General features: G+C 45.0%; 1 protein-coding gene and 1 pseudogene across 1 annotated transcript; both read right to left on the minus strand.

The window, feature by feature from the left end:
• Positions 1–236,293: 236,293 nt before the first annotated feature.
• LOC147707024 (uncharacterized) lies at positions 236,294–239,671 on the minus strand (annotated as a pseudogene).
• Positions 239,672–380,876: 141,205 nt separating this feature from the next.
• On the minus strand, positions 380,877–960,203 carry LOC147707025 (adhesion G protein-coupled receptor F5-like). Its single transcript, XM_086925616.1, has 17 exons — positions 960,089–960,203; positions 959,439–959,542; positions 896,467–896,525; positions 872,931–873,079; positions 863,022–863,222; positions 841,820–842,030; positions 832,660–832,675; positions 653,119–653,260; positions 615,384–615,581; positions 532,875–533,084; positions 483,328–483,471; positions 478,130–478,302; positions 467,928–468,098; positions 445,429–446,838; positions 387,651–387,692; positions 387,505–387,555; positions 380,877–380,885 (listed from the first exon to the last, which is right to left on the minus strand). The coding sequence occupies exons 1-17, from the start codon at positions 960,201–960,203 to the stop codon at positions 380,877–380,879; spliced, it is 3,405 nt and encodes a 1,134-aa protein (XP_086781742.1).
• Between the last annotated feature and the right edge of the window lie 66,473 nt (positions 960,204–1,026,676).

Here is a 1,026,676-nt window from a genome sequence, read left to right on the forward strand (position 1 = left end):
GCATATTGTTTTCACATTGTTGGGTCATAGTTTTAATTGTCCATTACCATCATGCAATTTGACCCACCTACTAAATTTTTGCAAGCCAAAGTAGAACCTCCTATTTCATGGTCTCGATGGAAAGAGGAATTTTTGAATTATTTAAAGGCTATTGATGGAGAAGGGATGGGAAATGAAAGGAAAAAGAGCATTTTGTTACATTGTCTTGGCTCTGAAAGTCAAGCTATTTTTAGAACATTGCCTGTAGCTAGTGGAGATTACGGTACGTTTGAACATTTTACACTAGATCTCAAAGGGAGGGCGAAACACTTGATGATTTTCTAACTGCTCTCAGGACTCTAGAAATTTCATGTAATTTTGGGAATCTTGCTGACGAGATGATAAGGGATCAAATTATTGTCAACAAAAGAAGTAAGAAAACACAAGAACAGTTGTGGATTTTAGGGAATCCAAATCTTAATGACACTATATCAACTGCTAAAGCTTTTGAGCAATCAGATAAGTGGAGGAAAACGATTGATGATGTGAACGCCAAAGGTGATAGTAGTAAAGTATTGACGAAGTCTGTGTCATAAAAAAATACTGTCTAAGTCTTCCCACCAATATGTTAGAGACTCTAAGAGTGTTGTTTGTTTCAGATGTGGTAGTAACAGTCACGTAGCCTCATTTAAATTTTGCCCTGCCATAGGTAAAAATGTATCACATGTGGCAGAATTGGACATTTTGCAGTTGCATACAAAGATGATCGTAGAAGGACTATTGAGCCTCAAAGACGTTTTAACTCCAGAAGTAAGAATGTGTCTGTTGTGAGGAGTGTATATTTGTAGGAAGAGGATTCAAATTTGGAAAAAGGAATGGTTGTTTCTATTCTTGATGTATGTTCTATAGAGGAGGAGGATTTAAGTTCACCCAAATGTATTGTAAAATTTTTGAATTAGTTTTTAGAACTTATGGTGGACTCTGGTTCGCCATGGACCATTATAACAGAAACCTATTTTGAGGAGAAGTTTGGAAACGTGTTTTCTATTGGAGATTTATCTAGTCCAGATATTCTTGCTCGAAGTTTTGATGGCTCTATTATTGATCTTGCAGGGTATGTGGCTTCTGATGTTGAATTTAAAGGGAGGTCTGCCTTTATTAAGGTGTATGTAGCTAGGAAAGGAGTGAATGTTTTGGGTTGGAATGATCAATGGAGATTAGGCATCATCCTCAATCCACGTAATAAGGAACCGGTCATGGTATTAGACAGCAATGATATTGTGGGTGTCATGAAGGATGGTGTTGATCCACTTTTTATCGAGAAAAAGTTCCTGAAGTATTTTCTGACAATTTAGACAAATTGACAGGTTTCACACAGGAAATCAAATTAAAAAAGGAGTTTCCCCAGTTAAACAAAAACTTAGGAATGTGCCCATTAATGTGAGCGAAGAACTTGGCAAATTATTGAAAGGGATGTTGGATTAATGTGTGATCGAAGAGGGGGAGTCATCGGAATGTGTTCCTCCAATTGTTTTGGCGCGGAAAGCTGATAATTCTCTAGGACTGTGTGTTGATCTTCGTGCACTTAATGCTAATATTTTAATCGATTGTCACCCTTTGCCAAAAATTATTGAGGTTGTGAGCATGTTGGGTGGTGCCACTGTTTTTTCGACCTCGGACCTCAGGTCGGCTTATCATCAAATAGAATTGGCTGAAGAATCTTGTCATATAACTGCTTTTATAACACCACAGGGGTTGTTTCAGTTCAAAAGGATGCCTTTCAGACTGGCGTCTGGGGTGTCAGTTTTTCAAAGATCCATGTGCCATCTATTGAGACAAATGGAGTTTTGTGTGAAAAAGAGTTATTAGCATGCCTGTGGAGTGTTGAACAACTTCAGAAATTACATTTGGGGTGCACGATTTGTTCTGAAAATGGATCACAAGCCTTTAATCACCATTTTAGCTCCTGGTGGTGGACTTAATGCCACAGGCAGAATTGCTAGGTTAATGTCTTGTTTACAAGAATATGTATGAGTCTTGGGCGATCTAGTCCAGACCTGGTAGCAATATGCAGTTAATATTTGATCAACACCTTGTACATAGACAGTCACAAAGACATCAAATCCTTCAAAAACTTCAAGGATATCAAGAATAGGATGACATTACTAAGACCTAATGCAAATACAAAGTAAATTCTGGTAAAAAAAATTCAGGTTTTATTCTTTCGGTACAAATTTAAAACATATCATGATATTAAAAACAATACTAAAAACAGGGATGGATATCAATCAACATAATGGTATACAAATAAATTCAAGATTTTTTTTAATTTTTATTTTTTAAAAACCGATACATAACAAGAATCGAGGATTTTAAGTCGACGCAGCGTTTCGGTTTTCTTTATTAGACACCTTCTTCAAGACCGATTCTAAAAAGTTGTTTAAAAACATAAAATTAACCACTGTTGATTAATTTTTTCATTACACATATTAAAAAGCCTCATTTTCTTTTGCTACCAGTTTACTCTATATCACCTAGACGTTATAAATTTATACAATTTGAGTAGACAACAAAATATAGTGATTATCTACAAACAACTTTCTTAAGACCAGTTGTTGTGACCATGGTATTGTGATTCTGTGTACAAATAATGTTTATCTCAAATTGGAGAAATGTGTTTTTAACACTTCTAAAGTTGAGTACCTAGGGTAGAGGTTATCCCCTGAAGGAAACACAATGGACCCTAAAAAGGTTGACGCAATTTTGAATTGGCCATCACCAACTTCTGTCAAGGAAATTCAACGAGTACTAGGGTTTGCGAATTTTTATAGACGCTTCATTTCTAAATTTTCCAATATTGTTACACCAATCACTCAATTGCTACAAAAAGGGAAAAAATTCCTTTGGAATTCGGAAGCTGAAACTGCTTTCCAAACCTTGAAAAAAGCTTTCACCACGGCACCAATTTTGGTGCATCCAGACTCTGACAGACCTTTCTTTGTGGAAGCAGATGCTTCACAGACCGCCATAGGTGGAGTCTTGTTACAAAACAAAAAGATGTCTCAACAGGTCATTTGCATCCGATAGCTTTTTTCTCTCAAAAATTGTTGCCTGGAGAGCAAAATTACACAATAGCTGAACGTGTGTTATTAGCTATTAAGGCCGTTCTCCAGGAGTGGAGACATCACCTTTTAGGGGCTAAGCACACAAATCTTCTCAGACCATAAGAATTTGCAGTTCTATTCAACGGTAAAAGCGTTTACACCTAGACAAATGCGTTGGCTGCAATTTTTCAGTGAGTTTGACTTCATAACTACTTATCGTCCGGGTGTTAAACAATTGTTATCAGATACTCTTTCACGATTAGTTTGTGAGAAACGATCAGTCAAGAGAGTCACAGAGTATTATACCTGCAGAAAAAGTGTGTGCAGAAACTACCTCAGATGACTTTTTAGCCATATTAAAAACCAAGACGCAAAAACTGGATCAGCAACAATGGCTTTCACAAAAATATACCACTATTAGAGATGGTTATTTCTTTTTTAAGAGTAAACTGTTCATTCCAGATGAAGACTTGAGAAAACAAATAATGAAATGGAATCATGACATTGCTGCAGTTGCACATTCAGGCATCAATAAAACGTTAGAACTATGTCAAAGACACTTCTGGTGGAAGAATACAGGTCAAGATTCACGTCATTACGTGCTTACCTGTCCTATCTGCACTCTACAAAAATCTTTACATACATCTCCAATGGGGTTATTACAACCTCTACCAATTCCACCATTCCCTTGGCACACTGGAAGCGTAGATTTTGTTACAGACCTACCTAAATCTCATGGGTTTAGCACAATACTTGTAGTGGTGGATCTCCTTTCAGAAATGGGACATTTTATTCTTTTGACGAAACTACCATCAGCCCTAGAATTAAGTAACATCTTTTTGAATAATGTAATTAAACTTCATGGTTTGCCACAAAAAATTATTTCTGACAGGGGCCCCCAATTTATTTCCAAGTTTTGGAAGCAACTTAATGATCAATTGGGGATAGAAATAGCTTTGTCATCTGCCTTTCACCCCCAAACGGACGGTCAAACAGAAAAAGTTAATCATTATCTTGACAAAGTTTACGCTGTTTGACCTCTACAATGACTTCAAGTTGGGATGAAGCTCTGCCTTTAGCCGAATTTGCGTACAATAATTCATTACATTCAGCTTTGGGTTGCTCACCTTTCTATTTTATTACTGGTCAACACCCTCGGTCATTGCCAATAATAATTCCAGATAAAGTTCAAAATATGTCAGCAGTTTCAGAAAAGTTAGCTAGCTTGCAAACATTTCAGGAACAGGTTCGAAGATCTTTAGCCAAATACAAATAAAGGATGAAAAAATCAGCAGATCTTCATCGAATACCAGCACCTCAATATAAAAACTGAGATTTAGCCTAGTTATCGACAAAGAACATTCAGATAGAGGGCCCTAAAAGTTAAAACCTCAATATATATTTAGAATGTGTTTGTATGTAATACAGAGCTAGGAGAGGTGGCTGTAATACAGAGACAACATAAGAGTCCAGAAGAAGAGGCCCTGAACACTTCAAGAGAGAGAACTTCGCTGTCATCTCTTGAAGAGATCCAGTGTGTGCATTGTTTTTTCTGTCCACTTCCCCTTCCCCTTGGGGATTAGTCATTTGGTTAAGAGTTTCTAAATCTTCCTAATTGATTAGTCCACGAGGGAGTTGGGAACTTGTGTCGCCAAGAAGGAGACAACAGGAACCTCGTGAGCATCCCTTTGACAATTATATCCTCTGGGCAAGATAGCCTCTCAATAGTGAAAAACGAAATTGGCAGTATTTCACTATCAGAGTATGTCACCTACATCAGGACATGATTTACCTTTCACATACACTGCACCCTGCCCAGGGGGGTACCTTGGGCCTTACATTAGTTCAGATATCTTCACACCTGACATCTGGAATATGTGCCCCCTTCATATTCTTATTCTTCTCCTCACCACCGCTTTCCTAGTAACACCGTTCTCATATCCCCCCACCCTCCTCCTCCCCATTTTCCCAACATGGCCACCAATCGGGGTTAAGGCTGGAATTAACTGCTACAAAATCATTTATCCTCCCAACCAGACTAAAGCTTCAGTAAAACGATTGAAGCATAACACTATTGAATGTTTCCCTGATTCTCTTTTGTTGATCAATTTTACAATGTTCATTTTGGGAGGCTCAAAAACAATTTCATTTTATTCACTCACGACACCCACTCTTGGTCACCAGCTTATATAATTGCCTTAACATCACCTCCTCCTCCTCTATCCCACATAGGAAATGACTAAAAATGTCCCCTCTGCGTGTTTCAACGGCTCCCTCACTATCTCACTCTATAACAACGGTACTGTCATGATCCAAGGCAAAAACACCTGTCTCTCTCTCTCTCTCTTTGACCACCTCTTCCCCTCCCTACTCCCCTCCTCTATGACCGGGTCATCCCCTGACTCTTCATCTAGCTCTACCCATTACTCCCTTTCTCCTCCCCTGACTACCCTACACTCCAATAGGCTGCATCCTCGAGAAGCACAGGTCAGCCCTCTTCCCTCCCCCTCCCCTGTGCCCTCCTCTCCCATTCCTCCCCCTTACAGGATGCCCCCGCTTCATCAGTTCAGCCCTACCTCTAGCTAATACGCTCCTCGTCCAATCTGCACCGTCCCGGTACTCCAATCTCATCTCCTCCCCCTATTCCTACCTGCCACCCCGCTTTTTAGTCCACCTCTCATCTAACCTTCTCCCCTAGTTAACTTTCCTTATGCTCCCTTTATTCCTCCATATCCCCCTCTTCTCTACCCCCTACTCCCCTCGCTATTTACCTCAATTTCTCAGCAAACCCATTGCATCTTTCTCCTTCCCCCATTCCTCCAGCTATGCTGCGCTACCCCCTTCCCCCCTTGGTACCCCTCTCCATTTCCCTCTCTCGGGCCCAGCAGAGCCACTTCCTTTCTTCAACTTCCCTGTCTCCCAACCCCCTCACGCTGCCAGATGCCCGTTCCCTCACAGCCACCTCTTCTAGCTGACAGGACCGCCCCAACCACCTCCCCTCTTTTCCTCCCAAACCTCCTTCATCCCTATGATTCCACAAAGACAACTCTCCCTTCACCTCTGATACACCAACTCCCGCTCTCAACCTCCACCTTCTCCCACCAATGAACCCTATACCCCAACTCTCCTCCTGTCTCCCCACCTCTCTCTGCCTTCCACCACCAATTTTACCCCATCCTGTTTCCATCGAGCCACCCAACCTTCCGTGCTCTGCCCTACTCTCTCTGGAAAATAAGCTAGGCTCTCTTATCACCTCCATCTCCCAGCTTGTAGATAGCATTTCATTTTTAAGCTCCAAGATTTCCACTTTCCCATACAACTCAACTCCTTTGGAAAACTCTCACCTTCCCACGAGATGCACCTCGCCCCGTACCCCAATATAGCCAAGCATAACCTGTCGTCTGCAAACATCATTAACTCAAACAAGCCCCCAAACGCCACCCTTCTTCAACTTTCATCTCCTAATAACCTTACTATCTATACCATTCCGACCATCTACTCTGTCAGAACCAAGCATCCACCTAAACCCTCCCGAGCACCCCCGTATAAGTACAATATCCCTATCACCCTTCATAGCCCAAGTGCCCCGATCACCAAAACAGTCTTGACAGAGCTGCGTTGTCTGCTCCACAACTGCCGGTCTGTAATAAAACACAAACTTGAAATCTCTGATACCATCACCCTTCACAATATTGACCGGCTCTTCCTCACAGAGACCTGGTTCAACGATACCTCTTTCTCTATGTTTGATCTCCTATTACCCACAGGCTATTCTATATTTAGGAATGACAGAATTGACAAAGTTGGGGGCGGTGTTGCCGTCATCTTTATAAACTCCCTTCAACTTATGGCTTTTCCTATCAGCTCCTTCCGCACTTTTGAATGCCTATCTCTTGAGCTTCAATTACCCCACCGCTCACCCCTCAGATTCCATGCCATTTACCACCCACCTTGTAGCAGCCTTCGTTTATGGAGGAACTCACTGACTTCATCAGCGACCAATACTCGCAAAGTGACAATCAGTGGGTGACTTCAATCTCCACTGGAGCTCACTGCAAGACTCTTCTGCGAATTTTCTGGCCACCTTCCTCTCTGCAAACGATGTCATCCAACACTGCACAGAATCAACACACTTTTAGGGCTCAATCCTGGACCTTGTTATTTCTAAAGCAGGCATGCTTTCTATCACTACCCCGATTTATGTAGACCGGTCTGACCACCTCCTTATCCCATTCTCTCTTCACCTATCACACTTTATAACTCTTGGCCAACCTAAGAGGGCTACCACCTGGTTCCGTGACACTAAAAATATTGACGTCGGTTCCCTCTGTGAATCAGCTTTGCTATCACTTCCAAGGCTAGACCCGAACCTAGATGTTGACAAACTCACCTCCCAATGCCTCACAGTCCTTGCAGTCGAACTCAATAACGTCGCTCCTCTCCAAAGCAAAAAGGAAAGGCCCACTCCCTCAGCACCTTGGTTCAACAAATACCTCTATGAAGAAAGGAAGCTTCTAAGATTCCTGAAGAATCAATGGAAGCAAGCTCCCTCCACCGATAATTTGGCCACGCTTCGTTCAGCAAGATCCAAGTACCACAAGCACATCTTCCTTGGGAAAGCGTCACACTTCAGAACCCTCCTAGACTCAACCAAGAACAGACCCAAAAAACTATTCGATCTCATCAAGAATCCTAACTGCTCTCCCCCAATCTCCAAGTTGGCGGATTCTACAAAGAAAGCAGCGGATTTCGCTATATTCTTTGACGAAAAAGTGAAATCACTTGGGGATCAGGTCATTCATCCTACCCCTCCAGAGGAGCGCAAATCCTTAGCCATTTGGCAGAACTTTGACCCCGTTTCTGAAGATGCCCTCCTCAATTGCATCCTTGAAACAAAGCCTTCCAACCATTCTGTTGACCCCATCCCTAGTGCCATTAACTTCTATACTTATTCTCTTTCCTATTGGACCACTCTGGTCAACCTCTCCCTCTTTCACGGCTCCCTTCCTGTCTCTTTCAAAACTGGGCAGGTCACCCCTCTGCTTAAAACCCCCACTGCTGATGCGAATGACCTCAACAACTTCCTGCCCATCACTAACCTACCCTTTCTTGTGAAGATTACAGAAAGATGTGTAGCAAAACAACTCTCTCGTCATATCACGGACAATAATCTTGTTGACAATTTCCAGTCTGGCTTCATCCAAAACTGCAGCACTGAAACAGCCCTGCAGCAAGTGATTGATGACGCGCTGCGGTTACTCGATTTGTGGGGGTCTTGTCTTCTAATTCTCCTTGACCTTTCCGCAGCCTTTGACACTGTCAATCACAACAGTCTCCTCACCACTCTTCAACAGAGAATGGGCATGGAGGGCACTGTGCTTAAATGGTTTGCCTCCTTCCTCTCTGATAGATCCCAAATGATCAAAATAGCGAACAGTCTTTCATCTCCTTCGGCGGTAGGTCAAGGTGTTCCTCAAGGCTCTATACTTACATCCACATTGTTCAATCGCTATTTAGAACCACTGGGAAATCTCCTAAGTAAATCCAGGATCCACTATCATCTCTATGCAGGCGAAACTCAAATCTACCTCAAAGTTGCCTCCCCTCACGATCTCTCCATCCTAAGCTCTACTCTCGACTCCATTCAAAAATGGATGTCAACTCATCAACTGATTCTGAATCCCTCCAAAATTGATTTCCTCCTCCTCTCCTCCTCACTTTCTCCTCCCCCGGTTCAATCTTGGATGGATCAGATGAATCTACTTCAAAACTTCAAAACTGACCTGAAAGTTCTCCTCCTTCAAAGACACTTCCAAACTTAATTCACACCCTCTCTATTATCTCAAGGAAGACCCTCCATTATAGAAAATTCTATTCTCCATGACTATGGAAGTGCCTTCCCAGTTTGTTCTTGTGGTCTGAGAGTCTGCCATTTATTGCAGTATCATCATTCTACCTGTGTTTGGTACTCTTTTCTAACATGCACACTTCACTTTTCTCTTGTAACACACTGTTTGCTACCTTTTACATTTTGTTTGCTCTAGATACTTGCACAAGTGCCACAATTGCCTACGTAACGTTTGTTCTTGTGTTTGCCATTTATTGCAGTATTATACCTCTACTTGTACTTTGTACGCTTTTGTGACTTGCACCCATGTCACTTTTTCCTCCTGAAATGTACTTTTTGCTACCTCTTGTATATTGTTTGCTCACAATTGTCACTATTCTCTCATGTAACGTAACGTTTGCTTTTGTAATTTGTTCACTTGTAATCTTCTCCTCATGTCTCATTACTGTTCCTATTGTGAAGCGCTCTGACACCTTGGGGTAAAGTCCGCGCTATAGAAAAATGCATAAATAAAATAAAATAAATAAATAGGGGTATCCAATGTGTACAGAAAGGGAAGGGTTACGCCTGGCCAGTGGGGACACTGGTCAGGTCAGCATGGCAGTTATCAACTGCACACAGGCACTGCGGTGGCAGGCCGGAGTCACCATTTTAGAAACTACTTGTGTGGGTGGCACAACCAGTGCTGCAGGCCCACTATTAGCATTTGAATCACCAGCCCTGGCACACTCAGTGCAATTTACTAGGGGCTTACTGGTAAACAAATATGCCAATCATTGATAGTTAATTACAATAACAATTTATACAGAGAGCATTTGCACTTTACCACTGATCAGCAGTAATAAAGTGCCCAGAGTCCTATTACCAACAACCCCGAGTCAGGAAAAACAATGGAGGAAGAAGCAAAAAGTTTGGGGATAAAAGTGCAAAAAGGGCCATTTCCAACAGGGTCCAAACCTTTTCAGTCTCAATCCATTTCTGTTTAATTCCAACGTTCAGTTGTTTCAACTCTCATAGTTATACCCCTTACTGTCTCTGACGTTTGTTTGTGCTAAGCGGTCCATGACCCCACCCTAAATAAGTTCTGGGTGTCTCCCTCCCAGTGTCACCTCTCTCCCTTTGATACTGGGGGTCTGGATCCTTAATCACTCAGCAGGAGATGGGTCAATTGGTTTATAGCAACGGCCCAGGCCTTTTCACCTCCCGTGAAATGATGAGATCCCGTGGTTACATCTGGATCGATGACCCACACTTGTTCATCAACATGGACGTGATCATGTATTAATTATCATGCAATTTGCATAAAGGCTAGGCATACTCCTGCAACACCTATATCGCACGCCAACTGCCTGCGCATAAGTATACACATATTCCATGATACATGGATAGGTATGATATAATATCTTAACACTAGATTGAGCTGTGTGTGCACTTTTGCAAACTCTTACACACGTGCAACCACTCATCTCAACTCTATTTACTATGTAAATTGCTACCAATACATGCGTAGTGTCACACTGTCTCTCCACGTTTTTTTAAGCAATAAAACTTGCACATTTGGTCATAGTCAAGGAGGCAGTGATTAAAACATGCTCCCCTCCGACCCTCCTTTTCACTCTCTCAGTTTAAGAAATGATATTTAAAGCAATGACCAATTGAGTTTGCGCACTGACTCTTAGCGCACGAACATGAAGGCACACCCACCTGTCTTCTTTTAGCAACACACAGCCCTTTTATGCTATCACTATTCAGTTGGATGCACACCAACAATGAGCCTTATTTACATGCGCCGAGTGAGCCAGGCATTACGGAGTTGCGCTCTGTTGAGACGTTGGAACACCTCACGGCTATTAGCGGACACCGCGTAGCAGGTCAGGCGATGCTTGCACAAATTTACAATGGCGCGTTGGGACACCAGAAAACAAGATCTGCTAACCAATTACCTTAATTGAGTCTCCTAATTCACACCACCTCTCCACAACGAGGCCTATAAAAACCTGGAATAGTTCTTTCCGCATTTAATTGCGAGGAGAAGGAGAGGCTACATCAGGTGGAATCACGGAGAACGTACCCTCTGACTGTAAGAGTGGGGCTGGGTGTTTTGAAACACCATGGATGCATGTATACTGATGGGTGTTTGCATTATGGGCTTTTAGTTCTGCATTGAATTTGTAAAAATTTGCTTATCTCGCCTTTTTGTTTCTACTTTCTTCCTTTACAGCTTAGGAACAGGGGTCTTCCCCTCACTTCCTCCTACGGGGCTCATTTTTCACGAGTCCCAGGGTAAGAGTCCTGTTCTGATATAGAGTGTACATACATTTTCACACGTGTCACGCCCTTAGCCACCCATTTGATGTTGTGCATGTGGTTTTGTTAAGAAACATTTTGTTTGCATGACCCATGTTTTTGCCTTCTTTACATTTTTCTCTTTCAGAATTAGAAGAGCCAGAATACGGATTTCTGTGTGGGAAGTGACACTGATCACCCAATGAAGTGGTACTTACTCTTTAGAATTGCTTAATAACGTAGCCCTTACATATTAGGTCCTGTTGAGTGCCAGGGACATGACCGGGCTGCAAGGCAGAAACATTTGGACCATCAAAATATAACAGTGTAGGGACAATTACATCCCTATCACACCGTCCATTTGTTTTTAAACACCATATGGCTGCCACCCATATTAAACATAATAAGCAACTATAATGGCTTTTTAAATTCACTCACAAAACCCATTCACTCTTGCATGGACCCCCACTTAGTTTAGAAGTGCATCCCTGTTGTCAGGTGTATGCCCGCCCTCCATCAAACCAAGTTTTTAGAGGTCGAGGACTGGCCAATGATGAAGCATGACACTATGTGGTGTTTGAGACCAGTCCGTAACTTTTTGTGAGATGTCCCCACTCACCTATTAAACACTGTAAAGACCTCAGTCACTATACTGTGAGTGGCCTTTATGTTGTAAACATTATCTGGGACCTACAACGGGGGTGCCCAATGTGTATGTAAAAGGGAAAGTTAAGCCTGACAAGTGGTTGCACTTGTCAGGACAACATGCCAACTTAGCACTCTGCATGCAGGCCCGACATTGCAGGCCTGGGTTCCCTTCTCCATGCGCCTTTGCATTACTAACCCTGGCATACACAGTGCAATTCACTAGGCACTTTACTAGTAAGGCAAACATACCAATCATGGCCAACCACTCATCATTACATTTTACATAGGGAACAATTGTACTTTGACACTGATCAGCAGTGGCAAAGTACCCAGAGCATCTAAATTGGCAACTACATGACAGGAAAACAGTCTAGAGGAAAGCAAAACGTTTTGGGAAATTTAGCCAAAAAGACCAAGTCCTACACAACCCCCTCCCAGCCAAAAGCCAGGGTAGACCAATCATTACTTTGATGGACTTCCCAGCTTGAGGCGATTGAACAAGGAAGCAGGCCCTCTACCACAGGGACACCCTGTTGTTCCTCGCCTTTCTACCTCCAGGGAGACTTCTTGATCACTACCCCCTGAGCCAACAATGCTGCTCCATGGATCCCTCCCTGCTAGGGGGACCCCTCCGGGTATGCTGGAGCCATGCCAACCCCCTCTGGAGTGGTATCCTGGGAAGACTAATTGGTCAGGATACTACCTCCAAATATCCTGTCCTCTAGGTTAAAAGTAGGCTTACCTTGGTCACTCCTCGGGTAACCAGCCCCACTGGCAGGACACTGTCCCACTGGTGTCCCCACTGAGGAACTTAATCCTCTCTTAACCTTCCATTTATTTTTCCAGGCCTGCCGCATAGGAATGGCACCCACAAACTTCAGGATGGCAGGGGCTCACCCAGCCCCACTGGCTGGACAATGTCCCACTAGTGTACCCACTGGGAACGCAATCCTCTCTCAAACTTCCATTTATTTTTCCGGGCCTTGCCACTTAGGAATGGCACTCACAAACTTCAGGAAGACAGGAGCTCTGACTCCAGACTCCCCATGCCTCCTGACGCTAGGTGTTTTTCTCCGCACTGCTGCCAACGTGGCATGAGGCCTCCACCCAGGGGTTCTTCTATGCCCCCCCAGTTTCCTGGGTGGTGTTGCTGATCCCTGGGGGTGCTTTTCACTTTGCCTTCTCCTCTTTGGGGACAAGGGGCTAGCCAGCAACCCCTCCTCCCTACTCTGGCATCTCCTTGCACCACTTGGCATTTCTTCCCCCTCGGGCCCCTTCAGGCCCCTGGACCCATGCAGGCACCCAGGAATCAAAGAGCCCACACTTTAACCCGGGGTGGCACAATCTTGGAAAATATTTTCTGAGCCTGAGCTCCCCTGGGGCCAGATTGGATAACCCCTCGAAATCATTCACCATGCTAACCACTACCCAATCCTCCAGTGCACACTTGTACTCATCCACACTTGGCACTGGCTGTGCGCTGCCACCAATCACACTGGGCTCTGCTTGTCTACCCTTAATGTCTATTTCCCCCAAGCTTAACTCATGAGCGAACAGAATCCATTTCTCTCCAAATGTGAGAGCATTCCTGCTCTCCTCTGCTTGAGTTTTAAGTTTTAACACCTCCAACTCATGCAGCCTGACCCTTTGGTTTTCCTCGTGCAAAACTCCTCTCTGAATGGCTACTGCCGGCCCCTGCGGCTGTTCCCTCCACTGGCAAATCCTGTGGACCAAATCCATTCCCTGGGTCATCCTCATCCACCTCGCCATCACCTGCATCCTGAGCCTCTTTGGCTTCCCACCAGGCCCTCAAGCCCACCTGCAGCTCCTCCTTCTTGGTGCTACTTTGTGGGTAAACAGTGCCTCAATGTCAAACTCTAATTCTGCAGCCTCACCCTCACCAGCTATCTGGCTCTCTCCCTGAGACATGATGTGTTGATTAAAGGTTAGTCAACAATATACCTACCAAATCAAAAACAATATGTTGTTGTGGTCTTCAATCAATTTATGATGAACACCAATTACTGTGAGTGATTTTGCACATACACGTTTAATTTATATTAGGATCGAATACCACCTCTCTGCTGCCAAATGTTGAAAGTGGGTGTTCTTATCTCTTACATCCACCACCAAATGCTGGAGGCGGGAGTCCCCGACCACTCACTTCAACATTAGGCTAAGTAAGGACACTATCTGAGATAGCCCTGCTCCCGCCCTTAGTAGCTTGGCACGAGCAGCAAGGCATATCTCCAAGGCACAAGTGTACAGTATGTGCAACCAAGCTCACAGTAACCCAATGATGTCATCACAAGTAGTCTCAACACAAGGTTTTTAATAAAATGAGTATAAACTTTATATGAGAGGTTATATGATGTGACCACACGATACAAAATTGAACTACAAGAATCTGTAGTATTCTTTCCGGTGGGTTGGTAGATTCTAATCCCAACCACCGCTTCTAACGAACAGCTAAGCTCAGTTCTAACCGTTTCCAAAAGGTTAGGCCAGTCGTGTTACTAGAATCACACACATTGCCAAAGAAAACAAGTACTGCAAACCGTAACGATATTCTCTTGTACTGTGCAACAGAGAAACAATCTCATACGTAGCACCACAGTCACGTACTTTGCAATAAAATTAATAATGCAATGTGTGTCACTACCAGCATGCCCTTACCAGGAAGAAACAAAGCAATGCGTCAGGCAAAAATCATGTACTGTGCAATGAAGAAATAATACACTGCACCACGTTATAATCAGATACTATGCAATGAAGAAATAATGCAATGCGCCAAGTTACAAACAGGTAATCTGCAAGGAAAAATAACACAGTGCATAGCGCACCAAGCATGTAGTTCGTCAGGCACAAATGAGGACAGGCATCATACGACAGTTCGTTAGCAGCAATATTGCAAAGTGTAATACAACAGTTTAGGTGCTCCGTTAACATTGTCCCCAGTATGGATCAATGAGGACACAAAAGTACTGCTTCCCATTCCAGTCCCAGTACTGCCCCTTTTTGGGCCAGCATGTGCCGAGATGCAAGCTGAAGCAACAGGCTCGCTCAGCTGACAGATGATAGAGGCCAAGAGAGTGACCCTCCGGGCCCACACCCCACCCCAGGTGGTGATCTACGTTACCTGTGGGGGTGCGACACCACTCTCCTCTCCGACGCGAGCAACTTGGGCCTTGATCCAGAAGTCCGTCATGGGGTGCGGCGAGCTTGGGCTGGCGGCTCAGCTCCTCCGGCGCTGCCGGTCTGGGCCACTGCTGTTTTAGTCTGAGGGTCCAATGACTTGGCCCTCCATCCGGCGGTCTCAGGGAACACTGAGACCCACCCTCAGCACTATGGAGACTTTACTTCAAATTCGGTGCACCCCCTACCCAGCCACTCCTCACCAGCACCTCAGATTACACCTTGACATGCACACTGCGTGTCCGAGACTCTACTCTGCTCTGGTGCTCACGATGACCCGGCGCTCTTCACCAATGCCCTGCTTGTGCCTTGACAGTATCCTGCGCGTCCGAGTCTCTCCTCTTCTCTCGGTGCACACGATGTCCAGGCGCTCTTCACCCATGCCCTGGCTGTACCACAAAAAGCACTCTGCGCGTCCAAGACTCACTTCTTCTTTCGGTGCACTCGATGTCCAGGGGATCTTCACCAACTTCCTGACTACACCACGACTTTCAATCCGTGCGTAGGAGTCTCACTTCTTCTCCCGGTGCACACAATGACCAGGCGCTCCTCACCAACGCCTTGGCTGCAACACAACACGCATGCTGCGTGTCTGAGACTCACTTCTTCTTTTGGTGCACACAACCACCAGGCGCTCCTCACTAACGCCCTGGCCTGCACCACGACACACACCCAGCGTGTCCGAGTTTCACTTCATCTCCCCTTGTACACAATGACCAGGTGTTCCTCCCAACGCCTTTGGCCTGCACCACAACACATACCCGGCGCGTCCGAGATTCAGCTTACTCCTGCATGCCCACGATCACAAGGCACAACTTCTGAGGGTCTCGATCTGCAAAAGCACTTGGACACCGCATTGCTTGGGACTTCTCCGGAAACTTTTATGATCTGTATTTCCAAACAGGGAGCCAGCTAACCTCTGGCCCTTGGGGGTCACAAGACACAGCACAAAGCAAAGTCTTCTTCAAGCAGGGGGAACCAGCACCTCCAAGCACAGTCCCTACAGCCTCTCCCTTGGTTAGAACAGCAAACTGCAGACCAGCCCCAGATCACGAAGCAAGAGTTGGTATTTCCACAGCAGTCTCTTCAGTTGCACCTTCTTTAGCAGAGGTTCCTCTTAACCACATAATGGGTCCAGCTCTCATAGTTATAACCCTTACTGTCTTTGAAGTTCGTTTGTGCTCAGTGGTCCATAACCCCTCTCTAAATCAATTCTGAGTGTCTCCCTCCCAGAGTCACAGCTCTCCCTTTGATACTGGAGGTCTGGATCCTTAATCACTCAGCAGGAGATGGGTCTATTGCTTTATAGCACCAGCCCAGGCCTTTTCACCTCCCGTGCTTCTCCTCTTCCTACTCTCCAGATGCAGGGCAGCCTGTATGCCATATCAAACCCTCCCTGGGTCAAGACCTCTCCAGCTCCTCTCATCTTTCAGATCCAGACAGACAATCCACATTTAAGCAGAGACTAACAGAAATGCTCAGAGCACAAAACTTAGCCACTTTCTAAAAGAGTGGTTTCTGAACACACAGTGACAAACCCACCTTCACAGAAAGATGTATTATGACAGTGTGAGTTCATACATACTAAACTTCACCTCTCCATTATAAACTGACATGAAACTAGGCTAACAAACACAGCATCCAGCCTCCCCCATTCTGCCCTATGGTCAGGATGGCCTTTCAGCAGTGAAAAACTAAATGTTTTTTCACTGTCAGGACATAAACACACCTTAGTATGTGTCCTGCCTTTTACCTACACTGCACCCTGCCCAGGGATTACCCGGGACCTACCACAGCTGTGCCAATTGTTTATGTAAAAGGGAAAGGCAGGGATGATAAGTGGTTGCACTTCTCAGAACAACATGCTAACTTAGCACACTGCGCGCAGGCCCTACACTGCAGGCCTGAGTTCCCTTCTCCGCCTGCCTTTGCATTACTAGCCCTGGCACCACAGTGCAAATCACTAGGGACTTTACTAGTAAGGCAAACATACCAATCATGGCCAACAAATCACCATTACATTTTACATAGGGAACACATACTTTGACACTGATCAGCAGTGGCAAAGTACCCAAAGCATCTAAATTGGCAACTCCATATCAGGAAAACGGTCTAGGGGGAAAGCAAACATTTTAGAGAACTTTAGCCAAAAAAGCCAAGTCCTACTATATTCCGCTGGTACAGGTTAAAGATAGTGAGAAGGAGGTAGTGATGACAAGTGGCTAAGGGGTCGTCTCAGCATAATCAGAACTGCTTTGAAATCCAGTTTCCCCACTGATGAACTTGCTTGATCCTGTGTAGCACCTCACTGCCCTCTCTCTCTTCCTTTCTCCATCTGTTCTCTTAGCTCACTGATAGCTCAGAGAGGCTTTTCGTTTTTCAGTGTGAAACTTTTGTATGTGATTGTACCTAAAAATCACGTTCATTAAGCAAGAACAATCCTTTTAGGCACAGATATGTTCTTTTGAGCAACACTTATGCCAGTTCTCATGTCTGGTTGATTAAGGTTGCGACCTATTTGAAATGTGTTTGCCTTTAGCCTGCTCAGTCGGAATCACACATAGAAACCCGTCGGTGATGGCTGCTACCACCAGCTATGAAAGAAGAAAGTGCTTTTTATGTACTTTTTTTGTATGAATTGTAATGGTTTTAATTAATTGTGCAAATAAATATATCTATCGATCTATGACCTTAACTGTAAGGAATCTTCTATTAAATAGCTCAGTCGAAACAATTCTGTGTTGTGTTTGACCCCCTGACCCGATTCTGCACTCAAGTGATTGGACTAGTATATGCCTGCACTATGTAGAAAAACAGGCCCTGGCTCAGTTGCCGGAGAGTGGTGTGTAACTCTTACTGTAAAAGGCCCATTGATATGATGCTGAGGTACTTTCCAGCTGGCGCCCTCAGAGTAAGAATCTTCCCCTTCCCCTCTGTAGACGGGCTTAATTTGCATGAGGGATGCAAACGTGGCCTCTTCCTCTTTGCGTCTGGAATCAGCGACACAGAACAAATAGACACAGATAAAAACAAACCACACCATCGATAAGATAACTGCAGGTGCCAGGATGGAAATGGCCTTGATAAGTGATATAGATACGTTGTTGTCATCCTTCTCCTCTCTGACGTTTCTGCCCTTGTAAAACATTAACAGGCCATTTCAGTGCACTATTGTTCTGCAGTTAGGACCACTGACGCCTCCTTAGAATACAAGGCAAATCGCTTAATCTTCCTGTGCCTAACAAAAATGAATGTGTCCTCGTGTAACGCAACTGGTGCCATGTAAAGCGCTCAGATCTCCGATTCGGGTCAAGTTCGCGCTAAATAAAAGTCTGTAAAAATGAAAAATTTTTGGTTCCACTGTGATAGAGTTCAGTAGACATACACCGCAAGCACCTCATGTGCAGCATTCACACTGCATCCAAGTATTCAAACACACCTATTCGCCTTTGAAAGAAGGCTCAATAATTTCACAAACTGACCCCTTAATCAAACTATTGAACAATCAGTTAACAAATGCGAGGTGTGCAAGAGTTTCGCAGTGCAGACGGTTGAGTAAAATATTTAAAATAATTTGTTACGTTTTTAACATAAAAAGCAAACAAACTAAATCGATAAAAGACACCGAGAAAGACAGCTTTGCTGGGGTTAAGGCATATTGAATGTGAGAGAGTTAATAACTCTTTCAACTTGTTCTGAATTTTCTGCCTTATCGACAAGTTAAAAATCCAGAAAAGAAGAGCTACTGTCCCTGGGATCAGTGAGTAGGGCCATTCACACAACAAATCATGTCGGAAAACAGATGCGCCTATTATGAAGATTTCTTTCAATCTTCATTAAGAGGAGTAAGGGGATGGAAATAGAAGTGCCCACCGTAAACCCCCTAAAAAACCAACCATCAAGAGATAAAAGGGCTTCCTAAAGTCAGAAACACTCAATTCTCCAGGAGCAGACCAAGCATAACTGATAGGGGCCAAGCTAATAAGGCTGACAATTCAAACTGTTAAGAAAAAAAACCTGATAAGTAACAAGAGTGCACCAGTGACACCCCAATGAAAAGCCTCCTGAGGCGAACTTACAACAATTTTAACTATAAGTACGAGGTGATGTACATATTTTTTAATGTGAAACGTTCAAATGTACCCATCCAGAGGCCAGTTTCTCCTTAATAGTTTATTAGCTGCTTGGTAGCCATGGAGTCGGCCAGCTGGAATGCAGTGCAAGGGATGAAGCTTGTGACACACATGAAGGAGTTTTGAGCGGCCATAGTCTCTGTGACACTACTTTTTTGATAAACAGGAATCGAATACTGGACCATGGGTTGTGCAGCAGAATAAAGTTCCATGTAGCTGTCACAGCAGCGCCAGACAGCTAACACACTGAAACAAATGTTGCTGCTGCTGGGTTACCACATGAGGCTAGCCATGTCCCCAAAAAGGTGTACCGCGTTAGCCCTGCTTGTACTTGCTGTTCTGAGCCAGGTGAGTCTTTCTTCTTTGTTACTTAAAGGGGGGTGACAGGCCTTGATATAGCCCTCTCGTGTACCTTATGCATTACAGCTCTCCGGTGGTTATCCTTAGGAATCTCTGCTGTGTGGAAGGCATTGCTAATGGGGATAGCTACGAAGATTCCATCGACCTGCAGACAAGTGGTGGACATATCCGAAGATCATCCACCTGAACTCAAATGGTCAAGTGTAGCAACAGCCTTGACTCAGCCTGTCTGTCGGGCCTGGTCGCGGGCTTAATGAGCCACTGGAATTAAGCTATCTTGGCTGATGAGGGCTGAAATCCCAAAATCGGTCCTAGTATGCTTGTTTCTGGTCCAAGGAGGACCTGGCTTGGCAGTTTGGGATGGACTGTTCCCATGAGGCACAGGGTCAAGGCTTATTTGCATATGACCAGTCTACACTGGGGTGGCATGGTGAGCAAAAGAATGATGAATTTAACCCAGATTTCTTGACTGGGGGTGAATGTTTTGATTTGTTCAGCATTCCGTCCATCAATTGTGTGTCTTTTGCTTTCTCGCCCTAAGTGCGCTGTATATGCCCAGACGTGGGTCCCGAGCTCACTGTGCCACTGGAATCAACCTATCCTGGCTGATGAGGGCTGAAAGCCCAAAACTGGTCGTAGGATGCTTATTTCTGGTCCAGGGATGACCTGGCTTGGCAGTTTGGGCTAGACTGTTTCCATGAGGCACAGGGTCAAGGCTTATTTGCATATGGCCATATCCGAAGATCATCCACCTGAACTCAAATGGTCAAGTGTAGCAACAGCCTTGACTCAGCCTGTCTGTCGGGCCTGGTCGCGGGCTTAATGAGCCACTGGAATTAAGCTATCTTGGCTGATGAGGGCTGAAATCCCAAAATCGGTCCTAGTATGCTTGTTTCTGGTCCAAGGAGGACCTGGCTTGGCAGTTTGGGATGGACTGTTCCCATGAGGCACAGGGTCAAGGCTTATTTGCATATGACCAAGTCTACACTGGGGTGGCATGGTGAGCAAAAGAATGATCAATCAATCAATCAGTGACACTTATAAAGCGCGCTACATACCCGTGGGGTCTCAAATGATGAATTTAACCCAGATTTCTTGACTGGGGGTGAATGTTTTGATTTGTTCAGCATTCCGTCCATCAATTGTGTGTCTTTTGCTTTCTCGCCCTAAGTGCGCTGTATATGCCCAGACGTGGGTCCCGAGCTCACTGTGCCACTGGAATCAACCTATCCTGGCTGATGAGGGCTGAAAGCCCAAAACTGGTCGTAGGATGCTTATTTCTGGTCCAGGGATGACCTGGCTTGGCAGTTTGGGCTAGACTGTTTCCATGAGGCACAGGGTCAAGGCTTATTTGCATATGGCCAGGTCTAAACTGGGGTGGCATGGTGAGCAAAAGAATGATGGATTTAACCCAGATCTCTTGACTGGGGTGAATGTTTTGATTTGTTCAGCATTCTGACCATCAACTGTGTGTCTTTTGCATTCATCAAATGCCAGCATCCTCCCTGATGTTCCTTTTGCATTCATCAAATGCCAGCATCCGCCCTGATGTTCCAAGGTGATTAATGTAGTGATATAATGAAAAGTAACGAGGACCCCCCTGTGAAATTATTATAACAATTCCTAGAGCAGGGCACTATTCAAGTGAAATGTATATCCCTAGGCAATTTGTACGTTCAAAAACGTCATAGATCTCTCAATATATGTATGCCTTTCTAGTTCAATATTAATTCCAGAAAAACTAAGTGTAACAATCAGGGCAACAAAAAATTACATACATTTCAAAACATACATTTATTAACCTGTTAAAATACAATTAGTAACACACATTCATCAAGTGTTTCTTAGAGGGGGGGGTTTCGCACTCCGACTCACCCACCAGCAGGTGTGCCTTATCTCTTGTACATAATTAAACATACTTCAACATTTCTGTACATATTTTCTAAAAACAGTTACACGTATTGAAAACAATACTCTTTTGTGGCAGGGAACATAAAAATCTTCGACGTACGTTTCGACGCAAACTGCGTCTTCGTCAGGAACAAGCCACACGTTGACCTAAAATGTAATTCAAGAGTTACACTACAGTTTTTAATACTATCTTCAATAGATTGACCCTCACCTTCACCCGAGTGAGCTAATAGTTAGTAGCAGTGATTTAGGATTCCTTAGTAGATAAAGAGGTAGAATCAGGTTATCTGTAATAGAAGTCTCTGGTTTTGTATTTCCAAATAAACTATAAGTAATAAAGTGCTTTAAAGAAGACGAATATTAAAATGCATATTTCCAGTGGCTTAGTGTTTACTGAGTGTATCTTGACAATTCGCAATACACTTATATTTATGCTTACTTAAAGTTATAAGCAATAATTTGTGGATAAAAACTCTATTTTCATGTTTCTACTGGCACCCTTTTGTTGCGGTATCGAGAGCTGCAAAAGATATCGAAAAGCATATTATTTTATAGATAGTTTAAGACTATTCTTATTTCAGTAAAAAAGGGAGGGTCCACGTCTTTACTCACAATGAAGTTCGAGACGACTGTTGTGTTATTTGGATGCGGTTACGAACAGTTGTTTATGTAGATAAGCTCTTGTTGAATAATGTTGATTTCTGTTAAATCAAAAAGTAAAATCACATTTCATTGCCTGGCTCCGTAATAAGTCGAGGTACTATCTATTGTTCTGGTATCTGTTGTTTCACAATTAAGCTTTTTACCTATAATTAAGTTTTCTATTCCTTGGTGTGTAAACTCTCTTGTAGTACAGCCGGTTTAAAAGGGGGAATCTAAAAAGATGATAGTCTACTTGGCATACCTGCAAAAAAAAAAGTAACAAATATCAGTATTCTTCCGGTCTTTTCTCAAGAATACAGAGTAAGAAACATTTATCTCTTGCATCTAATATTCACTCTGTTCGCGGGCACCAAGCTTCCCTTATTGAGCTTGGTACCTCGTTCTAACAGGTGGGTTATATAGTTAGATGTCAGTTTCCAGCTATTTTAGTATTTGGGAGCTAGCGGAACTCTCATCATTTAAAGCCCTGATTTTCTAGCAACAGACATATCTCTAGACCTGTTTTTTGCTTTTTAGCTACTCACTTAAGACTTTAACAATTCTATTGTCTTTACGGCTATGGTTACTTTTATCTAGATTTACAATCACTCTGTTTAGTTTAAGTCCCATTGATATCGGTACCGTCGACGTCTCAGGGTCCTGCGTGGTCCTTTTAATTTATCTCGATGACACCGATGTGTATTTGAAGGGTTATTTAAAAATCTTGTAGACCGCAAAAGTTTCCTTTCATGGACAGTTATTGGACACTTCATGTCACGTGCCAGAGGTATCAACGTGAACTTCCTGTCAGTCTATGTGATTTGTATTTTACAAGCGGTGATTGGACATGCCTCACGCTGATGTGGGGTGTCTTAATATGAGATTTTTCCTATCCTACTGCAAAAGTGCTTATTTAACCTTTGATTGCTAAAGATTCCTTTTGCAATAGGTGAATAGGTGCATCCTGGTCACATTTCTGGGTGAACTTCCTACTCGTTGATGTGAATATGATATAATTCGAAATGGGCCTCCTCTTATTTAACTACGGAAGTGCTGCGATTGAGTGATGTCACAAACTTAAAACACTGGACCGTGCACTCATTCCGATACAAAGTATCTACTTCCTGTCTTCACAGAGTATACATTTAATATTCTAGTTATGGTTCCTCACTCTTCATATATTTTAACACAGATGACTCACTCATATATATCTATTGACTTCTACAGATCCATATTCAGGTTTCGACTTCTGTAATATTTTCAAGAGAATTTTTATCTGTGTAGATCTAGTTAAAAATAGGTTATTACTTCAGGTATATGATCCTGACTTCCATAAGGTTATTTTAACGTGTTTTATCCACATGAATCTTGAAAAGTTTTTTTTTTTATTAATGCAGGTATGTGATAGGAAAAAGCTCATATTGAGACACCCCACATCAGCATCAGGCATGTCCAATCACCGCTTGTAAAATACAAATCAACTGGACTGACAGGAAGCTCATATTGATACCTCTGGCACGTGACTTGAAGTGTCCAATAACCGTCCGTGAAAGGAAACTTTCGCGGTCTACGGGGGGCGAGGCTTGGCCGGCTGCAAGATGGTCGGACTCTAAGTGGGCTCTGTCAGCTGAGCGAAGGATCCGTCATCATCCTGCAGACAACGGCTCACTAACCTGCCTTAACCGGTATCACTCGCCTTCTCCTCACCTTGGGAACCCCTTGGAGTGATTCTTGTCTGCCACGGACGTCTGGACGCTGCCTGTGGCCCTTGCTGGGCCTGTGACTCGCGGCCCTGTGGGAGCCTCGCCGCCCGGATTCTGCTGCTGGCCTGGGGCAGTGTGCAGCTGGAGAGAGGTGCTGACGCCTGCTGCTGCCCGGTGAGTGCGTCTTGTGGCCTGGGGTCTCCGTGGCAGGGTTGGGTGCGTTTGCGGTGGTTCGCCTGGCTCGGGCCCGGAAGCGCTGCCGCCATTTTCTCCCCGACGTTGCTCCTGCTGCGGTCTTGGCCGCTCTCGGTGCCTGGGCCTGGTGGCACTAGCTGCGCGCCCCCGCGTCTCCCCGCTGTGGCGGACTGAGGTTGGCATGCGCTCCTGGTGGCACTGCGGTGGTGCTGCGGTGGTGCTGCAAGCTGCACCTTTCTTCTGCTTAGGCTCTCCTGCCCATAACAGAGTGCAGGACCTCTGAAGCCAGCCCTCACTGAAGCCTACATATTCCACAAGTGCCCCGCCTCCTGCTTGTGCCTCCAGATGCAATGCCTTCATAACCCTGCCGGCCCTCGGAGGACAGCGGCCTGGCAGGGCTGCATTGCCCTAAGTAAGGGGGCAGATGAAGACCTCAGACCCCACGGTATGCCCCACAGGAGCTGCATGTAACCTGCGGCCACTCCATCTTCCCTACCACGTCTGAGATTGCCTCCTGGACTCAGAGACTCTCTAGCCCTCCTGCTTTCTGGCTGGGGAGGTCTGGGTCCCCCGAGGCTGATTATTGTACTTGGGCCCACTGCGGTTGGGTGTTCCGCCTTCCCGGCTAGACGCCTCAACACCAGGCCGCCACCAAGGATCCACCTGACTCTGAGTCACAGTCTTTCAGTCGCTGAACTGCGCCTGTACTAGCGGTTCTGCGGCGGCAGCACTGCATGCTGGCCCCATTGTGGGGCGCGTGTCTGGCGTTACCGGTCTCCTCCTCTGCCTGGTTGCATGGGCCGCCTCCTCAGTAGCCTGCCGGCCCTTCCAAATTATAATGACCCTGCTGTGTCAACACCCGCCATCTTCTCCATACATTGCCTGCTCTGGGGTCGCAGGGCTGGTGCATTTCCATGTGACTTCTATAAACTTGATGCCGCTCTACTCCTTTCCCTGTAAGCCACTGTAGACAGCATTGTGAGTCCTCCTGGCACTACTCCTGCTTGTCGGGGGTACTCTGTAGCTCCCTCATACCCGGGTGGGCGCTTGCTATGAGCTTTCCTTGCAATGTGTAGGTATGATCCAAAACAGCCCAAAATTAAGATCGATCCACGCAGGTCCACCCGCCAGGACGGTGCTTGCTCAGACAGTGGTGTCCCTGATGCCACCATGGACCCGCCTCTGAATCGCGACAATGACCTCAAAGCGATCATGTTGAATGTTAAATCTATGGTCACAGGGATTGCGACCCAATTGGACTAGCTGTTTGCCAGACTTGATCCTGTGAAGGCACGCATCGACTCCCATGACACCCATCTTCTTCACGTCAAGTCCAGGGTTTTGGACACTGAGGACGCAGCTACCCAGGACCGCCAGAAACATCTCCGGATGGACAAAATCCTTGCTCTGATTCGTGAGAAGAATGAGGTCTTGGAAGGTTGCTCCCGTCGGAGCAACCTCCGCATACTTGGTGTCTCGGAGTCCACCAACATAGCCCGTATGGAGGACTACGTGGAGCAACTAGTCAGAGATCTTTTCAGTGATGTTCTCTCCACAGTTTTTACTGTCGAACAGGTACAACGCTCCCTCGGTCAACGACCCTGTCCTGGATTACCTCCATGTCCTATCATCGCAAAAATGGTAAACTTCAGGGACCGGGATGCTATTCTTCGTGCGGCACGGGACCTGGGCAAAATAAATCATCAGGGAAACTTGCTCTCTTTCTTTCCGGACTATACGTTAACTGTACAATCTGCAAGACGTGAATTCCTACCTGCAAAGCGAATCTTGCAGAAACACGAGGTGCCCTACTCTTTGGCATATTCAGCAAAGCTGAGAGTTCGACAGGGAGCAAAAACACTGGTTTTCCCCAATCCTAGGGAGGCTCTCGCTTTTGCACAAAAACTTGACAAAGGATCATGCCCCTCACCATCCAGCTCGCAGACGGTTGATGCGATCACCTAAGTGATAATGATTGACTGACTGAAAAGACTAATTGTACTTTCTACTGATCGTTGTCTGATCTTCCCCCACTCTTGGCCACCCTGCCTCACTGCAGGGGTGTCCACCGAGCCTTGCCCTACCAGGATAATTCCCAATCCTCACATTGCTTGTTCTTTTCCAAGATGTGGGCTCCTGCGGTGGGTTGGGGTGGTCTTTCAGCCTGATTGGGGGTTGGAGTGGTTGCGGGGGTGGAGAGTCCCTATTTTGCAGCTGTTCTTTCCCTTCCGGGTTGTGGGTTCCTGCGGTGGGGTGTGCTTGAAACTCAGCCTAACTGGGGGGTTGGTTTGGGTGTGGGGTTGAGGGTTCTGCTGATGTTTTTCTCTCAATGTCGGGGGTTGGCGCTGGGGTTATACACCTTCTGCGAAGCTCCCCACGTGTAAAGGGATTGGGTCGGGTGGGGGTTTCTTTATGTTCTACGTATTCCTCATTTTGTTGGGGCTCTTTTTTGCTACTGTTTGGTCAGCCCACATTGTCTCTTCATGCTCAGATTACCACATTGCATTGGGTTCCTTCTTTAAAACATGCTTGCTGATGACGCTTCACTCGGTACAAGATGGTCTACTGGTCCCTCCCTCCACTGCTTGGCTACACTCGCCTGGCTGCTGCTCACTGGGGGTCTTTGCTGTCACTGTGTCAGCCCAGTCTTTACCTGCCCTACTTGTAAATCACTCCCTGTTGATGTCTATTATGCATATGTGCGCGCGGGTACCACCACACAGCTGTATATCGTTTGCATCCATCTGCTTGATATGTCTCCCACTCTCGCTGCGCAGAATTCTACTCAGACCTGCCAGAACATGACGAACATCATCCGTTGGACCTGGAATATCCATGGTCCGAATGACCACTGGAAGGCTAGGGTTATCCATTCCCATCTACGGCGACATAGGGTGGACATAGGTCTCCTACAAGAGATGTACCTCCTATCCGGGTCCCTTACCAGACTGTGCGCGCATTTTTTGGGGGAAACACACTCCTCTTGTTATTCTTCAGACGCAAGGGGAGTCTCCGTCCTGATACGCAGGGGTTCTCCTTGGCAGACTACTCAGGTGCTCACTGATCCCGACGGCAGATATGTAATTCTGCATGGCTCCCTGCTTTCCCAGCCTGTCACCATCGTGGCGGTCTACGGTCCAAATTCGTATGCCCTGGATTTCTTTACCAACATCTGGCACCTTGTCTCTTCCTTTGGTCCCGCAGCAATGATACGGGGGTAGATTTTAATGTAAGGTTCTCGGCGACGCTTAATCGTTCTGGCCCGCACTCTTCTCACCTGTGCGGTACCACTACTCTTACTTCCATACTCACTGACAACTCGCTTCACGATGCCTGGCGCCACAAGCAGCCCTATCCCCATGAGGGCACCTGTGTCGCTGGCACCAGGGGCTGCTGGTCGCGCATCGTTTCCTGGCTCGTCTCCCCAGACGTCCTCACCTGGATCACTGATGCAACTCATATGGCAAATACATTTTCAGATCACGCACCAGTACAGATTTGCCTCCGTCCCCCTCAAACCGCACAGCCGGCATTCACATGGCGACTTCCTCCGAATGCACTTTGTGACACTGTTTTCTTTGCGGCTATCCAAATTGCAATTACCGACTATTTTGAAATAAATAAGGGTTCCGTTGATTCAGCCTCTACGCTTTGAGAGGGTTTCAAAACGGTCATACGGGGCGAGTGCATTTCAAAACAGGCAGGCGTTCTCCGCTCCATCCGCAACACCCTTGCCAAGCTCGAAGCTAAAATTAAGAATCTTGATGCTGCCCAGGCTGCTAATCCTAGGACTGAAACCCTTGCATGGTTGGGGCAGAAGCACACTGAATGTGCTGAGGAGATAGACAGGGAGCTCGCCTTTATGGGCAGAGAGGGCCGTGCGCAGCGCTTTGGAGAAGGGGATAGGCCTGGAAAGACCTTGGCGAACCTCCTACGCGCCCGCGCAGCATCGTACCTTACGGCTCTCAGTGATGGTGGGTCTGCAAGAACCACCTCCCTAGAAGAAATTAGGGCCCGCTTCATGGATTTCTACTTGCACCTTTACTCTGCCGGCCGCCCCCCCTCCCCATAGGCCTGCGAACAGTACTTCAACACCATCTTGTTAGTCTGGCTGGAGGATTACCATCACAAATTCTTGAATGGGCCTTTTACTCAATAGTTTGCCTGGAGACAAGGCCCCTGGCCTAGACGGTCACCCAGCCTCTTTTTATAAAACATATGCTTCTCTATTAGAGCCACATCAAGCGGCCATGTACAACGAGTCATTTGATAGCGGACTCTTCCCCCAGTATCTACGTGAGGCCATGTAATGGCTGGATTTTCTGAGTAGGTGGGATCAGCCCCCAGGGGCCCCTCCAACCCAGCCAGAACGTACTCACCTTCCCTCCCCAGGACCACCTATATCCAGGCACCTGGTACCTACCTGAGGATGGGGAACTCGCAATATACAAGCTCATATTATTAAGAACACCACTAAATCTATAGGGATACTAAGAATACTCACTGATTACTAGGGATATCCATACCCTACACCACACTTATTCACATCAGTTGGTCTCGCGGCCACCCTGACCCAGACCGTTCTACCCTAGGGCAGATATGACACACAATCCGGTGCGTCTACACACGGGCCTGCAGAACCCAATGCTCCCTTTTCCAAACTGTTCGCAATCCTGCGAAACTACACACTAGTTCGACCACCTAGTGCTCTCATTTACTCAAGCCACAATCCAGTGGGTATACACACTGGTTCGACCCCCCAGTGCTCTCATTAACGCCGCATATCAACGACGACCACATTCCTATGAACACCTATACATATATATATATATATATTGGGAAGTCTCTTCACTAAGGGTCTGCTACTACAATATTAGGAGTTAGCCAATTAATATCGTGTGCTCCCTACTCTCGGCATCAAAGGTCCACTCACTCCCTATTTATGTGATCACCACTTACCTGATTGGGATTACTCATCCATTCACATACCTAGTAATCACCTAGGAGATACATTTACCTTCAGTGAACAAGAATACAAGGGGACACGTGCCAGTTTTCTACAAACTGGGGGTTGTTTTATTATAACAATATAAACATTTACATAGATCTGACAAAGACTATAGGTAGAACACACCGCTTGAAAGAGAAGGATTACACATAACAGGAACACTCCGCTGAAAGGGAAAAGATTAGACATAAAGTGTAAATGTAACTAATTCAGACTACCTCACCTATTAGAAGGAAGATTTCTCTCTCTGCCTCTGGTGGGATTAGGGCTCTCTCTCTGCCTCTGGTGGGATTAGGGCTCTCTCTGTCTCTCCCTCCTTCACCACAACACCACGCCTCTGGTTCAGTTGCTCCAGCTGACAGCCTTCTTTGATGCTCTCTGCACTGCTTTCTCTCTCCTCATCTTCAGCAATCGTCTGCCTTCTTTCTCCATTCAAGAACTGCACTCTATTCTGCAGCTTCAGCAGACATCCTCTCTCTCTCTGCAAGCTGTTCTGAGCTCCAAGCTGTTCTGAGCTCCCAGCAGTTCTGTGCTCCAAGCTGTTCTGAGCACCACGCTGAACTGCACACCACGCTGCACTGACCTCCAAAACTGAACTGACCACTCCTCCTCTCCTGTAGCTCGCTAATATGGAAGCTTGTCCTTTCATGGAAAGCTACGGCCAGTAACCTGCCGCCCACCAAATTCTTGTACCTCCCCGTACCAAGGACACGTTCCCAGCTGGCCAGCCTGAAGTTGTGTCTTCGGAGTGGAGAAAAATACATTCTTTCGATAAGGGCCAGCCTGAACCGGTTCTCTCCAAGCGAACAACAGCCTCAACTATAAACATTGCCTTTGCCCTGAAAAGTCTCTCAGCTTCATCAAAATGGAGTCCCTCTAGCTCTAGGCCTGTAGGCCTGAAAGGGGTGAAATGCTCCTTAGCTCTGTCAGAATATCTACATAAACCATACCAAAGTGTCTAATATATCAAAGCCAATAGGCAATAGACAGGTTAAAGTCAAGAATAAAGGCATATTAAGCAGCTATCCTCTTCTAGATCTGGAAAAAAAAGGCTTAAAAGGGCCAACACAGGCTAAGAATACCTATACTAGATGCGAGCAAGACTAATGATCTATATCACTGCTAAATAAAGCCAAAAACTCTGCCATTACATTGCACCCTAGATCCTTATCTTGCGAGCATCTTATAAACAACAACAACCATCAAAACAAACATCAACATAATCTATCCAACATAGGCTAAGAATACCTATCCTAGATGTGAGCAAGATTAAGATCTATATCACTGCTAAATATCTCTGCCATCCACCCTTAGATCCTTATCTTGCGAACATCTTATAACCAATAACATCTAGATAAACAAACATCAACACAATCTATCAACAAATCAAAACCTAAAAAACTCCCTAAAAACAATGACAACTCAAGGAAATTCCACCTGAAACTCAATTGTAGGCAATAGAAACCTAAAAACAAATCAAAGCACCCTTGACTTGAATGCTGAAACATATCTGATAACAACAGAAACTAACCAAAGCATCCTCAAACTAAATGTGCCTCAACTTCTAATGATAACTGGTGAAATCTAGTGATGTAGGGACTTATGTGTTGAATAAAAACAGCAAGGGGCCTAAATGGGCCTACTTCGGACAACTTAAGACTAAATGAGGCCTACCTACTATTGTCAACTTAAGAACTAAATGTGTTTCAACTCCTAATGAGAAAATAAGAAAGGGCCTAAATGAGCCCTACGTACTATAGGCAACTTAAGCTAATGATGACTCATGAAACTATTGGTGTAGGGGCTTGTTTGTGGTATGAAAATAACAATAGGCCTAAATGAGGCCTACCTGCTGACATTTGTCAATTTAAAGTGAAATCAGAGAAGTACTGTTTCAAGGTCTGGGCAAACATTAATACATAATCATACTAAAAGACACACCACCCAGAACAATCCAAATTTTAAGGTAACCACCCTTTGATCAATCAAGGTGAAAATGTAAGAACAGTAAAAAAACTATAACCCCATTTCTACAAGATAGCTGGTGTAACATTAAAAACACATGTGGGCACCACCATTCAAAAAAAAAGTCCTTCATTGAAATCACGCAAAAACTGTTTTGAAGAAAACAGAAAAACTATAATAGGTGACATATTTTTTGCTTTAAAAGTGGGGCCTGCTTGTCCAAGGGATTATTCATGAAATCCTTTTAAAATTCTGTAACAAATAAACCAAGGTTGTGGGTTTTATCTTTTTAAATGGGGCCTACTCGTAGTGATGTCAACAAAAAAATTGCAGGCTAAGGAATTACATAACAAAATCCTTTTGCGGGAAATCGTATCATGACGGATTCTGTCACAAATAAAAAAAAATTGTATTGGTTTTATCAAAAATATAAGTCCAATGTCCTATTATCGGGGTTCAAGGCAGTCAATTTTTGGACATCAGTGTAGGTCACCACCCTTCATCTTCTGTATCCGGTTACAAGGAAGCACTTCCTCCGATGCGGCCATCCATCACCCGGTCTGGTCTGGTCTGGTCTGGTCTGGTTCCATCATCCAAAAACAATAAACTAAAATAAAAACATGAAAGTAAAAAGCTAAAACAAAAAAAGTGGAAGGGGGGAGGGACCCACGCACAACCACAACTGCAGCAATCCTAGGAACAAGAGAACAAGTATCATTATTCTTGTAAAATACAATTTTCCATTTAAAAAGCACCCCGGGTGCCTTTCATTATTGAAAAGAAAATATCCTAATTAATTAAAAACATTCAAAATTTAACTTTTAATAATATTAGCAGGGCCTAACATACCCTAATCCTAACTAAACCAGCCCCTCCCTTCAGAGCAGGAGCCATGCTACAGTGGGAAGCTACTTTAAACACTGCAATATGATGAGCCTCTCTAAACCAGCCCCTCCCTTACATAAACAAGCCATCCGCGGAAGAAAATTGGATTGTAGCCAATCATAACGAACTGGGACGTGATCGAAACTTGCAGAATGAAGGAAAAAACTCGTCTGCACAAACCAGCTGGTCTGCCAAGGTCGAAAAACAAATTTCTCATGCCTTATTTTCTAACTAACGGAAGCTAGAATTTAACAAAAAACAATTCTGTTACAGTGTACTGCCAATTAAAAAAGCTCCAGTTTTGAAAAAGACTTTTGTCCAACTAATTCAGCTAAAGGCAAGACATTTAAAATATGGGCACTTATTTAGAAAGGGGCAACTACCTTTGGCACACAAGATTATACATTCTGCATTTGGGAAAAAAAAACGAAATAACATGGTCCATTTTCAGCTGCTGCAAAGAGAAATAATTTGTAAAACAACATAAAATGCAGATACATTTCAACATTGTATTTAATTTAATGTTTTGCTGATACATTTATAAAAGCATACATTTTAATTCACATTTGGGAAAATAATAATGTTACATTTTAACATTCTTTTCTTTCAAAGGCACATGGTTGCCTTTCACTAATTAAAAGCACATGTCACCATGCACAGTCGGGCAAGATTTATTATTCTCAAACCAGCACATTCCTGTCTAGATGGAAACCCCTCACAGAAATAATTAATGAAAACAGCTTGTAGCGTGCACTCTAACGGGCCATTTTTTTTTAACATTTCACTCATTTTAAAAGAACACAGCTTTCTCCGTAATCAGACTGGTTGATTTATAACCACATCAGTTCCAAGGCAAACCCACACAAAAATTCGTAGACGCATTTCAAAAGGAATGTGAAATGAACAGAACCCTTCTCAAAACACAAGATGTTACCTTCCCGTCAAGAAACTGACAAAACACATAGGCAGACCAAAGAACCAAAAAAAAGTCAAAATCAAACCATCAAATAATCCTTAAAATAATCCACTGACTTTTATAGTCAGGTCAGATAACCATGCATGTTGACAGCATGTAAAAAATAAAGACTGCCATCTCAACTCAAGATATTAACCCTTTGGCAGCTCAAGCAGAATCATTTCCCAACGTCCATTTATACATGGGAAAATCATTAGCACATTTCTTCACGTTTACAGATGACACGTACACATATTTTCAAAAACGTTATCCCCAAGCACCCGAGAGAGATCCAGCTCCCTCCTGCCAAACGTAATGATAACATGCCCTGTCCAAGCCATGACCACATGGCGCTATTCACAAGCCATATTTACAAGACAAGCCTTTCACAAACAACATTTCCAAGGCGCAATGCACAAGGAACACAGCAGATCAACATGGGAACATGCACCTCACAAGCCACAATAATATGGCGCTATTCACAAGCCATATTTACAAGACAAGCTTTTCACAAACAATGTATCCAAGGCGCAATGCACAAGGAACACAATAGATCAACATGAGAACATGCACCTCACAAGCCACATTAATATGGCGCTATTTACAAGTCATATTTACAAGGAGCTATATTCAAAGAACTTCACAGATCATATTACAATGAACATATTTCACATTGCACAGCATAAGCAGATGCAGCAAGCAATTGAATGGGCAATTTAAAAGCATTTTTTACACACATTTATACAATTGGACCATCACATAGATGTAACTGGCTTCCTCATGTAATGCCATCCTTCAACTCTGACAGTTTAAACACCAAGATGAAAACCATTCCTTCCACCCTGAATAAACCAAATGCCATGATGTAATGCAATCTCCTCACGCTGCAACTGTTCAAGCCCTTGGGTCTAACAGGCTACATAAACTGCAACATTACGCCAGATGGAACCAGCGTTCAGGGCACTCCCTCAGAACACATGGGAAACTCTCTAAGCACATGGCCAGGCACACAGGCTTCGTAAGATGACGACTACGCCAGATGTAATGTCTGGCGCTCAGGGCACTCCCACACAACACATGGGAAACAATCTAAGCACATGGCCAGGCACACAGGCTTCGTAAGATGACGACTACGCCAGATGTAATGTCTGGCGCTCAGGGCACTCCCACACAACACATGGGAAACAATCTAAGCACATGGCCAGGCACACAGGTTTCGTAAACTGTTCGACTACGCCAGATGTAATGGCTGGATTTTCTGAGTAGGTGGGATCAGCCCCCAGGGGCCCCTCCAACCCAGCCAGAACGTACTCACCTTCCCTCCCAAGGACCACCTATATCCAGGCACCTGGTACCTACCTGAGGATGGGGAACTCGCAATATACAAGCTCATATTATTAAGAACACCACTAAATCTATAGGGATACTAAGAATACTCACTGATTACTAGGGATATCCATACCCTACACCACACTTATTCACATCAGTTGGTCTCGCGGCCACCCTGACCCAGACCGTTCTACCCTAGGGCAGATATGACACACAATCCGGTGCGTCTACACACGGGCCTGCAGAACCCAATGCTCCCTTTTCCAAACTGTTCGCAATCCTGCGAAACTACACACTAGTTCGACCACCTAGTGCTCTCATTTACTCAAGCCACAATCCAGTGGGTATACACACTGGTTCGACCCCCCAGTGCTCTAATTAACGCCGCATATCAACGACGACCACATTCCTATGAACACCTATACATATATATATATATATATTGGGAAGTCTCTTCACTAAGGGTCTGCTACTACAATATTAGGAGTTAGCCAATTAATATCGTGTGCTCCCTACTCTCGGCATCAAAGGTCCACTCACTCCCTATTTATGTGATCACCACTTACCTGATTGGGATTACTCATCCATTCACATACCTAGTAATCACCTAGGAGATACATTTACCTTCAGTGAACAAGAATACAAGGGGACACGTGCCAGTTTTCTACAAACTGGGGGTTGTTTTATTATAACAATATAAACATTTACATAGATCTGACAAAGACTATAGGTAGAACACACCGCTTGAAAGAGAAGGATTACACATAACAGGAACACTCCGCTGAAAGGGAAAAGATTAGACATAAAGTGTAAATGTAACTAATTCAGACTACCTCACCTATTAGAAGGAAGATTTCTCTCTCTGCCTCTGGTGGGATTAGGGCTCTCTCTCTGCCTCTGGTGGGATTAGGGCTCTCTCTGTCTCTCCCTCCTTCACCACAACACCACGCCTCTGGTTCAGTTGCTCCAGCTGACAGCCTTCTTTGATGCTCTCTGCACTGCTTTCTCTCTCCTCATCTTCAGCAATCGTCTGCCTTCTTTCTCCATTCAAGAACTGCACTCTATTCTGCAGCTTCAGCAGACACCCTCTCTCTCTCTGCAAGCTGTTCTGAGCTCCAAGCTGTTCTGAGCTCCCAGCAGTTCTGTGCTCCAAGCTGTTCTGAGCACCACGCTGAACTGCACACCACGCTGCACTGACCTCCAAAACTGAACTGACCACTCCTCCTCTCCTGTAGCTCGCTAATATGGAAGCTTGTCCTTTCATGGAAAGCTACGGCCAGTAACCTGCCGCCCACCAAATTCTTGTACCTCCCCGTACCAAGGACACGTTCCCAGCTGGCCAGCCTGAAGTTGTGTCTTCGGAGTGGAGAAAAATACATTCTTTCGATAAGGGCCAGCCTGAACCGGTTCTCTCCAAGCGAACAACAGCCTCAACTATAAACATTGCCTTTGCCCTGAAAAGTCTCTCAGCTTCATCAAAATGGAGTCCCTCTAGCTCTAGGCCTGTAGGCCTGAAAGGGGTGAAATGCTCCTTAGCTCTGTCAGAATATCTACATAAACCATACCAAAGTGTCTAATATATCAAAGCCAATAGGCAATAGACAGGTTAAAGTCAAGAATAAAGGCATATTAAGCAGCTATCCTCTTCTAGATCTGGAAAAAAAAGGCTTAAAAGGGCCAACACAGGCTAAGAATACCTATACTAGATGCGAGCAAGACTAATGATCTATATCACTGCTAAATAAAGCCAAAAACTCTGCCATTACAGGCCATGATAACACTACTACTCAAACCCGATAAGCCTGCTGACCGCCGCGATTCTTACCGCCCCCTCTCTCTTAATAACACTGATAACAAAATAATTGCTAAACTAATTTCTTCTTGTCTCCTGTTACTTATGCCCCTCATTGCCCGTCCCAATCAATCCGGCTTTATCCCGGGCAGAGCTACCTCGCACAACCTCCGAACGATCTTCTCGGTTCTACACTAGATCAATTCCAGCCTCCCCGCAGTATGTGCTCTAATGGACGCCAATAAGGCGTTCGATACGTTTGAATGGCCTTTTTTATTCTACCTTTTGGCTCACATGGGCTTTAGCAATACATTTATTTGAAACATTACGCTTCTTTACACCAGCCCTTCGGCCCATCTCCGTATAAAGGGGCAGATATCTGACCCTATTTGCATCACACGTGGCACTAGGCAGGGGTGCTCCTATCACCCATGCTTTTTGCTATTGCAATGGAATCCCTTGCCGGGAGTCTGCGGCAGCACCACACTCAGAGGGGTATAGGTTTCTCATCCCATTCTCGCCTTATTTCCATGTACGGGGACGACATGACTCTTTATGTTCGTCATCCTCGTGATAATCTTGGCCCTCTTGTTCGTGAGATCATACGATTTGGCGGGCTTTCTGGTGTACAGGAGAACTTGAGAAAATCTGTGCTGTTCCCTCTCACCGACGCCACCACACCATTCTCGCCCGACTTTCCATTTGTCTGGGCCTCTGGCCCTACCCGGTACCTGAGAACGGTGATGGATTAAACCCAGATCTTTTGACAGGGTGTGAGTGTTTGATTGATTCAGATGCTCCGTCCATCACCACCCCCTTTTGTACCACTTTTGGCCACCATAAGTGTGGCAGGGTATGCTCAGACAAAAAGTCCCTTGCTCACTTTGCCACTGGATTCAAGCAAGCCAGGCTGAAGACAGCTGGAATGCCAGAAACTGGTCCTCGGTAGCTTGTTTCCGGTCCAGGGAAGACATGGGTTGGCAGTTCGGGCTGGACTGTTCCCATGAGGCACAGGGTCAGACTGATTTGCATATAGCCATGTCTGAACTGGGGTGGCAGAGTGGGCTAAAGAACGGTGATGGATTAAACCCAGATCTTTTGACTGGGTGTGAGTGTTTGATTGATTCAGATGCTCCCTCCATCACCACCCCCTTTTGTACCGCTTTTGGCCACCATAAGTGTGGCAGGGTATGCTCAGACGTGAGTCCCTTGCTCACTTTGCCACTGGATTCAAGCAAGCCGGGCTGAAGACGGCTGGAATGCCAGAAACCGGTCCTCGGTAGCTTGTTCCTGGTCCAGGGAAGACATGGCTTGGCAGTTGGGGCTGGACTGTTCCCATGAGGCACAGGGTCAGACTGATTTGCATATAGCCATGTCTGAACTGGGGTGGCAGAGTGGGCTAAAGAATGGTGATGGATTAAACCCAGATCTTTTGACTGGGTGTGAGTGTTTGATTGATTCAGATGCTCCGTCCATCACCACCCCCTTTTGTACCGCTTTTGGCCACCATAAGTGTGGCAGGGTATGCTCAGACGTGAGTCCCTTGCTCACTTTGCCACTGGATTCAAGCAAGCCGGGCTGAAGACGGCTGGAATGCCAGAAACCGGTCCTCGGTAGCTTGTTTCCGGTCCAGGGAAGACATGGCTTGGCAGTTCGGGCTGGACTGTTCCCATGAGGCACAGGGTCAGACTGATTTGCATATAGCCATGTCTGAACTGGGGTGGCAGAGTGGGCTAAAGAGCGGTGATGGATTAAACCCAGATCTTTTAACTGGGTTTGAGTGTTTGATTGATTCAGATGCTCCGTCCATCACCATCCCCTTTCGTACCACCCACCCGGTACCTGGGCATCTGGTTGAGTAGGGATTTGTACGAGCTTTGGAGATTAAATTCGGGCACGCGGTGAACTGGCTGGAAACCAAGATCCCAACCTGGAGCCGACTTCCGTTATCTCTTGCCAGCCAGATTGCCATCGCCAAGATAGTGGTTCTGCCGAAGTTCCTCTAGCTCTTTTTGAACGTCCCTATTTTGCTTACAGCTCATTTCTTCTGCAAGATTCGCTCCTTAATTATTTCACTCATCTAGGCTGGCAGGCAGTCGAGAGTCGCATATGATGTTCTTACCCTTCCCATGTTGGCTGGGGGAATGGGTGCTCCTGACTTTAAGCTACACGCCCTATGTGCTCAAGCAAGTTTCCTGCACTTTTGGACCCATCCCTCTCCCTATCAGCCACACTTTGCAGTGGAGACGGATATCGCAAATCCTTGGACGCTTACCATGGCATTATTTGCTCCAGCGGGGCGGCCACCTGCGGAGGTGGACACGGTTGAGACTCTGCGGTAGGCCTGGTCTGGTCTGCGCGAATTTTCTAACCTTCCAATGCTCTCCGCTAACACCATGCCAATTGTGCGTCATCCTGATGTCTCTACTTTTCAAGCGTGAGGGGTGTCCAAACACGCATTGCGACTGGGTTTGCTGACGTTAGCGGACTTATACCCGGAGAACTCCTTCTATTCTCTTCCGGACTCCTCCTGCTCGTTGTACACACTTGTGTTCTATCAGCTGCGCGCTATTTGCCTGGGACTAAATTCTTTGTTCCCTCAACCGCCCCCCCCCCACAATGCCAGCTCTTGAATTCATATATACATCCCCGTCCCCACATAAAATAGTCACTAAATTATATGCCATCACATTGTCATCTGCTCCTATATCTACAGACCGGGTGCGCCGGGCGTGGGGTGCGGACCTGGGCATGGAGATAGCGCAGGATGACTGGCTCTATTGCTGCAACCAGACAAAAAAACTCTCACCAAACTACCGACTACGTCTTACACATTTCAAATATTTGCATAGGATGCACTGCACTCCCGCCCTGCTCCACCAACTTTGACTAATACCCAGTGACGCTTGCATGTGCGGCGCTGCTCCTGCTGCTGACTTTGCACATTTGACATGGCTATGCCCCAAGGTGTCTGATTTCTGGCAGGCAGTGTACACTGCCATCTCAGACATTACCTCTGCGTCGGTGCAACCTGACCCCCCCCCCCAGTGTCTGTTGGGATTTGTAAAATGTTGCCCAGACGCTTCCCGCCGTTTGATTGCGATGTTGCTGGTCCTTGCTAGGCGTAGGGTGGCCATGTGTTGGGGTTGAAAGCCTGCGCCCAGGTTTGATCACTGGCTGGAGGACGCTTCTAGGTGCCAGACCTTGCTCTCAGAGTTTTGGGACTTGATGCCCGCGAAGTCTTGACCTGTGGACATTTGGGGTCCCCTGGTGACATTCCTTCATTCCCGAGCCCCCTCTTGCGGTGCTGCCTCTCCCGCGCTCCCTGCTGGCCCCTCGCCCGTGGCGGGTCGCCGGTGTTGGTTAGTGACTGACTTCTCCCTTCCCTGTGCCTTACTTCCCTGCTGTTCTATCTACTATAGCCATTGCCTAGCTTATGATCCCCGATGGAGGGGAGGGACACACCGAAGAAGCCTTGCTGCCCACACAGTATTATGTATAAATCGCTGTTTGGCAAGTGTGACTGCTTTTTTCTCTTATACCTGAACCTGATGAGGAACGTTTTGTGTATAATGTGTGTATCTGATGCAAATTGTAATGTGTTTACTCTGAGATTCCTTAATAAAGGTTTTGAAAAAAAAAAAAAAGTTTGCGGTCTACAAGATATTTAAATAACCCTTCAGATACACATTTGTCTCATCGAGATAAATTAAAATGACAGCGGAGGACGCTGAGACGCCTTAGGTACTGATATTAATGGGACTTAAACCAATAAGGCAAGTCACAACAAACCGAGTGATTCTTAATCTAGATGAAGGTAACCATAGCCGTAAAGACAATAGATTTGTTAAAGTCTTAAGTGAGTAGCTAAAACATTTAAAACAGGTCTAGAGATATGTCTGTTGCTAGAAAATCGGAACTTTAAAAGTTGAGAGTTCCGCTAGCTCCCACATACTAAACTAGATGGAAACTGACATCTAACTATAATACCCACCTATTAGAACGAGGTACCAATAAGGGAAGCTTGGTGCCCGCGAACGGAGCAAATATTAGAAGCAAGAGATAAAAGTTTCTAACTCTGTATTCTTGAGAAAAGACAGGAAGAATACTGATATTTGTTACATTTTTTTGCAGCTATGCCAAGTTAACTATCACCGTTTTAGATTCCCCCTTTTAAACCGGCTGCACTACAGGAGAGTTTGCACGCCAAGGAATAGAGAACTTAATTACAGGTAAAAAGCTTAAATATGAAACAACAGATACCAGAACAATAGACAGTACCTCGACTTATTACGAAGCCAGGCAATGAAATGTGATTTTACTTTTTGATTTAACAGAAATTGACATTATTCCACAAGAGCTTACCTACATAAACGACTGTTCGTAACTGCATCTAAATAACACAACAGTCGTCTCGAACTTCATTGTGAGTAAAGACGCAGAACCCCCTTTTTTACTACAATAATAATAGTCTTAAAGAATGGAAACTATCTTAAAAATAATATCCTTTTCGAAATCTTTTGCAGCTCAGGATACCGCAACAAAAGGGTGCCAGTAGATAAATGAAAATAGAGTTTTTATTCACAAATTGCTGCTTATAACTTGAAGGAAGCATAAATATAAGTGTATTTTCAAGATACACTCAGTATACACTAAGGGCCAGATGTAGGTAGCCCTTTACCGATCGGAATCGGCCGAAAATACCGATTTTCGGCCGTTTCCGATCGGTAAAGGGCTATCGAGATGTAGGGGCACATTTTCGGTAATTTTACCGAATCGGTATCATTACCGAATCGGTAAATTTACCGATTCGGTAATATGTACCGAATCGGTAAAATAATTACCGATTCGGTAATATTTACCGATTCAGTAAAATTACCGAAAATGCAATGTAGGTAGGCTATTTACCTTTGGCACATGGCTGACAGAATCGGTATTTTACCATCAAAAACTATTTGATGGTAAAATACCGATTCTGGTGTGCATGCACATGTGTGCATGCACACCTGTGCCATATGACAGGCAGACCTGCCCTTAGGGCAGGTATGCCTGCCACATGGCACCCAATCCTGTTTAGGGGGTGCCAGGGGGTGTCAAAGTGACACCCCCTGCACCCTTGTGAAATTCGGTATTTACCGATTCGGTAAATACCGAATCGGTAAAGCCTATTGATTTCTATGGGCTTTGAAGCCCATAGGAATCAATAGGCTTTACCGATTCGGTATTTACCGATTAGGTAAATACCGAATTTTACCGATTCGGTAAAAGGGAACATCTGGATTCCCTACATACCAACCCCTCACATTTACCGAATCTTAATTACCGAATCGGTAAAATTCGGTAATTTTCGGTAATTAAGATTCGGTAAATGTTACTTACCTACATCTGGCCCTAAGACACTGGAAATATCCATTTTAATATTTGTCTTCTTTAAAGCACTTTGGGCCAGATGTAGGTAAGTAACATTTACCGAATCTTAATTACCGAAAATTACCGAATTTTACCGATTCGGTAATTAAGATTCGGTAAATGTGAGGGGTTGGTATGTAGGGAATCCAGATGTCCCCGGTAGCTTGTCTCCTTTCTGGTAAAGAATTGGCTTGGTAGTTTAGTCTGCCCTGTTCCCATGATGCACTGGGCCAGGGACAGACTGATTTGCATATAGCCAGATTCTGAGCTGGGATGGGGCAGTGAGATAAATAACGGTGATGGATCAAGCCCTGATCTTTGGACTGGGTAAGAGTGGTCTGCTCAATTCAGACACTCTGTTCATCACCACCCCCTTTTGTAAATCGATTTTGGCCACTATAGGTGTGGCAGGGTATGCTCAGACATGAGTCCCTTTCTCACTGCTCCATCAGGATTCAAGCAAGCCGGGCCGAAGAGGCTGAAATGCCAGAAACCGGTCCCCGGTAGCTTGTCTCCTTTCTGGTAAAGAATTGGCTTGGTAGTTTAGTCTGCCCTGTTCCCATGATGCACTGGGCCAGGGACAGACTGATTTGCATATAGCCAGATTCTGAGCTGGGATGGGGCAGTGAGATAAATAACGGTGATGGATCAAGCCCTGATCTTTGGACTGGGTAAGAGTGGTCTGCTCAATTCAGACACTCTGTTCATCACCACCCCCTTTTGTAAATCGATTTTGGCCACTATAGGTGTGGCAGGGTATGCTCAGACATGAGTCCCTTTCTCACTGCTCCATCAGGATTCAAGCAAGCCGGGCCGAAGAGGCTGAAATGCCAGAAACCGGTCCCCGGTAGCTTGTCTCCTTTCTGGTAAAGAATTGGCTTGGTAGTTTAGTCTGCCCTGTTCCCATGATGCACTGGGCCAGGGACAGACTGATTTGCATATAGCCAGATTCTGAGCTGGGATGGGGCAGTGAGATAAATAACGGTGATGGATCAAGCCCTGATCTTTGGACTGGGTAAGAGTGGTCTGCTCAATTCAGACACTCTGTTCATCACCACCCCCTTTTGTAAATCGATTTTGGCCACTATAGGTGTGGCAGGGTATGCTCAGACATGAGTCCCTTTCTCACTGCTCCATCAGGATTCAAGCAAGCCGGGCCGAAGAGGCTGAAATGCCAGAAACCGGTCCCCGGTAGCTTGTCTCCTTTCTGGTAAAGAATTGGCTTGGTAGTTTAGTCTGCCCTGTTCCCATGATGCACTGGGCCAGGGACAGACTGATTTGCATATAGCCAGATTCTGAGCTGGGATGGGGCAGTGAGATAAATAACGGTGATGGATCAAGCCCTGATCTTTGGACTGGGTAAGAGTGGTCTGCTCAATTCAGACACTCTGTTCATCACCACCCCCTTTTGTAAATCGATTTTGGCCACTATAGGTGTGGCAGGGTATGCTCAGACATGAGTCCCTTTCTCACTGCTCCATCAGGATTCAAGCAAGCCGGGCCGAAGAGGCTGAAATGCCAGAAACCGGTCCCCGGTAGCTTGTCTCCTTTCTGGTAAAGAATTGGCTTGGTAGTTTAGTCTGCCCTGTTCCCATGATGCACTGGGCCAGGGACAGACTGATTTGCATATAGCCAGATTCTGAGCTGGGATGGGGCAGTGAGATAAATAACGGTGATGGATCAAGCCCTGATCTTTGGACTGGGTAAGAGTGGTCTGCTCAATTCAGACACTCTGTTCATCACCACCCCCTTTTGTAAATCGATTTTGGCCACTATAGGTGTGGCAGGGTATGCTCAGACATGAGTCCCTTTCTCACTGCTCCATCAGGATTCAAGCAAGCCGGGCCGAAGAGGCTGAAATGCCAGAAACCGGTCCCCGGTAGCTTGTCTCCTTTCTGGTAAAGAATTGGCTTGGTAGTTTAGTCTGCCCTGTTCCCATGATGCACTGGGCCAGGGACAGACTGATTTGCATATAGCCAGATTCTGAGCTGGGATGGGGCAGTGAGATAAATAACGGTGATGGATCAAGCCCTGATCTTTGGACTGGGTAAGAGTGGTCTGCTCAATTCAGACACTCTGTTCATCACCACCCCCTTTTGTAAATCGAGTGTGTCACACAGCAGCACCCAGACAGTAAGCCACAAATGCAAATTAAAATAAGATCCTTAAGCAAGAACATAATCAATATCCACATAGGTGTAAACCTTTTATAAAGTGTTTACCATTATACCAAGTGAACATTTAAATCACTGAGCCAGCCACATGCACACTTCAATGAAAGTTCCTTTAAGTAAGACCAGACAACACGTTTACAAGCTAGTGAATGACCTCAGCCCAGACCTCCTCTGCATACAAGTAAATTGGCTAGAAGAAAACTTTTCACCAGTGCTGCACGAAGCCAGCCCTAAAGACTGCCTAACCCTGCATAGAAATTGCCTGAAAAAGAAGTGTGATAAGTGACATCTGTTGACATCTATAAATGCCTTTCCAACCTCTCTATGAAAGATTACTTCACATCAGAGTTTGAGTACTTACTTGTCCATTGTTTCACTCTGCGAACCTTTTCTGCTCCTTCCTCCTAATTACCAAAAACCTGATCAACCCCGATACAAATAAAAAAATTCCATTGATTGAATTTATAACATCATAAATTTTAACCTTATCATCTCCAGTGCTTAATGCTCATCAGCTGCCTCCAAGGTAACTAAAGTGACTAGACAATGGAAGGAATGCAACCTTCAAACCCCAGTCAGAACTCTGTGAATTTCAGGGATTACTCGCAGAAATGGGACACAAGGTTCTAATAATCACAATCTTTGTGAGAGAATACCACTAAAGCCACTAACTAAACGTGAGCTCCACCCCATGATACCAATGACAGTTAGGAGAAACGCTGAACTTGGAGGCAATGTGTAAAGTATTTATGCAGTAACAAAACATTAATAAAGTTGAAATGCAAACCAATAAAAACCCTAAACCAATTCAGAAAAATAGAATAACATTTCAATAAACAAAATTACATTAAAATGACAAACATCCGAGAAGTGGACCCAGAGATATAAATGTTTAAATTTCTAAGTATTAATAGCACTAAAAAGTATAATTCGCTAATATTAGTTAACAGTTGGGGTAGACCGGGATCTAGGAGCAATTTGACATGTATATCAGATTCACCAACCAGGTTCGTCCTGGTCATAGAGTTCTTCTAATTTAGACAATCTGGGATCGGGCCTTGTGACAGTGAAGCGTTTACAGTCCTTGTCCAGGTGGGGATGAGGACTTTCTTGATTTCTTTGAAGATAGCCTGGGGCAGGGGGTCGCTGAAATGGTTAGAAGGGTTGATATTCTTAAGACTCTTGTTGATGTCTTTCTCACTGAAAGGGGCAAAGGAGCCCCATTATGCAATATTCTTGGTGTTCAGGCTGATAAGTTTGCTGTTTTCCAAGGGGTGAAAGGGTGGTGCGGGCCCAGAGGATGCAGAAGGGCCTTTTTGGAGGCAAGTTCATTGTTGATGAGTCTTGATTTCTACGTGAAGAAAGCAGCCAGATCTTCACATGAAGGTGGGCTGCCTCCAGAAACCGAGTTGTTTGGAGCTACCACTGATTGCTGTCTAACCAATTCGTAAAGTTTCTTGGGCCGGTTTGCAGCTTGATCACTTTGGTGTCTGAAGTAGTCTGCTTTAGTGCTCTTGTTTGTTTGCTGTAGAAGATCCTAACATCTCTAAGGAGTTTTACTTGGTCTGAGGAGGGTTTGGATCTCCAGGAAAATTCAACTGCCCTAAGGTTGTGGCGTTCCTTGTTTAAACTGTTGTTGTACTATTGTTTGGATTATTTTGTCGAGCCATTTCTTGTTGTTGGAGTGGTGCAATGTCATCAATGATGTTGGAGATGGTCGAGTTGTATGAGTCAGTGAGTAACTGAACCTCAACCGCGTCAGCTTGGGAGGAGAGGGCAGATTTTCAGTGGGCTGCAAGTTCATCTGCATTTATTGATCTGAGGTCCCTTTTCCAGATCTTTGATTTCTGTGGTTGAACCTTCCTCCTATACACCTTCCTGTTATTATAAAAGTTGATGCAGTGGTGGTCGGACCAATCAAAAGGAGTAATGGTATCCAATGTGATGGTCTGTCCTTTCGAGATGATGAGGTCTAGAATTTCCCCATTATTATGAGTTGGTTGGTCACAGTGCTGAATCAATTCTTGACCTAGAGTTATCTCTTAACCATATACAAAAACGAATACCGTACGTTGAGTCCTGTTTTGGGGGCTAACGAGAAAGTATGGTGTAGGGTTTTGGGCTGTTCTGTGAAATTTCCCAGATCCTTGTTTGACTAACAGGTTCATTTACAACGTACATTTATAAAATCTGTTACTCTCTCACATGGAGCCACCTGGTAAACCTAGAGAAAAAAGTGGGGTGTATTTGTGCGTTTATGTTTTATACCCAGTCCTATTAATTCCTTTACTTAAAGGGCGGGCATGTAATGAAATGGAGTCATCACATGAAATGACTATTAATTGTTGAATCAAAATGTGCTGTGAATAGACCAGAGGGCTGTAAAAGTGTTAATTCCTAACTGACACCTATCCACATGTTGTGAGGGTGCCAGCTAGTCAGTCTTTATTTGTCAGTCAACAACAGTAAGCATGCTGGGAGTTATAGCTCATTTTTCTCTTATATTGGTAGAGGCCATGCAAATCTCTGCATGCTCGGTGTAGTTGGCTGGAAAGGCCAGACTGGATGAAAGCTAATCTCATTATTTTGAAATCTGAAGATATGTGCAGCCAAGAAGGGAACTTTTGGTCCAGATGAGAAGAGGCGATTACACCATAGCACTGTAGAGCCAGTGTGCAGGGCGAGGAAAAAGTTCTCCCAGACTCATCTAACAGATAAGCAGACAACTTTATTCAAAATAAGGGTGACCATTGGAGTAAATATTGCCTTCCTTTATGTGACAACACAGTGGCGGCTGTCCACATTTTAAAGAGATCAGCACAGAATCAGTGGTGGCCGGCACAGATCTGGGGTGGTGGGGGAGAGAGGGCAAGAGGGTGCCCTTGCCGTACCTTCGCCGTACCTTGGCAACATGTGATATTGTGTCGTTGTACACTAGTATTCCTCAAGAAGAAGCACTCGACATGGTTGCAATGGCCCTTGACCGCCGTGAAGCACCTGCACGTGTCCCAACTTCACTTATCATCCTGATCCTCAAAATAGCCATGATGAGAAACTTCTTTGTATTTCAGAACTGTTTTTATTTACAAACAAAGGGAGTAGCGATGGGGGCTGCCTTCCCCCCAGATTTAGCGATAATTTTCATGTCGACCTTTGAAAACACTTTCATCCTAAACGACTCTAATCCCTTCAGATCCAATATACAACTTTGGATGCGATACATAGATGACATCCTCCTGGTGTGGACAGGAACAGATTTTGAAATAATGGCATTCCATTCGTGGTTGAACACGAGAACTCACAACATTCAGTTTACTATCCAATCGTATAAGAAGAAGATAGACTTCCTGGATCTATCAATTATAGCTGAGGATGAGGTACTGCATACAACCCTTTTCAGGAAACCGGCTGAATGAAACTCATTACTCCAGTATTCCAGTCACCACCCCAAGGGCCTAAGGGACAATTTGCCTTTCGGCCAATTTTTAAGGATCCGCCGCAAATGTACGAAGAAGGATGACTACATGGATGAGTCCGCCAAACTGATGGACCGTATGATTGAGCGTGGATACCCAAAGCGGCTAACAAAGAAGGCGAGAAAAAGAGCATGCTTCAACCACCGAGAATCGCTTCTAGAACCAAACGAACGTGCCAGCAATGAGGAGCAACGCTTAATATGTGTGGCTACTTTCACTACTAAGAGTAACGCAATTAAGAAAACAATCAACAAGCATTGGCCTATGATATCTGAGGATCTGGATAGCAACACCCTACCAATGCATTCTTTTAAGAAGGCCAAAAATATTCGAGACCATGTGGTTTGCTCCTTTTTGGAAACTCCATCCTCGGCCACTTTAACATCACTTTGGAACCTTCCACCGATCCTTGATCACTATAAATGTGGCAATTGTAAATCCAGCCCACATGCCATTGCAATCGAAGAATTTCATTTCAAACATCACTGGATCAAATTAAAATCACAAACCAATTGTAATACCGCGGGTGTCGTGCATTGCATTATCTGTCCGTGTGACTTAATCTACGTTGGCCATACGCAACAGCAGGCAAAAATGCATTTTTTACAGCATTGCAGCCACATCAGATGCAAAGTGACCGGGGCACCGATGGTGGATTACTGTATGATCAAGAACCATTCACCAGAAAGCCTGAAATAAATTGCACTTGGACACGTGACACTTGGCCCTAGGGGTGACAATATAGCCCCAATTCTTAACGATAGAGAACTGAAATGGATAACATTCTTTGATTCTGTCCAAAGTGGCCCCAATGAATCTGAGAGTAGTCTTGCACAATTAGCTAACCTGTAAGGTTACGTCTTCCAACCACCATTCTAACCTGTGGCATCTGCCCCCTTTTTTTGCTATGCATGTGTCCTATTAAGTGGCTCATGCGCATTCTACTACCCTGTGTGGCAGGTACGCGCACAATGGCATGTTTAGAAGATTTGTCATTTGTATCATTGAATATGCTATGTCTCATGTTACACTACCTTGTATGGCATGTGCACATCATGGTCGTCACATGTTCTTACTTACGTATTATCTATATGTGTTCTCTTACAGGCGAATAATTTGTTGTCAATAATATGGACACATTTTTTCTAACTATGTAATCACTGAGATTTCACGTAGTAAGAAACGACAAGATCATCATTGTAGCCTGATCAAGCAGTCTCACTGCCCTGTGAGGCTGTCACACAGTGCGACTATGGATATAGTAATTATTTATTTATTCTAAATCAGACAATATTAGATTTTTAAGCCCTTTCACACTCGGGCGTGCTATGCATGGTTACCTAGCAACTGAACCCAGAGAGTCTTTTCACGCTTTCTACCTCCCTCTGGCCACGCCCCCAACCACACTTCCTGGTTACTTGGCCCCTGAATGGTGTCCTAGACGCGAGCATATGCCGCGAGGAGGAACAACGTGGTGGTTTCCCATGTTCCTGCTTTTTTCTGACATCCAGACCGATAGGTGAGCCCACAGCGGCACTGATGTCCCGCTTTTGTTGAAAATGTCCCGCTTTACCTAAATCAAACCCATTTGATCTCTTTCAGTAGCGAGGTGATGTTTTAGCCGCAATGATATCCAGCGCAGCGTTTTTTGGTTAGAAATGCCCTGTTTTTGTTTCAAATGCCCCGTTTACCTTAAATCGAACCCACGTGATCTCTTTCAGTAGCAAAGTGAGCTCATAGCCGCACTGATATCCAGCGCAGTGGCTGTTTACAAATGCCCCGCTTTTGTCTTAAATGCCCCTTTTTACCTAAATCGGACTCTTTTTGATCTCTTTCAGTAGCGAGTTGATACCGCAATTGTCTGATTGAAAACACGAGGACCCGAGATCTTTTTCCTCTCTAAGGTATCTACGGGCGCTACGGTGCATAGAAATGCTTTGATGTTAAATACCGCTGTATAACTGAGGTTTTGTCCAGGATGCCCCGTTTTTCTTTTGGTCTTTTACAGTAGCGAGGTGATACCGCTTTCTCCGGATTGAATTAAACGAGGACCCTAGATCCCTTTTCCTCTTCAAGGTAATTACGGGTGCTGATGCACAACAATGCAGGAGAGGTTTGGTGTTCAATTCTGCTGTTCAATGGAGGATAGCTACTGATTCTTCCTCCTTTTGGGCTCCTTAGATTTATTTGCACTTTTTCGAGCAGAACACGTGGGCCGAGGATCGCCCGGCAACGTTGTCATACTGCCAAGGTAAAAAATATGCCTTGTTTGCTTATACCCACATTTAGAGTGGATGCTTATTTTAGGTGTACATGTGAAGGGGGTCCACCTTAGGTGGTATCGCTCATGTATAACTGATTGGCTTTATTTGTTTCAGGTCTTTTTGTAATGCTCTGTATAGTATGTGTCTTTTAGATATAGCCCAAGTGTGTATATCTATACCCGCTATGGCCTGATACAGATCTCTCCTGTAGACCCTTGACCAATTCTTGTTTTTAATCACCCCCAGGAGGTCTGCCCACTCCATCCCTCCCGTCCTGCCAAAGACCCGCTCTGTAAGGGAAACTGCACCTGCAAGAAACAGGGTCGAAACGTAGACTACCTACCCCTACTACACCAGCTTCTACCACTAGCAAGATTTATACAGCTGTTACAGAAGGCTGGTTTATAAGAATGGTTTGACTTGTGTAGCTTGTTTACATGGCCCCAAGGTGGGGAACCACTTCAACACTGTATATAAGAACAAAAGAATTGAATTTATTTTGTCACATAAATGAAGATTGTTTTCCTTTCCATTTCTCACGAAATCCCTTCACAGCACTTCCTTTCCCTATCCCTCGTTTTGCGCATGTGGGCACAATTGTTTCTAAAAATATAAAAAAATCCTGATGTGGGGGGAGGAGCTTCGCACGCGACCAAGATGGCCGCGTGAGCACAGGGCTCCCGAGACCCTTGCAGCCTCCCACATTTATCTTGTCATTTATCCTGTCCTTCATTGACATATCTATGAAGATGAACCACGGGTTAGGCGAGATCTGCTTTCAGATTCCGAATCGGACCCCGAAGACCGGACTTGTGGTGCTTTGAGGATTGTGGCCTATGCCTCCGTGATGCCCGGCTGTCGAGTTGGCACAGTGCCCGAGCTGTAGTTGAACAACATCGGCCTGAGGTGGTGGGGTCGACCGGTCTGGTTGACTTTCACTTTCGATTTGGCCTCTCTCTGAAGGAGAATCAACAGCAAGCGGCCCCTTCGTGCCGGGGTCGACTATTCTCTGCTACATCCGAGTGTACCTCCTCACCGCTTTGAGACTCTTTCTTTGATACCTGGTGTGTGCCCTCCTGAGTGACGCTGGGCCACGGCCCAAGGTCCTGGACCGCCATCTTCCTATCTGGCCTATCTGCCTCACGTCGGTCTGTACTCCGCAATGGCGAGGAAACTAGAGGGTGAAAAGCAGAAGCTCAAGACACCCAGGCGTGGTGGCTATACCAAGACCAACAATATGGACCATTGTGCCCAAACTAAGGGATCTCCCAGCGGACGGAGCAGGTCGCTAGAGGACTCTAGAGATGTTCCGACTTTGGCAACCGAACCGACCCTACAGGACGTCATGGCCGCCATAGATGGGATTAAGTCCTCCCTTGGGCAACAAATGGAGACCCTCGCCCACTGTGACGATCGAGGTCAATCTGATCCGTACGGACCTGACGAAAACTAATGAGAAAGTCAAGTCATTGGACATTAAGACCTCCAGGTTGGCGAGTGACGTTACCAACCTGCAGTCGGATATCCACAATTTGAGGGCCTCGAACGATCTCTTCGTTCGTCGTCTGGAGGATTTTGAAGGGAGGGCTCGGCGGAAAAACGTCCGCATTATCGGTGTTCCGGAGCAGGTGGAAGACTCTGCAGCTGACCTCTTTGTCGAAAACTTGGTTGTAAACCATCTATCACCCAAGGGAGTAAGTACATTTTTCATGGTCGAGCGTGCCTATAGAGTGCCGGGCGGTAAGCCAAAGGTGGGTGCCCCGCTGTGGCCTATGATCGCAAGGATCTTCAACTTTCGCGACAAAGACGCTATCCTGCAGGCTTCGCGGTGAGTGGACCCACTAAGTTCGAGAACACCACAATCAACTTCTACCCGGACTTTACCCAATCTGTTGAAAGGCAGAGACTTGGTTTCCTGGGGGTAAAGAGGAGATTGCGTGATATGGGACTAAAGTACGCTATGCTTTTCCAGGCCAAGTTGAGAATCGAACACGCTGAGCGCACTTATTTATTTGATCGGCCTGATGCTGTGGCTGACTGGCTTGACACTTTACCGAATCATCCTGCACCAGAGGAACAATCCGGAGGGGCAGAGGGCGGACAGATTGAATAGGAAAAGACACCTTTGCTTGGTTTCTGGGCCCCCCAGTTGGCCTCGAAATGGGGTTCGCTACTATTGTATTTTAAATGGTTGTAACATCCGGGGGGGGTTGCGGGGCTATTGGTGGGTCTCTCTCCTCCTCCGTCTTACTTTTTTGTAGCTTAGTTGATGTGGGGGCGACAGGCACACTGCAAGTTGGAGTGGCTTTTTAGTCTCATGCAGGGGTGCAGGGTGGGGGGGTTTGTAACAGGATGTTGGTGGGGGGGTGGGGGGTTCCGGTTGGGGTGTGTCTTTGTTTTCCTGCAAGGCAATGTACTGTTAGACTTTCTGACCGAAGTGCTGGGTTCTTGTTGGGGTTGGAACTTTCACTTTCGGATGGGGGTAGAGGGCTGAAATTGTTGAGTTGGAATGTAAATGGGTTGGGGGATAGAATTAAACGCGGGGTAGTACTATAATAGCTGAAATGCCTTTCCCCAGATGTAGTCCTTCTTCAGGAGACTCACTTGATAGGTAATACTTGTCACGCTATGAACAGGAAGGGGTATCGTCTGGTCGCCCATGCCGGTTTTTCTTCAGGCTCGAGGGGGGTTGGTATTCTTATCAAGACAGGGGGCGCTATGTCGCTCTAACGGGTAGGTGGGAGGTGTGAGAAGTTGGCCTGATATGTAGTGTTTCCAATTCTGGAACCACTGGGTATCAGTCCAAACAAACCCCAAAGATGTCAGGTTGTAAGTCAACCTTGTTAGACAAGCTATCCTAGTGGTAGCATGGACTAAGCAGCCTTAAAGGCTTAACTTAAGAGGTCGTGTTAAGCGAGCTGTTTTACCACATACAATCCTGTAATCAAATGAAAGGACACCACACAAGTATATATTATAAAAATATATGTATTTATTTCTAAATTACTCCCCAGTACTCTTTATGAGGAAAGGGGCACAAGCGTTAAATCAAAAGCACAGTGAAACATATAAAGTTGCACAATTATGGATGAGGGCGGGTGGCCACTCAGACCATATACTAAAAAAGTGGTATAAGGAACACTTATCGAACAGTGGTTAGGCCTAGGGCCTAGAGATTCGCTGGGAGCAGTCAGGACTAGCAATGCTGAAGTCGGGAGTAGCCCACAGGAGACGGGTGCAGCACGGAAAGTGCGGCGCGCACCAATGTAAAGTCAATAGTGCGTAAAAGTTAGTTAAAGTGAATTAAAAGATACTTCCGCTGAACCTAGGAACACAAAACTTTCGACACAGACCCTAGAGGTGTGTACCAGTGTGGGAACACCGGCGTTGCAATGTTACCTCGCCCACAGGCCGTGGGTGCACAGGGTTGAAGTGGCGTCGGGTCCTGACACGCAGGTTCTTGGTGCTTGAAGCTGTTGCAGCTGCAGGCGATGTGAAGCAGAAGTGTCCGGTGGATCCAAGGGTGGATCTGAAGTGGTGAAGACCTGAAAGCAGAGGGGACAATGTTCAAAGTCACTGACCAGTGACCACCGTGGAACCAGATTGGAACCAGGCAAAGTCGGGTGCAAACAGGTGATCAGGGGTTGCTTCTCTCTGCAGCTGCGTGGACACGAAGAGGTCAAGGACGTCCAGGAGTCGTTCACGAGCTGTGCCTCGAAGGCTCTAGCTGATGGCGGTGTTGGCAACTCGATTAAAGCAAACAAGCCTTGGCTAATGCAAGCCACGGGAAAAGTGAAAAAGGCCTATTACTCGGACCAGCAAGATTAGAGCGGGTACTCCTTTCTACAGGAGCGAGGGCAGGTCTGGAGCAACCAGACCCACAGTGTAAATCGTAGGTTTCGTCGCCAAGATGGCCGCTGACCACGTGACAAGCGGACGGGATGGCGAGTCGAGTGGCACAAAACAAAAGGGCCCCACGCAGATCGTGGAGATGCTGGAGGGCTGATCTTTGGTGCAAATGCTGCTCGGTTATGGCGCTTCTCAAACTCTAAAGCAGAGAGTCGAGGGTGCCTCGGGTGCTGCGCAGTCAGCGTCTCGGGGGTCTTTCAAGATGGCCGCTCCCACGTCTCTCGGTGCCTCCACGGGTCCCTTCTTTGCAGGGACTGTAGATCGGGCTGAGAGAAGTCGGTAAAGCTGAGTCTTGTCAGGCTTTTTACTCGGACTCCGGCGGGAGGCGGCGGCAAAGCAGACGTCGAGGTGCTGGGTGATGCCTGTGTTCACAGGGTGGCCCCTCCTAGGCCACAAGGGAGATGCTCTTCAGTCTTCTGTCATCAGAATGTCGAAGTCCAGTCGTCTTCTTAGTTTAAAGTTGATTTCAGGATGATCTGAGTTGCATTGGCACTGCTCCCCCTCTTATTCCAATCTGAGGGGTGGATCTCCTGCTAGGTCCCTCCCCTATGGGTGGGACCAGGAAGGGGGGTGGTTACACCCCCTTTCCTTTGTCCAGGTCTCACTGGAGCTGGGGCTGGGCTGCCCCAGAACCGGTTTGACCGGATTATGCAAGGGGAAGCCTTGTGCTCCCCAGGCACTGTCTGGTTTCATTCAAACCTCCCTGCTACAATCCACTATCTCCTGTCTGGGGTGGTGTCACACCTCCCTGTGACAGGAAATCCTTTGTCCAGGCCTCCTCTGCTGAGTTTCGGTCAGCAGCAGGAGGTCAGACATGTGTCTGTGGCAGAAGCATCCATTTTGTGGATCTGAGGCTCTTTTAAAAATCAACCGCGTTTTAGCAAAAGTAACATGTCGTCCCCTCTAGAGGGGTGGAATGCTACCCCCGTTGCCAGGACTGGCAAGGGGGTAGTATTCCAAATCGTATGACACCTTACACGACATGTTTTGATAAAGCCAAACCAAAGTTGACATATAACCGCGAGGATTATAATGCACTTAATAGTATATGGTTTGGCATTATCCCGGAACAGCTAAGGGAATTGGTCCCGACAGCTGCAGACAGGCTCAGCTCATGCTAGAGCACCATCTCACATTAAACCACGCACTCTGCCTTCAGGATTGTTAAGGCCTGCCATAGGAGTGGCTCACAGGTTTATATGTGTCCAGATTGGTTTAGATATAGGCATACTATATCTAAGCAAGGGGTGATTACACCACCTTGTCCCAGCTGAGTGATCAGCCAGTTGTGTCAATTTTAGATAGCCAGCCAGGGGTGGCAAAAGATATGCTGCAGCCCCTGGTAGGCCTTGGATGCACCTATGCCCTGGGCACCTATAGTGCGCTGTACAGGGGCTGATAAGGTGACCCAAGCCAATCTAGTTATGCACCTAGGGTACATGGAATCCATTTTACAGAGAGAGCAGATAGCCTGGGGCCCTGATTAGCAGGGAACCAGGCCAACTAAGTCGAAAACCAGCTAAACACAAGGCAAAAAATCTGGGGTAACTATAGTCAGGTAGCCACCTTCCTACACAACCCCCCCCCCAAACGAAAGGAGATAAGGCTATCCTTGTCCAGGTAAGCCTTTATTGCCTGAGTGGCCATATAAGGAAGTACCTGCACTAGCATGGGTACCCCCTGTCTCATGGTCCACTAAGCAGTCCCTCACCCTTGGGGTATCAGAGGGTCTCCACCATAGGGAATCACTACCTTGGGTGTGTCTTTGCAAGTTAGAAGGCTGGTTTGGATATGGAGTTTTGAAGTGAGGCTCCACTAATTTAGGACTCAGCTTCCTCCAATTATCTTCCACCATGTGTGCCCTTCTCTCTTCAACTGAGTTGCACTGTGCTCTTAGGGTCAACCTCTGGCTACCTAAAGCTGGAGGCTGGGTCCCTCTGTTTGGCTTGCTGGAGGGACAGTTCAGGTTTGGGCCCTTTGGGTCCCAGGTTTGGCTGTGCCCAACAGAATCCATCTGTGGGAGGTCCCTAACTACTTTTAAGGGGGCTCCCTCAGGAATTTTTAAAGTTTTCACCTCACTAGGGCTACTAGTTTTGGTGCCCCTAATCTGTTGATGGGGGTGCTTTATTTGACAGGGGGCCCTCTGGGTCTCACTGTCCTTCTTGTCCTCTGCAGCCCTGGGCTGACTAAGGCAAGGTAGAGAGGGGCAGGTTACCTGCTCCAGACTGGATCCCACCTGAGAAGGGTCCACTGCCATCAGAGGCTCTGTCAGGCCAGGCCTAACAACCTCTGGGGCAGTTCCTTCATCAGGGGTAAGATCAGTTCCCTGAGGAGGCTGATCCTGTCCTACTGTCTGGTGAGGGGGGGATTTCTCTTCCTCCTCCATGCTCTCAGTTTGGGTGGAGTGATCCATCATTTCAGGCTTCACAACACACATATCTGTTTGAGTTTGGGCTGTGGCCATCACAGCCCCACCAACCTTTTCAGGAGGAGACTCAGTTTGGGTTTCTGCTGTTATCATAACAGCTTTGCTATTGTGGTTTGGAAGAGCTTCTGGTAAAGATGGGGCAGAGAGTTGCTCAGCCCTACCAACCCTTTCAGGAAGGACATCTTGAATTGGGGCTATAGCCAGTACAGCCCCACTAACCTTTCCATTGGAATTTACCATTCTAGAATGGATTTCCTGTTCAACCTCAGCCCAGGCTGAGATTTCCAAATCATTACCCAGTAGACAGTCTACAGGCAAGTTTGGTGACACTGTCACTCTCTTTGGGCCAATGACACCTCCCCAGCTGAGACTTACTACTGCCATGGGATGATTTGTTTGGATGCCATCAATGTTTGTTACCTGGTATGTGGCACCAGGTAAAAGTTGCTTAGAGGGGACTATACAGTCAGCCACCATGGTGATGCTAGCCCCTGTGTCTCTAAAAGCTTCAACTTTCAAACCATTGATGATGGGCTCTTGTCTATATTTGCTCAAGGTATTTGGGCAAACTGAGAAGTTGGCAAACCCCATGCCAGTCTCATAAACAAGATCATTTGGGGATGGGGACCTGGATAGGCCAGGGTCCCCTTGGGCTCCAAAAGTAAACCCACCCAGATTCCTGGGTGTGCTCCCACTTCCTGGGGGATTACTGCTGACAGTAACAGGAGGTGTTGGAGCTGGCTTTGGAGGTATGTTTTCTTTATTGCCATTCTTGGGACAACAGCTGTCTGTTTTGTAATGCCCAACCTGTTTACAGGCATGACAATAAGGCTTTTTGTCAGTTGATGGAGTGTCTTGGGACCCACCCCCATTCTTGGAGTTTTGGGGCCCTGGGGAAGTCTTTTCTTTACTTTTATCCCCACCCTTATCTTGAGGCTTGGTAGACTCCTTCTTCTGGTTATTGTCCTGATTCTTAGGCCTAATCCTGGTTCTGACCCACTTATCTGCCCTCTTTCCCAATTCTTGGGGAGAGGTCAAATCTGAGTCCACCAGGTGCTGGTGTAAGAGCTGGTTCTGACAATTACTTAGGATCTGCTCCCTCATAATCAAATTATACAATCCTGTGAAGTCATGTACTTTGCTGCCATTCAGCCAACCCTCCAGAGCCTTAGTTGCACAATCAACAAAATCAGTCCAGTCCTGAGTCTGTGTCTTCTGGGTGTCTCTGAACTTTAACCTGTACTGTTCAGTGGTTAAGCCAAACCCATCTATTAGAACACTCTTCAGGACTTTGTAATTGCTGGCATCCTCATGTCTGACAGTGAGGAGCCTATCTCTCCCTTTCTCTGAAAAGGAGTACCATAAGATTGCTGCCCACTGTTCCTCAGGAACCTGCTGTACCATGCAGGCTCTCTCCAGAGCAGTCATCCATTCGTGGATGTCATCCCCTTCCTGATAGGGGGGCACAATCTTTGTCAGGTTTCTACTATCATAGGACCTGGGTTTCTCTTTAGGAATTTTGCTGCCACCAGTGGCATCTAAGCCACTTAATTTCTGTTCCCTTGCCAAGGTAAGTTTAGCTTGAGCCAAGGTAAGTTTAGCTTGAGCCAGAGCTACCTCCTCCCTCTCTATCTGGAGTTGGACAGCCCTCATTCTGGCCCTATGCTCTTTTCTCTGGGAGGGAGTCATCCCTCTCTGAGATTCTCTTGAGGCACTAGAAAGATGAGAGTCCCTTGATTGAGATCTCACCCTCCTGTTACCTGGGAGAATTTGGTTATGAGATCTGGAGTGGTGCTGGCCCTCTCCATTCTCATGTAGGTCCAAGTTGGCCTGGTTAAGCCTGGCAACCTGTACCTGGTTTCCCCCCTGATCCTGATCTTCAGGCTCTTCTAAATCAGAGCCTTCCTCTTCCTCTTCCTCCTCCTCTACTTCATCTTCAGGAAGATCCTCATTCTCAGGGGAGTGTATCCCTTCACCTGTTTCTAAGGGAGCCTGACTCACCTTATCTAAGTCATCCTTTTCTAGGATAGCTATTAGGGAAGGAATGGTAGGGCCTCTGCCCCTTTTTAGCCCCCTGGCTGTGCACAAGGCACTCAGGTCTTTGTGGCTAAGGTTGTCATATCTGGATGTTGTCCCTATAGGATCAACTATTACAGGAGCAGAGCCTGAGGCTCTACCGGTATCAGACATGACTGCTAGTGAGGTGTAAGTGATGCACTTACCTACACTAAGTGGTTTCCTACTGTACCTTGCTAGTGAGTTGTAGTCAGGGTGTGCTAATCCCTTTAATCTACAACTACTAAGTTCAGTAGAACTTAATATGCTAAGCTTTTGATTTATATGTACCTAGAGGTACTTGATGTGATCTTTCAATTTGATAAAGATTGCAATGGTAAAACAAACAGCAAGCTCAAATCCGCACCGCTGCACACCAATGTGAGAAGTTGGCCTGATATGTAGTGTTTCCAATTCTGGAACCACTGGGTATCAGTCCAAACAAACCCCAAAGATGTCAGGTTGTAAGTCAACCTTGTTAGACAAGCTATCCTAGTGGTAGCATGGACTAAGCAGCCTTAAAGGCTTAACTTAAGAGGTCGTGTTAAGCGAGCTGTTTTACCACATACAATCCTGTAATCAAATGAAAGGACACCACACAAGTATATATTATAAAAATATATGTATTTATTTCTAAATTACTCCCCAGTACTCTTTATGAGGAAAGGGGCACAAGCGTTAAATCAAAAGCACAGTGAAACATATAAAGTTGCACAATTATGGATGAGGGCGGGTGGCCACTCAGACCATATACTAAAAAAGTGGTATAAGGAACACTTATCGAACAGTGGTTAGGCCTAGGGCCTAGAGATTCGCTGGGAGCAGTCAGGACTAGCAATGCTGAAGTCGGGAGTAGCCCACAGGAGACGGGTGCAGCACGGAAAGTGCGGCGCGCACCAATGTAAAGTCAATGATGCGTAAAAGTTAGTTAAAGTGAATTAAAAGATACTTCCGCTGAACCTAGGAACACAAAACTTTCGACACAGACCCTAGAGGTGTGTACCAGTGTGGGAACACCGGCGTTGCAATGTTACCTCACCCACAGGCCGTGGGTGCACAGGGTCGAAGTGGCGTCGGGTCCTGACACGCAGGTTCTTGGTGCTTGAAGCTGTTGCAGCTGCAGGCGATGTGAAGCAGAAGTGTCCGGTGGATCCAAGGGTGGATCTGAAGTGGTGAAGACCTGAAAGCAGAGGGGACAATGTTCAAAGTCACTGACCAGTGACCACCGTGGAACCAGATTGGAACCAGGCAAAGTCGGGTGCAAACAGGTGATCAGGGGTTGCTTCTCTCCGCAGCTGCGTGGACACGAAGAGGTCAAGGACGTCCAGGAGTCGTTCACGAGCTGTCCCTCGAAGGCTCTAGCTGATGGCGGTGTTGACAACTCGATTGAAGCAAACAAGCCTTGGCTAATGCAAGCCACGGGGAAAGTGAAAAAGGCTTATTATTTGGACCAGCAAGGTCAGAGCGGGTACTCCTTTCTACAGGAGCGAGGGCAGGTCTGGAGCAACCAGACCCACAGTGTAAATTGTAGGTTTCGTCGCCAAGATGGCCGCTGACCACGTGACAAGCGGACGGGATGGCGAGTCAAGTGGCACAAAACAAAAGGGCCCCACGCAGATCGTTAAGATGCTGGAGGGCTGATCTTTGGTGAAAATGCTGCTCGGTTATGAGGCTTTTCAAACCCCAAAGCACAGAGTCGAGGGTGCCTCGGGTGCTGCGCAGTCAGCGTCTCGGGGGTCTTTCAAGATGGCCGCTCCACGTCTCTCGGTGCCTCCACGGGTCCCTTCTTTGCAGGGACTGTAGATCGGGCTGAGAGAAGTCTGGAAAGTTGAGTCTTGTCAGGCTCTGCACTCGGACTCCGGCGGGAGGCAGCGGCAAAGCAGACGTCGAGGTGCTGGGTGATGCCTGTGTTCACAGGGTGGCCCCTCCTAGGCCACAAGGGAGATGCTCTTCAGTCTTCTGTCATCAGAATGTCGAAGTCCAGTCGTCTTCTTAGTTTAAAGTTGATTTCAGGATGATCTGAGTTGCATTGGCACTGCTCCCCCTCTTATTCCAATCTGAGGGGTGGATCTCCTGCTAGGTCCCTCCCCTATGGGTGGGACCAGGAAGGGGGGTGGTTACACCCCCTTTCCTTTGTCCAGGTCTCACTGGAGCTGGGGCTGGGCTGCCCCAGAATCGGTTTGACCGGATTATGCAAGGGGAAGCCTTGTGCTCCCCAGGCACTGTCTGGTTTCATTCAAACCTCCCTGCTACAATCCACTATCTCCTGTCTGGGGTGGTGTCACACCTCCCTGTGACAGGAAATCCTTTGTCCAGGCCTCCTCTGCTGAGTTTCGGTCAGCAGCAGGAGGTCAGACATGTGTCTGTGGCAGAAGCATCCATTTTGTGGATCTGAGGCTCTTTTAAAAATCAACCGCGTTTTAGCAAAAGTAACATGTCGTCCCCTCTAGAGGGATGGAATGCTACCCCCGTTGCCAGGACTGGCAAGGGGGTAGTATTCCAAATCGTATGACACCTTACACGACATGTTTTGATAAAGCCAAACCAAAGTTGACATATAACCGCGAGGATTATAATGCACTTAATAGTATATGGTTTGGCATTATCCCGGAACAGCTAAGGGAATTGGTCCCGACAGCTGCAGACAGGCTCAGCTCATGCTAGAGCACCATCTCACATTAAACCACGCACTCTGCCTTCAGGATTGTTAAGGCCTGCCATAGGAGTGGCTCACAGGTTTATATGTGTCCAGATTGGTTTAGATATAGGCATACTATATCTAAGCAAGGGGTGATTACACCATCTTGCCCCAGCTGAGTAATCAGCCAGTTGTGTCAATTTTAGATAGCCAGCCAGGGGTGGCAAAAGATATGCTGCAGCCCCTGGTAGGCCTTGGATGCACCTATGCCCTGGGCACCTATAGTGCGCTGTACAGGGGCTGATAAGGTGACCCAAGCCAATCTAGTTATGCACCTAGGGTACATGGAATCCATTTTACAGAGAGAGCAGATAGCCTGGGGCCCTTATTAGCAGGGAACCAGGCCAACTAAGTCGAAAACCAGCTAAACACAAGGCAAAAAATCTGGGGTAACTATAGTCAGGTAGCCACCTTCCTGCAGGAGGGTCGAACTCTTTCCCTTGTTCCCGATTATGTCCCCCCTGGCCTACAGTCTACTACTTTCGCGGACTTAGGGCGGGTGATCCTCGCTCTCCCCGAGGGGTCATTGCTACTGGGTGGTGATTTTAACGCTGTAGCTTCTGGTGTGGCTGATCGCCACCCACCTAGAGATCTTAAGGGGGCGCAGATCTGCCTTCATGACTTAATTGATACTCTAGGCTTGGTAGATTGTTGGATGTTGTTGCACCCTGTTCAGCGGCAGTTTACCTTTCACTCGGGAGCACATGGTAGCCTTTCTAGAATTTATTATGTTTTGGTCTCTCTGTTACTGAGGTCAAGCATCTCGCTCGAGGGATCTCTGATCACTCTCCACTATGGCTCTGTATGGGATCTAGTCCTGGAACGGAGGGTCGGGTCGCCCGATCAATCCGTGGTACCTCCGGAACGCTAAAACTCATGCGGATCTGGTGAAATCTCTCGACCACTTCTTTTTTGAGAATGAGGGTTCGGTTTCGTCGGCGGTATCCCTCTGGGAGGCTTTCAAAACTGTTCTCAGGGGCCAGGCCCTGTCCTTAATTGCAGGTGTTAAGAAACGGAGGGATGAGGAGGTGGTTAAGATTGAGGTGGAGATAGCGGATCTCGAGCTCGGTTTGGAACGGGAGGTAACGCGTGCTAAGACACATGTTCTGCGGCTTAAGCAGTTGGAATATAGGGCGCTGATTACTGACGCAGCTAAGGCAATGAGTAGAGAACAGCAGGGAAGGCTTTATGACGTAGGTGATAAAGCCAGCAAATTGATAGAGTGGCTAGATAGGAAGGATAGGGCCAGTCGTGTTGTGCCCGTGATTGATTGAGACAGCAAGTGGTTGCCGGGTTACTGATCCTGAAGAGATTGTTCAGTGTTTCGCAGATCACTTTCAGTCAGTATATGCCTCTGTGTTGGATAGGCCGGAGGAAGATTCACATTTATTGTTGCGCGATATTGCTCTACCGCGTCTTTCTGATTTGGATAAGGAACATATTGATGCTCCAATAACTGCGGACGAGGTGGCCATTTCGATTCGCTCCTTGCGTTCGGGAAAGGCTATGGGTCCTAACGGCCTGCCTATTGAACTTTACAAATTGCGGCCTCACAGGATAGCGCCCTATGTAAGAGATATGTTTTGGAGTCTCAGGAGTGCGGATCTCTACCCGGTGATCAACGTCTCGCGACCATTGTGGTGATACAAAAGGAGGGGCACCCGAGAGATAGGTGCACATCGTACAGGCCGATCTCTCTTTTGAACGCTGAACCTAAGATCCTTTCTAAAATTGCTGGCTAACCGCTTGATCACCGTCATTAGTGAATTGATACACCCGGATCAATCCGGTTTCATTCCTCATAGAAAAATTGCTCTGAATCTCAGGCGTCTACACTGTGTTCTCGCGAGAGCTGCGACGTTGCGTGAGCCGGCCGTCTTGGCGTCATTAGATGCCACGATGGCTTTCGATACCATGGAATGGCCATACTTATGGGCCGTGTTGGCTAAGTTCAGGTTTGGGCCTAGTTTTATTGGCTGGGTGCGGCTTCTCTATGAAAACCCCCTTGTGCAAATTGTAGTGAACGGTCGTGTTTCTCAGTTCAGTCTGGGAAGGGGCACTCTTCAAGGCTGTCCCTTGTCTCCGTTATTGTTTGCCCTAGCCCTAGAACCTCTTGTTGCGTGGATCCGATGGGAGCCCTTGATGAAGGGTATTCGATGGTCTCCTAAATTCGAGGATCGCATCTCGCTCTACACGGATGATATTTTACTGTATCCGACCTCGCCCCGGAAGTCTTTGATGGTTCTGTGCGATGTCTTGGCCTCCTTCGGTAGGAATTCTGGTCTGATTATTAATTGGTCGAAATCCTATCTATACGTTCTTTCTGGTGATGTTCCTCCTCTCCCACATACCTGCCCTATTCAGGTGACTCTCACGGGATTTAAGTACCTCGGTATCTTTATCTCATTGGACCCGATGGTCCGTTATGAACAGAATCTTCTCCCACCTCTGGCTAGATTGAAACAGGACGTCGCGGGTTGGCGTAAACTTCCGCTTTCGCCGCTTGGCCCTGCAGCCCTATATAAAATGATGTCTTTGCCTCGTTTTTTGTATGCTCTTCAGAATACTCTTGATATTGTCCCTGCTAGCTACTTTCGTGCTGTTGAAGACATCTAGAGGAAGTGGATATGGGACGGTAGACCTCGTATTGCTTTGGCCAAACTGACGCTCCCCTGGTATGACGGGGGAATCGCTCTCGATGACATTAAACGCTATTACTGGGCTGCCCAATTGAGTGCCATCAACCATGGTATGTATGGTCCTGTATTAAATCCTGCTTTCGCTATGGACAGATGGCTGCTGCCCGGGGGTAATCATTATAGGGCGCTCTACTCAAAATCGGTGGTCAAGACTCTGTCGGGTCCTACAAAGACGGCGGTGCCTACTTGGCAAGACGCTAATACTTCCCTGGGGTGGAAAGATCATTTAACCTTAGCGATCCCGCTCTTCAGTTCGGACAGGCTTGGGAAGTTATGGGAAACCAAGGGGTTCGACAGATGGGACCTTATCGGTATTAGTAAGGTGGGCGACCTCTGGGTGAAGGGCAAGGTGAAATCATTTGAGGTGTGAAAGACGGAGTTTGAACTGGGTGACACAGAATACTTTCGCTACGTCCAGGTTCACCATGCTTTAACGTTGGTATTCCCTTTGGGTGAGGTAATTCCAGAGTCGTCCCCACTTGAGGATAGGCTGTTGGATGGCTATGTCCCAGACAGCACCATCTCCCTTGTTTACAAGAAATTAATTGATAATAGGCCTGATCTCCTGTTGCATCTCCGGGATCAGTGGACCCGTGACGGTCTGGAATTGGACGACGAGGACTGGCAATCTGCGATCTCCTCTCCCAAGGAGGTCGCGGTTCCAGCTCGACTCCGACTGGTACAGCTTAAGATCCTCCACAGAATCTACGTCACGGGCCCCCGTTTGGTCCATATGGGTTTTTTCTGAGGAGGGATTATGTAAGCGAGGATATGGGCAGGTTGCTACCTTTCTTCATATTATTTGGGAATGTCGCGAGATTGTTGCTTTTTGGAGAAGGGTCCATGAGGTTATGAAGGAAGTGACTGGTGTTGCTCTTCTGCCGGAGGCCAGACGCTGCTTGTTGAATGTCTGGGAACCTACAGATTATAATTTATCTCAGATTCAGTGGGCTTCCCTGGGGGCCATGATCGCCAAGTGAGATATCGCTCAGTTGTGGGGGTCCCAGAGACCTCCTACAGTGGACTTATGGAAGGAAAACATGGACCGGTGCATGTTCAGGGAAAAGACTGAATACGTAGCCAGGGGTCGTCCCCGGAAGTGGTGCAGGGTATGGGGACCTTGAAATACTTATCGTGGAAACATATGTATACCGCCTGCGGTTGACGACACTGATGCTCCACCTTCCCCCTGACCCACACATTTTGACCATTCTACTGTATTGTTATTATATTTGACCCTTGTTCTCCCTCATCCCCTTTCTTTCTATCGACTGCTGTTCAAATGTATTTTTCCTCCCTTAATCGAACTGGCATTTTGTATAACATGTCTCATGCCTTGCTTGTTTGCATATTTTAATAAAAAGAAACAAAACAAAAAAAAATCCTGATGTGTATTTTATAACTAATAATAAGGTTTTATGCCCACATGCATCAAGCATTTTTGGAGTCGCAAACGGTGCGATTCCTTAAAATCGGCCATTTGCGATTCCAAAAATGCTTTTTGAGATGCATCATTTGTTTTTGTTGAAAATCGCTAATTTTGCGATTTTCTAAAATGCGATTGCATTTAAGGAATCGCAATTTTGCGATTCCCTAAATGCAATGCATCATTCTTAAAAAAATTGCGAATTTAAAGATGGTTGAACCTCGTGGTAATTTGCGAAAAAGGTTTAAAATGCTCAAATTAGCATTTTAAACACTGTCATGTTACAGACACACATGTCCTTAGGACATGTGTGTGTGAAACATCCATTTTAAAATACATTTCAGGGGTGCAGGGGGGGGTCCTTTGGACCCCCCCTGCACCCATGGAATGCATCAACATTTTGCGAATTCCAATTTGCGAATTCGCAATTACCATTGATTCCTATGGGCCTTTTGGCCCATAGGAATCAATGGGAATTGCGAAATCGCAAATTGGAATTCGCATAATATTTGCGATTCGGTAAAAATTGAGATTTTTACAGAATCACAAATATTATGCACTTTCAATAATGCATCCCGTTTTGCGATTCCTTATTTGCGATTCGGTAAAAATCGCAAATTTGGAATCGCAAAACGGGAGTTTGATGCATGTGGGCATTAGTACTTTGTGAATTAAAACATCGTACTTTGATTTGTTTCTGTTTTTTTCATTTGGGTCTTATATTGCTTCTATTTTTCTATAAATCTTTTTCTATTTCCCAGTCTGGGACCCCTTTGCTTATAACAATTATCTAGCCAGGTCCCAGTGACTTTTTTTTGGGTCAACCCTGTTTAATATAACGTGGATTAACCATTAGGCAAAATAAGCACTTGCTTGGGCATCAAGGGAAATGGGGCACCACAGAATGTTTTCATTGTTGGATTCACCATGGACCATATGGTGCAAAACGGCAAATGATGCAGATGAACCTCTAAATATAGTGGAAGTATACAAAAACAAACATTATTTTCCATATAACTGTAAGTTTTGTTTCAATTTGAGAAATAAAATGTAATTTTGCAGTTTATTATTGTTTATATTTTGAATTAGATAAGTATGGGGGCACCACAACATTTTACGTGCTTATTGCCTTTAAATATCTTGTTCCGGCCCTGAGGAGCATGCCTGCAGATCTCACATTACCCAGTTCCACACATGAATAGCGCATCTAGTCCAGTTTTATCCACTAACTTCTTGAAAGAAATGCAAGCTTACAGGCTTTGGGACCCTCATTCCAAATGGATCATCTTGCAATTTTAGTCTCACTGTCTGACTGCCATCCTTCAAGATGTTTCAGACGTACTCAATAAATTCTAAAAGCTTTGGCCAGGTCTAACAATGTCAATGTGGGTCTCTATGGCATAAGGCAGGCACCAGCAGACCAGTCAAGGTGCATAGCTGGGAGTGTGAATTCCAAAACATGGCCATCAAACACCAGTATACAGTAAAACATCCTTTACCAAGAACCAAATCCAAAATGATTGTTGATGATGGTCAGTTCTTGCATCTATTCTAATGCACAATAAATATTCAACCTTTACACATCATCGTTTTTTATGGTGTGTTGGTGGAATTGGTTCATTTGAAATGAATCCAGTCTACAACTCCCATAATCTAAAGTGCTGGTCAATGAAATCGGAAGACTTCAAACAAACATCCCATGCCATCGCAGGCCATCTGGTAACCCTAACTAAATATTAGTTTCATGAACCAGATTTCTAAGTCGCAGTGGAAGTGTGTATGAGTGTAAATTAATTGTAACTAATACAAGTCTAGACTGCAAATACAATCTGTGTCTTTGAACCGGGATTGGGTCTAACCAGGGTAGTGGTGCATAATTCAAGTCTGGAGAAAGGTGCCTTGTGAGAACTTATTGGGTGTCTCTAAAGTGTGACAGTGGATCATAATAGAGATAAGGATAGAAATGCATTTTTGGTGCTCCGCACATATCTCCAGACTGAGAAAGCAGCGCATAATGCATAATGGAGATCTGATAGAGCTATATTGTGAACACTCTACCAGTATCAGGTTTTGGGAAAGTGATAAGCATAGCACTGGCAATATGATGTGAGGGTTAGTGGTATTTATTGTTTAAAGCAAGAAACAAAAAGATAAATCATGCTGCAGGATAAACATGGTGGCCATATGCTTGCAATACATTTGTTTAAATTTAGCAAATATATGAACCATTGAATATAATCTTAAAAGGAACGTATGGGTGCTTACTAGGTAAGTGTGCATAGAACAGGAACAGAAATTCTTTTCAGTTTTAATGTATATCACTCAGAAATATGACTCCTTTTTCTGCAAAGAAAGGATGCTGTTGGCAAAGAGTTAAATTAATATGACACCATGGTTTAAACAGGTAAGGATGACAACAGAAGAACAAAGGAAAGGAAAATATATTGGCAAAGTAAACTATTAGCCCACCAGCTGTCTCACTGAAGTGCACTTCTTTGTTTGCAGATATGCACATTTCCAGGAAAAATGCTGTCACTCAGTGCATGAGAGCCTTTGTCGAAGTGAGTTAACCCATTGCTCCACACCAGACATTGCATTGCTTAAAAGCAATATGTGGCTGACAGTTAAACAGAACAGTGGACGAAGAGAGCTTACCAAAATCCCCTCTTTGTATAGATATAGGTATGCATTTTCAGGTCGCAGCCTACCAGACAGCGCAGCTGTCTAGTATGTGAAAGACATCTTAGGGAGTTTCATAAAGTTGACCTGTGAATGCATTCTGCCCGATGCTTGCCATTGACTTTGTGATTTTTAACTTGCATTTTGTAAGAAAAAGGTTCCACAAACTGAAGGTAATAAGTAGTGGTTTATTGGAAGAAAGATCCCATCCACAGGTGAGCATCCAGCCAGCATCAAAGTAGGATAGCAACTGCTTGTGGATCAAAGCATAACATTCCATAAGAGATTCCAGTGCCTCATGACATCAGCGCAGCTATGTCATGAAGCACAAACACACAGAACCACGATGCCACACATCTCCCTTCTAACAACAATGACAAAATTACAAAACAAAATGAGTAAATATTAAAGCATAAATCACACAGTCACGTAGTCTTTTAAATACTCAGGAGAATGGGAAACCCTTGCAGACTTGCGAAGAGGTGAGGAGGGTTCGTCTCTAAGAGTTGGACAATGACGACTGCAAGAAGCCTCCACAAGATCATTACTAACCACCACCACCCTGTTCAAGTTCCAAACACGATGATCTGCAGTTTTGATGGCATTTTTAAAAACTTTGATGACACGAATAGGCTTCTTAAAGGTAATAGAAAGGGCCTTATTGTTTTTGCAGGGATTTTTAACAAGTACCCAATCTCCCACTTTGACAGGCGTGACTTTTACAGAATTCCTTGCATCAAAAATCCTTTTTCTATCCTCAATTCTAGAAGATTCACGCAACATCCAGTCATCACAGACATCATGAGGACATGGTTGTAGATCATTAACCCATGCAGGTACCACAAGGGTATTGGGAGTACGTGACCTAAAAAGTTCAAAGGGGGTCTTCCCAGTAACAGCATGGGGAGATATCCTGTAAACCTTAACCTTCTTAAACACATCTGTCCTCCAATCTGTGCCAGCAGACTTGGCCATTCTGATGGTTTCTTTGAGAACACGGTTGAATCTCTCAACCATACCATTGGTTTCTGGGTGGTACAAGGATGACTTTTTGTGTTTAATACCTTGCTCTAACAGAAAATGTTCCATCTCTTTAGATACTAATTGGGGACCATTGTCCGTGAGAATGGTGTTAGGAATGCCCTCCCTTGCAAAAAGTTTGGTTAAGAAAGCCACCACATGCTTAGTCTCGATGCCACGAGTTATGGCAATTTCTGGTCATCTGGAAAAGAAATCAACAAGGACAAGAACATACCACTCACAACCAGCTGACACAATGGCCCCCAAAATATCCAAACCAACCTCTTTCCAGGGTGCATTCGGTCTGTCTCTAATCACCATAGGTTGGACTTTAGGTTTTGCCACCTTCTCACTAAGAGCACAGTCAATGCAATCCCTAACTTTACGCTCCACTTCCAAATCCATATTTGGCCACCAATATGACCTCCTCAAAATCTCTTTGATTTTTGAGATTCCTAAATGGCCAATATGTGCTAAAGACATAAGCTCATCCCGAAGAGCTAGGGGTGGAACTAATCTGGTTCCCCTAAAAACTAAACCATCTTGTTCTGAAAGCTGATCTTTGACATGCCAACATTTCTCAAGGCCTTCATTGGATTTAGGTTTAATTTTCCATCCAGTCATTAAAAGTTTGAGAACTTCCACGAGAAACAAATCCTCCTGAACCATCTTCAACCACCTGTCTTTATCAATGGCAGCCTCCTCTACAACACAAACCATCTCATCGTCTTCATCCCAATCTTCCTCTTCGTTAGCCTCAGAACTAGGAACAAAGCGAGATAAAGCATCTGCTACCTTGTTTTCCACCCCAGGTAGGTATTTTACATCAAAATCATAATCTTGCAAACCAACAACCCATTTTGTGATCCTACCAGACACAGCATCAATACCTTTTTTTTTTAAATTTCACAAAGCGGCTGGTGATCCGTCCTAACCTCAAAGGTCGTTCCCCATAATACGTTTTTAAGCTTCTTGACTGACCAGTAAACAGCGAGAGCTTCACGCTCAATCACCGAGTATCGGGTTTCAGCTCCCTTTAAACTCCTAGACAAGAAAAGAATGACCCTCTCAGTGCCCTCAAACTTCTGAACCAGTACGGCACCTAAACCCTTCAAACTTGCATCAGTAATTAAAATAGATTTCTCAGAAGGATCAAAACTGCTTAATTTCGGGGCAGAGGCTAACCTCTCCTTGATGACTTCAAATTCATGTTGACATTTTTCTCCCCAAACGAAATCCACTCCTTTCTTCAACAAATATCTCATGTTGGCACACAAAGAGGCAAAATCTTTCACAAACTTACTATAATATTCAGCAAGTCCCAAAAAACTCATCAACTCTTCCTTATTCTGTGGGGAAGACAACTTAGAAATGGTAGAGATCAAATTTTCCTTAGGTAAAATTCCTCCTTCAGTAATTGTATGACCTAGATAGTCAATGGAGGTCTTTCTAAACTTGCATTTATCAATCTTGACGGTTAAACCTGCAGCACATAGTCTTTCTAATACTGCAAAAAGCCTAAGATCATGCTGCGAATTATCTATGCCAAACACAAGAATGTCGTCTTGGTATACTCTGACACCCTGTAAACCTTTTAAGACCTTTTCTAATGCCCTTTGAAAAACCGACGCGGCTGACACTAAGCCAAATGGTAGTCTGACAAACCTAAAAGTGCCATAAGGTGTCACAAAAGAGGTCAAATCTTTTGAATTCTCCTCTAACCTAATCTGATGGTATGCAGACCGTAGATCAATGGTGCTAAAGATCTTAGCACCCTTGAGTAACATAAGCATGTCTGCAATCTTGGGTAAAGGATAATGATCTGTAACCACACACTTGTTAAGCTCTCTTAAATCAACACAGAGACGAAGAGAGTTGTCCGATTTCTTAGCTGCAACAATCGGGGCAACCCATTCCGTTCCTTCTACTGTTTCAATAATGCCTCCCTTGACAAGCTTGTCAAGTTCAGCTTTAACTTGTTCCCTGACAGCCACAGGTACATTTCGCACCTTGCAGCAAACAGGTACAGCATCCTTTTTCAAAATGATACGATGACAATAATCATTCAGGCACCCCAAGTCTTCAGAAAAAACTTTAGGAAACCTCACTTTCAACTCAGAGTTGAAATCTTGAGAGACCAGTGAGATAGTGTGAGAGGTAGAAGGGAAAGGCTCTTTTAATACAATAGGAGGTGTCGAGTTTGGATCAAGCATTACCCCCAAATCCTTGAGAGCAAACCAGCTTATTATGCTATCTCCCTTTTGAGAAACATAAATTTTTGCTTTGGCCAATCTATTCTTATAATTGATAACACCTTCACAAACCCCAAGTAATTTAATGGGTTGTCCAGCATAGCCAAAAGGCCTTATGTCAGGGCGAGACAACTCGAGCTTTTGCCCTAACTTATTCAAGAAAAATTATTTTGCTACAATAGTGATTTTTGCTCCAGAATCAAACAAAACTTTTGTGGGGAAACCTTCTACTAAAATCTCGTCAGAAGGCGAATTTTTTGCTTCTTCAGCACTTACAGTCTGTATACAAATTTGGCCACAATCTACATTTTCATCTGAATTACATTCATTTTCAAAATCATAAAATATCTCATTCACTCTACCTTCGTAGTTTCACCCTTTACAACATGAGGTAAAATGTCCTTTCCTTTTACATTTACCACAATACGCCTTCCAACCTTGAAACTGTCTATCCGTAGCAAAATGCCCCATTTTACCACACCTATAACACCTTACTTGGGAGAAATCAAGACCGTTCTCCTTCTTTTTATAGGGAATTTTGCTTGAAACATTTTCATTTCTAGATTCTTTCTGGTGATTTTCGCCTACTCTAGGAGTAGATTTTACAACATTCACTGTTTCCTTAGTAGTTTTGTTCTCACCATTTTTTTAATGACTTCCACACACTTGATAGAATGTTCTATCCTCTTTGCAATAGTAAGAACTTCTTCTAAAGAAGGTTAATCCTTTTGCCATAATTCCTCCCTCACCTTTTCAATATAGCATCCAAGCATGAACTGATCTCTTATGTGTTCATCAAGAGTCGCACCAAACTTACACGAAGAAGCTAGCTTCCTTAAAGCTGTAATGTAATTTTCAATTGTCTCTTCTTCCATTTGTGTTCTCCGACCAAAATGATATCTTTCTAATATTGTACTGACTCTAGGAAGATAATGTTCATCCAATTTTTCAATACATATTTCATATTCATTTAAAGTACTATCATCAAAGTCAGGCAAATGATCGAATACCTCTTGTCCTTCTGCCCCCAAACAGTGTAAAAGTAAAGCTGTCTTTCTTTCAGCACTCAAACTAGATCCACATACTCTCGCATACCTTTCAAATACTTTACGCCATTTTTTCCATCTGATAGGTGGATCCCCAGGTGAGGACAAAAAGAAGGGGGGGCAGTTACATTTTGCATATTGTTGTTACCAACAAAAGAAGACAAGAGAAATAAAACACAAAATAAAAATGAGAGAAGAGAAAAAAAAAATCAAATATGTGTGTGTGTAACAGTAAGTGCACACAAAAGAATAATAATAATTCGTAGTAAGAGTGCAGAGGAGGTATAGTGTGAGTGTGTCACAGTAGCAGGACACACAAAAGCAGTTCAAGTATAGTGTGTGTGTGTCACAGTAGCAGGACACACAAAAGCAGTTTCAAGTATAGTGTGTGTGTGTCACAGTAGCAGGACACACAAAAGCAGTTTCAAGTGAGTGTCTCCAGAAGGTAAATAAAAGGTTGAAAAAGTCAAAACAGTACCTTTAAATTGTTCTTCACTGAAAATGTGGCAATGCTTGTAGAAAACAAAGGACTTCAAGGTAAATTAGAGGATTATCGATGATTAGCGGTAATCATAGTCATGAAACGCAAAGAAAGCGTAATGCGTGTACTTTGAGGTGAATATCAGGAAAGTGACCAATCCAAGATGGCTCCCACGTTTGCGTGACTCCCAGAGTACCTAGCGGCACGCTTGCGTCCTTCCCAGCAAGCTTTGCGAACAGCCGTGAAGAAGATCCCATCCACAGGTGAGCATCCAGTCAGCATCAAAGTAGGATAGCAACTGCTTGTGGATCAAAGCATAACATTCCATAAGAGATTCCAGTGCCTCATGACATCAGCGCAGCTATGTCATGAAGCACAAACACACAGAACCACAATGCCACACATTTCTTACTTTTCATTTGCTGGCTTAGGATCTCCAGGTTCACTTCGTCCCTCCCATGACAACACTTTATTTACCAGGATCATTCCGAGCGCTACCTTTCTGTAAACAGTCCTGTAAATCTTGTTCTTATCTCATCACATCTGCTGTGCATTCAAAGACAGAGGTCAAATGTCAAGCTGTGTCTTTGAAGGAGTCTGGTGTATACTATGCTTTCCACTGACTTCAAAGTGAGAGCGTCTATAAGAAATGCAGATTGCTCTCCCCATGGAGTAGGGGTGTCACTTTTTTTTAATGACTTTCCCATTGATAAAAACTTGTGAGCCTGGACAAATCGCATTTTCCAGCATCTGGTTCATTTATTCTTGTTAATGTTATTCTAGCTAGTCGCGGAGGTTGCTTTTACCACATTTGCTCTCTGTCGTTTTTAAAAATAATTCCTGGGTCATAACATTGCATCACAATCATGAAATGCTTTGTTGTCGCTCATATAGAGATTCAAGTGATTTTTTTCTTAAGCAGACATTGTTCTTTGGGACTCAATGACTTGCCATGTGTTGCAATCTACATTATGTGGATGGATGCCCCCGTTCTCAAACCCTCCAGTTAAAACCTTGTAAATTGTTACTACTGCACAGTCATGTAGAAATACCCATCTAGCACCTCGGAGTAAACAAAACTTGTTTCAGCACATGGTAAGACTTGAAGATATTGGAGCACTTTACATTATCACCATTTACATTACACAAGTCCAGTCTCATTTCTTTCTTCATAGGAGCCTCTCTTGGCAAAGATTCCATCAACCATTGAGTATGCTCCTCTGTAACTGAAACTGAAACTGAAACACTTTAAACACTGCAAGAATCACAATAAAAACAATCAATACAACAATAGTCCCTTACAATAAAGTTATTAAATGAGGGTACAAAAACCAAATTCATACCAAATTCATACCAAATTCATACCTCAATAGCAGCAATTATTACAATTCATTCCGTTCAATGAATATATCCTTGTGTAAAATGTTTTGCCTAAGCTGCATGGGGAAAACTAGAAGAGGAGGAGGGATAGAATTGCTGAACCCTCTTCAAACTGTCCCCCAGGAAGATTTTTATGCTTTTCATGTAGTTCCCCAAAGCGATGGCTATATCCAGATTTGCCACTTCTAATAGTATATGTATAGCTTAGGCTCTTTAGTGCTCAATGCTAAAACCGCGAGGTAATCAACCAATATATGCAGAATATAATTTTTAGTTCCGAGGCCACATTTACAAATTGCATCAGCAAATGACATTTGAGCATTAGTTTTTCCCTTCATTAGCCACGGGTCCATTCTGATTCGTACTCCTAGTAGTTCACACCTAAGCGCATAAATTGGCAAGGTGTCCAGGTACGGATACCATGATTCTTTTACCCAAGAATGTCTTATCTCTTTCACTGATTTTTTCATGCTCTGGTATACCAAGTCATTTTTCCTGGACTGTTCCTGACCTTGGGATCTAAATGAGGCCTTGGTAAATTCTGTCTCCAGTGTGCATTGATTTAAACTCACATTTAAAATCTTCGCTGTGGTTAAGATCTTTTTTTTTACCTCTCTTGCCCACTTTAAGCTACTACTTCGAATCACCTCCCTACACCATTGTGAGACCTTCTTCACACCCCGGGGTCCTGGCGTTTCCAGAATCTTAACAGTGACATTTGGATCTGCATGTTCCAGGCTGTTGTTCCTGTCTCCATTCTTACAGCCTGGATCATAGCAGAGCTTGGTAAAGACAGTACGGGTCCCATCTACATTTGCTGCTTAGGTACAGGACTTCAGCCCCGTACAAAATCTGCGGAGGTATCATGGCATCCTATGCTTTTAGCATAGGTCTATGGGACATTTCTCCATATTCTTTATTACATTTTTTCAGCCCACAGATTGAGGGAAAAGCTTTTTCTTTTTGCTCACCATTCAAGGGCACTGTCAAACCAGAGGCCTAAATATTTATATTCTTTTACAATCTCCAGTTTGATATGCCCTTAAAACCAGCTAAAAATGTCTGTCTTTTCCCAAAGCATAAAATCTTTGTTTTGTCCATATTTACAACTAAAACATTTTTCTCACAGTAGTCTTTAAAAACATTAATTTCCTTTGTAGCTCAAGCTCCATTTTATCGAGTATCACAAGATCATCTGCGTTTAAAAGACATGGCACTTTATTTCCGTTCATTCTAGGGCTTGCACTTCTTTCCACTTCTAAAACTTTGGGTAGGTCGGCCAAGAATAAAGCAAATAATAGAGGACCCAGAATGCAGTCTTGTCTCAGCCCAGTCCCTACCACTATTTTGTGTGTTAATGCCCCTTGTGTATCTTTAATTACCTGGGCCCAGTTTCCTGTGTGTAGTTCCTTTAAAATAACCAGTAAGCCCTCCGGTATTCCATACTTACTCAAGCATTCCTAAAGACACTTGCGGTCCACTGAGTCAAATGCCGCCCGGAAGTCAACAAAACAGCAATACAATTTCCCATTCTGCTCTATTGACTTCCTGGCAAGTGCCCAAAGGGCAAAGGGCAAAGCAGTGGTCTATGGTGGAATGGCCTTCTTTAAATCCCTCCTTTTCTACCGGTATAATCGAGTACTGTTCCACCCAAGCTTTGAGCCTACCTAGTATTATTTTCGCAAGGATCTTTTCACCAATATCTAACGGATTTATTAATCTGTAACACTTTGGTGTATCCATGTCGCCTTTCTTATGCACCAGTCGGACTATTTCTCCTTTCCAATTGCTGGGGATCTTCCCAGATTCTAAGATCGCTTGAAACATGAATCAGAAGAAATCTGACCACCAATTCAGTTGTGATTTTATTATCAGAGCTGGGAGATTGTCTGGTCCTGCTGCTCTTTTTAGGTGCAGAGTTTTTATTGAAAATTTTACATTTGAGGGTAAAAAATCTGCATTGATCTCTTCGACTAGCCCGCCCCACTCCTGATGCTCCCCAGCAGCCAATTCGCTTCCCAGGCTATACAATTGCAGCAGGTATTCCAGCCACGTAGCTTCTTCCACCACCCAATTCATTGAAGCAGGTGGTGAGTTCTGCTGCTGATTGTACCATCTTTCAAAACTGGCGTAAATTATTTGTCTCAATTGCCTCCAGTAATTTTGCCCAGCATGAATCTTTATAGGACCTTTTTGCACTCCTTATTAACATATTATATTCTTTTTTTAAATGTGCCAGCTTATCTGCCCTTTCCTGATCATATTTTACCCTTAATCTACGTGCTTCTCTCCTTAGCTCCTTCTTCTCTTTTAGGCAATCCTCAGTAAACCACTTCCCATGACTCTTTTTTACATTTTGATGGCTCTTTAAATTTTTTCGATTTTTTCTAAGTTCTACTCGGAGGCTTTGTCCACATACAGTCAAGTCCCTTCAGGTGGATCCCCAAGAGCTCTAACTCCAGGGGGTTACTTCCTTCTCTTTGATAAGTTATAAAATCCTTAGCTAATGCAAAATTCCAAGGTGACATAAAGACATAGGGCCCGATGTAGGTAAATCAGATTTACCGCTTCAGAAATACCGAATTTTACCGATTCGGTATTCATGTATCGGTAAATCTGATGTAGGTATTCATTCGGTAAAAAATACCGAATCGGTATGATTCAGTATTTACCGATTCTGTCATTACAGAATCGGTATTTGCCATTGATTCCTATGGGCCTTGACGCCCGTAGGAATCAATGGCAAATACCGATTCGGTAATTACAGAATCGGTAAAAATACCGAATTGCCAAGGGGGACAGGGTGTCACTTTGTCACCCTGTAGCACCCCAGTTTTTGGCTTGTGTGCAATGTGACACACATACATGCCCTTAGGGCATGTATGTGTGTCACATTGCACAGGTGTACATGCACAGATGTGCATGTACACAGAAATTCGTAATTTACCATGCAACAGTATTACATGGTAAATAACGAATTTCTAAGGGCCTGTGGCACTGTAAACTGTGCCACCTACATTTGGAATGACAGAATCGGTATATTTACCGATTCAGTAATTTTACCGAATCTGTAAATATACCGGTTCTGTAATTTTCAGCCCCCTACATAGCAAAACCCAAATACCGGTCGATAACGGCCGAAATCGGCCGTTACCGACCGGTATTTGGGCTCCTACACCTGGCCCTAAGTCTATTGGATAATTTTGTGAGCCTGGTTTAAATGTTATCATCGCTGGGCAGTCAAGTGGTGACCTTCCATTTAAACAAAAGAGGCTTTTTGCCCCCAAATGAATTCCCAGGTTTATATCCTGAGTGGTAGTTTCACAATTGGGGAATGTTGCTTGGTTTATATTATAAGCCTCCGATATGTCTGAAAAACAGCCATCAGATTTCTTTGGGTTTAGTTTATGATTAAAATCCCCCATCAATAATAATACATCCGAGCCATACTGTACCCCAATTAAATCCATGTCTTTTTTAAAATTGATCATTTCAGCAACATATTCCTCCTGGGTTCCTCATTGCATATATACATTTAAAAGCGCTAGAGGTGCATACTTTTTTTCGGTGGCTACTAAAAATATCCTACAAGCGAGCAGTCACTTACATTTTACACTAAGTTGGGCTGCTTTCTTTACTATTCTTGTTGAAATCAAAGTCATGATTCCTCCCGCTGGGCGACCAAAACTTTGTTTTTTTGCTGGGCGGTGGAATTGACGGAAGCCGTCGAATATTGGGGTCTTGCCACTTAGCCAAGTTTCCTGGATGCAAATGATCCCGGAGCTTTTTGTTAGCTCGTTTTCCCGTTTTGTCTCCCAGACCATTTACATTCCAGGAAACAATCTTTAGGCCACACGGCAACCCCATTGCCTATTCGACATCTACTAGGTAACCCTCTTCTCCATACTCCTATTGGAAAGGACTACGGGCCATATGTATCATAGTTCTGTTTTGCGATTCCTAAATAGCGTTTTTTAAGGAATCGCTATTTAGGAATTGCAAAATGGTATGTATGAAGAACATCGCTTTGTTTAGCGATTCCTTAAGCTTCCTTAATTGCGAATTCACATTTTGCGAATTCGCCATTAAGGAATAATTTCCAATGCATTCCTATGGGCCAGGAGGCCCTTAGGAATGCTTTCCAAATAATTCTCAAATTGCAAATTCGCAATTTGCTAATCGCAATTTGAGAATTATTGCAAGGGTGCAGGGGTGTCTCAAGGACACCCTGCTGCACCCCTGTAAATTACATGTGTGTGCATATGGCGCACATACATGCCAATGGGCATGTATGTGCGTCATATGCCACCCTCACAAATGCACATTTGTGCATATTTACAAGAAATCGCAAATTACCACCAACTACAAGTTGGTGGTAATTTGCGATTTCTAAACCTATAATCGCAATTCTTAAAAGTTTCATAGATAGCATTTAAGGAATCGCAAAATTGCGATTCCTTAAATGCTATGACAAATTAAGGAATCGCAAGTATTTGCTATTCCTTAAGATGCAATTGTTTCATACATATCAAATCATGCAAAATAGCCTTTTGCGATTCGCAAAGGCCGAAATTCGGCAAATTTCGGCCTTTGCGATTCACAAAAGGCTTGATACATATGGCCCTACATGGCTATAAACTTGACTCCAATTTCCGCACCATTTTTCTGTGTCTGAGTTGTTAACATCTATTTTGAGGATTCCCATACTTACACCTACTTCTTTCTCTATTATCCTCACCTGTCTCTTACCTAGGCCGAAGTGGCCACTTAGGATATACTTTTATTTGTGGCTTTCAGCCTGATTCATCAAGCTGAATTGCGCTCGCAAAGGGCCAGATTCTGAGAATCTGGCCCTTTGCGAGTGCGATTTTTGCATTTGGGATTCATCATCCCAAATGCAAAAATCGGTAATAGCGATTTCGCTATTTTGCGAGGAATTACATTTAAGGAATCTCTATTTGAGATTCCTTAAATGCAATTCATCATCCATTTTAAAATTGCGAATTCGCAATTTCGGCCCGCTATTTACCGCGAGGTCAAACCTCGTGGTAAATAGCGAAAACTTAGAAAAATGCTTTTAAAAGCATTTTTCTAAGTTGCATGTTGCACACACACATGTCCTATGGACATGTGTGTGCGCAACACCTGTTTAAATTTGCAGTTAAGGGGTGCTACAGGGTGTCCTTTGGACACCCCTGGCACCCTTTAAATCACTATCTTATTTGCGATTAGCTAATTGCTAATCGCAAATAAGGAATACTCCCCATTCATTCCTATGGGCCTTTTGGCCCATAGGAATGAATGGGGAGTTATTCCTTATTTGCGATTAGCAATTTGCTAATCGCAAATAAGGAATATGTAGGAATCGCATTTTCTTTTGTGATTCCTACACGAATCCCGTTTTGCGAGTCTGTAATAGCGATTCCTTATGAATCGCTATTAAAGACTCGCAAAACGCGTCTTTGATGAATCAGGCTGTTTGTTCCTTCAACGTCTATTTCTACAGCTTCTTCGGGTATTAGCATTATCCCTTTCTTTAATATCTCTCTCTCCGCTTTCAGAATTGCAAACTTCAACATGTCCGAATAAACCTATACCCTGGTGACCTCCTTTCCTTCTTCATTCTGCGTAAATCCTACTTGCCGCAGATCTTTTGTCCCTATGCCCTTCAAATTTGGGCATTGGGCAAATGAGTGTAAAAGTTGTGCCCTATTTAGCGGCACCCTCTTCCTCTGTTTCTTACCATATTCACCTGTTTGAATTGATTCAAGGTATAGCCACTTACTCTCTACACCCTCATTTCTTATCCCTGATGATACCATATGTAGCTGTCTGGAATGCTTTCTTGTTCCTATATCTGAGGCACTACCTAATTGTGGGCTTACTTTATTACAGTCAATGTTGTTGGGGTTCTTGGTCTCTGAATGGGGTAGATACCATGCTTGCTTCTCCTGACCCACTGGCTTGTTATGGGGTGTCACCTTTTTCACCTGCTTCTTTATTGCCATCCTCGTTCCTATTTCTCTTTGAGTTTTACTTAGCTGGATTCCCTGCTCAGAATTTCTCGAGCTTAAATCTCTAACCCCACTTCTTTTCTCTAGTTTAACAAATCTATTTTCTCTAACTTCCTTCCGGTTAGTCTCATTTGGTTATATACCCCATTTCTTGAATTCTCTCCCCTTCTTATTACCCTCATCGGCCACCTCGAGATATAAACCTCCTGATTTATCTTAGAGGGGTCAACCGTCGCTATCTCTTCCCTAACTGATGAAGGGGACTGCGGATCCGGTACTGTTCTTACCATTGCTGGCATTTTGTTTCTAATTCCTTCCAACTCCCCCTCAATCCTAAATAGATGCTTTTCTTGTACTTTTAAATTTTCATTATTTGACAAAGTGACTTCTAAAAGCCCCTGGAAAGTACTCTGTAGAATTAGAATCAGGTCTATCCTAGAGGATGCTGGTGTTGCTGAGAGTTCTACGTTGAACTCTGAGGTTTGATTTAGGTTGATGCTTTCTTTTCCAACCGAAAGCTCGTTCTCATGCTGGCCTTGCTTTTTAGACTCATTCCCCCTTTTCTCTGTGTCTGGTAAAACCTCTCCATCAGCTATTTCATTCTCGCTGTTTGAATCTGGGCAATCCTGTGCTCTCCACAGAGTCTCCCAGGTCTGCTAAGGCTTCTTTTGGTTTTGACTTTGGGTTCTGAGTATTTTTAGTTTTCCTGGGGGCCATTGTTAATGCCTATGCATGGCCAAAGCTGTTGTCAGCAGTTCAAATAGGTTCAAACGGGTTCAACTGTCCTCTTCTAGGATAGTCCAAGCAGGTTTGAGCTCAACAACTTTAAGGTACCAATCCAGAGAACATAGCCCCAAGCCCTCACTTAACTCTGATTGTGCCTCATTCCAGTGCTCTCCCCATGCCCTGTCGCTCACTGCAATTGACATCTCCGCCTTGTTTCTATCTCTTTATCAAGAGTTCCTATTGTATTTATATTTGTATTGTATGCTGGGTCCTTACTACCTCCTCCCGGTATCCTCAGTGCTGCTGTCTGGGCTTCACTCCCTGCAGGCGCCTCTCAGCACAGGTTCGGACCCAGAACTGGGCCAGAGCACTCTCAGCCAGCGCGCAGTTCGACACTGGTGGGTCTCTCCCTCGCAGCAGCGGTTGGACCCACTGTGGTGGCTATTATGTTTTGGGTATTTCTCTGCGTCCTGCGGTGGGTGGCTTTTTCTTCGGAGCAAAAAAGGGGGTGGTGATGGACAGAGTATCTGACTTAAACAGAACACTCGTACCCAGTCAACAGATCAGGGCTTGATCCATCACCGTTTTTTAGCTCACTGCACCATCCCAGCTCAGAACCTGGCTACATGCAAATTAGTCTGTCCCTGGCCCAGTGCAACATGGGAACAGGGCAGACCAAACTACCAAGCCAATTCTTATACTGGAAAGGAAACAAGCTTCCGGGGACCGGTTTCTGGCATTACAGCCGTCTTCGGCCTGGCTTGCTTGAATCCTGATGGTGCAGTGAGCAAGGGACTCACATCTGAGTATACCCTTCCACGCTTATGGTGGACAAAACGATTCAGAAAAGGGGGTGGTGATGGAAAGAGTATCTGAATTAAACAGAACACTCATACCCGGTCAACAGATCAGGGCTTGATCCATCACCGTTTTTTAGCTCACTGTACCATCCCAGCTCAGAACCTGGCTACATGCAAATTTGTCTGTCCCTGGCCCAGTGCATCATGGGAACTGGGCAGACCAAACTACCAAACCAATTCTTATACTGGAAAGGAAACAAGCTTCCGGGGACCGGTTTCTGGCATTACAGCCGTCTTCGGCCCGGCTTGCTTGAATCGTGAGGTACATCTAGTAACGACTAGGTGAACTGAATTTTTTTGATATTGGATACTATAATATTCATTCCCCACTGCTAATCTCCTCCCATAATGCTTAGCAGGGCCTATGGTTGGGATTGTTTTTTTGCCAATAACTGTGCTTGGGGTGGTCCTAAGAGGATGGGACCACCACTGAAGTTCAACAAAATATGCTTTTTGTTTATGCTCTTTGTGTTCAAGGCATCTGCTTGGTCCTCCCCCTAGGTTAGGGGGGACCCCAAAATCATCAGCTCTCTCATTGCCAAATGTTTGCATTGTAAAAGTTTGCTTTTGTGAATTGGTTATATGCTTTTAAGCATGTAAAATTGCTTTTTCAAAGCATCTGAGGATGTTGTTGATGTAGCTTCTACGCTACGTGATTAAGCACAGTTTTAGTACTGTACTACGTGCAATTTTCAAAGTGCGAATTAGTACAAACTTTGCATGTTCCATTAGCGTAGCCTAGTATTATGCCCAGGGTTAAAGGAGATGATGGATGGAGCACTGAGACTATTCAGGCACTCACCCCCAGTCACATATCTGGGTTGAATCCATAACCGTTCTTTTGCTCACTTCGCCACCTCAGTTTAGACCCCGCTATACGTAAATCAGTCTTGACCCTGTGCTTCATGGGAACAGTCCAGCCTGAACTGCCAAGCCAGGTTTTCCTTGAATCGGAAACAAGCATCTTGGGACCGGTTTTGGGGTAACACACCTCACTAGCCAGGTGTTATGACCAGATTCTCAGACCAGATAGAACCTGCTCACCAGAGCACCACCAACCTGGCCAAAACGTAACCACCTCCCTCCTCAGGACCCATCTATCCAGGCACCTTGGTACCTACCTGAGGATGTGGAACTCGCAATATACAAGCTCATATCATTAGAAACACCACTAAATCTATACGGATTACTAGGAATACTCACTGATTACTAAGGACGTCCATGCCCTACACCACACTCATACCTCATAGTCTCGCGACCACATGGGTCCAGACTAATCTACCCTGGGGCAGTTCTGATTATTTACCATTACACACTGACCACAGTCAGTGCTCGCTCGGCACCTCCGCAATCCTGCGTGCCTACACACCTGTCTGCAGCCCTAGTGCTCTCTTCCTCACAGCCCGGTCCACAATCCAGCGGACCTAAGCTCTGGTGTCCCCCCCAGTGTTCTCTAACTCACAGCCCGATCCGCAATCCGGCGGACCTAAGTACCAGTCTCCCACCTGGTGTTCTCATTAACGCTGCTTACCAACGACAATCACTCTCCTATGAATACCTTCAGCTCTCTCTCTCTCTCTATGTTGGGAAGTTTCTCTCACTATTTACTAAAGGTTCACTACTACAATAATATTATGGAATGGCCGAAATACTTAGTGTATAACCTATTCTCTTAGCTCAAGGACTCCTCTCTCTCCCTAATTATTCAGTGGCTACGTACCTGATCAGGGGCAGCATCTGTTCTGGCTGTAACACCTGACTAGAAGGAAAGGTTACCTGCGCTTTAAGAACAAGAGACACACACTGTATGCAAAAGTTATTCCTTGATTTAAGCGCTCCTACTCCCTTTTGATCCATCAATTGCTATATATATAGCAACTGGTTAGAAGAAAGGTTAGCTCTATCATAAGAACAACACATGCACACTGGTTCACTAAGAACTGGGGTATCTTTATTACAATAACAATAAAATGGGAATAGACACATACACAGATCTGCGGGGTCTCTGTAACTAACAGGAACTGTAACACACCGCTGAAAGAAAAAGGATTAGACATACAATAGCCTAGGGAATAAAGACAAGATTAAGGTGTAAGTGTAAAGCAAACTAATTCAGACTACCTCACCGATTAGAAGGAATGTTTCTCTCTCTCTCTGGTGGGATCAGGGCTCTCTCTCCCTCCGTCACCACAGCTTCACTCCTCTGGCTCAACTGCTTCAGCTGGCAGCTTCAACTCCTCCTTCTGCTTTAATGCATTCTGATAAACTGGCAGCCCCAGCTGATAGTTCCAACTTTGTTCATATGACTGCTCTCTCCAGCTTCAGCAATTATCTGCCTTCTCTCTTCATTCCAGAAAACCAATTGAACTGAACTATACTCTTCAGCTCCAGCAAACATTCTACTCTTCACTCTTCAAGAACCAAACTGACCACTCCTCCTCTCCTGCAATTCGCTAATATGGAATCCTCTCCCCTCATGGAAATTTCCAACAGAGGGCTGCCTCCCACCGAATTCCTGTGCTTGCTCCAGAACTCTCCGCGCAACCACAGTGGCCATCTGCATGTTACGTCTGGGCCCAAGAGACAAACACATTCTTCCGATAAGAACCAGTCCTGGCTGGTTTTCCCCTAGCAGACAACAGGCTTAACTATAAACATTACCTTTACCCTTCAAGCATCTCAGCTCTGCAGGGACAGAAAGTAAAATGGAGTCTCTCTAGTTCTGGGCCTTGTAGGCCTGAGAAGGATGAAATAACTCTTAGCTCTGTCAGAGTACCTACACAAACCATACCAATATGTAATATAAAGTCAGGACTACAAAGGACACATAATTATGTCAAAGCCAATAGGCAATAGATGGATTAGAGTCAAGAATAAGGGATCTATCATCATATAAAGCAGCTATCCTCTTCTAGGTCTGGAAGAAAGGGCTTAAAAGGGCCAACACAAGGTAAGAATACAGATTATAGATGTTAGCAAGCTTAAAGTCTTCATCACTCCGAAATAGAGTCAAAAACCATGTCAGAACACCAGGCTAGCTTGAATCTAGTGGCAAAGTGAGTAAGGGACTGCCGTCTGGGCATACCCTGCTAGCTTAGGGTGAACAAAGCAAGAACAAGGAGATGATGAATTGAGCGCTGAAACTTTTCAGACACTCAACTCAGTCACAGATCTGGGTTGAGTCCATCATCGTTCTTTAGCTCACTTTGCCATCACAGTATAGACCCAGCTATATACAAATTCCCTCATGGGAACAGTCCAGCCCGAACTGCCAAGCAAGTTTTTAACTGGATCGGAAACAACCATCCTGGGACTGGTATTTGGCTTTGTCAATGTTTTCTTTGTCATGGTGTGCAGCTGCCTGGCTACTGTGCAGAAAGGTTGAAAGTAAAAACAGTTTAATGAAGAGCTAGCGTAACTGCATCTTAGCTCTTTATTTTTTTTTGCCATGCTGCACTGCTGTAAAACACTACTAAACAAACAGAGGTGAGCCCTTTTGGCTTTGAGTTAGATCTGTGGGTCTCTAGTTGGCAGAGGTAGGTACCAATGTCCAAATAGGGACCCTTACTTCTACTCGGGGTAAGGGGGATGAACTCTTTAGATAACCCCTGCTCACCCCCCTTGGTAGCTTGGCGTGAACAGACAGGCTTATCAAAGGCAATGAGTAAAGTATTTGTACCAACACTCACAGTAACACAGTGAAAACACCAAAAATGGACTCCACACCAGTTTAGAAGAATAAAGTATCTTTATCTAAACAACACAAATCCTACATACACAGTTCAAGAATAAGTCTTCAAAAGAGCTCTAGGGTTTGCGTTAAAATAATACACAGTTGCGTCACGTTTAGCCTGAAGTACCTGCAGATGCGACAATAGTTCCAAGTGGAAGCTGCAGCATTGACAAATAAGTGATGCGTTACTCCTGAGACCCTGGGGAGGCGATGCGACAGCCCCGCTGCACGCAGCGGGCATGTTGCAACGAATCCGGTCTGTATGGGGAGGGATGCGATACCTTGTATGGATTCCGGTGCGCAGGTTCAGTAGGAAGCGTCTTGCACAGGCACGATGCGATGATCAGGATGGCGACGATCTCCGGTGCGGCGTCGATGCGAGGCACAGCATTGATCTTCTCCTCTCACTCCCCCTTGATGCGTTGGCTCTGCGATGATGCTCGCAGAGACGTGATGCGGTCCACAAGCAAGCGGTGTGACGTTCTCACCCAGCGACGGCAGGCTATGCGATGATACTCACAACAACAGGAATCTTTCTGCACCGGGGCGATGTGCTCCGCAAGCGAGCGATGTGTCGGTTCTTGCAGCGGCAACAGGCACTGCAACGGTCTTCGCGGCAACTAGGATTCTCTTGCACTGTCGACGATACGCTCCGCAAGCGAGCAATGCATGAAAATTGCAGATCTTCTTCTTCTTGTCCAGCTCCCCAAACAGCAGGCAACAATTTCCAAAGGCCCTACAAATGGATCAAGCACTCTAGGAAGGGCAGAACTCACTCAGCAGAGTTCAGGGCGAAGCTGGGGGTGAAGTCCTTTTGTTCCTGGGACTTCTTAACAGGAGGCCAGCTCTCCTCAGGCACTTGGAAATCTCTTCAAGCAAGGGAACCCAGCAACAGCAAAGTTCTTCCCCTCTCCTTGACAGCAAAGCAACTGCAGGTCAGCCCTCAAACACACAGCAGGACAGTCCTTCCTCTTCAGCCTTCCAGCTATCTCCTTGGCAGAGGTTCTTTCTCGATTCCAGGGTGATCTAATTTCCTGTAGTCTGGGTAGCCCTTTTTATACCAAGATTCTCTTTGTTCCTTGAGGGTAGAGAGGCCTTGGCTTAGTCAGAACCAGTTCTGGTCAGTCCTGGATCACTTTGCTTACTTGACTTCTTCTTTCCTTTGAGAGAGAGCGGCAGGGTTGTCACCGCCCTGCAGGAGGTGGAGCCAGCATTGTGGAAGGCAGGCACAGCCCTATTGAGGCCCGGGTGCTAACCCCTCCCACCACTCAAGATGCAGATGTGGCTATTCAGCCTAGGGATGACTCACTCAGCCTCTGGGAGCAACCCCAGCCCCTGTCACTCACAAACCAGACAGTCAATCCACAAACAGGCCAAGGCACACAGAAAGGTCAGACAAGAAAACAGCTACATTCTAAAAGTGCTGTTTTCAAACACAGGATTTAAAAACCATCCTTCTTAAAAGATGTGTTATTAAATTCTGAGTTCAGGGACACCGGACTTTTATTTTCTATCTTGCTCCTATGTGAAGATATGCAGGTAAACATTATTCACAATATTCCCCATTATACCTATGGGCAAGATAGCCTACAATTGGGAAAAAACAAAAATGGCTGTAAGTCACTACCAGAGCATGTCACACACACTAGTACATGCTCTACCTTTCATATACACTGCACCCTGCCCAGGGAGGTACCTAGGGCTCTCTATAGGGGTGTCCAATGTGTACAGAGAGGGAAGGGTTAGGCCTGGCCAGTGTAGACACTTGTCAGGTCAGCAGGGCAGTTAGCAACTGCACCCAGGTACCGCTGTGGCAGGCCTGAAACACCATTTATGCTACTCATGTAGGTGGCACAATCAGTTTTGCAGGCCCACTAGTAGCATTTGAATCACCAGCCCTGGCACACTAGATGCACTTTACTAAGGACTTCCTGGTAACACAAATATGTCAATCTGAAATAACCAATCACAATAACAATTTACCTAGGGAGCACTTGCGCATTGACACTGATCAACAGTGGCAAAGTGCCCAAAGCATCTAAACCAGCAAAAACGAAATCCAGTACAGCGTCAAAAATACAGGAGGAAGGAGCAAAAAGTAAGGGGAAACCATGCCAAAGATGCCAGGTCTAACACTTTGCCATTGCTTGTTATTTACATGTGGTTGACAAGATGGCTAAAATTATTCCTGTCCAGACTTAAAAACAAAGGTCGCTGAGTTTATTGAAAAATACAATGGATATATATATATACAAAGTTCTGTGTGTAAGTAGTATGAGACGCCTTTCGTATCACAGGTTTAAGCTGGCTTTCTGGCTTCTCGTCTATGGTGCCCTTTAATGCAATGCATTTTTGATAAAGCTGAACTGTTACCAATGTGAATTTAGGACCATAAACTTAAAAGAAAAAACAAGTTGGACAAACTAGAGCAATAACCAGCAAAGTGGACTATGAGCATAATAAATGCTATAAAGGGACCTGCAGAGTTGCTCAAAGCAGGCACCCTAATAAAAACTGTGCAAACTTCTCGCCTCTCTCTCTCACACCTCTTCAGCCACCACACTGCAACACACTATATCATATACGATAGCCGCACCTCCGTGGTCATCACACACAACATGGCAACACTTCCCACATAGGATCAAAAACAAAGGCAACACCCTTCAAACCACAGATCCTACTGGTTGTATGTCATGACAACGCGTGGTATTACCACGCGTGCCATTACAACGCGGGGATTACAACGAAAGTCGTTACAACGACTTTCGCTGGAGGGCGCTGGATAGTGGAATAGTTTAATTTTCTATTCCAACTCCAGCCCACGTTGACAGTAAGGAAGGTGTTGGATAGAAAATTTAACTATTCCCTATCTAACATCGCCCTCCAGTGAAAGTCGCTGTAACGACTTTCGTTGTAATGCCTGCGTTGTAATGGCAGTGCGGGGTAATCCCCGCGTTGTCATTGCTGTTGCCCGATCCTACTCGGCGGTGCATGCTGCCCTTGTAAGCAAACGTTTCAGTACAGCATATACAGATTGTAAGCGCTATATAAATGTTGCAAAATAATACATTTGATACATCTCAAACATATTTGCGAGAGTGCAATGGTGACGCATTTGTGCAGGGTTTCATTTGCAGGTTGCAGGCTTACATACCTCGAACTCTCTCTACCCCTTGCCATTTAATATATGGGTTTTGCTCTGCAATCGCCAAACCCTATAACACAACTTCCCGAAAGGTTAATTTCTCCTGTTGATCCCCAAGAATTATAATATTTGTCTTTTTTTTGTCCCTTCAGGCCTAAGAAAGCGAACCTTCACCTCTGTAAATTCCTTTGTGTTTTCTCATCCCTTCCAGCTCTAATTTCTGGCAGTAATTATCTGACCTAGCCAGTAAGGTTCAGAGCCAAGAAGTGAAGTCTTTCTGTTGTGTGTCCTTTGCAGTGTATGAACTAGGAAACTGAACAATGCAAGTAAAGGACCATGGAAACAAACTAAGAAAGAACCCAGAAAACAAACTTACCCTTGATGAAAGAAATGTAGCTCCATTTCTTTCGATAAGAGTCCTTGTTTGGGAAAGAGGCCACAGCGGGGGAAGAGCAAACAAACATTGACAAAGGCAATAGGTTTGGCTTTTTAAAGGTGCATAAACACCTAGGCACACAGCATCCTGATAAGCATGCAGAGTGAGAGGGTGCACAGACCAACACACTTACAGACATCAAAGGAAGTAAGGTTCAACAAACATTCAAGTGCCCATACAACCAAACCAATTTAGAGAGAGTAAGAGACTGCTGTGTTCCAGAAAGCACAGGGCAATATGTGCTAGTGGAGCACTAGGGATGCACCTCAGGGTAGCCATGGGTGTTAAGGGGCAGAGGAGCAACATGGGATGTGTCTGATGGGAGCACTGATTGCATAATATCAGTGGGGCACTGGGTAGTATCACTTTATGTGGACACCGGACGAGACTTGTTCTTGTTCAGCAGTGAAAATCAACATGCAGTCTTTCTGACAATACAATAGTTTTATTAATGAAAACATGCATTTCCTCTATATGACAATATAGAGCTGTTCTGACCGGGTTTTTGTTCCCCTTTTTGAGTGAAGGTGACTTTAGCCTGCTATCATTCTAATAGAAGGATTAGAGCCTCAGACCTGGCCTATTTACAAGGTGTTTGATATAATTCCCTATTCTTTTCTTTATTCTAGGATAGATTCCTTAGTATTAGTATTATTCCGTCCTTTTGTAAAGCTACTAGTATATTTCTGATAGAGTTATGCTTATTTCGGGCCTTGTAGGCCTCGAACAAGAGAGACTCCATCTTTCTTTCTGCCTCGGCTGCTTGAGATGCTTTTAGGTCAAATGTAATGTTTTAGTTATAAGGTGTTGTTCGCTTGGAGAGAACCGGCTCGGGCTGGCCCTTATCGAAAGACTGTATTTTTCTACGTGTCGAAGACATAACATCAGGCCGGCCGGCTGAGAACTTGTCCTTGGCACGGGGTGGTACAAGAATTCAGTGGGCGGCAGGTTACTGGCTGGAAATTTCCATGCATGAACAAAGTTCTATATTAGCGAAAGTGCGGAGAGTTCAGGGAGTCAGTTAGTAGACGGCAGCTAGTCGTTAGCATTATTGCAGTTAATCAACTTAAAGCATACAGTCGCCATTTTGAAGTCCGAAAAAGACCGAAGGCTGATAATCTCTCAGAAAGATTGAAGTTACTTTAGTTGGAGCAGCTGGTGAGCTTTGATACTAAGATCAGAGCATGCAGAGTGAAGAAGTTAGCAGAGCGAATGAATACTAGAGCGGCAGAAACTGATTTATAAGATCGAAGTTGGAAGGTGAAGATAGTCCGTGATCGAGAGGAGAGAGGAGTAGTGCAGAACAGCGAGAGTGAAACAGACGAAGCAGAGAACAAGAGGGAGGTTCCAGTGACTTGGAGAGGAGCAGAGGAGACAGAGCATAGCGGTGCAGACGTGTATCCGTGACTGCAGGGGTGATCCTAAGATGAGCCAAGGCACAGACGAGAAGGGAAACCAGATGACAACTGAGTTCAGACTTCGTACTCATAAGGTGACGTCGACCCTTTCTTATTAGCATGCACACACATTCTAATTCTTTCCTTTGCTTTTCAGGCTATATGTTATATTACAGTATTATATTGTTGTTATAAATTGTTATTGCGTAATAAAGGGACCCCAGTTCTTAGTGAACCATTGTGTAATTGTTATTTATATGACACAGTTAACCTTTCTTCTAGTCAGATGCTGTTATGTGGACGGATGCGTTTCCCGTCCGGGTAAGTGGTAACTGAGCAAGGGAGCAGGGAGCACTTGAATCAGAAAATAACCTTTGCATATCGTAATTCGGCCATTCTTGTGTGAAAGGATCAAACTGTATATGAGATATTCCCAGTAGTATATAATGAAACTTCCCAACAGAGAGAGAGAGAGTTAAAGGTATCAATAGGACAGTGATCGTCGTTGTGTAGCGACGTTAGTGAGAGCACTGGGAGAACCCAGTGTGTATACCCACAGGATTGTGGCTTGTGTGGGAGAGTTAGAGCATCGGGAGGATACGATGCCTATACCCACAGGAATGTGGCTAGTGTGAGCACTGATTGTGGTCAGTGTGTAATGGTAAGTAAAAAGAACTGCCCCCTTTCACTATGAGTAGGAGGGTAGCATAGTCTGGGCCTACGTTGCCGCGAGACTATAAAATATGAGTGTGGTGTAGAATATGGAATTCCGTAGCGATTAGTGATTGTTTTTAGTAATCCCTATGGATTTGGTGGTGTTTTAGAGGATCTAAGCTTGTATATTGCTAATTCCCCATCCCCAGGTAGGTACCCAGGTACCGTGGTAAGTAGGTCTTGAGGAGGGAGGTGGTTATGTTTCGGCCGGGTTGGTGGTGTCTTGGTGAGCTGATTCTATCTGGTCCAAAAATCCGGTTGTTACAAGAGCCTAATTACAATTGTAGGTTTAAACTCCGACAGCCCTATTACAATGACAGTGGTCGGAGTTTAAGCTGGCCGGGGAATCCGACTCAGTTTCGATGGGCTCAAGGAGCCCATCAGCCAATCTAAAAGGCCTTATAAGGATGATGTTTTCGCCATCAGGATTATGATGAAACTTTCCGACAGCAGTTCCATGTCGGCCTTTCCGACATGGAACTGCTGTCGGAAAGTGCCTTTGGGTGCCCATTGCAGGCCCCCTTTCCCCCTGGCCCTCTGCTTGTGGCCCTGGGGGCCATCTTCACATCTTTGTACCGTGTGGTAGGCACCTCCTGCCACATGGTGCAAGGATGTTTCAAAACTTCAATTTAGTTCATGAGTGGAAATGGAAGTTTATTTTCTTCCTCAACAACAACCCTTCACTTTAAAATTGAGATCAGCCACACAGTCACCAAAGAACCACTTTTATTCTAAACTCGTGGTCTTATTCAAAGAAAAAACATACAGCATGTTTGCAGACCAGGTAATGATGGTGGCTGTGTGGCTTATCTCAATTTCAATCACACAGGATTGAATTGTGTTATTTTTACACATATGTTCACCGTTTTCACTGGTTTTCTGGACACCAATTGTTTTCATTTTTATGAGGTAGGAGCCTATGATGAGAAACGTGGGCATATCTGGTGATAATTAACCAGCAAGCCCGTCTGGTGGTGCGCATGTGAAGTGCTATCTCGTTTGTTCACATTTTTTCACATTGGTGCATATTTGTGTGTTATTTACACCTGTTAAAGTATAGGGTATTTTTCTTGAACAAAGTGACTGTTAACTATTAGATTGTTTCTTTTAATAATAAAATACAAGGCAATTATGAGTAGGGACGATACGTATAAAAAGTGAAGGGTTGTTATTGAGGAAGAAAATAAACTTCCATTCCCACTCATGAAGTAAATAGGATTTTTGCCTGAGCAGATTACGTCTAATTGTTGTTGTTTATAACTTTGAGTGGAGGAAATCTAATCTGATTGTTCACTCTGTAGCTCCTTATTGTATAGAAGGTTTTTGTGTGTGCCAGATGACCAGAGGCCCATGCATCCATTGGAATGCCCTAGTGAGAAAATAGATCTAGTTGCTGTTTGGATTAGAACAAATGCAAACAGTGTCTGGGCTCCTTAAAGAGTCTCTGACTATATGTTTGTGTGTCTGCACCCCAGCGAGGAGTCAGGTGCTGTTTGAATTTGTTTCCAAATAGCATCAAGCTCATTGCTTTCATTTATTTATTTCATTAGGTGAAAGAAAATTCATATATTGTCTGATTCCTTGCAGAGGCACAGACACACAGCTCGTCCCTCTCCCAAAGCTTCTCTTGGACATAGAAGCACTGATAGACAAAGGAAGTGTCTGAAACTGAATCCTGAAATTGTGTTTGATTAAAAACAATGTTAGTCAATCATCTTCCAGTCCGACCTCCTGGTTTGTGGAAGGGAGGATTGAGAAGCTGGCTTGCTTCTTCCATCTTCTCTCCTACCTCCCACCTATTGAAAAAAGTGCTTCAAGCTAAGGGGCATAGATAAGGAGGACAATGCTGGATTAGTTTCCCTGAAACTAAACTTGTTTACACATCTAGCTTCACACAACAGTATGACAATGTCCTGAACATCATGTACAAGGTCCAGTTTCGCACTATATACAAATGTCATCTCTATCTTCATCCAAGGGGCAACAGGGATGTCTAATTACCCATAACAACACTAATCTATATGCACATCGCAATGCTGCTTTCTATTATAAAAGATGAGCATCCCAACATATTAGCAGAGGATTCACTTCCGCAGACAGAGAGCTTCATGCATGCTTAGAAATTACCACGCAGCAGTCTAACATCTCATATGGGGTGTTCAGGTCTATCCCAACAGGTAATGGGGTTGGATCGTCCCTTGGGGGGGTTCTTGGATTGACACCTATACACACGATAATTACAATGCGAGTGGGGTTTGCATGGTAAGAGTATGCTCGAATACTGCTTTGTGTTATATGCCAGTATATATACATTGTTTTAGCAACATGGCAGAACTATATCTACTATTTACACGTTTGACGCTTGTAATCACATTTATCTGCTTCTACATACTAATCATTGCAGCACAGTATTAGCACAGTATTATATGCACGAATAACATTAGTTCAATACATAATATTGAAAATGTGTATTCTCTGTATATTTCTCTGAGAATAAGTGAACACCAGTGACTGAGCAAAAAGTTCTGTACTGTTTCCACGATCCCGGAAGGGTCAGGGTTGTCATGTTCAGTGGTTGCCAGAAACGATTTTCTCCCTTGTAGGTTAGGGGGGGTTATGGTGGCACTGTGAGCTAGCTAGTCTATAGGCCAATATCCCCTGCTGGGTGTCCACAATCACTCTTGACACTAAGCCCCTAGTTTGCATTGTCCAAACAATTTGCAGATCATACGGATTAGTAGGAACTACACAACACAGTGGCCAGATCCAACAGGTTGATCACAGGATGGACCTCAAAGGGACAAGGGAATTCGTCCCAAGCCGACCCTGGACGTGAGCACCAGCTGCATAGCCAACCTACATGCTTTTTGTAATGGTATGCATTAGTGGTTTATAAACACAATTGCAATTGCAATCTATTTATCATTGACCAGAATGGACTTCATTTCGGGATTACTAGGGGTCGCAATTGTAACTCATGGCTAACGGTATGCGATCCCCTATCACTACCTTTGTAGCCCCTGGCCTCGGAGTGACAAAAGCAGTGAAAATAAAAAAAAAGGTAATCAGTGCTCTTGTAAGCACTGTTTACTTTCTGCAGCCTCTACTGTGGCCATTATAAATAATGGGGTATTCCCATTTGAGTCCTTACAAATTCAAATGAATGATTTGCATGTGGCCAGGTGCATCTAACTGTTTATTGATTATCAGTTTTGTACAGTCCTGTAAATATATTCCCTTTACTTGTCTAAACACTTTGAGCTCTTGTGACTCCTATATATACACTTGAGCACTCCTTCTTACACGTTCACTAGAACATTCTCCTACCTTCTTGACCCTCTAATGATTGTTCCTTTAATATAAATATATTATAATAATACTTAGTGGTTTTGTCTGCACATTTTGTTCTGTACGTTTATTTTCTCGATTTACAGATGTTTGGAAGCTGATTAATGTAAGCTCAAATGAGTTGATAATTCTATTAATCTAATTCTTCCTTGAAAAATTGGTCCAGGGCCATTGTTTCCTCATAATAGCCCACACAGTGGCATTCACTTTCTATTTGGTAAAAGAAAATGCATTCAGTGGTGCAGCACTCTTTCCAATACATCACAAACTTAAACACATTAAAAATACACATTATTACTATGCTTCAATATTGAAGCCAAGGGTTAGACCTATCAGCCTTTGGGTTGTCTTCTTCCAAACCTTTTTTCTTCACCATCCTATTTTTGCAGAATTCATTTTTGCTGGCTTTGGGACTCTCTGTACCTTACCACTGATATCTAGTGCTAAAGTGCTTGTGCTTTGTCCTTCAAACATGGTAAAATTGGCCTACGCCTGATCAGCATATTTAATTTTCCTTATGACTCCCTTGTAGAGTGATATAGATTACACAGGGAATGTAAATTAAATGGTACCAGTGGGCCTGCAGCACATATTGTGCCACCCAGTCAAGTAGCCCCTTAAAACATATCCCCAGCATGCTGCTGCAGCCTGAATGCAGTTTTAAACTGCCAATTCAAATTGGCAATATAACCTGCTTGGCAAGCCTTAAACTCCCTTTTTTGCATATAGGTCACCCCTAAGAAAGGCCCTAGGTAGCCCAAAGGGCAGGGTAGATTGAATTTAAAAGGTTTGACATGTACATTTAAGTTTAATGTGTCATTGTAGTGAAACACTTCTAAATGTGTTTTCACTACTATGATGCCTACCTTTCCCAAAAGATGACATTATTATATTTAATAAGTGGTAACGTTTGATAAGGAACAGGTAAGTATTTCATGTTTGTTGTCTGAGACATTGTAATAAAAAATACTCTTTTATGCTGATTTGTTTTTTAAGTTACACGTTGGAAAATGCTGCTTTTAGAAAGTTAGAAACCCATTGCCCTAAAACCTTTGTGCCTGTAGCCTCTCCTGGGTCACATGACTGAGTGAAGTTGACAGTTGGACTTTGTTTATTCCTTGTAGACAGCAACAAAATAGTGGGATTCGGGAGGCAGGATACTTCAAGAGCTTCAAAGGTAATTCTCTAAAAACGTGCATATGCTCAGTTTGATTGAGAGCTTTCAGCAATGTTTTATGAAGCAGAAATGAGTTTACTTTGAGTTTGGATTATCCTTATTGCCTACTTAATACTCACTACTCTGAGTTATCACTGTCTTTATATATATTAAGCATGGGCGGAAAATCCGTTACGCTCGCGGATTTTGCGGATTTTCGGTAAATTCGCAATCCGCGAACGCTCGCAAATTTACAGAAAATCCACAAATTCGCACGCAGCAGATTTTTTTTTCTTTACGGTGTAAGTTCGCAATTGCGAACATGTAGGTGCGGTGGGCAGCAAAAATCTTGCACTCGCGAAATTACAAAAATTGCAATTCTGCACAAGAAATCTACTAGCAAGCAGCATAGACCTTCTGAAAATGATGATTTTTATCAGAATAACTCCTCAGGTTGACATTTGCCTGCACTTTTTTGGATTTGAGGCCTTTTTGATTTTCTTTGGATAACTTTTGGATTAGAAATCAACTTTCTCATATAAGCTTGGTGGGGCATTACAGTTGCTGTAATGCTGTTCTGCAGAAAAACGAGTTTTGCAAAAGTGAAAGCAGGTTCAAAAGTTCAAACTCATCATTAGTAACCGTTCCCTGTAGTGCTTCCTGACAAGGGCCCCTCCAGAGTTCAGTTGCTAGTTGCAACAATTGTATGACCCTGCTCTGACCCTCACAGCAGGCTCATAGAATAGCTACAAGTAGGCCACAAAGGTTCTGGAAAAAAAATTGCACTGCAACAGAAAGCAAATTACAGATAAGGAAGCAGGTGCCAGACTGGAATTTTAAAACAGTGACACATTCATAAATCAACCCCAAATTAATTAATGTCAGTTGAAGCAGGCAGGTGTGCTTGCTTTTTCCCCCCATAATCTACAGTGATGATGAACCCGAGGGTGGCATTGATGTACCAGAGGGTGGCATGGGTGAAACAGAGGGTGGCAGGGGTGAAACAGAGGGTGCTGGGAACCTGTGATGATGAACCAGACATAGAAAAAACATAATCGTGACCGTTGCGAGCCGACATGTAAGTTCGCAATTGCGAACTGTTACAAAACCCTTGCGAACTGTCAGAAATCCTTGCGAACTGGCAGAAATCCTTGCGAACACAAAAAAAAAAAAAAATCCGCAAATTCGCAAGAATTCGCGGATTTTGCGGATTTTGCGAGTTCGCAAATTCGCAAAATTCACGAACACCAGATTCGCAAAATTCGCCCATGCTTAATAGCTATGCCCGAGTTCATATCCTAACCAACATATGCATACTGGGTGACTTCGATCTCTTAATCTCTTTTTCCATCCTTGTTCCTCAGTGGTGTTTTATTTTCTCCTCGTTGTTTTCATTTTCTCCTAGACAACGTTTATTATCAGTTCTTTCTTTCTTTTAATTATCTCTCTCCTTCCTGAGTACTCCTTCACTTACCTTCAGTGTTATGTTTGCATTGTCTACAGTAATCCTATTTTTTCAATTATGCAGCCTGTTTCCTTCTCTTTAGTGATCAAACTCTTATTTGCAATTTGTTTTCCAATAGATCATCTCAGTTACTTTCTGTTTCTCATTAGTGTGGCAACTCTTTTTATTCTTTATACTTCTTTGTCCCCCTTTTTTCTGCCCATTGCTGCAATGCCTCGCGTTGTCTTATTTTCCTCATCTCTCCTATACTTTCAACAGTGCTGTTGTGAATTTTTTTTTCATCTCCACACTTTTCTTCTGCTGTCAATTGTCAACATTAGTTTATTCTCTCTTTTTTCTTGTATTCTTCCTGAAAGTTCGCTTTCTTCCAGTTAATCAGTAGAATATTCATGTTCTCCTCTGTCTCAACTTTTTCTAAATTGTTCTTCTTCCCTGCTCAGTACTCCTATTAAACAAGTTTGTTGTTCTCCTTGCCCTCTGATGCTTGTCACTAAGAAAATATGAAAAAGTAGACATTCATTTGGCCAATATTCAATATTACATAAAGAGGATTCCATATATTCTCCATAATGAGGAAAGCCACTGTGGTGCAAGTATCAAAGATACAAATCTTGTCCGACGGAGAAAATGTATGTTACAATGTTTGTCTTTTAATAGCAGTCTTTGAGTTTCCGAATTCATTGCAATACAAGTATGGAATTCTGATATAATGCTAGACAGTGGGGTTATATAGATTTGAATAGTACTTCAACACAAGTAATGTTAGTTTTCTTATTAGATCCTGTAAAGGTTTCCAAAATGTAAACCTGAGCTCCACTATTGGTAGCTGTAGCATAGAGCAGTCAGGCTTAAACCTGTGTAATCCAATTAATAAAAATAGAGAATAATTGAATAGAACAAAATTATACCAAAATTAATAAACTTCAAAAAGGGAAACTGGAGATTAAATGTTTAAATTTCTAAACAAAAATTCATCAAAAAGCATTTAGCACCAACTGAGGTCACCCATTGCGCTTGACCAGTATCAATTCTAGATGTGATTTAAAGTTAACCGCTATGGAGGGTGGGTCAGATACAGAAACCAGGATTGACCAACTCGAAGGCTTTACCTTCAGACTTAGGGCAAGATCACCAGTTCCCTGAACTATTCCGGACCCATGCATAAACTTCTTTTCATTCATGGGTCAGAATTAGGATTTTCGAAGGTATTTAACACATTTGATAATTATCAAACATGCTGAAATGTCATAAGGAAAACATATTGTATATTGTTTAATGCACCAAAATCCAAATGTGTTCCCCATTAACTCATAATAGATGTTATTTATCGCACTCAAGAAATAATGTACCTTGTGGTATCATTATTGATCAGGGGCGATTAATATTACTGTAGCTTGTAAACAGAACCTAAATCTTTGAAATGGAAGTAAAAAATTCTCAGCGTAGCAATGCAGCAGGCTGTGTCCGAGAAGGTCTGCATGAGGCCAGATTGCTGTTGGATGAGATCCCAGTGAAGCTGTTGATGTCTTGACGTGAAAGCACTGAGCGGGAGAAATTAAAAATGTGCACTTAAGGAAGGTTCCTTGCTGACTGGATACTACTGGCGCCTTGGCATAATGAAGATCTCTGTGTCCGAACTTAGGGTCTGAAATTGATCCTGGTGCTAAGGGGCAGAGGAGCAACATGGGATATGTCTGATGGGAGCACTGATGGCATAATATCAGTGGGGCACTGGGTAGTATTACTTTATGTGGACACCGGACGAGACTTGTTCTTGTTCAGCAGTGAAAATCAACATGCAGTCTTTCTGACAATACAATAGTTTTATTAATGAAAACATGCATTTCCTCTATATGACAATATAGAGCTGTTCTGACCGGGTTTTTATTCCCCTTTTTGAGTGAAGGTGACTTTAGCCTGCTATCATTCTAATAGAAGGATTAGAGCCTCAGACCTCAGGTGTTTGATATAATTCCCTATTCTTTTCTTTATTCTAGGATAGATTCCTTAGTATAAGTATTATTCCGTCCTTTTGTAAAGCTACTAGTATATTTCTGATAGAGTTATGCTTATTTCGGGCCTTGTAGGCCTCGAACAAGAGAGACTCCATCTTTCTTTCTGCCTCGGCTGCTTGAGATGCTTTTAGGTCAAATGTAATGTTTTAGTTATAAGGTGTTGTTCGCTTGGAGAGAACCGGCTCGGGCTGGCCCTTATCGAAAGACTGTATTTTTCTACGTGTCGAAGACATAACATCAGGCCGGCCGGCTGAGATTTTGTCCTTGGCACGGGGTGGTACAAGAATTCAGTGGGCGGCAGGTTACTGGCTGGAAATTTCCATGCATGAACAAAGTTCTACATTAGCGAAAGTGCGGAGAGTTCAGGGAGTCAGTTAGTAGACGGCAGCTAGTCATTAGCATTATTGCAGTTAATCAACTTAAAGCATACAGTCGCCATTTTGAAGTCCGAAAAAGACCGAAGGCTGATAATCTCTCAGAAAGATTGAAGTTACTTTAGTTGGAGCAGCTGGTGAGCTTTGATACTAAGAACAGAGCATGCAGAGTGAAGAAGTTAGCAGAGCGAATGAATACTAGAGCGGCAGAAACTGATTTATAAGATCGAAGTTGGAAGGTGAAGATAGTCCGTGATCGAGAGGAGAGAGGAGTAGTGCAGAACAGCGAGAGTGAAACAGATGAAGCAGAGAACAAGAGGGAGGTTCCAGTGACTTGGAGAGGAGCAGAGGAGACAGAGCATAGCGGTGCAGACGTGTATCCGTGACTGCAGGGGTGATCCTAAGATGAGCCAAGGCACAGACGAGAAGGGAAACCAGATGACAACTGAGTTCAGACTTCGTACTCATAAGGTGACGTCGACCCTTTCTTATTAGCATGCACACACATTCTAATTCTTTCCTTTGCTTTTCAGGCTATATGTTATATTGCAGTATTATATTGTTGTTATAAATTGTTATTGCGTAATAAAGGGACCCCAGTTCTTAGTGAACCATTGTGTAATTGTTATTTATATGACACAGTTAACCTTTCTTCTAGTCAGATGCTGTTATGTGGACGGATGCGTTTCCCGTCCGGGTAAGTGGTAACTGAGCAAGGGAGCAGGGAGCACTTGAATCAGAAAATAACCTTTGCATATCGTAATTCGGCCATTCTTGTGTGAAAGGATCAAACTGTATATGAGATATTCCCAGTAGTATATAATGAAACTTCCCAACAGAGAGAGAGAGAGTTAAAGGTATCAATAGGACAGTGATCATCGTCGACATGGAACTGCTGTCGGAAAGTGCCTTTGGGTGCCCATTGCAGGCCCCCTTTCCCCCTGGCCCTCTGCTTGTGGCCCTGGGGGCCATCTTCACATCTTTGTACCGTGTGGTAGGCACCTCCTGCCACATGGTGCAAGGATGTTTCAAAACTTCGATTTAGTTCATGAGTGGAAATGGAAGTTTATTTTCTTCCTCAACAACAACCCTTCACTTTAAAATTGAGATCAGCCACACAGTCACCAAAGAACCACTTTTATTCTAAACTTGTGGTCTTATTCAAAGAAAAAACATACAGCATGTTTGCAGACCAGGTAATGATGGTGGCTGTGTGGCTTATCTCAATTTCAATCACACAGGATTGAATTGTGTTATTTTTACACATATGTTCACCGTTTTCACTGGTTTTCTGGACACCAATTGTTTTCATTTTTATGAGGTAGGAGCCTATGATGAGAAACGTGGGCATATCTGGTGATAATTAACCAGCAAGCCCGTCTGGTGGTGCGCATGTGAAGTGCTATCTCGTTTGTTCACATTTTTTCACATTGGTGCATATTTGTGTGTTATTTACACCTGTTAAAGTATAGGGTATTTTTCTTGAACAAAGTGACTGTTAACTCTTAGATTGTTTCTTTTAATAATAAAATACAAGGCAATTATGAGTAGGGACGATACGTATAAAAAGTGAAGGGTTGTTATTGAGGAAGAAAATAAACTTCCATTCCCACTCATGAAGTAAATAGGATTTTTGCCTGAGCAGATTACGTCTAATTGTTGTTGTTTATAACTTTGAGTGGAGGAAATCTAATCTGATTGTTCACTCTGTAGCTCCTTATTGTATAGAAGGTTTTTGTGTGTGCCAGATGACCAGAGGCCCATGCATCCATTGGAATGCCCTAGTGAGAAAATAGATCTAGTTGCTGTTTGGATTAGAACAAATGCAAACAGTGTCTGGGCTCCTTAAAGAGTCTCTGACTATATGTTTGTGTGTCTGCACCCCAGCGAGGAGTCAGGTGCTGTTTGAATTTGTTTCCAAATAGCATCAAGCTCATTGCTTTCATTTATTTATTTCATTAGGTGAAAGAAAATTCATATATTGTCTGATTCACAAAGGAAGTGTCTGAAACTTAATCCTGAAATTGGGTTTGATTAAAAACAATGTTAGTCAATCATCTTCCAGTCCGACCTCCTGGTTTGTGGAAGGGAGGATTGAGAAGCTGGCTTGCTTCTTCCATCTTCTCTCCTACCTCCCACCTATTGAAAAAAGTGCTTCAAGCTAAGGGGCATAGATAAGGAGGACAATGCTGGATTAGTTTCCCTGAAACTAAACTTGTTTACACATCTAGCTTCACACAACAGTATAACAATGTCCTGAACATCATGTACAAGGTCCAGTTTCGCACTATATACAAATGTCATCTGTATCTTCATCCAAGGGGCAACAGGGATGTCTAATTACCCATAACAACACTAATCTATATGCACATCGCAATGCTGCTTTCTATTATAAAAGATGAGCATCCCAACATATTAGCAGAGGATTCACTTCCGCAGACAGAGAGCTTCATGCATGCTTAGAAATTACCACGCAGCAGTCTGACATCTCATATGGGGTGTTCAGGTCTATCCCAACAGGTAATGGGGTTGGATCATCCCTTGGGGGGGTTCTTGGATTGACACCTATACACACGATAATTACAATGCGAGTGGGGTTTGCATGGTAAGAGTATGCTCGAATACTGCTTTGTGTTATATGCTAGTATATATACATTGTTTTAGCAACATGGCAGAACTATATCTACTATTTACACGTTTGACGCTTGTAATCACATTTATCTGCTTCTACATACTAATCATTGCAGCACAGTATTAGCACAGTATTATATGCACGAATAACATTAGTTCAATACATATTATTGAAAATGTGTATTCTCTGTATATTTCTCTGAGAATAAGTGAACACCAGTGACTGAGCAAAAAGTTCTGTACTGTTTCCACGATCCCGGAAGGGTCAGGGTTGTCATGTTCAGTGGTTGCCAGATACGATTTTCTCCCTTGTAGGTTAGGGGGGGTTATGGTGGCACTGTGAGCTAGCTAGTCTATAGGCCAATATCCCCTGCTGGGTGTCCACAATCACTCTTGACACTAAGCCCCTAGTTTGTATTGTCCAAACAATTTGCAGATCATACGGATTAGTAGGAACTACACAACACAGTGGCCAGATCCAACAGGTTGATCACTGGATGGACCTCAAAGGGACAAGGAAATTCGTCCCAAGCCGACCCTGGACGTGAGCACCAGCTGCATAGCCAACCTACATGCTTTTTGTAATGGTATGCATTAGTGGTTTATAAACACAATTGCAATTGCAATCTATTTATCATTGACCAGAATGGACTTCATTTCGGGATTACTAGGGGTCGCAATTGTAACTCATGGCTAACGGTATGCGATCCCCTATCACTACCTTTGTAGCCCCTGGCCTCGGAGTGACAAAAGCAGTGAAAATAAAAAAAAGGTAATCAGTGCTCTTGTAAGCACTGTTTACTTTCTGCAGCCTCTACTGTGGCCATTATAAATAATGGGGTATTCCCATTTGAGTCCTTACAAATTCAAATGAATGATTTGCATGTGGCCAGGTGCATCTAACTGTTTATTGATTATCAGTTTTGTACAGTCCTGTAAATATATTCCCTTTACTTGTCTAAACACTTTGAGCTCTTGTGACTCCTATATATACACTTGAGCACTCCTTCTTAAACGTTCCCTAGAACATTCTCCTACCTTCTTGACCCTCTAATGATTGTTCCTTTAATATAAATATATTATAATAATACTTAGTGGTTTTGTCTGCACATTTTGTTCTGTACATTTATTTTCTCGATTTACAGATGTTTGAAAGCTGATTAATGTAAGCTCAAATGAGTTGATAATTCTATTAATCTAATTCTTCCTTGAAAAATTGGTCCAGGGCCATTGTTTCCTCATAATAGCCCACACAGTGGCATTCACTTTCTATTTGGTAAAAGAAAATGCATTCAGTGGTGCAGCACTCTTTCCAATACATCACAAACTTAAACACATTAAAAATACACATTCTTACTATGCTTCAATATTGAAGCCAAGGGTTAGACCTATCAGCCTTTGGGTTGTCTTCTTCCAAACCTTTTTTCTTCACCATCCTATTTTTGCAGAATTCATTTTTGCTGGCTTTGGGACTCTCTGTACCTTACCACTGATATCTAGTGCTAAAGTGCTTGTGCTTTGTCCTTCAAACATGGTAAAATTGGCCTACGCCTGATCAGCATATTTAATTTTCCTTATGAGTCCCTTGTAGAGTGGTATAGATTACACAGGGAATGTAAATTAAATGGTACCAGTGGGCCTGCAGCACATATTGTGCCACCCAGTCAAGTAGCCCCTTAAAACATATCCCCAGCATGCTGCTGCAGCCTAAATGCAGTTTTAAACTGCCAATTCAAATTGGCAATATAACCTGCTTGGCAAGCCTTAAACTCCCTTTTTTGCATATAGGTCACCCCTAAGAAAGGCCCTAGGTAGCCCAAAGGGCAGGGTAGATTGAATTTAAAAGGTTTGACATGTACATTTAAGTTTAATGTGTCATTGTAGTGAAACACTTCTAAATGTGTTTTCACTACTATGATGCCTACCTTTCCCAAAAGATGACATTATTATATTTAATAAGTGGTAACGTTTGATAAGGAACAGGTAAGTATTTCATGTTTGTTGTCTGAGACATTGTAATAAAAAATACTCTTTTATGCTGATTTGTTTTTTAAGTTACACGTTGGAAAATGCTGCTTTTAGAAAGTTAGAAACCCATTGCCCTAAAACCTTTGTGCCTGTAGCCTCTCCTGGGTCACATGACTGGGTGAAGTTGACAGTTGGACTTTGTTTATTCCTTGTAGACAGCAACAAAATAGTGGGATTCGGGAGGCAGGATACTTCAAGAGCTTCAAAGGTAATTCTCTAAAAACGTGCATATGCTCAGTTTGATTGAGAGCTTTCAGCAATGTTTTATGAAGCAGAAATGAGTTTACTTTGAGTTTGGATTATCCTTATTGCCTACTTAATACTCACTACTCTGAGTTATCACTGTCTTTATAGATATTAAGCATGGGCGGAAAATCCGTTACGCTCGCGGATTTTGCGGATTTTCGGTAAATTCGCAATCCGCGAACGCTCGCAAATTTACAGAAAATCCACAAATTCGCACGCAGCAGATTTTTTTTTCTTTGCGGTGTAAGTTCGCAATTGCGAACATGTAGGTGCGGTGGGCAGCAAAAATCTTGCACTCGCGAAATTACAAAAATTGCAATTCTGCACAAGAAATCTACTAGCAAGCAGCATAGACCTTCTGAAAATGATGATTTTTATCAGAATAAATCCTCAGGTTGACATTTGCCTGCACTTTTTTGGATTTGAGGCCTTTTTGATTTTCTTTGGATAACTTTTGGATTAGAAATCAACTTTCTCATATAAGCTTGGTGGGGCATTACAGTTGCTGTAATGCTGTTCTGCAGAAAAACGAGTTTTGCAAAAGTGAAAGCAGGTTCAAAAGTTCAAACTCATCATTAGTAACCGTTCCCTGTAGTGCTTCCTGACAAGGGCCCCTCCAGAGTTCAGTTGCTAGTTGCAACAATTGTATGACCCTGCTCTGACCCTCACAGCAGGCTCATAGAATAGCTACAAGTAGGCCACAAAAGTCCTGGAAAAAAAATTGCACTGCAACAGAAAGCAAATTACAGATAAGGAAGCAGGTGCCAGACTGGAATTTTAAAACAGTGACACATTCATAAATCAACCCCAAATTAATTAATGTCAGTTGAAGCAGGCAGGTGTGCTTGCTTTTTCCCCCCATAATCTACAGTGATGATGAACCCGAGGGTGGCATTGATGTACCAGAGGGTGGCATGGGTGAAACAGAGGGTGGCAGGGGTGAAACAGAGGGTGCTGGGAACCTGTGATGATGAACCAGACATAGAAAAAACATAATCGTGACCGTTGCGAGCCGACATGTAAGTTCGCAATTGCGAACTGTTACAAAACCCTTGCGAACTGTCAGAAATCCTTGCGAACTGGCAGAAATCCTTGCGAACACAAAAAAAAATAAAAATCCGCAAATTTGCAAGAATTCGCGGATTTTGCGGATTGCGAGTTCACAAATTCGCAAAATTCACGAACGCCAGATTCGCAAAATTCGCCCATGCTTAAGCTATGCCCGAGTTCATATCCTAACCAACATATGCATACTGGGTGACTTCTTCCTCTTTCCATCCTTGTTCCTCAGTGGTGTTTTATTTTCTCCTCGCTGTTTTCATTTTCTCCTAGACAACGTTTATTATCAGTTCTTTCTTTCTTTTAATTATCTCTCTCCTTCCTGAGTACTCCTTCACTTACCTTCAGTGCTATGTTTGCATTGTCTACAGTAATCCTATTTTTTCAATTATGCAGCCTGTTTCCTTCTCTTTAGTGATCAAACTCTTATTTGCAATTTGTTTTCCAATAGATCATCTCAGTTACTTTCTGTTTCTCATTAGTGTGGCAACTCTTTTTATTCTATATACTTCTTTGTCCCCCTTTTTTCTGCCCATTGCTGCAATGCCTCACGTTGTCTTATTTTCCTCATCTCTCCTATACTTTCAACAGTGCTGTTGTGAATTTTTTTTTCATCTCCACACTTTTCTTCTGCTGTCAATTGTCAACATTAGTTTATTCTCTCTTTTTTCTTGTATTCTTCCTGAAAGTTCGCTTTCTTCCAGTTAATCAGTAGAATATTCATGTTCTCCTCTGTCTCAACTTTTTCTAAATTGTTCCTCTTCCCTGCTCAGTACTCCTATTAAACAAGTTTGTTGTTCTCCTTGCCCTCTGATGCTTGTCACTAAGAAAATATGAAAAAGTAGACATTCATTTGGCCAATATTCAATATTACATAAAGAGGATTCCATATATTCTCCATAATGAGGAAAGCCACTGTGGTGCAAGTATCAAAGATTCAAATCTTGTCCGACGGAGAAAATGTATGTTACAATGTTTGTCTTTTAATAGCAGTCTTTGAGTTTCCGAATTCATTGCAATACAAGTATGGAATTCTGATATAATGCTAGACAGTGGGGTTATATAGATTTGAATAGTACTTCAACTCAAGTAATGTTAGTTTTCTTATTAGATCCTGTAAAGGTTTCCAAAATGTAAACCTGAGCTCCACCCTTGGTAGCTGTAGCATAGAGCAGTCAGGCTTAAACCTGTGTAATCCAATTAATAAAAATAGAGAATAATTTAATAGAACAAAATTATACCAAAATTAATAAACTTCAAAAAGGGAAACTGGAGATTAAATGTTTAAATTTCTAAACAATAATTCATCAAAAAGCATTTAGCACCAACTGAGGTCACCCATTGCGCTTGACCAGTATCAATTCTAGATGTGATTTAAAGTTAACCGCTATGAAGGGTGGGTCAGATACAGAAACCAGGATTGACCAACTCGAAGGCTTTACCTTCAGACTTAGGGCAAGATCACCAGTTCCCTGAACTATTCCGGACCCATGCATAAACTTCTTTTCATTCATGGGTCAGAATTAGGATTTTTGAAGGTATTTAACACATTTGATAATTATCAAACATGCTGAAATGTCATAAGGAAAACATATTGTATATTGTTTAATGCACCAAAATCCAAATGTGTTCCCCATTAACTCATAATAGATGTTATTTATCGCACTCAAGAAATAATGTACCTTGTGGTATCATTATTTATCAGGGGTGATTAATATTACTGTAGCTTGTAAACAGAACCTAAATCTTTGAAATGGAAGTAAAAAATTCTCAGCGTAGCAATGCAGCAGGCTGTGTCCGAGAAGGTCTGCATGAGGCCAGATTGCTGTTGGATGAGATCCCAGTGAAGCTGTTGATGTCTTGACGTGAAAGCACTGAGCGGGAGAAATTAAAAATGTGCACTTAAGGAAGGTTCCTTGCTGACTGGATACTACTGGCGCCTTGGCATAATGAAGATCTCTGTGTCCGAACTTAGGGTCTGAAATTGATCCTGGTGCTACTACCGCTGTCCCGCCGCTGCCCCAAGTCCTCTGTTGAGATGTCAGCGGTCCAACCAACCATTGCATGCATGCTGGCTGACTCTCCATCTGTGTGGACAGAGTGTTCTGTCTGCAACATATCTCCACCAATGCTGGCACATAGTACTCTGTCACTATCAGCGGGGTGCTGACTGAGTGAATCCTTTGAGGGATGTGGTTAACATTGGACTATCCCTGCGGCTATAGGCTGGATGCTAGTTTTACACACCTGTTGTGTTTTGACTAATTGTTTGCACCTGCATACCACACTATAAAATATATTCCATTTCAGACTACCATGGTCCTTTGCCATTCCACAACACCACAACATTCATCCACAGTGATTTCACATTCAAGTCAGGTTGTACTGTTGCTTTTCCTGTTACTTGTTCATTCACTCTCTTTTAAATAAAAACTTGGGGTGGGTAATTTCAATGTTAAGTTTATAATTTCATAATGTGAGGGCAAAGAAATCCACGTTTTACTGGGGAGAATTGTCAGTCATGGTGGATAAAATCATAAGAGTAGAGACACAAATGTTTGGACCCCAAGTCTAAAATACACACCTATCTCAGAAAAAGGGACATGTGGGTCAGAATAGTTGACATAGTGCATGCAGTAGCAAGCAACCTGTGCACACAGGAGTAAATGAGGAAGTGGTGGAATGACCTGTGGGTTATAGTGCATTCCCTGGCCTCAAAGCATCACCAAGAGCCCCGGAGGACTGGTGGTCTCCCAGACTCTCCTTACAACTATATCCTTGGGAGGAGAAGGTCTTGCAGATCCTACATCCTGAAGGCTTGACAGGAATCCCTGGTGGAGTGGAGACTGGTAAATTACACTTTGCAGAGTGTTACTAAGCCTAAACGTCCTGTTTGTATTAAAGTTAGCTATGGCTAATGTGTTTTACATAGAAACCTAAATATAGAAGTCAAATCTTGTTTGACTTGTCCATTCGAATGTATTGAGTTGCATTTAAGATAGCAGGTTTTACTAGCCATCACATTTTACATGATGTTCTAGTGCCTGTAAGTGCATGTACTTTCTCTTTTAACTGCAGAGTTACACAAGGTATGTTCAAGTTACAATTTTGCAAGTGTACTGAATGTATCATTGAAATAACTATAACTGCCTTGATGCCTTGTTTCTGTTATCTGAAAATCAAATTGGTATGTATTTATGCCCATTCTCCCGTTTCAAACTTTTTTTCACATATGGTAAAGTGTAATTGACTGAACATTACCTATTTAGAGTCTTCTATTGAAAATTGTTTGTGTTGAAGTCCTTTTCTTGTCATGTAATTGAAGTGATGTCATAGGTTGCACAAATCAAAGTCTGTTGAAATAAACATTTTGTTATTGTAAATGTGTACACTGGATATCCCTCCATCAGTCCAAAGACATGATAGGCCAGGTGCTTATAGAGCTCCGGGACATGAAGCAGTTGTAGAGGGAGCACAATGTACTGATGGAGAATCTCAATTCCAATTTGGGCTCTCTGACTGGGGTGCTGCAGTACATTCGCAGCACCATCTAAAAAATAAAAAATAAAAATAAAAAAAAATCTACCCCTTTTTGTGGGCCTAAAACATCTGGCCCAAGTCCCAAGTACATCTGTTGCCGCCACTGAAAGGGAGGCTGTGCCACAAGTAGAAACACTGGCAGCCACCCCAGGCCCTGCAACTGTGAAGCTTCCCCCGCAGGAGGAGACCTTTCATGCAGACTAACAGCAGGTGAGGATGGCAGACCTCTTCCACCATCAGCAAGATATGACAAACCTTTTGGACATTGTACTTAAAACTATTTTGACTCTTCAAGGATGGTTTCATTAACCATGACTGATTTTTTCGATTTTTGGTTTGCTTATTTCATTTTCATCCTGTGTTAGTACATTACATTTTGTTTAACAAAATCATAACTCACAACGTAAAAGACTAGTGTTGTATTTATCAACTCAATTAAATCCTTTTTTTCCTTCTTTCATAAATGTACAATGTCTAAAAGCAAATTATTGTGTTATCATAAATGAATTGCAAGTAGTTAATGTTTTTCTCAAGGTCTCACCAATGACAACTAAATACAAATACCAAAAACTGATCAACCAGTAATTTATCACATTTGCCAAAGATATTTCTGTCAACATGTTAAAAAAAATGAAACAGATACTCAGTGCCATTTTCACATTTCCAGTTTCAGACCTTGCCAACATGGAAGACAAAAAGAGTCAGATTCAATAGGCAAATCATTATTCATGCATGTCATCAGCTGGATCTTGGCTCACACAAGAAATCCCACATCAGAAACACAAATAGTCAAAATCATGGAGGTACTACATTTGCTAGACACAGTATCATTCCAATACACTGCCCCAGTATCTGGAAACATGTTGCAAACTATTTTTAAATGGCGTGCTACAAAAGGTTTGTCCTACAATGATGAGACACATACACATTACACTAAATGAGGATTTAGGCTTTGTGAACAGATTTTAGTATGCTTTGGCTTCATTACTACATGTGATTTGTGCAGTTGATGGCACATATAATGGCTGAGTGTGAACGCACAACAGAGAATGAGTCTAATGCAATCTTCAAACAGCCCATACAAACACTGTGCAAGTTGCCTTGAAACAAGATGTGTACACCCAACAGGCTGTGTCTGTCTTTCGCAGGATCAACCCATGGTCCATTTGTACTTCAAAACAGCACAATATAACTGCAAATGTCACAACTTTGAAATGTTCAAATGAAGATGGCATGGTAAATATACCTAAAAAGTATAAAAACATGAGTAAAGAAACATGACAAAATGTACACATCTCCATGTCATCTTTTTGAGGACACATTTTCCAAAAACACAATCAGAGATAAACAATCAAATAGGAACACAAAAGTCAGTGGTCAGTGTGACAAAACTTTTATCAACAAAGGTATTTGGCTTGGAATTCCCTGAACTTGCCCTTCATAAAAATATCCAGTACATACATTTTTTCTCATTACATCAGTGGTTGTTTTAACAGTTAAGGTGATAATATGTAAAGAAGTTGTCAAAGACTTCCTGACGTAAGTCAACTCCTTCCTCCTCACCACTCTCATCTTCCTTTGGCATTTCAGGATCCTCAACCAGTGGCTCTTCATGGTCTCTATCCTCTGAGATGTAAGGGATGTTACGTAGCAGGACTATATTGGTCAGCATGCAGCAGGCCATAGTGATTTGGCAGACCTTATCAAGTGATTTGAGGAAGGTTCAGCCAGTTTTGTCCAGACAATAAAATCTGCCCTTTAGGAGCCCAAAAGTCCACTCAAATGGCCTCCCTGTTCTTCAATGGGCCTCATTGATGTGGACTTCCTCTGGCGTTGTTGGATTCCTCGGCAGTGGCAACAACCATGGTCAGTTAAAATAAGCTGAGTCTCCTAAATAAAAAAAAAGAAAAGAGCCATGATATGTAACACTATTTCAGATGATTCATCTTGAAATGAACCAAACAATATTATATCAGATTGTACTTACCAACAAGCCAGGCCTTCTCACGTCCAAGTTGTAATATTTGCAGGGGTAAGCTGATGTTCCGTAGTTGCAAAGGAATCATGGGCTGATCCATCCAGGGAAATGAGCACAGACACCTGTGATGTACAGATAAGCTAGGCAGACAACTTGCTCATTGAGTGAATGGAAGTGCTTCCAATTCCGGTAGACTTGTTCCTTGGTGTGTGGTGGCACAAAGGCAATATGCATGCCATCAATTCATCAAACCACATGTGGTATGTGACCCAAAGCATAGAAATCACCCTTCACGTTCAAGAAATCCTCATGTTGTGAAAACTGGATGGAGCTGTTGATGTGTCTCATCATTGACGAAAGAACATCTTTTAGAACACCATTGAAAATTGGTTCTGACATTCCACTAGATACTGCCACAGTGTATTGGAATGGTCCTGTGGCCACAAAATGATGAACTGCCATGAGTTCGACAATTGGTGTAACAGATGTGGGATTTCTATTGTGAGACAGTAATCTGTCTCCAGCTGATAAAAATAAATTCAGTATAATTTGCCTGGCCAATCTAATTATTTTGATAATATCATGTTCTTCGATGGTGGCAACGTCTGGAAATTAGGGTGCACTTGAGTCTGTAGTCTCCCCACTCTCCCCAGGTACAAATGTATGCATTGGAAGAATTGTGAACGTATTGTAACATTTTCCACATAAATCCATTTTTTATTAACACAAATGTAAAGTTGTGCTAAAAAGATATGTGGCTTTACAAAATTTAAATCTAACATTCATTTTTTGCCATTCTACTTCAAAAATGTATTTTTGCAGCTGTAAATAATTTAAATATTAAAGAATGTGGAAATAAAACATTTTGAATGTATTTTTACACATTCAATGACTTAAAAAAGAACATTCTAACAAAATATCATTAACGGAGGTGTAACCAATACCACGCAAATATTGCATTTAACCACAGTAACTCACTACATATAAATGTTTTTCCTATAACACATATGACCGTTCTTCAAAGTTTGATTATATAAAGAAACTACCCACCATTTTGAGTGGTGGCGATGCACCTTCTAACCTCACCTAACCTCATCATCAGGATATTCGTAACCAGACGTCTAAGGCGAAAGTCGACCGCATAGAAGGTGTTCAACTCCATGACAGACACAGCCATAGACTAATGTGTTTGAAAGCAAAGTACAAAGGACAACCACTGTGTCCATCTCCAGCAAGATTGTGTATGTTGCAGTTGGAAAAAACTCACTTACCTCCTTCACTTTTGCTGCTGTTTGTGATCTCTGGGAGAAATAATGCCAGGTCAAGCATTTGACGGGGCCTATACCTTCCTGTCAAAGGAGCTGGAGTTGCTGGCAAAGGAGGTCCTTTCCCCTTATGTTCAAGCTCTATGGCTCACCAGAGGAATATGTACATGTTTGAAATGCATATGTGAATCTTTCTAGCTGTTTTTTTCCATTAATACAGGTTAATATGTCCTTTTGAGTTCCTGAGTGAAGTGTAGTGAATGATTTTAACTGTTAAACATATTTTGTTCCTTACAAATGACAAAGATGCTTGACATTTCTAAGCACTTTACAGTGTTAAAAAACAACATTAGTATGTTTTGTGTTTTTAAAGACAGAGCTTCATTTTGGTGTGTATGTAGAGATATATGTATGTATATTTATGTTTGCTTTACATGTGATGTGTTAAAAACGCACATCATGTAAATCAGAAGCACATTATATACTCTTAACAACTGTAAACAATTATGTTTTCTGTACTAACCAAATGAAATTGATTTAAGTCATGTGTATCATCCCACAAATCACTCAACATAGGTCATGGGTCTCCAAACAGTTGTTTGGAGATACCAGTAGCTCCCAGACCCCTTCAGAGTAGCACACAGCCTTGCAGCCACGTATTCAATGGGTACAAGGCCATTTTCTTTACATAAAAGTTGAGGGAAAGCTGTGTTCATGTGACATCATGATCATCAAGCTTCAGCTAGCAGGACCCGGCAATAAGCAATGCTCATTCAAAATCATGGGCAAGGCTGCCACTCAGTCACATGGACAAACAACTGAAGCACTGAGGTAAAACTGTCATAAACATATATCCTTGCCAAGCCATATTTTAGGTGTGCTTAAAAACATGCCCCTCAATGCTTTTAAATGGACGGCAATTGAAATGGAGAGTTCCCTAACTTCTTGAGCTAACTCTTCATTTCATTTCACTCCCATTTCAAAGTGTTTCATGTCCAAATTGCACGTCCCTTACTCCCAGTGGCGAGTATTCACAGTGTAATAAGCATTTATGAATAACCTTCAGTAGTTCGCAGTGTTTTGCACTTATCAGAAATAGGTCACATCACAGAATATGGGCTAAATGATGTCACAGGACTGGATTAGTGAGTTTAGACCTTGACATGGGATCAGGGTAGCCAACAAGCCACTACAAAAGTGTGTATTATTATATTTGCATTGGTCAGCATGTAAAAATACACATGCTGTATGGTAAATTATGAGTCATGCTTGTGACAGATGTAGTACAATTTTGTTATATCAATTCAGACAAACAAAAAGTCACAAAACGATTATTCTGTCTTTCATTTCTTGTATCCATATAGGTCAACACCCATCAGGAAGTGGTGGGAGGACATACATAGCTGGACCAGAAAGTCAGCAGAAGTCTAGCTTGGGCAGTCCTCCGAAAGGGGAAAGTGCGTAGGCGACACCCTGATCCTCCCAAATGGCCTGCATTCTTGCAGTGGCCTATCCGAAGCTCAATGGACAGTTGAGAACCCAACAGCAGCATGAAGGGAATATGTTCTTATCAGAGTTTGGCATGTTGCATGAATAAGGTTTGCTAACAGCCAGGATTTTTCCCATCAACATTAGGGATGACCCATGTCCAACACACAAGAAGAGTTCTTGAAGGTGTTAGTTTTCAACAATGTGTATGTTGATGTGCTTTGTCTATTGTTGGAAAGGATCCCACATGATTCCTGTTCACAATCAAAGTACTGTCCTGAGCAGACACATGGCTGTCTGAACACACATATACGTCAGGTTCTTTGATGTCATAAAGATGTGATGCTCCTTCACTATTGTGGATGATGTAATGACATGTATGACATGTGACATAGCAAACAATGCACTTATGATACAGTGGATGTACTAAATGTTGCAATAGTAAGTTGGAATTCTACAAGAACAATAGTAAATATATGATCCAAAATGACTAGTGAAATGATAATTAATGGTAACATTTTGGAATCAAAGGATATTCAAAAGGCGTTTAGCATCAGAAATACTGTTTCATACATGTTAAAAGTAACAGATTTACATTATGTCTTACTCATTCACAAATATGTGTGTACACCAGTCTGTGTTTGGACAAACAACTGTAATAGGCATACAAGTTTTGTTGAAACACAGACAGGAATGTGTACACATTGGCGACAGAGTCACGCATACCTAAAACCCTTTCTCACTGTCCTTTGTCATGTTCAGATGATAAATCAATGATGGAGAAAAATGGAAAACTTAAAGGGGTTTTGGAAGATTGAATTTTCCATAGGAGTACCCCATCAGGAAAAATTAAAATCAGGCCCAACTCACAACAAATGTGGAAATGCATCAATGTGTAATAAGTTGCATATTGTGATTTGCATTTGAATCCTTGAAGTAAAGATTATATATATATATCAAACAGTATATGTAATATTTACTGTAATGTTCTACATATTTTTGACTACAGTGAAAGCCAGCAATGATTCAACAAACTTCAAATAACTATTTAGGAGTCAAAATAAATATGCTTTGTACTGAAGTGTATTTGAAATGTTTCAAGGGCTATGTACTAACTTATGCTGTAGAAGTAATTTGTCAATCCACTCAAATATTTGTTTCTTACTGTCTTAAACAGCATAGGTATCCATATAGTATGTGATACAATGCTTACCCACTTTAGTACAGAATCCATCAATCATTTTTTACATTTGACATATACTTTAGCTACTTGAAGTAAGTGTTACCATTATGAAATGCCCAAACAAAAGTAGCCTGCTTTCATTTTAGACTAATATTGGTACAACATTGAAGTATTTGTTGACACACATCTTTTCATATTTTACTGACTGAGAATGAAAAGTATGTCGATTTTAGGGCCTTTTGAACACATTGTACAAAGATATTTTTGGTTGATATCCTTTTTAGTGACATCAGTTCAGTATTCTAAGCAACAATGCTAAACCATTCAGAGGTGTTAAGCAGTTCCTGGAGGGACATAATAATAGATAAGAGACAAGAACATAGATGATTTAGAAGCTATCATGGAGAATGACAAAACTGTGACCAAATAGTTTCTCAAAATATTGCCTACATGCATGAGTTTATGCTAATGTAGAACCAAAGTTTGAGAGCCTTGTAGCAGGTAAAATATGAAAACTCTGAAACTGCTTTGTGCTCAAAGTTCATGATCAGTTCTATTTATACAGATTCATTAACCCATTCCATGCTCATGACGGAACGGTTCCGTCATGAGCGTAAGGTGGCCTGTGCTTATGACGGAACCGTTCCGTCATGGTTCCATAGGCACAATCGAACGTTCAGCACCGGAGCAAAATCCGCGCAGCACAGAAGGGGTTAAAACTATCGTATATTTCATTTCAGCATCATCTGGAGCAGGCGGGGGAGACAATGGCCACAGAGGCGGGGAAGAAGCTGGCCACTGTGGTTCGGGTGCTGACACCACTGACTCTGAGGGACTCAGTTGCATGGAGGGTGAGGGGAGTGCAACGGTGGCTGCCAGCTATTCAACAACTTCGAAGGCCTCCTCCAGCAAGCAATTCCTACCAACTTCCTAGGAAGTCTACGAACTGCACCATGGTCCGCTACCCAGAGCATCCTCCCCACCCTCCCTCTTGCTCCACCCCAGTTGGCCAAATTCACCTCCCTTAAAGGGGTAGTGTCTCCTTCGCTCTGGGTACCTCATCCCTTTTCCCCACAGCTACACTGAGTGAGAAAACTATCAACCTCCTCTGGAACATCTCTGACGGTCACACTTCACCAGCAAATGCCATCTAGGGGCCTGGATAACATATTCAACAAATGCTAGCATGCCTGGAAGGCATTCAGACTGCTATGTATGGCCTACAGAGGTATTTTCAAACTCTAGCCTACGCACTGATCACAGCCTCCCAAACGTTCCAACCTTTTGTCTCACCTGCCACCCCATCCCAATTCCCCATGGCCAGACCTGTCTCAAGCACACTCACACTTTTGCACGCACCCACTCAAACAGAAACAAGAATCATAAACACCACATAAAACACAGTTGCACGTCCAAACATACAGACACCACGCACAATAACACATAAACATTCGCCACCACTAGCACACCAATAGACATGACACCTACCACCTCAAACACATGTACCATCACTAGTACACATACAGAACCTACCACCACACCCCCATGCACCACCACCAGCACATTCACAGACTTTGCACCTACCCACACTCATATGCACCACCCCTGTAACCAGCACACCCACAGAGACCACACCACCACCATACCCACATGCACCACCCTGCAATCAGCATATCCCCAGACATTGAACTCACTACTACATCCACATGCACTACCACATCCATTTTTTTTTTTTTTTTTTTAAATATGTTTTTATTGCAGGAATCAGTACAACAATACAGTAACGACCAGCATCATAATATAGCCCACCTTTACAAGTTATAGCCCATCGACCCCCTTCCATAGCATTGCTATACAGCCAAGCAGCCCATGTCCCTGGGGTTGGGCGGCGAATGTAGCTGGGGCCAGTAGGATGCAGGAGCTGGTCCGGATAACACACTGTCCGTCATCTGCTTTTCTAAACAAACCCCAACCCCCAAAAAGATACCCCCCCCTCAAACTCCCAGTCATTGTGGAACTCCCCCCTCCCCCCCCCCACCATCAGCGCCAGGGAGCTTATCACTTTAGGATCCTCTGCTTGACCCACGGGGAAGGTAATAGTGCTGTTAATGCTAGTGTCTAGCGGGACTCGGGTCTAGTTGCTTCTTCGCTTTCGGAGTCGCTGGGGGCACAATAATCCCTGAGGGCCTGTACCAGCGTTTCCCATTCTAACGCGGCCTCCTGCGCCTTCTCATTGCTTTGCCTCCAAGCCAACTGATATCGCAGCGCGCTCTCCCCCGCCGCCCATTTCAAAAGTTCACCGTGCCATCTGCCGCCCGTAGGACCAGCACGTGCCTTCCAGTTCCTGGTCACCTCTCGCTTAGCCAGTAGGAGCCCCAGATCTATAAATTTACTGGTGATTTTATTCCGGGGGGTATGGGGGAACCAGTGCAATAGTCCCACCGCCGCATCGAACGATAGGTGCCTCCCCGTCACTCCTTCCAAAGTCGCCGCCACCTCCTGCCAGTAGGACGTCAATCCTGGACAGGCCCATAGCATGTGTAGGAGGTCCGCCTCTTGAGCCGGGCACCTAGGGCATTCCGCCGAGGCCGTGGCAAAATAACGCCTGATCTTAACCGGGGTCAGGTACGCCCTATGGAGTACATAGTAGTGGACCAGTTGGAAACGGGCGCTACGTGTACCCTTCCATGCTCGCCTCACCAGCTGGGACCAGGTCGTCTCCGGGATCTCCCTACCGATGTCCTCTTCCCAGCGGGACTTCAGTGTGGTGAGAGGGACCAACCCCTCGGTAATCAGCCTGCCGTAAAGGCAAGTGACCGCCTTCAATGTGCCCGCCGACATCATTACATATTGGCACACCTGAGACAATTGAGGCTCCTCTAGTCCGTTTCGCCAGTGCGCCTGTATTACTCGCACAATGGCCGAGTGCAGCAGAAAGTCGCCCCGGGGGATCCCAAAGCGGTCAATGAGATCCTGAAAGGACAGGAGCACTCCGTCCTCATACAGGTCCCCGACGAGCTGTAAACCCGAATCCTCCCAGTCCGCCAGTCGCGACCAGTCTCCTCCGTGTGGGAGGGCCGTCAGCATCCCCAACGGTATTTCAGGTGCATATGGGGTTCGCAGGTGACCCCTGTTATGAGCCCGATTCCAACAGAGTCGGATAGTCCGCTCCTCCATCGACAGGTCCCGAAGGGCTAAACGCTGTCGCAGCGCGATAAAGGAGAGGACGTGCCTTGCCATACCCGTCCCTCTACCGTCTTCCGGGCCTCTGAACTCCCTGGCTATCTCCTGGGTGTATGTCTGGAGCTGCGCCGCAAGGTAATACTTCTCAAAGTCCGGCACAGCGAGCCCCCCCTCGTCCTTCGGCCTCATCAGGGTATTGAGGGCCACCCGCCGCCGGCCCGTGCCCCAAAGGAACCCTACCACCATAGAACGCAAGCGGCGAAACGTAGCTGGTGGGACCCAGATCGGCAAAGTCCGAAAGTAATACAATAGTCGGGGGAGTGCCACCATTTTGAGCAGGGCGATGCGTCCTGCCACGGAGAGCGGCAGCGTGGCCCAAAAATCCATGCTGCCTCGGAGTGCCCGTATGCAACGGGCAATGTTCCCGTCTAGGAGGTCGGGCTGGTCGTGGTACACAAATACCCCAAGGTATTTAAAGCAGTCGGGTTCCCATCTGATCTCCTTATTTAGCGCCGGAGTGGGGGCACCCTTACGCATCGGGAAGAGGCAGGTCTTAGACCAGTTCACTCGTAGGCCTGAGACGTCACCGAACTCCGTTAGCGCTAATTCCGCTCCCCGGAAAGCGTCGACCGGATCCTCCAGGAAGAGCAACAGGTCGTCCGCATAGAGCGAGACGTAATGTGGGCCCGCCGCTGTCCATAAGCCCGTATAATGGGCTCCCGAACGAAGATGCATCGCTAGTGGCTCCACCGCTAGTGCAAAAAGAAGCGGGGATAAGGAGCACCCTTGCCGCGTGCCACGCTCCACCGGATATCGCGATGAAATCAAAGGGCCTGATCTAACCCTGGCTGAAGCGGAAGCGTAGAGAACTGCTGTCCATTTGATAAATCCCTCCCCGAGGCCGAATTTCCGCAATACCGCGCTTAAGTAGTCCCTCTCCAGGCTATCAAACGCCTTCTCCAGGTCCACCGACAAAACTACCGGGGACGGGGCGTCCACGAATGGTTCCCCAAGCAAGCGAAACAACCTTCGGATGTTCATGGTCGTGTTTCGCCGTGGGATGAAACCGGCTTGGTCCTCGTGCACTAGGGAGCTCATATGTCCTAACAGCCTCAAGGCCAAGATGCTGCTCAGTATTTTGTAGTCCACCGTCAGCATTGAGAGGGGACGGTAAGACCCCGGGTCAGACGAGTCTCGGCCTGGCTTGAGGAGAGGAACCACCAACGCCTCACACATCGAGCCGGGGAGGCGACCCAGCCTCTTCGCCTCCCTATAGACCACCAGTAAGCGAGGGGCCAGGAGGTCAGCATAAGCTGCATAGAACTCCACCGGCAGGCCATCTAGGCCCGGGGTCTTGTTCCTCGCCATCCGTTTGATGGCCCCACGGATCTCCCCCAAGCCAATGTCAGATCCCAGGGTGTCTGCCACTTCCTGTTCCACTGTGCGGAGTTCCAGCGGGCTAAGATAGTTATCAAGCCGGTCCGGATCACGCGCGGAGCGACTGCGGTATAAGCATTCGTAATAATGCCGGAAGCAATCAAGAATCTCCGGCTGGGTGCACACCTTGGTCCCATCCGCCCTACGCATCCTAGTCGTCGTTTGGGACTGGCGCGTAGGGTTGGCCAACCACGCCAGTAACGCGCTCGATCTGTCGCCCTCCGCTATAGATCGGACCGTGTAGGCCTTATAATCGAAACAGCGGAGCCGTTCAACCTCCACCGCCACCTTCTCCCTCGCCTCTACCGTTCGTGTTTGCAATTCCGGGTGTCCGGGTCGGCTAATTTCGAGCTCGCGGAGCGTTCGGTCCGCTGCGTCTAAATCAGCCAAGATAACACGCCGCATGCCCACCTTCTTAGAGATACAGTACCCCCTCACCACCACCTTGAAAGCGTCCCATTCGAACGCCCTAGTACTCGCGGAGCCGCCGTTGGATGCAAAATAATCCGTGATTCTCTCCCCCAGGTCTGCCCTGAAGACACTGTCCTCGAGGATCTCGGGGCGCATCTTCCAGGTGGGTACCGCCGGCGTCCCAGGGAACCAGCGAATGTCCAGCAGTAGGGGGTTATGGTCCGAGATGGTTCGCGATAAATACTCCGATCGGACCGCTGCCGAGACTAATTCGGACGAACCAAGAAAGCCATCCAGTCTGACATGCAGCTCATGAAGGCTCGAAAAGTACGAATAATCTCTAGACGCGGGGTGATGCGCCCTCCAGATGTCCGTCAAACCCCAGCGGGTCTGCCAATCTTGACGGCCCTTAGCCGTCCGCCGGACCGGGGAATCGGGGAGCGGGGGATGCGAGCGGTCTATGTCTACGTCAACCACGGAGTTAAAGTCTCCCCCCAGTAGGAGGGGGCCGGCGAAAAAGTGGGCCAACGAGCCCGATAACCTAGAAAGGAAGGCAGTCTGGTCCACATTAGGGGCATACACACGCAAACATTCAAGTCCCTCCCTCCTAGCGTGCCTGATATGGCCACGAAACGCCCCTCTGGGTCTAACACTGTCCTCGTGACCTGGAAGGGGACTCCTGCCCTGATCCATATCAGCGCCCCTCTGGCATAAGCAGAGTACGCCGTGGAAAAAACCTGCCCTCGCCATCTACGCTGAAGCGCCGCCCCTTCCGCCTTGTTCAGATGCGTTTCCTGCAGCAGCGCCATTTGCACTCCCCTACGCACTAAATAAGCGTGGACCCTGTGACGCCTGGACATAGTGTGAAGCCCCCTCACGTTCCAAGTAATACATTTCAAGTTAGCAACATCAACCATTGTCCCAAAGTGTTCGTGCACAGTCCCCCCGTCCGGGTCCCCACAAAGAAAAAACATCAATCCTCCCAGCGCTGACGGCGGCCATTTTCCCCAACCAGAACCAAACCCCCCAAAAACCAACAAGACCCCCTCCCAACCACCCCAGAACAGGACCCAAACTGCACCATCTAGATCCCATCCAAACTGCTACGAAGAGCAACCCCGAGAACCCCACTAGCCCTACGGTCGCCACCGTAGGAAGGCCTTATGGGCCAGGTGCGGGCTGAGCGGAGGCAACGGGCCCTCGTCGCCCAGGCCACCAGGACTATAATAAGCCCCCCCTGTGTCCAAAAACCTTTCGGGGCTAGAGCATAAGCCTCCCAACCCTCCCTCTTCCATTGCCAGCAATAAAGAACGGCAGCCGCCTCCCCCCTGCCGGGCCCCCACCCAAAACAAGGCAACCTATTCCATTACCCTTGTCCGTCCAAAAGGTCCTCTACCGATTTCGGTGTGATCACCGGTGTGTGGGTACTGTCTGCCACTGAGTCTTCCGAGTCTGATGGTGCCCCCTGAGCACCCGGGTTTTCTTCCTCCTCTTCGATGTCATCGCCCCTCGCTCCCGACAGTTCTGACAGAACTTCCAACACTCCTCTCCGCTCAGATGATGTCTCCGCTGTTGAGGGTCCTCCCGTGCGGCCGCGGCGGTTTCTGACCCTTTTAGATCGCCTCCTTTGTTCCGGCTCCTCCGCCTGATGGGTCGAGGCGTTATAACCATCCTTCCCCGTTCGGTATAGTTCGAGCCAGTCACAGACCTCCTCCGGGGTGTCGAAGAACTGGGTTTTGTCATCGACAATGACTCGGAGCCTCGCGGGAAATAGGAGTGAATATTGGATGCCCTCACTCCTGAGTTCACGTTTAATCGCCAGGAAGGAGAACCGCTTGCGCTGCGTCTCGTAGGTATAGTCAGGGAAGATATTCACCTGACTGTTTGCAACCTGGAACGGGCCATTGTGTCTGGCGGCATTTAGGAGCAGGTCTCTGTCCCGGAAATGTAGCAACCGCGCCACCACCGGCCTCGGGGCTCGTCCCTGCTGTGGGGGCCGCGCTGGAACTCTGTGGGCCCGTTCTAGAGTGTAAAAGGAGGACAGGCCCTCCGGGACCACCGTGTCTCGGAGCCAGGTCTCCAAGTAGCGCACCATATCGCCTTCCTCGACCTTTTCCGGCAGGCCCACTACCCGAATGTTATTCCTCCTGTTTCGGCCTTCCGCATCCTCCGCCCTCCGTTCGAGGGTCTCGATCCGGGACATGGCATCCTTTATCGTCGCAGCCAGGGTTCTCTGCGCCGGTTCGATAGTCTTCACCGTGCTCTCCACCTCCTTGACCCGGTCGGAGAGTTTACCGTGGTCTGCCCTAAGGAGGCCCAGGCCAGTCGCCACCTGGGCAATGTCCTGTTGTAGGGCCGACCGAGTTGCCTCTATGGCTTCCAGTACGCGGTCGAATTGTTGTTGGAGTGGTGCGCCACCAGGTCGTTTAGGATCTCCATGTTCTTCCTTGTCCTGGGCCTCAGAGTCCGAGGTGGCTTGGCTGGATCCCTTGGCTCCTTTAGGTTTCCCCATGCTGCCAGGGGCTCTCCGCAAAGGTCCCGGAGTAGGCGCCTCCGTGTGCAAGTGCCCAGCATGACTTTCCCGGGATTCCGCCCTCAAGTCCGGAATGGGCGATCTCCTTCTCCAGGGCCTGTGGAGACTCCGCCGTTTCGGCTCACGCCACCGCCACGGCGTCCGAGGGCACCGATAAGGGGGCGGAGACACCCGTCTCCGAGTCGGGCAGGCCCGTTCACCCACTATAGCTCCGGGGCAAGGGCCACCAACTCTCCCGGTTGTCCTGTGGCGCACGAGTGTCGCGCCATCCATGTAGTTGGGGTGGCCAGGAACTCGCGGCTAGTTGCGGAGTCGCGGTGCAGATCACCGCCTGGGTCTGAGTGCACCCGTGCCCGGGGCCCTCTAACGCGTGGGCACCCGCCCGGTCGTCCAATCGAGTTATGGTTCCGCTGTAGAGGGTCCGAACCAGCCAATGCCCAATGTCTAGAACAACTGAGGCCAATGAAGCCGGGTGCCGGGCGACATCCGCGAGACCTCCCCAACTCCGTAGGTCCGATCAAGGGGACAAAGGGGTCCGGGCGCCATATTGGGTCGCACTCCGCCACTCCGCAAACTTCGGCATTTCTTCAAAGCCACCTCCATTCAAACTCCACCAGGGCCCTCGGCAGGGTGTCGTCGCCTCGCTCAACCGAATGCGGGGTCTGGGGTGCCCCTCAGCCTCCGATGTTCAGGATAATTCCGGGCTTAGTCCCGGAGCCGAGCTCTCAGGCGACCATCGCCATCGGCGCCCAAGCCACGCCCCCTGCACTACCACATCCATGTGTACCACAACCACACCAAGCACCGCCACAGCACACCCATCCACACACACACACCTTAGGATTGACACCCAAAAACACAAACACTCATACTCTATCAAACAACAGACATCTACTAAGCAAGACCCACCCAAACTTGCATGTTTGTACCCACAGGCACTGCCACGCTCTGTACCTACCAAACCCAACTACCTGTAGAACATCCTACCCATTTTCCTGTAGAAGGTGTCCTTTTTGCGTTTGCCCTAACTCCTTCCAAACCCCCACCCAACCATACCAAACTAAAAGCTACCTTCCACATCCCAAGCTACCCCTTCCACATCCCAACCCACCCCTTCCAAAAGAAAAACCACCCCTATTAAACTCAAAACTACCCCTCCCAAATGCAAGCCCCCCTTCCCATTTAAGGTGGGTGAGGTGCCTGTTCTGTCCCCTAGATGCCCCTTCCTCAGGAGGTTCCACTTGGTAATGAAATGAGAGGCAAGTGTTATACCAATGCACAGAAATTTTGTGACAAGTCATGGACTGCCTTTTGGAGTATTTGAGAGAGTTCTCACATTTTTGGGAACAAACCCATTATTTTGATTTCAGTAAATTTGTCCTGTCATTATTTTTCTCTTGCAGTTATTTCATTCCTAGCAATGATTCTGACTGAAATTTGAAGTACTTATTTTTCTTTACCATGATGACAAGTTATACAACAGAATTTGTAATGTCTACTTTGTTAAATGCATACATTGGTAACATTATGGGGTCGATTCCGATTCAGGAAAAACTGCTCCGAACAGTTGTTCGGAGCGTTTTCCCATACGAATTGTACCCTGCAACGTCCCCCGTACATACGACGAAGTACGATTCGTACCAGGAGCTGTACTCCGTACGAATCGTACAGAGACCGTACAAATGAAATCCCCATACGATTCGCCCTCGGAACCCACTGTACGCGATATCCGTATGGTTCGCGGCTGGTTTTTCCGACCCAGCATGTGCGATTCGTATCAGGTACGCACCGTACAACACTTTTCCTACGAGAGCCGAAAACAGCCGTAAAAGCAGAGTTCGCCTCGAAACAGGTATGGAAGGCCCCCACCCGGGTACGGTGAGTACCCCCAGTGATCGCAGGGGTACGGTTCATACCCCTGCGATCATGGGGTGTACGCACCGTACCCCATGATCATGGGGTGTACACACTGTACCCCATGTTCGCAGGGTGTACGGTGCGTACACCCTGCAATCGCACGGGTACGATACGTACACCCCATGACCACAGGGGTATGCACCGTACCCCGCTCTCATGGGGCGTACAGACCGTACGGTGTGTATATGATTGTGTGCTTTTCCGTATGAATCGCTCTTACCTGACTTGGACTGTACGAATCGCGTCCTCATACCCCGTTCCGGATCATACTCGTCGGATCGTACGGCATGTGTACGAGTCGTACGGTTCACTGTTTCAGCCTTGCAATACGTACGGATCGCGACGAATCGGACGGATTCACGAAATACAGATCGTACTACGCAACTCGGATGGACGGGTACGAATTGCATGGAGAGGGCTCCGGATACAATTCTTACGGACTTTTTTTCCCGAATCGGATTCGACCCCTATATGTTATGGTCATTTGAATTTAGGTGCAGGCATTTATCATAGTAATAGCCACTTGCACCAACTAATTGATTTTAAAACATTTTAGGAATTTGTTCTTGCAGGTGTGTTTGTTTCACCTTGATTACTGAACAGTGTGAGCACATATGCATTACACCTTATACAATATTGTGACTATCGAAACTGGATACAGTACAGTACATGCAGTAGAGAAGAAGAAATGTAACAATGATGTATATGTTGAATGCTTCAAATTTGGGCCTAACATTGAATTGACAATTAACTAATATGGTAAAGGTTACACCTTGTCTAGTTCCATTTATACATCATGTTAGATTGCACTTATCCCAATGATGCGTGTTGCATATAGGTTTTTAATGTGACAATTTACTACTTTTATTTAAACACACCTGTGTTTAAATAAAATTTGTAAATTTTCACATTATATACTATACAATAGACTTATAGGTAAACTAAATATGTCAATTAGAATTATACCTATTCAACATGTTTTAGGGTCAAAACACATGTGCTAAGGCTTGGTTCACAGAGTCCCTGTGTTCAGAGCCATTACACCAGCAACAAAATACAGCAAAAAAATAGGGTGACCATAAAAAGGGGAATTTTGTCCCAAATAGTATTCAATAATACTGGCCATATATCCTTGGTTTTACTATTTTGCCAAGCAGGTAAATACTTAATACTATTTTGACTCCCCAACCAAGGTGGCAGTAACCAACTTTAATAAGTAGGACCAGCTGAAGCAGTCAAAATAATGTTTGTTAATGGGATCCAATACTGCAACGTGGCCCCATCGGTCTGAAAAATAGCTCTATTTTATTTCAGTCCATGATATTGTGTGAGTGTTCACACTACTATAAGTGTCTATGCTTCTAAATTCAGATGATTCACAATATTATTTGAATGGATTTTATAAAAGTTAAATGCATTTTTTTTCACTCATGTCAGTAGAAAGGTGAAACAGAAAAATGGTTAAGGATTCGGTTTTTACCACCAAATAAAAGTTAGCTGTAAATATCAAAAACATTTGAAAAAGCAAATTTGTACCTTTTTCATAAGTGCCATGTGGCAGACATACATGCCCTTAGGGCATGTATGTCTGCCACATGTGCACCCATGCACTATTCAAGGGTGCAACAGGGTGTCAATGTGACACCCTGCCACCCTTGAATGTGTTCCCCCATTACCGAATCGGTATTTACTGATTCGGTAATTCCCATTCATTCCTATGGGCCTCTGAAATACCGAATCGGAAAAATTCGGTATTTTAGAATGGGTAAATGGAACGTACCTACATCTGGCCCCAAATGTCTTGATTTTGTTTTGTGTATTGTGCATTTATTGATTGCCTTCACTATATTCTTCCAGTTCTGATATTTTAGCCTGTGTATTTAAATGTATATTTGCAAAAATGCACAGCAGAGAGATAAATGTTAATGCTCTCATTTATTATAATATGTTTATAACAGAATAACTGAAGAGACATGAAGTCCGATTTTTCCAACAAACATGGCTTTCTCCTCAACTGCTGTGATGGTGATTTGTGTCCTTGTTACCCAAAGACAATGCAATACACAGAGCACTAGCTTCTCATTACACAATGGAAATTGGTAATTCTGCTTACAAATAGATCCAAAGGTGTTAGACCTGTCAGCCCTTTGGGTTGTCCCTCCTGTTATTTATTTACTTTTTTCCCCTTTTTTTGCCCCTCAATCTTTTTATTTTTGATGTCCACCGGACTTTTCAGGTGTTAACCTAGGGGTTAGGTGCTCTTTGCCCTCATAGTCCTCCTTTCTTTTTTCCTCTGAGGCCTAGGCGCCTTTCTGACTGGATTTACAAGACCAACAAAATGGTGGCCAGCAACTGCCACAACTGCCACCTCAGAGACTGGACCCATAGGTTAGCATAGGAACATCCCAGAACCTTCTGGACCCTTCTGGACCTTCTGAGGTCAGCCTATATAAGGCGGAATGTTGGGCAGCCATTTGAGAAGGTGACAGGTAGAGAAGCATTCTCAGAGAGCTGACTGGAGCGCAGACTGCGGTGAATAGGGAAGGGTGATCCTGACTGGGTTGATGGTTCTAAAAGGACTGCTGCCAGTGCGGTGAATCTGCCTCCCTTCCGGCTGATCTGGCCCAGCTGAGATAGTGGCTGTGGGAGAGAATATTGACCGCTTTTAGGAGTTGTTGTCCGGCGGCTATTATCCCCACCCCTATCTTTAGCTCTGGCCCCGCTTAGATAAGCTTCCCCAGAGACTGGCTCCGGTGTCACTAGCCGAAGAGAGAACTGTAGCGGTGAGTGTGGCCTGGGAACACTGACTGGTTGTGTCTGAGGAGTAGGGGCTGAGGTGATTCCCCGCCCTCACTAACCAGCAACTACGGGACTGATAGGGTTGCTAGTAAGTGATAACCCTGTACACTTACCCAAGATCCCTGGTGTCGGGGAGCGCTGGGAGGTCGTCCTGTCTCTGAGCCCAGGGAACAACTCCGTAGGGGCCCCGCTGTGGAGTAAAGGTTACCAGTGACAGCGGGCCGGGGCATTGCCCTTTGAAGATCTGTGGCTTCCACCTAGTGTAAGGGGAGATTGGCCCTCCCACAGAGGCCTGGCTGAGGAGAATCTTGTGGCGAGGGGCGGGCATCCTGAGAGTAGCGTTCCTAAGACTGCGCAAGACAAGGGGAGGGAAGGCCTCTCCCCGGGAGTAGTTGGTGTCGCACAGCAGTGATTCCTCTCCTGCGCACACTCAGTGGAGGCGGCACCGATTGGAAGTGACTTCCCCTCTGTGCAGGATCAGTGAAGGGGGAAGGCTTGACTTAATCTAGGCGGCGCCGCTCAACACGAAGCTTCAACTGGCGTACCGAGGGAGATCCCCGCCACAGCTGATGCGTCAAGGTGACAACAGGGGCGGCTCGCTTCTGTGAAGAACCAGTGAGAAGGCTAGTAGTTCCACTGGGAGTCGGTTGGTAAGAACGGAGACTCCCCATGGCAATAAGAAGAACGAGGAACAATACTTCAGGCTACAAGTAAGCTGGGAATTGGGGCTCTGGCGGGACACTAATGTGGCAAAGTTACGAACGGGAGCCAGGGATTCCTAAGTAATCGCAGGAAACATACTTCAGAGACTAGAGACTGGCTAAACTAATAGCGACTGTTTAACCTTGGAACCCACAGAATAGAAGTCAGAGCATCGTGGGTTATCTGCTTAGGTTCTAGAGTACCAGCTGTGTATTATAAATGTTTTGTCCCGTAAGGGGATAACTGATTCTGTTTCCAAGTGTATAATTGCCTGTACCAATCCTGTTGAAGGGAACGTGTGAGAGTATTGCATTGCTGAGAAGAGGCATCCACTAGTTCCACTGAAAAGGAGGGAGGCTAGAGGGTATGATAATCATTTCAAGGTGACTTCTAGGGAACTCTAGTACTAAGTGGGTATTGCCGGGAACATTCATTCTGAAGGAGGGAGTGTATCATTAAATGCAATGAAATGTTAAGTTTTTCTGTTACTGATGCAAAGAAACTAATGCTGGATTATATGATATGAAGAAGTGACAAATTAACAGATGAAATAAGGGAGAGTATACAGAAATCTTTTATAAAAGTGAACCGTATTTTCCTAAAACTGGTGTAGCGGTGTTTTTGAATGGATGGGCACTGAGTTACTGCGGGGTGTGACACAAGCTTAACAATTTTGCCTTGGATTGGACCTTATCTACTCTGTGCCAAGCTACCCTATGTGGTCTGGAGACCCCAGGTCCAACATATTTGGTGTCTAGCGGTGGGATAAGAACTGTGCTTGTGTCCACCCTATAGTAACCTAGTGTACTCCACAGGCCTACACCTGGAGTTTTCTCCTTGTGGACTCCCTAATTATATTTTTGCTTTTCCAAATTTACTCCTGGTGGTGGGTAGAGGTTGTTCTTACATCACATACTTCCTTTTCTCTCCTGAGTACCATTTGATACCCTATTACATGATGGAATTGAACCTTGAGGAGATGGAGTCCTATTCTGTGGCCCTACTCAGAGATTTCTGTCAAAGGAATGGGGTATTCTACAAAAAGGGTGCCAAGAAAAGCGAGCTGCAAACCAGCTTAAGGGCATGGGTGGAAGCTCATTTGGAGGAGGAACTGGAGAAGGAAGAGGTTGATAGAGACACTGTCATTGGAACAGAGCTGTTGTACCAAACTGAAGGGGGAACCTTCTGACAGGTCCCAGGACACTTTCAAGGGAGGGCAGTAGTGTCTCGGGGAGGAGTCTAACCGAAGCTGAACTGACGGACAGGAGGGAAGAGAGGAAGTTAAGGTGGGAGTTAGCTAGATTGGAGTCGGAAAAGGAGGGAAGGAGACTAGCTCATGAAGTAACTCTTAAGGAGCTGGATCTCAGGGCCCTACAAATGGGGACATCCAAATCTGATAATGGTGGCAGCGAAACAAAGGAAATAACCAAGGAACCCAGACCCTATTTACCCAAAGATGTAGGGCCCGATGTAGGTAAAACGCTTTTTACGATTTGAAAATACTGAATCGCACCGAATTGGTTTTTGGAAATCGGAAAACGAGATGTAGGAAAAAAAAATCGGAAAAATACCGATTCGGTCGTAATCGGTATTGTGATTCGATACGTACCAAATCGGCATCCACCGAATCGGAATTTACCGATTCGGCATCCACCGAATCGGAATTTACCGATTCGGCTGCATACGATTCGGCAAATACCGAATCGGTGATCGCAAAACACTCCCATGGCCAAAAGTCCCATAGGAACGCATTGTAAATACCGATTCGGGAATTTCCGAATCGGTAAAATCCGAATCGGTAAAATCCGATTCGGTAAATACCGAATCGGATTTTACCGAATCGGCAAGCTAGTCAAACTGAAACCAGAGACAACAGCCAATGAGGTGGATCCACCCTCCCCCACCCTAGCAGGGAGTGGCTACCCAGGCAGGTGCATCTCATTAAGAACTTTCTGGAGAGGCAGCCTGAGCTGAGCATTCACAGTGAGCAGCAGTGGAAGCAGGATCCAGAGCACTGTGGAAGATGGCTAGCAGCAGTGAGAGCCAGAAGGCTGGGCAGAAGAGGAATCCCAAATTCAGCACCATGGAGCTACAAGTGTTGGTGGAGGAGGTGGTGAGGGTACACAGGCAGCTGTTTGGGAGGCTGTCCCTGACTGTACCTGAGAGCACAAAGAGGAGGCTTTGGAGCGATATTGGGGAAACCTCCATTGAACTGAACTGCTGAGAGTGCTGTTCCCTTCGTGTACTCTCCTTCCTGTTTGCCAAGCAACGCCTCGCGGCCCCCGCTCCGCGGGGGCCGCTCGCAGGCTAAGGACTTTGCTTGTTATCTGTCCCTGGACCTTCCCAAGTGCAAAGGAGCACCAATGCGATCTCTGCGAGGCTGCATCTGGACCCCAAGGCTTGAGGCGGGACTGCGAGGACCAGCGTGCAGCGCGGCGCTGATCGGCCGCAGCTGGTCCTCTTCCCACCCCTCCACCCGTCAAAAACATCACGGTGTGTGAGCAGCCCGGGTACATCCATTGAACTGAACTGTTGAGAGTGCTGTTCCCTTCGTGTACTCTCCTTCCTGTTTGCCAAGCAACGCCTCGCGGCCCCCGCTCCGCGGGAGCCACTCGCAGGCTAAGGACTTTGCTTGTTACCTGTCCCTGGACCTTCCCAAGTGCAAAGGAGCACCAACGCGATCTCTGCGCGGCTGCATCTGGACCCCAAGGCTTGAGGCGGGACTGCGAGGACCAGCGTGCAGCGCGGCGCTGATCGGCCGCAGCTGGTCCTCTTCCCGCCCCTCCACCCGTCAAAAACATCGCGGTGTGTGAGCAGCCCGGGTACCTCCATTGAACTGAACTGCTGAGAGTGCTGTTCCCTTCGTGTACTCTCCTTCCTGTTTGCCAAGCAACGCCTCGCGGCCCCCGCTCCGCGTGTGCCGCTCGCAGGCTAAGGACTTTGCTTGTTACCTGTCCCTGGACCTTCCCAAGTGCAAAGGAGCACCAACGCGATCTCTGCGAGGCTGCATCTGGACCCCAAGGCTTGAGGCGGGACTGCGAGGACCAGCGTGCAGCGCGGCGCTGATCGGCCGCAGCTGGTCCTCTCCCCGCCCCCTCCACCTGACCTTTTTACATAATCTGTGGCAGTAACGCGCACTCGGGACGCGCGCGGGGCAACGGCCGGGGCGAAGACCGGGCAAAGAGCGGGCCGTTTAAGGCCGTTCAAGGACGGCAGAGGACGGCCCTGTCCCTGAACCCCTGCATCATTGCCCCAAATCCATCAGCAAGGTAGGCGGCACTGATTTCCATCTCTTCTATAACCATACAGCGGCCGCCTCCCAGCCCTATCATTTACTGCTCTTCTGAGGCCCCATTTTGCATCTGGCCCAGCATCTCAGATGTCAACTATGCGCAATAGAACTAGAAGCTGTACAAAAAAAGCCATGGGGGTAGCACAAGTGACTGGACCTATAGATCTTTTCATCTCACGGGTGAATGAGACTATCGATAAAAGTATTGTATTGCTGGAAAAAAGAGTCTCCCTGGACCTCATGAACGCTAAGCGCTCTTCCTTGGGCTCTCTCGCAAACGCAAATTCACCCTCCCAACAAGCCTCGAATAATTGTTCCCTACCCTTGCCTTTGACCACCGCTGGCACAGTCACAGTACCGAATGCTGTCGATCTGTCAGTCACCCAATCTGACTCGGACCCGTCCTTTGTTGATCTTGAGGCTACCCCAGATCTAGAAGCCTGTCAGACATCTGAAGAGACGGAGCCAAGCCTGAATGGGCAAATGGATAAACAAATACCTCCTGTACCTATCGACTCTGGGGGAAGGGTTATTCCTACAAAGGTAGTGTCCAAGACCAAGTCTAAGGAAAAACCCAAAGCTAAAGGCAGGAATCACAACTTGATATCGCCTACTCCGCACCAGGCGTCAGGCATACCCTGCTGGGTTGAAAACATGGTAACAGATCTCAAACAGGACCTTGAGGCCACATTAGCAGCACAAATAAAGCCTCTAATTTCCAAACTTGACAGACTCACGTCACTAATAAACTCGAAATGGCCTAACAAGATGAATGGGCCTGGGTCTGTCCAGCCACAAGATGAATGGGCCTGGGTCTGTCAAGCCTTCACCTTGCGTCAAGCTCCCTAAAGATGCATCTAACAAAGTAAAAATACCAGCAGTCACCAAGGACTCAGCCAAATTACACCTGTCCCAAACAGGGAATAATTTTGCTCAACCCCCACTCCTATCTACTCCGAAGGTGGTAGGCCCTACTTCGACTTTGCAACATCCAGCCGGTGGAAATAAAACTACCATCTTACAAGTAAAAGATCTCACAGGAAAGTCTACTAACCCTGCAGCTCCTCACTCTACAAATAAGCCCGAAGGCTCTAAGCCAAAGCAGGCACGTTTCAAGTCAATTAGCCTGCCACCGGAAGTCTCTCCTTTTGTGGTTGTGCTGACAGCCGTTCCCCCACTGAAGGAGGGAGTAAAAGAAACTTTTGTAGAGTTAAGAAACAAATGTGCCCAGTGGCTTCATCTACACAAACCCTTACCCAGCAATATGAGTGGTGAAATTCTTACTGTGCGTAGAGGGGACTGGGTAGGCAGGAGTAAGAAAACAATACCAGGGGATGTAATCACAGTTAACTTTAGGGATATAGGGGCAGCCAGTTACATATGCAACACACCCAATAGTGGTCCTGCTACCCAAATCAACCCACTCCCCTTATCTTACTTCCTTCCCATGCCGCCAAGACTAAATCCCCATCGGCTTACTTTTTCAAACAACAGAGGGCCTGTGTATCCACCGCAACGTACCACTAAACACTGGCAACAGCCATTACATTTTCCATCTTCATTCCCACATCATGCTAGCCCTCAGAGGCAACAACCTTTCCAGCACCCACCACCCCTATACCAGTCTGCTCAGCAGTGGCAGCAATCCCTTCAGCCCCCACTACCCACTAACCATCAGTGGCAACAGCCATGGCAGGATTTGCCCCCTTCTTTTGACCCTTCATATTCAGAATTTGCCCATCCAAATAGATACTGTGTGTTAGATGAGGTAGACTGACTCAACATCATGGAAGGTTTAGATACAAATCCCGCTACCACCAATAAAGATATGGAGGATGTTTCGCCAGCCATATCCTTCCCTATATGTCCTGAATCTCCAACAGTGACACCCCCAGTATCACTTCCACACATATTAACTAGGGATAGTGTAGACCCACCAACTTCTAAAATTATTGTTATCCCCAACGGTGATCCAACACATGACGAGATAAAAATCCTTAGTTGGAACCTCGCGGGGATTTCTAGGAAATAAGGCCTTCCGGAGTGGAATGTCCTGATTGACGCCCACAAGATCTGTGTATTTCAAGAGACCTGGATCACTGAGTCACTGCATCGTGTCGGGTTTGTCACATTCTTTACACCAGCTGTAAAACCTAAGGCAGGGAAGGGGCGGCCATCAGGGGGGCTTATCATCTGGGTGAGCATTTCGCTCAACTGTCGGATAACCATAAAGAAGGCAGGAAACCCAGATATTCTTGGTATCTCCCTATCGGGGCAACGTGGGGGACTACCTGTAGATCTCTACGATGTCTACGTTAGAGGCTCCAAAAATGGGTGCATCTCACCAACAGTATCGGAGCTGGAGGCCCAATTAGGGGACCATAGTGAACTTGGCCACACCATAATAGCAGGAGATTTTAACTGCACTTATGAGCCACTCCCCCTAGAAGGAATACCTGACTTGGGAGAAGAGGATAGTAGGTGGGGTATTCCCATCCTCTCTATTCCACCCATCAAGCGTTGGACTCGCAGTGCAATACAGCTTAATGCACTTACATTAGAGTTTGGATTAAGAGCAGCCAATGGCCGCGCACGTTCTGATCAAATGTGTGCTCCAACGTTCAACAGAGTTGGTCACTCCACAAGGATAGACTATATTCTGTTGGACCGGAGGCTCTGGAGTTCGGTCATCGATATGGTTGTTATACCTACCATAGAGAGTGACCACAACTCACTTTCCCTAACCTTAAAGAATTCTTGGTCCACCGGAGCGCCGCTAGTATCACCGAGCTGCCCACAGGAGATTACTGTCTCCTCTTGTGGGAGACGCCTCAAGTGGAATACAATCTTGTGTGACACTAACAAACTGTCCACTATTGAGAGGTGATTAAAGGCACACAAGATGAAATTAGCTCCATAGACTTACTCTTGGCAGCAGATAAGGTAACAACTATCTATGAAGTAGCCATAAAAACTATAGGGGATCTTTTTTGGGTGAAAGGGACCATAGGGAAAACCAAACCTTTGACCAAACCCAAAGGTAGACATGACTTGTATTCTGCATCGTGCAGGAAGGCCAAGACATCCCTGATTGAGGCAGTTAGAGGGAAGTCTCCTCTATCAATTCAAATATCCAAAAGGCCTTGCGGTTAGCCAAAAGGGAGTGGGAAGATGCCTACTGGCTAACCCTTAAAGAAGCCAGCCTGAAAAAGGAATCTAAATGTTTTTGGGACACTATAAGGGCACGCAACAGACCAGACAGTGACCTGCTAACCTGCAACATTCCAAGCCAGGTGTGGGAGGACCACTTCTCCAAACTATACTCCTGCCATAACGGCCCCGACGGGAGAGGGCCTGTTTCACCCCCGCCTATCATAACCTATGCACTCTGCCCTACTGACTTTGATTTTACACTAAAGGAAGTGGAATATGCAATAAGCTTCATCATTCCACAAAAAGCGGCCGGACCTGATGGGATTCCCGGGGATCTGCTAAAATCCGATAGCGCCAAATGGGGTAAATTGATTCACTCCCTCCTTGTTGCCATCTGTAGGGGTGCCCCTATTCCCTCATCGTGGAAAGGGGCGGAGGTGGTCCCCATCCATAAGAAAGGCTCGAGGGACGACCCATCTAACTATAGGCCGATTAGCTTGCTAGACACCAGCCAAAAAGTTGTCGGCAAAGTCCTGTTAGTTAGAATCTTAAATTGGGCAGAAGAAAACAAAATCCTTTCTGACTTCAAGGCAGGTTTCAGAGTGGGTACTGGAACGATCGAGCAAGCATTCAGGCTCATGATGGTATATTGGAAGGTTGTGGTTATAGGCAAGGGCAGTCTTTATCTCACGTTTATCGATTTAAAGACTGCCTTTGACCTTGTACCTAGGGACCTACTATGGAAAGTACTGGCTGACATGGGGCTGCCACACTACTTACTATCCTTGTTGGTTAAATTACACCAGGATAGCTTTGCCCAAATCAGGTGGGGCCCTGGAGGGGAAAAAACGGCTAGTATTCCGGTTGAGAGAGGAGTCCGCCAGGGATGTGTTCTGGCTCCCACCCTTTTCTCTCTCTACATCAACGGGGTGGTTGAGCATCTCCTCAAGCATCCATCTGACGAGCCATCCCTGGCTGGAGAACGCATACCGACCCTCCTCTTCGCGGATGATACGCTTTTAATCTCCAAAACCCCAATGGGACTCCAGAAACTTTTGGACAACTTCCAATCCTTTTGTACCAAACGAGGCCTGGTAATAAATACAAACAAAACGAAGTACCTTGTCCTCAATCCACCAAAACAGCATGTGCGTTCCCCCACCCTGAACGCTGAGCTCTTGGAAAGGGTAAAGGTCTTCGATTACCTTGGGATACGCCTTTCGGACAAAATGGACTGGACGCCTCACCTAGATAAAATGCTGCTGAGCCACAAAAGGATTACAGGTGCCCTTTTGAGAGAGCAACGCTCCAGTTAGGCATGGGCGGAAAATCCGTTCCGCTCGCGGATTTTGCGGATTTTCGGGAAATCCGCAATCCGCGAGATTTGCGAATTTCCTGCAAAATCCGCAAATCCGCGAGCAGCGGATTTTGCTCGCACTGCTCGCACTGTTCGCGTGAGTTCGCGCCCCGCGAATAAGTGCGAAATTGCAGAAATATGATCTAAGCAAAACTGAAAGTAACTACTTACCAGGTTCAAAAGTTCAGGCACATCATTAGTAGCCATTTCCTGTAGTGCTTCCTGAGGGGCCCCTCCAGAGTTCAGTTGCCAGTTGAAACTATTATGTGACCCTGCTCTGAACCTCAGAATAGTTACACATATGCCACAAAGGTCATGAATTACAGCTAAGGGAGACAAGCAGGAGCCAGGCTGGAAGTTAAAATCCATTAATCAGCCCCTAATTCATTATTGTCAGTTGGGGCAGGGCAGGTGTTGTAACTAATTTTGCAACAATGAAAGCACTTAGCAAGTGCAAAAGATCACTAATCAGGGCGCACTAAGGAAGCAGGTGCCAGCTAAAAAAATATTCTGTGACACATTAATCAGCCCCAAATTAATTCAGGTCACTTGAGGCAGGGAAGGTGTGCCAAACAGGTTGGACACGTAGAAACAACAAGTTCGCAAAACTTGCGACCCGACAGGTAAGTTCGCAAATTGCGAAATTGTAAAAACCCTCGCGAACTGGCAGAAACACGGGCGAACACAAAAAAAAAAAAAAAAAAAAAAATCCGCAAATTCGCGGGAATTCGCGGATTTTGCGGATTGCGAGTTGCGAAATGGCTACTAATGATGTGCCTGAACTTTTGAACCTGGTAAGTAGTTACTTTCAGTTTTGCTTAGATCATATTTCTGCAATTTCGCACTTATTCGCGGGGCGCGAACTCACGCGAACAGTGCGAGCAGTGGGAGCAAAATCCGCTGCTCGCGGATTTGCGGATTTTGCAGGAAATTCGCAAATCTCGCGGATTGCGGATTTCCCGAAAATCCGCAAAATCCGCGAGCGGAACGGATTTTCCGCCCATGCCTAATATGGGCAGGCTAACAGAGGACTTTTTGAGGTTCAAAGACTGTCCTAGGCGGGAACTGTACCTGGATGCAATTGGAAAACACTTTGACAGGGCCTTGTATTTCAGATTTACAATGGGAACCCTACCACTTAATACCTTCACTAAAAGTTGGAAACCCTGTACGTAAACATCTGAACTATGCCCATCGTGCCTTGACAAACCGGAAACACTAGCACACTTCATGTTTGTTTGCGGCGAATACGCCACTCCAAGGAGGGTTTGGCTTAAAAACCTATGCCGCCAGCTGGGGACAAGGAGTCAGGATGTGGCAATCAGGATACTTATCTCGGACAGTAGTGTACCCTATGCTTGTGCCCTAGCCAAATTTCTATCCTGGGCCTGGGCTATCCGAGCCAAAAAGCTAAAACAATTTGTTTAATTCTTTTTTAGAAAAATTTATTTAATTAAAAATGCTGTTAAAATTGTTTAATCTCTAAAAAACTTAACCAACTTGTTGGCTAGTTTAACTGAATAAGTACTCTTTAAAACTATTGTCTTTTTCAAATGATTGGTACAGAGACACAAAATCTTTTTAGATTTATTATTGTTGTTCTTAATTGTAACTTTTTTATACATTGAGCTGCTTTTATGATAATGACTTTTATCGAATTAAAGCTTTTTGACTTTGACTTTGACTTTGATATTGGGGAAAAAGTAAACTCTGTTGGTGTTACCCCCAGGAGCCTTGACGACCTCAAAAAGAGGTTCTATGATATCCGCAGCCTAACAAAGCGGAAACTGGCAGAGCTGCAGAGGCAAGCTGGACTTACTGGTGGAGGCAGGAACCCGGCGCCACCCCTCACTGAGCTGGAGGAACTAGTGGCGACTACCATAGAGAGGGAGAGTGTGGTTGGAGTTGGGAACCTGGATAGCTCAGCCAGAGCTACAGAAGCATGCGCATCATGAAACACCCTACCAGACACCTCCCCTTTAGCCAAAATGCACAGCCCAACCTCAGCCCAGTACTGCTACCAACAGACATGAGAAATGCATCATGGTAAATGTAGTCAGTAGAAATAGGCAAAAATGCAAGTGCAGAAGCATAATTAAAAGAACTGTGGAACTGCATCAAAGTATTTGAAATGACATGTGCAATGCTTTAATTGTAGTGACTGTAATACATCAGCACTCAATTCACAAATGCTTCTTCATACCTAGGGGCACCATCAGGCGGAGGAGCAGGAGCAACTGAGGCACCAGCAACATCTTCCAGTGCGGTGGCAGGGCCGAGCACTAGTCAAGCAGCCCTGCAGGAGGAGGAGGATGAAAACACCAGTGCCCAGGGAAATGAGGAAGACCTAGGACTTTCCTACACATTTCTACACTCCCCCCGAATATCTGGCACACCCCCATTGCTGTTCTCCCCGGAGAACTCACCAACAACGAGCCACCCTGCACCTGCCACATCTCCTGCCAGGAGTATTGTTGTGGCTCCATTGAACCCCATTGAGGGAGCAGCGGGTCAGGCCCCAGCTACCAACACAGTAACACCAGTGGCACCCCAGCCCACACAGCAGGGCAGCAGCAATCCCCGGAGGCGTACAACTTCCAGCACTGCACGTCCAGCATGGGAGGGCAGCGTCTTTCAAGGGCTGGAGGGCAGCATGGTGAAGATACAGCGCATGCAGGCGAAATCCATCATGGCCTGCCAGCGCCAGCTGCGGCAGCATAACCTGCAAATGGGAGAGATGGTGCAGGGGTTTAAGACTTTCGTAGAAAGCAATAAGGAAATTGCTACAGGTCTTGGCGGTGTGACCACAGCCATCACGCAGCTATGTACCAAACTGGACGAGCACTCTCGCCGCAGGGATGCCCGCATGCACAATAGATCAATAAACCGCCTTGCTGCTGCTACCGCACAGCTATGCCAACGTGGGGCAAATATGGAGGCCAGCCTGACCCAGAACACCGCAGAGGTCACCAGGGGCATGGCCCGCATTATGATCGCCATGGAGGCACTTATTATTTCAAACACTGTGGGCAATCCAGCCCTGGACCTGGGCGAGGCTGGGGACAGCAGCAGCTGCAGCAGCCCGGCCAGCGCAGTGTCGGAGCCGCGCCGGAGCACCAGGCGCTCTGCTGAAGCTGCTGGACATGGGGAAGGGGGAGAGGCACATCCCAGTGGGGCTGCTTAGCGCAGCAAAAAATAGGCTTGCCAGGGCGGGTGAGGCAACCCGGACCATTGACATTGAACTACTTTTCGTTAACATTTTCTTTTGTTGCACATCAGTGCAGTAACGGTGTTGCAACATTATTAAAAATGTAATTTCCTTACAACCATTTACCTGTCTGTGCATCTGTACTCACTCAGAAATAATTTTCTGTAATCTCCTCATGTCTGTATCTGCCATCACTTGGCGTAGACACCCCAGCAGGTTGTGTTAGTGGCACAGCAACGTCGTCGTCATGGTCCTCGTAGTCTGACAACTCCACCTCAGTGCCCTTCTTCACCGCAAGGTTGTGCAACATTGCACAGACAGCTATGATCTTGCAGCAGGTGATGGGGGTATACTGCCTTGCACCTCCACTCTTGTGCAGGCATCTGAATCTGCTTTTCCAGATGCCAAAGGTCCGTTCAACTACATTCCTTGTGCTTTTGTGGGCCCGGTTATACCTCCTTTGGCTGGTTGTAGAGGGGTTGAGGTAGGGGGTGAGTATGAATGAGCGGAGGGCATATGCACTGTCGCCTAGAAGGAAAAGGGGTAACATTACTCACATGCATACATGTATTTCACTTAGCTACTTTGTGTTATGGGGGTCTGATGATGTGTCTCACCTAGGAGGTATCCTTCACCAAATTCGCCAGCCATCAGCCGTGCATAGATGCCGCTCTGTTGAAAAATGTAGGAGTCGTGGGTACTCCCTGGGAATTTTGCAACCAGGTCTGTGATGGTGCACTTCGCATTGCAGATCACCTGAACATTGATGGTGTGCGTAGACTTCCTATTGCGGTATATGTATTCTGTGTCAGCAGGGGGGCAAATCGGAATGTGCGTGCCATCTATGCAGCCAATGATTTGGGGAAATTGTGCCATCTGGTAAAAGTCAGCTTTTGTTTGTACCAGTTCCGCGTGGGTTGCAGGGAAAGATGTATTGGTCCATCCTGTGTATCATGGCATCAAGGAAGTTGTGGAAAAACCTTGACAGGCTGCTCTGGGTCACCCCTCCTACCGCAGCTACTCCACTTTGATAGCTGCCAGACGCAAGCAGGTGTAGGCTGCATAGCACCTGCACGTGCGCTGGGATGGCGTGTGCCCTTGGGGTGGGGTGGTCCAACAGTGGGTTGAGGTCCCTGATGAGCTCCAGAATGGTGTCTGAGTCCAGCCTGTACCTCTGTAGGATCTCTGCCTCTGTGAGCATGAACAGGGTGATCCTCTGTCTGTAGACCTGTTCCTCTCATTGCCATTCCCTCTCTCCTTCCTGCTGTAGCCGTAGCCGCCTTGCAATGACATAAAAAGCAGCCATCCTGCAAGTTGCAATGCATTTTGGGTCTATTTTTATAGGTTGAAGTTGGTTACCACCTGATTGTAATCCATGGTAAATACCGATTTTGAAATACCGATTTTGAGCCAAAATCGGTATTTCTGTGCTTCCCTACATCTCTCTATCTGTCCGAATCGGAGATTTTCCGATTCGGTAACTCTACCGAATCGGTAGGTTATCCGATTTGGCATTTTTCCGATTCGCTGTCTCTACCGATTCGATACATGGACCGAATCGTTTTTTTTCCGAATCGGTGTCACTACCGATTCGGTACATGGACCGAATCGTTTTTTTTCCGATTCGGTGTCACTACCGATTCGGTACATGTACCGAATCGGTATTTTTTCCGATTCGGTATGTTACCGAATCATTATCTTTCCGATTCGGGGTATTTCCAAACCGGATTATTTCCGATTCGGTAGCCATTCCGACTCGGTATATATACCGATTCGGACGATTTTCTTTGCCCTACATCTCGATGGCTGTATACCGATCGGTAAGGGCCGAAAATCAGTATTTTCGGCCGTTACCGATCGGTAACGGCCTACCTACATCGGGCCCATAGTCGCTATCTACAGCGCAGGTGATGATATTGCTAAGTGGCTAGCTGCCTATGAGGTCTCCTTAAGAGCCCTTGTGATATTGTAGAAACACTGGGGGGTGGCTTGTATAAGTACATGCCTCCTGCAGGAAGGGACACACTCTTAGCCCTGGGGCAGGGGGAGCAAACCCACTACCCCACCATGAAAGTGGCGCTAATCAGAAAGTTTGGACTGACTCCAGAGAAATACCGTAAAAAGTTTAGGGGTAGTCACAAACTAGGCACACAGAATTGGGTGGATTTCCTGGACTACGCAAAGAAGGCATTAGAGGGCTGGGTGCAAGGCAGCAAGGTGGGGGACTTTGAGGGGTTGTATGACCTTATACTCAAGGAGAACCTACTCGAGAAATGTTTTCCCGAGCTGCGTCAACACCTGGTGGACAGCAAGCTGACCAACCCCCGGAAGCTTGCAGAGGAGGCGGACATCTGGGCAAGTACCCGGGTGTCCTCAAAGGGGACTGGAGGGGATTCCCAAAGGGCCGGACAGGGCGCCCCCCAGAAGAAGGAGGGGGGAGATAAAAAGCAGGAGTTCTCAAAAGGTCCCCAAAACAGTTTCCAGGGAAAGGGAACAGGATTCACCCCTAAGGCTAACACGCCCAGGAACCCTCATCCTGGTCAAAGTCAGCAGCCAAGGGTTGTCCACTGCTTTGAGTGTGGTGGTGTTGGACATTATAAGGGAGATGTCAAGTGCCCAAAGAGACCACCCCCTCCCACCGGAGGAAAAGCCCCGGGAGTAGCTAGTGTAGTGCTCGGGGAGGAGTTTCCCTTAGATAAGGGGGGTGAGTGGGCGGGTTTCACCTTAGTGTCCCTGGGGGATCGGGAGATGGTTCCTAAGATTCAAGTGCCCTCAAATACTGTCAAGTATGGGCAGTGGGTCACCATCAATGGCCAAAGAGGGGAGGCTCTGAGAGACACAGGAGCCAGTATGACTATGGTAAGGAGTCAACTGGTGTCTCCAGAGCAGGTGATTCCACATGTACTCCACCCAGCCGCGATGGCTGATGGCAGATTGGGCCACTACCCTGTGGCCGAGGTTCCATTTGAGTGAGAAGGGGTTGCAGGTTCACTTCGAGTTGCCGTAAGCCCTGCCGTGCCAGTCGATTGTCTGTTGGGGAATGACATGGAGCACAATGCTTGGAAGGAGGTGGAATACCGGACTCATTCTGAGATGCTGGGTACACCTGACTGGGCCTGTGCAAGCACAAGGTCTACGACTACCCGGAGAGGGAGTTCGCCTGGGCTGGAGCCTGGAACAATGGCCCAGCCCGCTGCCAAAAAGGGAAAGAACCGAAGACAGGAGAAGCCTGCTTCGGCTTCCACGCCCCATGAGACAGATCGGCCCCTTGCGGTGGTGGACCAGGAGTCCGTGGAGGGGGAAGTAGTCTCCCTGGAGGACTTACCTATCCCTACTGAGTGGCATGTGGAAGGAGGGCCTACCAGGGAGGAGTTCTGTAAGGGCCAGAAGGAGTGCCCTACCCTTGAGGGACTGAGGCGACAGGCCGAACCCCAGGCAGCAGGGAACGTTGCAGGGAACTACCATATTTACTGGGAGGACGGACTCCTCTTCAGTGAACCAAAGGTACCTTTGCCCGGTTCATCACGGGCCTTGGTAGTCCCTCAACGGTACCGAGCCTTTCTTCTGCAATTGGCTCATGAAATTCCCTTGGTAGGACACTTAGGACAGGACAAGACCTTTGTCCGGCTTGTTCCCCACTTTTACTGGCCTCAGATGAAAGTGGCATCCGACACATACTGCCGGACATGTGTATCCTGCCAAGCCAGTGGGAAGACAGGGGTGAAGCTGAAAGCTCCCCTGGAACCACTTCCTGTCGTTAGCACCCCCTTTGAAAGGGTGGGCATCGATATTGTGGGGCCATTGGATCCACCGACTACAGCCCGTCACAGGTTTATCCTGGTTTTGGTGGATCATGACACACGGTACCCAGAGGCAATTCCTCTGAGGACTGTCACTGCACCTGTAGTGGCTAGGGCCCTGATGGGGATCTTTACCCGAGTGGGTTTCCCCAGGGAAGTTGTGTCCGACAGGGGGAACAACTTCATGTCAGCATATATGCGGGCAATGTGGAAGGAGTGTGGAGTGACCTACCAGTTTACCACTCCATACCACCCCCAGTCCAATGGACTGGTAGAAAGGATCAACAAGACCTTGAAAGGCATGATAAGAAGTCTGCCTTAGAGCCTGCGGAGGAAATGGGACGTCCTCCTGCCCTGTTTGCTATTCTCCTACAGGGAAGTGCCGCAGAAGGGAGTGGGCTTCAGCCCCTTTGAGCTACTGTACGTCAGCCTGGTGAAGGATGGATGGGAAAAGTCTCCCAGAAAGCCTCCTCAGGATGTGGTGAGCTACATGCTGGCTTTCCGGAGCCAAATGGCTAAGTTGTGGAAGCAAGCTTCAGACAACTTGGAAGCCAGCCAAGCGGTGAAGAAAGAGTGGTATGACCACAACGCTCACCCGGTGGAGTTGGAGCCTGGCCAGAAAGTGTGGGTGATGGATCCTGGAGAGCTAAGTGCCCTCCAGGATCGCTGGACAGGCCCCTTTGAGGTGTTGGAGAAGAAGGGTAAGGCCACCTACCTGGTGGATCTTAATACCCCTCGACTGCCCCTACGGGTGCTGCATGCCAACCGCCTCAAACCCCACCATGAGAGGCCCGAGGTCATCTTGACAATGGTGACTGATGGAGGAGAGGAAGCGGAAAGTGAGCCTCTCCCTGACCTTTTTTCATCTCAGGAAAAGGATGGGTCAGTGGAGGGAGTGATTCTCTCCCCATTTCTAACTCCTGAGCAGCGAGAGGACTGCCACCAGATATTGGAGCAGTTCTCTCCGTTGTTCTCCCTTGTCCCGGGAAGGACCCACCTGTGTACCCATGATGTGGACACAGGAGACAGCCCACCAGTGAAGTCTAGGACCTACCGGCTGTCAGACAAGGTGAAGGCCAGCATCCACAGTGAAGTTACAAAGATGTTGGAGCTAGGAGTTATCGAACCTTCCAATAGTCTCTGGTCCAGTCCGGTGGTTCTGGTACCAAAAGCTGCCCCACCGGGCACCACTCCAGAACTAAGGTTCTGTGTGGATTTCCGGGGATTGAACTCAGTAACTAAGACTGATGCACATCCGATCCCAAGGGCGGATGAACTCATTGACCGGCTAGGAGCTGCCCAATACTTAAGTACCTTTGACCTCACCTCAGGGTACTGGCAGATCTCCCTTACAGATGGAGCAAAGGAAAGGTCAGCCTTCTCCACGCCTGAGGGTCACTACCAGTTCTGTGTGATGCCCTTCGGGCTCAAGAACGCCCCTGCTACTTTTCAGCGGCTGGTGAACCAGGTCCTTTCTGGAATGGAGGCTTTCTCCGCTGCTTATCTGGATGGCATTGCCGTCTTCAGCAGCAGTTGGAAGGACCATTTGTGTCACTTACAAGCTGTTCTCCAGGCCCTGAAACAGGCTAGCTTGACAATCAAAGCCAGTAAATGTCAGGGGGTCGGTTGTGTACCTGGGCCACTTGGTGGGCAGGGGAGCGGTGCAGCCCCTCCAAGGAAAGATTGAGGCAGTCATGGCTTGGGAGCCCCCCAAAGACCCAAACTGAGGTCCGAGCTTTCCTGGGCCTCACAGGTTACTACTGTCGCTTTGTGAAGGGGTATGGCACTATTGTAGCGCCCCTCAGAGAGCTCACATCCAAGAAACAACCTCGACGGGTAGTCTGGACGGAGGCTTGTCAGCAAGCCTTTGAGAAGCTGAAACAAGCAATGTGTGCAGCACCAGTACTGAGGGCCCCAGATTTCTCCAAGGAGTTCATTGCCCAGACAGACGCATAAGAGGATGGCATTGGGGCAGTGTTATCGCAACTCAATGAAGAGGGTCTGGATCAGCCTGTTGTCTTCCTGTCTAGGAGACTGCTTCCCCGGGAACAGAAGTGGAGTGCAATTGAGCGAGAAGCTTTTGCAGTGGTATGGGCTCTGAAAAAGTTGCGGCCATACCTGTTTGGCTCGCATTTCCTGGTTCAGACCGACCACCGACCCCTTCGTTGGCTGATGCAAATGAAGGGGGAGAATCCCAAGCAGTTGAGATGGTCCATACAGGGAATGGACTTCCGGGTGGAACATCGGCCTGGAGTGGACCACGCCAATGAAGACGGTCTCTGCATTGGCGTATTTCCGCCTTAGTGATGAGGACTCCCAAGGGGTGGGGGACGCGTGTTAGACCTGTCAGCCCTTTGGGTGGTCCCTCCTGTTATTTATTTATTTTTGTCCCCTTTTTTTGCCCCTCAATCTTTTTAATTTTGATGTCCACCGGACTTTTCAGGTGTTGACCTAGGGGTTAGGTTCTCTTTGCCCTCATAGTCCTTCTTTCTTTTTTCCCCTGAGGCCTAGGCGCCTTTCTGACTGGATTTACAAGACCCACAAAATGGTGGCCAGCAACTGCCACAACTGCCAACTCAGAGACTGGACCCATAGGTTAGCATAGGAACATTCCAGAACCTTCTGGACCCTTCTGGACCTTCTGTGGTCAGCCTATATAAGGCGGAATGTTGGGCAGCCATTTGAGAAGCATTCTCAGAGAGCTGATTAGAGCGCAGACTGGGGTGAATCGGGAAGGGTGATCCTGACTGGGTTGATGGTTCTAAAAGGACTGCTGCCAGTGCGGTGAATCTGCCTCCCTTCCGGCTGATCTGGCCCAGCTGAGAAAGTGGCTGTGGGAGAGAAAATTGACCTCTTTTAGGAGTTGTTGTCCGGCGGCTATTTTCCCCACCCCTATCTTTAGTTCTGGCCCCGCTTAGATAAGCTTCCCCAGAGACCAGCTCCGGTGTCACTAGCCAAAGAGAGAACTGTAGCGGTGAGTGTGGCCTGGGAACACCGACTGGTTGCGTCTGAGGAGTAGGGGCTGACGTGATTTCCCGCCCTCGCTAACCAGCAACTACGGGACTGATAGGGTTGCTAGTAAGTGATAACCCCGTACACTTACCCAAGATTTCTGGTGTCAGGGAGCGCTGGGAGGTCGTCCTGCCTCTGAGCCCAGGGAACACCTCCGTAAGGGCCCCGCAGTGGAGTAAAGGTTACCAGTGACAGTGGGCCGGGGCATTCCCCTTTGAAGATCTGCGGCTTCCGCCTAGTGTAAGGGAAGATTGGCCCTCCCACAGAGGCCTGGCTGAGGAGAATCTTGTGGCGAGGGGCGGGCATTCTGAGAGTAGCGTTCCTAAGACTGTGCAAGACAAGGGGAGGGAAGGCCTCTCCCCCTGAGTAGTTGGTGTCGCACAGCAGTGATTCCTCTCCTGCGCATGCTCAGTGGAGGCGGCACTGATCGGAAGTGACTTCCCCTCTGCGCAGGATCAGTGAAGGGGGAAGGCTTGACTTCATCTAGGCGGCGCCGCTCAACACGAAGCATCGACTGGCGAACCGAGCTGATGCGTCAAGGTGACAACAGGGGCGGCTCGCTTCTGTGAAGAACCAGTGAGAAGGCTAGTAGTTCCACTGGGAGTCGGTTGGTAAGAACGGAGACTCCCCGTGGCAATAAGAAGAACGAGGAACAATACTTCAGGCTACAAGTAAGCTGGGAATTGGGGCTCTGGCGGGACACTAACGTGTCAAGGTTACGAACGGGAGCCAGGGATTCCTATGTAATCCCAGGAAACATACTTCAGAGACTAGAGACTGGCTAAACTAATAGCGCCTGTTTAACCTTGGAACCCACAGAATAGAAGTCAGAGCGTCGTGTGTTATCTGCTCAGGTTCTAGAGCACCAGCTGTGTATTATAAATGTTTTGTCCCGTAAGGGGATAACTGATTATGTTTCCAAGTGTATAATTGCCTGTACGAATCCTGTTGAAGGGAACGTGTGAGAGTATTGCATTGCTGAGAAGAGGCATCCACTAGTTCCACTGAAAAGGAGGGAGGCTAGAGGGTATGATAATCATTTCAAGGTGACTTCTAGGGAACTCTAGTACTAAGTGGGTATTGCCGGGAACATTCATTCTGAAGGAGGGAGTGTATCATTAAATGCAATGAAATGTTAAGTTTTTCTGTTACTGATGCAAAGAGACTGATGCTGGATTATATGATATGAAGAAGTGACAAATTAACAGATGAAATAAGGGAGAGTATACAGAAATCTTTTATAAAAGTGAACCGTATTTTCCTAAAACTGGTGTAGCGGTGTTTTTGAATGGATGGGCACTGAGTTACTGCGGGGTGTGACACAAGCTTAACAATTTTGCCTTGGATTTGACCGTATCTACTCTGTGCCAAGCTACCCTATGTGGTCTGGAGACCCCAGGTCCAACAAAAGGTATTGTCATATATATTTAGCTTTGACATTGTCATGCCTACAAGGATTATGCAGCAATATGTTCACCCATTTATTTATTGGAAGCAACATTATTTGTGAAATTTGCAAGTTATGATGGAAATTATGGGACTTATGACTTAAGTCCAGAGTTATGTAGTAAATACAATAGCCACAGAATCACATACATCCACTCTCTACATCAAGGTCCATTTTTCCGATTATTTTTTCAATAAAGGTGTACAAAATCTAAATATTCTACGTTGGATCAGTGCATAATGTTAGGTGCACTTTGAAGAAAAATGTTTCTCAAATGAAATCCTGCAAATAAAAAACGTATAAAGGATAATTTGTACAAAATGGTCCTGTATTGACATCTTGAGGTCTTTGTAATGCACTAAGCCATGTAGCTCATTGTTTAAGATGTCACTGGAATCCCTAGGTATCCTATAACCTCTATATATTACAATTGCTGAGTGTGGAATTGTTACATTTCTCATTACAGATAATAGGTCTGTAGTGGGCCAAAAGTTATAATCACTTGCCAATGCTAAGGCCCTGTCTGCGCACTATAATCTTTTCTCTTTTTTTCTGATTTGTATATTAGGAGTCAAAGAGCAATTTGGACATATCAAACAAATAGTAGTTTAAGTTAAGCCAATGATGAGGGTTGTATTGTCATTTTAAATGATTTATTTCTCATTTAGAGATTAAAAGCATTAGATACTTTTTTAATTCTTCTATGTAACATTAAGAAATTTGGAAGTTCATGATATTCAAGAATAAATGTTGCATAGTAAAATAATACTTTTTGTTAAATGAAAAAAATTCTGCAGTTATGACAACATCCCTAAGCATGTCACTCTACAGTCAAGCTGCTAAATCATGGTGTGCACATTTCAGCAATATCAAACTTCATTTCTAAAAGCTGAAATTTGTCAGGATTTTGCTTGTGGCCTACATGAAGAACAAAAATTGCCTACAGGGAATTAGCACCTTCAAGTGTGTGCCAGTTTAACGCTAAGTTTACACTCTTTGCAGGATATTTAACATACGGTTTTGATTACGTTTTTATACAAAGTTTTAGGCTCTGTTACAGGTGAAGTCTAAATAGTTTATTGAAGCCCGTCTCCACCATCAAAAATTATAACAGATGTCATGTAATACTTTGTTCTCCTGTATATTTAGTTTATTTAGTAACCTTTCATACTTTGCATGTGGGCTGTACTATAACACATACAAAGTGGTAAAATGTTACACTTTGCCAAACCAAAATATTGTGTGCCTCCAGGGTGCCCTTCCAGTATAAACATGAGCTTGGCATCACACACACATCCTTGCACTAAGCCTAAGGTGCACCAGCAGTAGAGGAAAGAGCATCAGCACCATGTCTCACTAGATATGGTGCTGTTGTGCTCTCTTCTTTTCACACAGTGCAGCGCAGCAACTCGGGTTTCTGTACTTCATAAAAACGTATTTAATCTGTCCCTTGGTTTGTCCATACGATTCATTCTTAACATATAATGCCTACTAGTAAGGATCACTGGCTTAGGTAAAATTTCCCAAATATTGATATATACACTTGTATGACTCATTGTCTCTGTATAATATGTCTTGGATGCAAGGTTAGTCTATATTGGGATGAGTAGGTGTCGCCATTCGTAGTTAAGCAATCTGTGCAGAAGGAGCTCATCACCAATGCTACATTTGCACCTTTTTGATAGGTTGATGAACACCATTGGCACATTATTTGTCCAGTCACATCAATCTCAAAGTTATAAACACATACAATAAATTAATAATTTATTTAGTTTTTTTATAGTCTTGATATCTCCAATGTGTTATAAATCTCATTGGTCAAAGATCATAGGTTTGGGGGCGGTGTACAATTCCTGAATATCCTGCCTTTAATAACAAAGGGAATATACCTGTTATTCTGAACATATGTTCAAAAGAAACCTCACTTCTCTCAATTCAAAATTAAATATAACTAATAAACTATCCTGTATAGTGTTATGCATTTTCAATGCTCCTTTCTTTCAGGTTACACCGTTAAAGAAAATTAAAATGGCAACGAAAAGATTTATTATCAATCACCTGTTTTTTCATACTCATAAAAAATAATTAATGGACATAATACAAAATTACAAGAAAAATGTGTTCATTTAAGTTAATTGTCTTCCAACATTGCTTTATTCGTGTTCTAAAATGTAATCCCACTAAATGGTCTAGCAGTACATAAATTAAATCTTATGACGAGAGCCACAATTGTTTGGAGCCCAAGTCCAACATACTCCTCTCAGTAAGAAAAGGGGTCACTAACTATCACAATACCTCAATGTTCTGTTTGCTCTCAACTCAGCTTTTGCCATTGTGTTGTGTACCTAGTTTCCTAACATGCAATCGTCAAAGTATCAGAGATGAAGGCCTGTCTGTGTTCATGTGTATTGTTGCATATATGATCACATGTGATTGTAATCGTAATTGCATTTATATAGTGCTTACTATCTCTGATGAGTTGTCAACACACTTTTCCTGTGAGTAGCATGTTACACCAGAGCCCACAAAGGATTAGTTGTGAATTAGTATAGGGAGATATAAAATTAATTTGAGATGTGGACATGCAAGTTTGTTATTTGGATTAAAAAAGGATAGTGGAGGGATAAAAGAGGGAAGTGTTTGCATTTATATAGCACTTAATACCCCTGATGAAGTGTCAAATTGCTTTTCAATCGGTAGCACGCTACTCCGGAACCTAAACAGTATGAGTAGGGAATTAGTATTGGGAAATGACATTAATTTGAGTGGTATACATGTTAGTCTGTTAGTTGGATTAAAAAGGATGGAGGAGGGATAGAATTGTGAAGGATTTCATTTATTTAGCACTTGCTACCCCTGATGAGGTGTTGAATCGCTTTTCAGCAGGTAGCACGCCACTACTAAACCCAAACAGGATTAGTATGGAATTAGTTTAGGGAAATATGAAATTAATTTGAGCATTGGACATGTTAGTCTTTTAGTTAGATTGAAAAGGATAGCGAAGGGATTGAAGAGGGAAGGGTCAAAAATGTTTTTTTTGTGGAACTCATAGCAGTATGGTGAGGTTTGGGATGAGTAAAGGGGAAGTGGAGGGGGGAAAAGTCAGAGGGAAGGATTTAGAAAGGATTGTTTGGGAGAAATGAATAGTAAAAGAGGTATGCAAGGAGGGGTAGAGGAGGGAAGAGTCCAGAAAGGGTTATTCTGGGGATCATAGTAGTAGGATGGGGTTTGGGATGAGTCAGAGAGTGGGGGGATATGACATATTGAGAAAGGTATAGGGTGAGAAATAGGGTAGTGCTTTGGAGAGAGTAATAGAATGAGGTTTGAGATGAGTCAGAGATTGGAGGTAGGGGATAGATTGGGAGAGGTAAAGGGTGGGATGTAGGGTAGTGCATTTGAGATGCTGAATTTATAAAGTAATAAATATAAAGATACATAAGTACATTGAAGGTATATATGTTTAAGGAAGATAATATATGTAAATTTAAGTTGTATTTAATAATCTAAGACTTTCAGGTGTTGCTGAACTTTAATATTATTTGTTGTTATTTAATAGTGAAGCAATTGTAGATAAATAGTTATGTTAAAAATGTTCTAATTTGTGCAGTGACCTATATACATGTTAAGCATAGAATAAAATAACAGTAAGTAATATGTAGATTTGCAAAGCAGAACTAACAAATACATCTATTTATTTATAAATATATTTAATATACACATGTATACAAAGCAATACACACATGTAGGTACACATCTATGGTCCAAATACATGTTTATATACATAGGGATATGCTGTAATATTTGTGTTTGAGTATGGTGATTATGTTGGAAAAAGACAACTTTTGAGTATTCTTCTGAAGAAGGTAGTTATTGGTAGAGCCTTTGTTTGGGGGTTCCATAGTTTGGCCTCTTGAACAGAGAAGGATGCGCCACCTATGTTTTTTCTTCTTCTATGTTGGGATTTTGAGGTGTAGTGCCAATCTACAGTGGAGGTTCCTTTGCTGAATGTATTTGGTGGTTTTATTCCTGAGGAAGGGCTGTCCTGTTCCATGTATCACTTTGTGGGTGATAAAAAGCAGCTTGAATATGGATCTTCTGGCACAGGTAACCAATGTAGGGCCTTCAAGGCAGGAGAGATGTGGACTTGTGGCTTTAAACGTAAGAGTAGTCTGGCATCAGAGTTCTGAATCCATTGTAGTCTTTTGGCAATCGTTAAAGATGACACAAGGTAGCATCTATTGGTGTAATCAAGTTTAGACACAAGAGAGATAGTAGCCTGGACCTTGGGTGGAAATCCCAGGTGGGAGTAGATACATCACAGATTTTGTATAGTAATGAAGCGTGAGCTTTTGTAAAGTACGGTTTGGATGAGAAAGGGGGGTATGGATGATATTAGTTTTGTTTTGAAAGTAGCATGGGATCAAAGTCGAGAGCAGTCCCTCTATACCAGCTTCATAGAGTCTTTGTATTAGAGTGTCATGGTCACCCATGTCAAAGGCAGCTGAAAGGTCCAAGTGTAGCAACCCTGTTCCGGTCAACTGTGTTTTTAAGATTATCCCAGATGCCAGAAAGGGGAGATTCTGTGCTTCTTCCTGGACAGACTCCTGTTTAGAAATCCGAAAGTATGGAATCATCTTCAATGAATTGTGACATCTAGGTCATGTTGTTAATTCTATTAGTTTGTACAGGAAAGGTCCATCTGTAATTAATTGATCTGTGTTTGTTGAGGTTAAACTGGCCTAGTTTTGTTTTCTTTAGTAATGGGCTCATGCATGACTTTTTAAAATCTTCTAGAAATAATCCCAAAGTCAAGGAAATGTTGATGATTCTTCTTACAGGTGTGGCAGCAGAGATAGTTAGAATAATTTCTTGAAGGTTTGTGGTGGACATGGGTCAGAAGGGCTGCCGACAGGCATGGTTGCTTTGACCAGGTCCATACATTAATTGTGTGATATTTGTTGGACGGAATAGAGAGGCTGGGTTAGCGTACTCTTGCATTGTTTATTTTGGAAAAGGGTTGGTGCTGGGGTTTTTTCTTTGTTTTAAATAGGGGTCCAAAGAGTCTGCTTTGGTTGTGTAATGATGTGACACTTCATCTGTGAATTCTTGGGTGATGGGATGAGCTCCTTTTAGGCAATTTGGTTTATGAAATTCAGTGAGAATTTTATAGAATTCTTTGTTTGCACTTTTAGCATCTTGAATTCTGTCTGAAGAAGTATTTTTTCTTATCTTTTTTTGTCTTGATTGGTGTTTATTTTAAGCTGGGTATGTTGTAGTTTTCTAATTTTCTGTTTTAATACTTCTAGCTTTGTATTTCTCCAAGGGCCCTGTTTCTTTTGTTTTGTTGTGTTATTGTTATTGGCATTAGGATATCAAAAGCTTCCTGTTGCCACTCATATAGTTTTTAAACAGAATTTATTGTGTGTAGATCTTTACTGGATGTTGGCTGTGTTTCTAAATGTTCAAAATCGAGTTTGTTCCACGGTATATAGGTAGATGCATGTTAGGTGGTTTTAGATGTGTTGTTTTGGGTTGTGTTAGGCTGGAAAGCAAGCAAATGGTGGTCTGACTGTAAGTGTATTGATATTAAAATATAATTCCTGGACTCATGATATGTGTTTACATGTAAATGCATGATCCATCCCAACTGCCTTTTGGCAACAGGTATGTTATACTAACCATTTTGCATGTGTTGGCAAGTAGAGATTGAAATGACTACGACTACCATGAGGCCCTGTTTCGGTAACTCAAAACAAGATGAAATTGTGATTTTGTTCATTCTCACCTGTCTGGCATACTACAACTGATGGCCAATTCCCACGGATTGAGTAACCTATTTACCATGCTGAACTGGGAGACATGTCTGCCTACTTATCTTTATGTTGTTCTGTTCTCCTCAACTGAAAATATTGATGTCATGAGTTACACCATATTGGGAAGGTAGAATGTAGCTCGATTGATTAGAAGTGGCAGGTGACCCATTGACCCTGCACTGCTCACATAATGACTAATGCAAAATATACAAATAAGTTGTGTGATCGCCTGCTTTGAACACACCTAGACCTTGGAATGTTTAAATACATGTTACCTATCCACTTTGTTGCTTAAAATGTTTGGGAGATATCATGTGTATCCCTTAATCCAAAATGCAACATCTCAGGGCATGTGATTAGCTGCTTAATTCAAGTACATGTATTTAATGTCTCCAAATGATTTGTTAACAATTTCAATACCAGTCAAATATATCACAATGGTGATCTCTACATATTTTGTGTTTTCTAGATTGCTACTTACTGTGCCATAAAACATTTGATGTGGATGTGAGAGGTTGACCTGGCATATGCTGTCCTCTATTCAGGTGGGCACCTTGCACCAGTCCAAACGACCCTATTGAAGGTAGGTTAAAGACAACCTTTATATGAAGCTATCCTAGTGGTAGGTGTGGAGAGCAGCCTTCAGGCTAAGTCTTGGAGGAATGTAAAGCAGCTTGTTTTACCAGTCAATAATCTTGTGAATGATAAAGTGAAAGGAGAACCACACCAGGAATATATATAAAATAAATATATTTATTTTAAACACATCCCACTAGTCTCTTTATGAGTCTAGAGGCAAAAGTACGTTCTGTAAACTTAATAGCACACAGTAAATTAGTACAATATACATGGAGCCCTAGGAGCCTATCAAACCATATATCAAGAAAGTGGTATAAGAACCACGACTTGCATAGATACGAGCCCTAGAGCCTTCAGGACCGCTAGGGCCACCAGGAACCACCCAAGGTAGTGACACAGGGGACACACGGGGGAACGCGTACAGTGTCTAAAATCACCATTAACTTCTAAGGGGAGAGTCAAGACTGTAATTTTGAAGATAAAGGACACTTAGAAGAGGACTTGGAGCAAACATCTTTAGAACTAGGTGGTTCTACAGTCAACACACAGGGGATCACTGGAGTACTCGAGTTACCATATCCAGGAAAGCCGGGTGCATAGGTGCCTTTTGATGTCGGGTTTCGATGTTGATTTAAATGGCGATCTGCTGCAAAAGTGCTGCTGGCAAAGTGGAAATTGTCCAGAGTGATCCAAGCCTGAATCAAGGATGAGAAGAGCCTGAAAGCAGAGGGAATAGGGTCTGGGTCACTAGCCAGTGACCAGGAAGGTGATGAGTGGATGCCCACTGATGTGGGGTGCTTGCAGGTGAAGAAGGTGAAGCTTGACTTTTCAGCCACGAGGACCAGGAGGCATCAACTACAACCAGGCAATGGATTCCAGCTGTCCTATGAAGGATGTTGAGTGCTGCAGCGTCAGTTTCCAGATTGGACCCAATAATCCTTGGCAACAGCTACCCATGCAGAAAACAGAGATTGGCTTTGGTGCAGACCAGCAAGGTCTGAGGGACTCACCACTCGTCTGGGAGTCAGGGCACATCTGGATCAACCAGGGAAGCCCAAAGGGAAGTAGAGTTACCTATGTGGGGACCCACCAGTGGATAGACCAGAGATCGCAAAGGGGCCTCAAGCAGAAATGCTAGAAGCGAACTCACGGAACACTCGTGGAGTGTAGGCCCACAATCTTCGATGTAGGTGATGCTCAGGGTTTGGACTACAAGTAGTCCAATGCACAACTTCGGGAAAGCTCGGGAAGTTGATGCATTAGCAAATGTGCACAGTGTCCAGGAGTTCTGGTCCCACGTCACTCGTGAGGGCTGTGGGTCTCAGCTTTGCTGGGATCTCATGTTGCCTCTGAGAATTCTGGAAGTCCATGTCCTGAGTCGCAAATACTTAAGGGTCCAGCGGGAGCCTCAGAAATGCAGACTGGCAAGATGCTTCTTAGGTGCCTGTTTGAACAGGGGAGTCACTCCGTGTCCCCAAAGGAGATTTCTTCTGTCTTCTAGTCGTGTAGAATGTTGAGGTTTCAGGATATATGTATCAGAGTCTCATCCATGTGTAATCTAAAGTCCTGTTGCCAGGGGTCCCTTACTTATACTCTTACTTATACTAGAAAAAGGGGTTGGACATGCTCTGGGGACTCACCTTTGGGAGGGCCTGGGGGGAGGGGTGGATACACCCCTTTCCCTTTGTCCAGTTTTGCACCAGAGCAGGGGCTGAGTGCCCCTGCAACCGGTTTGAACTGGGGTATGCAAGGGGACACCAAGTGTGCTTCCAGCACTGTCTGAAAAGCATTCTCTAAATGCATCCACCCAGCCCCAATACACTAGAGCCTGTCTGGGAGGTGGTTACACCTCCCTGTGACAGGAAACCTATTGTCCAGGCCTCCAAACAAGACATGTTTCCATGCAGCTATTCCAAAGTTAGAATTTAGAGCGAGGTTATATTTCACTTAAGAGTAAATGGTCTGGCTGCATCACAGAACAGCTTGAGAGAATAGATTCCGAAAGCTACAGAGGGGTCCTGCTCATGCATAGGCACCCTCTCACACAAAACCAAGCACTCTGCCTATATCTTACTAAGGGGCGCATGCACCACCTTACCCAGGCTTTAGTAGAAGACCTGTGGTGCCATTTTAGAAGGCCTCCCAGGAGTGGCATAATATGTGCTTCAGCCTCTGGTAGGCCTCTGGGGTACCTATGCACTTAGTACCTAAGATACCATATACTAGGGACTCACAAGGGTAACCCAGTAACCAATATGGAGTGTACCTAAAGTACATGTAATCATTTTAGAGAGGAAGCAGCTAGGCTGGGGTCCTGGATAGCAGGGCCCCAGCCAGATTAAAGTCGAAAAACAGTGAAACACCAGCAAAAAGTGGGGGTAACCATAGTAAGCAGATCCTACTCTCCTACAGTAGATACACTTCCACCCAAAACAATGTTCTGTATATCACTACAGGTCAACAACAGCATTAGCTAGGCACCCCCCTAGGGAGAATAATTCAAAAAGGTCAGGGAACAGGGGGAAAAAAGACCAACTCTGTATACAAAGTAAACTCTCTAGTCCTAAATTTCTTCAATTACTGGCTTCTCAAAGCTCTAAATTGGGGCATACAAAACATGATTTTGCACACAAACCAGATGATTCTTCTTACAATTTTTATTTCATTTATTACTTTTTGGGTTTTACTTTTTTATCAAGTATTTCACATTATAAAAAATATATAGCTTATTATCACAATATTTTATCTTCATAGTTCAGCCAATGTTATACATGTCAAAGAACAATTGAAGGAGTATCACCCGATGAAGGAGATGAAGGCTTTTCCAGACTAGGAAACACTGTTCCTTTGTTAGTAAACCCCTCACTCACCACCTAGTGGTGACTTGCTTCATCATCGGGGCCCACCCAAGTGGCCTAGCGTCACTTGGGTGTGCTTCAACACCTGAGTTGCAGTGGAGCAGGTAGGGAAGTGTGGGTTGCTGACAAAAAAAGTGTGAATGTTAAAATTGTCCTGGTTAATACTTCGTATAGATTTTAATGAAAAAGTAACTGGGCAATGTTAAAAAATAAAGGTGAGATACTGGGAGGGGAGTTACGACCTACGTATCTCTGCTATGTGTTGGTCAACATGTTTCTACCAATTGGGGTGATCCCCGGTATTCTTCAGGCCCAAAACAAGGAAGTGGGAGGTGTGGGTCCCCTAAAAGACGCACCCTGTCCTAAATCCTTGGTCATCCAGATGAAAAAATATTCCTCTGGGAAGACACTCCTAGAATGTAGGGTGCCAACAAAAACTGGAGTAATACTCTAGTTGGACTTCAGCGAGCAGGGGGTAGGTGCTTTACTCGTAGCAACATAGTAGTTGGTACTCGTAAGGAAAGGCAGTTCACCTACGTTTACCTTCCGCCGCTCGGAAGGTAGACGTAGGTGAACTGCCTTTCCTTACGAGTACCAACTAATATGTTGCTACGAGTAAAGCACCTACCCCCTGCTCGCTGAAGTCCAACTAGAGTATTACTCCAGTTTTTGTTGGCACCCTACATTCTAGGAGTGTCTTCCCAGAGGAATATTTTTTCATCTGGATGACCAAGGATTTAGGACAGGGTGCGTCTTTTAGGGGACCCACACCTCCCACTTCCTTGTTTTGGTCCTGAAGAATACCGGGGATCACCCCAATTGATAGAAACATGTTGACCAACACATAGCAGAGATACGTAGGTCGTAACTCCCCTCCCAGTATCTCACCTTTATTTTTTAACATTGCCCAGTTACTTTTTCATTAAAATCTATACGAAGTATTAACCAGGACAATTTTAACATTCACACTTTTTTTGTCTGCAACCCACACTTCACTACCTGCTCCACTGCAACTCAGGTGTTGAAGCACACCCAAGTGACGCTAGGCCACTTGGGTGGGCCCCGATGATGAAGCATGTCACCACTAGGTGGTGAGTGAGGGGTTTACTAACAAAGGAACAGTGTTTCCTAGTCTGGAAAAGCCTTCATCTCCTTCATCGGGTGATACTCCTTCAATTGTTCTTTGTAAAGATTAACCAGGGGATCAGGAGTATTCCCCGTCCAATACCCAAGGACGAAATTCCTTACTCTCTATATGTTCTAAATGTTATACATGTAACAACATCTTAGGAATCACAACTATCTACAAAAAATAAAAAAATCAGCACACCTCCACACATACTCTCACCTCTTACTACTCCACAACCACAACCTTGCACATAAAACTCTCACACTCTACACCCCAGAACAACACTACATGCACAGATGACAAGAGTCCCGGTGAACACATCAACCCTCATTTGCTGTGCTGGTAACTGGGGTGTCACACTCTTGCTGGTCAACGCACATTTTAATGGCATTGATTAATTTCTACACCATCTTCTTCAGGACCTGTTATTTTACAATTTATAATGGATGGAAGGGGGGGAAAGGTCTGTAAGCACTAAGTGCGACAATTTTCTAAGGCAAATAGTCCACTATACTGGCATACAGTTGAGCTTATCCTTCTTGGGAAATTAGTTTCACAAAAACTGGTATCCTGGTTATCTTTGTTGCTGATCTGCCAGTGTCATCTGGAATCTTAAGGATTGTAAACTCCTCCCAGTAGGTTGTAGTTCTTCTGTTGCGTGATGAAATACGTTGTAAGTTCTATTCCAATTGGTCTGTACTCATATGCTCCTAAGTTAGATTCAGATATTGCGGTCCTTTTTATTCCTGACGCCACCATGTGGTATGTAATACTTGAAATTAGGTCACTGACATGCCATCGATATTCACTCAATGATAGTTTCTCCAATAAGTTTAATCTCCATGGTCATTTTTGTAGTAAGTATTTAGCAGGAGTTGGGATTCCTACAGTCTGACTTAATCCTTAGAGACAGCACATTGCGTCCTGTGGCATGATCTTGTAGTGATACCAACTTCTACCGGCGCCTGTTAGTTATCATAGTAAGCAGATCCTACTATCCTAAAGTAGATACAACACTTCCATCCAAAACAATGTTCTGTATACCACTACAGGTCAGCCTGGCAGAGCACCTCGCCAGAACTTGTCCAACAAAGCGACTCCCACTCCACCACGATATCAAACCCTCAACACTCCTGGAGATCTTGATGTGAAGGGCGGTGCTGTTCAGCCTGGGCAGACGATAACAGTGATTCTCACTGTGGCCACACCACCACCTCCCACCCTAGCTGCAACTCCTCAGCTAAACTCAGTCCCCCAACCTGTGTACCTAGCTCAGATACATCCATTGTGTGCCCCCTGCCCTGGATCCTGAAGTGACCATCACCAGCCCATCTAGAGAGGAGTCAGTTGGAGAGGGCACCCTCAACCAAGAGCACAAGCACATGAGGGCAGAGATCGAGAGAGGGGTGCTGTGGGCCAGCTGAGTGAGGCTACTGGGGCCACTCACAGCCAGGCCACTATCAACCAAGTCTTGAGAGCTTATCAAGACTCCCAAGGCATCATGGGCCAGGTACTAATCGAAATCCAGACGATAAAGCAGCTGCAGAGGGACATACACAATAGGATCCAGGCTGTTAGAACTGGCACTTTTTGGTTGGCTGAGACAGTGCCAAGTCAGGCAGAACCTACAAATCCTGTCAGCATTAAGTGATTAAACTCAGTGTATAACCGGTGCTCAACCTTGGATAGCTTGGCACTGAGCAGTCAAACTTATCACAGAGGCAATGTGTAAAGCATAGGCACAGCATTCTCACACAATAAATGGGAAACAACCTTTGCAACGCAGTCATCACATCACACTACATTTACAACACAGTCATTACATCGCAACATCCTTTACAACGCATGCCACTACAACGCCGTCATTACATTGCATGTCACTACAATGCATTACACTACAACGCATGTCACTACAGCGCAGGCATTACATTGCATGACATTACAACCCATACCATCACATCGCATAGTACCCCTACACTATCCAACATTTACCCTACTGTTGCACCCCCTGGAGTTAGAATAGTAATTTTTACCCCTACACTATCCAACACTTACCCTACTGTTGCACCCTACTGTTGCACCGGCTGGAGTTAGAATAGTAACTTTCACCCCTACCCTATACAACACTTACCTTAAATGCAATGTAACAGTATGCATTGTAAAGGTATAATGTGATATAATGGAATGAGTTGTAAATGTAGTTTTAAAAAATTCATTGTAATGGCACGCGATGTAAATGTAAGCATTGTAAGGGATGTTGTGTGTAAAAACTGCTTTGTAAAGGCATGCGTTGTAAATGTATGTGTTGTAAACTTATACATTTACAATAAATACATTGAGCTTCACAAAAGAGGCTTCACACATAGTGTATGTACATAAAGGTTGTATTCAACATGCACATTAATTCACACAAACTGAACATCATGCATTTCTGAGCATAGATCACACATGGAAATATTACTAGCAGTACTAGGCCCAAGAGTGTTAAAATGATATCAGGAATATTCTCACTTGGGAAACATCCTATGTTATCCCCAGCACGCTTATGCGTTGCGATAGATTATCAGAACTGGGCACACTCTGGCAAATAGCATATTTCAAATCCACACTATTCTAGATTGCACCCCAGGTCAAAATGATATAATTGTACCAATTGTCAGCAGCACCGTGGGCCAAGTCTGCACAGGTAAAGCCAATGTCAAAAAGGAGTATCCGTTAGGTAAGGAAACAAACCAGTAATAAACACTGCTGTGCATTGCAAACATTAGCAGGCTGTTCTCATGGAGCACACTCTCCCACACTCACACAGCACCATAACATAGTGTAAAGGACATCAGCAAATCCGTATGAAGCACCCTTGCACAAGCCCCTGTCACCGTGGTGCACATAATATCCATCAGGTCAGTTGATAATATGAATGCGGACCCCGTGGCACAATTCCTCCCACACCTTTCAGTTTCCACCCCACTAGTTAGAGTAAAAATACACTTGGTTTAAGACCGGAGTCACACTTAGTCAGGGGCTGAGGGGAAATATCTAGAGTAACTATCAGGGTAACCAGGCAACAGTCGACAAATGGGGGGTTGGCAACCACGCGGGAAGTTCACCCACTTTATGCAGAGCAGAAATGAGCTAGAGGGAGTTTAATCAAGAGATCTCTCAATGCACCTTCGGGCTCCACTCCAGTTCTGTGAAGCACAGGGGTGTCAAGAAAATCTCTCAACTCGCTTCCAATTGCTCTCTGAAGTGTTCCTCAGCCTAACTACTTACTCCCACCACCCAGACCCAATCCGGGTGATACTACCTGACAGCGCAAAGTTGTGAGGAAAGGGTAGTTGATTCGACGTATTGAGGGTAACCCAAAACGCTTAGTGAATGGGGGATGTAGCTATCCATGCCCCTCATGAGAAGTGATACACGGCGTCTGGTACTCATTGATCTGAGTTACACCAGACAAAGCAGTCACAATGAACCACGAGTCAGGATCTCTGTACCTCCCTGGAAATGAGGCACAACGTCTGGTGTGTGATGTTATGAGTCGCACCAGAGAATTCAGTCCCAATCAAGCCACAGTCGGGTGCACTGTACCTCCCATGGAACTGAGGCACAACAACTTGTGCTTGATGATACAAGAAACTCCAGACAATCCACATACAATTCACCTTCAGTTGGGTTTGCCGTACCTTCCTGAAATGAGACACAACGTCTGGTGCACGATGATACTAGTCACACCAGACAATTCGGTCTCACACACACACATTCGCAAGTTCAGTAGTACAGCATGAGGTAGAATGAGGCACTACTATGGATGCGCCTTCCATCTGAGGATCCCAACCTGTGAATCGGACACCACACACAATGGGTATGTAGTCAGGTGTCACATAGGAGAGATAGGGCACAGACGATGAAGCGGGCAATGCTGAGTCGTACAACTAGTGAATCTGCTTACCACCAAGAGACGCTTATGCGTGCTAAGCTCCAGGATGCAAGGGCCACACTCCTTAGGATTGAGCACGGTTTTAAGAGCATAAGCAATAGGGAAGGATAGAAATGACAAACCAAAGGCTTCTTAGTTATTGTGCCTTGCGAGCTCTGTAAATACTATGCTGTCCAACCGTGGAGTTTGAAAGGTTCAAGAGGCTTCTCGATTGGTCGATGAAAATCATCATAGTGCAGAGAATTGAGTCCCCATAGCGCCCTTTGTAACGGAGCAAGAAACAAGCGTACTGTAAAATCACAGAGTAGCAGGGGAAGCAAGAGATAAAGGGAAGAGAATAAAAACATGCCCTGCAAAGTGCGTTTTTAGTATCAGATGGAGCTGTAAGGTGCCAGTGATAGAGGGCATGCTGGGGTAACCTCGACTGATGTTGTGAATATTAAAAATAAATGTGATAAAGCGAAGCAAAAATGCTGTAGATAGTGTAATCCGGTAGGGTGCATGCATACGTAATTATGGAGAGGATCAACCTGTAAGGTAAAGTTGATAAGTAAAATTATAAAACTAGGACACAGCTTAAAAAGAAGTAAGGCAGAGTTTCGGTACTTACATGTGAGAACAACCGGGTTTTCCATCCCCAGTGATGGGGAGGAGCGTAAATGCTTTCCTGGGTTGTAGAAGAATAAACTACAACAAGCATGTAGTGCCTGATTGTACAACATGAGGTACGGTGTTGGTAGTTGCAAGGTTACGATAGCATCAAGGATGCGGGGCAGTAGTATGGTCTAGGTTGTACATCATGCCTGGAGTGCAAAAAGTATTTTGGCAAGGTTGATCATTACTTAGTCTCTGCGGTGTCTATTAATGCCACAGGAAGTGCGGCGTTAAGGGAGTGAACATGCCGAAAGAGCTATTGACCTGGAAGTGAAGTGAAGTTTGAAATATCTGGTGGTCATTGTGAAGTTGGGCACCATATTAGAATAGGGAGGGGATTCATGGGTGGAAGGTATCAGTGTGTATGAAGAGAGGTAAAGAAGACATTAAAATCAGGAGCACCGAGAGTTCATAGGGCACAACCTGAAAGGTGATCTAGTCAATTCTAAAAAAGAAAACAAGGGAAAGGGTGCATGCTGGCATACCTCCGTTATGCATGTGAGTGCAGGACAGTAATAACACCAGCAATTGTCTAAATCAACAAACATTGCACAGTCGTGCCCTGGAATATAGAATACCTGGCCTTCATTGTCAGATTAGGCGCCTTATTAAAATGGTGGAGAGATGCGTGGATGATAGATCTCAGTGGGAAAAAAGAAAGCTAAAGAGAACATTTAAAATAGGGAACACCATGAGAGTTCAGCAGGCATATTATTATTATTATTATTATTATTATATTTCTTATATAGCGCCAGAATCGACCCCCGAAGGAACCCGTCCTGGTTTTTTCCCTGTGAGATAGCCCCTACAGGGCATCCCCAAGGTGAAAGCCAGGCATCCCGCCGCGGGGGGCCGTTGTGGAGATTAAGCAAGCTTAATGCCCAGAGTTGCAGAGTGTGAACCTATGATTAGGATTTGAGCTCAGCACCCTGCCGCGTCGGGAATCGAACCCTGGTCCCAGGTCTGACCTCTGCTTCAGGGTCTGCCTGCTCTAACCAGTGAGCCACACTTCTCTAGCTGATAGTAGGTCTACTCCGTGCTAAACGTAGGATAAGAAAACCCAGTATAGGCTAACATGAATCCCAATTGCACATATATGTGCCATGAGACAATACTTGCACCTCCAGTTGCATAAGTAAACCTGACAGGGTTGTGGCCTGGAATATAGATAATCTTCCAATGGGGGGTATAGAAGCCATATCTGGATCAGATACATGGAATGTCTTGATAGGCAATCATGAGGACTTCCATGGTAGTTGGTGATTAGACACATTATGCAGTCTACATGAATACGTGGACGGTGAATAAAGAAACATAGGTCAAGCAACAAAGAAGCACTCACTAATTATCATATGGCCTAAAAGATGCATAAATAGACACACCAGAGATTGTCAAGGAGGTGGGTACACGGATGTCACAGAAACCAAACTTTGGCTTTTTTGTCTTTCACTTAAAATGCACTTTCTCTGTATTTAGCCTTGAAAAGCCCAAGGCCTGAGTGAGGCAAGATGGCAGCCGCAAGGATGGCTGAGTGAGCTGGAGCTCAGACGCTCCCCCAGTTGAACATCCCCCCTCCCTACCTAGTCCTACAGCAGCATAGTAGGGGAAGGAACATACGCTTGTGGTCCTGGTATGATCTGTAGCTTACGGTTATAGCTCTGTCCTGCACCCTTTCGATTGATCCATGCAGGTCCTTTCATCTCCACTGCGCTCATCTCTGCATTTAAACGACCGGCTATCCTGATACAGCCAAAAACTTTGTCTAAATGTACCAGGACCCGGTGGGCGCTCATAGGTTCCGGGGGCCCAGGGAAGACAGCTACCGCTATTGATACTGATGGCGGAGCAGCAGCAACACGCAGGCCAGCTGTGGGGGGATCTATCGGACCTTCAGGAATTGTGGAGCGGACCGGGAAAGTATGCACCGCTCTCTTCAAGGTACAAGCTGGGAAATGTAAACACTTGGTGGATACATCTGGTGGAGGTGGTGCTGAGCTAAAAACGACAATGGTGCCAGGGTCACCCGCCGCACCCCTTGTAGCACTCAATCAAGGTACTGTGTCTTCTTCTCTGGTGGATGTGGGTGAGGTGAGCACCGAGAGTGTGTAAGGTGGGGGTCTCTAAAAGACTCAAATGTACCTACCGGCTTGTGTACCTACCGGCTTGTTTAGCCGGTAGGTACATTTCAAGCCGGTAGGTACATTTGAGTCTTTTAGAGAAACCAAGATATTTTGGCTATTACTAATGAGCTAGTTGGCACTGGAGGAAGTGAAAAAAATTCTGGTGCATAGCACGAAACTAGCCTTATTGGAGTTGTAGTTTCCCAAAATGGCATTCAGGAAAAAGAGATGTGTGACCAGGGGGGTGAAAGCACGTCTATTAGGAAGGCTAAAATAGTGGAAACGGGCCCTCAGCAGGAGCTTCAAGTTGAAGAATATTCATCTACAGGTCTGGTATAGGAGGGGGACTCAGGGGATACGTTTTACTCCACTTCAGATCCCTCTAACACCTCCGGGGATGATAGTCTTGGAAGAGACTGGGCTGAAGAGGAAAGTGATGCAGGTAGCTCGCGTCTGGAAGACGGTGAGGAAGGAGATAATCCTCCACATACTCCTGGAATGATTTGTAAACAAAAGGGGCAATATGATGCCTTGTTAAATGGGGTTTCTGGCTCAACTGCCTCAATGATATGGGATTATTCTTTCTCTCCTAAACAGTATGGGAATGTAACAGCTATTGAAGGGATGCCAACAGGTGCTACATGCTCAAATGTAGTTGGCCCAGATGAAATCACACTTTCTGCCATCTATCAAAGCATTATGGCTCATCGGGAGGAGACCCGACTGGTGAGCCAGCGTACCCAGGGGGCAAGTTGTAAATTACAAAACTCAATACGCAAAGACTTGCTGAGATTTTGCAGTCAGGATTGGAGAAGCTGAAACTAGAATATATATACGCTTGAGGATGAGATGGCCGTGCAAAAAACTCTCACTGATTCTCACTGATTCTCTAAAATCCCAAAAGGTAGATGTGCTCTGGAAATTGACAGATATTGAGAATCGCTCAAGAAGGAACAACCTACGGATACTGGACATTCCCAAGGGCAAGGAGGTTGCAGACGTGCAGCAACTTGTGGTGGAACTCTTTGTGGAGGCATTCCCTGAACGTACGCAATGGGGCTGGAAAGCTGAAGTCGAAAGAGCTCATAGGTTTCCCTTCAACCAACGTAAAAAAGTGGAACAAGCTGCTGATAGACCACGAGCTATCCTGATATGTCTTAATAATTTTATGGCCAGAGAAACAGTATACGATCTGGCTAGACCGGATAGGAAAAGCGCTGCAAGATTTTTCTGAGACCCGATTTCTGTCAGGCAACGGTGGGGAAAAGATAGTAGTTGGGCCTAATGATCCCAATGTTTCAAGTAAAAGGGGCATAGTTGTTTTTGTTTAACCCTGCCAAGTTGAAAGTGGTATTCAAAGGTCAGATGCACATTTTTTCTTGTGATGCACTAGCAAAGGAATTTTTGCATTCAATTTAGGATTAATGTCCAAAGGTGCTGGGTTTGTCAATTGATGCAGGCTATTTGATTTCTACTCTATGCTCATTTTAAGAGTTAGAATTGGGTGTCTTATCTCCACTTTCTCTCTGTTTTCTTTGCATGTTCTTTTTTCCTTCTTTGTCAGCCCAATGGGGGGTGCCTGGGGAGCGGGGTGGCGGCCAGCTCTTCATCACCAAGGACTGGTGGTTCTTATAGGAGGGGGGGCGCACACTGCCTCACACTCCAGCACTCAGTTTGCCCCGATGCATCAAAATAAATGCAGTGCATGATAACACTTTTTTCGGTGTCAGACTTTAGTTTTTTACCCTTGTTGGTGCAGCCAGTGCTGTGTTTGGAGATGCACCTGTGTGCCTGTGAGTGGTACTGTGACATGAAGAGAATTTCAAGCAACCCCAGATGATTTTTCTTTCCTCGCTAATACTGCTGCTCTCTACTGATGACGGGCTCAACCCAGAAACACGTGTCCAGAGACATACCGCAATGTCTGCAACAACTTTGGTGAAAAACTCCAGCTAATTTTGAAGTAAGTTTGAACTGTGTACTGCCTTTTACCAGGATGAAAAGGGGCGAACTGTGAGGCAGTGTGCTCCCAACCCCCATTCTGTTTAAAAGGCTCCTTTGAGCCAGCAAGCTAACGAGCTTTGGAGATGCACCTGTGTGCCTGTGAGTGGTAATGTGACCTGAGAGGAACTAGGCAGCATTTCCAGCAACCCCAGATGATTTTTCTTTGCTCTGTAATATTGCTGCTCTCTACTGATAATGGGCTCAATGCAGAAACACGTGTCTAGAGAGATGCAGCAATGTCTGCAGCAACTTTGGTGAAAAACTCCTGCTAATTTTGAAGTAAGTTTGAACTGTGTACTGCATTTACCAGGATGCAAAGGGGCGCACTGTTCTGGGACTGTGAGGCAGTGTGCTCCGAACCCCCATTCTGTTTAAATGGCTCCCTTGAGCCAGCAAGCTGACAAGCTTTGGAGATCCACCTGTGTGCCTGTGAGTGGTACTGTGAACTGAGAGGAACTTGGCAGCATTTGCAGCAACCCCAGATGATTTTTCTTTCCTCTCTAGTACTGCTGCTCTCTACTGATGATGGGCTCAACCCAGAAACACGTGTCTAGAGATATACAGCAAGCTCTGTACCATCTTTGGCGAAAAATTCCATTTAATTTTGAAGAAAGTTTGAACTGTGTACTGCGTTTACCAGTAGGCAAAGGGGCGAACTGTGCTGGGACTGTGAGGCAGTGTACTCCCAACCCCCATGCCGGTGGTCCTTATGCCTCATACGGTGGGTGGCTGGGTGGGGGGGTAGGAGGGGGTTTAGAGTGGAGGGTAGGTAAGGGGTGGTCGGGGGATTTGGTGGGTTGCACTGGTCTTGTTTTCTATATATTTTCATGGCATTTGTTATCAAAGCAAAAAAGTCAAACTCAGTATAGTTTGCAATTTTTATAGATATTGTTTGGTAAGGTTTGACGAGGAATATGCTGCCTTCAAGGATGATGGATAGAATGGATAGAATGGGTAGAATGGATAGAATATCTATCTGCTCCTAGAATGTTTGTGGGTTGAATGACAGGAAAAATAGAGGTTTATTGGCTAAGATTGCATAATTTATGCAAATAGACTTGTTATGTTTTCAAGAGACCCATATACCATGTAGTAAAAGTGATGGTTAAAGAAACTAGGTCTTGATTTACTGGCATGTACCCGTCAAGGTACTATAACCAAGGGGGTGGCTATTTTAGCAAAGCAAGGTCTTGGAACTTGTAAAAGAGTCAAGGAGGATCAATTGGGGTGGTGGGTAATCATTGAATTTATAGTTAATAGTGCCCCTTTTTCAATTTGTGCCATGTATGGGTCAAATTTGGATGATCCGGAAGTCCTGAATTATTTAATCGTAGAATTTGCTGTACGGCCGCATCCGTAAATTTTTTGGTGAGATTTCAACATTCATTTGCACAGTAATTTTAATCTCTCCAGTGATACCAAGGAAGAAAGAAATGAACTTTTAAGGCTCTACAGGGATTAGTTAGGAAACGTGGGCTGGTTGATATCTGGTATAGACATAAACAAGCAAACTCAGGGCTCACTTTTTATTCGGCCCCTCACAATAAATTAGTCCGTTTGGATTACTTTTTTATATCATACCAAATGGCGGAGAGAGTCCGTGTTGAGATTTCCCCTAGGGTTATTTCAGATCATAACCCATTAGTCGTAGAACTACCACTTACTGGCTTTTTAGGAACCCAGAGGCCGTGGACTTTCGAAAGCAAATTGCTGCTGGACCAGTCATACTCTGAAGATATGGCAAAGTGGCTAGTAGAATTTTTTAATATCAATAGGAACACGGCTTCTGAAATCATAAAGTGGGATACAATTAAGGCAGCCGTACGTGGTGAGACTCAACTTATCTATCTACCGTCGGAATGTTGCAAAGGAGAAGATGAGGGATTGGGTTGAACAGCTTAGGTCGGCTAAGGTTGATCTCATGAGACAAATTGGCGAGGTCAAAATGTAGAAGAATGCCAGCAGCTAATTGATACTATCAAATCTTGAATACATCAGTATTTTGGGGACAAGCTTGCTATTACGTGTGTGCAATATATAACTGAAGTGTATGAACTTGGAGAAAATACTGGGAAGGTACTGGCAAAACGACTACAACAGAGGGAAGTTTCGAACAGAATTTGCAAAATTAAAGATCAGCTAGGCCAGATTCAGGACTCTCCAACAGGAGTCCTGAATGTATTTCAGAACTTTTACCGTAAACTTTATACTGAGGAAGTAGCTTCCAGTGGGGAGGAATCTCCAGAGGAGTTTTTAAGAGACCTTCAAACAACTGAGGCTACATCTGATCAAAATAAGATTTTCGCAGCCCCGATCACATGGGAAGAGATTAAAAGTGCTATAACTTCTTTAGCTTCTGGTAAGGCTGTGTGCCCAGACTGTATTCCTTTGGAATTCTTCAGGACATTTTTACAACCACTGCAGCCAGATATTACATCTTTAGTTCAGTTAGCTCAAAGAGGCTGTATCCCTGATTCCTGGCGTAAGACTGCTATAGTAGTATTTAAAAAGAAAGATAAACCTGAACTCAATCCATCTTCATATAGACCTATTTCACTTATTAATTCTGATAGTAAGCTTTATTACAAAATATTAGGATCTATGATAGGAAAGATTATCAATCCTTTGGTTTCTATTCGCCAGCAAGTGTTGCTCCCTTGTAGGGATACGAATGATCATGTTAGACGCGTTATTGCCCTTCTCAACTGTGCTCTGGCCACGGAATCGCCTCTGGGGTAATCCTGTTGGACGATGAGAAATCGTTTGACAGGGTCTCCTGGTGGTTTCTGTGGTCTGTCCTACAATGGAAGGGGATGGGTACTGAATTTATTTAAGCTATTCAGGTATTGTATCAACTGCCGGAGGCCGGGATTCACATATGGGAAATAATCTAAATTATTCAGTATAAGTAGAGGCACTAGGCTGGGGTGCCCGTGCTCTTCCCTTCTTTTTGCCCTCTACATCGACCCATTTCTCAATAAATTAGAACAAAGCAGGAATATCAAACCAGTGAAGGTCAATGACACTGAGCTTAAGACATTGGCATACGCTGATGATATTGCAATACTTACTAGCAATATCATCTTGGCTTACCCAGTAGTGAAGGATTTGGTTGACCAATTTGGGAACTCCTCAGGGTGCAAATTAAATAATGATAAGACTCAGATTCTTTATTCTGGCACTGAGTCCCCTGTAGATATACCAATTGTTCCTGAAGCAACATACTAGGAGGTTAAGCTTACAACAGTGGTTGATCGAATTCCAGAAATAAATATTGTATATATGGTTAATAAGACACTGCTGAGGTTAGGCCATCTACATCTGTCCAGGTATGGATGAAGCAATGTTGTAAAAATGGTGTTGTTTACAACATTTTTGTACCTATTTAGGACTGTCCCTCTGGAATTTCCTGCAATTTGCTTCGCAAAGATGGAAAGAATGTGCTCTTGATTTCTTTGGGATACCATAGATCACAGAGGGTGGCTAAGTGGTTGACTCTTCCAAGATTCCGGGGGGGATGGGCTATCCCCAACATTTTGCTGTATTATTGGGCATCCATACTGCAACATATGGGGATACCCATTAGTGGGGCATAAGGCTGAAAGCTCAGAGGCAGTTAGACCAACGATATATGAAATAGGGCTGGGGGATGAAGCCAAACAATGCTTGGTTAATATACAAGAACCTAGTTACTATAAAAACACTAGATTTAAATTAATTAATGCCTGTGGAATCTTGCCATCAATTTCCAAGACCAAACCACCTTCAGATTCAGATGGGGATGCATTGGAATCAACACTTTGGGTGAATTGGGCTATGAAGGTCAAATTGCTTCATTTTTGTTCGTACAAGAAATGTTTGGTTTGGGTAAATGAGATTTCTTTTAGTACTTGCAGATTCAAAGCTTTTTGTGGAGGAACATGCAAGGTCCAGCTTTACATTTTGGAAAGTTAGGACTAGTGGAATTGATAAAAATTAAATCTCATATAGGGAAAATGTATCCAAATGTATTGGAAGCTCTCCCCGACGATATATCTATTCGGAACGCCAAATGGGAGAGAAAATTTGGGAAGGAGGAAATAAATATTGAGGATTCACTTGAATTAGCCAACCAGATTTTAATAAAATAACTGGAAGTTTTACGAGTCATAATTTTATATCCATTTTCGATCTCTACTACACTCCGGCAAAGATAGCCAAATGGGAAAGAATGCGGCGTGGGAAATGTAATTTGGGTTGCAGGCAGCTGATTCCATTATAAGTTTTATTCCTGCCCTAGTTTAGCAAAAAGATATTAAATCCATTCTGATTATGGTTCCAGGGTTCCCGTTAACAATTACAGCGAATTTGGTAAATAGGGGCTTTGAGGGAAATATGGGAGAAAATGCAAAGCCACGAGCTGTCACTGGGTTTTTGTTTATTTCAATGGCTATTGTGCGATTATGCATCACATCCCAGTAGATTAATACTGATCCTCCTAATTTTTGTAACTGGCGGTCCAGGTTGTTAGCTATATATAATATTGAATCTTCAGTGTACCAACTAGGAGGGCGAAGGAGACGGGAGTTGGGGCACAAAATCTGGGTTCCTATTGAAGGTTGGATGCAGTAAATCAGGATTAGGTAACAATTTAAATATATTAATGGAATGTCTTCCTCCCCAAGGGCTATATCCCTATTACTCTAATCTTGGTAGGGGCTTTTGTTGACAGAACATCCCTTTACTTTTCTAACAAGCTTTGCAATAGTACTGAATGAGGAGCTATTCAGCTTTATTTTTGTAGAGTATATTTTGCTTGTCTGATTTGGGTTCTGTAATTGTGTCCTATTTGTTTAATACAGTCTTTTTTCTTTTCTTCTTTTGATTTTCTAGTGTCTTGCAAGAAGTATGATGTTTTGCTCATCAATGAATTCGCCATGACATGTAGTTATGTAATGTCTTTTTTATAAAAACAATAATACAAAAATAAAAAACCCGAGGCCTGCATGCCACCAGGGAGCGAGACACATGATGGCTGCCTTTGTGTTTGAGCTGTTGTTCCAGATGACCAAATTAAACCAGTTCACTCCCAACAAGGAATACTCAGGAAACTACAAAGACTATTGTATGACTGTTTGACCTGTCCCAATCAGTTCCTCCCTACAGCCCACTATTAGGCATGGGCGAATTTTGTGAATTCGCAGTTCGCGAATTTGCGCGAATTCACAAATAAATCTGCAGATTCGCGGATTTCCCAGCGAAATCGCTGATTTTTGGGCAATTGCACTATACTCAACTGGAGTACTTTCTACTGGCTAATCAGTAAGTGCTATCTCGTTGGGTAAATGTATTGTGCTTTCCCTACACTACAGCAGCGTAAAGGCCCGGAAGAGTTGTCTTCAGTTACCATGTGTGTTTGTAACTTTGCCACCGCGCCCATAGGCGCCGAGGTCCCTCGAGTGAGCTGTCCATCACAGTGGGGGAAAGGGCGGGAAGAGGTTGCATAGCCTAGTATGTGTGGGGCCGGCTTCTGTGCGAGTTCACATGCCTCTTGTTTATAAAGGGTCAGATATCGATCAGAGCAGCAGATGAGGAGAAAGCAGTAAGTGCTACCTCGTTGGGAAAATGTTTGTGATTTTCCTACACTACAGCAGCGCAAAGGCCAGGATGAGTTTTCTTCAGTGACCCCGTGTGTCTGTAAATTTGCCACCGCGCCCATAGGTGCCGAGGTCCCTCGAGTGAGCTGTCCATCACAGTGGGGGAAAGGGCGGGAAGAGGTTGCATAGCCTAGTGTGTGGTTGGGGCCGGGCTTCTGTGCGAGTTCACATGCCTCTTGTTTATAACAGTCAGAGACCAATCAGAGCAGCAGATAAGGAGAAAGCAGTAAGTGCTACCTCGTTGGGCAAATGTTCATGCTTTTCCTACACTACAGCAGCGTAAAGGCCCGGAAGAGTTGGCTTCCGTGACCCCGTGTGCCTTTAACTTGGCCACCACGCCCATAGGCGCCGAGGTCCCTCGAGTGAGCTGTCCATCACAGTGAGGGAAAGGGCGGGAAGAGGTTGCATAGCCTAGTATGTGTGGGGCCGGGCTTCTGTGCGATTTCACATGCCTCTTCTTTATAAAGGGTCAGAGACAGATCAGAGCAGCAGATGAGGAGAAAGCAGTAAGTGCTACCTCGTTGGGAAAATGTTTGTGATTTTCCTACACTACAACAGCGCAAAGGCCAGGATGAGTTTTCTTTAGTGACCCCGTGTGTCTGTAAATTTGCCACCGCGCCCATAGGTGCCGAGGTCCCTCGAGTGAGCTGTCCATCACAGTGGGGGAAAGGGCGGGAAGAGGTTGCATAGCCTAGTGTGTGGTTGGGGCCGGGCTTCTGTGCGAGTTCACATGCCTCTTGTTTATAACAGTCAGAGACCAATCAGAGCAGCAGATAAGGAGAAAGCAGTAAGTGCTACCTCGTTGGGCAAATGTTCATGCTTTTCCTACACTACAGCAGCGTAAAGGCCCGGAAGAGTTGGCTTCCGTGACCCCGTGTGCCTTTAACTTGGCCACCACGCCCATAGGCGCCGAGGTCCCTCGAGTGAGCTGTCCATCACAGTGAGGGAAAGGGCGGGAAGAGGTTGCATAGCCTAGTATGTGTGGGGCCGGGCTTCTGTGCGATTTCACATGCCTCTTGTTTATAAAGGGTCAGAGACAGATCAGAGTAGCAGATTAGGAGAAAGCAGTAAGTGCTACCTCGTTGGGTAAATGTTCGTGCCTTTCCTACACTACAGCAGCGTAAAGGCCCGGAAGAGTTGTCTTCAGCGACCCCGTGTATCTGTAACTTTGCCACCGCGCCCATAGGCGCCGAGGTCCCTCGAGTGAGTTGTCCATCACAGTGGGGGAAAGGGCGGGAAGAGGTTGCATAGCCTAGTGTGTGTGGGGCCGGGCATCTGTGCGAGTTCACATGCCTCTTGTTTATAAAGCTCAGAGACCGATCAGAGCAGCAGATAAGGAGAAAGCAGTAAGTGCTACCTCGTTGGGGAAATGTTCGTGCTTTTCCTACACTACAGCAGCGTAAAGGCCAGGAAGACTTGTCTTCAGTGACCACGTGTGTCTGTAACTTTGCCACCACGCCCATAGGCGCCGAGGTCCTTCGAGTGAGCTGTCCATCACAGTGGGGGACGAAGGGAAGAGGTTGCATAGCCTAGTGTGTGTGGGAAGGGGCTAAAAGGGCGGGGCTTCTGTGTTAGTTCACAAGCCTCTCGTTTATAAAGGGTCAGAGACCGATCAGAGCAGCAAATGAGGAGAAAGCAGAAAGTGCTGGTCACTGGATGTACAGGTGATTGCGCTTGAGAAACTCGTGGATGCCTAGACCCCATCACGGATTACAGCTAATTGTAGACGGTAGATCTGGGGAGAAAGCACACCTGCCTAGCATCGACCGTGCTCACTAGATTCTTGGGATGATTATAATGCGTTACTGAATTTGAGATTCAACTCAGCACCTGCTTTATTTATATCTGTAAGTGCTTCCTGCTGAGGTTTACTTTTTGTGACAGGAGCCTCGTTGCCTAATTGTAACTATTCTCTGACCCTGCTTCGAGGGTCAGAGTCGGGTCAATTAATAGTTGCAAGTAGGCAACGAGACGCCGCTCGGGAAACACTTACAGGGTTACAGCAGGTGCCCAAGTTGAAGTGAATTTCTTTGTAACCATTTTGTAAATGGTTACAAAGAAATTAGCTTCAACTTGGGCACCTGCTGTAACCCTGTAAGTGCTTCCTGAGCAAAATTTGTCCCGCTCTCGAATTCGTGGATTTTGCTGCAATTGCGCTTGATTCGCGGATCGCGAAATAGCGGAAAATCCACAAATTTGCGAGCGGAACGAATTTTCCGCCCATACCTACCCACTATGCATACTTGCCAGCATGTGAAGTGGTAGAAGCAGAGAGATGCATTTTGTTTAGACCCTACTACACTCACCTTTCACTCTGGTAAGATGTGTTAGCGGAGAGGTCACTTCCTTCCCATAAACCACTGGTTAACCCTTTTGGTCCAGGGAGAGGTGTCAGCAGAGATCCCACTCCTTGCCAACATCATGCTGCAAATTTATATTGTTCTGGAGACATGTGTTACTGGAGAGGAGAATGATTGCCCACACACTCCTGTATATGTCTGTCACCCTGGGGAGAACTGTAGTGGACAGTCAAATCCATTCTCACACTCTATTATAAATGGTTATTTTCCTGTGGAGAAGTCTCAGTGGAAAATCCACCACTTGTTTTACTAACTATAGAATAGTAATGTCTTACATGTGAGGTGTGTACCTTCCCTACACTACTATGCCTACTGCTGATCTTGGGGAAAGGTATGAGTGTGAAGGTAGTGTGCGTGTACAACCTTCCCCGGAACACTGGTTACCTTCATGAAAGGTGTTAGTGGAGAGGCCATTCTTTCCCAATACTCTACTATACACAGTGGTGAGACTAGAGAGAGATGTCGCTAAGATTGCAGTGTCTCTTTATACCCTACTATGCACTGCTGTCATAATGTGAAAAGGTAGTATTGGAGAGTCTTCTTTCTCCCCACACACTACTAATGGGGACTGAAAGGCATTGGTACTGTAATAAATTCTTGCTCTAAAAACATTTACAATCTCACAAGATTCTAGCGGGATTGTATAAAAAAACATAGTGGGGTACCCACACACTACTAGTGGGGACAATAAGGCATAAGTACTGTAATGAAGGAAAGTGTAAATTCTTACCCAAAACCTGTTGACGATCTCATGAGATTCTTGCAGGATCGTATTAAAAAACATAGTGGGATATATGAAATCTTTCTCCAGAGAAAGAATACAGTACAGAAGCTTGTGTGCTTGCACAGTCTAATACTGACACCCTATGATACAGAGACTCTTGCGAGAGCTGGACAAATATACAGGTGGGAGCAGGCATTTGTGTCCTCCTGCGACACTCTTGCTGGTGTCAGTATTCCAAAAAATAAAAAGGGATTTATACCAAGAAATAATCACATAATGCTGCAATGGGGTGGTTCTGTCAAGAGCCAACGTGTTTATAGTGTGTTCATAACATTTTTTTAAAATAAGAATGAACTATTTACTCATTAAAGTACTTATCTCTTACTCACTTCATCTGAAAAACAAGGACAACAATATGCTTTCCTACTAATAGAGTGTATTGAGAAGTCATCTACTCCTATTTACTATTCACGATCACGAAGAAGGCCTGCAAGACTGTTAGAATTACTTAAAAACAATATGTATTTATTATCTGCACCGTCATTATCCCTTAGACACCTCCTCTCTAAATCTAGGAGAACAGCATGACTTTCTGCTGTCCTCTTATACAGCTTTTTTACTTCATTTTTCACAGTAAACAGTAAAGGTGGCAATTTAATTTCTGTAACAACAGGGAGGGACATAGAAGGGACAATATTTAGAGGGGTCCAGTGTGCACGTCCCATCAAACTCTATCAAAAAGATGCACAAAGTTCCCCTAGGGGGTAGTGTTAGTATAGTGGGGTGGTTTTCCTTCCTCTCTCTAAGTGTGGATATATGCAAAAGGTCAGTGAAAAGGTATCCCTTGTCGGAACTAGGGATGCCTCACACAACAGGCTGGTTTAACGGCTACTGTCATATCGCCAGCTAGTTGTCTCGTGTCATCATCGGCTTCCTGCTCCAACGTCATGCCGGCACTGCAATGTCTGACAGGTAGCACATAGTGCTACACTTTGGTGGAGATCTTTTGTTCCTAGCCGTTGATCGAGTGAGTGTGAGGGGCCCAAGTGATAAAGTAGTGAGCGTGAGGTGATGTGTGTTAAAAAAGGTTAGTGTAGTCTAATCTGGTCAATTTATTCATGTAGCGAACTACCTTATTAAAAATAGGAGGGGTATAGGGACTCAACCAAACTATGGGTGGTGGACCCGTTCAACCCTCGTCTGTGATCAGGTCAACATGTTTCATGCCATCACGGCAATTCGTCAGGACCTAAATTGTGCTCATAAACTAAGAGTAAGCCCAGTGTGGGCTGACAAGTCTAGTGCATACAACCTGAGGGGTCAGAGACTGGAACAGGATGAGTTCCTGTGTTGTAATCCGCCCTATAGGAAAAGAGAAAAAACACCACATTATAATGAATGTTTCTCTACAGAATGTTCCATAAGGTCATAGATTCCTAGTATGGAGCGCAAAATGTCGTCCACCCAGGATGTGTGATACACGACTGAGTGGAGAGAGGTAAAGGAATACTAACTTAAGTAGTGGGTTTAAATAAGGTACAGTTCACCGTGTTGAGTTACCAACAAACATATGTTGACTCAACAATGTGTACGAATACATTGGTTGGTACTGTGAGGAAATTGGTGCCAAAGACTGGTTTCCTGGGAAGGAGAACTTAGAGAACATACAATAAATTAGAAGGTCCACTTCTTTGGACTTACCCTCAGTAGCTGCTGTTGGTCTCCACAGACTGTTCTCGTGGGACCTGCGCTATAAGATAATTATCTGTGAAAGATAAATGAGGGAAAGGGGATTATAGTTTAATGGAGCAAGTAATTTTGGGGGAAGAGCAATGGTCTTTCCTCAAGGTCAGATAGTACAGTGTTTCAATTGGAGACAAAGGCCAATCCCACTGTGGTGTCGCCTACCAACCGTCGGCGCCAGTGGGAACATACCACTCAAGTGAAGTTGCAGCAAAAAATGGGAACCCAGTAGGCTGGAACCCGGGCCGCCACAGCCACCACGGCGCTCCCCCATGTGCTGACCGCGGTACCCCCAAAGTGAGAAGACCAACGTGACTAACTCACCCTCACAACAATATCCTGGACTGGGTGGTGTAAGGTTAAGGGTTGACCTCATACAGCAGCCCATGAGGGTAGTCACCACAGCGGCCAGGGACCCGCGCGCCCCACCCGCCACGCATCCATGCTGACAACCCGGTAGAGGGCAGTTTCCAAGTGCCCCTGGGTGGCAGGAAAACAGGAGACAGCAGACGTTTCCGAAGACTCACTGAGCCCAAGTGATATCTGGAGGTAGTGTCCAGATAGTCGACCCCCTTACCTTAGAGGCGCGAGGAGGTTACCTCTGCACCTAATCCCACACACCGACGTGGCACGGTCCGTAGAACAGCTGGCGGTGTGGAGTATTCCAGCGCCATTATATGTCCGAGCTCGTTGCCGTGGTTTGGGGGCGTGTCCAGTGTGGTTACCAGGCAACACGTCTACACAGGATCGGGGTCTCGGTGCGCGGGGATGACGTCATATATGCGTCGTGGTGTTTACACAGGCGCCATCTTGGAGTGGGGTATGAAGGCATTGGACTGAATATGGTTTGGTGGTTATATATTGCCGGGCGTATGGTCCGTAGCAATGTCAGGATCGGTGGCTATGCCCATGAACAAAGATCGTAGATTGGATGTAGTGTGGCCATATTGAACCGGCACAGGTAGTGTCATGTAGATGACAGCGCTATCCCGGTGGTGCGCCATTATGGAGTGGGGTGAGGGGCCATCTAGAGTGCCGTGTCAATGTTTTCATGTCCAAGCCAGCGGGCGTACAGGAATTGAAAAATTCAAAGAGGCCAGGGATTCAGACCAGTTGCAAAGTGGTGGGGAGATTCATCCATGGTGATCAAAAATAGGGTCTTAACGGTCGTTATTGCCCTAAGGGCTGAGGAACATCGGGGGACGTAGAGATATGTCAGGACCCCCAGTGGTAGGGTGATATGTAGGAGAAGTGGAGGGTTCATCTCTAAGTACAGCACCAGGCTGGGGGGGAGGTCAGCAACTCATAGTGTAGTTTGCAATTGTATATGAGATGGACCATGAACCAGGAGGATGAAGTGGAGCTGTGGAGTAGTAAACATTCCTCTCGGTATGTCAAAGCTGCAATGTAGGGGTGCAGGGTAGGGAAATTCTGCACACTGCACCTACCCCATTGGGTTGTAAACGTGTCTGTATGTACTAACAGTGTGTAGGGTACATAACGCTCGGGGCGCCAGCCAAGGGGACAGTCGACAACATAGGTAGAAATGGTCGACAACAAAAGTAGTGAAGTATGTAATCCTGGCTCAGGTTTATCTAGTTAGTATGTTCCAGGGGACGGAATCATTTAGTCCCTCAGTATCTAGATGTAGGCGGTGCACCCATCTCTGTTCAATTCTGTAGAGGGCCTGTTGGTTTGATGTGGGATGCCACTCCAAAACAACCCACTGGTTGTTCATACAGGCGAGTGTGAGTCTTATGACATCGGATATTGCTATTGTGTTCCATAATATGTGTCTTTACTGTGCGTGTCGTCATTCCAATGTACTTCAGACCGCAGGGGCAGCTCAACATATAGATGCACTTGTTGCTGTTGCAGTTAGTGTGTCTATTCAAGTGCCACGTGAAGGTATCTGAGAGTTGAACTGATTTAGTTTGTGTGATTTGGGGGCAGACGACACAGTTGCCACAACGGTAATGTCCCTCTCACACTACTAACTAGATAAACCTGAGCCAGGATTACATACTTCACTACTTTTGTTGTTGACCATTTCTACCTATGTTGTCGACTGTCCCCTTGGCTGGCGCCCCCGAGCGTTATGTACCCTACACACTGTTAGTACATACACGTTTACAACCCAATGGGGTAGGTGCAGTGTGCAGAATTTCCCTACCCTGCACCCCTACATTGCAGCTTTGACATACCGAGAGGAATGTTTACTACTCCACAGCTCCACTTCATCCTCCTGGTTCATGGTCCATCTCATATACAATTGCAAACTACACTATGAGTTGCTGACATCCCTCCCAGCCTGGTGCTGTACTTAGAGATGAACCCTCCACTTCTCCTACATATCACCCCTACCACTGGGGGTCCTGACATATCTCTACGTCCCCTGATGTACCTCAGCCCTTAGGGCAATAACGACCGTTAAGACCCTATTTTTGATCACAATGGATGAATCTCCCCACCACTTTGCAACTGGTCTGAATCCCTGGCCTCTTTGAATTTTTCAATTCCTGTACGCCCGCTGGCTGGGACATGAAAACATTGACACGGGCACTCTAGATGGCGCCTCACCCCACTCCATAATGGCGCACCACCGGGATAGCGCGGTCATCTACATGACACTACCTGTGCCGGTTCAATATGGCCACACTACATCCAATCTACGATCTTTGTTCATGGGCATAGCCACCAATCCTGACATTGCTACGGACCATACGCCCGGCAATAAATAACCACCAAACCATATTCAGTCCAATGCCTTCATACCCCACTCCAAGATGGCGCCTGTGTAAACACCATGACGCATATACAACGTCATCCCCGCGCACCGAGACCCCGATCCTGTTTAGACGTGTCGCCTGGTAACCACACTGGACACGCCCCCAAACCACGGCAACGAGCTCGGACATATAATGGCGCTGGAATAACTCCACACCGCCAGCTGTTCTACGGACCGAGCCACGTCGGTGTGTGGGATTAGGTGCAGAGGTAACCTCCTCGCGCCTCTAAGGTAAGGGGGTCGACGATCTGGACTCTACCTCCAGATATCACTTGGGCTAAGTGGGTCTTCGGACAACGTCCGCTGTCTCCTGTTTTCCTGCCACCCAGGGGCACTTGGAAACTGCCCTCTACCGGGTTGTCAGCATGGATGCGTGGCCGGTGGGGCGCGCGGGTCCCTGGCCGCTGTGGTGACTACCCTCATGGGCTGCTGTATGAGGTCAACCCTTAACCTTACACCACCCAGTCCAGGATATTGTTGTGAGGGTGAGTTAGTCACGTTGGGCTTCTCACTTTGGGGGTACCGCGGTCAGCACATGGGGGAGCTGTGGCTGTGGCGGCCTGGGTTCCAGCCTACTGGGTTCCCATTTTTTGCTGCAACTTGACTTGAGTGGTATGTTCCCACTGGCGCCGACTGTTGGTAGGCGACACCACAGTGGGATTGGCCTTTGTCTCCAATTGCAGCACTGTACTATCTGACCTTGAGGAAAGACCATTGCTCTTCCCCCAAAATTACTTGCTCCATTAAACTATAATCCCCTTTCCCTCATTTATCTTACACAGATAATTATCTTATAGCGCAGGTCCCACGAGAACAGTCTGTGGAGACCAACAGCAGCTACTGAGGGTAAGTCCAAAGAAGTGGACCTTCTAATTTATTGTATGTTCTCTAAGTTCTCCTTCCCAAGAAACCAGTCTTTGGCACCAATTTCCTCACAGTACCAACCAATGTATTCGTACACATTGTTGAGTCAACATATGTTTGTTGGTAACCCAACACGGTGAACTGTACCTTATTTAAACCCACTACTGAAGTTAGTATTCCTTTACCTCTCTCCACTCAGTCGTGTATAACACATCCCGGGTGGACGCCATTTTGCGCTCCATACTAGGGATCTATGACCTTATGGAACATTCTGTAGAGAAACATTCATTATAATGTGGTGTTTTGTCTCTTTTCCTATAGGGCGGATTACAACACAGGAACTCATCCTGTTCCAGTCTCTGACCCCTCAGGTTGTATGCACTAGACTTGTCAGCCCACACTGGGCTTACTCTTAGTTTATGAGCACAATTTAGGTCCTGACGAATTGCCGTGATGGCATGAAACATGTTGACCTGATCACAGACGAGGGTTGAACGGGTCCACGACCCATAGTTTGGTTGAGTCCCTATACCCCTCCTATTTTTAATAAGGTAGTTAGCTACATGAATAAATTGACCAGATTAGACTACACTAACCTTTTTTAACACACATCACCTCACGCTCACTACTTTATCACTTGGGCCCCTCACACTCACTCGATCAACGGCTAGGAACAAAAGATCTCCACCAAAGTGTAGCACTATGTGCTACCCGTCAGGCATTGCAGCGCCGGCTTGACGTTGGAGCAGGAAGCCGATGATGACACGAGACAACTAGCTGGCGATATGACAGTAGCCGTTAAACCAGCCTGTTGTGTGAGGCATCCCTAGTTCCGACAAGGGATACCTTTTCCCTGACCTTTTGCATATATCCACACTTAGAGAGAGGAAGGAAAACCACCCCACTATACTAACACTACCCCCTAGGGGAACTTTGTGCATCTTTTTGATAGAATTTAATTTCTAACATTCCAACAGCCAACCAATCAGAGTACTCGCTCTTATGAGACTCAAGGGAGCCTCTCGCTCCCACAAGAGTGTGAAGTCTCAGAGAAAAAAACACACCTTCCGACTAATAACAGGGCTCCGTTTTTGATTTTGTGCTCTCGTGGGAAGCTCATAAGATTCTCGCGAGCCTAACTGTCAAAATATACAAATATATTTGCCACTTAATTTCACAAAACTACTGAACAGATTTACAGAGGTTGTATTGGGCTTAGGATTTCTGTTCTTATTGATTGATAGGGCTAGGGTTGTACGTGATACCTAGGACTAGTGTGTCTATTGTCCTTGGGCTTAGGGTTTGGGTTTTCTCAAGATTTGAATGACAAGTTGGATATCTACATAAATAAAACAAAAGAAACACAGCAGCAATCCATTTCCAACACTGACATCCAGCCTAATGGCAAGCATAGCAACTATGCTCCTTTAAAGAACTATCACCAACTGAATTCCCGGTTCTTGCCAAAGCAAGTAAGCAGGCCAGCTTCAGCAGCAATCCCAATAAGAACACTTGTCAATAATTTTCCAACAGTAGGGGAACATGACGGCCGGAAGCTAACGGCCGTGACGGAGCTCCCGTAATGTGTGGCGTCCAGTGTTATCTGCCATCAAAACTCCGACACGCGGTGGAGACACAGATGCATTACTCATGCAAAAAGAAGCATATTTGATCCTAAAGTTCAATTGCGTGAATGATGGAATGAACGAATTGTCTGAACTACAGAGAAACATTCACTGACCCCGATGCACACCACCGACACCCCTTTACCCCCTGCTAGTCAGAAAACATATTAGCAGGGAAACTATTAAAATTGATTGTTGACCTATATGCAGCTCGGTTTCATTCTCAAACTACAAGTCCCAGAATCCTCACTTCCATATAAAACCACGTGATCAAACGGAACACTTCCGTGATTGATCCAAACACAGTGGAGACAAGCACCGAATAGCAACAGCAGAAAACGTGGCAGAAAATACTTGCACTAAGGTGAGAAGCCATAGACTCATAGGACTTTCAGTCCTAGCAAACTCTATAAGCAATAAGCCTAAACACAGGTTTGTTCATTAATCTAGCAGGAGAAAATTTCCCGAGGTTGACGATCCACAACAATGGAGATGCATCGCCATTAACCAGACGGCGTCCTAACAAAGTAAGCGTGTGGTCCATCTTTGAATCAGCCTTGCATTCATAATTATTTACAATTCACACATAAGTAAAATCTGCCTCCCTTTGACAGGCGGTGCTAAATTCAAGATAGACGATTAAGTGAAACCGAACTGCATCACAAGCATACTTTCAAGTAAGTAGTGACTTCCTCATTTAGGGATCATTAAGAAATGCCCCCCGTTCAGAAACAAGAACAAACAGTTTTCTTTTAAACACAGGTATGAAATCCACTCTCCCTGAAAATTGAAGAAACCGAAGCGCTGGAACACAAAGGTACTCCTATGTTCACTATGGCGCTAAGCTCAGTTTTAACTAAATAGGAGTAGGAACTAAAAGAAGCTTTCTTTATCATCCACATCAATAGGTAGCCAGGTAGCCCTGAGGAAAAACCCGCAAACTCACGGACCGGGTTTGGAAACGCGTCGGCTTTCCTAAAGGATCCATCCCTTCTTCTCACCAAAGGCGTTAAATAATTGTCCCAGGCTGTGGGACTTGACTTTAATAAACAAAAAGCCTATGGTGACCCCAGTCCTAAATAGCTAAAAGAAATTCAGCCAATTGGACTGTGTTGAAATTTTCTGGCGTACCCCATCAACTAGTTTTCCTTCACATTGTTTAAAAATAATCATGTTTTACGTTGCATTTGAAATGTTGTTTTGATTTGTGTATAATTGTTTTTCAATGAATGACAGTAACATTTTCTGTTAAAGTTTGTGTTTAAACCTCACAACTGTTCAATCAAATAATATTGTGTAAAGAATAAATAAATCATGGAAGCTTTAAGAGTAGTTAGAAGCTTCTGATCCGCTGTGAAATAAAAAACAGCTTCAAACCCGAGACCAGGCACCTGGTATTTTCATAACGTTTATAGTCCAGCCTGGCCCCGTAGGACAAAACCCCTTATTTGATACAGAGGAGAGGGACACGCCACCCGGACCCGGATCACCGAATAAAGCGGTAGGAGCTGGCGTAGGGTGCGCGGGTAGTGCCTGCTTCTACGGGTCTGTTGTTGGTGCCCGAGGAGAGGGGTGGGAACTTCCTCCACAGATCGGGTTGGGATTGGGAACTGTTTGGTTTCCCCCAGCGCTGGGGGCTTACAAAGAGGATACTGTCCCTCGTACAGCCAAGTCTGCTGCATATCAAACATTACTTTGTATGGAGAAGAGTGTGGGATGCGACCCTGATAGTGGTTCATGTCGTGTTACAGCAGCATCTTCCCATGAGCCTGCAGTCTGTCGGTATACTCTGCGTAGTAGGCTCCCCAGTAGCTTCTCAGTTGTCCCTGGATTAAAAGTTACTTCACCCCGATAGTAGAAGTAAAGGCTACCACAAGACAGGTGAAAGGCACCTGTATAACAGAAGGAACACCTTCACCACCACTTTAGCTAGCCTTATGGTTAGTGGAAACAGCCCTCAGCCTCCTTTAATTACATCTACTGGGATAGCAGAGGGCTTAGCCCTGCAAGATCATCCGGTAATAATACACCCATCGGTGGAACTATCAAACGGCTTGTCAGCATTGGGGATTCACAGCCTTGACCAGGGAAACACCCTTAGCACAATATCAGAGAAGGGGAGTGGGAGTGGGTCCCAATCGGGGCAGCAGTTGCCTGGAAATCTTGAGTCTCCTCAGCATCCTTCCGTGCTACCCCTGCTGCCTTCCCTGCCTGTATCTGGGTCACCTGGGACACTGGCTGACATTTTGTTGAGTTTAAGAAAAGACATCAGTTGGAGGTTTACTACCTCGGAGACCAACCAGACGGCTATTCAGGCTTCCTGTGATCTATTAGCACAGAAGGTAGAGAAGGTCGCACAGAGAACGGACGCTCTTGAGGCTGAGATTCCTAAAATTAAGGAAGCTCTGTGTACATCCTCTGCCTCAATGAACAAGTTGGCTCAGCAGAATCAGGACCTGAAAGATGATATCAAGCGCCTGGAAAACCATTGCAGAAAAAAACATTTGAAAATTCTAAATTCCCCGGAAGATCTGGAAGGGAATGATATCAAGAACTTTGTTGCTTCTCTCCTAAATGCAACCATCCTGAAATACTCTACAGATGCAGGTTTGGACTTGATCACCGATATTCAAAGGGTACATCGTGACCCATTCAGGAGAATTCCAGGAAAAGAGCATGCCAAAAAAATCTTGGTGAACTTCCTTACGTATACCATCAAGGAGAGAATATTATCTATAGCCCTGAGAGCTGGCCATCTTAAGTGCAGTTTGTTCTCTACTTCGTTCTCCTTCTCCATTTGCTTGGATGTCTCTCATATCACTGTGACAAAGGAGTGGGAATTGGGAAAAAGGATGACGATCTTGAATGCATTAGGAGCTAAGACCCAACTAAGATTCCCTGCATCCTTGTGGATCATGTGGAACAACCACATGTATAACATGCGCCATCTAGATGAAGTTGACTCCTTAATACACAAGATCAGAGAGGGAGGCGGAGGTGGAAGTGGAAGTGGAAGTGTCAGTAAGACATAATCATTAAAGGCATGTACGGCATGAATAGATGAAACAGAATAGTGATAAGCTGCATTCATTGGGCAGGGTCAGCATACCAGCATTAATTGTGGAATTATTTTTTCATAGCTACACATCGAAGGGGGTTCTGTCCAAGCGCACATGCCCAGAGGAAAAGGGAGGGTTCCCCAAGGGTGCGGGGGATGTATGCGATCAAGGGGGAGGGCGGGTGGGGGATACAGGGGGAGCACGGGTGGGGCTGCAGTGGGAGAAAATACAAAAAAATTCATCATTTTCAATTTCACTTTGAAGAGTAAGCTGTTTTTTAGTATGCCTGGCCAAGGTGAGCGAGGGAGGAAGGAGGAGAATCTGTTAACCCCTTGTATGCTCATGACGAGCTGAGCTCGTCATGGCATACAGTTCTCGGGTGCTCATGACGAGCTCAGCTCGTCATGAGCCCCACCCACGGCTGGCGCTCCCCCCGTGGGTGCCCGATCTAATCCTTTTTTACTGGGAAGGCTGGGGAAGACCTTCTCCTGCCTCTACCCCCGTCAATGACTTCAGCGCGCGTGGTGCACTGACGTCATTGGAGGTTCCCTTTCTCCTCCGATGCGCAGGGAAGCCATTTGCTTCCTGTGCGTCGCAGGACAAACAAGGTAAGTTTGGGGGCTGGGGCGGGGGGATTGCAACTAAAGAGACATCGGGGGAAAGGAAAGGGTTTTCCTTTCCCTCAATGCCTCTTTTGAGCATTCCTGCTGCACGATTGTGCGATCGTGCAGCAGGAATGCCCACTAGACAACAGGGATTATTTTTTTCCTTTTGAAATTAGCAGTTTCTTCGTTCGGGGAGCGGCCCTTGGGCAAGGGTGGCTCCCCCTTTTGGGGGCAATTTCTTCCGCTTTGTTTGTCCCCCAGGAGGGGGGCAGAAATTCGTAATTTAAATTGGATTCACCATAAAGGTGCAATGAACAGGGGAGTGGACCCTTGGGCAAGGGACACTCTCCTTGTGGGGGCCATTTTGCCTAGCCCTAATGTTTTTTTTTGGTTTTGGGGAGCGACCTCTTGGGAAAGGGTCTCTCGCCCTTTTGGGGGCAATTTCTTTGGCTTTGTCTGCCCCCCCGGGTAGAATTTTATTCAATTTTATAAAATCGTCACACTGGGGCAATGATCAGGGGAGTGGCCCCTTGGGCAAGGGTCACTCTCCTTTGGGAGGCCATTTGCGTAGCCCTAATATTGTTTTGTTCTGGGGGCAATTTCTTTGGCTTTCTGTGCATCCGGGGGGGGGCAGAATTTTAATAATTTTGCTAAACTCATCGCACTGGGACAATGAGCAGGGAAGTGGCCCCATGGGAAAGGGTCACTCTCCTTTTGGGGGCCCTTTTGCATGGCCCTAATGTGTTTTTTTGTTTTGGGGAGCGAACCCTTTGACAAGGGTCGCTCTCCTTTTGGGGGCAAGTTGGTAGCCATTTTTTGAAATTAGTTTGGATGTGCTGGTGAGTGGCCCCTTCAGCAAGGGTCACTTCCCTTGGGGGCCATTTTAGGTAGCCCACAATGTTTTTTTGTGTAGGGGTGCGACCACCTAAGACAAGGGTCACTCCCCTCTTGTGGGCAATCAGGAAGACAAACGTTTTTTTCAATTTTAGGATGTGCTGGGGAGTGGCCCCTTGGGCAAGGGTCACTCCCCTTGGGGGCCATTTTAGGAAGCCCACATGTTTTTTTTTTGGGTAACGACCCCTTAGGTAAGGGTCGCCCCCTTTTGGGGGCCATCCTTTTTGCTTTGTTTGGCGCCCTTTGGGAGGCAGATTAATATTTTTAAAAATGTATTTGACACACTGTGCCAATTGAATAAATGTAGTGGGGAGTGGCCCCTTGGGCGATGGTCACTACCCTTTTTAGGTGCATATATTTTGCCATGCCATTTTGGTATGCCAATGATGTTAGGTTTTAGTTGGTATAGCTCACACCAGCACCCCAGGTCAGACATGGCCATATGCAAATTAGTCTGACCCTATGCCTCATGGGAACAGTCCGGTACAAAAGGGGGTGGTGATGGACGGAGCATCTGAAACAATCAAACACTCACATCCAGTCAAAAGATCTGGGTTTAATCCATCACCATTCTTTAGCCCACTCTGCCACCCCAGTTCAGACATGGCTATATGCAAATCAGTCTGACCCTGTGCCTCATGGGAACAGTCAAGCCCGTACTGCCAAGCCATGTCTTCCCTGGACCGGAAACAAGCTTCCGAGGACCGGTTTCTGGCATTCCAGCCATCTTCAGCCCGGCTTGCTTGAATCCAGTGGCAAAGTGAGCAAGGGACTTACGTATGAGCATACCCTGCCACACTTATGGCGGCCAAAAGCGGTACAAAAGGGGGTGGTGATGGACGGAGCATCTGAATCAATCAAACACTCACAGCCAGTCAAAAGATGGGAACAGTCAGCACGAACTGCCAAGTCGCGCTGGACTGGAAATACCCATAATGGGACCGGTTACTGGCTAATCAGCCGTTATCAGCCAGGTTTGCTTGAGTCCAGTGGCAAAGTGAGCAAGGGATCCACGTCTGCCAACTTAGGGCAATCAAAGCGCACAGGGTCAGTCTGATCTGCATATGGCCATGTCTGAACTGGGGCGGTGAAGTGAGCTAAACAATGATGATGGATTAAACCAAGATCAGTTGACTGGGGGTGTGTGTTAGATTTGCTCAAGCGCTCGGTCCATCATCCCCTTTGGTATCACCTTGAAGGGCAGTTCTGCTGTTTTTTTTTGTAGGGCTACTAGGGCACCAGGATGTATTTTTATGTTGGGGATCCGCCCCCTGGACATGGGTCGTTCCCCTATATGGGAGGATGATTGTGGGCTTTTCTGCCCTCTTTGAGTGGCAGAGTAGCAGTATGTGTTTAGTCCCATAGGTCCCCAAGGGGGGCAGAAGCCTCTAGACGCCAGAGTTTTTAAAATGTTTGTTTTGGTGGGGGTGGCCTCACGGGCAAGGGCTTCTCCCCTTTTGATTTTATACTGTTAGGCCCACCTACCCCTTGGCTTGGCAGGTGGACTGGTGCATTTTTTGAATATGTGATTCTAATGTTTTTTTCTTCTTTTTAAATCTAGTGTAAAGCTTTTGCTTCCTGTTTGCGGTTTCGACTGTGTTTGTTCTGCAGTTTTGTGTAGTTGCATTTTTTAGGTAAGAAAAATATTTTGGTTGTTTGTACTCTAAATGAGTAATATTGTAATGTATGATTTTTTTGTAAGTGGTGTCATAGTGGCATTTAGTTACTGTTTTGAGCATGAAAATCTTTGTGATGTGTTTTGCATTGTCTCATGTGTATTTTTGTTTTCTCTTTCTTTTTTAGTGGGATATTGTTGGTCCATACTGTGTCAGTGCAGAGTACGTGGTGGTGAGTTTAGCTGCTTCTGGCAAGTGAGTGGCTTTATTTTGCAGTTTATAGGTATTTTTGATAAAGGTGAATTTAGTTCATTGCTTATTTTACATAGTGATTGTTGTTGTTGACTTGTGTGACAAGTTACTTTTATTAGTAATCATTATGGCTAGCCGTGAAAATGACTGCTCAGCAGGTGGTTGGTATGCTTCTTGAGTCGTCCTCTGAGCCGGATTATAACACTGACAGTGCGTCTGAGGGAGAAGAGGGAGGGGAAGATTCTGGCAGTGAGTTTTCTCTCCACATGAAATCATCGGATAAATTGATCTCAGTGCAGATGAAGGGCCTGTTTTAGGAGGACACTGCTGTGCTGATGGTGCAAGAGGCATCTGGATTGCCGCCTGAGGCTGCTAGTCTTCCTACTGGAAGTGTTGGACTCTGGGTTGATCCTAACATGGTTCAGCCGGTGTTGCCTGCCTTTAGCAGTGATGCAGGGTGTAGAGTGGATTGTGAAAACATTTTGCCTATACAGTATTTTCAGTTATTTATGGATGATGTGTTTTTGGGTGAGATTGTTGAGCAGACTAATGTGTATGCTGAACAGTTTTTGAGGTTTAACAGTGACAAACTTAGGCCCCACTCTAGAGCTACCCGCTGGACTCCCACAAATCTGGAAGAGCTGAAGAAGTTTTGGGGTTTGACTTTATTGATGGGTTTGGTAAGGAAGCCAAACCTGGCTTCATATTGGTCTACCAGTCCCTTGATGGCCACAGCCATATTTCCAGCTGTTATGACTCGTGATCGGCATTTACTTTTGCTACGCATGTTGCATTTTGTGGATAATTCTTTGTCATTGCCACGTAGTCACTCTGACTGTCTTTTTAAGATTCGGCATGTTCTTGATCACTTTGTTGATCGATTTTCAGAGATTTACATTCCAGGGAAAGAAATATCTATTGATGAGTCTTTGGTTTTGTTCAAGAGTCGTTTGGTGTTTAGACAGTACATCCCTAGCAAGAGGGCACTCTATGGAATTAAACTGTATATGTTCTCTGAGAGTAAGACAGGGTATGTTTTTAATTTTCGTTTGTACACTGGTAGAGATTCCACTATTGACCCCCCTGGTTGTCCGTCCACTTTTGGAGTGTCAGCGAAAATTGTGTGGGATCTTGCTAGAAGACTGTTCAACAGAGGCCACCATTTGTACCTTGATAACTTCTACACTGCTGTGCAAGTGTTTAAGGAATTGTTTAAAGTGGTCACTTTTGCACTTTAACTCTCTAGTGTGTTTCCGAAGGAGCTTGTTTGAAAGAAACTTCATAGGGGTTAGTGCAGTTGCTTACATAGTGAAGAACTACTAGCTGTGACATTTGTGGACAGGAGGGATGTGTACATGCTGACTACCATCCATGATGAGAGTACTTCACCTGTGGCAGTTTGGGGTCAGGTTGCTGAAGTGCACAAACCTGTGTGCATTCTGGACTACAATAAGCACATGGGTGGTGTTGACAGAGTAGACCAGAGGTTGGAACCTTACACTGCTATTTGGAAGGCTTATGTTTGGTATAAGAAGTTGGCCATCCATTTTTTCAACTTAGCAACTTTCAATGCTTTTATTGTGTTCATGGAGTGTTCTCCTGCGTCCAAGTTGACATTTCTTCAGTTTCAGCACTCTGTGATATCTAGCCTTCTTGTTGTGGCGCAAGTAAGTGTTCCTAGATTTGGAGTGGTGGAGGATGTGGCTCGATTGAAAGATCGCAAAAAAAACAGTTGATGGACGGAATGCAGAACAATGTCATACATTCACCCCAGTACAAGGATCTGGGCCTCAATTCATCGTTTTTTTGCACTCCACACCACCCTGGGTTAGACACTGGCTATATGCAAATCAGCTCTGACCCTGTGCCTCATGGGAACAGTCCAGTCCGAACTACCAAGCCATGTCTTTCCCAGACCGGAATCAAGCATCCAAGGACTGGTTTCTGGCTATCAGCCTTCATCAGCCTGGATAGCTTGACTCCAGTGGTTTGGAGAGCCTGGGACTCAAGTCTGAGCATACCCAGCCCACTCGGGTGAAAATTGCAAAAAAAACAGTTGATGGACAGAATGTAGGACAATGTCATACATTCACCCCAGTACAAGGATCTGGGCCTAAATCCATCGTTTTTTTGCACTCCACACCACCCTGGGTTAGACGCTGGCTATATGCAAATCAGCTCTGACCCTGTGCCTCATGGGAACAGTCCAGTCCGAACTACCAAGCCATGTCTTTCCCAGACCGGAATCAAGCATCCAAGGACCGGTTTCTGGCTATCAGCCTTCATCAGCCTGGATAGCTTGACTCCAGTGGTTTGGAGAGCCTGGGACTCACGTCTGAGCATACCCAGCCCACTCGGGGTGAAAATTGCAAAAAAGTCAGTTGATTCCATCGTTTTTTTGCACTCCACACCACCCTGGGTTAGACACTGGCTATATGCAAATCAGCTCTGACCCTGTGCCTCATGGGAACAGTCCAGTCTGAACTACCAAGCCATGTCTTTCCCAGACCGGAATCAAGCATCCAAGGACTGGTTTCTGGCTATCAGCCTTCATCAGCCTTGATAGCTTGACTCCAGTGGTTTGGATAGCCTGGGACTCACGTCTGAGCATACCCAGCCCACTCGGGGTGAAAATTGCAAAAAACACAGTTGATGGACAGAATGTAGAACAATGTCATACATTCACTCCAGTACAAGGACCTGGGCCTAAATCCATCGTTTGTTTGCACTCCACACCACCCTGGGTTAGACACTGGCTTTATGCAAATCAGCTCTGACCCTGTGCCTCATGGGAACAGTCCAATCCGAACTACCAAGCCATGACTTTTCCAGACCGGAATCAAGCATCCAAGGACCGGTTTCTGGCTATCAGCCTTCATCAGCCTGGATAGCTTGACTCCAGTGGTTTGGAGAGCCTGGGACTCAAGTCTGAGCATACCCAGCCCACTCGGGGTGAAAATTGCGAAAAACACAGTTGATGGACAGAATGTAGGACAATGTCATACATTCACCCCAGTACAAGGATCTGGGCCTAAATCCATCATTTTCTTTGCACTCCACACCACCCTGGGTTAGACACTGGCTATATGCAAATCAGCTCTGACCCTGTGCCTCATGGGAACAGTCCAGTCCGAACTTCCAAGCCATGTCGTTTCCAGACCGGAATCAAGCATCCAAGGACCGGTTTCTGGCTATCAGCCTTCACCAGCCTGGATAGCTTGACTCCAGTGGTTTGGAGAGCCTGGGACTCACGTCTGAGCATACCCAGCCCACTCGGGGTGAAAATTGCAAAAAAGTCAGTTGATGGACAAAATGTAGAACAATGTCATACATTCACCCCAGTACAAGGATCTGGGCCTAAATCCATCGTTTTTTTGCACTCCACACCACCCTGGGTTAGACACTGGCTATATACAAATCAGCTCTGACCCAGTGCCTCATGGGAACAGTCCAGTCCGAACTACCAAGCCATGTCTTTCCCAGACCGAAATCAAGCATCAAGGACCGGTTTCTGGCTAACAGCCTTCATCAGCCTGGATAGCTTGACTCCAGTGGTTTGGAGAGCCTGGGACTCACGTCTGAGCATACCCAGCCCACTCAGGGTGAAAATTGCAAAAAACACAGTTGATGGACAGAATGTAAGACAATGTCATACATTCACCCCAGTACAAGGATCTGGGCCTAAATCCATCGTTTGTTTGCATTCCACACCACCCTGGGTTAGACACTGGCTATATGCAAATCAACTCTGACCCTGTGCCTCATGGGAACAGTCCAGTCCTAACTAACAAGCCATGTCTTTCCCAGACCGGAATCAAGCATCCAAGGACTGGTTTCTGGCTATCAGCCTTCATCAGCCTGGATAGCTTGACTCCAGTGGTTTGGATAGCCTGGGACTCACGTCTGAGCATACCCAGCCCACTCGAGGTGAAAATTGCAAAAAACACAGTTGATGGACAGAATGTAGAACAATGTCATACATTCACCCCAGTACAAGCATATGGGTCTAAATCCATCGTTTGTTTGCACTCCACACCACCCTGGGTTAGACACTGGCTATATGCAAATCAGCTCTGACTCTGTGCCTCATGGGAACAGTCCAGTCTGAACTACCAAGCCATGTCTTTCCCAGACCGGAATCAAGCATCCAAGGACCGGTTTCTGGCTATCAGCCTTCATCAGCCGGGATAGCTTGACTCCAGTGGTTTGGAGAGCCTGGGACTCATGTCTGAGCATACCCCGCCCACTCGAGGTGAAAATTGCAAAAAACACAGTTGATGGACAGAATGTAGAACAATGTCATACATTCACCCCAGTTCAAGGATCTGGGCCTAAATTCATCGTTTTTTTGCACTCCACACCACCCTGGGTTAGACACTGGCTATATGCAAATCAGCTCTGACCCTGTGCCTCATGGGAACAGTCCAGTCCGAACTACCAAGCCATGTCTTTCCCAGACCGGAATCAAACATCCAAGGACCGGTTTCTGGCTATCAGCCTTCATCAGCCTGGATAGCTTGACTCCAGTGGTTTGGATAGGCTGGGACTCACGTCTGAGCATACCCAGCCCACTCGGAGTGAAATTTGCACAAAACACAGTTGATGGACAGAATGTAGAACAATGTCATACATTCACCCCAGTACAAGGATCTGGGCCTAAATCCATTGTTTGTTTGCACTCCACACCACCCTGGGTTAGACACTGGCTATATACAAATCAGCTCTGACCCTGTGCCTCATGGGAACAGTCCAGTCCGAACTACCAAGCCATGTCTTTCCCAGACCGGAATCAAGCATCCAAGGCCCGGTTTCTGGCTATCAGCCTTCATCAGCCTGGATAGCTTGACTCCAGTGGTTTGGAGAGCCTGGGACTCACGTCTGAGCATACCCAGTCCACTCGGGGTGAAAATTGAAAAACACAGTTGATGGATAGAAGGTAGAACAATGTCATAAATTCACCCCAGTACAAGGATCTGGGCCTAAATCCATCGATGGATTTAGGCCCAGATCTCTGTACTGGGGTGAATGTATGACATTGTTCTGCATTCTGTCCATCAACTGTGGTTTTTGCATCGATTGAAAGATCGCCACTTTCCTGATTACATTCCTCTCACATCTACAAAAGACTTTACCACTAGGAGACGTAGAGTCTGTTGGCAAAGAGGTTTGGGGAAGAAACTTGCCTTTACTGGCCTTGGGTGTCCTTCACACCCTGGGCTGTGTTTGCCTGCCTGTTATAGAGCTTACCACACACAAACACATTGTTGGGAGTATACATGAGTGGTAAAATGTACCGCCTGGTCTGTGTTTTTTTACATTTGTATTCTGTTTTAAGGTTGGCATTTGTGCAATGTATTTAGTTACAGATTTTGTTACTAGATTTTTAACTATTTGCAATTTGTTTGTGCTTGTTTTGTTTAAAAAAAATTCAAAATGTGATGGCGGTGTGCGTAGGCTATTGCAAAAACAACAAGTGATGGACTGAATGTGGATCAATGTCACACACTCCCCCAGTCAAAAGATCTGGGCCCAAATCCATCGTTTTTTTGCACTCCACACCACCCTGGGTTAGACAATGGCGATATGCAAATCAGCTCTGACCCTGTTGCCCCATGGGAACAGTCCAGTCCGAACTACAAAAGCCATGTCCTTCCCAGAACGGAATCAAGCATCCGAGGACCGGACCGGTTTCGAGGTAACACCTCTCATCAGCCCGGCTAGCTTGACTCCAAGTGGTGTGGAGTGCCTGGGACCCACGTCTGGGCATCCCCAGCGCACTTAGGGCGGCAATTGCAAAAACAACAAGTGATGAACTGAATGTGGATCAATGTCACACACTCCCCCAGTCAAAAGATCTGGGCCCAAATCCATCGTTTTTTTGCACTCCACACCACCCTGGGTTAGACAATGGCGATATGCAAATCAGCTCTGACCCTGTTGCCCCATGGGAACAGTCCAGTCCGAACTACAAAAGCCATGTCCTTCCCAGAACGGAATCAAGCATCCGAGGACCGGACCGGTTTCGAGGTAACACCTCTCATCAGCCCGGCTAGCTTGACTCCAAGTGGTGTGGAGTGCCTGGGACCCACGTCTGGGCATCCCCAGCGCACTTAGGGCGGCAATTGCAAAAACAACAAGTGATGGACTGAATGTGGATCAATGTCACACACTCCCCCAGTCAAAAGATCTGGGCCCAAATCCATCGTTTTTTTGCACTCCACACCACCCTGGGTTAGACAATGGCGATATGCAAATCAGCTCTGACCCTGTTGCCCCATGGGAACAGTCCAGTCCGAACTACAAAAGCCATGTCCTTCCCAGAACGGAATCAAGCATCCGAGGACCGGACCGGTTTCGAGGTAACACCTCTCATCAGCCCGGCTAGCTTGACTCCAAGCGGTGTGGAGTGCCTGGGACCCACGTCTGGGCATCCCCAGCGCACTTAGGGCGGCAATTGCAAAAACAACAAGTGATGGACTGAATGTGGATCAATGTCACACACTCCCCCAGTCAAAAGATCTGGGCCCAAATCCATCGTTTTTTTGCACTCCACACCACCCTGGGTTAGACAATGGCGATATGCAAATCAGCTCTGACCCTGTTGCCCCATGGGAACAGTCCAGTCCAAACTACAAAAGCCATGTCCTTCCCAGACCGGTCCGGTCCTCGGATGCTTGATTCCGTTCTGGGAAGGACATGGCTTTTGTAGGTCGGACTGGACTGTTCCCATGGGGCAACAGGGTCAGAGCTGATTTGCATATCGCCATTGTCTAACCCAGGGTGGTGTGGAGTGCAAAAAAACGATGGATTCGGGCCCAGATCTTTTGACTGGGGGAATGTGTGACAGTGATCCACATTCAGTCCATCACTTGTTGTTTTTGCAATTGCCGCCCTAAGTGCGCTGGGGATGCCCAGACGTGGGTCCCAGGCACTCCACACCACTTGGAGTCAAGCTAGCCGGGCTGATGAGAGGTGTTACCTCGAAACCGGTCCGGTCCTCGGATGCTTGATTCCGTTCTGGGAAGGACATGGCTTTTGTAGTTCGGACTGGACTGTTCCCATGGGGCAACAGGGTCAGAGCGGATTTGCATATCGCCATTGTCTAACCCAGGGTGGTGTGGAGTGCAAAAAAACGATGGATTCGGGCCCAGATCTTTTGACTGGGGGAATGTGTGACAGTGATCCACATTCAGTCCATCACTTGTTGTTTTTGCAATTGCCGCCCTAAGTGCGCTGGGGATGCCCAGACGTGGGTCCCAGGCACTCCACACCACTTGGAGTCAAGCTAGCCGGGCTGATGAGAGGTGTTACCTCGAAACCGGTCCGGTCCTCGGATGCTTGATTCCGTTCTGGGAAGGACATGGCTTTTGTAGTTCGGACTGGACTGTTCCCATGGGGCAACAGGGTCAGAGCTGATTTGCATATCGCCATTGTCTAACCCAGGGTGGTGTGGAGTGCAAAAAAACGATGGATTCGGGCCCAGATCTTTTGACTGGGGGAATGTGTGACAGTGATCCACATTCAGTCCATCACTTGTTGTTTTTGCAATTGCCGCCCTAAGTGCGCTGGGGATGCCCAGACGTGGGTCCCAGGCACTCCACACCACTTGGAGTCAAGCTAGCCGGGCTGATGAGAGGTGTTACCTCGAAACCGGTCCGGTCCTCGGATGCTTGATTCCGTTCTGGGAAGGACATGGCTTTTGTAGTTCGGACTGGACTGTTCCCATGGGGCAACAGGGTCAGAGCTGATTTGCATATAGCCATTGTCTAACCCAGGGTGGTGTGGAGTGCAAAAAAACGATGGATTCGGGCCCAGATCTTTTGACTGGGGGAATGTGTGACAGTGATCCACATTCAGTCCATCACTTGTTGTTTTTGCAGGTGTGCGTAGGCTGGCGCTTGGCTGGTGGTGTGGGTGGAGTGGAGCTTGGCTGGCGGTGTTCGTGGAGTGGCGCTTGACTTGCGGTGTGCGTGGAGTGGCGCTTGGCTGGTGGTGTGCGTGGAGTGGCGCTTGGCTGGCGGTGTGCGTGGAGTGGCGCTTGGCTGGCGGTGTGCATGGAGTGAAGCTTGGCTGGTGGTGTGCGTGGAGTGGCGCTTGGCTGGCGGTGTGCGTGGAGTGGCGCTTGGCTGGCAGTGTGCTTGGAGTGGTGCTTGGCTGGTGGTGTGCGTGGAGTGGCGCTTGGCTGGCGGTGAGCGTGGAGCGGCCTTGGCTGGCGGTGTGCATGGTCTGGTGCTTGGATGGTGGTGTGGGTGGACTGGCGCTCGGCTGGCGGTGTGTGAGTAGTTACTTTCTGTTGGTCACTACACACACTGCTAGTTGAGCGACACTCCACGCAGTCCATCATTTTGTGTAGTTGTTGTGTCAGGAATGTGAGCGTGTGAAAGTGATGGGCCCTTGAATGGTGCTGTCTGCTGGTGTGAGTGTTGTAATGTGATGGGCCCGCGGCTGGCAGTGTGAATGTTTTGTAAGTGTCACACGTATGAAAGGTGTATGAATGGGCTGTAAAGAAGTTGGTGCCTTGACGTGGCTTTATAGCTCATGAGCTGAGAGTCAGTGGTTCAGTTTCTCATACTTTCAATCATTAGCAGTGCATTTCATTTTTGTGAAATAACTTGCGAATACAATTGTATATACTGAATCATCACTCACCCTCGTGCCAAATCCAACCAGTATGTGTGTGTGCTTGCAGATTAGATGGCTGTGCGGTAATATTTATCTTTTTTCTCTTTCTGAAGCAGGGTGTATCTTGTCCCTATTTGTGAATGTTGTAATGTGTTGCTTTTCCTTCTGGATGGTGTGAATGGTCTGGTGTGTATCAGGTATGAAAGGTGCGTGAATGGCCTGTAAAATGGTTGGTGCCTTGTCGTGGCTTTACAGATCACGAGTTGCAAATCACTGGTTCGGTTTTTATGCATTTATTTATTGACAGAGCATTTCATTTCTGTGAAATATCTTGTTAACAAAATGTTATGCACTGAACCATTACTCGCCCTCGTGCCAAATCCAACCAGTATGTGTGTGTTTGAGGAATACATAGCTGTGCTGGAATGTTTGACTTTTGAGTAACTCTGTTAATGTGTACATTACAGCTATAAATAACAACTTACTAAATGTAGATATTATTGTTAAACCATGGGAGTATATGGTCATGTCTCTCTTGTGAATTCTAAGTTATTTTTTTATCCACAATGTCCTGCAAACTTGAAAATGTCTGTCACAATTTCCAAGCAATATTGTCCCAAGAATCTCACGCTGTAGAACTGAATACATAATTAAGTCAAAACAATTTGGTTTTGCAAGGGAGGTCACCTGGGTTTTTGGTCCTGTGCTCGGCGGCCATCTAGGGAAACCTATCAAACCCACACATTTCCGAAAACTAGGCACCTGGGGGCTTTCAAGGATGTATGGCTTGCGTGGATCCTCCAACGTTCCCTTACCTAGAATCCCTTGCAAACCTAAATTTTTGCTGAAATTCTTCTAACCTTTTTGCTGAAATGTTTCTTACATTTTTGTGTTAGAAAGCGTGGCATCACTGGGCTCACACAAATTTCCTACCACCCAGCATTCCCCCAGGTCACCCGATAAAAATGGTGCCTCACTTGTGTGGGAGGCCCAAGTACCCGCAACAGACAAGGGCCCAAAACGTAGTGAGGCGACTTCAAAATTGCCTATGTTAAAACCACCTACTTTGCATGGGGGGTCACCTGGGTTTTTTGGCCCGTGCTCGACGGCCATCTAGGGAAACCTACCAAACCTACACATTTCTGAAAAGTAGACACCCGGGGGCTTCCAAGGAGGTATGGCTTGCGTGGATCCCCCAACGTTCCCTTACCCAGAAACCCCTGCAAACCTCAATTTTAGCTGAAAAAATCCTTTTTTTCACACATTTTTGTTTGTGAAAGCGTGGCATCACTGGCATCACTAGGCTCACACAAATTTCCTCGCACCCAGCATTCCCCCAGGTCTCAGATAAAAATGGTGCCTCACTTGCGTGGTTGGCACAAGGACCTGCAACAGGCAAGGGCCCAAAACCTAATGAGGCGCCATCAAAATAACCTATCACAAACCAACCTGGTTTTGCAAGGGGGTTCCCATGAGTTTTTGGCCTGCGGCTCGGCGGCCATCTAGGAAAACCTACCTAACCCACACATTTCTGGAAAGTAGACACCCGGAGTCCAGCGAGGTATGGCTTGCGTGGGTCCCTCATCATTCTCCTACCCAGAATCCACTGCAAACTTTAAATTTTGTTAAAACATTCACTTTTTTTCTCACATTTCTGTGTGGTAAAGTTGTGGAATCTGCGTGGATCCTGAAATTTCCTCCCACCTACCTGAAGAATGAACCTGCACAAGCACAGCGCCCAGGCCAACACCGCTCGCATCAACAGTCAAGACAGACTCTTTTTTGTATCAAATGGTGTTAAGATACCAGCTTCACATATCTCTTTTTTTATTCCCACAAAAGCACTCTCTTGTTCCTCACCCCAACTAAACTTGCAACCTTTCCTAAGTAGCAACCTTATTTTATCTGCAAAATTTCTAACAAATTTTGCGTAATACTCTATGAGACCGAGAAACGATCTTAACTGATCTCTATCACCAGGTGTTGGTGCCTTCCGTATTGATTCCAACAAATCACGCTTCGGCCTCACTCCATCAGCCGACAAAGTATAACCAAGGTACTCCACCTTCTCCACCGCGAACTTACATTTATCCTTTCTCAAGGTCTACCCAGCCATCTCCATCTTATTAACACCTTGGCTGCTAGGCGTTTTCCCCTCCGGTGCTGACTTTTTTAAAAGCCCCTTTATTCATGACGAGCTCTGCTCGTCATCAGCACAGCTCAACTGTGCATCATGACGAGCTGAGCTCGTCATGAGCATCGAAAGGGTTAAGGACCGTCTTCAAGATAACATCATGCTCTTCCTTAGTCTTGCCAAACAACAATACGTCATCTTGAAAATGCACAACATTTTCCACACCAGTCAGCACCGAACCCATCTTACGCTGGAATACTCCTGCCGCCGACGCCAACCCAAAGGGCATCCTGGTAAACTGGAAAATACCCTTGGACGTGATAAATGCCGTCAAATGCTTAGACTCCTCACGTAGTCTGATCTGGTGGTAGGCACTATGTAAGTCAAGCTTTGAAAAAACTTACCACCTTTCAACAACAGCACCAACTCATTTATATTGGGAAGAGGAAACCCATCCACAACTATGTTACGATTAAGTGTGCGTAAATCCACACAGAACCTGTATTTGCCGTCGGATTTGGTCGTGATCACGACTGGCGAAATCCACAATGAAGTCTCAATTTGCTCAATTACTCCTTGTTCCAACATTTCACTCAACATCCTCTTAACCTCAGCCCTAGCTATGATAGGTACTTTCCTGACCTTGTGTTGTAAGGGAACAGCATCAGGCTTCAACATGATCCTATGCACATATCCTTTCAATTCACCAATCGTTTCTTTAAACAACTCAGGCATCCCATCAACAATTGAAAGAGTAGTCACCTCGTCCACTACCATCACTTGATCCACAACCCTCGGGTTCAATACAATGTGGAGGTCATACTGGTGTCCCCACCCTAATATTGCTGGACCAGACTGTGCCACATATACCTTTCCTCTCACAGATCTCCCTCTGAACGAAATGACAGCAGACATGAACCCCAAGATCACTATTCTTTCACCCTGGAACCCGCCAGGATTGATATCCTTTGCCTCTAGCACAACCTTTGGCCAATTCACACTAAACAAGCACATTGGAATGATAGTCCAAAAGGACCCCGAATCCACCATCAACTCAACAATCACACCATCAATCTCAAACACTGCCTTCGATCTCACCCTCCTTCTAGGGTTCATATCCAACTCTTCATCACTCACCACCAAAATCTTATTTGCACCTTCCACAGTATCAACAGTCGCTACCTCAGTTTGTTCCCGTTGTACGACTGCAACCCTCCCTTTACTCACAAACTTACACATTCTTGAAAAGTGTATACGCTTTCCACACTTCAAACAATCCTTATCTATGGCTAAGCATTTTTTATATTCTGAAGTGTGATAAGTGCTTCCACACCTTGAGCACATCTTGTCTCTACTCCTATACGAGTCACTATTGTTACTAACATTAAATGTTTTTCTTCCAAGTGACTTTTCCCCCTTCTCATAGGATTTCTTTCCCCCAACTGCTCCCACTTCCTCAACTACATCCACACACGACACGTTCTCTTTTCCAGCATCCTTCTGTTCCATCTCCTTCATACATGCCCCAGATTCTTCTACAATCTTTGCAATGTCAATTGCATTTTGCAAACTGGGATTCTTCGCCGCCCACAGCTTCTCTTGCATCTTCTTATTCCCACACTGGACGATGAGCTGTTCTCTAATCATCTCATCCCTGATGTTTCCGAAGTTACATTTCAACGACAGTTCACGAAGGCGAGTCACAAACTGATCCACACTCTCCCCTTGACGCTGAGGCTGCGTGTAGAACTTGTGTCTAGCCATTACTATGTTCACTTCTTTTGAGTACCTTTTCTTTAAGCAAGCTTTTGCCTCCAAATACACATTGGTGATAGCTCTTCCATCTCCATTTGTCCCCGGAGACAAAAATTTGAAGGCATGCTGACCTTCTTTCCTCAAAGTACTCAGTAATAGCGCTTTTTTCCTTGCAGCGCTGAAGTCTTTCCCATCAAACGCCTCAATATAGTTTTCGAAGACCTCAATCCACTCCTCCCATTCAATGGGAGGGTTTCCACTCTGTTGTAAAAACAATGGTGGCATAACTACACTATTGCCCTCCATCGCTGTACCCACACCTGTCTTGTGACTGGACGTAATACCCTAAACACACAAGTAGTTTCACCACAGTGAGTCTTTCTTCTCCTTCACTGCACCACTCGCAGTGCTTCAACTACCCGAACTGCCCTTTGAACACCAATCAGTGTTCTTTGCCCAAAATGCTCCTTTTGTCAAATGACACCAAAATTTCTCTTTTCCAGTACAATTTTCGGAAATCTCCTTACACGACAACTTGATACAACATTTCCCTAGGTGCTGGCAGAGCTAGGGTCCAAAAACTACAGGTAGGCACTTTGCAAAAATGGGCAATTTTTAACTGCGAAATTGAGGTGCGACCACGTTGCGTTTTGCGCCGTTTCCTGTTGCAGGCACCAGGCCGACCCAAGCAAGTGAAGTAACATTTTTCACAAAAAAGAAATATGTGGGCTAGGTAGTATCCCAAGATGGCCTCCGATCCGCAGGTCAAAAACTCATGGGAATCCCCATGCAAAAGCTGGTGGTTTTGACAAAGGCGACTTCAAAATTTTCTATGTCAAAACCACCAGCTTTTGCAAGGGGGCACCTGGGTTTTTGGCCCCGTGCTAGACGGCCATCTAAGGAAACCTACCAAACCCACACATTTCTGCAAAGTAGACACCCGGGGGGGCTTCCAAGGAGCTATGGCTTGCGTGGATCTTACCCAGAATCCCTTGCAAACCTCAATTTTAGCTGAAAAAATCATTCTGGGTAACAGAACCTTGTGGGAAGCAGTCGAGTCACCCCATCCTGGGTGTCTAGTTTTAAAAAATGTATAGGTTTTGTTAGGTTTCTCTAGGTGCCGGCAGAACTAGGGTTCAAAATCTACAGGTAGGCACTTTGCCAAAAAAGGGCAAATTTTCACTGCGAAATTGAGGTGCGACCACGTTGCGTTTTGCGCCGTTTCCTGTCACAGGCATTAGACTGACCCACGCAAATGAGGTACCAATTTTCTCAGAAGACTTTGGGGAACGTGGGGTGGCTGGAAATTTGTTGATCCACGCAGATTCCAGAACTTTCCACCATAGAAATATGAGGAAAATGCATTTTGTTTGTCAATTTTTTAGGTTTGCAAGGGATTCTGGGTAATAGAACCTGGTGGGAAGCAGTCGAGCCACCCCATCCTGGGTGTCTAGTTTTAAAAAATGTATAGGTTTTGTTAGGTTTCCCTAGGTGCCGGCAGAGCTAGGGTTCAAAATCTACAGGTAGGCACTTTGCCAAAAAAGGGCATTTTTTCACTGCGAAATTGAGGTGCAACCACGTTGCGTTTTGCGCCGTTTCCTGTCGCAGGTACTAGACTGACCCACGCAAGTGAGGTACCATTTTTCTCAGAAGACTTTGGGGAACGCGGGATGGGTGGAACTTTGTTGATCCACGCAGATTCCAGAACTTTCCACCGTAGAAATGTGAGGAAAATGTGGAATTTCCCTACCCTGCACCCCTACATTGCAGCTTTGACATACCGAGAGGAATGTTTACTACTCCACAGCTCCACTTCATCCTCCTGGTTCATGGTCCATCACATATACAATTGCAAACTACACTATGAGTTGCTGACATCCCTTCCAGCCTGGTGCTGTACTTAGAGATGAACCCTCTACTTCTCCTACATATCACCCCTACCACTGGGGGTCCTGACATATCTCTACGTCCCCTGATGTACCTCAGCCCTTAGGGCAATAACGACCGTTAAGACCCTATTTTTGATCACAATGGATGAATCTTCCCACCACTTTGCAACTGGTCTGAATCCCTGGCCTCTTTGAATTTTTCAATTCCTGTACGCCCGCTGGCTGGGACATGAAAACATTGACACGGGCACTCTAGATGGCGCCTCACCCCACTCCATAATGGCGCACCACCGGGATAGCGCGGTCATCTACATGACACTACCTGTGCCGGTTAAATATGGCCACACTACATCCAATCTACGATCTTTGTTCATGGGCATAGCCACCAATCCTGACATTGCTACGGACCATACGCCCGGCAATGCCTTCATACCCCACTCCAAGATGGCGCCTGTGTAAACACCACGACGCATATACGACGTCATCCCCGCGCACCGAGACCCCGATCCTGTTTAGACGTGTCGCCTGGTAACCACACTGGACACGCCCCCAAACCACGGCAACGAGCTCCGACATATAATGGCGCTGGAATAACTCCACACCGCCAGCTGTTCTACGGACCGAGCCAGGTCGGTGTGTGGGATTAGGTGCAGAGGTAACCTCCTCGCGCCTCTAAGGTAAGGGGGTCGACGATCTGGACTCTACCTCCAGATATCACTTGGGCTCAGTGGGTCTTCGGACAACGTCCGCTGTCTCCTGTTTTCCTGCCACCCAGGGGCACTTGGAAACTGCCCTCTACCGGGTTGTCAGCATGGATGCGTGGCCGGTGGGGCGCGCGGGTCCCTGGCCGCTGTGGTGACTACCCTCATGGGCTGCTGTATGAGGTCAACCCTTAACCTTACACCACCCAGTCCAGGATATTGTTGTGAGGGTGAGTTAGTCACGTTGGGCTTCTCACTTTGGGGGTACCGCGGTCAGCACATGGGGGAGCGCCGTGGTGGCTGTGGCGGCCCAGGTTCCTGCCTACTGGGTTCCCATTTTTTGCTGCAACTTCACTTGAGTGGTATGTTCCCACTGGCGCCGACGGTTGGTAGGCGACACCACAGTGGCCTTTGTCTCCAATTGAAACACTGTACTATCTGACCTTGAGGAAAGACCATTGCTCTTCCCCCAAAAATTACTTGCTCCATTAAACTATAATCCCCTTTCCCTCATTTATCTTTCACAGATAATTATCTTATAGCGCAGGTCCCACAAGAACAGTCTGTGGAGACCAACAGCAGCTACTGAGGGTAAGTCCAAAGAAGTGGACCTTCTAATTTATTGTATGTTCTCTAAGTTCTCCTTCCCAAGAAACCAGTCTTTAGCACCAATTTCCTCACAGTACCAACCAATGTATTCGTACACATTGTTATGTCAACATATGTTTGTTGGTAACTCAACACGGTGAACTGTACCTTATTTAAACCCACTACTTAAGTTAGTATTCCTTTACCTCTCTCCACTCAGTCGTGTATCACACATCCCGGGTGGACGACATTTTGCGCTCCATACTAGGAATCTATGACCTTATGGAACATTCTGTAGAGAAACATTCATTATAATGTGGTGTTTTTTCTCTTTTCCTATAGGGCGGATTACAACACAGGAACTCATCCTGTTCCAGTCTCTGACCCCTCAGGTTGTATGCACTAGACTTGTCAGCCCACACTGGGCTTACTCTTAGTTTATGAGCACAATTTAGGTCCTGACGAATTGCCGTGATGGCATGAAACATGTTGACCTGATCACAGACGAGGGTTGAACGGGTCCACCACCCATAGTTTGGTTGAGTCCCTATACCCCTCCTATTTTTAATAAGGTAGTTCGCTACATGAATAAATTGACCAGAGTAGACTACACTAACCTTTTTTAACACACATCACCTCACGCTCACTACTTTATCACTTGGGCCCCTCACACTCACTCGATCAACGGCTAGGAACAAAAGATCTCCACCAAAGTGTAGCATTATGTGCTACCCGTCAGGCATTGCAGCGCCGGCTTGACGTTGGAGCAGGAAGCCGATGATGACACGAGACAACTAGCTGGCGATATGACAGTAGCCGTTAAACCAGGCTGTTGTGTGAGGCATCCCTAGTTCCGACAAGGAATACCTTTTCCCTGACCTTTTGCATATATCCACACTTAGAGAGAGGAAGGAAAACCACCCCACTATACTAACACTACCCCCTAGGGGAACTTTGTGCATCTTTTTACCTAGGACTAGTGTGTCTATTGCCCTTGGGCTTAGGGTTTGGGTTTTCTCAAGATTTGAATGACAAGTTGGATATCTACATAAATAAAACAAAAGAAACACAGCAACAATCCATTTCCAACACTGACATCCAGCCTAATGGCAAGCATAGCAACTATGCTCCTTTAAAGAACTATCACCAACTGAATTCCCGGTTCTTGCCAAAGCAAGTAAGCAGGCCAGCTTCAGCAGCAATCCCAATAAGAACACTTGTCAATAATTTTCCAACAGTAGGGGAACATGACGGCCGGAAGCTAACGGCCGTGACGGAGCTCCCGTAATGTGTGGCATCCAGTGTTATCTGCCATCAAAACTCCGACACGCGGTGGAGACACAGATGCATTACTCATGCAAAAAGAAGCATATTTGATCCTAAAGTTCAATTGCGTGAATGATGGAATGAACGAATTGTCTGAACTACTGAGAAACATTCACTGACCCCGATGCACACCACCGACACCCCTTTACCCCCTGCTAGTCAGAAAACATATTAGCAGGGAAACTATTAAAATTGATTGTTGACCTATATGCAGCTCGGTTTCATTCTCAAACTACAAGTCCCAGAATCCTCACTTCCATATAAAACCACGTGATCAAACGGAACACTTCCGTGATTGATCCAAACACAGTGGAGACAAGCACCGAATAGCAACAGCAGAAAACGTGGCAGAAAATACTTGCACTAAGGTGAGAAGCCATAGACTCATAGGACTTTCAGTCCTAGCAAACTCTATAAGCAATAAGCCTAAACACAGGTTTGTTCATTAATCTAGCAGGAGAAAATTTCCCGAGGTTGACGATCCACAACAATGGAGATGCATCGCCATTAACCAGACGGCGTCCTAACAAAGTAAGCGTGTGGTCCATCTTTGAATCAGCCTTGCATTCATAATTATTTACAATTCACACATAAGTAAAATCTGCCTCCCTTTGACAGGCGGTGCTAAATTCAAGATAGACGATTAAGTGAAACCGAACTGCATCACAAGCATACTTTCAAGTAAGTAGTGACTTCCTCATTTAGGGATCATTAAGAAATGCCCCCCGTTCAGAAACAAGAACAAACAGTTTTCTTTTAAACACAGGTATGAAATCCACTCTCCCTGAAAATTGAAGAAACCGAAGCGCTGGAACACAAAGGTACTCCTATGTTCACTATGGCGCTAAGCTCAGTTTTAACTAAATAGGAGTAGGAACTAAAAGAAGCTTTCTTTATCATCCACATCAATAGGTACCCAGGTAGCCCTGAGGAAAAACCCGCAAACTCACGGACCGGGTTTGGAAACGCGTCGGCTTTCCTAAAGGATCCATCCCTTCTTCTCACCAAAGGCGTTAAATAATTGTCCCAGGCTGTGGGACTTGACTTTAATAAACAAAAAGCCTATGGTGACCCCAGTCCTAAATAGCTAAAAGAAATTCAGCCAATTGGACTGTGTTGAAATTTTCTGGCGTACCCCATCAACTAGTTTACCTTCACATTGTTTAAAAATAATCATGTTTTACGTTGCATTTGAAATGTTGTTTTGATTTGTGTATAATTGTTTTTCAATGAATGTCAGTAACATTTTCTGTTAAAGTTTGTGTTTAAACCTCGCAACTGTTCAATCAAATAATATTGTGTAAAGAATAAATAAATCATGGAAGCTTTAAGAGTAGTTAGAAGCTTCTGATCCGCTGTGAAATAAAAAACAGCTTCAAACCCGAGACCAGGCACCTGGTATTTTCATAACGTTTATAGTCCAGCCTGGCCCCGTAGGACAAAACCCCTTATTTGATACAGAGGAGAGGGACACGCCACCCGGACCCGGATCACCGAATAAAGCGGTAGGAGCTGGCGTAGGGTGCGCGGGTAGTGCCTGCTTCTACGGGTCTGTTGTTGGTGCCCGAGGAGAGGGGTGGGAACTTCCTCCACAGATCGGGTTGGGATTGGGAACTGTTTGGTTTCCCCCAGCGCTGGGGGCTTACAAAGAGGATACTGTCCCTCGTACAGCCAAGTCTGCTGCATATCAAACATTACTTTGTATGGAGAAGAGTGTGGGATGCGACCCTGATAGTGGTTCATGTCGTGTTACAGCAGCATCTTCCCATGAGCCTGCAGTCTGTCGGTATACTCTGCGTAGTAGGCTCCCCAGTAGCTTCTCAGTTGTCCCTGGATTAAAAGTTACTTCACCCCGATAGTAGAAGTAAAGGCTACCACAAGACAGGTGAAAGGCACCTGTATAACAGAAGGAACACCCCCAGGCAGGGGAAAAGACCGGGGGAAAACTAGGGGGGGGGGCGTTCAACCAAATTAAAAATCACCCCATCGCTAAAGTCCTTTTACAAAGTTATTTCCACTAATACTGTGGTGTGTGGGCAGGATAAAGTTAGAAAATATAAGGTTACAAATATGGCTACTATTCCTGCTGATTTTGCTGTCCTAACCACCTTCACCACCACTTTAGCTAGCCTTATGGTTAGTGGGAACAGCCCTCAGCCTCCTTTAATTACATCTACTGGGATAGCAGAGGGCTTAGCCCTGCAAGATCATCCGGTAATAATACACCCATCGGTGGAACTATCAAACGGCTTGTCAGCATTGGGGATTCACAGCCTTGACCAGGGAAACACCCTTAGCACAATATCAGAGAAGGGGAGTGGGAGTGGGTCCCAATCGGGGCAGCAGTTGCCAGGAAATCTTGAGTCTCCTCAGCATCCTTCCGTGCTACCCCTGCCGCCTTCCCTGCCTGTATCTGGGTCACCTGGGACACTGGCTGACATTTTGTTGAGTTTAAGAAAAGACATCAGTTGGAGGTTTACTACCTCGGAGACCAACCAGACGGCTATTCAGGCTTCCTGTGATCTATTAGCACAGAAGGTAGAGAAGGTCGCACAGAGAACGGACGCTCTTGAGGCTGAGATTCCTAAAATTAAGGAAGCTCTGTGTACGTCCTCTGCCTCAATGAACAAGTTGGCTCAGCAGAATCAGGACCTGAAAGATGATATCAAGTGCCTGGAAAACCATTGCAGAAAAAAACATTTGAAAATTCTAAATTCCCCGGAAGATCTGGAAGGGAATGATATCAAGAACTTTGTTGCTTCTCTCCTAAGTGCAACCATCCTGAAAGACTCTACAGATGCAGGTTTGGACTTGATCACCGATATTCAAAGGGTACATCGTGACCCATTCAGGAGAATTCCAGGAAAAGAGCATGCCAAAAAAATCTTGGTGAACTTCCTTACGTATACCATCAAGGAGAGAATATTATCTATAGCCCTGAGAGCTGGCCATCTTAAGTGCAGTTTGTTCTCTACTTCGTTCTCCTTCTCCATTTGCTTGGATGTCTCTCATATCACTGTGACAAAGGAGTGGGAATTGGGAAAAAGGATGACGATCTTGAATGCATTAGGAGCTAAGACCCAACTAAGATTCCCTGCATCCTTGTGGATCATGTGGAACAACCACATGTATAACATGCGCCATCTAGATGAAGTTGACTCCTTAATACACAAGATCAGAGAGGGAGGCGGAGGTGGAAGTGGAAGTGGAAGTGTCAGTAAGACATAATCATTAAAGGCATGTACGGCATGAATAGATGAAACAGAATAGTGATAAGCTGCATTCATTGGGCAGGGTCAGCATACCAGCATTAATTGTGGAATTATTTTTTCATAGCCACACATCGAAGGGGGTTCTGTCCAAGCGCACATGCCCAGAGGAAAAGGGAGGGTTCCCCAAGGGTGCGGGGGATGTATGCGATCACGGGGGAGGGCGGGTGGGGGATACAGGGGGAGCACGGGTGGGGCTGCAGTGGGAGAAAATACAAATAATTTCATCATTTTCAATTTCACTTTGAAGAGTAAGCTGTTTTTTAGTATGCCTGGCCAAGGTGAGCGAGGGAGGAAGGAGGAGAATCTGTTAACCCCTTGTATGCTCATGACGAGCTGAGCTCGTCATGGCATACAGTTCTCGGGTGCTCATGACGAGCTCAGCTCGTCATGAGCCCCACCCACGGCTGGCGCTCCCCCGTGGTTGCCCGATCTAATCCTTTTTTACTGGGAAGGCAGGGGAAGACCTTCTCCTGCCTCCACCCCCGTCAATGACTTCAGCGCGCGTGGTGCACTGACGTCATTGGAGGTTCCCTTTCTCCTCCGATGCGCAGGGAAGCCATTTGCTTCCTGTGCGTCGCAGGACAAACAAGGTAAGTTTGGGGGTTGGGGCGGGGGGATTGCAACTAAAGAGGCATTGGGGGAAAGGAAAGGGTTTTCCTTTCCCTCAATGCCTCTTTTGAGCATTCCTGCTGCACGATTGTGCGATCGTGCAGCAGGAATGCCCACTAGACAACAGGGATTATTTTTTTCCTTTTGAAATTAGCAGTTTCTTCATTCGGGGAGCGGCCCTTGGGCAAGGGTGGCTCCCCCTTTTGGGGGCAATTTCTTCCTCTTTGTTTGTCCCCCAGGAGGGGGGCAGAAATTCGTAATTTAAATTGGATTCACCATAAAGGTGCAATGAACAGGGGAGTGGACCCTTGGGCAAGGGACACTCTCCTTGTGGGGGCCATTTTGCCTAGCCCTAATGTTTTTTTTTGGTTTTGGGGAGCGACCTCTTGGGAAAGGGTCTTTTGAGGGCAATTTCTTTGGCTTTGTCTGCCCCCCCCGGGTAGAATTTTATTCAATTTTATAAAATCGTCACACTGGGGCAATGATCAGGGGAGTGGCCCCTTGGGCAAGGGTCACTCTCCTTTGGGGGGCCATTTGCGTAGCCCTAATATTGTTTTGTTCTGGGGGCAATTTCTTTGGCTTTCTGTGCCTCCGGGGGGGGCAGAATTTTAATAATTTTGCTAAACTCATCGCACTGGGACAATGAGCAGGGAAGTGGCCCCATGGGAAAGGGTCACTCTCCTTTTGGGGGCCCTTTTGCATGGCCCTAATGTGTTTTTTTGTTTTGGGGAGCGAACCCTTTGACAAGGGTCGCTCTCCTTTTGGGGGCAAGTTGGTAGTCATTTTTTGAAATTAGTTTGGATGTGCTGGTGAGTGGCCCCTTCAGCAAGGGTCACTTCCCTTGGGGGCCATTTTAGGTAGCCCACAATGTTTTTTTGTGTAGGGGTGCGACCACCTAAGACAAGGGTCACTCCCCTCTTGTGGGCAATCAGGAAGACAAACGTTTTTTTCAATTTTAGGATGTGCTGGGGAGTGCCCCTTGGGTAAGGGTCACTCCCCTTGGGGGCCATTTTAGGAAGCCCACATTTTTTTTTTGGGTAGCGACCCCTTAGGTAAGGGTCGCCCCCTTTTGGGGGCCATCCTTTTTGCTTTGTTTGGCGCCCTTTGGGAGGCAGATTAATATTTTTAAAAATGTATTTGACACACTGTGCCAATTGAATAAATGTAGTGGTGAGTGGCCCCTTGGGCGATGGTCACTACCCTTTTTAGGTGCATATATTTTGCCATGCCATTTTGGTATGCCAATGATGTTAGGTTTTAGTTGGTATAGCTCACACCAGCACCCCAGGTCAGACATGGCCATATGCAAATTAGTCTGACCCTATGCCTCATGGGAACAGTCCGGTACAAAAGGGGGTGGTGATGGACGGAGCATCTGAATCAATCAAACACTCACATCCAGTCAAAAGATCTGGGTTTAATCCATCACCATTCTTTAGCCCACTCTGCCACCCCAGTTCAGACATGGCTATATGCAAATCAGTCTGACCCTGTGCCTCATGGGAACAGTCCAGCCCGTACTGCCAAGCCATGTCTTCCCTGGACCGGAAACAAGCTTCCGAGGACCGGTTTCTGGCATTCCAGCCATCTTCAGCCCGGCTTGCTTGAATCCAGTGGCAAAGTGAGCAAGGGACTCACGTCTGAGCATACCCTGCCACACTTATGGCGGCCAAAAGCGGTACAAAAGGGGGTGGTGATGGACGGAGCATCTGAATCAATCAAACACTCACAGCCAGTCAAAAGATGGGAACAGTCAGCACGAACTGCCAAGTCGCGCTGGACTGGAAATACCCATAATGGGACCGGTTACTGGCTAATCAGCCGTTATCAGCCAGGTTTGCTTGAGTCCAGTGGCAAAGTGAGCAAGGGATCCACGTCTGCCAACTTAGGGCAATCAAAGCGCACAGGGTCAGTCTGATTTGCATATGGCCATGTCTGAACTGGGGCGGTGAAGTGAGCTAAACAATGATGATGGATTAAACCAAGATCAGTTGACTGGGGGTGTGTGTTAGATTTGCTCAAGCGCTCGGTCCATCATCCCCTTTGGTATCACCTTGAAGGGCAGTTCTGTTGGTTTTTTTTGTAGGGCTACTAGGGCACCAGGATGTATTTTTATGTTGGGGATCCGCCCCCTGGACATGGGTCGTTCCCCTATATGGGAGGATGATTGTGGGCTTTTCTGCCCTCTTTGAGTGGCAGAGTAGCAGTATGTGTTTAGTCCCATAGGTCCCCAATTTGTATTTGTATTTAATTTATTTATAGAGCGCTAACAATCATCCTGGGTAGGATATCACGGCGCTAAAGTTGGATGCTGAGAGGTACAATAACCACACTGAGTGATGATTTATTCTGATTTAGGGAAGAGGGGGGCAGAAGCCTCTAGACGCCAGAGTTTTTAAAATGTTTGTTTTGGTGGGGGTGGCCTCACGGGCAAGGGCTTCTCCCCTTTTGATTTTATACTGTTAGGCCCACCTACCCCTTGGCTTGGCAGGTGGACTGGTGCATTTTTTGAATATGTGATTCTAATGTTTTTTTCTTCTTTTTAAATCTAGTGTAAAGCTTTTGCTTCCTGTTTGCGGTTTCAACTGTGGTTGTTCTGCAGTTTTGTGTAGTTGCATTTTTTAGGTAAGAAAAATATTTTGGTTGTTTGTACTCTAAATGAGTAATATTGTAATGTATGATTTTTTTTGTAAGTGGTGTCATAGTGGCATTTAGTTACTGTTTTGAGCATGAAAATCTTTGTGATGTGTTTTGCATTGTCTTATGTGTATTTTTGTTTTCTCTTTCTTTTTTAGTGGGATATTGTTGGTCCATACTGTGTCAGTGCAGAGTACGTGGTGGTGAGTTTAGCTGCTTCTGGCAAGTGAGTGGCTTTATTTTGCAGTTTATAGGTATTTTTGATAAAGGTGAATTTAGTTCATTGCTTATTTTACATAGTGATTGTTGTTGTTGACTTGTGTGACAAGTTACTTTTATTAGTAATCATTATGGCTAGCCGTGAAAATGACTGCTCAGCAGGTGGTTGGTATGCTTCTTGAGTCTTCCTCTGAGCCGGATTATAACACTGACAGTGCGTCTGAGGGAGAAGAGGGAGGGGAAGATTCTGGCAGTGAGTTTTCTCTCCACATGAAATCATCGGATAAATTGATCTCAGTGCAGATGAAGGGCCTGTTTTAGGAGGACACTGCTGTGCTGATGGTGCAAGAGGCATCTGGATTGCAGCCTGAGGCTGCTAGTCTTCCTACTGGAAGTGTTGGACTCTGGGTTGATCCTAACATGATTCAGCCGGTGTTGCCTGCCTTTAGCGGTGATGCAGGGTGTAGAGTGGATTGTGAAAAATTTTTGCCTATACAGTATTTTCAGTTATTTATGGATGATGTGTTTTGGGGTGAGATTGTTGAGCAGACTAATTTGTATGCTGAACAGTTTTTGAGGTTCAACAGTGACAAACTTAGGCCCCACTCTAGAGCTACCCGCTGGACTCCCACAAATCTGGAAGAGCTGAAGAAGTTTTGGGGTTTGACTTTATTGATGGGTTTGGTAAGGAAGCCAAACCTGGCTTCATATTGGTCTACCAGTCCCTTGATGGCCACAGCCATATTTCCAGCTGTTATGACTCGTGATCGGCATTTACTTTTGCTACGCATGTTGCATTTTGTGGATAATTCTTTGTCATTGCCACGTAGTCACTCTGACTGTCTTTTTAAGATTCGGCATGTTCTTGATCACTTTGTTGATCGATTTTCAGAGATTTACATTCCAGGGAAAGAAATATCTATTGATGAGTCTTTGGTTTTGTTCAAGAGTCGTTTGGTGTTTAGACAGTACATCCCTAGCAAGAGGACACTCTATGGAATTAAACTGTATATGTTCTCTGAGAGTAAGACAGGGTATGTTTTTAATTTTCGTTTGTACACTGGTAGAGATTCCACTATTGACCCCCCTGGTTGTCCGTCCACTTTTGGAGTGTCAGCGAAAATTGTGTGGGATCTTGCTAGAAGACTGTTCAACAGAGGCCACCATTTGTACCTTGATAACTTCTACACTGCTGTGAAAGTGTTTAAGGAATTGTTTAAAGTGGACACTTTTGCATGTGGCACAATCTGCTCTAGCAGCAAAGTGTTTCCGAAGGAGCTTGTTTGAAAGAAACTTCATAGGGGTTAGTGCTGTTGCTTACATAGTGAAGAACTACTAGCTGTGACATTTGTGGACAGGAGGGATGTGTACATGCTGAATACCATCCATGATGAGAGTACTTCACCTGTGGCAGTTTGGGGTCAGGTTGCTGAAGTGCACAAACCTGTGTGCATTCTGGACTACAATAAGCACATGGGTGGTGTTGATAGAGTAGACCAGAGGTTGGAACCTTACACTGCTATTTGGAAGGCTTATGTTTGGTATAAGAAGTTGGCCATCCATTTTTTCAACTTAGCAACTTTCAATGCTTTTATTGTGTTCATGGAGTGTTCTCCTGCGTCCAAGTTGACATTTCTTCAGTTTCAGCACTCTGTGATATCTAGCCTTCTTGTTGTGGCGCAAGTAAGTGTTCCTAGATTTGGAGTGGTGGAGGATGTGGCTCGATTGAAAGATCGCAAAAAAAACAGTTGATGGACGGAATGCAGAACAATGTCATACATTCACCCCAGTACAAGGATCTGGGCCTCAATTCATCGTTTTTTTGCATTCCACACCACCCTGGGTTAGACACTGGCTATATGCAAATCAGCTCTGACCCTGTGCCTCATGGGAACAGTCCAGTCCGAACTACCAAGCCATGTCTTTCCCAGACCGGAATCAAGCATCCAAGGACTGGTTTCTGGCTATCAGCCTTCATCAGCCTGGATAGCTTGACTCCAGTGGTTTGGAGAGCCTGGGACTCAAGTCTGAGCATACCCAGCCCACTCGGGGTGAAAATTGCAAAAAAAACAGTTGATGGACAGAATGTAGGATAATGTCATACATTCACCCCAGTACAAGGATCTGGGCCTAAATCCATCGTTTTTTTGCACTCCACACCACCCTGGGTTAGACGCTGGCTATATGCAAATCAGCTCGGACCCTGTGCCTCATCGGAACAGTCCAGTCCGAACTACCAAGCCATGTCTTTCCCAGACCGGAATCAAGCATCCAAGGACCGGTTTCTGGCTATCAGCCTTCATCAGCCTGGATAGCTTGACTCCAGTGGTTTGGAGAGCCTGGGACTCACGTCTGAGCATACCCAGCCCACTCGGGGTAAAAATTGCAAAAAACTCAGTTGATGGACAAAATGTAGAACAATGTCATACATTCAACCCAGTACAAGGATCTGGGCCTAAATCCATCGTTTTTTTGCACTACACACCACCCTGGGTTAGACACTGGCTATATGCAAATCAGCTCTGACCCTGTGCCTCATGGGAACAGTCCAATCCGAACTACCAAGCCATGACTTTTCCAGACCGGAATCAAGCATCCAAGGACCGGTTTCTGGCTATCAGCCTTCATCAGCCTGGATAGTTTGACTCCAGTGGTTTGGAGAGCCTGGGACTCAAGTCTGAGCATACCCAGCCCACTCGGGGTGAAAATTGCAAAAAACACAGTTGATGGACAGAATGTAGGACAATGTCATACATTCACCCCAGTACAAGGATCTGGGCCTAAATCCATCATTTTTTTTGCACTCCACACCACCCTGGGTTAGACACTGGCTATATGCAAATCAGCTCTGACCCTGTGCCTCATGGGAACAGTCCAGTCCGAACTTCCAAGCCATGTCGTTTCCGGACCGGAATCAAGCATCCAAGGACCGGTTTCTGGCTATCAGCCTTCACCAGCCTGGATAGCTTGACTCCAGTGGTTTGGAGAGCCTGGGACTCACGTCTGAGCATACCCAGCCCACTCGGGGTGAAAATTGCAAAAAAGTCAGTTGATGGACAAAATGTAGAACAATGTCATACATTCACCCCAGTACAAGGATCTGGGCCTAAATCCATCGTTTTTTTGCACTCCACACCACCCTGGGTTAGACACTGGCTATATACAAATCAGCTCTGACCCAGTGCCTCATGGGAACAGTCCAGTCCGAACTACCAAGCCATGTCTTTCCCAGACCGAAATCAAGCATCAAGGACCGGTTTCTGGCTATCAGCCTTCATCAGCCTGGATAGCTTGACTCCAGTGGTTTGGAGAGCCTGGGACTCACGTCTGAGCATACCCAGCCCACTCAGGGTGAAAATTGCAAAAAACACAGTTGATGGACAGAATGTAAGACAATGTCATACATTCACCCCAGTACAAGGATCTGGGCCTAAATCCATCGTTTGTTTGCACTCCACACCACCCTGGGTTAGACACTGGCTATATGCAAATCAACTCTGACCCTGTGCCTCATGGGAACAGTCCAGTCCGAACTACCAAGCCATGTCTTTCCCAGACCGGAATCAAGCATCCAAGGACTGGTTTCTGGCTATCAGCCTTCATCAGCCTGGATAGCTTGACTCCAGTGGTTTGGATAGCCTGGGACTCACGTCTGAGCATACCCAGCCCACTCGAGGTGAAAATTGCAAAAAAACACAGTTGATGGACAGAATGTAGAACAATGTCATACATTCACCCCAGTACAAGGATATGGGCCTAAATCCATTGTTTGTTTGCACTCCACACCACCCTGGGTTAGACACTGGCTATATGCAAATCAGCTCTGACTCTGTGCCCCATGGGAACAGTCCAGTCTGAACTACCAACCCATGTCTTTCCCAGACCGGAATCAAGCATCCAAGGACCGGTTTCTGGCTATCAGCCTTCATCAGCCGGGATAGCTTGACTCCAATGGTTTGGAGAGCCTGGGACTCACGTCTGAGCATACCCAGCCCACTCGGGGTGAAAATTGCAAAAAACACAGTTGATTGACAAAATGTAGAACAATGTCATACATTCACCCGAGTACAAGGATCTGGGCCTAAATCCATCGTTTTTTTGCACTCCACACCACCCTGGATTAGACACTGGCTATATGCAAATCAGCTCTGACCCTGTACCTCATGGGAACAGTCCAGTCCGAACTACCAAGCCATGTCTTTCCCAGACCGGAATCAAGCATCCAAGGACCGGTTTCTGGCTATCAGCCTTCATCAGCCTGGAAAGCTTCACTCGAGTGGTTTGGAAAGCCTGGGACTCATGTCTGAGCATACCCAGCCCACTCGGGGTGAACATTTCAAAAAACACAGTTGATGGACAGAATGTAGGACAATGTCATACATTCACCCTAGTACAAGGATCTGGGCCTAAATCCATCGTTTTTTTGCACTCCACACCACCCTGGGTTAGACACTGGCTATATGAAAATCAGCTCTGACCCTGTGCCTCAAGGGAACAGTCCAGTCCGAACTACCAAGCCATGTCTTTCCCAGACCGGAATCAAGCATCCAAGGACTGGTTTCTGGCTATCAGCCTTCATCAGCCTGGATAGCTTGACTCCAGTGGTTTGGATAGCCTGGGACTCACGTCTGAGCATACCCAGCCCACTCGTGGTGAAAATTGCAAAAAACACAGTTGATGGACAGAATGTAGAACAATGTCATACATTCACCCCAGTACAAGGATCTGGGCCTGAATCCATCGTTTGTTTGCACTCCACACCACCCTGGGTTAGACACTGGCTATATGCAAATCAGCTCTGACCCTGTGCCTTATGGGAACAGTCCAGTCCGAACTACAAAGCCATGTCTTTCCCAGACCGGATTCAAGCATCCAAGGACCGGTTTCTGGCTATCAGCCTTCATCAGCCGGGATAGCTTGACTCTAGTGGTTTGGAGAGCCTGGGACTCATGTCTGAGCATACCCCGCCCACTCGAGGTGAAAATTGCAAAAAACACAGTTGATGGACAGAATGTAGGACAATGTCATACATTCACCCCAGTACAAGGATCTGGGCCTAAATCCATCGTTTTTTTGCACTCCACACCACCCTGGGTTAGACACTGGCTATATGCAAATCAGCTCTGACCCTGTGCCTCATGGGAACAGTCCAGTCTGAACTACCAAGCCATGTCTTTCCCAGACCGGAATCAAGCATCCAAGGACCGGTTTCTGGCTATCAGCCTTCATCAGCCTGGATAGCTTGACTCCAGTGGTTTGCAGAGCCTGGGACTCACGTCTGAGCATACCCAGCCCACTCGGGGTTAAAATTGCAAAAAAGTCAGTTGATGGACAAAATGTAGAACAATGTCATACATTCACCCCAGTTCAAGGATCTGGGCCTAAATCCATCGTTTTTTTGCACTCCACACCACCCTGGGTTAGACACTGGCTATATGCAAATCAGCTCTGACCCTGTGCCTCATGGGAACAGTCCAGTCCGAACTACCAAGCCATGTCTTTCCCAGACCGGAATCAAGCATCTAAGGACCGGTTTCTGGCTATCAGCCTTCATCAGCCTGGATAGCTTGACTCCAGTGGTTTGGATAGGCAGGGACTCACGTCTGAGCATACCCAGCCCACTCGGGGTGAAGATTGAAAAACACAGTTGATGGATAGAATGTAGAACAATGTCATAAATTCACCCCAGTACAAGGATCTGGGCCTAAATCCATCGATGGATTTAGGCCCAGATCTCTGTACTGGGGTGAATGTATGACATTGTTCTGCATTCTGTCCATCAACTGTGGTTTTTGCATCGATTGAAAGATCGCCACTTTCCTGATTACATTCCTCTCACATCTACAAAAGACTTTCCCACTAGGAGATGTAGAGTCTGTTGGCAAAGAGGTTTGCGGAAGAAACTTGTCTTTACTGGCCTTGGGTGTCCTTCTAACCCTGGGCTGTGTTTGCCTGCCTGTTATAGAGCTTACCACACACAAACACATTGTTGGGAGTATACATGAGTGGTAAAATGTACCGCCTGGTCTGTGTTTTTTTACATTTGTATTCTGTTTTAAGGTTGGCATTTGTGCAATGTATTTAGTTACAGATTTTGTTACTAGATTTTTAACTATTTGCAATTTGTTTGTGCTTGTTTTGTTTAAAAAAATTCAAAATGTGATGGCGGTGTGCGTAGGCGGGCGCTTGGCTGGTGGTGTGGGTGGAGTGGAGCTTGGCTGGCGGTGTTCGTGGAGTGGCGCTTGACTTGCGGTGTGCGTGGAGTGGCGCTTGGCTGGTGGTGTGCGTGGAGTGGCGCTTGGCTGGCGGTGTGCGTGGAGTGGCGCTTGGCTGGCGGTGTGCATGGAGTGAAGCTTGGCTGGTGGTGTGTGTGGAGTGGCACTTGGCTGGCGGTGTGCGTGGAGTGGTGCTTGGCTGGCGATGTGCGTGGAGTGGCGCTTGGCTGGCGGTGTGCGTGGAGTGGCGCTTGGCTGGCAGTGTGCTTGGAGTGGTGCTTGGCTGGTGGTGTGCGTAGAGTGGCGCTTGGCTGGCGGTGAGCGTGGAGCGGCCTTGGCTGGCGGTGTGCATGGTCTGGTGCTTGGATGGTGGTGTGGGTGGACTGGCGCTCGGCTGGCGGTGTGTGAGTAGTTACTTTCTGTTGGTCACTACACACACTGCTAGTTGAGCGACACTCCACGCAGTCCATCATTTTGTGTAGTTGTTGTGTCAGGAATGTGGGCGTGTGAAAGTGATGGGCCCTTGAATGGCGCTGTCTGCTGGTGTGAGTGTTGTAATGTGATGGGCCCGCGGCTGGCAGTGTGAATGTTTTGTAAGTGTCACACGTATGAAAGGTGTATGAATGGGCTGTAAAGAAGTTGGTGCCTTGACGTGGCTTTATAGCTCATGAGCTGAGAGTCAGTGGTTCAGTTTCTCATACTTTCAATCATTAGCAGTGCATTTCATTTTTGTGAAATAACTTGCGAATACAATTGTATATACTGAATCATCACTCACCCTCGTGCCAAATCCAACCAGTATGTGTGTGTGCTTGCAGATTAGATGGCTGTGCGGTAATATTTATCTTTTTTCTCTTTCTGAAGCAGGGTGTATCTTGTCCCTATTTGTGAATGTTGTAATGTGTTGCTTTTCCTTCTGGATGGTGTGAATGGTCTGGTGTGTATCAGGTATGAAAGGTGCGTGAATGGCCTGTAAAACGGTTGGTGCCTTGTCGTGGCTTTACAGATCACGAGTTGCAAATCACTGGTTCGGTTTTTATGCATTTATTTATTGACAGAGCATTTCATTTCTGTGAAATATCTTGTTAACAAAATGTTATGCACTGAACCATTACTCGCCCTCGTGCCAAATCCAACCAGTATGTGTGTGTTTGAAGAATACATAGCTGTGCTGGAATGTTTGACTTTTGAGTAACTCTGTTAATGTGTACATTACAGCTATAAATAACAACTTACTAAATGTAGATATTATTGTTAAACCATGGGAGTATATGGTCATGTCTCTCTTGTGAATTCTAAGTTATTTTTTTATCTACAATGTCCTGCAAACTTGAAAATGTCTGTCACAATTTCCATGCAATATTGTCCCAAGAATCTCACGCTGTAGAACTGAATACATAATTAAGTCAAAACAATTTGGTTTTGCAAGGGAGGTCACCTGGGTTTTTGGTCCTGTGCTCGACGGCCATCTAGGGAAACCTATCAAACCCACACATTTCTGAAAACTAGGCACCTGGGGGCTTTCAAGGATGTATGGCTTGCGTGGATCCTCCAACGTTCCCTTACCTAGAATCCCTTGCAAACCTAAATTTTTGCTGAAATTCTTCTAACATTTTTGCTGAAATTTTTCTTACATTTTTGTGTTAGAAAGCGTGGCATCACTGGGCTCACACAAATTTCCTGCCACCCAGCGTTCCCCCAGGTCACCCGATAAAAATGGTGCCTCACTTGTGTGGGAGGCCCAAGTACCCGCAACAGACAAGGGCCCAAAACGTAGTGAGGCGACTTCAAAATTGCCTATGTTAAAACCACCTACTTTGCATGGGGGGTCACCTGGGTTTTTTGGCCCGTGCTCGACGACCATCTAGGGAAACCTACCAAACCTACACATTTCTGAAAAGTAGACACCCGGGGGCTTCCAAGGAGGTATGGCTTGCGTGGATCCCCCAACGTTCCCTTACCCAGAAACCCCTGCAAACCTCAATTTTAGCTGAAAAAATCATTTTTTTCACACATTTTTGTTTGTGAAAGCGTGGCATCACTAGGCTCACACAAATTTCCTCGCACCCAGCATTCCCCCAGGTCTCAGATAAAAATGGTGCCTCACTTGCGTGGTTGGCACAAGGACCTGCAACAGGCAAGGGCCCAAAACCTAATGAGGCGCCATCAAAATAACCTATCACAAACCAACCTGGTTTTGCAAGGGGGTTCCCATGAGTTTTTGGCCTGCGGCTCGGCAGCCATCTAGGGAAACCTACCTAACCCACACATTTCTGGAAAGTAGACACCCGGAGTCCAGCGAGGTATGGCTTGCGTGGGTCCCTCATCATTCTCCTACCAAGAATCCACTGCAAACCTTAAATTTTGTTAAAACATTCACTTTTTTTCTCACATTTCTGTGTGGTAAAGTTGTGGAATCTGCGTGGATCCTGAAATTTCCTCCCACCTACCTGAAGAATGAACCTGCACAAGCACAGCGCCCAGGCCAACACCGCTCGCATCAACAGTCAAGACAGACTCTTTTTTGTATCAAACGGTGTTAAGATACCAGCTTCACATATCTCTTTTTTTATTCCCACAAAAGCACTCTCTTGTTCCTCACCCCAACTAAACTTGCAACCTTTCCTAAGTAGCAACCTTATTTTATCTGCAAAATTTCTAACAAATTTTGCGTAATACTCTATGAGACCGAGAAACGATCTTAACTGATCTCTATCACCAGGTGTTGGTGCCTTCCGTATTGATTCCAACAAATCACGCTTCGGCCTCACTCCATCAGCCGACAAAGTATAACCAAGGTACTCCACCTTCTCCACCGCGAACTTACATTTATCCTTTCTCAAGGTCTACCCAGCCATCTCCATCTTATTAACACCTTGGCTGCTAGGCGTTTTCCCCTCCGGTGCTGACTTTTTTAAAAGCCCCTTTATTCATGACGAGCTTAGCTCGTCATCAGCACAGCTCAACTGTGCATCATGAAGAGCTGAGCTCGTCATGAGCATCGAAAGGGTTAAGGACCGTCTTCAAGATAACATCATGCTCTTCCTTAGTCTTGCCAAACAACAATACGTCATCTTGAAAATGCACAACATTTTCCACACCAGTCAGCACCGAACCCATCATACGCTGGAATACTCCTGCCGCCGACGCCAACCCAAAGGGCATCCTGGTAAACTGGAAAATACCCTTGGACGTGATAAATGCCGTCAAATGCTTAGACTCCTCATGTAGTCTGATCTGGTGGTAGGCACTATGTAAGTCAAGCTTTGAAAAAAACTTACCACCTTTCAACAACAGCACCAACTCATTTATATTGGGAAGAGGAAACCCATCCACAACTATGTTACGATTAAGTGTGCGTAAATCCACACAGAACCTTTATTTGCCGTCGGATTTGGTCGTGATCACGACTGGCGAAATCCACGATGAAGTCTCAATTTGCTCAATTACTCCTTGTTCCAACATTTCACTCAACATCCTCTTAACCTCAGCCCTAGCTATGATAGGTACTTTCCTGACCTTGTGTTGTAAGGGAACAGCATCAGGCTTCAACATGATCCTATGCACATATCCTTTCAATTCACCAATCGTTTCTTTAAACAACTCAGGCATCCCATCAACAATTGAAAGAGTAGTCACCTCGTCCACTACCATCACTTGATCCACAACCCTCGGGTTCAATACAATGTGGAGGTCATACTGGTGTCCCCACCCCAATATTGCTCGACCAGACTGTGCCACATATACCTTTCCTCTCACAGATCTCCCTCTGAACGAAATGACAGCAGACATGAACCCCAAGATCACTATTCTTTCACCCTGGAACCCGCCAGGATTGATATCCTTTGCCTCTAGCACAACCTTTGGCCAATTCACACTAAACAAGCACATTGGAATGATAGTCCAAAAGGACCCCGAATCCACCATCAACTCAACAATCACACCATCAATCTCAAACACTGCCTTCGGTCTCACCCTCCTTCTAGGGTTCATATCCAACTCTTCATCACTCACCACCAAAATCTTATTTGCACCTTCCACAGTATCAACAGTCGCTACCTCAGTTTGTTCCCGTTGTACGACTGCAACCCTCCCTTTACTCACAAACTTACACATTCTTGAAAAGTGTCCACGCTTTCCACACTTCAAACAATCCTTATCTATGGCTAAGCATTTTTTATATTCTGAAGTGTGATAAGTGCTTCCACACCTTGAGCACATCTTGTCTCTACTCCTATACGAGTCACTATTGTTACTAACATTAAATGTTTTTCTTCCAAGTGACTTTTCCCCCTTCTCATAGGATTTCTTTCCCCCAACTGCTCCCACTTCCTCAACTACATCCACACACAACACGTTCTCTTTTCCAGCATCCTTCTGTTCCATCTCCTTCATACATGCCCCAGATTCTTCTACAATCTTTGCAATGTCAATTGCATTTTGCAAACTGGGATTCTTCGCCGCCCACAGCTTCTCTTGCATCTTCTTATTCCCACACTGGACGATGAGCTGTTCTCTAATCATCTCATCCCTGATGTTTCCGAAGTTACATTTCAACGACAGTTCACGAAGGCGAGTCACAAACTGATCCACACTCTCCCCTTGACGCTGAGGCTGCGTGTAGAACTTGTGTCTAGCCATTACTATGTTCACTTCTTTTGAGTACCTTTTCTTAAAGCGAGCTTTTGCCTCCAAATACACATTGGTGATAGCTCTTCCATCTGCATTTGTCCCCGGAGACAAAAATTTGAAGGCATGCTGACCTTCTTTCCCCAAAGTACTCAGTAATAGCGCTTTTTTCCTTGCAGCGCTGAAGTCTTTCCCATCAATCGCCTCAATATAGTTTTCGAAGACCTCAATCCACTCCTCCCATTCAATGGGAGGGTTTCCACTCTGTTGTAAAAACAATGGTGGCATAACTACACTATTGCCCTCCATCGCTGTACCCACACCTGTCTTGTGACTGGACGTAATACCCTAAACACACAAGTAGTTTCACCACAGTGAGTCTTTCTTCTCCTTCACTGCACCACTCGCAGTGCTTCAACTACCCGAACTGCCCTTTGAACACCAATCAGTGTTCTTTGCCCAAAATGCTCCTTTTGTCAAATGACACCAAAATTTCTCTTTTCCAGTACAATTTTCGGAAATCTCCTTACACGACAACTTGATACAACATTTCCCTAGGTGCTGGCAGAGCTAGGGTCCAAAAACTACAGGTAGGCACTTTGCAAAAATGGGCAATTTTTAACTGCGAAATTGAGGTGCGACCACGTTGCGTTTTGCGCCGTTTCCTGTTGCAGGCACCAGGCCGACCCAAGCAAGTGAAGTACCATTTTTCACAAAAAAGAAATATGTGGGCTAGGTAGTATCCCAAGATGGCCTCCGATCCGCAGGTCAAAAACTCATGGGAATCCCCATGCAAAAGCTGGTGGTTTTGACAAAGGCGACTTCAAAATTTTCTATGTCAAAACCACCAGCTTTTGCAAGGGGGCACCTGGGTTTTTGGCCCCGTGCTAGACGGCCATCTAAGGAAACCTACCAAACCCACACATTTCTGCAAAGTAGACACCCGGGGGGGCTTCCAAGGAGCTATGGCTTGCGTGGATCTTACCCAGAATCCCTTGCAAACCTCAATTTTAGCTGAAAAAATCATTCTGGGTAACAGAACCTTGTGGGAAGCAGTCGAGTCACCCCATCCTGGGTGTCTAGTTTTAAAAAATGTATAGGTTTTGTTAGGTTTCTCTAGGTGCCGGCAGAACTAGGGTTCAAAATCTACAGGTAGGCACTTTGCCAAAAAAGGGCAAATTTTCACTGTGAAATTGAGGTGCGACCACGTTGCGTTTTGCGCCGTTTCCTGTCACAGGCACTAGACTGACCCACGCAAGTGAGGTACCAATTTTCTCAGAAGACTTTGGGGAACGTGGGGTGGCTGGAAATTTGTTGATCCACGCAGATTCCAGAACTTTCCACCATAGAAATATGAGGAAAATGCATTTTGTTTGTCAATTTTTTAGGTTTGCAAGGGATTCTGGGTAATAGAACTTGGTGGGAGGCAGTCGAGCCACCCCCTCCTGGGTGTCTAGTTTTAAAAAATGTATAGGTTTTGTTAGGTTTCCCTAGGTGCCGGCAGAGCTAGGGTTCAAAATCTACAGGTAGGCACTTTGCCAAAAAAGGGCATTTTATCACTGCGAAATTGAGGTGCAACCACGTTGCGTTTTGCGCCGTTTCCTGTCGCAGGTACTAGACTGACCCACGCAAGTGAGGTACCATTTTTCTCAGAAGACTTTGGGGAACGCGGGATGGGTGGAAATTTGTTGATCCACGCAGATTCCAGAACTTTCCACCGTAGAAATGTGAGGAAAATGTGGTTTTTTTTGTCAATTGTGTAGGTTTGCAAGGGATTCTGGGTAACCGAACCTGGTGGGAAGCAGTCGAGTCACCCCATCCTGGGTGTCTAGTTTAAAAAAAATTATAGGTTTTGTTAGGTTTCTCTAGGTGCCGGCAGAGCTAGTGTTCAAAATCTACAGGTAGGCACTTTGCCAAAAAAGGGCCATTTTTCACTGCGAAATTGAGGTGCGACCACGTTGCGTTTTGCGCCATTTCCTGTCGCAGGCAATAGGCTGACCCACACAAATGAGGTACCATTTTTCTCAGAAGACTTTGGGGAACGAGGGGTGGCTGGAAATGTGTTGATCCACACAGATTCCAGAACTTTCCACCACAGAAATATGAGGGAAATGCATTTTGCTTGTCAATTTTTTAGGTTTGCAAGGGATTCTGGGTAACAGAACCTGGTGGGAGGCAGTCGAGTCACCACATTCTGGGTGTCTAGTTTTAAAAAATGTATAGGTTTTGTTAGGTTTCCCTAGGTGCCGGCAGAGCTAGGGTTCCAAATCTACAGGTAGGCACTTTGCCTAAAAAGGGCAATTTTTCACTGCGAAATTGAGGTGCGGCCACGGTGCGTTTTGCGCCGTTTCCTGTCGCAGGTACTAGACTGACCCTTGCAAGTGAGGTCCCATTTTTCTCAGAAGACTTCGGGGAACGCGGGGTGGGTGGAAATTTGTTGATCCACGCAGATTCCTGAACTTTCCACCACAGAAATGTGAGGAAAATGCGTTTTTTTTTGGTCAATAGGTTTGCAAGGGATTCTGGGTAATAGAATCTGGTGGGAGGCAGTCGAGTCACCCCATCCTGAATTCCCCTGGGTGTCTATTTTTTTAAAATGTATAGGTTTTCTTAGTTTCCCTAGGTCCCAGCAGAGCTAGGGTTAAAAAACTACAGGTAGGCACTTTACCAAAAAAGGGCCATTTTTCACTGCGAAATTGAGGTGCGACCACGTTGCGTTTTGCGCCCTTTCCTGTTGCAGGCACTAGGCCGACCCACGCAAGTGAGGTACCATTTTTAACAAAAGACTTTGGTGAACGTGGGGTGGGTGGAAATTTGTTGATCCACGTAGATTCCAGAACTTTCTACTACAGAAATGTGAGGGAAATGTGTTTTTTTGTCAATTTTGTAAGTTTGCAAGGGATTCTGGGTAACAGAACCTGGTGGGAAGCAGTCGAGTCACCCCATCCTGGATTTCCAAGCATGTCTAGTTTTCAAAAATGTATAGGTTTGCTAGGTTTCCCTAGGTGCCGGCTGAGCTAGTGTTAAAAATCTACAGGTAGGCACTTTGCCAAAAAAGGGCCATTTTTCACTGGGAAATTGAGGTGCGACCACGTTGCATTTTGTGCCATTTCCTGTCGCAGGCACTAGGCTGACCCACGCAAGTGAGGAACCATTTTTTTCATAAGAGTTTGAGGAACGCGCGGTGGGTGTAAATTTGCTGATCCACGCAGATTCTAGAAGTTTGCACCACAGAAATGTGAGGAAAATGCGTTTTTTTTTGGTCAATTTTTTAAGTTTGCAAGGGATTCTGGGTAACAGAACCTTGTGGGAAGCAGTCGAATCACCCTATCCTGAATTCCCCTTGGTGTCTAGTTGTCAAAAATGTATAGGTTTGCTAAGTTTCCCTAGGTGCCGGCAGAGCTAGGGTTAAAAAACTACAGGTAGGCACTTTGCCAAAAAAGGGGAAATTTTTCAATGCGAAATTGAGGTGCGACCACGTTGCGTTTTACGCTGTTTCCTTTCGCAGGCACTAGGCCGACCCACGCAAGTGGGGTACCATTTTTCACAAAGGACTTTCGGGAAGGCGGGGTGGGTGGAAATTTGTTGATCCACGTAGATTCCAGAACTTTCCACCACAGAAATGTGAGGAAAATGCGTTTTTTTGTCAATTTTTTAAGTTTGCAAGGGATTCTGGGTAACAGAACCTGGTGGGAGGCAGTCGAGTCACCCCATCATAAATTTCCCTGGGTGTCTAGTTTAAAAAAATGTATAGGTTTGCTGGGTTTCCTAGGTGTCGGCAGAGCTAGGGCTCAAAAACTACAGGTAGGTACTTTACCAAAAAAAGGGCCATTTTTCACTGCGAAATTGAGGTGCAACCACGATTCATTTTGCCCCGTTTCCTGATGCAGGCACTAGGCCGACCCATGCAAGTGAGGTACCATTTTTCACAAAAGACTTTGGGGGACGCGGGGTGGGTGGAAATTTGTTGATCCACGCAGATTCCAGAACTTTCCACCACAGAAATGTGAGGAAAATGTTTGTTTTGTCAATTTTGTAGGTTTGCAAGGGATTCTGGGTAACAGAACCTGGTGGGAAGCAGTCGATTCACCCTATCCTGAATTCCCCTTGGTGTCTAGTTGTCAAAAATGTATAGGTTTGCTAGGTTTCCCTAGGTGCCGGCAGAGCTAGGGTTTAAAAACTACAGGTAGGCACTTTGCCAAAAATGGGCAATTTTTCACTGCGAAATTGAGGTGCGACCACGTTGCGTTTTGAGCCGTTTCCTGTTGCAGGCAATAGGCTGACCCATGTAAGTGAAGTACCATTTTTCACAAAACACTTTGGGGAACGCGGGGTGGGTGGAAATTTGTTGATCCACGCAGATTCCAGAACTTTCCACCACAGAAATGTGAGGAAAATGTGTTTTTTTGTCACTTTTGTAGGTTTGCAAGGGATTCTGGGTAACAGAATCTGGTGGGAGGCAGTCGAGTCACCCCATCCCGAATTTCCCTGGGTGTCTCGTTTCAAAAAATGTATAGGTTTTCTAGGTTTCCCTAGTTGTCGGCCGAGCTAGAGTTAAAAAACTACAGCTAGGCACTCTGCCAAAAAAGGGTCATATTTCACTGCAAAATTGAGGTGCAACCATGTTGCGTTTTGCGCCGTTTCCTGTCGCAGGCACAAGGCCGACCCATGCAAGTGAGGCACCATTTTTCTCAGAAGACTTAGGGGAACGCTGGGTTGATAGAAATTCGTTGATCCACGCAGATTCCAGAACTTTCCACCACAGAAATATGAGGGAAATTCGTTTTTTTTGTCAAGTTTTAGGTTTACAAGGGATTCTGGGTAACATAACCTGGTGGGAAGCAGTCAAGTCATCCCATCCTGGATTCCCCAGTTTGTCTGCTTTATAAAAATATATACATTTGCTAGGTTTCCCTAGGTGCCGGCCGAGCTAGGGTACAAAAACTACAGCTAGGCACTCTGACAAAAAAGGGTAATTTTTCACTGCGAAAATTGAGGTTTGACCATGTTGTGTTTTGCCCCGTTTCCTGTCACAGGCAGGGGTCTGAAAAAGAACTTGGATCGGTTCTCTCACTCGTGGGCATTTCCATACACTGAGGATCAGTATTACGATACACAAGTAGATCAATCTAGACAACCCAGTTTCCAGAGGAGGGGGCAATATCCTCAACGTGGGGGGAATAGACAGCAGCGATGAACACCAAATAACTGGGTGTTCAATAACACAAGTAGTGAGGAGGAGGACGCATCTACCCATTCGGTCCCTCAGAATACCAATAGTGTTAATTTTACACCAGATACCAGGGCAGACGAGGATTTAGGAGCTCTGTTGAGGTCTTTTTTAGGTCACAACCAGAGAGGAACACGGGGGAGGTAGTCAAACGTTCAGAGGAAGAGGAAGGGGCAGAGCACAATTCCAGCCCAATTGGCAACAGTACTCCCCACGGATAACACGCAAAAGGGGCAGGACTTGCCAGTCATGAGTCAGGTTGGAGAAAACATAACACCGAGTGATATTGTGGTAAATTTATCTAACCACATACTGACATCAGCAGAATTGAGATTTCTAAACAAGGGATGGGGATTTGTTCCCACTCCGCGTCATGACTCATCCACCTGCAGATTAGAATTACATGAGATGATGAGAAAGATCAAACTGTATAAGTTCTTCTCAGATAAAGAAAAAGTTGATCCATCGGTGTTCAGCACGAATCTCCACCGCCCTTCCAATTTCTGTCCGCCGACTGGTTCTTTGGGTCCAGAGGTCGCAGTGTCCGAACAGAGAGTGCTCCATGACATTGCCACTCTGGAGCAAGCCCCACAACAACACCATGGTTGCAATATGAGCAAACAGGACTGGCAAGCTGTGAAATCTCTGCAAGATAATACACTATTAACTATAAAACAAGCCGATAAGGGCGGCACCGTTGTCGTGTTAAACACATGTGACTACGAGGCAGAAGTGCTGAGACTACTAAGTGTGCCTACTAATTACCATGCCCAGGCCAGGGATCACACGCCCGACTTAATCGAGATGATCACGAGAATGGTGGCTGATGCTTTAGAAAAGAAGTTGATAACACCCAAAGAGGCGGACTTTATTGTCAACAAAAAGTCAAGCATTTCGGCATTTTACATCTTGCCGAAGATCCACGAGCCCCAACGACTGCCCCCTGGATGCCCGATAGTTTCGGGTATCCAGTCAGTGTTAGAGCCATTATCTCAATTTGCAGTTTTCTTTCTACGTGAAGCAGTGATAACCCAGGAGTCCTATATTCAGGACACTACTGACATTTTGAACATTCTTGATGGAGGCGAATTTGATCCTGACTCTCAACTCTTAGTGACTATTGACATTGAGTCACTGTACACCAGTATCCCCCAGGACGCCACGCTGGTGGCAGCAGCACGGGCTCTGGGGGAACTGGAGTGGTTTTATGACACTCCTGCCACTTTCGTCATGCAATGTATAGAACTTGCACTGACAAAAAAATATTTTTAGTACAAAAACCAACTATACTTGCAAGTGTCCGGGACTTCTATGGGGGCCACATTTGCCCCAGGTCTGGCCTGCATTTATGTGGGCAAGTTTGAGGTGAATGTGGTCCTCCATCAGAACAACCCCTTTAGGGACCATATATCCCTGTGGAGGAGGTATATTGATGAAGTCCTCTGTATCTGGACCGGTACAGAGGATCGTCTCTTTGGCTTCCTAACATGGTTAAATCAGATAGATGAGTGCCTGAAGTTTACTTGGTTGATCAGCAAAACAGCAGCAGTGTACCTTGATGTTGATATCCTGTGAGCTGACCAGAAACTGGTTACGACTGTACATCATAAAAAGACTGACAAGAATTCACTGCTTCATTATCAATCTTTTCACCCTCGAGCCTTGCGAGATAATCTCCCCGTAGGGCAATTTTTGCGCTATCGGCCAATTGCTCCACTACAGAGGCATTTCTGGAAAAGTCTGAAGACTTGGCTAAGAAACTTACCGCAAGGGCCTATCCAAAGAAGGTTGTGAAGCAAGCCCGTAAACGTGCATTAAACACGTCCCGCGAGGCACTTCTTGAAAGGCATATGAAAGTCAAACAGGAATGTATACCGGTTGTTACAACATTTGATCCCTTATCCACCAAATTGAGACAAATTGTGAGGAAACACTGGTCGATCCTAGATACCAGTATTGGGAAGATGCCACCCCCACGATTTGCCTTCAAAAGAGCAACTAATTTGAAGGACAAATTGGTCCATACCCGGACCATAGATGCCCCACATGTGGATAGGTTACCAGCGGGCCACCATCCTTGCACCAGCTGCTCAGTATGCAGTTTGACAAAGACCATGAAGGCAGTTACCCTGAGAAATGGGAGAATCTGGCATCTTACCAGGTTCAGTAACTGTAATACTGTGAATGTGATCTACAGATTAACTTGCAAATTTAGACTCCACTATATTGGAATTACATCGAGAAAGGTGAAAGTCCGAATACAGGAACACCTCAGCACTTTAAGAGCAAAAAAGCTGACCACAAGACTGGTGCAACGCTTCAGTGAGATGGGGCATGATCCCAAAGACCTAGAGTGGGTGGTGCTAGAGAGAGTAGTCTGTGAGAGTCACAATGTTGAAAGTATTTTGGCCCGGAAAGAAGCGCGCTGGATCTACCAGGAACAGGTTGATCGTGAGGGGTTAAATGATTCCATTGAATGGAATAAGATTAGCAAACGGTGATTGAGAAACCGGGATGCCCAGAGTCCTTTAATCAGGAAGTTGCAGGCTTATGGTAATATGAGGTCTGAACACTGGAGAACATACATGATATCACATTACTAGAGCCCTGTCTTAAGATGGCCGCTACATAGTGCTGGGGGTGCGATACAAACTCAGTGACCTCTGTGCATTAGGCATTTAAAAAAAAAAATATTCAGTTATTAGGCCATGGGCAGGCCGTGCAAAGTAAGAAAATTGACCAGTGAGTGTTTATTGGTGCCCGCAGGATGAGGAGCAGGAGGTGCAAGAAATTCAGTTTGACCCTCATATTCGAATACACTGTAATTGGTCCCTCTTAAGATGGCCGCCACGCTGAGTAGACTTGTGTCATGTGACATGAGACGCTAAGAGCGGAACTCCATGGGACTTTAAAACCACCGGCGGGAGGTTTGCTGGGCTCGCCAGAAGTCGAGCGTTGCCGGTGATTCGGCGTGGGTAAGATGATCTACCTCATGCGGTAAGAGTAGCGAGTCATTATCTCTACTAGTGCGGACATAGAGGTGATTAATTGGCAATGGGTTCACACTTGGGAATGCAATAGTGGCGGGGTGCACGCTGCTCCGAGTGCGTGCCAGTAGTTGATTTGTCCCCCTTGTGATAAAAGGGTATTGACAGCAAATATAGGGTGAGAAGCGGGAGGTGACACGGCCGGATATTGATTAAACCTGGTGTCTGTTTGTGTATTTGTGCACAGAATACCTGACGGTAGCGGGTTTTCAGAGGGACACGTGATCTTTTGGACACGGACTTCCACAGTGAATAGGGTAGCAGGTACGCATGAAAGACGCTAACCCCAGGTGATTATGTTACAAATGATCTAAGTGCCACAATCTTTTAATTGTACTTGACCCAGCCAGCTGGCATGTGAGGATCCAGAACCATCGGTTCATTATTATTTGGAATTTGTCATTTTTACTATCACAGGTGTGGTTTACAAGAGAGTGAAAATAGAAGTGGATAACCCCTGTTTGCCCTGAAGAAGTTGCATAAAATAAGAGCAACAAAACATGTTGGCGACAAGGATTCACACAAGATTTTGCTCAGTGTGAATCATTTTTAATTTGGAGAACTCGCAGCCCAGAATAAATTAGGAGTGGCCAGTGAGCTCTTTAATTTTAATTGTGTGAGATTCACGTCTTCTTTTCTCACTGGGGGTTACTGGTGTATGTGTACACTAAAATAGCAAGTGCTTACGTTGATATGTTATCGCACGAACAATCAGTACATTGTCTGGCTGACGTTAAGAAAAAGTGCTGTTTTATGGTGTTGGTCTTCTTCTTCTGTTTGTCTTTTCTTTCCACTACTACAAGAGTGAGCCACCTATGATGATAAGTGGGTACACTGGTAATTGCTAGCCAGAAAACCCCATTGGCGGTGCTACCGTGAGGGGCTCACTCTTTTTCTCCACAGGTTTTGTAGTTGGTGATGGAATTGTGACAATTTTAAATATTTCTTATTGTGTACCTTGATAGTTATTGACACTTGCACAGTAATGGACAGCCTAAAAACAATGGGCACGTGGGAGTAAAAATGTTATATACACCGATACATTTTCTGTGTGTGGAATAGAAAGAGAAAGAGTGTCTTGAGGGACAGGCCATATTTTGATTATTGTATGTTGAGTGGGGGGCGGCCTGAACCTTTTGTTCCCCCTGAGGCTCCAGGTGATTGGACAAGGCCGACCCACACAAGTGAGGTACCATTTTTATTGGAAGACTTAGGGTAATTCAGATTTGTAAAGCAACTGGTATTACCTGTTGAGTTTTGATGAATTTCTGCTTTCCAAATGAAAGACATTGTGTAAAAAAGAAGTCATTTTGAAAAATGACCAATAATTCTCATGCTAGTATGAGTATTCCCAATTTTGAAAATGTGCAAATACGTACTGTTTCTGAACTATATAATTTGTACCCATTTCAGAAATACATAGGTGTCTTTCATACCGGTTTTTCCATGTATACATTTTCGAAGAATAATTGCTCTAAACCCGGTACATAATAAAATTCCATTGCAAGTTGCTGCGCAGTTTTTGGCTCTGGGTTTGTCCGGTTCTGGGTGAACCTACAAGTCCTATATATCCCCACAACCAGGAACGTCCAGCAAATGTAACGGTATATTGCTTGCAAAGAGCTGTCATAATTATAAGAAGTTACAGGTGAAAACGTTAACACAAAAGGCTATTTTTTTCAACTAATTTTCATTTTTTCCAATATTTAACTGTTAGTTTCTATAAAGAAACCTTCATGGACTTAGACAAATGACCCTTTTCCGATTCAGAATTGTTCTACTTTAATAAAATGTATAGATTTCCAAGATCCATTATTGCTTTCATATTAATTTTTACCATTAACTGGAAGGAGGTTGGAAGCTCTAAAAATAGCAAAAATAGGCTATGTCCCAGAAAACTGCCAAAACTGTGTGAGCAATGTTGGTTCTCTGACAAAAGACTGTAATTCACTAAAAGCTGGGAAATGGTGATTTCAGCCCCATAAACCCTTTTTTGATGAAATTTACAGGGAAAAACCCAGAGGCCTTCCTTTGCAGCCCGTTTTTCCCATTTTTCTGAAAAAACATTTTACTGTATTTTGCTCAATTTCTGGGACTTCTCCAAGGTAATACACAAACCCTGGGTACCTTTAGAATTCCCATGATGTTGGAAGAAAAGGACACAAAATTGGCATGGATACCTTATGTGGCCAAAGAGTTACAGGGGCCTAAGCATGCACTACCCCAAATAGCCAAAAAAGGCTTAACACAGGAGGGGAAAAGGCCTAGCAGCGAAGGAGTTAAAGAATGACGTCCACAAAAATAAAGTTTATTTCATGGAATGTCAACGAGTTGCGTTGGCCCCAAAGACCAAGGCTGATTATGAAATACCTGGAACAATCCTCAGCCCAGGTCTATCTCCTACAAGAGACTCACCTTAGTCATCTTGAGTCTAAAACAGTCTTTGGTAAATATAGATGGTTTGAACACTTCTGCTGCTCTGAGCAGACAATTCATAATAAAGCGGTTGCGGTCTTGATTAGATCTGGCCTAGGTGGCTCCATCAAGTCTACGCTAACTGATCAATCCGGTAGGTAGATCCTGGTACAGGTGGTTATTGGGGGAATCAAACTCGCCATTGTATCTTACTACAGTCCCAATATAGACGACCCTGCCTGCCTTCTTAAAGTACAGACCATACTCACAGAAGTTACTGTTCCGATTATAATCGGGGGCGGCTTCAATGTCCTCCTCAACCCCACTAAAATCATAGCCGACATGTGGTTGCACATCATACACGTCGGGCAATGATTAATATGATGCATGAGCTCAGATTGGTAGATGTTTGGAGGTCTAAGAGGGATGGGGAACCGGGTTTTACTTTTTTTAGTAAAAAACATGACCACTCTTCAAGAATAGATTACATTCTTACTGACAGGCTGGGTTTGGAGAATTTAGTGGATATTTCCATCTGTCCGTGTATTTTATCTGATCACGCCCCAATAACCTTCCTGTATTTAAGTTGCAAACCCCCTAGGTGGACGTTAAAAAGGGCCATGTTGTCAAACCAGGAGCTAATCAGTGTCATTAAAACATCAACTGTAGAGTATTTCACCGAAAATATAGTGTCAACATCTCTGGACTATGTTTGGGACGCATTCAAGGCCCATGTTCGTGGCGTGCTACATAGCTGGATATGGGAAGGTATGTCCAATTGATATGGTCGGAACCCTTGGCGGTAGCCGCCTACGCAGTCTTCAAGGCGTTCGACCATGTCCATTGGGCGTACCTTTGGGAGACCCTAAAATTAATATGGTTTGACCCCATTTTTGTGGGTACCCTTATTAGGTGCTATGAAGGGGCTTCTGCTGTTATCCTTCCTAATGGCTTATTGACACCGAGCTTCAGTATACAAAGGGGAACATGACAGGGGTGTCCTATTTCACCCCTGCTGTTTAACATCTGTACCAAACCTCTTGCTCAAGCCCTGAAACTCGATGTACAAATCACTCCTTTTCAGGTCTCTGATTACAACTGTAAACTGGCCCTACATGCAGATGACCTGCTGGTTTATACTATTAATCCAGCAGAGGCGCTCCCCAGGGTAGAAAATACCCTGAATGAGTTTGGTCTGTACTCTGGATACTCAGTTAATCCCTCTAAGACTGAGGTAATGTGCTGGGGCATTGAAGGTTGGGCCGGGAGATGCTGTGGGGAGTTTAGGTATCTGGGGATCACCATAGTACAAGACCTAGCGGATATCCCAGTGATTAACTTGAGGAAAGTATCCAAGGAAATTGACCACCTCTTCCTGAGATGGCAGAATCTTTCCCTCACTATTTATGGTGGGGTAAACCTGGTTAAGATGGTTATCCTACCTAAGTTGGCCTACTTGTTTGGTACTATCACCCTAGTCTTCCACAGCAAACTTCTGGGTAAAATCCAAAGCAAAATAGGGAGCTTCATCTGGACCAATAAAAATTCCAGGTTGTCCTGGAAGAAGTTAAAACGGAGGCTACTAAAGGGTGGTTTGGCCTTCCAGATGTGTTTCTGTACTCCCTTGCCTTCCAGTTTAAAAATATTTGCTGTCTCCTCTATATCCCTGCTAAAACCAACTGGGGTAAGATCATGAGTATCATGGCCAATTTGGAGGGAGGTAGCATTGGATTTCTGTATACATTTGGGGCACCCAGGTTTTTCAAGAAGGTCCGTTTAAAAGTAATAAAATCTGCACTTAATGTTTGGCAGAACGTTAAAGCGAGATGGGGAATAAGATACTATTCTCATTTTGCCCCAATTAGGGACTCCCCAGGTCTTCCCGCTTGCCTAAAAGATAACTTAGCCATCCCTTTTAAGAGGGCAGGAATTTCGATCTGGTCCGATTTAATATCTTCAGATGGTGTCCACCCTTGGTGAGTGTTAAGGGATAAAATAGGTGACTCTATTTATCGCTTCAAATACTTGCAAATACGCTCCTGGTAATCAGCTGAGAAGGACCAAATTGGTGGAAACTGGGAGGTTGAACATATACTCCAAAATGTAAATCCTATAAAGAATGAGGTTGGGCTATGGTACAGGAGTCTGCTTGATGCAGAGTACGCAGCGCACCCCCTCCCCCATTCAGTATGAAATTCATCAGGTCTGGAAGATATCTCTGTTAACCTTTACCTTCCGTCTCTCCAAAACCCAGCTTCTTTAAAAAAGAATCACTTTTATGTTATCAATAGGTTATACTACACACCTAAAAAAATAGCAAAGTTCGCTCCAAATTCATCTCCTAAGTGTTCAAGGTGCGGTTTGGCGGAGGCTGATGATTTACACATGTTTTTTGATTGTGTTCATCTAGAGTCTTTGGGCAGAATGTTGAGAATGCTTTGGAGGGGATTTTCAAACTTAAGTTAAATCTTAACCTTGCCTTAGTTATTTTTGGTATTGATAACATTCTTATAAGCCGACTCCCTAATAAATTAACGGGTCTATTTCTTTGTTTGATATCAATAGCCCGTAGGGAGATCTTTAAGTTGTGGAAAAACCCTAGACCCCCGCACTATGAGAACTGGCTGGGAGTAGCATTCAGTATGGCGAGATGGGACCAAGGTGTGGAAAATATCTGGTCAGCACTAATTTCCTGGGGTACTGAAATGAGGCTGGTCTAAGGCCTCAATGGTCTAATGATTATACCAAGTCTCACACAAAAGAAGCTGGCCTGGTCGGCCCAAAGTGAATGCAAGAACATGGACCCAGGGCGCTCAGGTTGGAAGGGTGTCTTCATTGTGAAAATTGCAGACGCCTATGGTGAAATGGGGACTAAAAAATAAAAATAAAAAAAAGAATAATTTTCCAACGTTTTCCAAGTGGATCTAAGAAATTTATACATATGCCCCTTTAAAAAAAACTTAACCTGGACTATTAGGACCCCAGCAACTACATAACTATAGCAAATGACCTGTTCCTGGGCAAACTAAGGGAAATAGCTGCTTTTGCCCGGATATCAATACTTTACAACTCGCAAACCGGGTGTTGGGCAGAAAGAGGCACTGAATCAGCCCTAATTTCTATCTGTGATTATCCTAATAATGCAGTAGGACAGAAGGTAGTTGCTGTCCTTCTTCTCTTGGACCTTTCAGTGGCCTTTTACACAGTGGATCATCCTGCTCTCATGCACAAATTTGACAAAGGTGGAACAGAGGGCACAGCTCTCATTGGATCACATACTGCCTATTCAACAGAACAATTACTATACACAAGTTCAAGGTTCAGTCATCCCACTTATACTTTTCAACATCTACAGGAATTCACTGCCTGATCTGATCAATGGTTATGATACCATCGGCTATAACTATGTAGATCATGCACAAATACCTCTGAAATTGGAAATTCCAAAATACATTAAAACATCAAAATGTTTCCATTGCCTCCGGTCCTTCACACCATGGAATGAATGTATGAACGTTGGGATTTCAAAAGCACGTGGCCACTCCTGGGAATGTTAAAAAGTGAAAAACCAGGTCCTAAGTTGCTTTCTAAAAGACTGCTCATTGTCCATTTGGCGTAACTCAGCAGGCATGCTTTTCCAAGCTTGAGGGCCCAAGAGGGAGAAGGATCTGCCTCCAATGACATGGAGCCACATCAAATTGAATGCCTCCAAAACCTATATACTCACCTGTCGTGGCTGGAAAACCTACAACCCTCTCTGTGCCTGGCCTGATGATCTAGGACTACTTCCAAAAATATCAAGGCAGGTAAAAAACTGTGGAATTACCCAGGATGCAAAACGGTCAATGAATCCTCACGTGGATAAGGTAGCCAAATCAAAATTCCTCACAATGAAAATATTGCAACACATCTAATCGCATCTAGGATTCTCACACAAGGTTCAAGCTACCATCACTTTGTCCTGTCAAAACTGGACTACTCTAATAGTCTGTATCATGGCTCACCTTTATCAACTATGAGAAGACTACACAAATTCAGAACAGTGCCCTAGACTCCTCTTGTATGTAAAGCAACAAGCACACATCTTTCCTGCCTTGAGTGTGCTGCACTGGATACCAGATGTCAGGAAATCCTCCCAAGCTGCTCTGTATCACACACTTGGTATGCAAATTGTTATTGTTATTGTTATTGTTATGTTGGATTTATATCGCGCCAATCACCTGCAGGTCTCCAGGCGCTCGGAATTCGATGGAATTCACACAATAACTACGTACAGCACAAAAAGATAGTGCAGCAGCCAGCCTATATTGCACCCAGGACCCTCCCAAACAACAATGTCTTCAGGGACTTTCTGAACCGCAGGAGATTCACCTCTCTGCGTAGCCCCTCAGGCAGCTTATTCCATAGCTGAGGGACCAACACAGAGAAGGCTCTCCCTCCCTTGGTTACCAGTCTGTACCAAGGGCAGATCAGCAACTGAGAATCAGAAGATCTAAGTGTTCTTTTTGGACTATACACTTCCAGACGGTCTCTAATATAGAGAGGTGCATGGCCATAAATTGCCTTATGGGCCTTGCATAGACTCTTGAACTCTACCCTCTCTTTTATGGGGAGCCAATGTAAGCTCTGTAATAGGGGGGAGGTCTTGGTCCTTCTGGGGAGTCTATAAATCAGTCGTGCAGCGTCGTTCATTACAACCTGCATTCTGTTCATCAGAGTTTTAGGGAGGCCTAATCAAATGACATTCCCATAGTCCATTCTTGACATGATGGTCGCTGCTACAATTGTTCGCAACATGGCCTGAGAAAGAACGGGTGCTAGCTTACGTAACTGCCTGATGATGTTCGTGCAGCTCCCAACAACAGCGGAGATTTGGCTGCCCATTGACAAATCACAATCCAGCTTAATCCCCAAGCTCTTTACATTTGCACTTGGCTTCGGAGTTGGCCCTAACTCCTGTGGCCAGTAAAGATCGCTCCAAGGTGAGGTGGTAGATGGAATTACCAATACCTCAGTCTTGTCTGGATTGATCTTCAACAGATTTCTCATCATCCACCCGACCGTATACCTCAGGATATTCTGCGGTTGAAGCTGCGCGGCCTCAGCATTATCGATACTCAGTACAAGCTGAGTATCATCAGCGTAATTAAAAACTCTGCAGCCCATACTGGCCAGAGATGCAATCAGAGGTTGAAGGTATAGATTAAACAGTAGTGGGGACAATGCGGAGCCCTGAGGCACCCCACACTCTAAAGTCCCCACATCTGATATCAAATCCCCCAATTGTATCCTCTGTGTCCTTCCCAAAAGAAAGGATTTCAGCCAGTTAAAAGCTACGCCTTTAACCCCGAAGTTGTCTAGTCTTTCCAGGAGCAGGGCATGGCTGACAGTATCGAACGCCGTTGACAGATCTAAAAGAATCAGGGCGCTTGGTTTCTTAATATCAGCCATGCCTCTTAATTCATCCAGCACCGAGACCATCACCATCTCGGTGCTGTGATGTGCTCGAAACCCTGCCTGTCGCTCGTGGAGTAAACAATGAGACTCCACATGAAGAGATTGAAACTTCAGGACATGCTGTTCTAAAATCTTAGAAAGAAAGGGCAGCTGGGAGATTGGTCTATAGTTCTTCAAGACCGCAGGATCCGCGCCGGGTTTCTTCAAGAGGGGCCTAACTCGCGCTTCCTTAAATTCAACAGGTAGATACCCCGTTTCTAAAGATCTATTAAGGAGAGAAATGATACGCTCCTCCAAAATGGGACGTGCCACAGAAATACACTAGGGGGGCATGGGTCCGCTGGGGAACCAGATTTAGTTCTACCCATCAATTGCTCCAAGCCCAACACATCAATCTCTGGAAACTCCATGATAGTACAGTCCGTAGAATTATGGAGATCAATGTGTAGGACAAGTCCATTCACCGTATTACTTTTTATTTCCGAGATGATGTTCTCCCCTTTTTCTAGAAAATATCCCTGAAAGGTATTACAATCTATAGTAGTTTCTGAGCTTTCCGGTTTCTTGCTCAGCTCAGATAAAATTTTAAAAGTCTCTTTCTGGACATTCCCAGCCTTATTTAGGCGAGACTCATAGTGATCCGCCTTTGCTTGCAATATAAGTTTTTTGTACCTATGAAGGGAGGCTTTATACTGATCCCTAGCTATATCATGTTTAGTTTTCCTCCAGGATCTCTCCAAAGCCTGAAGCTTCCGTTTGTGCTCCCTCAAGAGCGGGGTGAACCATAGAGCTCCTTTGCCTGGTCCTTTGATGGGCTGTGTCCTTTCAGGTGTTATCAGATCGATAGCTTGACACAAGCTCCACATTAAATCCGTGTATTCCAGGTCCAGGTTGCTTCCAGCACCAAAGGGTCGGGCCACTTTCGGAAATGTCCCGGTCAGGGTTTTTAAATCAACCTCATCCCATTTACGGATTTTCCTGACTCCCCGAGACAGATCACTTAAGTGTCCATCAATATGGACCTCACAGTTCACTAAATAGTGATTGGTCCATATGCATGGTAGAACACCTTTGAGAGTTACGTTTGGATCTGAGGTCCATACAAGATCGCGGGTATGACCCTTGATGTGTGTGGGTACTTCCACAAGTTGTTTGAAGCTCAAAGAGGACATTGTAGTATTCAGTTGGCGTGTAGCCAGATGCTTGTGAGGATTTTCCCAGTGTAGATTAAAATCTCCAGCTACCACGATTTTTTTGTATCTCGTGCAGAGGTCAGTCATAATGGGGGCAAATAGATCATTGAATAACGGGGTAGAATTAGGTGGACGGTAAACCGACAAGACTACCAAGCAAGAGTTTTTACCCCTAACAGATCGGATAAATCCACTGTTTCTGACAATAATCTTACTACTGACAAATTCTTTTTGAACAGAATCGCTACTCCCCCCCCCCGTGCACTTCCTGCACGGTTATGCGATATCGTGTCATAATTGATTTGGAGAGCCGCAATAATATCTGGCATGGAGTTATCATTCATCCAGGTCTCTGATAGAGTCAGGACATAGATATCATTATCCTGAAGCAGGGTAAAAATCTCCACATAATGTTTATGGAGTGACCTAGTATTTAGGCTAGCTAAATTTAACAGAGAGGACTTGGTACCAGGCTTGCCATTGTCGAGACGTTTAATGGCATACTTATTCAGCTTTACTAAAACTGCAGGGTCTAATGGCTGCTCACCATTATCAAGTTGGAACTGCTCTTCCGACGACTAAACTAGCCGATGGTCAGAAGTCCTGGCCCCGGAGCCTGTCCGTGCGCGGACGGGCGCAGACGGGCTGGACTCTAGCGTGACTCCGGCGATGCTCTGGCGAGCCCGCAGCGCGTGACCGCTGCGCGTCAGCATGACCGATTTAAGAAACGGTCTAGCGTCCTTGTGACGACTAGACTGTGCGAAGCTTCTGGGCCATTCACCCCCCCACCCAAGATGTCCGCTGCAGTGCTGCTCGAGGGAGAAAGGACCTGCACCAAACACGGTGTATTTCAAATTTTACAGTGCAAGTAAGTGGGCGAATTAAAAGCAGGGTAGAAGGTAGAAATTAGCACCAACAAAAATGACAAAACAGGGGTATTTTAAAAAGCTTGCAATAGCTCCTATGAGCGCACTACGCTCTGCGCTGCTCCTTGTAGTTCAGGATAGTTTCCAGTGACAGGCCGCCTAATTTACCCGGTTTAAGTACCAGTCTAGGGTCCTTGTGACGACTAGACCATGCAAAGCTTCTGGGCCATTCACCCCCCACCCAAGATGTCCGCCGCAGTGCTGCTCGAGGGAGAAAGGACCCGCACCAAACACGGTGTATTTCAAATTTTACAGTGCAAGTAAGTGGGCGAATTAAAAGCAGGGTAAAAGGTAGAAATTAGCACCAACAAAAATGACAAAACGGGGGTATTTTTAAAAGCTTGCAATAGCTCCTATGAGCGCACTATGCTCTGCGCTGCTCCTTGTAATTCAGGATAGTTTCCAGCAAATGGTTATTTAGTGTGTTTGAGAGGTTCATGATCATGAGTAACTTACCTTGATTGCAAGGACGCTCTGAGTCTCGGTCCTTCATGGTCCAGAAGGTAATGCCATTATTTTGGTCACCTTTAGCTTGGGAAACCCAGGTTAGGGGCACTTTAGGAGCTTGCTTTCACAAATGCAGTGATGTCATTCCATAATAGATGGATGCTGAGAAATGCAGTGGTCACCTCCTGTTGAGATGAATGCTGGGAAATCCAGAAACGCCTTCTTGTGGATGACAATGACAAGAGAAGCAGCAGTAACTTACTTCTAATGCACATTCTTCACCATGGGTATTCCGTACATAAAAGGTAGAATCTCACACATGAGGAAAGATATTCTACCATTTATGAGTATTAGAGAGAATCCCACAGTGAAGAACTGGCATTCCATCTAAAATTTGCTGTTGAGTGTATAGAAAGTTATCTTCAGAATGCACCCTTCGTCACCTATTTCGTGAAACTATAAAATCACCTATCTGTACAATGTGAACATTATTCTTGTTAATGCTTTTTCAGCCTCAGACTGTACAGATCTCAAAAAGACCACGCCTTGTCTTGAAATGAATTTTGTTAGTAAATAAAAGAAAGCAAAGCAAATAAACAAATCAGACTGATATTGATAGTGAAATTGCATCCAGATAATAGGAAAAATGTAATGTTTGGACAGAGGAAAGCATTTTTATATTTATTTTATTTAATGTTTTTATCATATGTTTGTGTTCAACAAACAATATACCATTCATATTCTTGAATTTATGGAAAGAATTACAAAGACAATGCACTGATTTAGATACTGACTAAAATACCTTTTGCCTCAAAACTTAAAAAAACGATACATCATACTTCGGAAATCAAACAGTGTTACAGATAACTGTTGTCATTTTTCTACCACCATCTCAAATATGCCTATATTTTTTATTTTTTATTATAATTTGTGTATATTCAATTAACTAAAAGCTACAATTTCTATTTTCATTTGCAAACTGATAATCACAATACACAATTGCTGGAAGCATCATATGTAATTACAGACAGACAATATTAATCCCCTTTATCTACAAACCAAGAAATACTGTCACATTTCCTTAAGTGTTTTGTATTTTATGTAGGTGAACCAAATCCAAAAATCAAACGTTTAGAGGGAAAGACTGACTACAATTAATTGTCAAAGTTACACGAAAATAATAAAATTAAATACAGATGCAAGCTACAACAAATTAAATTAAGCCATTATACACAAAGAAACAGCCGCACGTTAATAGTAAGTTTGTGACTGCTGACACTCCACAGTAGGATCAGAGAACTCCACACATAAAAAGATAGACCAGTCATGAGTCCAGTGCTTACACCCCAACTACGCTTTATCTGGAGCCTGGGTAAGGAAGGAGTAGAAAGACAAGGCTATTCGTGATTTAAACACATATTTGGAGCACTGCTAAGCTAAAGACTCCAAAACCAAAAGTAGGTATTTCTGTACATCATGACATTTCTGGAGAAGTAGACATAAAAGAAAGACTTAAACTTTCACACTATGTTGGTATTTTAAGAGTACATTGTTTTCCAAGAAAATTGTGGTTTCTTACTCACTTAATTACTCAAAATGGTTGAGACTTCCATGCCATTTTCTACTCATAATCCTTACCTATTCTTTCAAACATATTTTAAGCTGTTTGTCTTCTTAAAATTCCAACATGTGATTTGCATTTGTCATTCAGAACTGAAAGTGACATCAAAGATTTAAAGAAGAAGTATTGGCAAAGGCAATGGGCCTCATTTATGGGTTTTCCTGCCTCAGGTTTTCAAGACATATATGTGAGCTTCCCTTTATGCTCATATTACTGTCCTCATCCCCTCTTCAGCCAGTGAAAGAGGTTATGTTAGTCTCCCCAGGGCGACCCATTGATGACCCGAGGCAACTCAAAACCTACATGCAAAATATTTTTGAAAAAGATGTAGGATCGATTTTAAGTGTTCAAGTTCCATCATGCGCACTGTAATTAAAAATAACAACGTATAGAAGGGTCTTGGGGGAATTAATTAATGACTGAAAACACCTCCGCTCCCCAATCACAGTTTAAGCAACTAATTGGAGATGCTCAGTCAATTCTGAGGGAACAAGAAATGCTAGATGCTGCTACAGTGTAGGGACCCAATTCAGAAAAGTTTGCCCATCACCTGGCTAGAGTAAAGAGTCCATCTGCCCACCCTTACTGGCGGAGAATCGTCATCTGGAGCTCAAGGAGAACTAGGTCTAGGCCCACAGCCCTGAGCTACTGGGCCCTGCTGGGCACCTGTCCCCATGCTCCTGTACACTCTCACCAAGGTGGATGTTCAAACCAAGTGGACTCGAGTGAAGTGCAGTGCTAAGGTGTGTGAGAAGTTAAAAATGGCTACTTGGCAAAAAATAAGTTTATTCAGGATTGTCCAAGTGTCATATTAAAATAACCTGATAGTACAAAAACTATACTGACTATCTCCTGGCTAAAACTAATGCGGCACTGTAATTAAAGTCTTAGATGATGGTCAAGTCCCGACGCCTCTTAGAAATTAATGTCAATATGAGCATGATCGAATACACATAGAGAGGGAAAAAATAAAGAAGAGAGCGAAATTTCCTATATAAGCCTGAATAAATATTTTAAATCTATCAGTAAACTAGAACATCTAAAATTGGCTTCATAAGGCACTCGTTGTCAAAGCTGCCTGCAGCACATGAATGGCTCTGATCTGCACAAAAGCCTGAGATGCAGGTGGTTTAGCATCCAACAAACTCGAAAAAGTATCCTTCTTACGTTCCAGGGAGATGTTCCCCTAAAGGCTCCTGCCCAGGCTAGACCTGAAACGGATATCTTCGTAGACTACCTGCTGTCCCTATGCTTTGTTTACTTATTCAAACGTAAACAACCACACCATGTGTCACTGTCTGTACAGGATGTTAGGTGCAGCCCATCAACTAAGGCACTTGTTAAGGGTTGGCCGGGGCAGTATCTGCAAGTGGGGGGGAGGGGGCATTGGTTGGGTTGTGACACCGTTCCTTGTAACTAAAGTTTTTCAGGTGCCTCTGAGCCCGGATTGAGTGGTTCCTCAAACTACAGATTCGATATTTATAGGCCAAGAGACACCGTACTGAGAGTCATCTGTGGGGCTGTGTCACCCTCCCTACCCCCCCCCCCATTACCACCTGCCTGCATTCTCAGCATGGGGTAATGGATGAAGCTCCCCCTCAAAGACAGAAAATGCTTTCTCAGGCCCCCAAACACCCATTCTCTCCTCTCTCACCTCCCCAGGAGCATAAGAAAAATAATCTGCAACATTTACCATCTGCTCCGAGCAGGTACTGACTGACCTGGGGCTCCAAGGAGGTGGTAAAGGGTGTGGGTTGGGACTCGTTAATGCTTCCAAAAGGGGGGGAGGGGGGGCACGGAACTGGACCCTAACGGGCCCACATGTAATTCCTAGTTGCGTTAGGAAAAATCATATTTGACATGTTAGCTAACATGAAGACACTGTCCAAATATATAAATGAATAATAAAGACCCTGGAATGCACCTGCTGGGTTAATGGGGAACTTATGATGAGGGCCTCAGCATCCGAAGTTCCATTCAGGAAGCCCAAGAAATATTAACATGGGAGGGTTTCTTTTCTTCTCAATAATAGGCCTGGGTGGTAAGTTCAGTTCTGCTTGCGGAATTTGCGGAATTTTGCATTACGCGGAGAACACAGAATTGGCCAAAACTCTGCAATCCGCAGCTTCGCTGAACTTTTTGCTTGTTCGCACTTTGAAAAATGCATCTTCACAAGATATTTGCTCCCGAGCACTCAAACAGCGTCCGTGAACAGGAAAAAAGCACCTTGAACGGGCGGAACAAGCAGTTACATATGTTCGCAGAATTTCTGCGTGCTAGCAGAGATTTTTTACCGCTTTGCGAAGCTTTGTGTATCGCGACTTCGCAAATTCCACCCACCATTACTCAATATCTCACTTCGTCAAAATTAAACTTGTCTTTCATAGGATTACCTGGAACAGATGACATAACTGACAGAGCCTTTTAACTTCACAGTTGCAGCCTGATCAAAGTGGTATCAGTGCACAAGTGTATATTATTTGTTTAAATATATGAGTCATCTGCATGCCTACGTACACAGGATTTTCATGATAAAACATAGTGTGGAGTCCAGAATACGGCTTATTCGAAGTCTCTTCTTCATCTCTCGATAGAAATATCAGTGCATCTTATTGTCACTCATTTGTTGAATGCAGTTGTGATGCGTTTTCAATTCAATAGGACTGGAATGAAGAAGAATGACAATGGACACCTGTATACAAGTATAACAAAACAAAAAGTTATTTTGGTACCCCACAGTATGTGGCTTCAATCTACCTTTCTGACTGCACAGTTATTTGCTTTGTTGTTATTTTAGAAGTTTTCCATCACAAAATAAGTTTCTAAAAATATAAAACTCTGATGTACAGTTTATGTTAATCAGCAGTCAAGCCGCAAGTGGTCAGCTGCCTTTAATACATCAGCACTACACTCAAGTGGATATTGTTTTAAGTAGAAACCTACAAACCTCCTATTTGAGAAAGAGTAAATGCTGAATAACATGAAAAACGTAATCTTAAAAACTATTATTGCAATTGTAACTGCAAATACATTCAATTTGTTAAAGGCAATCTGTATGAATGCATTGTAATGGCGTTGCTTTTGCGTGCTGCAAATGTATAAGAAATATATTCACACATTAGAAATCAAGCTGTTTAGCCTAAATAAGCCTTGCAATAGTATAGCCTATATCATTTTTAATCAGCCCCCCTTGTTAGATGGCGTTGGGTGATAGATGAGAGAAGACTGAGGGGCTTAGTCAAAAAGAAAAACTTGAACGTGCAGGCAGAGATGTACCTCTCTTTCTGAATGTGTTTTGAAGTTTGTTTTTTACATATTCTCAAACTTTCCAAATAACGGTGCACATGCTTCAAAATAGGCAATTGCGATTTTTTAATTGTGCTTTTTAAAGAATCGCACTTAAAGAATCGCAATTGTCTATGCATGTAGGAATCGCAAAACATTTTGCGATTCCTAAACATTCCTTAATTGCTACTCGCAAATTGCGTTTTGTAATTAGGGAATTGCTACCCATTCTTTCCTATGGGCCTAGAGGCACAAAGGAATCAATGGAAATTGCATGCGCAATTTGCGAATACCAAAAAGGTACTCGCAAATTGTGCATGCAATTTCAAGGGTGCATGCGTGCCAAAAGGACACCCTGTTGCACCCCTGAAATTGCCATGTGAGCACATGTTGCACATGCCCCAAGGGCATGTGTCTGTAACATATAACTTTGAAAATGCACTTTCAAAGTTTTCGCAAATTAGCGTCCAGTTTCATTTAACAGTAACGTACGATCACTAATAGCGAAATCGCTATTTCAATTTGCATCGTGCATTACATTTAAGGATTTGCAATTTGCAATTCCTTAAATGCAATCGCAATTTAAGTAATCACAAATTTAGCGATTAATTAAATTGCGAGTTTTGCATTTGGGATGATGCATCCCAAATCCAAAAATACCAGTCGAAAAGGGGCAAACTCTGAAATCTGCCCATTTGCAACCGTTCATTCATGCATGGGGCCCAATATGTCCGAAAAGCTACACCTTGCGTGATAAATGTGCTAGAAACCGTCCACACTTTTTCCATCGCGATAGCAGGTTTGACTTTGATGGACAAGGGGGTGATTTAAAGTTTGGCAGAAAGGGTTCTTTGTTGCAATGGCAACAGAGTATGTTCTCTGTAAATCTCATGGTCCGCCCACCCAATTTACAGGTGGGCAGCCTACTTCATCTCCGATCTCTACATACTCATTTAACGGCCTGCTGGAGTTCCGGCCATGGGGTTAGCCATCCAAAAGTCCTAAAAATTGAGAGTGGGCCTTCAGATGTCCAAAGGACCAGCAGACAACTCAAAATTTGTGGGAGGGGATGTCTGCTAGGCTGATGGAGTAATTAACGCAATTTACTCCATCACTCTGTCTGACATTACTTTCTTCTCCAAACTCTAAATCAGTCCCCAAGGTAATTACCATCTGTAACTCTCTTTCTGATGGACACTCTATCTAACCATAGATTCCTCCACTTTCCACTTTGGCATGTCCCCAAGTGCCAGACTGTATCTGGCGAACTTCAACAGCAGTGCTCCTGCACCAGCAGGTGAAATAGCACAGCGCTGCATTGGCTACATACCACCCTGGAAGCAAGGGAGCAACCACATGTCAGTTTTTTTATCTCTTGCCTTAGCCACACCCTCAGACACAAAGTGTAGAACAATTATTCATGATAGTGTGAATATTACTTATCCAGGGCTTTTACACTTGTGAAAGATGCCACGCATCACAGAAAATTGAGGTAGGAGTGCAGTAAGTAATCTGTGGGTATATCGAATAGCTGCTACAAACAGCATTACAGAAGATAAGTAACTTGTTCTTCTTATACTTCTGACCACATACTCCTTGGAATAGATACCAAAGCAGAACATTCCAAAGGTGGAGGGTCTGGGAGTGGGCGCAGACAAAAACATCATACATCATCGGACCTGGCTGCCAAGGAAGTAGTGCTTTATGAACACCCACGTTGCAGTCTGGTAGATGTCAATAACAGGCATCCCTTGTGTCAACACGTCCTTGGTGAAAATCTGAGATTTTCACGGGGACTATTTCCCTGCCTGTGTGTTGCAGCTCTTGATGCAGATGATTGTCCACCTTGAGGAGGTTCTCCATTGTAATGCTCTATCTTTCTTTACCCCTGAAAACTGACAATGTCTCATCATCTGCCTGATGGTCTGTCATGCGATCAGTACAAAATCTGAATGCCCTCTTTGAATCAAGGTAATGGAGCCTCTGCTCCTCCTCCTTCGAGGAGTGAGGTAGATCAATAATGTAGACAGAGTGATTGATTGTCCTTCATGGAAGGGTGTTATGGCAGCTGTTCTTTTTCCTAGCACCAATTTTTCTCGAAAAAGAAGGTGGTGCCAGGGAAGGATAGGAGCAACAATGTCTGTAGTTCACTCACCCTGTGTGCTGATGTAATGGTGATAGGAAACAATGTTTACAACATCAAGAGCCTCAAGTAAAATTGTGCACAGGTTGAAAGGGTGTGCACATCAAGAAACCGCCTTGTGTATTCTTTTAGGAGGTGCCTGCCCTCCTGCCATTGCCTGAAGACCCACTCCCACCTCCTGAAAAAACAGGCCGGCTGTGACCAAACAGTGGGATGGCCACACCACACTACATTTCCCAGCAGCCCGGAGGCGGGGCTAGCTGTGAATAACTCTTTCACGCCTCCGGTTCAGGATATAGGGTGCCTGCAGCTCCCTCATTGCAGGATGCTGCCTTGTATATTCTTGCAGGAAGTGCCTGCCCTCCTGCCATTGCTTGAAGACCCCCTCTCTTCTCATGAAGAAGCCAACCTGTTCCTGCACTGCCTTCTGTCCCTGCGCTGCCTTCTGACCCAGCCTCGGTGCTGCCTGCACCAGAACCATCCCCAGGATCACAAATGTAGGCTGTAGTACGACCACACAACAGATGCGTGCTGAGGGAATATGCATCACCTGTTGTGCAATGTCCAGTGCCAGGACCCGTTCCCCTCACCCGATGGCATACTGCGAAGGAACTCCTGGACACCAGATGTCAAAACAGCTGTATTTCCTCCTTCCAATGATCCACCAAAGGACCATTTACCTGCTGACACTGCCACTTATTGTGCAAAAGATCCAGCTCCCTTCCAGGCCACAAGACCAAGACCACCCTGCGACCGCTCCACTGTTACCGGCTCAAAGCCCGCTCACTCTGCAAACACGCCTCTGAAATCTGGGACACCCTTAGCAACCTCTCCACGTAAGTCGCCTTCATCATCGAAACATGGCTCAACTCCTCCTCAACTACAACATCACCACAGCCAACCCTAAATGCTACAAGATGATACACTGTGACGGCGCCAACAAACAAGGTGGAGGCATTGCCATAATCTTCTTCAAGGAAACCATCAGATGCACCATCACCATCGACAACCTCACATGCAATACCTCAACTTCCTACTACAAACTGATGCTAAGGCCACGATAAGAGGCACCTTAGTCCACAGATCCTCAGGATCCTAAGCAATATTGGGGTGGCGATGCCACCCCCAACCTCATCACCCCCTAGCAATCGATTCACACCACTAAAATTGAGGTAGGATTGCAGTAAGTAATCTGTGGGTATATTGAATAGCTGCTACAAACAGCATTACAGAAGATAAGTAACTTGTTCTTCCTATACTTCCGACCACATACTCCTTTCGAATAGATACCAAAGCAGAACATTCCAAAGGTGGAGTGTCTGGGATTGGGCGCAGACAAAAACATCATACATCATCGGACCTGGCTGCCAAGGAAGTAGTGCTTTATGAACACCCACGTTGCAGTCTGGTAGATGTCAATAACAGGCATCCCTTGTGTCAACACGTCCTTGGTGAAAATCTGAGATTTTCACAGGGACTATTTCCCTGCCTGTGTGTTGCAGATCTTGATGCAGATGATTGTCCACCTTGAGGAGGTTCTCCATTGTAATGCTCTATCTTTCTTTACCCCTGAAAACTGACAATGTCTCATCATCTGCCTGATGGTCTGTCATGCGATCAGTACAAAATCTGAATGCCCTCTTTGAATCAAGGTAATGGAGCCTCTGCTCCTCCTCCTTCGAGGAGTGAGGTAGATCAATAATGTAGACAGAGTGATTGATTGTCCTTCATGGAAGGGTGTTATGGCAGCTGTTCTTTTTCCTAGCACCAATTTTTCTCGAAAAAGAAGGTGGTGCCAGGGAAGGATAGGAGCAACAATGTCTGTAGTTCACTCACCCTGTGTGCTGATGTAATGGTGATAGGAAACAATGTTTACAACATCAAGAGCCTCAAGTAAAATTGTGCACAGGTTGAAAGGGTGTGCACATCAAGAAACCGCCTTGTGTATTCTTTTAGGAGGTGCCTGCCCTCCTGCCATTGCCTGAAGACCCACTCCCACCTCCTGAAAAAACAGGCCGGCTGTGACCAAACAGTGGGATGGCCACACCACACTACATTTCCCAGCAGCCCGGAGGCGGGGCTAGCTGTGAATAACTCTTTCACGCCTCCGGTTCAGGATATAGGGTGCCTGCAGCTCCCTCATTGCAGGATGCTGCCTTGTATATTCTTGCAGGAAGTGCCTGCCCTCCTGCCATTGCTTGAAGACCCCCTCTCTTCTCATGAAGAAGCCAACCTGTTCCTGCACTGCCTTCTGTCCCTGCGCTGCCTTCTGACCCAGCCTCGGTGCTGCCTGCACCAGAACCATCCCCAGGATCACAAATGTAGGCTGTAGTACGACCACACAACAGATGCGTGCTGAGGGAATATGCATCACCTGTTGTGCAATGTCCAGTGCCAGGACCCGTTCCCCTCACCCGATGGCATACTGCGAAGGAACTCCTGGACACCAGATGTCAAAACAGCTGTATTTCCTCCTTCCAATGATCCACCAAAGGACCATTTACCTGCTGACACTGCCCCTTATTGTGCAAAAGATCCAGCTCCCTTCCAGGCCACAAGACCAAGACCACCCTGCGACCGCTCCACTGTTACCGGCTCAAAGCCCGCTCACTCTGCAAACACGCCTCTGAAATCTGGGACACCCTTAGCAACCTCTCCACGTAAGTCGCCTTCATCATCGAAACATGGCTCAACTCCTCCTCAACTACAACATCACCACAGCCAACCCTAAATGCTACAAGATGATACACTGTGACGGCGCCAACAAACAAGGTGGAGGCATTGCCATAATCTTCTTCAAGGAAACCATCAGATGCACCATCACCATCGACAACCTCACATGCAATACCTCAACTTCCTACTACAAACTGATGCTAAGGCCACGATAAGAGGCACCTTAGTCCACAGATCCTCAGGATCCTAAGCAATATTGGGGTGGCGATGCCACCCCCAACCTCATCACCCCCTAGCAATCGATTCACACCACTAAAATTGAGGTAGGATTGCAGTAAGTAATCTGTGGGTATATTGAATAGCTGCTACAAACAGCATTACAGAAGATAAGTAACTTGTTCTTCCTATACTTCCGACCACATACTCCTTTCGAATAGATACCAAAGCAGAACATTCCAAAGGTGGAGTGTCTGGGATTGGGCGCAGACAAAAACATCATACATCATCGGACCTGGCTGCCAAGGAAGTAGTGCTTTATGAACACCCACGTTGCAGTCTGGTAGATGTCAATAACAGGCATCCCTTGTGTCAACACGTCCTTGGTGAAAATCTGAGATTTTCACAGGGACTATTTCCCTGCCTGTGTGTTGCAGATCTTGATGCAGATGATTGTCCACCTTGAGGAGGTTCTCCATTGTAATGCTCTATCTTTCTTTACCCCTGAAAACTGACAATGTCTCATCATCTGCCTGATGGTCTGTCATGCGATCAGTACAACATCTGAATGCCCTCTTTGAATCAAGGTGATGGAGCCTCTGCTCCTCCTCCTTCGAGGAGTGAGGTAGATCAATAATGTAGACAGAGTGATTGATTGTCCTTCATGGAAGGGTGTTATGGCAGCTGTTCTTTTTCCTAGCACCAATTTTTCTCGAAAAAGAAGGTGGTGCCAGGGAAGGATAGGAGCAACAATGTCTGTAGTTCACTCACCCTGTGTGCTGATGTAATGGTGATAGGAAACAATGTTTACAACATCAAGAGCCTCAAGTAAAATTGTGCACAGGTTGAAAGGGTGTGCACATCAAGAAACCGCCTTGTGTATTCTTTTAGGAGGTGCCTGCCCTCCTGCCATTGCCTGAAGACCCACTCCCACCTCCTGAAAAAACAGGCCGGCTGTGACCAAACAGTGGGATGGCCACACCACACTACATTTCCCAGCAGCCCGGAGGCGGGGCTAGCTGTGAATAACTCTTTCACGCCTCCGGTTCAGGATATAGGGTGCCTGCAGGTCTCTCATTGCAGGATGCTGCCTTGTATATTCTTGCAGGAAGTGCCTGCCCTCCTGCCATTGCCTGAAGACCCCCTCTCTTCTCATGAAGGAGCCAACCTGTTCCTGCACTGCCTTCTGTCCCTGCGCTGCCTTCTGACCCAGCCTCGGTGCTGCCTGCACCAGAACCATCCCCAGGATCACAAATGTAGGCTGTAGTACGACCACACAACAGATGCGTGCTTTGGGAATATGCATCACCTGTTGTGCAATGTCCAGTGCCAGGACCCGTTCCCCTCACCCGATGGCATACTGCGAAGGAACTCCTGGACACCAGATGTCAAAACAGCTGTATTTCCTCCTTCCAACGATCCACCAAAGGACCATTTACCTGCTGACACTGCCCCTATTTGTGCAAAAGATCCAGCTCCCTTCCAGGCCACAAGACCAAGACCACCCTGCGACCGCTCCACTGTTACCGGCTCAAAGCCCGCTCACTCTGCAAACACGCCTCTGAAATCTGGGACACCCTTAGCAACCTCTCCACGTAAGTCGCCTTCATCATGGAAACATGGCTCAACTCCTCCTCAACTACAACATCACCACTTCCAATCCTAAATGCTACAAGATGATACACTGTGACGGCGCCAACAAACAAGGTGGAGGCATTGCCATAATCTTCTTCAAGGAAACCATCAGATGCACCATCACCATCGACAACCTCACATCTCACATGGAATACCTCAACTTCCTACTACAAACTGATGCTAAGGCCACGATAAGAGGCACCTTAGTCCACAGATCCTCAGGATCCCAAGCAATATTGGGGTTGCGATGCCCCCCCAACCTCATCACCCCCTAGCAATCGATTCACACCACTACCTCCTACATGGCAACATCAACGACCCCTACGATGCCAACTCCATCACCCTCCTGGAGAACCTGAACAACTTCGGCCTTACCCAACCGGCCACTGAACCCCCAAACAAAGCTGGACACACTTCACCTCATATTCACCTCCAGCAACAGAATCAAATTCAGTCACAGCACAGAACTCAATTGGGTTGACAACAGCATTGTACACTTCATCATTACCAACGCCCAGCACACCATCACAAGGCAGCCAATCTCCCACTGCAGCAAGAGCAAGGTCACTGAAATTCAGTGATCACAACCCTCACCACCTCCCAACCTGATGCCTCAACAGACCTGAACCAGGCCATCCAGAACTATGCTGCCTGGATCACCTACTGCGCCAGCAGAGTTACCCTGCTGAAACCTACAAAAACCAACAATAGCCCCAAATATGCCTGCTGGTACACCCCAGAACTCAGGACCATCAAGTGCCACAAACTGGAGAAACGATGGCGTGCCACCAAGAACCCCGCTGACAGAGCTGCCCCCCAAAACTGCCCTTAGCATCTACCACTGGCACATCAAAGAAGCCCAGAAAGCTGCAATTACCAGCTGCATTGCCTCTGCCACCCACTACACACACACATTTTTCAAAATAGTCAAAGAAAAGAATTCTCAACCCCACAGCCATAGACAACACCTTCTCAGACTACGTCCACAGCAAGATCACCAACATCTACAACAATTTCAACATCCAACCCACCTCTGTCAACTCAGACGATCTCAACCAACCAGCAAACACCAGCCAAGCCTTTACCATCTAGTCACCGCTCACCATCCTGAACACCTCAGCCATCATGTCTTCCAACCACTCCGAGACACCCACCAACCCCTGCCCCACCACCTCCACAAACTAACCCCACTAGCACACAACTAATCAGCATCCTCAACACCTCCATCTCCACAGCAACCTTCCTGGACAGATGGAAACATGCAGACATCAGCCCCTTCCTGAAGAAAACCTCCACTGACCCCAACAATCTAAAAAATGATCACCCTATCTCCCTGCTCCCCTGTCCGGCCAAAGTTTTCAACAGCAGCTCACCAATTCCTGGAACAAAATCCCCTACTGGACACCTCCCAATCAGGATTTTGTGCCAACCACAGCACTGAGACCCTGCTGATTGCTGCCACAGATGGCTTCAGAATACTCCTCGACTATGGAGTAATGGTGGCCCTGAACCTTTTTAACCTCTTTGTAGCATTTGACACAGTCGCCCACAATACCCTCATAAACAGACTCCACAACCTAGGCATGCACCAAGATGCCCTCAGGTGGATCAACTCCTTCCTCACAGGACACACACAGAGCGTCATGCTGCCTACATTCATGTCGCTCCCAAAGACATCATAAGTGGCATTCCGTAAGGATCATCCCTAAGCTCCACCCTGCTTAAAACCTACATGACTCCCCTCGCAGAAGTCATCAGATCTCACAGACTCAAAATGTTCTCCTATGCAGACATCACTCAACTGAGCCTCTCACTCACCAAAGACCCTACCAGCGCCAAACCCAACTTCTGCAATGCCATAACCAACATATCCAAATGGATGAGAGACAACTGACTCCAACTCAACTCCGACAAAACCGAAATTCTGATCATCAGGAAGAACACTTCTGCATGGGAGCACAGCTGGTGGCCTACAGAACTTGGACCCACAACCACATTAACCAACCATGCATGCAAGTTCGGTATCAACCTCGACAGCCAACTGGCCATGAAATGACAAGTTAACACAGGTGTCTCCTCATGCTTCCACACACTTTGCATGCCCTTCAGAATCTTCAGGTGGATCTCAACCAACACCAGAAACACTGTCACTCAGGCCCTTACCACAAGCCTCCTCGTCTATGGCAACACCCTCTATGCTGGCATTTCCATCCAGCTCCTCAGAAGATTCCAGACCGTACAGATAGCCGCAACCAGACTCATCCTAGACCTTCTAAAATGACACCAAATCGCCCCCCACCTGAGAAACTTCCACCGGCTCCCAATCCAGAAAGATGCCAGTTCAAGATCCTCATGCATCCTACAAAGCCTTCTGTGACTCAGGACCTGTCTACCTCATCCATTGACTGAACTGCCATCAACCCACTAGACACCTGCGCTCCTATTCGGCTGCTCCTTCTCCTACATTGCAGCCAAGGCCTAGAACGACCTCCCCCTCTAGCTCTGTTCGCACCCTCTCTGGCACACTTCAGAAAGAGACTCAAGAACTGGCTCTTCAATGGAGACACAGTGCTCAGATACCCCTAGAAGTGAAAGAGTTTTGCTTTAAAAATGTGGATTTATTAATTGTAGATATCAAAAGAAGTTTCAGATCCTAGTGGTCATTATGTATGGCTTGAGAGGAAATGTGTCAAACGTTTAGTGAAGTGCATTACAGCAGGTGTAAACAAGGTTGCTTTGAGGCATATTTAGTCAGATTTCACTCAACACTGCTCAGCAGGCGTAGTTGCTGTGCTTGGCTTCATGAAAGGGAGAGAGCTGAGCAGCTCCAGATTTACAAAGATATGGTACGGTTCAACTCAATCATAGCACTGGGGCACTTGTGGCTTCCTAGTGCCAATGCAGGCACCTTTGTGCCATGGCATGAGGGTGTCTGCGTTATGAGGAGGAGTGTTTTTGTAGAGGAAGGTATACATTCCAGCACAAACACAATCCTTACAGGTATATTTTTCTTTTTGGGAGGAAGTGTGCAGTGGCTCAACTCTCTATAAATCGCACTAGCACTTTTTCCCTAAGGAGTCAGTACTCATTGAAAAGCAATTCAATAAAAATGCTGGCACATCACTTGAACATCAGGTGGAACTAATCCATGCATGTCATCTAAGCATGATGCTGGTGCCAATCTCCCTGTCAGTTACTTTGTTAGTATCCACGGATGCACGGATTAAATACAGCAATGCAGCATGATTGTCATGTAACATCTAAACCAGAGAAGCTCTGTGGCTTTCTCGCCATGTCCCTGGGAGGGTGCGTATACCCAAGTAAACAAAATTCATTATTGAATACAGGGGCCTAGCTTGCAGAATAAATCGTGATTTGTCAAATATGTTGAGCCTTTTTGGATTCAATATCAGGAGAGTTGGCCGGAAAGTAGTTAGTATTGACCTTGGTAGTAGAAGCCAGCTCAATGAGGCTCTCAGGCATTGGGTGCATGGTTAGGAAGTCTTAATCACTGGATAGAGGTGTAGTTCAATGGGATACTGACTAGCTGGTGGGCAAGATCAAAGCTTGGACCATGATGCCATCAAAACATCAGTAACAGCAACCTTAATTAAATAGTAGCAAGAGCTCAGGCAACGTTGTTTGTTTTCTCTAAATGAATGACAATTGCAGATCTAACACCTCAGCATCCTTCTGGACCACCATTGCAGATGAGGGACTTTCTTTACTTATGTTGATGGCCCATGTGGCTATTCAAGCATTGTGTAATTCCAACTATAGTGCATCATCAGTATAGGGGGAGTAACTCATGCCCTCCGCTTCATCATCAGTATCATGAGGTACCTGTGTTTTCTTGTGACAGGTTAGAAACAGAACCAAAAAGAAAGTGGGCCTCTGCAGATGGTTGTGTCGCAGAAGAGGCATCAGATTAGAGTCCACCAGTATAACAACCAGTTGTGCTTTTGTCATTTCATAGCGTGACACCAGTCAAGCCTGAGCCAATGCCTGTTTGAGATCTGGCATTATTGTCACAACCGGGTCTGCTACCAGTGCCAGTGAAGTTTGTTTTAGCGTTGGTGCAAAAGGAACCGGCATGGGTCTTGTGGGTGAGCTGCAAGTCAGCACCAGAATCGAGATGGGCCCTGGAAAGGGCTGAAAGTTTCAGGCCCTGCAATGATCTTCAACTATTTCAGTCCATGCTTCCTGTAAGCCTTGCTCATCATCCTTCATGTCTGTGCAGAGCATCTACCTTCATTTTTGTCCCCCAGATAACCATGGTTTCCTCCTGGTGCCCTTCAAGGAAGACCCCCATTTAACAGCAACCATTCTCAACACGTAGGGTAAGTCAAGTTTTTCTGTTTCACCCAAAGTCAATGCATTCAAAGATTCCTTGTTTCCCTTTAAATTAGATTTTTGTCCAATCTGTAACTCCAGCGGTCCCGCTCAATTAAGAGATAAAGAGGGAGTGTGGTTTATATCAGGTTCAGTTTAGAAACATTCTGTCATGAACACGAGAATCAGTGCCATAAATACAAAATGTAAAGAGTCAACATGGAACAGATTAAAGAAATATCACCAATAGAGTCATGAAATATCTTTCAAGAAGATTTTCCAGGAATTATTGTTCAAGTCCAGCTGAGGATATGTAGAAATAATTTCTAAGATGGAGGCCACTATAACGTGTAATTGAGGTCAGTGGTCTAGACTAAAATTAAGCACAAGCTGGCCAAGGTCTCATTGAGTTTCATGAAGAGTGTGTCATGTACTTTAACTGTTTTCCTGACAAAGGGGCTAATTCACAAAACTAACTCACAACAAAATCCTAAACTTACTACTTGTGGTATTCACAGAAGGCATTTAGTAGTCTTAAATTAGGATTTTGTCTTAAATTAGGATTATGACTTAAATTAGGACTTAAATTGAGGTTTCTACCTAAGTTAGGATTTTGTCCTAAGTAAGACGTTTGTCCTAAATTAGGATTTTGTCTCAAGTTATGATTTTGTTTTAAGTTAGGATTTTGTCTTAAATTAAACTTAAGACCAACTTAAGTTAGTTTAAGACAAAATCCTAATTTAGGACAAAATCCTAATTTAGGAAAAAAATCCTAATTAAAGACAAAATCTTAACTTAAAACAAAAAATTTGGATTTTGTCTTAAATTAGGCTTTTCTCCTAAATTAGGATTGTGTCTTAAATTAGGATTTTGTCCTAAGTAAGGATGTTGTCCTAAATTAGGATTTCGTCTTCAATTAGGAATTTGTATTAAGTTAGGATTGTGTCTTAAATTAAACTTAAGACAAATGTAACTTATTTAAGACAAAATCCTAATTTAGGATTTTGTCCTAAATTAGGATTTTGTTCTAAGTAAGGATTTTGTCCTAAATTAGGATTTTGTCTTAAATTAGGAATTTGCATTAAGTTAGGCTTTTGTCTTAAGTTAGGATTTTGTCTTAAATTAATCTTCACAATCTTAATTTAGGACAAAATCCAAATTTAGGACAAAATCCTAATTTAAGACAAAATCCTAATTTAGGACAAAATCCTAATTTAAGACAAAATCCTAACTAGACGAAATCCTAATTTAAGACAAAATTCTAATTTAAGACTACTAAATGCTTTCTGTGAATACCAAAAGTAGTAAGTTTAGGATTTTGTGGTAAGTTTGTTCTGTGAATTGGGCCCAAAATGAGTAGTAGTCTAGTTGGTGCGCCTGCTCCTTGGGAGAAATATTCCACAAAATACCCATTTTCCAGTTATCTCAACACCTTTATTTAGGTGTACATACCAAGGGTATTCCTAATATTTTCAGTGGAGTAAGTCTAGAGAGCAGAGAGCAGCGAGCAAGCAGACAGCAGAACGGTGCTACAGTGGTGGTGTGGAGCGAGAGCGGTCTGCGAACGGTCAGGGACCCGGGACCCGGGACCCATAGTTAAACCCCAGCTGCAGCCGCCGCCGCCGTGAGCAGGGCCGAAGAGGCCAAAAGAGAAATCCATAGCGGCGGCTTTCATGCGACGTGTGACGAGGGACACGTCACCCGCACCCGCAGCGGTCTTGAGCCGAGAGCCGACACCGGAGGCGAGTGACGACACTGGAGTGACACCGGAGGCGAGAGGAGAGTGACAAGCGGGAGACCTGCTCCCGCTGTGGCAGAGAACCGGTTAGAGCCGCGGTGGGTGCTGCGGGGGGGCGCATATACTCCCTGAGCAGTGCTGCTTGTGTGTTAGCAGAGCGCCGCCGCAGCGGATTGGGAAAAGCCGTCAGGGAACAGTGCTCACCGCCAACGCCCACCAGACAACACACGCTGCAAATCGGGGTTCTCAAGGGTCCTCCCCTAGTTGTATGAGGGGCCAGGGATCAGGTGGCGAAAGTGGGTGAAAGTGGGGATTGAAGCAACGGCTGAGCAAGGTGATTGAGGACCAGCATAAGGAAGAGGAGGTGCAGAGATCAGCCAAGCCTTGCCCAGCCCAGCCACGTCTGCTGCACTGCGCCTCCTGCAGCCAAAAGACCACAAACAACAAATAACTACACTAATAAAACCAACTAACTAAAAATAAACTAACAACGGTTTACCAGCTGACGCCAGCCCGAGCTCCATTGCACACCCAGGTCAAACAGCCCTACAACAGCCATAATAGCCGTTATAACGTAAGAGAGAGCTTGTTGTTGGAGACTGGCCGTGTTCCACTAACGTCTAACGCCTTACACCGCAGTTCAAACCTGCACATAGTTCCAGAAAGCCAGAAATCAGAAGCTATAACTTTGAAAAAAATAAAATAATAATAATTGCTGCTGTAATAAAGCTGTGACAAATACTATTGGTGTTGGGCCGAGAGAAACAAGAAGAGCACTAGCCCAAAGCCCCCGGGGACAATGAGATCAGGTAAGGTGAGAAAGTACACAGCACCCAAAAAAAGGAAAGCGACACTACCTGACGCTGCAGAGGTCTCGGTCAATGCCGGCCACATTTTAAACACACAAAAACCGCTAAGCATACGGGACTTCTTTAAAAAAAACGTCATCTAAGTTCGTGGAATCACCCCAACAAAGAATACAGTCTTCGGAGGCACTAACCACCACTCCTCTGGTGCAACCAGGCTCGATTAACTTGGCCCAATCCGAGTCGCATAACTTGGCCCCAGCGCACCATCGGGCACCTGACACCGTGAGGGCAATCGTGCCACCAGAGGTTTACATATTTGGGTCCTCCTGTAACGCCCAAAATAGCAAAAACTTTCAACTTGACCACCTCTCATTGGACAAGCTTTCAGTGTCTCCAGTAGAGGACCGCCTACCCTCTCAAGCGCTACAAACCCAACTGGAGAACGCCATGTGCCCAACTGAGGACCAAACAATCCCACCCCAACCCACGGCAACTCATGCAGCAGCCACGACCACGCCTCTTGTGGCCTCCCTTCATCAAACAACGACGGCATTAATTCATAGGCAAGCCAACCCCGAGTACTCCAATAGCAGCCAACAGTCCCCAACCTCACAAACAACAATCTTCACAACAGCACCAACGGCACCACTAGCTTTGAGCTCCCCGTACATGATCTTCTCGCCACCTGGACACACAAAGGACACACAGCAAAGCCACCCAGCATTGCCTGCTCAGAGTGATCAGTTTATGACGGACCTGTCTCTTTTTTTCAAGACGTCTGAGAATTCACCCAGGCCCAGCTCAATCCCAAACGAAGAACAAAATACTGAAGAAAACAGCAGGACCAGCGCTTGGCCACAACTTTTACAAACCCTGCAGCAAACAGTTAATGCACTCAATTACCACTCAATAAAACTTGAGGTGCAGGTCGACCTATTAAATACTCTGGCCCTATTCACGTCTGGGATCGACAGTAAATTGGATAAACTCAATGCCCTAATCTTACGGGCGCAAGCCTCTACCAACCTCGCCGAATCAACCTGCTGCTGTTCCCCAATTATAGATTCTCTTTCTCTACTCCCAGAATGCCTAACCACAGTCATAAGGGAAGTAAAGTTGTTGAGAGGAAACGTTCCCACCAAACCGTCATCCCCCTCACAGCAAGATCACTCTAAACCTATTGAACCTCTTGCCAAGCAGAACATAAACCTAAAAGAAGGCAAGGCTCCAAACACAGGAACAACCACTGGCCAATTGAAGCTGAACGGTCACACTCAGGGCGCCCACTCAAAATCAAATCCAACGGCAGAAAACGGCCCGTTATCCCCACCAACCGGACCCACTACTAGGCAAGATCACCTCGAGCCTGTGCAAATAAACAGCCCCATTTCTCAAAGTGACCTAACAGCGGTGGCCCATCGGGGGCCAGTTCTACCATGCAGCAAAAGAGAGCGCAAACGCCAGCGATAGCCAGAAATAAACTAAGGACAAACACCAACATTGTCCACCAGGAACTCTTCCCCATCTTTAAAAAAGCTGAAAACAAAAGATCCCCCGCCATAAACAGTGTTGCAGTGCAAACAACCACCCTCAAGGGGGTCACACCTGAAAAACCCACCCAAGAATCTGTAAGCAGCCCAAAGGTCCAAAGCAAACAAATAATGGCTCCAGAAACAGCCGTGGGCAGGGATCACACAGAATTCTTAAGGGTGAGCGCAGACACGGCAAGTGCAATAGGGCCCAGGACGACACCAGAGACGACATCAGAAAACTCCAGCCCATCGATGGCCCTAACTTCCCCGGGAAAAGAGAACGGAAAGCCAAGAATCAATTACTCCAAAACTATTTGCAACAATCACAAAGCTGCGACTAGTCAAAATTGACACTTGACAAGGGCTCCACAACGACTGTCACAACAGTTATATGAAACCAATCCAGACAGGACAGTCGAAAATCCCAAGATTAAGCCCACAGGTGTCCCGGAGTCAACCAATACTGTTCCATCTTGCCATCAGATTCTACTGGCCCCTGAATATAAATCAAAAGGTCGGCATGACATTCTTAACAGATCTAACCTACTAAAATTAGCAGAAGGAATACCGAGTCTGGCCGAACTGGCCACGAACAATATCAAATCCATCGAATTCCTCTCCCTACGAGGAAATCAATCCTCTGAGGCCACCGTGGTGACTTTCTCATCGCCCAGCTGGGCAGGAGCCTTTCTTGAACAGAAGCCGACACTGCGGAACTGGGGAATTAGAGTGTATCCCTATTCCATCCCCGGGTATCCCACCTCCCTGTTAACAAGGCTGACTTCACCCAGCTATCCGCCAACATCTAAAACAACAGGAGGCGCAAGAACCTACTCGGTCTTAAAAAACGCTTCAGGGGCCGACGTCAAACCAAAAGGGCCCGAAAAAGTTGGGGTCAACGAAGAAGCTAATTACAACTGGGGGTGGTTGCCAGCAATCCTGTCATCAAAACATTCAAACTGACCGCCAGCTGGGGAAACACTTGCAGAAACACACAATTCCGCCAGAAAACCCCTTACAGCGTAAGATACATGGCACAAAAGATATACCAAACAGGGACAGTCTCCATTCTCACTGTGCTCATGGAATATCAGTGGACTTCAACAAAAAACTTCAAATGAAGACACTATGGCTTTTCTGTGCAAACATACAGCAATCGCCCTACAGGAAACTTGGGCGACAGAGGGCTGTCCCATAGAAGGATACATCGAGTTCTGGAAACCAGCTCTCAGGGACAACCGATTTGGCCACCCCAAAGGTGGCCTGTCCACATACATCACAAATAATCTAAAAGGCGCTCTCAACCAAATCTCCCTCAAAGAAGACTGGTTACTTGGGGTTAAAATCAATCCCTCTGGGAGGCAGCGTTCAATTCTCCTTGTCAATGTGTATATCAACCCCTGCACCCGCACAAAAAAAGACCACCTGGTCCGACTGTGCGAAATCATGAATGACATCGCTACTGAATATCCTAATTCGGAACGCATCTTTACCGGAGATTTCAACACAAATCTATTCCAGGGGATTGCAGCAGACACGGAAGGGCCGGACATGACTAATATTATTGAGGCTTTGACTCAATCCAAACCCCCGAAGCAAGCCCCAAACATATTAGGTGAGCTCTCCGTGACTAGATTCTATAATGCAGGCTACCTAGTAGTGAACGGAAGGACAACAAGCGATTCACCCCCAAACTGAACCTGGTCGAACGGAAGAAAAAAATCTTACTTAGATTTCACTATCTGCAATTTTGAACTACTGTTCAAATTGAACTGATTTTGCATCCACCCACGGCCCGAAAGCGACCATAGGCCCCAGGTCATCACTCTCACCACAAACTCGGAACTTCATAAAGCGGCTCCCTCAACTTACAAGGGAATTCATACAGAAAACCTCAAGCGCCTTAAATGGAATGAAACCAACAGTCAGAGTGTTCTAAAAGCAAGCAAGGACTACATAACAGGCAGTCTTGACAAAGCAGCCAACCCGATATGGAAATCGTCACAGTTGTGCCTCCACCTGATCAACTCATATCCCGCGACAGCTCAGAGCTTAAATCGTTTGCCTCCAGTAGGGGCTGCGACCTCAGCCGCCATTAAACCACTAAAGAGAGTAAGGAACACTGCACTGAGGTTGATTTTAAAATTTCCTCGGAACAGCGCCTTCCTTGCCTCATATCATCATGCCCAAAAAGCATTCAGGAGGGCAGTCTCTCAAGAGAAACAGGCTCAGGAAAACCAATACTGGATAAAATTGGTGTGGGAAAGTAAGCAAAAAAACACAAGGAAATTCTGGTCCCTTGTTAACCGCACCCACCTAAACCTGACAAACTCTGGCTCTGCAAATATCCAGGAAGCAGAATGGGCAACATATCTAACAGCTCACTTCAAGGCACGGGGACTGTAGATGATGAATCACTGAACACCCCTTTGGATACAAATCAGGGACCAACCCCTGTATACGCACTAACAGAGGAACGAGTCACCAAAGCAGTGACACAAGGTAGACAAGATGGAGCTCCAGGCCCTAATGGCCTGCCACAAAGACTTTTTAAATCGGACATTCCTTTTTGGTCCATGGTGCTATTGAATCTTTTTAATTACACCTTGCGAACATTGACAATCCCGGACTCATGGCGGGGCGCAATAATTCATCCCATCTACAAATCTGGCTCACGAGCTATGCCCAACAACTATAGATTAATTGCCCTACTGGACATAGAGGCAAAACATTTTGCAGGACTCATTCTGGAGGATCTAAGGCAATGGGCAAAGGACCACAATCTGATTCCTCTAAACCAGACAGGGTTCGTTGCCAATTCAGGAACTATGATAAATTTACTGGCAGTTTCCACCATAATCGACAAAGCTTTATCAACAAACAGGATGGTCTTCTGCTGCTTTGTCGATTTTAAAGCAGCGTTCGATAGAGTGCCCAGGGCGGCCCTTTGGAAAAAACTGACCCAGTGTGGCATTCCAAATGAAATATTGAACCCAATTATTTAACTCTACTCTGACACATGGGTCCGAGTGAAGCTAGGGTCCGGCTCGCATCTCTCGCGGAAAATCATGACCTCACGTGGTGTCAAGCAGGGATGCGTGCTGGCCCCTCTCCTCTTTAACCTATTTATAGCCGACCTGTCAAGCACTCTAGACAAGGTAAATAGCCATCCACCCAAAAAAGGAGTGTGTAATCTTTTATACGATTTGGCCTTGTTCAGCCTTACCAGAGTAGGGTTACAAAGGCTTCTTGCTGAACTATCACAATACACATCTGACAATCAGCTAGAAATCAACATGGAGAAAACCTTGATAGTCCCATTTGGCAAGAAACATCACAGCGGCGGCGGTTGGTCAATCAATAATACAAGTCTTTCGATTGGCCTGTCATAAAAATATTTAGGCGTCCACTTGGACGCAAGGGGCAGCTTCTCAAAGCAAAGTAGTGTGATCGCAGCTAAAACTACGGCCTTAGTGGTATCCTTAGCCAAGTTATCGAAGAAACTTTCAGGCCCAACCTTTGCCTCTTTACTAGAAGTCCTTAGAGCAAAAATAGGGCCAACACTTTCTTATGGCATAGAGATCTTTAAAGGCAAAATGAATACTGTTCTTAACAAATATATAACTAAAATCTATAGGAAGGTACTTCAATTACCGAGCGTTGCTTCCCCTGCTCAGATCAGACTAGAGCTGGGACTAACCAACTATAAAGCCTCTAACATCGGTACTTACCTTAAGCTATGTCATAAATTAAGACAGGCCGAACCAGGCACGCTAGAATCCCTAATATGGAAAGAAATAAACGAGACTAATCCAGGGGGAACATTCGGGCGCCTTCTGAATGATTACATTCATCAAATGTCAGCTGCCGATCTTTGGGCCCTCAACCCCAGCCAGACTGTCTTTAAAACCATAATCAAAAAATGCGTCAGACTGAAATCTCTGGCTTCAGACAAAGCTCTTGTCACGAAACGCAGTCACTCCTGGGCGATAGTTAATTCCTACAAACGATTGACCCCTGCGGCCTACCTCTCTACGACATTTGCACTTTATCTAAAGCGCTGTTTGATTGCCCTAAGATTGGGAGATTGGCGCTTTCTTCAAAATCTTCCCACCTGGCGTCGCAAGAAGGAAGACACAACATGCAGAGGATGCGGGTCAGCAACAGAAACAATCTTGCACGTGCTCTGCACCTGCCCCTCATTCAATCTCCAGCACCGATACCTGCTCAAGCCAGAATGGAACAGGCTCGGTATTCGGACCTGCAGGCACGCCATCATCGCTGCTCTGTCTCCAGATAATATTGTTTTAAATATAAACCTGTCCAAATTTATTCAGTATGCTTATCGCAATTTAGATAAAATGGACATTGCTGAGGCCATATAGCTGATTGCTAAGACGGAACCTGCATTTTAATAGACCTTGCAATGACGGGGAGAGTTAATTTACAAATTGAAAGGTTTTTAACTAACATACTTACGGTCATATTTTATTCTTTTATCATCTTTTATTCATAAAACAGTACACAATGTGATTCGTGCAATCTTTTAAAGATATGTTTTTTATATCTAAATAAAGAATTACTTATGTACAGTGGAGTAAGTCTTATGATATTCGCTTGTGTTTATATTTTAGAAATTAGAAAAGACAGCAATATGTTGAAGAGAAACGTATGTTGCAAAAGTCTGCAAACCACTTAAGTGAAAACAGAAACAGGAAATTGCTTAAGCGGAGTAATCTAGAGTACATTTAAAGAGGCAACAGAATGCCATATTCAGTATTTTCTATATGTTCAAAATGTCAAGATTATGGCATCAAATGAGCTTCTTAAAATTACGAATGATTATATCTGTTGTTATGCCTGATTGTAGATGTTGAACAATACCTAGTTGCCCTCCCGTCCAGAAATTTCAATCAAGAATGAGGTGCAGATATGGTGCTTTACTAGGACAGCATCGCAGACTACTGAGTGATATGTTTCCTCTATTTCGTTTCAATAGAGCCATTAAAGTTAGAATGTAAAATGTTTAGAATTAAGATATAATAAAACAAATAAATTCATTTTAAACATTTTCTTAGGAAATATAAAATCATGTGGGAAATTGCAGACCGACAATACAATTCTAATCACATTTTAAAATCCCTATTACCAAATAAAAATGAGTTCAAAATATTTAAAAACACATCCCAAAGCAAAAAAGGTCAATTCAATTCCTGCAAATAAATTTAGGTAAGACATCAATAAAAACAATTTAATATCTACTATCTAATTATTGAGCCCTATATGGCAACTGCTACTCGGCTTTAAATGCCGCAGCAAGATACCATAGGAAAAGAGATTTACCTGATCTTGACGTGGAGCTAATGTTGCAAGGGACTGCTGTAACCCGGTTGATGGCGATGACATCAGGGAGTGTCCTACACTCTGAAACAAAAGAAAGAACAATACAGTAAAGCAAAGACTCTACCTGTGAAGATTCAAGACAGGCCAGTGCACTACATTTGTTTGAAAGATGTGGTAATTGGCGACCTATTGAGCTTAATGAATAAAAGGAGAGGAAGCAAGAAACTTTAGATAATCCGTCACATTTATAGACAGTGAGATAACAAGAGTGGACCATTGTTTTTTCATTGACATTTGCAAACACTACAAATGTATTTAAAAAGAAATGGACTAGCCAGAGGCTATTTATCAGCATCTTTTGATCACTATGTTTTAAGACTCGTCGAAATCCCTGCATTGTTATTTTGAATGCTAAGCTAAGAAATTAATGATAACTGTGAGTCAGTCTTTTTCCCCCTAAGGATACACAGTTTCTCTCCCCATACCACATGCCCCTATTGTAGCCATGGTGTTGTTATTCCAAATACCATGAACACAGCTCACTTGGGAGTGGATAGACAAGTGTGTCTCCTGCGGAACTCCTGAGTTTCACTCTGTATATTAAGCTCATTTATATTTGCTCATCAGCAAAAGTCTACACATGTGAGCACACCTGGGGATCTGTGTCTGTCACAGGAATATTCATTGATTCCTTTACAAATTCCAAGAAAGTAATACATTTATTTCATGCCTAGGAGTAATCACACAGAAGTATGTTACTGACTTTCTTTCAAAATTATATAACTTCAAATGTTGGAAAGGAGATGCACCCTAAGAAAAGGGGGATACTCTAAGAAATACCTTCTGGCGGCAACTGGTTATGTTCCAAGACTTGCATGCATTTCTGGTAATGGCAATTAGTTATGGTATATTTTAGAGGAGTTTTATACGTGTACAACACAAATAAAAAAAGACTGTGAAAAGGAATAGATTAATTTAGATGTATTACACACTTTCAGTCATGAGGCCTTTCTTGCACAGACCTTCACAAAACATAACCTTCACAAAAGTATTAAAAATGTTTAAGTGAAGATTCTCCAAATTAATAAGAAAAGAATATAATTAAAATGTGAAATCACTAATTAGGTCTTTGAACTCAGGAATCCATTATATTGTCACATGGAGAAATGGATAAAGAGAAGTGAAAAACACATATTCCAAGTCATTTAATCTAGATTCTCCCATCACTCATAAAGGTGCTCTTTGTTGTTATTGTTCCCACACTGACATTTACCTCCATTTTTTTATTTGTTTGTGCGACTACCCTCAATGGCTTGCAGCCTTGTTCTCTATACTGGAGGACCCATATTTGCTTTGCTTTCTCACACACTAGCATATGCAGGAAAAGACGTTTCGCCTCAACATCTATGCACAGCAAGTGGTCCTGAAGAAATTAGGTCATAATACATCCCAAACCATTCAACGATCAAGGTGGAATGAGAAGACCTAGTCATGACTGAAGAGTTTATCTAATTGGGCAATACTATCAGGCATGATGGAAGGGTGACATCAAAAGCAGATTGAACAAGGCCAGGTACTCTTTCAGGATGCTGAACAATGTGTGGAGGTTGTCTCAGTACAGCACCAACTCCAAGCTGAGGCTTTACCAGAGATGTTCTGTCCACACTCATGAATGGATCAGAATGCTGGCAGACATTGTAAAGCAATATCACCCAACTGTAAGCTTTTCGCACTAGTAATTTAAACAGAATCTTGCACCTTTTCTGGCCACGAACAATCTCCAACCAGAAAGTGCTTCATCAGTACGAGAAGAAGATGTACATGTATAGGAGTCACCTTCAGAAGAGAACAAGACTCCATCACAAGATGAGCTCTCCGCTAGACTCCAGAAGGCAAACAGAAGTGAGGTTGGCCAAAGAACACCTGCAGGCAAACTGGGGAAACAGAACTGAAGACCCTGAACCACAGCTGGGGCACCATACAGAAACCTACCCAAGACACTATGGTCCTCCATTGCTGCCCGACATGCCAGCTGGCATAACGGGTAGTAGTAGTGCTACTGCTATCCCAATATGTTCCCCAATTGCAAAGATTTATTTTAAATTCAGCGCAAGATTCCAATTTGAGAATGCAAAAGTATGGATGGGGATCTGCTGTTCCTTGGCAGGCCTCATTTCCTGTGTTTACAGTAAATAACAGAAAGTCGTAAACAATTAATAATAATTAGTCATATCGTTCTTCAACCCCCTATGACTAGACCTATTTGTGATGTCACGTATTTGTATGTAGATAACTCTGAGAAATGTGAAGATTGGTCTCCAAAAGTTGGGGTGCTAATAGCCTTGGTTTTAGTAAAGAGAGTTAGAAGGCAGTGTTGTAGTTCTTTTTCACATAAAATATTGAGGGCCTTGGAATTGATTTCAGTTCCGGCATCCTCATTTTGCCATGTGTTTCTCTATGAAACCTAACTACATATTGTGAATCCTAACATTTTGAATATAATTGTATTGCCCTCCGCTAGCGTCTTCTAAACAGGTGTCAGCCGCATATGTACTAGAACAGTGTTTCCCCTGACCAGCTGGTGAGTCGCAAGCCGATTTTTGGTGGGTCACAAAACTCTGAGCCATAAATAAAGATGACTTTAAATTCCGTGATTATCTTTCACATTTGGTGCTTCAAAGACAGATGTCAAATGACAGGCAAAAAGTCTCCTCACAAACGGCTACTTATGGGATTGGTGTTTACTTTTCTTTCTAAAACTGTCGAGTAAGAGGAGTTTTTAAAGGGAATTATGTGTCAATCTTGCTGGAGTACAGAAAAGTGAGATTTCTTTTTTTTTGCAACACAAATCTAAGGGCCCAATTCCGATCCCAATAGGAAGGTCTCCAGACGGGGTCCGGATCGTTAAAATCCGATTCAGAGCCTATGTTCCCGACCGAATCGTCCCTGTTCTGAACGACAAAGTATGATGCGCAGATCACATCCGCATCAACCAAATCGTTTCCTTACCTGATCCTGGCAGTCTGAGTCGTTCGCAGCTGAATCGTGTTGTGCAATGGAGCCTGCTTCTGAACGAGCGAGTACGATGCACAATTCTGACCGCCGCTACAACTCGGTTTTGCAGAAACAAAACAGCTATGGGAATCAGACTTTGGGGGGCTGTATCATGCCCCCTTTCAGCTGGGGCCATCTGAATTGGTCCAGTGAGGGTACCCATGGGTCCCCCCTTTCCATGCATGCACATTGGGGTGGGCACCATAGGGTGCACGCCACAGGGTGCACACTTTTCCCCACCCACCCCTTTTTGCAATGGGAGCCTGTGTACACATTTGGTACACAGGATCCCATAGAGTTCAATGGGAGTCCAAGCGAACGGAGCTATACAGACACATCGGAATTGGTCCGCAGACTCCCAAAGCGCAATTCGCTTGGCAAGCTCTCCGTAACCAAGTCATTTGGATGGAGGCCTTTCCTAATGGGATCGGAATCAGGCCAAAAATTTAGATTCACTTTGAACAGAGGGCCCGATTCACAGAATGACCTTAAGACTCAATCCTAAACTTACTACTGTTTTAGTATTCACAGATTGCACTTACTACTTTTGGCATTCACAGAATGCACTTAATACTTTTGGTATTCACAGAATGAACTTACTCATTTCGGTATTCACAGAAGTTAGGACTCCTAACTTTAGGACTCCTAAATGCCTTCTGTGAAAACCGAAAGTCTTAAAATTAGGATTTTTCTCAATTTAGTAGTAGTAAAGTTAGGACTACTAACTTTAGGACGCCTAAATGCCTTCTGTGAATACCAAAAGTCTTAAAATTAGGATTTTTCTCAATTTAGTAGTAGTAAAGTTAGGAGTCCTAACTTTACTACTACTAAATTGAGATAAATCCTAATTTTAAGACTTTCGGTATTCACAGAAGGCATTTAGGAGTCGTAAAGATAGACTTGCAGCTCAGAGAAATGACTTAGTTTGGAAGAGACATATATGTTCTCTTGGTTTGGTCAGGGCGTGGCCTGTAAGATTTACCAATGAGTAAAATCTCACAAGCTTTGACTAACATCAATCTGTTAATAATATTGGTTGGATAGGATGGTCCAGGAATAAGTGAAGGTTATTTATGAGCCAGAACCCTTTAAAAACCTATGTAAAACCCACAAACTCTTCTTGAAATCCTGAAGAAGAGCGAAGGATGCTGTTTCATATGCTATAAGAGCTCAAGTGACATTTACTTCAATAAATGCCTGAAAGCGGTCACAGCAAGGCTGCCGAATGAGTTCCCCTGATAAATCGTCAAGTACAGTGGAGCTGAATTCTGAGCACAGACATAAATGGAAACTGGAACTATTTGGTAGGAGAACCAGAATTCACTAGAAGAATGTTACCCTATATAGAATATGAGAGGCCAGACAGGCCAAAATTCTATTACCTCATATGTGACACATATTGGTTTTTATCATTTGAAGTAACTCACATAGCAAATAGATTGGTTTATGTATGACAAATATTGGATGTGCCTGTCTTTGCACTGCACTGTTTCACACAATTTGTACTTGTTTGCAGGCACTATAATGGTTGCTATACAGGAACACCAGTTGTGGAAATTCATGAAATTGATGTACATAAGCGGCGTTCATTTGTCTTTTCCCATTCCCCTCCCTGTGCGCGCCATGAATGTCATGAGACGTTGACCGCGTCATTCCGCCAGCAAAGGCCCATGCCCGTATGTACCTGACAGCCATTTTTTTAGGCACCATGGCCTCTTTGCCCGCTCATTTGGAATCCCCGGCTTCCCTCCTGCACGTATTTGAACACCCCCACCCTCTCGAATGACCCTCTCCCTCTGCGCGACCCTGCTCTGAGAAGTAACGCTCCTGCTTGACCCACGCACCCCCCATCTCCTCTTGAAGAAGCATCCTTCGCCTCAGCTGGCAAACCCCCCCCAGCTGTACCCGACTGCCCCCCCCCCGCTCTCTCATGCACGGGTCATAAGACATCTCACTCTGTGCGACTCTGTCCTTGGGAGACACGCTCGCGCCTGACCGACACCTCCTTTCCTTTCATGAATAACCCCTTTGTTGGTAAACCCTCCCTCCGCAATTAACTGTCCACATAGATCCGAGGCCATCACCTAAGCCTGGAGATACTGTTTACTGCCCCTTATTGTATGGAGTCACTCCTCTTCAAAGAACCCACTATTGATCCTGGCCTCCCCACCCCCTGGGGTACGATCAGGCGCACACATCCTAAGAATCGGCGGAACACTCAGCTGCGCGATAACACCCCCTCCTGATGTCAGCAGGGTGAGGGCCTCTATTGTAGGATTTATGTGGGGTGGGATTGACACGAGGATTACGGGGATGTCTTTTTCCTTGCTTCACAATGTCTTGATTGTAATAAAGAAAGGTCATATGTCATAAACCAGGGTATAAGAGGCCAGGCCTCAGAAAGGTTGTTAGAGCACCTCCCGAAAGACACTGTGTTTCGTGTCCGAAATGACAGGCTCTCCTCATGAGAAATAAAACTTTGTTCTTGTGATTCCTGCTCCCAGCGCCCGTCTCTTTATTTGGTAATTATTCAGAATGGGAACTAAGAGGCGACTTGCGCCAGCAGCCTTGGCATCGATAGCATTCTGTCTCATTTTTTTACAATTGGCGTCCCAACGCGGGGTCCATCAGTGACATAAGGTCCAGTAAGAGAGATCCAGACGATGAGGTGAACATCTAAATGATTGGAGTATACCTGCCTTGAGAGGGCCCTCGTCCGGCTGCCGATTGAATGAACTTCACCGATTCTGAACGGACCTCTCTCGAGTGACCTATTGTCCTGACTGGAATCCCACAGGAATGCTGCATAGAGTAAGAGAACGATCGGGCACTGGGGGAGGAAGACAAAGAACTGTCCACATGGTCCGGTCCGGGTAAGATTAAGTAGGGCGTTTTACGCCTGATTGGTAGGATGGCTTTATCCATCTGATTGTTTGATTGATTGTATTGGAATCGGTATTTAAATACTGATATTGTTTGGTTATTGGTTCATTTAGCTTTGGTTGCTACTTGAAATATTGGTTCTCTTCTTGAGAACGAGACATTCTCTGTTTGCAAACAGTGGCGAATAGGAACGTTCGTCTCTCTTTGCAGATGGAGAAGGGTAGGTTATGCCCCTTTATGATTCGTCAGGCCTACCTTTCTCCCCACTGATTGTTTGATATCGATTAATAATCGATTGTTGCTCTTTGAGATCTTCCCTGTCCACAAACAGAGACGAATAGGAATATTCTGTCTCCCTTTGCAGATAGCGAAGGGCAGGTAATGCAGACGTTTGTCCCCGTTGTAATCCGTCATGCCTGTTTTTCTCCCCACTGATTGATTGACTGGACATTGTTGTCCAAGGAATTGTTCGTTTGAGGTATTTTCTGTTTGCAAATAACGTGGAATAGAAATATTCTGTCTAGTCTTTGCAAGTAGTAAAGGGTAGGTTATGCCCCTTTATGATTCGTCAGGCCTACCCACTCCCCACTGATTGACTATTTATTGGGGGTAGCTCACCTGGTCCGCCCAGGAGGCTACCCTAATGTAGGGACATATGCTCCCCACTCATTGACCATTTATTGGAGGTAGGCCATCTGGTCCGTCCAGGATGATACCCTAATGAAGGGACATGTGTTCCCCACTGATTGATAATCTAGTTCCACCCCGGACCATTTATTGAAGGTAACTCATCTGGTCCGTCCAGGTGTACCCCTAATGAAAGGACATATAAAAATATGAAGTGATCACCGTACCCTATTAACAGAAACTTTAGCTCGAAACACGCTAAGGAAAGGAAGGAAAAATAAAAGAAATCGGGCTAAGTCAGTAAACCCCCTGATGAGCTTTCGACTTCACTAAAAATAAGAAACATTAGAAATAATTCGTAATAAGAAATATAAAATGGCGAAAGCTTGACGGCAAGACAGCCACGAGGTAGCTAGGCTCCGCTGCCTATTCCTGCTCCAAACATGTCTGCCTCATTGCCCACCACGCCCAAATAACGGTAACATGAAATAGATACAAATCAATAAAAACCTACCCCCATTCCGGAAGCTCCCGAAGTGCAACAGGTCCGCGGTTACGCCCATCCGGAAGGCGAGGCCTCAGCACGTGCAGAGCAGGGCCTGGCTGGCCGCCATCGGAAGGGGAGGCTGTAGGGCGGACGGCCCGAGAATCGTAATGGTCTCCCCTTCTCCTCTCTTCTGCTGCCCTGCCGGCCACGGGGGGGGGATGTCTTGCCTCTGCCTCCGACCCCCCCCCCCTCTCTTGCCTGATCCGGCCATCATCGAAGACCGAAGCCAAGGCGAGGTCGGCAGCGCTTCTTTCAGCTATAATGGCTGCGACAACACTTCTTTCTTTTCAATTATGTCTTGGACAACTCTGGAAAGTTGCAGGTAGTCCCGCCACAGCGGCAACCCTTGAGAGTTGCAGGTAGTCCCGCCACAGCGGCAACCCTTGACAGTTGCAGGTAGTCCCGCCACAAAAGGGGGGGGGATGTCTTGCTGCCTCCGACCACCCCCCCCCATCTTCATTGCCTGGCACGGCCAATACCGAAGCGCTGGAGCCGAAGAACGGCGCGGAGTCGCTGGAAGGGGGAGGCGGCGCGAACGAGCCTCCCCCACCTCCCTCCAGGTGGAGGCTTCCAGCGACACCCCAATGCTCCTGCTTAAAGAGGGTCCATATCAAAAAGCGGTTCTTTGCCCGGGACGGGCACACGTCCTGTGCTTTCGCTCCTCAACTTTGAAGATTCTATGAGAGCCGGGGGGCCCCCGGCCCCTCCGCGTGGGCGCCCCCGTCCCCGTCGCTGGGAACCGCGACATCGGCGCACTCCTGCCATCGCCGACCTCAATTTTGAAATGACTAAAATCCTGCAAAGATACAGACTTGTTCAGTTCCGGTGGGACCCCAGTATGACCCGGTAGGAAAAATCATTGCTTCCCTCCCCACTTTTTTTTTTTGACTGATGGCTCATATCGCCAGTCTGTTGCCCTATTATGAAAAACTTTTGAACTACCAACGGAAGGTTCTGGTCCTACTACGAGTCAGTGGAGGCAATCTGACTATACTGGGACTTGCCTGACCTCGCCCAAAATGGCGCCGATACAAAATGAGACTTTTAAAAATCCTTGTTGCACCCTGATTGCTCAGCTTTGATGCTCCAAGATATATACGCAGTTTTTGGACAATGAAAGTAGATAAGATGGATATTGAGTATGTGCTTGGAAAAGAAAGCGATATAAGATGGATATTGATTATGTGCTGGGACGGTGAACTGATTTAGAGTGGGTACTAATTATGTGTTGGAAGCAATGAACTGTTATGAAATGGGCACTGATTGAGCATTTGGACAATGAATTGATATACGTTAGGTCTTGAGTAAATAGTAGGATAATGAGATGATAATATTGAAAGCTTGACACTCATTATACTTGCCCCTTAAGAAAGTTCGACACGATTTTCAATGCACTGCTGCACTTTATGAAATAAATGGCCACCGACTTCGTTCCTCTTATGCACAGTTCCAGTCTGCTCCGTAGCCGGCCCACTGGGTTGTAGGCCCGTATTTGTGCGCCAACCTTTTCATTAAAATCTTTGAACACGCAAATATTATCGTAGCGTTTGTATTTATGAATGTTATTGAAATGTATGGCTACTGTCACCGACATAAGTAAAATACATGCAGTATGATTAAGGTTGAAGGTTAAAAAGGCCCGATACTTAGCAGCTACATTATGTGTCACAGGCAGCCGGAAAAGTGTTCTAGACGCCCCTAAACGATACCAAAGAAATGCCACTTGACCACCACCCCTGCACATGACCTAAAAGGCCACAACCAAGTGATTCATGTAGATATGCAGACCATCGATGATTATCTATCTAACACTACTGGTCCCTCTGGGCTTAAAGGCCGAGATGGTAGAGAATGCACCCCGTGGAGATAGGTCGAGTATGTGGTAGGTAAAAAGATTTTTGGATTTATGCGCGTGTTGATGTGTTTTTGAATGCTGCCCCCACCCCCTTCTCCCCCCCCCCCTTCTGCAGGTTGCGCCGGAACATCGGCTGAAGTATGGAGGAGTGACGATCGAACGACCGACAAAGGGGAAGGAGGGGACCTGAGTATAGTACTTATGCTGACGAGTTTTGAAAGACATAGACTTAGACATGACTGTTCCTCCTTAGAACATAGCGACTGGGAGGATGGACTGACATAGAAACTTGACGGGTTAGTACTGTATGACAGAATTTGACTCGAACCAGCACGCCAGATAGTGCAACTATGACGTTTTACTAGATAGGGAAAGGACAAGGAAAAGTTCTGGGGTAAGGTTTACCTAGGCACCACCCGTCAGGAAAAGTAGGAATGATGTAGATGTTCAAAAAAATGTACCACCTCCTTCTCGCACTTTTATAGATATAGCTAAGCTGTCCGACTGTTCTCCCGATTAATGCCCTCCGTTGCCTCAGCCTGGAGAACCTTTCCGCCAAAGGGAGAAGAGGAAAAATGACTCAAAGATCCCACCGTGATTGTAGCACAACCAGGTTAATTCCTGACCAACTGAATGAGGTGTAAGTATTGGCAACCGAGAACATTCGCAAAGATAGCAAACGAGAGGAAAAGGAGGAAAGGTAAAAAGAGCTCAGCACGTAGATAAATAGGATACTAAAGATGCGCAGCATGCAGAAAGATCTTTTTTTTTTGGGCCAATAACTGTTTTATGTTTTGTCATGAACCTTTTTTGTATGAGATACATGTACTGTCTTTCTTTGAATGAGTTTGTGTGTATGTAATGTATGGGTTTATGTCTCCCCTCTGTTCGCGTCTCTTTGTTACCTGACCCCTGCTGTTCTGAGTTGTGAGCACACTAAATGACCTATTCCCGTACACGTCTCTCTTTCTCTCTCTCTCTCTCTCTCCCTCCCTATCTATCTCTCTCTCTCCCTCTCTCCCTACATGTCATACGTGTACCGAATGGCTTGTTTGGGTTGCGGACGACTCTCACTCTCTATGAGAGTCCCCCTGTGCCATCTTCCTTTTTGTGGTAAAATTGTGCCCCACTGGCACCAGTCCGATTGGATACTTATTGAACACGAAGGTGTTCAGCGAAATTGACAGAAACTAAATCGAGTGTAACTTGCCATATTGCTGCCTCTCCTTTCTGCAAAATGAATGAACTCGAATTGGCTAAGAAAGAAAGGACAGGTAAGACGACTAAGGTCCCCTAATCTGGCCTTTTATAGGGGAACTACATGTCAACGGCATCCTATTTTCAGTTCGTTAGAGACAAGCGCTAATGTCCAGGTTGACCCCCAACGCCCAGATTGCCCCACCCCTTTGCACTCAAGCGCGAATGCCCGAAGCGTCCCTGCCCCACTTGATTGACCCCAGTTGCTGTTCCCGATGTATAACTAATGACCATGACCAACTGTCGCCCCTCGAGAAAAACCTGTTTAACGCTATCTTTCGATGATCGCCCCCCCGCTCTGCTTGAAAGAGTTAGCCAGCTCCAAAAGGGAAATGTAAGACTGTTAAGGCTCGGGTTGGAAGGACGAGTCTCCCCTGAATGTTGCCAATTTTTGAGTTTTTGATAAAATACGCAAGTGATAGGAGTCTGATCTTTGTCCATATGTGTCATGAATGAACGCCGATTAGACTTGGTGCGAACACAGTAGAAATACCCATATACTTACTCCATGGTAATAGACTTCTGACTATGACCAATGAACATAACCCCCAGGTGCTAGGATTGCGAGAGGAATTCAAATGTAAAAATCTCTTCCCCTGCCAGTTCTCTAAAACTTGTTTTTACCCATTCAAAGATATACGATCATCGGAGGAGAAGGGTTGGATGTGGCGCACAGCCTGGCTGCAGATCATGAGACAGATGCGACCTCGACCAAAGGTGGAGCCGCAGCGCAACAAGATACGGGACGAGGCAGCACTCTCAAACGCGGTAAACGAAAGGATGAAGGGCTGTACTGAAGCTCTCTGTCCACTAACCCACGTGTGCCTGAAGCCTCCGTTCCCCTTTCAAGCCCGATTGATGGGCCTGCTTGCTTGTTATCCTTTGCTCCCTTGGTCCCTTTGGTGTGTCCCAGAAAATCTGACCCCACTCCGCCCTCACTCCCATCGACTATTGAACAACACACCCTCTTTTCCACGTGACTTTTTGCCGACAGGAAGAACAACATATAGGTGGAAATGGGGTTATGCCACGGAAATATAGGTGCCGAGCATAAGGCGCCACTAAAAGGATTGGTTAGGGAACAGGACTGTGGTCTAACAGCAAAAGACTGACCACACCCTGCAACACGTAAGGATAGATCCGAGCTGGACCTATAGCTCCACCGCCAGTGCTCAACAGCGCCAACGAAAGGACACGGGCTAGAGCCTACCAGTGATGGCTCACTGCTAAAAAGACACTGTGACGAAGAGATCTTATTGGACTGAATTCCTCCCTCAACTACTTGGTCAAAATGTTCATTGGTCACCTTTTTTGAGAAAGTCAGAAGCATTTATGCTATGTAGTACGTTTGCAAATGCATTTTCCTATGTGCTGCATTCTGCTAATCACATCAACTGTTCATGATTATATGTAGTATGTTAGTATTGACAAATGCTATTTTATCAACGACACATGTTTATATGTACACCCATCAATTAGGAAATTAACTTTGTTATGTAAAAAGCTGTGGAAATTCATGAAATTGATGTACATAAGCGGCGTTCATTTGTCTTTTCCCATTCCCCTCCCTGTGCGCGCCATGAATGTCATGAGACGTTGACCGCGTCATTCCGCCAGCAAAGGCCCATGCCCGTATGTACCTGACAGCCATTTTTTTAGGCACCATGGCCTCTTTGCCCGCTCATTTGGAATCCCCGGCTTCCCTCTTGCACGTATTTGAACACCCCCACCCTCTCGAATGACCCTCTCCCTCTGCGCGACCCTGCTCTGAGAAGTAACGCTCCTGCTTGACCCACGCACCCCCCATCTCCTCTTGAAGAAGCATCCTTCGCCTCAGCTGGCAAACCCCCCCCCAGCTGTACCTGACTGCCCCCCCCCCGCTCTCTCATGCACGGGTCATAAGACATCTCACTCTGTGCGACTCTGTCCTTGGGAGACACGCTCGGGCCTGACCGACACCTCCTTTCCTTTCATGAATAACCCCTCTGTTGGTAAACCCTCCCTCCGCAATTAACTGTCCACATAGGTCCGAGGCCATCACCTAAGCCGGGAGATACTGTTTACTGCCCCTTATTGTATGGAGTCACTCCTCTTCAAAGGACCCACTATTGATCCTGGCCTCCCCACCCCCTGGGGTACGATCAGGCGCACACATCCTAAGAATCGGCGGAACACTCAGCTGCGCGATAACACCCCCTCCTGATGTCAGCAGGGTGAGGGCCTCTATTGTAGGATTTATGTGGGGTGGGATTGACACGAGGATTACGGGGATGTCTTTTTCCTTGCTTCACAATGTCTTGATTGTAATAAAGAAAGGTCATATGTCATAAACCAGGGTATAAGAGGCCAGGCCTCAGAAAGGTTGTTAGAGCACCTCCCGAAAGACACTGTGTTTCGTGTCCGAAATGACAGGCTCTCCTCATGAGAAATAAAACTTTGTTCTTGTGATTCCTGCTCCCAGCGCCCGTCTCTTTATTTGATAATTATTCAGAATGGGAACTAAGAGGCGACTTGCGCCAGCAGCCTGGGCATCGATAGCATTCTGTCTCCCTTTTTTACACAGTTTCAGTAATCTATATGCTGGCTAATGTGTAGGTAAGGCACTGGTACATGGATCAGGCACATTGGTTTGCATGACAAAACGTATGGTTTTATGTGTGTGGTTTAATGTGTGTGGTTTAGGTTTTCAGTATACTGGTTTATATTAACAGCACACTACTGTGTCTGTTCAGTCCATTAGTATATGCCCAGTAAATACTTCCATATCTATAACACAATGGTTTGTATGCACACCATATTGGTTTGTATGCAAGCCCTATTGGTTTGGCTCCATAATGAATTGGTTAAAAGGTATAATACTATGATTTGCATTCAACATTAAGGGCCACATGCATCAATATTACAAGTAGCAATTACCTAATTGCGATATTTAGTTTGATTAGCGATTCTTAATGGGTCGCAAATAGACCTACCTCATGCATATTAATGAGGTAGGTCACAACTTGCAAACCATTAGGAATCTATTTCTTCACAGGGATGGTGGCCTGCTGAGGTCAGCAGACACCATGTCTGTGATTGCTTACAAATAAAGCACTTTTTTTTTTTGCAAAGCAGCCGGATGCCTTACAAAAAGAAAGATGAAAAGTTTTCTTTCTTTTTTTTAAGAGCAGGCAGTGGTCCGTGAGAGCACTGCCTGCTCTTAAAAAATGTTTTTACCAATATTCACAAAGAGGAAGCGTTCCCTTGGGGACCCCTTCCCATTTATATGTTCTTTACTGAGACGTGGCTAGGGGGCTCATCTGATCCTGATATCATAGAGTCCATGCCCCCCGGTTTTTCCTTGGCCAGATTGGATAGAAAGGAAGGCAGGGGGGGGGGGATTGCTATCGCCACCAGACTGCCTCTCCAATGCTCCTTAGCACCCCTTACCATTAATCACTCTGAAGCTGGTGCTTTTACTATTAACTTAGGACCCCAAACCTCTCTCTCAGGCATCCTTGTATATAGACCACCTGGTAGGATGTTTGATTTTAGCTCCAGCCTCACGGAGGTCACTGCTCACCAAGCTATTAGGAAAAAGAGTTTCTTTGTGCTTGGTGACATGAACGCTCATTTCAACGATCCACTGGATATGGAAGCGAAGGATATTTGCTCCAATCTCCGCTCCCTACAGCTTGATCTTATCAATCAGGACCCTACGCATAGATTAGGAAACCTTTTAGACCCCATTTTTGGTTACCGTTCTGGGGTACAACCTCTCACACCGATCCCGGTCCCCTGGTCTGATCACTTTGTGATTCCGTTCCTGATTCAGATTGCAGAGGCGGAGTCTAGGAGAGATTCTGAGCAGAGGTATCAGCGACGGAAATGGAAAGGCTTTTCGCAGTCTACCTTCAGTGAACTAATTACAGTAGGTGGTCCATTAGGAGGAGTTGACTGTGAAGTGGCCCATCATGAGCTACATAATCGCATTTTAGGTGCACTTGATAAAACGGCCCCCATGCGGAATGAGAGAAGCACGAAGAATGTGAGGAAAACTACCCCTTGGTACACTCCGGAACTTCAACTTGTGAAATCTGCCTGCAAGAAGCTGGAACGAGAGTGGCGAGTCAGCTTCTGCCCGGGGATTAAAACAGACTATAAGAAAATGCAAAAAGAGTACTATAAGGCTATAAGGATCTCCAAAGCCACACACTATAAAAATCGCATTGCGGAGGCTGAAAATTCCTCGAAGGAACTTTTTAAAATTTTCAAAGAGATATCTGTAATCTCGAACAATAGTGTGTCTTCCGCTGATTCAGTGGAAACCTGCAACAACATTGCTCAATACTTTGCAGGTAAAATTACGGACATCTATGCCAATTTTACGGGTAATGTGACTAATGGCCCTGATTTCGGCAGTAGTAGGGAGGTGGGTTTATTAGATTCAGAATTACCCAGCTTTCAGGTCCCTGCTGCGGAAACACTAGTCACTGTATGCAAGAAGGTTAAATCAGGCTCCCCCCGTGATCCGCCCCCCCCCAAAATACTCAATGCCAGTCTGGATGTGCTAGAGCCTCTGTTCAGACATGTTATCCAACTGTCTTTCTCCTCGGCCACCCTTCCAGGAGACTGGAAGAAAGCCATAGTTTTGCCAATAAAAAAGAAATCTAATGTAAGCCAGGATATACTGGAAAATCTCCGTCCTATCTCCCTTTTACCTTACTTGGCAAAAGTGACGGAAAAACTGGTAAACACTCAGCTTATGGAGTACTTAGAGTCAAACAATATGTTTCATAGCTCTCAGTCCGGCTTTCGAAAGAACTATTCCACTGAGACTGCTGAGAGCAACCGAAACTTTACGGATCGGAGCTGATGAGGGTAACACTATGGCACTTATCATGCTAGACTTCAGCGCCGCATTTGACACTGCGGCACATTCCACCCTGCTACAGTGTCTGAGCAGCGCTGGGGTTACCAAGGCAGCATGGGGATGGCTCAAGGACTTTCTCTCTGACCGTAGTTTTCAGGTTCAGAGAGGTATGTTCCTCTCCAACAGCGTTGCCTTAGAACAGGGGGTGCCTCAGGGCTCTGCCCTGAGTCCCACCCTGTTCAACCTGTATATGGCTCCATTGGCAGCTGTAGTTCAGTCATACGGCATAGATTTAGTATCTTATGCCGATGACACGCAGCTGCTCATCTCCCTGTCACAGTCACCCAAGTTAGCAGCAGCAAATTTTAAAACCTGCATGCAGGAGCTTGCTGGCTGGATGAATCAACACTGCCTGAAGCTCAATGGGGCTAAAACGGAGGTGCTAGTGATAGGGGGAGATGGGGCGAGCTGGACTCAGGAATGGTGGCCGCCTTGCCTTGGCTCTCTGCCCATCCCGTGCAGTGAGGCTAAGAACCTGGGGGTCTGGGTTGATCCTAAACTCTCTTTTGAGAGTCATGTTGACAAATTGGTGGGGAAATGCTTTGGGGTTATGAAGACCCTAAACCGCACTCTGGACCTTCTGCCACTTGAGGCCAGACGCATTATGATCCAAGCTCTGGTCACTTCTCGTGTTGACTACGCGAATGTGCTGTTATTAGGAACTACGGAGAAGAACCTGAGAAGACTGCAAGTGCTGCAAAATACGGCGGCCCGTTTAGTCCTCAGACTCCCCAAAAGAACAGCATCCAAGCCTACTTTGGCTGCCCTTCACTGGCTTCCTATAAAGAAAAGAATCCTCTTTAAAGCTCTCCTCTTTTGTTATAGGATAACTTCTGCAAAAGCGCCAGGGTATTTGAAGGACTTGGCTATCCCCTATCTACCCCAAAGAGCACTTCGCTCTGTGGGTATGGGTCTCCTTACAGTTCCTCGTGTAAGAAGGGCCAGGATGGGAGGCCGCTCCTTTCGGGTGCTGGCAGCCACCCAGTGGAACAGCCTTCCTGCTGTGATCAGACTAGCCCAAACTGAAACTATGTTCCGGAAACTTTTAAAAACACATCTGTTTGCCCTCTAGGGATGGATGCCGCTGCCCTCTTGACTCTCGCTCCACAGCGCGGGGATACGCCGTGATGGCGTCACCAGGCGCTTTAGAAACCCCTTTATTATTATTATTATTATTATTATTAGTTTCCACCTACGTGAAGTAGGTGGTAAAATGCGAATGTTTTAGGACCGCCTTTTGGTCACAAAACATTCCTGCATTCCGATGCAATTCGGTATTGGGAAGGGACGCCTTAAACACGCCCCTGCTTAATAGCGAATCTCAAATCCACTTGGCGATTCGGTACCAGGTTACCAAATTGCAAAATATTTTTTTCTGCATCAGAAAAGCATTTTTTGGGCTCGCAAATGGGCAGATTCTGCGAATCGGCCATTTTGGGAACACAAAATTCCTTGATGCATGTGCCCCTTAGTGCTGTGCATGGGTAACACTGGTTTACATGTCTAATGTATTTGCTGAGTTGTATAATATATTGAATTTCTCCCTTAATGTCATTGGACTTCAGGTGATGTGGATATCATATCCATTTGTGAGCGCATCATATGGGTTTCAATGTTTAATGAACTGATTCCTATATACTATGATGATTCATAGTTGTAATGTACTGGTTATATATATTTGACCAACTCTGTTGCATATATGTTTGAAAGCTTTACGTAGTTGTTTGCATTAATGTACTGGTATACTTGCATAACTGCAGGGTTTGTTTACATACTGCATTGGCTCACTTTTGCTATATACTGGTTTCTACGTATCATATATGGGTTGTAGTGTACAGTCTATTGGTTTGAAAACACTATGTTCTGGTTTGCATGAATACCATATTGATTTGTATGTGTATTATTTTGGATGATCCCCATATGTATATGTATGATATATTGGTTCATTCTTGTAATGTTCTGGTTTCTATGTGTAATATTAAAATGTTCATCCACTGGTTTTAAAATGTTACATGTTGATTTGCATGCATGATGTACTAGCTCTCGATTTAACTTTTATGTTTACCATGTTGGTATGCATGCATAAAGTACTGTTTATCGTGCATCATTCTAGGGTTCACATAAAGTATGTAAGTAAGTAAAAATGTCTTTATTTAGATATAACACAGATATCTTTAAAAGAGAATTACATAGTTCACATTATATACAACTCATTAAAAATGAAAACAGCAAGACAATCAATTAGCCAGCCATAGTAAAGATAAGGGTCTTCCGCATCCTCAGCCTCCAAGGTCCGTAAAAAACTTTTTTTTTTTAAAAGAAAAATAAAAACCAGAAGAAAAAGTAGTACAAAAGTTAAAATCTAATATACAGGGAGCTTCACCCCATTTTCTTTACTCTCACTGAATTGGATATCAAACAACTAAAAGACGACCCAATTTTCCTAGGGGTACTACTCATATTCTTTTCATTTCATCCCCCTTGAAATTTGGGATGTATCGTAAAGATCATTAAGTAATAAAAAGAAAAAGGAAATAAGAGGGAGGATTTAGCAGGACCTCTTTAGCTTAAAATTGCGATATACTTGCTGGATGAACTTTGTTAGTCTGATATTTAAGTCAGTGTTTTCAGGGTTCAGAGCCACGATGATGGCTTGCCTGCAGGTTCGGGCGCCCAACCTGTTCCATTCGGCTTTTAATTTGCACCTGCGTTGGAGGTTGAAGGCTGGGCAGAGGCAAACCACGTGTAACAATGTTTCGGCTGTTTTTCCGCACCCTCTGCAGGTTAGATCTTCCGCTGTGCGTCTCCAGGGAGGTAAGTCTTGAAGAAAACGCCAATCACCCATTCTAATGGCTATAAGGCTACGTTTTAGATACAGTGAATATGTGCAGGAAAGGTAAGCGGCGGGGAGTAGCCGACTGTAAGAATTTACAAGGGCCCAAGAATGGCTGCGTTTTGAGAAGAGCGCTTTGTCTGTGATAAGTGATCTCATTCTTACACATTTTTTTAGGGCGATTTTAAAAGCTGTCTGACTGGGGTTAAGAGCCCATAGGTCACCTGCTGACATTTGATGAATGTAGTCCTTGAAGAGGCGACTGGAGGACCTTTTTATAGATTTTGATGGTATGTTGGTTTAGGGCCGTATTCAATTTACCCTTGAATGACTCTATCCCATATGATAGGGTGGGGCCGATTTTCGCTCTCAGGACTTCCAAGAGGGGCGAAAGAGTTGGACCTGAGAGGTTTTTCGAAAGCTTGGTTAAAGATACTGCAAGAGTCGTGGCTTTAACTGCAATCTCATGGCGCTGTTTTAAAAGGTTGCCCCTTGAATCCAGGTGGACACCAAGATATTTATACAATTGACCTATCGCGAGGCTTATGTTGTTAAAGGTCCACCCACCGCAGACATGTTGTTTCTTCCCAAAGGGGACTACTTGAGTTTTCTTTAAATTGACTTCTAATTGATTTGCTATTGTGTAACGAAGCAGTGTGTCAAGGAGCCTTTGCCGCCCGACCCTGGTGAGGCTAAAAAGAACAAGGTCATCGGCATATAACAGATTACTGAGTGCCGTGCCGCCCACCTTTGGAGGATGACTATTGGTTTCATCCAGGGTCGGCGACAGATCTGCTATAAACAGGTTAAAAAGAAGGGGGGCCAGCACGCATCCCTGCTTTACACCTCTCGTTGTCATAATTTTCCGAGAGAGATGCGTGCCGGACCCTAACTTCACTCGTACCCAGGTGTGGGAGTGAAGTTGAATCATGGCCTCCAGTAGTTTGTCAGGGATCCCCCACTTCCTTAGCTTTTCCCATAGAGCCGCCCTAGGAACCCTATCAAATGCTGCTTTGAAATCGACAAAGCAGCACAGCACTGTCCTGGATGTTAAGAGTGCTTTGTCAACGATGGTTGACACTGCTAGGAGATTGGTCATAGTCCCTGAGTTGGCGACGAACCCCGTTTAATTCATCAGAATCCGGTTGTGTTCCATTGCCCATTGCTTCAGGTCCTCCAAGAGGAGGCCTGCATAGTGCTTAGCCTCTATGTCCAAAAGAGCTATGAGTCTATAGTTGTTAGGGGCAGAGCGGGATCCTGATTCATAAATTGGATGTATTATTGCACCCCGCCATGAGTCTGGGATGGTTGCGGTTCTCAGGGCGTAGTTGAAAAGGTTTGTTAGGGTTCCTGACAAAAAAGCTATATCAGATTTGAAAAGGTTCTGTGGCAGGCCGTTTGGGCCCGGTGCACCATCTGATCTTGCTTTAGTCACAACCGTCGCTACTCTGTCTTGGGACAGCTGAAGGTCCATATTGAGTGAGCTTGGCAGCTCACTGGGTGTATTCCGCTGGATGCTGGCCCCGATCACGGTCTCTCTCAGCGGACCACATCCTATGGGTCCTAGATGTTCTGGGGACCTGAAGTGGTCTGTGAGGAATGATGTCCATTCAGACTCTTGGATATTTGCTGATCCGAAGCTAGTGGTGCTCGGGTTGGTGTGATTTATTAGGGCCCAGAACTTTTTGGGGTTTTTGCTCTTACTCTCCCACACCAGTTTGCACCAAAATTGATTTTCGTGTTTCTGTTTGTCTTTGTAGATCGCCAGCCTGAATGACTTTTGGGTAGCTTGATAGAGATTTAAACATTTGCTGTTCCCAGGATATTTTGCAAGAGACCACAGGGCCTTATTCCTGGCTTTCTTAAGTAGCTTTGACTGTAATGAAAGTTTAAAGTTGCGAGGCTGAGTTGTCCTTTGCGCCTGTTGTATTACTGGAAAACAGTTAGTCAGATGGGAGCACAGCGTCGTCCATATTACGATGGGGGAGGCATCTTGATCGTTTCCGCCTTTTATACGTTCCATGCATACCTGTAGGATAATTGGGCTGATGTCATCACTCCACTTAAGACGCTTAAGATTTTCCGTATGTGTTCCCCGACACGCTAAGGGTGCGGGTTTGTGCTTCACTGTGTTTGTATTAAGGGATATGACCTGGGGCCTGTGGTCGCTTTCAGAACGTGGAAGGATACAGAAGCTGGTCAGACAATGAAGCAGGTCCGCGTTGCAAATGGTGTAATCCAGATAAGAGTGTTTGCTACCGTTAGTCCAGGACCAATTCGGGGGGATATCCCCCGAAGACCTGCCATTCATTACCAGGTAGCCGGCGCTGTAGAGTTTCATCACACAGATCTCACCCAGACCGCAATAGGCTTGGTTGGTTGGTTTGGTTTGTGCCAAGGCCTCAGTGATGGGGAATAAGAAGGGCCCATCGGTGTCTGCTAATTCCCCCTGAAATAAGTTGGTATTAAAATCCCCCGTGACAATGCAGTCTGAGTCGGGGTGTTCCGCAGCTATGTCGCTCATTATTTCCGGTAGGCGTGCCAGGTGATCTTTTTTTGTACGTGTGTTGGGGTTGATATATACATTTAAAAGAAGAAGTGGGTGCTGTTTTCGCCACGAGTTAATTTTAACCCCGAGTAGCCAGTCTTCCTCAATGCTTAATCGTGAGATTGGGCCTTTTAAGTTATTTGATATGTATATTGAAAGGCCACCTTTGGCATGGCAGTAGCGGCTGTCCCTGAGTTCGGGTTTCCATAGTTCAATATAGCCAGTGACAGGAAATCCTTCTGTAGCCCAGATTTCCTGTAGGGCTATTACGGCATGCTCGCATAGGAAAGAAAAAGTGTCAGGGTGCGTAATTTTCTGACGAAGGCCGCTAATGTTCCAAGAACATATAAGAAAGATGGAATCAGCTTCTGGAATAGGAGCGGTTATAGATGGAACTATTGGTGGAATTGGCATTGCTTGGAGTTTGTGGTTATAGGCAGAAAGCTCTACTTTAGAAGGTCAATCTGAGCTTTTGGTTGACAAGATTGCTGGGAGCCATTCCCAGCCTAGATTTGTGTCGGCGTTAGAGACCACCGTTGGAGGAATTTTATACAGTTCCTCGGATCCTGCCGCGTTTTTTAAGATTGAATACGGTCTGAAATAGGGCGCTGGTCTGATAGTACCAGCATTTCGAAGTGGTGTCGGCTTGGTTAGTAGGGAGGTGGGGTAACCTGAGGTGGAATATGGGTACACTCTAATGCCCCAGTCCCGAAGGGTGGTCTTGTGGTTCAAAAAGGCTCCTGCCCAGCTGGCCGACTTGAGTGACACTAGCGTTACCTCGGACGGTTGGGTGCCTCTTGGTGGGAGAAATTCGATGGATTCTATGTCCTCTGATGCCAGGCCTGCGAACCCCGGGATGCCTTCCACGAGTTTTATTATGTTAGATCTGTTGAGGATATCTTGTCGACCCCTTGATTTATATTCTGGTGCCGGTAAGATGTGAAAGAGTGAGGAATCGTTTTTATTCTCTTCTTTGGGTGCGCTTGGGGCCGACTTGTTGATTTTGTTAGTAGACAGGCCTGCGTCTAGTTTCTGCTCCTGTTGCATTGAACAATTAGGAACCTTCAATGATGGATGACTGGTTTTGGGCACAGTTGTTTTTTGGTTGTAAATTGTTTTTGTGAGATTCATTCTTGTTTTTACAGTGTCCACGCGGGGAGGGGTTGTGGCCGACACTGGATTAGATTTTATTGATGTAACTGTGGGCCCTATTGGGCTCGGCTCAACGGTTTTGGTCGTTAGATTTTCCATAGCTATGCTTGAATCTTCTATTGCTGCTCCCATGGCTGGTTCGGTTAGATCTTGGGTACCCCCCGAGGAGGGCTGGGTGGCGCTTGCTGGTAAATCCCTTTTTAGTTTGGGGGCACTGGGACTTGTTAAAGTTGGTGGGACATCCGTCTCACTTGTGGCTTTCTTATCAACTGCCTTCGCAAAGAGAGGAAAGAAGTCCTGGTGTGCGGCATTTGCTTTGGCTCTTGTTTTGTTTCTATGTTTGGGCTGTCGTTTGCGCTCTCTCTTGCTGCATGGGGGCGGGGGGCTGAAAAAGCTTCTGATTTGGAGGGTACCAGGGTCACTGGGCTGGCTGTTGACCTGGTCACAGGGTTATCCATGCGGGTTGTATGTCTGGTGGGAGCCCCCGCGTTTTCACTCGTCACTTCAGTTAGGTCAGAACCCGTTGTTTCTGGTTGGAGGCGTCCACTTTTTGGCCGATCGTTTACCTGGTTTGTACTTGGTTCTGTTCCACCAATTGGCTTAATGCCTTTTTTAGTAATGGACCATGGGTTAGCGAGGGCTTGGTCCGTTACCGATGGTTACCCCCCTTCAGCGACTTGACTTCCTTTATGACACTGGATAGAAAGTCTGGAAGCGAAGAAAGTGAGTCAATGATTGGGGAGCAACAACAGACCGACTGTACGAGCTTGGTCGAGGCTTGTGCTCCTAATATTAGGTTGTTCAATTTATCGAGTTTGTTATCTATCCCTGCCGTGAACAGGGCTAGAGTATTCAAAAGGTCGACCTGCACGTCCAGTTTGTCCGAATGATAATTTAATGCGTTAACTGTTTGTTGAAACGTTAGGAGGAGTTGTGGCCAGACTCCTGTTACTGTTAAGTCTTCTTTGTTGGAATTAATGTTTAGCGTATGATTGGGGGAATTTGGGGTGTTTTTGAAAAAGAATGACAGATCCGCTAAGAGCTGGTCGTTCGGATCGATTTTCTTGGCTGTTTTTTGAGGGGATGATATTTTTGCTGTTGGTGAAGAAGATACAGTGTGCAGAGGGCTTGACACGACGTTGTCGATGCGCTGGGGACTTAGCGTGGCCAGGTGCTGATTTAATGTGTTTACGACTTGGGGTGAATGGGACGTTTGGAGAGTAATATTGCGCACATGGGGATTTTGCACATTATTTTGTGCAAGAGTTTATTGGCAGTGGGGAACCATTGTAAGTTTATTTGACGAGGCGTGCTCTTGTTGAGAGTTAAGTGCAGGGGACTCTGGTCTCTGTTTGTGATCTGAGAAGAAACTTGGGTTAGGTTGCAGGTCCACCGGGGAGGACTGGAGCGGGCATACTCCTTGCTTGTCCGCTCCAGCGGATAAAAGTTGCTGTCCTAATTATAGCTGTGGTTGAAAAACTGGGGGGTTTTGGTTAGGGCTTACATCCCCTGGCCAAGCCGAGATAGAATCGTTGAAAGTTGATCCAAAGATGTACACTCCCAGGGGTTGGGTGGACTTTTTGGATTTCATTGACCACTGTAATGGGGATAACAGTTGTGGAGGAGGCACGCTTATTTCGGCCGGTTGATCCGGGGCCCCAAGCCTTGCTGCGCCCTGGGGCTGGGACTGTGGATGCGTATCAATCGTGGTTCGTGTTTTCTTAAAGTAGGCCAACAGATTTGAGTGCTTCATGGTTTTTGGCATGTCTGATCTCTTGCCTTTCTGACTTGAGAGGCAGCAACTGGTTGGAGAAGCTTTTACCGCGGTCACTATTACCTCGGGACCCAGGAGGGATGAATGGCTACCCGGGTGGGGTTCCTCTTTGGGTGCCGGCTGTTTTGTATTCCTCCGTTTGGGTGCCGCTGTGGTCCTTCGTACCTTCCCCGATCTCATTGCCTCAATTAAATGGAGATAGGATAAGCTGCCAAGGCTGATAGGAGCCTAAAGGTACTCCAAAATAGTCCAAAAGAGGGGGTTGCTATAGCCTTAAGTCTCTGATATCTATGCAATGGCTCTACTGTTGAGGGGTTGGAAGGGATTTAATAGCCTTGGAGCTCTGGTGAGTCTGGTCAATGTGTTCAGTCTGAAGAGGGAACTGCCAGTTCAGCCGGTACAGATCTCTCCGACCGGGTCCGCTATGATTGGTAGTGCAGTGTTCCTGTTCATTTGTTTTCTCTTTCTATGTCTCAAACTCCTCTTCTTCTCCTTCCCATTTTCTTACTCTCTCTTCTCTCTTCTCCACTCTGCCTTTTGTCTTTTCTTCCATCTTTAGTCACACCACCCCCATATCTTTTAATCTCACATTTACTCCCCTCTCACCACGTCTACCCTTTTTTCTCTACTCACACTTCCTCCTATTTTTTCTCATTATTTTCTCCTTTCCAATCTCCTTCATTTTTTTGTCATACTCTCCTTACGTTGCATACCTTCCCTTCAATTTTCTCTTTCTCTCTTACATATTACTGGGGAATCTTGTAAATATGTTGTGCTCCAATCTCTTACAACATGAACGTGCTTAGCTTCCATGAGGCTCTTTGCTTTGTAACACGTTCTGTTATGGCCTTTTATACAGCATCCCATAGCATTTGGAAAATTGTAGTTTCACTCTTTGGATTATCAGCTTAAATTCCCAAAGTACCATAATTCTTACTAAAAAGCTGTGCTTATGGTTGGCAAATGGTCTCAAACTTGATACAACCGAGGCGACAGTGTAATTGAAGCAACTCACCAGTACTGTGGAAGAGATCAGACATCCTTGCAGGTGGAGACCGGTCAATGAATTGTTGCTTGATAAAGAAGTTCAGTAGGATGAACACCTGACCACTGGCTTGCAAGACAGCATGTGAATGTCAAAATAAACAGCATAAGTGGAGAAACTATGGCTTTCGTAGCTTCCCTAGAATATATCTGTCTGCATTATCCTAGGAGTGCATATTCTCCACATAGCCAATATTCCAGAGGCAATGAGTTACTGCAAAGGTGTAAATATATTATTTTCCCTAAAAGAAAAATGCATGTTTGCATAAAATCAATTCCACTTTGGTGCACATTGATTAATGTACTGCATCACACCTGCCACCTGCCTACTTGACGTGGTGTAAGTTTGGAAGCGCTGAAACATGCACTACCAGCGTTAGATAATACCTTTAACGTTGTGTGTGCTCAGTATACTTGTATGATACTTACATGTGACCAGCTACACTAATGTAGGAAGAAACAATGGGTAAAATTCCTGTTATGCTGGAGCATGTACAACCAGGACGCAAGAATATGTTGTTTGCAGCACTTGTGTTTTATGCGCTTTTTTATGAGAAGTCCCTTAAGGTAAATAAGGCTAATCAGCAAAAAGGAAGCCAGGCTACAGTCACTCATGAACGCCTCTCATTCATAGTTTCCAGATTTGAACCACCCCCGGCAGCTGCCAATCAGTTCTGGAAAGCACATGTGCAGCCTGACCTCCAAGATGCTCTTTTCTGCTACAGCACTGACATAGTTGCAGTGCTCCTGGACAGGCAGGACATTTTTAGGCATCTCTCTGCATTTCATCATGAAACAGAGCAAATTCACTGTTGTGGTGTATGTGTTTGAATTCCAGTCTGCTAATTAAGCTGATAAAATAACATTGAGGTTACGGGGGCGATGGGGTGGCAGAGAGCACAACATGATGGGCGATTTAGCCTGGTAAGCAAGAGGTTGCTATATTGTGCTGTGGGCCTTAGGCTTAGGGTGGGGGTTGCCGACTCACAGCAGCACTCAGTACAAGTACTCACTGCCTGCCTCCCTCCCTTCCTCCGAAAGGTCATTTACAGTGGTGACTGGCATCTGCTGATTGGGGAGGAAGGCAAACTTACCGGATCGTGATGGACGACATCCTCCTCACTTCGACTTCTTCTGCTGAGATTGCAGTGCAGGCCCCAGTAAACGACCTCGACCAATCCTGCCCTGCTCACGTGCTGTTAACCAGCATGTGAGCAAAGCCCTGATTGGTGTGGGAATGGTTAGTCTTGGAACTCCCAAGGGCACTCGATGCCTGCACTTGCTCTCAACCAGGCTGTCTTAAGACAGCTGAGTTGAGAGGTTTAAAGTGAGCATGTGGGCTGGCCGTCTCGAGACGACTGGCCAAAGAGAAATGCACACATTAAACAGTTGAAAGCCAGCCCACTGGTCACCAGTCCTCCCTGCTGTCACTCAACAGGCCCTGCTCCATTTAGATGCTCGATTCAGGACAGGATGATGAAAAAGAAAACGGTAATAAAGTACCATTTTATTTTACATCTCTGGAGTTTTGGGGGGCACTGAAGTGCGGCAACGCACCTCCACTCCAATGGAGGAGCCACCCCTGGTCATTTCATGTGCAGTAATAGGGCCTGAAGTAGAAGACAAAAACTTGAAATAAATAAATAAATGTGTTTACTATATGCAGAAATACACTTTCCTCATTTTACTATGTGCACCCTGGCTGTAAAGGTGTCAGAAAATGTTTTTATTGGTAATGAACGGGGCTTGTTGCTAAGTTCAGCTAATGGAGCCACTTGGTAGCTATGCAGGATACCCAAGTGTTCCTTTATGAGATAATAGTGCTGCGCAAGAAAGCGAATGCAAAAACCACAGGTGATAGACAGAATGCAGAACAATGTCATACATTCACCACAGTACAGAGATCTGGGCCTAAATCCATCGTTTTTTTGCACTCCACACCACCCCAGTTCAGACATGGCCATATGCAAATCAGTCTGACCCTGTGCCTCATGGGAACAGTCCAGCCCGAACAGCCAAGCCATGCCTTCCCTGGACCGGAAACAAGCTTCCGAGGACCGGTTTCTGGCATTCCAGCCGTCTTCAGCCCGGCTTGCTTGAACCCAGTGGTGTGGAGTGCATGGAACTCATGTCTGAGCATACCCATCCCACTCGGGGTGACAAATGCAAAAACCACAGGTGATGGACAGAATGCAGAACAATATCATACATTCACCCCAGTACAGAGATCTGGGCCTAAATCCATTGCTTTTTGGCACTCCACACCACCCCAGTTCAGACATGGCCATATGCAAATCAGTCTGACCCTGTGCCTCATGGGAACAGTCCAGCCCGAACTGCCAAGCCATGCCTTCCCTGGACCGGAATCAAGCTTCCGAGGACCGGTTCCTGGCATTCCAGCCTTCTTCAGCCCAGTTTGCTTGAATCCAGTGGTGTGGAGTGCATGGGGCTCACGTCTGAGCATACCCATCCCACTCGGGGTGACAAATGCAAAAACCACAGGTGATGGACAGAAGGCAGAACAACGTCATACATTCACCTCAGTACAGAGATCAGGGCCTAAATACATCGTTTTTTTGCACTCCACACCACCCCAGTTCAGACATGGCCATATGCAAATCAGTCTGACCCTGTGCCTCATGGGAACAGTCCAGCCCGAACAGCCAAGCCATGCCTTCCCTGGACCGGAAACAAGCTTCCGAGGACCGGTTTCTGGCATTCCAGCCGTCTTCAGCCCGGCTTGCTTGAACCCAGTGGTGTGGAGTGCATGGAACTCATGTCTGAGCATACCCATCCCACTCGGGGTGACAAATGCAAAAACCACAGGTGATGGACAGAATGCAGAACAATATCATACATTCACCCCAGTACAGAGATCTGGGCCTAAATCCATTGCTTTTTGGCACTCCACACCACCCCAGTTCAGACATGGCCATATGCAAATCAGTCTGACCCTGTGCCTCATGGGAACAGTCCAGCCCGAACTGCCAAGCCATGCCTTCCCTGGACCGGAATCAAGCTTCCGAGGACCGGTTCCTGGCATTCCAGCCTTCTTCAGCCCAGTTTGCTTGAATCCAGTGGTGTGGAGTGCATGGGGCTCACGTCTGAGCATACCCATCCCACTCGGGGTGACAAATGCAAAAACCACAGGTGATGGACAGAAGGCAGAACAACGTCATACATTCACCTCAGTACAGAGATCAGGGCCTAAATACATCGTTTTTTTGCACTCCACACCACCCCAGTTCAGACATGGCCATATGCAAATCAGTCTGACCCTGTGCCTCATGGCAACAGTCCAGCCCGAACTGCCAAGCCATGCCTTCCCTGGCCCGGAACAAGCTTCCGAGGACCTGTTTCTGGCATTCCAGCCGTCTTCAGCCCGGCTTGCTTGAATCCAGTGGTGTGGAGTGCATGGGACTCACGTCTGAGCATACCCATCCCACTCGGGGTGACAAATGCAAAAACCACAGGTGATGGACAGAATGCAGAACAATATCATACATTCACCCCAGTACAGAGATCTGGGCCTAAATCCATTGCTTTTTGGCACTCCACACCACCCCAGTTCAGACATGGCCATATGCAAATCAGTCTGACCCTGTGCCTCATGGGAACAGTCCAGCCCGAACTGCCAAGCCATGCCTTCCCTGGACCGCAATCAAGCTTCCGAGGACCGGTTTCTGGCATTCCAGCCTTCTTCAGCCCAGTTTGCTTGAATCCAGTGGTGTGGAGTGCATGGGACTCACGTCTGAGCATACCCATCCCACTCGGGGTGACAAATGCAAAAACCACAGGTGATGGACAGAAGGCAGAACAATGTCATACATTCACCCCAGTACAGAGATCAGGGCCTAAATACATCGTTTTTTTGCACTCCACACCACCCCAGTTCAGACATGGCCATATGCAAATTAGTCTGACCCTGTGCCTCATGGCAACAGTCCAGCCCGAACTGCCAAGCCATGCCTTCCCTGGCCCGGAACAAGCTTCCGAGGACCTGTTTCTGGCATTCCAGCCGTCTTCAGCCCGGCTTGCTTGAATCCAGTGGTGTGGAGTGCATGGGACTCACGTCTGAGCATACCCATCCCACTCGGGGTGACAAATGCAAAAACCACAGGTGATGGACAGAATGCAGAACAATATCATACATTCACCCCAGCACAGAGATCTGGGCCTAAATCCATCGTTGAAGCGAGGCAGTTAACTTTTTTACAGTGCCATAAATATAAATTGGACAACCCTGTTATATAATGTAAATCTGTTAGTGACCATGCATGTGCACTCCAACCTTGTGCCTTACAGCTATTTTAAGGTATACCAAAAGGTGGCTAATTTGAAAAATCTGCCTAATTACATGATTGCTGTTTCTTTTGTGTGTGATAAAGTGTCCTTGAAAGTTTGACACACATGGCAGTGACATGTCACACATCAGCACACTGAAAGACAAAATGTCACACATAAGCACTATGAAAACTTAACAGCTATGCTTTTGTATTAAAAGGGTGTCCTTCCAGTATAAAACACTATGCCTAGACAAAGTGTAAAAAAATACAAGTGACACAAACAACAGACATTTGCATTCGTGTTGTTCTGCAGGGAGTAGTAATTTCACCACATGGCATAATGGCATCATTTTGGGAATTTTGTGTACAAATGTAGTACAAAATTCACGAGATGGCTAACATAACAGGAATTTACCCACACATATTTGTGACATGAACATAGCTGTCAATTCTAAAGAACAACGGCCATGCCATGTGATCACCAGGGTCCATAAATTTAGATTGACAAACCTGTCTTCACCTAACCCCCCTCAAGCACTATTATCAAAATATCTTCGCCTTTATTTCAACCCACCACATCTGCCCCTCCCACATGGGAAGTGCTCCTCCATGCCCTATATCTTTAGAACAGGAGCTAATTAAAAAGAATAAGCATTAAACACAAAGAAGTGCAAGTACAAATGTACCCCCACCTTTCTGTTGAATCGTTTAGCCTTACCTTTATAACATAGTAAAAACACATTGTTTACATATATTAAAAATGCTTGCATTTATTTGACCTTAACTTATAGACACACAATTCCTTTTTATAAGAAAGAAATTATGATATGCATGTTTCATCTTGACTATAGTTAATGGATGACTAAATATAAATTGGCTGACACTGGTTGCAATCTTTGCTTTGGGATGTGAACATTTGATTTTCAAGCAAGCTGAATTTTTAATGGCTGAATACAGTGCTCTTTCTCTTTCTTTCCCATGTGGGGAAGTATTTTCATTTCTGTGAGAAAATTATGAAATTATGTAATGTTGTCTTAAATAGCATATCCAGAAGACACTTCAAGTGTGTAGATTAGGGGTCGATTAGGATGGCGGGTGGATGGCGCCACCTGTCCGCCAGAGGCAACTGCCGTACCGGCGGCAGCCATCCGCCCTCGATCAAAACCCGGTAAAAACGCCGGTCCGATTAGCATCACAGTCGTGACCGCAGCGGTGTGATTTTCCGCCAGACACTTTTCGGCATGTTGCAGTCCACCCGCTTGCCTGGCGGGCAGAGCTGGACCGCTACAATTGTTGCAGATCAGAGCCAAACACAGCCCACGCGATTATGATGCCGGCAGTAGCCACCCTTTCCGCTGTGATGGAATTGCCATTTAAAAAGGGGTGCCAGAGACATGTTCCTGGGTCCATTGCGGGCCCCCAATGTGTTGGGGGGGGTGTGGGTGCACTGGGGGATACCCATGGTGCCCTCTACATTTCCCTATGCCAGGTGGCAGGCACTGTGCAGTGAGACACAGGACATGCTCCTTATAACATTGCGGCGGTGCTGCTGGCAGCAACTCCCACCGCAATGTTAATCACCAGAATCTGACCACCGCGGTCAGTTTCGACTGCGGAGCATCCTTATTGGACCGGCGGTTATGCCACGGTCCTTGTGCATTGTCTTTACCCGCTACCATGGCAGTCAGGGAGGTTTTCCGACCGCCATCGTAATCGGCCCCCAAGTTCATGTATTTTATCACAGTACAGATAGTTTAAGTTTGTAGGATGCAGAGAGAAGCTTTGTAGGGAGAATCCTATAAGAGCCTAAAAAGTGCAATTGCATCAGCTTGCTGGATAGCTTAATGGAAACCGTTTGTAAATATTACAGTTGTTCTTTTTAGTTAGTACAGAGGTGGACTTAGCTCTTCAGATCAGATTGAGACCAAGAGTTAGAGTAGAGCAGAGCAGGAGATTTTAGAGTACTCTCCTAAATGAGGGGACTGACTTGTGTTTATCCTTTTATTTGAGGCTGCCTGTTGCTGGATCGACTTCTGATTTCTATGATTTTGAATGAACTGATTTGCACGTCAACTGAAACATAAACATTGTGATTATGAATTGACACTATCCCAAATGTATCCTTCTGTAAATCATCAACTTTAAATAAACCGTTATTGTTTGATTATTCTCTGTAATTTTTAATTGTATTGCTTTGTGAAAAAAGCTGAGCTGTGAATCTCAATCCACCTCATAGCACTTTACGGTCTCCGAAATTAGCACAGAGAAAAGCACAAATGGTAGTGCCAAAAAGATAAATCAATGCATGATATTTTCACAGAAATAGGCCCACCAGAGCAGCTTGTGTTGGTAGTAAATACAAGACAGATCAGACACTTCCCACCAATTTAGAACACAGTGGCTTTCAACCTCCACAGTTCTACTGTGTTCTACAAATAGACCCACCTATAGGCAGAGAGAAACCAGTGACACCCACAACAACCACTGTAAGGGCTACCTGTAAAGACTAAGCCACACCAAGGCCAGCACTTGTTTACAAACAATACTTATTGCATTATTCTACATCGCTCCTAGCTCCAAAATGACAGGGTGATGGAGCATCTCCGTGCTGGCCTCACTGGGTTCACACTTCTTGACTTGATAAATATGCATGCTGACATATTTGGAGGCCATCACCAAATCCCCAAAAATTGAATGCCACTCTCACTATTGAGTATGAGTCTGATGGAATACAGAATGGCATAACGTACTCCAGTTTGTTATAGAAGATGTGGCATCCAAGCCAAGCAAGATGGTGGTGGACCCACAATTTCCAGTGGTATGTGGAGTCGATATCTTCAAAAGATGCCACCACAAGCCTTCCGTGACTTTTACCTGACATGACTTGAGTCATTCCAGAGCTTCCTCATCACAGGAGTTGCTCTACTGTTGTGATAATTGCCTTCTTCATGCCTTTGCAGTGACTCTTATTATTTTACTAGTGGCCGGCATTTACTCAGCTGGCTACCCACAAGACGTATTCATACCTATCAAGTGTTCTGGGTCATTTGTGCCTACTCTGCTGCTGTAAGTCTCCTCAGCTTTATCTTAAAAATGTCCAGTGATTCTATGATGCCACCATTTTCTGTGAAAATCTACTTACGTTCTCGTTCCAAGTTCCAGCAGGAGTGCTCCAATTAACTGGTCATCCCGCTATTGTTGCTTCCTTCTCCTTTAAATGGCTGTTAGATTTGAGGGTCTCTTGTTGGCACAGGTAGGTACTTGTGACAGATAGGGACCCTCGCCTCTAGTCAGGATAAGGGGATTACACTCCTAAATTAACCCCTGCTCACCCCCTTGGTAGCTTGGCACGAGCAGACAGGCTTTATCTCAGAGGCGTTGTGTGTTTAGCATTTGTGACCACATACAGTAACCCAGTAACAACTCTACAAATGGACACCACACAGTTTTATATAAAAAATAAGTATGCTTTATATAGAGTTACCACAAGACCATAAACGACAAAAATACACTATACTGTTACTTTAAGATGGTAGATTTAGCTCAGTTCAGTTTTTAAGATGTGACACTTTGTGTCAATGTACCTTAGGTTGCGTTGCGCTTCCACGACAATGTCGCAGCGAGGAAAATGCAGCAAAGTTCAGGTGCAAAGAAATAAAGACGTGAAGATTTTCCAGATGCGGCACGCTTATCGGGGATGCGAGAAGTTCTCGGTTCGATGCGCGGACTGCAGCGGTGACACCCTTGTTCCGCGATGCGACGGCAGCAGCTCCAGCGGTGACACTCTTCTCCCACGATGCATGAAGCTTTCGCACGATGCGACAACTACAGCGGCGACATCCACGATGCGTTGGCAGCAGCTCCGACGGTGGCGCGCTTCTCGGGGATGTGAGGTACTCTTCTTCGATGCAGTGCAGTGCGACAGTTCCAGCGGCCACACCCTCCTTTGGAGTTGCGACGGCAGGCACAGCGACGGCGACACGCTCTGACCTCATTGCAAGACTCTTCTCTCACTTCGGTGCAGTGCTGCAGCTCCAGCGGCGACACCCTCTTTCGGAGTTGCAACGGCAACACACTTCCTCTTCGTTGCGGCACGCTTCTCTCCGGTGCAGTGCGACAGTTCCAGCGGCGACAACCCTCCTTCGGAGTTGTGACGGCAGACTCAGCGATGGCGACACTCTTCTTCTCATTGATTCACACTTCCAGCTCCTTGCGACACGCAGTTCCTCAGAAGGCCCAAAACAGCAGCAGGCACTTCCAAAAGAACTCTGGGGAGCTGGGAGTTGAAGTCTGTTGTTCCTAAGACTTCAGCAGGAGGCAAGCTCTTTTCCAAGCCCTTGGAGATCCTTCACAAGTTGAAAGCAAAGTACACAAAGTTCCTTTCTCCTTCCTTTGGCAGTAAGGCAACCACTGCAGGCCAATCCCCAAGCAGCACTTCAACTTGGGAATAGTCTCTCCTCAGTTTCTTCCGGTTCCTCTCCTCAGTAAAGGTTTCTTCTTGTAGTCCAAAAGTGATCCAATTTCTTGGGATCAGGGTCCCATTATTTATACCCCAAAATCATTTGTTCTCTGAGGGGAGAGGGGCCTTTGTCCAGTCCAAACCAGTTCTGAAGCACTCTGTTTTCCAGACTTCTCCTTTCCTTTCACAGTGCAAGGCAGAAACATCAGACGGCCCACAGGAGGTGGAGCCAGCATTGTGGAAGGCAAGTACAGTCCTGGAGCACTTTGTTTACATGACTCCTTCACTTCTTTCAGTGTGTGGGGCAGAGACATCAGCTGCTCCCCAGGAGGTGGAGCCAGCATTGTGGAAGGCAGGCACAGCACTATTCAATGCTCAGGTGCAACTCCTCCCTCCCATCTAGATGCAGATCTCTCTATTCACCACTGGGCTGACTCAGCCTGTCTCTTGGAATCCCCCAGCCCTGTCACTCAAAAAAACAGACAAAGGAATACACAACCTAGCAGAGGCAGGCTTTGGATAGTTAGACAAGCAAATACCTACTTTCTAAAAGTGGTATTTGCAAACACAGAATATTAAAACCAACTTCACTAAAAGATGTATTTTATTATTCTGAGTTCAGGCATACTAAACTCGAATTTCTACCATGTTCCCTGAGTCTGTTAGGATAATAAACATGTAATAATCTAACAGCCCATTCTGGCCTATGTAGAACAGATAGCCTTGCAATAGTGAAAAGTGAAAATGTCTGTAATTCACTATTAGGACATGCCACACACATCAGGGCTTGTCCTACCTTATACTTACAATGCACCCCACCCTTGGGCCTACCATGGGGGTGACTGATATGAAGAAAAGGGAAGGTTTGGGGACTGGCAAGTGGGTGCACTTGCCCAGTCATCATGACAGTACCAGACTGTACGCAGGCTCTGCAATGTTAGACCTTAGACACATTTTACAAGGCTACTTCTGTGGGTGGCACAACCAGTGCTGCAGGCCCATCAGCAGCATTAGGATTACTCGCCCTGGGCACACTCAGTGCACTGTACTAGGGTCTGACAAGTAAACCAAACATCCAATCATGGAATCACTAATTCATACAACAATTTACAACAGGAAGTACTCGCACTGTGGCACTGGACAGCAGTGGCACAGTGCCCAAAGCATCTAACACCAGCAAAAATACATGAGGCATCAGCAAAAATGGAAGGGAGACCCACGTCAATGGTGCCAGGTCTAACACGTGTCCCCTCCAGCTGAAATGTGGGGAGAACTACCCTAACTCCTGGGAGTTCTCTTCACTAAGGCAGAAAAATCTGGACAGACCATCAGCATTGGCGTGTTCTGTACCAGGGCGGTGTTCCACCGTAAAGTCCATACCCTGTAGGGAAATGGACCACCTCAACAGCTTTGGATTCTCACCCCTCATCTGCATCAACCATCTGAGGGGCCTGTGGTCTGTCTGAACCCGGAAGTGAGTCCCAAACAGGTATGGTCTCAGCTTCTTCAGTGCCCAGACCACAACGAATGCCTCACGCTCAATAGCACTCCAACTCTGTTCCTGTGGAAGTATCCTTCTACTGATAAAGGCTACAGGTTGATCTAGGCCCTCCTAATTCATCTTTGACAGAACAGCCCCCACATCATGCTCTGAAGCATCTGTCGGAACGATAAACTCACTTGAAAAGTTGGGTGCCCTGAGCACATTGCAGCTTTCAGGGCCTCAAAAGCTTTCTGACAGGTGTCAGTCCAGATCACCTTCTTGGGCTGCTTCCTGGAAGTCAGCTCTGTCAAGGGGGCAACAATGTTGCCATACCCCTTGACAAACCTCCTGTAATACCCTGTGAGACCTAAAAAGATTCTCTCACCTCTGTCTGGGTTTTGGTTGGTTCCCAAGCCAGGATAGATTCAATCTTGAGTTATCGGGGCGCCACCTGGCCGCTCCCAACTTGGTGTCCCAAGTACACCACAGAACCAGGCCCGAACTGGCACTTACTCGCCTTGATCGTGAGGCCTGACTTCCGCAGCGCCATCAACACATCCCAGAGGTGGCGCAGATGTTCCTCCAAACTGGCACTGAACACTGCGATGTCATCTAGGTAGGCGGCACTGAATTCCTCCAATCCAACCAGCACCTGGTTGACCAACCTCTGAAAGGTGGCAGAGCCATTCTTCATCCAAAAGGGCATGACACAGAACTGGAAATGGCCATCTGGTGTGGAGAATACTGACCTCTCCTTGGCCCCATCAGTCAAGGCGATCTACCAGTACCCAGACATTAAATCAAATGTGCTGTGGTACCGTGCAGCCCCTAGCTGATCAATGAGGTCATCAGCTATGGGGATAGGGTGCGCATCAGTCTACGTGATTGAATTCAGCCCTCTGTAGTCCACACAGAACCAGAGTTCAGGTCCAAGACCACTGGGCTGGCCCAAGGACTGCTGGAGGACTCAATCACCCCTAGCCCAAGCATCTTTGAGACCTCCTCTTTGATGCAAGCCCTCACCCTGTCAGTTACCCTTTAAGTTGTATGCTTCACAGGTAAGCTGTCTCATGTTTCCACATTACGGACGCACCAATCTGTGACACCAGGAATCAGGGAGAACAGATCAGAAAACTGTCCCTGCAACTGGCAGCAGTCATTCTGTTGCTCATGGGTCAGGGTGGAAGAGAGGTTAATACCATCCACTGACCCATCTTGCACTGAGGCTAACAGGAGGTCAGGAAGAGGCTCATTCTCCTCATCCGTTCCGGCATCTGTGGCCAAGAGCATGCCCACTTCAGACCTCTCCAAGTGGGGCTTAAGGCGGTTGACATGTACGACCCTCAAGGGTTCCTAGTAGGTAACTGGACTCTTGCGCTCCACAACCTCAAATGGTCCTGTCCACTTATCCTGGAGTGCACAAGGCTCAGCGGGGACCATGACCCACACTTTCTGGCCAGGTTGAAGAGTTACCAGAGTGGCATTCTGGTCATACCAGCGCTTCATCTCCTCCTGGCTGGCTTCCAGATTCGCCTCAGCAAGTTGCCTGAAATGCCTAGTCTGGTTCCTGAAGGCCAGCATGTAGCTATATACATCCTGGGGAGGTTTCCTGGGAGATTGTTCCCAGCCTTCTTTGACCAGACTCAGCGGTCCTCTGACTGGGTGTCCATAGAGAAGCTCAAAGGGACTGAACCCTACATATTTCTGTGGCACCTCAAGGTATGCAAACAATAGGCATCGTTAGAGGACGTCCCACTTATGCCTCATAGGTTCCTCCAGACCCATAATCATGCCCTTTAGGGGTCAGTTGAACCTTTCAACCAACCCATTTCCTTGGGGGTGGTAAGGAGTGGCGAACTTGTAAGTTACACCATACTCCTGCAACAGGGACTTCATATACTTCGAAATGAAGTTGGTTCCCCGCTCAGACACTACCTCGTGAGGGAATTCCACTCAGGAGAACATTCCCATCAGTGCTCGTCCCACCACGGGGGTGGTCACTGTCCTCAGAGGTATGGCTTCCGGGTACCGGGTAGCATGGTCCACCAAGACCAGGATGAACCTGTAGCCCATGGCTGTCTTGGGGTCCAGTGGCCCCACAATGTCAATCCCCACCCGCTCAAACGGGGTACTGATCACAGGGAATAGCTGGAAAGGAGCCTTGTGCTTCCTCCCACTCGTTCCACTTGCCTGGCAAGTCTGACAAGTTCTGCAATGAGTATCTGAACTCTTGCGCATTTGGGGCCAATGAAAGTGGGTAACAAGCCTCTCAAAGGTCTTATCCTGCCCCAAATGTCCTGCTAATGGCACATCATGAGCCAGCCCCAGTAGGACGGTTCTGAACTTCTGGGGTACCACCAGCACACGGGCTGACCCAGGGTCAGCAACCTTTGACTCACTATACAGGAGACCATTCTCCCATTAAATCAAGTGTGACCCTCACTGATCACCTGCTGCCTGGCTTGCAGCCTGTTGCTGCAAGCCCACAAGAGAAGGGCACTCTCTCTGCTCCTTGAAAAACTCCTCCCCTGAGGGGCCTCCTTCTTGCTGCCAATGGGTCAGCTCAGGCAGGTCCCCCAGTTCAGCTACTTCCTCCCTGGTAGGCTCCAGGACATCCCTCTCAGGGTCTACCTCCTCCTGGGCCGTGGGAACTTCGGGGTACGGTTTCCCGTGCCCCCGCCACTTCTCTCTTCGGCAGGTTCCTGGGCCTCCCTCTCAGGCTCCAGGTTCTCTTGAGAACCCGTACTGGCCGACATTGACTGGGTGGTCACGCACGCCCAGTCAGGCAGTCCAACCATCTTCAAGTGAGTTGATTTCTCCACCTTTTCCCAAGGGGAGCTCTCCAAATTGCTCCCGAACTAACAGTCAACAGGCATGGCGGACCTCACAGCTACCTGAAGAGTACCAGAGACAACCTCCCACTCAAAGGGAACATGAGCCATGGGAAAATGGCTCTCTGTGTTGTTGGCGTTAACAACTCAGCAAAATGCATGAGGGGCAATCTGCTCTTGAGACACCAGGTGACACCTGACACCTGACAGCTGTCACTCTGGCTCCTGTATCTCTAAGAGCCTCCACCTTTTGGCCATTGATGGTCACTCGCTGCCCATATTTCTTAGTGTTCCTGGGCAGCTGAGCTTCTGAGACCATCTCACAGTCTCCTAAAGAGGCTAAGGTGATCTGTGCGGGAACCCACCCACCGTGGGCATCAATCTCCTCCCCCAAGGCTACGCTAGCCATCTGCCAGGGCGGAGCACCAGTGGGTGCTTGTTTACTAAACAGGCGGCACCTGGTATCATTCGCCTTATGACCCAGGTTGCCACACTTGTAACACTTCAGGGGCCCCTGGGGAACAGGACTACCTGTCGGGCCCCTTGCTTCTTCTCAGGGGGAGGCTGGGAACCTTTCCCTTGGTTCCCTTGAGAATTACTTTCAGGCCCTTGCAGAACTCCTTCTGTTTACACTTGTCCCCCCAACTCTTCTGCTGGAGACCCTGCCCACCTTTCGCTGAGTCTCCCACGTGACCCTTGTAGACTGAGGTGCTCACCCAGCGGCCCGCCTCCTCAGCAAGCTTCCTAGGGTAAGTCAGCTTGCTATCTATCAGATGCTGGCGCAGCTCTGGAAAACAATTATCAGACAAGTGCTCCCATGCAATCAAATCAAAGAGACCTTGAAAATCATTAACCTTGCTGCCCTTTACCCAACCATCCAATGCTCTGAAAAAGAAAGTGACATTTTCAACCCAAGTACTGTTTTCTAACTTTTTGAATTTCCTGAACCTCTGCCTATAGAGCTCAGGTGTCAAACCACATCTAGACATCAATGCATCTTTCATGAGGCTGTAAGAATTATGGACTTCAGAAGGCAAGTCTAACAATGTATCCCGCCCCTCACTAAGGAACCTTCCCCACAACCCCACCCCCCAATCTCTCTCAGGGACCCAGTGGGAAGACATGGCTACCTCATAGGTTCTGAACCACTGACCAATATCATCATTTTTGTAAAAGTCTTTTACCACATACTTGGGAATATACACCCTACTTTCTGAATGTACTGACGGTATGCTGCCACCAGAGAGAGTAACCTCCAAACCTTTTGTTTTAAACTCCAACTCCCTCAAAACTTTTTCATGCTCAAACCGCATTTTCTTTTCCTCAATATCTAACCTTCTGTTTTCTAATTCCTGTTGTCTATTCACCCTGAACTTTGTCATCTCCATTTCATGCCTTCTTGATCACTTGCTGTCCTCCAACTCCTCTAGAGACAGACTCTAGTTAGAAGTATTGCTACATGCAGGGGAAGGTACTCTCCTTCCTCCTAAGCCAAATGGCTCTTGCTGTTGTACAACTGCCTGGTCATCCCCCTCCTCAATTTCAGGGGTTTTCCTGGCTTCTACCCAGGCCCTCAGTGCCTTGTAGAATTCTTCTTTCTTGGTGCCCCCAACAGTGATAACCTTGAATTTCTTGCAGAAGTACTTCAGATGCTTTACTTTGCAGCTTTCCAATTTCTCTTCTTCCCATTTAAGATCAATGGAGGCTACGGATTCTGCTCTCTCTACAACAACTGAATCAGGCATCTTTCAAAAATAGAACAAAAATTCTACAAGGAATCTACCAGAAAATATGTGGTATTGTTATGGTCTGCACTCACTAAGTAGTGTTCACCAGTCACTGTACATGAGTCACAAATGCAAATCCAGAATCCCCTCCACTAACCACCAATGTTAGATTTGGGGGTCTCTAGTTGCCACAGGTAGGTACTTGTGACAAATAGGGACCCTCACCTCTAGTCAGGATAAGGGGATTACACTCCTAAAATAACCCCTGCTCACCTCCTTGGTAGCTTGGCACGAGCAGACAGGCTTTATCTCAGAGGCGTTGTGTGTTTAGCATTTGTGACCACATACAGTAACCCAGTAACAACTCTACAAATGGGTGGTTACAGTATGACACCAAGTTTAGGCAAATAAAGGCAGTGCATCCCGGGATAGCGTGGGACCAACGGGAGATCAATGTATTGCATGCAGTGTTTTATTCCTCTGCTCTGTCAAACAAGGCTACTTATCCTTCAAACAACCAGTCCTTTCGTAGCGACAGGGGGGCAGGGGACGAAAAACAGGCCTGCTGGCTGTATAACAAAAATGAGTGCACTAGAGGGGCCACATGTAAGTTCAAACATTGCTGCTCCTACTGTGGGGGCACAACTCACCCAGAGATTAGGTGCTTTAAGAAGTCAGGAAGGCCAAGAGAGCAGCCGGCCCAAACCCCAGCCAAAGGGAAGCCACCACAGCCATCCGAGAAATCTGCCAACTCCCATTAAGACACATGTCCTGACTCACCTCCTTAGCAGCTATGACAATTTGCAAGAGGCTCAGTTCCTACATAATGGCTTTATATCTGGTTTTTGTATCCCGTCTTCAGCCACCCCTACCAGTGTCCCCCCGCGCAACCAGAGCTCGGTGCTGCAGAATATGGAAGCAGCAGAAAATAAGATAATGAAAGAAGTTGCTCTGGGGAGGGTGGCGGGCCCCTTCAGTCAGCCTCGATTTGGTTTGCTCCCCATTAGGGCTAGTGCCTAAAAAAGAGAAAGGGAAATTTCGCCTGATACACAACTTGTCGAGCCCCCCAGTCCTATCGGTTAACGACAAGCTTGACCCAGACCTTTGCACGGTCCATTATACAACATTTGACACTGCAATCCAAAAACTGCAGGACCTAGGCGAAGGGGCCTTAAGGCCAAATCCGATATCGTGGCTGCATTTAGGCTCCTGCCAGTGCATCCGGACGATACTAAGTTCTTGGGTTTCACCTTCAGGGGAGATTACTTCATTGACCTGTGCATGCCAATGGGCTGTTCAATCGCGTGCGCAGTATTCGAAGCGTTTGACAGATTTTTAAAATGGGCGGTGGAGCAATTCCTTTCAACGGATAAATCCCATGCAGTAGTACATTACCTATACAGCTTTCTATTCCTCTGTCCTAGGGGCTCACAGTCATGCAGGAAGGCCCTGCTGGGATTCTAGCACCTGGCTGAAGCCCTGGGGGTTCCTTTGGCAGCAGAGAAGACAGAGGGGCCGACCACTTGCCTGACGTTCTTAGGCATTGAGATCGACACAAGAGAAGGGGTTTGTAGGCTACCAAAGTCAAAGGTTTCTGCCTTCAAGGCTGCTATTGAGGACTGTTTAAGGTCAAGGAAGGTCACGTTCCATCAGCTGCAAGTCTTGCTAGGACAACTGAACTTTGCCTTGAGAGTCATCCCGATGGGCAGGGCATTCTCTAGGAGCATAGCAAGGGCGATGTCGGGGCTCCGCGCAAAACACTATAGGGTTAGGCTATCAGCCGAGGTAAGGAATGATTTGAGCATCTGGAAGGCTTTCTTGGACAATTTCAATGGGTCTGTGATATGGCGGAAACCAGCCTCCTCGAATGCAGACCTTGAACTATTCATTGATGCTGCAGGGAGCGTAGGCTTCGGGGCGATTTTGGGTCCCAAGTGGTGCATGCAGTATTGGCCAGAGGAATGGACACGGCAGGGTCTGACACGCAATGTTACTTTCTTTGAACTGTTTCCCATAGTAGTGGCACTGCATCTGTGGGGGGATATGCTAGCAGACAGGCGCACTGTTTTCTGATCAGACAGCATGTCGGTGGTGATGGCGATTAATAACCAGAGAGCAACTTGCACATGGGTGCTGCGGCTACTGAAAGAACTAGTGTTACAATGCCTGCGGCGCAATGTACATTTTACTGCAAGACATGTTCCGGGGGTAGACAACCATGCCACTGACGCCTTGTCCCGTTTTAAGTTGGCAGACTTCCGTGCACATTGGCCGCAAGCAGACAGAGAAATGACGGACTTCCCAGCGGGGCTATGGAAACTTGGTGCCCCGCAGCCCCCGATTTGATAACTGCATCAGTGGCCCCCAAGACCAAGAGTATGCATGAGAGGTCGTGGCAGTTCTATCAAGATTATTTACACGGGGCAGGTTTAGTGGAGGTCTTCTCACCCTTGAGCGTGTTAGGCTTCATAGTGTATCGGAGGGAAAGCGGGAAATCAGTGGCAATGATGAAGAGGCAACTGTCGGCACTAGCATTCTATGCTGGCTTAAGTGGGGTGGTAGATCCAACAAAAGACCAGAGAGTGAGGAGAGCGGTGAAGGGATGGGAACGATTAGCCCCTGGGGCGAAGGATTCAAGAAGGCCCATAGACGCGGCCAGACTGGTAGACATCCTGGAGACCTTGCCTAAGATTTGTTTTTTCCCTTATGAAACCCAGCTGTTTAGAGTAGCTTACGTGCTAGCCTTTTACGGGCACTCAGGATCTCGGAACTACTGCCGGCTTCTAAGGCGGACAAGGAGGGGGGACTACGGTGCGGGGACCTTATTGAGGCAGGGGGCGTCCTGAAAGTCAGGGTGCGTAGGTCGAAGACAGATCCTATGGGTAAGGGGACATGGATACACTTAGGCAGAGGGGGGGAGATGTCGTACTGTCCTGTTAGATTGACAGGGGAGTTCCTGCACATCAGGCCGCAAGGGAACGACGACAGGGTCTTGTTGCATAATGACGGCTCCCCTCTCACTAGATTTCAGGTCATGCGGGTAGTTAAGATGGCGCTGACTAGACTAGGCGTAGACTCTACTTGTTTTACATCTCACTCATTCCGTATTGAGGCGGCTACTACAGCGGCAGGTCTGGGGCTCCCCGAGGAAACTATTAGGAGACTAGGGCGCTGGAAGTCAGCATGTTACGAGCGATATGTTCGTCCGCAACTAGTTTGAGTGTAGGAGCGTGCCCCCCCCTTTTTGTACATAGTTAGGACTGACCGTTGTTTCATTTAAAATCTTTGCTCTAGATACCACTCCAAAAAGACCCCAAATATGTTGGTGCGGCCATTTCTTCATTCGCAGGGCGGGGTTGGTCTTCCCCAGTTTGCTGGAGAGAAAGTTGTTGGAGACCCAAGGGTTGGACCACCATTGGGTGGGGGTAGGGGGCAACATTTAGCCGACGCCCCAGGCGACTTGCGGGCAGCCATGGACAGAGTCATGCCTACCCCAGATGTACTGGTGCTGCATTGCGGAGGCAATGACATGATCCCGGCGGAAAGAAGGGGTGTCAAAGAATCATTGTTCACTGCGCTGGCAGCTATCAAGAATATGTTGCCGAATGTCATTTTGCTATGGTCCGAAGTCTTTCCGAGGCAGGTATGGGCACGGGGCGCACCCCCGAAGGCCGTGAATAAATCAGAGAAAAGGTTGAACCAGTCAGTAGCAGACATACTTAAGAAATCGAGCATAGGTACGATCAGACATAAACTAATACAAACCTCCAGGTCTGAACTGTACGCTAGGGACGGAGTGCACCTCTCAGAGGCGGGCAATGAACTTTTCATACAAACAGTGTTAGGGGCCATTTCGGAAGCTCTTGAGCGCAGGGGGGGAGGTTGAGTCCGCCAGTAAGCGCCTCGTCCTGTGGCGGGGTCCTGGGCAAGAGCTATCACAGGGACTCCTTTGGTCAGTGCCAATTTTTACCCCAGAACGAGTCTTAAATATCATCATGGGCTCCGGGCTGGCGGAGATTTGGGGTTGACCTGCTGGTGGCCCCGGATTCTCTAGCTCTACTCTGGAAGCCGTTGGGTGCCACAAGTGGTGGCAGTTTATTTACCTGCGGCTCTGTTAACCGGAGGGCGGTTACATTAAGGAGAGCAGGCTAACTTGGTTGTGGCCTGCTGGCACAGCCCGAAGGTCAAGCAATTCCCCGTTGGCGAACGGGCTGTAAATAGAATGAATATGTACATACGTGTGAATATTAATATTTGAACAACTGTGATGTTGATAAACAAGTTTAAAAGTTTACAATAAAGAAATGGAGACCAATGGAGTAATTGGTCTTGAACTGTAATTTTAATAAAAATATAAAGACTGCGGAAACTAAACTGGACTCAGGTGTCTCTATCAAAGGGGGGAAGAAATGTATCTGGGCTGTGTGCACTTTGTATGCCATCTATGCAAGGCGCCACCCCACTTAAGGGACATGGCGCCGTTAGTGGCAGCCAAAGGGCCACGAGGTAAGGAAAAACCCCTTCCGGGTCGCTCGACCCGGAAGGGACAAGCGAAGGGTAAAACAGGAAACGCGTCACCAATAGGGTAGATGGGACCGGAAGTTGTCTGGAGCGTGAAGCTTAAAATCCCGCGCCTCACGTGAGGACGCCCTCTTTTGTCCACTTGACCTCCCAGGAGTCGGACAGCGCAGAAAGAAGTTGCCCACCCACCCATCCCTGAAGTAGGGCTTCTTTAGGTGCGGTTGCGGGGTCCTGGGCAAGAGCTATCACAGGGACTCCTTTGGTCAGTGCCAATTTCTACCCCAGAACGGGTCCTAAAAATCATCATGGGCTCCGGGATGGTGGGAGATTGGGGGTTGACCTGCTGGTGGCCCCGGATTCTCTAGCTCTACCCTGGAAGCCGTTGGGTGCCACAAGTGGTGGCAGTTTATTTACCTGCGGCTCTGTTAACCGGAGGGCGGTTACATTAAGGAGAGCAGGCTAACTTGGCTGTGGCCTGCTGGCACAGCCCGAAGGTCAAGCAATGCCCCGTTGGAGAACGGGCTGTAAATAGAATGAATATGTACATACGTGAGAATATTAATATTTGAACAACTGTGATGTTGATAAACAAGTTTAAAAGTTTACAATAAAGAAATGGAGACCAATGGAGTAATTGGTCTTGAACTGTAATTTTAATAAAAATATAAATACTGCAGAAACTAAACTGGACTCAGGTGTCTCTATCAAAGGGGGGAAGAAATGTATCTGGGGTGTGAGAACTTTGTATGCCATCTATAAAAATGGACGCCACATAGGCTTTATATCAAAAATACGTATACTTTATATAGCGTTACCACAAGACCATAAATGACAAAAATACACTATACTGTTATTTTAAGATGGGAGATTTAGCTTAGTTCAGTTCAGTTCTTAAGATGCAACACTTTGCATCAACATTATTCTACACAGACGTACTAGACAAGGGTGCCCCATTTCCTCTTTGTTATTTGTCCTCTGCTTAGAGCCATTCTTGGAAAGAATATGATACAATTCACTTACCTTTGGCTTCAAATAAGACTCACTGGGACTTAAATTATTTTCATATGTGAATGACATTCTAAATTATATACCTAATACTTTGACTTCCCTGGATCCCTTTTTACAAGAGATTTCATTATATTCTAGCATCTCAATCTCATTTTATAAACTTAATTTAACTAAAACGATACTTTACCATTGTATTCTCTGTACTACCAATGCAAGTTTGTCAGCTATACATGATGTCCCTCAAAGATTAAATACCCTGGCATTTGGTTCTCTCCCACCATATCAGACACATTTTACAATACCTTCACCATGTTAAAATCCAAATTGCAAGCATTAATCCTAACATAGTCTCCGCTACATTTATTATGGTGGGGGAGACTTGATACCATTACAATGATGATTGTTCCACACCTTCTTTAAACCATCTCTATGTTACCTTTTAAAATCCCTAGCTACTATTTCAAGCAAATTAGCTCCAGTTGTATACAATTCCTATGAAGCAACAAGCATCCATGTATTACTCTCTCTAACTTCAAATGCCCGAAATGTGAAGGGGCATTCAATTCTCAGATTTTGTGCTTCACCATTCCTCTTTTTTGATGCGTTAATTTGATGCCATCTTTAACAATTGTAAAGCTCAATCTATTCCAATGTGGATTACTTTGAACGCTCTTTACTGAATGACTTTTCAATTAAAGATGTCATTCATAATTCAAACCTTACGTTTATCTCCAACACTCCATTTTAATATGTCCCACCATTTACTTCACAACATATTTTTTGCTAAGATTAATTTCCAATAGTGCTTTTTGTCCTCCTCTATATGATAAAATAAATGTGCAACAGACGTTTTTATTTTACGCATTAGAGGAATTAGGGAATTATCTTTGTTTACCAATTGGAATGATAATTCTATTGCATCATTTGACTACTTACAGCTAAACTATCAATTACCTGAATACTTCTTGATGGAATTTAAGCAGATTTCCTCCTCTTGCTTTTCCAAAAACTGAATGAATTCCGACTTAACACCACATCTACCTGTTCCACCTCTAGATATAGTTTTACATGACAATATTCCCAAAGCTGCCCTCATATACAAGGTATTAATATCCTCTATTTGCATCAGAACTAAAAGTCCTCTTAAATACCCATAGGAAACCAATGTATCTCTTTCGCTGTCCCCACAAATCTGGGACAAAATTTGGTTTTGTCTATTCAGTATCTCTAAAACTGCTCGATTATAGTGTCACTCTTGTCTATCTTCAATAAAGCTGCTCTTGCTCCTGAATCTGACGCAAAATAGACTCATCTGCTTCCCCTTTATTCTTGTCATGTTCTAAATATATTGGTTCTTCAATCCATATGTTATACAACTGTTACCTTGTTGCAACTTTCTGGACTTTAGTTTAGTCTAAATGTTTAAAGATTTTTCATTTAATGTACCACTTACATTACATAATGTTTTTTTAAGTTCTTTGTCACCAAGTTTTGATCATTTACCTCCTAAACCTCTATTGTTTTATCTTTTCATTCCACTTGCTCTTAAAGTTATACTTTGCTATTGGAAAGAGTTTTCTAAACTGTACTCAAATGGTGGAATTTCGCATCTGATGAACATAGAATACATAGTGCATCTTCTTTAACTTTACATCTAAAGATTTATTCTGATCTATATTTATTGTACCCCTTTATTACTTTTCTCTCTCTTCATTTATCAATCTCTTAAGTAACTCTTCTTTTCATCTCTTCTTACTCTATATCTTGCTTTCTATTTTGTTTATTTTGCTTGCCCCTACATCCTCACTTCTTTTTCATTTGTTTATAAAAGGAAAACATATATATCTCACTACATAAGCTTTTCTTTCATGCCTAAAATTTTGTTAATTTTTAGCTATTTATTCAAATGTTATTTCTATTATGATTGCTGTCTGTTTTCACAATAAAAATTATTTAACAAAAAGAAAATCCTACTGATGTTATATTACACAGGTGTGAAACCTTTTTTATTTGTAAGAGAAATCATTTCTGCATTTAAGTTGAACTTGTTGTAGAAATTAAGTTCACAAATTGTTTCTTGTGTACACCCAAGTATAAATTAGGAGGTAATAAATCTTTTTGAATACCTTCACAGTAGTCAAAGCATTCTGCTAAAATAAACATTCTCTAATTATCAATAGTTTAGCTTAATTAGGTGTATTTCAATGCAGGGGTGAAGACAATGCTGTAGTATTAAAACTCCAAAAATTGCACAGATTATCACTATCAGTTTGAAAACAAATATGTAAAAACATACATAAAGAGCAAACCCTACGGGCCTTTATGGCCATACTTGATTCCAGATAATAAGAAGGGCACTTGTCACCATCAGGGTACAATAAGATCCAGAACATAGATTATAAATATTATTTTTGTTCCAGTCTTTATTCAGCAGCATTCCTGAAAATAAAATTATTTTTTTGGCCTAAAATCAAACACCACATACTTAACAATTAAAATCCCCCCACCCCCAATCCAATATTTTGACTCAACAAGGGGAGTGCAACCTAATCATTCTCTGGGTAACAATACAACCTACTTTGTTAGATGTAGATGTATCACTCCAGCCATGGATGTTATATTATTCTGTCTCTAATTATTTTTAACCAACAATATCAAATATTAATCAAGTCTTGTCATAGTGTATAATATGCTTAAGAGATCCATACTCCCAGTTACAGAGACTAAAGCTTTGCATTTGGATTTCTTGTGCCATGTGATGAAACTATAGTCAAAATATGTTAATGTCTTAGGCCCCATTTAGACTGGCCTGTTAATGCTGGTGCAGCCAGTAAGAGCAGTTACCCCATCAGAATTGTAACATAGTAGTGGAAATATTTGTTCGAAAATAAGGAATAACCAAGGGATTAGATCCAGAATCATTGATTTCCTGGTAATTTCTCAAGGGGATCTCATGGTCCATATAATTTCGATCCTGATTTTCCCCACTCAGGAATTTACGATACCCCCGCATAGCTCTGCATCTGGGTCATTCGTAATGAGGGCCTTGAGTCAACTTCGGATGCTTAGGCTGTTGTATCGGAAATGTAACCCCCTATACTTCTGACAGTCAGCAAAGTCATTTGATTTATATCTGAAAGCTAGATTGTTTCATAATTGTTTTATTATCTGTTTTAATCCATTAGTAATTATAGTCAATCATTCCAAATATTAATGGTGAATTTTGTAGCATTCAACTAATGTGAAGTGCATTTCTTTATTATTGTAGTCTAGTTTTAAGATGCATCTAAGAGCTGTACTGTAATGAGGAAAAGGCACAGACAATGCATCAATAAAATAAATATAGACAAAAATACTATTTCAAGAGCGAGTGCATCAGAGTGCATCAACGGAATGGAGGCCTAATGTAATTGAAGAAAGGTGGCACGTATAATACAGATTACTGTCACAGCCCAAAAACAATTCTCCTCTATCAATCCTGAACAAGGGTATTTTGCCAGCATGAAGATGTTTTATGATGCATAATAAAAACAAAAAGGACATCATTCACTTACATTTTAGGGCAAATTGTTTTTTTACATACCTCCTCCACCAAAGAAATGTGCTTTTGGTTTTGGCACAGTTGGTTGTGTTTCATTACAGAGAGTGGACAACTGCAAAATAAAATCAAGAAAGTAAAACTCTTCATAACAAAGATGTGAAAAGGAACTGCATTAGAAAAATAAGAGTTGTATTTTTGTAATACCAGATTTATTGCTTCTGAGAATCAGAAAACATTTAAAAACATATAATAAATATTTAACACATTTGTTGTAACATTATGGTTAACAAGCATGTGCCAGAACTACTATTAGATCTTTGAGAATCAGAAAAAAATTAGAAATATCTCTTTTGCTTCGGTGTATGTCTATTCATTCTAAATGTATGTTACTTTGTGAATACCACCAGTTTCGCCTTATTTCAGACAAAACACATACATATTATGCACTTTCATCTAGAAATGTAATTTTCATAACATTATATGTTTAGATATTTCCTACAGACAAGCTTTAGTTGTGTGGTAGGAGTTCATGTCATAATACACTGTATACACACACGTACAAACAGATATATAAAGGGCTTTTGTATAGGCCTGGATGTAATTTGAATAAGCTGGCGACTTAATTCTCTAAGATGGGACACCCAAACTTGTCCATTGCTATGTTATGTTCTGTTGCTTTGTATAGAACACAAATCCACTGAGAGAGTATCCAAGCCCTTGAGCAGGTGTGTATGTGTGTGGTTCCCAAGGTGTTTATACGAAGAGGCATGTCTTGAGCTCCTTGTAGAACATAAGAAGTGAGGAGGAGGCTCTGATGTGTTGAGGGAGGTTGTTCCATGTCTTGGGTATGATGTAGGGGAATGGGTGACCTCCAATTTTGCTTGTGTGGATGCAGGGAGTGTGTGCGAGTGAGGCAGAGTGTACGTGTCTTGTGAGTTAGTGAAAGTATGTGTATTTGTTCAGGAGTTCTGGTCCTCTGTTGTATAAGGGTTAGGTATTCATGCTGTTGTAAACGAATCTAGGACCCTAGTGTGAAGTTTCCCGATTCATGCCCTTATATAGATATACATTATCCTATCCTTATATAGGCATAGAAATCATTACCATATTTGGCGTAAGCCTTGCAGCCCAAATACGAGATGGCTACTTCCACTAAGTTCTGAGAATCAACAACGATTTCTTGGAGAAACCCGCCCTCAGCAGCTCAGGACTTCCCCCTGCTTGAATATTGAGTTATCCAAGAAATCCTGGAGTTTTCAAAGAATTTAGTCTTTGAGTGACGTTATTAAGACCAATCATGCGTCACACTCGGCAACTTCAAGGTATAAATATGCCCACATTTGCCCAGCCAAACACACAGTGGTTTTGGAGCAGATCGACTAACTACTTGCCCGACGCCCTGCTGTAGCAAGTGCCGAAGGAAGCCGACCCTCCAGCTGACGCACTGAGAGACACTGTCCTTTCTTCTGCCGAGAAATCGAACTCCAGTGTTTCCAGGCTACCCTTGCAGGTTGCTTGGCGATCGAGTCCTGAGAGAGAGATACAAGACCTCCTTCATTCTAAAACCAAGGTACGGAGACTTAGGTTAGGTACACCGGGGTAGGCGTATTTTAGAAGCACCAGTTGAGTACTTTTATTCATCATTTTATCACTGTATGTATTTTATGCATTTTAGGCAACTTATGGCTTAGAAACCATATCATGCTTTTACAGTACTACTTTATAATACTGTTCGTATTGTATGCCTTGTACTTTATAACCAGTATTACTATTGTAGCAGTACTTTTCTTATGCTTGAGAAAGAAGACTGTTCAATAAATACCCTTTTATTGAAAACGCCAGTCTCTCTATTTTCTCAGCACCTCCGGTAAAACGAAGCATGCACGATTGACTGAGTAAAATAGCCATCTATTGTTTCCGCGACTCTAGAGATTGCTTTCTTAATTATTGGAAACAAAGTTGTCATGTTTATGCGGTTGTCAGAAAGTAATCCCTTCTTGTTTATTCGAGAAAGTTTCTAGTGACCTCTGAGCTATCTTGCACTCACTATTAAGTCTAATATTTTCGGTAGAGACCTAGTTGAGCTCAGTCCTACGTCAAAACTACAGTATATATTATTCCAATGCGCAGAGTCTATTGGGAATATAGGAACTACACTACAATGTTTGAGAAGTTTGAAATGTCTGCGCTTGTTACTGGGGAGCCAGTGAGCTGACTTGGATTTGTAATACATATTTTCCAAAAAGGTACTTTTAGAAAGATACCTTTTCTTTGTCAAAGTCTCAGTTGGCCCATTCGCATGAGCTCTGTCACTCTGGAGCTGAATAGACCCCATGATAAAGTATGGACTTGCGCCCAGAGCTGAGTCAAAGGCCTTGTATGTGGGCAGGTGTACTGTTCTTCTGGAAGGATGACCATTAGGGCTGTGCTAAGGAAACTAATTAACTTCAATGAAACCTACCCTGGCAAGGCAAATTTTAGCTAAAAGCCTATATAAGGTTGGGAAGAGTGAATTACTGGTCCATTACATGTCTTCCCATACAAAGCAATTATGTTACAATGTGTGCAGTTCTGAAATATGGTTCATGCAATCCCTTGTAATAGACTGAACATGGGCAGGTCTTCAGAGGCAAATTAGTTGCCAAACATGAGCCCTCCCCCATCAATTGGTGGCATGCTTCATCATTGGGCTGTAACATTCCTCGGGCTAGTGCTACAGTACCCGATGGGATGCTCCATGGACCTCTTTGCCAGATTTGTTTTCACAAGTCAGAGTCCAGAATGCTTGACTCAATAGCTGTGCAAGGTAGATTGGCCAAGCGATTGAAGAAAACAGAAATTACAATTAACCAGGAAGTCCCTTACAGACTTTTCAATCATGGGAGTCAATACTAAAAACAGTAGGCACCTCGTAGGAAATCATTTTCTATGAGGTCAAACTTTAGTCAACATATTTCTTGCCTTTTAGTGTCTGTAACACGAACAGTAGAAGTCTATCAGGACTGTTGGCTGCCTAATCTACAATAAAGGCTCTGCCTAAACTGAGTGGACTCTCTACACCAAGGGGCATATTTACAAGCCCCTTACAACACCCACATATTTTGACACTTCCCCAGATTTACAAGAGCATGTAAATCTGGAGAAGTGTCTAAAACTTAGCCCTCCTGAGGTGCGGCCTAATGAGGAGAAATAGCTATTTCTCCAATTTTTTTCCGCTTACTATGTTTGCTGCATTCTGCAGCACATATAGAATGAGGAACACCTCTTAGGATTGTTTCTGTACTGGAAGGAGGCCCTTTCTGCACAAAAATAATTCTGCAACAAATCAGGCATCCTAGCACAATGGTGCAAGGGTGGCTGCATTGACGCTAGACTGTCAAAACGATGCCAGCACAGGGGGAATGGACAGGAATGCACCATATTGCATAAATACAACGGGCCCGATTCACAGAACTAACTTAAAACAAAATCCTAAACTTACTACTTTTGGTATTCACAGAAGAAAGGATTTTGTCTTAAGTTTGTCTAAGACAAACTTAAGACAGACTTAAGACAGACTTAAGACAGACATAAGACAGACTTAAGTTAGGATTTTGTCTTAAGTTTGTCTTAAGTATGTCTTAACTTTGTCTTAAGTCTGTCTTCTTAAGTCTATGTTAAGTTTGTCTTAAGTTTGTCTTAAGACAAACTTAAGACAAAATCCTAACTTCTGTGAATACCAAAAGTAGTAAGTTTAGGATTTTGTCTTAAGTTAGTTCTGTGAATCGGCCCGAGTGTATTCCTGTCCTTTCACTGCGTAGGGCAGGGAAGCAAGCTGACTTTCTGTGCTGCCCTACACCAACTCCCCATAAATGAGGGGCCTAGTGTGTTGCTGAAATAAACCCTATCCGAAGTTCATTTTACATGGATTCAGAGAACCAATGTCTGTGGCGCCAAATGATCTGAAACTTGTGTTGAGTCAGCCCCCTTGGGTCTCCATGGAGGAGAAACTAACCTATGAAATATTTGTTTTGAGCATAGTTCCTGCCATTAGCCTTACTGTCTCTGTGCTTCCAGACAACGTTGGGTGATACCTGGGGAGGACCTTCTTTCTTACTCAATCAGGCAGGCATCAACCCCAATGGGAGAGGAGATTACCTAAGAATGGGTTAAAGAGTAGTGGATGCTCATTTCTCTGGCCACACCTCAGGACTGGGCATACTGGTTGTGCGCAAGAGGAAACGAGTTTCACCATCTTGAACTTGGGCTGAGAGAAACACTGTTTGAATGTTTGCACACAGGAGCTACTGCAAATCTGGGCGGGGTTACCCTTGGGAACTGCTTCCCTTTTGGTTAGGGAGGGGCCAGTAGACCCATCACAGGTTAGTGCCATGCATAAATGTGACACCACTGGACATACTCTTCAGCATACTGCTGGACCTGTGGAAGATAAAAGAAGGAAGGAAACTGCTGTTGAGGTCTGTGCAGAGACCTGTGAGGAGCCTGGGCCTGTTCTCACCTGTCCCCAGAACAAAGAAGTCCACTCCAAGTATTTGTTGGCTGACCTCCTGTTAAGCTACAAGGAAATATCAAGCTGCAAGAAGCTCCTTTTCCTAAAGAGTGTAGCTGGCCAATTCCAACTGGATATACCCTGGACCCCAATGTTGGCTTCTGCTGGAGTGAGTCTTGACCCACAAGTGCTGTTCCTGATGTCCTGGAAACCTTGGCTGTGTTACAGTGTACTCTACCTAGCATCCCAACACCTGGATCTTAAAACCATTTTGGCTGCAAAGACAGAGGACTGAAGATTCAGGCTGCTCCCACTCTGAGCTTTTTCCCAATCAGAGCTTTTCTACAGCAGCAAATTTGTTTCAGCAGAATTGAAGATTTCTGACCTTGTGGAGCTCTGTTCAGTATCAGTTTGACTCCTTGCCCCACCAGATACATCTGAGCTCCAAAAATGTGACGAAGTCTGAACGTAGAAATGTTCCCTAGGCAAAAGGCAGCAAAAGTATCTGGCCAGCAAGGGACCTTCTAATCCAAAAGTTAGTATCCTCTCTGCTATGAATAGACAATCAAGGGGAAGAGGAAGTAAACTGTATCCTTCCGGCTCATTCAGAAGTAGGAAGAGGGAAAACCTATTTTTTGTTGACAACCCTCACCCACTCTAGTAGTGGCATGCTTCATCATTGGGTTCACCCTGACTCCTACAGGTCAGGATGGGCTCAACCATATTTCAGGGATCACTTGGAAGACACTTTGGTTTTATTTTATGGGGGTTACATTTACATTAAAAATCCCTCGCTCATCCCCAGGTATCCCTTTATCAGTGGGGTGAATGGGGAAGTTAAAAACTATGGGAAGGGGCAATAAGGGTGTTGTGGTCCTATGACCCTATCACAACTATTCCAACAAGTTTCTGCCCTTCTCTACTGGTCCATATGTGTCTGGGGAATTTGTCAGGGTGGTACTAGAGAAGAGATCCCCCAGTAGCATCACCTTGTCATTATTATCAAAGCGAACATTTGGTGCTAGAGAATTTCCTTGGCATACAAATTAATACAAAATGTAAAAGTACTTACTGTGTTTGTGAGCTTTCCCTGTAGGAAAAAGCACAAAAGGAGCAATTACATGATTAATAATTCTGTCAATCTTGATCATACATGTAACATACATTACAAGTGCATAACTTTAAAAAAAAATGTTATATCATCTTGTCAAAATATTTTTATGTTTATAAAATCATACTCTGTGACCCATTTTTTTTTCTACAGATTTTCCTTGAGTCAGTGCCCAGACAATATCAAATGTATTTCAATGTCATACACTAATACAGACATGATTCCAAAGGTAATTGTGCATAAAAAGGGAGATTGTGCTTAAAAAGGGTGAATTTGTGCAGAAATAAGTAATACTAAGCTTATTATGACTTGTATCACGGCATACGCTTTTTAATGTTGTAGTGCAAATTTAGGCATTTCAACAGCAGCGGGTGTATTCAGGTGCATACACTCGATATCAATTACCCCATCTACAACCAAGAATTATTTTTCAGTGGGCAGTGGGGGCAGGCTCTGTAGTCACACTCTAGTTTTTAAATGGAGGTAAAAAGGTAGAGTGTGCCACAGAGCAGTACTGATACACAGTCGGTTCTTAAAGGACATACCGTTAACGTCGGTTCCTCTCGTATTGACAGGAAGTGTGGCAGGAGAGCCAGACACACTATTCCAAGGGTCCCAGCCAGCCGGTAAACCTATATGACCAGTCCGCTCCCTAGGCAGGTGGTATGGCGGTGTAAATTATGGAGTTCTCCCGCTCTGAGCTTTCCCTCTAAAAGCTAACAGCTCAACCAGGACACCATCCAATGGCTGTCTGGCCTCTTGGAGCCCTTCTCTGCCACCGCCTGTTGCCTTGCCCCACTGAGCCTTTCAGAGATTAAGGGGCCAATTTATATGCTGACGGAAAGGGAACTCAGTTGCAGTAGCGATGGACTACCCTCCTCGACAACATAGTGGTGTGCCTACCGGTTTGAGGCGGCGGCGGGCGCCATCTTGGGTGTGGGCTGGGGCTGCGCTCTAGTCGTGCCGGCCTCACGCCCTCCTCTCCACCTATAACATGTGTGTAGGGACCAGACGGCGCAGCGGGCTGGTGCAGCGGGCGCGCCGGATGCGCGCCGAAGCCGCGCCTAAGCCAAGCCCGTCTGCGCCCGTCCGCGGCCGACCGGGGCCAGGGGCCCGGACCCCTGCATCTCAGGTGTGCCACATGCAGTCCTACACTAGTAAGATGCTGAGAGACCTTTGCCCCCCTCCACTCACGGCCTGTCGCCACTTGATGGAGCCATTAGACCTGGGTCCATGTCCTCAGTGTACTTTCAAAGGGAGGTGTTTATCGTTGGACGTCCCTGACCCTGAAGCGATTATTGTAAATGGGGGGCTCTTAAATTGTAGATTCTTAAGCAAACACTCCCTCCAACTGTGGGATCTGTTATTTGATGAGGCCCTGAACATACTATTTCTAACTGAAACCTGGTTAGGAGAACACTCTGATCCAGACATAGTGAATACAATACCGCCAGGCTACACCCTCCATAGACTTGATAGAGAAAAGGGAAGGGGATGAGGTATTGCCATTATTGTTAAACACCCTATTGAGTGTGTCCTGAAACCGGTAAAAATAGATAACAGTGAAGCTGGCGAATTCAACATCAAATTGACCCAACACGAGGCAATCTCGGGCATCCTAATATACAGACCTCCTGGGTCTCTGGGTAACTTCCGAAGTAGTTTACTGGAAGGGGTTACTCAGACTGCGATCAAACACAACAAAGTACTGGTGTTGGGGGATCTGAATTTACATCTAGAGGATCCTCTACAGAAGGAGGCAGAGGATGTCCGTCTAGTCCTAAAAGAACTACAACTGGACTTGCTAAGTGTTGCTGCCACACATGAGCGGGGTCATTGTTTGGACCCTATTTTCGCCAGTTGGGATATGATAAAGGCACTCACCCCCTTTCAGCTCCCTTGGACCGACCACTTCTTGGTCCCCTTCCATTTTTCTTACCAGCCACATAAGGCCACTGCGATTGGGCTAAGGAACGTTATGAAACGTAAATGGAGTCAATATTCTCAAGAGAATTTTGTTCTAGCCATTCAGAAAGCGCAACCACCACTTGCCACTGATAGTGATCAGGCCAACAAGGAATTCAACCAGCTTGTGGCTGCCACCTTGGATGAGCTAGCACCCATGAGTAAGGGTAAAGCCAAGGAAGGTAGACAACGTACTGCCCCTTGGTTCACTCAAGAACTCCAGCAAATCAAGTCTAACTGTAAAAAACTTGAAAGGAGCTGGAGAAGGAACCCTAGCGAACAGGGAAAAAATAACTATAGCTTAGCACATAGAAGCTATCAGTACGCGGTACGTAGAGCTAAAGCTAAATATTTCCAGACACGCATTGAGGCAGCTGAGAGCTCCTCATGCGAACTGTTTAAAATATACAAGGAAATATCGTTAGTCTCCAGCTCAAATATCCCCCTAAGTGCCACCATGGAGGGATGCAACAGAGTCGCTAACTTTTTTTCTAATAAAGTCAAAGCCATTTATGCCTCCTTCACTCAACAACCAGGAAGGGGCATAGACTTTAGAGCAGTTGCTTCCCCTATGGCTCCTGACTCTTCTTTGCAAACTTTCGAGGTCCCTTCCACTGATAGGCTAATAAAGATCTGTCGTAGCGTGAAGTCTGGTTCCCCTAATGACCCAGCCCCTCCTTGGGTCATCTCGGAGGGTCTTGTTGGACTGGAACCATATATAAGACATGTCTTACAGACCTCTTTTTCCACTCAACGAGTTCCGGAGGAGTGGAAGAAGGCTATAGTACTCCCAATAAGGAAAAAACCAAATGTAAGTATTGAGGTGCTGGAAAACCTCAGACCCATTTCTTTATTGCCGTATGTGGCGAAAGTGGCCGAGAAGGTGGTCAATGCTCAGCTCACTGAGCACCTGGAGAGAGGGAACCTATTTCATCCCTCTCAATCAGGATTTAGGGCGGGCTTCTCGACTGAGACAGCTCTCCTACGTGCCACTGAGACTTTAAGAGCAGGAGCGGATGCAGGACATACAATGGCCCTGATCATGCTCGACCTCAGCGCAGCTTTTGACACTGTAGCGCATTCCATCCTGCTACAGTGTCTTAGTGAGGCTGGGGTCGTTGGTCCCGCGCTGTACTGGCTGCAGTCGTTTCTCACAGGAAGATGCTTCCAGGTACAACAAGGGGCATGTCGATCGGTAGAGATGCCACTAGACCAGGGAGTGCCTCAGGGCTCAGCATTAAGCCCAACTCTTTTTAATCTGTACATGGCCTCCCTGGCAAAGGTGGTACAGGCTTTCGGGGTGGAATTGGTATCTTACGCCGACGACACCCAGCTGCTGATCTCTCTATCGCAGAACACCACCAACACCTCCACTAACTTTAAGTCCTGTATGCAGGCGCTAGCTGAGTGGATGGACTCCCACTGCCTAAAACTCAACGGTTCTAAGACAGAGGTTTTGGTAGTGGGGGGAAAGAGCAAAAGCTGGTCAGCCGAGTGGTGGCCTTCATGCCTTGGCCCTACTCCCACACCTTGTGAGAAGGCTAAGAATCTAGGAGTTTGGATCAACCCAACCCTCTCCTGTGAAGGCCATATAAGGCGTCTTGTGGGCAAGTGTTTTGGGATACTGTAGACCCTAAACAAAACTTTAGACCTACTACCCCTAGCGGCCAGAAGGACACTGACGCAGGCACTGGTGACCTCTCGGTTGGACTATGGAAATATCCTGTTCCTAGGGTCCAACGAGGGCAGCCTTGGCCGCCTGCAAGTTATCCAGAATTCCGCCGCCAGACTGGTGTTAAGGAGACCCAGGAGAGCTAATTCTCAGCAGGCTTTGGATGCGCTTCACTGGTTGCCAGTGAAGAAACGCGTGCTGTTCAAATGCCTTCTCTTCTGTCACAGAATCGTCTGGGGCAGGTCGCCTGCCTATCTTAGGGACTTAGTCAGCCGCTACTAACCACCTAGGACCCTCCGGTCGGAGGGTTCCGGGCTGCTGACAGTCCCAAGGGTAAGGAAGGCCAGAATGGGCGGACGTTCTTTTTCGTTCCAAGCAGCTCAACACTGGAACAAACTTCCTCTTGCCCTGAGATTGGAGAGTAGGGAAGCGTTGTTCAGGGCTAGGCTCAAAACGTTACTCTATACTATGTAGGTCCAGAGGCTTTGTAATGGTGGTCGTTAGTAGCTCTTAGCGCGGGGACACGCCGGGATGGCGTTACTGTGCGCTCTATAAGCTCTTTATTATTATTATTATTATAAAGCAAGGCAAAATCTTTAGGGCTGTAGTTCCAAGGTGTGCAGCAGGTACAGTCATTCAGAGTGCCATCCTTTTGGTGTTGGCCAGGGTTCCAGCAAGTCAGTCTTTCTTCTTCTTGTAGTTTCAGGCAGGGATCTGAGTTGCTGGCCAGCTCCCTCACATTTATCCACACTTCTGGGTGACAAGCAGAAGGACATCCCTGACCAATGGGTGCCACTCTCAGGTATGAAAACGTCCTCCAAACTGTAGCATATTCTTTTCCCAGAAAACACTATTCTTTAAAATCCAAAATGGATAAACTCTCTCCTGGAGGTTAAGATCTGGCTAAGCCCACCCACTGGTCTGGCTAGGATTCCCTAACTTTCCCCTTTTGTCTTGACTCTTGTCTGGCTACGGTGCACGATGTGGGGGTGAGCCTTAGTCCCGTCCTATCATACGCTCTTAGAAAACCAGTTTGGCTACTCCACCCCATCCTACTTTTTGCTCTCCAGCTGCAGATCTCCTCCCACCACATGCCCTTTGTCTCTATGCAGGCCCCTTCACACCTCATCAGAGCAGTTTGGCTCGACCTGTCAAAGCTGGCCAATCAGGAGGGGCTGCTAAAAAGCTGGATTTTGGTCCATCAGAAAATTAAGCTCTATTACTTCTTTTCTGCGATAGTTATAATAAATCTAACCGTGGCAAGTTGTTGGATTTATTATAACTATAATACTTTGAAGTTTATTTTTGTTTATTTTTGCTCAGTCCTGTAAATAACTTTATAGTATAAAAGTATTCCCATGCTATCCTATGGAGCCAATGTGCTACAATGGAGGAAAATGAATTGCCAGGCAGTCACTCACCAGGCCATACAAAACCTTTTTTAAATGTCCCTGCTTATAGTTACAAGGCATCCTACCCCTTGTGCACTTAGGGGAGACCTTAAGGGTTACATCTACGTAAAAATAAGTTAGTTTAATGTTTTGGATGTACCTTTAACCCCTTGCATGCGGGGCTGATTCCCCCGCTGTGCTGGTGGGGCGCGCACAGCGCCCCGTGCTCATGACGAGCTCAGCTCGTCATGAGCCACGCTGGTCGTGTGCTCATGACCACACCCGTTCCTGTAGAACGCTCGCACAGCAGGGGAATTAGCCCAGCGTGCGAGCGTTCCAACGGTCATGACGAGCTCAGCTCGTCATGAGCACACGAGCACCGTGGCTCATGACGAGCTAAGCTCGTCATGAGCGTCGAAGGTGTTAATTCAAAAGCAAAGCAGGGCTTCCTTTACAATGAAAGCAGGCAACACAGAAGGACTCTTAAGTGCATTGAAGCTGCTGGGCCTCTAAACCTACATCTCCTACCAATGTAATTTCACCTAATTTTCATATACCTTTTTAACACAGCACTGGCCTAGGACTGGTTAGCAGAATCGAGGGCACAATCAGAGTCAGTTTCCACCAGTATCAGTCAAAAAACTGGGGGTGATCAGGACAAAAAGAATCACTTTCTCACACTTTTCAACAAACAATTTGTTGAAAAATTACAAAGGCACAGCAGATCATAATATTTATTTATTTTTTGAGGTTTTATAGAGTGTGAACATGACCCGTTGGGGTATCAGAGCGCTCTACAGGGATAACACTTTGTGTACAGGATTGACAAAGGAAACACACATGAATAGGGATAGAGGGAAGTGACTACATTAGGACAAAATCCAGAGTTATATACAATTATCAGCAGAGCGACATGCCAGCAATATATAGAGAAAAACAGCAATTACCTATGAGGGGAGATATGACATGTGCTTTGTGCGTGATACAGGCCAGCTTGAGCTGGATTCTGGATTCAAAAGTAAGCCAGTTCAGGGCCTTCAGATGTGGTGAGATGTGGTCAAATCTTTTTGAGCCTGTTAAGAGTCTTGCTGCCACATTGAGGCAAGCATTTATGTGGGCCGTGGAGGTCTTTAGCAGGCCAGATAGGGATGAGCAGCTGTATTCAATTCTGGAGATAACTAACACCTGAACTGTGTTATTTACGTCCGCAGCTTCCAGGAAGGGTTTTTGTTTTCTCAAATAGCTTAGGTGGAACCTGACTTTTTGGCCATCGAGTTGATGTGGTCACGCATATTAGGGTTGCTGACCAGGGTTATACCGAGAGATTTGGCAGAATCCACTATGGTCGGTGTGCAGTTAATGGCTGTGATCGAGTTAGTAGATTCCTGGATGTCAGTGGTGTTTTGAGAGGGGAGATGAGAAGGAACTCCGTTTTTGGGCATTCAGTTTGAGCTGGTTGTTGGCGAGCCATTGAACAGTCCATTTCAGAGAGTCATTTGGATAGGTAATCTCCTCTAGAGATGAGAATTTGATGTAGATCTGAGTATCATTGGCGGACATATGGAAGGAGATGTTGCAGTGCGGAGTATTTCAGCTAATGGTTCGAGGTAGAGATTGAAGAGGGTAGGTGAAAGAGTAGAGCCTTGAAGGACACTGATTGTTATCGGGGAAGGAGCAGATAGGTTACTATTGAATAAGAATCTCTGTGAGAGGTTCTGGAGGTAGGAACCAAACCATTTGATAACGGTACCTCCTAATCCCATCCTGTGTTCGAAGCGTTCAAGTAGCTTCTCATGGTTGACTGTGTCAATGCCGAAGATAGATCCAGTAGGATCAAGAGACAGGCCTTGCCTTGGTCAAGGGCTAGGAGAGCGTCATCTACAATGTGTAGAATTGTGGTTTCATTGCTATACCCAGGCCTGAAACCAGATTGAAATTCGTCAAGCAAGTTGAACTTAGCAATATGTTGGCTCAGTTGAAGTTGCACACATTTCTCCAGGACTTTCACAAGAAGAGGAATATTGGAAATTGATCTGAAGCTGTCTGGAATCGCAGGATTCAGAGTGGCTTTTTTAGGATGGGGATGGGGAGTCAGGTATGGACTCTTGAAGAAGGGAGGCATTGATAATTGTAGTCAAATGGGAATGATAAATGGGGAGGTCGCTGCCAAACAGTTGGAGGGGAGAGGGTCGTTGAAGTGGGTATTCGGTTTTAAGCAGAATAGAATTTTGGAGATGGAGTGGTCATCTTATAATTCGAAATTGGAACAGTGAGCTTGATTTTTGGGTGTTGCCTGGAGGGGGGAAGAGAGGAGAGATGGGTCCCGGTAAGAGGAGGTGGGAAGTTAGAGGCGGAATTAAGTTTGTTTCCTAGAGAGTTAATTTTGGCTGGAAAGAAGAAGAACTCCTCACAGGTTATTAGGGATTTTGTAGATTCTTTGGAGGATTTAGCTAGTTCGTTTGATTGGTGTTTGACCATTTCAAGGAGCTTGCAGGGTCTGTTCTTAGCGTTTTCCAGTTCTGATCTGAAGAACTCTTTTATGGATTTGAGGATGTTCCTGTTGTAAGTATTTCTTGACTGGCGGAGAAGTTTCTTTCTGTTAGTCAGAGGCCTCTCCTTTCTTTATTGAATGGTAAGCTGAACCAGGTGTTTTTGTCTTTGATTTGGGACCTTTTTAACTTTAACAGGGCAAGATCATCAATTATGTTGGACATAGTCGAGTTGTACTGCTCTGTGAGGTTGTTGACCTCAGATAGATTTGGGGGTGTAGATCATTCACGCAGTGAGCAGTCAACTTCTCGAGGTCGAGGCTCATAGTGTCTCTGAGCCAGCATTTCGGTTTCACAGGTTGCCCTGGCGTTTCATGCGGAAGTCAGGTATTAGGAAAGTGTTGGCATGGTGGTCTGACCAGTCGCATGGATCTATTGAATTAAGCCTGACCACCGATGCCTTTGCGATGATTCAATCCAGCGTGGAGCCTTTTGTGTGGGTTGGAAGTGTGCAGGCTGCAGTGAGTGATTCCTCAGCGAGGGAGACTTTGACGGCGTTGACCTAGGGGTCATTGGGGTCATTCCAGTGCAGATTACAGTCAACGAGGAAAATGTCATTGGATGGGGGGAGGAGCCTTAACAGTAATGATTTCCATGAGGAGGTCAATGAATGTGTCGTTCTTGCATGGGGGTGGTACAAGATGTACAGTTGGCATAACTGAGTAGTGGTATTACAAATGGAGAGAGCAAGACATTCACAGGTGTCTGTGGGGTCGACGTGGAGTTCTGTGACAAGAAGGTCTGAGCGGTAGATGCATGCAGTGCCTCCCCCTTCTTTTATTTGTCTATCAATCCTAACGATGTTGTAATTTAGCGGGACGAGTAAATCAAGGTAAGGAGATGAAGATTCAATGAGATAAGACTCAGTTAGGATAGCTACATCAGTTTTTTGGCTCAGGATGAGGGTGGCAATATAGGAGGCATGCTTCGCAGCTGAACGCCAGTTAAGTAGGAGGCCAGAGAGTGGAGCGTCGGGGCAAGTGTTGCGAGTAGGGGAGGATAGGGTAATTTGGGCTAAGTTGTTGCTGTTTACTCCTCTATTACGGAGAGATGATCTATTGGTGTTGATTGAGAGAGTGGGAATCAAGTAATCAAGTTTCTTGTGAGGAGGCCAGGGGCGTTGGGAGAGGTCTTGTAGGATGAGAAGAGGGCTAGAGGTTTATCCTCCGAGAAATAGGTGGGATGTTTGTGAGGGCGAAGGTATCTGCTGGCCAGCGGCATGGGTTGGAGGGAAGGCATGGTGAGCGGGGAAGGACTCGGTTGTAGGAGGGCTTGAGGGTATCAATAGAGTGTTCAGTGAGGAGAAGGATGTTCTTCAAATCTAATATGGATTTCTGGATGCTATAAACTATGTTGGATGTTCTGGTGTTCAGGCTTTCAAAGTTCATAGGTGGAGATTGTACTTGCGGACAGGGGACCTGAGTGTCAAGACAGGTTCTGGTGACATGAGCAGGAAGCCTGGCGGGGGACCTTGACCACCCTTAGGCTAGGTTATTGGGAGTAGGGGAGAGAGGAGGGTTGAGATGTGTGTTAGTTACTAAGCAAGAAGGTGAGGAGCGAGGATAGGAAGTGGGGGCGATGGCGTTGTCTTATTGACATATGCTGGATGTTGAGGGGTAGTGGAGGGAAGGTCTCTAAGAGCACTAGGAGAGATACAGTCCTGGGATTTGACCTCAAAGTGGAGAACACTTTGAGGAGAGTCTAGCCAACCTGACTTATGGGAGGGAGTGAGGGGTTGGAAGGGGGAGTGGCAGCAGCATTGGTAGATCTAGATGGGAGGCCCTTACTCTTTGATTTTGACTGTGAATTAGCCAGAGCTGTGACAGGAGTCAGGAGGCAGCGGCGTACCCAGGCGGTGCATAGAGGGATGATGTGCTTGTTAATATGAGGATGGAGAAGAAGTCAGCAAATTTATTGAGATCTATGTCTGGTGCTTGGATCATAACAATGCGAAGCTGGGTCCCACATGGAGGGAAGGAAACAGACTTCTCCATGGGGGAGGTTAAGAGGAGAGGAGGATGACATGCCACATTCAAGTGCTATGTCCCTGCAGTTACGTACAGATGCACTGAGGAAAAAGACATTTCACTCTATGTCATGAAGTGGAGCAGGAGCTGGTGTGGACTGCTATAGCAGTAAAAGAGGCTATCAAACTTATCTACGGGTGAGACGGGGTGGGATAAGTGGAAGGTCCATATCGGCAATGTCGGTGAGGTATGCACCACAGCTATGACGTGTGTGAGGCCCCCATTGAGCAGGTTATGGGTCCCCACAGCCAATAGGAATAAGCAGGCTGAGCCAGAGAAAGGATGAGCCATAGCCTCTAAGGAAGCACTCAGCATGAGAAGTGGAAAAGAGGGACAATGTCACAGTTGGGCCAGGCCCTCAAAAGACAGGGTGAATCACAGGTGTGACTCAAATGGAATGCAACATGAGCTGGAAGAGTGGGATGGAAGGAAGTATAGACACAAAGTAGGTGAGAGAACAACTGGGCAGCAGATGGACAGGGCAGGTAAGAGCTGCACCTTCTGGTCAGGTCCCTCAAAGACAGAGTGCACTGGTAGGCTATGGACAGGATGAATCACAGTGAAAACATTTGGTAAGGCCTGGTCAGGAGTGGTATGGGATGGATCACATCCTGGCCCCCAGAACAAAAAGATGGACAAGGATGCAAATTGTGGTTTCAACAGGAGGTATACGGAGGTTGGATTGGTCCAAAGGAATTGTGATATGAGTATAGTCAGAACACTGGCAGCAATACATGGTGAGGAGTTCAGAGGCCCCAAGAATGATAGAAACACAAACAGCATAGCAAGTGTGGCTCAGGGGTTAGAGGCGGCAGACCCGGAAACTGAGATCGGTCCTGGACCAGGGTTCAATTCCCCACCTCGGCGGGTCTTGGGCTAATAATTCTACGGACTCGATAATTCTCGCTCCGGTGCCTTCTCGACTCACGGGTTCACACTCTGCGACTCTGGGCAATAGCTTGCTTAATCTCCACAACGGCCCCTCGCGGCGGGATGCCTAACTTTCACCTTGTGGATACCCTGCTGGGGCTATCTCACAGGGGAATACCAGGACGGGCTTCCTAACCAAGCGCCGGGAAACCCACTGCGGGTAGCTGTGCGCTATTTAAGCTTAAATGCATTACATTACATTACAAGGGGTGTGTGGTGAGAGAAATAGAGACTTTGGAGGAGTTGGGGGTCCTCATCAGCTGAAGATGATGGGAGCCCAGAAGAGGAAATGTAGATATCAGTTACAAGGGTAATTGGTATGGAAGAAAAACTTACAATGGCAGTGATACAGCAGGAAATGGAGAACACCACTGGCATGGAAATGCCACTATTATTTAGGAAAGATGGAAAGAAAAAAAAACAGTGAGCCACAGCCCTGAGTGACAAGAGAAAGGCAATGGAAGTGTAAAAGAAATTGCTTGGGTTTGCCAATGCTTGAAAACTCAATCAAGAAGATGGGCAATACAACATGTGTAAGGGAAGGAGCTGGTGATCCTCTAGGGGGGACCACCAGAACTATAAGTGAAGGATAAATAGACTTTGCTATCACCCGCAATATACATATAGGTCACAAAGTATAAAGGTGAGATTAAAATAACAAGATAAAATTAAGCATCCTTATAAAGTTAATGAAAAATTTACCCTACACACCCGGAGTTGTAGATGGCAGGTATTGTAGGGAGACATTGGTTGGAAGTGAAGGAAAGTTTCAGCACATATAAACAACCAGGCTAAAATGTGGTATTTTCCATTATCTGTACAGAGAGTGAGGAAGAACATATATCAAGACCCCTACCCATCATACAAAAGTCAATGATGGTGGAGAAATAAGTAATTGTGACCCCCTTCATAAATAAGAGCTTCAGCGTGAAACCAAAGGGAGTTCATCCAATTGATAGCGCACTATAAAAGTTTAAAGATGAGGTAAGTCAACCCAGAGGAATGCATATAATGGTAGAACAGTGTTCTCAGAAATAGGAGTAAAAAATACAAATTGAGATGTTTCAGCAATCTCCCTACAGAATAAGGACCTGACAATAGACGGGCCAGTAAAAGTGAAGAGGTACAGGTTTTCTAATAATCTGGATCTAAAAGGGAATCCCAACCCTACATCTGAATGGTAAGTTATATTATAGACCACATTGTCCAATGATCTACAGTTTTAGGATCTTAACAATTAAGATATACCATCATTTATTTCTCTAGAGAAAGATATGGCTCTGAAGTAAACCCAAGAGTGACACATAGCAAGGAAACAGGCTATGCAGGAAAATCAAGAGCTTTGATCTTAAGGTATGTGGTGCAATGTTTGAGTAGACTGAATGGGTAGGTTCAAGGAGAAGTATATGTCCTGAATGTATGTCCCAGGATCTTAGAAGATCATGAGCATGGGGTATTTCAATATACTATAATCGAGATACAGGAAAGAGGTAAAATAGAAAATATTGTTACTCTGAGTTCTGCTGGAGAGGAAGGAGGCGGTCCGTTCCAGAACCTTTGCTCGGATCCCTGCGTTGTGGAGGCGTGTGTGTAGGGTGCAGTGACAGACAGTGTCGAAGGCGGCTGATAGGTCCAGGAGGATGAGGGCCGCGGTTTTGCCATTGTACAGCAGGGCCCAGATGTCATTGTGGCAGCGATGAGGGCAGTTTCAGTACTGTGGTTGCTGCGGAACCCGGACTGGGACAAGTCCACGATGTTGTTCTCCTTGAGGTAGCGGGTCAGTTGTCCGTAGACGGACTTCTCGATGACCTTCGCGAGGAGCAGGGTGATGAGCCGGAAGTTCATGAGGTCCTTCAGATCTGCCTTGAGTTTCTTGAGTAAGGCGTTGATCTCTGCATGCTTCCAGCTCTTAGGGAAGGTCGCGGTCTCGAAAGAGATGTTGATGGCCTTGCATAGATGGGGTGCAATGGTGGTGCTAGCTTTGTTGAAGATGTGGTGTGGGCATGGGTGTGACGGAGAGCTGGAGTGGATGCTGTTCATGATTCTGATGGTGTTGTCGTAATTTTTGTTAGTCCAGGTGAGCAGGGGATCTATGCCGGTGGTGGCTGTGGGGTCTGGGGTGTCGGTGGCTGTCGGGGCGGCCCGGTTGTTGAAGCTGTTGTGGATGCCTGTGATCCTGCGATGGAAGAAAGTTGCAAGGGAGTCGCACAGGTCTTGCGTTGGTGGGATGTCGTTGGTGTTGCAGCTGGGGTTGGAGAGTTCCTTCACGATGTTGAAGAGCTCTTTGCTGTCGTGCTCATTGTTGTCGAGGTGGTCCTTGAAGGATGCCCTTTTGGTGGATCTGATGAGGTGATGGTGTCTGTGGATGGCGTTCTTGTGGGCTGTGTAGCTGTCCAGTGTCTGTTCGCAAGATTGATAATGGTCAACAATTCACCTTCCAGGCAACTCACCTTTACTTAGGAAGATATGCCGTCCCTCACATGCATCATCATGGCAGGCATCTTGTAATGGATCTTCTTAAGTTTTTTTGAATCTCTGTTACATGATGACTGCAATGCATGCATGTTAATGCATCCAGCATCTCTGCGTCAAAAAGAACATTGGCAAAAGTAAGAAGATGGCAACTGGCAGCAAAAGAACCAGCTGTTGGCTTTGGCAATGCTTGTGCATACTATAATAGGAGACATTTTTAAGAAGTTGGTGTTAGATGAAATCAGAAACAGTACATAATGCAAAAAATAATTGTTCTGAGTAACATAGCATAGCCTTGATCGGAGTCATGTATGTTCACTCGCTCTGATTAGGCTAGTTCTGCGAAATGTTGTCCTCCGATGAAGACAACTCAACCACAATGTAAATGTGTGTGTCTTGTAAAGCGCACTGCTACCCGGAGGCGTCCTGGCGCTATAGACCGCTGGGGAACCCGTCCTCATTTTCCCTGTGAGATGTTCCCTCCTGGGTAACTCCAAGGTGAAAACAGGCATCCCCGGCGTTTGTGGTGGGCCGTTGTGTAGATGAGGCAAGCTAATGCCCAGAGTTGCCGAGTGTGATCCCTGGTTAGAGTAGGCACTGAGGCGAGAATTATCGAGTCAGCTGACCCTGGTTCACGACCCTGCCGCGTCGGGAATTGAACCCTGGTCCCGGGCCGTTCTCTGCTTCCGGGTCTGCCGCCTCTAACCAGTGAGCCACACCACTCCACAATGATTGAGGCAAGTCTATTGTGCCTTGTCGATGTATCTTCATATGTTCCTATTATATGTATGCCTTTGGAGCCACTGTCTCTGGGTGCTCTTCCTACATTTTATACCAAAGACTTATACCACATAGCCCCCATGTGGTGCAATCGGCAGATGGAATTTTAAATATATGTAAAAAATAAGGACATTGTAAATGACGAACACCTGTGTCACATCCCTAGCCTTCAGGCAATGATGGTAGGTATAGGAGAGTATGATCCTCTTCTTATAGTTACCCCCACATTTTGCTGATGTTTCAATGTTTTTCGACTTTAGTCTGGCTGGGGCCCTGCTATTCAGGACCCCAGCCTAGCTGCTTCCTCTCTAAAAAGATTCCATGTACTTTAGATACACTCCAGATTGGATACTGCAATACTCATGTGAGTCCCTATTATATGGTACACTAGGTACCCAGGGAAAAGGTACCCCAGAGGCTTACCAATTGCTGAAGCAGGTATTATTCTAACATCCACTGCGCAATAATACTGTACAACCACCAAGTATCTACCGATAAATTTAGATCAATTTAAGGCGTTTCTGTAAACCCAAAACACAATCACAGCAATATCAACATAGACAGCTTCTTGCAATACTCCACGGGATACATCTTGCATAAAAATTCACATGATTTTATTACATTTGATAGTCATTAAATTTTTTTTTTACAATTGTCAGGTAATATCCAGAGAGATTACCAGAGGTCAGTACACAGTATACAGTCTATTACACAATTAAAAGGGAATCAGAGAGAAAGATAATAAACAAACATTTAAAAAAATCTTGAGATTTAAAAAGTCGACGCAGCGTTTCGGTTAAAAACCTTCTTCAGGATAGTTTCCATAAGGACATACAAAATTACCTAAACAGTACTGATAATGTTCATAAAGTGTTTACACATGATTATAAAAAACTGACTATACATTTGCATATTAAGAACAATTTAGTGCAAAGAAGCTCTATATCCACAGTATACCTTCCTAAATATTCTTGTTGTTTGGGTTTTATCAAGATTATAAGGAAGAATAACGTTACAAATACATACTATTCAGTAGTACTTGTCTATTACACTATGGTCCTATATGTGCAATGCATCTTCTATTTTATATTGGTGGTTGTACTGGTAAGCAAGAGGGATGTCTAGCTATTGGAAAATTTCATTTCAGATAAGCACGCAAAAATTAATACTGATACGCGATTATCTACAGAATAGGGTGATCAATAAGGTGATCAATAAGGTAATGATCTTACCTCAAAGCAGTATATCTGTATCATGCTCAGATGTTAATTACTGAGATCAGATTCTAAGATGGTGTCCTAATATAGGTCCACACTTGAGACAACGACTTGCCAACTTAATAAGGCTTGGTCTAGTTGTGTTTGGTAGTTTCTATAGAATCGAAAACACAAGGGAGTATCTTTAAATTCATCCTGTTAATTATACATGGTTGTGCTCATATTGTGTTTATTTGAACACAGTTACATATGAATATACCTCATAGCCAAACTGATGAAATTTGTGCTGTGTCGGAGGTGCCACCGTTTATGAGTAGTGTTACTATTAGTCAATCTGTAAAATAAATATGAAAGGAGGCTGACTAACACCCTTATACATCAATACGCCTTGGTTTAGGAGATTATGCCTATCCATTAGGACTCACCAGGAGAGGAAGCTTTGTCAATTGCTGTAGCCGCGTGCTGTGTTTGCTTCGTCAGCTCTCTCTCGATATCGGGAATTCCTCGCGGTATCAAGAGACTTCTGTTGGAGTAGGGATAGTTCCCTATTAGCTCTTTTTATTAATTTTAGTTCTGTTACTTATAACATTTCAGCTCTATTTATTGTCTATGCATTGTGCGATTTTTTTGCTAACTATACTTTTAAGTCCAAGATGTTGTTGCTATTATTTATCTCAGTTTGGATTGGAATTTAAATAAATACGCATTTCTTTTGTGAGAGTTGAATCTTGCTGAATAATTCTAGTATTTTTCAACTCATCGCCATTTTAATTTAGGAAACCGGAACATAAGTCACTATCAAGACCCTCCCGCCTTATTGTTTAAATTGGCACATGTATTCAATTTTAACAAACTAACTAAATTAACATTGTAACCAGCTGATTTGCTATGTCTCAAAACGGGAAGGGCATTAACTCTATAGCGTATCGACACCACCCTCTTTACACACTATCCTTCATGTCCCTTCGTGTGCTTACCGTGATTAAAAGGACCGGCCTCCCTGCTCCTCCGTACACAGCATCCGGGGTTCGTCTGTTTTCAATTGGAAACATCCCGGGCAAGCCGAGAAGTGTTTAAATATAAAAGGTTTACGTGTTGGATATTGTAAACGGTAACGTGATTGGCTAATGCGCTGTCACGTGATCGCGGAGAACTGAACTCTCGCTGAAGCCTTTTTTCTATAGATGATGTCTATAGAGTTCCGTGAAATATTCATCTAATTATTTTGAAAGAGTATTAGTGATTATTATTCATACCTTGAGGCATCATTATTGATATAGAACCGCAACTAATGAGGCCTGTTTGTACAACCGAGCCTGGCAATGTTCGATATTATTTTTATTAAATGGGACGCAAGGGGCAGCTATTAATGGGACATTGAATAGATGGATAGATTAATATATATACACTTGCCTATGGTATACTATAATGATAGTAATGATATGTACTGTACTCTTCTACAGTTACCTGGTCTTTAAGTATTTTTGTATACAGAAAAAACTTGTATTAAACAGAGTTATTCCTCAGTATATAACGGCCACAGATAGTTGGTAGAATGATTTTTATACCCTCAACTGATAATGCGTTCCCAGTCCACACTATTTAACCTAGACATGAAGTACTGTTCACGTTTTTTTCTTTTTTGATCTAAGTCACCCCCTCTTGCATTTATGATGACTGTTTCTAGGCAGCACCACTAAAACCCTTTTAGGTCATGGCCCATTGTTTGCCAATGGTCTGTTAGGGGTGCACCTTTTTTATGGGTCCTTATTGCCGATTTATGTTCATTCATACGAATGCGAACCTCACGTGACCTTTCGCCTATATAAATTAGGTCACATGGACAGCGATTCATGTAAATGATGTTTTTGGACCTACAGTTCATAAAACTTTTTATTACAACAGAGTTATTTTTATTTTTGATATTGTTTCCTTTGATGATATCCTTACAGTTAGAACACCTGGCGCAAGGAAAGGTGCCAGTCGGAAGAGGTTCTTTGTCAATACTTTGTTGCGCAAAATTACTGGTGTCTCTATATGTATGCACTAGGCTATTGCGAATAGTGCGATTCCTGCAGTATGAGAACATCGGTTTAGGGAGATTATTATGTTGTTTGTCATTAATCAAGTGCCAGTTTCTGTTAACGATATTTTTGATTTTATTGCTCACTGAGCTGTAATTAGTAACAAAAATAAGGGGTTGGCAATTAGTATCCATTTTTTGTTTGGTACTGAGCAGGCTGACCCTGCCATAATATTTTGCCCGTTTGTAGGCGTGTTTTACCATACAATTTGGGTATCCTCTGTCTATTCCTTCCCATTTTGTCTCTTTCTATTTCTCACAAATTGGGGGTTCCATCTGGACAAGTGTGAAGCACAGGTGCAGTTTACCCTTTTTATTTGAGTTTGTGTGCTCAGTAACTCTTTCGTACCCACATGTTCTTTTCTCACCACAGTAGAGTATGTCCATTCTTCTGGCATGGCTGGCTGGAAGCTGATGCACACTTTTACTGTCTAAGAAAACAACTTCACCTTCATCGTGTACACATGAAAAGGCCAGGGCTTCCGATTGGAACCTGTAGAACTCCATTGCTACACAGCATTGGGATGTTAGTGATAGGATCTGGGTTAGATAATAGAAGCTGAACTTTACACATGTGGGCCAGAAGGTCTCCTCTCCAGTGTCACAGACAAAAAGGTCTGGTCACACCTGCTGATTCATAAAATATGCAGCCAAAGCTCTCTCTATATCCTAAACTTATGACCGGGAGAGTGATCTATTGACAGTTGAATAAGGCATGGTTTGTGTGCCCTTCTAGGATAAGTCCCCACTCATGTTATAGATCTGAAATATGCTTTAACGCACACAGTTGATTAGCATGAGGCTGGGGTAAGCATCCAAAAACACTATACCTTATACTAGCAGTTGGCCACTCAGAGCAAACAACTGTATAGCACACAGCAGACATTTTTGTTCCAACAATCTTCTATGCTTTCTTACGCGCTGTGTTGGTTATAAGACTAGGGCATTATTCTTCAATTCAAAGAAGTTGAGCGTGAAACTTCATGTATATCGAAAGAAAGCCTGATGACATATTTCATACCCAAATAGAATATTGACTATGAGAGGTATATTTCTAATCTTATGTTAAAAAACTGCTGAGACCATTGACTCACTAACCCATCTAAAAGAACTTGTTTAGAGTTGTGATTCCATTTTTCATCAACTACCCCTTTGAAGAAGTCATCATCCATGTTATTGATGGTGGTGAATCTATGCAAGTTTGCCACAGGTTGCTGCAGAAACATCATACATGTGATGAAATACAAATACTGGCAAGAACATCATGAGCTTCAGCATATTAAGCTTTATCATCAATAGTCACAAATGGGATATTCTATTAACCATGTGATCGACAGACAAATAACCAAACACATGTCTGGTTACCCGTTCTACTACTGTGGAAATAGATTGATCTACTTTGGACCTTGCCTAGCACTACTAAGCATTTGTTTTGGCAAAACTGGCCATTTTGCTGTATGTACAGTAGGAAAAATAGTTCAAGACCACCTCGCAAACAGTGATAATCATCAAAACCAAAAAAAGAGGAAGGATTTGGTTACAGGCCTGTCCCACACTCCAAACACAATCTCATAGTACACAAATGCATTTTAAATCTTCATCCAAGTTGAAATGTTCTAACCGAAGCTCATTGAAGTTAGCTATTCTTTTTTGTGAGGGTGATGTCCTCACTTAAGTTAAGTAGGAACTATCAGGGGAACCATCAGAACTAGTTCTTGACATGGACATAGGTGGCATACATTTTGTTCCTTATTGACACTTAAGCTACTTTAAATGTTATAATAAATACATTTTTTTGCTTAGCTAAGCCACAAACCTCCTCAAACGCCTGATATCCAATCAGATAACAAAAGATATCCTTGTCTAAACGTATGGCTCAAAATGTTTGTTTTCTTACAGACCTTAATTATGGTGATCATGCTGCTGAATGTGATGTATATGTGGTGGAAGCCACTGCAGCCAAAGATTTCCCCCACAGTTTTAAGTGAGATTTTAAGTCAGCTGTCAAAATGGGTAACATTCAAGTCTTACATCAAACACATACCACATTAAGGAGAATCAACCTTTTGATGAAGTCCAAATGTTTCCAGAACTCCACAGTGAGATGGACAAGCTGAAGAACATATGTATTAACCTTCATATTGATGTACTGGGTATGGTTCAGCATTTTAGTGGCATGCTGTTCAATATAGAAGAACAAGTCGAAAGGTGTGACCTCAAAATACAGAGGCAGGAATCTCGATGGCACCAAATATTGTGGTCATAATATTGAAGGACAAAATAACTAAAGATAAGTAAGTATAGATTTTCTACATAACTCCACACATGTGTACCATCAAGATATATAGATGTGACGTTAAGAATAGTAAATCTACACTTCTTCGATATACACTTAGCTGTCACCATTTTGCTCTTCAAAATTCTATCAAAGATATCAGTTATCTGAATATTCCTAGCTTTGATATTCTGTGGTACAATCAAGTCAAAGAAGGCATCAAAGACATTCTACAACATGGCAACATAGAACAAGTCAACGGTTATAAATTGTGGAATACCCCTTGTGTCTGTGCTGAGACACCAGAAGTATATTAGGATCCACATATGGGTGCACATATATTACCCCAACTTGACACACTGCTCCTCAAACTACAATTTGCATCCCCTACATTGTCACTGATAAGAATGGGACAGGAGTTACAGCCTTGATGAAATGTATCTTTCAGTCTATCCAGGTGACTCAGGTCAACTGCTGTCATCTGATAAACAATCTGACTCAAAAATGCTAAAAGACCTGATAGCTGATGACACCACAAGACAATCCTTTCAGGTGATACCAGCATGTTAGATGTTTTGATAAATCACGGATGACATGAGGAGAATACTCCTGATGCTACACTTTTCTCCTTTGTCCCTCCTACTCTTTCTTTCTTAATTCCTCCTCTCCTGCCTCTTCTTTGCCTATTCTCCAATCTATGTTGCTCCACAGACAGGAGAGACCAATTGAGAAACTTATATTTGTAAGTCCTGAGATAAGCCTGTACTGCATATTAATTCTGAAACACACTTGGTACATATCTTGAACTTAGAGAAGGATAGGCGAGTCAGTGAATTGAGTGGTGGCAAGCCAAGAGTCATGTTTGCACTTGTCACTTTAGTAGTGACACAATAAGTGCAGCAGTCAACAACTGACATTTAACCTACAGGTGCTGGGGACACTGAGTAACATATACTGGAGACTATGGGTTTATATATAAATTAGTAATGCCAGTCAGGGATTAGCCAATTCTGCATGTTTTTATGAATCAAAGCACCTATGCTGGGTGCTGGATGCAGCACCCCGGGGTTAAAGAAATCCATACATCTGCAGCATCAGTCCAAAAATAGGGACGTAAACATGCAAAAAGTGACCTTTCCTTACATGCCCCTTCAAGGTGAAAGAAAGGGAGCAAGTTAACCATTCCCTTAGTATTGCGTATCATTAAAGTGGATGAGGTTGGAAGGGTCATCTGAGTTGACATGCTTTGTGTCCCTGGTCTGTGTTCCACTGTAAAGTTCACACCTTGTAGGGAAGTGAACCATGTCAACAGTTAGGGGGTTCCCCTCTCATTTCCACTAGTCATCTGAGAGGCATGTGGTCAGTGTGACCCTTGAAGTAAGTCCCAAGAAGGTAGGGTCTCAGCTTCTTTAAGGACTAAACTACAGCAAAGGCTTCCCCCTCAATGGCACTCCAAAACTGCTCTCTGGGGATGACTCGCCTCCTAATAATGGTAACTGGTTGATCTTGGCCCTCATTATTTACCTGAACACACTGCTCCATTCCCAACCTTCAGAAGCATCTGCCTGTACAGTAAACTCTCTGCTGAAGTTTCATGATTTGAGTACAGGTGGTGAGCATATTGCCTTTTTCAGGGTGTCAAAGGCCTTCTGGTGGTCTATAGAACCTTCTTGGATTATTTCATGGATGTGAGTTCTGTAAGGGGGATACAAAACCCCTTTACAGATCTCATGCAATATCTGTCATGGCCAGGAAGGGCCTGGCCTGGGTTTGAACTTCGAGAGGCTCCCAAGTCATGATGGTTAGGATCTTGGCTTGGCCCGAACTTCAAGGTGGCCCAGGCACACAATAGACCGTGTCCTGTCTGGCAGTGATTCATTGGCGGGATGCTAGAAGGCATATGCAATAGAAAGCATGGATAAAGGATATGGTGGAACAGTGGGTGTATTCCCCAGATTCGTTAAAGACTCAGACAAGAGGAAATTACAAATGACAAAGATACAATTATAAATTAAAAGGAGGTGAAAATTAAAAGGAAGTGAATGAATCACCTATTAGTGATTCTGATGGAGACAATGGTCCACCCAAGAGTATAATGAGAGAGGTGCTGTAGAACCGAGTCCTGTAATACTCAGAACTAGTGCTAATACAATGGCCGTTCTTCCAGGACCAAATGCTGTCACAGTAGGAATTGATTTTGACAGAGTCAAATGCAAACTTGAAGAAATGATCAATGGCAATAATACATTGGACAGAATAGCCTCATAAATTTAAGACCAACTGAGACATCGAAGTAAGGAAGCAGCAAAGTGTGCATGTGAAGCATCTGATGTTGACTAAGTGGCACTACAAGCAACTGGAAGGCAAGTGATGAACGAGCCAAAACAATGCAAACAACAATGTCTTCAAGTACTCCCTTAGATGCAAAGCTGGAACGCCAAGCGAAGAGCACTTGCAGGCTGTAAAGACTGCATCAGTAGAGAATTTGCTGCACCTGCAGCCACCACCAGCAACATCACACCCTCACACGATATCTGCAATGATATCCAGAATTCTTCTGCAACAAGATCACATACTAATATGATGACTTCAACCCCAAAGCTAAGCCCATCAACCTCACAGCTGGTCGTCCTCTCCCAGTTGAAGAATGGAATCTGAAAACATTGAACTCCTTCACCACAGATGAAACCTCCACAATCCTGCAGGCATTGATGACATCCACATGATCCTGGGTAGATGAGAAACTGTGGCCCTCATTCTGTTAGACCTCTTAGTGGCGTTTGATACAGTATCTCACCCAATCCCCATCAAACACCTACATGAGACCAGCATTTAAGTATCTGAATTCTTATGGATCTGCTATTTCTTGATGGGCAGAACCCAGCTTGTCATTCTGATGTCATACTCCTTGGAAACGTGAAACTCATCTGCATCCTCCATCAGCCCAATCACTTTCAACACCTACATGACCCCTCTGGCCAACGTCATTTGCACCCACAGCATTGAAATCCTCTCTTGTGCCAATGACACACCACTCATACTGTCTCTCTCTGACTAAACCTCCACCTGGATAAAGTTCAACTATCTCAAACTCAAAACAAACAAAACAAAAGAAGTGATCTTCTGAAAACCACCTAACCATGGGACTGCACTTGATGGACAGTCAACCTCGGACCTGCCACCATATCTAGGAACCTAGGAATCATCATTGACAACAAGCTGGACATGTTGCTCAACACAGTCATGGCATCCTGCTACCTCACTCTTAAAATTCTGAATATCTTCAAATGTCTCCTAACAAACACCAGAAAGAGTCTTACTCATGCCCTTGTCACCAACAGGCTGGACTATGGGAACTCTCTTTAAGCTGAGATCAACAAACATCTCATCAGAAGGCTGCAAGAAAGTGGCAGCCATCTAATATTCAAACTCCCAAGCAGAACACACATAACTACTCACCTGAGGAAACCCCACTGGTGCCCAATACACAAGTGCACATTTTTCAAACTACTACCTCACATTTTCAAAGCACTACACTACACAGGACTGGCCTTTGATTAACCGGACTCCTGTTTTGCACACATCCCCCACATACAGGAACATGGACCTGGAGGGTTAACCTTCTCAAACATCCCTCCTAAACCATGGGACAACTTCCCACGAGACGTCAGAACCTCCTCTTTGCTTCTTTAAATCCACAAGAAGATAAAGACCTGGCACTTTGACTGACTCCTCCATGAAGGCTAGATCTCGGCACCCGTTCAGAGCCAGGATACCCGCTGGGTGATAATGCACTCTACAAATGCACATAACATAATATAACATAAAATGGCATTACATGACATGACATAACATAAGCTTGAGGAGTCAGCAGAGCAACTTAATTTAAACATGAGAAAAAATAAACTGTAAAGGAGATATTGAGTGGATCCAAGTGATACAGAAACGGAAGGTGTTAGTTTGAAAGCTAATTTCAGAGATTAATTAGGACTTTTTGGTTATTTGGGGGGATTTGAAAGATTCATAGAAAGTTGATTGAAGAAAGGGGAAAGCAGAAGAAAAAGAAACCAGAAAGAGAAAAAGGAACCAGTGCCACTGATCCTGTGCTAAATGTGAAGTGGTTGGGTGTTTCCCATTAATAGACCTGCATGAAGGTGCTCATGTACATGTAACATGGAAAGTATCTCATTGTCTGACATTAAGGAAGAATTCCTGAGCTCAGAAAACAGCCCGACAAGTAATATACAGAGTAGAGAGAAATGTGATGATTCCAAATGTGCTGTGAGTTGGTTTGAATATGATGTTGGATATTATTATTGTAAAGATTTGTGGTTAGAGTGCAAGGATTTGTGAGTTGGCCTGAAGATGAGCCGCCAGGGGTGCAGCCCCATGATGTTCCATCTACTGTTGTAATGGAAAAATATCAATTGGCTATTTTTTTTTTTGTAAACACATTTTGCATATAACATAGACATGACAATTTCGTTTCTGATGCAGTATACAATCCCATAAGCAATATTGCGCTAGTGTTAGGATATGACATGCCCTAGACGTGTTCCGATAAGTACTGTCCACATCTACTTCTCCGGCTGCAACAGCCTTATTGTCCACTATGTATATCATTCTTAACCATTCTAGCGCTTAGCCTCCATCCTGTAGGGCAGTGGTAATCTGCTTTAGGAGTATGTGCACTCGAACTCCGTCCTCTCCCTAGCGTGGCAATTAGCAAAAAGACAACATAGCAATTGGTTAATAATAATTTTAAGACCAAGGTACCACAAAAAGAAATAAATCGGTTGGATATCATGAGAGTGACGCAGGAGCCCAAGGAATCAGTGCATGCGCATTATAAGAGATTGATGCAGATTCATAGACAGATCAGCGAAGTTGATGATTCCTAGAAAGAAGGCATTAGAGAGTTCATTTTGAATTTCCATCCAGAGATAAGTTCTCAAATTCAGAGTGTGATGTGTTGTTAAGCAGAACCGGTCAATGGTATTTTGAAGTATACAAAGTATAGTAGTGAATGTTTTTATGCAAAGCAAAAGAATATGAAGGAGAAGCTTATGGGGGCTCGGATGACGTATTTTCAAAGAGGTGGAAGGATAGGTGGTTCTCAGTTGTCAGATTTTAGTTGTGATTGAAGTTTTGTTTCATGTGAGAATTGGGGAATGCAGAGAATTGGTGTACAGAGTAATGATATTTAATGTGAGCAGACTGTAAATAATGTTAATAAAGGCAGGTCGACAGGTATTGTCAATGATTTGAATGTGTCTGATGCTAATATTAATATATTGAAAAAAACATCACCTTGCAATTTTTGTTGGAAGATTGCTCACTGGAACTGAGAGTGTAGATCTAATCCAGATAGTTTTCAAAATGAGTTGCAGATGCAATGGAAGAGGAATCAGAGGCTGCTGAGTTTGATAGCTGGCCCAGCCAAACTGGCATCAGCGCAGAACTTGCAAAATCAAAGTCAACTCAACGGAAACAAGCCTGCAGCCCAATGATGAATTATAATATGAAATATAAAATGCTGAATTTCCAACAAAATCCTGGTTCAGCGAAATCTTTCAGTTATGGCTGAACATTTTCCACAAATTTCACCCACACTCAGTGATCTTACTGGACTGAAACAAATACTGGCACAATGATGGTGTCTGAGGGGGAGAGGAGAGTTGCATGCTTGGTGCAGACCTAGAGTTTGACCAGGGTGGCCAATATATGGTATACAACCGTTACAACGCAACTTTTACAACGACCTACCATTACAACGCAACTTTTACCACGCAAACTATTACAACGCATTGCGCTGTGGGGCGCTCTAAGATAGGGAATAGGTCAATTTACTATCCAATAACCTTCCCTACTATCCACGGGGACTGGAGTTGGAATAGTAAATTAAACTATTCACTATCCAGCGCCTAAAAGCATTATGCGTTGTAATGGTATGAGTGGTAAAAACCGCGTTGTAAAGGTAGGCGTTGTAAAACTATGCGTTGTAACGTCATACATCCCCAATATATAGATGAGGATGTAAGTGAACACATTTTTTATCGATGCAAGTGCTACCACCTGCTGAGTTCGACTGATGGAGTTTCCAAACATACCCTTCTTGGTGAAATAATTCCAGGTTGTACGTGTTTCAAATAGACAGATTGTCAATAAGGTGTTGGTAAATGTTCCTGTAAAAGTAGGGTCCATGGAGAATGACCACAAGTTCATAATTTGTGATTCAAGTCCAGTTAACTTATTGGGTTATGACTTCCTATACAAGATAAATTGCACAATTCATTGTACACAAGCCGGTGTAGCAATTGAGACCCAAAATGAAGATTTAGATTTTAAGCTAAAATCACAAGAGTCAATTGTGAGACTATTCCCAGTTCTCAGAAAAGGGGATGTGACTCCTGGTTTAAAACACACAGTGAAAGATGAGGTTTGAGATTTTGCAGGAAAGGAAACTAGATTAATAAAAATTGAAGAACGCATGCATATTAAACTGAAACCCAATGCAGTGTTTCCTTGTACTCCTCAGTAGAAGCTTACTTGTGAAACCAAAGAGGGTATGGAACTTATCACAGAGAATATGATTGAGCAAGATATTTTGAAAGAGGTGCTAGGAAGTCTTTGTCACTCACCTATCACTGGAATACAAAAAATAATTAATTGAAAGCAGGGAATAGTGCAGGACCTTCGCAAAATATCTAATTGTGTTATCCCATGTTGCCCTGTGATACTGAATCCTGCTCTTGTTTTGGTCCAGATTCCTGCTGATGTGAAGTAGTTCACAGTTATCGATTTGTGCGAAGCATTCTTCTGCATTCTTTTTCATGAGGATATTCAATACCTTTTTGCACTTATATTTGTAAATAAAGTAATAGTTTGGTGTTAAATCCTACAGAGCTATACGGAGAGTCCAATCAATTGTCTCCGAAATTCTGAAAAAAAGTCTGCACCTTCCTTGTAACTCAGTCCTGCTGCAAAATATTTACTACCTGATCGATGGGTCTAAAATGATTGAAGATTGCAAACTTGACATAATTGCGCTGTTGAACCATCTTGCAGAGAATGGTCATAAAGTGTCCCAGACAAACTTAAAATACGGCAAGATGGACGTAAGGAATGTGTCTGCAGAATGCATCAATGCAATAGTGAAAACCTACCCACCAGTAATCCAGAAGGAAGAGAGGATGATTTAGGGAATTGTAGGCTACCGCTGTCAGTGATCCAAAATTTTCCCTGATTTCAAAGCTACTAGATAGGCTGACCCAGACTGATGTGAGCAATCAGACTGAATCAGACTGAATCTCTGCACTATGGACTGAACAACTCTTGGAATGCCTAATTACTCCCAAAGGGCGCTTATTTTCATTATTGACTCAAGAACACAACATGGATGGCAAAGCAGCCTGTGGCAGAATTTTCAGTTACATTAGATCATGTTGCTGCCACATTTTAACTAGATAAAGAGCCTTGCTGTAACATGTCGTGCAATAGAACAAACCGAAGGGAATGTGATGTGTAACACATTTACAGGCTCATGCATCATTGTTGGCATTTGCGATTTCTTAATTGCAATTTTTAAGGAATTTGCAATGAATTACAAATATTTTCTGAAATTTAATTTAATAAATATATTCCCACCTGAAGGAAAAAAATATTAGGCATTATTAATTGTGAAAAGGGATGTATAGCAATAATTAAACTGAGTATAATTATTTTTTTAGTAAAATGTACAGCTCCATTATGTTTTAAATTATAAATAGTTAATACATTTTTATAATAAATATGTACTACTCAATATTCCCTGTAATATTTTTTTCCTTTGAGCTGCAATGAAAGTCTTCAAAGCACTACGGCCTGCACCTCTTTTGTATTGGTTGCCCACCCGCCCTTCTACAGCTGCCCGTATGTATATCTATATATATCTATATCTAGATCTAGATCTATCTATATATATATTCACTGAAAAAACCATGGGTTTCAGGGGCGTTATAGTTAGCTGGACATTTCACTCGTACAAAACCATAGAAATTCCCCCGTTAAAGTTAGTTTAGCTAACTATAACTTGCGCGCCCGCAATGCACTGCTGATGACGTCACATATTACATCACTCATGACATGGTCAGTGACATCACTCATGACATCATTGATGACATCTCAAATGACATCACTGGTTTCCTGCTCTCTCTTCCAAAATCCAAAGCAGAGTTTGCTACGGTAGGGCGGGGGACATGCTCCAGCCCTACCATAGCAAACAGCAGTGTCCCGGGGGTGGGCACCCTGGGACACTGCAGGAGCTGGCTCCGGGTGGTGGCGGTCCCTAGGGCCATTGAGGGCTCCAGGAGGGGGGGCCGCATGACTTCCCAACATTTCAAAAGCCCCGGCGAGGTGGTGGTCCCTGGGGCTCTGGTACGGACCCCCAAATTTGAATTTTAGTGCCCCGGGAGGTGGCGGTCACCGGGGCATGTGGGAGGGCTTGAGCCCCCTCCCACAGGTTAGTTTTTTTTCAAACAAGCCCCGGGGATGGCAGTCCCTGGGTCTGTGTGGGGGCCATAAGCACCTCACAAATATTTTAAAAAGCCCTAGGGGGTGGAGGTCCCAGGGGTTGGAGGGCCTTAGAGGCCCCCCATTTAAAAAAACAAGCCCTGGGTGGCGGTCCCCGGGGCTGAAGGGCTGTGTGCGCCCCCCAAATATTTATAAAAAATGCCCTGGGGGGTTGCGATCCCTGGGGCTGCAGGGTTCCCCTGGCCCCCTCACATACATTTTTTATATGCCCCCTGGACTTTGCCCATCCAGGGGCTTATTAATAACGAACCGCGGGAGCCCGCACATCTTTTTTTTCATTTTCACGACTGGATCCGTGCACCCAGTGCACATCTCGGAGTTTTAAAAACATAAAAATGCTTTTTTTGGCCCTGGAGGTCCTTGTGGGACCCCCTAAACAATCCTATCGGGTCAGGGTGTTTTAACCCTGCCCCCTATTCTTGGTTTGTACCTTCATTTTACTGTTTTCTTGTGCCTCGCTTCTACCGAGGCACAAGATGGCTGCCAACAGTTCCTGCTTTGGAGTGTTTATAGCAGCTCAGGGTGCACAGATCCTAATCTGCAGGGTGCGCGGATCCTGCGCGCCTCTAGATATCAATATCTTTTCAATTTTGATTTTCTCAGCAACTAATGAACAGATTTACACCATTTAACAAAAAGAGTTCTTTCGGAACCAAGGGCTACCTTTTTGCCAAATTTGGTGTAATTCTGTTCAGCAGTTCCGGCTGTAGCCATGGCTAAAGTTTCCTATAGGAAATTGCATGGGACACCCTTTTTTCTCCGCCCGCTTGCCGAATCACCCCGAAACTTTTAAGATAGGAGCGGACCGGAGTTGGACATACGTTTTGAAAATTTCATGAAGATTTGTCAATCGGCGCCAACGTTATTGGGAATAGAATGTTGCGATTTTCCTATGTTAACTAGGTCCTAACTACCTACTGGCAACCGCCAGTAGGTAATATATATATATATATAGGTTTGACACCAGTTATAGTTAGCTGGAAATTTTACTGACATAAAACCATTGAAATTCCCACGTTACAGTTAGTTGGACTCACTATAACTTGCGCGCCTGCAATGCACTGCTGATGACGTCACATATTACATCACTCATGACATACAATTCCCAGCCGGGTTTAGGAAAATACTGCACTCTCGGGTTCAGCAGAATTTCAGCCAAGAGTTTTATTCAGAACAAACGCGTTTCGGGAATAGAATCCCTTCGTCAGTGTTCACATCAGAGAACGCTGTGCGGCACCATTATCTATGTTTGTAAGAGTCATTAACACAAACAATGGACTTTGCCAGTCACGCAGTTTTACGCGCCATCTTTAAATATGTTACACTTTAGCATTTGTCATAGGAACGTTTCGTGTTAGGTAGGTTAAACCATCAATTACGCCGTGAATTGGCACAAATGCAATCTTAAATAAAAAATCATGCACTGTAACTCAATGGACATAATTAATCCAAACTTAATAGTCCTGAGAATGAATGGCGTTGTGAAGCACAACGCGTCATCCTTGCGATAATCGCATAATTCAATAACCATTTTAGGCAAAATCTTGCAGTGTATCGGCAATTGCAGCCATAAAATTGGCTGCTGGAGTCTCAGGTAATTTACATGGATTAAACAAACCTCAAACATTTCCAATGTACAACTGAAATTTGCATCTAGGCGGCATCTTCAATCATAAACCCGTCTTCACCACATATTTTATATTAACATATAACTCAAAGTGTCATAATGTACAGTTTCACATTCATGATACTGATATCCTCTCTTCAACTCAAATGAGATGCCAGTTCTTCTCCCATATTCATACCCCTTGGCGCCCTTGTCTCTAAATCGATAATGTATCGAGATTCTAATCTCCTGAGTGTCTGCAGTCTGTTACCTCCTCTTGGATTTTCAACAACGTGGTCCAAGCAAAAGTATCTCAGGAGATTCCTGTCACTATTGTGTTTAATTACAAAGTGACGGGCCACCGGGTATGAGAAGTCTTTCTTCACGATGGCCCGCATATGCTCCAACACCCTTAATTTAACAGGATTGATGGTACTTCCAACGTACCTTAATAGGCAAGGGCATACCAGACAATAGACTGCATGGTCAGTGTGGCAGGACATGAATTTGTTAATTTTCTTGCCACCTTTGCAGCCTGTTACTTCATACATCAGAGTTTTTTCCACAAGGGAAAAAGCCTTTTACGTCTTTCAAAGTCCCTTGTTGTTTTTCCAGCGGCTGTAAATAACTATGAACCATCTGATCATGTAGTGATCTTGCCTTCCTGAAAGTTATTAATGGCACATCAGGTATGTCAGGCCCTACGATTTGGTCAGATTTTAAAATATGCCAATTATTAAACATAATGGATCTTAGTTTGAAGGAATCCGCTGAATAGGGTGTTATCATGCGGAATCTTCCGTCTACGGTAGGACCGGTCTTTTTAACAAACATACATAAACATATATAATCTGTATATCTATATAAATACAAATATAAATGCATGCATACATATACATATATGCATACAGATGCATGTTATTTACATGAAAGTTTAAAAAACACTAATAAAAGCAAAGCTAAAAAGCCACCTCATTACAAACAGAATGACTTTAACTTAAATGAGGGCGAGATCTATTGCATTTTCAATGCTTGTTTACTTTGGTTCCATCAAGAGGCATTCAGATGTGTCACACATTTGCCATAAATTCTGAATGTTAGCACTCTAGTTGCTCATTAGATCACTGTAGTAAAGCTACTGCTCACCAGGGAAGTCTGCTGCTGGTATTCAAAGTGCATGTTTCAGTCTGCATGTCAGAATTTTTTTAATGAAATAAAAGAGGATTTGAGAAGTCACTCAAAATGATCCCTAATTGTTCTTTATGAAGCACTAATCATACTTTCTATGGAAAAATGAACCCCCTCATTTTGTTTCTTTTTAAATTAAATGTTTTCAGACTTACCACTTCATTCCAATCGAGATGGCTTCTGGTGTGCCATACTTTTGTCATAAGTAAGACTGTTAGCACTCTAGTTGTTCTTTAGAACACTCTGGGACATTCTGTCATTGGGCTATACTTGGGCTACATCTGGGTGATATTTGGGCTACATTTAGTCTCTTTTGTCTCTGGTGGCCATCTTGGGAGACTGCATGTCAGAATTCTTTAATGAAATTGAAGAGGATTTGAGAAGTCACTCAAAATGTGCCCTAATTTTTCTTTCTGCAGCACTAATAATACTTTCTATGGCATAATATACCCCCTCATTTTGTTCCTTTTTAAATGAAATGTTTTAAGAGTTACCACTTTATTCCCATCACGATGGCTTCTGGTGTGCTATACCTTTGTAATAGGTAGGACTGTTAGCGCTCTAGTTGTTCTTTAGAACACTCTAGGAGGCTGCAGTAGAACACAAAGGAATCAACTGACAATCTCTGTCCTTGTTGGAGGTACATGTTTTACTGAGAATGTCAGACTTCATTCTCACATGACTGAGAAAGATAATGTGAATTTACAGAAAATATGCTTTCAGTTTAGCTTCTAGATCCCCTTCCAAACCACTGTGGGAAAATCATGAGATATTAGTTTTCTTTCAAACATGATTCATGATATCACAGCAGAAGGCTTTTTTCACATGGTAAAATCACCTTAGAACACACCACAATTCCTAAAATGAGTATGGTACCATCAACAAATGATTTATAATGTAACTAAAGTCCTAAAACCCTCTATGAACTACAATGCTTTTTAAAGAGGTGCTATCATGTATATTGGTCTCAAGATGGCTGCCAACACTTCTTGGATGAAGTGCTGACAGCCAATCAGATCAGATGTGTGGTTAGGCTCCGCCCAGATATATATCATATTTTGAACCTAAATTACTCAAAATCCACTGCAGCACATATCTTGAGACATAGCAAAGGCACATCAGGCACATAGGGCTAAAAGTGAGTCCAACCGCCCTATGGAAATTAACATGGGTAAAACACGTTTTGGGACCCCTCTTTTATCTCGGCCCCGCTTGACGAATCCCCCCCAAACTTTCAGGGAAAGTGCGGAGCGCAGCGAGGCACATTTAAGGAAAATTACAGGCAGATTCCTCAACCGGCGCCAAAGTTATTCCCAATAGAATGTTGGGGATTTCCTATAGAAAACAATCCTAACTATAACTACCTACTGGCGATCGCCAGTAGGTAATATATATATATATATATATATATATAAATATATTAAAAAAAAAAAAATATATATATATATATATATATATATTACCTACTGGCTATCGCCAGTAGGTATATATAGTTAGGATTTTTTCCCTATGGGATTTTTGAAAATTCTATGTCTAATAACTTTGGCGTTTGTGGACGGAATCGGCAGAAATGTTCAGGAAAATTGCACATTTTGTTTTAGAGCAGCCCCTGAAAATTTGGTGGGGTTTCGTCAAGGGGGGGCCGAGAAAAAAGGGGGGTCCCAAAACGCATTTTTCCCATTCATTTTTCCATAGAGCGGTTGGACTCACTTTTAGCTCGAACGGCTGAATGGATTTGCACGAAACTTGGCAAAATTGTAGGGACTGTTAGCCCGATGTGCCTTTGCTAGGTCTCAATATATGTGCTCCAGTAGTTTTTGAGAAATTAACGTTCAAAACAAGATATATATCTGTAACAGCGCTCTGGGCAGCGATCCGGTCCGCTTACTTTTCGCGAAACGGAACTTTGCGCGCAGAAAGCTGATTGGCTCTCCGGTGTCTGTCAACATTCTAAACAGTCCGGAGCGGCCGCCATCTTATCTCTCGGTAGGATCGAGAGAGAAGAAGAGGTGAAAAACGAAGGGGGAATTTAATGAAAGGGGGCAAGGTATACCCCTCTTGACCCCCTAGGATTGTTGTTGGGGTTATTAAAGGGTCCCGTGGGGAAAATAAAAAAAAATTATTTTTCACGGTAGAAGCGCTTCACGGGCCGCGAACTGGGCCGCAAACTGGTAGCGAAACGGGAATTCGCCATTTTGTGCTTCGTTTTAATTGTTTAGAGACAAAAATTATCGCCGCACATCGGCCACAATGCATGAATATCGCTGAAAAGTCAGCGATATTCATGCATTATCCAGCAAATGCTCTTAGCCATGTTATCCACCTTCCATTGGATAACAGAAAGCTGATTGGCTCTCCGGTGTCTGTCAACATTCTAAACAGTCCGGAGCGGCCGCCATCTTATCTCTCGGTAGGATCGAGAGAGAAGAAGAGGTGAAAAACGAAGGGGGAATTTATTGAAAGGGGGCAAGGTATACCCCTCTTGACCCCCTAGGATTGTTGTTGGGGTTATTAAAGGGTCCCGTGGGGAAAATAAAAAAAAAAATGATTTTTCACGGTAGAAGCGCTTCACGGGCCGCGAACTGGGCGGCAAACTGGTAGCGAAATGGGAATTCGCCATTTTGTGCTTCGTTTTAATTGTTTAGAGACAAAAATTATCGCCGCACATCGGCCACAATGCATGAATATCGCTGAAAAGTCAGCGATATTCATGCATTATCCAGCAAATGCTCTTAGCCATGTTATCCACCTTCCATTGGATAACATGGCTAAAAACTGCTCTGTGCGTGAGCTTTTTTTTTTTTTTTTGCTGCGTGACGTTTGTTAACGTTCGATTCGATGGAAATCAGGAAGTGTTGACCACCATTTTGTCACTGCGAGTAAATATTTTGTTATAAATGAATCCTTATTGATAAACATTGTCTGCGCCATCTTGCGTTTTTGTCCAATGCCACAATTTTGTCGTGCACGGCAGCCATTTTAGATGCCTTGACCAGGGCCACTCCCTGCATGCCGCCGATCCTCAGCATGGCTCCCCACCCTCGCAAGCATCTCCCCCACGCACTGGTCACCCCCGCTGTTTCTCTCATGCATGGGCCATATACTTCCCCCCATCTGCGCTGCTCTTCTCTGAGAATCACACCCTGTGCCCGCCCGACACCTCCCTTTCACCCTATTCACTACCGCACCCTCTGACACTCCTCTTCCTCTGTGTCCGATTGTCCAGGCCGGACCTAGGCTATCACCTAGCCCTGCGGATGTAGTTTATGGCCCCAGCTGTAGAGTATCCAGACATGCCAACCCTCCCGATTCAGGCGTGAGACTACTGATTTCAGTGCTAGTCTCCCGCCTCCCGCTTCCTGCAAGCAAAAACCCGGGGGCATATTACCAACAACTAGCGATAATTTTTGTCTCTAACTTGTTTAGAGACAAAAATTATCGCCGCACATCGGCGAATTTTATCGCACATAAACCTTGCTATTAGCAAGGTTTATCGCAAATGCGATAAAAAACGGCCGCAATGCATGAATATCGTTGAAAAGTCAGCGATATTCATGCATTATCCAGCAAATGCTCTTAGCCATGTTATCCACTTCCCATTGGATAACATGGCTAAAACTGCTCAGGGCAGGTGTTAGCTTTTGGAGATATTCGCGCTTAGCGCGAATATCTCCAAAAGTTGGTAATAGGAGATAGCGATGGATAGGGACTGTTTCCAGTCGCTAAAATCTTGGCACGCCCACTTTGCATGTCATTAGTGATAAATATCACTGATATGCAAAGCGGGGCCCAAGATGGTCACTATCACCTTTTAGCTGTCACTAACTGGTGTTAGCGACAGCTTGGTAATAGGGAGATAATTTTATCTCTTTTTTTTTGGCTTTTAAAGCCCAAAAAGCGGAAATAAACCCCCTTGATAATATGCCCCATGGTTTCTCGGGGGTTTCAGCTGACAGGGCTTGGTATTGTGTTACGTGCTAATTCTTCCAGGAAACGTCAGAGGGTCGATGCAGGGGTTCTAGAAGGGGTGATAAACCATTTAAGCCTCATGAACAAGCGCATGGTCTTTTAAAGATTTGTGAAGTACTCGGGGCGGCGGTGTGTGTGTGCCCTCTTTCAGGAGCGGGCGGGGGGGGGGCACTGCCAGCAACTTGCCAGGCCAGGCAGTGTTCAACACGTGCATCACCCTTTCTCTGCCTGCTATTGCGCTCCATGCTTCAGAAAGGTAAGAAAAAGAACGTGCATTTGAGTTTGAAATGTCCGATCTTGTAGCAGTACACTTGCAAAGCCCACACATGACAATAACCCGATTCAAGGCCCCATTCACCCGATTTTTTAAACATATATAGCACTCCAACAAAGTTAGATTTTAAAACTTTATTAACATTTAACTATAATGAACGGAACAAAAACTGTAAAAACATTTAAACATTTTTCACCCCAAAAAGCAACAATGGTCAGAAGCTGTCTTTTGTGCGAATAGTCCCAAGGCAGCACAACGTGCAGAGTTCTGGACGGCACCCAGGTGATGTCGCCTGGGTGCCGCACTGGTTTTGGGATCCTACAATGCTGCTCCGAAAATTGGCGTGGGGCGTCCCGGGTGGGGCGGGGGGAGGCCTCGTCAGTAGCGGTCTGTTGTGCGAATAGTCCCAAGGCAGCAGAACGCGCTGAGATGTTGATGGCACCCAGGTGATGTCCAGTAAACTGCCGCACTGGTTTTGGTATCCTACAATGATGCTCCGAAAATTTGCGTGCGGTGGCCCGGGGGGGGGGGGGGGGCGTGGGGGAGGCGGCATAGGGCTACAAAAAGCGTAGAAAATGCGTTGGCACGTGAGGCGGCGTCAGTAGCGGACCGATGTGCGAATAGGCCGAAGGCAGCACAACGCGCCGAGATCCGGATGGCACCGAGGTGGTGTCCAGCAAATTGCCGCACTGGTGTGGCCATCCTACAATGCTGCGCCGAAAGACGGCGTGTCCAGCTGAGTTGCGGTCACTCTTGCGGTACAGTGACTCGAACGCGCCGAGATCCGGATGGCACTGAGGTGGTGTCCAGCAAATTGCCGCACTGGTGTGGCCATCCTACAATGCTGCGCCGAAAGACGGCGTGTCCAGCTGAGTTCCGGTCACTCTTGCGGTACAGTGAGTCGAACGCGCCGAGATCCGGATGGCACCGAGGTGGTGTCCAGCAAATTGCCGCACTGGTGTGGCCATCCTACAATGCTGCGCCGAAAGACGGCGTGTCCAGCTGAGTTGCGGTCACTCTTGCGGTACAGTGAGTCAAACGCGCCGAGATCCGGATGGCACCGAGGTTGCGTCCAGCAAGTTGCCGCACTGGTGTGGCCATCCTACAATGCTGCGCCGAAAGTCGGCGTGGGGTGCCCCGTTGGCTTATGAGGTGATGTCAGTAGTGGACCGATGTGTGAATAGGTCGGAACCAGCACAAGGCGCCAAGATTTGAATGGCAAGTCCTGGATGTTGAGTGCCTCAGTTGAGATTTCTGAGCAGTGCTTGTAAGACTGTCTAAAGCTTATTTGCACCTGCTGCAGCTTCACTATTGCCCTGGTGTGGCCAAAGGTCGCACATGACATAGGCGGCCGGCTCCCGAGGTCCGGCGGAACTTTTTTCCTTTTCCTTTCTGCTTCTTTTCCTACAATCCGTTTCATCTGAAGACACGACCAGGTCCCTGAATGTGTGCAGGGGGACGCTATTGATTGAATGAAAATGGCGGCTTGACACAAAGCTGACTCAAGCGTTGCTGTTGATGCTATACAGACAAAAATTGGTTTTCAGTTTGTACATTCTTCAGGATTTTTTTTTCTATCCAAGTCTGATTGAGAGTTTGTAGAAAAATGGCTTCAGATTTTCCACATACTACTCTTCAACATTCTTCCTAAATGTAACAATGTGAAACTCACTAGGAGAACGGCTGTTTCTGTTTCCTTTCAAAATGCTGCCAACAATATTTTCTGAATGGAAGACACCATCTTGTAGCATAAAGGGCCGAAAGGGGTTCTGGTCTGGCCGATGGTTGGTGGAGACATTTTGACTATATCTTGGACCTGCCCGGCCTCGCCCAAAATGGCGCCGGTATAAATGGGACTCGTAACTCCTTGCCCGCAAATGTATATCTAGAAAATGTTATTGTAAGTGGCCCTGTCGTATTTTAATTACAAAATGTACGTCCACCGATTCCGCAACTGTTAGACACCTTAGTTCTTGCAACCTAATGGCCCGCCCGTTACGTTCCTCTACAGTGTAAATGTCTCCTCATCATATACGATTTCAGTTTGCTCCGTGGCCGGCCCACGTGGTTATAGGCCCGTATTTGTATACTGACATTTTCACAATAAAGGTTTTTAAAACAAAACACGGTAGTAGTATTTACATTGGTAAAGTTTTTACTTTTAGTCACTGTTTTCGAATCAGTAAAAGGCAAGTGAAATAAAGCAGTCCAATTACATGACGGATAAAAGGTATAATATGTAGGAACGCAGTAAAGATAAATGGTCAAGGGCAGTTGTGTTTTTCATTTCTGCAACATAAAGTGATCGATAAGAATCTGATAATCAGGCGTATCGGCGACTAAGACAGCAGGCCGAGTGTCTTTTACTCAACGGCTCCGTCATGGAACGAAGAAACGCCCTTTTTCTCGAAAAAGGAATATATTTTATTTGCAGGACAGTTGTAAATTTTCCGGGAAAGTACATTAGCCTGGAATATTATAACATATATGTTTTAAAAAAAATAATGTTCGAAAACAATAAAAAGCGTAATTTTTAGGTCATATGACCAAGCTTTTCATCATTAAAATAACAAAAGCAAAATGAACCAATGAAAAGTTTTATTAACAAGTCACATGACCTGTTATGCTTACGTTACACACTGCGCCCCGCGCCTCGGATCACTTCCGGGTGCGCTAACGCGGCGTGTCATATAACCCATTACGCGACAACGTAGGTCAAGAATATAGTCAAAATGTCTCCACCAACCAGCGTTCGGAACACAACCCCTTTCAGCAGTCCAAAAAGTTCTGTTAAATGACAACAGAGGGGACAGGCAACAAGAACCATCAGTCAAAGAGGGGAGGGCAAGTTCTTCTCTTCCGGGTCATGTTGGGGCGCTACCGGAACTGATCGAATTGGTAGTCTACAGTGTTTCTGGATGTTTCAGACTAAAGCTGGCGTCAGCATGAGAGCACTACCATCTCGTAGCTCCGTCGTGGCCATTCCACGAGCAATCATGGCAGCCGCTCCCCACCAGAAGCCTGCGGGAGTCGGGGGCCCCCAAGACTTTTGTAGAATCTTCACGGCTGAGGGGACGCTTTTCGAGAATGGATCCCAAGCCCTAGCAGGCAAGCGTCCGAGTTCCAAGGTGTCCCAGGGCCATTTCAGTGGACCAGGCCCAAAACCGAAGAGCCGTCCGCCATTTTAAGAGTCCTGTGGCAGCCGCCTATCGCTGCACCGCAAGAGCGGGAGCAACTCAACTACATGATGAGCGAGACGCTGTAGTCGCAAGAGCAGGCGGTAAACAGCAGAATGGCGGAAGAGGCACAGTGTAGCAAAAGCGGGCGGAATGGCAACTGAAACGGTAAAGGGGCGCCCCACTACAGCGTGTCTTCAGGTCAAACGGATTGTGGGACAAGGTCCAGAATTGAAGAGTCATCAAAAGGCAAAAAGTTCCGCCGGACCCCGGGAGCCGGCCGCTTATGTCGGGGGCGATCTCAGGCTACACCAGTGCTATAAGACTTGGGGAGGGTGTCGGAGCCAAGCGTCTTCTCCGAGTCCATGGCCATCACACCGCCCCTCAGGGGCCTCCGTCAAGCTGTTTAGGAAGGTAACATATCACATTGTTTTCTAATGCAGTCAGGTCCACAAACGACACTCACTTACTTTGAGAATAGTGAAGCTGCAGTAGGTGGAAATAAGCTTCAGACAGTGTTACAAGCACTGCTCAGAACTCTTAACTATGGCACCCAACATCCAGAACTTATGCCATTTGAGAATGGCAGTGACATTGAAGCAACTCAGGGACCAAAACCATTAACGTACTTTCACGTATGAAAAACTTACTTGGGGAGGGGGCAGGAGCGAAGCGCCCCCTCCCAGTCCGCGCCACCACACCGTATGTTGAAAATCTGAAGCCATTGTTCTACAAAGTCAACCAACCTTGGATTGAAAAATCTAGAAAAATGTACAAACTGAAAACCAGTTTTGGTCTGCATAGCATCAGTAGCAACGCTTGATATCAGAGTGCATGAGTTTCATGCTCGATCGATTGAGCTAGCCGGATCGGGCAATAAAAAGTATAAAATAGTTATGTAAATAGTTATTTAATAAAATGTTTTACCCTGTTTCTTTGCTGGTGTGTTGTCTATATTTTTAATATTTGCATAGGGTTTGTCGTTATTTTGGGCGGGGTGGGTGACGGAGTCGAGCTGTCTTGCAGCCCTCATGGTGTGGAGCTCAGTTCATCTCACTATTTTCGTATTTCTCATGAAGGGTTGTTCCTAATATTTCTATTTTAGCGAGGTCAAAAAGAGATCCAATTAGTGGCCTACTGATTTTGCTCGATTACTTTTATTTTTTTACACGATTTTTCACTATCTGCAAAGACTAAACAGAGTATTGCGACTTTGTGCTTGTTTGTAAATAGAGAATGATCCAAAGAGAACCAATTCTAAAACAGTAAATGCTTGGATAACAATCAATCAAATGGAGAGACAAGCAGGCACGACGGATTACAACGGGGGCAAAGGCCTGCGTTAACTACCGTTCACTATCTGCAAAGAGAGAGTACTACTAAGAGGAAAGAGGGGAGGGGGGGGGGCAGCGTTCAAAGCACATCAGCGTGCATAAATACGAAAATGTTTTTATCTATCACGTACTTGACATTTTAAAGCTTTTCATATTTGCTATTAAAAAACCAATGAAATTCACAGAAAAAACCATAGGTTATAGTGGATATATAGTTAGGAATTTGCATTTACAAAACCTTGAAAATTCAATGAAAAAACCATTGGTTTTAGGCCATATATAGTTAGGGATTTGCATTTACAAAACCTTATTTTACTCGCATAAAACCATTGAAATTCCATATATAGTTATAAGCGCTAACTATATATCGCGCACCCGCAATCCACTGCTGATGATGTCACATATTACATCATTCATGACATGGTTAGTGACATCACTGATGACATCACTGATGACATCTCAAATGACATCACTGATGACATCACTGAAAACATCTCATTTGACATGACTGATAACATCACTGATGATATCATTCATGTGATAATACCATGAACCTCTTCAGACTCTAATATAACCTTAGATACAATCAGTGTAAACAGACAGTCACAGACTGTCACTCATCCATGGAGTTACTCACACACCTAGTCAGTTATGCCAAAAATCAATCACACCTCCATTTTCTCAACTATACAGTTATACACACCTTACTTATTCAAACATATACTAACACATATTTACTTTACTCTCTTATACAATCTCTGATACATGTTCACAATGATCCATACAGCCACTCACACATTCACTGGCTCTTATGCACAGTTATTTATAGATGTCAACTCTCACATGTACTGTGTTTTACATATGTACTTAATTTGACATGTAGCGCTGAGATATCCATTCACTCACTAATACACTCATGCACAGTCAACCGCCCATACAGCTGTTTCCACATACACTTTTGAATCCATACATATAGTGAATCAACTACTCACACATCTATGTACAGTCACACACCTCCCAGCCACCCATACACACACACTCAGTTTCCCATACAAATACTTGGACAACCAATGAATAACCCATACAGTTACTCATATAGCTACTGATCAACATATGCAGCAGTTTGTAGAACAACAGATATAATGATGCACAAATTAAAACAGTTTAGTCACTAACCCATGCACTCAGTGAGACACATTTAATCACTCACTCAATCAGTCAGTCATGCACCTAGTAAATCCTTCATCCAGACACTTATATATCAACTCATTCTTCAATATGTAAAACATATTTTAACTTTACAGAAACATACAGTCACTGGATGTTGTAATCAGTGATGTCATCAGTGATGTCACTAACCATGTCATGAATGATGTAATATGTGACATCATCAGCAGTGGATTGCGGGTGCGCGATATATAGTTAGCGCTTATAACTATATATGGAATTTCAATGGTTTTATGCGAGTAAAATAAGGTTTTGTAAATGCAAATCCCTAACTATATATGGCCTAAAACCAATGGTTTTTTCATTGAATTTTCAAGGTTTTGTAAATGCAAATTCCTAACTATATATCCACTATAACCTATGGTTTTTTCTGTGAATATATATATATATATATATAGTTACCTAACCTACACTGACCTTATGTGGGAAAAAGCATTTGACTGGTAATTGCATACATGGTAAATGGTGCCTGGTAAAGGCTGTTTCCCTCAGTTATGACCCCCTCCATCCTCCCGTCCAAGATGAAGCCAAATAGCACTCACATACACGAGAGTTATTTGGCTTTGTCAATGCTTTTATAGATATACTGCATGGCTTAATGAGGAAAATAAGTGATATGACACAGTAGCACTTTTTCTTTCTTTAAGCCTGTGCTGCTGTGCATCATATTTAATAAAACATTGACAAAGCCAACAGATCTTGCTTAAGCAAAACCTATTGGCTCTCTCAATGCTTGTTACTGTAGCCATACGTGTGTCTTCAGCATTCAGCTTTGGATTGGGCAGCAACTGGCCTTCATTAGTGAATGAGACAGCTAATTTGGGCAGCTTTGACCGTGTAAAAGGTATGCTATCTAAGGGTTTAACAAGGTACACAACACTCCATGCATTAATGTTTACTGCAGGCAGTGCTTGTGATAATATCTTGGAAATCAACAATAAAGACCTGTCCACCAGCCCATAACACAGGCCACACACAGCCACATGTTTGGCCTGTAAGATCAGCCACATGGCCAATCGACCAGTAAACCTGCATGTCTCCCCTGCAGCCTGTTGACCAGTTAATATACTCAACACCTCGTCAAGTCATTTCAAGCAAATGGATAGAGCTAAACGGCTTGTAAAGGTGTTCAGTTCATTAGCTTATAAATACAAGAGCAGCTTTGTCACACACTCCAACCCTGAGGGGTCCCATCAGAATACCATTGAAACCCCATTAGGATCTATTTTCAAATGTATTTTTTTGCAGTGCGCACACAAAGAGAATACGTCCTTCCATGCTGCTGCATTCTTTCAAAAACTAGCAACTAGGGAAGTCTTTCTCTCTGTGCCGGTAATCCAGTGTGTGCTCCTGCAGAGGTGCTGGGTGCTGGGAAAGTGTAGGGTGCACGCTTGCGCACCTTACAGAGAGCATAAGTACTATTTACAGGGGGCCATGGCTTGGCGCCCGAGGGTAGTGGCAGCGTCTGAGTGAGGCTCCACTGCGGCTTTGGCAGACTTGCTGCTTTCAGACCGTTTTTTCCTGATTGAAGGTTATGTAGCCCAACCGGAACACTTCAGGATGACTCCGCGACGCTTGGGGACACTTCTCCTGCTTCATTGACGACACGTCTTTCTGCAGTGAGTTCTGCGACTCCGCTACCAGTGCGGCCGCCATTTTGCGGCGCTCAACGCGACTCCTCATCTTCCCCTCTGTGCCGGCTTCCGAAGTCTCTTTCACGAAGGAGTTTTCATGTAGCTCATTTCTTCTATTGGCCTATGAGACTTTTGCCCTCACTGATGTCTTGAGGATTAGACACTCCTCCTCCTCTCCATTTACGGACCTTTCTGCTGCAGCTTGCTATGTCGCCTCATAACCAATGCAACCGCCATTTTATTTTGCCTCACGTACCTCTTCATTTTACCCTCTATGACATCCTGTGAAGTCTTTACGGAGAAGGAGTCTGCCTTTTTGTATCTCTCCTGCCGGCTAGTGATATTCTTGACTCTGCTGACGACTTTGTGATTCACAACTCTGCTCTTCAGCGTGTCATTGTTCCTTTATCCTGCTACTATATGATGTTGGGCCTTTCGTGATTACAGGCAGTGCTTCCTGCTGCCACCGCGAATTTCTTCGCCTTCTCTTCGCACTTTTGGCTGCCTTCCTTCTCACCGCTAGGAGTGCACTTTGGTCTCCCCTGCTCTTTATATTGTCCAGCAAACCTGCACATTGAGCCCTATGGTTATGTAATTCAGCCAGTCTGCTGTTTTGCGCATCTGCTCCAACATGCTCCTTTGTGCGCTAATACTCCCCTTTTGCTCCTGCTTGACCAGCTGCTTATCATGAACTTTATTTTCCTCATTGAATTTACTTTATGATAATTGACTCATCCACTACATATACCTGAACTTTGTCAACGTTACCTGAGATTTTTCTCTTCATTCAAGTTACTTCTTCTGCATTTGTCACGATTTCCTCTGTGAGATTAATCACTCTTTTGCGCATGCTCTATGACAAATACCTTGTGATGTATAATTTATGGGTAGGCTCAAGTCTTTGTCACACTTGCCTCACACAACAAAGACTGCTTTTGTGAAGAACTCTAAATTCTTCTCTGCCTTCTCCAAACTAGAAGACTCCCTTACCACGTCTGGTTCAGATACACCAATGGAATCCTCCCAACATGTATCGGGGAAAAATAATACCAAGAGACCGAAAAAGGACCCTCCTTCGCCACTCAAGCAACCACCGCTTGTTTCTATGGAGCTATTACTAGTGGAAATTAGAGCCCTTCTGAAGGACTGGGTTATTTAAGACCCAGCGGTGCCAGGGGACAACACCTGAAACCTTTGTGGGTAACCTGCTCCGGCGTACGAATGACAGAGACACGGGACACTTCCTTCGGCGTCAAAGATTCAAGGTTTATTTACTGCAGGGAAACACAGAAGTCACAGGAAGTACAACGAGTGTAGTTCGGGGAGACTGCTTCAAATTGGTTCTGTGGATCGCTCCTTTTATACACAATTCTTCCATAGGTTTACATGGTACACAAAGGTTTACGACTTGGTTCCCACAATTATCCCCGAGAGGGGTCGCTTTGGTCACTTTGATACATTTAAGGTCCGGAACATAAGTGCGGAAACATTTGGCGGTTCCCAACTGTAAAAACCCATCTTCCCATCATTAGTACATTCCAATCAGTAGTAAAACAGATCGAAGAAGGAAAAAGAACAGGTGCGTAGGAAGATGGAGACAGTGGGGAGATTGGAAAGGGTGTAAAAGGGGGAGTATCGGGAAACACGAGCTACAGGCATCAAAGGGACGTGCCTAATGAGATGCACGGCTGAGACAATAAACCGACACGGCGAGATGAGCCTCGAGCGGGGCCATCTGCCTTACAGTATCATCCCCCTCGTCATAAAGACACTTTCAAAGGACATGTGTCTTCCGCAGATATCTTGGGAATCCCAGGGTCGCGAAGCGGACAACGTCCGTTCGCTGGCTACTTGAGGGCAAGAGACAAAATGGATGCCGTATCTAAAATGGAACCCGTGGGTACAGATGAAAACCCACGTAACAAACGAACGGTTTAAGTTAGCACAGCGAAACTGAGCACACTTACTAAACTCGTCATTTGCGGTTCGTAGATACCAGACTCGACCATATTCGTGCGAGTCGAAAACACCACTTACAATTGTCACGGAACCTCACTTCGCCCTTTTATGGAGGAAACCAACGTCAAACTTCAGGTTCTCACTGACAATTGGTCACAACTTGAAATAAGGGTATCTTCCGTTGAACACTCTGTCACGTCTCTTCAGGAAACCTATTCCACAGTCTCTCATTTGAACTCTAAGGTGTCTGCTCTTCAGAAACAGGTGGAGGAGTTGGAAAATCGAAATAGGTGAAATAACCTTCGCATTTATGGCCTAGTAGAGGGACTTGAGGGCTCAGACTCACTTGCCTTCTTCAAATCATTCCTTCCTAAACTGCTCCATCTGCCAGAAGGCACAAATCTCAATATTCAACATGCTCATAGATTGGGTCGCCCATCTACTCTTGCTTCCCATTCACAAAGACCAAGAGGCGTCATTCTCTACTTTTTAGAATATGCTGATCTTCTGAAGGTTTTAGCAGCTGTTAAATCCTCTCCAAAACTAACATGGTCTGGCTCCTCTCTGTTCTTCGCTCAGGACTACGCCAAAGCTACTGCCAACGGTCAAAAGGCCTTCCTAAACATGAGAGAAGATCTCCGCTTGATGGGAGCAAGATATGGTCTCTATCATCCTTGTTTGTTAAAAGTTACTTACAATAACAAAGCAACCACTTATGAATATCCAGTGCGACTGCAAAGCTTTATTAATGCACATCACACTTCCACCATGGACTCCTCCGGTCCTTTGTCCTCTTTTCCTGGCTGAGTTTTAATGTTGTTTATTCTTACAATGTTATTGCACTTTTGTTTCTTTCACTCTTATAAGGAGTCTTAATATCTAGACTCTTACTTTCTTAGAGCTGCATTGTTGATCATTGTTGTTTATATCTTAGTTTATACTTTTATCTCCTTCCTAATCTCTTGTTTTCCTCCTTCACCTCCACAGAAACCTTTTCCTCGTTTGATGATGTCTTCCTGGCTCCCCGCCCAGCGGACCTTGGATGTGTTGCCTTACCTATGTGGTCCCATTCCCCCTCCATCCTTCCTCATTCTCTCCTTTTGTAGGTATGTTGTTTCCCTGTTTCTTCCTTACGTTCCTCTTTTGTCCTGTCCTTCTCCCCCTCTCATAATTCTTCTTCTCTATTTGTTCATAGGTGTTGATCTTATTTGCTCAGATTTTGCTCATCTTTCTGTCTTTACATTTTTTATTCTGATGCTCATTTTCCTCTTTTTCATTCATGACCTGATTCCTCTTCCTCCCCTTCAATTTAGCCTCACTGTTTTTTCTTCTCTCTTCCTCTTCTTTTCTTCCTACAAACATTTTCTTCTTCTCCATTCACCTTTTCTCATGAGTTCTTTCTCTGATTTTGCTCACTGAATGAATGAATGGAATGGATGGATGGAATGAATGAATAAAATTTTATTTGTGGTTACTCAAAACCATTAAAATACGACAACAGGCAACAGGAAAACATTGTTATGTTATAAAAAGAAAGCATAATTAAAATCTAAAGTTCATTAGACCAATGTATGCTCACCCGTCAATTTTGCCTCGTCTCACTCAGCAGGGCGGGTAAGTCTCGATGGTGTTAGAATTCACAATCGGGGCCAGAGGCCATCAATTTCCGGCGTGACTGTTCGATGAATTTGCTGAACGTATCCATGTCTTTCACTGTTTCCATTGTGAATAAGTGGTATACGGCCTCCTTTATAGATCTGATCCCGTGTGTGAGTAAAATTGGCTTTAGGTAAAGGTTACGCTCAGGGGACAACGCCGGGCAACAAAATAAAATGTGTGCGAAGCTCTCATGTTTATATTTACAAAGCCGACACTCCGAGTGCCTTATCCAGGATGAGCTCAAAGGATAGAGTTCTTTGAGGGGAAGTGGATGTAATCGAAGCGCTAGAATCCTATTTAACGCTTGTTTCCCCACCGCCTGGGTAAGGTGGAGTTTGGAGTTCTGTGCTGTGTGTGGAAGTTTTAAGGACTCGTGAAAGCCTCTTGTTTCCAAAGATTCCAAGTCCGAGGAGCGCGAGCAGAGGCAAACCTGTTTTTTTATTGCGCTTTTAATGGTGGCGTACTTAATTAACTCAGGGTCCCAATTCTCCACAGCAAGCTTCAGAGCTTCTTAGGCTGCACAGAGGCTATTTGACCACGGGTTATCTGGTTCCAAAAAAATACTTTTTATAGTAAATTTCAGGGTGTTCTCAGTTGCCGCAAGTGCAAGGAAAAAGTATTTACTCATTGAGCCCAGCTCTTCATATTTTTGTTGGGTCAGATTGAATTAGAGCTGCACTAAGTTGTTTCTGGTGCAGGCAGGTAGATGGAATAGCTTTTTATATGCCGTGCAGTGGATTTTTTCAAGTGTACTAGGTAATTTGCCAGGGAAGGCCTGTTGTGCATAGTTCAAGGAAGGTATTAGTTTCGACCTTAGTACTCTTTGGATTGCTGTTGTTGTTGGGCTATATAATGTAGCATGCAGCTTGCCAAGGGCGTATGTGATGCTTTTCCCTTTTGCCCGTAATTTGTCAAGGTGTACTCCTGGGCGCCCTGTCTCGCTAAGCCAGACTCCCAAGTAATTGTAGTATTGTGTGCAGTCCAAAACCAACTTTCCTATTCTCCATTTTATCAGTTTTTTTTTTCGGATAGGCCCCAAAAATTATTATTTTTGATTTGGATGGATTTACAATCAGTTTGTTCTTGGCGTTGTAACTGCCCAGAGTCGTTAGTGCTTTTTGTAGACCAATTTTAGTGTGGTCTAAGAGCAACAGATCGTCGGCATATTGCAGCAGTTGGATCTTGGTGTGTCCGAGCCGAGGTGTTGCTAATGATGCTCCAGTCAGGGCATTGCCCAGATCTGCGGTGTATAAGTTAAACAGCATCGGCGCTAGGACGCAGCCTTGCTTCAATCCCGGTTGGTGTCAATTTTCTCCGAAGCTGCCCTATTTGAAAGCTTGATTCTGACCCAAGTTCTTGAGTATAGTGATTGAATGGCTTTTAGTAGAGGGGGGTCGATGTTCCAGCTTTCCAATTTCTGCCAGAGAATGGAGCGGTCAACACCGTCAAAGGCCGCCGTATAGTCGATGAAGCATGCAAAAATTGGAATGGTTTTCCGCGCCACAGCCTTCTGTGATAGATATTAGAGCGCTATAATGTTGTCCACTGTTGAGGCTCCTGGTCTGAACCCTGTTTGGTAGAAGGGCAGGAGGTCCTCCTTGCTGACCCACTTTGACAGTTCCACTAGTAAAGTACTAGCGTAGGCCTTACCCTTGATGTCGAGCAGGGCGATCATACGATAATTTTGGGGATTAGATTTCGGCCCTTTCTTATAAATGGGGTGAAGTAGGGACCCTCTCCAAGAGTCTGGAACGTTCCCCATCAGTCGACATTCAGCATATAGCGTAATCAGATTGTCAGTCCAGAAGTCTGTGTCTTGCCGGAAAAGAGAGCCTGGCAGGCCATTGAGTCCTGGCGCCCCATTTGGTCTGATTTTTTTAAGATTGTGTTGACCGTCTTTTTTTCCAGGAAGATCGGCTGCTTCACAGTTTTTGTAGTGTTGGTATAGTTGGTTAGTGGGGGCGCGTTGTCCAGGTCTATGTATAGTGAATTAATGCTGCCTTCCGCATTGTACAAGGTTTTCACATGGGCTGCCCAGGTATCAGAGTCAACTGAGTTATCACTCTGGGTGCCTCCTTGATTTAAGGTGTTAAGGTATTGCCAGAACTCTTGCGATTTGCTGGGGCTCAGTAGGCCGAAGATCTTTAGCCATTTCTCCTCGATGTAACCCCGTTTTGCAGCCCAAACTTTCTTCGAGTGTGATTTTGTGATTTCTTGAAGTTGTCTTTTATCCTGAGCTGAACCAGTTTTCAGGTAACCCCTTCGCTTAGATCTTACTTGTCTTGCACTTTCTTTAATTGCAGGTATGTGGCCGAAGTTGTATGAGGAATGTGTATAAATTTTATGTGTTGTTCCTCCTTGTAGATGTAGTGCTAGGTTGCAGGCCAACTGATCCCATTCTTCTATTATGCCCCTTTTTGCTTCGTTTATTGGCCCGTCAGCCCATAATTTTTTCCATTCCTCGAACTTGTTAATGGGCGCCGAGCCCCATTTAATCCTCCTCACCAGTGTAAACAGCTCAGCGTCATTTGATAATCCTACATGTTTTAGCGTATAGTGATTGTCTGGTGTATTTTTTAAGTTGATTATTAATGCAGCATGGTCACTTTCCTTGCGTTGTACAACTTTGTAGCCTGTCATTAGTTTTTGTAGCTGGCTGCTTACTAGAATATAGTCAATAGTGGTGTGATTGTTATTCGTGGGTGGGCATTGGCTCCCTGGAATGTCCCTTAAAAGTAAGGAGTGGGCTGATAAGAACGCATAAGGGCATTGAAGGCCTCTGTGGCTGAAGAGTTATTGCTTTCAGCTGACCTGATCCCAATATTGTGAGTATTGAAATCCCCGAGGATTATTGATTCCATGTGGGCATATTGTAGGAGAAGATTCTCTATATGGCCTATTAGCTGGGAGAGATTGTCCTTGGCTCCCGAACCGCGGGGGTTATAATAAACGTTGATTAGCAGTATTGTGAGTGGGTCCTTACATGTTGAGAAACCCTTCAGAATGCCTGCCATGTACATGTTTGATGATGTTTTTATTTCGCTAAATTGTATTTTCTGAGAGAGCCTGATGTATATTGCGATGCCTCCTGAGGGTCTGCCAAATATGTTCTCCTTGACGGCTAGATTATGATAGTCCGCGAACCCCCTTATTGAGACGGGTTTAGTAGCCCAGGTTTCTTGGATGCAAATTATGTCCACTCCTTCAAGGAACGGGGGTATAGCCGGATGTTGTAGTAGCTTTACCATCCCTGCTACGTTCCAGGACATAATAGTGGCGCTCTTTTCTCAATTCTATTTTTGGTTGATGGCTCCACTTGTCGGTGGGGTGAGCGATTCTTAATTGCAGTAGAACTGGAGTTAGGAGTTTTGATTTAAGGCCCTTGACAACCAATACCAGTCCACGCTGGAAGTGTTATGTATTGAGCAACGCCGGGTCCCTTTGCCCGGGTTTGTGGTGATTTTGATTAAATTGTCACTTGTTAGTTTCGTATTTATGTTTGTACCATGGTTGCTCCCTTGAGGAATGGATGATGTTTTTGGGAGTTGCTGAGGTAGCTCCAACAATGGGGTCTTCCTTTGTATGTCTGGGTTCCGAGAGGTGTTTAGTTGCTTCGAGTGGCCATGTTTCAGTGGCATAGGGTATTTTACCGCAGGGCGGCTCGTGATCTTTATGCCCCAATCTTCCAGTTGTTTCTTGTTTCTTTTTAGTGCATGAGCCATCTCTGGATTAGAGAAGAGCAATTCTGTGATTTCATTGCTGTCGCCTGATCCCTGATTGAGGAAGGAAACGCTTTCGATGTCTGTTGATTCTATGGTTTCCATCCCTGAGATATTGGCGCAGAGTTTTAATATGTTGCAGCGGTTGAGGATGTCCCAATTGCCCTGCGAGATATATTCAGGTTGGAGCCATAATTTCAAGTCATCCTGTGTGAAGGAGATCAAGTTCTTGTGTGCTATAGCTACCTCAAAGTCATGGTGAATTGAATCATCTGGAAGTTTCTGTGCCAGGATGTCAGCGTTGCCCTCTGCGTGGTTTCTAGTGGCTGACGTCAACTGGTCTGTCTTGTTCGTCTTTACTAACAAGGGCAGTGCTTCCCTCGTTCTACCAGAGGCTTCGTTCAGCGCTTTCGTCCGTGGGGGGCTCCCCAAATGGGGTGCCTGGGATCCTAGCAAGACATGACTGCCATCACGAAATGTTTGTTTATGTTGATGGTTAAAGCGCCCGCCAATTTTTTCATCGCTTGTATCCTTGGTTTTGGGCCATTGGCCTATGCATGCCTCCATGTTATCCCCAATGGTAAAGTCAATGGTAGCTTCACCGGAGTTGAATAACCTGATGGCTTTTTCATCTGGAGCATGTAGCTTTAGGGGGATGTTGGCCTCTGGATCGTTGTTTCTATGGGTCGCATGCTCTTTAGTTTCCGGCAATAGCCATTGCCTAATTGAGCCATTTTGTTTGGAGTTGTTTTTTCTTTGTTTATTCAGCTTCTTTAGTTTTTTCTTATTTTTCCTGGAGAGATGGCCGATGTCTAGGGTTGTCGCTTGCAGGGTGTTTGGGGATTCATATTCTTTTAGAATAGTGCTACACGCATCTGTTGTTTTTTCTGGCACCCTGGCTGAGGGCTTTTTTTCCGCCATCCTTGAGGTGCCTTGCTGGAGTTCTTTGCTGTGCGGTTGGGGGGTCTGCACAGTGCCAAGCGGAGTGTGGTCCTTGATGTTCTGCTGGGGAAGTGTGGTGTGCCGATGCCTGCTAGTTTCACACTTTAGGTCTTCTATTAATGTATTCATTATCCCTGGGAGCTTTTCCAAGTTGCGCAGCACTGGGCTGCATCCGCACTCCTGCGGCTTGAGTGTGACTGTTGTATTTTCCTGAGCTCGTAGGATCAACGAGTTCAGGTCTTCTAATTTGGAGTCTATGCTTGAGATCAGACCAGCGACTGTGTGGAGAAGACTTATCTGAACATCCAGTTTGTCGGCGTGCATTATTGCTGCATTTACCATTGAAGACAGGACATCATTAATTAGCACTAGGTGGTGATCCAGTGTTGCCGGTTGCTGTTCCGTTACATTTTCAAACCCCGTCCTTGTAGGCTAAGTCTTGCGGTTGTATTGTCAGGTGTAGGGCTGCCTTGGTTTGGGGTGTTGATTGCTGTTACTACGAAAGGTTCTGCGTATGCGCTAAATGCTGGGGTGCTAATTACACTGACCCCCTTAATCTTATACTGCCCCGTTGCTCGGGGATCTTCAGTCACTCCATCGACCAGAGGGTCCGTTTGCATGCCCCGTAACTGTTGGATTACTAAGTTGGGAGGACTATTCTTGCAGATGTTATTCCTCTGCAAGTTTGGTGTCGTTGTCACTTGAGCGATTGTTCCACCCAGCACCGTGATTATTTTCGGCGAGAGTTGAAGTGGGATGGCCGGGTTCCTAGAGGAGTTGGTTCCTGATGGTGTAGTCGAGGCTCCTGTAATCGGGCTAGTTGTGGCGTTCTTTTGATCTGTGCCCTGGCGCACGGAAATCGGCGTTGTGTTGAACAGGTATTCTATTATATCTCTGTTGCTTACAATGTTGGTTGATGTTTTCCTATTGCTACCGGTGGTTGGGCACTTGTTAGGCGTTGGCCCCTGAGGATTAGCGTCCAGGCCTTGTTGGAGGTTAGGCGCCCGGGGTGGGACTAAAGGCAGGTCTCCTATTTGATCCATTTCCAACTCTACGTCCGCTTCCGCCTCCATCTCCACCTCCGCCTCCACAGGCCCGTCTTTGTGACATGCCCCCATGTTTAAGGTCCCTCTACCAGGAGGATAAAGCATTTTTCCCTTTTGGCGTCTTGCTGACTTGTGAGGACGAGAATTTTCTTGCCGTTGTAGGAGGTTCGAGTTTCTGGTTCTCATCTTTGAGGTTCGTCCTGGGCCTAGTTCTGGGGGCGGGGGGGAAGCTTACAATGACCCCCTCCTATTCCTAGCTCACTGTTCTCTGAGCTTAAGTCCAAGTCGTTTTTTCTGAGCTGATCCTTCCCATGACAGGTCTTCTCAGTTCTTGCAGGCTTGCAAACAGGCTCTCTCCTCCCTACTTCTGCCTCTCCCCCACCTGGGCGGTTCAGCAACCTTGCGCCCACCCCCATCTGGCGAGTGGGTCAGGGGCGAGAGTAAAATAGGGCAGCTGAACAGGCTGAGCAGACTGATGTGGGGGAGCTCTCCTGGAAATTCCTCCGCTCCAGGCACACCAAGGGCCCTAACCCAAGCGCCCTAAACGCTCCAGGGAAGGGGCGCAGGCTCTTTCCGGCTCTTTCCGAGCTTTCTCCAGCTCCAGCTGTCAACACCACTAGCGGCACCCCACGCACGCAATTCGCGCCCCCTACCTCGCAGTTTAGAGCGCCGTTGGGGAGCTGCTCACCACGTCCGCCACGACATGTGAGCTGCTTGTGTCGTGATGTGTCAGTGCTCCTGCATTGCTGTTCTTTCGGGGCGTCTTGCGGTGTTAAAGCTTGACACTGGGGGGCTAATTGACGCTTACTTGGCAGTACTCGTGGGGGGGGCGCTCTGCCTCGGCTACCGAGGCTATCACTGCTTCCACAGCTACCTCGAAGGGGTGGTGAGTGGGCTTAGCTTGGTTCGATTTAGCATGGGTGAGCGGGCTTACCGGGCATGCAGAATCTCAGCTCCAGCCCCGGGCACCGGCACCCGCTCCTGCTCTTGCTCCAGTGCCCGCCGTGCCGTGCGCCTGTGCTGCCGCGGACTCCTGCCACAAATTTCCACCACCAAATTTCCTCTGCTCCAGTTTGCACCTCGCTCCTCGGCGGCCGTTTGCACCTCGACTGGCCGCGGCTCGTAGCTCCTCCTCTACTCTGCTCAAGTGCGCACAATCAGTCACTGCCGTCAAAGCCGTCACTGTGTTTACCAAGTTTACTTTGCATAGTGTGTCATTGAAAATAATTTCTTGGAATGTTAAGGGTATTAACTCTCCAATCAAACGACAGAGTATTTTGTCTCACCAAGCTAAACTAAATGCTGATTTGACATTTCTACAGGAAACTCACCTTTCTGATACGGAATCTGCAAAACTTAAGAGAGGTTGGGTGGGTGAGGTTTATTATTCTCAAGGCGATGGTAAGCGCAATGGGGTAGCAATTCTATGTCGCAAATCATTCTCTCATTCTCTCATTCTCTCATTTCTCAAGAGTCGGACACTGTAGGCAGGTGGACACATGTCAGACTATCTCTTAGAGGTGTTCCAATCTCTCTCCTTAACGTCTATACCCCCACTGGTGGCAATCCCTTGTTTGGACTGAGTTTTCCCACCACATTACCTGATTTGTTGATGATAATTTCATCTTAGCTGGGGATTGCAACCAACCCCTTGATCCTTTCGTTGATATAAACTCTGATGCCCCTCATATTCCTAATAAATCTCATAAACTCTTTACCCAAGCTATCTCTCAACACAAGTTCATTGACGCTTGGCAAAGGAGTTCACTTTTTATTCTCCTTCCCACCATTCTCAATCACGAATTGATTACATTTTTGTCACTCACAATATCGCCCAAACCCCTACTAATGTCGAAATCGGCCCAATCTTATTATCGGATCACGCTCCTGTTTTAATCAACATCGATATACTCCCTAAAGCTGTTGGACCCAAAAGATGGCGTTTCAACAACACCCTTCTCTTAGAGCCCAAGTTCACTTCCTCCTTCACCACTTTTTTTATGAGTTTTTTCTGCTCAATGATACCCCTTCCATTCCAAAACACACCATCTGGTATGCTTTTAGAGCTGCAGCGAGAGATTTCATTATTGGATATGTGGTGAAAAAGCGCCAAGCTGCTCGTAACTTTACTGGGGATCTTCTCTGAGACATTAAGAGATTGGAACACACCTATTTTACCTCACACTCGCAAGATAGTCTGACTGCTCTTGTTGCTGCCAAATTGAAATTTAACGAGATGCCTCATTGTATTTGCTGAAATCTAGTGCAAAGTTTTATGGAGGCAGGAACAAAGCTGGGAAAATCCTAGCCAATTATTTGAAAGTTAAGCACAACAAGTTGAATATTGAATCCATATATGATACTAATTCTGATCTTAAGCACAAGGATGCTGATATTCTAACTGAATTTTCCCTCTTTTACAAAACCCTCTACTCCTCTGAAACTCAGCCTTCCCCTCAGTCTCTAACACATTTTTTCTCTACCATTCAGAAACCTGAACATTTTCCTCTTGATCTTTCCCATTTGGAATCTGACATTTCCCAAATAGAACTGCTCAATGCACTTCAACATCTCAAAATGAACAAGGCCCCCGGCCCAGATGGTTTCACGGTTGAATTTTATCTTCACTTCTCAAAATTACTTATTCCAAAACTTCACTCGCTTATAGACACATTTGTTCCCCTTGGTAGTTCCTCAGGCTCCTTCTTTGATGCTCACATCTGTCTGATACCCAAAGAAGGAAAGGATGTCAAATACTGTAAAAATTACAGGCCTATTTCCCTAGTGAATATTGACTACAAAATATTCGCTAAGTCGCTGGCAGCAAGACTGGACCTCTTACTTCCCGATCTCATAGGTGAGTAACAGTCCGGTTTTGTAAAGGGCAGATTTATCACTGACAATACTAGACTTTTGTTTAACATTTTATCGAAATCCCCACGTTTACAACACCCCTTTGCAGCGATTGCCTTAGATGCCAAAAAGGCATTTGATAGGGTCGAATGGTCCTACCTTTTCCACACTCTCGAATGGTTTGGTTTTGGTCCTAGATTTATTTCCTTGATCTCCCTATTATATTCTAACCCACGTGCGGCAGTATGTGCTAATGGCCTCGTCTCCTCCTTTTTTGATCTTGGTAGAGGCGTTCGCCAAGGTTGTCCCTTGTCCCCTTTTCTTTTCAACTTGGCTTTGGAGCCTTTTTTATCCAAACTTCGTCAGAACCCTAACATTCATGGCTTTCAGGCTACAAGTTCCCATATCAAACTTGCTGCCTATGCAGATGATATTTTACTCTTCATCTCTAATCCCACAGACTCAATTCTTGCTTTCCTGGAGGAAGTGCAGCATTATTCCCCGATATCTGGCTACAAACTTAACAATGACAAGTGTGAGATTCTGCCCTTGACGAAGTTCACTTTTAAACCTGATTTTAGCGCTTCTAATTTCACTTGGAGCTCCTCGCACATCAAGTACTTAGGCTTGCACATTTCCCCCTCTATCTCAGACACTGTTTCCTTCTGTCTCAATAAATGTATTCAAAAACTATCAGATTTAACAACCAGATGGCACCCTCTCTACTTATCTTGGTGGGGTCACCTTGACACCATCAAGATGATGTTATCCCCTATAATTCTCTACACAATTTATGGAACAACAAAAAACCCAGGATGTCCCTTGCCAGACTAATTCGCCCCACATCAGAAGGCGGAGTCAACTTCCCAGACTTTCCGGCCTATCAAAAAGCTTTTTTGCTGCGGCAAGCTTCCTTCTGGTTACAAGATCCCACTTCTTCTTGCCCATTGTGGGCCAAAGGTTGAACGCCTTTTCCTCTCCCCTTCTCTTTTGCTGAATACATTTCCTTTTCACGCAAACCCTCTTCGATTCCCACTCCCATTCATAAATTCACTACCAAACTTCTTTTATCCTCTAATCCCCCTCCCCCTGCTACTGTCGCTGACTTCCTTATCTCCACCATTTGGCATAATGCACATCTCTTAATTCACAATAAACCCTTTTACTGGAAATCCTGGAGGCAAAAAGGATTAATCTGGATATCACAATTATTCTCACACTCTACCTTCTTACCTTTCTCAACTCTCTGTTCCTCCTTTGATTTCCCTGCATCTTTTGCTCACAAATATCCTCTACTTAAGGAAACGGTGATGGCGACTTACACCTGACTTTCACACACACAGGCTCCCCCTACCTCTCCCACCTCTGCTTCACGACTCCATTCCCTCTTGCGCACCATTCCCTAGGCTTCTACTATTTACAAGCACCTCCATACTAAAGAATCTATTAGGCCTAGGTCTAAGGTGGAAGAGCATTGGGAACACGACTTTGCCGCATCATGGCCAGTATCCTTAAGGGACAAGGTATGGACTAAGATCCGCAAATCATCCAGGGCAGCGACCCTGACACAATCTCTGTTGTTCATATATAATAGACTCCTTCTTACACCCTCTACCCTCAATAAGCGGTTTTCTACCACTCCGGACATGTGCTGGTCTTGTTCCTCTCCAAATGCCACCTTGTTTCATATGTTGTTCCTTTGCAAATCTGTTCATGATTTCTGGCTACAGGTATGGGCTCAAATCAATGTAATTTTTCACACTTGCATTCCCCTTTCTCACATTCACATCTTCCTAGGAAGCCTTTCTCCCTGTTGGGAGGACAATGAACTTAATGTTCATATTGTTGACTGTTGCATTTGAACAGATTACTATCCACTGGAAAACTTCATCTAACATCTCCTTCAAAGCATGGTGGTACAATGTATGTCATAATCATAGACTGGACACTACTTTTGTCTTCCCTATTCATATGACGGCGAAACGTGCAGACTTATGGCTTCCTATTACGTTGTATCTTTATAAATGTGCTAACCGTTCATTCCGCCCACAGCCTACCCATCAAGAAGTCTCCAAACCCCCTTGAATACCCTTCGCATTTCCTTTTTTCTTCATTATTACCTATTATGTATATACTCTTACCTGAACATGTTTTGCAACCATTGTATCTCCTTTGTTTAACTTTAAAGTCCATGATTAGCTTTTGTCATTGATTTTGCTGTACTGCTTTACCTGATTGTTATTGCTTTCTTTTGCCTTTCCTCCAATTACCTTTGAATTTCTCATGTACTGTGTATTGACACCTTGTTTTCTGACTAATAAAATTATTTTCAAACTGAAAAAATAAGTACTATTTACATATATTAATTCCACATTAATTTACAATGATTTATATTTTTAACTGTTTCAAATAATTTAATTCTATGAATCATATTACCTATGGAGATTTATTTTATTGCCCTAAAATTATTATTTTTAATGGTAGTGTGTTGCAGTTCCAGTGGTTGGCCATTTATAGTGCTAGACTTATTACAAAAGTGCATGCCATTGCAAAAGCGTAAGTTGCACGTGCAAGTTACAACAAAAAGGTAAGCTACCATCAAAGCACTGTTTCTGAATAGCACTTTGTAGTAAGTTATGTAGTACTAAAGTAGCAGTCCAAAACATACTACAGAGTGCTGTCTGTGAATCACAACTCATCGTTAGCCGTCACTAGCTCTGATTACATTTAGCAAGAATGGATTACTGTTTGGAATTCTGCTCCGCTTGATTCCCAGTGGGTGGTGTTCCCACACATGGTTTTAAACGTACGGAAACAATGGTCCCCATTTTTCTGGATGGTAGTTTTGATGGAGCAGATTTCATCTGCAGTCAGGCATTGTTTTATTTTTTGTGCTTCAGACAAACTGCATTTAAATTGCCACGCACCTTTTGGTGCAAGTTAAAACCAAAGGCACATGGAAAATATAAAAGTGACACCTAGTCTTTCTGAAATGCTTGTGCTGAATTAACATGTGTTTTTACAGTATAGAGAAAAGTGGCCTTTTTAACTTTGAAGATTAATAGAATATGTTTCTCTCTTCCCAGCTCATCCCATGCAATCTACATTCACTATTTCTGTCTAAAGAGACTTTGACTTGTTGTATATTTTGATAAATATTTTCAGTTAATAACACCTCTTTTTCTTTGTTGCACATTGCACATTTATTTTGCATTTTGTCATAAATAATAGAAAAGCTGCTTTACACTAGTAGCTTGGCTAGGAAAACATTTATAATGAGTATTAGTATGGAGTTTGGAAACATAATGTGCTGATTTACATGAAATTAATATTATCTTTTTGTTTGTTTTATTTTCGGGCCTACCATTAAATGGCTGCCTGTGAAACCATCAAAAGCTATGGCTTGCTTTGAATGAGAAGGGAGCATGCGCAGACTGTGGCAGCTTTCCTCATGCCAAGAGGTCAAGAACACCTTGAACTGTACATCCTTGTGATTCTGCCAAATGTACCAGTGTTAGTTAAAAGTGTCCATCTGACTGCGTTTTGGCAGGAAGGAAGGAAGACTATTGAAAATTTTCCCTAGCAATTGTTGCAAACTTATAAAATGTATTTATTATGTATGCTTCATTTGTTAAAAACTGGCATGGTCAGGTTTTTAGAATGCGTCAGGGTGATGAAAACTCATGCCATCATAACTGACCAATCAACATACAGGTTTTCCTGAAATGCAACATTTTGTGTAGTCTGCCAAAATTTTGTGTATAAAAACTGACAGGGGCGGGCTTTCTCAGCTCAGCTGGCTTCTAGGCTCATTAGGGGGTGTGTGAGCTCTTGAAGAGAAGGAACAGATTAGGTCAGACAGCCTATGGGTTAGGTACGAGATCGTCACGGGTGCTGCAGGGGCGTCCGAGGAGAATCAGGGGGAGGTTTCTTGCTTCCACGTCATATCTTGGCACTTGAGGCCGCATTCCTTTGAGGTCTGGTGAAGGAGGGGCTATCTCACTCCCTGCTTGCTCTTTAGACACAGACAGATGCAGAAGAACAGCTGATTAAATAGAATTAGATGCTAAACTTTCAGTTATGCTTTGACTAATTAATTAGGTCTGAAATGATTTATTTGTCTTATGCATTTATTTCTCTTTATGGGAGATTTTTACAAACTATTTGATTTTTGATTAGCCTTGCAAGACTATTTTTTCTTAGAAACTCCTTAAGAATTTTGAATGACATTTTGCGCCACATTTTCTATCCTATATGTAATGGTTATATGCAGACTGTAAAATGTTCTGTATTAATGCTATTTTTTCTGTTTTCCAAATTCTGTAACCTGATTGATATTTTACTAATGAATAAAGGGTCAGAGAAAAATTAACTTTTGACTAGAAAATAAAACCCTTTAAATACTCAACAACTCTCTTTATTGGCTTAAAATAATAATTGCATTTTTGACTGTTCATGATTATTAAAGTCTCCTGAAGGTAATACATGGTGTGAAGGGCCCAACACCTTTTGAGCGGTAAATTAGAGGTAGCATGAGGGTTTTGCATTGAGAAATTACCAGAAGAAATTACCGCTCCATCAGTTTTTGGTAATCAGAGGATGGTTATTATTGATTAGTTTGGTGATTAATGATTATTGATTTCACCATCAACTACTCAACTAATGGATCATTGACCTTAGAAGGGAAATAAAATAATTACCCAAGTTAGATAAATGTCCAAGTCCTGATTCCTGACTCCAATGCTCAGAACCTGAAGGCTGGCAAAGCAGTACTGGAAGGTGATGCAAGAAGTAGTGTGAGTATCAATAGGGTTGTGAAATGTTGTTTATATGCTAGTATGTTTTTTTTGAAGTGTTGAAAATAGTAAGGATTTTTACTGTTGTTGACATTTTGCTCATTTTGAATTGATGGTGTTATTGATTGTATTGGTAATTTCATAGGACATAATTTTTGGTTATTGATTACATGTTTTAACTCTTAATGTAAGTAAGGGTCTTGTTCTATGTTGTCTGGAACACGCAGGTATGCACACCTGTGGAATCCCGGGAAGGAATAGCGGGTGGTAAATGGAAGCCACACTGCACTGAGGTTACTCGTCTGTTGGAATAGCACTGAGAAGCTAGGTAGGGCTGGCAGTGTTAAATTAGGGACTATTTTCTGTGTGAGTGATTGTAGCAAAGAGTTCGCTGGTGAAACTTTGGTCTGATATCACCTAGAAAGGGTCACACCAAAGGAGTAGCAGGTTCTTCTGAGCTTGAGTGACAGCAAAAGGGTTTGCTGGTGAAACTTTGGACTAAGATATATCCTGAAGGATAAGTCCAAAGGAGTAGCAGGTTCTTCTGAGCTTGTGTGACAGGTAAGCGGAAGGGATTTACCTGTAGTGTTTGAAGAGTAAACGGAAGGTCTTACTTTGTGAAGGGTAAGCGGAATGTGTTACTCGCAGTGAATATAAATCTATCCTATATTTAGCACAACAGACAGAGTAGCGAATGTATTTATGTTGTTACTAACAGAGTTATTGATTAAGAAAATATTGCAGTAAGATTTTGTGTAGGGTCAGTAGTAGGAGTAAAACTGACTGAAATTGAGACTGACAGCTTTGGAAAAAAGAAATTGCATTGAACTATTGCAAAAATGAAAATGTTTGAAGGTTTAAAGAAGCTGTTAGGAGGTAAAGTGAAAAATTCGTTTTTTATTGGTGATGCTCCTGAAGGAACACCTGTGCATTTTATGTCTACCAATTTGGGACAAAATACATGTATGTGGGTTCAACAATGGTGCAAGATTACTGAAAAAGAGGGTGTTTTGAGGTTTCCAAAAGATGGTACTTTTGAATTGCAAATTATTGACAAATTAAGGGAAGTGTTATGTGAAATAAAGACACCATCTAAAGCTGCACAATTTGAGGCCTTAAGCTTGTGGGAAAAGATAGCAAGAGAGAAAGCAAGTGAGGATAAAAAGGTAAAGCACCAAATGCAGGAGAAGAGAATTAATGATGATAAAGAGCTTCAAATAAATAATGATTCAGGGGATGAAATAATGGATGCATTGTTAACTGAGTGTCCACCACTTTATGTGGTTCCCATTAAAAATACTAAAAATAGTGTACTGGTAAGCACTACAGTGGCTGGCTACTGCTTCTGTTGAACAGAGAGAAATACAGACTGAGAAAAATGTGCAGACATTTTATATTGACCCATTACCTTTTGATTCAGCACTGACAGTGATACCTCCAGGTGTTACTGCTTCAAATGTGCCTGATTCAGTCCAAGAATTGCTAACTGCAGGTGCACAGATAATGCATAGAAAACTTATGACTGTCCCAATTAATATGGTCCCTACTGAAAAGGTTCAAAGAGCTGCAGAAGGAGTGATTATGGCAGAGTTTATTTCAGAAACTCAGAATACACAGATTATTGAACAGAATTTACCCCAAGCACTGAAAGGTGAGGGAAAAATGGTATTTACAACATCTGCAGCTCAGAATAAAATAAATGTAATTGAAAATTTGATTTTTCAAACCTGCTTAGAGGAAGCAGCAGTGATTAAAAAGATTGAAAACATGGGAGAACATATTAGCACAGGCCCTGAAAAAGAGAAACAGCTTAGTGTTTTAAACTCAGCACTTGAACATGAAGAAAATAACAGTCCATGCTGTTTAAATAATGAAAATGTGAACCAGTGTCAGGAAAAAGAATTAATTTCCCTGAGTAAGGAAACAGTTGCATGTGCATTAACTACTCATAATGGCCTGACAGATTTGGCTCAAAATTATGAAATTGATGTTTCAGGAAGTTTCCCATTTCAGAAAAGTTTTAGGGTACATATGGATGATGAAGCAAATGAGAAAATGTGTTCTTCAGGAATGCAATTGCACATTGCAGAAATAAAATATATTTTTAAATGCAATGGGTTTGAGAAATTAGGAGACAAATGGGCAAGAAAACATGAGAAGAAAAAGAAACCGCCAGACCTAGCTAGGAAACTGGATAAGGAAAAGAAGCCACCAGATTTAGTTGAGAAAAATAATAAGCAGAATGAGGGAGAAGCTTTTGCTTACTCATTGAGAGAAATGGTGGGAGAAGTGCATTTTCATATGCCACAGAATAAAAGTGAACTTGCAGCATTTCTGAACATAATCCCACAATTGAGAGACACATTTATGCTGGGGTACCCACAAGTTGATGGATTTGATGACATTTTAAAAGAGTTGTGCATTAATTTGGAAATGTTCTTTTACATTGCCATGCAGAATAAAATGTGGTTTGAATCTAAAGTTGTGCAGAGGCTAGGTGAAGAAACAATGAAAAGGGTTTGCATGAATGCACCATCATTTTCTGTTGTTATGGAGGAAAATATAGCAGTGATTATTTTCATGAAGGGTGGAGTGCCAGCAAAGGATGTTGCTTGGGTACAGATTAAAAGAACACAGGATGGAAGTAAAGTTGGTTTGGTTTGTGAAAATTCAGGTATGGATGTTGTACTGCTGGAAAATGTGTACTTTTGCCATCTTTATAGCAGATTTGAGCATTGGAAGAAGAAAAATAAATTTAAACATGATGCACAAAAACATGGAGACATGCAGATGCAAAATATGCAAGCTAAGCAAATGCAAATGTCAGTTCAGAAACAGGTACCTATGGCAGGAATTTTCCAAGCAAAGATGGTCCCACAAAATATGGAAAAAGCTCAAATTAATTTAAATAAGGTGTCCAGAGCAAATGTGAATTTTTTCCAGAGACAAAATCAAAACCCAGTCCAACAGGTTGCTGTGTTTGAAAATGAGAGTTTTAACCCTCACAATTCTGAATTTACCAAGTCCATTGTGAAGGCAGTGGAAAGTCCAGATTTAATTGCAGGAGTTTTAAACAAAGAAATTATAAACCCAGTTTTAGAAAAATTTGCACCAAAATTAGGCCCATTTGAGGGAAACTGCAAAACTGTTGTCTGTGATTCAGGCCTAGCAGAAAAACAATTGTTTTGCAAATTAAACAGCAGAGATTACTGTACATCAGATAATGTTATTTTTCAGATTCCTGATGAGGATGTACATTTTAAAATGGCCCAACAAGAAACAGCTGTAGCATTATTTTCAGAAAAGAGAGTTGAAAAATTACCTTCTGCTTTTGATAAAATAATAAACACAGAAATAAGAGAGTTCACAGAGAAGGATGTCAGATTAATAACATGTGCAGAACATGTCTTATTAAAATTAGAACCAAGTGACATGTATTCAGGTACACCATCAGTTGCAGAAATTTTACCAATAAAAGGATTTTTGATGGAATTGATTGGAAGTTTGTGTAACTTTCTGATCACAGGCTCACAGAAAATAAATGAAAAGAACAGAATAGTGCAGGAGAACAAAAGCATATTTTTTTCATGTTGTCCTGTGGTACCGAATCCAGCCAATATATTTTTTCACATTCCATGTGCTGAAGAATGGCTTACTTTTATTGATTTTTCCAAAGTCCATGTAACAGTGCCATTGCATGAGAATAGTCAGGAGTACTGTCAAAAAGCAGATGAATATCTGGGACACAAAATTGGAAAGGGAGGTAGAAAGGTGTCACCAGAGAGGGTGGAAATAATTCACCAGATAAATCCACCTCAAATAAAGAAAGACGTCAGGACATTTTTGGGAATGGTTAGCTGCTGTAGAGAGTGGTTACTAAACCTTTCCCTAGTGGCTAAGCCTTTACTGAGGCTGACACATGAGGATGTGTCTGATCCGCTTCCATTGGACAACAATTGCACAAAAGCATTCCTAGAGTTGAAAGAGAAAGAATGTTGCGCCCCAGCACTAGGAATGAAAGTTTATTTAAAAGAAAATATACCAATTTGCAGTGAGAGGGAGGGCTGCACTCTCTCATTGCCTATTCAAAAAGATGACTGTGTTCAAAGCTCTGTGAAGTATTGCCCAATGACCTTTGACCCTAACTTCACAGAAATGTCAGCAAATGATTTGGTTTGTGATGAAACTGAAAATGAGTGTCTAAATATCATGAAAATATGCATAAAGCCAAAATCAGACTTTAATGATGAATGTCTGAGTCAGCCCAACAATGTCCTCTTTGTAGATGGCCCATGTTTGAAAGGTGACACATCAAAAGCAGCACATGCTGTGCTCCTTGTACATTATGTTGTCAAAGCTTCATGGCTTTCAGTAGTTGCCCGAGCCCAAAATTCGAAATTTATTGCCCTTACCATAACATGCAGTATATCTGCTCAAATGAGAGTCACTGTTGTCATGGGAGAGAGAAATGCTTATTCAGTTGCACAAATTTGTGTTCTGTTAGCATGTACATTCTATGGAATCTTCACAGGTGAATTAAAAGAGGCTCAAGAAAATGTTTTTGAAGCAGCACAACAGGGTTGTATCAGAACTGTTTTTGAGAAAAGTGACAACTGCATAGTGGCAAAAGTGTTATTGCAAAGACTGATGCCCAGGTATAGATTGCCAGTTTCTCTGAAATCAGATCATAATGTGGTCACAAAGATAATGAGTGCAGAACAACAGATTGGACAAGGAATGGATTGCAGCTATCTGCCTGAAGTGTCAAGCATGATAAAGCAACACAATGGCAGCACTGAGTTACCTTTTGCAAAAGACGTTGCCTCACCAAGACCAAAGTGGCTTGAAAATGCATATGCAAATGCACTTGTGGAAAACACTGAGGAGAACACTAGCCATTGCTGTGTAGGTCAGGTTGATGTACAGTGTGCAGTTTCTCACCAGATTGCAGCTGCTACACAAGATCTGCATAATGGATGGTGCAACGGCTTTGATCTGAGAGATGGTGTGGTGAATCATCTGAATCTGATCAAAGTGAAAATAAGAGTGAAAGGCATTGGTTGAAAAAGTGCCAAGGATTGATGGTGCTCTGTCCGAGTTTCTCAGCACCTAAGTAGTCTAATTTGCATTGAAAAAGGTACAGAATGCCAATGAGCCATTCTGATGGCAAGCTGATGACAAAGAGAAAAGAAATGCTGAAACTGTCCTGTTGAATTCCTTTTTTATTATTTTAGTTACTTATTTTAAAGAAGACTAACTGTTCCAAGAAGCTACTTACAGAACTCTGCACTAAAACATTTGAGCTTGGCTATATATGATCTGATTACAGATAGACTTGTGTTTGCCTTAGAAATAGATTTAAAATTGTTATATGCTCAGCTTTTGCAATTTTAAAAAATGTCACTTGTGAAAATGAAATATGTGTGATGAATTAGAAATCAATTTATTATGATTTGAATCATCAGAAGGGTGGATTGATGGAGCAGATTTCATCTGCAGTCAGGCATTGTTTTATTTTTTGTGCTTCAGACAAACTGCATTTAAATTGCCACGCACCTTTTGGTGCAAGTTAAAACCAAAGGCACATGGAAAATATAAAAGTGACACCTAGTCTTTCTGAAATGCTTGTGCTGAATTAACATGTGTTTTTACAGTATAGAGAAAAGTGGCCTTTTTAACTTTGAAGATTAATAGAATATGTTTCTCTCTTCCCAGCTCATCCCATGCAATCTACATTCACTATTTCTGTCTAAAGAGACTTTGACTTGTTGCATATTTTGATAAATATTTTCAGTTAATAACACCTCTTTTTCTTTGTTGCACATTGCACATTTATTTTGCATTTTGTCATAAATAATAGAAAAGCTGCTTTACACTAGTAGCTTGGCTAGGAAAACATTTATAATGAGTATTAGTATGGAGTTTGGAAACATAATGTGCTGATTTACATGACATTAATATTATCTTTTTGTTTGTTTTATTTTCGGGCCTACCATTAAATGGCTGCCTGTGAAACCATCAAAAGCTATGGCTTGCTTTGAATGAGAAGGGAGCATGCGCAGACTGTGGCAGCTTTCCTCATGCCAAGAGGTCAAGAACACCTTGAACTGTACATCCTTGTGATTCTGCCAAATGTACCAGTGTTAGTTAAAAGTGTCCATCTGACTGCGTTTTGGCAGGAAGGAAGGAAGACTATTGAAAATTTTCCCTAGCAATTGTTGCAAACTTATAAAATGTATTTATTATGTATGCTTCATTTGTTAAAAACTGGCATGGTCAGGTTTTTAGAATGCGTCAGGGTGATGAAAACTCATGCCATCATAACTGACCAATCAACATACAGGTTTTCCTGAAATGCAACATTTTGTGTAGTCTGCCAAAATTTTGTGTATAAAAACTGACAGGGGCGGGCTTTCTCAGCTCAGCTGGCTTCTAGGCTCATTAGGGGGTGTGTGAGCTCTTGAAGAGAAGGAACAGATTAGGTCAGACAGCCTATGGGTTAGGTACGAGATCGTCACGGGTGCTGCAGGGGCGTCCGAGGAGAATCAGGGGGAGGTTTCTTGCTTCCACGTCATATCTTGGCACTTGAGGCCGCATTCCTTTGAGGTCTGGTGAAGGAGGGGCTATCTCACTCCCTGCTTGCTCTTTAGACACAGACAGATGCAGAAGAACAGCTGATTAAATAGAATTAGATGCTAAACTTTCAGTTATGCTTTGACTAATTAATTAGGTCTGAAATGATTTATTTGTCTTATGCATTTATTTCTCTTTATGGGAGATTTTTACAAACTATTAGATTTTTGATTAGCCTTGCAAGACTATTTTTTCTTAGAAACTTCTTAAGAATTTTGAATGACATTTTGCGCCACATTTTCTATCCTATATGTAATGGTTATATGCAGACTGTAAAATGTTCTGTATTAATGCTATTTTTTCTGTTTTCCAAATTCTGTAACCTGATTGATATTTTACTAATGAATAAAGGGTCAGAGAAAAATTAACTTTTGACTAGAAAATAAAACCCTTTAAATACTCAACAACTCTCTTTATTGGCTTAAAATAATAATTGCATTTTTGACTGTTCATGATTATTAAAGTCTCCTGAAGGTAATACATGGTGTGAAGGGCCCAACACCTTTTGAGCGGTAAATTAGAGGTAGCATGAGGGTTTTGCATTGAGAAATTACCAGAAGAAATTACCGCTCCATCAGTTTCATTGGGAACAATTGCATGAGCATCAATCCCTTGTTTGGTAAGGGGTAGCATACAATGTCCCCCCACCAGAAGTTACTTTTACATCCTCTCCAATAATCACAAAACATCCTCTTCCTCTATGAGGCTGAAGTATACACTTAACATATGCTCAGGGAAGGTTGCCATTGTAATTATCCATTCCATTTGGTTGAACTTGTAATTTAATTGCAGAGTGCAGTCTCCTTTACAACACTGTAACCATTCCTCCAGAAGCATGCTACTTGTGCCCAGTCACATTTTATCTACGAAAATCAGTTAAGTCTTTGCATAAGTACTCGCTACTTGTTGCAGAGTCCTCTAAATTTTAAATGGATTCAGCAAACTGTAATCTTCATATTGACGAAATAATTCGACTTTCTGGAGGCAGATATTGTAATAAACGGTGTATTTTCTTTGGTCTGCAACATTTAGTTATTTGTAACAATTTTAATGTTATTTTTTTACCCTCTTACCTGTAGTAGATAATTCTATGTAGGCCCAATGTGGGGATAATATTTAAAGACTATCAGGGCAACTAGCCACTTACCTAAACAATGTCACCAAGGATAGTTAAATGAATGAAGACATTCTAGACAGTTTGTTTTAATCTGTAGATTTCGACTGTTTTAGGCATTTGGGGTGACACTGTACAATTACATCTGCCCATGTGTTGCTAATCTTTTTTCGATTGCAATCCTGGGTGCTTGACTATGTCACTATATTAAACATACCTTGGAGATTGGGGAGGACGATCTTGATAGAGAGATGAGTGCTTCCCGTGTCTGTTTTAATTAATGGAAAAGCAAAATTACACAGTGAGTGGCCACAGTACATGACAATTCATAGATATTTGTGCCAAAATCGTCTACATTCTCACCTTTGTATCCACAAGAGAGCCAAACACCAGAATGAAGAATCCCTAAAACATAAAGTAAAACATATATTAAAGTCACATACCATGTTTCATGACATAATTACAAGACAAGATGTTCCAAGTAAGTACTTATAAATTGTATCTAATTCAAACCGCAGACGTAAGATGGAGTGAATTTTATGTAGCAAGGTAAAATACACATATTTTTTATTTTATTTATTTTAAAAGTTTTATATAGCGCTAGCTTGACCCGTAAGTATCAGAGCGCTTCACATATACACAGTAAACAGAAGGACATTACATTACATAGTAGGCCGGCAGTAAGGAAGCAAACCACAGAAAAAAATACAGTATGGGAAATAAAAATGCAGTGCAGCGAAGGGGGAGAGAGCAATGAAAGAAAAGGCGAGAGTGACATAGTCCGATCACCCACTATCCTTGAATGACCAGGGAGAGAGGAGAAAACTCGGATAAAGAAGCCTAGGTTAGTTGACTTTGGTCATGAAAGTATTTGTTTAGGAGGTGGAGTTTCAGGTCCCTTTTGAAACAGGAGAAGGAGGGGTTGCATCTGAGGACTCCAGGAAGAGCGTTCCACACATTAAGTCCTAAAGATGGCCTGGAACTGTCCTTAGTCCTTACAGTGGGGGTGGCCATCATGGCACCGACTCGTGTTGGGCAAGCTGGCGCAACCCACTATGGACCCCTCTGCAACATGCCCCGGGGGGTGCTTTGCAGGCAAACAGACACCGGAGGAAAGGAAGGATGTTTTACTTTCCCCGTGTCTCTTTGAGGTGGATTCCTGCTCCACATTCGCGGGTGGGGCGACGATCATGGAGCAGGAATCTCACCTACTAAACACCAGGGCTTCTTTTTGGTTGGGGAACATAACTTTATATCCATGACTCATCTCCACCTAGATGGTTCAGGCATGATTTGGGGAAGTCTGCCCCCAGGGAGGGTTGAAACCCACTAGACACCAGGGCTAATTTTTTTTTTTTTTAAATGAGTGTACAGACTCCTTGCCCAAGGGGTTACTTCCCCTGGGGGCTAATTTCTGTTTTCTATTCTGCCCCACCAGAGAGCAAATCAGTTGTTTTTAGGCTGTACTGCGCTCTGGTGGGGGTAGAAGCCCACTAGACACCAAGATTTATGTTTGGAAGGGGAGCAACTTCTTGGGCAATTGTTGCTCCTGTTAGGGGATGATTTATTTTTGCATTACCTTATAGGCCAGATCAGCCTTTTTTAGGCTGATTTGCTACCTGGGGGGGGGGGGGGGGGGCGGAAGCCCATTAGACACCAGGGAATAATGCTTTGAAGGGGAGGCAAGATCTCTTTATAATTTGCCCCCGTTGTGCATTTCAGCCATTTCTAGGCCTATCTGACCTCTGAGGAGCAGAAGCTTACTAGATACAAGGAGTTATGTTTTGGAAGGGAAGCAATCCCTTGTGAGATAATCTTTTTGTATTCTGCCTCCTCTGGAGGCAGATCATCCTTTTTTAGCCCATTCTGCCTTCTGGGAGGGAGCAGAACTCTAATAGTCACCAGGGAATCATTTTTGAAGGGGAATGACCTCTTAGGAAATGGTAGCGTCCCTTGCTGGACTATATTTTTTTATTCTCCCCCCACATCCCTTCATGAGGGCATGTCAGCCCTTTTTCGGCCAATCTGTCCCCGGGTGGAAGGAAACTCACCATTATGTGTGTGGTGACCAGCAGCAAGTTAGTACACACATTCTGCCACCGAAAAAACAGTCCACACATGCTATCAGCTTCCAAATGGTGTGTTTGTTGTGTCTGAACTGGCATATGGCTGGTGATGTATGTGGGCTAGCGGTGTGCTGATGGCTGGTAGCCAGTATGTGTATTGACTTGCTTGAGGTGTGTTTGTAAGTTGTCTGGTGTTTGGGTGCTTGGTGGTATGATTGGTGGGTTAGTCCTGTTGGCAGATGAGTAATGGGCCCTTAAATGGAGTTGTTTGTAAATGAAAGTATTGTATTGTGATGAGCCTACTGCTGGCAGTGTGAATAGTTTTCTCTGGGTAAAGCATGAAAGGTATGTTAATAGACTGTAAAGCGGTGGTTGCCTTGCTGTGGCTTTACGCTCACAAGCTGTAAGTCAATAGTTCTCTGATAATATGTTGAAATTATTAACAAAGACTTTTGTGGATTTCATTTCATAAATTCATTGGTGAATAAAGTTTTTAGTGCCATATCAAACCAATATGCCTGTGATAGAATAGTGGATTGGTATGCATTAAGGTTTCGTGTTTTTTTGCTTTTTACTGTCAGTGCATACTCTCTCTATGGTACCCTCGCATCTTTTTAGAAACAGATCACTAAGGAAATAATATGTGCTATGTTTTGTGTGGATCCCTCAAGGTTTCTGTGTGGGAAAGTTGTGGGATTACCGGGCAGACACAAATTTCCTACCACCCTGCGTTCTCCAAGGGCTCCCAATAAAAATGCTACCTCACTTGTGTGGTTGAGTCAACAACTGCCCACTACAGGAAGGGCCCAAAATGTATTATGGAGTCATCAAAATGTTCTATTACAAAACAACCTGTTTTTGCAAGGGGGCACCTGCGTGTTTGGTCCTGGGCTTGATAACCATCTAGGAAAACCTACCAAAGCAAGACATTTCTAAAAACTAGACATCCAAGGGAGTCCTGGGAAGTCCCTGGGAGTCCCTTCCGTTTCTCCCGCTGTTAAATCAGCTTCCTCTCCTGGAAATCCACTCTCATTATCATGCTTCCCCATCCTTGATTCTCCCACCCTGGCCTTGGCCTGGATCAAATCTTTTTTGACAGGCAGAACCCAGGCGGTACGTCTAGGCCCTTTCATAACCGCTAAGGAACTATCCACCTGTGGAGTGCCCCAGGGATCGTTACTGTCCCCCCTGCTCTTCAATCTTTATCTCCAACCGCTCATCCATTCCTTGAAGAGGTGGGACATTACCGTCTTCAACTATGCAGATTATATGCAAATTATCTTCCCTCTCAACTCTCCTAATGCAGCCCTTGACTGTCAAGCGGTTATGTTACACATCCAGCAATGGATGAACCTTAACCAGCTCAAGTTGAACCCGGGGAAAACAGAGCTAATCCTCCCGGGTAACAGCCCCACTTACTGGGGCCCAAAATTCTGGCCAGTGGAGCTTGGCTCCCCGCCAGTCCCGGCGAAGTCAGCTAAGAGTCTCGGGGTCATCATAGACACAGAGCTCTCCCTTAAGCCTCAGGTGGGTGCTGTTGTATCATCTTGCATGTTTCAGCTTCGAAAAATCAGGAAAGTCTCCCATCTCCTTACACCTGAGGCCCTGATACAAGTCTTGATTGCCCTGGTGCTCTCCCGCCTGGATTTTTCTAACTCTCTGTACCATGGCCTACCTAAATATCTTCTTCACAGGCTCCAAATTGTGCAGAACCAGGTGGCCAGACTGGCCTATAAAATCCCGAAGTGGCAGTCGGTGAAACCACTACTCCGCAGACTCCATTGGCTGCCGGTCGAACAGAGGGCTACGTTCAAGATCGGCTGCCTCACATTCAAAGCTGTGTTTGGAACTTCTCCGTCCTTCCTCAAATCCTTAGTCACTCCCTACTGTCCGATACGCAACTTATGGTCCTCTCATCGCCATCTCTTAGCTGCACCCCCAATTAAGCTCAAAAAATTTGGTGGCTGTAGATTTGCCCACTTGGCCCCCAAACTTTGGAACCCGCTGTCCCTTCTGCTTAAATCTTCCAACTCCCTTCTGGAATTCAGAAAACTCCTGAAAAACAGTCTTTTCACACAGTCTGGCTAGATCCCCTCCTTCACATCTCTCAGCACCCAATCAGCGCCAGGAAACATATGGTGACAGAGCGCTATACAAAACTCCATTAAGATAAGATAAGATAAGTGTGACTTGCATTGATCCGCCAATGTTTTCTGCAAATCTAAAATTTTGCTGTGTGGGAAAGTTGTGGGATCATTTGGTCAGCACACATTTCCTAACACCCAACATTCTCTCAGGTCTCCAGATGAAATTGGTGCTTCACCTTTTCGTGTGGGCAAAGTGCCCGCGACAGGGTAGGGCTCACATATATTGTAGACACATCAAAATTATCTATTACAAAATGACCTGGTTTTGCAATGGTGGCACCTGGGTTTTTGGTCTTGGGGTCGGGCTGGCGGCCATCAAGGGAAATCTTTCAAACCCAGAAATTTCTAAAAACTACAGTAGGACACCTGCAGGAGTCCAAGGAGGTATGACACGTGTGGCTCCCCCAAAGTTGTCTTACCCAGAATACCAAACAAAGATGTAAGTTTGAATAAAAACACAATTTTTCTCTGCATTTCTGTGACAAAAACAACAGGAATGTGCAGGGATTCACAAAATCCCCACCATCGTGCATTCCCCAACTTGTTCCAATAAAAATACTACCCCACTTGTGTGCCTGGGCCTAGTGTCTGCATCAGGAGTGGATAACGCTAGTGTCAACAGTAGTACTCATGCAAGGTTTGATAAGCTTCACAAGGTGCCGTCTGAGCTGGGGCCCAAACTCCACAGCTACCCACTGTAGGAGGGTGGATACCTGACTATGGTTGCCCCCAACTTTTTGCCTTGTGTTTTGCTGGTTTTCCGACTTAGTTGACCTGGGACCCTGCTATTCAGGGCCCCAGGCCTACTGCTCTCTCTGTAAAATGTATTCCATGTACCTTAGGTGCATTTACCAATTGGTACTGGGCCACTTTATCAGACCCTGTAACTCAGGGCATAGGTGTACCCAGGGCCTACCAGGGGCTGCAGCATGTATTATGCCACCTCTGGCTGGCCATCTAAATCTGACACAACTGGCTGCATGACAGCTGGGGCAAGGTGGTGTAATCACCCTTTGCTTTAGATATAGTATACCTATATCTAACCCTAAAATGGACACATGTATTCCAATCAGTCACTCCCATGGCAGGCCTTAACAATCCTGAAGGCAGAGTGCTTGGAATCATGTGAGATGGTGCTCTGGCATGAGCTGAGCCCGTTTGCAGCTTGCAGAACCAAGTCCTAATAGCTGTTCCATGATAACGCATACCATATATTCTTAAGTGCATTATAATCCTCGCGGGTTATATGCCAACTCTGGTATCGCTTTATCAAAACATGTCGAGTAAGGTGTCATACAAATTGGAATACTAACCCCTCGCCAATTCTGGCGACGGGGTTAGCATTCCACCCTTCTAGAGGGACACGACATGTATGTAACTGGGAACCCCGGTTAAAGCTAACTCGAGCCTCAGCATCACAAAATGGATGCTGCCACCACAGACACAAATCTGACCTCCTGCTGCTGGGAGTCCTTCCAGCGAGGAGGGCTTGGACAAAGGGTTTCCTGTCAGGGGCGGTGCTAGCACCATCCCAGACAGGGTTTTGTGTATCCTGTGTAGGCAGGGCTGAATAGGAAGGTGACTGCAAGTGGCACCCCGGTGCTCACTATGCAACTGCCGGCTAGAACCAGTTCCAGGGGCACACCAGCCCCTGAGCTGGGGAAAGTCCGGCATGGGAGAGGGGTGTAACCACCCCCCTTCCTGGTCCCACCCATGGGCAGGACCTAGTCGCGTACCTGCCCCTTTCTTTAGTATAAAGGTGGGAGCGGGGACCCTTCCAAATTAGATCATCTTTGAATCCTGAAACTACTTTCAACGAAAGGAACTCAAGACTTCTTCCTAAGATTTCTCCCTTGTGTTTAAGGAGTAGTCACCCTGCATCTGCGGGCACCAACTAAGTAACCTGTGGTTTGCTGCACGTCCTTCCTCCGGAATCAGACCGACCAGCATGATGAGACCCGGCTTCCCTGGCACCTCTGACCTCTACCTGCATCATCAGCCCAGCTGAGATTCGTGGGTGTGACGAGACCTCGAGGGACCGGCCATCTTCAGAACTGCATTAAGCTTATCCAGCACGACCGCCGAGGGATCCTCGAGTGAGTGCTTTGGGGTTTGAGAAGCCCTAACCCTGTGCAGCTCCAGTACCGAAGTCCAGCCCCCCAGCATCCACGAGATCTGCGTGGGGCCCTTCTGCTCTTTGCTGCTCACCGCGTTGTCCGGCCACTTGCCTGCTGGCTTGTAGCCCTCTTGACGACGAACGACGACATCTCCATCGCTGGTCTGGTTGCTCCAGGCTGGCCCTTGCTCCCCTCCAACAGAGGAGCACCCCGGACCCTCCTGGTCCACTCCAGACACCATTTTGAGTCCAGCGCGTGGGCTTGCATTTGCCAAGAGTTGTTGCCCCAATCCTGGGTCCAGCGACGTCGACAGCAGATACCTTCGTAGGACAGCTCGCCCCTCCATCCTGGTTGCCGACAACGCCTCCTGGTCCGAGAGACTGCAGAGCCCAGCGTCGCCCACTCACCTGGTCGAGGTGACTTCGTCCGGTGCCATCCTGGTGCCCATCTAATCACTGGCTAGTGAGTCAGAACTTGGTCCCCTCTGCTTACAGGTATCCTTCATCATCGATCCAGGCTTGGATCACATCAAACTTCATCACTGGTCGCCTGCCAGCAACTTCTTCTTTCAGGCTCCATAGACTGCAACGAGGATTCCCGACGTCTTTTCAGCCGTATGCAGCCGCAGCCCCTGGGCTAGGTAACCTGAGAATTTCGGTGCTCCAGCATAGCTTAGGTATCTAAGTGTCCAGATCCTTTTTCGTTTCAGCTCTACCTTGTCGGATTCGTCCGATAACACTAACTTTACGAAATCTTGCATCCATAGACTTTGTCCCGCATCCCGCGTGAGAGTGCACACTCTGCACTCGATCTCCCTAGGCCTCCTGCTCGTAATCTGAAGGTTCAGTAGTCCAGTCCTAGCGATCCTAAAGCGTTTGAGACTAGTTACTTACCTGCTAGTATTTCGCATTCCACTTTTGTAGTATATGGTTTTCCATGCCCCTCGGGCATTTGTGTAAATTGTGCGACTTTCAGAATTTCTTTGAGCTTTGTATTGTGCTTAGCGCCCTGTCCTCATAAAGAGTCCAGGGCTGTTGTGTTCTAAATAAATATCCTTTTATTTTCATAACAACTTGTGTGGTGTCCTTTCACTTGGTGTTCAAGGGGTATATGTGATGGTATAACAGCTGGCTTAACACGCCCTCTAGAGTTTAGCCTAAAGACTGCTCTTGTCCATGCTACTAGGATAGCTGGTCTATCAGGTTGACTTACAACCAATCATCAATAAGGGTTGTTTGGACTGATACATAGTGATGACTAGAATAGTGAACACTGCATATCAGGCCAACTTCTCACATTGGTGAGCAGCGGTTGGGATTTGAGCTTGCTGTTGTTTTACCACACGTATCCTAAGAACATCATTTGAAAGATCACATAAGTACCAAGGTACATATAACTTAGCTTAGAATACTCTGAGTTCTACTGAACCAGCTGTTGTAGTTCAACAGGGCTTAGCACACCCTGACTACAACTCTTAGCAAGGGATCAGTAGGCAAACAAATAGTGTAGGTAGGTGCATCACTTACACCACACTAGAAGCATGTCAGACAAAGGAGGGAACTCAGAGGCCCCCCTTGTGTCAGTTGACCCTCCACAGGTCACTTCAAGATATGCTGCTCTTAGCTTCCAGGAGATGAGACAAGTGTGTACCTCCAGGAAGCTAAAACAGGGTTCTAACCCTACAATTCCCTTTCTGATTGGTCTCTTAGAGACTTATGATGCCAGAAGGACTGCTAACACAGACCCTTCTAATCCAGATGGGAACATGCCCCCCTTAGAGGGAACCCTTGGGGACCCTGACCTCCATCTCAATGGAACAGTTAGTGAAGGAGAGGAGGAGGATCAGGAGTTGTCAGGGGATGACGCAGACAAGGGTCAGGTAGAAGTCAGTAGACTCACCAGGACCAACTTAAGCAGGCATGAGAATGGATTTGGGGGACCCCCAGGCCCACTCTCAGGCAGGCTTAACATTGGGAGTGGACGAGTTAGGTCTCTGTCCAGAGGCTCTAACAGATCAATTCGAACCAATGGCTCTCAGACCTCTTCTCACAGAGGGATGACATCCCCTCAGAGAAGAGAGCATGAAGCTAAGATGAGGGAAGTCAATCTGAGGATTGAAAGGGAAGAACTTGCCCTGGCCAAAGAGAGACTTGCCTTTGCTAGAGAGCAGAAATTGAGTGGGGCAGACCCCACTGGTGGCAGCATTTTACCTAGAGAAAAGGACAGGAGTTTAGACACTAGACACCTGAGTAAGATAGTGCCCCCCTTTAAACAAGGGGATGACATCCACAAATTGATGACTGCTTTGGAGAGGGCCTGCACTGTCCAGTGTGTCCCCTAGAGTCAGTGGGCAGCTATCTTGTGGCTCTCCTTTGAAGGCAAAGGTAGAGATAAGCTCCTCACTACTGAGGATGCTAGCAATTACCAAGTCCTGAAGAATACACTGGTTGATGTGTTTGCCTTAACACCTGAACAGTACAGGTTGATGTTCAGAGACACCCAGAAAACTCAGTTTCAGGATTGGGCTGACTTTGTTGATTGTGCCACTAAGGCTTTTGAAGGCTGGCTACTGGGAAGTAAGGTTACCGATTTCAAAGGATTGTACAATCTAATTATGAGAGAGCAAATCTTAAGTAATTGTCAGAACCAGTTATTACACCAGCACCTGATAGACTCTGATCTGACCTCTCCACAAGAATTGGGTAAGAGGGCAGACAAATGGGTCAGAACCAGTATTAGGCCTAAGAACCAGGGTGGTGACCAAAAGAAGGAATCAACCAAGCCTCAACAGAAGGGTGGGAATAAATCTTCTGACCAAACCACAGGGCCCCAAAAATCCTCTGAAAAGGGTGGGTCCCAAACTTCTCCCAATACCCAAAAGAAACCTTATTGTCATACCTGCAAACAGGTAGGCCATTACAAAACTGACAGCAGTTGCCCAAAGGCCAACAACAATAAGGAGAACATACCCCCAAATAAAACTTCCCAGCCTCCTGTTACTACTAGTAGTAATCCCCCAGGTGGTGGGAGTGCCCCCAAGAATCTGGGTGCATTTTCTTTGGGAGTTCCTGGGGACCATGGCCTAACCAGGTCCCCTGACGTAGATACTCTTGTCTGTGAGACTGGCATGGGGTTTGCCAACTTCACAGCTTGTCCCAACACTTTGGGCAAGTACAGACAGGAGCCCCTCATCAATGGTTCAAAAGTTGAGGCCTACAGAGACACAGGGGCTAGCATCACCATGGTGACTGAGAGTCTAGTCCCCTCAAGGCAACTTATACCTGGAGCCACATACCAGGTAATGAACATTGATGGAGTGCAGAGAGATCATCCCATAGCAGTGGTAAATCTCAGCTGGGGATGTGTCACTGGCCGCAAGAGAGTGGCAGTGTCACCAAACTTGCCTGTAGATTGCCTACTGGGGAATGATTTAGAGACCTCAGCCTGGGCTGAGGTAGAGCAAGAAACCCATTTTAAAATGGTAAACCTCCATGGTAAGGTTAGTGGGGCAGTGATAGCCACCGCCCCAGTCCAAAATGTCCTCCCTGAACAGGTCAGGAGGGCTGTGCCAGTCACAGCCCGATCCCAGAAAGATGCCCTTCCTGAACAGGTTGGCAAGGCTGTCATGGTCACAGCCCATACCCAAACTGAGTCCCTTCCTGAAAAGGTTGGTGGAGTTGTGATGGCCACAGCTCAAACTCAGACAGATAATAGTGTTGTGAAGCCTGAAACTATGGATCACTCCACTCAGACAGAGAGCATTGAGGAGGAAGAGAAGTCTCCCTCCCACCAGACTTTAGGAAAGGATCTGCCTCCTCAGGGAACTGATCTGACCCCTTGTGAAGGAACTGCCCCAGAGGTAGTCAGGCCTAGCATGGCAGAGCCTCTGATGTCAGTGGACCCTTCCAAGGTGGGACCCAGTCTGGAGCAGGTAACCTGCCCCTCTCTACCCTGCCTCAGGCAGCCCAGGGCTGTAGAGGTCAGGGAGGCCAGTGGTGGACCCCAAAGGGCCCCCTGTCCAAAAGAACTCCCCAATCAGCAGATTAAGGGCACTGAAGCTAGTAATCCTAGCCCAGTGAAAATAAAACACACTCCTGAGGGATCCCCCTTAAAATTAGCTAGGGACCTCCCACAGATGGACACTGTTGGGCACAGCCAAACCTGGGGCCTAAAAACCCCAAACCTGACCTGTCCCTCCAGTAAGCCAAACAGAGGGTCTCAGCCTCCAGCTTTAGGTAGCCAGAGGTTGACCCTGAGAGCTCACAGCAACTCAGTACTGGAAAGAAAGGCACATATGGTGGATAGTGATTGGAGGAAGTTGAGCCCAACAGTAGTGGAGTCTCACTTCAGTACTCCATTCCCACGCCAGCCTTTTACTTTGCCAAAACACACCACAGGTAGAGATTCCCTATGGTGGAGACCCTCAGATACCCTTAGGGTGAGGGGTTGCTTAGTGGACGATGATATAGGGGGTAACCATGCCAGTGCAGGTACCACCTCATATGGCCACTCAGGCAATATAGGCTTACCTGGTCAAGGATAGCCTTATCTCCTTTCGTTTGGGGGGGGGGGGGGTTGTGTAGGAGGGTGGATACCTGAGTATGGTTGCCCCCAACTTTTTGCCTGGTGTTTTGCTGGTTTTCCGACTTAGTTGACCTGGGACCCTGCTATTCAGGGACCCAGGCCTACTGCTCTCTCTGTAAAATGGATTCCATGTACCTTAGGTGCATTTACCAATTGGTACTGGGCCACCTTATCAGACCCTGTAACTCAGGGCATAGGTGTACCTAGGGCCTACCAGGGGATGCAGCATGTATTATGTCACCCCTGGCTGGCCTTCTAAATCTGACACAACTGGCTGCACGACAGCTGGGGCAAGGTGGTGTAATCACCCTTTGCTTTAGATATAGTATACCTATATCTAACCCTAAAATGGACACATGTATTCCTATCAGCCACTCCCATGGCAGGCCTTAACAATCCTGAAGGCAGAGTGCTTGGAATCATGTGAGATGGTGCTTTGGCATGAGCTGAGCCCGTTTGCAGCTTGCGGAACCAAGTCCTAATAGCTGTTCCATGATAACGCATACCATATATTCCTAAATGCATTATAATCCTTGCGGTTATATTCCAACTCTGGTATCGCTTTATCAAAACATGTCGAGTAAGGTGCCATACGAATTGGAATACTAACCCCTCGCCAATTCTGGTGACGGGGTTAGCATTTCACCCTTCTAGAGGGACACGACATATATGTAACTGTGAACCCCGGTTAAAGTTAACTCGAGCCTCAGCATCACAAAATGGATGCTGCCACCACAGACACAAGTCTGACCTCCTGCTGCTGGGAGTCTTTCCAGCGAGGAGAGCTTGGACAAAGGGTCTCCTGTCAGGGGCGGTGCTAGCACCATCCCAGACAGGGTTTTGTGTATCCTGGGTAGGCAGGGCTGAATAGGAAGGTGACTGCAAGTGGCACCCCGGTGCTCACTATGCATCTGCCGGCTAGAATCAGTTCCAGGGGCACACCAGCCCCTGAGCTGGGGAAAGTCCGGCATGAGAGAGGGGTGTAACCATCCCCCTTCCTGGTCCCACCCATGGGCAGGACCTAGTCGCGTACCAGCCCCTTTCTTTAGTATAAAGGTGGGAGAGGGGACCCTTCCAAATTAGATCATCTTTTAATCCTGAAACTACTTTCTACGAAAGGAACTCAAGACTTCTTCCTAAGATTTCTCCCTTGTGACTAAGGAGTAGTCACCCTGCATCTGAGGGCACCAACTAAGTAACCTGCGGTTTGCTGCACGTCCTTCCTCCGGAATCAGACTGACCAGCACGACGAGACCCGGCTTCCCTGGCACCTCTGACCTCTACCTGCATCATCAGCCCAGCTGAGATTCGTGGGTGTGACGAGACCTCAAGGGACCGGCCATCTTCAGAACTGCACTAAGCTTATCCAGCATGACCGCCGAGGGATTCTCGAGTGAGTGCTTTGGGGTTTGAGAAGCCCTAACCCTGAGCCGCTCCAGCACCGAAGTCCAGCCCCCCCAGCATCCACGAGATCTGCGTGGGGCCCTTCTGCTCTTTGCTGCTCACCGCGTTGTCCGGCCACTTGCCTGCTGGCTTGTAGCCCTCTTGACGATGAACGACGACATCTCCATCACTGGTCTGGTTGCTCCAGACTGGCCCTTGCTCCCCTCCAACAGAGGAGCACCCCGGACCCTCCTGGTTCACTCCAGACGCCATTTTGAGTCCACCGCATGGGCTTGCATTTGCCAAGAGTTGTTGCCCCAATCCTGGGTCCAGCGACGTCGACAGCAGATACCTTCGTGGGACAGCTCTCACCTCCATCCTGGTCGCCGACAACGCCTCCTGGTCCGAGAGACTGCAGAGCCCAGCGTCGCCCACTCACCTGGTCGAGGTGACTTCGTCCGGTGCCATCCTGGTGCCCATCTAATCACTGGCTAGTGAGTCAGAACTTGGTCCCCTCTGCTTACAGGTATCCTTCATCATCGATCCAGGCTTGGATCACATCGAACTTCATCACTGGTCGCCTGCCAGCAACTTCTTCTTTCAGGCTCCATAGACTGCAACGAGGATTCCCGACGTCTTTTCAGCCCTATGCAGCCGCAGCCCCTGGGCTAGGTAACCTGAGCATTTCGGTGCTCCAGCATAGCTTAACTATCTAAGTGTCCAGATCCTTTTTTCGTTTCAGCTCTACCTAGTCGGATTCGTCTGATAACACTAACTTTACGAAATCTAGCATCCATAGACTTTGTCCTGCATCCCGCGTGAGAGTGCACACTCTGCACCCGATCTCCCTAGGCCTCCTGCTCGTAATCTGAAGGTTCAGTAGTCCAGTCCTAGCGATCCTAAAGCCTTTGAGACTAGTTACTTACCTGCTAGTATTTCGCATTCCACTTTTGTAGTATATGGTTTTCCGTGCCCCTCGGGCATTTGTGTAAATTGTTCGACTTTCAGAATTTCTTTGAGCTTTGTATTGTGCTTAGCGCCCTGTCCTCATAAAGAGTCCAGGGCTGTTGTGTTCTAAATAATTATCCTTTTATTTTCATAACAACTTGTGTGGTGTCCTTTCACTTGGTGTTCAAGGGGTATATGTGATGGTATAACAGCTGGCTTAACACGCCCTCTAGAGTTTAGCCTAAAGACTGGTCTTGTCCATGCTACTAGGATAGCTGGTCGATCAGGTTGACTTACAACCAATCATCAATAAGGGTTGTTTGGACTGATACCTAGTGATCACTAGAATAGTGAGCACTGCATATCAGGCCAACTTCTCACACCCACATTGCAAAAAACACGCAGTTTTTTACTGGAAAAATGTGATGTATCTATGTTTCGTTTGGTGCCCTTTCCTGTCACAGGCACTCGACCTACCCACACAAGTGATGCACCATTTTTCTCAGAAGTCTTTGGGGAATGCTGTGTGGTTGGACATTTGTCGCTGCCTGCAGATTTCAGGACTTTTCTTCACAGAAATGCAAGGAAAGTGTGGTTTATTTTAGGCACAATTTGAGCTTTGCACAGGAATCTCGGCACAAAAACCTAGTGAGAGTCATGCACGTTACCACACCGTTGACTCCTCCCGGTGTGAAGATTTAAAAAATGTGCTGGTTTGGTAGGTTTTCTTAGGTGCCAGCTGAGGGGGGCCCAAAATTTACAGCTACCCAAATTGCAAAGAACACATCGTTTTTCACTGAAAAATATGATGTCTATGTTGCATTTGACGTCCTTTCCTGTCGCAGGCATTTGAGCTACTCACACAAATGAGGCATCATTTTTCTCTTGAGACTTGGGGGAATGGCGGGTGATAGAAAATGTGTTGCTCCTTGCAGATTCCAGAAGTGTTCACTCAGAAATGCAAGGAAAATGTGCTTTTTTAGGCAAAGATTGAGCTTTTTCATGGGATTCAGGGTAAAAAAAACATATGAGAACTATGCACTTCACTCTACCCTGGACTCCCCTTGGTGTCTAGTTTTCAAAAATGTACTGGTTTGGTAGATTCCCTTAGGTGCTTGTGGAGCTGTGGCCCAAAATGTTCAGCTATCCACAATGCAATAAACATTGTTTTTCGTTGAAAAAATGTGATTCGTCTATATTGCGTTTTGCGCCCTTTCCTGCTGCCTACCGTTGGCTTAACCACACAAGTGAGGCACCATTTTTCTCAGAAGACTTGGGGGAATGCCAGGTGGTAAGAAATGTGTCGGTCCCAGCAGATTCTAAGATTCTAAGGGTTTTCCCCACACAAAGTTTTAGATTTGCATGGGGTTTTGGTTATAAAAACGTGGTGAAAGCCATGCAAGTAAAACCACCTTAGACCCCTACAGGGTCTAGTTTTCGAAGATGTAATGGTTTCATAGGTTTCCCTAGGTGCCTGCTGAGCTGGGGCCTAAACCATTATTCCTAAACTCAAAATCTGGTGTGCATTTCTTCATACCCTTGTAGTGCAGTTCCTTTATCCCTGATAGGCTCTGCGCATTGGAATAACATACACTATAAATTTGACATAGGACTGAGGTCAGTATGTCTCTATCAAGTACATTGAACTTAATAACTTGTGTGTGCCAGCTAACTCTGAGGTCACTAGAAACTTCTCGAATGAACAAGAAGGGATTAGTTTCTGACAACCGCATAAACATGACAACTTTGTTTACCTTAGAGTCGGAACAATAACTTCAGAGTTGTGGAAACAATAGATTAAAGTTTCACTCAGTCAATCGTGCATGCTTTGTTTCTACAGAGTTTGCACAGAAATAGAAAGACGGGCGTTTTAATAAAAAGGGTTTATTGAACAGTCTTCTTTCTCATGCAAGAGATATCAACTGCTACAATTGTAAGACAGAATGCGAAGTATAATACGAAGAGCGTTAGCAGTAAGATAAAATAATACTGCAATAACATGGTCTGTAGCTATGACATATTTGAAAATACATACATAAATAACACAGGCTAAAATACTCAACTGGTGCTTCTAAAATAATCCTATCCCAGTGTACCTAACCTAAGTCTAGTACGAGGGAAGAAGTAGGTGCTGTTTAGCTATAGTTTACTTTACTTGTGCCAAGAATTGCCAAAAGTTTCTCTAGGTTCTAATCAGCTCCATACCTTAGAATGAGAGAGGTTGGTATCTCTTTCCCAGGACTCGATCTATAACACCCTGCAAGGGGAGTCAGAAACACTGGAGCTGGATTCTCAGCGAGGAAGATGACAGCGTCTGCTCAGTGCGTCAGTTAGGGAGTTGACTTCCTTCGGGACTTGCTGTGGCGAGCCACGTCATGCAAGTAGGTAGCCGAACCGCACCGTACTGTGCCTTGCCATAGCAAGTGAAGGTATATTTACACATTGAAGGTGTTTAGGAATGCCAGTATTGGCGTACAAGTCTGGCATAAGAACGTCATGAATGAACCCCTAAGGAAAAGATGTTTATGCATAATAAATGAGTACTTGGAGAAATCAATATCAAGGCAAGGGGAAGTCCTAAAGGCTTAAGAGTCTGGTTTTCCTAGAACTCGTTGTGATGAAGAGGATCGGATGTAGTTGACGATGCCTGTATTTGGTTAGCATGAGCAATGCCTAAATAAGGGATGGATTTCTATGCATAAATAAGGGCAATATGAATTGTACCTATATAAGGGCATGAATCGGGAAATCTATATACAATATCTAAATCGACACACAACACCCTTTCTCCACTTTTTATAGTTTTCCATATAGTTAGAACTCAGGGACTCTAGTTGGCAATGGTATGCACCTTTGTCCAAATAGGGATACTTGCGTCTAAGTCAGGAAAAGGGGATTACACTACTGGATAACCCATGCTCACCCCCTTGGTAACTTGACACGAGCAGGCAGGCTTATCTCAGAGGTCAGAGGCAGTGTGTTAAGCATTTGTGAACACATACAGTATTTCAGTGGAAACACTACAAACGGACACCACATCGGGATGTATTAAAATAAGTATTCATTATATAGAATTATCACAAGACCATAAATGACAAAAAACTCATAATACTGTATGTACAAGGCACACTTCAAGCTGGAAGAAGTAATTCAAAAATAGGCTCTTCAATTCAAATAGTCTCTAGTAACAGATAACTACAACGAGTTGCAGAGTTGGTTCCTTGCTTCGGGGGAAAGGGATGCATTGTTGTCTTTATGCATGTGCAGGCAGGGGAGGCGTTGGTCCTGATCGGAGAGGAAGTGATTTTGCGGTGGCGGCGGCATCGCAGTTCCTTACGATGTCGCTAGGTCGATGAATTCTTGGTCACCTTTGTTGATGATCGGCTCCGTACACATGTTGGTCTTAGAGTCGATAAGGCTCAGCAGAAGGTGTCGGTCTACAGTTCAAGTCAGAGCAGAGCTTACGACTCCGATGCAGATGTCGGCGACGTTCGCAGGCTCTTGGAGATGCAGAGTTCTTCCGTAGCGTCTGAAACAGCAAGTTCTAGCAGCATGCAAACAGAACGGGTGGAGTCTTTTGTAGCCCTGAGACTTCGGTCAGGAGGCAAGCTCGATTCAAGCCCTTGGAGTAATATTCTGCAAGATGATGAAGTTCCTTTTAAATGGTTCCTTCTCCTCTCCTTGGCAATGAAGACACCCCTGCAGGCCAACCCACTACAGCACACCGGCAGAGGAGCAGTACAACTCCTGCAGCTTCCTTCGGTGCTTCTCCTCGGTAGAGGGTCGTCTTGTGTTCGTAGATTTGATCTGCAGTCTAGGGTCTGGGCCCCAATATTTATACTCAAAAATCCTTCGTCCTTTGAAGGCATAGGGTCCTGTACCTAGTCCAAACCAGTTTGGGGTGCATTCTGCCAGTGCACAACTTCTTCCTTTGTCAGAGTGGGCCAGGGACTTTGGACGCACCACAGGAGGTGGAGCCAGCATTGTGGAAGACAGGCACAGCTCTATTCTGGCCCAGGTGCTACTCCTTCCATCACTCCTCAGGTAGATCGGCCTATTCAGCCTAGTGCAAACTCACCCTGTCTCCTGGAGCCCCCCCAGACCCTTTCACTCACAGAACCAGACATACAATACACAACCTAGCAGAAGCGGGCTGGATGGTTAGGCAAGAAAATAACTACTTTCTAAAAGTGGTATTTTCAAACACAGAAGGCTTAAACCAACTTCACAAAAAGATGTATTTTATCATTCTGAGATTAGGCATACTAAACTCGAATCTCTACCTCGTCCCCTGGGTCAGTTACACGTATAAAATGTTATAATCGAACCGCCCGTTCTGGCCTATGGGAACAGGAAGCCTTGCAATAGTAAAAAACTAAATAGGTTGTAATTCAGGTCAGGTCACACACCAGGGCATGTCCTGCCTTGTACATACAACGCACCCTGCCTGTAGGCCTCCCAAAGGGATGATTGATATGCAGAGAAGGGAAGGTTCAAAGACCTGCGAGTGGTTGCACCCACCGAGTTGACAAGGCAGTCCCAGACTGCACAGGGGTTCTGTGGTGGCATGCCCAAGTTACATTTTACGGGATTCTTTGGTGGGTGGCACAATCGGTGCTGCAAGCCCACCAGCAGCATTCGGTTTACATGTCCCGGGCACAGGCAGTGCACAATATGAGTGTCTGACAGTAAATCAAATAAGTCAATCGTGTAGTCACTAATCAGAACATCAATTTAACACAGGGAGCACTTGCTCTGTGGCACTGAATAGCAGTGGCACAGTGCCCAAAACATCTAAACCAGCAAAACATATTAAAAACAGAGGAGGCAATCCGTAAAAAAATGGAAGGGAGACTCACGCCAATGGTACCAGGTCTAACACGTGTCCCCTCCAGCTGAAATGTGGAGAGAACTACCCTTCCCCTGGGGATTTCTCATCACTAAGGCAGTAAAATCTGGACAGACCATCAGCATTGGCCTGCTCTGTACCAGGGCGGTGGTCTACCATAAAGTCCATCCCCTGTAGGGAAATGGACCACCTCAACACCTTCAGATTCACACCCCTCATCTGCATCAACCATCTGGGGGGCCTATGGTCTGTCTGAACCCAGAAGTGAGTCCCAAACAGGTATGTTCTCAACTTCTTCAGAGCCTAGAACACAGCAAATGCCTCATGTTCAATTTCACTCCACCTCTGTTCCTGTGGAAGTAACCTTCTTCTGATGAAGGCTACAGGTTGATCTAGGCCCGCTTCATTAATCTGTGAAAGAACAGCCCCCACACCATGCTCTGAAGCATCTGTTTGGACAACAAATTCCTTTGAGAAGTTGGACGCCTGAAGTATGGCTGCTGTACACATGGCAGTCTTCAGGGAATCAAAAGCCTTCTGACAGGTGTCAGTCCAGTTCACTCTCTTGGGCTGCTTCCTGGAAGTCAGCCCCGTCAAGGGGGCAACAATGTTGCCATACCCCTTAACAAATCTTCTGTAGTACCCCGTGAGTCCTATGAAGGCTCTCACCCGGGTTTGGGTCTTCGGGTGTTCCCATGCCAGGATGGTATCAACCTTGGGTTGTAAGGGCGCCACCTGGCCCCTCCGCACCTGGTGCCCCAAGTACACCAGGGAACCCTGCCCGATCTGGCACTTACTCACCTTGATCATGAGGCCTGTCTTCCGGAGTGACATCAACACTTCCCAGAGGTGTCGCAGATAGTCTTCCCAACTGACGGTGAACACTGCAATGTTGTCCAGATAGGTGGCACTGAAATCTTCCAGCCCAGCCAACACCTGGTTGGCTAACCTCTGAAAGGTGGCATAGGCATTCTTCATCCCAAAGAGCATAACTCAGAATTGTGGAGAATGCTGACCTCTCCTTTGCCCCATTGGTCAAGGTGATCTGTCAGTAGCCAGATGTCAAATCAATCGTACTGAGGTACCAGGCAGCCCCTAGCCGATCTATGAGCTCTGAGGATGGGGTGTGCATCAGTCCTGGTGACTGAATTGAGTCCTCAGTAGTCACACAGAACCGGAGTTCGGGTGTGGCACCAGGCGCAACAGCTTTCAGGACCAAGACCACTGGGCTGGCCCACGGCTTTGAGAGGACTCAATCACCCCTAAGGCAAACATCTTGGAAACCCTGTCAGTCACTCTGTAAGGAGGACTGTCCCCAGTGTCCACGTCATTGACGCACCACTCAGTGATATCAGGAACCCGGGAGAACAAATCAGAGAATTGCCCCAATAGTCTGCAAACATCTTGCTGCTGTTCAGGAGTCAGTGTTGCGTAGGGGTTGACACCATCCACTGACCCATCTTGCTCGGTCGCAGACAGGAGGTCAGGAAGAGGCTTGGTCTCCTCCTCCATTCCATCATCTGTCACTAGGAGCATGCCCACTTCAGACCTTTCTAAGTGGGGCTGCAGGCGGTTAACGTGTAGGATCCGCAAAGGATCCTCGGTGACTGCAAGTTTAGCAGGTAGGTGACATCACTCTTGCGCTCCACCAACTCAAATGTTCCGGTCCACCTGTCCTGGAGCACACAGGGCTCGACAGGGGCCATGACCCAAACCTTCTATCTAGGCTGAAGCTCAATCAGAGCGGCATTCTGATTGTACGACGGCTTCATCTCCTCCTGGCTGGCTTCCAGATTCACCTGAGCGAGTTCTCTGAATCAACGAGTCTAGTTCCTTAAGGTCTGTATCTAACTGTATACATCCTGGGGAGGTTTCCTAGGAGATTGCTCCCAGCCTTCCTTGACCAGACTCAAAGGGCCTCGTACTGGGTGACTGTACAGCAGCTCAAAGGGGCTGAACCCTAAGGCAGTGGCGTCACTAGGGTTGGTGTCACCCGGTGCGGGTAACTCTTGGTGTCACCCCCCTCACGACTTACCTCCTCCGTTCCGAGTCCGCCAGTGGACACAGATGGCAAATAACGGGACCATACAGAATCCTTAGTAACGTTTGTAAATTTAGTTCCTATATTTACAAAGGCCATAGAAGAACATTTTAATTCAACAAGGTCGGAGGTAAAAAATTGTAAGAAGTTAAGAACTAAGAATTACATAGAAAATATGTTACTGTTTTTTTTATTTTAACATTAAACTTTAAATGTTACTGTTACAGGAGATACGGTTGTAACAGTTCTGCATTGGGTTTGCACAATCAGCAACTGCCAGAATAGTATGCAACAGTACAAATGACAATGTCATATTAAATCTAGACTAATCAGAATTTTCCTTTCCTGGTCTTTAAAGCTGCAAACTTGTTAATTACTTCATCAAAATCAACTCCTTTCGCCAAATCACTTTCAATTGATAATATTGCAAGATCAGAAAGCCTTGACTGTCCCATGGTAGATCGCAAATAGTTCTTTATAAACTTTAGCTTTGAAAAACTCCTCTCACATGAAGCCACAGACACACAGATCGTAAGAAATAGTTGTAGGCTCAATGAGAGATATGGGAGAGATTCTAGGAAGTCCCATTCAGCTATGAATTTCAAAACATCCAATACTGACCAGTCTTTGGCTTCTCCGAGATCAATCTCTGCTGCCTTCAGGTGCCTTCTCAGCCTTGGTATTTCTAATAAAAGCTCTCCCTCGGATAACTCATCATAGAAAGTGGTCAATTTTGGAATGGATACCAGTAACTCTTCTTCAGTGGCAGATATCAAACTCTTAGCTTGAACAGCCTCAAACATGGCTGCTACTTCATTGATGGCTCTTGATCTGATCTGGAGTTCAGAATGGAAACGATCAATACACTCAAGCATCGCCCTCTTGTTTTCTTCTTGCAGAGTTAGTCCAACATCTCTTGTCTTCTCACCTGTCATCCTCTTCTTGAACCTGACTCTGCTCTCTACTGAAATTCCATATTGGTCTGATTTTAAAAGCGCCTGTTCAATGGCCTTCTCTACTAGATGATTGCGCTGCTCGTCGTGCAGGAAAAGTCTTAGCGTCTCTAGCTTTTTCACTACCTTGTCAAGAGTTAAGCCCTTAGTCTGAAGGTACAGCTGTGTAAGATTAACTTCTTCAAGTACATCACACCAAAAGTAGAGGTAGCACAGAAACGTGAAATTGCAGACAGCAGGCAAAAGACCTCGGGCTGTACCTCTTGTGTCTAAATTTTCCTCTGGATCACCTAGAGCTTCAATTGCCGCCACACATTCATCGAATTTTTCTTTCACTGCCTTTACTGCAGAATGATGAGCACTCCAGCGTGTTGTTGATAGTCTTTTCACTGAGACTCCAGTGTGGTCCATTAACACATCCCATCGGTGAGTGGAAGCAGCAAAGAAGGAAAACATTGTCTCAAGAGTTCCAAAAAAAGTCACACACGAAGCATTTTCAGCAAAAGAGTGTTGGCCGCACAAGTTAAGTGAATGGTCCACACATCCATTAAAAATAGCTTTCCTGTTCTTTCTTTTCAAAATGGCTTGTACACCCCCATGGATTCCAGCCATAGTGGCAGCATTGTCGTAACCTTGAGCGCGGCACATCATAATGTCGAGTCCATCACTTTCCAGATTTTTAAGGATATCAGAACTGAGGTCAACAGCTTTTTTCCCCTTTAAAGGGAAAAATCCCAGAAACACTTCTCTTACTTCAACTTTCCTATTTTGGATTTTCACATATCTGATCACTTCAGACATTTGGTCAGTGTGTGATGTGTCAGGTGTGCTATCGAACATGATCCCAAAATACCTGGCAGATTTTATATCCATGACAAGCTTCTCCTTCACATGATTTGCTAGTACATGTATGAACTCATTCTGAGTTTGTGGTGCAAGATAAGATACTGATGCTTTGAGTTTACATGTGCTTCGCTTTAATCTCATTAGGTGCTCTTTCAGCACTGGGTCATATTTAGAAAGCATCTCAACCATTTCAAGAAAGTTTCCTTTATTCAATGAAGATTCATCTTCATTGTGGCCCCGGAATGCCAGATTCTGCTTGGCAAGAAACAATGTGATATCGAGCAACCTGTGCAAAATGTCTCACCACTTTTTCTTCTCTATGTCCATCAAAGCAATACTTTCAGCGTCAATTGTTTTGTGCAGTCAAAGTCCTGCTGCCAATGTTTTCCATTTTTCAAGGCAATGTAAGTGCTCTTCAGATCTCTCATGATTATGCACTTTCGGGCTCAGTTTCCACCATGTCTGAAATCCAGTCACAAATTTGGATGTTGTGTCTGTATCATGATTAGAGGCAAAGAGTCGGCAGCAAAAACAATATAATTTGTCACTGACCAGTGAGTAAACCATCCATGATCGCAACACTTTCTCGCCATTTGGCATCACCTTGTAAAACCACTCTTTTGATAGCTGGCGAACATCTCCTTTTGCTTTTGGATCTTGCCTTGTCGCAATTCTGAAAGGGCCATCTTTGTTCTGGAAAGAAGCACTTCCTCTTTTGATGATTTCAACCCGCAAATGATCTGGAACTGGTATATTCCAAAAAGAAGCATCATCTAAAATATTCAAATTTTCGCCCTTCATCGTCTCATTTACAGTATCATGGTCAGAGTCATTTTCAGTACTGTCTTCTGCTTCAAATTCATCCATGTGAATTTCCATTCCTGGTTTTCCTGCTTCATTTTCTTCTATTTGAACTCCTTCCTCTTCTGCAGAATGCATACTAGCATTAGAATCAGCGTTATCAATTGGTGGCCGAGGAACTGTGTCTTTTGCTGAACCTGCCTTACCCTGGCCATCATCTGGTTTCTTGACATATTGAAGCATGGATCCACGTAGCGTTGAGACGGATTCATTTTTTTCCTTTTTTTCTTTTCTTTGCTGGGATCCACTTGGCCTCTTTGATGTATGTATACCATGTGGCATGATTGATATAATATATCCAAAACAAAGTGTGTTTTTAAGCACGTGTAGTGGGCGTGGGCTGATCAAACAGCGGGTCCAGTCAAATGTAGGATGTCAGTGTCGCCTCTAGTATGAGTGGTTCGTGCAAATGATTTGGGAGGTTTTCATCTTGGTCGCCCTGTGCTGTTGTTCATTTTTTTTGTTTTTATACGTGTCGCCTATTTCATCGATGGTAATAAGCCTGTAAAAGATGGAAGCCGGGATTGACTATTATTACCCGCTGAACAAACATGCTCATTATTGCATTTTCTTCTTAAGCGTTATTAACAAACATGTTAAATACGGTTTAAGAATAAAGACAGGCAGTGGCACTGCAAATGAAAATATAGAATTCAGTAGAATGATTGATTATTTCTTAACCACAGTTGGGAATCATGGAATTGTTGCAAGCCTCTTGTAATGTGGCCCTGCTTCATACCCTGTAGATTTTAGTGAAAATAAAATTCTGTCTTTAGGTGAAGCAAATCAAAAGTTAATAAAAACGTGTGAGAAGTGCTTCAGTGCAGAAGGCCCTCCGTAGAGGTGGACTGGTCATCATTCAGTTGTTAATTACTGTCTTTGGTTGTTAGAGTGTTTCTAATGAATTAACAGTTTTACCATGTGTACGCTCTAACAGACAGTTATACTGTGCGTAAAATAATCAGAATAGAACCACCCTATCAAGAATTGTGCCACATTACGCCAGGTTATTTCCCTTTTCTTTCTGCATAATTTAGTCAACCCTCCACATAATGTGGCCCACCTCTGCTGCATAAATGCAGTGGCCCTAGCTACGAGTGGCATCAGGATACTAAATGGCCCCGGCCGAGGTGAAGGGCAGTCAAGGACGGTACTGGGGAGTTGCTTGGTAATGACTTACAGCCGCATAGTGAGGTTTTGCTGGGAGCCTGAGGTTCCCCTTCCCTGTGCTTAACGACTGCTAGAGGTGTTTGAGGGGTTGGGGGAGTTCTCCCCTCAAGAACATTTGGAAATAAGAAAGACCAAAATGGTGCACAACACATTTTCCTTTACATATTTAGCTGTATTAACTTTCAAAGCACAGTAAATCGTAAATGATGACCTGACATAAGCATGCCAGAAAGCATGGAAATGTCACACATAAGCACCCAGGCCATTAACCATGGAAATGTCCTCAGGTCAGAAAGCATGGAAATGTCACACATGAGTTCTTGGTCTCAGACCAGGAAGCATGGAGATGTCACACAAAGGCACCGTGGCCAGAAAGCATGGAAACGTCACATTCAGTCAAAGGCACACAGGCCAGCCAGAAAGCATGAAAATGTCAAACGAGGACACCCAGGCCAGTGGCGCTGGTCGGAACAATTTCCCGAGTGTTGTCCTAAAAATTACCACTGTTCCCTTCACCTCTCTCACGGTCTTACTTCTTTCTTACTACACCTCTCCTCCTCTACCTCTTTTTTTCTGTCCCTCTCTCATCTTTCTAAGCGGCCACAGCCAGGATGGACAATAAGGCAGCAGGATAAAGACCGACCAGCAAAGCAGGCATATTTCAGCCAAAGCAGTTCACTTCATAGTATACGTATGAAGTGAACTAACTGTGAAGTGAACCACCTGCAACTGCAAGTGAAGTGACGAGTTCAAGGAAAGGCCTGGCCTGCTCCCTGCCTTGAGCAATGAATCAATTCATGCAGCCGGCCGTGTGCAACTGCAAGCACAATGCACCGCCTGGGTCAGGACTAGCCTAGGAGGCTGGAAGAGCGGGGCCGGACATGGTCTTCCGGTCTTCTATTTATTTATGCGTTTTTATATAGCACAGACTTTACCCAAAGGCGTCAGAGCGCTTCACAATAGGAACAGTAATGAAACATGAGGAGAAAATTACAAGTGAACAAATTACAAAAGCAAACGTTAAGTTACAAGAGCCAAAAGTGACAATTGTGAACAAACAAAATACATGAGGTTGCAAACGGTGCGTTACAGGAGGAAAAAGTGGCATGTGTGCAGGTTACAAGTGCTTAAAAGATAAACTATGACTGAAGGCAGGTTTTGTATTTTCCAATCCCTGAATGTAAGAGCTTCACATCCACTGTCTGAATGCCAGATGCTGATGCATTATCTACACGAGTAATTAAACTAATAACAGTGTATAAAAGCAATTACTAATGCGTCTTTATTACTAAAGGAACACTTTTGTAAAAAATTCGAATAATGAAATACTGAGCAAAAAGCACTGTTTCTAAACTTATACCTTGCAGTTAAGTATGCAATTCCTTAAAGATGGTTCATAATTCATTAAGGAGGTATATTACAAGGATGATAACCTGAGACCTATCTCTTCTCACTCAAGAATGTCTGCAATGAAAGCAGTAACTCGTTGCGCTTCCTACGTAAAATACAAATCTGTGACCTGCATGGTGCATGCTTGTAGCATACTATACAATAATAGCCCATACCACACAACACCATACCATACCATAAAAAAATGGACAAATCTAATACATCTTGTGAGTCCTTGTGACTTTGCCAGTGCATGTTAGAAAAGATTCCTGAATATCTGCACTGCAGACTTCAGGCAGCCTTGATGGTATTTTTCTGCATGTTACATCTGAGGGCCCAACCTTTTAAAGCTCTAGAGCGCTGATTTACGTCTCCACAAACTGAGAACGCCACCCTTCACACATAAATAGCAGCCAGCAGAGCCCTTAAGATGATCAGTCTAATGTTTAGATGGAAACCCCCGCTGCATGATGGGAACACACACACACATCCTTCACAGCATGCTTGATTAGTATGCCTACTACTATTGAGAGATTTAGGAATGCATGGCTACCACATTGATAGAACTGGATTTAAGAGCAAAATCCTGATTGCGTCCTCCTGGCTAAGGAGACAAGAAAAATGGCATCACTTAAATGATAGCGGCCAAGGCAGGGACAAACAGACTCCAGAGACAAGTAGAGAACAATCCAAGACAGTTCAAGAGTGAAATAGCTTTAGTAAAAAAAATCAGTAGATGTTTGAAACTATTTGTACAGACTGGTTAGCAAATTCCTGATATTTCACAAACTACTAGCTTTAAAAGTGAGGTTCCTATAAAAAAGAGACCAGCCAAATCTTAATGATCTGACTTTAACTCAGTTTCCAATTATTTGATCGATTTTTGACAGGGTTTGATTTGTTTCGGGACATTATGGTGTTATAAATTTGGTGGGCACTTCGCACTTTGCAATTATTTTCGATGGCAGATTTAGAATAATGAACTGAAATTCTCTATACAGGTGTTTGCATATGTAAATAAAAATAAGCATCTCTTAATCGATTGTAGTGTCAGGGAAGGGAACCGCGCAGTTCAATATGGATTATCTCACATCACATGACGTGATCAGTTGAGTTCATTTCATTTGTGTGCCACTGCACTGCCACAGAGTTAGTAAGTTATGTTCATGCAGTATAATAACATTATTTCTCTCTCTCTTACCGTGACCATCAGGGGAGAGACATCGATTGATGATGGTGGTCTCTCTCGGCCTCGCTCTCTCGTCTCTCTGCTGGGCCTGGGCTGGGCGGTGATGTCGTCGCTATTAATTCTTTATTCCCAGCAGACTGTGAGTAGTCCCACGACGACGCACGGCCGCACGCACGGCACCACTGCGCATGCACGACCTCTGGCGGGCGCGTGACCGCCGTGACGCGTCTGCAGCAGGTGCGGCCCGCGCGGGGGCTGTCCCAGGCCAGGGCCATTATCATTGGTAGGTGTGCCGTGCGGCGCGGGCGCGCTATTGATTGACACACAGCACACAGGCAGCTGCCGCTTTACCGCGGCCGCGCCGCACCGTTGCCCGCATGATCGTCACCGACTATGATCTGATCAGAATACATGATCATGATCATACACCTAATCTGGTGCACAGCGGCGGTGCGGTTCTTGGAGCGGCACGCGGGTGCGCTTGGCAGTTGAGTTCACCACTATTATTTATATTTCATTTAATAAAATAGCCGGCGGCCAGGCAGCTAACTTAATTTACTGCTGCTGGATTGGTGTCACCCCCCAGATGGGGTGACACCCGGTGCGGTCCGCACCCCCCGCACCCCCCTAGTGACGCCGCTGCCCTAAGGACTTCTGTGGCACCTCACAGTATGCAAACAAAAAGGCATGGCAAGAGGAAGTCCCTTTACGACTTATATGTTCTTTGAGACCCATAATCATGCCCTTAATGGTCCAGTTGAATCTCTCAACCAGGTAAGGAGTGGTGAAATTGTACATTACACTGCACACCACCTCACAGGAAAGCCCCACATGGGAAAAAATCCCCATCAGTGCAAGTCCCACCACGGGGGCCGTCACTGTCCGGAGAGGGATGGCTTTCGGGTACCGGGTAGCATGGTCCACCAAGACCAGGATAAACCTGTTGGCCATGGTTGTCTTGGGGTCCAGTGGCCCCACAATGTCAATGCCCACCCGTACAAAGGTGGTACTGACTACCGGGAAGGGTTGGAAAGCAGCCTTTTGCTTCCTTCCACTCTTCCCACTTGCCTGACAAGTTAGACAAGACCTACAGTGAGTGTCTGAACTCTTCCGCATCTGGGGCCAATAAAAATGGGTGACAAGCCATTCAAAGGTCTTGTCCTGCCCCAGATATCCATCTAATGGCACGTCATGAGCCAACCCCACTAAGAAGGGTCTTAAGCACTGGGGTACCACCAGCACATGGGCTGACCCAAGCTCAGCAACCTTAGGCTCGCTATACAGGAGGTCATTCTCCCAGTAAATCCAATATGATCCAGACTGATCACCTGCTGCCTGGCTTGTGGCCTGTTGCTGCAAACCCACAAGAGAAGGGCACTTCTTCTGTGCTACACAAAATTCCTCCCTGGAGGGTCCTCCTGCTTGATGCCAATGAGTCAGAACAGGCAGGTCCCCCCGTTCAGCCACTTGTTCCCCTGTAGGTTCCAGGGCATCCCCCTCAAGGTCTGCCTCCTCCTGGACTGTGGGAACTATGGGGGCAGGTTTCCCACGTCCCTACCTCTTCTCTTTAAGGCAGGGATCTGGGCCATATTTCCAGGCTCCAGAATCTCTTGAACACCCTTAATGGCTGCCATTGACCGAGTGACCACACACACCCACTCGGGCAGACCTAACATCTCCAAATGAGACCTTCTCTCCACCTTCGCCCAAGAGTTCTCTAAATCGTTGCCCAACAGACAATCAACAGGCATGGCTGGCCTCACAGCTACTCGAAGAGTACCAGAGAACCCCCCACTTGAAGGAAACTTGAGCCACCTCACACTGGCTTTGCAAGTTGTCCGTGGCAACTACACGGAAGAATGCATGAGGATAGCCAGCTCTTTGGACACCAGCCGGCAGCTGACTCGCCCCGGTGTCCCTTAGAGCTTCCACCCTATGGCCATTGATGGTCACCCACTGCCTGTACTTCTTAGTGTTATCAGGCAGCTGGGTCCTCTGGAGCATTTCAAAGTCTCTTAGCGAGACAAGGGACATTTCGGCAGGACCCCACCCACCTTGGGCACCCATCTCTTCCCCTCCCAGGGCTACACTCGCCATCTGATGGGGTGGTGCACAAGGTGGTGCTTTGGAATCCTTCATGGGAGAATGAGGATCGTACCAACGGTGGCCCACTTGCCTACACGTAAAACACTTGTAGGGGCCCCTCTGAACAGCTTTACCTGTTGGGGCCTCTTGCTTCTTCTCAGGGGGAGGCTGGGAACCCTTCCCTTGGTTCCTTTTGGAATTACTTTGGGGCTCTTTCTGGAACTCCCTCTGTTTATCCTTGTCCCCCCCACTCTTTTGCTGGGCACCCTGCCCACCCTTAGCGGAGTCTCCCACATTACCCTTGTGGACCTGTGTGCTGACCCAGCGGTCCGCCTCCTCAGCAAGCTTCCTAGGGTTGGTCTACTTGCTATCAATAAGGTGGTGGGGTAGCTCTGGAAAACAGTTAGCAGACAAGTGGTCCCAAGCAAACAAATCGTAGAGCACTTCAAAAGTATCCACTTTGCTACCCTTCAACCAACCATCCATCGCTCTGCAAAAGAAAGACTGGTACTCCACCCAGGTAGTCGCCTCCAGCTTCTTACAATTAGGAACCCTCTGTCTATAGAGTTCTGGGGTCAAACCATGCCTTGTCATCAGGGCTTCCTTCATATGGTCATACGATATCCTGTTCTCACTGGGTAAGTCTACCAAGGGATCCCTCCCATCACTCACAAAGCAGCCCCACAACCCTGGGCCCCAATCATTCTCAGGGACCTGGTGGGCCAACATTGCTATCTCATAGGCTGCAAACCACTGCCCAATAGCTTCCTGTCTATGAAACTCCTTGATGACATCTTTCTGTATGTGGACTTTGCTTTCTACAGGCACAGATGGTGCGCAGCCACCAAAGGGATTAATCTCTAAACTTTTCGCCTTGAACTCCAGCTCACTCAGCATTTGCTCATGCTCCAACCTCATTCTCTCTCTCTCCCTATTATTCTCTACATCCCTCTGACCCTCCTTGAGTTTGGCCATCTCCAGCTTAGCTTGTGCATCCGATCTCTCTCTCTGTCTTCCAACTCTGCGGGAGACAGGCCTTTGGAAGAGACGCTACTGCAATGTGGGGACGGCACCCCTGCCCTGGCTGGAATCCATGGATTAACCAGCTGCCTTTCTCTGTCCCCGGCTGGCTCCACCACCAGCTCAGGGGCATTTCGTTCTTCGACCCAAGCCCTCAGCGCCTTTTGGCACACATCTTTCTTGGAAATACCAGGGGTCGCAACTTTCAATTTACAGCAGAAAGTACTTCAGCCATTCATGTTGTAGCTTTCCAACTTCTCTTCCTCAAACTCGAGATCCATGGATGCAACGGATGCTGGTTTGCTCATGGTAGTACGAACAGGCAGCTCTCAAAAGAAAAAATAGCGGTCCAACGGAAAAAAAGACTTCTCAAAAGTAAGTGTTTGCGTTTTGGTCTTCACTCACTAGTAGTGTGTACCATTCACTGTATATGTGTCACAAATACAAGTCCAAATCCTTACCGCTGCCACCAATGTTAGAACTCAGGGTCTCTAGTTGGCAATAGTATGCACCTTTGTCCAAATAGGGACCCTTGCGTCTAAGTCAGGGAAAGGGGATTACACTACTGGATAACCCCTGCTCACCCCTTGGTAGCTTAGCACAAGAGGGCAAGCAAATGTGAACACATACAGTAATACAGTGGAACCACTACAAATGGACATCACACAGGGATGTATTAAAATAAGTGTTCTTTATATAGAATTATCACAAGCCCATAAACGACAAAAATCCACAATACTGTATTTACAAGCAATACTTCACAATGGTAGAAGTAATTCAAAAATAGGCTCTTCAATTCAAATAGTCTCTATCAACAGACAACGCCAACAGGAGTTATCATCACAACAAAACAAAAGTGTTCTCAAGGTACGGCACCGACTGCGAGTTGCGCAGCATCGGGCCCTGAGTCAAAACTAGGCCCCCACAGGACAGTACCTGAAGAAAGTAAACAAAGGCCGTTCACGGCTTCGGGGAGATGAGATGTCATTGGCGCGTTGCAGAGTCCGTTCCTTGCTCCGGGGGAAAGCGATGCGTCGTTGTCCTGGATGCATGTGCTGGCGTGGGGGCATCAGTCCTGTCTGGAGAGGAGGTGACGTTGCGGCAGCGCCGGCATCACGGTTCCTTACGATGTCGCTAGGTCACCTTTGTCAATGATTGCCTCCGTACAGATGTCGGTCTTGGAAGCGATATGGCACAGCAGCAGGCGTCGGTCTATAGTTCAAGTCGGAGCAGCGCTCACAACTTTGATGCAGATGGCGGCGAAGTTCGCTGGCTCTTGGAGTTGCAGAGTTTTTCCTTAGCGCCTGAAACAGCAAGTTCCAGCATCATGCAAACAGAAGGGGTGAAGTCTTTTCTAGCCCTGAGACTTCGGAGAGGAGGCAAGCTCGATTCAAGCCCTTGGAGTAATATTCTGCAAGATGATGAAGTTCCTTTTTAATGAGTCCTTCTCCTCTCCTCGGCAATGAAGACACCACTGCAGGCCAACCCACTACAGCACACTGTCAGAGGGGCAGTACAACTCCTGTAGCTTCCATCAGTGCTTCTCCTCGGCAGAGGGTCCTCTTGTGTTTCCAGAAGTGATCTGAAGTCTTGGGTTCTGGGCCCCAATATTTATGCTCAAAACTCCTTTGTCCTCTGAAGGCAGAGGGTCATGTACCTAGTCCAAACCAGTTCGGGTGCATTCTGCCAGTGCACAACTTCTTCCTTTTTCAGAGTGTGCCAGGGTCGTCAAACGCACCACAGGAGGTGGAGCCAGCATTGTGGAAGACAGGCACAGCTCTATTCAGGCCCAGGTGCTACTCCTCCCACCACTCCTCAGGTAGATTGGCCTATTCAGCCTAGAGCAGACTCACCCTGTCTCCTGGAGCCCCCCGACCCTGTCACTCATAGAACCAGACATACAATACACAACCTAACAGAAATGGGCTGGATGGTTAGGCAAGAAAATACCTACTTTCTAAAAGTGGTATTTTCAAACACAGAATGCTAAAACCAACTTCACTTAAAGATGTATTTTATCATTCTGAGTTCAGGCATACTAAACTTGAATCTCTACCTCGTCCCCCGGGTCAGTTATGAGTATAAGTTGTTATAATCAAACTGCCTGTTCTGGCATACGGGGATAGGTAGCCTTGCAATAGTGAAAAAGGAAATGTTGTAATTCACTACCAGGTCTTGCCACACACTAGGGCATGTTCTGCCTTTTGCATACAATGCACCCAGCCCGTAGGCCTACCATAGGAGTGACTGATATGCAGAGAAGGAAAGGTAGTTGGCTCTGGGTACATTGGCTTCCTGGAGATCATAAAAACCCTACATATCCCCTCGACCAGAAGGGTCCAGCTGATATAACAGTATGTTGCTTATGAAAATCTGTCATAATAAGAAGACATTACAGATTAACTCAATTTTGTCACAGATTCAGAAATGTATAGCTTTCTGGGACCCACCTAGCTTTTCACACCCATTTTCACCCCAAACTGGAAGGAGGTAGAAAGCACAAAAAAATATCTCCCAGTAAAATGCCAAAAATGGTGTAAAAAAATGATATTCTGAATCAAGTCTGCCTATCCCTTAAAGCTGGGAAAATAAAACAGACACTTTCTTCTGAACCAAGTCACAAAAAAAAATTGAAAATCAATCAATCAATCAATCAGAGTACTTGTAAAGGGTGCTACTTACCCGTGAGGGTCCCAAGGCACTGAGGGGAGAGGGGGGTGCTGCTACAGCTCGAAGAGCCAGGTCTTGAGGAGTCTTCTGAAGGTGAGTAGTTCTTGGGTCTGCCGTATGTGGGTAGGGAGGGTGTTCCAGGTCTTGGCGGCGAGGTAAGAGAAGGATCTGCCGCTGGAGGTCGTTCGTTGGATGTGGGTGGCAGCGGCGAGGGTGGCGGAGCGGAGATGGCCGGTGGGGGTGTGGAATCTGAGTCTGCTGTTCAGGTAGGCAGGTCCGGTGTTGTGGAGTGCTTTGTGTGCGTGGGTGAGGAGCTTGAAGGTGATCCTCTTGTCGACGGGGAGCCAGTGTAGGTCTCTCAGGTGGGGGGGTGATGTGGCTGTGGTGGGAGACGTTGACGATCAGTCTGGCGGAGGCGTTTTGGATGCGTTGTAGTCGTCGTAGGTGTTTGTCTGGGATTCCTGCGTAGAGTGCGCTGCCGTAGTCCAGTCTGCTGCTGACGAGGGCCTGTGTCACCGTTCTTCTTGTTTCGGTAGGGATCCACTTGTAGATCCTGCGGAGCATGCGGAGGGTGTTGTAGCAGGAGGAGGAGACGGTGTTGACCTGCTTAGACATGTAAAGGGAGGATTCGGGTTTGAATCCTAGATTGCGTGCATGGTCAGTGGGTGTTGGCGCTGTTCCCAGTATGGTCGGCCACCAGGAGACGTCCCAGGCAGAGGGGGTGGATCCGAGGATGAGGACCTCCGTCTTGTCCGAGTTCAGCTGCAGACGGCTGCTCCTCATCCAGTCGGCGACGGCCTTCATTCCCTCGTGGAGGTTGGTTTTGGCGGTGAGGGAGAGGATGAGCTGGGTGTCCTTGGCCTAGGAGATGATGTTGAGGTTGTGATGGCAGGCCACTAGTGCGAGGGGGGCCATGTAGACGTTGAACAGCGTTGGGCTGAGGCATGAGCCCTGGGGGACGCCGCAAATGATGTTGGTGGCTTCGGATCGGAAGGGTGGGAGGCTGACGGACAGGGTTCTGCCGGTGAGGAAGGATGTGGTCCAGTCAAGGGCCTTCTCTTGGATTCTGGCTTGCTTCTAGGAGGCGTGTCTTTAGAGTGCGATGGCAGACCGTGTCGAAGGTGGCTGACAGGTCCAGGAGGATGAGGGCTGTTGTTTCGCCGTTGTTTAGTTGGCGCCTGGTGTCGTCTGTGGCGGCGATGAGGGCTGACTCTGTGCTGTGGTTTTGTCTGAATCTGGACTGGGACGGGTCCAAGATGTTGCTGTCTTCCAGGTGGCGGGCCAGTTGCATGTTGACGATTTTCTCGATGACCTTTGCCGGGAACGGGAACAGGGAGATGGGCTGGAAGTTCTTGAGTTCCTTGGGGTCTGCTTTGGGCTTCTTGAGGAGGTCGTAGATTTTGGCGTGCTTCCAGCTTTCCCGGAATGCCGCTGTTTCAAAGGAGATGTTGATGACCTTCCTTAGTTGGGGTGCGATGGCTGCGTCTGCTTTGTTGAATACGTGGTGTGGGCACGGGTCAGACGGAGATCCTGAGTGGATGGAGTTCCTGACCTTGTGTGTCTCGTCGTCGTTGACGTTGAACCAGGAGGTCAGGCGGTTGACCCTGGTGGTGTTCACAGGAGCGGTGGAGTCTGGCGTAGTGGGGCGGTCATGGTGTTGAAGCTGTTGTGGAATGAAAAAAACAAGGGGTGGGCCAGGAAAAAACCCCATGACCCCCTAGGCCTCTTGGGGGGTCCCACAGAAACCCCAGGGCCAAAAAAGCATTAAAAAAACAAACAATGCACTCATGCGCTTTGTTAAATATAGGCCCCGGGGTGTGCCTGGTCCCGGGGGCAAGTTCTTATTGTAATGCAGGAAGTGCCCATACAGCATCCCTGCGACCCGGAACCTGCCAACTCCCGGGTGCAAAGATATGAAAACTGATGCGGTATGCCTGCACTACCCTGCAGCCCTGGGGACCCCCACCTTCCCGGGACTAAATATGATGAATGCTGATAGCCACGTGGCCCCCTGCAGAACCAGAGGACCGCCACCTCTGCAGGTGAGCCCTTCACCATTGGGAAAGGAGGAGCTTATTCAAGAGACTTGTCAGGTGACTCAGCATCAAACTGTGGCATTTGAAAAAGGCGCATAGCCCAAATCGGTCATGCCGTCCAGTTTTCTGAATAAAGTAACCATTCATACCCCGCTGTGTCCTCTGCTCTGCTTTGTTGGAGGTTTGGTGATATATATATATCATATGATCAAGACCCGAGTGTGGGTCGAAACGCGTAATGGCGGACTTGCTGGGCACTAATAATCACTTTCATTGGCACTAAGAACTTTGGGTCCGTTTATCGTCATTCCTGTTTGAGTGAAGCAGCTGTTGGTGACAAATTGTACATGTATATATATAGTAGTAGTTTACATAACAAGAGACAGAGTGATACAGATCATTTAAATCACTATCCCATATATTTAGTGAGACTTTAAATTAGTCACTTAGACAGTCAATCACAGTGGTACTAAATCCTCCATCCAGACACTTACACATCCACTCATTCTTCAATGCAGATTCCTATATATATAATACTTATTTAAATATGTAAGCAAACCACATTCACTGGATAATGTCATCAGTGATGTCGTCAGTGATGTAAATTGAGATGTCATCAGTGATGTCACTGACCATGTCATGAATGATGTAATATGTGACATCATCAGCAGTGGATTGCGGGCACGCGAGTTATAGTTAATACAACTAACTATAACGGAGGAATTTCAATGGTTTTGTATGAGTGTAATGTCCAGCTAACTATAACACCCATGAAACCTATCTTTTTTTCAGTGAATTTATAAGGTTTTTTAAATGCTAATTCCTAACTATAACATACCTGAAACCTATGGTTTTTTCAGTGAATTTCAAAGGTTTTTTTAATTTTAATTTCTAATTATAATGTTCATTAAGCATATCTGTTTATTTCCCTCTTTTTTAATTATCATCCCATTCTCAACCTAGTAAAAACTGCAAATATCACCACTCTTCCATTGATACCTTCCTTCAGCAAAATCGCCACAAACCAGATAGCCCCACTTACCAGTAACAAATTAACATCAACATTTAACTGGTGTAAGAAGGTCGACTATCTATTGAGTGAATTGCACCCAACACCCATATCTAAAAACGAATATGTGATAGAGGTATTAATCAGGCAGCTCCGACACCCAACAAAATCACAACACCCAGCGCCACCACAACCACCCCCCAGACCACTACCCCCTACTACCTCAGAAGCAGCGCAAAACAGGACAACGGGCCTTCCCAAAATACTATATCCCCTCAACCACAACCACACATTAGCTGAATTTTCAGAGAAGTGGCAACCCACTATGTATAAGGGAGGGAACTCGTACATCAACAATAATTCACACAATCCCAAGTGTACCAGTGATATGCTGTACACAACTCACTATACAAACAACAAATCTTTCCATGTGGAGATATAGTATTGATATGTGTAGTGTACTGCAGAGTGGACACAACCATATTATCTCAGACACTGGGGAATATCTTGGTCATGTAGCTGTGTTGTCCCCCCCCTTGAAGCGGAAGCAGAGTAGGCTGGTCCAACGTGCGCAACTCCAGCGTAAGATTATAAATACATAGGCCACGCCCTGGAAAAGAGTCTACCAGAAAAATGGCCCTCACCCTGCCACGTGGCTGCCGCCATGACCATGGGCCTCCTCAACACAGGCCCCCTGCGAACCCAGCGCACAGCACCACTGACTTATGTCTGTATCGACTACTGCCTTCGATCTATTCTGCGGACAGCAGGGTTCACAATTTGAAATCAGCTTTGGATCTACACTACGGACAGCATGGAATGCAGCCTTGATTTATTTAATGCAGAGACAATATGTACTCTATGTCCTCAGATTTTGTAAAAGAATGTGACAAAAAGCATTCTTCGATGTCTGTGCTGACTACTGCCTTCGATCTACACTACAGACAGCAGGGCTCATGATTCAGGTGGAATGGCGATTGCAGATGACGCAGACCAGTAGGCAAGACACATTGTACCAGTGTGGCCCACCTGGGCCACGCATCATCGCAGGGTGCGCACACGCTGAGTTCTTCAGGTGCCACTAACTCACTGCACCACAAGTCATCGCCACGTTGCCTTATTAAGGCACAATTCATTCAACAGAAAAAATAGCTCCCAGTGCGGCCCGGCGGGACCACGCATCATCGCAGGGTATGCACATGATCCGTTTCAGAGGTACCACTAACTCAGTGCACCATAAATCATCGCCATGTGGCCTTATTAAGGCATAATTCACTAGGCAAAAAACATTGCTAGCAGTGCGGCATGCCGGGACCACGCATCATCGCAGGCACCACAGAAGTTTGTTGCTTCAGGTGCCACTAACTCAGTGCACCACTTATCATTGCTGGCTGCACACACGCTGAATTGCCAATACTGTGCAGCTATCCTTTTAGTATCCTTCCTTCAAGAACTTGTTTTATATCAGTTATAGGTTTAGTACAATAACCAAATTCATCTTGCAAGTCAAAACGAACACTGAATGGCAGTCTACACTGGGGACAGCACAGCTCACAATTTGAACTATAATGTCCCTGAAACCTATATGTTTTGACACTGTATTGCATACATGTCTCATCTTATGTTCAAATCGCGATTACAGATGATGCAGTCCAGTAGGCAGCAGAGAATGCTCCTAGTGCGACCCGCACAGATCACGTATCATAGCTGGGTCCGCAGACGCTGAATGCTTCTGATGCCCCTACCTCAGTGCAGCACAACTCATGTACCCTTTATGATAGAATGTTTTGTGTATGATTTCAGATCTGCCGTCCCTACCTCTGTGCACCACAAGTCATGAACCCTTTACAATAGAATCTTTTGTGTTTTATTTCACATGTAGTGCTTCTACGTTTGTGCAGCAAAAGTCATAAACCATTTATGATGGAATATCTGTGTATGATTTGATGATTACTATTGTACTTGTTACCAACAGCAACAATTCCCGAAGGACTGGCTTTCACTCACCCCACAATCACCCAGCACAGACATCACTGGACATGTGACCCTGGTAATAAAATGGAGTTGAGCGCACGTGTCCGTACCCAGTTCAACTATCTGTGTCTGTGTATTCATTATGTTTGTAAAATGCTGCCCCTGGGCCCTACCACATTACATTGTGCTGTACACAATGTATGCAACCATCTTACCTCTGGCAGTAGGAAAAACTTCAGTTATGTATTTCTCTCGCTCATTCTACAAGTACGAACGTAGAAACTGGATCATTAGAGTACTGCAAGCAAAGTGTATAGTAAATTTATAAGTGCCTGCGATTGCCGGAGTTTTTTTTTTGTAGCATATTTATATCGCGCAAACTCGACCCAAAAGTATTTGAGGGTTTTACATGAGCACCGTATTTACATTACACTTTCAGGCACGCTGAGATAACATGATTTGCCTACAATAACAGGATGTGGACACAACTCCGAGGCTCGAACACTGATTTCCAGCACCAAGTTCGACAGTGTACCTGACTGACCACATAAGTATATATGTTGGCGCAGCCTAACTCTGACCACGAGCCTCATTCTAATTAGCTGCCCTTCATGTGCCAGAAACTGTAACCTGAACTTTTCATAACCCTGTATTGCTACAGCCACAACACTCCACTGGATATGCAATGAACATTCATATCCACAGAAATGAGTGATGTCCACCATCTGTTATGTGTGGAACTATGAATGAATATAGGGTCAGTGATATCCAGAACCTTCCATGTTGGCCATGTTGTGGGACTTCACTGACATAATGACACATTTACGTTTAAGACCCGGGTGATGGCAGCACTACAACACAGACACCAGAATCAGTTGATTTCTCATATAGCTCATGACAGAGCCACGCCCATAGCTCCGGAGTCATTCTTCACAGCCTCACGTAGCACAGGCATACGTCAGGCCAGCCCACTCAGCTTACGCATACAGGAAAAGACAATAACGCTACATGGCCCAGATTTTCATTGTAGTGATCTGCTGGTCACAGGTCTAGTTGTCAGAACTGCACAGACACTCTCTCATGGCTAGTATACACCCATACCACACCCATCCAGCACAGGCGTCACAAGACACGTGACGCTACCAATAAAAAAGATTGCATGCACATGCTCTACGCCATTTTAGTGTTGCTACCATCACATTTGCTGTGATGGCCCATCCTGGTGGTCCGGACACATCATGTAGGCCCGAATCATCAAACAGGGTGGCCCACCACCCCTTGCGTGCCCTCTTTGGTCACTGAGTTAGTGGTACAGGAAGGACTGAGTGGGTGAGCAACCTGCGATGATGATAGGTGTACGAGTATGTCCTTTGCCATAGTGATATCAATACGCAGCACCAAATGTGAGCCTTTTTGGTGGCAGAGTGGGACTGCATGGTGTAGAAGGTGCCCTGCCCGCAAAAAGGTGAGCAATGAGGCCTGGGTGTGCATCGGAAGGAGTAGATGGGGAGCAGTAGACGATTTAGGCGTACGCAGTCCTATTTACCCTGTCTTATTGCATTTTTTTCCAATAGCAGGACAGTTTTTATAGTCGGCAAAATATCTGTCACTCCCACATGTGTAGCAAAGTAGATGAGTATATTTTTTTTATACTATGTACTCTTAAATTTATCATCTTATTTTGACAACCTTTCCTTTCTCAGTTGTTTTAGGACTCGTGCCTTTGTTTCAGTAGCGCAAGACATTTTGTAAGTGAAAAAACAGGGATATGAACCTAACCTAGGAATTGCACACCTTGTGCATGTGCATTTCCTTTCGCGCTACCCCATTGGCATTTGCGTGTGACTTATTCTAAAAGACTGCACGTAATTGGTCAGAGGCGGGCGCATTGCTCCCCCCATGGCCTATTAGTGTCTATTACGCGCTTGCTGCGTGTAATAGACATGGGGTTTCAATTATTGTGCCCAGACGCGGGCTTAATAATTGAAACCACATGTGTGGCTACGCACCACTTGTTTTCTATAACCGGATGGAAAACAATGCTACTTCTAGTGATTGTTGATAAATCGAAGCCCATTAAAATAGTTCGAACTGTGCAGATAGTTGTATTTTAATGGGGGGTGTAAGAGGGCGGTGTTATTATAGTCCAGATTAAGATAGTGGCAATTACCAGTCGAAATATCTTCCTTCATGGTATTCCTGTTAAAGAATCTGTTTCATACATAATGGTTTCTGCAATATCACTTTAATTTCAACTCTTCCATAGAACAAGCATTTGCAGTGCAATAGTTCTCGCATTATTAAAGATTGAGCTATTGGTGTTGCATTATTTAGCAATGCCAATAGCTCAAACTTTAATAATGCAAGATCTATTGCATTGCAAATGCTTGTTTTTAAGGAGGTAGCATGTGTTGCGAACATCAACGCATGCAGACACGAGCATTACATTTGTGTCACAGCTCGTGGCTTCCTCGCGTCGCTTTCGGAATGTTATGTTTTAAATATGAGAAGGTTGAGAAGTAGAAATTAACGAAGGTTCAGTCATTCTTCCTTTATACTTACTGCATACAAGACGTGTTCTGAGGATCAATTCACATCAAGAGAATTACTGTCTCTGTCTTTTTATTCCTGCATACAGGACTTTCCTAGAATTACTAATTCTTTACTATCTTTCAGATGTGGAGATCCAGGGTGCACTGTGTCCCGGCACGTGGTGGGAGACACACCGGTGACAGAAAGGTGAGCTGCGAATATTCTTTTCAGAGTCACTCTCTCAGTCTCTCTCTTCTTCTCTCCTTTGATGAACAAATGACGCACAATCTTATCTTGCTTTTTATCTAACAGGCTGTGTTTCACAAATTGGCGTTCCCCCCCAACACCATCACAGCTCAACGTCTGTGGAACCTGCGATGATGCGTGGCCATCCAAAAAATGCCTGAGAAGGTTGCTTCAGCACGAGGTGGACCCTCTTTCAAACACGTTGGTGGCACAAGGTGAGCAGAGAAGCTTCTTTCCGCAGCAGGGAGGAGTCACCTCTGGGCGGTGAGAGTGTATAGTGTGCAGCAGCCTGAGTGTGTAGGAACGGGCAATCACCTCCGGGCAGTGGGAGTGGATAGGGTGCAGCAGTCTGGGTACGAAAGAACGGGCACTCACCTCCGGGCACTGGGAGTAGATGGGGTGCAACAGTCTGGGTGCGCACTAATGGAAAGTCACCTCTGGGCAGTGGGAGTGGATATGGTACAGCACCCTTGGAGCAAAATAGCGCACAAACACCTCCTTGCAGTGGGAGTTGATGGAATACAGCAGCCTGGGTGCACAGAGGCGTAACACAGGAATATGCGTGTGCCGTTGTATATACTCTGCAATTACTAATTCTATACTATCTTTCAGATCACTAAACTTGAGGGTGCACTATGACTCGGCACGTGGTTGGACACACACCGGTGGCAGAAAGTTGAGCTACGAAGATTTTCTCCGGTGTGAACACTCACTCTCCTGCTCCATCTCTTTTTTTCTCTCTCTCACAGTTTCTCTCTTTCTCTGTCTCTTCCTCTCTCTGTCTCATTCTTTCTTTCTCTCTCTTCCTCTCTCTCACTCTTTCTCACTCTCTCTTCCTCTCTCTCATACTGTTTCTCTTTCTCTTTTCAAGTTGTGAACCCTGCTGTCCGCAGTGCAGATTGATAAATCAAGGCTGAATTCAAAGCTGTCCGGAGTATAAATCCAAAGAAGAATTCAAGCTGTGAGCTCTCCTGCCTGTAGTGTTTTCATCAGGTAAGCAGAGCAGCCTAGGTGCACAGGGCCTCCAATTGAACGTGATGCGGCAAGAGGAGTAAGGTGCATCAGCGTCACTGTGCAGGTACAAACAAACGATCTTGCCATGCATAATGATGTGATCTCTCACCTCATTCAGTCTTATCTCTGTTTCATTTTAAATACCTGCTGGACCATACAGTAGACCCGAGCCAGTGGGCAGTGCTGCCCTACAGACACCTCTTCAGCGCGGTGCTGCGAGAGGGGTGGGATGCATCTGGCACGTGCGAATAAGCAATATTTCCAAGTTTTATGTTGTGATCTCTGACCTCATTCAGAAACATCGTTCTAATTTTAAGGACCTACTGGACCGTACTATAGACCTGAGACAGCAGGCAGTGCTGCCTTTCAGACACGTGTCCCTGGCTTTTAGGACACTGTAGTTAGCTCCTTACTGAGTGTACATGCACACAGGCTCCTGCCACTGCATTACAAGCGAGCATTAAGCATCTAGCATGCGCTCTATTCCTTTTTATGTAAACTTTACCTTAATATAGTATTATTTAACCTTGTATAGTCTTGTGCACTCCAACTCCTTTTGAACCACAATTACCACTAACGGTTAATCGTACTTCAAAAATGGAGGATGCACTCAACTCCTTTTTTCTATCAAGCTTAGATAAGCCATAATTTACCTCCAGAAGTTTCCACCTTTAAAATATTTCTCCCTCTAAAGAAATGTATTGATTGGCTGAAAGGGACGGTGCCGGAACTCTCTCCTGCAATGATGCCCTGAGAATTCTACCACCTTCCATGGCAGTATCAAGACACCGTTCGATTTTGGAGACCTGCTCTTCCATACACATGTACCCCAGACTTGGAGCTTGCAACAACATGTCGTGGGACACACCAGTGGTGTCAGGTGAGCTGTGAAACCTCAGTGTGGAAGACCTACAATTGAGCACATTGCGGGGGAAGGGACTGGGGTGCAGAACTCTGGGTGCACATGTGAATATACACGATTTTCCAGTAACTAATAATGTAGGACTACATTATCAAAGAACAACGATAACAATATCACCACTTTACCGACAGGACACTGCTGATAAAGTGACAATAAGGGGTTGATAATATGCCCTTGGGAATTCCCATAGAATCCCAGGTTCACACGAAAACCTGTGCTTCTAAGGAAATTCACAACAGCATATTATGAACCCCTTATCGCAGCTTTAGCGGCGGTTTCCAGCCGCTAAAACGGAGATAATGTTATCTCCCTTCCTTAATAATATGGCCCTCAATCCCTGGCTTCATGTATTTAATTTTAAGAACTTCTTAAACCACACTCTATCTCGCAGATCCCTGCGTCCTAGACAAACGGGTGACGGAGGGTAAACACTAAGGGATGAGTGCAATAGGCTGACGCTCTATCTCCTCCTGCCTCTTTTCTTTTAACTCTCCCTCCCCTTCTCATTTCCATCCACTGCCCCTCCCTTCCATTTTCACTATGGTTGTTTCATTCGAACTACCTTTCTTTAACTCTTCCACATAGAACACAAACTTATGTTTCATTTTTGTCTTGCAGGTTACCTACACTGCTTCCACTGGAGTCCAACCCACATTTTTTTATTATACTGTTCTGTTAAAGTTATATTTCTATTTATTTCTGTTTTAATAAAGGTTACTTTAAAAAAATAACTGAGTGTATAGGTCTTCTTTTTCTGACAACACTTGACAATTATTTATTGTGATAATCATCTGTTTATAGAAGATTTTAAATTCAATACTATTTAGCATTACAGTGCACCTACAAAAAATAATGTAACTAACTGTTAGGCACAAGAGTTCTATGAGTGTATCATTTTATAACACTATAAATACTGCCTGTGTGATTACAGAACAAATAAGGCACTGCCTAGCACCACCGAGACTTCGGGGACTGCCGAGGCCCACCCTGTATATTTAAATAAAGATCCTGAGTATGATGATCCCCGGACTTAAGTTGGCCTCAAACTCCTCGAACAATTAGTAAACAATACCCTGGAAGGTGGCGCTCTCCTAGATATGCAAAACGTCTCTGTACCCTTTATGACTGGAAGTGTAATACCCAGGCTGACTCTTTACCAGCTGTTCTACCTTTTCAGAGGTGCTGGCTGTAGGGAATTTGTCATATATTTCCCAGGGGCCTCTATATGACAGAGGGGAAAGCAAACAGAGATGACTGAGCCCTGTGTACATTAGGAGCAAAAGGAGTACACAACTCTTCGAATTAACCTCAAGAGAGGGCGCGAGCAGCAGCCACAGGCGTTACAAAACCCCATGTACAATTTGCCTACTCTGTACTCATCAGTGGGCAATTCTTTATTGATCCCAGTAAAACACTGCTGTTTCATGTTTTGTGAAACGCTTCACAGTGTGGGCTTCACTAAATACTTCATGGCTATTTAAGTGGGAGACGGGATTGTCGACATTCCTTAACTTAAAGACTCCTAATTTTACTATTAAAAAAATTATTACCTACTAAGCATGGGTGAATTTTGCCAATTCGCAATCCGCGAATTTGCGGATTTGGGAATTCGCAATCCGCAAAATTCGCGAATTCGCGCAAAATTGCGGATTTTTTTATTTTTGCGTGTTTGCGGATGTTCGCGAGGCGCTTTGTGTGTTCGTGGGTGTTCGCGAGGCACTTTGCGTTTTCGCTGGGGTTTTTTTTTGCTGGTAAATCAGTGCCACCCTCTCGTTTTTTCTGCCCATCTGCCCTCTGAACCACTCATTTCTGTGCCCTTCTGCCCTCTGCCCCACTCATTTTTTGTCCCCTTCTGCCCTCTGTCCCACTTTTGTGCCCTTCTGCCCTCAGCCCACATAGAATAGCGCCGGCAAGCTGCCAGCGCCATTCTAAAATAGCTAGAAATAGCTTCAACAGGAAGCACTAATAGATAAAAGTAAAGCAGGTGCTCCAGTTGAAGGTCAAATTAAGTTACACAATCATTAATCACCACAAGTTTGGGGTGATTAATGATTGTGTAACTGAATTTGAGCAGCACCTGCTTTACTTTATCTATTAGAGCTTCCTGTTGAAGCTGACTTTTGTAACTATTTTAGAATGGCTCTGGCAGCTTGCCGGCGCCATTCTAAAAGAGTTACAAAAGTAAGTTTGAACTTTTGACTCAATCCATGCCGCTCGCGGATTTTGCAGGAAATTCGCGAATCTCGCGGATTGGAAATTTCCCAAAATCCGCAAAATCCGCGAGCGGAATGGATTTTCCGCCCATGCTTATTACCTACCACAAATTTTTATTCTCCCTGGGGACCCCATCCCCCGGGGCCTATATACAACATTGGGGACCGTGGAGGGAGCCCCAATGTCCCCACGGTCCCAGCCGGCTCCCTGCATCCTTTGGAAGCCGCCATTGCTTTTCCACACGGGTAGCTGCTAACATGCAGCTCCCTGTGGGGAAAAGCAAACTGCTTTGCATTTTGAAAGAGATAGCAGGTTTGCCTGCTCTCTCTTTCAAAATCTAAACCAAGTTTGCTATGGCAGGGCGGGAGCCTCGGCTCCCACCCTGCCATAGCAAACAGAAGTGTCCCGAGGCAGGGCACCTGGAGACACTGCAGGAGCAGCCCCTGGGGGGTGGCGGTCCCCAGGGCCATCGACAGCTCCGGGAGGGAGTCCACGCGGCCCCCCTCCCACAATATAAAAAGCCCTGGGGTGGTGATCCCCGGGGCTTGGGGGGGCCATTGAGCTCCCCCACCCATTTTTTTTAAAGCCCCAGGGAGTTGTGGTCCCTCTGGAGGATCCGTACACCCTCCCGACCACAAGCTTTATTCTAATTGGCTTTCAACACTACAAACCAGGAAGTGTTGGCAGCCATCTTGTGACTCCATAGAACCGAGTCACAAGAAAACAGAAAAACAAACGCAAAAAACAAGAAAAGGGGGCAGGGTAGAAACACCCTGACCCCCTAGGCCTGCTCAGGGGGTCCCACAAAAACCCCCAGGGCCACAAAAAAGCATTTTTTTTTAAATCGTTGAGATTCACACAGCCAGCGCAAATTTCAGCCAAAATATTTTAAAAAACGAAGTGCGGACTAACGTACTTCGTTATTATTTAGCCCCCGGGTGGGCCAAGTCCCGGGGGCATGCCACATTGACATTGCGGGGCTTGTTATTTGCAATGTGTGGGTGGGCCTCCAAGGGCCCCTAAACCCCAGGGACCACCACCACAGGGGCTTCATTAAAAAAAAAAAACCTTTGTGGGGGTCTCGAGCCCCGGGGGCCGCCACCTGTCCAGGGCACTAAGTATGTTAATTGGGGGATCCATAACGGACCCCCGAACCACCACCTCCCCGGGGCTATGCACACATTGGGAGTGGGGCCTGCACGGCCCCATCCTGGAGCCTCCTCCAGGAGCCCTTGATGGCCCTGGGGACCGCCACCTCCCAGGGCCAGCTTCTGCAGTGTCCACCCCCAGGGCACTGCTGTTTGCAATGACAGGGCAGGAGCTGTGTGGCTCCCACCCTGTCATTGCAAACTGCTTTGCTTCATTGAAGCGAGAGCAGGGAAACCTGCTCTCACTTCAATGAAGCAACGCAGAATTGCTTTTCCACAAGGGGAGTTGCATGTTAGCAGCTCCCCATGTAGAAAAGCAATGCCGGCTCCCCCAGGAGGCGAGGAGCCGGCAGGGACCGTGGGGGCATTGGGGCTCCCCCCACAGTCCCCACAGGAGAAGGCCGGCCCCAGGGGATGGGGTCCCCGGGGATAGAAGTGGCCCAGGAGGGAGGCCAAGCGGCCCCCTGCCCAAAATGATTATTTGTTTTTAAAAAACAAAATAAGTAAATAAAGGGCGGCCCCGGGTGATGGGGTCCCGGGGGCAAATAGAGGCCTCAGGAGGGGGGCTATGCAGCCCCCTCCATAAAAAAATTATTGTTGCCATGCCCGAAGGGATGAGGTCCCGGGGCCAGAATTGGCCACGGAAGGGGGTCCCTCCCAGCCCTCTTCCTGGTCATTTTTTATTTTAAATGGGTCAGGCCCTGGGGGATGGGGTCCCCAGGGCCCAAAAAAAAGGAAAAAGAAGGGGGGCAACACAGCCCCCTTCTAAAAAAACAAAAAAAAACTGCGATCGTACCAGAGCCCCCCCCCCCCCCAGCAACACTCTGCAAACATGCCCTGTGGTGCGTTTTAAATTGGGGAATTAATTCCCTTTCAATACTGGGGGTCCCTGGGGGCCAACTAGCCCACCAGGTACCTCCAGTACCATCCTGGAGCCTCCTCCAGGAGCCCTTGATGGCCCTGGGGACCACCACCTCCCAGGGCCAGCTTCTGCAGTGTCCACCCCCAGGGCACTGCTGTTTGCAATGACAGGGCAGGAGCTGTGTGGCTCCCACCCTGTCATTGCAAACTGCTTTGCTTCATTGAAGCGAGAGCAGGGAAACCTGCTCTCACTTCAATGAAGCAACGCAGAATTGCTTTTCCACAAGGGGAGTTGCATGTTAGCAGCTCCCCATGTAGAAAAGCAATGCCGGCTCCCCCAGGAGGCGAGGAGCCGGCAGGGACCGTGGGGGCATTGGGGCTCACCCCACAGTCCCTACAGGAGAAGGCCGGCCCCAGGGGATGGGGTCCCCGGGGCTAGAAGTGGCCCAGGAGGGAGGCCACGCGGCCCCCTGCCCAAAATGATTATTGTTTTTTAAAAAACAAAATAAGTAAATAAAGGCCGGCCCCGGGTGATGGGGTCCCGGGGGCAAATAGAGGCCTCAGGAGTGGGGCTATGCAGCCCCCTCCATAAAAAAATTATTGTTGCCATGCCCGAAGGGATGAGGTCCCGGGGCCAGAATTGGCCACGGAAGGGGATCCCTCCCAGCCCTCTTCCTGGTCATTTTTTATTTTAAATGGGTCAGGCCCTGGGGGATGGGGTCCCCAGGGCCCAAAAAAAAGGAAAAAGAAGGGGGGCAACACAGCCTCCTTCTAAAAAAACAAAAAAAAACTGCGATCGTACCAGAGGCCCCCCCCCAGCAACACTCTGCAAACATGCCCTGTGGTGCGTTTTAAATTGGGGAATTAATTCCCTTTCAATACTGGGGGTCCCTGGGGGCCAACTAGCCCACCAGGTACCTCCAGTAAGCACCACAAGGCTACGTTGCAGAGAGGTGGTCCAGACCATGCCCCTTTTTATACTTCTCTGCAACGCAGCTCTGTGCTGCTTACTAGAAGTACCTGGTGGGCTAGTTGGACCCCGGGGACCCTCAGGATTCAAGGGGACTTAATCCCCCAACTTACAACGCACCAGGGGGACGCGTTTGCAGAGTGTTGGAGAAAGGGGGCATGGCCTTTGTCTACCTTTCACCAATCCGACTGCGTGGGGCTTACTGGAGGTAGAAGGTAGGCTAGTTGGCCCCTAAAGGACCCCCAGCAGTGAAGGGGACTTCAATCCCCATCCAAGAGCGTGCCAGGGAGTGCATTTGTCGAGTAATGGGCAAAGTGGGCATGGCCTGCTACATGCACTTACCAATACTGCTGTGTGGGACTGACTGGAGGTAATAGTTTGAGAAGTTAGCCCGCAAGGATGTCCTCGGGGGCCAACTACCCCTCTTGTTACCTCTAGTAAGTCCCACACAGTGGGATTACTAAGACATCTTTGGAGGCCATTGCCCCCTTTCTCTACCACTCTTCAAACGTGCCTCGTGTCAGACTACGGAATGGAAGATGAAGTCCAATTTAGTCCTTATGAAGTTTGGAGGCCAAGAATCCCTCCTGGTACCTCCTGTAAGTGTTATGCAGCTGAATTCCTGAGCGTTGGTTGCATGCCCAGCACTTCTTTCTCCACCACTCTGCAATCATGACTACTAGTAAAGTAGCATATTTCTACACCTCTAAAAACCCTCCTTTTCACGTAAATTTCTCTACCCTCACCTGTCTCCCCAGTCACACTCAGCGCTACGAGGCCTCCGGGTAGTCTGCGCTTAACAAAACCCAATTAATAATAATAATAATAATAACCTCTGACTTAGAAGCCATTTTAATCCCCCTGCCCTATTATGTACTAGGGCCTTACAAAGGAGGTCATGCTAATCACAGGGGTACTCCAACGCATAGTGTTCCCTAGTATATGTGGATGTTTTCATTGTAATCTAAGTGTCTTTTAGCATGGCACGGGTTCTAGGCCTGGTTAGTCAGAGTCAGTAACCAACAGTACCCGTCTGAAAAAGTTGTGGGCACAGGATGATTTTGCATCAAGGCCTCATCCTGCTCCTCTGTTAGTTCTTTCTGCACATGTCTTTCTTCTTCCTGCAATTTTCGTTGTCTTTCTGGACTTCTGTTGCTTCTATCTGCATTTATTTTGCTTCTTTCTGTGCGTTTTTTCTTCTTTCTTCACATGTCCTACCTTTGTAGGCATAGTTAGAAAGTAGCATTTAAAAAACCTTAGAAATGCACTTAAGAAACCATAGGTTTCAGGCATGTTATAGTTAGAAATTAGCATTTAAAGAACATTTAAAATTTACTGTAAAAACCATAGGTTTCAGACACGTTATAGTTAGAAATTAGAATTTAAAAAACCTTTGAAATTCACTGAAAAAACCAAAGGTTTCAGGCACGTTATTATTAGAAATTAGCATTTAAAAAAACTTTAAAAATTCACTGAAAAAAACATAGGTTTCAGTGATGTAAATTGAGATGTTATCAGTGATGTCATCAGTGATGTCAATGACCATGTCATGAGTGATGTAATATGTGACGTCATCAGCTGTGCATTGCGGGGGCGCAAGTTATAGTTAGCTGAACTAACTATAACAGGGGAATTTCTATGGTTTTGTACGAGTGAAATATCCAACAAACTATAACACCCATGAAACCTATGTTTTTTTCAGTGAATTTCTAAGGTTTTGTAAATGCTAATTTCTAACTATAATGTGACTGAAACCTTTGTTTTCTTTAGTGAATTTCAAAGGTTTTTTAAATGCTAATTTCTAACTATAACAAGCCTAAAACCTATGGTTTTTTCAGTGAACATATATAGCTATATATATATATATGTATATATTCTCCACCAAAGCAGTCCGGTAACGGAGGACGCACTCTTGCACAGCTGGTGCATGCGGCGGGGATAGACTATCCGCGAATTTTATCCACCATCAACATACAATACGCTGCACTCTCCAATATTCGGTCTGTAGATTAAGATTTATTTCAAGGAAATTGCCAGCTCCCACTGTGGTGGTCGAATCTGGGGAAGTGCAGCGTGTTCTATGTTGTTGTTGGATATATATAAATATGGTGGTAGGGTATGTTCCTTTGCTTAATGTGTGTATACCCTCGGCTTTTACATAGGAACCGATTTACGGTGGCATAATATTTGTGCGAGTGTAATGGGAGAGAATATATACTCCAAGATGGCACTGGTGTTTCTGCCGAGGGGTTAGTCCCTTGTCTGTTTTTACCAGAGTTGAGTAACTTTATTAACAGCTCATGTGTATAGTGTCATTGACACTGATGAAGGCTAAACGCCGAAACGCGTTTGTTGTGTGGTTCCTGAATTCAAAGAAACTGTTGGACCTGACCCTCTGGAGTGCTGTATTTTCTGCGTAAAGCGAGAGAATTTGAGCGTTGTTTTGCGGTGTTCCACAAGCCGCCAACAGCACCCGCCCGTGAGTGCACAAGGTATTTGTGTGGGGAACGAGCGGTTTGATTTCCGTGTGCACCACCGCAGCTGTTTGGGTGCCGAGCGAAGCTGGAGGACTGAAGCGAAGCACCGCACTGTTTGAAGTTCGGGCTGGTTTCCGACGCACACGTCTGCCGGTGAGCCCCTCTCTTTGTATTTACAATATCAAGCAGCTGTGCATTGCGGCAGGGCGTCTTGGAGGGAGCAGCGTCCACAGAGGAGGAACTGACAATCTGACATTAAGAGCTCTATTTTACACATGAGCATGTTTTCTGAAACTGAACATCGCGCTGCGGCGAAGGATATGTTCAAACGTCATGAAAACCTGCCAGAATTGACAGTGAAAGCAGCGGAGCCACAGAGCAGCAAATTGACAGACAAAATGTTCAAACTTGAGAGACTTTACGAACGTGAAGTTCGAAAGTGGTGGAAGGCAACAAGTCTGACAAGCTATATTGAAGAACATCGGGTGCCACGAGGCTTGAGGGTATATACTGTGCCGTCTTACAAGCACCCTGACCCCCGACTTCTTACAGACTGGGCAGAGCATACAGCCCTTTACTGCGAGGGAACATTAAAGATTCTCATGAAGTACGCCTGGATTGACAGGGAGAAGGCTTTAGCGGAGAATAAAATCTTGGAGGAAGAGCTGGATAAGGAGGAAGAAACGGACAAAGTGTTAGAACTTAAGGGGCTGATGAAATCCCTTCTAACCATGTATGAACAAAAAATAAAAGCCAGGAAGCAGGAGAAATATAATTGCGACGAAAATGATTATCAGCAGGGTCGCGTGCTGACTTTTGCGAAGAAGTTCGACGCTCCTAGGAAGGCACTCCGCCAGAACACGCAAATAGCAACAGACCCTGATGCAGTAACCTCTGAATCAGAGGTGACGGAGAATGAACCCAGTGACGACCAACTAGACCCCAAGAGCACCCAAAGGGGTAGGGGCAATGTGATACCTTTTCACGACGAGTTCAAAATAATAAGGCAGTCGTGGTTACGAGGGGGGAAAAACAAACCACCAGAAGCCACAACAGGATGACCAGATGAGCAGGGGGTGGCAGCAAGAGGAAGAGGAAGAGCAAAGGCCTCGAGCTGGGCCAGCAGCAACAAGAAGAAATAACCAACCACGAGCAAGGAGATGTGACCAATTTGACCATGGTCAATCTCACTAAAAGGTTATTGACGGACTCAGAAATGGAACTCTTTAGCCTTGGCCTCATATTTTGCCCCAGTAATAGTCTGGAATATACCCAGACACAAATTAAGCTCTTTCGTTTCACGCGGAAGCTGAAACTTCATAAACACTTCAAGCTGAGACCACACATCAGAGATCCGATAAGAAAAGGAGCCAGATTGACAGCAACGGACATGTTAAGCAGCAGGGATTTATCTGGTCTGGAGGCCCTTGAGGATTTAAGATTGGAGCAAGACTCAAATCCAGATGCTATGGACATGGCTCAGCGAGCAATACTGCAAGGAGTGGACCAAGAGAGGGACGAAAGCCACTTTAAACCGGTTTCTGTCTTCATCCCGCAAACACCCTGGGATGCGATAGATGTTTTTACTGAGGCAATGACTAACGACTTGCTGAGGTACAGAAAGGCTACATAACCGATGCCCAAAGAATGGCACTGCATGATCTGATAAACGACAGTACCATCATAGTAAAACCCTCCGACAAAGGGGGAAACTTAGTCCTTCCCAGTAGAGAGTATTATAGACAAGAAGCAATCAGACAGTTATCGGATGAAAACTACTATATGATGAGCAATAATGAAGCATACCAGCAAAGTATCAAAGAGTATGACACCTTAATCCATAAATGGTATGATCTATCTATGCTGGGCAGGGATGAGCATCTTTTCCTGTGAAGCGACAATCCAATGACTCCCACCTTTTATCATCTTCCCAAACTGCATAAAAACAGTGTACATCCACCTGGTCGACCAATTGGTTCTTCCATCAACAGCCTCACTAAGCATGGGCGAATTTTGCGAATCTCGCGTTTGCGAATTTTGCGGATTTGCGAACTCGCAATCCGCAAAATCCGCGAATTCTCGCGAATTTGCGGATTTTTTTTTTGTGTTTGCACGGGTTTCTGCCAGTTGGCGAGGGTTTTGTGCAATTTCGCAAATTGCGAACTTACCTGTCGGGTCGCAAGTTTCGCGAACTTGTTGTTTCTACGTGTCCAGCCTGTTTGGGACACTCTTCTTCATCACTGCCACTCTCTGTCACCACTGCCACTCTCTGACTACTCATGCCACCCTCTGGCCCACCCATGCCACCCTCTGTTTCATCACAGCACCCTCTGGTTGTCCAGGCAGTGTACATTATTGTGGAAACGCAAGCACACCTTCCCTGCCTCAAGTGACCTGAATTAATTTGGGGCTGATTAATGTGTCACAGAATATTTTTTTAGCTGGCACCTGCTTCCTTAGTGCTTCCTGATTAGTGATCTTTTGCACTTGCTAAGTGCTTTCATTGTTGCAAAATTAGTTACAACACTTGCCCTGCCCCAACTGACAATAATGAATTAGGGGCTGATTAATGGATTTGAACTTCCAGCCTGGCTCCTGCTTGTCTCCCTTATCTGTAATTCAGGACCTTTGTGGCATATGTGTAACTATTCTGAGGTTCAGAGCAGGGTCACATAATAGTTGCAACTGGCAACTGAACTCTGGAGGGGCCCCTCAGGAAGCACTACAGGAAATGGCTTCTAATGATGAGCCTGAACTTTTGAACCTGGTAAGTAGTTTCAGTTTTGCTAAGATCGTATTTCTGCAATTTTGCACTTATTCGCAGGGCGCGAAGTTGTACTGGGAAGCCGCGAACTCACGCGAACCATGCGAGCAGTGCGAGCAAAATCCGCTGCTCGCGGATTTGCGGATTTTGCGGGAGATTCGCGAATCTCGCGGATTGCGAATTTACCGAAAATCCGCAAAATCCGCGAGCGAAACGGATTTTCCGCCCATGCTTAAGCCTCACTAAAAATATGTCCAGATTTGTGGAAAATGTCCTGTTCCCTTTTGTGGTCAATCTAGAGTCCTACATTCAGGATACTAAGGACTTCCTAAATAGGATCGAGGATATGATATGGGACTCTGATTACCTACTGATGGTGCTGGACATTACCAGTCTCTATACATGTATAGAACACCAACATGGTTTGAATGCGGTCCGGCACTATCTTGACCAACGACAAATGCGCTTCGCGCATCACAATATGATGATTCTGGAATTTGCAGAATTCTGCCTCACTAATAATATTTTTTTGTTTGAAGAACAACTGTTCAGACAGAGATCTGGGACGGCGATGGCCACCTGCTTTGCCTCCAGCTATGCGAACTTGTTCGTTGGCTGGTTGGAGGAGCAGGTGCCTAGGAGCTGCAAAGTGGGACAGGATAGTGGTATGGTTGTATGCTGGTACCGCTATATAGATGACCTATTCATTGTGTGACAAGGGGCAGTGAATACGGTGGAGGGATACATCGAGATCCTTAATAACAATGACTACAATCTGCACTTTTCAGGGTCCATCAGTCCAGTGGCGGTGGACTATTTGGACCTGAGGGTGTTCATTGATAGTGGCCGTATGCATACCGCACTTTTCAGAAAAGAAACTGCAGGTAATTTTATTATGTTTGCCAGCAGTAGTCATCCACCTCAGTTGGTCAGAAGCATACCCTATGAGGAACTACTAAGACTTCGTAGAAACAGCTCACCGGAGCAGGATTTCGAGGCAGCTGCCTCGGAATGCCTTGCACGATTTTGTCTTAGAGGGTATAATGAAAAGCTGCTACAAAGTACTCTTAAAAAGGTGAGAGGAGTACCGAGAGGAGAACTTCTGGGTAAAAAATCTTCCAATAGTTAACTCACCAAAAAAGAGGGGAAATTCAGGATGGTTACCCCATATTCCTCTGGGGCTAATCAGTTGAGAGCTATGTTGAGGAAGAACTGGCACATTCTCCTGACGGATAGTGTGCTGAAGGACGACTTACCACCGCACCCCTTGGTGACCTTTAGTAGAGCAAGGTCATTAAGGGACATGTTGGTGAGAAGCTATCTGGAGAGACCAGCCCCTAGGACTAACACCTTAAGGGAAATGAAGGGATTTTATTCCTGTGGCCGCTGTAAGGCCTGTGCAACTAGCAGAAGGGTCCTCACATACGATATACCCGATACAGGGAAATCCATGAAGTTACAAAAATTCATCACCTGTGGCACCTCCTATGTAGTTTACTGCTTGGTTTGCCCATGTGGCTTACGCTACATTGGGAGTACTATCAACCAATTAAAATTGAGAATACGCGAACACCTACGAGCTATCAATAAGGCAGATTCTGCATATCCGGTAGCTCGGCTTTTTGCGGAACTGCATGGGAAGGATAGGAGCAAGCTGCAGTATTTCGGATTGGACTCTGTACCATTAAACGCAAGGGGGGGGGACCAGCTCAGGCAGCTGCGCAGGCTAGAGTTGCGATATATTATAGATCTGTCGAACAAATATCCTAGAGGCTTAAACAGTAGTGAGGAGATGGCAGTCCACTTAGGGAAGTAAATAGGGAAAACTGTATGATACACTGTTTGAGAAGCTGTAATATGATTTTGATATGAGAAATAGTGATTCCTACATGTATTGTTTTATCCTTCACTGTATGAATTTAGATACAGGGATGAATGTAATCAATTAGATGAAGGAATTAATTAATCTTTTGAGGACATTTTAAGGTTAGCTGCACACTGTTGATGTAAAGAAATGAACTACAGGAATGATTTTCAGTTTTGCTGTGATTGATAAAGTTTACAACAATGTGGATAAATTGACGAGGGATATTAGCCGATCCATGGCTAGATGGTAGGGTATGTTCCTTTGCTTAATGTGTGTATACCCTCTGCTTTTACATAGGTACCGATTTACGGTGGCATAATATTTGTGCGAGTGTAATGGGAGAGAATATATAATCCAAGATGGCGCTGGTGTTTCTGCAGAGGGGTTAGTCCCTTGTCTGTTTTTACCAGAGTTGAGTAACTTTATTAACAGCTCATGTGTATAGTATCATTGACACTGACGAAGACTAAACGCCGAAACGCGTTTGTTGTGTGGTTCCTGAATTAAAAGAAACTGTTGGACCTGACCCTCTGGAGTGCTGTATTTTCTGTGTAAAGCGAGAGAATCTGAGCGTTATATATATATACATATAAAAACTGTTCCAATACAGTGTGCTCTCAGCAGAATCCACGACAATCCAAGTTCCAAGGGTGTTTATTTCATGAAAGCGCACTGTATTGGAACAGTTTTTTTGATTGATTTACCTGCGCGCTCAGCCGGTGTGTGCGCTACTTCCCTGTTAAAGGACTAGGTAAGACAAAGTTTTTTGTCTTGGCCACCTTTCTATGACAAACCCTTGGGGCTACAGATGTGCAATGAGATAATCCTTGTTGAGCAACTGGTTGCAAATTGTCATCTCAACATGAATTGTATGCCTGATGGTTGAAAATGGAAAAGTGTATGCTCAATATATCATGCCAGAGTTGGTTATGGCAGCAAGAACATGTTAAAGGCTATATCCTATAGGCCTGAGTGGTTCAGCCACAAACATTATGTTGGATGAGATAGGTCTGACCTATTATAACATTTTACAACAAAAGCACTTGGCTTGACTAATTTATTATGAAATATATGTTAATGTCAATAGGCTTTATGGGTATATTGTTATGATAGCCGTACAGAGGTATTTTCTTACATGATATCCAACAAGCTACGTTAGTAGACAGGGTTTAGGTTTTGCTTACTTGGGAGCAGAAGATCAGCAATGTGATACTCCTTGCTAAATTATCTTCGAAGGGCCGGAGATGTTCAATTTTATGCCAGGCTCTTGTAATAAGAACATCAATGAACACTCACGCTCACAAAAACACACACACGCAGCCCCTAAACACATATATAGATACATATTGGTATCTATAGAAAGATGTATATGGACTCATATATACATATAAATACATACATAAAATTATTTTCAAAGTCGAGCAATATTTAATACAATTAGGAACAGAAATATCTCTATGAATCTGTTATTATTCAATTGCTGATATATATTTTTTAAATTCTTAAAGGGAAAGGCAAATACCCTCTGAAACGTGCACTTTTTATCTCACAAACGTCTGTCAAATCAATTCTTATGCTAATGACAAATCATATGAAACATCCCTCAGAGGACCCCTGAGGATGAGCCATCTAAGTTGCAAAGAAATGTGATGATGAGACACCATTGTCCCAGAGAGATCCATTGGAGAAAATACAAGCTTTAACCAACGCAGACAACCTAAGTGATGGCAAAGTCTGGCACATGAGCAAATACATCTAGTGCAAACAACAGTGAATTCACAGCATGGACCAGTTGGGAAAGCCAACATGCTGAAGTGCTGGTGTTTGGAAGATAAAGCTTGTTCTTGTATAGAAGGCGTTGAAAACCCTGAAGGAAACATTGCTGCCCATAAAGCTGCAGTGCAAGCCAATGCTTACAAATTACTGTTGTCCTGATCTGAATCCCTGTGGTGGGTGGTGTAAGAATGCATAAGGATGTACACCTAAAACAGATCATGTGGCCGACTCCCTTAAAAGACTGTCAGTTAATATTGTGGTTTAGAGTCCCTAAGCCTAATCCTGCAATTATTGACCAAAGTATGTAATTATATTTCAAATTTGTTTTCCCTTTTCCTTAATATTGTTTCGATATTTTTTCTTCATCTTTTAGTTATCATAGTTTTGCTCTGTGTAGAATACTGCTCTTTGATGATATTGGAGGAGAGGAGATGTAGAGTGCCTGCTTACTACCACCTCATTGTTCTTTACATAAAGCACGTTCCAAATCTAGGTTGTGGTTATGTCGTTAGGATTCTACTTGGAGGCACTTGATGCTGGGAGCAGCGGCATGTGGCTGGAGTTTGTGCTGAACAAAGTACCTACCAAATGTCTGTCTGTGCCAACAACACTGAAAACAGGATTACAAATTACAGAATTCAGGAATAATAACAGGGCATGGTAGATTAATCACATGTCTTGCGGATCCTGAGTGTCCTGCAAGGAGTTTTGTTCTAATAATAGGGGGACCAAGGTGTTATCTGATGACATCAGTGATAGCAAGCTTAGAGCTGCTGCAGATCCCTCAGAATAAATGGGTGCATAGTCAACATTATCGTCATTTCACAAAGAGTGTGATTAATTTGGAAACAAGTGTTGAAGTAAACACATTATGCTCAATGCATCACATAAAAGATTAAAGGCTTGGTAGCACATCACATTGAGGAAATATAAAATTCTATGGTCATGTTGTGTTCCCTAGCGCGTACCCCACCGACTCCATGTACCAGCTTAAAGTGCATGTAACTTCCCTCCTGTGCCAGCTATGAAGACGCAAATACATTTGCGTCCAACGTTAACTTGTCCTCTTTCTGACCCACCCTGAATGGGTTAAATAGTCCGTTCCTAAGTATGCTATGCCAACGTCTTTTTGTAGTGTACTTTACATGTTTTCCTGCTCTGGCAGAGTAGGCCCTGAATTTCTGCCATCGAGCCTCTTTTTCTGGCTTCTGACTATGACAGCCTCAGCCCAGGCTGCCTCTGTACCCGTGAACTCTGACTTACTTCCAGCGCGGCCCCTCGCGCTCAGCTCAGCCTGCTTTCTGCCAAGACTGACTATAACCTTTGAGTTATCTGTTCCGCTCCTCGAAAATACATTCCTGCCTACTAGTTTCAGTAAACATCCTCCCCAGCTGCAGAGCCAAAGGGCCGACCCGTCTCAGTGCAAGTAATTCATAGCCTCTGTTACCATGTTTCCATGGAAGGCCCCGTGCCCCCACGCTTCTCATGCAGACACTTAGGCGCTTATACACGCATCCACAGTTAGCATAGAATAGCTTCTGCCCTAGAGACCTTTCCGCCCAGATAATATGGTTCCTAAACATCAGATATCAGATATGATAGAAGTACAAGTTGATCTGACATGCCAGACTTCTGTCTCTTTCCGTCAGTGTAAATGCCAAGTCCCCTGCACCCTTCCAATCACACGTCATGTAGCTGCGCGCGCATCCAAGCTTCCGATTTCTGCTGACATTGCAAAATTTCTGTTAACGCCACCCCTTGGTGAATTAAGTATATAAGCTATGTATTGTCAATAAAATGTAGCGCGTGCTCTTCCTATCCCTTCTTCCACCCCTGTGGTGGGAAGAACATTATATGTTGGTCATGACCATTCCTTTTTGAGGAATAAAACCCCTAAGAACTCTAACACCACGGACTCTGGTTTTTTCTTTCCGATCTGAGTTATTATTGATTAAGTACTTACCTGCATAGAAATTAAGAGAGTAAATTAATTATTTACGTCAACATACTAACCTGTAGCGAATTCAGAAGAGAAAATATTACGTTGAGCGTAAAGTTGTTTGTTATCAATATTCCTATTCCAAATCCCCAGGTCAGGCCTAACAATGGTGTTAAGATGGCAACACTTTTAGCAATCTTGAGTAGTGTGTTCTTCTCTTCCTTTCTTGGCTGAGCTCCAACAGAAGGTCTCAGAAGAGTAATGACGACTAGAGCAAGTATGATCAAATTTACAGCAACAATGGTTAAGGCGGGTATGACAAAGGCAAGGAATGCCCTGGTATTCAGCATGTTAAGCCAACAGCTATTGCCTTCTCTGTAATAGTTCTGTGGACTTGTAACAGCTACAGTAACAACTGATATGATGAGGGGGCATCCATAGCCCAGGGAGAATGCTAGGGCCAGCATAAACGTTGTAGTCATATAATGCAAAACGTAAACAAGACGATAAAAGAGAATAAGCCCCATGGTCAGCATCCAAAAAAACACCGCAAGGTAGAATATATGAGTGAAAAATGTAGCAGCATCACAGGCTTGAGTATGTTTGGCTGTTGCATTGGAGATAGTGTGATTGGATAGTTGTGGTGTGAGGCTTGCTCCAACGATGAACCAAATATCAGCAATCAGAAGCGACACAGCGATGTTCACCAAGCACACATGCCGCATGTATGAAGTTGTATTCTTGGTAACACACTTCCAAGAAAGTGTCTCGATTATAAGGCAAATAGCTAAGCTTCCCATGGAAATGGCCACACCAATAAAGGTGATATACTCTAAGGTAACCTGTCTCTGTTTTTCTTCCTCCGTTGTATTGCCTCCAGATGGTGAGGATGACATTAATATTGTGAATGGTGTCAAATGATCACATGTACAAAGGACTTGATCTTCTTGTTCAGTGGTTGTGCAGCCAGAGGTGTCCCACTCGCCTGATCCATAGTCATTGAACTTCCAGAAGACGCACAAGGCATTTGGTAGCGAGCTGTTGATTTTTTCAAACATCATTGATATGTCAAATTTACCTCTTAGGTTAGCGCCCTTTTGTTTACTGACCACCATTGACATAACCAAACCATTCACAGTCTCACTTTGGTTTACTGTCAGAATGTCGTTCAATGAGGAGTAAGCAATAGTGAGTAAACTGAAGTTACGAATAGACGCTAGAGTCTCACTGGAAATGTTCACCTTCCCTGTTGCGTTTCCGAAAACAAACTTCTCATAGTAGTCGTTATTATGGTTGTTTGCAACAATCCCATGTAAAATGATTGTGTCGCTCATTTGTGTGATTGTGTCATTTATTTGAAGCTCTTGTGAAAATGTCTCCATTGACTGAAGAAGCTGAGAACCACCCTCATTCCTCTGTATTTCAGTCACAGATGCCCATATGTCTTGCTTCCTCACAAGCACATCTGTTGTATTGAGAAAATTCTGAAATAAACAGAGAGAAAATCAGTAATACGGCATGAAATCACTGAAAAGTCATGCAACACAAATGCAACCACTGTAGACATACCAGCAAAGTTCTCATATTACTGTGACATTTCCATGATTGCAGGGGGCTTGTGTGTGACATTTGATTGCATTACCTGTGGAAATTTGAGTGACACTTCTCTGAAAGATCCAGGTAATTATATTTATGTATTGAGATAAGTTTAAATAACGACCCCCTTTGTGAAACAATATGGTTTAGGAGTGACTTTAAAAAACTGCAACACTGCTTACTTGACGTCCACCAGAGCTGCAAACACAGGACTTCAGATCACTTTCACATCAAGAATGTATTGGTTAACTAAAGTCAGCTGAGAAGCTTCATCCCCACAACACTGAGAGATAAGACCATTATTTGTGATCTGAACATAATATTTACCAAGTGAATCTTTGTCATGTGTGTGGCACCACCAGACCAGGCTGAACCAACTTTTAGCTCAGCTTTTCATTCTGGATGTTCAAGCCTCTTGATGCTCTAATTAATAAGTATGAGGTTTTATGTACAAACTCAAGGCTGTCTGAGTCATCATACAACTTTGTCCAAGGCAATAAACAAGGATACTTGAGATGAGATTTAAGGTTAAAAGCTCATGGGTTCATTAAAAGATTTGATCATCATAGAAAGCAAAAATGAATTAGTAAATTATAATCTTCAAACATTTTTAAAATAATCAAGTTATAATTCTGAAAAAGAACTACCATGAGGTGTGCCTCTGAAGAAACCTCTAAGAAAGACTAAGGGCCTTTTTACATCCATTGAACCGCCGTAGTCGTGGTGGTGGGTCATGATCCAAAATACTGTTGGTCTACCCACCATATTCCGACTATGGCGGTTGGAGCGCCACAGAACCACTACTACCACCAGCCATCCTTGATCCATGTGGTCTTGCAGTGGTGTGAGGCTGGTAATGTGCTGGCAGTGCAGCTGCGGCACACTCAATCATATTACTAGTTTCCTCATAGCCACAGTGTTCATGGTGGTGAGCCCGGCATGAAACGTGAGGACGCAAAGGGGGTGTTATAGGCCCCCTCAGGGCCATGGGGTGCATGCAGGGGGGCACATGTTGCATGAACGCCAGTTCCTCCAGGGCATGGGCTTGACAATTCATGCCCTTCAGGAACTGCCTTTGATGCTCCCATTAAAGTAACTTTTTAATAGGTACTGCCGTGGGACCACCGAAGAACCGCCTTCCAGAGACTAAAGATGTTGAAATCTGGCAGGATGTTACTTATGCCTTTGGTGGTCTTGGTGCGGGGTGACGGCGTGGTGGCGTTGGGGACCAACTCCAAGACCACCAAAGTCATTATGAGGCTCTAAGTACAAAGCAGTAAAACGTCAGACGTAGAGATTATCTACGAGAGGCCTAATATTAGCCTGTCCACATAATACCCACCAGGCCCCACCACACCTCCCTGGTATAGTACAACTACTGTTGTAATCAAAAAGAGAGAGGAGAACTAGAGAGGCTGGTCCGTTTCCCCAGTTTATATGTTAGCAAGCAATGAGAACTAGCTCTGGTCTAAATTGTTTGTATGTCTGCGGGTGGAGGAAAACCATTAGGTTTTATGAAGGCCCTCACCCGCCAACTTAGTTGGTGGCATGCTTCATCATCGGGCCCGCCCGAGGTACCGAGTGTGCTTCAGGTGTGCTTCAACGCCAGATTACTGCGGAGTGGGGGTTTTTTGGTTCGTGAGGGTGCTGTGAGTGTGCTCTGAGTGAGGTTTAAAATACTGTCCTGGGTGTCCCAAATACTGTTTTAATGGTGGCCCCCAGGCAGTCAATAAAAACAAAGGCTTTCGGATGTGGACGGTAGGCTTATGGCCTTCGACGTCCTGTGCTGTCAACTAGTTTCAGCCAGGCCTTTTCTTCTACTGGCTTTCGTCAGGACCTTACATGTGTAGGGTGTTACAGGGGTTTGTATGAGTTTGTCAGTGCCCTGTGTGTAAAGCACATGCTACGGTGCTTATATGTGCAAGAGGTGTTTCCTCTCGAGTTGTACCTGTGGGGGGTAAAAAAGGCTAGACATAACATTTAAGTAAAGGCTCCTCGTAGCGGGCTAAAAGCATTCAGTGAGGCCGTGCTGGGTGCCTAGAGGTGACCACGGACAAGGCGGTAGTGTTGGCATCAGTGGCGGGCAGTGAAAGTGTGGCCGGTCTCACAATATGCGTAATTATAAGTGAAATTTGGCCTAAGCACCGTAACCGGAGTAGGCGTAAACAGTGTTGAAGGAATAAAAAACATTAAATTGGAGTTGCTTACACCTGATTTTAGGGAACAACTCAGCATGGAGCTCAGCCGGGGGCCAGGACCATGTGCACTCTAAATTGGGGGAAGAAAATTAAAAAGGCTGTTGGGGGAGGGGGTAGTCTGGACCCAACAAGGTAACGGTAAAAGGATGCACACACAGACACGGCCTGGGGCAGCATGAATGGTGGCTGTACCATTAACAAAGTCGAGTTCAGGTACTTACTGCACAATGACGCTGGGCCCGCAATGAACCTGTTGTCCGGGCAGAGGCTCCGTGAGAAGTGAGCTTCAGTGTAGAGAGCGCTTAAATACCAGTAGAAAGCAACAGATGTTGCTTGTTAGCTGTGTCAGGTGTTCTGGCCTGAGCACGTGTAACGGGGCGTGTTCAGTTTCCTGTTGTCTCGAGGAGGTGCCTGTAGTAGAGGAAATAGAAGAAAGGCTTGCATGCAGGTGTATGTAGCTCTGTCTCTATTTATTTACATGACCAAGTTGAATGTCTAGATCGCTTACATGCGCGTGGAAATGTGCGGTCATCTAGAAGAGTGCTAATCCATATAGTTGAGTCGCGCTCCATGTGTGCACTATAATGGAGGGGCGCCCTCTCTATTTGGGTATAAAGCAGCTACTAGGCGGGGCTAAGGTGGTAACGTATGCTAATGTGCAGTGATGTTGCTGCATATTGACTCTGCCATGAGTGAAGGTGATAAACCCCCTGTGTGGGGGGCTCATGAGAAGGTGCAGGGGGGTTGCGCATAGGGTCATAATAGTCTTGTGTGGGTGTTTACCCTGGCACAGTGTAGTGGGTCCAGGCGGGCCGTGAAGATTAAGTGCCCTGCTGGGTGGAGTAAGGTTCATGGGGCATCAGTGGGCAGGATCTGGTGTCGTCCCACAAAGTGATGGTTTAGCGCATTTTGAGAAGGAGCTGTGAGTTAGTTGGTCACAACCTAGGTGTTAGAGCCAGTACGTCGCACCGAGGACATTTGGTGTTGGGACATGTAACAGGGCAGGGTCATCCCAGGCCCTGCGAGGGCACTGTTGGTGAGATGGCACTGGGAGAGTGGAAAGGATGTGTCAGGTGTTGACAGAAGGTGGGCCTCATCTGCTGAGGCTGTTCCACGGAATATTATCATTCAGTCCCTCCGTGTCGGTTGACAATCTGTAGATCCAGCGTTGTTCTTTGGACAGTAGCTGCTTCTTGTTGTCTGTAGGGTGGACAGGGATCTGTTCGATGACTATCCATCTGAGGTCATGGTTGGTATGTCCAAGCCTAAGGAAGTGGTCTGTGACTTTGCTGATAGTCTTCTTGCACCGAATCGTGCTTCTGTGTTTAGTGATTCTGGTGCGTACTTTTCTCGTGGTCATCGCCACATATCGGAGCTGGCATGGGCACTCAATCAAGTACACTAGGTTGGTTGAATTGCAGTTCGTGTGCTTGCATTGGTGCCATGATTTTCCCGTTTCCAGATTGAGAGTTTTGGTATGTGTCGTGAGATGGCAAATGCTGCAATCGCCACAGGGGTAGTGACCTGTGACTTTGGGGAGGTTCCACACTTGATGTAGTGTTGGGTTGATGGTCGTTTCCGTAGTTCTAGGCCGTGTAGAGATGAGTTGATCCCATAGGCTGTTCGTTTTTTTATAGGTGAAGATGGACAGGTCCCAGTCTCGTTTGCCCGTGTTGATGATTCTCAAATTTTTCTTAATGATTTTAGCCACTGTATTGGAGATAGGGTAGTACGTAGTGACACAGGTCAATGGTGTTGTTGTTTCTTGACGGGTCGGTGTTTCTAGGAGGGTGTCTCTATTTTGGATTTTTGCCCATTTGTTAGTCATGTCGATGATCCTTGTTCGATAGCCCCGTTGTTGTAGTCTGTGGGAAAGGTCTGTGGCCTGTGTATTGTAGTGCTCCCTATTGCTGCAATTGCGCTTTATGTGCAGAAATCGGCCATAGGGCAGGTTCTCCCTTAGTGGTCGTGGGTGGAAACTTTCAAAGGCCAGTAGTGAATTTCTTGCCCTGGGTTTGAAATACGTGGTGGTTGACAGTTTACCATTGGTGGCCTTGATCAGTAGGTCCAGGAAAGGTAACTGGTCTTTGCTGCTGGTGTACGTGAAGTGTAGGTAGGGATCACGTGTGTTGAGCCAGGTCAGGAAGTTCTTCAAGGACTCCTCTGAGCCTTCCCATATCATGAGGACGTCATCAATGTATCGACGCCAGAAGAGTATTGATTCAGTGAAAGGGTTGTTGTTGGGCTTGAGGATGTGTGACTGTTCCAGGTGGTAGATGTATAGTCCTGTCACACTGGGCACAAAAATACTGCCTGTAAGAACTGGGGTCACCAGTTCCTGGGGGATAGCTTGGCCCGAGCAGGTAGGCACCCCAAAGCTTAGGTGTAAAGTGACCATACAGCACACACATCCACTGAGGCAGGAAACGCACACAATGACTGAGACCACACCAGTAAGTTTGATTTAAATCAATATACTTTTATGTAGATTAGAATTCAAGGTAATCAATTGATCAGTGTAGCATTTACTCAATAACACATTTCATTGTAGGCAGAAAATTTCCTATTAGGCCTATCATTAATCAATGTCAGGCAAATCAATAAACCATGTAGTTGTAACCCTTGAGACCATATAGGCACCTAATGAACATTTCCTTATGCAGGGATAAGCAGTGCATTACCCTTAATACTCAAGCATAAACCTTTCCTCAGGCATGGGAAGAACATTTCATTAGATAGGAGTAAATCTTGTCTTGGACTAACCATCTCCCAGAATACCTTTGAGGAACTATTCAACATTTCATTGGGCCAGAATAAAGCAGGTCATTGAGAGTCAGGCAACATTTCTTCAGGCAAGGATGAGCATTTCATAAAGCAAGAATAACCATTTCACTAGGCGAGGACAAATGACCATTCCCTTACTTAGGGCCTTGCGGTAACTGATATTCAACTCCACCCCTGGCATGGGTTAACTCTACTAGCCCCGGTTACAGGGGCCTACCTGAGGTTTTGCCCAGTTCTGTTCTGTGTAGTGGGCTAATCGGGGGCCAACGGGGCCCAGTCTCAACTCCTCCTGCGGGGAGGGGCGATTTCGGGAACTCCTTTTCACTCCTGGGAGGCCCCGCTCTGCTTGAGTAGTCCGCTCTCCCCGGGACATTACCTGCGGGCTTCGGGCCTCCTCAGGGCCCCTTGCGGTAGAACAGCTTGCTGGGGGAGGGCTCGTGCTCCTTCTGGAGCCCTCCGGTGGGTCGTGCGCTGCGGGCCGGCCGTGGGGCGCAGCCAGGCTTCACGGGCCCCCACGCAGATTGTTCCGCCGGCCCGAGGGTGCAGCAAGTGGAAGGGGGCTGTCGCTCCACCTGGCCCCCTCCGCGATGAACTGGGGGCCGGACCGGAGCTTTTCCAGGAGCGGGCCAATCACAGCTGAAGGCGGGGGCGCGGCCTATGACGCGGCCGGGCACCCCCGTCATGTGGTGCTGGTGTAGGCGGCATCGGGCCTTGCAAGGCCTAGCGCGGCCTACCTTGGATTCCAGCGGCCCTCTCCTGATACCGGGGGCCGCCGCGCAGGCACAAACAGCACTCAAGGAGAAGCACCAAGATCGCATCGGCGATGGCGAGGTACTGGTTCCCTCTGAGGCCCCGGGGATGACAGCGGCACCCTTCTCACGTGGTACCAGGCCGCGATGGTGAGTTCTTGTCAGGGGGGCCCACGGGGACAACAGCAGCCCCCCGGCACAGCCAGTCCACAGGTCACAGCGCTTGGGGGGGTGTTAGCGCCTAGAGGCAGACAGCAGGTCGACAGGCAATAGTGCTTTGTGGGCCTAGCACTTCAGGGCACAGTAGGAGAGCGCTGGGTAGGTAGGGCAGGCAGTTCAAACAAGACAGGTCAGTGTTCCAGCGCAAAGAAGGAAGAGCGCTTCTCAGGCAGTTAGACAAGGCAGGACAGAGCAGGGGCGACAGGTGCAGACAGAGGGGGCAGGGATGGCACAGCCCAGTACCTGGTTGATCCCCAGTAATCCTGTGGCAGTTAGGTTTCTTTTTGGCGCCTGGTGGTTCCTGCGCCCTAGGTAGATAACAGATTCTTGGTTTCTTGGAAGGGGGGGGTTGAGTTGAAGGCTGCTGACAGAATTCCTCAGCAGGTATCTGCAGGTGGTCCCTGGGTTCCCCTCCCGCCGGGCCAGATCAGTGGGATAGTTCAGTGTTCCTCACACAGCTTGGTGGGCAGCGACTAAACCCTGTCACCCCCAGTGGTATAGGTTCCTGACTAGGCCCTACCGCCTAAGTCTCCTGCGTAGGGTCACCCAGGTCAGTGATGCCCCAACTGACTAAAAACGTTCCCTCCTTTCTTTATATATGCCCAGGTCAGGTGACCACCCTCTAAGGCAACAAAAACAGACTCCGCCCCTATTCTAGAAGGTTCCAGGAGCTTCCCTAGTCTAGCTATGGGCAGGCAAGGCAGGCTGGTATGGCAACCATGTTTAAGGGTTCCAGCCAGCTCCTGGCAACTGGAGTGTGCCTAAAAAGACAATGCTGCAGTAGCAGGGGCCAGTGGCAGCCATGTTGGGGAAAGAGAGCACCCGCACCTTAGCATTGATTAGCAATGGGAAGGTGCTCGGAGACCTAAGGCCAACAAAAAAAAAGGTGAGAAAAATGGGGAAAGGGCGAAAAAATAGGGAAAGACCACCCTAGGGCTGACAGGTCTAACACTGCCCATGGACATTCCATTTGTCTGGAGGTAGTATGATCCCTCAAATTCATAAAAGTTTTCTTTTAATACCAATATTGCGCCGTCTAGGACAAATTCTCTCGGTGTGGTATGTTCCCATTGTGAGTTGGTCAGGGTTTCTTCTAGGACCTTGAGGGTGTCGTCTTCGGGCAGGCTTGTGTACAGGCTTTCAATGTCCAGTCCCACTAGTAACTGGGTTGTGGGGTTAAAATCCAGGTCTTGAAGGAGGGACAGGTGATGTTTGGTGTCCTTGATGTAAGTGGTTGCAGCCAGTACTAGAGGGTTAAGAAAAAAGTCACAGAACCTTGAGAGGGGCTCTAGGAGTGAGTTGCAGTCTGAGACAATCAGTCGTCCCGGGGGTGGTCTTGTTTCCTTGTGTACTTTAGGTACTGTGTAAAAGTACGGTATCCGGGTTTGTGTGTTGCAGAGGAAGGTAGCCTCCTGTTTGGAGATGAGGTTGTAAATGTAAATGCAAATGTGGGATTCTTGTAAAGCGCACTGTTACTCTACCCGAGTGTCCTGGCGCTGTAGACCGCTGGGGAACCCGTCCTGGTTTTCCCTGTGAGATGGTCCCTTTCTGGGTATCTCCAGGGTGAAACCAGGCATCCCCGGCGTCTGTGGGGGGCCGTTGTAGAGATGAGGCAAGCTTAATGCCCAGAGTTGCCGAGTGTGTTCCCTTGTTGGAGTAGGCACTGAGGCGAGAATTATCGAGTCCGTTGACCCTGGTCCAAGACCCTGCCGCGTCGGGAATTGAACCCTGGCCCCGGGCGTTCTTTGCTTACAGGTCTGCCGCCTCTAACCAGTGAGCCACACCACTCCACTTGTTGTTTGCCGCTGTGGTCACCAGGTTGATGATTGCTAGCTTGAGTTGATTGGAAGGGTCACCGTGGAGGCGTCTGTAATTGCGCATTTCACCGAGGAGTCTCTGGCACTCCGCTCGGTATGCTTGGGTGTACTGTATCACAATCCCTCCGCCTTTGTTGGCGGGTTTGATGGTAATGTTGTCGTTGTCTCGGAGGGTTTTCACTGCTGCCCGTTCTTCTTTAGGTAGGTTGTTGTAAGTCTCTGTTTGATTGGTTTTCTCTACTTCATTGTAGATGGCCTGCTCGAAGGCAATGATTTCTACAGGTATACTGGAAGGTGGAGGCATGAATGTTGATTTGGGTCGTAGACCAGTCTCACTGGTTTCCCTTGTGTCATTATTGGTGTATTGTCTATCAAAAAAGCTGCGGAGCTTCAGCTTCCGGAAGAACTTGGCTAGTTCGGTATGTAGGAGGAATTTGTCAACTCTCTTGGTAGGGACAAAGGAGAGGCCTTTATTCAGTACTTTTTTCTTCAGTAGCAGTTCCGTTACTGAAGAAAAAGTACTGAATAAAGGCCTCTCTTTTGTCCCTACCAAGAGTGACAACGACAACATAACCATCAAACCCGCCGACAAAGGCGGAGGGATTGTGATACAGGACACCCAGGCTTACCGAGTGGAGTGCCAGAGACTCCTCGATGACAACCGCAGTTACAGTCGCCTCGACGGCGACCCTTCCAATCAACTCAAGCTAGCAGTCACCAACCTGGTGACCACAGCGGCAATCAACAACCACATCTCCAAACAGGAGGCAACCTTCCTCTGCAACACACAAACCCTGATACCGTACTTTTACACAGTACCTAAAGTACACAAGGAAACAAGACCACCCCCTGGACGACCGATTGTCTCAGGCTGCAACTCACTCCTAGAGCCCCTCTAAAGGTTATGTGACTTTTTTATTAACCCTCTATCGGTTCCGCTACTGAAGAAAAAGTACTGAATAAAGGCCTCTCCTTTGTCCCTACCAAGAGAGTTGACAAATTCCTCCTACATACCGAACTAGCCGAGTTCTTCCGGAAGCTGAAGCTCTGTGCCTTTTTTGAAAGACAACGGTACAAAAGGGGGTGGTAATAGACGGAGCATCTGAACCAATCAAACACTCACACCCAGTCAAAAGATCTGGGTTTAATCCATCACCGTTCTTTAGCCCACTCTGCCACCCCAGTTCAGACATGGCTATATGCAAATCAGTCTGACCCTGTGCCTCATGGGAACAGTCCAGCCCAAACTGCCAAGCCATGCCTTCCCTGGACCGGAAACAAGCTTCCAAGGACCGGTTTCTGGCATTCCAGCCGTCTTCAGCCTGGCTTGCTTGAATACAGTGGCAAAGTGAGCAAGGGACTCACGTCTGAGCATACCCTGCCACACTTATGGCGGCCAAAAGCGGTACAAAAGGGGGTGGTAATGGACGGAGCATCTGAACCAATCAAACACTCACACCCAGTCAAAAGATCTGGGTTTAATCCATCACCGTTCTTTAGCCCACTCTGCCACCCCAGTTCAGACATGGCTATATGCAAATCAGTCTGACCCTGTGCCTCATGGGAACAGTCCAGCCCGAACTGCCAAGCCATGCCTTCCCTGGACCGGAAACAAGCTTCCGAGGACCGGTTTCTGGCATTCCAGCCGTCTTCAGCCAGGCTTGCTTGAATCCAGTGGCAAAGTGAGCAAGGGACTCACGTCTGCGCATACCCTGCCACATTTATGGTGGCCAAAAGCGGTACAAAAGGGGGTGGTAATGGACGGAGCATCGGAACCAATCAAACACTTACACCCAGTCAAAATAAATGATGGAGTTAGGCCCAGATCTCTATACTGGGGTGAATGTATGACATTGTTCTGCATTCTGTCCATCAATTGATGTTTTTGCATTTGTCACCCCTAATGGGATGGGTATGCTCAGACGTGAGTTCCATGCTCTCCACTCCACTGGAGTCAAGCTATTCTGGCTGAAGACGGCTGATAGTCAGAAACCGGTCCTAGGATGCTTGTTTCCGGTCCAGGGAAGACATGGCTTGGCAGTTCGGGCTGGACTGTTCCCATGAGGCACAGGGTCAGACTGATTTGCATATGGCCGTGTCTGAACTGGGATGGCTGAGTGAGCTAAAGAATGGTGATGGATAAAACCCAGATCAGTTGACTGAGGTGAGTGTTTGATTGTCTCAAACGCTCCGTCCATCATCCCCTTTTGTTTTGCTTTGTTCGCCCTAAGTTGGCAGGGTGTGCTCAGACGTGAGTCCCTTGCTCACTTGGCCACTGGATTCAAGATAGCCTGGCTGATGAGGATTATGAATCCGAAACCGGTCTCAGGATGCTTGTTTCCGGTCCGGGGAAGACATGGCTTGGCAGTTAGGGCTGGACTGTTCCCATGAGGCACAGGGTCAGACTGATTTGCATATGTCCGTGTCTGAACTGGGGTGGCTGAGTGTGCTAAAGAATGGTGATGGATTAAACCCAGATCAGTTGGCTGGGGGTGAGTATTTGATTGGCTCAAACGCTCCGTCCATCATCCCCTTTTGTTTTGCTTTGTTCGCCCTAAATTGGCAGGGTATGCTCAGACGTGAGTCCCTTGCTCACTTGGCCACTAGATTCAAGATAGCCTGGCTGATGAGGATTATGAATCCGAAACCGGTCCCAGGATGCTTGTTTCCGGTCCAGGGAAGACATGGCTTGGCAGTTCGGGCTGGACTGTTCCCATGAGGCACAGGGTCAGACTGATTTGCATATGGCCGTGTCTGAATTGGGGTGGCTGAGTGAGCTAAAGAATGGTGATGGATTAAACCCAGATCAGTTGTCTGGGGGTGAGTGTTTGATTGGCTCAAACGCTCCGTCCATCATCCCCTTTTGTTTTACTTTTTGAAAGACAAGACACCAATAATGACACAATGGAAACCAATGAGACTGGTCTACGACCCAAATCAACATTCATGCCTCCACCTTCCAGTATACCTGTAGAAATCATTGCCTTCGAGCAGGCTGTCTACAATGAAGTAGAGAAAACCAATCAAACAGAGACTTACAACAACCTATCTAAAGAAGAACGGGCAGCAGTGAAAACCCTCCGAGACAACGACAACATTACCATCAAACCCGCCGACAAAGGCGGAGGGATTGTGATACAGGACACCCAGGCTTACCGAGCGGAGTGCCAGAGATTCCTTGATGAAAACCGCAATTATAGACGCCTCGACGGCGACCCTTCCAATCAACTCAAGCTAGCAATCACCAACCTGTTGACCACAGTGGCAAACAACAACCACATCTCCAAACAGGAGGCTACCATACTCTGCAACACACAAACCCGAATACCGTACTTTTACACAGTACCTAAAGTACACAAGGAAACAAGACCACCCCTGGGACGACCGATTGTCTCATGCTGCAACTCACTCCTAGAGCCCCTCTCAAGGTTCTGTGACTTTTTTCTTAACCCTCTAGTACAGGCTGCAACCACTTACATCAAGGACACCAAACATCTCCTGTTCCTCCTTCAAGACCTGGATTTTAACCCCACAACCCACTTACTAGTGGGACTGGACATTGAAAGCCTGTATGCAAGCCTGCCCCAAGACGACACTCTTAAGGTCCTAGAAGAAACCCTGACCAACTCACAATGGGAACAGACCACACTGAGAGAATTTGTCCTAGACTGCGCAAGATTGGCATTAAAAGAAAACGTTTTTTGAACTTGAGGGAACATACTACCTCCAGACAAACGGAACATCCATGGGCAGTATTTTTGCACCCAGTGTGGCGGGACTATACGTCTACCACCTGGAACAGTCACACATCCTCGAGCCCAAAAACCCTTTCACGGAATCAATACTCTTCTGGCGTCGATAAATTGATGAGGTCCTCATGATATGGGAAGGCTTGGAGGAGTCCTTGAAGAACTTCCTTACCTGGCTCAACACAGGTGATCCCTACCTACGCTTCACGTACACCAGCAGCAAAGACCAGTTACCTTTCCTGGACCTACTGGTCAAGGCCACCAATGGTAAACTGTCAACCACCACGTATTACAAACCCACAGCAAGAAATTCACTACTGGCCTTTGAAAGTTTCCACCAACGACCACTAAGGGAGAACCTGCCCTATGGCCAATTTCTGCTCATAGGGCGCAATTGCAGCAATAGGGAGGACTACAACACACAGGCCACAGACCTTTCCCACAGACTACAACAACGGGGCTATCTAACAAGGATCAGGGACAGGACCAAGAAACGGGCAAAAAACCAAAATAGAGACGCCCTCCTGGAAACACTGACCCATCAAGAAACAACAACACCATTGACCTGTGTCACCACGTACAACCCTATCTCCAATAAAGTGGCTAAAATCATTAGGAAAAATTGGAGAATCATCAACACGGGCAAACGGGACTGGGACCTGCCCCTCTTCGCCTATAAGAAATCGAACAGCCTACGGGATCAACTCATCTCTAAACGGCCTAGAAGTACGGAAACCACCATCAACCCTACTCTACATCAAGTGTGGAACCTCCCCAAAGTCACAGGTCACTACCCCTGTGGCGATTGCAGCATTTGCCATATCACGACACATACCAAAACCCTCAATGTGGAAACGGGAAAAACATGGCACCAACGCAAGCACACAAACTGCAATTCAAACAACCTAGTGTACTTGATTGAGTTCCCATGCCAGCTCCGATATGTGGGGATAACCACGAGAAAAGTACGCACCAGAATCACTGAACACAGAAGCACGATTCGGTGCAAGAAGACTATCAGCAAACTCACAGACCACTTCCTTAGGCTTGGACATACCACCAATGACCTCAGATGGATATTCATCTAACAGATCCCTGTCCACCCTACAGACAACGAGAAGCAGCTACTGTCCAAAGAACAACGCTGGATCTACAGATTGTCAACCCACGTGGAGGGACTGAATGATAATATTCCGTGGAACAGCCTCAGCAGATGAGGCCCCCCTTCTGTCAACAACTGACACATCATTTCTACTCTCCCAGTGCCATCTCACCAACAGTGCCCTCGCAGGGCCTGGGATGACCATGCCCTGTTATATGTCCCAACACCAAACGTCCTCAGTGCGACGTACTGGCTCTAACACCTAGGTTGTGACAAACTCACTCACAGCTCCTTCTCAAAATGCGCTAAACCATCACTCTGTGGGACGACACCAGATCCCGCCCACTGATACCCCCTGAACCTTACTCCACCCGGCAGGGCACTTAATCTCCACGGCCCGCCTGGACCCACTACACTGTGCCAGGGTATACACCCACACAAGACTATTATGATCCTGCGATGTCCCGCCCATGTGCAATCCCCCTGCACATTCTCATGAGCCCCCCACACAGTGGGTTCATCACCTCCATTCATGGCAGAGCCAATATGCGGCAACATCACTGCACTTTAGCATATGTTACCACCTTAGCCCCGCCTAGTAGCCGCTTTATACACAAATATATATATTATAGTGCACACATGGAGCCCAACTCCCCTATATGTATTAGCACTCTTCTAGATGACCACACATTTGCACGCGCATGTAAGCGATCTAGACATTCAACTGCGCCATGTAAATAAATAGAGAGAGCGCTACATACACCTGCATGCGAGCCTTTCTTCTATTTCCCCTACTACAGGCACCTCCTCGAGACAACAGGAAGCTGAACATACACCTGCATGCGAGCCTTTCTTCTATTTCCTCTACTACAGGTATCTCCTCGAGAAAACAGGAAACTGAACATGCCCGCTACACGTGCCCAGGCCAGAACACCTGACACAGCTAACAAGCAACACCTGGCGCTTTCTACTGTATATAAGCACTCTCTACTCTGAAGCTCACTTCTCACAGAGTCTCTGCCCGGACAACAGGTTTATTGCGGGCCCAGCAACATTGCGCAGTAAGTACCTGAACTCGACTTTGTTAACGGTACAGCCACCATTCATTCTGCCCCAGGCCGTGTCTGTGTGTGCATCCTTTTACCGTTACCTTGTTTGGTCCAGACTACCCCCCTCCCCCAACAACCTTTTTCCTTTTCTTCCCCCAATTTTGGGTGCACATGGTCCTGTCCCCCGGCTGAGCTCCATGCTCAGTTGTTCCCTAAAATCAGGTGTAAACAACTCCATTTTAATGTTTTTTATTCCTTCAACACTGTTTACGCCTATTCCGGTTACGGTGCTTAGGCTTAATTTCACATATAATTACGCATATTGTGAGACCGGCCACACTTTTAGTGCCCACCACTGACGCCAACACTACCGCCTTGTCCTTGGTCACCTCTAGTTACCCAGCGCGGCCTCACTGAATGCTTTTAGCCCGCTACATGGAGCCTTTACTTAAATGTTATGTCTGTCCTTTTTTAACCCCCACAGGTACAACTCGAGAGGAAACACCTCTTGCACATATAAGCACCGTAGCATGTGCTTTACACACAGGGCACTGAAAAACTCATACAAACCCCTGTAACACCCTACACATGTAAGGTCCTGACGAAAGCCAGTAGAAGAAAAGGCCTGGCTGAAACTAGTTGACCGCACAGGTCGTCGGAGGCCATAAGCCTACCGTGCACGTCCGAAAGCCTTTGTTTTTATTGACAGCTTGGGGCCCACCATTAAAACAGTCTTTGGGACACCCAGGACAGTATTTTAAACCTCACTCAGAGCACACCCACAGCACCCTCACGAACCAAAAAAACCCAGCTCTGACGTTGAAGCACACCTGAGGCACACTCGGTACCTCGGGTGGGGCCCGATGATGAAGCATGCCACCAACTAGGTTAGTGGGTGACGGCCTTCATAAAACCTAATGGTTTTCCTCCACCCGCAGACATACAAACAATTTAAACCAGAGCTAGTTCTCATTGATTGCTAACATAGTACAACTACTAGCATTGTTAGGCACACCAGTGGTTTACTGTGAGAAAGTGCCATCTTTCTTGCATTGGTATGCCCCCACTTTTTTCTGAACTGCTGATGAGCTTTGACTGAGTGTGCCCTGGGCTCCTGCCAACCAGGTGCCCAGGGCCTGTGTTCCTTCCCTAAAACTATGTTGAAACTAAAACCCAATTGGCATCTCTGGCCACCTATCACCCCCTAGTAAATGGTACCCTAGGTACCCAGGGCATGGTGACCAGAGAAGACCCCTAGGGGTTGCAGCATTTATTGTGCCACCCTTAGGGGCCCTGTACCCTGACACCCACACATTGCCTTTGCAGGCTGAGTGTCTAAGTGCAGAACTAAATAGAGAGTTGACATGGCACACATCCCTGTGTGCCATGCCCACAAACCCACTGTCTTGGCATACATCAGTCACCCCTCTAGCTGGGTGCTCTATGCCAATGGTGTGGGCACAGGTGCATGAGCCCTGTGCCCCTACAGTACCCAGGGCCATTCCTGGGCACTGTAAGTGTAGTTCTGCCATTAATAGTATATGGTGCTGGGAGGTCGTCATTACGAACTCCACAGCACCATGATGGCTTCACTGAAGACTGAGAAGTTTGTTATCAAACTTCTCAGCACATTAAACCGGCAGTAATGCCAGTGTGAGATTTAATGTAAAATGCACCAGAGGGCATCTTAGAGATGCCCCCTGAAACCTAACCTACAATCCACGTCTGGACAGAGAGGCTGCCTGGGCTGCCACGCAGCAGACAGGTTGCTGGACCCCTTGGTCGAGAGCCCCCCGCTCTCCTAGGCCTGCAACTATGCACATCCTGAGCGAGGTGCTAGGTCTCCTCCTCCAGGATGGGCAGGGGGAAGCTGCAAAGGCCTGCTACCTCTGTGAGCTTCTCCAGAACATTTGCTGCACTCAGCAACTGGCCCCCACCAGTTCTGGCCCCCACTCTGGCAGGAAGACTGGCGGGAAAACCTACGTCAGGAAGGGGGGGGTGCCAGCCTGTGCCATCCCCACCCCTCAGGTGGGAGAAGCGAGGTGAAGCACAATCCGAGCTCCGGCCATCTTGAAGATGGGGAGCCCTGCCCAATCACAGCTAGGCTCCTGCCCCCCCCGAACAGGGAGGAGCAGACTAGGGGGTGTACTCACCCCAGGACAGAGTCCTACTGGTCCCTGCCCTTGCCCTACCTGGAACGCCCCTAAATTCAGTATTAAGTGGCTTCCTGAACCTTCCTTCCCCAGATCCCGATAAGAAAAAGAAGAAAGAAGATCAAGAAGAAGAAGACCCGCCGTGCAGCTGCTAACAAGAGGACGACACCCACTGACTTGGCCCCAGCACTACCGGCCTGTCGACCCTGGAACCTGCCCCTGTTAAAGCCCGGCGACTTCTGCGGACAGCAACCTTGGACAACCCGGAGGACCTGCCTGCCTTGACCCTCTAACAGACTGGGACTCCCATGAGCAGAGGCTCTGCTCCAACAGCAACTCCCGTGGTGCCAGCCAGGAACCACAAATCCAGCCCACTCTGCACCCGCCAAGCCCGGCCCATGCCCGAGTGATCCCAGACCATGAGGACGTCCCCTGGCAACTGGGACGCAAAGTCCAGTGCCCAAAGACCCTCCTTGATGACCCAGACGATGCCTGCAGCCTCAGAACCAGGGGCCCCTCCAACCGTGACTAGCCGAGGGTAAGATTTCCCGACATCCAAAGACACCCCTGCACCCGGCGCCCCACTGTCCCCCGTGCCTTCCTTTGGGGTACTCACCTCTTCTCCAAGATCCCAACTTACCCCTCGAAGTGGTGGTCGCACCTGAAGAATGTCCGTCCCCGAGTCTGCAGCCTTTGTTTTCATTTGAATAACATTGAGCGCCCGGAGGCTCAAAAGCACCCTGCACCCAGTTGCCCGAGTGCCGCTGGAAGTGCAACTGCTACCCTACACTACTTCCCCACTTGCCCTGAGTAAGTGACCAGGAGCTCAGCTCCCACAGCCCCGTGGCCTGCTTGCTTGCAGCCACCAACCGAAGGCCCCCTACCCTCCATTGGATTGCATTGGGCCTACTCTCTCTGCACCCGGCTGCCCCTGTGCCGCTGAGGGTGTACCTACTGTACCTTTCCAACCATGGGAGACCCCTGAGTCTATGCCCAGAACTTAACTTCACCAGTCGAGTACTCACCAGGAAACCGATAACTCACTTTCCTGCCATAGGATAACATTGACTGGTTTGACTCGAAAAATCTTCTAAGTGTTAAGTTTTGAAACTCTAAAATATTCATTTAAAATCAGCCGAGTAACAAATTTCGAATTACTCACCTGGAATCAGGAGAGGAGCCAGCACTGTACCTTTCGGCCCAGTAATGAACTGCAAAAGTATTTTCAACTGTACTCATAACCTGAATTTTCTCCCGTAGGAAACCATTAACTGTTTTTTCTCTGACATTTCTTCTGTGTCTACTTTTGAAACTTGCAAATATTCCTTAAAAATGGTACTAACAACTGAACCGTAATTGCTTACCTGTCTTAGATAGAGACCCCAGTACTGAACCTATGAGTCCAGTCCTGGATTACAAAAGTAACGAGAACCTACTTTACCTGTGACTTGAATTTCCATCCACTGGATAACATTGCTACTTTTTCTCTGACAAGTTTCTGTGTCAACTTTTAAAATACCTTTATATTCTTTAAAAATCATTGCAATAGCTAAAAAGTTTTTACTAAACTGGTTTCAGCTTAGACCTCAGGACTGAATCTAAGAACCAGTCCCTGAGTTACAAAAGTAATCTATAAAGTAATCAGCTGCATTTATGTAGAAAAACCCATTGAGCTCAGTGTTAAATTGTGTTTAGAATTGTGTTGCCTACTGCAACCACTGTACCTATTGTGTTTACAAAGTTTATTGCCTCTTTGCAAAGTAATGACCTGAGAGTACTCGTATTGAGAAAAGTATATTTTGATACCTGTTGGTTCTAAAAATAAAACAACTATATCTTTTGATACAAAAACAATTGGCCTAGAGTTCAGTTCTTGAGTGTGTGAAACCTTTTTCTGACTGAGTGTGAACAACAAATGCTTTACACTGTCATCTGGTACTGCCTTACTGCTCGACCAAGCTACCACTTTAGAGAGTAAGGTCAGCCCTGACTTTAACCTCTGTTATACCTCTGTGGTTTGTGGACTCTATCACACTGTACCGTACTTTGGTCCAGTATATACAGAGCCACTTTCTCACATTTACTAAAAGCACTTTAGGACCTAGTCATGGTTTGAAAGCACTCTGTATATATGCAATACTGCATTGCTAGGGTTGCTTTCAAATGCTATGTGTACACTAGCCCTAAAGTGCGGAGTGGACCACTCTGACTAGTTGTAGTGGGACGGGCTGCTTTTGGAGGAAAATATATTTTTAAGTCTAACGTTAGCCAAGACCCTTTGATTGAATTATATTTTAGGTACAACATACTTATCTTAGGGGCTTTCAGCCACCACTCTTCATCCATTGGTCTGTTCTGCATACAGCATGGGACAATAGGTGAGCCTACTTCAGCCACTGGCTAACTTCTCATATCTTTGAGTGACTGCATTTAGCCCTTTCACAAGGAGTATAATTCATATAAGTTGGTTGCCTTCAGTGCCAGTGTTTTTGTTTTTGCTTTATTATTTCTCAGTGTTGCCTTCGTTTGTAGATCCTGATGTGCGAGCAGGACGGTTTCTACCAGATGAGAGCACAGGGCACATTACAATTTTAATAGTTTGTGTCTCCTGCCAATGTAGTTCTAATTTACTTTTAAAGTGGCCTTTGTTCATCAGACTACTGCTTTTTCACACAATTCCAGCAGGTCATATGAATTCTGAATATAAGCTCACGAGGGTGCTCTATCCTTAAAACTCTGTCTGTCATTCCTTCTTTCTGTCCTTCTTCCCATTTCGTTCTTTCCTTTTTTCCTTCCCCTATCTTTCTTTCTTTACTCTTTGTGTCCTTTTTTTCTTTATTTCTTCCCCTTTCTTTCTATTTTCCTTCTATCTTAATTCCTTCTTTCCATTTTCTTTCTTGCCGTCCTCTTTCTTTCTTTCTTCCTTCACTTTTTTCTTTCTTTCTTATTAGTTTTTTGCCTTCCTTCATGTTTACAAAACTGCCTGATAAGGCTGGAATTGGTCTGGTAGCTTAAACGTGGGCAAGCATGGCGTCCTTTGAAAGCTACTACCACAGGATAACCAAGCGTCGCCAAACACAATGAAAGCAGCTATCATTCCTATGTTCAGCTACAGTGGGAACCCATGGTCACAACACTTACAACTTGCAATTGATACTCTCCATATTGACCAAAATGTGTTAAATGGACCGCATCTCTTGTGCGACATGCTTAAATATGCCCTGAAGAAGTCTATCCAAGGAAAATAATATGAACAAATGTAGAAACTTGAGAGTACTGCGAGCAGTGGAGCATTCGTATTGGAGCACAGAATTAGACTGCCTCAGGCCACAGTCCTATCTGTCGAGTGCACTAGAAAAAGGCTGCTTAAAACAAATCCATTTTGCCAGGCTAATGGGCCTACAAATCAAAGAATTTAACCCAAATGGCGTTCTCTCACTGCAATAGGAAACTGACGACTTTGCCATTATAAAAGCACATTTTTTGCCCATCTACTTTGTTGTTGTCCTGTACTCTTTACGCCATGCCGCAGCCTGTTAAAACCACTGTTCATCGCTCATGGCACCCAAACTTGCAACAAGGCAGTACATCGGTCTTCAGCATGACAGAGCAATATGGCAAATGCACGAAGATCATGAAACTGAGTTTTGACTACGCTGTCCCCCAAAGAATGGGCAGGATCTCCTCATCTGGGAAACCTGAACTGGTTTTACTGGCCATAAACTTGCAGATCCGAGTCGTTATACTGCTCGCTATCTTTTGGAGACATTGAGGTGCACCTAGCTATTTCCTATACGGTGCTATTACACTCTGTCATCAGGTTGCTCGTTTTCTTTTAGTTACATTGATTTGGACTTACCAGTTTCTTAGATGCTGCGATTCCACTTTCATCCTAGCTCTCCACACAGTACTTATTATGCTGAGCCAGTTTTCCTCTTTTAACTGACTTTTGGGGTTTTATGGATTCTATGCATAATGTCTTATCTATATTGTAAACGTTTTTATTAATAATACAAGAAATATTACTTGACTAGTGGAGTTACAGCTTGTTCACCTTTTTAAGGAGAACATCAACACACATAATGGTTCACTTCTGTTCCAGGGAGTTCAATGGCAATGCATCTTTTTGAGACCAAAACAACATTTTTGGTTTTAGCTAATGTTTATGTTTAGACTGAGGTCCAGGCGGCTTCCTGAACAATCATTTTATGCAAAAACCATGACAAAAACATAAATCACCAAAAGGCTGGAAGCCAAAGGCAGATCTATTGGCTTTGCCAATGCTTGTTCAAGGATGCTGCTGTGTGTTAAATGGCAGCAGACCGAGAACCTCTCCACTGCCCGGAAGTGATTAGACAGACACACATGGAATGTTCACCACTTATCATGGCTGATGACAGTGAACAGGGGTTCTGCTCGTGGCAATTAACTATTTATTAAAGAATTTACTCACCCGTGCCCTCGTCCTTCCCTCCTACTTGTTTCTCTGAGGCTTAAATCTACCTTTGGGATTAGGAGCAACAATGATATATTTGCTTTTCTCCGGAAATCAACACTCGCAATAACTTGTAACATCTGAGCCTGAAGCTGCAGGAACTCATTGGTTTTAAAGCTTCATGACCTCAGGTCTGTCTCATCATATGCAATCTTAAGTACAATAACAGGCGGTCAGGTACGGAAGAGGTAGGAAGATTGGTACACAGGAAGGCTGTTTACAAATACACATGTTATGTTATGTACAAACCATGGAATTTCTCAGAATCCCAAGTGAAAATAATGCCTGGATGTGAAAGTAGGATGTAGAACTTTAAAACGAACATGCCCTTACAGTGACTACCACTCAACAGCTAATTTCAATGTAAGATGCTCTAGTTGGCCCATTGAGAAACATTGAGAAGTGTTATTAAATATTAATTATGCTATCTCTGGTCAGGGAACAGCACAATTTTTTTAATATTTGTTAATTATCTACCGTAATGATAAGGTCGGATTTTTAATAAGTATTAAGAAAAAGCAATGGGTCTGAGTGACCATAGAGGAGGGGACTCCTGATTACCCTGGTCACGCCTCTTGGTGGGCACAGAGAGTGGTTTGTAAGCTGCTGTGTCTGCCATTTCCAAGGAAAGACCTTGTCAAGTCTAGATGGTGGTAGCTTACTTGCATCATGGTGACATCAACACTTGTGGTAACTTCTGAAACAGTTTTCAAAGCACCAACTAATGCATTCATGGTTGAGAATGTATTTATGTTTTCTTCAGCTGCAGTCACGTTAGAAACAAGATTCTCAAGATAATTTGGTATTTCTGATGGTGGCAGGAAGCGCAATTCCTGAAAAAGAACAGAATGTTGTTATCAGTGACACTGCCCGTAGCAAATTAGAGGATAGAAAAAGATAGCTAACATTACTTAAAATGGTGACTTAAAGGTACTATTGGTTATGCTGCTTATGCAATTATTCACGGTAAACAATGTTATTAAAACATATAAAAACGTTGAAAAGTCAAATGGGAGAAATGCATTTTCATCAGACATCATTTTACAGATTAAGTGTGCTGTTAGATAAACATTTGTGTTGATCTACAAAGAGATGTCAACCCACAACATTTTTTCACAGCCACCATATAAATTATCCAATTATGTACTAAAGCGCTTATAATAATGTCAGTCTGTTAAAATAATCACATTTTTGAATTTACCTTGTTACCACAATGATTACCTTCACAAAGTTCTATAAGTAAAATGAGTGTACTATTTTCTAAGCTAAAGGAACTCATTTTAGGAACTGTGCTAGAATAAAAAGCTGAGTCACTCAACGAGGTTCCCTATTATGATAGGCCCTCTGCCTCAGAACAGACCCAAGCGCATGTTTTTATGCACATGCAGTAGGTAAAGTGAATTCACTTTAATGCAAAATTTCTCCGAGTTTATGTTAGACACCACAGCTCAGAAAGAGGCAAACATGTCTCACTGTTTCAGAGCTGTACTGCCTGAAAACGATGCTAAGGGCCTGTTTACAAGTGTGCCAGTTAATTCTGACCCATGTTTACACGCAGTATTTGGAGCATGTGTATAACTCTGTTTTCACACATCCAATAACTATCGGATGTTTTAAATACCTCAACTGTCCTTAAATGTTGGTAAGCCAATCCTGCTGCAGCTGAAATGTAAAAGGGGCAAATCAAACTATGCACTGAACTATATGGTTTTGGTGGGTTAAACTCCAAAATGTGCATGTTATTCCCCTATAACTCATAATAAGTGTTATTTATCGCACCTGATAAATAACGTACACTGTGGTATTGTTGTTTACCAGGTCTGATTAATCTCACCTAAACTCGTAATCAGGTCCTAAGTTGGAGAAATATCGAGCTAAATGAATTCACTTTACACACCGCAGGTGTATAAAAAGGGGTGGGCAGCTCTGCACTGAGCCAGGTATGCCCAATGTGATACGGATCCAGGTATCAAGTCTGCGGACACCTTCATGCCCACCACCCTCTTCTGTGACAGCATTGACTCACTGAAACATCTAAGCAGTTACTCAAAATGGCCATTGAGGGTCAATCATTTCTGCAACTATGAAACATATGATAACACTGCATCATGAAAATATCAAACACTACGATTTACAGGCAACCATCATTAGTGTACTTCATTTCCCTGTATAAGTAGAAATGTCTGGAGTATATTTTTCACAAATCTTATTTTAAACAGTGCAAACACATTTTGAAAACAATACAAAAATAATGGGTAAAAATGCTGATGGTCAGCAGCTAACTTCAATATTTTAGCATAATATTGGAACTTCAACATAATTTGCTTCCCACGTTCTTTGGTTTTATTAAGCCCTAAATGTAGGTTCTAAAAACCTTATCAAAGCATTTAGTATTGACAATCAGAATACATTTGATAACTAAAGCAATTCATTATTTAATTAACCTACATCAGATCTGGGTCTTTTTTACCATTACTAAGGAGCTGACATCAACAAAATTATTACTTGACTGGTTGATTAATTGATTAGGCGCTTTATAAAGTGAGGGGCATATTTATAAGATTGCTACCGCAGCAAGTCACCTTACTGCGCTGCGTCACAGGAAAAGGGTATGAATTCAACGTATTTAAAAGAATATGGCACAATCCTAAATAAATAAAATAAATAAACATAGAGGTAGAGTGTTAAAGGGCCTCACAGAGTGGGGAAAATCACTATCCATTCTGAATGGCGTAGCACCATGCCCAGGGGTTCCATGGTGAGATGTAAGTGCAGAGGAGATAGCGAGCACCCCTGCTGCATCCCCCTGCATAAAGGAAAGAGATCCAAAACAAAACCGTCACAAGTAACCTACACCGAGAGGGAGCCACAGAGCCAGTGGACCCTGGAGATAAATTCAATGCCAAGACCAAATTTGTGGAGTGCGGCAAACAGGTAGCTCCACTCTATAGTTCAAGTTCAAGTTCCGGGATTTATATAGCGCACTACTCACCCAGAGGGTCTCAAGGCGCTTGGGGAAGGGTGTTCAATTTTTGTCGAATAGCCAGGTTTTAAGTTCTTTTCTGAAGGAGATGTGGTTTTGAGTAAGGCGGAGGTGAGTGTGGAGTGAGTTCCCGGTCTTGGCCGCCAGGAAGGAGAAGGATCTGCCACCCATGGTGGATTTTCGGATGCGCGGGACTGCGGCGAGGGCTTGATTGGACGATCTAAGTTGGCAGGTGGGTGTGTAGAAGGACAGTCAAGTGTTGAGGCATTCGGGTCCTAGTTTGTAGATGGCCTTGTGTGCGTGGGTGAGAAGACGGAATGTAATTCTCTTGTTGACGGGAAGCCAGTGGAGGTCTTTTAGGTGTCCGGTGATGTGATCTTGGCGAGGGATGTCCAATATGAGTCTCGCTGATGCGTTTTGGATGCGTTGGAGTTTTTTCTGTAGTTTTGCTGTGATTCCAGCGTATAGTGTGTTACCATAATCCAGTCGACTCATGACCAGTGCGTGGGTGACAGTCTTTCTTGTTTCGAGGGGGATCCAGCGGAAGATCTTTTTGAGAATACGAAGTACGTTGAAGCAGGAGGATGAGACTGCGTTGACTTGTCTGGACATCGAGAGGAGTCTAGGATGAAGCCCAGGTTGTGTGCGTGGTTAGTGGGTGTGGGTGCTGTGCCCAGAGCGGAAGGCCACCAAGAGTCGTCCCAGGCAGAGGGTGAGGATCCTAGGATGAGCACCTCCATTTTGTCCGAGTTGAGTTTTAGGTGGCTGTGTTTCATCCATTCGGCTACTTCTTTCATGCCTTCATGAAGATTGGTTTTGGCGGTGTTAGGGTCTTTGGTGAGGGAAAGGATTAACTGGGATTAACTCTGTGTCCAATGAGAGGGTTAGAGCCTCCCCTGGCAGGTCCTTCGCCAGCCACACGGCATTAGCCAGTGCGCACATATGGTTCCGGGACGACTGATCCGGGACAAACCCCACTTGTGAAGGGAGAACCTATTTGAAGCAGGCTGCCAGAATGCCACTGTGGAGGAGGGATATGGGTTGGTAGCTGTCACAGAGGAGGGGTTCCTTCCCGGGCTTGGGAAGGAATTTAATAAGGGCCCTGTTTGAGAAAAGGCCAAGGGAACCCGTCTGGTCAGCACCACCTCAGTGTTCATCCACTTTAAAAGTCTGCCAAGATGATGTCCTCCGCCAGGGCCTTATGATAGGGGAGATTAGAGATGACCAGCACTATCTCCTTCTTTGTGATTTCACCCTGGAACAGCTCTCTACTCTTGTTGGTGAGGGTGGGAAGACAGACAGACCCGAAGAAGGGATCAACCTGACCCATCATTGCCATAGCATCGGGGTCATAGAAGACCCATTAAAATGATGTGAATGCATCCACTATTTCTTGTGGGCAGCTAACAATAGCCCCAGATTCAGTCTTAATGACAGGGATGTCCATCCCCGTGCCCCTCTGCCGCAGTATGCCCGGCTAGTGTTAGATCCCTCCACCTATTTCAATTGTGAACTCCCATCTTCACTTACCTTGATTTGTGTCCTTCGAAGTAGCTACCACCACTGGGGAGGGGAAGGGCTGAGTGGGGGTGAGGGGGGGATATGGGTTTTGTTGCTCTTTATATGCTCTTCCCACGGCAGAGCCCCCCGGGGGTACTTGCATGCAGCTGGGTGTCGCCTGACCTAACGCAAGGTGGCGACTGTAGACCCCTGCCCTGGGCACAATGATCTCCGCTAATCTACCTTAGAGGCATTTGGGGGACTGTCGTTGACCCCCCGCTAACCACACAGATCACATGGAGTCCCCACCCATGTCAGACACTGTGCCTGTTGAAGCGTTATTCTATTGGGGGCCTGGGTAAGAGTACTCTTGCTAGCGTAAGGGGTGCATGTGGGCGGACTCAACGCTATCCCCTGTGTGGGACAATGTGCGGGATTGTCGCATCTTCTTCTTGTGTTTTAAACTCAATAAACATACCTTTGACAAAAAAAAGCAGGACAGGTACTTTTTAGTCCAGGGGTCGCATTACAAATATGGCACACTTTCCTTCATTGTGACGGGTGCAACTTAAAAAAGGTGTGCCTGAAACGAAGAAGGAGAGGGTGCCGCATTATGGGGACAACACATTCATGAGAATTACTGAGCATCTACTTAGAGCTGCCCCGTGCTTCACTGAGCATGCGGCAACCCGCTTGAATTTTAAAGGGGAATAGAGGTACCTTTGCAAACGGTGCAGTCAGTGACTGCACCTGCCTGCAAGCGGATGTCTTGGGGTCCATGGGACCCCCTTAAGCCCCTGCAGAGGGCTGCTTTCAGGAGGCACACTGGGGGCTTCTTCTCCTCTGCGTCCAAGTAGGTAATACAGCGTGGGCGCAGAGGCAAAAGGATTCCCTCATTTGCGTGAGGCACACCCCTATGCAAATGATGAAACACCCCCTTGGCGATAGCGCTAGTGCTTTATGTACGCCAGCCCTATTGGTATTACAGAAAGGGCTTCTACGGCTCCTTCTGTAATATCAAAGTGCCCCAAGGGCACGCATGCAGGCACTTTATTTAATACGACCCCAGGTAGTGAAAAACTTAAATTCATTTGTCCCTACTGCAAGGCCTATATTCCCCATAGGATAACACTGGGATTACATTATTAGATTTTGCAAGCACAGTTTAAAAATTAGAATTCTACTTTTGAAACCTCAGCTTGTTGTGAAGTTGGATTTTAAATTAGAATCCTGAAAATTTCACTTTTTGAAGGTTGGCATTTTCTCATCCATTCGATGCCTGCAGTCAGTTTCTGGTCACATGACTAGGTGTACTTAGCAGTTGGGATTTGTGTATTCCTCCTAGGCAGCCACACACAATGGGAGTTTAGGTGTGACTTGATGGGCCTTCTTGGCTTGATGGTAGGGAGGATCTGCCCAATCCCTGATTAGGCTGTGCCCTGTCTCAACACAAAGAGCTATATATCCCCTATAGTTAGTCCGGAGCTAGGGCTGGCAGGGCAGGACATTTTTGAACTTCAAAGGCATGCGTCCAGAAGCTCCTATCCACTTTAAAGGTGTATAAAGAAGGACCTTGGACATCACCACTTCAGTATGCTTCTGTACCTGTGGATACTCTGCCAGAAGAAGGATTGCTGTGCCGCTAAAAGGACAGCCACTCCAAAAGAGCTGCTGCTGCTACCTTGCTGTGCTGATCAGCTGCCTGCTGCCCTGTTGCCTGGGGAGGTAGAGCTGGACCTGGGACCCATCTTGAACCCAGGATCCCTGAGGCACTCCAGCACCCAGATACCCTCATGAACGATTAGCTGTGCTATAAAAATCTGAGAGGGGCTCAAGGGGCTAGTCTGCTGGCCTCCTGATCTGAGCTTCAGGGACTTAACAGGCTCCCCACGGTTCCTGGATCCGTCTTCAATGAGTTCTTGACCACCAAGAGGTGCCTCTCAGTTCCCTGGGCCATTGGAGTGGTTCGTGAGCTCTTAAAGTCAAGCTTTTAGACTCTTCGCAAATGGCCAATTTTACTCTGGAAACCATGCTTCTTGCAAAGAGAATCAGCGTGAGCAGCAGCAAGTTTGTCTTTTTGCACAGCAATTATCGTCACAGTGAAGATTCAGCCCACCCATGTATGATGCCCAGACTACTCATTGCACCATGCAATCCTCTTTTTGCTCTCCGTAAACAGAACTCTTGGCACAGAAACTTGAGAATTTAACCTTTAGCTGGACTAACCTGGGACTGTATCCAACCACCCATGCTCCATCGCGGTCGGCCTGAACTTTTGGTTTACACCACGCCCAGGACAACCAGATATCCCTGGTTGGCACTTTATACCTCTAAGCGCTATGTTACCGTTTATTCTTTAAAAACGTCTTAACTACGGTTCTATTTATTGGATTTGTCTTGTTTCATTTATAAAATTAAGTTATATTCTTGTTACCTGGTGTGGAGTCTTTTTGTGTGGTGTTTTCACTGTTCCACTGTTGCACAAATACTTTACACATTGCCTGTAAGTTAAGCCTGACTGCTCTGTGCCAAGGTACTAGAGGGTGATCACAGTTAATTTAGGGTTTGCCTGATTCTTAACCTGACTAGGATTACAGTGGCTGCTTGATGAGGGCTCATATCCCAGTCAACCTACAACCCAATTTCTAGCAATGTGCTTGACAAAATGTGATGTCAATGAATAGCAGAGGGTATTAAAAAAAGCAAACGGTGAAAGGCAGGGAATCAAAGCTCACTGTATGCCTATTTGGAAAAATAGATCTGTTAGCTGTGCTAATGGATATACACTGGCTTTCCTTGCAATCTTATCTTCAAGATCAGTGGCATTACTTATAAGGCCCTCTACACCAGAACACTGTCTACCTAGATTACAAATTAACAATATTGGGAGGTCAACTCCAAGCAAGGAGTTCGAACATCACCAGTTTAGAGAAAAAGCACTACAGGAAGGAGCAAGAAAACAAGCCGACTTAGCATATGGACCTTGGATCTTGAACAGCATCCCCATTAACATTAGAACATCACAATTCCTTTTACAATTCATGAGGAAAGTGTAACCTCACCTCCTCAAGGAATGAGAGCTCATAAAGGTTGACTTCTTACCCTTTCCACTAGCCCTACTTCCTCACTCTATCCCCTTCACCCTGTGTATCCCCTTTAAGGCTTGCCCCTTGTTCAACGCTCTGTTGCTAGATAGATAGGTTCATGCATTTTAGAAACATCAAAACATACATGAATAAAAAGTGCTTCGAAATAAAAGTTCCCACTGGATTTTGCCTTTCAGGGTAGAGCTTGTGATCCCCTTGCACAGTGTGAAAAAGAGAGGCTAGGAGTACTTTCACTGGCCCCATTTACTTGTGGTTAACTGGCTTTGCTGAAGATAATTTGCATTAGTACTTCTGCCTCTTTATCATTTCTGGGTTAGAAAATAATGTCATGCTTTCTTAGCATCGAAACGCCATCTCCCTCTCTGGGATATGGCAAAGAGATTATGTGAAAAATCTTCTGACCAGCATGCATGAAACAGTATTCCATGAGACCCCAATATAATAACTCAAAGCCTCCGACATTTCACATTTTGCTTGAAGTTTTCAATAATTAGGCCTGTGTGTAAAATTCTGCTCAGCCTGCGGACTCTGCAGAGTTTTTCCCACTCCCAATAGCCCATGAAATTCTGAAAGGAGTTTTTGCCACGCTCTCCAACGTTAAATTGGCAAGCGCGAGCAAGAAAAATCTTACTACAGACCATCTCCCGGGAACATTTCTCAACTCTGGGGGTCACGGATGGCCATTACTGCTTGCGTAGAGCAATGTTCCATTCATGTTGGAGAAGCTGCAGCTCTAGTTGAAGATGTGTTCAAGCGGCAGAAAGGAGCTGCGCCCTCTTGCTCTGCTCATAGTGCAATTTGCAGTGATTTTCGAGCATGGGACGAACACCCAGCACTAAAAATCAATGCAAACTGCATTACCTAGTGCACTCTGCTGCTTGCGGAACTCCATGTAGCGTGGCATAGTTTTTGGGTTTGGTGAAACTCCAGAAACAACCCCCAGGCCTGTTTTGTGTTTTTTTTGTACAAAGTGAAAGTCTTCTGTTCAAGATTCTCAGGTGAACAAGTTAAGGCACCACAGTTAAAGACATCTTCAAATCAGCCCTAAGGCACTACCACCCTCAGGTACAGCACAACAAGCTCACAACTCTTGCTGATCCCAGTGACACCATCATCTGTGTGTCTTTTGCTTTCTAGCCCTACGTGCACTGGGTGTGCTCAGACATGGGTCCGGGCTCACTCAGCTACTGGATTCAAGCTAACCTGGCTGATGAGGGTTGATGGCCCAAAACTGGTCCCAGGATGCTTGTTTCCGGGCCATGGAGGACCTGGCTTGGCAGTTCGGTCCGGGCTGTTCCAATAAGGCACAGGGTCAAGATTGATTTGCATATGGCTGGGTCTAAACTGGGGTGGCATGGTGAGCAAAAGAACAATGTGTATTGACTAGGGGGGAATGTTTGATTCCGTCCATCATCTGTGTGTCTTTTGCTTTCCCATTCCAGTGACACCAGCACTAACAGCAGCAAGGAAATCTTTACCATCATCAAAGGTTTTACTGTGCCTCCTGCCACCTTCAGCAACATCACCCCCCAAACAAAATCACATCCATTTACAGCAACTTTGACCCCAAACTAAACCTCATCTCCATTCTATTTCTACTTCCCATCAGGACCGCAGAATTACATCAACTCCAAAATATCATGCTACCATGAAGACCATCCACTCAAGGGTCCTATATGACTCTTGCCCCAATCATGCCTTCACCCAACGACTCCTACCAATCAGAGTAACACTAACACTCATCCTGCCCATCTCCATTAAGTCAGCCATCTTCCCGGACACCTAGAATCATGCCACCTTCATGCCGATGCTCAAGAAACCATATGCTGACCCAGCCAGACTTTCCAACTACTGAAAAAACACTCTCTATAATACCTGGTACAGGTCTTGGAGAAACTAATCAACAGATGCCTCACCAACCACATGGCAACCACCAGCTCCTCAATGCACTACAGTCCGGATTCAGGTCCAACTGCAGTACAGAACTAACATTTATTTCCACGACTGACAAAATCAATATGACCGTTGACAGATGGGACATGGCAGCCCTCATTATTCTGGACCCCTTTACAGCATTTGACATGCTCTCACAACCCCATCCTCATCCGGCACATGCACAAGATTGACAGCCAAGGACCTGCTCTCCACTCGATCTGCTCCTTCTTAACGGATAGAGCATTAGCTGTCAGCCTGGCACTTTACTTCGCTAAAGCCATCCAAGGTGTGCCTTAAGGTTCATCACTCAGCCCCATCTCCTCTGGCCAATGTTTTGCAACTTGTATTCTCCTTCTTGGACAAGACCCCCAACACGAGAAACAAGTCACCACCTGTATAACTGAAGTAACTAACTGGTTAATAGCCAACTGTCTCAAGCTCAGAAGTAGTTATCCTAGCAAGAACACCTCACTATGGTACTCCAACGGGCAGCCAGCCGAACTTGGACCTACACCCAGTACACCTGTCAGGAACCTCACAGTAATCATCAACAGCAAACTGAACATGACTGCAAAGTCAATGCTGTCATTGCATCCTGCGTTCACACTTTTAAGATGGTAAAGAAGATTTTCAAATGGTTCTAATGCTCTAGTCATCAGCAAGTTGGACTATGGGAAAATCCTCTATACTGAGATCACCAAGCAACTCAATCAAAGACTGCAAACAATCTAGAACTCAGAATCCAGACTCATACCGTCCCACACAGAAATGACATCACACCACACACCGTAGGTAGCTCCCCTGTCTCCTGCTACACATATGTGCTCATTTCAAACTCCTCACGCGCATTTTCAAGGCACTACAAAAGTTAGGCCCCACTTGCACAAAAAGTTGCATAATCTTCTAACAACTAGCCATACACCTCTTCTAAGCAGGACTCCTACTCACACACATACCAAGCATAAGCAGAACCCGATCAGGAGGAAGGATGTTCTCATACATTGCCTTTAAAGCACAGAACGGCTTCCCCTCTTCATCAGAGCCTCCTCTTGAATTCCTCAAGAAGCTGAATACCTGGCTATTAACCGACCCACTATAGTCAGGGCTGGGTGCACATACCTCAGCACCAGTAAAACCTTGTGAGTAATGCTGTGCTTCACACATACGTATAACATAACAGTTAAAGGACAAAACCTATTGAATCTGCCTCTTTTTCACTTTTATTACTGATTATTCTTTCAGGTGCTTAGTAGGCTACCAACAAACACAAGCTTCATTTCCCTTTGAATCACTGTATACATATAAAGAGGGCTAAGATATACCTTTCATTAATACGTACCTCACTTTCTGCCACCAGTTGACTGAGCTTTTGAGGGATGCATGAATTGGTTGGATTGCCCCAAACAGAACTGGTGCAGGTGTATGTGATTGTCCCGGCAAAATCAACTGGGCATGGTATATCTATGGTATTGCCTTCCTGCCCCATTCCAATTCCATTACATGTAGCTTCACCTGAAATTTTGATTGACAAAATAATTAGAATAAACATGCACCTATAGCAACCATATAACAGGTGACTATCTAGAAACATATTTATAGCTTCATTATAAACAGCATAATCTGTATCATGAAGGTGTTCTGCGCCTATTGAAAAGCACTGAACTGAACTATGGGAATGTTTTTCAAGAACAAGTGCAGCCAGCAGTGCATGTGCTCTCTCGGTAATTCAAGAGTTATTGCATAAGCTGCAGACAACAACTCTTTGAAAGTGGGGTGGTGATTGCCTCCTTGTACTTCTGAACTATGCTAGCTGCAGACTGCAGCTCGTGTTGAAACATCTAGGGATACCAAATGTATGCGATGTAGAAATTGCAATATTATGCATATCCGGCTCTGTCAAAGCCGTGGTTTTACAATAGAACTATTGTTTTCCACAAGGAGATTTGGCGTACTAAAAAGCAGATCAAATGGCAGGGCATAACACCAGGGAAAATTTGAAAATACTAGGGGAATTGAGTATGGCATTATTGATTCCATGATCATTCTTAATTAATTCAAATTGTAATCCTTGCATTGACATGGTCAGTTCGCAGTGTCTCCTGGTATCAGTAACTCTGGATGGGATGTGTTAAGGGTGACTCGAAGAAGGTCCTACGCAGGGTACATGTGATAAAAAACAAGTTAATTGTACATAAAATACTCCAGCCACTCTATCCAAAATTTGTCATGGAAACAGCAGTGTCTGATCCAAACACAAAAAGACACAGTTAAAACATTACACATATCTAACTACACATTACCACATACCTTCCCCCTTTAACAAATGATAACTGTAAACATTACACACAAACTATTTGTCATTTACTACAACTATTACAAATAAATTCTTAGATGCGGCCATCATCCATTTTGCCCAGCCCTCGGAACACCTTTGTCACATTGTATGATCTGCTGAACTGTAAGATACCTCGGATTCTCTCAGTCATCTTTATATCAATTACAACTCCAACTTTTATGAGCAATGGTTAACTTCTTGCGACCTCTCATTCCTCTCTGCCTGCAGATGTGACTCTCTTGCTTTAGATTCCTCCATCACATCTTCAGGACTAATGTTATTTATAATGTACCTCTCCACATGGGGAGGAACCAGCACTGTATAACGGTTATGTTTCTTAAACAGGAGAAAAGGACTCACCTCCGCAGTAGATTAAGGAGTCAATCTACACCCCTCCAAATGCCTCTGGACAGCTTGAACCCAATCACTTACATTATTCCTTGCAATCTGAATGGATTCTTTTAGTGTCCTAATAAACCCTACCTCCTTTTTTTATGAGCAATGTCCCTACCATGCAAAAATATTCTACTTCCTTCAAGGTTATTTACAACCCATTGTCCATTAGTATTATTTTGGGATTGTAACCCTTGAAAATATCTTGGTCAAGAATTTTTGACCACAACAGTGTTGACTTCATTAGTTACTCCCACCTCTGGGCACCTAGACCACATATTCATGCTCACAACAAATACTTTGTAGTGCTTCCCACAGTGATGGGCCCAACTGTGTCTAATCATATCTCCTCCCAAACCTCAAGTGGATTTTCCCGACAAACCATAGGAGACGGTCTAACTTTCATATTTGTGTTGCTCATCTTGCACTCACCACATTCTCTTACCAATCTCTCAAACATGATGTCCATCCCTGGCCACCAATATACACATCTAAGCCTCTCTTTAGTTTTAGAAATTCCTTGATGCCCCTCATGTGCTACTTGTATCAGACATTCTCTGACTCCCTGTGGTGGCACTATTGTGTAGCGTTTTAGGACCCTAGTGTACATTTCTCAATTCATGCCCTTATATGGGTACAATTCACATTGCCCTAATATAGCCATAGAAATCATACCCATATTTAGACATAGCCCATGCAGTCCAAATACAGGCAAAGCTACTTCCACCAGTTCCGAAAAGCCACAACGATTTCTTGGAAAATCAGCTTAAGCTGCTAGGGAACCTCCCCTTGCTTGAATATTGATTTGTTCAAGAACTCAGGGAGTTTTCAAAGAAATACCATTCCCTTGGGCTTCTTTGATGACCTTATTATGTCCGTCTTTACGTCAAACTAGACACCTTCAAGGTATAAATATGCCTACACTTGCTCTAGCAAGACACGGTGGTTCGGAGCAGTTCGACTATCTACTTGCCCGACACAGCTCGCTACAGCACGTACCGAAGGTCGTCGACCCCACAGCTGACTCACTGACAGAGAGGCTGCCTTTCTCTTGGCGAGAATCCAGCTCCAGTGTTTCCAAGCTCTCCTTGTAGGGTGTTGGGAAATTGAGTCCAAGACAGAGAGATACCAGACCTCCTACATTCTAAAACCAAGGTACGGAGCTGATTAGACCCTAAGAGAAATCTTGGATAGATTCTTGGCAAAAGAATACTAACACTATTCTACACCACACTTACTTCTTCCCTCGTACTAGACTTAGGTTAGGTACATTGGGGTAGGAGTATTTTAGAAGCACCAGTTCAGTACTTTTAGTCTTTGTTATTTATGTATGTATTCGATGGCTTAGAAACCATACCATGCTTTTACAGTATTATTTTATAATACTCTTCTCGCTGTTCGCATTATACTTTGCAGCCAGTATTATGATTGTAGTAGTTCATTTCTTCTGCATGAGAAAGAAGACTGTTCAATAAATACTTTTTATTGAAAACACCTGTTTCTCTATTTCTCTGCACCTCTGGTGGAACGAAGCATGCACGATTGACTAAGTAAAATATCTATCTATTGTTTCCACAACTCTGAAGATACGTTTATTCTTGGGAAACAAAGCTGTCATGTTTTTTTTGTGGTTTTCAGAAACGAATCCCTTCTTGTGTATTCGAGAAAGTTTCTAGTGACCTCCGAGCTAGCTGGCACTCACTATTAAGTTTAGTATATTCGATAGAGACCTAGTCGACCTCAGTCCTACGTCACATCTATAGTATATACTATTCCAATGCGCAGAGCCTATTGGGACTATAGGAACTACACTACAGCACCAGTTTACTCTCTCTCATTAGGATGGTATTAATTACCGATAACTCATCAAATATCTTCACATATCCAGCAAATGTCTCATTTTTTTCCAACTGTTGTCTACATACAGAACAAACTGTCTTGTTTCAAAATCTCATCTTCCATCTTTTGAACCCATTCACTCTCTGATACACAACCTATCGTGGCACTGCAAACTTTGACTCCACCAGTTTTCTTCAACCATTTTAGTTCCCAAATCTACCTTCAACCTAGATAGGCAGTCTGCAACTTTGTTGTCAATACGCCACTGGATTCTAACTAGCCTGGCTGATGAAGGGTGTTACCCAGAAACTGGTCCTAGGATGCTTCTTTCCGGTCCAGGGAAGACATGGCTTGGCAGTTCGGGCTGGACTGTTTCCATGAGGCACAGGGTCAAGACTGATTTGCATCTAGCTGCGTCTGAAATGGGGGTGTGAAGTGAGCTAAAGAACAATGATGGATTCAACCCAGATCTGTGACTGGGGTGATTGTTTGAAAAGTTTCAGCACTCCATCTAACATCTCCTTGTGTTTGCTTTCTTAATGGATAGGACACAAGCTGTCAGCCTGGAACTTTACTCCTCAAAAGCCTTCGGAGTGCTTCAAGGTTCATCACCCGCCCTCTTTGTCGCATACTTGATTCTTCTGGCCAAAGTAATCTGCACACTAATCAACATCCTCCTTTAGGCTGACAATTCAAGCTCTGCCTCTTGGACAAGACTGGCTGGATGACAAAGTCACTAACTGGATGAAAGCCAACTGTCTCAAGCTCCAAACTGACAAGACAGAAGTAGTGACCCTTGGTATCTCACAGTGGGATTCCAACTAGTAACCAGTCACACTCGCACTCACACCCACAACCAACACTCAAGGCAGGATACTTGGAATAATTATTAATGGCAAAATGGACATGACGCCACAAGTTAATGCCATCGCTGAATTTCGCTTACACACCCTAAAGATCCTGAGGAAGATTTTCAAATGGCTGCCAAGCAATACTGGTAAAAGGTCACTCATGCCCTAGTCACCAGCAAGTTGGACTATAGGAAGACCCTTTATGCTGGGATAACCAAACACATCTCTAGAAGACTACACATCACCCAGACTCATCCTCAACATTACACAAAGAACTCACATCACAACACATCGCAGGGACCTCTACAGGCTCCCCATGCACAAACGTGCTCAATTCAAACTCCTCGTACATACATTCAAGGCACTATGCAACTTAGACCCCACCTACCTGAACAACGTCTCCTCTCGCCAACTAGCCAGATACTGCCACTCCCCAGGACTTCTACTCACACACATCCCTCGCATACATGAAACCAGATCAGGAGGATGAGTGTTCTACATTGCTTCTAAAGCATGAACTGGCCTCCCACTATACATAAGAGCCTGCTCCTCTCTTCTTGAATTCTGCCAGAAGCTCTAGAACTGGCCTTTCAAATAATTAACCTGCCAAAGGGCGGGTCTAGCAACATACAGCTGCTCATCTCTAGGACACTCATGCCATTAGAATGCTTTATAAATATGCATAACATAAGAAAAACACTCCATCTATCAAACCATTTTGGTACTTGCATGTCAAACAATAAAGGTCTAATTTACAATAGCAATATTATTCAAGAGGGTTTTAGGGGCTTTCCCAAGTCCTTATTGACCGGGGTGAAGTAGGACACTGAGCATTGCCTCAGGCTCTCTTATTCCACACTAGTCAGTATGTTCCCTGGAGTGCTCTCCCCTTGCATAATGCTTAAGTATTTAACCATGACTAAGTCCTTACCTGGATCGAGGTCACTTCAAGCAGTCACTACCTTGCATCCCTTGTTTCTTGCCAGCTGAGTTTCCTTTATGATCAATTGCCATACATTATTACCGAAAGTCTCAAAGTTGAAGAACATCTACATATATCAACATATTATCATGCTATCAAACTGCATCAAATGCATTTACACATTTAAAATATCCTACCTTTTAGAGGTCTCACGATCATACTTTTTGTAGTGGATTTCAGAGTATTATTCACAATGCAATCAATGACAGTTCTGTCCATGTCACAGTTTGTATAGTTGTACGTAGTTTCAAAACACTGTGTTTCTGCGGAAAATTCATTTACTGTAGAAAAAACAGACACATATTGAACTGTTTTCATTCATTAGTTCTTTATTTCGGTTAAATAACCATAAAAGAGTACAATTCAATATTAAAAACATCAGCATATACATCATAGACTGGTAATCCGAGAAAAAGCTATTTAAGACATGCATATATGCTTGGGCATTTGGATATGTAAAATAATTGGCTAATAACAGGATCAGGTTTATGGAGGGAATACAATTCTTCCAATACAGTATAAATCCATCATCGAGGTAATACTGTTTTAACTTTCAGCTGTTTATTGAAAAATATTTTTATAAATTGCATACTCTGCCTTTAAATAATTATCCAGTCACTGCAGCTGTGAAAAAGAACACTGAAACTAAAATATCCTTCCCATGAAAGCCAGGGCTGGCAACTGGGAGCTGAAGCAGGTCCTGCTACTGAGACTTCTGCAGAGAGTCTTTAGAAGCACTACAGTCCCAAATCACTAGATATTGTTTACTGAAAACAATACAATTGTGCATAATACACATGCAATTAAAAGGGACAGCAAGTTTTAATCTATGAATGAAAGAAACATCTATGGCATGCTTCAGTGCTTGTTACATAATTTTTAGATAATTGTAGAATACTATAGAAAAGCTCCAAAAATAAGAAACTTGGAAACAGGTAAGTTGGAAGCTTCTTTATTCTGGTCATCCGCTCTCCTCAACTCACAGACTTCAACATTCTAACCTGAGCTCTAGTGGAGCGCTCTAACTGGGTAGTAAGGAAGGGGGGGAAACAGAAACGTACCAAGTGGGTGTATCTTTGAGTGAAGGGAGAGAAAAGCGGAGGTGAAAGAGGGAGGCTTACGCTGTAGGATTACAACACATCTCCTTACATAGGGAAGCCAAAACATTTAAGATATGTCAACAAGTTTATCCCCGCTCCATGTCTGTCCATTTTCCAAGTGGACCACATTTTTGCTGGCCTTTTCCACACGTAGGGGAGGTTGGTACTTGCTTAATTCTGGTTGTACCTTGAAGTCATGGTCCTTGACCCCATGTTTCTGGTCATACCAGCTCTTATATTTTTGTTGGTGTTGTTGAATTTTCAGTTTGTTCTGCTCTTGATCAGGCACTACCCTCCTACCACCATCTAGCCAGTGGGGATTCATCTTGGTTCTGGGTTCTCTCCCTCTCAGGGCCACGAAAGGGGATACACTCGTTACCAGGTTGGGTATGGTGTGGTATGCCCAGATACAATCTCTTAGAGAGTCTTCAACTTTGAGTCCATTGGTGATGACTAGTTAAATGTGATCTTCAACCATGCGATTTGCCCTTTCTACTAGTCCGTTGGCTTTTCGACAATAGAGTGCTCTTTTTTCGTGCTTAATGCTTAGCTCCTCTAGGAATTCTCTCATTGTTTCAGAAGTGAATTGCACTCCATTATCTGTCACTAATGTCGCTGTATTGCTTCATAGACGAATACACTTTTAAGGAAAGAGATGAGATTATTTGTTGTGGTGGAGGATGTGAATTTGACGTTGATCCAATGAGACGTGTAGTCTATGAGAACAAACATGAATCTTTTTTGGGGCCCAAAAACATCCATGGGGCCGATAATGTCCATGGCAAGCTTAGTCCATGGTACCTCAGGGACTTCAACTGGAGATAGAGGAACTTTCCTTAAGATTTTACTTTTGTCCATTTTAGAACAACTGTTGCATTCTTTCAATTAAGTTCCACCATCGAGTCCATCTTGTGGAACCAGAAACAGCTCCTGTCTTTGTTTTTTGTAAGGCTTCTGCCTAATTGTCCTTCATGGGCTAGGGCGATTATTTTGTTCCTGAGGTCCCGGCGTGGAATTATCTTCGCATTGCGCTGTATTCTACCATCCACAAGGGTCAGCTCATAGCATACTTCCCAATAGTCTTTAATGGTCTCGGTAACTTCAGATCGATTCGTAGGCCAGCCATTGACGATAATGTCTTTAAGGACACTTATGTCTGTATCCTTCAAAACACTCTCTTCCCATTCTTCTTTAGATAAGGCGGTTAGGTGCAAGGCTAGAATAGGAACATCTAGCTGGTCCTCACAATGACTGACATTGAGGGGGGACCTCGACAGGTAGTCTGCAACCACGTTTTCTGGACCAGGTAGATATTCCACCCTGAAACAGTACTTCTCTAAACCAAGCACCAATTTGGCTATTAGTGGGGATTTGTCATGGATGTATTTCGACAAGAACGTTAATGTCAAAGGTTTGTAATCTGTGAGTATATTAAATTTTATAACCCACAGAAAAAACTTAAAATGTTTGACAGCCCAGAAGCATGCTGAAGCTTCCCTCTCGATGACAGAGTAGTTGCGTTTAGAGGGGCTAAGGGACCGGGAAGCAAACGCTATTATGGTTTCACCATCCTCTCCTTTTTGAGACAGTGGATGCATCAGTGGTTAGTGTTGTTCTTTTTGTGGGGTTGAAGGACCCTAAAGCAGGTGACTAAAGGATGTGTTTCTTCACTGTGTCCACCATTTTGTTGTGTTTGTCCACCCATGTAAACTATTTACTTTTCTTTAGGAGAACACGCAAGCCATCACATAGATCTGCAACATTTTTTACATATTTGGCCATATACTCCACCAACCCTAAAAAGGACTTCAATTATTCTTTGTTGGTTGGGTATGGCGTATCCTTGACTACCAGTATTAATCTGTGCTTGGGTCTAAAACCTTCTTTAGAAGTAGTGTGCTCCAGGTAGTCAACTGAATTTACTTCAATCTTGCACTTGTCCAACTTCACAGTTAACCCCGCTTCCGTGAGTCTGTGGCACACTGACTTGAGCACGCTGTCATGTTCTTTTTCAGCTGACCCATACATGAGTATATCATCCGTAAAAGCATAGGGTGTTTGATATGCCTCTAAGGATATGTTGCATAATCTTTTGAAATATACATACCGCTGATGCCAGGCCAAACAGCATTCTGATAAACATGTAGGCCCCAAAAGGTGAGGTGAGTGCTGTCAACGGACTGGACTCCGGATGCAACTCCACTTGATGGTAAGCCATTGAAAGATTAATGACTGAAAAGAAACTCGCTCTTCCCATGGTGCTTAACATCTCATTTATGTTGGGGAGAAAAAACCGCTCAACCTAGATATTTTAGTTAAGACTGCGCAGGTCCACGCAGAGGCGGATACCTTGCCCATTCGCTCTGGATGCTAAAACTAAAGGTGCCAACCACTCAGACGAAGCTATGGGTTGGATGACACCCATCTCAAATAGCTTATCTAACTCAGCCTTGAGGGTTTCTCTCAACTGAAGAGGTCCCGGGCGTGTCTTATAAACAATGGGTTTGGCACTCTGTCTGACTTTGATTTTATATTGAAAGTCTTTCAACTTCCCTCACTTGTCAGCAAATAAATCAAGAAAGGCATCCCGTATGAGGCTGTTGCTGTTTCGAGTTTCCACTAGGATAACTTGGTTTTCATTGTTAGGGTCAAGTATAATTTCTAGCTCTTTTTGATGTTGCCAGCCCAGGAGATTGGCCCCACTCTCAACTACGTATATTTTTCCTACCATGGATCTCCCTTTAAAGTTTATATGGGTTTTTACTACGCCAACAGGGGGAATAGGATCCCTGATATACCCTTCAGGCGAACTATAAGGAGGACTCAACTGAGATTTATTTCCACTAAGGTATTTCTCGAAATCCGTAAGATTTACCAGTGTGAAAGGAGAACAGGAGTCTGCATACATTTTGAAGGGTTTGTTGTCAATGTGCACAGTACATTTCAGATATTTGGGTCTAGAGGGCTCTTCACAGTCTTTTAATTGAAAAACAAATTTTGCACGTGGTTCATCCACTACATTGACTACCTTTACTGAATTGTTAGTTCTGTGTCTGCAAACTCTGGCTAGGTGCCCTCTTCTATTGCATTTTTTGCACAAAACGCTCCTCGCTGTACAAAAATGGCTGTTAGCCAAATGATTGCTCCTGCTGCATCTAAAGCATGTGAACCCCTGCCCTTCCTTCATGGGTTTAGTGACAGGAATCTCTTTTGCCAGTTCTTTATTAGTGACTTTGAGTACTTCACTGTTAGAAGCTTCAGCTTAGACAGAAGCCACTACTTCCTCCTTATCTTTCATCTCTTCTATGCGTTTAGCCATATGCTCTATTGATTGCACTAGAGATATGGCTTCTCTCAGTGTAGGGTTCTTTGGAAGTAATTTCTCCTGTACTCTGCTACTATTTTTGCACCTTACTAGTTGGTCCCTAATCAGAGAATCATTAAGTTCACCGAATTTACATAACTGAGTGAGACCTCTAAAGGCTGCAATGTAATTATTGATTGATTCATTTTTACCTTGCACTCTGATGACAAACTTGTGGCATTCAAGGACCACGTTGAATTTATCCCCAAAGTGTGTTTCTAATTTCATGAGAGTAATATCATACTCATCTGAATCATCATCATCCTCCAATTCTGGCGCAGGTAGTGTTTCATACACTTTGCGCCCATGAACTCCCAAGTTGTGTGACAAGATGTGCTGTTTGTGTAGTGCTATAAGATAGGATTCAAACAACTTGGTCTAGTCCTTCTAATGAATTTCGGGATCTCCACACTCATTAAGAAAGGATGGTGGTTGACATATACCAGGAGTGCCCATGATACGAAGATATGGAGAGAGGCAAGGCAAAGCAGGTGTGTGTATCACCGCAGGAGGTTGACACAGAGAGTGGTGAGTGTGTCACCGCAAAGCAACACGATATAACATGATGGATGATGGGCTTCAAAAGAAGGATGTGTGTATCACCGCTGGTGTGATACACAGGAATAAGGGGGGAAGAGTGACCAAGCAAGGCAAAGCAGGTGTGGGTATCACCGCAGGAGGTTGACACACAGAGTGGGATTATTCTGCAGTACTGTGGCAGAGAGGTGGAGAGTGTGACAAAGCAGGTGTGTGTATTACCGCAGGAGGTTGACTCACCGAGTGGTGAGTGTGTCACCGCAAAGCAAAATGATATAATGTGACAAATAGGGAACATATCCTTACTTGAATGGATGATGATGTGCCTCAAAGTAAGAGGAGGGACACTCCTCCCTAGTGTGCTGAATCTGCCCTGGATAGGTAGATAACGTTGATTTCGCCGCTCTGTAAATGGAGGTGAGCCGATGGATTCTGTCACTGACGACTCTGAGATGGCTGGCGTGCCAGAATCTGATGCATGATTCTCCGGGAAGCAGAGACGAACAAGGAGGTGCTCCGAAGGTGAGGAGCTGACTGTTGCTCTGAGGCACTTGAGTGCCGAAAGCGGCAAGCATGGATGGCACATCTGATGGGATCAGACACAAGGATCCGAGGAAGGAGGCTTGCCAGATGATTGCACACACAGGGAGGCGACGCCAGGCACAAAGGGCTGACAGAAAGTTCTCTGAAGTGTTGAAGGATATGATGCGTCGATGACTGCCGTGGTGTAGGCGATAGGAAAGAGATCGCTGGCCACAGCGCTGGGCAGCAGTCATAAAACATGCATTATTTCCTCGGCTTGCCGGACGATCACACACTCAGGAAGGCAACACCGGGAACAGATGACTGAGGGAAAGTTCTTCTGCGTGCCAAGGGGAACTATTACGTCAATGACTTCCGTGGTGTAGGCAATTGTAAAGAGATCGCAGGACACAGCGTCAATGAATTCCGTGGTGTAGGCGATTGGAAAGAGATCGCAAAAAACAGTAGTCTGAGATCGGCCCAGGACCAGGGTTCAATTCCCCGCCTCGGCGGGTCTTGGGCTCAAAAAATTCCACGGACTCGATAATTCTCGCTCCGGTGCCTTCTCAACTCATGGGTTCACACTCTGCGACTCTGGGCAATAGCTTGCTTAATCTCCACAACGGCCCCTCGCGGCGGGATGCCTGGCTTTCACCTTGTGGTTACCCTGCCGGGGTTATCTCACAGGGGAATACCAGGACGGGTTCCCTAAGCAAGCGCCGGGAAACCCTTTGTGGGTAGCTGTGCGCTATATAAGCTCAAATACATTTACATTTACATTTACAACGTGTATTATTTCCTCTGTAGAGCCGTGCTGGTGTGTGGAAAGGCAGGCAGTGTACTAAGGCACTGCAACATTGAACATCGGCATTAAAGAAAACAGCATATTGACGTGTGATGTAGAGTTCACTGAAGTGCAGGCAGAGTTCACAGGCACATCAACACTGGATTCCACAGTCTTGGAAATAACAGCTGAGTGAGACAGAGAGAATACTAACAGTGAGATGACCAGCTGCTCCTGCTCAGATCGTCGCCAGTGTTGAAAGCTCCAAAAATAAGAAACTTGGAAGCAGGTGAGTTGGAAGGTTCTTTAGTTTGGTCATCTGATCTCCTCAACTCACAGACTTCAGCATTCTAACCTGAGCTCTAGTGGAGCATTCTAACTGGGTAGTGGGGAAAGGGGGGAAACAGGAACGTACCAAGTGGGTGTATCCTTGCGTGAAGGGAGAGATAAGTGGAAGGGAAAGAGAGCGACTTACACTGTAAGATTACAACATATACCTATGTTGTAAATGTAAAAAGCTTTATTTTCAAGGGGATATACATCACAAGATGGAAGTTTCAACTATGATGGCAATCACATACTGGGCGATTTCAGGGCAAATATTGTGGTAAATGCTTCAATCCATTTTTTCACAAAATGGGTGTAGTAAATGGTGTCGTGGACAAGGATTATATTTTACTAGATCCGAAAGAGAAAATTATTGAAAATAAAATTTCGCTTTTCTAACCGAGTGCATGGTAACTATGTTGACGCAGTATGTGGAGGGTTTCCACACACTTCTGCAATAAGCTTTCACGCTTAACCCCTCTTTTACTGCTCCGTATACCTCCCTGACCATTTATCAAGGGTACACCAGGAGTTGCTCCTCCATTATGCTGCAGTAGCGTCACCAACCGCTGAAAGCCACCAGAGGCAAGCAACATAAATAAAATGACAATAAAACATTTTGATTATCATTTTCCATCTTGCAAGCTGCCAGCCAAGCCGAGGGAGGGGCCGAGACATCTCTAGTGACGTGACACTTCAGAAAGTACCAGGGAGGGGTGGGGAGTTGTGGGCACTGCTAACTGGGAAAGATGGTTTGGCCGGCCCCAAACAGCTGGCCAAACCATCATGCGCATTTAGCCTTTCTCCAACCCAAGCTGCGATGCGCACGAGGGTCGAGAGGCAACATATGCTCCCAGTATCTTTCTGAGTGCCAAACCGTGGCACTCCGACCAATCCCAGCGCTGAATAGTATTCCTAACATGAGAGCAGTGCTGTATTTCACAGCTGGGATTCTGCACAGTGTGCAGCAGTTCATGGAAGGAAGCGAGGATCAGGTGAAAGATGGCTGCCGTCGGAGCAAGTAAGTGCTGTTTTAAGTGTTTATAATTGTCTTTTTTTGTGTTCCCACTCCTCTGCCCCACCACTTCACAGTACGAGCAGCTGCGACTGGAGTACACATGAACAATTCATCTTTAAAGTGGCCTGAGTGGCAGATTAAACTGTAATCTTTCATACATTTATGTAATTTAGCCAAAAAAACTGACTTTGAAAACAGAATCATCCCCATTTATCGCTGAAATATGACAAGGTCCTCTTTTCTTTTGCTTTTTCCATTCTTTTCTTTTTTATGTTTAAATTTGGTTGGTTTCTTGTTTGAACATCTTGTTGGATATGTTATTAGACAACTGAAGTAGCATTTTGTAAAGCAACACTCTTATATTGGTCCCTTGATCTGTTGGTGGGTACTCACACAGTGTGTATCACTGCGCACAAACTATTGTGAAGCAGGTGCTGAGGAATTTGGTCTCAATCTGGAGGTGACGGATCTCTGCTGGTGTAATGGTTATGCAACGCCCCTAATGGGTCCAACGTAATGTATATTATTAAATAGAACTTCTTCTTTGAACACTTTTATGGATGCTGAAAGATGCATTTCAGTATTGTGTTGTTGCTGCCACTAGACTATCTGTATGTAAGATGTTTAGCTTCCCTGTCTGAACAATGTTATAAAAAATGCAAAATGCCAATACAGATACTTAAAAAAAAAAAAAAAATATCAGCTCAAAACGAAGGCCTCTGAGATACAGCAGAGGACTTTCAGGATGCAAAAACAGAATGTCATTGAAGTGCTAGTTGTATCAGAATTCACATATGCCGCCAGCCATGGAAAGTCTGGCGGGAATTGCTTTAGGGGCTCGTTACGGTCCCCGGGGGGTGGTGGGCTGTCCTTGGGGGTACCTATAGTACCCTCCTATGTTGCCACGCACAAGGTGGCAGGCACTGCACGGTGCCTGCCACATTGTGCATGGCAATGCACAGCATGCCATTTTGGAACTGTGGCGGGTGCTGCTGTAAGGAGCACCCAACACAATATCAAAATAGTGGATAGCGACCGCCAGGGTGGGGGTCGCATCCTAATCAGTGGTGTGGGACCGCCGCTCGTCTTGCTGCCGGTCCCAGCACCGCTAGGGTGTCGGGCAGCCGAAAGTCTGCCCGCCATCCTAATGAGGCCTTACGTACTCTGGCAAATTACTTTTCTTCCCCCTGCTTCTTTTTCCGTGATCATCACATTTGAGAGCATCTTGACATAAATCAATTCAGGATATGCACTATAGATCAGCCTCTCTTGTATATAGTTTCATAGAACATAATGTTGCTCCATCTATAACAGCAATAAAGATCTTGTATAGAAGGCACAGGACAACTGACATGCCTCACACTAATAAAACTGTCATCAGGAAAGTTGGGGAAGGAATGTGATACCAAGCTTGACTAAATATTGTCACCCAAAGCAATATATTTTTTTCACTAGTTATCCTTTTCTGTGATCATCGCGTTTGAGAGCACCCTGAATTCAGTTCTGGGCGCACACTGTTCAAGAATCTCTCTTGTGTGTGGAATAAAGCATCATAATGTTGCTTTGTTTATAAAAACAAAAGCTTTTTCTGGTGACACAAGAGAACTGACTTACTTTTTGCATCATAAATAAAATTGTGACAGCATAAAGGGTGTGATTCACTAATTCTAATAAAAACCAATCAGTGCTGTGATATATTCTAATCTGCTAAAGGGAAACAATCCAAAATACAATTTCTTAATGTAAAGGTTGCACCTTGGCTATGTAAAACGGAAAGTCAGCGACACTTGCAGCAGGGCAGGAGGTTAGGCTGACTCAAAGCTGTTGTTTTCAGCCTCCATGTCACTGCTTTTCTGGACAGAATGCAACACAGATGAAGCTGTGGAGAATTATAGCAAAAGACACACAATTTATGGAGGGAATGCAGAAAAAATCAAAACATCCACCTCCAGTCAAGAGATTTGGGTTAAATACATCATTCTTTTGCCCACCATGCCACCCCAGTTTAGACCTGGCCATATGCAAATCAGTCTTGACCCTATGCCTCATGGGAACAGTCTAACCCGAATTGCCAAACCCAGATGTGGGTCCCGTGCTCTCCATGCCACTGGAGTCAAGATATCCTTGCTGATGAGGACTGAAAGCCTGAAACTAGTCCTAGGTTGCGTGTTTCCAGTCCAGGGAGAACGTGGCCTGACAGTTCGGGCTGGACTGTTCCCATTGGGAGCAGGGTCAAGACTGATTTGCTTATGGCTGGGTCCAAACTGGAACGGCATGGTGAGCAAAAAAACAATGGATGTAGGCCCAGATATTTGTACTGGGGTGAATTTATGACATTGTTCTGCATTCTGTTCATCAATTGTTGTTTTTGCATTTGTCACCCCGAGTGGGATGGTTCTGCCCAGTAGGGGTGTGCGGTGAACTGCGCTACGCTCGCGGAATTTGTGGCACTACGCACTATGCGAATCGCACGTAGTACAGTGCAAAAACGCATAGCATAGCGGGCATTTTTTGCTCGCTCGCAGTCCTCAACGTCAAATTGGCGACCACGAGCAAGCAAAATCAACATCCCGGCGAGACTTTTTCCTTGTTCGCGTTCGGCAATATCAAGTTGCCGATCGCGAGCGTGGAAAATAAACCTCCAGGCGAGATTCTCAACGCAGGGAGGGCAGGTTTCTCAATGCTAGTGGTCGCTTAAGCTGACATCCGCTCGCGATGAGAAACTACCAGTCCGCGTTGAGAAAGCTGCCACTCGAGTACAAATCTACTTGGGCGTCAGAAAACGACGGCTTGCACTGTGCAGGATGCCGTTCGCAATCATTGCACAGTGCGGACAAGCATCCAGCACTGTGCAATAATTGCGAACAGCATTTTCCTACTCTATTTGATGCAGGGTCAAGACTTATTTGCATATGGCTGGCTCCAAACTGGAATGGCATGGTGAGCAGAAAATCAATGGATTTATGCCCAGATCTTTGTACTGGGGTGAATGTATGACATTGTTCTGCATTCTGTCCATCAATGGTTGTTTTTGCATTTGTCACCCCGGGTGGGATGGATATGCCCAGACGTTGGTCCTGTGCTCTCCATGCCACTGGAGTCAAGCTATCATGAATGATGCAGGCTGATAGCCCGAAACTGATTCTAGGATGCTTGTTTCCAGTCCAGGGAGGACTTGGCCTGGCATTTCGGGCTGGACTGTTCCTATTGGGTGCAGGGTCAAGACTGATTTGCATATGGCTGGATCCAAACTGGAATGGCATGGTGAGCAAAAACATGATGGATTTTAGGCCCAGATCTTTGTACTGGGTTGAATGTATGACATTGTTCTGCATTCTGTCCATCAATTCTTCTTTTTACATTTGTCAAACCAGAGTTGAACAAGTATGCCCAGATGTGGGTCCCGTGCTCTCCATGCCACTTGAGTCAAGCCTGAAAGCCCAAAACCAGTCCTAGGATGCTTGTTTCAAGTCCAGAGAGGACCTGGCCTGGCAGTTCGTGCTGGACTGTTCCCATTGGGCGCAGGGTCAAGACTGATTTGCATATGGCTAGGTTCAAATTGGAATGACATGGTGAGCACAAAAATGATGGATTTAAGCCGATATATTTGTACTGGGGTGATCGTATCACATTTTTCTGCATTCTGTCCATCAATTGTTGTTTTTGCATTTGTGGAGAATTATAGGGCATGGCTGTCACCGTCCTTGCTGCCACTGCCCTATTGGTCCTGGTAGCAAAGGTAGGGTCTATTGCTTTGCCCTCCTGTGTTTAACGTTGTGGTAGGGAGGCACCAGTCAAAAATTCTCTCACAACTTGGGATTCATATGCATCAATATTGTTCTTCTCCTCTCGGAGGTAAGATTTGCGTTATCGTTTCCAAGTAGGCAGATGGCACGTTGGCTGCAACATCGCAAGTCCCATTCATAGAGGCCTCCTCAGCAATGTCTAGGATTCTAGCCAGAGGGCCAAAAGTGTCAAAAAGCTTGTCCTGACACTGTTTAAGGCAAGCTCGAGAGGACCTCCTATGGAGGCGCTACAACTTAGACAGTTGGAATAAGAAAGCAATATTCGGGAGTACTCCAAATCACACACTGGAATCCGATGCAAGCAATATAGGCTGGGGGGGCTAGCCTGAACGCCCTAATGAGCTTCAAGTCTACCCTGAAAAACAGTGTAGTTCTAATCAAATTAGACAATTTCACAGCCCTCTCCTACATCAACCGCTTAGGGGGAACAAGGTCAAAACTTCTAGCAGATCTAGCCAAGAAGATTTGGGGCCAGATGTAGGACAACAAATACCGGTCGGTAACGGCCGATTTTGGCCTTTATCGACCGGTATTTGGTGTTTGATATGTAGGGGGCCTAAAATTTACAGAATCTGTAAATTTACTGATTCAGTAAATTTACCGATTCGGTAAAATACCGAATCAGTAAATTCACCGAATCGGTAAATCTAGATGTAGGTGGCACTGAAAACAGTGCCACAGGCCCTTAAGAATTCGTTATTTACCACGAAATAATATTTGGTGGTAAATAACGAATTCCTGTGTACATGCACATCTGTGCATGTACACCTGTGCCATGTGGCCTAGGTGCCCTAAGGGCATGTATGTGTGTCACATGGCACACAAGCCAGAATCAGGGGTGCATCAGGGTGTTAAAGTGACACCCTGTCCCCCTTGACAATTCGGTAATTTTACCGAATCGGTATTTACCGATTCAGTAATTGACATTGATTCCTATGGGCCTTAAGGCCCATAGGAATCAATGTCAATTACCGAATCGGTAAATACCGATTCGGAAATTACCGAATCATAATGATTCGGTAAAAATTACCAAATTATTTCCTACATCTCATTTCCTGAATCTAGAATACCGTATCAGTAAAATTCGGTATTCTATAGTCGGTAAATGAGATTTACCTTCTGAGGGAAGAATTCATCCCAGGCCATCTAAACACAAGGGCCGATTGGAAATCATGGTTCTCTGGAAAACCGAAGGATTCAGTTTCCAGCGACTGGAAACTGAATCCTTCGGTTTTCCAGAGAGTAGAAATTTGCCTAGCCAGTGAGTAGGTAAGTTTCAATTCTATTAAGGACGCGGAGGCGAGGATTATGCTCATTCTTTCTTCGCTTTAATAACCAAAATTTTCACAGCAGCTTGTCATCAAAATAACAAAAACTACATTTCCCATAACCAGGGAAAGAAAAGCAACAGTCTTGCATAGTCCTTTCACTCTGTTGATGTCATCCAACCAATGCTGGTCCTTCTAGAACTCCCTCTTTCTTCACTGGAGGATCTCTCCCTTTCTCAACCAGATTGTTTCACGTTGTCGTTCCCTGAAAAAGACCACAATGATCACTTACTGACCCCCAAACGGAGTATATGCAGTAAACAACAAGCCAAGAGCGCTAAACACTAAAATCATATGGTAAATTATATCAGATCAACACCTTTATCCTGTACATAAACTCTTTAAGGCTTTAAAGGGAACCAAAATGGATTACCAGTGCGGGGTGGGCCAACAACCCACGTGCTTGCAGGGAGGGATAATCCTCGCCTCTGCGTCCTTAATAGAATTGAAACTTACCTACTCGCTGGCTAGGCACATTTCTATTCTATGTCAGGACCGGAGGCGAGGATTATGCTCCTTCAAAGCTTGTCGACCACCAGAGCCACATTCACCAACGTCTTGAAGTAAAACATCTTAAAGGTGGAGTCTGACGACCAATCCGCCGCCCTCATAAGGTCTTCCAAACGCACTCCTAGGCTGAAGGTCTTTGAAGCCATTGCACCTCTAGCAGAATGCGCACCAAAAACTTGTGTGTTAATTCCAGCCTCTTGCATAATCCTCCGCACCCACCTGGCTATGGTGGGAGAGGACACTGCTCTGAAAGGCTTCTTAAGAGCAATCAAGAGTTGTCGTTCGCCAGGGGGACGAATTTCCTCCATAGCCTCCTCATATGCCTTCGGACATTGCATAACACAGAGTTTTGGTGTTTCTGTAAAAGCTGGATAGGAGATTGTGCGCGTATCAGACTTCGTGCGTCTACTCACCGTGAATGTAACCCCATCCGGGGAAAAAACTTGCGCTGTAATGTCCAGAGCCCGGACATCCGAAACTCTCCTACAGGATACCAGACAAAGCAGCATTACCTACTTAGCTGACAGCTCCTTCCTAGAAAGGAAACTGTTTGGCTGCCATGCTACCAGGAGATTTAAAACTTGATTAACGTCCTAAAGGACTGAATACCTGGGCTCTGGAGGGAGAGACAGCCTGATGCCTTGAAGGAGCTTGCAAAAAAGGGATGCTCACCCACCGGAGCATTATCTACCGGGGCATGTCCAGCTGAAATAGCGGAACGAACAGTATTCACCGATCTATAGGCTAACCCTTTCTGAGCCAACTCCGCCAGGTAGTTTTAGATGTGAGTTAAGTGGGCGACCAAGGGATCCACTTCCCGTCGCATACACCAACATACCCACCTTGTCCATGCTGATCTATACCTTTTGGAGGTACTGTCAGCCCACGCTCGGGATAATAAGAGTTCAGCGTGGCTCGAAAGACCTTGCCATCTCCAACGTTGCCTGTAATCCGCCACGCCATCAGTTGGAGCGAGCCCTCCTCCACCAGCCGGTGGGGAGCCCCCTCCGACTCAACAGGAGACAGGGAGTTAGGAGGAGTCGGATTGGAGAATCCCAAGAAAGGTCCAGTAGAACCGGAAACCAAACTTCTGCCCTCCAAAAAGGTGTTATCAACACTATCGAAGCCTTCTGTCTGCGGACCTGGCCCGCCACCCGAGTAATCATGGAAAAGGGCAGGAACGCATAACCTCTCTCCCGACTCCACTCCTGGGAGAACGCATCTGTCGCCCCCGCCAACGGGTCCGGCCTCCAACTGAAGAACCAGGGAAGTTGACGGTCCAGCCGACATGCAAAAAGGTCGATGGAGAAAGGACCCCAACGTGTCTGCAGGCACTGAAAGATTTCTGGATCCAGTTTCCACACACTGGCATCCCGAAGATGGCGGGAATGCCAGTCCGCCACCGAATTCTCGGTCTCCAGAAGGTATTCCACTGTGACGGAAACCTGGTTGGAGAGGCAGAACTCACAAAATTGTTTAGCTAGATTCGCCAGGACCTTGGAGCGTGTACCGCCCAGGTGATTGATGTACCTGACCGCCGACACATTGTCCATCTGTAGAAGCACTGAAGCCTGGACCCTGTCTTTGGTCCAACACCGCACTGCAACGGAGCCCACCAGGAGCTCGAGGCAGTTGATGTGAAGTTGTTGCTCTTTAGGAGACCAACTTCCACCTGTGGAGAATTCCCCACACCTTGCCACCCAACCGGAGCAGCTTGCGTCTGACTCTATTATCAGGTCGGAGGCGGAACTGAAGATCGGTCTTCCTTTCCAAGCTTCCATGTAAGACAGCCACCACTCCAGCTCCTCCCGAACATCCTCCGTCAGTGGGTCTATTTGGGAATATGTCATGCCCTTCCGCAAATGATGCGCCTTCAGACACTGCAACGCCCTATAGTGCAAGGGGCCCGGAAAAATTGCCTGAATAGAAGCCAAGAAAAGGCCCACCAGCCTGGCTATCTGCCGTAAAGAGGTTCCCTGTTTGGCTAGCGTCTGTCTGATTTGGTGGCGAATCTTTGCCACCTTCCTGGAGGGCAAACTGAGTGTGGATGCCACGGAATCGATTACAAACCCCAGAAAAGAAGCTTGTTGCGTTGGGTACAGGAGGGACTTCTGTTCGTTGATTACAAAACCCAAACGTTCCAGCAGGTCCACTGCCATCCGCAGATGTGCCTGCAATTGCACGGGGCATTGAGCCATAATGAGCCTATCGTCCAAATAGACAATCATGTTGACTCCCCGCGCTCTCAAGTACTCCACCGCCGGCTTGAGAACCTTGGTGAAGCACTACGGTGCAGAGGAAAGGGCAAACTGAAGACAACAAAACTCGTAGGCTAGTCCCTGCCAAACAAACTGCAGAAACCATCTGTGCGGAGGGAAGATCGGTACGACCAGGTACGCTTCTTTCAGGTCCAACCTCACCATCCAATCGCGTGGCTGGAGTACATCCCTGAGCAAGTGCATGCCTTCCATTTTGAAGTGTCTGTACACCAGCAACACGTTGAACTCTCTCAAATTGATGACAGGCCTCCTGCCCCCATCCGTCTTGTCCACTAAAAAGATATTGCTGAGGAACCCTGTAGGGTGCACCTCTGTGCGACATATCGCCCCTTTTTGGAGCAACCCAGCGACCTCTTCGTCCACAAAAGCGGCATCTGCCACACCAAACACTATCAGCCTGCCGACACACTGAACTGCGTGCCTGGGAGACGCAAAACACTCTATTTGGAAACCCCTCACTGTCTGTAGCACCCAAGCGTCGCCAGCAAGCGCTTCCCAAGCGGGGAGGAACAACGCCAGTCTGCCACCCACCGGCAGCTGCACCGCAGGCTAGACACTCACTGGTGGAATTTCCTTCTGGTGGGGTAGAAGTTATTGTATCACTGGTCCGCCTGGTATTGGCCACGTCCAGAGCCTTGCCCCCTGCTTTGGAGTTGTTGAATCTGGCCGCGGCTGCCCCGTCCGGCCCCGCGGAAAACCCGAGGGTTGAAAACTCTTTTAATATTAGCTTGTGCTTTGTCAAGGGAAGTAAACGTTGCAACAAATTTCCCTAACTCTTTTATAAAGGGTTCAAGGAACAAACCCCCTTGTGCAGAGGCACCTGCCTCCGAACAGGACAGGTCACCCAGTTTGGGGTCCACCTTTATCAAGAGGGACCTGCGTCTCTCAATCGAGAGGGCGCAGTTGGCATTTCCCATGAAACATATGGCACTATGCGCCCACGCTGACAAAACCTCTGGATCAATTAGGGCCCCTGAACTACGCGCCTCTTCCGCCATGTCTAAGATCTTAGTCATCGGGCCAATGGCGTCAAGTAACTTATCTTGGCAGGTACGCCATGATCTATCTATCCCCTTCTTGGGGTCTTTAATAAACTTCGCTAAGAAGGTAGCCATCTTATTCTCTATCTCAGGGGTCGGGGACACTTTACCGTCCAACGTGGGACGGGGGCACTCCGCTCTCAGGCGGCTCCTGGCCTCATTCTCCAAAGGTTTGTGGAGACGGGACGCGACATACAGCGCTGCCTTTTCCGCGGGGACCCATTCTGCTGATCTCAGGTGGATTATATCGTCCGGATCCAGCCTGTCCGCTAGTCCGCCTTGGGGGTTCTGAAGACCCTAATGGCCGTCTGGACCGCGACGAGCCAGCTTCATCGTCCAAAGCCTCTGGGGAGTCCCCGTTCTGAGTTTGGGGAGAAGCTGGTAGAGCGATCTTCGTCGGCGGGGGAGGACATGGGGGAACAACAATGGGTGCAGTATGCTCCAAGAAAGCTTGCTTTAGGCGCTCAAAAGCATCTTTGTCGACCCCTTCCGAGCAGGGCTTCTTCGGAGGTGGAGGACCTTCCAGGGGGTGCCGCTGGCGCGTTTGGCGGCACCATTTTCGCGCACAGTTGATCTACCCTATCGGCCAGGCGCTGTTCCATGGGAGTCAGTTGTATATGGAGTCATCGACCTTATTATAAAAGTCGTCATCCCACTGGAGGTATGACAAGGAGTCTTCCTCCTCGTAATGTTCCTGCTCCATCTTGTGCAGACACCAACCGCCCGGTGTTATACAGGGAACTGGGTCACTTAAGGCTCGCAGGGGGCCTACGATGCACAAATTCAGGTACTGAGGGTTACTCAGGAATGTTTTAATGGCCAAAGGCACGAGTTTAACTAGGGCTGATAACCCCTCAGGCACCAGGAACGCCCAGCAGTTCAACGGGCTCACACTGCCTGCTCTGGTGCCTGTGTGAGCAAGGCTCTAGGCCCCCACACCACCAATACTGACCCGAGTCACAGGCGTGCAGGGAAACCACCCCAGGTGCAGCGCACCACTACCTACCCGTAGCGCGGGCATTCTAAAATCAGGACTGCATCAACCAAACAGGAGGAGGCACCGCCATCGTTCATAAGAACACCATCCGCATCACGACCAGCTCCGATGACAACCTCAAAACCGCCGAACACCTTCACTTCCAGATTCACACAGACCCTAAGACCACACTCTGAGGCACCCTCATCTATAGACCACCCGGACCCCGCACACAATTCAGCGAAGACATCACTGACTTCATCAGCCCTCACGCCCTCCCCTCCGAGGACTACATCTTACTGGGAGACCTCAACTTCCACCTGGAAAAGAACAACGACAGCAACACCACCACCCTTTTGGACAACCTTGCCAATCTCGGACTCAAACAACTTGTCGACACCCCCACCCACCTTGCCGGGCACACGCTCAACCCAATCTTTACCTCCAGCAAGCACATCTCCTTTAATCACACCTCAGCCCTCCATTGGACGGACCACAGTTGCCTTCACTTCAACTACAAAAAGACCACAACCCACAACCACCCACAACCTATTCCCCGGAGAAACTGGAGTAAAATTACCACTGAACAGCTCTTCACATCGCTTCACCAAAACCCTCCTGCAAAATCATCGAACCCAAACCAAGCAGCCACCAACCTCACACAATGGATTACCCACAGCGCTGACGAATTAGCACCCCTGAAAAACTATCAAATCAAACAAGGCAGCAAAAAAGCCCCCTGGTTTAATGATGCCCTTAAGAAATCCAAGAAGACCTGTCGCACCCTCGAGAAAGCCTGGCGAAAAAACCCAACCACTGACAACATGACCACCTTCAAGAACGCCACCCGCAAACACCACCAACTGATCCAATCCACCAATAAATCAGCATTCAAGGATCGCCTCAACAACAACGCCCACAACAGCAAAGAACTATTCAACATTGTCAAAGAGTTTACCAACCCCACCACCGGCACCAACGACATCACTCCATCCCAAGACCTCTGCGACTCTCTAGCCTCGTTCTTCCACAACAAAATCGCCAACATACATAACAGCTTTGGAGACCAGCCCACCCCACCTACCTCCGAATTAAAACCCACCTCCAACAACCTCTACGCCTGGAACCCAATCACCACTGAAGACACCATCCGCCTGATGAACACCATCCACTCAGGATCACCAACCGACTGTGTCCCCACCACATTTTCAACAAAGCGGACTCCATTATCGCACCCCATCTCCGAGACGTCATCAACTGCTCCTTCAACTCCGCCACCTTCCCGGAAAGCTGGAAACACGCCGAACTCAGCGCCCTCTTGAAGAAACCTACAGCGGACCCCACTGAACTTAAGAACTACCGCCCCATTTCACTCCTCCCTTTCCCTGCCAAAGTCATCGAGAAAGCCGTTAACAGTCAACTAGCAGCCTTCCTCGAATCCAACAAATCCCTCGACCCTTCACAGTCCGGCTTCCGAGCCAAACACAGCACCGAGACCGCCCTCATCGCAGCAACAGACGACATTCAAACTCTACTGGACAACGGAGAAACAGCTGCCCTCATCCTACTTGACCTCTCCGCAGCCTTCGACACAGTCTGTCATAACACCCTCATACAACGCCTCAGCAACGTCAGAATACAAGAAAAAGCACTAGACTGGATAATCTCGTTCCTCGCCAGAAGAACCCAGAGAGTCCGCCTCCCCCCTTTTAGATCAGAGGCCACCGAAGTCATCTGCGGCATACCCCAAGGATCCTCACTCAGTCCCACCCTCTTCAACGTATACATGAGTCCCCTCACATCCATTGCGCGCCAACACAACCTCAACATTATCTCCTACGCAGACGACACTCAGCTGATCCTATCCCTCATCAAAGACCCAAACACCGCCAAAACCAATCTACACGATGGGATGAATGAAGTAGCTGAGTGGATGAAGAACAGCCGTCTAAAACTTAACTCAGACAAAACGGAAGTCCTCATCTTAGGATGATCCCCCTCCGCCTGGGACGACTCATGGTGGCCACCGGCCCTGGGAACCGCACCCATACCAACAGACCACGCACGAACCTGGGCTTCATCCTAGACTCCTCCCTCTCGATGACCAGACAAGTCAACGCCGTCTCTTCATCATGCTTCAACATCCTACGTATGCTCAAAAAAATCTTCCGTTGGATCCCCATCGAAACAAGAAAGACGGTCACCCCTGCACTGGTCACAAGCCGAGTAGACTACGGAAACACCCTTTACGCCAGAACCACAGCCAAACTACAGAAAAAACTCCAACGCATCCAAAACACCTCAGCCAGACTCATTCTAGACATCCCCCGCCAAGCTCACATTTCCGGTCACCTGAGAGACCTCCACTGGCTCCCCGTCAACAAGAGAATAACTTTCTGCCTCCTCACCCACTCACACAAAGCCCTCTAGGACCTAGGACCCGAATAACTCAACACGCGTCTGTCCTTCTACACCCGCACCGCCAACTTCGATCGTCCAATCAAGCCCTCGCTGCAATTCCAGGCATCCAAAAATCCACCATGGGAGGAAGATCCTTCTCCTACTTAGCGGCCAAGACCTGGAATTTCCTCCCCACCCACCTCCGCCTCACTCAGAACCACCTCTCCTTCAGGAAACAACTAAAAACTTGGATATTTGATAAGTAAAGCTCCCCCCCCTCCCTCAAGCGCCTTGAGACCCTCTGGGTGAGCAGTGAGCTATACAAATTCTAACTTGACTTGACTTGACTTGACTTGACCTGGGCTGCAGCACCGGGTGTTTGAGGCAGGCTGGACACACCAGCGCGGACTTCACTGTGACCGGAGCATGGAACAACGCTGACTGACAGAAACGCGCTCCGGGAGCACCGAGTAGCGACGCCCAACACAGCACACTCTCAAGGGCGGAGGAAATTGGCGAACAGCGTAAGGAGCGCACTAGCCTTCCCGCGGTACAAAAGGGGAATCTGCGTGGGGAAAAAGCACAAGCATACAAATCCCCACAAAAAAACCCCGCACAAACGCGCTCGCATTCCCGCAATGAAATAAAAAGCAAGACACTTAACTCCAGCTGCCGAGCAGTGAAGAAAGAGGGAGTTCTAGAAGGACAAGCAGGATTTGTTGGCTGGATGACATCAACAGAGTGAAAGGACTATGTAAGACTGTTGTTTTTCTTTCCCTGGTTATGGGAAATGTAGTTTTTGTTATTTTGATGACAAGCTGCTGTGAAAATTTTGGTTAATAAAGTGAAGAAAGAATGAGCATAATCCTCGCCTCCGGTCCTGAAATAGAATTCAAGATCTATTGGGACCCTTCGAGATAGATCTCTTTGCCAGCAGGCTGACCTTTCAGATACATCTTTTTTACAGTTGGAGGCCAGATCCACTAGCAACTGCAGTGGACGCTCTTCTCTGACCTTGGGACATACCGAATTTTTGAAAGTTTGAAGGGAGGTTTGCCGCATTGTTCTAATTGCTCCTTTTTGGAAATCTTAAATATGGTTCCCAGGCGTGATGGAACTGGCAGTAGAAGCTGCACGCCTTATCCAAGGGAGTTTGGGCCTCCTTCAGTGCCCAGATGGAGAGGTACATCCTCTTCTCTTAGAAGGAAAGATTTCTCGGTAGTTTCATATATCAATCGATTAGGGGGAGCAAGATCAAAACCTCTAGCGGATCTAGCAGAGAAGATTTGGTATTTCTGTTGGAACTACAAGATATCTCTGAGGGCACAATTCATCCCAGGCCACCTAAAAACAAGGGCAGACTGGAACTCGAGGTTCCTAAGAGACTCCAGTGACTGGAAATTGAATCCTTCGGTTTTTCAGAAAATTTCGAATCTATGGGGGCCCCTTTGAGATAGACCTTTTTGCAAGCATACTGACCTTTCAGATAAGTCATTTCTTCAGTTGGAGACCAGACCCACTAGCATCAGCAGTGGACGCTCTTCTCCAACTTTGGAAGTCCCTGAACTATTATGCCTTCCCTCCATTTTCCCTAATCAAGAGAGTTCTCTTGAAAATTCAAAGAGAACATTGCTCTACTGCTCTAAATACTCCTTTTTGGAATTCTCAAATATGGTTGCTAGGTGTGATGGAATTAGCAGTAGAGATTCCTCGCCTTTTCCCAGGGAGTTTCTTCTGTCAACTGCTTGCCTATACAAAGCTCTTTTAAGCTAGCTTAATCCTGCATCGGCAGATTAACTTGTCCGTCTCCTTTGATCCTTGGACTCTGGTATGCTAACAGATGTGGTGCCTATATCGGCAAATGGTTTTTTGATGTGCTGCAAACTTTCAATAAAAAGATGTAATCCTAAAAACATTCTTAGATCACCCACATACAATTGTATTGTAGATCTGACAATTTAACAAAGGGAGAACATAAATATAGACATAAGGAACATAGTCTCATCTAAATTAGGGAACCCAGAACCAAGAGACTGTAAAGCAGAAAACAGGACTATTTTCAAATGCTTCCCACTGCAAGATATGGAATCCAGTAAGGAAGCATTCCACACTAGTTAGGTGAGCGTTCCTCAATCTATATGAGTAGGGTGTCCTATAAAAAATATCAGAATTGCATGAGAGGTATGGCTTTTTCTTCCAGCAGTTTATGCCCACTTACCAAAAGTGTAAAGCAGTCCTTTACCACCTCTCACTACCTCATTAATGTGTTAGCTACCTCCATTGTACTTGTCCTGTATGTGCGTGAGAATCACATGATGTTCCTTCTGCAACTGCCACCTGCCTTTTACTTATTATTTCTCTTAAGGAAGCTTGTTTTGCTGCTGTTAATGTTATGCCTTTATTGCGCTTTCGAAGTTGGGTAAAAATTGGTTCCACTACACATAAGAAAAAATTATTGAAATTGCCAATGCTTGTTTTAATGCATTGTGTCAGTGAAATAGTGACCCATCACAAAATATGTGAACAGAATGTACTTTTGTTTTTGCTCATGAAAGAATCTGTTTTCGAAATGAAGTGTGTGACTTTGTAAAATTGGAAAACATAGCTAACTGTTGGCTCCAGCTAATTCTGTCATTTTGGTCAACCACATTTTGCATGCTGGGGTTTTAAGTCCTTACAAAACTGTTAAAAGCAAAACGACAAGCCCCAGAAAGCAACATGATCTTTGCTTGGAAAAAATAGATGATGGTATCCTGTGTCATGGTGTCAAAGCACAAAGGGGATATTCACAAGGACTCATCTCCGATTTATCTCCACCTTAACGCATCAAAATTGGAACTAAATTTAACACCCCATTCACAAGCTGGTGCAAACTGCATACATCGCCAGTATTCCCATGATAACTGCCCCAAAATGTATCTCCACTGTGGACACCACCAACTAACCCTCTTGAGATGCAGAGTAGGCGTTCCCGTGCAAAAACAGACGTAAAAACCACAACATCATTTTCACAACGAACTGCCAGATTTGTGATGCGAAGCAAAAACAGGCGATAAGCCATGGTAGAAGCAGGGAATTAACACATGCTTTTTGCAGGTGTTAAGCAGAAAGACTACCTGCAGCATAAAAGGGAACCCAGCCAAGAGCCACACCGGAAGACCCACAGAAGCCATGAAGACAATGATTATGCAACACGGATAACCATGAGGGCCACAACACCCACCGCAATCACCCCAGACCCGCCACCACCCCCAGGACCCGTCCCGCTCTCACCCCCCCCGGAACACCACAGAGGCAGCGTACACAAAGACAGTGGACCCACCTGCATCGCACCTGCCGCCCAGACCCAACGGCAGAGAAGGACATTGCCCACTACAGACCGGATGGGCAGCACATGCCACCCTCTGGTACCATCCAACCCACAACTGCCAGAGTTGGAGGAGTCACACAACCAGCCCCATCCAAGGTCATCACATCTGTACTGGATGCCAACATCAGCCTGGTGTCCCAGCACCCCCACGGCACCCACACTGCGCAGGAGCAGCTGGAGACCAAGCAAGTCCCCTACTCGATAGCTGGATTCCCTCATGTATCACGAACAATCAACTGCACACATGTACCCCTTGAGCCCCCTGCCCACACTGCTCACAACTACCACAACAGAAAGCACTTGGATACCATGAATGTGCAGGCAATAGTGGACCGCCCGGCACTCCTCAACTATGTCGTAGCCAACTCCCCAGGCAGAGTGCAGGAAACTCACATCTCCCGACAGTCCATCATCAGTCTGTGCTCCCAGGATGGCACACATGGAAATGCAGTGCCCGTTGGTAAGTCCACAATAAACACACAACACACCTCCAGCCCACAGTCATGCAACTCACGACACCGCCAATGGGTATGCAGCACAACTGCATTCAACATGACACACAATATGCCAACCGACCAGACGCGACAACACAACTCCATTGGGAATCCAGCCTTGCCATGCCTACAAATTTTGCCCCAGGGGTATGCGATTCATAGAGTGGATAGAACCACAGGCAAAGGCGGGGAAATCGAGATCTTTTATAAGGACCACCTTACCTGTCGCCTACTCGGCAGTCCTCTCCTTCTCCTTAGAATTCTCCCCTCTCCTTTCACTCTCAGACATCTTGATCTACCGCCCCCCGGGTGCGGTAGGCTCTTTTTGTAACTCCCTTTTAGAAACTGCCATCAATCTAGCTAGCACCTCCGAAAATGTTATGCTTCTCGGCGATCTTAATCTGCATTTTGATGACCTTAGATCCACGTTAGCAGTTGAACTAGCAAATGACCTTGTGTCACTCCAGTTGGTGCAAAAACTTCTTCTCCCTACACACTCACAGGGATACTGCCTTGAACCAGTGTTCTCTAATCTGGATAATCTTCAGGGAAATGATCCTATCCCAATTCCCTGGTCTGACCACCATTTGGTGCCTCTTTCCTGGAGCCCCCAAATTCCTACCCCCTCAGTCCATCCTTCTCGTACCCTTATCTGTCCCTGGTCCAAGTTCCCCTTGGAGAACTGGATCCATCAACTGGAAAAATAATAGACCTCAGTCGGTTACCTGCCCAGTCACAATGTATAACAACTTCTGCAGTTGGATGACTCGTTGAACCAGGCCTCCCTAAAGTCTAGATCACAAAAAAGAATGGCTCACTTAGATCGCCTTGGTACTCCACTGAATTGCGCACCCTGAAACAGAACTGTAAAATATTAGAAAGAAGTTGGAGGAAAGACTTTGCAGCCAATAGTAAGCTCATCTATAGAAGGGCCATACGCAAATGCAGAGTGGAAATGAGGAAAGCTCAGGCAGCCTACTATGAGGAATAGATTTGGCTGGCTGCCAATTTTGACAGAGAGACCTTTTCCATCATAAAAAGGCTCCTTAAAAGCCCAGTCCCTCCCATCCCTACTGACCCCCATGGAACTCGCTGCGAAAACCAGGCCGAGTCCTTTGATAACAAAATTCAGAACATTATAAAAATGCTCCTTCAAATCGATCCCGTATTGATGAGCTCCCCACCCGACTGCCCCTCCACCAATCATCGCCTGGAACTTTCCCCCCCTCCTCCTGGAAACGCTCCAGACCCTTATGCCCACAGTAAAGAGCGGATCATCAAGTGACCCAGCCCCCGTGAACATCCTAACTAAAGCTGCATCTATTATAGGCCCCACAATCACCCATACTTTTAACGGCTCATTTTGCACAGGAGTAGTCCCCCCACTTTGGAAGGAAGCAATGGTTAAGACCCTTCTCAAGAAGCTGCACCTTGATCCCGCAGATTTGGGCAACTATCTTCCTATCTCTCTTCTACCTGGGATCTCTAAAATCACAAAAAATATGTTAACCACATCCTCTCCAATTTCCTGGAAACTTCCAACCTGCTACACCCATATCAAACAGGCTTTCGGCCTCAGCAGAGTACGGAAACTGCACTGTTAGCGGTCGTGGACGAAAGCAGGAAAATCTTAGATGCAGGAGGCGCGGCAGCCATCATCCTACTGGACCTGAGCGCAGCCTTCGACACGGTGAATCACCAGGTCTTGAGACACCGTCGTGGCAATCTGGGAGTAGTTGGAACTGCCATGAGTTGGATGCGCTCCTTCCTGAAAGGACGTTCATTGCAGGTTTTTGAAGAGGGCATGAGCTCCAAACCTCGGCCTCTCCAGTGTGGCATACCACAGGGCTCATCACTGTGCCCTATGATTTTCAACGCGTATATGGTGCCTGTGGCTTCAATCGTGGCCCCGTTTGGGATACATATGGTTACCTATGCCGACGACACCCAACTGGTCGTAGCCTTAAACCAATCCACACAATACTCTTTGACCCTGAAAGCATGTCCTCAAGGAGTCGCAAAATGGATGAGGTCTTCCCACCTCAAATTAATTGGAGAAAAGACCGAGATCATGACTCTGCCAATTTTGACAATACGTCACTTGGAACCATCTGGCCAGCATGCATGGGTCCAGTTCCAACCCCTAAGCCTGAAATAAAGAACATGGGCATCTGGCTAGACCATATTTTGACATTCCAAGCGCATGCCAGCAAGACAGTAGCAAACTGCTTTGGCCTGATCAGAATGGCGAGGAAAATGCTTCCTCCCCTGCTCCCTCCCCAAGCCAAGAAAATCATGGTCCAGCCTATTCTACTCTCTTCATTGGATTATGGCAATGCGCTTTATTTTGGCACCCATACCTCAGTGATCAATAAAGTACAGGTCATCCAGAACTGTGCAACCAGATTGTTGACGGAAACATCCAAATTTCTTTCCGCAAAACCCTCCCTCTGTCTCCTATATTGGCTCCCAGTGAAAGAGCAAATTAGCTTCAAATCGCAATGCATTGTCCATAAATCCCTACAGGGGATAGCCCCCCCTGATCTCAGCCATAATTCATCCATATAAAGCAAGGAAAAAGGTTTGCTCAGATGATCTCCACCTTATCGAGACCCCAGAATCAAACGAGCCAGAAGTGACGGTAGACTCTTCTCTTTGAATGCAGGCAGACTTTGGAACGCCCTGCCTCTCCACCTCCGAAAAGAGTCTAGTCATTGCGCCTTCAGGAAACAACTCAAAGCCTTTCTATTCCCTTAAACTAATTATTCTTTCTCTTCCACCCGTTCACTAGTCATGCCTAGCATTGGGAGGTGTTCTGGTAGCCATGCGCTTTACAAGTGCCCTTTTCATTTCATTAATTTAATTTCACAATCCAGCCACTGCATGCCATGTATGTTTTGTTGCCAATGGGGCTTGTGGGGTTGTCTGCTGGCTCGGGTTGCCTTGATTGTGCTAGGCTGTTGTTTTCTGTTTGGTTTGTCTTTCTATTTTGTTCAGGCTGTGCTTATTCCCACCTGCCCTGTGTCCGTGGACCTGGCGCTGCTTATCGCTGATTTCCTCATCGCGCTTTGGCAAATCGCATGTTTTTTTGTGTTGCCGTTTGAGTTTTTCTCTCCATCGAGGTGGTTGTATTGCGGACATTGGCTGCGGTTTCGGTAGACTAATGCTTGGCATCGCCTTGTTGTGAATCCACATTGACACAGATTTATTTTCCTGTGATATGCTGCGATGTGATGGAGCAAGGTTTCATACATAAAGAGACTTGCTCGGATTCAATCCTCTTGAAATAACATATAATTTATTATTCAACATGTTTGTCTTACTAATAATTACACCACACAATATTTTTTGTATCTAGGGGAAGTTAACCTATGTGCTTTTATTAACAGTAACCCGAGTGTCTTAATATGGCTGCTGAAAACGCGGAAACTCTTCTGTGCATGCGTCTGCCCCACTCACGTGGAGTGGTGTGGCTCACTGGTTAGAGGCGACAGACCCGGAAGCAGAGAACTGCCTGGGACCAGGGTTCAATTCTCAAAGTGGAAGGGTCGTGGAGCAGGGTCAGCGGACTCGATAATTCTTGCCTTGATGCCTCCTCTAACCAGGGATCACACTAAGCAACTCTGGGCATTAGCTTGCCTCATCTCTACAACGGCCCCCCACAGTCGCTGGGGATGCCTGGTTTCACCTTGGAGATACCCAGTAGGGACCATCTCACAGGGATAGCCAGGACGGGTTCCCCAGTGGTCTACAGCGCCACAACGCCTCTGGGCAGCAGTGCGCTTTACAAGACACATACATTTACATTTACGTGGTGTGACGTCTTTTGCTTTGGTGGGCACTAGTATTGAAAATGGCCGCTTCTTATTTCACATACTAAAAAACCTGCATTTGCACTAACTAAACATTGTTTGTTCTGCATAACTATTAATGCTATAGTTAAAATAAAGCAATGGGAATAGAGTAGAGATAAGTGGTATACAGTGCATTAATTTATTTTCGCATTCTAAATTATTTCTCTTTGACTTTATTGTTAGCTCGTATTTTGGGCCTGACAAGTGTTTCTGAACTCCATCTTGAAAGAGCTGCGTCTGCGCAGAGGAACTCAAAATCTTTGAAGCATTGGCATTGAAACGCAGCCAAGTCCTGACTTACACGCGATATTCATGATAACTTTACCTTATGACCTCTCCAGAGGAAGCAAATATGAACTGATCGAATACATTGTATAAAGTATTGAAACATTTATTGCTGGGTGAAATAAAAGTACATGGGAAAATAAAATTATGGGCGGGAACTTTGATCTAAATATTTGAATAAAAATTATCTCATACTGGTATGGTGTGATGACCTCTCCTCTTCTTTTGACCAATCAACCCAAGGGAATACACACATTTGCAACACTGGGGAGTGCCCTGGAAAATGGTATAATGAAGGTAGGCTTAGCTAGTTAGTTTGTCCAAATCGTCCGAGTAGCTGACCTGTCACTGACCCAACGCATGCGATAGGAGATAGAGAGCAGAGCTGCGGGCGGAGCACTCTGTCAGAAGAATCGATAATTGCTGTGGAAGAAGAATCGATAACCCAATCGGGGTCTGACTGTTAGCCACAGAGAGGGGTGTGACGCTGGCGTTGCACTTAGCTGAGGGTACCGGTCCTGACCTGCATATTTCCTGTCCTGAACCTCACCTGTCCTGAGCTGCACCTGTCCTGTAGGCAACAGATTTGTCTGGAGCCTTGTTTCTTTGTCCCAGCCCATGGTCAGGGTTTGTCTCCACACCACTCTAGGTAAATATAAATCTGTGTAGGTATGTCTTTGCATCGTTTTCCCTTTCTTCCCCTTTCCAGGTATTAATGCCTAAAAGAAACCTCGTAATATTTCTACATATCATTGCATTAGTTATTATTTTCCTAATTGAGAAGGCTTTAATGTCGTTTGTATGGACATTGACATTTAAGACTTTACATAGATAAAGAATTTAAACTTTCCCTGAGTCTGTGGTTATTTTAATGAAGGTAAATGTTATTTCCTACCTAATATGCTAACACCCTATTCGATCCCTAAGGATTTTAGGTACAGAAGACAAGGATTGGTAAGGTACAGGTATAAGTCCTAAATTAAAATAAAATCCTGATATGCAAGAGAGTAATGCAGGGTTACTTGTTCAAAGTGTGTATGTTCATGGGCCCAGGTGAGTATGGTAATTGAGCAGGTAACTCCGCGCCATCAGATGTGTAAAGTTGCGTTAGCATTTTTTGGTGATGTTTAGCACACATTATTGTGAATATCCCCTAAAGTTGTGAAATTCAAGATAAAATTGAGTTCCTGGATTTAAGACTTTTTTCTTGTAAGCAATCAGCTTGGCTGAGGAGGTGGAGATCGTCTTTCAGATGTACATGCCAGCATCTGACTGGTAACGGGCTAGCGTTAAAACTCCTTTAAAAATAAAGGAAAATGTAGAAATCAGCAGTTAGACTTGTCAAGTGACATAGAGTAGGGTACAATAATGTGCTGTTACATCTCTTCCCGAGCACACCTTGGGTCTTGACATTGGTGCAGTATAGGTGATGCACTTAGGCCACTGTGGCGCACCCTGCGTTGAAGAAGTACTGCACATAGTGCAGGTACTGCAGCGCGAGGGCAGACAGTGGACATCACTAAACCTACAGAGAGAGGGTATGAACCTTCCTTCATGGTAAATCAGGAAAGACGTTGGTCTCTTTCCAAAATGGCAAAGTCACTTATGTGCAGCATTTGCCAAAAGGGACTAAGTGGCTGGCTAAGGTCGCCCAAAATTAAGACAGTCTTAGATCAACTTTTGGCATGCAGTACTAATGGTAAACATGGTAACTACTTGGGATGACCTTTATTCTGGAATGATATAGGTAGACTGTCACTTTTGAGCTTGATGAATATATGGAATAAAGTACCCCCTGCTGTACATTATAAAGGAAATTGCATGGCACTGAGTAGTTTCTTAATCAGGTAATGGAATTTCGGGGTGACTTCCATTATCCTTCACATGTCCAGGAGGGCATGAGTTTATTCATTGGATTACATTGTTAAACCATGCTCTTACCCACAAACCACATCCATCTTTGATGTTAGTTCTTTCAATAAACATAGAATCTCTAGTGCAACATTAATCAATCATAAAGCTGTTAGATATCTGTTTCCAAAAGATATTAGAATCAGTTTCATACAAGTCATTTTTTGACAAAATGGGTCATTCGTTCCAATAGTGTAGAAACATGGGAAAAGCTTCTAACCGTTATATAATTAGCTAAGGAGTACAAAAATAAACATGCTGCTAAAAATATATGTTTTTACTGCGTGTCACTCTACAGCTAGAAAACAGGAGCAGAAAAAGGAAAAGCAACGTTTTGTTTCCGTTCTTTAAACAGCTGCTTTAATTATACTCTGTGAGCTACCTTTCCCCTTGGCTATTGGGTCTGGCAGGAGGCAATTTGACATCAGAACTCAATTACAATAAGTCATTACAGTTCAGTGTTACGTAATGTTTTTAGATTAGGAAACTGGATGCCTCACTATTCACCTATTACAAAGAAATTAGCTACAAGTTATTTTTATACGGAGATTGCAGAATCCTGTGTTTTATAAAGAAACTAGAGAAGGGTATTTTGACAGGGATTGCAAAATCTATTTTAATATATATGTTCCATCCACTAGGGGCGTGGCCTTTGCAAGATGGCTGCATAGAGGTATTCATCAGAGCTCCCCTCGGAAGCCCGTGAAAGCCTGTTGTATCTGCCACTATCCTTCAACATCCAGCACCGGTTCACACGATGTTGGAACACAGTGACTACACTCCCTGAGGTTTTAAGTATGGCGGAGAGTAGCTGAATGCACTGAGATTGCCCAGACTAGAGGCGAGAAGGAGCCAGTGTAGACAAGCAGGTATCGCAACAGGGATCACTGAAATAATTTCGAGGGACAAAATATCGACTTTCAAAAATATCGTGGACAAAATATCGACAGTCAAAATATCGAGTTTGTATCTACAAACAGGTAAGTACAAAAATATCGAGTACAAAATATCGTTTACAATAATATAGTTGTAAAAAATATCGACTTTATTAAAAACAGTGTTACATTAAATTAATATTCAAATTTAATTACTAAAATATACTTAAAAATACTTAAATTATCTTATAATAATTAAATAATAAATGAAAATAATAAAAAAAAATTACAATCTTATTTGTTAAAACATATATATATATAGTAACATACTATAATTAAATAAGATACTATTATATTACCGTACGATACCAGAAGTGTAAAAAATACTATTCCCACTCCAAAGAGTGCAAGCATAGGGAAAGCGTTGGATAGCGTAGGGGTTAAAATTACTATTCCCACTCCAGTGGGTGCAACAGTAGGGAAAACTGACCCTGAACCTAAAGAATACCCCTTTACCCAAGAGCTGAAAACTGACCCTTAACCCTAAAAATACCCCTTTACCCAAAAACCCAAAACTGACCCTAAACCCTAAAAATACCCCTTTACCCAAAAACTGAAAACTGACCCTGAACCCAAAAAATACCCCTTTACCCAAGAACTGAAAACTGACCCTGAACCCTAAAAATACCCCTTTACCCAAAAACTGAAAACTGACCCTGAACCCTAAAAATACCCCTTTACCCAAAAACTGAAAACTGACCCTGAACCCTAAAAAAACCCCTTTACCCAAAAACTGAAAACTGACCCTGTACCCTAAAAATACCCCTTTACCCAAAAACTGAAAACTGACCCTGAACCCTAAAAATACCCCTTTACCCAAAAACTGAAAACTGACCCATAACCCTAAAAATACCCATTTACTCAAAAAACAAAAACTGACCCTGAACCCTAAAAATACCCATTTACCCAAAATTAATTAATATTATTTAATTACCAATTAATTATTAATTACCAATAACAATAAAGTAAATATATTAGCACATTAGCTGTAATTAATTTAATGTAATAATTAATATTATTTTTCCCAATTAATTAATTAACAATAACTAAAAATTATATATATATGAATAAATTACTCTAATGAATGTAATTAACTAATTAATATTATTCAATTACCAATTAATTACTAATTAAAAATATGTACAAAATTATATTAACTAATTAACTAATTAATATTAACTAATTACCAATTAATTATTAATTAAAAATATTTACAAACATATATTAATTAATTAATTATTATTAAATTACTCCCCACCCTTATCCCCTATTAACCCAACATCCCGCTCCTAAACATTAACTACAATTTATATTACTATTAATAAACATTTTTTTTAACCTTTTTTCTACATATTATCTATATTTTTTACTTTGACTATTTATCAATATTTTGTCTTGTCAATTTTTTTGAGTCGATATTTTTGTACTCGATATTTTTTTATCATTATTTTATTCGATATTTTGACCAACGATATTTTTGTTATCGATATTTTATTGTTGTCGATATTTTTAACTCGATATTTTGTCCATTCGATATTTTGGAGTCGATATTTTGTCTGTGCACCATCGCAACAGGCACCGATCTTTTGAGATCTTGCTGGAAGTCCAATGGCTGTCCAGTGTCGGGAAGGTCAGTGACACAGAGAGGCCGTGGAGAGACCCGACTGGAGCCAGGAGGATAGGTGAGAAGCAGAGCTCGGCCAGCTCATGATCGCAACGAGCAGCCGGCCCTCCGATACGACTTGGGTACTGGCCGGTTGCGTGGGACCCCAATATCCTCACTAAATTACACTGCAAGTTACGGTGAGCCAGCACCCTGGGGTGAACTCAGCCATATGAGAGAGGTGGAAGCGCACTGGCCTTCAGCGAATTGACACTCTCCCTAACATTAATAAAGGTAGGAGGATAAATAAAGAGTTGAGGAACAGGCCTGCTCAAAATAACAAGCAAGCACCAGGATTTGTATACATCCATCACCCGGAGAGAAGCACAATACTTAGCTCATTCACTACTCCACTCTGATTAAAACCAATAATGAGTTGAGTCCAGGAGGCCCACTGCCAAAAGCAAGAAGCTGTAAGAGACTAGAGGGGGAGATCCAATACAAACCCCAGTGCTGGCAGGTTGTGCTACCCTTCTGAGTTCCAAAAGATACTGCAGGGGCCCAAGTAATCAGGGCACCAAGAGGAGGGCCCAGTATTAACAAACAAAAAATGAAAATGATCATATAAAAATAAGAAGAAGGGATGCATGGGGAACGTGATGTCTTAAACAGTGAGGCTGATGAACAGATACAGATTGAAAGGAACATATCAATGAAAAAAGACCAAAGGAAAATCTCTAGAGCAAGTATTATCTAAATGCCAGGACTAGTAAATAGGAGATTATGGTAAATAAGCTGTATAGAATGGGGAATGGGCTCAAACAATGTTGGATAGCGCAGCAGAAGTCACCATAGCTTGCAAGAACTTGAAGGATCATCTGGAGACAGTGGACTTGAATGAGTACATCCAAGTTGAAACTGCAGATACAAGGGTTAGTGTTCCACATAAGTTATATGAAGTAACACTCCGAATGGAGGGGGACATAACTAGAAAAATAAGAGCACTCTTTTGGGAGCGACTCTCTCAGGGTTATGACATTCTTCTAGCTGAACAAAACTGGCTACCTGAATTTGTCAGGGAATGCACACATGGTGAAGAAATCATTATGCCAGCCTTCTCCAATCATATTCCAATTCATTTAAAACATACTTATGCCAGGAAATGGGCAGAGGCCCAGGCTCCTGCATTATACAAACATCATGTAGGATGGAATGAGGATGCTCCTCGCCATAAAATCCAATTGAAAACTCAACCAACTGCACAAAGGCAGTATCCAGTTAAGCAAGAAGCAAAAAACAGGTCAGGGAGATCTTAGATCAACTTGATTACCAAGGGGTGATTGAAACATGCACCTCGTCTATGAACAATCCTTTGTTTCCAGTCTCCAAACCAGACAATACATATTGTCTTGTTCTCGATTACAGACATTTAAACTCTTGTTGCAAAACCTTTGTAATACAGAATGCACACAGTGCGGCACTAAAGAATTTATTTATTTATTTATTTATTTATTTATTGTGACTTATATAGCGCCCTATAACCCAGGGGTCTCTAAGCGCTTTGTTAGGATCAGCTAGACAATAAAAGATGCATCAGAATTACATTTAAAGGCCACCCCACGCTTGCTGGAAAAGCACAGTTTTTAGTTGTTTGCGGAAAGGCATTAGTTTCTTTTCATTGCGGAGTTTCATCGGTAATTTATTCCACATAGCTGGCAAAGTATGTGAAAAAGCGCGTCCACCCACAGTAGTCAGTCTACAGCGTGGCTGAACCAGATAAATAGAGTCAGCAGATCTAAGCGCCCTCCCTGGTTTGTAAAGGGACAGACGAGATTTCAGATAGGTGGGTGCTCTGCCATGAAGCGCCTTGTGTACAATGCAGAGCCCCTTGAACATTAATCTCTGCCTCACTGGCAACCAATGGAGTTCCCGCAGGAGGGGGGATGCCTGGGTACTCCTTGGTTTCTTGAAGATGAGCCTAGCAGCATCATTCATAACCGTCTGCATTCTATTTAAGAGGCCCTGTGGGAGTCCTATATACAATGAATTGCCATAATCCAGCCTGGCCAAAATCATTGCAGAAACCGCGCTCCTTAAGGTGGAAAAAGAAAGCAACGGGGAAACTTTCCTAAGTTGGCGAAGGAGGCCGACGCAACAGCCCACCACAGCTGAAACTTGCTTTTTCATGGACAGCTTACTGTCCACCTGGATGCCCAGACTCTTAACCACCTCCGCCGGTTCTGGCGGCGTGCCCAACTCCCCAGGCCAGAAACGATCACACCAAGGGTTGCCAGCGATGGTAATCGGCAACACCTCGGTTTTGTCCGGGTTGATTTTTAGGGAGTTGCCGGACATCCAGTTAGCTGTGCTTCTCAGAATGTTTTGCAGTCTGGTAAAGGCATTCTGGCTATCCTCCAGCTGGATAATAATCTGGGTGTCGTCTGCGTAGTTATATACCTGACAGTCCATTTGATTAAGCATCCGAATCAAAGGCTGCAGGTATATATTGAATAATAGGGGTGACAGAGCCGACCCCTGTGGGACCCCGCAAGTGATCGAGGTTGCGGTAGAAAGCATGTCACCCAATTGCACTTTCTGCGTCCTCCCTTGAAGAAAGGATGTGAACCATGCCAGTGCTATGCCCTGAATGCCGATATCCCTCATCCGCGACAGTAGTTGTTCATGACACACAGTATCAAATGCCGCGGAGAGGTCCAACAGCACCAGGGCCCCCGGGATTTTCTTGTCTGCTCTGTTCCTAAGTTCATCCACGATTGACAACATCACCAGCTCCGTGCTGTGGTTCGTGCGGAACCCTGCTTGGTTCGGTTCTAGCAGCATGTTACTTTCCAGATGTTCAGAGAGGGTGATAAGGACATGCTGCTCCAGAACCTTCGCCAGGAATGGTAGCTGGGAAATTGGTCTGAAGTTCTTCAGACATTTTGCGTCTGCCCCTGGTTTTTTTAACAAGGGAATCAGACGAGCTTCCTTGAAGGCCGATGGCACTTGGCCAGTTTGTAAAGAAAGGTTCAGGAGACTCAGCACGTCATCCTCAATGCCCGGGAGTGCAAGTTTAAACACTTCAGGTGGGCATGGGTCCGACCTAGAACCGGACTTTACCCGTCCCGTGAGGGACGGGTAAAAAATATAAAACCGCTTTAGATATTTCTAACGGTTTCTTCTGTCAAAACATTCCATATGAAAGTAGGTATTTGACTGCTTTCTCAATCATGGGGACACAGTGTCAATTCTGTTGTCTCCCTCAGGGATTCAAGAATAGTCCAGGGTTATTTTCAGCCAGGGTAACAGAGTTACTACAAACATATGATGATAAGGCATTATCATATTTGGATGACATCTATCTAACAGACAATGACTTGAACAGAGTGAACACCATTATACTTGGCTTCGCCTCTAAAGGGTATGAATTCAATTTTAAGAAATCACTAATTTCCTGCCTCAACGTCCTGTTTCTAGGTTATGAGTTATCAAGTGAAGGCAAAAGCCTGGCAGGCACATTTTTAGAAAAGTGTGTGCTGATCCAACCTCCAAAAATGCTGAAAAACTTACAGTCAACTCTAGGTTTCCTGAACTTTGGAAGAACTTACATTCTAAATTACGCAGAAAGGGTTAAACCTCTCTACGAATTAATCAAACCTGATTTTAAAACAGTTAATTGGACACAAAAACATACAGAAATTTTGCGTTCAGTCCAACCAGACATGCTGGCAACAACACATTTACAGACTTGTGTAAACGTGCGCAACTTAGTGATTCGAATTATTCCAGGATGATGCGGATTCACGTACTTGACCTTTAATGAACGTGAAAAAGTACCAATAGCTTACAAATCACACTTGTACATACAAGCAGAAATGAAATTTACTTCTACAGAAAAAATTCTGCCAGCGGTTCAAACTGCAGTAGCAAAAGAAAGAGCCCTCGGACAGGGTAAGCCCATTATGGTCGTTACACCTGTACCTGCCCCAGAGGCAGTGACAAAAGCAAGCATTCCAAATGCTGAAGCTTTACATCCGAGATGAATACAATAGGTTAATTCTCTCGCTGCAACAGAAGTTGAATACGTTTTTGACCCTTATTTGAAAACACAAGAATTTCTACAATACGAACAAGAATGTCCTCTGCCTACTGAAATTCTGCCTCTAGAGAAGTATGAATGTATAATTTATACTGACGGATCAGCACAGCCCGCTATTGGCGTAAACAAGCTTATTGTGCAGCGTGCGCGATCGTTTAGGTCGCTGGCGCGATTGTAAATTCTGACCAATGGTCACTAAAACTCAGTCTCTAGGAGATTGTACAGCTCAGCGAACTAAACTACAAGAATTTAACATGGTGCTTGAAAATACTGTGCGATTCGTATTATTGTGTTCAATCTTACAATGAATACTTGCAGAACTGGATTGAAAACGGTTTCCAAGATGCAAAAGGTGGCACAATCAAGCATAAGTTGCTTTGGGAACAAGTAGTTCAGTTACGAAAAGAACTACAAAAATCTCACATGATACGTACACTGAGTCATCAACGTGATGGCGTTCACGTTGCAGGGAATTCATGGCTTATGAAGCCGCGAAGGCAGCTGTGCAAACAGCTTCCGTAGCTGCAATCACTCGTTCAAAAACAAAAACAGACAGCAAAATAATGTTAGCTGTCAATGCTTCATGCAAAGGCAGTGGTGCAGCGTTACCTAATAAATTTCCACTAAAATACTCATACATTATTGATGTAAACTCGGTTCCTTTTGCTCGAATCCCTGGAGTGGGGGGTAGAGTGATTCCAAACAGGAAACGTAGAGTAGCTTTGATATACGAAGCACATTTGGGAGAGGGTCTGATACATCAAGTGATCTCAAAAACAATACTAACTGTTAAGGAGACGTACTGGTGGCCAGGGTATTAAGACAAGATTCATTTGGATGTGGCCTCAGCGTTCGAACTGTTATAAAAGATTTGCAAGTCTTTATCGGCACATACGCAGTCGGCACGCTACATTCTGACCAGGGTTCTGCGTTTAGCTCTCAAGCTTACAAGGAGGCCTTGGCCAAATTGGGCTTTGCATTGCGGTACTCTAGTCCATTCCATCCTGAGGGAAATTTGGTAGTGGAGGAAAAAAACGGGACATAAAGCAATCTATAACAGCTAGGGTATTAGGCTCAGGTGACGGGTGGGTCAAACATCTAATAAGTTTCCATCGTAGTCTCAACAATCTGCCAAGAAGTTCTCTAGGGGGAATCACTCCATATGAAATCGTTTTTGGAACTAGAATGATTGTGCCGGGACCTCGATTGTCACACTTCAGTGTTAGAACAAAAACCCTTTGATATCAAAGATTGTTTGGCTGTTTTGCAGGACTTAAATGAAATAAAAAAAAGCCAAAGTAACGTGTTCCTGAAGCCAACGACCACTGAAGAGAAACCATCCATCCCATCAAGGCCTGTCTGGATTCCAAAGATTGGGTATCTAGTCAGAGAAAAGATCACGAACAAGAAGGAATTTGGGCCTTCTTACAGACAACCAGTACCTGTCCTAGCAATCCATGGATCAAGAACAGTTTTACTGCCGCCCCTTGTTGGTAAAAAGGAGAACAGGTTTGTGTCTTTCGACCTGGTCAAACCACATCATGTGGCCAATCATAAGTAGTAGGCCAAGTGGACTCCAAAGATGTAGCAGACGCCCTAATCTGGCTACTATCCAAGATGTCAAAACTGAGAGACTCATCACCTTTGAAGAATCTGCAGTGCAAAAAGAAGGACGATGCAACAAAGCCATGGAACTTGTACCTCTTGAGATTCAAATAACAGTTTGTCATGAAACGCCTGTCTACAATGAAAAAGCATCAGTCTATAAAAATGTAACAAGTGACCAAGTGGTTCCAGCGATTTCAAGAAATTCTGATGCAATCCCTACAATTGACAGAGCTGCCTCTGGCTATTTCATCAACTTTGAGAATCCCAGCGAACCTGAAACGACCCCAGCTAAAAAAACTTTCAAAGAACAAGCAACAGAACTTTTTCATCACCTGGAAAAGACTTATCTGGGTTCACCATGGATTGAACTTTGGATTGTGTTGGGTGTACTTTTTCTTCTACTTTGGTTGACTCTGGTGATAACTTTGGGAATGCTGATAAATGGAAGATATGTTAAAAAGGACACAGCAAGTAAGAACATCAACTTACTACTCAAGCCACACAAATCATCACATCATCACATCGTGAACAAAGAGACTTGTCATCAGCGAACATCACAGCCATTCCTATACCCAGTGGTATAGCTTGGGATAGAACTGATTATGACATTTTTGGCCCGTCGGAGCTATTGAAGATTCCACACCAGTTCAAGATTCCCTTGAGTGACTTGTTTCATCTAGTACCTTTTCTGATGATTGGGACTTCGAGACTGTTAATAATATGATGTCAGACTTAGAATTGTGAGCGAAATTTACAAATCATGAATACTTAGAAGGATCATCAGATTATGAACACATGTATTGTTATAATCATTATGGTCATCATTTCTTGCATAAATCTGCAAACCCTAGAAATGTATTAACTTATAACCAATGGGAACATTGTCCGACGCCACCAAAGGGTAGCTAAAAAAAAATGATGGCAAATTTCCATACTTTTCAAGATTTAATGTTTCAAATCCAGAATCATTTTACTTTAAAAATGTTAATAGAACAGGAATGAAAAGTACGTTGACAAATACCAAGCAAATTTATTCTGCAGCCTTTTATGCTCAGCTGTCTACATTAGGTTTTGACTTTTGGAAAGACAACATTGAGACAAAAACTGTATGGGGCACAAAAGATTGGCAAGTGCAGGGATTGGAAGCCTTATTTAGAGCCTGCATCATCCTAGAGCAAATAATGTTTTTGAATGACACTGTTCAACAGACATCTTGTCTTGGGTTAGCCAAGATCAAGGAGTTAAACAAACTGTCAATACCTACACCTACACCGGATAGTAACAATATTACAGAGGGGTTGGTCGATGTAAATACTATTTTGCTTCACAACAGAACAGATCCAGATTGGAAAAAATGATTAATCTGGCCCACAGACACAAACACATGTCAAGATAGTTTCCTGTGTAAAACACAGGGTTCAAATTCACTAGGCCATATCCAAGATATGTTCAGAGGCAGCATCCAGGAATAGTAACATCATACAGTGTAGGGAAACTGTGCCTTGACTGGCTACACAAATCTACACTAAAGTAAGTAACACTTATCTTTAGTTAAAGATGACGCTGATGTGAGGAACTTCTTACAAGGACCTACTAAACCGCGTCATAAACATTTTATATACGCCGGTATCTATGCCTTGAATAATGAAGCATGGAAGATTACGCAAGCAGAGATTGCAGAACGAATACAAGAAATTGATCATATTAATTTAGAGAAATCTCTCTCTGAAGTTGACAATGGGTTAACCACTATGGCATCCAGGATATATTCAATGGACAGCATAGTATCCTCTGACATAGACATAATGGAACAGGACTTGGTCATGTTGCAACATGGTCAGTCGCAATTACGTTCTATCATGCTATTAGGCTGGACGTTACAAAACCTTTGTTCAGGCTATGTGCCTTGGCGTTTAATCAGTACCACGTCACTGTTTTCAGAATTCAATCTCACTGATAAACAGATCAAATTGGCACAGAGGGGAGCAAACTATGCGGTGCTGAGCATTGAAAAACTGGAAAGACTGCCATTTACTATCGCTGAAAGACCAGCCACAGAATGGATTATACACGGAACAATCACTTTGCCTGTTACAATTTTCCATTTTCAGTATTGCTTAAAACATATACCAGCAGGCATATATGAAAGGTTGGGTAAAGCATACAGTGGGAATTACCATACACTCATGGATGTTGGAGTGGGGGAAAGAAGTGTTCTTTTGTGGTAAAAATTGTTATAACGCACTAAGCGGTTCTCTCCTTTGTCAGGGTATTAATTTACACCGGGACTGCGATGGTTCCTCTAATAACTTATCCTGCCACCTGCACGGTTCACCAGCTACATTGATTGATCCAATTTTTGGACAACTTTCTAATGGAAGTTACATCATGTTGAATGATCACAGCTGCTGTGGCATGTTGCAAGGTTTACCCTAACTCGTAACTGTGTCAGCCAGGGTCACTTGCTGTATGGAAGTATTGTTTCCAAAAACCAAGACAAACCGGGAGTCGCCGTTGTAGCTTTCACTGAACATCTCTTCTATACGAATTAATACTTTAAGCAAAATGAAAGCCATTCTTTTGCAAAAAACTGGGCCATTGACTTCGGCCAAAGAGATGTATGACCTGCAAGTCGCAAGGACTTCTGCAGATACATGCCCTTTTAACAACAAAGTGCCCTATAAATTTCTCGGAAATTTTAGGTCATATCTTAAACATGTCTGAAACGAGTGGTATTGTACATGCATTTAAGACTTTTTTTTGTGACTGTTGGCACCTTTTGAAGCAGTCCTAGGCATTTCCAAACTTCGTGCACTCTGTGTTTGGCGGATTGCCTCTCGTTTTGGGACTCGCAGCAGGGATACTATTTTTGCTCCTACTGCTCCGATATGGCAAGCCAACTCACCAGGGATACCCAGTTCACCGTGGAGATTACTCTTCTGGCGCAGAAGTGTCGTGAGCACATAGTCAAAATTTGGGAATTAACTTGTTTAAGAGGATTGAATACCACATGGTTTATGTCATTTAGACCAATCTGGCAAGATTACATTTTATCTGTTCTACGATGCCTGCTATACGGAGAAGAATGCGTGTTAGACATCTGTCTCACACTACCATCAGTCCTGCCAACGGATGTTGATACTTTGCTTGGACCAGTAACGGCTCACGCACTGTGTTGATCCTAATGGCTATCAATCCTGATGACAGCATTCATTAAGATCTCACAGACGCACCATGCTACTGCTGAGGTATGAGAGGAAAGCGGCACACAGGTTCCTTCCAATTCAAACATTGCTAATGCGACCAACGCTGACGGCGATGCTTCACATCTCTGTGCGATTGATCTTCCTAACAAGGTAATCCAACTTTCACCTACAATGGTAGACGAATTCTTTACAGACTAAGAAGATTTGATGTTTTCCCCAAACAATAACACTGACTTTTGATTTGGCACGCAGTGTTCTGAAAGACTCTGAATTCGACCTTCATTTTTCAAAATAAAGTTCCTAACCTTGGAACTCTATTTTTTCTATCATCAACTTTTGTTTTGCCAAATTTGTATTGTTCAATTTTTGGCACAAAGTAATCTGCTTAAAGTAGAGCTATTCATAACGAACTAGAATTCTTTGGAAAAAACTTCCAAGAAGACAATATTTGACCTTGTCCTCATTCAACCAGTTTATATAATCTGCCGTGAAATGGTCTCGACTTTTTCTTCTGTATTTAAGAGCCATTTCATACATTTATTTTTGTGAATAATTCGGATAGCATTTTCAAATATCATACCATATGCTTTGAATGAAACATTGCTTTAAATACGTACAGCACAAATGCTCTTTTTTGTGTACAACCAGTTCCAATGCATTTTTATGTATTTTGGGTGGGTTTTTAACACATCATGTTTAGATGTGTTTTTATGTGTTTAGAACTTAAGAAAGTGGAGTGAGTGTTGTGTGGCGTTTTAGGCTCTGAGTGAATTTTCCCGATTTATGCCTTATATAGGTACAATTCACATTGCCCTAATATAGGCATAGAAATCATACCCTTATTTAGGCATAGCCCATGCTACCCAAATACAGGCATGGCCACTTCCACCTGTACCAAACGCCACAACGATTTCTTGAAAAACCAGCTTAATCAGTCAGGGACTTCCCCTTGCTTGAATATTGATTTCTCCAAGAACTCAGTTACTTTACAATGAACAACTATTCCACAGGGATTCATTGTGATATTCATATGCCAGACTTTACGTCAAACTATGGCATTCCTAAACACCTTCAAGGTATAAATATACCTTCACTTGCTATTGCAAATTATGGTTCGGAGCAGTTTGACTATCCACTTGCGCGACACAGCTCGCTACAGCAAGTGCCGAGCCTACTCTCCAGCTGACGCACTGATCAGGAAGCTGCCCTTCTCCTGCCGAGAATCCAGCTCCAGTGTTTCCGGCTTCCCTTGCGGGGTGTTGGGAAATCGAGTCCCGAGACTGAGATACCAGACCTCCTTCATTCTAACCAAGGTATGGAGCTGATTAGAACCTAGAGAAACCTTTGGTAGATTCTTTGCAAAGAAAATTAAAACCTATGCTACACAATACTTACTTATTCCTGTGTACTAGACTTAGGTTAGGTACATTGGGGTAGGAGTATTTTAGAAGCAACAGTTGAGTATTTTGATCTATGTTATTTATGTATGTATTTTTATATGGCTTAGAAACCATACAATGCTCTTACAGTATTATTTCATATTACTGTTTACCCTGTACGCATTATACTTTGCAGTCTGCCTAACGATTGTAGCAGTTCACTTCTCTTGCATGAGAAAGAAGACTGTTCAATAAACCTTTTTGTTGAAAACGCCAGTGTCTCTATTTCTCTGCAACTCTGTAGAAACGAAGCATGCACGATTGACTGAATGAATTACTTTTCTATTGTTTCCGTGACTCTGAGAGATATATTCTTATTCTTGGGAAACAAAGTTGTCATGTTTATGCCATTGTCAGAAACAAATCCCTTCTTGTGTATTCGAGAAAGTTTCTAGTGACCTCTGAGTTAGCTGGCACACACAAAAATTAAGTTTAGTATATTCGATAGAGACCTAGTTGACCTAAGTCCTATGTCTAATCTATGGGATATATTATTCCAATGTGCAGAGCCTATAGGGAATATAGGATCTACACTACAGTTCCCCCTACACTGGCAGATGTAATCCAAGCAATCCAGTCGACAAGAATGGTGCACAGAATTGACGCAGTTGCCATAGACGTCAATCTTTTTTGTTGTGACTTATGAAAAGTGTCGAACAGGGTGACCACCACTGTAAACAATGTCGATACACTCAGAAGGAAGTGCGCAATCTTAGCACTCTGGGTCGACCTTACAAAAAGGGTAATACAGTTGAATTAGAGGGCAGAGGACTCCGAGGGACGATCAAAACGGAACAACCTACAATTTCTCAGTTTCCCAGAACAGAACTATTTCAGGAAGACTGGATCATTGAGGAACTGGCCCCTAAGAGACTTTCTAAAATGTTCAATGTGGAGAGAGCACACAGGGCTCTAGTTCCCCTGCCCTGGCAAGGCGCACCTCTATGGGCCATCATTGCCAGATTCTTTAATTATAGGGATTGTGATGTCATTCTGCAGGCTACTCGCACTAGAGGACAAATTCACTATGGGGACACCCTATGTAAATACACCTGGATTACACACAAAGAGTCCAGGAGCAGAGGAAAACCTTCATAGTGATCAAAAGAAGACTCCGAGCTCCACACCTAAAATATAGCCTCATGTTCCCAGCAAAGCTATTCGTTGAAAATTAGGGCTGTGTTCTGTTTTTTTCTCAGCCGCCGAGGTCAGCGACTGGTTAGATGCCAGAGGAGAAAGAGGGAACTGTTTGGTTCCACCCATGGGAACTGACAGAACCCCGGCAGCCAGAAAACAGGTACAGGAGCCCCGGAAAATGAAACTACAGCAACAGCTAGGAAGACAAGGCAGCCCAGCCCAGATCAAAGTTCTCCTGGACGGGACACTTCAGGCCTCCAACACGAAAACTGTGCCTGAGTCAGGCATGGCATCACAGGAACTAACAACAGATCCTGGAGGCACTTGGAGTGGGCATGAATGAACAGAACCAAGTGGGCAAACGGACTGACACAGATAAGTGATCAATGAGCATGTTAACATCCTGGGGGTAGCATTTAAATGAAAGGACAAAGAGACAGGAGCAACACTTACATGAGAAACAACCTAGGATGGAGTGGAGCAATCGAGGGCCAGTATCTACCCCAACTGAGGCTGAACTTAACCTGGGGAGCTTAAGGAGTCCCCTTGCCCCCCTGCACAGTCCACTGCCACAGCAATTATCGACAGGGACTCTAGCATAAAAATGAAGGTCAAATAATTGTAAAGGTACCTGACTTCAGAATCCAATGTTATAGAAACAAAAAGTACATATACATTGGGGGGGAGGGTAGTGGTGCAGTATGTGTTGAAACTTGCATCAGTTATAATGGCAGGAGGCCATAATCAAACGACTGCACGGTGTAGGAGGGGACAAGGGAAAATGCAGTTGGGAATGTTATATCAGGTTGGGGGAAGTTCACATTGTAATGTCCAAAAAACGGGTTCCAGTTCAAACCCAGTGTACAGAAAATGGGAAAAAGGACATTCCTAAATTAGACAGGAATGAAGTAAGGATTAAGAAAATGAAAAATGGCTGCACAAGCATTAAAGATTATTAGCTGGAATGTCCTGGGTATAGCGGGATTAGATAAAAGATGCTGAATGCATGCCTACCTGAAACTATGTAAAGTGGCCATAGCTTGTCTACAAGATACTCACATATGGGGAGGTACGATTACCAGTGTGAGGAGGAGATGCAGGTGACAGATCTACGCTACCTCCTACTTGGGGTATGCAAGGGGAGCACTCATAGGGGTGACACCTGGGATTCCCTTTCTGCACTTACACCACGTTCTAGATCCAGAGGGGAGATTTGTTATACTACATGGACAATGGGAGGAAATTTTGTATTATAAATGTCTGCACAACTAACTCGGATTGTCCTGAATTATTTCCGACGATCATAAAGGGGGCGACGCCATATATGGGTGCAGAGATTATACTCACTAGACATTTTAATTGTATATTTGATGGCACAGTAGATAGAATGTAGGGCATTCAGTTGAGAGATGAATGGAGAGCTAGGAACCAACATAAGAAAATATTCTCATGCTAGACCCCGACAACTAATACATTCAGTCGCATAGACCATTGCGGCCTGGCACCTGGGCTGTCAGCTGTGACGGAGGGAATAGTCTATCTGCCCGATACCTCTCCAATCCTACACCACTGTTACTGAAGCTGAAAAATGGGGAGGGCCGCCCCACAATCCCATTATGGAGAGTTCGGGCTGAAGTGCTTACTGATCCACCCTATGCGACATAAGTATCTGGGCTATAACTAACTATTTTGATGAAAACTGGGGATCTACGGAAAACAGCTCCACAGACTGGGAGGCTATGAATGGGGTTACAAGTGGTGTGTGTATGAGGATGAAATATGGGGTGAAACACCAACTAGAAAAGGACATTAAAACACAAGAAAGGCAACTGAAGAAAGCAGGAGACAATATACACAATATAACACAATACAGAACTAAATGGAACAAAGAACAAGAAGAATTATTAGAATCATGGCATGGGTTAGAAAAACGTACATACATAACATATAGACAGTGACTGCATATGGAAGGATATCGAACTGGCTCATCACTGGTGAGATTTATTAGAATAGCTAGGGAGACTACACCCATATTACAAATGCATAATAAGAATGGGGACATCATCTGTACACAGAAGCCAATCTTAGGGGAGTTAGCACTACACTTAGGGGCATATTATCAAGAACGGAGTTAAAATTATCGCCGCTTTAGTGGCAGGAAACTGCCGCTAAAGCCGCGATAATGGGCTCGATAATATTACCTTGAGAATTCCAATAGCAGATGTTCTGGTGTGAACCTGGGCTTCTATTGGAATTCTCAAGGGCATATTATCAAGCCCATTATCGCCGCTTTAGCGGCCGTTTCCTTCCGCTAAAGCAGCGATAATTTTAACGCCGTTCTTGATAATATACCCCTTAGAGTTAGTGTGCACAAAAAAGCCCTACCCACCCAATCAGATAATGCTGGATTTCTTAAATAATACAGAACTACTTATACTAACGAGAGAGGAAGCCAAGGCCCTCGGGTGCCCCAATTGAAAAAGAAAACCTGCTAGCAGCCATTAGGAAACTGAAACATGCCTGCGAAGTGATGGACTATTGGCAGAATTATACCAAAGATTTGCCCTGCTGATAGCGGACCATTTACTGGAGGTCTTTAATGGGGCCCTAACAAAAGGATCTCTACCAAAAACATTGCAAGAAGCAGTGGTGATTATGAGCCTTAAACCAGATACAAATCCCCTACTCCCGAACTCCTGATGACCAAACTTAGACACCAAGATATTAAGCAGGATTTTGGCATCCCACTTGCTGCCAGACATGTCCGAGCTTGTTCATCTTGATCAGGCTGGGGTTATACCCAGTCAGAAAAGCACTCTCAATTTACGTAGATTAGCACAAGTGTGGTATGCTCCAAGCCTAAAGGATGAGAATTGTGAATTGGCGCTACTAGACATTGAACCGGCATTCGACTCAGTCGAGTGGGAATATTCATGGGTGACCCTCGTGGGACTGAGTCAAAAATTCATCAATGGATTAAAATAATTTACACTAAACCAACTGCCACAGTGAAGTTACGGGACCAATTGCACTGATGAAAGGCACTCGGCAGGGCAGCCCCCTGTAGCCTCTTATAGTTGCCATGGCGATGGAGCCTCTCTCTATTACACTGAGAGAGAAGCTGGGGAGATGGGGGATACCATGCACGTGGTCTCGATGTACGCGGATGACACGTTAGTATACATGTGTCTACTTTCCCTGATGGGTAGAATAGCACTAATAAAAGTGGTCATTTTACCAAGATGCTTATATGTTCTTCAGAATTCATTGTATAAAATCCTGCACCAATATTTTATAAAATTGGAGCACTCACTGACAGAACTAGTGTGGGGTAAAGCGAGGAAGCGAGCAAAACTTGACACTCTACAACAAAAATGGGAGGTGGGGGAAATGGAGGTCCCATGCCAGCAGCTCTATTATATGGCCACTCAACTTCCGCATGCTGTACATTGGATGGATGAGCATACCAACTGGGAGAAACAACTATTGGCAGGAACACATGGAGGGGTCCTCTTGCCTGAGCTCCTTATGATGGGGGTTGGAGTGCCCGAATCATATCCATATATTATTCAACATTTTGCAGCGGTATGGGGAATGGCAGTTAAAAAGATAGTCCGACATGCACCCTATGCCCCGGATATTCATTTTCAGTTTCAGTTTATAAACTTTATTTCGATTTGTTAAAAAAATCACAAAAGTTAGAACAACATAAACATGGAGGCCATGCAAACAATACCACATAATTCTAAGACAGGAGACTTATTAATTGGCGAGTGTAAAACTAACACCCTGGAAATCCTACCTAAAACCATAAATATGTTAAAAAGAATTTAAAATAACCCCATAATTTGGGAGCCTAATTAAAAATTGACATCAGCATTCAAATGTATATGTATAGTGGAGTTGAACCACTATTCAAGAAAGTGCATAGTGCTGTAATGGAGATATGGGGGATATTCCATTATGGGTGGTGAAACCCTTTAAAAATATAATGGATTCTATGTCCATTAAAAGATGGATGGAAGGAGGATGTCACACAATGGAAGATCTATATGGTAATAAACATTTCATAACCAGAGAGGAAGCTGAGAATATATATGAAGTAGGCAGGGGTCCATTTTTACAATATGCAAAGATTGTAGCGATTACTTAGGAAATATGGCCTACATTTCAGCAGGAACTGCCCCCTACATCGACCTCTCAAGCACTGCTGGACCTGACCAGAGGACGTAGACTAGTCACACATGTATACAGATCGCTAAGAGATGTTCTCCCCCCAAACAATCTTCCAAGATGAGACAATAGATTAGATGAATCCTAACAGGTAAAGAATGGGTATGAATAGTTAAAAAGATTAGCTCAAACGCGAGATTTAAACTCATCCAATATAATATTATACATCAGACCTATCTGACCCCGCAGGTCCGAAATAGAATATACCCAGACCACACTAATAAATACCCTACATGCGGGCGAGAAGAAGTGAATTTCATTCACATGATATGGGACTGTCCCACACTGAGGCAATACTGGGTGACCGTAATAGATAAGATACAAATTGCCACCGGATGAAAAATCTCACAATCTTGGTAGTAATGTTGGTGCTGCTCCCTATGCCTCAGTCTAAAAAGCTCAATAAAAAATGTGTCCTACTAGGGCTAGTGCTGGCTAAGAGGAGGATAATGATGAGGTGGCTCACCTCGGATCCCCCCACACTGGAGGGATGGCTAAAGGACAAGGGTGAGTGGGAATGAAAAGAATTAGGAGGGATGAAAAGGAAGTAGAGGATGCGCGAGCCTGGTCCCTTATGATAGCAGACATTAAAGACCCCCCACGTCTCAGGCGAGGAATCAGCTGGGCAGGGAGGGGCTCAGGTGCAGTGGGAATGAGCAATCGAGGAAATAATACAGAAAGTAATGGAGGCATGACATGGCCAATGGGAAGATTGTTCAGTTACTTCTTTTTCTAGAGATCTGAGACGACAATGGGGGAGGGGGGAACGTTGTATTGTTTGTGGTTAAAATGGCATAATAACTTGTAAATATTTATGTTTAAGCATTAGCACCTTAAAGATAAAGATGTCAAAATATAGATACACAGATAACGGAAGAAGGTATATATGAAAGAAGATATAGCTAATGTATACGTGTTATAATAGCTGTGATATGCCAATAAAAATGTCAAATAAAATAAATGATTGACATTTACTACTGACATTCTTCTCTCCCCCTTTTAACATCCATTGGATAGCTGATATGATATAGGGTTAGCTGAATACTAAAATAAACACAGGGGATTTTCACAGTATGGCAACAATGATGTCGAGTCTATTACTGCAGAGATGTATTTTGCATAAAATAAGTGTTTTGCGTATTCTAAAGCTGATGTGAAATCTGCCTTAACTAACAATCTTTTCTCACTCTCACTTACACCGATGCATGCAACAATATACATAACATCGTCAATTGAAGTAAGTGTATTCAAACCTGTTGACATACCATCCCATTTGTTAGTCATATTACAATATGCTATGCATGTAATTAGAAATTATAACATTATTTCCAGAGCCTATTAATAATGTGTATTATTAAAGCAACTATTCAAGTGCAAAACCTCTCTTACCATCAAAATTGAGAAAATTAAAACCTGAGCATTGAAACCAAATGCAACACTGAAGTTTCTTGTGCTGAATATGTGAACAAAGTTGTGCCCCATCCCATAAAGGAACATCCTATCACTAATTTGCACTTACTTGGTTTTGATGAGCCTTGGACTTTAAATTGGAAATTATATTTGTTTGAGTCTGTTGCACAACACGTTAGGTTCACAATTGATGGGCACGCATATATTCCATCCACAATATTTGTTCTCAGTTGTGATGCTGAAGGCAAAGGCAAAATCGTGATGACAGAGCTGTTGCTGCTGCTTGTTATTCTTTGAAATACTGTGCAGGTATAATTGCCTGAAACAAAATATGAAGGGAAGCAATCAGATATATTCTAAGGGTCTCAAACTTGGAAATCAATTTTATTTGCAGATATTTGACTATACATTGGAAAGTAATTATATGATGTGACCCTGAACATCTTTTTATTTAAAATATATAATATAAATAATTGTATATAAAAACAGGTATGTGGTAAATGCACGTTTAAGAAGATACACTGGCCAGATTCAGAGTTCCTCAATGGGTATATCCTTTAGATAATCAGTATATTGTTCACCCCACTATACTGGTAAATGAAAATAGATCCTATTTAGGCATCTCTACTAAAGCAGAAACTTAACAGTAACATTCTGCTGAATTTTCAGAAAAGGGTTATTTGTACCAGTACATTTACAGACAGCAGACACATCTACCTGTACAATTTCTAGCAATATCCAATGATCCCAGCACAATTTCTCCACTATTTATATGCTGTTACAGCCCTGTACCGCCAGCGAAGATGTGCACTATTAATAGCCAGAGGCCTCATTTATGAGGCCTTGCGTCAGTTTTGCGCTGCTGATGCGTCACTTTTTGTGACGCATCAGCGGCGTAAAACATGCGCCTTGTTGCGCCATATTTTAAAAGTGACGCATCTAGGTAGATGCGTCACTTTTTAAACCCCTCCGCCACATTATACCTGAGTCAGGTATAATGTATGCAGAGGGGGCGTTCCCCCGCAAAAAGCCTCGTAATGGTGACGCAGTGAAATCTATGAGATTTCACTGCGTCACTTTTAGGACGCTGTTGCTTCAAAATCTTGCGCCTGCCTCACAGCAGGCGTAAGACTGACGCAAGCCCTTTCACATGGGGCTTTCCCCATGTGAAAGGTCACATGGGGCTTTCCCCATGTGAAAGGACGCATTGCTGGAGTTGCGTCACTTTTGTGACACACTCCAGCAATGCGTCACTTTTGCGCTTACAGATACATCAGAAATACTGACGTATCTGTAACTCCTTGCAACATGATGCGTCATACATTAAATATGACACATCATTGGTGTCGCAAGGAGTGCGCAGTGAAAAGTGACGCATCGCTGTTTTCACGCAGCGATGCGTCACTTTTCATAAATAAGGCCCCAGATTCACAGTCCTCTGGGTCGTGCTGCGGAAATGTTCCTACATTTCCTATGTTCCTTCCTAGCGAGGTACTGTTTTCATTCTTTTCATAGCAGAGGTTTCCAACAGTAGTTCATACTTCTTATTTTTGGAAATGGTGGTTATAATAAATATTTCTTGCTTGGTTCTATCATTTATTTCTAATTTGATGTACTGGCATATATGTCTCTCATTACAGGGGTGCTAACAAGCATTCCCCAGTGCACGTCTTCTATCCCTTTAACATGGTAGTAAATGGTGTATTCAAGTTTTCGCACATGCCTATTAAATAAGACCACATAAATGTGGTAAAGGAATTGCACCCGTGGCATAAAAATAAATTGTCACATGTGGACTGAAGAGTGTATTTAGACCACTGATGAGTGCCTTCTTTAGATTCCTTTCTTATAAGAACTACTGATGCGCTTGATAGGGAGATTCTATCTGTCAAACAAAGATTATCTATGGGGGGAATGGGTGTGCCGGCTTCTGGGATCGATCTCACAAATAAGGAGTACCACATCATGCCAGTAATAGACCCTCAACTTATAACCGTTCAGCCTACTGCTACTCGGCCTAAACGCCTGATTTCCCGTATACCTAAAGCCTTAATCTCCCCTCTGGGCCCATCAGAACACCACCCCCCCTGAAGAAAAAGAAAGATGGGGAGGCCAACAAAACAAAAAACTGTTACATGTCAATAACTCAACGTTTCCCCCCATCTTTTATGGATTTGTTGGTTTTAAGATAGAGCTGACAATTACAGTTTTACTTCAACCGCTAATAGACAGATTGTTCAGGATCGAAATAAAAATAGAATCTGCTCGAACCGTAAGGGGAGACCAAAATAACGACAACACTGGCTGTTGTACTAATCACATCAAACAACGAGAGAGAGAGGAGACATGGGCTTCACTATCGACGGGGTCCGGTTACAGAGGAAGCGAACATGTACTTTGCGGGTGCCTGGCTTTGCTGGCGGTGTGCCTACTAGCCACCACCCCCCTCCCGAGACCCATGGAGTGATTAATGATCACTCCACATATAAGAGTTTTTGCTTTCCCGTACAGGTATATCTCTGTGCTTTCAACCGCCTGCCACACTACACAAGGCGAGTCCATGAAAGGCACCTTAGCGTGTGTGATATTGACGCACCCATACCACTTAACGCCCGAGGAGGCGTGCAGGTGAAATAGTGCTATACAAATTCGGTACCATCACATTAAGTGTGGAATCTATCACCACCACGAACTTTATTGTGACAACTATTTGCACAACCATATCTCACCATACCACACCATAGCTCCATGAGATTTAGCTACAGTGCACGTTGAGAAGAGCATGAGTGCACAAGAAAGTTTGAAACAACATACACCTTGTGACTACATGACTATTAATTGTAAATATTTGTGTATGTCTTTGTGTGTCTGATTTCCCCTTTCAAATAACTGCAGGGTTCCTACAAGTATCAGGTTCCCTCGGGAACAGCAGGTTTTACATCTTTTTTCCTGTTTTTTCACATTTATGACCTCCAGGTGAGGGTGAACCTTAGCGTGCTCATACCGCCGGGGTCTACGCACTGGTCCTGAAGAATGCCTAGCTAGTCACAACATACAAGCAGGAACATGTTGACCACCCACAGTGAGACATAGCTGAGACATCTATCCAGCATCAAAATCGCTCACTTCATTTTTTAACCGTGCCTGGTTGGCCGACTAATAAAATAATTTTTGGACACAACCCAGACACTTTTAAATTCACTCCACCTTCACTTGCACTTGTAAAAACATACAACATTAAACCAGCTCCGCAATAATTCTGGCCTTGAAGCACACCAGGGAGGTACTCGACCTTCCTGGTGGGGCCCGATGATGAAGCATGTCACCAACTAGGTTGATGAGTGAGGGCTTTTATAAAGAATCAAATCTGATTCTTTTCGCTCGCTCTTATCTTAAGAAGGCACACTCTTTTTTTGTTTTGACTGTTGTATTAATCACCCAGCTATTCAGGACCTACCGACACCTGGTAGAAATGCGATCGTTGGCGGAAATTGAGACACACCCCCCCCTAGCAACCAACCACAACTTGTTGCTCAAAATATCAATCCCATAATTTCAAGAACAATTATTGCCAACAATTCAGGTAACATACGGCATGGAACATTCAAGGACACTACCAGGCTCCCTGTAAGACTTGAGATGAGATCAAATCAAAGGACCGGACTGGCCAAAAGTGGCCCAAATTATATTTATACTACTCTGGCACTTCCCCCCAGCAGCTTGCCCTTATGTTGTAATATTAACAAATGTTCTGAAACTACATAATGCTCAAGTGGAGACAACCGAACAATTGATGTCTAAAGCAAGTAATTGGTTTAATCAATTTAACAAATGCAATCAGTTTGTAGAGGGTCAAAAGGCGATCCTGCCATATATCTTAATGGCCAGGAGAGTAGGCTGGGTGGAAGACACGGAGAAAAGTTTTGAAGGCGATTGTGTGGTGGTCAATTTTAACTCTCCGCAAATTGGTTCGCCATTCATTACAAATACTACCTACTGGCCCAACATCACCCATCCAAATATTTGCCTTACCGTTGGGTTATTTTTATAATCCAAATACAATGGGGCTGTGAGGTTGACAATCTCCTGTATCGGATCTGGCTCCTCTCCCCTTGTTTAATGACTCCCCAATACTCTTTGGGCATGTTTTCTGCTCCTCTTCCCGCCCATAACAGATTCAATGTATTAACAGACTTAGAGGTTTGTGATTGACGGGAAACATCATTTCCAAAACGGTGTTTACACCACACGACCTTTACCACACAGCTATTTCAACGCAAGTCATTACTACTACTTGCGCTGGATGGTGCTCTTGGTTAAGGAATAGTGTGGTTTTCTATTCCAACACCTTCCCTACTATTACGTGGGCTGGAGTTGGAATAGAAAATCATATTAATCCTCAATCCAGCACCCTCCCAACGCAAGTCGTTGTAATGACTTGCGTTGTGAAAACCACAATGTAAAGTACTGAGATCAAAATGATTGTGTTGTACTGTCGTACATCCGTGATTGACAAACCTCGAACAGGAGTATTCCCACTCCTGTTCAAAACTCACCTTTACGGGATCCTGAAACACAATTGTTTGTAACTGAAACAATTGATCAGTCCAAACCAATTGCATTCATGTCCTTGAATATCGCTAGTTTGAGCAGTAAAATCCAGGACCCAAATTGGATAAACATTGTAAGCACATCTGATCTGATCTGTTTCCATGAAACATGGGAGGTCGAGCAGAGCGACCTAGAAAGTTATCGCTCGTTTTGTACCGCCGCCCTCCCATCAAGATAAGGCAGAGCCAGGAGAGGGATTTTAACTTTATTATGAAATACCCTACGGGTGGAAGTTGTTTCATTTCACAATACTTCCCCTTTTTATCATCTATTATTTTTTAAAGGTTGAGATGAAGATATTATTGTTTTAGTTAAGTTTTTATAACAATAATTTTTCAGGTGATATGAAAAAAGTGGCCGATCAGTTGTAGATAGATATTAATAAGTGCTCCCGATATTCTGTGGCTGGGCGATGTTAATACACACTGCTGCCAGCTCTCAAATACAGCAGCATGTGATTTTAATTATGATGACGGGGATCCCTATACCATTTTAATCATAATCAGCATGGTGAAGCCCTGAACAGACTTGTAGTGATTAATAACTTAGAGATTTGTAATCTGATTGATATCTCTTCTGGCACGCTATATATTACGTTTGGTTCACCATCGCAGGGTAGTACAACCAATTACATAATCGGAGCAAAACTGCTCCAAAAATGTATTTCTAGTTGCAAGATCCACTACTTAAATTTTAGCGATCACGCAGCGATTAGTGGGAAAATGAAATGGGCAGGATTTTTTCCGTAACAAATAAGGCATATCAAGCCCACGATTGCAAAACCAAATGGGATAACCCTCAAATGGGCCTTAGCAGATAAAGCATCCCTTGTCCCAAAAATAATTACAAAGAGCCAGAGGGACATCTTTAGATGCCTAGAACCTGCTTTTAATCCAACTCAAATAACTATGGCATTCAAGGCCATATTATCTGAGGTTAGGTATCACCTATGTAGGAAGCTTTACTCATCAGCCATGGTCTGCGTCAGATATGGGAGGGAAGTGGAGTGCACCAGGGCGTTCCCAATCAATAGAGGAGTCCGCCAGGGTTGCATACTTGCCCCATTTCTTTTTTCTATCTACACCAATGGGGTAGAAGCGCCCCTGATGGACTCAACACCAGATGTCCCTAACATTAACAACGCCCGCAGTCCAATCCTCCTTTATGCTGACGATGCAGTGCTAATTGTCCGCACAGGCCTGGCCCTTCAAAAGTTACTAAACATCTACGTAACCAACATGCACAATTTAAGGTTGAGAACTAATGAGGCAAAGTATTTTATTCTAACCCCTGGTCGGAAGGATAGGAAGGTTCAGACTTTTCTTGCCTGGGCGTAACATTTGACAGGCAGCTTTCATGGTCCCATATGCATGCTACTAGGGGGATATCATTTGAGAGAAGTATTATTGATCTCCACTCCTTCATTACTGGGGGCGAAACCTATCAATATGGTAAGAAAGGTCTATGCAGTCAAGTCAGTATCGGTAGCAACTTATGGGGCAGGCATATGGGGCCATATCAATCCGTCTGCCCTCCAAGTGATATAGGATACCTTTTGGAAAAAATGAATGGTCCTCCCCGTTAGCTTCTCTAACTTTATCACCCACACAGAATTGGAGGTCCCATATCTGTCTGATACAATCTCTGTGGCTCCTATTATCCTGTGGCATTCCATTTGGAGAAGGGAGTCTATTCAGACTACCCACAAATTAATTGAAGATTGTCTATCTATAGAAATTGCCCATGGAATTCCATGGATTTCGTACATCAAATCTACTCTTTCCTCCTTAGACTTGGAGCGTCTATTTGTTACCCACTAGAACTGTATGAACATTTCAAGAAGATAGCTAAAAGCCCATTTTCTTAAACAAAGAGCAGATGCTAGACTGCAAACAAACTTCACAAAGCTATTGGTAAAATTATACCTTGAAAGCCCGAAGCATAAGGAAGGGAAAATGTCATTCTTATTTACTGTGACAAGCCCACGTCACAGATTCCTTTTAATTAGGTTCCGATTAAGTTTTATTCAATGTACGCTGGCACACCCTGCAGGAATCTATTCTATAAATGATTTCACCCCTTGTCCCTGCGATGGCTCCACTCTGCAATCAAATTTACATATTTTCTTCTTCTGCATATTTTGCAGGGATCTCGTAAAAGATTTATCCTCCCCTGATGTGCAAACTCCGGGACATATTACCAACAACTAGCGATAATTTTTGTCTCTAACTTGTTTAGAGACAAACATTATCGCCGCACATTGGCGATTTTTATCGCAGATAAACCTTGCTATTAGCAAGGTTTATCGCAAATGGGATAAAAAACGGCCGCAATGCATGAATATCGCTGAAAAGTCAGCGATATTCATGCATTATCGAGCAAATGCTCTTAGCCATGTTATCCACCTCCCATTGGATAACATGGCTAAGAACTGCTCAGGGCAGGTGTTAGCTTTTGGAGATATTCGCGCTTAGCGCGAATATCTCCAAAAGTTGGTAATAGGAGATAGCGATGTTAGGGACTGTTTCCAGTCGCTAACATCTTGGCACGCCCAGTTTGCATGTCATTAGTGATAAATATCACTGACATGCAAAGCGGGGCCCAAGATGGTCGCTATCTCCTATTAGCTGTCACTAACTGGTGTTAGCGACAGCTTGGTAATAGGGAGATAATTTTATCTCCGCTTTCTTGGCTTTTAAAGCCAAAAAAGCTGTGATAAACCCCCTTGATAATATGCCCCTCCATTTTAAACAATGCCGCTTAGCAATGTACTTTTTACAATCCTTGCCTAATCCTATAGTTTGTTGTTCAGTGGCGTCTTTATTAACTCAATCATGGAAGATCAGGTGGCAACACAACACTAGTGAATGCATTTTAAACAGCTTTTATTAACTGGTTCTTTTATCTGTAATTGTTATAAGTATGCTTTTATCATCTTTATACTGACATGTACATAACACTTGCTTTTGCACTGATTGATTGATGTTTTTAAATTGTATTCACCTGAACGTTTATGATCTTACACTATAAGTATTGAATAAAGTAATTGACTGACTGACTGACTGACCTAGTGACATCTTTCTTAGATCTTTCTTAGATCCAGGCTGGTTCCTCTCACCTTAGGAGTGATGTGGGCAGAGAACTTGTCTGGGCATGTTTTACGCTGGCAGAGAGGATTCCATATTTTAATACACCACCCTTTGGGTGGCTGAGAGGTCACCATCAGTGTAAGTGCAATTCTGATAGCATGTACATTTCAGAGAAAGACTTGTGGGGTTGCTTTAGTTGAGACCAAGGGTACTGCTGAGAATGCTGCTAAATGTCTACTGTCAGAACTTAGCAGGAATAGATTCTCAATCTCCACTAACAACTGCTGTGTTGCTTATTCTTGGGCCGTTCAGGGCAAGAGAAAATCAGAAAACATGTGCACTTTGAAGGGAACAAGAAAATGAAGAAGCCTCCTTTCTGTATTTAGTCCTTAATTGTGTGCCCCACGTACCTAAGCTTTGCTTGCATGTATGTGTGTTGGTATTTGATATTTGTGCAAATGAAACCTAGTTAATAGGCAGAGCAATGATGTACCTCATCAAAGCCACAGATGCAGGCAATGAATAAGGGAAAATCACTGCTACTGCACCAGGAGGCTCAGCTTAGCTCTCATTACTGTCTTTTTTATGGTACCTCTTAAGCGGTCTGTTAGATTTGGGGGTCTCTAGTTGGCAGAGGTAGGTACCTTTGACCAAATAGGGACTCTTGCGTCTAGTCAGGGTAAGGGGCTACACTCCTAAAATAACCCTGCTCACCCCCATTGTAGTTTGACACGAGCAGGCAGGCTTATCTCAGAGGCAGTGCGTGAAGCATTCGTGACACCACACAAGAGGTTGTATTATAAAAATACCTATTTTTATATAGACTTAACACAAGATCCAAACGACAAAAAATCCACAATACTGTAATAAAAATATGACTGTCAAGGTAGAATACAGCTCCGCTCAAAGTAGATGATAAATTCAACACTTTACTCTCAATGTTCAGCGCGGTTGCGGTGCGCCAAGATGGTGTCTCGATGCGATGATGATCCGGTGCGATGCGAGAAAATGGTGTCTTGCTCACAGTGCGACAACATCAATGCAATACGTGCACGCCCGACTGCCGTGCGGTTTCTCGATGATCTTCTGAGCCACAACAGGCCATGCAACACATTTCTCCGGTGATGTGACGGCAACTTCAGCGACGGTCGCACGCTTCTCCGGTGATGTGAGGCACTTCGGAGATGCGATGGCGACAGCGGCAGCATGCTTCCTTGGCGATGCAACGGCAACTGCTGCGGCGGTGACACGCTTCTCGTCATGAGTCGTGTTTCCAACTTCCTGCTCCCAGTGACAAGATGTCTCTCAGAAGGCCCAGCACAACAGCAGGCACTTCAATTCCCAGCAAGGGAATTCAGGGGGTAGCTGGTTGGTGAAGTATTGTATCCCTGAAACTTCAGGCAGGCGGCGAGCTCTAGTTCAAGCCCCAGAAGATTCTTCTTCAAATTGATGAAAAGCACAATCTGTCCTCTTCTCTCTTATTTGGCAATGAAGTAATCATTGCAGGCCAGCCCCCAAACACACAGCACTGAGGTAGTCTCCTAATTCAGCTTCCTGGTTCTTCTCTTCAGCAAAGGTTTGTCTTGATTCCCAGAAGTGATCTAAAATCTTGGGCTCTGGGTCCCCATATTTATACTACTAAATCCTGTGTCTCTGAAGGCAGAGAGTGTCTCTGCCTAGTCCAAACCAGTTCTGTTCAGTCCTGGAGCACTTTGTTTACATGACTCTTCCTTTCCTTTTTCAGAGTAGGCCAGGGACATCAGACGCACCACAAGAGGTAGAGTCAGCATTGTGGAAGGCTGGCACAGTCCTATTCAGACACAAGTGCCACTCCTCCGACCACTCTCCATGCAGATATCTCTATTTAGCCTTGTGCTGACTCACCCTGTCTCCTGCAGCCCTCCAGCCCCTGTAACTCACAAACCAGACATGGAATACACAATGTAGCAGAGGGTGGCTTGGAAATTGGGCAAGAAAATACCTATGTTCTAAAAGTGCTATTTTCAAAAACAGAATGTTAAAACCAACTTCACAAAACGATGAATTTGATCATTCTGAATTCAGGCATTCTAAATAAATTTTTCTCCCATGTTCCCTGTGTCAGTTAGGATTATAAGGTGTTATAATCAAACTGCCCATTCTGGCCTATGGGAGCAGGTAGCCTTGCAATAGCGAAAAACGAAAATGGCTGTAATTCACTATCAGGCCAAGCCACACACACCAGGGCATATCATACCTCTTAAAGACAATGCACCCTGGCCTTGGGCCTATCGTAGGGGTGACTAAAATGCAGAGAAGGGAAGGTTTAGGGACTGGCAAGTGGGTATACTTGCCAAGTCAACATGGCAGTACCAGACTGCGCACAGACTCTGCAATGGCAGACCCGAGAAGCTGGTCAAGTGGGTGGCACAATGAGTGCAGCAAGCCCACCAGCAGCTTTTGATTTACAAGCCCTGGGCACCCACAGTGCACTGTACTAGGGTCTGATAAGTAAACCAATCAATCAATCAATCAATCACAGACATTTATAGAGCACACTACTTACCCGGAGGGTCTCAAGGCGCTTGGGGGGGGGGGGGGGAGTGCTGCTACTGCTCGAATAGCCAGGTCTTGAGCTTCTTCCTGAAGGAGAGGTGGTCTTGGGTCAGGCGCAGGTCGGTCGGGAGGGAGTTCCAGGTCTTGGCGGCCAGGTAGGAGAAGGACCTTCCTCCTGTAGTCGTTCTTCGGATGCGGGGGACGGCAGCGAGGGCGTGGCTGGCTGATCGGAGATGACGTTTGGGAGCGTAGAAGTTGATGCGGTTGTTGAGGTAGCTCGGGCCTTGATCGTGTAGGGCTTTGTGTGCGTGGGTGAGTAGACGGAAGGTGATTCTTTTGTTGACGGGGAGCCAATGCAGGTTTCTCAGATGTCCGGAGATGTGGCTGTGTCGTGGGATGTCGAGGATGAGTCTGGCTGAGGCGTTCTGGATCCGCTGGAGTCTCTTCTGGAGCTTGGCGGTGGTTCCGGCGTAGAGGGCGTTGCCGTAGTCCAGTCGGCTGGTGACAAGGGCCTGGGTGACCGTCTTCCTGGTATCGGTGGGGATCCACTGGAAGATCTTCCGTAGCATGCGCAGGATGTTGAAGCACGACAAGGAGACGGCGTTGACTTGTCTGGTCATGGTGAGGGAGGAGTCCAAGATGAAGCCCAGGTTGCGTGCGTGGTCTGTCGGTTTGGGTGCGGTGCCCAGGGCAGGGGGCCACCAGGAGTCGTCCCAGGTGGAGGGCGAGGAGCCCAGGATGAGGACTTCCATCTTGTCTGAGTTCAGTTTCAGGTGGCTGGTCGTCATCCACTCGGCTACGTCTTTCATCCCTTCGTGAAGGTTGGCTCTGGCGGCGGCGGGGTCGTTGGTCAGGGAGAGGATCAGCTGGGTGTCGTCAGCGTAGGAGATGATGTTGAGGTTGTGTTGGCGTGCGATGGCCGCGAGGGGGCTCATGTAGACGTTGAAGAGGGTGGGGCTCAGTGAGGATCCTTGAGGGACGCCGCAGATGACTTTGGTGGCCTCTGACTTGTACGGTGGTAGACGGACTCTCTGTGTTCTTCCGTCGAGGAAGGAGATGATCCATTCCAGTGCCTTCTCCTGGATTCCGACGTTGCTGAGGCGCTGCACTAGGGTGCGGTGGCAGACAGTGTCGAAGGCCGCGGAGAGGTCTAGGAGGATGAGGGCCGCTGTTTCTCCGTTGTCCATCAGGGCTCGGATGTCACCGGTGGCAGCGATGAGGGCGGTCTCGGTGCTGTGGTTGGCTCGGAAGCCTGACTGTGAGGGGTCGAGGGATCCATTTGTCTTGAGGAAGGTGGCCAGCTGTTTGTTGACGGTCTTCTCGATGACTTTGGCTGGGAACGGGAGGAGCGAGATCGGACGGTAATTCTTGAGTTCGGTGGGGTCCGCTGTAGGTTTCTTTAGTAGGGCACTGAGTTCGGCGTGCTTCCAGCTCTCCGGGAAGGTGGCGGTGTCGAAGGAGGTGTTGATGATGTCCCGCAGGTGGGGTGCGATGACAGCGTCGGCCTTGTTGAAGACGTGGTGAGGGCAGGGGTCGGTCGGAGATCCGGAGTGGATGGAGTTCATCATGCGGACGGTGTCTTTGGTGCTGATCGGAGTCCAGGCGCGGAGGGTGGTGGTGGGGGGCGGTGGTTCGGTTGTGGCGTGCGTCGGTTGAGTGCTGAAGCTGTTGTGTATGTCCGCGATCTTGTTGTGGAAGTAGGAGGCGAGGGAATTGCAGAGGTCTTGCGATGGGGTGATGTCGTTGTTTCCGGCGTTGGGGTTGGAGAGCTCTTTGACGATGTTGAAGAGTTCCTTGCAATTGTGTGCGTTGTTGTCCAGCCGGTCCTTGAATGAGGTTTTCTTGGTGGCGCGGATCAGTTGGTGGTGCTTCCGGGTGGCAAGCTTGAGGGCGGTCATGTTGTCCGGTGTTGGTTCCCTTCTCCAGGCTTTCTCGAGGGCTCGGCAATTCTTCTTGAAGCTCTTGAGTTCGTCGGTGAACCATGGGGCCTTCTTGCTGCCGGGTCTGCTGGGTGGGGTCCTCAAGCCAATCATGAAGTCACTAATCCATACATCAATTTACCATAGCGAACACTTGCACTTTGGCACTGATTAGCAGTGGCACAGTGCCTAAAGCATCTAAAACCATCAAAAACATAAGAGGCAACATCAAAACAATGGAAGGGAGACCCAGGCCAATTGTGCCAGGTCTAACACAGTCCCATTCAGTTTTGGAGCCTCAGGTGTGGCCAGAAGGACTGCCTGAAAAAATGTCGAGAGTACCAGGGAAAATGCAGAAGTTACCAGAGAAAGATACAACTTCATTGCACAAAGTTCATGCACCCACCTGAACTTTTTGGAATCTGATTCACAAGTACATAAACCAGATTATTTGATGCTGTAAAATGCTGCCTGTCTACAGGCCTCAATCTGGCCAGGCTAGAGGATTTTGAATAGCATATAAAGTGAAAAAGTGGTGGATTTAGTTTGGCAGAAGCGGGGCATTCACCAAAAATAGGTGGTTGTTTCCTTTACCATATATTTCTTAGCAGCTGTCCTGTAAGTGACAAACTCTGTATCAGGCTCAAAGTCTGCATGTACAGTGTGATAGACTGACAAGATAGAAAAGAGATCCCAACAGAGAAGCAACGTCTGAGGCAAAAGTTTTCAAGCTGGCCTATTTGGGGCTTTCAGACGGTACCACAACTGACCGCATTCGTGGGGCCCTAGATGTAGTTTTTTCACCTCAAAAGGTACTTCTGCCTTGGTCACCTGCAGCTATTGACTTGCATCAACTTTTACCTTCTAATTGAGGTCAATGGACATTTTTTCAATTTTCTTGAAAAATTCATTACTTCCTATCCCCTTAAGGAATTCATCATTTGGTCTTGTTTTACTCGTTGGATATTATTTTTTATTAAATTGACCTGGAAATGTTACTGTTTGGTTTTCATGTCATGCCAGTGCTACCTAAATACTTTACATGCATTTCTCTAAGGAGGGATTATGGCTTTTGAGCATTGGTCACAGAGATAAACCTAGGATTTCTCAATAAAATTGTAGTAACCCAACAAGATGTTCATGGGTTAATGCTTTACCCTCCACTCAGTTAATGATCAAGGATTACAAAAAGTAGGAGTCCCTGTCAAGCTAGCATGGTGGAATAATCACTGATTGTCACAACTCGAAGATGGTTAATAATCTGTTTTCATTTGATTTACTGTGTCAACAAGTTTTTGGGTTATCTTTTTTTATTACCACTGTTCTCTAAGTCAAGTCTATTCTATTACATAATTTTATTTTTACTTTTCGCATACAAAGGCAAAACTATTATATCAAATACACCATTTCTTGTGTATTGGACTTTTAAAATATAAATAGTTTGAAATAAAGAGGGGAAATTAAGTTTTAAATAAGAACAAGCATTTGAGGCTTTGCCAATCCTTTTTGGCCATCCTGTACAGCACAAGTAGGATGCAGTGCAGAAAGGCAAAATATAAATAAAACGCAAGATGATAAGGCCACAGATTCTGCCTTATTTTGTAGGCATGTGCATGGTATGTGTTTTGTGATTCACCCCATTTTTTTAGTTATTGATACAAGATGGATCAATAAATAGAAACAAAAATAAAAGAGAAGTAGTGCAATGTGTTGTTTGGTCCTCCCTCAAAAAATATACCAACATCAGGGTGATACGTTTGTTTCTTTTTGTTTCTGTGATAAGTCTGGCAGCCACACTGATAAATGCCCTTAAAGGTGGCAACTTTGCTCTGGAAAGGCCACAAAGGGTTGCACTTCCATAGTCCAACTTGGGGATGACTAGAGCTTGAACTTTAATTTCCTTAAAATGTTCATTTGGTAGTTTTGTCCTTTGGTGGTGGTACTGATGTGTTCCAGCTATTCAAGTTTTTGTCAAGTGTTATTCTTAGAGATCTTGTGGAGTCAATATTGGGTGCTGAACAGTTAAGAGTGGTTCGATGATTCATCCACAGAGCAATAGCAATGGGCTGGTGATTGGGTGGGACGATTAAGAGGAATTTCATGTTGATGGCTTTAAGTTTGAGGTGGTTGTTGGTTAGCCAATTTTGAGTGTCTAATAGAGTAGTATTGAGGTCCCTAATATCTTCTGGGGAAGAAATCTTCAAGCACAGTTGGATGTTTTCAGCATGCATGTGGTAATTAATATTAGAGGAGTTCAAGAGTTCAGCTAACGGCTCCATGAAAAGGTTGAAGATGTTAGGTGGGAGAGAGGACCGTGTAGGACCCCTACAGTGACAGGTGTGTCATTAGAAAGGGACTGGTTAACCTTTATTCTTTGAGGTTTGTTATGGAGAAATAAGGTGAACCAGTTTAGCACGGGCCCTGAGAGCCCCATCCTCCACTCAAGTAGGTCTAGGAGATTGTGATGTTTAACCATATCGAAGGCGGATGATAAGTCAAGGAAGATTAGCAGACAGGATTCGTTTAGATCCTACATTTGTAGTAAGACGTCCACTATGTGCATGAGAGCCAATTCAATGCTGTGACCTTCACAGAAGCCAAATTGGAATTGGTGAAGCAAGAAGTTAGAAATGTTCCATATGGTTGCAAAGTTGGACCTGAACACATTTTTCAATGAGTTTATCTAAAGTTGGAATATTGGAAATGGGGCGTAGGTAGTGTTGGTCCAAGTAATCTGCAGTAGCTTTATTCAGAATAGGGGCTACCGTTGCTACTTTTAGGCATTAAGGGATAGTGTCTTGCTGAAGTGAGGCATTACAAACTTGGTCCACAGTGGGAGAAAAGAAGATTTGATCTCTCTGAAGATATACAATGATAACATGTCATTAAAGTGATTTGATAGTTTAAGCAATGTAAGGATGTTGTGAATGTTGTTTTTACTGAAGGTTTTGAATGTATTCCAGGAGGCATCGCTTTTAGGGGTATGCCCCAAGAGACTAGGCAGTTCAGCTATTTGAGAGGGAGGGAGGGAGGCACTCTGGCAATTTAGCCTGTAAGTTTAGCCTGCATGTTTAGCCTGCAGTCGGCAGGTCCTTTTTGATTGTGTTAGACATGGCAGCCTTGGCTTTCCACAATATTTTTTACTTTGCCTCCTGTACTTTACTGTGTATTGGACTCCGTTTTTGCTGGTCTAGATGCTTTGGGCACCTTGCCACTGCTGTTCAGTGCCAAAGTACAAGTGCTCCTGCTTTAAATTGTTGTTATGGATTAGTGTTTCCACAATTGCATTATTTGGTTTACTGCTAAGTCCCTAGTACAGTGCCTCATGTGTGACCAGGGCCTGTTAACCAAATGCTGCTAGTGGGCTTGCAGCACTGATTGTGCCACCCACCCAAGCAGCCTTGCAAAAGGTTCTCAAGCCTACCATTGCAGTGTCTATGTGTAGTCTAGTACTGCCATGTCAACAGGGACCTTTGGTAGTAGTACATTACAATTACAAAATAATCCCTGACAAGGGAGATTCACACAGAAAACAATGAATATATACCTGAAATCAGTGCTATATTAAAGCTGTCCAGCTGGACAGAAAATGTAATAATGTATCAAATCACAGAAAGCACAAGCATAATGTGGGACACAATCCTGCGTCCAACGCAACATATATAACAAAGACACAAATTAACAGAAATTCACAAATTCAGAAAAGGGTCAGGCAGGACAAGAAATGCTTGTAACTTGTGTAAAGAAATGCAACCATCAAACAATATGTACAGGCACTATCACACATCTGTAATGAATTCAATTGCGTTTACTGTGCATAAAAGGTCGACAACGTTTAAATCCCGTAGAAACAATAGAGGGATCATCATCAGGGCGTAAAAATTACATGCCTAAGAGAATTTTAGCCTGAAAGACAATAGTGAAACGCAGAATGGACAAAAGAAAAATAAGTAGATCGAAAAGACTTTAGAAAAAATGGTCTGTAACATAATGTTAGTGAGAGACAAAGGTGGTACAACTCTTCCATCCAGACGTCGTATACTAGGTGTTGATACAATACACATGCTGAGTGAAAATTGGTAAGAAACAATGATCTCAAGGTGCAGCAATGGATCAAGACTGTAAAGTGTCTTGGTGTGGATGCTACGGGTGAAATGGCACCCTTACACACAAGTGCTATAACAGTGTGAGTTGTGATGGGCTAAGTTGTTTCAAGCGTAATAGCCGTGGGCAAGCAATGAGGCAATTGCGATAATGCCAGGAAGGGAATACTGCGGTCATACGGAGGTACATTAGATCACTTGAGCGTCTTGGCGCTGGTAAAAAGAAACACATTTCAGGAATAGCCACCAATTTGTTGGTCTAAAGACAATACGGGCATGCGTTAACTCTTACCATAGCAAAGTAAGTAGGGGGGATTGGATCAATTCCCAATGGAGGGTACTGGTATGGAGAGGCGCCGTAACCTAATAAGAAGAGAGAAGGTGCACAGACAGCGAGAGTGCTGCGGGGGTAGGCATGTGAATGATAAAAATGCCAGCTGCTGAAGGGCTTGCCTCATCCTTTGGTATTCCAGTGTGCTCGGGGAATGGGCAAGCCGGGAGGAGGATATATAAGGAAATGCAGGGAGGGTCATGTGACAAATCACGTGATCGGAAGGGGCCCAGTGACTCAGCAGTAGCAGCCATATTGAAAGGGTAGAATTAGCCGAGCCAAATGAATATTGAAGAAAGAGAAGGTTAAAGACAATGAAAAGATAGTAAATAGATTGTGGGCAACATTTTTTATAATAAACAGATCTGTTAGGCTGACAGATGTAGCTGCAAGACAATGAGATACCCAATAGGCAAAAAACATTACATGTTAATGGCGGACATTTTAGAGTGGTAGAAGATTCATTGGCTACTTGGTAGTTAGAAGACCAAATAACAAAGAAACAGCGTGGCCATCGTAGAGTTGTGGAAGAGCTTAAAAATAGAGATAGGTCAATTAATGGTTATGTATGACATTACACAAGGTGTATCATGGTAACAAGTCAAACATGAGTGGTGAAAAGGAAGTACTGTGGCTCACTCTAAAGAATTCATACATACTCACACAGTAATATTTGTAAGTGGTACATATGAAATCGGAGGAAGACCTGCAGGAAAAAAAAAAAAGCATCACAGTTGTAAAAAGTTAGGTTCAGGTCGGATCTTATAGTAAAGTGATCCAATCTTCAAGTCTGTTGACTCCAGTTTTGATGCTTCCAGTGTGTAGGATCCACTTGAGTCCCTCTTTATTCAGCAGTTGTCCTAGATCTACTCCTCATGGTGGTGGTTTGATCACACTGATTACAGTCCATCTTAAGTCATCCTTGCTGTGGGCATTGCTAAAGTATGTGTGTGGCATGTCCTTAGACTGAAACACTGCCAACTTTGTTTTCCACTATTGAAGGCTATCTGTCCCATATGGGAGTTTACTTATAACATCTTAAAAGTATAACTGCCCAGGAGAACATGAAAAATTGAGTTAAGTATGCCTGAATATAAAGATGAATTTTTTTGTAAGGAGGATTTTTACAATCTGGGTTTGAAATTACCACTGTTAGAAAGTTGTTTTTTCTTGCTTAACGTCCAGTGTGCCTCTGCTAGGTTTGTGTATTGAATGTATGGCTTTGGAGTGACAGTGATCAGGGCTGGGCTAAATAGACCTGGGCTGCATTCAGTGTAGGGGGAGGAGATTTCTTTCACACCTGAAAGTGGGGCCTAGACCCCTGACCTTCAGATCACTTTTGGTAATTCAAGAGGAACCTCTGCTGCAGAGAAGAGCAGAGAGAAGCTGGAGGAGAAGTACTGCCACTTTGCTGTGTGCTGTCTGGGGTTGGCCTGCAGTAGCTGATTCTGCCGAGGAGAGGAACTGTGTATGTATCCTGCTTGACCAAGTATCTCCAAGGGCTTGAGGTAGAGCTTGCTCCCTGTTCAAGAAGTCTCAGGACCAGCAAAGTCTTCAGCATCCTTCTGTGCACCGTCTCTGGAACTGCTGGTTTCAGTTGCCACAGAAGAAGAGAAGCGGACTCTGTCACTGAGTCTGTCAATGGTTTCGTGTCCTGAAGGCACTGCAGAGGACACCATTGCACCACATCCTTGGTCTCACCGACACTGCTGGGCAACCGTCACCGAGCCTTTGCTTGCTCTCTTTCCAGTGGAAACCACACTTGGTATCGCCCCACTTTACTCTGCCCAGATGTCAATGATACCGTCGCAGCCCGAACCGGAACATCGACCGCCTCCGTCATCTGCACTGTAATGTGCCAGCACCACATTGAGCACTGCTTCACTCTGTATCACAAGCCTTGGCTTCACCGACGCCATGGGACGACTTTCACCGAGCCGCTGCCTGCGCTACGCTGTGAGGGCACCGCATGCTGCACCGCTTACACTTTACATCACAACTGAGATGGTTGCCCTGACCGGCCCATGCCAACGTGTCGGCCAAAACAAGAAATGTACTTTCATGAGTCTGTCGACACTTTAGCTGGTCCGTACCGACACAGTCAGATTGAATTGTTAGACTCTGTTGTTTACAGCATCACAGTAGCCCCAGATGGAGCTACTGACTAGGACAAACTGTGTTCTGCAGTATTTTTGTATTTTGAAGAATATCTTGAAAAGTAACTATTTTTACAGTATTTCATGGTGAATTTTTGTCGTGTTTGGTTTGGCTGGTTTAGATAAAATTTTGTTTATTTTTTTAAACTGGTGTGGTGTTCATTTGTAGTGTTTTCACTGTGTAACTGTATGCATGCACAATTGCTTTACACACTGCCTCTGAGATAAGCCTGTCTTCTCGTGCCAAACTACCAAGGTGGTGAGCAGGAGTTATTTTAGAAGTGTATCCCCCTTACCCTGACTAGGAAGGTGGGTCCCTACTTGGACAAAGTTGCATACCATTGCCAACTAGAGACCCCCCTTTCTAACATATTGTTTCTGTTTTTCTCGGGAAGAAGGAGGCAAATTCCTCACAGTTTGATAGTGGATTGGACCCAATTATTGATAGGTTAGGTTGAATATTCGATTGTTGTTGAATAGTTCAAAGAGTTTTTTAGGATTGTTTTTGTCTAGGTCCAAGTGGTCCTAAAGAAATTCGCAGTTGAACTTCAGATGAGCTTATTGTAGGTGTTCCTTACCATTCCTAGATGTTTTAGGTGTTTGATGGATGGTGAAAATCTCCATACTCATGCAGCTAGTCTTAGATTGCATCTGTCTGAGTTTAGGCTGTCACTGAACCATGGTTTCAACTTTTTGGTAGACATTCTTTTTAGTTGTAGGGGTGCCCTCATGTCTAGGAAATTGCATATGAAAGTATTGTAAGTACTTCTTTGTCTGTCATGTCAACCTGGGGAGGCTTGATGTTCTTGATGAGGGAAGTCAGACCATTCAGATTTATATTCTGCAAGCTTCTTTACCAAAGTTTGGGCTTTTTATTGTGGGTTCATTTCTTTCTTGATAGTATTTGTGATGTGAAAATTGATACGATGATGATCTGTCCAGTCCCAAGGGAGGAATGATTCAAGTTGGATGTTATTCTCCATTACAATGATAAGGTTCAGAGTCGCACCCTTCTTGTGCGTATGCCTGTTGAAGAATTAGGTCAGGTTGAGGTATGCATGAAAACTTTTAAGTCTGTTCACTGCAGAGTCATTCAGGTCGGTTCAATGAATGTTTAAGTCCCCCAGGAAGATCTTGATAACCTGATGACTGGCATGGGTTGTGATGGTTTCCATTATATGCTCAATAAATGTAAGGTTCTCTCCCAGTCGGCGGCAGATCACATGAAGTTTACATATGGGTGTATTGCTACTTGCAATGTCAATGCATAGGTATTCACAAGAGGATAGGGTAACAGTGTGTGACTGCTTCATTAAGAGTTTTTCACTGTAGATGTAGGCGATACCCTTACGAGGTCTGGTGTTTTTATCTAGTCTGATGATATTGTGAGATGGCGGAACTAATAAGTCAAGTAGTGGAGCTGAGGAATCATTTAACAAAGTTTCTGTAAAGATAGTGAGGTTGAGCTCATGTATAAGGGTGAAGTAACAGATATCTGGTGCATGTCTAATGACAGATCTGGAGTTTAATCAAATGCATTCAGGAGAGAAATGGAGAATGCTGAAGGAGCCTGAGTGATGGCAATATGTTTAAGATTATCTTTATTTGTTGTTCTACCATTGTGAATGGAGTCTCTGTGTTGGTTAACAGGAATGGTGTGGTTTTGGCTCAGAGGGTAAGAGATAAACGTGTTGCAAATGTTGTAAATGAGGAGTAGGGCTTATATGTCCCTATCTGATAGTCAATCATTCACTCTGTTAGGCTGGGATGTTGAATTAGGGTAAAGTAAGGTTCTCCATCTCGGGGAGGAAAGGAAGAGAAGTGAGAAGAAAGCCAAGAACAAAGGCTGTTGGAATGGGTGTGGGGTCACAGATACAATTCATCTGTGATCTGTTGGACCACTGATTGTTCATGAGCTCTCTGGTAATACTTGCGAGGCTATGTAGTTCTACTTTAAGTTGTTGAATGTTCGAGGAGATATCATCTCGTCAAGATTCCAAAGAAGCATGGAGACATGTAGTCTTAATAAGGGGATGGGGGAAAGGTGATGAAGAGGTGCTTTGGGTTGTAGTTTGGGAGCTTTGTTGTTCTCAGAGGACCTGGGGTAGTAGGTCTGGTTGTGGTTGGAGTTTGATTGGAGAGAAGACGGGGGCAGTTTAATTGTGGATAGAGTTATGTTGGGGATGGGGGAAGGGAGGAGCTTGGGAGTTGATTGCTGGTCGTAAGAGACTGGTCAATAGTCAATGTAGGGCATTTGGTGCTGCAGGATGTTCACGATTGGGCCAAAGGGGCAGTCGTGAGAGCGCAAGAGTGTGTTCCGGGGACTGAGAAATAGTTGTGGGGCAATCGTTGGTTCAAGACTGAGTGGTGCTGTGACCCTGTTCTAAAGGCGTGGTGTGCGTGAGGTCGGGTGGTGCCATGGACCACGTTGGGAGGTTGAAGAGAAGGTGTTATGTGTGATGGTCAGGGTAGAGGAGCTAGTGCAGGAGACTAATAGGGAGCAGGGTCTGTTGCGGGCCTGTGAGGGCATTAATAGAGGATCCATAGAGATGCCTGGTGGACTATGTCCGTCTTGGGAGGGTGGTGGCTTCTTTAGTGGACAAAGTGTTCTTAATGATAGCAAAGATTTCATCCTGAACTTCTAGATTGCTATTTGAGGAGTGGATGAGGATAGTCTCATTTATATGAAGTGATATGGTTGTGTTTGCTCTGCAGAAGGGTGAGGGTGATACTGAGAGTCATTGAGAATGAAGAATATTCTTGGAAGTGGTGATCAGTCTTGCGGTCTGCAGAATCGCAGCTTTTGGTCTGCCCCCATTATAAGTTAAAAACCAAAGGCGGCAGGTCTTTCTCAGTTTTGGTTCCGCAGATCTGGAACAATCTACCAGAATCACTTTGGAAAGAAGCGAATCTCCTGCGTTTTAGAAAGTTGTTAAAAACCTTTTTATTTAGGGAGGCACTTGATCCAGCTAAATAAATCTTATTACAGGTCCCTGGCTCTCTTTCTTCCTCATGTATTGTTGTTTGTTGTTTGTTTTTAAGCGCCTAGAGACCTGTTGGTGAGTTGGCGCTATAAAAGACCAAGTTAACAATAACAATAACAATCAGAAGCATGGAGAGGAGGACTTTGCTCCCTTGTGCTTTTCTTTTTGTGTATGAGATAAGGTCAATAATGATCACTCCTTTATTTAAGCAGAAGTATGTGTCCGAGATTAACATTTCAGAGTGAGATTTCAGGAGTCTGTGTTTAAAGTTCATTGCTATATTTTTAGGTAGGTTGAGCGGATAATTAATTTTAAAGGCATCAAGTCCGACCAACTCTAGTTCTCTGTCAAGTGCTCTGAGGGTTTGGAACCACATTAGGAGGAGATACTAGCGTCCGAATAGGAGAGATGGGGATAATCAAGGTGGGACCAGATTGACCTAGCGCTAGTGAGTTTGGGTACTTATCTGGAGGTTTCAAGCCCTGGTGATATAACCAGTGTTAGATCAAAGGCAAGGGAGTAGCAGGCCCAGGGTTGAAATTGAGAAGAGAGGAGGGGCAAAAGTTGAGAATGGAATGAGAAAGAAAAGTAAGTGTAAGTGGTGCAATACTCAAAATGTGTAGGTTTGCTAGGTTTTCCTGGGTGCCAGCTGAGGTAGGCCCCAAAATCCACAGCCATCCACTTTGCAAAAGAAGGGTCAGTTTCCAGTGGGCAAATGTGATGTACCCATGTTGTGCTTTGGTCCGTTTGTTGTTGTAGACACTAATCCCAATGACACAAGTGAGGTACTACGTGGGAGCATAGAATAGTGAAACATTTATTACCAATTGCATTTTGCAGCATTTTTGCCTTCCAAATGTTAACCAGTGTGCAAGAAAGAAGACATTTTGAAAAACACCCTTTAAATCATATGCTAGTTCAGCATACTTGCCATTAGACCCAATTCAGGTGTGAGACTCCTGACTTTTCATGCCTGAAATGGGTTTATTTTGGCTGTCTCCCACCTGAAATTTCCTCTGCTTCAATAAAAGTTAAAGGGGGAAATATGTTCTGCCAAGTATATTTTTTTAAATTTCCCACTGTCCCCTTCTAAACTGTTGGCATGTATGAGTGCGGACACCTGCAAATTTGAAGATGTACTAACCACCACTGCTACTAAACTCCATATCTTATGTCCATTTACGAAATACAAAGGTTTGCTTCATACCCATTTTTTACTCAACATATTTCACTATATCGGTTACTCGGTACACAATAAAAACCTATTGCACGGTACAGCTCAGTTGTTGGCTGTGGGTACCTTGGGTTATTGGAGAACCTACAAGCCCTATATATCCCCACAAACAGAATGGTCTAGTGGATATAATGGTATATTGTTTTTGCTAATTGCCCATTGTGCAAAAATAACAAATGAATATGTTGTCACAAATGGAAGTCATTGCCAATATTTCTTTATTTTAACAGTTAGTTCATTTGGGAAATTCTTGAGGTATCTACAGGTATGAACCCTTACTGAATTTGGATTTTTATCTATGCTTCAGAAATCTATAGATTTCCTGGATCACCCATGGGATTCACTCTGGTTTCCACCACAAACTGGACGTAGGTTGAGAGCAATAAAAATAGAAAAAAATGTGCTAATTCTTTGAAGAATGCCAAAGCAGTGGTACATTTTTATTTATTCTTTATTCGGCTATGCAAATTCTCGAAAGCTGGGGAGATGGTGACTTTAGCACAGTAAACTGTTTGTTAAAGCCATTTTTAGGGAACAAAGAAACTTTTATTTAGTTAATTAAAAAAAAAATCCTCTAAAATCTCAAAATCTACCTACATTTTGCCTATTATCTCAGGGCCCAATTCACAGAACTAACTTAGGACAAAATTCCAAACGTACTACTTTTGGTATTCACAGAAGTTAGGATTTTGTCTTAAGTTTGTCTTAAGACAGACTTAAGTAAGGATTTTGTCTTAAGACTGTCTTAGGTTTGTCTTAAGACAAACTTAAGACAAAATCCTAACTTCTGTGAATACCAAAAGTAGTAAGTTTAGGATTTTGTCTTAAGTTAGTTCTGTGAAACGGCCCCTTAGTCCCCTCCAGGGATATGCACAAACCCTGTGTACCTTTAGAATGCCCAGAATGTTAAAAAATAAGTATGCAAATTTGTCATGGATACCTTCTTTGAAAAAAAGTTATGCAACCCTAAGAGGATACTACCTCAGCATGGTCAGGCCCAGCAGTTAAGGGATTACTGTTTGGGATATAATTTTTACTTTTATGTGCTTAGTGGTTACTACAGGCCTAATCATGGCTTTTTAAGTATTAGTTTTACTTAATGTTTACTTTTATGTGCCCAACGCCTTCCTAAAGATGATTTACATTGGAGTGGGAAAAGGGAATATGACTCTTTCTTTCTTTAAGATGGTTTAGATTGGAGTGGAGATTAGGAACTATTGCCCATTCTGTGTCGAACAATTTCCTTAAGATGGTTTAGTTTGGAGAGGAAATAGTAATTAAAATCACTTCTGTGTCCAACAACTTCTTGAAAATATTTAGTTAGAAGGAGTAATGTCCACTATTCCCACTCCAATGTTCAACAACTTCTCCAAGATGGTTTAGATGGAAGTGAGAATAGTAAAAATGATACTTTCTCTGTCCAGCACCTTCCCCCAAAATGGTTTAGATTGTGATAGGGATACTAAATGTTACCCTCTCTGTGTCCAAAACCTTCCCCAAGATGGTTTAGTTTGGGTTGGTCCTAGTAATTATGACCTCTTTCATGCCGAACACCTTCCTCAAGATAGTTTGGATAGTAGTGGGAATAGTAGACATTGCCCTTTGTCTAACACCTTCCCCGAGATAGTTTAAGTGAAGTGGGAATAGGGATTGCGACCACTTCAGTATCCAACACCATTCCCAAGATAGTTAAAACTGGAGGGGGAATAATAAATATGACAATATTCCTGTCCACCAAAATCATCAAGGTTGCCTCGGTTCTAGTATGAATGGTAAGTTTTATTGCTTTAAATATTATTACTTCCAGTAAAAGGAGTTATAGTGGAGTTCATTATGTGTGTAGTAAGTGTTTTTAACAAATGTATTATATGGTAGGGTTATATATTTATACATTATGGGTATGTTTTAATTTTACAGTTTAGAGGATTAGATTTGGAATTATTTATAATAGATGCACATACATTTATGTCTGCTTGGTGAGGTGCATGTTTTTCAAATTGGATTTGGTAATCTGCAGGGTTTCAATTTTTGCAGTGGAACCTACGGTTTGGAGATGAGTAAAAACTTTTGCTAGAAACAATTTCATTAATTTACATTACAATTTGTTATTTAATAGTACTTACTTTTAAAAGTTGATTCTAGGTTTTAATTTTGTAAAATGTTGATTGTTTCTTTGCTTGTTTTATAATGGTGTTAATTAGGTAATGTATCTAAGAGGGTAACAATATTTTGAATGCCAATATTGTTATTTTTGATATCCTTCATTTTATATATTTTTGTCAGCAATATTTTAGTTAATGATATTTGGGTTTTGTTAGGTTTATACATTTGGGATGGCAATATTTTGATTCACAATTTTTTTTCTGATATTGTGGCAACTCAATATAGTTTTCCTCCATATAAAGTTATACACCCAGAAAGCCACACTAAGAGAAGGGGAGGGAGGGAGTTTGGCAACGAGAAGCACACAAAAGCTTGCAACATGACAGAGACAGTAAGATGGAGCTTGGAAGGCAGTATTAGGGGAAGAACCATTTGAGTGAGAGAGCTGAAGAATGTATGCACTCTCATGGAGTGTTTAATTAAAAAGAGAAAAAGCAGTTTCCCTAAAAGTGGCTGGTACACTGGACCTAAAAAAAGGGAAGTGGTCACCTAAATAAAATAAGAGAAACATCTTTTGCAAAATAATGTTCCTATGATTACATAGGAGCTCTTGTCTAAGATGTTCAATATTAGGCATTTTATCTCTCTTCCAAATTATCAAATAACTTTTCTATCTTAAGAGGCTATGCAATCTAAAATCAAACATGTCTTTATAAAACACAGGACATATCTCTAGGTGATATGGGGACAGAATATTACTGCTCTCCTCCAATTTTCATAATGGGCCAGTAGTATATTTTGGAAACTCTGATTTAAAGAGATCTGCATTTGGCAACTTCTGGGTTGCAGTATTTGTCAATGAGGACACAATTCCAGCCATCAGAACATGACCCCTAAAAACCATTTAATTTGTCTTTTTCTCCCACCACCATTTTAACTGCAGTTCTTGAATGACATGGAAATATGAACGAGATAGTGCAAACACGCAACCGATCAATCAGCAGATTTGTAGTTCGCTTCTTGTCACCCTTGAGGGTATCCAGGTGCTGGCAGACTCTAGTTTATTAGCCGAATAGCTAGGTCTTCAAGGACTTGTAGAATTCTGAAAGAGATAGTGAGCTACGTTGAATAAAGAGTAGCTCATTCTATGTCTTTACTGCTAGGTAGGAGAAGGAGCTACCTGCGCATATGCTACATTTTATGCGGGGAGTGAGGGTTAGAGAAATGGATGTGGACCAGAGGTGTCTGGTGGGGTAATAGTAGTTCAGATGGTGGTTCAAGTATCAAGGTCCACAGTAGTGTAGGGTCTTGTATGCCTGGGTTAGGGGCTTGAACTTGGATCTTTTCGGTACTGGGAGCCAGTGGAGTTCCCTGAGGTAGGGGGTGATGTGGGTTCATCTAGAGAGATCCAGGACTAGTCTGGCTGTAGCGTACTGTATGGTCATGATAGGAGGTGAGCTGCCTTCCCTACGAAGAGAGCATTGCCATAGTCTAGTTGGCTGAAGATGAGGGCCTGAGTGATGGTGCATATTTAGATTGGGTTAGCAATTTGAATATTATATGAAGCATGTGGAGGATGAAGAAGCAGGAGAGGACATGGAGTTGACCTGAGTCATCATATTTAGTTTTTTGACCAGAATGATGCCTAAGTTCCAAGCAAAGTCAGATGTAGGAGTAGGTCGAAGTTCTTAGGGCCACCAAGATGTATCACATGGGTAGCTTTAAGGCAGATGTCCTCCATCCAGTTGGCGACATCTATCATGCAGTTGTGGAAGTTGGTTATGTGATGATAGTGTCTTCGGAGAGTGAGAGGATGTGTTCTGTGTCATCTGCATAGCATATCATGTTGAGTTTGTGGGTTTTGACGAAGCTGGCGAGAGGTGTCATATAAGTATTGAAGAGGGGAAGGTGCACTTTTGGTGTTCCCCTGATGAGGAAAGAGGTGATCCATCTGAGAGATGTTCCTTGGATGCTAATGTTGTGCAGCCTTGTGATGAATCTGTGGTGGGAGACCATATAAAAAGCAGCTGACAGGTCTAGGAGGATCACAGTCTCTCCCTGGACGAGTAGGGCGTGGATGTCACCAGTAGCTACTTTGGCCAGAAACGGGTGCAGGGAGATTCTTTGGAAGTTGTTAACTTCGCTGGGGTCTGCTGATGGTTTCTTTAGTAGAGCATTGACTTCTGCGAGTTTCCAGTCCTTGGGGAAGGTGGATGTGGCAATTGACATGTTGAACGAGGTAATGAGTATGTGGCTGATTCTGGCTGTGCCGAGGTTGAAGATATGTTGAGTGCATGGGATGGGAGGGCCCCTGAGTGGACAGAGTTCATGATGGATGCGGTGTCCTGAGGGGCGAGCTAGCTCCATTCGGTTAGTCAGATGTCTGGTGGTAGCGGAGTCATTGTGTTGTGTGAAGTCGTCAGTGGCTGTGGGCTGAGGTTTGGAGTGTCTGTAGATGTTGACAATTATGTTGTGGAAGAAGTTTATAAGCTTGTCGCAAAGTTCCTGTGAGGGCGTAATGTTATTTGCTGCAGCTGACGGGTTGGACAGTTCTTTGATGATGTTGAACAGTTCTTTGCTGTTATTGGTGCTTGATTCGATTTATGAGGCTAAGGCCTATTCTATCCACTGTCTGTAGTAGAGGTTGAGGGTTGTCTTGAAAGCAGCCTTATCAGTTGTGTTCTTGCTGGTGCACTATCTCCTTTCCAGTTGTTTCCAGTGTCGTTTAGCGGTTCTGAGATCTTCAGTGTACCAGCAAGCCTGCTTGGTGCACCTTTTGTACTTGTTGCAGCTGATGAGAGCTGCACTGTTGCAGCAGCTAGCGATCCAATTGTTGAAGTTTCTGGCGTTCTGGTCTAGGTTGTTGGAGCTAATGGGGTGGGTGGTGTTGAGGGTTTTGATCCATGTATCTTTTGAGACTTTGCCCCAGCTGGGTAGGGGGCATTGTGCAGACTGGGGTGGAGGTCCATGAGTTGGTGATGTTGAAGTGGATGATGGAGTGGCCAGTCCAGGTGAGTTCCGTGGTATGGCTGCATCTGATGCAGTCAATAGAGGTGAAGATGAAGCTAGCATGTGGTCTACGGTGTGTGTGGAGTCGTGATTGAGTTGGGGGAGTCTGATGTTCATGCTGTAGAGGAGGTTGGTAGTGTTGATGTCATTGCAGTCATTGAGATGAAAGTTGAGGGCGATAAGGAAAATGGCGTTGTTGGATATGGCAAGGGGGCGATGAAGTCAGCAATAAAGTTGGAGAAGGCTGGATGTGGTCCTGGGGGACAGTAAGCGAGGGTGCACCTGATGGTGGTTTTGCTGTCTCTTTGGGGTCCGAAGTTGAGGTGTTCCATGGTTGGGATGATGTTGCCATTTGTGGTGGTTAATTGGATGGATTCCTTGTGTATGATGTTGATGCCTCCTCCAGGATTGTTATTGCAGTAGTGACGGGTAATCTTGTATCCTTCAGGTATTGCGGTGGCAATGTCGCGCGTGGAAGTGGGGTGGAGCTGGGTCTCGATGGGGAAAATGACTTCAGGTGTGAGGGTAGAGATGAGGTCCCAAATCTCAGTGGTGTGTTTGCTTAGTAAGCCTGTGTTGAGAAGAGCACATGAGAGTTGGTCTTTTTATCCAGGTGGTGTCTGTGGTGTGTTCGGGGTGGTGGGAGCAGGTGAAAGGTCCTTCTGTGGAGCATGGGTCGGAGTAGTGGTTGTGTTTTTTGCAACATCCAGGGTCAAGGATGTAGAGATCGGCGATGGTGTATATGTGGGAGGTAGGAGGATCAGAGCTCGAGATGCAGGGCGTAGTCCAGGCATGGAGGGGCACGGAGGGGCACAAACGGGCTCGCCTTTGATGTGCTAGTGGTGCACTTGTGTCATGCCCACTGTGTGAAGCCCTGCATTCTGCATTAAGTGGGCACTGGGGTGGGCAGGGCTTCTATTGGTGGGAAGAACTGTGAGCTGGAAAACCTCACCAGGAAAACCTGGGAGGGAAACTCGGCAGCATCGGTGTCACTGGATCTGGTGGGAAGCAGGTATGGGAGGCCACAGTCAAGAGGCAAGCTGGGCGCCCATTGCCCTGTTCTAGATATTGTTCTTCTTTGCTCAGTAAGGGATAATAGAGATAACCACTTGCCTTCTTTTCTGAAAGAAGAAAATGTTTCCATATGTATATTGTGTGATGCACTACTTAAAAAAAATGTATATGGATGGAGAAAAAACTAGTCCTTAATTTATTAATTAAAATATTTCTTTACGTCAGAGGTAAGAGAGTAGAGCAAAAACACAAAGTCAGGTTTGTATGTATATGTTTTTATATGTGTGCAGACAATGTGTCCATATGTCTGTGCTTGCTGGATGTTACTTTTCAGGAACCCAGCCTTCATTTTCACAAGCATATTTCATGTTGCTCGACTTATAATGCTGCTCTACGCGCTATTTTTATAGACGGAACACCAATTGGTGGCATAGCAACAGGTTAAAATCCCTAGTTTCATAGGTAACTTGGAATCGCCTGCAGCATTTATATTCATATGATTTCCAACTTAAGGGGCTGGGTCTTGTGATTTCTAGTTTACAGCGTATTTAATGGTCTTCAACTTTATCCTACTAGTTTTGGAACCTGTGACCTGCCGGATACGCACAGATCTCTCGACGTGATGCCTGGGTCAGAGCACGGAACCTGCAAACACAAATTGCACCCCTCTCTGCAGAATGACCCCTTCCCACTAAGTTATTACCAGTTTATGGCATGATATTTAAATACACAAAGAAGTGAGTGCTTCTCTATGGTTTCTTTTTTATCTCAATCTGTAGATTGGGCCTTAAGTAAGTGCTTTGGGTATGATGGTAGAAAAGAAAGCCTTTGTTTATCAAATTTATATCAAATAACATGTAGCATAATTACAAACTTTTAGGGTACTCTTTTGTCAACCATAGATGGATGCCGAGATAATTTGGCGTCTCTGGCATTCAAAGCTATAGTCTAGGCAGACAGCTGCAGAAGACATCTTAGCAGAAAAAGACACTTGGTTAACTCTCCTAAGGGCATATTTTGAGCTACATGCATTTTAGGAGTACTGCAATTGTCTGGGTACTCAGCAGCACACAATGCTAGAAACTAGAGTTGCTAAGTGAGAGTGAATCTGTGCTAGTAAAGCAGTTAATACTGCAAAGCACAATGGAGGTGTATTACAGGACCACCGTGGATGTCACTGGGTCCACTGCAAACGGAGGTTCAGCCCTTTGGATATCTCATTATCGAGGTAAAATGTATACTGCAAGCCATGAATTTGTCAAAGTTACTCCGACAGCCTAAGAGAATGCCACAACAGCAAATTTGCTGGAAGCCAGGAACGAGCTCTTCCTGCATTAATCAACATCTCCTATATTTAACATTTTACTACCCACAATTGGTTGATTAATGGAAAGTGCCTCCCATCTTGTTTGTGATTCCAGGATTATGAATTTCATTGCTGCTGCTGCTTAGATCTCAAAAGGCGAGAGTGCTCTTCCTGTGTTGTCTCCCTTACAATTAGTTTCCTCAACAATATTGTCCACTAGTTTAGCTAACCTATTTGTTTTTTCTGGGTCCTTCGGCCTCTCTGTCTGTTGCTCTCTTGTGTGCTATATACCACTTTTATGTTGTTCGAACACATTTTCCAAGGCATGGAACCACACATGAATGTTGATTCAAGGGCATAGCCAGATTAGCAATTGAACAGCTACAAAGGCTCTAAAATATGCTATTGCTGTTTGTAGAGTATATACATTTCTCTTTGAACAGAATGAGAGTTTATGATAAGAATCGCTACACGTCTACGTCTTTCTAGCTTTGCAGAAGTCACCTGAACAGCCAGTGACAATCCTATCAACAGTTCCACGTGTATTCGACATGCCAGAGATTAATTATTTACTTGTGTGAACCCCATTTAGTAACGGTGCAGAATTTTACACTTTTTAATCGAAGTTAAGCCTAGCCAATGCCATTAAGAAAGGACAGGGTGTCCATCTATCTACCAGATCAGAGGATATAGATAACACTCTTCCATCAGCAAAGGCCTCTGTTCCTGGGGCAATCTCAGAGATATGTGGGTAGTATGAAGTTCAGGAAGGAGTGCTTAGGATAGACAAGGAGAGAACAGAGAACTGGTACATTAAGGTCTCGTTAAATATCCTACTGTACAATAAATACGAGTGGCATTTAGACGATTCACCATCTTAGAAATCTACTTTAGATCCATCAGTGGAATTTAGCAAGTCGGCTGCCTCTCTTCCTATGGCAACAGACCTGGATTATTTTTTCCGCACTAATATCTCTAGGTAACACAACCATATGCAAATACATTTCATTTTTAAAAGTCAATCACTAAAATATTTTTCAGTCTGAATTCCAATGTAATTGAGCAAGGCTCTACATTTTCAAATAAAATGACTCAAGCATTGCGAATTGTAGGGACACACAACCAGTTCTCATAGTCTTCTTAGTGGTCAACAGAATCAGAAAGCTCAAAGCACATTCAGATGGAGTCAGCAACCATTCTGCATTACACCAAGCCGCGGGAACAACAGGGGATGCACCTAAGGCAACCGAAACACAGTTTTGGGGCAGGGCATGGCAAAAAGGTCAGCTGGAAGGAACAGAGCCAACAATGAGGTGCTTGCACGGTCCAACTTTTCCCTTCAGTTCGTTCACAGCCTGTACCATCCTCCGTGTTTATTTTGTTTTCTCCTGTCAGTCTCTCATGTGTGGTCATTCTTATTTTCAAAATTAAAATATGACATGGTGAGACACTCTCATCAATCAATTCAGTGTAAATTAGGCTGATTGTTCAGTTCTCCTTGTTTGGGTGCAAGTGGGTATCTCCCTCTGGCCTGGGGGAGTAAAAATAGATACTAATCCAAAAGCACTAGGTAGACCCTACTTAGTGTCCCTACGTTGCTCTCCAGAAGGGGGGTCAAGCAACCCTTATTCAAAAGTTCAAATGAAATTCAAACCATTTGTTTTCGTATTATCCATACGGAAATTCATTTCTTCCTTTTATTATTATACTTATGGGATCACAATGTTGTTTGTCACATGTGAATATTAGTCATATTATCCATCATAGTATTCTTATTTTGGCAAATCGGACTGCAGGGTCAAACTGTAGCAATTCTAGCAAATGGGTAGGCCTGAAGCTATGTTTTCCTCGTCACAAAAGTGGGCGGCACAATACATGCTGCAGTGAAAAGGGGACATATCATTTCCATGCAATGGGTGTAGCTGCTATTCTATATACTATGGGCCAGATGTATCAAAGGGTTTTACCCATTCTGTGTCTATGGGAAAATGTGTTCATACATATGGCAATGTCTTTACAGGAGAGGTAAACAAGGCAATCAGGAGTTTGCTAATTCTGACATGTTGTAAGGGTTATAGCACAAACATAGGGGACACTGGATGGCAGTGCCGCAGGGTGAAGAGCTGGAAAAACAGCAATACCATTAATCAAAACACTGGGAGTGGCCATGCGAAAAGGGGCAACACAATGATATTCTTGTGTCTTCTGAAACCTCAATGGAACACTAATTCATGTAAAAGTATTGGGCAGGCTAAAATCCCATTTCTTCTATGCCAAATTAGAAAAGTGTTGAATGCGTACTTTAAATATAATTTGGTTGAAGTCCTGTACAGGTCTGTCCCGTCATCTCTGAATAAAGCATTATCTGTGATCCTTAAAGCTTTTACTTCTCAGTTGCAGTGCTACGAGAAGAGGCAAAAAGGGGCCACAGCTCATGCTTTCTGGGTCCTCCAGATTGGAAGCATTGTAAAACCTTCCCAGGAAAGGCTAAATCAAAATGGTCACATTCTGTTTTTATTTAAAACATTTTTTATTGAAACCATGCTCATCACAGAAATGTTTTTATCTGGACATGTTGAATATCTGAACACATATATGCTATGTGGAAAATGTCAATATCTCAAAGCAAAACATTAAACATAATTGTGGGGGCACTTCTACGGCCCAGCAATTATAGCATGTTTGTTGCCCACCCATCCTCCTGCACTTGGAGTCCTGGTTTCCTTAGATCTTAATTCTACATCTCAAAACCCCCTGTAAGTATGACAGGCTCCCGAACACCGTTTCCCACTTCCCTGGACAGCCCCGGCTGTAATGGACCACTTGTTCTGCTCTCTGACACCAATTCAGATCGGATTTCCAGTCTGTTAATCTTGGTGGATCCACACTGCTCTATACTCTCAATATGGGTCTCACGCCAGTGTTTTACAGCACTTCATTGCTGTCTTACCATCCTAGGCATTTTTCCCAACAAGAGCAGAATGTCATGACCTGGGAGATCAGGGATATTTTACACAAGGAAGACATTTGCCTCATGGAGCCCTCAACCTAGGAGTTGCAGGTAGGCCTGTGCAGAATTTCAATTATGCTGAAGTAAATGGAGTAATTTCCAGAGTTCTGTGTTACTCTTTGATGCAGAATTGCCAACAAAAACGTGATCATGCCCACTAGAGTAATTATAAGTTAATTGGAGAAAACAATCCAGTAGCAAGAGCCCATTTAGCAGGTGTGAGTGGATTCTTGCACTGAGTTTATGTTCGGTTGCATTTAGCTCAATTTTCTGGTATAAATTGGGGGTAAATCTTCCTTAGGTGCACATTTAGGGCCTGATTGTGACTTTCAGCAGTGCAGGAGCAGGCGGTAAGCAACCGCCACGTTCCTGCGCTAACGAAGGTCACCACAGTCCGCCCACCAGATTACACGTTTAAAGTTGTCTGGTTGGGCTGGCCAAAGGCGTGGCGGTCCCATTATGGTGTCTTAGAAAACAGGCACTGCAATAGGACCGACGAACAAGGTTTCTGAAACGCATGGAATCAAAAGTCCATGCCATGCAGGGACTGGGGTGCATGCACCCAGGAGGGCACAACATGTGCCCCCCTGCATGCATCCCCATGCAGCGAAGGCACAGGGGGCCCTGCAGGGTCCTCTTTGTTTCCTCTTCACCGCGGTTTCCCTCTCCCTCTTTTTTGGTCCTGAATCTGAAGGATTTCAATGGTTGGATACTATATTACCATTTTAAGATGGAGGGGGATCCATTTTTTGCAAGACCTGCTGTGACAGTAGGATTGCATGGTACGATTGGATTTTAGAGACACTTATCTCTCTGTTCCGGTATTCACCGAGTACAGGAGTTTCTGTCAGTTTTAATGGGGTCCTCAATGATACAAATTCCAAGAGCTGCCATTCAAACTTTCATCAACTCCATGGTGTTTCACTAAGTTAACAAAACTGCTAGTAGAATTCCTGTGTGAATGGGCAGTGAGGGTGTAGTAAGTGCTCAGGTTAGTAGTCTGGACTGAAGATCTAATAGTGAGTTTATTAAGCTCAAGAGCATTACAGCGACAACAGTCAGCAGCAGACATCAACTGCCAAACAGCCCACATTCTAATCCAAAGCCCAGAATGTCCATAACACAGAGTTCTAACTACAAATGCCTGGGAGGCACAATACAGAATGCTACGTTATCCTCTTTCCTACAAAACAAAAGAAAAGGAAAACCTAAAGAAAAGAAAGAAAAGAAAAGATACAAAGAGAGGAGAACAAGGAAGAGTAAGTAAAGGAAAACAGCGAAAACAAAACAAAACATTTCAAGCAAAAGCAACAGAAAACAGGGAGCTAAAGAACTACCTGAACCTGGCAGGAATCTTACACACTCTCAGACTCCTGCGAAGTTCTGGCACAAAACTTACATCATCACATCTATTATTTCTATTAATGGTATCAGAACAAGAACTACACAAATGGTTATTAGAGTCAATGTTCTCGCCATAGACTTTAACAACTTTACAAGTATTCCACCAATTCTTGTTGTTAACCCGCACAGCGTTACCGTAAACCTTATCAACAACTAAAGGCTCGGAGAATTTGCTTCTACCCTTGGTGACATGAACAGGATTCTACGAACAACATCACCAGCACAAATATTATGAGAAACAGTTTTTTTCCTTTCATCAAAATACATTTTTTGCTTAGCTTGCGCTCCAGTATCTTTGTTCCTCACAAATCCATCAATGCCATCCATAACATTCATTTTCACCCATTTTGACATCCAACCAGGACAAATTTTCATAGAAGGTTTTCTCCCTCTTAGAAGTTCAAAAGGAGACACTCCAGTTGACGAATGTGCAGTGGTGCGATAAAACCATAACATGGAACAAACAGCATTCTCAACTACACACTTGCTAGCAATAGCCCATTGCACACAATTATTTGGCACTCAATTCATTCTTTCAACAAGGCCATTAGCCTGGGGGTGATAGAAAGAACTCTTCCTGTGAGTAACACCACCTTGTCTTAGAAAACACTCACATTCAGAACTAACAAACTGTACACCATTGTCCGTCATGACAGATGAAGGAAAACCTTCCCTCAGAAAAATATCTTTTAAAAAAAGAATTACATTGGCTGAGGAAGGTTCGCTGATAAAACGAATCTCCGGCCATTTGGAGTAATAATCAATGGCAACAATGGCAAAACGTGAAGAAGAAGGTAAAAGATTAAATGGACCAACTAAATCAACACCAATCCTCTCCCACGCTCTCTCCGGGAATTGAATAGGCTCCAAAGGAGGTGTTCTTGCCTTGTGACTTTTGTCGGAGGACTTACAAATAACGCAGCCATCAACTAAAGTGTCAACACACACATCCATTTGCGGCCACCAAAACACATCCCTCAACCTACGTTTAGTGAACGTTTTCCCTAAATGTCCTTCATGTGCACCATCAATTAGACGTTTTCTTAAACTCTCAGGAGGTATAAGACTTCCACACTGCAGAAGAATACCATCCTCAACTGTGAGCTCATCAGCAATTTTAACAAAAGTCTGAAATTGTCCAGAAACATTTTTTTCCTTGGGTCAACCAGATTTCAAATAATTGATGACCTTAACAAGTACTTTGTCTTTCAACAGCTCACTTCTCCACTCAACTTCATTAACAGCACACATTCCCTCAAGATCTAAAGCGGCAACAAAACAATCCTCCTGATCATCTTCCTTCTCAAAGTCAGAATCATTACCAGAAACAGGAAAACGTGAAAAGTAATCCGCCCTGACATTCTTCGTTCCAGGTAAATAGACAATGTCAAAATTGTACTGAAGTAACTTTGTTGACAACCTAGCATTCCTAGGAGTATGCTCCTTAATCTTCTCACCAGATAAAATAGAAACCAAAGGACTATGATCCGTACGTATAACAAAACGACTACCCCAGAGAAAAGAGTTGAATTTCCTGACTGCCCACCAGCAAGCCAAAAGCTCCTTCTCAATGACAGAAAAGTTCATCTCAGCTCCACGCAACACTCTCGAAGCATACGCAATAGTGTTGTCAACTTGAGCACTCTTTTGGGTAAGCCCAGCTCCAAGACCAAAACCACTAGCATCCACAGTCACAACACATTCCTTATTTGGATCAAAAGGCTTAAGGATACTATCACTCACCAACTGTAACTTAATCCATTGAAAAATTTCTTGACAGTTCTTGTCCCATATAAATGGCACATTTTTCTTTAACATGTTAGTTAGTGGCTGAACTCTAGACGCATAAGTCACAACACATTCCTTATTTGGATCAAAAGGCTTAAGGATACTATCACTCACCAACTGTAACTTAATCCATTGAAAAATTTCTTGACAGTTCTTGTCCCATATAAATGGCACATTTTTCTTTAACATGTTAGTTAGTGGCTGAACTCTAGACGCATAATCCTTGATAAATCTAGATTAAAATTCACTGAGACCAATGAATGACTTTAAACCAGATTTATCAACAGGAGGAGAAGCTTCCACAATGGCTTTTACCAAACCAGGACGTGGTTCCACCTCATCGTGCAAGACTACATGTCCAAGAAATTCAATTTTTTCCTTTAGGAAAACACATTTTGCACTTTTAAGTACAATACCTTTGTCCTGCATAATTTCCAAAACTTTATTCAGTGAATTGTCATGATCCTCTTTGTTCTCGCCAAAAATTAAAACATCATCCTGGAAAACAATTACTCCAGGGTATCTTTAAACATTTGACTCATTAGCCTTTGAAAAACTGCTGCCGCCGACCCAAGACCGAACGGCATCCTGCAGTACTGTAAACTACCAAAAGGAGAAACAAATGCAGTCAAATGTCTAAAAGATTTACTCAACACCACCTGATGGTATGCGGAAGCCAAATCCAACTTTGTAAACCATCTTGCGCCTCTAGTAAGAGACAACAAATCTGTAATTTTTGGCAAAGGGTGTGAATCGATCCAGATGTTTTTGTTAAAGCTGCGCAAATCAACACAAACGTGCAAATCACCATTCCTTTTTCTGGCGACAACAAGAAAACACAACCACAAAGATGACTCAATTGGTTCTATGACCCCTTTCTTGCACAACTCGATCAACTCGGTTTCAAGACTATCCCTTACACTAAAAGGGACACTCCTAACCTTATGCTTAACAGGAATGGCTCCGTCTTTCACTCTAATCTCATGGTTAAAACCTTTGATCATTCCAAGCCCCTTCCCAAAAACAGTAGGAAGCTTGAAAGCTAATTTTCCAATATAGTCATCAGAATCAACTACAGCCAAACTTTCACATAGTTGTTTGATTCTGCTATACTAACCTGTTCTTTAGTGCCTGGTCTTAGAATCAACTGAAATAGGCCCTGGTGAAACCACTCCAAAATGTTCAACCCCTTAATTGAAACATATATTATTCCAAAAATTCTCATACCCCTGAACTGTAAGATATCTTCAAAATATCCAAGTACAGCTATTTTGCGTCCTTCATAGGAAACGGGGGCTCTATCAGGTGGTTCGAGCTTCCTCTCAGGCCAAGTTTCATCAAACAATTCTTGGGTGATCATTGTTAATCTTGCGCCTGAGTCCTCTAACAAAGAAATCACTTTGTTACCCACACCAAAATCTTCATAAGGGTCAACACAATCGGAAGAGTTCCCAGTGATGACTCCATCTTCCCGTACTACCACATCTTGGATGCTGTTAATAGGATCTGAATCCTCCCGTACTACCACAACCATCTCTTTAAGGTCGTCTTGGATACTGTTAATAGGATCTGGACCCTTTCCTGTATTATCATAAAACTCAGAAACATTTCCTACCCCAGTTACATTGTTCTGACCCTGAGACTTATTCATAAAAGTTGAATTTCCTTGTCTAAAATTTTGACAGATTTTCGCAAAGTGACCATATTTACCACAATTACGACAAGTAGAATTCCTTGCAGTACAGAATTTGTTACTCTTGTTATGTGAAAGATTTCCACATCTATAGCAAATGTCACTTGTAGAAAAAGAATTTCTTTCAAAACGTTGTGAATTAGGAAAACTGTTCTTCTCAAAACGTTGTTGACCAGGGACTGCCTTGTTTTCTTTGTTCTCTTTGGTTCTAACTATGGAAACTGTCTCTTCAATTTTCTTTTCAAGCTCTTTAACGTCCTTCTTTGACAACTCAATGCTTTTGGCTGTGCGGATAGTCTCTTCAAGTGTAGGATTTCCTAAGGTAAGTAATTTTTGTTGGATTGACTTGTCAGTGCACGTACATATATACTGATCTCTGATTAATTGTTCTCTGAAACCTTCAAATTCATATTCCGCACTCAACTGCCTTAAACTGGATACATAAGTCTCAACATCCTCTCCTGGTAGCTGTTCCCTCTTGAAGAACTTGTGTCTAATTACAACAAGACTAGGCTTGACATCAAATCTCAACTCCAGTCTCATCCTTGCTTCAACATATTCATCAACATCTTCTTCTGCGTTGTTTCTTATTAAAGGAGGCAAATGTTTATAAATTTCTCTTCCCTCAAAACCTAATGAGTGCAATAATAGACATTTCTTCCTCTCTGCGCGATATCTTGATGCGTCTATTGCACCCAAATAAGTTTCAAAGGCATCAAACCATTTTCACCAAATTATAGGTGGATTTCCTGGCGTCTCCAGAAAAGGAGGAGGAGGAGAAACTGACTGCATATTGTACCAAATAAATGCTTGACTACAAAGACCTAATCCCAAATCTTCATAAATCTGTCTTGTCGCTGTACTAAAAAACAAAATTTGGGAAAATGTAATTGGTCTTCTAGACACTCAGTGGTTTAAAACATGTCAATTAGTTCCAAACTGAAGAGCAGTACAACAGACGCATAGTGTACTTTAATTGAGCTAGATATTTTCCAGTTCCTTTTAGTTGTGTAGAACCACTGACAGTGTCTGCGTGATAAATATTTTCTGAACTGCTACTGAAACGAAAAGCAGATAGCGCTAACACGAGCTTGTAAACAGCGTTGCCAAGGAGACGCGTATAAAGACGGGGCTTAAAATGCCAGACAACAGCGAAGAACAGACAGCGTCGCTATCGTTGGTATGGTTACAGCGTTACCAACTCAAAGAAAAGTCTTCAAAATGGCCAAATGCAGCGTCACTTGCGTAGAATCACACTGCCAACCATATGCGTACCTCCTTCCAATCACGAAACGCGCTGGTAGTCTGTTTGACACTGCGTACAAACGTAAGAATGCTCTGCCAACCACACATGTCTTTTCTTTTGCCAATCACGACTAACGCTGACAAATGAAAAATTGTTTTTTCTTCTTGCGCTTGCCAGCAAACAAATAATATCATTCACACGCTTGAAACGAAGTGGAGGTACTTATCTGAATTTCTTCATCATCTCCTGTGGTATTTTATGTGGTTAACAGCCGATCTTCGTTTTCTCACACAGCTTGAAGAAGAACACGCAATCTTGAGGTGGATCGAGGTAAGTCGGGTTCTTTATCTTCTCTTGAGCATCGTCGCCAACAATTTTGTAGTAAGTGCTCACGAAAGTAGTCTGGACTGAAGATCTAATAGTGAGTTTATTAAGCTCAAGAGCATTACAGCGACAACAGTCAGCAGCAGACATCAACTGCCGAACAGCCCACATTCTAATCCAAAGCCCAAAATGTCAATAACACAGAGTTCTAACTACAAATGCCTGGGAGGCACAATACAGAATACTACAGAGGGCCATAGTGTACCTAGACGATTTGATCATCCTTGCTGAGGATCCGAACGTCGTGAGTCTGCACCTGTCCTGGCCTATCCAGTTGTTGCTGGAACTGAGCATTGAGATAAATCTAAAAAAGCTGGTTCCTTCCTCTATCCAGTTTCTGGGTTATCAAATGGATTCTGTTCAAGTCCAAAAGTTTTCTCCACTTCAAAAGATACGGAGTAACAGCAAGGAGTTAAAGTCTACATTGACCAATAAGACTGTATAATTGTGCTTGGTGGCAATAATTGTAGGATTTCTGGCATCATCTATCCTAGCTTTCGTGGGGGCCCTTCATTACAGGGCCCTTCAATGGATGAAAATCCAGCATCTCCTCAGGAGGGCTATCCTATGCAGATCAAGTCACTTGAGGCAGGATGGGACCACAGGGTTGAGATGGTGGTCGGAGCACATTGAAGCATGAAATGGCCGAGCGACTAGAGATAGTGATACATTTAGATAAAGGCAAATGGAGCTCCATTGTCAGGTGCGGTTCAGTGTCCCCTGGGGCAGATAATCGAGATAGGAACTAGACTTGCACATAAACTGCATGAAGTTGTTGGCAAGTTCTTTTGACATAAGAGCATTATCATTTCATAATTTTTTTTTTATTGCATTCTGTTGTGGATGAACAATGTACCCGCTGTGAGATATATCAAAAAGCTTAGAAGCACAAAGTCTCACTTGTTACTGGAGATGGCAAGAAATGTTGGCACTTTTGCTTTCACAACTGCATCTCAGTGATAGCGAGTATAGTCTGGGCTATCTGAACATCATAGCAGACTGGAACTCCAGATACTTGTTGTGCCGCAGTGATTGGAGATTGCACACATCATTCTTCCACTCTCAGAATCACATATGGCCCCCTTGTTAGATTGACCTGTTTGCAACCAGGCTGACCAGAAAATTAGAGGAGTTCTTCATTTGGAGGCAAAATCCATAGGCGTAAGCCACCGACAAATTCCTCCATGAGAGTTTCAGAGGTCTTTATTATGCTTTTCCACCCGCATTGATGATTACGAGGGTAGCAGCTCAGGTGGCAAGACAGAAAGCAGAGTTGATTCTTATGGAGAGTGCAACTTTGGTTTCCGCTGCTGTTTGAGATGTCTTAAAATCTGCTGGTACAGCTTCTGGCATTCCCTGGTTTCCTCACAGATCCATTGGGCAATGTTCATCCTTTAGTGTTAATGTTATTGGGATTTATATAGCGCTCGGCTGCCCCAGCCAAGGGGCGTCCCGGCGCTGCGAGTGAGGCTGAAGGCAGACAAGAAGAAAGCATCAGAGGGGAGAAGGGGAGATTACTGAAAGAGGTGGGTTTTGATGGCTTTCCTGAATGCCAGAAGGTCCTGTATGCCACGTATTGTTTCCGGTAGGCTGTTCCAAAGCTTGGCAGCGAGCAGGCTGAAGGATCGGCCGCCCATTCTGGCCAGTTTGGTACAGGGAATGACCATAAGATGTTGTCCTTCTGAATGAAGTGACCTCCTAGGAATATACTCCGCCAGGAGGGGGCGCAACATCGGAGGAGAGGCGGTTTTAAGGATTTTGAAGGCTAAGCAGAGTGCCTTAAACTGAATCCTTTTTCCCACCGGGAGCCAGTGCAGTTTTTTCAGGACTCCAGCCACCGAGGAGTGGCGGGGGAGACCTGCCAGAGCCCTGGCGGCAGCATTCTGGACTCTCTGAAGTCTGGTAGTTTCCGCTAGGTTAGCGCCCAGTAAAAGGGAGCTGGCGTAATCCAGCCTAGAAAGGATGGTAGCTTGGACAATTAACTGGCGGATGTGACAGTCGAAGAACTTCAGGATGGGTCTTAGATTGCGCAGGATGCCGAAGCAGGTGGCTGCCACTTTTTTGGTGTGGTGGGTGAATTTCAATGCTGAGTCTACCCAGACTCCCAGATTTTTAACACATTCCTTGGGCGTAGGAGGTTGGCCCAAGGTGTCGGGCCACCAGCTTTCGCCCCAGGATGCAGTGTTTTCCCCAGGAGCAGTATCTCTGTTTTCCCCGCCTTGAGCTGGAGGAAATTCGCCGTCATCCAGTTGGTGATGTCAGTAAGGGTCTGTTTGAAGTGATGGGCCTCCAAACCGTTGTTGTCATTGAGAGCTACCACCAACTGGGTGTCGTCTGCGTAAGACACTAACGCCAGTCCACTCTTTTTAACCACTTCTGCTAGCGATCGGACATAAACATTGAACAGGGTGGGGCTCAGTGATGACCCCTGAGGCACCCCCTGTCCAGGCTGTGCTCTTTAGAGAGGTAAGGGGGGGAGGAGACTTTAAAGGATCTGTTGGAAAGAAAGTCTCTAAACCATCCCAGGGCAGTCCCTGTGATTCCAATTTCCTCCAGTCTCATCAGAAGGACCTCGTGTGACACCGTGTCGAAGGCAGCACTGAGATCCAACAGGATCAGTGCTGCCGTTCCGCCGGTGTCAAGAATGGCACGGAGGTCCTCTGTAACCCTGAGCAAGCCTGTCTCGGTGCTATTACCAGCTCTAAACCCGTGTTGAGAGTTATCCAGGATGTTATTGGTTAGGAGGAAATTGGTGAGGGTGGTGTTGACGTGTGTCTCTATAATTTTAGCTGGCCAGGGGAGAAGTGAGATAGGCCGAAAATTTTCAGGAAGAGTGGGATCTAGGGTGGGCTTTTTTAAGATGGGAGATACCCATACCTGCTTCCATTTAGAGGGTATTTTGGCAGTGGAAAGAGACAGGTTAATGATATTCCGTATAGGTTCTGTGACAAGCTCATTGGCTTCACAAAAGCTGTCGGGTTTTAGGGGGTCAGCCGGGGAGCCAGATTTGATTTTTTTACAGATTTTTTGAAAGCTCTCACGCTCTAGTGTAGGGAGGGAGGAGAGATAGGGTCTGGTGGGGTCCAAAATGACAGAGATCTGGGGGGAATTGGGGAAGGTATCATAAATTTTCTTTATTTTGTCGGTAAAGAAATTGGCCATAATATTACATAGGTCCGGAGAGGTGGCGGCAGTGATGGCGTTTTTTTTTGCAGTAAGGTCTTTTAAAATTTTAAAGACAGTGTAGTGTAGTCACATCTGATGATGGTCCTGTCTTGGGATGTTTCAGGAGTCACTGGCAGATGCTGGGACTTTCACAGCAGGCTTCCTTTTACATTTACATAGCAGCATGCACAAGTGGTAATATTCGAACTGGAAAGGTGCTATATTAGTAGGATTTGTATAGCGTGTTTATCACTCGAAGGGGTATCCAGGTGCTGGAGTAGATGAGTAGGCAGATCGGGCTCCTAGTCAAATAGATAGGTCTTTAGTTTCTTGCAGAATTTGTGAAGGGATAGGGAGGTCCTCATATGGTGTGGAAGATCATTACAGGATTTGGTGACAATGTAGGAAAAGGAGCATCCTTCTGCCTTGCTCTTGCGGATGACAAGTATTTGTGCAAAGTGGTGTGGGGCTGAGGGCAGTTTCATGCTGGATTCATGGAAGTTGAGGCAGTGGTTGAGGTAGGCAGGTCTGACATGCATGGGAGATGGGCATGAAAAAACAAAACTTAAAGAGGCACAAACAAGGAAAAAGAGAGCACAAAGAGAAAGAGTGGAAGGTGAAAAAAACTGACACAAAGAGAGGTGGTCTTGTCATGTGCTACTCTAGCTGGGGGGGACAGTGTGTCCTCTTCTTGTTACCCTCACACACCCCGAAGGATGTCATGCATCATCATTGGGCTTTGCTCCTCATCAGGCTGGCGCTGCAATGCCCTACGGGTTCCCAAAAGGGTCTCTTTATCAGAGATCTTTTGATGAAGCCGTATGGGCGCGTGGGTGGAAGTGGCATTGAATTCCAAAAGGGTGTATTAAAAAATGGCTGGAGGGAGAGTGATTAATTTTACTAAGGCGATTCCTCTGTCATTATTAAAACAAAGCATGTGGTGCTGCTCTAATGGGTATTATGTCCCTTGGAAGCTGGGTCAACCATATGTCCATAATGGTAATATGTTCTGGTCAACATGTTTTGCGCTTTTATGGTCTCAGGGGGAGATCCGGAGAGTTTCGTCAGGTCCAAGTAGTAAAGTTAAATCTACAGTGGCCCGAAGGTTTCAGTGCCGCAGGATAAATGAAGGGAGTAGAACTTCCAAAACGACAAGAGTCAAAGGTAGAGTTTGCCATTAGGATAATTATACTAATGGTAGTTTTAGCTCAGGTATGTGCTCTCCATTGGAGGGCCAAGGGCTCATTGACTGTAACGTGATCATTATAGCTAACGGTCGTGGTATGTACACATGAGCTATGGGTGATGCGTGGCTTGGGCGCCAATGTAATCAGCGGCAGTACTCGGAGCTCCTCCGTGGCCGCCCTCAGTTGTAATCGATCCTGTTATACCATAAGGGGCCCAGCCACCGCAGACTGTTCGAATATCCAGTGCCCTTCTGGAAGAACTATCAGGGCTTAAGACTCGAGGAACATGGAAAAAATCAGGATTTCTTTACCTGCTTCAGCCCGCAGGAACGAGAATCAAAATGGCGGCCCTGTCAGGAGAAGATGATGACTGCCGTTAAGGACTTCACGTGTCCCGGGAGTACCTTCTGGGAGTAATATTGTTGACCGGGTGACAGCCACAAATCGCCTGTGGAACCACTGATCGGTGAAGCCAAGGGACAGCGGGAGAGATCAAGAGTCCCCTGGCTACCCGCCCGATGCTGCCTGACCCTAAGATGGCGGAGCGCTGGACTCCGTCTGTACCGCGGTGAGGCCGTTCAGCCCCGGATCGTACCTCCTACACGGCATACATCCTGGGGTGGACTAGAGCTCTGCCAGGCTGGATTGGCAGGCAAACGGGCACCCTCTTGCTTTGGCGCTGAGTTGAGGAGCAAGATTCCAGTAATTAGCGCTACAGGAGGCAATGTGAAAGGGGAAGCTGCGGAGCGGACAAAGTACTGAGTGCGCGAAAGACCAGGAGATCAGTGAGACGATCCTGGACTGGCAGAGATACCGTGGAGATACTAGGGGCAAGAACAGGCAAGCAAATGCTAGAGCAACCTAAGCCCAGAAGGGCCCAGTGAGATTCAGGTGTCCGGAGCCTGGCGGTCCTCATGCGTGGAACACCACCAAGTGGATGCTTGTGGGCGCCGGGCAGGCCTACAGAGTCCGCACCTTGATAAAGGAATATATGAGGGAGTAGATGGGTGGCTGACTGTGGAGACCTGCTCGGATGACACCGATTCTACTACCGCGGATGCCCTACACTCGGGACCATTGAGGGATGGGCCTATCTGTTGAGGGGTGAATGGGATACAACCCCTCTAGAAGTGCATGAACAATATAATACTTGAGCTGGGCATGGCACAAGCTACCACAGCAGCCATGGAGCACTGCATCCAGAGCTTGCTAAGAAGAGCACCTCAGAGAGAACGCAGTAGAGTTACCTGATTCTTGATCCTCTACAGGGGCGGGGTCCTTTGCTCCTAGAGGGTCATCCCCACACATACCTGAGACATGTGGGGCAATTCCCTGGGGAACCTGTGGGTTGGGACCATCTGGTCCACAGACCTTCGAAAAAGTTTTGACAACACTGCACCTGCTTGAGGGCGGTTGCACCTCCATTTGACCGGTGATGGCGGGGCTCATGGAACTTCCTTACACAGCTTACTACTACTGCCATGGATCACAAGATGGGCAGAGTGTCCAGGAAAAAGGGATATGAGGTCCTGCGGATGGACAAATCGGAACAGCACACTGATGACGATGAAACCGTAAATAGGGGCGGCGAGGGCCTGGGCAACCCAGAGACCCCTCCTTGGGGGATATTATGCAGGCCATTATATCTTTGCGGGAGGCGCTTGAATCGAGGATGGATGCCATTGGGTTGGATCTCACCCTCTTGAAAGATGACCAGTGAAAACTTAAAGAGAGAATAGCGACCAATGAGACTAACATGAAAGACATACCGGACACCGTCTACTCCTTACAAGCCCGCCTGAAAGAATTGGTATATAGGATCAAGGTGCTGGAGATGAGGGCTGAGGACAGCGAAGGGCCCCCAAGAAGAAATAACCTCCACATCGTAGGCGTTCTGCAGCCAGAGGAGGGAGCTGATGCGGTCCAGTACCTAGAAACCTGGCTGAAAACGGAGGTGGCACCGGAGGGTCTATCCCCCTTCTATGCACTGGAATGTGAACACAGGGTCCCAGCTCACCCACCTAAACCCGGGGCCCGGCCCTGCCCAATGGTGGTGAGGCTGCTGCACTAACGAGACAGAGCAGTCCTAGCAGTGGCGGCCATTATCCATGGCGAAGTCAGTCGGATTAGTAACGACACGGACAACGAGAGAGGTGGAGCGGAGAGCTCGATACTGAACTTCCGGACGTTACTCCGCAGACAGCGGATGGGATGTTTGGATGATCGAACTGCAGAGGGTATGCGGAAAAGATGGTAGAATGCCCGCTGTGACTCCTGGGCCTAGAGACTCAACCGATACACTGCGGGGGAACTTGTATGTGGCATGGGGTCCTACTGGGAGAATTAGCTACAACAGGGGGGGCCGGGAGGCATTCTGGGGCCAACGGATGCGAGACGCGCACCACCTCCTTCCTATCGTTTTTTGTCTGACTGACTTGAGTTTAGATGGGGGCCTGTTCTTGTGTGCCTGTCCTGGGGTGTGGGAGTTGGGTAAAGTTTATAGTTTGGGGCAAGTGGGTAGGTGTCAGACATGTCACTGCGAGAGATCTCTGGGGTCAGAGTCTAGAGTTGGAATCATGGGTACCACCGTAGGAATCAAATTATGACCTGGAATGTCAGGGTAATGCACACTATGAGCTGGCGACACAAAATACATCCTTACCTGGCAAGAAGAGGATTGCAAATTGCATCACTACAAGAAACCCACTTGACGAAGGCGGAAGGGGCGGCACTACAACGTCGTTGGAGGGGACAGGTGTTTCATACTACATATTCAGCCTTTGCAAGAGGGACCTTAGTATGGGTACAAGCAGGGGTGCTTTTTTAATGTGTCCCGCAGATTATAGACCCTAAAGGCCAATTCATAGTAGTGGTGGGGCGCCTTGATGGCCAGGATATTACAATAGGAAGTAAATATGCTCCTAATATCGACCAACCTGCCTTCTTTGCATAGTTATCTCAGAAATTGGCATTGGTTCTTGTGGGGAGATTTTAATTGCATTACTGAGGTGGCCCTGGACCTCTACCATCCTCCGCTCCCTGGCGCTCCCACGCATAGAATTGCAGAAGCCCAACGAGACTGCCAACGGTACTGGGGACTGACGGACATTTAGAGGGCCCACCACCCCGGGGAACGGGAATACTACTATTTCTCAGCTCTACATGAGCTGCATGCTCGACTGGACTCTATCCTTTGTTCCCCAGATGTGCATGTAATGGTCACACTGAATGAGTACTTAGCCAGGACGATATCTGATCACAATCCCCTGTTGGTGTCCATGAATTGGGTTTGAATTAGGTCCACTATCCACAGTTGGCATCTTCGTCTGGAGACATTGGAATACCAGGTCTTTAGAACCACAATAGGTACTGCTATAGAGGAGTACTTTCAGAACAACACTAACACAAAAACTAGCTTACACAATGAGTGGGATGCACTTAAAGCAATGATAAGAGGTCCCTGTATTTGGGAAGCGGTGGGAGTTCATAGAACCTTACTGAATGATTTCCAGAAGGCAGAACAACGGCTCAGAGACGTAGAAAGGGATAGGCCCGAAAGAGAAGATTGACAGCAGGATCTTATGTCAGCCAGGAAAGAATTGGCGGCCCAAGTGGAATGCTTAAGATGTTTTGATTACAGGGCGCATGCAGCGCGGGCACAGGCTGAGAGGGACAAATCTGGGGCATTGCTAGCTTGGCTGGCCAACCCGGCGTGCAGAGGGACACCGATTTTAGAGCTGCGAGGCGATGATGGAACAACGTACTATGGGCAACAGGCAATTAATGCACAGTTTTTGGAATATTATACTTCCCTGTATCAAAGTCAGTTAGATCCTAGAGTATTAGAGGAGGAGGGATTCCTGGATATAGAACTTCCACAAGTTGAGGCAGAGGATGCAGAGGTCTTAGGCCGGGCTGTGGAGCTAGGAGAGATCAGGTGACCCTTAAAACGTATGGCCAGGAACAAAACCCCTGGCCCACATGGGCTACCAATAGAGTTTTATGCCACTTACATGGACCTGTTGACTCCTCATCTGTTAGCCCTCTCCATCAGATCAAAACAAGACGGCTGTCTACCTTGCTCAACTAGAGAAGCGATAATCATGCCACTCCTCAAGCTGGATAAACCGGTGTGGGATTGCACCGCCTATCACCCCCTCGCTATGCTTAACTTATATTACAAGATATTGAGTAGCATTTTAGCCAGCCGTTTGATGCCTCATATGACTACACTTGTGCATATGTACCGGGCCGGGTTTATTCCTTACCGGAATACAGCTATGAATATACGCAGACTGTGTCAACTGGTGTATAGTTCAGCGGGGGAGGGAGGGTCTTGAGTGGCCATATCTGGTTTGGGTCTTACGTGCATTTGGACTAGGCAAGGGGTTTGTGGCTTGGACGAGAATTCTGTACAACCTCTCGACTGCCAGGGTCCGCAGGGTTTTTTTAATTCAATTAGCCTGCAGCATGGGCAGGGGGACGAGGCAGGGATGTCCGCTGTCTCCCCTCCTGTTTGCTCTGGCAATAGAACCACTGGCTGTTCATGTGAGATTGGGAGCTGGATAGGATGGGCCAGGCCCACTACATTACTCTGTATGCAGACGATCTTTTAATGTTCCTCGCCAACGCTGATGAAGAGTTACAGGGTGCCCGAGAACTGTTGACCAGAGTGGGGCGAGTGGCGGGACTCAGAGTCAACTGGAATAAGACGTGCCTTTTCCCTGCCCTGGGTGGCAGAGACGAACCGCCGGATGGGCTAGACGTGAGGTGGAAAAGCAGCTGTCTGACTTACCTAGGAGTCCGGATCTATCATGAACCTACTGACTTATTTGAAGGTAATATAGGAAGAGTATTGATAACTATCAGGAGCAATTTTGAATTCTGGAGGACCCTTCCAGTTTCAGTAATGGGGAGGGTGGCGTTGCTAAAGATGGTAACTCTGCCTAGACTACTTTACTATTTTGGCTCACTACCTTTATGGATACCCTGAAAATACTTTACCCAACTAAGCACCATGACTACAGGATTTTTATGGGGCTCTGGGAGGCCAGAGTGGCGCTCACCACCATGATGAGGCCTAGACAAGAGGGGGGGTTTGCTGCCCCTGATTTTGAGGCCTATTACCATGCAGCCCAATTCCACCGGTTCACAAAGTGGATGGCAAGGAGACTATGTACAGATGAAGAGCACGGGGGCATGGACCCGGACCTCCTCCAGCTTTCTCAGACTCTTCTCCGACTCCCTTTAAGCAAAAGAGAGATGCAGAGGGAACTGTGGGTGGTGCGACAAGTCTGGAATCATGCCCATAGGAGAGCCAAGGCAGGCCCCGTATGCCCCTGAGATCCCATTGCGGGTCTGCGAGGCGTTGCTGCATGGGGGAGATTGACAGAGATTGCAAGACTGGGGAGATATGGGGATCTCCACTATTGGAGACCTCTATGAGGATGGCGCCCTCATACCCTTCCAGAACCTTAAAGAAAGATATGAACTACCCAGGCATGACTTTCTCTTACATGCGGCATTGACAGCAGCCATCGGTAAGCATTGGAAGAAGGGGATGGTGGAACCGCCGACCTCTCTCCCTTGTCAATATGTGGTCTCTTCAGCAGGGACGATCAAAGCGGTTATCTGTCTGTATAAGCGAATTACGCAGGACATAAGATCTTATTTGGAGAGTCTGTACCTTAAATGGGAAGGGAGGTAAGGATGAAACGGGCGTGAAAATGTTCTAGAAACATCAGATTTCAACTAATACACTTTTATGTGTTCCATAGAGCGTATCTCACCCCTCACAAAATTAACACATTTTTCAGATTCCAAACAGCCTGCCCACGTTGCAAACTAGAAAACGCTACATTTTTACACATGTTCTGGGAATACCCCCTACTTTTTGGTGGGAAGTCACAACCAAACTAGGTGAAATAACAGATAGAGATATTCAGCAGGCCCCGGGATTTTGTCTGATACACTGGTTTCTCCACACTGCCAGTAATAAAGTTACCAGTACATTTATAGATTTGGGGTTAGTCCTAGCTAAGAGAGAAATTACCAGCCACCGGAGCAGCCCAGCTCTTTCCCTCCCCCAGCGCCTTGAGACCCACACGGGTGAGTAGCGTGATTTACCAACCCCTGATTGATTGACTGAAGGCGGTCACTGCATGTAATGCTTCACGGTGGCTGCGGGAGTATATAAAGTGGGCTGACTGCGAGGGGATTTTTAGACTACAAATGGCCCAGAGAACTAATAACGACAAATTGTTGGACCAGGCTAGGGCATGGGTGGCGATGGTGGACTTGCTCAGGAGTAGGCATGGGCGGAAAATCCGTTCCGCTCGCGGATTTTGCGGATTTTCGGGAAATCCGCAATCCGCGAGATTTGCGAATCTCCCGCAAAATCCGCAAATCCGCGAGCAGCGGATTTTGCTCGCACTGCTCGCACTGTTCGCGTGAGTTCGCGTGAGTTCGCGCCCCGCGAATAAGTGCAAAATTGCAGAAATACGATCTTAGCAAAACTGAAAGTAACTACTTACCAGGTTCAAAAGTTCAGGCTCATCATTTGTAGCCATTTCCTGTAGTGCTTCCTGAGGGGCCCCTCCAGAGTTCAGTTGCCAGTTGAAACTATTATGTGACCCTGCTCTGAACCTCAGAATAGTTACACATATGCCACAAAGGTCCTGAATTACAGCTAAGGGAGACAAGCAGGAGCCAGGCTGGAAGTTAAAATCCATTAATCAGCCCCTAATTCATTATTGTCAGTTGGGGCAGGGCAGGTGTTGTAACTAATTTTGCAACAATGAAAGCACTTAGCAAGTGCAAAAGATCACTAATCAGGGTGCACTAAGGAAGCAGGTGCCAGCTAAAAAAATATTCTGTGACACATTAATCAGCCCCAAATTAATTCAGGTCACTTGAGGCAGGGAAGGTGTGCTTTGCTTTGCCGAAAATAATGTACACTGGACAACCAGAGGGTGTGGTGATGAAACAGAGGGTGGCATGGGTGGGCCAGAGGGTGGCATGAGTAGTCAGAGAGTGGCAGTGGTGACAGAGAGTGGCAGTGATGAAGAAGAGTGTCCCAAACAGGCTGGACACGTAGAAACAACAAGTTCGCGAAACTTGCGACCCGACAGGTAAGTTCGCAATTTGCGAAAGTGTACAAAACCCTCGCGAACTGGCAGAAACACGGGCGAACACAAAAAAAAAAATCCACAAATTCGCGGGAATTCGCGGATTTTGCGGATTGCGAATCCGCAAATCCGCAAAATTCGCGAACGCGAGATCCGCAAAATTCGCTCATGCTTACTCAGGAGCCCGACAGATGACAAAGACTGACCCTCTGGGGGGGGACTAGCTCTTATGGACTGAGACGTTGCCTTTCTTCAGCTGGCGACTCGGATGTTGGGCAGCGAGATCAGCATGGGAGCTTCCCCTTAGGTGGATGTCTGCTTCCTGGTACTGTGGTCTCGAATGTCTCGTAAGGGTGCACACTTCACAACCCAGAGAGAAGGGTAGAGAGACATGTCTGATGGGGGGAGGGGGAGGTAGGGTGTGGGTAGTGTTTGAGGGGGGAGGAGGGTAAGGGGGGATTTAATAACCCGTTAACCCATTAACTATTGGGATAGTTAAGAGTACGATCCAGCAAGGAGATGTAAGGATTTGACTCTCTAGGTAGAGATGTAGATCGCAAATATCCTAGAAATGTTGTTTAGGCGGATGACTACAGGAGCACTGGCAGAGGCGGAGGCACCATCAGGGAAGCAACTCCTAAGACTGTGTTACTATACCTGTACATGTTGTTAAATATTTCAACCTTGTATGCATACTGTTCCCTCCGAGCAATGATCCTAATGTATCAGCTGTAACTAAATAAAATCTGTTTACAAAAAAAAATGAGCTATGGGGTTGTGATCATTTAAAAATGCTAAAGGAAGTAGTTACTAGGTGACATACAGACAAACATACACATATGATCACTGAATAGTGCCCAAAAAGTTGTGCCAGGGTTGTTCTCTGTATTCATATTTTACCTATAAACATGCCCTGGTTTTATCAAGTAGACATGATTGGTAAAAATGAAAATAAAAATAAAAAGGTCCTGTTGTCTGGTAGATTTGTGAACCTTCAAAAACTAGGTACATAATACCATTGGGCCCCACCATTGATGGCAAACCTCGAGACACTGTGTTTAGATGCATAAATACACATACAATATATCTCACCCCTTAGTAAGTAGGGTAAGACCCCATGAGATCTCTGATAAAGAGACAATTCTGGGGACGCATAGGGAATTGCAATCCTGGCCTGACAAGGAGCAAAGCCCAATGATGAAGCATGACATCCTACGGGGTGTGTGAGGGCATCAAGAAGAAGACACACTGTCTCCCACAGCTAGAGTAGGACACGACGAGAGTACGTCTTACTTCTATTTCTTTCTTTCTCTACTAAGGAACAATGACTCCCTTTTGGTATAAGTTCTAGATCATTGGCCAGTTAACCATGCTCTATCACAGGAAAGGTTTTCAGCCAAAGTGAAAATGCTGCTATGTTTGATTTCTTGTCGCTGAGTATTAGACATCAGAGCATTGGACTTAGAAGGTAGAGTCTTTTCTCCTGACAGTTTCATTTTATATTACAACAGGTACTAAAATTCCCTAATAATAAAAAGATCTGTATGGTTCCTTGTCTGAAGGCCTGTGCGTACTGTAATAGAGAAATAAGTCTGGAAGCTAAAGGTCAGGTTCTTATTTCACTTCACAAGCTTTACATACTGATCTGTTCAGCTACCCTAGCTAGATGGGTACTCTGCCTTAGTGGCTACCGGTATTAATATTTCCATTTCAGGGGCTTATTCTGCTTGAGGAGTGATGACTTTAAAACTGTTAGTTCTATGGTCTAGCCAGATGGGTATGCTGTCATGAAAGCAGCATATTGGCCTCCTGGGGCTGCATTATATATATATATATATATATGCGTAAGCTGGAAAACTGTTTATTCTATTGCAGGACCAGAGGTTCAGCTCATGCTTGTTCCAAAATCTCCCACCACCACAGAAGCAACACAAGGGATGAGTCTATAATATATATATATATATATATATATTATAGACTCATCCCTTGTGTTGCTTCTGTGGTGGTGGGAGATTTTGGAACAAGCATGAGCTGAACCTCTGGTCCTGCAATAGAATAAACAGTTTTCCAGCTTACGCACCTCAAATTTTCAGTTCTTTTAAGGACACTAGTAAGGACACGGAGATGAGAATGATCCCACCCTAAGAATATTATCACAAGGTACACATTAAAATGTATTGGTTGCAATTATGAAGTGTTGATAATATGACTTAACCCAACGGTGAGAATGAATTGTATTATCGATGACGTGGTGACGTGGATTATTTTGTGGTTTCTGTTTTAGGATCATACCAGAAGAAGACGTACTTTCCTGTTCTGGCTAATGGAACAGGCCGTGACAAAAGGGTCAAAGGATGTCGATAGATTGAGATTTTGGTGTTCAAGGGCATTTTGGAGTTTGGTTCATACAGACTTCTTCATGATGGAGGAGGTTGACAGAGAAAGAGACTGAGAAGATGGTGGCTATTGTATTCAGAAGGGCAGATTCTCTATGATTGCTGGGCTGTTGATGGCATATTGTCATGGGTTCATGGTTTGTGTAGTTTGAATATTGTACGGATTTTCTTTGGCTGCTGTTGATTTGCAGTAAAGTACAGAGAAACATAATCCTCACCTCTGTGTTCTTAATAGATTTGAAAATTGTTGATGCATAAGTATGCTGTCCTATTTTTGGGGATCTCAGTGTTTCTCCCTGTTTTCCAAACCATTTGAAATCAGTGCTTAATAATGTACTTTTAGCTGCCTGACTCCTCAAAATAGACAACAAATATATTTTTCCAGTGTTTAAAATACATGCTATCTGAAGTGATTGTTACAAGGCACATATTTAATTGAAAAGAAAGGTAATGCAGGGTACATTAGCAAGTGTGTCAGTTGGACCTATGTTTAAGCATGAAAAGTCTGTGTACTGCACTCTCACTCAAATCTTTTATAATGCTCTCTAACATCTCATTTCCTTGCACACTTATTCTGCCGGACTGTCTGGCTTACAGGACTATTAATGGATTAAAGAAGGAAAAGTGATATATTCAAATGTTTTCATGAACAAATTCCTGGGCACATTTAAGGGTATTTCACCAACTCCTTACTGAATGTTATCTCATTGTAGGGGTGGTCAACCCTGCAAACAGCCTACTACCTTCTGAAATCTTTCAAATGTAGAATTACGGAGCATGGCCAAGATGGCGAATGGGTGAGGCGTGTTTTCATCTCTCTCCACCCCCTGCTGACAGCAGACTGCATAGCATGGAGATTGTGCCCCCCTGTAGTGAGTGGAGTCACTCCCAGAGCCAGGGAGACCAACCCGGTAGCTATCTCCGCCTTTCAACGCCTTCCGGGAGGCCAAGAAACTTGGTGCAGCAGAGTGGATGGCAGCAAATGGCAGGAGTCCGGCCGAGGCACTGGGGGCCACACACTCCTGATCTTGGGGCCCTGTGGCATGGCTCCTCTCTCGAGAGAGGCCCGAGGAGACCAAGCAAGGCCCTGAATACTGCGGCCTACTGGCACTGAACGTGCAAGGTCCCCAAGAGCACTGGGACGCCAGAGGAGGAACAGGAGAAGCCTGAGTTAGCGCAGCATTTGCTGCCTCGCGGTGTTCCCCCAGCTAATTAAGCTTTGGGGGCCACGGAGCAGAGGATCTGATGCCTCCCACCCACCCATAGATCAAGATGCACACCTGGGGCTCCCAGAGCTATGAAACAGTTGGACCTGCAGGGCCGGTGCCCCAGTGGAGCAGGGTGCCCGGGATAGGGGAAAAAGAAGGACTAGGCTTTGCTGCTGGGTATAGCTAGAAGGCCGAAGTCAGGCACAGAGGTGAGGAGAGGGGGGCAGCCGTAGTAAGGCCTGTTGAGAGAGCTCTCCCCAGTTCTGCATCCTCCCATTGTAAGCAGGGGCACAGAGGACTCTGCTGGGTGTACCCGGGGACCACATCCGCATCTGAGGCCACTGGGCTTGCTCCTGGAGCAGGGCGAGCCCCGGGGACGCTGTCCCGCCACAACCCTCATAAGACCTGATCTATACTAGAGAAATCATCTTGAGAACTTTGCCTTCTCACACCCACGTGATTTGTTGCCCAGCCTCGGCCTTTAACTCTGCCGCCTGGCTGTACAAGGGGAGCAAGGGCTTACCATCTAGGCTTCATGCCCCTATGTGGAGTGTACCCCCGCTGGCTTGTTGAGGTCCCTCCCCCGCAGGGTGAACTTGCCTGTGCCCAGCTGTGATCTTGACAGCCACTGGACCTCACCACACCTGTGGCCCTGGGAGAGCCCGGGCAGCTGATATCTGCCAGGAAGGGGGAAGTAGTCCTTTTGGGCCCTGCCATGGCTTCTGGGAAGAACAAAAGGGATGCTCCTTATCTAGACAGGGGCCCACTCTGGAGACACAGCCTCAAATGCGGAATACTTACCTGACACCACGCAGGCAGAGGCACCTGTCACCCGTTCATACCAGGAGGCACTCTTCGCAACGTTACAAGATGACCTCCAATCATTCAAAAAAGAGCTGGCCGAAGAGTATATGTTATCAATATAAATATTATCAGACTTTCTACACAGCACAGGACCTGCATATCTTAATGAGGCCACCACTGCCTCTCTGACACCCGTGCAGGCGACAGATCTGGAACAACCGATTCGGATCGAAGAAGTTATTTCTAGTAAATCCTGCCAAAAGCCTTCTAATTCCCCAGGCCCCAATGGCTCTCCAGCCTATTTTTACAAGGCCTTTTTCAATAGCCTTGCCCTTCTTCTCACTAGGTTCTTTAATGCAATCAGGGACATAGCTCTGCTCCCCTCTTCCACACTCCGAGTGGCAATAGCAGTAATTCCCAAAAGAGGGAATTATAAGACCCACTGTTCCTCATTTCGACACATCTCCCTTTCGAACAGGGACCTCAAGCTCTGCACAGGCATTCATGCTGCTCGACTCAATCTCCTCCTTCCGGGTTTCATAGATCCAGATCAGACTGGCTTTGTCCCACAAAGGCAGTGTAGTGACAATACGAGGAGGATCCTGCACATAATTGACAAATCTCAGCAGTGCGCCCAAGAAAGAAGACTCTTTGCAGTCGACACCAAGAAGGCATTCAATAGAGTGCATTGGCCATACCTGGAGGCAGTCCTAGCACACTTCAGCATAGGAGATAGCTTCGGAAGTGGATCCTCAGTGGCTTCATTTAACCCACGGCTGTGGTCTGCATCAACGGATGCTCCTCTGTCCCATTCCATGAAAACATGAGAACTAGGCAGGGGAGCCCACTGTCACCCCTCCTGTTTGCCAAGTGTATGGAACCTATGGCCCAAAGAAATCCCTCCAACCCACAGATAAAGGGAGTCCAATTCAGTGGGGAGCCACATACCGGGGAGCTGCATACCATTGGCCTCTACACAGACAATGTGATAGCATGCTTGGAGGAGCCTTTTAACTCATTGCCTACTTACTTGGCAGAGCTGGAGGCATTTGGTCTGGCTCCAGGCTTTAAGATAAATATTCATAAATTGGAGGCCCTTAACCTCACTCATATGCCACAAACCCTTGATGCATTGTAACAAGCCCTGTCCATACAATGGACCTCTACAGCCATCCCATACCTTAGCCTCCAGTCCAGATATCCCCTACTGTCACGGACACCTTTGCCCTCAATTCCCAAAAGTTAATCCACCAGACCAAATCTGAACTGCGCCAATGGTGGTCCTACTCCTGTCATATAGCTAATTCTTTTCTACATACTGTGTTAAGTTAGCATGAGCTTATTAAATGTTTAAACGCCTTTTTTTCCTTTCTGCTTCATTTTTGCACATGATTGTTGTTTTAGCTTTCAACCCAGAAGAGCTTCATGATTTACTTGAGAAATAATATGTTATTGCTCTGATATCAGTTTTGGTCGGTACTCTGTCTGCACTCTGCACAGTGAGTGCTGAAGGCTACAAGGATAACTTGACACAGTGTTGTTGTAAGGTCTGATCTTCGCACCTCTATAGACGTAACACACATGCTGCTGCCAAAATCTGGCTCTAGGCGGGTTTTATATTGTTATGCTGAACACACACGAATACACTTGATGGTGCTTCGCATGCAGAGAGCTGGTGGAAGATGATGTGATCCTCTGCCACTGAGATTTTGAGGTATGGGCCTGCCCTGCTAAAACCCAAATGAGACCTTCATAGATATAAAATACTATGCTAAATAGGGAGGGTGAGAATTAGGTATTGTAAATTCCTATTCATTACAGCATCTTAGTATGCTGTCACCGTTTGCTTTCTATGGACTAGTAACTATGCTGATAACTTTGTTACTTATAATATGTTTACTAGTGTTATATAAGATACTGCGTTTGAGAACCCTGCATTAGAAAATAAATATTTCAAATACGCACGTGTCCTCATTTACTCCAAGTTCTGGTTTGAAATGATTATATAGCTTATATAGCGAAAGAGTGTTCATGTGTTCCACGATACCTGAGGTATTTCAAGTTCATGTTCTGGTTTGTCTAAACGTTGGGAGTTTTCTATGACCAATGAGACACTGTAGCTATCTCGGTAAGGGGATTTTGGGTACTGAGGTGAGTTTTGGGCCATCCTAATTCACCAAGGTTCCAGGTCTCTATGCACAGTTCTGTAGGAGAACGGAATTCCCGCGACATGGCGCCCATACGTTGTTGGCCTTATATCATGACACTCCAGTAGTATTTCATTAATTCCTTAACCCCTTCACTGCTGTTTCCGGAAAATGGTGGTGTCGGAAAACCTACCTATTTTTGAAATAGGTTCTTTCAAGCTTGATTCTTACTAAAACGGTTTCCTTGAATTACTACCCAGTTGTGCTACAAAGTTTTCATATTTCCTGTGCTGTCATGGCTGCCGTGGACATTCCGCAGTATAGTCGCATTGCGGTGCCAGATCATTTGCGGATGTACAATGTGCCTTTGGAAGGCTTGGCTGTGATCATGGTGGTGAGTGCGGATGCTGCTTACCCTTACGAACTGTTTTATTCGTGGGGGACATTTCCCGCGGTGGACGCGAATTCTAATGTGTTCCACACGTACACTCCCACGGCTGTACCTAATGAGTATACTCCGTACAGGGCATAGGAGGTTCCTATGGACGTTTGGCAGCGTGGCGCCCTACCCCATACTTTGACCGCTCCGAGGTTAGGTCCTTTGTCCATTCCAGGCGCTAGTTGGCCTGTTTTGGCTGGATTTTCTCCTCATCATCTACACGGCAATTGTAACGTGGCTGAACTCCGACGACTACATGAAGTCGCAATTGCCGTGATTAGAGCCTTAGTGCATTACATGGGCTGTAATCTTCTGGGTGGAGCCCTGGGGAGTGCGGCGCTTCCGGCTGGACAGGGTGGTTTGAAAATCAGTTCGGTCATGGTCAATGCCGTAATGGGCAGGAAGCCCCAGGACAAGGATGATTTTCCTTTTTGGCTTGCCGAGAAATTTGACCAGCTGGAAGCTGTATTTCCTAATACGACTCCTGGTGAAAAACACCGGATTCTTACGCTTAGTTTGCCGAACGGTTTGGCCCCTGAACTCGTTGACTGTGAGACCTGGGGTAAGACTTTTGCAGCGGTCTATGCTAGGTGCTACGACGACCCGTCTATGTCCGTGCTGTCTTCGGTCCTTAAACGTGTTCAAGATGATCACGGACCGGAATCTGCGGTTGAGTTGGGCATGCTCCTGTGTGGCACCTTTGATGTGGTTTTCGATCTGATCATTGCTAATGTCAAGGGGGATGCAGTGAACTTTCAGGTTGCTTCCCGAAGCCGAGTAACCCCGACAGTTAGCGAAAAATATTGTGGCGGCTTATAAGACTGTGGGTCGCAATGGTAAGGGACTTAAGCCTTTTTCTGTTAAGGAGAAAAAGCAGCCCCAGGGACAAGCTTCGGAAACGGAGGTTCAGCCCAAGTCCAGGAAAAAAAATTGGCCAAAAAAACAGAGACAGGGTAAGAAACAGCAACAACAACAAACCCAGGGGTCTCGTCCTGCATCTCCGTTGCCTGCGCAGTCGGAACGTGTTTATGACTTGCGCGATCGCGCAACGATTAAAACTCCTGATCGATTTCAGGCTTCTGACCAACGCTCTCCTCGTTCCTTTCAGGACTAATCGGCTCCGACAACCGGTGGTGGAGGGGGCGGCAGGGGTCGGGGTGGCCAACAAGGATGTGACCAACCCCGCCCAAGGAACGGTGCAGAAAAGCCAGAAGGCTCTACGCCTAAGAGACCGCAGTTTGCAAAGAAGAAAGTCGCAGCCTTAACAGCGCATCGAGATGCCACAGATAGTGAGAACGCGACTTCGGAATCTGACGTGGGCTCTGACCATGCTGGACAGCGCAGCGGAGATTACCATAGTGAGAGAGGCCCTGCGTCCACTACTGACGGTGACAGCGACTGATACTTATGTTGTCATTGAAACAGCTGATACCAGAGTTGCTCCCCTGATAGACTTTTTGAAATTGTCCTGTTAATAGAAGGTGACATACAGAGAACCATAAAAGGGGTATTTTGGGAAAATCTTTTGTCTACATATGACATTTTGCTTTCGGAGGCTGACTGGCCCTCACCTTTTGTGCTCGCAGCTCCACGAGGGGAGGAGGTGATCCTCCCCAGTTTCGCGAACACAGTCTCGAAGGAGGACGCGCTGCATTTTGTGGTGGAGTGGGCTCTGGCTCTAGCACCGGCTGTGTACCGCAATCAGTGTGGTTGGGATGAATTGTCCCCATGTCATGAGATTCTTTTACGGTCTCAGCCGCAGCCTCAACCTCATTATCCCATCCGACGTGAAGCCAAAGCTTCCGTCGCTGCAATCCTTGAACAATTGGAATATCAAGGTGTAATTTCAACATGTGTGTCACCGATGAATAACCCTCTTTTTACTGTAAACAAGCCTGAAGGTTCGTATGGTTTGGTGTTTGATTACCGTCATATAAACTCCCATTGCCGTAACTGTGCAGCACAGAATACTCACGGCTCTGCACTAGTGAATAGTCTTGTGCGTAAGCGGTTTAAGACCATGCTTGACATTTCCAGTGGTTTTTATGCCCATCGATTGGATGGTCTAAGTTCTCAATGGACCTCCTTTACTTGCGGCGGTGTATTTAACACTTTCGTCGTTTGCCGATGGGCTATAAGAATAGTCCTGGGATTTTTACTGCTCGCATAGTCTCTCTTTTGGAGAGAATTGACCCAGATGCGTGTTCGTATGTGGATGACATTTATCTCACAGACGACGAACTTTGGGAGCATCTGTGTCGAGTCAACGGGATCATTTGTACCTTTGCAAACTTAGGTTACAAATTCCACTTTGCAAAGTCGCACATTGCAGAGTACACAGTGTTGTTTCTGGGCTACGAGCTCAACAATGAGGGAAAGGGATTAGCTCCTCACTTCCTGGAGAAATGCGCACAACTGCGCGCTCCGACAACATTGAAAAAATTACAGTCTTTACTGGGTTTCTTGAATTTTGGAAGGACTTACATTTCGGAATATGCCCAGCGTATCAAGCCTTTGTATGCTTTGATACAACCATCATTTACGAAATCATGCTGGCTGCCTGAGCATCCAGCTATTCTGCCGTCTTTGCAAGCTGATCTGCTCACTTCTAAATTCTTACTGACTCGTGATAATCAGACCAACCTGGTGATAAGAATTATCCCTGAAATGGTAGGTTTCACGTACCTGACTTTTAATGAAGGAGACACAGTACCTATTGCTTAAAAGCCACACTTGTACACTTCAGCTGAGTTGCGCTTTTCCACAGTGGAGAAGGTTTTGACGGCTGTGCAGATGGCAATTCTTAAGGAACGTGCCCTGTCACAGGGAAAGTGCATGTTGGTTGTTACGCTGTGTCCTGCCTTGGAGGCGGTCACGAAAGCCAATGTACCAAATTCTAAAGCTTTGCACCCTCGGTGGATTCAATGGGCTGCGTCCTTGACATCTCAGGATGTCACGCTAATTTTTGACGCCTTGTTTCGGTCGTAGGAGTAACCGTCCGGATTCCTCCTGAGACGGCCGCTCCCCCACGCAGCTCCTCACCCGCCTGCAGTGGTATCGTAGCGCTTGGGCTGCAGACTGATTTGTGCCTCGCTTTGCTCATTAGCTGCAACTGTGCTGCTTGTAGCGCTCTGGCATCGCAGCGCCTGCATTAATTAATTGTTTGTGCCTCGCATTGCTCATATATTGTAACTGTGCCACCTCTAGTGATCTGACACCGTAGTGCCTGCATCTTAAGTTTCTGCCTCACATTGCTTTCAGTAGTACTGCCCATTCCAACCTGGTTACTCTGCTAGCAGCCATTTGCATCGTCACGTTTGTTGTGGCGCCTCCTTGCTCAGACCTACACCCCGCCCTCGGCCTCCCAGCTGTCCCTCCCCCGCCCCGCCCCTCCCCCTCCACCTTCCATTTAAGACTGATGCCCCAACACGCAGTGTCCACGCGCTACGACCGCGCCGAAGGTGCGCCAAAGGTAAGCCCGTCTACGCCCGTCCGCGCCTGGACCGCGCCCAGCGCCAGACCCCCAGGCCCTCGTACCACCCACCCCACCCGCATTACATACGACGCCACCACCCTCTTAGCCCTAAACCCCGGCCGTCTCCCCAACTGCGTCCAAGCCGCTCCTGGACACACCCATGGACCCTTCTCTTGCAACTCCTGCAAGTTCGACGGCACCAAGATCAACTCCTCATCCACGAACACAAAACAGTTATCTGACACAAACCACCTAAAATGCATCCTGCTAAACACCCGCTCGGTCCACAGGCACGCCATCGACCTCTGGAATCTACTAGACACCATCTCTCCGGACGTCGCCTTCCTTACAGAAACATGGATGAACGCCTCATCAGCCCCAGACATCACCATTGCCATCCCGGAAGGCTACAAGATCATCCGCAAGGTCCGCACCGACCAAACAGGAGGAGGCATCGCTATCGTCCATAAGAATTCCATCCGCATCTCAACCAGCTCAGACGTCAATCTCACTAGCGCCGAACACCTTCACTTCCATATCCACACTGACCCCAAGACCACACTCAGAGGCTCCCTCCTCTACAGGCCACCAGGACCCCGTGCACAATTCAGTGAAGACATCACTGACTTTATCACCCCACACGCCCTCCCCTCCGAGGATTACATTCTTTTGGGAGACCTCAACTTTCACCTGGAAAAGAACAATGACCGCAACGCCACCACCCTTCTGGACAATCCCGCCAACCTCGGACTCAAACAACTTGTCACTACCCCCACCCACACTGCAGGTCACACACTCGACCCTATCTTCACCTCCAGCAAACATGTCTCCTTCAGTCACACCACAGCTCTCCTTTGGACTGACCACAGCTGCGTTCACTTTATCTACAATAAGACCACACCCACAACCATCCTCAACCCACTCTGCGAAGAAACTGGAACAAAATCACCATCGACCAGATCTCCTCATCGCTTCTTCAAAACCCCCCTGCCCACTCCTCAAACCCCGACCAAGCAGCCATTAACCTCACCCAATGGCTATCCAACAGCGCCGACGTCCTAGCACCGTTGAAAAAACGTCAAATCAAACTAGGCAGCAAAAACGCCTCCTGGTTCAACGATGATCTTAAGAAATCTAAGAAACTCTGTCGCTCCCTTGAGAAGGCCTGGAAAAAAGACCCAAACACCAGCACCAAGGACGCCTTCAAAAACGCCACCCGTATACACTACCAACTGATCCGGACTGCCCAGAAAGCCGCTTTCAAAAACCGACTAGATAACAACGGCCACAACAGCAAGGAATTATTCAACATCATCAAAGAATTTACCAACCCCTCAGCCAACTCCAACGACATCACCCCCTCTCAAGCCCTCTGCAACTCCCTAGCTTCATTCTTCCACAACAAAATCGCAGACATCCACAACAGCTTCGACAACCGACCCGAAGACCAACCCACCCAACCCTCTGCAGGACCTTCACCCCCCTTGAACATCCTTAATGACTGGAACCCAATCTCCACTGAGGACACCATCCGCCTGATGAACTTTATCCACTCAGGATCCCCCACAGACCCATGCCCTCACCACATCTTCAACAAAGCAGACTCCATCATAGCACCACACCTCCGAGACGTCATCAACTGCTCCCTCAACTCCGCCACCTTCCCGGAAAGCTGGAAACACGCCGAACTCAGCGCCCTTCTGAAAAAACCCACAGCTGACCCCACCGAACTCAAAAACTACCGCCCCATCTCGCTCCTTCCAATACCGGCCAAAGTCATCGAGAAAGCTGTCAACAACCAGCTCGCCGCCTTCCTCGAAACCAACAAATCCTTCGACTCCTCACAGTCCGGCTTCCGAGCCAAACACAGCACTGAGACCGCCCTCATCGCAGCCACAGACGACATTCGAACTCTACTGGACAATGGAGACACTGTCGCCCTCATCCTCCTCGACCTCTCCGCTGCCTTTGACACAGTTTGTCATAGCACCTTAATACAACGCCTCAGAAACATCGGAATCCAAGGAAAAGCACTGCAATGGATCACCTCGTTCCTTGCCGGAAGAACTCAGAGAGTCCGCCTTCCACCATTCAAATCAGAAGCCACTGAAGTCATATGCGGCGTGCCACAAGGATCTTCACTCAGCCCCACCCTCTTCAACGTATACATGAGCCCCCTCGCGGCCATCGCACGCCAACACAACCTCAACCTCATCTCCTACGCTGATGACACTCAACTGATACTATCACTCACCAAAGACCCTAACACCGCCAAAACCAACCTACATGAAGGAATGAAAGAAGTAGCCGAGTGAATGAAGCACAGCCGTCTAAAACTGAACTCAGACAAAACAGAAGTCCTTATCCTAGGTACCTCCCCCTCCGCCTGGGATGACTCTTGGTGGCCAGAGGCCCTTGGAAAAGCACCCATCCCGACGGACAACGCACGGAACTTAGGCATCATCCTGGACTCCTCACTCTCTATGAAAAGACAAGTCAACGCCGTCTCATCATCTTGCTTCAATATTCTTCGCATGCTCAAAAAACATTTCGCTGGATCCCCACCGAAACTAGAAAAACGGTCACCGACGCACTGGTCACGAGCCGCCTGGACTACGGAAACACCCTATACGCCGGTACCACCGCAAAACTCAAGAAAAAACTCCAACGCATCCAGAACGCTTCAGCCAGACTCATACTAGACATCCCGCGTAAAGACCACATCTCTGGCCACCTGAAAAACCTCCACTGGCTCCCCATTAATAAGAGGATTACTTTCCGCCTCCTAACACACGCACACAAAGCACTTTATGAACTTGGACCCGAATGCCTCAACACACGACTTTCCTTCTACACCCCCTCCCACCAGCTACGATCCTCCAACCAAGCCCTTGCTACTGTACCTCGCATCAACAAAACCACCATGGGAGGCAGATCCTTCTCCTACCTGGCAGCTAAAACCTGGAACTCACTTCCCACTCACCTTCGCCTCACTCAGAACCACCTAGAATTCAGAAAGCAACTTAAAACTTGGATATTTGACAAGTAATTCCCCACCCTTCTTCAAGCGACTTGAGACCCTCTGGGTATGTAGCGCGCTATATAAATCACTTGAATTGACTTGACTTGACTACAGTATGAATTAGTTTATCCAGCTCCTTCAGCAATGCGACCCCTGGAGGATTTCCATTGTATCATTTACACTGATGGTTCGGCGCAGGTTGCGCATGGCTCTAAACATGCCAACGTTTCCGCATGCGCCATTGTGGTCAATGCCATGGTAAACGATGAGTTCAAGTCCAGTGTCGTGCACACGCAGACACTAGGGGACTGCACTGCACAATTAACAGAGCTTCATGCGCTGATGCTTGCATTGGAGTATGCAGATCCTAGTGTGACAACACTTATCGTAAGTGATTCTTACTACTGTGTCCAGTTTTACAATGAGAACTTGTTCTTTTGGATTCAGAATGATTTTCGTGATTCCAAAGGTAGCACAATAAAACATAAAGTGATCTGGTTCCGAGTGGCTGAGCATAAAGAGCAGTTGCCACTTGTGTTTGTGATTCATACTGTCGGCCATCAGCGTGTTGGAGTCCACGCTGTCGGTAACTCGCTTGCTGATGAAGCAGCGAAATCTGCGGTATCAAAATATTTCGTTGCAGCAGTTACACGGTCCAAAAGTAAAATAGATGATGACATCTTGGCGGCAGTAGCTGCCACTGAGAAGGGATGTAAATATCCTACGGGGTTCCCTTCGAAGTACACATACCACTTAAGTCCCGACAAGGTTTCTTATGTGAAAATTCCTGATGTTGGGGAACGGCTGATTCCCAACTTGGATCGCAGCGCTACGTTGATTACAGCGGCGCATGAAGGTGTGGCGTCTGCGCATGCGGGCGTCTCAGCCACTGTAACTCAGCTACAACAACGATTCTGGTGACGGGGACTGTACAAACAGACGCGCGATTATGTCCTTCAATATGACATTTGCCAGCAGATTAAGCCTTCAACTGCTGCGCGTCCACCACAGACACAGTTGTACATATCTAATAAACCACTGGGTTGCATTTATTTAAATCACTGCGGTCCTTTTTCTTCTGATACTGCGTATAAGTACATCTTAGTAGCAGCTGATTAATGCACACGCTTTGTGTGGGTCTGGCCCCATCGCAGCGCTTAATCATGGGCTGTCATGAGAGATTTGCGTGTCTTTGTATGGATTTTTGCCTGTAGTACCTTCCATTCAAGTCAGGGTCCGGCTTTCGCCTCTAAGGCGTATAAGGATGCTATGGTTTCGTTGGGGGTCCAAGTCAAGTTTTCGTCTCCGTACAGACCTGAGGGTAATAGTGTAGTGGAACGAATGAACCGTGACTTAAAGCAATCTTCGACAGCTCGAGTTATAGGCACTGGCAGAAACTGGTTGGCTCATCTCAATGGCGTGCAGCGTGCTCTTAAAAATCTCCCTAGAAGGTCTCTGGATGGGCGGACCCCGTACGAAATGCTCTTTGGTATCAAGATGTATGTCCCTGACCTCGACGGTCTAGACTGCGTGGCTCAAGCCACGGCCTTTGACGTAGATGAACATTGCAATGTTTTACAGGATCTACAAAAGACCAGAGACAGTCTTGCAAAGGAACATTTGCCCTCCACATCGGATGATGCATTGCAGATCCCGGTAGTTGGCTGGCTACCCAAAGTTGGAGAACTGGTTCGAGAGAAGATCGATAACAAGAAAGAATTTGGTCCTTCCTATCGAGCAACGGTCCCCGTTCTTGGAGTGAAGGGCACAAGAACAGTCATAATACCACCACTTCCAGGTCGTTAGGAAAACAGGTTTATCTCAATTGACAATGTCAAGATACACAGGGTGGCCGATTCTTCATAGCATGACACCGGCAGTCTCCTGTCCTTCGATTATGAGAAATTCAGTTTTGGCCACTGCTTCTAATGCTGAGCCAGAAGTGGCCCTCGAGATGCCTGCTGTTTCCAATCCTTTACTCAATACTTTCCCCGTTAATAACATTGATGACCTAGATTATGCCTATCCTGCTGATTTATCGATGCCTGATTTACAAACACGTTTGGCCACAGAATCAAGGTTCTCATTTGACTCTGCTTCAGTGACTTCGACAAAACCCTCACGTTGTGCAATTTATGCCTCTTTATTTAAGTAACATTTTTTGATTCCCCTTTGGATATATATTTGGCTAGTACTTTTTTCTGTTTACCTTTTTATGTCATTTGGTTTTGTGTTTTATTTTTTCCGTATCATCGATGGACACTATGTCGAGGAGAGAACATGCATTCGGCATCTTAATGGAACTTTGGCCCCCTTTTCCTCTTCACATTTAGCACACAGACTGAAAAGAGACTTGAACTTTGTTAACATCACTGCTTGGCCGGTTCTTGATGGGATTGTGTGGGATGCAATTAAATTTCAAATTCATGGCCCCACTGAAGTGGTTAATGTCCCAAATGTACTGAGAGTAAACATGGGGGATGTGGTAAAACAAAACATACGTTCTGATGATTGGGATGTTCAGGCCGTAGAATCATTATTCTCTGATTTGAATTATTATGCTGCCTTTGATGCTGAAGATTTGTATCTAGAGTCTGCTAATTATGGTGATTTATTTTGCTTTCAACATTTTGGTAACCATTTTCTACATAAAACAAGTTCCAGAAGGGGTACTGTAAATTACACACAGTGGGAACATTGCCCAGCACCATTACAAGGCAGCTCCAGTACATTTTTGAAGAAGTACACTTACTTTACCGACTTTAATCAATCAAGTCCTGAGTCCTTTTATTTTAAGATGACACAGAAGTCCATGTCCAAAGTTAGACTTACCGATACTAAATTGTTGTATTCGAAGTTCTTTCTAGAAAAGTTAGCTGTAGAGGGCTACGGGCTATGGAAGGAAACCATTGACCTTAAATCGGTTTGGGGTTCTAAAAGTTGGCAGGTACAAGGCACTGAGGCTTTGCACCATGCATGTCTCATCCCAAATCATATGTTGTTTTTAAATTCTACTATTTCCCAGACAATGTGCTTTGGATTGGCTACTTCAAAAAAGTTGAATACCCCTACTATTCCTGATTTGGAAGAATATTCCGGTTGGGATAATTTCACAAAGTTCTCCATTCGAGAATTGCAAACATTATTACATAAAACATCTTTTAATGTATCCAGTTTGGATCCGAAGGGTTGGCTGATGTGGCACAGAAGCTCTGATTCTTGCCAACGTCGCTTTCTGGGTTTAACTGAAGGTTTCACACAAGTCAGGCTTGATCCACGTTTTGATCCTGACCACACTGTTACAACATACTCAGTTGGCAAATTATGTCAGAATTGGCTACAACATTCTACATTAGCTGCTCTTAAGATACATCTATCCAAGCTGACTGATGATGTGGATCTAAATGATTTCATAAAGGGCCCTGCTAGTGGTAGATCTAAACTTTGGATTTATGCTGTTTACAATGAAATCTGAAAACTTTCACAAATTGAGGCTGCTAAGCGCCTAAGGGCTATTGATCAAGCTAATTTGGAAAAGGTGCTTGCGGTTGTCGATAACAGTATTAACATGCTTTCTTCCCGCATCTACATGTTGAATAATATTGTATCTTCTGTGGTTGATATTGTAATTGATGAGGTATCTGTTTTATACCATGGTCAGAATCAATTGCGTTCTGTAATGCAATTTGCGTGGACCCTGCAGACTCTTAAGGCTGGCCGAGTGCCCTGGAATTACATGAACGTGTCCTCCCTCTTTGCCCCATTTAATTTGACTAATAAACAGCGCATTCTTTCAATGCGTGACGCATCATTTTCCATGTTACATATTGAGAGGTTGGAATCTTTACCGTTCTCTGTAGCTGAGGCCGCTGATTCAACGTGGCTTATCCACGGATTAATTACATTACCATTCGCCTTGTACAAATTTACTAATTGTATGCGACATATTGCGATAGGGCGATATGAACAATTAGGTAGCGCATTCCTCCATGAAGCGTGGTCTCTTCCATTCACATATAGGGGCCTGAAAGATGAAAAAGGAATCTTAATGGGGAAGATTGCACTTAGTCCCCTGACCATTCGTTGATATGCAGGCACATCCAGTTACATGGTTCCTGTAACCAGGAACGGCCTAATTTAGCGTGTGTTTTAAAAGGAACTCCGGTTCCCACAATCGTTCCCACATTCACACTACTGGCGAATGGTAGTTATTTGTGGTTGAATAACGAAGAGTGTTGTGGTTTAATTATAGGTATTGCTTATGTGGTAACTGTATCAGAATGTGTTGTGTGTTGCAAAACCGTTCTGTATCCCCCTACGCATGGGAATTCAGATGTTTCCATCTGGCCGCGCATCCCAACCTTGAATGCAGAGTTCAATGGTGTGACTAGAATTAGAGCCCTTTTGTCTCAAAAAGAGGTGGCCCTGAGTTCGGCCCGAGAAACATTCGTTCTTCACATAGCTAACACACGCACAGAGGTGCAGGCGCTTTTAAATACTGATTTACAGTTACATTTCAGCGAGCTGGTTCATCAAATCTTTAATGCCTCCTCCACTTCTGGCCTTGCTCACTTTTTTAAATTAGTTAGCAGCAGTTTCGTGACTTCATTTGAAAAGATATTTGGAGTCATCCCTGCCTTCTTTCATTCTATTTTTTCAAGTTTGTTCGGTGGCTTCCCTGTTTTGCTGGCATTAGCTGCAGGCATGTTGGTGATATTTTGTTTTATTAAACATGGATGCCAGTCCTGCGTTAGGAGCCGCAGAGCCCCTCCTGTCACTGTTTCGCAACCGGATGCTTGATTACTATGGCACCCTGCTGCTTGCGACTTTGAGCACGGCATTTGGATTATCGTTTCGATTTTCCTAATTCACATGTTTCCAGCCTGTGTTTCATTGCCTGAGCTGCGATTTCGACTGGGCCCTTGATTTGTGTCTCTGCTTGACGGTGTCTCCTGACGTCGATTTTAATCATCTGATGAGCCCCGTAGTTGCTCACGAGTTGGTTTGTTCTGGCGAAAGGATTATGGCCTTGGCAGCGATGCATGGACTAATGGGTCATTGGGACATACTCGCAGCGGCGCAAGAGTTCTTGGCACAGAGCTTTTTTGAGAACCCACCGAGTTGTCCTCTGATGATGCTAGAGGATCCAGTGCTGGAGCAGCACATATGTACCTTCCCACTACTTAATTGGATGGCTGAACTGTTTTCGGATGATGACAGTGATTTCATGTTGGAGGCTGTTGCTGCATATTTTGCATATTCAGTTCTATCGTGAGATGCCATGAAGTCTTTTTTTAATTCGGCACGTGCATGTATTTTTGGACAGTGCCTTTTTCTTACATACAATTTTTATGCGTCCCAGACCTATTGACTTATATTTTCAAAGGTTGGAACAATTTCGCTTGGCCCCTATAGGCCTTCATATATGATTTTGGAGAATAGCTTAGCTCAATATTGTTGAACTCTGTTTTCAGGTTATGCCCCTATTCTGGTCCTAACTTTCCATGATTGTTGACAGTGCTCGGATCATTGGGGGGTGTCATATAGCTAATTATTTTCTACATACTGTGTTAAGTTAGCATGAACTTATTAAATGTTTAAACGCCTTTTTTCCTTTCTGCTTCATTTTTGCACACAACACATAATTGTTGTTTTAGCTTTCAACCCAGAAGAGCTTTGTGATTTACTTGAGAAATAATATGTTATTGCTCTGATATCAGTTTTGCTCGGTACTCTGTCTGCACAGTGAGTGCTGAAGGCTACAAGGATAACTTGACACAGTGTTGTTGTAAGGTCTGATCTTCGTACCTCTATAGACATAACACACATGCTGCTGCCAAAATCTGGCTCTAGGCGGGTTTTATATTGTTGTGCTGAACACACACGAATACACTTGATGGTGCTTCGCATGCAGAGAGCTGGTGGAAGATGATGTGATCCTCTCCCACTGAGATTTTGAGGTAAGGGCCTGCCCTGCTAAAGCCCAAATGAGACCTACGCTATCCAACGCTTTCCCTACTGTTGCACTCTCTGGAGTGGGAATAGTAATTTTTACCCCTACGCTATCCAACGCTTTCCCTACTGTTGCACTCACCGGAGTGGGAATAGTAACTTTTTACCCTCCCACTATTCAACACTTTCCCTACTATTGCACTCTCTGGAGTGGGAAGAGTAATTTTTAGCACTACGCTATCCAACGCTATCCCTACTGTTGCAATCACTGGAGTGGGAATATTAATTTAAACCTCTAAACTATGCAACGTTTCCCTACTGTTGCACTCACTGGAGTGGAAATAGTAATTTTTACCCCTACGCTATCCAACGCTTTCACTACTGTTGCACCCTCTGGAGCGGGAATAGTCATTTTTACCCCAACACTATTCAATGCTTTCCATACTGTTGCACTCTCTGGAGTGGGAATAGTAATTTTTACCCATACGCTATCCAACGCTTTCCCTACTGTTGCACTCACTGGAGTGAGAATAGTAATTTAAACCCCTACGCTATCCAATGTTTTCCCTACTGTTACACTCACTGGAGTGGGAATAGTAATTTTTACCACTATGCTATCCAACGCTTTCCCTACTGTTGCACTGTCTGGAGTGGGAATAGTAATTTTTACACCTATGCTATCCAACGATTTCCCTACTGTTGCACTCACTAGAGTGGGAATTGTAATTTAAACCCCTACGCTATCTAATGCTTTCCTTACTGTTGCTCTATCTGGAGTGGGAATAGTAATTTTGACCTCAACACTATCCAATGCTTTCCCTACTGTTGCCCTCACTGGAGTGGTAATAGTAAATTTAACCCTCTCGCTATCCTACGGTAAAAATATTGTATATGTTTTGTTAATAATATGTATATATATATATATATATATATATATATAAGTATTAAAATTATTATTATTTTTTTAAAGTTACATTAATTATTTATTAATTTTAAGTTTATTTAAGTATTTTAAGTATGTTTAAATTAATTATATTTATTATTATATTAATTTTAAATTACTTTTAAGACATTTCAAAAATGTGATATTTTGACTATCTATGGGCCAGATGCATCAATCATCCATTGTGCGATTCCTTATTAGCAAAAAATAAGGAATCGCTAATAAGGAATAGCAAAATGGAATGCAACAAGCAATCACTACAAAAATAGCAATTTCTTAGAATTCCTTAATTGCGACTCGCAAATTGCGAGTCGCAATTAATGAATACCTCCCCATTCATTCCTGTGGGCCTAAATATGTGCACGTATGTATGTGCACATATGTTGCGCACACACATGCCCTAGGGCATGTGTGTGCGCAACATGAAACTTTAAAAAATGCACAAAAGTGCATTTTTCAAAGTTTTTGCAAATTACCATGAAGTTGTACTTCGTGGTAATTTGCGTGCCCTATTAGCGAATTCGCTATTTTTGAAACTTTCATGCATTGCATTTAAGGAATCTCAATTTGAGATTCCTTAAATACAAACAATCGCAATTTAGCGATTTCTCTATTTGCGATTTTTGCATTTGGGATGATGTATCCCAAATGTAAAAATACCAGTTGCAATGGGGCAGATTCGGAGAATCTTCCTCTTTGCGACCGGTTTTTAGCTTGATGCATCTGGCCCTATATTTTTTACAATCGATATTTTGGAGTCGATATTTTTGTACTTACCTGTTTGTAGATAGGAAGTCGATATTCTTGCATTCTATATTTTCTCCATGATATTTTGGCAGGTCGATATTTTGCTCCTCGATATTCTGTCAGTGATCGGTAGATAACACTAGTTATTTTGCCAACCTCAAACAATTCACAGTCACCAGTTTGGATGAAGTTTCAAAGGTAATTAATTCCACTAAGTCAGGATCACTGTTTGACCCATGCCCTCCTTCTGTATTAAAACAAATTCCAGTTCCAATCGCAACACCTTTGGCAGACATCTTTAATGGGATGTTCAGCACAGGTATCTTTCCGGATCTATGGAAAAGGGCTTCTATCCTACCACCCTTAAAGAAATCAAACTTAGACCTGGATAACCCTGCCAATTACCCTGCCATCTCCAGGTTACCTTCTCTGGCCAAACTTATGGAAAAACTGATAAACACACAACTATCAAAGTTTATTCAGGATAATCATCTGGTGGATCCTTCTCAGTTCGGCTTCAGGGCCAAAAATAGGGATCGATTAGGATGGCGGACGGATTGCCCCTTGCCGGCCCGGCGGTAGCCACCGCCGGCTCGGCGGGGGCAATCCATCCGCCTTCGTCACAGAAAAGACCCCCCCGCCACATTAGGATGGCTGGGGGGTCCGTGGCAGATTGGAAGACCGTCTGCCGCTTTTCCACTGCGTGGCGGAAAAGGTCTAATATGGTGGCGGTGTCTATCAGACACCTCCAGCCATATTAGGATGTGCTTTGGAGAATGCTTTTCCGAAAAGGCATGCAGTCTTTGCTTTGGGGGCCCGTTGCGGGCCCCCATGGTGAAGTGGGGGTGCACATGGGGGGTACCTATGGTACCCCCCTGCGTTTCAAAGTACAACATGGCAGGGACCGCGTGGTGCCTGTCATGTTGTGCTTTGAAACGCACAACAGGCATTTTTGGCATTGCGGCAGACGGTGCTTTCAGCACCGCCAGACGCCATGTTAAAAATGCGGGATGCACCCGCCACTGTGGCGGGTGCATCCTAATTCGATGCACGGGACCTCCGCCCCTGTGGCGGATGGTCCCTTCCTACAACAGGATGGCGGACAGACTTTGTCCGTCCGCCATCCTAATCGACCCCATAGTACCGAGACGGCTCTAATAAAAACAACGGATGAGTTAAGAACTATCCTGGATACGAGGGGGCTCCGCAGCACTCATCCTCTTGGATCTGTTGGCAGCCTTTGATACAGTTGACCATGTCACCCTTGTTAACTGTCTCAGTAAATTGGGCATTGCTGACAACGCCTTGGCTCTACTCCAATCAGGTCTGACTAACAGAAATCATTCAGTTATGTTGGAGAACTTTTCTTCTGATTCCTTTTCACTCCATGTGGGGTCCGACAGGGATCTTCATTGAGTGCTCTACTTTTTAACGTTTATGTTTCAGAACTCGCCCCTCTGATTATATCTTTTGGTTTTTCCCCAACGTCTTATACAGACGACACTCAAATTGTGGTGGCAGCCTCAACAACACAGAAGCAACTACCTCTCAGTTTCACAACTTTATGAGAGCAGTCAGTGGCTGCATGGAAACGCACTGTCTCAAGCTAAATGCTGCGAAACTGCTGAGAAAACCAAGGTGATACTCTTTGGCAATAATCCATCTTTTTTAACCCGTCTTGCTGGCCAACAGAGATGGGAACTCTCCCCACACTGTACAAAAAACAAGAAATGTGGGTGTTATATTAGACGACAAACTAAGCTTTAATAAACACTTCAGCTCAGTTCTTTCAGCCAGTTCTAATACCCTAAGGATTAGCAGAAAGATTCTTTCTTTTATCCCTTCAACCACCAGAAAAACAGTTGTCTCTTTATTAATTTTATCGAAATTGGACTACTGTAATGGTCTTTTTGCCAAACTTCAAAAACAACTTATGAAGAAACTTCAGAGTGTGCAGAATGCGGCAGCCAGGCTTGTCTTCAATCTGCCCAAATTCCACCCAGTTTCATCGGCCATCAAGGAATTGCATTGGCTGACGGTACCTAACTGTATCAAAGCCTTGCATGATGCAGGTCCCTGTTACTTTAAAAAATCTCCCTCATGGTATGTTCCAAATAGAGAACTTCGATCCAAAATACCTTGACAGTGCCCTGTCCCAGTTTCAAGACATTAAAATGGGGAGGCAGTTGTTTTACCACTGAAGCCCCTATCCTGTAGAATAGTTTACCTATAAACATCAAAGCAGTTCCAACATTTCTGGGTTTTAGGAAGCTAATAAAAACCTGGCATTTTAGTTATTTCTAAGCACCTAACACCCTCACCTGACTGCCATTCAAATAGCGCCAAGACATCCATGGGTATTCGAGCGCTTTAGAAAGCATTTAAAAATGTTTTTTTACATATTACCCAGGCTCTTCACTGCTGGCATCAGCACTGGGGTGGGACCCAGCTCCTAGGGCCAAAAAAGACTAGACCAGGGCGAGACCCCTGAAGTAAGAGCAAGTTCTTCTGTTTTATGTTTTATCTGGGTTTACCTTCTGTGAGTTGGAGGTCATCCAGTTGATAGTGAACCGGAGGGTGTTCTGGACGTTGCACTATGAGACGGAAGAGTTGTCAATACGCACAATTAACTGGGTATCATCAGCGTAGTTAAACTTCTGACAGTCTGTTTTGGCTAGTGCATCGATCAGAGGCTGGAGGTAGATATAAAAAAGTAGAGGGGAGGGGGGCGGAGCCGGACCGGCGACCAAGATGGCCGCTCGGGGCTCCGGCTCCGCCAACCTTCTTCCCTCACCGCCCGAACTGGCCGCCTGCCCCACGCAGACACGGAGCTTCTGTGTGTCGGAGGGGGCACTGAGGCGAGGCGCCTGACTTTGGGGAATTTCCGAGCTCCGGGGACAAAGATGTGGTCCTTTGCGCGGTGCAGCCTGTCCGTCGCCAGCAGCCGGGACCTCACGCTGCACTTCATCCTCCCGCCAGCTGAACAACAGCGGCCATACATACCCGGAAGACGCCGGCAACCCATCATGGAGGTCAGCCCGCCCCCGACAGCTTACTCCCAGCGCGAGACCACTGGAACCTGCTACAAGAGTAATGCACCGTCCTACTATATCGTTCGCCCCCCCCCCCCCGAACACATCTCATCGGCAACGGGACACTGGAAACTGCTCTTTGTTTCCCTGGCGGTACATTGTTGGATCTGTGTACATTAGTCCGTAACCTATGCTCCAGTTAACCGGGGCCGGTGGAGGTACAACGCAGCTGTGGCACTTCTTGGGCTGGGGGGGCCTGATGTGCCTTTCAGTGGTGAGTGAGGATGGCGTTCATGTGGGGCATTAATGTTGAGGCTCTGGTGGACTACGCTCCTCTATCTGGCGGGGGCCGGCAACCTCGACGATCGTCTGAGCTGCGCCTAGGCGGTGATTCCTATAGAGGTGGCGCCTCGATGGGTACTAACTGGTCATGGCGATGGCTGTGTGAACTAAAGACCGGGGGGAAGTGATTGAATACCCCCTATGTGCTGAAGGGCCGCATTCCGGACGTGGTACGAGGATTTTCCTGGTTGCTTTTGGACCGGATGACCAACTCGAGGCCGGCACCAGCTCTGTAAGTCACTCTTTGTGGGGCACACGCTACAGCTCCCCGTGCAGAAGCCGCGGCCGGGGATGGAGGTGCCTTTATGGTGGCTGAGAGGCAAATATGCTTATTTAAGAGACTCCCTGGTAATTCTGTGCGGACCGACGAAAGGATAACTGGCTCCGTGTGTAAAGATGGACAGCTGCCGAGTGCACCGCTTCATGGGACGTCGCAATAACTCTGGTTTCTCCTGGAATGGCTTGCGTGCTCCAGTTGGTACTTTGCTAGCCCGACCCGCATTATATGAACGGTGTAATTTGTGGGTCTGTGGGAGTCGAGGGTGCTCAGGGCGCCATTGTTGCTGCAAAGGGGATTTACATCTTCATCGTATGGTTTGAGAAGCTGAGCGGCTATTACAATCCTGTTTATGTGGGTGCTCCCGAGGTTATGGCTCTACTTCCGTAGTAGTTGAAACGCTGTGTGGCGGGGGGCGGAGGGGGTGGTCGGGGAACCCGTAACGGGAACCCTCCACAAATTTTTTTTTTCTCCTACCGTGGGGTATTAGTTAATTTCTTTCCTGTCCCCTCTTTCTGTCCTTTACCTTAGTGTGCATTATTGTCCCTCTCTCTTTTCTCTTATTCTCTCTTCTATATTTCGGGTTCATATATTGGGCGACAGGCACGCTGCTAGGGGGGTAGGCCGTAGCCATACGCAGGGGTGCAGGGTGGGGGGATGTGGGATGGGTGTTGTTGTTTTTCTTCCTTTCTTTTTCGTTTCTATGGCCTTCTTTATTTTTGTTGCTCTTGACTTGTCTTCACCTTCCTCTTCTCTCCTCCTTTTCTTGGGATCTGCGTGGAGATAACTTTCCGCATGTTTTTCTTACTTCGGACAATGAGGGTGGATTTTTGAATGCTTTTTGCTTACTGCGGCCTGGAACTGGCTTGATGGGAGAACTGCTTTGCTTATTGATTATCCTGGTTATGTATTGGAGCGCAACTACCATACCTACAGTATTCCTAACTGTGACTATCCTGCTTATTGAATATCCCTTGATTTGTTCTGTCTTAAGTGTAATGCACCAGATCCTGTTCTTTCTATTTTTAAACTAAAAAAGAACCTTCTTTAATCCTGGTACCTCTATGGTAATATTGCTCTCCTGTGTTACAACCGAATGTTTGAGGAGCGGATCCTTGTAATGCAATGAACTACTTGTTTTAACCGCTTCTGTCTTGATGGCCGACCATGGTGGTCTGAAATGCTTTTGATTGTAACTGATTTAAGTACCAATAAAGGTTTACCAAAAAAAAAAAAAGTAGAGGGGAAAGTGCAGAGTAAACAGGAGTTGGATAAAAATCCAGAATTATCTGAAGATCTCACACATAACAATCAAAGGCCTTGCAGCTATGAATTTTGTTGATGTGTGCAAAGTGTTATGTCATGTTTTCACCACAATCCCATTAGCGTGGGGACAGCTTTCTTTTTTTATAAGTACCGGTTACTGCATCTTGCATTGAATGTTTACAGCCTGGGGTTGTTTGGCAGGTGACCTGCTATCAATAATTACTTATTAGGGGGGGCGTGGCTTGAGCACACAGCGAGATGGCCGCTCTCTAGAGAGGCTCTCCCGGGCTGAGCCCTAATATGCGTATCATCCGCCTACTACATAGCATTTTCGAGCTGAAAACAAGCGCCTCTCACCTCTGGGGGATCCTACCCGAGTGGGAGCCAAATTTTCTGCCAAACTCTACTGCTGTGCCCACTGAGGAGTGGTGTCTGGTCCAGGCGGTCGCTTCCCAAAATGGCGGCTCTTGTGCGGCCCTGATATTGACAGGCTGCGGCCTCGTTGGGAATCCCTGTGCCCGGTGTGGACTCTCTGGCTGCCTGCAAGACTGACCCTGATCGCAGGGCACGCTTGGTGCCCACTAGCGACCTGCTCCCCACGCTGCTGTCCTGTGAGGAAGGATGTGCCCCTGCTGCCGGAGGAGGTGACGGAGCAGCGTCACAGTGATCCTGATTCGCCTGATCGGGGCTGTGAGAGAGAGCAGAACAGAGTCAGGTGTGCTCGGTGCCTGTGGCAGTGAGTGGGGGGCAGCCTGACCCCTGGCCGGTGTCTGTGGAGGTGGAACGGGTAGGGGTTCAAGCTGCGGCCCACGAGCTGTGGCTGGGTGCCGGGGCGCGTGGGAGAGTAACAGGCTGAATCGGATGCCGACTGGTCTGCGCAGCTACTCACGGTGCTGACTGGTGACCTATGTTCCTGTGAGCGGTGTTAGCGAGGCACTAGTGACATCATTTTGGGATTGCTGCCAACGCCCTCTATACAACGCGACTGATGGGATCAGTGGGCCCACTATGTGATTGCTGGCAGTAGTAATACACTTGCTAAGGGCAACTACACCTCCCTAATCTATTGGCTTAGCGGGAGATTCCTTGCTACAACGCTCAACATTTCTATGGTCTCCCGACCCTGGTATCGACGATGCCGTGCTTCTACTTCACTGGTAGTAGCCTGCCTTTTGCCTTGGGGCCCCCGCATTCGGCGCTGCTGTGGCCTGGTGTACGGGTGGCACACTTCATGCTATAGTGTTCCCACCTAACGTACTGTAAATTAACAAGCTATCTTGCTGGTTGCTGGTGGCCTACATACCCCTTGAGCCCCTTACCCACGCAGATTATCCTATCTGTGCATATTGCGCTTGCAGACCCACATGCTTTTGCTGCTATTATCATGGGGAGGACTGATAAAAACCAACCTTGCCTCACTATCGAGGTGAGCAAATCTTCTAAGCTAAGTCTTCGCAGCAGGTTGCCTCTGATTCTGAGGCTGAGGCCCCAGCTGCAGGGCCTCCCACCCTTGAGATAACGCTGCTGGCCATGCAGAGCAGCCTGCAGTCCTTAGAGGGGACGATGGCTGCTGTGAACCACCGATTTGGATCACATGTCATCACAGCTTGAGAAGCAAAATAGCCGCATTGGGAAAGTGGAACAGTGCGTGTATGTGACGGAGGACGTCCTGGTTGAGGTTTTAGGGGAGACGCGGAATAACATTCGGATTATGGGCCTTCAGGAATCCACAAATATTGGCAAGATGAATCTCTTTGTGGAGACCTTGATCAAGGAAATCTTTGGTACCGAGCAGTTATCCGCCATGTTTGTCGTTGAACGCCCTGTCTCAGGTGCTCCACCTCGCCCAATTATTGTGCGCCTGTTGATTTACAGAGACCGTGATGTTATTTTACGTATTGCCCGGGACAAGGGTAACACTGTGCATCAGGGCAACTCTCTTTCATTCTTTCCCGATTTTACAGTCTCTGTGCAGGCTGTAAGGAGGGAGTTTGGTGCTGTGAAAAAGTTTTTACACTCCGAAGGAGTTCCCTGCGCTATGCTATATCCGGCTCGTCTGTGTATTGGCTCTGAAGGGGGCTCAAACATTTCCACTAACCCTATAGCTGCCCTGGAACACGCTAAACATCTGAAGCAGGTGCGGTAGGAGTCTCAGGTGCTTTTGGACAATGAGGAACAGTGAGCTCCTGATTACCTGTTTTTTTTTATTGTAATGTGGCTCTATTGACAGTCCCTAATAATGATGTGATGTTTTCTCTAACAGTTCCAATTCTTTTTCTAGGTTGCCATATTTGTATCTCACTGCTTCAATAGGTACGTTCTTGCAGGTGGCTGTGGACACCGTATTATAGTGTGATAGGCATAGCAACCAGGTTATGCTCGGCCACCTTCTACCAGTTAGGAATATAGACGCGCTCAGATGCCCCCGCATGGGAGTACCCCATCTGTGCATGTTTGTTCTCTCTGGTTGGGTGGGTTGGCTGGTGCTGGGATGGCTATTGAACAATATACCAAGGCAGTTTTAAGATTTAACAGAGTGAGAGAAAGAAAAGGAGTTCACCATATTATTAAGATCCAAAATAGTAAAGTCTACTTTTATGTTAATATATGTCTTTTGTGTGGAATATCATCCTTTGCTGAGAATGTTGTATGAAATATATCCCATAGAGCAAGGGAGAGGCAAGTAGCTATAGTGTATCCTGGTATGTCCATGGAAGTCATTTCTATGTTATGCATAATCCCCAGTATCCCAGAGGCTTTAATATGAAGCTAACCAAGGGGAAATGATTATATAGACTAACTGTATTGGTAGACAGCCTTTAGATCCATCTTTGTTCTACATCTTAAAGGATTATGGATCCTGATAGTATGGTTTTGGTCATAGTCACCTGTTCTATTATTGACCACTTAAAATCATCAATGGTGTGTCCCTTTTCAATGCAATGGCTGGCCATCTTCTTTGCTACTTTTCTTAATCTAAAATTGCTTTAATGGTTCTCAATCCTCAATTTGATTTTTCTACATGTTACCCCAACATAATATTCCTAGAATGGACACATATTCATACAGATGGCATTGGTGAAATTGCAATTTGTTTATTGAAACTGTACCCACTGTTTGGCTATCCCATTGTCCAAACATTTTGAAGTCTGTATAAGGAGGCAAATAACCGAGTTGCACATGGGTAATGCCCAGTGTCTGCTTGTAAGCCTCATGATGTTGTGATGCTAATCCTATTTTCTTGTTTTCACCCCTTGTATGTACCAGGCCACGTCTTATGTTCCTCGCATGTTTGTGAGCAAATGTTTTTTTTATTAAACTGTAAGCTTCCTGTGTTCAGAATCCGCCAATGCTTATGTATAGACTTAGATGTGGTTCAACAGAAGGGGTATGTGATCACCCAAACCATTTGTTGATTAGCCTTCTTGTTTACGGCACACTATAGTCTATTACCGGAAATTAACATCTCAGTGCATGTTTTTACACATTCTGAAGGTCAGCATTTTTTAATATGACTTATATTAAACAGATTTTCCTATATTTTTCAACTCACTCATTTTAGGTGAGTAAAATTTCACACTACAAATTCCACTTTTAATCCCAAATTATGTATATTTAATTTGAAAGAGAAAGGCATGAAAGATTTAAGTGCAAGATTTGAAAAATAAAATGATAGTAAAACAGGTTTATTATCATTTTATTTTTCTTCACAGGACTGAGTCTTTGGGGCGGGCCATTATGATGACATGTATGGAGCAGGATGGGTGAGCCTTGCTGCAAGTGGGCATGTGGATTTGGCGAATGTATGACGTTACAACGCATACATTTGCAGCACATACCTTTACTGCGCAGTTTTTACATGGTAACATATTTTACAACGCATACATTTACATTGCATGCCACTACAACACATTTTTTTAAACTACATTTGCATTATTCCTTTACAACGCATACCATTACAATGCATACCATTACATTGCATTTAAGATAAGTGTTGGATAGTGTGGTTAAAGATATTATTCTAACTTCAGGGGGTGCAACAGTAGGGTAAGTGTTGGATAGTGACGGGGTAAAAGTTACTATTCTAACTCCAGGGGGTGCAACAGTAGGGTAAGTGTTGGATTGTGTAGGCGTAAACATTACTGTTCTAACTGCAGGGGGTGAAACAGTAGGGTAAGTGTGGGATAGTGTAGGGGTACTATGCGTTGTAATGGTATGCGTTGTAATGACATGCGATGCAATGTCTGCGTTGTAGTGTCATGCATTCTAGTGACATGCAATGTAATGACTGCGTTGTACTGACAGCATGAGAGCAGTGTCTGGATTGGTCATTGGGAAGTCTGGGAGCCTCAGCTTGTGCTGCAGTGGAGCCAGGGAAGCAGAGGAGCGATGATGCGGCTGGTAAGATATTTTTTGGTGTGTTATTATTGTTGCCCCCCGCACTGTCCCACTTCTTTTTCATGACACCAGCCACTACTGAGTAAACCCCCGGCGATTTCTGGCCATTTCCAGATAGTTAACACTTCAGAAAATAGTTACATTTGTTGGGGGTTCTAAAATGCCCTGGGTAAGTATTTCCTTAGGCACCAAATTACTCCCTTGTGTTGTAATATGTGCATGACTAAATGATTACGAGCGTAAGTTTGTGAATAGACTTCACTTAAGTTATTCGGCATGCAAATTGAATCTACGTGAACAATTGACTTTATTGATTGGTGTGCAATGCCTAGAGGGGGGGAGACTGCCGATCAAACATCTTTAACTGTTATCCTAGGATATTAAGGCCTAGGAAATCCACAACATGTGTTTCTGTTTTTTTTTTAAACCAGTTTAATCACCTCATGCAAATCTCTCTCCTAGATTATATTGTTGAATTACTTCTAGCTGGTTGTGGCCATTTGTTTTCACCTAGTACTTCTGGTTCGGGGTAGTAAGGTGCAAGACTCTGAGCTCGGTGTCTTCGTACATACCTCATGCACAGGGAGGAGAATTCTACATTAAACTTCTTTCTATATTGTGAGCCTGTTAAATTACATCAGAAGTGGGTAAATATATTTTTCTATTTGGATGGAAGCAAACTTTTGAAGCCTAGTGTGTACCATGCTGAAACATGATCAAGATCAGAGACATCACAAAAATGCAGATCACAATTGTAACTTTTTCTACTCACCTTCCCAATACTGGAGCACATTTGGCATAGAAAGAATTGTATTCTTCTTTCGAAGGTAAGCCTGGAGGTCAGGCGAACCTCCGTCCCTCCTCACCACTTGCCATGTCATGCTTTCATAAATTGGTACATCGCTACTACACACAAGGGTCAAATTGTCATGTTGGGATACATTTGTGACACCTCTTACTTCTACTGTGGCTGTAAAAAAAAATATAAGTATGCATCAGATATACTTCAAATCAGTCCAATTCATGTCATGGTTCAAGAGTAAATGTAACAACTAAGGGCCAGATGTAGGTAAATGCATGTTTGCGATTCCTTAATAGCGATTTGTAGGGAATCGCTGTTAAGGAATCGCAAAATGCCATGTAGGTAGGGATCGCAATATTTTTTGCGATTCCTTAATATTCCTTAATTGTGAGTCGCAAATTGCGATTCGCAAGTAAGGAATACCTTTCCATTCGTTCCTATGGGCCAAGAGGCCCATAGGAATGAATAGGAATTGCTCCTGCAATTTGCGAGTTACTGAGAGGCACTTGCAAATTGCGGGCGCAATTTTAAGGGTGCCTGGGTTGCAAATGGAAACCCTGTTGCACCCCTGAAATGTGCATGTGTGCACATGTGGCGCACTAACATGCCCAAAGGGTATGAATTTGTGCCACATGGCACTTAAAAAAAGCAAAAAAGTGTTTTTTTAAAGGATATCGCTAATTACCACCAACTTGAAGTTGGTGGTAATTAGCGATTCCCTAAGGTTCAAGTGCACTTTCTTTTGTACTACTTACATTGCATTTAAGGAATCGCAATTTGCGATTCCCTAAATGCAAGAGCAAAATAAGGAATCCCAATGTTGCGATACCTTATTTTGCTAGTAGGTTTCAACTCACCTACTTTGCTCGCTGCCAAATTTCAGCTTTAGCGCTCGCTTTTTGGCCACCTACATCTGGCCCTAAGGACGTAATTGAGATTCTGTTTTTTTAAATATGAAAACCAAATGGGAGTTAAATAGTCATAAATATACCAATCCCCTAAGTATGTCACGTATGCAAAAGTAGGGCCCAATTTAAAACACAATATCTTGCATGTAAATTAACTTTGGAAAGAAAGCAAATACTTATTTTTAAAAACTGTCACAAGGAGCAGCAGGCTGGCCCTTTTCAAGCCTCTTCCATCTTGGGGATTTTTTTTTAAATTATGGTCCCTATTGCTAAGGTATTTATACACGCGTGTAAAACATAAGTCAATCAGGCTTCCTGAATCAGCCCGCTCGAATTCCCAGAACACTGGGAATTAGTGGTACCCAACCATTGTAAGTACAAACTTAGGGCCAGATGTAAGTGGCTAAATACCGGTCGATAACGCCGAAATTTGTTATAATTTCTGTGTTACCGACCGGTATTTAGCCATGTGCAATGTAGGTAACACCGAACGCCATCGCTTAGAAGGAATCGGTTAAAATAAGGGAAACCAGTTACCGATTCCTAAATTTGCGATTAGTAGACATCGAAATCCCTAAATACCGAATCAGTAAATAAGAAATCCTTAAAAAATCGCTAATCCGATGTAATAAAAATCGGTAATACCAAATTTTCGAATTTTCGGTATTTAGGAGTCGCTAATTACCACTGACTCAAAGCAGGTGGTAATCAGGTGCACTGCATTTAAACAGCCCCAAAATGCAACAGTGTGAACACAATGGCAGCCCTCTACCTAATTGCAAGGCTCTTAGGTTTGCGAGCAGCAGGACTGAGGATTTGGAGACGGGAGGAGCACGTGTACAGACTGCGCGTTATACTGTTCCAACTGACTGAGGCTGAAATCCATGAGAGGTACAGGCTACACCCAAACACCATCCTGGACCTCATACAGGACCTGCACCCAGTCCTGGAGCACCAGATACCAAGGGCGCACGCAATACCTACTCATGTACAGGTACTCTGTTGCCTGCACCTCCTGGCATCTGGCAGTTACCAAGGGGTAAAAGCTGTGGCAGGTGGAGTCTCACAGAGTTGCCTGTCACATTTTTCAATAAATTCCTGGACGCCACGTTGCAAAGAATGCTACATTCAATTCCCCAGCACACAGCAGAACTGCTGAAGACCAAGATGGACTTTTACCAGAAGGCCCAGTTCCCACACGTCATCAGTTGCATTGACGGGACACATATACCAATGTGCCCCCCTGCTGCGACTGAGTACATATACTGCAATCGCAAATCCACACATTCTATAAATGTCCAGGTCATATGTGATGCATCTTCCATCATCACCGACATAGTTGCTAAATTGCCAGGGAGCATGCATGATTCATACATATTCAGGAACAGTGGGATCTATACCCGTCTCGTTGCGGGTGAATTTGGAGAAGGCTACCAGCTAGGTAAATACATGTGACACTCCCTGAAGTATACACCTGTTGCTGCGATTGTTGACTGTGAATAACTTACTTTCTTCTCACAACCAGGTGACAGCGCCAATGTGGGGCGTTCTTTCATCCCGACTCCGTACCTGCACCCATGCACCCCAAGTGAAAGGCGATGTAATGTTACACATAGATTGACGCGCAATGTGGTTGAGAGAACATTTGGACTCCTCAAAAGCTGGTTCCTCTGCCTCCACAAAAGTGGAGGTGCACGGCAGTACCGGCCCCTTGTCTGCTGCTAAATCATAGCTGTATGTGCCATGCTGCATAACCATGCCACTAAGAGGGGGACACCTGTGGAAATGTGTGAATCTGAAGAGGAGGATGAAGAGGACGAAGGTACACAGCCACAGCACAGCACAGCAGGCGGCGCAGCTGCAGCAAATGGGAGACAGAGACGGTCAGAGATCACACAAAATTATTTCTGAGTAAGTAATGAGACAAAGCTGGTTAATGCATTTGTGTCAGGGTGTTTAATAGACCTTACAACAGACAATTGTCCAGCACACCGTAACACCAGCGATGTGTCCAATGGGTTACGTCATCCACCACACAATGGAATTTGAGGGCAGTGCCTATCTCCTGCGTCCGCGCACACCACTGCTGTGTTCATCAGGCAAACTGTCCTCACCAGTGCTGTGTCCTGCAGCAGAACTGTGCCTCACACTGCGCCTCCCGCTCTCTGGCAAGTGGGTGATTACACTGCTGCAACTGCTTGCCTCTTCACTCTCATCCCCATCCCCTGTTCGGGTGGCAGCAATTTGGTTTGTCTGAATCACCTCTAAGGCACTGGTGACTGTGACCAGGCCCTGAGTGACCTCATGGCTGATTGATTCTAGCAACCTAACAATCCTCAGAGTGGTGGCACTGTGGAGCACACGAGCTGTGGGCCGAGGGCCGTAGGCTGCGAGCAGGCAAGGAGGACGACGAGGAGACGCCGATTGCCGATTGCGGCGCCCGGCCTGGTCGCACCCTATTACTTATTGCCGGAGGGGAATCCCGGGCGCGGCCGTACTGCTCTGTGTCCCAATCACGGACGCGGCTGGAGCGAAACGTCTGCTGCAGGTGGCGTTTGGGGTGCGGCCGGTGCGGCTGTAACGGCTGTAACTACGAGCCCCTGCCCTCGATGTTTTCTGGTGCGGCCGGAGCCGCGAGCCCTCGTAGGACGCGGCAACTGCCGCGAGTGACGTTCTGGGTTGCGGCCGGTGCCGCTAGCACCCATCAGACGCGGCAACAGCCGCAAGTGGCATTTTTTGCTTTCTTTGTGTGGCCGTATCCGCGAGCCCCTCCAGGACGCGGCATGTACCACGAGAGGCGCTTTGGGTGCGGCCAGAGCGGCCAGGTGTGGCCAGAACCACGAGAGACTGCTGGATGCGGCCACAGCTGCGACTGATGACCCAAGTGAAGACCTAACTGAGGCTGGAGCCATAAAACTCTCCTGGACGTAACAACAGAGGTACCCAAATTATAAAAACCAACTAACGAAAGACAGGCAATTAATGTTTAATGTGCATGAAAATCTTACTATAAGAAACCAAGCCAGGGAGCAGGAACGGGGAGCTAGTTCCTGGTGTTGCATGAGCGGCACACCTGTGTGCTGGCACCTTGGAACCTTACCTCTTTGGCTGTGTCAATTTGAACTCGACAAGAGTTTCTACCTTAATTCTGGCTCTAAAGAAGTGGACAACAGGAGACCATATACACCATACAGGTGGCCAAGATCTATCAAGTAACATACACCCGGTACAAATAGCACAGCTAAAATTACAATTAAAACAACTTAGTGATACACTACACTGCCATGGCCTATAAAAAACTAAGGTCGAGAACCATTTTTATGAAGAGGATGGGAACGGAAGAAGCAATTAGAAAGAGCACGGGCAAGAGGGCAAGAGCCGGAAAGTCTGCCGTAACTCCCGGGATTAAAAAGTATTTTCTAAAATTAACCCCAGATGAAAAGGGACAAGTACAAAAAGATCTGACAGTTAAAGAAAAAAAAGGGAATAAAGAGGTAGGAAAGGATGAAATACATCAAATTCTAATTCAAAACCAAAGGACACCTGAAGCTCCTCAAAAAAGTATCTCCATCGAATCGGAAGTGCTAATCCCGATCTCTACTACAGTCGGTTCAATAAAACCGGAATTATCCAAATTACAACAACCCCAAGAATATAACATTACATGTCCAGATATCAACATTAAAGACTTAATATACCACACGGGAACACAAAAGGAAATCCAGAACATACAGAATAGTACTCCACAAAAATCATCAGTCCTAGAGGGATTCCTCGAAAAATCACCAGATCTCTCTCTCTTTAATAGTATAGATCTTCATAAAGACTATACCCCAATATCCAAATCCTTGTTTACATTGCAAAGTATTCTGGAAGCAGTTCTCACTCATCTAGGGAACATATTGGAAAATTCTGACCAAACACTTGATACCCAACTAGGAATATTAAAATTCCTAGTTGAGAAAAAAAGGAAGAAAGAGCAAACAAAGTCAATAGCAACAACAGGAGTCTGTGGTAAATGTAAAGGGGAATACTCTTATAACTCAAAAGTTAAAACAATAAAAACATTTATTTCTCAAACAAAGGAAACTGCAACCCAAACCGGAAAGAAATTAAATATGGAACCTAAGGCCAAACAGGATTCTAACCTTACATACTCTCTCAGAAACCTTTTTAAGGAGGAAACCAAAGCAGTGTTTCCCCAACAGCCCATAGATTACTATCCAATCTTCACCAAAAAAAAATCTGACTCCACCTTGAACAGCCCTGCAATATCCAACCTTAAATCAACCGCTGAGATGGCGCTATTCAATGACGACACACAGGGCCTAAAAAGCGCTAATGATAAAAGAAATCAAAAGCTGATTAAATCAAAAAGGAGAAAGGCGCAAAGAAGAATTAAGAAAAAGAAAGATCGTCAAATAAGATTTCAGACCAATTCTCCTCTTTCACTGGAAATAGAGGAAAGTGCAGAAATACCACAGACCAAGAAGACAAAGGAGCAGAAATCGCCGGCAAAAACCCAAAGAGGCAACTCTGACCAACTGAGTAAATTAAATCCTAAGGCAAAACATTTTTTACCATTAGGACACGGGCCAACAAGTCCAGTGGTAAGAGAGATCTCAAAACGAACTCTCTCTACACAGAAAAAGGATCTGCAAACAGTGGAGACCAGGTCTAATTTTCTGGAAGTCATAGACCTATTCCAGTCTGATGAAGCACCACTCAACCGCGGCCGAATTATCAGTCTGCTACAAAAAATTCGGCTGTTACAATCTCTAGCACTTAATGAAATAAAACAAGTTATGTTTCCAGAAGAATCAAAAATGTCAATTGCAATTGTTGAATTTTGGTCTCCAGTGATCCCGGGAATCATATTGCAGGAGAGCGACACTTTACACAAATACGGTTATGACCTGGCCCCAGTATTAAAATATGAACCTCAAAAGAGACCTATACCAGATGAATCTCCTAAAAGGCCTCGATCCAACCAATCTCTTAACACCACCACCAATCTGCTAGATCATGCTACAGAAAATATATTTGTATCCATAAAGAACGGCAATAGAGAAATCTGGAGCAAGAAAACCCCCAGTGTTGAAATAACAAAGAGAGATCATTCCTGGTCCTGGATTTCGGAAACCCTGAACAGTAATAAACAAACTAAGGATAACAAACTTTCTGTTTAGCACAGGTTTGACGATTTCCTCTTGGAACATTGTGGGGAAAACTAAAGAAAAATTGAGACATTTGAACGTGAATCATCGAAGTATGTATTTTCAAAAAATGCCCTATCTGCTTTTAAGCATCAAGCTGTTACTTTCTTGGTCGCCTGCCCAGTTGAAACTTTTTCTAAAGCACTTTACTACAAGACTAAGTTTTGACCTTGACTCTCAACATTGTCTTAAACTGTCTTTATATAAAAATATTTCTGAAACTATAGAGTATAAGAAACCTTAACAATATATTAATTTTAACCTGTACCATGGGGTCAGGAGATCGATTGTTTTACTCCGATTCGGAATACATCCTGTAAAAACCATTACATTCAGGTGGCACTCAAAAGAAAACCTTATTTGTAATCTATGTAATGGTGAGGAGCAGGACTTGGAACATTTATTATCTACTTGCACAAATTCGTCAGTGGTAAAGGCACGGAAAATATTTTTACGACCAGTTTATTCAGAATGATTATTTTATGTAAAATTCCGCCAAACAAATTTGTATGTCACAATTTTTACAAATTTTTAAAATCATTTCTAAATTTATATTAGAAAGAAATTTTTTACAAAATTGTGTAAATTTGAACATTGTGTATTTAATATTTGTGGTTCTCAGTGGAGAACCAAATCAAATACAATAAACTTGAAACTGAAACTGAAACTGACCTCATGGCTGCACTTTGCCATTTCTAGTTGCATGGCTACTGATCGACGACTGAGCACATAGGTTGCATTGCAAAGCCTGTTGAAAGACTTGGTGTACCCTGCAAGTATCTGCCTGTTTCTGCTCCTTGCAGCATGCTCACTATCATTCTGCCGCATAATAGCCTCACTGCTCCCGACATCTCCTTCATTCCCTCTGCCACAGTATTGTTGAGGCAGTATATGGCCCCCTTCATGTTGTTTGTCACCATCTGACGTTGAATGGCCCTCATTGTCTTTTCTTGCAGGCGCTGCACTTTGAGCCCCTTCATCTACATCAGGACTATGTGCCCTTTGTCGCCGTCTACGGGCACCTATGTTGGTTTCCTCCATGGGGGACTGTGTCACAGATGCCTGTGTGTCCTTGCCCGGCGTGGTCTGTTGTGCTTCCTGTCTGTCATTCGCTATGGCATCTATCTCCTGGAGGCTAGCCACTGTATACCTCCTTGATCATGCTGGTGGTTGTGGTGGTGGGGATGTTGGTGTGGTGTTTGCAGGGATCACTGAAATAATATTGAGTACAAAAATATAGACATACAGAAATATCAAGGATAAAATATCGACTACAAAAATATCGAATTCCTATCTACAAACAGGTAAGTACAAAAATATTGAATCAAAAATATTGTTTCAAAATATTATAGTCAAAATATCGAACTTTTGTAAATGTCTTAAAATTAATTTAAATAAATGAAATATTAAAAATAATTGACTAAAAATACTTAAAAATACTCGAATAACCTTAAAATTACAAAATAATTAATTTAAGATTAAAAAAAGATACAATTTTATTTTTTAAAGCATATAAATATATATTTACATGATATTATTAAAAAACATACAATATTTTTACAATAGGATAGCGGAAGGGAAGAATTTACTATTACTACTCCAGTGGGTGCAACAGTAGGGAAAGCGTTGGATAGCGTAGGGGTAAAAATTACTATTCCCACTCCAAGGAGTGCAACAGTAGAGGAAAGCATTGGATAGCGTAGGGGGAAAAATTACTATTCCCACTCCAGTGAGTGCAACAGTAGGGAAAGCGTTGGATAGCGTAGGGGTTAAATTTACTATTCCCACTCCAGAGAGTGCAACAGTAGGGAAAGCGTTGGATAGCGTTGGGGTTACATTTACTATTCCCACTCCAGAGAGTGCAACAGTAGGGAAAGCGTTGGATAGTGTAGGGTAAAAATTACTATTCCCACTCCAGTGAGTGCAACAGTAGGGAAAGCGTTGGATAGAGTAGGGGTAAAAATTACTATTCGCACTCCAGAGAGTGCAACAGTAGGGAAAGCGTTGGATAGCGTAGGGGTAAAAATTACTATTCCCACTCCAGTGAGTGCCACAGTAGGGAAAGCGTTGGATAGAGTAGGGGTAAAAATTACTATTCGCACTCCAGAGAGTGCAACAGTAGGGAAAGCGTTGGATAGCGTAGGGGTAAAAATTACTATTCCCACTCCAGTGAGTGCAACAGTAGGGAAAGCGTTCTATAGTGTAGGAGTATAAATTACTATTCCCACTCCAGAGAGTGCAACAGTAGGGAAAGCGTTGGATAGCATAGGGATAAAAATTACTATTCCCACTCCAGAGAGTGCAACAATAGGGAAAGCATTGTAAATGTCTTAAAATTAATTTAAATAAATAACATATTAAAAATAATTAACTAAAAATACTTAAAAATACTCGAATACCCTTAAAATTACAAAATAATTAATATAAGATTAAAAAAACATACAATTTTATTTTTTAAAGCATATAAATATATATATTCACATGATATTATTAAAAAACATACAATATTTTCACAATAGAATAGCGGGAGGGAAGAATTTACTATTACTACTCCAGTGGGTGCAACAGTAGGGAAAGCGTTGGATAGCGTAGGGGTAAAAATTACTATTCCCACTCCAAGGAGTGCAACAGTAGAGGAAAGCATTGGATAGTGTAGGGGGAAAAATTACTATTACCACTCTAGTGAGTGCAACAGTAGGGAAAGCGTTGGATAGCGTAGGGGGTAAATTTACTATTCCCACTCCAGAGAGTGCAACAGTAGGGAAAGCGTTGGATAGCGTAGGGGTTAAATTTACTATTCCCACTCCAGAGAGTGCAACAGTAGGGAAAGCGTTGGATAGTGTAGGGTAAAAATTACTATTCCCACTCCTGTGAGTGCAACAGTAGGGAAAGCGTTGGATAGCGTAGAGGTAAAAATTACTATTCCCACTCCAGTAAGTGCAACAGTAGGGAAAGTGTTGGATAGAGTAGGGGTAAAAATGACTATTCCCACTCCAGGGAGTGCAACAGTAGGGAAAGCGTTGGATAGCGTAGGGGTAAAAATTACTATTCCCACTCCAGAGAGTGCAACAGTAGGGAAAGCGTTGGATAGCGTAGGGGTAAAAATTACTATTCCCACTCCAGTGAGTGCAACAGTAGGGAAAGCGTTCTATAGCGTAGGGGTAAAAATTACTACTCCCACTCCAGTGAGTGCAACAGTAGGGAAAGCGTTGGATAGCATAGGGGTAAAAATTACTACTCCCACTCCAGAGAGTGCAACAATAGGGAAAGCGTTGGATAGCATAGGGGTAAAAATTACTATTCCCACTCCAGAGAGTGCAACAGTAGGGAAAGCGTTGGATAGCGTAGGGGTACAAATTACTATTCCCACTCCAGAGAGTGCAACAGTAGGGAAAGCGTTGGATAGCGTAGGGGTAAAAATTACTATTCCCACTCCAGTGAGTGCAACAGTAGGGAAAGCGTTCTATAGCGTAGGAGTATAAATTACTATTCCCACTCCAGAGAGTGCAACAGTAGGGAAAGCGTTGGATAGCATAGGGGTAAAAATGACTATTCCCACTCCAGAGAGTGCATTAGTAGGGAAAGCGTTGGATAGCGTAGGGGTAAAAATTACAATTCCCACTCCAGAGAGTGCAACAGTAGGGAAAGCGTTGGATAGCGTAGGGGTAAAAATTACTATTCCCACTCCAGTGAGTGCAACAGTAGGGAAAGCGTTGGATACCGTAGGAGTAAAAATTACTATTCCCACTCCAGAGAGTGCAACAGTAGGGAACGCGTTGAATAGCGTAGGGGTAAAAATTACTATTCCCACTCCAGAGACTGCAACAGTAGGGAAAGCGTTGGACAGCGTAGGGGTAAAAATTACTATTCCCACTCCAGAGAATGCAACAGTAGGGAAAGCATTGGATAGCATAGAGGGAAAATTACTATTCCCACTCCAGAGAGTGCAACAGTAGGGAAAGCGTTGGATAGCGTAGGGGTAAAAATTACTATTCCCACTCCAGAGAGTGCATTAGTAGCGAAAGCGTTGGATAGCATAGGGGTAAAAATTACAATTCCCACTCCAGAGAGTGCAACAGTAGGGAAAGCGTTGGATAGCGTGGGGGTAAAAATTACTTTTCCCACTCCAGTGAGTGCAACATTAGGGAAAGCGTTGGATACCGTAGGAGTAAAAATTACTATTCCCACTCCAGAGAGTGCAACAGTAGGGAACGCGTTGAATAGCGTAGGGGTAAAAATTACTATTCCCACTCCAGAGACTGCAACAGTAGGGAAAGCGTTGGACAGCGTAGGGGTAAAAATTACTATTCCCACTCCAGAGAATGCAACAGTAGGGAAAGCATTGGATAGCATAGAGGGAAAATGGAAAGGGGCGACCACTCGGTCCCCCCGAACATATGGTGGAGTACCCAGATCCCCCCGGGAAGCCATCTTGGGCAGGAGGCGAGTCTCGGCTGGTATGCCCGAAGCGGCGTAGCCGGGGCGCGCCTTTTCCCGCCCTAGAGTGGGTTGTCCTAGACACTGAAGCCGCCAGCCACGCCCCCGGAGGCGGGCGGAGGCGGGTTTACGCACGCCCGAAGAAGGATAAAAGGAGCAACAAGCCAAGGAAGCATCCTCTTGTTCCTGTGCTCTGAAGCTGCACCTCCCCGCTGCACGTGAGCTCGAGACGGAACGAAGAGCCAATTTTGAGCGTTGTAATTTTGTCTTTGTTCTTTCAGACATCATCGTTGGAGAATGCCGGGCAAGAAGGTCGGAAAGCGGGTCGGTACTGATCAGATGCTCCGCATGCTCGTGAAGGATATGGCCGAGATGAAGAAGCAGATGGCGGCAATGAATGGGGCAGGAGGCCCGAAGCGCATCATCGGGCCAGCATTACCGGGTGTAGTCCCCAGCGGTAGAGGCAAGAGGTCCAAGAGGGGGGCATTTGGGGGAGAGGCCCCGGTTCCCGATGCACCGATTGAGGAGCCAGTCTCGGTTCCGAAGGAGGGGCAACCGATCCCCGTCGTAATCACCCCTGTGGACGGGGGGGATATGCCTCTCGAGTTGGCTGCACAACTGGCAGCGTGGTTGGGGAAAGATAGTGAGGGCACCACGGCAGATGACGCCAGGGCAGTAATGAGGCAACTGCGAGAATCTAGGGAGGCTGCGAAGTAATCATCTTCCGTTCCCCCACAGGCTCCGGTGGGTGAAACCGCAGCAGGCACGAGTTCGGCAGCGACTACAGCTTCTAATTTAGGTAAGCGGCTACTGCCGATTGCGGGGGAGGGGTCTGTACCGTCACGGAGGGAGAAAGTGGCCCAGCATATTCCAATTGAAGTCAAGGAAAAGATTTGGGCTGATAAGTATGTAAACATGTTTTCTTTGCTTACCGATCACTACGAGATCGAGCATGGAAAGGGGCGACCACTCGGTCCCCCCGAACGTATGGCAGAGTGCCTCGATCCCCCCGGGAAGCCATTTTGGGCGGGAGGCGCGTCTCGGCTGGTATGCCCGAAGCGGCGTAGCCGGGGCGCGCTTTTTCCCGCCCTAGAGTGGGCTGGCCTAGACACTGACGCAGCCGGCCACGCCCTCGGGGCAGGCAGGGGCGGGTTTACGCCCGCCCTGAAGATGGATAAAAAGAGACGCAAGACCAGAAGACATCCTCTTGTTCCTGTGCTCTGAAGCTGCACCTCCTCGCTGCACGTGAGCTCGAGACGGAACGAAGAGCCAATTTTGAGCGTTTTAATCGTTCTTGTTTGTTTTTCAGTTACTTTGTTGGAGAATGCCGAAGAAGGTGGGAAAGCGCATGAATACCGACCAGATGCTGCGTGCTCTCATGAAGGAGATGTCCGAGCTAAAGAAGCGGGTGGACAAGAAGGAGGAAAAGGGTCCAAAACGTCCTTTGGCGGGAGCAGCCCCGGGAGGGAAAAACAAGAGGCCCAGGAGGGGGGCAGCGGGTGAAGACATCCCCGGTCCCAGTGCCCCGCTCGAGGCTCCAACTCCCGTGCCGGAGGAGGGGAATCCGATTCCCGTTGTGGTCACCCCCGTGTCCGAGGATGATATGCCGCTCGAGCTGGCAGCACAATTGGCAGCGTGGTTGGGTAAAGGTAACGAGGGCGCCACGGCTGTCGAGGCGCAGGCGCTGATAAAGCAATTGCGTGAGAAACGTGAAGCAGCCAAGGTGCCCGTGCCGGCTGCAGTAGGGGACAAGACACCAGGGACGATTGCGATCACAGAGGCAGCGTCAGGTGCAGGTAAGCGGCCATTGCCGATCGCGAGGGATGAGTCAACACCCTCTCGGAGAGAAAAGTTGGGGCAACATGTTCCTTTGGCAATTAAGGAAAAGATTTGGGCGGGGGAGTATGTGAACATTTTTTCATTGCTTGTTGATCATTATGAGGTAGAGCATGTAAAGAGTCAGAAGGATCTCATGCATCCGAGTGTTTGGCGCGCAAAAATGGCCGCCTTTAAAGTGAATGAGAATATTGGCAATTGGGGCAATGCCTGGGGAATCTTTACATCAATCTTGGGGGAACGTAGACCGGAGTTGCTTTCCGAGTTCCCAATCTATCAATCACGAATCATGGGGTATTCGACATCGCACCAGGGTAATCATTGGTTTTGTTACGATAATATGTTCAGAAAGGAAAAGGAGCATAATAAAAGTTTAACCTGGGATTGTTATGATGCCTTGACTTGGGATAAAATGAAGGAGTCAGGAATGTTGAAAATGCCGTTGGTGGGAAGTAATGTTGGCGAATCCTCCCGGCAATATGGGGGGACGCCCTTTCGTTCAAGTACGGGTGCCGACGATCACTCGAAACCTACCGGCAATACCGGAAGAAAGGGTTTCTGCTTTAATTACAACAGAGGTAAATGTACGAGACCGCAGGGATCGTGTAAATTCAAACATGAATGTAGTGGTTGTGGGTCGTCCCATCCTGAGGCCTCGTGCAGAGCCAGAACGGGTGATAACGGGGGGAGAGGAGGTGCCAAACAGGTCTAATATAGTCCGAGGGGCGCCTTTACCCACTCCGATTGATACCCTGGCGATGATTCCTTGGCTCAGTGACTACCCGGATCGTACTTCTGCTGGGGTGCTGCGGAACGGTTTTTCGTATGGTTTCCGCATCCCGGTAGGGGACTTTCAGGGTGTGGATAAGTGTAAAAATCAACTTTCCGTCCTGCAGCATACAACCGTAGTACAGGATAAGATCCGGAAAGAGGTGACTCGAGGTCGGGTCGCCGGCCCGTTTAGTGTACCCCCGGTCCAGAATTTTGTTTGTTCTCCCTTAGGGGTAGTCCCCAAGAAAGACCCTGGTGAGTTCCGACTGATTCATAATTTATCAGCTCCACGAGGTCTTTCCGTAAATGAGGCAATCGATCCAGAGGTGTGTTCGGTGCGGTACGCATCCTTCGATGAGGCCGTAGCCATTTTGAATCGCCTGGGGCCCGGGGCGCTGATGGCGAAGTCAGATATCGAGTCAGCGTTCCGATTGCTCCCGGTACACCCAGACGACCAGCGTCTCCTAGGTTTCATGTTTCAGGGTTGTTATTACATGGATAGGTGTATGCCAATGGGGTGTTCTATATCCTGTGCTTATTTTGAGAAATTCAGTAGTTTTCTACAATGGGTCTTCACAAGAAAACGGGTTTCCAAGATGTAATGCACTACCTTGATGATTTCCTGTTTCTTGGGGCAGCCGGGGGTCTTGAATGTGGCCGGGCCTTGGCCGAATTTTGTGTGTTGATGAAACAGTTTGGTGTGCCTTTGGCGCCGGGTAAAACAGTGGGTCCTACGACTTGCCTCGAGTTTCTGGGGATCGAGTTGGACTCCATTGAGGGGTGTTTCCGTTTGCCAGCCGAGAAAGTGTTGAAGTTCAGGGCTGCGCTGCAAATGTGTATAAATGCCTCAAAAGTTACGCTGCAACAATTACAGCAGGTGGTGGGACAGTTGAATTTTGCCTTGAGGGTAATACCAATGGCCCGCCCCTTTTCCCGTTCAATTGCCCAAGCGATGGTCGGCCTTAAAGAAGCCCATCATCGCACGAGACTATCGGCCGAGATCCGCCAGGACATGCGTATTTGGTTAGCATTCTTGGCGGATTTCAATGGTAGAATCGTCTGGAATGAACCAGCCGTGTCTTCTGAGGAGCTGGGGCTATGGACAGATTCGGCAGGAAGCATAGGTTTTGGCGCCATCTTCGGCACGAAATGGTCGGCACAAAGATGGCCGACATGGTGGCATGAGAATGGTCTGACGAGTAATATTGCTTTCCTCGAACTGTTTCCCATCTTGGTGGCCTTGAGAGCATGGCCCGATGGGTTCAAAGATCACTCTGTCATATTTTGGTCTGACAATATGACCATGGTCGAGTGCATCAATAGTCAGGCAGCACGTTGTAAACTGATTTTAAGACTGCTTAAGGAAATTGTTTTACTGTGTATGCAATTGAACGTGCTATTCAGAGCAAAACACGTTCCAGGGGTGATGAATCAGGCGGCTGACGCACTGTCTCGTTTTCAAATGCAGGCTTTTTCGGATTTCCTTCCCTCAGCGGACCCAGAGCCGGCACCCTTTCCCGAAGCTCTCTGGTCTCTCGGTGCCCCGAACTTCGTCACCTCGTGGGAGAGAGTCTAGCACCAAGGACGAGGAAGGCATATGAAGGGGCGTTCCGGGCCTATTTAGCCTTTTTGGGGAGTGATAGAGAGCGACTTTGGGGTCACGAGGAATGGGTAGTGAATTTCCTGATGTCCTTACGTAGGGCTGGGAAATCGGTGGCTACGGCCCAGAGGCATCGTGCTGCCATTTCCTTTGTTGCCAGAGCACACGCTATCCAGGACCCAACAGCGTCTTTCGTTGTACAGAAAGCGCTGCGTGGGTGGCAACGCCTTGAGGGTCGCAGAGTAGATGAAAGGCGCCCGATAGGTTTGGATAGATTGTCCCAGTTGTTGGCTACACTCCCTGCCACATGTTCATCTCAGTTTGAGGCGGTGCTGTTCCGAGCCGCTTTTACGCTAGCATTTCACGGAGCAATGCGGGTAAGCGAACTAGTTGCAAGGAACAAACTGGATGTGGCGGGGGGTTTGTGCCGAGAACACGTTCAGATCAGGGGAGAAACAATGACTGTCTCCTTTGTAAGGTCCAAGACTGACCAAGATGGGATGGGTGACTGCGTCATCATACGCAGGATCCCTGGGTCCTCCATATGTCCGGTGAAGTGTTTAGAGGATTACCTAGCACGAAGGGTGGCATCATGGGGGGGGACTTTGTTAAGACACGCGGACGCCACCCCACTGACGAAATTTCAGTTTCAGCGGGTGCTTGCGATGTCAATTGCCGCTGCGGGCTTGAACCCGGGCAAGTTTGGGACCCATTCCTTTCGGATAGGGGCTGCTACGGAAGCTACAGCCAGGGGTCTTAATGTTGAGCAAGTGAAACGAGTGGGGCGTTGGTCCTCCAATTGTTATAAGAGATACGTGCGGGTGCACATGTTGTGAAGCTGTAATAATGTACTCACGCTTCTTGTTTTTGTTTGGTTTTCAGTTTCGCAAGCCTACGAGGCGGGGCGGACTATGCAGTCGACCCTACACCGGGCCAGCGGTCAGACATCACCGGCTGTGAAAAAGGAGGTGTGGGTCGTGGGCCACTCATACGTGAGGCGTGCCGCAGACGTATTCAAAGCAGGTGACATGATTCACGTAGCTGGGGAATACGGGTACAGGATGTCCTTCTACGGAAGGGGCGGTCTCTGTATTTACCAGTTTCAAACATTTTTCGAGGGTTTGTTAGGGCGGACAAGGTCACCGCCGTCTATAGTTATAGTGCATGTTGGGGGCAATGATTTGGTCACCATCGGTAGACGACTACTCCTGGAGGCAATGCTTTCCACTGTAAGTTGGTTGGCGAGGAGAGTTCCGGGGTGCACGATTGCATGGTCCCATTTGATTCCACGAAAGGTGTGGCGGGGGGCTATCTCTATACCTGCTTTGAATCATTCTGTTAGAAAGCTTAACAATAAAGTGAGTAGGTTGTTCCGTTCCAGGACACTGCATTCTATTTCTCATAGCTGTATTAATGATGACAGTATGTATTTGGGGGATGGTGTGCATTTGTCTTGGGTGGGGAATGAGTTGCTATTAGGAGACTTCTTAGCATGGTTAAAATCTTTAAAACATGACCTTTAGGTAGGAGTTTTGTGGGGGGTCCGGATAGCCGGTCAACTATCCGGCCTGTGGCGGTAAGGTCATGATCGGTGAGCACTAATTGGAAGATCCCTATGAGTGGGCGTCACCCAACACGGATGGGAGCGCTCGGGGGAGGTGGCCTTTGGCCCCTCAACGAGGAGGCGGTCCCTTCTAAGGATGGGTCGCCGAAAGAAGAGGAAAGGCGGTCAAGGCCCCTTCCTGTGTAGGAGGGGTTACAGCCCCCTCCTGGGGAATTTCCCGGGGCCAGTGACATCTGCGACGGCAGATGCGGTAAGTTGTGTGGGGTTGGGGGAGGTCTACGATACCTTCTAGATACCTCACACGAGTCTTCGAACGACCTTTAACTGGCGTCGAGTTGATAAGTGCCCCCGTCAAGTCAAGGGAAATTGGTAGTAGTTGCACGTGAGTACGCCTCAGTGCTGTCGCCCCTCCCAAGTGGGGGGGGTATGTCTGGTTAGGGATCTTGACACCGGTTACGACCTTGCCGTTGGCCCTTAAACGTTAGGATGTACAATTTCAATATTTCAAGTAAATGTTTTGTAGGATGTTAGTTCGGCTAGGAGAACCTCTGTATTAGAGAATCTGTTAAGGTTAGCCAAACATCGCAATGTGGTATGGAATTGTACATTAATGTTTAAATGTTTTAATTTTTTGTTTTAATAAATACGGCCGGGAGGGTCACTCCCTCCCACTTCCAAAAACTTCAAGAACGGTTTCCGGTTTCCCTCATTTGGGGATTGTGTTGAGAGGGGGTGGCGGGTATCTCAGCCATATGGAAAGGGGCGACCACTCGGTCCCCCCGAACGTATGGCAGAGTGCCTCGATCCCCCCGGGAAGCCATTTTGGGCGGGAGGCGCGTCTCGGCTGGTATGCCCGAAGCGGCGTAGCCGGGGCGCGCTTTTTCCCGCCCTAGAGTGGGCTGGCCTAGACACTGACGCAGCCGGCCACGCCCTCGGGGCAGGCAGGGGCGGGTTTACGCCCGCCCTGAAGATGGATAAAAAGAGACGCAAGACCAGAAGACATCCTCTTGTTCCTGTGCTCTGAAGCTGCACCTCCTCGCTGCACGTGAGCTCGAGACGGAACGAAGAGCCAATTTTGACCCACCCACCAGCCCCTGAGGACAGCTAGTTGTGTTAATAAAGTGATCAGTTATTCTATTTCGTTTTCAGGTTGTTTTGGTGTTATGTTGATATTTAATGTGTAATAAAGATTGGTCTAATTTTACAAGTTTGTGATTAAAGAACTTCGGATTCAAGGTCCATTTATAAACAGGCGTTTTTTCGGTCATAGTGGCCAATGTAGTTTCGTTTAGTTAGCATTTGTCGTATTTATTTCGGTCAGGCGGTAGGCGGTAAGGTCATGATCGGTGAGCACTAATTGGAAGATCCCTAAGAGTGGGCGTCACCCAACACGGATGGGAGCGCTCGGGGGAGGTGGCCTTTGGCCCCTCAACGAGGAGGCGGTCCCTTCTAAGGATGGGTCGCCGAAAGAAGAGGAAAGGCGGTCAAGGCCCCTTCCTGTGTAGGAGGGGTTACAGCCCCCTCCTGGGGAATTTCCCGGGGCCAGTGACATCTGCGACGGCAGATGCGGTAAGTTGTGTGGGGTTGGGGGGAGGTCTACGATACCTTCTAGATACCTCACACGAGTCTTCGAACGACCTTTAACTGGCGTCGAGTTGATAAGTGCCCCCGTCAAGTCAAGGGAAATTGGTAGTAGTTGCACGTGAGTACGCCTCAGTGCTGTCGCCCCTCCCAAGTGGGGGGGGTATGTCTGGTTAGGGATCTTGACACCGGTTACGACCTTGCCGTTGGCCCTTAAACGTTAGGATGTACAATTTCAATATTTCAAGTAAATGTTTTGTAGGATGTTAGTTCGGCTAGGAGAACCTCTGTATTAGAGAATCTGTTAAGGTTAGCCAAACATCGCAATGTGGTATGGAATTGTACATTAATGTTTAAATGTTTTAATTTTTTGTTTTAATAAATACGGCCGGGAGGGTCACTCCCTCCCACTTCCAAAAACTTCAAGAACGGTTTCCGGTTTCCCTCATTTGGGGATTGTGTTGAGAGGGGGTGGCGGGTATCTCAGCCATATGTGAAAGGTCAAAAAGAGTTTCTGCATCCGAGTGTTTGGCGCGCAAAGATGGCCGCCTTTAAGGTCGATGAGAACATAGGTAACTGGGGCAGAGCGTTTGGCATATTCACTTCAATTATGGGGGAACGAAGACCTGAGATGTTGACCGAGTTGCCTATATATCAGTCACGTATTATGGAGTATTCTCAATCGTATGAGGGCAATCAGTGGTTTTGCTATGATAATGTTTTTCGGAAGGCCAAGGAGCACGACTCAGCATTAACCTGGGATTGTTACGACTCCATTTCTTGGCAAAAGATGGAGAATTCAGGCATGTTAAGGGCACCATTGTCGGGGGGTAACGGGAGTGAGTTTTCCCGCCATTCGTCTGGGACGCCCTTTCGGACGGGGGCAGGTAGCGAGCATCACTCGAAGTCGAGTGGCAACGCAGGTAAAAAGGGGATCTGTTGGAATTTTAATAGGGGAAAATGTACAAGGCCCCAGGGGTCATGCAAGTTTAGGCATGACTGTGGGGGGTGTGGACAGTCCTCGCATCCTGAGACCATGTGCAGAGCCAAAACGGGTGATAACGGTGGTAGGGGAAGCGCCAAACAGGTCTGAAATAGTCCGAGGGGCGCCTTTACCTACCCCGGTTGATACCATGGCAATGATTCCTTGGCTCAATGAATACCCGGATCATGTCTCCGCTGGGGTGTTGCGAGACGGGTTTTCGTATGGTTTCCGCATTCCAGTGGGGAATTTTCAGGGTATGGCACGTTGTAAGAACCAACTGTCGGTCCTGCAGAATACGGCGGTGGTACAGGTAAAGATTGGGAAAGAGGTGACTCGAGGGCGGGTTGCCGGACCATTCGATATACCACCAGTTGCTAACTTTGTTTGTTCCCCCTTAGGTGTGGTCCCCAAGAAGGACCCGGGTGAGTTTAGACTAATACATAATTTGTCCGCCCCACAAGGTTTTTCCGTGAATGATGCGATAGACCCGGAAGTGTGTTCGGTGCGGTACGCATCTTTCGATGAGGCCGTCGCCATGTTGAATCGCCTGGGGCCCGGAGCGCTGATGGCAAAATCAGACATCGAGTCAGCGTTCCGGTTGCTCCCGGTACACCCAGACGATCAGCGTCTCCTTGGTTTTATGTTTCAGGGGCGCTATTACATGGATAAATGTATGCCAATGGGATGCTCAATATCTTGTGCTTATTTTGAAAAATTCAGTTGTTTTCTGCAATGGGTATTCACGAGAAAGACGGGTTTTCAGCATGTTATGCATTATCTGGATGATTTCCTGTTCCTGGGGGAAGCTGGGGATACAGAATGTGCACAGGCTTTAAAAGAATTTTGTGGCCTGATGAGTCATTTTGGTGTGCCATTGGCACCAGGTAAGACTGTGGGGCCATCAACTTCGCTCGAGTTTCTTGGAGTAGAGCTCGATTCAGAAGAAGGTTGCTTTAGGCTACCCAAGGAAAAGGTGGTGAAATTCAGGGCCTCCCTTGAAACATGTATTCGGGAGCCTAAGGTGAACTTGCATCAATTGCAGCAAACTGTGGGTCAGTTGAATTTTGCCCTTAGAGTAATGCCAATGGCCCGCCCCTTTTCCCGCTCGATTGCACAAGCCATGGTCGGTCTTAAAGAGGGACACCACCGCACGAGGCTCTCGGCAGAGATTCGCCAGGACATGCACATTTGGTTGGCATTCCTGGCGGATTTCAATGGTCGAATTGTCTGGAACAAGCCGGCGGTGTCCTCCGAGGAGCTGGGGCTGTGGACAGATTCGGCGGGGAGTATAGGTTTTGGCGCCATATTCGGTAATCAATGGTCGGCTCAAAAATGGCCGTCATGGTGGCACGAAGGCGGGCTGACGAGTAACATTGCTTTTCTCAAACTTTTCCCTATTTTGGTGGCCCTGAAAACATGGCCTGAGGGGTTTCGGGATCACTCTGTGGTGTTCTGGTCCGATAACATGACCGTGGTTGAGTGTATCAATAGTCAGGCAGCACGATGCAAATGGATTCTGAGATTGCTTAAAGAAATTGTGTTATTGTGTATGCAATTGAATGTGCTGTTTAGGGCAAGACATGTGCCGGGGGTACTGAACCAAGCGGCTGATGCGCTTTCTCGTTTCCGTATGCAGGCCTTCTGGGGTTTTCTGCCCACAGCGGACCCGGTGGCGGCACCCTTTCCCGAAGCTCTCTGGTCTCTCGGTGCCCCGAACTACAAAACCTTGTGGGAGAGAGTTTAGCACCCAGGACAAGGAAGGCATATGAAGGGGCGTTCCGTTCCTATTGGTCCTTTTTGGGTGCTGCTAGGGGGGAGCTTTGGGGCCAGGAAGAGTTTGTCGTAAAATTTTTGCTGTCTTTACATCAGGCAGGCGAATCAGTAGCTACGGCCCAGAGGCATCGGGCCGCCATTTCCTTTATGGCAAGGGCTCATGGGATCCAGGACCCGACAGCGTCTTTCGTTGTGCAGAAAGCGCTACGTGGGTGGCAACGCCTTGAGGGTCGCAGAGTAGATGAGAGGCACCCGATAGGTCTGGATAGGTTGGCCCTGTTATTATCCGTACTCCCTGCGACATGTTTATCCCAGTATGAAACAGTGTTGTTCCGGGCCGCTTTTGCGTTAGCATTCCATGGGGCGATGTGGGTAAGCGAACTGGTGGCGAAGAACAAGCGGGATACGGTGGGAGGACTGTGCCGAGAGCACATTCAGGTTAAGGGGGAGACGATGACTGTCTCGTTTGTCAGGTCCAAAGCCGATCAGGGTGCGATTGGGGATTGCGTAGTCATACATCGGATTCCCGGATCTCCCATGTGCCCTGTTGTTTGCGTAGAGGAATATTTAGCGCAGAGGGCGGCATCATGGGGAGGGACCTTGTTGAGACACGCTGATGCCACCCCACTGACGAGGTTTCAGTTCCAGCGGGTGCTTACAATGGCAATTTCGGCCGCGGGCTTGAACCCCGGCGAGTTTGGGACCCATTCCTTTCGGATAGGGGCTGCTACTGAGGCTACAGCCAGGGGTCTGAGTGTGGAAAAGGTGAAACGATTGGGGCGTTGGTCCTCGAATTGTTACAAAAGGTATGTGCGGTTGCACATGTTGTGAAGCTGCTATCATGTACTCACGCTTCTTGTTTTTGTTTGGTTTTCAGTTTCGCAAGCTTACGAGGCGGGGCGGACTGTGCAGTCGACCCAACACCTGGGAACCAGCGGTCAAACATCACCGGCTGCGGAAAAAGTGGTGTGGGTCGTGGGCCACTCATACGTGAGGCGTGCCACGGACGTATTCAAAGCAGGTGACATGATTCACATGGCTGGGGAATACGGGTACAGGGTAACCTTCTACGGAAGGGGCGGGCTCTGTATTGACCAGTTTCAATCCTTTTTCGAGGGTTTGTTAGGGCGGACAAGGTCACCGCCATCTGTAATCATAGTCCATCTTGGGGGCAACGATTTGGTGACCACTGGTAGACGACTCCTTCTCGAGGCGATACTTTCCACAGTAAGTTGGTTGGCGAGAAGGGTTCCAGGGTGCACAATTGCATGGTCCCATATGATTCCACGTAAGGTGTGGCGGGGGGCGAATTCGGTGTCTGCGATAAATCATTCGGTGAAGAAAGTAAATAATAAATTGGGTAGATTGTTTCGTTCAAATGCATTGCATTCTATTCCTCATGGGTGTATCAAGGGGGACGGGATGTATTTGGAGGATGGGGTCCATTTGTCCCGGGTGGGGAATGTGTTACTCATAGGAGACTTCATAGCTTGGTTAAAGAGTTTACAGCATGACCTTTAGGCAGGAGTGTTGTGGGGGGTCCGGATAGCCGGTCAACTATCCGGCCTGTGGCGGTAAGGTCATGATCGGTGAGCAGTAATTGGAAGATCCCTATGGTGGGGGCGTCACCCATTACGGATGGGAGCGCCCGGGGGGAGGTGGCCATTGGCCCCTCAACGGGGAGGCGGTCCCTTCTAAGAACGGGACGCCGAAAGGAAAGGGAAGGCGGTCAAGGCCCCTCCCTGGATAGGAGGGGCTACGGGCCCCTCCGGGGAATTTCCCGGGGCAAGGACATCTGCGACGGCAGATGTGGTAAGTTGTGTGGGGTGGGGAGGGGGGTTTACGCTACCTTCTAGACACCTCACACGAGTCCTCGGACGACCAGAAAATGGCGTCGAGTTCATTGGGGCCCCCGTCAAGTCAAGGGAAATTGGTATGTGCACATGAGGTACAGCCCTCTGCGCGGTCGCCCCTCGCAAGTGAGGGGGTAATTCTGGTTTAGGGATCTGACACCGGTTACGACCTTGCCGTTGGCCCTTAACGTTAGGATGTACAATTTCAAGTTAAAATGTATTTTGTAGGATGTTAGTTTCGGCTAGGAGAACCTTTGTATTAGAAATATGTTAAGGTTAGCCAAAACATCGTAATGTGGAAATGAAATTGTACATAATATGAAACTGTTATTTTAATGTTTTGATTTTGTTTCATATTTTAATAAATACGGCCGGGAGGGTCACTCCCTCCCGCCTTCCAAAAGTTCAGAACTGTTTCCGGTTTCCCATCCTTGGGGATTGTGTTGAGAGGGGGTGGCGGGTATCTCAGCCATATTACTATTCCCACTCCAGAGAGTGCAACAGTAGGGAAAGCGTTGGATAGCGTAGGGGTAAAAATTACTATTCCCACTCCAGTGAGTGCAACAGTAGGGAAAGTAAATACTTCATATATTAATAAAAATATATTAAATATTAATACCAAATACAAATTAATTAAAAGTAATTACCAATTTAATATACTATAATAATTAATCAATTAAAAATACAAATACAAATTAATTATTAAAAATCATTACCTATTAATACAAAATATTTACCAATTAACAATTAAATAATTAGCAATTGAAAAATAATTACCACCAATAAATAAATTTAAAAATTTAATTAATTACAATTAAATTACTTCCCACCCTATTCCCCTATAAACCCACAAACCGCTACAGAAAATAAATTAATAAAATTAACATAATTATCAATTAATCAATTAATACAAATTAATTACCCATTATAATTTATTTATTTACCAATTAAGAATTAATTAACAATTAATTCAAGATAAATACCAATCAATAAATTAAAATATTTAATTATATATTCCCACCCTATTTCCCTATAAACCCACAAACCGCGACGGAATTAACTTACGCAAAAATTAAATACTATAAAATTCATTACTTAAAATAAATTATAAAAAATACACACTTTTCACACATATACTAACATAAAAAAACACTTTAAAAAATGCAATATTATAAAAAAATCAATATATTTAATACCTATATTATATAGTTCGATATTTTGACTTTCTACATTTATGTAAATCGATATCAACTTACTTACCTCAAATTCAATATTTTTGTTGACTATATTCTGTCCATTCGATATTTTGTCGATATTTTGTCCATTCTATATTTTGACTTTGATATTACTGCAATTCGATATTATTGAATCAATATTTTGGCTGCATACCGTTTGCAGATGAGATGATTTCCTCCTCAATTGGGTTTTCCTCCCTGCAGGCCTCGCCAGTCTCCCCTTCTGCAGCCTGGGGCGATGTTACGCCTTTGGATACAGAATGTACTATTACTCACTTGTCTGCCAGCATTTGTGTGCAAATAAATTTCACGACTGATATTCTAGCTGTCTGTCCTCCGCTATCTCACCTATTTATGTCTGTGACATGCCTATGCTTTTTGAGGACCGACTGATTTGCTAATAGTTGATAGGGACTACATCTCCCATGATGCATTGCTAATTTTAGACAAAACATGTTCTGGAGTGGCATTCGTGCAGGGGGATTGGGGTTAGGGAGGGGAGACAGCATGCTGTGAATGCATCTTACCTTGTCTGTTGGATGCTGTTGCTGAGCTGTCCACGTCCCCGCGGCCACTGACGGTCTCTGACTGGAGGGTGGACTCAACCATTTGCTCTAGGGCAGTTGGAGCAGGCACTGTGGAGCTTCCCCCGCCAGTCTTCCCCGCTTGTTTCTGCCGGTCAGCCACCCTCTCCTTAGCACGCTTCCTCAGGTCATACCATCGCTTTTTAAGTCCTCAGTTGTGAGATGTGTGACGCCAATCGCGTTGATCTTCTGCTGGATCATCAGCCAAATCCTCCTTTTTTGTGCCTCAGGGACGTGCAGAGATCTTTTGCCAAAGAGCTGGTCATGGTCTTTTACATCTTCCTCTATGAGGACCTCCAACTCCCTCTCACTAAACTTGTGCTTGCACTTCCTTTCGCCAGCATCCCTCCCCTTCTCCTGCGAGGCCAGGGTGCAGTTCCTCTGTGTTAGCTGGGTGGTAGCTGTGCAGCTCCTGTGTTCTTGCTCCTGCTCACTGTCTCTACAACAGGATCAGTGCAGCAGCATGGGTGTGGCCACTTCCTGGTTGTGAGGTCATGAGGAAGCACAGGATTGGTATATTCGACAATTACCGATTTTTTTAAATACCTATTCGCTAATTACCGAATCGGTTTTACAGAATCGGTGATACCAATTCAGTAATGGGGAATTAGTAATTTACCGATTTTTAGGAAATTGCTCATTTTTAACGATTATTACAGAATCTGTATTTTTTACCGAGTTTTTTTACCTATATAGGAAATACTGAGTTCTTAATAGCGATTTGGTAAAAATCGATATTAAGGACTTGGAATTTTGGAATTACCTACATCTGGCCCTTAATGTGTAAACAAAATAAATCTGAGAATAATATTCTTCATGAAAATTTATCCCAATGACTTCTTTTATTCTTCAATATATGTTGTCACTGCAATACAGCCAAACATAGGTTTGGCTGTATTGGAATGACAACATATATTGAAGAATACACATGTGTAAATTTACTAATGTCTATGTTTCCACTGCGCATCGGTGTAAGTTTCTACTTTTCTGCTATCCATCATTTCCAAGTATACATTTACTCCTAGGTGTAGGCTTACATGTCTTCACCAGGGGTGGAGCCTGCTAGAACAGAATTTGCAAATGCATAAATTACTAATAGTAACTGTAATCCCGTTGATGGAGCTCTATATATAGGAAAGTATAGGGAAACGTATTAAAGTTTACTAATCTTGGGGAAAAATATATTTTTTTTAATGAATATTATAAATGTAAGTTACTTTAAAAAATATTTGAAACCTATTATTAATAAGATATGACAATATGGCATATTAGCTAGAAAATTAAATGTGTATTGTAAGAAACTGGGTTATTGATTGAGGGGGTGTGAAACCCCTTCTCAAGCAACATCCATAATCCTTGACAGGGTGAACCGCAAAAGTTACTAAATTAACCTGCGCTTAACCCTCTGGAAACCTGGCACCAAAGCAGTCAGTATTAACTTAAAGGTACCGTTTAAATGCTTCCAATACCCAAAACAGTAACAAAGTGAAAACAAAGCACAAGAAAAGTCCCAAACCAGTTCAGTGGAGTAAATCAGCAGGCTATGTTGTCATCATTGGGGAGCCACTGGATGAAGCCTTGGCGAAGTTGTTGATGACGGGAAAAATCGCAAAGTGGGAAAAGATGGATGTCAAGGCCGAGGATGTCTTCATTAGGGAGCCTGGAGCCAGCTAGACCGGTGAAGGTTTTTTCTTTCGGACTTCGACAACTTTGTGGAAGCAAAATGAAGCCGCAAGCTGTAGTAGGAGAAGCCTATAGGAGGATTTCTCCTATCGCTGAGATGTCCCACTGAATCAAACTTGCTGCTGCAGAGAATAGTTTAGCAGGAGCTACGTGAAATGAGGCTGACCAGTGATGCATGTTGGATGGATCCGCTGGCAGGCAGGTCCTGGTCTTCTGTTAGTTCTTCTGGTACTTTTAGGAGAAAATCTTTCTAAGTTCCAAGTTTTAGGTTAGGCAGGAGCATCTCCTCTAACACCACTTCCAAGGGTCCAGGACCCCGGGGGCACCACTTGGGGAGTCGAGTTATCTTTTTTGTGTTTTGTTTTAAAGTTACAGTAATTAATTTTTTAGATGAATGTTATTTTTAAATGAAAATATTACATAACACATTTCTTAAATTTCTTGTGAATTATTTCATTTGTTTAGCAATTATGTTGGGTTGTTATTTGAAGTGCCTGTCACCATTTTCCAACCATATGGGAGCAGGGTGCAGGAACCCGTAAGTGTAAAGTGAGTGTGTGGGGTTTGACTTACTCCAAGCCAATGCTACATTTACTACTATTTGGTCACCTTTAGAGCTGTAGTAACTTTGAGTATGACTAATATTGAGTGTCCTCTTCCAAGAAATTGTTGTAATGTAACCCGGAATTGGCTTTCAGAGAAAACCTAGCCAAGAGTCCCCTTCATCACAGAAACAAAAAAGTAATGGACAATCTGTGTGCCTGCCCTAACGTCTTCCGAGTGTACAAACACCACCCAAAGCCAGAACTGTTACTATGAACAAACATTACATTGAATTGAACTATCAGGCCCCATCTTCTTCCTGGGTCAAGATATCTATTTGTGCTTTCTAAGCTCGAAGGAGACAACTGTTGCAGAACCGTTTAGGAGGAAGGTATGACCTAGAATGCCCAGACGCTTACTTTCCTTCTCAATCCTCATCCTGCCTATAATAGGAATTTACTTCAAAGTATTAGCAGGTGGATCTGGCTAACAAAGACGTGACATGTGTCAATGGCAGCAGGAAATACCTATTTCTAAAGGATGTCAAGTAAGCTTTCTAAGTCTGTTAATATTCTTGATCTGAAGTAAGAGGCACAGATAATAGGAATCAGCCTGCATCAATATCCATTCATACTTGATTATTTACTTGCTCTGATAACATATCCAGATCATGTGCACACAGTAGTAGCTACCCTAAAGTTGTAGTCACTTACATTACATTACCATGTCCCCAATAACACCTCTTGATAGGATTGCTGGGCATGTCAAACAATGTGAAGGGCTGTCCTCACACCCCACCAGCTGTCATGCTTCATCATAGGCAGCCCTTGCTCTCTAAAAAAACGGTTTGATGGAGAGCGGGCCTACACCTTAAGACAGGAGCCACTTCTAATCATTTAAGTGGGGGGCCTGCAAACATAGTTAAAAAACAATGTAGTACCCCGATTTGCATTTAATCGAAGGGTATACTACTTGGTATTAAAAATATGGGATGTGGGGATTAGGGGAACTTTTACCCCATTATCACTGTTATCGTCGTAAATAAACATTTTCATTTCAACTGTTAGTGAATTCATGCTTCAAATCATTTTAAATATAATCTGCTCTTCACTCTGACCATAGAAAACATGAGTTTCTAATATGTTATGGGAAGTGCTTTTGCTTTACTCCTATACCCAACGTCTACACTTTCTGTGATGTACACGGACATTTGCACACAGGCAGTTTATTTGCCAAATTGAAAGGTGTAGCAACTGAACACAAATGCTTGCCCTGTTAGGCAGAGCATATGTGGCTGAGGTATGATCATCAGGCTTCAGGTAATGCAAAGGGCAAAAGCACAAAGGCCCCATACATTCACAAAGATTTAACTGTGACAAACCCTTCTGGTACTATTGGCTTACTTCTAAATTCGAGCTATAGGTCAGGAATAGCTAAAATAGAAAGACATGGTAAAAGAGGACTTATTCTGAAACAAAATTACCATTATTCAAATGGGTGAAATGTGCAGAATAATCTTGTATAACTGATGCATATGTAAAATTCAAATGACCGTGAAGAGCTCACACCTTCCTGCACAAAAACAATCCTGAGAGGCGTTCTCCTCTTTCTATGGAAAGATCTAAACATGAGGGGATATTAAAATATTTCTCCTCAATAAGCCTTGTCTGGGGAGACGTAAGGGTTGGTGCTGGCCCAGATTTACGCAATTAAGTAAATCTGGGACAACATCAAAATCCATGGGTGCTGCTTCGGAAACCCCACTGCAACACCCATGAAAGACCTTGTTGATACAGTGTGAGGCAAGGCTGAGACTTGCGGTGTTTTGTCTTACTCCATATCTACGATACCATGCAAAGCCACGCAGAGTGACTTTGGGTCACCTCATAGATATAATTGAGAGGTTTACGCCACCGGAGCATCAACAAATTTGACACTCCGGCGACGCACGCCTCTCATAAATAATACCCTAGATGCCAGCAGTATGACGAGCATATCCATCTGTAGCACTACAGGCTACAAAGAGATAGCTATATGTTAAGTAACTGTGTGAAATTGGGTTACTGGTTGTGGGAGGTGGAATCTGTTCAAGCAACAACCACAATTCGTGTCAGGGTTAGGCACAAGCAATCCCTAAATTAACCTGTGCTCAACAGTTTGGCACAGAGCAGTCAGGCTTCATTTAGAGGCAATGTGTAAGGTATATATGCAGACCTTCAACCGTTAATATTCTGAAAATATAACACAAGAAAAATCCCACACCAACTTAGAAGGATAGAGAAAAATTTAATACATTAAAAAATATTAAAATGACAAAAAACTAATCAGTAGACCCAGAGTTATGATTTTTTAAAGATTTAAGTGTAAAATAACACCAAAAAAGCACAAAGCGGCAAACACTTCTGGTCATGCAAGATTTGGAGAATGTCACAACTTCAGGCCAACTCCAATTGAGCACAGGTCAGACACAGGCACCAGGTTAGTCCAGCTGAAAAGTTACCTTCTCAGTCCATTGCAAAGAGTCCCATTCGTGGTAGAGGGGTCAGAGAAGTGTTGCAGATGGTCATCACTGCAGCACAAAGGGCAGGCACAGTGTTGCTGCAGCTTGCAGATCCTTTTGTCAATGTGAGAGGTTGTGCTGGAGCTTCACAGTGACTCTCTCTGTGAGCAATTGATACTGTAGTGTGAAGGGTCAGACTGATGGAGCATCACATTGCCGGGCTGTGAGAGTGACAAGGATTGGAAGCCAACTGGCCTGTTTGTAGGCCCGAATAGCACATACACTCCTTTTTGGCTACACCAAGCGCCCAGGAGCTCCAAGGCACCACTTGGTTCTCAGGGGCTTTCTCCAACTGGAAATGGGAGATGATGCAGATGGTTGGAAGCCTGTTATGTCCCTGTGGCTCAGAACAGGAGGCCAGTATACTAGACCTTGGAGTCACTCTGGGTGTCCTAGGTTCAGGTGCATGTCCAAATCTCTCTGCTTCAGACATGAGGACGGCAGGGAAGAAATACAGCAAGGCATCAGACTAGCAAGGCAGTAGGTAATCAGGGCAGCAGTCCAGCAGTGTTTCAGAGTGATCACAGGTCCAGATGTGTACAGAGGAGTTGATGTCTGGGATCCAGCATTGATACTTGGTGCTTTCTTTAAAATAGGAAAAGTTTCTAGAGGTTTGCATTCATAGGCTTTTTGCCTTCCCTGCCCTTTCTACAGACTCACTACAGGTTGTATGCAGCCCTTCGTGGAGCCTCGACGCAGTCTAGTCAAATATAATTAGGCTTTGCCCAGCTCCGCTCTCACAGCTTGCCAATGATGGCCCATCCAGGTACACGTAAACTATATCTTGTGCCTGGCTGTCTAGTAGAAATAAACAAAGCTCAACTGCCAACTATACCCAGGCATGTGACCCAGACAAAGGTTGCAGGAAGTAGATGATTATGGTAGGAAACTGTCAACTTTCTAAAAGTGGCATTTTCAAAATGGTATTTTCTGGCTGCACCATAATGTAGGGATTTTCATTACAAATACAGGGGAGAGATAGGGCTTGCAGTAGTGAAATATGAATTTATGGGGTTTTCACTGCCAGGAAATAAAACATTTAAAAGTACTTGTCCAAGCTTTTTAAATACATTGCACCTTGACCTGTCCAGGGCCTACCCTAGGGTTTGCTTATATGTATTACGGTTTGGGCCTGGCAAAAGGCTTATTTTGCCAGATCAACTTGGCAGATTAAAACTGCACACACAGGCTGCAACTGTAGGCCTGAGACATGTTTAATGAGCTACTTAAGTGTCTGGCACAATCAGTGCTGCAGCTCCTTTAGTAGAATTTAATTTACAGGCCCTGGGTACATGTAGGCCCCCTTTACTAGAAACGTATTGTAAACTAAAAATGCCAAATGAGTATAAGCCAATTAAGCCATGTTTAAGGAGAGAGCACAAGCACTTTAGCCCTGGTTAGCAGTGGTATTGTGCACAAAGTCCAAAAGCCAGAAAATATGAATTCAGCAAAATAGAGGAGTGAAGGAAAATGGTTGTGGGGTAAACTATGCCAAGGATGCCAGGTGTTACAGTAACATTTTCCTTTCGAGTGCCAGGTGAGGTAGACTCAGAAAGAAATTGCAGTGAAAACTGATCCATTACTTTGGCGAAATAGACACCCTCCTTCAAAAACATTTGTGTAAACCTAGGAAAATTATTGGCTAGACATCTTTTACCACTGTAAGAAAATGAGTTGTTAGTCAGGGTCCATAACAAGGAATAAGTTCACCAACTTGTCAGGGTAAACACAATCTTGTCTACAGAAAATAGAGTTGCCCCTAGTAGCAGTTAGGGGTGGGCAGAACTTGCTTAGTTTCACTCTGCTGAGTTACATGAAAACCGTACGCGATTCCACGGAATTCAATGAATGGGCTGAAATCGACACGTTGCACTCCTTCCACTTATTTTTAGGGGCTGGAGCTCGTTCTGCACAAAAAGGTTGGCATGAGCACTACCACGCAGAACTCCAGAAGGTGCTGCCAACAAGATGATTTTGCTGCCGCTCAAGTAGGTTTTTTACTTGTGTGGTCATGACCGCCAGCGATTGCCCACATTGGGAAAATCTCACTGGGTCCCCTACTAGCACCCAAAAATCGTGCTAGGAGGTGGCAATTCTTGCTCTTTACCATTGGCAAGCCCCGAGTGAGAAAAAACGATGCCACGCAGAAATCGGCAGTACTATGGCGTTGTTCAGTTTCTAAAAATACATAGGTTCTGTACATTTGGACAACATAAACTAAGGGATTGGTGTCTAGACTGATTTCGGACATCCCCAAAGGATATGTTAGCCTTCGGACCAGCTAGCTCACAGTGCCACCATAAGCCCACTAACCTTACCAAGGAGAGAATTGTTTCTGGCAACTATCGAACATAACAACCCTTGATCCTTCAGGAATTGTGGAAACAGTATAGTTCTTTTCGCTCAGTCAATCGGGCTCACTTAGTCTCAGAGAGATACACAGAATAAACAATGGGGGCATTATCTATAAGCGGATTGGGCGAAACTCCGCCAGCTCCATTCTCGGAGCGGAATTTATCGCCCACCCCTAGTAGCAATGGCACCAATAAACATTCTAGCTTCCAGGGTTGTGATAAAATGGACCCTAAACTGAAGTTGGGGCTGACCGCGAAGCACCAGGAGGCTTGAAACCTACTACAAAAATCTAGTAAACAACTTTACATTTTGTCTTTTTTCCAGGAGACGGTTCAAAATTTATGCCCAACAAAGTCCTCACGTCAGCAGAAGCCTTTTATGCATTTTGGAACAATTTCTTTATTTAGTCTCTTTTTGTAGGTCACAAATCTGTAGCGGGACAAAACTGGAAGCTGTAGCTAGAAAGGTTGAACTAAAACCAGATACCCTAGCTGCAGAGGTACACTTAAGTCTTCTTATGTGAGGCAAGAAATCTGCACAAGAGCTACTTTGTTTTCAAGCTCACTGTGGGCATGCTTTAGGCCTGTAGCCTTAAATGGTTTCTCCTTGTCCTTTGGAGGTTGCAAATTTTCTTATTTGAAACATTTTTTTCTTTTGAAGTAGCTCCTTTTGGTCACTTACAAGATTCCAAGGTCCTCAGGCCAGCACTTAGGGCCTTATTATAAGTAGTAGTCCTAGGACTGCTGTACTTGAGGAGGCTGTCTGACCACCACCACCACTGTGGGTCCACCCACCACATTTTGACAGTGGGGGTTGGACCACCACAAGAGAATTGCGTCCGCTTAGATCTAATAACCTATGGCAGTGGCTCAGCGGAAAGGTGCAGGAATATGCTGGCTGAGTTCCATTTCCACCTCCAATTTCATGGTGGAGAGATCGCCATAAAAAGGGTGGCAGAGATGCAACTAAGAGGGTCCTAACAAGACCACCTGCCGCTCCTGGGCCTGGATTGCATGCAGGGGAGCAGATGTTGTGCCCCTGAAATTACACTCCCATTCCTGCACAGTATGACATGCACAACATGTGTCATTCCACACCGTACAGGGACATACTGCAGGCGCTGTTCTGGTAGAAGTCTGCTGTTAAGGCTCTCCCATAAGCCTAACACAGCCATAAGACCACCGCAGCACCACCCACCCACCTTTTATTCATCTCATAATCTGGTAGGCGGGTGCACTACATGCTTGGCACTCCTCCTACCAGGGCAGCAGTGGCTGTGCTGCAGGTGGACAATCAAACTCATAATAAGGCCCTTGGAATCCAGGACCCACTCCAGCAGAGGTCACCAGAATAGTTTAGTGAGGATCCACTTGCCGATGGCCAACTAGTCTCGTCAAGAAAAAGTATCTTGCAGCATTTGATGTCACTGTAACCACACATTAGGTCAGCCAAATGACCTTTGCAGTTACTTACAAATGGTAGAAATGGGAGCATTTGGAAGCAAATCCAGCTCTCCAGGACTCCACATAGGTGATGGACAGCAAATCCCTAACTCTTCTGAGAAGCCAGGGTGCAGTGCTATTTTTGTTCAATTCACTTGCCAGTGGGTTGCAGTGACTTATGAAGACTCCCTAACTAAACAGTAAATAAGTCCCAGGATAACTCTTCCCTCTTTATCAATGCATCAAGTTTGCGTTACTGCAAACTATCCAAAAGTGCACCATTCTCTCGGGAAAATCTAAGATGCTAGAATTGTTCTGTCCTTGAAAAAGTATACAGAATACATCCCTGCCCTGATAAGGACCATCCCATAAATACAGCTTTCTGGTCCCCCCTTTATGAAGGTTGAAACGTGTTGGCTCTTACCATTAAGAGATCCAGGGCAAACAAAGACAATAATGCGCCAAATATCAGGTGTCTTGAGCTGGAGTGTCCAAGCTCGAGAATAGAGTTTGAGAATAGTCTCTGACCGCTGCTGGATCACGACAGTAGACAATATTGAGGACAACAGGAAAAAGGTCCCAATATTAAACACAAAGGAGTAAGACTAACAAAGTCTAGATGAGAAGTATAATCTAATGTGAATTGAAGGTACCAATACAACTGTGTCTGATGTTGATATATATGTTTATGTGCAAATATTTGTCTGTGCTATTAGCGATATAGCATATGTATGTGTTGTAAATACTGTTAATTGTTTTTGCTACTAATTTCAGAAAAAACACTGAGGGTATGTTCAAAAAGATTTGGTGATATAAACCTTTAAAAAATACAAAAAGAAACTCAAAATAATTGGAGCCAAGAGTTAATAAAAAGACTACTGTGGCTTAAGTACAGTCAAATCTATGGGCTCAGAGGTATCTGTTTGTTTTAATATACTTTGAGAAAGTTGGCCTTTTCCTGTTTCAGCCATGTGGTGCCTGCAGCCTGTCTCCAGGTCACATGACTGGATGTTGGACTTTATATATTTCTCAATGGCAACCACACACAATTTGGCGGTTAGGTGTGCCTGGATAGGCCAACACTAGAAGGACTGGAGAAAGGAGCTGGGCACAGCCCCACTTACACTTGAATAGGATCTGTCCTGCCTCCACACAAAGGGCTGCATACACCTGGTAGTTAGACTAAAGCCAGGAGACGGAAGACAAGGCACCTCTGCACTACAAAGGCATGCCTCTAGAAGCTTCTTCCTAATTCAAAGGCACAACTGGGTAAAAATATTGGACCCCAGACATCAAGCTTTCAGTACACTTCTGGACCTGTGGATACTTTGCCAGAAGTAAGAACTGCTGTGCTGCTGAAAAGACTGCCACTCAGCTTTACTGCTGCTGTGAAGGAGCTGCAGCCCTGTTGTACTGACCTGCTGCCTGCAGTCCTCCTGCCTGGGTCAGAAGGGCTGGACCTGCATCTGTTGAATACAGGACCCCAGAGTGAGACCCCAGATTGACTCATAAGGTTAGTTGGCTGGCCTCCTGATTTGAGCTTCAGGGACAGACAACTCCAACAACCTCGACCCCAGCACCTGGACTCTGCTACCTTTGAATATGCCCTGCCACATGGTGTCACCCCAGTCCAGTACCCATGCAAGTTGGCCTAAGGTGCTCTACCAGCCTCTGTTGTTCCAGCAGAACTGACGCATCTCCTTTGCTGTGTGGTGCAATCTTGAGCAGAACCAACATATTGCCATTGCTGTGTGGGTCTTTGCCACTGGCAAGACCCACACTGCTTTGCAAGCCTCTTCATAACTTCTGCTACGTGACGCATCCTCAAAGCAGGTCTTCGCATACTGCATTGATGGCAGCCTTGCAGATGACGCCAGACTCTATATCGGTGTGTAGAAGGTCCTCGGAACCAGCGCATCACCAAGATCGCGTAACAAATCCTCGATACCGGACTTCGCATCGCAAGCTCTTTTCGATTGGATCATCAAGGACAACCCAGGACTTCACATAACAGCCTCACCGCATCTCCTTACAGACACATTGCTTCGGCTGCGCAACGCATCTTCGATGCAGATCCTCTCAACTGCCTGTAATTAAGGATTTAAGATGTTTGTATTTCCTTGTAGCTGTCCCGTCTTCCACTGTAAATTTGTAACTTATATTTCATGAATATATATATATTCGAGTAGCAGCATATCTCATAAGAAATGTCAGAGTTTCTTTGTAAAATAATTGTATGCTTTGTTCATCCTAGTGTGTTTATTCATCAATTTGAGTAGTAATCTGACACCCCTCTCTTCAATTTAGTTTAATCCTTGTTGCACTGTTAATTTATAACACATGTTACATAAGTAATTTCCTTCCATTCATTAGTCATGTGTACCTTTGCATTTCCACAACGTAGTTGTATCCTCTACAACACTTTTTACATAATAGAAGGAATCTGCCTAATGCTTGGAAAATGTTGAAGGAAGAATTTCTTAAATATATAGTAGCAATCAAAGTAGATAAAATGTCCATTGGTAAAAAAATATATATTCTGCTATGTTTCCTTGGTTCAGAATGTCAAGAAATGTTTTGAACTTTGCTAGAACAATCCCTGCTCATAGTGAGAAAAATATCAAAGAAAATAATGAGGACGTGACAAGACTTGTGGAATTTAAAAAAATCAATCAACTATACAGTTCTGCAATAGCAATTCACAGTATTATAAATCAACTGGCCCAAAAGAATACAGTTCAATGTCTGCATCAATAAATGTATAACATAATCATACATAGCTCGACAAGCAAGGAACAAGACCCATACAACGCAGATAACCCATTCCCAACATACATGTATATTCATCATTATACCCTTGCAGTTTATAGACCCTTGTACCCCTGCCACCCCCTCATCCTCTACTGAGTTACACTGTGTGATCCGATCTCCAACACCATTCGAGGTCTGCCTCCCAGTCAGCCACACTGGGGGGTGACAGCCCCCCAACAGTTGTGCTAAGCACCGCCGAATCCAGTGCAAGCCATATGTTTTGATATTGTGGCGAGGACTCTTTACCCAAGATAAGAAGGAGAAACCATTTAGCCTCCAAAGGGACCTCCAGTTCCACTACGTCGGACATTATTCGTATAATTCCTGTCCAATAACCTTGTATCAATGACAATCCCAGAACACATGGAAAAGGTCCCCTCCTGTCCACATCCTCGGTGACAGAGAGAGGTGTCAGCCCACCCCATTCGATGCAACAATGGTCTAGAGTTTTATGTCCTTTGTAGGATCTTCAATTGGACTAACCAAAAGAGGGATCTTATAGCCACCACCCTGGAACCCAGTGTTGTGCCTTCAACCCAATCATGTTGCTCCAACGTACCAAGGTCTTCCCCCCGTACCACTTTCAATGTCACCAGAGGATCTGGTGAGTTATTCACCATTTTTCAGTGAATGCTTGAGATAGCTTTGTCTGTCAGGGAATACACTAAAAAGCAATCTTCAAGGGAGGCTGCCTCAACCAACAGTAAAAAACCTTTCTCACAGAATTTGTTCGACTCTTTGGTATTTATATTTCTTGATGCTAACAACATCACATTCCACTATCTGAGCGTTTTTCAGGAGAATGGACTCCTCCTGGGAATGTCAGATTCGAAATTCATTGTGAATTTCAAAGATACTCTAAGGCATTATAGTCTAATGGATTACCATTTTCTCGTGCAAAATTCTGACAAGTCTGCTTTTGCGCATGCATTAATGTGAATTTGCACTTGTGAACTTTTTTCATCCTAGGGGCAAAACTCCCGTCGTAAAATCCGTTTTCTCTACACCCTTTTAATTTTGTGGGTGGTACGACCATTTTGCAAATTTGTGGGTGTTCACCGCTTTTTGTTGGAGCCTCCTGCCTGGAATACTCAGATCTTAATTCTTCTTCTAAGTCCAAGTACCTTAATTTCAAAGTGCAGCGGAATGGTTTGTGAATTATCTACTAAGGGCCTTATTTATGGGGTTTTGACATAGGGCAGCACACCCAAGTCACCTTGCTGTGCTACCATATGTCAAACTAAAAGGGCACAATGCACTACTTTATCTCATACAGTGCATTCCTGCCCTTTCCCTCAGCACTGGTGCCATTTCGACAGCTGAGCGGCAATGCAGGCACCCTTGCACCTGTGAAAGATGGCCTGTGTTGTCAGCAGGAACATTTTTATGCAGGAAGGTGCACCTTCCTGCACAAAAAAATTCCTGAGAGGCCTTTTCATCTCTCTATGGGAAAAGGGGAAGAAAAGAGGAGTAATTTCTCCTTGTTACACCTCACCTTGGGAGCCGTAAGGTTTTGGAGTCAATGTTTACATGCTCTTGTAAATCTTAGAACAGGTCAGAATTGAAATCAAAATGCCCGTGGAACGCCTACTGTGTGCAGAGTAAGGCAACGCGGCGATTACTTCATATCTATGAGGCCACTCAAAGCCACGCAAATTGGCTTTAAGTGGTCCCATAGATATGATTTCAAGGTTTGTACCGTGCAGTGTCACATAAAGTGACACTTCGGCTGTGCAAGGGGCTCAAAATGTGGCCCTTAATTTGCACCCATAATTCATATTACTGCGCACAAAGCTTATCTAGGGCCGCAAATATAATTTTGATTTGGGTCTTTTTTTGACCAAGGTTTTTCCAGCCCAGACTTCACATTCTTGTACACACTCATATACATCACACTTAAAAGGTATATTTTCGTAACACTGTATGGAGAACAGAATATTTAATTTACAAAGGCGAAATATTACTCACCTTTTCTGATAAGTGTCACAGTTACTGTGTCTGAGATAAGTTCACAAGTTCTATTGCAATGACATCGGTAGCTTGAGGTTTTACCCGAAGTCTCTATTGGGCAATGAGAAACATTTGTATCGAGTAAATACTCTAGGCAATTCTGATCAGGGAATATATGTCCTAGAATGAAATTAATATGATAGTAGTTAGTTCATGTATACACATACATTTGCATACATTTGCTTTGCGGAAAGGTATATTACCTACACCACAGAGCATATTACGAACGATGAACTGGCAGAATTGAAACTTCAAAGAGCTGGCAATGATAGGTCCTCGTCCTATTGTGGCTGCAATTAAGTGTAATGACTCACAGATTGGACTGAAATCCGTCTCTAACATATAAGTGCACCCATGCAAAATACTTACAAATTAATACTCAGTCTCGGTATTGAATGTTTGACTGTAATCGGTCCGTCTAGGACACTTCCTCTACCTCAGATACAGGGACGAAGTAAGTAATTAACACATATGTGCATGATAACTTCACTTTGAACAAATAGTTTAAATGCATGGATTTTTTGCCCCACCGGTAAAAATAACATATTTTGGAGTCCCCAAGTCCCCTTCCCAGGCAGATCAACTTTGCCCCTGATTACCCATTGCCTGTTATTTGAAATCTGCATGATGTCGAACAATATGGAATTGTACATTAAGCTTCACGCAAAATATGTCTATTAAATACCCCAAAATCCTTAAAATGATACAAGGTAGAGAGGGAGACAGAGTCAGGGTTAATGGTAGGCAGAGGGGTACAGAGTCTGAAGTAGAGAAACAGAGGCAAAACAGAGAAAAATGTTAATGGATAAGTTCTTAAATAGCCAGGGATGTGGGATGATTTATTCCTTCTTAAAAAACAGCACGCTGCGGTAGTAAGTGCTTTGGTTAATTTTAGCCTTATTAAAATAGCATCCTGATGTCCAGTCTTCCAACGTAGGCATTTGCTAATAATCAAGATCACTGGAGGAAGATTTGCATCTAATGAGGGCATAGTCAAGTCTTTTTAATTGCTCCACATTTTTTCATTTCAATGCATGATAGGCAGCTTTAGGCTGTTCTACCCTATTTCCTGTGATAATTTATTCAACAATAAAACACTTAAATTACATTATGCTGCCTTGCTTCGTAACAACCTCTCATTCAACATAAGTTGCAGCCTATCTTGATTTTTTAATAAATCTTTTTATTGAAACAGACATTGGTTTAAATAAACAATACAGAGGATTCAGCCAGTTTATATACCGCAACAGCGTACAGGAGGAGAAGGATTATATCATTACATAGGAGGGGAAGCTATGGGGTAAGAGGAACATTTTGTTCAACACAACAAGGCAGCATACAAATCTCTTCATGATAGCTATTGCAACGGCTCCAAATCCGGAACCACTTTTTAGGGCATCCCCTGGCAGCATACAGCGCTTTCTCTCTAAACATGCACCGATCAAGGTCCCTTTCCCAAGCCTCTAATGTGGGTGGTGTGGCAGCGCCCCATAATTGTGCAATATTTCTATTGGCAATCGTGAACCCCAGGATGGCCCATTCCGTTTGTGAGTGTTCAGGTCTGTGGGTTCCCATATGTTCAGGAGACACCGTCTCACCTCCGGATGGTGATGGATGCATAGCACTGGATATATTGTCTCCTGTACCGTGTGCCAGAAGGAGCTGACATGACTACACTCCCAACTGATGTGGAAGAACGTTCCCAGATGGCCACATATTTTTTTGCACTCCCCACTATTGGCTCTCCCCATAGGTATCAGTCGGGGCCCGGTAATATACAGTCTGGGAAGAATTGTTAGCTGTACTAGCCTAAGGCGCGCCGGAATGGCTACCACTCTAGAGGAAGACACTGCCTCCTGGCAGTCTTCATCATCTATCTCAATCCCATCACCCATCCATTTCTCCTGTAATACCTGGAGGAGATCTGTCATGTTCTTTATTAGTTGTTTGTATATTAAGGAAATTGTCTTGTCTGGTAAGTGGCCGTCCAAAATCCTGTCTTCTAAGGGCAAGGCCTCAGGAGGAGCCCCTCTCTTAGGTAGAAGTGGGTGAAGTGAGTTTAGGACCTTTGCATATCGAAAATATTCAGTGTAGGCCAGATCGTATTCCGTCTTCAGTGTAGTGAAGGAATTGACTCCTCCCTCTCCCAAAACGTCTTTGACTTGTAAAATGCCAATGAGGTCCCACCTGTCAAACCCTTTTGACCTCCATAGGCTACACAGGTTTTCAGAATCCCAAAATGGGGTTGCTAATGTCAATTTATGTTAGTAGCGCTGTGCCAAATTTGAACCGAGTGGTTGGTGGGGCCTGTCAGTGTGTATCGTTTAGGACGCGAATAGAAGGCCCAGTTGTAATTGCCTGCGGGCAGAAGCCATTTATCTATGGCATAGCCAGGGTCGTCACCGTGACCATAAGTGCCATATTTGACGGCTGCAAGAAGTGCTGCCCAGTAAAAATGTTTAATGTCAAGGAGGCTAATACCACAGTCGTACCAGTTCAAGGTCAACTTTTTAAGGAGGATGCGCTGTTGTCTGTCCCATAATAGGTCTCTCTGAAGGCCCCCCACCTCTCTGAAGTAATGAGCAGGACCAGGGTCCAGGGTTTCTGCAGTGCATAAAGAATTCTGGGCAAGAACATCATTTTAAATAGGGCAGCTCTGCCCAACAGGGAAAGGGGAAGCAATTTCCAGCTGGCAATGTCTTTTTTGAGTTTATGCAGGGGCGGAAGAAGATTTTGAGCGTAGTGGATTGAGGGACCGAGAGAGATAAAAATACCTAAATACTTAAAACCGACAGTGTTGATCTGAATTGGGCAGCCTTTTGGGGGGATTGGAAGATCCCCCTGAGAGTGAATAATAGGGATTTACACCAGTTGACAGTGAATACAGAAAATCTGCCGAACACTGTCAAAATGTCTAATACCCCTATTAGGGATTTTGTAGGGGAGGCCAAATAGAGTAAGATGTCGTCAGCGTAGAGTGAGATCCAGTCTTCCCAATCAGGGGACCATCTCAACCCTCGTATCATGGGGTCCTGTCAGATCCAAGCACCAGTGATTCTAGGACTAGGGCAAAAAGAAGAAGTGAGAGGGGGCATCCCTGACTGGTTCTACGACTGAAGGGGAACGTGGCCGACAGTGTATTGTTCACCACTACCTGAGCCAGGGATTCTTCGTATAAGAGATGCACCTATTGTATGTACTTTGGGCCAAATCCCATCCTTGGCTGCCCAGAGGTAGGGCCATTCAACAGTGCTGAATGCCATGGTTGCATTCATGGACTTTATCACAGCTGACTCTTGAATGGTTGGTGCCCTGCCCAACACCCCATTAATTCTACTCAGGTTCAGTGCCGTATTTCTGTGGGACATAAAGCCAGATTGATCTGGGTGTACTAGGCTACTTAATATTTTAAGCAGGCGGTTAGCTAAAAGCTTGGCCAGGATTTTTGGTTTGGTGTTCAGAAGAGAGATTGGCCTATATGAGGCACAGTCAGTCTTGGATTTCCTTTCTTTATGTATGGTGACTATGGTGGCTGTTCCTGGTTCCCTGGACTGTGTCCCATGCTTCCTAGATTCCTCAAACACCGCTTTTAGGTATGGTGCAAGTTTATCTGGCTATAACTTGTATAGCTCAATGGGGATACCATTTGGGCAAAGAGCCTTACCCGTTTTCAAAGCTTGAATTGCTTGCGCTATCTCATCTGTATTCAAGTCACTGTCCATGAAGTCACGGTCCTCTGGGGAGAGAGGAGGGAGCCTAATGTCCCGAAGCAGGTCCTGAGACTCCTCTTCAGTGTATGAGGTGACTGTCATGTATACCTTTTGAAAATGAGTGGCAAACCTATCTTCTCTTTCTTCAGGTTCATTGAGAGAGGTGACCCCTTCCACTTTGAGTTCAGGGACTATTCTGCTTGCCCAGTCTTTTTTGTCTAGCCATGCTATGAGCCTCCCCGCTTTGTCACCCAGGTCATAGATTCTACCTTGACACTCCCTGCCAAGAAGTTTGGCCTTGTCTGTGACCAGGGCCTTATTATCGTGCTGTTTCAGGCTCAATAAATGGAGCTTTTCCGGTATCACTCCAGTTTCCAGGTCACCCTCTAACCGATAAAGTTCGGCCTCAATAGCAAGGACTTCTTTCTGTTTATGTTCCTTTGTCCTTGAGATTAATAACAGGGCCTGACCCCGATTCATGGCCTTGAAAGCTTCCCTTAAGGACTGAGATGAGGACACCGACCCCACGTTTTTGGAGAAATAATCGTCCATGGCTTTAAGGAGGTTTTAACGGATTTTCGGGTCAGTTTCGGGCCACGGAGGTACCAGGGATTGATTGGAGCCAATCTACCCACCGTAACCTGATTAAGAACTATATGTATCCAAACTGGGGAGTGGTCGGAGTTCCCCCTGGCATGGTGTCTGATTTCATGTATGCAAGTGACTTGTGCCGCGGGGACCAAGCAGTAATCTAGACAGGAAAGGCTACGGTGTGCCCCGGAATGAAAGGTGTGTTGTATCTGGTCTGGGTGGTATACTCTTCACCCATCTAACAGACCCATACCGCCAAGAAAGTCGGGCATCCAGAGTGAAGAAGGTCCTATTTCCCTTGGGGGATATTGATCCAGTATGCCCGAGACTACTGCATTAAAGTCACCCCCAAGGACCAAGAGGCCATCCGCAATGGTGAGTAGGACTGAGCCCAAGTCCACAAATGTGGAGCCCTGCAAGCCCGGAGGTACATAGATGGACATAAATGTGATATATCGGCCCTCCCACATGCCCGAAACCCTGACATATCAGCCTCTCTCATCTGTCCAAATGGAGCCCACGGCTAGGGGGAGTGACTTTTTAACCATGATACCTACACCTCAGGAGCCGGACGTGAAACCTGCGTGGGCAACCATTTTGTACCTCCCTCTGTGCATTGCTTTACAAAGATTCCCAACCAGGTGCATCTCTTGTAGCAGGACAATATCTGGGGCCTGCCATTTGATATATTGAAGAACTGCGCTACGCTTGATCTTGTCCCCAAGTCCGTTTACATTCTAACTCAATATTTTAACATTTCTGCCCCCATGACGCTTATAGTTTAGGTTACAAGTTGCAATATCCTCTATGACAATAATGAAATAAAACACCGATGCAAAAACCATAACAACAAATGAACCCAAACCCCCAACCCAACAACCCCCTCACCTGCTGGCCTGCACTCTGGGCGTGAAACTGCCCATGGAAAACTTGCAGAGTGCCTGTTGCCCTACAGTGGACCTAAGAGTAGAAAAGAGACGGCTGTGGCATCCCGTTGTCCTGTTCCCACCCCCAAAATTAAGAACCATAATGTTCCCTAGGTGAGTCACACACCACCATTCTGGGTGCCGGCTGTCTGAGAGGAAGGTCCTCCCAAGACCCGGCCATTACAGGGCCTGTTACCTGTCTTAGATTGTCCCTGTGTAGTTCAGTGCTGGAGTATCATCCTGTCCATTTTGCCCCATCAGCCATGGGCCTGAGAGGCCGCCTCGCCCCCCCACGTTACAGTCTCATGGGGCACACTCTGTACGGTGTTCGTGCCAGAAAGCCGCCTCCTCAGGTTGCTCATAAAACCAGGTGTTTCCTTCTGCATTCACTCGAAGGCGCGCCGGGAAGCGCATGGAGTATTTCAGTCCCTTCTCTCTGAGTTTCTGTTTCACCATGGTGAATGAAATCCTCTGTCTCTGCACCCGTTGTGTGAAGTCCGGAAAAAAGAGATGTCTGCATTCTCATATCGGAGGGCAGTTCCCATTCTGGCATTCTGGGGGATTACATCCCTGTCATGGAAATCTAGTATTCTAGTCAGTATTGGGCATAGGGGGCTCCCAGCCTGGGACGGCCTCCAGGGATCCTGTGTGCCCTTTCAATTACAAAGAAGTTACTAAGGCCTTTGGGCTGTAGATGTTGTAGGATAAGGTCTTCCACAAAGAGGTCTGGAGTCTGCCCCTCAGCCTTTTCCGATACACCTGGATGCGCAGGTTACTGTGACGCAGGCGCCCTTCCTAGTCATCCAGCTTAAGCTCAGTAGTTTTGCGGAAAGATTGTAGGTCATGGATTTCCCCTTGCAACTGGCCGACATCTCCCACTAAACTAGACGAGGTAAGTTCCACCTGCTGGACCTTCTCATTAAGTTTGGTGAGGTCAGCTCGGAGCAGGTTGACCTCAATTGCGATGGTATCCATCCTGTGTTCCAATGATGTTTTAACACAGGTTATAGCATTCATAACATCTCTTAAGGTTAACTCTTGGTCATCCCCGCCTTGCTCATTGGAGGTGCTGCCCCTGGATTGTCGGAATTGGAGCACTTCTTTAGGGAGGGCGTATTGTTGTAAATGAATCTCAGACCCTAGTATAAATTTCCCGATTCATGCCCTTATATAGGTATACTTTATCATTTCCTTATATAGGCATTAAAATCATTACCATATTGGGCTTAACCATACAGCCCAAATACGGCATGGATACTTCCAATAAGCTCCAAGAATTAACAACGTTTTCTTGGAAAAACCTGCCTTCAGCAGCCCGGGACTTCCCCCTGCTTGAATATTAAGTTCTCCTAGAACTCCCAGCGTTTTCCAAGAAATGAGCTTTTGAGTGACGTTATTAAGTCCAAACATGCGTCAAACTCGGCACCTTCAAAGCATAAATATGCCTTGATTTGCCTAAACAAACACACTGTGGTTTGGAGCAGATCGACTATCTACTTGCCCGACGCCCTGCAGCAGCAAGTGCCGAGAAATCCAGCTCCAGTGTTTCCAGGCTACCCTTGCGGGTATCTGGGAAATCGAGTCCCAAGAACGAGATACAAGACCTCCTTCATTCCAGAACCAAAGGTATGGAGCTGGTTAGACCTCTTAGAGAATTATTGGAATCAGTTTCCTGGTAGAGAACTCCTAAAACTTAAGCTACTCCTCTTATACTTCCTCCCTCGTACTAGACATATGTTAGGTACACCGGGGTAGGCTTATTTAGAAGCACCAGTCGAGTATTTTCAGTCATCCTTTTATCACTGTAGGTTTTTTATGTATTTTATACATTTTATGAACTTTATGGCTTAGAAACCATATCACGCTTTTACAGTACTACTTTATAATACTGTTCGTATTATATGCATTGTACTGCATAGTAAGCTTTACTATTGTAGCAGTTCATTTTCAATGCTTGAGAAAGAAGACTATTCAATAAATACCTTTTTATTGAAAACGCCCGTCGCTATTCCTCTTGCACCTCTGGTGAAACTAAGCATGCACGATTGACTGAGTGAAATAGTTATCTATTGTTTCCGCGACTCTAGATATTTGATTTCTTATTCTTGGGAAACAAAGTAGTCATGTTTTATGTGGTTGTCAGAAACTAATCCCTTCTTGTTTATTCGAGAAAGTTTCTAGTGACCTCTGAGCTAGCTGGCACTCACAATTAAGTCTAATATACCCGGTAGAGACCTAGTAGACCTCAGTCCTACGTCTAAGCTACAGGATATATTATTCCAATGCGCAGAGCCTATTGGGAATATAGGAACTACACTACAAGGTGCCCAACGTTTGGTAAGGCGATAATTTAATGCTCGATACTAGAGTAACTAAGTCGTGCTTTTCACACAGACCCCTCTTCCCCGTAAAAACACCAATAGACGTCTGGAGTGGGTAAAAGGGCATAATATCCGCCCAAACTTAGTAGGACGAGAATCCTATGTATTAGTTTTCGGTTTATTCAACATTGAAGGATACAGTGTTCCAAAATATTGTGCAGCTAATCTTTGTTTCCTTGGAAACTTGTTCTGCAAAACTTTCAGTAAATAAAAATGTCAGAGGGTGACGACGAAAGGGAGAGAGCTAGAATAGCAGCTCAAGCAGTGTTAGATGACACAACTCTCCATCAAAATGACCCTGATGCTATATTCATCCCGGCAAATATAAGGAAAACCATAACTATAAAACTTATAGAAAATGGGATATCATCGAGAGGTGGTGAAGTTATATTTGTGATAGAGGCACATGAATATCGGCAGACAGAGGTATTCTTTTCATGGATTACTTTTCCACAAGCAAATCCAGTAACACAGGAGTTCCACTACTACAAAGCAGAGGAACCTCCAGTGGAATACGTTTTTTTCGAGGACGTTGAAATTCCACTAACTTACCAAGAGCATTAGCTCTATGTTAATGGCGCCCTAAAACATCAAAATCACATTACCACGCTTGGTCCACTAGGTAGACCAGGAGCTACATGGCCGGTACTAGCCAGCTATACACCACATCCTGACATTGAAGAAATGTCAGATAGAGAACTTTTAGCTCAACTAAAACAATTATTAAAAATACATAGACAATTGGTTCAATGTGTCATGAGGACTTTAACAGTCCAACCAGCAATATAAATTCCACAACACACCCCGTACCAGGGGAACACAAACAAAATTACACCACAGACTTTACAGTCAGTCATTGGCAGGTTACCCGCCAAAAAGGAACAAATTCCGTATTGGCTAGCACAAAAAATTACTCAAATAGAGGCAGTATTTCCTGATGGTACACCTCATGAAAAACACAGAATTCTGTTTACCAATGGGGATTGCACCGCATGTGGAGGACTGTGACACTTGGGGTACAGTCTTTGCTTCAATCTACACAAGAAAACATGGTGTACCGTCCATGGCGGTAATACCAGACGTTCTGAGACAAATTCAGAATGAATATGGCCCAGAACCAGCCCTAAATCTAGGTATGAAATTACTGAAAGAGTTCAAACAGGTCTCAGCTATATTACTAGCTAACATTAGAGGTGAAGCAGCATCAGTGGTAATCCGCCAGAAGTTAAAAGAAACAGATATAGCAAACCAACCATATGAACTTGCAAGAATTATTGACAAATCCTATGAAGAACTAGGTAGAGATAGTTTGGGTGGAAAACCAGTAAAACCTGAATGAACAGAAAATCCTGAAAAGGTGTTTATTAAAGATAATCTCACAACTCCAAAGAAGAAGTGGGAGAGTAATAAACAGTCTCTTCCTAGAGAAAAATATTCTCAGCCCAGAAGGAGATCTCCCCAACAGAGAGACAAGTCTCCCCAAAGGGAGCCCTCTGAAAAAAGATATAATCTTCGAAATAGGGATAATTGGAAAAAACCTTCCTCACAGAAATCGGAAAGAAGAGGACGATCAGAACACAAAGAAGAACGCGTCAAGTCCAAAGACAAAGAACCCGTTCACCAAAATAAAAAGGCTCAATTTTCAAAAAAGAAGGTAGCAATCATAAAGGTCAGACATGCCGAGGATCTTGAGGACACAACTCAAGAACGGGGGGTGGGCTCAGACAATGGTAGACAGCGCAGCAAAAGTAACCATAGTTCGCAAGATCCTGAAGGATCATCTGGAGACAGTGGACTTGAATAAATGAATTCAGGTTGAAACTGCAGACACCAGGGTTAGTGTACCCCATAAGTTATATGAAGTAACTCTCCGGATGGAGGGGGACATAACTAGAAAAATAAGAGCACTCTTTTGGGAGAAGCTCTCTAAGGGCTATGACATTCTTCTAGCTGAACAAGACTGTCTACCTGAATTTGTCAGGGAGTGCCCACAAGCCTTCTCTAATCACATTCCAATTCATAAAAAATAAACATATGCAAGAAAATCGGCAGTAGCCCAATCTCCAGCATTATATAAAAATCACGCAGGAATGGATGAGGATTCTCCTCACCATAAAATCCAGTTAAAAAACCAGCCCACTGCACAAAGGCAGTACCCAGTTAATCAAGAAGCTAAAAAACAGGTCAGGAAGATTTTAAATCAACTTGAATACCAAGGGGTGATTGAAACATGCACCTCGTCTATGAACAATCCTTTGTTTCCTGTCTCCAAACCAGACGATTCATATCATCTAGTTTTGGACTACAGACACCTAAGCTCTTGCTGTAAAACATTTGCAGTACAAAATTCGCACAGTGTAGCACTAATGAATATTATATTGTGCGCAAAAAATATAAAACGACATTAGATATTTTAAATGGATTTTTCTGTCAAAACATTGCACCAGAAAGCAGGTATTTGACCGCTTTCTCCAGCAGGGGGGCCCAAAAGCAATTTTGTCGTCTCCCACAGGGATTCAAGAATAGCCCAGGATTATTTTCAGCCAGAGTAACAGAGTTACTACAAATATATGATGATGAGGCATTATCTTATGTCGATAACATCTATCTTACAGACAATGACCTGGAGACACACTTGAAAAGAGTGAACACCATCATACGTGGGTTCGCATCTGAAGAGTACAAATTTAACTTTAAAAAGTCACAAATTGCCCACCAGACAGTCCTATTTTTAGGATATGAATTATCAAGTGAAGGCAAAAGCCTAGCAGACAACTTCTTAGAGAAGTGTGCAGTACTCCAAGCTCCAAAAACGCTGAAAAACTTACAATCAATTCCAGGTTTCCTGAACTTCGGAAGAACTTACATTCTAAATTATGCAGAGAGGGTCAAACCACTCTACAAATTAATAAAACCTGATTTCAAACCAATTAATTGGACTAAGAAACACACAGAAATTTTAAGATCATTACAAACAGACATGTTAACTAAAACAAAACTGCAAACATGCGCACACGAATGCAACCTTGTAATCCGAGTCATCCCAGGAAGATGCAGATTTACATACCTGACCTCTAATGAGGGAGAAACGGTACCAATAGCTTACAAATCACACTTGTACGCACAAGCTGAAATAAAATTCAGTTCTACTGAAAAAATTCTAACTGCGGTACAAACTGCTGTAGCAAAAGAAAGAGCCCTCGCACAAGGAAAACGTATAATAATCGTTACACCAGTACCTGCTTTGGAAGCAGTAGCAAGAGCAAGCATTCCAAATGCTAAAGCCTTACATCCAAGATGGATCCAATGGGTTAATTCTCTTGCTGCATCAAACGTAGTATACGAATTTGATACTAACTTAAAAACGCAAGAATTTCTCCAATACGAATACGAATGTCCTCTGCCGACTGAATCTCTGCCTCTGGAACATTACAGCTGTATAATATATACAGACGATTCAGCACAGCCCGCAGTTGGGGGTAAACAAACATATAGGGCTGCGAGCGCGATTGTTAAAGGTCGATGGCACGAAGGAAAATTTAGACCATTGGTCAATAAAACTCAATCACTCAGAATCTGTACAGCTCAGCGAGCTGAACTACAAAATTTGAAGATGGCGCTTGAAAGTGCAGATCGCGAATTCCCCACACTAATAGTGTGCGATTCGCATTTCTGCGTTGAATCTTACAATAATTCCATGCAGACCTGGATTGAAAACGGTTACAAAGATGAGACAGGTGGCACAATAAAACTTAAAAAAACTATGGGAACAGGTAGTTCTTTTGCAGAAAGAACTACAAAAGACTCAAGTGATACATACGGAGAGTCTTCAACGTGATGGCGTTCACATTGCAGGGAATTTATTGGCTAACAGAACCACAGCGGCAGCTGGTCACCCAGCTTCCGTAGCTACAAAAAAGCGCTCTAAAAAACAAATAGATGGAGAAACGCTACTAGCAGTAAAAGCCTCAATGGAAGGCAATTATGCGGCGTTACCTCTAAACTATCCACTCGGAAATACATACATAATTGATGCGAACTCCGTTCAGTTTGCTCAAATCCATGAAGTGGGGGATAGAGTAATTCCAAACACGAACCGGAGAGTCTTCTTGATTCAAGAAGCACACATGGGAATGGGTCTGAGGCACCAAGAGATCCTGAAATCTCTAATAGAATTGCAATCAAGATACTGGTGGCCGGGAATAAGCGTGCAAGTTTATAACTTTGCAATGGATTGTCAAGACTGCCATAGAGATCGCAGTTATGAACCGGACCAGATATCTGACTCTAGCACAGTGAGACCAGCCCAGACACCTCTATTAGACAGCATTAGACTATCTACACGCAAATGTCCGACAAGACAAATGCGATCCCATACATATTAAGACGAGATTCATTTGGATGTGGACCCAGCGCTCGGTTGACGCCAGAACTGTTATAAAAGATTTGCGAGTCTTTATCTGTACATACGCAATTGGTGTGCTACATTCTGACCAGGGTCCTGCATTTAGCTCTCGAGCTTACAAGGAGGCCATGGCCAGCTTGGGCATTGCATTGCGGCACTCTAGTCCATTCCATCCTGAGGGAAATGCGGTAGTGGAGAGAAAAAAGTGACATAAAGCAATCTATAACAGCGAGGGTATTAGGTTCGGGTGATGGGTGGGTCACACATCTAATAAGTGTCCAATGTAGTCTTAGCAATCTGTCAAGAAATTCTCCGGGTGGAATCACTCCGAATGAACTTTTGTTTGGTACAAGAATGATAATCGAAGACCTCGATTGTCAAACTTCAGTGGTGGAACAAAAAGCTTTTGATATCAAAGATCGTTTGGCTGTTTTACAGGACATGAATGAAACAAGAAGAAGTCTAAGTAACACAAAGCTAAAGCCAACGGCCACTGAAGAAAAACCACCTGTCCCAGCAAGACCTGTCTGGATTCCAAAGATTGGGGATCTGGTCAGAGAGAAGATCGCGGTGAAGAAGGAATTTGGGCCTTCCTACAGAAAAGCAGTACCTGTCTTAGCTATCAGCGGAACAAGATCAGTAGTACTACCGCCCCTTGCTGGTAAAAAGGAGAATCGAGTTGTATCAATCGACCGGTAAAACCACAACGATGTGGCCAATAATAAGTAGTAGGCCCAGTGGACTCCCAAGATGTAGCAGAAGACCAAAACTTGCTACAATCCAAGAGGTTCAAACTGAGAGACTAATCAAATTTGATAAACCTGCAGTGAATAAAAAAGGACTATGCAACAAAGCCATGGAACTTGTGCCTCTTGAGACCCAAATTGCAACAGATCGTCAAGAAACACCTGTCTACAATGATGTAGCCCCGGACTATACTAATTTGGCAAAGGAAGAAGGAAATCCAAAGATCAAAGAAAATCCGGAAGCAATTCCAACAATTGACAGAACTGCATCTGGCTACTTTTTCTTTTTTTTTTTTCTTTTTTTGTATGTTCACAGCAACACATTAATACAGCATAAGAGTAAAAACCAAATTATTCTATAAGCAGTATATACAATAAAACATAAATCAACCAAAGGCGGGTAGTCATTACTTTGCATATATCAAATAAAAATAACAATTAGTGGTCAGTGTAAATCCATTATTAACAAATACAATTCATATTTATATACATTCTCAATCTTCGTAATAATCTGAAAAAGAACCCCAAATTTTCATACCCATTTTCTTTTTTCTCCTTGATCCACTAATTGAGAAAAGCCCCTACTCCAATTTATATAAATTATACATTCTTGCTTGCCATTGTTGATAGACAGGCGGCTTTTCCTGAAGCCACTCAGTAGCTATACATAATCGTGCCACTGTCATAGAAAAAAAAATAAAGTGGCGATGAGAGTGTAACCTCTCCAAGGAGCTATCTATGGGAATTTTCCCCAAGAGCATCGTAGCAGGGGTAATAGTTACAGAAGTATTAAGAACTAAAGAAATTAACTTTTCAATTCCTCCTATAAAACCATGTAACCTAGGGCAGAAGAAGAAAAAAATATGAATACTATCTGCATGGTCGGCTTTACATCGAAAACATTTACCATCAAATCGCTCACCCCACTTGGCCATGCATTCAGGAGTGTAATACAAATCAAACACAGTTTTAAAAAATTGGGCTTTTAAATTTTCAGACATTAATGCCTCTTTGGACAGCAGAAGAAGATCTTCCACCACTATTTCTGGATTTCCTAGAGTATTATCCCACTTTGCCCTTACTTTCTTAAGATCGTCTGTTTTTTCCCCCAATAATATCCGATACAGAAAACCTATTTTAACCTGCTTGTTAATCCCTTCTATTACTAGATTAATTTGCAAAATTAGTTTCTGTCTTACAAAAAAATCCCGTATTTGCAAATTTTTTAAAAAATAAGCTCTAGGGAAAGAAAAATGTTCTCTTAACTCCTCAAAAGATTTACACATACCATCTTCCGAACAGATATCACCCAACCACCTCACCCCTTTTCTCTGCCAATTTTGTGACATTCCATCAGAAAATATCGTAGGCAGTATCCTAGATGCTTTAAAAGGTGTATAGTACGAAAATTTCCCTATAGCCATTGTTCTGGCTAACCATCTCCAAATCTAATAAGCGCCCAATAACACCTTAAAGCGAGTACGCTTGTAATGGCTACCATCAATTTCAATAAATAGGCTCTGCTTCGTGCAGGGCCCTAACAGAATTTCAAAAATTGATGGGTAATTAAACATGTGATCAGTAGCTCCCCCTGTTATCAATATCCTCATTTTCAATAAAAAACAAACTACATAGTAAAGAAAAAAATCCGGGACCGCTAACCCCCCCCCCCCCCCCCCCTCTGATGGTAACATCATATGCTTCATAGCCCGCCTTGGCTTTCCAGGGCTCCAGATAAATTTTCCACATAGAGATTGCAGGGCCTGTATCCTATGTTTGGGGAATTCCAAAGGAATCGACCTAAACAAGTATAGAACTTTAGGCAGGACATTCATTTTGATAATGTTAGTGCGACCAATAATAGTAAAATACAGTCGTTCCCATCTCTCAAGAGACACCTTAATTTTGGCATACACATCATTCCAATTGGAATCAACCAATTCCAGCATATTAGCTTCAATCAATATCCCCAGATAAATAACTTCTTTAACCACTCTTTCGTCTTCCCAAGTTAAAGCTTCAGAACAAAGGATCTGAGTCTTCGATTCGTTAGGTTTATACCCCGTTACCATTCCAAACTCCTTAGCAAGCCTCTCAATCTCTACTATGGCGGTTCCCAGATTGACTGTTACGACAGCGATATCATCCGCATACGCCAAAACAGAAAAGACATATTCAAAAACATGATACGGGGGGATAAGTATATTTTGGTTTAATTGTTCTATAAAGGGATTAATGTACAGGGCAAACAATAACGGGGAGCAGGGACACCCTTGGCGAGTCCCTCTAGTAATATTTAAAGAATCTGAGAGTAATCCCATGGCTGATATCCTAGCCTTTGGTGTAGAGTAAAGGGATTGGATTGATATAATTAATTTCTGACCAAATCCCATTTTAGCCATGAGCCTCCACAGATAGCCCCAGTGCACCCGGTCAAACGCTTTTTCTGCGTCCAGCAAAAAAAACGCTAATTCTTTATTATTCGCAGCCGCGATGTCAAATAGCGTGATGACTTTATTTATATGGTCTACCGTGCCTCTTTTAGGTATAAAACCATGCTGTTGCCGAGATACTAAAGATGTTATAACTTCAGATAAGCGATTGGCCAAAATCTTTGAGTAGATTTTGTTATCGACATTTAATAAAGATATAGGCCGATAAGATCCCACCAAATTCGGGGCTATGCCTTTCTTGCAAAATACAGCAATGGTCGCCTCCAACCAGGTGCTAGGAGGGCTTTCCCGCTGTGCTATCTGCATTACAACCAGTAATTCATCTTTGATATTATTAAAAAACTGTCTATAAACCTCCGTGGGGATTCTGTCAGGACCTGTCGCCTTGCCAATTGCCAGACTCTTAACTGCCAGTTCTAACTCAAGCATCGTTATAGGGGAATCCAATTGATCAGCAAGCGTAGGCTCTAGAACCTTCAGGCCTACTTCCAACCTATCACTCCAATCTGCACCCCTGCTACACAGATAGAGCCTTTTTTCAGACAGCTTTCCAACGACAGCTACGTTCTAATAAGTGACCACAGCTGTTGTGGCATGGTGCCAGGAAAAGCCTATCTCGTGAGTGTTACTTCCATGGTCACTTGTTGTATGCAAGTATTGTATCCAAACACGTACCAGACATGGAGGCGGCAATATGGCCTTCTTTGAATATCTCTTCTATTCAAATTGATACTTTAAGCAGAATGAAGTCTATTCTTTTACAAACAACTGTGCCTTTAACCTCTTCTAGAGAAATGTATGATCTGCAAGTTGCAAGGACAGCAGCAGAGATACATGCATTATTATCAACAAAATGCCCCGTACATTTCGTAGAAATGTTAAGTCAAATCTTAAACATGTCCGATACCAGTGGCATCGCACATGTATTTAAGACAATTTTTTCGGGACTGTTAGCACCCCTTGAAGCAGTTCTTGGCATCTTCCCCAATTTCGTGCATTCTGTGTGCGGCGGCCTGCCTCTCATCTTGGGACTCGTAGCAGGAATCTTATTTTTGTTCTTTCTGCTCCGATATGGCAAGTCAAGTCACAGACAAAACTCAGGCTACAATGGAAGACACGATCCTAGCAATACAATACAGAGAGCGGATTACTAAAGTCCTCTGCGTGGCTCGGCTAAGAGATCTGAATACTACCTGGTTTCTTTCATTCAGACTAATCTGGCAAGATTGCATCTTACCTGTTCTACGATGCCTGCTTTGCGGAGAAGAATGCGTGTTAGACGTCTGTCTCACACTCCCATCAGCAGTACCATTGGATGTCGATACTTTGCTTGGTTCGGTAACGGCTCATGCAACGTGTTGTCCCCAGCGGCTACCCATTCTGATGATGGCATTCGTTGAGACCTCACCATTACGATTAGGTGGCGGTGAGGTACGAGATGAAAGCGGCACAGAGGTACAACCTTCCGTGACCATTGCTGATCTAAACACCGATGATGGCAATGCTTCGCACATATGCACTATTTCTACTTTTTCGGACCTGGTCCAACTTTCACCTACTGTTGTAGACAAATTTTTTACCAGCCTATCTGAGTTAATGTTCTCTCCTAACAATGAGAATAACTTTTGAAATAGCAAGCACACAGTGTTCCCTGAAACTCTGAATTCAGCCTTCAGTTTTGATAAACAGAACTTCTAAAAAACAATTTTTCTTCCCGAAAGCGAAATTATTTTTCTCCAGTTCCCAAAATATTTACCCTTTTTTGGCACATGATACTCTGCTTAAAGTAGAACTATTCTTAGAGAACAGGATTTCTATTTTTAAAAATATCTAGAGACAATATTTTGACTTAGCCTCTAGCACATGTACAGTCTTGTATAAATATGTGATGAAATGGTTTCGACCTTCTCTTCTGTATTAAGAGCCATTTCATAAATGTAAATTTCGTGATTCATTCAGGCAACATTCTAAATGTGCAAAAAATGCATTATCTGAATGACACCACAGCTTACAAAAAACATACAGTATTATACTCATTTTTCGTGTATATACCATTTCAAATGCTTACAATGTATTTTGGGGTGGGCTGGAAAACACATGCATCGTTATATGTTTAGTATTGCTTAGTATTTAGTAATGATGGACATTATACGTGGAGTGGGTGTTGTGAATGTATCTAGGACCCTAATTTAAACATTCCCGGTTTATGCCCTTATGCGGTTATAACAAATCGTATCCTTATAAAGGCATAAGAATCATATCCATATTAAGTCATAGCCAATGCAGTCCAAATATGGCAAGGCTACTCCCATAGACTCCTAGAAAGCACAACGCGTTCTTAAACAAACCAAGCCTCCAGCAGCCTGGGAATTCCCCCTGCTTCTGTTTTGATTTGTCCTAGAACTCCTGAGAGTCCTGAAAGAACTGCCAGTTCTTAGTGACGTCTTATGTCCAACCTTACGTCAAACTCGGCACCTTCCAGGTATAAATATACCAACATCTGCCTTAAGCAACACGTGGTAGTTTGGAGCAGATCGGCTATCTACTTGCCCGACGCCCAGCTGATGCGAGTGCCGAAGGAAGCAGACCCTCCCTGCTGACGCACTGAGAGAGACGCTGTCTTTTCTCCTGACAAGAAATCCAGCTTCAATGTTTCCCTGATACCCTTGCGGGTTACTGGGAGCTCGAGTCCAGAGAGAGAGATACAAGACCTCCTTCATTCTATACCCAAAGTACGGAGCTGAGTAGACCCTTAGAGAATTCTTGATTCAGATTCTTGGCAAAAAACTGTAACTCATCTACTCCTTCCCACGTACTAGGCTTAGGTTAGGTAAACTGGGGTAGGCATATCTTAGAAACACCAGTTAAGTACGTTTAGTCATTATTTTATCATTGTATGTATTTTATCCATTTTATGTATCTTATGGCTTTGAAACCATATAAATGCTTTTACAGTATTATTTCATAATACTCCTTTTACTGTACGCACTTTACATTATGACAAGTATTACAATTGTGGCAATTCATTTCTCTTGCATGAGAAAGAAGACTGCTCAATAAATAACCCTTTTATTGAAAACGCCCGTCTCTATATTTCTCTGCATTTCTGGTGAAACGAAGCATGCACGATTGACTGAGTGAAATAGCCATCTATTGTTTCCGCGACTCTGGAGATATTTCCTATTTCAGGGGGAATAAAGTTGTCATGTTATATGGTTGTCAGAAGCTAATCCCTTCTTGTCTATTCAGGAATGTTAACACCTTCTTGTTTACTCGAGAAAGTTTCTAGTGACCTCTGAGCTAGCTGGCAAACACAATTAAGTATAACATATTCAATAGAAACCTAGTCAACCTCAGTCCTACGTCTACACTATCGTTTATGTTATTCCAATGCGCAGAGCCTATTGGGAATATAGGAACTACACTACACTCTGAGCTAGCTGGCACTCACAATTAAGTCTAATATACCCGGTAGAGACCTAGTAGACCTCAGTCCTACTTCTAAGCTACAGGATATATTATTCCAATACGCAGAGCCTATTGGGAATATAAGAACTAAACTACAGTTTCGATCAAGTCTGTTGGACTGCATCATCCTTGGCCACTTGGCACCTGCGGATTTATCCTTCTCCATATTGGACAAAAGACCTTGTGAGGGGCACACAGTGTCTGAGGCTTCCGCCCCCTGCGCCAGCCAGAAGACCCCCATGGCACGTTGGCGAGAGCTGGTCACCCTATAACTATCGCTGGGGGGATCACAGTTGAAGCAGCACAGAATGGCATCAGCACCCCAACACGCCTTTGGAATGGTTAGTTGCTTGGCCTGCTTATAACAATGTTGGGTGAATGAGGTAGCACCAGCTGCAGTGTGTAGTTAGCTCACCACCTCAAGGAGCACTGGGAGACTTGCCGACGTTGAAAAGAGAGATTACCGCAACTCGAGGCTCCCAGACCTACCTGAAGGTGTCTTAAAGGCCCTCGTTATTCGCGGTTCCTCCGCTTATCACATCCCCACACCAGGAGTCTATGAGCCCTTTGTGCAATGCAATGGAAACCGGGGTAGAGGGGGGGACCGCTGCTCTGATCACCACTCTGGTGGCCCTCCTCCACCTCACCTCACCCTCGATGTCATCAGCTGAGTGGAGCCGAGCCTCCGCCGGTATTGTCACTTGCGTCCCAGCACTTGTAGCTGCTGCCGTGTGCCGCCTCTGCCAGGCCCCAGGTGTCGTCCACAGCATAAGGATCGGGCCGGCGCTGCTTCAAAGGGCCCTGCTGAAGGTATGTGGTGTCCAGTGTGCTGCAGGTGTGTATGTCTCCAGAAGCGTGGGCAACGCAGGCTGAACTTGCTAGACTCCCCAGCGGCCACCGTCAAAATTGAGCCCCCAGGTCCTATGTCTGGAACAGGCCTGTTACCCATGAGGATCTGAACCACAGGCATAGACAGTCGGCGGCAGCGGGAGACAATGGAAGACGGCCCACCTGGCTTCCGGTGCGTTTCCCTGACACTAACCGGATTTCAGTATCGGATCAATGTGGGGAGGACAGGGTTCAAGGAGCTAAAGAATTAGGTGGCCATTTCGCTTCGGGTCTTGGCCATGCCCCTCTGTGACTATATTCATGGGACTGAGTGAAAAGCTGAGTGCTTAGACGTATTATGTTAACAAATGGTATAAGAATAAATGGAGTCTTGGTGTCAGAATGGTCCATGGTAACCTTATACATTCACCATGTGGTCCATTGTTCAGATACATGCTCCTTCTTCCCCAATACACACTGGTCTGGCACAGTGAAATTTGATTGTTCATATCATAATCTTTACCGAGCTCAAAATCCTTCAAGAATATGCGCGTTTTCATGGATACCGTAACACAAATTCGCCAACTGCTTACTCTTTCTGCATGTACTGTACTCTCTGATCATTGTTGGACAAACTTTATGATGGGCAGCATGGATTGAACCTGCAAATATAACTATTTCCTCTTACAATTACTACTGACAATACAGGGCCGGCTCTAGGCTCATGGTGGCCCTGTGCAGGGAGCGTAGGTGGGGGCCCCGGAAGAGGGGGTTCGGACAGGGCGGAGCTCAGGAAGGTGTTTTAATAATATGTCCAGAAAAGTCGTTAGATGATTGACCAGTACCTGCGGCTGCTCCTACCCTTCCGAATTTGTCTCAGAATGATACAATTTAGGAGGAGGAGAGCTAGCTGCCTGTCTCCCTTAGACTGGTGAGAGGGCACTGTACCAATACCCCAGCGGGCTTCAAAAACAACAAGGAGCACGTCCAGTGAGATCCAAGATAGGAAGCCTTTCGTCCTTATAAAAAATCTGCTCTGCCTTCCCCCCCCAAAAAAGGACCTAATCCAGTTGGCTCTGAAATGTTATGTGTTTTGGCGAAGGAACTATGCCAGCAGCAGTGTTCTAACAAGGCGCCATTTTCTTGTTGTTTTTAAGCAATCTATGGTTTGTGCACTCATATAATTCACACACATTGTTACACTTGCCATAAGCCCTAGCTTTCCGCTCAAATCATTCTTTTAATTGTTGTTGGCCCTTGAAAAACAAACCTTCCTGTTTGGAAAAAAAAAGCGAAAATGATGGCACGCGCGCTGCTAGGAAAGTAATGAAACATGAGGAGAAAATTACAAGTGAACAAATTACAAAAGCAAACGTTAAGTTACAATTGGCAAAAGTGACAATTGTGAGCAAACAAAATACATGAGGTTGCACACGGTGCATTACAGGAGGAAAAAGTGACATGCGTGCAGGTTACACAAGTCCTTAAAAGATGACTGAAGGCAGGTTTTGAATTTTCCAATCCCTGAATGTAAGAGCTTCACATCCACTGTCTGAATGCTAGATGAATTGTCTACACGAGCAATTACACTAATAACAGTGTATAAAAGCAATTATTACTAATGATTCTTTATTACTAAAGGAACAGTTTAGGGAAAAATTTGAAAAATGAAATACTGAGCAAAAAGCACTGTTTCTAAACGTATACCTTGCAGTTTCCATCCATGCAATTCCTTAAAGATGGTTCATAATTCATTAAGCAGGTATATTACAAGGTTGTATTTAACCTGAGACCTATCCCACTAAAGAATGTCTGCAATGATGAAAGCAGTAACTCGCTGAGCTTCCTACGTAAAATACAAATCTGTGACCAACATGGTGCATGCTTCACTTTGCAGCTGGGACATCACATTTAACTCTGTCTCTTTATACTTTGTATGAGTGACCGAGGCCGGCCTGTAACTAGACTGCACACAGATCTCGCCAGTCGCCAGCAAGTGTATTCACCACCCAAAGTTATCTTACAGCTACAATGCTTTGGAATTTGTTGGGTAAACAAAGATCTAGGTGTCTACAGTCTAATCCCCTGCAATAAACTATTTTAAAGTGAAGCCTGCTCGAGAGAAAACAAACTATATTTAGAGGAGGTATAATACAGCAATATATGGTAGACACTCGTGCACAAGAACAAACGTTACGTTCGTAGGCAAAGGCAATGGTGCATTGGTGGCACTTGTGCAAGTATCAAAGCAAACAAAATGCCATTACCACGCAGTCCCCAGCCTAGGGCTGGCCCTGCTTACCTTGCTGCCAACACCAATGGGAAATCTTTTATGTCCATTGAGGGACAATTCATGAGGGGAAAGTAATTTTAACAATAAATGAGCCAAACAAGCCAGGATCCACAAAGTCAAATCCAACATCTGTAGATATGAAGTTTGTGCTGCCAACATAGTCAGATCCAAGAACGAAAGTAAGACCTGCCTAGTGAGCACCAATTCTATCCTGCCTGAAGTCGTCTTCTTTTAATGTTCAACAATGAAACTGAGTTACCTGGCAATCCGGAGACTCGGAGTCGGACACGGGACAGGTGTTCTCTGATGATCGTCGGTGGCCGCGTAATTGTTCTTTATTCTCACAGTCACACTCCAGACACGATGACGACAGTCAGTGGCACCACCTCTCACGCACTATCCCTGGCAGTGGCGCGGACCCACCCAGGGCCGGACTGGAAACTGAAAGCAGCCCTGGCAAATTTTGCCAGACCAGCCCCCGTCCAGCGCGTACCCCGCCCTAGAGCTGGCCGTTCTCAAGGGTCCTGTGATCTCAGTGACAGGGTTACTGTTGTTCTATTGTCTGCTGCTTCATAGGCCTACCCACAAGACTGGAAGTGAACTTCAGTATGGATTGTGGTGGACAGGCCTTGAAAGTTAACCTACACATGCCATGGTAGGGTCCTCCTGCTGTTGCTATGACACCGGGGCTTCTAATGCCTTGCGAAGCCTTCTATGGTCTAGCATGAGATAGTGCTCTCTCAGGAGAGTGGTTTGGCAGACTGGTTATTAAGGCTGAACCTGGTCCCCAAGTTCCAAATTCAGCAGCTCTGGCCATAGTGCCACATCCTCTCCCACACTGAATACCAAACTGCCCCACTTCAACTACAACCCAATTGTTGCCAGCTATAAACACCTGGATGCAGCTCAATTTAAATAACGCACTAGGCAAGAGCAATATGTAAGCAGGAACAACATTGCTACCTTAACGCTTTTACACTCACTGTTCAGAAATCAGTGAGTACTTTTTCCTGAAAAGTTAAGGACATGACTACAGGGCCCTGAATGGACCCATTTTAATGGCCAGACTCAATGCAGCCTCTAAGCGCTATGTAGGGTTATGAGATACCTCCTTGTTAACAAGGTAGCATGTTTCAACTCCAAAGCTTTTTTTTTACAAATCATTCTTATGAAGTTTGTAAGTCCAGTTGTTCACTTGAATCAAACGAAGATAACAACACTGACAATGCAGTGGTTTTCTGAATGAAAGTCCAGGACTGTAAAAGTTATTTTACAGCCGCAGCATTAATAGATGATTCAAGGCAAAGCATTGCACCGAGTAGAACCCATAAATAAATACAAATCTGAACATTCTTCATTCCTTGTGTGCTCAACATAGTTTTCCACACGGCCAAATAATTTCTACTGCAGTAAAATGAGGTCGCTGCAAAGCATCCTTAAAAAAAAAACATTTCCTAAAACTAGTGCTACTGTTGATGCTGAAGGAAGGAAATAATTTGTAGCTGCCAAGGACCCACTTTATTCTGCATCATTTTCAGTCAGTCTTGACCTTTCAGATACTAGCGCATTGCATTCTGTAGCTTGTAGTTTATTACCACCTGCCAACTAGGAACTGGCTTCTTAAGTATGAAAGTGAAAGTGAGACGCAGTAATACCTTGCGATTACTAGTCCAAATGCTAACAAAATAGTAATACCGCCCCAGGGCCTACACAGATGCAAATCTTTAACTAGTCTGCAAATGTTCCTAGTGACATGTTTAACAAAATGCACGAGGTGGAGGTTTCCAGGCGCTGTACTAGGAATGTGCTGCCTGTGACATGTTTTCCGGGCTCACCTCAGTTCATGAGGCTGGAACAGTGGAAAATAAATGTTCTTATGGTGGTACGCCCCCTCCCTCGTACCCACTCCAAGTTTGGAGGTGATCCGCCACCCCTCTAACTTTGCTCTTTAAGGGCAGTTAGTTACACCCGGCCCGCCATTTGCTGGGGTAACATTCAGACCATTTCAGCAGGACTGGGAAAGGATTGCATCGGATTAAGTGAATGTCCGTGTCCCAGTTGCTATTCTGTAACTAACCTCTGTCTACTTACACAATATTAAAAATAAAAGTCAATTAGGGGAATCAATTAAACTCACCTGCTGTGTTGGCGGCAGACAGGGTGGGCTACGTCAGCGGCTTGCCTAGGAATACAATTAAATGATTGTGGCCCAAACTCCGGTGGTCAGCACCGTGCCACTGCTCCTCGTCGTCACTTTTAATGCTGCTGCAGACCAGTCACAGGCACTGGAAGGCCCACTTTTAATGCTGCTGCAGGCCAGTCACGCGCACTGGAAGGCCCAAATGCGCATGCCGGGGAATGAATCAGCTCCTGCACCCGGGCCTAGAGAGGCGCGCGGCGCAGACTTGGCCGGAGGAGGAGACAGTGCGCACTGCGTACAGGCACCACCTTCTGAGTCCCGAAATGTTAGATTGCACTTAGTTGCACAGCATTGCACACACCCCACGGCGTTGGCGGCATGGGTCAAACAAACAATCTGCAGGTTGCTTTTTTTGTTTTCCTCCAGTCCTGGCTGCAGCTGCAGGCTGTTTGAAGTCACGTCACAAATCCTGCCAGGGGCCGCCACTGCCACGATTATCAGATCCTTCCGATCCGATCCTCGTCGTCGTGGCGGCCCCTGGGGTTTGGCGGCCCTGTGCAGGTGCACACTTTGCACATGCCTAGGGCCGGCCCTGCACAATAGCATGCTTCCTTAGCTCTAGCCACTGTACCTTCGTCATACCTTTTTGCACTGTTGGCTTTTTTCCATGTTAACCTTCCATAAACCTCACACTTCCCTCCACCATCTTCTGAAGGCAGCTTATTGAGAGACTACCTGGAAGGTTCTACATTCTTGGTGACTTCTTTAGTGTCGCAAAGTCACTGTTTTCTTTGAGAAAATAGTAATATATCCTACTTTTGTTAATACAGTGTACAGCAATTTGTTCTTAGATATGTTGATCTAACCATTAAAATCTCCTTATTCTGGTAAACACCCAAGACCATCAAGCTCCTTTCTAATAACTCTGAGCCTGCTCATATTGCGTAAGAAAAGTTGTGCTAGGTTCTTCTGTAAAAACTTAGGTCCTCATGTACTCTGTAAAAAGGGGCAATTTGTGCACCAAACTTTAGCTATCACACTCGTGTTTTGCCAACCAATCTATCTATTAATCAGTCAGTTTGCAAAAATGCCAAATAGTACTGGGTCGACTTTGACTTACCTCATTAATATTAATCAGGTAGAATAAAAACTGTGAATAAGTATGATTTGTTTGCCATTACAGGAATGGTAGCCTGCTGGGACCATACTCAACAACCAGAGGTTGATCATGGTATTCAATACCATGTGATACTTCATATTTAGAGTTGTAAATTGTATTTTAGATGATGTGAGAAATTAGGGGTTTGGTAGAGAGAGGTGTAAACCCTTCTCAGACAACAACCACAATCTTTATCAGGGTGAACCACAAAAGTCACAAAAATAATCTGTGCTTCACCCCTTCGCTACTAGGCCTTCCCACCCTACCCTATGCTAAGCCTTTTTTTTGGCTATTTGGGGTAGTTCACGCTTAGGCTCCTGTGGCTGTTTGAAGTCACGTCACAAATCCTGCCAGGGGCCGCCACTGCCACGATTATCAGATCCTTCCGATCCGATCCTCGTCGTCGTGGCGGCCCCTGGGGTTTGGCGGCCCTGTGCAGGTGCACACTTTGCACATGCCTAGGGCCGGCCCTGCACAATAGCATGCTTCCTTAGCTCTAGCCACTGTACCTTCGTCATACCTTTTTGCACTGTTGGCTTTTTTCCATGTTAACCTTCCATAAACCTCACACTTCCCTCCACCATCTTCTGAAGGCAGCTTATTGAGAGACTACCTGGAAGGTTCTACATTCTTGGTGACTTCTTTAGTGTCGCAAAGTCACTGTTTTCTTTGAGAAAATAGTAATATATCCTACTTTTGTTAATACAGTGTACAGCAATTTGTTCTTAGATATGTTGATCTAACCATTAAAATCTCCTTATTCTGGTAAACACCCAAGACCATCAAGCTCCTTTCTAATAACTCTGAGCCTGCTCATATTGCGTAAGAAAAGTTGTGCTAGGTTCTTCTGTAAAAACTTAGGTCCTCATGTACTCTGTAAAAAGGGGCAATTTGTGCACCAAACTTTAGCTATCACACTCGTGTTTTGCCAACCAATCTATCTATTAATCAGTCAGTTTGCAAAAATGCCAAATAGTACTGGGTCGACTTTGACTTACCTCATTAATATTAATCAGGTAGAATAAAAACTGTGAATAAGTATGATTTGTTTGCCATTACAGGAATGGTAGCCTGCTGGGACCATACTCAACAACCAGAGGTTGATCATGGTATTCAATACCATGTGATACTTCATATTTAGAGTTGTAAATTGTATTTTAGATGATGTGAGAAATTAGGGGTTTGGTAGAGAGAGGTGTAAACCTTTCTCAGACAACAACCACAATCTTTATCAGGGTGAACCACAAAAGTCACAAAAATAATCTGTGCTTCACCCCTTCGCTACTAGGCCTTCCCACCCTACCCTATGCTAAGCCTTTTTTTTGGCTATTTGGGGTAGTTCACGCTTAGGCTCCTGTAACTGTTTGACCACATAAAGTACCCATGCCAAATTAAAAAAATTGGAAAAAAGTGCTGCAGAAGAAAGCGTCTATTTTCTTTCCCCGCAAATTGTATCAAAAAAGGGGTTGTGGTGCTGAAATACCCATCTTCCCAGCTTTCAGAGACTGTCAGAAAACCAACATTTTTTACACAGTTTTGGCATTTTACTGGGACATAGCCTATTCTTGCTATTTTTGTGTGCTTTCAACCTCCTTCCAGTTAATGGTAGAAATGGCTATGAAAGCAATATTTGTTCCTGGAAAGCTATAGATTTCAGAAAAGTAGACACAATTCTAAATTCAGCAAGGGATAATTTGTGTAGATTCTTCAAGGTTTTTGTATAGAAAGTAACAGCCAAATATAGGAAAAATTGAAAATTAGTTAAAAAAAAACAGCCATCTGTGCCAACGTTTTCAACTGAAAATTCTTCTAAGTATGACTTAGTTTTAAAAGTAATACACCAATACATCCGCTGGGCCCTTGTGGTTGTGGGGATATATAGGACTTGTAGCTTCACCAAGAACCCGAGGAACCTAGGGGCATATTACCAACAACTAGCGATAATTATCGCTATGTTGGCTTAGCGGCAATATTTTTATCGCCGTGCTGCGGCGATTTTTATTGCTTAGGAGCCTTGCTATTGTCAAGGTTTATCTCCTAAGCGATAAAAATCGTCCGAAATGCATGAATATCGCTGAAAAGTCAGCGATATTCATGCATTACCGAGCTAATGCTCTTAGCCATGTTATCCACCTCCCATTGGATAACATGGCTAAGAACTGCTCAGGGGCAGGTGTTAGCTTTAGGAGATATTCGCGCTTAGTGCGAATATCTCCAAAAGTTGGTAATAGGAGATAGCGATGTTAGCGACTGTTTCCAGTCGCTAACATCTTGGCACGCCCACTTTGCATGTCATTAGTGATAAATTTCACTGACATGCAAAGCGGGGCCCAAGATGGTCGCTATCTCCTACTAGCTGTCGCTAACTGGTGTTAGCGACAGCTAGGTAATAGGGAGATAATTTTATCTCTGCTTTCTTGGCTTTTAAAGCCAAAAAAAGCGGAGATAAACCCCCTTCTAGAGCCAATAACTGAGCAGCATCTTGCAATGGTTTTGTATTGTGTAGTATATAGCAATTCATTTGGGAAAATAAAAACAGTGAAAAAATGGCATGAAAGACACCTATGAATTTCTGAAATAGGAACACAATATACTATTTAGAAACAGTAGCTATTTGCACAGCTCCGAAATTGTGGGTACCCATACTAGCATGTGAATTATAGGACATTTTCCAAAGTGACTTCTTTTTTTCACATTGTCTTACATTTGGAAGGCAGAAATGCATCAATAGACAATAGGTAATAACAGTTGCTCAAAATGTTTGTGTCTCTTGTTAAAAATGGTCCCTCACTTGTGTGGGTAGGCCTAGTGTCCACAACAGGAAACGGCCCGAAATACAACATGGACACTCCACATTATTACAGTAGAAACTGATCCTTTTTTTGCACACTGCCTAGCTGTGGATTTTGAACCCTAGCTCAGCTGGCACCTAGGGAAACCTAGCAAACCTATACATTTTTGAAAACTAGATACCCAGAGGAATCTAGGATGAGGTGACAAGAGTGGCTTTTACCAGGTTCTGTAACCCAGAATCCCTTGCAAAACTTAAACTTTGTAAATAAAAAACACATTTTCCTTACATTTCTGTGATGGAAAGTTCTGGAATCTGCATGGATCTACAAAATTCCACCGACCCTGCATTTATCAAAATCTTCCAAAACAAATGGTACCTCACTTGTGTGGGTAGGCCAGGTGCCCGTGACAGGAAACAGCCCGAAACACAACGTGGACACACCGCATTTTTACACTGAAAACTAACTCTTTTTTTGCAAAGTCCCTAGCTGTATATTTTGAACTCTACTTCTTCCGGCACCCAGGGAAACCTAGCAAACCTATACATTTTTTAAAACTAGACCCCCAGGGAAATCCATGATGGGGTGACTCTCAGCAGTGTATGTTACCCAGAATCCTTTGGAATCTGCCTGAATCCACAAAATTCCATCCACCTTGCACCTAGTGCCCTTGACAGGAAATGGCGCAAAACACAACGTGGACACAGCGCATTTTTATAGTGAAAATTGACCTTTTTTTTTAAAGTCCCTAGCTGTAGATTTTAAATGCTAGCTCTGCCTGCACCTAGGGAAACCTAGCAAACCTATACATTTTTAAAAACTAGACACCCACGGAAATCCAGAATGGGGTGTGTTGTGTGGCTCTTACAGGTTCTGTTACCCAGAATCTCTTGTAAACCTCAAACATTGTAAAAAACAAAGTTTCTTCATATTTCTGTGATTGAAAGTTCTGAAATATGTGTGGATCCACAAAATTGCCCCCACCTTGCATTCCTCAAAGTGTTCCAATAAAATTGATACCTCACTTGTGTTGGGTAGGCCTAGTGCCCGCAACAGGAAAGGGCCCAAAACGCAAAGTGGACACACCACATTTTTACAGTGATTTTTTCTTGGCAATTCAATTCAATTTATTAAAGTTTTGGAACTCCAATGAGGCCCAATTTAAAATGACACACCAATTAATACACAAAGTGCAATAAAACCATGTGGTAATACAGCGGAAACAAGACAGTAAAACATTTCAACATATAACAGTTTCAAGGGATAAAGGTTTGGGATTTAGCAACCAACAATGAGGAAACATGGCAGATCCAGTGTTGTGCAAATAGCAATTTGAGAGCAAACGAGACAACGTAAAGCACTTTTAAGAAGCAAAGTTTGGAATTAGCAGCAAACAATGAGAGAACAGGGCATATCCTGAATTTTGCAAATAACAAAAAAAAGCAGCCAAATCATGTGCAAGTTTACAATTTGAGATAAAACATTAAATAAGCAACAGCCTATGAAAGGAGGACCAAATAGTGCAAAATACATTTGTAATCAAGAGAGGATAAAATGACTAAAAAGAAGGTCAGCTGTTCAGAAATCAAATCCCACTTGGAAAATATACAGTTAAAATACGTACATAAATTTCTTAAAGACATTAAACAATTTAGCACACACAGCTTCATTTTTGGGATTAAAAAGAAAGTTGCGAGCTGAAGCTACGTCCTTAACACCATTTTGTAAAAACATCGGCCTAAGCCAGTGACAACGATGAAAGGCCAGTGCCGGACAAACTAACAAAAAATGATCCAAGTTCTGGATACACAGCTCACAAAAATTGCACTTTTTTCAATTTTTGGGAATTCTGGGACCAATATGCTGTTAAATCATTTAGATAGAGGTAGGAGATTAAAACTAAATAGGGAGAACCAGCTTCTTGTTCCATGATCTAGGTTCCAGGTTAAATATTTCTGAGGCAGTTTCGGGGAATTAGTATTACACAGCTCAATATCTCTATTAAAGCTGATCCTTCCACATGATTTTTTTCGAAGGATTTAAATTCTGATAGCGGGAGGGAAATCACAGATTCTTCCTGAACACAGAAAATGTTTAAAGCCAAGGAGAAATCTCAACCTAAAGAGTATTTACCCCCATACCACCGAAAATGTCCTTACACATGAAACCTCTTAGGGAATAAAATTCACTATTTTTTAACTGGTATCCCCAACGTACACCTCTAGAAATACCTTAAATATAGGGGCTTATTAGTCCAAATTCCAATCTAATAGCAGCTGAAGGAACTAGTGTATTAAAATTACACAATTTACGTAAAATCTGGCCTTCTATCTTCTCTAAAAAACTCCACTCCTTTACAGGGATTGATTCAATAGCATATAATAAGGTTGATGGAATTTTTGCTTTCAGCTTCGTCAGTAGATGTAAAAAATGCCTTCTTCCGATTGTGCTATGAAACAAGCGCAGACCATTAGCGTGAGACAAAGCTTTACTGGTGCTGTGTTCGATATGGGATTTATTCTTCGTATTGCTCGCGATTATTTTCCCTAAATATACATATGAATCAACCACCTCCAACTTTTCAAGACCAATGTGCCAATTGAATTTACATACTTTTCTGCTTCTGTCACTTTTCAAGATTAGAATTTTACTTTTGGAAACATTGATCTTTAAAAAATGAACCGCCGTATAATTCTGCAATGATGACAACTTTTTGTTTAGCCCTATAGGAGTAAGACCCATCACAACTATATCGTCTGCATAAAGGAGACAAGCGAAAGGACGGCTGCCTATCTTTGGAGCATCGTCCTCTCGCTGAGAGAGACAGTCGGGTAGATCTGTTAAATACAATGAAAATATTAGGGGGGCTAATAAACAACCTTGTTTCAAGCCATTTTCTATTGGAATTACAGATGTCAATCTTTGGTTTCCTCCCATTAAAACCCAACACCAGGTTTGAGAATGTAATGCAATGATTAAGGACAACAGAGCAGGCAATCCCATCTTTTGTAGTTTCCTCCAAAGGAGCAGCCGATCTACCTTATCAAAGGCAGTAGAAAAATCTATGAAGGCCATGTAAACATTTGATCTGCGAGATAGCGTATATTTCTCCTCTATTAACCAAATCGCTGCTTGAGATATTCCTCTGCTGTGCTGGACAGCAAAAAAAACGGGTGTGGTCATGCAGCACACGAGCACTGTGCTGCATGACGAGCTGAGCTCGTCATGAGCATGGAAGGGGTTAATTTCAACATGGTGATATTATCAAATATCGAATTATTTTTTCTAAAACCTGCTTGTTCTACAGGGAGGACCTTATTCTCCGTGACCCATTCCGTGAGATGATCAAGAATACTTTGTGCAAATATTTTTCCCACTGCATCTAGTAAAGCTATTTGCCTATCGTTGCCTGGATAAGATTTAAGGCCCTTTTTATGTAACGGGATTAAAATACTACCAGACCACGACGGCAATATCTTCCCCTCAGAATAGCAAAAGCAGAGGGACTAAAAACGTAGTCCACAGAAGTGGGATACATGCCTTGATATAGATTTCAAACCCTAGCTCTGCCAGCACCTAGGGGAACCTAGCAAACCTATACCATGTTTTAAACTAAACACCCAGGGGAATCCAGGATGGGGTGATTTGTGTGGCTCTCACCAGGTTCTATTACCCAGAATCCCTTGCATACCTCAAATTTGGTAAATATAAAACACTTTTTCCCAAATTTCCGTGATGGGAAGTTCTGGAACCTGCGTGGATCCACAAAATTCCATCCACCTTGAATTTTCAAAAGTCTTCTGCCACATTTTTACAGTGAAAACCGACCCTTTTTTTGCAAAGTGCCCAGCTGTAGATTTTGAACCATAGCTCTGCCGGCACCCAGGGAAACTTAGCAAACGTATACATTTTTGAAAACTAAACACCCACGGGAATCCAGGATGGGGGGAGCTGAGTGGCTCTCACCAGGTTCTGTAATCCAGAATTCCTTGCAAACCTCAAACTTTGTAAAAAAAAACATATTTTCCTCACATTTCTGTGATGGAAAGTTCTGGAATTTGCATGGATCCACAAAACTCCACCCACCATTTATTTTCCAAAAATGGTACCTCATTTGTGTGGGTAGACCTAGTGCCCGTGACAGGAAATGGCCCAAAACACAACATGGACACACCACATTTTTACAATGCAAACTTTTTTTTAAAGTGCCTTGCTGTACATTTTGAACACTAGCTCTGCTGGCACCTAGGGAAACCTAAACCTATACATTTTTTAAAAGTAGACCCCCCTGGGGAATCCATTATGGGGTGACTTGACTGGCTCTCGCCAGGTTCTGTTACCCAGACTCCCTTGCAAACCTCAAACTTAGTAAATAAAAAACACATTTTTCTAACTTTTCTGTTATTGGAAGTTCTGGAATCTGCGTGGACCACAAAATTCCATCCACCTTGCATTTTCCAAAGTCTTCCAATAAAAATAGTACCTCACTTGTGTGGGTAGATCTAGTGCCTATGACAGGAAACAGCGCAAAATCCTACGTAAACATACCACATTTTTACAGTGAAAATGTACCCTTTTTTTGCAAAGTGCCTAGGTGTATATTTTGACCCCTAGCTCTGCCGGCACTGTGGAAAACCTAGCAAACCTATACATTTCTTAAAAGTAGACACCCAGGGGAATCCAGGATGGGGTGAGTTCAGTTGCTGTCACCAGGTTCTGTTACACAAAATCTCTTGTAAACCTCATATTTCTGTGATAGAAAAATCTGGAATATACTTGGACCCACAAAATTCCACTCACCCCGCATTGCATTCCCCAAAGTCTTCCAATAAAATTGATACCTCTCTTGTGTGGGTAGGCCTGGTGCCCGCAACAGTTAATGGCCCAAAACGCAACGTGGACACACCACATTTTTACAGTGAAAACTGAGTTTTTCTTGGCAAAGTGCCTCAATGTAGATTTTGAACCCTAGCTCTGCCAGCTCCGAGGGAAACCTAGCAAACCTATATATTTTTTAAAACTAGACACCCAGAGGGATTAAGGATGGGGTGACGTGTGTGGCTCTCATGAGGTTCTTTTACCCAGAATCCCTTGCAAACCTCAAACTTGGTAAATAAAAAACACATTTTCTCACATCTCTGTGATGGGAAGTTCTGGAACCTGCCTGGATCCACAAAATTCCATCCACCTTGCCTTTTCCAAAGTCTTCTGATGAAAATAGTACCTCACTTGTGTGGGTAGCCCTAGTCCTCACAACAGGAAACAGCCCAAAACACAACGTGGACACACCACTTTTTTACAGTGAAAACTGGGTTTTTCTTGGCAAAGTGCCTAGCTGTAGATTTTGAATCCTAGCTCCACCGGCACCTAGGGAAACCTAGCAAACCTATACATTTTTTTAAATTAGACTCCCAGGGGAACCCATTATGGGGTGACTTGACTGGCTCTCACCAGGTTCTGTTACCCAGAATTCCTTGCAAACCTCAAACTTGGTAAATAAAAATCAAATTTTTCTCACATTTCTGTTATTGGAAATTCTGGAATCTGCGTGGATCCACAAAATTCCATCCACCTTGCATTTTCCAAAGTCTTTCTATAAAAATAGTACTTCACTTGTGTGGGTAGACCTAGTGCTCATGACAGGAAACGGCGCAAAACGCTATGTGGATACACCACATTTCTACAGTGAAAATGTACCCTTTTTATGCAAATTGCCTGTTGGAAAATGAGGCAGCATCTATGGGGCCTGAACGAATAACATGACTACATTTGTACTTCACTGGGAACCAAACAACCAATTGTAGCGCCTGACTCTCAGAGGGTAGAGTTGCTGAGCAGTCTGAGGCTCACTCCAGGGAGGTGGTGTGGGCTAGTAATTGCCATTTGCAGGTGCGCAGAAATAACTCTCAATAATTGATTGTCCAGTCTGTACTTTGCTTTATAAAAGAGTACATTTATTAAACACACACACTATTCAAAACTATGCATCAATTTACAAATATACATAAGCTGTTGGAATTACTTTGTGACATTGCATAAATCCTCCACCCCTCCCGCAGTGGGGATGGGGTCTAGTACCACCACTCCCTTGAATACACACCATCTTGCCCCCAATGCAGTTAGTTGAACATAACCTGGAGCCAGGGCCCTGCACACTGGCACCATCCCAGTGGAGACCCCCCCTATTATCTCAACAAGCATTTAAAACAGGTGACCCTACCTTGGTGACACATAACCCTGACTGAGCATTTCCTACTGACCATAAAGTATGCACCTCTATATCTTAAGGCTAGCAGTCTGGGTTCTTCACCTAAGTGCAGCAGCAAGAATACATGTTTAAGCAACACTTTAGAATGCCAGTACTCATCACATTTGTGGATCATTAGAATTTAGAATGCATTGCAATTACAGTCCCTAAAGTCATCATAGATTAAATCATAGGATTACGCATATACAGCCAGACTCCCTAGCAGGAATTTCTGACAACATAACCCCACTTTGCTTATGACATCACTTCACACAGGTACTTCACATTACACATGTGACCTTCAGTCCCTCTAAAAGAAATAACCATAGTAAAAGTATTTCTGGTGCATTTACACCTCTTCACCTCCAGGGGATGCCCTTCTCCAGACATTCCCAACTCAGCCATTCATTCCTTGATGCACTTTTCCATACACCCTCAGCTGTAGAACATATGTGCTAGCCCAGAAGGTGTTAAAATGCTTGCTGAGCCCTTGAGGGGTTATTCCTTTCATGTCCCCATGAGACTTAGGGAGGGACTTCCACTTTCATACTGGGGAGACTGCGCTTCTCCAGCAGCTCCCCCTGCACCTCTTTCACCAATGAGGGTGACCCCCTCCTTTGGGGGCCACCAGGCACTAAAAATGATAGATTTCCCCGTGCCTTGCAAGGCATTATGGGGCGCATCAGGCTCCTTTTGTGCATATTTGATTATCGTCACTCCCGCTGTGCTGGGGAGAGCCGCGATGCCGCCAGCGGCCTCACGCCGCATCTGCCTGCCTCGAAAGGGGGGCCAGTCCCACCCGGACCCCAGGTGATGGTACCGGTGCGGGGAGCCCACCCCCGGCTGATCGGCGGAGCTTTACATTGATGGTCACCCTGGGCTGTAGATACTGTAACAAGAAGTGCAGATATATCATTGCCGGTTGTCGCTGGTGGTTGGTGTAACCCAAAGAGCTAGCTCCATCAGTCCTTCAAGAGCTCAGCGTGAAAGGGCCTGCTTGTGGCTGCAAAGAGTCTTACATTTCGGGATTAGTTTTTTCTTCACAAAACGAGCTCAACTGATGAAAGCCAGGGCCCATGGTCTTGTTCCCCAGCAAGCCTTATTATGTTCCAGTACACATTGGATTTATTACGCTGTGTTTTGACATTACACATGTTTTATATATGTTTTAGATACCAGCTCAATTCAACATCTGGGTTCTGACCCTTCCGAACCTTCATTATAGGTTACCTGCATTGCAGGTGGCCAATCCCATGATGAATTGGCCCTTAGGTGATTTCTTTTGCCTCATCTGACAGACCTCACGTATCTAGGATTTCCTGGGTAGGCGCAATGTTTACAAAGCAATTCTTACCACTTATAAATGGTAGGCATTATATGCTGCTTTTCAATGGCTTCCTTTTGACATGACTTAAGCAATTTTTCCTAAATAATGACTCTGTAATTGGCTCACTAATTTAACATAAGAAATTATCCAAATGATTAACTTTGTAACCTGCAGAGTAATGTTTCTATGCCTATTGATGACCTAGACACCGGTGGTCACAGCGTGAATGCTGTCCTGGTCGGCATCTATTTTTAGATGCGAGTCAACCAGCAGACAGACAAGACGATTGAGGATCACGTCTACCCAAAGTTATGTTTCCTGCTTCGATAAACACACTCTGAGCTTCCAGAGAAAGTAGTTAAAAGACTTTGGGGAATATTAGCAAGGGGAAGTATCGCCGCTTTTTCGGCTAATTGTGCCGAGAAAGTGGCGATACTTCTAGAGCCCTATCCACAAGGGCATTTTAACGCCTGGCTCAAGCCCACTTTGCATGTCGGCGACAAACATCGCTAATGACATGCAAAGTGGGCGTTCCCATGTCCGACCACATGTAAAATGTGGTCGGAGGTGGGAACACCCTATTACCAAGGCAGGCGTTGGGAGGGGCAGACCTGCGATAAACTCGTTTATCGCAGGTCTCCCAACTCCTGCTCTGACCAAGTGTTAGGGCATTGATAACATGGGGGTGTGGATCATAACACTGATTCCACCCCCCATATTATCAACGTTTGTTTTCATGCGCTAATGTGCCATATCGCGACTATCGCTTGATTTCATTTCGCCTTCGTGATGCGCATTGATAATTGCGCGCTAACACAGCGAAAACATCCGGTGATATGGGAATGTGCGTTGTGCGTTTTCTAACGCATTTCTAGTAATGTGCCCCTTTATGTCTAACCACTGTGTGTTTTCTGTTTTTCTATCGATTCAGACATTCCGATTTAGTCCGCTACATTGTTTCCAAAGTTAAAGAAGGCGTTTTTTGTCATAATCTTTCCAGACGCAAGCCTGCCGGCTGGCAGGTATTTTGTCCTGCAATTAATTATTTTGGAGTAATGATTTACTCCTTATTTTCTGGCAAATTGTTGTTTAATGACCTCAGGCGGGCCAATTACTGGCCCGCTTGGTCAAATCATCCCTTCCTAGACACAACGAGAATTGTTTCAATACAGACGCTAATTAAAAGACAGCACACAGCTTCCTGATTTTTCTTCTTTGAGTACCGCATTAGCATGGGCACTACTCTGTAATTCATTTATGGCCCTCTTGCAAAGCTAAGATTTTTCTTTCTCCCTTTTCCCAGACTCACGCAGCTCATGGATGGGTCTTTACTGTGTTCTTTTACACCTCTGACATAGGAACCTATGGGCCCATGTTCATGTTGTGATTCTACCAAATGCTTGGTTGGATATAAGGTGATCTTTCATTGTCTTTGGTATAATCATTCAGCAATGTATGTCCATCACCAGATATTAATTAGGTTTTCTTTTATTTTACATGTAATTATAGGTGTCTCCCTGTGTTCGGAAGAAGACCCTAGTTTAAGGACCAAATTCACCTATGTTTATTGAAGGGGTTGAAACGTCGACTGTAATTTATTTGCCTGTACTGACTATGTTGCACAACTTTGATAACAGCAATTGCCTTACTGTATCTATTATATGATTGTATCTCCAATGGATTTTGGCCACATAGGCTATAAGACAGGTCTTGTGTTTTAAAAGACACTGTAAATATTGTATAAACTCTCCCTTTCCACTCCAATGAGCACCTTCTTGAGCACTATCGCACTTGAAGCACCTGTGTATAAATATATTCAAAAGGCATGACTATAATGTTGTGATAAAAGAGACGTGAACTTTCAAAAATAGTTTTTCTTAACTCATTGTATGGGTGATGTGATGTTTTTTTACTGGGCTATCCCCTGTGACGCCTGCTAATTGCACTGTAGTGCCGATGCAGGCACCCTTTTACCATGGTGCAAGGGTGTCTGTGTTGTAAGTAGGATTATTTTTGCCCAGAGTAGGGACACCTTCCAGCACAAATATTATCCCTGACTCATTTTCCACTTTCTTTATGTGCTGCATAATGCAGCACATATAAAAAGAACAATAAAACTAGAAGAAATAAACATATTTCTCCTCGTTCCTCTTTCCCTGGGGAGGCATAGCATTATGACGAAGTCCAAGGTTTACAATTATTGTAAATCTGGGAGTGTGCCAAAATCCAATGCGTAGAAACACCCACGCCTCACCCATGGAATGCCTTCATGAGGCGGAGTAATGTGGCACAGCAATTTGCGCTGCATTTCATTACTCTGTATTACTAAAGCCATGTTGGGCCACTCCAGGTGATGAATCTAACGTTGGTTTTGCGTCACCCTTGCATCCCATTACTTGTGCAAGGGTGATTTAAAAAGTTTTGTAAATATGACTCAAAGGTGATTAAAATGTGTACTACCTGAATTTGTATTTACATACCACATAACAAAACACACAAAAATATATAAATAACATTAGAACAAATACTTTTAAATTAAACATAAAAATGTCATTCATGAATACAATATATAAAATAAAACCACAACCAGTAACCATTTTAATATAATAATTGATAGGAATTAAATTATAAAATATTAGAAAATATCAAAGCAATATGCAACAATTAAAACATCAAAATATAACACATGTGTGTTTCAAAATAACTAACAAGAGTACATTTAAAACATTTATAAATAATTAAATAATAATATTGAACATTTTTTAATGATTTATGCACTTATATTTGTTTAAATAAAATGCATCACATTTAAAATAAGAAATATCATAATAAACAGGAAAATACAACTTTAATTAAAAAATATTTCCGACCCATCTTCCCTACTAACCCTACAACCTGCTTAAAAAATAACAAGCATAATAAAAAAAATTATAAAACAATTATACAATATATTACCTAAATAATATTAATAAACATAGTGCACACTACATCTGCACATCAATATTTAAAAATTCTAGTCGGAGGCAAGATGGCGTCCGAGTGACATCTCTGCTGCGATGCTTCACCAATCGGAACTCCCAATCACTGCCAAAACAGCTTTGTATGCCTTCTACGCTAAGTATGCAGTAAATCAAAGACAATGCAGTGGAAAAACCTTCCACGGGTGTTAAACGTATTCCTCTTCTACAAGCAAGGATTCACGCTCTCACCTCTTCCCAGCCTTGAGGACGCCCCCATGGCTCGGGCTTCCTGGATTATTCCTGACCTGCATGATCTTCCATCAGCACGATCAGAACGCAGGAGCTCAGCGAGGACATACAGTGCACCACTGCCAAACAGGAGGCTATGAGGATTACACAGCGCTTGGGATGGTACAGCTATCTTCTGGAAACCGGAGTCGATTCTGTGATACTTTGTTGCAGCATCTGGAACTACCACAAACAAGTAAGGATGGCTGGCAGGGGGGCTAAAGCTGTCAAAGGGAAGAATGTATACACGCTTAGTGCTTAAACACACTCAGCCTCACAACCCATCTCAGCGCTATCAGTCACCCGGCAGAAAAGGATAGACACTCTGGGCGCCAGAAGCAAAAGTGGGGGAGAGAAAAACCACTCAGAAATCACTGAGTCCAATAAAAAAGGTCCAGCTAAATCACACAAAGAGACCAGCTATTCATAATTGTTAATCTCTAGCTGTTTTGGCAAAACGGGGGGCCTGGCACTGGGCCTAGGTCTTTAGCGGAAGCTCCAAGTTTGACAGCAGAGATAGTGGAGCAGATTGAAGGAGCACTGACTGATCCAAAATTGCGAGCTGCACTGTAAGAATTAGGGCCTCCACACACTCCCTTCCCTGCAGATCTGGGGGATAAAACAAACTTTGAGGCTCATTCTTCACCTCTGACCCAGTCAGTTGAGGTTTGCTTTGCGGACAAGGCGTCAAGTCTAAGCAGTAAAATCAGCGATTGAAGTGATGGTGCAAATATCGCGGGTGGAATTGTAGAATCTATAGAAACACCGCAAGCTGCAAGCAAGGTGCTCCAAAGCCATTCATTCAAAACGCCTGACAATCAAGACAAGTACTATTCATTAATGGATGAATCAGAGCTGTCAGACATAATCATTTCAGTGTCAAGCGGGGATGATGGTCCCAAATGGTACAGTAGCTCTAACACGGACCCTCAGAAAAGCAAGCATGGTTCGAAAAAACTGCAAAAAAAGAAAATTGGGGGTCGTCAAAAAAATAAACATGATATCCCAGACAAAGAAAGTGCTACAGATTTGAGGTAAGACTATTCTGATACTCAGCTTACAATATTATCTGACTCTATGGCCACCTCAAGTGGTAATCGAACAATTACAGGTGGCAGCATAAGCAGAGACAATGGAGGACCGAAGAGCAAACCATCTCTGGCAGTTGTTCTTCAATCTATCAAAAGCTTCCAGGAGGAAGCCAAGGCAGACAGCCATAGATCACGCCTGGCTGTCAAGAAACTGCAAGAGGCTGTCAGGAGGGTCGGTAAAACCTGCACTGAAATCACAGATCGGATGGCTTCCGTGGAGGAAAGGACGGAGCATTTGGAGAAAGATGTAGCCATGCTTAAAACTGAAAGAGATGAACAAGAGAGTGTAGTCAAAGATCTTATATGGAAGATGGAGGAGCAGGAAAATAGGCAGCGGCGCAACAATCTCTGCTTCCTAGGGATCCCGAAAGGGGTGGAAACAGAGGATCCAGAGGTTTTATGATCATATTTCCTAAAGGGGCTTTTCCAGAGCTACATTCCTGGGACTGGGATAAAGAAGTTCAGAGAGTGCACAGATTCCCACTCTCCCCTGCCAAACGCACCCTGTCAACGCAGCAACATCCTTGTGCCATGTTGTTGTTTTTGACAACTTTCTTCTCCGTCAAACTCTCTATGATTTGGCCAGACCCACGAGTAGACGATCCTTTGATGGAATAACTTTCTTCGCTAAACCTGATTTTGTGCATGCCACAGTCGAACACAGATGGAGGCTCAGGCAGCTCTTTGCTCCTTTTGAAAAACTTGGAGCTGATGTATACCTTCAGAATTCAGCCAGGCTTACAATTGCATATAAAGGGACCACTCATAGTTTTGTTTCAGAGATCCAGGCTGAAAAATACTTAAAGGAAGTTTCTGGAAATAAATAGTGGTAGCAGTAATATAATGTTCTTAAAAACCATAAGGACTTCTATCCTGGCTTTAAGAAAACCATGTAGCTGCGTCATCACAGAAAAATGTTTTTGCTAATTCTTTTGTATAGGCATATTTAGGGTAAATATGGCTTTTTTTGTTTTTTGATTATTTAGACATGAAGGTGCTACTTTTGGGTGGGAAGATCCGGCGGGCACATGAGGTTCTGTTGTCCTGGATGTCAAACCCCTGGCCTTGGTTAGGCCAGGTAACTCAAAAACTGGTGGGGGTGGAGGGGTGGTAGAGGAAGGGGGGTGAACGGTGTCAGACAGATAGTTAAAAAAAATGATATGAGTAACAATCTTTGTTTAAATTGGTTTGTTGTTAATAACAGGATATTTGGCAACATATGGGCTGTGCAGTGCTCTGAGCATGGAGGCTCTTCTGGTATGTAGGCTCTAGCCAAATGGGAGTGCTAAGGGTTTTGTCCATGAATATCTACAGGCTTAACGATATTAAAAAAGGCAAAAAGTAGCGGTAGAATTACAGACATTGGGTGCCAATATTGTCTGCACATCGAAGGCTCACAAATACAGATTTTAAAAACACTTGGGTTTAGGTTGATATGCACAACAACGCATGGTGCTAGGGTCCGTGGGGTAGCTATTTTAGCCAAAGGGAGGGGGCTTGTGTTTAGTCTATATAACTGACAAATTTGGCATGCTGGGCAGTCACCAAATGTCAATTTGGGAGTGGTCAAAAGCTAACACTTTCTGCAATATATGAAAGCAACACTGATGATCCAATGGTCTTTCATCAGATCTCAAATGAGCTTACGGAATGGCCACTTCCCTTAATGATCTGCGGGGATTTTAACAGTAACCTTCCTAATGACTGGTCTCTGAAAGATGACAGGCAATATGATGGCCATAAACCTAAAGGCTTTAGGGCCTTGAAGACTATGTGTCAGACATATGTGCTAGTGGATGTTTGGCAGACTTTAAAACTCAACGACCAAGGTATACTTTTTTTCTAACCTGCATCTCACTCATGTAAGAATTGATTACATACTTATCTCTAACTCACTGAAATCGAAATGCCAATTGGAGAAGCTACCACATGTCCTATCGGATCACAACCCATTAATTTGCACCTTACAAATAAGTATGTGTAACCTACCACCAAGGTCCTAGACTTTTGAGAAATCCCTGCTATTAGATGTCGAATATTGTGCACACATGAGCGATTGGATCCCAAACTTTTTAGCAGATAATCTAGGGAGCATGTCAATTGAAGGGGTTTTGGATATCGTTAAATCAGGAGTTTGTGGAGAAACACTGAGATTCTCATTAAATGCCAATAAACATGCTGGGGAATCTATAAAACTAAATCAGGAAAATTTAAGGTTGGCTGAAGAGGAATTGATAAGGGTGACAACAGGAAACAGTGGGGCAGAGGTACTGTCAAAAATACAAAGTCAGGTTGCCAATGCTAAGGCAGCAAATACAAACACTTTTACCGACAAAGCTGTTAAAAAACTTTGACAACAGAGGGAAATGGTTTATGAGGTGAATGAACAAATAGGTCACCAACTGGCCGTAGGCACAAGGCAACAGACCTCTGCAAATCTGATGCGAGAGATATCTGATCCTCTGTAGGCCAAATAACCGACCCTGAACTTATAAGAGATGCCTTTTGGCATTTTTACCGGGACATACACACTGCAGAGGTAGGGGATGATCTATTAGCTATCAAAAGGTATTTAGATAAGGAAGATAATGAAAAATGTGACTATGTAGATCATGCAACCTTAGAGGATACACCAGACACAGAAGAAGTTTTAACAACAATCAAAAGTTCGGCAAAGGATAAGCAACAGGAATGGACTGTATCCCATCTGAATTCTATATCACCTTTTTGGATCAAATAAGTAGTATTTTCACAGATCTCATTATACATAGTTTTAAAGGTGAACAGCCTCCAATCTCTTGGTCTTAGGCTAAGATAGTTATTTTTCCAAATCAAAACAAGCCTCCTGAAAAACTAGGCTCATACCGACCAATTACTCTCATTAATGCTGACTCAAAGATCTATTCAAAAATCGTGGCCAATAGAAGTGCACCCATCATCCATAAAGTAATATCCAAGTGCAACACGGTTTTGTGCCTAGGGGATCCACTATAAATCATATTCAGGAAGTGATCACACTGTTTGACCTTATGGAGGTTGCTGGAGACCCTATAGCATTGATTCTGTTGGATGCCGAGAAGGTCTTTGATAGGGTCTCCTGGCAATATTTGTGGGCTGCCATGTCTAGGGTCGGAATGAAGGATGTGTATATCCAGGCAGTGCAAAAAATTAATATTAAACCCATAGCAGCAGTAATGGTGAATGGGTTTTTAATGAAAGAATTTACAATATCACGCAGATCACAACAGGGTTGCCCATGCCCACCACTTTTATTTGCCATTTACATTGATCCCTTCATTTGTAGAATTGAAGGAAACAGGGAAATAAAACGTATTTGGTCACAGGTTTATCCCACCAAATGCCTAGTGTAGTGTAGTTCCTATATCCCTGATAAGCTCTGCGCATTGGAATAATAGACACTATAGATTTGACATAGGACTGAGGTCAGTATGTCTCTATCGAGTACATTAAACTTAATTGTGTGTGTGTGCCAGTTAACTCAGAAGTCATTAGAAACTTCTCGAATAAACAAGAAGGGATTAGTCTCTGACAACCACATACACATGACAACTTTGTTTCCCTTAGAGTGGAACAATATCCTCAGAGTCGTGGAAACAATAGATAACTATTTCACTCAGTCAATCATGCATGCTTAGTTTCTACAGAGTAGCACAGAAATAGAGAGACGGGCATTTCAATAAAAAGGGTTTATTGAACAGTCTTCTCTCTCATGCAAGAGATATGAACTGCTACAATCCTAAAACAGAATGCGAAGTATAATGCGTACAGCGTAAACAGTAATATGAAATAATACTGTAATAGCATGGTCTGTTGCTATGACATATATATAATTACATAAATAAATAACACAGGCTAAAATACTCAAATTGTTTTTCTAAAATAATCCTACCCCGGTGTACCTACCCTAAGTCTAGTACGAGGGAATAAGTAGGTGCTGCTTTAGCATAAATTTAGTTTAGTTTCGCCAAGAATTGCCAAAGGTTTCTCTAGGTTTTAACCAGCTCCATAACTGAGAATGAGACAGGTTGGTATCTCTTTCTCTGGACTCGATTCTCTAACACCCCACAAGGGGAGTCAGAAACACTGGAGCTGGATTCTCGGCAGAAGGATGACAGCGTCTAGTCAGTGCGACAGCTGGGGAGCTGGCTTCCTTCGGTACTTGCTGTGGCGAGCTGCGTCGTGCAAGTATGTAGTCGAACTGCACCGAACCACACCGTCCTTTGCCATTTAAAGTGAAGGTATATTTATACCTTGAAGGCATTTAGGAATGACACTATTGACGTAAAAGTCGGGCATATGACCGTCATGGATGAACCCCTAAGGAATAGATGTTCATGCATAATAAATTAGTTCTTAGAGAAATCAATATCCAGGCAAGTGAAATTCCCTAAAGCTTAAGAGTCTGGTTTTCCAAGAACTCGTTGTGACGTAGATGAACGGATGTAAGTAGCCATGGCTGTATTTGGGTAGCATGGACTTTTCTAGGGCTTGGTTTCTATCCCTATGTAAGGGCAATGTGAATTGTACCTATATAAGGGCATGAATCGGGAATTTCATTCGGAATCTAAATCGATACACAACACCCACTCCACTTTCTTATTTACGACGTTACTAAATTCTAAACATGTTAAAACATATCTGAAACATATCTACATGAAAATGCATTGGCACTGTACACATTAAAGCAATGTTTTATTCTAAGCATATATTTACATTTTGAAATGCTAAGTGAATGAACCACGAAAATATATATTTATGAAATGACTCGTAAATACAGAAGAAAAATGGTCGAAACCATTTCATTTCTCATAATCAGGGGGGGGGGGGGGGAAGGATCACTAGTCCTACTTAAACCAAGGTTTTGCAGGTCGGTAAGTAGGTATCTCCCAAAAAAGACCCTCATACACGTGTATGTTGGAACAATCTCGTAGCGGTATATAATGTGTCCCCGCTTTTGTTTACACGTGCATGCGTAATCATAGGGTCGTTTTTTTGTGTGTGCACCCTCCACCAGGAGGTTTTACCTTTCGTTTAAGGCAGTAGTGATCATCGATAAGTGGTGAGGTAAGTGGTGATTTAAAAAAACCATTTCATGTCAGATTACATAAAACTCATATATTGTCTCTGGAAGTATTCAAAGAATTCTTGTTCTCTATGAATAGTTCTACTGTAAGCAGATTACTTGTGCCCAAAAATGTAAAAAATACAAATTTGGAGAAAAAAAATGTATCATAAGCAAAAGTTCCAAAGTTATTACCTTGTTTTGAAAAATGAAGGTCAAATTCAAAGTCTCCCAGAACACTGTGTGCCAAAATCAAAAGTCAGTGTTAGAGCTTGGAGAAAACATGAAATCTTCTATGTCTATAGGCAAAAAGTCATCTACCATTGTAGGCGAAAGTTGGATTACCTCGTTTACAAGATTAACCGCACATAGATGTGAATCATCGCCTTCAGCATTGGTCGCATCAGCAATGTTCGTATTGGATGGTACCTGCGCGCCTGATGTGAGCTCTCGTACCTCAGCATCAGCATTTTGCATCTGTGAGCAAAAATAGTATCCCTGCAATGAGTCCCAAAAGGAGGGGCAGTCTGCCAAACACAGAGTGCACAAAGTTTGGAATTATTCCGAGGACTGCTTGATTAGGTTCTCACAGTCTGTAAAATACGTTCTTAAATAGATGTACAATACTGCTCATAAATGACATGTTTAAGATACGACTTAACATTTCTGAGAAATGTATAGGGCAGTTTGTATTCAAAAGGGCATGTATCTCCGCAGAAGTCCTTGCGACTTGTAGATCATAGGTTTTTCTGGCTGAGGTCAGTGGCACAGTTTTTTTGCAAAAGAATGGCATTCATTTTGCTTAGAGTATCAATTCGTATAGAAGAGATGTTCAGTGAAGGCCAAAGTGGCGACTCCCTGACTGTCTTGATTTTTGGAAACAATACTTGCATACACCAAGTGACCCTGGAGGACACAGTTACTAGATATGGAATACCTGGCAACATGCCACAGCAGCTGTGATCGTTCAACATGAGGTAACTTCCATTTGAAAGTAATCCAAAAATTGGATCAATTACTGCAGCTGGTGAACCTTGCAGGTAGAGGAACCATCACAGGCCCCATGTAAATGAATACCCTGGCAAAGGAGAGAACCACTTAGTGTATTTTCACAGTTTGAACCGCTAAGAAACACTTCATGCCCCCCACTACAACTCTGTGTATGGTAAATCCCAGGATGTCTTGATATAGTCTTTGCCCAACCTTCCATATGCAGTCTCTGCTTCCGTAATCTTCCATAGTTCATTATATGCAGCATATATACCGGTATTTATGAAACATTTTTGATGCGGTTTTCTTGGTCCAAGCAAGAATATTCTAAAGTCTGCGCCATCTTTAAGTAAAGATAAGTGTTGCCTTACATCCTTACACCTTTTGGCGGAACAGGCAGGTCTCTCTATCTATTCCTACGCCGATGACACTCAAGTCATCTACTCTCTCTCCACCAACAAGCACCTCCCTTTCTCCTCTCTTCAAGCTGGACTAAAACAGATCTCGGCATGGATGTTGGAGCACAAATTAAAATTAAATGGGGAGAAAACAGAATTGCTTCTGTTTAGCTCAGACATCTCGCTCTGGGGCCCACAACATTGGCCGCCGGAGATGGGCCCTCTTCCAACTCCTACTCCTTCTGCCCGGAACCTGGGGGTCCTCCTGGACAACCAACTGTCTTTCCGGCAGCACGTCGTGAAAGTCTCTGCCACCTGTACCACCATCATCAGGTGGCTTAGGAAAATCTTGTGGATGCTGCCTGCTGACACCTTGAAATCTGTAGTCCAGGCTCTTGTCATCTCACGCCTGGACTATGGTAACATCTTACTTTTGGGCGCCTGTAAGGAGGTCACTAAGAAGTACCAGGTAGTACAAAATATGGCTGTTCGCCTTATTTGTAAACTACCCGCCAGATCCTCAGCCTCTTCCCACATGCGTTACCTACATTGCCTGCGGATCGAGAGCAGGGTCAAATTTAAGGCATTATGTTTCATGCATAAAATCATGACCGGAAAAGCTCCTCCTTACTTATCTATTCTGGTGCAGCAATATCTTCCTCCGCGCACACTTAGGTCTTCCACCCAGAATAAGTTCAGGATTCCACGCATCAAGAGAGCAAAAATGGGAGGTCGCTCATTTTTTCTGCTGGCTCCCTCTCTTTGGAACTCTTTACCCCTCCCTCTGCGTTCTGAAATGTGCTTCCTTACTTTCCGTAAGGGAATCAAGACCTGGCTTTTTAATATGTAAGTTCGCTGATTTGATTCCCTCCTCATTTGGCATACTGTTTTTTACTCCCAGCGCCGGGAAACCCACGGGTAGCTGAGCGCTTAAGAAATGTAATAATAAATAAATAAATAAAATCCTTAAGTGTAGATTTCTGTAACCAATCAAGGCAGTTTTCCTACACTGTATGTTGTTACTATTCCAGGATGCTGTCTTTGAACATATGTTGGGTCTGACCTATTGATTTTAAACCCTTGTGTTTTGTTCAGGAATCTATCTTGAAAGTTGTTTGCATCTGTGGGCCATATTAACCATTTTTTCCAATCTGGATCTGTTCTGTTGTGAAGCAAAATAGTATGTACGTCGACCTCCCCCTCTGAACTTTCATTACTCTCAGGTATAGGTTTAGTTATTGACAGATTGTTCATGACTTTGATCTTGGCTAACCCAAGGCAAGACGTTTATTGGACAGTGTCATTCAAAAACATAATTTGCTCAGGGATGATACAGGCTCTAAATAAAGCTTCTACCCCCTACACTTGCCAATCCTTTGAACCCCAGACAGTTTTTGTCTCAATGTTGTCTTTCCAAAAGTCGAAACCCTGTCTAGACAGTTGGGCAAAAAAGGCTGCAGAATAAATCTGTTTTGTATAGGTCAACATAATTTTCATTCCTGTTCTGTTCACATGTCTAAAGAAAAATGTTTCGGCATTCGATACATTGAACCCTAAAAAATATGGAAACTTATTCGCAAACGTTTTTGAGCTACCCTTTGGAGGTGTAGGACAATGTTCCCATTGGTTATACATAAATACAAATCTACGCATTGTTGATTTGTGCAAGAAATGATGACCATAATGATTATAACAATACATTTGTTCATAGTCTGATGAACCTTCTAAATATTCATGATTTGTGAATACGGCTGACATTTCTAAATCAGACATCATATTATTAACAGTATTGAAGTCCCAATAAAGGAAAGGTACTAGAGGTAATAAAGTCACTTAATGAAATCTTGAATAAGTGTGGAATCTTCAACATCTCCGAGGGGCCAAAAATATAATATTTTGTTTTGTCCCAAGCTACACCATCAGGTATAGGAACGGCTGTAACGTTCACTGACGATAAGTCTCTTTGTTCACGATGGGATGATTTGTGTGGTTTGAGGAGTAAGTTGACTTTCTTACTTGCTTTGTCCATTTTTACGTACCTTTTATTTATCTGCATACCCAGAGTTATTACTAGAGCTAACCAAAGTAGAAGAACAAATATTCCCAACACAATCCATAGTTCACTCCATGGTGAAACCAGATACGTTTTTTCCAGGTGATGAAAAAGTCAGTTGCTTGTTCTTTGAAAGTTCTTTTTGCTGACATATTTTCAGGTTCGCTGGGATCCTCAGAAAACGTATCAACGTTAATGAAATAGCCAGAGGCAGTTCTGTCAATGGTTGGAATTGCATCCGGATTTGTTAAAATCACTGGAACCACTTGATCACTTGTTACTTCACTGTAGACAGGTTCTTCTTGACAAACTGTTATTTGGATCTCAAGAGGAACGAGTTCCATAGCTTTGTTGCAAAGTCCTTCTTTTCTTACTGCAGATTCTTCAATGGTTCAGTCTCTCAGTTTGAACCTCTTGGATTGTATCTAGAGGAGTACGTCTGCTACATTGTCGGAGACCACTTTGCCTACTGCTTAGTATCGGACACAAAGGGCCCCATTAGGATGGCGGGCGCATTGCCCCCACTGGGCCGGCGGTAGTAGCTGCCGGCGGGGTAATCCTCCTGCCATCCCCGCAGAAAAGACCCCCGCCATGTCACAATGGCTTGGGGGTCCGCAGCGGACGGAAACACCGTCTCGGCTTTTCCGCCCGGTCGACATGTTGACCGGGCGGAAAAGGCTTCAATATGGTGGAGGTGTCTGACAGACACCGCCAGCCATATTACAATGTGATAATTAAACAACAGGGGGTGGTGATGGACAGAGTTTCTGAATTAAGCAGAATACTCTCACCCAGTCAAGAGATCAGGGCTTGATCCAACACCGTTTTTTAGCTCACTGCACCATCCCAGCTCAGAACCTGGCTATATGCAAACTAGTCTGTCCCTGGCCCGGTGCATCATGGGAACAGGGCAGACCAAACTACCAAGCCAATTCTTTCACTGGGAAGGAAACAAGCTTCCGGGGACCGGTTTCTGGCATTACAGCCGTCTTCGGCCCGGCTTGCTTGAATCCTGATGGTGCAATGAGCAAGGGACGATGGCTTAATTCAGAAACTCTGTCCATCACCACCCCCTGTTGTTTAATTATTTTGTCCACCATAAGCGTGGAAGGGTATACTCAGACGTGAGTCCCTTGCTCATTATCCCTATACATCAATATCCTCGAAAGGAATATATTCATCCGGTGGATCATCTTCTTTGTAGAAGTGAAACATATGTGTTACTGAATTTGCTTCTGGGAAGACTATCTATGAATAGAATACCTCTGTCTGGTGATATTCATGTGCCTCCATCACAAAAACTGTTCTACCACCTCTTGATGATAGGTCATGTTTTATACGTTTTATAGTGATGGCTTTCCTTAAATTTGGAGGAATTATTACAGCATTCTCATCGGTTTCATTAAAACCTGTTTAGTTTAAAGCTGCTGCGACTTGGTCGGGTACAGCTTCGGTGCTATTGACCTCGTCGGCCATTGTTTACTGAAAGTTTTGCAAAGCAAATTTCAAGGGAACAAAGATAAGGTGCACAATATTTTGGAACACTGTTATTGTGTTTTTATCTAGGAACCTAAATCGATATTCCTATTGCATGCCTTTATCCGGTTATAATCAATAATGTCCCTATAATGGAAAAGGAATTATATCCATATCTAGCTGTAGCCCATGCAGTCATATTAAGCAAGGCTACTTCCCCGGACTCCTAGAAAGCACAACGAGTTCTCTAAACACGCCAAACCTCCAGCAACCTGGGAAATCCCCATTTGCTCTTGTTTTGATTTGTCATGAACTCCTGCGAGCACTGTAAGAACGGCCAGTTCTTAGTGACATCTTTATTGACGTCTTATGTCCAACCTTACGTCAAACCCGGCACCTTTCAGGTATAAATATACCAACGTTGCCTTAAGCAAACACACGGTGGTGGTTTTGGAGCAGAGCAGTTATCTACTTGCCCAAGAGCCCAGCTGATGCGAGAGCCCACGGACGCTGCCCCTCCCTCTTGACGCGCTGAGAAAGATGCTGTCTTTTTCTCCAGCCGAGAAAACCCAGCTCCGACGTTTCCAGCCTACCCTTGCGGGTTGCTGGGATATCAAGTCCTGACAGAGAGATACCAGACCTCCTGCTTTCTAATACCAAGGTACGGAGCTGACTAAACCCTTAGAGAGAATTCTTGAGTCAGATTCTTGGCAAAACCACTTAACTTAAACTGCTACTTACTTACTCCTTCCCACGTATTAGGCTTAGGTCAGGTACACCGGGGTAGGCGTATTTTAGAAGCACCAGTTGAGTGCGTTAGTTGATGTATATATGTATGTATAGATTTTATCCATTTTAAGTATTTTATGGCTAAGAAACCATATCAATGCTTTTACAGTATTATTTCATAATACTCCTTTTACTGTACGCACTTTACTTTACATTAAGTATTGCAATTGTGGCAATTCATTTCTCTTGCATGAGAAGGAAGACTGCTCAATAAATTATACCTTTTATTGAAAACGCCTGTCTCTCTTTTCTCTGCACTCTGGTAAAACTAAGTATGAACAATTGACTGAGTGAAATAGTTGTCTATTGTTTTTACACGACTCTAGAGATACACTCTTATTCTGAGGGAGCAAAGTTGTCATGTTATATGGTTGCCAGAAGCTAATCCCTTCTTGTCTATCCAGGGAGCTTAAACTCCTCCTCGTTTATTCGAGAAAGTTTCTAGTGACCTCTGAGCTAGCTGGCAAAACTTGAGTCTAATATAGTCAGTAGAGACCTAGTCAACCTCAGTCCTACGTCTACACTGCTGAATATATTATTCCAATGCGCAGAGCCTATTGGGAATATAAGAACTACACTACACTGTAACCTTCAACGTTGAACAAACCAAAAAGCTAATACATAGAATGTTCGTCCTACTCAGCTATGGCCGATATTATCCGTACCCACTCCAGACGTCTATTTGTGTATTACGAGTGAAGGGTCTCTGAGAAAAGCACGACTGAGTTTCTTCAGTATCTAGAGTTAAATTAGTGCCTTACCAAACCGCTGGGCGCCTTGTAGTGTAGTTCCTATATCCCTGATAGGCTCTGCGCATTGGAATAATATAAACTATAGATTTGACATAGGACTGAGGTCAGTGTGTCTATCGAGTACATTAAACTTAATTGTGTGTGTGTACCAGCTAACTCAGGAGTCACTAGAAACTTCTCGAATAAACAAGAAGGGATTAGTCTCTGACAACTGCAAAAGCATGACAACTTTGTTTCCCTTAGAGTCGGAACAATATCTTCAGAGTTGTGGAAACAATAGATAACTATTTCACTCTGTCAATCGTGCATGCTTCGTTTCCATAGAGTTGCACAGAAATAGAGAGACTGGCGTTTCAATAAAAAGGGTTTATTGAACAGTCTTCTTTATCATCACAGAGATTTGAATAGTAAAACACTCAGAGATTTGAATAGTAAAACAGAATGTGAAGTATAATGCATACAGCGTAAACAGTAATATGAAATAGTGACCTCTGAGCTAGATGGCAAAACTTAGGTCTAATATAGTCAGTAGAGACCTAGTCGACCTTAGTCCTACGTCTACACTGCTGAATATATTATTCCAATGCGCAGAGCCTATTGAGAATATAAGAACTACACTACACTGTAACCTTCAACGTTGAACAAACCAAAAAGCTAATACATAGAATGTTCGTCCTACTCAGCTATGGCCGATATTATCCGTACCCACTCCAGACGTCTATTTGTGTATTACGAGTGAAGGGTCTCTGAGAAAAGCACGACTGAGATTCTTCAGTATCTAGAGTTAAATTAGTGCCTTACCAAACCGCTGGGCGCCTTGTAGTGTAGTTCCTATATCCCTGATAGGCTCTGCGCATTGGAATAATATAAACTATAGATTTGACATAGGACTGAGGTCAGTGTGTCTATCGAGTACATTAAACTTAATTGTGTGTGTGTACCAGCTAACTCAGGAGTCACTAGAAACTTCTCGAATAAACAAGAAGGGATTAGTCTCTGACAACTGCAAAAGCATGACAACTTTGTTTCCCTTAGAGTCGGAACAATATCTTCAGAGTTGTGGAAACAATAGATAACTATTTCACTCTGTCAATCGTGCATGCTTCGTTTCCATAGAGTTGCACAGAAATAGAGAGACTGGCGTTTCAATAAAAAGGGTTTATTGAACAGTCTTCTTTATCATCACAGAGATTTGAATAGTAAAACACTCAGAGATTTGAATAGTAAAACAGAATGTGAAGTATAATGCATACAGCGTAAACAGTAATATGAAATAATAGTGTAATAGCATGGTCTGTTGCTATGACATATATAAAATTACATACATGAATAACACAGGCTAAAATACTCAAATGGTGCTTCTAAAATAATCCTACCCCTGTGTACCTAACCTAAGTCTAGTACGAGGGAATAAGTAGGTGCTGCTTTAGCATAAGTTTACTTTAGTTTAGCCAAGAATTGCCAAAGTTTCGCTAGGTTCTAATCAGCTCCAAACCTAAGAATGAGAGAGGTTGGTATCTCTTTCTCGGGACTCAATTCTCTAACACCCCGCAAGGGGAGTCAGAAACACTGGTGCTGGATTCTCTGCAGGAGGATGACAGCGTCTAGTCAGTGCGTCAGCTGGGGAGTTGGCTTCCTTCGGTACTTGCTGTGGCGAGCTGCTTTGTGCAAGTAGTTAGTCGAACTGCACTGAACCACACTGTCCTTTGCCATAGCAAGTGAAGGTATATTTATACCTTGAAGGTGTTTAGGAAAGCCAGTATTGACGTAAAAGTCGGGCATATGAACAACATAGATGAACCCTTAAGGAATAGATGTTCATGCATAATAAATTAGTTCTTTGAGAAATCAATATCCAGGCAAGGGAAAGTCCCTAAAGCTTAAGAGTCTGGTTTTCCAAGAACTCGTTGTGACTTAGATGAACGGATGTAATAGCATGGACTATGCCTAAATAGTGGCAGGGTTTCTATGCCTATATAAGGGCATTTTGAATTATACCTATATAAGGGCATGAATCAGGAATTTCATACAGAATCTTATCGATACACAACACTAGCTTATGCAGATGATATAGCAGTGGTAACAGCCGATCCTAATCTGGCCACGATAGCCATTGAAAGTGAGGCTGAACACTTCAGCCTAGCATCCAGATACGCACTAAATCAAGGGCAAACACAGTTAGTATTGAACAACAATGCTAATATGAATGACATCCGTGTAATAGAAAAGTCTACATATGTGGGAGTTTGTATTTCATCTAAACTTGATAATATGGTTACTCTATATCTAAAACTAGTGATGGACAAAATGCAGTTATTTCTCCAACGCCTAGATAACTTGCATCTTTCTATCATTGGCAGAGTTAATGTTGTGAAGATTGTATTTTCTAAGCATGGGCGAATTTTGCAAATTCGTGGTTGGCGAATTTGCGTATTTACGAATTCGCAATCCACAAAATTCGCGAACTTTCGCGAATTTGCAGATTTTTTTGTGTGTGTTCGCAAGGGTTTCTGCCAGTTCGTGAGGATTTTTTACCAGTTCGCAAATGCGAACTTACTTGTCGGGTCGCAACAGTCGCAACCATGTTGTTTTTACATCTGGTTCATCACAGCACCCTCTGTTTCACCACTGCCACCCTCTGGCTCACCCATGCCACCCTCTGGTTCATCACTGCCACCCTCTGGTTCATCACTGTAGATTATGGGGGGAAACGCCCACCTGCCCTGCCTCAACTGACAGGAATTAATTTGGGGCTGATGAATGTGTCACTGAATTTGAGCTGGCACCTGCTTCCTTACCTGTAAGTGCTTCCTCATTAATGTTGAGCTTGAACTTTTGCACCTGCTAAGTGCTTTCAGTTTTGCAAAATTCATTAGCACACCTGCCCTGCCTCAACTGACATGAATGAATTAGGGGTTGATTAATGTGTCACTGAATTTGAACTTCCAGTCTGGCACCTGCTTCCTTATCTGTAATTGCTTTCTGTTGCAGTGTAATTTTTTTTAACAGGACCTTTGTGGCATACTTGTAGCTATTCTCTGAGCCTGCTGTGAGGGTCAGAGCAGGGTCATCGAAAAGTTGCACGTAGGCAACTGAACTCTGGAGGGGCCCCTCAGGAAGTACCACAGGGAATGGTTACTAATGATGAGCTTGAACTTTTGCACCTGCTGAGTGCTTTCAGTTTTGCAAAAATTGTTTTTCTTCAATTTCGCGGGATTCAAGGGGCGCAAATTTGTGCGAGATTGAATTCGGACGCCGCAAATTCGTGCGAATATGCGATTTGTTTTTTTGTGGCGTGTTATTTCGCGTGGTGTTTTGCATTTTCTCAAGCTGCTGGTAGCGCAGCGATGCAAAGGTACCCTAGCGGTCGTACATGGGTGCGGCCATCTTGTTTGCGTGATGTATTTCCGGTTCCGGGCGCTCTGTGTAATCTCGCAAAGTGTGCGGCTCGCTAGTACAAGTTTGCGTGTGATCGCGAGGGAAATCTCGCGCGAACTTACCCACGCGGTCGTGAACGGGCGCGGCCATCTTGTTTTTCATTCATTGCTATGGTTCTGGGCATGCTTTGTGTATCCTCTCTCAATCTCTGCCATCCTTTGCTTGTTTGAAGTTTTTTTTGATCTATTTTACTTATTATCTATCCCTCTATTATTTTAGCTCTATATTTTTGTGTTTTCTACTACTTTTTGTTAATTATAAACTACTTTTTTAAAATCTTTACTTTTCTTCTTCCCTATTCTATTTCTTATTTATTATTTACCTTCCTTTATGCCCAGACCATGGTAAAGGGAGCTGTAGGAAGGTGGATATCTGACTATGGTTACCCCCAAACTTTTTGCCTGGTGTTTAGCTGGTTTTTGACATAGTTGGCCTGGGATCCTGCTATTCAGGGCCCCAGGCTGATTGCTCCCTCTGGCCTGGCCTCCATATTTGACACAACTGGCTGATCACTCAGCTGGGGTTAGTTGGTGTAATCACCTCTTACTTAAATATAGTATCCCTATATTTAACCCTAAACTGGACACATATGTTCCTATCAGCCACTCCTATGGAAGGCCTCTTCAATCCTGGAGGCAGAGTGCTTGGAAATATGTGAGATGGTGCTCTAGCATGAGCTGAGCCTGTCTGCAGCTGTCGGGAACCACTCCCTTAGCTGTTCCGGGATATTGCCATACCATATACTCTTAAGTGTATTATAATCCTCACGGTTATATGCTAACTTTGGTTTGGCTTTATCAAAACATGTCGAGCAAGGTGTCATACGATTTGGAATACTATCCCCTCGACAGTTCTGTCGACAGGGGATAGCATTCCACCCTTCTAGAGGGACACGACATGTGTGTAGCCTTAACCCCGGTTAAAGTTAACCAGAGCCTCAGCATCACAAAATGGATGCTGCCACCACAGACACAAGTCTGACCTCCTGCTGCTGAGAGTCCTTCCAGCGAGGGAGGCTTGGACAAAGGGTTTCCTGCCTTGGGAGGTGCAAGCACCACCCCAGACAGGATTTTGTGTATTGGGTAGGACAGGGCTGAATAGATTGAGACATGCCCGGGGCACACAAGGTGTCCCCGTGCATAAGCCAGTCCAAAACGGTCCTGGGACTTTCCAGACCCAGGCCTGGCGAGGAGCTGGACAAAGGAAAGGGGGTGTAACCGCCCCTCTTCCTGGTCCCACCCAGAGGAGGGACCTAGTAGGTTATCCACCCCTCAGATTGGGAATAAGAGTGGGAGCAGTGCCATTGCACAGCAGATCATCCTGAAATCAACTTTAAACGAAGAAGACGACCAGACTTCGACATTCTGCTGCACAGAAGACTGAAGAGAATCTCCCTTGTGGCCTAGGAGCGGCCACCCTGTGAACACAGGTACCAACCAGTGAATCGATGTCTGCTTTGCCGCTGCCTCCCGCCTCCCGCCGGAGCCTGGAGCCTGACAAGACCCAGACTCACAGACTTCTCACAGCCCGATCCACAGTCCCTGCAAAGAAGGGACCCGTGGAGGCACCGAGAGACGTGAGACCGGACGTCTTGGAAGACAACCAAAGAGCTGACTGCGCAGCATCAGAGGCATCCTCGATGTTGTGTTTTGGGGACTGAGAACCCCCACCACCGAGCAGCCCTTGCACCGAAGATCAGCCCCCCAGCATCTCCACGATCTGCATGGGGCCCTTTTGCATTGTGCCACTCGACGCGCCATCCCGGCCACTAGCCACGTGGTCAGCGGCCATCTTGGCAATGAAACCGAAGAACTACACTGCGGGTCTGGTTGCTCCAGACTTGCCCTAGCTCCTGTAAAAAGGAGCACCCGCTCTGACCTTGCTGGTCCGAGTAAGAAGCCTTTTTCAACTCCTGCGTGGCTTGCATTAGCTAAGGACTGTTTGCTCCGATCAAGTTGTCGACACCGCCAACAGTGAGAAGCCTACATGGGACAGCTCGTGACCGACTCCTGGACGTCCTCGACCCCCGGTGTTCATGTGGCTGTAGAGGGAAGCTACACCTCAACGCCTGTTTGCACCCGACATCGCCTGGTTCCAATCTGGTTCCACGGTAGTCACTGGCTAGTGACTTTGAACATTGTCCCCTCTGCTTTCAGGTCTTCACATCTTCAGATCCACCCTTGGATCCACCGAAACTCTTCACATCGAGCCGCCTACAGCATCTTCAGCTCCAAGCACCTTCGACCAGCGTGACGAAACCCGACACTACTTCGACCCTATGCACCCGCTTCCTGTGGGTGAGGTAAATCAGCAACGCCGGTGTTCCTACACTGGTACACACCTCTAGGGCCCGTGTCTCGAGTTTCAGCTTTCTAGGTCACTCGGAAGGTTCCGAACTAACTAACTTTCTAACTTTTACGCATCATAGACTTTGTATTGGTGAGTGCGTGCACTTTAAACACTGCACCCGAGTCCCGCGGGCATTTCCCGACTTAGTCACTGCTAGTCCCGAACAGCTCCAGCGATTCCCAAGGCCCTAGGCCTGTTTCCTTTTAGATTGGTATCTCTTATACCACTTTCTTAGTATATGGTTTAGGTGGCCCCTAGGGCTCATCCATATTGTGCAACTTTTGTTTATTTTAAACTGTGTTTTGTTTAACGCTTGTGCTTCTGTGCTCATAAAGAGTTCAGGGGATATTTGTAGTTAATAAATATATATATATTTTCAATATATATCTGTGTGGTGTCCTTTCGTTTGGTATTCAAGGGGGTTGTGTATGGTAATACAGCTGGCTTCACATGCCTTTCAGAGTTTAGCCTAAGACTGCTTTGTCCACGTTACCACTAAGATAACTAGTCTATAAGGTTGACTTACAACCGATCATCATAAGGGTTGCTTGGCATGGTACAAAGTGATCACTAGAATTAGTGAGCATTATATACCAGGCCAACTTCTCACAGGAGCTAGAAAGCAGCACGAGAAGGGGAAGGGTCCCGCACCCCGTTCCCGGCTCCCGTGCGGGCGTTTGAGGGGGGAGCTAGTGATGCCACAAGAGATCTTTAGCACAGAGGAAGTAGCCGCACTAGTGTTCTATGTACAGCACCCCCTCCCCAGGACCATCATGGCAGGCGGCAAGATCGCAAGCGGGTACGGGCTCCGGGAGCGCCGGAAGCAGTGGGAGAAGGTGTGCCGGGCCATGTATTCTCACTCTCGGGTCCGGCGCACCTACAACCAGGCCACCCACCGTTGGACTGATCTCCTGGACCGGGAACGCGACCTGCTCGACCTGCTCGGCATCGAGATCCCCGGGCTTGGTGAGTAGTAGTAGCTATTTCATCACTACTCTGTTTTCTCCTGCTCTGTGATGTTATTATATTGCAAATTTTTGTTTTTTACCAAGATCAATAATGCCGCCGATTACATTGTAGGTAAATTATATTTCAAATTCTTCTGTGCATTTCAGGTGCACTGCTCTCCTTCTCAGTAGCGTTGCTACTATGCTTATTTGTTTTCGATTTTGTGTTCATTTCATTTGCCTGAAAAATTATGTATGAGTGTAGTTTACAGAACTGCGTAATGCTAGACACTAAGGGGCAGATTTGCAATTACCGGCGCATCCCTGCACAGTAGCAGGGATGCACCAGTAATTGTGCGCCACGCCACCACCACCCATGGTGCGCCGCATTTACAATGCTGCGCACCATAGGCCCAAAACGTCACCGAAGCGTTACGCATCTGTGCCGTAAAGGCGGCGCATTGCTGGAGTTGCGTCGCAACAATGGCGCAGCTCCAGCAATGCTCTGGGGTGCCCTATCTCCCCAATGCTGTGTCAAGCCATACGTCTGCTTCAAGCAGGCGCAGGGTTTGAGTGACGCATCATTGTCCTAAAAGTGACTGATTGAAATCCTGTAGATTTCCCTCAGCCACTTTTAGGATGCGTTCCTGCGCATGAACGCCCTCCCTTGCGCCGGAACGCCCCCTGATGGCGCAGGGCTTTACAACATGATGCATCTCCCATATGCGTCACATTGTTAATATATGCCGCACCATGGCGCCTCTTTTGTTCTGCCGCTGCGTCACAAAAGTCACGCAACAACGGAGCAAAAGAGCCGCAAGGGGCTTGTAAATCTGCACCTACAGACTCAAGTCCAGTCCTTCCTTTGTACACCTGGCAATAAGAAGAAATAGTGGTGGTGGATTGATAGTTTGAGTATTTTAATGACTGGTTAATGTAGTAGGAACTTTTTAGTGTTGTCACTGATCTGCAATCATGATGGAGTTTGTCTGTCACTTCGCGTGCTGCGGACTACTGCCTGCCAGTCCTAGGCGAACCTTTTTAGTACTTTGTTTAGTAAGTTACATAACTTTCCAAGTCGACAGTCCGCAAATCAAGCAAAACTAATATCGTAGTAGACCACATGAGATAGGTCAATATATCCAGTGGAATAGTTGTCTATTTGCTATTTCGCCAAAATATTTTGTTATTGTTCTTTTGAAATATTTCATTTGGTTGACAACAATCATCATGTTTTCGGGTCTTTCTTTCTTTCATGTTGTACATCAGCTCCCCCCAGGGGCAAGAGGACAGAGGAGGAGGGGGTATCGGCTGCTGCTGCTGTACAAGGCCAGGATCGGTCAGGCGAGGGCTCCTTTGCTGGCCCCGGTAAGTTTTAATTTTAATATAGAGTACCTATTTCTTCCTAGCGTTCCTCATTCGATTTTTTCTAAATCGTCTTTGATCTTCTTGTAGACTGTATCTAAATTCTTATCCTGCCTCTACTATGACTCCCTGTGGTATTACTAGATTATTCTTATTGGTCTGTCTGTGTAGCTAACTAAGATTGCACATTTGGCAAAAGGTGTGAAACGAAACTCCCATTCTAGTCAGCAATAGCTCTATGCACTGAGTGCAGTCCTCTGGGATTGTCCATAATGTCTCTTTCAAGTCTTCTAAATGTTTATGCTTTGACAATCACCAAAAATGTGAATGACCACCAAGAAAGAATAAGATACTACTTTACTTTTGGATTGGATAGGAGGACAATCCATACTACTACTGTTGCAGGGACAAATCTGCACAAACAGAACTATGGACACTAAATAGTGCATTGTTTATCAATTATAATAGGCGCAGGTAGACTTTCCACATACCTCAGTGATATCAGACTCTGAAGAACCCCCAATCTCCTTGCTGACTAGATAGTGTGGCAGAGTCAAATTCAAATTCAAATTCAAATTTAGCTTTATTCGATTTGTTTGGTAAAATCATAAAAGCATACAAGTACATTTTATACATCAAGTTTAAAAAGTTATCCCCAACGAAATTTTATGAGACTCTATAAAACAGTTTTCCAAATGATAAAAGTCAATGATGAAATTACGGCAGTAGACCTCATGTAAAAACGTATGAAAAAGTTAAAACATGTAAGGGTTACATCATGGAATTTCTATATTTCATCACTGACATTAAAAAACGAGAAACGACAAAGATGACATACACCTCATCTAACAAAAGTAATTTATAGTAGGCGTCTTTGCATGTTCTTATGCCCCAGTGTTTTAAAAGAGGTAATAGGTACAATTTCCTTGGGGCAGAATACAGATTGCAAAAGAACATAATATGAATGTTACTTTGTGATGAGTGATCATCGCATGGGCAAATTAGGTTCGGGGCAGTCCAATCATTTTGTTTTGGGAGAGTGACCATACGGAAAAAGGTGCCTAGGCGCAGCCTGGTAAGAAGCATACGAGGATAAGGTGCAGTTTCGGTCCTGAGGTACAATTGCAAACCTTCAGTGGGAGTGATTCTTTGGTAGCTCAAGATGGTATTTTTGAGTTTCTCTGCATCCCATCTAACACCTTCCAGGTGGGTAATTAAAAGTTTTTTGAGAGACGACCTAGACAGATTTTCTAGGGACTCTGGGTCATCATAGTATTCAGGACAACCAATCTTGGCGAACATCAACCGGACATGACGCAACCATTTTATTTTGGATGCGGCATCCAAGTTCATGCAATCCGTGATGAGTTCTCTGTTAAGTTGGCATTCCCTGGTAGTCCAAATTTTGTGCCAAAGCAAACACGGTGAGAGCTTTATGGAGTCGCTAAGGTATTTGAGGCCAGTCTCGATGTGAGTGATAAAAGTTGAAGTAGATTTGCTCACCCCCAATAGGTAACGAATAAAAAGATTCTCACAAATTTGGAGGGAGGACACGTCTTCAAAGCCCCATAAGCCTGCTCCATAAGTGACTGTCGCTACACACTTTGCTTGGTAAATCTGTATCATCTCAACAGTCGGTTTGCCCCCAATTTCTGCTGCAAAAGTTCTCAGGGCACCAATACCACGGGTAAAGGCAAGCCTCCTAGCCGATACTGCATGTTTCCAGGCTCCTTTTCTCTCAAAGACAACACCCAGATAACAAAAAGTGTCTGTGGTCTCGATTCTTTGCTCGTCAAGGTATATCGAACATTGTGGCCTTTTACTCTTTTGGGTGCACGGCATGGAGAAAGTTTTTGAGGTGTTCACTTTCAAATTTCTTTTCCCCATGTAGGACGAGAATTCTCTTACCGCTCTCTGCAACCCTACCCTAGTCCTAGACATAATAGCCGCATCATCGGCGTATAATAGGATGGGTACAGGCCTACCATTGACAGCTGGATAGTCATTCTGGAGATTTGTTAGATGGTCTACAACAGAATTAATATAAAAACTAAATAGAAGGGGCGCGAGTATACAACCTTGCCTAACCCCTCTATTTATGGGAAATTTCTGTGTACATTGCCCCTGGGTCCCGAACCTCACCCTGGCACCAGCATCTCTATAAAGTTCTTTGATAAATACCACTATAGTGGGATCCACCCCAATGAGCTCCAGTGTTGACCAGAGCTGCAGATGATCCACACAATCAAATGCTGAGCTAAGGTCAACATATGTAACAAACAGATCCCCTTTTTTGGCCTCAATATATTTGGACATTAATAAGGACAGATTTAAACATTGCTCCTGGGTGCCCAGTCCCTTTCGGAATCCATATTGGAGCTCCGAAATAACCTTATTTTCTGTCTCCCAGTGCTGAATCCTCTTTAGGACGATCCTTCCTGCAATTTTCATGAGGCCGTCTAGTAAAGATATGGGACGGTAGCAAGCCGGATCGTCCCTGTTTCCCTTTTTAAAGATGGGGACCAAAATGGCATCTGACCAGGTCTTAATTAGGCCGCATTTGTTTCCCATGTTCAAAACGTTCGTTAGGAGCGGAGCCCAAAATTCCAAGTTTGTTTTATAGGCATCCACTGGTGTGTGATCCGGACCAGGAGCTTTCCCTGAAGGACTTTCCCTGATTGCATTTTCGACTTCTAGGGTGGTGAAGACCAAGTCAATTGGATACGGCGAAACTGGGGGATCGCTTGGCTGATGATCTCGCGTGAAATTGTTCGAGGATGAAAGTGCCTTTTGTTGAATCATGTTGTTCCCCTGTATGTTGGTGTAGAGTTTCCCGTAGTGTTCAACCCAGAGCTCTGCTGTAATTGCTACATCTATGCAATTATCAGTATGTTTTGCGTTGTATACTGATCTTATCACTTTCCAGAAAAGGTTAGTGTCCTTATTCCTGGCAGCTTCTCCCAGTGCTTCCCAGGCCTCCTTTTTCATGGTTGTTTTCCGGAGGTTAATTTCTCTCTTGTACTCTCGTCTAGCCTCAGAGATTTGGACCCTATTTTTCGGGATGGCGTTTAAAACTTTCTTTAAGTTCTTTAAGGCAGCTGTGCACCTAGAATCAAACCACCCCGATGCACGTTTCCCCTTCTTTTTGTGACTCTTAGTTAGAACGCCTTTTATGTACTCCTGAATATTGGCGAAAAGCTGCCATAATCGCCTTAGGTTCCGCATCTTCTTCTAAGCAGACAGATATGTCTGCAAAGCAGGATGATATTAAATTGTGGAAGAAGATTGTGGGGTTCAATTTCTCCCACTTAAGCACGTAGCCGTTTATCTTTGTTAAGGTGACCTCCAATGGATACAGTGGGCCGCTAGATTCCTTTGGTTTCTCCACTGGAAGCCTAACCCCAAAGGTAATAGGGTAGTGGTCACTCATTGGATCATCCCCTATCTCCCAAGAGGTTATAAAGTTGGGCGGGATGGGGGATATCAGTGCAAAGTCAATTGTGGTTTCACAACCTCTTCCATTATATGTTGGGGCAAAGGGAACTGGGGGAGAGCATGCCTGGTTAACGAAGGTGAGGTCAAAAGTAAACATGATACTAATAAGGAGAGACCCCAGCTTGGTGTGTGAGAAGTGAAAAGGGCCGTCCTCCTCACGATCTGCAAGGCCGCACAAACCTAACTCAGAAAGTGGGCAGACTGCACAATTAAAGTCTCCCACCCAAATGACTGTATGGTCTCCCACGTTTTGATCCCTCACTTTATGGATGCGGTTTAACATTTTATTTAAAATGGGTTCCATTTCATTTAATGGCATATTATTATAGAAGTTCACCAGTATGACCTTTTGTGTGGTGCCCCATTTAAAAGAAAGAATTTGGAAATATTGGTCAGAGTGGAAATTATACACTTTTATATCCCCCACATTCGACACGTATATACACAAACCCCCTTTATTGCGGCCCTGAGTGGCGGGAGCAGCGGGTGTATGGAATGTTCGATACCCCATGATGTGCCTTTCTTCTACAAGCCAAGTTTCTTGCAGGCAAAGTATGCCATGCTTCTGGACGGTCTCCAACCAGGGTGTATGCTTGATCTTATTGCCCAGTCCAGCTACATTCCAGGATAATAGTGAGTGTTTCGGTTCACTATCTACCTGATGTGTATGGCCCTCACTCTCTATTACCTCTACCTGGTCTTGGAAATGTGCCCTGTCTAGGTGTTGTATGACTCGCACAGGGAGCGGGTGCTGGGCAGAGGAGGGTGGAACCACCATCAAATGGGTCGGGTTCTTAACAATGGGTAGCGATGTATTGCTATTACTGGCAATCATTGCATGGTTTTGATCACTTGATCGAGGTGTTTGATCGACTGTTCCCAGTCAATCCACCTGATCTAAGCATCCAAACCTATTCATGGTGGGTGCACCTTCCCACCAATTATTGATGGGTTGCCATCCCTGCCCCTGACCCTTCCATCTGTGGTTGTGGATTGTGGTCCAAGCCCCAGGATGCTCTGCTAGCTGTTTTGGAGGGTAGAAAAAGGTTAGGGGTTTGGTGACAATGGTTGGTTCGGTCACGTATGGGTCCCATGTGGTGATAAGATGGGCTGTATGAGGGTCCGCAAATGACACCACGATGCAGTCTCCTGGTATCGATTTGTAGGTACGGCCCACCCAAGGGACTCTCCTGACCATTAGTACCCTACTCCTGTTGGTGTGAGGAATCTGCCTATTGGTGTTTAACCAGTGGATCACTTTGTTTTTTAAGGACCACTGGGTTTCAACAATATCAGGGGCAAGCGGAGGTACCCCTGCCAAGATAACCACGTAGGGCCCAGCCTCAGGGGGGAGATCAATATAGCCTCCGCGAAAGTTCTGGTGATTCGGGTATAATTTTGGTGTGCGCTCTAAGAGAGGAGTGATGGGATTATTCGCCTTCTGCTCGGCTCTAGAAGGGGGTTTGGACTGGAGATGTTTTTAGGGGGTTTTTCCTCTATTTTTGGAGGGTTGGCAGCGACATTTACAAGTGTCCTAGGTTTGGGGATCGGAGTAGGTTTGGATAACGAGGGGGGTAAAGGTGCAGGCAGAATCAAGGGGGCGGGATGAACCTCCTTGGGCGCTGTAGCTGCATTAGTGCCAATGTTAGAGGCTGGAGCAGATTGGATACCAACATTTCTAGCCAGAGGTGGGCTCTCATTGATATGGGGATGTGTTGCTTCCAGCTGTTTTAGGCTAAGCGTGGCCAGGGATACTAACGTTTTGTCCATTTCAAGTAGGTGATTCTCAATACGTGACAGTCTGAGTTCGAAAGGTGTCAATAGTTGTTTTAAAGTGACCCAGACTGTCTGGAGAAAGTCTTCATCATCACCCGCTTTATCCTTGTCCCTCCCTGTCTCGTTTAGCCCTCCCAGTGTTGGGTTATCTACAAGGATAGGGGACACTTACTGTTTGTGAAGAGGCCACCGACTGCACAGCGCACTTTCTGCTACGACCTGTGAGGCTCCCTGCTGACAACTCGCCGCACCCGCTTCGCGGGCGCCGCTTCGCAGGGGAGCCCCAGTCTCGGCTGCTGTCTGCGTGCACAAGTGAGGACCTCGGCGGAAAGGCGGTAAGGGGCGTGAGGCACCAGCGGGGCTGCGAGTGTGCAGGGACTTCATCTCCCAGAAGTCCCTGCGAGACCACGGAAGAGCTTCCGGTCCTCTCTCCCTGCTGGCCCGCCCCCCGCCCATCTAAACTCAACAAAAGCGCACCGGCAATTCCTGTCCAGTGGGACACTTACTGTTTGTGAAGAGGCCACCGACTGCACAGCGCACTTTCTGCTACGACCTGTGAGGCTCCCTGCTGACAACTCGCCGCACCCGCTTCGCGGGTGCCGCTTCGCAGGGGAGCCCCAGTCTCGGCTGCTGTCTGCGTGCACAAGTGAGGACCTCGGCGGAAAGGCGGTAAGGGGCGTGAGGCACCAGCGGGGCTGCGAGTGTGCAGGGACTTCATCTCCCAGAAGTCCCTGCGAGACCACGGAAGAGCTTCCGGTCCGCTCTCCCTGCTGGCCCGCCCCCGCCCATCTAAACTCAACAAAAGCGCACCGGCAATTCCTGTCCAGTGGGACACTTACTGTTTGTGAAGAGGCCACCGACTGCACAGCGCACTTTCTGCTACGACCTGTGAGGCTCCCTGCTGACAACTCGCCGCACCCGCTTCGCGGGCGCCGCTTCGCAGGGGAGCCCCAGTCTCGGCTGCTGTCTGCGTGCACAAGTGAGGACCTCGGCGGAAAGGCGGTAAGGGGCGTGAGGCACCAGCGGGGCTGCGAGTGTGCAGGGACTTCATCTCCCAGAAGTCCCTGCGAGACCACGGAAGAGCTTCCGGTCCGCTCTCCCTGCTGGCCCGCCCCCCGCCCATCTAAACTCAACAAAAGCGCACCGGCAATTCCTGTCCAGTGGGACACTTACTGTTTGTGAAGAGGCCACCGACTGCACAGCGCACTTTCTGGTACGACCTGTGAGGCTCCCTGCTGGCAACTCGCCGCACCCGCTTCGCGGGCGCCGCTTCGCGGGCGCCGCTTCGCAGGGGAGCCCCAGTCTCGGCTGCTGTCTGCGTGCACAAGTGAGGACCTCGGCGGAAAGGCGGTAAGGGGCGTGAGGCACCAGCGGGGCTGCGAGTGTGCAGGGACTTCATCTCCCAGAAGTCCCTGCGAGACCACGGAAGAGCTTCCGGTCCGCTCTCCCTGCTGGCCCGCCCCCCACCCAAACCGCCACCTACTTAATAGCGTTTCACTCCCGCAGCGCGGGACGCAGCCCGGGCTATGACTGGGCAAAGACAGGGCCGTTCGAGGCCGTTAGAGTACGGAAGAGTCCGGTCCGGCCCCCCCCTCTAACAGCTACACCCCGGCCTCCCCAACACAGGTATTCATAAACATTCCGATTCCCCTGACAATCCATCAAAGTAGTAATCCTTTATTTAGCTGATCATTCGCTGCAAAATGAATACTAGATCCACAAGGCAGAAAAAAACAAAAAAGAATGGTATAGGCGAACAACTACTAGGTCCCATGGACGATTTTCTGTCCAAAGCTAATACTTTTATAGACCAGAGTATTAGTCTTATTGAGGGTAGAGTCTCCACCGATTTGGCGATTGCACGCCGTTCATCAATGGGACTAATTGCAAAAGCAAAAACTCCAGAAATACAGTCAACCACAACCCTAACGACGGCGACTACGAATAGACTTAGTCTACCCAATAATGTTGATTTGTCAGCATCCCAAATATCTGTAACCCTCTCAGAATCTGACCTGGAGAATACCCCTGACATATTTCCCGATCCAACACCTGAAGAAACCAGACAAATGAGAGGAAAACGGGAGGGGGCGGTAAAAAAAAGGACTGCAAAGAGTAATTCAAATCACACCACAACCTCTTTAACATTTAACCAACCGACAACGGTCATTACCGCAAATGAGTTGGTGATTCCTAACCACCCCGCTCCCCCATCTAATAACGTGGTAACTATCCACCGCGTACCACGTGACCTCTGTGATACTTTAATGCCTGATTCAATATCCACATCAAACACTGGCAGACAAAGAGAATCAGCAAGATTGATCACAGAGGTAGCCTTTCTTCTAAATTCTCATATTCGCCCTCTAGAAACAAGACTCAGTAACATAGAGAGGCAGTTAGTAAAAATCATTGGTTTCTTACAACCCACACCTCCCCAATCCCATACCAAGCCTCCGTCAAACCCAGAGCCTTTTCCTCCTACATCTAAGAAAACCGTCACAGTACCCCCCCCAAAGTCCAAAAAGCAAATCACACTAAACCTTCCGGCAAATAATCCCACTCCGCAGAATGTAGCTCCCACGCCCCAGGTTATTCCCTCACAAGCCAGTTCCCAACCTACATCAACTGCAAATCCTATTCCCCCGAAAACCCCTGCTCCAAAAACACCTGCAACAACAACTAGCAAGCCACCCCAAACAAAAAATACTCCAAGGGGGACAACCGATCAACCACCCACCTTTAACCTACCACCTGAGGCCACTCCCTACGTGGTGGTTATGACGGGGGTTCCCGAACTCACAGGTGACGGAATCGAACCAAACTGGTCGTTAAAGAACAAGGTCCAGTTTTGGCTGAATACAAACCGTCCCGTCCCCCCACCATGGAAAAGTAAAATAGCCTCCGTTTCTCGGACCCCGTGGGTGGGATATAGTAAAAAAACAATACGAGGAGACTGCATAGTCATTACATTTGAGGATCCCACCATAGCTGAATATATATGCTCCTGGGAATGTAACAACTTTCCCGGGGGTATTGTAACAAGACCCCTGTCTTACTTCTACCCGAAAAGGTATAATAACAGTAGCCATCAACGTAAGTTTGATAACATCTGGAAGAATCCAATTCCCCAACCATGGGAGCTAGAATCAGCGGCTACTAATACTATAATGCGACCCACCGAATCTACCAACTTTCGGTATCCACCTAATCGGAGTTTCCATCAAAGAGAAGTCCCCTGGCAGATTGTGGGCCCCCAAAATAGACTTCGAAGTTGGGAGCATTGGGAGAGACCACCTTACCAAACGCTTGGTCCTAACTACGAAGCCACTAGTAATGGGCAACACTGGCTAGGCTTTCCGACCACGAACAGGTTCAGCGGCCTGGAAATGGTCGATTGACAAACAGCGAAACCCCCAGAACCCTTGCTAACTACGGCAGCACCCTCACATCCAAATCTAACGCCCATCCCATTCATACCGCACAAGCATAAGGATGTACTTGATAGCGGACCCACCCAGCTTCCCATGGTTTTCTGGAACGTTGCCGGCCTCCGTAATAAGATCGAGGATGGAACGGCAGCGGTTTTTCTGAAAGGCTTTCAAATTATTTTTCTCCAGGAAACATGGTCAACGACAGCGCTCCACCTACTGGGATACAGAACTTTCACTTCTCCTGCCCTTCCTAGCACTTTAGGCAGACCGAAGGGGGGTCTGGTAATCTACGTGGCAAACACTATTGTAGATTTAAAGATCATCAAGACAGACCTCCTTCCGAATTTTCAAATTCTTACTTTCTCTGTAGGGAAAAAAATCTGTGTTACAGCAGTAAACACATACAACAACCTGGATCTAGAAAATTTTGTGAATGTTCTCGACCAAGTTCAAAATAAAATAACGGAACACATTCACTATAAACAGAAAGGGGATACCGCTCATATAATTTGGGGCGGTGATTTCAATCTGCACCCCTGCCCCATTATTGATACCTGTGGAATAGTAGATGACTCTGACAATCCTTTAACGCACTTTATCCATTCAGAAGCAGGATCCGCCATGAACAGAGTAATTGCAGACTTGGACCTGCAAATTCTGAATCCCATACTACAATCAACTGATATGTTAGAGCCTACCTACAGAGGAAGGGGCTACGAAACAACAGTGGATTATATATTAGTTACAGAAGCCCTAAAACCGCAACTCGGACCATTTAAAATCTTAGAAAATTGCCTCAGCGATCACTCAGCGCTAAGTCTAAACCTCCAAATTCATCTCTCGAACTCTCCGATGGTAACCATAGCCAACACCTTATCTCAGAATAGGCTCGAGCTGAACAAGACCAATGGCTTTACAATTAAATGGGAGAAAGTGGATCCCAATATTTTAACGAAGAAACTAGTTACTCTTGCTTACAAAAACATTTTGGTCTGTTTAGATCCTCAAGCAGAGGCTAATCATATACTGGAAAACTTCAATGCCATTATAGAACTCGTTAAAAGCCTATTAACCAGTACTCTCAAACAAAACAACAGAAAGACCACAGGCTGGTTTAGTCGAGACTGCACGAAAGCACAGTCTAATCTGAGGAAAGCTCTTAGGGAACCCAACAGAGACGCAAGAAAGATCCAAAAACTCAGAAGAGAATACTCTACAATTAGAAAGACGAGGAAAAAAGACCTAAAAACATCCCTGTGGAAGGCCTTACACGAGAGTGCACTCTCGAAGAATTCCCAGGCTTTCTGGAAAATAGTCAAATCGCCTTTTCTATCTAACTCAACTGGACCAAAAATAGACGTGGCCATAGACGAAGCTACATGGACGAGCCATTTTTCGAAAATCTTCCAAATTACATCTAACAGAGGTCTGCATCAGCCTAGCTGCAACCCAGTCACTTTCCCAATTTACCTGGAAGTCGACCTTCAAGATTTCGAAAAAGCGTTATCCTTAAGTAGACCCGGAAAAGCCCCTGGTCCTGACGGGGTTCCCGTCGACCTATTTAAATTCCTTCCCGACCTGTGGACTCCAATTATCACGAGGGTCTGTTTCGCAACCATGGAACTTGGACTGCTGGACTCATGGTCATCGTCAATAATGGTCCCCATTTTTAAGAAGGGGGATAGGCAAGATGTCAAGTGCTACCGCCCAATCTCCCTTCTTGACTCTCTGGGCAAAGTAGTTGGCAGAGTCCTCCTTGGCAAGCTGCAACAGTGGGCGGCTGATGAAAACATCCTCTCAGACCTACAGTTCGGCTTCAGGGAGGGCTTTGGAACTACCGAGCAAGCTTTAAATCTCTCTTTGCTCATTTCTAAGTACACACTGGCAAAATCAGGTTCTATTTTTATGACATATGTGGATCTCTCCTCCGCATTTGACTGTGTCTCACATACCAAGCTCTGGTCATTGCTAAGTAAGATGGGAGTAGACCCTCCTCTCCTAGACTTTTTAAGAGAACTCTATAGCTGGGCCACAGCGAGAGTGAGGTTCGGGACAGGAGGAGAACTGACAGCACCATTCAGGGTGGAGCGGGGAGTGAGGCAAGGCTGCGTCCTCGCCCCCTTTCTTTTTTCCTTATACACCAACGGTCTGGAAGAGTGTATGTTGAAGGGGGGAAGAGACCTCCCAAAAGTAAAAGATCGCCTAATCCCCGCCCTGCTCTACGCGGACGATGCTGTCATTTTAGCCCGAACTCCAATTGAACTACAGAAATATTTAACCAAATATGCAGACTTCATGGCAGCTCTGGATCTGCATATTAATGTTAAAAAAACCTTCACTATGGTAGTCGGTGGCTCAAAAAAACCCAAAAAACCCGCAAAATCCATCTTCTTAAAAGACCAAAAAATTGAGAGAACCTCGCAATACCCCTACTTGGGTATCATGATTGATGATGCCCAAAATTGGAAGCCGGCGGTAGAAGCTAGGAGGCACCTTTTTAAAAGAGCGAACATGGCCCTAATGAAATTCTCCAACAAACTGGGGAAAAAACCCCCAGTGGAACTGTTGCAAATATATGCGGCGAAGTGCCAATCTACAGCTTTATATGGTGCTGGAATCTGGGGTCATACAAACACCGTGGCAATCCAAAAAGAGGAAAACATCTTTACGAGTTTCCTTTTGTCAACACCACGAGGCACTTCCACCTATGCCTCGCACATAGAATTGGGAATCCCATTTATCGAAGACCTGATAAAAATCCAACCTCTAATGCTTTGGAGAAGAGTCTGGTTATCTGATGAAAACAACCTGACAAAAAACATTATACAAAACATCATGGAGTTGGATCATGCAAAAAAAATTCCTTGGATTTCTTACATCAGAAATTTTCTACAAGATCTGGGACTTGAGAAATACTATTATAATCCAGAACTAATGAAAGAAATCTCTAAAAAAGATCTAAAACAGGTAGCATTGAGCCACTTGGATTCCCTGAGACTAACAACGCTGATTACAAAAAAATCTGTCATGCATGCAATTACCATTCAGCAGACCATGAAAATTCAGCCGTATCTCACCCTAGGGATTTCCACTTACGAGATGATGATCCTAACAAGGTTCAGGTTGAACTTATTTTTCAGACTGGTGACCTTCCCTGAAAAGAATAATTGGAGTACTGACATGGCACTGTGTCCTTGTGACGAACACTCCCAACAGTCCACTATTCATACAGTACTTTTTTGTAAGTTCTATCAACCGCACCGAAAAACTTGGCTCATTCCCCTATTAAAAAAATGGGGCCATAGACAATGCCGCCCAGCGATGTTATCTCTTCAATTTTTGGACTCAGAATGTACGGTATATCATGTATTAAATTTTGTAAAATGCATCATGAGACACAGAAACAATCTATAAAACTGTAACCTTCCATCTTTTGCTATTTTTCCCAAACTGCCTAAAAAGTATTTGTCCGAGCTAAGAAATCAAATGTTTAATTCACGTTTTTAAAAATTTGTAATGTTTTTTAAAATTGTTATCTTTTATGGCTTTTCGAATTGTAAAAACCGAATAAAGATTATTATTATTATTACAAGGATAGTAGGATTCTCTGCCGCGGGGGCCGTAGTGAGGTTGCTATCACCCCCTATTTGGTGGATAGCTGGGGGTGGTGTTTGTTTAGGATCCCCTGCGTTGTGTAGAGGTCTTCTATGGTTGAAAAACTGCTGCCTTGCAACTTTGGCTTTCTTACGAGCATAGGCAGATTTTACATTGTTTTTCTTCTTCAAGGCTTGGCGACCTGGATTTGTACTTTTTGTTACAGAGAAGGAGGGGGCAGTTATAACCGGCAAGATGGTGGAATTTCCCTGCTCGGTAGGTGGGTCACCCTCACTAGGTTGGAAGGTCATGGGGGAGAAAATAAATGAGGAGTCTAATGCTGGTGGGGAGGAAGGAGGGGGGGAGTGATGAACGTCGGCGAGGATCAACAAAGGAGGCGGACGTTCCACCTGTTGGGGAGATGCAGCAGACGCAATATTTCCCAAGGAAGATTTTTTAGAGTTAGCAAATGTTTGGGAAAGCCTGCGTGCAGCATCTAACTCGATTGAAACCCTCTTCTGCATTTTTGTGATTTCGGCATCTATTGCCAAATTTGTTTTTACAAGGAAATCGTCCAAGGTGCCTTTTGGCTTGGTTAAACCCAGCGCGGTCTTACTGCGACTCCCCCGGGTACACATGATGTGTGACAGTTACGGTTTCTGTATGGTACTCACTAGAGTCCAAGTCCAGGCACGATAACCGTGAGAAGAACCAAGGGGGGTGGGCCAGGCCAGTCCTCTTAGTCCTCGAACGGCCTCAAACAGTCCCGCCCTTGTCCCGGGCTTCTCCCGGCGCCCTCCCGCGCAGCGGGGTTGTTGCCTTTGCTTTATAGGATGGCTGATTACCCCGAGGGGGCGGGGCCGGCAGGGAGAGGAGCCCAGCTGTTAACGGGCGCGCGGGGACTCCTGGTCTATGGAGTCCTCCGCTCTACCCTCGCAGCCCTGCCGGTGAAGTCAAGCCCCTTTGTGCAGTGGCAGCCGCTGTGTCTCCGCGAAGCGGGTCCGGCGAGCAGGGGCGGCACACAGCGGTCTGGAACAGCGTCTCCCGTGTCCAAAGTGCCCAGCGATGTAAGGAGGTAAGAGGAATCCAAGGAGGGAAAGCTCTGCTGCCTTTTCTGTTCTCCCGCGTTGGGGGCGTGGCCGGCAGGGAGAGGAGCCCAGCTGTTAACGGGCGCGCGGGGACTCCTGGTCTATGGAGTCCTCCGCTCTACCCTTGCAGCCCTGCCGGTGAAGTCAAGCCCCTTTGTGCAGTGGCAGCCGCTGTGTCTCCGCGAAGCGGGACCCGCGAAGCGGGTCCGGCGAGCAGGGGCGGCACACAGCGGTCTGGAACAGCGTCTACCGTGTCCAAAGTGCCCAGCGATGTAAGGAGGCAGAGTCATTTAGCTCCCGAATTCATCGATGATTGATCCCATTGATTATCCAACGCAGGACAAGAGTACGGAGTCAGAGTCCAGAAGTGTCAGAGGCACGGACTCATGCTTGCAAATTGCAAAACCTTTTGCTCAGTCACTCTTGACCAAAAACCACAGAGTCTATTTAAGTTTTAAAGCTTTATTAAAAGTAAAAACATTTATTAAAATCAAGCTTGTCATAAAACATAAACGGTTGATTAAAAATGGAAAAGTCCTTAGTGATTTATTTCACACATTTATTGTGGGCGAGCCGAGCCCTAACCTGGTTTGAACTTTATTTGTTCTTTTTGGTGCTGAATCGTTGGTCACTCCGTCCTAGTGATGATGATCTGATCTTGCTCTTGTTCTTAGAAGTGAAGCTTCTGTCTGTTATGAGAAAAATGGTGCGTGTTAAAAAGCAAGCATTCATCAGTTGTGCCAAAAAGTGCAGCAAGACAACACCCTTCCCTGGAAAGAGGGACATTTTTACTTTAGAGTAGACAGTCACAAATTATTAGATTGGTTTCTGTATTCACATTTCTTCATTCCTAGACAAAATACTAGTGAGTGGTGTATGTCTATGACATCTAACATTCTTAAATGTACTTTGTAGGTGGAACATCTGGTGCCGGGGCCAGCGAGGAGGTGGAGGAGGACACATATAATAAATCATTTAAAACCGAGACCATCTGTGCAGAAATTCTGGAGGGTGCGGACATTCTGGGAGTTATGCTCTGCTCTGCCACCAACTGCCTGGTGATACTCCTTGTTTACCGCCCCCCAAGGACTCCCCCAGCCTTCATGGAGCCTTTTCTGGGATTGATTCACGACCTATGAATAAGGTATGAGGGTCTCATGGTTATGGGAGATTTTAATCTCCACTGGGAGGAGTCCCCTAAAGACGCTATGTCGAAATAGTTAGAAGAGGCCATGACCTCGCTAGATCTAATCCAGAGGGTGACTGGTCCGACACATGAGAAAGGCCACACACTGGACCTGATCTGGACATCAGTCCCGATGCTGAGCCCCATCATCATATCGCCCTGCATATGGTCGGATCACCACCTGTTGCAGGGTAGAATAGCATTCCCGGGGCAAAGCGTACCGCATACCGCTGAGTGGCAGGTCGTGAGAAGGTGGAACACAATCAACACTGACACACTAATCTCCACTCTAGAGAGACTACCTTCTCACCTTAATAGAATACCAGAGGATGACGCCGAGACGGCTAGTCTCAAACTGTCACTAAAACTGGAAAGTGCCATTGAGGCGGTGGCACCAGCTCGAAGGGTCAAAATCGGAGATAAGGGTAAAAGTGCTCCCTGGTTCAATGATGCATTAAGGCTTTTGAAACGCTCCCTGCGTCGGACTGGGAGAGCCTGGCGCAAGGGGTATGATTCCAACACTCAAACTTTATATGCCAAAGAGTTAACCATCTACAAACAAGCTATTAGGGCCAGGAAAGCTGAGTTTTATGAAGACAGAATTGCGACATCTCCCAATCCCCAGAAAGAAATCTTTAAGGTTCTGTCAGAATTGAGAAAAAAGAAGGAACAGCCCCCCTCCTTCTCACAAGAAGACTGCCAAAAATTTCAGTCATTTTATACCATCAAGATAGCTGACCTCCTGTCAGAAATCGAGACTACCCCCAGACTGGACTGTCTGGGTACTACTAATAAAATTACCCCAACAGTCACCCAGCCCCTAATCTCACTACCCTTACTCACTAAGGAAACCATGAGAACAGTGATGGGCTGAGTTAAATCAGGTTCATCGGCGGACCCGTGTCTTCTGAGGATTTTCAAACAAGCCTGGTCAGGGCTGGAGGACAACATATTATCACTCCTGAACAGCTCACTTACAACTGGACAGGTTCCATCCAACTTCAAGGAAGCCCGCCTGATCCCCCTCTTGAAAAAGGCAGGGGCTGATATAAAGATCTTGAAAAACTACAGGCCCATTTCACAACTACCGTTCCTAGCTAAAATTTTGGAACAACATGTGCTGCCCTCCCTCTCTCAACATCTAGAAAACAACTTTCTGCTAGAACCCAACTAGGCCGGTTTCAGGGCCCACCCACCATAGCACGGAATTGGTCATGCTTTCCGTGCTGGACGACCTGAGACTTAGAGCAGATAGAAAAAACCTGTGTGCCCTGGTGCTGTTAGACCTCTCCGCGGCATTTGATACGTTCAAGCATGACCTACTGTTGTCGCGGATGTGGGATCTCGGTATCCAAGGCACCGCCCATGCCTGGCTGACCTCCTTCCTTGTCGAACGGGTTCAGAGAGTGCAATTGGCTGACCTGGTATCGGAGGCAGCAGGTATCACATGTGGAGTCCCTCAGGGCTCAGCATTATCACCTTTACTATAGAACAACAATGCCCCTGCACTATACAAATTTAGAACATTAAAGTGATGATATTGTAGAAAGCGACGATCAGTTAGTATACATCCACACTTTCGGAGTGACTTTAAGAGAATCAAATATCCAAGTTCAGGTACAAGAGTTCCAAAAAAGAAATGTTCTGTTCCTGGTGTTAAGTAAATGTTTTATTGTTCCTTTGATAATGCCAACACGTGTTTCATCGCAGGGAACTTACTGCGAATCTTCAGGGCTGAACAGAAAACACAAAAAGGTGCATTTGCAAAAGGTTCTTGTTCTATATGCAAAAAGCTGGTGACTTGTTGTGAGTGCCAATGTGAAAACGTGGTCATGCCAATGGTGACTCTGTGTATTTGTGACTTATGTTCAATAGTAGAGTGAATTGGTGAACTATAGAGTGTACGTGTGGTTGAGTGAATCTATTGTGACATGTATTAATATCTTTTATTACTTTTTGGTGCACTTGTCCATCTGAACAAGGAATTAGTGAAAATGGTAAGTCTATACACTGGCCGTAGAGAAAGTGGAGTGGTATTGTGAAAGGAGTGTAGCTGTGTTTGAAAAGGCGGTATTCCCATGTGACATAAGTGATAACGCGAGATAACTAGATAGCATAATATTGCTAAACAAAAGTTCATCTGTATCCACACATAGTCAAATACTTATTGCCGCTCATCATTTACTTCCCTATTTAAGCATATCATTGCAGTTACTTCACTACGTAATACCTTCAGGTTTAATAATTACAAAAAAGTTGCCGGTTGGCTCATTAGAGTGGTTTGCGAAATGCAGTTATTACTCTACAAGATGCATTCAGATTTTCTAAATAATTACTGCCACCACTATACATGAGTGCCACCCCCACCAATTCTCAGTGCTCTTTACTACGAGCAAACAAATCAAAAATGAATTACAGATTTGTTCGGTATATTTATTTTTACCTTTTGCTTTAGAAATTCCAACGTATACACATTTAGACGAGTTGTCCGAGAAAGACACTCAACATGTGACAACTACTAGACAATAATGCAACAAAAAAGAAGAATATACATCACAAAATTCTCGACAAAGATTTCAAAAAAGGGGGGGACACACAATTAGTATGATACACATTTCATAGTGAATGATCGTTTAGCAACATTCATTAAGTTGATTGGAACATTTGCTCAACCAAAAACAATATATACTCAATGAAGGAGACACGTTCTGGAAAAACAATGGAAGAATGTAGACAAATTAATCATATAGTCAGTAAGACCCAGAAATAAATTCTGTATCCTTTGCACATTCCTCCAATGATGCGGACGCGTTTCGAGACCGTAAGACAAGTTGACGGGCTCTCATTAGGGCTCATTCAATGTGGTTCTAAAGGTGTGTGTTAAAAACAAAAAGAGAGAGCGACATGTCACCAATTGTATTCAGTACCCAGGTGACTGCCCCCACTACCCCTCTGGGCCCTTTTAGTACCTGAAAGTGGCTCCGGAGGCCTGATCTCGGGGATCTGTTTGCACCAATACTTGTAGCGGGACCGTGTTATCTGTAAGATAACATCAAGCTTAAAATGCCATCAGGCAATGCATATTCATTTAGTACACACGCGGGCGAGCCCGCGAAACTTCAAAGAAGAAATCATCAGATTCATACCTAGGACAGTACCAGGATTTCTCCCTGTCCCTTTCTCATTTCAAGTGTCCCGTCGTTCCTTCTTTGTACCTGTGGAGTGCGAACCAAAGTCGCCGCATTAGATTATTACACCGGCTCACACATTAAGGGTGCGCAAAGATGTTCAAGAACCAAAGTTTTAGATTTAAAACCGCCTACCTGGAGGCTCAGCGTTTTCTCAATGGTCTCAGGTAAACAGGCGTGCTGTTCGTTCTGGTAAGGGGGCAAGAGAGCGTAGCATTGTTTAGAAGCCTGCCACAAGTCATATTATCTGCAATTCAGGCAGCGCGCAGAGTGGGTTCATGTACAAATTTACCTTAGCTTGCGTCTCTTAGGATCTCAATAAGATTACTGATCCTTCGTGCATCAAGGTCAAGCGGGTTAGGGAAAAATCGTGCTTTATCCCATGTCTATGCCTGCAGCCTGTCAAACAAAGACGGAAGACTCATGAGTTATCGTCTCCGTTTGCGCATATGAAGATAGCCACTGATTGTTATGCGGAGCACTCACCAGCTCGGTAGGCGCTCCGTCGTCAATCTCCCAGGTTCGATTCCGAATCAGTACTGCCATGTTTGGGGTGGGGATTTAAACCTTTATTTAGCGCATGGAATTCTGGGACATGTAGTTTGAAAAGAATTGCACAAATTACGAAGTAACGGGATTAAAGCCTTGATACTTCTGACATACTGTTCAGTCCAGTTTGGGCACTGTTGAATCGCATAATCAAATACGCCTTCTTGCGCAGGAGGGTTTCCTCGATGTCAACAAGACCTTTTTGGGTGGGCATTGTATACAACACTGTCCAAGAGAAATCAGTTTCAGTGTGTGATTTATCAATAAAATGTTGGACCATTGGGGCACTGAGCACTTTATTTTTGATTCGGGATCGGTGCTGTGTTATCCTAGTGTTCACTTGCTGGTTAGTCTTCCCTATATACAATTTGGGGCAACCGCAGATGATGGCGTACACAACATTTTTGGTCCTACAGTTGGAGAACCCTTTGTTGGTCCATTTTACTTGCTTATGTTGGAATTCAGACCCTTCTAGGCAGGACCCACAGGACACGCAGTTACCACATTTATGGTGCCCCTCAACTGGTTTGAGGCCCCATTTGGATAGCAGGTCTTGCTTGGGTTTAGGTATGGCAATATCGGCACGTACCAAGTGTTGGCCGATACTCCTATTTTTTCTGTAGGCAAAAATAGGCCTAGGAAAGGGACACTCCAGTTCTTCCAACAGGTGCCAGTTCTTTAGGACCATTTGTCTGACCCGATGTGTGTCTGGCCCAAAAGTTGTGACACACACCATCTGTTCAAGTTCACTTTTTGTTTTATTCTGCAGTAAGCATTCTCTTGGCGTGTAGCGAGCCCTTTTATACGAGTGTTTAAGCATCTTCTTAGGGTACCCACGGGTGATCATTTCATCACAGAACTTTTCGGCATGGTGGTCAAAGTCCTCCAGACTTGAACAATTTCTCCGTATGCGGAGTAATTGTCCGTATGGTAGGTTACTTTTCAAGTTACGTGGATGGGCACTCCGATGATGGAGGATGGTGTTTTTGTCTGTTTTTTTGCGATAGAGAGAAGATTTGAGGCGCCCCTCTGGACAGGTAATTTGGACGTCTAAGAACGTCAAAACAGTTTTGTTCTGTTCGAGGGAGAATTTAATATCCTGGTGTTTATTATTAAGCCAATGGTGGAAGGCAATCAACTCGGTGTGGCTCCCCTGCCACAGGAGCCACACGTCGTCGATGTACCGTAGCCATTGCTTAATGTGTTTCTGGAAGGGATTATTATTTTCAATGAACATTTGTTCATATTGTGCCATATACAAAATGGCTACCTCCGGCGCATAAGGACAGCCCATGGCCGTCCCTTTGATTTGCATATAGAATTGGTCATTGAATCGGAAATAATTCTTTTTCAATGTCAATTCAGCCAGTTTTACAATAAATTGTGTCGGTACTCTATGAGGTCGTTCTCTGGTGTCCAGATACATCTCTATCACCTCAAGCACCTCGTCTTGAGGGATCTGTGTATATAAGGACGTCACGTCCATTGTGACCATAATTTCAGATTCGGAATCGAATTCCGTGCCCTCCACTTTAGCTAGAAAATCCGTAGTGTCCTTCAGATAGGACCTTACCCCACTGACAAAAGGTTTTAAGAAAAAATCAATGTATTTGGAGATAGGCTCCAAACACGAGTCACACCCCGAGACAATTGGTCGTCCCGGGGGGTCAGTCAGGTTTTTGTGGATTTTAGGGAGGAGGTACAAGACAGGGGTTCGAGGGAACTTCTTCACAAGAAATTCACTTTCCTTTACTCCTACGAACCCACTGTCTTTGCCGTCCTGAATTAGTTGCATTATCAGTCCCTGAATTTCCTTAACAGGGTCTCCCTGCAGTTTCCTATACCATGTTGCATTGTCAACCTGCAGTTGGCCTTCCATTAGGTATTTGTCTTTGGGCCACAATACCACGGCCCCGCCTTTGTCAGCTGGTTTTATCAGGACGGAATGATCTTCTTGTAAATTCCTGAGTGCTTGTCTTTGTCCTTTACTCACATTGGATGGGACATACTTTTTTTGTTTCTCAAATTTGTTGACGGAGGACAATAGTACTTGCTCATATGCACGGACTTGCTTGGGGATGTTTTGGTTTGGGATGAAATTCGACTTGTTTCTCAACCCAGTAGTTTCGATATTTGCAATAGGCGGCTGATTGGCAAAAAATGCCCGAAGGCGTATTTTGCGACAAAAAGCAATCATCTCCATCTTAAGTTTAGTAAAATCAGTCTGTTGGCTAGGAACAAATTTGAGCCCCAGATTAAGCACAGATTCCTCGTCCTGAGTAAGTTGTTTAGTGGATAAATTGACAATGTTATTTGGAGCCGCTATGATTGGTAGTGGTTCCTGCGCGTGCGCATTTCCCACGGGACTTTGTATCTTGTCTTGCCCTGTTGGTTTTTGTCTAAAAAAGACACCTGTTTTTTATTGGAATTGCCCTTCGGATCAGACCCAGAGGAGTCAGATGAGGAGGATGTTTCTGAAAAGGTCTTAAAACGATTCCGTGACCGACCCTGAAATTTATAGAGTGCGCCGCGCGAGTCAGCCTGAGTACAATAATCGTCCTTCAGGAAGGGGTATGCCTTTTCTAAACTGAAGGATTTGGCGTCTTTCTCGTATTGTGAGGTTTTGTTATTGATTGTGATATCCCGAAAAGCCAGAATTTCCTTTTCAATTTTTTCAATCAAAGTTTTTGCATCAGGAACCACAGTACTGTCCAAAATGCTTTTAGTGAGTTCTTGAATTTCTTCCAATTCTTTCTGACATAAGCGTTGTGCGGTCTTAATGGTATGGACCATGAGGTCCCGACTGCACTTCGTGTTGATGCAACTGAATCCTTTCTTATACTCAGCGTCATCCGTAAATATTACCGGGACATTCTTTACTTGAAGACCCCAGGGGATTGTGCCTCCCCTTAGGTGCTTCAACAAGAAATGCCCATGTAATTCTGTTCTAATGTGTTTTTTGCTAAGTCTCATTAGTTTGTCGGACTCATTCTGTTGTTGTGCCGAGGTGCTTAGGGCAACGTCGGGGAAGGGGTCTGACTCACATAGGGATTTGATATGGCTCTCAGAAAATGAAAGAGTGTCTTTCTCGGACATCCCCAATGAAGGACAATGTGTCCTTCCTCCTGTCAATGGAAAAAAATCACAGAACAAAGTGACTTGAATGCCCTTTGTACTCTCGCGGGTTGCACCCGCCCTAAACTATTTAAAGTTAAGGAGGTAGGTCCCGGGACGTGGGGTAGGCTGGACCGTATATAATTTTTAGAAAAACAAGTGCCACCCCCACCAATTCTCAGTGCTCTTTACTACGAGCAAACAAATCAAAAATGAATTACAGATTTGTTCGGTATATTTATTTTTACCTTTTGCTTTAGAAATTCCAACGTATACACATTTAGACGAGTTGTCCGAGAAAGACACTCAACATGTGACAACTACTAGACAATAATGCAACAAAAAAGAAGAATATACATCACAAAATTCTCGACAAAGATTTCAAAAAAGGGGGGGACACACAATTAGTATGATACACATTTCATAGTGAATGATCGTTTAGCAACATTCATTAAGTTGATTGGAACATTTGCTCAACCAAAAACAATATATACTCAATGAAGGAGACACGTTCTGGAAAAACAATGGAAGAATGTAGACAAATTAATCATATAGTCAGTAAGACCCAGAAATAAATTCTGTATCCTTTGCACATTCCTCCAATGATGCCGACGCGTTTCGAGACCGTAAGACAAGTTGACGGGCTCTCATCAGGGCTCATTCAATGTGGTTCTAAAGGTGTGTGTTAAAAACAAAAAGAGAGAGCGACATGTCACCAATTGTATTCAGTACCCAGGTGACTGCCCCCACTACCCCTCTGGGCCCTTTTAGTACCTGAAAGTGGCTCCAGAGGCCTGATCTCGGGGATCTGTTTGCACCAATACTTGTAGCGGGACCGTGTTATCTGTAAGATAACATCAAGCTTAAAATGCCATCAGGCAATGCATATTCATTTAGTACACACGCGGGCGAGCCCGCGAAACTTCAAAGAAGAAATCATCAGATTCATACCTAGGACAGTACCAGGATTTCTCCCTGTCCCTTTCTCATTTCAAGTGTCCCGTCGTTCCTTCTTTGTACCTGTGGAGTGCGAACCAAAGTCGCCGCATTAGATTATTACACCGGCTCACACATTAAGGGTGCGCAAAGATGTTCAAGAACCAAAGTTTTAGATTTAAAACCGCCTACCTGGAGGCTCAGCGTTTTCTCAATGGTCTCAGGTAAACAGGCGTGCTGTTCGTTCTGGTAAGGGGGCAAGAGAGCGTAGCATTGTTTAGAAGCCTGCCACAAGTCATATTATCTGCAATTCAGGCAGCGCGCAGAGTGGGTTCATGTACAAATTTACCTTAGCTTGCGTCTCTTAGGATCTCAATAAGATTACTGATCCTTCGTGCATCAAGGTCAAGCGGGTTAGGGCAAAATCGTGCTTTATCCCATGTCTATGCCTGCAGCCTGTCAAACAAAGACGGAAGACTCATGAGTTATCGTCTCCGTTTGCGCATATGAAGATAGCCACTGATTGTTATGCGGAGCACTCACCAGCTCGGTAGGCGCTCCGTCGAGGGCATGGAATTCGATTCCGAATCTGAAATTATGGTCACAATGGACGTGACGTCCTTATATACACAGATCCCTCAAGACGAGGCGCTTGAGGTGATAGAGATGTATCTGGACACCAGAGAACGACCTCATAGAGTACCGACACAATTTATTGTAAAACTGGCTGAATTGACATTGAAAAAGAATTATTTCCGATTCAATGACCAATTCTATATGCAAATCAAAGGGACGGCCATGGGCTGTCCTTATGCGCCGGAGGTAGCCATTTTGTATATGGCACAATATGAACAAATGTTCATTGAAAATAATAATCCCTTCCAGAAACACATTAAGCAATGGCTACGGTACATCGACGACGTGTGGCTCCTGTGGCAGGGGAGCCACACCGAGTTGATGGCCTTCCACCATTGGCTTAATAATAAACACCAGGATATTAAATTCTCCCTCGAACAGAGCAAAACTGTGATGACGTTCTTAGACGTCCAAATTACCTGTCCAGAGGGGCGCCTCAAATCTTCTCTCTATCGCAAAAAAACAGACAAAAACACCATCCTCCATCATCGGAGTGCCCATCCACGTAACTTGAAAAGTAACCTACCATACGGACAATTACTCCGCATACGGAGAAATTGTTCAAGTCTGGAGGACTTTGACCACCATGCCGAAAAGTTCTGTGATGAAATGATCACCCGTGGGTACCCTAAGAAGATGCTTAAACACTCGTATAAAAGGGCTCGCTACACGCCAAGAGAATGCTTACTGCAGAATAAAACAAAAAGTGAACTTGAACAGATGGTGTGTGTCACAACTTTTGGGCCAGACACACATCGGGTCAGACAAATGGTCCTAAAGAACTGGCACCTGTTGGAAGAACTGGAGTGTCCCTTTCCTAGGCCTATTTTTGCCTACAGAAAAAATAGGAGTATCGGCCAACACTTGGTACGTGCCGATATTGCCATACCTAAACCCAAGCAAGACCTGCTATCCAAATGGGGCCTCAAACCAGTTGAGGGGCACCATAAATGTGGTAACTGCGTGTCCTGTGGGTCCTGCCTAGAAGGGTCTGAATTCCAACATAAGCAAGTAAAATGGACCAACAAAGGGTTCTCCAACTGTAGGACCAAAAATGTTGTGTACGCCATCATCTGCGGTTGCCCCAAATTGTATATAGGGAAGACTAACCAGCAAGTGAACACTAGGATAACACAGCACCGATCCCGAATCAAAAATAAAGTGCTCAGTGCCCCAATGGTCCAACATTTTATTGATAAATCACACACTGAAACTGATTTCTCTTGGACAGTGTTGTATACAATGCCCACCCAAAAAGGTCTTGTTGACATCGAGGAAACCCTCCTGCGCAAGGAGGCGTATTTGATTATGCGATTCAACAGTGCCCAAACTGGACTGAACAGTATGTCAGAAGTATCGAGGCTTTAATCCCGTTACTTCGTAATTTGTGCAATTCTTTTCAAACTACATGTCCCAGAATTCCAAGCGCTAAATAAAGGTTTAAATCCCCGCCCCAAACATGGCAGTACTGATTCGGAATCGAACCTGGGAGATTGACGACGGAGCGCCTACCGAGCTGGTGAGTGCTCCGCATAACAATCAGTGGCTATCTTCATATGCGCAAACGGAGACGATAACTCATGAGTCTTCCGTCTTTGTTTGACAGGCTGCAGGCATAGACATGGGATAAAGCACGATTTTGCCCTAACCCGCTTGACCTTGATGCACGAAGGATCAGTAATCTTATTGAGATCCTAAGAGACGCAAGCTAAGGTAAATTTGTACATGAACCCACTCTGCGCGCTGCCTGAATTGCAGATAATATGACTTGTGGCAGGCTTCTAAACAATGCTACGCTCTCTTGCCCCCTTACCAGAACGAACAGCACGCCTGTTTACCTGAGACCATTGAGAAAACGCTGAGCCTCCAGGTAGGCGGTTTTAAATCTAAAACTTTGGTTCTTGAACATCTTTGCGCACCCTTAATGTGTGAGCCGGTGTAATAATCTAATGCGGCGACTTTGGTTCGCACTCCACAGGTACAAAGAAGGAACGACGGGACACTTGAAATGAGAAAGGGACAGGGAGAAATCCTGGTACTGTCCTAGGTATGAATCTGATGATTTCTTCTTTGAAGTTTCGCGGGCTCGCCCGCGTGTGTACTAAATGAATATGCATTGCCTGATGGCATTTTAAGCTTGATGTTATCTTACAGATAACACGGTCCCGCTACAAGTATTGGTGCAAACAGATCCCCGAGATCAGGCCTCCGGAGCCACTTTCAGGTACTAAAAGGGCCCAGAGGGGTAGTGGGGGCAGTCACCTGGGTACTGAATACAATTGGTGACATGTCACTCTCTCTTTTTGTTTTTAACACACACCTTTAGAACCACATTGAATGAGCCCTGATGAGAGCCCGTCAACTTGTCTTACGGTCTCGAAACGCGTCGGCATCATTGGAGGAATGTGCAAAGGATACAGAATTTATTTCTGGGTCTTACTGACTATATGATTAATTTGTCTACATTCTTCCATTGTTTTTCCAGAACGTGTCTCCTTCATTGAGTATATATTGTTTTTGGTTGAGCAAATGTTCCAATCAACTTAATGAATGTTGCTAAACGATCATTCACTATGAAATGTGTATCATACTAATTGTGTGTCCCCCCCTTTTTTGAAATCTTTGTCGAGAATTTTGTGATGTATATTCTTCTTTTTTGTTGCATTATTGTCTAGTAGTTGTCACATGTTGAGTGTCTTTCTCGGACAACTCGTCTAAATGTGTATACGTTGGAATTTCTAAAGCAAAAGGTAAAAATAAATATACCGAACAAATCTGTAATTCATTTTTGATTTGTTTGCTCGTAGTAAAGAGCACTGAGAATTGGTGGGGGTGGCACTTGTTTTTCTAAAAATTATATACGGTCCAGCCTACCCCACGTCCCGGGACCTACCTCCTTAACTTTAAATACCACTATACATGAGGCATTCATTGGGACATGCCCCATTTAAAGTAAGACTTCGCCCCCCTATCAATACCTTATATGTAATACCGCTATCTGTTTGAAACACGGACCACGGACTTATACTGTTGACACATCAAATCTTTAATTTTAGCTCTGCTCTCAACTAAATGCAGGAGCTTTCCCAGAAAAAACGCTGCCTAATGACCACCGTATCCACCCACTTCTTTCCACACTAGTTTCGAAGAAGTGGAGTAACTCTTCTTTTTGGTGCCATTATTGGTTTCCACTGAGAAGCAAGACACGCTCTAGTCTATCATGGAGTGGAAAACGGAACTCCAGTATTTAACCTGTGAATACTTCCCGTCACGTGACCGTCATTGGAAAACGGCACCGGGAACCTCAAGAGGGAGTTCAGCGCGAACAAGGTAAAGAAGCTCTCTCCCGCTCGAAATAGGACCCTACATCCTAGCGTAAAAAACAGTTTTCTTTCTTACATCCTCCCATCACTTAATCTTTTCTTTCAGGTGTACCCGCCTGTCAGGAAATACAATGTCTTAATCAAGACCCCCCGTAAACACTCGTCAACTCCTCCCGGTCACGACACACACCACTACTGAACCAGGTAGGAGTGTGTGATAACTTATTACCTCTCCCTTTCTTTGCTTTATGTTATGATTTTGTTATTTGGGAACTAAAAATTAGCCTGTTCCCACCCAGATCCTTTAACCACGCAGGCAGCGTGTCACAGATCTCGAACCACTCGGAATAATTAACCTAAGCATTGTCCGGAAACTGGCATTTCCAAAATTTTTGACATTTTTGTCATACTTTCTTCAAGAAGGTAAGTGTGACATATTGTTTAGGGATTTTCTTTAAAACAGCTAATTCTTGGAGCCATTCTTAGCGAGTTACTCTCCCCACTACAAACCTCAATATCATGTATGATACCAAGGACTTATAATTCCTATTCCTTGAGAACACCCGATACAACTAGTTCCTCTTTTGTCTTCTCGTGTATACTTACCTAGCTGACATTTTAATCACCTCACTAATTCTAGCCACTAACTGTCTCCTTTCACACACCACGTAGGTCTAATCACTGAACCACACATACCTGCGAACACACAACGTTGACTATTTAGAAAATCTGAATGCATCTTGTAGAGTAATAACTGCATTTCGCAAACCACTCTAATGAGCCAACCGGCAACTTTTATGTAATTATTAAACCTGAAGGTATTACGTAGTGAAGTAACTGCAATGATATGCTTAAATAGGGAAGTAAATGATGAGCGGCAATAAGTATTTGACTATGTGTGGATACAGATGAACTTTTGTTTAGCAATATTATGCTATCTAGTTATCTCGCGTTATCACTTATGTCACATGGGAATACCGCCTTTTCAAACACAGCTACACTCCTTTCACAATACCACTCCACTTTCTCTACGGCCAGTGTATAGACTTACCATTTTCACTAATTCCTTGTTCAGATGGACAAGTGCACCAAAAAGTAATAAAAGATATTAATACATGTCACAATAGATTCACTCAACCACACGTACACTCTATAGTTCACCAATTCACTCTACTATTGAACATAAGTCACAAATACACAGAGTCACCATTGGCATGACCACGTTTTCACATTGGCACTCACAACAAGTCACCAGCTTTTGGCATATAGAACAAGAACCTTTTGCAAATGCACCTTTTTGTGTTTTCTGTTCAGCCCTGAAGATTCGCAGTAAGTTCCCTGCGATGAAACACGTGTTGGCATTATCAAAGGAACAATAAAACATTTACTTAACACCAGGAACAGAACAGTTCTTTTTTGGAACTCTTGTACCTGAACTTGGATATTTGATTCTCTTAAAGTCACTCCGAAAGTGTGGATGTATACTAACTGATCGTCGCTTTCTACAATATCATCACTTTAATGTTCTAAATTTGTATAGTGCAGGGGCATTGTTGTTCTATTGTTATTTGTGTGGATCTTCTTGGTCCAACCTTGAGCGGTTGTGTGAGATTACCGCTCGCCCTTTTGCCTGTACCAACCACCTCACCGTGCTCTCTACTTTGCGGACATACAGGTGTGCGCCCAACTTCCCTGGTAAATGAAAAAATCTCCTTGTTGTATAAATTATCACCTTTACTGTTTAATGCTTACCTGCAACCCCTCATTTCAACACTAAATCAGATGGACTGCAGTATATACAATTACGCCGATGATACTCAGATCATCATCCAAATTGACAACTGTCCAATGGCATATCAGAGAATGCAAAATATCTTAAAATTCACTGTGAATTGGATGACGGACAATTCATTAAAAATAAATCCTGATAAGACCGAGATGTTGGCGATCACAACGGCATCTAGCCCCTGGAACGATCTCCTTTGGCCTACTGAATTAGGGCCATCCCCAATACCAGAAGAAGCAGTGAAAAGCCTATGCCTGATCGTAGATGCCAACCTCACTATGTCAGCCCAGGTCTCAACCGTAGTGGGCACATGTGTGGGCCTAATGAGACAATTGCGTAAACTCTCCCCTATCCTGACGGTAGACACGCTCAGGAGAGCAGTATCAGCACTGATCCTGGCACGTCTGGACTACGGCAACGTTTTGTATGATGGTATCCCTCAAAAATTGCTGAGCAGACTTCAGATAGTCATGAACGACGCCGCCAGACTGATTTTCAACAAACCTAGAAGGACTCACGCTACCCCTCTCCTTCACAAACTCCATTGGCTGCCAGTGAAACAGCGGGCCAAATTCAAGGGCCTATGCATTACGCATAAAGCCCTGTACGGACACACTCCAAAATACATCAAGGAACGTTTAGTCCCGTACACCCCCAGCAGGAATTTACGATCAGCAGACGCTGCACTGCTGGTCTGTCCGCGATTTAAACTATCCTCTTTAGGAGGGCGCATTTTCTCCCATACAATTCCCAGTGCATGGAATAAACTGCCAGAGAGCCTGCGCAAAGAAACAAATCTACTACCTTTTAGGAAAAAGCTAAAAACGGTGCTGTTTCAGGAGGCTTGGGGTAATGTCTAACTCTCTCCCCTATTAGTACTACTGTGCTCATCCTCTGCTAAGCGCTTAGAGACCCCTGGGTGATAAGGCGCTATACAAATCCAATATACAATACAATACAATACTTTTGGGGAGGAAGTGGTGCAACTGCTGGAGGAAACTGCTGTGCGGGTTGCCATGGTAGTGGCGGGCAGTGGTAAGCTCTTATATTCCTTACTTATTCAGATTGCAGACTGCAGAGTGTGCTCTCTGCATGGGTGTAGTATATATGTTCTACAGTTAAGTTACTATACTGTTAAGCAGACTTTCAAATTTAGAACAAAGTTTTTATCAACCAGGTAGTAGCCTCCTCTAAATTTACTTCAACTCAGCGGTGAATTTTTTTTCGAGAATCCAAATCAGATCTGAGATGAACTTGATGGATGGGATGAACGAAAAGCGAAAGAAGGGTGTAAGTAAGTGTGGAAGGACGAGCAAGTTAAAAGTAATGATGACTGACAAAGAAGAATGATACGTGTTTGATTGGTGCCCGAGGTGGCTGGGAAGGAATATGATGCATGGCTGGGTGAAGGATGAAGCAAGGATGGGTGGAAAGAGAACAGCCTGGGTGGGTGAAACAGAAACTGTATGTGTGCGTAATATATGCTTTGGCTGAAATTCAAATGCAAGTCAAGCACAGATATATGGCTTGCGGTTTCCCAAATAAAATGAAAAGGTTGTTTTCCCGTGAGAAAACGTAAGGTTTGTCAGATGAGAGACATGAAGAAGAATGATTGACATATAGTTTGAATGGATGGATGCCTGGATCATGGTACTATCTGACTCTTAGATAGCATATGTGTATCTAGAGAGAGTAGACGGTCATTGGATGAACTAAGTGTTACTCTGAAGAGCATGTAACACCGCACCTGCATGTCCATCCCAGTGTAGGAAAGGCAAGGAAAAGAAGTTGTAATTTTGTCCGAATACTACCATGAATAGTAGCAGTAGTTTGTATTGCAAGCACAGCATATATCCGTCTATTACGATGGCCACTCACTACCTCTGTTAATAAGTTTAGTAGAACTCGGTCATTCATGTGTGGATGTATCACTGTTCACTCAATAAAAAGCAAAGCACCTAAAGTCATCCCATATGTAAGCAAATACATACCATGTGCAGTGATAGATAATCAGATTGTTTATCTTCTTCATTTTCCTTTTCTAGTATTTATTGGCACTGTAGGGTGAAAGTTAAATTAAGTAAGCAGTAGCCCTTGTGACAGAGTATTCTCAGTGCCACCCGTAATAGAAAAGTAAGGGCATCACCACCTGCATATACTTGACTGGTACAGTAACGCAAGTCTGTCTCATTCATCATGGCGGGCGTCTGTTTTTCTCGGTGCAAGTTGACTGCGCTGGCATTATGCCGGCTTGCAGAAGTTAACGTACCCATTTTGGTAAACAAGAGAGAAGAAGAAGAAGAAGACTGGTGTACTGTCATAGTCGACTCTAATGGAGTGAGTCCATAGTGCTCGTAGAATTGATTCCTTAAACTCCCACTAATGTTAGAGCAAGGATGAAGAAGTGGGAGGTTAGATAGATACTGGCCACAATAGTTATGAACTGCGCTTGTAAGTTGCTAGTTCTACTGTGACACAACTTTCTGCTGAATCATTTTGTGTTAATCTTAAAGAGCATTGGTTACAGACTGAGGGGCAGATTTATGATGCCCTTGCGCCGCAATTGCGTCACTTTATTTGACGCAACTGCGGCGCAAACAATGCGCCCTATTTACAAAGTGACGCATCTAGGAGATGCGTCACGTTGTAAAGCCCTGCGCCATAAGGAGGAGTTCCTGCGCAGGGGGGGGGGCGTTCCTGCGCAGGAACGCCTCCTGAAAGTGGCTGAGTGAAATCTATGAGATTTCACTCAGTCACTTTCTGGCCAATGCTGCGTCAACACCCTGCGCCTGCTTGAAGCAGGCGTAGGTCTTGATGCAGCATTGTGTGGGTGGGGCACCCCCGAGCCTGGCTGGATCTGGGTCGCGCTTGCGACACAACTCCAGGAATGTGCCACATTTACGGCACAGATGCGTCATCGCATCTGTGCCGTTTTTGCACCATGGGTGGCGTAGTTGTGGTGCACGTTAACTGGCGCATCCCTAGGGGTGTGCCAGTTAACATAAATCTGCCCCTATGTCTTTCTTTCTTCATATAGATGCTCCTTCCAAACCAACATGGAAGGAGCTGGCTAAAAGGGCCCGGCAACGGAGGCTGGAGGCGACTGTCGCCGAATATCGGCGGCTGGTGGCCCAGGAGGAGGGGGACACGCAGTCGACCACAACATCGACCAGGACAGCTGCATCCTCCTCCGCGCTCCCTGGGTCAGCCAGTCAGCGCAGCAGGTCTCCAGCGGTATGGAGCCGGGGTACCGCAGCCACCTGACACCGCCGAGCAGCAAACAAATCAGCTGCCCCCACAGCAGTACCAAAAAAAGGTTGCACCGCCTTTCACTCAGGGTGTCCTACCTCTAGCAGGAGCTGTTGAACACCAAAACCCTGCTCGAGACCCTCCGCAAGGAGCATGCCGACCTGGCCTGAACAGTGAACAGCAGCTAGCAGTAGGAGGAGACTGTCCATTGCCCCTTGTTTAAAGACTTCTGGGGGTGGGAATTGGGAGTTGGGTTTTTTGGACTTTTAATGGACATTCGTTGGGGTTAGGGATGGAGGTGGGTTGGGTCTTGCGGGAAATTATTTATGTTAGGGATGTAAATATACTTTAAACTATATCTTAGCATACTTGTTTTTTACTGCTTTTGAGGCTGGTGGGTGGGGGTTTAACAGTAAGTTTGTTTTCCTGAAACGTAAGTGGTATCTTGATTCAAGTTGTGTAAGTAATTACTAATTTCCCAAATGTTTTCAAAACTAAGTGCCTCTCACAGAGTAAGTGAATTCAATAGTCCTAGGACTTTACTAGTACTACCGTCAGTCTCTCGTCTCTCCTAATACTCCATTATACCACCTCCCCCCCAAACTCTTATCTTACCTGTAATTTTTGTTTGGAAATAGGGCTAGGCACAGGGCTGGCTGCACGGGAAATGGCGATTAAGGTTGGCAATCCTGGGCGGATGAAATGTCATCATTGCGGTGGTACTAGTGGTGTTACACAGTGGCAGCTGCAGCATATGAAAAAAAAGAAAATGAAACCTTGTTTGTCCTTACCGTAGCATTAGAACAGTACGATAGAGAATATAGCAGGTGACAGTACACTAGAACAGTGCCACAATGTAGCCTAACAAATGGTAAAGTATTGAAAGTATAACTAGTACTTGCGTTGAAATTCTTTGACATTGGCTACTACTACAAGAAATAGTACTGAAGGTGAAGGACACAGCAGCGTAATAATTTGCCACGTCTAGGAGGAGGATGTTCTTGATGACCAATCAAGTTGATGGCGCACATGAAAATCTGCTTTCATTTGCCAATAGTGACTCTGTGTCAAGCTGAGTAAGAATATATCCTCGGATTCCTTCACCAGCCTGTTGCTATGACCTTATCCTCCCCAGCAAGTGTGTGGAATTATTGCTGTCATTTAGTCACACATCAATCAAAACCACACAGCCCGGGGGAAGAGGGTTAGGGTTTGGAAAATGGATGGGAATGGGGTTTTTTGGGAAAGTTTTGTTGAGAGTAGAAAAAAAAAGCACAGCATGGACAAACAATAATTGAAGATAAACAAATCTTTGGGTAAAAAGCTATCCATAAATCTTTTAAGTGACATAAAGGAAGTGCATGCACTACTGCATGCATGGTTACTGAAAAGTAAGTAGTACTTTCGACAACCGTGAATGAAAGAATGCGACAGTACAGGGCTGCAGTAATAATTATGCGTTTGCACTTGCCTATCTCTGCACTCAGAGAAACACTTCATACATTAAATTAGGTTTGAAAAATAGCAGAAGTAAAACCTATAAAATGGCTGTAGGGATGAATTTAGAAGCAGAGATCAAAGTAATGCAGAGTCACACTCATAGAAGTTCACAGCAATAACATTACTTAAAAGATAATTAGAAAAGAACGGATACTGTATCTGTATGTTGTTGTAGTTGTCCTGTTGTATTTGGTAAGTTGCATGCATCCAACCATTCCTCTTATTAGCGGGACTCCTCCATTCCATCTGACGCTCAGTCCATCAATGTTGGTGACCAGAAGACACCCTGTCCATTGCCTGCGTGGCGGATGCTGAATTGCGGCTCGCTAATGTGAAGCCTGACTTCATCCTTTTCTTCCCATGGCACAGGCTGAAACCCGGCCGATAATTATTGATGGAAAAACAGGAAGTGATCTTAAAACACCACTGACAAATAAATATAAGGTATGTACGCTGTGTAGTGCAAAAAGGCACACTTTGAGTTTCCTAATTGACAGTACAATATTTTTGAACGTGCATACTCTGTCTGAGTCTCCTTTTGAAGGATAAATAAGTATGGGCGAATTAATTTAGGGGATCTTTCCCCTCAAGCTAGGTGTACTGTAAACTGTGTTTTAGAACAAAATTAGACCTTTCCAGCAGTGCTCCCAGACCCTTAATAAACCCAGTCGCAAAAACTTAGAAGACCCCCAATCAGGTCTCCAAAAACGAGGTCTAGTAGAAAATGGTGACAAAACCTACTTTGAAAGAAAAGTAGGCCCAAATCCCCCCTTACCCACCATGGATTGTCCTCAAACCACTTGCAAGCAAGCAAAAGTATCCATACCCAGCATTGCTCCAAGACTCGCAAACCCCCCCACAAACAGCAGGAACCCCCACAAACAGCCCCCCAAAAACGGTAGAGTAAACGAAATCTCAGAAAATGCAAAAACTTTTTCCCCAGGGATTGTCTCCAAAACACGTTCTTTCAGGTATTAGCCCTTCCCGGCAATGGCCCCAGAACTGTCAACCCGGGCGAAAATAAGTTTAACACCCCCAACAAGCCAAAAGGCAAAACCCGGGAAAAGCCACACTTAAAAAACTTTGGGCCTACCTTCAATTCAGTCCAAATATGCTGTGCAGCTAGGCCCTAACTCCTTTTTTCCACCATGGATTTCCTGAAAAACAAATGCAATCAACATTAGACTGTGCCAGCAGTGCTCCCAGACCCCAAAACCCACCCACAAAAACCTGGAAGCCCCCAAACAGCACCCCAAAGACAGGCAAGTGAAAGGTAAGCGCTGCAGTCCAGAAGGATACTTGCTGAATTTTAAAGCTATTTGTTTGCGTGATTGGCGCTACTGGGTCGCGCCTATTAACTATTATTTTGCCCATTTTAATGCTCGTGGCTCTTAGCCGCTTTATTTTTAAATTAAATCGCCGCGCTGTCTGAGAGGGTAACGGGGACTGTTAGGACATTGCTAGCACCTAAAATCTGGAAACACTCACCGCTGCTTTAGCGGGCCTTTAGCTGCTTCTTCCTGCGTGGGGGACATCTTGGATGAGGTAGTGCCGGTTTGCGGCAGACATCTTGGGTAGCAGGCTAGTTGCTGGGTGACGTGTTAGGAACACAGGAGCCCATTTAAGACAGATAGGCTTGGGCGCTCCCCCTGAAAGGTAAGCGCTGCAGTCCAGAAGGATACTTGCTGAATTTTAAAGCTATTTGTTTGCGTGATTGGCGCTACTGGGTCGCGCCTATTAACTATTATTTTGCCCATTTTAATGCTCGTGGCTCTTAGCCGCTTTATTTTTAAATTAAATCGCCGCGCTGTCTGAGAGGGTAACGGGGACTGTTAGGACATTGATAGCACCTAAAATCTGGAAACACTCACCGCTGCTTTAGCGGGCCTTTAGCTGCTTCTTCCTGCGTGGGGGACATCTTGGATGAGGTAGTGCCGGTTTGCGGCAGACATCTTGGGTAGCAGGCTAGTTGCTGGGTGACGTGTTAGGCACACAGGAGCCCATTTAAGACAGATAGGCTTGGGCGCTCCCCCTGAAAGGTAAGCGCTGCAGTCCAGAAGGATACTTGCTGAATTTTAAAGCTATTTGTTTGCGTGATTGGCGCTACTGGGACGTGTTAGGCACACAGGAGCCCATTTAAACCTACCAATATGCTTACGCGCAGCGTATGCGCGCAGCGGGCGCGCCATGGGCACGCCGGAGGCTCGCCAGAGGCAAGCCCATCTATGCCCATCCAGGACCAGACGGGACCCGGGGCCAGAACCCCTGGTCCGCGCATCATATATGGCAGAGGTGAGCTTCTGGAAATTAACTTGCGATGCTCACCACTTGAGGAGGGAAGCGAGGCGGCGCTCCGACAGTCAGGACTATGGAAGGCTCATGATAAAAGTCGTGGCAGGGCTCTCACTCATAAAGCGGGGGTTGTGCACTTTGGATTGCTAAACACACGCTCTCTCCAGAAACATTGTGGAGAGGTGTATGCACTGCTGGAGGATGGGGAATTCGACGTGCTGGGGATCACGGAGACATGGTTGGAGGATTCCTCGCTACCGGACCTGGTGGCGGCCCTACCGGCAAGCTTCTCGGTCCTACATCGCAACAGAGCGGGAGAGAAAAGAGGGGGAGCGGTGGCACTTTTCTTCACTGACCGTATGCGTGGAGAAACAATCTTGGCCGAGGATATAGGCGGGGCCGAGGTTCTAGGTGTTAAACTTAGACTGGGGACAGATTGTTTAACTGTCCTGGTAGTTTACCGTCCTCCCTGGGCCTTGCCGGAGTTCCCGGATTTATTTCTGAAACTGGTGTAGGACATGCGCTCGAGGTTTGATAATTTGGTCATCCTGGGAGACTTTAATTATCACTGGGAACTTACCCCAAGAGAAGGGCAGGCTGGCCATATTGACGAGGCATTATCCTCGCTAGGTTTAATTCAGCAGGTAAGGGGACCGACACATGTGAAAGGTCACATGCTCGACCTAGTTTGGTCGTCAATGCCGGTACAGGGACCGACAACCTCACAACCGTGTGTCTGGTCGGACCATTACTTACTGAAGGGAGATCTCCTGATGAACTTGCTTAAAACGAAACCGGCAGAAGGCCAGAGGCTGGTGAGGAAATGGAAAAACATCAATGGAGGAAAGATGGTGGTACATCTTTCAGCGAATTATCCTCAGACCCGTTCAGTTGACAATCCTGATGCCTCTGTAGTAACCTAGAGGAGAGGCTTCGAAGTGCGGTCGACCATGTGGCGCCAGCACGTAGGGTCAATCTAGTGAATAGAGGCCGGAGGTCCCCTTGGTACAACGACTCCCTAAGGGAGAAAAAGAGGGTCGTGCGCAAGATGGAGAGAGCTTGGCGCAAAGCCTATGATACTAAGGCGAGAAGCGTCTATTTGCTTGAATTAGCGAATTACAAGCGGGCAATAACAGCTAGGAAGGCAGACTTCTATGAGGAAAGGATCACCACAGCTACAAATCCTCAAAAGGAAGTCTTCCGAGTCCTAAATGAACTCAAGAAAGTAAAAGAACAAAGGCCGGAGTTCACTCTAGAGGACTGCCAGAGATTTCAGAACTTCTTCACCAGCAAAATTGAAGATCCTAATTCGGAAATTGCCTGTACTCCCATACATGCTTGCCCCCCACTGACCACGTCGGCTAAAAAACTGGTGGTTAGACCTCTGGATCTTCTTCCTCCCATTACGAAAGAGGAACTGCCCCGGCTCACTGGGAGAGTTAAGTCGGGCTCCCAGGCAGACCCTTGTCCCCCTGACGTTTTCAAACTGGCCATGCCAGGAATAGAAGAGGAGGTGCTGAATCTTTTGAACTCCTCTCTAGCATCAGGAAAGGTTCCTACTGCCTTTAAGGAAGCAAGGTTGATCCCTTTGCTAAAAAAGCCTGGGGCAGATGTGAAATGCCTAAAAAACTTTAGGCCTATTTCCCAGATCCCTTTCCTGGCCAAGGTGTTGGAACAGCATGTTTTGGCCGCCCTCTCTGACCATCTAGAAGGGAACGGCCTGTTGGAACCAAACCAATCAGGGTTCCGTGCAAATCACAGCACGGAACTGGTCATGCTGTCCATCATAGATGAGCTCCGAAATAGGGCAGACAAGAGGATACCCGGCGCCCTGGTGCTGTTAGGCCTCTCCGCGGCGTTTGACACCGTTTGTCACAAACAACTGCTGTCGCGGATGAGAGACTTCGGCATCCAGGGCACAGCCCACGCCTGGTTTGCTTCTTTCCTACAAGGGAGGACACAAAGAGTTCAGTTGGGAGAATTGCTCTCCACTGCAACACCAATCTCTTGTGGAGTGCCACAGGGGTCGGCTTTGTCGCCCCTGCTATTCAACATATACCTCCAACCATTGATTGCACTCCTGAATCAAATGGATTGTCAGGTATATAACTATGCTGATGACACCCAAATCATTATCCAAATGGATGATGCACCTGGGGCACCAGCAAATCTGCAAACCATCTTGAAGCAGACAGCTAATTGGATGTCGCTGAACTCCCTAAAAATTAATCCGGACAAGACGGAAGTTCTACCTGTTACCATCGCTGGCAATCCATGGCATGATGGATTCTGGCCGAGGGAACTTGGACCGCCCCCGGAGCCGGCAGTGGCTGTAAAAAGCCTTGGCATTTATGTGGATGACAAGCTTTCCATGCGGAAACAAGTTACCACGGTGGTAGGAACCTGTGTTGGCATGCTTCGTCAACTTAGGAAGATCGCGCCATTATTGTCCCATTCCACCCTGAGAAGGGCGGTTTCCGCTATGATCCTTGCAAGACTGGATTACAGCAACTCGCTCTATCTGGGCTTACCCCAAAAACTCCTAGACAAACTTCAGATGGTGATGAATGATGCTGCTAGGCTCATTCACAAGAAACCCAGGAGCACGCATGTGTCCCCACTTATGCGTGAGCTACATTGGCTCCCAATAAGGCAGAGGGTGCTCTTTAAAGGGTTATGCATTGCACATAAATCCCTTTACGGTAAGGCACCAAGATATATCAAGACCCGCCTGACCCCATATACACCTGCCAGGGTGCTAAGATCTGCTGAGGCAACCCTTCTCATGCAACCTCGTTTTAGATTGACAACAGTGGGCGGTCGTGCCATCTCTAACACCCTCCCAGAGGCCTGGAACAGTCTACCGGTGGACTTGCGTAAAGAACCTAATTTGCTGACCTTTCGGAAGAGGTTGAAGACTGTTCTTTTCCAGAAGGCCTGGGGAGGGATATAAATTCTTGGTTGTGTTTTCTTTTGGTTTCCTGCGGTGCTTACTGGACAAGCGCTTAGAGACCCCTGGGTTATATAGCGCTATACAAATCGAAATAAATAAATAAATAAATAAATAAATAAATAAATAAATAAATAAATAAAATAAGTGAGCAAAATTGCTAAAACTTTTTCACCATGGATTTGGTCCAAAACACTTGATTCCGATATTTGACCTTCCGAGCTATGCCCCCAGACCCCTGGAGCCACCCGCAAAAAAGCAGAACACCCCCAAACAGGCAAAAAGCAAAAATGGGCCTACCTTCAATTCAGTCCAAATACGGTGTGCAGCTAGGCCCTAACTCCCCTTTTCCTCCATGGATTTCCTGAAAAACAAATGCAATCAACATTAGACTGTGCCAGCAGTGCTCCCAGACCCCCAAACCCACCCACAAAAACCTGGAAGCCCCCCAAACAGCACCCCAAAGACAGGCAAGTGAGCAAAAACGCAAAAACTTTTTCACCATGGATTTGGTCCAAAACACTTGATTCCGATATTAGACCTTTCGAACTATTCCCCCAGATCCCTGCAGCCACCCGCAAAAAAGCAGAACACCCCCAAACAGGCAAAAAGCAAAAATGGGCCTACCTTCAATTCAGTCTAAATATGCTGTGCAGCTAGGCCCTAACTCCCCTTTTCCACCATGGATTTCCTGAAAAACAAATGCAATCAACATTAGACTGTGCCAGCAGTTCTCCCAGACCCCAAAACCCACCCACAAAAACCTGGAAGCCCCCCAAACAGCACCCCAAAGACAGGCAAGTTATCAAAAGCGCAAAAACTTTTTCTGCTCCGATTTTCTCCAAAACACTTTTATACAGTATTAGACCTTCACAGCAATGCCCCAGACCCATCAACTCACCCGCAAAGAAGTAGAACACCCCCACAAGTGTAGAGTCTTTCTTCATTGGGCGTAATCCAGCCATCTGCTTTGAGGGAAATAGGAGTCTTGAGGAGGAGGATAGAGGAGCATGTTCTTGTGAACTTGTGAACCTGAGGAATGCAGACTGCGGCACCTTCAAATCAATAAGCAAATAAGTGAAGACAGTTCTGCTGATGGGCTTGTTTTTGTGATTAGGTGATTTTTTATAGATTTTGCAAAACAAAGAAAGACAGACACACAGGAATAAAAGTGAATAAGGATGAAAAAGAAAGTTAGTGATTCATTGACTCATTTTCAGGGCTCGGTGTCAGGGAAGAAGAGCTCGTCCTCAAACTCTACGGGAGTAGGTCAGTTAACTGAGAAGAACTTCCCTCATCTAAGTTGGTGTCCTCCTCGTCTTCTTCCTGCGTGCATTCTCATATTTTGTAATCTGGTGGTATGAGGCGCTGATTCATCTTGATCATTGTTAACCTTTCCACATTTTTGGGCGAGAGGCGGGTCCTTTTGGAAGTTACAATGCCACCAGCAGCACTGAAAACACGTTCAGAAGACACGCTTGCGAGTGGGCAAGATCAGTAATTTATAGCCAGGTTGGTGATCTCTGGCCACACATCTCTTTTCCCATGCCAATACGCCAATGGGTCATCATGAACATAGACCTCTGTTGAGTCATTCAGATAGTCCTGCACCATCAACTCAAGGTTCTCCAGGGTTCCTCCATTTTGCTTAATTTTTTCTGGGACCTTTTGAGAAGCAAACCCAAGCTGAGTTAGCCAATCCTCTTCTTCACACAATGTTACTGTTGTGTCTGGTGCAGATGATATGGTTGCTGGTGTCGTTAACAGCTGAGAGGGAAAATCACTCACTTCTGCCACAGCCACAGATGCAGAAGTGGATTTCTTTGACTCCGGATGGCCTGCTGATGCTGATGTACTGCCTTTTCCTTCAATTTCCTTCCGTTCTCTTTCAAACCGACTGGCTAACACAGCTAGCCAATGCTTGTACTTTGTAACATCTGCGTCATCAAAAGGAAAGAATACTCTGCCTGCCACTGCCTTTTTCTACCGTGAATCCAGAATAGTAGCAGAAATGTAATGCTGTTCTGTGTGGATCTTTTGAAGACGTTCATTGCAAAGTAGGCGCTGTAATAACTTCTCCGCCAACTCAAATGCTTCTTGCTTTCCATCTTTTTGAAACGTAGAAGACACCGCCTTCAGTTGGTGCTCTAGCATGCGCAACAATGGGGTAGCTTTTCCCAAATTACAGTCCTCCCTGCTGACTGCACGCGTGAAGACCTCAAAAGGACGAAGCATGTCTGTCAGGCTTTTAACTAGCTCCCATTGCTCCACCTGTATCCTTAGGTCTATCATAGGTGTACCCAGTTTAAAGAAATACTGATCGACTACCGCATACTGCTCATACAGACGCTCAAGCATGTAGAAGGTTGAGTTCCAACGTGTTACCACCTCCTGGATGAGTGCTTTCACTGGCACTTTACGTTCATGTTGCAGGCACCTCAGCTGCTTCCGGGCCTTAAAAGAATGGTTGAAATGTGTGCACATTCTTCGGCAGGTGGTCAGTAACTCGCACACTGGACATTCTTCACTCAAGAAATTTTTAACAACCAGGTTTATACAGTGTGCCAGACACGGCACTCTGAAATAGTTACCCTTATCTATGGCCTTAACTACATTGGCGCCATTATCCGTGGAAACATAACCAATCATGCGTTTTCTTGGGGACAGCCATTGAAAGACCTTTGTGTTAAACTCATGTAAAATGTTTTCTCCTGTATGATTTTTCTCCATGGCAAACATGGCTAGTGTTGCATGTTTCCGAGCAGCTTTATAAACTTTGTCCATGTCAACACCTGCGGTTACCTTTGCTTTAACCCGTGAAAAAGAGACCCAGTGTGCAGTGATGCACATGTAATCAACGGCTTGGCAACTGGTCCACATGTCTGTTGTCAGATGTATAGTGTGAACAGCACTCTTCTGCAAAGCTGCCCTAATCACCTCCGGCACATGTTCATGTAGTGCTGGAACCGCAACTCTGGCAAAATAGAACCGGCTAGGAACCTTCCATTTAGGGCAGAGCATTGCCACTAATTCAAGAAAACCCACCCCTTCCACAAAAGAAAAAGGGAGAAGGCCCAGCGCTAGCATTTTAGCCAGCTTAGTGTTATACAGACGCGCCGTAGGGTGGCTGAGTTCAAATGGCGCATCTGAAAACAACATGCTTCTAATGGTGAGCTGGACCATTTTACGGGATGATGATGACTTCTTTGACCCAGTTACGCTTGGTGATGATGAACTTTTTCGCAGTGGTGTCTCACTCTCTCCCACACTCTTAGTGTGGCTCATATATCTTGCAGGGGGTGTGCTGCTGACAGGGGTACTGGGTGTAAGTGAAGAAATGTTTGACGCTTCTTCCTCCTCGTCATCATCAATGGATACAATTTGTTGACTTGCAATTCGGGCTGCCTTGATCTCCTTTAGGTGCGCATGCCATTTTACAGTGTGCTGTCTCTCAAGATGACCTCTCTGGCCTCCGGTACCATAGTTGGTACCAAGCTTACCACGACTAACTCGAACCTTACAAATGGTACAAATGGCTATGTTTTCCCTTGTTGGGCTAACACTAAAGAAGTCCCAAACTGCGGACTTCAAATGTCTGTGGGGGGCGGAGGAGGCGATACTGGGAATGCTAATGCCAGATGAAGTGGAGGATGTGTGTTGCCGAAATTTACTACGTTGTGCCCTTACAGCACCACTAATTGAGGAAATGGAAGTCGAGGTGGATGGAGGTCCCTTCTGGCGAGAAAATATGGAAGCTGTAGGTGGTGGTGTACTAGTTAACTGCATTGGTGGTGGTCCCATTGACACATCGCCAACATCACGCTCAGCAGCATTTCGGGCTCCATAACTATGAGACTTTCGGGGACCTTCCTTTTATGCTTAGCTACCTTTGTCAGATCATGGTGTGCCTCACTCTCAGATAGCGCTGGTGGTTCCCAATTTTCATTCATATCATCAGAAAGAAGGGGGCTTGAAGAAGATGTAGACACCATCCTTGATCTTTTCCTTGCTGGGGATCTGGAAGACAATGAATCATCAGGAGGAGTGGCTTCCTGAGATGATACCTCGGCTTGAATGTCGATTTCCTGATGTGCCCCTACTTCGGGAGGAACAACTATTGTGGGCACTTGTGCCGCTTCATGCACCTCTGCTTGCCCCTCTCCTTGCGCCGCCTCTCCTTCCACATGTACTTAAGCTTGTACTTGCACATGTGGTTGTTGTTGCGGCTGTGGTTGTTGAACACTCATCAGATGAGTTACAACAACCTGTGTTGATTGAGGGATGCTGCTACTTTCTTGAGATGAGCCAACATCACTGGTCGATGGTGATTGAACAACTATACTGGCTGCCTCTGCAGCACTCAAGGGCTTGGATCTAAGTTGGCGTGGTGGTGGTGGCACTGAGCCCAATAGAGTGGAGGTGCTGCTCCCAGCTTGGTCCCCAGCAGACCCCGCTGCTGCTGCAGGCGTACTTTTTTTCTCCAAAAAATGCGGCGGTCGGCACACCAGTCTCCATGGTAAGTGGCGCCACTTGCTTCTTCTGCTCCTTACTGGCAACTTTCTTGCTAGAGGAGCTACGGGCAACTTTTTTTGGGGCCATCTTCTTCAGATGTCAGAACAGCAGGATGCAGTTGCACAAGTTTCAGAGTTGTCTGTGGCCACACGTGACATTGTGCTGCACACACTGCAGCAGGACTTGTTCCTGGCACTGATGAGGAACGATGAGGCTGATGATTCGTCTTTCTGCACCTAAAAGTAAACGAAGTCAGAGGAGCATCAGTTAAATAAATGTTGCATATGTAGAGCTTCAATTAATAGTTTGCAAGTAAGCATTTTTATTATACCCACCCCCCAAAATGGAAAGACCAATAAAATGCACCACTGACAGAGTACCCCTGGGCATAATGGATGAAAGCATGGCAGACTGTGTGCAGGCCTATGGCACAACAAAGCACACTGCCTGGCTTCAAAATGGCCCCTAGACCCCCACCACATGGCCAGGCCCTGCCTGTACCAGTCCTCAAAATGGCCCCCACCCACATGGCCATGCCCCATCAACACCCCAAAAAATCGAAAAACACACAAAAATCACCACAATCCAATGCCATCCAAGCCCTCCATGATGTTTACATTCAAGACACCCCACAGAAAGACTAGGCCCATGCACCACTGAGTACCCCTGGGCAAAAGGCCCCAACAACAGCCAAAAAATTGAAAAACACACAAAAATCACCACAATCCAATGCCATCCATGCCCTCCATGATGTTTACATTAAAGAGACCCCACAGAAAGACTAGGCCGATGCACCACTGAGTAACCCTGGGCATAATGGATGAAAGCAAGGCACATTGGATCCAGGTCTATGGCACAAAGCACACTGCCTGGATTCAAAATGGCCCCTTGACCCCCACCACATGGCCAGGCCCTGCCTGTACCAGTCCTCAAAATGGCCCCCACCCACATGGCCTTGCCCCATCCACACCCCAAAAGATCGAAAAACAACCAAAAATCACCACAATCCAATGCCATCCATACCCTCCATGATAATTACATTCAAGACACCCCACAGAAAGACTAGGCCCATGCACCACTGAGTACCCCTGGGCAAAAGGCCCCAACAACAGCCAAAAAATCGAAAAACACACAAAAATCACCACAATCCAATGCCATCCATAACCTAAATTATGTTGAAATTCAACAAAACAGTTGTATCATGCACCCATAACTAACCCTGGTCCTACTGGATACTACTGTGGCTACTCACAATATATTTTATTTAATGTTCTGAAAAAGTTCCAAAATTGTAGTTGCAGCAACTGTAATGCCCCAAACAAACTTACTTGTGAAATTTCTAATCCAAAAGTGATCTAAAGAAAATCAAAAAGGCCTCAAATCCAAATATCCAGCAGCATCCACAAAAGGTAATCCTTCCAGGTCAAGATCGAAATCAAAGTGACCAGGACATGAAGAAAGCACTGGGAGGAGCCTGCTAGACATGAACAGGAAGTTGGAGACTGTGGGGCACTTCCTTCCCCCCCCCCCCCAAATGGACTCCTTGCAAAATAAAGTGCAGGCAAATGTCAACCTGAGGAGTTATTCTGATAAAAATCATAATTTTCAGAAGGTTTATGCTGCCTGCTGGTGGATTTCTTGTGCAGAACTGCAAATTTTGCAATTTCGCAAACGCGAGATTGTCGCTGCCCTCCGCATCTACGTGTTCGCAAGTGTTTACTCCCGCGATGCGTGATCACGGGCCTTTATGACGTACTCGCGTTGACAAACTCTCGCTGTGCAAGTTGGCAAGCCGCGATGACGTAATCGCGGTCGACAAACTCCCGCGGGATCCCACAGCAAGATCCAAAATGGCGCAGCACACGCAAACATGTAGAAAAACAACTCTTCAAACGCTGAATGACGGTAAGTGAACGTCGCGCGCCGCAATATTGTATTTGTCAAGCGCAACCAAGCAAAAAAATCTGCTTCGTGCGAATTTGTGAATTTTTGGCAAATTCGCGAGTGTTCGCGGATTGCGAATTTGTCGAAAATCCGCAAATTCCGCGAGCGGAACGGATTTTACGCCCATACTTAGTACTTTCCCCTAAAATTATTTACTATTTAGAGCGATTTGCTTAGAATTTTCAGCTCAATGGTTTAAATCAATTAAGTTTATGCTCTCTAGCTTTATTTGGGCATACTTGCAACCTCGGTGGGCCTATAAATTCCTCACACTCCCTAAAGATAGGGGAAGGTTAGCGCTCCCACACTTAAAAGCATACTAATGGGCCTCTGTGTTATTATATAGCAGAGAGTTAATACAGAACATGACGGGGTGGAGGGACTAGGGGACAATACACAATCTATCTTCCAACTAGTCCTAGGCAGTAAGAGTAGAGGATATCTCTGGCGTCATCTACATGACAGCTACCACAAAAAAGTTAGATATAAAACGCTTTATAGTGGGTTTAAGGTATTGAACTCGGTAAGAAGAATGCTCAGTATATTGCGAATATCATTCTATACCCCCTTAAGTGATAACCCAATCCTCCCGGACATTTCCAGAGGCAGCTGTATAAATAAATGGAAAGAGGCGGGAATTGTCCAGATAGGCTGTCTACTTTCCGCTACAGGAATACAATCTTTTGAGGCACTAAAAAAAGATTTCAAGCTGGACTGGCGGATTTTTTCAAATACCTCCAAATCAGAGATTTTTTGTCAGGAAAGGTGGGGGGAAGGGCACAATTCGAGAAAATGGGTATTGTGGAGAAACTAATTCACATTAAAAGAAGAACTATTGGGGAAATACACTCTCTGATTAATGTGGTATTCCCTGATGATATGGAAAAAATTGCACAGAAGTGGCAGGAAAAAGTATGAATGTCTAATGATGAGTTTAATTATGCATACTTCATGTCTCAATCTATTCTCATGTCAACGAAATTACAAGCACAGTTTTTTAAAAGATGTTTTTTTTAAATATTATATGCCTGATAATATTGCTAAGTGGGGGAGTGGTAAGGGAACTCGCTGCCCAAGATGTAAGCTATTCAACGCTGACAGCATACATATTTTCTCCACATGTGTCGAACTAACACCATTAGAGAAAGAGATAGAGAGATTCCTGACCGAAGTACTCCAAATTGAAATAGTACGGTCTAGTGATATTATCATATTGGGGCGGCAGATCCCAGGAATGCAAGGGTAGGTCATGAACTCATTTTTATTGCGATAACAGTTTTAAGAATGTGCTTTGCCTCAGCATGGCTGGATCCTGTGGCCCCCTCCTACTAGCAGTGGCTAGTTAGGCTGTTAGCAATTTCCAATATGGAAGCTGCCATTTATAAACGGAAGGGTAGGAAACAGTATAGAAGAGGGGTGAAGATCTGGTCCCCCCTGTTAGACTGGTGTCAGTCCCAAGATAGCCTGTAATCGACGGAATTAGTCCTGATAATACTATGTTCAATGGGATATTCTTTTTAAGAGTGATGCATGTAACAATAATAAAAATTGTAATTGATTTTATTCTGTTATAAGTTGACAGATAAGGTTATAACATATGACTAATTAAGGATCTGTATGTATTCCTGACTGACAGGGGAGGGTCAGTCGTGGGCTTGGGGAGGGTTTTTGTTTTTGGAGAAAAACTGAATAAAGATATTAAAAAATATATTTTCATATTCAATATTATCGGCAACAATGCTAAAAATACTTTTAAAAACAATATTCTTACCAACAATAAAATATCCCGCCATGTAAAAAACATCACAATATTACTAAAACAATATTAAATGCCAACAATATTTTTTACTTTATATGTTGTAAAACCTTTGCAGACCTTGAAGGTGTTGCTACTGTGTTTAAAGATGCACAGAGAGCCAGTCGATTACCATCAGTGTTAGGAAGATGTAGTCATATTTTTTCAAGACCTTAAGAAGACATCCTGTGACTGTATGATGCCCTCTCTGGGGGAAAATGTGGAGACTTGAAAGCTGTGGAGTGTTGCCTCCATCCAGTGATGGGAGCTGCTCTGATGTTGCGTTTTCGTATAAACCATTTCACTTTACTCAGTAGAAAATGCAGGTACAATGCCCCTTAGTTCTAATAAGTGATGTGCTCCTTGAGGAGGAGATCGGTGTCCAGAGTGAAATCCAAGTGGCTTTGAGGCTGGTTGAGAGTAGGGATTTGAATCCCTTTAGGGTTATGTCATTGCATCAGGTTTAGGGCACACATGATGGACCGAATGCTGACAATGCAAACATTCTCCCCCAGTCAAAAGATCTGGGTTAAATCCATCATTCTTTTGCCCACTACGCTACCGAGGTTTGGACCCAGCCATATGCAAATCAGTCTTGACCCTGTGCCCCATGGGAACAGTCCAAACCGAACTGCCAGGCCAGGTCCTCCCTGGACCGGAAACAAGCATCCTGGGACCGGTTTCAGGGTATGTCACCCAATTCAGCCAGACTAGCTTGAATCCAGTGGCACAGTGAGCAAGGGACCCACGTCTGGGTTTACCCATCCCACTTAGGGCAGAAAGTGATACAGCAAACAAATGATGGACGGAATGCTGACAAGGCAAACATTCTCCTCCAGTCAAAAGATCTGGGTTAAATCCATCTTTCTTTTGCCCATTACGCCACCCCAGTTTGGACCCAGCCATATGCAAATCAGTCTTGACCCTGTGCCCCATGGGAACAGTCCAGACCGAAATGCCAGGCCAGTTCCTCCCTGGACTGGAAACAAGCATCCTGGGATCGGTTTCAGGGTATGTCACCCTATTTCAGCCAGGCTAACATGAATCCAGTGGCCCAGTGAGCAAGTGACCCATGTCTGGGTATACCCATCCCACTTAGGGCAACAAGTATTACAGCAAACAAATGATGGACGGAATGCTGACAATGCAAACATTCTCGCCCAGTGAAAAGATCTGGGTTAAATCTATCGTTCTTTTGCAAACTACGCCACCCCAGTTTGGACCCAGCCCATATGCAAATCAGTCTTGACCCTGCGCCCCATGGGAACAGTCCAGACCTAACTGCCAGGCCAGGCCCTCCCTAGACCGGAAACAAGCATCCTGGGACCAGTTTCAGGGTATGTCACCCTTCTTCAGCCAGGCTAGCTTGAATCCAGTGGCACAGGGAGCAAGGAACCTACGTCTGGGTATACCCATCCAACTTAGGGCAAAAAGTGTTACAGCAAACAAATGATGGACGGAATGCTGACAATGCAAATATTCTCCCCCAGTGAAAAGATCTGGGATAAATCCATCGTTCTTTTGCCCACTACGCCACCCCAGTTTGGACCGAGCCATATGCAAATCAGTCTTGACCCTCTGCCCCATGGGAACAGTCTAGACTGAACTGCCAGGCCAGGTCCTGTCTTGAGCGGAAACAAGCATTCTGGTACCGGTTTCGGGGTATGTCACCCTACTTTAGCCAGGCTAGCTTGAATGCAGTGGCACAGTGAGCAAGGGGCCCATGTCTGGGTAAACCCATCCCACTTGGGGAGAAAAGTGTTACAGCAAACACCTGATGGACAGAATGCTGACAATGCAAACATTCTCCCCCAGTCAAAGGATCTGGGTAAAATCCAATGCTCTTTTGCCCACTAACCCACCCCAGTTTGGACCCAGCCATATGCAAATTAGTCTTGACCCTGTGCCCCATGGGAACAGTCCACACCTAACTGCCAGGCCAGGTCCTCCCTAGACCGGAAACAAGCATACTGGGACCGGTTTTGGGATATGTCACCCTACTTCAGCCTGGCTAGCTTGAATCGAGTGGCACAGAGACGAAGGGACCCATGTCTGGGTATACCCATCCCACTTAGGACGAAAAGTGTTACAGCAAACAAATAATGGACGGAATGCTGACAATGCAAACATTTTCCCCAGTCAAAAGATCTGGGTTAAATCCATTGTTCTTTTGCCCACCAAGACACCCCAGTTTGGACCCAGTCATATGCAAATCAGTCTTGACCCTGTGCCCCATGAGAACATTCCAAACGAACTGCCAGGCCAAGTCCTCCCTGGACTGGAAACACGCATCCTGGGACCGGTTTCAGGGTGTGTCACCCTACTTCAGCCATGCTAGCTTGAATCCAGTGGCTCAGTGAGCAAGGAACCTACGTCTGGGTATACCCATCCCACTTAGGGCAAAAAGTGTTACAGCAAACAAATGATGGACAGAATGCTGACAAAGCAAACATTCTCCCCCAGTAAAAAGATCTGGGTTAAATCCATTGTTCTTTTGCCCACTACGCCACCCCAGTTTGGACCCAGTCATATGCAAATCAGTTTTGACCCTCTGCCCCATGGGAACAGTCCAGACTGAACTGCCAGGCCTGGTTCTCCCTGGACTGGAAACACGCATCATGGGACCGGTTTCAGGGTGTGTCACCCTAATTCAGCCAGGCTAGCTTGAATCCAGTGGCACAGTGAGCAAGGGACCCATGTCTGGGTATACCCGTCCCACTTAGGCTGGAAAGTGATACAGCAAACAAATGATGGACGGAATGCTGACAATCCAAATATTCTCCCCCAGTCAAAAGATCTGGGTTAAATCCATTGTTCTTTTGCCCATTACGCTACCCCAGTTTGGACCCAGCCATATGCAAATCAGTTTTGACCCTGTGCCCAATGGGAACAGTCCAGACGGAACTGCCAGGCCAGGTTCTCCCTGGACTGGAAACACGCATCATGGGACCGGTTTCAGGGTATTTCACCCTTCTTCAGCCAGGCTAGCTTGAATCCAGTGGCTCAGTGAGCAAGGGACCCACGTCCGGGTATACCCACTTAGGGCGAAAAGTGTTACAGAAAACATTCTGCCCCAGTCAAAGGATCTGGGTAAAATCCATTGTTCTTTTGCCCACTAAGACACCCCAGTTTCGACCCAGCCATATGCAAATCAGTCTTGACCCTGTGCCCCATGGGAACAGTCCAGACCTAACTGCCAGGCCAGGTCCTCCCTAGACTGGAAAAAGCATCCACCAGTTTCAGGGTATGTCACCCTTCTTCAGCCAGGCTAACCAGTGGCACAGTGAGCAAGGAACCCATGTTTGGGTATACCCATCCCACTTAGGGCGGAAAGTGATACAGCAAACAATTGATGGACGGAATGCTGACAATGCAAACATTCTCCCGAGTCAAAAGATCTGAGTTAAATCCATTGTTCTTTTGCCCATTACGCCACCCCAGTTTGGACCCAGCCATATGCAAATCAGTCTTGACCCTGTGCCCCATGGGAACAGTCCAGACTGAACTGCCAGGCCAGGTCCTCCAGACTGGAAACAAGCATCATGGGATCAGTTTCAGGGTATTTCACCATTCTTCAGCCAGGCAAGCTTGAATCCAGTGGCACAGTGAGCAAGGGACCCATGTCTGGGTATACCCGCCCCACTTAGGCTGGAAAGTGATACAGCAAACAAATGATGGATGGAATGCTGACAATCCAAATATTCTCCCCCAGTCAAAAGATCTGGGTTAAATCCATCGTTCTTTTGCCCATTACGCCACCCCAGTTTGGACCCAGCCATATGCAAATCAGTTTTGACCCTGTGCCCCATGGGAACAGTCCAGACCGAACTGCCAGGCCAGGTTCTCCCTGGACTGGAAACACGCATCATGGGACCAGTTTCAGGGTATTTCACCCTTCTTCAGCCAGGCTAGCTTGAATCCAGTGGCACGGTGAGCAAGGGACCCGCGTCTTGGTATACCCATCCCACTTAGGGCGAAAAGAGTTACAACACAAAAATGATGGACGGAATGCTGACAATGCAAACATTCTCCCCAGTCAAAAGATCTGGGTTAAATCCATTGTGCTTTTGCCCACTAAGCCGCCTCAGTTTGGACCCAGTCAAATGCAATTCAATCTTGATCCTGTGCCCCATGGGAACAGTCCACAATCGAACTGCCAGGCCAGGTCCTCCCTGGACCGGAAACAAGCATCCTGGGACCAGTTTTGGGATATGTCACCCTACTTCAGCCTGGCTAGCTTGAATCCAGTGGCACAGAGACCAAGGAACCCATGTCTGGGTATACCCGTCCCACTTAGGGCGAAAAGTGTTACAGCAAACAAATGATGGACGGAATGCCGACAATGCAAACATTTTCCCCAGTCAAAAGATCTAGGTTAAATCCATTGTTATTTTGCCCACCAAGCCACCCCAGTTTGGACCCAGTCATATGCAAATCAGTCTTGACCCTGTGACGCATGGGAACATTCCAAACCGAACTGCCAGGCCAAGTCCTCCCTGGACCAGAAACAAGCATCCTGGGTCCCGTTTCAGGGTGTGTCACCCTACTTCAGCCATGCTGGCTTGAATCCAGTGGCACAGTGAGCAAGGAACCTACGTCTGGGTATACCCATCCCACTTAGGGCAAAACGTGTTACAGCAAGGAAATGATGGACGGAATGCTGACAAAGCAAACATTCTCCCCCAGTGAAAAGATCTGGGTTAAATCCATTGTTCTTTTGCCCACTACGCCACCCCAGTTTGGACCCAGCCATATGCAAATCAGTCTTGACCCTCTGCCCCATGGGAACTGTCCAGACTGAACTACCAGGCCTGGTCTTCCCTGGACCGGAAACAAGCATCCTGGGACCGGTTTCAGGATATGTCATCCTACTTCAGCCAGGCTTGCTTGAATCCAGTGGCACAGTGAGCAAGGGACCGATGTCTGGGTATACCCGTCTCACTTAGGCCGGAAAGTGTTTCAGCAAACAAATGATGGACGGAATGCTGACAATGCAAACATTCTCCCCAGTCAAAAGATTTGGGTTAAATCCATTGTTCTTTTGCCCATTACGCCACCCTAGTTTGGACCCATCCATATGCAAATCAGTCTTGACCATGTGCCCCATGGGAACAGTGCAGACCGAACTGCCAGGCCTGGTCTTTCCTGGACCGGAAACAAGCCTCCTTGGACCGGTTTCAGGATATGTCACCCTACTTCAGCCAGGCTTGCTTGAATCCAGTGGCACAGTGAGCAAGGGACCCTTGTCTTGGTATACCCGTCCACTTAGGCCACAAAGTGTTTCAGCAAACAAATGATGGACGGAATGCTGACAATGCAAACATTCTCGCCCAGTGAAAAGATCTGGGTTAAATACATCAGTCTTTTGCCCACTACGCCACCCCAGTTTGAACCCAGCCACATACAAATCAGTCTTGACCCTGTGCCCCATGGGAACAGTCCAGACAGAACTGCCAGGCCAGGTCCACCCTGGACTGGAAAGAAGCATCATGTGACCGGTTTCAGGGAATTTCACTCTTCTTCAGCCAGGCTAGCTTGAATCTAGTGACACAGTGAGCAAGGAACCTACGTCTGGGTATACCCATCCCACTTAGGACGAAAAGTGTTACATCAAACAAATGATGGACAGAATGCTGACAATGCAAACATTCTCCCCCAGTCAAAAGTTCTGGGTTAAATCCATCGTTCTTTTGCCAACTACGCCACCCCAGTTTGGACCCAGCTATATGAAAATCAGTCTTGACCCTGTGCCCCATGCGAACAGTCCAGACCGAGCTGCCAGGCGAGGTCAACCCTGGACCGGAACCAAGCATCCTGGGACCGGTTTCAGGATATGTCACCCTTCTTAAGCCAGGCTAGCTTGAATGCAGTGGCACAGTGAGCAAGGGGCCCACGTCTGGGTACAACCATCCCACTTTGGGCAGAAAGTGTTACAGCAAACAAATTATGGACGGAATGCTGACAATGCAAACATTCTCCCCCAGTCAAAAGATCTGGGTTAAATCCATCATTCTTTTGCCCACTACGCTACCCCAGTTTGGACCCAGCTATATGCAAATCAGTCTTGACCCTGTGCTGCATGGGAACAGTCCCGACCGAGCTGCCAGGCCAGATCCTCCCTGGACGGGAAACAAGCATCCTGGGACCGGTTTCAGGATATGTCACCCTTCTTCAGCCAGGCTAGCTTGAATCCAGTGGCTCAGTGAGCAAGGGACCCACGTCTTGGTATACCCATCCCACTTAGGGTGAAAAGTGTTACAGCAAACAAATGATGAACGGAATGCTGACAATGCAAACATTCTGCCCCAGTCAAAGGATCTGGGTAAAATCCATTGTTCTTTTGCCCACTAAGCCACCCCAGTTTCGACCCAGCCAAATGCAAATCAGTCTTGACCCTGTGCCCCATGGGAACAGTCCAGACCTAACTGCCAGGCCTGGTCCTCCCTAGACTGGAAAAAAGCATCCACCAGTTTCAGGGTATGTCACCCTTCTTCAGCCAGGCTAGCTTTAAACCAGTGGCACAGTGAGCAAGGAACCCACGTTTGGGTATACCCATCCCACTTAGGGCGGAAAGTGATACAGCAAACAATTGATGGACGGAATGCTGACAATGCAAACATTCTCCCCAGTCAAAAGATCTGAGTTAAATCCATTGTTCTTTTGCCCATTACGCCACCCCAGTTTGGACCCAGCCATATGCAAATCAGTCTTGACCCTGTGCCCCATGGGAACAGTCCAGACCGAACTGCCAGGCCAGGTCCTCCCTAGACTGGAAACAAGCATCATGGGACCAGTTTCAGGGCATTTCACCCTTCTTCAGCCAGGCTAGCTTGAATCCAGTGGCACAGTGAGCAAGGGACCTATGTCTGGGTATACCTACCCCACTTAGTGCGAAAAGGGTTACAGCAAACAAATGATGGACGGAATGCTGACAATGCAATTAATCTCCCCCAGTGAAAATATCAGGGTTAAATCCATCGTTCTTTTGCCCACTACGCCACCCCAGTTTGGACCCAGCCATATGCAAATCAGTCTTGACCCTGTGCTCTTGGTAACAATCCAGACCTACCTGCCAGGCCAGGTCCTCCCTAGACCGGAAACATGCATCCTGGGACCCGTTTCAGGATATGTCACCCTTCTTCAGCCTGGCTAGCTTTAAACCAGTGGCACAGTGAGCAAGGGACCCCCACGTCTGGTTATACCCATCCCACTTAGGGCGGAAAGTGTTACAGCAAACAGATGATGGACGGAATGCTGACAATGCAAACATTCTCCCCAAGTCAAAAGATCTTTGTTAAATCTATCGTTCTTTTGCCCACTACGCCACCCTAGTTTGGACCCAGCCATATGCAAATCAGTCTTTACCCTGTGCCCCATGGAAACAGTCCAGACCGAACTGCCAGGCCAGGTCCTCCCTGGACCGGAAAGAAGCTTCCTAAGACCGGTTTCAGGGTATGTCACCCTTCTTCAGCCAGGCTAGCTTGAATACAGTGGAACATTGAGCAAGGGACCCACGTCTGGGTATACCCATCCCACTTAAGGCGAAAAGTGTTACAGCAAACAAATGATGGACGGAATGCTGACAATGCTGATAGCCAGAAACCGGTCTTAGGATGCTTGATTCCGGTCCAGGGAAGACATGGTTTAGCAGTTCGATCTGGACTGTTCCCATGAGGCACAGGGTCAAGACTGATTTGCATATGACCATGTCTAACCTGGGTTAGCTTGGTGAGCAAAATAACGATGGATTAAACCCAGATCTGTGAGTGGGGGTGAATGTTTTGCCATTGTGCAAGATTCCATCCATCATCTTGTCTGTTTTGCAGTTCACCCTATGTTTGAAGGGTATGCCCAGACGTCGGTCCCGTGCTCACTATGCCACTGTCGTCAAGCTATCCTGGCTGATGAAAGTTGATAGCCAAAAACCGGTCCTAGGATGCTTGATTCCAGTCCAGGGAAGACATGGCTTGGCAGTTCGGTCTGAACTGTTCTCATGAGGCACAGGTTCAAGACTGATTTGCGTATGGCCATATCTGAACTTGGGTGGCTTGGTGAGCAAAATAACGATGGAATAAACCCGGATCTGCGACTGGGGGTGAATGTTTTGTCATTGTGCAACATTTCGTCCATCATCTAGTGTGCTTTGCTGTTCACCCTCTGTGGGAAGGGTATGCCCAGACGTGGGTCCCGTGCTCACTACGCCACTGGAGTCAAGCTATCCTGGCTGATGAAGGCTGACAGACAGAAACCGGTCCTAGGATGCTTAATTCTGGTCCAGGGAAGACATGGCTTAGCAGTTCAATCTGGACTGTTCCCATGAGGCACAGGGTCAAGACTGATTTGCATATGGCCATATCTGAACTGGTATGGCTTGGTGAGCAAAATAACGATGGATTAAACCCAGATCTGTGACTGGGGGTGAATGTTTTGCCATTGTGCAACATTCCATCCATCAACTTATGTGTTTTGCTGTTCACCCTATGTGGGAAGGGTATGCCCAGACGTGGGTCCCGTGCTCACTACGCCACTGGAGTCAAGCTATCCTGGCTGATGATGGCTGATAGCCAGAAACCGGTCCTAGGATGCTTGATTCCGGTCCAGAGAAGACATGGCTTGGCAGTTAGGGCCAGAGAGTAAATCGTTTTTTTTCTACTTTGAATTGTGCTCATGTGTCAACGGATGTCTGGAGGGGTATGCCTTTGATCATAGTGCCTTTCAAAAAAAATAAATCATGCCTTGATCTTTTCTACAAATGGGCAGCATCTGCCTGAATGTGTTGGTATCTCCATGGAATCTACACATTATATGGATGACTACTACAACTTTAAAGATTATTTCTTGGCAGACCATATTAACCTTGCTAACTTAGAGCATGAGCTTTTTTTTAACAGAGGAGAATTATGGGCTAGGCTTACCAGCTCCTCTAAAAAATAGGAAAGGAGAATCTCAAAAATATTTCTTGCAGTAATATTGATCATGTATACACTTTATGCGTGTATACAAATAATAATTTGAATTGTTCATTGAATTGATTCTAATAAAGACATTACCCATATTCACTAACCACTGGTCAGGAAACTAATGTAGAATGTGATGACGACAAATTTAACAAAATTTAGATTGAGCTGGAAATTCATAGATTGAATGCAACAAATCTGGTTTATGTTTGCACCTGAAGGTATAATAAGAAAAATACTGTAAATATATGCATAATTTAAGCTACCACTTTTTTTTATAAGATATGTTGTTTTTGAGTCTCTTTTTAATAATTTACATCTATGCTACACCAAAATATGCAGGCCTTCTTGACTGTGAGAGTTAAAGTCTCCTCTTTAACCTTGACACTAGGAAGCAAAATAGGTATGATTATGTTAGCCCAGCAGAGGTGCCTCTGAAGTGGATCTTTTGTTCAAGGTCTTTTTGAATGTTTTGGCATGCGAAAAAGGGGCACCTGCCTTAGTTCCTGTGATCTGGAATTTTATTCTTGACCTTGTGAAGTCTTTACTTTTTCTAAGTACTTGAGAAGGGAGTAAAGTTTCACAAGGTCCTTGGAGACCAGAGAGGGACAAGGGCACTTAAATCTTCCTCAAATAGCTTTCTTCTTCATACAGTAACAATGATATACAAATGTAAAGCAATTTCAGCTTTGTTCACATTACATGCTCAAAAAATTGATGAAGATGAAGATGTTTTCTTTTGAGACTACTAATTTTTTCGCTTAGTTGAGAGAATGATTTTGATTTAACAATTGGACAGGGAGAACAGAAGAATTAGCATCTCTTATCAGATTATACTGTGCGTAACAGTTGCATTTAATTACTGTTACTCTTCCTTGTGTTTTCTATGTTGATGAGCGCTAGAACCGAGTCACAAGAAAACAGTAAATCAAAGTTAAGAAATAAGGGAAGGGGGTAGGGTAGAGACATTCTGACCCCCTAGGCTTGCTCAGGAGGTCGTACATGGATGTTTAGGCTCCTTTTTTTTTTTTAAAGAAAAATCGCGGCGTACGCGTATGGAAATACGTACAAGTACGAGCAGGAGCTGCATGCTGATTGGCTGCTAATACTCCAAACCAGGAAGTGTTGGCAGCCATGTTGTTTGTCGGGAGAGCAGAGTCAGGAGAAAACAGTAAAACAAAGTTGAGAAATAAGGAAACGGGGCAGGGTAGAAACATTCTGAGCCTATAGTCTTGGTCAGGGGGTGGTATATGGATCTTTAGGCTCAATTTTTATATTTTTAAAATAAAAATGGCGGGGTACTCGTGCAGTAGTTGTACGCGGTGGAAAAGTTTAAAAAAAGTAGAAGTCTGTTTCATTTATTAGGTCCCGGGGCGAAATTACGGGGGCAATTTTTCTGCATAATGGGGGCTAGTAAGGTTCCCCGAGCACTGGGAACGGAACTCCTCTGGTTTTATTTTGAAGTATGCAGGGGGGGGTGTTACGGTCGTACTCCCCGCTGTCTCGGTGAGCGGCACCCCTCGGGTCTTTTAAAAAAAACAAATATGTTTTGAGGTCTCTCTCTCTCTCTCCCCGTACACGTCGCGGGGAAAGCCACATTTCTGGGGCAGTGATATGTAAAAAGACCTTCTAGCTCTGGGTACCTGCATTGTGTGGAGTTTTTATTAATGTTGAGAGGGTGGGCTTGATAATACGTCCTTGTTAATTCCCATAGAAGTCTATGTTCTGGTGTTAACATGGGCTTCTATGGGAAATAACAAGGCCGTATTATGAAGGTAATTATCGCTGTTTTATCGGCAGTTTCCTGCCAATAAAACGGCGATAATTTTAACACTGGTCCTTGATAATATGCACCTAAGTTTAGTGGTAAAAAAAAGAGCAATGGGCCATATTATCAACAAAAGGCGATACACTATTGTCGCTTTTATTGCAGGAAACTGCTGATAAAGCGGCGATAATGGGCTTGATAATATGCCCTTGTAAATAACCATAGCAGCCCAGGTTAACATCAGAACCTGGGCTGCTATGTGAATTTACAAGGGCCTATGGTTTTTTATTAATGTTAGGAGGGTGGGCTTGATAATACGTTCTTGTTAATGGCCATATAAGCCTATGTTCTGGTGTTAACATGGGCTTCTATGGGAAATAACAAGGCTGTATTATCATGGTCATTATCGCCATTTTATCGGCAGTTTCTTGCCAATAAAATGGCGATAATTGTAACACCGGTCCTTGATAATATGCACCTAAGTTTACTGGTCAAAAAAAGAGCAATGAGCCATATTATCAACAAAAGGCGATACATTATCGTCGCTTTTATCAGCAGTAAACTGATGATAAAGCGGCGATAATGGGCTTGATAATATGCCCTTGTGAATAACCATAGGAGCCCAGGTTAACACCAGAACCTGGGGTGCTATGGGAAGTTAGAAGGGCCTATTATCAAGCCCATTATCGCCGCTTTATCAGCAGTTTCCTGTCAATAAAAGCGGCGATAATGTATTGCCTTATGTTGATGATATGTTCGTTCATTTCTATGATTGCATGTAAAGGTTTCCTTTTTTGTTGGTGTAGCATTTGTACTCTCTTCGCATGCTCAGCATCGTTTCGAAGCCCATGTTTTCTTTTTCTTCAAGTTCAACAAGCAAACTTTCTTTATATCAGTTAGTAAATCTGTCGCTTTTTTTTTCCAGTTCGTGTGTGTCATCCGCTGCTGTACTTTTGTACAGTATTAATAGTCATATTCTATGGGAAATAAAAATGCTGTATTGTGAAGCTCATTATCGCCATTTTATCGGTAATTTCCTGCCAATAAAACGGCGATAATTTTAACACCGGTCTTTGATAATATGCACCTAAGTTTACTGGTCAAAAGAAGAGTAATGAGCCATATTATCACAAAAGGAAATATATTATCGATGCTTTTATCAGCAGGAAACTGTTGATAAAGCGGCTATAATGGACTTGATAATATGCCCTTGTGAATAACCATAGGAGCAGAGGTTAATACCAGAACCTGGGCTGCTATGGGAAGTTACAAGGCCTATTATCAAGCACATTATCGCCGCTTTATCGGCAATTTCCTGTTGATAAAAGCGGCGATAATGTATTGCCTTTTATTGATAATATGCTCCTTCATTTCTATGATAGTATAAAAAACTTTCCTTTTTTTTGGTGTAGCAGTTGTACTGTCTTTGCATGCTCAGCGTCGTTTCGAAGCCCACGTTTTCTTTTTCTTCAAGTTTAAGAAGCAAAGCTTTCTTTATATCAGTTAGTAAATCTGTCGCTTTCTTTTCCAAGTTCGTGTCATCCGCTGCTGTACTTTTGTACAGTATTAATAGTCATATTTTTTATATATTTATTTGAAAGGAAATGCAGAGGAGCCAAACGTTGATTACGTACTTCGTCCACTGCCATTTTAGTAGAACTCAGTAGTTTTCAATGCTAGTCTTGACTATCTTACTATAGTATTTCAACATTATTTTTATTGTGGGCCGTCATACCCCTCCCCCACAAAATAAAACAAGTATGTAGTTTTTTTTAAGTAACTTTTATTAAACAATAAATATAAAAGAAACTCAATTATAACTATATTAGAACTGGAAAAATAACTTAAACAATATTATAAACAAATTGTGAAATGGATTCCAAAAGGTGTCCGATTATTAATCTGCAAAAGAAAAAGAAAATTAGAGTTTAGAATTATGTAGATGTGAGTAAATGAGCTGAAGCATTACGGGGCATATTATCAAGAACGGAAACTGCAGCTAAAGTGGCGATAATGGGCTTGATAATATGCTGTTGTGAATTCCCATAGCAGTATAGGTTCTGGTGTTAACCTGGGCTACTATGGGAATTTACAATGGCATATTATCAAGTTAATTATGGCCGCTTTAGCGGCAGTGTCTTGCCGCTAAAACGGCGATAGTTTATCACCGTTCTTGATACTATGCCCCTACAAGTTTTGGTAACTCTACGGTTTTACGTGTGCAGTGTGACTCGTACATTCCAGTTCTGTTATAGTGCTGCGTTCAAGTGGTATCTATATGGAAGTGCCTAGTGCGTTACTGACACCCGGTATGGCGACTTATTTCTAATGCATTCCTGTGAAGGCTTTGTAGATCTAGGCCTTTGTGCTTAACATTGTATAAACCTTGCGGGTAAATATTTTAGGCAGTTGGTGTCACAACTTATTCTGAACAATTCTTCTACACGTCTACACGTTGAAGACAGCTGTGTCAAAGTTTAGGAGAGAAAGAGAAATGATGTCACAGAGAGTGAGAGAGAGAAAGAGAGAGAGAGAAAACAACATTAAAACTGTGTTGCAGAGTCTGGAGTTGAGATTTTTTTCCATGCGTCACTTTACTCATGTTAAAAGTGAACCAAAAGTGGTGTAATAAGGTTGTGGATCTGTTTGTCAGACTGTTTTAACCTATCTGTTGTCATTGCTCGGAGGTAAATATAGATCAAACCCATTATAGCCACTTTAGCGGCAGTTTGCTGCCAATAAAGTGGCGATAATTTTGTCGCCAAGGCTTGATAATATGGCCCTCTCTCGTTTCACAAATAAAGCTAACACTACAGTTTTACGAGTGCAGTGTACCTGGTACATTTTACTTGTTATAGTGCCGCGTTCAAGTGGTGTCTATATGGAAGTGCCTACTGAGTTACTAACGCCTGTTATGCCGAATTATTTCTAATGCATTCCTATGAAGGATTTGTAGGTCTAGGCCTCCGTGCTTACCGCTGTATAAACTTTGCGGCCAAACACATTAGAAAGTAGACTTCACAACTTACGTTCAACAATTCTTCTACACGTCCAAGCAGACAGCAGTGTCTAAGTTTAAGAGAGAAAGAGAAATGATGTCACAGAGAGTGAAAGAGAGAGAAAACATTAAAACTCTGGGCCATAATATCAAGCCTGGGCGTCAAAATTATCGCCACTTTATCGGCAGGAAAGTGTTGCTAAAGTGGCGATAATGGGTTTGATAATATGCTCTATGGAATTCCAATCGAAGGTCATGTCTGATGTCCTTCACCTCTAACATGAGCTTCGATTGGAATTCTATAGAGCATATTATCAAACCCATTATCGCCACTTTCCTGCCGATAAAGTGGCGATAATTTTGTCGCCCAGGCTTGATAATATGGCACTCTCTCATTTCACAAATAAATCTAACACTACAGTTTTACGAGTGCAGTGTACCTGGTATATTTCAGTTGTTATAGTGCCGCGTTCAAGTGGTGTCTATATGGAAGTGCCTACTGCGTTACTGACGTCCGTTATGCCAACTTATTTCTAATGCATTCCTATGAAGGTTTTGGAGATCTAGGCTGCATTGCTTACCTTGTATAAAGAGTCAGGCCACCGGAGTTCACCACTCGACTTGAACTCTGCTTCTATACGTCAAAGTATATTCAATAAGTTGCAGAGAATTCCATTGCTGTTGCTCGATAGGCCGTGGTTGCTTCTGAACGATGTTTGCTGAAGGAAACAAAAGGACATTTTGATTAGTCATCGTAAACGGAGTTGCGTAATTACTATCAAAAGTGAATTTTAATGTGAGTTCTTAATATTCCGTAGTTAAGAGTGTTGCAGCTACTGCAAAGAAAGGAAGATCAATAAGTAATAGAGGCTTAGGACGGCCTCGTGACGCAGAAAAATAAATACTATCATGGACACACAATTAATAATAATAGAGGGCTAAGCACGTGGCGTAGTACAGAAATGCGACACAGAAATTTATGCTCGCAAAATTTTTAAGATTAGAGGTGTATAGGACCTTGTGACTTATAAAGAAATATTTCAATGATGTAAGTAGAATTTAAAACCATTTAGGGGTAGGAAAGCCATATGAAGGATAAAAAAATAGTAATATGCATATACAATTTACAGTGGAGGCTGATGTTGTGACGTCTTCTCTTACCTTTGTTTTTGTCGTCTTTTGTCGTGTCTTGAAAGGCTGTGGTTTCGCTGAGTCTGGGGTGTTTTCGACAGTCTGTGTGTCATCGCAGCAGAGGCAGGAAAAAGAGAGCGTGCTCACGTCCGTGCCAGCATTATATGGGAACCGCGGGGGCTGACCAAATCAAGCCCAGGGCCGTCATTGGTAGTGTTTTCACGGTCTGCAAGAATGATGGCCCTGGGGGATATCCCATTGGCTAATGTTTTGGTTTCCAGGCTAAATGATAGCAAGCATGCTTGGTGGTGGCATGTGTGTAGTGTGGGCGGGCGTGCACAGCGTATGTGCAGGTGTGAGTTGTGTGCACCAACAATTAACAACAGAGAGAGATGGGGGCGGTGTTATCATGTGCGCAGACGCAGGCCCAGAATCAGATCTGCAATGAGTTAGCACTTCTAATCATTCTCCTTAGCGCGCCCTGAGCTCTGATTTGTCAGTGAGAGGGTGATCGCGCCATAGTTTGTACTGCTTATCATACTCAGCGTGTACGCGCGCATACAGTACGAATATCCTTTGACGTTACGCGTCGCATTAAAGCTTCAGTGTGACGTCATGTACGGCATTCTGTTGGCGAAAGGGGGCAATGTTTCTACTTGGTTTAAAACATGTATGTATTTAATGTACATACTAAGGGCAGACATTTGGGATAACTATGATTTTTTAAAATACTTGTAATAATCATATATTACTTTTAAAAAGAATTACACAAATTGCGGTAGAACATCATGCGTACTCGTATTGAAAGAGTTGCACAAGCGCATCATAAGCGTACGTAAAGCCATGTGACTTAAAAAGTAGAGATTTGATTGGTTCATAACTTTTCCTATTGCGACTGTTAAAGTTCCGTCTCATTATAATTATTCGACTTTGACTTTCTAAGAAGAAGCATTTGTTCTGAAAATCTTCTCAAATAGAAGGAAGATCACAATAATAAGAGCAAAGGAGTCATATTCCAGCAGTTCTTCAGAGGGAGATTTCATTCCTGAAGAACCTCCAAAGAAGAGGAAAGAAGCTCTAATTTGGATTTTTTTCACTTTTGCAGAAGGTCAAAAAAAGGTTAATGCTTCAAAAGTAACTTGTAAAATTTGCGAAACAACTCTTTCAAGGGGTGATCCATGTAAAAAATACTCCTTTGGCACAGCAAATATGGTGCGACACGTGAAGAATTTGCACCCCAAGAACTTTGCTCGAGCTGCAAGACGGAGGTTGCACGAGAACCCACCTGCTGCTACACCTAGCACATCAACTGCATCAGCAGCATTTTCAGCAAGCAGTCCACACCCACATATTGATTCTGACTTTGCTAAAGTTAAAATTCTATGCATTTATTGTGATAAACTTTTGTGTTATGGGGAACAGTCTATAGACTTGATGAAACGCAGGATGCAGGATCATTGCTGTCCTCGACATTAGTTGTCCTTTTTTTCATTCTTTTGTTCCGCTTGGAATTTGTTGAGAAAACACAAAAAAAAATACAAAACAAAAAAAAACTGTTCTTTTTAGAACTACCTTCACTGGTCAAAGAAAGCACTATATTTCTATGTTAGTGTGTAAAAGTTTGTCAGAATGAATGTGTAGTTCATAAATAAATGAATGAATATGTTACCAGTGTATGGAGAATGTGAAAGTGCAGAATTAGAAGGAACTGCTACAGCATAAATCGATAAGGTGTTTATCTATAGTATGCTGTAGTATGTTCGAAGCACTTGAATGTATCATATGTACATAAATATGTTACAAGTCTATGTTTCAATTTGCATTGCTGGTGAAAGTGCCTGGGTAAATTTGTATGTCTTAGAGATGGATTTACAATCCCCTTGTGCCTCTTTAACTCAGCCGTTGTGTCACTTTTGTGACACAGCGGTGGTGCAAAAGATGTGCCATGGTGTGTGGTATTAACAATGTGACGCATCTGGAGGGTGTATTACATTGTAAAGCGCTGCGCCAGAAGAGGGTTTCTTGAGCAGAATGGGGTGGAGCAACGCCTCCTAAAAGTGACTGGGTGAAATGTATAACATTTTATTCAGTGACTTTTGAGCTTATGCTGCGTCAAAGCCTTGCACATGCTTGAAGCAGGTGTGAGGATTGATGCAGCATTGTGAGCATAGGGCTCCAGGAGAATTGCTGGAGCTGTGTTATACTTGCAACCGACGTCAAGCAATAATTCAGCCAAAAATTACTTAGCAATTTAGTTTTGTTATTATTTTATAATAAGAATATGAAATATAATCTAAAAAATAAAATAAATATAAATATTTATATTAAATATATAAGAAATTAGTATAAAAAGAAAGACATAATAATTAATACATTTATAAATTATCAATTACAAAACCTAAGAAATTCACTGAAAAAACCATAGGTTTCACACACGTTATAGTTAGGAATTAGCATTTAAAAAACCTTGCAAATTCATTGAAAAAACTATAGGTTTCACACGTTATAGTTAGCTGAACATTTCTATCATACAAAACCTTTGAAATTCCTCCGTCATAGTTAGCTCAGCTAACTATAACTTGTGCGCCGGCAATGCACTGCTGATGACGTCACATATTGCATCACTCATGACATGGTCAGTAACATCACTCATGACATCACTGATGACATCTCAAATGACATCCCTGATGACATCACTGATGACACCATCCTTGTGGCACACCTCCTCTTACTGTGATATAACCTTTGATACACACGATCAAAAATAGAAACTAAAATTTTCAAAAAAATTGTGATACCAATTCCAGTTAGAACAACCTATTGAGTAATCCCAAAATCTACATACACATCCACTCATTCACCACCAGTTCTATATAGTCACTCAAACATGTACTGACTCATCATATGTACTCATACACCTCTATATCCTGTTATACACCGACACTCATCTATAGAGTTACTCACACACATATTCACACATGCAGATAAACTATCAAATATCCATTTACTTGCATATACAGCTATACACCCACCACTACACTCACTTCTACAGAATCGTAGACATACTTACTCTCTTAAGCAATCACTTATAGAAACACATACTTATTTATACAGGAAGTCTTAGAATCTGTTGCTCTCAGATATACTCACTTACATACATCAATACTCACATATACTAGTTTAAAACATATGTAGTTACTCATAAAGATACTATTGAGACAGTCATTCACTCACTAACACACCCATACACACACTCATCCACACATACAGTCCTGTACACATGCTGTCTTCAAAACACATACAAACAGTGAGTCAATCATTCATGCATCTGTGCGCTAAGTACTACTCCCCACCGAACCGTACAAACACTCATTTCGGTACTCAAAAAACCAACTAATAACCCATATACACAGTCATGTAGCTACTCACCAACCCATGCACCCACTTATATACAAAGTGAGACACTGATACAGATATTTAAATATTTAAAGATTACTCTCCAGTACACCTATTCAGTAAGATATACTTAATAAGTCAGTTATACAATCAATTTTACAAACAAAAACATCCATTTAGACACTTATTTACCCTTTTATTCTTCCATCGACCTTTAGATATACATATATAAAAACAAAATATTTTTCAGAAAGACACACATTCACTGGATGATGTCATCAGTGATGTCATCAGGGATGACATTTGAGATGTCATCAGTGATGTCATGAGTGATGTCACTGACCATGTCATGAGTGATGTAATATGTGACGTCATCAGCAGCGCATTGCGGGCGCGCAAGTTATAGTTAGCTGAGCTAACTATAACGGAGAAATTTCAAAGGTTTTGTATGCTAGAAATTTTCAACTAACTATAACGTGTGAAACCTATAGTTTTTTCAATGAATTTGCAAGGTTTTTTAAATGCTAATTCCTAACTATAACGTGTGTGAAACCTATGATTTTTTCAGTGAATATATATATATATATACACCAATTTTTATCGAATTGGCAATACTCTTTGCACATTGAATTTGAAAACAGTATATGCATAATTTTAAATCAATTTATAACGATGCAATATTATGATTTATTTATGTATTTATACAGGTATTTTCTAAACTTTAATATTGGCAGTGTGAGAAAGTGTATGTAAAATGTATTCATACATGGAGTATTTTTTCTATGTCCACCATTGTCTGACATGTGACCACACGTTATCACTTTAAATGGGCAAAAAGCAATCTGTATCGTCATGTGACCAAGGCCGCTTTGACGGCTGAAACGCGTCATGACAGACCACCTGATGACTAAATAAAGAATGCTGAAAGAAAGTTGGTCCTTGCCTCGAGTTTCCTTTGAAAAGGAGCGCTGCTGCGAGGTATTTGCAGAATTTTATCGGCACAGGATTGCTGCCGATTGGGACCCCCTCCGCGAGAAGCCGGCTCCACTGTGAGCAGTCCATCGCTGCCTGGCAACCCTCTGAGCTCCTTCCTCGTGGAGGAGAGTTGGCGGGGACCCCAGGGGCACTTCAAAGATCCCACGTCAGGGAAGGAAGTGGAGCCATCCGAGCCTATACCGTGCGTGAACAAGACGCAGGGAGAACGCCAAGAGAGCCCTTGCCGTGAGGTTGTGTCAGAAGGAGTGCATGCGGAGTAATCACCGTGCATTGTGGTGCCGGGTGGCGCCGATCATTGAAACAAGCAGCTGATTCCAACCTGCGTCCATAGGAACAGCCGGAGGCGCTCAGAAGGGACAAGCACATACGGAGGCGCTCGGAGTGTGGAGGTACGTGTTTAACCGCCCAAGTCAGCGGCTGCTGACATTGACTATTTTAGCACGGATAATAGCGGTTAAAAGTGCACGTTATTCAGCACTTGTCAATATTGGCCATCAGGGAGAGAATGTCGGGCGATGTACGGAGGGCCCGTGAGCTCGCTGCGCAAGCGATGTTTTCAGACGACATAGAGCAGGAGGGTACTGCTGAGAAGGAAGTCGGGGCAGGGGGGCCTGAGGGTGCAACAACGAGTACCGCCAGAGACCTGTTCAAGGAGCTAGAAAAACTTAAAAGAAACGAACAGTCAAAATGGTGGGAAGCACGCTCACTCAAGAGATATCTAGATGTTGGGAGAGTCCCTAGAGGACTACGCATCATGCTGGCCCCCAGCTATGAAAACCCGAACCCCTTAATGATGGAAGAATGGGGTCAGTGCAACCTTGAGTCCTCGCGCAAATTGATGCAGATCTTAGTGAAGTTTGCTGAAATTGACGGAGAGGAACTTCAGACTAAAATAGATAGTATTGAAGATAAAATAAAGGCACTGCAGGGTGATAAGGAAATTTCGCAAATCACCAAAATGAGGAGTGAAATGTTAAGCAGACTTTCTAAAGAGGAAGAAAAAATCAAAACAAGAAAAACTTATAAATTTAAAAGGGACCGGGACGACTATGCAAATGGCCAAATATTCACGTTTGCACGTCGATATGACAATTTAAGAAAAGCCACAGCGAATAAGAGAGGTGCCGCAGGCGTGGGGGCAATGCCGGCCGAAATTGACGAAGTATCTACATACAGTTCAGCTGCAGAAAGTGGCTCAGATAATGAAGGGGCAAGAGGCAATGTTGTTCTCACGATGGGGGAAGAATTGGCGGTCTTGAAAGATGGCAGGAAGACAACCCTAAGATCGCACTTCCAGGGAAAACAGGCCCAACCAAGTCCCAACGCAGGAGGGGCAGGAGAAACGCAGCCAAACAAAGGCGAGCCGCCCAAGCGAGGTCGAGGTCGGGGCCGGGGAAGGAGCAAGAAACCCCAAATCTGATTGAAAACAACATCATGGATTCTTCAACATCGGTGAGCTGTGATGGAGACCAATCCAGCGAGATGAAACAGACCAAATCCATAATTAACCTCAGCTCAATAGAATTATCAGCTGCAGAACAGCAACTATTGAGCTTAGGTTTAAGCTTCTGCCCTGAGTCCAACTTCTCATATACCACCACGAGGGCAGACATATATAGATATATTAGGAAACTAAAATTGAAAAAACAATTCCTCAATAAAGCAACCGGCACAGCAAATGCCCCAACACAATCAACCGCCGGTACCCCAGACTTGGCAGTCAGTGACCTAAACTTGTACCGTGATGTCTGCCAGTTGGGAATTGATGAAGCTTTGGGGACACAGGACATAGTGGCGTCCATTGGTCAAAGGAAACCAACTACCCCATTCAAGCCCAAGTCCAGATATATTCCCCTGGCGGCACGGGATGGTATCGATTCATTCAGTGACGTCATGGTGCAACAAGTCAAAAAGATGGCACTAAAGACTGACAAAAAGCGTCAATTTACAAACAAAGAGAGACAAATTAATCAACTGTCCATCAAATTGAAAAATGCTGAAGTTGTTGTTCGAAATTCGGACAAAGGTGGGAACATTGTTTTATGGCCAGCCACGGAATATCTAGAGGAGGCCCACAGGCAATTAGATGACCCACAATGTTATTCCAAGAGCACCCCCCAGAAGTACAGGGTGATGTTGGAGGCTCTATTTAAGAACTTGGTGGCATGGAAGGGCTTTGGTATGCTTAGTGGAGATGAGTTTAAGTTCATTAAAAAAGATCATCCACTGACACCATATATTTATTTCATACCAAAAGTCCACAAGAATATCTCCAAACCCCCTGGAAGACCAATAATCGCAGCATGTGGGGGCCCCTTGGAAAATCTTTCAAGATACATTGATTACTTCTTGCAGCCACACATGAAGTCCTTAAAGTCATATATACAAGATTCAAGTGACTTTCTGCGTAAATTGAATGATGTTGTATGGAGCCCAGATTTGTTGTTGGTAACGTTGGACGTCAGTTCGCTATACACTTGTATAAAGCACAAGGATGGCCTGCGGGCATGTGAGTATTATCTTAGCCGCAGACCCATTGAACTGACCCAACACACCAAAATGCTCATGGATATGCTAAAGTTCTGCCTCGACAACAACTTTTTCAGTTTTAATGGACAAATGTTCCAACAGGTCCAGGGTGTAGCAATGGGGGCCAGTTTCTCCCCCAGTTATGCCTGCCTCTTTATGGGGTGGTGGGAGGAACTGGTCCTCCAGCGAAAATTTGAAGATTATTGGACTACTAATGTTACCTGTTGGTTCAGGTTTATTGACGATTTATTTATTGTGTGGCGAGGTTCCGAAGAAAGTGTTTTAACTTTTATACATGACATCAATAACAACGATCTTAATTTGCATTTTACCTCCGACATTAGCAGGGAATCGGTAACATTTTTAGATGTACAGGTTTTTATATGTAACAATGTGATTTCCAGTACTCTTTTTAGAAAGCCGACGGCAGGTAACACTCTTTTACACGCTACGAGTGCTCATCCCCAACATCTAATCAAGTCAATACCCTATGGCGAGATGCTTCGCATCCGCAGGATTTGTAGCAATCAAGAAGATATGTTTGCAAAACAACAGGAAAGCTTTGTTAGATTTGTAGATAGGGGATATACTGCCAATTTAGTGAACACTGCTATAAAGAAATCTAGGGTCAAAGATAGGGGCGATCTGCTGACCAGGAGAGTAAAAGAAAGTAACAATACCAATGAGGTTAGACTCATCCTGACATACTCCAAACAGGAGAAAGAACTAAGGAGTATTGTCAGAAGAAATTGGCACTTTGTAAAGGATGATCCCACAATTGGTGATGTGATGCCCCCTAATCCTTCAATTACCTTTCGAAAAGGTTTGTGTATGGGCTCTATTCTCTCCAAAAATAGTCAAGATTACATAGGCAAGGAGCCCTGGAGACCGATCAGCAGGGGTTTTTACAAGTGCATGGCATGCAAAGCATGCCAACATGGTGTTAATACTAAAAGATATACAACAGTGATTCCCAAAACCACCAGGGAAATAAAACAGCATTTAACCTGTAGGACAGAATACTGTGTATATATTTTAGAGTGCGACTGTAAGCTCAAATACATTGGCAGCAGCAAGCTACAAATACATAAGCGTATCTTGCAACATCTACGCGCCATTGTAAATAAAGACCAAAGTTATCCAGTGGCTAGACACTTTGAGGCATGTCACAACAGTAAACCTCAGTGTCTGAAATATTTTGCTATTGAGTCTGTAGCACTCACCAGAAGAGGCGGTGATAGGGAGGCATGCATGCGCAGGCTGGAAACCAAATATATTTTGGAATTCAACTCAAAGTGGCCGGGGGGTCTTAACACCACGGAGGACCTCCACACATACCTTTGACCACTTTGGGACAAGGCCACCCTCACCATATTATTAACACCATGATAAGATCTCAGTCTGAAGAACTATAGGAATTGGTCCGCACCATGCACTTTGTTTACATATCGTGTTTATATTGTACTATACTATGTATAATCTATATGTTGAGTGTATATATTAGGTGTGTGTATAAATATATTAACTGATTGATTTTAGCCGTCGTTTTAGATATTAGGATAGTTCGTTTTTTATCCTGGTTTTTGATATGGCGACTGGTTTTAGTCATGTTACCGATTCCCTCCATTTTAGACTGTTTTTATGGTGTGAAGATTATCCTTATATGTGCAATATTGATGATGTATATAATTAACTTGTTTTGATAACAGGAAGTTAAGCTCTGTTCTAATAGGGCCTAGACTTCCCTTCCTCTCTTATCCTAGTACTGTATAACCTCCAGCACCAGCCACTTTATTTGTATTTGCACTTTATTGACCGCACATTGTCACTTTAGAAGACACGAGGTCCCTTTAAATATATAAGTGCAATAGTCCAGCCAAAGGATAAGAATGATATAATGAAGCCGGATGTATGTTTAGACTCCACAATCTTTTTCTTTTTTGAGCTTTTATGGCTGATATTTTTGACGTCTTGAATTCATTTCTTATTGTCTTTCTCCCCCTTTTTTTCAACAAAAGAAATCCACAATGATAGAATAAATTTCTTCCCCTTTTTTTGTTGGATTCTCTTTTTTCACCACAATCATAACATGAGTGGTGAATAGCTGTATAATTTTGTATTATACCTTAAATTCACTAGGGTGAGCACATATCCTTTAAGCACAATAATTCTTGTTAGATTGTGATGGACAAGTTGGCAAATTTCTTTCTCAATGCCATCGGCAAGAGTAATATAGGCATTTATGCAGTTATCACCAATTTTTATCGAATTGGCAATACTCTTTGCACATTGAATTTGAAAACAGTATATGCATAATTTTAAATCAATTTATAACGATGCAATATTATGATTTATTTATGTATTTATACAGGTATTTTCTAAACTTTAATATTGGCAGTGTGAGAAAGTGTATGTAAAATGTATTCATACATGGAGTATTTTTTCTATGTCCACCATTGTCTGACATGTGACCACACGTTATCACTTTAAATGGGCAAAAAGCAATCTGTATCGTCATGTGACCAAGGCCGCTTTGACGGCTGAAACGCGTCATGACAGACCACCTGATGACTAAATAAAGAATGCTGAAAGAAAGTTGGTCCTTGCCTCGAGTTTCCTTTGAAAAGGAGCGCTGCTGCGAGGTATTTGCAGAATATATATATATATATATATATATATATATATATATATACTAGCAGCCCGCGCCAGCGTTGCCTGGGGCAGAAGGGGGCTGGGGGCAGCATTTCAGGCTTGCGTGCACTCCCGTACCGGCCCCCGCCCGCCACGACATTTCCACTCCTCCCCGCGCTTCACTCAGACGCACACGTTCCGCCTCCTCCCATCGCTCCCGCACTTCACCTACCTCAGCCCGACTTCACCGCCACTCGTTCCGCCTCCTCACATCAGCCCAACTTCACCGCTCCTCGTTCCGCCTCCTCCCATCAGCTCGACTTCACCGCTCCTCGTTCCGCCTCCTCCCATCGCTTCTCTGAGCCGCACAGGTTCCGCTCCTCCCCGCACTTCATGTATCTCAGCCCGACTTCACCGCTGCTGTCCACCGCTCCTCCCCGCGCTAGATGATGTCAGCATGCACGTCCACGTTGTTAGCGCAAACGGCCGGCGCTACTTCTTAGGGACTACTTTTTTTTAATTGTTTATTTTTTAAATAACGATTATTTTTATATTTATTATAGCCTATGTCCATCTACAGGACCCCCCCTTTCCAACGCTGTATTGGGTGTTGCGATTGGTGGTGTACTTTTCGAGTTTACCTGGCTCAAAGGACACAGTTCTCTCTTTATAATAGAAGCATAGTAGAAGCCAGCCTTGCTTCTCCTTTCAGCAAAACCCACTGGGGTAAGACATTGCAATCATTATGGGGAATATGACAGCGCCCACATGGGATGATTTATCACAGGGACTACATTAACAACAATGCACATAGCGCACACGCCCACAAGGGCGGAACATTTATTTTTGCGCAGCTGGTTCGTGTGAGCTGTCTGCTTTCCTGCAAGTGCCAGTGAACAAGGGCGTTTGTTTGCCCGAAACGCGTCTGGCCAGTTATATTTTCTGCTGTGGATGGGGGGCTGGTATCTCCTGCAGCTCCTGGATTAAAAAGGACTGAAACTCGCTGAGTGTGGTGTTTTCATTTGGAGGCAACTTGTGAAGAGAATTTGTGCGGTGTGTCTCGGCCGCGAAAATGCCCCACTGCTTATCTATGGCAGGCCTGCATACACCTAACATTTAAAGGAGCATGTGGGACGACGAGCCCGATTCCAGGACGGAGTATTTACAGGAAGCCAGCCTTGCTTCTCCTTTCAGCAAAACCCACTGGGGTAAGACATTGCAACCATTATGGGGAACATGACAGCGCCCACATGGGATGATTTATCACAGGGACTACGTTAACAACAATGCACATAGCGCACACGCCCACAAGGGCGGAACATTTATTTTTGTGCAGCTGGTTTGTGTGAGCTGTCTGCTTTCCTGCAAGTGCCAGTGAACAAGGGTGTTTGTTTGCCCGAAACTGGTCTGGCCAGTTATATTTTCTGCTGTGGATGGGGGGCTGGTATCTCCTGCAGCTCCTGGATTAAAAAGGACTGAAACTCGCTGAGTGTGGTGTTTTCATTTGGACGCAACTTGTGAAGAGAATTTGTGCGGTGTGTCTCGGCCGCGAAAATGCCCCACTGCTTATCTATGGCAGGCCTGCATACACCTAACATTTAAAGGCGCATGTGGGACGACGAGCCCGATTCCAGGACGGAGTATTTACAGGAAGCCAGCCTTGCTTCTCCTTTCAGCAAAACCCACTGGGGTAAGACATTGCAACCATTATGGGGAACATGACAGCGCCCACATGGGATGATTTATCACAGGGACTAAGTTAACAACAATGCACATAGCGCACACGCCCACAAGAGCGGAACATTTAATTTTGCGCAGCTGGTTCGTGTGAGCTGTCTGCTTACTGCAAGTGCCAGTGAACAAGGGCGTTTGTTTGCCCGAAACGCGTCTGGCCAGTTATATTTTCTGCTGTGGATGGGGTGCTGGTGTCTTCTGCAGCTCCGGGATTAAAAAGGACTGAAACTCGCTGAGTGTGGTGTTTTCATTTGGAGGCAACTTGTGAAGAGAATTTGTGCGGTGTGTTTCGGCCGCGAAAATGCCCCACTGCTTATCTATGGCAGGCCTGCATACACCTAACATTTAAAGGCGCATGTGGGACGACGAGCCCGATTCCAGGACGGAGTATTTACAGGAAGCCAGCCTTGCTTCGCCTTTCAGCAAAACCCACTGGGGTAAGACATTGCAACCATTATGGGGAACATGACAGCGCCCACATGGGATGATTTATCACAGGGACTACGTTAACAACAATGCACATAGTGCACACGCCCACAAGGGCGGAACATTTATTTTTGCGCAGTTGGTTCATGTGAGCTGTCTGCTTTCCTGCAAGTGCCAGTGAACAAGGGCGTTTGTTTGCCCGAAACGCGTCTGGCCAGTTACATTTTCTGCTGTGGATGGGGGGGCTGGTATCTCCTGCAGCTCCTGGATTAAAAAGGACTGAAACTCGCTGAGTGTGGTGTTTTCATTTGTCGGCAACTTGTGAAGAGAATTTGTGCGGTGTGTCTCGGCCGCGAAAATGCCCCACTGCTTATCTATGGCAGGCCTGCATACACCTAACATTTAAAGGCGCATGCGGGACTACGAGCCCGATTCCAGGACAGAGTATTTACAGGAAGCCAGCCTTGCTTCTCCTTTCAGCAAAACCCACTGGGGTAAGACATTGCAACCATTATGGGGAACATGACAGCGCCCACATGGGATGATTTATCACAGGGACTACGTTAACAACAATGCACATAGCGCACACGCCCACAAGGGCGGAACATTCATTTTTGCGCAGCTGGTTCGTGTGAGCTGTCTGCTTTCCTGCAAGTGCCAGTGAACAAGGGCGTTTGTTTGCCCGAAACGCGTCTGGCCAGTTATATTTTCTGCTGTGGATGGGGGGCTGGTATCTCCTGCAGCTCCTGGATTAAAAAGGACTGAAACTCGCTGAGTGTGGTTTTTTCATTTGGAGGCAACTTGTGAAGAGAATATATATATATATATATATATATATATATATATATATATATATATATATATATATATATATATATATATATATATATATATATATATCAAAGTCATCACAGGTAGCCCATTTGAAGCAGATCCACACAGAGTTAAATAGGCACATTTCTTTATTTTGCATCCATTTCACAGCTCGCATCCCAAGCTGCTCCGAGAACCACCTTCTTACATATGAGCCTGATGCGTTTCAGGAATTGTCCTTTCATCAGAAGCAAGGTTCGAAGGTTCTGAGAAACAGTCTCTGGTCGTACACCTCTTCAAATACAAATCACCTGCCAAGTGGGCATGGCCAATCTTGCACTGCATTCTGTGCCTTGTAGTGTACTAACCCTCTTCCCACAGTGGGGCTGCTTCTTAGACCTCACAATAACCACAATTGTTCCCCCAGTGGGGTGAAGGGCAGCGCTTGGAGCCTTCCGGGAGTGCTTTGTAGCTGCAAATTCGTGCCAAAGACAGCACCACCTGCAATGGCGCTGGTCTTTACTCCGTTCCGTAGCGAACTTCTTGAGTGAAGCCCGCCTTGGACCCTGGTCACAGGTGGGGTCCGCCTCGCGACCGAGCAGCAGCCGAAAATATCAAAGTCATCACAGGTAGCCCATTTGAAGCAGATCCACATGGAGTTAAATAGGCACATTTCTTTATTTTGCATCCATTTGATCAAGGATAGTCCATACCCGAAACGCGTCATGCCAGAGGGAGAACTAGGGCGATAATAAACTGACCTGTGGTACTGGATGAACTGTGTGGTGGTCTTTGTGTCCTGCATGCCGTGCCTGGAGAAGCAGGAAGGAGAGGAATATATATACATATAGGCGAAGGTCCTCTGCGTCGCCTATAAGATCTTGAAGGGGTCCCCGGCAACGATCCTTACGACCCTCATGGCCAATTACATCCCAGCACGACCCTTGAGATCGGCAGACCTCGAATTGGCCGTGGTGCCGCGCTTTAAGCGAAGCAGGGCCGGTGGACGCTCATTCCGAGTGCGGGCTGCTGCTTTGTGGAACTCCTTACCCCCGGCAATTCGCGCTATGAGCGATTTGCTTTCTTTTCGTCGCGCTTTGAAAACGTTTTTATTCCCTTAGTTATTTGCTTGTGTTGTTTTATCTAGTTGTGTTGTGTAGCTGCCTTGTCGGGCGCCAGGACGCTCCTTAGCTGGAGCATCTGTGCGCCAAATAAAAACCACATAACATAACATAACATAACATATATATATATATATATATATATATATATATATATATATATATATATATATATATATATATATATATATATATATATATATATATATATTTTAATCAAGAAGCGCCGGAATCCCGAGGAAAGTGGGACGAAAACCGGCGGAGCAGCCGGTAATCCAATTTCAAACAAATTCAGTAAATAACACTCTCAGAGACCCACAGCACCCAGCGACATTAATGCTCAAAACACCCAGGGTGAATCTAACCAATGAACCCATGCCAGAACCAACCAGATTAGTATTAACATTTAAACGACAAAACAAAATGCTCCGCAAAATCGTGAATAAAAACTGGCCACTGGTACTTAATGACCCTGTTTTAGGAAGATGTTTGACAGCTACTCCAAGTATTTCCTACAGGAAAGCTCATTCCATGAGCAATGCTCTGGTAAAGAGTAGCCCCGAGGTGACAGTGACTAAAAATTGGTTAGGCAGCAGGACCGACTTTTACAAGGGTGCCACTTGCAAAGCCTGTAAACAGGGTCTGAATACAGAAACGTACACCACCCCCTTTATACCCAGACCTGTTGCCATCACCAAGTCCCTGAACTTCAAAACAGACTTTGCAGTATATGTGCTGGAATGTCCGTGTGGCCTGCGCTATGTGGGGAGTACGCAGCTGCAGGTTCACAAATGGATACTCCAGCACATGAGGACCATCTACAACAAAGATGCCACTTATCTGGTGGCAAGACATTTCCAGGAACACCACGACAGCAAGATGCAACGCTTGAAATACTTTGCTGTGGACATCGCCTTGCCCCTTAGAAGGGGTGGCAATCGTGAATACCTCCTTAGGAAACTTGAAACTAAACACATCTTGGAGCTTAACTGTAAAACACCACACTGTCTAAATATTGGTGAGGATTTTTTCACCTGCCTTTAATTAATACTGTTCTCACATCCAATACCTTTTAGCTGGCATCAGCTCCACATTTCTTAAATTTAAATGTAAGAAAATGTATATATTGTTATTAATTTTACGCATAAGATTTCACGTCTTTGAATGACGGCTGTGATTCATAGAGGGTTAGAGCATGTTTTTTATAATCTTTTTAAGAACTAGCACTTTGCAATTTGAAAAGTTGCGCATGATTATTGGCCCACTTGGGCAGGATCTTTGAACCTACGATGTCTATTTGACAGAGCAAGCGTGCAATCCAGTTTGCTAGTAAAATTGTAGTAAGCATGACCAGAAGTACTACTATGTTGTCTCTTGGTTTTATGACAGATTTTTTAGTAGGGTCTTAATTAGCCGCTAATTAATATGATATCGTATATATTGTTGTATGATTTATTTTATAACAATTTTATACCGATGCTTTTTAGAACACTGTCAATGTAACAAAACCTTAACTTATTTAATAATGTACTTATTGAAGTTGCCATGCTGGTTTTAAATATTTATGTCTTCATGAATATTTATTGCGTATTTTGCACATATGTAGTGTACTCCCACTGTGGGGATCAATTATTTACAGGCTCTGTGCCATCTGGTTCACTATCTCAGCATGTAGTGTAACTTCTACGTCTATTATGCACTTTCCACATGTGTTTGTTGCACTGTCACTTTAAAAACTGGAAAAATGCTTTCGAAACACGTCATGTGATCAAGGCCTCGGAAGAGGCTGAAACGTGAAATGGCGATGGCGGTGGTGCTGGCATTCTCTGAATAAACCCGTTTTCTGCACCATACTTGGGTCTGCCCTCTCGTCTTTTGAATGCTGGTGGCGTGAAGTGTTGCAGATGTTATATATATATATCAGCTCCGGATGCTGTATTGAGTTACTCGTTTACTTCCCTTGCATGCCTTGCATCGTCCGCAGGGAAAGAAACCCTTCATAGGTTCAATTTGGTGACATTAAACGCATCTTGCGGAAACATTGGAACATTTTGATGACGGACAATGTCATAAAACATGATTTGCCCTCCTATCCTATGATAACATTCAGAAAAGCAAGAGCATTGAAGGACTATTTGGTCCATAGTCACCATGATGAATCAAAACCCAAACCGAAAATTGAACCTATGAAGGGTTTCTTTCCCTGCGGACGATGCAAGGCATGCAAGGGAAGTAAACGAGTAACTCAATACAGCATCCCAGGAGTAAAAGAGCCCAGAAGAATTTTGAAATTCCTCACATGTTCTACGCCTTACGTGGTGTATTGTCTAACATGTCCTTGTGGCAGAAGGTATGTGGGCAGTACCACCAATCCAGTAAAACTAAGGATACTAGAGCCCAAAGAGCGATACAGAACGCAGATGCAACTTATCCGGTTGCGAGACATTTTGACAAGGAGCACGCACGCAACAGAGAATTGTTGACATTTTTCTGCTTGGATTCTGTCCCGGTGAATGTAAGGGGTGGCGACAGACTCCTGAAATTAAGGCGTTTGGAATCACGATATATAATTGATTTGCTAAGTAAAACGCCGGCCGGATTGAACATACATGAGGACTTAGCTGTGCACCTGTGATGATTTGATTCTTATTGACTGCAACATTGCTTCATGTTTACTTACTGTGTCCATATGAAAGGATGAACGAACCTCTATCATGTAAATAATTTAATTCCATAAGGGTTGTGGCACGTTGTAGATATCATTATGGATTTATGCCCATCCAGGGCGATATAGCATAAAGAAAAGAGAGGGACCTCAAATGTAAGGTTAATATGCCCATACAGGGCGTTATGATTTAGTTAATATTGTTGCATTTTGTGGAAACATATTGAGATATTACTCATGGATGTTTGAATATATGTGTATAACATATTGCAACTACTACTATTACAAGATGGCGACCGCCATTCTATGTTGAATTATCCTTTGAGGTTAGTCCTACCTTTATGTTATTACCCGTGCAACGCAGGAGTTTAAAAACAATCTATTGTTTGTCATTAGCGTCTCATACCTGAAGAAGGCCGAGTGCCGAAAGCGCTTGTGAGATTAAAATCTTTGTGCATCTATCTTCGGAGTGCTGCCTCCTAATTCCCAAGGATTGTGGGGAGGGATTGTCGGAGCTGATATTGACGTCGGGTGCACCCCCGACTGGCAGGCACCCGCCTTGGAGTGCGACAGGCTGGTGCGAGTGGAGCTGTTATATATATATATATATATATATATATATATATATATATATATATTTCAATCAAGAAGCGCCGGAGTCCCGAGGAAAGTGGGACGAAAACCGGCGGAGCGCAGTCTATCTTTTAAATAGCGCTCAAATGTTGCTTGTTTACACTTTCTCCTATGTCACTTACACTTGCATCACGTGTCTAAAGTGCTAGCTGTTTAAAAGGTCCAGTAAAAACTGTTAACGTTGTCATGTGATCAAGCCACTCCGGTGGTGAAACGCGTTATGGCGGACTCATGAAGGAATAAACGCTACTTGCTTTTTGCACTTACTTTGGGCTCGTGTCTGCTTCTTTGGTGCTGACTGGGACTTCGTCGTTGCACCTAACCTGTGTAAGCAGCCTTCCGGATATATATATATATATATATATATATATATATATATATATATGATACAATGGTGTCTTTTCAACAATATGTTTATGTTTGATCGCAAAGTTTATAAGCAATAGCAGGGCGTGGAGATGGGGGCATGCTTCTCCCCCAGCTATGCATGTTTACATGTAGGCTGGTGGGAGGAGCATGTCCTCAAGAGAAAGCACAAGGCACTTTACGAATAACATGTTATGCACATGTGGAGGTATATAGACAATGTTTTTATAATTTGGAAGGGGAATGAGGTTGAGGCAAAGGCATTTGTGGATGTCATGAATGCAAATGAGCTTAACTTAAAATTTACATCCCATATTGATCCGCTCTCGACTACTTTTTTGGATATTAAGGTGGAAATTCACAACGAGACAATTGATACTAGTTTATATAGGATACCTACAGCGGGCAACACATTTCTGAATGCCTCTAGTTTCCACCCACACCATACTATTGCTAGTTTGCCTTATGGGGAGTTCTTGAGAATTCGCAGGGCATGTTGCACGATGGCTGCCTTGACGGAGGCCCAAGCAGCTGCCAAATGTAGATTGTTAGAACGGGGTTATGACTCTCAAAAACTGGACCTTGCTGTGAGAAGTTGGCCTGGTATATGATGTTCACTATTCTAGTTAACACCTTGCACTAGTCAAAACAACCCTTATGGTGATGGTTGTAAAGTCAACCTTATAGATCAGCTATCCTAGAGGTAGCGTGGACAGAACAGTCTTAGGCTAAAAGACTCCTGAGTGCGTGTAAAGCCAGCTGTTTTACAATATGTAACCCCTTGGATATCAAATGAAAGGACACCACACAGGAAATGTAGAAAATATATATGTATTTATTCACTAACACACTCCTCTGAACTCTTTATGAGATCAGAGGTAAAAGCACATAACAAGTTATACTCAGAAATACTTTAAATAGCACAATTTACAGTTAGGCCCTAGGGGCGCGTAAAACCATATACTAAGTGAGTGGTATAAGAACCACGACTTGGGAAAGGAGAAGGCCTAGGGCCTAGGGAATCGCTGGGGCTACACGATCTGACCCTTAGGTTAGGAGAAGGAGGCCCACAGGCGGCGCGTGCAGAGTCAGTACTCTCAAGCGAGAGTCAATAGAAAGTCAATAGGAACTTAAAAAGGTAAGTAATGGAGTTTTAGGATACTTCTGGTCTAACTAGGATTACACAACTAGCAAAACTGGACACTAGGATAGTCAATCCCTACAGGAGCACCGAAGTACTCGCGTTACCTCACCCATGGGCTGCGGGTGCATAGGTGTCAAAGTGTGTAGGGTATTTCCGTTGTTTCCTATGGAGCCTTGGAAGAAGATGCTGCAGGCAACCAGGAGGAAGATGTCCGGGTGGATTCAAGGGTGGATCGGAGTTGCAGAAGACCTGCAAGCAGAGGGGACAGAGTCTAGGTCACTAGCCAGTGACCAGGTGGAACCAGGGAGGAACCAGACGTCGTCGAGGAGCAAGCAGGTGCTGGGTTGAAGTTATTAGTTGCAGCTACGCGGACCAGGAGGCGTCGAGGATGACCAGGTGCTGGAGAGGAGCTGTCCCACGAAGGTTCTCGCAGATGGAGGGGTCAGCTTCAAGATCGGAGCCAACAAGCCTAAGCAAAGGCTAACCAGGCAGGATACACAAAAGGCTTCTGGTGCAGACCAGGAGGGTCTGAGGTACTTCACCTCTGCAGGGAAGCAAGAGCCAGTCTGGAGCAACCAGACCAGCGATGGAATTTCAAAAAGGATCGTCGCCAGGGGCTACTAGCCAACGAGCCAGCAACCGGACAACGCGTCAAGCAGAACACAAGCAGAAGGGCCCCACGCAGATCTCATGGAGTGTGGAGGGCTGGTCTTCCGTGCAGGTGGAGCTCGGTGTCGGGGTGTCTCAGTCCACAGTGCAAAGCATCGAGGAGGCCTCAGGAGCTGCGCTGTTAGTAAGTTGCAGACTTTCCAAGTTACCTGCTTCCACGGGTCCCGACGCCTTCCACGGGGCTCAGCTGTGCTGGAGTCGTGCAGTGGGGTCAGAGGGATCCAGGAGGCAAGGTCTTGTCAGGCTCTGTGCTCGGGTTCAGGCGGGAACAGGGACAAAGCAAACCGTTGAGTTCCTGGATGGTGCCTAGTTGCCCAGGGTGGTCACTCCTTGGCCACAAGGGAGATTCTTCAGTCTTCAGCTTGGATGAATGTGGAAGGGTCCAGAGTTTCGTCTTCAGTCGATTCCAGGATTAATCTAAAGTCTCCTGGGCCAGCTCCTACCTTTATACAACGAAAGGGGGCTGGTTTGGTCACTAGGTCCCTCCTATGTGTGGGACCAGGAAGGGGGTGGTTACACCCCCTTTCCTTTGTGCAGTTTCATGCCAGAGCTGGGGCTGGAGTGCCCCAGCAACCAGTTTGAACTGAGGTATGCATGGAGCACCTAGAGTGCTGCAGGCAGTGTCTGATTCTATTCAGCCCTCCCTGTCCCAATACACATCCTCCTGTCTGGGGTGGTCCTCGCACCTCCCCAAGCAGGAAACCTATTGTCCAAACCTCCGTGACTGGAAGGACTCCCAGCAGCAGGAGGTCAGACTTGTGTCTGTGGCAGCAGCATCCATTTTGTGATGCTGGGGCTCTGGTTAACTTTAACCGGGATAGTCAGAAATAACATGTATTCTCCCTCTAGAAGGGTGGAATGCTACCCCTGTCGCCAGAATTGGCAAGGGGTAGTATTCCAAAGCGTATGACACCTTACACGACATGTTTGGATAAATCCAAACCAAAGTTAGCATTCAACCGCGAGGTTCATAATGCACTTAAGAGTATATGGTATGGCAATATCAAAGAACAGCTATAAGGACATGGTTCCGAAAGCTGCAGACAGGCTCAGCTCATGCTAGAGCACCATCTCACACATAACCAAGCACTCTGCCTTCAGTAAATTATAATCAATGATTGGTCCCGAGCAGCAAATTACAGTAATAGCAAGAAATTTGTTTTCAAAGTTTTTGTCCAAAAGAAGTCCTCCAGATAATGCCTTTACAAAAAATGTTCTTTATTTTCTTTATGCAGATCAGTCAAATCACAAGTTCTAACGGATGATCCTCTCTGCTTGGATTCATCCAGTGTAGCCAAACAGCCGACACGTGTTTCGTCCTGGGAGGAAAACACCCAATGACTTCCTCAGGGCTACAATCACAAGAAAAACAGAAATACATTTGTTGTACTTGGTTTTACCATCTTATTTTCCATCTGTGGGAGGGCGGGGACCCTCCTCAGGTACGCCTACTGGGCGCGGTCTTCCGTGCGGGTGTCTAGGACAACCCCTCCTGGGCAGGAAAGGGCGCGCCCCGGCTAGGCCACTGTTGGGCATACCAGCCGAGCCAAGCCTCCCGCCAAAAATGGTTTCCCGGGGGGATCGGAGCACCCGTCCATACGTTCGGGGGGACCGAATGGTCGCCCCTTTCCATATGGCTGGGATGCCCGCCGCCCCCTCCCAACACCAATCCCCAATGGGAGGAGACAGACACCAGTTTGAACTTTTGGAAGGCGGGGGGGAGTTACCCCCCCCCCCCGGCCGTATTTATTAAAATATGAAACAAAATTTAAAACATTAAATAAAAGTTTCATGAATTATGTACAATTTTACTTTGATTACATTTGATGAAGACATATTCTTTGGCTAACCTTAACAGATCTCTAATACAAAGGTTTCCTAGCCGAGTCTAGCATCCTGACAATGCATACATTCTAAATTAAAATTGTACATCCTAGCATTAAGGGCCAACGGCAATGTCTTAACCGGTGTCAGATCCCTACTACCAAAATCCCGCCCTCACGGTGTGAGTGGTGCATGCGCAGAGGACTTTACCCTCATTGCCAACTGCAACTTCCCTTGTCGTGGGGGCCCCCTTTCACTCGACGCCATCTTAAAGGTCGTCTGAGTTCCCGTGTGAGGTATCTGTAGGAAGGACAGCGTGGACTCCCCCCCATCCCCACACTCTCTTCCGCCGGAGCGGATCTCCGGCCCCCGGGAAATTTGTAGGAGGGGCATCTAGCCACCTCCCCCCAGGGAGGGGCCTATGGCCGTCTCCCCCTAGGCAACCCATCTTTAGTGGGTGCCGCCTCCCCGTGGAAGGGGCCAATGGCCGCCTCCCCCCGGGCGCTCCCATCCGTTCTGGGTGGCGCCCCCCTCTAGGGACCTTGAAATTACTGCTCACCGATCTTGACCTTACCACCACATAGCCGGATAGTTGACCGACTATCCGGACCCCCCACTCCTCCTATAGGTCATGCTTTCTCAAACCCCTTAACCATGCTACGAAGTCTCCTATGAGTAAATCATTCCCCTCCCTGGACAGGTGAACCCCATCATTCAGATACATGTGATCACCCCGAATACACTCATGAGGAATGCTATGCAGCTGCGTGGAGCGAAACAATTTCCCAATCTTATTGTTAACCCTCTTCACCGAGTGGTTCAATGCTGGCACTGAAAGACCAACCCGCCAAATCTTCCTGGGGATCATGTGGGACCAGGCAATCGTGCACCCCGGGAGTTTCTTAGCCAACCAGCTAACTGCCGACAGGATACATTCTAATAACACTCGCCTTCCCAGCTTTACTAAGTCATTGCCCCCCAGGTGTACTATGACTACAGATGGCGGTGACCTTTACCGCACTAAAAGACCCTCAAAAAACGATTGAAATTGGTCAAAACAGAGGCCGCCCTTCCCATGGAAGGTCACTCTGTACCCGTATTCCCCAGGTGCGTGAATCGCGTCACCTGCCCTGAATACGTCTCCGGCGCGCCTCACATAGGAGTGGCCCACGACCCATACCACTCTCTCTCCAGTCGGTGATCCTTGACCGCTGGTCTCCTGGTGCTGGGTCGACTTCCCATTCCACCCCGCGTGACAGGCTTGCGAAACTGTAATTCAAACAAAAGACAAGAAGCGTGAGTGCATGTCAATTGATTTTTACAACATGTGCAATCGCACATACCTTTTGAAGCAGTTTGAGGACCAACGGCCCAGCTGTTTCACTTCCTCTGCACTCTGACCCCAGGCCGTAGCTTCAGTAGCAGCCCCTATTCTAAATGAATGGGTCCCAAAATCGCACGGGTCCATGCCCGCGGCAGCGATTGTCAGTGCCAGCACCCTCTGAGACTGAAATCTCGTCAGTGGGGTGCCATCTTTGTGCCTAAGCAGGCTCCCCCCCATGTGGCCTTCCTCCGTGTCAAGTATTCCTCTACACACTTTACCGGACAGGCGGGGGACCCTCGTGCGCGCTGCACGACAACACTATCTCCCATAGCATCCTGGTCTGTCTTGGACCTGGCTATTGAGATTACCATCGAATCACCCCTTATTTGTACGTGATCCCTGCACAAGCCTCCCTCCATATCCTTCTTGTTCCTTTCCACAAGTTCACTTACCCGCATAGCCCCATGGTATGCCAAGGCAAAAGCTGCCCGGAACAGAACTGCTTCGAAAGGGGAGGAGCACGTCTCATCCAGCTTTGCTAAAAGCAGAGACAATCTGTCTAAGCCAATCGGGCGCCTCGTATCCTGCCTGCGACCCTCGAGGCGTTGCCAGCTGCGGAGTGCCTTCCTAACCAAAAAGGAACCCGTCGGGTCACTTATGCCTTGCAGCTGTGCCATGAAAGAAATGGCCGCCCTATGTCTATTGGCCGTTGCCGCTGATCGGCCTGCACTGTGCAGTGCTACCAAGAACCCCAGGAAGGATTCCTCCTGACCCCAGCTCTGTCTCCCTGTCAGACCCAAAAATGTGCAGTAGGAACTAAAAGCTCCTTCGTAAGCTTTCCTTGTCCTGGGCGCTAAGCTGGCTGTCACGAGGTCTTGTAATCCGGGGCACCGATTAGCCATAGCGTTTCGGGGAACGGTGCTGCCACTAGGTCCGCTGTGGGTAGATAGCCCCTGAAAGCCTGCATATGTGAACGAGAGAGTGCATCAGCTGCATTGTTCAGTACACCTGGCACACGTTTTGCCTTGAACTGTACATTCAATTTCATGCAACGTAAAACAATTTCTTTTAACAATCTCAAGATCCACTTGCAGCGGGCTGCCTGCTGATTAATGCACTCAACCACCGTCATATTGTCAGACCAAAAAACTACAGAGCGGTCCCTAAAGTCGTCTGGCCATGCCATCAGAGCAACCCAAATGGGGAACAGCTCCAAGAACCCAATGTTACCTGTCTGACCGCTGGAGTGCCACGACGTCGGCCATACTTGTGCCGACCATCGGTTACCAAAGATGGCGCCAAATCCCACGCTCCCAGCTGAATCGGTCCACAAACCTAGTTCATCCGATGATGCTGGTGGTTTGTTCCACACAACTCGACCGTTGAAGTCCGCCAGAAATGCCAACCAAATGCGCATATCCTGGCAAACCTCTGCTGACAATTTCGTACGGTGGTGTCCCTCCTTGAGGCCAACCATAGCTTGCGCAATAGAGCGTGAGAAGGGGCGGGCCATCGGTATCACTCTTAAGGCAAAATTAAGCTGACCCACTGTTTGCTGTAACTGGTGCAGGGTCACTTTCTCCTTGCCCAGGCATTGCGCCAAGGAAGCCCTAAACTTGGCTATCTTTTCCATCGGTAAACGGAAACATCCTTCCACAGAATCGAGCTCAATACCCTGAAACTCCAGTGAAGTAGATGGTCCAACCGTCTTACCTGGCGCCAATGGGACTCCGAACTCCCGCATGAGGATGCAGAAGTCCTGCAGTGCCTGCGCACATTTCGTAGTGCCGGCCGCTCCCAAGAACAGGAAGTCATCTAGATAGTGCATAACGTGCCCATGCCCTGTGGTTTCGGTGAATGCCCATTCTAAAAAACAGCTAAACATTTCAAAATAAGCACAAGAAATGGAGCAACCCATAGGCATGCATTTATCCATGTAATAACTCCCTTGAAACGCAAAAACTAGCAAGCGCTGGTCCCGTGGGTGTACCGGGAGCAACCTGAATGCCGATTCAATGTCCGATTTCGCCATCAGCGCTCCGGGGCCCAGATGATTTAATATGGCAACAGCATCGTCGAACGATGCGTACCGCACCGAACAAATATCCGGGTCAATGGCATCGTTCACCGAAGAACCCTTTGGGGCAGATAGGTTGTGAATGAGTCTAAACTCCCCTGGGTCTTTCTTTGGGACCACTCCTAGCGGTGAACACACAAAATACGCCAACGGCGGGCATTGAAAAGGCCCCGCCACCCGCCCCAGGCTGACTTCTTTGGAGATTTTCTTTGCTGCTACGCTTGGGTTATGTTGGACAGATAACTGATTTCTACAAAAGGAGTCCCCCCGAAAATCCCCCGCCGGGATGTTGAAGCCATATAGGAATCCATTCCTCAACACCCCGGCGGATACATGATCAGGGTATTTGTTCAGCCAAGGAGTCAGAGCCATGATATCTACAGGTGTAGGCAATCGGTTCCCAAGCCTCACCTCACTCTGGCTTAGACCCCCCTTTTCCTCCCGTTCCGCTGTTCTTTGATCTACAGCTACTCTCCGGGTGAGAGGGGTTCCCACAGCCCGCACACGCATGCCTGAACCTACATGTTCCCTGGGGCCTGTTACAGTTACCTCTATTGAAGCCCCAACAAACCCCCCGCTTGCCGCCATTTCCGCCGGTCTTCGGCTGAAAATCCCCAGCGGCGCTTGCTCGTAAGGGCAACGCAGGCTTTTGGCGAACTGACCCCGGCCCGCTCCCGCCAGGCGAGGACTTACGCGCCGCACCAGGCAAGAGCTGCTTGTGCCATGACACCGAATCGAGGCAATCCCAGGTCAAAGTTGCATCCAACTCTTTTGCTTTTCGGAATTTCATGTCATATCCTTTCCACTCGTCCCCCCCATACATGGTATAAAAATCCATAATCCTATTCTGATAACAGGACAACTCGGTCATTACTTCTGGCTTTCGTTCACCCATGACTGCCGTAAATATCGAAAAGGCTTTTACCCAGTTCGCAACGGTCTCATCGACCCTAAATTCCGACATCTTGGCCCGCCATACACTGGGGTGCCATAAATCTTTCTGGGATTTTGCATATTCCATCTCGCGATGGTCAGTCAACAATGAAAACATATTCACATATTTTTCTCCCCATATCCTTTCTTTTCTGGCCGCAGGGATGTGCTGGGCCACCCTTTCGCGCCTTGAAGGTAATGAACCCTCCCCTGCCATTGGCAATGGTTGCTTACCGGGTGCAATCGTCGTGTCTGCTGCCCTTTCCCGGCTGACCGTAGGTACTCCTGGCGCCACCTGTGGGTGAACAAAAGGAACATTCGCCGTCCCGGCTTCTCTTGACTGCCGTAACTGCTCAATTATAAGCCTAGCCTCCTCGGCCGGGTCTCCCGCGGCCACTGCCCCCCCCCCGCTTTCTTCTTGAGCCAGGGTAACACTGCCGCTAACTGGATGGCCAGTTCCGGGGGCATCTCCTCCTCATTAACAGGGGTAATTACAACCGGGATTGGTAGGCCTATATCTAGGTTTGGTACCGGGGTGCCTGCCGGTGCGATGGGGGCGACTGGGGGCGTCTCGGGAACCGGATCCTCCCCGGAAACCGCCCTCTTCTTAATACGCTTCCCCCTACCCTCAGGGACGACTCCCGGCAAGGCCGGGCCTGCTACCTTCTTAGGACGGCCTGAGGGGTTGTTCTGGGCCGCTAACTGCTTTTTGACCTCGGCCAGACCTCGACCCATCGACTCAACTTTACCGATTTTTCGGTCCATAATCGCCATTCTGTTCAACAAGGTGCGCAGTACCTTCTCCAACTCGGAGCTCTTTCCCGCCTTTTTGCCGGCCATAGCTTCGATTATCCCGCTCTTAGTCAATCAACGAGGACCCAGATCCTTCGTCCTCCGGATAACTGAAAGAGAAACAACAAGATTACAAGTTCTCAAAATTGCCGCTTGTTCCGTCGAGGGCTCACGAGCAATCGAGTGGTGCAGCCTTCAGAGCACAGGAACAAGAGGACCTTCTTTGGATTCCTGCTCAATTTATCCGTCTGTGGGAGGGCGGGGACCCTCCTCAGGTACGCCTACTGGGCGCGGTCTTCCGTGCGGGTGTCTAGGACAACCCCTCCTGGGCAGGAAAGGGCGCGCCCCGGCTACGCCACTTTGGGCATGCCAGCCGAGCCACGCCTCCCACCCAAAATGGTTTCCCGGGGGGATCGGGGCACCCGTCCATACGTTCGGGGGGACCGAATGGTCGCCCCTTTCCATTCTTAATGGGCAAATATTCCCAACACATTTAGTTCAATATGTGATGCTTAAACTCATTGTATGTAAGGAAGTCCTAAGGTGTTTAGTATTAGTGATAGGATTCTTGAGAGAAGTAAATTGAACTAAATGTGTTGGGAATATTTGCCCATTAAGATATTTTACGTGGTTTTATGTAGTGCTCTATACCCTTTGATCTAACTTGATTACGTTTAAGAAATTTGCTTGTGTGAAACGACTGTGGACTTGTATTTCACGTTCTTTTTAAGGCAAACAAGAATTGCAATTTAATGCTGTCTAGAGCATTGTCTCGTCAACTTATATATGGACTTTTATTCTCACTTATATTTTATGCTTTTCTTACGTGTGATATTGTTACAGAAATACTGTGCGATGTGAATTAGACTTACTTCTGGAATATACTAAAGACAACGGAATTTATCCCGCAACTAGGTATTTGTCCTTTTTACTAACCCTGAACCAGATTATTGTTGTAGATCGAGTTTGTTTTGTATTACTAATCCACGAAAGGAGCATTACGACTGATATTGATTATGTCGAGTTCATGACAATAATAAGGCATTAATAGGGTTTATGGTTTACCCTTTAAATAGAGATAAGGAATTTGCTTGATACGCTGCCTTCCGTGTTTGCTTCATATGGGTTTATTAAACCTTTTAATTCGTATTGCTCTTCGCATGTTTTTTTTTCTTTTCCCTAGAAGACTAATCTATGAGAATTTGTTTAGGACCAATGCAAGATATGATGATGAGATCTCTATAAACATTTTCTGGTTAGTCTTTATATGTAGCATTATGACGGACATATTGTCCTTGGCAAACTTGGCGATGGGTCTTTTTATTGAATAGAGATTCCCTGTAGCACTTCCCAATCACTGATAGAATATAAAAAAATGGTGTGTGGAAAACTTTTTGTGTTCTTTCTTCTTATACACTTCATCTTTTGGGTATTCCTTTAGGTTCTTCTGCACTCTTTATCTTTTTAGGACTATCACTTATCTTTCCCCTTTTTTGATTATATACACTTGGGTGCCTCTGAGAGATAAATAGATCTTATCCTCCACTTGCCTATACCATTAATCTAGGCCTTCCATCTCTTACTAGATGAAAATAAGATGGTAAAACCAAGTACAACAAATGTATTTCTGTTTTTCTTGTGATTGTAGCCCTGAGGAAGTCATTGGGTGTTTTCCGCCCAGGACGAAACACGTGTCGGCTGTTTGGCTACACTGGATGAATCCAAGCAGAGAGGATCATCCGTTAGAACTTGTGATTTGACTGATCTGCATAAAGAAAATAAAGAACATTTTGTGTAAAGCCATTATCTGGAGGACTTCTTTTGGACAAAAACTTTGAAAACAAATTTCTTGGGATGTATGTCAGTACAACGCGATCTTTTAGATCGCGGTACTTGACATCGCAGGTTTTACAACGCAAGTCGTTACAACGACTTGCGTTGGAGGGCGCGGATTTCGGAATTTTTTAATTTTATATTCCAACACCAGTCCCCGTAACAGTAGGGAAGGTGTTGGACTATAAAATTAAAACATTCCTTATCCCACAGCGCCATCCAGCGCAAGTCGTAGTAACGACTTGCGTTGTAACAGCTGCGGGGAAAAGGTCGTGCGGTGTAAACACCGCGTTGTAAACGACGTACCCCAATTTCTTGCTATTACTGTAATTTGCTGCTCAGGACCAATCATTGTTTATAATTTACTGTCTTTTCTGTGGCACAGGAGATTGCTTTTGGGCACGTTGGTGGCCGTTGCCTTTGAGTTCCCTAGAGCAATTGTTATAAATAAAATATCCTTTCCTACTTACTAATTGGTTCTGCGCAAGACACCACCCAGCCACACCTCTTTTGCTTACACTCTGCCTTCAGGATTGTTAAGGCCTGCCAAAGGAGTGACTTATAGTTTACTATGTGTCTATAGGTAAGTAGGTATAGGAATACTACACTTAAGCAAGGGGTGATTACACAACCTTGCCCCAGCTGAGTGATCATCCCGTTGTGTCTATTTGAGTGGCCAGCCAGGGGTGGCATAATACATGCTGCAGCCCCTGGTAGGCCTTGGTTACACCTATGTCCTGAGTACCTAGGGTACACTTTTACAGGGACTGACAAGGTGACCCAATTTCCAATTGTATGTACCTAGAGTACATGGCTTGAATTTAGAGAGAGTGCATCTGGGCTGTGGGTCTGATTAGCAGGCCCACAGCCACAACTAATTCGAAAACCAGTAAAGCAAAAGCAAAAAGTACGGGTGACCATAGAAAGCAGACCCTACTCTCCTACACACACACACCCCCAAACTTAGGGACATTAAACTAACCTGGACCAGTTGAGTCTTCATGTTCTAAGTGGAAATATCTGGAGAGTCCATCTGCATTTGCATGGTCAGTCCCAGGTCTATGTTCCACTGTAAAGTCCATCCCTTGTAGGGAAATGGACCACCTAGGAAGTTTAGGGTTTTCACCCTTCAACTGATTTAACCACAGGAGAGGCTTGTGGTCTGTCTGAATCTTGAATTGAGTGCCAAACAAGTATGGCCTCAGCTTCTTCAGGACCCAAACCACAGCAAAGGCTTCCCTCTCTATAGCTGACCAACGTTTCTTTCTAGGGGTAAGCCTTCTACTTATAAAAGCAATGGGCTGGTCTTGACCATCTATATTCAGTTGTGAAAGTAAAGCTCCCACACCCAACTCAGAAGCATCTGTTTGGACTATGAACTCTTTGGAGTAATCTGGACTTTTCAGAATAGGTGCACTACACATGGCCTGCTTCAGGTCATCAAATGCCTTTTGACAGCTAACTGTCCACTGAACTTTCGTTGGCATCATTTTGGAAGTGAGGTCATTCAGTGGTGTCACACTGGACCCATAGTTTTTCACAAACTTCCTGTAGTACCCAGACAGGCCCAAGAAAGCTCTGACCTGTGTCTGGGTGGTTGGAGGAGTCCAGTCTCTGATGGTCTGGATCTTACTCTCCAGTGGTTGAACCTGACCCCCACCTACTAGGTGACCCAGGTACACAACCTTGCTCTGCCCTATCTGGCACTTTGTAGCCTTGACAGTGAGGCCTGCCTTTTGCAGAGCCTCTAAAACATTCCTCAGGTGGACCAGGTGATCCTCCCAGGAGGAGCTAAAGACAGCAGTATCATCTAGATAAGCTGCACAATAGTCATCCAATCCTGTGAGAACTTGATTCCCCAACCTTGGAAAGTGGCAGGTGCATTCTTCAAACCAAAGGGCATTACCACAAATTGATAATGTCCTCCTGGGGTTGAAAATGCTGCCTTGGCTTTTGCATCCTCAGCTAATCTGATTTGCCAGTAGCCTGCTGTCAGGTCAAATGTGCTCAAGAACTTGGCAGAAGCAAATCTATCAATGAGCTCCTCTACCCTGGGGATGGGGTGGGCATCCGTCCTAGTGACAGCATTGAGACCTCTGTAGTCCACACAAAACCTCATCTCTCTCTTACCATCTTGGGTGTGAGGTTTCGGCACCAGGACTACTGGACTGGCCCAAGGGCTATCTGAGGGCTCAATAACTCCCAGCTCCAACGTCTTTTGGACCTCTGTCCTCATGCAGTCCCTGACATGGTCAGGTTGCCTGTAGATTTTACTCATGACAGGCAGACTGTCACCAGTGTCCACCTCATGGGTGCACCAGCTTGTCTGACTTGGGGTCAGAGAAAACAAATGTCTGTAAGACTGCAGAACTTGTCTACAATCCTGTTGCTGATGGTCAGAGAGGCTGTCTGAAAAGACCACACCATCCACTGAGCCATCATCAGGGTTTTGATAAGCAGGTCTGGGAGAGGGTCACTCTCTTCCTCCTGCCCCTCATCTGTAGCCATGAGCAAGCCCATGTCTGCCCTGTCGACAAATGCTTTAAGTCTGTTTACATGAAGCACCCTGCGGGGCCTCCTGGGAGTCCCAAGGTCCACCAAGTAGGTGACTTCTCCCTTTTGTTCAACTATTGTATGGGGTCCAGACCATTTGTCCTGGAGTGCTGCTGGGGCCACTGGCTCCAACACCCTTACTGTCTGCCCTGGCTGGTACACAGTCAGCACAGCCTTTTGGTCATGCCAAGCTTTCTGTAATTCTTGGCTGGCCTCAAGGTTTTTGGAAGCCTTCTCCATATACTCAGCCATCCTGGAGCGGAGACCAAGTAGATAGTCCACTATGTCATGCTTAGGCTTTTTGAGAGGTAACTCCCATCCTTCCTTCACAAGACATAGGGGTCCTCTTACAGGATGCCCAAACAAAAGCTAAAAAGGGCTTTAGCCAACCCCCTTTTGTGGGATCTCTCTGTAAGCAAACAGAAGGCAGGGTAAAAGGATGTCCCATCTTCGCCTCAGCTTTTCAGGTAACCCTTGTATCATCCCTTTGAGGGTCTTGTTGAATCTCTCCACAAGCCCATTACACTGTGGGTGATAGGGGGTGGTGAACTTATAGTTGACACCACATTCCTTCCACATTGCAGTTAGATATCCTGACATGAAGTTTGCACCTCTGTCAGAGACAACCTCCTTTGGAAACCCCACTTTGGAGAAGAATCCAAGTAGGGCCCTAGCCACAACAGGCGCTGTTATGGTCCTCAGGGGAATAGCTTCTGGATACCTGGTTGCATGATCCACTACCACCAGTAAAAATCTGTGCCCAGATGCTGTTTGGGGGTTCCTTGGTCCTACAATGTCTATCCCCACTCTTTCAAAGGGTACCCCCACCACAAGTAGTGATATGAGGGGGGCCATTGTTGTGCCACCTGACTTGCCACTGGCTTGGCAGGTAACACAGGAGTGACAAAACTCCTTTGTGTCTTCTGACATATGGGGCCAGTGAAAGTGTGGGACAAGCCTGTCCTGAGTCTTGTTCTGGCCCTGGTGTCCTGCTAAGGGAATATCATGGGCCAAGGTAAGAAGGAAGCCCCTAAATTGCATAGGTAAGACCAACCTCCTGGAAGCACCAGGCTTGGGGTCTCTAGCCTCTGAATAAATGAGCCCATCATCCCAATACACTTTATGGGTACCTTGAGCATTCCCAGCAGCCTCAGCAGCAGCCTGCTGTCTGAGGGGTTCAAGAGAGGAACAATCTAATTGTGCCTGCCTCAGATCTGCCCTTGAGGGTCCCCCTGTCCCAAGAAACTCAACCTGATCAGACTCATGTTCTTCTGGGACAGTTCCCTCTAGGATCTCAGAATCATCCTCCTGGGACGGCTGATCCTCAACCTGAGGCAGGGGGGAAGGCACTGCCTTAACCATCTTGCTCTTTCTCTTGGGTAGTGTCTGGTCTATTGTTACAAGATCCAGCACTTGTTCAGGTAAGCACTTTATGGCCTGTAACCTGGTCACAGCAAGGACATGTGCTGAAATTCCCAGCATCTCTGCATGGGTCCTATACTCCACCTCATACCAAACTGAGGTGTCAAGATCATTTCCCAACAGACACTCTACTGGAAGGTCTGAACTCACAACAACTTTCTTGAGGCCAGTTACCCCTCCCCAGGAGAAGTTAACAACTGCCACACTATGGGAAGTAGTGGCATTGCTAGCATTGGTCACTAGGTACTTCATACCTAGAATGATCTGTTCAGGGTCCACAAAGTTAGGTGTCACCATGGTGACACTGGCACATGTGTCCCTGTAGCCCTGAGCCATCTTGTCATTAATAAAAGGTGTCTGCCTGTACTTGCTCAGATTACTGGACTTACAGTAGCAGGACATTGCTATGTCCCCATCACAGACAAGAACTGCCTGAGTTGGTACTCTGACTAGGCCAGAGTCGATCTCAGTTCCCAGGGTCAATCCTAATACACCCTTTTGCTGGGAACCACCACTGGACTAGGGGGAACAGTTGCCTTAGGGGCAATGGTGGTTGGTGCTGTGCCCTTCTTGGTGCACTCACTAAACCAGTGAGAGACTGACTTACAGTATCCACACCAGGGCTTCTTTTGGCCTTCTTGTTTCTGTTTGTTCTTTTTGGAGCCACCCTCCCCCTGTGCCTTTTGGGGGCCTGGTGAAGACTTCTGGTCTTTTTGTTTCTACTCATTACCCTTCTGGTCTGCCTTTTTCTGATCACCCCCTTGGGTTCTGGTTTTTCTGCTTAATCCTGGTTCTGACCCATTTGTCTGCCTTCTTTCCCAATTCTTGGGGAGAGGTCAGATCAGAGTCAATCCGGTATTGATGCAATAACTGGTTATGACAATTGTTAAGTATTTGCTCTCTCATGATCAAATTATGCAATCCTGTATAGTCCTTAACTTCACTTCCCAATAACCAGCATTCCAGAGCCTTAGTGACACAATCAACAAAATCAGTCCAGTCCGGAGTCTGTGTCTTCTGGGTATCTCTGAACAACAACCTATATTGTTCAGCGGTTAGGCCAAACCCATCAATCAGAGCACTCTTCAGGACAGAGTAGTTGTTAGCATCCCCATCGCTAACTGTGAGGAGCTTATCTCTACCTTTTTCAGCAAAGGAGAACCATAGGATTGCTGGCCACTGACTTTGGGGTACCTGCTGCACTTTGTAGGCCCTCTTCAAAGCAGTAATCCATTTGTGTATGTCATCCCCCTCTTTGTAGCAGGGCACAATCTTGCTTAGGTTTCTATGATCATAGGACCTATCTTTATCCTTAGGGATAGTGTTGCCACCAGTGGGTTCTAACCCACTCTCTCTATGCTCTCTAGCACGGGCAACCTCAAGTTCCTGTCTTTCAATCCTAAGAGCAGCTTCTCTCATTTTGGCCGAATGTTCCCTTCTCTGAGGGGAAGTCATCCCTCTCTGAGCATGGCCATGAGAGCCATTTGAAGCATGAGATTGGAAAGAGTCCCTGGAGTGGCATCTCCCTCTTCTCTGCCTCTGGTTAAGCCCACTTGGGGGTCTGTATGGGGGCTGCCCATACTGGCTCTCATGTATGCTTAAGTTAGCCTGACTGAGTCTTCTGACTAAGGTCTGACTGTTTGTCTCAAGATCAGAGTCATCTCCTTCTCCCCCATCTCCCTCTTCCTCATCTGGTACTGGAGCATCAGTGTTATCATCTGAGGAGGGGAAGACTTCATCTGCACTTACTGTATCATCTGTCTTAGGGGACTGTTGAGCATCATTCTCTTCTAATAACTCAATCAGGAACTTGAGGGTAGGGTTTGAACCCTGTTTTAGCCTTCTGGAGGTACACAATTGTCTGAACTCTGGAAAGGCTAATGCTCTATATCTCGAAGCAGTCCTCAAGGGATCTGCCTCTGCAGTCAGTCAACCACTGGGGTTCATTGTCTGAGACATGGCTTCTAGTGAGGTGGGGTGTTGCACCTACCTACACTACATGTTTTTTAAAGAACCTCTCTAGGAGTTGTAGTCAGGGTTTGCTAGGGCCAGGCTCTACAACAACTAAGTTCAGTAGAACTTAAGTATACTAAGACTTGTTTTTATATGTACCTATAGGTACCTATGTGATCTTTCAAATGATATCTCAAGATTACAAGTGGTAAAACAACAGCAAGCTCTAATCCCAACCGCTGCACATCAATGTGAGAAGTTGGCCTGGTATATGATGTTCACTATTCTAGTGAACACCTTGCACCAGTCCAAACAACCCTTATGGTGATGGTTGTAAAGTCAACCTTATAGACCAGCTATCCTAGAGGTAGCGTGGACAGAACAGTCTTAGGCTAAAAGACTCTTGAGGGCGTGTAAAGCCAGCTGTTTTACCATATGTAACCCCTTGAATATCAAATGAAAGGACACCACACAGGATATATATAAAATATATATGTATTTATTCACTAAAACACTCCTCTGAACTCTTTATGAGATCAGAGGCAAAAGCACATAACAAGTTATACTCAGAAATACTTTAAATAGCACAATTTACAGTTAGGCCCGAGGGGCGCGTAAAACCATATACTAAGTAAGTGGTATAAGAACTACGACTTGGGAAAGGAGAAGGCCTAGGGCCTAGGGAATCGCTGGGGCTACACTATCTGAACCTTAGGTTAGGAGTAGGAGGCCCACAGGCGGCGCATGCAGAGTCATGTGGTGAAGTGTGGCTCAATGGTTAGAGCAGGCAGACCTCGATGCAGAGCTCTGGCCAGGGACCAGGGTTTGATTCCCGCCTCGGCGTGTCTCGGGCTCATTAATTCCCCTGACCGGATATTTTCGCCTCAGTGCCTATTCTGATCATGGGTCCCACGCTGCAACTCTGGGCAATAGCTTGCTTAGTCTCCACAACGGCCCCCACAACGCGAGGGATGCCTGGTCTGCACCATGGGGGTGCCCAGGAGTGACACTTCACAGGGAAAGCCTGGAAGGGTTCCCTTGCGGTATTCGTACAAGCGCCCTGAAACCCACTGCGGGTAGCTGTGCGCTATACAAGTACAAAAACATTTACATTTACAGTCAGTACTCTCAGGCGAGAGTCAATAGGAACGTAAAAGGGTAAGTAATGGACTTTTAGGACACTTCCGGTCTAACTAGGATTACACAACTAACAAAACTGGACACTAGGATAGTCAATCCCTACAGGAGCACCAAAGTACTCGCGTTACCTCACCCACGGGCTGCGGGTGCATAGGTGTCAAAGTGTGTCGGATTTTCTCGTCGTTTTTTTATAGAGCCTTGGAAGAAGATGCTGCAGGTGACCAGGAGGAAGATGTCCGGGTGGATCCAAGGGTGGATCGGAGCTGAAGAAGACCTGCAAGCAGAGGGGACAGAGTCTAGGTCACTAGTCAGTGACCAGGTGGAACCAGGGAGGAACCAGACGTCGTTGAGGAGCAAGCAGGTGCTGGGTTGAAGCTTGTAGTTGCAGCCATGCTGACCAGGAGGCGTCTAGGACAACCAGGTGCTGGAGAGGAGCTGTCCCACAAAGGTTCTCGCATATGGAGGGGTCGGCTTCAAGATCGGAGCCAACAAGCCTAAGCAAAGGCAACCCACGCAGGATACACAAAAGGATTCTGGTGCAGACCAGGAGGGCCTGAGGTACTTCACCTTTGCAGGGAAGCAAGAGCCAGTCTGGAGCAACCAGACCAGCGATGGATTTTCAAAAAGGATCGTCGCCAGGGGCTACTAGCCAACGGGCCAGCAACCGGACAACGCGTCGAGCAGAACACAAGCAGAAGGGCCCCACGCAGATTTCGTGTAGTGTGGAGGGCAGGTCTTCGGTGTCGGGGTGTCTCAGTCCCCAGTGCACAGCTTCGAGGAGGACTCAGGAGCTGCACTGTTAGCAAGTTGCAACCTGTTTCCATGGGTCCCGACGCCTTCCACGGGGCTCAGATGTGCTAGAGTCGTGCAGTGGAGTCGGAGGGATCCAGGAGGCGAGGTCTTGTCAGGCTCTGTGCTCGGGTTCCGGTGGGAACGGGGACAAAGCAAGCCGTTGAGTTGCTGGATGGTGCCTGGTTGCCCAGGGTGGTCACTCCTTGGCCACAAGGGAAATTCTTCAGTCTTCAGCTTGGTTAAATGTCGAAGGGTCCAGAGTTTCGTCTTCAGTCGATTCCAGGATTAATCTAAAGTCTCCTGGGTCAGCTCCTACCTTTATACAACTATAGGGGGCTGGTTTGGTCACTAGGTCCCTCCTATGGGTGGGACCATGAAGGGGGGTTGTTACACCCCCTTTCCTTTGTGCAGTTTCGCGCCAGAGCTGGGGCTGGAGTGCCCCAGCAACAGATTTGGGGTATGCATGGAGCACCTAGAGTGCTCCAGGCAATGTCTGATTCTATTCAGCCCTCCCTGTCCCAATACACATCCTCCTGCTGGGGTGGTCCTCGCACCTCCCCAAGCAAGAAACCTATTGTCCAAACCTCTGTGACTGGAAGGACTCCCAGCAGCAGGAGGTCAGACTTGTGTCTGTGGCAGTAACATCCATTTTGTGATGCTGGGGATCTGGTTAACTTTAACCGGGATAGTCAGAACTAACATGTCTTAGCGCTCTAGAAGGGTGGAATTCTACCCCCGTCGCGAGAATTGGCAAGGGGGTAGTATTCCAAAGCGTATGACACCTTACACGACATGTTTGAATAAAGCCAAACCAAAGTTAGCATTTAACCGCGAGGTTCATAATGTACTTAAGAGTATATGGTATGGCAATATCATAGAACAGCTATAGGGACATGGTTCTGAAAGCTGCAGACAGGCTCAGCTCATGCTACAGCACCATCTCACACATAACCAAGCACTCTGCCTTCAGGATTGTTAAGGCCTGCCATAGGAGTGACTTATAGGTTATTATGTGTCTACAGGTAAGTAGGTATAGGAATACTACACCTAAGCAAGGGGTGATTACACGACCTTGCCCCAGCTGAATGATCAGCCAGTTGTGTCTGTTTGAGTGGCTAGCCAGGGGTGGGATAATACATGCTGCAGCCCCTGGTAGGCCTTGGTTACACCTATGTCCTGAGTACCTAGGGTACACTTTTACAGGGACTGACAAGGTGACCCAATTTCCAATTGTATGTACCTAGAGTACATGGCTTGAATTTAGAGAGAGTGCATCTGGGCTGTGGGTCTGATTAGCAGGCCCACAGCCACAACTAAGTCGAAAACCAGTAAAGCAAAAGCAAAAAGTGGGGGTGACCATAGGAAGCAGACCCTACTCTCCTACACCTGCAATGAAAAAAGCTAACAGAAAAGACAGGTCCGAGCTAATACAAGTTCAATCTAAAACTGTGATGATCACCTGCACTCCAACTGACCCCACTAACAATCAGGATAAACCATCAGCGAATTCCTGTAGATTTATTTCTACATACAGCAGGCAATCACAAACTATCAAGAAAATCATCAATACCCAATGGCCAATAGTTTTAACTGATGTTGTTCTACAAGGAGTTTTACCAAGTAAACCTAATTTTACATACCGCAAGGCACACTCCATGCGAAGTGATTTGGTGAAAACCAGCCCTGAGCTCTATAATAAAAGTAATTGGCTGTCCTCCAAGAAAGGTTTTTTTAAATGCAGTACGTGCAGGGAATGCAAGTTTGGAGTTAATACCAACTCATACTCTAATGCCTTCTCGGAGGTTCCAATCAAAATAGGTGGACACTATACTTGCAGAACCGACCATGCCGTTTATGTTTTAAAATGCATTTGCGGACTTCAATATGTGGGAAGCACAAAGCTTCAAGTACATGCACGCATTTTACAGCATTTAAGGGCCACGGTCAATTCAGATCCATCATACCCTGTTGCTAGACATGTCAAAGCAGAACATAATAACAATCTTAATGTTCCGCAATATTACGTGATTGACAGTGTCCCACAGAACAAGAGGGGAGGCAACAGGGAGAGGACCCTCAGGCAACTTGAAATTAAATATATCATAGAGCTTAAAATACTAAGAACGCGAGGGGCCTCAATATTTGTGAGGATTTTCACTATTATCTCTGGGTCCTTTAAACATATTCGCTTTACATGTCAGCAGTTGTATATACATGAATTTGTGGTTCTTATGGTTTCCTAGGTTTTAATCCATCCAATTTATGTTTTAGTCATTTTATACAAATGGTTTTTAGGTTAGTCTAGTGGTCAATTTATATGTGTTTTACCATGAGTTTATGAATTTCTTTTTTATGAATGATTATTTATTGGCGCACCTGCATGGATCTATTGACGGTTTCTGTCATGACTAATATTAACATATCTATTGGAGTACAAGTTTGGTCTTATTCTTTTTTTTTTTATTCTTTTTTTTATTATTGAGAGTTCCTGGTACAAAAAATATACAATTCACTATCATAGGAGAATGGTAAAATACATGATATATAAAACCTGGATCAAGAGATACACAAGTACATAGCATAAAACCATTTCTTAAACCTGATCAATATATACACAATCGATGCAATTTTAGCACAGCAGCAGATATATAGCCAAACCAATTCCAAGATGAAATCTAGGGCAGTACCTCAAGTTACATTTTATAATCTACAATCCCTCCAATTTTTTAGTGGTGCCCAGATACTCATTCCCATTTCCCGAATTTTGTTACCTTTATTATTATATAAACAAGATTCTATATTCTGTATTCCCAACAATCTGGCGAGCCACATTTGAAAGGAAGGTGTCTTATAATGCTGTGCCCGCAAATTAGAGGAGCAAAATATTTTTTTATTTAAAAGTACGGCTTTATAAAGGTCGACATCTGGATCCCCTAATTTCGCTGCCCAGGAAGTCTCAGTTTTCTCCAGATCATCCTGGGTACCTAACAGCAGACCGTTATACACCATTTTAATCCTTTTACCCCCTCTTAGTAGGTATTCCATCGTCGTATTGCCAGTTCTCAGAGAGATATAGGGTCTAATGGCTAACAGTGTTTTAGAAATCTGGCGATATTTAAACCATTGATTAGACGGAATACCGTATTTCTGCTGGATAGCTTCGAAACCCAGGATGTACCCCCCTTCCATAACATCACCCAAAGTCTTAACTCCCAGCTCCTCCCAAATCCGACAGTTCCTATCCATACCAACCTGAGGGAAAAGATTAGAATTCCATAAAGGGAGATAAGGGTTTATTATTGGAATAGCCAAAATCTTTTGCGCCAGTTTCCAGACCCCCCAAGCGCCTTGCAGAACCTTATAACGCATCTTCCTATAGTACCGGCGTTCAACTTCCCTCAACAGTAGTCCCGTAGCCTTACTCCTCAATAGCAGCTCATATATGGAGGGTGGGCACTGATACCCCCAGGTAGGTTAGCCAGGTTAGTAGCGGGTTGAAAGAGTATGGCCATTTGAGTCAGTAGGCACGACCTATGATAGAACCTAAGTACCGGCATTGCCAACCCTCCCCTTTTCCAGGGAAGTGACATATATTTCGTGGAGCGCCTGACTTTGCCATACTGCCAGATAAACCTGATGAATATTGATTCTAAATTTTTGATCAGCCCCTCGTCTAAGAGAAATGGTATTGCGCGAAATAGATACAGCACCTTGGGGAACATTGTTATTTTTAAAACATTCACCCTGCCTATCAGGGACAAATGCAGCACATCGATTCTTTTCAGTTCTGCCTCTATTGTTTTCATAAGTGGAATATAATTATCTGCGAAGATCCTATCTACTGAAGCATTTGCTCTCACCCCAAGATATACTGCTGAGTCTACATATCTTATATCTGCCTTAATAATATTTTTAGTGCAAATTATCTAGGTTTTACCCTCATTCAATAAATACCCTGACCGGCTGCCGTACTCTTTTGCTATTTAAGCCACAATTGGTAGCACACGGTGGGGATCAGGAGCTATTACTGCCAAATCATCCGCATATGCCAACAGTTTGTTTTCGAAGCCATTGAGCACAACTGGTCTAATCTGCGTACAGCAGAGAATCCTCTGGATCAACATATCAATATACAATGAGAACAGAATCGGCGAACAGGGGCACCCTTGACGAGACCCCCTCCTAATTAAGATGTTATCAGAGCTTTCGCCCATTACTTGGACTCGAGCAACGGGATCCTGACACATTGCCATAAGTGCTCTCATAACTGTGGGGCCAAATCCTCTGCCTGACAGTATACCCCATAGATTTTCCCATATCATGCGGTCAAAGGCTTTTTCCGCATCGAGGAGGATCATGGCCATCCTCCCCCCGAGGAAGCCTGGGCGTCAAACAGCACGATAGCAAGCCTAATGTGGTCGGTCGTGCTGCGCCCCGGGACAAACCCATGCTGCCACGGAGAGTCCAGACCGCCAATGACCCCCCCCAATCTCTTAGCCCAGATCTTCGAATACAACTTTGTATCTGCATTGATAAGTGATATCGAGTGGTATGACCCTGGGTTCTCCTTTGGTTTCCCCTTCTTATGAAACACAATGATACTGGTTTCTTTCCAGGAATCTGGTATTGTACCCGAACACAATATCCCGTTAAAGAGATCCAACAGTAGTGGGGTGATCTCTTTTCCAATACATTGGTACACCTCCAGAGTAATTCCGTCCGGGCCTGCGGCTTTACCTGCGGCTAGTTCCTGTAATGCAATGCTGATCTCACTCATTGCCAGGTCCTTATCTAACTCTTCTTTGCCTAACTCATCCAACAGGGGGCCTCCATCCCCGAATTTGCCACTTAATATACTAGTATCGCCCTCCTCAATATATAAGGTTTGGTAGAAATTTCAGAACACCTGCAGTATATCTTTAGGTTCAGTATAATCAATACCACCCTCCTGTATACTGCGAATTGCATTCTTAACCTTGTCTTGTCTTATCTGTAGAGCCAATGCTCTGCCTGCCTGCTCCCCTGTTTCATAGAGCTTAGCCCTAGAAGCTTAATAGTCGCTAATTGCCTTCTGGGTTACCAATTTCTGGAGCTCTGCTTTCATAGTCATCATCTTTTGCTGGCTCTCCACAGCTTCCTTTCCTTGTCCAATATCCCTAGCATGTTGTTCTTCTGCTTTGGCTAGCTGCCCTGTCAGCCTCTTGCCCTCAGCTCTATCCTCTTTCTTCATCGTTGCGGGAAAACTAATTGTCTCCCCTCTCAGGGTAGCTTTGAATGCATCCCATACTCCATTACTGGATGCACTATAACGGTTTGCATTAAAATACTCCCCAGTCCATTTTTTGAGATGTTCCACATATCTGTTTTTGGCTAACAACCTTCTTTCAAATGCCCATCTAGATTTTCTCCTAACTGATGTACCCAACTCGTAGCACATCACCAATGGATTATGATCCGATATTACTTTCGGGAGTTTTCTAATGCTAACTTTTTTTAGTTCTGAAGAGGATATTAAAAAATTATCTAATTTGGTATATTTCCGGAAGGGGTTTGAAAAATACGTAAAACCTGGGTTATTGGGAACCTTGTACCCCCAGACATCAGCCAATCCATAGGAGCTTATAAGAGATCTAAGTGCCCAAAATACTCTTGGCTTTCGTCCTACATATGGAGATTTTCTGTACAGATCGGTAGATACATTTAGGTCACCGCACACTATAATTTGGGTGGGCAGCTGGGCAGGTCTCCTTCCAAGACATCAAACAGCTCGGGGTCATCCTGGTTAGACCCATAGATCACACACAATGTATATCCCATCGATAACTCTGCTATCACCCATCTCCGTAAGTGATCGGCTTTAAACCGCTTGACTCCCCCCAAAGATGATTTTGCTAAGATTGCAAGCACCCCTGACTGAAGAGGTTTGCGTAGAGCAAGCCAACATCTCATAGCCTCTTATATACATCAAATGCTTCTTTGCCCAGGGAAGATGGTTCTCCTGGAGACAGAGTACATCAATAGCATTTAAATTAGCAAAATGGGCCAACCTTTGCCTCTTTCTCCAGTCATTTAACCCAATATTAATTGTACAGATTTTAATGTTAACCATGCTGTTGTTTTAAATTACCACCTTCAATCCTTTGAAACAATTGAATCCAATACTCGGTTGTACCTTGACCGGGCCTTACCAAAAAACGTTCCAACACTGTACAGTACCAGAAAATCTCCTTTTCTTTTTTTCCCTTCACCTCTTTTCTACCCCCCTCCTCTAGCTCACCCCCCATCCGAGACCCCCTCATGCCCCAACCCTACACCCAGTACCCTTGTGAAGCGCTCAGACCTAGGTCTGTGCATTTGATGAATACAGCATAAATGGGCTGAACACTCTCATAAGCCTAACAAAAAATATACAAACTATAAAGAATTCGGAACGCAGCAAACCCCACACCTTATTAACTAATACCTAAAACAAAACAATAAACCCTTACGATAAATCCCAGCATCTGATTTTTCCCAGTCATTATACAGTCCTTATGCAGATTTAAAATTGGTTACATTTGAAAGGGGGTACCTACAGGAAATAGTTGGAGCTTAGCAATAACCCTTACAAACCCAGCATGATTACTCTTTATGGCTTCCCTCAGTGTCCAGATATTCTTTGGCTTTAATTTCGGAGGCGAAATACTTTGTCTGGCCATTGTACATCGCTTTGAGCTGTGCTGGATTAATCAGATATGCCTGGGCATTTTTCTCCTGAAATGGTTTAATTAAAAGTCTCAACCTCCATTGCCGCTCCACTGTTGCGTGACAGTAGTCCGGTCGGACGAACAAAAAGACCTCCCTTCTTGCTCTCCTTGCTTCTGGTCTCGCTTTCTCTGCAATCGCCTGACGTAGCAGGAAGTTCCCCAAGAATATCAAAACTGCCCATGGTTTATCACCTGCTTTTGTAACCCTGATTTTAAATGGAGTGCAGTGGGCCCTTTGAATTTCAGCGGACCAATTCAATTCTGACAGTTCGAGGAAAACAGACTTAAATAGATCAATAATATAGCTCCTGATATCTGACCCCTCTGGAATTCCCAGCACCCTGAGATTATTTGTTCTCTGCCTGTTTTAAAAGTCTTCCAGTTTCCACTGGAGGTCCTTAATTTGTGCACTTTGGGATTCTACCTGGGCAGATGCAGCGGTTGCTTCCGATTCAGTTGCAATAATCCTTTCCTCGAGGTTCGAAAATCTATCCCCCACCATGGCACAGGCTTTGGATAGCTTTCTTACGACCCCCTGCATCTTCTTCATTGCTGCCTGGGCCTTCTTGCTATCTTGCCATGTCTCCTCTCTATGTGAGAGGATAGCTTGGTGAATTATTTCTAGCATAGCAGGGGGGGATGCCCCTGTTTCCATAGAGGGAGCATCCATGGGAGAGGTAAGTAAGGTATTGGAAGAATAGTCCCATTTTAAATAATTTCCTCTTCCGTGTGCGACTGGCTGGCTTTTTAATCACAATGTGGTCACTGGAGCATCAAGCTCGCTCCCCTCAGAGTCTGTATCAAGATTACTGTGCCCTTGTAGCGAACCCCTATCATCTTCAGACCCTTCGGCCCCCTCTGATACGGAGAAAAAACAGTCGCTAGGGGCATGTTCTGCTTCAACACCATCCTTATCTTGATCACCGAGCATTTCCCCCGCCTCCATTGGGGCCCCCTCTTCCAGTAAAATATTCTGAGGAGGTTCTGATACTGCCTGCGGTGCTGGTCTGTTTTCTCCCCCTTCGTCTTGCTCCCCCAGAGTATCTGAATTTTCTATACCTTCTGAGCCTTCAGTATTCTGTTCTAATACAGCAGCTAAAGATTCCTGCAAATCCTTTTGACTCAATGGGTTAAGCTGTTGGTTACATCATCTACCACAATTAAAGGGGGAGTCAAGAGGACCGGGGGATTAGCCACGCTCCCCTCTCTATTTTGTGCCTTACTTGCTTCCTTCTGTAGGGGGGCCGCCACCTCACCATCTGTTACCCCTGAACTAACCTGAGGGGTCTTGCTGCAGTTCAACATCTCCGCTATTGTAGGGCCGGTAGGCCGGTTCTTGCTTACTGCCCCGCCCCTGCCTTTCCTCAGCAGTGTTGGAGATGGCTTATTCTCGCTTGACGCTTTACCTGCTGCCATTGCCGCCACCGCTGCTCCTGTCTTCATGGGGCTGGATGCTGCCTCCACTTGCTTCCACGCGGCCTCCGCTGCAGCTTTGGAGGCTGCATTCGCTGATTTCGGGGCCATTCCCTTGCCTTGGTTCGCTCCCCGCAGTGCAGACAGGTGAAGCAGGTATCCGCGGACAGAACGATCCAGGTAGCGCCGCCCGGAACCAACTACAGCTGCCCACAATGAGAGGTGGCTCCTCCGTCCTCCCTACATACAAACAACCGGGTGAGTTTCTATGCTTCCGCTGTTTTAAGCAGCAATATTACACCGTCGTTATTCCGTAGTTATTCCGTCTTAAAAACTCTTCACTGGGGTCACAGCATTCTTCTACTTGCGAACAACCCGTTTGTGCTGTAGCCGACCTCTACTCGGTCGCAATCTTGCTTCTCCAAGTTTGGTCTTATTCTGCACAATATTTCAAATGTACTTTGGTCTCTGTACTTGGTACATGAATTTCCATTCTTTTGCACTTAGTATGTATTTCGGTAAATTTCCTATTTATGCAAAATATACACTATTAATAGAGATCAACTGGCGAACACATTTATATATTTTTAATTAAGGATTACCATCATGAGTAGATAGAAGACTATAGTGCAAACAAGATTAATCGCTCTTCCTACTTATGGTGAGACTGGACAGACCCGAGGGCAGGGGGGGGGTATAGCTATTGCATTTAAACAGCAGCTTGCCTTTCAATTGGAATTAGTCCATATGGCGGGAGGCGAGGCTGGTGTTTTTACCATAAAAATTAATGGGGGCACTACGGTGAAGGGTTATTTAATCTACCGCCCCCCAGGACCCCAGGCAAGGTTTAAAGGTAACTTACTAGAGTGCGTCACGGAGATAGCGTTGCGGAGAGATACGTTTCTGCTACTCGGAGACCTTAATATGCATTTAGAGGATCTGTCGGACAAAGGAGCGATGGAGATCCGTCAAGAACTTCAGGCCTTACAACTAGAGCTAAAGGGCCAGCTTCCAACACACCAGCATGGCCACTTGCTTGATCCAGTATTTGCGAACTGGGAGGAAGTCATAGCAGCTCTCCCCGTGCCCCTCCCCTGGACCAACCATTTCCTGGTACCATTTGAAATTCATCTCTCTAAACATAAGGTGACAGACCCCACTCCCCTTAATTACCTCAGGCGTAAATGGGCCAGGTTCTCCCTGCCAGAGTTCAATGAGGCTCTTAACGCAGAGGGCCCCCCTGGAGGTGATGATGCGGATTCGGCAAATAAATTGCTTAATGACCGTATCACGATTGCCCTGGACCGTACGGCCCCTCTAGGCCGGCCGAAGGAGGGCGGCCGTAAACAGAGAGCGGCACCTTGGTTCAATGAGGATCTGCGTTGTGCTAAGAGGGATTGTAAGCGAGCAGAAAGGCAATGGAGGGTAGCCTATGACAGCCAGGCGAGAGAGAGATATCTCGTCAATAGACGGGCATATCACAACCTAATCAGGAGAGTGAAAACTGCCCACTATACCGATAGGATCCTGTGTGCAGAGAATCCAGCGAAAGAATTGTTCTGTGTTTATAAATCCCTGGCCGTCCCCAAGTCCTCGGCAGGATCAGAGGATTGCTCAGTTGCTGTCTGCAATCGCATTGCTGACTATTTTGGCGACAAAGTGTCCAAAATGTATTCAGCCTTTCCTGCCCAACCCTTGGCAGGGGGAGAGTTCGAAGCATCAGTAAGAGAGGCAGATGGACAAAATCTGCTGCTTAACTTCTCCACCCCACCAGTAGAAGACCTGATCAAAATATGTAGATCAGTGAAATCAGGCTCCCCACGGGACCCAGCATCACCTAAATGGCTGGGGGACAGCTTGACGACACTAGAGCCATACATTAGGCATCTGTTGGATGTCTCCTTCAGGTCCAGCACTATGCCTAGGGAATGGAAACAAGCTGTGGTGCTTCCCCTCCGCAAGAAGCCTAATATCAGCTTCGAAAAGCTGGAGAATCTGCGTCCCATTTCCCTCCTACCCTACTTCTCTAAAGTAGCGGAGAAGGTGGCCAATTTGCAGTTAATGCAATTTGTGGAAGATACTAATCTTCTACATCCCACCCAGTTTGGGTTCCGGCCTCGACACTCGACGGAGTCAGCACTCCTCCTGGCATCCGAAACCATCAGGCAGGGTGCCGACGAGGGCCATACTATGGCCTTGATCCTTTTGGACCTTAGCGTGGCGTTCGACACTGTAGCACATTCCATCTTGCTACAGTGTCTGAACAAAGAAGGGGTAGGAGGTGCAGCGCTAAAATGGATCCAATCGTTTCTATCTGGCCGAGGTTTCCAAGTCAGGCAGGGCGACTGCTACTCCGAGCGAGTAGTCTTGGACCAGGGGGTGCCGCAGGGCTCGTCCCTGAGTCCTACTCTTTTCAATCTGTACGTTGCACCGGTTGCCACCATAGTGGAGAGTCACGGTCTGCGCATGGTGTCGTACGCCGACAACACGCAGCTGGTCATCTCCCTATCACGTGCACCCGGTCTCGCGCAGACATCTTCAGAGAATGCATGCAAGACCTAGCTGCCTGGATGTCTGCCAACTGCCTTAAGCTCAATGGAGCAAGACTGAGGTGCTGGTGGTGGGGGGAGACAAAGCGGCTTGGACGTCGGCGTGGTGGCCACCTTGCCTGGGACCAGCACCAATTCCCTGCCAGGAGGCGAGGAATTTAGGTGTCTGGTTCGATTCCAACCTAACTTTCGGACCCCAGGTTAATCGGGTGGTTGGTACCTGTTTCGGGATCCTCAAGACCCTTAGGAAGGTTCTGGTGCTCCTTCCTATCAAAGCCCGCCAAACACTAGTGCATGCACTAGTCACGTTATGTTATGTTATGTTATAATATGTTATTAGGGTCTTTTATAGCTCTCGGCTACTCAAAAGAGTGTCCCGGCGCTTTATTGACAGCCTGAAAAGACAAACACAACACACAGATTTTAAAAGAGAGACTAAAGCAACAGAGAAGAAAAAGTCTAGCGGGCAAAAAGCCAAGTTTTCAGGCTCTTCCTGAAGGTCAGCAGGTTTGAGGTACTACGCAATGACAGAGGCAGGGAGTTCCAAAGCTGTGAAGCCCGGGACATGAAAGAGCGGCCTCCAATACGGGCCTTTTTCACTCGAGGCACAGTAGCGAGAAACAGCGACTCAGATCTCAAGGATCGTGATGGACGATAGAAAACAAGCCTCCTCTGAAGGTATTTAGCCCCTGGGGCATAAAGAGCCTTGTGTGCCAGGGTTAGAGTTTTAAAGACTATCCGCTTCCGGATAGGCAGCCAATGAAGGGACTGCAGCACGCCAGAGACCCTGACTCGCCTATGCAGGCCAAAAATAGCCCTCGCTGCCGCATTCTGGACCACCTGCATCCGTTGCAGGAGATATTCCGGCAGGCCAAGATAAAGGACGTTAGAATAGTCCAGTCTTGAACCGATCAAGGCCTGTACCGTAGTCCTCCTGTGGTCCTCAGATAGCATAGGGAGGAACTTCCTAAGCATACGAAGGAGACCAAAACAGGTGCCAGTGAGGGCAAGGACCTGAGATCTTAAGGTTAGGCCGTTGTCTATTTTGATCCCCAAGTTCTTAGCCAGCTGAGACGAGCACTTCGGAGGAGACATGTCACCATACCCGCCAGTCTGGATCGGATTGACAACCGAAGAAGAGTACCTCCGATTTATCTGAGTTGCACTTGAGGCTGTTCAGTTGGAGCCATTTAAGTCCAAGATGGACTATGGCAACCTGCTCTACCTGGGGACTCTCAAGAAGAATCTGAGCCGCCTGCAGGTTCTACAAAATGCCGCAGCTCGGTTGGTTCTCAGACTGCACAGAAGATCAGCTTCTAAAGCTGCGCTCCAGGCCCTGCACTGGCTTCCGGTGAGAAGCAGGGTGGAATTTAAAGCATTATGCACCTGTCATCGGATTGTCAACGGCATGGCACCTCTTCCCCTGCAGGGTCTGCTGACACAATACGAGCCCTCTCGTTCTCTCAGATCTTCTGGCTCAGGGCGCCTGTCCATTCCTAAGGTGTCCAAAGCACGGATGGGCGGCAGATCCTTCAGGTATCTGGATGCATCTAGCTGGAACAAACTTCCTGTGGCGTTGCGCCTTGAACCTTCAGAGCTCACTTTCAGAGCCAAGCTAAAAACATTTCTATATGCCCGGTAGTGGGTTACCACCTTAGTACCTTCTCCTGCTAGCGCTCGCATTTTAGCGCGGGGACACGCCGTTGTGCGTCACCAAGCGCTTTACAAGACCCCCTATTATTATTATTATTATTACTTTCTTTTCTCTCAACTCAACACTTCAACTCATTTACGTTGATCCCGGCTGGGTTCTTGGGAATTTTAGGATAGTCCTATGTAAATATATAATTATTGGGTTTGATTCAGTTTTGAATTTTTTATTAACAAAAAATCAAAAAAAGTAATATGCACATACACTTTAGCTCTAGCACTTCTTGGAAGTCATTTTTTAGATAGGGTATTTACCTTTTTGTAATTTTAGCATTGAATCATGGAGACAATTTGTGTCAATCAAAATAATTATGATATATTAACTAATTCAAGTTCAAATAGAAAATATAATATTGTATTATGCAGTAATTATTATTATTCTTGAATAGTATTTCTAATTGTGATTTTACAAACATTCGCCAATATGATGCTAATTTGGCTATTCATGAAGCAAATGGTCTTAATGTATTCATACAGTTATTGTTTGCTAAATCAAAATAATATTGAAACATCTGTTACTCAGATTTAATATTCTGGATAGAGAGTTTTTTTATATTTTACAATCGGTTTTACCAGTGTCTTTATTAGATAAAGCGTGGTATTTAGAGTCTTTCTACCATGTTTGTGTACTAGTCATGTGACTTCCATACACAGGATTGGTTTGTGGTATTTTAAATTTTGTTGGGTTACATGTCACTTTATTCCAGTGAGCAAGGTGACTGTGCTCGCCGAAATGCGTCTGGATTTTCAGCACTATGCAGTTCACTTGAAAAATCTCGAATAAATAAAAATACCTGCCATTTCGAGAAGAAGAATAAGCGCCTGTTTCTCTGTCTTGCTACAAGCAATTGGGAGTGTTTGACTTGATATATACTGTGTTGAGCCATAGTTTGTAAATCAGGTGAACAATCTAGTGTTTAATGAACACAAAGAAGGGTACAATCACTGAGCACTTTTTATAAATTTACTAGACACTTGGGACTCTATGGTCCAGATGAAGGCTAATTGTAGCCGAAACGCATAGGCCGTCCTATCTTGCATGTCTTTGCACATGGTGTTTTGAAAAAGAAAATAATTTAGATAACCTACCTGCTATTGTGCCGTGACTTCCGCTGGGAAAAGAAAGGAGGCGAGAGGTATCGATGGAATATATGGTGTGCGGACTGGGACGCACATCACAGGCACACAAGAGCGAGGCGATTTGGGAATGATTCCAGTCATCTGAAGAACCGGAATAAGATGATCGACGTCTCTACCATTTGCCGTATTGAAACGCATCTGAACAAACGAGAGAAAACCGATGCCTGGAGTCCGAGCGACAAAGACCCGGCGGTGAGTGAGTGAAGCGGGGAGTGGGCGGTGTCAGCGTAACTCAGCAGCGCGGCGGAGGCGGCGTGTGAGAAGCGGGGGACCGCGACTGCCGACTTGTTTACAAACCGCCAGGAAGTAGCCGAGCATTGTGGTATTGTGAAAGAGGCTAAACAAATAAAGACGCTCTTCAAAGTCGAACGATACGAGACAACACACTGCGTTCTCGAATTCGGAATCGCAGGCAAGAACAGTCTCTGCAAAAAACCCGGAAGAAGCCAAATGAGAGGGATTAAGCATTAAAGGGACAGCTTGGTATATCGTGATTCCTCTAATGTGGGGAGTAAGAGGAGCAGCGGGTCAATAGGATTCTGAACTAATCTGGGAGCAGACGGCAGAATCCTGAAATAAAACAAACAAAACACCAAAGCATTTATAGACTAGAAATTGTGAAAATTATAACCTCATTTACATGGAGGGCAGATAAGACAAGGAACCGCCAACTAAGGGCAAGTGAACTACTCAATGATGATGAAGCAACTTCCTCAACTAGTACAAACACAAGAGGAACAGCAGGAGGAAAAGGAAAAGAAAAAGACAACAGAACAATAGTAAACGTCCTAGGAGAATTACAACAAAACCGGTTCTTGGAAATTAACAAATGGTGGGAAAACACCACATTAGAAAAATACATTGAGTTTAAAAGAGTCCCAAAAGGACTACAGATCATGCCCACATTGAACGATTTAGACCCGGATTTGATAAAATGATGGCAACAGAACACCAATGAGTGTTCCTTTAAAACTCATGAGGACATTAATCATACACGCTGAGAGGAAATTCGAGAAGATTACGAGCGTAATCCAAATACTGGAACAAGAGTTAGAAAAAATCCCGGTATCTGAAGAAAACAAGGAATTAATTGAAAATATGGAGAAAAAATTGAACAAACATGAAATGGAGGTAGAGAAACGAAAAGCAAACAAGTTCACGAGGGACAGGATGGATTATGCAAATAGGCGCATATATATGTTTGCCCGCAAGTACGACACTTTAAGAATTAGAGTTGTGATGGGCAAGTGGGCTGGAGCAGTAAGTACCGACACAATAGACAGTTCAGAAATCAGCTCAGCTGATGAGGACGCAGGAACAACTCCACTGGATTTTCGCGGGGAGATACAATTGGCGCAAATGATAACGCGACAAAGAGGAAGAGGCAGAATCAATACGTGGGGGAGAGGACAACCAAAACCACAAACAGAAGGGGCAGAAGATGGAGCAAAACCCAAGAGAGGAAAAGGAAAGCAAAAATAATCCTGAAAAAATGCGGATTAGATCAAGATAAATATTTGGTCCTGAATATATCCGATAAACAACTAACGGACGTTCAAATCAAACTATTAAATCGAGGACCATCCCCAAAGTACGGATTGATCTCTATATGGCTGAGATACCCGCCACCCCCTCTCAACACAATCCCCAAGGAATGGGAAACCGGAAACGGTTCTGAACTTTTGGAAGACGGGAGGGAGTGACCCTCCCGGCCGTATTTATTAAAATATGAAACAAAATTAAAACATTAAAATAACAGTTTCATATTATGTACAATTTCATTTCCACATTGCGATGTTTGGCTAACCTTAACATATTCTCTAATACAAAGGTTCACCTAGCCGAACTAACATCCTACAAAACATTTAACTTGAAATTGTACATCCTAACGTTTAAGGGCCAACGGCAAGGTCGTAACCGGTGTCAGATCCCTAAACCAGAAATATCCCCCTCACTTGTGAGGGGCGACCGCACAGAGGTGTACCTCACGTGCATCTACCAATTTCCCTTGACTTGACGGGGGCCCCAATAAACTCGACGCCATTTAAAGGTCGTCCGAGGACTCGTGTGAGGTGTCTAGAAGGTAGCGTAAACCCCCCCCCAAACCCCACACAACTTACCACATCTGCCGTCGCAGATGTCCTGGCCCCGGGAAATTCCCCAGGAGGGGGCTGTAGCCCCTCCTACCCAGGAAGGGGCCTTGACCGCCTTTCCTTTCCTTTCGGCGGCCCATCCTTAGAAGGGACCGCCTCCCCGTTGAGGGGCCAATGGCCACCTCCCTCGAGCGCTCCCATCCGTAATGGGTGACGCCCACCCATAGGGATCTTCCAATTACTGCTCACCGATCATGACCTTACCGCCACAGGCCGGATAGTTGACCGGCTATCCGGACCCCCCACAACACTCCTGCCTAAAGGTCATGTTATAAACTCTTTAACCAAGCTATGAGGTCTCCTATGAGTAACTCGTTCCCCACCCGGGACAAATGAACACCATCCCCCAAATACATACTGTCCCCTTTAATACAACCATGCGAAACAGAATGCAGTGTACTTGAACAAAACAATCTACTCACTTTGTTATTAATTTTTCTTACTGAATGATTCAAAGCAGAAACCGAAATAGCCCCCCGCCACACTTTTCGTGGGATCATATGGGACCATGCAATTGTGCACCCTGGAACTCTTCTTGCCAACCAACTTACTGTGGAAAGCATTGCCTCAAGAAGAAGTCGTCTACCAGTGGCCACCAAATCGTTGCCCCCAAGATGGACTATGATTATAGACGGCGGTGACCTTGTCCGCCCTAACAAACCCTCAAAAAATGATTGAAATTGGTCAATACAGAGCCCGCCCTTTCCGTAGAAGGACACCCTGTACCCGTATTCCCCAGCCACGTGAATCATGTCACCTGCTTTGAAAACGTCCGCGGCACGCCTCACGTATGAGTGGCCCACGACCCACACCTCCTTTTTCACAGCCGGTGATGTCTGACCGCTGGTCCCCAGGTGTCGGGTCGACTGCACAGTCCGCCCCGCCTCGTAGGCTTGCGCAACTGAAAACCAAACAAAAACAAGAAGCGTGAGTACATCATTACAGCTTCACAACATGTGCAACCGCACATACCTTTTATAACAGTTCGAGGACCAACGCCCCACACGTTTTACTTCTTCTACACTCAGACCCCTGGCTGTAGCCTCTGTAGCAGCCCCTATCCGAAAGGAATGGGTCCCAAACTCGCCGGGGTTCAAGCCCGCGGCCGAAATCGACATCGCAAGCACCCGCTGGAACTGAAACCTCGTCAGTGGGGTGGCGTCAGCGTGTCTCAACAAGGTCCCGCCCCATGATGCCACCCTTTGCGCTAAATATTCCTCTACGCAAACCACAGGGCACATGGAAGACCCGGGAATCCTCTGTATGATTATGCAGTCCCCAATCGCACCCTGATCGGTTTTGGACCTGACAAACGAGACAGTCATCGTCTCCCCCTTGACCTGAATGTGCTCTCGGCACAGTCCCCCCATCGTATCCTGCTTGTTCCTCGCCACTAGTTCGCTTACCCGCATAGCCCCATGGAATGCCAGCGCAAAAGCGGCTCGGAATAACACTGTTTCATACTGGGATGAACACGTAGCAGGGAGTACAGATAATAACATGGCCAACCTATCCAGACCTATCGGGTGCCTCTCATCTACTCTGCGACCCTCAAGGCGTTGCCACCCACGTAGCGCTTTTTGCACAACGAAAGACGCTGTCGGGTCCTGGATCCCGTGAGCCCTTGCCATAAAGGAAATGGCGGCCCGATGCCTCTGGGCCGTAGCTACTGATTTGCCTGCCCGATGTAAAGACAGCAGAAATTTTACTACAAACTCTTCCTGGCCCCAAAGCTCCCCCCTAGCAGTCCCCAAAAAGGCCCAATAGGAACGGAACGCCCCTTCGTATGCCTTCCTCGTCCTGGGTGCTAAACTCTCTCCCACGAGGTTTTGTAGTTCGGGGCACCGAGAGACCAGAGAGCTTCGGGAAAGGGTGCCGCCACCGGGTCCGCTGTGGGCAGAAAACCCCAGAAGGCCTGCATACGGAAACGAGAAAGCGCATCAGCCGCTTGGTTCATTACCCCCGGCACATGTCTTGCCTTAAATAGCACATTCAATTGCATACACAATAACACAATTTCTTTGAGCAGTCTCAGAATCCATTTGCATCGTGCTGCCTGACTATTGATACACTCAACCACGGTCATGTTATCAGACCAGAACACCACAGAGTGATCTCTGAACCCCTCGGGCCAAGTTTTCAGGGCCACCAGAATAGGGAAAAGTTCAAGAAAAGCAATGTTACTTGTCAGCCGGCACTCGTGCCACCATGTCGGCCATTTTTGAGCCGACCATCGAGTGCCGAATATGGCACCAAAACCAATGCTTCCTGCCGAATCTGTCCACAGCCCCAGCTCCTCGGAGGACACCGCTGGTTTGTTCCAGACAATTCGACCATTGAAATCCGCCAGAAATGCCAACCAAATGCGCATGTCCTGGCGAACCTCTGCCGACAGCCTCGTGCGATGATGACCCTCCTTCAGGCCGACCATGGCTTGAGCGATCGAGCGGGAAAAGGGGCGGGCCATCGGCATTACTCTCAGGGCAAAATTCAGCTGGCCCACCAATTGTTGTAATTGAAGCAGTTTGACCTTAGACTCATTAATACATGTTTCCAGGGATGCCCTGAATCTTAACACTTTTTCTCTCGGTAATCAAAAACAACCTTCCTCTGAGTCGAGCTCGATCCCCAGAAACTCGAGGCAAGTCGAGGGACCCACAGTCTTACCTGGTGCCAATGGCACACCAAAATGCTTCATCAAGACATGAAATTCATTCAAAGCCTGTCCACATTCTGGATCTCCGGCTGCCCCCAGAAACAAAAATTCATCGAGATAATGCATAACATGTTGAAAACCCGTCCTCTTTGTGAAGACCCATTGCAGAAAACAACTGAATTTTTCAAAATAGGCACAAGATATAGAGCATCCCATTGGCATACATCTATCCATGTAATAGTGACCCTGAAACATGAAACCAAGGAGACGCTGATCGTCTGGGTGTACCGGGAGCAACCGGAACGCTGACTCAATATCTGACTTTGCCATCAGCGCACCGGGCCCTAGGCGATTCAACATGGCAACGGCCTCATCGAAAGATGCGTACCGCACCGAACACACTTCCGGGTCTATCGCATCATTCACGGAAAGACCACGTGGGGCTGATAAATTATGTATCAGTCGAAACTCACCCGGGTCCTTCTTGGGGACCACCCCTAAAGGGGAACAAACAAAGTTAGCCATCGGTGGCACATCAAATGGACCGGCGACTCGACCTTGAGTAACCTCCTTCCCAATTTTTTCCTGTACCACGGTCGTATGTTGCAAGACCGGCAGTTGGTTCTTACATTTTGCTACACCCTGAAAATCCCCCACTGGGATGCGGAAACCATATGAAAACCCGTTCCGCAACACCCCAGCGGAAGCATGATCCGGGTATTCGTTGAGCCAAGGAATCATCGCCATGGTATCAATCGGAGTAGGTAAAGGCGCCCCTCGGACTATTTCAGACCTGTTTGGCGCTTCCCCTACCACCGTTATCACCCGTTTTGGCTCTGCACATGGACTCAGGATAGGATGGCTGCCCACACCCCCCACATTCGTGTCTAAACTTGCACGACCCCTGGGGCCTCGTACATTTACCCCTGTTAAAATTCCAACAAATCCCCCTTTTACCTGCGTTGCCATTCGGCTTAGAGTGGTAGTCGTTACCTGCACCCGATCGAAAGGGTGTCCCAGCGTATTGGCGGGAGGACTCGCCCCCGCTACTTCCTACCAATGGTACTTTCAACATTCCTGTACTCTCCATTTTTGACCATGAAACGGAGTCGTAACAATCCCAAGTCAAGTTTTTGTCGTGTTCTTTCGCTTTTCTAAAAATATTATCATAGCAGAACCACTGATTGCCCCCATATGATACGTAATACTCCATGATCCGTGACTGATAAATAGGCAATTCGGTCAACAACTCGGGCCTACGTTCGCCCATGATGGAGGTAAAGATTCCCCATGCCCTGCCCCAAGTGCCAATGTTTTCGTCGACCTTAAAGGCGGCCATTTTTGCGTGCCAAACACTCGGATGCATGAGCTCCTTTTGGCTCTTAACATGCTCCATCTCATAATGGTCGGTAAGCAACGAAAAAATGTTTACATACTCATCCGCCCAAATCTTTTCCTTAATTGCCAGAGGAACATGCTGAGCCACCTTCTCCCTTCGTGAAGGTGCAGACCCCTCCCTCGCAATCGGCAATGGCCGCTTACCTGAACCAGAAGCTGCATCTGCCGCCGGACCTGGGCCTGTTGCTTTTTCTACCGCCGGAGACAGCGGGGTAGCTGACGATGGTGCCTTCACCGCCTCCCTAGTTTCACGCAGTTGTCTCATTAACACCTGGGCATCGTCAGCTGTGGCGCCCTCGCTATCTTTCCCCAACCACGCTGCCAATTGTGCTGCTAACTCGGGAGGCATATCCTCCCCGGACACGGGAGTGACCACCACGGGAATCGGATTCCCCTCCTTCGGTACTGGAGTTGGCTCTTCAAGCGGGATATCGGGAACCGGGGTTTCCCCCCCAGATGCCCCCCTTCTGGACCTCTTGCCTCTCCCTCCAGGGGCTGCTCCCGACAAAGGTCGTTTCGGTCCCCCTTCCCCGTCCTTAGCTGCCATCTGCTTCTTCAGATCGGTTACTTCTTTCATGAGCATGCGGAGCATCTGATCGGTACTGACTCGCTTCCCGACTTTCTTGGGCATTCTCAGACCGAGTATCTGTAAGACAAAAAGAAAGATTACCACGCTCAAAATTGGCTCTTCGTTCCGTCTCGAGCTCACGTGCAGCGAGGAGGTGCAGCTTCAGAGCACAGGAACAAGAGGATGCTTTCTTGGCTTGTTGCTCCTTTTATCCGTCTTCAGGGCGGGCGTAAACCCGCCCCTGCCTGCCCCAAGGGCGTGGCCGGCCGCGTCAGTGTCTAGGCCAGCCCACTCCAGGGCGGGAAAAAGGCGCGCCCCGGCTACGCTGCTACGGGCATACCAGCCGAGACTCGCCTCCCGCCCAAGATGGCTTCCCGGGGGGATCGTGGTACTCTGCCATACGTTCGGGGGGACCGAATGGTCGCCCCTTTCCACAAGTTCTGTGGGAAAATTACACTTAAAAAATACTTTGCGGAGAAGAAACCTCAACCTAATGTCTGTCAACCAGAGGAAACAAATCCATCCTTAATTGCTCAAAAAGATCTACCAGCACTTATAGCATTAACATCATTGAGAGAGGATGAATCGTCAAATATAGAGACAAGTCAAGACTCGTTTACATCAGATATCAACTTCTGTAATACTATCGGACTGACAACAAATGTAGGAGGTGAAAGTGGACTACGAAAACAGTCCAGGTTCTGTCCACAGATGACACACGGGAATAAAATTGATTTATTGCACGAAATAATGGTACTCAAACTCAAAAATGACTAAAAAATGACCCTACAATAATAATCAAATCCTCGGATAAAGGAGGAAACATTGTGGTCCAAAATGTTACCGATTATATTAATGAGGCAAAGCAATTGGAGAACCAAGATCATTATGAGTTATTGGCCAATAACCCAATGGAGGAATGGACGAATGAATACCATACACTTAGCTGGGGTGGAAAGAAAGAGGCCTAATTGATTTTGATGAATATTGCTACCTGAAAACAGACAATCCGATCATAGCCACTATCTACTTTCTGCAGAAAGTTCATAAATCGATTGAGAGACCACCTGGCAGACCGATAGTGAGTTCCGTAGGATCGCTTTTGGAAACAACCTCGCGGCGGGATGCCTGGCTTTCACCTTGCGGATACCCTGCCGGGGTTATCTCACAGGGGAATACCAGGACGGGTTCCCTAAGCAAGCGCTTAGAAACCGCTCGGTGATTTGCGCTACATAAATTCCTGTACATTTACATTTACATTTACATTGACATCTTCCTCATGAATTACGTAACAATGCTTCCTTTGTATCTAAGGGATACCATGGATTTCCTAAACAAAATATCGAAAATTGAGTGGAACCCAGGATACTTGATGACCACAATAGACGTAACATCACTCTACACCTCGATACATCATGAAGACGGAATAAGAGCTATCAAGAAATTTCTGAAAAAAAGATCGATCAGCCACCTTGAACACTCAGCCATGTTGATCGACATGTAGACCTACTGTCTTGAACATAATGTTTTCCTCTTCCTTGGCAGCCTGTATTTACAAAAACAAGGCACAGCGATGAGGACGTCTTTTGCCTCAACTTATGCAAACTTAATGATGGAGCTTTGGCAAACCAAAGTCGTGGAGGAAGAAAACAAAAAGCACTTGAAAATAAAAACATAGTGTTGATTTATCGACGATCTATTCGTCATTTGGGATGGAAGTCGCGAAGACTTACAGAACTTTATCGACTCTCTGGAAGAAAATGATTATAACCTCCATTTCACATCATCTATAAGCGAGACCAGTATAATTTTATTAGATGTGGACGTCTTTATTAAAAACAAGAGACTGTGCACCAAAATGCACCGAAAACCGACATCCGGTAATAGCATTCTTCATGCTAACAGTGGCCATACAGTAAAACTAAAATGGAGTATACCTTACGGTCAGATGCTTAGAGCTAAAAGAAATTATTCAGAGATGGAGGTCTTGAAAATGGAGATCGAGAGGATGAGTAGTCGATTTCTGGAAAGAGGATATCTTTTGGAAGTAATCCTAACGGCAAAATCTAGGATGAACCTGAAACAACGATCGGACCTCTTAATCCCTGTGACGGATGTAGTAAGGACGACACAAAAAAATACGACATAAACAGAGGGTACAACACGTTTGATCTTGGATTTCACCAACCAAAGTAAGGAGCTGAAGAAGGTGATAAGGAAGAACTGGGAGATTCTGTTACTGGATGAAACCTAGAAGGAAAACTTAACATCTTTTCCAAGTATAACATATAGAAGAACGGCATCTCTACGAGATATTCTAACTCAGAGTCACCTAGAAATCCAACCACCAAAAAAGACAACATGGCTGACGACACCATGTTTTTTGAAATGCTCAAAGTGTAAAGCTTGCGAACAGGGTTCTAACATTACAGAATACAAATTACAGAATGGGAGAACCGAAAAAAATAAGGATCACATTACGTGTGAATCAAAATTTGTGATCTACAGGTCGACATCACCTAATTGAAAGTACTAAAATGACGGATTCATTAACATCTCCGTGCAATAAAAAACAAGGACCCAAACTACCCAATGGCCAAACATTTTCATGAATTCCACCAAAACGATTGCAGTAAGTTGAAATATTCTGGGATTAGAATCATAAAACCATTAGAAAGAGGAGGTGATCGTAAATTGAAACTTCGGAAAATGGAGTTTAGGATGATTTTGGGGATGGGTACAGAATACCTACACGGACACAACCTGGATGCTGATTTGTATGTACATTTGTAAATAAGAACAGCATTTGAAGGACTGTGTAAATGAATCTGAACAGTTTCCGCTCAAAAAAACAAGAATGAAATAACTTGTTTGTATATAGCTGTGTATAGGGTATAAATAGAAATCCCTTCCTCCCTGGAAATCTGTAGTTGAGTGCATATGCGTAGTAGACATCCTCATGAGAATCAAGACCAGGCATGCGAAGCCCGAAAAGCGAATACTAACTCTACATACACAACTTGTAATTTAAAATCATATGGAAAGAATCTGAATTAACTGTATATAGTATTAATTTCAGAAGTGGAATGTGGGACCTGGTTCTTCACCATGAGGGCCCCATTATAACTTCACCTATAACTTCAAATATACTAAACATCTGAGGATTAAGGACAGGTACATGAGAATATATCTACCATAGAATTCAATACACCCTAAGGGTTTTGATAAGAATGGGTTTCGTTATGAGAGGTACTACAACAACACATTGATTAGAAATTATAAATAATTGTAAATAACAGGGTTGTAAATATGTAGAAAATGAGCAGGAAGTCACGTTATGTCCGTTTAAAAAAAATAACTTCACAATGAAATGTTTACCTAATCTATGACTTGTTATAAATGGAGATAATTCTACAAAGCCTTGTAAAATGCACTATTTATAGATTGTATATAATTGTTGTGAGAGAATCATTTATTGCCATGAATGAGGAAATGACGTCATCTTCTCGCATGCAGCACTTTTAGAGTACTTTACAGGAATGGAAGAAGAACATAACAAAACGGCGACTGTGTTGAGCCATAATTTGTAAATGAGGTGAACAGTCTAGTGTTTAATGAAGACAAAGAAGGGTACTATCACTGAGCACTTTTTATAAATTTACTAGACACTTGGGACTCTATGGTCGAGTTGAAGGCTAATTGTAGCCGAAACGCGTAGGTCGTCCTATCTTGCACGTCTTTGCACATGGTGTTTTGAAAAATAAAAGAATTTAGATAACCCACCTGCTGTTGTGGCCGGGACTTCCGCTGGGAAAAGAAAGGAGGCGAGAGGTATTGAAGGAATATATATATATATGTATATATATATATATATATATATATATATATATATATATATATGTTCACTGAAAAAACCATAGGTTATAGACCATATATAGTTAGGAATTAGCATTTACAAAACCTTGAAAATTCACTGAAAAAACCATAGGTTATAGACCATATATAGTTAGGAATTCGCATTTACAAAACCTTATTTTACTCACACAAAACCATTGAAATTCCATATATAGTTAGTTGCACTAACTATATATCGCGCACCCGCAATCCACTGCTGATGATGTCACATATTACATCATTCATGACATGGTCAGTGACATCACTGATGACATCACTGATGACTAACTATATATGGTCTATAACCTATGGTTTTTTCAGTGAATTTTCAAGGTTTTGTAAATGCTAATTCCTAACTATATATGGTCTATAGCCTATGGTTTTTTCAGTGAATATATATATATACAAACATATATCATCTGTATATCTATATAGATACAAACATAAATGCATGCATACATATACTTATATGCATACAGATGCATGTTATTTACATGAAAGTTGAAAAAACACTAATAAAAGCAAAGCTAAAAAGCCACCTTATTACAAACAGAATGGCTTTAACTTAAACGAGGGCGAGATCTATTGCATTTTCAATGCTTGTTTACTTTGGTTCCATCAAGAAGGCATTCAGATGTGTCACACATTTGACATAAATTCTGAATGTTAGCACTCTAGTTGCACATTAGATCACTGTAGTAAAGCTACTGCTCACCAGGGACGTCTGCTGCTGGTATTCAAAGTGCATGTTTCAGTCTGCATGTCAGAATTTTTTTAATGAAATAGAAGAGGATTTGAGAAGTCACTCAAAATGATCCCTAATTTTTCTTTCTGAAGCACTAATCATACTTTCTATGGCAAAATGAACCCCCTCATGTTGTTCCTTTTTAAATTGAGTGTTTTCAGACTTACCACTTCATTCCAATCAAGATGGCTTCTGGTGTGCCATACTTTTGTCATAAGTAAGACTGTTAGCGCTCTAGTTGTTCTTTAGAACACTCTGGGACATTCTGTCATTGGGCTATACTTGGGGTACATCTGGGTGATATTTGGGCTACATTTAGGCTCTTTTGTCTCTGGTGGCCATCTTGGGAGACTGTATGTCAGAATGTTTTAATGAAATTGAAGAGGGTTTGAGAAGTCACTCAAAATGTGCCCTAATTTTTCTTTCTGCAGCACTAATCATAATTCATATGGCAAAATATACCCCCTCATTTTGTTCCTTTTTAAATTAAATGTTTTAAGAGTTACCACTTTATTCCAATCAAGATGGCTGCAGGTGTGCCATACCTTTGTAATAAGTAGGACTGTTAGCGCTCTAGTTGTTCTTTAGAACACTCTGGGACATTCTGTCATTGGGCTATACTTGGGCTACATCTGGGTGATATTTGGGCTACATTTGGGCTCTTTTGTCTCTGGTGGCCATTTTGGGAGACTGCATGTCAGAATTGTTTAATGAAATAGAAGAGGATTTGAAAAGTCACTCAAAATGTGCCCTAATTTTTCTTTCTGCAGCACTAATAATACCTTCTATTGCATAATATACCCCCTCATTTTGTTCCTTTTTAAATTAAATGTCTTAAGAGTTACCACTTTATTCCCATCACGATGGCTCCAGGTGTGCTATACCTTTGTAATAAGTAGGACTGTTAGCGCTCTAGTTGTTCTTTAGAACACTCTGGGACATTCTGTCATTGGGCTATACTTGGGCTACATCTGGGTGATTTCTGGGCTACATTTGGGCTCTTTTGTCTCTGGTGGCCATTTTGGGAGACTGCATGTCAGAATGTTTTAATGAAATAGAAAAGGATTTGAGAAGTCACTCATAATGTGCCCTAATTTTTCATTCTGCAGCACTAATCATACTTTCTATGGCAAAATATACCCCCTCATGTTGTTTCTTTTTAAATTAAATGTTTTAAGAGTTACCACTTTATTCTAATCAAGATGGCTTCAGGTGTGCCATACCTTTGTAATAAGTAGGACTGTTAGCGCTCTAGTTGTTCTTTAGAACACTCTGGGACATTCTGTAATTGGGCTATACTTGGGCTACATCTGGGTGATATTTGGGCTACATTTGGGCTCTTTTGTCTCTGGTGGCCATTTTGGGAGACTGCATGTCAGAATGTTTTAATGAAATAGAAAAGGATTTGAGAAGTCACTCAAAATGTGCCCTAATTTTTCATTCTGCAGCACTAATCATACTTTCTATGGCAAAATATACCCCCTCATGTTGTTTCTTTTTAAATTAAATGTTTTAAGAGTTACCACTTTATTCCAATCAAGATGGTTTCAGGTGTGCCATACCTTTGTAATAAGTAGGACTGTTAGCGCTCTAGTTGTTCTTTAGAACACTCTAGGAGGCTGCAGTAGAACACAAAGGAATCAACTGACAGTCTCTGTCCTTGTTGGATGTACATGTTTTACTGAGAATGTCAGACTTCATTTTCACATGACTGAGAAAGATAATGTGAATTTACAGAAAATATGCTTTCAGTTTAGCTTATAGTTCCCCTTCCAAACCACTGTGGGAAAATCATGAGATATTAGTTTTCTTTCAAACAATATTCATGATATCACAGCAGAAGGTTTTTTCACATGGTAAAATCACCTTAGAACCCACCACAATTCCTAAAACGAGTATGGTACCATCAACAAATGATTTATAATGTAACTAAAGTCCTAAAACCCTCTATTAACTACAATGCTTTTTAATGAGGTGCTATCATGTATATTGGTCCCAAGATGGCTGCCAACACTTCTTGGATGAAGTGCTGACAGCCAATCAGATCAGATGTGTGGTTAGGCTCCGCCCAGATATATATCTATTTTTGAACCTAAATTACTCAAAATCCACTGGAGCACATATATTGAGACCTAGCAAAGGCACATCGGGCTAACAGTCCCTACAATTTTGCCAAGTTTCGTGCAAATCCATTCAGCCGTTCGAGCTAAAAGTGAGGCCAACCGCCCTATGGAAATTAACAAGGGAAAAACGCGTTTTGGGACCCCCCTTTTTTCTCGGCCCCCCCTTGATGAAACCCCCCCAAATTGACAGGGGCTGCTCAGAAACAAAATGTTCCATTTTCCTGAAAATTTCAGCCAATTCCGTCCACAAACGCCAAAGTTATTAGACATAGAATTTTCAAAAATCCCATAGAGAAAAAAACCTAACTATATATACCTACTGGCGACCGCCAGTAGGTAATATATATATATATATATATATATATATTTTTTTTTTAATATATTTATATATATATATATATATATATATATATATTACCTACTGGCGATCGCCAGTAGGTAGTTATAGTTAGGATTGACCAAGAGCACAAGTTGCTCGAAACGCGTAACCGGAGAGGTTTTAAATAAAATCTCCTTGCCTGCATCCATTGGGTCCGTGTCTTCGTGTCCACTGAAGTGTGGTTTTTCTGAAGATTGGTTTGTTCATATATATATATATATATATATATATATATATATATATATATATATATATATATATATATATATTTGAACAAGCAGATAGTCCTGCACTTCCAGTACTCCGTCTGGCGAACAAAGACCACTCGAATCCCAAAGTAAGGCAAAGATGTTTATTAGACCAAGTCTAACAGCGTGGCGGACTGACGCGTTTCGGGCGGATGCCCTTGCTCACAGTTGGTCATTAGAAAAAAATTCTGTATTTTTAAATGCTCTAGTGCACACCATGTGATAATAGACATAAACAACATACTTCATTGCTTGTTTCTATGGTCCGGAAATTGGACAGAGGGTGAGTAAAATGTTCCCTTCAAAACATAATTCATCTACTGAATAAATTCATAACAGTCAGAAAGGTCCCTGCATAAATGCATAAAAACAGATTTTCATATATATATACCATAGTCTATACAGTACTTGTGCAAATATACGCAGATGTAAAGAGAAATAACTGTGCAAAGAATCGCAAATGAGAACATTGAAATTTGTGCAAATATATATATATTTCGATCAAATTCAGTAAATCGCGCTCTCAAAGACCACAGTGAGGTTTTTGGAAAAGTTGATTTATTCCTTCATAAATCAGACGTGACTCTGTTATATATATTTTTTTATTAAATATGTTTTTGCGGAGTGTACTGCTCTCAGCCCCCTGCCCCTTTTTTTATTCTTGTAATCTCCCTTTACCGCTTACCTCCCAAAACCTTAAATTTACCATTACCCTCCCCTTAACCCCCGTAAATTACGCTTTCCCCCCTGTAGCTCTACCCACTCCTAAACTAACCACCATGAAAAGGGTGGATGTGAGGACATTCGCAATATGCTTGTCGGTGCCGCAGTGGCACCAGCAGCATATTGCGACCTCACACCGCTGCACCACCACTGAGGAATCACTGATACCCGGTGGTTGCATCGGTCCTTTGATGGTCCGACCGCCAAACTCGTAATAGGGCGGTTGGACCACCACTACAGTGGCTACAGCAGTCCATCGGGCCACCATAGTCATAATCAGGCCCTAAATCATTTACTGAGAATTACAGGGTGTTGAGCAGACTTGAACCTGGCTCCTTAGTTCCAAAGCAGGCAGCTTTGGCCGTAACCCACATCATGTGAAACAATGTGACGCTTCTGGAGTACAGAAAGTAGTTTAATCTGAAAATGTTCTGTTAGCACTAGGAGTTAGCAATGTTTCTAACCCTCGTCGCTTTTGGGGAGGCACAGACCTGAAGGGAGAGGTTTAGATGGCTGGAGAAAAAGAGTGTTTTTTTTCCAGTATGAAGAAGCAGCCTAGACTTGGAAGGGGCAGGGAAAGACTACTGACAAAGGGAACAGAAATAGAGAATGTCTACATATCTAGGGGACAGAATCATTTCATCTTAATAGCTAATGTGTATAGTATCTAAGGTTTAAAGAGAAGGGTTTTGGACAGAAAAGCAGTACTGAGGCCACTTACACAGGGAACAAGAAAGCAGGGTACTGTCTGAGCTGTACAAGGCACAGGTGTTTTATGTACCTTCATCAAGTAAGCAATTTGTTCATGTACAGTGGCGGAAAATGTATCCTTCCCATCTGAATTAGAAATACCTATAGTAGAGCCTGGACCATGAGGGACATGATAAAGCAATGTTTGTATTCTTAAGCTTCAAGCCAAATGTTAGTGCTTAAAAGCCAACTCTCGCTTGACATTGTGCTACTTAGGCAAGGCCACTTATTTTGCAAATCATTCTTTAGCCACTACCATCCTCAGTTTCATAATAAAGACCGAGGGTCAGATTTACAAGCCCCTTGCGCCTCTTTTATGCTGCTGTTGCGTCACTTTTGTGACGAAGCGGGAGCGAAAAAGATGCGCCATGGTGCGGGGTATTTACAACGTGACGCATCTGGGAGATGCGTCACGTTATAAAGCCCTGAACCATAAGGAGGTGTTCCAGCGCAGGGGGGGGGTGTTCCTGCGCAGGAAGGCCTCCTAAAAGTGGCTGAGTGAAAGCTACAAGATTTCACTCAGTCACTTTTAGGTTAATGCTGCGTCAAAACCCTGCGCCTGCTTGAAGCAGGCGTAAGGCTTGACGCAGCATTGTCAGATAGGGCCCCCAGAGCATTGCTGGAGCTGAGTTGCGCTTGCGACGCAACTCCAGCAATGCGCCGCCTTTACGGCACAGATGCGTCACACATCTTTGCCGTTTTTGCCCCATGGTGCGCCGTATTGTAAATGCGGTGCACCATGGGTGGCAGAGCTGTGGCGCACAATAACTGGTGCATCCCTGGGGATGCGCCAGTTATTGTAAATCTGCCCCTGAGGGCCTAATTACGAGCCTAGCGGTCCGAGGACCGCCAGACTTGAGGGCGCACAGTGGTGTTGGTCCAGCCACCGCCGCACTGGTGGTCCAACCTCCCAATTACAACTTGGGTGGTTGAATGCCTTGGGAACCCCGCCGCCACCAGGGAACCGCCATTCCTGGGCAGTGGAGCAGCGGTCTTGGGCTGCAATATGCTTGGCAGGTAGAAATAAGAAAGAGAAAAAAGAGGGTTTGCCTTATTGCACCATTCTCTGGGAGCTTTACCGATTTGATGTATTCCCAGTTTTACAAACCTTTGTATATCTGGAATTGAGTCAGAACCGTGGGTGGATGCACAGGAATGGCCATGCTTATCCAGCTCGAAATTCAACGTAACACATTGCAATCCACGGCGTTACATTTTCTGTACAAAACCAAGCAAGACGGCACACAATTGACTTCTGTGTGGCTGTCTAAATTTGAATTAAGGAATTGCGTTGCCTTGCGTCCCCTGATGTGATGCAAGGACAAAATAACTCCTTGATAAATCAGGCCCACTTTGCCTTACAACTAACATCCATTGTCCACCTGGAAAGCTTGTTTAGGAGGGTCTATCACCACCCTGAGCCCTCCCACACAACTGACCCTTGTAAGTAGCACAAGATTGAATTATGACTGCAGAGCTGGGCAAAAATAGGTATATTGGCCCACTTAACGTTAAGAGACAACGAGAAGGGCCTGGAAATAATTACCCCTCTATTTTCCTACAGCAATGAGCAAAGGGGACGTTATTCCTATTAACCAAATCAAGTCCTCAAATGTAGCTTCATTTTCTTTGTCAAAAATAGTGAATGCCAGAAACCGGTCCTCTGTAGCTTGTTTCCGGTCCAGGGAAGGCATTGCTTGGCAGTTCGGGATGGACTGTTCCCATGAGGCACAGGGTCAGACTGATTTGCATATGTCTGAACTGGGATGGCAGAGTGGGCTAAAGAACGGTGATGGATTAAACCCAGATCAGTTGACTGGGGGTGAGTGCTTGTATTGTCAACGCTCCGTCCATCATTTCCTTTGCTTTTTCTTTGTTCCCCATAAGTTGGCAGGGTATGCTCAGACGTGAGTCCCTTGCTCACTTTGCCACTGGATTCAAGCAAGCCGGGCTGAAGACGGCTGAAATGCCGGAAACCGGTCCTCGGTAGCTTGTTTCTGGTTCAGGGAAGGCATGGCTTGGCAGTTCGGGCTGGACTGTTCCCATGAGGCACAGGGTCAGACTGATTTGCATATGGCCATGTCTGAACTGGGGTGGTAGAGTGGGCTAAAGAACGGTGATGGATTAAACCCAGATCAGTTGACTGGGGGTGAGGGATTGTATTGTCAATGCTCCGTCCATCATTTCCTTTGGTTTTTCTTTGTTCCCCATAAGTTGGCAGAATATGCTCAGACGTGAGTCCCTTGCTCACTTTGCCACTGGATTCAAGCAAGTCGGGCTGAAGACGGCTGAAATGCCAGAAACCAGTCCTCGGTAGCTTGTTTCCGGTCTAGGCAAGGCATGGCTTGGCAGTTCGGGCTGGACTGTTCCCATGAGGCACAGGGTCAGACTGATTTGCATATGGCCATGTCTGAACTGGGGTGGCAGAGTGGGCTAAAGAACGGTGATGGATTAAACCCAGATCAGTTGACTGGGGGTGAGTGCTTGTATTGTCAACGCTCCGTCCATCATTTCCTTTGGTTTTTCTTTGCCAGGTCTCCATTCCCATGCCTACATTACACCCCTACAAGAGCACTCTTCCAGACAGCACTCCCTCCACTCTGGCATTAGACCTTCTTTGCAACACCGTCCTGTGGTTGACCCTTTAGTGCCTGCTTAGTTCTAGCCCCTTTCCTCCACTCATCTGTAGGCGCACAATGTTCAGTTCCTTTTTATGTGGAAAGCACCACAGCCGCATTCCTCCATACCGAGACTTGTCCGCACTCATTTCACAGATACCCGAGTCAAAGGGCCATTGTGTGGTAGCCTGACATCCAACAAAAAGCACGAGATCCACAAACTCCAGAAATGTCACACTATGGAAGAAGAACAGTCTCTATAGGTTCCAGGGAAATGCAAGCCTCCTGATTGGCTAGTCAAATATTAGCTTTTAATCTTGCCATTAATTCTTCTTGCATTACCAATGCTGTTGCTGTTTTTAAGAAAATCTATGTTATCATTTTTTGTAATTTGAAACACAGCGAAGCTATGTAAAAGCAATTATTGTTTTCACTTACCATCAAGGAATGGTCCTCCTGAATGTGAACAGTTGCAAATAAAATCCGCTATTTGCCCATTTGTACACCACTTGTACAGTAAGTACGGGTTTCCATCACATATGATGTCATTAATGCTATTAAATGTTGTGTTTATTGATAAAACAGTCACATTTCGTGAGGCCACATAAATAACACTTGTGTCATTGAGATAGCAGCTGTATAGATCTGTGGAAGAAAATATGATGTAAATTGCTATATTCTGTGATTGCAAAATGTTAAACAACAGTTACTAGACGTTTCAGACATACACATTTCATACAGTGTATCTAAACCCAGGGACATCTGAAGGATTTCGGTGGCCTGGGTGCATGCAGTTTTGCCCACTGCACAGGCTCACTGGTCCAAATTATTAATGTGATTACATCTAATATCCCCTTCGCTGCTAGGCCTTCCCGTGTTAGGCTTTTTTGGCTATTTGTGGTAGTTTACGCTTGGGCCTCTGCAACTTTTTGACCACATAAGGTATCCCTGCCAAATTTGCCTCCTATTCTTCCAATTCAAGGGATTTTAAAGATACCCAAAATGTGTTGATTCCCCTGGAGTGCACCCAGAAATTAGCAAAAATACACCTATTTATTTTGTAATGGGAAAAAAGGGCTGCAGATGAAAGTGTCTGCTTTTTCCCTGCAAATAATATCAACAAAGGGTTTGTGGTGCTGATGTCACCATCTTCCCAGCTTTCAGGAACTGACACATTTGTGTCAGAAAACCAAAACATTTTACACAGTTTTGGTATTTTACTGCGACCTTGCCTATTTTTGCTATTTTTGTGCTTTCAATCTCCTTCCAGTTAATGATGAAAATTGGTATAAAAGCAATGATGGATCCTGGACAGCTATGCATTTCTGAAACATAGACACAATTCTAGATCCAGCAAGGGGTCATTTGTGTAGATCCTTCAAGCTTTTCTTATAGAAACTAACAGTTGAAAATAGGAAAAATTTAAAATGAGTTAAAAAAACAGCCATTTGTGCCAACGTGTTCACCTGTAACTTCTTTAAGGTATGACAGATTTTTTAAATCCATATACCGTTACATTTGCTGGACTCATCTGGTTGTGGGTATATATAGGCCTTGTAGGCTCACCAAGAACCCGAGGAACCCAGAGCTAATAACTAAACAGCCTCTTGCAATGTTTTATTATTGTCTGCCTGGTATATAGCAATTATTTTGGGAAAATATAAACAGGGAAAAATTAGTATGAAAGACACCTATGTATTTCTGAAATGGGAAAGAAATACAGAGTTTAGAAACAGTAGCTATTTGCACATCTCCAAAATTGTGGTTACCCATACCAGCATGTGAATTATAGGACATTTTTCAAAGTGACTCCTTTTCTACAAATTGTCTTACATTTGGAAGGGAGAAATACTTGAAAGTCAATAGGTAATATCGATTGCTCTATAACTCTGTGTTCCCCTAAGCCGCCCAATAAAAATGGTACCTCACTTGTGTGGGTAGGCTTAGCACCCGAGACAGAAAACGGCCCAAAACGCAATGTGGATCACATTTTCAATGTGAAAACTGACCCTTTTTTTGCACAGTGCCTAGTTGTAGATTTTGAACCCTAGCTTTGCTGGCACCTGGGGTGAACTAGCAAAGCTATACATTTTTTTAAAGAAGACACTCTGGTGAATACAGGATGGGGTGACTTGTATGGCTCTCACCAGGTTCGGTCACCCAAAACCTCTTGCAAACCTCAAACTTTGTAAACAAAAAACACACATTTTCCTCACATTTCTGTGGTGGAAAGTTCTGGAATCTGTGTGGATCCACAAACTTCCACCCACCCAGCATTCCCCAAAGTCTCCTGAGAAAAATGGTACCTCACTTGAGTGGGTAGGCCTAGGACTGGATTCTGCAGCAATCACAGCACCGAAACCGCACTCATCGCTGCCACAGACGACATCAGGACCCTACTGGACAATGGCGAAACAGTGGCCCTCATCCTCCTGGACCATCGGGCCGCTTCGACACTGTCGGCCACCACATCCTACACAAGCGCCTATATGACACAGGAAAACGCGACAAAGCCCTGGAATGGGTCACCTCCTTCCCCACCAACAGAACCCAGAGGGTCCGCCTCCCACCTTTCCATTTCAAAGCCGCTAAGATCATCTGCGGCTTGCCCCCAGGATCATCCCTCAGCCCTACCCTCTTCACTATCTACATGGCACCGCTTGCCAACATCGTTCGCTCACACAATCTCAACATCGTCTCCTACGCCAACTGATCCTCTCACTCACCAAAAACCCTGCCACCGCCAAATCCAACCTCCACAAAGGAATGAAGGACGTCACCACCTGGAGGCAGACCAGCCACCTGAAACTTAACTCGGACAAGACAGAAGTCCACATACTCAGACCCACCCACTCAGCCTTGAACAACTCTTGGTGGCCAGCCGACCTGGGAGCCGCACACACACCCACCTACCATGCTCTCAACCCGGGGTTGTAGGAGAGTAGGGTCTGCTTCCTATGGACACCCCCACTTTTTGCTCTGATATACTGGTTTCTGGACGTTAGTGTGGTGTGGGCCTGCTAATCAGACCCACAGCCCAGCTGTTCTCTCTCTAAATTCATAACATGTACTTTAGGTACATACCTAATTGGGTATTGGGTCACCTTTGTGAGCCCCTGTATAGTGTACCATAGGTACCTAGGGCATAGGTGCATCCAAGGCCTACCAGGGGCTGCAGCATGTATTATGCCACCCCTGACTGGCCATCCAAATTGACACAACTGGCTGATCCTGCAGCTTGGGCAAGGTCGTGTAATCACCCCTTGCTTAGGTATAGTATCCCTATACCTACCATTACATATAGACACATATATACCTATAAGTCACTCCTATGGCAGGCCTTAACAATCCTGGAGGCAGAGTGCTTGGTTTTATGTGAGATGGTGCTCTAGCATGAGCTGAGCCTGTCTGCAGCTTTCGGAACCATGTCCTTATAGCTGTTCTATGATATAGCCATACCATATACTCTTAAGTGCATTATAATCCTCGCGGTTAATGCTAATTTTGGTTTGGCCTTATCAAAACATGTTGTGTAAGGTGTCATATGGTTTGGAATACTACACCCCCATGCCAGTTCTAGTGGCGGGGGTAGCATTCCACCTTTCTAGAGGGAGAAGACATGTAGTTGTAGCTTTACCCGGTTAAAGTTAAACAGAGCCTCAGCATCACAAAATGGATGCTGCTGCCACAGACACAAGTCTGACCTCCTGCACCTGGGAGCCCTTCCAGCGAGGGAGGCCTGGACAATAGAATTCCTGCCTTGGGAGGTGCTAGCACCTCCACAGACAGGCTATAGTGTATTGGGGCAGGGTGGGTTGAATGAAATGAGACACTGCCTGGGGCACACAAGGTGCTCCATGCATAGCCCGGTTCAAACCAGTTGCTGGGGCACTCCAGCCGCAGCTCTGGCACAAAACTGGACAAAGGGAAAGGGGTGTTACAACCCCCTTCCCTGGTCCCACCCATAGGAGGGACCTAGCAGGTAATCCAGCCCCTTTAATTCGTATGAAGCTAGGAGCTGAGTCTAGAGACTTTAGATTATCCTGAACTGAAACTCTGAAACAAAACTCTGGACCTTCGACATTCTACTGCAACTAGAAGACTGAAGAATCTCCCTTGTGGTCAAGGAGTGACCACCCTGTGCAAACAGGCACCACCTAGCGAATTGCCGGTTTGCTTTGTCGACGCTCCTGAAGGACCCGGACGACTCTGCTTCACAGGACTGGACTTACCGACTTCTCCAACCCACTCCTCCAGCAAAGCTGAGACCCATGGCCGACACGAGAGATGTGGGATGAACACATGGTCATTTTGCTCTTTGCTAAACTGTGTAGCTTCTGAGGTGTCCTCAAAGTTTTGCATTCGGGTTTGAGAAGCCCCAACACTGAGTCGTAAGTGCACCGAAGCTCAGCCCTCCACACTCCACGAGTGCCGCGTGTGGCTTGCTCTTGCATTTCCTCTTGACGCGTCTTTGTGGTTGCTAGCCTGTTGGCCATCTTGAAGACACCATTTTGAAACAATGCTGCTTGCCTGGTTGCTCTGGGCTTGCTCCTGCTTTCCTGTAAAAGGGAAGCCGGTCTGTACAAGAAGCTGATCTTTACGTCCTGCGTGGTTTGACTTTGCCAAAGCTTGTTGACTCCGATCTGGAAGTCAACACTGCCGACAGCGAGAGCCTTCGTGGGATAGTCTGTATCCAGTGCCTAGTCATCGATGACACCACCTGGTCCACGTGGCTGCAGAGACAAGCTTCACTTCTTCACCTGTTTGTAGCTTGACATAGCCTGGTTCCTTCCTGGTTCCATCCTGGTCACTGGCTAGTGACCCAGACTCTGTCCCCTCTGCTTTTAGGTTCTTCACTTCCTCGATCCACACTTGGATCCACCCGGACATCTTCCTCCTGGTCACCTGCAGCATCTTTTTGCAGCTCTCCATAGGCATCGACAACGAAACCCGACACAACTTCACAGCTATGCACCCGGCTTCCCTGGGAGAGGTAACTCGAGTACTCTGGTGCTCCCATGGGTAATAACTATCCAAGTGTCCTGTTTTAACTGGGTTTACCCGCAAGTCCACCTGGACAGTCCGAAATCAACTCATTTCTAACTTTTACATTCCCATTCTAAGTCTATGAGAACACGCATCCTGTAGTGCTCCTGCTTCCTAACCTTTGGTTACTCAGTGTAGCCCCAGCGATTCCCAAGGCCCTAGGCCTATTCACTTTTCCTGAAGTGGTTCTTATACCACTTACTTAGTATATGGTTCGTGAGGCCCCTAGGGCAGAATTGTATTTGTGCAACTTATAGTATGCTTATTGAGTAACTTGTACTGTATCTCGATCTCTGACCTCATAAAGAGTGCAGAGGTGTTGTGTTAGTAATAAATACATTTATATTTGATATATACCTTGTGTGGTGTCCTTTCATTTGGTATTCAAGGGGTTATTGTTGGTAAAACAATTGGCTTCACATGCTCTCTGAAGTATTAGCCTAAGACTGCTTTGTCCATGCTACCACTAGGATAGCTGGTCTATAAGGTTGACTCTACAACCATCACCATAAGGGTTGTTTGGACTGATACAGGGTGCCCACTAGAATAGTGGCCATCACATATCAGGCGAACTTCTCACAGGGGTCATCCTGGACTCTTCGCTCTTAATGACCCAGCAAGTCAACAGCATCTCCTTCTGCTTCAACATCCTTCGCATGCTCCGCAAGATCTACAGATGGATCCTCATCAAAACCAGAAGGACAGTCACACAGGCCCTCATCAGCAGCAGACTGGACTGTGGCAACGCCCTCTAGTCAGAAACCATGGCCAAACTACAGAAGAGACTCCAACTCATACAGAACGCCTCCGCACACCTCATCTTCGACATACTGCGCCACACCCACATCACTGCCTAACTGAAAACTGAAAAAAAGCACTAGCTCCCAGTCAAGAAGAGAATCACCTTCAAGATCCTCACCCACACCAACAAAGCCCTACACAACACCAGACCAACATACCTCAATAAGCGTCTCACCTTCTACACCCCGAACAACCAGCTGCGCTCCGCTAGTACCGCTACCCTCGCCCTCGCTGCTGTCTCATGCATCCACAGGACCTCCGCCGGCGGCAGATCCTTCTCCTACCTTGCGGCCAAGACATGGAACACCCTGCCCACAATGCTGTAACTGACCCAGGACTAAGCATGGGCGAATTTTGCGAATCTGGCGTTCGCGAATTTTGCGAATTTGCGAACTCGCAATCCGCAAAATCCGCGAATTCTCGCAAATTTGCGGATTTTTTTTTTGTGTTCGCAAGGATTTCTGCCAGTTCACAAGGATTTCTGACAGTTCGCGAGGGTTTTGTAACAGTTCGCAATCGCGAACTTACATGTCGGCTCGCAACGGTCACGATTATGTTGTTTCTACGTCTGGTTCATCATCATAGGTTCCCAGCACCCTCTGTTTCACCCCTGCCACCCTCTGTTTTACCCATGCCACCCTCTGGTACATCAATGCCTTATGCCACCCTCTGGTTCATCATCACTGTAGATTATGGGGGGAAAAAGCAAGCACACCTGCCTGCTTCAACTGACATGAATTAATTTGGGGTTGATTTATTAATGTGTCACTGTTTTAAAATTCCAGTCTGGCACCTGCATCCTTATCTGTAATTTGCTTTCTGTTGCAGTGCAATTTTTTTTTCCAGGACCTTTGTGGCCTACTTGTAGCTATTCTATGAGCCTGCTGTGAGGGTCAGAGCAGGGTCATACAATTGTTGCAACTAGCAACTGAACTCTGGAGGGGCCCTTGTCAGGAAGCACTACAGGGAACAGTTGATGAGTTTGAACTTTTGAACCTGCTTTCACTTTTGCAAAACTCGTTTTTCTGCAGAGCAGCATTATAACAACTTTAATGCCCCACCAAGCTTATATGAGAAAGTTGATTTCTAATCCAACAGTTATCCAAAGAAAATCAAAAGGCCTCAAATCTAAAAAAGTGCAGGCAAATGTCAACCTGAGGAGTTATTCTGATAAAAATAATCATTTTCAGAAGGTCTATGCTGCTTGCTAGTAGATTTCTTGTGCGGAATTGATATTTTTGTAATTTCGCGAGTGCAAGATTGTTGCTGCCCGCCGCACCTACATGTTCGCAATTGCGAACTTACACCGCAAAGAAAAAAAATCCGCTGCGTGCGAATTTGCGGATTTTGCGGGAAATTCGCGAATCTCGCGGATTGCGAATTTACCGAAAATCCGCAAAATCCGCGAGCGTAACGGATTTTCCGCCCATGCTTACCCAGGACCTGCTGACCTTCAGGAGACTTCTCAAGACCTGGCTGTTCGCTCAGTGCCTTGAGACCCTCACGGGTGATTAGTGCGCTCTACAAATAAATGATTGATTGACACAGAATCCCTTGCAAACCTCAAACTTTGTAAAAAACACTTTTTCCTCACATTTCTGTGGGGGAAAGTTCTGGAATCTGCATGGATCCATAAAATTACACCCAATCCGCATTCCCTAAAGTTTTCAGACAAAAATTGTACCTCGCTTGTATGGGTAGGCCTAGTGGCAGTGACAGAAAATGTCCCAAAACACAACATGGACACACCACATGTTCACAGTGAAAACTGACCCTATTTTTGTAAAGCGTCTAGCTGTAGATTTTGAACCCTAGTTCTGCCGGCAACTGTGGAAACCTAACAAACCTATACATTTTTGAAAAGTAGACAGCATGGTTAATACAGGATGGGGTGACTTGTCTGGCTTTCGCCAGGTTCTGTTATCCAGAATCCCTTGCAAACCTCAAACTTTGTAAAAAAAAAAAATTTCCTCAAATGTCTGTGGGGGAAGGTTCTGGAATCTGTGTGGCTCCACAAAATTCCACCCACCCCACATTCCCAAAAGTCTTCAGAGAAAAATGGTACCTCGCTTGTGTGGGTAGGCCTAGTGCCCGCAACAGGAAACAACCCAAAACACAACGTGACCACACCACATTTTCACAGTGAAAAAATGACCCTTTTTTTGCGAAGTGCCTAGCTGTAGATTTTGAACCCTAGCTCTGCCGGCAGCTAGGGAAACCTAGCAAAGCTATAAAAATGTAAAAACTAGACACCTATGGGAATACAGGATGAGGTGACTTGTCTGGCTCACTAGGTTCTGTTACCCAAAGGCCCTTGCAAACCTCAAATTTTGTTAAAAAAAAACACATTTTCCTCACATTTCTGTGGAGGGAAGTTCTGGAATCTGCTTGGGTCCACATACTTCCACCCACCCTGCATTTCCCAAAGTCGTCTGAGATAAATGGTACCTCACTTATGTGGGTAGACCTAGTGTCCGCGACAGGGAACAGCCAATATGCAATGTGGACACACCACATTTTCACGGAGAAAAATTACCATTTTTTTTGCAAAGTGCCTAGCTGTAGATGTTGAACCCTAGCTTTGCCGGCACCTAGGGAAACCTAGGAAACTGATACAAAGGTTGAGGTTTGCAAAGTATTCTGGGTAAAAGCACCTGCTGAGAGCCAGACATTTTTTAAATCTACACACCCAGGGGAATCCAGGATGGGGTGACTTGTCTGGCTCTCACCAGGTTCTCTTACCAGAAACCCTTGCAAACCTCAAGCTTTGTAAAGAAAAAACACTTTTTCCTCCCATTTCTGTGGTGGAAAGTTCTGGAATCTGTGTGGATCCACAAAATTCCATCAACCCAATTTTCCTCAAAGTCATCTAAGAAAAATGGTACCTCATTTGTGTGGGTAGGCCTAGGACCAGAGCAGAAAACAGCCCAAAATGCAACGTGGACACACCACATTTTCACAGTGAAAACTGACTCTTTTTTTTGCAAAATGCCTAGCTGTAGATTGTGACCCTAGCTCTGCCTGCACCTAGGGAAACCTAGAAAAGTTATACATTTTTAAAAACTAAACAAGTAGAGGAAAATAAGATGGGGTGACTTGTCTGGCTTTCACCAGGTTCTGATACCCAGAATCCCTTGCAAACCTCAAACTTTGTAGGAAAAAATAAATTTTCCTCACATTTCTGTGGTGGGACGTTCTGGAATCTGCTTGGATCCACAAACGTCCTCCTACCCCGCATCCCCCAACGTCTTGTGAAAAAAATGGTACCTCACTTGTGCGGGTAGGCCTAGTGTCCGTGACAGGAAACGGCCCAAATGCAACGTGGACACACCACATTTTCACATTGACAATATACCCTTTTTTTGCAAAGTGACTAGCTGTAGATTTTGAACCCTAGCTCTGCCTGCACCTAGGGAAACATAGAAAACCTATAAATGTTTTAAAACTAGACACCCAGGGGAATCCAGGATGGAGAGACTTGTCTGGGTCTCACCAGTTTCCCTAACCCGGAATCCCTTGCAAACCGCAATCTTTGTTAAAAAACACTTTTTACTCACATTTCTGTGGTATCTGCGTGGATACACGAACTTCCACCCACCCCACATTCCCCAAAGTCTTTTGCAAAAAAAAAGGTACCTCATTTGTGTGGGTCGGCCTAGTGTCCTTGACAGGAAGCGGCACAGAACCTGGTGGGAGCCAGGTATTTTTGAAAACTAGACACCCAGGGGAATCCAGGATGGGGTGGCTTGTCTTGCTCTCACCAAGTTCCCTTACCCAGAATCTCTTACAAACCTTAAACTTTGTAAAAAACAAAAACACTTTTTCCTCACATTACTGCGGTGGAAAGTTCTGGAAGCTGTGTATATCCACATAATTCCACCCACCCGGCATTCACCACAGTTTTCTAACAAAAATGGTACCTCACTTGTGTGGGTAGGCCTTGTACCAGTGACAGAAAACGGCTCAAAACGCAAAGTGGACACACCACATTTTCACAGTGAAAACCGACCCTTTTTTTGCACAGTGCCTAGCTGTAGATTGTGAGCCCTAGCTCTGCCGGCACCTAGGGAAACCTAGCAAAGCTATACATTTTTGAAAACTACACACCCATAGAAATTCAGGATAGGGTGACTTGTCTGGCTTCCACCAGGTTCTCTTATCCAGAATCCCTTGCAAACCTCAAACCTTGTAAAAAAACACTTTATCCTCACATTCCTGTGGTGGAAAGTTCTGTATTCTGCATGGATCCACAAACTTCTACCAACCCCGCATTTCGCAAAGTCTTCTGAGAAAAAAGGTACCTCACTTGTGTGGGTAGGCCTAGTGTCCACGACAGGAAGCAGCCCAAATGCAACGTGGACACACCACATTTTCACAGTGAAAGTGTACCCTTTTTTTGCAAAGTGTCTAGCTGTAGATTTTGAACCCTAGCTCTGCCAGCACCTAGGGAAACCTAGCAAACCTATACATTTTTCAAACCTAGACACAAATGGGACTCCAGGATGGGGTGTCTTGTCTCACCAGGTTCTTTTACCAAGAATCCCTTGCAAACCTCAAACGCTGTAAAAAAACAAATTTTCCTCACATTTCTATGTTGGAATGTTCTGGAATCTGTGTGGATTCACAAAATTCCACCAACCCCGCATTCCTAAAAGCCTTCTTAGAAAAATGGTATCACGCTTGTTTGGGTAGGCATAGTGCCGCGAAAGAAAATGGCATAAAACGCAACGTGGACACACCACATTTTCACAGTGTAAACTGACCCTTTTTTGCAAAGTGCCTAGCTGTGGATTTTGAACACTTGCTCTGCCGGCACCTAGGAAAACCTAGCAAACCTATACATGTTTGAAAACTAGACACCCAGGGAAATACAGGATGGCTTGACTTGTCTGACTCTCAACAGGTTCTGTTACCCAGAATCCCTTGCAAACCTCAAACGTTGTCAAAAAAGCACATTTTCCTCAAATTTCTCTGGTGGAAAGTTCTGGAATCTGCGTGGATCTACAAAATTCCACCCACCCCGCATTCTCCAATTTCTTGTGTGGGTAGGCCAAGTACCTGCAACATGAAATCCCAAAACACAACGTGGACACACCACATTTTCACAGTGAAATCTGACCCTTTTTTGCAAAGTGCCTACTGTGTATTATGAACCCTAGCTCTGTCATCACCTAGGAAAACCTAGAAAACGTATATGTGTTTGAAAACTAGACACCTAGGGCAATCCAGGATGGGGTGATTTGTCTGGCTCTAACCAGGTTCTGTTTCACAGAATCCCTTGCAAACCTCAATCTTTTTAAAAAAAACATTTTCCCCATATTTCTGTGGTGGAAAGTTCTGGAATCTTCACGGATCAACAAAATTAATACTACCCAGCATTCCCCCAGGTCTCCTGATAAAAATGGCACCTCAGTCGCAAGGGTGGGTCAAGTACCAGCGACAGGCAAGGGCCCAAAACATTTTAAGGAGACATCAAAATTACTTATCACGAAACAAGCTGGTTTTGCAAGCGGGGTCTTCTGGATTTTTTGGCGAATCCCTAGCATTGGTTGGCCTTGCTGAGGCCAACTACTACACTATGAGGAATGTGGGTGTGTGGAATTTTGTAGATTCACACAGATTCCAGAACTTTCCATCACAGAAATGTGAAGAAAGTGTGTTTTTTATTTTTACAAAGTTTGAGGTTTGCAAGGGATTCTGTGTAAGAGACATAGTGAAAGTCAGACAAGTCACCCCATCCGGGATTACCCTGGGTGTCCAGTATTAAAAAATGTGTAGGTTTTCTAGGTTTCCCTAGGTGCCGGCAGAGCTAGGGTTAAAAATCCACAGTTAGACACTTTGCAAAAAAGGGGTCAGTATTCATTGTAAAAATGTGGTGTGTCCATGTTGCGTATTGGGCAGTTTCCTGTCGCGGGCATTAGGCCTATCCACACAAGCTTGGTACAATTTTTATCGGAAGACTTTGGGGAATGCGGGTGGGTGATATTTTGTGGATCCTGTTTTTTTTTCTTTTTTATTGGGGTACCAAACACAGAAAACAAGCATAGTTCATTAACAATCAGTAAGAAATCAAGAGCTGTGGTTAATACCCCAAATGTTTTTCTGATATTTTCTGCCCCCACCCCGGCGGATCCAACCCCTAACAAACTAGCTTTTCGGAAAAAGAAAAGAATGAACGCAAGAGAAAGAAAAAAACATGCATGTCATGTCTACCTATTAAGCCAATTAGTTAGAGGAAGCCGGAGCTTCTCTCCTCTCTCTCTGGCCCGTCTCCCCTTCCTCCTCACCACCACCATCTCCCAATTATATATAGATAAGAGTTTGTTGAACCAGACATATTCGGTCGGAGGAGCTACATCAAGCCATACAGTAGCTGTACATAAGAAATAAACAGCCATAGCGACAAACACAAATTTGTCAAAACCCAGTTATGCCCTCAACCTGTGTTCTATTTTAAGTAATATTTGGGAGAGTTCCAGGCAAGTCGCAAACATATGGGTGCTATCCGCAGCCACCACCCCAAAACGCGGGCAGTGAATCCCAGTGATGCCCCCCCATCTATGAATACTAGCGGGGGTTACATACAAATTGCACCAGGTTTTAAAACACTGTACTTGTAAATTGGCAGATATGCATGATGTTTGGCTAAAGTACAGAGAATCATCACAGTCCCCCTGGCCTGCCTGTAACAATATTTGCCACCTGTCAAAATGTTTGTCTTTTCCCATTTTCTCCGTGATGGCTTTGAAGGTGGCGGCGGTTTGTGGTAAATTGTTCTTAAACATTTCTAAAAATGGAATTCGGTTCCGGTTCTGACATTTCTTCTCAAGGAAATCCCGAATTTGTAAAAATTTAAAGAAATCCTTATTCCCTATACCGAATCGATCTTTAAGGGCATCAAAAGAAAGTAAACAGTCACCAGACAGAAGATCCTGATACAATAAATCCCTTTATCCCCCCCATCTACGAAAATAGGCATCATTAAAAATTTCAGAACTTATAATAGTATTATTAACAAGGGGGAACTACCTGTGCAACCGGGGAATTACAACCTTTTTCCTGACTGCGGTCCACACTTTAAAAGCTCCTATCAGAACCTTGAACTTAACCCACTTATAATAAGAAAACTCTATGTGTCGTAATAAGAGACCCCTAGCTTCTGCCCCACAAATAAGTTGGAAAATAGAAATTTCCAAGTTGTCCAGATGTGGTCCATTTATCAATTTGGCGAAGTACTTCAAGGTACTGGCCCAGTAATAGGTCTGGAAATTAGGAACAGACATCCCCCCGATCCCTGGGTAGTGTCATGAACCTTAATGCGCGTCTTGATCGCTGCCCCGCCCATAAAAACCAAGAAATGACCTGGTCAAATTTCCGAAACCATAACTTAATGAACTAAAGAGGGATGGCTCTAAAATAGTAAAGAATCTTGGGTAGAAAAATCATTTTAATGACGTTGCTTCGACCCATAAGCGTCAAGTAAAGATTACTCATTCTTTTAGTATCGGATTTCATTTTTACTAAAAGTGGAGCAAGATTTAGATCTTCTATAGCGGTTGGGATAGAGCTTATCTCAACCCCTTGATACCTTGCACTCACTACAATCCGTGAGTCAACAATATCTACCTTCTCATTAATAACTATTTGGGTTTTGCTTTCGTTCATATGATACCCGGAAACTTTACCAAATCGTGATGTTAACACCCCCAGCTCAACTAGGATCCCCTGTGGAGCCGATGTAACTATTGCTAGATCGTCAGCATACCCTAACATTTTTACCTCCCCTCCTTGAGCAGATACTGGTTGAATTGCCTGGTTCTCTTGTATTAATTTAATTAGCGGGTCAATTTAAATTGCAAATAGCAAGGGAGAGCAGGGAAAACCTTGTCTGGTGCCCCGCCCTATACTGATCTCCCCGGAATATGCTCTCATCAGAGCTAGCTTGGCAACAGAATCTAAATACATACTTTTAATAGCGCGGATAAAGCCTTCCCCTATTCAGTAATGTTTCATGACCGCTCATAGAAAAGGCCAGGAGACCCTATCAAAGGCCTTTTCGGCGTCCAATAAAATTAACGCCATAGTGTCTCCTATTACCTTGGTGAAATCAAATAGCATTATTACTCTACGGATATGGAATATGATTTCCCGGCAAAAATGCCCATACTCTGATTAGTTAATTCGAATTAGCAGATGGATCACATCCATTGGGAATAAGTGGACTTCACATTAACGGAGATCTCTAAATGAACCCTAAATCTTTATTATGTTTTTTTGCAACTGAAAAGTCGTATAATTTTGTGTCATAAATTAAAGTATTAATCACAGATTTATATATACCCTGGCTAAAAAGTACTTTGATTGGGAAGTGGCAAAGTGTGAAATAAAACTTCATGGCGGGAACATGCAATTCTTTGCATATTGTAGCCCCTATATACACTAAAAAAAGAAACACCCACACCTAAAGAACACTTGCCCAAATGGGCAGGTATAGTGCAAATGCTACTTTGTTGAAAAATAGGCAAATTATATAATTGCACAATTCTCTATATTTTAAAAGCTACTCTAGACAGTAGCAAAAAGAGATAGTAACTGAGTAAAAACAAATTAAAACAGCAATACATTCCTTCTTTTGATGACACATCTTAAAAAGGATCACATATTTACACAAATTGTTGGGGTCTCCAGAGCTTGGAGAAACTCCATAGCAACCTGAGAAAAATGAATAATAGGGAGTATATCCATTTTGGAAAGATCTTGATTAAAGTTTCAAAAGAAAACAAAATGTAACAAACTTTGGGATGAAGCTTCATCACATGGGCGTGTCAGAATAAAAAACCCATTGCAAATGTGACTCCAAAATTGTCAAGACAATATTCAAATTTATTACGTAATCAATGAAAGTTATAAAAACACAATAATGAAAAATTCATTTCACATTCATATATCCCTAAACAAACAATCATAAAAGGTTAAAATCATTTGCAAGAAAGAGACAAAATCAAGTGGTTCATTTTGAAACCATCATATGTAATTAATCTGTTAGAATCTTGAAAACCATGTCAGGCTAATATTAGCGAATGACAGTACACTAGTTCCTCGGATTTAATAATGACAATAGCGTTGACCTGTTTCGGTGTGCTGCTCGTTGTGCACCACCTTTTTCAAGACAAAAAAATGTGGTTGTCTCTCTTTTTTCCGTTCTCAATGTTAAAATCTGATAATGTTTATGTGGTCGACTTTGTGAAAAAAACGATTCCTTAGTGATGTAATATGGCCATGCTATCTTTCGATTGTGTGTCACCACATGGGGGCCTGATCTTTCAGAGAGTCATAGCATTTCTTGGCTCATCTGAGTTAATATTAACCAAGCACTCTGGGCTGGCTGTAAGAATACTGCACATGTGACCCTGTGGAACCTCGCTTCGATCCGTGGTCCACAGTTCCATATATTTTCAACGTTTTTCACTCTAATCAATCTGCTTTGATGTACAAAAGGCGCTGTTGGCAATCTGATAAACTGCTCTAATATCTAGTCAGTGAAAGCACAATTATTACCGCAATCCCCAGTCATCTCCGTTATTCGAGATCCCAGTTACGGAGAATCTCTTCTTCTGGCAGATAGTCAAACAGCGTGTCATGCCCAAAGGTTGCAAAAACCAGGAAGAATCAATCCACCCTAGGTATGAAGCCATACCTGGGATGATATGCAGTGCTTCATACTCTCTGACAGTAGTTTTTGAGGTCCCAAACGCAGCTCTAAGGTTATGTCCATTTTTTTTTAAAACAGGAATTTAACCTGTGCCAAATCTTGCTTGGTCAAAATGTCCATACTATAGAAACACTGTGCCTCCCACAGGCCCTCAAACATGGTCTTTACAAAGCAAATCCAGGAGATACTCAGCCCTCTATCACAGGCTAGGGCATTCTAGGACTATTTCCTTATTAAAGTCTGTGTGCGGGTAACTCTGTACTGAGCACGACAGCAACAGTATGGCAAGATTTAACCCCTCTGAAGTGGCGTTGAATTGTAATTCCTTGAATGACAGCATATCCAGCCTCGGCTCTGCCGTCAAGATTATGATGTCGGTTCCCAACAGCCTTTCCATTGTCAGCCTTTCTGACATGGAAAGGCTGTTGGAAAGTGACTTTGGCGGCCTCTAGCATGGTGTCAATCCCACCTAGCCCTCGGATATGAGGCCTGGGGGGCACCTTTGTGCTCCCCTAAGCATTCCTGCACCGTATGGCAGGCATAGCATGGTGCCTGCCACACGGTAGAGGAATGTTTACAAACATCCATTTTTCAATGGAAACTTGTGCTACAGGGGTAACTAGTCACAATATCTTTAAAAAAATATTGACTGGACAGAATATCGAGTTTTTTATATAAAATGGAAAGAATATCGAATTGCAAAAATATAGTGGTGCAGAATATCGAACTTCAGGTACGAAATATCGATTTTTATAATATAGAAGTTAGTAATATCGCCAGTCATAATATAGTTGTTAAAAATATAGAATTTTTTATAGTGTTTTAAGTGTTACTATATATGGTAAAAGTATGTATTATTCTTTTAAAGTAATGAATTTTATGTTAATTAATTTTTGCTTAATTTAATTCTGTTGCGGGTTATGGGTTTATAGAGGAATAGGGTGGGAAGTAATTTAATTATAGTAAATGAAATATTATTTTTTAGGAATTATTAATTATTTTTCATTTAATTTTGCATTTTAGTTCTGTAGCGGGTGTGGGTTTATCGGGGGATAGGGTGGGAAGTAATTTAATTGTAATTAAGTAATTATTTATTTGTATTTATTGGTATTAATAATTAATTTATTGTTAAATAATTATTAATTGGGAATTAATTTTTATGAATTGGTAATGAAATGTTATTAATTGATTTATTGATAATGATATTAATCGTATTCATTTATTATTTGGTGCGGGTTTTGGGTTTATAGGGGAATTGGGTGGGAAGTAATTTAAATGTAAGAAATTATTGAAATTATTTTGTGTATTGCTAATTAATTTACTGCTAATTAATAATTAATTGGTTTTTTTATTACTTATTAATGTTTGGAATTTAAAATTATTTTGTTGTTAATTAATTATTAATAGGTAATTGATTTTTATTAAATAATATTTATTGGTATTTATAATTAATTAATTATTAACTATTTTGTAATTGGAAAATATTTTAATAAATGTTTTATTGGTATTGATAATTAATGTATTTGTATTTATATATTAAATTATTACTTTCCCTACTGTTGCGCTCACTGGAGTGGGAATAGTAATTTATACCCCTACGCTACCCAACACTTTCCCCACTGTTGCACTCACTGGAGTGGAAATAGTAATTTTTACCCCTACGCTATCCAACACTTTCCCTACTGTTGCACTCTCTGGAGTGGGAATAGTAATTTTAACCCCTATGCTATCCAGCAGTTTCCCTACTGTTGCACTCACTGGAGTGGGAATAGCAATTTTTACCCCTACACTACCCAACACTTTCTTTACTGTTGCACTCTCTTGAGTGGGAATAGTAATTTTTACCCTTCCGCTATCCAATGCTTTCCCTACTGTTGCACTCACTGGAGTAGGAATAGTAATTTTCACCCTCCTGCTATCCATTGCTTTCCCTACTGTTGCACTCACTGGATTGGGAATAGTAATAGTTATCCTCTCGCTGTCCAACGCTTTCCCTACTTAACATGCACTGGAGTGGGAATAGTAATTTTTACCTACCCGCTATCCAACGCTTTCCCTACTGTTGCACTCACTGGAGTAGGAATAGTAATTTTTACCCTCCCGCTATCCAAGGCTTTCCCTACTGTTGCACTCACTGGAGTGGGAGAAGTAATTTTTACCCTCCCGCTATCCAACGCTTGCCCTACTGATGGACTCACCCGAGTGGGAATAGTAATTTTTACCTACCCGCTATGCAACGCTTTCCCTACTGTTGCACTCACTGGAGTAGGAATAGTAATTTTTACCCTCCCGCTATCCAAGGCTTTCCCTACTGTTGCACTCACTGGAGTGGGAGAAGTAATTTTTACCCTCCCGCTATCCAACGCTTGCCCTACTGTTGCACTCACTGGAGTGGAAATAGTAATTTTTACCCCTACGCTATGCAACACTTTCCCGACTGTTGCACTCTCTGGAGTGGGAATAGTAATTTTTACCCCTAAGCTATCCAACAGTTTCCCTACTGTTGCACTCACTGGAGTGGAAATAGCAATTGTTACCCCTACACCATCCAACACTTTCTCTATTGTTGCACTCTCTGGAGTGGGAATAGTAATTTTTACCCTTCCGCTATCCAATGCTTCCCTGCTGTTGCACTCACTGGAGTAGGAATAGTAATTTTTACCCTCCCGCTATCCATTGCTTCCCCTACTGTTGCACTCACTGGAGTGGGAATAGTAATTGTTACCCCTATGCTATCCAACAATTTCCCTACTGTTGCACTCACTGGAGTGGGAATAGCAATTTTTACCCCTACGCTACCCAACACTTTCTCTACTGTTGCACTCTCTCTCTATAAAACGCTTTCCCTACTTTGCACTCACTGGAGTGGGAATACTAATTTATACCTACCCGCTATCTAGCGCTTTCCAGACTGTTGCACACACTGGAGTAGGAATAGTAACTTTTACTCTCCCGCTATTCAACGCTTTCCCTACTGTTGCACTCACTGGAGTAGGAGTAGTAATTTTTACCCTCCCGCTATCCAACGCTTGCCCTACTGTTGCACTCACCCAAGTGGGGGTAGTAATTTTTACCTACCTGCTATCCAACGCTTTCCCTACTGTTGCACTCACTGGAGTAGGAATAGTCATTTTTACCCTCCCGCTATCCAACGCTTTTCCTACTGTTGCACTCACTGAAGTGGGAATAGTAATTTTTACCCTCCCACTATCCAATTCTTTCCCTACTGTTGCACTCACTGGAGTGGGAATAGTACATTTTACCCTCCTGCTATCCTATGCAAAAAATATTGAATATTTTTTTTATTAATATTAAGTTAATATATATATATGTATTAAAAATTAAAAATGCGGAGGGGAGGAGCCAAGCAGGCATCCGAAATGGCCGCATAGTCACTCGGCTCCGCGAGCCCTTTTGCCCCACATGTCTATCCTGCTGAATATCCTGACCCACGGAGGCATACTTTGATAAAGGAAAGAAAATGAGCACCTACCGTTTGCTTCCGGAGCTCCTGCGTGCCGCCGATCATGGGAATTATCCCCGACTGCTTTGCGGCCCACACGATGGTAAGACCGGGGCATTGATTAGGCGGGGCCTCCGGCCACAGCTGCAGCACCAACGGCCGTTGATGGCGGCGGGGAGCCTGCCGGTGGGAGCCGATGATATGAAGGACTGCTGCCAGCGGTGAAAACCCGAGCCGCTTGACGGGGACCCTTGAAGGGCAGTGTGGTGGCGCGGGATCGGAGGGGGCGCTTGACTCCTGCCCCCTCCCTAAATTTTGTTGCCCAGGCATAACCAAGGATTGCCCCCGACATAGGCGGGCGACTCCCGGGGCCCGGCGGGACTTTAGCCTTTTGGTGGCTCTCCTTTCTGGACCCTGCCCCACAGTTCATTTGCCCTGGGGACGCATCCCGCGGTGCCCTCACAGTAAGGCCTGGTCCCTGAATATGGTGAAGAGGGACGGGCCGACTGGATTAAGATGGCGGCTGGTGCCCTTCTCCATGGCTCAAGTCGGGCGGCTGTTGCAAGGATGGAGCCGGGATGTTCACACCCTGGGACGTGTTGGCTGCCCTAACAGTTTTGCACGAGACCATTGATTGCCATGTCCGAGACCTGGGTGCAAGGATGGACGCCATTGCTGTTTCGCCATATATGGAGGCCACGGTCCTTTTCCAGGGGCCGGCTATGAACTTGCTGCTGTCTCCATGGAGGAGGTTTCGGATCCTCGGGGGCACCTTGGGCCGCTTGAAGACCGGGCTCCCGTGCCCATGCGGACCGTCTTCATTGCTCGTATGGCTGTATCCTTGGTACACATGTCCGGCTGGCAGCTGGGGTTGGAGCGCTGTTTTCCTCCTTGGACTGGCCTGGCTGTGTCGCGGCGGTGGCCGGACTGTTTGACTCTCCTCTCCTGGATGATGTTATTATTTGCCAGCTTTGGGAGGTTCATGGGACCGGCGTTGTTGTTGCCTGATCTTTGCTATCTATATTTGGATGGATTTGGATTACTATGCTCTTTTATGGCTTCGCCCCGTCCGGGCCCGTCCATTCTGTTTGGACCCTCAAGACTGTGCTTCACATTGATTAATGAGAGGACTTCGGGCGGTATTACTGCCAGACAGGGTCAGGGATGAGGTGGCCTACAATCTATTTGCTTTATTACTGACTGACGGTGCTGTGGGTATCTTCGATCGATATTTCATTGTTCTTGTGCTCGGGATTTGTTATTCTTCCTTATAGTATTGTTTCCTTTTTGGGATTTCCGTAGTGTAGGGGTGAAGGGCGGGGCCGGGCGGCGCAATGAGGGCCCTCCTCCGCTTATTTTCTCTTCTTTTCTTTCTTTTCCATATCTTTCTATATTTCGGGTTCTATTAGGGCGACAGGCACGTGGCTGGGGGGTAGGCCATGGCCTTCTGTGGGTGTGCAGGGTGGGGGGGTTGCGGGATGGGTGTTAGATTAATATTTGTTTCTATGGCCCTTTAGTCTTTCTTCTCTTTTAGTGCCGTCGTCGCCAATGTTCCTTGCGGTGTGTTTGGAGTTGAGGGGCGGGTTTTAGACTCGTTACACGATGGGGTTGTGCTTCCACTTCTTCTGTTATGTATATTTGATCCCCTGGTGCCCCCCGTATTGCTACTGTTCCGAATATCCTGATTCGCACACTATCGCAGGACTGGGTGCGACTGTGCGGCACTTCTTCTTAGTTCTTTATTTGAAAATGAACCTTTTAAATCCTGATTCAAGCTGTTGTGTCCGCTTCCAAACTATGTACTGTTATTGTATTATCCTGGTCTCCGAACTGTTACAACTATGCGTATTGCTTGGTTCACCAAAAAAAGAAAAAAAAATTAAAAATGCATGTTTATTTTTTTTAACTTACAATAATTATTCAATACCTTTAAAGTTAGTATTGTTAAGTATGTTTTAGTTAATTATAGTTATTATTTGATTAACTTTGCATTACTTTTAAGACATTTAAAAAATTCGATATTTTAACAAACTATAATATTTACAACGATATTTTGGATTCGATATGTTTGTACTTACCTGTTTGTAGATAGGAATTCGATATACTGTTAGTCAATATTTTGTCACCAATATTTTTGTGGGTCAATATTTAGCTCCTCGATATTATGTCAGTGATTGGCTACAGGCCTTCTCCACCTGCCGCACAAGCTTCCATTGAAAAATGGATGCTTGTGACCGGCATATGAGCGGTTGCAGCTTAATTCTGCGGCCGGAACTGCCAACCTAAGGTCGGGCAGTTCCAAGCCGCAATGTCCGCCTGAAGTCATAATGAGGCCCACTGTGTCTTCAAACAATGAAACCTGTCTGAATCCAGAGCTAAACTTTGTAGTGGCATTTTATATAACATTTTAGTTACTACAAACCAAGTAGTTATTCATATCAAAACCATAAACGCTTATACCAAACAGACATTAATTGTGAAAGGTCCATAAATCAGCAATCAAATGATAACATAGTTGTCATCATTTTATTTTATCGAAGATGCATTTCCAAAGTCCAGTAAAAAAGACCTTTAAGAACAAAAAGGTGCTCTTGTCATAAAGAAAATGGTGTACCTGAATGTGAAGAAGCGATGTTTGAAATAACCAGAACTGATTCTGACACACCATCTTTGATTGTGTTAGCAGCACTTATATTGACAGGAACTCCATTGTGAGTCCAACTGACAGAAGTTGAGTTGGATCTGGTTCTGCATGTCAGCGTCAATGTTTCACCTTGATAAAGTATGCCTGGAGATAGTGTTAAATTTGTTTTACCTACAAATTAAGGAAAAAACATATCCTATTAGAACAAAAGATATGCCCCATCAAGGAATGAACATAGTGGACATAAATCACAGAGCAAAAGGCTAATATTTAGGACATCATTACTATGTCGAGCGGAGAGCCTCCGCCTGACCCCGTCTCAGATTTGGGACCATGCGTCTTAGATCGTCAGTTTTGACCACCAGATTACTATGCGACCGAACACTGTTCAGTCAGATTCCCATTGTTTCCTATGGTAGCTTGTGTTATGCGCGAGAGCTGGTCGTAACACAGGCTCCGATGGGGAAATGAGGTGTGTGTGTGGAAAGCCCTGCACCCTGTGGCAGGCACCCCATGGTGCCTTCCACACAGTGCAGGGTTTCACAGGGGGATACCTTAGTTACTCCCTCTGCCCCAACCGTAGGCCGCGGGGGCAAAGGGGCCGTCACTTTCCGATAGCCTTTCTGTGTCGGACAGACCAACGCTGAAAGTCTGTTGGAAACCTACATCATAATCCCAACGGCGTAAATGCCGTCGATAGGGGGTTGCGGTGCGGTTCTGACCAAAAGGAATACTTCACGAGTTGGTTGGAACCGAGTCGGAATGATCGCCCAGTTTACGCTCTGACCGTCAAATCGGGCGGTTGGACTGTAAACCGACAAAGTCAGTTGGAAGGGCTTCAACACAGTCGTGAAGATTCTGACTGCCGGTCTGAGGCTTTCCGTCAGACATTGTAATGAGCCCCTTAATTCTATGATTAAATTGATTACTGTCATCCTAGAGAATTACAGAAATGTCCAAAACTTAACTCTCATGGCGAGGCTCATTGTATTTTTTAAAATGTTTTTTTTTTTTTGTTCTTTAACATAAAAAAATGTGTATCTTTGCCTTATGGCTCTGTCATTTTTGACAGAGTCATACGGCAAAGTTATGATACAATAGCAGGAACCATATAGAAGGCACTCACTGTCATGGTCTGACCACCGGTCTGACGGATATTTCTGAATTTGGTAGGCAGGACCTATTAGAAATGGGGGTATCTGGTTGGCAATGGTTTGCACTCAGGATGAGGGAGTTACACTCTTGAAACAACCCCTTGCTCACCCCTTTGGTAGCTTGGCATAAGCAGCCAGGTTTATCTAAGAGGCAGGGTGTAAAGCATTTGCACATAACCAACAGTATTACAGCGGAGACACTACAAAGAGACACCACACCCATTTAGAAAAATATCCAATATTTTTATAGATCTAAAACAAGCCCAAAATGATAGAAATCCACCATACAGTTCTCAGAAATCTTCAATAATGAAAAACGTGAAATACAGTTCTTTGAATTTGATAGATTCATCTTTGGGCTATCACGGCGTCATGAACAACAAATCCAAACAGTTCTGGGTCACTGTGGCGTCGTGGGCCAGCTAGGGTGTCGGGAAGACCCACAAAACTGTAGCTTTATAAATGAAGGGTGCCAGTAACCTCTAGATGAGCCCCAAAGAGCCGGCGTCCACAGGCGTCGGATCAGGAGGTCGGTGCAGGAGTCGTCTGGCCCTTAAAGTCACATGTGTTCCAGGTTGAACTCCTTGCGGTTAAAGTAGGGAGCGCTGGCGGGCATCGGGGCTGCGGTGTGAAGTGCAGCGGTGCCCTAAGGTCGCAGTGCAGAAAGCAGCTCAGTGACGGTCGTCCAGTGGCTTCAGTGAGACCAGGGCTGCGGTGCAAAGTGATACAGTGCTCGTCGCAGAGCTGTCAGGTCACGGTGCAAGCAGCGTCATTGTCATCGTTGCTGAAGCTCTGTCGTCCGCTGACAAACTGAAGTCGATGGCGCCGGCATCAGTAGGCCAAGGCAGTGGTGTGGAATGAAGACGGTGCATCATGTAACTTACAAGCGGTGCCCTCGAACCACGGTGCAAGCAGTGGTATCAATGTCGGCATGGAGCAGCATCGTCGGGGATGTCAAGGCGATGGAGTGAAGAGAGGTGGTGCGTAATGCGGTGCCTACAAATCACGGTGCAAGAAGCAGCTCAGTGGCAACATTAAGTGGCGTGATCGATGAGACCAGGGTTGCAGTTCAACATGTGGCTGTGCCCTCTGCAGTGACAGTGGTGTCGGCAGTGGTGTCATAGATGCATTAGGTTGCTTTTTCTTCTGTTGTGGCACAAAGCACACAGTCACCTGTGTTGATGGCAAAAGAACTTGAAGACTTTGGTTTTCCTGAGACTTCTGAACAGGGAGCAACCTCTACCTCAAGCCCTTGGAGAAACTCACATAAATATAATGCAGAAGGTTCAGTCCAGTCCTTTCACTGCCCAAGAAAGAAGCAGTCACTACAGGCCAACACAGCAAATCACACAACAAAGTGGTAGTCCCTCCATACAGCATCTCCAGCTCTTCTCCTTGGCAGTCTTCTTGGTTCCAAAAGAGTTCTAAAGTTCTGGGGTCTGGGCCCTAGTATTTGTACTACAAAATCCTTTACTCTCTGGTGGCAGAGATCCCTGTGCCCAGCCAGAGCCAGTTCTGTCCTCTCATTGTAGCTCCCCAGAAGGAGGCAGAGACAGCATTTTCTCTGGCAGACCAGGCCCATTCAGGTGTGAAAGGAATCTCCTCCCCCTACTACAAATGCAGACAGGGCCTATTCAGGTGCTAGTGAAAACTCCTCCCACTACTCTGAATGAGGCCCAGGTCTATTCAGCCTAGCCTTGACTCATCCAGACTCTTTGGGGCCACTGCACATCCCCATCTCCTGTCACTCCAAAGCGAGACAGTCAATGCATATCCTAGCAGAGGCACACTGGATGGCTTAGCAAGAAAAAACCTACTTTCTAAAAGGGGTATTTTCAAACACAGAATATAAAAATCACCCTCTCTAAAGGATGCATTTAACATTCTGAGTTCAGGCATACTAACCATTATTTTCCTACCTTGCTCCCAGGGGTAAATATTTTTATAAGATGTTAGAAGCAAACTCTCCATTCTATCCTATAGGAACAAGTTGCCTTGCAATAGTGAAAAACGAAATTGGCAGTATTTCACACACACCAGGGCATGTCCTACCTTTCACATACTCTCCACCCTGCCCACAGGGTAACTTGGGCCTACCTTAGGGGTGACTCACATGTAAGAAAAGGGAAGGTTAGGGACTTTGGTTCCCAATCAACTAATGTGTTGTTTTATTTATTGAATGCTGACTCTATGTATATTTTATTCTGACTGCGGTTTTTATATTGTGATGGCTTTTAATAACTTGAAAAAATAAAAATCGTATCTATCTTTCCATCTCCTTTGGTGCCGATTTTGTCTACAGACTATAATACAGTGTGTAAACAGAATTTTTCAGTTAAGCGCTTCAGACATACATTTCCAATGCTTAATCACATTATAGGAGCTGGGACAGGTCAGCACTAATGCCTGAACGGTCTCCTCTATGACAGGATACCTGTGTGCAGATACCAGACTGAGATGGTCAGTGGTCCCACTGGCTCATCCTACTCACGTTCACCCACTTGTGTGCACATGCACACATGCACCCAACCATGCCTCTTACTTTAGCCTCGCTACAGCATGCCTTGTTATTAAATGCAGACACTGGTGGTTCATCTGAACAGAGTTTACAGTGAGTGAGACACAGGGAGATTCCCTCACACTAAAGGTTCAAAGACTGGGCAGTTTAAAAGCAAAAAAACTCAGGAGTTTAATTTGGTCAGAAACCATTTGTCTACACATACCATGTTTCTGGATTATTTTGGGTGCATCATTGCTGGTGCAACTTTATAGCCATCATTGTTTGCATGTAAAAAGCACTTTGATTTAGTTGCTGTCCTAGGTGAATCCCAACTATTTTATTGTGCAATTTGTAAAACAAATTCCACATGAGCATTCAAATCTTATTTTTCATAACAACGCAAAACTCTCTTTATGTATTTAATAATAGAAACCTGTAGCTTGGAACACTCTTTTCAGTTTAGAACTCTTATAATATAACAGGCCGGGAGCAAAGTCATGGTTTAAATGCAAGAAATGATTACTTTATACATTTAACATTACAAAAGCAACTTATAAAACAGGTTTTGAACATTTTTGCACAGGAGTATTGTGGGAATAAAAGGATCAAAGATTCAATTATAAACTTAAGTGAAGCTATATATGCAGCCATCCACCCGATGCAGAGACATATCACTTTCATTCACAAAAAAAACATAAAGCAACAGAGGTGTTCTTTCTTACATATATTCAAATAGATTGTATTCCATCAAATGCCATTGGATCTTTTGACCAAATACAAAGGGGAATAATACGTTTTACATAAACTGATGCAATCAAGGGACAGCAATTGGTCTATACAGAGGTGTGATGTAGCAGGTCAGCTCTCCTGCCATCCGAGGACCCAGATATACACGCACTACATCCTCTGGCCAGGCGTGCACATAGGCTTTAAATAAAGGGGAGTGAACCGCTTGGGCTTCAGTCTGAGACCCAGATAGTGTGTAAGTGGGGGTCTCATTAGGGATCCGGAAGCGGGGCCTACACATTTGGGACATCAGCATACTACACCCACCCCAGCATCACACTGGCGACGAGAGCTGAACATTCCCACGCTCACCCCACCAACATATATCTGGAAGACGGTGTAGTGCAGTAAAACGGACCCGCACCAGCGGCCTCCAATATTGCTGTGTGAAGTGCTACGGCAACACGGAATGGAGTGCAAACGTCGATGCAGCCAGAAGGACCATTACTGCAGATGGTGCCTTCTCTCTTCCAGGCTGACAGAGGATGGATGAGGCAGCGGAATCGACTACTGGACCGGCACCCAGTGGTACAAGAGGCACCCTTACAGAGACTTGTAAGAGCCATGGTGAATGAAGACTGCGATGAGTGATGAATAAGCCCGACCCACTGCTCCTAGAAACACGCGAACACAGGCTGTTTCCAACACACTGAGGAGCCCGCACAAAACCTAGCGCGCACCACACATGGCCAGCTCTGCCTTATCCAAGCCCACAAAAAGGAATCAAGCAGTGGCACCTGCAAACAGAAACTGGAAAAAAACAGGAGAGAGGAAAAAGAAACAAGAGAGAAACCAAGCAGTAACATCTGCATCCCAACAAAGACGGGAGAGGATTAAAATGAACAAAACAAAAAGAGGCACATAGAGACTGGGACCAATACCACTATCAGTGACATCACAAAAGGTAGAACAGAAGACCACACAAGACAAGGTAGACCCCAAACCCAGACAACATGGCAGACGAAGCACAGACTCAACAGCCAACTCCCAGACAACACACCCTCACAGGGGTGCTGCTGCCATTCAGCGAGCTAGCAGACCCAGCATCTGCATCTCCAAAATGGAATCTATGGATTGGGCGGCTTGAAAATTGCCACAACGGAGACCGACGGCGCTGTCAGGAGGTCACTACTCCTCCACACATCTACAGGACACTGGACCAGCCACATACTATGATACAGCAGTCAGGGCAATCAATGCCATTTCGACCTTCTGCTAATTCCTGCCTTCGAAAGGTTCAAACTTCGCCAAGCCAACCAGCAGGAAGGAAAGTCCATTGATACATTCTATGTGAGATTACGTGAACTAGCAAGCACCTGCACGGAAGTCGACCAACTTAAGGAAATTTATGCCCAATTGATCCAAGGATGCAGAAACAAAACCTTGCAGAGCCTAATCTTGCACCAATCAAACATCAGCCTTGACGCCATCCTGATGCAGGCGTGGTCACATGACCTGTCGGCAACTAGGGTCAATGTAATGGACCTGGCCATCACACAAACTCCAGAGATAAGCCACCAAGCATCAACAACGAATAGGCTGATGCCATTTGGGCCGAATGCAGGGGAGACATGACCAAAGGAAGAATGACCCAGCAGACCAAGCAAAAATGCAGATATTGTGGCCTCAAAGAACACCTAATCAGTAATTGCCCGGCACAGGTTTGCACCTCTTCCAACTGCAGAATTCAAAACCACTTCGCCTCAGTTTGGAGAAAGAAGCTCAGTAACAAAGGCCCTGGAGACAACTGAACACCATGGAAGATGGTATGCCAATTGTCTCTCACAAACATGACACGGCCCAACGAAGTGAAACTCCAGAGAAGATGGAGCTACCACCCGGAGGACTCATCCTAGAAAGCAGAAGAAGAAGAGAAATTTCAAATGTCCTTCACAAGAGAGCTGAAGCACCGTCAGAGGTGACAACTCATCTGCACTGTTCAAGTGGCAAGATCAGAAGTACAAGCCATCATTGACACTGGAGCGTCGGTCAAAGTGATGGGGGTGCAGCAATACAACCGTCTCATACGCCAGGATCTTTGCTTATGGGAGGCAGACACCTCTACTTCTCTGTGGATGGATGACAGTACCTGTATGATCCCAGGATCAGGAGCTAACAACAACATTTCACATCATTGACCAGGAAGCGGACACATTGATTGGAAGCCACACAGCAGAGGACCTCTGCCTGGTATCTTTCACCCAGAGATTGAAATCACACCAAGTGGTTGACTTGTTGGACCAGTTCCCAGAGTTGTTCCGAGGGCCCGGTGTCTTAAGTACCTCCCTAATGAAGCCACACATCTATCCTTCAGTTGCATCTGTGGCTCTTAGGCATCACCAAATTCTGTTCCATCTACAGCTACTGGTGGAGAAGGAACTCGAGACACTCAAGGACCAGGACGTGATTGAAAAAGTGTTGGGGCCTACACCTTGGGTTTCCCCAATGCTGATTGCTGAGAAAGCCAAACAACCGGGGAAGATCCATCTGTGTACTGACATGCTGCTCCTCAACCACACCATTAAACGGGAGCAGCATATCCCCTTCACCATGGACACGCTAATAGCTGATGTCAATGGCTACTGCTAGTTCGCATAAGTGGACCTTAATGCTGTGTACCACCAACTACTACTCGTGGAAGAAAAGCCAGTACATCACGGCATTCAGTACTCACCTAGGACTACACCAATACAAGTGCCTAAATATCAGCATGTCCTCAGCCGCAGAAGTATTTTAGAATGTCATAAGGGAAACCTTGTCTGGCCTGCCAGGCATCTTGAATATCAGCAATGACATACTGCTACCGAACACCACAGACTCCAAAAAGTCACTCCCAAATATCTCATAGAACATAGAGTGGCGCTGCACAAAGACAAGTGCTCTCTCTTCCAACCCTCCATGAAATTCTTTGGATATGATTTCAACCAACAAGGGATACAAGTTGATCCTCATAAGTCACAAGAGATCAAGCAGGCGCGAGCACCCACTACCGTCCCAGAAGCGAGGAGAATCTTAGGAATGGCCACGTATTGCGGGAGGCTCATCCCAGACCTGGCAACTCTCGCTGAAACTTTGAGGTCCCTCATGAAGGCAGATGCAAAATGGGCTTGGAGCCAACAGTAACAAGGCGCTTTCCAGAAAATAAAAAACGCTCTTTTTGACCACACCACACTTGTCTACTACGATCCTGATAAACACACCAAGTTGTTGGTTGACACTAGTCCAGTAGGACTAGGAGCGATACTAGCTCAAGAACAAGACCCAGGTTGGTGTGTTACATTAGCATTCGCTAGCAAGGCATTGACACCTATGGAGATGCGATGCACTCAAATCAAGCGGGAAGCCATTGTGATCAATTGGTCCTGTGGGCATTTCCATTTATACTTGAGAAGCCACCCTTTTAAAGTGATCACAGACCACCAGCCCCTTGTGCTCCTCTTCCAAGGGCCAACTCCTCATCCCCCCCACACATCAAGAGGTGGGCCATCCAATTGCAGCACTATCAGATGGAGGTTGCGTACCATCCAGGATCAAAAAACCCAGCCGACATCCTTTCTTGTCACCCGGTACTTTCCAACACTCAAACAGCCCAGACAGGCTAGAGGAACATATCAGAATGGTCTCTGATGCGGCTAACCCCAGTGCCTTGTGGCTAGAAGACATCCAAGAGGACGCTGAGACAGACCCTGTCCTCACCTGAGTATGAAAAGCAGTGCAAAGTGGCACTTGGTGAGATTTTCTTCAAGATTCTAACGACTGGCCCAGTGAAGACAAAGAGAGCCTAACAAAGATAATCCCCAAAACACTAAGACACCACCTCACGCTACTAGTGCACGGAGGACACCAAGGGGTAGCGAAGTTAAAGATTACTGGAGAAGGTATGGTTTTGAGGGTTGGAAGAGAAGGCCGTAGACCTAATTCACAAATGCCCTCTTTTATTAACTGTGGGGCGCGACGGTAATCACCAAAGAACCCTGTGTGACTTCTTGGGCCAAGCTAAGCATGGATTTTGGGAGCTTCCCTGATGGATGGACCACCCTGGTCCTGATGGACAGGTATTACAAATACCCCATCGTAGAAGTGATAGACTCACCGGCTTTCGTCAATGTCACCCTGGGCCTCGAAAATTTCAGATTACCCACCAAAATCAAGAGTGACAACGGACCACCTTTCCATGGTGCGAAATTTAGAGAATTCCTCTATAGGCTCAGGATACACCTCCATTGCATTACCCCCCCAGTGGCCACAAGCCAATGGGAAGGTCGAGAGATTTATGCGAACAATGAACAAGTCACTTTAAATTGCCACCGTTGAACAAGCGGACCCAGAACACCAATTACAATAGTTCTTGAGGGAATATCGGAGCACTCCCCATTGCACGACGCAACAGGAAGCGTGGACTCTGATGTTTAATGGACATTATCAAGATATGATTCCTACGTGCCCAGGGTGGACTCCACCACCACATGACGTCCAAGGGACCCAAACATGTGTTGGGCGAAGGAATTCTCCCGCCAGTCAAACTCAGCGAGCCAGGATCCGGACACTCCCACCCAGTGATCATGTTGTCATCAAAAACCGCAAGCCAGAAGAAAACCGACAGGATCACATGGAAACAAGCTTACAACCCAGTGATAAGCCCACTCGCAGCCAGCCTCATCGGTATAATCTTTGACCCAACCCTCAGCACAGCCAGCGGCTCAAGGACTTTGTGTGTCAATTAAAGGAACTCTGACTTTTAAGACCAAGTTGGAGAGGGATATAGCAGGTCAGGGGTCCTACCATCCTAGGACCTGAATGTATACGCACTACATCTTTTTGCCAGGCGTGGCCAGCAGCTTTAAATACAGGGGAGGGAACTGCTCAAGGTTCACTCTGAGACCCAGATAGTATGTATGCGATAGTCTCATTAGGGATCCAGGAGCGGGCCTTCAAATCCGGGGCATCAGCATACTACCACCACCCCAGCATCACCTATAACACAGGCCCCCTGTACCACCTGCTGTGCAGGTGACCCCACTCCCCTACTGTCGCCAGGGCGTTCCCAACTGGTCAAAGACATTACTATTCAGCGCAAGGCCAAGAAATATCTGTTAGATATGGTAGACCGTCATCTAATTCTGCGTGGGGGAGTGCATCCTAATGCGTCACCTATCAGGGTCTAAAAAGCTTTGCCTCTAAAACAAGGACAAAGAAAGGGAAATACTAAAAAAACAAGAAAAAAGAATGAGAAAAATGGTTTACAGAAAATGATGCATTTTTTAAAAAACGACAAGAGAAAAAAGAAAACTGCCTCGACGTGGGTGTCATAATTTTAAAAGTATTTATGTTCAATGCTGGTTTTGCTACAAAAAGGAAGGATATTCTCCACTTTTTATTATTATTATTATATTTATAGGATCAATGTCCTTTAGTAGTAATGTCATCTGTTTCACTTACCAGATATAACAGGAACCAACGGTGGAGGTGAAGTTGGAAATGGGAAAGTTGTGTTTAGATTCCTCACTATATTTGCGTTTGCAACTTCAAGGCTCGACTTGGTTGGTTCATCAGCGATGATAAAGTAATTGACCTGGACACTTCCTTCCCTTGGAAAACAGTAACCATCACAATGTTAATTAACAAGAAGAATATCATATCTTTTTGAAATGTGCTAAAAAACATTTTATCCTAAATTAAAAAGGCATGGAATATTTGGAGCCAGGTGTAGTAAGATTTCGTTTGCAAAAAAACTGGTCACAAATATATGCAGAAACATTTTGTGAATAGAATTTGATTTTCAAATACGGTTTGCAAAATTTCCATTTGCAGGAGATTGACCAAGCTAATTAATATTAATGTGCCAAGTCTAAACTTTCAACCACGTTTGACTGCAAACACAGGGATGTTTGTAAAGAACAGCGGATCATCATCCAAGCTGTTTACATTCCCAAATGGAAAATATTTTTTTTTGAAGCAGGTAATACTCTCTAATAGAACTGTTGTTGCTTTACAAAAAAGGTTTTCCATTTGGTAAAACTTCAGGGGTAGCAGCCACTATTCCAGGCAGTGGTGCTAATGCCTAGTCCCCTTTGGGCTGACAGTACCATTTTCATCAGACCCCCTTCCCTTTTGCAAATCCCTTGACACCTCCTTTGAGGAGTAACCAACTGGTAAATGGATTGCAACCGCTAACCTGTGCCTCATGGCATACCAACTCTCAGGAATGAATGCCCCTTTCATGTCCCTTCCAATTGCAATTGGGATGGGTCACAATACCCATTATACAAAATGTTAAAAAATTTCAGAATTATAAAATGAATTCTCTATATCAGAAATAGGAATTTCGCAATCACAAAATCTGTGGTTTTGTGAGTCACAGTATTGCAATTTGAGAATCCTCTATTTTATCTGGTGTCAAGATCCAACATTTTGAAACTGTAAATGATGCAATTTGTTAAAAAGAATATATTTTCAGACTACATCAATATTTCTTGATTTAGATCCAAAATACTTTTTAGAAAAGGAGTGAAGACCTGACTTTCTGACCTGGCTTTTTTAAGGGGAGCACCCTGTGTTGCGCGCTAGTGCAGCAGTATAACTAGCTCCTGGGTACTCTCTCTGAGTAGGTCTTGCGTTTTTTTTTTTAATAACTTTATTCGATTCAAATGAATCATAAAATTTAGGTCAATTCAAGAAAAGCAATATACAGTTTGTAACGTTTCCTAATTAGAAAAACAATCACCCAGATGCATCAAAGTGATGTTTTGCGAGTCCTTAATAGCGAATTTTAAGGATTCGCTATTAAAGACTCGCAAAACGGGATGCATGTAGTAATCGCAATTTTTTTGAGATTCCCACTGATTCCTTATTTGCGATCCTTGTTGCACCCCTGAAATGGCAATGTTCACTGGTGTTGCGCACACACAAGTCCCAAGGACATGTGTGTGTGTGTAATATACCACTTAGAAAAATGCACTAAAGTGCATATTTCTAAGTTTTAGCTATTTACCACGATATTTGACTTTGCAGTAAATAGCGACCCCAGATTGCGAATTCGCAATCTTGGAATGGTTCATGCATTGCATTTAAGGAATCGCAAATTGCGATTCCTTAAATGCGATCGCAATTTGAGAACTCGCAATTATTTGCAAATTCTTAAATTGCGAATGCATGAACCCTTGATGCATCTCAATGCCATTTTTGCGGGCGCAAACGTACGATTTTTGCGATTCGTACCGTTTGCGCTCGCAAAAATGCTTGATGCATCTACCTGAATGTCGATAAAACTAAGCACAGAGCTACAGATAGTAACAGTTGATAATGACCTCAAATAGTTAAAACCCTCTTTGAACAGGGACGAAAGAACCTTAAAGTAGGCTTAATAAAACGGCCTCTTGGGTTTTTGTAGAGTGTGCAAAAAAGCATAAGGTGCATTGTCGCATGGACAGGGGGCAAGTCTCTCACACCAACCCCCCAGTTTCGGAAAAGTGACAAGAAAGTGCAGTGTGTTTAAACAAATTCTAGTCATTAGAAAACATGAAAGGACCTGGGTGTTAAAAGACAAATAAAATTGTTGCTGATTTAAAAGTGCACAATCCACTGTGTCACTGACTTGGTTAGACAAGCTTAAAACATTATGATATGCGTTTGTAATGCCCATTTTCATATTGGGTTGAATAGACTCCGGGTTATCATAAAAATCTTCAAGGCCTATCTTATAAAAAGTTTCTTTAACATAACGTAACCATGGGGCCACCATTGCATTGTCAAGGTTCATGCAGTCTCTTAGGATATCTCTTGAAAATAATAGGTCCTCTGAGGCCCACATTTTTCCCTAAAGAAGCAAGGGTGCAATATGAATTCTGTCAGTCACTTAGTCAATACCCATCTCAGAATGACAGAATTCAGTGGGGAACTATTGGGACAGGTAAAAGTCTGTGGGACCATATTATCAAGAAAGGGTGATACATTATTGCCATTTTAATCGGTGATAATGGGCTTGATATTATGCCCTTGTGAATTCCCATTGAAGCCCAGGTTCTGGTGTTATCCTGGGCTTCTGTGGGAATTCACAAGGGCCTATTATCAAGCCCATTATCGCCGCTTTAGCAGCAGTTTCCTGCCGATTAAAGCGGCGATAATGTATCACCCTTTCTCGATAATATGGCCCCGTTCTCTAATATTTGAATCGGTGCACTTTTATGATATCCCCATACTCCTGCCCCATAGGTGGCCAATGACAGACATTTGGTTTCATACAATGTTTTCAATTCAGCTATCAGCTTATGACCAAGTTCGCTGGTAAATCAAAAAAGCCACTTCATGGTTCTACTAGTTTGTTGTAGCCTTGTCGTAATCAAGTGGTCCCAACTTAGTTTATTATTAAAAAGGTTCCCCAAGTAAGTAAAAATTGGCACTTTGTCAATAGCAATATCATTTACTCTATATTTATGCGTTTTAGTTTTGTTTGGACCGCAGACCATAATAAAAGATTTACTGAAATTAACCTTAGGGTCCAATCCTGTCATAAACTCAGTGAATGCATTCAAACATTTTTGTAGGCTATTGGCTGTTAGGTTCATCAGGACATAGGACAATAAGGGTACCTGTTTGTCTCCTATTCTTGGAAAATCCAAGTGTTGTTTTAAAAAATGTTCTAAGCCATTAGTATACATTAAAAATAAGATGGGAGCCAATATACAGCCCTGGTGCACTCCCTCGGTTGAGGCAATTGGGTTAGACTTTTCTCCGCCTGTACCATAACGGTTTGCTACAGTAGTAGATGCGTGTAATCTGCTAAACGGTTCCTCAAATCCCATAGTGTCCATAAGTGATCACCGCTTGCCCCGACAAACCGAGTCCAAGGCAAGAAGGCCAGATGGATTGAAATACCCCTGGCCTTCATGTACTTGCCCATAATCATAGACAGGTTGAGGCACTGCTCAGTCGTTCCCCTTCCCTTCCTGAAGCCAAATTGAGTGTTCACTATAAGGCCAAAAGTATTGGCTAATGACTCCAGGCGTACAAGAATTACCCTCCCCAGTAACTTGCATGAAGCATTGATTAGAAAAAGTGGTCTGTAGCATGTAGGGTCATTTCTACTTCACTTTTTAAAAATCGGCGCCACCACTACTGTTTTCCATGATGATGAAATACGGCCCACAATTGCTGCTTTAAAAACCTTAAGTAACTGTGGGGCCCATATTTGTGGGTTGCTTTTCAATAAATCCAGGGGCACACCGTCTAGCCCTGGAGCTTTATGGGGAATACCCTTTCTCAGGGCCTCCACCGCTTAAAGAAAGTGATGCAGCAAGCTGTTGTGCAGTTTGTATGTTGATACTTATTTCATCCTCGCACTCACTTGGTGAAATGCTCTTTGGGTCAAATATATTGGAGAAGTGGGTCTCCGAAACCACCCCCGTTGTATTAGTATCCATGCTCCTTTTTTCGTTAGTAAAAAGGGGGCGATTTAGCACCTCCCAAAAGCTCCTAGAATACTTCAGGGCACTTGCTCTTTCAAGATCATCCCAGGCCTGCCTTCTCAATTCATCCTTTCTCTGCTCAATTACCATTTAATACGCCTGCCTACCTACTTTTATAATATCCCTATCTTCGGGGACACTATGTAATGACTTTTTCAAATTATTTTGCGCCGCAGAACACTCAGCATTGAACCACCTTATATCGGGGAAACTGCCTTTTCTCACTGGTCTAAGCAAATTCTTAGCCATGTCATCACAAATAATTTCCAAACTTTGTATTATTTCATCTTGCTGTGAAGTATCGGTTAAGCAGGTCATTACTTGAGTTAGATTTGTTTGAATAATAGTCTCCTTAAAATCATTATAATTTATCACATTCCATTTAAGCCTTATTCCTTGGTAGCGATGATATTTTATTAGACAATCAGAGGCCTTGCCCTTTCATGCCTCAATATGTAGGGAAATAGTAAGGGAGTTATGATCATTGGCAGGGTTATCAACAAGGTGTGAGTACCTACTAGAAATCAGCATAAAATCAATAGTGTTTACACAACCCCCCCATGAAATGTCGGATATTGCACCACTGGAGTGCTAACCAAGGTGTCAATCATACGTAGGTCATTCAAAACAAAAATAATGGAGTTTAAGGCGTTGCCCTATGGTATGTTTAAAGTGGGTCACAGGTTGATCATCAGTATCTACTGACCCACAAGCATTGCTCCCGGTATGCTGACATAAGGTGCAGTTGAAATCTCCTACCCAAATAATACACAAATTGGAGACCTTCACTGTTACCTTAACAATCTTCATGTCAAGCGAATTGATAACCACAACATTCTGTGTATCAAAATTATTGTAGTACCAATTGACTAATAATATGGGTACATTGATCAAATTAAAACACAGGATCAGCTGATAAAAATGGAGATTCAATTACTTTTTATATTCTTAGCAACTCATTCTGTACAGAAATTATGGTCGCAAGGCCTCCCTTTGCCTTCCCTGCCAATGATGGTTCAGCTTGGACAGTTAATGCATTGCATACCTTTTTTCTCAAAAATCTTGGAGGCCCATGTCACTGCCTGTCTCTCGGGGTTCATCGAGAGTTCCATCTTTCTCGAGGCCAACCAGGCCGGCTTCCGCCCTGGTCATTCTACGGAGGCTGTGATCCTGGCTGTCCTAGATACCTTGAGAGACGGAGCTGACAAGGGTACCTCCCAGGCCCTGGTTTTACTAGATCTGTCGGCCGCTTTCGACACGGTGGACCATAACATCCTCCTCCACCGTGTCGAACAGGCCGGCATCCAGGGCCTGGCGCTGGCCTGGGTGAAATCTTTCCTTATGGGGAGATCCCAGTCCCTCAGCCTAGGTACATTTAGGGCCCCTAGGGAACATCTGTCTTGTGGGGTCCCTCAGGGCTCCTCTCTATCCCCTCTTCTTTTCAATCTCTATCCTCGCCCTCTTCTCTCTTCTCTGAGGCAGTGGGACGTCCGCGTCTTCAATTACGCGGATGACCTACAACTCATTTTCTCTCTAAACTCTCCTTCTTCTATTCCTACTTTTCAGGCAGTCATGTCCCATATCTTTCAGTGGATGTGTCAGAACCAGCTGAAATTGAACCCCGGTAAGACGGAGCTCCTCCTGCCGGGTAGGAGCGCCGTCCACTGGGGTCCAGATTTCTGGCCGACAGAGCTTGGCTCTCCTCCCACCCCGGTGACCTCGGTGAAAAGCCTCGGGGTCACTATTGACGCTGGGCTCTCTCTGGGGCCGCAGGTGGGGACAGTGGTTTCCTCCTGCATGTTCCAACTGCGCAGGATCAGGAAGGTGGCCTACCTTCTTACTCCCGATGCCTTGCTTCAAGTCATCATGGCCCTTGTTCTCTCCCGCCTGGATTTTTCAAATTCCATCTATTACGGCTTGCCCAAATGCTCCATCAATAGGTTGCAAGTCATCCAAAACCAGGCGGCGAGACTGGCCCTCGGGATTCCGAAGTGGCAGTCCGCCAAACCCCTCCTTATCAAGCTACACTGGCTCCCGGTTAGCCTAAGGGCTGCCTTCAAGGTTGGCTGTCTTATTTTCAAATCTCTCTCTGGTTCCTGTCCCGCCTTTCTGAAATCCCTGATCTGCCCCTACTGTCCCTCACGTAACCTTAGATCACTTCACTTACATCTTCTGGTGGTCCCTCCCTTCAAACTCTGTAGATCTGGGGGTCGAAGATTTGCCTTTCTCGGCCCCAAACTTTGGAACTCTCTCCCCCTCTCAGTTAGGACTTCCGGTACTCTGATTCAATTTCGCAAATCATTAAAAACCTGGCTTTTCCCACAATCCCGCTAAAATCCCTCTGTTTCCTCAGCACCCTTTCAGCGCCATGATACCTCCGGTGACAGTGCGCTATACAAAATTCCCTTAACATAACATAACATAACATAACATTGTATCCACCGAGAAAGACATCATCCCTGCTCTACGTTTCTTGTTTGCAAATAATGTCAAAGGTTTTGACATACTGGACCCATGTCTCATCTAATAACCTTCGAGAAATGCCTGCAACATTCCAAAAAATTAGACGCAGGCTGCGGCTATTAGGTTGCCAATTTTACGTATGTAAAGAGCTGCCATCCCTACTATTCGATGGTTGTTTAGCTTGAGTGGCATTCAAATCTATCCCAACTGTCCCAGTGGTTCCCAGGCCTCTATTATGGTACAGCTGCGGGGGGCAATAGCTGTGTTTAGGGTCTATACAGAGGGTATACATTTTATCACTCCCACGTGTATTAGGAATAATCTCAGATACAAGGGCATTGTCCTCTGATGCACTAGTTTTTAGCTTTAATCTGTCTATATCTGCAAGACGCTTAGTGGCTCAAAGCGATTTTCGTGATACCAGGGTGGAAAGTCTGGATACTGTTTTGTCCTTAATGAGCTCTCTTCTTCCACTAAGTATGGTCGCAATCTAGGTGGCCGATAAAAAAATCCCAATGGCAATATAAGAATTCTTATCTCATTCATAGGTTGGTCAGCCATCTTATCTAATATGGATCTTACCAGGCCGGGTGGCCTGAAGTTCAATACAATACAACCCCCCGCCAGTGCCTTACTGGTTGGACCTACCCACCTAACCCTGCGTGCCATCTTAAGCTCAGAGAATTGTAGATTATTATTTATACCTATCTTTGCATTTACACAACGCAAATATTTATTCCTCAGAGATGGCCAGTCTTCCCTGTCGCCAGCCAACAATGGAGGAACATTAGCTAAAATGACAATAAATGGTGTTGTTTCTGGAGGCAGATGTAAGTTCGAATTTGTGCCACTGATGAATGACCTAAGTGATGATCCACAGGGGTATGTGAGCTTTCAGGCCTTTCATCAACATTGTTACATGCCTTAATCACTTGGAGAGTGTTCAGGGGATTTACAAACAGACAATCACTTTGGGAGAATCCTTCTGTCTGAAATGAAGACACAGTGACTTGTGGGCAGTTTTTTTCCGGTCTCCCTTGGTGAGCCCTTCTTGTGTCATAGTTCACTGAGAGGGTTCCGGGTTGTAAACACCCACTCTATTGGCCCCACCTATGGTCTTATTTAGCCTAGGTATGTGCTCTATAGTCAATGTGGGAACGCTAGGTGGTTGTTTTTCTAAACATGATAACCTGCTCTCGATATCCATTAATTCTTGAAGGATGGGATTTAAGTGCGCTGTAATTACGGTTTCCAATTTATCGCAAAAACCCTCCTCCAAGTTGTGAATTAAAAAAGGCTCTGGAACAACCTCAACGGGAGCTATGACTTGATTGGCTTCAGGTGTAGGTTCCCTGTCCACTTGGTGGCTCCTACCACCTATTAGTTTAGATGTGAGGTGGCTTTGTTTGTATGACTTGGTTACTACCTGCGCTTTCTTTTTCTTTGGCAGGAGTGCAGAGCTACCTCCGCCTTTTGATTTAGATATCTGGGCCCTCATAACTACATTTGGCATAACTGGAGTAACCTGGAAGTCGATTATCTCCTGAACATTAGCAAGCTCAGGGCTTGGGGAGTGTGACCTGCTAGTTCGTGGTTCTCTGTCAACCGGGTTCGATTGTGAGCTTAAAGTGCTAAGGGTATAACGACTAGCTAGCACTTGAGGATCCAGAGATAATCTGCGCTGCTTTAATTCAATTTCGTGCATGAGAACAGATTCAGCCCTTGATAAGAAGGCATCTAGTGCACCTACTACCCCTTGAACAGATAATAACAGTCAAATAAGAAATATTATCAGGTAACACCTTCAGGGTTCAGGGCTGGGTACCTAACAATCACATTCAGACAGTAAGACAGCAAGAACATATAACCCAGCCCGGCCTCTCTGCCTATGACGCAATTCAGACCCAATACCTTGCAAGCACAGTTCAAATCAAGTTCAGCTAATGTCCTTTGGCAGCAACCAAACCTGTTCTGTGAATGGTAATAGTCTAGTCAAGCCCGGCCTCCTCCGGCCTCTGACGGGCTCGGGCGAACCTGCACTTGGCTTGGCGCTGCGGGAGTGCCTAGAGTGCTTTGAGGGTGCAGGGAGGGTGACGTCACCACCCGCGCCGAGTGCTCATCAGGGCCTGCTGGGGGACCGAGTCCCACCCCAGCTGTGTTGCTGGCTCACCGGGGCTGCTGGCTGCTTCTCCTGTGTGGCCCCCCTGGGGCAGAAAGAAGGCAAGTGTGGCTAGGGCGATTTAATAACTTTTTAAAGGTTGTCAGGATGTTTTGGCTTAGCAGAACATAAGAAATGGCCAAAGAAGGCGTGGAGTCTGCAGCAGTCCGGGTGGATCGGAGTTTAAGAACAAAAGTCCTGAGAGATCCACGCGAGAGAGAAGGATTCTAAAGAGATTTCAGCGCATCGTAACTAAGGCTGCGTCTGATAACACCAACATAAAGACCCCTAGAAGCAAGTAAGGGAAGATAAATCGAGTTAAGCACTGAGAGGGATCCCCGGGTACTGAGAGGGATCCCCGTGTTGAGCAGCAAGATGGCGATCATGCGAACGCTGTATCAAAACTGAAAACGCAATGCAGGGGAAAAGCTTGATAGCAAGTGACAGTGCCAGCGTCAGTACTAATATTTCCAGGAATCAGTCAGCCTAAGCCAAATAAAGCGAGCTGGAGTACATATGCTGACACGGAGAAAGCTGCGGCGAGAAAGTGGCTGCCTGACAGTGAGGAACAGATATAAATAGCACCCCGCAGCATCCCACAACGCGCCAGCTCAAGCGGGCTGAAAACATGTCTATCCGGTAGGGATGGGACAATGCACATTGCACACAGCAACTGCACCAGCGATAACGCATAGGAGAGTAACGGCCCATGCGGATGCTGCAGGAGTAAATGTATTAAAGGTTTTAGTGTCTAATAGCTTAAATCCATGGATGATACCGCGTTGAATGCGAGCAGCGGAGAAAGACCCTCGGAACTTCAGGCGGTCTGAGATGCGGCAATCATAGCTGTGGGTCATGGAGAACACGTCGGAACACGTATTATGTCGGCGTCTACGTGTGATTCTGCCTCCCCGAAAACTGATGTCATGAATGGCGTTGAGCGGCGCAGAAATACGGTTTCAATAACTGGTTAACTATGTATGGGTTGTTGCTGCCAAAGTTTGTACTTCCGGCGATCAGCGGACCCTCTCCGCAGCAGAATCGGACACGAGAGCAGACAACATGCCGAGTGGCGCTTGGAAAGAGAACTGCGCAGACTCAAGCCTTTTCGGAAGTCCGAAGTTCCGTTACTGTGCTGCAGCTGTGGAGCGGGACAGTCTAATATCGCAAGAGGAAACCATATTTTTAAAGGAAAATAGCAAACTTCACCATCGTCCCAAGTGTTCTGTTAAATTCCAGAGACGAGGGAGGGATGGATTACAGAGGATTACAGAGACGAGGGAGCAGCCGACAATTAAGAGGGACAAATAACATTAATCTTCGGGAAGAAAATACATTGACAATGAGTAATTTCCTAGTTAGCACTAAGGAAAGTTTCAATTCTGTTAAGGATGCGGAGGTGAGGACTATGCATATCCTTTCTTCATTTATTAAATAGCATGCCCAGAACCTGGATGCCTGATCCTAAGATGGCGGCCTTTGCCACCAGGCATTGCATAGAACAGAAAGAGGAATGCTCCTTCAAATCTTTGATGGCCATCTTGGATTGGTGCTTCCTCTTCCTCTTTTAGAAACTGAAGTGGTATGCACTCATGATTCAATGCTGCTTCTCCCCTCTACCTTTCTTCCTGTTTCTTGCCTTGTTGGGTACCTATCTTTGCTCTTGTTTTAACCTCACTCCTATTGGTTTTATTCTCACTGACTTCCAGAATTTGCACACACCCTCCTATTTTACCTCTTTGCGCCTTCACTACCCTAGTGGCTCCCCTTTTTCTGTCCACCACACCACGTCTTCACCTCATCTCTGTATCATGGCTTCTAGTCGAATTAAGTCTTGAATCAACTGCTTCAAAGTAATCTATCCCCTTCATATGTCCAAAACAGTAGCTAAACGGTTCAAACATAACACCATTGAACAATTTCCAGATTCCCTCTTTGTTGACCAATTCCATAATGGGCGCCTAGGGAAGATTAAAAATGACTTCCTTTTCTTCCTTGTCCTCCAGCTTCTCCAATTCTCTCAACGTATCCTCCTCCTCTTCTTTCCCGCATGGGAAGCGGTTAAAAATGTCTCCCTCCGCTTGCTTTAATGGCTTTCTCACCATTACACTTTATAACAATGGCACTGTCATGATCCAAGCTTCTGACTCCTCTCTCTCTCTTCGACCTCATCTTCCACTCCCTTCGTCCCACCCCTGCGACTACTATCTTTCTAGATTCTTCCTCTTCTTCTTCCTCTAACTTGCTTTCTTTCTCCCTTTCTCCCCCCTTGACCCCCACACATTCATTCAGACCGCTCTCTCGGGGTCAAAGGTCGACCCTTTTTCCCCCCCTTCTCTTGTTCCCTCCCCTCCCATTCTGCCACCTTCCCAACTGGACCTCCCCTGTACCTCAACTGCTTTACACATCACTTCACCTCTGCATCCCGCATATCCCCACTATTCCACTGCCTTCTCCCACCCCCCAACTCCCCTATTCCTTCCCATTTCCCCCTTTTTAATCCACCTTCCTTACAATCGGAATTACAGATCAATTCGCCTTACCCTCCACCCTCCCTCCCCTCTGCTCCTCACCCCTCTCCGCTATTCCCCTTTCCTCATACCCTCAATTCTGTCCTCACATCCCCCATCTTTCTACAACCTTCTCTCCCCCTTCCCATGCCTCACATCCCTGACTCCCCTATTGGTAATCCCATCATCTTCCCTCCCACCGTTCTCACCCCCCCATCCCTCCTCATCTTACATTCCCCCCTATGCTTCACAACCCTGTTTCCCCACTTGGTAATTCCTCCCTCTTCCCTCCCTTTGACTTCTCAGTCCTTCACTCCTCCCAAAACTTTCATTTTGCTAGACCCCCCCCACTCGGCCTGGTGCCTCCACCCCTACATTCACCTTTCATTACCCATGGTACCTGGCCTGCACCCTCTCTCCTCTCCCCACTCGTGTGGCTTCCCAGTGACCTCCCTCCCTCCTCTCCATGTTCGGCCCCTTCTCATCTCACCTCACCGTATCCATGGCCTTCCCATTACCCCGCTTCTTACCCCCTCCTCCTTCAGCCATCCATTTCTACTTCTCAACTTTCTCCTCCTAGGTATGATCTCTATTCTTCACCTCTGCTCAACACCAGTAAAAATATCTCAGCAACTCCATTCACTCCTTTCCACCCCCTTCTTTCCCCCTCAAACCCGTACAGCACATATCTCTCCCCAGTCCCCCACAGCCCACTGTCTTTCTTCGCATACTTCACTACCTCCCCCACCTTCGACCCTCGCACCCCAACACTCTCCCCGGTCCCCCACTTCCTCATGTCCTCCTTTGCCTAGGCGACGCTCTCCCTTAACCATTGAGCCACCCTTCACTCCGTGCTCAGCACACCTCTCGCTGGAAACTAAACTTGATTTCCTCATCTCGTCCATTTCCCAGCTTGAAGCGTCCATTTCACTCCTATGTGCTAAGATATCCCCCTCCCAGAACAACCTCCTGATGAGTTCCTTGCTCCCGCGCCCAATAGAGCCAACCACAATCTTTCCTCCACAGACATTACCAACCTATTGGCTACTTACAAGACCATCAATGTCAATTCCCCTACACTCGCTTCTCCTAACAACTCTACTCAATTTGCCATTAAGACCATCTTTTCTGTCAGAACTTACCAGCCTCCCCCTCAAGGGGCACCTTCATTCAAGAATCTAATCCCTATCCCCCTCATCAGTCCACATCACCAAAACAGCTGCGTCAGAGCTACACTGTATGCTCCATAACTGCAGATCTGCAACCAAACACAAATTGGAAATCTCCGACACCATCACTCAACACAATCTCGACATGCGCTTTCTCACTGAGACCTGGTTTAATGACTCCTCTCACACTTCGTTTGATCTTTTGTTACCTACTGATTACTCTATTCTCAGAAAAGACAGACCAGTCAAGATCGGAGGAGGTGTTGCGATCATCTTCAGAAACAGCCTCCAAATCAAAGCATTGCCCACCACCCTCTTTCGCACCTTTGAATGCCTCTCCCTAGAACTCCAAGTTCATCATGGCACACCCTTCAGGTTCCATACCATCTACCACCCGCCTGGTAATTTCTCTTCCTTCATTGAGGAATTTATCGACTTCATTAGTGACCAATATTCACAGAGCAACAAGCAGATCTTCCTAGGTGATTTCAATCTCCACTGGGGCTCTGTGGAAGACTCGGCTGCCAACAAGCTTGCAACCTTTCTCTCAGCTAACGATCTTGCACAACACTGCTCGGAAATTACACATGCCAAGGGATCAATTCTGGACCTTGTGATTTCCAAATCAGACCAGATTACCACTGCTTCACCCATCCGTGTTGACTGGTCTGACCATTTCCTCATTCCCTTCTGTTTTCACCTCTCTCACATTTTAACTCCCGGCCAACCCAAAAGAGCCTCTACGTGGTTCCGCAACACAAAAAACATTGTTCTTGAGACTCTATGTGATTCTGCTATGCAGTCTCTTCCTAATCTAGACCCGAATACGGATGTCAACGATCTCACTCCCCTTTGCCTCTCAATCCTTGCAGTTCAAATCGACAAGGTTGCTCCACTCCAAAGCAAAAGGAGAAGACCCACCCCATCAGCTCCTTGGTTCAACAAAGCTCTCTATGACGAAAGGAAAAACCTTAGAATCTTGGAGAAGCACTGGAGACAATCTCCATCCACCCCCAACCTCTCTCTTTTACGTTCTGCAAGATCCATATACCACAAGCACATCTTCCAGGAAAAAACATCACATTTCAGATCCCTCCTCTATTCAGCTAAAAACAGACCCAAAACACTTTTCAACCTCATCAAAAACCCTAATTGTTTTCCTCAAACCATCAAGCCTGAGGATGCTTCTAAGAAAGCAACTGAGTTCGCTATATTCTTTGATCGAAAGGTAAAATCTATGGTGGAACAGGTCAACCACCCCACCCCCATCGAGGAGCGAAAATCCGTAGTCACATGGCAGAACTTTGCCGCCATTTCAGAGGTTGATCTCCTCAAATGCATCCGCGAAACCAAACCCTCCAACCATTCATCCGACCCCATTCCCAGAGGCATTGCCGTTGTTTTTTATACTAACACTCTCTCCTTCTGGACCAGGCTAGTCAATCTCTTCCTCAGTCAAGGATCCCTCCCAATTGTCCTCAAAACAGGACAGGTTACCCCCCTTCTAAAAATTCCTCTGCAGATGCAAATGACCTCAATAATTTCCGCCCCATCACCAATCTCCCTTTTCTTTCAAAGATCACAGAAAAATGTGTTGCAAAACAAATCTCCCAACACATTATGGACAATAATCTCCTCGACATGTTCCAGTCGGGCTTTATTCAAAACTGCAGCACAGAAACAACCCTGCAGCAAGTGATGCATATTCTCGACTCGGGGGAATCGTGCCTTCTGATTCTTCTTGACCTCTCTGCAGCTTTTGACACTGTTAATCACAACACCCTCCTTAACATTCTTCAACAGAGAATGGGCGTGGAAGGCACAGTACTCAAATGGTTTGCCTCTTTCCTCTTGGACAGATCCCAAATTATCAAGATTGCAAACAGTCTCTCGTCTCCACTGGTGGTTGGTCGAGGCGTCCCTCAAGGTTCTATCCTTGCTCCCGCTCTGTTCAATCTCTATCTGGAACCATTAGGGAACCTTTTAAGCAAATCTTGAATCCTCTACCATCTCTATACGAATGACACCCAAATCTACCTTAAGGTGTCTTCATCTCATGATATCTCACTACTCAGCTCTACTCTCAATACTATACACAACTGGATGTTAGTTCACCAACTCATTCTCAATCCCTCCAAAACAGAATTCCTCCTCTTATCTAGCTCTCTCTCTCGCCTCCTGTTCAATCCTGGATGGATCAATCAAATCTACTCAACAGTAAACCCATCATTGTGGACTGCACTTAATCCTTAGGTGTCATACTTGACAAAAGACCCAACCTAACCTCAATTCCATGGTCAAGAGCGCACGTTATCAGCTGCGCCTTTTATGGGGGATTCGTTGGTTCTTCCTGGAGAATGACCTAAAAACCTTGGTCCAATCGCTTGTTCTCTCTAGACTGGATTATTGTAATTCTCTTCTGACTGGCCTTCACAAATCTCACCTCTCCCCCCTCAAATCCGGCCTCCATTCAGCAGCTTGCTTCATTACAGGGTCCAAACGTTGTGACCACATCACCCCTATCCTGTCTTCTCTCCGATGGCTTCCCATTGAGGCTAGAGCTATCTACAAAACAGCATGCATCACCCACAAAGCTTTGCACTCTTCCTCCCCTTGCTATCTGGCAAATAAACTCAAACTGTCTGGAGGCTCAAGACCTTCTCGGAATGCAGAAAAGTTCCTTCTTGAACCCCCCACCTTCAAAGGGGAAAAATTGTTGGCACAATCGTTCTCAGGTAATGCGGTGAGAATCTGGAACTCGCTAGCTCCTTTGCTCAGTGCCATCACCTCCATCCAGATCTTCAAAGTGGACCTCAAATCTCTTTTATTCCAAAGACACTGGCAGAACTAATTCCCTCCTTCTCAGACCCCACCAGGAAGTTCTTTAGTCATTGTAAATTTGTCACAAATATTTTCATTTTTGTTTGTACATCCTGTGCTTGCTGCATTTGACATTGTGTTCCTTTTGCCTGCGTTGTTTTGATTCTATGGCCTGCTATTGTTCGCCAGGAAGTTCTTTAGGCATTGTATAATTTGTCAAATTTATTCTTTTTTTTGCTTGTACAGTCTGTTCATGCTGTGCTTGAGATTGTGTGCCGTTTGCCTGCGTCGCTCCGATTCTATGGCCTGCTATTTTTGTTTGTTTTACTCCTACAACAGTTCTCTCATGTAACGTAACTGGTTCTATTGTACAGTACTCTGACACCTTCGGTTAAAGTCTGCGCTTTATAAAAGTGCATTAAATAAAATAAAAATAAAAAAATAAAGAAATGGTTCCCTTGGGTTTACATAGGAACAGACATCGTCTTCTTCCTCTCGTCCGTCATGGGGGGGGGAGGAGTCCTTGTGGTTATTTAGTACTTTCTCATCGTCTTGGGCGGAGAAGACTCAATGGGAGTTCAGCCTGTCACCCACAAAGAAAACATAAAGAAATATACCCCGTAAGAAATGGATTTGTGTTCCAGGGTAATATGTTTAGGGCCTGGGGAGTGAAGGGAGATGCCACCTTATACCGCCACCAGTGTGCCTTCAGCGCCAAAACGCAGTGCTAAGTAGTGACGAACCGTTAATACGGTGGAGAGCACAGCGCAAACAAATGCTGGTATGTGGGTGGGCTTCTGTGTTAAAAGGTGGAAGCACCTTATATACGGTTAGTGTGATGTCTTACTGAAGGTCTTGCGTTTACTAAATCTACAGATTGATTCTATGGCTTCAAAAATGACAATAACCTTCACTGACAATAAATATCCTTTCAATATGCAGGGCATAACAAATGAAACTAATTTATCAAACGTATTCATCAAAGGTTACACATGCAATGTGATACATTTTAAGAGAGAGGAGTACAGTTTGCACCCAGAGGTTTAAAACATTCCACCAATGTAGGTGTGTGCATTTTAGAAATCACTAAACTCTCCCAGGTGTTGCTTGGAAATATTCAAAAGATACAGATTTTCTGAAAAAAATATTTTGAAATCCATTTCCTCACCTGAAAGTATGAAAACTTGCACTTTCAAGAGTGCAGTGGAAATGCTCATTTCTACTTTTTGCATGCTTTCTTCTCGGAAATATTTTATTCTGGCTGGCGAAGCTTTTAAATCCCTACTAATTCAGGGTAGTTTGCATTCCCCTCTCCCCCATAATTCCTAGCTAAAATAAATTGCGGACCTTTTCCGGGTCAGAAGGTTTTCTAAACATTTTTGTGAATATGCACAAACATGCACATTGTGTGTGTGTGTTTGGGGGGAAGCAGTCCTGCTCTAGAACATCAATTTCACACCACTAGAGTAGATTTACTAACACATCAGTGGCTGTATGAGCACTTTTATTATTTTCTTGTGCAAGTCTGACACATGTTCACAAATAGTTTTTATTAAAACAACTAAATGGTTGGTATACTGCTATTTAATGAAGTTAGTGAAAGACATATTTGGACTGGATGCCCACCAAGAGACTTACATGACACAGGTGCACCATTTCAGTGACCTGTATGTGAGGTCTAAAAATGAGTCCTGTTTAGATGGTTGATAGTAATGTCTATGAAACGCCTAGACAAAGTGGATTCTGTTGCATGTGCTGTATATTAGCTTTGGGTAGTTTTAGGCAGTGGAAAGAGCACCTCACTATAGAGTTGGTTACCAGCACTCCATCATCGTAAGCCCCCCAAAAAAATAAAGTGAGATATGTTGTTTTGTCTCTCTAGTTGAAATAAGATGACTGTCATGATTTGTCTCTTTGTTCTGCTGCAGCAATAACCAGAATGGTTATTTTAATGGCCCAGGACAATGTCTCCTGATTTCAGGGAAAGTGTAGTGCTTTTGTAATCACTTTGGGGCATATTAGCAAGACCCTCGTTAAAATTGTCGCTGTTTTAGCTGCAGGGAACTGCTGCTAAAATGGCGATAATGAGCTTGCTAATATGCGTTATAGAATTCCAAAAGAAGCCCAGGTTAGATGTGCAGGACATCTAACCTTGGCTTCTATTGGAATTCTATAACGCATATTAGCAAGCCTAATATCGCTGTTTAAGCAGCAGTTTTCTGCTGTTAAAACTGCAATAATTTTAACGAGGTTCTTGCTAATATGCCCCTTAAATATTAATCGTTATCTTCAATCAAGAGCTACAAGATTTCCAGAACATTATCCTTCAAGCTGGAACCCTCCCAAAAAATTAGCCAACTTTTATGTGTACTATTCCGTGTGGGGCGGCACCGTGGCTACTGGGAGGAAACACTGCTTCTTTGGGCAATCAAAAAAGGACTCATAGGACCTTCTTGGTGTGCAGTCCTCAAACCAGGAAATAATTTTTCCATGACAGGGAGAGTTTCCTTCTCTCATCTCTCCACTAACTTGAGGGAGATGGCACTGAGCTCCGCTGGTAGTTTGCCCTCATGGACCGGGTAGGTTTTGCCTTTTTGGTCAGTTTATTTGATGTCTCTTAAATTTGCCACTCAAGTTTCTTGTGTGACAGGGCATGGGAATGGGGATGTAAACACTGTGAAGGAGATGAGGAGGTGATTTGACCTTTCCACTTAAACAAGATATGACATATCAAATAGGCCCTTCTTAACTAAGATCAAAGGTAGCTACATTTGTGTCACAAAGGAGAAACAAAGTTGTAATAAGTGATCAGCAAGTAATAGGTATTTGAGTGTAAAAGAGCAGGTGCCACTCTATTATCCTCAATGAAGTGTGGAGTATTAAAGCAAAATATGATCACACACATAGATGCTGTAATAGATTTAGTTCTCCAGGAATTCTTTGGGCCTCATTTACGAGGCCCCTAGCTCCATCGGAACAGAGAAGCCTGCATGATATTTATCAGGCAGCACTAAGCCACTTCTTTTGGAATAATGCTGCCTGATAAATATTAGTCCCTTTAACGCAGTGTTCTGCATTAAAGGGGCGTGCAATGGGTGTTGCAGGGGGCGTTCCCAGCAGCATCCATGGCCTTTTGACACTGCCACAGATTTACGAGAAATCGTAAATCTGAGGCAGTGCCAAAAGCTTAGGCCTTCCCAGGGGAGGCATAAGGGAGGCACAATGGGGAGAAACATCTTTATTTCTCCTCGTTTTTAGGTTTTGCCTGTGATGGCTGCGCATGCGCAGTCTCGCTGGCGAGATCTAAGTAGATTGAGGAGCTTTCACTAGCTTTCACTAGCGGGCTTTAAGCCCCTTCCCTCTTTCCCATTGGCCGGCGTCACCGTTTATGCTAAACGGTGGCCGGCCATTGGGAAAGAGCACTTGGTGACGTACAGTTTTCTCTATTTCTGCCGTCCCACTTGGACTAACTGACCTGACTTCCTGCAGCAAAAGGTTTGTTATCGTTATGGGGCAAAACAGATGGCCCCATAAAGATAATAAAAACCTTTTACGCCAGAAGGAAAGCAGGCCGTCCAAGTGGGAAGGCACAAAAAGAGAAACTATACGCCATGGCGTCAAGTGCTTGTTTTGGGTGAGGGGTTACTAATGGCGCATTAGCCTTAGAAAGAAATGTAAGTATGCTTGCAATATAAACTACTGAGGGCAATGCTTTCAAATACAGACGAGGAGGGAAACGCAGCGTCATAGCACCTTGAAGCTAAGTGGGAAAATCTTTAGATTTTCTCAAGGAAGGAGCTTGCATGGCCTGTGAAGAGAGCTCGCTCAAGCATCTCTGTCCCTATACAGAGAAAGCCTCTAGGCACGATCTGTCTAAGAGCTGTCTGCGTGCTCTGGTAATTGGCGCTATATCAGTAGTTTATGCACTAGCTGTACCCCTGCTCACTCTTTACCACATGGGTAGAAAGAGGACATAAGTGCCCGACAGGCACGTTAAAACACTGAGCTGACATGCCAGTTTCACACAGATCTCTAAACAGGCACGTCAACCCACTGAGCTGTCTTAGTGGAACTGGACCCGATGATTACACACACATCTCCAAGGCTGGCACATTAATCCACGGAGCAGACTTCCTGGCATTCGAAAACACGGCACACGCACCGGGCGACTCTGCGCCAGGCACATTAACCCACCGAGCTTTCTTGTCAGCTATAATCACTAGCACCTGCGCTGAGCCCAGCATCTGGCTCGGCCTCTATGATGGTGGGAATGTTCACGTACCCGAGTTTATCGGTGAGAACTTTCCATGGCAGCACCTCTGCACGCAAGATGTTTCAGCGTCTCCCGCACTGGGACCCACTCCCACACCCCCCCAACACACACACAGCTCAGCGCATCATCTAACGGCGGAAAGCCTTTAATACTGGGACGTTTTCGGTTGAAGTGAGCGGAAATATAGCATGTGTCCTTTTCACAGGCAGGCTTCAATACACCACCCGCTGTGACCTATTTACAGATTTCTGAGCTCTACTAGTTCATGTGTGTGTGTGGTATGAGGGCGGGCACGTCATATATCATATCTTGGGGGTCATCATTATAGGGAATGTGGTGAAGGAGAGACTCCATATTTGACTGACAGGTCCAATGTATGTACCCATTCACCTCACCCTGCCCCACGTGATCCGTGGCCCGATCGCGGTCACCCTCCTTCATTACACCAATCATCCATTATTTCCCTCTCAGGCATGTTTGGGTCCGTTTACCGCCTGGGTCTCCCGCGCTTATAAAGGCAGGTTGTTCCATACGCTCACTTCCTTTCCACCTGAAAATGTTGTCTAATGCAACCTTCCACCCTCCCGCCAAACCACCCGCTGTCATTTTGGAACCACAGGCTTCTCGGGGTGCTTTTCGGGAAAACTGCAGCCTCGCGCTGCGTGTATGCTATTGAGGGGTCATAGAACCTTTCAAATGGGGGCAGACAATGTCAAGTGGCAAGATACCCTGCACTGAAATCCAGGTATCTCTGTGTGACTGCGCCGTGTGATCCTGGCCAAATTACTTCATTGCGCCTAGTTCGATTTCTACCAATGTGAACGCACGCACCGATGTAGGGGTTAAATGCTGGCAGAAAGCCACTCCCTCCTCTGCATAGGAAATATGTTTAAATATATATACATTCCTCACTCGCCTCTCATAGGAATTGTGCTTTAAAACCAGGCCCTGTTTTGGTAACCTGTCTCTGAACTGCTCCAGTTTTTCTCCACACAATGAAGGCGACCGCCCCTCCCCTCTACAGCGGGAGGGCTGGTCACGGTTTTACTTCCCCCAAGTTTTGCAGCCTCCAAAAGCACACCTCCTCACAGCCCACGAGCCTCCTTGACACACGGCAGTGATCGCACCCCATCGCCGGGTGGTACTTGTTTAGTAAAAACAATAGTAGTTATCCAAAAAGATTGTAATTTGATAGCGTGTGACTGCAGTGTAACTGGAACAGTATTGTACGTCTGTGCAGTGAGCCGTACTGTAACTCTTGTGATATTACACTGTATATCCCTGCAGTGTGATGTATGTTACTGGTTTAATCAATGCACCCTAAATGCATTATAAATAATCCAAAAAGAATGCATATTGATGCACTGAGACCAAAGTAGTGCAGTATAGCCATGCACTTTGACACAGTGTAACTGGAATAGTATTGTACATCATGTGGAGAAGCGTGGCTCAGTGGTTAGAGGCGGCAGACCCAGAAGCTGAGATCGGCTGTGGACCAGGGTTCGATTCCCTGCCTTGGCGGGTCTCGGGCTCAAAAATTCCACAGAGTCGACAATTCTCGCTCTGGTGCCTACTCAACTCACTGGGTCACACTCTGCGACTCTGGGCAATAGCTTGCTTAATCTCCACTACGGCCCCTCCTGGCGGGATGCCTGGCTTTCACCTTGTGGATACCCGGCCGGGGTATCTCACAGGGGGAATACCAGGACGGGGTCCCTAAGCAAGCGCCTTGAGGCCCCTGGGTTAAAGTGCGCTATATAAATCGAAACACATTTACATTTACATCTGTGCAATGAGAGTCAAGTAGTGCAGTATATCTGGGCACTTTGGAATAGTATTGTAAATCTGTGCAGTGAGAGGTATTGTAACTCATGCAATGTTGCATTGTGTGTCTCTGCAGTTTGATGTTTGGTGGTACTAATGCTTTGAGTTTTGCCGCATACTTAACCCAATAACACTCTATATCGCTGCAGTGCGACTCAAGAGTTGTAGGTGTACAATTGTGTGCTGTACATGTTATTGTGCCGTTGTGGAGGGTGCAGCCACACTTCTAACAATAGTTCTAGGTCATGGATATCGTTCTTGTCCCATGCTTAGATTTGCCTCTTTCTGGGATGGTGGGAAGAGGAAAAGCCACAACACTTTATAAACGCATCTACTGACCTTATGGTAGGAGAGGCCAATAGAGCCTACACATAATCATGGCAGAGAGCTTGTGATTGTCCCCAGGATGCTCAGGGGTCTTTAAGGTGCCCCACCAGAGGGATCTTGGTTCTGTTTTAAAGTGTGAAAAGAAGTGGTGTGCCTTATGGACTATGGAAGATGCCCAACCAGGAGAATTGGTACATTTACACAGTCTGCTGCTATTGTTCCATCTGTCTCACATAGATGCATGATTATTACGCCCTTAACATGCAGAAAGAGGGTTCAGAGGAATTAGGCTTTAAGTCAATTCGTTAATGACGTAGAGTATGAGCTTCTCCCCTAGAGCCCTCTCCTCTAAGTGGCAGTGTTTACAGAAGGTGTGAGCTAATGTCCAGGTGGCTGTTCTGCAGATCTCTTAGGGAATGATATGAGGTAAAGTCATCCCTTGGAGAGGCCAGGAGGAAAATGAGCTTTTTGTACCAGAAGCGGATGCAACATAGTAATCCCTGGAAATTAGATAGTTTGAAAAAAATTGTTGGCATCAGAGATCCATAAACTACAGATATGTCTTGCAAACTATTCTTCAAATCTCTGAATACTTTGTTCTTATCAAAATACCCCCGAACCCTTATAGAGTCAAAGCTATGAAATGAGTGCTCACCTGGAGCAGAGGAATTAGGGAAGGAAAATGGAGGAAAAGCAACATGAAAAGGACAACCTTCCACAGAAAAGCAGCGTACAGTGTAACAACAACCATACCTGTATTAACAACCATGAATATCGCCAGTGGACAGAGCCGGAATTTCACTAACCCTTCTATAAGAGGTAACTGCAGCTATGAAAGGTGCTTCCCATGATAAACACCCTAGATTTATTCTATGTCTGGGCGCATATAGACAGACGCACCATGCTTTTATCATGAACAAAGACAATAACAATATGAAGCTCCAGAGTTTGAGCTGGTCCCTTAGATGGATGGAATTTTTCTTCAAACCCATGATAAAATCTTAATAACGGGGATTACAAAAAGTAGGTATGACCTTGTTCTCTTTTTAGGCTGCGAAAGTTAGTACGTTATATATCTAGTGGGAGATCTTTGAAGAAGTAAAGTAAAAGAGGCGCAGTTACTGCCAGCCTTGCTTCTCATAAGCAACGACTATAACTACAAAGTGCGTGTTTACGCACCGCTTGCAGGTTTTCAAAACATAAATAAAAGGCGTTGTCATTTACAATGCCAATAGATCAAACTTTCGCAAAGGCGAGAACTATTGCATTGCAACTGCTTGTTCCTTTTTCTATGTGTGCTGCATTCTGCAGCACACGTAGAAAGAGGATAATTTTTTAACAGAAAGGGTTCCCTTCCTGTACATAAATAATCATCCCCGCTACGCATGCACCCTTGCACCATTGTGCAAAGGTGCCTGTGTTGGTGCACGGCAGCCATTGTGCACTGGTGCAGGGGAAAAGGACAGGAATGCGCCGTATCTTATAGATACGACGCATTCCTGCCTTTTTCTTTTGCCGTGGGGAAGTGCAGCAGGAAGGCCTACTGCGCTGCCCTACGGCAAAACCTCATAAATGAGGCCCTTTGTTGATATCACGTGTGAGTAGAGCTCAGTCTCATAGTTTTAGCGTTTGTATTTGTGACCTCAGTCACGATGGATTGCATTAGGGAGTGTTTTGATGAATTAATCAGAGTTTGGTTGGTTTCCTGTGTAAGGCCGCAACCCTCTACTTGTACTTAAAATGGTTAGAAATTACAAAAGTATGGAATAAAGCTCTATGTAAACTCTATAAACTTTATATAAGTGAGTTATTATCATTATTAAATATTGTTACTAATAAATGAATGCGCAATGTATGGACATAGACATATACTTTAGAGGTTCATTTATATTATTTTTATTTATCATATTATACTATATTTGTGGTCTACCTTACATGTCTGCTAATTAATAAACTGGTATCCTTACCTGAAACTTGTAAGATTTGCAGATACAAAGCCTGGTAGTGTTCGGTATCTTTCATAAAACTGAAAAAAAAGTTTACAAAAGAATTGATTAAAATATAATATTATAATGTATGCAGGAAAGGCCTGACTTGATGTAGGCAAAACATACAGTAAATACATTGCAACATATTGGGGTTGGTTGATTAAATAATTGGTCTGCTGCGCTTTAAAAGCGCCGAAGTGGTACTTTTAGTCTGTAACTTAAAGCTGTCAATGTTATACATTGAAAATCTAGCAAATCCTTAGTAAGGCCGCACGTTTCAGTGAACATTAAGGACAAATACCTGAATATTATGAAAAGCCGCATAAAGCTATTGTATAAATAGTCCATTTTGTGTAGTGAATAGGTTTCGCAAATGTTGCTAATGGCCAATTATCAGCATTTTACCTTGCCTTCATTAAGTCCTGGATAGAGGCTCCATCTCTCCTTCATGCAGTAATGCAGTAAGAAATGTAACAAACCGGATACTAGTGGTGTATATCCTTGAGGAACTTCCAGTTGACCAGCAGCAAATGACTTCAATTTGGTCTAACTGGAGCACATCCATTTTTAACAGTGCAGCATATCTGTCCCATGGATATAGAAATACGGGGGCCTCAATGACAAGCTATAAGCCTTACAAACACTAAATAACTTTTCAGATGTATAGAAGTTTGCGCCACATTTTCAAAAGGATTTAATCCCACAAAAGTTTCCATGTCAGCGAAGCTCATTTTTTGGGGGGAAAATAGGCGTGTTAGGGCAGGTGAGGCCTCACATTTTGAAACATCCACAAATGCACTTGTTTGTGAGTATTTAGAAACCATTTTCTAATCCTTAGAACCCCAAGGAATTTTCTGAGGATTACTCGTGTCAAATGGAAGGAGTGCCTACCTTTTCAGAATGGAAACAGGAAGATGCCTCTCAAAATTGGTGGGGATGCAGTAGAAGAAGGTTCTCTATAGAGACAAAATAAAATTGTGCGGTTCAGATTGACGGTTCCCAGTAGCAGAATATTTAGTTTAGCTGGGTACTGATGGCAGTGCTGCTGGAAGTTTCCGGGTGAACTCCAGTGTTTGTCTGATGATATAATGGCCCCTTCTCTGAAACAATAGATATACTTTTTCAACAAAAGATATCTGGGAAGCAGATATTGTGACATTGCCTGAAAGATGTCGCTGTCCCTTTTATTCTTCTTGCCATCTATGTTGACTTGCAGTTTTTAAATGAGGGTCTGCCTTTGATGGGATGCAGGTAGTGGTATCCCGTACATTTGTACCTTTTGCTGGTGCTATGATTGCTGAGGTAGCTTATATGGTTGATACCTGCAGACTTGATACCTTCCTCTATAGGAGTACTTACCTCTCTCTCAAGCTCCACAAAAGGTGTGTAATCTCCTTTGTTTTAGAACACCCTGCGATTTTGCTCTGTCCCTAACAGTCTTAACAGACTGGAGAGATTTATCAACATGCTTTCGAAATAAACATTCTCCTACATAAAGCATGTCAAATACCCTATCTTGGACCTCTGAAATTGATCAGCACAAAACAGCTGCAGCCAAAAGCAATCTGAAACCAGTAGAGGCTGTGTCCATGGCAATGTTGATGATAGTGGAATATGTACGCTCCCCTTTATGTAGGATTTCTTTCATCTCATCCTTTTTGTCATCTTGTAGCATAGGGTCGGTCCAATATCCAACTACATTTGTATTTTGTATTGGGCAAGTATTTCCTGTGCATTTGATGCTCTTACAACTGTTGCACCTAAGTGTAACAGAAACACCTTTTCCACTTTTATTGAGCCTTCTGCCTTCTTGTCGGGTTGTGCAGAACCTGGAGATTTGGGATTTCCAGGACACCTCTGGCTGCTTGCATGATCACAGAATTTACCAGTGGGTGGCCAGTCGAGCAAGCAGATGTATTCTTTAGGGCTTTACATTTTTTTCCGGTGTGGGAACAACAGCTGCTACAGGGGCTGGGTTTGTCATCACTTTGGAACTCAGATCAAATATGGTTGATAATGGATATTACTCTGACGGTTTGTATACACCTCCTATATCACCTGGAGAAGACACTGGCAGAGGAGGAACATATTGCATTACTTGCGCTACATAGTTGTTCCATACTTAGTTTGTATGTTGATCAGTATGGCTCTTAAGTTCTCCTTCTTCATATCCATCATCACAGTAGATATTATCTGGTGCCAGTGTTATATGTTGCTCAACAAGAGGTGAATGCAGCAGTAGAGATACTGTGGGTGTTTGCCAGAGTGGTAGACGCTCCAGAGTCTGGGGTATCATAGGTCAAGTTGGAGGCATTTAGTAAGAGGGTAAGGATGGTCTGGAACTCTGTCTTCTCAGATCAGCTATTGTGGATTCAGGAAAATGTGTAGCAGTTCGCCAGCATCTGCCAAAGTCCTTAACTGGCTCAACTGGTACCCGAGTCACTTGTTGGATCGTGGAATGAGTATCTTCCTCATATCGATCATAATCATAGTGCCATTCCTTGTCCTGGATGAGGTTACTCAAACGGATGATATGGATCCCTAGAAGCAGTATCTTCAACTCTTTCCTAATGGAAAACATCCTTTCCTTCCACATATACTTCCTCAACTGGGTCCTAGTACTTGATTTTAAGTTTTGTTACCCTGTGCGGTGGTCCTAAGGACATTCATCATCAGATACCTCAGTTTCAAAAACCATATGGCGAAGCACTGTAGGCGAGTTGTGATCAGGCATTTGGAGTGTGGAGACACGTTATTTGAGATTAATATTATTTTTTATATTTTTGGAATTTCAGTCAATGCACTCATTGATGGTATTTTCTTGTCCTTGACTGTATTGTTGTGCAGATGCTTGTCAATTGTACTTGCAATTGTAATTGCATTTATATAGGGCTTACTACCCCTGACGAGGCGTCAAAGTGCTTTTTCGGTGAGTAGCACGCAACTCGGGAACCCAAATAGGATTTATGTGGAATTAGTATAGAGAAATTTGAAAGTAATTTGAGTGGTGGACATGTCAATGGTCTATTGTGGAGTTCTGTTGCTACTTTTTCCAACTGGTTGAACAATGAGGAACATAGTGTGAATGCTGGCCCATATCCCCCTCCTCCCTTCCCATGTAATACTTATTAAACCCCACCCCAGAACCGAGAAGCATAAACCCCACCTCCCTGCCTTCCTGCAGTACCCGCCCCCCAACACTGCAGAGTGCCTGTCGTCCCACACCATCTATTACTTTGAAAAACTGTGGCTCGACACATCCACCCACCACACTCGTCATGTATGCCAAAAACAAGAAAATGTTACCGACATTACACCAGTCTTCTGCATTACTCAGATTATCTGTACCCCACAAGTTCTCTTTGGTGTGTTGTGGCTTTATTATCAAGGGTCCTCCGCAACCCGGGCCCATGGGGGTTGGCACCATCTAGTCTCTCCCCTCAGGTTAAGTCTCTATTCAATGCCACCAGCAGTCTTTTTATCGAGAAGTAGGGTCCAAGAGGTGTACATTTCCTGTCTATCCCTGTATGTTTAATGGCTCCCTAACGACTTGTAATACCTTCTGCATCATACTCCGTGTGTTTCATAGGTTGCTTAGCTTGTCTATATATTCGAGCCTTGGGGTTATGGCCCTCCACTGTTCATCACCCGTCTAGCCACTCCCTTGCCTCATCCGAAGTCAAGAGGAACCAGGCCACCACTTCAGCCTCAATCCACAGCCACGCCGGAAAGAGCATGGCATATATCATCCCTTTATCCCTCAAGACTTTTTTCACTTTGAGGAACCTCATCTGCCTCTGGACCTTTTCTGTAAAGTCTGGGAAGAAGGTGATTGTGCTATTTTGATATGATAATGGGAGAGCACTGTGGGCCGTTTGCAATATGACATCATGGTCACGAAAATTGAATATTCGGGCCAGGATTGGTTGCAGAGGGGCACCTAGTTTTAGTCATCCTACCAGGACCTGGTGTGCCCTTTCGACAGAGAAGTATCTAGATAGCCCTCAAGGCTGCAGGTGTGTTGTGATGAGGTCCTCGACTAAAAGGTCTGTTGCAGGTCCTTCCACTTGCTCGGGTACCCCAATTATTCATAAGTTATTGCAGCAAGACCTCCCTTCATATTCGCAAAGCTTGGCCTCCATGAATTTGCTTGAATTCTGCAGGTCACAGACTTGTGTCTTGAGGACTTCTGTGTTCGCCTGAAGATTAATTGTTATCTCTTCCACCTCTTTGACCCTGTCACCCATGTTCTGGTGGTCCACTCTTATGAGCGCTACTTCTGAAGTGACCGAGTCTATCCCCGTTTCTAGGGACGTCTGCATTCTACTTATTGCTGCCATGATGTCCCGCAATTTAAGATCTTCTTTCTCCTGTCCTGGTTGGGAGACAGGCCATGACTGAGATTGGTCACTCTTAGCTGTGTCTTGGTTTTTGTGCAGCATGAATGTATTCAGTTTAGTTTGGTGAGTGCTGCACACTCTGTTTCCACCCATCATCTTATTTGACCATTGTAAGGGAGAGGGCAGTTTGATAAGTAGTAGTGGAGCGGCGGGGTGAGGGGCACTCTGCAAATATAGCAGGGTAGTCTCCATCGCCTGCCTGTGGTTGCTGCCAGTGTTCCACGTGTCTTGTCGGGGTTTCCCCCAGGGAGGCAAGTGTGCCCTTCACTCACCTGCATCTGGTTGGGTCACCACAGGTGCCTCATGGTCCCGGTCACCCCCACCTAGACCCCTTCTCAATGTCCCACTGCAAAGAGAGTCTCTTGCTATGACTCAGTTGGAGCCCAATGGGCACTTCCACACAACCATCAGCGGCTCAGAGATGGTGCCAGGGTTTGTCTACACTCTACCACCAGTTGCACAGGCCTCTATTCAAGCCCCCTTCACCATACTTCCTGTTATGGTCTAGACCTCAGCTGTGCATTCAAGCTCGGCTAGGCTGTGTCATCAGTGATGGCCCCAGTAGACTCTTCCCTTTCCTACTCAAGGGAGGCCTCCCCAAATGACTTTGGGGCCTGTAAATGGGCCTACCAGCTCACAGAAGCGGGATCAGGACACTGCAGCGATCCTCCGATAGCCTGTCACCCCCACCATTCCTTATAGATTTTCACAGGCAGTCTTTCTCTGTGTGCACTAGTGCTCTTGCCTCTTTGTATTTCCTCCAGTTGAGTCTATTCGGCGCCGCTCGGCTGACCCCTGAGCTGGGCTGCTCTCCACCACTGTCCCACACAATGCTCTCTCAGGGCAGCCATTCGGACCGATTTCCCAGACTCCAAACTGCACTGTGTCGGGGGAGATAGCTGTCCCCTCGCTCCGCAGGCTCACCACTTCAGGTGTGGCAGCGGCAGTCTCCACTCACCCCCACCAAAGGCCTCAGCAAGCAGGCAGAGACAGGAAATCACCAAAGTCCGCCCATCTCTTCCATTGCTGACAGGCCCCCCCACCGCCGAGACTCGGGTACGCCGTCCGCCCAGCGGTCTCTGGGCCGCTAGTCGGCTCCAAGCCCAGGCCATATATCGTTGGGGGGCCTCCCACCGCTGTACACCCCTCAGCTTCTGAGAAGGTCTACTCTTCGCCTGGTGCCTCAGATTGGTTGGGGGGGGGGTAGATTGGCACTCTGTGTGTGGTCAATACTCGGATGTTTCTCCGGATAGTGTAGGAATTTGGTGGTGAGTCGCGGGAGCCTCTTTAGTGAGCGTTCATTTCTCTTGGCAGTTAGCCATGCCCCCCGTTGTCAGAGATTTTTGAAGATGGTGAAGCAGTAACAGCAGTAAATGAGTTTTCTGGTTCAGTCTTTCACTATCTTGATCTGAAGACTGACGAATCAAATGCCAAAAGTAAGAAGACCCTCTGATAAAAGACTTTTCAGGACACTGGGCAGATACCAAATGTCCCTTGATGGACACAATGTGGTAAGGTGCAGCATCATGTGGAGCATTAGATTTTCTCCTTCGCAACTGTCGGGCGATAACTAGATCTGTCTTGCATGTCGCCTCTTGTCGGCATAGGCTTTCATCTTTTCCTTATTAGCCAAGTCCTTTATTCAAGTCCTATTTTCACTTCCCTCTCTTTTATTGGTCTATTGAGGTAACATGGTTATAATTGCTCTCCAGAACATCAAAGTCGCAGAAATTTTGCCTGTGGTCAAGTGAGGTTGAAAGATAGGTCGTAGGGTGGGATTCAAAACTGCTTTTAAACTGAGCCTCTCAAGAGTTGCATGCTGTACTGCTTTCTTTAGTGCACTCTATTTATGCTGTACAGTCTTCCACCTGGGAAGAAAAAGTATGGCCTGGCATGCCTATCCGCCAGTTGCCAAACTCAAAATGATGCTCTCAATCTGGAATATCTTCAGCTGTCATTAAGGCAGTAGTGGTAAATCTATTGCCAAATAACTGGAAATTATATTTACCATACTCCAAAATCATACCAAAGACATACCAAAATCTGGTCCCTAAGGTGCTAGTTATGTGGGAAACCATTCTAAACGGGGACATCTGCCAATTTTTTCTTGATATGATGCCTCTTTTCATGTATGTTTATTGTGTATTTTGAGAAAACGTCTGGTTGGGTGAATTTATGTTCTCAAGGCCCATCAAATAGACTTGATCAGACACTAAACATTAAGTAAAGCTCAAGGAAACTGTGTTCTCTCCTCAGTACTGTCTGCAATGGAATAACCAGATGATCTTAGTAAAAAGAAAGTAATAGAAACAGTAACTACCCCAGCACAAATTGACTGAAATAACCCTGTTACAAATTGGGTTTCTGTTTGGCAGAGATATGCACCCTGTCCAAACAGGAACCACCATCAATCAGTCAGGGTAAGTCAGATACACACCCTGAATTAACGTGTTTACCCTCTGGTAGCTTGGCATAAAGTCATCAGGCTTAACTTAAGAGGCTATGTGTAAAGTATTTGTGCATCAATTCAAACAGTAGCACAGTGATAACACCTCAAAAGACTCTACCTCAGTTTAGAACAATAGCGTATGATGGAGCAAGTAATCGCATGTGACGCGACTTGCTTGTATCAAGAACCTCGAATAACAGTAATAAAACTAATTCAATATGTTCGTCTTACTAATAATTGCACTTTTTCACTACACGAGGGTGTCCCAGCGATGCTTGCCTATGTGTTTACTGATAATAATGAAGCTTGCTAATAATATGGTTGCTGCTTTGCGGGAATCTAGTCTGCGCATGCGTCGGTCATACCCACATGATGAGAGGCACTCGCAGTTCAGGAGGGAACTCGTCGCTCATGCGCAGTATTGCTAAATATGGCCGCTTTGTTTTTCACATGCTCCGTGCTTGCACTGCTGCTTTGGCAAAGCTGTTTGTTCTGCTTAACTCCTAATGCTATAGTTATTATAAAGTAAGGGATGTAGTATAGCCATTCACGGTATACAGTGTATTCATTTTTTCCTGTGTTTCTAAATTGTTTTCGTTTACTTTTCATGTACCATCCTCGGGGGGGCCTGGGAAGCACTGCTACTCCATCTTGAAGCCCGAATAGAACCAGTCATGTGACGGGGGAAAAGACAGTCATGCAGCAGTGGAACCTAGCCAGCTGGCAGCCAAAGCCAAGATGCTCCTGGGAACCTGCTCTCTACCCAGCTAGAAGAAGCTGACTCGTACCTGCAATGGCAACAAATGTATTAGATTTTGTGTACCCCATTGTCTGCTGAAACCTCTCTTGCCATGGGAACTGGAATATAAGGGGTGGGTTCGAAAAATGAATATTAAATCTGAGAAAGCCTAAATTTTCGGAGGTACCATTACCTAACCTTCTCTCTTGCCCAATCAGAATATAGGGAACCTTTCACTTGCAACATTTGTGGGAGGTACATTGTCCCGAAAACAGTATAATTGGCCTAGGTTTAGCTGGAGAAATTGTCCGACTTGTCCGAATAGCTGACCTGTCACTGACCCAACAAACTCTATAGGTGATTGATACAGAGGCTGCGGAGCACCATGTCCGTAATTTCCACAAACTCAGTCTGGGGTTGAGAAACCTTAAGTGCTGCCGAAGGACTTTGCTGGGAGATTCGAAAACCCAATCAGGGTTATTGGCAGATTCCTTGCAGAGAGGGGGTAGCGCAGGCGTTGCATCCAAAGCTGCAGGTGTTGGTCGTACCCTTTGGTGAGCCCGGTCCCGATCCATATCATGGGGTTATCCTGTCCTGACTGTCCATGAGCAGTACCTGCTCGTCTTCTAGCAGCCTAAGTCCTTGAGGGTCCTTTCCCGCCTTTTCCAATTGACCCGTGGCCAGGGTTGGTCTTCATTCTGTCCTAGGTAAATATAAAATTGCGTGGGTGCTTGTCTTTCCCAAACTTCTCTCCTTCTCCTGAACAAAGCAAATGGCTTATGGTCTTTTTCCCTGTTTTCTCTATAAATAAGGTTTTTCGTGCAAACTGGTGTATTAGCATGTTCCATTCTCTCCCCACCTTTAGAAAATTTCAGAATCATATGCATATATAGTTTGTTCCATTCTTACCCTCCCGTTATTGAATAAAAACATCAAGACGAACCAAATAAAGTTTCATTTCTTATAGACAGTTAGTGATAACTGAAAGTCTGCCCTGACTAGTATGTTCCCTTTTCTTACCCGCCTTAAGTGAAGTTACGAAAGTCTGTTGATCTAAATTTAGCGTGTTCCTTATTTTCCCTGCCCTTTATTTTCATAATACTAAATGTTTCTTACTTTAACTCATTGTTATACTATTTTCTTAATCTTAGTGATAGATAGCTTGATTTGTGTTAACCTGTGGCTCATTGAAACTGAAGAAAACGATAATTAGATAAAGGTTTTTGAAACTTCTTGCGTTTGTGGTTATTATAAAGAGTACAAAGAAATTGAAATGGTATATGGTATTTGTGTGGTCTACCTTCTCCACAGCTAGCTCCTAGATCCATTGTGATCTTAGGTATCTGAAATGAGGATTTTTAAGTAAGGTACACGGAAATAAACAGAAAGGAACCAAACTGCTGATAGTAGTGTGTGGGTTACCTGATTTAAGTATAACGAAAATATTTTTATGGGCCCGAGTGTGCATATTTGGTAATATTGGTTGGGTGACCTGCGCGCTCTATCAGTAGATTTTCTGGTAAGCAGGAGGATGGTTTGGACTAGTTGAGATAGGTAGATAGGTTAATTGTTGATAAACCGTGAGAAATTAGAAGTGCTGGTAAAAATATTTTTTTTGAGAATCGACCGATCGACTGTAAAAAATATTGCTTGGAAATGCTATGAATTTTTTTTTTAGGTTGTGATAAAATGTTGCTATATGATTTTAAAAATTGTATTAACCACTTGTTAGTGAGTGTTTTATGTTGTCTGGAATCCCCGGGGGCAGAATAGCGGGTGGTGAGGAGAATCCACCTTGCAGTGAGGTCAGTGGCTCGAGGAAAATTAGTGCATAGTTAGGCAGAACTGGAAGCGCTAATTAGGGTTTCTGTATGAATAAATTGAATAAATGATAGCAACGGGTTCGCTATTGAAACTTCAGTTGTGATATTACCTAGTAAGGTTCACACAAGGAAGGAGTAGTAGGTTCATCGGAGCTTGAGTGATAGCAAAGGAGTTCGCTAGTGAAACTTTGAACTTAGTATATATCCCGGAAAGAGTGGATGAGTCAAAGAAGTAGCAGGTTCTCTAATGCTTGTGTGAATGGTAGGCAGGAGGGTCTATCCGCAGTGTATGAAAAGTAGACAGAAGAAGTCTATTTGTAGTGAAACAAATCTTTTTTTTTAGACACTCGAGTACAGTGGCGAATGTTATACGTTGTAAACTAAATAGAGCACTTGCACTTTAAGAAAGAAATCAAGTTTCTGTTACCTTGTGAAGGAAGGAGTCAGTTGCGGAGCTGCACTGGCGTCATTCTGTGCCGCGCTTGTATTGGTTGAGACAGAGGGTGTGTATAACGGAGCTGGTATTGTAAGGGAGGGGTGAGTGCCGGAACGTGAGATTGCGTCTCACGTAAAGGCCGTGCACCCATTCGTTGAAGTTTTTGCAATCTCAGCATTAATTGATTGTTGAAATTCACAAGGCGCGCTAGCATTGGAAGAACATTTGTAAACAAAGGTACGAGTTAGGTTTTACGAGGTATATGTGGTATCCCGAATTTTTACCTGATCCGACATATTTAGGTTTTGGTAAGGATCAGATGCTAAGAGGCAGACCTTGCAATATGTACGGGAGCAAGAGAAAATTGACTTTCGGAGACAAAATGAAGAATTATTTCAAGAAAGACAAGCCTATAAAGACTAGAGAAGGAGTTATTATTCCACCACCCAATACTCCCGCATCATTTATGATGTTTGACAAAGGGTATCATACCTGTGTATGGTTGGAAAATTGGGTGAAATATACTAATGACGACGGAGTTTTAGATTTTCCTTTGGATGGTACCTTTAACAGTAGAATTTTGTTCAATTTGAGGGCCCGAATGAATGACTTGCACCCCAGACCAAGACTGACACAATATGAGGCCTTAGAAGAATAGGAGATTGAGGCCCTTGAGCGAGACAGACCCAGAATTGACAAGGGAATAAGTAAATGGTATCCAAAATTGAAAGGAGAAGCTAAAGAGAAAAAGATGAAGCAGTGGAGACAGAATATGATAGTAGAAGGACTGTTTCCAGTACGAGGAGTAGATGAACCCATGGGAGGGAAAGGACAGAGAAAACCCGACACTTAATGACTGCGGGGGATTCGGAAGACGAATATTTGGAAGATTTATTAATGAAAAATCCACCTCCATATGATGAAGAGTCTAGATCCTTGAGTTAAAAAAATCCATTCATTAGGCCTCCCAATAATAGGAGGGCCAGTGCAACTGATACAGCAGGTATAGGTTATAGGCCTGATAGTAAAGAGGGATTTAGCATGCCTGATACAACTGTTCCATACTAAAGACCGTCCTGTGGTGAGGGGCCAAGTACGACCATTCCAACTGCCCCGAATCTTTATCCCCCTTTAATTCCACAAATAGTACATGACACCTCTATAGAAAAGGTCCTACAGGACCAAGAGAGAGAGGCTTTAGTTAAACAGAGAACTGAATTGATACAGAAAATAACGCAGTTAAATTCAAATCCCGAAGCTCTGACAATTCCAGTGACTATTGGACCAGTTGTTCCTCTTTACGGGGATAGACAGGCTAGTCCGAAAACTCCAGTTATTTCTCCAGTTGTAGCGCCGCCAAGAAAAGAGCCCTTAATAGTTGATGACCAGACAAGTGAATGTGAATCTGTAATTTCCTTAATGGACTTGCCCATAAGAGAACTGGAAGTGAGAGCACCAAGGAAGAACGGTCAGACTAGTGCATGAGAAGTCCTGATAGAAACAGCTTCAGGTACCCGGAGTGCCACGGTAGTGACTCCGGAAGAAATAGATCGATAGACTCGAGCATTAGAGAAGGTAACTCCTCAGCCAAAACCATTAGATATTTACAAATTAGGAATAGAATTGGAAGAACTGATGGCTGGTAACGTGGGATTAGACAGACTGAACACTCTTAATGAGGAAGAGCTGCTGTTCATATGTAAAAGTATTACCAGGAATACCAGAACATTCCACGAGAAATTTATGGACACTGCAGCTGATATGGGAATAGATGTCAGCAGATTTAAGGTATTACAGAAACCATACAGAGCAGAATTCTCTGACAAAGACTTAGAATACATACAACGTGTCAGGGAGAAAGGTGCAGATAAGAGAATTGTTACACCTGTTACAGAAATGGGGAGACCTAAAAAAATGAAAAGCAAGGTGGGCAAAGAAGAAGGAAGACAGTAGGTCCCGACATGTGTCCACTGAGTATCTCCTAAAAGAAACAGATAAAGCTGAACCATTGTATCCCATGAGAGAAGTGCCAGGTGGGAAATATGTACATGTTCCATGGTCCCGACAGGATATTGTGTCATTCACAAATGATTTCCCAAAATTACGAGAGAAACCTGTAGAATGGTAGAGACAGGTTGAGAGGTTTATTAAAGTTCAAAAATGTCTCCTGAAAGATCTAGATGGGTTCTTTGACATTGTAGTTCCCGTAGGATTTGTGGACAGAATGTAAAATTGCCGTTGATTGCCCCAGTGAGGAGTATGCCAGAGATACTAGGACAGGAGCCCCCTCAGCGGAGGTGATGAGAAAATATGACCAAGTCATACTGTACTTAAAGGAGAAAGTGCCTGCTAAAGAAACTGATTGGACCCGTATAGATAGAACTACCCAAAATCATGATGAAACTGTGCATTCATATTATGAACGACTGCTACAGGTGTTCAAAATGTACAGTGGAATAGATAACATTGAGATGAAGGATATGACACATTTCATTTATCCATTCGTGTTAGGGTTAAGACCTGAAATTTCACAGTAGATTAAAGACAATAAATTCTGTTGGCAAGCTAAACCTATAGATGAGGTCCTGAAATACGCCAAGTATTGTGAAGATGAGATGGAAATTAAAAGGAAAGCATTAAAGGAGAAGGTCATGTGGGCACAAGTAAAACTGGCAGAGCAACAAGAAAAGCAGTTAAGTAAAATGAATACTAATACTCAGAATCAAAACCCTGGGGGTGGAGGGAAGCCCAGAGTCAAAATGAGCCGAGAGGAAGCCAAGAAGAAGTTCCCCTGTCACGGTGCGGACAGATAGGGCACTGGAGAGACGAGTGTCCAGCACTACAGAATGGTAACATGCCCAATAATGATTTGAATCCATAGGTGCAGAAAGAGGGGCCACGAAAGACTCAGCAACAGGTAAAGCAGCCAAAGCTGCCTCGGGCACCTAGGCCAAACTATAGGAAGAGAGCACAGCAGAGTGAAGAAGCAGAGGTTTGGGAAGGAAGGGAGTATAGAAATGCAGCAACTACGCAATTCCTGTTGAATGATACATTCCTCTGTGATGAACCTTATTGACGGTGCCTGAGGGGGGAGGAAAAAGAGTGCGTGCTTGGCGCCTCCTTGCCGGTAGACCAGTCGGGGCCATACATTGAAGGAAAGGTTGAAGGAAATGACGTCACCTTTCTGTTGGACACTGGTGCTACCCGTTCTACTGTGAGAACAGCAGATGTCCCAAACCTACCCCTCTCGGGAGAAGCAATCCAAGTAGTGGGTGTTTCTAATCGATTAGTACCCCAGTAACTGAGCCCATGGAAATCACAATAGGGAACTTCAAAGAGATGCACAGATTTGTCGTCTGTGACTCCAGTCCTGTGAACCTGTTAGGACGTGATTTGCTGTGCAAAATGAATTGCACTATCTTTTGCACACCAAAAGGCGTTGAAATTCAGACCCCAGATAAAGATGGAATTTACAAACTAATGTTAATTAGGCCAGACTCAGAAATTAAAAGACTGACAATACAAGACTTGCCTGAAGAACTCCAACAGACAGTGAAACCCGAGGTGTGGGATTTTACGGGAAAAGATGTAGGATTAATGGTAAATATTGACCCAATTAAAATAGTCATAAGAGAAGATGCAGTCTACCCAAATACCAAACCGTACAAAATGAGTGAAGATGTGAAAGCAGGGGTTGACATCGAAGTAAAAAGATTGTTGTAAGCAAATATCATACAGGAGGTAATGAGTAGTCCTTGTAAATCACCCATAATTGGAATCAAGAAACCGAGTGGTAAGTACAGTGTAGTGCAGGACCTGCGCAAGGTTAACAAAATTGTGATTTGTTGCTGTCCTATTGTGCCAAATCCTGCCGTGATCTTGTACCAAATTCCATGGAATGCTGGATGGTTCACTGTCATTGACTTATGCCATGCATTCTTTTCAATCCCATTGCATCCAGACAGCAAATTTCTTTTCTCATTTGAATTCAACAGTCATGTCTACGTCTGGAATCGTGTCCCTCAGGGGCACACCGAAAGCCCTTCAATCTTTAATCAGATTTTGAAAAAGTGCCTTGAATCTTTGGTCTTACCTAGAGAATCAGTGCTGGTGCAATACATAGACAACCTCTTGGTGGCGTCTAAAAGTCGGAATGACTGTGTTGTTGACACCATTGCCTTACTGAACCATTTAGGGGAAGGAGGGCATAAAGTATCACCAGACAACAGTTCTGTACCTCTTCAGCGAAATATCTGGGGCACCAGATAGAGGAAGGTATCAGGAAAGTAACCACAGAAAGAATCAGGATAATTAAAAACATGCATCTACCCCGCACTCAGAAATAGATCAGAATGTTCCTTGGGGTTGTAGGATACTGTAGGCAGTGGATTGTGGGATTGCAGTTTTAGCAAAACCATTGATAAAAATGAAGGAGCAAAAGACCCAGTGGAGTGGGATGAAGAAAGCATGTCAGCTTTTACAAAATTACGGGACTGTCTGTGTACTGCTCCTGCATTGGGAATGCCTGATTACTTTAAAGAATTTGCACTGACACGTGACAATTGTGCTTTGTCAGTTCTGACCCAAGTGCATGGTTTGACTAGAGGCCCTGTGGCATATTTTTCTGCCACTTTAGATCCAGTGGCTGCTGGATTGCCTGGATGTCTGAAGGCAGTAGCTGCAACTTGCATGAGTCTTGAGCAGAGTGAATCCATCGTCATGGGACATCCTGTAACTGTGTATGTTCCACATGCAGTTGTAATCTTACTGACCTGAACTAAAACCCAGTATCTCACTCCTAGTCGGCTGACTAAGTACGAAAGGATTCTGGTAGGTGCAGCAAATGTAACCATTACCCGATGTAACTTATTGAATCCAGCTACCCTATTACCCGATTCCCTCATTGCAGAAGCAAAGGGAGAGGTCGAGCATGATTGCATAGACCTGACTGAGTTCAGTACAAAACCACGCCCAGATATTAAGTAAATGCCTTTGCCTGTTGAAGATTACGAACTATTTGTAGATGGCTCGTGTCTAAGACATGAGGATGGAGGCTTAAGTGCTGCTTATGCAGTGTGCACACTAGAACGTGCAGTAGAAGCATCCTATTTGTTCGGAGTCAAGTCTGCACAAGTGGCAGAATTAATAGCATTAACCAGAGCCTGTAAAGCTGCGAAAAATAAAAGGACAACCATATATACGGACAGCCAGTACAGCTATGGGCTTGTGCATGACTTCGGCCAATTGTGGCTGCAAAGGGAGTTCCTGAATTCCTCGGGTACTCCTATCAGAAATGGAAAGGTTGTAAAGGAGTTACTGGAGGCAATCCAGTTACCAAAAGAACGAGCAGTGGTCAAGTGTGCTGCTCACAAATCTGGCAATGACAATGTGACAGCAGGTAATCGATTTGCTGACCAGCTAGCCCAATATTGTGCACGTTATCGAATGTCAGTAAACATCAAGTTTGGGGGACATGGAAACAGCTGCCAACTTATGGTGTTTGAAGATGTGCAATCATGGGAAGAACTGAAATATTTGCAAAACAAAGCAGGACCAAAGGAAAAGAAAAGGTTGAGAAAGTCTGGTTGTCAGGAAAGGAGTGAAGATGGTGTTATGGTTTCCACTAATGGTATGCCTGTATTGCCTGACAGCTTGCTTGCTCCTATGGCCCGGCCAACACATGGAGACAGACATATAGGCAGGGACGCTATGGTTCGTGTCTTTAACCAGACATGGTACAATTCGAAATTCAGGAACATTGCAGTGGCACTTTGCCAGAGGTGCTTAACTTGTCAGCAGTTTAATCCGGGAAAGAAAACAGTAGTTACAGCAGGTACAATCGGGATAGCAGAAGGTCCCTTTGTCAGATTACAGATTGACTTTATACAGTTGCCCCTCTGATAAGGAATGAAGCTTATCCTGCAAAGAGAAATGATGGCATCACTGTAGCCAAGTTGTTACTAAGGGAACTGATACCTAGGTTCGGTTTTCCAGTTACAATTGAATCAGACAGAGGTAGGCATTTTCACAATGAAATAATAGAACAGCTCTGTGAAGCATTCAAAATTACCCAAAAATTGCACTGTGCATATAGCCCAGAGGCTTCTGAAGTGGTAGAACAATTGAATGGCACTATCAAAATGAGGTTAGGGAAGATGTGTGATTCTACTGGAATGAATTGGATGGACGCCTTGCCCCTTGTCCTGATGGGAATCAGAAGTATTCCAGATCGGAAAACAGCCTGAGCCCCCATGAGATACTGATGGGAAGAGTAATGCGACAAGCATGGGTACCAGGACACAAACTGCTAAGCATTTCTGATGATTTGGTGCTAGAGTACTGCAAGCAACTGGGTGACCAAGTGCGTTCTATCTCTCATCAGATTGGGGAAGACGCCGTCGCCAGACCAACAACTCCAGCCCACAATCTGAACCCAGGGGATTGGGTTGTGCTAAAGAAACACCCCCGATTGAGTTGTCTTGCACCGAAGTGGGGTAAACCGAGACAAGTGATTCTTGTCACCACGACAGCGGTGAAATGTGCAGGTGTGCCGAAGTGGATCCACGCCAGTCATACAAAAAGAGTGACGGAAAACGAAGAAACTGAGGCTGAAGGTTGCGCAGCTGAGGGGTCTCCTGATGTTGGTCCTGAAGTAGCTGATTACGAACAACCAAGCACCAGTCAAGATGAGTTGGTCCCAGTAGTCGACCTGACATTCGATCCTATAAGAACCAGAAGATACACCTACTTAGATAGAGAGTGGGATAGTGAGGACGAGACAGGAATAGAAAAGGATAACCATATTATTGAGATCCATGTCAGATCAGACAACGAGGAAGAACAGAGAGGGACAGAACAAGTTATTGACACACCTCCAAGAACTCCTGAGATTTAAAAGGGACAATTAAAAAATAGAGCAAAGGTTCAAGCGGAAGAAAATCAAGGGTTCGAAGTGCTTGAACAGGATCAGATAGAAATAGATAAAAGTGTTCAGGAAGAAGAAACTGACACTAAGCAAAGCCAAATCCAACATACACCTGAACAAGGCCAGCTTAGTAACCGGTAGAAGAAATCGACCCAAGACCTGGAACTAGTCAGATAGGTAGGGAACAAGAAACCATTGAAGCAGATGTGCCACAACTGAACAAAAATAAAAGATCACTGGAAGAAAGCCCAGTGACAGTGCCAGTCAAAAGATTTAAGAAAAAGAAAAGTGAACCAAGATTAACTGTAGAAGAAAAGCTTGAGGAAAGGAAACACGCTGTTAGAGAAAAGGAGAAACCTGGAAATAAGGCTAAGAGAAAGAGTGCCCGACTAAGGAGACAAAACAGTAAATATCAGGATCCTGAATGGACTTTTCTGATACTGGAAGAGTTTGAAGATCTTGATATAAGCGAAGAAAGTGGCGAAGAAGTGATTGCCATTCAGAGCACCGAAGAAGAAGAGCCAACCTGAAGTTGCTCAGTGTAAGAAAACCTGTGTAAATTTACAAAGAGGGGTTGAAAAACTTCGCTTAAGCCCAAAATGTCTGATTCCAGTGTAAAAGGAAGACCTAGGCGTAATTGGTGTAAAACGTGTTGTCAAATATGTGTATGTAGTGTAGCACTAATTATAATACTTTGGATAGGACTGTCTATAGCCATTCCATCTATGATGAGCGAAAACCCAAGTCTATACCCCAATAATAATTTACTGGATGACACTGTAGAAACACATACTAGAAATACTGCACAAAGTATAGATGCATTAGACAGACCACTTAGCTTGAAACAGACACAACTAGACTTAGAAGCATCAGATGAGGAAGACTTACACTTTAATAAAAATCCGAAACAAAACGCAATTAAACGTTTTTGCGAATCTATTAGTACATTATGTAGGGACAATGGAGATAGATGACTGTTATGTCTGCATGGAGCTACCCACTTCAGAGGCTGAAGGCGTTATTTACCACCACTTACCCTTGACTTATGGAATTTCCTGTAGCGTACTGACTAGCTTATTTTACAGAAAAAGTCCTTTACAGTATTATTACTCAAATCTTGACGTGACATTTTCTGAAATTCCTGTTCGAAGAAACCTGAACCCTGTACATACGACTAAAAATGTAGCTAAATATATGGGTGATTATTTTCTAACTATAGGTAAAATTAACTTAGATGACGCACACAAGAATAACCTGACTTGTTCTCTACATGAAAAGGAGAAGGAATTTTTAGATATGGTAGAATAAAGAGAAAGCTTCCAAAGGAAGGCCGAAGATAAAACTCAGAAAGTTCCTAAATAGGCAGAAACTATAGAAAGTACATCAAATGGTAGAGAAAATGCTGCCTTGTTGCTGGATTTCGAAAGGAAAGGGAAGCTTTGTCTTCATAGAGAAATGACTAGTTATTATAATAACATATTCATTGGTTCCAGTGAGTGCGAACATAATTACAAGGTAATTGGGGGTTGGGGATTCAAAGATGGGTCAGAGCCCGTGTTTCCTGGAATTTATTTTATATGCGGAAACAAGGCTTACTTCAAATTACCGGACCATTGGTACGGAAGCTGTTATTTTGGTATTGTCTTTCCAAAGATATACCATGTGGGGAAAAACACTGGAAGCACGCACAAGAAGAGAGAGTGCTGGAGAAATAGTGGGAGATATTTTTAGTGCATTGATACCTGCAGTGGGAGTGACTCTGAATACACACAGAATTTGCAAATTATCAACAGTAGTGGATCGGTTATCCACTCACACTGCTGGAGGTTTCCTGATGGTCAATACTGAGATGGTTGCGATCAGATCTATGGTTTTACAAAACAGGCTTGCTCTTGACACCTTATTAGCAAAAGAGGGCGGAGTCTGTAGAATGTTGAAAGGGCAACATTGTTGGACTTACATACCTGACAAAAATGTGGAAATCAAAAGGTATGTGAGGAATATTACAAATTTGGAAAAAGAGCTCAAACCACTGGAAGTTGACAGTGCCTGGAAAAGACTAACAGATGGTCTCTCCTCTGTAGGTCATTGGTTTATTAATCTAGGGAAAAGTCTTTTGAGCAAAATACTATTGCCAATCATGGGCATTAGTATAGTAGTGTTTCTTATATTCATTTGTTGTAAATGTCGTAAACATCAGATAAGGTATACTGTGAATAAGAGAGGAGTGAAAAGGAATGTGGATGAATTGGAACTGGAGGAACTGAATAATCAAATTTACAAAAAGATGAAAAATTCTCACCCTAATAAAAATACAAAAGGAAAGATGAATCGAATGATTGAGGAGATTGAGATGGAAGATATGTGACAAGTTGGCATCTGGTTCCATTTATAGTGATGATAGTAAATATCATCAAAGAGGGGATTGATGGAGCAAGTATTCGCATGTGACACAACTTGCTTGTATCAAGAACCTCGAATAACAGTAATAAAACGAATTCAATATGTTCGTCTTACTAATAATTGCACTTTTTCACTACACGAGGGTGTCCCAGCGATGCTTGCCTATGTGTTTACTGATAATAATGAAGCTTGCTAATAATATGATTGCTGCTTTGCGGGAATCTAGTCTGCGCATGCGTCGGTCATACCCACGTGATGTGATGCACTCGCAGTTCTGGAGGGAACTTGTCGCTCATGCGCAGTATTGGTAAATATGGCTGCTTTGTTTTTCACATGCCCCATGCTTGCACTGCTGCTTTGGCAAAGCCGTTTGTTCTGCTTAACTCCTAATGCTATAGTTATTATAAAGTAAGGGATGTAGTATAGCCATTCACGGTATACAGTGTACTCATTTTTTCCTGTGTTTCTAAATTGTTTTCGTTTACTTTTCATGTACCATCCTCGGGGGGGCCTGGGAAGCACCGCTTCTCCATTTTGAAGCCCGAATAGAACCAGTCATGTGACAGGGGAAAAGACAGTCATGCAGCAGTGGAACCCAGCCAGCTGGCAGCCAAAGCCAAGATGCTCCTGGGAACCTGCTCTCTACCCAGCTAGAAGAAGCTGACTCGTACCTGCAATGGCAACAAATGTATTCGATTTTGTGTACCCCATTGTCTGCTGAAACCTCTCTTGCCATGGGAACTGGAATGTAAGGGGTGAGTTCGAAAAATGAATATTAAGTCTGAGAAAGCCTACATTTTAGGAGGTACCATGATCTAACCTTCTCTCTTGCCCAATCAGAAATTAGGGAACCTTTCACTTGCAACATTTGTGGGAGGTACATTGTCCCGAAAACACTATAATTGGCCTAGGTTTAGCTAGAGAAATTTTCCGACTTGTCCGAATAGCTGACCTGTCACTGACCCAACGAACTCTATAGGTGATTGATACAGAGAGCTGCGGAGAACTCTGTCCGTAATTTCCACAAACTCAGTCTGGGGTTGAGAAACCTTAAGTGCTGGCAAAGCACTTTGCTGGGAGATTCGAAAACCCAAGCGGGGTTATTGGCAGATTCCTTGCAGAGAGGGGGTAGCGCAGGCGTTGCATCCGAAGCTGCAGGTGTTGGTTGTACCCTTTGGTGAGCCCGGTCCTGATCCATATCCTGGGGTTATCCTGTCCTGTCTGTCCATGAGCTGTACCTGCTCGTCTTCTAGCAGCCTATGTCCTTGAGGGTCCTTTCCCGCCTTTTCCAACTGACCCGTGGCCAGGGTTGGTCTTCATTCTGTCCTAGATAAATATAAAATTGCGTGGGTGCTTGTCTTTCCCAAACTTCTCTCCTTCTCCTGAAGAAAGCAAATGGCTTATGGTCGTTTTCCCTGTTTTCTCTATAAATAAGATTTTTCGTGCAAACTGGTGTAATAGCATGTTCCATTCTCTCCCCACCTTTAGAAAATTTCTGAATCATATGCATATATAGTTTGTTCCATTCTTACCCTCCCGTTAGTGAATAAAAACATCAAGACGAACCAAATAAAGTTTCGTTTCTTGTAGACAGTTAGTGATAGCTGAAAGTCTGCCCTGACTAGTATGTTCCCTTTTCTTACCCGCCTTTAGTGAAGTTACGAAAGTCTGTTGATCTAAATTTAGCGTGTTCCTTATTTTCCCTTGCCCTTTATTTTCACAATTCTAAATGTTTCTTACTTTAACTCATTGTTATACTATTTTCTTAATCTTAGTGATAGACAGCTTGATTTGTGTTAACCTGTGGCTCATTGAAACTGAAGAAAACGATAATTAGATAAAGGTTTTTGAAACTTCTTGCGTTTGTGGTTATTATAAAGAGTACAAAGAAATTGAAATGGTATATGGTATTTGTGTGGTCTACCTTCTCCACAGCTAGAACCTAGATCCATTGTGATCTTAGGTACCTGAAACGAGGATTGGTAAGTAAGGTACACGGAAATAAACAGAAGGGAACCAAAACTGCTGATAGTAGTGTGTGGGTTACCTGACCTAAGTATAATGAAAATATTTTTATGGGCCCGAGTGTGCATATTTGGTAATATTGGTCGGGTGACCTGCGCACTCTATCACGTATAATTTTGTGAACAAAACAGGACAAAAATCCAATAAGTATAACCTGAGTTCTGAATTTTGGAAGAATAAACTGAATTGTAGTGCTTAAAAGCATAAAGAGCCAGCTGGGGCTAGCTGGTTGCTCTAGACCTAGGGCCTACCTGAGGGGTCCCTTTATGTAATAAACAGAAATTTAAGGTTTGGCAAGGGGTTATAAATGCCTTGTAGACAAGGCAGTGTAAACTGCATACAGGATCTGCAGTGGCAGACCTGGGACAGTTTTAAAGGGCTACTTGAGTGGGTGGCACAATCAGTGCTGCATTCTCACTAGTAGCAGCTTATGTACCGGCCCTGGGCACATGTAATGCACTCTACTAGGGACTTATAGGTAAATTAAATATGCCAATGGTGGTTAGGTCAATCAAACCATGTTCAGGAGAGAGAACATATGCACTTTAGTACTGGTTAGCAGTGGTAAAGTGTTCAGAGTCCTAAGGCCAACAAAAAGAATTGTGCAAAAATTTGAGTTGTGGCAAGTAGGCAAAACATTCGGGAAGACCACCCTAAGGCTGTCAGGCTTAAAAATCCCTAAAAGAAAAATACCTTGATTTAAATAATCTGCTGTTGAACAGGAAATAGTCTGGTTCGGTGAATTGAAACACGTTGACTTATTAAGTGTCCAAACAAAAAGGAAAAAATCAGGGTTAATTTCACTTGCTTGCTGCCACTTCTGCTGCCGTCAACACATTTGTCATTGCTTGTGGGGAATGCACATCTGTATTGGTGGTGGAACTTGCCTTTTGCTTGCAGGTGATGGGTATTGTCTTTATGAGCTTGAATACCCAGTGGGTGAATTCAACTTTCATTATCTATTTTGTCCTATAGGCTGTCAATGATAACATATATTCAGATCATTTGGTGGAAATCCGACTGACATGTTGTAGGTTTGCCGGTAGGGAGTAGGAGTCAATAAGTTGCATCCCGGTGGGGCCTTGGTTACACCTTATGTGAGAAGTTGGCCTGGAATATGATGTCCACTAGTTAAAGTGGGCCCCTTGCACCAGTCCAAACAACCCTTATGGTGATTTAAGAGATCTCAGACAACCTTAGATAGCTTTCCAAGTGGTAGCTGTGGAGAGCAGCGTTCAGGCTTAGTATTGAAGAAGTGTAAAGCAGTTTGTTTTACCACAATGCAATCTTATAGTATAGATTACATGAAAAGGAGACCCATACAATCTAGTACGTTTACATTATCTTCCACACAGAGATAAACCCAAAGCACACAATACTTAGCAAAGAAATGACAGCAGTAAATAGCAATAATACACAGTGGGTTCCGTGGGGGAACCAAACCATATACTAAGAAAATGGTATAAGAAGCATGACTTCAATCAATCAATCAATCAATCAATCAATCAATCATCGCATTTATATAGCGCGCAACTCACCCAGAGGGTCTCAAGGCGCTGGGGGGGTCCGCTACTGCTCGAACAGCCAGGTCTTGAGTTGCTTCCTGAAGGTGAGGTGGTCCTGGGTCAGGCGGAGGTGGGTGGGGAGGGAGTTCCATGTCTTGGCGGCGAGGTAGGAGAAGGACCGTCCCCCTGTGGTGGCTCTCCGGATGCGGGGGACGGCGGCGAGGGCGTGGCTGGTAGATCGAAGCTGGCGTTTGGGAGCGTAGAACTTGAGGCGGCTGTTGAGGTATCCTGGGCCTTGGTTGTGTAGGGCTTTGTGTGCGTGGGTGAGGAGACGGAAGGTGATTCTCTTGCTGACCGGGAGCCAGTGCAGGTCTCTCAGGTGTCCAGAGATGTGGCTGCGACGGGGGATGTCCAGGATGAGTCGCGCTGAGGCGTTCTGGATCCGCTGGAGTCTCTTTTGGAGTTTGGCGGTGGTTTCGGCGGAGAGGGAGTTGCCGTAGTCCAGACGGCTGGTGACGAGGGCCTGGGTGACCGTCTTCCTGGTCTCGGTGGGGATCCACCGGAAGATCTTACGTAGCATGCGCAGTATGTTGAAGCACGACGAGGAGACGGCGTTGACTTGTCTGGTCATGGAGAGGGAGGAGTCCAGGATGAAGCCCAGGTTGCGTGCGTGGTCTGTTGGTTTGGGTGCGCTGCCTAGGGCGGGGGGCCATCAGGAGTCGTCCCACGCGGCGGGTGAGGATCCCAGGATGAGGACTTCCGTCTTGTCTGAGTTCAGTTTCAGGCGGCTGTTCTTCATCCATTCGGCTACCTCTTTCATCCCTTCGTGAAGGTTGGCTCTGGCGGTGGCGGGGTCGTTGGTGAGGGAGAGGATCAGCTGGATGTCGTCGGCTTAGGAGATGATGTTGAGGTTGTGCTGGCGTGCGATGTCTGCGAGGGGACTCATGTAGACGTTGAAGAGAGTTGGACTAAGCGAGGAGCCTTGAGGGACGCCGCAGATGACTTCGGTGGCTTTAGATCTGAACGGAGGGAGACGGACTCTCTGTGTCCTTCCGGCGAGGAAGGAGGTGATCCACTCCAGGGCCTTCTCCTAGACTCTGACGTTTCTGAGGCGTTGTACTAGGGTACGGTGGCAGACAGTGTCGAAGGCCGCGGAGAGGTCGAGGAGGATGAGGGCCGCTGTTTCTCCGTTGTCGAGTAGCGCTCGGATGTCATCGGTGGCTGCGATCAGGGCGGTCTCGGTGCTGTGGTTGGCTCGGAAGCCAGACTGCGAGGGGTCGAGGGATCCGTTAGCTTCGAGGAAGGTGGCCAGTTGCTTGTTGACGGTCTTCTCAATGACTTTTGCTGGAAACGGGAGCAGCGAGATGGGGCGGTAGTTCTTGAGGTCAGTCGGGTCGGCCGATGGCTTCTTGAGTAGGGCGCTGAGTTCGGCGTGCTTCCAGCTCTCCGGGAAGGTGGCGGTGTCGAAGGAGGTGTTGATGATGTCCTGCAGGTGGGGTGCGATGACAGCGTCGGCCTTGTTGAAGACGTGGTGAGGGCAGGGGTTGGTCGGAGATTCGGAGTGGATGGAGTTCATCGTGCGGACTGTGTCTTCGGTGCTGATCGAGTCCAGGCGTGGAGGGTGGTGGTGGGGGGCGGTGGTTCGGTCGTGGCGTTCGTCGGTAGAGAGCTGAAGCTGTTGTGTATGTCCGCGATCTTGTTGTGGAAGTAGGAGGCGAGGGAGTTGCAGAGGTCTTGCGAAGGGGTGATGTCGTTGTTTCCGGCGTTGGGGTTGGAGAGCTCTTTGACGATGTTGAAGAGTTCCTTGCTGTTGTGTGCGTTGTTGTCCAGTCGTTCCTTGAATGCAGTTTTCTTGGTGGCGTGGAGGAGTTGGTGGTGTTTTCGGGTGGCGAGCTTGAGGGCAGTCATGTTGTCTGGTGTTGGGTCTCTGCGCCAGGTTCTCTCGAGGGCTCGGCAGTTCTTCTTGGAGCTCTTGAGTTCGTCGGTGAACCATGAGGCTTTCTTGCTACCGGGTCTGCTGGGCGGGGACCTCAGGAGGGCGAGCTCGTCTGCGCAGTCGCTGATCCACTTTGTGAGGTTGGTGGCCGCCTGGCTAGGGTTCGTTGTGCTGGTGGGAGGGTTCATGTTCAGGGAGGTCGTGAGCTGGTCAGCTGTGATCTTGTTCCAGCTCCTGCGTGCAACCTGTTGCTGGTGGTGGTGGATCGTGGTCCTACCGAAGCTGATGTGGACGCAGCTGTGGTCCGTCCAGTGGAGTCCGGTGGCGTGGCTGAAGGCGATGTCCTTGCTGGATGAGAAGACGGGGTCGAGTGTGTGTCCGGCGTAGTGGGTGGGGGTGGTCACCAGTTGCTTGAGTCCCTGGTTGTCGAGGTTGTCCAGCAGGGTGGTGGTGTTGCGGTCGTTGTTGTTCTCCAGGTGGAAGTTGAGGTCCCCTAGGAGGATGTAGTCAGCGGAGCAGAGGGCGTGCGGGCTGATGAAGTCGGCGATGTCTTCGCTGAATTGTGTGCGTTGTCCCGGGGGTCTGTAGATGAGGGTGCCTCTGAGGGTGGTCTTGGGGTTGATGTGGACCTGGAAGTGAAGGTGTTCGGCGGTTGTCAGGGTGTCGTCGGTGTTGGTCGTGATGCGGATGGTGTTCCTGTGGACGATGGCGATGCCTCCTCCGGTGTGGTTGATGCGGTCCTTTCGGATGATCTTGTAGCCGTCTGGGATTACGATGGCGATGTCGGGTGCTGAAGAGGCGTTCATCCAGGTTTCCGTGAGGAAGGCGACGTCTGGTGACGTAGTGTCGAGCAGGTTCCAGAGCTCGACGGCGTGTCTGTGGACGGAGCGGGTGTTGAGCAGGATGCATTTCAGGTGGCTGCTGCTGTTGCTCGTCGAGGTCTTGAGCGCTGCTGGAGTGGTGCAGGTCCGTATGCAGGTGAACTTGCAGGCGTTGCAGCAGAAGGGTCTGTGGGTGCGTCTCGGGGTGGCTCGGTAGCAACCCGGGATTCTTCCGGCATTGAGTGCGTAGAGTTCGGTGGCGTCGTAAGTCCGGCGGGTGGGCTGGGGTCTGCGGGGGCCAGTGGTCCTGGCAATGGGCGCGGTCCAGGTGCGGACGGGCGCAGACGGGCTTATCTTTGGCGCACCTTCGGCGCTCAATCGGTGCTCCTGCTGCGCGCATCCGCTGCGCGCGTCTGCTGCGCGGTCGCTGATAGGGCGACATAAGAAGGTAGCCGGGAGGGCGGGTCAGCTGGGAGGCGGGGTCGCGTCCACCAATCGTCTGGCGAGGGGGCAGGGCCGCAGGCAGGAAGCGGCAGGAAAACGGGATCGGGTTGAGCGGGCGGCCCTGCGGCGGCTGGGGCGCTACTCTCGGCGTCGGTGAAGATCTAGCTCAGCAAGGGGCTCTGGAGCAGGAGCGCGGAGGAGCGAAGGGGCAACCAGGCCAGAGGCGCAGTGGTCGCTTCCCAGGTGCGTGCAGGGTCCCCTTAAGAGGGGAGCCGGGAGGGCGGGTCAGCTGGGAGGCGGGGTCGCGTCCACCAATCGTCTGGCGAGGGGGCAGGGCCGCAGGCAGGAAGCGGCGGGAAAATGGGATGGGGTTGAGCGGGCGGCCCTGCGGCGGCTGGGGCGCTGCTCTCGGCGTCGGTGAAGATCTAGCTCAGCAAGGGGCTCTGGAGCAGGAGCGCAGAGGAGCGAGGGGGCAACCAGGCCAGAGGCGCAGTGGTCGCTTCCCAGGTGCGTGCAGGGTCCCCTTAAGAGGGGAGCCAGGAGGGCGGGTCAGCTGGGAGGCGGGGTCGCCTCCACCAATGGTCTGGCGAGGGGGCGGGGCCGCAAGCAGGAAGCGTCGGGAAAACGGGATCGGGTTGAGCGGGCGGCCCTGCGGCGGCTGGGGCGCTGCTCTCGGCATCGGTGAAGATCTAGCTCAGCAAGGGGCTCTGGAGCAGGAGCGCAGAGGAGCGAGGGGGCAACCAGGCCAGAGGCGCAGTGGTCGCTTCCCCGGACTTGAATCATGACAATGTCGAGAGGTTGCAGAATCGCAGGGGGCCTAAGGACCTACCCAAAGTAAGTAACTAGGGATCCCATGGAGGACACGTGCAGTGTGAGAACATGACTGTGGGCTCTGTGCAACTCTACGTGTAAGGTGTGGTTGGATTTTTAAGGATTTAGGACACGTCCCAGAAGACCCTGAAGAAACCCTATGGATAACGAAAATATTTTTATGGGCCCGAGTGTGCATATTTGGTAATATTGGTCGGGTGATCTGCGCGCTCTATCACGTATAATTTTATGAACAAAACAGGACAAAAATCCAATAAGTATAACCTGAGTAATGAATTTTGGAAGAATAAACCGACTTGTAGTGCTTAAAAGCATAAAGAGCCAGCTGGGGCTAGCTGGTTGCTCTAGACCTAGGGCCTACCTGAGGGGTCCCTTTATGTAATAAAAGGGAATTTAAGGTTTGGCATGGGGTTTTAAATGCCTTGTATACAAGGCAGTGTAAACTGCAAACAGGATCTGCAGTGGCAGACCAGGGACAGTTTTAAAGGGCTACTTGAGTGGGTGGCACAATCAGTGCTGCATTCTCACTAGTAGCAGCTTATGTACCGGCCCTGGGCACATGTAATGCACTCTACTAGGGACTTATAGGTAAATTAAATATGCCAATGGTGGTTAGGTCAATCAAACCATGTTCAGAAGAGAGAGCACATGCACTTTAGTACTGGTCAGCAGTGGTAAAGTGTGCAGAGTCCTAAGGCCAGACAGAAGGTTGGAGACCTACCCCACCCGAGAATGCCATAGTATCGATGTTACCTATCACAGAGAAGCCGGCTGCAGAGGGGTGAAGTGGAGTCGGAAACCGCTGTCGGACCCAATAAAGGACTTCATGAAAGTGCCTCTGCATGATGGAGACAAAGTGTCAGTGGGAATCCATTTGAGGATTCCGGATGAAGAGTACCTGAAAGCAGAGGGGACGGAGTCTGGGTCACTTGAGAGTGAATAGGGGCACAGAAGACGAATGCCCACCGAAGTCGGGTGCATCAGGATAGTTGATGGTGACCTTGACTCTGCAGTTGCGGGGACCAGGTGATGCTGAGGATGACCAGGAGTCAGTTACGAGCTGTCCCAGTAAGGATGTTGAGGGCTGAGTGGTCGGTGTCCAACAGCAGCACCAACAAGCCTTGGCCACAGCCACTCACGCAGGAGGTCAAGGAAGTGTATGGTTCAGACCAGCAAGGTCCAGGAGACTAACCACATGCAGCGGAGTCAGGATAGTCCTCGAGCAATCAGCGGAGCACAAGGAAATCAAAGGTAACCATCAAATGAACCCACAGGCCAATGGCACAGGAGAGGACCTCGAGCAGTTCTACAAAAGAGGCATGCCAGGATGCACACAATGCAGTGTGGCCAAGGATTCTGGTCACAGAAGGGGATCAGGGTTGGAGCTATTGGAAGCCTGAAGATCTTCTTGCAACAAGCTTTTGCAACTGCAAAGGTAATGCGGTACCCAGGGGTTAGGTTATTGCAACCCCCACTCGAGCTGCAGGCCTCCAACTTGGTCAGAGGGGAGAGCAGGCCTCAGGGCCTGAGGAAAACCACCGTCTGAGTTGTAGAGCCCATGGAGTCAAGAGGAGCTCGGTATCTGCAGACTGGTCATCTACGCTGTGATGCCTGCGAACGCATGGGAGGCACTCCTTCACTCCACGGGAGATTACTTTGGTTGTCCTTGATGCTTCACAGGCCTTGGAAGGTTCCTGGAGGATGCACAGGCACAGACGATGCAGCAGACTGGAAGAGAGACAAAGTCAGGCACAAACGAAGTCCAGCAAAGTCCAGAGTGCCCGAGCGATAGAAGTGTAGTGGTTTAATTCTGAATCTAGTCCACGACGAATCTAAGGACCTACACCCAGGTAAGCCCTTAACCCCCTCGCTGCGGGGCTAATTCCCCCTCGGCGCGAGGGGAAAGGAGGGCCGCGCGCGGTGCCGCGGTGCTGATGACGAGCTCGGTTCGTCATGCAGCATGGTGGCACTGTGCTGATGACAAGCTGAGCTCGTCATGGCCACACCCACTCAATGGAACTCCCAGCACAGCGGGGTAATTATCTCCGCGTGGGCATTCCGCAGAGGCCATGAAGAGCTCAGCTCGTCATCAGCACAGTGCCACCGTGCTGCATGACGAGCTGAGCTGAGCTCATCATCAGCACGCAAAAGGTTAAGAACCCTAAGAAAAGGGCTGGGGATATAGAGGGGTCTCTCCCAGGAGAGGGCCTGGACAGAGAGGAGGTTACTCCCACGTTCTTTGTTCAGTTTCCTACCAGAGCGGGAGTCAACGGCTCCCAGGACTGGTTGGAACTGGACTATGCACAGGGACACCAATTGTGCCCCTCATGCAGACTTTCAGGCAGTGGCAAGTGCACCCACCCAGTCCTAATACAGAAAATCCTGCCTGGGAGGTGGTCACACCTCCTTGTGACAGGATGCCTATTGTCCTGCCTTCCCGTGCTCGAGCTTGGCTCAGCTGTACAAAAGGGGGTGGTGATGGACGGAGCATTTGAACCAATCAAACACGCACACCCAGCCAACAGATCTGGGTTTAATCCATCACCGTTCTTTAGCCCACTCTGCCACCCCAGTTCAGACATGGCCATATGCAAATCAGTCTGACCCTGTGCCTTATGGGAACAGTCCAGCCCGAACTGCCAAGCCATGCCTTCCCTGGACCGGAAACAAGCTTCCGAGGACTGGTTGCTGGCTTTTCAGCCGTCTTTAGCCCGGCTTGCTTGAATCCAGTGGCAAAGTGAGCAAGGGACTCAGGTCTGGGCATACCCTGCCAACTTATGGTGAACAAGGTAGTACAAAAGGGTGTGGTGATGGACAGAGCATCTGAACCAATCAAACACTCACACCCAGTCAACAGATCTGGGCTTAATCCATCACCGTTCTTTAGCCCACTCTGCCAGCCTAGTTCAGATATGGCCATATGCAAATCAGTCTGATCCTGCGCCTCACGGGAACAGTCCAGCCTGAACTGCCAAGCCATGCCTTCCCTGGACCGGAAACAAGCTTCGAGGACCGGTTTCTGGCATTTCAGCCGTCTTCAGCCCGGCTTGCTTGAATCCAGTGGCAAATTGAGCAAAGGACTCATGTCTGAGCATACCCTGCCTACTTATGGCGAACAAAGTGGTACAAAAGGGGGTGGTGATGGACGGAGCATCTGAACCAATCAAACACTCACACCCACTCAACAGATCTGGGTTTAATCCATCACCGTTCTTTAGCCCACTCTGCCACCCCAGTTCAGACATGGCCATATGCAAATCAGTCTGACCCTGTGACTCATGGGAACAGTCCAGCCGGAACTGCCAAGCCATGCCTTCCCTGGACCGGAAACAAGCTTCTGAGTACCGGTTTCTGGCATTTCAGCCATCTTCAGCCCGGCTTGCTTGAATCCAGTGGCAAAGTGAGCAAGGGACTCACGTCTGAGCATACCCTGCCAACTTATGGCGAACAAAGTGGTACAAAAGGGGGTGGTGATGGACGGAGCATCTGAGACAATCAAACACTCACACCCAGTCAACAGATCTGGGTTTAATCCATCACCGTTCTTTAGCCCACTCTGCCACCCCAGTTCAGACATGGCCATATGCGAATCAGTCTGACCCTGTACCTCATGGGAACAATCCAGCCCGAACTGCCAAGCCATGCCTTCCCTGGACTGGAAACAAGCTTCTGAGGACCGGTTTCTGTCATTTCAGCCATCTTCAGCCCGGCTTGCTTGAATCCAGTGGCAAAGTGAGCAAGGGACTCACGTCTGAGCATACCCTGCCAACTTATGGCGAACAAAGTGGTACAAAAGGGTGTTGTGATGGACGGAGCATCTGAACCAATCAAACACTCACATCCAGTCAACAGATCTGGGTTTAATCCATCACCGTTCTTTAGCCCACTCTGCCACCCCAGGTCAGACATGGCCATATGCAAATCAGTCTGACCCTGTGCCTCATGGGAACAGTCCAGCCCGAAATGCCAAGCCATGCCTTCCCTGGACCGAAAACAAGCTTCCGAGGACCGGTTTCTGGCATTTCAGCCGTCTTCAGCCCGGCTTGCTTGAATCAAGTGGCAAATTGAGCAAGGAACTCACGTCGGAGCATACCCTGCGAACTTATGGCAAACAAAGTGGTACAAAAGGGGGGTGTTGATGGACGGAGAATCTGAACCAATCAAACACTCACACCCAGTCAACAGATCTGGGTTAAATCCATCACCGTTCTTTAGCCCAATCTGCCACCCCAGTTCAGACATGGTCATATGCAAATCAGTCTGACCCTGTGCCTCATGGGAACAGTCCAGCCAGAACTGCCAAGCCGTGCCTTCCCTGGACCGGAAACAAGCTTCTGAGGACCAGTTTCTGGCATTTCAGCCGTCTTCAGCCCGGCTTGCTTGAATCCAGTGGCAAAGTGAGCATGGGACTTACGTCTGAGCATACCCTGCCAACTTATGGCGAACAAAGTGGTACAAAAGGGTGTGGTGATGGACGGAGCATCTGAACCAATCAAACACTCACATCCAGTCAACAGATCTGGGTTTAATCCCTCACCGTTCTTTAGCCCACTCTGCCACCCCAGGTCAGACATGGCCATATGCAAATCAGTCTGACCCTGTGCCTCATGGGAACAGTCCAGCCCGAAATGCCAAGCCATGCCTTCCCTGGACTGAAAACAAGCTTCCGAGGACCGGTTTCTGGCATTTCAGCCGTCTTCAGCCCGGCTTGCTTGAATCAAGTGGCAAATTGAGCAAGGAACTCACGTCTGAGCATACCCTGCGAACTTATGGCCAACAAAGTGGTACAAAAGGGGGGTGTTGATGGACGGAGAATCTGAACCAATCAAACACTCACACCCAGTCAACAGATCTGGGTTTAATCCATCACCGTTCTTTAGCCCACTCTGCCACCCCAGTTCAGACATGGCCATATGCAAATCAGTCTGACCCTGTGCCTCATGGGAACAGTCCAGCCGAACTGCCAAGCCATGCCTTCCCTGGACCAGAAACAAGCTTTTGAGGCCCGGTTTCTGGCATTTCAGCCGTCTTCAGCCCGGCTTGCTTAAATCCAGTGGCAAAGTGAGCAAGGAACTCACGTCTGAGCATGCCCTTCCAACTCATGGCGAACAAAGTGGTACAAAAGGGGGTAGTGATGGACGGAGCATCTGAACCAATCAAACACTCACACCCAGTCAACAGATCTGGGTTTAATCCATCACCGATTTTTAGCCCACTCTGCCACCCGAGTGAAAACATGGCCATATGCAAATCAGTCTGACCCTGTGCCTCATGGGACCAGTCAAGCCCGAACTGCCAAGCCATGCCATCCCTGGACCGGAAACAAGCTTCCGAGGACCTGTTTCTTGAATATCAGCCGTCTTCAGCCCGGCTTGCTTGAATCCAGTGGCAAAGTGAGCAAGGGACTCATGTCTGAGCATACCCTGCCAACTTATGGCGAACAAAGTGGTACAAAAGGGGGTGGTGATGGACACAGCATCTGAACCAATCAAACACTCACACCCAGTCAACAGATTTGGGTTTAATCCATCACCGTTCCTTAGCCCACTCTGCCACCCCAGTTCAGACATGGCCATATGCAAATCAGTCTGATCCTGTGCCTCATGGGAACAGTCCAATCCGAACTGCCAAGCCATGCCTTCCCTGGACCGGAAACAAGCTTCCGAGGACCGGTTTCTTGCATTTCAGCCATCTTCAGCCCGGCTTGCTTGAATCCAGTGGCAAAGTGAGCAAGGGACTCTCGTCTGAGCATACCCTGCCAACTTATGGCGAACAAAGTGGTACAAAAGGGGGTGGTGATGGACGGAGCATCTGAACCAACCAAACACTCACACCCAGTCAACAGATCTGGGTTTAATCCATCACCGTTCTTTAGCCCACTCTGCCACCCCAGTTCAGACATGGCCATATGCAAATCAGTCTGACCCCGTTCCTCATGGGAACGGTCCAGCCCGAACTGCCAAGACATGCCTTCCCTGGACCGGAAACAAGCTTCTGAGGACCGGTTTCTGGCATTTCAGCCGTCTTCAGCCCGGCTTGCTTGAATCCAGTGGCAAAGTGAGCAAGGGACTCACGTCTGAGCATAGCCTGCCAACTTATGGCGAACAAAGTGGTACAAAAGGGGGTGGTGATGGACGGAGCATCTGAACCAATCAAACAATCAAACCCAGTCAACAGATCTGGGTTTCATCCATCACCGTTCTTTAGCCCACTCTGCCACCCCAGTTCAGCCGCGGCCATATGAAAATCAGTCTGACCCTGAGCCTCATGGGAACAGTCCAGCCGAACTGCCAAGCCATGCCTTCCCTGGACCGGAAACAAGCTACCGAGGACCAGTTTCTGGCACTTCAGCCATCTTCAGCCCGGCTTGCTTGAATCCAGTGGCAAAGTGAGCAAGGGACTTACGTCTGAGCATACCCTGCCAACTTATGGCGAACAAAGTAGTACAAAAGGGGGTGGTGATGGACCGAGCATCTGAACCAATCAAACACTCACACCCAGTCAACAGATCTGGGTTTAATCCATCACCGTTCTTTAGCCCACTCTGCCACCCCAGTTCAGACAAGCCATATGCAAATCAGTCTGACCCTGTGCCTCATGGGAACAGTCCAGCCCGAACTGCCAAGCCATGCCTTCCCTGGACCGGAAACAAGCTTCCGAGGACCGGTCTCAGGCATTTCAGCCGCCTTCAGCCCGGCTTGCTTGAATCCAGTGGCAAAGTGAGCAAGGGACTCACGTCTGAGCATACCCTGCCAACTTATGGCGAACAAAGTAGTACAAAAGGGGGTGGTGATGGACGGAGCATCTGAACCAATCAAACACTCATACCCAGTCAACAGATCTGGGTTTAATCCATCACCGTTCTTTAGCCCAATCTGCCACCCCAGTTCAGACATGGTCATATGCAAATCAGTCTGACCCTGTGCCTCATGGGAACAGTCCAGCCAGAACTGCCAAGCCGTGCCTTCCCTGGACCGGAAACAAGCTTCTGAGGACCAGTTTCTGGCATTTCAGCCGTCTTCGGCCCGGCTTGCTTGAATCCAGTGGCAAAGTGAGCAAGGGACTGACGTCTGAGCATAGCCTGCCAACTTATGGCGAACAAAGTGGTACAAAAGGGGGTGGTGATGGACGGAGCATCTGAACCAATCAAACAATCAAACCCAGTCAACGGATCTGGGTTTAATCCATCACCGTTCTTTAGCCCACTCTGCCACCCCAGTTCAGCCGCGGCCATATGAAAATCAGTCTGACCCTGAGCCTCATGGGAACAGTCCATCCCGAACTGCCAAGCCATGCCTTCCCTGGACCGGAAACAAGCTTCCGAGGACCGGTTTCTGTCATTTCAGCCATCTTCAGCCCGGCTTGCTTGAATCCAGTGGCAAAGTGAGCAAGGGACTCACGTCTGAGCATACCCTGCCAACTTATGGCGAACAAAGTGGTACAAAAGGGGTGGTGATGGACGGAGCATCTGAACCAATCAAACACTCACACCCAGTTAACAGATATGGGTTTAATCCATCAGTGTTCTTTAGCCCACTCTGCCACCCCAGTTCAGACATGGCCATATGCAAATCAGTCTGACCCTGTGCCTCATGGGAACAGTCCAGCCTGAACTGCCAAGCCCTGCCTTCCCTGGACCGGAAACAAGCTTCCGATGACCGGTTTCTTGCATTTCAGCCGTCTTCAGCCCATGTTGCTTGAATCCAGTGGTAAAGTGAGCAAGGGAATCACGTCTGAGCATACCCGGCCAACTTATGGCGAACAAAGTGGTACAAAAGGGGGTGGTGATGGACGGAGCATCTGAACCAATCATACACTCACACCCAGTCAACAAATCTGGGTTTAATCCATCACCATTCTTTAGCCAACTCTGCCACCCCAGTTCAGACATGGCTATATGTAATCAGTCTGACCCTGTTCCTCATGGGAACAGTCCAGCCCGAAATGCCAAGCCATGCCTACCCTAGACCGGAAACAAGCTTCAGAGGACCGGGTTCTTGCATTTCAGCCATCTTCAGCCCGGCTTGCTTGAATCGAGTGGCAAAGTGAGCAAGGGACTCACGTCTGAGCATACCCTGCCAACTTATGGCGAACAAAGTGGTACAAAAGGGGGTGGTGATGGACGGAGCATCTGAACCAATCAAACACTCACACCCAGTCAACAGATCTGGGTTTAATCCATCACCGTTCTTTAGCCCACTCTGCCACCCTAGTTCAGACAAGCCATATGCAAATCAGTCTGACCCTGTGCCTCATGGGAACAGTCCAGCCCGAACTGCCAAGCCATGCCTTCCCTGGACCGGAAACAAGCTTCCGAGGACCGGTTTCAGGCATTTCAGCCGCCTTCAGCCCGGCTTGCTTGAATCCAGTGGCAAAGTGAGTAAGGGACTCACGTCTGAGCATACCCTGCCAACTTATGGCGAACAAAGTGGTACAAAAGGGGGTGGTGATGGACGGAGCATCTGAACCAATCAAACACTCACACCCGGTCAACAGATCTGGGTTTAATCCATCACCGTTCTTTAGCCCAATCTGCCACCCCAGTTCAGACATGGCCATATGCAAATCAGTCTGACCCTGTGCCTCATGGGAACAGTCCAGCCAGAACTGCCAAGCCGTGCCTTCCCTTGACCGGAAACAAGCTTCCGAGGACCAGTTTTTGGAATTTCAGCCGTCTTCAGCCCGGCTTGCTTGAATCCAGTGGAAAAGTGAGCAAGGGACTCACGTCTGAGCATACCCTGCCAACTTATGGCGAACAAAGTGGTACAAAAGAGGGGTGGTGATGGACGGAGAATCTGAACCAATCAAACACTCACACCCAGTCAACAGATCTGGGTTTATCCATCACCGTTCTTGAGCCCACTCTGCCACCCCAGTTGAGACATGGCCATATGCAAATCAGTCTGACCCTGTGCCTTATGGGACCAGTCCAGCCAAAACTACCAAGCCATGCCTTCCCTGGACCGGATCAAGCTTCCGAGGACTGGTTTCCGGCATTTCAGCCGTCTTCAGCCCGGCTTGCTTGAATCCATTGGCAAAGTGAGCAAGGGACTTGCGTCTGAGCATACCCTGCCAACTTATGGCAAACAAAGTGGTACAAAAGGGGGTGGTGATGGATGGAGCATTTGAACCAATCAAACACTCACACCCAGTCAACAGATTTGGGTTTAATCCATCACCGTTCTTTAGCCCACTCTGCCACCCCAGTTCAGACATGGCCATAGGCAAATCAGTCTGACCCTGTGCCTCATGGAAACGGTCCAGCCCGAACTGCCAAGCCATGCCTTCCCTGGACCGGAAACAAGCCTCCGAGGACCGGTTTCTGGCATTTCAGCCGTCTTCAGCCCGGCTTGCTTGAATCCAGTGGCAAAGTGAGCAGTGGCAAGTGCACCCACCCAGTCCTAATGCAGAAAATCCTGCCTGGGAGGTGGTCACACCTCCTTGTGACAGGATGCCTATTGTCCTGCCTTCCCGTGCTCGAGCTTGGCTCAGCAGCAGCAGGGCAGAAATGTGTCTCTGGTTGGCAGCAACTATTTTGTGCTGTCCGGAGCTAAAAGGCTGGTACCTGGAACACCAAGAGTCCCACAGAGGGTTCTCCTAGTGGGTGGAATCCTACTTCCCACAGTATGATTCCAACATGTTTGACACCAAACACGATGGGGTTCGTTGCAGCAGTTTTCAAGATGGTCATCACGTGGTCACGTAATGCTTCTCTATATTAGTATATAGCTGCTACACTGACAACCCGGGAGAATGGATTCCGTAGACTGCAGGGGTGTCCTGCTCATGCAGGGGCACGGTCTCACTTAGAACCAAACACCCCGCCTTCAGGATAGCAAAGGCCTGCTATAGGGGTGACTTATAGGTTTTAAGTGCAGTGACCCTTAGATATAGTAAACCAATATCTTTAGTAAGTTACACAACTTACACAGGCTGCAATGGCAGGCCTGAATTTCCATTTTGTATGACCTTTCATGGGTGGCACAATACATGCTTCAGTCCATGGGAGGCCTCTGGGGTACCTATGTCACGTGTTCATGGGTACCATACACTAGGGACTGACAAGGGTGGTCCAGTATCCAATCTGGAGTGTACCTAAGTAACTAACATAAAAGTTTAGGGAGAAAGCAGATTGACTGGGGCCCTGAGTAGCAGGCTACCAGTCAGACTAGCCAAAAACAGCATCACATCAAGCAAAACGTGGGGGTAACCATAAAAAGCAGATCCTACTTCCCTACACCTTATCATTGACAAATGGGTCAATTACCCTGGCAGTGCCAAACACTTGCTCCTCTGAATCCTCCCCATCTCATAAGGATGGGGGCCTTGCAAAATGTCTAGCTAGACAATAAACTACCAGTTCAGAGGAGGCATGGAAAAGCCAGACATGCAATAGGTAGTGGATCCTGCCAGTTTATCTCCTCCATGGCTCAAATTGCATCAAAAGTACTCCTTACTTGAAATCCTATTTTTTTTGGGATACAAACAGCACTTAGGGCCCTGAGGAAGCTGCAATTAACATATGTGAGTAGGAGAATGGTAATGTGGAAAACAATTCAATGGAAATGAAATGTTGTTTTTATTAACATATTTGCCTGTTGTGAACTCTCAACCTCAACTCTCAAGTATGTATTTAGGAAGGGCCTGAGACCTGGGCCCGGGAATTGCTGATGGATAGGTCACAGGTGGAAGGGTGCATAGCTTGCAAACAAACATTTGGACAGGAAACTTTTGATCAATCTCACAGATAGGCACAGTGACATTACGATGTTCAGGGGAGATTGCCTCGATAAAGCACACTGGCTGGAGGGGGCAGGCATGCTCCTAAAAAGATCATAAAGTCAGATGCCACATGATTTAGGAATGCATTGCAGATCAGTACCTAGCACACGTAGTAATCACGCGCTCCCCATGTCGAACATCTGGACACATTCATCACTGGCCACACTGTGCCCACGCGAGATTGAGAACTCTCTTTAGTAACCATTGACCATTAAATTATGACTCCAAAGGCAGTAGCCAACATTACTCACCATATATGGTAAGCTAGAAAGTTTTTATTACCTGTTATATTTTGTATATAAGAAGGACACAAACCAAATGTAAATTGAGACAGTGCTCAGACCTAGTGCCTGTAACTGTTCTTCTGGCCGAACTGTTTAATTAAACACACTGTTTCTAGTTTGCCAAAAGCCTCTTGTCTTCTGTTTTTTGTAAGGAATTCTAACTCATGCAACAAGTGAGTAAGCACTCTTTGTCCCTGGCTGCTCGGCCAGACCTTGATCACAGCTATCATCTTTCAGTACTCTATCAGGCTGATCCAGCATGCGGATTCACCTTGCCTCCTTACAAGATCATCCTCTACAACCGCCCAGCAGTGCTGTCTATGAGGAGCATTTGATTAGCCTGACCACAGGAGACTTGAATAGACCTGTGACTGCTGGCACAGTCACAACAAGTATCATAACACACAGCGATATGGCCCTGCAGAGCACTGAGACTGTCTTTCCCTGGCAGGTGAGCATACTTGACCTCTGCGACCTGACTGGACTTTACTGTGCTGGATGCCCTGAATAGAAAATTATCAAATACAAGGGAGCCTGCAGATCTGGTGGTTTCCAATGTCATAGGATTGGCCTGAGACATATTCCTGGCAGGCTGAAAAAAGAATGGGCTGTGACTTGAATTATGGGTTGATGCTGTGGAAACGGCACAGCCTGATTGTATGCCTTGTGACCTCCACAGGACACTGTAATTGGATCTTAGGTGTCAATTTTGCTCCCAGTTTAACTAAATGTAACTTTAACCTAAATTCTCACTAGCCAAGTCCACAACAACTCACTGCACCTCAATAGCAATGCAGACTTTGCACATCTTATGGATACTCTTCACAATGGCTGGACCCCACTCCTGATGCAGAGAAACTCCTTGGGGAGAAGCACTTCCATCCTCAAAGCTTTACAACAGTGTGGCTCCCCCTCAGGATCTCCGAGCCGCTGCAGAATGGTATATGTTCAATCTGCCTTCCCCAACTGAGGCCATCCTTCCATCACTGTCTAGAAGTCAGGCGCTTATTTAGCCTCCCTACTGATGTGCCACTGCCTGCACCATCACTGAATGTTCTACCTGTGCAGACATATCAAGCGCGGAGACCTCACTATGGAGGATTGGAAATGAGGCTGTTTCTTAGTTGTGTTGCTATGTATAGAACTGAATTGTCCCGCTGCCCCTGGAGGGCAGATCTGCTCCCTATAGGCCCCTTCAAACCTCTTCTCTGTCAACTGATCATCTATTCTAATGGTGCTTCACATCTATACATTGAACATGGTACAGAGCCAGCAAGAGAGGGGGCGGTTCATCACAGAGGTGTGGGCTATTTATTTGAGGAGGCTCAGAGACATGAGGATCTCTCAGAGAAAAACAGAGGGTCCTTTCCAATTTCCATACACAGGACTACATGGAGCACTTCCATAGTGGAAAACAGACTAAAATCATCTCTCTTAAAACTGATTTCAAATCCTGCATTGAAGAAATGCATAAAGACATCTCAGATCTTTGGCACAGGATATATGATCTTGAATTATCAGCGGACTTTCACTTGGGGCTACCCTTTCAGTCTTATCTTCCACTGGAATGGCAATAAACACTTCATACAGTCTTTAACAGAAACTAGGACAATCTTTGATTCAAATTTGGATACAGCTTATTGTGATTCTCTTCAATATCAAGCAGCGACTTCATCGAGGATGGTATACAATTTGTTTAAGCAACAGGAAGTTGCTGTTCTTTTTTTTGCTGTATTCTAAGAGCTTTCAATGACAAGCAGAGAATAGGTTTATTTTTTGCACTCAGCTAGAGCACAGATAGAATCTTTTTGCATGTTTCTACAAGTTCTGAGCTACTGACGTTTTTTTAAACTGACTTGTATTTAATTTTTTTCTAAATTCTGTTTGCAACACATATCTAACAGCTTTTTGACATATTCAACTTTGCACTAAAGGTTTATTTTTATTTCCCAGGTTTTCAAACATGGTCGTTCTTTTATATGAAAGAGCTATGCACCAAGGTTTTAAGTGGTTTGCAGAAAAGGGAATTGTGTGGCCATGTTTAATATGGGATAAAGAACTCCTGACTCACATGATAAGGATATTGCAAGTCACCTCAGAAGACTATAACCTTATAAAGGAGCTCAGCCTTCAGCCTCATTTCTCTATATGGTTATGATATGCCTCGGTCCCTTACCATATCCTTATAATGTACAGCAGGGAGTACTTTATTTCTTATATTTCTCTGTGGTCTCTGTAGACCATTACTCATCCTTCACATCTCCATTTGCCATTCTGCTTCCTGTGCTCGCATACTATTGACTATGCCGAACTAGTGAGGATTGCATCCCTTTCTGTGATTACCAGATGCTACTCTCATGGAAAGGGACGTACTGTTTGACCGTATGTTTATTTCTTTGTTCTTCTATTTGTTTCTCCTTGCAAATCCCGAAGTCAAATGGGTTAGATGGCTCAATCTGGTTTAGTATGATGAAATGTAACATACCAACATTTTTATGACAGAAGATTTTATGTTGTTATAAATGGGGGACCCTAACACTCTTAAACTATTATCCCTAATTGTATGAGGGCTCAACTCCCTTAATAAATGCTGCAATATTTGAAGATACCCACTCCAGCAAAACCCCAATACCAGGTTCCTACAAGAAACCCATCTACTCAGGCAAGACCACTTCCACCTGAACCACCCCAGTTATCTCCACCAGTAGTCAGTCAGAGTACTTGTAGAGCGCACTACTTACCCGTGAGGGTCTTAAGGCACTGAGGGGGGGGGGGGGGGTGCTGCTACTGCTAGAAGAGCCAGGCCTTGAGGAGTCTTCTGAAGGTGAGTAGGTCTTGGGTCCTATTCCACTAGCAAAACTGCTGGAGTTTGCTAAACTCTGTAAATATCACATTGGTTTTCAGCCCTTACTGGTAATAGAGATAAATATAGCTGATACTTAAAACTAGCCTTCCAGAGGGGGGAGATTTGTACAGAACATGTTAAACTTGTATGCTCCCAGTACATTGCAAGATCCCTTCCTCTTCTTAGTATCGAAGGAGCAAATATTGGACACACAGGGGAGGTGATTTCAGTCTTGTCTGGATCCTAGTGTGGATAGAAATATGAATTCCTACCAAGGGACACAGCTCCTATTAAAAAGAAATTACGGAAATTGGTCTGGTTGATGCGTGGCATTGAATGCACCCAACCATAAATATTTCTCCTACTACTCTCATGCTGATGCCTCATACTCCAGTATTGACTATCTATTTTTCACTCTTGCCCTCCTATGATCACTGGATTCCATTTCAATTTCTGATATTTCGATATTGGATCATGCACATAGTGGGCTTAATTTTGTAGGCCCGACCTGCACTGTTGTGCCTCTGGAACGTCATTTCTTTTACATTCCAGTGGCACCATGTGCCACTGGCATATTTATAAAGCCACATAAAGTGAAGGTAGGTGGCTTTTCATGGCCTTATAAATATGTGCCCCTTTCACGCAGAAAACTGTGTGAAAGGGGCGTTCCATGGGTGTTGCTGGGGGAGTTCACAGCAACATCCATGGCTTTTTGACACTCCCCCAGATTTACGAGAAATTGTAAGTCTGAAGCAGCGCCAAAGACTTACGCCTACCCAGGGAAGGCGTAAGGGAGGCACAACAATGAGAAATATCTTAATTTCTCCTTGTTTTTCCTCTTTCACACATAGACAGAGTAAAATGCCTCTTGTGATTGATTTTGTGCAGGAGGGTTTCCCTTCCTGTACAGAAATAATCATCCCTGCAACGCAGGCACCCTTGCACCATGGTGCAAAGGTGCCTGTGTTGGCGCACAGTAGCCCATTGTGCACCTGCGCAGGGGAAACGAACAGGAATATGCTGTATCTAGTAGAGACAGTGCATTCCTGACCTTTTCTTTCGCCGTGGGGCAGTGCAGCAGCAAGGCCTGCTGCTCTGCCTTATGGTAAAAAAATCCATATATGATGCCCATTGCTCTTACCTGGTGGGAGGGTTTACAGATCCACAGGGGAGCCCCACAACGGCATCTGGATCTAGACGTTCCCAGAGATTCAGTAGATAGACATGCAATACAAGAGGGGATTAAACAAAATTTTGAACTCAATTCCCTTCCCTACACCTCTCCCCTTACTCTCTGGGATGCAATTAAGGTCTCTAGAAAAAGCACATTCTCTACCACTGAGATAGTTAGAGCAAGAGAAGCATGCCTGCTGGAACAAAACCTAACTTCTGAAATTCAAGCTTTGGAATGGTTGGGTAAACAAAATCTTTTGAAACGCCTCCACAGGCACATCTCTGCAGGGACTTAACCGCATCATTGCTACAGCATATTCCCGTGGTGCGCTGCAATTTTAAATATCCCTTGTTATGTGACAAGGTCAACTCGTCAAACGCACAGCGCAGGTAACACCCATGACGAATTGACCTTGTCACAAGCATCGAAGGCGTTAAACAGCGTTTCAATGGCAAAATGGGTACCTTGCTTTCTTGGAAAACTAATCTGCATAGAGCTAAATCCACACTCAAACCTAGCTCAATCATCTGGGCGACTGGCAAAAAAAGGACAAAATACACTTTGCATGCATTTTACCAATCACTTCTATACCCAGGGCACTGAAGAAACCTCGGACATTTATTCATGTTTTAACGACTGCAATTGGACACCCATCTTATCCCAACATAGAAAGCTCCTTGACCCTCCTATAGAGCCCTTTGAAAAGTATAAGGGTATAAGGACCTAAAATCTGTGCAATATGAGGTCAGATCTCTGTCAAGAAAGGTCTTACCTCGTTTCACTCCCCCAATACCCCTATAGCAAGGAATCCACATTTCACATGAGCAACAGCCCAACTTCGTTTCTAGAGTGGAAGCAGGGAGTACAATGTACATTGAGTGATCTCTTCAAAGAATTCATTCAAACAATGTAAAACTGATTTCAGGGTATTTAAAAATTCCTCAAAATCAGCTTAGACACTGGGCTCTACACCTGCCTAATGCTTTTATAGCCACACAACCCCACAACGTTTAAAAGTTGATCTGCTCCTTTGAGGGCACATAAACTTTCATATCTAAAACATACTGCACAATCCAGCAGTCCAAACCTCTCACCATACACCTACACCAAGCACGCTGGGAAGTGGATTTGGCGGGATCTATCCTGGAAAAGCAGTGGGAGAGTATCTGGTGGTACAGCCATAAAATCTGCAAAAGCATCCTGCATAGGGAATTCCTGTCTGCCATTGAATTGTGCAGAATGTACCTCTAGTCCTCTATATTAAGCTGTGCTCAAGCAACTTGAGACTTTATGCATATCTAGTGGTCCTGCCTGGTTATACAGACGTTTTGGAAAAAGATCCTGGGACACATTAATTGGACGCTAGTGTACCAGCAGACACTAGCATTCTGATACTGGGACGTTTGTGTTTCATTTTTTAAGGGCAGGCAGTGGTCCCTGGGACCCCTACTCTTTTGCGAGTGCATTACACCCTCTTGAAGAGGGTGGTAATTTGCCAGTGTTTTGTGGCCGCAAAACATTCTTACATAGGGTTACGCTCGCTATTAGAAAGGGAACGCCCCTTCCTGACAGCGAGTCGCAAAACCCTATTTTGTGAGTCGTAAAAAATTGTGAATCGCAAAATAGGGTTCGCACATTTCCCAAGCTGTTTTCGCATGCGCAAACGGGTTCGCAAACCCGTTTGCGCATGCAAAAATGGTCGTACATCTGCCCTTAGATCCTAGGTCCTTGTGCCTTCTCCCCTGTGACAGTTTTCCTGTCTAGCTTGCCAGCAGTCTGCTACCCTCTGCTGCCTTTGGTTTGTGCCTCCTCTGCTCATGTGTCTGCCTTTTCTGCTAGTTTTCTGACCATTTTCTGCCTTTTGCTGCTCACTTCTGAACTTTATGTTGCCACTTGAGCTAATTTCTGACCTCTATTTTGCTCCTTTCTGCTCTATTCTGATCCTTATTTTGCCTCTTTCTGCTAATTTCTGACCTTTATTTGTACTCTTATTGCTTGTTTCTGACCTCTATTTTGCCTCTCTCTGCTCCATTCTGACCTCTATTTAGCCTCTGTGTGCACATTTCTTACCTCTATTTTGTCTCTCTCTGCTCATTTCTGACCTTTATTTTGCCCCTTTCTGCTCGTTTCTGAACTCTATTTTGCCTTTCTTCTTGTTTCTGAACTTTACTTTGCCACTTTTTATGCTTGTATCTGACCTTTATTTGGCCACTTTCTGCTCATTTCTGACTTTTATTTTGCCTCTTTCTGCTTATTTCTGACCAGTATTTTTCTCTTTCTGCTTATTTCTGACCTTTATTTTTCCTTTCTTTTCTGCATGTTTCTCCCCTCTCCTGCTGTTTCCCTCATCCCGCCGTTTCCCTCTCCCGCCATCCAACGCCCGCCCTACCCCCAGGACCTACTTAATGAAGGTCGCAGTGCAACACTATTGAGCAGATCCTTGCGCTTGCTCCTCTTGCAATGGTTCTGCAGTCCAGCTTGCCGCAGTCCACTACCTTCTGCTGCCTTCGATTTGTGCCACATCTCCCTATTTCCTGATTATTTTTCTGCTGCCTCCTTTTCTGCTAGTTTTCTGTCTTTTCTGCTCACTTTTAACCTTTATTTTGCCTCTTTCTGCTTATTTCTGACCTCCATTTTGCCCTTTCCTACTTGTTTCATACCTTTATTTTACCTCTTTTTCTGCTAGTTTCTGGCCTTTATTTTGCCTCTCTCTGCTTGTTTCCCACCTGTATTTTGCCTCGTTCTGTTAGATTCTAACCTTTATTTAACCTCTTTCTGCTTGTTTCTGACCTCTGTTTTGCCTCTTTCTGACCTGTATTGTGGCTCTTTCTGCTTGATTTTGACCTCTACTTTGCCTATTTCTGCTAATTTCTGACCTTTATTTTGCCTCTTTCTGCTTATGTCTCCCCTCCTCCCACGATTTCTCCCCTCTCGCCGCTTCAATTCTCCTGCCACCCAGCGCTATGCCCTCTCAGCCAGGACCCACTTAAAGGAGGCCAAAATGCAACCCATTGAGCAGGTCATCGTGCCTGCTCCCCCTGCGACAGTTCTCCTGTCCAGCTTGCCTACAGTCTGTAAATCTGTCCTGCCTTTGATTTGTGCTTCCTCTGCTCATTTTTTAGGTGCCGAGCCTAGCGTTGCGGAGCATGCGCTGCTCGCTTTGCAAGGCATGCATTGTTCAGTATCGAGTAGAAGCTTCCTGGAAGCTCCGCTCACTCTCCGCTCACTCTCCGCCCATCTTTGTCATTGGCTTAGGTCCTAAATTCTGCCTTCTGATTGGTTTTAGGCTTGTTATTCCCTCCTCAATATGGCCATGTTGTCATTTGTATCCTTCCATGGTTACTGGCCCCTTTACTCTGAACAATATTTTCTTCCCTGTCTCCCACACTCCATTTCCTATGAAATAGGCCTCGCGTAAATGCGAGTCATATTGCATTGCAAATGCTTGTTTCAGCTGGGGAATAAATTGGAGCTCTCTATGCTTTGTGGTAATATATGTATCAGGAGCAAGCGGTTCAGATTCCTGACTAATTTGTGACTGCACTGTGTGATCTTTGGCAACTCACGCCATGCATTTCTCTGTGCCTCAAAGTCAGTGACACAGAGGTTAGCATAGCTTTGAAAGACATCAATGATCCGGAAAGCGCTACGGGAGCCTGTAAATGGCAGTAAAGCGCTATACAGATACACATATAAGATAGCTGGGTAAATGCCGATTTTAAGCGATAAGTATTTTTGACACTCTCACAAAGATGTAAATGTTTGGATAGCACGTTTACAAGATTAACTGGAGGTTGTCAAGTTTTGAAGTTTTCACATTGTTGGTAAAAATGGACACTGTCAGAGCGGGATAAACTTCTTCCCATGGTTCCACAATTAGGTATAATGATGGCGAACCCTCACCCACCCCTCATTTCTTTGGCTGGGCTACAAACAGCATCTTCTTAGAATATGTCTCTATCCAAGTGGACAGTCTAGTCTGTTCCATTGTGTGCTGCCTTGAAATGGTACATTGCACTTCACTGCATCTGTGAAGTGTGTGTGTGTGGCAGGGGGTGGTGTTTCTTTATGCGTTTAAATGTTAAATCTGTTTTGACTTTAAAACAACAGCGGACACAATATTTCCCCACGACCCACCCCCCAACATTCCAGCCACTGGTTGACAAATCAGAGGTGCATTCTTTTTCCATGGCCATGCAATACCTGGCCTCTCTGCTGAGAGTGCCAGTGAGGGGCCTGGGATCGTTGCTGATGATGCGTAGCTGGGCATCGTGAAGTAAGATGGCGAGAGAAGTGTGGCTCAGGGGTTAGAGGCGGCAGACCCGGAAGCTGAGATCGGCCCTGGACCAGGGTTCAATTCCCCGCCTCGGCGGGTCTTGGGCTCAAAAATTCCACGGACTCGATAATTCTCGCTCCGGTGCCTTCTCGACTCACGGGTTCACACTCTGCGACTCTGGGCAATAGCTTGCTTAATCTCCACAACGGCCCCTCGCGGCGGGATGCCTGGCTTTCACCTTGTGGATACCCTGCCGGGGTTATCTCACAGGGGAATACCAGGACGGGTTCCCTAAGCAAGCGCCGGGAAACCCTTTGTGGGTAGCTGTGCGCTATATAAGCTCAAATACATTTACATTTACATTTAAGATCAGACATCTGGCACCCTGTTTGTTGCCATGGATTTCATGATGGAGACTACATAACAGTGGGTGCGCAGCAGCAGTAAGAACACTTGAAGGCACATAGGGCCATATGTATGAAGGCAATTTTGCGATCGCAAACGCCGAAATTCGCACGACGTTTGCGATCGCAAAACAGCTAAGTGGTATGTATGTAAGCAAAACAGCCTTGCAAAATGAGGAATTGCAAATTTGCGATTCCCTATTTTGCGATTGTATTTAAGGAATCGCAAATTGCGATTCCTTAAATGCAATGTATGAGGCCTAGAAAAAGTGCAATTTGGCCATAAGGAATCGCAAATTACCACCGACTTCAAGATGGTGGTAATTTGCGATTTCTTTAAAAAATGCACTTTTTTTGCATTTTTTTAAAGTGCCATGTGGCGCACATACATGCCCTTAGGGCATGTATGTGCGCCACATGGGCACACATGCACATTACAGGGGTGCAAAAGAGTGTCCTTTTGACACCCTAGCACCCTTGAAATTGCATTCTCAATTTGCAATTCTCTAATTGAGAATCGCAAATTGAGAATGTCTTCTCATTCATTCCTATGGGCCTAGAGAAGAATGGGGAGGTATTCCTTAATTGCGAATTGCAATTTGCAATTCGCAATTAAGGAATATGTAGGATTCACAAAATTATTTGCAAATCCTACATACATAGCATTTTGCGATTCTTAAATAGCGATTCTCTAAAAATCGCTATTTGAGAATCGCAAAATGTAAGTTTCATACATATGGCCCATAGTGACCACCTCCAGAGATTGCTGCACTCTCTTTGCTACCTTGTCCTGGATGTTACATAGTTTACTTAATGGTTTCACAGCCAGATGCTCAGACAAGTATGCCTTTGCAGCTGGGAAGAGTGTACGATCTGTGGACTATGGGTTTAAACTTCGGTAGGGCCTACTCAGCCTTTCATCCTCCAAAGGTTAATAAACTGAGTACCATCAAGTATAAGAACACCGTTTAGAAATGAAAATGTATGGTATTTCAGCACTACATAAAATTATGTTATTATGACCATTTTCTGGTTACATCTAATTGTCAAGTCCACGACTTTATCCTGGTGGCCGGTATCAGGTTAGAATAGACACAAGAAAATTAGCTATTGTTGCTCCAAAGGAAAACCGGAATGTAAATTAGCTTCGCGAAGTTCAACTACTGCTCCCACAACACTATATGGGATAAAAACAAGAGGCATGCCCGGTTAAAATGCTCTAAAACTCTATTTTAAACCATTAATGGAGGTTGTGAGGGCACATCCACAGTGAGCCCACTTCCTGTCTTAACTTGCTCACCCAAAATCATATTTCACTGTCACAACCCATGGTCTTACCTTTCATTAATGGCTGCCAAGTGTTCTATGTGACTGGATGACAATTATTGCTTGTATAGCGCCTGCAACAATTATCTGAAAGCCCTTGTATATTAGGAAACATATTGAGTGAACTTGTTCTACTCATTTTTATTAGCCCCTTATAGATGAAAGGCTGAGTAATTGAGTAAGCCCTGACCATCTGTGAGCTGATTATCTAGGAGGACGTGCTCACCCCACTGACTGAAAAAGGTTATTGCTGCAATCTAATTTAACCTGTTGATTGTAGTACGGACTACATAAACTTTCCAATAATGATGTGGCAAGGCCCTCTCTACAGCGATTTAAGGGTTAACATATTCAAAATTCCTGGTCCTCATCCGTGATTGCATGAATGAATGAATGCATCAGTTGGTGAGTGACTGAATGAGTGAACTTTTAAGAGAATGAGCAAATGAATGATTGTGATTACCAGTCAGTGAGTGGGTGAGCCAGTGAAGGACCTGGTGTGTGAATTGGAGGTTGAGTGACCGAGATAATGTATTAGTTAGTAATAGAGGTGTTGTTACTCTGTATGTCTTATTTAGACTGTGAGCACTTTTTTCTTTAACGAGTTTCTCCTACTGCATGCATGTTGGCACAAGGGCTTTCCTGCAACGTTCAGCACGCCATGCACACTTTCTCTTTCCAAACAGCCTTGGACAATGGCCGCTGCCACTTTGAAATTAAATAGGGCCTGCATTTACAAACGTTTGAGCTATTGACATTGTAAATGACAATGCCTTTTATTTATATGTTAACCCCTTCGGTGCTCAGGACGGCCCCTGGCCGTCACGCATCACGGCGGGCGTGTGCAAACAATTGCCGGGGGGCCGTCCACACTCAATCCACTCTCTATTTTGCCCGCACAGTGCGAAAATTCAGCCAGCACGTAAGGGGTTAATTATCAAAACAGATACATAAAAGGTAGTGTAATTTACAATGCCAATAGCTTAAACTCTTGCCAATGCGATACCTATTGCATTGCAAATGCTTGTCTACCTTCTTTCTGCTCGTTTTCTGCCTTTTCTGCTCACTTCTAACCTTTATTTTGCCTCTTTCTTCTCTTTTCCAACCAGTATTCTTCCTCGATTCTGTCCTTTATTAGGTCTCACCGAGCATTTCATCGCGCATGTGCTTCATTGCTAGGCGAGGCATATTGTGGTAGAGCAGATTTCAGAAGGGGACTTGAAGCCCCGCCCATAATTCTCATTGGCTGGCGTAATCGTTTATGCTAAACGATGGCCTCCGATTGAAAATTAGGCTTCTTTGTTATCGCCCTGTCTCCTTTTGGGACGGCACAACAGGACTGGATTGTTTGCTTGACGGTTGTTGTGAGGGTATTTCTTATCTAAAGGAGGCGTGTAAGTGTGACGTGAGGGTATTTCTCATCTAAAGGAGGCGTGTAAGTGTGAACACATCTGTTTCACTCGTCTTTGTTCAAGGCACCGGAGTGTTTATTTTTGCATTGTGCTTTCACTTAACCGCATGCGCGCTAGCGGGTTTTCCCGCTGCGCGCTGAAAATTCAAAAAACCCGTGTTACGTGACAAAGCCAGCTCGTCATACGCGCAGCGCAGGTAACGCCCATGATGAGCTGGCTCTGTCACCAGCATCGAAGGGGTTAAAGTGAAAGCGCAATGCAAATATAAACAAGCGGCTGCCTTTCCGCAATGGCGAGCGCTTGTTTCAGTCAGTCCCATGTTCTCTCCCGACCACCAGTTTCCATCCCTCGCTGCTCTTCAGCGCCCGCAGCCTCCTTAATGTGTTCAGCACTGATCTCGTTTGCCTCTTTTTTTTCCTGATGTGCTCGTTACACACCATTCACAGGTGTGAGAAGGTGTTAAACTGTCCCCAGGGGGACAGGACAGAGCTGAGATCAGCGAAGAGGCTGGGGAAAGAAATGGCTGTCGCCCTGCAGTATTGGCTTCAGACAACTGGAATGGCCTAGCTCCAGATTGCAAGTTCCAACAGAAATGTTAAAATAATGGTTAGTTCTAAATGGCTTTAGCTTAATTTCGGTGTCGCTGTAGGCTACTTTTCGGGAGACGCGTTCTTTTTGTTACCTCTGTTATTTCAGTTCATGTTTTGCTGCACTAACAAAGGCCAGTGTAGTATCATGTAATACGAGATTGTGAGAAGGCCTTGTGATGGCCAATAACTAACCCGTCCATTTATGTAGAGCTCGTACGCCCATCCCTAGTTCATTCCGTTCAAGTATCCGGCTCTCAAAATGTATTCCTTTATGGGCTGTCATCATGGTTGCTTTTGACCCGTTAAACTTCCTTTTAGCGCAATGTAGAAATTTCACAAGATTGGTAGATTATGGGTTAAAAAGAACGCGCCAAGAAGTAGCTGGCTGCTCACATGTCCTAACTTCACACATATCATTTAGTAGTTGTTTATGACCCAAACTGCAGGTCTGTAAAAAAAAAAAAAAAAAAACGATTCCAAAAGATTAAAAATCTGCGTTAATTTTTACCAAGACGTGGTTTTTCTAGTTTGTGCTTTATTGACAGACTACAACTCTCACAATGCAGTGTCCGAGTCCTTAGAACCAAGAGCCTTAAAATAAGGTTTGGAGTTCTCTTTGAATGCACCCCCTCCTCCTTTGCCACCCCGCCTGATATTATCTGTTTAGTATCAGTGTCCCAAAACTGGGGTAACTTATGCATATGTACTAATGGAGACGTGTTGCGTGTAGGCATGCATAGGATAATCGCTTGTCCTGTGTCTCATAGTGTTGGCCCAGTGTTTAGAAGATATGCGAGAAGAGTAGAAACCGTACGTGGAAGTGTTAAGGGAAAGGGGGCGGTGGGTTCTAGGAGGCACGGGTACTGTGTTGCAGCCATGACTAAATACACACGTAGAACAAATGTGCAGCGGGTGAGCCGTGTTTGAATAAGTATGCACTTTGTGCGTACGTAATGAAAACGCTGTTAGGTAGGCCTTTTGTTTTAAGTGCACTACGTAGGAAGCAGTGTATCGTCCTTCACCTCTAGAGTTGCTCTCCTCAGGACCCGTTCGGAGGGAGGGGCCCACTGCCTGCCCCAGAGAGGTCACATAAATGCATTTGAGGGCAGTGGTGGGCGAGCACACTTGGAGCCGTAACCCCTCCCTTCTCACCTCGCTGGAGGACAGGCCAAGAGTACAGCCAACCAGCCCATGAAGGACAGGGGGGCAGTGGAGGCCTACAGGCCAAGTAAACAGGCGCAGGAGTTACTGCCGCCGGCCTTGCAATGTGAGTTACCACCTTTGCTTGCATGTGCTTATTGATATCTGCCTGTAAAGCTGAAATATTTAATGGGAAACTGCATTTGATCATGTAGAATTGGGTAGCTAAGATTTTACCCCAATCAGTGGGGTCCTCATGCATCATATCTCCATCACGTATCACTTTCCTTTTATTAAGCAGTTTTCATTTATATTTTTGGGCTACAACACATCCTTTACAAATAACCTTGGAGTGATCTTAAATTCTGACTTAGGTATGCTCACGCTGCTCTTCTCTATCTCCTTACTTCTCCCCACTCCCCTTCCTTGTACCTCATGCTCCTCTTCTCCTCACTCTCCATTGTGACTCACGCTGCTCTTCTCTTCCTCATTCTGTCCTTGTGCCTCACGCTGCTCTTCTCCTCTTTACTCTCCATCCTTGTGCCTCAATCTGCTCTTCTCCTAACTCTCTGTCTTTGAGCCTCACTCTGCTCTTTGCACACTCCTTTCTTCTGCATCACGCTGCTTTCTCACTCTTCGTACTTGTGCCTCCGCTGCTCTCACCCTCACTCCCTTCCTTGTCCCTTGCCCTACTCTTCTGCTCCTCACTCTCCTTCTTTATGCTTCACACTGCTCTTCCCCTCCTAACTCTTTTTATGCTTCATGCTGCTCCACAACTATTACAATCCAATCCATATAATTCCACTACACACCGCAAACATACCCTCCATAACACATGAGTAAAATGAATCGCCATTTGCAATGCTAAAGGCTCTAACTCAAACAAATGAGAGACCTATTGCATTTCCAATGCTTGTATTTTAAAGAAATGGCTATGGGAAGAGTAGAGGTCTCCAGCTTTACTGCAGAGCCGAGGCCAGCAACTCGTGGGTTGTGCAGTAGAGCTTATAATGTGCAGTTTGACAGGAGGGTGCAGCTTATGAATATCACATTCGGACAGTGCTTAATTTGTAAAAACAATAAGTGTCAGGGCCTTCATCAGGAGGCCACTGCAGATTGCACCACCTATTGCCCCTGCCAGGGCTGCCAATGAAAGCACCAGCACAACTGTGTGAAGAGCAGCTGCTGTTTGTGCGCTTTATTGAAAACTCTTGTTTCTTCCATGAAGTTGAAATACCTCTGGTGCACATGTCCCTTCATTTTGGGACAAACGATGTCTGCTTCGAGGTGAAGTTGCTGTCCGTTCAGTATTCTGAGGTGCTTTCGTCAGCGCCAGTCGGGGTGTTTGCTCTTTGACCTGAAATATCTGAAGCGCCCTTTATGTTGATATGTATGGTGAAGTTCTTTGCATTTCTTTAAGCTATAAGTATTGTAAACAACAATGCCTTGTATTTATGTTGTAAAACTCAAAACATAAATAGAAGGCATTGTCATTTACAATGCCAATAGCTCAAAATCATGTAAATGCTAGACGTATTGCATTTCCAATGCTTGTCCACTTGTTTCCGACCTCTATTTAGCCACTTTCCACTTGTTTCAGAACTCTATTTTGCCTCTTTCTGCTTGTTTTTGAAGTCTATTTTGCTTCTTTCTGCTCGTTTCTGACCTCTCCTATGCCTCTTTCTGCTCATTTCTGGCTTCTGTATTGCCTCTTTCAACTCGATTCTGACCTTTAATTAACCTTTTCCTGCTTGTTTCTGATCTCTACTTTGCCTTTTGCTGATTGTTTCTGACCACTATTTTAACTCTCTGCTCAATTCTGACTCTACTTTGCCTCTTTCTGCTCATCTGTGACCTTTATTTTGCCTCTTTTAGCTTATTTCTTCCCTCCTCCCACTGGTTCCCCCCTTTCGCCACTCCGCTCTAAGCCCTCGCCCCAGGACCTACTTAATCAAGGCCTAGTGCAACCCCATTGAGCAGGTCCTCGTGCCTGCTCCCCCTGCAACAGTTCTCCTGTCCAGCTTGCCCACAGTTCGCTACCCTCTGCTGCCGTTGATTTTTTCCTACATTTACTAGGTTTTCTACCTTCTTTTCTGCTATTTATCTAATAGTTTTCTGCCTTTTTCTGCTCACGTCTGACCTTTATTTTGATTTTTTTGCTCGTTTCCAACCTGTATTCTGACCATTACTTAGCCTCTTTCTGCTTGGTTCTGACCCCTGTTTTACCTCTTCTGCTCATTTCTGCTGTTTCTTTTGCCTCCTACTGCACGTTTGTGACCTCTATTTTGCCTCTTTCTGCTCATTACTGACCTGTATTTTACTTCTTTCTGCTAGTTACTGACCTCTACTTTGCCCAGAATACCACTCTTCCCCCAGACACCAAAATGACAAGACCTGACTATTCAACTGATCCATTGCATCCACAGCGTCTAGCTATCCCTAGGGGTGACAGTGCTGCGCTATACAAATGCTGATTGATTGATTGATTGATAGATGGCATGCCATGCTAGACACAATGCACCACACTCTCAGCTACCGATGTCCATCCCGTTCTATTTCATAGTCATACGCTTTCTCCTTCCCTATCTCAAGTCCTATAAATTCTTCATCAGAAAACTCACATTTTCCTTTATCTTTGGAAAATGGTAGGGTTGGAGGTGGGAAGGATTTACTAAGTGATACAGTAAGATAGTATAAGGCGCATATGATTGCAGCAGATTTCCTGTGAGTGAAGCCAGTCACAAGTAAATGGAGCAGGGAATAGATGAGAACAGTCACAAAATGGAGGGAAATCCATGACAGAATTTAGTAATAGGGTCAGGAAGGATTTTTTGGCAGCAACAGTTCAGAGGTAATTCCCAATACAGAGCCTATGTTATGTTAGTATGAATTTGTAGAGCGCACATACACCCCAGGGTTTCTTGGCGCGGTGTGCTGCTGGGGAACCCGTCCTGGCTTTCCCTGTGAGATGGTCCCTATTGGGCATCCCCAAGGTGAAGCCAGGCATCCCCGGCAGCGAGGGGGCCGTTGTGGAGATAAAGCAAGCTATTGCCCAGAGTTGCACCATGGGACCCATGGTTAGAGATGCACCGAGGCGAGATTAATCGAGCCCGCTGACATTGGTTCCGTACCCTGCCGCGTCGGGAATTGAACTCTGGTCCCGGGCCGACCTCTTCTTCTGGGTCTGCCGCCTCTAACCGGTGAGCCACACTTCTCCACCTAGGCAAATGGTGATAGCTCATCTAGGTATTTCTAAAGCAAAATAGACAGGGAACCAAAATAGGTCTGCGGGTAGTTATCCTTAATGATATATTTAAATAATAAAACAGAGTCACAGCCTTGTAGCTTATATACAATCAAAAGGCAACATGGCAATTTAGTTTAGTAAACAAAAAAAATCACATAATGGACTGACAATCTTCTAATTTGTCCAGCATTGATTCTACCACACAGCCACTTTCTCTGACTTGAGCTAACTTTTTGTAGATGCACAAGTGCACTGTGCATGGACCATATTCCTTCTGCATTTGGTGCCTTGTCTAGAACTCTAGATTTTGAACAAATGTATTTCTGATTCCCACTGGACGATGGAAAATAAAGGCTGTGTGGCACTGGAGATTTATTATTTAATTTGTTTACAGTACTATATGGCATCAAGCCTTATGAGGCATTGGAGGAAACCTTGCAAGTAACCTAATCTTGTTACAGTCAATCAATCAATCAAACAATCAATCACTCAATCAATCAATTGCTTGAAAAGCATAACTACTCACCCATCAGGATCTCAGGCATTGGAGGGGAGAGCTTCTGGCCCTTTGAAAGTGCCTTGGTTCAGTCAAAGAGCAAGGTCTTGAGGACCTTCATAAATTGAGGCAGTGATGGTGATTGCCTGAGGTGGAGAGGCAGGGTGTTTCAGGTCTTTGCTGTGAGGTAGTGGAAGTATTTTCCTCTGGATATGGTCTTACAGATATGTGGGACAGAAGCTTGGGCATTTGGGCGGGGCGGAGGTCAAAGTGGATACGCAGAATGCCAGGCGGTGGTTGAGGTACACACATCCTGTGTCATGTAAGGCTTTGTAGGTGTGTGTGAGGAGCTTGAAGGGGGTTCTTTTGTTGACAGAGAGACACTGGAGATTGCTGAGGTGGCTTGTGATGGCTGTGGCAGGGGATGTTGAAAATGAGTCTAGAAGAGGTGGTATGGATGTTCTGCAGTTTCTTGAATAGTTTCTGGGTAATGCTGGCATAGAGTCCAGTGTAGTGGTTGATTCTGCTACTAGCAAATTTGTGGGTGACTATCTTTCTGGACTCTGTGGGAATCCATTTGAAGACAGAGTAGGCGAAATGTGTGGAAGCAGGATGATGAGACGGAATTGATCTGGCGGCTCTTGGTGAGCGAGGAGTCTAAGATGATGCTGAGGTTCCACGCTGGTTCTGTGGGTGTGGGGAGGTTCCAAGTTCTGCGGCCCACCGGGAGTCATCGCAGGTGGATGGGGTGGAGCCAATGATGAGGAGTTCTGTCTTTTCTGAGAAGAGCTTGAGGAAACTGTTCTTCATCCCGGCAGTGATTGCCTTTATCCAGTTGTGAAAGTTTTTTCTTTGCAACTGTGGATTCCTTTGTGAAGGACAGAATAAACTGGGTGTCGTCGGCATAAAAGACAATGTAATGTCTGTGATTTCTGACGATGGCTGCAAGCGGGGTTATGTAGATATTCAAAGTGTCAGGCTTAGAAAGGAGCCTTGAGGTACTCCACAGCTGATCTCTGTGGGTTCCGAGAGGAACAGAGGTAGTCTGACTATCTGTGTTGGGCCGGTGAGGAAGGAGTGGATCCATTCCGGGACTTTGTCACAGATGCCAGCATCATGAAGACTTGTGCATAGGGTGTGGTGAGAGACCGTATCGAAGGTGGCCAAGAGATCCGGTAAGATAAGGGCTACAGTATCGACTAAGCCTGATTATGACACGGATGTCGTCTATGGCAGCGAGGAGGGAGGTCTCGGTGCTGTGGTTGCTTCAGAAGCCGGATTGGGAGAGGTCCAGGATGTCGTTCGCTTTGATGAACTTGGAAGGTTGGGCGTTGATGGCCTTCTCGATGACCTTGGCTGGGAAGGGTATGAGAGAGATGGGTCTGAAGTTCTTGAGGTCCATCAGGTCCACAGAGGGTTTCTTCAGTAAGGAGTTGATCTTTTCTTGTTTCCAGTCTTCCGAGAAGGTGGTGGAGTTAATGGAGCAGTTGATGGCGCAGGAGAGTTCTGGGGTGATGGTGTTGTTTGCTCTGTTGAAGATGTGATGTGGGCAGGGGTCTAAGGGTGCTCCAGAGTGGATGGTCTTCATAATCTTTACAGTGTTGTCCGTGGTAAGGGGGGGCCAAGTGAGTAAGGTCTGTTGGGTTTAGGCATAGCAGAGTATGCTTGTTACGTGTGGGGTGGGATGGTGTTGGGTATTGAGGCTGTCAAAGTTGTCATATATATCCTTGATCTTGCAGTGGAAGTAGGTGCAGAGGTTGATGCTGAGGTCTTGGGAGGGGGGATATCTGCTGTCTCGTGCTGGGGCTGGCAAATTCTTTGAGCACGGCAAAACGTTCCTTGCTGTTGAGTGCATTGGAGTTGATCTTTTCTTGTAGGGCCACTTTCTTTGTTGTTCTGGTGAGGTGGTGGTGTGCAGTGACAACAGTCTTGAAGGCTGAGTGGTCTTTCCGGGTCTTGCTGCTCCTCCGTCTCTTCTCAAGCTGTCTACATGTGTGTCTGTACTGATGAAGGGTGGGAGAGAACCAGCAGGCTTTCTTGGAGTGTCACTTGTTTGGGGCTTTCTTCAGGGGAGCCAAAGTGTCAGCGCAGTCAGAGATCCATCAGTGGAGTCTTGGATGTGGATGTCTCTCCCAACTACTGACAGTTGACAGGGGCTGACAGTGGAAAACATGCCACTCTGGGAATGACTGTCACAGAGCCGCTGTGAGTGTGGCCTCATCTCTCCACTCATGTGTGAGCAGAGAGCCCAGCACTGGGCAGGGTAGGGGGCATAAAGCCACAGAGGATGGTGGGAGGCCAGGTTTTTTTTAAAAATTTAGACCAGGGAAGTGGAGTGTGTAAGATAGAGTTGTGTGGGCTGGTGGCAGAACAACAGATTACATTTTATTTTTGTAGGGGAGGGTAAATGCACAGGATGGTGGATTGAATGGTCCAAGTGTTATTTATTTTATATAGGGGAGGAAGGGGGGGCATGTTGTGTACTGCTGCGACATTAATAGTCTGCTCCTGTATATCAAGTTGACGGCAAGAACAGATCATTTGAGGGAGGGGATATATAACATACAATTGTAGAGAGGGGAAATGGGGATGTTTCTCACTGTGAGGTTCTAACTGGTAAGAGAAGCTTCATTTTTGTTCTATTCGCGATATCACTATGTGATATCACTTAGCTGGCATTGGTGGCAACTATCACCATTAATCACAGTTAGCACTGTTCTTCAGCTATAATTCTATTTACTACAAGCTAGTTGTGACATCAGTAGTCACCTGTAGTAAGACTATGACGTGACTTAATAAAGATACTAAGAAAATACATTGGAGTTGTGACTGCGATAGCCAATAGACACCGTGAAAAGTAGGTCAAGGAGTAAAAAAGGAATACATTTACAAATACTGTATAAACAACGAAAATGAAAAATAGCTTTTCAGCTCTTCTGATTTCTAGTAGAAAGCGCTCATTTATGTGAGCATGTACAATTTTTGCAGGACTAATGTTAATTGCATGAAAGCCAGAATCTTGATTCATTACAAAACAATATCAACCAATAACAATTTTGTAAAGTGATATATTAAAGTACATGTTTTTGTCAGAAATTAGTAAATCAATATTGGTGTGTTTAAGTTCGTTTTCTAGTGTCTATGCGTTTAGAATAAAATCCCATCTGGAATACATTAAAAGGATATTGCAAGTAACCTTATGGAAGAATGAATCCTCTAGCCACATTCTTGTATATGGGGATGGGAATCCTTGCTGTTTTTTGCAATATCTTTAGAATGTACAAAATACCGTATTTTATCCTATTGGTATATACATATGTAGGCTAAGACACTGCTTTTATTGTCTCTCCAGTCTCATGAAATAAAAAAAATCATTAATATGAATTGTATATATAAATATGTTCTTAAAGGGTATTTGGCCAGCCCTCTTCTGCCAATAGTCTTTCAACTGACCATCCCTAAAACCTAAGTGGATTTTAATATTCAGTCAGTTGACCTAAGCCCCATTTTTGCAATTTAAACTGAAAGTAGAGTGTAAAGGATCCTGCTTTATTGTGAGTCAATTTCTTTGGTAGAATAGTTTCAAGAGACAACTCCAACTAGCTAACTAAATCTTCATTCGCAGTAACAGGGTTAGTTTCGAGAATGGGAACAGAATCTTCCAGGATAGTCACCCAGAATTGTGTAGGCAGTTTTGACCAAACGCATACATGTTTGCTGGAATAGGGTCCTTGACCAAAAGACTGGAATATTCGAGAAAATGGAGTCCAGTAAATAGCCCTTACAGTGGGTGGGGCCTTCAACTAAATGAGTAAATTGAAACATATCCAACCCCTCTACTAATTGCAGTATGGGAGGGAGTAGGTGAAGATTAAAATCCCCTAATAGGGTATAATTGGGGACAGAGCTAGCTGGATTGGCTACAATATCAGGAAGATCGTTACAGAATTTACCTGAAGGGCCTGGAGGCCGATATACCAAAATCCCCGAGAAGGTCCTGACATGGGAGATGCCTTAGGTAAAGTAGATGCTTTCAAAATCTGGTAGATGATTTATAGTGGAGCGGCAATTAAATTTGTTCTTATAAATAACGGCTATTCCATCTCCTCTACCTGTGTCTCGGTCCAGCCTCTCTATTGCGTAGCCTGGGGGAAGGGCTTGGACAATAACAGGGTCAACATCTTTGTTCATCCAAGTGTCTTTTAGGAAAGGAACATCAGGGATCTGTTCTTCTAGTAAAAGGTACATTTCCAATGAGTGTTGTGACAGTGAACGGCAGTTCAGTAAGAACATTTTAATAGCCTCCTTGGTAGGCAGAACTAGGAGTGTTTTTAACAACGGCCAGAATTTAAAACGGCAGTTACAACAGGGTTTTATGAAACTATCAGGTGACATAATGTGTAAGCACTTGGTTCTTAGCATTCCTTTATAAGATTTAAGCTGCTCCGCTGTATAAATGAGCTTTCCCCCCAACAAAAACGGCGGGGGTTCTAACCCTTGGCCCCCATTGGGCGCAGACAGGCAAAGACAGGTTTGCCGTCGGCACGCCTTCGGCGCCCCAGCAGCGCACCCACTGGGCGGTCGCAAAATTGACCCCTTTTGAAGGCTGAGCGAACGTGCCAGGGTTAGCAGTCTAGAGCGCTGACCTGAGACTCTCGCCGCTCACTAATCAAAAGCCCCCTGGAGCATTGAGTATAAGTTAGAAAAAGCAGCAACCTTGGAGGGGTAGTGGGGGTGGGCATGCACTGTTGTGGGAGGGGTGATGTGGTGCGTGGAATGGCAAAGCGAGATTAAAAGCAGCATAGCAGGAGCCACAGCTGAATAAGCACTGACACGAATAAGTAACAACATGGGAGGGGTGGTGGGTCAGGCATACACTGTTGTGGGAGGGGTGAAGCAGTGTGGGAATGACACAGGTAGATTAAGTGACGGGTCAAGCTGAAAAATGGCCACAAAGGTTTCATGGCAGGAACACGAGCACAGGCATGGCAACCCAAAAAAGTGATTTTGAAGTTTGGGATAAAACATGAAACATATAAACACATATAACAGAGGCAGTCCTCATGGGACGACACAGAAGGCCAAACGGAGGTACTAGAAAGTCTATCTACCAATTAAAATCAGGCATTTAGAAAGGACAGAAAGAGAAGCCAATTGAAAACATGGGTGTTGCATAAAGCCCATACTTTAGTACAACATGCCTTGCAGAGCAGTGCATTCGCTGCCCATGCTCGACCTAAAACCCAGGGGTGCCAATGAAGGATCTTCATGATATTTAACAACTTTGAGCATACTACACTAATTTCGGAGCTTCCAGTTTCCTTGTTACCAATTTTCAAAAATGTACTTTCTATTTGAACTTCAGTGTATCAGAATTAAAATGGATTTATGATATAATATAAAAAGTGGCACCGATGTCAACAGGACTTGGTAGAGAAGTGACCTAGAGAAGTAGTGATACAAAGCCACTGCTATTTGGCACTTGGGGGCATATTATCAAGAAAGGGCGATACATTATCGCCACTTTTATCGGCAGGAAACTGCTGCTAAAGCGGCAATAATGGGCTTGATAATAGGACCTTGTGAATTCCCATAGAAGCCCAGGTTAACACCAGAACCTGGGCTTCAATGGGAATTCAGGAGGGCCTATTATCAAGCCCATTATCGCCGCTTTAGCTGCAGTTTTCTGCCGATAAAAGCGGCGATAATGTATCACCCTTTCTTGATAATATGGCCCTTGGTTTGTTAGCCTACATGAGTTGTGATGAATTCGGTTCAGCTTCCGGTGTCCTTGGAACCGCTACACACAAGCACTTCCATCACATGTGAACAATACTGTCAGTCTTTGATCAGAAGCCAAGAATAGAATGTGCATGAGCTGCTTACCTCTTCCTCATCATTTGGCCATTACTTTCCATCCATTTGGCAAGGCGCACATCTGCACCATTTGTTCTCCTCATGCTTTTTTTTATATCGTTTGTTTTCAGAAGGAACATATTTATTGTGCAACCCCAAGTGCATTGTAACAGTTTAATACCTGAAGAACCAGGGGCCTACTGATTAAGATATTTTGGTATATGTAAAAATTTACTTTTACAACACTCTTTAATGGATGTATGTAAGATTATGTAAATCAGCCCCAAAGTGTCAATAAAAGTGCTAAGAGGGCATTTTCATTTATAATTGTACTAACTGCTTATGAATATTCCCTCAATATTCTCATCGTATTGCTATTCTTAGATTTTTTAGGTCCAATTCAAAAAGGCATGTATTTGTATGTAAAACTACTACAGTCTGCAATGCTTTTGCGAAGAAGCACCTTTCATTTAGCATTAAACTTAAATTGCTGCTACAGGGTTATCTGCCATAACAGAACATATGATCCTTTATAGTGACATGTCTTAACATTGATAATCATATTTCCTTATTCCAAAGTAAAATCCCTTTTCATTTAACCGATTAACATTTGTTAATTTTTCATATCTTTAGTTTATGTGCTGCATGCTGGCAGGTGAATGCGTCAGAGCAGTGGTCACACAAAATAGAGTGTAAATGTTTATCAGGATACTAGCTGTACCCGACCACGCTTTGCTGTCGCTCAGTCTGGTAAAATATAAAAGAAGGAAAAGAGTAAGTGCACGTTTCTAATATGTTAAATTTCACAATGCTTGTGGGTATATAATATTTTTTGTTGTTCCATTGTCTGTGCAGATAAAGAGATTGTCTGGTTTGCCGACTCTAGAACACGCAAAATATAATTGTCAATATGAGAAGCAATCCGTGTCTAGATCTAAACTGCATAATTTTAAAGATTGGCTTGAACTTAAAAAAAAATGTTTTTTATAACAAACTTTATTGAAAACCACAGTTTGTAGTACATGTATCATAGCAAGTACCAAGGTATTTTTGTTTTTGCTGCTTGTTATGCAGTTTTTACCAATATCAATTTAAAACATATTTAAATCACATCAGTTAATGTAACAGAAACAATCAGTACAGATCGTAGATATTTTACGCATCCTTAATTTATAACATATAATAGAACCGCAGGTCGCGGTTGCATCGTGTTCTTTTAAATTATGTTGCAAACTGAGGCAACTCCTCCCCCCTCCCTCCACCCACTTCCTGGTCTGCCACCCTGACACCAACTGTCCATCCTAATATATGTAGACTATTGTCTCTTTGCATCCCTTGTATTTGTTGCACATCAACCAAATCAATAGGGTCTGTTTGTGCTTTCGAATAAAAACACGCACAAATTCAACACACGCGTATTCAAATCCAAGGTTGTGTTTATAAAAACACGCGGGTATTCAAATCCAACGTTGTGTCAAAATTTCAAAGCAACCGGTGAAGAACTTTCAGAGATTTAAGATTTTGAACAAACGAACATTTACAGTTTTTATTTGTCTTTTCGGGCTTTCAAATAAAGACACGCGCGTATTCGACACACATGTATCCGAATCCAACGTTGTGTATATAAAAACACGCGTATTCGAATCCAACGTGTCAACATTTCAAAGCAATCGGTGAAGAACTTTCAGAGGTTTAAGATTTTGAACAAACAAACATTTCCATTTTTATTTATGTAGAAGATTACTCGACAGAGGTACAGTCTGAGCGAAGGTATTGTACAGAAGTGAAAAACATTTTACCAGGAAAGCTTACCGGGGAAGAACTGGATTTTGCCAATAAATGCAAGACACACTGGATTCATAAAAGGCCTGGGTTGTGGGGGGGATGAATTTTAAATGGATCCACAAAGAATCCCTAGTGTACATCTGAATATCTGCAACATTCCTTTATTTCCTGGAGTTCTTCACTCAGTAACAATTATACACACAGAATTTCCAACAAGTGGAACATTTTATAAGCTTTAAGGGCTGTACAAAATTTCTTCAAAATTACACTAAATTCAAACCATTGAGCATGAAATGCATGCATCCTCACATCAATTTTTCAAATTTCAAACCTATACCTCTGTCAGTTTGTAGTACTAATCTGCAGTTAAATCTGTCTTCTGTAGGTTGTCATGCAAGTAACTAATTATGCATGTTCTATGGCTCTTCGTGGGATTTAGTGGAGGCAATCCTTGTAAGTATTGTACAGTGGTAATGTTCAACTGTCCTTATATAACAATTATTTTCAAGTTATTCCTACTCACAAAAGGACAATAAAAGCAAAAATGTTCCAGTAGCTTAGATTAAAGTATGCAAATAAATGTGAAAGAACACCTACTTCCTCTTCAAATATCCTTTTGTATCTATTATATTTTTCAGATGATTGATCATTTAGATCCGCTGTAAACTTTTCTGAGATTGTGAGTTGCATGTTGATTTTGGCTGCAGATTTAAGGAAAAAGAAGTGAGTGACATGGACGGTTAACCATCTTTTCATATTTAAATTTAAATGGAGCATCATTCTCAACAGTTTGCAACAAATCTATAAAACAAACACACACATCATGACCTATAATATATGTGTTGGAAGGTGGCTTATTAGTAGGGGTAAGTATGCACCTACCACTAACAGTAAGGCACCCAACACAATATTAGGTAACAAGGTCTCAATAAACTATTCTTGCTCAATCCGTGGTAGCTAGCAATGAGCAGGCAGGCTTAACTTAGAAGACTGGTGTGTGAAGCATCAAAATCCCCAATACATTAAATAAGTAAGACACAATCCACAATCCAAAACTAAAAAAATCCAATGTTGGGAACCGGACATATCAATTTTGAAAGAATAAACAATTTCAGGTGGTTAAAAACATAAAGCTCCAACTTGGGACATCTGGGCGTCCCTGACCAGGACAAAGTAAAAGTATTAGGCCAACTGTGATTGTGCCCTGGGCAAATACACCAAGAGGGAAGCCTTGATCAAAATGTTACCTTTTCTCTCAACATTCAGCTGGCCTTTCCAGCGGGCTGAATTTACAGCGGCTTTGTCAGCTTGGTTCAGCAGGAGCCCTCTGTGAACTCCTGGAAGTCTTGAGCTGCGAAGCATTCAGCAGGACGAACCTAAATCTAGGCTGGGTCGGAGTGCGTGGTGCACGGCTTGACTCTGGACATCAGGTTGGTTATCTTACGGAGAACAATTCTGGAACTTTTTCCTGAAACTTGACTTGAGGGTTGAAAGTGTCCACTAAACAAATCCAAGGTTCCAGAGACTCTGAGTTGCTTCTCGTAGGTTAGGACTACAGTTCCTAATGTGCACCTGGCCAAATCCTTGAAAGTCCACTGAAAGCACTCCAGCCTGGGGACTTCTTAAGGAGTATAGTGCAGAGAAGCTCTGTTAATCTGTTGCTTTCAGGGAGTCCACTCATTAATCCATTTTGAAGCAAGGCAAAGTCCTCAGGGCTGTAGTTCCAAGTGTGCAGCAGGCGCAGTCCTTCAAAGTGCAATCCTTTGAGTGCAGACCAGGGTTCCAGCAGGGCAGTCCTTCTACTCCTTGTAGTTTCAATCAGCAGATCTGAATTGCTATGCAGCTCTCACATATTTATTCAGTGTTCTGGGGTGACAAGCCGGAGGGCACACCTGAACAATGTGGTACATTGTGCCACCCAGAAGCGTGACAGCTTCCTCCAAAGTGTTACATATCCTTGTCCCACAAAGCACTGCACTTTAAAATTCAAGATGGAGAATTCCTCTCCTTGGGAGTAAGACCTGGCAAAGCCAACCCACTGGTGTGGCTCATTTCCCTTAACACTCCCTTTTCAGGTCTCTTGCAAATTCCAGGAAGACGGGGTAGGTCTGTCTTGCATGTATTACTGTTCCGCCCTCTTTGAAGTCCAGTTAGTTTTACCCAGCCCCCGTCCTGCTGTCTTCAGCTTCAGAGGTCCCCCAACCAGACAACCTCTGTCTCGGTGCAGGCCACATATTCACCGCATCAAATCAGTTTGGCGTTGCATGGTAAGGCTGGCCAATCAAGAGAGGCAGCTAGAAGGCTGGATTTTTGCCACATAGAAAATAAAGTTCTATAACTTCTCATATGTATTAGGTATGATAAATTTTACAGTGGCAAGTTGTTGGATTAATCACTACCCATCATTTAAGTCCTTGAAATACTATCTTAGCTCACTCCTATCAATAGTTACACTGTATTACAGTATTCCCATGTTAGTATATGGATCTAAAAGTGCTACAATGTGGAAAAACAAAATTGGTCATTTGTCCCTCACCAGGGCATATAAAACGTTATTTAAAATGTCCCCACTTATTTTTACATGGCACTCTACACTGGGGGCTCCTAGAGTAGACCTTCGGGGGGACATATATGTAAATATATGGTTGTTTAACTATTTGGAAGTACCTTTAAAACTAAAGTCAAATGTTCAAGTAATATCAATTTAAAGGCGGCTTGCAAAGCAGGACTGTCTTGTAAAATGACATCAGTCAATACAGCAGGGCACACATAAGTGCCTCAAAGCTGCTGGCCCTCTAAACCTACATGGCCCTACCATATACAGGTAGGTAATTGGTGAAAATTTTAATTACACCTAATTACCATACACCTTTTTAGTCAGAGCACTGGCCCAGGGCCTGGCTAGCAGAGCCCAGAGAACAACCAGAGTCAGTTACCACCAGTATCAATCATAACATGGAGGTGATCAGGGTAAGAAGGATGACTTTCTCACAGCAGGAATTGGAGTATCTTCTTAATCTTGAGCAGTGTCTTACAAACTTGAATCAGTTCCTTAGCATTAGTACCAGGCAGGAGATATCTTCTGGTACTAGATGATCACCATAGATGAGATGCGGTGGTCCCTGCATTTTGGATACAAACATCCCGCAGGACCTGGCACTAGCTATGAAAACAATCTCCCTGTCCTTGAGGATGTCAATGGAAATGGCAGAATTAGAATAGCAAAATGTTAGAAATGTTCTACCCCTAAATAGTCTGAATGCCAAGGTGATCATGGAACCTAGAGCCCATGAAGATAATCATTGTCACATCCAGTTCTCACTAGTCACTACTTAGAAACAGACATTTTTCAATGATCATGTTTATTAAGGAATCAATAAAGCAATCACATCCAACAGAGCAGATAGAAATTTCACACATTTTATTTTAAATAGACACACTAATTCAAAAATTAAAAAGCAAAAGGGAGACGTGTTTGGAGCACACACACATTGCTAATGTTGCAACTGTTGCAAAGCCAAGGCCAACCATGCATAGCAAATTTACAATGCCTAAAGATTCGCAGTGTTCCACAATTGCTTTTGACACTTCACTGTGATCACTACCTTTGTATAACAAGGGATATGAGAATCCCTTGCACTGCTGAGGCTGCTCCTATTGCAGTGCAAATAATAATGTTATGAGCAGCCTCATTTAGCATCAGCCCTGCTATGCATCATAAGGTACCTCTCCACTATAACAAATCATCCATTGCATGCACCCAATTTACTTCCTCGTCCCTTACAAAACTTCTTGCTTGTCACATATTCAACAACAATGAATAAAAGAAGATAAATGAAGAGAAGGAGAACACATAGGGCGATGGGGAAAACATGTTCTACCACAAAAGGATTCAGGAATATACGAGAGCTTTGTTCATAAAAAATCCTCAAAGTTATGATTAGGATTATTATGGCTTCTTATCATTCCTTTGCAAAAGGCAGGGATAAAGAACGTGAATATGAATACCCAGATCTTTGTCAGAAAATGATGCAGATTAATAGGCTTCCTATTCCCCTACACATCACACTACATGCTAAATTAGACTGGTAGCTGTGTTTTAGAATTGACATTTTTTTGTTTGGAAAATCTTTTTTTATTGAAAGAAATCAACATTAAACAATACAAAGAAAAACAGGTGCAGTAAAGAGCAGTATCTGAGAAATTAAAAGATGTGCAGCCTAACCCCTTTGACGCTCATGACGAGCTCAGCTCGTCATGAGTTACGCCTGTAACTACTTTCAGCAAGTGTTTCACTTGTATGTTTGTCCCCCGACTATAATAACCGAGTACCTGCTTCCGAAGAGGAGTACGCACAGAAGAAGGAACACTATATCCTTTTCTGGCTCTTTTCACTTGTGTGTTTTTTTGTATAATTTTTCACACTTTACTACACTTATACAGGCAGTAGCACCATCTAGAACAGAGACCCTGAAGAAAGCCCGAGGTCACTCCCTCTTAGGCTGAAACATGTTGGTCTCCGCGCAGATATTTGTTATCAATGCGATAAATTTACCAGTCTGTTCTTGTTTTTAATCAGGAAGGGGCCAACGCTTATTAAAATTTCTTTTGTTAGTTCCCTATCCTATTTTAAATCACCACTTATTCCTTTTTGCACTGCACCTTTCCCATTGAATCAACAGCATTTGTGATACCTGTGTGATTGTGGTCGCTACCCCGAACCATCCGAGAGGGTATGCTTGTGATCTCAATGGTCAGGAGACACAATACCCGCCAGGGATTACCAAATGATAATATTGATCTTGTAAGACTTTGATGGGAATCCAAAACAACTGGGGTGACTCACGATTACAGGTGTTTCATTTATTGGCGATTCGGTCTTTTACTGTTTATATTCCTATAGTACTAACTAGACATAGGTTTTATAGCAGCAAACACTTTTCTGGTTTCAGCTCCTAGACCCCTAAGTACCTTGTGTATAATAGAAGCCTGCGTGGGACAGCTTGTGACTGACTCCTGGACGTCCTCAACCCCCGGTGTCCACGTGGCTGCAGAGAGAAGCTACACCTCAATGCCTGTTTGCACCCGACATCGCCTGGTTCCAATCTGGTTCCACGGTAGTTACTGGCTAGTGACTTTGAACATTGTCCCCTCTGCTTTCAGGTCTTCACATCTTCAGATCCACCCTTGGATCCACCGGAACTCTTCGAGCCACCTGCAGCATCTTCAGCTCCAAGCACCATCGACCAGCGTGACGAAACCCGACACTACTTCGACCCTATGCACCCGCTTCCTGTGGGTGGGGTAAATCAGCAACGCCGTTGTTCCTACACTGGTACACACCTCTAGGGCCTGTGTCTCAAGTTTCAGCTTTCTAGGTCACTCGGAAGGTTCCGAACAAACTAACTTTACAACTTTTACGCACCATAGACTTTACATTGGTGAGTGCGTGCACTTTAAACACTGCACCCGAGTTCCGCGGGCCTTTCCCGACTTAGTCACTGCTAGTCCCGATCAGCTCCAGCGATTCCCAAGGCCCTAGGCCTGTTTCCCTATCGATTGGTATCTCTTATACCACTTTCTTAGTATATGGTTTAGGTGGCCCCTAGGGCTCATCCATATTGTGCAACTTTTGTGTATTTTAAACTGTGTTTTGTTTAACGCTTGTGCTTCTGTGCTCATAAAGAGTTCAGGGGATATTTGCAGTTAATAAATATATATATATTTTCAATATATATCTGTGTGGTGTCCTTTCATTTGGTATTCAAGGGGGCTGTGTATGGTAATACAGCTTGCTTCACATGCCTTTCAGAGTTTAGCCTAAGACTGCTTTGTCCACGTTACCACTAGGATAACTGGTCTATAAGGTTGACTTACAACCGATCATCATAAGGGTTGCTTGGCATGGTACAAAGTGATCACTAGAATTAGTGAGCATTATATACCAGGCCAACTTCTCACATTGGTGAGCAGCGGATTGGGATCTGAGCTTGCTGTTGTTTTACCATTACAATCTTTGAGATTATCATTTGAAAGATCATACAGGTACCTGTTAGGTACATATAAAACAAGACTAGTATACATAAGTTCTACTGAACTTAGTTGTTGTAGAGGATAGGGAGTAGCACGCCCTGACTACAACTACTAGATAGGTTTAGTAGGTAAACACCAGTGTAGGTAGATTGCAACATATCCACCCACACTAGAGCATGTCTGGAGCAGAGGGTTCCACTGGGAATGTCTCTGTTGAGAGTGACCCTCCAAAGGCACCATCCGGATTTGCTATATTTTCCTTTAAGGAACTAAGACAGCTTTGTGTCTTAAGGGGTCTGAAGACAGGGCCATACCCTACTACAGACCACCTTAGAGAGCTCTAAAGACCTCTAAAGCAGACCCCACAGGGAATGCTGAAGGTCAGCGGCCATCTTGGCGACGAAACCGAAGAACTACACTGCGGGTCTGGTTGCTCCAGACTCGCCCTCGCTCCTGCAAAAAGGAGCACCCGCTCTGACCTTGCTGGTCCGAGTAAGGAGCCTTTTTCAACTCCTGCGTGGCTTGCATTAGCCAAGGCCTGTTTGCTCTGATCAAGTTGCCGACACCGCCAACAGCGAGAAGCCTGTGTGGGACAGGTCGTGACTGACTCCTGGACGTCCTCAACCCCCGGTGTCATCGGGGCTGCAGATAGAATCTACACCTCAACGCCTGTTTGCACCCAACATCGCCTGGTTCCAATCTGGTTCCACTGTAGTCACTGGCTAGTGACTTTGAACATTGTCCCCTCTGCTTTCAGGTCTTCACATCTTCAGATCCACCCTAGGATCCACCGGAACTCTTCACCTCGAGCCGCCTGCAGCATCTTCAGCTCCAAGCACCATCGACCTGCGTGACGAAACCCGACACTACTTCGACCCTATGCACCCGCTTCCTGTGGGTGAGGTAAATCAGCAACGCCGGTGTTCCTACACTGGTACACACCTCTAGGGCCTGTGTCTCAAGTTTCAGCTTTCTAGGTCACTCGGAAGGTTCCGAACTAACTAACTTTACAACTTTTACGCACCATAGACTTTACATTGGTGAGTGCGTGCACTTTAAACACTGCACCCGAGTCCCGCGGGCCTTTCCCGACTTAGTCACTGCTAGTCCCGATCAGCTCCAGCGATTCCCAAGGCCCTAGGCCTGTTTCCCTATCGATTGGTATCTCTTATACCACTTTCTTAGTATATGGTTTAGGTGGCCCCTAGGGCTCATCCATATTGTGCAACTTTTGTGTATTTTAAACTGTGTTTTGTTTAACGCATGTGCTTCTGTGCTCATAAAGAGTTCAGGGGATATTTGTAGTTAATAAATATATATATTTTCAATATATATCTGTGTGGTGTCCTTTCATTTGGTATTCAAGGGGATTGTGTATGGTAATACGGCTGGCTTCATTTGCCTTTCAGAGTTTAGCCTAAGACTGCTTTGTCCGCGTTACCACTAGGATAACTGGTCTATAAGGTTGACTTACAACCGATCATCATAAGGGTTGCTTGGCATGGTACAAAGTGATCACTAGAATTAGTGAGCATTATATACCAGGCCAACTTCTCACACTAAGGATTCAGATTCTGGGGGATAGTTACAAGGAAATGACACAGTGTGGTGCTGCACACAATTTAAAAGCCCCATGCTAAGTCATAAAAAAAATGCAGGAATGTGCCATATTTACAAAAATACGGCGCATCCCTGTATTTCCCCTGCTCTGGCACTAAAAAAAGCTGCCTAGCGCCAACACAGACACCCTTGTGCCATAAACAATCTTTAAAAGCAATCTGCTCCTTATATGTGTGCTGCAGAAAGCAGCACACAAAGACAGAGCAAAAACAAGGAGAAATACAATTATTTCTCCTTGTTGCACCAATCTAACGCCTGATATTCAGTGGCGCTAGTTTTTGCCGCTGTCTCAGATTTACAGATCCTTGTAAATCTGGGGCAGTGTCAAAAAGCAATGGGTGTTGTAGTGAAACTCCCACAGCAACACCCATTGAACATCCCTTTCACGCAAATACCTGCGTGAAATTGCACAATATTTACAAAGCGGCGTTAAGCCATTTAAAGTGGCTTAACGCTGCTTTGTAACGATGGAGTAGTGCATTACGCCACTGGAACATCAGAAAAAGTGAAGTTTCGGTGGTGCAGTGCTCTTGCAAATATGTCCATTTGTCTTATGGGCATACACTGCCTATTGCTGATTAACTTTCCTACACCAGGAGGTTAGGATAGAAAATGAATCTGAACTGCCATATGGATATAAATCAAAACTGACTAATGCACCTAATGTATCATGTAAGTGATTGGCGTGTGTGTGGAAAGACATTTTTTGTACCTGAAAGAAACCCCGTGGAGTAGGCAGGTAACAGTGGGGGTGATTCCATCCATATCCAAAATTGTCATCTGTCACTGTTATCATGAAACCAAAAAACTGAATAAAAATGCTTTGAATAAAATGACCACATGCGGATGCTGTCCAGACATCAAGTACAGAAAGGAGGTGCTTCAGGTGATGGACACACACCTCAGATGAGGTATAGCTGGATATCAGTGGCAAATCAATGAAGGGATATGATGCAGTCAGCGGTTAACTCTAGCAGCAATGCCACAAAGAGATTGAAAGAGGGACAATATAATACTGAGGACTGTGTATAACACACATACAGGGAAACTGAAAGATGCTGATTGAACGCGCGTTGATCAGACCAATCTCAGTGATCCACCAGCCCAATGATAACAAACTACACAACAATTCTTAATATCATGTAAACCACTGCTGTGATACAGAGACACAAACAAACATTCAAGCTCAGAATATGTATGCTGCAAAACAGCATCCATCACCTTGATGGAAGCAGACATGAATGGACATTAGTGGTACCCACAGATACCAGCTCCTGCCAATGGCGCTGGTAGGCTTGTCATTACCCTACCCCTAGTCTCCCCGGTAATGAAAGCGGCGGTAGAAAGAGAACGTAAACAGATGTCACAAACCCCCAACCACTATCTGCAGTTTGCACCCCTTGACCAACCGCTTCTCCTCATTTGCACAACCAGAGGGGCAGAAGGTCAACTCAGTGAAGTCATTCACGGCCAGTGGCTGCACTGTGTTACTTCCACTCTCCCTGACATGTTAGTGACTCAATGGTGATGGTCATGTCTTCCACAGAACCCTATGAATGAGAAGATCGAGCACTACGATGTTTACGTTTCAAAGAGCTAAATTTGAATAATACAAACATTGGAGTGTCCTGCAAACGATCTTTAAGACACTGAAGTAAAAGTTCAGTGTCAGGATAAAGAGTAGATGAAATGGTAGCAACAAGGACATGAGGAAAGAAGAGAGAACTTCAAGAATTCACGTGATAGGGCCAATATGAGATCAGAATAAATCGCTTTCTAGCTTAGATAGATTTACAGAAACATGTTAGTAAACATGACACAAATTGAACAAGGAGTGGCTTGGATGGCTATTCAAAAGCCTGACAAGTGATAGGGTTTCCAATCATTTAATTAGTAAATTACGTTCTCTGTGAAAGAGGGAAAGGTCTTGAGCAAAACAAGCCACTTGCTATTTTGGTCTTAATTTTGGACCTATGTATTATTTTTGTAATTTATGAGAAACCCATTGGACATTCCAAAATCAATAGCATAGGAATATGTAAATTATCAAATTAACAGTTGCTTTCGAACATTGACAAATACAGCACCTTTGCTTTTCCCGACATTTTTTTCTTTTGTTCCTGAAAGTTTCTGTCTGCTTGTTTTTTGGTAACAGTTCTGGGATTCCTGAACTCGTTTGAATACCTGGAAATGGAAACTCTAAATGGGCCTCCACAGCCTGTAGTCCCAAGTGGACTTATGCACATGCCAAAGTTGTTCACTTTAAGGTGCACGGATACCTCTCTTTAAGGCAGGGCAATATAACGCTATTTCATAATATATAAATAAGTAAAAAAGCACAAATATATTATATGTGAATGAACAGGCTGAATGCTTCAATGAAATTAAGGAAATTCATCCTAAAACCTTTCATTTTAGAGTAAAATTATACATGAGCTGAATGGCATACATGAGCTTGGCAGTGACTTGTAAATTATTGGAATATTTTCAAAAGGGGAGACGCAGGTACTCCCACGGTCTTGCAGACAACAGAATTGTTCAAGGGAATGCTGTAATCCTTTGAAAAGCTCTGGAGTACAGCAGTCTCATCATCTATCTGCACAGGAATTCACATCACTGCATTTCCTCATTTCCACCTACCCAGGAAGTCACACTGCATTTGCCATCATTCATCTGCACAGGATTTGACATCACTAAATTTCCCGTTATCCATCTTCACAGGAACAGACATCACAGGCATCCTGCAATTAACATTATAGTATTTCCCCACCCCTCTGCACAGGAAGTGACATAACTGGGTTCCCATAAAAGCCAAGAAGCCAAGCAAGATGACTCAATCTCCCATCTTCCATATACACAGGAAGTGACATAACTGCATTTCCCATCATCCATGTGTATAGGAAGTGACATCACATCATGCTGTCTCCCTACTTCCCTACTTCAATACACTCTTCAGCGCATTGAGTCACCTGGGTATCCCCAGCAAAGAGCAGGCAAGGATCTCACCTGTTTTGGCCTTCCTGAACCTGACCCTGATCCACTGAAACTTACAAGATATAATCATGAGTTTCACCAAGGACTCCATACTGCCAGTCTCCACAATCTCACTCAGATGTTGACAAACCAGTCACTCAGCTAGCATTCACACAACACATAGACCCAACTATGTACACCATGTACACATCCCACTAACTACCACACATATTCAACCTACAGGACATGAAATCCAATTCATACTCATCAACACTCCCTTTGCCGTGCTCCACACACCTGACATCATCACCTAGCACACCTTCATCCTTACTGAAACATGGTCTTCCAGATCTTTGCACATCCTAGATATCATTCTGCCCACACACTACAGCATCCATCATGTAGACCACACACATAAGAAGGGAGGAGGCCTCACTATCATTCATAGGTCCTCCTGGTCGAACACCGCAGACAAGCAGGTAATACTCAATTCCACGGATTGCTGGCATGCCATTGCCCAATCTCTGCAATTCAGTCATCCAACTATCATTTCATCTACAAGCCTCCTAAGCAGAAAAAAACATTCATTTATGAATTCTCATAAGTCCTCACACCTTGTCAAATTTCCAAGACACACTACCCTATTATGTGACTTTAACCTCCCAGATAACACAAGCTCAAAAAAACAAGAACCACCCTCTTAAAACTCAATATACTCAAAGTTGTAAAGATGTCACAAGCCCAACACATCCAGAGGCCACATCCTTTACCTTGTTTTCCCAACATTCTCAAAATCACCAACAAGGCAATGAAAACCAACCAAACCCCTGCAGCTGGAGTGACCACTTTGACATCCCTATCTCAAGGCTTAGTGTCCTACCAACAAAGCAAGGTCAACCCAAAAGAGAGGACCAAAACTTCAGATCCTTCAAAGACATCTCTATAGAAACCTAGTGCTTCAACTCATTTCACACTTTATCAACTCAATGTCCAGCATCAAAACCCTTCTAAACAACTTCAAACATTTTGGAAACTATGTGAACATCCAAGTTCTAATTAGACACCAAACGCAAGTGAAAGTCAAAGCCTCCAGCACTCTGGTACTCTAATGACCTTGTGAACAATAAACTATCCATCCGCAAACACTAAAGAAAATAAATGAATAACAGAACTCCATAGGACCTTTTGATACTAAAGTCCCTCATCTCAATATGCGAAGAGGTTATCACATCAGCCAAAGCAAATTACTATCCCATCACCAACAATGTGGCCATCAACAGCAGCAGAACACTGATAACGTCTATCGAACACTGCATCAAACTGCTGCCAGATCCACCTTTTCCTCACTCCTCAGAAAAGTGCAATGCCACCAACCTCTTCTTCTATAAAAAAAGAAAAAGATGACCCAACAGTAAATTGAAAACACCAAGCCTTCTTCAATTCCTACACCCACTTCTTCCCCTTGAATACAGCCTTCAAACTTTTATCTCTACCAAGATATTTTTGATATACACAACTCTCTAAAAGCCACTTCCACAGAGGATGTTGTCCTACCATCGTCCTTCATCAAAGCTCTCTCTGGATATGTTCACTTGCTCCCTACTTACCGTTGTCAATGCCTCCCTCATTCAAGGCCACTTCCCAGAAGTTCTCAAGACAGACTAGATCCTTTCACTTATAAAGAAACCCACTGTATACCCGATTACCTCACAAACAACTACCCCTTCACTCACCTACAAATCATTGGCATGGCCATTGAAAAAACAGACTATATTCAACTGCAAAAACCACACTAGTGCGAACCATCTCCAGCATGCCCACCAGTCTGGTTTTAGAATACGCCACAGCACATGTAAACAATGCTTTCTTGACCACAGATGACATTGCTAGACCTTGCTGCCTGTCTTTGACAGAGTCAACCATCCTGATACACAACCTAGAGTCTCAAATGGAATTCAGCAGCAATGTCCAGGTCACAACATATTCGTATCACCTGTGAAGTACATCAGGACTCCACACTGTCTCCTGTCATCTTCTGACTATTAATGGAGCTGCTTGGTTTACTACCCACAGGTAACCGCATAATAAAGAAGAAAACATGCCTCAATTCGATTGAAGCTGTGCTTGATAGTCCATTTCATAATAATGAGACATGTGTAGAATTGCAGTCACTAGGGTTGTGAATTTGTAGTTAACATTTGGGAAGCATGTGTGATTCACATATTCCTATTAATGGACAAACTCATGAAAACAATAGTACTTTCTAATACTAATATCAAAACATGTAATATATGTGTCTTATATTCTACAATTTTAGCAAACTTCAAGTATAAAATATGCAACTATACTGCCAGAATTACCTTCAAGCAACCTTTCTTTTCAGTCCTTAACAAACATTTAGCAAATGTATCAAGCAGCTGCTGTGGCATCTGTCATTTACACTTACTTATCTAAAGTGCCTAATGGTCACCTGACCTTTCCACTTTCCCCTCCCTGCACCTCTAAGGATGGCCCTATATGGCCAGTTTGCATTACCTGATGTTGATCATAACAGTTCCAACTGTGACATCAACAAAATGGTGAGTGATTACAACGTGTGAGGAAGGTTTTGTTTTTTTGATGACAGGGGCAAAAGTTTAATTTATACAGTTCCTTTTGTTAGAGAGTGACTTTCATATGAGAGAGCGCAATTTGAGTAAAATGTAGAAGTGCACCATATTTACAAGCACGTTGCACGAGTTTAGTTAAAGGAACACATAAAAGTGTAGAATCTATAGAGTGCACATACATACGAGTGTTTAATTAATACCGAATGCATATATCAGTGTGAAAAGCTAATGTAGTAATGTTTAGAAGATGTTAGAATGTTATTAATTCCATGTTATGTGACTGTTGCAGAGGAGAATGTAATGCTGTTAAACGTAGAAACGTGTAGGCCTCATGGCTGCTAATTGAAAAAGAAAACGTGCCTTCACAGTTCACATAAAATGGATTACTGTTGTTATAATTCGAAGTATTATTGATCATAGTTGCAAATATATGTTTTATAGAAGTGTTTCATATAACCAGAGTGTGTAATAAGTTTGATTACTGTTTTAGGCTGAGAAATAAAGGTTCATAGAGGGTACAGGCCTGTTTCGTGTAATTCTAGTAGGCCTGGAGAGATAAGTCGTTTCTTTTCATCTGCATGTGCTCGTTAGAATCAGGTCGTGTTAAGCATAAATTGTGAACCAAGCTCGAAGTTTTATGACTTAAGAGATAAGTTGGAGGCCGGAATTTGGGGTCCACTTCATGGGTGTCTGTTTGCAGGTGCGAGGGGGTTCCAATCAAGAGAGTGATGAATAGAGCTCTGTTCGGGGAGACAGGCACAGGCCTGGAGGAGGCTTCAGGAATTTCCTGGGGGGTACCGTCTTGCCAAGAAGAGCCTGAGAAGCAAGGTCAACGCTAACAAGGAGCCCAGAGGAGTATCAGCATGGAAAAAGCCAGAACCGACACCACGTGAGGGGTGTACGTGAGGGGCGTCTCTAAGGGGCGTTTCAACTGTAATTGTGATTTTGTATTAGGGACAGCACCCCTGGGTGGAGGCAGAGCAGATGGCCTGAGGAACCTTAGAGAGCGGATGGGTAGGCAGAGAGGGCACAACTTCAATGCACAGATTTACAACAGAGACTAAGGGAAAGTGAGTGAACTTCTTTGGAAGTCACCACGGCTGACACCTTTTTAGGTTAAGATTCTGCTAAGTAGGGATGTCACTTAGTTTAGTGCAGGGAAAGTCTAATCTGGAATTCCTTCTTTTGTAAATGACGCTCAAGTTACAACTTGTGTCTATTCTTGCAAACCTGCTGATCTTTGAATTAGTCTTGGTGATATTCTTCTGTCGCCTAAGAGCATTTAGAGAATTCATGTTTGTATTGATGCCAGTATATCTTTTAACCCTGATATTGAGATGTTTGTATCTCCAGTTATCTTTGGCTTTATAATAAAACTTTAAAACTTATTTGTGGTAAGTGGTTCTTCAGAGTTGCGTAAAGTCTTGAACTGACTAACCTAGTAGTGGATTACTTTTACTCTATGACAGGTAACAAAGGTTCAGTCGACCTGAGTTGGGATCTAGATCTATAGTGATCAGATAAGAGATCAAAAATCCCGCCGTATCAGTTGGTAGCAGAAATAGGATGGTTACCTTCTAGAGGAAGGTGATCTAGACTAGGTTAAGATTACCCCGGGGCCCCTAGAGATCGAGAGATGAGCAGCAGAAGAATCGCCTGCCGAAGAAGGTGCTGACGGTGCGAGAGAAAAGCAGCAGAATCGGTTGAGAGTGAGTATAATAAGGGTCATGCGTTGCCAGATTGCGGTGTTTTGTGTTGTACTTGTGTCGTAATGTCATGCAGAGTTGAATGCCTGTAGTGTGATTGAGGCAGGGTTGTGAGCGCGCGCAACCTGGTAAAAATCTTAAGTTCAGAGAAGAGCTTAAGTGGTTCAGGTGTATCGGACACCCAGAGTAATTGTCCACCATTGTAAAGGGGGTCATGTGGTGCCATTGATCACCCGCAGGACCGTGATAGGGGGAACGCAAGAGTGAGTGTATGGGTAACGGACCCTTGTGTAAGTAACCTATCAGTTAAGGCGATTGTCTGGACGTTCACGGAAAGACATTTCGTCAGTTAAGGTGACAATTACAGTTAGACTGTGGGCGTACAGTCAAGAAAAATGATCGCTTGGTCGGAAGTAATCATTTTTCAGGATATGAATGGGACGCATGCATGACCGGGAGACGAGCTGAGAGAGGAGGGGAACTGCTGCGAAGGGGAGACGAGTGATGTCAGAGAGAGCCGCGCTGTGATAGGCCGGTTGGTGTGAAGCCGCGCTGTGATAGGCCGGTTAACGCGAACCGCGCTGGGATAGGCGATTAGCAAGAACCGCGCTGGGATTAGTGGATTGTCATCAGGAAGTAAACAACCGCGGGGAAATAGGACAATCTTGTAGATTTTGAACATGAAGTGTTTTAAATGCTTGAGAGGGATCTTTAAGAGAAACAGAAGAAACTCTTATTACGGGGAAGAGGCCCCGCCAGAGGGTACACCAGCTCATTATATGGCTAAGTATGTTGGGTTGCATACTATACTGTGGATTGCAGATTGGAGTAAGATTACGGAGGGAAACGAAGAACTGACCTTTCCAAAGTACGGAACGTTTAGATTAGAAGTGTTGCACCAGCTAAAAGCAGTTATGTCTTCATTGAGACCTTTCCCCAGACCAACACAGTTTGAAGCCCTTAATGCGTGGATTAGGGCGACGCACAACAGGAACCAGAACAGGCGTCAAGAAAGGGTGAGACGATCGGTAAGAGCAGTGCAAGATGCCAAATGGGATGAGGAAGCCAAGAAATAGAGAGTGCAGGCTATTGAAGTGGATATGTTGTACCCAGTGATAGAGGTTACAGGAGACAAGAAAACCCCAGAGGAGGATGATGAGAGCGAAACAGAGGATAGCCTAATAAATAGGTTGTTGATAGATAGACCGCCTCTGTACAATAGAGAGATGGAAGGTACCGAACTCCCATGGAAGATAGGGTTGGCATAGGGGAGTATAGACCACTCCCTATAACGGATTGGGAACCCACCAAAGGTGAGGAAACACCTCAACCTAGTCCAGTACAGAGGGTAGTCGGAAGGTTTGTAGTACAGAAGGTGCCAGAAACGGAGCGTGCTGAGTCTTACAAATTGCCAGTTGCTCTCCAAGTACCTGTTACCATAGGTCCTATAGTATCGATTTATAACCCAGAGAAAGCGAGAGAGGAGGAACAGGAACGGCTAGACAGAGAAAGAGCAGAAATGGAAAGGAGGAACAACGCGATAAATGTCCGGAGGCAATTGCCAGGACCGAGAGAATGGAGCACCCCATTGGATTCAGCAGTGGATCCCATAACAGATCAGGGGGGTCAGAGAGGACCAATGGATCTGAGAGGACCACGGCCGAAATCCTTTAAGGAGTTGAGAGCTGACTTGAGAGAGTGGGATGTCACCACAGGGACACCGAGTAACAGGTCAAGAGTGGAGGCTGAATGGGGAAGTCAAGGCAATGGGACATTGTCTCACTGCGGGGCTAGCGAAAGCGGTCAAGAGTGGGACGGAAAGAGTCAGGAGGGTAGAGGAGAGACCCGTCATATCCCCAGTGGGACTAGGCAAGAGCGAGAAGGTGAAAGCACAGAGTGTGGAAGGGCGTCTTGTCTCATTCACAGTGAGGGAGACTGAAGGACGCAAGAGTACAGGGATAGCTTTAAGTGCACCCACCATACATCTGGTGATAACGTACAGCATTGGAATCTCGGGAACATGGGGAGCCACGAGGTGTCAAGCGATCATGGACAGGAGCGGGAACACGGGGAGCTGCGAAGGGTCTTACCACGTGTTGAGCGATACTAGACAGCAGGGAAATTGCGAAAGCATGGGGAATAATGGAGTGTCTTATCATGCATCTAGAGAAACCAAGCAGAATGGGCAATGTGGGACTATGGGGAATAGAGCAGTATTTCACCACACACCAAGAGGGGGTGGAACCGCATGGGACCTGGAGAGATGGGAGCATGGGAGGACTCTGATAACTCGCCTGAGACCAGACGTAGGACTCAGAGCTGTGATGGGAGAGAGGTAGATGGGCTCTCAAGAGACGACACACTGAAAGCTGTGATAAAGGCAAAGAGGCTCGATGTAACCAGTTTAAAATCGGACCTGGACGACATAATAGATGGTACGTTGCCTTTAGAAAGGATCGACATGTACTTGCAAGATGAGGTGCTGTTTATAGCAAAGGATATTACTCGGAAGGCGAGGGCAGTCCACGAAAAATTATCTGAACTGGAAGACAAGTATATGGTAGACTTGTCGAGAACAAAGGCATTACAGGGTAACCATAGGTTGCATTATACAGATCAGGACCTCGATGAAAGGAGGACAATTGGATTAAAAACGCACATTAGGGAACTGATCACAGGAATAAGGACATGGAGAGATCTGGATAAATGGGAAGAAAGGTGGTCCAAGAAAGGGACTGTCAGGCGGAGCACGATTGTGATGTCCCCGGAGGGCGGGCCACTGCGGTTGGAGGCATACCCTTTGCGAGAAATAGCGAATGGGAGTTATGTACATGTGCCCTGGAGTAGGGGAGATTTGGCTGCATTTACCAATTCATTTCCAAAGTTAAGAGAAAACCCCGTAGAGTGGTACAAACAGGTAGAAAGGTTTGTGAAAATCTCTAAAGTACTGTGGATTGATTTGAACACCTTATTTGATATTGTGGTGCCAGGTGATTTGTGGACGGCATGCAAGGTTAGTGTCGAATGGCCCACAGCAGAGCCAGAAAGAAATGCTCATACTAATGGACCGTCAGAAAGAGTAATGGAAAAATATGAAAGGGTGATGACATGGCTAAAAGAGAAGGTGCCACGGCAGGATATTGATTGGGTGAAAATAGACCGAACTAGACAGGAACCCAAAGTGACAGTCCATGAATTTTATGAGCGATTGCTGAAAACGTTCAAACAATACAGTGGATTAGATGTAATGGATCCCAAAGACATAGGACAGTTTTTATCGAAATTCGTTTTGGGATTGAGACCTGATGTTTGTTTGATGATTCAGCAACACTTAATTTGCTGCCAAAACAAACCATTGGATGAAATTTTGAGATACGCAAGGTACTGCAGTGATGAAATAGATTCCAAAGCAAAGAAACTTAAGGAGAAGTTGATGATGGTCCAGATGCAGTCGGCTGGAAAGGGTGGACAGCAGCAACAGGGAACAGGGACAATGGGAAGGAGATCAAATAATCAGAATAGGGACAATGAGGAAAATCCGAGGCCTAGAGTAGACCTTGCTACCTTGAAAAGGACGACAAAGTGTCACCAGTGTCACCAGGTGGGACATTGGAAACGCGAGTGTCCCTATAATCCTGAAAACGGAGAACTGGAAGTAGAGGAGGAAGAAGTTCAGACCATTGCAGTAAAAGGGGTGACAGCACCTAAGGGTAAGGTGGTCAAAGGGGGGACATTGGCTCCTCGAGCCCAGTTCCCTCAACCACCAAAGATTGCGACAGGGGGAAAGATCTATAGACAAATGCCTCTTTTAGTAGGAGGAGAAGAGTGTTACTATGTTGATCCACTAACTGGACGGCGAGTGAGTAGAGAGGAGGACTGTACCCTCGGGGCAGTTCTAGAGGTGGATCAAAAGGGACCGTTTGTTGAGGCTGAGGTGGCAGGGTGTCCTACGACATTCTTGGTAGATACTGGGGCTACCCGATCAACTTTGAGGTCAGCAGTGGTTCCGGACCTGCCAATGTCGGGGGAGACCATTCAAGTGGTAGGAGTCGCAAATAGGAGAATGACTAACCCTTTGACAGAACCAGTGCTAGTGAGAGTAGGAAAATACAGCAATGAACATCAGTTCGTAGTATGCGATTCTAGCCCTGTGTGTCTGTTAGGAAGAGACTTATTGTGCAAACTAAATTGCACAATATATTGTACGCCTCAGGGAGTAGAAGTACAGACTAACGACGATGATGCCACCTTTAAAGTCGCGAATTCAAAAGTATGCATAGAACTGTAATCCTACCCTGACGGTAGAAGAGCTGTTAGGATTTAAGGAATACTGTGTCATCCGAAGTTTGGGATTTCACTGGAGAAGAGATAGGATTGATTAAAGGAGTAGAACCAGTGAAAATCATGATAAAACCAAATGTTGAATATCCTAGAACGCCTCAATACAAATTGACCCCGGAGACGATTGCAGGAATAAAGCCCGTGATCGACTCCATGATTAAGCAGGGAATACTGATGGAAATCGTGGGTAGTCCATGTAACGCCCCGAGTAGCCGCAGAAGCAGTGTGCCAGAGGTGTGTAACATGTCAGCAATTGAACATAGGGAAAAAGACACCAGTTACATTGAGTCAAATTGGGAGGTCTGGTGGGCCTTTCAACAGAATGCAATTAGACTTTATTGAGATGCCAAAATGCAACCGTCTTAGGTATGTCCTGGTGGTTGTGTGTATATTTTCCAGGTGGGTCGAGGCATACCCGACACGCAGATGCGACACACTCACAGTAGCAAAGTTGTTGCTTAGAGAGTTAATACCGCGCTTCGGGGTGCCGACCTCTTTGTAATCAGATAGAGGGACACATTTCAACAGTGAAGTTGTGAAGATGCTTTGCTCTGCATTGAATATTGATCAGAAGTTGCACTGTAGCTATCGACCAGAGGCTTCGGGAATTGTGGAGCAGATTAATGGGACAATAAAATCCAGAGTGGCCAAAGTGTGTTCATCGACATCCTTAAGCTGGCCCGATGCCCTGCCATTGGTACTCATGAGTATACGTAGCACACCAGACAGGAGAACAGGTCTCTCCGCACACGAGGTTCTAATGGGGAGGGCAATGAGACTTCCATCTGTCCCAACTGCAGCTTTGTTGAATATCACAGATGATCTAATCCTGGATTATTGCAAGGGACTTTCTGATGTCATTCATTCTGTGTCTCTTCAGGTGCAGACGGCTGAAATTCCATCTTCCAGAGACCTATGCCACGATCTGTGCCCTGGTGATTGGGTGGTGGTGAAGAAGCACGTCCGGAAGAATTGCCTAGATGTGCGCTGGAGAGGCCCCTATCAGATAATCCTGACAACGAATACTGCTGTCAAATGCGGAGGGCTGCCAAACTAGATCCACGCCTCCCATACCCGAAGAGTTCCAGCAGCCCTGGAAGAAACAGCTCCTCTCACAGATGAAAATCCAGCTGTGGACGAAGAATCAATAGAGGGGACCAGTCAAGCTGTGGAAGTGTCGGAGGAAGCTGGGAGCGCGTCAGATCAAGCGGAAGAAAGACAGGACGACAGTGAAACTGATGTTGCCACAGAAGGAGAAAGTTGCTGTGAATACGACTCAGACACTGATCAAGCCACAAGTGACCAAGAATTGAGTGTGAGAACAAGAAATAGGAGAACAAGGCGTGGAGAAGCTAGTTGGCCTGAAAGGAAGAAGAGGCCGATCTTGAAGCCAACTCCCAGGAGAACCCTTGCTCCTATATCCGAAGACTCAGATCTGGACGAAGGTGCACAGAATCAAGAACAGGAGAGTCCAAGAAGATCAAGGAGGGTGCGCGTGCCCTGCAGAAGATACGCCACTCCTGAGTGGACCTACCTTGCAGCAGATGTCGTGTGCACGGAGATCCGGGAGGGTGAGGGAAGTGACAGTGACCAGTACTGACCCAATCATAACGTTGGAAGTGGCGTTGTTGGTACCTGGAGTTGAAGCCGAAGGGTTGCTGACACTCACTGTCCCCAATCCTCCATATCTGAGCAGAATAAGAGAACTGGTTTTAAACAGAGTAGAAATTCCAACTTTTGGTTCAACGGTACCAGCACTCGAGGAGATCAATCTTCGCTTAGAACTGTTAGAATACGTGATTAGAGCTGCTGGAACACGCATGATTGTAGACACCTAAAAGACTTTGTAAATAAACAAGATTGAGAAGATAACCTAGCGCCAAGTGGAAGAAGAAGAAATTTAGGGACTCTTCCATTTAGTGGACGGAGAAGGGCTAGGGTTGTCTGTTGCTATAATTCAAAGGACTGATTTCGCAAGAAGGATTGTCAGCTTCCAGGTGTGGTTCGAAAAGACCGAATAAACAAAGAAAGCATTGTTGAAGGAGCAAAGAAAGAGACTTTGTGTCGTAACAGGAAATTAGAACTACACTGTCTTGAGATCATGGAGGCCGGCAACCCAAACCGCAAAGCAAAATGCATAGTAGGCACACTTTTAGTGGGAGTAATTTTTCTTATAGCTTTAGTAGTTACTGTATCATATATAGTGGGACATGAAAATGAAGCAAAGGCAACAAATTAAGCAAAGGTTGCAGTAACCCTGAAACCTAGTACTGCTGGTAAAAAGGAGGACAAGACAGAGAAAGATAAAGCTTTACTAGCAGCAGAAGCTCGTAGGTTGCACGTAGATGAATCACAAGGGAATTTCAAATCAAATGCCTATGCTAAATTACTGTATGAATACATTGATGCCATGGACGCAAAGGACTGCTACGTCTGCATGCAATTGCCAGCCTCTGTAGAAGAAGGTATCAGGTATCATCATCTTCCATTGACTTATGGAATTACCTGTAGCTTGTTGCTCAGTATATTTTATGGACGCGATAGCTTTGAGTATTATTTTTCAGATTTTGATGCTGTTTTACCAGAGGTCCCAGCCTACAAGCACATGAATAAATGGGACTATTACAAGAGTGAGGATCGATTAAGGAAATTTTTCATTCCTTGGAATGCGTTAGATACTTCATAGGCCCGAAGAAATAATTTGACTTGTAAAGTGTCAGAAATTGAGAAAAAGTTTGTAGGGCAAGTGGATGATCGATACAGAAGGCAGAAGATCCTAAAGGCTTCGGGCCAATGGAAAACAGATTGGACCGAGGAGGAAAAGTCACACAAAAGGAAGGGTAGTAACGGTCCAATAGCTTTAGATCGAACACTAAAAGGGAAGCTATGTATACACAGGGGTAAAACCTACTATGAGAATGTGTTCGTGGGAGAAGTAAGTTGTGAACATACCTTTCAATTAGAATATTATACAAAGGATTTCTTGAAAGGAATGCAGGTAATTCCGAATGTATATTTTGTATGTGGAAGAAATGCATACGTGAAACTACCGGATAATTGGTACGGATCATGTTATTTAGCAATTGTCTTCCCCAAAATATATCATGCTAAAGATCTAGAAATCATAGAGGGAAGAACTCAAGCCAGATGGAGAAGGGATATAAGCAATGACGAGGTTGTTGGAGACGTATTTGGTGCCATGTTCCCTCTTTTAGGACTAATACTGAATGATGTCAAGATTAGGAGATTGGCAACAGTTGTAGATAGATTATCTGCCAGCACTGCTAGATCATTAATGCTGGTAGAGGGAGAGATGCAATCGATAAGGGCAATGGTTCTCCAGAACCGACTTGCTTTAGACGTTCTGTTAGCCAAAGAGGGCGGAGTCTGTAAGGCTTTGAAGGTCCAGGAATGTTGCACTTACATTCCAGACAATTCAAAACCTCTTGAGAAATATATACGGAACATTACTGAAATTCACCAGGAAATTGAGGATCTGACAAAGGTGAATGTGTGGGAAAAAGTGGGTCATGGAATGGGTAAAGTTGGAGGTTGGTTTGCCAACCTAGGGAAGAGTTTCATTTGGTACATATTGAAACCTATCATCATAATAGTGATTTGCGTAATCACATTGTGGGGATTAGTGAGGCTGTATCAATGGTATAGGTCGAATAGGTTGCAAAGATCCATGAGAGAGCAGGCGCGGAGGTTAGCTGCGATGCAGGACAACCAGTACAGGAGACTAAGGGCTCTAGAAATGATGAAGCGAGGGAGTGTTGCAACAAGTTCTGTTTGATTCAATTCATTCCTTCAGGGATGGTGTTGTGATGGTGATGACCTCTAAAGGTCATCAAAGGGGGGAACTGAGAGAGCGCAATTTGAGTAAAATGTAGAAGTGCACCATATTTACAAGCACGTTGCACGAGTTTAGTTAAAGGAACACATAAAAGTGTAGAATCTATAGAGTGCACATACATACAAGTGTTTAATTAATACCGAATGCATATATCAGTGTGAAAAGCTAATGTAGTAATGTTTAGAAGATGTTAGAATGTTATTAATTCCATGTTATGTGACTGTTGCAGAGGAGAATGTAATGCTGTTAAACGTAGAAACGTGTAGGCCTCATGGCTGCTAATTGAAAAAGAAAACGTGCCTTCACAGTTCACATAAGATGGATTACTGTTGTTATAATTCGAAGTATTATTGATCATAGTTGCAAATATATGTTTTATAGAAGTGTTTCATATAACCAGAGTATGTAATAAGTTTGATTACTGTTTTAGGCTGAGAAATAAAGGTTCATAGAGGGTACAGGCCTGTTTCGTGTAATTCTAGTAGGCCTGGAGAGATAAGTTGTTTCTTTTCATCTGCATGTGCTCGTTAGAATCAGGTCGTGTTAAGCATAAATTGTGAACCAAGCTCGAAATTTTACGACTTAAGAGATAAGTTGGAGGCCGGAATTTGGGGCCCACTTCATGGGTGTCTGTTTGCAGGTGCGAGGGGGTTCCAATCAAGAGAGTGATGAATAGAGCTCTGTTCCGGGAGACAGGCACAGGCCTGGAGGAGGCTTCAGGAATTTCCTGGGGGGTACCGTCTTGCCGAGAAGAGCCTGAGAAGCAAGGTCAACGCTAACAAGGAGCCCAGAGGAGTATCAGCATGGAAAAAGCCAGAACCGACACCACATGAGGGGTGTACGTGAGGGGCGTCTCTGAAGGGCGTTTCAACTGTAATTGTGATTTTGTATTAGGGACAGCACCCCTGAGTGGAGGCAGAGCAGATGGCCTGAGGAACCTTAGAGAGCGGATGGGTAGGCAGAGAGGGCACAACTTCAATGCACAGATTTACAACAGCGACTAAGGGAAAGTGAGTGAACTTCTTTGGAAGCCACCACGGCTGACACATTTTTAGGTTAAGATTCCGCTAAGTAGGGATGTCACTTAGTTTAGTGCAGGGAAAGTCTAATCTGGAATTTCTTCTTTTGTAAATGACGCTCAGGTTACAACTTGTGTCTATTCTTGCAAACCTGCTGATCTTTGAATTAGTCTTGGTGATATTCTTCTGTCGCCTAAGAGCATTTAGAGAATTCATGTTTGTATTGATGCCAGTATATCTTTTAACCCTGATATTGAGATGTTTGTATCTCCAGTTATCTTTGGCTTTATAATAAAACTTTAAAACTTATTTGTGGTAAGTGGTTCTTCAGAGTTGCGTAAAGTCTTGAACTGACTAACCTAGTAGTGGATTACGTTTTACTCTATGACAGGTAACAAAGGTTCAGTCGACCTGAGTTGGGATCTAGATCTATAGTTATCAGATAAGAGATCAAAAATCCCGCCGTATCACATACAATGACATTGTTGCACCTATCCCATCCTTGTTACAGATATTTCCATTCACCTCTGTATATTCCAGATACCTCTATTGTAAAGCAATTACAAGTTCAGCTAGCACTAAATAAAACTGCATAGTAAATAAAATAAAGTGTTTCGTAAACTTTGCAATGCACTGAATAACATAAAAAGGACTCTTCAATGCAACCTCTCTTGTTTTTGCAAAATATGTTTTCCAACTGTTTTCTAAACATGTCATAATTAACAAAGTCCTAACAATTGCTTTCCATACCTTTTCCATATTTTGTCGTTGTTTCTGCTGTAAATGGGACCAAAGTCTTCACTGTTGTATGTGGCGTTGTTATCTCTGTGGTCATTACTGATGCTGTACTTGTTGCTACTTGAGCTGAAGTTGCTGCTGATGTTGGTAGGGTTGACTTTGTCACTGCTGCATGAGGGGTTGTAGTTCTCACTGTTGTAACGTGAGGGATCATTGTCATTGTTGTTCTCCTGGCTGTAGAAGTTGCAAATTGGCAATACGCCCCCTCCGGAGGAAAGGAGTTTGAATTAACACAGTGACATCCCCTGGGTGGGGTGGAACAGTTGGGATTTGCAACACAAGCGTACAAGGACCAACAGTTTCCCTCTTTGCTTGAACACTGAGCTGCGGTCGCATTTGAGGAGCACTCTAGAAAATAAAAAAGGAGTTATGCAAAATATGCCTAGAACATGTGCCTTGTTCTAGACAATTTAAAATACTGGGGTGGGTATCCCAAGTATGCATCCAGTTGTTATACTTTGCTTAGAATCAAGTCTCGTCAGTTATTTGATGGTATGCCCAATATTTGATGACATGATCAACTATGTTTGATTAACTGCCCCCAAAAAGAATAGACAAGTAGTGTAATGCAAAAGTGCTGATGCTCCTACGTACTACATTTTAAATGTAATGTTTAACTTAGGAATCAATACATTTTTCATTTAAAACCAGCTTGCAATAGTCATTAGTTGAAACTTCTGTTACTGCACAAAGAAAATAATTTTGTATGACAGCAAGACGTTTTAGGTATTAGATGAGAGGAGTAAAAACCCACCACAAATAAGAATTAAAATTCTTCCCAGGGTGAAGTCACTAAATAAACCTATGCTTAACTATTTGGCAGTTTGACACAAAGCAGGCAGGCTTAATTTAGAGGCAATGTGTAAAGTATGTATGCAGCACTTATAGAAATAAGGTGGAAACACAAAAACACACAAAAATGAAAAAAAAATCCAAGTAGAAAAGTAGATATCATGTTTTTGAGCTTGAAACAAAATCAGCATCAACAAAGCGCCAATCACTGTTATTTGGCCCTTATACACTGGGTCAAATGTTAAGGTCAACTGTGATGGAGTGTGGGTTGGCTACATGGATCAGGTTCTTCCTGGTAAAAAGCTTAGCTCCTGACTGTAATCTAGTCATGTTAGACTGGGTCCGAGTCAAATGTTAAGGCTGACTGTAAAGGAGCGCGGGCTGAAGGTTGGATACAGGGAGCATGTTCTTCCCGGTGTTTTACCCTCTGACTTAGAAACATTTAGGAAGAAAATTAAAAAATCAGGACAGAGCTATCTGGTTTATTTAAAGGCTACATAAAATTGTTCTTATATTTCATAAACCTTTTCACTCTCTCCTCATAAATCAGCAGCAGGAGTTTATGAGTCTCAGTAAAGCCCATGGATGGGAATGACACAACAATCCGACATTCTTAGAAATGCCTACGGATGTTTGTTTTCAGTTTCTCTTTGCTGTGAATTCCAGTGGGATTTTCAGTGTTTTCAAAACCTGAAGAAATCAGTGGTTGTTGGTGTTTACATTTATGTGTGCTTGAGAAAGATAATGGGGATTTTTGGACTTGATGCTCTTTGTAGGGTCACCCTAAACGTTTTTCCTTCACCCTCCCTGCTTTCTGAAACCCTTTTGTTGGCCTTTGGGACTCAGCATGCTCTACCACTGCTAACCAGAGCTAAAGTACTTGTGATCTCACCTTTGGCTAACACCCAATTGGCACAATGAATTTACTTGTAAGTTCCTAGTAAAATAGTACTGCATTGCAAGAAATCGGGTTGTTGGTTGAGTGGGGTGTTACACCTGCTCAAGAAAAAAGCCACAACCCCCATCAGGAGGAACCACAAAAGTCAATTAACCTGTGTTTAACTCTCTGGTAGCTTGGCAGAAAAGCAATAGGCTTAACTTAGAGGTAATGTGTAAAGTATTATGCAGCACACAAACAGTAACAAAATGAAAACACAACACCAGAAAAACCCTACACCAGTTTAGAAAAATAGAGTTTTAATAAATTGTTTGACACCAAAATGACAAAATTCCAATTAGGAGAACGGCAGTTATGAATTTGTAAAATGTGCAGTTAAAGCTAGCATCCAAAACATCAAAGCTCCAACCCCAGACATCTAGTCATGCAAGACTGGGTCAAAGTAAAAAAAAGTATATATAAATACTGTGATGAGGAGCAGTTCGGATACCAGAAGTGGATTGGGCCAGTTCAGCTCTTACCTTTGGGCTTAGAAACAATCTCAGCAAACATTTCTTGAGAAGGTAGGTTTCAGTGGGGCAAGGCTGCAGGTGGTGTCTGAGGAGGAGGTGTCATTGTCGGGGAGCTGCAGAATGAAGTTGTGGCAAAGATTTCCACAAATGGACGTAGGGCCAGATTTAGGTAATTCAAATGTAATGATGCTAAAATACCAAATTTTACCAATTCGGTATTTTAGAATTGGTAAATGCTATGTAGAAAAAAATTTGGTAAGTATTACTGAATCGGTAAGATTCAGTATTTACCGAATCGGTCTTTACCGATTCGATAATTCCCATTCATTCCTATGGGCCTGGAGGCCCATAGGAATGAATGTGAATTACCGAATCGGTAAATACCGATTCAGTAAAGTAGGGAAACATTCAAGGGTGGCAGGCTGTCACATTGACACCCTGTTGCACCCCTGAATAGTGCTTGTGTGCACATGTGGCAGACATACATGCCCTAGGGCACTGTAGAAAATGCACAGATTTGCATTTTCAAAGGTATTCGGTATTTACCACCAACTAAAAGTTGGTGATAAATAACGAATCGGTAAGATTCAGTATTTACCGAATCGGTCTTTACCGATTCGGTAATTCCCATTCATTCCTATGGGCCTGGAGGCCCATAGGAATGAATGTGAATTACCGAATCGGTAAATACCGATTCAGTAAAGTAGGGAAACATTCAAGGGTGGCAGGGTGTCACATTGACACCCTGTTGCACCCCTGAATAGTGCTTGTGTGCACATGCGGCAGACATACATGCCCTAGGGCATGTATGTCTGCCACATGGCACTGTTGAAAATGCACAGATTTGCATTTTCAAAGGTATTCGGTATTTACCACCAACTAAAAGTTGGTGATAAATAACGAATCCGTAAAGCACATAAGCACTCTTAAAAGTGCTTCCTACCTGCCATTTACCGATTCAGTAAATACCGAATCAGTAAATAATGATTCGGTAAATACAGAATCAGTAAATACCAATTCGGTATTTACCGAATCATCCCCTACATCTGAAATGGCTCAATACCGGTCGGTAAGCCTGAAATTTACAGAATTTCGGGTTTACTGACCGGTAATAGTCCACCTACATCGGGCCCTTAGTCTCTCTAGTGGAAGTCCAAAATCTCAGATCGAACAACGCTATATGCTTTGGCCCAGTAGGGCTTCGTGAGGCCAGATATTCCTTTGGTGAAGGACCGCTGAACAGGATTTGCTACTGTGGACAAAAACATAGCAGGAGCTGCTGTGAAGGCAGACAGACAGGCAATGCACCTTGGGTGGATAGATGAGCAGTTAGGCCTCCTCTCGGTTCTCAGTTAGCCAAAAATACTCAAAGTCCCAACTTTTGGATTTGGCCTTCCGGACACCTTTAGCAGCACTTCCAATATCCCAGGACTGTGAAGGAACCGATTGAAGGATCAGGATTCACTAAGGCTGGGTCCTGGTGCAGATGAATGATGGATGATGCCTCTTCTGTCCCAAAGGCTCTGATCAGAAGGCCAGTCAACTAGCCCTTGGAGGCACTCTGGTAGTCCTAGGTTCAAGAGCCTCAGACACCAGAGCAGTCCTTCCATGTTTATCAAAGCAGACTTCTGAAGTAGACAGCAGGCCACAGCACCAGGAAGTCCTCATAAGTTGTTGCACAGGTTCAGAAAGTAAGAAGAGTGGATCTCAGGGTCCTATGTTTATAACTGGTGCCTTATTTGAAGAAGAAGTTTGTAGCACATTTATTTTGAAATGGTTGGAATATCCTGCCTCCCCTGCCCTGGCTCCAGCCTGATTGCAGGCACAATGAAGTAGTCTGAAGGCCGGACTCAGCCTATCGATTTGTTAGTAGGGCTGTGCCCGAAGTTTTCCCCCCTCCTCCTGCCAGTGATGGTCCATTCAGACATACCTAATCCCTCAATTGTCTGACTATCTGGGAGGAGTAAACAAAGTCCAACTACACCCAGTCATGTGACCCAGGAACAGGCTGCAGGCACACAAATAGTTGAGACAGTAAAATTAATCTTTTCTAAAAGTGGCATTTTCCAAATGTGTAAAATCCGACTTTACCATTAAAAGGGAAGGTAAAGTACAACTTCTAAAACACCAAACATGATAGGTTTACCTGCTCCTAATCAAAGGCTATCACTTACTAAATGCAATAAGGCATCCCAATATTATCCTATGTAGTGAAAAACATATTTTCACTGCCAGGACATGTAAACGTAAAATTACATGTCCAAACTTTTGATTACATTGCACCATTCCCTACGAGCTATCTAAGGCCTACCTCAAGGGGGACCTATATGCCATTAAAGGAGAGTTTATGGCTTGGCAATAGAGTTATATTGTAAAGTTGGATTGGTAGTATAAACTGCATACAATCTGCAATGTCAGGCCTGAGACATGTTTTACGGGGCTACTTAAGTGGGTGGTGCAATAAGTGATGCAGGCACACTAATAGCATTACATTTATGTATTTGGCTGAGTCCTGTTTTAAAGTTCAACTGTGAACCGGTTCACAACATCACAGCAAGATGCAGAGAACATCAAGCAGTAGCTAGACACAATACTATGCTGCCAATATGACAGGAAAGATGAGTGGAGCAAGTCCTTGTGAACCAGAGACCATGGTAGCAGTGGATGGGCATACATTGTGGCTTTCATTTGACTTAAAGTGGAGTACAGTGGGAGTATTCATCATGGAAAAGTGTTCACAAATAGAGCCTGTACCGATACTTTTTTAATACTAGAGAGTGCCAAACAGTATATATGCAGCACGACTTTATGTTTTCAGGTTTCTACTTAAGAACAAAATGTTCACTTTGTTGGGGTTTTAGCAGTATTATTATTTTTTGTGAGCTGCTTTACAGATCTCAAACAACTCTATTATGTGTTATATTTAAAAGGTATTCTCTTTTATTCCCAAGAAGTCTCTTGAGTACTGCTAAACAGTATTCTGCTACCTAAAATCAATTCCACAAAAAAACACGTAAGTGGTCTATTTAATCCAAAATTTCATTCTAACCACCTCTGGATGCTGAATGGACAGAAAAGGGCATGTCCTCTATTTACTCTCAATCATAAAAATAAATGGAATCCATCATATCTGGGCAAATAGGAGGCATAGGGCCTATCCTCTCTACTTGCCTACAGAGTAAAATCCCTAAACTGTAAACTTGATAACACTTTCTCACTCATGCTGGGTATAAGATTAGCTCAATATTAAAACTATCACCATCAGTCTCTAAAGAATATCAAACATCAATTGTCACTTTACAATCTCAAAATAGCAATCCTACCTTTAACTATACATCATTTGGACTATTCATAGTCCTTGTTCAATCACCAATTTATCTCAATTCACAATCCTCTCTTGCCACTCCGAAGTCTCTTCTCTATCCAACATCTACACTCATGTCCTGCCAACCTTTTGTTGAATAGTAGCAAGGTTTCAGGCATAAGGACGTCATCTATCTGGAATTTTTGAGATTCAAATCACTCAAGCACTTAATGAGACACTCATAGATGCAGCATAGCAACATTCAAACTGTTTGCCTAGCCACGTATGAGCACAAAGCAGTCTTTGCTCCATCAGAGATCTATTTGCTTTCCTTTTCATTAATTTTGGAGCCTCTAGCATCTTTACGTCTGTATTTAATTTCTTTATGTGACAGTTCCAAAGAGTTTTCCGGCATTAATCAAATTTGTGAAGAATATCAGAGTGAAATAAAAGTTCTTGGGATGCACACTAGGTGCTATGTGGAACATAGTGAGTACACTATGAGCAGAGTGAAGCTGCCAGCTACATGCACCCAGGTATGCAGGTGATGTGTTGTCCATGGTCACAACAACAGTAGGAGGCTGGGAAGCATGTCTTGGGCAACCTTTAAAAACACAGTTGCTATTACTAGTGGAACATGAGCTCTTTGCTCGGCTCCTGCAGTTGCAACTTCACTGTAGGAAATGATCATCTTTCAGTGTTTGCCCTTCCTGCATTGTCGTATTTAGAACTTTAGTGCACTTGACCTTTGCTGCAGAGGAGATAATATGCCTGTGCTCCTCTTTCAAGCATGCTAAATTGGCTTAAACCGGATTAGCTTTCTTATAAGGTCATAGAATATGATGCAGAGATGCACTCCTGGGCTGGGAAGGTAAATACCACATGTGGATTGCAGCACCTATTGAGCCATCCATTACAGTGGTAGTCACAATATGGGATTAGGCCTTTCCTCTGTAGCTTTCAGGCAGCAGCTTGAATCCTGTTGCCCAAAACTGTCAAAATCACCCTTTTGATAAGTAGGAAAACCTGATTTCAAATGTTAAATTAGCCACCCCTAAACACACCTTTTTGCCTACAAGGTAGGGTGCTTGCCTACAAGGTAGGATGCTTAATGTTTAAGAGTGGAACATGTGTGATAGAAATTCTATATTCCCCTAGTGACTATGCACCAAAACGAAATTGTCACTAGTCAAGCTGTAACTGGCACATCGGAAAAGTAAAAGTATAGTTTATTCAATGTAATCTATTCCTTTTGGCCTCTACCAGTTAAAGACTCGAATCAAAGACTTATAAAAATCCAAGCTAATAATGAAGTCAGCTTTTTATAAAATATATTGAAAATATATACCCCTTATTCCTCTCTCACCCCCATGGACCACGGCCGCAACCTCGGCATCATATTTGACTTCTCACTCACCATGAACCGACAGATCAATGCCGTGTCCTCCACATGCTTCAACACTCTCCCCATACTCTGCAAGACCTTCAAATGGACCCTCCTGACTCCAGTAAGACCGTCACCTATGCACACATCACTAGAAGGATGGACTACGGAAACACTCTCTACGCCGGAATCAACAAATCACTCCTTCGCAAACTCCAGACTATCCAGAACGCCGCAGCCAGACTCATCCTCAGCATCCCACGACCACATCACCCAGCACATCCGCGACCTCAACTTGCTCCCCGTTGAAAGAGAGTTACCTTCAAGCTGCTCAAACATGCCTACAAAGCTCTCCACAACACCGGACCCCAATGCAAAACAACCTTTACAACGCAGTTATTACATCGCACTAAACTTACAATACAGTCATTACATCGCAACATCCTTTACAACGCATGTCACTAAAATGCAGATATTACATCGCATACCATTACAACGCATGACACTACATTGCATATCACTACAACACAGGCATTACACGCATGCCATTGCAATGCATACCATTACAACGCATAGTACCCCTAAACTATCCAACACCTACCCTATTGTTGCATCCCCTGGAGTTAGAATAGTTATTTTTACCCCTACACTATCCAACACTTACCCTACTGTTGCACCCCCTGGAGTTAGAATAGTAATTTTTACCCCTATACTATCCAATACTTACTTTAAATGCAATTAAATGGTATGCGTTGTAATGGTATACCTTGTAAACGTAGTATGCGATGTAATGGAATGTGTAGTAAAGGTAGATTTTTAAATGCGGTGTAGTGTCATGCGATGTAATGGAATGAGTTGTAGTGGATGTTGCGATGTAAAAACTGCGTTGTAAGTGCATGCGTTGTAAATGTATGCGTTGTAACATCATACATTCGACCCCAATACCTCAACAAAAGAATATTCTTCCACACCCCCCAGAGAAATCCCCGCTCCGCTGACCTAGCCCTTGCCGAAATCCCCTGCTTCAACAGTGGCAGAACCGGAGGCAGATCCTTCTCTTACCTCGCGGCCAAGACCTGGAACAAACTTCCCCTCAGCATCAAGTGAAGCCCTACACTACAAGCCTTCAGAAAAGACCTCAAGACCTGGCTCTTCGGATGACCTCCAAGCTGCCCGAACCCCCCTCCAGCCCATTGAGACCCTTACAAGTGAGTAGTGTGCTCCATAAATCTGTGATTGATTGATTGATTGATTGAAAATATAATGTTTTTGAAAGTTGCCTTTTATTCTGCCTGAAAATGCTTTATGATAAGTTCCAACAGCTCTAAAGCCAATGCCCAGACTGTACTTAACCTGAATAAGGTGTGAAAGAGAGCTGAAATTTGCCAGAGCAGAGACAATTGCCTGGGTGCTTGGAATTGTGTTCGTTCTATTAGACCTGTTAGCCTTAGGGTGGTCTCCCACCTGATCATTTGCCTTCTTCCCTCCATTTGTGTTAAAAGGTATTTTTGTTACCTGCTAACCAGGGCAAAAGTATTTGTGCTCACTCCCCTAAACATTGTACAATTGCCTCACACCTGATTGGCATATTTCATTTACTTCTAAGTCCATTGTAAGCAGTTCACCATATAGGGACTGTAAATTAAATGTACTAGTGCACCTGCAGCACTTATTGTGCCACTAACGTAATTAGCCCCTAAAAACATGTCCAAGGTGTGCTGCTGCAGCTTGAAGGCAGTTGTAATCTGCCAATATGATTTTACCATATAACCTCCTTGCCAGACCTCAAATTTCCTTTTATACCACAAATGTCACCCAGAATGTAGGCCCTATATAGCCCATAGGACAGAGTGCATTGCATTTAAAAGGTTGTACATGTACTTTTAAGTTTTACATGTCCTGGCAGTGAAAAACTCCTACATTCTTTTTTTACTGCTATGAGGCCTACTTGTCCCGTAGGATGACACTGGTTTGCTTCATTACACTTAGGTGCTAAGATTGGGAACAGGTGAGCATTTCATGTTTGGTGTTTAGGAAATTGTAATTAAAATCCTCTTTAATGGTAAAGTTCGATTTTAAATTGCAATTTTGAATCTGTTCCTTTTTTAAAGTTTGCATTTTTCTGACCTTTCACTATTTGGTGCCTGTAGCCTATCCTGGGTCACATGGTTTGGTATAGTTGGTAGTTGGACTTTGTGAATTGGACCGTCACACCATAGAGGGATTAGGAGAGACTTAATGGCCCATCTGCTGGCAGCATCGGAGTGATGGAGCTGGCCACAGCCCCACTTACAACTGACTAAGCTATGCTTAGCTTGATAAGGAAATTATTACTACATGTAATTAGTAAACCATGGTTTGATGCAGAATGCCGTAAAGCAAAGGCCGCTATTAGAAAGAGTGAAAGAAGCCTTAGGTGTAGCTATAATGAAGCAGCATTTCTAGCACTTAAGAAATTAAGGATAAAATACAAGCCATCTATTAGAGAAAAAAAAAGATATTTTAAAGAAAATTGCTGGAAGAACCTACTAGTGGCAATTGAAGAAAAAAATGTCAAAGGCTTCTGGAAACTGATACAGGAATGTACGGGGAAAACGGCAGGGTCCTTGCAATGTTCTGTCCCAGAGGATAAGTGGGTAATCTATCTTGAGGAGATCTACGGCAATTGACCAAGGAGGGAGGTGATAGTACCATCTAGTTGGCCAGGAGTTAGGGAAGATGTAATGGAGCAATTCTCTGAAGGCCATATTAAAATCGTGATAGGCAACTTAAATTTAACACGAGCTGCTGGCCCAGACAATCTACCCGCCATTATCGTAAAAACAAATATAGATTGGTGGGCGGATTTGTTCTCAAAGACGTTCTCAAGAATACTTAAAACAGGAACGTTACCAGATAGCTGGAAAGGGGCCATCATTAGACCCATACATAAAAAAGGTAATATAAAATCCCCTAAAAATTATCGCCTGATAAACCTCTTGGATATTGGGGAAAAAGTTTTCTCTAAAATAATTTTAGGTTTGCTAAAAGATTGGGCTGAAGATAACTGTATAGTACCTCCTGAACAGGGGGGATTTAAAGAAGGGCATTCAACGGTGGATCATTGTTTTGCCCTCTGGGCGGTAGCGCAGAAGTCTATAGAGCAAAGGGGTAACCAGTTTTGTTGTTTTGTTGACTTCCGCGACGCATTCGACCTTGTAGGCAGGGAGCAGCTATGGTCTACCTTGGTAGGCTACAAGATAAAAGCAGACCTGTTAGCCCTTATCCAGGCCTTACATACAGACAACTGGGCCCAGGTAATCCTGGACGAGGAGGGCGGATTATCTGGGAGGATCCAGATTGGAAATGGCCTGAGGCAGGGGTGCATATTAGCCCTGTTGCTTTTCTCTCTGTTTATAGCGGACCTACCTTGGAATCTAAGCGAGGTTAGAGGGGCTGGTCCAAAGCTAGGAGGTAACCACATATCTTGTCTGCTTTATGCAGACGATCTGGTGATCATGGACAAGACGGAGATAGGCCTGCAGAGGAAACTAAATATGTTCCATAAATACTGCTTAAATAAAAAACTGGTAGTAAATATGGAAAAGACCAAAATATTATGTTTCAGTAAAAGCAAGACCCGGTTCCTTTGACATCTAGGCACGGAAGTACTTGAGAGGGAAACGGAATATAGATACTTGGTAATATGGTTCACGAGTAACTTGAATTGGACCACCCATCTGGAAGCATTAAAAATTAGGGCAACAGCTTCTATAAAGGGCTTAAAAAGATTTAATAGCTTCTACGGAGACATGTCAGATGGGCCGGTTATAAAGGCCTACCTAGCAATGGTCCCTGCGCAATTTCTATATGGATCAGAGGTTCTCCTCCTAAGTGGGAAAAAAGGTTGGGATAAAGAGGAGGGTATGATCCGGAAAAGCTTGCTCTCGTTGCCAAAATCAGCAATGGTACAAGCAGCAAGACTGGAGCTGAGAGTTACCTCCTGGGCAATTACAACTAGGATGGCACTAATACGGTTTTGGCAGTGTCTGGAGACAGGGGAGCCCCCCAGAAAAATATCACAGTGGTGTAGAGAGGAAATTGCCTCTAGCGAGTTATCTTGGGCAAAAGAAACAAGAGCCTCATTAAAAGAAGCATATGGGAAGCTAGGAATAGAACTAGATATGCAGCTAGGACACGTCAATATAGGCAAAAAATAACTACGGTCTTTGGGAGCGGACGTGTCCCATATAAGCGATCAAGAGTATCTCCGGCAAAAAATATCGGTGTCCCATATGATCCAAGTATGGATTTCAGAAGACCATTCCTACCCTTACTTGGACAGGTTGCCGAACCAGCACTTAAGAAGAGAGGTATTAAAATTGAGAATGGGAATAAATCCCTGTTACGTAAATAGCAGGGTTAAACATCTCATGATAAATAGTAATGGCAACTGTACTTGTACGTTAGGTACCTCCTGTGATATTATTCATATTTTATTAGACTGTAGGATGGTCCTTGATATACGTAAGGAGATTTTAGGCCCGATATTCAAAAAATACAGGACTATGAATAGGAAGCAAGCTGGAGATCTTCTGGTGGGAATGACAAATCTGGGTATAGCCTGTGCTTTGGGGAAATACATGAGTAGAGTTACGGGGTTTTTCCAGAGTACAGAGTTATATGTGTATGTAACCCACCCTTTCTAAAAATAAAATGAGATTGCATTTTAACGTATGTATTGTGTTTACTCATGTTAACTCATGTGATTTTAACAACCTAGGAGGATACTGTTTAATAACAAAGGTGTCAGGGTTATCTTCCGGGAAATGATTGAGTGGCAATTTTACAAAAGTTCCATATTATGTGTTTTTATAAAGTTTTATAAATGTATAGTGTATACTTTTATGGTTGTAACAAACTAGATAAAGATGTAATGACTGACTGACTGACTGACTAGGCTATGCTCTGCATTCACACAAAGGACTAGTCTTCACTGCATTGTCCTTGCAGCCAGGGTGGAGCCAGGCAGGGTAGAGGAGTCAGGAAATTCCAAGCACTTCATAGAGAAACATCTAGACACTTCTCCTACTTCAAAGAAGATAACATGTATAAAACATGAAACCACTCTTCAGTTCACTTTATGGACCTGTGAAAGGCCTCTCAGAGGATTGCCTGATGCTGTGGCCTGTTGAGTTCTCCACAAGACTGTTTTGCTGCAACTGGAAGGATTACTTTGCTGTCTGGAGCCTTCCTTGAACCCTCGGAGGCCTGGTCTGCCGCTTGAGTCCCCGCTTTATCACTTGAGCCCAGGACTACCAGAGCGACTCCAATGGCTTGCTTGCTGGACTCCTGTTCAGAGCCACAGGGATATAACAGGCTCCCACCCTCTTGAACCCGAAGCTGGACCCAGCCTGAATGAATCCTGAACCCCCAAGTGGTGCCCCTCCAGGCCTGGACCCTTGGTTGTGGTGTTAAAGGTTAGCTAGCCAAATCCAAAACTTGCAAATTCAAAAAGTTTGTGCAAAAAATTTAGAAAAACGAGGAAAGACTGGGACTAACCTGCTTATCTTTCCACCCAATGTACATTTCCGGTCGACCTAACTTTGAAGTAACTCCTGCTACGTTCTTCTTAGCAGAGGCAAATTCTATTCAGTAGTCCCTCAGCTAAGGGTATTCAGGCTCCTGGAATTCTTGTCAGCTACACCCTCTACTTCATCCCGCTGAAGATATTTGACTTCCAAAAAGTGACTAAGTACGAACATAGAAATCTTCACTGCAACTTCGTCCAGGGACTCCAGGAGGAAGATGCTACCTCCTTCGACATTTGTTAGAGGGGGATGTGGGAGCACTCCGTTTTATTCCGTAATTAATCAATTCAGTACAATGGTGCTGCGGTTGTTAAGGTTTGTCAGACCTGATTCAGAAAATTGTTATGGTGAAGATAGGTCTTCACCCAATCGCGCACTGTTCACTTGGCGTCCTAGCGCTTTAATGAAATAATCTCACTTTGTGTTGTATTTAAACCACACTTATGTTTTTCTCAATTGATATGTATTTATTATTTCATACTTATATTCTTGTCATATAAGCTCTAGTTTTTTCATTCTACATTTGCATTATTGTATGGTAACACACATTTATCACGGTGTTATAACTCATATTATTCATCAACTTTTACTGAGCATTACATACAACATATGTCTTCAAACAACATTTCATTAGTGAGCCCAATGCATTTCGGCACTCATGTGTGCCTTCATCAGGGGCAGAATCTACAAAAAGAAAATAAGAAAACATGGTGTAAGTGTGTTATGTTTGTGGGGGGTGGTCTGAACGTATATCCTAAATCTGTGCATACCTGATGGTGGGTGTAATATGTTCTGTCCTCCAAAGTGGCAACCTTACTTCTGTACAAAATATAGAAAATGATTGAAAATGAACCCATTGGTAACTGATACACATGTCCATGTGATGTTAAATATCATGTGCCTCACACTGATCGTCCTACCTGTTTCAGTTATATCGCTGGTTTCTGCAAAGTAATAAACAGAGACAGTTTCTTAACTCCTAGGGCTTATGTTCTATGTTAATGTCCCTGAAACGCGTGATGATCACATACCTTATTCAAGAAGTGCCTCAAGTGTCTGAAAAACAAGATAAACCTATGCTTAATGTCCAAATGGAGAACTAATCAATATTTAAAAAACGGGTCGCAGTAGCTCGCCGTGTTTACCTTGTCTTGCGCCGGGCGTTCTCAGTCTACAACAACCAAAACATTGCATTAACGTTAGTATGCCACGGTGTTAATGCTGAGTTCTCCAAACTCACTTAAGATCCTATCACTATCACGTACCTCTAAACTCGTTGTCTGGCATCCAGAACAAAATCCCAATCTCACTCGGTAAAAGCTCTGAACCGGTAACCGATAATAAATTGACTCCGTCGCTCTTCGGGGCAGGTCCGTGGTATTAGACACTGAAAACGGACTGATGCATTCAACTGACTGTCCGTGAGCGCCATCTTGAAGGAGTATGTATTGCTACTGATGTAGTAAGAAATATCTTGTATTGACCAAGTGATCTACGCTTGGTTGAATACCTAATACATTTATTCATCGAGTATATAAACTCGGATCTTTATTAAAATAATGTTTCAACTAACGAATCTCTATTCCGGATTGGTAATGTCTCAGCTAATGTTGCTTGTCCCTCTAATCTTCCACGGGCGCCATGTTGAACCACTCACCACATAGATTGGTGTGATGTCTGTAATTACTCTTACATCATGTAAATTAAAGCGTGTTCGTGATCTGTTTTACTGGATGAACTGCTAATGTTTCTCTAGTTGTGATACTAACTCCCCTAAGATCGACCAGCTCTGTTGGATGATAAAAATATTTGAAAGATTAATGACATGTTATTTAATCCTGATGTTCTGAAACTGACTTGTTGTCTTTGTAGTTCTGACAAGGCACTAAACCGATGGTGCTGTGTATTTTCCTCTGTTGAGTTCATTGAAACAGTCATGTATTGTACCAAAAATAGTGAAAAAACATTGAAAATCATATTACAATAAAAACTGCTGTGGTTAATTAACTGAAAATATATCATTCAAATGCATGGTACAAGGTGCCAATTTAAACTCAAAACATATCAAATGCTCAAGAAACCTATAACACACTAGTTTGTGAGCATCAACCTCATTTTGCATAATGGCGATTGCTAACTTGCCTATGTTCTAGGACTGTCTCTATAGGAAACATGCCAAATCATATTTGTCGTTAAGACCTGTCGGTGTCATGGTATTCAAATATTTAATCCAAAACAATTCACGCTGTAATAGTCTCTGATGATTGTCTATACCTTGTTTCAGTGGTACATGTTCCAAAATTTGAAATCTCAATTGAGAAATACTGTGTTTCTCCTGAATCCAATGTTGTACCAATGGTGCAGTCAAGGAATTGTTACGGATACGACTTTTATGTTCCGATATCCGCACTTTTATTTTGCGTTCAGTCTTGCCTATGTACATCCTACCGCGTGGACACTTAATTCCATACACCACATTCTGCGTGTTACAGTCACTTGTGTGTCGTAAACTGATTTGTTTGCCGGTGGTTGGATGAGTACATTTGTTCCCGGTTATTACATTATTGCAATTGATGCAATTGTGGCATTTGATTGTTCCTTTGTTATTGGTGGTTGTCTCTGGTTGGTGTTTGAGTTTCAGTTTCTCTTTTAGGTTTAATCCTCTGGTATACGCATGTAATGGCAGCTCTTGAAATAAACCATTAAAATCTGGTTCCAAAGATAGTAACTCCCATCTCTTGTTGATGATATTCCTAATTCTGTATGATTGAGTGGTGTATTTTGTCACGAATACCATTCTGTTTTGTTCTTTTTTCCGTCGTGGTTGTAATAATTGCGATCTCTCCATTGTGGTTACCTTTGCAATTTGTTCTTGTAATATATTGTCGGGATATCCTCTGTCCTCATACTTCTTTATCTGTTTATCCAGGGTTCTTTCACATGTTTGCATGTTTGAACATATCCGCTTTATTCGGATGAATTGAGATAGTGGTAGATTTTTAATCAAACTTCTCGGGTGGAAACTGGTGTAGCTGAGTGCACTGTTCCGATCTGTCGGCTTTGTGTATAATTCCGTCTCAAATCCTTCTGTGGTTTTGGTAATCCTAACATCTAGGAAATCAATTGTTGTATTGCTTATTTTGTGTGTGAATTGTATCCTTGTTTCCACCTGGTTGAGTGTACTAATCAACTGTTCCAATCTTTCTTGTGTGTCATCCCAAATCAAAAAGATGTCGTCTATGAAACGACAATAGAACTTTACATGGGTCCATTCTTGCCAGCTCATTAAGCTTTGGGACTCGAATTGTGCCATGAAGGTGTTCGCGTATGCTGGGGCCCCAGCAAAGCCCATAGAGGTTCCGGTTAGTTGGGCAAAAAATGTGTCTTTCCATAAAAAATAACTGTTGTGAAGACAAAACTTTAGTAATTGCAGCAAAAAATTTTTTGGGTCAGTTGATATGTCCTGCATTTTGAGTAGTGCCCACTCCGTAGCTTCAAGACCTGCTGTGTGTGGTATTGATGTATATAATGCCACCACGTCAATGGTGCAAAATATCCAGTGATCTTGATAGCCTTCTTGTATCCACGTCAATTTATTCAAAAAATCCGTTGTGTCTCGGATATATGAGCCCCACTGTTGAACACATTTTTGGAGATGGTAATCAATGTATTGGCCTAAAGGATCAAAAATAGACCCACACCCTGACACTATTGGCCTAAACGGTGGATTGGTTGGGTGTTTATGGATCTTTGGGATCATATATATCCGTGGTCTTCTTGGATTTTTGACAGTTAAAAATGCCGCTGTTTGTTCATCCACTGTGTCATTAAGTCTTGCCGTTTGTAGAATCTTTTCCAATAGGGACTGTAGAGATGTAGTTGGATCCATCGGTAATTGAAGATACGTATCTTGATCAGAAACGTGTTCATGTACTTTGTGTTCATAGTATCGTGTATCCATAAGTACCAGGGTGCCGCCGTTGTCAGCTGGTTGGATAGTTAGTGTTGCGTCATTAGCCAGGTTGTTTATGGTGTGCTGTTCATTTTTTGTCAAGTTATTGTGTCGCTTCCTCTTGTAATCTAGGGTTTTTAAATCATTCTTCACCATAATTTCAAAGGTATCTAACATTTTGTGCGACGTTGGAGCTTGAAATGCACTCTTAGGTTTGAACTGCTTTTCTGTTTGTTCAGTTTGGTCATCTACAGTTTCAACCACATTACCAAAGTAGTGTTTTAGTCTTAAGGTTCTCATGAACCTGAAGAATGCACCTTCTGTTTCTAGTTCATTTGTTGGAGTTGTGGGCACAAATGTTAAGCCTTTATTGAGCGTTATCATTTGTTGTTTAGTCAATGTTGTTGATGAAATATTTATGTCCGACCGCTTCGCAGCGCTTTGCCTGCCACTTCCTCGCCTTGTTTTGCGCTTGTTGTGGGTGTTGCAGTTTGCGTCGTTGGTGGTTGTCCTTGGTCCTGGTCCTGTGACAAAAAAGCTGTTTGTCTGCTTGTTGTTGTATGTAAATTGCTTTCTGTGGATAGTATCTCACCTTCTTGTGTCACCCTCACTGGTCCTCTCTGTATCGAAGTTTCTTTGTCGGTTACTAAACTTTCCTCAGATGAGTGTTGAGCTGGTGAAGTTCTTTTTGGTGGAACAAATTTACGACGGGCGTAGATATCTGCCCATGTATAAACCTCATTTAGTTTATAATCTATGGTGTCACGTTTATATTTGCGTAACTTTCCCTCTTGTAGTTCTTTTTCATATGCGTCAAGTTTAAGATTGATTCCCTCTAGACTTATTTTCCATGTGTCCGCTTCCATCCTGTTCTCTAATTCTGTTTTTAGAATGTATATTTCATCTTCTAGTTCCCGTATGGTCTTGGCTAGTTCTTCTATAATGAGCAGTATGAGATCCAGTGAACATTTATTTAGGATACTATACCACTTATCCATGAACTTTGTGTTGAGGTTGAATCGAAACAGCATTGGTTTTATTGACAATCGTAATCCCCTTGGAATCCGTTTAGCTCTATGGTATTGGATGAGGGTTGATGCATGCATCCTTTGGTTGACCTGTCTACATGTGATATATTCCAATTGCTTCAGTTGTTGGCTTACTGACCCCCCATGTGCATCCATATTTCTAACTTCCTTTATTAGCGAGTAGATTTGATCAGCTTGATCGTTGGTATATGCCATTGTATTGGCCCTGTTGTCCGTAATTGCTGTAATTGTTTCAAATTGCATCTTGATTTTGTAGGGTGCCTCCCAACTGGTGACTGATTTATAGATTTGTTAGAGGGGGGTGTGGGAGCACTCCGTTTTATTCCGTAATTAATCAATTCAGTACAATGGTGCTGCGGTTGTTAAGGTTTGTCAGACCTGATTCAGAAAATTGTTATGGTGAAGATAGGTCTTCACCCAATCGCGCACTGTTCAATTGGCGTCCTAGCGCTTTAATGAAATAATCTCAATTCGTGTTGTATTTAAACCACACTTATGTTTTTCTCAATTGATATGTATTTATTATTTCATACTTATATTCTTGTCATATAAGCTCTAGTTTTTTCATTCTACATTTGCATTATTGTATGGTAACACACATTTATCACGGTGTTATAACTCATATTATTCATCAACTTTTACTGAGCATTACATACAACATATGTCTTCAAACAACATTTCATTAGTGAGCCCAATGAATTTCGGCACTCATGTGTGCCTTCATCAGGGGAAGAATCTACAAAAAGAAAATAAGAAAACATGGTGTAAGTGTGTTATGTTTGTGGGGGGTGGTCTGAACGTATATCCTAAATCTGTGCATACCTGATGGTGGGTGTAATATGTTCTGTCCTCCAAAGTGGCAACCTTACTTCTGTACAAAATATAGAAAATGATTGAAAATGAACCCATTGGTAACTGATACACATGTCCATGTGATGTTAATTATCATGTGCCTCACACTGATCGACCTACCTGTTTCAGTTATATCGCTGGTTTCTGCAAAGTAATAAACAGAGACAGTTTCTTAACTCCTAGGGCTTATGTTCTATGTTAATGTCCCTGAAACGCGTAATGATCACATACCTTATTCAAGAAGTGCCTCAAGTGTCTGAAAAACAAGATAAACCTATGCTTAATGTCCAAATGGAGAACTAATCAATATTTAAAAAACGGGTCGCAGTAGCTCGCCGTGTTTACCTTGTCTTGCGCCGGGCGTTCTCAGTCTACAACAACCAAAACATTGCATTAACGTTAGTATGCCACGGTGTTAATGCTGAGTTCTCCAAACTCACTTAAGATCCTATCACTATCACGTACCTCTAAACTCGTTGTCTGGCATCCAGAACAAAATCCCAATCTCACTCGGTAAAAGCTCTGAACCGGTAACCGATAATAAATTGACTCCGTCGCTCTTCGGGGCAGGTCCGTGGTATTAGACACTGAAAACGGACTGATGCATTCAACTGACTGTCCGTGAGCGCCATCTTGAAGGAGTATGTATTGCTACTGATGTAGTAAGAAATATCTTGTATTGACCAAGTGATCTACGCTTGGTTGAATACCTAATACATTTATTCATCGAGTATATAAACTCGGATCTTTATTAAAATAATGTTTCAACTAACGAATCTCTATTCCGGATTGGTAATGTCTCAGCTAATGTTGCTTGTCCCTCTAATCTAACACACTTACACCATGTTTTCTTATTTTCTTTTTGTAGATTCTGCCCCTGATGAAGGCACACATGAGTGCCGAAATGCATTGGGCTCACTAATGAAATGTTGTTTGAAGACATATGTTGTATGTAATGCTCAGTAAAAGTTGATGAATAATATGAGTTATAACACCGTGATAAATGTGTGTTACCATACAATAATGCAAATGTAGAATGAAAAAACTAGAGCTTATATGACAAGAATATAAGTATGAAATAATAAATACATATCAATTGAGAAAAACATAAGTGTGGTTTAAATACAACACAAAGTGAGATTATTTCATTAAAGCGCTAGGACGCCAAGTGAACAGTGCGCGATTGGGTGAAGACCTATCTTCACCATAACAACCTCCTTCGACATTGCCTGCAGCACTGATCCCAGTGAACAGTACCTCCTCAGAACATATCATTTGACTTTGCCCCCTACTTGCTCAACAAGATACCCGTGGTTGGCGGTTTGATCTTTCAGGTGCTATTTTCTACTTAAGCTTTTGAAAATTTATAACTTCAGCTCTACTTATTGGATTACATTTGTTTTGGTGTCATTTTATTCATTAATATTTATGCTATTTTTCACAATTAGTTTGGGATTTTTCTTGTGTTTTCACTTTATTACTTTTTGTGTGCTACATAAATACTTAACACAGTGCCCCAAAGTTAAGTTTGACTGCTTTTGTGCCGAACAACCAGAGGGTTTAGCACAGGTCAATTTCAAGCACTTTGTGGTTGTTGCTTGCAAATGGTTTCATTCCCCTCAACCAATAACCCATATTATTACACAAAACCATACGGTCACCTACCCTTTTCTCTGTAAGTGTCTGCTTCGCATGTCTGGAGGTATGTGTGCATGACTCTCAGTGTTAGAGGCCTTTGTGAGCATTCACTATACAGATGTCAGCCCTGCTAACTTTAAATGGAAAAGTAAGTAGAACCTTAGTTACTGCTGCTTGGCAGCTAGAATTCAGGAAGCTAGTTGGCCTTCAGTGGCTTCATAAATCCATTTTACATTTGCGTCGCTCTTGTACCACTTCATGTTGTGCAAGAGCGACACAAAAAGACTCAATATTCTGCCCGGAGTTTGTGATTGCACCACATAGGGAGGCACCTTAGGGACCTTACCTAAGCTTTTTTCACAAATTAGTCACTAGGTTTAAGATCATTCCCTAGTTGAAGAAAATGTGATGAAGTTATTCTATATATTTGGTAATTAAGTGTTCTTAATTTGACAAATAATAATCAGGGATTAAATAATATGTCATATTGGTAACCTGTATTTACTCACCTTCACGTTTCTGTCTCCATCTACCTCTGTAGGAACTGTGGATTGCTTCAGATTCGAAGTGTGTCTGAAATAAAATGGATATTTCTAGTTAGTTCATTTATTCATTCAGTAGGGTGATACTTTCTGAAATTTCACAGCAGCCATTTTATTATTGGTAAAAATCTCAAAAACAGCAACCATTCTGATAACACCAATATCTGTGGGTCGATTCCGATCAGGTAAAAAGTGCTCCGAATCTTCGTACGGAGCGTTTTTCCCCGTACGATTCGTACTCGTAAACGTCCCCGTACGATTCTGCAAGTACGATCCCAACCCAAAGCGTCACTCCATACGACTCGTAACAAACTCCGTATAAAATGCAAGTCCATACGATTTGCATTCGGCTGACGCTTCACGCTACGTCCGAACGTAAATAGACAGCGTCTTCCGTACCAGGAAGTACGATCCGTGTAGAAGATACTCCGTACGGCTCTTTCGCTACGAGAGCTCAAAACTGCCGTAAAAGCAGAGTCCGGCCCAAACAGCACCCCGGTACGAGACAAACAAGACATGAACCCAATCGTCCGTGTCATACCAGTCCTGTACGCCCACCATCTCATATATAGAAACCGACGACAGCGCAGACGGTGAGTACAACGAACCCCAACAACTGAAGTATACCTGTACATGGCACTACACGCGCACATCACCATTGCACGCCTGTAATGTCGGGGTACGTTGCGCCACAGGCTACCGCATATCACCATTTTAAAAGTGAGACGTGCCGCACTACGTCATCGACCTCTGGGTACGGTATGCTACCGCAAATCACCAGTGTAATAGTGAGACCTGCCGCATCTACGTCATCAACCTTGGGGTACGGTACGCTACCGCATATCACCAGTGTAATAGTGAGACGTGCCGCACCTACGTGATCGACCTTAGGGTACGGTACGGTACCGCATATCACCAGTGTAATAGTGAGACGTGCCGCACCTACGTCATCGACCTTGGGGTACGGACTCTACCGCATATCACCAGTGTAATAGTGAGACATGCCGCACCTACGTCATCGACCTTGGGGTACAGTACGCTACTGCACATCACCAGTGTAATAGTGAGACATCCCGCACCTACTTCATCGACCTTGGGGTACGGTACGGTACCGCATATCACCAGTGTAATAGTGAGACGTGCCGCACCTACGTCATCGAGCTTGGGGTACAATACTCTACCGCATATCACCAGTGTAATAGTGAAACGTGCCGCACCTACGTCATCGACCTTGGGGTACGGTACGCTACCGCATATCACCAGTGTAATAGTGAGACGTGTGGGACATACGTCTGTAATGTATGTGTAAGTCTAAGTGATGTGTGGAAAACACACCCAGCAGTGCCCAGCAGTAGAGTGTGTGTGTGGCTAAGACCCCCAGCAGTGCCCAGTAGCATAGGGTGTGTGTGGCTAAGAACCCCAGCAGAGCCCAGCAGTAGAGTGTGTGTGTGGCTAAGACCCCCAGCAATGCACAGCAGTGCCCACCAGCATAGGGTGTGTGTGGCTAAGACCCCCAGCAGTGCCCAGCAGTAGAGGGTGTGTGTGGCTAAGACCCCCAGCAGTGCCTAGCAGTGCCCAGCAGTAGAGGGTGTGTGTCTAAGACCCCCAGCAGTGCCCAGCAGCATAGGGAGTGTGTGGCTAAGACCCCCAGCAGTGCCCAGCATTAGAGTGTGTGTGTGGCTAAGACCCCCAGCAGTGCCCACCAGCATAGGGTGTTTGTGACTAAGACCCCCAGCAGTGGCCAGCAGTAGAGGGTGTGTGTGGCTAAAACCCCCAGCAGTACCCAGTATTAGAGTGCGTGTGTGGCTAAGACCCCCAGCAGTGCCTAGCAGTGCCCAGCAGTAGAGGGTGTGTGTGGCTACGACCCCCAGCAGTGCCCAGCAGTGCCCAGCATTAGAGTTTTTGTGTGGCTAAGACCCCCTGCAGTGCCCACCAGCATAGGGTGTTTGTGGCTAAGACCCCCAGCAGTGCCCAGAAGTAGAGGGTGTGTGTGGCTAAGACCCCCAGCAGTGCCCAGCAGTGCCCAGCAGTGCCCACCAGCAAAGGGTGTGTATGTATAAGATCCCCAGCAGTGCCCAGCAGTGCCCAGCAGTAGAGGGTGTGTGTGGCTAAGACCCCCAGCAGTGCCCAGCAGTGCCCACCAGCGTAGGGTGTGTGTGGCTATGAGTCCCAGCAGTGCCCAATAGTTAAAGCAGAAACATACCATTGTTAACCTCATTACCATAAGGAAATAGATACATGTTACAATACCCAAATCTGAACATCACACCAGCTCTCAGGCACACAGCGGTCAAAGCCATTATCAGAAAACCAAAAGTACAGAACCAAAAATCAAAAGCTTTATTCAGCTGCATCCAAATATAAAACGTAAATATGAGTCCATGCTCACAGTAGGCCAATGGCCAGTCCAAACAACGTAGAAAAAAGGTTGTGGCATCCTGGATGTTGTCACACCCAAACTTGCCTGCACATAGAGTTCAATCGTCTGTGGAAACAATGGGGGAATCATCTGGGGAATCCTCCGGCACCGCAGGGACAGGAGAGGGAAGGACAGGAGAGGGAAGGACAGGTGTAGTGGGTGCAGGTGATGTGGATACCTCCACACTGGCTGGTGCCTCGCAGAATGTGGCTAGATATACTTGGCTGCACACTTCAGCCAGTTCTGAAAAACTACCACCTGAACCCGTGGACACATTGAGGGTGGAGGTACAGGGCTGTGAGTCTGTTGTTGTGGGTCTGTGGATGCGTGTGTGACATATGTACCCTCTCCCTGTGGGTGTGCCTACATCCCCTTGAGATTGGGTGCATGGAGATTTGCACTTTGTCCACCATGTAGGTGTGCTGGGTGTGTCTGTTGTGGTGTCTGACCTGTGGCGCCTGCGTGTACTTCGGGCAGGTATGGGAGAGGCTGAAGTGGATGGGTCTGAAGGAGGGGGGAACAGATGCTGCTGGGTGGACAGTGCTGCCGTCAGTGATGACTCTATGGCAGCCACACTCCGACGTAGATCAGAAATGGCAGATGACATGCCCTCCATGAACGACAACAACTGTGTCATGATTTGTGTATGTCCATGGAGGACAGTCAACATGGATGTCTGGCCTACTACAATCTGCCGGAGTAGGTCCACAGACTCAGCACTGAGGGCAGCAGGGGAGACAGGGGCTGGGGCTGTGGTGCCGGGAACAAAGGAGACACGGGGCTAGCATGGACCCTAGGGACCCTAACAACTGGGAGTGTGGAGATGGTACTGGAGGAGGAGGGGACAACCAAAGATGTAGAAGATGGCATAGCTGCATATTCCCTCTCCTCCGGAGAGTCTGATTCTGAGCCGTCCGCATTGTAGGAGGTGTCGTGCTCATGGGGTCTGGCTCCTCATCCTCCATGCCACTGGCTCCCTCTGACTCCTTAAAGCAGGTGGCACTGTCGCTGGGTCCCTCTGTCTGGTCTGCGCCAGTGTCTCCTCCAGATTGTGGTGATGATGCTGTTGGCAAGGAGAATAAGAAAAACATATCAGTCACCTGTACACATCAGACATATCAGCTACAAATCACTTGGGCACATTTCTAAACATGGCATGGCAACATCATGAGTCACATGCCACTGAACTCTGCACAATGCTAAGCCTAGTCTTGGGCAATTGGAAGAGACACAACGCTCAATGTATAGTAGGATACAAGTAACAGACAAGGCAACAACTTGTATGAGAGACACAATGATGAGCCACTGCCTGCCAACAGGATAGCTGATGATGAATCACTGTTCATTTGCCCACCCTGCCACCCAAATCCAGACCTGGTCATGTTTGAATCGCTTTGACCCTGTGCCACATGGTAAAAGTCCTGCCCGAACTGCCATGTGATGCCATCCTGGGACCTGAACCAAGTGTTCCATCACCTCACACTGGCATCACAGCTGTCTACACCCAAAGTCACATCGTGTGGCTGACCATCAATATGATTTACAAACAACATGCAACATATTTTGAGAATATGCACACACGCACTGCCCAGTGTGAGTATGCACAAGCCATAATTAGTTTACATGTACAGTGTGTACCTGTAGCTAACACATGACAATTAGAAAGTTTACCATGGACAAAGGCCACTGAGGCTGACTCTTGCAGAAAACACATGTTGAGACACCTGATCAGTGCCAAAATATGAAGAAGGGCAGACACAGTGCACATGTGGTGCTACATGTAAGGTACCAACAGGTGTCACAGACCTCCCTCCAACATGATGATGTGCAAAGGAATATGCATACTAAGACATTGCACCTTAGGAGTACATGTGAAAAACAATTAATAGCCAAAGCGCTGGTCAAATGTGGAGTAGGGCAAGGCATGTAACCAATCATCTGCTGAAACTGGCCCATTCTAATGCCAATACATAAAGTGCCTGTCTGACCACACCACTCCAACTGTGGGAGTGTTACCATGCCTCGGAGAAATGCAGGTAGCATATGACACAGATGACAACAAACAGACATGTACCTACCCCCTTCTTTCTGCTGTCCCTCCTGCAACTGCCTATGGAGGTCTGGGAACACCACTTCCAGGACCCGGAGCATGTGGGGGGTGAGGTGGCGGGTGCCGCCCTGCCGGCATGTAGCTTCGAGCTTGAGCTGTACCCTGGCGATGTGGTGGGTCTAGCACCGGATGCCCTGCCACCTCTTCCTGATGTTACTGAGCCTCCTACGAGGCCCCCTCTCACTCCAGACAGCCCTGGCGATGTCCAGCCAGATGTCACCCTTCTCATAGGCAGATACCTGTCACAAATATAAAGTGAGACAACATCAGTACACCTGGTCCATGTCCCAAAGACACACACTTGCACCAAATAGACGATGACAACAGGGCATAGGATGCTGACCACACTTGCATCATTGTCCATGTGAATGTGGCCTGTGAGCAAACAACAATGCACTAGATGCCATAGAAAGGCTACAGATGCCATAAGGGGTGCAAACCACTCTTTGAGCATGGCACACACTGAGCAATACATGCTACATCAGGGTGCACTGCAGCACGTGACATGCTGTCACACACCCCACTACACCAAATAACCCTCTTCAGACCACACATGCACACCCTGGCACAGCTCATCTGCTTGTCATTGTCAACAGTGTATACAACATCACTTAGCACATGTCACACCTGCAAAAGATGTGACACAGGCTCAAGCTAACTGTCCAAGTCATGCACACGGCGCAGCATACTTGTATCATCACCTGGGTGTAGCTGCGGCATACGTCATGCACCAGTCTTGCAAAACATCAACAACACAATTTGCCAGGTGACAAAGATCAATCACACTCTTCAATGTACATCACTTCTAAGCATGCTTTTGTCCAACAAGCACTCAGGTCATGAACAAATCCATCTACAGTGAGTACATTCATCTGTCATTCATGGGGGAACACTGCAAAAGCTCAGGAAAACATCCCAAAAGAACATGCAAGGTGTGGCACAGCAGAAAGTGTGATTCACATTGCAGTTAATGTCACAGTTAGCACAATGCTGAGGAGCAGTAAACACTATTACACCAACACATTAACTGCATGTGAGAGACCACACTGTACACACCGGCACTCACTCAAAACAACATAGCATGTCTTAACAATACATACACAATGGCTGTAGTGTCAAACACACAACAGGTGCACAGTCCAAGGTAGTGCACACATCACTCACCTGCTCTTCTGGTCTCCCCTACAGCTTGCTGTAGTTAGGCAGGAGGGAATCCAGCTGGGCCTTGTTCTCCCCGTCACTGCATACAGGTGCCCTCTCCATGCTCAGCTAATCAGGGTCCAGAGGATGCAGAGACCGCAGCTGTGTTGTCCACTCCAATGTTCTGTAGGCAAGTGTCCTCTCACAGCCACATGCTGCCTTGTATCTGTGCTGCAGAGGGTCTCTGAGTCCAAGGAGTACTGTGTAATAGGCCAGGATAGTTTGCATCCTATGTTTCATCCAATCCCATGACACATAAGGCCATGACACACATATGCATGGTTTGAAAACTGAGCCTGAGCTCAACAACAACTTTTGCAACATTGTATAGTTTTGCCCAACTGAATTTTCCAGAACACCTGTAGAACACTCTAAAATCTGTGTTTCCTCGACAACCTGGCTACATTCTAACCATTCCACTGTTCCCCTAGATGTTCCCTATGTATTTTCTTGAATCCCCACACAAGTACGTTGCGATTGCCGTCGCAAATGCAACTCATTCAATGGTGAAACGAGGCGTACACACGCACGTTCACTTGGGGTACGCATTGCTCGCTTATGGCTACAATGTAATAGGGAATCAAGGCATACACACGCACGTCCACTTGGGGTACGCATTGCTCGCGTATGGCTACAATGCAATAGGGAAACGAGGCGTACACACGCACGTTCACTTGGGGTACGCTCTGCTCCGTATGGCTACAATGCAATAGGGAATTGAGGCGTACACACGCACGTCCACTTGGGGTATGCATTGCTCGTGTATGGCTACAATGCAATAGGGAAACGAGGCGTACACACGCACGTTCACTTGGTGTACTCATTGCTCGCGAATGGCTACAATGCAATAGGGAAACGAGGCGTACACGCACACGTTAACTTGGGGGTACGCTCTGCTCCGTATGGCTACAATGCAATAGGGAATCGAGGCGTACACACGCATGTCCACTTGGGGTACGCATTGCTCGCGTATGGCTACAATGCAATAGGGAATCGAGGCGTACACATGCACGTTCACTTGGAGTACGCTCTGCTCCGTATGGCTCCAATGCAATTGGGAAACGAGGCGTACACACGCACGTTCACTTGGGGTACGCATTGCTCGCGTATGGCTACAATGCAATAGGGAATCGAGGCATACACACGCATGTTCACTTGGGGTACGCTCTGCTCCGTATGGCTACAATGCAATAGGGAAACAAGGCATACACACGCACGTTCACTTGGGGTACAGTGCATTAGACATGCTCAAGTGAATGCATGTGTAGGCTGCGTTCATAAGCTCATTCATGGCACCATTGGGAGAGTAACCCCAGGAAATCACATGGCAGGGATGTAGGTGTAGACTCATGTTGACGATGTGGATGTATACATCTGGATGGCATCCTTCCATCAGCAGGCCCTAGGTGTGGCAGACAGTGAACTAGCACAGGAAATGTGATCTTGTGGCACAGTTGATGTGTGAAGAGCTGTTGAGACATGTCATTAATCATGGTGCACATGTGTTTGACATACATTCAACACTTTTCACCTGAATAACGTCTTGAACATATTGTGATGCACATCAACACTGGAATGGCACACCATTCAGTAAAGGCGATGACAGCAACATGCCCACTGTCACAGATGTCAAATTGACGTCAAGCATGACCCTGTGTGACCACGTCATGTGTGTGCCATGTGCAAGATTGTGCATGCTGTTTTTATCAGAAAGAAACAGGTTAGTATTAGATTCCTCACCTCAGAATTTCCCCATGCGTCAGACTGGATCCTGAAATTTGTGCTTAGCAGTACCCTTGCGCATCGGTAGGCGTCGTCTGCGGCTCCGCGTCCATCATCGGTGTCGTGGGCGCCGTGATGACGTCTTCGGAGTACTTAGACGCGTCCTCCGCGAGCTGACGTCAGTTCTTCTTTTTCCACGCCAGCAGCGCAGATCCGGAATAAGTGGTACCTTAGTCAATTTGTATCTAAACTTTGTACGATGCCTTTTGATAATTTTTCTTGAGTCTTCGACTCTGGACCGTGCCAATAGGGATGCCAGGTTTCAAGCCTTGTAAGGATTGCGACCGACTGATGTCGGTCACCGACCCTCACCATCGGTGTCTCCACTGTCTCGACGTCGACCACGACGACAAGAGCTACTCCGACTGCCGGGCCCTGACTTCTAAAGCTAGGCTGGAGCGATCCCGCAAGTGGCTCAAACGACAGCAGTCTGCCCCGCGCCGCAAGAGGTCCCGGTCCGGACAGAGGTCGAGGGACCGGGGTCGGAGCCATCAGAGCTCCGGGAGTCGACATCACTCCTCCTTGTCAAAGTCATCAGGTAAACACAAGAAGTCAAAGAGACGTCATCGCTCTTCCAACTCCCCCCGATGCTCATGCAATGCGACCTGGGGTTTGGGTGACACCGCCCACGCGGTTCTGTCGGAGTCACGGGCATCGTGGCCTGCCCCACACCCTCCGGTCCCTGGGCAGCACGCAACGCCGGAGCAGTTAGAGCGCTTACTAATGGCCATGAGGTCCCTCGCTACTCCGACGGGCTCCGCGGCGACTTCGGGCCCGTATGGGGGCCCTAGCGGGTCGGGTGCTTCGGCCCCGATGCCGTCGGGTGCTTTGGCTCTGACGCCGCCGGCACCTTCGGGTCCGGCGCCGCAGGGCCCCACTGGATCCGCTTCTGGATCCTGGTCATCGCTGGTTGACCTCACGACCTCACCGGCACCGGTCCCCCAGGTGTCACCCCCGGCGCCGTCCTCGGGCGGCGCCATCCCCGATACCTCACTCGATCCGGCTCCGGCTTCGGAACTCCACCGCTGGGTGCCGCTTTTGACACCGCTTGGGGAGTTTAACTTCAACGAGCCGGGCCCATCTTTTGACAACCCTGATTATCAGGGAATGGGTGATGAGGAGTATTGGGAGGCGTCTGAATACCCTCTGACACGTGAGTGTCAGTCCCAAGAGGACTGGACAGGTGGAGTGGGGGATGCGAGTGGTCTGGACACCTCCCCAGACACTGGTTTTGTCTCAAGTCCTACCGTGGCATCGGAGGAGGGGGCAACCTACCGTGTGGTGTTGACGCGGGTGGCCAAAGCCTTGGCCCTTGATCTCCCAGTCGCAGCCGTGAGGACCAACCTCCTCACTGAGGTCCTTAAACTGCAGTCAAGCTCGGCTGAGACTCTGCTGCCGTTTAATGAGGCATTGACTGAGGTTATTTTGTGCACTAGGTCCAGGCCCGCTAAAGGTTTGGCTGTAGATAGGAACGTGGCCAGACGCCAACGCCCGGCACCGGCGGACCCATGTTTCCTGTCCACCCACCCCACCCCCGAGAGCCTGGCCATCCAGGCCTCCAATTCCCAGACCGCATTCCCGTTGGCTCCGCCGGACAGGGAATCCAAGAGGTATGAGCAGTACGGCAAGAAGGTATTCTCCTCCCTGAGTCTGGGACAGGGGTCTTCCAACATCGCATGCCTCTTGGTCCGCTACACCCACTCTCTGTGGGACACGGTTGCGGAACTGCTGCCGGAGTGCCCGTTGGAGGTATGGGCCAAACTCAGCCAAGCCCTTGTGGAAGGCCGAGATGCGGCACGGTATGCGATCTGGTGTGGGCTAGATACCACCGACTCACTGGGCAGAGCGATGGCAACGACGGTGGCAATTCGTCGCCACGCCTAGGTGAGGTCCGCCATTTTTTCGGCCGATGTCCAGAATACACTCATGGACATGCCGTTTGATGGCCGTCGCCTTTTTGGCAACAAGGCAGACCATGCGCTTGAGCGCTTTCAGGACTCCAGGGCTACGGCCAGGTCCATGGGCCTCTGGGCCCCGCGCCAGCAAACTGGTACCTTTTGCTCATTTCGTGGCCAAGGAAGGGGCGCCCCCACATGTGCTGCCAGCCACCCACCGCAGACTAACATCCAACGCGGTGGCGGCCGTGGTAACCGCCGTGGCGGCGGTCGGGGACAACGGCGAGGTCAGTCCACACCTTCCTCCGCAGCATCTACCTCCAAACCCTCCTAGTCCATGCTTTCAGTCCCATGTGACGCCAGTGGGGGGCAGGGTTCGCCATCACCTCCACCACTGGCGCACTGTCACATTGGACAGGTGGGTGCTGCAAATCGTCCCAGGGGGCTACTCACTCCCCTTTGAGGCGACCCCTCAAGCCATGCCACCGCAATACCACCGCTTATCGGGGGATGATTTGCAACTTCTGCAGGCGGAAGTTACAGCCCTCTTGGCCAAGGGGGCCATTGTGCGCGTTCCTGGGCCAGTAGTAGGGTGTGGTTGCTCCACCCACTACTTTCTGGTACCCAAGAAGGCCAATGGGGACTACACCCTATCTTGGCCCTAGGGAACGTCAATGGCTTCCTCCGGAAGGAGAAGTTCAAAATGCTGACACTGGCTCAGGTCCTAGCTGCCCTCAACCCAGGAGACTGGATGGTAGCGTTGGACTTGCAGGACGCTTATTCCCACAACCCCGTCCTGCCGGTCCACCGGCGCTACCTGCGGTTCACGGTAGGCCATGAGCACTTTCAGTTTACCGTGCTCCCCTTCGGCCTTACCAGCACCCCACGGGTGTTCACGAAGGTGATGGCGGTGGTGGCAGCTCATCTGCGCAGGTTAGGGGTTTCAGTCTTCCCCTAACTCGACGACTGGTTGTTGAAGGTGGGCTTGCCCCAGACCGTCGTCAGCCACCTCCAGATAATGGCAGACCTCCTGCACCAGCTGGGGTTTAGCATCAATGTGCTGAAGTCACAACTGTGCCCCTCTCAGAGGCTCCTCTTCATCGGAGCGCTTCTCGACTCTGCGCTGTTTCGGGTTTATCCACCCGAACAGCGGGTCTGGGATATTCTGCCTCTGATTCCACTCGTGCAGCCTTTATCCCAGGTCTCGGTCAGGTTGACGCTGCGGCTTCTGGGGCTGATGGCCTCCTGCATCCTTCTGGTGCATCACGCCAGGTGGCGGATGCGGGCTTTGCAGTGGGACCTGAAGTTTCAGTGGGCCCAGCATCAGGGCAACCTGTCTGACCATGTTCTGCTCTCCGAGGGCACTGCAAGACATCTGCAGTGGTGGCTCACGAACCGCGAATTGGTCAGCGGCAGATCCCTCTCCCTTCCTCAACCCGAGCACGTGGTTGTGGAGGACGCGTCCCTCCAGGGCTGGGAATGGCACATGGGAGTGGCGGAGGTCAGAGGCATCTAGTCTCCGGCAGAGTACCGGCTCCTTATCACCCTTTTGGAGCTGCGGGCGATTCATCTAGCACTGAAGGTATTCCTCACCTCTCTCAGGGGGAGTGTAGTGCAGGTGTTCACGGACAACACCACCACCATGTGGTACTGCAACAAACAGGGCGGGTGTGGTCGTGGACCCTATGCCAGGAGGCTATGCGCCTCTGGCAGTGGCTGGAACATCAGGGATTGACCCTGGTGGTTCAACACCTGGAAGGTACTCAGAACGCCAGGGCGGACAAACTCATCCGCTGGTGCATGATGGATCACGAATGGCGTCTGAACTCGGACGTGGCGCAAGGTCTCTTTATGCAGTGAAATCCATTCACCACAGAAGAGAACGCACAATGTCATCAGTTCTGCGCGTTGCAATTTCAATGGCGGCACTCCCTCGGAGACGCTTTCGTTGCAAGTGTAGTTGCGGTCTGTTGTACGCCTTTCCGCCTACACCACTTCTGCCCAGAGTGCTGAGGAAGATCAAACGCAACAGGGCCGAAGTCATCCTTGTGGCTCTGGACTGGGCACGAAGGTACTGGTATCCCGAGCTACTCAGTATGTCAGTCGATCGCCCGGTTCATCTGCCTCTTCTGGAGGACCTCCTGTCGCAGCAGCATGGGACGGTCCTCCACCCGAACCTGTACAGTCTCCACCTCCATGCTTGGAGATTGAGCGGCGACAGTTGAGGCCATTTGACTTGCCTCCTGAAGTCTGTAATATCATTCTTGCAGCCAGCCGTCCCTCCACAAAGTCGGTATACGCCTGCAGGTGGAACAGATTTGTGGCATGGTGCACACCGAAGGCTGTGGACCCTCTTTCTGCCCCTTTTTGTGAAATTCTTCTCTTCCTTCTTTCTCATGCCCAGCAGGGCTATGCTTTGGGCACTATCAAGGGCTACCTTTCTGCCCTTTCAGCCTTTCTAAGGCTGCCTGATCAACCTTCTTTGTTCAAGTCCCCTATTGTAACTCCTCTACTGAAAGGCATCACACACACGTTTCCACCTGTTCCGTTTGTGATGCCTCAGTGGGACTTGAACCTGGTTCTTACATATCTGATGTGTGCTCCCTTTGAGCCACTTCACAACTGTCCTCTCCGCCTTCTTACTCAGAAGACTGCATTCCTGGTTGCCATCACCTCTGCCAGGAGAGTGAGTGAGCTCCAGGCTCTTTCTTCAAAACCTCATTACCTTTCTGTCCATCCGAACAAGGTTGTGTTGTGGACAATACCCTTTTTCCTGCCCAAGGTTGTCACGGCCTTCCACATCGGGCAGTCTATCACCTTGCCCACCTTCTTTCCGCCTCCGCATCCCTCAAAGGAGGAAGAGCGGCTACACCGTCTGGACCCACAACGTGCACTCTCATTCTATCTGGATCGCTAACGGCAGTTCCGGGTGGATGACCAACTCTTTGTTGGTTACGAAGGCGCTAAAAAGGGAAGGCCGGTACACAAGCGGACTATCTCTCGGTGGGTCGTCCTGTGTATGAAGGCTTGTTACCCCTTGCCGAAGAAGGAGCCTCCTGTTGGGCTGAGGGCCCATTCCACTCGGGCCACGGAGGCTACTACTGCCCTGGGTAGGTGAGTCCCCTTGCAGGACATTTGTCAGTTATCTACGTGGGCCTTGCTGCACACGTTTGCAAGAAACTACTGCGTGGACAGCCAAGTTCGGAGGGATGTCTTATTTGGCCGTTCCTTCCTCCAGGAATTTCTGGTGTGATTATTGGTTTGCAGACCCACCACCGGGGTTGGTATTGCTGGGGTATCTATTCCAAGCTAAGGAATCTAATACTAACTACTGTTTCTTACAGATATTTTGTTACCGAAGGTAAGTAACTTGTTCATACTGTCAAGTATATCTGCTGTAGGAGCATCTATGATGAGTCTTTGCAGTGATGACAGGGTTTCACATGTATGCACACCATGCCGCTTGTGGAAATGAACCACTCATATGTGTGATGGCATCATAGACCATTTGTCCCAAATCATACATTTCTGCTATCTGATGATGTCCATGTAGTAGTTTTAGAAAAATCACACCTCAATCACAATATGTCAGATCTGTGCAAATGATGGCACATGTGATGTGGGTGTGTGCATTGCTGTCAGCTGTCTGGATGTGCAGACAACCTCCTAATGCAGTTCACGTGGCGTGTGTCACTGAAGTGATACATTGTCCTGCTCACTCAGACCAGCCCAGCAGATAATTTGTATGCATGTCATATCCATTCCACAGACAACAGGTCTTTCAGTTATCACGGAGGAGTGGCAGCCAGCTGGCACATGTTCCCTCAATGTGTAGCCCACGCCAGACTCAAAATTGATTAGATTTGTTGAAGCAGTGTTGCTTGTGCCATGTACATTGTAATTGTCTTTGTCTGACAGTTGTACACATTTTGTCTTAAATATGACAAGGCCTTTGCCAGACTTGGATGCCATGAGGGAACGTGATTGCATACGGCGTTACCGCTTCACACAACAGTTGATTCAGGACCTGACGGACAGGCTGGAGCCACATCTCCAACCACGACACAGCTATCCATCTGCGCTGACACCCAAGGTAAAGGTGATGGCAGCCCTACATTTCTTTGCCACAGGTACGTTCCAATTTACCATAGGTGATGTGGGGGGGATGTCCCAAACCATGTTTAGCCGGGTTTTAAGTGATGTATTGGCTGCCATGTTGCTGCACATAGATGAATTCATAACATTCCCTACTCCTGAACAGTTGACAGGTGTCCAGGGAGAATTCTATGCCCTGGGACGCATGCCACATGTAATTGGTGCGATCAATGGAACACATGTTACTCTGGTTCCACCACAGGCTCAGGAGCAAGCGTACCGCAACAGGAACATTACCACTCGATAAATGCCCTGGTGGTGTGTCTTCCCAACATGCTGATCTCACATGTTTGTGCAGGTTTTCCAGGATCATGCCACGATGCATACATGATGAGGCGTAGCCGGGTACCACAGATGATGCTGGAGCTGCACAACCATCGGGCATGTCTTGTTGATGGGTAAACTCTGTTAGCCATGTATGTCTGTATGTCATCACTTCCTAAACTGCATCATATTACACACTCATTTCCATGATGTCAATTTGCAGGAGACGCAGGATATCCAAACATGCCATGGCTCATGACTCCGCTACCCCAGGACAGCTGCAGACCAGCGGTACAACAATGCTCATGGGCAGACCAGGCGGGTGATCGAACGAACATTTGGACTCCTGAAGAGCCGGTTCAGGTGCCTGGACAAGACAGGCGGAGCCCTCCAATACACCCCACTCAAGGTGTGTAACATCTTCATGATGTGCTGCATGCTACACAACCTTGCAGTGGAGAAGGCCGTGCCACTCATCCTAGATCCTGATGAGCTGGAACATCCGCCCGTTGAGGATGAAGGCCTTGCCCAGGTTGCCAGTGACTGGGAGGTTGAAGATGATAACCGGAGTCACCTCATCCGCAACTTCTTTTCATAATGGTGAGTCATAGGTGCATTTTGTTCAAGCATGTCCAATAGAGTTGCATAGTTAGCATGCTGTGTGTCCAGCTGACTGTATGCAATGTCACTTTGATGTTTGTTGTGCAGTGTCACACAGGTGCAGATGTAATGCCACACACATACGTGCTATGTGTGAACTTGGAATGTACAAGTGTAGCAGGGACGTTTTAAGGATTTTGGGGGCTCTGGGCCAAATGAATTTTGGGGGCCCCTGTTCGGAACTACTTTGATTTTGTTATCCAGTTTCAGCTCTTTCATGCCCTATTTGGTCAAATTCTAAAAGTGTTTACATCTGATATTCAGAGGCAGTAATGTGTGTTTTCAATATTGTAACACAGCACCAGTTTTCTTATTCTACTGCAAATAATCACTGTCACACCCTCCCATTTCTCATAAGTGGGGTCCTGTACTGATCTAAAAGAAACTATTTTTTATGGATGTTGTATGAAACATAAACAGATTTTGTCTGCAAAATGTCGGTAATAGACTCTCACACATTAAAAATAAATGATAGAAAAATGCTATTTACAACAATCTGTTTAAAAATTATTCGAGCTAATCAGGGCAAGACTCTGCTACACACAGCAGGCTTTATCAGGGGGCCCCTTGAAAAGCTGGGGCCCTGGGCTAGAGCCCTCTTTGCCCATGCCTTAAAACGTGTCTGAAGTGTAGTACAACATCAGTCTATTAAATATGACCATGTCTGAATAACATTATACGGAACTTGACCCCTTGTGTGCCTCTCATTCCCAGGTTGCGCTGCCTGTTGTCCGCTGGTGCCATCTTGATCATCCTGCTATTGCTCATGATGATGGCAATGTCAGCCCAATCAACGGAGTATGCACGGACATGTGGAAATGTCAATTTGGGTAAGGATTCATATAAGGCTATTTAGCGTTGGTATGGTTTCAATTGTGTGGTACATGTTCATGCGCATGTTGTTTGACCATGCATGCATGCAACAACATCATGTTTCCTATTACATGTAGCCCCACTCCCATGAAAGGATAGTCACGCCATCTGACAGTCATCTGTCGTTGGTTTAGACTCTGGTGGATTCATCAATGTGTGTAGACATTGACACTGAAACATTGCATATACCATGGTTTGACATTGTGTGGGAGGTGACAACCACGGACTCTGTGGGGAATTGCAGCCTCACTGTGTGCACCAGGATGTGTCTGGATCATCCCCTCAACCTTGTGGGCCAGTACAGTTTGGTTTCCCAAAAAACATGTTGTGTAGGTGTGGTCCAGTGTATGTTCCACATGTTAAGACAACTGTCCTGTGATTCTGTTTGCATGGATGCATTGCCCCTTGTGGCAGTATGTCATGTCACTGTTATGTCGTTACCTCAGTGCAGGTTGAGAATACTGCTACGCCAGCCTTCACAGTGAGTTGAAGTTCTGTTTCCATTCACATTATGCCAGGTATGTTACACTGATGACATCACAATGGTGGGCTGAACCACATGTAAATTATTCTGTGGCACCAGTGGAGTGCGGTTATTCAGATGATTCTCTTGTCCTGTGCAGCATTTCAGGGTGACGGTAGGGTTCTTTATGTGGCTTGGCTCCTCATTACTTGCTGTTGACTTAATTTCCACCTGCCTGTCATGTTTAGCATAGTGAGGCTCAGTTGCTAGAGCAAAAGACTGGCTACAGAGGGGCTTCATTGCATTTAGGTCATTAGCTTCCTCATCATATGTGATGCTTACAGCTGTTGTGGGTGATGTCAAGTTTGCCTTCATGGCCCTTACGTGTACACAGGGACAAATACAGATATTGCACTTTGCGTAAGTAGCACTTCCATACATTTTGATTTCTTTGTATGGGACACATCATCATACACTGTGACTTCGTTTTTGTCCACATGGATCTAATTGCATAGTAGCAGACTTGTGAGCGTTACACAAGAATCAAATAGGTGACAGACTGTCCTAGGTTTTATGTGTCCGGGTTCAAGCATCTGATCTTCTGTCATTGCATTATCAGTGATCTCAAATTGGGTACAGTCGTTACACTTCACAGGTGTGACTGGTACAGTGTATCTCATGAGGTATTTGTTGTGTCAGTGAAATGAGAATGTACTCCTAATGCTTGCTTGCCTCTGTTTCAGGTCTCCCTCCCTGCAGTTCCCATCCTCTCCTTCCCTCGCCAGATCACCCTTTTGTGTCTGTCATTTGTACTCAGACCAAGGGGCTATTTGGAGGTGGAACCCTTTGAGCATCACACCACTCTGATGGTGAAAGGTACGGCCAGTCCCTGGCAGTCTTGTGAAGAATCTTTCTGCTGCATTACAGGTGACATCATTGCATGACTGTTTATGTCTTCAGGGCAATGCCACTGACCATGTACGTTGGATAATGCTGCATGGCCTCCCAAGGTAACTCATCATGTTGTGTATGACGTGTGATTCACACAGAACATTGTGCCTCCTTGATGTCAACGCACATGTCCTTCTAATGTGCATGTATTCAATATGGCCTAATGTAAGTTCATTGTTGATATGTGTTTACGTGTACAGTGACAACATGCATGGTGTTGGTAAAGGCAAAAGTACTATATTGTGTGTGAGGTAGATGGCTATGTAGGTGCTGTTTAGCTTGGAACACACTACGTGCAGACTACACCTGCTGACGCTGTATGTCCTGTGCCCCGTTTGGCCCTAAGGGGCCTGATCCTGTGACCGTGATCTTTGCTGATTACTCTGCCATTTTGCTTGCATTGACCCTGAGTCAAGCAGACACTCCTGCATTCACATACACATGTCCCTTTGTGGCTTGCCAATGTCCTTGTGGTATTTGCTTGTTTTGCATTTGGCTCACCCCTTCTGCCGTCACGTGTTCACTCATTCCTGCTGCTGCATCCATAGCCACAATGCAGCGCAGACTGGCCAGATCCGGGACCACACACGCCTACAGGATTCACCTCCTTCCATCCATTTGTAGAGCATGCTCCAGCCACCCTACACACAGAGAATACCAAACGATCATCCAGCTGGTATCACAATACCTCAAACTCACCCATAACAGGTTCTCTACCTGTGTGTGCAACACATAATGGCAAGACAATGCTGACCCACATGACAGTGTGTCTACGTACCACCAGGTAATGTGCCTCGTACAGCACACACACACCTTCCAGCAGCACAATATTGTACTGTGTTACCTTGTCAACACCTCAGCAGCACACCTCGTCTTCCTTACAGTAACGTGGCATTTTGCAACCTTGGCACACAACTTTGACATAGCCGTCACAGACAGTCAAAAAGCCACCGGGAACACACACCAAAACCACGTCTCTTGGGTGTGGTGTGATGTGGCCGGTCTGGTGAAGAGAATTATCAGACGTGGCTAGGTGTTCTGGATGCGTTGCACCCGTCACAGAGGTTTTGTTGTTGTAGCTGCATAGGGGGTGGTCACGTAATCCGGTGAGCTTGTAGAGAGTGCTACAGCCCATTGCCCACTACTGTCCTGCCAACCTTGGCCTGTGCGCCATTCATCACATCTACAGTAGAGCAGCATGCTGATGATAGTTCTCATACCTCAGGACACAGATGTAGGTACTCCCTACATGGACACTTAGCTTTTTAACCCTGATCTATAAACCTCCAAGTGACTCTCCTGTGCCTGTCTGTAACTGCAGTATTGTGAGCCAAACACCCCTCCAGCATTTATTAACCATCACAGGTATGTATTGCCATCCATGTATCTAGTTGTTTGAATATTGTGACCTATGTGTGTCCTCACCTGAACTCAGATCCAAGTGTGTAGATGGCTGCAGTTTGTTAAATACTCTGGCATTTCATACATTTACACACACAAATATTTTTGACTCTGTGTACAAGATTACTACACTAATGCGTAGGATGTATCTTATATTTATTTGGTGATTTTGTGCAGGAAACGTGAGTAGGTGGTGTACAGAAAGGCGGGAATCCAAAGTTCACTGCTGGAGATGAGATGCCTTACAGTTTCAGTCAACAGAGTCCAGGCCACAGTGCTTGGCATCATTGGGCAGACTGTGACCAGCAAGTCCATGTGGGAGAGTCAAATAGGTGATGCTGTTGAACCCAAGGGCAATATGCCAGGTTAGTTGTCCTGGGAGTTGTGCATGGCCCACTGCTTCTCAACGTCTTAGCCGTGGACGACCCTTCTTCCTTGGGTGACCCTCACATGCAGGCCTGGACGATGCATGGGATGCTCCGTCAGACATTTCCTCCTCCTCCTCCTCCTCCCTCCCTGTGGCTAGTGTTGAACTTTGCCTTGACGTTTGTGGCCTGGTGACACAGGGAGGGTGCTGCATGTTGCCAGCAATCTGACGGAGTGATTGGCTCATATCCCGATGCACCGTCAAGAACTCAGCTAGTGTTGCCTCCACCCATCCATGATGTCGTACTTGCCTGGCATCTTGCTCTGCCTGCTGTTGTTTCAGTTCGTTGAGGGCCTCCACTACCTGGCTGACCTCCCCGGTGTCCCGCCGGTATGCCTCCCGGATGGTACTCAGTTCAGCCATACCGGGTCCTGCAGCTGACTGGCCAGAATCTTTCCTCCGCCTTGCGCCACTCCCACCCCCCTGACCCACACGAGCATGGCCTGCGCTTGTGGGCACATCGGATTGACGGGACCCCCGAGTGTTGGCAGGGTGGATGTTGTCTGCCACCTCCAGGGTGCCCGCCAAAGGGTGTCCCTCATTTTCAGTCTGGCTCTCTGGTGGATCATGGGCAGGGCTCTGACCTGTCTGCTGGGATGTGGTGGGAATGGGTCCGGTGGTTGGCACAGATGTTTCTGATCCAGTTGCTGCAGGGGTTTGGGATCCAGAGGGGCCAGGTTGATTGGGGTCTACCACGGTGTGTTTAGTGGCATCGCTGTTGTTGGGGTCAGGGTACTGCTGAGCCTGGGACTGGGATCCTTCTCCCCCCTGATTGGGGGTGGTTTCCACACGTTGCCCTGTGGGTGTGAGAGACAGACAGTGTTAATGCTCCATCATGATACATCTTTATTTGTTATCCATTGTCAGCATGACAGTTCCACCAGATTTACATTGTTGTGATTGTTCACTTGTGTATATGTATGTCGAGGGAGCAAAATAATATGTACTCAGGGGTATTTTCCTTGTTCCATTCTCTTGACAATGACTGACACAGCCATTGCTGTGTCTTGTGTTGCCGGCACAACACTGATACAGCAGTGCTCTGTTTGACGCAATATTCAGGTTACAGTGTCAATCCTTATGCCTGCGTCAAGCATGCACAGGGTTTAGATGCAGCATGTTCATGTAGGAGACGGAGCGGGATTTTTAAGATTCAATTCAGCTACTTTCGATAGGTGTTGCTGTTCCATGATGGCCAACCGATACCAACCCCCCTGGACCTGTACACCCACTTGTAGGTCAAGGCTTTAAAAGGTGGCACTTCTCCAAGACGCATCACCTTGTCAATACCCATGTCCATGGTGCTACTTAAGTACATCCACAACGTTCATAAGATGGGTCAAGTGCATTGTGTGAGAGGCACAATGGACTTAAAAATCAGCACTGTGCATGTTAATGTTGTATGCGTAATCATATGAGTCATTGTTTTGTTGTGCTACATGACAATTGTGACAGTGTTGCACTACATTGCCTGTCCCCAGGGGATACGTTTATGTAAGGGGTGTGTGTGACAGGCCATGCTAGTAGTTTGAGTGTGATTTGCAAGCGTCCATCCTTCGTGGTCTGGCTGTGCCCCCATGAAGCATGCTGCCATGATCGTGGTTGTGTGTTCCTGCACAGGATGTCTGACCTTGTCCTGGTGTTTGTGTTTGCAATGATCACAGGAGGTCCTTGTGCTGCCTACTCCAGGGCTCATTGTCTACTATCTTGTCCGTAATTTCACACTCCCTGTGCATTGAGCATGGTGCTTGGGTGTGTACCTGGGACATATGGGATGAGAGCAGACTCCTACCCTGCACCTTCTGCCCTTTCAGCCTCCCCCTTGCAACTACCCCCATACTGTTGGGCACTGCTGGGACTCACAGCTACCCACACCCATACTGTTGGGCACTGCTGGGACTCATGGGCACCCACCCCCATACTGTTGGGCACTGTTGGGAGTCCCCCCATATTACATGGGTTGTTTGTATACTCACCAGGCTCAACGGCTCCTTCTATTCCGTGTACTCCCACCGGTGGTAGCAGGGTCTTGACTTTCTCCTCCCAGGGCTGGTATTGTGGAGGGCTGCGGGGACCACCACCTCCAGTGTAGTGTGCATTGGCCTAGTCCTGGTCCATCTTCTTCTTGACCATCCTCCCCAGATCATACCACCTGACCTGGCATTCCTGCCTGGTGCGCTTGATGGGTGCAACAGCATTGACCCTGCCTACGATCCTCTGCCACAGGCGTGTTCTTTTGTGCTATGCTGGTCTGTCTGACCAATGCACCAAACAGCTGTGGCTCGACTCTGATGACTTCATCTGTAAGGGTCTCCATATCCGGGTTAGTGAACTTTGGATTCTTTTGTGTGGTCATGGTTTGGGGTGTATGTGATTGAGGGGGTGATGGTGTGTATGGATGAGAGTGTGTGAGTCTGATTGTGAAGGGGGTGGTGTGGGTGTAGATGTGATAGGGTGTATGTGTGAAGGTTAATGGGTGCAGTTGTTGATTTGCTGGCAGGCTCTTCTTTTTGCAAATAGGTATGTTGCAAAGGATGTTGGGTTGTATGTTTTGACCCTTTTATTGGTCCATTTGTGGGTGTGGCATATTTTGAATTGGTGGTGTGTGTGTTATATGGGGTGGTTGTTACTTTGGCCCTCTGTTTGCCTGTTTGTATGTGGCCAGGACATTGTTTCTCAATGGTGTGTACACAGGAGACATGTTTTGTGGTGTTGTGCGACTCATTTGCAAACTCCTTGGGCTGGTTTAGGGGTTTGCGTTATGTGTGCGGGTCGTGCGTGTAGGTGCGGGTGACTTATAGGGGCCGTTGGGGGGTGGGGGGTTCGCGTAGGCTTGATTGGGGTATGTGCATGTCGTACTTGTAGGTGCGGGTGACTTATATGGGCCGTTGGGGGTTGGGGGGTTCGCGTAGGCTTGATCGAGGTGTGTGCGTGTCGTATTTGTAGGGCCGGGTGACTTATACGGGCCGTTGGGGGGTGGGGGTGTTCGCGTAGGCTTGATCGGGGAGTGTGCGTGTCGTACTTGACGGTGCGGGTGACTTATACAGGCCATTGGGGGGTGGGGGAGTTTGCGTAGGCTTGATCAGGGTGTGTGCGTGTCATACTTGTAGGTGCGGGTGACTTATACGGGCCATTGGGGGTGGTGGGGTTCGCGGTCGCTTGAGCGAGGGGTAAATGGTTGGTATGTGTTGATGCCGCTTGCTGTGAGGCGATATTTTCTGTACGATTTATTCTTCATGCGCGACTACTTTGGGCCGTAAAAATCGCATACTGGGTTCTCGAACTGGATCGTAAAAGGCAGAACAATTGTCTTGACATTGCCTTTTTGCATTGGCATAGCTTCATGCTAAAATGTCCCCCAGTGCGACATAACTCATGCAGACGTGTGGGCAGCCATCTTCGAATGCTTACTCTACTAAAGAAAAGCCAAATCAAGATGGCTGCTGATGCATAAGCATGTCTTGTGATGCATGCTTGCACATGAAAGCATTCTAATCTGGCTGTTGATGCATATGCATGGGAGCTTCAGCATGCAAAGGATGAGCAGAGGAGTGTGAGAGTAGTAAATAGAGAGCATTTGTGTGTGCTGGTATGGCAGGAGGAACAAGCACATGATAGAGCAGGCAAAGGACATACACTACCCCAGAGTGCTAAAAGTTAAAGAAAGAGAGGGCCTAAATATTAACTTTTTGATGCAACGCTGCTCAGCAACCAAGTTACTGTGCTGCATTAGATAAAGGGAGCCTCAGCGCTGAAGTACTTTAGGTTGCCATGCACCAATGAACAC

The sequence above is a fragment of the Lissotriton vulgaris genome, chromosome 6 (genome assembly GCF_964263255.1).
Source record: "Lissotriton vulgaris chromosome 6, aLisVul1.2, whole genome shotgun sequence".
In the NCBI taxonomy this organism is placed as follows: domain Eukaryota; kingdom Metazoa; phylum Chordata; class Amphibia; order Caudata; family Salamandridae; genus Lissotriton; species Lissotriton vulgaris.

Coding starts and splice junctions, on each gene's coding strand:
- LOC147707025 (XM_086925616.1), bottom strand. CDS start 960,203: ATGCTTCGCAGCTCAAGACTTCCAGGAGTTCACAGAGGGCTCCTGCTG. Junction 959,543..960,088: donor GCTGAATGTTGAGAGAAAAG/GTAACATTTTGA, acceptor TTAAATCTGCAG/CCAAAATCAACATGCAACTC. Junction 863,223..872,930: donor GTTGGTTCCTGTTATATCTG/GTAAGTGAAACA, acceptor CTTAATTTGTAG/GTAAAACAAATTTAACACTA.